Below are 1136833 nucleotides of genomic sequence, written 5' to 3' on the forward strand. Positions count from 1 at the left end.
CGAACACCCGACAAGTCGTGTAGTTTCCGAAATGCTCGTGCCCAGTCTCTGGGCCATCACAATCTGTCCTCGGCCAAACTCATATATACATCGCACGCCTTTCCCATTCTACACACGGACAACACGCTCACTGATACTTACGCACCTTACGTGTGTGTCATTCCTCGCCAGATGCCGCTGTTATTGCCTGGACGGGTTTATATCGATAGTAGATCGGTGGTCATAATGTTCTGCCTGATCAGTGTATGCACAATACTATGTATGTCAATTTCGTCTTACGTTGTTTTGGGTAGTTGTCTTTCTTCGTTTTGGCTGATCTCCATCCTGGTGTTCAAGTATTAGAATTGTTGTGCTCAAATCCCTTCATGATTGATGTCTTCCACCAAGCCGGCCAGGGTGGCCCAGCGGTTCCAGGCGCTACAGTCTGGAACCGCGCGACAGCTACGGTCGCAGGTTCGAATCTTGCTTCGGACATGGATGTGTATGATGTCCTTAGGTTAGGTAGGTTTAGGTAGTTCTAAGTTCTAGGGCACTGATGACTTCAGAAGTTAAGTCCCATAGTGCTCAGAGCCATTTGAGCCATCTTCCACCAGGACAACTGTCTGTAGTATAAGGCCAGAATCCTTCAACGATGGCACTCACGTTGGTGCCTTTGCCACCAATTTCACCGGATCTGCTCCCAGTGCGATATCAGCTTAACGCTCGCAAATTACTTGAATTTCGTAAACATTTGGTGCTACAAATCTCTGGAAGCCTCTCAAAAGCTTGTCAAACCAATGCCACGCAGAAAAGCCGCTGTATTGCGTAGTGTTCACTTTGATCTTGACTGCATGTTAATCAGCTACATCTTCACATTCCCCAACTGACTCCCAAGTCACGAGACTGTGTAATAATGTTAAGGTCTGCCTGTAAGCGTCCTGCAGATTTTTAACGTCATTACCTCGCTAGCTCGGACAGATGGAGTTCAAAAGTATTATAAATTTTGTACTCACTATTCATAGGGAAAAAACTGGTGTCCAAAATCAAAGCAACAAACTGCTATTTTCCGGTCCTGTGTCTAATTCAAGATACATTCGTACAAACTGTCAACAGATGTCGTTACGATCGTGTCCTGCATGGAAGATGGCATTTCAATCAACAGACAAGAACGCCAGCAATGACGCCAGGGCATCTATCAAGAGGGGTAATGTTTGCAGGGTAGTGACACATCCACAATCGCTGTGTACGCAGTCACAGACGGTGCAGTATAGCACAGAGAAGATGCCTACAGACTGTTGCGGAGGGCCACAGGAAGAGTGGAAGCGGGGGAGTCGCAAACTTAATGTGAATCGATCTGTTGTTTCTCGGATGAGGCGAGGGTGGGGGAGGATTTATCATACCAGATTCTCATATTTGTAAAGGTAAATTGATGGTTTTGGGTTGTTTGCAGGTCTTGGTTTTGTCTTAGTGCTGTTGCACATCGAGATAGTATGGGAATGGGAGAGTAAAAAATTTTCTAAGTGCCCAAATTCCAGCACTGCTTCAGCGTAGGGATGTGTCAACAGAAGCCAACCATAAGGTGTAAACATTACAACATGGTTAGTTGGTCACCAGGAGTGTGACATTGACTCTTTTGTGCAAGAGTGTTAGCGAGCTCATTGGAGAAGTGTAAGACGAGCGCACACTGTACTGCCTTCATTGCCCTCATCATATTATGTAAGACTCTATAGATAGGATACAGAAATGCCTGTCACAGACCTAACAGAGCAGTTACGGTACTGAAACAAACCTATTAAGCAAATGTAGCAGGACTAGAGAGTGCTGATCGGTCGTTATAAACTGGACCGATTTGATCATTACGAATGACATTGCACAACATACTCTCTCCAAAGTTCGATATAAATAAGCCGACCAGCTAGCTTAAAGGCAGTCGATCAATAGGATCGATGTCATGCATGTTGTTCATGATCAGTTCTCTGATTATTGTATTATACCGTCTTCTGTAAGGCTTTTCCAGTACTGCCACTCTGTGCCAGTCACACGAGGTGTGGCTAGAGAAAAAAACCGGACTAGTACTGGTGAAACAATAAAACGAATGCAATAAGGCTGAAAGTCGCGTGGCCTGTCACGTGACTCTCGCTCCGCCTACTGCTCGAGTTTCATCTGCCTCCTGCACTCAGTCTGTCCGTGGCGTCTGTTTTAAGTAGTTGACGTTTTGTCTGTGCGTCGGAAAATGTTGAGTGTACAGAAAGAACAGCGTGTTAACATCAAATTTTGTTTCAAACTAGGAAAATCTGCAAGTGAAACGTTTGTAATGTTACAACAAGTGTACGCCGATGATTGTTTATCGCGAACACAAGTGTTTGGGTGGTTTAAACGATTTAAAGATGGCCGCGAAGACACCAGGGATGACACTCGCACTGGCAGACTCTTGTCAGCAAAAACTGATGCAAACATTGAAAAAATCGGTAAACTTGTTCGACAAGATCGCCGTTTAACAATCAGAGCAGTGTCTGAGTTAACAGGAGTTGACAAGGAAAGTGTTAGGCAGATTCTTCATGAAAGTTTCAACATGAACAAAGTGTGTTCAAAAATGGTTCCAAAGTGTCTCACAACTGAACAGAAGGAACGCCGAAGAATGATTTGTTCTGACATCCTGGAAAACATTGAAAGTGATCCCACCTTCTTACAAAATGTTATTAATTGCGATGAATCGTGGTTTTTTACTTACGATCCCGAAACTAAACGCCAATCGATGCATTGGAAAACTCCTGGTTCTCCACGACAAAAAAAAGCACGAATGTCAAAATCGAAATTCAAGGCAATGATGATTGTTTTTTTTGACATCAAAGGGATTGTGCACATTGATTGGGTACCAGAGGGACAAACAGTGAATCAGCATTACTACATTAGCGTCCTGGCTACCCTACGTGAGCGAGTACAGAGAAAACGGAACGATTTGTGGAGAAAAAAGTCATGGATCCTTCACCAAGACAATGCCCCAGCTCACACTGCGTTGTCAGTGAAGACGTTTTTGGCAAAACACAACATTCCCATCTTAGATCATCCACCCTACTCACCTGATTTGGCCCCCTGTGACTTTTTCCTTTTCCCTAAAGTCAAGTCAGCTTTGAAAGGAACTAGATTTGAGACTGTTGAAGCAGTAAAAGAAAAAGCGACGGAAGTAATGTATGGACTTACCGAAAATGATCTGCAGCATTGCTATGAACAGTGGAAAATTCGTATGGAGCGGTGTAGAGACCGAGGAGGAGAGTACATTGAAGGAGATAACATTAAATTGTAAATAATTGTAAATAAATGTTTTTTCCAGCATCAGTCCGGTTTTTTTCTAGCCGCCCCTCGTACTCTCGTTGCCTGGCGTTATGACAGCAATTCCGTGACCATGGGTAACGGATTCTGGATTCCGCAGTGGAAACTACCATTGATGGTTAGTCCATCGGTCCACCGACACTGTTCCAGATCAGGGCTCAAGCTGCTCTGATACTCCGGCACAGTGCAGACCAGAGGATCTACCTAACCAGCATGCGAAGATCAGCATTCATCACGACATCAAATATCACGGTACCTGGCGCTGCAGTCCATCTGATGAAAAAAACATGGGCAGTAGCAGAAAGGGACAGAGCACTCTCAGGGCAGCATGTGATTCAGTCATGCATGCACCGTGGTCACGCCCCCTTCACAGAATCTGCCACATGGGAAGTACCTATGGCTTGGTGCATGCAGCTCGCGGAACACAGGCCACCTGCCTATGATATGGGCTGATGCAGCGACCTCTGTGCAGCCTTGAGCCTGCCACAATGACAGCAGATTCCTCTAAAGCCTATATAGCAACTGGCCACTGCCGAGGCCACAGCTATGAGATGTACATTGAACAATTAATTGAATAATAACTAATCTTGTTTTATTGGAGTCAATTGGCGCCACACAAGTTCTCGGGCCACCCATCCTGACAAAATAGTAGGAGCTTCCAGCCACAAAGTGGGCAACTCCCACAAATTGAATGTCAAATGTGTTATAGCCCTGAACTGGTATAAACTACATGGCAAGCAGTGTTGAACTAGCCTAAGAAACTCTTCATCCCTGTAAGTGGTTGCGACCCAACACACCAATGGAGGGTTGTCAGCAACCAACAGCTGTGACAGTCAGATACGGTAAGTCGGAAAGAAACATTGTTATTTGTTCACAAGAAATTGTGTTTTTGCCATACTGTGCAACCTAATGGTGAATGAACTCATTGAAGAGTTAAATACTAGAGACTGCATCTGCCAAGAACACACAGACTATTTAGTCATAGTAATAATCTGTAAATTAGCAATCACCGCTACAACAATGGCTCAATGCTCCCTGAACGTCATACAAAATTAATGTATCTTCGGAACTTGCACTGTGGAGAGCTTCTGTGAAGTTTGGAAGGTAGGAGACGAAGTACTGGCAGAATTAAAGATGTGAGGCAGGTCGTGAGCTGTGCTTGGTTGGCGCAGTCAGTAGAGCACTTGCCCATGAAAGGCAAAGGTCCCGAGTTTGAGTCTCAGTCCGCCACGTAGTTTCAATCTGCCAGGAAGTTTCATATCAGCACACACTCCGCTGCAGAGTGAAAATTTCATTCTGGAGAACTATGATAATTATGGGGCTCAGTATAGTGAAATTAAGTACAGTAGAAGGGGGCCACTAAGGAGCTTATAAAGGTCGAGAGACTGGCCTGCTTAGCTATAGCAAGCGAAATTTCACCTACTGCTAGCATGGAGATCATGCTGGACATGTCTCCATTACGTTTTTGGGCTACAATGGTGGTAGTAGCAGTAACAGGAAACCTTTATTATATCCGGAACCCCACACCATTATCATGAAAGTGGTAAATAATGGAATAGTTGGGGAAATGGCAGCTGACTATATGATAACTTTCAGCTGCTTCAATAAACCTTGCAAGGTAACAATTGTAATTAGAGAGCAATGGAGGAATGAACCACAATACCGTTACGGCGACATAATCTGGTTTACTGACAGGTCGGAAACAGACGAAGGTGCTGGGTTCAGGTATACAGGGTACAGTCTAGAATACAGAGATTAATCTCTCTAGAGAAGCCGGCCACGGTATTCCAGGCGGAGATATTTGCTATCAGAGAGTGTAAGGAGGAGAATCTGTGCAGGTGTTACAAGGATCGCAACATCTATATTCATTTAGACAACAAAGCAGCTCGAAAATCTGTTATCCTCCGCAACGAGATCGAAAGATCCTTACAAAATGTCATGAAGCCCTTGGGCAGCTAGGGAAAAGCAACAGGGTAACCCTGCTATGCGTTCCTGGTCGCAATTAGCAGCAATGAATAAGCTGACAGGCTTGACTGCACAGGACCGATGACTCCATCTGTTAGAGCAGAAGGTGCCTAACCATACAAGGGCGATGGTAAAATCAAAACTATATAAATGAATCAGTAAGCACAACACAGGATATTGGACTGAGATCCAAAAACAAAGACATGGCAGCCTAATGATGCTGAAGTTTTATAATTCTGGCTTTGAACAGCTGTCAGATTGAAATAGTGGTAAGGCTACTGGCAGGCCATAGGAACTTCAGGAAACACCTATAAGCGATGGGTATAGAGGAAGAAGCTCCTAATCGTAAATGTTGAGGCGAGGGGGATAAAACTGCATCACATTTAATCTTCCAATGTGAAATACTAAACGCCTCAAGAATGAATATTTGGAGTAATTAATTCCCGAAGAAATTGTGTCTAATAAATAATTAGTAAAGGGTCTCCAACCACTCTTTAAGGATACTGACTGGCTTCACTATGATGACAGAGAGAGAAAAACCACACAGTAAACTCAGTTTTGGGAAATAGCAGGCTAAGACCACTGCTCTTTTGTCTCCCTGAATAAATCAAATCGAATCAAACGCAGACAGAGGCTTTGCGATTAGACAATACAACCTTCAAAAAGTGCAAGGCCCAAATTGAAAATGATACTGTTCCGAGTTTATAAAGCAGCATGCTTCAAGAGCAATTAAAGAACACATCTACGAAGAAGACTGCTTACAAAAGAGACCTGTGTGTTCCATCTTTGTACATTCGTTGAGCATGTGGGACTGATACCACATAGGACTAACAGGGGGATATTAACCTAACCTTACAACTGGCGTGTCCAGTTTAATGAGGACTCTGTACCCTGGTGCAGCTCGTCATTTTTCTTATTAAATTGTTGCCAGAGGTGGAAGACAAGATAAATGACAAAAAATATATCATAGCATGAATGTTTGATTTAACTGAAGACCTTTAGTTAATTTTCCAGTATCTACTGACTGTACCACGAAATCCATCAGTTAAATATATAAATAGGGAATTTTGCTAATGAAGAATTTGTTCAAACCATAATCTCACGTAAGTCACAAGATTGAAGCCAGCAGGATCTCAGTTATGAAGTAAGGAAAGGCAACAACACTTTTCAGAACTGGAAGTGGCGCTAGAAACTATAAGGAGCTGCTGCTGTACTTTATCTGCTAGAATGGCTACCACCATTAGGATAATGATACCCTGATCGTAGACATATCTATTGGTTAATGCTTAAAACCAAACTGCCTTTCCTATGACTCCTGAACGTTAGCCAATTAGCAACACCTGTGCTGCAGGGCAGGTAGCAGTGAGAGCTTATTTTCACAGTATTTCTGTGTGCCATGTTGATTCTTATATCACAAAAGTTACATCTGTAGTACAGTAGGGTTTGGATCAATGAACATCCATGACCTACGCTGGGATTCTTAAGTATGAAAAAATCCCAGTAACAGAAATTATATCCACACTGAGAAAGCAGTTCGCATAAGACTGGTACAATAAATGGATAAAACATCTAAAAACAAAGGTAATCAAATGCATTAATTCATTAAATAATTCCATCAGTACAATGGTTTGATAAGATAAAAAAATCACAAAAGTTTGCAACAGCTTTGGAAAACTAAAGGTTAATCACTAGAACTACAAGATACACCTCTATATAATCAGTCCTAGGACTACATTCCATATGTATGTGAAAAGAAGAGGATCAAAATAAATATAATTTTATAATGTGTTAGGAATATGAAGAACATGAAAATACTTGATAATAATTTTAGAGAATTTGGTCTTCAATTTACAACCAGTTAGTTCCTAACAATATTGCAGTGTATGCAGACTGTAATCAATGCAAACATCTCACTAAAGGAAACTGGACTACTAAACTAATAAAAATTGCGATGCTCACTAAAATTTGTAACGTCTTTAGAAGCAGATAATATTGGATAGATTTATAATTTTGGTTTATTGTTGCCTGAGATGGAAAAAGCTCGGCAATATGAAACAAGAGTTTTATCACCTTATATTGCACTGCAGCTCAGACTACTCCATATGTGATATATCCTTCATATTGTATGCAAAATTTTTTACATGTAATTCATATTTTTATATAACTTTGAACTGTACAAATGTTAAAACGCTATATAATTTTGAACCGTTCAGAATAAAAGAACAACAAAACTAGGTGTGAGATGGCAGTTTGGGTAAATTCTGAAAGACAATAAAATGACATCCCTTTTACAAGTTTTGTAACTAAATTGTTGCAGGTGAAATCCCTTTCCTTGCTGTAGTTGTAGACTGTTTAGGTGGATGGTTGTGGAGAAATCAACAGTAAAATTATCAAATGTTGTTCAGCTGAACTCTGCAATACATGAAGTTGCTTATGTAATGAATCTTTTCACAGAGATACATTCCCAGTGAGATTTAAATTTGCTCCTTTTAAGCCACTTCTTAAAAAAGGATGTAAAAAATTAGTACAAGTTATTGACTTATCTCATCATTGTCAGTATTTTTAAAAGTTTAGAACAGGCTTTAAAGCACTTAGTAGTAGAAAACATGCTCAGTGACAAACAAGACTATTAACTGAACAGGCTATTCACTTTGATAGATGATATACTGGGATCAATAAATTTATCAGTTATTACCAATGGAAGTATTTTGTGTCTTGGATACAGTTTTTTTAATGTGTGAAGCATGATATACTCAGGCAATAGTTAAAATATTGTGGAATAGTAGACACACCAGGTTCATGGCTTTTATTTTATTTGGTTGACAGAAAGCAAAGTATATTGGTTCCATGATGATCAAATAATAACAGGTACTCAGAATTTGAAGCAATCAAATGTGATGTACCACATGATTCCTTTTTTATCCTCTGCTTCTTCCCATTGTAAATTCAAAAGTCGCAAATTTTATTCCTTTTGAAGATGATACAAGTTTAGGGAAAAAATACAGTAACAGGTCCCCTACTGAAAACGTAGCTAACAAAATATTTGAAAACACCAAAAGGTGGTCCAACGATAGCTGAATTGCTACAAGTACATTACAGTTCAGTGCTTCTCAGAGCACTTCACAAACTGCAAAAATTATCTTCTCAAACAATGAAACAGAAGAAGTAGAAAGGGTACATCATAACGTTAACTGAAAAACGCACTGCCTAGAGTTAACAAAGTACCCTATTTCATCTACATTTGCAGTAGACATTATGCCTGCTGTAAGTTATTTAAGAATAAATAAACCAATTTATTCTGCATATTTCCATTCCACAGTGCATTATAGAATGGGTTTTTGGAGCCACTCATTTTACAGAGATAGCATTTTCAGAATACAGTAGCATATTATAAGAATTATATTTTGTGTTAACGCTAGAATATACTGCACACATTTCTTCTAAATGATATCCATTAATGTATTTCATCATTATCAATATTTATCTGTCCTCAAAAATAGTGAAACACATCAATTTAACAATGGAACCATAATTACTTATAAAAAGGCTTCAAGGAGTTGATATTAGTTCAGAAAGGAGTCAGACATTTTGGGTGCACATGTATTCAACGAGAATTTGAAATGTCATGTAGGATGGAGTTTAGGACTCAAAGAACTTCTGTTGGCTAACTGCTCTCCATTGTTAACAACTAGATAGCAAATCGTAAAATTAATGTTTATACATTATTTTATATGTTCATTATAGCTATATTACAATAATGTTTTGAAATATTAAGACATTTCATTGTATTGTACTCATATTACATGTACATGTTTGACTTCTTTCCAGATTCAAGAGATCTCTTTCTTTGAGATCTGTGGAATACAAGTGTTGTAATATAACAGAAATCGTGAACTGTTCAAATGATTAAACATAAACAACATGAACGAATTTTCATATGGTTCCATGAATGTCTGTTGGTGATGGGAATGAGGAAATGATATGATTCTTCTAAGTTTCTTACTTTTCTGCCATGTCAGATTCTGATGGGCACAGCCAGCAGAATACTTCCACATGTAAGCATCTTGGCACAAGCCTTGAATTCTGCAGTGTTGTGCGAGTTACAAGTGTCTTCACGATTTATTCCGTATAGAGACAGGCGATGAATACTTTGCAATATTCCAGCGCACTCTACATGCTCTTCCCACACCACACGTTCCCTAAATTTCCTACTCTGATATCTACAATGCTGGGTATGCTACAAACGGGGATACTTATTTCTGCTTGAGAATCTATCTAAAAAAATTTAGATACTGGTAGTCAGAAAACTATAGCTACTGCTAAGGTGACCAATCGATCCACCTTTAATTTAATTTTTTTTGGTCTGGGACTTTCACGATTATTGTAGCTCTGTCCTAAGCAGATATAACAATTATGAAATAATGCGTGCAAAATTAGATATTTACTTCACTTTTATCTGTAATTGTCAGTGTAAAATTAAATTAATGTTACTTCTTGTAACAAATTAAAGACATAGTTTGCATTTATTAAAAATCAAAATTTTTAGTGTGTCCTGAACGTGGGTAAGAAAACACGCTCATCTTACTAATGCTGGTCAATTAACAGTAGTTGTTCACTTTATATTACCCATAATCAACATACAAAAGTGAAATCGACTCTCCATACATACACAAAAATGAAAATCAATGGCTAACGTTCTTTGTGCTTCTTGCAGTTCACGGCAGAGACTGAAGCAGCAGAATGATGTTAGTGGCTTGTCGCACTCTTCCCCTATGCATCGCACCATCCACCCACCTGCTTATACCACTATAGTGTACCCAACACACATGTGCAAATATTCAATGAACGTCGAAATCAAGCTACCACATCCTTCCTCAGCCCCATCTTTCATTCAGAGAAAGTATAAATTGCGTTACAGTAAATTCTTATCATTAAATTTTTAAAATAGTTTTTTGTCTACGTTAAAGTTGTCCCAAATTGAAAGAAATTCACTAATATTTTGCGACTGGTACTGAGTAGATTCGAATAACTAATTTGTTTTAAGAGTAAGCTGCTCTTATTTTCCACATAAAACAAAGGAGAGGGCGCTCTCTTACATTGTTACTACGTTTCTAAAGTTCAAAAAGATGTGTGGCTTGCGTAGCTACAAATATTCCTTCTTTATATCTCTTATTCAAAAAGGAAATTTTAAACTGCAGACATTCCCTCCTTTTAAAAAAATTACACTGTCAGACATTACTGCACGAGATTCGGGAAATTTTGATTATTGATTACTTGAATAGCTCAGACTAAAAAATACACAAAAGGGCAAGTGTTTTTTCACATGGCTCAGCTGCGAAGGACATGCAGAAACCATTGTACTGAACTGATATTGAAACTACTGCATTTTACACGTATTACGCAATATGAACAGCTGTGGACACATATATTTCATTCAGGGTGCCGGTAATCAGTTAGAGGTTTCGAAATACTGAGCGTTTTCAGACAAAACTTCTGCTGCAGACTTAGTAAACTAAATTTGTTGCTTTTTGTGTTCAAAAAGGCAAAATTTGTTTGAAATATTCGAAATATCTCGTGAGACTACTTCGTTTTGCATTTTGCGAATGTAGATTATCGATATCCTTTTTCTACGATTGACCCGAAGCTTTCTTTATGCCCATAGATATTTACCAGATGAAATGAAGATGTGGAAATTAATTTCGCTCGAAAATGTACTAGGGACGCGTAAATTTAAGACGTACGGCAAATGCCACAGACTAGCTTCATTTTTACATACGATTGCTACACGCAGTAGAGAATAGGTCACTTACTGGATTGTAGTTAGCAAATATAGACATATAGCAAATAAAATCGCTTACCTTTACCGCGGAAAAGCTGTTTCTTCCTATGCGAAACAACGTCTTGAGCGGTATCCGATTTGACTTTGCCTCGTTCGCTCTGATGTTAGAATCGATTGTTGTGAGAAAGATGAAACCAGATATAAATCAGGACTCCCTGAATAATTATATATATGAGCAAAAATATCGAAACGTAAGCAATTGCAAGTATTGCGTAAATTCGCATGGTAAACTCAGTTTGTAATAGGGCAAGTTTCCAGCCTTCATAGTCTCATAATCTCATGTAAAAAGTCATATACAAATACTTATGCGGCAATATTTAGTAATAACTATCGTAATATAATTTCATAGATACATTTCGTTTGAAAATGTTTTATTGTAGCAAATCTAAATAATTGTATTTAAGGAAGTGCAATATTGCTTTACAGTTTTTGAAATGGAATAGCAGTGATGCTTGATGGAACCTAGGTCTCTATTTATTTTAAAATCAGAAACTTTGCCAGGAATATTGGAGTAAACACCCATAAATTATAATTCCAAAGTCTACGTCCGAAATGGAATATAGTCTCTGACTTAATGAAATGTGAGTCACGTGTGTTTGTGTCGTACGTGCGTGATTTAAGTACTGTAAAAATGGTATGTTGCTGAAAGCGTGTAAACAATTCATTTTCAAACACACTCTGTTAATTAGTTATCTCACATATTTGCTTAGGAATGAAGAATTTAAGCTGAAGGTTTCTGGTAGCGCTAGCTGAATTGAAATGATTGTGATTATTGATGTCAAATTAGAAGAAAGAGACGTAAACGTTTCCATGGAATATTCATGGTTGTTCATGGTCTTTATTACTATTTTCACTTATTTCTTGCATGTAATGGGAAGTGATTGGTCGAAGCATTTATTTCGTATCATGTTCAAGGTATTGATGTATAACCCATTTTCGTAGTAATTTCTGCAGAGTGGTGGTAGTTACTGTCAGTATTATACGGAGCAGTGTAGCGATTTAACTATTTCCGGGGTTTGTGTGACATAGTTCCGCAGAAATAGTGGTAGTCTTGCCTTCGTAAGTTTTACCATAAATGGTTTTTGGCTTTGAGACTGCCAGTTTGCGCTGTCCAAGCATCTTAATGTTTTGTGCACTTTCCACAATCTTAAAGACCTTTTTCCTATTAAACACTCTGAATCACGTTATCCATTATAGAGCTTTCGAAAAATGTTCTTTGTTTCCTATTAAGTGGCATTTCATTCACACACTGTAACTGTACCATACCTTCATGTGCTCTTCAGTTTCTATCAGACCAGGTTCTAATTGATTACTTTCCTGTACACTGTAGTACTAGTGGAATAAGGTTGTTATATATCATGACACACATCATCCGACCTTTTCTCCGCCAACTTTTAGTTACTGAGTGTTGCTCCTACCACCTACATGCTCAACATTAATTTATTAGGGACTTCTTATGAGGCCGTTTCTATCTGGTTGCCCATTCCTGGAGTTCTGGGGAATTCCCCCCGCCCTTAAGTTTGCGTAGCCATCCTGGTTAAAGTTGAAGTAGAAGAGTCACATTTTGGAAAGAAAAAGTACGAAAGGGAGCATGAGGTTGTTGGGTTTTGGTTTTTTGGAGTAATAATTTCTTAGTGGGATTGTGCTGATATTGTATTTAGGGTCATTCCAAATTCTATGAACGCAGTGTTAGCCTCTTAAATTGAAGAATTTGTAGGAGAAAGTTCAATGGTAATGTTAGAAGGGTTTGTTTCCTAGGAGTTGGGGACAGGTGTTATCATTAGGTTGTAAATCACTACATTGAGTTTAAAGACCACAAGATGGGGGCAGTTGCAAATACTATTGAGGGTTATTGGGGGGGGGGGGGGGGGGGGCTGGCTGTACAATCTCTTGTCGAGTGGGAAAGAGAAAGATTTCAGTGTTGCATGGCCATTTGGATGAATACTGTTGGAGGAAGAGCATTTCTAAAGGTTATTGTGTATTTCTAGTATTTATGAAAATGGTCAGCAAAATATGCAATGCTCGTGTTGTTAGTTAGGTGTGGGTGGGTTTCATATTTTTTCATGATCTGTGGGTTTGGTACTTTCCTGATTTCTCTGAGGGGGGGGGGGGAAGGTTTTCTGTTGTGTTAATATTTTTTTGGGTACAATGGTGGGGCGAGGGTCGGCTTGTTGTACCTTGTGCCTGCAGCTTTATATGATTGACTTGTGATATCATTTGGCTTTTTTATTTTAAAATTTAGCATACGGTTAGGGGCTGATGGTGGGGATGAATTGATTTAGGTGGTGCTTCTTCTGTGGCTGGCAGTTAGTGTTTCTTATTAATTTTTTACAAGTTATTCTGGTTTTAGCATATTTTGTTATACTTTGATCTCATAATATAATTATTTCTTGTTATGTCCATTTTTTGTTGTTCTTGTCAGCCTTGAGCTTTCACTCCTTTGGAAGTTCATATGTGGTAAGTTTCTTTTCATGTAGCCAATTTTACATTTTTAATTTCGATGTTTTTGCTGTACTTCTGTCAATTTTACTTTCTTTGCTGAGGTACAAATTCTATCGTTAGTCATTTTTGAGCTATTGCAGCTGGTGTGAATTATTTTTAGCATAGTTATCGGTTCCAAGGTTCTGTTATTCTTATGTTTTATTTATTTAAGTGTGTTTTTAGAGCTTTTCATTTTTGGAAATGTTTTCTTTACTACTTTGGACAATAAGTTCTTTGAAATGGATTAGTAAATTTGTCCTACATAGGAGAATTCTTTTGTCCATGTTTCTTTCCATTGCTTCTTTCCTCTATGTACTGCCATGTCCAACAATTTATTTATTGCAGTAGTACAGAAAGTAACAGTGAAATAGAAATCCTACAATGTAATACTGCACATAATTACTGCAAAGACGTTGAAAAATAATGGTTTGTGGAATCAGTGACTGTAATTGACATATTGATATGTTACTTACCAGGGAAAGTGTGGAACTGATAACTGGAATTTAGGCATATAGGTCAGTTGTAGTTACAGATTCCAAACAGTCCATGGTTCATTATGTAAATCGTTTTTCCATATATAGGTCAATCCCAGTTACCAACTCCCACCATTTTACGGTTGAATAGTTGAAGTCTGTAACTGGAACTGATGACTTGTATAGGTCAATTCTAGTTACTGATTCCAGTTATTCGATGGTTCATTGATTAGATTGTTTCTTCAGGGCGTGTGCTAAATCTAATGCAATTTCTGCACTTGTAATTGCCATCTGAACTTCTGCGAAAAAGGTAATAATATTGGAATCGGTAACTAGAATTGACCTCATTATATATATATATATATATATATATATATATATATATGTCAGCTCTAGTTATCGATTCCAGTATTTGTTACGTTCTATGGATTTTCCTTACTTGTGTAACTGCTTCTTTTAGGATTTAGGGTGCTGGTTTCTCCATATTTCATGTTAGTAATTCTTATTTATCATTCGCTTTATTTTCCCATTTTTCTCTTGCAATTTTGTTTCTCCCTGTCCAAAGCCCCAACTTTCCTGTGTTTCTTCCATTTGAATGAATGCTTAATACGAAAATTAATGCAATTTTATGATGGTATGATTTCCCCATGCATTGTTCTGTAATGCATTTAATGGCTGTCTGCAGCCCTCTACTCACATCAGTTATGGTAATAATTCTAATCTGACATAATTTTTTTAATCTTGTTCTTATTTATTTTCTTTATCTTAAACTCGTTTGGATGTAATTGTGTGTAAATAATAATCACGTTAAATGTGAGTAATTTTATCACATGCTTCATTTGTTTATGAGTATGATCTGTTCCTGTCATAGATTGCCTCCATGCAGTGTCTTTGTCTTAGGTATGATGTCATTTGTCAAAGCCGACAAGTGGAATCGGACACTAGAATTTATCCTCCCCCCCCCCCCCCCCCTCTCTCTCTCTCTCTCTCTCTCTCTCTCTCTCTCTCTCTCTCTCTCTCTCTCTCTCTCTCTCTCTCTCTGTCTCAGTCCCTTTATGTATGAAGCGAGGTTAAGACTCTAGATCTGCAATGAAAATGAGTCGTTAAAATCTCCATCCAGTCATCCAAATTTAGATTATATGTGGTTTACCTAGATCATAAGGCAAATGCAAGAATGGATGTTTGAAAAGGAGACGGCCAATTTCCTTTATAAATCCAAGCTTCTGCTTCGTTGTAAATGGGATGCTAGTTAACCACTGTTATTCTGTATTCTCTATTCCTACTGCTGTTACTAGATGCTGACTCATTTAACTAATTTACTTCACCTTCACGCCATTTTTTTTTTATGTCTTTCATTCTGTGAATGCGTCAGTCTGAAACTGCAGCAATGTCAAAAATACAAAGTGAGTTGATTTCTTTCAGCCTAAATCAATTCAGAATGATCTAAAGAAGCTCACAAAAGTTATCCATCCAAGAAGCCGAAAAGCCCAGCAGCTTACAAAGAAGATAAGCAGGTAACCACTTTTTTATTGACAGTGTCAACACTATAATGTATTATTATTTTTGTTGTTATTGTGTTGCACAAATTATTGGACCTGCCACTTATTTAAAATCAGAATAGTTTCTTAGCGTCTCTCTTCACAGTGTGACCAAATTTATAAGTGTGAAATTAATGAACTTTCAGGTGTGAGATTCTCATACGTCTCAAGTGCAGTGTAGTCTTTCAAAAACACACACACACACACACACACACACACACACACACACACACACACACACACTTAGATTTTTTCGATAAAGCAGTAGTGTAGCCATGGAGAATCCTTATGGAATTGTTTCAGCTCCATCTGTTTCTGTAATTACCAGAGCTGTGTTCACAAGGGCCACTTTCTTTGTAACTGGAAGCACTCGAAGGAATCCTGAAGTTATGTAGGCCACTGTTGCTGACTTCTGCCAGCTTACGGTTGCAAAGCAAAAAAAGGCTGCATGTGGTACTGAAGCTATGTGCCTAAAAATTGTAGTCACGCATAGAACTGTGGCAAAACAGCAGTACTTTATAGACATTCATACAAAATGACATTACATGATTGTTTGCGATAGGTGCGCAAAGCAGCAGCCCTAAGAAGCCCACTTTAAATGTCAGGGCTCATGTTCTATCATATGGACTATAGTACCCTCAGAATGCTGTTGTGATGCAAATTTTTTCACCGAATATAAATGGAAACCAGAAAGTGTTGCCACTATCACAGTCTCTATTCGTACTTACTGAAAACATTTCTCATGACAAATTGTCCCTGCATTTTGACGACAACCAGGTAGATACTAAATGGCACTAGATAAAGGTCTTTTATCAGTGTTTGTGTATATGTCTGTCAGAAAATTAGTGAATTCTGAACTTTCCTACAAATGCGTGGACTATGTTTATGCTATCAAACTTTTAGAGTTAGTTTGTTAGTTTCATGTTCCATGTATTATTTTGCATGATAAATCACAATGATGTGAAATGAGTCATTTTACATTCACATCACAAAATTAATTTGTAAATATGGTTGAATGCTGAACATTTCTAAGATGTTTGTTTTTTTATAGCTTTCAAAAGTTCCAAATACACTAAACTTTGATCTATTTATTTGTTTGACGCTGTCAGAGTGATACAGCATTTTTCATCAAAATACAGAGGAAGTCAATAACTCAAAATACACATGCACATAGAATAAATAAGTATTTTTATGTGAGTGTAGGAGAGGTAGTCGACCTTGGCCTTGCTAAAGAAACAGTTCCAGCATTTGCATGAAATAAAGAAAACCAAAATCACGATGGTTAGACAGAGCAATTGCCATCCTCCTGAATGGGTTCAGTGTTCCAACAACTACACTGCCTCATTTGCTTGGTTCCTATTGTACAGTGTTCTTTAATTTGCACCAGATAACTTATATTATAAAACAGTCTTGTGCTGCACACACTAGTGACACCCACTGATGATTCCGGGATCACAAACATGCTGTTATGCTCCTTACAGTCCCTCCAGTCTGTTCGGAAAACTCACTTCAGACAGTAAAGGTGCAGCTATGCCCTCAGTCTGTCCTGCTCTCAGTCTGCCTGAAAAACTGAGTCAGCATCATCTCATGGTGTGTGATATGTTTAATTTGGGAGAATGATAAGTTTTTTCATCCACTATACATGGGCTAACCAAAGCTTATGATACCACCCATCAAGTTTGATCTACGATGTCGTCGAGGTGGCTGACATTGCTATTTCATGCATACACAGTATAGTGACAGTGTCACACATGACACACACAAACAGCCACAAATAATATGAAATATATTTAATTATATAGATGACAAGAAAATGATGGGATAGTTGCAGGAATATGGGAAGGGGGGGGGGGGGGTGTCTTAGGTGTGGACAAACTATATATGGCAATCCTAATAATGAAGACGTACTGAAACAGATACACAAAAATCAAGCAAATGAAATGCTCAACTGTCAACAAAACCACAATAAAAAAGCTTGGAGGGTGAGAAAATACCATAGGAAGTTTCATTTGACCTATATAGCGTTAATACAGACAGCAAACCCAAACATAGCATCAAAAACCAACGCTGAAAATTTCACTTGACCCACTGTATCTACATCTACTTGGATACTCTGCAAATCACATTTAAGTGCCTGACGGAGGGTTCATCGAACCACCTTCACAATTCTCTATTGTTCCACTCTTGTACAGTGCACAGAAACAACAAACAACTATATCTTGCCTTATGAGCTCTGATTTCCCTTATTTTATTATGGTGGTTGTTTCTCCCTTTGTAGGTCAGCGTCAAAAAGTATTTTCACATTCGAAGGAGAAAGTTGGTGATGGGAATTTCGTGAGAAGATTCCTCCGCAACGAAATCGCCTTTGTGTTAATGGTGTCTATCCCAAACCCTGTATGTTTCAGTGACACTCCTTCCCTTAATTTGCAATAATACAAAACATGCTGCGCTTGTTTGAACTTTTTCGATGTACTCCGTCAGTCCTATCTGGTAAGGATCCCACACCGTGCAGCAGTATTCTAAAAGGTGACGGACAAGTGTAGTGTAGGTAGTCTCCTTAGTAGATCTGTTACATTTTCTAGGTGTCCTGCCAATAAAACACAGTCTTTGTTTAGCCTTCCTTACAACATTTTCTGTGTGTTTCTTCCAATTTAAGTTGTTTGTAATTGTAATTCCAAGGTATTTAGTTGAAAATACGGCCTTTTAGATTTGACTGGTCTTTCTTGTAACCAGAGTTTAAGGGATTCCTTTTAGCACTTTGGTGGATGACCACACACTTTTTGTTATTTAGGGTAAATTTCCAATTTTTGCATCATACAGGTATGTTTTATAAATAATTTTGAAATTTATTTTGATCTTCTGACGACTTTTCTAGTCAATAAACGACAGCATCATATGCAAACAACTTAAGACGGCTGCTCAGATTGTCTCTCAAATCATTTATATAGATAAGAAACAGCAAAGGGGAATGTTACAAATCACTTCTGTTTCACCCGATGTCTTTCCATCAATTACTATGAACTGTGACCCCTCTGACAGGAAATCACGAATCCAGGGTCACATAAGTGAGACGATATTCCAAAAGCACGCAATTTCACTACAAGCTGCTTGTGCAGTACAGTGGCAAAAGCCTTCCAGAAATACAAAAATATGGAATCAATTTGAAATCCCGTGTCAGTAGCACTCAATACTTTGTGCGAGTAAAGAGCTAATTACTTCGTCCGGCGCGTCCATCGGGGTCCGAGGGATAATCAGGTAGCCACCGGTGCCTCCATCTTGGCCTTCGAGGGTGATGTCTTACCCGAAAAGGTTAAGGTGATTGTTTACCGTTGTGATGTGAAGCCATATATCCCTCCTCCGATGCGGTGTTTTAAGTGCTGGAAGTTCGGGCACACGTCATCTCGCTGTACTTCCAGCATCACCTGTCGAGATTGTGGCCGTCCTTCCCATCCCGATACTCCATGTGTCCCGCCTCCTATCTGTGTTAACTGCGGAGAACACCATTCCCCCTGCTCACCGGACTGTAGGATCTTCCAGAAGGAAAGGAAGATAATGGAATATAAGACTCTGGACCACCTGACCTACACCGAGGCCAGGCGGAAATATGAGCGGCTCCATCTTGTGGCAATGACGTCAACTTACGCCGCTGCTGCCACGACGGTTCTCCCATCGTCCCGAATCAGCTCTAAGGTCGGTCAGAATCCACCAGCCCCCTTGCTTGTGGGGGGGCCCTTCACAACCTGTTGCTCCTGCTCCATCTACTTCAGGAGCAACAGCTCCCCCCCCCCACCCCCAACACTCGGGGACATCAGTTCCCCCTTCCCAGCCGGGGAAATGTAAGTCTTCTTCGGCTCCTCTCGCAAGGAAGGGGTCCCTTGTGGACCTCCCTTTGCAACTCCCGACCAGTGGCACAGCAGACACCCGCAAGTGGCTCAAACAACCACCATCGCCTTTAAGAGGCTTCGTGCCTTGGCCCGTCGTCTTATTGCACGGGGTAAGCAGGAGTGCTGGGAGAGGTATGTCTCATCCTTGGGCTCACGTGTCTCCCCCTCGCTCATGTGGTCCCGGATCCGGCGGATTTGTGGATATCAGACCCCTATGGGTGTCCCTGGGATCTCCTTGGACGGTGCTGTGTGCACGGACGCTGCCGCCATTGCTGAACGCCTTGCTCTCTAAAGGAGCGAGCCGAGCAGGTGCCGTTATCATTCCACACGCATCGTTCTGAAAAATACAATGCTCCTTTCAGCGAGAGGAAATTCCTCGCTGCCCTCGGTGATTGCCCTGATACAGCACCAGGACCAGACTGCATCCACGCGCAGCTGCTGAAGCATCTCTCCAGGGACTGCCAGAGACACATCCTCACCATTTTTAACCGCATTTGGAGCGAGGGCATGCTCCCGTCGCAATGGAGAGAGGGTCTTATTGTCCCCATCTTGAAGCCCGGTGCGGACCCACTGGCGGTGGGGTCGTCGGTGTCTCCTTCTTTGTATGCCGACGACTTCTGCATCTCCTTTAGCTCCACGACTATGGGAGTCGCCGAACGCAGGCTGCAAGTAGCCGTTCGCAAGGCAGCATCATGGGCTCTGACTCATGGTTTTCAGTTCTCTGCAGCCAAGACTCGAGTTACGCACTTCTGCAGGCGTCGGACAGTCCACCGTCATCCTGAACTTTACTTTGACGGCCACCTGCTTGAAGTGGTGGACACTTGCCGCTTCTTAGGACTCGTCTTTGATGCCCGGCTCACATGGGTTCCTCATATTACTCAGCTGAAGCAAAAGTGCTGGCGGCACCTCAACGCGCTCCGCTGCCTGAGCCACCCTCCGTGTTGACATTGTTAGACCCCATACACCACTGTGGGGTTCGGCTTGCAACTGGCGCTTTTCGTACGAGCCCCGTGGATAGTCTACTGGTGGAGGCCGGGGTTCCCCCGCTGCGGATTCGCCGCCATCGACTGCCCGCCGACTATGCTGTCCACGTGCATTGCTCGCCGGGCCATCCCAATCGTCGCCTGCTTTTCCCTGCCATGGTCCTCCATCTGCCCGAACGACGACCTAGGTCTGGGCTTTCCATAGCTGTCCGCGTCCAGTCCCTGCTGTCGGAACTGGGGTCATTCCCTCTTCTGCCTCCCTTCCGAGTCCGTGCACCTACGCCTCTCTGGTGCTTGCCCCGTGCGTCCGTCCGTCTGGACTTGGCGCGAGGACCCAAGGACTCGGTTCCGCCTGTGGCCCTCCGTCGCCGTTTCCTTGCACTCCTCGCCTCATTTTCGGGCTGAGAGACTGTCTACACTGATGGTTCCCTGGTTGATGGTCGCACTGCCTACGCTTTTTCTCACGCTGCCCATGTTGAGCAGCGCTCCTTGCCGGCTGGCTGCAGTACTTTTACTGCAGAGCTGGTGGCCATCTTGTGCGCTCTTGAGCATATGCGTTTCTGCTCAGGTACGTCCATCGTCATCTGCAGTGACTCCCTGAGCAGCCTCCAGGCCATCGACCGCTGCTATCCCTCTTCTCCTCTGGTATCCTCTATTCAGGAGTCTGTTTCCGCCATTACCCGTTCTGGTCGTTCGGTGGTCTTTGTTTGGACGCCAGGTCACGTTGGCATCCCGGGGAACGAACGTGTTGACAGGCTGGCCAAAGGGGCGATCGACGCCCCAGCTTTGGAGATCGGCCTCACGGCTCGCGATCAGCAGCTGGTGTTGCGCCGTAAGGTACTTGGGATGTGGACTGCTGAGTGGCGTGGCATGACATCCCCGAATAAACTGCGGGCTGTCAAGGAGACGACCGATGTGTGGCGCTCCTCCCTGCGGGCTTCTCGCAGGGACTCTGTCATCCTGTGTCGGCTGCGCATCGGCCATACCTACCTGCCGCACGGTCATCTTTGGCGTCAGGAGGATCCCCCCCTGTGTCGGTGTGGGTCTCGGCTGACGGTCGCCCACATTTTGTTGGAGTGTCCCCGACTGCGCACCCTCCGGCAGTCTTTTAATCTCCCGGGCACTTTGCCTTTGGTTTTATGTGACGATGCCTCCATGGCTGATGACGTTTTAAATTTTATCCGTGGTAGTCCTTTTTATGGTTCCCTTTAGGGAGGTCCTGCACCTTTCCCTTTCTGTGTCTTTTGTCCTCGCGTCTCTCCATATTTCTTGCTGATTTGGTGTGTCGTCGGATGGTTGACTCTTTCCCTTTTTTTGTTCTCGTGGTCAGTCAACCAGTCTCCGGCAATCTTCTTTTCTTCTGTTTCTTTCTGTCTGGTGTTCATCTGTACTCTTCTTGTCTGTAGTGTTTGTTGCTGCATTTGTGTTCTCTTAGCGCCTGGGGTGGCGTCTCCTCCCCCCTTTGGTTTTTACCTGCTCCGCCGATTTTCGGCTCGCCAGTTTTTGGAATGGGGGACTGATGACCTTCGCTGTTTAGTCCCCCTTAAACATCCCAACAACCACCACCACCTAAAGAGCTAATTGTTTTGCAAGAACTGTATATAGCTAACACAAATTTCACAAAACTACACATAGCTCGGCACCTTGGCATTGGACATTTTACTGGATCTATATATCTAAAATGAAATTCACAGTACCACAAAACCAAAACTTGCTGATACAGCTAATATTGAAAACTTATCCTTGTCAGTGTTGGTGAAACAGACGCCACATATGCACCAGTCAGACTCGTATATAATTACCTACAATGAACGTAACAACCCAAAGACCCATAAAAAATTACATTAACACCAATTTCAAACTTCAGTATAAAAGAAAAACGCAGTCATGCACATAAACACATGTATTGCATGTGTCACATACCAACCAGTCAGATGACACACAAATCTTAGCTGGCGCCACAAACACATGGTTGTTCTCTCTCTCTCTCTCTCTCTCTCTCTCTCTCTCTCTCTCTCTCTCTGCTGAATAACAAAAAACATAAATACCACCCATTTCTCACCCCCCCCCCCCTCTCTGCAAATTCACTGCGCACCTCAAACTAATACCCATTGTAAACGAAAATACAACTAACAAAAAAATTACGTAATTCGTTCCTTCAGAATAAATTTAAAAAACACAGGAAAGTAAAAAAAGCCAAAATCTCTCTTACCCCCGCACAATTGTAATCAACAAAATTATTATCCTTATGGCCCTTTCCTACAGATAAAAAATTGTTGATATGGTTTGTATCTTTAATATCCAGATAGCTGAGAACTGAGTCACGTGGTAGTGGTAGTATGTTGTTACAGGAGATGGGCCATTACAGATAGATGATAGAACTCAGTGTGCATACCTGGTGGAGTCATTCCAGATGTGGAATGGGTCCTTCCGGATGCCATGAAAAGCGCAGGGTGTAGCCAACTGCAGGTGATGGCTTATGTTGGTACCGATGATGTGTCACTTGGGATTGGAAGAGATTCTCTGGTTTGAAGTGGCTAACAGAAGTGGTAAAACCTGCCAGTCTTGCTTGATAGATGAAAGCAGAGCTCACCATTTGCAGCATAGTTGACAAGACCGATTGCAGATCTCTGGTACAGAGCTGACGGGAGGGTCTGACTCAGAGACTCGGGTGGTTCTCCGACAGTATAGGCTGCAGATTCCTTGACTTGCACCATGGGATGATTGGGTTTCAGGTTCTGCTGAATAGGTCAAGAGTGCACTACTTGCAGGAGGTGGCTACATGGGTAGCAGGGGTTGTGGGGCATGGACTTTGTGGTATTTAAGTTAGAAGATCTTGCGAAAATACAAAAAGGGCTTCAGTCTCAAAGGATGCAGGCCGAATACATGAAGAACGTAGATACATGAACCATCAGTATAACAGTTGTAAATTGTTGTAGCTGTTTTGGGAAGCTACCAGAGCTCCAAGCACTAATAGATGTTCAAACTATTATAGGAACTGAAAGCTGGCTAAAGCCAGAGATAGTTCAGCCGAAATGTTTGCAAAGAACCTAACTGTTCTGAGAGGCTAGGCTAAACACAGTTGGGAGTGGCATGTTTGTTGCTGTTAGTAGTTTATCTTTTAGCAAAATTGAAGCTGATAATTCCTGTGAGTTACTATGGGCAGAGGTCATTATTGGCAACTGGAATAAATAATAATTGGATCCTCTTGCCAACCTACCAATTCAGATGATAAAATTGCTGAAAGGTTAAAAGGAAACTTGAGTTTAATTTCAAACAAGTACCCATCTCGTACAGTTATAGTTGGTGGTGACTTTAATTTATCCTCAATATGTTGGTGAAAATACGTGTTTAAATCTGGAGGTATGCATAAAAAATGGATACAGGGGTTAGTGAAAACAGGATTGTTGTAGCAAGACTGAATATTGTAATCCCCAAATCCTCCAAAAATAAATGAAAAATATACATATTAAATTTAAAAAAAGCAGATAAAAATTCACTTGACACCTTCCTGAGAGACAATCTCCACTCCTCCCAAATGAACAGTGTAAGTGTAGACCAGGTGTGGCGTGAATTCAAAGAAACAGTATCGGCAGCAATTGAGACTTATACCAAATAAATTAACAAACGACGGAACTGATCCTCCTTGGTACACAAAATGGATCAGAATGTTGTTGCAGAAACAACGAGACAAACATGCCAAATTTAAATGGACGCAAAATCTCCAAGATTGGCGAACTTTTACAGAAGTTCGAAATTTAGTGCGGACTTCAATGTGAGATGTTTATAATAGTTTCCACAACGAAACTTTGTCTCGAAACCTGACAGAAAATCCAAAGAGTCGTATGTGAAATAGGCTAGCAGCAAGACACAAGCAATGGGTCATATCATTAACGTCAATATGCAACAGGATTTTGGAACATATATTGTGTTCTAACATTATGAATTACTTCGTGTATTGACACACAGTCAACATGGGTTTAGAAAACATTGTCCTTGTGAAACACAACTAGCTCTTTACTCACATGAAGTATTGAGTGCTATTGATAAGGAATTTGAAATTATTTTGTATTTCTAGATTTCCAGAAGGCTTTTGACACTATACCACACAAGCAGCTTGTAGTGAAATTGCGTGCTTATGGAATATCATCTGTCATGTGACTGTATTCATGGATTCATGTCGGAAAAAGCACAGTTTGTAGTAATTGATGGAAAGTCTTAGAGTAAAACTAATGTGATTCTGGCATTCCCCCAGGTAGCGTTATAGGCCCTTTGCTGTTCCTTATCTATATGATTTAGGAGCCAGTCTGAGTAGCCGTCTTTCGTTGTTTGCAGACGATGCTGTCATTTATCGTCTAGTAAAGTCATCAGAAGATCAAAACAAGTTGCAAAATGATTTAGAAGACATATCTGTATTGTGCAAAAATTGGCAATTGACCCTAAATAATGAAAAGGGAGGTCATCCTTATGAGTGCTAAAAGGAATCTGTTAAACTTTGGTTGCGTGATATATCAGTCAGATCTAAAGGCCATAAGTTCAACTTAATACCTTGGAATTACAATTACGAACAACTTAAATTGCAAGGAACACACAGAAAATGTTGTGGGCAAGGCTCACTGAAGACTGTGTTTTATTGGAAGGGCACTTACAAAATGTAACAGATCTACTAAAGAAACTGTCTACACTATGCTTGTCTGTCCTCTTCCACAATACTGCTGTGTGGTGTGGGATCCTCCCTAAATAGGACTAACGGAGTATATCAAAATAGTTCAAAGAAGGGAAGCACATTTTGTATTATTGTGAAATAGGGGAGGGGTCACTGAAATGATACAGGGTTTGGGGTGGGCATTAAAACCAAGACATTTTCACTGTGGCAGAATCTTCTCACAAAATTTCAATCACCAGTTTTCTCCTCCGAATGCAAAAATATTTTGTTGGCATCGACCTACACAGGGAGAGATTATCATAATAATAAAATAAGCGAAATTGGAGCTTGCACAGAAAGCTGTAGGTGTTCATTTGTCCGCGTGCTGTTAGAGACTGGAGCCATAATGGCCTTGCTGCAGTGGTAAAACTGTCAGATCACCGAAGTTATGCACTGTCGGGCTGGGCTATCACTTGGATGCGTGACCATTCAGTTTGCTGAGCACTGTTGGCAAGTGGGGTGCACTCAGCCCTTGCGATGCAGACTGAGGAGCTACTTGATCGAGAAGTAGTGGCTCCAGTCTCGGAAACTGACATACGACTGGGAATGTGGTATGCTGACAACATGCCCCACCATATCTGCATCCAGTGAGACCTATGGGATGAGGATGACACGACAGCCAGTTAGTACCGTTGGGCCTTCATGGCCTGTTCGGGAGGAGTTTTTTTAGTTTGATATTGGAATAATAGAAAATTGAATCCTGCGCCAGGCACTTAAATGTAATTTGCAGAACATCCACGTAGAGGTAGATGTGGAACCCTAACATATACACTGATAAATGATTGTGTTTGCAGTGTCTTTTGCTCACTATGTATTTTTTGTTAAAATATGTGGAAAATAGGTTGTTATAAATTTTTTCAGAAAGTTTGAAAAGAGATTGTGGCTTGATCTTCATTTATGTTATTTCTGTGTCAATATCAAACTTAGTCAGTATGGAATGTTGCAAAAACAATCAGCTGTATTACTTCAAGAACAATAGACTAAAGAAAGTGGCCATTGTGAAAACAACTGTAGTGCCTACCACATGGTACAGACGAGTTGAAACTTGGCAAAAAGGCATTCAGATCCCTTAAATAGATTCCATACAAACTAAATCAAAACTGAAGTCGGACAATTTGGGAGCGTCTTCCAGTTTTTGCCACCTGACATGGAAAAAGCCTTGCTACTTTTACAGGGTAATCTCAATAGTTAATTACTGGTACACATTCAAGTAATTGAAACACATGGATGAAATATTGAAGAATATGATACTACCTGCCCATTTTAACCAGTGATGCTTTCAAGCAGTATTGTGACTGTTGTGAAGCCTCACATATTTTAACTATCAAAGTGTTGGGATTCCAGCAGGAAATGAAGTGTATAGGTGAGTGTATTCTTGTTATTAATCACATCCAAACATACTACAGACTTAAAAATATCAGGCTGCGATGGGAAAGTAGGGTTTCATATGGTACTTAAATATTACTACAGAATGTATCATGTAGAGGTAAAATTTTCATGGCATATTCATTGCCTTTCCCAACTCAGACTCCACTACAGATCAGTCTTGTCACTACAACCTCAATTTAGTGATAATGGTGATGGTCAAAGAACAGTTGTACAATGAACTTCATTATATCCTATAATGATTTGTAATCTTCATGTTGTAAACCAACAAAGTTAGGGTACGAATTGGACACACTCACTTTTTCAGAGTGATAGTATTTTGTAATTGGACAACAGTTCTATAATTAAGGGGCTTTTCGCTCTGATCTGTAAATACTACCCAGTGCAGTAATTGGAGCCTGTAAGCTGGAGGTAGGTGAATTATGCGCACCTGCACAGTTTGATTTTAGTTGAATGCTGTATTGGTATCAATGAGTACTTGTTCAGCATCTAAATTATAAAGTTGTCCATTTTGATTTAGATTTTCCATGGGTCTGTCTGGTCATTTCTGATGAATATCTTGACAGTTTATGATAATATGCCATGACTGCCACTTTCCTTCCCATTATTAGCAATTTGAAAGCAATACCTAGTGCAGTCATTGTTCTATTTATGTAGTTAATGATGGATAATTGTGATGTTCTAGTGCTCTCAGAAAACAAAGAAATAATGTGTGCTTCAGTATGTTACACTGTGTGTGAAGTGTGATACTGTCATTTGAGGAAGGGCTTGGTACTAGCCCTCTCTTGAGTTGAAAATTGTTATAGGGTATTGTCTGTATGACCGAATTTTGTTTCAATAAAAAGAGGTTGCTTTGGTGTCATGTGGGAGGCTACAAATTTTTTGTGTCAACTGAACCTGATGGTAGCACGTGTCCTCTCCTCCTCCTGATGTGACGCTGTTGTGGCATGTGACATTGTATATGTGCAAGTAGAACACTGGTTATATTTTTCTTATCTCTGTATTATTTTTTGTAATGTAGGTTTTTGTGACAGACTAATCTGTAGCATACTGAGAAGTGTAGGATAGTTTTAAAGGTGATAGTTTGGTTTAAGTTGGTGAAGCTAACAAATGTGAATTCAGAATCAGTCATACTGATTTGTAGTATTGCCTGAGGTCTTGGTTAAGTCGCAAAGTTTGGTTGAGAGTTTGCAGAGCAGTATCAAAGACTTCTGTTAATCAGATTTTCTCTTTTTTTTCTTCCTTTTTTTTAATTTGTTAACATAGTGGCTGTTTCAGTCTTTATAGCAAGACAGTACATTTTATTGTATCATAGTGCTATATGTGTTTTACTTCAGATTAAGCCATATGACTAATCAACTACTAATTCGTATAGTATGCATTTTATTTCTGTTGTGGAGGTGCCTACCAAAAGATAGGAGAATAGTAAAGACTGCAATTTATATTAACAGCTTCATTTGGAAGTATAGGAGCATGGCAGGAGAAAGCACTCAGCTTTCAGCAGAGGATGAATGAATTATTTTTACTAATATGAAGTCTATAATACAGTGAAGCTTAAGATACAGGTTGTTTTTTGGTGTTCAGAATGAATAACTGTCATCAGTTCTAAGAGGAAATATTTTTTCTTATCCTACAGGATCTCAGCACGTGAGAAGATTAAGTTAATACATCAAGTAAGACAGAATTTGCTGGGGGAGAAGTTACAATGGTTCAAAGACAACCTCGATGCAAATGCTGCACTGTGTACAGCGGAAATGCTTATGGAACTTATTGAACGGTATTGTTTAATTTGTAGTTGAAATGAAATGTGTAGTATATGGTATGACACTCATATTTTTTTGTCTTGGTGAAGGGTTTCTGTACTGTACCAGTATCGTACACTCTATACTGTTCAGTTAACTGTAATTAAAGTTTACAATAAGAAGGAACCTCTTCCAGATTCCTTGTGCAGAGGTTCCATATAGCTATGAAATAGAAACCATTTGTACATGAACTGGGTGTGGAATATGGCATGTTAACCTGCTGCATGCAGTACACATTAGATTATAAAAAGCACAGCTGTAGTATTGGCCATGGTTGCCATTGTCAATAAATGTTGTTTGGTGTAAGAGTTGTACAGAGTCTTTTCAAAAAGTTCTGACACTGATTTTATCCCTGGTGTACAAGGGACGCCAGTGCAGTAACTGCAGCTTAAACCAATAACAGTAAACAATAGATGTGAATTTAACCAGTCATAGTGTGAGAGTGCTCTTGTATCACAAATCACAGTGGAACAATGAACTGTCTGTAAATCAAATGGTAAATACATTCTTCAAAATAGTTTCAAGAAGAGAAAATTGTTGTTTGCAAGGTTTGGTCTGTAAGGTTTGACTTCCATACAAAAATGACTTGTGGGTGCCTGATGCGACTAGATTGAAATGCAAAATGTGGACCGTCGTTTCCTCAAAAACATCATTAAAGCTGATGAGATTTGGGTATCAGTAGGAACCTGCCACAAAGGCAAAATGCAGAAATTCATTTGATGTGTCAGTGCTTGGACGACATAAGGCATTCAGATCAATGTAAAGGAGACGGCTGAACTTTACTCCCAAATTATTTATGTTCTGCCAGAACTTCCCTTACTATAGTCAAGCCACTGAGAGACACAAGTTGAACATCCCAAAGAGAGGCTTTTATTGGTAAACACCATTATTTGTGTATACCAGGTGTCTTAGGAAAGTCATCAGACACATTGTCTCATGTGTTTTGGCAAATATTTGCAATTTCTTTCTTGCAACTTGTAGCAGGAGTCAGCCACACCAAATGCTACTCTTCACATTTTTCCTGCGGCATCCAGTGTTGCTGGAAAGCATCAATTTGTTTCCAGTACAAGCAAAATGATTCTTAAAGTGGAATTTTGTGTGTTTGTAAGTTTGACAGAATGGTTCCAGATTAGTCTAGAGTGATATTCCTTTGATAGGTGTGAACTAACGGGGACAAGAAAGCATAAAGAATAACCAGTACTCCAGCAGTGACAGCACCGCACTGGCCCATGCATGACTGCTACTGCCATGCAGAAGTGCTGCTGGAGTATTGCTTTTTCTTCATGTTATACTGTTCCTATTTATACATTTTGATAAAAGAAGTAATGCACTAGACTAATTTAGGACAAGCTCTATCAAATGAGCATGTAAAATTCCACCTTAAAATAATTTTGTTGGTAATGAGACACAAGCTGATACTTTCTGTTGACACTTTTGTTGTATGAAAGACCTGTTAGGCTGACTACAGCTACACGTTGCAAAAATGGAATTGCAGATATCTGCTGAAACACCAGAGAAAATGTGTCTGATAGCACATAGGAGAAATACCCACTATAGACAAGGACAAAGCTACTTGCTTCTTTTGTATTTTTGTGGGCCGGTACTGAGCTACATGCTCGTCGTCAGTGGTCCCATAGAAGATACGTATTAATTTAATACATAATATTATATGCTACAGGCTACATCTTCTGGAAGTTAGGATGTGTTCATGATTTTACATTTGAATGCCTGGTGCATAGTAGTATTTTATTCTTATGCCTATAGCATTACGTGTGGTATTAATATGTATCTTCTATAGGACAGCAGAAGATGAGTGTGTAGCTCTGTACTGGTATGGACAAATAAGAATATGAAAAATAAGTGTGTGTGTTTCTCATTTGCGAACTACATGAAAGCTGTCAGACACCCTGACAGTTTCATATGGGTGTATGAACATGCTGTGCATTGGACTCAAGTGGGGTAAGATGATAGTCTCAAAACTCTTTGGACTGCTAGGGTACATTGCAGTATTATGTTTAGAGATCTGTAGCTCTCACACTGTTATCCGTATTTGCTCAGCAGTAGTGATTTCATTATGGGGGAAGATCTAATCTTTATGTATATTTTTCTTATTTTTTATACAAATAATTGCTAATAAGGTAGATGCTTGTCCAATACATCCAATACAAGGTGAGTCAAGGAGGACATAACGACTTTGGAAAGATACAGAAATTTATTGAGATAACTTACAAAATTGGTGTCATTTTGTAGCAAACAGCCTCAAAGTTTGATTCACGTAGTGCATCAGTATCCCATTCCACCACCAGGAGCACCAGCACAGCGCACATTTAAAATTGCTATGCCCACTGGTGTGGAGCGTAAAACAAATTCTGCTGCAGCCCTTCGGCATAGATTTCACACCAAATGTGCTAAAGAGCCTCCAAACAGGCCTGCAGTTTACTCTTGGCACAAGAACTTTGTTGAGGTGGGTTGTTTACTGTGACATTATAAATCACCAGATGGCTCTTGTGTAATTGGTTACATCGAACAGGTTAGGTGGAGCTTTTCCTGCGGTTCATAAAAATCAACGCGACTTGTCTCACGACACTGACCTTCCACAAAAGACTTTGGTGAGTACTGCATAGTCATTTACACTTGAAACCATACAGATTCACAATGGCGCAGCACATTAGCGATGCAAAAGGTTGCCCATGGGGAATTCATTGCGGAAATGTTGCACTGGATAGAGAATGACAAGACATTCCTGAGCACAATAATCTTCAGCAATGAGCCAACATTTCGTATCAGTCGCATGGTGAACACCCACAACTTCAGAGTATGGGGCAGTAAAACTCCACAGACAATCCTGGAACAAGTTTGTGATAGTCCTAGAGTTAGTGCTTTGTGCCCTTAGCAAATTGATTGTATGGCCTCCTTTTTTTTCCATGGAGAAAACACTTTCTCGTGTTGTTTATCTGGACATGCTTGAAAACTTTTTATTCCGCAGCTCAATGAAGATTATAGAGATGGGACAGTTTACTACAAGCAAGGTGGTGCACTACCTCATTTCCTCATGGGAGCTCAATATTTCCTTGATAATTGCTTCCCAGGTCAGTGATTGGCCTGGGAGAATCAATCGCATGGCCAACTAAATCCCCAGACTTGACACAAGTTGATTTCTTTTTCTAGGGTACCATTAAAGACCTGAAAAATCGTATGTACACTGCCATTGCACAAGTTACACCTGAATTGCTGCAATGAGTGTGCAAACAAATTTATTATCAGTAGGATGTTTGCCGCATCACAAATGGTAGTCACATCAAACCAAAATAACACTTGACACTTGTGACAGCTACCCTGGTGTCTTAACACATCTTACCAGGTCTGTATAACATTCATGTACCGATTCACTAAGTCAATAGCCGTCCACACACATCCCACCAATTCCTCAGTTAGCTCCCACAGTGTTCGAGTGTTATTCAGTAGACCCTGTTCAGAGTTCGTCAGTTGCGTACTGTGCCCCTCAGCTATAGCTTCATTACTATCCTCTACTTCTCTTACCTGTACCAGAGTGTCTGTCAAGAGAGTATCCAAAGTTGTGAAGTTCTTTTTGACTCACCCTTTATTTATAGTGTAGTGTTTGTGTTGCTTGTAAAGGAAATTATTAAGATTTATTATGGCACTACAGAGCATGAAAATGTTCTAAGACTTAATGTCGTATTGAAGGTATTACACATGGTGGGTGCTACTACAAGTGTAGCTCATCAGCATGTTTTTGGATGCCTATTTTGTGTGTGTTTGTTGTGCAGAAATTCTCTAATGAAAGTTGTTCCTTTTTGTTGTATTGCAACTTTTTTGGTGAAACTTTTTAAAATAGAACACTACAATTGATACCACAATCTAGAATTATTTGAGACAATCTAAATTAGTTTTTTGTTAAACTACAGTTTTCCCTTGTAGTCATAGCAACTATTCTTGGTAAACTGAAGCAATGAAAGAAATGTAAAACTCCTTAATAAATTTCATCTGCTGTCATTATAGCATCTTTTTGATACCAGTGCACATTGCAGTCACTTTATGATCATGGCTTTATGATTCTGTGACTTCTAAACTTGCATTTGCATAGTAAAAACACTGTAAACATTGTAGACGGAATTTATTAAGTTTCCCATTTCGAACTGAAGGTGTTTTAACACCTTGTATCAATGGGAAGATCAGTTTGTTTCTCACTACAAACAAGAAAATTTTTAAAGTGGAATATTTGTACCTGTGCAATAGAATCATTTCAGTTTGTCATATGTGACATTTGGCTTAGTGACATAAGTTCATAAGGACACAAAAATGTGGAGAGTAACCAGTACTCTAACAAATACTTGTAGCATTGACCCGTGTTAGTATCTGCAGGCTGGTACATGAGGTATGTTTGGCAAACAAGACATAGTGAAAAAGTGTGTACTAATATTTTGCTGTGTATTTTTTGTTGACTCCATTGAGACTGAGTGGAGCAAGCCATTTTCTCGCAGTAGTAATACAGCCTGGTACTGTATAATTTTTAAAGATGTTTTGTAGATCCATCTGGTATTTATTTCCATATCCCTAACAAAATAATGTGTGCTGCATTTTACTGTGCTTTACAAAGAACAGAAAAAAAAGAAAAAAGCCACCTCCAGTGATCTCTGGAACGTCTCAGATTGGTAAATACTTTATTTCTTGTGCCTTCCTTTCACACTCCATGTTGTGCTCCACATTGTGCTGTCTGCTGCTGTGATGCAGGTGTGCTTCTCAGTTATTAATTGTTCTTCTTGTTTTGCTACACCTTTTTAATTATCCTTAAATGTCACTAAATCCTGTATCTTATTATATCAATTTAAGACCATTCTGTTGAATGTGCAGTCAGAACACTAGTTTAAATACATATTGTTTGTAATAAAACACAAACCAATATTTGTCATTGGACATTGTGTGAAATATGACACATTGTAAAAACAAAATAATAAACATCTTCTGAAACTCCACTGGTTGATTTTTAGGAAAGACTAAAAAAAATTCTACTTACAATGTAAGCAGCTTAACTTTAGTTGTAATTTGGTACTATAGTCCAATTAAAATTACTTGATAGTTGACAGCTGTCAGTTGCTGTTACTGTATTGCCACATCAGCTGCTAGCTACTGCTCAGTTATAGGTGACACACAGACACAGCGGGTCACTTCACATATACTATTAATGTGTAACACAGAGGAATGTTGGAAGCGGCTGCCGTGAGATATGACGGAATTGCAAGATACTCTGTCAAAAATTGATTTTAAGTGACCTATGCTTGAACAGTGACAGACAACATATGTTGTGTAATGTATCCAACAAAACAGTGCTTAACAATCAGCGGTAGAACTAAAATCACAATCGCTTTGTTCACAGTGATTAAAGCCAACCTGTATGAGCAAACTCAAGGCAGAAAAATTTGTTTCAGTACTAGGAAACAAAATGTAATTTTTCGCTATCATTTGCTGGTTATCTGAAACTGTTATCACACTGGCTACATGAACTACCACTTTCGCAACCAGTGAGCATCCTGGTTGACACTTGGTTGTAGATACTGGCAGATTCTGCATGAAAAAAAGAATGATAGGAAGAAAAATAAGGCCAAATAAAAAAGTCAATGCAATAATGAAAATGACGTGGCAAAGTATTAGAAATTAAATAAAAAATACATATGAATCAATTAATTGAATAAAAATAATAATGAAAATCTTTTAATTAGATTTAGAAATAAAAAAAATTCACTGGGTGGTAAGAATTTCAAATTCTACAAGACAAGTTAATCCACTAACCAGTATGCTACAATGTTGTGCATCAAATTGTTGTATTTATGATTAATATACTCCTATAGCAACGATGAATTGCAGTCTTCAAAAATTTGGTCTCGCATAATATTGTGTGAAATTTTTAAAAATCTAAACCAGTATCTGTGATCGTGTTAATGGTATATGTGACACTGAATTGTGTCTTGTATGGAAGTAGTGTTTATTTAGTGTTGTGTATGAAATGTTGTGTGTGTGTGTGTGTGTGTGTGTGTGTGTGTGTGTGTGTATGTATGTTTGGTTTTTTAGTTTTGTGGTTTTCGTAATTTGTGATGAAATACAAAATTAAAGGGCCATATCCAAGTTTTGGGATTTGAACACAATAAGAAAGAAAGTTGGACAAGGTGAATTGGCCAATTGTTGGGGCAGTTTGGCAACAGTGTACAGCTCAAGTGTGACATTGAGCACTCTGATTGGAGGAAACCAGTTCATGCCTGTGAAGTGTGGACTATCAAGTAATTTTAATTGGACTGTAGTGTGGGTTACAGAAGGAGCATGCAGGGGTTGCACCAGCTAATTGATACAGAATTTGATGTGCTCCACATCCCCGTCCTATGATGGGATTCATGAATGTGTCAGTGAATGAATGATTTACTGACTTATTTCCTCTTGCTCTTATGCAGGGCTCTTTTAGAGTGGGTGTCTGGTTCAGTTCCACTTCCTTCTCTTGATTTGGATGGTGATTTGTTCTTCTCTAGTTCTGTTCCAAAGACTTTAAGCATTTCTCTAAGACATGTACTGACAAAGACTTACAAACTCTTGGTGATTGTAGAGGTAATCTACTAAGTTTCACATCTGTCTAGAAGCAATGCTTTCACGTTTCTTCTAAATATTCACAGTTTACTTGTTATGAAAATCTCTCTTGCCCTCTGTAATGCATACAGCTGGATGAAGGCTCCATTTACCTTTCAGATTATTGTTCTGCCATCAGCACCTGCACTTTTCTCTTCAGTAACTACACCCCCAACGTTTGTGAACTCCTTCATGTTCTTAACGTCCTCGTTGTTTGCTCTCAGCTTTCTTGTACCCCTTGTATTGATTTTCATAATCTTTGTATTGGTGACATTCACTTTCAATCCAACAATCTTGGCTTCATATCCAAGGTCCTGCAGCTTTCCTTCCATGTCAGTATGGTTCTGCGAGAGGAGGCAGATGTTTCTTGAAAACACACGATCATCCAAGCACTCAGTCCATCCTTATTGTATCCTTTCTTCTTGTTCTCCTCCTCCTCTGCCACTTTTCTCATAATTTCATCCAGTACAAGTAAAAAGATAGATGGAGAGAAAGAATCAAACTCTAGACTTAACTGGCAATGGCTCCATAACTTTACCCTCATGAATGATTCAGCATTTTTAGTTATTGTAAGTCTCTGTATTAACCTTTAGTATCTTTTCTTCTATTGTATACTACTTCAAAGGTTTCCACATATGACTTGTTTTAATGAAGTCGAAGGCCTCTTCAAAGTCTAAAGAAAGACACTGAAGTCTAGTGATGCGTGTATTTGATTGTTTAATAAAGACTCCTAAGGGTGTTTCTTTGATCTGTACAAGAATGATTACTTCTAAAACTGGGTTGTTACTTTCTCATATGCAAGTTCAACTTGCACCTTGATTCTATTAAGGATAATTTGTGCAAACACTTTGCTTGGAATCGTAAGGAAGCCGATTCCCCTCCAGTTATCGTAGTTGGTGATGGCTCCTTTTTTGGGCAATTTGACGAGGAGCCCTTCTCTCAACTCCTGTGGCACACTCCTCAAATTGTAGTTCTTCATCAAAAGAGGGTAAAGATGATCAGTGGCTGTGCCTGGGTCAGTGGTCAGAAGTCATGGAGCAGTGTTTTCTGCCACTGGGGCCTTTCCATTCTTTACTTGTTTTATTGCTAACTTAATCTCTTCCTCTGAAAGTGGCTCTGAACTAATCATATTTTCTATCATTTCAGGATCACCTTCATATTCGGGTTCCCTTTTATCATGTGCATTCAGCACCTCCGTGAAGTGTTCGCACCATCTACGTCTGCAACCATACTCTGCGAATCACCTTGAGGTGCATAGCCATCTTGAAAGTTGTGTGTCATTGTTGGCAAGATGCCCTTGTTTGCTTATTACAGGTTGACTGTGGGTGACTTTCTTTTTGTCAAGGATCCTTGTGACATTGTAGAGCTCCTTCATGTCTCCAGCTGCAGTTGCTATCTGTACCTTCTCAGCCAATTCTGAGACCCACTTTGCGTGATTGGCTGTAACACTTTTTTTCACCTTCATGTAATCATCTTTATGTTCCTCCCGTAGTTTAATTCTCCAGAGCCATGTCTTGTTACTGTTTAATTTTAGTTTTACTCCTGTCCGTTGTCTGATACAATTTCAAATTGTTTCTGACATCTATTCCTTTCTTCTTGGGTTCCTCAAGCAAACAATTTTTTCAGCTTTGACCCTCTCCCAGACTTCATTAATGTCCTCTTCATCATGACCTCTTCATTTTTCAACTTTGCAATGTAAAATCTCTTCTTTTGAGTTGGAAACAATTTCTCTTAGTGGCATTCCCCCATTGTAGTGTTATAGGCCCTTTGCTGTTCCTTATCTATATAAACGATTTGCGAGACAATCTGAGCAGCCGTCTTAGGTTGTTTGCAGATGATGCTGTTGTTTATTGACTAATAAAGTCGTCAGAAGATCAAAACAAATTGCAAAACAATTTGGAAAATATATCTGAATGGTGCGAAAATTGGCGGTTGACCCTAAATAACGAAAATGTGAGGTCATCCACATAAGTGCTAAAAGGAATTTGTTAAAGTTCGATACACGACAAAATCAGTCTAATCTAAAAGCCGTAAATTCAACTAAATACCTACGTATTACAATTACAAATAACTTAAATTGGAAGGAACACACAGAAAATGTTTCCGGGGGAAGGCTGACCAAAGACTGCATTTTATTGGTAGGACACTTAGAAAAAGTAACAGATCTACTAAGGAGACTGCCTACACTAGGCTTGTCCATCCTCTTTTAGAATAATGCTGCATGGTGTGGGATCCATTCCAGATAGGACTGACGGAGTACATCGAAAAAGTTCAATGAAGGGCAGCACGTTTTATATTATTGCGAAATATGGGAGTGTGTGTCACAGAAATGATACAGGATTTGGGCTGGACATCATTAAAATAGAGGCGTTTTTTGTTGCAATGGAATATTCTCATGAAATTCCAATCACCAATTTTCTCCTCAGAATGTGAAAATATTTTACTGACACTGAACTACAGAGGGAGAAACAATTACCACGATAAAGTAAGGGGAATCAGAGCTTGTACAGAAAGATATAGGTGTTCATTCTTTCCGTGCGCTATACGAGATTGAAATAATTGTGAGGTTGGTTCGATGAACCCTCTGCCAGGTACTTAAATGTGATTTGCAGAGCATCCATGTAGATGTTGAAGTATCTTGATGCAAACATGTGCAGACACAAGACAGTGCTCACTGCCTATCTGCTCCCCTTTGGTTTCTCACGTTTGAGAGATTTTCTCCTATTTTTTTCCCCCTAAAATGGTCAATTTGATTTTGAGTTGATTTTGAGTTTAACTATTTGGAGACATGCAAGACATTTTGACATTCTTTATGAGGGAAGATGACCCACCAATAATTAGACCATTATTGGATCAGAAATCCACAAAAGTTCTCCATTATTCATGTTGTCCACACCATACCATCTCATCACTTCTTTCAGAGCAAGAGTGTCTGCACCCACCTTTACATTAAAATCATCATCGTAATTAAAATGTCTTTCCTGCATGTGTTCGGGACTGTTTTCTGGAGTTCTGCATAGACGTTGGATTTAAACTCCCTAATAGTTTCTTCCTTTCTTTTACCTAAGAGCAGTCCCAATCCGTCAAAGAGGGATCATCATTATTTGGATTTTCAGAACACAGGAATATATGCGCAGTCAAGGTCTCCAGGTCTCCAAATTCATTCTATTTACAAAGGTTGTTATTAGGTCTGCCTGGCTGCTTCTTAGTTTCTTTAATACTCTCTTTATCAGAAAAGTGTCTGTGTTGCAGTACTAAAAAGGAACAAATGTTTTTTTCATGTTACCTGAATGTGTGTGTTCTTGAAATGAACTGGGCCGTGTTTCCGTTAGAACTCACTGGGTGGCAGGGCTATGCTTCGTAAAAGACTGTTTGGATTCTTGGCACATTATTCATGGTGACACAGTTGATGCTGTTTGTGAGCAAAGCCTGAACAGTAATTTCTCTGTTAATCTCAGGAAAAGGACAAAGATTAAGCAAGCATATGCAGACAAGACACTTCAAAGAAGTCAGCTTTTCAAGTGGCACACAATGTTTTGTGAAGGTAGGGATTCAGTGCAAGTTGATCCCAGATATCAGATGATGTATTATATAAGAACAACTTTGAATCATAATGTATGTCATAAGATTTTAGCCTAAGATTTAAGGAAACGTAATGCAAAACTCATCCCTCACGCACTAACAGATAAACAGAAAGAGGAAATACAAAGAATATTTGCTGAAGTACTGGATAGAGCCAGACATGATCCCTCATTTCTGTCAAAACTTTTTGCTGGGGATGAAAGGTATGACTCTCACACGAAGTGTCAAAGTGCTGAATAGCGGAGTCCTGGCTCAACAGCCTTGAAAAAAAGTCAAATGACAACCATAGAGAACAAAAACAATGTTGATCACAATGTTTGATAGGAAAGGATTAGGTCTCCAAGAGTATTTTCCTCCAGCTCAAGCAGTGAACCAGTGAACCAAACTGTTTACATTGAAATCTTGAAACATTTATGACAAGCAATTAGGTGTCACCACCCTGATTTGTGGTGTTCTCAGGACTGTTTCGTACTGCATGACAGTGCAAGACCCCATATTGGTTATCTGTTACCAAGTATCTGGCCAGACATTGTTGTTATCATCTCACATACAAAGTAATGTATTGCGAATACATAGAAAGGATCCTTTATTGTATGATTATATGATAGCGGAACAAACACTGGTAGCACTTACTTCTGTAAAATATCTGGGAGTATGCGTGCGGAACGATTTGAAGTGGAATGATCATATAAAATTAATTGTTGGTAAGGCGGGTACCAGGTTGAGATTCATTGGGAGAGTGCTTAGAAAATGTAGTCCATCAACAAAGGAGGTGGCTTACAAAACACTCGTTCGACCTATACTTGAGTATTGCTCATCAGCGTGGGATCCGTACCAGATCGGTTTGACGGAGGAGATAGAGAAGATCCAAAGAAGAGCGGCGCGTTTCGTCACAGGGTTATTTGGTAACCGTGATAGCGTTACGGAGATGTTTAATGAACTCAAGTGGCAGACTCTGCAAGAGAGGCGCTCTGCATCCCGGTGTAGCTTGCTCGCCAGGTTTCGAGAGGGTGCGTTTATGGATGAGGTATCGAATATATTGCTTCCCCCTACTTATACCTCCCGAGGAGATCACGAATGTAAAATTAGAGAGATCAGAGCGCGCACGGAGGCTTTCAGACAGTCGTTCTTCCCTCGAACCATACGCGACTGGAACAGGAAAGGGAGGTAATGACAGTGGCACGTAAAGTGCCCTCCGCCACACACCGTTGGGTGGCTTGCGGAGTATAAATGTAGATGTAGATGTAGACATCAGCCATACTTGCTTGACCTTTTATGCCTTGATATTTTTTCTTGCTTTCACGAGTGAAAAGGCAAATGAAAAGAAAGCTTCGTCAGGATATCACAGACATCCTGTAAGCTGTGACAAATAATTTTTTCAAACATTGCATTTGAAAATTTCTCTACTTGCTTCCAATATCTCCAGAAACGTTGGCAAGTGTGTGTATAGATATCCAAGGGGACTACTTCGATAGTTGCTTGGGTCATTACCTGGTAAGTCCAATTTTTTTTTAAAAACCCAGTCCAGGAACTTTTCTGACAAAGGGGATGTATTGATTTTAAGCTGTTATGGGCTATTAAATATATAGATTTTAAGCAGTTAAGGGCTATTAGCATACAACTATCGATTGCCATGGTGAGCTGCAACCACTGAGCCTTGGCATTTGCTCCCAACCAAGGTGTTATAGGGGAAGGAATGTTATTTCCTAAAATTCCGTTTGTGTGGTTGGGTTATACTGCCATTTCTTGATCGTCATAGCCTTGTCTGTGGTAATGGAGTGTGCCACTGGAAGGTGAGTTTGACATTTGCTTAAGAGAGGCTATCTAAGTCCCATCACTGTACCGTACGACCCAAATGAATGAATGACTGAATGAATGACAGAAATGATAATTATCGGTGTATAGTGCCATTGATTCTTAGTAAGCAGAAAGGCAGAAGGTTACAAACAGACTCTTGTTATGAATTCTCTCTCTCTCTCTCTCTCTCTCTCTCTCTCTCTCTCTCTCTCTCTCCTGTCTCTCTCCAGATGCTTATGCAAATGTTGCAGTGTCTGACTGACATTTCATAAAATTTTCTCATCCTTTTTGGTGTCCGAAATAATTACCATATACTAAAGGATTTATATGGTCATGGTTTTCATTTAGTTTTCTATATATCTTTTATGCATCAAAGAGATTAAATGTAAAATGAGAAGCCATACTGGTTTCTAGTTACACTAGTTCAAACTTGCATTGACCATGAAAGTAAGATAAATTTTTGTAACTTTTTCTGTAATAATGAGTAAGTGTGATAATGCAGACACTTTAATCTGCCAGTCAACTATGAGAGTAAGCCAACGAGAGCTAGGACTGCCACAGGAAGAGGAGTGGTGCAGGAAAGAAATCCCACCTTCCTCTTGCAGGGCTGACAGCCTGCATCCTAGCCCGTGCTTCTCCGAAAGCAGAACTGACATGCACTCATAATGAATGCTGAGCATTTTTCCATTACTGGTATCAGTACTCAAACCCATGATTGATTGACCTGGAGTAGCCACTGCATTCATTTCAAAAAAACAACGATCACCACAAAAAATTCGGTCATGATTCCTGCAACTGCTTCATGAGGCTATTAATGCCATAAACAGTAGCACAGGCCAGACATTTACCAGTATCTTACAGTAGTTCAAAACACATTCTCCTAAAACTGCTACATCAAAATGTCTACCCATTATAAATTTATTTCAAGCCCTGACACCCAAAAAGGCTCTTTTACTTCATCTCACAAATACTTTTACTTTATACCTCCATAGCTAGAAATTCTGAGATGTGCTTTATAGTATTACATTAGTATTTCAGTTTGTAATAAGCCCAACATCTTCAAAAATTCTGCAAAATAGCTGTTTGTTCAAAACAAAAATGAACTTCAGTGTTTATAGAAAAAGTTGCTTATGTATGTTTTGTAAAGCTTCAAAAATGTTAATGATTCGGAAGTATAAAGAACATAACATGTCTAAAGTGTTACTTGCAGGTATCTTCACAGATTTGATGATGAGTTAGAACAAATAGAACTTAAAAGAACCATTGGTGGACATAGATCACGGCAGCATGCCAGCCGTGAGGATATAATTCGTATGACAATACTGAAAGATAGAGAGGATTATGAAACTGGAGGTATAGGTGAGTTTTACAACTAAACCTGTCCTAGCCATTCTGCTGGCTTTTCACATATATGATCCTGTTTATTATAATATGTAAAATGTTTTTCGTTGGTGATAATCTGCTTTAAGAAAGATTTGGAACATAATCTGCAAGCGCCGGCCGAAGTGGCCGAGCGGTTCTAGGCGATACAGTCTGGAACCGCGCGACCACTACGGTCGCAGGTTCGAATCCTGCCTGGGGCATGGATGTGTGTGATGTCCTTAGGTTAGTTAGGTTTAAGTAGTTCTAAGTTCTAGGGGACTGATGGCCTGAGAAGTTAAGTCCCATAGTGCTCAGAGCCATTTGAACCATAATCTGCAAGCTATTTGTTACTGTCAAGATGAATACAGTGCAGTTTTCTTTCACCCCAATTCATTTGGAATTAGATTCTATATTAAATCTTTTTGTAAAGGAAAGTAGTTCTCAAACTGAATATGATCTGTGGATCACAGAACTAACTAATGTGTAGATGTTTGTGGTAAGCATTTTAATATGTAAGTGAAAAGTGCGGCTCAGAAGTTGTGACATGGTAGTGAATAAAACAGTGACCGAAATATAGAATAAATTTCCTTCACTTCACATCTATGGTCACAATTTTGTCATCAGACTACCAGTTTGTCTAGAATGACCATCTTCAGATTTGCAGCAAAATATGAGAAAAAATACAAATACAATAGCAGATTGTCTACAGCTTAAAACAATAAAATAAACCATAATGAAAAGTACTGCTGACATACATGTGCATTTGTGCACTTCAAATATGAAGAGGCATATCTGCTTTATAAAAACACGTCCTAATGTACTGGAGCCATAGTGCCATCATCAAATGTTAAACATGAAATCAGCACCAGCATTGTCGAATATGTGTAAATAACAGCATATGCAAGAGTCATCTTGTCAGCAGCACTACTGTTCAAAACAAATGACTGTACAGTAGCCACAAAATGTTTGTGTTGCAAGTTCACCAGGTGTCTCTACTGTAGGCATACACACATTCTTCATTGATTAATTGTACAATGTAAAATAAAGGGGAATACAATCACTTAAGTCTGTGAAGGGCTTATTAGGTGTAAGAGAAATTACAGTAATAAAAAGGGATAAAATAAAACATGACAGAAGTTAGATTGTTAAAAAGGGGAAGAATTAAGAGACAGTAATTGACGTATGCTCAAGTGCCAAGATTATAGATAATGACATAAATAATTAACAGCTTTGAGTGCACAGAATAATATAAAAATTATAAAACAGATAGCTAAAGAAGCCACAATGAAATAAAACAGACTGCCACACATTATCAGCGCCCTCTATTATTGCTAATGAAAGAACACTGCATAGGCGAGAAGTAGTTAGAAGAACGTGACTGCCAGAGGTACCCCTTTACCCTGTGGCACACCGTTGCTAGAAAAGAATGATAAAACCCCATACCAGTGCAAGAGAAAGATTACCTAGTTAATGAAATATATTATATAAACACAGAAGGAACAAGAAAACACAAGAGTTGTGTGAACAATGTAAGAAAATTAAGTAAATATGTAAGGCATTCTGTGCTGGGCGAAACCATCGGCAAGCTATATAAAATGGAGGCATTCAGTGACTGAAACAGAACATTGTCAAACAAAGCAAAGTAGGCGTTGGGCACGGAATCACTCTACCTATTAAGCAGTTTTGTTAATTATTTCTTTTTCGCTTTATAAATGTCAAGCTCCTCTAAGAAATTAAGAATGTGGCCTTCTTCCACCCTGTGGAGAATCCACATACTTTTTTCAGTGTTCCCTATACAATGACCAGTTTCAGATAAATGCTGTCCCAAAGCAGTTTTGTTCCATGGTGTGAAAGCTCTTTAAACCCTAAGTTAAAAGAGAAGCCCATTTGACCATTATAATATTTGTCACAGTTACTGCAATCAATCCTGTATACTCCAGAGCCATCAAATTTGTCATGCATCCTTTTCAGTTTGTGTTTTATTCACAGCTTTAGGGTGTTGTTAACTTAGGGTAGCTAACTTACGAAGAATAGTTCTTGTTAACAGAATCTTCTGTCGGTTCTTGGTAGAACAACATTATAATAAATGAAAAGCACCAGTTTGCTTTTGTTCTACAATATTGTAGAACAAAAGCAAACTGGTGCTTTTCATTTATTGAGCATTGTTCTGTGTACCGAGGAAAATATTTTACTGAATTAAGGTTTACAACACATCACTTCACATGTTGGTAAGGCGGATGTTCAGTGAGTAATTGTTGAAAGTAAAATGGCATGTGAAGTGGCTGGGATGACAAAATTAGAAATTGTGGACACCGCTGTTCAGGTCAATAAAGCTTTATCTGTTCAAAATGGTGAATCATGAGAGCCGTATTTTAAAGGGTCTTAATATCAAGTTAGAGAAGGAGAAAGCATTGGTTATCCGAGCTGACAATGGGAGTATGGCAGTTCTTGTATATGAAGATGACTACATTAGGAAAACAGAAGAGCTTCTTGCAGAAAACGATAAGAAATTCACAGAGACCCAACTGAAAAGTTTGTCTGGTTTGCGAAGAAAGATTGACAGCTCCCAGTTTCTTCTTAACAAATATGGAAGGAAATCACTTAAAATGATGAATTGCAAACTTCCCTAGCTTCGGTCTCAAGTTAAGATTCACAAAGATGCGAAATCTGGTTCATCTGATCGTGAAAAATATGTCATCACCATCCTATAAATTAAGTAAGTTTCTTAACAACGATCTTAAATCAGTTTACTCATTAGATAATTATTTTGGGGTCAAAAACAGTTTGGGGCTAGCAAATGCGATCACGGATGTACAATGTCCCAGTAAAAGAAAGTATTGACTTCACAGACATAATCTCCTATCCCATAGTAGGATTAGTACTGCAGAGTGTACTCAAGTAGTTGAATTTATAGAATTTGTTTGAGCTTACTATTTTTTTACCTTCAATGACAAAATATATTTTCAAAAAGATGGGCTTGGGTTGGGTAATATCCTAGCTGGTACTTAAACAGATATTTTTGTGAATGATTTAGAATGTAAATTTTTGCCAAGTTTCCGCATCTAAAAGATAAAGTGATTTAATATAAATGTTATGTTGATGACATTTAGAAGGTGACACCAGTGAGGTCAATGCATTGGCCCAAGCCATTGGTAGCATGCACCCAAAAATAACTTTTCCTACTGAAGTTGAAAAAGAGATCTCTATTAAGTACAATGACCGTGCCCTTAGGAATGTTTATAAAAACTAGTTTTCGATTTTCAGGGAACCTACTTGTGCAGATAGTTTCATCATTGTCAGTTCATGCCATCCTCCCTGATACAAAAAAAGGCCTTCTTCACCTCCATGATTCACCGGCTCCTTCATTTACGTTTGGCCAAAAGCGAAATTCGTAAAGAACTCAGCATTTTGTGGTAACTAACAGCTTTTCCGTAAATGTCACGTGTCCTTCCAGTAGGTTGAAGAAATGAATAACAAACAGCAGGCACACACACACACACACACACACACACACACACACACACACATAAAATAGAACCAGTAAAGAAAGAACGAAAAACATTCCTATGAAATTTAATGGCAAAATGTCCCTGAAAATAGAAAAATGTTTTAGGAAATTTGATGTCAGATGTGGCTTTCAGGTTAACACCACCCTAAAACTGCGAGTAAAACATAAACTGAAAAGGACGCATGACAAACTTGATGCCTCTGGAGTATACAGGATTGATTGCGGTAACTGTGACAAACATTATATCGGTCAAATGTTCTGCTCTTTTAACTTAAGGTTTAAATAGCTTTCAGAGCCACGGAACAAGACTGCTTTGGAACAGCATTTATCTGAAACTGGTCATTATATAGGGAACATTGGGGTGGAAAAAGGCCACATTCTTAATTTGTTAGAAGAGCTTGAAATTTATAAAGCGAAAAAGAAATAATCAACAAAACTGCTTAATAGGCTGAGCAATTTCATGCCCACTGCCTACTTTGCTTTGTTCGACAATGTTCTGCTTTAATCACTGAATGCCTCCATTTTGTATAGTTTGCTGATAGTTTCACCCAGTACAGAGTGCCTTACATATTTACTTAATTTTCTTACATTGTGATGTGTTGGCAAATGTGCCAACACCTTGTAGATAGAGGAGGCCGAAATGCACGCTATCTAACGCAGACGGGCATGAATTCTGGAACAGGATAAGTAGTGAATGGTAGCAAGAAAAGTACGTTGCTTTGGGAATACTTAACTTTTATATAGTCCTTTGGTTTACAACATTCTTGATGAGACATTTCATACGGTAACTATCAAACTATGCAAGGCTTCGTCAGTGTAGTCGCTAGCAAAGTCGTCGTACAACTGGGGTCGAGTGCTAGTCCGTAACTCGAGACCTGCCTTGTGGTGGCGCTCGGTCTGCGATCACACAGTGGCGACACGCGGGTCCGACATGTACTAGTGGACCGCGGCCGATTTAAGCTACCACCTAGCAAGTGTGGTGTCTGGCGGTGACACCACATTCCTCCCCCGCAAATTGGCGAACGGTTGTGTTATAAGGCTTCCGCCCGCCGTGGGGAGGACCCCATGTTGACGTATGCGATGAGGTGGGGAGCCTAACAACAGGCGAGGCTGTGCCACTCGCACCCGGCCATTCGGTCCGAGGGGAGCTAGGAAACGCCTGAAAACCTACTCCAGGGTGCACGTCAACATGCGGTGTATGCGCCCGTAAAGAGACAGGAGGGGCCGAAGGGTCGACCTCTATTGCGTCGGGGTATCCGACGCGCGATGACGTCGGGTGGTCCGGAGCGGGCAAGAGTTCCATGGCGGAGGACAGGTGGGCACGGGAAGTGATCGGCGGCGCGTGACCCAGGGAGGCGCTGGGCGGCTGCAGCGAAGCGTCGAATGCGGGCGGCGCCGGCGGGAGAACAGGCAGCGGCTGCAGCGGCGTGTCGCCATGGGGCAAAATGGAAGGCATCGTCGGTAACACCTGGGGATGAGGCGAGCCAGTAGATGGGTCCCCAGGGCGCTGACCAGACGGCACCGTCGCTGAAAGCAGACGGGGAGCGGCAGAACCTGTGCGACGACAGAGGCGCAGCTGATTGAGATGCCGACGCACCTCACCAGAGGCCCCCAAAACCAAATACATCGCGTGGCCGAGACAGCGAAGAATGCGCCCTGCGAGCCGACGCCGTGAACCTCGATAGTTGCGATAAAAGACAACGTCGCCTGGAGCAAAAGCAGGAGTCTGCCGCTGCACAGGAACCTGATGCGGCGGATGCAGCAAAGACATCAAGGTTCGATGAGGACGACCGTGGAGCAACTCAGCCGGCGAGCGACCATCTCGGGGCTGAGAGCGATACGATGACAAAAAGAGCAACAACGCGTCCTCCCGAGAATGCGACTCTTTCAATTTCAACATCTGTGACTTGAAAGTCCGGACCAATCGTTCAGCGGCACCGTTTGACTGAGGCGAAAACGGCGCGGATGTCAGATGTTGAATACCATTGACCTGGCAGAATGACTGAAATTCTGCGGACATGAATTGTGGGCCATTGTCAGAAACAATAGTCTGCGGAAGACCTTCAATGCAAAAGATAGCAGACAACGCTTGGATGGTGACGGAGGACGTCGTGGAAGACATCCGGACAACAAAAGGAAAATTACTGAAGGCATCTACGAGAACCAACCATCGAGCATTCCAGAATGGACCAGCAAAATCGATGTGCAAGCGTTGCCAAGGGGAAGTGGCTTTTGGCCATGCAAAGACTTTCCGCGGCGGTGCGGATTGTTGTTCGGCACACGCCATGCAAGAAGAACACATATTCGTAATCGCAGCATCGATTCCGAACCAAGTACAGTGCTGACGAGCAAGTTGTTTCGTTCGCACTATACCCCAATGTCCTTGGTGAAGAAGCCGTAAAACAGAGGACTGTAACGAACGTGGGACCACGACTCGGGACTGATCATTATCAGAACGCAACAACAAAACACCACGTCGAACAAAAAGTCTCTCCTTATGAGCAAAAAAATCGCCGAACCAACGGATCCTCGATCCGAGACTTTGACAAAGGCCATTGCATAGCAACAAAACGCAAAACGGTAGCAAGGACAGGGTCAGCAGCTGTGGCTGTAGCTACACGACGAAACTCAATCGGAAACGATTCGACCACTTCATCGATTTCCGAATCAATGAACATGCAAGCAAGTTCGGAAGAATCGAATGCCTTATCCTCAGCAACAGGCAAACGGGACAACGCATCGGCGTTTCCGTGCTTAGCAGTGGACCGATACAAGATATCGTAGCGGTACTGTGAGAGGAAAATAGACCAGCGAATGAATTTCTGCGCTGTACGCGGAGGTACAGGCTTGTTCGGATGAAAAAGCGATGTCAAAGGTTTGTGGTCTGTGATGATGGTAAAGTGACGACCATACAAGAAATCATGGAACTTAGTAACACCAAACACGAGAGCCAAAGCTTCTTTCTCTATCTGTTAGTAATTTCTTTGCGCAGACGAGAGCAATTTTGACGCAAAGGCAATAGGGCAATCATGCGACCCATCTTTGTGCGCAAGCACAGCACCGATCCCGAAATCCGATGCATCTACCATCAACAAAAGGGGTTTCTGGGGATCGAATTGCGTAAGGCAAGTATTAGAAAGCAACGCCGATTTCAACTGGCGAACAGCGCGGCCACATTCCGTCGTCCAGAGAAACGGAACACCTGTACGGCGTAAGCGATGAAGTGGAGCTGAAATGGAAGAGGCATTGCGCACATTCACTCACACCTTGTGATGCTAAATCGTGTAATGTTCTTGCGATCTCAACACGCAATGCGTGAGGAACATTGCGCGCTCTGAAAAATTTCGGTTGCGCGTTTAGTTTCAGTTCCAAATGTGCTGCATAGTTTTTAGCGCAACCCAGGCCCGGTGCAAAAATGTCTGCAAATTCTTCACACAGACGAGAAACACTGTTGGAAGGCACAGTCTGATTCACTGATAGGACCTGATTTACTACAGACAAGTTAAACAATTGAAATAAATCTAAACCAAACAAGTTCACTGCAGTAGAAGAACGAAGAACGTAAAATGACACAAGTTTTGTTTGTCCCTTATATGTTGCAAGAAGGGTGCACTGTCCTAACACAGGGATAAGCTGTCCTGAATAACTTTTTAACTGAACATTTGTGGCATGCAACGGAGGTTTGCCCAGTTGTTTGTACATGTTGTGATTGAGCAATGAAACTGCAGCTCCGGTATCGAGCTGGAATGGTATGACCTTGCCATTAAAGTCCAAATCTACAAAAAGTTTATTGTCCTGCTGACGACAAGAGCGACTGTTTTGTGCAATTTGAACAGACACTGGTACAGAATCACTTGCTAATTGACGTGATTTGCGGCGACGTCGACACACACTTTTGTGGGACGAACACAGTCACTGTTAGAGACAGTGTCACTGGACGAAGTGGAATTAACTACATGAATGTCCATGGGGGAAGGTCCACGAGCCTGAGTGTCCTTGGTTCGATTCCGGCGCGAAACAAAGGGCCTGGAATGATTAAGAGTGTCTGATCTGAGCTTTTTCTGGCAAACACTTTGAACATGTCCTTTCTTATTACAGAAAAAGCAAATAGCTTGGCGTGACAGGCAATGTTCACGCGAATGTCTAGTAGCACACCGCGGGCATGATTTCACTGCATTTGTATGCTGTCGCGGCACACCTGGTTTAGATTTTTTGACGGCAGCTGCGCAGACGTGCATGAGGGCAGTTTACCGGGCCGCGCAGCGCGCCCGGCCGGCCGGTTAATGTTACACACGGCTGGCGAAGTCGCAAATGATTCCTGAGCAAAGTCAAGCGTGTCTTGTCTATCCAATATGTCTATCACTTGTTGAAGGGAGGGATTAACTAGTTTCAAAATCTGCTCCCGTATGCGAACATCAGAAACGTTCTGTGCAATTGCATCACGTACCATAGTATCTGAATAAGGAAGGCCAGTCACATTCAAACGTACAATCCCTAGTAAGGCCTTGCAAAGTTGCAACCCACTCCCGATTAGTTTGACCGGGCGTACATTGTGTACGAAAGAAAGTATACCTCTTTGCAACTACATTAACTGTTTCTTTGAAATAGGCGTCCAATGCCGACAAAATTTCTTCGTAGGACAGAGTTGCTACGTCGCGTCGGGGAAACAGTTTCACTATCACACGGTACGTTTGCACGCCGACACAAGACAATAAGTGAGGCTGCCGCTCGTTACCTTGAATTCTGTAGGCGGCGAGATGAAATCCAAACTGGCGTGACCACTCAGTCCAGGTCTCTTGCTGTGCATCAAAATTGCGAAACGGCGGTGCAACTGCATGTTGTGGCTGCGGGAGCGGTGAAGCGGCGGCTGCCGCATCGTGTTGCAGTGCACGTTGACCCTGGACGAGTTGTCCAAGGGCATCCAATAACACCTGCGTCTGCTGATTCTGCAAGCGATAAAATTCGGACAGTACATCGGGAGATTGTGGCGAAGCCATGACACAAGTAAATGTAAGCAATTAGAAAGAACAAGACCCTTTCCGTTGTCTCGTCGCCAATGATGTGTTGGCAAATGTGCCAACCCCTTGTAGATAGAGGAGGCCGAAATGCACGCTATCTAACGCAGACGGGCGTGAATTCTGGAACAGGATAAGTAGTGAATGGTAGCAAGAAAAGTACGTTGCTTTGGGAATACTTAACTTTCATATAGTCCTTTGGTTTACAACGTTCTTGATGAGACATTTCATACGGTAACTATCAAACTATGTAAGGCTAATGGCGCCTTGCTAGGTCGTAGCCATGGACTTAGCTGAAGGCTATTCTAACTGTCTCTCGGCAAATGAGAGCAAGGCTTCGTCAGTGTAGTCGCTAACAAAGTCGTCGTACAACTGGGGTCGAGTGCTAGTCCGTAACTTGAGACCTGCCTTGTGGTGGCGCTCGGTCTGCGATCACACAGTGGCGACACGCGGGTCCGACATGTACTAGTGGACCGCGGCCGATTTAAGCTACCACCTAGCAAGTGTGGTGTCTGGCGGTGACACCACACATTGTCCACACAACTCTTGTGTTTTCTTGTTCCTTCTGTTTTTATATAGTATACTTCATTAACTAGATAATTTTGCACTTGCACTGGTATGGGGTTTTATCATTCTTTTCTTGCAATGGTGTGCCGCAGGGTACGAGGGTCATTCTGGCGTTCACATTTCTCTAATCCATTCTCATCTATGCAGCTTTCTGACATTAGCAATAACCGAGGGCACTGATTATGAGTGGCAGTCTTTTTTATTTCATTGTGGCTTCTTTAGCTATTTGTTTTATAATTTTTGTGTTATTCTGTGCACTCTGAAAGCTGCTCATTATTTATGTCATTATCTATAATCTTGGCACTTGAGCCTATGTCAATTACTTTCTCTTAGCTTTTCCCCATTTAACATTATAACTTTTGTCTTGTTTTAGTTCATCACTTTTTATTACTGTAATATATCTTACACCTTATAAGGTCATTACAGACTTTGCTGATTGTATTCCCCTTTATTTTACGTTGTACAATTAATCATTGAAGACAGTGTGTGTGCCTACAGAAGCAACTTCTGGTGACCTTGCAACACAAACATTTTGTGGCTGCTGTACAGCTGTTTGTCTGTTTGTTTTGAACAGCAGTGTTGCTGTCAAGATGAATCTTGCATATGCTGTTATTTATACATATTTGATGACACAATGCTAATTTTGGGTTTGATATTTGACTTTGTCTCTACGGCTCCAGTATATTAGCATGTGTTTTTGTAAAACAGATATGCCTCTTCATATCTGAAGTGCACAAATGCACATGTATGTCAGTAGTACTTTTCATTATGGTTTATTTTATTGTTTTAGGCTATATACAATCTGCTAATGTATTTGTATTTTTTCCCATATTTTGCTGCAGACCTGGAGATGGTCATTATAGACCGAAACCGGTAGTCTGATGAAAAAAAAAGTGACCATAGACATGAATTAAAGGAAGAGAAGTATGTCTCAACTACAGCGTTGAGAATCTTTTCACTTAAGATCATTTCACTTCTGACCTAAGTCTTTTGTAAACAGGTGTGGTGTACTTTGGTTTTTCTGACATGTTCCACCCATCCTTAAAGATCTTACTTTCAATGTAGGGAACAAAATCTGTCCGATTTACAAGACAACTCCATTTTCATCATTTTTTCACTAAATTTTGTTCAGCAGTAATGAATTTTGAATTCCAGAGTTTCATTTCTTTGTACAGCACTGACTGGTGGATATAATTTGCTTGGAGACATTAATTAAATTTTTAGCATGTACGAGGTTTTCCATAAGTACCTCTGAGGTTTCAGATGATTGTGCGAAAACTAGAAGACATTCAGTAAGAAACACATTATTGGATAGAGCATCTCCCCAAGTTTCAATTTGTAATATGTGTGTCAGAACATGTAGGCAAATCATCCACTACATGTCGTCATATCTATTTGGTTGGCATCTACAGATAGGCAATTCAATGAACAGGTTTCCAAAGAGGGCTGCTATCGCACCTCCTGCGCGACACCAGTGGCGGTGGCGGCAGCAACAGCAGTGTCAATGAATTGCTCACACATCTTGCCTTCTGCCACATCACAAATAATGCCCATATTGAGCACCTGCAGTGTGGGTTTAAAACTTAGAGATATGCTCTATCTAGTGATATGCGTCTTTATTTTCTGTGTGTTTCTTAGTTTTCGCGCAGTCATCTTTTGAAATCCTGGAGGCACTAATGAATAACACTTTATATTTGATGTCATCATCTAGAAATAGATGCCAGTTGGTATTTAATTGGTGGGATTATTTTTTTTCTTCATTAATATTAAAGCTGTCTCAGCTTAGTCCATGTACCTTACCCCATTTTCTCCAAGAAGTGCAAAGGTCTCTGCCCCAAGTTACGGAACACCACAGGGATAAAAATACACTGATATACACACTTCTACTCATGTATTTCCATTGTAAATTAGTTTTCCAACACTGTGTATAGTTTTAAAGTCTTATTTATCCCATGGGTGAAGGTGCCTCAGTCAACACAAAGAAATAGTACAGCAGCTGTGTAGTCAATTCACTTAAGGGGGATTCTGATACAGTATTGGTATCTTACATGTGAAGAAGAGCAGTGATGTGGTTGTGTTGACGAGCAGGAGTATGTTCAAAAGATGCAGGGATTACTGTCTATTCCAGTGTATCACACTATGCCGACCCAACAAGAAGGGTGAAGAGGAAGACTGGCAATCTCCTGGGGAAAAAAATATGGAAAAAAAAGTTCCATGTTACAAGAGCTGTCAGGACTCTTAGCTCTTATTTTGCTGCCCCCCTTGGGCCTGTTGTCAGTAACATTGGCATTCCAGCATACCGTGTAGCAAAATACCTTGCTACTCATGTCAATTAGATGGATTTCTTTTGAATTACTCTGGCATCTTTGTAAGTTTTGATGTATCTCCATGTTCCTTTGTCTAATTTGTTACAGTTAATTGAGGTTATGTTTTGCATTGAATTAACTAACCTGTTTCAACATGTATTGTATTCCACTTACCTTTTATTGAATGACCAGTTCTATGAGCAGACAGCTGGAGTCCAATGTGGAACCTGTTGTCACATTAATGTGACCACCTTTCAAAACTCTTTAAGAAAACACCTTTGGCATCTTGGACTGCTGCGAGACATGCAGGAAAAAGTGACTCATTTGACATCCGTTTGATAAAAGAATTGTTCAAATGATCTATGAAATACTTAACTAAGTAACTAACTGTTCATTGTATGGATCTGTAAACCTTGAAAACGTTCGAAAAAATATTCTCTTGCAAAGTTATTGCCTGCATCTCGTGGTCGTGCGGTAGCGTTCTCGCATCCCACGCCCGGGTTCGATTCCTGGCGGGGTCAGGGATTTTCTCTGCCTCGTGATGGCTGGGTGTTGTGTGCCGTCCTTAGGTTAGTTAGGTTTAAGTAGTTCTAAGTTCTAGGGGACTGATGGCCATAGATGTTAAGTCCCATAGTGCTCAGAGCCATTTGAACCATTTTTGCAAAGTTATTAATCAGTGGTATAATTTTCTTTTCAATTGTTGAATTCTTCTTGATATTGTAATTTCAATGAACGTTATTGTAGTTGCCAACATCGGATTCATTGATAAAATAAAGATTAAAATTAATGCAGAATGTAATATTATTTGAGCCTACCGTGTGTTTTAAAAGAAGTGACAAAATAATAAACTTGTACTTGTGTCACCTGATAATTTATTGTGTTTCTAAAATATGAGCAGAAATGACAAGCTGAAATTCACCTTCCGTTTGTGACGAGGTAATACAATGAAAGTAATATATTTGATGAGTTACAGGATGTTAATAATGTGCTGTCTTTGACATTTTGTACAAATGAATTCACTGTTTCTGGTGGTGATAATTTCACAGATCCAATTGTTTTCTTTCTTTCTGATGCAGAACTACCTGATATTCTTGCAACCAGCCAGTTGGCATTGTTACGTCAGTGGCAAGGCGAGTTACGCTTCCTACAAAAGTTCAGACTTAGACTGTTTTCAAAACGTTTCTTGTCCTCCATCATAGGAAAATCAGTGGCAAAGGAGAAAGCTAACTCAGAGGTATGTCAAATAAATTTTTAACTTTACTAGATTTTTCAGTTACAGGTAGGAGGTCATTTCATTCATATTACGGTTATTACAGGTAGAAATGGTTGGTCAGAATTAATGTCCGGGTTCACACTGATAGTAAATAAGAATTTCTCTGAGTATTACTTTACCTTTTTTTTTTTTTCTCGGAATGATGTGGATGAAAAATATAATGTACCACAAGTGAGATACAGTCGGAAAAGTCTTTTATTTTCTCAACACAGCCATAATACACTAATCTATACTGATGGTTCCAAGCGAGTTGACAGCCTAGGATGCCTGTTTTATGTCCTTTAGACTCAATGAATGAATGAATGAATGAATTCATTCTCTCTGGTTGCAGAGGCATAGTTAATCCTGAGGACATGGGATCTCACTGTGAGTACACTTAAAGCCATTCAGGTTATATGCCCATTGAGAAATAAATCCAGAATAACCTCAGTTCTCTTGTCCACTAACAGAGGTTGATAAAGTTGGTGATATTCTGATACCAGACTTCGTGGAATTTGGGCCGTTGAATGGGGGGCTGGAGCACCCAAGGAGTGGTACAACTTCATATTGTTGCACACAGTGCTGTTTCCCTTGCTGCTCATTGGTGAGATTCACCTTCTCCTATCCTTCCTCTGCTTTAGGCTTTGAGATTCCTCTTTTTCTTCATGCTTCCTGTGCGCTCCTGAACGCTGGCCCATGCTTCCTACATGCAACAGGTAACTGGGTAATGCGTAATTCCCAGCAGCGTGTCAACAGGTAGGGTTCGCATGCGCACCCTGGTACAGGCCAGGCCTAGGGAGGGGTGATTACCTGAGCTGCTGCCTTCCAAAATTGTTGATTGGTCCCTCTGTCAGGTGTGACCTGAGGTTTGAACAATCACGTAAGATGGATGAGCCCCCTCGGAGGGAGACACTGGCAATCATGAGGCATTTTCTCGCAATGAGTGAATCATTGTCTTCACAGCCCATGTCTACCAAATGTAAACGAAATGAAACTCCCAATTCAAAGACCCTCCCAGCTGCAGCATGGTTCCTCGTGGTTTCATGGTTAGTACTTTTCAACCGTAAATCTGTTTCTCATTCAGAAAAGTGTTGATGCAATTGTTGGCCCTGTGAAATCTTGCTCTCATTTACACAATGACACTTTGCTTTTGGAGAATACTCCTGATTCTCAAATACAAAAACTGCTTGCCGCTTCACTTCTCCATGGCTATCCTGTTCATGTTGAGCCCCTTAGAACCCTTAATTCATGCCATGGTGTTTACACTAGGCTGCTCAATGGTCTGACCAAGGCAGAAATCCTAACATACCTCTCTAATCAGGGTGCCATTGCTGTCCATAGGATTATGAAAAAGGTAGAGGCATCCTTAGTGCGCACACACACACACACACACACACACACACACACACACACACACCACACCACACACACTTTGCTCACCTTTGATAGAGTGGTGCTTCTGTCAAAGATCAAACCAGGCTATGAAGTTATCACAGTCCGACAGTACATTCTGAACACAATGTGCTGCTACCTGCATCATTATTTGAACCATACTCAAATGTCTTGTTGACACCCCGGCCAAACAAATGTGTAACCTGTGGTAGGATGTGCATCAGAACAACTGCCCCCCTCCGCCCCCGCTGTATCAACTGCAATGGTGACCATACCGCCTCCTCTCGAGATTGGCCCATGTATCTCGATGAGTGGGCTATCAAGGATATCTGGGTAAAGGAAAAAGTGACTTATGCGGTCGCTCACTGGTTATTGGTTAGTCTCACACCCTGCACTCTACCATCTGGCACTTACAGTATTGTTCTTGTTACATCTTGCTCCATGAAGAACATGGCCATGCAGATGTGCGACCTCAAATTCAGCATTATCCAGTGTCGTGGTAGCATCGCTGTCTCCTCTTCCAGCTGTGCAGCAAGCCACCGAACATTCGCTTCCCTCGGCGAAGTCACCTGCTACATAACAAGCAGGCTGGAAAGGACAGAAGGAATACTCCCACGAAGACTTTCTACGTCCCTCCAGCCAACAAACAGATGAGTCTTCCTCTACCAACTGGAAAGGCTCAAAGAAGTCAAACAAAGGCAAAAGTTCTTCTCCTTCACCGACTCTGAGATCCTCTTTGACGGTGTCGTCACGTGATACTCTTGCCCAGGCAACTCCGTGTCGTTGGTGCGCACTACCGACCGTTTTTCTGCCCTGGACCCTGCAGATAGACTGGGGGAGAATACAGACACCTCTGTGGATATCATGGTGCTGGATCCTCGAGCCTCTGCACGTTGTGGTAGTGAGTCTTTGAAGGCCGGCACTCGGCAGCTGCTGAGGTGACACCCCTTCAACTTTTCCCCTCTCTCCTCTCCTCATTATGACTCTCCTTCAATGGATCATTTGTGGCCTTCGATCAAACAGAGGATTTACAGCTGCTATTAGAATTGCAGTGTCTGCTTGTTCTCTGCCTCCAGGAAACAAAATTGTGTCCTCAAGACTGCTTTGAGCTCTCGCATTTCTTTCTAATCCATTTTGACACCCCACTCCGGAGATAGCATTAAGTCTTGTGGGTGAGTCATGCTGCTAGTACGGGATAACATTCATAGTCGACCCATCTCCCTGACTAGCCCCCTTCAAGCTGTTGCAGTCTGCCTTTTCCTTCCTCACTTGACCTTTCCCCTTTGTATTGTTTACATTCCTCTATCATTCGATGTTATCAGGACAGACTTCCTCCAGCTTATTGGGCAGCTACCTCACCACTTTCTGCTGCTTGGTGACTTTAATGCATGAAGGATATTAGTTTGATTAATTTAAGTCTTTAGGGTTGATGTTGAAATTAATAGTCATCCTATGATGGTAAACTGTGTTCATTATAAACAATTGCTTGCACAGTGTCATTACATTCTTTGGGACAGCTAGCTGGATTTCATTCACTAGATCTTTTAACAGTTCGACTCCCTCTCCCACCGTGTGGCTCTCTGTGACCCAAGATCCATTCACCAATTTCTAGCCTGGCAGTAGCAGATGATATCACTGTGGACCCTGTTGCTATACCTTGGACCGGCATTTTTTGAAGATTTCTAGTTCCTCCCACTATCACTGTGCCTTCCTCCATTGGAAACGAGTCCGCAGATCATGGTCTCGCGGTCGTGTTCTCGCTTCCCGAGCACAGGGTCCCAGGTTCGATTCCCAGCTGGGTCAGGGATTTTCACCTGCCTCGAGGTGACTGGGTGATTGTGTTGTCCTCATCATTTCATCATCATTCATGAAAGTGGTGAGAATGGACTGAGCGAAGGTTGGGAATTTGTACCTGCACTTATAACCGTGCTGTTGAGCGCCCACAAAATCATCATCCAGACGATGTTCACATTCGGATCTGGGCAGAGGGCACATTTCCCAGATACTGGTGTGAAGCGACTATCATACCCATACCAAAGCCTGGTAAGGACAAACACCTTCCTTATAGCTACTGCACTAGTTCTCTCACCAGCTGTTTTTGCAAGGTGATGGAACATACGATTCCTGTCCAGCTGTTTTGGTGGCTCAAGTCTCGCAGTTTACTAACCACTGCACAGTGTGGATTTCGAGTACGCCGTTCTGCTGTTTGCCATCTCGTCACTTTGTTGATAAATGTCGCAAATGTTTTTATGCGGAAATCCCAGACTGTGGCCATGTTTTTCTATTTGGAGAAAGCCTACGGCCCCTGCTGGAGGGTTGGTATCCTCTGTACTTGTGGGGCTTCCGTGGCCTTGTTTCCTTCAGGCATTTTTAAACGAACAAGTTTTCAAGGTGCTTGTGGGTTCTGCCTTGTCAGACACCTTTCTCCAGGTAGACAGTGTAATTCAGGATTCTGTCCTGAGTGTTGTCCTCTTTGCTATCACCATTAACCGTATAATGGCCTGTCTCCCGCTGGGCATCTCTGGATCCCTTTCCATTGATGATTTTGCCATCTATTGCAGTTCTCCACAGACTTGTCTCATTGACCAGCATCTTCAGCAATGTCTCAATCGCCTTCACTCATGGAGCATCGGCTGTGGCTTTTGTGTTTCCACTGACAAAACCATTTGTATGAATTTCTGGTGGTGCAGTTGCTTTCTTCCACCATCATTACATCTTGAATCTGTTGCTCTTCCATTCGTTGAAACTAAGAAATTCGTAGAATTCATGTTTGGCCATTGGGGCCTTTTGTATTAGCCCAGTTGAGAGTCTGTATGCGGAAGCTGCTGAACTACCGCTGTTGTAGTGTATTTACTTTCTCCTCACCAGATATGCATGCAGTTTATCTGCCATGCGTGACCAGCTACCCTATGCCGCCTCCTTCGATGACTCCTTTGATCGCCAGTATGGGGTGCATCCTTTTTCTCTGTTACTTCCTGGAGTTCGCTTTCAGCTCTTGCTCCGGCAGCTTAACTTCACTCAACCTGCAACCTTTCACCACCTTGGCTTTGTGCGGCAGCCTGTGTTCACCTTGGCCTTCGTTCACTTCCTAAGGACACTACTCCAGCCTCGCTCTATCACCTTCAGTTTCACGACCTTTGCGTGGAACTTGGCAATAGTTCCTTTGTGTACACAGATGACTATCTGACTGTGGTATCGCGTATGCCGTCACCATTGGCACCAGTGTTTTTCAGTGTCTGCTTCTGGAACACTGCTCAGTATTTACAGCAGAGCTCTTTGCCCTGTATTAGGCCACACTATACATCTGGCGACACAGGCTTTTCAATTGCGTCATCTGTTCCGACTCTCTCAGTGCCCTTCAAAGCCTCTGTGTGCTGTACACCTTGCACACCTTAGTGCAACGGGTTCAAGAAAGCTGTCACTTGCTCAGTCTTGATGGAGCCACTGTGATGTTTCTATGGGTTCCTGGTCACATTCTTACATTCCCTTCAGTCTCTGTGTTGCCGTCTGTCAGCAGATGGTGTCGCCTTGTCATCACCATTGGTCCTCCCTTCATGGGAACAAGCTCAGAGTTACTAAGCCTCTTCCAGTGGCATGGACGACCTCCACTCGGCACTCTCGCCGTGAGGGGATCGTTTTAGCTAGGTTGCACTGTTGACCACGTTCCAATTTTTATCCATTGTAGCAATATGGCAAAGTACATTTGATTTTTATTTCAGGACCTCCGTTTGTCTATGACATATTTTATAGACCTTTTTCCATAATGTCCCTGTTTTTATCTGTCTTCTCTTCCATCTATTCGGGTTAACGTGTAGTTGTTTTTAACTCTTCTCTTTGTCTTCATGTTCTACAGTTCTGACATGAGCACATATGATTCTAGTTGTTTTCACTCACTAAAATCAACCAAACAAAAAAACCATTACTAAGTTTCTTGATAGCAAAAACAGCAAAAAATTGCTTGTTACTAAAAAATTATCACTTTAAGATTTCCTTTTTTGCCAGACATTATGTTACTCAGCTTTTCGTGTAACATATTTTTCTGCCATGTTCTTTCTTTACTATGTGCTCATGTTGCCAAAATCTTGGTCAGTCAGCAAACACTTCTCCTGTTTTTGAATGACCTTTATTTTGCTATATCCAGGTTATAATCTTTATAATTACATAAAATAGTAGATATGTAGAAAATATGACAATTCCTGGTAGAATGCTAAAATATTTTTCAGCTTTTAAGGTTCATACATGTGTATGTTTTAAACATGTTTCTGTAACTTACTGTTGCAGAATCAAAGTGACTCATCAGAAAGTACCAGTATAAATATCCTCCCTGAAGAAGACAAAGATTCAACATTACCAGCAAATGATGGAAATGAGATTGCACCAAATAAAACAGAGGCTGCAGAGGAACATATGGAAACTGACACTTGAACCTCGTGCAGGATCTGAAACATGCTGCTACATTCTGTGTTATACCAGGATAATCTTGGTATGCTCCATGAAGACAGACACAACTCATCAGTCCAGTTATTATTCACGTCATTGTGGACAGACAATGTCTTGATATTATTAAAGATATGCATGTTTGAGTTTGTGACTCTGGGCGTCCTCTGATTCCTGCTTTCAGTATATATATAGTATTTATTTGTTCAAGCTTGAAATGTTAATAGCTACTGTAAATACATGTTTATTTTTTAAATGTTATATATCTTTTATTTTATTAGTACCTTTAAACTTGTACTCATTGCTTCAAATACTATACTCACAGCTCTGTTCTTACTGTTTATTATCTATGTAATGTCAGAACTGTGTGTGTGTGTGTGGGGGGGGGGGGGGGGTCTTAATTTGAATCCCACAATCTGACTGGAGGTGAAATGGGAGAGAGACACTGATAAGGTCAAGCTGAGATTTTTTGTGGTTGGGGAAGTACAAAATGACTTGGATGTCGGGCTAAGGAGGTAGATAAGGTGTTAATAAGGAAATGATACGCTGTGTTAATTTTTCGTCTACTTTTAATGCTTCTTCATGTGTTTAGAAGATTGTGCTGAAGAGCAGAGATGCTAGGTTATCACTTGAGTCCTAAGACCCACTTAATGAAAATGTAAAATGTAGGTGAAGTGTGTAGCCTCACACTCATAGTAGCCAGTTACTAGGACAAAAAGAGACACTGGCTGAACATTCTGTTAGAAACAGCTTGCGCATAGTAACGTGTAACAGTGGTATTAGAGACCTCAAATTGTAAAAAGGAGCCAGTTTGTATGGCTCTAATTGAACTCTCAGGTTCAGTTGCATGCCACCTTGGGAGTGACAGACAGTGTAAACTCACTCACATAGTTTCTACTGTCAGTTGTTGCTCATCCAAGGCATCGGTGCGGTCGAACTTTGCTACTGGCTGTAACTGTGTCCTGCTTGACGTTTGGTGACCTCTATATACTGATTTTGCGCCTGTGTGTCACTTTTTGCATCCAGTTTATAATCAGTGAGCATCAATCAGCGGCAGTTTCTTAATGTGTATGACTCAATATTGAACTGGTGAAAGCGGTTGACACTGTATGCGTCCGCCTAATCATGAGACTTTACTCTGGCAGCCCTCCGTGGTTTGGTCATTACAGAGTTATTGTTCACTCAATCTTAAAAACTAAAAAGACATGCATCTGGCTTTTGCACAATGATTGCTTTTTACCTGTCTGTCTGTTTTGCAGACAACCTCTTAGGTAGGGCTACCATACCTATGATTAATCTTCTTGGGTATTAACTGCTTAAACTGCATTTAGTCCTTTATGTATATATAGGGATTTTAAAATTTAGCATCTATTTTTGGCAAAAATTGTCAGGTTTTTTGCCATAATTTGCCTGTAACTTGTGTTTATAAATGATTAGATGCACAAAATTAAATTTGTCACACTATACACTTGAAGACACTACCATAGTGCTTTGAAAATGACTCTTAAAAAAATTAAAAGAAAGTGTTGAAGTATTTTGACTGGAGTATTTGTTTTTGCAAAAAGTTCAACAGTTATTTTAAATGGTCTTTGATGGTTTTCTTTTTTTGGCTGCATTTAAGCTTTCAACAAATTGTTTCTGTTGAGCAGCATCAGCATTTTCCTCCCAGTGCACTGAGTGCTTCTCTGATTTAAGGTGTTTCTTGACATTATTTTTCTTTTCCAACCCAATTTGATATTTACAGAATCTGAAAAACATTAATTTGGACCTTTCTTGGGCATTCATAGGCAAGTGACACATACTTCACAATACTAAAGGTAGAATCAAAAACTCACTTAATGCAAAACTAGAATCAAAAACTATTCACACGTTACATGACGACTTTAGGTGTGATTGAAATACATGGAGAGGTTTTGTTTACCAGTAGCTACAGAGCAGTGTGTGGACAGTACAAACTGGCAGTGGGTTGCAGATGTAAACAAACTAGAATTACGAGTGATTGAGTGGATGGTCATAGGAATTGTCGATTTGTTTTGGTGTTGTGAGGGTCATAATTGAACTCTGTGATGGACCAAGATTAGTAAAAAAAAAAAATCACAAGGAGTAAAGCACAACACAAAGTATTCAGTAATGGCTACCACACACTTGCTTGCTTAGGTTGACAGTGTCGTAAATGACATATTAAGGCCCGACCTCTATCTGCATTTCATGCAACAACAATTAAAGACTTTTGAACTTTATTTAGCATACAAACATATGTCTTTCTTCTAAGATGCTAGGTTCTATGGCCGAGTCTTGCAAATCATTAACCCTTTGAGTGCTGCACAGGCGCGTGCGGCTGGCCGTGTCAAGCATGCTCTTGGGGTCCCAAATCTGTGTACCTGCGCTGGCAGCAACTTACACGGACTACTGTGTGTGCCTGAGCTCTCCAATCAGCCATCCTCGCCCTGGCCTGAGTATTTCTGGAACCACAGCGGTCGTGACAGTCTTGTAGTTAGTATGATCGCCAACATTAGAAATAAACGCAGGATATCTGGATACTTATTCCATAGCTTTGAATCTGGAGATGAATTGCTCGACAGACCTAATGTACACTGAAACTGCTTACACTGTTAACATGTAACTCATCAAAGGCTTTCTTTCATTTGCAATTAGTTCTTGAGAATTGTCATAAGGTCTCAGTATACAGCTGTCTTATTTGCCATACTGATACTTAATTATCAGATTTTTGTATGCAACTTACGATGTAAACACTGTAGAATCCGTAACGACCAAATGTCGACATTCTTCTGTACTAGTGCAATAATTCACCTGCAAACAACCTTCGAGGGAAGTGTCTGGATGCCGAGACACACTTTTGAAGCTAATCACTATATTTTGAGAGCATTAACCCAATAAATTATCCCCAAGAAAACTTCAAAATCAAAAATTCAATTCTGAATTCTTTTTATATGGGATGCTATTGCTATTGTACAGTAGAAATAAACAATGATTTATAACTTTTGTTTAAGGATTAGATAAGGAAATACTAATTTCTGAACTATGTAATTAAATGTCACCTTAAATTCCGAATGACCTTTTGTGCTTCAGAAACAGGCGAGTGTGTGCATCTGACCAACGTGTGCCGAGACGCCCTTTCTAAGTGTAGGCCTAGAATTTTTTCACAAATACAGTGTCCTGGAAAAATAGGACAGCAATCCATTACTGAATATTACTAGAAAATTGCAGCCTGGGTTGCGATAAAAGATATTTATTTAAGCGGCAACTAGTTTCAGGCAAATCCCATTTTCAGACAACCCTATCGAAAAGGAATGTGACAAACACATTATAGCTGTTAATAAAACCATAAAATATCGATAGCTGTCCATCTCCTATGGTTTTATTAATAGCTATAATGTGGTTGTCACTGTCTTTGTTTTACATGGTAGTTTGAAAATGGGATTTGCTTGAAACTAGTTACCACTTAAATAAATATATTTTACCACAACCCAGGCTACAATTTTGTTGTAATAATAATGCTAGAATTGTTTGTTTAATTAATGATATTTGGACTTAGTTTAAGGCTTAACTTCTACCAAAAAGTTATGGAAGAATCCATAAATTTGTATTAAGTTTTCATTTTTGCACCTTCTGGATGAACATATGAAGCATCCAGTCTGTGTTTGTCAGCACAGACTGGATGTTTCACATGTTCGTGCATAAGGTGTTTGTCAGCAAAGTAATTCATCTGGAGAGGCTCTTCAAGCTCAGATAATTAGCAGATTTTTGCACAGTTATATTTCCCATCCTTCTTTCTCATCCGGGCTTTGGACCGGCAATGGCGAAGTTAAATTTTTTTAAAAAATTTTTGTAATTATTTTTATATTTTTAATTTTTAAGTAATTTTTTCAGAAGTAAGGGCTTCATTTTGTCTTCCAGCTGTCGCAACTTGGCGCAAAGTTCTTTGTGTGGTATGTTTCAAAACATGGGTCAACGCATAAAGGTACATTGCATGTTTTGCATTCATATTTTGTTTCTCGACGCACATTCTGTTTCGAGCAGACTGCACGTCTACGTCATAGTCTGCATTTCTTGGACTGGTCACTTGGGATGACATGTGGAAAGTGCCTCCCAGTGAAGTGAAGAGGGTTCTTTTCATCAGAGCGCCTTCCTTTTCTATCTCTTCTACGCTCTGTAGCAAATTTTTCCACAAGTTCTTGTACCAGATGTAAATGAAAATCTGCTAATGATATTTTGCTCCCTGTCACCGATCTGTGAAGTGTGAGCATTCTAAACACAAAGGTCCACAACATGGAAAAAAAAAACTTTTTGTACCATTTAACAGATTTACGCACAGATGCAACAGAGTTTAATAGCATATTGGAGTGCTCTGCTGCTCCCTTATTTGCATTGTAATCAACTACACACTGCGGCTTCATTACTTTTTCGCCAGTCGTCCTGTTTGTCTTACCGTGTCATGCATTTCTGTAGTCTTGCAGGTAGTTAGCATGATCACTTCTCTCTTTGTGCACCACTTGATGGCAAGCATTGCATCAGTAGACATAAACTCAACTTCTCCTCATTTCAGTTTCTTTTGTAGCTTTGGAAAGTGGTGCCTGTTCCTACGTACAGTACCACATGCTGCTATTCTCTGGTTCTGAAGCCAGAGGAACAAGGCTGGACTTGTATACCAATTGTTGACACACAGAGTATATCCATGTTGACAGTGTGGCTTCGTTAGTGTTGCCACAATATCACTAGATTTCCCCAAATTATGGGCTTCAATTTGTGTTGTTGTGCCTGTGTATACAATGAAATCCATGACGTATCCAGTTTTACAGTCGCGCAACATGAATGAATGTTTTGATTCCAAATCTACTTCGTTTCAAAGGAAAGTATTGTTTAAAAGATAAGCGACCTTTGAACAATAATAGGCTTTCATCAACACAGTTTTCTGTATGGATTAAATGCACTGCGGAACTGGATCAATTATTTTCCTAATTTTAAACAAACTTGTCATCTCCATGATTGGCCGAATTGTCACTAAAATGCAACATTCTCAAAAGTAACATAAAACGGTCTCGGGACATAACTTCGCCATGAGAAGCCAAATACCAATTAAGCTATAAATTCCTCAAGACCTGTATCTTTCCAGGTGGATAGTCGAGAACGAACTGATTCCGATGTATTTGCCATCGTGAAAGTGAAAAATCTGTTCGTTTCAAATGCTATAAATTTCAACAGATCTTCTGATAGAGATAGCATCAAAAAGGACAGAATGCTTGAATCAGGCACTAGTTGGCAACTATGCCCTGAAGATGAGTCATCAAATGCATGAAGTGCTGGACTGAAATCACGTTTTTGCAAACAAATTTCTCATTCTCGCTATGGTGTGGACTTTTACAGATCGATTCATCTTCACTTCCAGCAGATAGCTAAACGGCACCACACAAGCAGAATGCATATCATCACATGAACCAGCTAGCACAAATATCAAACAGCATCTGCGAAATCCATAGCAGAGTGTTTCCCAGATAGCAGGGACAGCAGCACAGAACAATAAATAGGGTACATCCATCCCAGGGAGTGCACGGGTCAAAAGAACTTGCGACGGGCCGGCATGCAGCCCTGAGCAATTATTGTTGTCCGCAGGCCCACAGGCAGTGGAACTGGCTGCGGTATAAGCCATCATTAGGACTCAAGTACCAGCCAGGTTGCGCGGTGAATGCCGTCTGCAGGGCCCACGGAAAAGCCCACTTCAGCTGCAGACAACGTCCGCAGGCCCAGCGGCAAGGTGGAGTGCTGCGGCATATCACGTCTGCAGTACTCAAAGGGTTAAGTGGTGTGTACCCTATACCGACAGCTCTACCTCCCACAAGCATTACACCAGAGCAACTAGTGCCCTGATAAATTGTTTCATTCATGCATTTTTATGGGCATTATCTTTCCAACTTGGGCTTCAATAAATGATGTGCAGTATAAGTAACTCGAAAGTGATTAAATTTTCAATATTTACATGCAGAAAATAAAGCCATTTCAAACTACTTCTGATGAAATAGTTCATCTGGATACAATTTGCTATGAAATAGTCTGTTAGATGATTTTGTGTTAGCTGTATGTGCAGTAAATTGTAGTCTTGAAAGGTTTAAAGATATCAGAATTTCATATTTCGCTATGTCAGAATACCAAGTGCTTCATTAATATCTGTACAGCAATTTAGTGCTGTACACAGATTATGACCACACCTCCAGTTTTGTTATCTGCTGTTGGCGTGAATAATACATGACCTAATATGCTGGCTTGACTTGTTAAGATATCATATGTGTCAGTCATACACTAGTACTCTAAATCCCATACATGTATTACAGAACTGATCCTTAAAGAATGAGATTTTCACTCTGCAGCGGAGTGTGCGCTGATATGAAACTTCCTGGCAGATTAAAACTGTGTGCCCGACCGAGACTCGAACTCGGGACCTTTGCCTTTCGCGGGCAAGTGCTCTACCATCTGAGCTACTGAAGCATGACTCACGCCCGGTACTCACAGCTTTACTTCTGTCAGTATCTCGTCTCCTACCTTCCAAACCTTACAGAAGCTCTCCTGCGAACCTTGCAGAACTAGCACTCCTGGATCTATACATGAGCTCAAGTTTGTTGTCTTTCTAGTTATTGTCTCTCTAATTTTGAAAGTAGTTCATTGAAGGAAGATTTGGACATTCTAGTATAATTAAAACACGTATCTTCATATTTTCTCAACGCCTTTTACAAGATGACAAAACTCCTTTGGGATTTTTTCTGCAGGGAAGGGTGTGCCCAGTATGTGCATTTCCTGCTTTTGGGCTGTCTTTCCTTCTTCAAATGGCGCAATCTAAACAAGCAAATTCCATTCCTCTGCTGTGTTCTGATCAAAACAACAGATAGAACTGCCGTGGGACCCACAGAAGAGTTCACAAATCTAGTCCACACCCACTACTTTTGGCAGACCAGTGCATTGTAACATGCAGAAATCATAGAACCATCTGCCACAAACTGTGGTGGTTGGTGGGCCAATGCATTGTAGTCAGCAGTAGCGCTCACATACCGTGGCAAGCCAGTGCATTATTGCCTTGTAGTTGCTCGCAACAGTCACCAGCACTGTCAGCTTAGTTTGTGCAGATAGTATAGGCTTGGGAACAACCATCATAATCCTGAGTGCAGCATTTAGTTAACAAAAGTCACTTTTTCTCTATTGCACATATTATATCCTCTTTTATTCCTAATACACATTGCTCTTTTATTCCATGAAAACCCAAAAATGTGGCATTTATCTTCATGTCACAAGGCTTTCCAGTGACATCATGTAAAATAGTGACATCTAAATATCTTAGTTTGATCTCTTTTTGCAATGTCCTGTGTTATATCTATAATAATAGAAAAGAATGAGGCAGCTTTAATGTCATTAATAATTTTTTTCAACTATACAGGATAGGTCATTTAAAACTAATTTTGAATTGAAGGGCTAAGGTAATTATGCATATATTTTGGTTTATTTATTAGATCATGTAACACTGGGTCATACTTTGCACAAAGTTTGATAACCGCTACAAAGTTTCTGCTGTTTGATTTACCAATTTCCTTCCTATGTCCCTGAAAAAGCTACCTTATTGGATGCCAGAGTTAATGTCATATTCACGATACACTCAAGAACTTCAACTGTGTTTTCTTATGTCACAAATTGAAACCAATGTTTCCTTAATATAAATCTTTTGTGTATTTGCTTCAATTCTGATAGGGAATTAGCAACTTTTTAGCTTAACAGATTATCATCAGAAAATCATTACACCAGCCATAATGCAGACCCAGTGTGAATGCTGATCTCAAACATGAGATGAGATGGTTGATGTTCATAAGTAGCTGGAAACTGCCCGACTACTTTCAAACAACTGACAGCTGCTGCGAATTGGTGTGTTGGAGGAGCTGCCAAGAGACATGTACTGGTGGTTCAGTACCAGAGATACCTCAAGTACTATCCTCTCCTGTGGATCTTGTCTTCTCTGTACAAAGTACAGGATCTGTCATTAGTCATCTACTTGACTGCAAGTGGCATGTCAATGTTTGACCTAGGCATCCTGTATGAGGTGCATTCAAGTTCTAAGGCCTCCGATTTTTTTTTTCTCCGGACTGGAAAGAGATAGAAACATGCGCATTGTTTTAAAATGAGACCGCGTTCATTGTTGATACGTCCCAGAGATGGCAGCACCGTACGGCAGATGGAATTTTACCGCCGGCGGCGAGAATGAGAACTGTTTTAAATACTTAAAATGGCGACGTTTTCCTTACTTGAACAGCGTGCAATCATTCGTTTTCTAAATTTGCGTGGTGTGAAACCAATTGAAATTCATCGACTGTTGAAGGAGACATGTGGTGATGGAGTTATGGATGTGTCGAAAGTGTGTTCGTGGGTGCGACAGTTTAATGAAGGCAGAACATCATGTGACAACAAACCGAAACAACCTTGGGCTCGCACAAGCCGGTCTGATGACATGATCGAGAAAGTGGAGAGAATTGTTTTGGGGGATCGCCGAATGACTGTTGAGCACATCACCTCCAGAGTTGGCATTTCTGTGGGTTCTGTGCACACAATCCTGCATGATGACCTGAAAATGTGAAAAGTGTCATCCAGGTGGGTGCCACGAATGCTGACGGACGACCACATGGCTGCCTGTGTGGCATGTTGCCAAGCAATTTTGACGTGCAACGACAGCATGAATGGGACTTTCTTTTCATCGGTTGTGAAAATGGATGAGACGTGGATGCCATTTCTCAATCCAGAAACAAAGTGCCAGTCAGCTCAATGGAAGCACACAGATTCACTGCCACCAAAAAAATTTCGGGTAACCGCCAGTGCTGAAAAAATGCTGGTGTCCATGTTCTGGGACAGCGAGGGCGTAATCCTTACCCATTGCATTCCAAAGGGCACTATGGTAACAGGTGCATCCTACGAAAATGTTTTGAAGAACAAATTCCTTCCTGCACTGCAACAAAAACGTCCGGGTAGGGCTGCGCGTGTGCTGTTTCACCAAGACAACGCACCCACACATCGAGCTAACGTTACGCAACAGTTTCTTCGTGATAACAACTTTGAAGTGATTCCTCATGGTCCCTACTCACCTGACCTGGCTCCTAGTGACTTTTGGCTTTTTCCAACAATGAAAGATACTCTCCGTGGCCGCACATTCACCAGTTGTGCTGCTATTGCCTCAGCGATTTTCCAGTGGTCAAAACAGACTCCTAAAGAAGCCTTCGCCGCTGCCATGGAATCATGGCGTCAGCGTTGTGAAAAATGTGTACGTCTGCAGGGCGATTACATCGAGAAGTAACGCCAGTTTCATCGATTTCAGGTGAGTAGTTAATTAGAAAAAAATCGGAGGCCTTGGAACTTGAATGCACCTTGTATAGGGTGGAAGGAGACTAGGGAGGACTCTGGGTGTTGTACCGAATCATCCTAACCAGCAAGTTTGAGGTCCTGTGTTTCACTGAAACTGAAGCTGAGCCAATGGGACTCAGTTCACCTATTTTTGGGGAAACCTGATTTTTCTGGCATCAAGAGGAGGCAACAGCAAAAGGATAGAGGTCTATTAACAGTGCAGTTCAAATGTACAGTGACTGATGGTACCCTAAAAATGGCAGCAAGGACACCAGGTGCACTCAGTGTGTACGTCTGAGGGCCTCATTCAACATGTTGAAGAGGCTATTCTAGCAGCCATTAAGAGAACAAGGTGCAACCAACTGCAAATTGTAGCGGACTTTGGCACAAATGATGCCTTTCATCTGGGCTCTGAGGCCACATCCCGAGAAAGTCTATTAACAAAATATTAAGAACCAGCATTAAATGATTACTCTGGGAGTCTACAACACCTAAGTTTGCTCACATAGAGACCGTGAGGATACAATCAGAATAATTACTCCATGCACAGAGGCATTCAAACAATCATTCCTCCTGCACTCCATGCTTGACTGGAACAGGAAGAAACCCTAATAACCAGTGCAATGGGATATACCCTCTGCCATGCACTTTATGGTGGTTTGCAGAGTATAGATGTAGATGTCACATTATACTTTTAGTTAACCACTTCAAATCTTGAATCCCTTCCTTCCAAGCTGATGACAATTTTTGTCCTCTAAAGTGGCAACACAGTTTACAGTAAACAGTCATTTTTAAGCGGCATCAGTATTGTTAATAACACTGCACAATAATATTGTGCAATATTATTAAGATTCTTCCTAGACTCCCCAATAACACTATCAATAATATTGTGCAATAATTCTGTGGTTCGGAATATTGTATGACAAATTGCTCTACTTTGTTGCAAGCAGAGAAAAAGGTGGCTGAAAAATTGGTTCAAGTAGCATCTTAGATCTGTCATGAAGGCTTGTCGAAAGAATTTACTTGAACGGAAAAAAAGAAATCATAACTTTTTGTGTGCTGATCACCCTACACCCAGATAAATTTATGCAGACACCCATATTCCCATAATCAAAAACCAAAATAATGCAGTGAGAGATGCAAATTAATCAAATCAGCACCTATCTGTTATGCTACAATACTTTGCTACTGGCAACCCTTTCTAATGCTTGAAATTTGCAAGTGCAGTTTCACCTTACTATGTTTGAGACATAGTTATGGAAAAGTGTCATGCAATGATACGTGCACTGTATCTGGCTAAGTAATGTATACATAGAGATAAATATCTATATATTCTTTCATTCATAACTTTGCATTAGTTAAATTTTTAAAAAGATTTTCATTTGTGGCCATTCTCAGTGTTTTCTAAGCAATGGATGAACTATATGATTTATCATTCTTAGCACATCTGTTTTTATACTTATCTGCCATAACACCCCACAATGCCAGCAACGATTTATACATGTGATGTTCTCAAATAATAAAGCTCTTTCGTCTTGTTTTAAACTCACTTTCCACAACAACAACAACAACAACAACAACAACAACACCTAATCTAACATAATTCCTCCTCTGTGGTCTATATAGCACACGAGAGATTAGCAAGGACTCTGTCACCATTAATATTAAAAACAGTCATAGGTTGCACAGTGTTATTTATTAACTTGAGAACAAAGGGTGTTGCCTCAGCAGAACGTGGTGCAACCTACAACTGTTTTTGATAATGGCCATAATAAGAAGTGCTCAATCACCATTCCACGATAGTATGAAACAAAATTTTATTGTCAGTACTGGCCACATTCGGCACAATATTTCCGGGGATGGCAAACAATATAGTGCAATATTTCCTGATGTGCAATAATATTGAATGTGTGTGGCTGAGATTGAGAGTCTGTGCAATAATATTGAGAACATAAATAACTTTTCAAATGTGTCGCACTGCCCAGAAAAATTGAGCTGTCTGTGAGCAGTTGATGGTCTCTCACATGCTACACAAGTTACGGAAGTTGGTTGTTGTTTGGAAAATGAGTGGAAAATAAGATGAAAAAACATTATTATTAGAGTGAATCAAAATATATGAATGATTGCCAGCATTGTGGTATGTTACAGCAGCTGATGAATCATATGATTTGTTGCTCACAAAATAGAGGAAATTGTCGTGAAGGAAGAGGTTTCAAAACAATTTAATTAATGAAAAGTAATGAATAAAAGGATACATAGATATTAATAATTCCTGTGTATACAGTACATTACTGTAAGTGTAAGGTGAAACTGCACTTGGAAATTTCAAGTCTTTGGAAGAACTGCCAGTAGCAAGGTACTGCAGCATAATAAATAAGTGCCGACTTGGTGGAAATGCATCTCTCATTGTATTTTTTTGTTTTTTGATGGCAAGTGGGGAAAGGGGGGGGGCAAGTGTCTATATGTGAGGATGCCAATATGAGGAGAACCATTTTGAATAATGTATCAAATGTTGGCTCATGAACACGAAAAAGTTATGATCTTTTTTTCCAGTCAACTTCAATTCTTTCAAGTTTTCATATGTGATCTTTGACACTCATTGAACTGATTTTGCTTCCACCCTTTTTTCTGCTTGCAACAAAATAGAGTAATTATCACAGCAGCTGCCAGCATCTTAATCGTCCAATATTCCAAACCACAGTCTCATTGCACAGTGTTATTGAGCTGTCTATGGAAAATTGTACAATATTATTGACCATCTAGGCACCATGAAAGTTTCTGATTTTACTGATATTATTGCACAACCTCTCAATATCAGCCCTAGCTGATCAATATTATTGCACAGCAAGAAATATTGTACAATATTATTGAGTGTCTTAAAACAACCTTTATCTTCAAATCTTTGTCCAGTCAATGAGATTTTTCTATAACATTTAGTGGAACAGCAACTGCTTTTCCTGCTTAGCATATTTGGGGATTAGACCCAATGGCTTATAAAGATTTTGTCAAATGAATAACTTTTTAGTTGTGCTGTTTGAGAGTTTCGCGACATCAAAATGGCTTCAGTACTTCACGGGTGTTGTGTGGGATAATGTTGTGAAAGCTACACTATATTTCAATGAGACAGCTGCTCATCACCTTTGGGTGCTTACTGACATGTCAGTCAACAAATGAACATCATGCATCGTGATAAAGTAGAGTTGTAATAGAACCATATATATATATATATATATATATATATATATATATATATATATATATATAGTGGATCATTTAACTAATAAGTATTATCATTAATCAGAAACAGTAAAATTCTTTTGTCAATGGTAGGCTATCTCCATGAAGATGTTTTTGTATGGCAGTAAACATTGCTTAGAGATTGCAGTGAACATCTGCACAATCCACGTCCATCCCAGTGGTTTAAATTCATACAACAATGAGTTAGTGAGCTGGACAAGTAATACAAAGACCATGACAAAGAGAGGAGAAGTGAAGAAAAGAATTTCCGCTTTGCTCAGTATTGACAACAAATGTTCGGTTTCCACTTCATAGGCCCATCGACATCTTCTATGGTAGCAGTAAGGAAGTAAGTTTAGTGTTTATGTCTGGTCGACAGCTAAGGTCATTAGAGATGGAGATTTGGCAGTATATTTTTATTAATGGAAGGGAAGGAAGTGGGTGTGGGCTTTTCAAGGAACCATTCCAGCATTCGCCTAGAGTGAACTGGGAAACCATGGAAAACCAATACCTGTATGGTCAGCTCTGGGGTTGTATCCGGGTCTCTTGAGTGTGAGTCTAGTGCTTCAGGCACTACGCCACCCTGCTTAATACGATGGTAGAAATGACAGAAAAAAAGTGCGGAATAGGAATGTGAATGTTCAAATGTAATCCTTATCAATGGTAATGAATCTGAAATTAAATTATGTATGTTGTAATAGTGTTAGATTGCTAAGGTAGGCAGTGGGGCATTTAGAATACTTTATAGACGATTTTCAGTTAGAGTACTAAACTGTATAAATTCACATAAATCTTAATTAGTATGAATAAACTTTAATGCTTCCTATCTTGTGTGAACCTAATAGATCTCATTGGAGGTCCTGCATTTACGAAATGTAGTCCATGTTAATTCCTTCAATGAAAAAGAGAGAGAGAACAAGAACTGTGATGCAGTACAACTTTTGTTAAGACGTATTGAATGCATGCTTTTATAATAGGATGTACGTTAACACATACTGACATCAGCAGTAGCAGCAAACTGCACAATAACTGTTGTTGTAAGCAGCATATTTGGCAGAGACACCGTACTAGGGCCCCCCACCTCCCCCCCCCCCCCCCCCCCCCCCTCCTATGAAACACGGACATTGGTGTTGGTGGGGAGACTTGCGTGCCTCATTGATACAGATTGCTGTACTGTAGGTGCAACCACAACGGAGGGGTATCTGTTGGGAGGCCAGACAAACGTGTGGTTCCTGAAGAGGGGCTGCAGCCTTTTCAGTAGTTGCAGGGGCAACAGTCTGGATGATTGACTGATCTGGCCTTGTAACACTAACCAAAATAGCCTTGCTGTTCTGGTACTGTGAATGGCTGAAAGCATGGGGAAACTACAGCCGTAATTTTTCCTGAGGGCATGCAGCTTTACTGTATGGTTAAATGATGATGGCGTCCTCTTGGGTAAAATATTCCGGAGGTAAAATAGTCCCCCATTCGGATCTCCGGGCGGGGACTACACAGGAGAACGTTGTTATCAGGAGAAAGAAAACTGGCATTCTACAGATCGGAGCGTGGAATGTCAGATCCCTTAATCGGGCAGGTAGATTAGAAAATTTAAAAAAGGGAAATGGATAGGTTAGAGTTAGATATAGTGGGAATTAGTGAAGTTCGGTGGCAGGAGGAACAAGACTTTTGGTCAGGTGAATACATGGTTATAAATACAAAATCAAATAGGGGTAATGCAGGAGTAGGTTTAATAATGAATAAAAAAATAGGAGTGAGGGTAAGCTACTACAAACAGCATAGTGAACACATTATTGTGGCCAAGATAGACACGAAGTCCACGCCTACTACAGTAGTACAAGTTTATATGCCAACTAGCTCTGCAGATGATGAAGAAATTGATTAAATGTATGAGGAGATAAAAGAAATTATTCGAATAGTGAAGGGAGACGAAAATTTAATAGTCATGGGTGACTGGAATTCAAGCATAGGAAAAGGGAGAGAAGGAAACATAGTAGGTGAATATGGATTGGGGCTAAGAAATGAAAGAGGAAGCCGTCTGGTAGAATTTTGCGCAGAGCATAACTTAATCATAGCTAACACTTGGATCAAGAATCATGAAAGAAGGTTGTATACATGGAAGAACCCTGGAGATACTAATAGGTAGCAGATAGATTATATAATGGTAAGACAGAGATTTAGGAACCAGGTTTTAAATTGTAAGGCATTTCCAGGGGCAGATGTGGACTCTGACCAAAATCTGTTGGTTATGAACTGTAGATTACAACTGAAAAAATTGCAAAAAGGTGGGAATTTAAGTAGATGGGACCTGGGACCTGGATAAACCGACTAAACCAGAGGTTGTACAGAGTTTCAGGGAGAGCATAAGGGAACAATTGATAGGAATGTGGGAAAGAAATACAGTAGAAGAAGAATGAGGGATGAAATAGTGAAGGCAGCAGAGGATCAAGTAGGTAAAAAGACAAGGGCTAGTAGAAATCCATGGGTAACAGAAGAGATACTGAAATTAATTGATGAAAGGAGAAAATACAAAAATGCAGTGAATGAAGCAGGCAAAAAGGAATACAAATGTCTCAAAAATGAGATCGACAGGAAGTGCGAAATGGCTAAGCAGGGATGGCTAGAGGACAAATGTAAGGATGCAGAGGCTTATCTCACTAGGGTTAAGATAGATACTGCTTATAGGAAAATTAAAGAGACCTTTGGAGAAAATAGAACGACTTGTATGAATATCAAGAGCTCAGATGGATACCCAGTTATAAGCAAAGAAGGGAAAGCAGAAAGGTGGAACGTGTATATAGAGGGTCTATACAAGGGGGATGTACTTGAGGACAATATTATGGAAATGGAAGAGGATGTAGACGAAGATGAAATGGGAGATATGATACTGCATGAAGAGTTCGACAGAGCACTGAAAGACCTGAGTCGAAACAAGGCCCCCGGAGTAGACAACATTCCATTAGAACTACTGACAGCCTTGGGAGAGCCAGTCCTGACAAAACTCTACCATCTGGTGAGCAAGATGTATGAGACAGGCGAAATACCCTCAGACTTCAAGCAGAATATAATAATTCCAATCCCAAAGAAAGCAGGTGCTGACAGATGTGAAAATTACCGAACTATCAGTTTAATAAGTCACAGCTGCAAAATACTAATGCGAATTCTTTACAGACGAATGGAAAAACTGATAGAAGCCGACCTCGGGGAAGTTCAGTTTGGATTCCGTAGAAATGTTGGAACACGTGAGGCAATACTGACCCTACGACTTATCTTAGAAGAAAGATTAAGGAAAGGCAAACCTATGTTTCTAGCATTTGTAGACTTAGAGAAAGCTTTTGACAATGTTGATTGGAATACTCTCTTTCAAATTCAGAAGGTGGCAGGGGTAAAATACAGGGAGCGAAAGGCTATTTACAATTTGCACAGAAAGCAGATGGCAGTTGTAAGAGTCGAGGGGTATGAAAGGGAAGCATTGGTTGGGAAGGGAGTGAGACAGGGTTGTAGCCTATCCCCGATGTTATTCAATCTGTATATTGAGCAAGCAATAAAGGAAATAAAAGAAAAGTTTGGAGTAGGAATTAAAATCCATGGAGTAGAAATAAAAACTTTGAGGTTCACCAATGACATTGTAATTCTGTCAGAGACAGCAAAGGACTTGGAAGAGCAGTTGAACGGAATGGACAGTGTCTTGAAAGGAGGGTATAAGATGAACATCAACAAAAGCAAAACGAGGATAGCGGAATTAAGTTGGGTGGTGCTGAGGGAATTAGATTAGGAAATGAGACACTTAAAGTAGTAAAGGAGTTTTGCTATTTGGGAGCAAAATAACTGATGATGGTCGAAGTAGAGAGGATATAAAATGTAGACTGGCAATGGCAAGGAAAGTGTTTCTGAAGAAGAGAAAGCTGTTAACATCGAGTATTGATTTAAGTGTCAGGAAGGCCTGTTTGAAAGTATTTGTATGGAGTGTAGCCATGTATGGAAGTGAAATATGGAGGATAAGTAGCTTAGACAAGAAGAGAATAGAAGCTTTCGAAATGTGGTGCTACAGAAGAATGCTGAAGATTAGATGGGTAGATCACATAACTAATGAGGAGGTATTGAATAGAATTGGGGAGAAGAGGAGTTTGTGGCACAACTTGACTAGAAGAAGGAATCGGTTGGTAGGACATGTTCTGAGGCATCAAGGGATCACCAATTTAGTACTGGAGGGCAGTGTGGAGGGTAAAAATTGCAGAGGGAGACCAAGAGATGAATACACTAAGCAGATTCAGAAGGATGTAGGCTGCAGTAGGTACTGGAAGATGAATAAGCTTGTACAGGATAGAGTAGCATGGAGAGCTGCATCAAACCAGTCTCAGGACTGAAGACCACAACAACAACACTCATTCTCTGGATTTTGTCGCTCCGCTGTCGAAAACGTGTTCTTGCTACCGGGTCCTTTTTTAAAAAACTGCCTTGGGCACTCAATCCACACGATCAATGACTACTTCTATTCAACCGATGCCACAATGACAGAAGAATCGAAACACACACAATATGAACTCCGACATGTAGTAACACGATACGCAGTACATGGTTTTCACACAAGCCCTGCCAAAACAAGAGATTTTACCAGCCGAATGAATGCAGCGTTTGTGAACTGTGCAATGAACATTGTGAAAGATATCGAGCAGAAAACTGCATGAAAAGATGAATGTTAATAGTAAAAATAGGACTACAACAATGTGACTCAGTTTTGTATTTGCACACTGTGAGTATTTTCATGAATAATAAATCTGGCAGCGGAGGAGGCAACAGTTATCAGCTGAGCACTGTTTTCTTACTTTCGTCAGAGTGAGTCAGCACGATGTCTGAAAGGTTTATTTGTAGTGAAAGTGTTATGAACGAAGTAAATTTGACACGGCGAAGGAAAAAGACATTCAAACCTTTATTGACAGGACTAAGACGAGATCGTATGGTAAACATGTTGGTTTTGGTGAGCTGTGCCGCTGTTGTTGTTGATAAATGCAGGTAATCTTATTAAAAGGATCATTATGCAAAAACGGGTACAGACAATGGGAAATAAGTCCTACATTTATCGATCGTCAGTTTGTTTTGTGCGAAAAACGTATCACAGGGGTGCATGAAAAACGAAATGTAGATTCAGATTAAAAAGAAATCGGGACCGTGACTTTACAAAGACATTTCAAAATCGACAATGGAATTGGTGACAAAACGGAATAATGACTGGAGAACTCAAGTAAAATTTGAGGTAGGTCACATTGAGGATGATCTTGTTTTTGCGTAGAAAAAAATTTAACGTCAGAAATGAACAGTTGAACAAACAGTAATATCACTGAATATGAACAAAGAAGTTCTGAGTACAAATAACAGACGGATATCTGAGAGTGCTACATATATATCTTCAGAGGATCATTATAATAACGATTAGGGAAGTCGGGCCAACCACTGAGGAATAGAAGCAGCCTTTTTTTTCGTGTAATATCCGTGAATGGAACCGAAGGAAAAGAGGTGATGAGGTACTTTAGTATCAGTGTCTCACTTACCATGTTGACCTTGTAAAGTACAATTATACAAATGTAAATGTAGAAAGAAAAAAAAACAGATTATGATATTGCATACACTAGTCGTTTTTCTTCTACATAACTTTGCTTAAAATAAACATTAAAAACATTCTCACCATGACAGCAACAATTTCTGCAGTTTCTGGGAAGTGGGGTGCTGGTGATACTAGTAAGCTGCTGCCGTTTGAATGGATGACTTCTCACTCTGCCCAGCTTCAGAACTGTGACAACTAAAGTGGCCCTGATGTAGGGACTGCGCTACCTTGAATTTCGAGGGCTCCACACAAACCAGATTCCTTTGAGGCTCAGTCCATCCATTGAATGCAGTATTGTTACCAACGCTGGCTCTTTGCTGTCGTATTCCCCTCGCGCACAACCACTCTGGCATAACCGCAGTTTGAAAACATGGTAGCTTTGAAATGAAGATTACATTACAATCAATTTTAATACTCCTGTTTTGTTTTTTTTTTTTAGCTTGGTCAATTTTTTGGTGGGAGGGGGTAGGGTTTGAACCCTCCCCCCTCCTTGGTTACACCCATGGTGTGTACATCTTTTATGCAGTTTTTATCTCATATCTTTTTTATTCTCTTTCTGTATGTTCTCTTTTTCCTTCTTTTAGACAAGTGTAAAGGCATGTATTACTCTTAACATGGGTTTCGTAAATTTTTTTGTCATTGAGTTACTCCTGTCCTTGCAGATTTTACACTGTACTTGTATGTTTTGTGTGTGCCAGATTATGCTTTAAACACATTTACCTGCATTATTAGGCATGAATCAAGCTTGTTTCAAGAGTCAGCACAAAGCTTGAACGTGCCAGAATCACACACACTCATTTTGTTGTGATACTGGCACCTCTGAAAGATTAAATGTGACAGGGAGTTTACGATTCTGTACAGTCTCAGGAGCATTGCTGAAATTGAATTTTCCACCTTTTTGGAGTAACACTATTATACAACCTCACTGTCTGTTGTTTGCCATGGCCATGTCTTTATGGTATGGTTACCAACTATATCTACAATCTATGATGCACATGCAGCTACGTGTCTACTGGATCTCAAGAAACAGTTGTGGAACAGGTAACTGGGATTTGGATAATATGATGCAGGTAAATTTGTAAATGCTTTTGAATGTGTTGATTTCTTGAATGAAAATAAGTTCATGTTGTTATAAATTTGTACCTAAAGACAGGTATAACTGAAAGTTAAGAAGGAAATTGTTTAGGAAAGTTGTGAAGGACAGTTACTTTACACAATAATTTGTTACATCAAGATCACTTAATAATTAATGTTAACATTACCAAGCTATGCTGTTGATACGATTAATCGACAAGCTGTGTCCTCATGGTATATAACAATTGTAGTTATGCTTTCTGAACAAAATATGCCAATTAACTATACGGGGTAGGCAAAATAGAACTGGTCTGGAAAATATTTACAATAAAACAGATGTGGGATTAAACCCTGTTAATGAACATTATGGTTTTGTTCCTTATTTGAGTTCTCAGAGCATCTCTTTTACACTTTCATGTAGGTATGTTGACCTGTCACTATCCTAGTAGCAATCTCCAAATTCATTTCATAAGTGCTATTATGTCTACTTGATAGCAACACCAACGTCATGGATGTGTAGAAACATATTGGACACCACTTTTTCTTATTCCATCCCCCCCCCCCCCCCCAATCAACTTTCATTGCACAGACATTAACAAGCCTTATATCACTGCACTCCTTTTAAAATGTTGCAGGTGTAGTTATAAAGAGCAATAGCATGTCAGGACATCTTAAGGGGAACATATATTTACCAAAGCAATATCACCATAGCGCACTGAGAGATTGCGAATACTGTCACCGCCTTGCAGTGTGTGTACTGTGGAGCGATGTTAAGCAGCTGGAGCTGGCCCACATCAATGGCACCTTGAGTTTCCACAGCTGTCAGGAACAGCCCTGCAGATACAAACCACATTTGTGGGGGCAGTGCACTCAAGTGAGGGTTCCCATTGGCTCAGTCCTGACTACTGAGTTCAATTTCCCATCTGAAAGGAGGCACCTGGTTCTTGCATCTAGCACTAATTCTTTCATCTGGAAATGGCTCACACAAGAAAACTGTCAGCCACTACTCTCTTAATGTGTAGTTCTTTTACATAATCTATATTTGTAATGTTTTTGATGGCCATGAGTCGAGTTGCAAATTAGTATAAACATGTTTCGTTCTCAAATTCAGAGTGAACATGCTGGATGCACACGATTTTGCGTGTTAAAACCATTAAAGCTTTGTGGGGGTCAACTATTGATGAGACAGACTTCATTGGAAGCTGTCACCCACCCTACACATCAATTTCTTGTGGTGAATTTTTAAAACATAGTAGCTATAGTACCTGTATCTTTTTGGCAATTGAGCCACTGCAGGAGTCCCACCCAGAGGACGAGTGTGCATCTCACAATTTGTGAATTTCACCTGAAGGCATTTGAAAGAACATGAAGCTGAAGGAAGCATGTCTGGGAAATTGCACAACCTGTTTCATTTTCAGACTAGAGTAAGTTGTCTTGGCAAAGTCTGCTTGGGTTTCTTTAATTTCACCATTGTAAACTTAGCATAAATGGGCTCTTCGGTTCCTAAGATTAGAATTCGATCCTCATGGTCAGGGGGTGAAGTGCAGGGGTAGCATGGATGAAGAGGAGGTAAAGGATGAGTGTACTAGTTCCACCCTCTTGGATTGTGAAATTCCTAGACTTTTTAATTTAGTACATGTGTGCTCTGTTCTCACAGTCTATGGATATAGAGGGGCCACTGAAGTGTCTATGGCTGTGCAAGGAATGGCTTGTTAGCTTTGCAACCATGGAAGGGGCTTTTCTCCTAATTTTTTTAACAAAGACTCCATTTTCAGTGCAAAATGGGATTCCAAACTTAGCACACTTGCTCTTTCAACTGTGCACAGTGCTTCAGTACCCACAAACCTGTCATCTTGAATCGCCATCTTGGTTTCTGATGACAGTCTCAGGCTACACCATTATCCTCAGGTCCATCATCTTGGTTTTGGACTCTGTAGGGCTGCAGAAAACCTAGGAAACCTGGCAAACATACTGGCTGCACCTTTATCTTTATGTTCGCCGTCCTGGGTTTAATTGTACTGGATACTATGCAGCCTGCACTAGTATCCCTAGGTGTGCCATCTTGGATTTCCACCAGTAGGACAACTGCTCATCTTGGATTTTTTAATCTCCTGCCATTGTTGATGTCAAAGGTGTGGGGAAACCCTGTAGCACAACTGGGCTATTTTGACGTTCCCAGCATCTTGTAATTCCCTGCCATTTTATATGCAGGGCAAATGATGTAGGTCCACTGTGACATCACAGGGCTATGCTTATAAATTGGCAACCATGCAAGGCAACTGGGATTGCCAGATTTCTCAGTCGTCAAACCAGGACATAATGAGAAAAGGAGCTCATATTGTACATAAAATATGTTTAATAACAACAAAAATGAAATGTATAAATATGTCAAATAATGGAATGGCAATGATTTACCTATGGAGGACTGTGGCCTCGATGGAGGGGGCAAACCAGGGTACCTGCCCAGGACAGCAATTTCAAGGGGCGCCAAATTCATATTCTAGAAGGAAAAAACCTTGTTTCACAAAATACCTAGCACCCAGAGCACGTTGGTCTATTGATTATTTCATATGACTTTGAAATGCATCCTTCCGGATTTTTGAACATTTTTGAACACATTTCAAGTTGATTTCTGAATGAATCATAAGCTGATTTTTGAATATGCACAGAGCGTACATGATGTCTCTGCCAGGGGAGTCCCAATTTCATCTAGAAATAAAACTTACCCCTAGGCAAAATGGGATGGGGCTATAAGAGCTCAGCTGAATCAACCCCAATGGGTAAATGCCAATCATTATTTGTTTATCTGGTTGATTGGGTGTGCGAATGATCAGCGTTGTTATAATTATTAGCCAAATCCATAAATTCAGACTACCAGAGTGGAAATAAACGACTGACAGGTAAGAAAGGTCACATATTATCTTCTCGGTGCATCCAAGAAAATGAAATGTTGACAGGAATTTTTTGACAGATCGCTACACTACTAAGGGTCAGTTGTACAGTCCCCAGTTAGCAGCTGCTTAAGTTCTGTTCTCGGAATAGCGCGGAAAATGTATTGTACGAACATGTAATAACGCCTAACCAGAGAATAAATGCGGGATAACTAAACTGCTGATTCTGGCAGGGTTAGTGAAGTTAACTGGGAAATACGCTTTGACAATGTTAAGTTACAGAATTAGTGATGAGGAGATTGTTTGTTTGAATGAGGAAGGAGAAGAAATGGGGACATTACATAAATTATGTGGAAGAATACGACGATTTCCAATATATGTAAGCCGGCCGGAGTGGCCGTGTGGTTCTAGGCGCTACAGTCTGGAGCCGAGCGACCGCTACGGTCGTAGGTTCGAATCCTGCCTCGGGCATGGATGTGTGTGATGTCCTTAGGTTAGTTAGGTTTAATTAGTTCTAAGTTCTAGGCGACTGATGACCTCAGAAATTAAGTCGCATAGTGCACAGAGCCATTTGAACCAACATATGTAAAAATTTCGTACTACTACTTTTCGATGTCATGCTTGAGAAACTAGAATATATGAATGAAATGTGAACTGTTTCCTAGCAAAACTTTTTGCTTGTAGTATGCCAAATAGCCATTTGGTATTGGTACTTCGTGAATTATATTCTGTGGTGGTATCTATGTAAATGAGGTAGATAAAAAGATCGTTTGTGCCAAAACAGTCTTGCTTATTTGGTGTGTGTTACAATTATTGCATTATTAGAAAGGCCTATTTCGTTTTATCTAGCTGACATTGATAAAATAGACGAAATGAAATGGAGAAACCACACCAGGACCGGATCTATGATATTTACAAACTGGCGCAAAAACTTATTGTGCCCCCGGCCCCCTCGAGCGTTTGAAATAGAACGTCTAAAATTTTTAAAAAATTGATTTTTTTAAAATATATTCAGATTGTAGCACTCATCTTTCTAAAGGATTTGACATATAAAACGCGTGTTCGAAGAACTGTAAGACGTTATTTGTCTTAAGTATGTCAAAGTGCAGTGCCACGGTTCTTCACACAGCATTCTTCTATAGCACGTCACTGTATTTCGCTCTGTTGGTCCCAAACGTGTATATTTCGTAATAGAAGTCATCAGACCTATATTCACGACAGTGTAAAAACAATTTCCCATGGTGCCTCTCCTGCTCCCAGTCGGCTAGTCTGACATCCTCCCCCCCTTTAAAAAAAAAAAAAAAACAACCTCACAAATAATACTGGATTATTTGTGATGGAGAGAATAAGACTTCTTAAGAAAATTTGCACTCTTTGTTGCCTATTAGCTAATAACTTTTTCTTTAGGAAGACATAAAAATAAGTATGGGAAAGATAAAACCAGTAAAGACAAGAGACAAGCAAGACAATACACATTTCTTCAGTCCTTAGGTCCCAGCATTTTTATTTCTCTAATCTTGCTCGACCTTCACATGACGTGCTTTCCTTTCTATGAAAGAATCTATTACCCTATGAAAGTTTTTCAAAGGTTTTTGTACACGAAAAATTAAAATGTCGTTGTCTAATACCGAAAAAGCACTTAATACGAATAGTATCCACGACTGGTGTGGTTTCTTGATTTGATTACCCGTATTTCGTCATTGTCTGCTAGATAAAACGACTTAGGCCTGTCCAGTGCTTTTTTTCTAAAAAAAGTTTGAGGGTACTCCGACATTGGATATAATGCAGCGAAAATTACTTATAACTGAAGCATACGATACCACCCGTCTGCTTTTAGCCATGATGTCATCAACATGTCGAAATACCAAAAAATAAAAATGGTATCGGACTCTGCAGTTGACTCAAGTGAAGCAGGCGATACCAAGAAACACCCAAACATACTAGAGAATGTGGTATCGAACACTTCAGTTTACATCACCTCAAATGAAGCATGCGATAACCCATCAACCCCTGAACAATAAAAGAAAATGGTATCGTACACTCCAACTGACCTATAATACACCTCCAATGAAACAGGTGAGTTGAATCAACCCTCTGACATACGAAACAAAACAAGGAAATATTACCGAACACATATTTTAACCTACAAAACACCACTAAAAGACACAATACAACAAAAACCATCCACACCTATCATCAACAACAATATAAACTACACTACAAAAATCTTTTGTAAGCTTGTTTGGCTCCCAAAATGGCATAGATGATGGGTGGTATCCCATGCTTCAACTGACCCAATTGCTAATACAGCTGAAAATTTATTAAACTATAAAACTACAATGTAACTTACACTAATAGCATTACAACAGTTTCCAAACTGACTTCAGTTCATGGCTGCTGTAGTCTTCACGCCTTCTTACTTTACTCTTGCTGTCAGTAGCACCAAGAGCGTACATAATCCATGGGCTGGAACAACATCAGTGGAGGACCAACCAACTGTATGAACATCAGATTGCTGACTGTGGAAAGATGAAATGAAGCTCTTGTTGTTGAGACGATCAGATTCATTTGGTAAAACCCACGTTCACATTCACTCGTTGACATAGGAACACATTTCAGTGCACTCTGAAAAGGAAGGAGGGATGCTGGAATTTTCTTCTCCATCAGACACTCCCGAAATCCTCCACATATTTCCCTCTGTCGAAGAGCAAAACGACAACATGAAGTTTTGATATTTGTTTCACCATATGTTATTTCAGGATTCTCAGGCCAATTTGGTGAGTCCAAACTTTCGCACATTCAGAGATAGCAATGTCCTCTGTCTGCAGAAGACGATTCGCCATCCGCTGGTTCAGACAATCGTAAAATATGCTGGGCTCAAGATGTCTGACAGTTGCCCCCTTTTCCAGTGGAATTCCTCTGAAGTTCAGCTCTTGGACTGCTTTGAGAGCTTCATAGTAATGAGGACCACAGCTCAGTTTTCTTTCTTCAGACACCAACAGCTGATTTCTGATCTTCTGTTGGGCAGAATACAGTGTGATGTCTCTTGACTGTAGCTCAAGATTTAATTCTGATAATTCTTGAAGAGTATCAAACATTAGAGTCAAGTTGAGAATGAAGTCAACTTTGGTAATGCACTTTAATAAACCACTGTATATACCTCTGTCAGTTGATTCCCTGCTTTGATAATCTTTTGCAGCTGTGAATTGAGCAATCAAAGCTTTAAAGTTTTTCCACACTGCTGACACACTTCTGCAGCTCGATGCTACCCATCTGGTGCCTATTTTCAGAATTTCAATTTCAAGTAGCTCTGCATGTTGCTTTAACTCTCGAGCGATTTTCAGTGACTGGTGGTACAGTGAATATAACTTGTCTAAGAAAGACCTGAAGTGATTGACATGAGATGGGAAGTCTCTTTTTATTACATCCTTAACTGATAACTCGAGCCTATGGTTAGCACAATGCTGAAGCAAAATCTGTGGGAAATGCTGTTTCCTTAAGGTAATAACTTCTTTTCTTCTTCCCATCATCACAGCTGTTCCATCTGTTGCAATTGAAATAAGATTGTCATTCAGAAATTCTTTAGAAAATCCCATGGATTCCAAGCAATTTAGCAATGTGTTACAAATACCTTCAGCAGTAAGACTTTTCAGCTCAACTATATCAATGAAAATGTATGTCGTCTCTGTCATGCCAGGCACTTTGGTTCGTAAATAAATTATTAAAGATGATAACTGACTAATTGTTGTGCTCTCATCAATCATTAATGACATGTTTGATTTTGTTTCAATAATTGTTTTAATCACTGTCTTTCTCATTTCCTGTGCAATGTGATTAACAATGTTAATGTATGTATTTATAGAATGTAAAATGCGGCACTACATGCTTGTCGAACTGGCTGCCAGCGATTCAGTTGTCGAGAACGGTTGCCGCAGCTTCGAAATGCTTGAAACAGTCAATGACATCGCTTTTCCCACCAAAAACTGCACTGGTATCGTTCGTATTGCAATTACCAACACGAAAAAATGAAATAAAAAATTTACGTCCGTGAAATAAATCTTCGGCACCCTTCCAAGTTCTCAACATCGTAAAAAAATTACTTTGTCGACGAAAAAGTTTAGGGGTACTCATCCCGCAGCGTTCACCCAGAAAAACAGAGCTGGGCCGGTCTAATATTGCAGCAATTGTAACATACGCCAAATAAGCGAGACTGCTTTGGTACAAATCGTCATCTTTATCTGCTTAATTTGTATAAATAACATGACAGAAAATAATTCATGAAGTACCAATATCAAATGCCTACAACCATGGATCTATGGCGTTTCCGACCTAGGGCAAAAGTTAATAGTGGCGAACCCCTCCCCCCCCACCGCTGCACCCACTCGAGTTTTTGAAATGGAAAGTCAAAAATTTAAAAAAGAAAATCGATTTTTCAAAGATATGTTCATTTTGTAGTGCACATCTTTCTGAAGAGTTTTATATATAAAACATATATGTTAGAGAAAATATGAGATATGTTATTTGGTCTTAAGTGTGTCAAAGTGCGGTATCACACCTCTTCATACAGCATTCTTCTATGACACATCACTGTGGTTTCCTTGTGAAACTCAGATGTGTATATTTTACAATGGAAGCTACCAAACATACATTCAGGATAGTGGAAATTAAAATGTCCTGTGGTGCCTCTCTCTAACGGCTTTGGACGAAAATTTGAGTGTGAAGTAAATACACAAACTTCCACTTCTTTTACGAGATGACTTACTTGATACGCTCAGCCAATCTTCGTTGCTGGCTAGCCTGCTGCTGCAAATTCTCTTTCTCTTCTTCTCCGAAGTATGCCGCTAGGTACAGAAATTCCTTATGACTCTTTCTACTTATGAAAATAAATAGATGTACAGAGTTTCGTTTGCTTTAACTAACGACGTATATTTAAACTTCAGACATATTACAAATCTCACTCTTCATATAAATATATACTGCTTCGTCAGCCTCTCATGTCTTCAGACGTTAGAAACGAACTAATTTACATATAAGAGAAAGGTGACTTAAACACGTGAATCAGAATGAACGTCTTCCCTTCAACAAGGCTAAGACAAGAGTTTTTCTCAAGAGTACCTTCTCAACTGTTATTATAACAATGACCACCGATACAATTAGCACAGAATAACATAGAAGCTCCATGGTTCTTCCGCACACTTTCACTAAAACTTCCATGGATCGCCCGGCAAGTAATTGCCGTTGCCGTTCGACCACCGCGTCCACATTCTTCTCGCGACTGAATTTCAAACCTGCACACACAATCATGTGACGCGCAGTAGGTAGGATTCTATCATCACACACTCACCTCTAAAATATCGTGTGTTTGAGACGGTAGAAGCTTGAGTGATTCTAGAATTTACACCGAAATTCTCGAATCACTACATCTCCTGTTCCCAGTCAGCCGGTTTGACATCTTACCTAATTTTTTTTTTTTAAAAAACCTCACAATTAATACTGGGTGGGATTATTTGTGGCCTGGAGAATAACAACTCTTCAGAAAATTTGCACTCTGTATTGCCTATTAGCTAATAACTTTCTCTTTCGTCTGACATAAAATTAAATATAGGAAACTAAACCCGCAAAGACAAGAGACAAGCAAGACAGTATACATTACAACTCTTAGTACATGCATTTTTTTTTCTCTAATTTTGGTACAGCTTTATAGAACGTGCTTTCCTTTCTGCAAAAGAATCTGTTAATTCACCAAACTTCGTCAAAAATCAAAATGCCAGTGTCTAATACTGAAAAAGCTCTTAATAGGAATAGAACCCACGGCTGGTGAGATTTCTCGATTTGATTACGTTTATTTTGTCACCGTCTGCTAGGTAAAACGAAGTAGGTCTTTCTAATATTGTAACAATTGTAACACACGCCAAATAAGCGAGTTTGTTTTGGTGCAAATGGTCATTTTTATCTAACTCATTTACGTAAATAGGACGGCAGGATGCAATTCACGAAGTTCCAGTATCAAAAGCCTATTAGATCTACTACAAGCAAAAAGTTTTATGTTAGGAAATACTTTCACGTTTCACTCATATGCTCCAGTTTCTCATGCATGAGATCGAATAGCAGTAGCAGTAGTAGTAGTACGAAATATTTATATACATTTGGAATCGTCATAGTCTTCCATATAATTTGTGTGATATCCCTGTTTCTTCTCCTTCCTCTTTCTAACAAACAATCTTGTCATTACTAATTCTATAACTGTTCCTGCCATTGTCAAAACTTATTCTCTGGTTAACTTCGCTAACGCTGCTAGATCACTGGTTCAGTTATCCCCCGTTTATTCTCCGATTAGGCGTTAATACGTCTTCGTACAACGCGTTTTCCGCGCTATTCTGAGAACAGAACTTAAGTGGCTGCTAACCGGGGTCTGTACAACTGACCCTTAGTAGTGTAGCGATCTGAAAAATTTCCTGTCAAAATTTCATTTTTTTGGATACACCAAGAAGATAATACGTTATCTTTCTTACCTGTTATTCCTGTTAGTCGTTTATTTCCATTCTGGTAGTCTGATTCTACACACTTCAGTAATAATTATAACAATGCTAATCATTCATACACCGAATGAAACACATAAACAAACAGCATTTAGCGTTCACCCATTCGGGTTTATTCGGAAATTGTTTGCTGGATTTTTTTGTATATGCGATGGGGATTCCCCTGGCAGAGACAACATGTACACTATGCACACATTCAAAAATCAACTTATGATTCATTGAGAAATCAACTTAGAATGTGTCCAAAAACGTCTATAAAGCAACAGGGATGCGTTTCAAAATCATATGAATAATCGATAGACCAACGTGCCCTGGATGTTTGGCACTTTGGGAAACAAGGTTTTTCCTTCAGGAATGGGATTTTGCCGCCCCCTGAAATTGCCACCCGTGGCAGATACCCTGGTTCCTCCCTCCCCCACCCCCCGGCGCCGGCCGGTGTGGCCGAGCGGTTCTATACGCTTCAATATGGAACCGCGCGACCGCTACGGTCGCAGGTTCGAATCCTGCCTCGGGCATGGATGTGTGTGATGTCCTTAGGTTAGTTTGTTTTAAGTAGTTCTAAGTTCTAGTGGACTGATGACCTCAGATTCTAAGTGCTCAGAGCCGTTTGAACCATTTTTTTGCCCCTGCTTCCCTAGAGTCGGACCTGATTGTCTATTAGGCCTACCTTAAGCAATAACTCTTATATTAGGAAATAGTTTCACGTTTCATAAGCGTGAGATCGAAAGTATTAGTACAAAATTTTTATATACATTTGGGATCATCACATTCTTCCATATAATTTGTGTAATGTTCCAGTTTCTTCTCCTTCCTCATTCTAACAAACAACCATGTTGTCACCAATTCTGTAACTATTCTTGGCATGGTCAAAACTTATTCTCGGGTTAATTTCACTAACCCTGCCAGACTCACCAGTTTAATTATCCTGTGTTTATTCTCTGGTTAGTCATTATTACGTGTTCGTACAACACATTTTCCGCTCTATTCCAAGATCAGAACTTCTGCGGCTGCTAACTGGAGACTTTACAAGTGGCCCTCAGTAGTGTTGCGATCTAGAAAAAATTTTCAGTCATAATTTCGTTTTCCTCGAAACATCGAGAATATAAATATGTGTCTTTTTTCCCTGCTATTCCTGTTAGTCGTTTATTTCCACTGTGGTAGTCTGAATCTATGGATTTCGCAAATAATTATAACAACACTGATCATTTGAACACCCAATCAACAATATAAACAAACAGTGATTGACATTCACCCATTCAGGTTTATTCGGCTCAGGTTGTGTAGTGCCATCCCCTTTTGATGTGGAAACGTTTTTTATTTCTAGATGGAAGGGGGATTCCCCTGGCAGTGTCATCATGTACACTATGCACATATTAAAAATCAACTTATGATTCCTTCAGAAATCAACTTAGAAAGTATTCAAAAACCAACAGGGATTCATTTCAAAATCATATGGTAGACAAACATGCACTGGATTCTATGTGCTTTGTGAAACGAGATTTTATCCTTAAAGAATATACACTCCTGGAAATGGAAAAAAGAACACATTGACACCGGTGTGTCAGACCCACCATACTTGCTCCGGACACTGCGAGAGGGCTGTACAAGCAATGGTCACACGCACGGCACAGCGGACACACCAGGAACCGCGGTGTTGGCCGTCGAATGGCGCTAGCTGCGCAGCATTTGTGCACCGCCGCCGTCAGTGTCAGCCAGTTTGCCGTGGCATACGGAGCTCCATCGCAATCTTTAACACTGGTAGCATGCCGCGACAGCGTGGACGTGAACCGTATGTGCAGTTGATGGACTTTGAGCGAGGGCGTATAGTGGGCATGCGGGAGGCCGGGTGGACGTACCGCCGAATTGCTCAATACGTGGGGCATGAGGTCTCCACAGTACATCGATGTTGTCGCCAGTGGTCGGCAGAAGGTGCACGTGCCCGTCGACCTGGGACCGGACCGCAGCGACGCACGGATGCACGCCAAGACCGTAGGATCCTATGCAGTGCCGTAGGGGACCGCACCGCCACTTCCCAGCAAATTAGGGACACTGTTGCTCCTGGGGTATCGGCGAGGACCATTCGCAACCGTCTCCATGAAGCTGGGCTACGGTCCCGCACACCGTTAGGCCGTCTTCCGCTCACGCCCCAACATCGTGCAGCCCGCCTCCAGTGGTGTCGCGACAGGCGTGAATGGAGGGACGAATGGAGACGTGTCGTCTTCAGCGATGAGAGTCGCTTCTGCCTTGGTGCCAGTGATGGTCGTATGTGTGTTTGGCGCCGTGCAGGTGAGCGCCACAATCAGGACTGCATACGACCGAGGCACACAGGGCCAACACCCGGCATCATGGTGTGGGGAGCGATCTCCTACACTGGCCGTACACCACTGGTGATCGTCGAGGGGACACTGAATAGTGCACGGTACATCCAAACCGTCATCGAACCCATCGTTCTACCATTCCTAGACCGGCAAGGGAACTTGCTGTTCCAACAGGACAATGCACGTCCGCATGTATCCCGTGCCACCCAACGTGCTCTAGAAGGTGTAAGTCAACTACCCTGGCCAGCAAGATCTCCGGATCTGTCCCCCATTGAGCATGTTTGGGACTGGATGAAGCGTCGTCTCACGCGGTCTGCACGTCCAGCACGAACGCTGGTCCAACTGAGGCGCCAGGTGGAAATGGCATGGCAAGCCGTTCCACAGGACTACATCCAGCATCTCTACGATCATCTCCATGGGAGAAGAGCAGCCTGCATTGCTGCGAAAGGTGGATATACACTGTACTAGTGCCGACATTGTGCATGCTCTGTTGCCTGTGTCTATGTGCCTGTGGTTCTGTCAGTGTGATCATGTGATGTATCTGACCCCAGGAATGTGTCAATAAAGTTTCCCCTTCCTGGGACAATGAATTCACGGCGTTCTTATTTCAATTTCCAGGAGTGTATATTGGATGCCCCCTTAATTTGCCAGCTGGGACAGATACCGCTGTTTGCCCCCCCCCCCCCTTTCCACACTAGCCCCCTAGGTCTGGGCCTGAGCCACACCAGCCTTTGGTACTATACGTATTAACAGCTTTTTCCGTATTACACAATGACATTTTGATTTTTCATGTTGCAAAATGTTTGATGAACTTCTTCAGTGTGGTAACAGATTCTTTTGCAGAAAGGAAAGCATGCTCTATAAAGCTGTACCAAAATTAGAGAGAAAAAAATGCTGGGACTAAGGATTGAAGAAATGTGTAACGTCTTGCCTGTCTGTTGTCTTTGCTGGTTTTATGTTTCCTATTATTATTTTAAGTCTTACTAAAGAGAAAGTCAATGAAGAGTGCAAATTTTCTGAAGACTTCTTATTTTTCCAGTCACAAATAATACTACCCAATATAAATTGCGAGTTTGTTTTAAGTGGCAGTAGGATCTCAAACCAGCCCACTGGGTGCAGGAGAGGCATCACGGGACATTTTAATTTCCTCTGTCCTGAATACAAGTCTGATAGCTCATCAATGTCAAATTTTGCAGCATTGTGTTAACAGACACGTTTGTTGTATACCCCACATTGATTTGTGTGGTTATTTCACGCGTTGGTGCCTGTATGTCAGCACCAACAAAACGCTACTGCTCCCAGTCGTTAAGTAATGGCTGTTGGTCACTCCATTGTCGATGGTGAGAGGTAATGCCTGAAATTTGGTATTCTCGGGACACTCTTGTCCTTGTGGATCGCAGAATATTGAATTCCCTAACGATTTCCGAAATGGAATGTGCCATGCGTCTAGCTCCAACTACCATCTGCATTCAGAGTCTGTTAATTCCTTTCATGCGCCTGTAATCACGTCCGAAACATTTTCACACGAATCACCTGAGTACAAATGACAGCTCCTCCAATGTATTATGTATATTATAAGAGTATTATAAGTTCACACTTAAGTAACTTGTAGTATGTTGTTATATATTGTAATATGTAGGGTAAATAAGCATTGGTGGTTCATGCAAAATTTTACTAATGTCGTACAATGTGGTGGCCCAAAGCCGTGTGAGTTACAAGGATGGCACTAAACTGAATTGTAACTAAACTGAATATATTAATATTACTTATATAAACCGAACTGTTTAAATATATCTAAATTTTATAATTAATTGTTTAACATTGTGAGGTATGAAAAAATGATGATAGCAGCAGTCATTGAATACAGCCAGTGAAATGCCAGTTGCTGCACTTGACCACTGCACTATGGCAGCAGTATGTCAACTGTTCCTCTAGAATTCCTCATACTCAACACTTGCACAATAATTTACTTGCTGTGCTCCAACAAAAAAACTGACATTGTGCTGTGAGCAACACCACACCCTCAGTGCCAGCATGGATGATATCACATCAGAGCATGCACACTTGAATACAGACTGCTGTGTCTCCTCCTTGAGATGGTCGTAGCATGTCAGACCATCATTTGATCACTCGACAGTGGTTTCTAGTTATTGTGGAGAGAGCACTAAAAACATGTTCTGTCCAATTTATTTGTATACCAGAAAAAATTTGAAGAGAACTGGCGTATTTTTAATGCAGTTTATGGCTCACATTCGAAGAAAAATGGCGTAATTTTAGTGAAGTTTCTAGTTTGCATTAGTGGTAAGTGCACAGGTTGAGCAAACTAGGACATAATTTAATGAGCAAACCCAACCCACCCACAAAAATTAACATAAAAATGAAACTTACGTATGATTTCTCACATTGTGAAATTTTTATTAAGGTTAAAAACTATTAACTAAATAAGTATGACTAATGTGTGAGATGAGTTTAAATTTGATATTCTTGTTGAAAGGAATAATAAACCAAGATAGAAGCAAGATGTATGTAATATCTGCAAAGAATATTTTAAATTATCTTTAACTACAGAAAATTTGAGAAGTCAGGACCATAATGAGAGTATTGATGTATTAAAGAAAGTTGATAAAGAATACAAAATGAGATCTAATAGTTATGATGAAACTGATAGAAATGTGGGAGGAAATATGAAACTCGGACTTTCTTTTTTATGACTGAAAAAGTAGTGAATTATAATTTACCAATAAATAATTTACCAATAATAATACAAATTACATTATACCTTATTCATTATTTTTAATAGTTTCTCATTCAATAAATATTACAGATGTAGAAAGTGGAGAGTACAATAAAATTCAAATAAAAATGTATACATTGGTATAATAAATGAAATATGGATTTTATTCTTACATTAGAAGATATAGAAAAATTATTCAAATCATATTAAAAATTATTAAATAATAAATAATTTTTAATAGCCATTTTGTAGAACTATTCTTTTATCATACTAAAATGAGCATTCTTTCTCAACCTGTTTGTTAGTTAGATTTTTAGTATCAGCATCTCTAGTGATTTGAACTCTAATGGTATATTTTCCTTCACTCTCTGCTAATCTTACCATAGATTCACCATTCAGTTTTTGAATATTTTTAAAGTTTAAAGTGAAACCCTTTACCTTCATCCCTATGCCATTACCATTTTCCTAGTAATAACTTTTTGGCACAGGCAAAGCTGAATTAATTCTTTTGTCCATTCGCCCAACAAAACCTTTTTCTCTAAGTAGATTTTACTATCACCAATATGTACTGCTTAATCGGTATCAAAATATATAACATTTTTTCCTAGTTTATCTAACATATCTTACAATCTAAGCGTTTTATTTGATGTATAGAATGCTACCTTAAAATTTTTGTAGCTATGTTATTTTCCACATCATAAGTTGTACCTTATCTGTGACATATTCTCATTAATAACATTTATACCTATATTATCTAATCGGTCTTCCAATAGCATCTCATAAAAATGTCATAAATCTGTAACATACTCAGTTTTAGATATATTTTGTCTTTGCCCAAATTTACCCCATAAACTGTTTAAACATATTTAAGCAACTTCTCTTTTTCCAAGAGTTTCCTCTGTCTTTTATGTATCCAATAGAGTACCTAATTTATCTTTTACTGCTTTTATGTATTTATCTTTGATTTGAAAATTGTCTTTCCAAGTACTGGTTCCTAATTTTAGTTTCATGACATCTTTCAGAAATTTTTAAACAATATGTTTTATTTTTAAAATCCCATACTTCATAGACATCCAAAATTTTATATCCTTTTTCCATAGCTTTGTTTACTTAGTTATCTCTTCTTCAGCACATTTGGCACACAAGGGAAATAACAGTTTTTCATGTATGCTTACAGGTAAAACTGGATGATACAACCCTCAAGGTGCCAATACTTTAAATTTTATAAATCCATAGAATTTTTTAGCAAAATGTCATCATTTATATATTTTTATTCCATGTCATTCAGGATAATAATCATATTATTGTACAGCTGGATAAAGACTGCAAACATGATCAAATCTTATTTTTGTGCTAACGCCACCTGCATTAGCTCTTAATTTTATTGCATTTGTACAACTACCTTAAAAAGCATTTCTTGGATTCAATGATTCGACAACACTGGGTAACTATTTTAATTTTTTACGTTTTTATACTCTGTTAAGTTTAGCCAATGACATTCCCATGTCTCTACTAAATTATATCTAGCATTTCGCATTTCTCCCCTTATTGTTAAAATCGTCTTATTTTTAACACATTTTTTACAAACATTTAAAAAACAGCCATGATATTGATAAGCAGTATTTGTCTCATTATCAATGACGTCTACTTTTGCTCCAGCTATTCTTACTTCACAATCATTAAGAGTGTACGCATCTATTTAGATATGTATATAGCTATGCAAATTCCAGCAATTGTCGAATAACAGAATGGATCAATATTAGCTATTTCTAGGAACAGTTCTCTTAATTATAAATAACCTCTTCTCAAAAGATCTACATCAGAATTACAATATGAGCGATTCCTTTTTTCATATTAAACAAATCATTCTCTTAAACTCTGGGGCTATGCCATTTAGGAAATATTTCTAAATTGTTTGGCTTCATAGAGTCAATGCAATAATATTTGACATCAAGAATCAGCCCTATGTAATTTTCATTTCTTTGTGTATTGAATAAATGTAGAAAATATACTTTCTTCAATTCTTTCAAATCAAATGCTTTTTGAAAACTACTAAGAGGACCTCATACAAAAGTACTGCTATCTGTTATTATATGGTTTTTTTATATTCGTTATAGAAACGCACTGATCCCAACTATGCCCTCATACTGCTTATTACATCAAAATGGTTGTGATCTTTATCCAGATATATCTTTATTTCTTTATCATGTTCAATGTAGATAACTGAATTAAAATTTTCAGCACATACAACATGTAGTTGAAAATCCAAAGATTCTTCAATATTTTTAATGTCATCTAAATTCATTGTATTCACCTAACTGATTACATAATATGCCAGTTAATTTTTTTGTAATTTGTTTTTATCTCCTTCTGTAATTATCTTAATCTCTTTCATAATTGGTTTTCTAGCCAAAATATTATTTGTACAGTATGTTAAAGCCACTGTTATTGCTCTAGGACAGCACAGATTATCATTATTATTACTTCTTTTATTCTTTTTGTCTTCAATTATATTTACTATTTTTTTTGCCTCTATCGCCTGTGCCTCTATAGTCTTTTCAGATGTTACTGTATCTCTGATTTTATTTCACAAAACTCGAACAAAATCTCGAGTATTATTTGTGCTTTATATACTGTGAAAAACAGAACAATTTTAGATTTTTAATTGTTATATTCAGGTTATCTTTATGTCGTCTTTTGAAATATTTGTGGGTGAAGTATAACGCTTGTAACCCAATAGCATTAATTACCTCTGATTTCTTAAATTTACTATATTCTCTAATAACAAGATTTTTAACTATAGCTCTGAGTTCCATTACTTTCAAATTATTGATAGTCCTTGTAGGAGGAGGTAAATTATGCAAAATAATTAAATTAATTAAATCATCTTTTGTAAATTTGGTATATACTCGTAATTTATTCTTTCTGCAATAGTCACAAAGTTGAGCGATTGTAAACTCTCTCAACGAAGCTTCAATTTATCTAGATAAAAAAACATTAGCTTTGTGAAAAATGAGAATAGCAAAATTAAGTTTCATCTGCAGTTAATTTTTATGCTTGTTTGTTCGCAAATGTATATCAAGATCGCTTTAAATTATTTCTTTTCCACATTTACAATCCATTTTTCTTTTATTCCTATCTTTTAGCCGACAAATCTTGCATTTACTTGAGAGCTTCTCCTTAGATCTACGATTTAAGTAAAAAGAACTAAACTCTTTAATTTCTAGACAACCAATACATTTTTTGTACGCATTTTGTTCATCATTTCGTCACTTGGAATTTCTTTTAAGCGTTTTTTTAAGAACATATAGAATCGTAATTTCCATATACACACATAATCTGTTTACCTTTATACAGTTTTCTATAGTATCCACTAAGAAATTCCTTACAAGAATTCTTATATTTATGCTTTGTACATTTATGTAAGTGAAAGCTATCAACTGACTTCTTCACTGGACAAAATTTACACTTCTTGAACATCTCCATTTATTGAGACAAATCTTCATTAGTTTAAGTAGATACTGTTCTTAAAAAATGAACCCACTTTCTTGTTGTTGTGCACTGGATAGCTGTATAGATAAAATACATACATTCTTAATCTTTTTACTAACACTAGCATTTATACTGAATATTTTATATTACATTTATGAGTTTTCAATACAATATAAATTGCATGAAAAAGAAATTGTGATCTATAATTATACACTCTTAAAGAAAGTACTTATACTTAGCTACACATATTGGAAATTTTAACCGTAACAATTATCAGCTGAATTTAGGAAGTTTTTTTAAAGATATTTCAAGAAAAGAATGTGTTGATTACAAATGATATTTTAAATTTTCTGTATGCAATTCCATAGGGGGGGGGGGGAATTTCCCCTGAAAATTATTCTAGAATTAATAAAATTTAAAATGTAATAAATGGAACCAATCCAAGCACATCTGCTTCAGAATTACCTAGGACAAATATTTTTGAATTTATTAACCACAACAATTATCAGCAGATTTGGGTAGTAGGTTTAAAGATATTTGGATTCCTTTATTTAATCAATAAAATATTTTAATCACTAATCATACTTTCCATTTTATTAAGTTTGTAATTTCAAGGTGCGGGAAGCCACTCCCTGATAATACATGCCCTATGACAGTGATACTAGAACAAAATAATCAAATCAGTTCAAATTTTCTTAAATCTTTCATTAATTATAATTTCAAATGTACTGAAATAAAACACAGTGATCTTCTTGCCTTAGAATATAACTTGGTTTAAAAAAGTTGGATTTTATTATCTTTAGAAATTTCAAAAAACTGGTTATGACTTTAAGAACAAAGGTTGCCAATGAAATTAAAGAGAATTACATAACTATTGAGAAAGAAGTTGGAGTATATCAAAAGGGTTAAAATGGTTTTTATAGACATAGAAAAGGCATATGACACAGTTAATAGGGAAAGACTCTGGGAAGAAATGAAGAGGATAGATATAAAAGATGGATACATTAATGTAGTAAAGACAATGTACAGAGGACACAATTGTAGAATTAGAACATCGTTGGGGAACCTGATTACTTCGAAATAAGACAAGGACTTATGCAACCATCTCCTGCACTTTTTAATGTTGTGATGGAGGTGACGAATAGGGCAGTTAAAAATATAGTAAAAGAAAAAGACAAAAAGGTGATTTTTGCAGATGATATAGTAATATGTGGTGATAAAGAAGTAGATGTACAGTTACAACTTGACGTGTGGAAGGAAATAATGAAAAGGTATAGATTAAAAATAAATAAAGATAAGAGTGAAGTAATGGTATTTGGAAGAGAGAAAGGGATCATTGGATATATTATCTTGAATGGAGAACCCCTCAAAGTGGTAGAAAGTTTCACTTATTAAGGGAGTGAAATATCTAGTGATGGAAGAATAAGTAACGAAATTAATAGGAGGTTACAAAAGGGAGGCAATTTCTACGAAACAATAAAACACCTGATTTGGAATAAGGAAGTTTCAGAAAAAGCGAAACTCCTTATGTATAAGAATTATTACTTCCCTATTGTCACAATAGGAGAAACATGGACAATGGCAGGAAGGGACTGGAGCGGACTGCAAGCAGCGGAAATGAAATTTCTCAGATATGTTAAGGGAAAAACAAGAATAGACAGAGTAAGGAATGTAGAGATTAGAAAGGACCTGTGGCTGCAATTATAAGGAGAGTCATCTATCAGAAAAGTCGTTCACTGAATTTGATTCATTATGGAACTCCAGAGGGATCCAGTTATACCTACGGAAATTTTAAACAAATGAAAAAAGATGATATTGACAGTTAATATTTTCTGTATACTATTCCAGATGTTAAATATTTAACGTCTGAAATTGTATAGGAAACATTTAAGCATCGATAATCTGTTTTTTAAAATAGTCATACACAATACAAATTTCATTACCTTTCAGATAATATAAATAATTCACATTCTGATCAGTTAATTAATTTATAAATGTAGATGTAGCTTTAGGATAACATAACGATAACATAAGAATTAAAGTACAAGTATTCTCATTCTTAGTGTGGCCATTTGCATACTAAAATTTTTATAAGATAATTTTTTCTTTATCTATTCAGCTATTATGTGAATAATCAAATCCCATCTATTTAACGTAAACTTTTTCACTTATCTTTCACAAACCGTTTTCAACAAGGTATCCATCAGGAAATTTTGTTTTCTGTAGTTGTTCATAAATATTTCCATTAATATCTCAATTTATTTGTGGTTGGATTAGAATGAATAACATTTTGAATTTCAAAAAATTTCTGTTTACCAATTAGCTGTACATCCTTTCTTGAAGAGTTCTTTGAGTTTACAACTTTTTTTAAATTTCGGATTATCATTAGACACAATAGTAGTTGGTTTATAATTCCTTTCATTAACTTCTATTGGTTTCATTTTTATTGTTGAATGTTACATGTTGTTATATTCACTAACTAATTCTAAACCGTATCAACCCATTTGTAATTTCCTCCACATATTTCCTTTAATTGTTGTGTTAAATATTTCAACAACAGATATCTTTAATCCAGTAAAAGTTTAATAACGATTAATGTGCAATTTTTCATCAATTTTTGAAAATCTTTATTATAGAATTCTTTACCATTATCGGTTAATAAATTTTTTGGAGTTCTTACTTTGAACATTTTTTAGAAAGCATCAACTAAATTTTATCTGTGTTATCTTTAACTGCAATAGCCCAAGCAAATTAAAAAAAAATCAATAGTAGTTAATAAATCTTTATATCATTTATTTATTTTTGAAATTTCTTTTAATTTTTCAGAATTTTTCTCATAGATTTATGTAATTCATTAATAATTTCTAGACATGTATTAAACTGTAGACCTCTGTCTACAAAATTTTTTAACGAATTTACTTTTTTTACTTTTACAAATCGTATAAAGACCTTCAGTCCTCTGTTTCTATTTTTAGTGATAACTGTAATGATTGTGTGTGTTCGTAAATTTTTTATAGTTCAGACAGCAGACATGATAGTGATTATCCCTTCATATAGAATAAAAATTTAATGAATTTAAAATTTTATTCTAAAGACTTCAGTATTTCGAGATCTTTCCCAGCATTTACATCGAAATTTAAACCTATAGTTTTGAGTACACTTCCTACCGAATTAATCCTTTTTTTCATTTTATCACTCTCTTTATTATGTGTGCCATGACACCATCATAAATACTATTTATTTTTTAAAATTCTGTTGTATGATTTTTTAGTTCTTGTGTGGTCACACAGTTATTAAATTGTGTTAGAATACTGGAGTATTCAGGTTTTGTAACATATTGTTTTCCTACGTATTGTTTGGTAACTGCATCATAACCGCTTATTGGATCTTTTAAATCTACCAGTCTCAAAATCAATAAATCCTTTAGTTACATTAAAGATGTTAGGCAATTCTTTTCTTGAGACTTTTTGATTAAACTTTGTTTTTGGATCAATTTTTGCTTGTAATTCACTTATGTTTATTTTTCCATTGTTGATACTGACTGTATGTTTCATCTTTTTCCAAAAATGTTCATTTATTAAATCCAAAATAACAGTAAATTTATAATGCCCTGATAACAGTTTTAAAACAAATATACATAAATGACCACATATTACTTCATCAAAATTATGTATTCTCTCAATATCAGAGTATAGATCATTTTCTCCCCAATAGTTAACTTGGTGGTTTGGCATATTACCAGCAAATGGATCAACAACAAATTTTATATATTTATTCTTGTAATAACAATTCCAATCAGTACCAACACGATCAGAGATATCTAAATTAACTATTCCACACTCAATTTTAATGGATTATTGGGTAAGTTGTCAATGATGAGTATACCATGGGAGTGTTAAATTTTTAATTACTTAACGAATTCTTCTATGCCAAATTTATATAGAGCTTTATTATATTTTTTAATTATTTCTTCAATTTTTTTCACTTCAGTTCCTCTCTTTTCCATTCCTAGATTAAGTCTTTTTGTTCTTCTGATTCTTTATCAGCTTTTTTCAATAGCTGCATAACTATCAGTTAGTGAGCCAATAGTAATTAAATGTTGTAAAGCTGACAATACATATCTTAAAAATCCACTTTTATGTTTTGTTTCTTTCTTTCTCATAAGATGCACAGTTATTTTTTTCACTATGGCTATGGCTAATGTTATGAGTAAATTTCCACCAGTTTTCTTACCTCTCTTTCCTTTTTGAGCATCAGTTAAAATTGATCAATACTATGCAGTTGATCATTATCGGCTTTAATATTTATTCCTTTTCGTTTAATTTTGACACTAAGCAGCAAAGTATAATGATTGTACAGTTATCAATTTATGTAGGAAAACATTTTGTAACAATTAATACTTTTATACTCCCCAACCATTTTCATCCTCACCTAAGCCTATTCTTAACTTTCGTTTTCCAAACATTATTACTCTAACTGCAGCTGTAGCTAGTTTATCACAGTTGATCATCACTTCCATTCATTCCTTCTTTAGCTGCTAATTGAAGTTCTTGATTTGTTTCACATCTTTTTCAAACATTTTTAACTCTATAAGCAATATTGTGTTTTTTACAAGCTTTGTTTAATTTATCTTTGACATTGATAAATTATTTAAAGCCCAATTTTCTAAATCTTTTCCATGTTTTTCACTTTTCCAAAATGAGTGATGATGATTATTCAAAAATCTAATTAAGTATGGAATTCCTTTTGGATTGTGGACTATATAATCTTTAAATTTACTCATTAACATTTGAGTTATTCCAGATTTTTCATTTTGATGATTTTTATTTCCATCTAATTCTCCTTGGGAATTACTGCTGACCTATTCATTAATTGGCAGATGTCATCCATCCAAATGCATTCATTTGAGTATTCTCTATATTTTTTAATTAAATCTTCGCCAACTTTTTCATCTACTCTTTTTAGAAGTGTAAAGATTAACCATTTATTCTATCAAATATTTAGATTTATTATCATTATGTTGTTTTATTTGGATTATTATCAAAATATAATGCTCTTACCAGTCAATATATCTGCATAATATGATATGTCAGAAGCTGTAAATAGTGTATTCAAGTCATCCATAGAAATTTGTTCATCAGTTAAAAGATTCATTAATCCATCTGTACCTTCATATGTTCTATCACCAGTTGTTAATTTATCTCCATCAAATTTTACTGGTAGTTTATCAACAAATTTAATTTTGCCAACAGGTCTTAATCTAAGAACTTTATCTTCTCTGTGATTAATGTATTTTAACATTCTTTCACTTACATATTTTTAACTGCTTGTTCTTCTTTTGGAACTATACTTTTTCTCTCTTCTTCATATTTTGCCAATAAACGTTGTATTTCTGAGTCATGTAATGTACACTCTCTTTTATCACTATCATGTTGTTTAATTATTCGAATATCGTTAAATTCTTCTTAATAATGTTTGTTTCTCTACTTCTCTATTTTCGTCAATTGCTTTTAACACACTATTACATAATCCTCTAGTTCATTGTTTAACTTGTTCAGTTTTATCAGTAACAGGTTGATGTTTTTTATATTCATCATAGTCTGTTCTTGGCCATCTTTTCAATTTTTCAAATTCTTCTTTTAATTGTTCTTTAACTCTTCTGTTTCATCTGGCTCCTTTAACAATCCCAAGTCACATTTTGCAAACATTAATTGTAGATGAAAAAACATTAAGAATAATTATTTTAAGAATGTTTTTATTTTATCTCTGAACTTACCGACGTTTGGTTTCCTAGTCATGTCTATCATAAAAAATGCAAACTGATCTTATCAACGTTTACTACATGTTTCTTTAAAATCATCAAAGGTTGAATCATCTCTTAGACACTTATGATAAACATGTTTTAAATTTGTGTCACCTTGGCTGCAAATATTTAAAAAGTTAAGATTAGCTCTAACTAATTGTCAGGGTATTTTTAACTAAATAAAAACCATCTGATCCTTTTTCTTCCCCTACTAAAATGTTCTCTAACTATATCCCGATTTTTAAAAATGAAGTCATCAAATACAACTACAGTATTACCTTATCATTATTTTCTATAAAAGTAGAAATTTTTTCCTTATGCCTATGTTCAATTTTTATTTTTGTTGATTTACACTTTCTGAATAAATATACAAATGATTAATTTTATTCCAGTTCAAATATCCTGGAGATGTAATATAATGATCAGTCATTAATGTCGTTTTATAACAACCACTAGGACCAATTATTACAAATCAAATAGAATTTGGTAAACATTTACCACATTTACAACGGTCGTCCACAAAGTAAGTTACATTTGATTATATAAAACATATGGTTACAGATACAGAAAAAATATTTATTGTACAAAAATCTACTCCTGTTAAACTACTTTTTTTACATAGCTTCCGAAATTTTTTAGGCAGTTGTCATAGTGTGGCGCAAGTTTTTGTATGCTTCCTTCATAGAAGGAAGGTATTCAACCATGTGGTAACTTGTTCTTTCAGCTCGTCATCAGTTATTCAGTAACAATTTCATGAACTAGTGGTCATGAGATTTGTGGAACTTCCATAGCAAGGACACTAAGAATAAACTTACGGTTGTGCTTAACCACCTCTTCAATTGTGTGAACCAGCTCATTAGTAACCACAGATGAGCATCCACTTCGTTCTTCAGCATGTACTTGATCACGTCATTCATTGAACAGTCTGACCCATTGTCTAACCATTGAATCACTCATAACATTTTATCCATAGATTTGCCAATGAATTTCCTTTGGTTTAACTTCCTTTGCGTTTAGAAAATGAATCACAGATCTGATTTCATACACGCAGCATTTTCAATTACGGCTAACATTATAAAAAAGCACAATGAAGCAAATGTCAGCAGCAGAAATCTGAAAATGGCGTACATGTCTTCTCCTTGAGTCAGAGTAACTGCTGTGTATGCTTGGAACTGCTACCATAGCGCTGCCATGGATAGAAATAGAAACAGAACTTACTTTGTGGTCAACCCTCGTATTTTTTTGTTTCTTTTCTGGAATTCTTATTTTTGGTTTCCAGTCTGTCATTTACTTAATAAAATATTTTAATAGTAAATGAGTTGATTATTTCAGTTGAGTGATAAATCATCTCTTCTCAAAAAAGATTGACTGTACCTATATGAGACAGCTTTAGTAACTGTTACACTAGCTGGTTTTCATTCAACTTTTTTAACTCAAAATATTACACCGAAAAATAATAAACCATATTGCGATGGGGGAAACGACAGAAATTCCTGTAGGTCAGGATAGTTTAAGAAATGTAGAAAAAAATTGATTCAGAAAAGCCAAACATTCACATTAAATCTGATGAAATTTTAATCTGAATAACTACTGAGAGCAATGTAAAATTATATACAGATAGCATTGGAAGTGTGGTTGGATTTAGTGACAAACTATTGAGGCTAATTAAAAGACAGTTGCTAAAGATGTTACTAAAATTATTCCATTCGAATTAATTAACATAAATTTTAATCTAGCTGATGGAATCTTTGTTAAACATATTGGTCATTTTCATAAAGGAAGTAATGTTAATGCATCATTCAAGCCTAACTCTGAATTTGGTGGACCAATAATTTATGAACCACATTATCCTGTATTTATTCCGATTTTTGGTACTATGTGTTGTGGTTGGCAGGAGAGCCAACACCGTCTTACTAGAGGAGGCCGAAATGCATGTGTTTTAGCTCACGCAGGATGGCTTGAGGTCTGGAACAGGACAAGGAAATTAGAATTTAAAAAAACGGACGTAGCTGGTGTAATACTTAACTTTAATCCATTAATGATGAACGTCGCTCTTGACGGTACATGATTCACAATATCAATGGTAACTGAATATGGCGACTTGCTAGGTCGTAGCGAATGACGTAGCTGAAGGCTATGCTAAACTATCGTCTCAGCAAATGAGAGCGTATTTTGTCAGTGAACCATCGCTAGCAAAGTCGGTTGTACAACTGGGGCGAGTGGTAGGAAGTCTCTCTAGACCTACCGTGTGGCGGCGCTCGGTCTGCAATCACTGATAGCGGCGACACGCGGGTCCGACGTATACTAACGGACCGTGGCTACCACCTAGCAAGTGTGGTGTCTGGCGGTGGCACCACATTTCTCCCCCGCAAATCGGCGTACGGTTGTGGCATAAGGCTTCCGCCCGCCGTGGGGAGAACCTCATGTTGACGTATGTGACGAGGTGGGGAGCCTAACAACAGGCGAGGCTGTGTCACCCGCACCCTGCCATTCGGACTGCAGGGAGCTAGGAAACGCCTGAAAACCTGCTCCAGGGTGAACGCCAACATGCAGTGTATGCGCCCGCAGAGAGACAGGAAGGGCCGAAGGGTCGACCTCCATCGGGCCGGGGCACCCGACGGGCGAAGACGACATATGGTCCGGAGCGGGCAAGAGTTCCATGTCGGAGGACAACTGGTCACGGGAGGCGATCGGCGGCGTGTGACCCAGGGAGGCGCCCGGCGGTTGCAGCGACGCGTCCACTGCTGGCGTCGCCGGCGGGAGAGCAGGCGGCGGCGGCGGTGGTGGCGGCGGCGGCGGCGCGTCGCCATGGGGCAAAATGGAAGGCATCGTCGATAACACCTGGGGCTGAGGCGAGCCAGTAGATGGATCCCCGGGTCGCTGACCGGACGGCACCGTCGCTGAAAGCAGACGGCGAGAGGCAGATCCCGTGCGACGACAGAGGCGCAGCTGGTTGAGATGACGGCGCACCTCACCAGAGGTCCCCAAAACCAGATACATAGCGCGTCCGAGGCAGCGAAGAATGCGCCCTTCGAGCCAACGCCGTGAACCTCGGTAGTGGCGGTAGTACGAGATAACGTCGCCTGGGGAAAAAGCAGGTGTCGGCCGCTGCACAGGAACCTGATGCGGCGGATGTAGCAAAGACATCAAGGTGCGATGAGGGCGACCGTGGAGCAACTCAGCCGGCGAGCGACCATCTCGGGGCTGAGAGCAATACGAGTACAAAAAGAGCAATACTGCGTCCTTCCGAGAATGCGACTCTTTTAACTTCAACATCTCTGACTTGAAAGTCCTGACCAATCGTTCTGCGCACCGTTTGACTGTGGCGAAAACGGCGCGGACGTCAGATGTTGAATACCATTGGCCTTGCAGAATGACTGAAATTCTGAGGACATGAATTGTGGGCCATTGTCGGAAACAATAGTCTGTGGAAGACCTTCAATGCAAAAGATAGCAGATAACGCTTGGATGGTGGTAGATGACGTCGTGGAAGACATCCGAACAACAAAAGGAAAATTATTGAATGAATCTACCACAACCAACCATCGAGCATTCCAGAACGGACCAGCAAAATCGATGTGTAAGCGTTGCCAAGGGGAAGTGGCTTTTGGCCATGCAAAGAGTTTTCCGCAGTGGTGCTGATTGTTGATCGGCACACACCATGCAAGAAGAGCACATATTCATAATTGCGGCATCGATTCCGAACCAAGTACAGTGCTGACGAGCAAGTTGTTTCGTTCTCACTATACCACGATGTCCTTGGTGGAGAAGCTGTAAGACAGAGGACTGTAACGAACACGGGACCACGACCCTGGACTGATCATTATCAGAACGCAACAGCAAAACACCACGTCGAACAAAAAGTCTCTCCTTGTGAGCAAAAAATCGGCGAACCAACGATTCCCCGATTCGTGACTTTGTCAAGGGCCATTGCGTAGCAACAAAACGCAGAACGGTAGCAACAACAGGGTCGGCAGTTTGTGGCTGTAGCTACACGACGAAAATCAATCGGAAACGATTCGACCGCGTCATCGGTTTCCGCATCAATGAACATGCAAGCAAGTTCGGAGGAATCGAATGTTCTATCCTCAGCAACAGGCAAACGTGACAACGCATCGGCGTTTCCGTGTTTAGTAGTGGACCGATACAAGATATCGTAGCGGTACTGCGACAGGAAAATAGATCAGCGAATGAATTTCTGCGCTGTACGTGGAGGTACAGGCTTGGTCGAATGAAAAAGTGATGTCAAAGGTTTGTGCTCTGTGATTGTGGTAAAGTGACGACCATACAAGAAATCATGAAACTTTGTAACACCAAATACGAGAGCCAATGCTTCTTTCTCGATCTGTGAATAATTTTCGTTGCGCAGATGAGAGTTATTTGGACGCAAAGGCAATAGGGCGATCGTGCGATCCATCTTTGTGCGCAAGCACAGCACCGATCCCGAAATCCGATGCATCCACCATCAACAAAAGGGGCTTCTGAGGATCGAATGCCGTAAGGCAAGTATTGGAAAGCAACGCCTATTTCAACTGGCGAAAGGCGCGTTCGCAAGATATCTGTTATAGTGATTTATTTTTCCCAGCACACTCTGTAGCTGCTCCAAATTCTGCGGCGAAGGCAAGTCTTGTATGGCACGAAGGTGCGTGGGACTGGGATGTATGCCTTGGGCATCGAGTACATGTCCCAGGTATGGCAAATCACGAACAAAAAACACACATTTGTCCTTAGATTAGATTAGATTAGATTTACTTTCATTCCAATTGATCCGTAGTGAGGAGGTCCTCCAGGATGTGGAACATGTCAGAAAAACAACAATACATGACAAATATTTAAACTAAAACAAATAAGCTAATGTACCATTCCACAGGTCCCAAGTGGAATGATCGTCATTTTTTAATGAACACTAAGAGTCATTTTACAAATACTATTGCACTGAATTTAAAATAAAAAAGTTTTATATTTATTTATAAGGTAAGAAACATGTAATACAACTACTGTAATACTTATTTACAATGAACACATTACTGCACTGAAATGGTGCAGAAGTTAGATTATACTTACACACACACACACACACACACACACACACACACACACACACACACACACAAATTTTCAGTGAACACATTACTGCACTGAAATTGTGCAGAAGTTATGTTGTACTTATATACAAATCAGTTGGTTTTCCTCAGAAATTCATCAATGGAGTAGAAGGAGTTGGCCACCAATAAATCCTTTAGGCTTCTCTTAAACTGAATTTCATTGGTTGTTAAGCTTTTTATGGCTGCTGGCAAGTTATTGAAAATGTGTGTTCCTGAATAATGCACACCTTTTTGTACAAGACTAAGTGACTTTAAATCCTTGTGAAGATTATTCTTATTTCTAGTATTGATACCATGAATTGAGCTGTTGGTTTGAAAAAGTGATATATTTTTAATGACAAATTTCATTAAGGAATAAATATATTGGGAAGCTGTAGTTAGTATCCCTAGTTCCCTAAACAGGCTTCTGCAGGATGTTCTTGAGTTCACACCACATATAATTCTTACTGCACGTTTTTGTGCCCGGAAAACTTTAGCTTGGCTTGATGAATTGCCCCACGCAAGCGAAGACCATTTTGTCGCAAGACCTGAAATAATGTTCTGAGATTGGCTAAATGTTCTTCTTCCGGAGATCACAATATCGTCCAGATAGTTTGCTGCAGTCGGGACCGACGCACAAACAGTTTGTAGATATTTCTGAAACAATGCAGGGGCAGATGCACACCCGAATGGCAGTCGTTTGAATCGATACAAACCAAGATGCGTGTTAACCACCAAAACACGCTGGGATTCTTCGTCCACCGGTATTTGCAAGTACGCATCTGCTAGGTCCAACTTCGAAGAATATTTACCCGGGCACAGTTTGTCAAAAAGATCTTCCAGGCAGGGTAAAGGAAAAGTTGCAATCACTAGTTGTGGATTCACTGTTGACTTGAAGTCCACATAAAGTCTCAATTTTCCGGAAGGTTTTGGCAAAATTACTAAGGATGATGCCCAGAGAGAAGCCTGCACACGTTCAATGACACCTTGTGATTCCAAATCGTGTAATGTTTTTGCGACCTCATCACACAATGCGTGGGGAACATTGCGCGCCCTGAAAAATTTCGGTTGCGCGTTTACTTTCAATTCCAAATGTGCTTTATAGTTCTTAGTGCAACCAAGGCCCAGTGCAAAAATGTCTGAAAATTCTTCACATAGACGAGAAACACTGTCGGAAGGCACAGTCTGGTTCACTGATTTACTATAGACAAGTTAAACAACTGAAATAAATCGAAACCAAACAAGTTCACTGCAGAAGAAGAACGAAGGACGTAATAGGACACAAGTTTTGTTTGTCCTTTGTATGTTGCAAGAAGGCTGCACTGTCCTAACACAGGGATCTCTTGACCTGGATAGCTAGTTAACTTAACATTTGCGGCATGCAACGGAGGTGTGCCCAGCAGTTTGTAAGTGTCTTGATTGATCAGTGAAACTGCAGCCCTGGCATCGAGCTGAAATGGTATCACTTTGCCGTTAATGTCCAAGTCCACAAAATGTTTATCGTCCTGCTGACGACAAGAGCGACTGTCTCGTGCGACGTGAACTGACACTGGTACAAAATCCGGCGATGTTGATGCACACTATTTGTGGGACGAACACAGTCACTGTTAGAGATAGTGGCACTGGGCGGAGTGTAATGAACTACATGAATTTCCATGGGCGAAGTTCTGCAAGCCTGAGTATCCTTGGTTCGATTCCGGCGCGAAGCAAAGGGCCTGGAATGGTTTTGAGCTTTCGATCTGAGCTTTTTCTGGCAAACACTCTGAACATGTCCTTTTTTATTACAATAAAAGCAAATAGCTTGGCGTGACGGGCAATTCTCACGCGAATGTCTAGTAGCACACTGCGGGAGGATTTGAGCACTGCATTTGCTTGCTGGCGCGGCATACATGGCTGAGAGCCTGGCAGCAGCGGCGCGGCCGGGTGCGAGGGCTGTTTACTGCTCCGTGCAGCTTGCCCGGAGGGCCGGTTGACCTGTCACATGGCCGTGGAAGTTTTAAATGGTTCCTGAGCAAAGTTAAGTGTGTCCTGCCGATCCAATATGTCCGTCACTTGTCGAAGGGAGGGCTTGACTAGATTCAAAATATGTTCCCTTATATGAACATCAGAAACGTTCTGTGCAATTGTATCACGTACCATAGTATCTGAATATGGGAGTCCACATTGACACTCAAAAGCACAATCCCTAGTAAGGCCTTGCACGGATGCAACCCACTCCCGATTAGTCTGACCTGCCATACGTATTGTATGAAAGAAGGTATACCGTTTCGCAACTACATTGACCGATTCTTTGAAATATGCATCTAATGTGGACAAAATTTCTTCGTAAGACTTAACTTTAATCCATTAATGATGAACGTCGCTCTTGACAGTACATGATTCACAATATCAATGGTAACTGAATATGGCGCCTTGCTAGGTCGTAGCTGAAGGCTATGCTAAACTATCGTCTCGGCAAATGAGAGTGTATTTTGTCAGTGAACCATCGCTAGCAAAGTCGGTTGTACAACTGGGGCGAGTGCAAGGAAGTCTCTCTAGACCTGCCATGTGGCGGCGCTAGGTCTGCAATCACTGATAGAGGTGACACGCGGGTCCGACGTACACTAACGGACCGCGGCCGATTTAAAGGCTACCATCTAGCAAGTGTGGTGTCTGGCGGTGACACCACACTATGCAAAATTTAGAAATTACCTTTACTGATGAGAATGATAATTCGATTGACTTTAATGGTGCTTGTGTAACAGGTGCTTCAGAAATGTCATAATAAAATTTTTCCTGATTAAATCAAGAACAAAATCGAGAGTTATCAGGTTTACTCATTCCCTGTGAATGAGAAGCCTAGAAATAATCTAAATGTACCCAACAAGAACATGCAGATTAATATAAATATTGGAGTTGGTTGTGTTCATCTCAATCATGTAAGTTGTACATGAGCTTTAGTATTATTGGAGCTGATGGTCCAGATTATCGAACATATGATGGAAAATCCAATAAAAAAATTAATTGATAACTATGTGGCAAAGTTGTTTGAGATCATCACTACAAAGAAAGAAACAGTATTTTTTTCTAGAATGGAACATCTATTCATTTCTTCATCTGTCCTTACGCACCTGACCTTGACTATAGCTTGTCAGTTAACCACTGAACGACGTATCCTCACTAATGGTAAAATAAAAGGTACAAAAAAATGAAATACTTCTTCCACTAGATTTGTTTGGTGGTTTCCTCAGAGATTATAAAGAAGTGATTGGGAAGAGATTCAACAGTAATTTTTACTTGGAGTCAGGGTGCTGAAGAGCTGGAGATGTAATTCTCAGATGGCCTGATTATAATGAAGCTCAAATTAATGACAGACCTCCTAAGGAAGAAAAAATTGTAGTCAAATCGATGGAAATTCGTGTACCAGTCGTCAAATATGAACCAGAATATTCACTAGAGGTAGAAGAATAAAGACTAAAAAATCCAAAATAGCGGTTCCTTTCTTCGAATCACAAACAGTTGAAATAGCTAGATTAGATGGAGAAAGAAATTTTGAGCTAGATAATATTAATTATTACAGTTGTCCAGAAGGACAAATTAAGTTTTCCTCAAGAAATGTGGAATCTAGATCCAACATATAATTGTCTAAAAGCATATGATACTTTCCTAGATTTTAAGAGAGTCATTCAATTGAATGGTGATGTCAATGTAACTCCAGTTAGTTTTATTGAAAATTATGCTATTTTTATTATAAACCTGTTGTGGAGATTGATTGTGTTAGCCATGCAGAAAAACAATGAAATTAGTTACGTCTTTTAATTATAAAATTCCGAAAGATGCAATTGCCTTTGTAGTCATATATGGTAAGAAGAATTAAACACATTATAGAGTATAGAGTATAGACTTATGAGTGAAAATTTTTAATCCTGTTGTTTTTATTCTGTAAAAATGGATACTCCGCTGAAGAAGCGTAATAATAATACAAGCTATTCTAATTTGTTTAAAAAGATTAGTGATCTAGAAGTAAATGATAGCATTGCATTAGAGGCCAATATGGGAAGAAAATTTGTATGGTACGTGATAATAAATTTAAAATTATTTTATCAAACAGATATAAAACATTAATTACCACTTGGTATTTTCCGTTTTTTTGAAGGCAATATTAAACTAAGAAATAAAGGAATGAACAAACTTAAAAATAACAGTAATAGATTTCATGATCTGGAATTCACGCTGTAGGAAATCATATATATGTTTGATTTTTATATTAAATTTTGTGGGTGGGTTGGGTTTGCGTGGAGAATTAGGTCCTAGTGCGCTCAACCTACCCACTTACTTCTTGCATTCGAAGAAAATAGTACAACTTTAGTCATTATTTACAGAGTGCTGTTGGCTGCCACAGATGGGTATAAAAGGGGAGGCTGAAAATTTCGGTGCATGGTCTCAGAAAATAAGGAAACAAGAGTTACAAGCAAAACACCTTTACTGGCGTTCAATGCGATCACTATGAGCTGCAACAGACTTCTGAAAGTGGGTGTACAACAGTTGGAAACATTCAGCAAAGACTTGTTGTGGAGTCACTCAGAGAACTGTGGTCTTGCATTGTTGGATATCCACATCATTGCAGCAGAGGAGATGTGGTGCTACCAATATAGCCTCAAGACCAAGCAACCCTTGTGATTCAAATGGCTATGGGCGACCACACTGTAGCACAATGGTAAAATTCTGCACGAGCCGCCACTGCGTATGTATACAGTTCATAACAATAACGGAAATTTCTGGATGGAAAAACATATAAAATGGATTGGTTGATTTTTATTTGTTCCCATTTAATTACCTTATTTACAAGCATATGGTTGTAATATAGGACAGGCCAGCTTAACCTAATATCCTGAAATATTTACTGTACATATTACAATATAGAACAACATACAACAAGTTATTTACAAACAACATTCTACACTGAAATGACAAAACACATGGGATAGCGATTTCCAAGTAAACAGATGGCGGTTGTATCGAGTACACAAGGTAAAATGGCAGTACATTGGTGAAACTGTCATTTGTACTCAGGTGATTAATGTGAAGAGTTCTGGCATGATTATGACTGCATGACGGTAATTAACAGACTTTGAAAGTGGAATGGTAGTTGGAGCTAGACAGATGGGACGTTCCATTTCAGAAATAGTTAGGGAATTCAGTATTCTACGGTCCACAATGACAAGAGTGCGAGAAAATTACAAAATTTCAGGTGTTATCTCTCACAATGGACAATGTAGTGTAGCGGCGTTTGTGTAGAGTTGTCAGTGTTAGTATTCATCTCCTTCCCTGTCTTCCAAGAAAGGTCAGCTGACAAAATTCAAGATTAAGACGATGTCGATCGCCTTTTCCGATAGCAAGTGCTTCATCAGTCATGAATATCTACACGGGGGAAATGGGGAAGACAACGCCTCCCACACCATTGACCATCACTTGATCTTCAGATTGTGTTGGTTGCACCAAATCTCATCTCCTGTAATGATACAGACATCAACAATGCATGACCACTATGCTCCAAATGGTTCAACAAGAAGTGTATTATAGCAATTTCCACCAGCTTTACAGCTGGTTTAAGATGTGTTTTGTTGATTTTTTTTTGTGAGGCAGTTCACCGAATTTTTCCGATGCATCTTGTGTAATGGAGTATCATAAATAATAGCGAAATCTGACAAGGGTAAAATTACACAGTAATAGAAGTACAAACGTTCCAGTAAACATAGGTTGGCAAACGACTTCAGCATCAAATATTGTCATAGTTAATAAAAGTTAGTTAGTTACTTTCATGTTCAATGGATCATTTTGCATGCTAAATCGTCATGACAAGGGACGTGTCATTTTACATTCATATTGCTAATTAATTTGTACATCTATTTGTACTCTAAACATCACCATAGAATTATTTTTTCCCCCAAAATGAAAGCAAGATATACAGATTGAGTTAGCAACTCCTACCCACCCTCTTTTACACATTACAAACATAGAAATTCTTCTACAGAGTAGAAGGAGTTGTCAAGGAGAAATGTCTTCAATTTATTTTCAAATTTTACCTTGCTATCTGTGTGACATTTTATTTCACTGGGTAAGTGATCAAAAATTTTTGTTGCAGCTTAATGCACCCTTTGTGTGCTAAAGAGAACCTTAATGTCAAGTGATGAAAGTCTTTCTTTCTTCTAGTATTGTAATTATGTACCTCATTGTTCCTTTTGAACTGTTGTGGATTATTTACAACAAACTTCATGAGGGAATAAATATACTGTGAAGCAGTAGTCAGAATACCCAACTCCTTAAAAAGATGTCTACAAGATGAGCATGGCTGAGCACCACATATTATTCTTACAGCACGTTTTTGGCCAATGAAGAACTTCTTCCTTAAAGATGAGGTACTCCAGAGCATTATTCCATATGACATTACTGAATGAAAATAAGCAAAATATGTCAACTTACTGATTTCTCTCTCCCCAAAATTTGCTATGATTATAAGTGCAAATGTGGCTGAACTAAGTTATTTTAGAAGTTCCTAAATGTGGTTTTTTTCAATTTGAATTCTCATCAATATGGACACCTGAGAATTTTGATGTTTCCACCCTACATATTATTTCATCACCATGTGTTACACTTATCATTTGTGCAGTACCCGTAGAGGTGCATAACTGAATTTGATGTGTCTTTGTGAAATTCAGGGTGAGACCATTTCTTTATGTATATTGGGACTGATTACAGTACTGGTGTCATCTGCTAAAAGAACTAATTCTGCTTATTGCACATTAGACAGTAGGTCGTTTACACATATAAGAAACAGTAGTGGACCTAAGATTGAGCCTTGGGGAATCCCATACATTATTTCTTCCCAGTCAGAATTATGTTACTGGATTCTGTTGGTTGAATTACTACTAAGTACAACTTTCTGCATTCTTTTGGTTAGATATGACATGATCCATTGGTTGGCTATACCATCAATACCATAAAACTTCAATTTATATGGGTGATACTATGATTCAGATACCTTGGATAGGTCACAGAAAATACATACCAGTGCTATTTTGTTATTTAATGCTTGAAATATCTGGTGTGTGAACATGTGAATGGTATTCTCAGTAGGGCAACCCTTCTGAAACCCAAACTGTGATTTGCTGAGGATTTCTCAAAGGTAAATGTTTTTTGTGGCTTGTCGCAACGAAAATTTTATGGGCCATTCTTCTTGGCTGAGAACACTGTCACTGGATTTTCCTACTTGGACATGTAGCAGCAATGGTTGATGCCTCAAATGCAATTGGATTCTCTGTTCATCTTTCAGCAGGATAGGGCTCCACTCCATTTTCATCATGAAGTCTGTGGGTACTTGAACATGGAGCTACCATATCGATAGATCGGCCATGCTACATAAGGGGACAGCTGTTTGATGAAATGGCTTCCCCGATCACCAGATCTCACTCTGTGTGACTTTTTTCTGTGGGGACACATACCACCTCTACCATGTGATGTAGCACAGCTCCAGGAGAGAATACGGGAAGCAACCGCCACTGTTGATGATGCCATGCTGGGACGGGTATGGCAAGAATTCAGTTACCATATTGATGTCTGCCATGTCACTCATGGTACGCATATCGAATGTTTGTAAAAAAAACTTTCAGAGTTTCTTCAAAATGCAATATGTATGACATCTGTACAATGTTTAGTTCTTGCATAATAAATAATTGAAAGTGTTCCCGGGCTTTATGTACACCCTGTATATTTGCTACCTGTGACCTGTCATTTATAACCCTTCCATTCAGTTCAATAGTAAAGTTACCCTATTCTGTGGTTGGTTGTCCTGTCTCTTACTTCACTATATTCCATATTGCCTTAACTCTGTTGTCAGACAGACTGATTTCTGACATTATGTGCATGTTTCTTGATTTTTTAATAACCTTTCATAGTAATTCTGAGTAGATTTTGTAGTGCACAACTACTGCAGGGTCTCTACTTGTTCTTGTCAAAAGATATGTTTCCGTTTCCCTTTCACAAGATACTTTAATCCCCTTAGTGATCCATGATTTTTTACATAGCTGTTTAGTGGCCCTTTTGATTAGCTTATGCAGAAATCTATTTTCAAATACTGATATGAATTTATCCTGGAATAGATTAAACTTTCTACTGGCATTTGGTTCTTTATAAATTTCATCCCAGGCTGTTTCTTGTAAACTACTCTTAAAAACCTTTGCCTTGTAGTCAATGAAGGTTCTGACTGACTTCCACAGAGGTGTCTCTACACTGTAAGGCTCTATGTCACTTATCCTGACCAACTATGGATCATGATCAGAGAGAGCATTTGTTACGAGGTAAATGGTAATTTTCTTGCTTTGTGCCTCATCAAAAAAAAACATTATCAATTAGCGATCTACTGTCTTTATCCACCTGTGTTGTAAGTTTAACTACTGAGAGCAAATTGTAGGATCCAAATAGGGTTTCAAGATTATTTTTCCTCTGAGAATCCTTTAGAGAATCTACATTGAAGTCACCACAGACTATTATCTGCTTGCTGTGTCTGACAGAAACACAGTAAGGAATCCAGGTTCCTCACAAATAATTCAAAATATCTCAGAAGGGATCTGCATAATGTTACAATTAAAAGTGAACTGTTTTTCGGCGTTAATTCACAAGCACACACTTCTTTGTGCAGATCACTATAAAATCTATTTGTGTCAATGCTTTTGAACTTGTGTTCTGTCTTAATATATGCAACAACTCCTCCTTTTCCCATATTAGTTCTTCATGAGTAAGCTGCTAGACTGGATTCTTTTATGTGTAACTTATCCAGCCCTGTGGTTATGCAGTGCTCAGACAGGCACGGGATGTCTATCTTTTCCACTAAATTTTGCAAGCAGGCAAGATCTTCTACCTTATTACTCAATCCTCTAATATTCTGGTGGAATAAACTAACCTTACTTTTCTGAGTATTCTTGTGAGGCTCTTCTGTTATAGTGACTTCTTTCTAAGCAGGGTGCCTGAAATTTGATTCTAACCTAAAAAAAGGTGCCCCTCTGTCACCACTAACCACAGTGATCTTGCATTATGTGATGCCGGGCCTCCATACACTTCCTGCAAGGAGTTCAGCCAACCTATCTTTCCCTCTCCTGTTCAGGTGCAGGCCATGTCTGTCACAAACCCATCTCCCAATTGTCTTATGAGAATTAATTTCAGTCAACAGTAACCTGCTTAACTCAGAGTTAACACAGCTCACAGCAGTATTAACCCAGGGCTGGTCATGGCACTGCAGGACCTCCCTGAAAATCATATTTGTGGGTCTAGTTACTAGTCCTATTTTATGCAGTTCACCCCTAATGCTGTAACTACTGTTCTTAGCCAGGCTATTTCCCACTCCACCAAATATAATAACATGATCATCTTTGCCAAAACCTTTGCGCAATTTTCCTTTGCACCCGTCACCTGGCTAAGGCTGGCACTTGGCTTCACAATACTCGTGACCTGGTACCCTGCTCCTAACTTTTCCTGCACCATCTGGCCTACACCCCTCCCATGCGTACTCCCTAGCAGCAAGTCTCTTTTCCTCCCGCTCTCTTTTGGGCCGACCTACTCTGAGTTCCTCTGCTAGAAGGCTGCCGCTCCCTACTGTAACCTACAGCTGTATGAGGCTCTTCCCCTCCTACTTCAACTAACAAGCCAAATTTATTCGATATCGATAGCTCAAATGTAGAAGAAGCTGATGGGCTGTTTCCCTTTTGCCCATTGCTTGTTATTTTTACCCAGTTCCCACGACCTTTTTCCCCCTTCAATCTATCTAGTTCCAATTTCATGCGATCTAATTCAGCCTAAAGGGCACAAATCTTTGCCTCCTGTTCAGTGATTCTCTTGTCTTTTTCGCAGAACCTGCAGTTCCATGGGAGAGCCTCATTCAGTTCCCCATTCAGTTCCCCACTACAATCACCCCAGTGAAATTCCCTCCCACAGTCTACACATACCACTCCCTCTTCGACTATCCTACAGCAACATCCACACTTATCACGCATTGCAAGTCAGATTACACGCTTTAAAACGGAATTAAATCTCTTAACACGCTTCACACTACACGAATGTTCGTTATTTATGAGCACCAAAAATTGGGGCTACGGTTTAGCGCCTCAGGTGTTTTATAAAACGCAAAAAGTTATTTATCTTCGCTTGCAACACGAACTTAGCACTCCCTTATTTCAGTATCTGTTAAAGGACGTAATCACAACTGAATGGACTTCACTGTACGCACACTGTATGTATACAAAAGTTCGTAAGTTTCTAAATAAAATAACTTTGCACTGTGTACGTAACGAGACAAACGAAACCAAAGAACTGCGTCTACACTATATGAACATTTCGCTTATTTCTGAGCTGGACTAACAACACAAACTGTACTTTACTGGAACAATCCTATAACTGACAGTTTACGGTAATGTAAACAAAACTTAAGCCAAAGTCCGCGTCTTTTTCCGAAAAATACGCAAATAAAAATGAAACTTTCAATAGATGGCTTACAATAGGTACTGATTTACTTATTTATCATAGAATATTGCCTTAATTAACAGTTATTACACAAAAAACACTTACCTTCACGCGAGCTCTGAATGTACACAACTCGTCAACCAAAGGTCTTCCTGGAACGTATGACTATCGATTAAGTCTCCGTGCAAATGAGCTCAGATTTCACCCATGGCCTACCTCAAGCACAGATAAATACTGCTTCAACATGCATGTTGCAATTTAGAGTACATTTGTAACTATTAAATAAGGTGTTACATAATATTCCTCTTATGCGGTACAGCAGTTGTTTTTTCCGTGAGTAATGAATTCTTTCAAACACTCTCTGCTTATCTCGTAAATCTTGACAAAACTGTACAATTCGCTGCTGCAGTACTTCAACCGTATCCGTGGTAGTGATGTACTCTTCAGTTTTGAGATGATCGCAGAGAGAAAAATCCAGAGGGTTGAGGTCACGTGGTCTTGGAGACCAAGGCACAGGCGCTGGTCGGCAACTCGATTTTGGACCGTTTTGGAGCTTTATATGTGGTCTTAAAATCAAAATTTTGCTGTGCCTCTTTATACATGTCCCACGTTTCCCACTGATGACAATTGAGTCCAGTGAGATGGGAACTTACGCGAAAAGCTTACATTTGAAATAAATTTGTCCTAATTAGGGCAATATTTCATGGTGAAGTCAGTGGCAGCTCATATCCATATATTCGCAATTATCCTTGATCGGTTCATTTGTGGACCAATGTTTAACTGATGTGTTTGCTTCTGCTGGGTCCGTTGCAGAAACCGCATGCTTTTGAATTGAGCAGTGCGACCGAGCGATTGGCCTCGAAGATTGGACGGTCGCCTCAATCTGCGCATTAAAGTTGGAAGTTTAGTTATTGCGATGTCGTCGATCGTGAAGCATCGTTCGTTCGCTCTCCGACGATTTTCTGTAAACAGCTAGTCTGTGACGCAGACACAACTTTGCATCCATTTCGATATTACTGTCCGCTAAACCTTTCCAGACCGCAACATCATTTTGAGACAGGTTTAAAACTTCAACACATCTGGATGGGTAAGAAAGAAGAAGCTATCTGGTACTGTCAACACCGTATATACGCCTGAATACATTGAGCGAGTTACGAGTGTCTGCGATTCAGAGTCCTACAACGGTCGATTCGCTCGCACGCTGCGAGCGTTACATTACGATTCTCCAAACCTTCCCAGAACTTCAATGCCCAAGCTGGACAATGAGGACAGTGTGGTTTCATCTAGGTGACACTACTGCATACACAGTTCCTAATTCAATGGCTGTCTTACAGAATCAGTTTTCAGGCCACGCCATTTTCAGATACATCAATCTTCACTGACCTCTTCGCACCCCTGGTCTAAGCTAATTTGAATTTTTGTGGGGATATCTCAAGTCCCGAGTATACGTTAGCTAACCACACTGCCTTGACGAACTGAAGGTGACAGCCGAGGAGGAAATCGTTCGTATTCCATGCCATATGTCAACTGATGCTACTCTGAGTTTTCAGGACCAGCTAGAATCGAGCATAAACGTAAATAGCCAACATCTGAGTGTTCTTCAAAACATAACAGTAACAATAAAATTCACAACATAACTACGAGGTCTATTCGGAAAGTAAGGTCCGATCGGTCACGAAATGTAAGCCATTTTGAAAATAAAAAATGGTTTATTTGGAGCAGTACTTCGCTGCCCGCTCCGATTTAGACATTTGTCGTAGCGTTGAACCGACTTTCCAATACCCTCGTCATAGAAGGCAGCCGCCTTTGCTTTCCGCCACTTCTCTATGCTGGTGCAGTTCGTTGTTCGAGTCAATATGTTGCTTTCATAAGCAGCAGTTCGCACGAGCAGAGACGAAAATCAGAGGGAGCCGAGTCCGGGCTGTATAGTGGGTGATCAAACACTTCCCATACAAAAAGCTGAAGGGTCGCCGTCATTGCCCCTGCAGTGTGCTGCCGAGAATTGTCATGAAGATGGAAATGTACGTTAGGTACGTTATGTGGTGTTGAATGAAATCAGGCGAAACTTCGCAGTGGGCACCCATACTTGGCGAGAGACACTATTGTTCTAGGCGTCTTTACGTGCTCACAGTGTGTTCTGAGCTGAAAAGAGCGACGTGGAGCGATCAGTACGCATAATAGAGACACTGTCCAACACATCTGTGTGAAGCTTTATAAGATTTTCACTGTTGTTTCCATTTCACGACCTATCGGACCTTACTTTCCGAATAGCTCTCGTTTGTATTGTCAAAAATAAAAATATATTTAAGGAAGACTGACAATTAGGTTTCTTAAAGAGACTCTATTCACAGACGAATCAACGTTTTGCGGCACAGGTGTGCCAAATCGCTCTGCCAAACACTTTCGGGTCTCCGTCAATCCCCACAGGTTGGGTGAGGCACATCATCAACGCTAATGGACTGTCAGTTGCTGGGGTGATATTATCGGTAAACGTGTTGTTGGTCTCAAGTTTTTTAAGGTATGTTGAACAGAAGAACGTAGGAACAAACTGCCTACTCTGCTCGACGATATTGATTTAAGAATGAGTCAAGCCATGGGGATGCGCCAGGATGGTGCACCCAGCTACTAAACTGCATCTGCCTGCCAAGCAGGATAGGATCTTTTTCGCAATAAAACAATAGACAGAAATATGGGCTTTGGAAGGCAAGCTAGGTCACCCTATCTATCAACACGTTATCAAAAAAATGGTTCAAGTTGGCTCTGAGCACTATGGGACTTAACATATATGGTCATCAGTCCCCTAGAACTTAGAACTACTTAAACCTAACTAACCTAAGGACATCACACAACACCCAGTCATCACGAGGCAGAGAAAATCTCTGACCCCAACACGTTACCGATCATTTCGCACCAGACAATGGTCGAAAAACTAATTTGGATTCCACTGTAGGGCGTGGATTTTCCTGTGACATGTGTTGTTGATATCATTCCGTGTAAACGTGGCTTTATCAGCGAATAGTATCAATGGAAGCAAATCACGATTGTCATTTTATCAGTGACAAAACTGAAGTCGCGTGGTATTGCCACCAATGTGAAGTTTTGGACACGCTGTATGTGAAATGGGTGCAAGTTTCCCGCATATAATGTTCTCCACACAAGTGTTCGTGAGACATACATACGTGCAGAAAGTCGCCTTGTGCTGGTCATAGGACTACGCTGCACCACTTCAACAATGCGGTGCAGTTGCCGGCTGCAGTGGCCGAGCGGTTCTATGCGCTTCAATCTGGAACCGCGCGACCGCTACGGTCGCAGGTTCGAATCCTGCTTCGGGCATGGATGTGTGTGATGTCCTTAGGTTAGTTAGGTTTAAGTAGTTCTATGTTCTAGGGGACTGATGACCTCAGATGTTAAGTCCCATAGTGATCAGAGCCATTTGAACCATTTTTTTGCGCTGCAGTTCTTGAACAGGTTGTTGAACTAGACGTTCAGAAGAAAAACGAGAACTTGGAAGAATAGCTGCTGCACACAATCTACTGAAAACTCCGGTAAACACTGAGGAATTTGACGTGTCGGAAAAGACAGACGGTATCCTTCGTCAGCAGCAGGTGCACTGGTATTGCAGAGGCCGTAAAGATTAACCATATCTACATATTCTTCATTATTGTACATGTGTGGCATATTAGCCAGCGCATGGGGGAACGCAGTTAACCGATGTTTCTCTCTGATACACCCTCATTCCCTCGGACCACTTCACTCACAGCATACCGAAGACAGCTGCGCGTCCTACGAGCTGGTTTAGTGGGTAGTGTGGGGTAGAACAGTGGTCAGCAAAGTCGTTAGTCAACAGAGCCAAATATCAACAGTACAACAACTGACATTTCTTTTGAGGGACATTTTTAAAATTTTTAACTATATAAGTGATTACATAGTTGTTAATTTAATTAGATCTCTGCTAAGCTTGCCTTTGCTAGCAAACGTCCTCAGTATGACTACGGTACATTCGCTGCCAACTCTCTCCTCCACACTCGTAGTGTATATTTGTTCCTTTCGTTTATCCTCTAAACATATATCCAAAACACGTCAAAATATCTACCTCGGTACATGTACTTTCTCTCTGCAAAGCACCTAAATATACTTAATAAACTTTACTTAAACTTTTAAGTCTTAGTTAAACTATAGGCATCTTGAATAAAACTTGATATCATACCTAATAAAAATATTTTTATTGATAAAATTAAATTGTAAGGTATCCATCAAATTAAATCATGTCAGTGACTGAGAAGTGCTTATGTCGTTGCATCTCCTAGGAAAACTACTAAGCCAAGTTTTACGTTGTTGTCTTTAATTTTAAGCATGATTCCAGGTTCTCGCCAATAACACTACTTCTTATTTTACCTCTGATAAGATTCATACACGAAAATTATTGTTCGCGTGAATATATAGTACTGAATAAGGAAGAAACAGTAAATGCTGAATTTTTTTATCAGTCAGGAATGCTATTCCAATTGTTAAAAATCAATATATCTTCCTTCTTTGGATCTTTCAAAGCAGACGGCGTGTGCTGTGAACGAAGTTCACATTTGTTTTTCTCTAATATTTCTGTATTAGCACAACCACGCTCATATTTCGACCCTTCCTCGTGCGTTCTGTCCGACTGACAGTTGGTGGCCCCTTACAAGGGACATATCGGGTTCAAACAGGAATTTGTATTTAAATATTTTTGATTGTCCCACCCCACATTTCTAACCACGCCTGTGACTGCGCGTGATTGTGTTGCTCTTGGTTTTTGCACAAAAGCTTTTACAGTCTTGGAGGAAGGGGGTTAGCACTCCAGTCTGTCAGTTACCTCAGCAAGTAGTTCACGTGCGTAATACACGTGTGCCAGTGTTGACAGGAGTATTCAGCAAAAGTGAGCGAAGCCATTAATGTTTGGAACGCTTTAAATATAGTTGTATCCAAGTTAAGAAGCCGTTATCTAATGGAAGACGCTTTAGTACAGGATAATGACACTTTCGCAGTGTTTTTGGTGGATCTGTGTGGTGTCAACACCAGACACCACACTTGCTAGGTGGTAGCCTTTAAATCGGCCGCGGTCCGTTAGTATACGTCGGACCCGCGTGTCGCCACTATCAGTGATTGCAGACCGAGCGTCGCCACACGGCAGGTCTAGTCTAGAGAGACTCCCTAGCACTCGCCCCAGTTGTACAGCCGACTTTGCTAGCGATGGTTCACTGTCTACATACGCTCTCATTTGCAGCTACGTCATTTGCTACGACCTAGCAAAGCGCCATATTCAGTTACTATAATTCGTATCTTCAAGAATGTATTCTGAACAGATAATATTGTGAATCATGTACCGTCAAGAGCGACGTTCATCATTAACGGATTAAAGTTAAGTATCAAACTAATTATGTCCGCTTTCTGAATTCTCATTCCTTGTCATGTTCCAGACCTCACGTCAGTATAGTTCTTCCCTCTTCACGCCTGCCTGCGTGAGCTAAAACGCGTGCATTTCGGCCTCCACTCGTAACACGGTGCTGGTTTTTCTGCTAACACAAAAATCTGATTATTCACAAACAGGAACATTCATTTGACTGCCTAATTGAAGTTCCATTGGATAGGAGAGTGGACGGAGAAAACGTCTTTATAGGCGACAACGCGGTTAATAGTGTTCAAAGTTGTAGTTCTAATGGCATGGGCAGAAGCAGAACTCCTCAAAGAGAGGCTAACAATTCTGGTGACTATGAACTTACAGCAGAAAAGAAATCCATTACTGTTGGTGTTTTAACAAAATTCTCGGAAGAACTTCTTTGACTTATCTATGATGTTATGATACACCTCCACGTAAAGTTGGGACTAACAGCTCGTTACTGAAAAGACATCGATCTATAAAAACCGCATCGAACATCAGCGCAATATTTGATCACGTGAAGAAAAAAGGTAATGAAAGAACTGGAGACAAAACAACACATTATATCCCAGTCTGATATAGCAAGGAATGAAAGAGAATGTGGCCATTACTGACACCCGAAATTTTGGACAGTGCAAAAAAGCACGAGAAATTGGGCGTACAACGTTTATACGTCCTGTAGCTTTCGTAGCATGTCTCAAGAAAGACACACCACTGCTTTCATGAGAGCCAGAGGAAGACTGAGATACTCGCCAGTCTGCTGCCCGTTTTGTCGAACGATTAAACCAGAAAACTGCAAGTTTTTAATACAGCCACACTGCATTTGAAACACTGATCAGAGTGGATTTAATTATGAATTAACCGCTGGTGCAACCCTATTTAAAAAGGCGGAACATCAATAGTTGTTTTGGTCCATTTTGAACACAATACGAGTCATAGTGATTATACAATAGAATTTGTACTTTCAGCGACTGCACATCTAACAAAAATCTGTATACTTGTCTTCAGGAAAAAACTTTCGGCCGGAAAGTTCAAAAGGCTTTTGAAGACAATCTACCACCAAACATACATTAGGAGGCTAGTACAACTGGGAAACTGGGAAAAATGTCAAAAGACTATTTAAAATCATTTTTCGTGATTGTTGCTAATGGCAGTATCACATATAACCAGGAGTATATTCTAGTTTGTGATTCCTGGAGTGCTTGCAATGACATAACAATAGTAAAAGATTCATTTGATGGTTGTTGTTGTTGTGGTCTAAAGTCCTGAGACTGGTATGTTGCAGCTCTCCATGCTACTCTATCCTGTGCAAGCTTCTTCATCTCCCAGTACTTACTGCAACCTACATCCTTCTGAATCTGCTTAGTGTATTCATCTCTTGGTCTCCCTCTACGATTTTTACCCTGCACGCTGCCCTCCAACGGTAAATTTGTGATCCCTTGATGCCTCAGAAAATGTCCTACCAATCGGTCCCATCTTCTTGTCAAGTTGTGCCACAAACTCCTCTTCTCCCCAATTCTATTCAATACCTCCTCATTAGTTATGTGATCTACCCATCTAATCTCAGTATTCTTCTGTAGCATCACATTTCGAAAGCTTCTATTCTCTTCTTGTCCAAACTATTTATCGTCCATGTTTCACTTCCATACATGGCTACACTCCATACAAATACTTTCAGAAACGACTTCCTGACACTTAAATCTATACTCGATGTTAACAAATTTCTCTTCTTCAGAAACGCTTCCCTTGCCATTGCCAGTCTACATTTCATATCCTCTCTACTTCGACCGTCATCAGTTATTTTGTTCCACAAATAGCAAAACTCCATTACTACTTTAAGTGTCTCATTTCCTAATCTAATTCCCTCAGCATCACCCGACTTAATTCGACTACATTCCATTATCCTCGTTTTGCTTTTGTTGATGTTCATCTTATATCCTCCTTTCAAGACACTGTCCATTCCGTTCAACTGCTCTTCCAAGTCCTTTGCTGTCTCTGATAGAATTACAATGTCTTCGGCGAACCTCAAAGTTTTTATTTCTTCTCCGTGGATTTTAATATCTACTCCGAACTTATCTTTTGTTTCCTTTATTGCTTGCTCAGTATACAGATTGAATAGCGTGTCGGGGAGAGGTTACAACCCTGTCTCACTCCCTTTCCAACCACTGCTTCTAAGATAAGTCGTAGGGACAGTATTGCCTCACGTGTTCCAACATTTCTATGGAATCCAAACTCAACTTCCCCGAGGTCGGCTTCTACCAGTTTTTTTCATTCGTCTGTAAAGAATTCGCGTTAGTATTTTGCAGCTGTGACTTATTAAACTGATAGTTCGGTAATTTTCACATCCGTTAACACTTGCTTTCTTTGGGATTGGAATTTTTATGTTCTTCTTGAAGTCTGAGGGATTTCGCCTGTCTCATACATCTTGCTCACCAGATGGTAGTGTTTTGTCAGGACTGGCTCTCCCAAGGCTATCAGTAGTTCTCATGGAATGTTGTCTACTCCCAGGGCCTTGTTTCGACTCAGATCTTTCAGTGCTCTGTCGAACTCTTAACGTAGTATCGTATCTCCCATTTCATCTTCATCTACATCCTCTTCCATTTCCATAATATTGTCCTCAAGTACATCCCCCTTGTATAGACCCTCTATATACTCCTTCCACCTTTCTGCTTTCCCTTCTTTGCTTAGAACTGTGTTTCCATCTGAGCTCTTGATATTCATACAAGTGGCTCTCTTTTCTCCAAAGATCTCTTTAATTTTCCTGTAGGCAGTGTCTATCTTACCCCTAGTGAGATAAGCCTCTACATCCTTACATTTGTCCTCTAGCCATTCCTGCTTAGCCATTTTGCACTTCCTGTCGATCTCATTTTTGAGACGTTTGTATTTCTTTTTGCCTGCTTCATTTACTGCATTTTTATATTTTCTCCTTTCATTAATAAAATTCAATATTTCTTCTGTTACCCAAGGATTTCTACTAGCCGTCGTCTTTTTACCTACTTGATCCTCTGCTGCTTCACTGCTTCATCCCTCAGAGCTACTATATTTCTTTCCCCCATTCCTGTCAATTGTTCCCTTATGCTCTCCCTGAAACTCTAAACAACCTCTGGTTTAGTCAGTTTATCCAGGTCCCATCTCCTTAAATTCCCACCTTTTTGCAGTTTCTTCAGTTTTAATCTACAGTTCATAACCAATAGATTGTGGTCAGAGTCCACATCTGCCCCTGGAAATGTCTTACAATTTAAAACCTGGTTCCTAAATCTCTGTCTTACCATTATATAATCTATCTGATACCTTCTAGTATCTCCAGGGTTCTTCCATGTATACAACCTTCTTTCATGATTCTTAAACCAAGTGTTAGCTATGATTAAGTTATGCTCTGCGCAAAATTCTACCAGACGGCTTCCTCTTTCATTTCTTAGCCCCAATCCATATTAACCTACTATGTTTCCTTCTCTCCCTTTTCCTACACTTGAATTCCAGTCACCCATGACTATTAAATTTTCGTCTCCGTTCACTATTTGAATAATTTCTTTTATCTCCTCATACATTTCATCAATTTCTTCGTCATCTGCAGAGCTAGTTGGCATATAAACTTGTACTACTGTAGTAGGCGTGGACTTCGTATCTATCTTGGCCACTATAATGCGTTCACTATGCTGTTTGTAGTAGCTTACCCGTACTCCTATTTCTTTATTCATTATTAAACCTACTCCTGCATTACTCCTATTTGATTTTGTATTTATAACCCTGTATTCACCTGACCAAAAGTCTTGTTCCTCCTGCCACCGAACTTCACTATTTCCCACTTTATCTAACTTTAACCTATCCTTTTCCCATTTTAAATTTTCTAACCTACCTGCTCGATTAAAGAATCTGACATTCCACGCTCCGATCCGTAGAACGCTAGTTTTCTTTCTCCTGATAACGACGCCCTCCTGAGTAGTCCGCACCCGGAGATCCGAATGGGGGACTATTTTACCTCCGGAATATTTTACCCAAGAGGACGCCATCATCATTTAACCATACAGTAAAGCTGCATACCCTCGGGAAAAATTACGGCTGTAGCTTCCCCTTGCTTTCAGCCGTTCTCAGTACCAGAACAGCAAGGCCGTTTTGGTTGGTGTTACAAAGCCAGATCAGTCAATCATCCAGACTGTTGCCCCTGTACTACTGAAAAGGCTGCTGCCCCTCTTGAGGAACCACACTTTTGCCTGGCCTCTCAACAGATACCCCTTCGTTGTGGTTGCACCTACGGTACGGCCATCTGTATCGCTGAGGCACGCAAGCCTCCCCACCAACGGCAAGGTCCATGGTTCATGGGGGGCGGGGGGATTTGGTGGTAAGGAAATTGAATTCATGGTCATTCTGTCAAAAACAACAAAATACATACAGACTTTGGATGCGTATTTCTTCTGACAAAATGTTAAATATTTGTGGAAAGAATAACGGACTCTAAAGATACTCTGCAGTGACTTCGACACTGAATTAGGAAATATGATTTTGATAGTGAGAATTACATTCTGTTATAGTCTACATAATCAGGCGTCTGTTCCAGTGTATCAGTCTATGCCTCAATAAGCCTGACAAGCATATGGGAACAATACCTCCGCACATATTAGTGAATTCAATTATGCGATTCATGTGGCATTCGGTTTTGCGTCTCAAGAATGTGGTTCTGCTTTTGCTAAATGGGCGTATTCTGACGCTACACATTGTTTTATGCGTTTTGTTGAGGAACCTCACGTACATTTGTAAAGTCAGATAGTGGGCACTCTAAGAGTAACACAGTTGAATGCTTTCGCCGTCCAAATCACAGTGGTACGTAAGGCTTATAGATACAACTGGAACACCGAATTTCCGTTCGAGCCGAGAGACTTCCGTTGTCAGTGCGCAGAACGGCGGCGAGTGGAGGGTGCAGTGCTGCTGGTGGCGAACCCTAAACAGACTCAAAGCGCTTCGGACACACGCAATGGTGGAAGTAGCATATGAGGAGCAGTCAAAAAATAAGAATAAACTCTAGAAAATTTTGGGTGTACCTACTGAAGAAACTTGAACTGGAAGAAGTATATTACTCAGCTTCACAAACAATTAAGATCAGCTGATTTTGCTCTTCGTATAATTGCTAATCTTGGAAACAAACTAATCGACCTCCTGACATATTTTCAATGTTTTGACTCAATAACGTCTTAGGGAATCATTTTCTGCGGTAAGTTATCACTTAGAAAGAAAGTAAGAGTAGGAATAATAGCTGTAGGTGTAATATGTGTTCATCCATGGTCATCACGTAGATACCTCTTCAAGCAGATAGGCATTTTAACTGCACCATCACAATACATTTATCGATTATGAAATTCGCCATAAATAATTCATCACAATTTGAGAAGAACAGTGAGATCCATACCTACAATACTAGAGGCAAAAATGACCTTTATTACCCATTACTGAAGCTGTCAGTCGCTCAAAAAGGAGTATGATATGCAGCAACAAATTTCTTTGATCATTAGTCCAATAACATAAAACGTCTAACAGGTAGCAAAGCAAGTTTTAAATCTCACTTAAAATTATTTCCACCGAGCGGGGCAGCGGAGTGGTTAGCACAATGGACTCGCATTCAGGAGGACGACCGTTTGAATCCACGTCTACCATCCTGATTTAGGTCTTTCGTGATTTCCCTACATCGCTTACGGCGAATGCCAGGATGGTTCTTCGAAAGCGCACAGCCGCTTTCATTCTCCGTCCTTTTCTAATCCGAGTTTGTGCTCCATCTCTAATGACCTCGTTGTCGACGGGTGTAAAATAATTTCTCCTGTGCAGGTCCTTCTATTTCACTGACGAATTTCTGCTTAAAAATTGGTAGCCAATAAAAAAACACAAAAAACTGTTTTTATGTGTAGTTGCATGAGTAGAACTGAAATAATGATGTATTCATTAATATTACCACCGCCGCGCGGGATTACCCGCGCGGTCTTGGGCACTGCAGTCATGGACTGTGCGGCTGATCCTGGCGGAGGTTCGAGTCCTCCCTCGGGCATGGGTGTGTGTGTTTGCCCTTAGGTTAATTTAGGTTAATTAGTGTGTAAGCTTAGGGACTGATGACCGTAGCAGTTAAGTCCCATAAGATTTCACACACATTTCAACAATATTAACACTAATCATTTATTTATATATTCTGTAAATGGACTAGCACCACATCATTTCGATAAAAGAAACATTCAAATGATCTATGAAACATGCAACTAACTATTAGTAACTACAATTCTAGTCTTTCTTGCGGGGACGTGCGTTAGGAAATAATACATTGTAGAACGCGATATAAATATACGACTTGACGAAACATGTTGGCACTTTATCTTTTTGAATATATACGTGCCCGAGCACATGTGGCATTTTCTGGAAGAGCCAAACTCTAGGGAAAAAGAGCCGCATGTGACTCGAGAGCCGCGGTTTGCCGAGCACAGAGCTAGAACAAAACGTCAACGAGGCTGTGTGGGCAAGAGAAATATGTACGCGCCTATAGCCCAAAAACAAATGTACATTAAATGTGTTCTATCTCGGAAACGGTTCGGAATGGGGCATACTTATTTTTATTTCATTTATTTAACGTGATCTGATTAGTGTCATCAGGCGTTCTCTTACAACGGACCTGGGTTTCACACATGCATTCCTTTTTTACGTCTTAGTTAACTAAGAAATAAAAATTTTGATACGAAAATTGCTATTAAAATGATTGGAGTGTCTACAGTCATAACGTGAGTAAACAATACTGACTATGAACTAAGAAATTTAATACTGGCAGTACTTGTACTACTGTAGCTGCTGATACTAAGAGAGATAATAGTAATAACAATAATGATTATAATAACAATAATCATGGTGACAGATATAAAAAGAATTTATATGTGTACAGCATAGATATTTTCTGATATAGTGAGTTCTGGGGAAAGGAAACCTAAGGAGACCGCACCAGCTAAGAATACTGGGAAAAGAGGAAGATCTGGTTGGTAAGACGTATGTACAAAGGTAACGAGTGCGTACAGGAACAATGGTAGTCCTTACTGTTGTTCCAGTATTAATAGATATGTCACTAACCGTCTTCCGAAGCTGGAGATTTTATTCTGTTCTCTAACATAGTAGGGGAGAATATTCCAGAGTCGGGCGGGCTCCTGTTACTGAGAAGGACTTCGAGAAAGTGGCTGAACGATGGAGAGGGACAGAAAGGAGTTTGTTCTGATGGAAACGGACGTTTCTGCCATGTTGTTCAGACAAGAGCGTTAAGGTCAAGAAGAGATATGAGGGACAGTATTCGTCGATAAAACAGTAGAAAAGACGGTGGGTATGGAAGTCTCAGCGCTTGTCTGGACGCAACCAGGATAGCTGTGTATATGATGGTGAAATACGATAAAATAATGGAACATCACATATATAAAGAACACAGGCATTCATAACCAGTTACACGTACCTCGAGCTTTCCTGAGAAAGGCCTTGCAAGATCACATCGCCGTAACCAGTAACTGCAAGTATAATTGTATGTACAAGTTTCTTTTTCAGGTCAAAGTGAAGAGCTTTCTATTTGTAGGGAATGGAGAGTTGCTGATGCCTGCTTGCACACTGCACTTAAGTGCCCAGTCCAACTTAGATTTTCATCTATTGTTACTCTTAGATCTTTGCGGCGAAAAAGTTGTGCCATTTAGGGCTAAATATGGTAAGGCTTCTCTCACTAGGGGTAAGATAGATACCGCCTACAGGAAAATTAGAGACCGTTGGAGAAAAGAGAGCCACTTGTATGAAAATCAAGAGCTCAGATGGAAAAACAGTTCTAAGCAAAGAAGGGAAAGCAGAAAGGTGGAAGAAGTATATAGAGGGTCTATACAAGGGCGATGTACTTGAGGACAGTATTATGGAAATGGAAGAGGATGTAGATGAAGATGAAATGGGAGATACGATACTGCGTGTAGAGTTTGACAGAGCACTGAAAGACCTGAGTCGAAACAAGGCCCAGGAGTAGACAACATTCCATTGGAACTACTGACGGCCTTGGGAGAGCCAGTCCTGACAAAACTCTACCATCTGGTGAGCAAGATGTATGAGACAGGTGAAATACCCTCAGACTTCAAGAAAAATATAATAATTCCAATTCCAAAGAAAGCAGGTGTTGACAGATGTGAAAATTACCGAACTATCAGTTTAATAAGTCACAGCTGCAAAAGACTAAGGCGAATTCTTTACAGACGAATGGAAAAACTGGTAGAAGCCGACCTCGGCGAAGATCAGTTTGGATTCCGTAGAAATGTTGGAACACGTGAGGCAATAGTGACCCTACGACTTATCTTAGAAGCTAGATTAAGGAAAGGCAAACCTACGTTTGTAGCATTTGTAGAATTAGAGAAAACGTTTGACAATGTTGACTGGAATACGCTCTTTCAAATTCTGAAGGTGGCAGGGGTAAAATACAGGGAGCGAAAGGCTATTTACAATTTGTACAGAAACCAGATGGCAGTTTTAAGAGTCGAGGGGCATGAAAGGGAAGCAGTGGTTGGGGAGGGAGTGAGACAGGGTTGTAGCCTCTCCCCGATGCTTACAATCTGTATATTGAACAAGCAGTAAAGGAAACAAAAGAAATATTTGGAGTAGGTATTAAAATCCAGGGAGAAGAAATAAAAACTTTGAGGATCGCCGATGACATTGTAATTCTGTCAGAGACAGCAAAGGACTTGGAAGAGCAGTTGAACGGAATGGACAGCGTCTTGAAACGAGGATATAAGATGAACATCAACAAAAGCAAAACAAGGATCATGGATTGTACTCGAATTAAGTCGGGTGATGCTGAGGGAATTAGATTAGGAAATGAGACACTTAAAGTAGTAAAGGAGGTTTGCTATTTGGGGAGCAAAATAACTGATGATGGTCAAAGTAGAGAAGATATAAAATGTAGACTGGGAATGGCAAGGAAAGCGTTTCTGAAGAAGAGAAATTTGTTAACATCGAGTATAGATTTAAGTGTCAGGAAGCCGTTTCTGAAAGTATTTGTATGGAGTGTAGCCATGTATGGAAGTGAAACATGGACGATAAATAGTTTGGACAAGAAGAGAATAGAAGCTTTCGAAATGTGATGCTACAGAAGAATGCTGAAGATTAGATGGGTAGATCACATAACTAATGAGGAGGTACTGAATAGAATTGGGGAGAAGAGGAGTTTGTGACACAACTTGACAAGAAGAAGGGACCGGTTTGGTAGGACATGTTCTGAGGCATCAAGGGATTACAAATTTACCGTTGGAGGGCAGCGTGCAGGGTAAAAATCGTAGAGGGAGACCAAGAGATGAATACACTAAGCAGATTCAGAAGGATGTAGGTTGCAGTAAGTACTGGGAGATGAAGAAGCTTGCACAGGATAGAGTAGCATGGAGAGCTGCATCAAACCAGTCTCCGGACTGAAGACAACAACAACAACAACATGGTAAGGATTCCCAACATTTCGGGCTAATGAGCCTAGAATGACCAACCAGTACCGCTTGGGTTACCGATGGGCTGGGATTTAATCCTATATTCTACGTCCATGTTGATACTGCACGCAGGTTGGTATTGAGATTCTCGTTAGCTGCTTTCTGGTTTATTGATTTTGCCCGTAAATACAACTGAAGACCATCAGTGTATTTGCAATAGGACAAAACTGATGTCACATCATTGACATACAATGAAACGAGTATAGGACCTAATAGTGAACCCTATTGATTGTACCTGCCTCCATTACGACCTTATGGATCCGGACATGACGCATTGCTGGCGAGACGTCAGGTATGAGCGAAACCATCGCATTAAACTTTGCGAGAAATTTAGGGTGCTATGTTTGGCAAGTAAAATGAAGAAGTTGACGGTATCAAAGGCTTTGCATATGTCCATATGAAGTTGCTGGCTTCAGATGAACTTTCCTGTCATATCGTTGAATACTGATCATTCCTCCTCAGACAGCCTGTTCTTTTTAAGTTGAGACAACTAAATATATTGGGAACGACGCATCTACGAGAAAAACGTTCTAGGCAAAAGTTAATATTAGTAAAGGGTACATTTATGTGTGCTACAATTAGCCATCACGTAACCACTCCTTCTATATGAGCGGGGTCAACTTTGTATTTTCAAATATGACCCCCTTTTTTTATTGCTTGTTCGGATTCTACCCAAAAAATACTTTCAGTTTCCAGAATGAGATTTTCACTCTGCAGCGGAGTGTGCGCTGACATGAAACTTCCTGGCAGATTAAAACTGTCTGCCCGACCGAGACTCGAACTCGGGACCTTTGCCTTTCGCGGGCAAGTGCTCTACCATCTGAGCTACCGAAGCACGACTCACGCCCGGTACTCACAGCTTTACTTCTGCCAGTACCTCGTCTCCTACCTTCCAAACTTTACAGAAGCTCTCCTGCGAACCTTGCAGAACTAGCACTCCTGAAAGAAAGGATACAGCGGAGACATGGCTTAGCCACAGCCTGGGGGATGTTTCCAGAATGAGATTTTCACTCTGCAGCGGAGTGTGCGCTGACATGAAACTTCCTGGCAGATTAAAACTGTGTGCCCTACCGAGCCTCGAACTCGGGACCTTTGCCTTTCGCGGGCAAGTGCTCTACCATCTGAGCTACCGAAGCACGACTCACGCGCGGTACTCACAGCTTTCAGTTTACTCAAACCATTGTTCCCATTCGTGCTAGATGGCGCTGTGATCGACAAATATCAGGTGTGCCCAATAATTAATAACCGACCGACATATTTGATTCTACATTTAATTTACGATGTACATGTAAACCATTGTGTTCTCGCGGTTAATACTGATGTTCAAATGGTACTTGAGCGTTGTAAATGTGACTGTACTGTGCAAATAATATGGCTAGACATTAACATTTCCTGCAAATAAGTTACTCCTCTGATAATAAAATTTTCTGTTCCCTTTGGGACTGATTGTGGAGAGTCTCCAAATCATCGGAATGCTTGATTTCGGTCGTTGTTCCTGGATCATGCTAAATGTACTTTCTAACCTGACATTGAACAGCTAACCATATTGTGGTGTACAATCAAATTTGCGAGACTAAAGTAAATTTCAGTCATACACATATACCGTTAGAACAAAAAGATTTATGTTTATATTGTAAATGAGATGTAGAATCAAATGCGTCGGTTCTTAATTGCAAAACAGGCACACTTGATTTTTGTCGATTACAGCCCCGTCTACCACAAATGGGAAACAACGGTTTCAATAAATCGGCGTAAAAATGTAAATTATTGATTGTTCAAAATCCTTAATCTCCGGTAGTTGTTGACCGATTGATTTAAAATTTTGACACAACGTTGAATTGTGATATGAGCGTGTTTTTAGGTACCTAATTCCTTAATATGTATGTGAAAATCTCAAAAAGTGCCTTACCGATTTACTTCACATTTTTATACGTTATTTTGATAAACATTTAGGCACATGTAGACAACAGTGATACATTGCTACCAAACAGGAAAGTTATACTTATGGCTTATTGGTTTACGATTAGAATACTACTACAGAATCTGCATTTGCAATAACAGTTAATAAGGCTCAAGTTCAGAAACAGCGGGAAGAAGAGATGGGCAGACGGGTGGAGGAAATGGACGTAGAAAACGGGAAGGAGAAAGAGATAGACACGGAGAGGTGGCAGGAGGAGATGGGGAGGGAGGGGGCGGAGAAGCGGGACAGAGAAAGGAGGGAAGAGGTGATTGACAGACAGAGGGGAAAGTAGAGGAGATGGAGAAAGAAAGGGGAAGATGGACAGAGACAGGGGATAGAAGGAGATTAGGACGTATATCCAGTTGTTATACAGCTAGTGTCCATTAAAGGTGGGGGTCCCGTCTGAAAATAGGAAGCTGATCTCGCCCACGAAGAAGCGATGGTTAGCAGGAGGTCAGTTGTAGCACAGACAGATGTCGCCTTTGCTGATATTAACTTTCACCCAGAACGTTTTTTCGAGGTATGTAGTTGTTTCAAGTTAAAACAAGCACGGTGTATAATATTTCGTCGTCGATTTCGTGCCACAGTTTTCTTCGAGAACTGACATTTCGGTGTTACGTGCTTGTAGGATACCGTGCGCCGGAACCTAAAGGTTTCGCAGTTTGTTCGCGGGCTCGGGCGCCCGGCTGTGGCGTGTTGACGCCTCCCGGCGCATTGCGCGGAGGGTCAGGCGCCTGCAAGAGCGCAGACCTTGCGCAGTGTGCATTTCGCGGAAGCGCCTTCCGATGCCAGCGGAATGCCTCGCCGGAAGCCCATTGTCTCTGGCCGCCGCTGCGCCATCAGCGCTGCCCAGCAAGGGCACCGTCCCGGCGCTGCCGCGTCACCACTTTACAGTAAGCCGCCCTCTGGCCAGAGCGCGACAGCACGTGCCTCGTGCCGGGCCAGCGGCGGTCCAGCTCTATGTCACGGGGCTGCCTGTTCGCCAGGGAGAAGCGCGCGAGCCCTCTACTGTACTGCTGGCTAATGCTTCCGACACCATTCCTCCAGAGGGCCTCAGATGTACTGGGCGAACCAAAATTCGAGCACGCGGACCTCACAGCGCGTTTCCTTACATGCTAAAAGTGCAAAAATATCTGCTAGAAAATTTCGTTCCGTGTGTATTTTCGACATAAAATGGACGTGAAGCAGGCAATTTTGTAACGCTCTACGACAAGTATCTTCATTCAGAGCTGTATACAGGGTGGTCAGAAACAGTCTGAAAAGCTTGTAAGGGTGTTACGGTGGAGGTTGTGCTGAGAAATAATTGTTAAGAAAAAGATTCAATACGTCGCGCTGTTTCCGAGTTACAGTGGTGTAAATATTTATTGCATCACCTCTTACAATTAACAATTTTTGTTACAATCATTGAATAACTGAGCTAAGTTTGCCTGATTTCTCTTGATTTCTATCACAAATGAATACACACAATAATTTTTGTCAATTTGTTTTTATTCTTAATTTTTGTTTCTATAAAAATGTTTGTTTTCTTATAATTTAACAGTTTCTTGAAAAATGAGGGTAAGTGGATATGTCAGCTATTCTGTTTGCTATTGTGGAATATAAACACTAATGTTGAAAGAAACACTGTTGTAGGCCGGCCGAGTTGGAGGAGCGGTTCTAGGCACTACAGTCTGGAACTGCGCGACCGCTACGGTCGCTGGTTCGAATCCTGCCTCAGGCATGGATGTGTGTGATGTCCTTAGGTTAGTTAGGTTTAAGTAGTGCTAAGTTTTAGGAGACTGATGACCCCAGAAGTTAAGTCCCATAGTTCTCAGAGCCATTTTAACCATTTAATGTTGTAACATAACACTGTTGGATTTTAGCGTTTATTTTGCCTCATACAAACACACTGTTGCATTTAATACTTTGTTGCTCCTCTACGCGCCTTGATCACCGCTTGGAATCGTGAAAGCATTGAAAGAATTAATTTTTTAACGTACTCCTCACTCAGTTCATGAAAACACACAGGCACCAGCACCGCCAACAGCTCCCGTTTTTTCGTGGCTCCTTTTCGGTGATAGCATTTCCCACGACTTTCCAACAGTTCTCAATAGGATTGAGATCAGGGCTGTTTACAGGCCACTCTAATACTCGAACCCCATTTTGTCGAAGGAAAGATTTTACCTGAAATGTAGAAGTACATGATAATTAACCAAGAAAGTAATCTGCTTCTTGTTTGGTACAAATATTAGCCATACGACTCACCTTCAAAGCTTTATGGCAAGGAGCGGAGTCATCCTGAAAAATGCTGTTGGAAACATCTCCAAACTGGTCTCTAATGGTTGGCATAAGCTTCGTTTCAAGGATGCGTATGTAGGCATCTGCGTTGACAGTGCCATTGATGAAGTCCAGACGATGTATTCCGCGTCTGGAGTTGCACCCCCAGACCATCTGTCCTTGTGGGTGTTTGACTGTATGTGTCTTGCACGATGGCAAAAATTCTTCACTTTTTCTTCGACTCTTGAACACTTTTCATATGAGCCATGTAGATTAAATTTGGACTCGTCTGAAAAGATTACTTTGTCCCACAGCTCTGGTGTCCATGTCACATGTGCCTTTGCCTGTTTTAGTGGCTGTTGTCGCATTATCTTGGACAATAAAGGCTTCCTTCTAGGACCAACGGGCTGAGAGTCCAGCTTCCCGTAGCCTATTTCTTACAGTTCTACTGGTTACTGAGATGTCGCACATTTCTTCCCAGTCTCGCTTTAGTTCAATTGACGACAGGCGACGATCGTTGAGCGAAAGCCTTTTCAATACCATATCCTGTTTGGCAGCAGATGCCCTTTTCCGACCTCTTCCTTTCTCACGATCAACATTTTCTTTTTCCCTGTATTTTTTCAGTAACCTCGAAATCGTAGGCTGATTAAATCCTGTCTTAGACGCTATCTCTCCGGTGCTGAGACCAACAGACGAATAAGCAAGTACGACGTGCATTCAAGTTCTAAGGCCTCCGATTTTTTTTCTAATTAACTACTCACCCGAAATCGATGAAACTGGCGTTACTTCTCGACGTAATCGCCCTGCAGACGTACACATTTTTCAGAACGCTGACACCATCATTCCATGGCAGCGGCGAAGGCTTCTTTAGGATTCTTTTTTGACCACTGGAAAATCGCTGAGGCAATAGCAGCACGGCTGGTGAATGTGCGGCCACGGAGAGTGTCTTTGCCAGCCGGTGTGGCCGTGCGGTTCTAAGCGCGTCAGTTTGGAACCGCGTGACCGCTACGGTCGCAGGTTCGATTCCTGCCTCGAGCATGGATGTGTGTGATGACCTTAGGTTAGATAGGATTAAGTAGTTCTAAGTTCTAGGGGACTGGTGACCTCAGTAGTTAAGTCCCATAGTGCTCCGAGCCATTTGAACCATTAGAGTGTCTTTCATTGTTGGAAAAAGACAAAAGTCACTAGGAGCCAGGTCAGGTGAGTAGGGAGCATGAGGAATCACTTCAAAGTTGTTATCCCGAAGAAACTGTTGCGTTACGTTAGCTCGATGTGCGGGTGCGTTGTCTTGGTGAAACAGCACACGCGCAGCCTCTCCCGGACGTTTTTGTTGCAGGGCAGGAAGGAATTTGTTCTTCAAAACATTTTAGTAGGATGCACCTGTTACCGTAGTGCCCCTTGGAACGCAATGGGTAAGGATTACGCCCTCGCTGTCCCAGAACATGGACACCATCACTTTTTCAGCACTGGCGGTTACCCGAAATTTTTTTGGTGGCAGTGAATTTGTGTGCTTCCATTGAGCTGACTGGCGCTTTGTTTCTGGATTGAAAAATGGCATCCACGTCTCATCCATTGTCACAACCGATGAAAAGAAAGTCCCATTCATGCTGTCGTTGCGCGTCAACATTGCTTGGCAACATGCCACACGGGCAGCCGTGTGGTCGTCTGTCAGCATTCGTGGCACCCACCTGGATGACACTTTTCGCATTTTCAGGTCGTCATGCAGGATTGTGTGCACAGAACCCACAGAAATGCCATCTCTGGAGGCGATGGGTTCAACAGTCATTCGGCGATCCCACAAAACAATTCTCTCTACTTTCTCGATCGTGTCGTCAGACCGGCTTGTGTGAGCCCGAGGTTGTTTCGGTTTGTTGTCACACGATGTTCTGAAATTGGTTTCACACCACGCAAATTCAGAAAACGAATGACTGCACACTGTTCAAGTAAGGAACACGTCGCCATTTTAAGTATTTAAAACAGTTCTCATTCTCGCCGCTGGCGGTAAAATTCCATCTGTCGTACGGTGCTGCCATCTCTGGGACGTATTGACAATGAACGCGGCCTCATTCTAAAACGATGCGCATGGTTCTATCTCTTTCCAGTCCGGAGAAAAAAAATCGGAGGCCTTAGAACTTCAATGCACCTCGTATAGCAGCTTTCTTTTGTAGCGTCAATTCAACTGACCTTACCATCTTCTCGCTGCAAATTTTCAACTCAAAATGGCAGTATAAACACTGGTTTCATTGTAAAACCAAACTACAACAACAAAGAGTTGTGTACTGTTGGAAAACATGCGTGAAGAAGTCAGATTATAGAGGCAAGAATATGTCAACAAAGTTTACTAACAACGGGACTGGTATAACCTGAAGCAAACTGCTGCAGAAGACAAAAAGACGAAGTAATTCATAGTGATGCAATAAATATTTCCACCACTGTATTTACCACTGAAGCAGTCAGGTAGACGCGTGCGCAAATTCAAGCTCTCGTACGCGCTTATGCTGTAATGCACAGACAGGTGAAGATCAGTGCGTCACCTGTTGCTCAAGCGCTCATTAGCAGACAAATTGTGCCTTTGTCGGAAGTGATAAATTTAAGCTAGGTGAACAAAAGCTACGTTTCTGTGGTTGAAGGAAACCAGACAAAGAGCACGTTTGGCGACACTGTCTCTGGTAGCAAGAACGCCCATAGCGTTGTTTGTAGAAGTGGTTGGTTCAAATGGCTCTGAGCAGTATGGGACTCAACAGCTGAAGTCGTAAGTCCCCTAGAACTTAGAACTACATAAACCTAACTAACCTAAGGACATCACATACATCCATGCCCGAGGCAGGATTCGAGCCTGCGACCATATCAGTCGCGCGGTTCCGGACTGAAGCGTCTACAACCGCTCGGCCACCATGGCCGGCTGTTTGTAGAAGTGGGGGCAGGGGGCAAGATCTGGGCAATGGTGTATTTTTAATATTTTGGAAGATGTATGGCGACTTATAAGTAATAATAAAAAAGTTCCAATTGCGACCTTGTTAAAAACCTGCATAATATCGACATTGAAATCATTTCCTGAAAGAAAAAAAACCGACTACAATGTATTTTTTCCTTTCCGTAAGAGCAGGAAGCTCGGTGCGGGGTGAGGGGATCGGGAGCCCCCCCCCCCCCCAATCTGACTGGCTAATTTTAATGATAAATAATTCGGAAAAGGAGCAGTGTATCGAATTTTTTTCCTTAACAGCTATTTCTCGGCACAGTTTCCCTTGCAACATCCTTACAAGCTATTCAGGCTGTGTCTGACCACTCTGTGTAATTCTTCTGCTCCTTAGGGCCGGGGACAGAGTTTTGCGTTAAAATATTCGAGTTCTCTAGTTAGATTCCAGCTGTAGGTGTAACTTTTTCAGTTTCTTAATTTTAAACGGTGTGATATGGTATCCGAATTTCTGATTGTTATACAGCAGTAACACAAAGTCTTACACAAAACACGTACAATTATGTGTATTACTAAGCAACGGTCCCGGAACCAGACATCAGTTACAGGTTGCCTATCTAACCGCTTCCAGGGGCAACAAACACTTGGTTGTCAATATTTCCCGTAATTATTGAGCAAATTTAAAAAATTTAAATGCTGCCGTAATCTACCCATTAAGAGCTATAATCTAATGTTAAAAGTTTAACACAATAAGACAAATATTGCAGTTATAAGCTTTGTGTTTCTTTTGAGGCAGTGTAATTGACGGTGCACAAATAGCCGGACTTCATTCATCCACTGTTTGAGGATGAGTGCACTTAGGCCTACCAACTATCCTTAACATCGGTTTGCCCCATCATTCTAGAACATATTCTGAGTTTGAACATAATAAAATTCCTACAGACCTAAATCTTTACGTCCACTAATCAGCACAGTTTTAGAAGGCATCGTTCGCGTGAAAACCAGTTTGCCCTTTTGTCACTAAAATAGGCCTACTCGGAACTATGGATCAAGAGCAACAGGCAGATTCCATACTTATAGATTTCCGAAAATCGTCTGACACGGTACCCCACTGCAGACTGTTAACGAAGGTACGAGCGTACGGAATAGGTTGCCAGACATGAGTGTCTCAAGGACTTCTTGATTAATAGAACTCTGTATGTTGTGCTTTACGGCGAGTGTTCTTCAGAGACGAGGATATCGTCAGGAGTGCCACAGGGAAGTGTCATAAGACGGCTATTATTTTCTATAGACATGAATGATCTGGCGGACAATGTGGGCAGCAATCTGCGGTTGTTCGTTGATCATTCTGTAGTGTGCGGGAAGGTGTCAGAGACGAGTGACTGTAGGATATACAAGATGGCTTAGACAAAATTTCTAGTTGATGTGGTGGCTCTTGTAGAAAAATGTAAATTAACGCGGATGAGTAGGAAAACCAAATTCCTAATGTTCGGATACGGCAATAATAGTGTTCTGCTTGTCACAGTAACGTCGTTTAAATATCTGGGCGTAAGGTTGCAAACCGATGCGACGTGGAACGATCATGTGAGGATTGTTGTAGGGAAGGCAGGCGAATGGTCGACTTCGTTTTATTGGGAGAATTTTTAGGAAACTGCAGTTCTAAAAGGAGACCGCATGTAGCACGCTAGTGCGCCCCATTCTTGAGTACTGCTCGAGTGTTTGGGATCTGCACCAGATCGTATTAAAGGAAGACATCAAAGCAACTCACTAGGCTGGCTGCTAGGTTTGTTACTGGTAGGTTCGAACAACAGGCAAGTTTTATGGAGATGCTTGGGGGACTCCAATGGGAATCTCTGGACGGAGGCAACATTATTTTCGAGGTACACTATTGAGAACATTTGGAGCTGACTGCAAAGTGATTCTACTACCGCCAACATACATTTAGCGTAAGGACCACGAAGATAAGATACGAGAAATTAGGGCTCATACGGAGTCGTATAAATAGTAGTTTTTCCCTGGCTCTATTTGAGAGTGGAACAGGAAAGGAAAGACTAGCAGTAGTACAGGGCACCCTCCACCATGCACCGTACAGTGGCTTGAGAAGTATGTATGTAGATGAGGAACAAGTTTATTTCTTCATTACTGACTCTATTCGCAACGCTCTCTGTATGCTTGCTAAAGAGCCCTAATTTCTCCCATCTTACCTTTGTGGTCCCGGCGCGAGACGTTCATCGGCGGCAGAGGATCGTTCTGCAGACTGCCATAGGTACCGGTTCCCTAAACATTTTCAATAGTGTTTCACGAAAAGAACACATTCTTCCCCCAAGGGAATGCTATTTAAGTTCGAGGAGCATTTCTGTAACACTCTCGTGTTGATCGAGCCTACCGGTAACAAATCTAGCAACCCGCCTCTGAATTGCTTCTATGTTTTCCTTTAATCCGACCTGACGAGGATTCCAAACATTCGAGCAGTGCTCGAGGATGGGTCGCACAAGTGTTTTGTACGTGGTCTCTTTTATAGATGAGCTACATTTTCCTAGAAGCCTCGGCCGGCCGACGTGGCCGTGCGGTTAAAGGCGCTGCAGTCTGGAACCGCAAGACCGCTACGGTCGCAGGTTCGAATCCTGCCTCGGGCATGGATGTTTGTGATGTCCTTAGGTTAGTTAGGTTTAACTAGTTCTAAGTTCTAGGGGACTAATGACCTCAGCAGTTGAGTCCCATAGTGCTCAGAGCCATTTTTGAACCTAGAAGCCTCCCAACAAAACAATGTCACTATTCGGCTTCCCAACAACCGCTCGTTCTCACTGATGTCGCTTTGGAGCGCTACGCCCAGATAGTTACTCGATATGATAATATCAAGAACAGTGGCTGTCAAACTGCGGCCCGAATCAAGTGTTTGTGTGCCCACGGTCCTCAGCTGAATTTTATAATAATATGCTTCTACTACCAGCAGAATCCAAACATCAACTAACGTTAAGAGATTGTTAAGAATGTATTCTCCTTGTTCACTGGCAAACAAAAGTACTTACACAGACAGTGATATTTCAAGATGTGCTTAATTGTAATTACGTTGGTGATTTCGGCCGTGAGTTAAGTAAAGATTGCCGCTTACGTCAGGGGAGGAGTGGTATGTATGAGTATCTCGGCCACTGCAAGGTGAACAGAAGCGAAAGGCGGAACATTTTATTGTTTCTCTTCCAATGCTGACAATTCACGAGCATGCGCAACTAGTACCGAGCAGCTTCTATGGTATAAATGTCGAACGGAAGTAACATGGATTCGTGAATGCGCGTTATAGAGACGGTCATCTCCAAATGTGGTGCAAGTTCGAGTAATTAATGTGAAATTAAATTAAGGCTGTTGTATAAGGGGCGCTGAAAAATTTTCCGTTGGTAGCCACTCTTAACCCTTACCTACGCGCCGCTGCTTGTACAACCGCATCGGAGACTCGCTGGGTTGCGTACACGCTACAGCAACGCCCACAAACGAAAACTCTTTGATCGCCCCTTGTGATACAATGCAATGAATAGAAGAAAAATGACATTCAGGATATTAAATGAACACTTGTGTCGTGTGCCTTGTTGCAATTACTGTTGTTAATTATAACATACTAATTCACATAGGTTACCAATTAAAAGTAAGATCGGTACAGGAAGATGTGGTGAAGTGAGTAGGACGGGAAAAGTGGTCATTGCCTATTTTTTGCCGGGAAATAGTCAGGCTAGTTCTAATATACATCGCCATTGTTGTCAGTCAGACAGAGGAAGCTTCCTCCGTTACTTTTTAGTAAAAACATTTTTGTTTTTGATTCGTTTGATTTAAAATAAGTCATTTCTTATTACCTCATTGGAATGTAGAGTAATAATTTTTTACAGTATCAATTTGTATTCAAAATGTTTTGGCCTACACATCAAGAAACGTCTTTTGGCCTACACCTCAACATGAGTTAGTCACTTCCAAAGAACACACATAACACAACAGATAAAACTGACTTATAAACCCTTTTATATTCAAACCTATCATCCGCCATTCTACCCCTTTTTGAAAATTTTGAATTAATTAAGTTATGCCATTTAAAACCCTCTCCGTTCTGTTATACTCAGCTTAAGTCCAATTGAAAACGGTCTGCTGCAGCCACTCGGTATTACTTCACATGTTATGTTATGTTAACCGGGGACCTAGAAACGACGGAGGCTCCGTCCCCGCCGCAGCCGCAGTGGTGCACAACCCCACGACGACTACCGCAGTCCACTTCACCCCTCCGCCGCCCCACACCGAACCCAGGGCTATTGTGCGGTTCGGTCCCCGGTGGACCCCCCAGGGAACGTCTCACACCAGACGAGTGTAACCCCTATGTATGCGTGGTAGAGTAATGGTGGTGTACGCGTACGTGGAGAACTTGTTTGTGCAGCTATCGCCGACATTGTGTAGCTGAGGCGGAATAAGGGGAACCAGCCTGCATTTACCGAGGCAGACGGAAAACCGCCTAAAAACCGTCCACAGACTGGCTGGCTCACCGGACCTCGACACAAATCCGACGGGCGGATTCGTGCCGGGGACCAGGCGCTGCTTCCCGTCCAGAAAGCCGTGCGTTAGACCGTTTCAGAGCTCGCATTGATATTCCGTGAAAAAGAAATTGCTTCAGCGTTTCCCAGCTCTGATGGATGTGATGGCCGGCTAGATCTTAATAAACAGAGCACCGGAGCCCTAACCTAGTTTAAATTGAAACCTCTATCCCAATTTATTAGGTTTTCTGATAGAGTCTCAGCCTCTTTGTTAGACGTTCTTACTTCTATCTGCAACTCCCATTCGTTTGACGATCTGAGTGTTCATTCCTTTGGAACACTATTCGTAGAACTTGTAATATTTGACAATTCATGATACTCGACGAATGCTAGACGTCGCTTCTAAAAACCGTCTTCGTCACTATCTTTACATGTCGGCTACTCGCTGCAGATTCTTCGAAATAGGCTGGCAATACTACATGGTCACAAGGAGAATCAGTGCAGCTGAAACTGTCTGCACGCCAGAAAGCAAAATTCGATCCCTTGCACTAAAAGCGAGTACAAGATGCAGGGAGCGTATTATAATTAATCTCACTGACAAACATCCGGACGATGATACAGTGAAGATCCTTGCCACAGGACTGCCATTAACAGATTACATCAGCTCCGTGGAGCATGTTGCAGCTTCTCTCCCACAGGAGATTGTCGCCGCGAAACCTATTCAACAAGACGCTGCTGCAAAGATGCAGCACCCCCAACGAAAACGAGTAACATTGAGAAATCGGCGAGAGGGCAAGGAAACTGACGTTTTGCCAGCCGACAAGGGCAATGATTTCTCACGTCACATATGGACTACAATAAGATTTTAGATTTTTGACTGGCATTGCTTACAGACAGATAGATGTCGATCCTACGGATGAAATCGAGAAGTTGATGATTCTCTATGAGTCAGCTTGCCACGTAGTGCTATTAAGGATCTTAGAACACGAACAGTGCTGTCCCCACGACTATAAGGCTCTCCTAAACTACACCAGGAAGGAATTCCTCTAACGCCCACAATAAGAAGTACTGGCGCACGTGTATACCACATCGCAAATCAATTGAAACGCATTCTCAGCAATTACTTGGAAAAATACGAACATCATATTCGCAATTCTGCTGACTTTGTACACCGCTTCAGTCAATTGCTTCGGGATGCTGACGGTATGGTCAGTTTTGATGAAGTCTTCTTCTCTACGAAAGTCCCACCTTCTGATTCCTTGGAACGAAATGCGGAAAAAGTTCAACGATTGCCTTAGGGAACTTTTCAGGCACGTGCTGTCATCAAATTATTTCCCATTCCACGACAAATATTATGAACAAAATGATACCGTGGCAATGCATAGCTCGTTATTGCCTACCGTGTCGAACCTGCACAGGGAATATATTAAAGCAAAGGAACACAAACTACGACCAGCTTAGAGACAGAAGTGATGACACTTTCTGCATGACGTGACCATCAGTTTGCAGGACAATGCTCAAGCCGTACAGTGCAAGCTGTTACTGACTTGTTTGACTGATGAGGCTGCTAAGTGCTATACCACCTACTGCACTCCAGTGACTTAAGCCCTCATCAGTTCAACTCGATTTCTAAACTGAAAGAAACACTTCACGGTATGCGCTTCAGAACTGCTACAGATTCGTCGGGCAATAGACCGCGCCGCTCGACCTGTCAACACAAGTGGCATTGCTAAGAGTATCCTACGACTTTCACATCGTTGGCAACGGGTTATACACAATGCTGGTGACTCCTTTGAAGGTCAGTAAAACATTGAAACACGTGTATGTTCTGTACGAGCTGTAAAAAGAAATAGTTTCCACTATTAAAGTCCCAACAAAAAGTGCATGTCCATGCATGCAAAAATCAGGCACTACAGCACTGTCATTAAACTCGAGGTGCTATACGCAACAGAAATCTTGCCACTCCATAACAAGATACTGCTACAAAATCTGCAAAAAGAAGAACGAAAGATCATTAGGAAAATCCTTGGACCACGAAAAACTGTAGCTGGATATAGACTGCAAACCAACAAAAATACAGAGAAAATTTCAAATATCGGTGCTGACATTAGAAAAAGACGCCTACAATTCTATGGACGTATACAGAGACTCCCTGAGAATAGACTCACACGCCAGATACTCACAGCCACTGAAAATCTTAAAGGTATGACATGGGCCGAACAAGTACGAAGAGACCTTACTGATGCCCATCTCACCATTCAGGACACTGCAGACCGTAACATCTACAGAAGCAAAATAGACAAGTGGGAAGTCCAGCCAGAGACAAGAGCCAAAAAGATCGGTACAGGGTGGACGGAAGAAAGAAAGAAAGCCATGAGCGAGAAAATGAAAGTCTCATGGAAAAACCGCAGGAGGAACTGTAGAAGCTTCACGTGATCCACAAAGGGTCTACTACGTGTATAATAAATAAATAAAGCCCCAACCCTCGTACATATCGATAAAACAAGTATTACGCTAAAATCTGGGTCCGCTCTATCCAATGGACACGTAAAATTTTACTTAAAAATTATTTTGTTTGCAAGGGTAAATAAACAGATGCTTTTCGTCGACAGGGAGCGCTTCCTGAAAGACTTGATGAGCACTGTTTCTTTGGCCTGACTCCAGCTTCACAAAGCAAAAAATAAATTGCAAATATCTCCTGAAACACCAGAGAAAATACGCCTGACGACTCTTAGGAGAGACACCTTGTATACCCTCATCGGTTTCGCGTTACCTTGCACACACGCTACAGCAATGCCCTCAAACGGAAACTTTTTTATCCCCTCTTACACTAAAGAAACTGTCTCCACTACACTTGACCGTCCTCTGCTAGTACACTCCTGCACAGTATGGGATCTTTACCATATAGGATTGATGGAGGGCATCGAAAAAGTTCGTAGAAGGGCAGTTCATTTCATATTATCGCGGATTTGGGGGAGGGGATAACTCGGGCAGGAGTTGGTGTGGCAATCATTAAAACAAAGGCGTTTTTTCGTTGCGGCGAGATCTTTTCGCGAAATTTCTATCGTCAGGTTACTCCTCCGAATCTGAAAACATTTTGGTGACTCCCATCTACATAGGGAGAAATGACCATAGTAATAAAATAAGAGAAATCAGAATTTGCGCGGAAATGTTTGTGTTCATTCCGCCCAGGTGTTATTCGAGAGCGGAACGGTCGAGAAAAAGTGTGAAAGACGTTCTGTGAACTATCTGCCAAGCATTTGTACAGACCGGTAGTTTGGATAGACAAGGCCAAGTACGATCTCCCCTTCTGCCCTTGTCCAATTGAATTAATGCTCCATCTTCAACAATCCCGCTGCTGAAAGGACGTTCAACTCCTATGTTTTTCCATATCTTCCCATTATCTGATGCATTCTCTCTTTTCTGCCCAAATTGATTAGTGGCTCCGTCCCTAATCATCTCTTTGCTAACTCTACAAAGAAAAAGAATGTAAATTATTTTGCAGTTATCTTAATGTTGTTCACGCAACCAAAAGAGAAACAAAAGCAGCTAAGACGAAAAAAAGTAACTCGAGGTTTCTATCTAAATAACGCCGCCTTCCGATTATCCCGGCGAGGCTTCTCCGGCTTTGAAATTATCAATAGACAGTTTGTCTATTTTTCGAAAAAATAAAGAAGGAGACCTGCGATGTCTAATTACAACGAAAATCTTTTTGTTTAGAATACAAATTTTTGGGTGTGAAGATTTAGATGACTAAACTATCAGCGAGTTTTTATGTAGTTATTTACATGAAATAGAGAATGGGGAAAGAAAGGGAAGGGATGGATGAGGAATTTGTGACTTCCTCCTGCCTGGGTCATTGTGGTAATGCGATGGAGAAAGCTGAAAATTTGTTGAGGACCGGGACTCGGACCGGAATTTATCGCTTCTCATGAGCGGTTGCCGTAATTGCTTTGGTCATCCGGACACGGTCCACGACCGACTAAATTTCCGACGTATCGTAGGCCTACGTTGCATTGCGGAATCCCACATCCATTAACCCTCAGGAGTTCGGACGACATTAGTGCACCCGCACTGAAACAAACGTCAAGGGATTGTCGCGCTCTTACAGAAATGTTTACATTTGAGTGATTTCTGTTCCGTCGGGCAGGTCCCACAGAACTGACGCGACTCGAATGTGTACAGTTATACCCTATAGTTTCGCCTAACGGATTTTGAGCAGCAAAGTAACAAGGATGTGGCTAACAAAGTGTGTTTTGTAAAGGAAGAGAGCGGATACGAGACGATCCAGCAACTAGTTACCACGCACACCGAAGCGCTGAAACGTACAGGAAAATTTTCATTTGGCCCTACCGATAATTTGGCTCTCCAGGAAATGAGAACCATCGTCATGTAAGAAGTGAATGAAACACAGGAAAAAATGGACGATTATTTCCCGAACGTGGACTGTAAGCGAGTGATTGGAAATACAGCCTTTTTTAAGGGAAATTTTGTAACTAGGTGGTCAGTTTTCGGCGAGAAATGCGTAAGTGATGCAGTGCGCTCTGAAATGCGAAATGTAGAATGTTTTGTGAGAACAATAAATAGTAGTTTCCGGTAAAAACATGTATACTTTGGATCGGGAGTTTGCTCTATTTGCATTCGCCGAGATGCTTTTCACAACTGACTCTCGCTCCACTACGGCCTTTTTTTTTCTTTATTGGTATTTTAACAGCTTATACAAAAGGTGGGCCGGCAGCGGCAATATTACGCCGCTCTTCGGCCACAGTCAGTACAAAGAGAAACAACGAAGCAACAGAAAAACATAACGGTGGACAACTACGGCCTGTTAAGAGCCTAGTTTCAAGCACTGTGCAGTCGCTCGTGTGGGAGGTCGTCTCCAGAATCGGACCGCAGTTATTCCGCTGCTGGTTGATCGTTTCAGCGCTTTGGCTGCTTACGGCGCGCAATCCCGCACGCGTGTCCGTGTCGTGTTGCGCGCATGCGCCGGCCAGCTGTCCCTCCAGTCCTTCAGTGTCCTGAGGAGAGTGCGCCGGCCCGTTTGGATCCAGAGGCCTGGGTGCAGCCACGCCGCAAATGCTCGACACCACGCCTTCCTCGCAGGTCAGTCTCTCTATTTTATTTCGGTATGCGGAAGAAGTCTTGTTACATTGTTTAGCACGGAAAAACTGTTAAAAGTGCTAAAGACTGGACAGTATCTGTGCAACATTTTTCGTCTATCGGCTTCTCTGTAGCACAGTTATTAAAGAATAACTATAGTGCAAAAAAAAATTATTAAAAAACTATATTATCAGCTCTGTTTCGTGACAGAGTACTTTGATATGCCTCAAGCAAAGTAATTTGGCTCAACTTCTCCGCAGTAAAAGGTGATAGATGACTATATCGTTTCATGCCTATATTGAGTTGAAGAAAAACGCAAAGCGTTCAGATGCAAGCCCCTCGTAGTGAAGGTGATAGCCCTATGAAGTTAATTCTTTTTATGAAACTCTTGCAGTTGACACTGTTTAATCAAATTTTAGTCTAAATCTGTTAATGCTACAAACGAATGTCTCAATGCAACACGTCAGACCAACTCGTTTCTGTATAAAAGATGTTTGGTGATATCGTGCCTCCGCCTCGGAGTTTTCGTTGTGGTGACTGATCTGTAGCTTAGCCAGAGTTCTACGTTAGCTCCATGTTTGACTTTTTATGAAAACGAGAACTGTAGTGAGAATTGAGGAAAGTTCTGTTACATAATAGACAAACTTCTGAGTATTTTGGTGCGTGTTATGCACATATACCGAAATAAACTAACAAAAATGGAAGATGTTAATCACTGCATAACTCTTCTCTGAGTAAATATCAATGGCGATTGAGACTAGATTATTAAATATTTCGTATGCTGCACTGTATTAAAGTTAATTTTAGAGAGGTTGAACAAGACACACCGACAAATTGGACGTGTAGACGTTTTGACCGACCGACGAACTTCCCTTGAAAGACTGCAGAGGTTTGTGGGGCACATCCTCAGAGGAGTATGGCAACACAGATGCAAGAAATGAAGCATTTTTTCACTTTTTAACTAATCCATAATGGTTTCGTGTGGCACATAGGGTGTCTGTCGACCTTCTTTCTGTTTTTAGATTTTACGGAAATGAAATAAAAAAATCGAAATATCGACATTCAATTGATGTTAATTCAGAAAAATGTATTTGCCTCGTTGTTATAACTGTGAAAGTCTGATATTAAAGCCCTCTGTTATGAAGAGCAAAGTGTTTTACAGTTATAACGCTAAATGATTAAATTCTTGTGAAACTGTTATTCGATGTGCGCAGCCACTGTGTGTAGTTTGTCTTCGAATTCCAAACGAGTTCCGTAAACATGGTCATCTTTTATGCTACGTATATAAATTAAAAAGGTTTACATGAAAATCTTTTTGTTCCATTTGTTTTGCTTGGCCATGATATACTTCCTCAGCCAACTATAAACACGTTGCAGGTTTCAGAAATCATTGCATTTAATAATTGTGGTGATGAAATAGCACTGAATTTGAGGACCACTTCTGCCAGTGGCTAGAAATGCAATGTAGCCTCTCCACGCATCTTACAGCTTCTCTCACGACGTCTTTTTCGTTAAGAATGATTTGACGATCAGCAGCTCCGGAATGCATGTTTCTTCCATCCGTAGATAGTTAGGAAAATCATCGGATCTCAGCTATTTCAGAGAAAGCGGGTAAATTTTTATTTCATTAGACACTACTTTTCACACAGCGTCCTCTTTTTTGCCCTTGTTACAGCGAAGGCAAACCCCTGTTTTTTGTCTGTGTAAAATCAAGCGCGATCTCGAACATATACTTCCTGAATTCGAGATAAACAAATCTCAACAGAGCAGCGCTGTAATCACTGAGTGCAATCGGTCGGGACGCGTGCCGGCTGCCACGAAATTGGTCGGTCGGCCGATAAATTGGTTGTGTGTGTGTGTGTGTGTGTGTGTGTGTGTGTGTGTGTGTGTGTGTGTGTGTGTGTAGGGGCCTTCGAATAATATATCTGCCTCCCACCCACCGGCTTCCATTTCTGATAGTTGATACATATAATTCAGAATAATCGTAGAGGATTTCTCTACGTAATAGATTCTCTGAATTTGCCTTGCAGTTGTTTCATAACGAAAAGTACTTTAAATAAGCAGCGAGAGTAGACCACGGGCTACGCTGCAGGCTAGTGTGTCACTACAATCAAGATTTCACAGGCAGACGCAGTTTCTCTATAACCTAACTTCCCGTTCAGGAGCATAAGAGACTCTGCGAAGAACTTTGTTTGCATTCCGTACAAGTCTCCCATCAGATGTAAAGCAAAACCAGTGTTTGCCGCAACAAAACCTTTTCAAATCAACGACGGAAACTTTTTATTTATTTATCTTTTGTACCGAGAGGATGGGCTCGGTTGTCGATAGCACAAGGCTATAGTGATGTGGTCAGGAGCAAATGGCTTCTTGCAGTAAATTAAAGGTGCAAAAAGAAGTACTTGCATTCTTCAGTTTCTGTGAAGTAACAGTTTGTATCACATAGTGCACGTGTTAACACTACAGTGCCAGTGGTAGATCAATGTGTGTTGAGTTTAAAAATCATTCGCACCCCTGAAAATGCGACAGGGTCTTTGCTAACTGTTTTTCGGTTCTAAAATTTTCAGTAGTTCTCTACATGTAGTCGAGATAATCGACATTACTGAGAGGCATGTCGACAAAAATCTTATTCAGTTAATTGTGAGAAATTTGGTTGTTATAAATTCCAAAAGTGAAGCTAACATTAATGTATATAAGTTAAATTCTTGGAAGAAAGTGGGCTTCGGCTACAGACACTAATGGTCTACGCCAGCCTGAAAAGTCTCTGCAGCCTTCATTATGATTTCACGTGATGAAAGCTCACGAACAGAACACTTAGTCCCTGGCTTTTTAAAGCAGAGACGTGATACGAATGAATAACAGATGTGATTTTTCATATTGTATGTTGGAAGGAAATAATCTTAGGTTTTAAGGCCCGTTGTCACAAGTTGAGCACAAACCCGGATTTTTCAGGAGCTGGGGAGAGAACCGGCCGTGGTCTTTTCAAGGGTAGCACCTTGGCATTTCCCTTAAAGTTTGGGCGAAACTAAGAGAAACCTAAATCTGGAAGACCGGATAGGGAATATATAAAACTGTAATTAACTAGTGCGTTTATTTTTGTCCTAGAACACCAGCACGTCACGAATCCGCCGAGGTCGGTTGGCGAAAATTGGACACAAATGGAATCAGAGCAGCTCGATTGACTGTTTTATAGTTGTTTCTTGAACCAGTTAAGTCATATTTGCATTGCCTGCTGGCAAAAAACTGATACTGAAACTGATTACATCTGTAAGCTTCCCTGATATGCAAGGCCCTGAAGACACGAAACTACTCGTTAGAATTAATTTGGTTGTAACTGGTGTAGTAAATTGGTAAGTTCCTGTATAGTGACTTAATCGCAACACACGAAGCTACGGCTTACAGACGGACTGGAACTTTGTCACATTTTGCAGCGGGTTAGCTATATCGCTAGTTGACCCGTATGTCAACTAAGAAATGAATTTAGTATTTAAAATTCCTACACAAAAATGTTCAAATCTTGCTGGGTTATTTTGAAATGCACTTCATCGGAATTGAGTAACTAATCATACTTGCGACTGGCTGTCATATGGTACACTGCAGAAAACTGATTATTACCGTATTACTGACTGGTAGCGTCGTGTGAGCATAAATTTAATAGTAATAATGATAAGGTTAATAATACTAAGGATAAGGTGAGTAGCTTTGGCGCCATGTCCCACCTTTCTTTTTACATTTCACATCACAAGAATCAGAGCGCGTGTAAGCGATGAATATTATTTTCGCGTTACACTTTTTTTTTGGAAACGTAGAGATCATAAGAAAAACAAAAAACCTTACCTTATAAGAAAACTACCACATTCAAAAAATCATAACATAAAAGAAACCACTTATAAATGATCAGACCAACCTGGCAAATCGCACTCTTTAAACTGACTGACCACTTAATATAACATTAAATATACACATGTAACAACGGGTTCCATTTACAACTAGCATCTCGTCCCAGTTTCTTTCCTGTAATCACCTCCCCCCCCCCCCCCACACACACACCAAAAAATCTAATCACAGCTTGGAATCTCTCCGCCCTCACACACACACACACACACACACACACACACACACACACACACACACACACACACACACACACACACAAATTAATTTAATAAAAATGTAGTTTCCCTGATTGCCAACTTTCACAACCTACACGGAAACGAACAGGCATAAACCCTGTGCTGAGTGAGAACACACACAACTTTAGTTCGATTTCCAAAAGCGATGTGGAGTGTAAATAACGCAAATGCAGCGCAATAAAAAGTGCAGGAAGGCGAAAACTACAAAGTGTATATGTGAAACGAAGTCTTTAGAGATCAAACTTTGCTAACAGAGGGAAGAAGCATTGGTTTGGAGAACATGTAAACAAGAGGCAAAAATATTGTAATTTGCACACTACTTTATAAACAAAATGCTGTTTTCAATCCAAAGCAACCAAAACTGTAAAACTGCATGTATCCAATTTGCATAAAATGACAGAAGAGCCTTTATAAATAAAAGCGAAACGCGTCTGGTGTAAAATTCTATTCAATTAAATTACTGTAAGCTTAAAACGGAGAAACAAAAACTGATAAAGGCATTTCGTTTACTGTGTGCAGCGCATTTCGTCAATCGGTAAAATACAAGCTAGTGGTTAACAAATTTCCGTCAAGCAGTCCTGATCTAAGTTTACCCTGATATCCTTGATATATTTAAGATTACTGTCGGGATGGTCCATCAACATGGCCAGAACAGATTGCACCACCTATCTTAGATCAGACTCAGCGTGTTCTGAATGTCTTAATACCTCGAGAACTGTACTTTTTTTTCTTAGCTTAGCCCAGACGTCGTGACAGATGGCCAAAGACAACACGAAGTCTATTTATTAGTAGTAGTAGTAGTAGTAGTAGTAGTTGTTGTTGTTGTTGTTGTTGTTGTTGTTGTTGTTGTTTGGGGGAGGGGGGGGCAAACGAGTGAAGGTTGCATATCTCAGGTATATTCGCACGATAGAGCTTATTTCTTTAAGTAATCTTAGCCTTTGCGCCCTTACATAATCCCCACAGACAATGCAGGCGCTAGTATTGTCTCACGACTTGGGCGTGATAGTGCAAGCTGTAGTTGTGCGACACTGTTATTGGCATATACTAGGAGTCAGAATCGAAAAATTTGCTTAAATAATTACGTGGACGAAATTCCTGTTCAAAATTGTGACAGAGCTCATAGAATTAACCTGAAATTGTTGTAACAAACTGAAAGCGTAGTCTAGCTAACCTGGCTACTCTGCAAAGACAATGGGTAAAAAGAGACATTCTCTAGGAAGGTATACCTAACTATTCGCAACCTTTAAAACTGAAATCAAAATTATCGCCGCCAAAAAGGTTAGAGGAGAAAAGGTAAAATAATAAATTGGTTATAAGTCCAAATACTTCGGAACAGCTATTAAAAATATAGAAGGCCTGCTGGAACTAAATTATGGAAGGTAGTGCTTCGGAAAGCTTCCTGAAACGTGCAACGTAACACACAATGCGCAACTAGGATTTACAACGAGAAAAAGTAATAGGTTTGCGGCGTAGCTACAGTTTTGTTCATTCTGTAAACTGAGCAAGCTGTGAAGGAAACAAAGAAGGAATTTAGAAAGAGAATCTGATTTCGGGGAAAAGAAATAAATTTTGAGGGTTACCGATGACAATGTAATTCTGTTCGAGAAGGCAGTGATCTGAATCATCGGTTGAAGAAAATGGATAGTGTCTCGAAAAGATATACAGAGATTAATATTCACGAAAGTTAAACAAGCTGAATCAAATCAGGCGATGCTGAGCGAACCGAATTAGGAAATGTGACACTAAAAGTTAGATGAATTTTGCCATTTGACCAGCAAAATAACAGACGGCCTAGGCGGAGATAATATAAAATTCAGACCAGAAACAGCAAGAAAAGCATTTATGAAAGATTTAGTAACACTGAACATAAATTTCTCGAAGTATTTTCGGAAGATAATTGTCCGGGGATTGGTCGATATACGGTTCGGACAAGAGAATAACATTTGAAATGGAGTGCTGCAGAGAAATGTTGAAGATGATATGGCTAGATCGGATAAGTACGGCATCGAATTGGGAATAAAGAAATTTGCGGCACAGCTTGACTAAATAAAGGAAGTGGTTGGTAGCACACACTCAAATGCTTCACACATTGTCCGTTTGGTAATAGAGGGAAGTGGGGGGGGGGGGGGAGGAAGAGAGGGAGTGGGGGTGAGTTGTAGAGAGAAACAAAGCCCTGACTACTGTTAGTGCAAATGGTTGTAGGTTGCAGTAGTCATGCAGAGATGGTTTGCATGGGACATACTAGCGCAGATAGCTGAATCAAACCAGTCCTTGGACTGGAAGAAGAGGCGGCGAAGGCATTGCAAAATTTGTTTCCGAGGATACAGTGAAACAGGTCGACGATGAGGTTTTTCACTGAGTCAAAAAATTCGCAGTTGTGTCGTAGATGTGGTATCATTTTTATTAGAAGCAAAGTGCTTTCATTGCGCGAATATAGGAAGTCTGTTGTGCCACCAGCTGTATAAACACAGCACAATTCCAGTGAGCAAGTCGCCACTGGGCGAGCTGACAGATGTAATGGTCTCAGACGGGAGGGAGGGTGTGACGAAATCGGCCATAGGCGGCGGAGGTGCGGACGTACTGCTTCGCCTGCCGACTATTCTCGTTGGCTCCACTTGACCTCCTGGCCGCCCGAGGAAATCAACCAAGGCACGCAACGCGGGCACGCCTTGTAAAGGCGGGGCTGATCGGTGTCTACAGCAGTTAATGGAGAGAGAGAAAGCAAACCTGAGAATGAAGCAAGAACAAGACATCAAATATCACTCTGCCTTCTGATTATCGCATGATCACGAAAAATTCCAAGCAAATCGAAATTTTCGAAATAAAACTACGTTTACTAATAAAGTGACTACTAATATCACGAGAAAACAAAATGGACGTAAAATAAGTTCGATTAAAGCTCACACGGAGTCTTACCAACAATCGTCGTTCCAGCGAATCATTCGCGACCGCAACAGGAAAGAGGGAAATTGACAGTGGTACTCAAAGTATCCCCCGCCACACACCGTCGGATGTCTTGCCGAGTAGAGATGCAGATGTAGTAGAGATGCGCGATAAAAACTAAGCTTTCGTGCTCTGCTTATTTTGGCGTACGCTCTGGCGGTTCTGGTTTAATTTCAATAGCTCCAACATTCAGTTCCCACGCGCTAATTTTACGTCTATTAGCTTTCCTAACTTGGCTCAGACAATCTGTCCATAAAAGGAACACAACATAAAAATCCGCGATAGTAAGAACGGATTCTGTACATAAAGTCCTACTGTGGCCCAAAATTTGCAGACTGTGTACCCCAACCTCCTTCCTACGACGGTAAAAGTTCCTCCGCTCCGGCTATAAAATGAGAGTAATCCACGAGTAACACTCGTTACATAACACTTTCCACCGAAGCGTGATGTCATTTTGAAGCTATGGCTTATCATAAATATCACAGTTTTGTGAAATATTGGAGGAAACAGGGTTAACTCCTATCACTGCACAAACCCCTATTGCCTTTGAATAAATTTATAATACGCATTCTCATACATTATGTACCGATATAAAAACATTTACTTTGATTTTTAGGTAAAAGTAACAGACGAAAATGTTGGTCGACTGAACCCAGTATAATATTTTGATTATGAGAGGCGGTAATGATTTACCAACTGCAATTCAATCCCTGTTCGACAGGTCGCTGTGATAGTACCAACAAAAGTCACTAGATCGCACACCTATCAAAAGAGCGAACAGAAGGCGACATATCCAGAACTGTGACGTAAGCTGTTCGAACAGTTACTCGTGTTCAAACACGGCCGTAATATAAGGTTGCGTGACGTGTCAGACGTTGAGTGGTGACTGAAGGGCACGAGGTGCAACGTACTCGTGAGAACATATCAGCAACTGACAGACTGAAAGGACCCTCACTGTGGGTCTCCATGTTGGCGGCTGATCCAATCGTGCAATATCCAGATTTGTGGGGCGCTCGGATACGACAGTAGCCAAATGTTGCACTGCTTGGGAACATGAGGGCAGACACTCGTCTTAAAGGTTCCAGCCGACTACATCTGGCCACCACAAGTGAGAATCGCCGCATTGTGCACTAAGCACGGCGTAACACCTTAACATCTGTGCCTGTTGTCAAAGAACAAGTAGAGGGCTCCGTGCAAAATTGTACCATATCGTACCATTGGTCGGAGACTAGATGCAGCTGAATAATGGAATTACCGTTACATGCGCAGGCTGCCTTGAGCACAACGCAAACATTTTGAAGAGATAAACAGCCTTGGCTGCAAAACGGGATTTATTATTTTATATTTTGCCATTAACGTGTTTCGCCTTGCTTAAGCCATCCTCAGACTGCCTGTCTTTCTCTTAAAAACATTTATCACTGGTTGCTGTATCATCCCGCGATAAATCGGAAAAAATTCTACAACACGAACGGCTGCGTTTGGAGTGGTGTCATGACCTTGAAGCATGGATTGCTGATGGATGATGTTGCACTGCTTTAAACTATGAATCGCCGTTCTGCAGCATCCCGGATGACCATCGTCGACGAGTGTGGTGACGACCTGGGGAGGGGCCCAGTTCTTCCAGGGTTTTGGAGAGGCACGGTGGTGTTGCTGTTGGAGTCGCCTTGTTGGAAGCCGTAGGATATGCCTTCAGGACATGGCTGGTAGTGACTGAAGGAATTCTGACGACACAATGATACCTTATGGACATCCTGCATTGTCACGTAATGCCTCTAGTGGGACAGTATCGGGGTGCCATTTTTCAACAGGGCGATGCTAGGCCGCATATGGTAGGCGTGTCACTAAAATACATGCGTGATGAAGTACTCTGTGCCCAGCAAGAACTGACCTGTCCCCGATACAACATATGTCGGGCTATCACTGCCTCAATGCCAGTATCCAGGATATCATGGACCATTTACAACAGCTGTAAACCAGCTTGTCTCAGGAGAGGGTACACTGGCCTCGACACCCTTTGCAACTGAATCAGTGTATTAATAAAGGCTAGACAGGTGCAACATCGAACCGATAAGTGTGCTCGTACTGCCAAGTTCTTTGTAAAGCTGACTCTATATTGTAATCACTAAAATAAGCTCACGTACCCTCTCAGTCCGTGGAGTTGCATTTCGTTTCCTCCCCCTCTTTAAGTTCTTCCCTTTTGTCAGGCAATGTATTTTCGTACGTGATGTCTAAAAATCGTGGGGGATTCTATATGAATCAAATTACTTACTGTCGTTCCTGACCAGCCAGCTTTACGAACGTAACAAGTAGGCTTAGTTAAAACGCATTGGTTGATACTGGATTCTTAACACGATCTTATTCGTATGCAGACCACCATTGTTGTTTCGTCAGTTCTGGTACTAAGACTTTAATGTATTAAATCTGGTTTAAGATACAAAAACTTCACTGTGGGAGGTGGCGTATCGAGTTTAGCGAAATGAGTTCAAAGCGGCCTAGGAGAGAAGTCCGAATTGTTTGTGCGACACTTGAGACTAGCGCCAGCAGCATCTGCTCACAAAAGTCTGCGCAGTCAAAGTAACGGAACTGCATCAGTTGACCAATTCAGACCCATGTCAGTACTGCAACAGGCTATTAGGTCTATGATGATGTTGATCCCGAAATGCTCTTTTTATGATTTTAGGACGGTACGTAACCTCAAAGGAGAAATCTTACCAGTTCCATGAAGAACCTCTGAATGATTTGAAAACAAGAGCGTAGTGTGTAAAGGTACAATACGAATTACAACTGTTTCCACCAAGCCACAACTTGGTTTGGTATGTGTATAGATGGATAACCTTTCCTTCTTTCAGGAAACTGACTAGAACTACAGTTATTTAAAGCAGGAAGTGCAAAAATGCCACCGGTAGGTCTATGACAGTATTACAACTATAGTTCCTGCTATAAAAAATACAAACTAAGCCTTGATGGCGTCTTTGCATGTTACTTCAGGTTTTTCCGTTTTTTCTCTTAGCAATACTTGTAATTCTGACCTTGTCACTTTCATAAAACTCCCTACACATTAAATCCGATACCGTCTAAGTTCTCACCTAGACATCCGAATCTGGTGCTGCCATGATCGGATAATTTTTCAAATAAAGCAGCCGTAATAGTATTTCAAGAGATCACACATTGTCCATTTTCGTCTTTCATACCTTATGTTTCACTGAATCATTGCAGATTGCCGATTCTTTCACTTTTGGACTCAGTTTCCCATGCGAAGGGCAGAGAGGGAGCTATGGCCTACTGGCAGTTTTCCTGATCTGTATTTGAAGAAATAGTAATCATCCCGAAAGTTACGAATTGTGCCGGATATTCAGTTACAAAAGCTTGTATTTCTAACAAGGGAACCTCCCCATCGCACCCCCCTCAGATTTAGTTATAAGTTGGTACAGTGGATAGGCCTTGAGAAACTGAACAAACATCAATCGAGAAAACCGGAAGAAGTTGTGTGGAACTATGAAAAAATAAGCAAAATATACAAACTGAGTAGTCCATGTGTAACATAGGCAACATCAAGGAGACGATAAGCGCAGTAGCGCCGTGGTCCGGTGGTTAGCGTGAGCAGCCACGGAGCGAGAGGTCCTTGATTCAAGTCTTCCCTCGAGTGAAAAATTTTCTTTATTTTTGCAAAGTTATGATCTGTCCTTTCGTTCATTGACGTCACTGTTCACTGTAATAAGTTTAGTGTCTGTGTTTTGCGACCGCACCGCAAAACCGTGCGATTAGTAGACGAAAGGACGTGGCTCTCCAATGGGAACCGAAAACATTTGATCGCAAGGTCATAGGTCAACCGATTCCTCCACAGAAAAACACGTCTGATTTATTCTATACGACACTGGTGACGGCATGTGCGTCACATGACAGGAATTTCTTGTCGACTCACCTAACTTGTACATTGGCGAATGGGTAAAAAGAGTCTTCTACCTTGCCCGATTTAGGTTTTCTTGTGGACGTGATAATCACTCCCAAAAAACTGACGAAAACATAATAGTTTGTCACATAAACTGAAAATAAAAAATTAAACTTTTCACTCTAGTGAAGACTTTAACCAAGGACCTCTGGTTGCTCACACTAACAATGGGACCAAAACGCTCCTGTGCTTGTATTATCCTTGATGTTACGTATCTTCCGCATGGAATACTCAGTTTATATATTTTGCTCATTTTTTCATAGTTCCACACAACTTCTTCCTGTTTTCTCGATTGATGTGTGTTCAGTTTTTCAAGGCCTATCCACTGTGCCAACTTATAAGTAAATCTGAGGGGGGTGCGATGGGGAGATTCCCTTGTAAGTACATGACTTATCGTCAAAATCGTGTACTGGACAGGCTTCAGTCCAGACCTCTGCCTTCAGAGAGAAGTGGTCTTGCCTATTAAGCTACAGAGACACGGCTCGTGACAAACATCACATGCTAAACACTTCTCTCCCACTTGGAAACTGTTGCCTACCTTACTCATCCAGCACTCCAGGGAGATGCTACAAGCCGCTGCTTGGCCAAACGCTGGAGTTTTTTCAGACACTCTTTCGCTCTGTATAGAAATTTGCTATTCTGGATCTGACAGCTTGAAACGGTGGACCAGAATTCCAAACCGGAGTTTTTTTGTTAAAGCTTAGCAGTGAGTGTTCCCAAATTTGAGACCGTTGTAGACTGGTAACTACTGTCTAAGAGCCAAGCCATTGTCGTGCATGTGTTGACAGAATAAGCATAAATGGTACATACCTAGCCTGTTATGTTCAACTACAATCTTGCGAATGAAAGTCATAAATAATTTTGAATCCATGGAAAAACTGGCGTGACAGGTGAAATAGCGTCACGAACACTGTATTCACCTATTAAAACATGTTAGTTACTCTCTTATGCAGTAGATGTTACCTGAATGGCCGGTCTTCTCGCGCCCTCTGTGAGGACACTATCCTAATTTAACTCTAAATTTCTGACTACGTATTAAACTGCTGCTTCTATTGAAGTGATGTCTGCGGCTCGCATTGTCGCACTGGCGAGTCCCCGCCTAGCTCGACTGAATGTGGAAAGTTGTAGTAACACATACTGTGTAGTCGGTGTTTCACAGTAGTAAATACTTAATGAACGTCATGGTAACAAGATTAAACGCTTGCCTGAATTTCTGATCTCATGCGTTGATCACAAATTAGGTCCTATAAAATAGTTAAGCCAATATACTTTAGTAAAAAGTATTCTGCGTGATTCTTTTATAAACATATCATACAGAGAAATATATATAAAGTATAGCCATAACTGTCAATATATCTACTGGGTATGATTGTAAAGGACCGCTCAGATCATTTTTTTGACGTCATATGTCCTTGATTATATGTCATAAAATTTTGTTCAGTAAGATCTTATTCAAGCATTTCCTTATTCTGATGCCTATGTTGTTCATGTATTTACAAGCTGATACACATCTCTTACGTAACATTTAACAAGAAAAGTTACGACAATGCAGTAGCTGTTCGTAGCTGGTGTAATTTATTTCCACTAACATATCCCTTTTTGCATGGGTTGGATTCCTATAGAGAAGCCCTTATTTCAAACGCCTTTACCTTTATTTTCTCCGTAAATGGATAATTTATTCTGCTGAAATGTACCTTCGTTCGTCGAGTGAGGCTATTTTGCGAAGTAATTCACAATTACGAACTACAGTCCACCATATGAGCTACCTGTAGACACCCTGATGCAAATGGAACTCCTTCGGTCCAGTCTTCGTTTTTGTCTTGCCGGTTTTTGCCGAAATTTTGCTGTTTTAATCTTTGCGATAGTGAAAATCAGCGGAAATAACGCTTTCGTAGCCAAGGTTGTTTATGCACACCATTTGCTGCAGCGTTATCCCCGTAGTCTTTGAACTGCCTCGAGTAAAATCCACCTCGCTCTGTTCGTCCAGGAGACTCATAAGGTGATATGGTACCGGCGCCCACATTGGTGTGTTCCTGGACGTCCAAAGCAGTTAGACAAGGTTCCGCACCACCGTCTAAAGAAAAAAAAAATACGAGCATGCGAAAATCTGCCCAGTTTTGTGATCGGATGTATGAGTTACTAACAAACAACACAGCATGTCATTGTTAACGGAAATATTCAGATGGTTGCGAAAACACTCTTGACCTCTTAGCCACAAATAATCCTCATCTAATATAGAGCGCCGTGACGGATACAGGGATTAGTGAACACAAGGTCATTGCAGCGAGGCTCAAAACCATATCAACCAAAACCACTAAAAATAAACGCAAAATATATCTGGTATTTAAAACAACAGATAAAAATTCGCTTGATGCCTTCCTAAGAGTGTCTCCATTCCTTCCAAGCTAATTATGTAAGTGTACACCAGGTGTGACTCAAATTCAAAGATACAGACAGTATCGACAGCAATAGATAGATTCGTACCGCATAAATTAATAAGAGACAGCACTCATCCACCATGGTAAACAAAACACGTCAGAACACTGTTGCAGAAGCAACGAAAAAACCATGCCAAATTCAGAACAACACAAAATCCCCAAGACTAAGTTTCACGGAAGCTCGAAATTTAGTGCGGATGTCAATGCGAGATGCTTTTAATAGTTTCTACAATGAAACATCTCAAAATAGGGTAGAAAACCCAAAGAGATTCTGGTCGTATGTAAAGTACACAAGTGGCAAAAAACAGTCAATACCGTCACTGCGTGATAGCGACGGAAATGTTACCGATGATGATGGCACTTAAGTGGAGTTACTAAATACAGTTTTCCGTAATTCCTTCACGAAAGAAGACGAAGTAAATATTCCAGAATTCGAAACCAGAACAGCTGTTAGCATGAGTGACATAAAAGTAGATGTCTTAGGTGTTGCGAAACAACTCAAATCACTTAAGAAAGCCAAGTCTTCCGGTCTAGATGGTGTACCAGTCAGGTTCCTTTCAGAGTATGCAAACACAATAGCGCCTTTCTTAGCATTCATATACAACCGGTCACTTGACGAAAGGTCTGTTCCTAAAGACTGGAAAGTCGCACACAGGTCACATCAATATTCAAGAAAGGAAACAGGAGTATCCCATTGCATTACAGACCCATAATCACTGACCTCGGTTTGCAGTAGGATTTTGGAGCATATACTGTACTCTAACATCATGAATCACCTTGAAGAAAAAGACTTATTAATACATAACCAGCACGGATTCAGTAAATATCGTTCTTGTGCAACACAGCTAGTTCTTTATTCCCATGAAGTTATGAGTGCTGTCGACAAGGATCTCAGATTTCATATTCCTAGATTTCCAGAACGCTTTTGATACCGTTCTTCATTAGCGACTATTAATCAAATTGCGTGCATATGGAGTATCGTCTCAGTTGTGTGACTGGATTCGTGATTTCCTCTCAGAGAGGTCATAGTTCGTAGTGATGGACGGTAAATCATCGAGTAGAACAGAAGTGATACCTGGCGTTCCGCAAGGTAGTGTCATAGGCCCTCTGCTGTTTCTGATTTACATAAGTGATGTAGGTGATAATCTGAGCAGCCCCCTTAGATTGTTTGCAGGTGACGCTGTAATTTACCGTCTAGTAAAATCACCAGACGATCAATTCCAATTACAAAATGATCTAGAGAGAATTTCTGTATGGTGCTAACAGTGGCAATTGGCACTAAACAAAGAAAAGTGCGAGGTCATCCACATGGGTACTAAAAGAAATCCGATAAATTTTGGGTATACGATAAATCGCACAAAACTAAGGGCTGTCAATTCGACTAAATACCTAGGAATTACAATTACTAGCAACTGAAATTGGAAAGACCACATAGACAATATTGCGGGGAAGGCGAAACAAAGATTGCGCTTTGTTGCCAGAACAATTAGAGGATGCGACAAACCCATTAAAGAGACAGCCTACATTACACTTGTCCGTCCTCTGCTGGAATATTGCTGCGCGGTTTGGGATCCTTACCAGGTAGGATTGACGGAGAACATCGAAAAAGTACAAAGAAGGGCAGGTCGTTTCGTGTTATCGCGCAATAGGGGTGAGTGTGTCACTGATATGATACGCGAGTTGGGGTGGCAGTCACTGAAACAAAGGCGGTTTTCTTTGCGGCAAGATCTATTTACGAAATTTCAATCACCAACTTTATCTTCCGAATGCGAAATTATTTTGTTGACACCGACCTACGTAGGGAGAAATGATCATCATAATAAAATAAGAGAAATCAGATCTCGAACGTAAAGATTTAGGTTTTCCTTTTTCCCACGCGCCATTCGAGAGTGGAATGGTAGAGTAGTAGTACGGAAATGGTTCGATGAATCCTCTTCCAGGCACTTAAGTGTGAAATGCAGAGTAACCATGTAAATGTAGATTTGGCCGTAATACAATGTAGTGTTATAGGATCACTACTTTCACAGTAGATACAAGTAATCTAGTGGATAAGATCGGAAATTCAATGAGTCTTTTCGCGGATTATGTTGTGTATATACACTGAGGTGACAAGTCATGGGTTACCTTATAATTTCGTGTCGGATCGCCTTTTTCTCGGCGAAGTGCAGCAACTCGACATAGCATAGACTCAAGTCGTCGGAAGTCCCAAGCAGAAATATCAAGCCATGCTGCATCTGTAGCCGTTCATAACTGCTGAAGTGTTGCTGGTGCAAGATTTTGTGCAGGAAACGACATCTCGATTATGTCCCATAAATATTCGATGGGATTCATGTGGGGCGATCTGAGTGGCAAAATTATTCGCTCGAATTGTCCAGAATGTTCTTCACGCCATCTACTAACAACTGTGGCCCGTTGAAATGGTGCATTGTTGTTCATAAAAATTCCATCGTTGTTTGGAGACATGAAGTCCACGAATGGCTGCAAATCGTCTCAAAGTAGCCGAATATAGCCACGACCCAGTCTATTCCATGTAAACACCTTCCACACCATTATGGAGCCATCACCAGCTTGCACAGAGCGTTGTTGACAACCTGAGTCCATGGCTCAGTGGTGTCTGCACCACACTCGAACTCTGCCATCAGCTCTTACCAACTTGAAATCGGATCTCACCAGGTCACGGTTTTCCTGTCGTCTAGGGTCAACCGATATGGCCACGAGCTCAAGAAAGGCGCTGCAGGTGATGTGCTGTTAGCAAGGCACTCTTTGTCAGCCATCTGCTGCCATATATCATTAACACAAAAATTTGCTTACGGTACCAACGGATAGTTCGTCGTACGTCTCACATTGATTTCTGTTGTTCTTCGCGCAGTGTTGCTTGTCAGTTAGCAATGACAACATTACGCAAACGCCGCTGTTCTCAGTCGTCCGTGGTGAGAGCTAATGCCTATAATTTGGTATTCTCGGCACTCTTGACAGTGTGGATCTCGGAATATTAAATTCTCTAACGATTTCCAAAATGGAATGTCTCATGCGTCTAGCTCCAATAATAATTCCGCATTCAAAGTGTATTTATTCCCGTCCTGGGGCCATAATCACGTCGGAAACTTTTCACATGAATCACCTGAGTACAAATGGCAGCTCCGCTAATGCACCGCCCTTCTACACCTTGTACACAAGATACTACCACCATCTGTATATGCACATATCCCTATCCCGTGACTTTGTCACCTCAGTGTAGAAAAGTACGAACTCTAGAAAATTGCAAAGAAATGCAGCAAGACCTGCAGACGATCGGCGCTTGGTGCAGGGACTGACATCGTGACCCTCGACATAAACGAAACATATTGCCTGTAAATAGGCATAAAGACCCATTCTTGTATGATTACCCGATTGCAGAACAAACATTGGAAGCAGTCACATCCACTAAATATCCAAGAGAATGTTTGCATCTACATCTACATCCATACTCCGCAAGCCACCTGACGGTGTGTGGCGGAGCGGTTTAATGCCGAACGACCACATGAAAATAAGGCAAGTACGAAACTGAGATTCTTTGCATGAATTCTCAGAAAGTGCAGCACGTCAACGAAGGAAGTAGTTTTCAAAACCCTCGTTAAGACCAATACTTGAATATTGTTCCTCAGTCTGGTGTCCATATTGGATAGGCTTGATAGAGGAAATACAGAGATTCAAAGAACAGAAGCACCCTTCACAGTTTCCTTTAGTAACTACGAAACTATGACAGAAGCTACAAGAAGGGTAGTGCGTCAGGGTGTGGTTTACTGTTAAAATTTCGTTGCACACCTCCCATAAAAGCCATCCAATTTATTGCTTCGTGTTTCCAGCTTCGACGGAGGCCCCCTGTGGGGCCGGGGTTTAGAATAGGCACGAGGTATTCCTGCCTGTCGTAAGAGGCGACTAAAAGGAGTCTCACACCTTTCGGCCTTTATGTGATGGTTTCTTGTAGGATTTGACCTCCAATTTTCAAAATTTTCCTGAAGGGCGCCTTGCATGGTGCATCATGTCTATCGTGCATTGAGATCTTCAGCTCACTTTCTCGTCGTAGCATTGCAGTCCCGCTCATCATCCATCTCTTGAGCGAGTACACCTTCCTGGGTGCGTTTTCCTGTACTCACTATGCAGTGTCGTTTTCTGCGCCGACAGTGACCACGGAATTCTTTGCACCTCATATCCAGCACGGTAGCCAGTCCGTTGGTTGTTGCCCCATGACTACACAGGGATCGCTCTGCTGATGCCTGCGCTATTAACTCCCCACATATGCCAAGGAGTAGATGCCCGTCACCCTGGGGCATCAGGACTCCCGGCAATGGCCATCCTGCCAGGTGGCCTTTGTTGCAGCTGGGTGGCGCTCTTGGGGCGGGCACCTGGTCGGAGTGGACGGCATCAGGGTGGATGACGCGTGGTAAAGCGTACCACGTCGTCACTTGCTGGTGATTAAACGCCAGCAGTCTCTGAGTTCCAAGTTTCAGTACAATGCAAGGAAGTATGATCCTAAATCGTTCCCCTCCCTGGCCACACCATCGGAGGAACGCCAAGCTAAGGATCGCAGCAAACCTTATAGGCCCTGGTACCTCATATGTACGAGAGCTGATGGGGACTCCGATGTCTCGATGTAGCCTGTTTTCTGTAGAGCATTTAGATGTCAAGTTTGGGGAGCTGGAGGGCTTGTCAAAAATGCCGTCAGGGTCAGTCTAGATAAAACGTCATTCTCTGCCCAGTCACAGGCATTACTCGCTCGTGACAAGCTGGGGGATGTTTCTGTTATCACCACGCATCATAAGAGCTTAAATATGGTCCAGGGTATTGCACAGGGGCCTTCTTTTGCAGACTGACGACGAATTGTGTGCAGACTTAGAGCGTCCAGGAGTTCATTTCGTCTGGCGCATCCATTGAGGACCAAGGGATAATCAGGTTGCCACTGGTGCCTTCATCTTGGCCTTCAAGGGTGACACATTACATGAGAAGGTCAAGGTGATGGTCTACCACTGTCATGTCAAGCCATATATCCCTCCCCCAATGCAGTGCTTAAAGTGCTGGAAGTTCAGCCATATGTCTTCCCGCTGTATTGTAGACGTCCATCCCATCCCAATACTCCATTTGCCCTACCTTCCATCTGTGTCAACTGCAGAGAGCATCTTTCCCCTTGCTCACCAGACTGCATGATTTTACAGCGAGAAAGAAACATCATGGAATACAAGACCCTGGAACAACTGACCTACACTGAGGCCAAGCAGAAATTTGAGCCCCTACATCCTGTGGCTATGATCTCCTCTTATGCTGCTGCTGCTGCTGCTGCTGCTGCTGCTAGAATAGTTGTAGCCCCAACAATCCTGCGAGTTCCAGTTGGCTCTCAGAGCCGGAAGACAACACCTGCCCCCTTGATGGTGGGGGCACTTCCCTCCCTGTTGCTACCACACAACCTACCTTGGGAGCACTGTTCCCCCAACCATTGGGGACACCCATTCCCACTTTTCAGCTGGAGAAGCTGAAGTCGTCTTCAGCTCCTTTCGCTAGGAAGGAGTCCCTTGGGTCACTCCCTTCCCAGGTTTCTGCTAGTGAAAAAGATGAGACCCATAGGTGGCTGAAGTGCCCAAAAGCGGCTGGTCATAGGGTTTCACGATCATCCTCAATCCAAGTGAAGCCCTTCCAGCCAGAGAAACCCTAGAATCAGCAATAGAAATCGAGAAAGAAGACTCCCAAGACCAAAGGAATTGCGGTGGCACCTAAAACATCGCTGCCTACAAGCTCTGCGTCTGAGGATGAGGTGAAGATTTTGGCATCCACTGAGGATCTAGATCTCGCCAGACCCTCAGACCAGACACAATGGATATAGCCTGCTCAGGAAATAGGTCGGTGGCAGCAGGTGACCCTGAGTTGTGGACTGCTTCATTGAATGTTTCATGCCTTCCCAGCCTCACGATCACGTCATCCTCCAGTGGAATTGTGGCGGTTTTTTCCACCACCTGGCTGAGCTACGGGAACTGTTAAGCTTTACACCTGCTTTCTGCATTGCCCTCCAGGAAACCTGGTTCCTGGCAATATGGGCCGCTGCTCTTCACGGCCACAGGGCATATTACAAGAACCCTAGTGTATATAATATGTCAGATGGAGTTTGCATTTATGTTCTGAACACAGTATGTAGTGAACCTGTGCCCCCTCCAAACTCCTCTTGAAGCTGTGGCTGTCAGGATACGGACTACACAGAAAATAAATGTCTGCAACGTATATCTCCCTCCAGATGGTGCATTACCCCTGAATGTATTGGATGCATTGATTGATCAATTCCCTAAATCTTTCCCACTTTTGGGAGATTTTAATGCTCATAACCCCTTGTGGGGTAGCACCATCCTTACTGGCCGTGGCAGGAATGCCGAAAATTTACTGTAACAACTCGACCTCTGTCTCTTAAATACTGGGCCCATCACACATTTCAGTGTGGTTCATGGTAATTACTCGGCCATTGATTTATCAATTTGTAGCCCAGGACTTCTCCCATCCCTCCACTGGAGAGCACATGACGACCTGTGTGGTAGTGACCACTTCCCCATCTTCCTGTCACTTCTCCAGCGTCATGCCCAAGGACGCCTACCCAGATGGGCTTTAAACAAGGCAGACTGGGTAGCCTTCACCTCTGCTGTCACCGTTGAATCTTCCATGTTGTGCCATCGATGTTGTGATTGAGCAGGTCGCTACAACGATAATTTCTGAGGCGGAAAACGCGATCCTTCGTTCTCTATGGTGCCTCCGGCGGAACACAGTCCCTTGGTGGTCGCCGGAAGTCGCTGAGGCAATTAAAGAGCGTCGGCGAGCTATACAGCGACATGAGCGGCACTCTTCCCTACAGCACATAATAGCCTTTAAGCGGCTCCGTGCCCGCGTTTGTCTGCTTATAAAATGACAGAAACAGGAGTGTTGGGAGAGGTTCGTGTCGACCATTGGGAGCCATAAGTCACCTTCGCAGGTCTGGACAAAGATCATACGTCTTTTTGGGTACCAGACGCTAATAGGTGTCCCTGGCGTTAACATCAACGGCGTGCTCTCTACCGACGCAAACGCGATTGCCGAGCACTTTGCGTAGCACTATGCTCGAGCCTCTGCGTCAGAGCTACCCCCACCCCCCTGCCTTTCGCACCATCAAACAGCGGCTCGAAGGGAAAGTCCTCTCGTTCACTTCGCGCCACAGTGAACCCTATAATGCCCCATTCACAGAGTGGGAGCTCCTCAGCGCGCTTGCACATTGCCCGACTCAGCTCCTTGGCCGGATCAGATCCAGATTAAACGTCTCTCGTCTGACTACAAGCGATAACGCCTCGCGATCTTCAACCGGATCTGGTGCGATGGCGTCTTACCATCGCAACAGCGGAAGAGCACCATCATTCCAGTGCTAAAACCCAGTAAAAATCAGCTTGATGTGGATAGCTATCAGCCCATCTACCTCACCAACGTTCTCTGTAAGCTGCTGGAGTGTATGGTGCGTAGGCGGTTGTGTTGGGTCCTGGAGTCACATGCCCTATTGGCTCAATGTCAGGACGGCTTCTGCCAGGGTCGCTCTACCACGGATAATTTTGTCCCTCGAGTCTGCCATTTGAACAGCCTTTTCCAGACGCCAACACCTGGTTGCCGTATTTCCTTGACTTACTTAAAGCATAGGACTCGATCTGACATCATATCCTTCTACATTGTATGAGTGGGGTCTCTGGGGCCTCCTCCCGATTTTTATCCAAAACTTCCTGTCGCTCCGTACTTTCCTTGTCCAAGTTGGTGTCTCCCATAGTTCTTCCCTCCCCCCTCCCCCCCCCCCCTCGCCCCCCATATCCAGGAGAATGGGGTCCCGCAGGGCTATATATTGAATGTCTGTCTACTTTTAGTGGCCATTAATGGCCTAGCAGCAGCTGTAGGGCCGTCGGTCTCCCCTTCACTGTACGTGGATGACTTCTGCACTTCGTATTGCTCCTCCAGTACTGGTGTTGTGGAGCGGCGTCTACAGGGAGCCATTCACAAGGCGCAGTCATGGGCTCTAGCCCACGGCTTCCAGTTTTCAGCCGTGGAGTCGTGTGTCATGCATTTCTGTAGGCGTCGCACCGTTCATCCAGAACCAGAACTTTACCTTAATGACGATCCACTCACTGTAGTGGAGGCGTGTCGATTCTTCCGACTGGTTTTCGACGTCCGATTGACTTGGCTACCTCATCTTCGTCAGTTTAAGCAAGTGTGCTGCCAGCTAGAGATGGGCAAAACTGTTCTTTTCAGAGATCGGATCAGAACTGTTCACTCCCTGAAATGAACTAGCTCTTTTTCATGACTCACCACTCATTCACAACAGAAAATAAATGGAAGGCATATTGCCCTTTAAACTTGGTTTATTCCAGTACTATACCTGTATTTTGATCTTATTTGATCCTATTTTGAAGTAACACAGATAATGAATAAGAATTTTGTATTGTTTATTGAAATTTCCACGATATGACAAAGTATTTGATTATTGATTTATTTTGCACTATCGTGGTTTTTGGGTGATCGGAAAATGTTGTAACTTGAGATTTACATTAACAATATATTTGGCTATAATGTATTAAAATTTCATTAACCTCGTACAAATACATCGCAAGCCATATATTTTTAAAGTGAACGTTTCCTTCCGAAGACGCCTAAGATCGCAAAATCCGTACTAGAATAAGAAAAAAAAATATAAATTTGACTGTAAGACTAAAGTGCTGCATATAGCCTTATGCAGAATAAAACAAGGAAAATATTGGTGTATCACATTTTGCGATACGTTTATCGGTTCGCTCGTAATTAAAGCGTGAATTCGAGTGTCCATAATAAAAATCCTATAGTAAGAGGAGTCGTCAGGAACCTACTCTGATCAGTTTAAACAAATAAAAATAAAATAAAAACAAATGATGTATGCATAACAAAATAATGTAATATACATAGCGGTATTACTACGAAGAACAATATCCAGTAGAGACGAACTCCGATGCAGAGGCGCTGAGTCAAGCAGGTCGAGCCGCGAGCTGTATTACTGCGTGAGCTAAGATTGCAGAGACCAGAGTGACACCTGAGTTGCTTTGCTCAATGCTCCAGCTAGAGTCGAGAACGGTGGGATGAGGGTTGAGCGGGCGAGTTCCGAGGGTGGGGGGGAGCGGTGAACGGCCACCAGTCACCCGCTCCGAGACAAATCGTCCGTTCTCTTGCGAGCTGGTTGTTACAAGTAGTTCTTATGTTCTCCGCTAGGAGGCTCTCTGTCCTGTTGCTCGCATCAACTGCCCAGAGGGCAGGACGTGCGACTGAAACGATCGTCGACGGAGTGCGATGCTAAGTTAAGCTGCGCCAGACACTGCACGCGGCAGAGGAAGCAGAGAGACAGCACGGGATATGTGAAACACAAAATCCAATGGGGCACTACACAATGCAGGCAGCCAAGGTAGAAGCAGGGCAGAGGCCGGCGCTGGCTGTGTTGTGTGGTGCGTAGTGTGCTCTGACCAGCAGAGGCCCCGCTGATATGCTCTGTCTCTCTCTCTCTCTCTCTCTCTCTCTCTCTCTCTCTCTCTCTCTTTTCTCTCTGCTGTGGGGAAACGTTTGGAGCTACCGTTCTTTTTTTCTGAATCACTGATTGTTCACTCCTTTGAAAGATTCAACTCTATGAATCAGTTCAGGAGTGGATCCCCCATCTCTACTGGCAGCACCGCAATGCTCTCCGCTGCCTGAGCAACACCATGTGGGGTGCAGATCGCTCTACACTACTGCAGCCCTACAGAGCCCTTGTTCAATCACGCCTTGACTACGGGAGTCTGGTTCACGATTTGGCGGCCCCCTCAGCGTTGCGTTTACTCGAGCCAGTGGCCACTGTGGCGTTCGCTTAGCGATGGGAGCATTTAGAACGAGTCCAGTGGCCAGTGTCCTGGTGTAGGCCGGAGTCCTTCCATTGCGGATCCGACGTGCATAACTGCTCGCCAGTTATGTTGCACACATTCATAGTTCTCCTGAGCATCCTAATTACCGTCTCCTTTTCTCATACACTGCATTTCATCTTCCGCATTGGTGGCCCAGGTCAGGGCTCACGATTGCGGTTCGTGTGCGATTCCTTCTCTCTAAACTGGAGTCCTTGCCTCTACTTGAGGTTCATTCACGTACACCTCTATGGTGTACACCTCAGCCGAAGCATCGTCTGGACCCCACCGCTCTCCGTGTCACTTCTCTCGATTCCTGACGTGTTCAGGGGCTCTGAAGTTGTTTACACCGACGGCTCGAAGGCTGATGCTAATGTTGACTTCGCCTATGTCCACAGAGGCCAGAATGAACAGCATTCCTTGCCCGATGGCTGCAGTGTATTCACTGCAGAGCTTGTGCCCATACGTCGTGCACTTCAGTACATCCGTTCCTGTTCTGGTGAGTCTTTCTTCTCTGTTCTGACTCCTTGAGCAGCTTACGGGCTATCGACCAGTGCTACCCTGGCCGCCTCTCATAGCGAACATTCCGGAGTCCATCTCTGCCATGGAACTGTCCAGTCGTTCAGTGGTGTTTGTGTGGACCTCACGACACGTCGGAATCCTGGGCAACGAGCTTGCTGACGGGCTGGGTAAGAAGGCTACGCGGAAACCGCTCCTGGAGATGGGCATCTCTGAAACTGACCTGCGTTCTGTCTTACGCCGCAAGACATTTTTCGGCTTTGGGAGACAGTGGCATAACAGTATGCACAACGAACAGTGTCATTACGGAGACTGCGAATGTGTGGAAGTCTTCCCTGCAGGCTTCTCTCAGGTAATCAGTTGTCTTTTGTCGGCTCCGCATTGGCCGTACATGGCTCACACGATTACCCCCTCTGTCGCGAGGACCCACCTCAGTGTCGCTGTGGGTCCCAAATGACAGTCGTCCACCTCTTGCTGCACTGCCCACTTTTAGCCGCTCTGCGGCGGTCTTTCGACTCTCCCAGCACTCTAGCTTCGGTATTGGGCGACAGTGCCTCAGCAACAGCTTTAGTTGTACGTTTTATTCGTGAGGGTGGGTTTTATAATTTGATCTGAATTTTAGCACATGTCGTTTGTCCTCTGTGTCCTCCACCCTAGGGCTTCTGGGTGGAGGTTTTGAAATGTTGCAGAGTGCCTGGCTTCTCCTGTTATTGTGCCCCCCCCCCCTCCCTGGGTAATTGTCTACTGGTACTGGGAACAAGGGACCGATAACCTAGTAGTTTAGTCCCTTGACCCCTTTTAAAACAACCAACTTTCGACGGAGGCTTAGCAATAATCGTTCTTCCCACAGGTCATTCGCGACTACAACAGGAAGAGGGGCAAGTGACAATTGCACACAAAGTACTCTCCGTCACAACATACGGTGGCTAGTGGAGAGTAGATGTGGAGGTAGTTCTTTAATATAAAAGTTAAAAGAAATTTACATCGCCAGTCTCTGGCCAAAAAGGATCTGTACGAGCGCAATACACAAGGAGCACTGCAGTAGACTCACTAGCCACGAGTAGTCGATTGAGGCAGTCGTCCACACAGCTTTCCTCTTCCGACGGATGCCGAAACAAAACTGCTAAAATGTCATCTTGCTGCACTACCAGAAGACTGCACCAGGGTGTGCAGTCGGTTTGGTAATGTCTTCTCCCTTTCTATAAAACTAGCGTTCTTACTTCGCAAAGGATAGTTTGTTTTAAATATACCTGTTTAGTGCGTATAACGTGAATGCATGTAGTGTGTATTGCCGTTTGTGTTAATTAGAACAGATTTGAAATCTGCAGCACACTGCCTCGTCGCCAGACCGTGCACCCTCTTTCTCGGTTGAACTCCAAACCTCTTCGCTGTCTTTCGTGGAATATAGCCATGTAGCTTTGGCGGCACGTTTTAGAATAGGTGCTTTAGCTCGGCGACCCAACTGGGCTCCTGCAGTGAGGTTGGACAACTGCTTACTCTTGTTTCCAAGGGGAGGTTACCATGAGAAAAAGATTGAGTAATCCACGAAAGGATAATGCCCTAAGAGTCGGGGCATGGAATGTCAGAAGCTAGAAAATGTCAGAAGCTAGAAAATCTCAAAAGGGAAATGCATTGGCTCATCTAGATATAGAAGGGGTAATTGAAGTGAATTGGAAAGAAAAGGATCACAATGTAGTAGTGATGAACAGTAGGCTGAAGTTGATTAGTCAGGAAGAGTCAAAACACAAAGAAGTGGTATATGGAAGTACCAATGAATGACGAGATACGATTGAAGTTATCTAAGGCTATAGATACAGCAATAAGGAATAGCTCAGTTGACAGTACAGTTGAAGAGGAACAGACATCTCTAAAAAGGACAATCACAAAAGTTGGAAAGGAAAAATATGGGTACAAAGAAGGTGAATGCGAAGAAACCATGGGTAACAGAAGAAATACTTCAGTTGATCAATGAAAAAAGTACAAAAATGTTGCAGGGAATTAATGAAAACAGAAATATAAGTCGCTGAGGAATGAAATAAATAGAAACGCAGGTAAGCTATGACGAAATGGCTGCATGAAAAATGTGAAGAAATCGAAAAAGAAATGATTGTCGGAAGGACTGATTCAGCATAAAGGAAAGCGAAAACAATCTTCGGTGAAATTAAAAGCAAGAGTGGTAACATCAAGAGTGCAACGGGATTTCCACTGTAAAATGCAAAGGAGAGAGCGGGTAGTTGGGAAGAGTAAATTTATAGCCTCTATGAGGTGGAAGATTTGTCTGATGTGATAGACACAGGAGTCGATTTAGAAGAGAAAGGGACCCAGGATTACAATCAGAATTTAAGCGAGTCTTGGAGGACTTAAGATCAAATAAGGCTAAAGGAATGGATAATACTCGATCAAAATTTCTAAAATCATTGAGGGAATAGCAACAAAACGACTATTCACCTTGGTGTGTAGAATGCATGAATCTGGCGACATACCATCTGACTTTCGGAAAAAATCATCCACACAATTCCGAAGACTGCGAGAGCTGGTAAGTGTGAGAATTATCGTACAATCGGCTTAACAGCTCATGCATCAGTTATTTACAAGAGTAATATATAGAGGAATGGAAAAGAAATCGAGGATGTGTTAGATGACGATCAGTTTGGCCTTAGTTAAGGTAAAGGCACCAGAGAGGCAATTCTCACGTTGCGCGTGATAATGGAAGCAAGACTAAAGATAAAATAAAGACATGTTAATAGGATCGGTCGACCTGGAAAAAGCGTTACACTGTAAAATGGCGCAAGATATTAGAAATTCTGAGAAAAATAAGGGTAAACTAGAGGGAGAAACGGGTAATATGCAAGTAATATACAATATATACAAGAGTCAAGAGAGGATAATAAGAGGGGACGACCAAGAACGAAGTGTTCGGATAAAAAAGGGTGTAAGACAGTGATGCAATCTTCCCCCTACTGTTAAATCTGCACAGCGAAGAAGCAGTGATGGAAATACAAGAAAGGTTCAGAAGTGGAATTAAAATCCAAGCTGAAAGGGTATCAATGATACGATTCGCTGATGACACTGCTATTCTGAGTGAAAGTGAAGAGGAATTACACCATCTGGTGAATTGAATGAACAGTCTAATGAGTACAGAATATAGATTGAAAGTAAATCGAAGGAAGACGAAAGTAATGAGAGGCAGCAGAAATGAGAACAGTGGGGAACTTAACATTAGGATTGATGGTCACGAAGTAGATGCTCAGGAATTCTACTACCTAGGCAGCAAAATAACCAATGACGGACGGAGCAAGGAGGACATCAAAAGCAGACTGGTACTGGCAAAAAGGGCATTCCTGATTCTAGAGAAGTATACTAGTATCAAACATAAGCCTTAATTTCAAGAAGAAATTTTTGAGAATGTACGTTTGGAGCACAACATTTCATGCTAGTGAAACATGGACTGTAGGGAAACAGGAAGAGAATCGAAGTATTTGAGATGTGGTACTCAGGCGAATGTTGAAAATTAGGTGGACTAATAATGTAAGCAATGAGAAGGTTCTGCGCAGAATCGGAGAGGAAACTGACAAGTAGAAGGGCAGGATGATAGGACATATGTTACATCAGGAAATTACTTTCATGGTACCAGAGGGAGCTGTAGAGGGCAAAAACTGTAGAAGCAGACAGACTGGAATACAACCACCAAATAAGTGAGGACTTAGTTCGCAAGTGCTACAGTGAGATGAAGAGATTGGCACAAGAGAGGAATTCGTGGTGGATTGCATCAAACCAGTCAGAAGACTGATGACCCAAAAAAGATACAAAAAGAAATTGTGCAAGCTGTAAAGTAAACAAGAGGAAAATATGGAGTAGGGACCTGGAAGAGCAGCTGAATGGAACGGACAGTGTCTTGAAAGGGTCATATAAGATGAAAATCAACAACAGCAAAAAGATAACGGAAATTAGTCGAATTAAATCAGTTGATGCTGAGGAATTAGATTAGGAAATAAGACACTTAAAGTAGTAAATGAGTTTTGCTATTTGGGAAGCAAAATAACTTATGATGGTTGAAGTAGAGAGGATATAAAATGTAGACTGGTCATGACAAGTAAAGCGTTTCTTTAGAAGAGAAATTTGTTAACATCGAGTATCGATTTGTCAGGAAGTCATTTTTGAAAGTATTTGTATGGACTGTAGCCGTGTATGGAAGTGAAACAAGGACGATAAACAGTTTAGGCCAGAAGAGAATAGAAGCTTTTGAAATGTGGTGCTACAGAAAAATGCTGAAGATTAGATGGGTAGATCACTTAACTAATGAGGAGGTACTGAATAGAATTGGGGAGAAGAGAAATTTATTGGGGAACCTGACTAAAAGAAGGGATTTGTTGGTAGGACTCATTCTGAGGCGTCAAGGGATCACCAGTATAGTACTGTAGGGATGCGGGAGTGAGGGGTAAAAGTCGTAGAGGGAGGCCAAGAAACGAATACAGTAAGCAGATTCAGAGCGACATGGGTTGCAGTAGTTATTCAGAGATGAAGAGGCTTGCACAAGACAAAGTAGGATGGAGAGCTGCATCAAACCAGTCTTTAGAATGAAGACCACAACAAGAACATATGCAAATTGAATATGGAAAGGGGAGAAAGGAAAGGGAGAGGGTCACTGCTGCCACTTGCATTGGGACATTACACGGAATCAGCGGTGAGGCACCGGACCGCGGCTCGAACTCAGGATCTCCTGCTTACTAAACAGGTGCGTTAACCACTGCGCCATCCGGGACACAGCGTTATCGCAACTGATTGTGCTATCTAGGCACCCCTCATTCCAATCTACAGTCCATCCGCAATTCCTGTCCATTTCCCCTATGTTCCCCTGTGAGGTTCCCACAGGAGGTCGGACGTATTTTTGCATCCTCACTGAAGGTGGATCCACTGCCCAGATAAGCCAGTTATATGAATGCGTGGTGTCTGTTCTTCCGGACACACTCGTCGCCGCTGATTCCGCGTAATATCCCGATGCACCTCACAGCAGTGATCTCCTCCCTTTCCTTTTTCTCCGCCGCTCCACCTTCACTTTATGTATAATGTATAACAGCTGCGGATTCTGGGTGGTGTCTGTTTTTTCGGACATGTCCGGAAGAACGGTCACCACGCATTCATATATTTTCTCGTCGTAGTCATCTCGGGAGATTTATGGAGACGTTTTGCTTTCCGACACTTCTTGGAACATCTCTTGGAACTGGAATAGTAATTCTCTCCGTGATATAGAACGCCTGTCATTCAGCATGTGCCACTGGAGTAGTAGTAGTAGCAGAAGCATTTATGTCTCGATCCCGCCCTTACTAAACGTATTGAAGAAGAAACGCGCCGTTCTTTTTGGGATATTCTGTTTTCTCCAGTAATCGGTTCCAAACTGGTCAGTATATCATGTTTCGAACGAGTGTTTTGTAAGCGAATTGTTTCGTGGATAACTTACATTGGCTTATAATTCTTCAAACGACTGTCTGACGCCTGCTTTTAGTTTCTTTTATGAAGTGGTTCTGCTTTAAGTAGCGCCTCATATCTGAATATTCCTAAAGCTATCTCTATTTCCAGATAATTACGCCGATAGTATAATCGATCAGTAATGGATGCTTCTGCCCATCTATTAGCAGTGCGTTGCGTTTATTTACTTTCATCACCGATCAGACCTTGTACCAAGCATCCGATTCTGTGTAGGTCACCCTGGCGTTTTAAACCTCGCATGTGCAACAGCACCAAACGCCATCAGACCTACGGGCTCTCGGCGTTATATAGCACATCATATACATACATCGTGAAAAGTAACTCGCCAACACCACTCCCTCTCGGTACTTCCAGAGTTACTTTCACGGTGATTGTTTTGTCCTATCTCCAGGGACACTCGGCTGGCACTACCCACCTGCTTCCTTGATTTTTCTCGCACTTGTTTCGTTAATGACGGACCTACAGACTTCCATTACGTGTTTGGCCTTCTCACTTTTACTGTTGTGAATTACACTAGAAGCCATTCTTTACTCTTTTCGCTCTTAAGCTGGCCCGGTTGCGGGTGGTGTTTCCCCTGCAACTTAAGAATCCAGGAAAACCTCTCGTCTGCTCTGAACTACATACCGGCGCGATCTGTATACGTTTACTTCTCTGTAAATTATCTCACCTCCGGCATCAATGCTAGTTTTGCCTTGTTTTCCCACTCCTGTGTACTTCAGTCATTCGATGATGATCGACTGACTGATTAAGATGCACCAACTCTTAAGCGAGGGACTGATGACCTTGCAATTCCTTGACGCCCAAAAAACCAACATGTTTCTTCCCGTCATGAACGGTAGGTCGACTTTTATCTGTTATGAAGTCCTGAATCCACTCTCGAAGTTGGTCAGATATTCGGTAAGCTGAAACTTTCTTTACTGAGCGGTAGTACGGAACTGTATCGAATATCTTCCGGAAGTAATCAGAAACACATCAACATGATAGGAGTAAGCAATGTAGCGGCTGCGAACTTCACGTTCGTTATTAACACACACACGGCAATACGCACTACGTGCATTCATGTTATACGCACTAAACCGATATATTTGAGACACAAATCATCCTTTGCGAAGTACGAATGCTAGTTTTGCAGAAAGGGAGAGGACATCATATCGACTGCACATCCAGTTCTTTTTGGTTCCCATTCTAGTAGTGCAGCAAAATTACATTTTAGCAGTCTTTGTCGGCTTCTGTCCGAAGAGGGAAGCTGTACGGGCGACTTTGTCTCAGTCGAATATTCGTGGCTAGTGAGTCTACTGCAGTGCCCCTGGTGTATTGCACATTAGGACTCCCTTTTAGCGAGTAGTCGTTTTTGTTTGGACGTTGACGCCCAAATTCCGTATAAGAGCGTTCTATAATATGAAAGTGAAGTTATGAGGGACAGCCCTCTTTACAAAACTGTGGGATGCAGTAAGGAACTAGCAATGACAGTTCATTAAAGCCAGATTTAAAGCGAATATTCTTCGCGAAGGTGCCCAGTAAATACTCAAAGCTGCTAAAAGCAGAACAGGAAAAGTTTTGTTTAAGTATTATAAACACTTTTCCCGTGAGAAAAATACAAATACATCTAACAGCATTTAGAAAGTAGTATTTAGTGCGTTTTTGCTTTATCCGCTGTCATCTTTTTTAGATGACAAATAATGACGCGTTGATGTAGAGGAATATCAAAAACCATATTTCCTCGTTCAATAAATCTGGCATTTTGACTGTTGAAACAATTACACTGAAAACATTTTTTCTGTTTCCTTTGTTATCTGCGCGAAGTGTACAGCTTTTCTTTATATAGGAATTGTAAAACCTAAATAACCTTTGGCTCTCGGCTACTTGGTATCTGTTGTGGGAGAACACTTGTAGGAAAATTAAAAATGCAATCTTTGCGATGTGTTACGAACACAATATAAGAGAATACAAATTTGGTCAAAGAAGAAAAATCCGTTCCTGCCACATTAAGACATGAATTGGACAGAACTTGCGATTGTAGAAGAAGACGCCATCTTGCCTTACTTCTGCGCATGTACAGTGTTCAGCACAATTAGGATTTCAAAACTCTGCATTCGGCAGAAACAATTGATCACTGACGTCCCAGAGCCACTCGCGACGTGGATGGCGGTTGACTTACACGCAGGCGTGTGATGCGTACACATTAGTTTGGTTTGTGGGGCGCTCAAAGACATTAGTATTAGTCTACTTTGAACATAGTCTGTCGTGTAGAATGGGAGCACCCCCTATCTTTCACAGGGGGTGCTGACTGTAGGCGTGGATCAAAGCCATTGCCACAGCATCCAGACTCGCGGACATCACAGCCGGCGGCCGTTGCGCTGACACAGTGCACACGGGAGCAGCGGCTGCCGCAGGGAAAGCTCGCATTTCACGGAATCAGCTTCAGCTCCATCTGCGCCTCTCACCGCGTCTGCCTGTACGGGTTTCGTAACTTCTAGGCAGCCCAGAGACAATGCAATGCACCCACTTCGGAAAATATTGTTCAACTAAAGATTCCTTCGTAAGCAAATGTTTGTTCATTTTCAGAAGCCGCTGTGGCGTTTCTCTAGCTGCTGAAATTATTTAACAAGCAGTTCACTTAGGCGGTAGTTTCCTTTTACTTTTCTTATGCGCAGCTACGTTCAAACCACAGTCAGACTTTAAACTAAAACACTTGACACTGATATGACTGCTCTAAACTTGTACCGGTACTGTATAAGACTAAAGAATTGCACTCCAGGCAGTCTGCTCGCAAAACCTTTCCTGTAAAGACTTCTTCTGTAAGTTCTAGAGTTACACCGTTTCTAAGAACTTGAAGGAAATATCTCCTTGATAAACGTATTTCTGCACACTACAAACCCACGTCGAAACTTTAATGGCAAGACCGGTATTAGGGCATATATTATGTGATAAGCATCCATGCAGCCATTATTATCCAGTAATATAGCGTGTGTTCACCCTCACCCTTACGATGTGTTTAATTCAGTCGGGGACATTTTTAATGAGGTGTCCGAATATCTGTTAAATTACAGCTGATTCTTAGAGAGCGGGAACTAGTGACGGTAGTGATTTTATGATGGGTCTGGAGCGAATTCGACGTTCTAAATCATGCCAGTTGTGCTTTTCGGGTTCACTTGGGGGCTGTGGACAGGTCAGTCTATATCAGGGATGTTATTGTCCACAAACCAGTGCTCCACACATGCTGCTTGATAACAGGGTGCATTATCATGATGATATTCACCGTCCCTAAGGAGCTACTGTGCGCAGTACCCTGTGCTGTAAAATGTATTCACATCCTTCGGCATTTAGCGTTCACTTAAGCGGAAATACGGGAATTACGCCCTCACCACGAAAAATAACGCCCTACTGTACCACCACCACCACCACCACCACCACCACCACCACCTCCTACTCCGTTCTATACTGTTGGCTGGTAAAGTTCTCCAGGCTTTCGCCGAACGCAAACCATTGCACCAGATTGCCACAGGGTAGAGCGTGATTCATCACTCCAAATTAGTCATTCCCAGTGATCGACAGTCGATTTGCGTAGCTCTTCACATCACCAGATGAGTTACTTAGCAGTAACTACAGAAATATGACTAATGAGGAGTTGCTCCATCATTGCAGCTGATTCTTTTTAACTCATAGGCTCAGTCATTGTGCTAGCTGGTCTACTGGTAGCGCTTTGGAAGTAATACGGGCTCCCGTCTGCTGATTTCATGCTATTTTTTACAATCACCCTGGGCAATGCTTAAAAGGTTATGTCTGTCAGTTGCATGCAGTGATTAGCCCGCGTTCGAAGCCAGAGATCTCCTGACTGACTCATTCTGCTATTACTGTTTGTGTGTTGACAACACAGTACTCCCCGAATTTTTTTCATTGTGAATGGTGCGCGCGTCGTGACAACTATAGTTGGAGTCACGAACGATGGCGGATGAGTTTAGGCTTGTTCTGCGCACCTACGTCACACCCCCGACAGCCAATGAGCGTTCAGTAATGTTCTGAGCGCTCTGCTGTGTTTGCTGCCGCTAATGCGAGCAACAAACGCGATTGCAGCGAGTTGTTTGATAATTTCTATCCCATTTGTTGCGACGTGTCACCGCTGATGGTGGCAAGCGACAAATTCTGCATAAGGAAGCAAGAGACATAATTGTAAGGATAAAGGCTTGCTTCAAGCGCAAAGCACACGTATGCGCGTACCACAACTGTCGCTCGTAATCGACAGCAATGCAATGCCCGTCAGTGCATCGACATGCGCAGCATACAGTGGTAAATTCGGCATTAAATAGAAGTGTCCAGTACTTCTGATCAAGTAGTGTATAGCCCATCATCAGTGAAACGTAATACAGAGGACAAACAAACGAACGTATACATATTGATGTCGATGACCTGAGAACGTTTTGTATACACCAAAGTAGAATCATAGTATTACGTACATGCTACGAACGTGATTTTTTAATTATCATAAATTATATGTTGAACGCTGTTTGATATAGACTTAAGCAATACGTTCTTTTACGCTGCCTACCAATCGTGACAGTGTATGACTCCTAACTAGTTCTGCGTAAATATTAACTTGCCGAGGAGGACCAACCAGTGGTAGCCCCAGGCAGTGAGTAAACTATCACAGTGGCAAAGCAAGTTTCTGAATATTTCTCCCGTGTAATCAATCAGTACGCTCTGCTTGAGCTATACTTCACCTGCTCCTTCTTAATTTTTTTTCCTATTGCTGTAGAAAGTTGACTCTGAATGGAATAATATAAACTTCTACTGATTCAAGGTTATCAGCCACAAGTTTAGCGAATTTCTCATTCAAACCGACGTTGTATAAAGACTGAAAAAAACTACAATGCTGTGTTACAAAGGTAAGTTTCCTAACAAACGAGAATTATTCCGTAGCAGCACTAAAATTAGTTAATGCTAGCTAGCAAATAGGCTCGTCTCGCATAAGACAGGTAAGGCACCTTCTGCCGAGTAGCAACAAACAGTGCTGTTTCAGAATGCCATCGTCATCAGACATGAACTGAGTTGTTCAGCTCTAGGTCGCTATCTAGCCTTAGCATAGCATGTGTTCATTATTAAGAGGTTTACTACTCGAAATCAATTAAACAGACTCTAGTGTGAGCGTATGATTCTCACAAGACAGATTGTCACAGGAGAAAAATCATACAGCTTACAGAAATGATATACCTGATACAAAATTGAAGTGCGCATTTACCATTCAATGCTTCACGTGCAAAGGGGCCAACAAAACTGATAATCACGGATTTGTATGACTCTCAGATTGGCTGTAGAGGGACCTGCCGTGAGCAAATGGCTAGTGGCCCCTCGTGCGACGGCCGTTGTTTTCCCAGGAAATCGGCACTGAAGTTTCATGTGTACATACTACTGTATATCCGTAACGTTAAATAAGTTTCGACCGAACGAGCGTAGTGCAGGGGCTAAGGTTTTGCAGCTACCATGCAGGCGGTTCCTGTCTGAGCGAGCAAACTTATTCACAAATACTTATTTTCGCTGTAATAATACCATTAATAAATCATCACGGCACACACTCTTCAAATCTGTACTCCGTTTGTTACAGAACAGATCAGAGGATCATCTTCCTCGCTATGATTTGCACCGCTAGCCGTGGGAGATTTCCGGGTGGTATTTATTGCAGAAGCAATAGCAACAAAAAGTTTTTAGAGCGTCACGCACATCTGATGAAAGCTACTGCCTTGCAGCCACACGGATTTTTCATAAGATACCGGAAAACAAAGTTCGGTTAAATTTAAAAAGACTACTGTCTTCTACCAACTTTGACGCGAACCACGCGTATTTAATCGTTCCCGTGAAAGCAGTCCCGCTAAACTGATGCAGAATTATACACTGTATTTTTATCGGATCTTCTCTGGCAGAGATCTATATTAGCCTTTACCAAGTCGGGGAGAAATTTTAATCTTTTTGTGAAAATTCTTACGTGCCACAAAAAAATAAACATCACATGGTCGGCAAAATGGAGTACGTATGGGTGCAAGTGCATGAATCTCAGTTACAAGGATTTGATGATAAAGTGTCTGATCAGTCTACCCCCCCCCCCCCCCCCCCCCCTCACTAGTCAATAAGCTGAAGATATTTTTCTTGTCCCACGTACGGAAAAACCGTAAGACTTGGAAAAACTTTTCGTTAAGCACTTTCGTCAACTTCCCTGATTCCGTGCTAGTCGCAATAACATTTTTAAATTTAAGTCAACTCTTTTTGGACAATGCCACCCATTTGAACGAGTGGTTTTTGCATGCATAAGAAATCGTGAGAGTTTGTCTTACCTGGCGCAGTTATTGTGTACTGTGCTGTGTAGGAATGACTAATCTTGTTCAACTCTGTTTACGTTCCTCGTTCCTCACGCTACCTATTGTAGGTAGACTGGTACTGGTAGCTGGTCTGATCGGTATGAATAACACAGTCGAGGTCGAAACTAGACAAGAGTACTTTCGTCGCTATCTGGAATCCTTCAGCAGCTGCTAATACTTTGTCCAACGGTGAGAACGTTCTGGAGCTGTCGAAATATTTGGAAGTTAAGCTACAGACCCCAAACGAAACACGCATTTGAAGAAAGTGTAATATAATGATCGATTTATCAATGAAATTAGTACATATACTATCTAATGATATTCTGTACGATGAAACTGAAAGAAGAAAAAGGCTGCTGTGCTGACTTGATCCTTAGCCCCTGTACTACATTGACTCTGTCGAAACACACGGTATCTGACGTTACGGTTATGGGAGATACGCATAAAACTTCAACATACATTTTCTCGGAAATTAGGGGCAGCTACTCACGCCAAGTGCCTCTTAAAGTTAACTAAGATTCATCAAAATTTGTGATTAACAGGTATGTTAGTCCCATCTTAGCACTAAGATGATGAACACACACGGGGCTGTACTGGCGTGTAAATGGTGAGGAATGCTTCTTCCCCTCGTTTCCGCCCATAGTCAGGAAAGCTCATGTTTATTTTTTTCATTATTAGAAGACCTTTGCGTTTCTACCTTGCCTGTGGTTTGCCTGTTCTGCCTGTGGTGCCAAATACGGTGTCGAGATTGATGTTGAGAGCGGGTACTGCCAGCCTACAAACAGGCACCTCTGCCTGGCTGGAACGCTTCCTGCAGCCTGGCATTCGTGTGGGCGGGCGACTTTAATGTGTCGTGTGTTGAATATAGTTCGCAATTTTCTTGAGTTCTTTATTTCGGGAGTCCCTTCATGCCACTTTATCGTTGGAAACTGGTATACATAATATTTAAACGCGGCTATTCGGGGATTCTTGTTATTTGGCGTCCATTCCGCCATGTATCAATGTCCACTGCGTGAACCCATTATCTCCATTCTGAACGGTGTCGTGTCGTGTCGTTTTGCTCAGCGCTGTCTCACTCAATACTCGGCTCTCGCTCCATCGACTACCATTGCATTCCATTTCATTGCCATTGTATCATTTTCTCCTGGATCGGCACATTACTCAAGCGTTTCCTAGTATCAGCTATTGAAACGTGACCCATTCGACTGACACCAGTTGTCCATCAAAGCATGCTATTTTCCCTACTCAACATGGCTGACGCTTTCTCGTTCGTAGCGGTCAGAGTTACGTGTCACCGAGTACGACGAACTTTGGACTTGAGGCAGCCCTTCATTTGACGGTCGCAGGTCACTCCGCTTGTCGTTGCACACTTCATCCAGGCTACAGTAATCTGTGCAGGCGTCGTGACTGATCGTGGACCAAACATTAATGAATTTTCCCACTCGTGGTAGATATTTATCAATACGGATGGTACAAGGTTATTGTGAGAACTTACTCTCTTTTTATGTGTAGGCTATCTTATATTTGCCATAACGCGTTTCTTCTCCGCGACCAACTTGTCAGTGTAGAGAAGTGTCCTTGTAATGGGCTGTTTCCATGCAGGGACGACGTCAACAAAGGTTTTCGGTTATACATACAGCATCCATACACAGTTAACAAGATATCCTCTAACACCATGTTCCATAATGTGAGACTAGATAAAGTTGTATCGTGCCCGATCTGGGGCATTTTTAAGTCCACGAAATACGGCAGTTTCTCAATTAGTAACTGCACAATGTAGATTCCAATTCCGAGTTGATTTTATCGATTTCAGCTGTCGCTCGAATTCTTTGCCATGAACGTGCTCAAACACTTGATAGTTCCTCAGACTCCATACCCGGAAATTAATGTAACTGGGACGCTCTACGAAGCATCCTTGCCTTTTGAAGAATGTCACGATGATAATCAGCCGATTGGGAATAATATTTCTTTCAAACTTTGGCTGAATAGTTAACCACCCAGCTGCAACCAACTACTGGCGGTCCTGTTCCTCTTTTTCCGGTCTTACCTCTGTTGTTTTAAAAATTTAATGTCCATCTCCGGCACTTGAACTGAATGCATGTTTGGTCGGGGGTGATACCGTTATCTTCGGCATTTCTTTAGTTTTTCGTACTCTAGAGAAATTCATCTTGCGTACATATATACGTCGTGGATCAATTAAACACACATGCTCGCAAGGGCTGAGACGAACTGAAACGGTATATTTAAAATTCGACCGGAGAAAAAAATTTTGAAAATACTACGAAGATGACACGCATGTGAAGCAAATCATTATGACCACTGCCCACTGCGAGACTGAATGCCGACCGGTACGTTGCAGGCATGCCGCGCAATCACGCACTACCTGAGAAGACTGAAGCATCCAAAAGATATATCATTGTCGCCTTACACACGTGCACATTATCTTTAAGTGTGGGCTGAATGGTCACCAAAGTGCACTAGTGGCGTTCGTGCTTAGTGCTGTTATCACTATCGTGGTAGGAAACACGAGTGTGAACAGCGCGGGAGATAATGAGTGATCACGGTGAAAGTCACGGAGATAACCGCACTCGTGTGAAGCAACGTTATCAGCACCAGACGGTTTGAAAGGACCCCCCCCCCCCTCCCCTTTTGTAGCTCCACCGTTGGCCGGCTGGTCGAACTGTGCTATATTTGTGGAGCATTCGGATATGACAGTGGATTACACGGGCAGGAATATTCGTTGTTAAGGTTCCGGTCGACTACGTCGGATCACCGTATTTGCACCAAGCACATCGTAACTCCTTAACAATGGCGTCTTCCATCTCAGAACAACACCTGCAGCGTTCTGTGTCGTCCCGTAACATTAGTTGCAAACTAGCTGCAGCCGGACTACGGAATCCGTCCCTTCTATAGTCGGTCATTAATACAACACAGCTGCGTTTACAGTGGTACCATGGCCGGGAAGCATGGAATGCTATGAATCGCGGTACTGCGCTACCCTGGAAGACGAGTGTGGAGGCACATAAGTCGCGCCTGGTAGTGGCAGAGGGAACTCTGATAACGCAACAGTTTGCCAGGAACATCACGCGTCCTCCTGGTACCTCTCTTGCAACAGTACCGTGGTGCTATTTTTCAGCAGGACAGTGCTCGTCCAGAAATGTCTGCGCGATGTTGAGTTACTCCTGTGGCCAGCAAGTTCCCCAAATCTGTCCCCAATAGAACATGTCGGACAAGCTCGAACGTCAGCTCCATTCCAGTCTCAGTAGCCAGGATATCAAGGATCAGTTAACGTAGTTACGGGCCAGCTTGCCTCAAGAAAAGACAGGTTTTTCACACTTCCCAACCGAATCAGTGCGTGCACCGGGGCCAGAGTGGGCGCATTGTCAAAATGGTATGAGGGCTCATACTGCACAGTTCTTTGTGTGACTGGATACTGTAATCACTCAAATAACATCTCATCTACTCTGGAGGACGTTGTTATCAGGAGAAAGAAAACTGGCGTTCTACGGATCGGAGCGTGGAATGTCAGATCCCTTAATCGGGCAGGTAGGTTAGAAAATTTAAAAAGGGAAATGGATAGGTTAAAGTTAGATATAGTGGGAATTAGTGAAGTTCGGTGGCAGGAGGAACAAGACTTTTGGTCAGGTGAATACAGGGTTATAAATACAAAATCAAATAGGGGTAATGCAGGAGTAGGTTTAATAATGAATAAAAAAATAGGAGTGCGGGTAAGCTACTACAAACAGCATAGTGAACGCATTATTGTGGTTCAAATGGTTCAAATGGCTCTGAGCACTATGGGACTTAACATCTATGGTCATCAGTCCCATAGAACTTAGAACTACTCAAACCTAACTAACCTAAGGAAATCACACACATCCATGCCCAAGACAGGATTCGAACCTGGGACCGTAGCGGTCACGCGGTTCCAGACTGAAGCGCCTAGAACCGTACGGCCACACCGGTCGGCCGCGCATTATTGTGGCCAAGATACACGAAGCCCACGCCCACTACAGTAGTACAAGTTCATATGCCAACTAGCCCTGCAGATGATGAAGAAGTTGATGAAATGTATGATGAGATAAAAGAAATTATTCAGGTTGTGAAGGGAGACGAAAATTTAATAGTCATGGGTGACTGGAATTCAAGCGTAGGAAAAGGGAGAGAAGGGAACATAGTAGGTGAATATGGATTGGGGCTAAGAAATTAAAGAGGAAACCGCCTGGTAGAATTTTGTGCAGAGCATAACGTAATCACAGCTAACACTTGGTTTAAGAATCATGAAAGAAGGTTGTATACATGGAAGAACCCCGGAGATACTAAAAGGTATCAGATAGATTATATAATGGTAAGACAGAGATTTAGGAACCAGGTTTTAAATTGTAAGACATTTCCAGGGGCACATGTGGACTCTGACCAAAATCTATTGGTTATGAACTGTAGATTAAAACTGAAGAAACTGCAAAAAGGTGGGAATTTAAGGAGATGGGATCTGGATAAACTGAAAGAACCAGAGGTTGTACAGAGTTTCAGAGAGAGGATAAGGGAACAATTGACAGGAATGGGGGAAAGAAATACAGTAGAAGAAACATGGGTAACTTTGAGGGATGAAATAGTGAAGGCAGCAGAGGATGAAATAGGTAAAAAGACAAGGGCTAGTAGAAACCCCTCGGGTAACAGAAGATACATTGAATTTAATTGATGAAAGGAGAAAATATAAAGTGCAGTAAATGAAGGAGGCAAAAAAGAATACAAACGTCTCAAAAATATCGACAGGAAATGCAAAATAGCTAAGCAGGGATGGGTAGAGGACAAATGTACGAATGTAGAGGCTTATCTCACTAGGGGTAAGATAGATACTGCCTACAGGAAAATTAAAAAGACCTTTGGAGAAAGGAGAAACACTTGCATGAATATCAAGAGCTTTGATGGAAACTTAGTTCTAAGCAAAGAAGGGAAAGCAGAAAGGTGGAAGGAGTATGTAGAGGGTCTATAGAAGGGCGATGTACTTGAGGACAATATTATGGAAATAGAAGAGGATGTAGGTGAAGATGAAATGGGAGATACGATACTGCGTGAAGAGTTTGACAGAGCACTGAGAGACCTGAGTCGAAACAGGGCCCCCAGAGTAGACAACATTCAATTAGAACTACTGACAGCCATCGGAGAGCCAGTCCTGACAAAACTCTTACCATCTGGTGAGCAAGATGTATGAGACAGGCGAAATACAGACTTCAAGAAGAATATAATAATTCCAATCCCAAAGAAAGCAGGTGTTAACAGATGTGAAAATTACCGAACTATCAATTTAATAAGTCACAGCTGCAAAATATTAACGCGAATTTTTTACAGACGAATGGAAAAACTGATAGAAGCCGACCTCGGGGAAGATCAATTGGATTCCGTAGAAACGTTGGAACACGTGAGGCAATACTGCCCTACGACTTATCTTAGAAGAAAGATTAAGGAAAGGCAAACCTACGTTTCTAGCATTTGTAGACTTAGAGAAAGCTTTTGACAATGTTGATTGGAATACTCTCTTTCAAATTCAGAAGGTGGCAGGGGTAAAATACAGGGAGCGAAAGGCTATTTACAATTTGTACAGAAACCAGACGGCAGTTATAAGAGTCGAGGGGTATGAAAGGGAAGCAGTGGTTGGGAAGGGAGTGAGACAGGGTTGCAGCCTATCCATGATGTTATTCAATCTGTATATTGAGCAAGCAATAAAGGAAGCAAAAGAAAAGTTCGGAGTAGGTATTAAAATCCATGGAGAAGAAATAAAAACTTTGAGGTTCGCCGATGGCATTGTAATTCTGTCGGAGACAGCGAAGGACTTGGAAGAGCAGTTGAACGGAATGGACACTGCCTTAAAAGGAGGGTATAAGATGAACATCAACAAAAGCAAAACTAGGATAATGGAATGTAGTCGAATTAAATCGGGTTATGCTGAGGGAATTATATTAGGAAATGAGACACTTAAAGTAGTAAAGGAGTTTTGCTATTTGTGGAGCAAAATAGCTGATGATGGTCGAAGTAGAGGGGGTATAAAATGTAGACTGGCAATGGCAAGGAAAGCGTTTCTGAAGAAAAATTTGTTAACATTGAGTACTGATGCGTCAGGAAGTCGTTTCTGAAAGTATTTGTATGGAGTGTAGCCATGTATGGAAGTGAAACGTGGACGATAAATAGTTTAGACAAGAAGAGAATAGAAGCGTTCGAAATGTGGTGCTACAGAAGAATGCTGAACATTAGATGGGTAGATCACAACTAATGAGGAGGTATTGAGTAGAATTGGGGAGAAGAGGAGTTTGTGGCACAACTTGACAAGAAGAAGGGATCGGTTGGTAGGACATGTTCTGAGGCATCAAGGGATCACAAATTTAGCATTGGAGGGCAGCGTGGAGGGTAAAAATCGTAGAGGGAGACCAAGAGATGAATACCCCAAGCAGATTCAGAAGGCTGTAGATTGCAGTAGGTACTGGGAGATGAAGAAGCTTGCACAGGATAGAGTTGCATGGAGAGCTGCATCAAACCAGTCTCAGGAGTGAAGACCACAACAACAACAACAACAACAACAACGCTCCCAGCCCATGAATTTCATTTTGTTTCCTCCTACCCTTCTGGATGCTTCGCTTGTTACGTCAAGTGTTGGATATAGGATGAGCAGAGAGGAATGGAAATCGTTTTAGTGACAATATGGGCCGCTAATCGGAAAATCTACTCGATATAACATACCTTGAGAAAGTATAGATTGTTATGGCCCGGCTTCAGGGAATGAGTATTTCAGAAACGGTGAAGCTGATCGGCTGTCGGCGTGCTACTGCCGAGAGCATCTGTGGAAAGTGGTTAAGACAGCGAAAGGAGTACAGAGGGCGTTATATGTCCATGCCTCATCACAGACTAAACAGTATAGTCCGTGACCCGTGATAGATCTGAGAGTAAAACCTTGGTGCAAGGACGAGTGTTTCGGAACGTTCACACATTCAAGTGCATGTTGAATGTGGTGCACCACAGCAGACGACTTCTGTGTGTGCCCTTGTTGAACCAACGATTTCGTAAATTACGGTTACAATGGGCACAGGATCAGAGTTTGAAGCGTGAAGCACGTACCTCAGAAATTATGACGGTAAGAGGGATACATAGTGGGCGTAAGCTTGCCCATAACTTACACATGAGAGGGGTAACAATTATAAAAATCAGAGGACGTGAAAGGGAAGTAGTAGCTGAAGGGAGCTAATCAGGTTTGCAGCCTATCCCCGATATTTCTAATCTGTACATTGGACAAGTATAAAGAAAGCTAAGGAGAAATTTGAGAAGTGAATCAGTTGAAGGAGAAGAAAGAAAAACTTCGAATTTTACCACTGAAATTGTAGATCTATCGGAGACTGCAACGTTCTTCAAAGATCAATAGACAGAATCTTCAAAAGAGAAATGCTGAACATGAGCAACAGTACAACACGGGTAATATGGATGGTAGTCGAATTAAATCAGGCGACGCTGAAGAAAGAGACACACAAAAAGTAGTGAGTCAAGCTATTTGGGTAGCGAGAAAGCTAACAATGGCCGAAGTAAAGGATGTAAAAGGGCACAGTGGCAATAGCAATAAAAGATGAGTTTTTGACATCGAATATAAATTTAAATGTTCAGAAATCTTTACTGAAGATGTTTCTTAGGATTGTGGCCTTGTACGGAAGTGACAGTGGATGACAAGCAGTTCAGACAAGAGCAGAAGCTACTGAAATGTGGTGCGACGGAAAATTGCTGAATATTGTTGGTTAGATCGAATAACTAATGAGACGGCACTGAATCGGTCTGAAGAAAAAGTTGACACAACTTGATTAAAACAGAAGGATAGGATGATAAGACACACCCTGAGGCAGCAAAACTTCACAAATTTTGAAATAAGAGGACGAGTGGAAGCAAACGTGGTAGGAGGAGGGTAACACTTAAGTACAGAAAACAGGCTCAAATGGTTATAAGTTAGACTAGTTAAGCATAGATGAGTAGTGTGGAAATCCGCTTCTAATCCACTCCATCTCAAGACTGAGAGAAGAAGACAGCAGAACCTAACTTCCTGGGAGTTTAAAACTGTGTACCAGACCCGAGACTCGAACTCTGGACCTTTGCCTTTCGCGGGCAAGTGTCCTACCTACGGAGCTACCTAAACACGACTCACGGCTTTACTTCAGCCAGTTCCTCGTCTCCTGCCTTCCACACAAACTCTTCTGCAGCGGAGTGTGCGCTGATATGAAACTTCCTGGCAGATTAAAACTGTGTCCCGGACCCTGAAGAATGAAAATTCATTATGGAAAAAATCCCCCAGACTGTGGCTAAGCCATATCTCCGCATTATCCTTTCTTCCAGGAGTTCTATTCTTGTAAGGTTCGCAGGAGACCTTCAGTGAAGTGTGGAAGGTAGGAGACAAGGTACTGGCAGAAGTAAAGCTGTGAGGAAGGGTCTCGAGTCATGCTTGGGTAGCTCAGTTGGTAGAGCACTTGCCTGCGAAAAGCAAACATCCCGAATTAGTCTCGGTCCGGCACACAGTTCTAATTTGCAGGAAGTCATATCAGCGCAAACTCCGCTGCAGAGTGAAAATTCATTCTGGAAACAGATTCTACATTTACGTAATGCTCCGTAAGCCACCTCATGTTGTGTGTCGGAAGGTACTTCAGGTACTGCTGGTTGATTCTACCCCCACCATCTTCCATTCGCGAATGACGCGTGTGAAGAATGATTGTCGGTAAGTCTCTGTATTGGTTCTAATTTCTCCAATTTTTTCGTCGTTCTCATTACGCGAGACGTATGCAGGGCGGAGTAATATTTTGTCTCATTCTTTCCGGAAAGTACTCTTGTGAAACTTCAGTAGGATCCTCCCCGTGAAGCGTAAACGTCCGCCATGGAGTTTGTTGAGAATTTCGGTAACGCTCTCACGCCGGCTAAACGATCCTGTGACGTCTAGTGCCACTCTTCTCTCTCTCTCTCTCTCTCTCTCTCTCTCTCTCTCTCTGTACATATCTTCTGTCTTGTATCAGTCCTACCTGACAAGGATCCCATATTGACGAACAATATTCACGAATCGTTCAAACTGATGCCTTATAAACCACTTTCTTCGTGGATAAGTTTCATTTCCTTAAGATTCTTCCTATGAATCAGTGTGACATCTGCTTTTCCTATTTGCTTTATGTGGTCATTCTGTTTGTCAGCTAGGTTTGCAATTCCCTTGTATATTATATGATCTCGTTCTTTACGGAGCAGTTTTCTAACATGGCTATTAAATTAAATCACTGCGGGCTTTTCCCATTCATTAAGACCTTGCTTGGAACATAGTTGCCTAAACCATATTGAATGATGATTTTGGTTTTTTCCAATTTGTGCTCCACATCTTCGTCCTTATCGCTGCATATTTGGTACTGACTATTAATATAACCTGCAGTTTCTGTCCTGTCACTTTTGCTAAGCAAAAATATCTTCCTACCTTTCTTAACATTCCTTTTAAAAGCCGTAGTCACAGTTACTATCATAGCCTTACGACCACTGATACCAGCCTCTACGTTAACTAATTCGATAAGTTCAGGTCTGTCTGTTGCTGGGAGGTCTAACGTGTTATCTTCAAGAGTTTGTCCTCTATCTGATAAAAATAATTTTCGGACATGACATTGAGGATGTCACACGTATCTCTGTCTCTGGCACCAGTTTTGGTAGCATGACTCTCCCGATACATACTTGGAAAGTTGAAGTCACCTCTGATTACAACAACAGGGTCAGGAAAATTATTAGCGGTATACTGTAAGTTCTCTCTGAAGCGCCTCTGCCACTACAGCTCCTGACCCAGGCGGTCTGTAACAGCATCCGATTATCAATTTTGACCGAGCTTTGATTCTTCACTTAAGTTAAGCAACATTCGGGATCTGTGATAACCTCGATAGCTCAACTGCATTAATCTTACATTCATACAATTCTTGTGTCTTTGGGAGTGTGCAGCAAGCTTAAAATATTAGAAAACATTAACCAATATTTGCTGCTGTCGTGTCATTAGTAGTGTCCCACTGGAAGTTCCTAGCACATTCCCTAAAGCGTGTGTTTTACTGCTTACAGGTTACCTATGCTCCGCCGCATAGGTTCCTGTGGGAAGCAGTGAGGGCTTCGCCTAGGTTTCGGATAGGTACGCGTGGTGGCGGAGTGGGGGGTGGGGGGGGGGGGGTGAGGGTGAGGGTGAGGCGAGGGGGACGAGCTGTAAATGGCAGTTAATTTCGAATTCTCTATCTTTAAAGGAGAACAGACAGTTGGATTTCTGACTCAATGTAGAGACCAGTTCTTTCATGCCAAACATTTGAAGTAACTAAAATTTTAAGTCATTTACAGAATTTCCAGAAAGTTGATTTTGGGCATGCTGAGTGCACTGACAGACTTTTGTTAGATCATGTGTAATATACTACACACCAACTTGACAGTGAAACTCCACATCGCACACTCCTCATATTTTGTGATAAAATGACTCATTGGATAGCCCGTCAAAAACTAAACGCAGATCAAGCATGAAAACAGAAAGGAGGTGTACTCAACTGTGGAAAAAGAACAGAAACAATGAACGTCAAAATTTGATATTATCAATTTCAAACGATGTTAATGACCGCCCCGTGTCGTGGTTGTGTGGTCACAACGGGGGAGATCAGGGTACAAATCTCCCACGTACTACATATTTTTCTTTTTCCCAAAATTACTAACTGTCCGTCCGGACATCGACTGTCTTCGCTGTATTCAAATTTGTGTGTGCGTGGGTGTGCTTGTTAAATGTCAGTTTTCTACTGCAACGTGTAGCGAAGTACGTACCTCCTATTTGTCCTAAACAGGTACCACGTGTTATGCCTCTTGCTTTCCGTTTTGCGAGTATTGACTCATGAATTCCTTCGTTGTAACATAGTTCACACCCGTTTGTTGTTTTTTCATTTCTGTGAGGTCTATACGGCATCTCTCCTGCTCTCACTATCCATCACAGAATGAATTTTGTATTATTGTCGTTAGTATATGTTGTGAACAGGGAGGGCAGAGAAATGCCACATAATCTCTCACAGAAATGAAAACAAAAAATAAACGGGTGTGTACTATGTTACAAAGAAGGAATTTGAGTCAAACCTCCATAACGGAAGGCAAGAGCCATAAGATGGGGTACCTGTTCAGATCAAATAGGAGGTACGTATATCTGGAGGTAGCTTCGTTACAAGTCGCTGTTGCAATCGGGCATTGCAACACACACACACACACACACACACACACACACACACACACACACACACACACACACACACACACACACACACTCAGTTCGTAATTTTGTGGGGGAGAAGGGGGGGGGGAGCTTTGAACCAGGACCCCCTCACCCCACCCCGTATCATCACCGTGACTGCAACAACCACGACACGACGGTAATTAACGTTTTCCGATGTTGCACATATCGAATGTGGACCTTTCACAGTTTCACTTCTGTTTTCAACAATTCAGTACACCTTCTTCCTGTTTATATGTTTGATCTGTGTTTAGTTTTTGACAGGCTATCCAATGGACCATCTTACCACTAAATATGAGGGAAGTGCGATCGGGAGTTTCCGTTGTTAGTATCACAGTTCATAGTACGCAATGCGTGTAATATATTTTACTGCAAACAATCCTTTTTCTACAAACATAGTAATGGTTATATTAAAGCAAAGGCACAAATTTATAAATTTCTAATGATTTATCCTTTGTATTCTGTTTAGAGGATTCCGTAACATAAACTGATTTCATAAAATAAGCATATATTATTATGAAAAAGTTATTAAACAATTATTACATTTAACAGCAACTTGGACGAGTGAAACTACTTCTTCTTTTGTTAACCGTTACACATTCTTTATTGATGTTATCACAACAGACTATGCACGGGCGCGTATCTTTCATTGCGCCTTCTTTGCACACGTTACATCGTGTGAAAACAACCCTGTTGCCTCAAACGCAGACTTTGTTGGAGATGGCCATAGATTTGTTTCCCAAACGTTGGTGAAGGTTGTTCAAAGCTCTGTCTGGTTAATGTTCTTGCAACATGACTGTGCCAGAACATCGTAGTGATGTTCAGAGGAACAGAACACTGCGTTCTCAAGTTGTAGTTCGTGCGTCGTGTTCGATGCTAAGCAGTGTAAACAGACGTCACACTTCCCAGCCATTTTCAAAATATCATAACCCAAGTGGTTTTTACCTTCACAAAAAATCAGTACCCAATGATTAGGTGCTTTGATGCCCAAAACTGAGTAACCAGTAACAAAGACTTCTCTAGTTACGGATCTCCCTTCGATCATATAGCAGAACAATTCTGCTGGTAACTCATCAAAATATTCTAGTTTCGTATATTTGTTTTTAAATAATATCGTAGGAGGAATAACTACGCCTGCTGCACTTACAAAAGTCACAATTGTTACACTTTCACCATTCTTATTGCCAATGATGCGAACACGCCGTGCACTGCATTTGGCTCTTAGTGTAGATTTAATATGCATATTTTTGTCCTTATTACTCATCACGGTTTCCCAAAACTGTTATACTGAGCAAACCTGTTTAAATTGTTTAAATGGTCTCCGACGACGATTTTGTTCAACGTCTGGGCCAGATTTAGATTTTGGGAATTTCTTACAGGAATCACAGAGAAACAAATGTTCTTGACCATTTGTGACTTAGGTCAGAAAACTGATACTTAATGTTATTTCTCTTGCAAAATTTATAAACACACAACTTTAGGATATTAATTCTTAAAGGAAACTCGACTACTACCAACTTTACAGTTCAGGAACATAATTCATAATTTTGTTATTTAGTTAAACTTACGTTTCAATCTAGCTTTGTTTTTCCCACCAGGTTTAAAAATATCTGCAAAGGGTCCTTCGTGGCGTACCAAATTTTAGACTTTACAATCGGACTAAAATTTTCGATGAATCGTCCTGGCACAACTTCCCTCGTTTCTTAGCAGATTATGAAGGTTTAACTGAAAGTAAGGAAATCTGAATAAAAATCGATAATGTATACGCCCAGTAAGGCCTGCGAAGGTCATAATTGTCCCGATTTTGTAAAATTCTAGAAAACTTATGATAGCTTATAATACTGTTAACTCATTACAACACGAAGTAAATATTAAATACAGCACGAAATGTATAAAAGCATTTCAACGAATGAATAAGAGAAATGTTACAAGCATAGAATTGCATCGCAAGAACAAAAACCAACATTTCAGCATTGAAAGGCTTCTCACAAACCACCTCAGAGGAACAACGTGCAGAGGTCGTTGCCGTAGCTTACAAGACATGGGCTGCCATCTTTTGGATTTTTATCTCAGTTACCAACAAGTAGCTATTAGGCCACACTGAGTCATAGGCCGTATAGGATACAGTTACTTCATACAGTATTATAGTATCAAAGTTCGTTCACTATGTTGCATCAAACGACTGCCTCATCCGTTTTTTGTTAAACTCCCATGACAGGACTGTATGGAACAGGGGAGAGCACCAGTCGGAAGCTCCGATTTACTTATTTAAACAGATAATCTACCTACTGTACTCCAGTGGAAAATAGCATACTCCGTTGGCTCGTCGCCTCCCACTGTAGTATCGGAGACAACCGGATGACGTCACTACTTGTAAGTCGTTGCCCACGATAAAGACAGGCCGCGGCGCGTACGTCGCGAAGGCAGTCCTGAATTCGCTCCCTCAGCTCAGCAGACAAAATGCGATTCTAAACCCGTTAACACGCAGCGGGGAGTATAAGTACTAACGAGAATCGCATCTTCCACTGGAATCTGCTATTATGAAGTCTTACTGATTAACAGTAGTTCAGCAAAATTTAATTTAAGATCAATATACGATATAAATAGTATAACGGCTTGTTTATAGCATTTAGTCTCTTCTGCTTAACAGTACTGATTACATGCTGGAATTGGTGCCTTATGCATCTGATAATCATTTTAGCATGATTTTATTTTACTGTACGCTAGTACAACCGTAACAAATTATAAGTAGGCCCATGGACTTCCCATCGTTATAGGACTAATAACAGTAAGACTCCACAACAGCATATTCCAGTAGAAGATTCAGTTTTAGTTTGTACAGACATGCCTAGTTAAGAGTTAACAGGTGTAGAAACCTAGTTTGTCTGCTGATTTGAGCAAGCGAGCGAGCGCAGGACTACGTTCGTGACGTACGCACCGCGGCCTGTCTTTCTCGTAGCCCTCGTTGTAAGTCCGACTGAACACTGGACATTATGGGAACGGAAAGTGATGCCACTTTGAAATCGTGTCATGTCCACACCAGATGGAAAATTAGCATGATGACACTTCGCTTAACCCAGTACCGAAAAGGGATAGTTTGAGGTTATTAGACACCATCCGTGATACGGTAAGTCAGAATACGTTATCTTGGCGCACTGGACTCGCATTCGGGAGGACGACGGTTCAATCCCGTCTCCAGCCATCCTGATTTAGGTTTTCCGCGATTTCCCTAAATCGTTTCAGGCAAATGCCGGGATGGTTCCTTTGAAAGGGCGCTGCCGATTTCCTTCCCCATCCTTCCCTAACCCGAGCTTGCGCTCCGTCTCTAATGACCTCGTTGTCGACGGGACATTAAACAACACTAACCTAACCTAACCCAGAATACTTTATCAAAGTTCAGGAACTAGCAAAGGTAAGGTGTATTAACAGCCCAAGCAAGAACGGTAACGGCTGTTCTTGGCAGAGTTTGCATGGCAATTTGGTAAATTGCTCTGAAGTTAAACAGTAGTAAAAAGTGTCGACCAAACTTTTCAGAATATCAACATTATCTAGTCAACATAAATACGTACAATCAGATCAGTATTTCGAAGGCCTTCTTACGTTACCCACTTTTCCTTTTTAGCAGCCAAATAATTTTAAAACTGTATTTTCGTCTATCAGCAGAAGAGCTTTTTCCTAATTATAAAAGATTATTTGATGAAAATTATTTCATCTGTTAATGCATGTTGCAGGCTTTTTATTAGTCCAGATATTGTATTACCTAGATCAGTTTTCAGTATCAGGGATTTGGTAACTTTTGTGGAAGAACACACAGGAAAAATATCCATGTCCTCGTTGAACCTTTGTTTTGTTTTTGTGACAATGCGAACACTAAAAATAAAGATTAAGAATGAACCGAGGTTTTAGTGGTTGGGAGTGGGGGACCGGGATTTTAATAACTGACGAGGTTGAGCGGAGCGGAATAGCATTTATTGAAGACTTCGTCGTGGTTACAGGACCATCCAGTTAGGTGCCGACGTCAGGCACCACTCGTCCTCCAGTAACGAACCACAGACGCCTTCCTGCTGCTGAAAGCATTACAAAAGCAAAGGCCCATTTACAATGTTACCATACTTCAAATTCGACAGGCATCACAAAATTTGCAATAAATAGCAAAAGATTAGCGGCTCTATATCAAACATATTTTGAGAAGATTTTACTTTTGAAATACCGTAAATGCAATAGCAACTAAACTATATAATCTTTTAAAATAAGAATGCTCTAAAATTTACAGTCATTCCATGAAAAATGTAAAACTGACTCCAAATTCTACCAAAACTTGATTCATTTGACAATAAAAGTAAATTTATCAATATTAATAGTGAACTGGCTTTTATTTAACAGGTTTCCACCTTAAAGTACTCAAAAAACAATGAGTTCCAATTTCATTGAATTTGTTGTCGACGAAATTACTCCACCATAAAAAAAAATGGCTCTGAGCACTATGCGACTTAATTTCTGAGGTCATCAGTCGCCTAGAACTTAGAACTAATTAAACCTAACTAACTTAAGGACATCACACACATCCATGCCCGAGGCAGGATTCGAACCTGCGACCGTAGCGGTTGCTCGGTTCCAGACTGTAGCACCTAGAACCGCACGGCCACTCCGGCCGGCTACTCCACCACAATAATTCCCATCGTATGTAGCAGCTAATGAACCTCTTGGTCACCAATCACCACAGGGCAACACAAAGCACAACTACGAGTGCCCGACACACCACCTTACCGGTACAGCTCTCTACTGGTATATACGAAAGCATCAGCCCAACTATAGTTGAATTCTTTTATCTTGGCGGCTCGCGCATGCCCGGCCAGACGCGGGAGATTGCGTTGCCAGTTGCAAACGACGTACGCGCAAAGAGAAGCAGCGCCATAGTATAGTTCCTAAACTTACGTTTAGGGGGGAGCGCGCAGTTTATGAAGTAAATCCCCCACGGCTGCATTAACCCTTTCGCTGCTACAGAGACGTGCTCCCTGCATTCCGCGCTGTGCGCGATTTTGTCATCACTGCACTGCTCACCTGTGCTGACAGATGGTGTTCAGACTGCTTTGACACACTTACCATTAGATTTCACAAAAACTATTTGGCCCAAAAATTTGATTTTTTACACATCTTCTTGACTGATACCTTCCCCCCATAAATGAGTTAATTTTGTTTCGATGTTCAACGCAGTTATTGTGCAATATTACACGTAGTAAACCATTGCACGAAATTTTGAAGAGTTTGCAGTGGTAAAAGTCCATAGCGTATACTTTCCGTATGGTCGATTTTAGTTGCCACAATGTTGAGAATGAAATGTGGACAATATACCTAAATTTCATATAAAATTTACTGTATAACAATATCTCATTTAATTTAAGTACCAGATAGGTGTCGTGTGTAATATTGAGAAATATTCCGTCTTTCGCGACTGTAATAAAAGTTTTATTTATACCAGTCATTTCGCTTTTTTCTAAAAAGTTCTGATTAAAACTGGCGAAGTACACAAAACTGAATTATGGGTATAATAAAACATAGATACTAAAATATGTTAGTAAGGCGCAATGCGCAAAAAAATTTGTTTGTCGCAACGGACAGCAAATACTTGCCAAAACATAGATGAGTTGACGAAAACATTGAATATGATGATGTTGCCCAAGCAGCGAAGCAAAGAATTGCGTCAGACAATCAAGTAGCTCGGCAACGTACGAGCCGAAATTCTGCTCTAAATAATACTTTAAATACTGTCGCAAAGAATAGTTTCAATATGAATAGTAAAACAGCGACTGTGGAAGAGAAGATATACAAACAAAACAGATAACATGAATATTGTGTGTGTGCCTTTTCATTGTTTTTAATTGCTGTGTAAAGAAATATTGGAGAACAAAATTAGAAAAACCGAAAACTTATTATGATTATAATGAAGGGACAGAGATCTAGAAATTTCAAAAAATTACATTCAAACGAATAAAATTCATGATGTAAGACACTTCGATATTGTTTTTATATAAACAAAATATTAAGCATGTTTGTTGGTGTTGTTGTTGTCTTCAGTCCTGAGACTGGTTTGATGCTAAAGCTGCATGCCCTCGGGAAAAATTACGGCTGTAGTTTCCCCTTGCTTTCAGCTGTTCGCAGTACCAGCACAGCATGGCCGTTTTGGTTAGTGTTGCAAGGCCAGATCAGTCAATCATCCAGACTGTTGCCCCTGCAACTACTGAAAAGGCTGCTGCCCCTCTGCAGGAACCACGCGTTTGTCTGGCCTCTCAACAGATACCCCTCCGTTGTGGTTGCACCTACGGTACGGCCATCTGTATCGCTGAGGCACACAAGCCTTCCCACCAACGGGAAGGTCCATGTTTCATGGGGGTAGGATTAAGCATAGAATAATGAGGTTTGAACTCAGAGCCTTTCGCTTAGCAGTCACACACTTTAACAATTACGCTAACGCAGCGCATCACTTAAGTAAACTCCTGGAGGATTCTAAAACATCACGCAAAATACCGACAAACACTGTTGGTATGACTATGAATTATTCACGTTTCGTCGAAGTACAATAGGGAATAAACGATTACCGCTGTCCTTTATTGCGAAAAAGCGGTTCGTGAGAATGGTACAAACACCTTTCCTTGCTATCGCCTGAATTAGGAGGCTTATTACTTGTTTGGTTTAATTAATTCATAGAATATGAAGCAATTGGTATAAAGAATGCTTTTTCCAAACTCTATCAAGACATTGCTTTTGTTCAATTACTTTATTTATGACTGAACGTTTCTAGACTGAAGCCACTCGTCCGTGGTCTGCACTGCAGTCAAGCTCTGGGAACGTCGTTCTCTGTTCATTGGCTGACAGTGTTTTGTGACGTCAGATGTGCAGAACGAACCTAAACTCGGCCGCTGTCGTAAATGACGCGCACTTTAGCAGCAGTAGAACTTGACTAGCTTAGCACGCCATAAGATAGATATACTTCGAAGCAGACCAGCTTAACACTTTCGAGACGAGTGACGTAGCTCCTACGTCGTTGCGACAGTACCCCAAAAAGACGTCGGCCGATTATCAGCGATCTTAACGACTCCCAGCGCATGACTTTCATATTCTGTAGGTTTAAAAGTACTCTCTGGTTATCCTAGTACCAAGAAAAAATTATAGGTGGCAGCATGTCACTGTTGGGGGTGGTACAGGAATATATTTTGAGTCATTTGCTTTGCCGCGCTCACGCTCGACTTACAACAGGCGCGTGGCAGTTCGAAACTTTAGATTGTTGTCGGCTGATAGCTTTGTGCTTTATTTTCGTCATGGCCTTGCGAGATGAAGAAATAGCGTTTTTATTGAACAATAGTGGTTCAGAATTAGATGAAGAAATTGCAGATTTTGACATTAGTGATGGTAAGTTTTTTGTGCAAAATTTCCGTAATTCTCTAGTTTGATTCCTGGTCAGAAAAAAGATAATTTTTACGAATTTTCTTATAGATGAAAACGATCCCTCGGACGGTGAAGACCTGAAGATGAGGCTGTTGACATCGTTGCCACAACAAACACAACTGGTCATTGCAATTTGCCATATTCTTCTGGCCAGTGGACAGATGACGATACAATCACTCCCCAGCTTTGTTTTTTTTCTGAATCCTGTGGAATTCAGGATGGGATTGACCAATATTCTTCAGTGTTTGATTGTTTCACGTACTTTTTCGATGAAGAACTGGTTGGACTGGTCAAACGAGAGACAAACCGCTGCGCTTGAATGACAATAGAGACACTGTGCTACAGGAAAACTGAAGCCTCAGTCAGTATGGCGTAAGTGGACAACAGTGAAACTCAGTGAACTGTATAAATTTTTTGGTATTATTTTGCATATGTACTTAGTCAAGAAACCATAACTGTCTGACTACTGGTCAACAAATCCCGTGTTGCAGTCCTCATTTGCGGCAAAGTGTCTGCCAAGAGATAGATTTTTTCAATTCTACGAATGTTACATCTCTTAGAAACGCAACATATTTTCCTAAAAATCAGGTAGGTGACGATCCTATTCATAAGGTAAAACCTATATTCGACAGATGCGTGACCCAAAGTGGAAAGGCTTACAACCCAGGCGAAAATATTACTATAGATGAAGGAATTTGCCCTTTTAGTGGTAGACTGAGATTTAGGGTGTATATAAAATATAAGCCTAATAAATATGGCGTAAAATTTTTTATGCTATGTGAAAGTGAAAGTGGGTACGTCCTCAACTGTGAAATTTATTCTGGGATACAGTCTAAAGCCGATAACAGCATTTTACACATTGTAGACAGATTGTGTCATTCGTTACATAATAATGGTCACACATTATACATGGACCTATTTTACACCTGCCCTGATTTACTAGATTATTTGTGGGGGGAAAAGATCTAAGGCAGTTGGTACTGTGGAGAAAAATAGAAAAGGTCTACCAAGGGATCTTGTTGGCCAGAAATTGAAAAAAAATGAACTTTCGTTTCGCAGACGAGATCACTTACTGTTTGTAAAATGGAAGGACAACAGAGACGGTATTTCTTTTGACAACAAAGCATGGAATGACGGCAACAAATGTCAGTGTAAAAACTAAATTTGGAATGGTGGGAAAAATTAAGCCAGACTGTGTTTTGGACTACAATAGTAAAAAAGCTGGTGTGGAACATAGCGACCAGCTAATGGCATACTATCCTTTTGAACGAAAACAAATTCAGTGGTGGAAAAAAGTTTTCTTTCACATTTTCATGCTCATGACTGTAAATTCATACATTTTGCACAAAAAGTCGCGAAATACAAGCAAACATCTGGTTGAATACATTACAGAGTTAGCACAGAACTTGGTTCACAAAGGTGGCCTCTTAGACTCATGCACTTCTCAGAATAGTTCACCCATCAACAGACTAAGCGGAAGACATTTTCCAAAATTAATTCCACCCACAAAATTGTCTAAGTGGCCTCAGAGAAGGTGCAAAGCACGTGCAGAAACAAGCGTGGCCAGATATGGTAAACTTTCAAGGAAAGACATGCGATATTATTGTGAAACCTGTGATGTAGGGCTTTGTTTTCCAAAATGTTTCGAAATGTTTCATAAAAAAGCCAATGTAACTGTGTGATTATTAATAAAATATAAGTTCATATTTCAACAGTTATTCATTTAAAACCAACAACTTCAACCCTATGTCCCTTAGAGGTTCTAAACCCTAATTTTTTTTTTTTACTGTGGAAACAGCATACTCTCAAATTAATATACAACCCTTGTCACTAACGTAAATGTTTATTTCTTTGCAGTACTCTGAAGGGAATGGACGTAGTTTTTAAATGCAAAAGAGCAATCTATTTTCTGTGATATAGAATCTGCTGTAGAAAATTCAGAAAAACTGTGAAATCGCTCAGTACCAGCCGGTTGAGCGTCCACACTTGCGCTCAGTCCTCAAAGTGTTAACAGCGTTGATTCTGCATATATACCACTTATGCTGGATAGCTAACCAGTATACCAGCCTCAGAGGACATGGTGCGCCACATCTGACTTAGAATTAGGGGACAGCCATAATTGGTGTCGGAAAATTTCTTATACTACTACTTTTAAATTAATTAAATACACGCTAGCAACCAATATCAGAAGACCACTCCTACTGCACTTTATCACAAAATCATTAGTTCTTTGCTCACACTGAATGCGGCAAACTGCAAATACACTCCTTGGTATATTTCACCAGGATACATAAGGCCTGTAATACTTTCGCAGGCGCTGCCGCTAACGCTGCAATAATCTAAAACAACAGAAAACCCACTTCTACAACATGAATTAGCGTGGTAAGAAAGCTTAACTTCCGAAGTTTACAGTCGTCATGTATGCCACCCCCTCCCCTCCTCCGCCTACAACAGTAGTCAACATTTTTATCCAGAGACACCTCGGTACTGACATTCTATCGATGGCCTACGTGAATACCACTATTTGAATGTATTGTGAAATGGTCTGTTCCGTCAAATCTGAATCGACCTTTAGGCGTTTCCCACACTGACGCAGCACAAACCGTGCCGGGTCCGCAGCGGTGCTCAGAATGGCACGTGAAACGTAGCGAGTTCTGGGGCAGCCCACACTGCCGCGGCTGCCCCCCAGCGCTCCCTGCTGCGGTGCCACCCGACCGCTAGAGAGCGCCTTTTTCACCGCACAGCCGCTGTAAAATGCGTCTGTCCGTGATGCACACAGAATAATTGTTTCTCAAGCGATTCTGTGGAGACTGTTCAGTTTTTAAAAAATTTTAATTTTATAACTTAGGATTGCGATGCTACTTAACAGTGTACTTACTATATTTTCTTTACTAGCCGTAGTAATGACGCTTCAAATTTAACGAATCTGATCGCAGGGTTTGCAAAAGTAGTCACTGTCTACGTCGTGTGGTGCACATTAGGTCGCTACGTAAGAAATGTAGCTAACATACCGCACTTTTAAAAACCATAAACAGTCATCTAATTGGAGTCTAAACACATTTCAAGCAGTGGAAGTATACTGGAAGTATAGTGTTAGAGGTTGCGACACAGGTAATCTTAAGTTCTGTTCCTTGGCATATTTATCTATACATTATTACATTTGTTGTATGCAGGATGAAAGCTTCTTCACGAAGCAACATCTAGTAACTGTTGCTGGTAGAACAATTTAAGCAAGAAGTGTAGAAGACTTAAACATTGTTCAGCACGTGCACTGCCTAATATGAAATGGAAAAGTGATATCAAAATACAGGAAAACCTAAGACATTTTTTTAGTGACATCGTTTACGTAGGATCAAGTAACAAGGAGAGGGTCTGACATGTAGGTCACCGATTTCGATAGTTTTGCGAAGACTTTCTACACTGAAAATAGACATGTTTCGGGTTTTTGCTAGACTCTTGCTAGTTTCTCAAAAACAGTGAGATCAAAGTTGATGGCCGGCCGTTGTGGCAGAGCGGTTCTAGGCGCTTCAGTCTGGAAGCGCGCGACCGCTACGGTCGCAAGTTCGAATCCTGCCTCGGGCATGGATGTGTGTGATGTCCTTAGTTAAGTTAGGCTTAAGTAGTTCTAAGTTCTAGGGGACTGATGACCTCAGATGTTAAGTCCCATAGTGCTCAGAGCCATTTAACCATTTGAACCATCAAAGTTGATGACGGAAAAACGTATTTTCAATACTACACATCGAAAGATACTCAAAACAACACAGTTTTTATTAATGTAATATAAGGTCGACAGTTAATGTTATTAGCCTGTTTTGTGTTTTCGTGGCATATCTTGGGTAACCACCATTCAGTCTGTCCAGCAGCGCGAGATCGGCGGCGAAGCTGTCAAGGCATCACACTACCACGCTGCTGGTCTGTGTCGATTGTTGGTCGTGGCATTTTTCATTTGATATTTTTTGGTATATCTGATGATAACCTGAAAATTTTCTTTGCCTCTTTTGAAGTAAAACATCGGGACGTGTGATAATAATCAAATAAGCATATATTTTAATGTATTGACAGTTATTTTCATCCTGATACATAGAACAAAAATAGCCCAGCGAGAAGCCGAAGCATGTCTCTATTTTCAATATAGAATGTCCTTGCAAAATCTGATCAAAATCGATGATCCACTTTAGACTCCTTGTCCGTGACAGACTAGATATTTAACGTGACGTAGGGTAGCGGCAAATAATTTTTTGGAGGCTATAAATTCCTGATACGTATTGTTTGCAATTTCCTTAACAAGATCATAAACTGAACAAAATAATAGGTCATTCTAAAGCAGAAAAAACTAGTTCATTTATACCACCGTGCCGCGGAATCACTCGTCTTTACTACAGGTTTCTTCCAAAATTTTTCTTGTACCAACCAACTTGTTTCTGTCAAATTCGTCAGCATTAATCTAAAACCTTTTTAGTTTGCCACTATTGCTTCTATCCTAACGTCGACACACATTCCCTTAACAGTCCATATTCATTTTCTGGTACAGTTAATATTTCTCTGCAAAGTCAGTAGTAGACTATTTTTCCTTCCATTTGTGGTCTCTGTGGACAACAAGGGTTTTACAGTTTTGCGTCAGTACCCATATATCCCACGATCTTCAGTTCGTCACAGGTAATGGTAAGTATTCAAGCTGACGAATGGGAATTACAGCGGGTAGGGAATTAGGATATTGCAAAATTTTTCTTTTAAGTGGTTAATCTATTTTTGTGAGACAAAATACGTACATAATGCAGGTTTCGACAATTGCATTTGTACAATAAGTAAGCCCACTCAAACCAAAGTACGGCGTTTCCAAGCATTTCGATAGAGAGTAACATATCAAGACAGCTGAGCTACATACACACTGAATTCATTTTGAATACAGGACTTACAAATTTACTAAAAATCGTTCACATTCTTAATGACAGAAAGATTGTTGACCAGTATACTAGTCTCGTCTATTTCAGACGACGCATCATTATTAACTGCAGAAGAAATTTCTCTACGACGTACAGAAGTCTTCAAGCTGTGTGATGCCACCAAGGCGAAATTTCGTTGCAATATGGAGCACTTAAGGAAGCCGCACCCCATCACGGCAGATTTGTCCCACCAAAAAACCAAGAGTGTATCAGGGATGTCTTGGTGCCTGTAGTAGACGTTCTTTTGGCGCACAGGAAAAGTCCGTGGAATTGTGCAGACTGCCTGCAAACATATTGCATCGAAATGAATGGAAATCCACATCTGAACGTGAAAGGGTATATTATGTTACACAACGCTGCTGTCAAAAGCCGAAGAGTTTCCTCACACATCTTGTTGGAAGCAGTGAAGGCGTCTACAGATGCATACTTTAGCTTCCAAAAAGCGCCGAGAAAGTGTTGTCGAGCAGAAGATATACGGCAGTTTAATGCATAGAGTACTTAAGCGTTACTGTTCATAAGATGAAGTGAAGCTGTCTCTTTTGTCATCAGAAGTAATTATCACAACAGAAACAAAGATAAGTAATTAAATGCAGTACGTTGTACGAAGACTGTAGGGCGCAAACAACACTGCATGAGATTAAAAACAAAGTAAAAACTTTGAAGTCACTGTACTGTCAAGAAAGACATTGCATCTCAGAGAAGTGGTGTCGGGAGGGTGAGCCTTAACATACAAAAGGTATAGTTTTTTGACAGTTAGCTTCACTAGTGGTGTGGATTTTAGAGAAGCAGATAGCTTCTCGGGCCAAACGCAATTGTTTTTGTTATCAGTATCATGTTTATTTAAACTGTTGCAGAAGGTGTGGTGCGAATCTATAATCACTCATTCTCAATTTCGAAACAAGTATGTATCATCTAAGTATTTTCGAAAAATGTAAAGCTCCCCTCTTCTTCCGCGTGCTCATCCATTTTGCACTCATAACGGCCTTTTAGTTCCGTGTTTTTCCGTGTCACTGTATGTGGTGCAGTTGCCACAGAGAACGCGAAGATCGCTTATGTCCTTTCAGCAGTCCACGCCGTGACAGCTTGCTGTCGTGCATGCCATATTGACGTACGCTTTGTGGCACATCTAGCCACACGCGATTTTTGCCGTTCACTTCGGAGCGCTATACTGCGCACTTTGGGGAATAGTTAAGCGTGCACTTAAACGCCAGTTACTCAACTCTAGTGGTGACGGCGGGCTGTGTGTTGCAGGGCAGCAAGACGACCGCCGGCGCAGGCGCAGCGCTGGCCGCGGGCGCTGGAGTGACGTCTCCGGAGCTGGAGAATGTGCCGCTCTCAACGCCGCCGTACTTCACGCAGCTGCCGCCGCCCACGCCACGCCGCCGCCGACCAGGTAACTTCCTCCAGTCTGATGGTGTCGTTGGAAAGGATGGGAAGTGCGGTCACAAGTCCTACAAAAGTAAAACTACACTTCTACTATGTAACATTTGGTGTAAAGTATCTGCACGCCCCTATCTAGTGCGGGCCCGCCAGTATTAAAGGAGGCAGGGAGTATGGCGTTGTCAGTTGAGAAGCATTAACGCCAAAATGGATCCTTCAGGAGAGCTCATAGACTTCGAACGCGGACTGGTCATTGGATGCCACATGCGTAACAAATCCCTCAGGGACATTTGCATCCTTCTACAGTTGCCCAAGTCGACGATTGCTGATGTGACTGAAGTGGAAACGCGATGTAACAACCGCAGATAACAGAGATCAGCCGACGTCGTGTACCGACTGACCTAGTGGATGGTGGTTGTAAAAATCGCATGAGATCAACGTAAGGAGTCATTCATGACTTACAAAACGTTACCGGCGATCCAGCTAGCACAATGCCTTTGCGGAGGGAGTTAGTTGTATAGCAGCTGCTCACAAGCCACACATTTCTGCAGTCAGTTCACTCACACATTCGAGGTCGTGCGTAGAACGACGTCACTGGACAGTGGATGGCTACAAACAAATGATTCGGAGTCTATATCCTCCGTGATTAGCAAAGATGTAGAGCAAAAATTGAGTCTTCGAAAATACCGGGTGATCAAAAAGTCAGTATAAATTTGAAAACTTAATAAACCAGGGAATAATGTAGATACAGGGGTAAAAATTGACACACATGCTTGGAATGACATGGGGTTTTATTAGAACCAAAAAAATTGCTAGACGCATGAAAGATCTCTTGCACGCGTCGTTTGGTGATGCTCAGCCGCCACTTTCGTCATGCTTGGCCTCCCCGGTCCCTAGACTTCAGTCCGTGCGATTACTGGCTTTGGGGCTACCTGAAGTCGCAAGTGTATCGTGATCGACCGACATCTCTAGGGGTGCTGAGACAACATCCGACGCCAATGCCTCACCATAACTCCGGACATGCTTTACAGTGCTGTTAACAACATTATTCCTCAGCCATTGTTGAAGAATGATGGTGGACATATTGAGCATTTCCTGTAAAGAACATCATCTTTGCTTTGTCTTACTTTGTTATGCTAATTATTGCTATTCTGATCAGATGAAGCGCCATCTGTCGGACATTTTTTGAACTTTTGTATTTTTTTTGGTTCTAATAAAACCCCATGTCATTCCAAGCATGTGTGTCAATTTGTACCTTTCTATCTACATTATTCCGTGATTTATTCAGTTTTCAAATTTATACTGACTTTTTGATCACCCGGTATGTTGTGCTTTCTTGAGCGACCCTCTTACATTTACATCTATGCAAGCACGTATGAATTGCATGGCGGAGATTTCGTCCCATTCTATCAGTTACTAGTGCGTCTTTCCGTTCCAGTAGCGTATGGAACGTAGGAAGCATAGCTGATTAAATGCCTGGATGCGTGCTCTCATTAGTCCCTTTTTGTCGTCGGGGTCCATACAGAAACAATTCAGAGGCTTTCAGTATATTCCTACATTATTGACTCAGTTTTTGCTTAAAACTTTATAGAGAGGCTTTCGAAGACAATTGGCGTCTATCTTGAAGTGCCTGCAAGTTTAGTTTCATCAGTACCTCTACTACCGTCCGCAGATGAAAATGTGAAGCGTAAATGCACCGGAAGACCATGAATTTAGGAGGACTGTATAATGGTTCGGATCCATTCGGAGTGAAGTGAACAACAATTCAGATAATCACTTATTATACGCAGTTAGGTTTCAAAAGTCAAAATGTACATATTTCCCGTTTTACATGGTGCGCAGCTACAGTCTGAAGGCAGCCGACCGACCGAGAATCATTCACATCTGTTCTACTGTCGCCGAGGAGAGCGTACGCTCATGTCCCCTTACAGGCACGACCTACCGACCATTGCCCCTCAGGTAGAAATATCTCCAGAGAGGGCAGCACTCTCCAGTGGCTCGGTCGAATGCAGCAACAGAACCACCTCTGTTACGCCCTTCCATTAGTAAACTTGGTAACATTTGTGCTGCGCTTCCTAGTATATGTTCAATATACCCTCTTAATCCGATTTCGAATGGGTACCACAAACGTCAACAATATTCTAAAACCGGTCGTGTTAGGACTGTGCGCATAGCCCAACAAATAGTGTCGTTATTTTTGGTATGGGAGGACCCGGTTGACTTCCCGGTGGCACTCTGATTTTGTGCGGTAGGAAGGTCTGGAACGGGTTCACTCAGTCACGTAGACCAAGTGGGGGAGCTACTTGAATGTAAAAGCAGCAGCACCATCAGGATTCATTTACTCGCAATAATAGCTGGAGAGGCTGATAACATATCCAATGATCATAGCTCGCTCTTCCTCTTCTTCCTGCCTTCTAGGCAGCAGTCGGTAAGTCGGAACAACCCTAAGGCGTAATCTATGAGTGGAGGTTGAGAGTCGTGCCAGTGTTTTGAAAGCAATCTCTTTCGTATACTAACCCAATTTTCGTAGTATGAGACCATCTCTGCCACCTTTCTACCTACTACTGAGCCTGTGTAATTGCTGTTGTCATAAGAGAAAATGTTTACAAGTTTTGTGAAGTGCACACTTCTACTTTTTGTAACATTTACTCGAACTTGCCAATCCTTGCATCTCTTCAAAAGTTTGTCGAGATCGGACTGATACTTCCGCAGCTTTCTTAAGACTTCCGTTCATTGTAATTTCATAATCAATGAAAAGTGAGAGGTTACTATTAATATTGTCTGCTAGCTCGTTACTATACAACGTACACGCTAAGCATTCCAGCAGTCTTTCCAGGGACATGCCTGAAGTTACACATGTTGCTGACTCTACACCAAAGATAATGTGTTGTATCCTCCTTCCAAGAAATAATGAATTCAGTCATAAAGTTCTCTTGATATCCCCCACGATTACGCCGTCGATAATTAGCACTGTTGTGGTACCAAGCCAAATGGTTTTCAGAACTCAATAAATAATGTATTTACCTGACTGCCTTGATTTGTAGCTTTCAGGGTATTCGGAAAAATTGGGTTTGGTTTCGGATATTTTCGGAATCAATGCTCATTGACATAGAGGTCATCTACTAAGTTGTAACAATTAACAGAGGGATGTAAAGGATATTAAACAGCAGTTTTGTCTGCCAGTTCTGTGATTTCTTCCAACTACTGAGCACAGCTATTTTGTTTGACGGATGTATGGTATACACTGAAGTGACAAGTCGTGGGATAGCGATATGTACACATACAAATGGCGGTAGTTTTGCGTACACAAGGTATAAAAGGGCACTGCATTGGCAGAGCTGTCATTTGGACTCAGGCGATTAATGTGAAAAGGTTTTCGACATGATTACGACCACATGACGGGCTGAGCTTGTAACTGAAATGTCTTTCTTGTGCTCTGACATGTTTAAATCTAGTAGTCCCCCCTTTTTGCTCGAGTAACTACATCGCCTTCCTCCAACAATGTCGAGTACGGGGAAGTTTCTTTGCCATGCCTTATATACACTGATCTCCGATAGTTTGCCGTATGTGATCTTCATTATATTACGTGATTTGTTTACACAGAATGCGGAAAAAGCAACTCGATCTTAAGAGAAAATGACTAAGCTACAACGATGTCGAACTGATCTCCACTGAACTATTTACTCAGTTGGATACGACGTTCCAGCTCTTGTAATGTGCTTACCCCTAAGAACCGCAATATTTGTTTCTGCAGTTCGGAAATAGTTTGAGGGAAAATCTTCTAAATAGCATCCCTATCCCGAAAAGAAAATCAGCTGCTGATAAAACAGAAGATTGAAAGACCTTTCAAATCACTTGTCCATGAAAAGAATGCTCTAAGATCGTCACAGTGGTGTTGGCTGAGCAACTTCAGCGTTACAACGCCGAAACCGCGTGTACTGTAGCTGGTCGGAAGACGGTAGGCCAAGGAAACGGTGGGACTCGTCGTTCTTCAAAGAAAGGTTGCATATTCCTCGCCTCATGCAGCCAGACATTGTCCTAGTACAATATGGCATGTGGAACCAGTTGCAGGAGAGATACTCATCTACATCTACATCCACACTCCGCAAGCCACCTGACGGTGTGTGGCGGAGGGTACCTTGAGTACCTCTATCGGTTCTCCCTTCTATTCCAGCCTCGTATTGTTCGTGGAAAGAAAGATTGTCGGTATGCCTCTGTGTGGGCTCTAATCTGTCTGATTTTATCCTCATCGTCTCTTCGCGAGATATACGTAGGAGGGAGCAATATACTGCTTGACTCCTCGGTGAAGGTATGTTCTCGAAACTTCAACAAAGGCCCGTACCGAGCTACTGAGCGTCTCTTCAGCTGAGTCTTCCACTGGAGTTTATCTATCATCTCCGTAACGCTTTCGCGATTACTAAATGATCCTGTAACGAAGCTCCGTTGGATCTTCGCTCTCTTCTATCAATACTATCTGGTACGGAACCCACACTGGTGAGCAATCTTCAAGCAGTGGGCGAACAAGTGTACCGTAACCTACTTCCTTTGATTTCGGATTGCATTTCCTCAGGATTCTTCCACTGAAACTGTCTGGCATCCGCCTTACCGACGATCAACTTTATATGATCATTCCATTTTAAATCACTCCTAATGCCTGCTCCCAGATAATTTATGGAATTAACTGCCTCCAGTTGTAGCTAGCTGATATAGGATCTTTATATGTATTCGCAGCACATTACGCTTGCCTACATTGAGATTAAATTGACATTCCCTGCACCATGCGTCAATTCGTTGCAGATCCTCCTGCATTTCAGTAAAATTTTCCATTGTTACCTCTCGATATACCACGGCATCATCCGCAAAAAGCCTCAGTAAACTTCCGATGTTATCCAGAAGGTCATTTATGTATATTGTGAATAGCAACGGTCCTACGACACTCCCCTGCGGCACACCTGAAACCACTCTTACTTCGGAAGACTTCTCTCCATTGAGTGTGACATGCTGCATTCTGTTGTCTAGGAACTCTTCAATCCAATCACACAATTTTTGCCGACCCTGAGCCAGACGTGGCCCGGGAACGGAATCCATGGACCGCAATGTGCGTTCGAAACGTCGATGTTCATGTGTCCTGCAGTTCACATGTCGACGCGCAATTTGCTGCGTTCTTCATCGACCCACGGGCCGAGTGATCCACCGTCACTCGGACTCAAACCTCTGGGGCAGCAGTTGATATTCAGATTACCCTCAACACGGAGGAGGCGAGATCGTACGTTGTAGCCAATGGCTCCCCAAACTATCGCACTGCTATTGTTCACTCTGCCGTTCGACAATGTAGTTTGGCCGATTGCGATCATAACAGTAGCACCTAACACGTACACAGCCATCAATAAGGCAAGTTGAAGTCCGAAACACTACATTCTGCCACTTGGCACGCCTGTGACTGTGTTGACGTGTCCATTCCACTCTGAGGTGTTGGTAGTTTCCGATCGATGGAAACCGTCAAAAGGGCATCCGTGCACACTCTGCAGAATGCAGCGCACATGTCCACTCCCCATTGTAGTGTTCAACGTTGAACCAGCACAGTTGGTTACAACAGTGCGTAGAAATGCGCACCAGTGTCGTACCAGCACGAACAGCATCCCTCTGCAGTCTTAATCACTTACGTATCCATTGTTGTTCACATTTTTCGAGTTTGGAATGATACAGATCATTCCTGAAATTTTCGCAAATAGTAGTGCAAATACTCGTAACTACGATATAAGAGTAACGTCTGGTGTCACAGCGTGATAAACTGCTTACCGCTGTTGCCAAACGTGTTTTGTGTCAATTTAGTTCAGCAATGAATCTTGTTCATTTGATCCAAGTTTAGTATTATACACACAACTGTTACGCCTCACTTACCACGTACCGGTTAATCATCTCTGGTCGAATTGCTTATGAAGTGGCCTGGATGTCATGACCATCACTTCCAGCACAATTAGTAAACGTATAACTACATGTTTTTAACGTTACTGTTATCTGTTCTTTTTTAGTTAGTTCATTGTTAATTGAATCTCTAGCGTGAGACCGGTTTCATGTGAGGTACCCTGTGTAATGTAACGAGTTCGTAAACAAGTACTGTGTGAAATGAAGTTAGAATTGGCCTGTCAGTAAAGTTCAATGAATCAGCCTTTGATGCAACATTATGGTAAGGCTGTACCAAATAAGGCTACCATTAAGCACCTGTGAAAGTCCGAGATGGCAAGGAATGTGGCACATACAGCCGAAAGTGGTCGAAAATACTATCACCTGAAAAGTTCATCGACGTGCAGAGTCCCATGTAATCTGTGTGACGCCTTTAGGACCACGTAAACGATGAAACATTTTGTCAAATGTAACTATGCTTGCCAAATATTTGACCGTGTACGATGCTGTTTGACGTGTTTGTCAAGCACAGATCGTGTTTGACCTGTTGGCGACAAATTTTTATTGACGGAAAGGTTGGCAAGATGGATATTGTTTGTGTCGATGTGTCGCTACATACGTTTAGTGAAAAAGTGTTTTGTTAAAATTCCTCACTCTGTCGTGAGTTTCACGCGAAGGAACTTGCCCCCTTTCTTGCAGCGGTGTACCGTAGGTCTCTAGAAGAGCGTAGCGTTCCAAAAGATTGGAAAACGGCACAGGTCATCCCCGTGTTCAAGAAGGGACGTCGAACAGATATCTCTAACGTCGATCAGTTGTAGAATTTTGGAACACGAATTATGTTAGAGTATAATGACTTTCCTGAAGACTACAAATCTACTCTGTAGGAATCAGCATGGGTTTCGAAAAAGACTATAGTGTGAAACCCAGCTTGCACTATTCGTCCACGAGACTCTGAGGGCCATAGGCACGGGTTCCCAGGTAGATGCTGTGTTTCTTGACTTCCGCAAGGCGTTTGATACAGTTCCCCACAGTCGTTTATTGAACAAAGTAAGAGCATATGGACTATCAGACCAATTGTGTGATTGGATTGAAGGGTTCCTAGATAACATAACGCAGCATGTCATTCTCAATGGAGAGAAGTCTTCCGAAGTAAGTGATTTCGGGTGTGCCGCAGGGGAGTGTAGTGGGACCGTTGCTGTTCACAATATATATAAATGACCTTGTGGATAACATCGAAAGTTCACTGAGGCTTTTTGCGGATGATGCAGTAGTATATCGAGAGGTTGTAACAATGGAAAATTGTACTGAAATGCAGAAGGATCTGCAACGAATTGACGAATGGTACAGGGAATGGCAATTGAATCTCAATGTAGACAAGTGTAATGTGCTGAGAATACATAGAAAGATAGATCCCTTATCATTTAGCTACAGAATAGGTCAGCAACTGGAAGCAGTTAATTCCATAAATTATCTGGGAGTAGGCATTAAGAGTGATCTAAAATGGAATGACCATATAAAATTAATCGTCGGTAAAGCAGATGCCAGACTGAGATTCATTGGAAGAATCCTAAGGAAATGTAGTCCGAAAACAAAGGAAGTAGGTTACAGTACACTTGTTCGCCCACTGCTTGAATACTGCTCAGCAGTGTGGGATCCGTACCAGATAGGGTTGATAGAAGAGATAGAGAAGATCCAACGGAGAGCATCGCGCTTCGTTACAGGATCATTTAGTAATCGCGAAAGCGTTACGGAGGTGATAGATAAACTCCAGTGGAAGACTCTGCAAGAAAGACGCTCAGTAGCTAGGTACGGGCTTTTGTTCAAGTTTCGAGAACATACCTTCACCGAAGAGTCAAGCAGTATATTGCTCCCTCCTACGTATATCTCGCGAAGAGACCATGAGAATAAAATCAGAGAGATTAGAGCCCACACATAGCCATACCGACAATCTTTCTTTCCACGAACAATACGAGGCTGGAATAGAAGGGAGAACAGATAAAGGTACTCAAAGTGCCCTCCGCCACACACCGTCAATTGCCTTGCGGAGTATGAATGTAGATGTAGATGAAAACTACTATAAAGTATAAAAACAAAATAGCACTGACAATTACGAAAATGTAGAGGTGTCACTTCTTTCCCAACCATATATTACGCATGAAGAGGTTATTAACAAAATCAATATTTTACACATACAGTAACATACAAGCGGAGTGGAATGAAATAAAATAAATCGAGGAACTCCGGTTCCTCCACGGGCGATGATGGTTCTATGTTCCCTTGTTGTGGTATTTTAATGAACTGTCATTAGAGAACCAGGTAGACGAGAATAAAATTTTTCGCGTGTTCGTATTCTTTTTCAATGTGAGGGCGAAGTAACGCTGAACAAGTTATTAAACGTTTCACTGTCAACGGAAAGTTAAAAATCATCAGATTCTGAGTGTAATATTTCCGTTAGCGGGTTTTCAGTTGTATATTGCTCATTTTGATACATTCCCTGGACAAGCATCTTGTTTTCTTTTTTAAACACGGTACCAGAGGAAATAATAGAAATTCTTTATCTGCATTGGTAACCATTCCCACTATACCAAAATACAGCACATACAAAGGTAAGATTGAATTGACAATTGAATTTTGGTAGGCAGCGTTATAGATCGCATCAATTGAATAATAGTATTAACGTTGCAGTTTTTGCTAGTTAATTTTGATGATATCTAACATTGGTTTTTTCAATCGTTTTGATGTTATTTCTAATTGTATTTTTAGGTTTCAGCTTCATGTTTACTCTCGCCAATTATGGACCATGTAAAACAATTACTTAGCTATTGTTTTTTTCGAATAAGGTGGTTCTTCTTATCTTCCAGCACTTCATTCCCTCTTTTTTTCGAAAACCGTTTATTTTTTATTTTGGTTAAGAATTTTTGTTCTGAATAGCTTCAGTTAGCTTCATCTCTCCTAAGTTTTTGAGTATCTCTGATCCAGCTGTTCTTTTCGTTACTGAAATTTTCGAATTCTCTTAATGTATTATTTTTTGTCTATTTTTCCACGTTTCCAGAAAGGTGAACTGCCTTCTCCCGACTGTCTGAAAGTTCGGTAAATCTTCGATAGTTCTTTGTTGCTTCTTAATTTGTAGTTGTCATATTCATCTGCGTTGAATCCTAGAATTTTTTGGAGAACTACACTCTTTCCTTCTCCATTTTCTCTATTTCTCCTACTTTAAGTAGGAGAGCACTTGCAGTTTCATAGCTTTTTTGTAGTGCCTAATTTTCGCTTTGATGGAGATGGATTTTGTATTGCAGCAGTCCTTGAAGAACCGATATACCATCTCCAGCTTCTGAAATTTGGGATTGTTTTCTTCTTTGGTCACTCCAATGGTTTGAAGAAAAATGTTTTTGTGACTGCAAAAGAGTTTTTTTTAAGAAACTACATAGCTGCGGGAGTCAGTCAACACTCATATGGCGTCAAAGGCAGTACTGCGCCGCAGCGGTAATTCCGCTCAAAGGTCACGCGCTCGAGCGCACGGAGATGCTGAGAGCTACAACACAAATTAATGCATTAAATGTTTACTTTTTGTTTATTAAAAAAATAATCTCACGGGAGATAAGGTAAGGATAGGTACTTTATTTCAGTTTCTGTAGTAAAAGGTAAGATCACCAGTCACTTTGATTTTTGCGCAATTTCCTTGGCCTTTCTACCATACAGTGACGGACACTCTCATTTATTTTACGATGATTTCTGGTTCTCACTGCAAGTGGAATATTAGGCGTGAATCTGGTTAGACGGCGTCAGTCGTCGTGCACTTGCTCGTGCAACAGCATTGGACGGCGATGCCACGCTACACGAGATTTAGGTGTTCTCGCCTGATGGTCTATAAGACCGTTGCAGGACTGGAGGCTTTTAATAGAAGAGATATTATTGCTTATCTCACCTTTCAAGTAAACGAGGTGACTTGGGTCGGTCGTATTTCACGTCAAATATGCCATTTGTTGTTAGGACCAGGAATCATAGTAAAATAAATGTGAGTCCATCACTGTATGGTTTAAGGGTCAAGGAGTGTGTGCAACAATTAAAGTGAATGGTGATCTAACATTTTGTTTCAAGGTCAATAATTTATGCGATTACTACTGACAAACAACAGTACAAGAAATATGTGGGAGATAGGTCCCAAGAATGATGCGGGCGAACAGCGAACAAAAACTACTGCCAAATCGTTATTTCTGGAGTGCTGCAGCAAGAATGGTGAAGAGTTCTTCAGTGATGATGTGATTGATGATTAAAGATAGATTGCTCCGTATACTTCATAGACGACGATCCAGTGAGTGGCATCATTAATATTCTGCGACAAAACCAAAGAAATTCAAACAGACGCAAACACAAAAAATCATGGCCACAGCTTCTGGGTCAGAAAAGGTTTTTTGTAATTTTTTTGTACACTTCCTGCTGAGACAAGTGACATGTTGAGAGATATTGTGAAAGCTCTTTAAAGGTTGGGTTCACAATTGAAAGCCACTGGCAGGGACTACTCTCGAGGGCCATTATTCTGCTTCACGACAATGCTCTGCCTCTTTTGCAGCAACGACAATGGCGCAGCCTGACACTTTTCGGTGAGAATTACTGGACCACCCGTCCTACAGCTCTGCTCTAACACAATCACTTTCTTTTTCCAAAACTTGATGACTTTCTTGGTGGACAACGATTGGCGATTGATTTGTTAAAAGTAGCTGTAACTGTCTGGTTAAATGGACTGACGGCAGAGTTCTAGGACTGCGGTATCCAAAAACTGGTGCCACAATTGGTGTTCAGACATTAATGGTTATTACGTAGAAAAATAAAATAATTTTCATATTTCCATTTATCATAAAAGTTGTGTTCATAAATAAAATATTTCGTGTGCTGTAGCAAAACGAGTCGTGTTAAAAACTACCCTTGTATTTTCTAACTCCATTACGTGACTGAATGGATACCCTCACTCCAGGATGTATTCGGTGGTTATTATTGTACTGTAACTAGTTAAGCCATTTTAGACGAAAAAGCGATTTACCGTATCAATGTGCATTAGAGCTGCAGACAGTCAACACGGGTCTGCACAAGGTGAGCAGGACCTTAGTCGGAGAGTTGTTTTATGCAAACATCAGTAACGTGTTGATGCGCTTCGCGAGTATGGACGCCGGTAAAGTACCGGTAAAGTAATGAGACCTTCTGCACTGAGGTTGGAAGTGCAAATTAACCTGCAATTTGGGAATTGCTCCAGGGAGAGGCCGGCGGCCAGTTGCACCATAAACTGTTGAAGTTAGTGTTGCCACGGGTAAGAGTATTGGACACAATGTACGATCTTCGAACAGTGCACAGGCTGTGGTATGACAGATGAACATTTCATGGTCCCCATTTGCAAAGTGCTTCGAACAGTTGTGAAATGTTATCTCTGGGGTGGACGCAGATGGTCGTCACACTGAGGAACGTTTGTAACTTTGAATGTAAAGATGGTACGCGATTAACAGATGTTAGCCCCTCATGTGGAAGTTAAAATGTTTCTTTGAGTGGTTTATTTGTTGTTTTTCTTCTGCACGATGTTACAGATGTTTCGACAAAGTTTCATCGTCCTACAGTCACTAGTTTATTCGTGGGGGCCCTCTCAAGTAGTGCAAATTTAATAACTGCTGAGTACTTACAGGTAACAATGAACAGATGGCATCCTTATTTATATTAATAATACATAATGATATACTCGGCTTATACTAATGAAATAAGCTTAGTGTTTAGTTGTTACCTACCTTAAATCTGCTGAGCAGATAATTTGATATGAAATTCATTGTATACTTCGTCTCAAATTTAGTTGTCAGGGAATCACAGGCTCTCATACTCGCTAAACCAGTTAATGCAAAATTGTCTGTTTTCGGACCTTCTCCCTGCGCGACCTGTCTCTGAGGACGGCCTTGTGACGGCTTGCCGGCGTTTCCAGGCGCGGCGCTGGCGTCGCCGATGGTGGTGCTGTCTCGCGGCTGGTTGCGCAGACACCGGCCCGCCGTGCTGATCACCGCTTCTGTGCTGGGCGCTGCTGTCCTCGTAGTGCTGCTCGCCGCCCTGGCCTACCACGTCACGCGTGAGTCCCAGTCTGCTGCCTGCCTCCCAGTACTGCTTACTCCCTTATCAGCTTGCGTTTATTCTCCTATTTATGACTTTACAAGGTTCCATCTTCAGGCACCCCATCAATAAAAAATCTTACCAACAATCAACATAGCTTTTAGGAGACAGCGTATTGAGACAGAGATTGGACAAAAATATGGAAACACGGCGAGAAATGAATAAACTAAGAACTGAACTCCGTCCGAACAGGTCTCGGAAGGCCGGCCAGCCGTCGCGTCATCCTCAGCCGACAGTCGTCAATGGATGCAGATATGGAGGGCCATGTGGTCAGTATACCCCTCTTCCAGCCATCGTCAGTTTTCGTGACCGGAGCCGCTACTTCTCAATCGAGTAGCTCCTCTATTGGTCTCTCACTAGCTGAGTGCACCCATGTTGTCTACAATGCTCGGCAGGCCCAGACGGTTACCCATCCAAGCGCTTGTCAAGCTCGACAGCGCATAACATTGGTGATCTGGTCGGAAGAGGTTGCGCTGTTTTATTTAACCACGAATGGTACCTGCGCCATGTCCTCAGTACGTTGCAAATGTCACTCCTGCTCGAGGAAGTGTTCTGTATAGTTGTGACTGCATTCGAACAAGGGCGAATTGCTGGTGGTCGTATAGTGGGTACTCCCATAACCAAGATAGGGGGAATGTTTGGTGTTTCTGGAGGAAACGTACAGAAGATTTATAACGCACACAGATAAAGCGGAAAAAATACTATCCGCCAACAAAGAGACCGTAAGAACTTACTCACCTTTTTGATTCATACTGACAGGATACGCAGGACAAGACTATGACTTCAACTTAAGTAAATATGAAGATGCAACTCTCGACCGTTTTCGAGAAAACAGAGTTGAAAAACTTTGACGTGCATGTATACTTTGTATCGTCGCTCGGATTTAAGTAGTTGATATGCCAACGACTAAGAGCTAAGTTTCACAAGCACAAGGTCTTTGGATCGAATATCGTTGCTAATAATTTTTCTTATTCCCACGTAATTTTAGCAACGGACGTGTCGTACCTCAAGAGATTGTGTGATAGCAGAGAACTGTTTGTGAACGCAAAGTATGTTTTTCAGTATACGCTGAAAAATCAATGAACACGCAAAAATTCTGGGCTCATTAAAAGTGCTGTATATTGCAATAATTATTGTTTACAATGTTTCTGTGATTCGTGCCGTGCCCCATACTTGCCTCAAACGTAACTAAAATAAGATAAATAAAATGACTATACTGATCTGATTGAAAGTTCTTGTGTGTCCTTTTTTCCAGTCTCTCTACGAAAAATGTTTCTTCTTTCTTTCGCTATAGACATTACGTAAATAATAAATGTCTCATTAAATATCGATAATTTTCACAGTAATAAGAAATCTGCTGTAAGAATTACGTGGGAATGAAAAGTGCTTCATCGCTAAGTGGCGGATTCCTTGAACGAATGTTTGTGATCGTACAAAGTAAATAAGCACCCGTAAAATTTCGTTCTTGCGTCTTGCTGGTTAAATACATTGAAGTTCTAGTTTTGGCCTAACATCCCATCAAAATGAGTCAAATCAGTTCCCTTGTAAGTTACAAAGGCGGACGAAAGTGTGTGTTAAATGCTTGTTACAGTCCTCATTGGAGAAGATTGACGAAAAATGACGACGGAGCTGCAAAAGTCACTGCAGGACTTGAATATCACACTCGTGAACCCTGTCAGCACCAAAAAATACGAAAGAAGCTCCGTAAGTAGGGAACTGCAAGACCAGCTGGAATTCCAAGATCATTCATCAGTGATGCAAATGCCTGTAACGGGAACACACGGTGCCGAACCCAAAAAACCTGGACTGTAGAGCAATACAAGAAAATCATTTGGTGGATGGGTCTTGTTTTATCCTGCAAAGTCGCAGTACTGCCAAGGATTTATGACTGTTTGGCTGTTCGCTGTAATTTATCTCCTTCAAAATAAAGGAAAAAAATGTGACAGAACAGTAAAGAACGTACTTAATTCCTCCGAACAGATATTGTTCGGAGTCGGGCTACATCACAGTAACCACAGCAGGCACATAACGAGAAAATATGTCATAAGTAGTTCAATTTTGATTAGATTCGCTTACTGTTCGCCAAAACAAAACCCGCTTAACTGGTTTTCTAGTGTTCGTGTTCAGAGACGTTGCAGGGGAGCGGATAAGCTTTGTGACGGCGCACCGTGATAAAAAGAAGCATAATGCGATAAAATGTTTTGCATTACACAAAAAGCATTTATCGGACTTCGTGACAACAAATTTTCACGGCAAGGTTCGATTTGTATAGAATAGAAAACTGCATATACTGGCACGCTACTTTTTAAAGTTCCAAAACCAAACGCTTTCCAAAAACTGATACAGGAAAAATATCTGGCCCTATCTTGGATCTCTAATGGACTACTATAAAATATACACTTAATTTATTATTAGTATTATATTTGTGATAGTTTAAGTAAGAAGAAAATGCGTCCTTAAATGAACGAACAGAAGAAGAAATCTGATACTCAGGAAGGTATACGGACGTCATCTATTTTCAAAGTTGAAGATCGAAATCCAAAGCAACGGCGACTATGGAGCAACACAGATACTAAGTATAATTTTATCTGTGAAGCATAAAAAACAGATTAATTTATTATATCATGTCCATCGAATGGTACAATGTTTGTTCTCCAATGGTGATGCTGCGTTAAAATTCGAGAAGGCCCTTTTTCATATATCTCCCATCGTTCAGGACTGATATTATGAGCAAGAAGATGAGTTGTCGCATCTCCCCTGGCCACTAGAGTAAATAACATCATCGAGTCTATGTGGTCTACTTTCGAGTGAAGGATGTGTGATCGCTATGCACGTCGTTCATTGTTACGTGAATTTGTCAGGTTTCACAGGAAGAATGGTATAAGATCCAATTGCAAACCATACACGAGCTGTACTTATCCATTCCGAGGGACCGAGCGAAGTGGCGCAGTGGTTAGCACACTGGACTCGCATTCGGGAGGACGACGGTTCAATCCCACGTACGGCCATCCTGGTTTAGGTTTTCCGTGATTTCCCTAAATCGCTCCAGGCAAATGCCGGTATGGTTCCTTTGAAAGGGCACGGCCGACTTCCTTCCCTGTTCTTCCCTAATCCGATGAGACAGATGACCTCGCAGTTTGGTCTCTTCCCTCAAACAACCCAACCCATTCCGAGGGGACTGAAAGCTGCTTTGGATGCCATTGGGTTTCGTACACCATGTTACGCAAAGTAATATGGGTAACGTTTCATGCCATATTTTTATCCACCCCCCCCCTCTCATATTTATCACATAATTGACCCGTATGTCCAAAACTAAATATTATATCAGGCAGGCGTGCACACGAGGGGCCGTGACACCGCCCCGTCCCTTCAAGCAGTGCAAAAAAAAAAGCGTTTACACTCATCAATTTACAAATTTCTTAACTAGCTTGCGGACAATAAAGGGTCATGAAACCGAAGTGTCTTGAAAATAACACAGAAATCCAGAAAATTACAAACTATGTTTACCGCTGGTTACTTGCCAGCTGCTTGACCAAGGGTCTGCCCACGTGGATGAGCTAGCAGCCAGACTAGCACGTAGCTGCTATCAACAAAAAATCCAACATGTCTCTTGAGTTCGGATAGATATTGCAACCGCAGAGAATTAGGGTAAGACACTCTATTAAGAAAAAAATAACACAAAAACTGAATTCCTCGAACGTAGTCCGAAACGACTGAAAGAACCAGTACTCCGCTCGTTCACACGTCTGTTTTTCTTTTTTTTTCCTTTTTTTTTTTTTTTTTTTTTTTTGTAAGTTTCTGTGGGACCAAACTGCTAAGGTCATCGGTCCCTAGTCACACACACTACTTAATCTAACTTAAAGTAACTTACGCCAAGAACAAGACTCACATGCATGCCTGAGGGAGGACTCGAACCTCTGACCGAGGTAGCCGCGTGAACCGTGGCAAGGCGCCGAAGACCGCACGCTTACCCCGCTCACGCCTGTGCGGACCTTTATTCAAAATCTTGGTACTAAGTGATGATGATGAGGAGTCCAAACTTGCATTTTACACACCACAAATTTTCATGTCAAAGTTGTTTGGCGTTGCTATTCCTCTTAAAACAACTGCATGAGACATGTATTGCTCCAGTTTTTGGGTGATTGGTTTACAAGTGCTGTATTTCTAACTGCAGCTTTTTGGAAGTTTTACTGTTCTAAACATTGATGAAACCAATTATTATATTAAAATTCTATACCTCCTCGCCCCCACCCTCCCTCTGCTCTCCTCCCTCTCCCAGGAGAAGGGGGCTACAGACAGTAATAAAATGTGACCGCCGTCCAGAATAGATCCGTCCCTGTGACCATCTCACATCAGAAAGCGAACCCCCCACGGGCTGGCCACTCTTTGGCGGCTCCTTGCTTCGCTACCACGGGCCCCCTGCCTTTGCAGCATCTTTTCCCTTCCGTGCTGCATGTCTATCCTCTTGCTATCCTTTTTCCCCTCCCTGCGGGAACATGTCTAGGGTGTTATTAGGAATGTTCTGCGTTGTGTGTCGCTGATTTAAGAACAGTCTCACCACTATTTTTCGTCCCCTTTTCCTATCATTGTTTTCCTTCCCCTCTCGTTCCTCACCTTCGGTGTTTGCGGGTCTTCTTCTTCCTCCTCCTCCTCCTCCTCCTCCTCCTCCTCCTCCCTGTGAGCTCCTGCAGGCCGGCCCACGCGTCTGAAGCGTAATAGGTGATTTCGTAACGCATAATTCCCAGCCCCGGGTTGATAGGTAGGCTTAGCACGTACCCCCTGGTACAGGCCAGGCCCAGGGAGGGCTCATTGCCTGAGCTGCAACCTTCCCAAATTGCCGATTGGCCCCTCTGTCAGGTGTTGGGGAGGTGTGACCTGTCGTGTGAACAGTCACCTAAGGCGGGTGCGCCCCCTTGTGAAGGGGGCCCCCAGTTGGAAGGAGTATGCCCTCGGAGATGCTGGCAATCGTGGGGATTTTCTCGCAATGAGCCAATCACCTTCACAATCAACGTCTACAAAACGTAAACGTAATGAGATTGATTCAAAGACCCTTCCCACTGCACCATGATTTCTCGTGGTCTCATGTACTGAAGATGGTCAGTCCTCCACCATGATAAATATGTTAATTATTCAGACAGGTGTTGACGCAATTGCCGGCGCTGTGACTTCCTGCTCTCGTTATGGAATGGCACTTTGCTTTTGGAGGCTACTTCTCATTCTCAAGCGCAACAATTGCTTGCTGCTTCGCTTCTCCACGCCTACCATGATCGTGTTGAGACCCATAGAACCTTGAATTCTGCACATGGTGTTATTTACACTAGGCTGCTCTACGGTCTTACCGAGGCCGAAATCCAATCTTACCTCTCAGACTAAGGTGTGATTGTTATCCATCGGCTGACGAAAAAGGTAGAATAGTGCCCACCCGCACTCCTATTCTCACCTTTGACAGAGTGGTGTTTCTGTCCAAGATGAAAGCAGGCTATGAAATTATCACAATCCGCCTGTACATTCCGAGCCCGATGCGCTGCTACCAGTGTCGTTGTTTCAACCACACGAGAATGCCTTGTTGACACCCAGCCAAATATGTAACATGTGGTAAGGATACACATGAAGGCGATTGTCTGCCTCCTTCTCCCCGCTGTATCAACTGCAATGGCGGCCATGTTGCCTGATTTGGAAGTTGTCTCATGTATGTTGACGAGCAAGCTGCAAAGAGATCTGGGTAAAGGAAAAATTGCCTCACCCAGTCGCTCTCAAGTTATTGGCTTGTCGCAAACCCTGTGTTATCCCATCTAACACCTACAGTTCTGTTCTTGTGACCAATCACTCCATGAAGGACATGGCCACGCAGACATGCGATCTCAAATTCAGCTCTGAAGTTGCGAAATCGCCCAGTGTCAAAGTTTCATTGCCATCCCCCAGTCCAGCTGTGCAACAAGCCATTAAATTCTCGCCTCAAGGGGTGAAGCCACCAGCTACACAACCAGTAGGCCAGAAAGGACAGGAGTAGTACTCCCATGAAGACTTCCTGTGTCCCTCCAGCCAACCAACACCTGAGTCTCCCTCTACTAAACAGAAAGGTTCGAAGACGTCCACCAAAGGCAAATGGTGTTCCCCTTTGCCGACTCGAAGCTCCTCTTTGACAGTGTTGCCATGTGATACCTTAGCCCGTCCAGCCTCTGTGCCGCCGGTGCGCACCACCAATCATTTTTCAGCATTGAACTCCACAGACCGACAGCGCAAGCAAGCCGAATCTTCTGTGGACCCCATGGAGCAGGATCCTCCTGCGTCTGTGCCCTGTAGCAGTGCCTCTTCACGGGCTGTTACTCGGCAGTCGCTGACGTAACACCCCTACATCTCCTCACGACTCTCCTCCAATAGAACGTTCGCAGCCTTTGGTCCCACAAAGAGGATTTACAGCTGCTTTAGTATTGCGTCATCCCCTTGTACTCTGCCTTCAGGAAACGAAATTACGCCCTTGTAAGTACTTTGAGCTTTCACATTTCTTCCTGGTTTGTTTTGACCTTACCCCTGAGGTCGGCATTCCATTTCATAGGGGCGTCATGCTGCTCATATGGGATGACATTCATAGTCAATCCATGTCCCTAACTAACCATCTTCAAGCTGTTGCAGTTCGCCTTTTTCTTCCCCACCTGACCTTTTGCCTCTTTGCCATTTATGCCACCAGGGAAGACTTCCTTCAGCTTATTGGGCAGCCATCTCCCCCATTTCTGCTACTCAGTGACTTTAATGTGCATCACCACTTTGGGGGTTCTCCCAGAACCTGTCAGAGAGATGCCTTCTTGGCTGATCTTAATCTACTCAACCTTTTCTGCCTTAACACAAGAGCACCCACTTTCCTTTCAAACTCTTCACACATCTATTCCCATTTGGACCTATTCTTTTGCACGGTCCAGCTTGCCCATCGTCTTGAATGGTCTCTTCTTTCTGTCACCCACTCGAGCGACCATTTCCCATGTGCTATCCATCTGCTGACTCCTACCCCACCTGTGTACACACCCAAATGGCTGTTTACTAAGGCTTACTGGCGGCTTTACTCCTCCCTGGCGACTTTCGCAGAACAAGATTTCCCCAGTTGTGATGACCAGGTGGAATCTCTCAAAAATTATCCTTACTGCTGCAGAATGTTCCGTTATTCGCACTTCCTCCTTACCACGCCGTCTCCCACTGCCTTGGTGGGCTGAGGCGTGCCGCGACGCAATACGCGCAGGGAGGCGTGCTTTCTGCGTTTTAACCATCATTCTACGATGCCGAACTGCATTCATTATAAACAGATGCGTGGAAAGTGTCGTTGCGTTCTTCGGCATAGCAAAAAAGCTAGCTGGATTTCATTCACTAGTTCTTTTAACTGTTCCAGCCCCTCCTCTGTCGTGCGGGCCAACGGCCGACTGCTCACTGGGACCAAGGTCCACTTGCCAATTTCCGGCCTGACAGTAGCACACGGTGTCATTGTTGACCCTACTGCTATCTCGAACATCTTGGGCCACCAATTTACGGAAGTTTCGAGCTGCTTCTACTATCACCATGCCTTCCTCGATCGGACACAAGCTGAGGCGGCTCGAGCGATACCCTTCTCTTCTCAGTCGGAAGTGCTACAATGCCTCCTTTACAATGAGGGAGCTAGATTCTCCACTCCAGGGCCAGACGCTGACCACATTCAGATGTTGCAGCACCTTTCTCTGGCGGGCAAGCACTTTCTGCTTAACACGTACAACCGCATCTGGGCAGAGGGCACATTTCCCGTACTTTGGCGTAAAGCCACTGTCGTACCCATACCTAAGCGCAGTAAGGACAAAAAACTTCACCCGCTGCGTTTGTAAGGTGGTGGAATGTGTGATTTCATACCCGACTGGTATGTTGGTTCGAGTTTCGCAATTTTCTGATGAATATTCAGTGGGGATTTCGAGCGCGGCATTCTGCAGTTAACCATCTTGTTACTGTGTCCAACCATGTCATGAATGGTTTTCTGCGGAAACCCCGCACTGTTACCGTGTTTTTCGATTTAGAAGTGGCTTATGACATGTGCTGTAGAACTGGTATCCTCCATGTTCTTTACAGGTGGGGCTTCCATGGCCACCTGCATTGTTCCCCCTCAGGAATTAGTAAACGACGGAGTTTCCAGTTTGGGTGTGGGTTCTGCCTTGTTGGACACCATTATCCAGGAAAACGGTGTGCCTCATTGTTTCGTCCTGAGCGTCATCCTCTTCGCTATCGCCATTAACCCTATAACGGCCTGTCTTCCGCCAGGTATCTTCAGATCCCTTTTTGTTAATGATTTTGCCATCTATTTCAGTTCTCCACGGACCTGAAACACTGAGCGGCGTCTTCAGCTATATGTTGATCGTCTTTGCGCTTGGAGCATCGACAGTGGCTTTCGCTTTTCCACTGACGGTTTTTTCTGTATGAATTTCTGGCGACGCAATGGGTTTCTCCCACCATCTTCACATCTTAGGCCTGTTGCTGTTCTGTTCTTTGGAACTAAGAAGTTCCTGGGGCTCATGCTCGATAGGAATCTCTCTTGGTCCTCTCATGTGTCTTACCCGGCAGCCCAGTTCCTCAATGTCCTACGTGTCCTCAGTGGTAGTTCCTGGTGTGCCGATCGAACCACCCTTCGCCGTTTGTACTGGTCCCTTGTCTCTTCAAAACTCGACTATGGGTGCTTCGTTTATGCATCTGCACGTCCATCCCTCTTATGCTGTCTCGTGGCATCCGCTTGGCCACTGGCGCATTTTACACTAGCCCGTTTGACAGTCTGTATGCTGAAGCTGTTGAACTACCACGGTCCTACTGCTGCGACTTTCTCCTCAGCAGGAATGCGTGCCGTTTGTCTGCCATGCGTGGCCACTCATCCTATGCTTCCTCCTTAGATGATTCCTTTGATCACTAATATGGGACACATCCATCTTCTCTGTTACATCCTGGAGTCCACTTTCGGCACTTGCTTATGCTAGCTTAACTGCACACTTCCTGCACCTTTCCCAGTGGGTGTGAACTCTTCACCACCTTTGCTTCATAAAGTGGCCCATATTAACCGTGGCCTTCATTCGCTTCCTAAGGGCACTACTCCAGCCTCGTTTTATCACCTTCAGTTTCACGACCTTCGCATTGAACTTCGCGATAATACTTTTGTATACACTGATGGTTCTATGACTGACCAGGGGGTCGGGTGTGCCTTCATTCGTCATTGGCACCCATGTCTTTCCATTTCGGCCTCCAGCACACTGCTAAGTGTCCGAGCTCTTCACCTTGTATGAGGTTACGGAGTACATCTGGCGACATAGCCTTTTCAATTGTGTCCTCCGCTCAGACTCTCAGCGGCCTCCAAAGCCTCTGTGCACTTTACACTGTCCATCCCGTAATGCAGTGGGTCCAGGAAAACCGTCACTTGCTCACTCTTGGTGGACCCACTGTGATGTTTATATGGATTCCTGGTCATGGTCTGCCACGAAATGAGGCTGCTGATGCTGCTGTCAAGGCTGCAGTCCTCGTACCGCATTCTGCTAGTTCCTATATTCACTCCAATGATCTCTGTGTTGCTGTGTGTCAGGAGGTGGGGTCCCTTTGGTACCACCAATGGTCCTTGCATCATGGGAATGAGCTCCAGCATATTAAGCCTCTCCCAGCGGCTTGGAAGACCTCCTGTCGGCCCTCCCACTGGGGGAAGGTCATTTTAACTGGGCTGTGTATTGGGCACTACCTTTTTAGGCATCGTCATTTGATAAGTGGCGCTACACCACCACTTTGTACACACAGCACCCAATTTTTAACTGTCCGCCACTTCCTGGTGTAATGTCCATTTTTAACCTTTTTACTTCCCATTTGGGTTTGCAGTCTGAGTTATCGGCAATTTTAGCAAATGATGCATGGGTTGTAGACTGTGTTTTACTTTGTATCTGGCAATGCAATATGGCGAGCGCCATTTAATTTTTAGTTTTGGATCTCTGTTTCTGTATGGTCTTTCTTAGCCCTTTCTCCACGTTCGTGTTTTCAGCTACCTTCTCTTATGTTAATTGGGACTGATGTGTACTTATTTTTAACACTCTGTCTTCATGTTCTATAGTTTTGAATAGTTTTGTTTTTTGCGCCCTAAAGTAAAACAAAACCAAAACCAATCATAAAGTGAAAAATTCCCCTTCCTCCCCAAATCTCATTCTACAGATCTTCTCTACAAATTGTAATACGGATTTCAAGCACAGTTTGCACTTGAACGTTAATAAATTGCCATCAAATACGGTAAAATGGCCGTCCAGGGGCCTCACGGTTCTTTTGTGACATTGCATGCATGAGAGCCCAAGCTATTGCAGCCCCCTTCCTGACTGGAGTGGGTGGTATGAGGGCGGATGCTTGGTGCATGAAGTGTATTAAGCTGGCAAAATCTGGCCATTCTTGAATGGCCATCTCTTCAAATGGTGAACGATCATTGAATTATGCTTCATATGATCCAGTAGCCTACCCTTCCCTGGCTACACCCCGGGAGGAGGCCCGGGCTCACCATTGTGAGATGGAACACTTTCCCCACTACCTCGTCTGTACTAGGACACACACATTCACTGCCACAAAGCCATTGTTTTTATGTGGAGAATATCGAGGATAAGTTTAGCAAAGTGCGTTCGGGCCCCTTGTTGTTTATAGCTGCTTCTGATGCACAGTCTCCAGCTCTTCGTGCTTGTGATCGTCTTGGCAATGTCCCAGTGTCTATTACCCTAGACCGATCTCTGAATATGGTCCAGGGAGTGATTTATCATAGGGACCTCATCATGAAAACTGATGAGGAACTCCAGGCTAATGTGGAGCGACACATTGTTCATTTTGTTCGATGTGTGAAGAATGGTCCTAAAGACAACAGCACTGATGCTGGCTTCTTCATTCTGTCTTTCAAGGGAGATACCCTCCTAGAGAAGGCCAAGGTTATATGCTACAGACGTGAAGTGAAGCCATATGTCCCACCACCCATTAGGTGCTTTCGGTGCTTTCGAGGCTCACCAAAAATATGACTGACTCCATCCAGTGTTACTTGCTTCAACTTTTGCCTCTGTTACATCCTTTTCCCCCTTCTACCACATCCTTCCACAGCCCCATCCCCTCCTCCACCGCTGCAGTTCCCATGCCCTTCTCTCTGGGCACTGCTCCACCTCCCCAACCAAAGAAGTGACCCCGTTCTTCGATGTCTGCCAGGGATGGGGCTCCCCCTTGGACCTTTCTCCCTGGCGTCTCTCAGGCTGGAAGCCTGCTACCACGACTCGGCCAAATGATCTGTGGTCCCAAGGTCGCCTGCTCTGTTTCAGTTCTGGATCTTGCAGAAGCCTGTACTCCCCCTGTGCCCTGCCCTCTTCCACCTCCAAAGGAGAAGAAGAAGAAACATAAGTCGCAGGACATGGACATCGCCCCCCTTCACGGTGTGCCCAGAGGTGTCATCTCACCCTCGCAACCTGAGTCTGACGTCTTATTTATGGATGTCGCCCCGTCCTTGTTGGTGACGATCACTGATCGAGTGATATGATCTCTCCTTGGCTTCTTTATGTCTAACCTGGACTCTCACCACATGATATCCAGTGGACCTGCAATGGATATTATTATTACCAACCGGAAGTACATCTTGTTTCTTATTATTCTGCGTTTTGTCTTGCTCTTCAAGAAACGCAGTTCTGTGATGGCCACTCTCCAACGTTTTGTGGTTATCGGGTATTCTGTCAGAACTGTATCAGCCCTGGGATAGCATCTGGAGGGGTTTTCATTTAGGTCGACTCTGATGTCATTAGTGCCTTGAAGCACTAGCAGTTAGTGTGCAAACGACCCCCAGCAATTACCAGGCGCAGTGTCAACCTCCTACCAGGTAGGAGGGAGGCCTACCTTAATACAGCAATCCCCGCCCTTGTATCTCCTCCTCGCGGACTTCAGTACACGCCACCCCTTGTGGGGAGTGCCACTTTGATGGGTAGGGGTCTTCTAGTTGTCCAGCTTATCACACTTTGTTTCCTCAATGACTGTTTCGCTATCCACTCCAGTGTCGCTCATTGCATCTTTACTGCTATCGATCTCACGATCTCCTCCCCCGCTATCGTGGCTTCCCTTCATTGGATTCCCCGTGATGATCTTTGTGACAGTGACCGTTTTCCGGTGATTCTCGTTCCCCTGCCACAGACAGGCCGCCGTTGAGCATTCTGCAGGGCCAACTGGCCTTTATGTGTGTCTGCTGTACTAATCAACACCTCTCTCTAGAATTGCATTGATGTGATTGGACAGTGCGTCTCTTCCGCTATTCTTCATGGTGCTGGCACTTCTATCCCCCTAAACACAGGTCCCCCTCGTCGTTGACTGGTGCTGTAGTGGACCAAGGACGCATTAGTCGCTGTCCAGGACTGCCGATGGACGTTGCAGCAATTTCACAGACCAAGCCTATAGCTTTTAATCACATCCGTAATAAGACTTGCTTCCTTACTAATCAGAATAAAAAGGAATGCTGAGAGCCCTATGTTTCTTGCCTGGGGACGTATGCCCCTTCATAACAAGTTTGGTTCAGGCTCCGTAGCCTTCTGGGGCACCAGCGACAGTCAGCTGTCAAGAGTCTTATCCTCTAGCGTGCTCTGTGTTCTGATCCACTGAACACCACGTAACACTTTGCAGCAGCATCGGCGTCCTCTTCCTATCCTCCTACCTTCGTCCAGTAGACAGACCTCCCTCTGTTTCAACACCCATCAAGCTCAGTCCTACAATGAACCCTTCACTGAATGGGAACTAGTGTTACTTAAATATCGATAGTTGACACAACCTATATCATCGGTGGTATTTTTAAAAACTATCGATTGTTTTTGGCAGGTATTTCAAGTGAAAAATAGCTTTCTAAGAATTTTTATTGCTTAAAATAGAACAGTACAAAATATGCAAATTGTTTTATAAAAAGGTATTTAAATTCTTGTCCTTTAGCCTGTTGTTTAAAATACAATACTAAAAGATACATGTAAGTTATTTAAATTTTCTCCTTTAGTCTGTGGCGTTTTTAAGTAATTATTTATCCTGCTTTGGAGAAAACCCTCTCTACAAGAACGGATGTCGCTGGGCACTACAAAAATTTAATGGTCATCCGATTTCAAACTGTTTCATGTATTAGCACTGCTCTTTGAACGTAGTTTCGAATAATGTCACAAGCCTATCAACAGTCAATGTGTTAAAAGGTTTCACTCTTTCATTGACTGACTTAATCAAGGAATCCAGTACACATAGTCCTTCATTAATTGTTATGGTGCTTAACAAGTCTAAAAACCATGCAGCACTACCTCCTACAAGAGGTGTGGTTAAGTTGTGATCTATGAGTCCCCTGGGATTGTTGTTGCTACTTAAAAAGGTTCAAGATCTATTCTCTCTTGTGTAGCTAAGTAATTTTCTGCTGTGAGCGTAGGCAGTGTTTTTGAACTTTCATTGATCGCAATCTCAAGCTCACTTCGTACTTCTACAATTGTTTTGAGCGTATGCCATGACCTGTTCCGAGTCGGCACCTCTTGCATCAGTCTCAGATCTTTTTTTGTTTGCTCCTTTTTGAACATACCGCAGTTTGTCATTGGCTAGTGTAGAGTTATGAAAGAAAGTCACAATAGCCTTCGTTTTCAATAAAATTTTGGAAAATGTTTCTGCTTTGAAACAATCTTGTGCTGTTATGTTGATGCAGTGGGCAAAACAGGGTGAATGTCGAATCCTTAAGATTTAGGCATCTTTTTCGTAATTGCAGCGTTGTATGTAATCACTACTACTGTCTTAACATGGATATTGTATTCTGGTAAGATCTGATTGAAGACGTGAAAGAGGTCTCGCGGTTATAGGCGCGCAGTCCGGAACCGTGCGACTGCTGCGGTCGCAGGTTCGAATCCTGCCTCGGGCATGGATGTGTGTGCTGTCCTTAGGTTAGTTAGGTTTAAGTAGTTCTAAGTTCTAGGGGACTGATGACCACAGCAGTTGAGTCCCATAGTGCTCAGAGCCATTTTTGAAGACGTGAAAGAAATATAATGTTAATCTGCCAGTATGTCCGAAATTTTGCATAATGTCAAAAAATTTCTTTTTTCAACGTCTTTTTATCTGAAAAATTACTTTCATATACAAAAAATAATTCTCATAAAAAAGAGGACAATACATTACTCATCGGTTACTTTGAGCTTCAGCGTCTTAGAAGCACGCGGAAATCAGGTAGAGGAAGAAGAGGGAGGAGGTCACCATAAGGAATAGGGATGCGAGAGGGGAAGTGTTTAGTGGTCTGCTACGCAGTGCTGCCACCTTAGGTTTGCATGCTTGCTGATGAACTGCAGCGGTTATGGTATGAACTGCACATGGGAATAAAAGATCGAAACTGAGTTGAAGAGATAAAGAGTGTCTTCTTCACTCATTACGTTTTTTCTCGGTTGAGTTGACACTCAGTACAAAACAAAAGCGCCATCGCTACAGCTGCTACATCGCTGAGATTGGCAGCTCTTGTCATCTTACTGCAGTCGACATAAAGTGTGAGCTTGCAATAGTTAGTCGGGGGAAGCGCACGGAGCAGTATAAAGAGCACATTACCGTATTAATGAAGGGTAAGCAAAGGTGCGGCGAGAGACAGCATTGCTGGCACCTTCGCCCATCATACCAATGTATTCCTATGATATACCCGCGCCGCTCAAAGTTTGCCCATGACAGAACCTGATAGTGTTTCGTCGGCTTCACTGTAGTGGCGATACAATCGCTTTCATTAAACAACAACTGAGAGTTTTCCATAACCACTGGAAAGTTCCGATTCGGTTAGTACGGCCTCAGTTTACAACTTGGTGTGATTATATTCGCAAAAAAACCTATTCATTACTATTGATATTGTTTTAAAAACACCGAAAGTTTTAATTCTGTTCCGATTCGCTAACACAATGGAAGGACTTCCATCACCACAAAAGCAAGTTGTTTATATACTCGGAAGACAGAAACACAGTAATTGTTACGCTACTGCCAGCTGATTTTGCTATGCAGTATTAATTTTGGTTCAGACGGTGTTGGGGCTCGCACTCGTTTCTCACTTGTTAGTCTGCTATCGCACGAACTCTAAAGTGAAAACTTGGGGCACGGAAGTAACAATGTTTTGAGAAAGCGCATTATGGAGACATCTATATTCAAATGTGTTTCTTATTTATAGTAATGAATAAGAAAATACATTAAGCTTGCTGTAACGAAATTATTCAGTGATTTTTTTTTTTATGGTTGGCAGTGTCGGTAAAGAGAAAACAAATGTCATGACGGTTTCAGATTTTTATAGATAAGAGAGGATGAGGAAGATCTGCAGCGGATAGGCACTTGGTGCAGGGAGTGGCAACTGACCCTTAACATAGACAAATGTAATGTATTGCGAATACATAGAAAGAAGGATCCTTTATTGTATGATTATATGATAGCAGAACAAACACTGGTAGCAGTTACTTCTGTAAAATATCTGGGAGTATGCGTGCGGAACGATTTGAAGTGGAATGATCATATAAAATTAATTGTTGGTAAGGCGGGTACCAGGTTGAGATTCATTGGGAGAGTGCTTAGAAAATGTAGTCCATCAACAAAGGAGGTGGCTTACAAAACACTCGTTCGATCTATACTTGAGTATTGCTCATCAGTGTGGGATCCGTACCAGATCGGGTTGACGGAGGAGATAGAGAAGATCCAAAGAAGAGCGGCGCGTATCGTCACAGGGTTATTTGGTAACCGTGATAGCGTTACGGAGATGTTTAACAAACTCAAGTGGCAGACACTGCAAGAGAGGCGCTCTGCATCGCGGTGTAGCTTGCTTGCCAGGTTTCGAGATGGTGCGTTTCTGGATGAGGTATCGAATATATTGCTTCCCCCTACTTATACCTCCCGAGGAGATCACGAATGTAAAATTAGAGAGATTAGAGCGCGCACGGAGGCTTTCAGACAGTCGTTCTTCCCGCGAACCATACGCGACTGGAACAGGAAAGGGAGTTAACGACAGTGGCACGTAAAGTGCCCTCCGCCACACACCGTTGGGTGGCTTGCGGAGTATAAATGTAGATGTGGAAGGGGAATGGGGGAGGGGCGCGACGGGACGGGAGGGGGAAACAGCCAAGAATTACCTTAAAAGTTACGCCGATTTGACTTACATCGACATGTACCGACCACAAGAATGAAACGAAACTCTCCATGGCATTGACGAGATAAAGAAAGAATTTTTTTAAAAATGTTAGTCACATGTGCATAGAGCTTTAGAGGCAGAATTCTCCCTCGTGACGCTCGAAAAATTATTATTCAGGTTGCAGGACGATGTAAACTGAAAAAGATAAAACAAAAATAATTGTGAGCTTAATCACCTGCTGCACAAGTTTCAAACAAGGGGTCTCAGCATTAACGGGCAAGAGCTTAAGAATTATCTACAGGATTTGTAGTTAGGGAAAATACATTCCTGAACATTCACAGTCAACTCTTGGCAAGAAGAGATTAGTTTTGTCTCACACCCACTGAAACATTCACATTCCGCCCGAATTACTTATGAATATGCACTGCAATGCTGTGAAAGCAGATAGCATGTAAATACAGCGGTATATTTTAATGAATATGTTCAGCCACCATACAAATAAAAACACTTGACACTCGGCGGGTTGTGCTTTTACTATATTCAGTCTTGCGAGAGCTGGTGTGTCCTTGAAGGAACAAAAGTCCGCTAATCGACCACAACATGGGCAACCAACATATGAATGATATTTGTGCTTCTGCAAAAGCAGAAGTGACGCAAGGGCATTAGGATTGAGTCAGTGTTTTGCGTTTTCGAATCACTTCACACATTAACATGTACAACTGAACATACTTGTATGTACAATGAAGACTCAGAAACAGAAGAGGACAGTAGCAGGTGTGTTTAATTAATAACGACAGTAATTGCGTTTATATTTTAAAATGCGTTATACAGTACAGCCAGAAACGCTTAACAAATCTTTAAAATGTCATTTTTCCTCTGCTAACTGCGTTGTATTACAACAGCCTTATTTACATTTGTATTCCTTGCTGCAAGTAAGTAAGCTGACACGTTTGAAGATGAAAATCAGTATAATGCTCATTCATGAATCAATGTTATTTACGCGTGTAGTTTTTACCATAAGGATCAGATTGGTACGAGATGCGCACGACAGCGAGTTGTCATCACTGCCAGACAAACAAAAAAATTCCCTCTGTCACGACTCCTCCCCCACAGCGACCAATCGTATTAACAACATAGTTAATAAAAAACTTAGATGGCCTAGGCGCCACCATATTTGTTGTTCATTAAATACCTACACACAATTTACTTTCCCCCTGCACTCCCAACGTCATGGAGGTAAGGACCCGACAATTTTTCAGGCGCCAATTCAAAGAGAATTACATTATAAACGGTAGGATTATCGATAGTTAAACCAAACTTCCGATAGTGACGATAGCGGAAACACTATCGATTAACCGATAGTTTATCGATGTTTAAGCAACACTAATGGGAATTCTTGCAGGCTCTTACCTCTTCACATGACACAGCCCCAGGCCCGGTTTCCACCCACAACCAGATGATCCAACACTTAGACGTTACCCAGAGGCAACATCTACTCAAAGTCTTCAACCACATTTGGCTCACAGATGCCTTCCTCTCGCATTGGCGAGACAGTATTGTTATCCCTGTCCTTAAGCCGGGGAAGAACCCAACGTCCCTCGACAACTACTGCCCGATTAGTCTGACCAACATACTTTACCTTTCCAAGAGGATGGTTAGCTTCAGATTGTTGAGTATTTGAATCACGAGGCCTTCTGTCCCTGTATCAGTGTGGCTTCTGGGAATGGCGATCTCCAACTGACCATTTAGTCATATTGGAAACAGCAATCTCGTAGGCTATTATTCACTGCCGGTACCTTGTCGCGATCTTACTTGACCTCAAAAAGGCATATGACACGGCTTGACGTCATCACATTTTAGTTACCCTCCATGACTGGGGCTATCGCGGCCCCGCTCATGCTTTTATCCGCGAGTTTTTATCCCACCAGCTCTTCCAGATTCGAGTTGGCACTTCACACAGCACCCCTCGGATTCAGGGGAACGGTATCCCACAGGGTTTTGTGTTGTCATTCTTCCTCATAGCCATCAATGGGCTTGTAATCGCTGTTGCGTCTCTGGTTACCCCATCTTTGTACGTCGACAATTATTGCATCTGGTGCAGCTCCAACTCGATAGCATCGGCTGAGCGCCGGCTCCAAGGCGCCATCCGATGGGCCTCTATATGGGGCATCCCCCATGGCTTCCAGCATTCTTCCTCCAAAACGCGGGTTATGCATTTTTGCCGTCGACCCACAGTACACGCTGACCCAGAAATTTAGACTACCAGCGCCTAATTGTTGAAGCACATTCCCGTTTCTTGGACCTTACTTTTGATAAAAAGCTGATGTGACTGCCCCATATTCGCCGCCTGAAAACTACACGCATGCAGAATCTTAATTCTCTCTGCCTCCTGGCTTACACATCTCGGTGTGCAGCTCGTGCTACTCTTCTCCATCTTTACTGTCCTCTGGTTTTGTCCAGACTAGATTGTGGTGGATAGGTTTATGGCTCAGCGTCTCCTTCCACACTGAAAATACTTGACCCTATTCGCAATTGTGGGGTGCGACAAACTATTGATGCCTTTCACACTAGTGCGGTTGACAGTCTCCTTGCAGAAAGGATTCCCCCTCTACAAATACAATGTAGCCAACTCCTGGGTTCTTACATAATCACCATTCGCCGATAACCTGACCATCTCTTGTACCCTGTCCTCCTTGCAAACAAGAGATGTCTCCCTCCTGATACCTGCTTGCATGTGGGATTGCCGGTTGGAATGTGTCTTACTTCCCTCTGTCGGGATCTCCATCACCACTCACTGGAATGTGCCCTGTGTATTTTCTCCAACACCTCGCCCCCCACCCCCCACCCCCTCGGATGGCGCTTAGACCACGAATTAGGACCGACCCATTCAAGGGTCCTAACGTCTCTGTCGTCCCTCTGGTCTTCTGGTGTATCGGTGTCTTGTATATTCCATGCTTGCAGAGTTGCAGGGTGGTACCATCTTCTACATTGGTGGTTCTAAGAAGACAGATAATGTGTGATACGCTTTCACATCTCCTGCTGACTTAGAACACTATTTATTGCCAGGATTGTGTAGTGTGTTCACAGCAGAGCTGCTAGCCATTAACAGGACCTTCCACTTTGTTACTTAGGTCTACCTCCGCAGTATTTCAATATGTTCAGGCTCAATAAGCAGGCTATAGACCCATGCTACTCTTTTTACCATTTGTATTTGCTATCCAAGATCTTCTCCCTGCCCTTAGCCATACCTCCAGCTCAGTTGTCTTTCTCTGGGTCCCAAGTCATGTGGGCATCCCAGGGAATGAACTGGCTGATCTTTTTAGTAGAGAAGCAGATACTTACTCCCCTCTCCCTTTCATGGTTCCATCTGCAGATATGCGGATCTACATCAAATCTATCTTTGGCTAAAAGTGGAATGACATCTGGTGCGCTGCTGCTCCCAGTAATAAACTCCACACAGTCATAGACATTGCTGAAGTTTGGCGCTCTTCCTTCCACTGCTCTTGGAAGGAGTCCACTGCTTTATGACGTCTGTGCATTGCTCATACCAGACTCTCATTGTTTTCTCTTGCGTAATGAGCCACCCCCATAATGTGGCTGTGGAGCCAGACTGACGGTATCCCATATATCGGTGGAATGCCCCGTCTTTTGGATCTTTGTATTAAGTAGAGTCTTCCAGATTTCTTAAATTTAATATTAGCAGACGATTCACGGATGGTTGAACTGGCCGTCAGTTTCCACAATGAATGCGTCTTTTAATATGGTCTTCTCTTATGCTTTCTATTGTGTGTTTCAACTTCCTCGTTTAACAGTTTTGCCACTCTGATTGCATCTGTCCACATCTAGCGGGCGATCTCTCTTCCGCAAGTAACTTTGGAATCGCGGGCCTGATGACCTCGCTGTTTAGTTCCATATCCCGCCTCAACCAATTACCGTAAAATGATTTCCTGGCAGCGACTTTATGAAAGCACTGTTCTCTGTTGTGGTCGTCAGGGCCAGTTTCCGGTAGAAATTGAAAGGTTTTTTCGGCATTTAGGTAGTAATTGTCCGTTTTGTAATCCTCCTCAATGGGCTGTGGCCGGAGAAAGGATATTCCACAAGTCCTTGAAGAAGCAGCACCGGCTACGTAGTTTCTATTTTCAGGAGTAAAAATACTCAATGGAAATGCCTAGGTTCTGTTTCTGATTGTGTAAAGGGCTAATCTTAAACAATTTCGTGGAGCAGTTTGCAACTTCTGAAGCAAGATTCGCTTTGCTGCCTTGGCAAGTTGCGGGTCCTGTAGGGACGACATAGTGTTTCCAAACATTTAACAGAGATCAGTAGTTAGTAAGCCTTCACGACCGACAGTCATTTTCATATACGGAAGGTACTACAAGAATCTGAAGTGTGGTCCCTGTGCAAGGCCGTGGAATTGTTTATTCCTTTCCCTTTTTTCTATGAGTGACTGATCTTTTAGGGCGAGTGCAGGTGCTCGATTATGATTGGATTCTTTCATCACAGCGTGCAGACACTAATCAGGTGGAGGAACCGTTCACTAAACGAAGCGGACTTGACGATGTTCAATTGAGGAAAATATATCAGATTTGTGTCCATTGAAATTTGAGCGTCTTTTGGCCTAATGACGTTAAACTTCGTTCCCGTTGTTATGGAAATTATCAGCTTAAGTTGCTAGTTGTCAGTTGGTGGTATATGAGCTTTTAGTGGTGTTTACGTTCTACTCCAGTGGTTGAATCGCTCTCTCTTCCTGAGATCACTTACTTAGAGGAATTTCAACTATGGATTTAGGGGTAGTGAGTAGTGGTTTTAACCCCCTATCACGATTTATATCGTGGCAAGCATCCCTCTGATATAGTGCAGAGAATTAATCTGGGTTTGTCAATAAGTGTTTTCGATTTAAAATACAGAACCATTCCTAGCTTATTTTGTCTAGCTCCCTGCACATAGCTATTAGTGCGTGCATTCTGACCGCGATTGGGATGTCGCTTGATGTCATAGTTGTTCCATTCCCCAGACAAAAGGAACGACGTTATAAAACAGACGTATGAGACGACAGTACGGTGTATTTATGTATACAGTACGCTTATTAGTATTGTGACAATAAACCCCAGAGTCCTTAAAGAACTGAACTGCCATGCGTAAAACAGTTGCAATTCTGATTACATATGAGGCAGTGTGCTAAATATTTTGTTCCGACCTGGATGGCTGGGATCGCATTGTGAGCAGGGGGCTAGGCATGGAGTGTGGATGAGTGACTGATCTATTTTATGCCCACAGGTATCGGTGACAGTGGTAGCTGCAATAACATTTTTTTCTCGTGTTCCCCACAGGGGGCTCATGGCCCTTTGGTGAGTACGTGCGTGGCGAGCACGGGGCCCAGAGCTATTGTAGCCTCCCTTCTTTCTCGGGCTGCATTTCCTTGCCCTTCCCCTCCTTTCCCCCCTCCTTTCCCCCCTCCTTTCCCCCCTCCTTTCCCCCCTCCTTTCCCCCCCTCCTTTCCCCCCCTCCTTTCCCCCCCTCCTTTCCCCCCCTCCTTTCCCCCCCTCCTTTCCCCCCCTCCTTTCCCCCCCTCCTTTCCCCCCCTCCTTTCCCCCATCCTTCCCCCATCCTTCCCCCATCCTTTCCCCCCCTCCTTTCCCCCCCTCCTTTCCCCCCTCCTTTCCCCCCTCCTTTCCCCCCCTCCTTTCCCCCCTCCTTTCCCCCCCTCCTTTCCCCCCCTCCTTTCCCCCCCTCCTTTCCCCCCTCCTTTCCCCCCCTCCTTTCCCCCCCTCCTTTCCCCCCCTCCTTTCCCCCCCCTCCTTTCCCCCCCCCTCCTTTCCCCCCCCTCCTTTCCCCCCCTCCTTTCCCCCCCCTCCTTTCCCCCCCTCCTTTTCCCCCCCTCCTTTCCCCCCCTCCTTTCCCCCCCTCCTTTCCCCCCCTCCTTTCCCCCCCTCCTTTCCCCCCCTCCTTTCCCCCCCTCCTTTCCCCCCCCCTCCTTTCCCCCCCCCCTCCTTTCCCCCCCCCCTCCTTTCCCCCCCTCCTTTCCCCCCCTCCTTTCCCCCCCTCCTTTCCCCCCTCCTTTCCCCCCCTCCTTTCCCCCCCTCCTTTCCCCCCCTCCTTTCCCCCCCTCCTTTCCCCCCCTCCTTTCCCCCCCTCCTTTCCCCCCCTCCTTTCCCCCCCTCCTTTCCCCCCCTCCTTTCCCCCCCTCCTTTCCCCAGAATGCCGCGGATTTATGGCTTCACATCAAATCCCACTTCGCACAATCATGGGCCAACTCTTGGGAGGCTACCTCCGTGTCTAATAAACTTCGTGCAATTAAGGTGACACCTGTCCCGTGGAATTCTTCCTTCAGCTTCTCCCGAAAGGACGACCATCCTGTGTTGTCCCCGCATCGGCCATACCAGGCTGACCCACGGTTTTCTTTTGCGTAATGAGCCACCTCCACTTTGTGGTTGTGGAGCCTTCCAGTCAGCAGCCCCCTTCTCTTGGCTCTGCATACTAAGTACAGACTTCCCCGAACTTTACCTTTAATATTAGCAGACGATTCCTGGATGATCGAACTGGTTCTCAATTTCTTCCGTGGAAGTGGTTTTTATTCTTAGTTTTAAGGTTTTTAATCTCGCTCTTAAGTAGGGGCAGGGCTGTGAGGGTTGGGGTGTCTCCCACTGTTAGCTTTGCTGTGTTTGGAGATTGCTGACTTCTCTCCCTGGCCAAGATCCTCTTTTCTTTCCCTTTCACTCTGTTTTATCACTTTTTAGAATTGGTTTGTCTTCTTTTACAATACGCACTTCTACATTCTAGTGGTTGAACGCTTTTTAATAGAAGGTGGTCTTGCTTGTACTGCATCAGTGGTGGAATATGTCCTGCCTCTAGCATAGCCGAGGGGTTGCTCACTTGCAGACTTCCCTCATTTTGTTTTGCCATTGACAACACGACTTCACTTCTACGTTTTTTAGCTTTTTACTTTTTATCGTTCTGACTTTTCTGAGATGTCAATCTGTCTGAATGGACCACATTTGAAACAAGGGACTGATGACCTTGCTGTTCGGTCCCTTCAACCCCAATCAGTCAATCAATTTCTCGTATTGTGTTTACGGAGCCAGAAAGTGGTCGGCCACCAGACATAACCAGAAGTGTTGACACCTCGTCAGTGAGCAGTGGCAGTGTAGGGAGGAGGATGCTTCGCCTGCCAATCATTCTGTGATATAGTGCGATTTCCATCTCAGTGCTCTCGAAGGCAGCACGTCGCACGCTCAGATATGTGGACAGCCGATTGTGGTCCACGATGTCGATTTTCGTGAAGACTAGGCACTGGTTATCCATTATGGATCGACCAAGACCGCAGATGATGATCAGGAGTCAGTCAGGGGGCTGCGCAAACGCGTCACACCTTGGCGGTGTAGAGATCGCAGCTTGTAGACCATCCGCGATAACCCATACTGGAGGAGAGCAGGCCACTCACCAGTCTCTTCATCCGCGATGATTCAGCAGGCGGCAGTGGCAAACCGCGGCTATAGTATCCATTTGGTTGGCTGCGTCTCGGTGTTGGTCAACAAGCAAATTGCAGGCACACCATCATCAATCAGTTTGCCGTGATTTCACTGAAACTGAGTATGCTGCCATTCTCTCTCTTTTTTTAGAACACCGACAGAATGGCAGCACGACTGGATGTGTCTTAGAGCTCAGAATGCTGCGTTATTTAAATGCCCGAGACTGTGCCTACGATACCGTGGCCCTTTGTGTGTGAACGCATTTGGTTTTTCGCTCCTGCCAGTACTCCTTACCTCGCTGTGGTCATTCAGAAATTACATTCTGGTCGCCGAGCTGGGTTCTTCCTGCCTGGGTTTGAATTTGCAGTGGTCCTGAAGTTACGAAATGTTACATCGTACTGCGAGGTGTAAGTTTCTGCTTTCCCTGCTCGGAGGTTGTGTGACAATGCTCACTTGATGCCCCGACGTCCGTTACATGGGTGGTACATCTGGTTGCCATTCCGTACCGCGTATCTGCGCAGAGCTGGGCTGTGCTGGTAGAACTCCAATTTTTTTTAATATAACAAAATTATTCTGCTGTGCATCAATTTCATTCTAGGTATGTAAGCGAAAACGTTTAGAAAAGGTTTGAAATTAAGTTTAAAGTTTGCTAGAAATCGTTACGTGCTCTAATTATCAAATACTGCGTGAGTATATTCTGGGTAACTTTTGCTCTGTTTAAAACAAAAGCTAGTTCTTTCACGCATCTCGATGTTTACGGCATTCTCGCCCCTGAAACACACAACTGAAGAGATATAACTTGGCAGATACCTTCAATACTATATGGGCTGCGAAATGTCTTGCGAATACAGTTCGTAGTAAAGCAAAACAAATTAAAACGTAATAAGTCAGTTCTACAGCATGATAAATGAAAATTTAGCAAGCGATAAATATTTTTCCCTTAATGATTTTGCGAGTGCTGTCAGCGAAAAAGTTTCGTATAAGTTTGAAATTGTGTAAAGTTTGCTGCTAGTCAACAAGTTCTTTTACTCTCCAATACTGTATGAATATAGGCTGCGTATTTGCGAGTAGAGTTGTGCTACGTCAAGACACGTACACAGTTTATAACTATAATATCCGTGTGTGTTTTATCCATAATGACTGCACTTCAACTCCGTGACTGTTCCTTTATTGGGTGTAGAATAATTCCCGCTACCAGCCACAATAGTAGGTGATTTTATTTAACACACGTCCACTTTCGGTCTAATGCCGATCTTCAGGTGTTTTACTTTCAGGTACACGTTTCCATACTCAATGTTGGGCATCACTGTTTAAATCAAAAACAATATGGGTACAGCAGCGTTACGTCAGTACGATATTTTGCAACACATGTTGCTTAGCCCCTTCCAAACTTTTCATTTGTGTGTGTTTGGTCATAATATTTTTTTTTTTTGTGATTTAAACAGTGATCTCCAACACTGGGTATAGAAACATGAACCTGAATGTAAACCACCTGAAGATGGGCACAACCCGAAACCAGACGTGTGTGAAATAAAATCACCTTCTGTTGTGACTGGTAGCGATTATTATTCTATATTCCCTGTAATATGTGCTGGTTGAAATTTTCACTTAGGATTGTAGCTGTTAATGAGTATATCGTCGAAAATTTATTTTTTAATTCGGCGAGTATTCATATGAAATACTGAAGATCAAATTCTTGTTTCCCCTGGAAGCTGTTAGCCAACCTGCAACTGGGTCTGGGTTCGGGGCCCCAGGATAGTCACTTACTAGTATAGATATCCTGATAGCTATAGTGGTGATTACGTGCATAATATATTTTGTATTGATATCTAGGTGTCTGAACACGGAGTCATGCCTTTGAAATAGACTGTAATTAAACTGGAAAGCAGTCAATACAGCTTTTAGATATGAAAATAGAGAGATGAACAATACTAATCTTCTGCCGTCGACATATTAGCAGCTAACATATCTTTTAGGTCACTATCGAAGCTAAAAGATGAAATCATCTTCTAATTGTAGACTCCTTTTATTGTTCACAGCGTCAACTGTGTCCGAAGACTACGAGCTGGATATAGAAGAGGAGTCAGGGAACGTGGAGGTGTCATTGGGACACCGGGTCATTGAAGAAGAGTTCGACACGTCGCGACCGTTGGTTGTTGAGGCCAACGGCACTATTGTGGAGCCTCCGACACCGAAAGATGTAGAGAGGGGGGAGACCCAGCCTCGAGTTGCCGACGATAGCATTCTGGTTCCTCGCTTGGTGGAGGAGGGCAATCCGGAGCATACGCCAGAGGTCGGTGCCGTGCTGAGAGATGCCGTCAAGTCCTTCAGAAGTCCTTCCCGTAGCAGAAGGCACCGCACCGACGACTCCTTCGCCGCAGACCCGCCCACAGTCGAGCGCTTCGCCGACAAACCAAGTACTCCGCAGGGTCTTGCTTCTAAGCAGGGTTCACACATTAGCGGAGGCGCTGTGGATGTCACGTACGCCCACAGAACGAATGAGGGACCATCGGTAGACGCACGACCGAATGTGATCAAAGTTACAGAGTCAACAAATGGACAGGGCAAAGAACTTTGGAAGTGGGCAGCACTGCCGTTCGATCATACCTATGATATAGAGTTGGATGAGATTGGAAATTCAGTTTCTGAAACCATAAAACGAGCCGGTGGGACAGAGAAACCTGTGGAATATGCAAGAGAGTACATCCTGGGCAGCGATGCTAGACACCAGTCCGAGGTCACTGGTATCGAGTCAAATTCGGCGGAATCTAGTAGCTTTCAAAGCGGAACTCCTCAGGAGCCTGAGGAGAGTGTAGTACGGACTTTAACAAAATGGCCATTAAATCATCCTCTAGGGCGACAAGAGCAATTAGTAACAGTGATAAAGATTCCTGGTGTTATTAGGAGGCAGAAGCGTGGTGTGAGACCAGAATCTGATGTGCGTGATCAGAATCTTATCCAACGGGTGCGCAGACGTGATGCAATATTGGGCTCATTATTTCGGAAATTAAATGGAAAGAGTTCTCCTTCAAACGATAAGGGATCCATTACTGGTGATGCTAGAAGGTTTAATAGGCGCACTCCATTTAGAAGCAAGAGACAAGTCTATTGGGGGCCATTCTATGACCCTCACAACAGGTTTCACGTTGACACTGAAAGCGTGGAAGACTCTTCGAGCGAAGATGTCTCAGACAACGATGTGGACCACTTGAGAAGCCCATACAGTTGGTTTTATACTCCTCAAACTTTTCGTGCACGGTCGCCTTACGGATATCCTGCTACACAGTACTGGTCCTGGTACCACCCTCATTCACCATACTATCGGAATGGAGCCCAAATTGGACAACCAGATTTCTACCAGGCCAGATCATTTCAGGACGTCACTAACACCGAGCAGCACTCGCGACATTATGAAGGTGGTGAAGTAAGTGGGCCTGAAGAAGCGGATTCACAAAGCAGGCAAATGGAGAAAGCATTAGAGACGTCTGTTGTCGCTCCTGTGAATATCTCACCAGAACTGTTCGCGAGGGTAATAAAATCAGAAACTCCAGCGGAATTTGCGAAACATCTGCGGGAACTGTCGGAGACACACATGTCAAATCTCAGGCAGTCTCTTCCGGACGAGAACAGGAGGCGGCTGGAAGGCTTCACAAATGTCTTGTCTGCACTGGACGAGCAAACTGTGGGTCAGCCTCAGAGCGATACATTTATCGCGAGGTCGTCTGAAGCGGCTGCAGCGGTAGCAGGCTCTGAGAACGAGACTTCTGCGGCAAATAGTCCACAGCAACAACCGACCAAATCGTTTCAGCAACATACAGAGGAAATGGAGAGTACCGAGTCTTCATCTGAAGAAGAGGCAGTAGAAAGGTCCGCTGAACCGGGTCTAGAGAAGCTCTTCACGGCGGACGGAATTGTCAAGCTGATAAACGTCTTGCCCTCTGACACAATAACGAAAATTATTGAGTCATTATCCGCTGAAGCGTTCGCTGACTTGTTGAAGGGGCTATCGAAAGAAGAAATAATGAAGATAAAAAATAGTTTGCCGCCGGAGAAGCTCGAGGCTATTAAGAAAATGTTCTCGCCAGAGGAACTGGAGGAGGTGAGGGAGACACTGGGGATAAAGTCGAACGCTACTTCTGCACCAGCATATGGACAGACAGCGACGGAAGTTCCCGAAAGTCTCACCAGCGCCGCTTCTGAAGAGGCATCACTGGACTACAGTGATGGCGGTCCTGGCGCGTCCACCTACGCACCACTGACTGTGGTGCCTGAAAGCAGCACTGTTGCTGCTCTGGTTGACTCGCAAGATCCTGCAGGTACGCAAAACCACTTTCTAGTCACTCTTCTAACAGTATGTCCTCGAAATACAATTATATTTACGAACTTGCAGCAAGCTTCAGATAAAAAATAGGTCCGCAACTTGTTTTATAATCGAAATGAATGGTTGTAGCTCCGTCGTAAGTTCCATTAAGAAATATCTTTTTTATTTCTTGATGGTGACTAGTTTCGGACATTTATGTCCATTTTCAAGAAATCCTACAAAGAAAATCGCAGTTGGCATGACAGTTTTATAGAGTGAGGCATACGTGTTTGAAGTACAGTTACTCGTATATTATACTAATATATATGTAACGTTTACAAATTTGTCCTAATGATTTAGTTTTTGTGTGTTTCCTTACTAGTTACATATGTTTGGAGCACGGGCTGCCGCACTTTCTAGTTTTGATCTATAGTAAAGACACGTAACTTTCTAGGGACTGGACAGAAATTGTGTGTAGTGCATAACAACATAGCTACTTGAGCGCACTCATCAACTGTTTTGTCATACTGTAGAGTTTTTAAGTCTATGTTAAGTTAATGAAATAAAACATTGTATTGTTTAATCAGTAAACATTTTATCTTCGACGCGCTCAGGTGTCAGCGCCCTGCAGCGTTCTAGCTGGCAACCACTGGCGTCTCTGCTCTTAAGTTCTCTACTGCCTGTTCTATGCTGTCTACTTAGTGTCGTTGAGTAGGCCATAGTACCGCTTTGATCGTCACAGCAGAAGGAAATTTTGTATATAAGCTTTCGCCTGTACTGCACTCTTACGATACGGTATGTAACTAGTAAGGCAACACCCAAAAACTAAATTAAGAGGACAAATTTGTATACCTTAAATGTATATTAGTGTAATATAATTAGATTGCAAATATGTGTACCTCGCTTGTATAAAACTGTCATGCCATCTGTAATTTTCTTTGTAGAATGTCTAACATTCTGCGTGGTGCCTGTCTGTTCTATGTCGTGTCTCCCTACCACTTTCGCGCAACGACGCTCTGAGCGTGTTTCTTAGGGAATTGACTAGTTTGAATCTGGGACCTGTTGCTGGTAAGGAGACGCCAGACCACACATGACATGCAGAGTTCAGAAGAGTTCAGTGAGACTAGCGATGATATAACCAAATACCTAATGATTTCAGCGTCAGCTCCACTGCACTCCCTGTAAAAGAATCTTAATACTAATTAAATTTAGTGGAAGGGGTTCAAGGCTTTCCTATTTTTAGTTAGCTGGTAAAATAACGTCGAAAAAGTAGTTAAGTTTACCATTGGAAATTTTATTCTACTCACAAAACATTGTTTATAAATTGCACTATTGATAAAAGGAAATGTTTTAGTACAGGATGATAAAAACCAACTGCTTTGAACAAAAATGTGCACGAATATTCCCTGAATGGGTTTCCAAGTTCTACAATGGATCGAAGGATGACCTGTGCCACATCACATCTATAATCTACGTTTAAATTAAGTTTCACAAAAGACAAACCTATCAAAATGGTCTACAGTGATCCTCAATTATCTTTAATTACTTATCTAACTTGTAAATTACAGTGGCTGATGTGCTTCTCAATAATTATATAACAGTAAAATCATCGCGTTTCAGATTTTAACTTACGTAGCAAATGTGAATACCATGAGCTTCAATTGACGATCGACACTAGTATTACGTAAAAAGGGGATGTAACAGATGAGACATCTGCAGTACTGAGTGAAGCCTTATGCGCTCAAAAATGTGGCATCGCGTGCGTTCATTACCTTGTCGGTGTTTGTCCGGGGGCGGCGGCCGGCGCAGCTCCATACAGCTCGCCGTCTCGGAAGCAACTCTACTCCTAACTTCCCCTTACTAAAATTTACCGAAGTTGGTTTAAAAGAAACTATCTGGCTGTGTTTTCATCTGACCAATCAGGGTCTCAATGTTAACCTTAAGCTCCGCCTACAAGAATTGTCTATCCAATGAGAAACATTATACTTTCCGTGGTGGGGCAATGTTTTAACGTTTGCAACGTAACAGAGACGCAAAAAAGTCTCACGCTAAAACTTGCGCCTGGTGCGGCCCTTTTAGTGTTACCGTAAGATCTATACTGTTCTTCTGGAGGGCTCTAGCTTTTAACATGGGCTGGGGGGAGGGTGGTCCTGGTGGTTAGCTGGCGACGTGGGTGTCCATCCCTTATCGTAGGGCCTTCTAGCTTAACACGGTTCTGCTCTCGGCTTCTGTCCTCGTTTCTCCCCTCGGAACTGCATCTGTCTCACGGTGGGAAGGTATGACATGCATTTAGGCATTCTTGTGTTAGTCTGTGGTATTCCATTTGCTCAGTCGTTACTCGTATTACTTTGGTTAATTTAATGTCACGATTTATTCGGAGCTATGTGACATACTACTGGATTTGCTTATCATGTCAGGGTTTTCATGGATGGTGTTGGATTTGCCTGACACCTTACAAATGGTTTAAAATGGACGTATGTCTCCGAAACCAGTCACCGTCAAGATATAAAAACGATACTTCTTAACGCAACTCATGACTGAGCTACAAGCATTTATTTCAACAACTATATTTTGTTTGTGAAATATTGAATTTTCTCTCTAATCACTATTTCTTAATCACCATGATTACTTTACAGCAATTAAATATTTTGGCACAACGATATCCCGCCGTGGTCAATTTGATACCCCACTTGCCTACTTCCAATTTTTAGTTTTGCTTTGGCAATTCGGACAAAAATCTATTGTGTTATTTATAGGGAGTCCTGCTTTCGCTCCGCTTAAAATTTTGACCAATAAGTAGGAATTTCTAATCAGCGAAAAGAAAAATTGTATCATTTATGTTTTGCATCGTTGATATGATCAATATCAGAGTCAACTTCTGGGCGTAACGGTCGATATGATGGGCGTGTCTAAAATACTCTGATAAGATTTGGGACGTCTGTGCAGCCTTGAAAAATAGCGTTCATTGTATTATCCACGATATCCAGTTAAGTTTTAGGAACTTCGAAGTTTTTACGTGATGCTCGCGGGGACTGATGAGTCCAACTTTCTACGTGACATAATCACTCAGAATATATGACAACCGTGAAGTTTTTGAAATTAGTTGTCGTTTACTATCACTAATACTAATTTGCGACAGAAATACCTTTCCTTATTTGCTCTTAAGAAAGCAAGCAAAAAGTGAATCATTTAGTCTGTTTCGAGTACCTTTGAAAGGAGACGGCTAAATGCAATGTAGTGTTCTGCGATGTAATTTAAAAGGCTGCAAACAGAAAATAATTTGCTCGTAAAGTACTGCAACATCGCGCCCAAAGTGTAGGTCAATGTGTCCTGGAGTCTGACTATACTAACTGCCGAAGGCGCGATTTTCCTGCACATCAACAACAAACTGAGACTTACCGCAAGATGTGTGTCCTATTTAAAACCTCGTCATTCAACGAAAACAATCAACTGCCCAGAGAGGCACTACTACTTCGCCCTCAGGGGCTCAGCATTTCTTTGCTGGGTACGGGCTTGGCGACCCCAGGATTCCTGAGATTGGGAATGGTAAGTGCCGCCAATCTCCTATCACCGTAAGCTCTGGGCATGCTTCAGCGAACACTGCGCGGCGCGGCGGTGGAACGTTGTCTCTCTCGGGGATCTTGGCTTGACTGCCCGGATCGCGAGGACGGAATAAACCTCAAAAAAGTGTCAATCTCAAAGTGCGCTGCGCGCTGATAGGATGCATGGCTGTTGAGGTGGAACAATCGTTAGCAGGCAACCTCTGGGGAACCTGCTGCACCACAGTGGTATAAGGCTTACTCTGGCATGCGGGGCTCTAAGTGGACCCTTATTTCGATAGGGGGCTAGTCCTTCTCATACTAAAAATACTTTGGACTGCAGTAACTGAGCTCTTGAAGGCCTGAATAACAATGTGTTTCTGGTGTTAAGAGGAAGGAGGGACATTTGAAAAAGTGTTCCCCTTTTATATCCATATGAGTTTGGAAGGCCTTGCTGAAACATTAAATCTATAAAACTATTGCGCAATGGCTCATTGTTGCTCGTAACTAACAGGTCAAAGCAGGTAGCCCTTCTTCAGAAATTGCAGAAACTGGGTGAATATAGAATTGTTGAGATGCACACCTCTCTCAGCTGCAGTAAGGGCGTTGTCACATGCCAAGATATCATGGACATAGACATAACAGAACTGAAGCAGGAATGGGCATCCCAGGGAATAGTCGATGTAGAGCAACGAACGCGCAGGAATAAGGGAGAAACTGAAAAGACTGCTGCTGTCATTGTCACATTGAATCCTCCGACACTGCCTGAACATATTATGACAGGGTTCCTTCGGCTTAATTTTCGGCCTTACATTCCAAACCCTATGCGTTACTATGTACGTGGCCATACAACCATGAGTTGTGGAGGTGAAGCGATCTGCGGGAACTGCGGAAAAGCCGCTCATGACTCTGCGACTGACTGCCAGTCTCCGGCGATCCGCATCAACTGCCCTGGGAACCACCCAGTCTGGAGCCGAGACTGCCTTGTTTTTGCTGAAGAACGCAAAATAGAGTAGATAAAAGTGACCAAGCGGATCCATGCCGAAGCCAAGAAAGAATATAAGGCGACGAAACCCCCTGTCTTTGCCACTTCATATTCTTCCATGCTGTAGAAACCAATTCCCAAGGCGGACGCTTCGACACAGACAACGCCTAACGTGCCTGTATCCACCATAAGCGCCTGTATTTGCAGATGTACATGTTAAGGGAAAAAACAGTAAGGAAAGGCAATCCAGGCAGCCACACAAGGAAACACCAACAACAGTTCCACAACGAACATCTGGAAGGTACAAGATAAGAAGAGTGCCTCACAACGCCCCCTTTCCCCCTTCATTCTGGAAGGGACAGGGTGCAGGGAAAGGCTTACGACGTTCGGGTCAAAAGCTGTCCCGAGCGCCGTCAGACGTCATTCTTCCCCGTCCGACTGATAATGATATCATGGAGTTAGAGACCTTGGATCCAGGGAGCCCCTCCACTCCCCCTCGTTCTTAAAGTGCTTCGCCTCCCCAGAGCAAAGATAGCGGTAAATTAAAACCGCACCGATGACATGGCTTCTATAATACAGTGGAATATGAATGGGTTCAGGACTCACGTGGAGGAACTGAAACTCTTAGCACAGTCATGTCCCTTGTGCTTTTGTTTACAAGAAACGCATTTTAAAGGTACAGATGTCCATGTGCTACAAGGATATATACTATACCGCAAGGATGACCTATCGGGGGAAAGTGCCAAAGGAGGTGTTGCAGTGTTTGTCACTAATGCGCACCACTCCTGCCCTCCCTTTGGCTACTGATCCTCAAGCAGCTGCAGTTCAAATTCGTGTGTCGAAGAATCACTGTTTGCTTACTGTATTTACCTCCACAAGATGCAGTAGACTCTGAGGCTCTCACGGATCTTATTGCATAACTCCTGCGACCATTCCTCCTCTTAGGAGACTTCAATGCCCATCATGTCCTGTGGGGCTTGACCAATACTTGCCCTGGGGGTCGGGTTTTGGAGGGCGTCTCGACGTCTCACGAGCTGTGCATCTTCAACACGGGTAGTCTCACACATTTCTCTGGTGCTACTGGGTCATTCTCAGTCATCGACCTCTCTTCCTGTTCTCCACCCCTCGCCAACTCTGTTCAGTGGGAGGTCATTTACGACCTTCATTCCAGTGACCACTTCCCAATGCACCTCCTCGTACTAAATGGCTCACCAACTGAAGTTAAGCTCCCAAAATGAATGGTCAGCAGGGCTAACTGGACGTATTTCAGCCAGCTGGCTGCGTTTGAACACTGCGACAGTGTCCAAGAATGGGTGGACCACATCACACGAGTAAGCCATCATGCCACTGAACTCTCCATCCCACGGCCTCAGGTCATCTTAAGAGGCGACCAGCACCGTGGTGGACAAATGAGTGCTGCTCTGCAATCCAGGAAAGGCGTGCGGCTCTTCGAAATTTTAAACGCCAGCCGACAGCAGACAGCGTAAAGGGTTTTAGAGTTAAAAGGACCAAGGCTTGACATTTCAATAGTAGAGCAAGAAAAGGTCATGGCAAGCGTCCCTGGACTCCATCAATCGTTCCACTTCTATAAAAGTTTGGGAAGCCATCCAAAGGATTTCTGGTAGATTAAGCCATTTACTTATAGCAGCAGTGCTGAAACAGGTGTGCCTCCAAACAACACCCAGACATTGCTCACAAGCTGGTCGAACATTTTGCACAAACTACTGCCAATGTAAGCCAGGATCCGGCGTTTCGTAGCTATCGTGAAACTGTAGAGAACAAAAAGATGGACTTCAGCTTCCACAGCTCAGAGGCCTACAAGGCCTACAACTCCCCTTTCTCCATGTGGGAGCTCGAATTGGCACTGACTGAGATTCGTGACACAGCTACTGGTCACGACCAAATCCGGTACTGCATGCTTCGACATTTGCCAGCGGCATCAAAGGAAATCCTCCTCGAATGTTTTAATCTAATATGGCAGACAGGCAACTCCCCCAACTCAAACCAGGAAAGCGCTGCACATGCCCCATTAGTTACCAGTGTGTCACCTTAACGAGCTGTGTAAGGACCAGAGTTGGTGACATGCTGAGTGATCGATTTGAACAGGAGAATGGGGTTCCTCACGTCAGTGTTTTAAGTGTTTTAAGTGTTACTCTCTTGCCATAGCCATCAACAGTATCGCATCTACGGTAAGAGGTCCTGCACAGTGCTCCTTATTTGTAGAAAATTTTGCTGTTTTCTGTTCCTCCTTCAGTGTTGCAATGGTAAACCGTCAGTAGCAACTTACAGTGCGGAGGTTAAAGTGGGCTGCAAAGATGGGATTCCAGTTTTCTGCAGATAAGTGTGCGTGTGTTCGTTTTTATCGTTCAGTCTTTTTAATTTGCCTGCCTTGAACATAGGGGCACCATCCTAAATTTTAGGGAGACAGTGCGATTTATGGACCTCATTTCTGACTCCACACTGTCGTGGTTACCACACCTGAGAGGTCTGGAAGCCAGAACCCTGATGGCACTGAACATCATAAAGTGCCTTAGCCACAGGTCTTGGGAGCAGACATGGCACGTCTCCTTCAGTTTCATCGGGCTTTTGTGTGTTCACGGCTGGAGTATGGTTGCACGGTGTGTGGGTCAGTGAGGTCCTCTTGCTTGCAGATCAGTGACGGTGTCCATCGTGAGGTGATTTGGCTGGCCACGTGTGCTTATTGGACCATCCCATACCTAGCATCTGTACTGAGGTGGGGAACCGCCACTTACCATCTGGCACCAGCTCCTCACGGTGCGTCAGGTGTGTAAGTTCCTTGCAGCCCCAATTTCACCCACACAAAATACTGTTGCTCGTCCACCTCTGGAATGCCTCCAACGGTTCACAAGCCTCGATACCATTTGGGATCCGCTCGCAGCATGTGCTGGAGTCACTCAATGTGGAACCAGTACGACCACAAATCCAGGATTTTAACCGCCTACCGCCCTGGTTACTGGAGAGGCATGGTTACTGGAGAGGTGATTTTAGATTTGGTGCAGTACAGAAGAGAGAGCACTCCCGCTTCCATTTTTAATGCGATATTCTCTGATTTTATCTGAGTATCACGACAATGTATTGTTTTTACGGATGGGTCTAAGCAGAGGGACTCTGTTGGTTGTTCTGTCGTTTCCCCTGGTCGTGTAGTCAAGGTCAGACTGCCTCCAGAATTTACCGTCTTCGACGCAGAATTATATGCGATCTTCCGAGCAGATGGGACATTCTCCTGGTGTTAGAGTTCTCGCCCGCTCAGATTCTCTGAGCGCCCTTTACTCTCTCCAACGTTTGTATGTAGCAGGTACAGTAATCCAGAATATCCAGGATGCCCTCCTGCAACTACAACGACTGGAGAAGGAGGCGTCGTCCTGCTGGGTACCTGTGCACGTTGGAATTGCAGGGAATGAAAGAGCGAATCGAATAGCCAAGGAGGCGTGTCTTGATCCTCTGGTATTTCGGTGTGCTATCCCCCTTCATGTTACCACCTCGCTGTTGAGGTACAAAGTCATGTATCGATGGGAAGATGAGTGGCTGGTAGTGACTGATAACAAGCTCCGTGTCATCAAGCCCACAACTCGGTGGTGTACTTCCTTCCAGCAACGTCGGCGAGACGAGGTCCTTCTTAATCATCTTCGCATAGGCCACAGCCCTATGACACATGGATTCTTACTCCGGCGAGAGGACCCTCCAATGTATGGTACTTGTGATATGCAGATCACGGTGCGCCACATTTTATTACACTGCAGTTTATTTGTCGGCCAGCGGACTCCGGCGGATCTGCCGTCTATTTTATGTAATGATCAAACGAATGTGGTTAGGGTTTTAAAGTTTTGTGAATTGTCCAACGTTTTTAACAAGATTTTAGGGAGATGTTCTTATATGTCAAAGGATGGCTGGCTAACCCTAGTCTTTTGTAAGAGGTCGGCCTTCACCCAGTTTATCTTCGTTGATTCTCTGTTTTTGGGAAGGCTGCTCAGGCACATTAGGATACACCCAATGACGTCTCCTAACGGCTGAAACCACCTATCTGGTGAGGTCCCATTGTAGTTTCCGCAAGGGCTTAATTTTAACGGGCAACGCTTTTGGCGAAAATTGCTAACGTCTTAACGGCATCGAATAATCATGTGGAAAAAAGTATGGAAAAATAATTCTGTACTTACACGTCGTCATTAGCAAGTATCTCTCGTCTGCTCTCGCATCATACATGAAAATAACAAATAACGCACATATTAATAAATGCCAAATTTTTTGTGATGTCTGGCCTCTCACGCCTCTTATTACCCTACTTATTCTTTATTAAGAGTTGCGCCAATGGTAAAATGTGCATTCACATGCTAACCTGGTCCCGGCGGAGGTTAAAATCCTCCCTCGGGTATGGGTGCGTGTGTTTGTCGTTAGGATAATTGAGGTTAAGTAGTGTAAGCTTAGGGACTGGTGACCTTAGCAGTTAAGTCCCATAAGATTTCACACACATTTTTCACATGCTAACAGACATCCGGTTTCCCTGAAATGTGATATTGTGACTGCAGTCTCATGTGATTTGGACTATTCATTCATATATCTTGATATTCTGCGGTAACTGACGGCGATCTTTATTGTCCGGCCCAAGTCCCTTTCCACTCAGTACTCTTTGAAGAAGAAAAAAATGCTAGTTGTATCCTGACCACAGATTCAGCATGTTGTTGCGCTAATGTCCGTCTGAATGTTCTTAACCTGTTTCACTTCTAAGTATTCACTTTCGCAGGCCCTTAATGCGGAACATACCTTCAAAACGACAGCACAAGGAATTAATTTCATAAAGCAATGCCACTAAATTTCCGTATAGGATTTCGTCCCACCACAGAGATTGTACGCGCGTGCAAGCTCATAAAAGCTGACAACAGTATCGCTAACCTAAGGGATCGTGCTAAAGATTATCTCCGATTTTTCTTGTGAAAACATTGTCTACGTATTTATTTCTCAGAATACTCACCCTGGCGGCGAACACATTCCTCCCACCCCCCAGGGGGTCCACAACTCTTCTGTGGATACGTGCGTAGCGAGCACGGGACCACGAGCTAATGTGGCCCTCCTTCCTTACCGAGCTGCATACCTTCCCTTTCCGCATCCTCCCCATCCCCCATCTTGGCCCTCCCCCCCTCACCTCTGGCTCTTTCCTTCCCTTTCTCCCCCTCTGGGAGTATGGTTTGTGCCTACGTCCGGAGACGGACGCTCGAAACTGTTACAAATTCCTTGCTTTCTACACTTGCAAGTCTTCGTCCTTCCTCTGTCCTTCTCTTTTCCTTCCCTCTTCTCTTTGCCCTTTTCTCCGCTGCGGCGTTTGAGACCCCTCTTCTTTCCTTTCCCTTTCTCTTTTTTCCTCCCTGTGCATGTCTGAAGGCCGACCCACGCACTTTCATGCTTAGCCGGTGACGGGGTAACGCGTAATTCCCCGCCCTGGGTAGACAGGTAGGACACGTACGTACCCCCTGGTAACGGCCAGGCCCAGGGAGGGGTGATTACCCGAGCTGATATCTTCCGAAAGTGCCAATTGATCCCTCCGTCCGTTTGTCGGGAGGTGTGACCTGAGGTGTGAACAATCACCTAAGGCGGGAGTGCCCTCGGAGAGGGCCCCCACAAGGGAGGAGCGCGCCATCGGAGACGCCGGTAATCATGGGGGATTCTTCCGCAATGGTTTCCTCACCTTCCACTATGTCTGCTCACAAGCGTAAGTTCACCGAGTCTCAGCCACAGACAGTTCTTCCATCGTTGACACAGTTCCTTGTTTCTCGGTCTGATGAAGGTCACGACTTCTCCACGGTCAACCCTTTCATTATTCAGAAAGGTGTCGACGCAATTGCAGGTCCTGTAAAGTCTTGTTCCAGATTACGGAATGGCACCCTGTCGTTAGAAACAGTCAGTGCCCTCCAGGCACAAAAATTGCTGCTTACCTCACTACTACACACCTTCCCTGTCCGGGTGGAACCGCACCGTACTTTAAATTCCTCGTGTGGAGTCGTTTATACATGCTCCCTCGATGGATTGTCTGACGAAGAAATTCAGCACTACCTGTCTGACCAGGGCGTAACAGCTGTTCATAGTCATGAAAAGGGTTGACACGAACATCATTCCAACCCGCACTGTCTTCTTGACATTTGACAAAGTTCAACTCCCATCGAAAATCAAAGCAGGCTATGAGATAATTTCCGTTCGCCCTTACGTCCCAAACCCTACGCGTTGCTATCGGTGTCCGCGGTTCAATCACACCAGCCAGTTCTGTTCCAATCTGGCCAAATGTGTTACGTGTGGTAAGGATGCCCATGAGGGTGCTTGTCCACCTCCATCCCCTCGCTGCATCAACTGTATGGGTGACCACGCTGCTTCCTCTCGAGATTGCCCCGTTTTTAAGGACGAAAAGCTCATCCAGGAAATTAGGAAGAAGGAAAATGTGTCGACCGTCGCTGCTCGAAAATTATTCGCCAGTCGACAGCCCACCATGCCTCAGACAGGAAAATACAGCACTGTCCTTGCTTCTCCTCAGCCAACAAAGGAGGCGGCCACGCAGACTTGCGACCTCACCTTTAGTGCCACGGTCGTCAGATCGGCCAGCGCAAAGATCGCCTGTTCAACCTCACCACTTTCGCCTGCCCACTCTATGGCTGACCCTTCATCGGGTTCTGCTAAATCTCGAGCCCAAAAGTCAGACACCAAGACTTCGAAAAAAGAGGATACTCGTGAGGATTTTTTACGTACCCCAACTTCACACCCATCGGTTCCTCCTTCATCTAAACATCATACTTCCAAGAATGCTACAAAGAAACCCAGTTCATCTCCTTCTCCGCCAAGGCATGTCCCATCTACAGCACCACCTGGCGGAAATCGCCCTCGGCCGTCTTCTGTGTCGCCGAGGCGCACTGCTGGCGGCCGATCAACCGGCCGATCGCTGGTGGCAGGAGCTGCTCCTGAACAACCTATGGATCAGGATCTTCTGCCTTTGGCTGACTGCCATTCCATGCGTCGGTCGCAAGCTCTTAGCAGTCGTTGAGTTGACAGCGACCTTGGTCACATTCCTCCATTTTCTGTTCACCCTATGTCCATTATCCACTGAAATATCCGCGGCATTCGAGCCAATTGGGATGAATTGCCGGTCCTCACACGATCCTACTCGCCGGTCATCTTCTGTCTTCAGGAAACAAAGCTGCGTCCCCATGACCGCTTTGTTCTCCCTCATTTACAGTCTGTCCGATATGATCTCCCCTCTGTTGAAGCCACTCCAGCCCATGGAGGACTGATGAATCTTCTCCATGATACTCTCCATTGTCACCCAATCCACTTAGACACTTCCTTCCAAGCTGTCGCCGTCCGTCTTTCCCTTTCTGGATATCCCTTTTTTCCTTGAACTGTATACATTCCATCGTCCACACCAATGGCACGAGCTGATCTCCTTCATCTTCTTGGTCAGCTTCCACCCCCCTATTTGCTGGTTGGGGACTTCAATGCCCACCACCCGCTTTGGGAATCTCCACATCCTTGTCCACGTGGCTCACTCTTGCTAGACGTCTTCCACCAAGCAGATCTAGTTTGCCTCAACACTGGGGTCCCTACATTTTTGTCTGCCTCCACGACAAATTTATCTCATTTGGACCTTGCGGTCGGTACTGTTCCGCTAGCTCGGCGCTTCGAATGGTTCGCCCTTGATGATACACACTCGAGTGACCACTTTCCATGTGTCCTTAGACTGCAGCCTCAACTGCCATACATGCGCCCGCGACGCTGGAAGTTTGCCTAAGCTGATTGGACACTTTTTTCGTCTCTAGCGACATTCGATTACCGTCACTTTCCCAGCGTCGTTCTCAGGCGCGCCTAGTTTCTCCCCGGTCTCTGGGCTCACTGCCGCACATGATACATTAGTGGACCCCGTCGCAATTTCTAAGTCATTTGGTCAACACTTTGCTGAGATTTCGAGCTCTTCAAATTACCCGCCAGCGTTTCTCCCGAAGAAACGTGCAGCGGAAGTGCAACCTCTTGCTTTCCCCTCTCAAAATCGCGAAAGCTATAATACTGTTTCCTCCATGCGGGAACTACAACATGCACTCTCTTCTTCTCGCTCCTCCGCCCCAGGACCGGATGGTATCCACGTCCAAATGTTGCTGCATTTATCAACCCATAGTCTGCGTTACCTTCCTCACCTTTATAATCGGATTTGGACCGACAGTACTTTTCCCAGACGATGGCGGGAAGCTATCGTCGTTCCTGTTCCGAAACCTGGAAAGGACAAACATCTCCCCTCTATCTATCGCCCCATTCCTCTCACGAGTAGTGTCTGTAAGGTTTTGGATCGTATGGTGAATTACCGTTTAGCTTGGTGGCTGGAATCCCGCAGTCTTTTAACACCTGCCCAATGCGGATTCCGAAAGCATCGTTCTGCAGTTGACCATCTTGTTGCTCTCTCCACTTATATCATGAACAATTTTCTCCGGAAACGCCAAACAGTAGCAATATTTTTTGATCTGGAGAGAGCATACGATACCTGTTGGAGGACAGGCATCCTCTGCACACTGTTCTCTTGGGGCTTTCGAGGTCGGCTGTCCCTTCTTCTTCGCGAATTTATGGCAGAGCGCACTTTCTCCCAAGAAAACGGGGTACCCCAGGGCTCCGTGCTGAGTGTTGTACTGTTTGCCATTGCCATAAATCCAATTATGGATTGTCTCCTTCCTGATGTCTCGGGCTCCCTCGTTGTGGACGATTTTGCCATCTACTACAGCTCTCAACGGACCAGCCTTCTTGAACGACGTCTTCAAGGATGTCTCGATCGCCTCCACTCTTGGAGCTTCGAAACCGGCTTCCGTTTTTCTCCCAGTAAGACCGTTTGTGTTAATTTTTGGCGACGTAAGGCGTTTCTTCCGCCCTCCTTACATCTAGGTCCTGTCAACCTTCCGTTTTCAGACGTCGCTAAATTCTTGGGTCTTATGTTTGACAGAAAACTGTGCTGGTCCTCCCACGTTTCCTATCTTTCGGATCGCTGTGTGCGATCGTTCAACACCCTCCGTGTCCTGAATGGTACCTCCTGGGGAGCGGACCGAGTGGTCCTTCTCCACCTCTATCGCGCTTTAGTGCGCTCGAAGTTGGACTATGGAAGCATAGTCTACTCCTCTGCTCGGCCGTCTATTCTTCGGCGTCTCGACTCTATCCACCACCGTGGATTACGTTTAGTGTCTGGAGCTTTTTACACCAGCCCTGTGGAAAGCCTTTATGCTGAGACTGCTGAACCTCCGCTGTTCAGTCGGCGAGCAGTCCTTCTGGTTCGTTATGCTAGCCATCTGTCTTCCATGCCTGCTAATCCAGCCCATGACATTTTTTTCGACGCCTCCTTTGATGTAGGATTCGCAGGTTACCCCTCCTCCCTACTACCACCGGGAGTCCGCTTCCGTCAACTGCTCCATTCTCTTTCCTTCCGCTTTCCTAAAACCTTCTTTACAACTCGGGGTACAGCACCGCCTTGGCTCCGTCCCCGGATCTGCCTGCTCCGTGACCTTCGTTGATTTCCCAAGGAAGGTACCCCTTCACTTGTTTATCGTCGGGCATTTGCTGCTCTATGTGCACAAATGACAGAAGCCACATTTATTTACACCGACGGCTCGAAAACATCGTTAGGTGTAGGGAGTGCCTATATTGTTGGTGACACCCCAAATCACTTTCGGCTTCCCGACCAGTGTTCGGTTTATACTGCGGAGCTTTACGCTGTTCTCCAGGCTGTCCACTACATCCGCCGCCATCAGCAGATACAGTACGTTATCTGTTCAGATTCTCTCAGTTCTCTCCTCAGTCTCCAAGCTCTTTACCCTGTCCACCCTCGGGTCCACCGGATTCAGGACTGTCTGCGCTTGCTCCACCTGGGGGGCATCTCGGTGGCGTTCCTCTGGCTCCCAGGACACGTTGGTATCTGTGGAAATGAGGCTGCCGATATTGCAGCCAAGGCTGCAGTCTCTCTTCTTCGGCCAGCTATTCAATCGAATCCCTTCGCCGATCTACGGAGCGTTTTATGTCGTCGTGTTGTTCTTTTATGGCACGCACATTGGTCGACACTTCCCCCATAATAAATTGCGGGACGTGAAAGCTCTTCCTTGTGCTTGGACCTCTTCCTCCCGAACGCGTCGTCGGGAGGAGGTAATTTTGACTAGACTCCGGATAGGGCACTGTCTTTTTAGCCATCGACATCTTTTAAGCGGCGATCCTCCCCCACTCTGTCCCCACTGCTTTCAGCTGAGGACGGTAAGACACCTTTTAATTGAGTGCCCCTATTTTAACCCGTTACCCTCCTGTCTACAGCTATCGCCTGATATATCGTCGATTTTAGCAGAAGACACGCACTCAGCCGATCGCGTTCTCGAGTTTATTAGTGCCACTGAAATGACGTCAGTCACTTGAAGCTTTTTTTGGGGACAACCAACCCCTTTCTGCCTTTCTGTAGTGGATTTTTAAGCCTTCCTTCTGCTTTCAGTTTCTCCAATTTTATGACTTTCGTTCCCATTGCTGCTGGTGTCCATTTTCGGTTTTTTACTGTTTCCTAAGTCACGGACCGGGCGGTAATGACCATAGCAGTTTTGCGCCCTAAAACCAAAACAAAAAAACAAAAAAAAAACATTTTTCCCAATGAGAGAGAATTTCCTCGATACCGCCACTGTAGAATGTTTGACATTGCTGACGTGGCCACGACTTCACCTCTGCTTGCGCAGCTACCGCTTCATCACTATCAAAGTTAAGTCGTTGAAGGTGTCCTTTGATTTTGCAAGCAGACGAAAATCGGATGGGACCTCTGCAGTACTGTCTTTCTTTTGCTTTTGCTTGTGCCGTGTTTCCCATGGATATGCAGGGTCGGCATGGTTAATCGGATAATACAATGTTAGTTGAAGGGATGGCTGGATGCCCTTTCTGCCGCCACCCCGTACCCGCCCGGGAAGGAATTAGTGTACGCCAACTGTCTGCGACTAGTGTAATCCATGGAATAGTGCGAAAGTGTTAAGATGTCTGCGAGCCGTGTAACTGAGGCGGGACGTGGGGACCAGCCCGGTATTCACATATGGGGATGTGGAATACCGCCTAAAAACCACATGCAGGCTGGCCGGCACACTGGCCCTCGTCGATAATGCGTCAGGCAAATTCGATGCGGGGCAGTGCGCCTACCCGAGTCCAGGAAGTAGCGCGTTAGCGCTCTCGGCAAACCTTGCGGGTCGACCTCAGCAGCACTGTATGGGGGATAATCGATAACAGTGAATCCAAGGCGGCAGATCGTTGCAAATATCGCAGCGCTCGTTGTGGTCTGGCATTGTCGTGCTGAAGAAGGTGCTCCATCTGTGGACAAAATCTTCGAATTCGAAACTCGATTACAGCACGATATTTCTCAAGCACATAGTTACGTCATACACTACATCTCGTTGCACTCTAACTAGGGTTGCCAGATGCTCTGTCTTTTCCGCATTTATCCTTTTTTTCTTCTAATTTTGGTACTCTGCTTTTTCTTGCCCAGGAGTCCCTCATAAACTTTTTAAAGTTATGTTCATGCAAATACTTTCGTCAGTTTCAGAACTTCAAACGCTAGGGAACCATAATGTGGTTCTTTCACGGCTATACGTATAATAAATGTTCATGATGGTTGCAGACAGAAGTTGGTAACACAACCAGTCACTTCTTGAGAATAAATGCTCATAGCTACGGTCCGAGAGTGTTGCCGGCAGTAAATGAAATTCAATTTTCCGTAGTAGGCATGTGTCGTAAGTGAGAAGTGCTGCATGACTGAGCTTGGTTTACAGTGTTGTGATTTGTGAGGAGCGAAATCATATTGCACAGAGTGAAAAAATACCGATTTCGCGATTATACCTCATAAACGAATAAAAACCGAAAATGAAAGTGAGGTAATCTAAAAATATTCTACCTGTGATGATATATCACGAGAAAAGGGCGAGTCAGGGTCTGTATTTCCGATGCCAAACATCACGTTGCAGGAATAAAATTGACGATTCCCTAAAAACGCTTTTCTCAACCGCCGCGTCGTGACGTTTTGGTGTGACCGAAATAAACCTGAGGTGTGTCGCGAAATTTTTAATATTTTATAATCTCACGCAGATAAATTATCGAGAAGAAAGTTTTATCGTAAAACCGTTTCTTGGAGTAGCTCTATTTGCAAGAAATCGCCCTTAATATTGTACTTGATTATACGCATAGTAATAAAAAATGTATGTATTCGTGTTTGTTTTTTTGCATCTAGGAAACAATAGCATCTAGGGGTGTTGCGAAAGTTTGAAAAGTGCACTGGTGTGCTTCATAGGAAAAAAGTTGAGAAACACAACCCTAAAACAATTTTTTTGAATCCATGGTGACATGGCAAAAATTATAATTTGAAGAATGATGTAGATGACATAAGGGAACATTTCGACTGGACTGGCTGTCATTATCTCTACATCTACGTCTATACTCGACGTATCACTGTGAAGCGCACGAAAGAAATGCATCCCATTGTACGTATGGAGAATGATTTCTAAAATGCCTCTGTGCGTGCTGTAATTACACTAACCTTGTCTTCGTGATCCTTCTGCAAGCAGTAACGTAAGCGGTTGCAATATATTCCTAAATTCATCGCCTAAAGTTGGTTCTAGAAACTTTTAATGTAGGTTTTCGCGGGAACTTTGACCCTATCTTCAAGCGTTTGCCGTTTCAGTTCTTTCAGCATCTTCGTGACTCTCCCAAGAGTCAAACCTGTGACTTTCCGTGCCGACCTTTTTTTTTTTTTTTTTTTTTTTTTTTTTTTTTTTTTTTTTTTTTTTTTTTGAGTCATCAGACTGGTTTGATGTGACCCACCACGAACTGCTCTCGTTTACCAGCCTTTTCATCTCTGAGCAGAAAGCAGAAACTGCTACCTACGTCTCAATTATTAGTTGGATCTATTCCCATCTGTTTTCCTCTATGTATTTACAGCTCTCACTAAAACCATGGAAATTATTTCTTCATGTCTTAAAAGACGTCCTAGCATCCTGCTCCTCCTTGTCACGTATATTCTTTCCTTGCCGATTATGAGGAGAACTACCTCATTCCTTACCTTATCAGCCGACTTTACTTTCAACATTCTTCTGTAGCACCGCAACAACGGAATGCTGTTCTTCAAACGTGCATTCTCATAAATTTCTTCCTCAAATTAAGGCCTATGTTTGACACCAGTAGGCTTCACTAGGCCGGGAATTCCCTTTCTGCCAGTGCTAGTCTGCTTCTTATGTCCTCCTTGCCCCGTCCATCATACCTTGTTTTGCTGCCTAGGTAGCGGAATTCGTTAATTTCATACTTTGTGATGACCAATCCTGATGTTTCTCGCTGTTCTAATTTTTGCTTCTTCTTATTACATTAGTCTGTCTTCGATTTTCTCTCAATCCATCAGACTGTTCATTTCATTCAGTAGATCCCGTAATTCTACACTTTCACTGAGGATAGGAATGTCATCAAAAAATCTTAGCACTGATATCATTTCACCTTTAATATTAATCCCACCCTTGAAGCTTCCTTTCATTTCTGTCATTGCTTCTTTGATGTACAGATTCAACAGTACGGGCGAAAGACTACATCCCTTTCTTATATCCTTGCACTTCGGTCTTGGTTTTCAAATCTTATTGTTTCCTCTTGGTTCTTGTACGTATTGTATATTACCCGCCTTCCTCTATAGCTTACCTCCATTTGCCTCAGAATTTCGAACAACTTGCACTATTTTACATTGTCGAACGCTTTTATCAGATAGACAAACCCTATGAACGCGTCTTTATTTTTCTTCAGTCTTGTTTCCATTATAAACTGCAATGGCAGAGCTACCTCTCCTGTTGCTTTTAACTTTCCCAAAGCCAAACTCGTAATGTAACAGATGGTCAATTTTATGTTCCATTCTTCTATATATTGTTCCTGTTAGCAACTTAGATGCGACAATTCACACACGTCAGTTCTTGCTATCTTCCGAATTGTGAGGATGATGATTTTCTGAAAGTCTGAAGGTGTATCGCCAGTCTCATACATTCTACCCAACAACATAAATACATCTCCCAATGATTAGAAATTCCGATCGAATTTCCTTCTACCTTAATGCATCTTAAATAGTCCAAAGTTCTTTTAAATTCTGATTCTAATACTGGATCCTCTATCTCTTCTAAATCGAATGCTGTTTCTTCTATCACATCAGACAAATCTTCCCTGTCATAGAGACCTTCAGTGTATTCTTTCCACCTATCCGCTCTCTGTCCGGCATTTAACAATAGAATTCCTGTTGCAATCTTAATGTTGCCACCCTTGCTTGTAATTTTACCGAAGGTTGTTTGGACTTTCCTATATGCTGAGTCAGTCCTTCCGACAATCATTTCTTTTTCGATTGCTTCAAGTTTTTCATATATCCATTTCCCCTTGCTTCTTTGCACTTCCTATTATTTACTTCTTTCCTAAGTGATTAGCATTTCTGTATTCCTGAGTTTCGCTGAGCTTTTTTGTACTGTCTTCTTTCGTCGTTCAGCTGAAGTATTTCTTGTTACCCAACGTTTCTTCGCAGTTACCTACCTTGTACCTATTTTTTTTCTAACTTTTCTAATTGGCCCTTTTAGAGCTGTATATTCCTTTTCAACTAAACTCCCTACTGAACTGTTAATCATCGTAATATCTATATCTTCGGAGAACTTAGAGTGTATCTCTTCATTCCTTAGCACTACTGTATATCCCACTTTTATATGCACTGCTTCTTCCTGGCTAGTCTGTAGAACTTCATCCTAATAATCCTAATTACTGAATTGTGATCTTAGCCGATATCTATTACTGGGTACGCCTAACAATCTAATATGCAATTTCGGAATATCTGCTGACCATGTAATCTAACTGAAATCTTTCCATATCTCCTGGGCGTTTCCAAGTATACCACCTCCTCTTGTTATTCTTGGATAGAGTACTCGCTATTATTCGCTGAAATTTATTGCAGAGCTCAGACTTTCTCCTCTCATACCTGCTACCAAGCCCATATTCTCCTGCAACTTTTTCCTTCTCCTTTCCCTATAAATGCATTCCAAGCCTTCATGACTATTAGATTGTCTTCCTTGATGTATTGAATTACCTGTTCTGTATCCTCATATAACTTCTGTATCCCTTTATCTTAAAGTTGTGACATCGGCACATATACCTGAACTGTTGTCAGTGTTAGTTTGCTGTCAATCCTGATGAGAACAACCATACCACTGAACTGTCCCCCCCTCCCTCCCCCAGTGGGTCCCCAGCATTTGCAGCATTTTTTCCCTTCCGTGCTGCTTATCTATCTTCTTGCTATTTTTTCCCCTCCGTTGGGGAACATGTCTGGAATGTTATTGGGAATGTTCTGCATTTTCTGTCGCTGATGTAAGAGAAATCTCACCTTTGTTCTTCTCTCCCTTTTCCTTTCGTTGTTTCCCTTCTCCTCTCGTTCCCCCATTTCAGCGATTGAGGTTCCTCTTCCTCCTTGTGCACTCCTGAAGGCCAGCCCACGCGTCTGACACGTAATAGGTGACTGGGTAACGCATAATTCCTAGCCCCGGGTCGACAGGTAGAGTTCACACGTACCCCCTGGTACAGGACACGCCCAGGGAGAGGTGATTGCCTGAGCTGCAACCTTCCCAAATTGGTCCCTCCGTCAGGTGTTAGAGAGGTGTGAACAATCACCTAAGGCGGATGCACCTCCTTGTGAAGGGAGCCCCAAGTTGTTAGGAGTGCGCCATCAAAGATGCTGGCAATCATGGGGACTTCCTCCTGATGAGTCAATCAACTTCCCAATCAACATATATGAAACAAAAACGTAATGAGGCTAATGATTCGGAGACCCTTCCTGATGCACAATGGTTCCTTGTGGTCTCACGTACTGAAGACGGTCAGTCCTTCACCACGGTAAATCAGTTTATTATTCAGAAAGGTGTTGATGCAATTGCCGGCAATGTGAAATCCTGCTCTCATTTACAGAATGGCACTATGATTTTGGAGACTACTTCTGATTCTAAACCACAACAACTGCTTGCTGCCTCGCTTCTCCACAGCTACCCTTTTCATGTCGAGGCCCATAGAACTTTGAATTCGTCCCATGGTGTAATTTACACCAGGCTGCTCGACGGTGTAACTGAATCCAAAATTCAATCTTACCTTCTGATCAGTGTGTTATTGCCGCCATCGTGTAATGAAGGCAGATTCCTCCTGCCACCCACACTCTTTTTCTCACCATTGATAGAGTGGTGCTTCTGTCCAAGAACAAAGCAGGCTATGAAATTATCACTGTCTGGCAGTACATTCTGAACCCGATTCACTGCTACCAGAGTCATCGTTTTAATCACACTAGAACATCTTGTCGACGCCCAGCCAAGTGTGTCACCTGTGGTAAGGATGTGCATGAGAGCTGTTGTCCGCCTCCTCCTCCGCCCCACTGTATCAACTGCAATGGCCGCCAAGCCGCCCCCTCTCGGGATAGTCCCATGTATCTGGATGAGTGGGCTGTCAAAGAGATCCGGGTAAGGGCAAAAGTGCCTTACCCAGTCGCTCACAAGTTACTGGCTAGACGCAAACGCTGTGTTCTCACATCTGACACCTATAGTTCTGTTCTTGTTACCCCTCGCTCCATGAACGACATGACCACGCAGACTTGTGACCTCTAATTCAGCTCTCAAGTTGTGAAATCGCCCATTGCCAAGGTAGCATTGCAATCCCCTCGTCCAGTTGTGCAACAAGCCCTCACTCTCGCCTCAAGGGGCGAAGCGAACAGCTACACAACCGTGAAGACTTCCTCTGCCCCTCCAGCCAAACAACACCGAGCCTTCCTCTAACTGGAAAGGCTCGAAGAAGCCCATCAAAAGCAAACGGTCTTCTCCTTCATCAACTAGAAGATCCTCTTCGACAGTGTCGCCACTTGATACCAAAACCCAGCCGGCCTACATGTCGTTGATGTGTAACACCAACCGTTTTCCAGTGTTGGACTCAACAACCTGCCTGCACAAGCAAGCCAATGCTTTGTGGACCACATGGAGCAGCATCCTCCTGCTTCTGTGCCCTGTAGTAGCAACTCTTCACTGCCTGTCATTCGGCAGCCGTCGAGGTGACACCCCTACATCTCTTCATCACGAGTCTCTTCAAATAGAATGTTCGCGGCCTTCGGTCCCACAAAGTGGATTTACAGCTACTTTTAGCATCTTAGCGTGCCCTTGTACTCAGCCTTCAAGAAACGAAATTGCATCCTCATGTGCGCTTTGAGCTTCCACGTTTCTTAACGATTTGTTTTGACCTTACCCCTGAGGTCGGCATTCCATCTCATGGGGACGTCATGCTGCTTACATGGAATGACATTCATAGTCAACCCATCTCACAGACTACACATCTTCAAGCTGTTGCAGTTCGCCTTTTCCTTCCCCATATGACTTTTTCTCCTCTGTACCATTTATGTCCATCAGTCATTCAATGTCGGCAGGGCAGACATCCTTCAACTTGTTGGGCAGCTACCTCCACCATTTCTGCTACTTGGTGACTTTAATGCGCGTCATCCCCTTTGGGCTTCTCCCAGGATCTGACAGAGAGGTGCCCTGTTGGTCGACCTTCTTAACCAATTTAACCTCTTCTGCCGTAACACTGGCGCACTCACTTTACTTTGTGACTCCTCGCATACATATTCCCATTTGGACCTATCCTTGTGCACTGCCCAGCTTATCCATCGTCTTCAGTGGTCTGTTATTTCTGATAGCTACTCGAGCAACCATTTCCCGTGTGCTATCCATTTGCTGACTCCTACCCCATCCACATGCACACCCAAATTGCAGCTTGCTTAGTATGACTTGTAGGTTTGCTCATCCCTGGCGACCTTCGAAGAAAAAGATTTCTCCAGTTTTGATGACCAGGTGGAATATCTCACAAACGTTATCCTTACTGCTGCAAGACGTTCCATTCCTCGCACTTCCTCTTTACCATGTCATGTCCCAGACTATTGGATTTCCTTCACTAGTTCTTTTAGCAGTTCCACCCCTTCCTCTGTCGTGTGGGCCAACCTCCGATGGCTCTCTGGGACAAAGATCAATTCCTCAATTTCCGACCTAATGGTAGCAGACGATGTTATCCAGGTCACTATTGGTATCTCCAACAACTTGGGCCGCAATTTTGGGGAAGTTTAGGGCTCTTCCCACTATCACCCTCCCCTTGCCATCGGGAACGAACGGAGACGGCTCGGCTGATACCCTTCTCTTCTGAACTTGCGAGTGCTATAATGCCATCTTTACTATGAGGAAGCCAGATCATGGTATTAGTTCATTCAGATCTTCTATCCCAGGGCCAGACGTCATGCACATTCAGATGTTGCAGCACGTTTCTCTTGCAGGCAATCACTTTCTCCTTAACATGTATGACTGCATCTGGGCAGATATCACATTTCCCGGAAGCTGGCGAGAAGCAACCCTCATACCCATACCTAGGCCTGGTAAGGACCAAAACCTTCTTCTAGTTAAAGCCCCATTTCTCTTGCCAGCTTCGTTTGCAAGGTGATGGGACATATGATTCATGCCCAGCTGGTATGATGGCTCGAGTCTTGCAATTTGCAGACGAATGCACAGAGCGTGGAGTTCTGCAGTTGGCTATCTCGTTACTTTGTCCACCCATGTCAGGAATAGTTTTCTGCAGAAATTCCAGACAGCGGCGGTGTTTTTCGATTTGGAGAAGGCCTACGACACCTGCTGGAGAACCGGTATCCTCCGTACTCTTTACATGTGGGGCATCGGTGGCCGCCTGCCCTGTTTCCTTCAGGCATTTTGATAAGACCAAGTTTTCAAGGTGCGTGTGGCTTCTGCCTTATCAGATACCTCTATCCAGGAAACTGGTGTGCCTCAGGGTTCCGTCCAGAGCGTCATCCTCTTTGCTATCACCATTAACCCTGTAATGGCCTGTCTCCCATCGGGCATCTTCAGCTCCATTTTGTTGACACTTTTGCCATCTACTGCAGTTCTTAACGGACCTGTTTCACTGAGCAGCGTCTTCAGCGATGTCTTGATCTTCTTTACTCCTGTAGCATCGACCATGATTTCGCTTTTCCACTGACAAAACGGCCTGTATGAATTTCTGGCGATGAAATTGGTCTCTTCCACTATCTTTACATGTTGGTCTTGCTCCTCTTCCATTCGTTGAAACTACGACATTTCTGGGGCTCATGCTCGATAGGAATCTCTCTTGCCCCATGTGTCCTACCTGGCAGCCCACTGTACCCAGTTCCTCAATGTCCTACGTGTACTCAGTGGTACTTTCTGGGGTGCCAATCGCACTTCCCTCCTTCGTTTGTACCGGTCCCTTGTCCGTTCGAAGCTCTACTATGGGTGCTTTGTTTGTCTGCACGTCCATCCCTCTTACGCCATTTCAACATTATCCATCATCCTGGCATCCGTTTGGCCAAGGGCAACTTTTACATTAGCGTGGTTGAGTCTGTATACTGAAGCTGCTGAACTACTACTGTCGTACCATCATGACTATCTCCACAGCAGGTATGGCATACCATTTGTCCACCATGCATGGCCATCCATCCTATGCCCCCTTCTTCGATTATTCCTTAGATCGCCAGTATGGGTTGCGTCCTTCTTCTCTGTTACCACCTGGAGTCCACTTTCAGCACTTGATACGACAGCTTAACTTCACACTCCCTGCAACTTTCCTGGTGGGTGTGAACCCTTCACCACATTGGCTTTGTGAAGCGGCCCATATTAACCTTGGCCTTCATTCACTTCCTAAGGGCACTGCTCCAGCCTCGATCTATCGCCTTCAGTTTCACGACCTTTGCATGGGACTTTGCGATAGTGCCTTTGTATACGCTGATGGCTCTCAGACTGATCGTGGAGTCGGGTGTGCCTTTGTCATTGGCACCCGTGTCTTTCGATATCGGCTTCTGGCACACTGCTCAGTATGTACAGCAGAGCTCTTTGCCCTGTATCAGGCCACAGAGTACATCTGACGACACAGACTGTTCAACTGTGTTCTCTGCTCACTCACTCACTCACTCACTCACTCACTCACTCACTCACTCACTCACTCACTCACTCACTCACTCACTCACTCACTCACTCACTCACTCACTCACTCACTCACTCACTCACTCACTCACTCACTCACTCACTCACTCACTCACTCACTCACTCACTCACTCACTCACTCACTCACTCACCGTCCTTCGAAGTCTATGTGCGCTGTACATCGCCCATCCCTTAGTGCAGCAGATCCAGGAAAACTGTCATTTGCTCACTCTTGGTTGGGCCAGTGAGATGTTTCTGTGGGCTCCTAGTCATGTCGGTCTGCCAGGAAACGAGGCTCCTGACACTGCTGCCAAGGCTGCAGTCCTCATACCTCAGCCTGCGGATTCCTATATTACCTCCGATCTCTGTGTTGCTCTGTCAGTTGGTGGTGTCCCTTTGGCATCGCCAATGGTCCTGGCATCACGGGAATAATCTCCGGCTCATTAACCCTCTCGCAGTGGCTTGGACGACCTCCTTCCAACTCACGCGCCCGGGGGAGGTCATTTTAACTAGGCTGCGTATTGGGAACCGCCTTTTTAGCCATCATCATTTGGTAAGTGGTGCTATCCAAGTTTTAACTGTCCGCCACTTCCTGATGGTGTGCCCATTTTTAACTGTTTACGTTCCTGCTTAGGTTTGCCGTCTGAGTTATCTGCCGTTTTAGTAAATGACGCACAAGCTGTCGACCGCGTTTTACTTTTTATCCGCCAAAGCAGTATGGCGAAGGACATTTAATTTTTAGTTTTGGACCCTTTTCTGTATGTTGCCTTTATGAACCTTTTTTCCACTTGCCTGTTTCTAGCTGTCTTCTATTATGTTAATTGTAACTGATGTATAGTGGTTTTTTAACTCTTCAGTCTTTGTTTTCTAGTGTTTTGATGTGGGGGCGTATAACCCCAGTTGTTTCCTGCGCCCTAAAGCAAAACAATACCAAGAAACTGAACTGTTAACAGTAACTCACTGTTACTCCTATTCCCTTTATACCATATTCTGATGCTATTGCTATTACTCTGTCTGGCCCGAAATCCTTGTCTTCTTTCCGTTTCACTTCACTGACTGCCAATGTAATCTAGATTGAGGCTTAGCATTTTATTTTCCAGAGTTTTTAGTTTCCCTACTACGTTCAGACTTCCGAAATTCACACCCCGAATCATGGAATGTTACACCTTCGCTAGTTATCCAATCCTTTTCTCATGGTCATTGCCCCCCCCCCCCCCCATTGGCCAATTGGCAGTCTGTCCCCCCCCCCCCCCCCCATTTCCCGGATATCCGAAAGGGAGACCAGTCTGCAACCTTCCACCAGTCGAGAGGTTTTCATTACACTTTCAATTAAAGGCCACATGTCCTGTGGATATATATGGTGTGTCTATAATGCAGTGGTTTCAATCTTCTCCTGCATCCTCGTGTTGGTTATTGCTGATTCTTCCGCCTTTTAGGGGCAATTTGCCACCCCAAAGACAAGCGTATTCTGAACCTCTGTCCTCTCCTTCATCCTCTTTGACAAAGCCGTTAGCAGCGTGAGTGTGACTTCTTGTGCTGGAAGACTTTGTGAGCCATTGCTGAATTTTATAAAAAATTTAAGCAGCGGCGGGGTTAGAACCCAGGACCCATAACGTTTTTATCACTAGTCAAGGCGATATCGCTAACTTTCTTTGTACATAAACAATATTTTCTGTTAGAATTATATTAATACTCATATAGGGGACCTTGTAGTTGTCAACCCTGTGGAGCAGGTCCAGGAAGTCACAGCGTATCTAGTCACGTAACGTTCGCAGTCTCTGGTTCAAACCTTCCACTCTACTGAGAACAAGGGAGACACCACGATATGTTCTTGGGAAAATGCTGCAGATTGTTTCGTTGAAACTTTGCGAGCAAGACTGGTATTCTCAATCTTCTCTGTTAGTCGCTGGAATGATGAAAGTATGACCCCAGAGTCCAGATGACAGGTACTGTTTGTACCTAAGTGCGTCACAGTTTGCAGCTGGTTACATCCTGTTCCCTCTATGGCTGCCGGAATAGCCTCTTCAGCATGTTGAATGAGGCCCCAATGCATACACTCTGTGTGTGCTTCCCATCACCTTCTGCCATTTCCCTAAAGGGTGCCATTATTCTCCTATGTCCGACGATTAACAGACTCAACTGTTTAGGTTTGTCTCCCATTGACATGGCAGCACGCTTCCCAAGAGGTGAAGTCAGTCTCACCGGCTCAGTTTCGGTTTCAGTGGGAGACAGCACTTCGAACTTGCTAGTTATGGAGAAGAGTTTAACATCCCAGTTCCTCTTGGTCCCTGTCTCCCCACAACAGTATGCCTACATTTACCACACGTATGCCACTCAGTCAAGTGGACGAATAGTGATACATGCTGCATTTGCTGCAGGAGACAGTATCCACAGGAGATGACACTACTTGAGGTACGTTTGGTACCTCTAATGCATAACTCTCGGTTACAACACACCCATTCACAGCGGCTTCCAATTGTTAGACAATAGTTAGGGCGATTTCCAGTTGCTAACGAACAGTAACTACTCATTCTGTGCTTGATAACAGCATACACGATGGTGTTCCACTACGTCTGGAGCTATGTTTTACAGAACAGTAACCAAGTAACTTACGTGGTGCAGTATTTTACAGAATCGTAGCCAAATGTGTGTTAAGCTTCCTGATTGTTTTTCGATTTATGGGTGTGACACGTTACAAATATTACCAGAAGCCTTTAGGAACTGAAGTGATTGGCAGCCCAAATGAGATTCCTAATACTTCTATAAGACTTTTTTAGGTTATAGTCGACAATAGTATTGTTTTCGTAGCATGTATATATGAGAAAACTACACATCCAACATGGCGACAGATCTACATAGGCCTGGTCCTGTTTCGTATTCATTGGACTAAGCTGTATACCTCAGCAAAGATACCGTGCAATGTTTCAGAATATTTGACTAGGCAATTATTGACTGGGACGTTTTGTATGCTCGACATACACCATTTAATATCAGCCAGTATGAAGACGCCTGAATCGGGCCAAACGCGTCATTAGTAGATAAATAATTAAAACCATGAAATCAACACTTTTTTTTCTCATCGCATGTTGCTGGCTGCTGTACCATCCCTGCTACGGGTTGGAAAAATTTGTATGTACAGTTCTATGTTATGCACATCCTATATGTCAAATAAGGGTGCGAACATAATGTAGTTTCCACATAAATCGATTTGAAAATCGATCTTCAGCATACATCATAGTTCAAAAGTGGAAAACATGGGAAACGTTACTCGCGCGAAATTTTTGAGAGCAGGAAAACAATTAACTGGAAGAATAGGGTTTGCGGTGGAATCGACAGAAAATGGCATAAATGGCTGGAACGTAAAGTATATTATTAACTGTTTTATAACTTTGACTGCGAACTAAAAATTGCACTGTAGAAACGAGTAAGATAAAATGAGTAGATAAGAGTATCTTTATCGTTTATAAATAACATGAATGGGGAAAATATTTCGCCCTGGCGACATGAGAACGTGTGGGCGCACTCACCCCATCACTTAATTAACTACTCCTTGACACCTCGGAACTTGGCCTACCCAACTACTTCCGCTGTTCTTGTCCCCAGGTTTCTCGGAAAACACGAATATCAACGAGACATTAAACAATTACCTTCGTTTTACTCATTGCTCCATGTGCTATGACACTAGACATTACTCAAATAAAATGTTTAAAATTACGATCGTTTTTTAAAAAGCGTTTAGTTAGAATTAGAATTGAATGCACGGGTTTTGAGCTTACCTTTCTGAGGAAAGTGTAGCGCCACTGTTGGACGCCCTTTCTTCAGGTTTTCGTACCGCTCAGTTTCACACATCCTTCAGAATGACAGCTGCTGCAAGGAAGCAACGATGTCCTCACTCCAAAGCGTTACATCAGTACCTGCACAAGAAAGGGCTTAATCCATATTCACTGCACGCAGGACATCTATTGCCCACGGGACAACTAACGTAATATAAACCTAGAGCCGGCACTACAGCTACTTGTCTCGCATGCCACAGAAGCGCAGAACAGCACGACTACGACAGCCTGTATTCCCCCCTCTTTGTTTCTAGTAGTGATGTCATGGTTACCACGGCAACTGAGCGTTTACCCGGCGTGTACCTAGCCGCCTCGTCATTTACCGATCGAGGTGGCGCATTGGTTAACACACTGGACTCGAAATCGGGAGGACGATGGTTCAATCCCTCCTCAGGCCATCCTGATTTACGTTTTCCGTGATTTCCCGTGATCACTTCAGGCAAATGCCGGGATGGTTCCTGTGAAAGGGCAGGGCCGATTTCCTTCCCCATCCTTCCCTAATCAGAGCATGTGCTCAGTCTCTAATGACCTCGTTGTCGACGGGACGTTAAACACTAATCTCCTCTTCTTTCCCGTCATTTGCTCCGCGCCTCCGTCTACCGAGGGTACGGTCACCAGATTTCCAAAATCAAAATATGGGACCCAAATCAGAAGCTGGAATGAATCGACATTTTGTGGAAACTTTTGTTGATACTTCATCTAGACTCTTGTTAAAATACTTGGTATATGCTACAACCACATAGGTCATCGTAGCATTATCTTAAAATTCCCACTGAAAAAGTTATCAAAATACCTTGCATTACTAATCGAGTAAATAGTTTGTCACAGGCTAAAAAAAGACACATAACGATGTCTTTAACTAGGGTGGAAAATCATTATTTGCATAGGTTACATATTTTTCAGTCTCAGTTGAAGTTTCGTCGTGGGTTGCTTCCGAAAAATCTTTTCTGTTTTATTTTGCAGGAGAATGTAGGCCATTCATGAGTCTAATATTTTGAAACTGAGTTTTATAAAAATCAACACATGAAGTATCTCGAAAATTAGTCTTAGTTGTAACTATTTCCTTAATGGCTTAAACATTAAACCTCTTCTTTTCATCAATTCAAGAACCTTTTATGATCGAAAACCCACGTTCTGCAGTAGCATTAGTGACAGACCTATTTCAGTTTGGTTTAATTATTTGGGTGTGATCACATTTGCTCTTCATTTGGTTAGGTTATGGTACACGTTATTCAGATACACGCTATTTCAAAATATACTAAAAGATTGATGAAAAACGGAGCACTATACGTCCCTTAGGTATTTTGTCGGGACAACGGGACACTTAATCTAAACAAGGGACGTTCTTGTAAAATATGCGGCGTCTGGTTACCCTAGCGTAGGGTTAAGTTTAAGCTCTCGCAGTTTGTCTTGCTCTCTAGTGCTGGCGGTTTAGAAAGAATAAAATCAGCTGACGCCATTTGCGCCCACTGACAAATGTGCATAAAGGTTCATTGTAAAAATAATTATTACTACTGCTACTACTACCACCACGACCACCACCCGTGCTGCACAGAAAAGTGAAGCGGCCCGGCTTCCCTTGCTGCCACTGCGCAACGTCTACTTCGCTAAAGACTAAAAGTAGGATGGGTTTGGAGTTTATCAAATGCCTGCTTAGGTAGCTACTGGAACGAAATGTCTGAAGCGCCGACTGTGGTATTACAGAGGAGGCAGAGCCACGGGACGAGAGCGCGCGATCGTTCCTGCGCCGGAACGGCACGGGCTCCCTTGTCCTGAAGCAGCTGCGACCTGGCCTGCTGCAGCAGACCGTGGCGGCCATGAACAGCCCTGTGGCGGCAGCGGGGATGTCGCAGCTAGCGGTGCAGGACCAGCGCGTCGGCCGCGAGATTGACGTGGGGAACCCCCTGGACGCAGTCCTGGCCGCTACTTCCCAGCCCCAGCCACAGAGGCAGCACCGTGCAGACACCACCGACGCCATCCTCAGCACGCTCACCGCACTGGCCGAAGACGTCCACTGGATACGGGTGCAGCTCGCTAGGTTAGTTATCTACCACTCACGTCTCCCTCCTTTCTCCGCACAATTACATGAGCTTTTGCAACACGCGTTTACTACGTCACTATACTGGACTGTATACTAAAATTATTAATCTTACCTAGGTCTTATTTTAAACAATGACTTTTAAAGCAGTCTCCTTGGAAGCGAATACACCGATCCGCTTTTGAAATCTAAATACACTACTGGCCATCAAAATTGCTACACCAAAAAGAAATGCAGATGATAAACGAGTATTCATTGGACAAATATATTATACTAGAACTGACATGTGACTACATTTTCACGCAATTTGGGTGCATAGATCCTGGAAATCAGTACCCAGAACATACACCTCTGACCGTAATAGCGGCCTTGATAAGCCTGGGCATTGAGTCAAACAGAGCTTGCATGGCATGTACAGGTACTGCTGCCCAGGCAGCTTCAACACGATACCACAGTTCGTCAAGAGTAGTGATTGGCGTATTGTGACGAGCCAGTTGCTCGGCCACCATTGACCAGACGTTTTCAATTGGTGAGAGATTTGGAGAATGTGCTGGCCAAGGCAGCAGTCGAACATTTTCTGTATCCAGAAAGGCCCGTACAGGACCTGCAACATGCGGTCGTGCATTATCCTGCTGAAATGTAGGGTTTCGCAGGGATCGAATGAACGGTAGAGCCACAGGTCGTAACATATCTGAAATGTAACGTTCAAAGTGCCGTCAATACGAACAAGAGGTAGCCGAGACGTGTAACCAGTGGCACCCCATACCATCACGCCGGGTGATACGCCAGTGTGGCGATGACGAATACACGCTTCCCATGTGCGTTCACCACGATGTCGCCAAACACGGATGCGACCATCATGATGCTGTAAACACAACCTGGATTCATCCGAAAAAATGACGTTTTGCCTTTCGTGTACCCAGGTTCGTCGTAGAGTACACCATCACAGGCGTTCTGTCTGTGATGCAGCGTCAGGAGTAACCGCAGCCATGGTATCGTCTCCGAGCTGATAGTCCATGCTGCTGCAAACGACGTCGAACTGTTCGTGCAGATGGTTGTTTTGCAAACGTCCCCATCTGTCGACTCAGGGATGGAGACGTGGCTGGACGATCAGTTACAGCCATGCGGATAAGATGCCTGTCATCTCGACTGCTAGCGATACGAGGCCGTTGGGATCCAGCACGGCGTTCCGTATTACCCTCCTGAACCCACCGATTCCATATTCTGCTAACAGTCATTGGATCTCGACCAACGCGAGCAGCAATGTCGCGATACGATAAACCTGAATCGCGGTAGACTACAATCCGATCTTTATCAAAGTCTGAAACGTGATGGTACGCATTTCACCTCCTTACACGAGGCATCACAACAACGGGTCACCAGCAACGCCGGTCAATTGCTGTTTGTGTATGAGAAATCGGTTGGAAACTTTCCTCATGTCAGCACGTTGTAGGTGTCGCCACCGGCGCCAACCTTGTGTGAATGCTCTGAAAAGCTAATGATACGCGTATCACAGCATCTTCTTCCTCTTTCTTAAATTTCGCGTCTGTAGCACGTCATCTTCGTGGTGTAGCAATTTTAATGGCCAGTAGCGTATTTTGAGTTCTTCCATCGTCCGTCATATACCAAGACAATATGCATAAGTGTCCTCTGTCAACTTTAAGAATGCCGCGAGGGGTAGCTGCAGTTACCTGCTGCCGTAGTCCATTAACGCCAAATTTCGCCGCACTGTCCTAAACATTCGTCGTACGTCCCACATTGATTCCTGCGGTTATTTCACACAGTTTTGCTTGTCTGTTAGCACTGACAACTCTGTGCAAACTCTGCTGCCCTCAGTCATTGAGTGAAGGCTGTCGGCCACTACGTTGTGGGCGGTGAGAGGTAATGCTTGAAATTCAGTATACTCGGAACACTCTTGACACTGAGGATCTGGGAATGTTGAATTTCCTAACAATTTCCGAAATGGAATGTCCTCTGCATTTATCCCAAATTGTCATACCATGTTCAAAGTGTGTTAATTCCCATCGTGCGACCGTAATCCCACCGCAAACGTTTCCACATGAATCACCTGAGTGCAAGTGGCAGCTCTGCCATTCCACTGACCTTTCATACCTTGTGTATGTGATACTATCGCCATCTGTGTATATGCATATTGCTATTCCATAAATTCTGTCACTTCATGCAAGTATAAAAAGAAACTGGCATACTTCGCTTGTTTAAACATGGATGTCTACATAATTCACTTTCGTGAATCTTTGTACCGTAACTGCTGATAGGTGCAAGGCAACTGGATCTGTGGGTTGCCAGCACTGCAGACACTCCTCCTCCTCCTCCTCCTCCTCCTCCTCCTCCTCCTCCTCCTCCTCCTCCTCCTCCTCACGACCTCTCCAGACGGAAAGACTGTATCAGTCTTTCTACGCTCCTCCTCTTCCCTTGAGCTAAACTACGACCTTTCCATAGAGGCACGAACGTAAAAAAAGACTATCGAGAGTAATATCGATTATTATACGAAAACTTTTCCAGATTGTCAGTCAGGGAATATGAACTCTCGACATGTCTTGGCAGGGTTAATATTTATAACAGTGATCATTGTCAAAATATACGGAAAAAGGTGCCTGTTAATCACCCTAGTAAAGCCAGTGGGAAACAACTGTTATCTTGTTTTAGTCAGAACTTCTTATGTGATGTAGACCATACGTGATCGTGCACTGTCATGGAATCGTTCGTACTACGCTTCTGGACATTTCGTCATGTCCTCCCTCCAACGCCTTAGGCCATCGCTATGTATGAGGGGTGATACGAAACTAAGCTTGTAAAGCTTGCGGTGAAACGTGTGCATTTGATATCATACAACCAACACAGCCAGCTGATAGTACATACAGTACGTTATTTTTCTATATAGCTCTAAGCACTTTCCGTTTTGTGAGAGGAGTTTGAGTATACCCTCCCGATAAAAATCCTGTCCTTGCATGTTCACCCATGTTGTCATGAATTGTTTCACCACCACGTCTGAAGCGAATCGTTGGCCTTATTGGTGAGAAAGAAGGTGAAAGTGGCTTGGAATGAGGTATGGGCTGGAGGGGGGGGGGGGGGGGGGGGTTAGTGGTCCATGATGTCCCAGTGAAACTGCTTCAACAGCATGGTAGTCTTCTTGCCTACTTGAGACCGCGCATTGTCGTGAAGGAAGATAATGCCCTCGGAGAGAATCCTGGCCGTTTTCCCCTGGTTTCTTCAAACAATCAAGTTTTTGCAGTCAGTCAGCAGTCACTGTCTTCGCTTTCTCCAAAAACTCCACAAGTATGAACCCCACTCTTTCTAAAATATTGTGGCCATAACCTTTCCAGCAGACAGTGTCCCATTAAACTGCTTTGTCTTTGGAGAGGAGGGGTGTGTCACTTCATTAACAGCCACTTACTGTGCTGAGGGAGTAGTGGTGGATCAATGATTCATCACCCATAATAGTGCAGTGAAAAATACTGTTCCCTTTTGTGGAGAACTGTAGCAAAAATTGCAGCTTTGCCCCCATGCGCTTCTTCTTGTGTTGGTTTGTCAAATTTCATGAACCCATGGGGAACAGACTTCTGCGGTTTGAGGTGCCATGTCACGGATTGCGCGGCTCCTCCCGAGGGAGATTAGAGTCCTCCCTCGGGCAGGAGTGTGTGTTGTTCTTAGCATAAGTAAAAGTAGTGTGGAAGTCTAGGGACCGATGACCTCAGTAGTTTAGTCGCTTAGGAATTCACACACATTTGAACAAACTTCTCCATGTTCCAGACTATTGTGAACAATGTGAGGACTACTTCTAAAGACGTTTCGAGTTCTCCCATCATAAGGCTTTCGAAATGTGGTGCTACAGAAGAATGCTGAAGATAAGGTGGGTAGATCACGTAACTAATGAGGTGGTATTGAATAGGATTGGGGAGAAGAGAAGTTTGTGGCACAACTTGACTAGAAGAAGGGATCGGTTGGTAGGTCATGTTTTGAGGCATCAAGGGATCACAAATTTAGTATTGGAGGGCAGCGTGGAGGGTAAAAATCGTAGAGGAAGACCAAGAGATCAATACACTAAGCAGATACAGAAGGATGTAGGTTGCAGTAGGTACTCGGAGATGAAGCAGCTTGCACAGGATAGAGTAGCATGGAGAGCTGCATCAAACCAGTCTCAGGACTGAAGACCACAACAACAACAACAACAACAACAACAACAAGAAGGCATAATGTAATTCTACTGTTGCCCTGAATCAGACCCTCCACGTGAGCTGTGTTGAAATACGTTGATGCTGTGCTGGGTCGGCCACTGCATTGCTCTCGGTGGCGTTTTCTCTACTGGCTGCCAACTTTTGACAATATCCTGCAACATGCTGATGAGACTACAGTGTCTCCATAAATCTCTATCAGCTGCCAGTGAATTTATGAATAACTGAGCGAATTTTTTCACGAGACCAGTTTTCCAAATGTCGCCATTTGCGTTTATCTATAACTAGCGCTGTAGCTGTGAAGTGGCTGAATGAATGCTATAGTTACCAACCACTTGTAGCAAAATTACTAATTTCTTTGTAACGGATGAAACTCCAAGAATGTCGGCCCTGTGACCTTAGTTTCTGATCGCTGCCCGTAACACTCTGCCCTTCTGGCCATGAGGTAAACTCCTTATGAACGATCCCATCAACATAAAGAATTATTATTCTTCACTTGTCCATTTTTGGCCTAGGTGAAGGAGTCTTCCATTGTGACTATTGCTGCTTATTCATAGCCATAAAAGAAACTGACGTCACCAATTACGTCATTTGAAAGTATGGATCGTCTCGAAGCAGTTCTTAAAGTTCCCTGCAGACGTCCACGTGAAGTTGCTCCTGATGGCCGTAGAGCATTCGCCATAATCCTACTCATGTTCAATTCTTTTAATAGGATAAATTCACATGTACGATAATGTACTTTAAAGGTTTCAGTTACTGAAGCCCTGACTGTCCCTTGACCAGGAAATAGCTTACTGCTCATCCAGTTTACCAGTGTTGGTCTCTTGGTGAACTGTGACAGTTTCCTACCGACAAAAAATGTCTCGGAGATGATATGCGACATTTACGGCGAATAATGAGAATGTCTGTACTGTAAATGACTACTGTGCATAGTGGTGAAAACTGATTTCTGAGGAAATAAACGGAATTGTACTAAACGCAAATTATTATGAGACAGTGAAATATTTTTTCCGAACACCGCATAGTAGTTCAATAATCCACTTAATTTCGTCAACAATTGAAATTAGCAAGAAAATTGAACCAGTATTAAATTATTTTAACCGCATGTATTGAAATGTGTATTGACAAGTGCTGGACTGATTAACAAAATCTCGATATTACAACGAAAAACCAGCCAAAGTTGCGAATTTCACTTCTTTTTACTTACTCAATGTCTACTTTCGAGCTGGAACCTATTTTCAAATATTCGTGACAGATAGCCGAATTTCGGAATTTTTGACATGTTTTGCATTTTTGGAAATACCATTTCGACTATGTCAGTACATGGGTACTGGCCCGAAATTAGTCACTTAGTAAATAAAAAGTGAAATTTTCAACTTTGGCTGGTCGTTAGTTGTACTGATTAATAGAAGTCGCTGTCCTGCAATTATTCCAGAATTTCGATAGTTCGTAAAATCTCGATAGTTATATATCCCAATTTAATAAAAATGACTTTCACATTGTTTGAAAAAGCAGACCTTGAGGGCAGTGAGCTGGTGCCTTTGTAGTCTTCACAAAATCGGACGTATACAAAATTTCAAGACTGTTGGTCCATGTGAGGACAGAAAACAAGCGGTAGTAAAGCGCTTTTGAATTTTAGTTGCTATTCACGACTTTTGTTCCTAAATTATGTGACACCTCCATTTACATTTACAGAAAGAGTGTGTGTGTGTGTGTGTGTGTGTGTGTGTGTGTGTGTGTGTGTGTGTGTGTGTGTGTGTATGCATGTATTCACGCTTACTGTTGTTTTGCAGTTCCAACATGTCTATTGTGAGCGCGGCCAGGTCCAGCCTGCTGGAGGCAGAGCTGGAGTCTGCGCGTCGCTCCTTCATCAAGCACACGGCGGTATCTGGGAAAGGCCTCACCCCTCTGGACAGGGAGCGGCTGGCCGCGCTGCCAGACCTAGCTGACCAGCTCAAGGCCAGGCAGGCAGGTGCGTCACTGCGTCTATGGATCACCGTGCGCTGCATCGCGGTCGGTAACCAGTCCCTATACGAGACATACGCTGATCAGCCAGAACATTATGGCCACCTACCCCAGTAGCTGGTATGTCCACCTTTGGCACGGGTAAGTAGTGACGCGTCGTGGCATGGAAGCAGTGAGACCTCTGTAGGCCGCTGGATGGAGTTGGCACCACATCTGCAAACACAAGTCACCTAATTCCCATAAATTACAGGGATGAACGATGAGCTCTGGCGCCATGTTCAATCGCATCCCAAACATGCATGGATCGTCTGATGCGGAAACCCACCATTAGGAGTATTCGGTGCACTATGCACTTGTGCTCTGTGTAGCATTAAAGCCTGCTGTTAATTCGCCCACAGTTCGCCACCTGTCCTGTTTTACCAATCTGCCCAGCCTATCACATCCGACATGTGTAAAGAGGGATTGCCGCCGAACCCCACGACATTGGAACGCGGTTTCACTTCGGTTTCGCCACGTATCGAGGACGCTCCCCACAGCACTCTCCGTACACCTGACACGTCGTGCGGCTTCCGAAATGCTCGTGCCGAGCCTCTGGGCCACCAGCATCTGTCCTGAGTCAAATTCAGATAAATCGCGAGCCTTCCTTATTCTACACACGGATAGCACGCTCACTGATACTACATAACCTGTGCGTTTCATTCCTTGCCAGGTGACGTTTCTTTCGCCTGGAGGGCTTTATGACGATAGTAGATCGGTGGTCATAATGTTCTCGCTGACCAGTGTATTTCGCATGTAAAAGGAGATGTCCTGACTGAATCGTCATTGCCCAGCACAAACCGCTAAGCACAGAAACTTGAAATTTGGAGTGTCTGTTGATGTAGTAGTATAGGCATCTTTTAAGAAGGGATTTTTCGGAATTCCCCCAAAAAGATTGAAACGAGGATGAAATTTTTTTAAAAATATGAGAACTTTTAACATTGCAACGCGTCAGCAATCGTGAATAATTTAATGATTTAGTGTGTCCGCCTCGATTGCAAGTAGAAACCGGATGTTGACCTAGGTTTCTTCAGAATACACTAAAACTACAAACTGCCTAAAGAGGCACGGTCCAACATTAATACAGAACGTCCAAAAGGACAAAAGACTCGCATAAAATGTAAAACAAACGGTACGTGTGTACCATGTCAATAGTCGTTTTCCTGTGAGCCCGCGGCCCACCGAACGTTAGCTGGGGTGAGGAAGCACGCTTATGACGTTTGAGCTAAGTACGGCTATTGACATAGTACTCACGTACCGTTTTACATTTTATGCGAGTCTTTTGCCCTTTTGGGCGTTCTGTATTAATGTTGGACCATGCCTCTTTAGCCAGTTTGTAGTTTTAGTGTGTTCCGAAGGAGGTGTGGTTACCCACACTGAAACCTAGGTCAACATCCGGTTTCTATTTGCAATCGAGGCGGATTCTTTATAATCATTTTGAAAATATGTTGCTATTAGAGCAATCTTCAAGCTACAAGGGAGGATCAGAAAAAAACACAATTTTTTTTCTCATTTGGTATTGCAGCTGGAATACTGAAATACGACGATATAGTTTGAAGCTTTTGTTGCAGAGGGTATCTTGTTTTCGTGTTCATCTCTAGCGAAAGAAGCCTGAACTATGAAACGAGCATGGTGCGCATGTTCGTCATTAACACGCGAAGAGCAGTGAAGTCTAGTTCTATATTTATGGACCAAAGAAAGAGAGTGAAATTCACAGGGACATGTGTGCCATATATGGGGACGACTGTATGGACCATAGGAACGACTGGAAGTGGTGGGCATTCTTCCAAGAGGTCCGTGTGAACCTCGGTGATTCGCCCCTCTCTGGGCAGCCGTTAACAGCTAAAACCCTCAGAATGTCGGAGCCATTGAAGTAGCAATTTTGAACGACTGGCCTTTGCATCTTTGAACCTTATCGCAGCAATTCAAAATTTCCTATTGCGCAGTGTACGATATTGTTCATGGTACATTGAAATATCCTAAAGTTAGTGCTCGCTGGTTGCCTAAAAACCTGACAGACAAGCCCCAACGAATAAGCTTGGGCCACTTAATGCGTTAGGCCATAGAAGGGCATGACTTTCTGAACGGAATCGTCACTGGTGGTGAGTCATGGAGCATACCTCTACCCACACGAAACTCTATGGAGTTGAAACATGCTGGTTCCCCAGTAAAAAATGACGCAATCTTCTAGGAAAATGCTTGTGACAGTATTCTGGGATATGCATGGTGTGTTGTTGGTAAAATTTGCTGAACATGGCTCCACTGCGAATGCTGCAACCTTCATTAAAACTTTGGTTAAGTTGCTTCATGCCCTTCATCACAAACGCCACAACATTAATGCTGACAGTGTCAGAACTAATGACAACGATCGCACCCAAGTTGCTGCTCCTGTTCATGAGAAAATTCCCAAATTTGGATGGGAGGTGCTCCAGCACCCACCCTAAAGTCCGGATCTTAGACTGTCGGACCTTCGTCTGTTTGGTCCCATAACGAAATTCCTGACTGGCCAACGCTTTGCGACAGACATGGGAGTGAAATCAGCAGTCCACAGATGGCTATCCTCCATCCAAGCGAACTTCTACGAACACGACATACTGAAACTGGTACACAGTGGGAGAAACGTGCTGAAAACGTTGGTGATTATGTAGAAAAGTAGGTAAAAGATGTAAGTTCATTTGTGATTTTATTTTGTTTTGTTGTCTATTAAACGTCTTTGTAGTAAAATTATTGTGTGTTGCTTTCTGATCTTCCTTCGTTGAACTACGAAAATCGGTATTTGGCTTCTCATTCAGAAAAATACATACTTAAGCACTTTTGGAATTTTAACCACTAAGGGATAAAATAGTGGTGAACGATTTTTTAAAATAAGCTATTATTAGAGTACTAATAAAGCTACTTCTATGAAAACTGTCATTTGACTTCTAAAGAAACCTGTTAGAGGAGTATAGTTCCTATGGAAGTATTACCTCAAGAATTCAAAAGTCAGACTTAATAAAGAACTCCGGAACTCAGTCTCCAGCTTCCAGAATCGCTATTTGGTCAGAATAAATAAAATATGCGCAGACTTTTACAGTCTACGTGAGAGAACCTAGTATTATGTATCTTCTCTACTGTCGCATTCACGTAATGACCGAAGGAAAACAACTGTACATTCTGCCTTCTTAGCTGAGTGGTCACCGTGTCCAACTGCCATGTGGAGGGCCCGCGTTAAATTGCTGCAACTAAATGGAGTATTTCTTTGATGGGAGGACTGAGGTGCACTCCATCTTCGAGAGTAAAACTAAGGAGTTACTTGCACGAAAAGTATCAACAACAGTTTTCCCTTTTTTCGTCAGTCTTTTGACTAGCTGGAAGTGGTCCATCATGAATTTCTCTTTGGCCAACCTCTTTATCTCAAAGTAGTACTTGCACCATATGTCCTCAGTTATTTGTTTGGTGTATTCCCATCTCAGTCTGTCCCTATAGTTTTTACCCTCTACAGCTCCCTCTGATACCATGGAAGTTATTCCCTGAAATCTTAACATATGTTGTATCATCCTGTCCCTTATCAATCCACCTAATTTTAAGTAATCTTCTGTAATACTGCATCTCAAATTCTTTGATTCTCTTCCTTCCCTGTTTTCCCATAGTTGACTATTCACTGTGCTCGAAGCATACATTTTCAGAAAATTTTTCCCCAGATTATGGCTTCTGTCCGACACTAGGAACCTTCTCTTGGCATGAAATGCCCTGTTTCGCTGTGCTAATCTCCTTTTTGTGGTCTCCCTGCTTCGTCAGACATGAGTGAGTTCTCTTGCAAGTAGCACAATTCCGTAACTTCTACTGAGTGATCAACTCTTGTGATAAGCTTCTTTCTAATCTCATTTCTGCTACTACTCATTGCTTTCATCTGTCGCCAGTTTACTCTGAATCCATATTATGTACTAATTACACTATTCATTCCGTTCAACAGGCCTGTAATTCTTAACTTGGACTGAGAATCGCAATGTCATAAGCGAATCTTACCACTGCTGTTCTTTCACCCTGAATTTTAATGACACTTGTGCACATTTCTTTTATTTCCATCATTGCTTCTTTAATGTACAGACTGAACAGCAGGAGTGAAAGACTACGTTCCTGTTTTACTCACATCTTACTCTGAACATTTCGTTTTTGGTCTGTCTTATCGCTCCCTCTTGGCTCTTGTACACTCTGTATATTATATCTTCCCCTAGAGCTTACTAATATTTTTCGCAGAATTTCCGACGTCTTGCGCCACTTTACATTGTTGGAGACTTTGTCTCCGTCCACAAAATCCTGTGACAACCTCCTTATTTTTCTCGAGTCTTGCTTCCATTATAGAGTACAATGTCAGAACTGCTTCTCAGATATCTTTACATTTCCGACAGCCAAACTGTCACCACATTCATAGTGCAAAACACGCGTTAAGCGAAACAATTTATCCCATATAAATTAATGTAAAATACAGTAAGGCGGTCCATGCAGAAAAAGTGCTAAAAGTTTTTTCTTATTCATGCCATTTATTCAAAGAAAATTTTACGTACAACTTTCTGTACTTTATTATTCATGATACGTAACTAATTCTTTTTTACTAGGAAGCTATCTATAGTCATTTGCTTCTGCTGACGCTTCAACACTTGGCGAAAAATCGACACATCATCGTGAAATTTGTAGCGCGCATAGCCACTGCTTTAATCGGATGACGATTTTCAATGTATGATTCAACTGATTCCCATACTTCAAGCATTTCTCTTATTGCGCCAGAAGATTACTGCTTAGCTGTTACCACCACCACCTCCTCCTCCTCCGAACGCCCCTCGACAACTTCCTGCCGTGAAACACACTGCAACTCCCTAAGCTCTTCTGTGGTCATTTCTTCGCTGTGATCTTCCAAAAGCTCATAGATATTGTTATTCATTACCAGTCCCATGTCCCATGCTCTTGGCCAAATACATAATCTCGTTGATTGCAGGCTCCACAGGGACTGACTCAAATGCCTCAGAGTCACATCCAACAACACACTCCTGCCAAAGCTTCTTCCAAGCAGAAGTGAAGGTTCTCTTGGTAAAGCCTTCCTACGGCTTTTCGGTCATCTTGACGCAGGTAGCAATGTTGAAGCGATATTTCGAAAACTCTGAGATTGAGAGCTTCAGTCAACTCAAAGCAATGCTCGAAGAGTGCTTTAGTGTAGAGTTTCTTAAAATTAGAAATAATCTGCTGGTCCACAGGCCAGAGTAACGAAGTAAGGTTGGGAGACCGAAATTGGATCTTGATGAATTGAAATTCAAGGTGGTGGGCTTATCGGCCTGGATAATGGGCAGGAGCGTTGTCCATAACAAGCGAGAGATTCAAACCAAATACATTTTCACCGATGGACCAAACACTTCACTGATCCAATCACATACGTTTAATTTCCAAGGTCATTTTCTTTCTCTTATGGTCGTCTTCTTGCGGCTTTATCTTCGGGGACATTCCTACGAATGTTATTATAATGTGCACACAAAAAATACCGCGTGAACACAAATTTAGAAAAATGTGTGATCACAAGCTTCACTGAGATGGAAGCAGAAAGATCGCTAAACTCAGACCGCAGTACGTACTAAAGACATTGTTCATATGCCGCTGCCGACAATCATAGGTGTTCATATTGTTAAACATTTCACCATCCGCCCGCGAACAGCTGGTGACGTCACGCTAAATCGTCACTCCTTACGCGAAACATCGCTCGTTAAGCGATTTATTTTTTTTGCAATTTGTTTTGCTCGGTATGCGAATCTTGCGTTATGGGAGGTGCTCGTTAAGCGATGTTCCACTGTATTATTCTTGTCAGCAATTTGGATTCGTTAGCTACTAAGCTGATTGTGTGTTAGTTGGTACACTTAACTGCTCTTGTTATCTCAGGGATTATGTGGAACATATCTTTTCGAAGCTCTGCTCACCAACTTAAATACTCGATTGGTTGCCGCTTACCACAATGATTTCAGAAATAACATTAAACTGTAACAGAAGAGGTGAGAAACTGCTGATAATGGCTTTATTCTGTGTTATGGTCATATCTAAAACAATTTTTTTCAACTTTGCGTAGTATAATGAACCCTGCTGGAGGAACATCCGCAACTGAGCATTATACCAGAGGTCGAAAATACAGCTTCAGTTGTAAAATTCTTTTATCATCACACGACCGGTTTCGGGCTCTTACACGCCCATCTTCAGGTGTGTCAACTTGGTGCTGTGACCTCGGCGCTCGGGAATCACAGCACCAAGTTACGACACCTGAAGAAAGGCGTGTAAGAGCCCGAAACCGGTCGTGTGATAATAAAAGAATTTTACAACTGAAACGGTATTTTCAACCTCTGGTTTGCGTAGTATGTTGATAGCACATGTAACACACTTTCTGATCATAGAGAACGTAGCGGTGTTCGATGTACGATTCCTAAGCGTCGTTACCATGAATATTTTCTCGTGCTTCAGTCGATATTAGCAATTTTTGAGTCAACTCAAATTTTTCTTGTCAGTCATGCGTTCCATGTGATGCCGTACTCGGGGAGAAAATTTCAGTTTGCTTCTTGTTACAAACATTATAGAAAATATAAAATTTAACATTTCCATACCATAAAATAGTTCCAAATTAGTATAGTGAACTGTTCAGTTGAATGACATAAATGAACACGAGAATAATACCCACACTCCAACAGGACTAAGTGACACTAATGCATAGCGGCAGGAGACAGCGTGGAGTGGACTGACAAACCATACGAGGCAATTCGGTAAGGAAGATATGAGCAACAAACGCTCTCAGATCTGACAGAGCATAAGTCGGGTAGCCTGTTTTTTTGTTTTTTTTTTTAATACCGTCAATCGTGGTTGTCACGTTAAAGACGTTGCATCACTTGCCCCTTCATGTCTCGTGTGGCAACCCATGCCACAGTGTGTCTGTCTCCTATCTCCATGCAGCACTGCTGGAGAGCTGGTCATTCTTCTTTTGCTGTCCCTCTTACTATGTATCATTGAACAGAATAGCAAACTAGATTAATTTTGGAGATAAACAAAAATACATACAAATTTTTGTGCGTAATGTGAAACAATTCAGTATATCCCATCAGTGCAGGGCTTCTCATGAAATGTGAAGAGCAGTATTGGTTTGAGTGCACTCCATCTACACATAGCAAAAACGAAATTGCAGATATCTGCCTAACCGCCAGAGAAAGTCTGCCAGATGATACATATATTATTAAAGTTTTTGCTCAGTAGTAAAAATCTGAGCCAAATCTCTTATATTAAACTGAGTGCGTTTTTACTCATATTATCAACTTTTGCACATTTGTTCAAAAAGTAATACTTTATAGCAACAGGGCAAAGTGAATGTGAGAACAAGGGGCCTTCTGTTTTCCTTATTAGCAAAGTCAAAGGTCAAGGGCAGGGGTCAATGTCCTGAGACAGTTGTCCCCGTTGTCTTCAAGGCCACGGGTTAAACTCCTGAGGCGGTTGTCCTCTTTCAAGGTCACAGGTCAAAGTTATCCTAGAACAAGGAGTTAATTGTTCTCTAAATGTCAGCAACTTGCTCTTATGACTTCAATTGTATTGTGCAATTAGTCTGATTAATGATGTTACTTTTATCACCATTATTAATTACCTGCCATTTATCACCATTATTTAATACCCAATAACAGTATGATGATTTATCACCCCAAAAAATGACATTCCTGCACCGACCCAACCATCAGACTGACTTGTCACTTGTGTTCTGTTCACCATAGTGGGAGGTTCATGACTAACCATTAGACAGGCAGGCAGATTCCTCATTCGTTTTCTGCCAGTCTGCACACCTGACACGTAATTTCGTTTCTTTTTGCAATTTTCAGCAGAGTATGTTCCTAACGACATTTCTGTAAGTTCTCCATTGTATAACTATGTTCTTCCATCACTATCTGCAGTTTTGGGGTCTATTTCTTACAATTTTGCTGATGTCTAAAAAATACTCACACACAACTTTAAATTAAAAATTACTGCATGACAGAAAAATCTCGGCTGCATACAATAATTTTATTTTAAAAAGAATGTCCGATGTTGATCAGTGTTTGATCATCTTCAGACCATTACTCTCTAAACCGAGTAGCATGAAATTTATTAGAAGACACGCAAAAATAGACATAACAATGAAATGATGTAACTACAATATAAGTAGTGGGCATAGAGCATGAATTGTGCTACAATCACTTGAACAACAGCTGCATGACATGTGGTTGCTGTCACATAAATAATGAGAGCTCCACCCACTGTCTCCAGCATTGCTTTTTAATAGTAGCCAATAGCTGTGAAATAAGAATAAAATCAGTATAATTAAAATTTTGGAATGAAATATTTAGGTTATGACCAGTCATTCACATATAAAATAGATTCCAACAAAATTTAATACAGTGACAGGCACAAGAAGAATAATAAAGACATAACCATTAATATTAGAATTAGACTACACATGACACAATAATCCTGCTGTAGAATCTACTTCCAACAACTTTAAAATCCTCCACAATGCACCCAAAGTCCTAATGTCATCAGTATCTTGTAAAAATTAAAAATTCATGTTGACCGCAAAAAACCATTGTTTGCTTAACGAACAGTTGGATTTCAGAGATTTTTTTCGATGTCTCTGGTGATTTTCTCTGAAACTGCTTGCTCTTCCATTTTCATTATTTTGAGGGTTTTCCTTAAAAGCATTTAGTCATATTAGAATAAAACTTCTTTCCATATGATATTGCTAATTTTGCCATAACCTTGCATTCTTAGCTGCAACGGACATAAGACGTGCTTTGCTGCTGCTGTACATTTTAGCGATTTTGATTGAGGCAAACTTACGCTGCAGTGTTCTCCTTCGGCACGCAAGTGTAGAAGAGTACACGGAATCATCTAACAAAAGAATCCGTACAATGCACGTTTGTTTATATATAAAAGCCGACTTGGGTATTTTCCCTTGTAAGAGACCGTTTGTATAAGATCGTATGTCGATTTAAAGTTCTAGATTCGCATAGGCCTATTATACTATTTGCGTCACTTCTTTTGCTTAATATTTCGTTGATTGTGTCAATACCCGCTTGTAATGTGATACGTTGTGGAATTTCGAACATTCCCGAGAGCGGCGATACACTATTGCTGTTATCGTCAATTGTAGGCTTAAACAAAATTGTGCTCATTTAAAATTTTTGAGGACAGTAGGCCTATCCTCTTTCAACACAATCTTTTCCTAATTTAATTTGTACAATTGCGAAAGAAATAGGTTAGTTTAAGAATTCTCGCACGCTTGCAAAACTGTATTTTCGTAAGTTAGTGGTACGAGTGTTTTGGATACGTAAATTAATTCGTAACAAGTTAGCCTTTGTGATTCACAGTTCAGCCAAAGTATACATTACTCCTAAATTTCATTGTATATCATCGAACACACACGTGTGTTTTTCTTTAAATTTTCGAAAGCTACTACTGCCCTTTGCATAATCTACGAGCAATTTGTAACAAATTGGCATTTGTGATTTATTTACTGTAGCAGATTTTCTAACATACTTTGTTACATCTAGTTTTCTCTGAAAGAGTAGTAGTCCTATATATTACCGGCATTTATCATAAATTAACTTTTAGTTTGCTAACAACTACAGTTAACATCAAAACGTTTTAGGAAACTAGTAATTTTTACCACGGGTTTTTGTGTTGCCTTAATAGAAACCTCGTTTTGTGTATCTGCTTCAGTTCCTATAGGGAACTGGAAACTTCTTAGCTCAACAGATTTAAAGATAATCAGCAGGTTAAATTAAAAGTTACTTATTCACTGTCTTGTAATATAGTGAACCAGACAAAATGTAGCCCCACTGTGATTGCTGTTCTCAAAGACGGATGAGGTTGTTGGCGTTAGTAAGCAGTACTGTCAAACCGTTGGCAGCTGCTGTGAGTCGATGTGTTGGAAGAGCTCTCGAGAGTTATGTATCTGTGATACCTCCAGAGGTACCTTAGGGACTATCCTCTCCTGTGCATCCTGTCACCTCTGCAGAATGTGCAGAACCTGTCATTACCCATCCACTTGTCTGTGAGTGGTGTGTCAATGACAGATCTAGGCATCCTGTACAGGATGGACAGTGACCACGGAGGACTCAGGATGTTGTGCTGATCCCCCTAGCCAATAAGTTTGATGATGTGCTGTCTCGCTGAGACTGAGCCAGCGGGACTCACTTCACCTGTTTCGCGGAAACGTGTTTTGTCCGGTGTCAGTAGAAGGCAAACACACAAGAGTAGGGCTCCATTAATCGTTGGAAATTCAAACATATGGCGAATGGTGCTACCCCTTGGAGAAATGGCAGCAACAGGCAGGAAAAGTCGCCAGAGGTGCACTCAGTGTGTGTGCCTGGGAGCTTAATTCAACATGTTTAAGAGACTATTCTGACAGACATTGTGGAACAGAGTGCAACCAATTGCAGATAGCGGCGCACGTTGGAACAAATGACGCCTCTCATCTGGGCTCACAGGTCATTCTTGGATCATTCCAGCGACTGACCGAGAAGGTTGAGAAGAGCAGCCTTGCACACGGAGTTTCACCGAAGCTCACACACCGCCCAGGGGGTCCACAACTCTCTTGTGGATACATGTGTAGTGAGCACAGGACCCCGAGCTAATGTGGCCCTCCTTCCTTTCCGGGCTGCATACCTTCCTTTTCCGCATCCTTCCCTATCCCCCATCTTCGCCCCCCCCCCTCCCCTCACCTCTGGCTCTTTCCTTCCCCTTCTACCCCTCTCGGAGTATGGTTTGTGCCTACGACCGGAGATGGACGCTCGTAAATGTAACGCATTCTTCGCCTTCTCTGTTTGTATGTCTTTATCCTTCCTTTGTCCATCTCTTTTCCTTACCTCTTCTCTTTACCCTTTTCTCCGCTGCGGCGTTTGAGACCTCTCCTCTTTCCTTTCTCTTTCTTCCTCCCTGTGTGTGTCTGAAGGCCGAACCACGCATTTTCGTGCGTAGCTGGTGACGGGGTAACGCGTAATTCCCCGCCCCGGGTAGACAGGTAGGACACGTACGTAACCCCTGGTAACGGCCAGGCTGAGGGAGGGGTGGTTACCCGAGCTGATACCTTCCGATTGGTCCCTCCGTCCGTTTGTCAGAAGGTGTGACCTGAGGTGTGAACAATCACCTAAGGTGGGAGTGCCCTCAGAGAGGGTCCCAACAAGGGAGGAGTGCGCCATTGGAGACGCCGGTAATCGTGGGGGATTCTTCCGCAATGGTTTCCTCATCTTCCATTATGTCTGCTCACAAGCGTAAGTTCACCGAGTCTCAGCCACAGACAGTTCTTCCATCGTTGCCACAGTTCCTTGTTGTTTCTCGGTCTGACGAAGGTCACAACTTCTCCACGGTCAACCCTTTCATTATTCAGAAAGGTGTCGACGCATTTGCAGGTCCTGTAAAGTCTTGTTCCAGATTACGGAATGGCACCTTGTTGTTAGAAGCAGTCAGTGCCCTCCAGGCACAAAAATTGCTGCGTACTTCACTGCTCCACACCTTCCCTGTCCGGGATGAAGCGCACTGCACTTCAAATTCCTCACGTGGAGTCGTTTATACACGCTCCCTCGACGGATTGTCTGACGAGAAAATTCAACACTACCTGTCTGACCAGGGCGTAACGGCTGTTCATAGAGTTATGGCAAGGGTTGACACGAACATTGTTCCAACCCATACTGTCTTCTTGACATTTGACAAAGTTCAACTCCCATCGAAAATAAAAGCGGGCTATGAAATAATTTCCGTTCGCCCCTACGTCCCAAACCCTACGCGTTGCTATCAGTGCCAGCGGTTCAATCACACCAGCGAGTCCTGTTCCAACCCGACCAAATGTGTTACGTGTGGCAAGGATGCCCATGAGGGTGCTTCTCCACCTCCATCCCCTCGTTGCATCAACTGTATGGGTGACCACGCTCCTTTCTCTCGAGATTGCCCCATTTTTAAGGACGAAAAGCTCATCCAGGAAATCAGAGTGAAGGAAAAGGTGTCGACCTTTGCTGCTCGAAAATTATTCGCAAGTCGAAAGCCCACTGTGCCTCAGACAGGAAAATACAGCACTGTCCTTGCCTCTCCTCGGCCAACAAAGGAGGCGGTCATGCAGACTTGTGATCTCACCTTTAGTGCCACGGTCGTCAGATCGGCCAGAGCAAAGATCGCCCGTTCAACTTCCCCACTTTCGCCTGCTCAATCTATGGCTCACCCTTCATCAGGTTCTGCTAAATCTCGATCCCAAAAGTCATACATCCGGACTTCCAAAAAAGAGCATACTCGTGAAGATTTTTTACGTACCCCAACTTCACAACCATCAGTTCCTCCTTCATCTAAACACCGTTTTTCCAAGAAAGCTAATAAGAAACCCAATTCCTCTCCTTCTCCGCCACGGCATGTCTCATCTACAGCACCACCTAGCGGTAACCGCCCTCTTCTGTGTCGCCGAGGCGTACTGCTGGCGGCTGATCAAACCGACTGATCGCTGGTGGCAGGAGCTGCTCCTGAACAACCTATGGATCAGGATCTTTTGCCTTCGGCTGAGTGCCGTTCCACGCTGTCGGTCGCAAGCTCTGAGCAGTCGTTGAGTTGACGGCAACCTTGGTCACATTCTTCCATTTTCTGTCCACCCTATGTCGATTATCCATTGGAATATCCGCGGCATTCGGGCCAATCGGGATGAATTGACGATCCTCCTATGATCCTACTCGCTGGTTATCTTCTGTCTTCAGGAAACAAAGCTGCATCCCCACGACCGCTTTGTCTTCCCCCATTTTCAGTCAGTCCGATTTGATCTCCCCTCTGTTTAAGGCACTCCAGCACATGGAGGACTCATGATTCTTCTCCATAATACTCTCCATTATCACCCAATCAGTCGCTGTCCGTCTTTCCCTTTCTGGATACACCTTCTCTCTTTGTACTGTATACATTCCATCGTCCACATCAATGGCACGAGCTGATCTCCTTCATCTTCTTGGTCAGCTTCCACTCCCCTATTTGCTGGTTGGGGACTTCAATGCCCACCACCCGCTTTGGGGATCTCCACATCCTTGTCCACGTGGCTCACTCTTGCTAGACGTCTTCCACCAAGCGGATCTTGTTTGCCTCAACACTGTGGACCCTACATTTTTGTCTGCCTCCACGACAAATTTCTCTCATTTGGACATTTCGGTCGGTACTGTTCCGCTAGCTCGGCGCTTCGAATGGTTCGCCCTTGATGATACACACTCGAGTGACCACTTTCCATGTGTCCTTCGATTGCAGCCACAACTGCCATATATGCGCCCGAGACGCTGGAAGTCTGCCCTAGCCGATTGGACACTTTTTTCGTCTCTAGCGACATTCGATGACCGTCACTTTCCTAGCGTCGACGATGATGTCACTCATTTTACAGACGTTATTCTTACAGCTGCGGAACGCACCTCCGAATTGCCCCGGCGCCCCCCAGTTCCTTGGTGGAACGAGGCATGCCGTGACGCAATACGTGAGCGGCGACGTGATCTCCGCGTTTTCCGCCACCATCCTACTTTGGCCAATTGTATCCGCTATAAGCAGTTCCGAGCGCGATGCCGTCGCGTCATCCGCGATAGCAAGAAGGCGAGCTGGAAATTCTTTACTAGCTCATTTAACACCTTCACTCCCTCCTCGGATGTTTGGAGTCGGATTCGACGGTTATCTGGCGCGCCTAGGTTCTCCCCGGTCTCTGGGCTCACTGTTATGCATGATACGTTAGTGGACCCCGTCGCAATTTCTAACTCTTTGGGTCAACACTTTGCTGAGATTTCGAGCTCTTCAAATTACCCGCCAGCGTTTCTCCCGAAGAAACGTGCAGCGGAAGTGCAACCTCTTGCTTTCTCCTCTCAAAATCGCGAAAGCTACAATACTGTTTTCTCCATGCGGGAACTCCAACATGCACTCTCTTCTTTTCGCTCCTCCGCCCCAGGACCGGATGGTATCCACATCCAAATGTTGCTGTATTTATCACCCCATAGTCTGCGTTACCTCCTTCACCTTTATAATCGAATTTGGACCGACAGTACATTTCCCAGACGATGGCTGGAAGCTATCGTCGTTCCTGTTCCGAAACCTGGAAAGGACAAACATCTCACCTCTAGCTATCGCCCCATTTCTCTCACGAGTAGTGTTTGTAAGGTTTTGGAGCGTATGGTGAATTGCCGTTTAGCTTGCTGGCTGGAGTCCCGCAGTCTTTTAACACCTGCCCAATGCGGTTTCCGAAAGCATCGTTCTGCAGTTGACCATCTTGTTGCTCTCTCCACTTATATCATGAACAATTTTCTCCGGAAACGCCAAACAGTAGCAATATTTTTTGATCTGGAGAGCGCAAACGCTACCTGTTGGAGGACAGGCATCCTCCGCACACTGTTCTCTTGGGGCTTTCGAGGTCGGCTGCCACTATTTCTTCGCGAATTTATGGCAGTGCGCACATTTATAGCGCGGGTGAACACTACTCTCTCCCGTACTTTCTCCCAAGAAAACGGGGTACCCCAGGGCTCCGTGCTGAGTGTTGTACTGTTTGCCATTGTCATAAATCCAATTATGGATTGTCTCCTTCCCGATGTCTCAGGCTCCCTCTTTGTGGACGATTTTGCGATCTACTACAGCTCTCAACGGACCAGCTTTCTTGAACGACGTCTTCAAGGCTGTCTCGATCACCTCCACTCATGGAGCATCGAAACAGGCTTCCGCTTTTCTCCCAGTAAGACCGTTTGTGTTAATTTTTGGCGTCGTACGGAGTTTCTTCCACCCTCCTTACATCTAGGACCTGTCAACCTTCCGTTTTCGGACGTCGCTAAATTCTTGGGTCTAATGTTTGACAGAAAACTGTGCTGGTCCTCCCACGTTTCCTATCTTTCGGCTCGCTGTCTGCGATCCCTCAACACACTCCGCGTCCTGAATGGTACCTCCTGGGGATCGGACCGAGTGGTCGTTCTCCGCCTCTATCGCGCCTTAGTGCGCTCGAAATTGGACTATGGAAGCATAGTCTACTCCTGCTCGGCCGTCTATTCTTCGGCGTCTCGACTCTATCCACCACCGTGGATTACGTTTAGTGTCTGGAGCTTTTTACACCAGCCCTGTGGAAAGCCTTTATGCTGAGACTGCTGAACCTCCGCTGTCCAATCGGCGAGCAGTCCTTCTGAGTCGTTATGCTAGCCATCTGTCTTCCATGCCTGCTAATCCGGCCCATGACATTTTTTTCGACGCCTCCTTGGGTGTAGGGTATGCAGGCCGCCCTTCCTCCCTACTACCACCAGGAGTCTGCTTCCGTCAACTGCTCCATTCTCTTTCCTTCCGCCTTCCTAAAACCTTCTTGACAACTTGGGGTACAGCACCGCCTTGGCTCCGTCCCCGGACCTGCCTGCTCCGTGACCTTTGTCAATTTCCCAAGGATGGTACCCCTTCACTTGTTTATCGTCGGGCATTTGCTGCTCTATGTGCACAAATGACGGACGCCACATTTATTTACACTGATGGCTCGAAAACATCGTTAGGTGTAGGGAGTGCCTATATTGTTGGCGATACCCCAAATCGATTTCGGCTTCCCGACCAGTGTTCGGCTTACACTGTGGAGCTTTACGCTGTTCTCCAGGCTGTCCAATACATCCGCCGCCATCAGCGGATACAGTATGTTATCTGTTCAGATTCTCTCAGCTCTCTCTCCTCAGTCTCCAAGCTCCCTACCCTGTCCACCCTCTGGTCCACCGGATTCAGGACTGCCTGTACTTGCTGCACTTGGGGGGCGTCTCGGTGGCGTTCCTCTGGCTCCCAGGACACGTTGGTATCTGTGGAAATGAGGCGGCCGATATAGAGGCCAAGGCTGCAGTCTCTCTTCTTCGGCCAGCTATTCGATCGATTCCATTCGCCGATCTACGGAGTGTTTTATGTCGTCGTGTTGTTCTTTTATGCCACGCACATTGGTCGACACTTCCCCATAATAAATATCGGGACGTGAAAGCTCTTCCCTGTGCTTGGACCTCTTCCTCCCGAACGCGTCGTCGGGAGGAGGTAATTTTAACTGGACTCCGGATAGGGCACTGTCTTTTTAGCCATCGACATCTTTTAAGCGGCGATCCTCCTCCACTCTGTCCCCACTGCTCTCAGCTGTGGACGGTAAAACACCTTTTAATTGAGTGCTCCTATTTTACTCCGTTACGCGCCCGTCTACAGCTGTCGCCTGATATATCGTCCATTTTAGCAGATGACACGCGCTCGGCCGATCGCGTTCTCGAGTTTATTAGTGCCAGTGAGATGACGTCAGTCATTTGAAGCTCTTTTTGGGGACAACCAACCGCTTTCTGTAGTGGATTTTTAAGCTTTCCTTCTGCTTTTAGTTTCTCCAATTTTTTGAGTTTCGTGCCATTGCTGCTGGTTTCCAGTTTCGTTTTTTACCGTTTCCTAAGTTACAGACCGGGCGCTAATGACCATAGCAGTTTTGCGCCCCAAAACCAAAGCAAAAACAAAAAACAACGAAGCTCACAATTTGCAGCATTGTCCCCAGAACTGACGTTGACCTTTTGTTCAGTCCTTCCACTCAATTCCAACTAGAGACCTCCTGGACTTGCGCCATAGGGTTGAGAACTGTAGGGTCTCCCTATAAATGACTCTGGTGTGCACTAGACGTCAGAGGCTGCTACTCAGGTAGCTAACCATGTGTGGGGCGCACCCAGGGTTTTTTTTTCTCTTTTTAGATTAGGTGGCTTTCCATCCAATCCAGATGACGATAGCTGTAGGAAACAAAAGTATCAGTGTACGATCGAAATAAATGCCTCCCAAAGGTAAGACTGTTAAAATTCTAATGGTAAACTGCCAAAGCATTCACAACAAAGTGCGAGAGTTTGAAGCTCTCATAAAAGCTCACATAATAATAGTTACAGAAAGCTGGTTGAAACCTGAAAATGATAGCAGTGAGGTTTTTGGGACAATATAAGTGCGTGTCAAAAGCACAGGAAAATGAGCAATGGAGGTGGTGTATTTGCCGCATTAGACAAACTCAAACCCACTGAAATAGAAACTGAAGCTGGATGTGGGACTGTTGGTACAAGACTCAGTATCAGGGGTGGGCATAATATAAATGGATCCTTCCATTGCCCACCAGACTCGTCTCCTGATGTAACCGAAAACTATAGGGGACACTTTCAGTTCACTTGTACGTAAGTACCCCAATCATACTTTAATCATTGATGGAGTCTTCAATCATCCAACAATTAATTGGAAAAATTACAGTTGTGTTAGTGTTGGGCATAATAAGACAGCCTGTGAAACTTCACTAAATGCCTTATCTGAAAACTACCTAGAACAGATAGTCAGGAACCCCACTCAAGATGGAAGTATAGTGGATCTAATGGCAACAAATAGACCTGACCTCTTTGAGGATGTCCACATCCAAACTGGTATCAGTGACCATGATGCGGTTGTGGCAACAATGATTACAAGTACAAAGGACAACTAAAACAAGCGGAAATATATATATATGTATGTTTAGTAAATTACATAAAAATCAGTAATGTCATATCTCAGTGAGGAGCTTAAAACTTTCAGCACAGGTCAAGAGCATGTAGGGGAAATCTGGCTCAAGTTTAAAAGAATAGTTGACTATGCACTGCATAAATATGTATCCAGTAGAACAGTTCATAATGGTAGAGAACCTCCATGGTATACAGCCACTGTAAAGAAAGACTACTGCATAATAGATGTAAAACAAATCGTAGGGATATAGATAGATGCTGAATGAAATGTGTTTATCAAGAGATCAATACATGATGCCTTCAGTGACTACTGTAGCAGAATATTGTCAAATGACATTTCACAAAATCCAAAGAAATTGTGGTCATAGGTAAAGGTTTTAGTGGCACCAAATTTAGTGTACAGTCCGTAGCGAATGAGACAGGAACTGTAATTGAGGGTAGCAAAGCAAAAGGTGAAATGCTTAACTCCGTTTTTAAATGTTCCATTACAAAGGAAAACCCAGGAGAATGGCTCCAATTTAATCCTCGTACCACTGAAAAGATGAATGAAATAAGTATTAGCGGCAGCGGTACTCAGAAACAACTGAAATCTTTAAAACTGAACAAAGCTCCAGGCCCCAATGGAATCTCTATCAGATTCTATACTGAATTTTCAGCTGAGTTAGCCCCCTCAAACAAAAAAACTTTGCCCAGTTCTTGGAAAAAGATCTGGTCACACCTGCCTACAAGAAGAGTAGTAGAAGTAATCCACAAAACTACCATCCAACTTCCTTGACATAGATTTGTTGTAGAATCTTTAGACATATTATGAGTTAAAACATAAGGAAGTATTTTGAACAGAATGACGTTCTCGGTGCCAACCAGCATGGATTTCAAAAACACCGATCATGTGAAACCCAACTCGCACTTCTCTCACAGAGCTTTGGATCAAGGCAACCAGGTAGATGCTGTGTTTGTTTCTTTCCGAAAAGCAATTGACTCGGTACCGCACCTACGCTTATTGTCAAAAGTACGATCGTATGGGGGTTCCAAGTGAAATTTGTGACTGTGCTGAGAACTTTTTGGCAGGGAGGACACAGCATGTTACCCTGGATGGAGAGTCATCATCAGATGTAGACAGATGTAGAAGTGACTTCGGGCGTGCCCCAGGAAATGTATTGGGACCCTTGCCGTTCATGTTGTATATTAACGACCGTGTAGACAATTTTAATAGTAAAATCAGGCTTTTTGCAGATGAAGCGGTTATCTATAATTAAGTACTATCTGAAGTTGCATAAATATTGTTAGACTTTGACAAATTGCTCTAAATGTTCAGAAGTGTAAAGCTGCGCACTTCACAAAACGAGAAAAGCATAGTATCCCATGACTATAGTATCAGTGAGTTACTGTTGGACTCGGCCAACTCCTACAAATACCTGGGTGTAATACTAGGTCGTCCACAAATTAAGTTCCGTTTCTATTTCTATCCGCGGCAGCGCTACGATTGCAGTTCGGAGCATGCGCGGCAGTTACTCTGACTCAAGGAGAAGACATGTACGCCATCACTTTCAGATCGCTGCGGCCGACACGTGCTTTGTAGTGCTTTTTAATGTCTGCCGTAATTGAAAATGCCGCCGCGTGTGAAATCAGATCTGTGATTCGTTTTCTAAATGCAATGAAAGTTAAACCAAAGGAAATTAATCGACAAATCTGCGAGGTTTACGGACAAAATACTATGAGTGATTATGTGGTTAGAAGATGGGTCAGACTATTCAGTGAAGGACGTGATAAAGTGCATGATAAATGAAGTGAGCGGCCGTCTGTAGTTACTGATGAACTGGTTCACACAATCGAAGAGAAGATTAAGCACAACCGTAGGTTTACACTTAGTGCCCTTGCTATGGAAGTTCCGCAAATCTCACAATCACTAATTCATGTTATGGGTACTAAAAAACTGACATTTCGAAAACTATGCTCACTTAGAGTACCCAAAATTCTTACTGAGCAACACAAACACAACGGATGGGCAGTGCACTTCAGTTTTTGACACGCTACAATGAAGAAGGCGATGGTTTTCTTTCTCGGATAGCCACGGGGGATGAAACTTCAATATCGTATGACACCCCTGAAACCAAACGGCAATTAATGGAATGGAGGCACACTTCATCCTCAAAAAAGGTTAAGCCTAAGCAAATCTTGACACCTCGAAAAGTCATGTGCACCGTTTTTTGAGACAGAAAAGGCATTTTGGTGATAGATTTCTTACCACGAGGCCAAACAATCAATGCGTATGGTTATTTCAAGACCATTAAGAAATTGCGCGGTGCAATACAGAACAAGCGCCGAGGATTACTGTCAAAAGATGTTTTTTTCCACGATAATGCCCGACCTCACACGGCGAATGTGACCAAACAACTCTTACGGGAATTTCACTGGGACGCGTTTGATCAGTCTACGTACAGCACGAACCTCTGTCCTAGTGACTTTCATCTCTTCTTACACCAAAAATCTGTCCTTGTTGGTCAACACTTTAACGATGATGACGAGCTGATAGAACATGCTACCACATGGTTGAATACACAGGCGGCAACCTTCTATGAAGAAGGCATACAAAAACTTGTGCCACGCTATGACAAGTGCCTACATAATTTAGAAAGCTATGTAGAAAAGTAGTTTAACAGTTGCAGATTTATGTACAGTAAATGTGTTTTCTGTATCTGTAAAAGTTTGTTTCATATAACCAAACGGAACTTACTTTGTGGACGTACCTCGTAATATGCAGGGGTATGAATTGCAATGATCATATTGGTTCAGTTGTTGGTAAAGCAGGTAGTAGGCTTCGGTTTATGGATGGAACACTAAGGAAGTGTAATCAGTCTACAAAAGAGACTGTTTACAAATGACTCGTGCTACATGTCCTGGAATATTGCTCAAGTCTATGGGACCTGTACCACATAGGAGTAAAAGGGGATATTGAACGTGTACAAAGGACAGCATGACTGACCACAAGTTTGTTTAATCCGTGGGAGTGTGTCACAGACACAGAGATACTGAAGTAACTGAACTGGAAGACTCTTGAAAACAGACGTAACTATCCCGAGAAAATCTATTACCATACGGACATTCAAGAACCGTTTTTATATGATTACTCTGGTGATATACAATAACTCCCTACGTATCACTCACGTAGGGATTGTGATAAGATTAGAATAATTACTGCACACACAGACGCATTCAATCAATCATTCCTCTCGCGCTCTATACGTGAATAGAACAGAAAGAAACCCTAATAAATACACAAAGGGACGTACCCTCTGCCATACGCCCCACGGTGGTTTGCAGAGTTTAGATGTAGACCCATTTAGTTGTATTTTTCACATAATGAAACTAATTATGTACCGTTATGCTCTTAGTTCTTATCATTGCTTACCTAATGACTATTACGACTAATAATAATCTACTTCAAATGACACATTATTCCAGGTGAAAGTCTTAGCAACAGAACACTTATCAGGACACATGTGTACTTTTTACATCACAACTAAGATATTAATTGTATCAATGGTTGATTCAAACTATACTAATCATAGAATCTTCATTCACTGTATGTAATTGAAAGATGTAAGTAGTTGACAATATTATAATATTATATATCTGTTAAGTCAGTTTCAATGCGCTGCCAGTGCTCTCATATTCTGATGATAAGAAAACAATATATACACCATTCGCTTGGTTATTGGTGGCATCCTTTTTCGAGCATGTCTTTAGTTTGCACACGCTTTGTGCACATCCCTACAGATGACACTTTTCATCTAGGTGTCGCGACAGTACCTAATGCTTACTGCGTATGTACTTGCTCTTCCAAACAACAGTCCATACGAGTAAACCAGTAGCGTCTTTACCTGTGGTTACTCGTACTTCAGGTACTTGGTCTATGCACGGCTCCATTTAAAAAGAATAACTCGGTGTAGTCACAGGGTCGAGCCACGCAAATCATAAACCGTAGCTGTGACCCTGCAGTCGTCAAATAGCCTATTGGCTATTTGACATTGGCTAGAATTGCGAGTTAATATATACAAAATAAAAGTTAAATGAATAACAAAAAGAGTTCTATTCTAATGCCAGTAATTGATGAAGACGACAAAAAATGTTTAATAATTTTTATTCAAGAAAAGACATTTCAAATAAACAGAAAGTGGTTCTACGAGATTGAATTGAAATAGACAAAAAAAAACCACAAGTGCTATATATCATTTAGTAATCGCGAAAGCGTTACGGAGATGATAGATAAACTCCAGTGGAAGACTCTGCAGGAGAGACGCTCAGTAGCTCGGTACGGGCTTTTGTCAAAGTTTCGAGAACATACCTTCACCGAAGAGTCAAGCAGTATATTGCTCCCTCCTACGTATATCTCGCGAAGAGACCATGAGGATAAAATCAGAGAGATTAGAGCCTACACAGAGGCATACCGACAAACCTTCTTTCCACGAACAATACGAGACTGGAATAGAAGGGAGAACCGATAGAGGTACTCAAGGTACCCTCCTCCACACACCGTCAGGTGGCTTGCGGAGTATGGACGTGGATGTAGATTTCGTTATCACATTACACGATATATTCACTAGCTCAAAAGGGCTCAACATGACGATTAACAATTGACACGCGCAATGCAAAGAATAGTAACTCCTATTTTATTCATTCCCAGTTCCGTAAATCAAGCGGAAATAGTTAGTCCTACTCTGGAGCACAATCATACCTCCCGAAATATCAAGTCCAATCAGAAGTTAAAGTATGGTAGCCGATATTCACTGCCCAGAACGTCACATCTTCGCAGTCAGATTCTACTCGTTATTATAGGCATGCCTTCCTCTTTCCAACTTCACATAAACTGTCCAGAATCGTTCCCTTGAGCTCCTCACTCGTCACGTCCCACCCATCACTTGACTCCCATAGGGGTTCCGTTACTATCTGCTTTTCCATTTACTGAATGCCATCCTCACAAAAAATAAGTTGTTCTTAAGCTATGCAGACATGATTTGTGATCGCTTCCCGGACTAAACTAATATATTAACAACGACATTTAAATAAAGAAATGTTATCAACATTGTCACTCAGATAATTTACATTAATTATAAATGAGGTTTGTCCATAAGTAAATATGCCAGATTCTTCCGCAAGTGGGCTCAGGTTAAACGACAATAAATTGTCGCTGAATATTATTTAAACATTATTTGTTACACGTGCAGATAAAGTTGTGACGGCCCGGTGGCTGATGGGAGCGACCGTAAAGGCATTTCTCATTTACAGTAGCTCCCGTCAGCCACCGCGCCGAGTGTCAACTTTGCGCGAGTAATAAGACTTCTTGAAAGAAGCAGCTTTTGGTTCTGTTTTGAAGTGTGGCGTCCGCTAACAAATGAGATTGACGACGTTTCTATGAGCACACTTCTTTCATAGCACTTGGAATCAACATTTAAATAAACTTACTGGCAAAATCTTAAACTTTACATTAAGAAACACAAGATGACAAAATATGAGGTATCATACTGTATGCTGTATTCATTTCCTGTGTAAACGTGGAGAATACGATGTTCTGACACACATTTGCACAATGAAAAAGATATAAAAGACGTTGTAAATCAACAACAAAAATATGCAGATATGTAGCTTTCAGGGATAATGGCTATAGTGCAACGCTATCATATTTGATACCCTTTGTTGAAATCACATGATGCGATTAAAAGTTTTTAATTCAGAGGTACATTATATAATTGTTTATTCACTGTGAAATATTAGCTTCTGTAGTTCTGAAGATATTGAAACGTTGTTGTGCCATTGGATGCAACGTATTTTCTGGTACTGCCGATGTACTCAGATTTGCATTAATATTTGATTGTAAATTACACACATCAAAAGTTTTGCATCACCTCGGTTCCCAGAACTCCTGAAGACAGACGTTGACTGGATATTGTATCGCATACCCAGTCCCTTTGACTGTTTAGAGATGTCGCTAAACCTGCCCAAAGATGTAAACAGCCATGCATGGTCAGCACCTATTAGACAGAGGGGGTCCGGCAGCCGATTAGTTCCAGTCATTCCACCAGGAAGGACGTACACAGTTCATGTTGTCTGTAATTCGATCATGCCTAGATGGTCAATACTGTGCTTCAATCGCATCCGCATTGTTACTTTGTGCCAGTAAGGGCTCTGAACAAGGGAAGTGTCCAGGCATCTCGGAGTGAACCAAAGTGATGTTGTTGAGACAAGGAGGAGATACCGAGAAACAGGAACTGTCGATGACATGCGTCGCTCAGGCCACCCAAGGGCAACTTCTGCAGTGGATGACCGTTGCCTGCGGATTATGGCTTGGAGGAGCCCTGACAGCAACGCCACCATTTTGAATAATGCTTCTCGTGCAGCCACAGGACGTCGTGTTAAGACTCAAACAATGCGCAATAGGCTGCATGATGCGCAACTTTACTCCCGACATTCATGGTGAGATCAATCTTTGCAACCACGACATCATGCAGCGCGGTACGATGGGCCCAACAACGTGCCAAATGGGCTGCTCCGGATTGGCATCACATTCCCTTCACCGATGAGTGTCGCATGTCCCTTCAACCAGACAATCGTCGGAGATGTGTTTGCAGGCAACCCAGTCAGGTTGAACACCTTAGACACACTGTCCAGCGAGTGCAGCAAGGAGGTGGTTCCCTGATGTTTTGGGGTGGCATTATGTGGGGCCAATGTACGCCACAGGTGGTCATGGAAGGCACCGTAACGGCTGTACAATACGTGAATGCCATCCTTCTGCCAATAGTGTAACCATATCGGCAGCATATTGGCGAGGCATTCGTCTTCATGGATGAAAATTTGCGCCCATATCGTGCACATCTTGTGAGGGCGGTTCGATGAACACTCTGCCAGGCACTTGAGTGTGATTTGCAGAGTATCCATGTAGATGTAGATATAGATGTAGAATGACTTCCTTCAGGATAACGTCGCCGCTCGACTAGAGTGGCCAACATGTTCTCCATGCATGAACCCTATCAAACATGCTGGGGATAGATCGAAAAGGGCTGTTTATGGACGACATGACCCACCAACCACTCTGAGGGATTCGCCATTGAGGAGTGGGACAATCTGGACCAACGGTGCCTTGATGAACTTGTGGATAGTATGCCACAACGAATACAAGCATGTATCAGTGGAAGAGGATGAGCAACTGGGTATTAGAAGTATTGGTGTGTACAGCAATCTGGACCACCACCTCTGAAGGTCTTGCTGTACGGTGGTACAACAAGCAATGTGTGGTTTTCATGTACAATAAAAGGGTGGAAATAATGTTTATGTTGATCTCTATTCCAATTTTCTGTACGGGTTCTGGAACTCTCGAAACCGAGGTGATGCAAGACTTTTTTTGATGTGGGTATTATACATATTCAAAGAGCTATGAGAAATTATCTTTCAGTTTTTCTCAAAGCCCACTATAGCTCAGAGCACAGCCAGCCCCCTTAAGCCATCATTGCATTGTCCATATACCTCTTATGGGATCTTCCCCGCATTTGGTCCTCTGCTAATACACGTGGCTCCCTGGAGCGGCCGCAGCAGCCCACCTGGCTACGAAGTGATCTCGGCCCTGGGGCTGCACAGCTTCGCAAACAAATTGTTTATGTTGTATCAGTTCTAGGCAGCAGATTAACTTGTCTAAATACGCTTAGCATTACAGTGTATTATCATCAGTATAATAACTAATTTTTTTGTTGTACTTAATGTACCTATTTATTTTCATTGTATAATATCATGTTGCATATCTTGCAGGATCAACGTGTGATAACAGGCCAGTATTTGTGTAATTTGAGCACATCAGTCTTTATCTAGTTACCATTGTTACCAGTGGCATTCCATCAGAGACCATCGCTGCTTGATGGCCAGTAGTGTAGCATCAGTGGGGGTGTTCCTGCTGCACCCATCACTTCTGCTGTGTGTAATACTAATATGGTGCATGTAGCATTCCAAATCAAAGTTGTAATAACAAGCCAACTTTACTTCTGTGTCTTCGACCTGTAATCAGAACGTAACATTATGCTGTTACCATGGTCACCGGTGTTGTCATTTTTTAGCCATCCTTGCCCTAAATGTGTTTTAAAAGAGCCCATGGAGGGTACCTTGTCTACTTCTAATGTCAATAGTTTTTTGCTTTATTATTTTTATTTATTTATTTATTTATTTATTTAACCTGGCAAGATTAGGGCCATCAGGCCCTCTCTTACATCTAACCAGTTATCTATTACCTCTGCTGTACATAATTTTTATGGTGCATTATGTTCAGAATAGTATGTGTACACATACACTAATCCTAAGGCAAATGTAAACAATGTACTATTATTTTCTCCACAAATGAGGTATCATATTTTGCTGCACTGCTTAGTTTCCATTTGTGAAATATCTTCACATCCTGATGAGCATATAGGCCTTTAATTCAACCAAAATCTGGATAGAGCAACAAATAACTTTCAGCATTCAGTATTGTGGCAATTACAAATGGCTCAGTGCAAAGTAATTGCCTTAGCAATTCCTTTTACTTAACAAACGGCTTTCAGATAATTGCATACTAAAATGTAGTTACCTATTCGTATGGAGTTTGTCAGACACTGTACAGCTAAAGTACTGCTGACATTGCACTTCCATTGTCTGACAAAATGGATTCCAATTTACTGAATCAGGGTATAAAATCATTGAATACATTTTTCATAATCCATGCAAGTCCCGTACATCCTTACAAAGTTGGAAAATATATCCTAAAGAAGTATTACATATTTTACACCTGTTCTAATTTGAGGGAAAGGGCCATAACCATTGACACTAGCTGTAGTGGCTTGGTTGGTAGAAACAGGTGTAACTCACCTTTCATGCAGACATACTATGGCTTCATCTTCTGACACAAGACAGATGTACAACGCTTTGTACTTTCACAATGCATCTTTGGGCAGTAACAATGCTCCCAATTTTTTCCCACATTTTACCGCACTGAAGTGACCATAAGCCTGCTGCGTATATCAGATCAGACGGTCTCCAGCTTCAGTCAGGATGCGAACACACCATGTATTTGATTTTAGGTGTTGTCAGAAGAATAATACGGTATTAAATATTTGATAGTGTGCAGTCAGAGATATGGTTGGGCTGTGAAGCAATTGTTCCTTTATTACCTATTAACATTTATCGGCACCTTGCATATCGGCCATGTAGTTGAACAAGTACAGGAAATACCTCTGGCAAATTGAGTTTGCCTCGAACATGAATAATTTCATTGCTTTAACACTGATGTTGAATGTGCTAAATGTTCATGCAATGGTCTAATTAAACAGAGATGTAAAGGCTTGGTGGCACAGTATACTAATAAATGTAATAGAGGAATGGCAAGCACTTCTCAGTGCTGCAATATGGTCACTAGCAGCTGGTCAGTAAGTGACTGACAACACTACGGTACATATCACAAATTTGCCTTCAGTGTTATGAATCTGAAACAAATCTGCCCCAAGGCCAAATTCTGACACATCTGTAGCCAGACAAAAACCCTCATTCATGTCAGGATGACAAAGAATGTTTGCACTGCATAAAGCTTCCTCTTTCTGTCAGTTCTGACTATCATTCAACCAGTATCAGTGTGCATATTTCTTAAGCAAATTTGACTGAGCTGCACTGCTGAGTAGTTGATTCAGCAAAAAACTGCTAATAAATGGACACGAACTTGAGAACTGACTTGGTTTCTAAGTCTTGGGAATAGGAAAGTTCCTAACAGCACTCAATTTACATTGGTCAGGTTGTGTACCCTCCAGTAAAATAATATGTCCCAAATAGTTGATACTGTGTGCAGCAAATTTTGATTTCAGAAGGTTGGCAGGAATTCAAGAGTCCTCAAATTGTGGCAGAACCTTAAACAATGATACAAGACGTTCTCGCCATGTGTTGCAATAAGCAAATCATCTACAAAAACCATGAGACAAGAAGTCAGGGCCACAGACAGTGTACATGGTGGCTATAAAAACTTCAGAACTAACATTTAAACAAAACATTGGCACCTTCTACTGGTAACTGTGATCAGCAAATATGACAGCAGTGTATTTGAGAAAAGCCGGCCGCGATGGTCTAGCGGTTCTAGGCGCTCAGTCCGGAACCGCGTGACCGCAACGGTCGCAGGTTCGAATCCTGCCTCGGGCATGGATGTGTGTGATGTCCCTAGGTTAGTTAGGTTTAAGTAGTTCTAAGTTCTAGGGGACTGATGACCACAGATGTTCAGTCCCATAGCGCTCAGAGCCATTTGTATTTGAGAAACTCCTTCCCAGAGGAACCCACTAGCATGATCATCACAAGTCAGTGCTGGTTAAGAATTTGACACCATAGAAACACTGAATCTTTTCAAAGTTTTCTGGCTGAGTCTGTATAGGAACCAGAGTTTTATTTACATCTCGTGCGTCTTGAACAAGTCTGACACTTCAATCAAATTTAGAAACTGTTAATAATGGACTAGAATATGGCTACCTGAGGGTTGAAAAATTTATCAACATAGCATATTTCTGCTCTCCTTAGTAATAGCCAAATGCTTTGCCCAGAGGTTGCTATAGGAAGCATGACAATACTTTGTGAGGATATACATCCATTGTACATTCGTATCAGTGTACCACTTATTATATCTCTTAAAAAAATTATGTAACTATTTATTTTTAGAGGAAACACTCTCCTAGTAAATTTGTTTGTCCTTTGATTTATCGTGATGTCTTACTGATTTTTAGTGAAGTTAGTTTTTACGTTTAGCTTTAAAAAAAATACAAAAGAGATATAATAAGCAAAATAATGAATTTCGTAGGTTGCCAATTACGTATTATATCTGATTTTATCGAGTGCCAGGCTACCTACAAATTACTGTAAATGCAATAGCATTTTATCGAGCGCCAGGCTACCTACAAATTACTGTAAATGCAATAGCATAGTATTACTCGGCTCCAGTTCACTATCACAGAAAATAGACAAGTTTTAATAAAATTATTTCACTGGATTCCTTTAATTAATTTCACTGAATATTTTTACATAATTTCTTCCGCTCCGGCTATCAGACATTGTGCTGTAAAAAAAATATTTTTAAATGTACCGCGTAATGGCGGCTATATGTTAACAGTCAGAGATCACTGTTACTCGCTCCGCAGCAGCTGGAAACATACTAATTTTCATTAAATATTCTTTTCATAAGATAAATGTGGCATAGGTTCTTGAAATAACACACGGAGATCACTTTATACTAATATATTCTTACTAGGACACAGTTTACACCATTAAATATTTGCAATTACGTTACGACAGAAACAAATGCTAGTGCAGCACAATAGCTTGCGTACCTTATTCCAGCTAACACCAGAACGAACAGAACAAAACAGACTAGACAGAAGAATGGCATTGCATTGTATTTTATACTCTTACAAACATAATATTTCTTTCAATTACTTACACATTATAATCTCGTGCAATAAAAATGTCTTTTTTCCATCTATCGATCCATATTGTATATTTTTACAGTTAGTGTTGTTACCTTTTGCAGATAAATCGATGTTTGCAATTCATTTTGAGTCACATACTGTCATTTTTATTTATGCTTCACCTCGATAATGGTGAATATTGCAAAAGGGACACTACACACTCAAGATTGCTCTTAAAATACTGCTTCAAATTCTTGCAAAACATCAACTCACTTCTCAGTGTAATAGAGATAACCAGATTCATTAGCTTGGTGTACAGTGAATGGGCATGTAGCAAGTGATTGTGTGTTCAGCAGTTTATCATCAGTGATGTCACCAATGTATTGTATTTTTAATGTTTGCCAAAACTGCTCATGGTCCACATCACTCTGAATCAAATTGTTGGTGACAATGTCACAATCTACACTGATGTGGATGGCAGCTAATCCACAGGTGGACCCTAGTGTTTATGTGGTCTAATACAGTGGTTCCTACCAAATGTTTGTTCATCAAACTGTTGACTGCCAGGAACAAATGCTCCAATTTACTTTCCTGTATTTAAATGTAATACAGAGCCTGCCATCTCACGATCCCTATGTGAGCGATATGCAAGGGGTTGTAGCATATTCCTAAAGTCATCATTTACAGCTAGTTCTTGAAACTTCATCAACAGGGTTTCTCGGGATAGTTAATGTCTATCTGTCTTCCAGTTCAGCTTCTTCAGTATCTCTGACATTTTCCCACAGATCAAACAGACCTGTGACCATTCGTGCCACCCTTCTCTGTATAGGCTTAATGTGTGTGGTGGAAGCCTTCAGTGATGTGTAGTGAACCCACTCACTCAGACACCATCCGCAGAAATGTACAGAGCACTAGCTCGTGCAGACTGGTCAGTGTAATAAATACTTTGTATCCTTCCATTGTGCACCGTAGCATAAATGTGTGTCATGTAATAAAGGAGTTGGTGTACCTCTTCCTATATTCCTATCCTAATGATAGCAACAACATTTTGTGTGTGTGTGACATGGCAGTAGAAAAGTTCCTAACTGCCACCATTATTTTACACCTCCACAGTAATGTCGCCATGTCGTATTACTACTACTAGGCAATGTCATAACATTTACGTAGACCATTGTTTTAATGTACCTAAAGACTGGATTTGTACACATCTATTGATGTTCAGTATTAATTTTCAAAACTATAGTAGGCTGTCAATTGTTAAAACGTGTGAATCGTTTAAATAATGCACAATTGTGAATTTATGATCTCGAACTCGGCTTTTTAATTTTTTTAAATCCGCAGAATTGTAAGAAATAGATCCAGAACTGTAGACAGGATGGAGGAAGACAGTTGTATGATGGAGTGATTGCAGAAATGTCATTGGGAACAATACTTGGCTGCAAGTTACAAAAGGAAACAAAATTATTTAAAAGACTGAGACATATGTCTGATGTGCAGATAGGCAGAACACGAGTGAGGGAATCTTCACTGCCTATCATGACCTTCCACTATGGTGAAAAGAAACCAAGTGATGAGTCTCTCTGGTGATTGTACTGGTGGGAAAAATAATTATTTTTGCTTAATTAACAATTAAAATATAATTGGATATTACCTAAAGAAGATAAATGACAGGTAATTAATAATGGTAAGAAGTTATGACATTAGTTACACTAACTGGACAACAAATTGTGACGTATCATTAATAAAGTGATACGGGCAAATGGCTGACTTTGGGAGAATAGTAGAATCCGTGTCCTAGGATGACTTTGACCCATGACATTGTAGTCAGACAACTGCCTCAGTACTTTAACTTGTGACCTTGAAGATAAGGGGGCAAATGTCTCAGGACATCAGCCCCTGATGCTGCTCCTGCCCTTGGCATTTCTCCTAGCTGATAAGGAGAGTGATAAACCCTTCATTCTCATATTCTCTTCGCTACCCAACTCTTTACTTGGACAGTAAACTGAAGATGATTAGTATTGCTCTTTTTTTATTGCTTTTAAATCTATATTCCAGGGAGTAGTTAGAGATTTGGCTCACTAGAGTGTTTTGGTTGTTTTCAGCCAAATACCAAAATTGCCACACCAGATGGTAGTGGAGAAGAGGGATTTACAGTTGAGAAGAAATGGGATTAGTAGATCCCACATGGTGACACATCCATTTGTACTAAGTTACGTGTATTGTTGTATTTCCAGGGAATGCCATTCCCAAGATTATAGCTGCAGACTACCCTACTGGCATGGAAGGAGACTACGCTGGTGCTGTGGAGGCCACAGCATCAACTGCATACACGGTCACTAGTCCTGGTCTGGATGCTACCACTCCTAAGGTATCAACTCTCAACCAACTATTTTGTCTGTTAGGGAACTACAATGTACAAACACAATTCTGTAATAGTAAACTGCTGTAATGTAACCAGATGAGACTTCAGAATGTATTTTCTTTAGTACTTACTGGTGTATCTTCAAGTTAGCTCCACATGTTAAAGTATGAAAACTGCAGTAGCAGTTAAGTAATTCAACAGCTGATACGTCATAGTTTCAAATGTGACACAACTACTTTCATGGGCACTCAGTAGCAGCAATTTTGGCATAACGTCCACATAGCTTGCTGGGGAAAAGCAGCTGCATGCCAGTGTGTGCATGCCTCTTCAGATCTTCGTTTGCGTATTAGACAGCTTTTCAGTTGTGCTTGACATTGTACCTGCACATGTGGTCATCTAATTTAGATTTCTGGTGATTCCTCTGAATTCCTGAAGGTGAATAAAGAGTATGGTTCTTTGAATTGGAATGCAGCCTATTTCTTTCCCCATCCTTTTTTGAACTAGGGCTTAGTTTCCAATCTTGTTTTTAAATGGATGTTGGTTCACTTTCTTTTAGACATATAATTGTGATGTGAGACCAATTTCCAAGGTCATGTGGGAAATATGGTTTCTCCCAACGTAATCCTCGTAAAATTGATGATTGCACTAGGGTGTAAAACAGGAGACTTTGTATTTAATTTGGCACATAACGTACTGTTGGAGAGCTGGCAATTGTAACTAACTAATGCATAACCTACAAATTATGACTTCCTTTGAATAAAATGTGAAGCAGTAAACTTCACTTTGGTTTAGTAGCAATCTGACATTTTCCCTCCTATAGTGTTCTATGGTTAAGGACTGTAGTGTGTTCACAGTAAATCTTGTCACCATTTCTTATCTCGGTTGGTATCTACCCGCAGGAAATGTACTGATCAATTCTCAATAGGCAATACACCTCTAGGCCAACATGTTGTTATTAGCATTATTCGAAGTTGGCAGCATATTGGCAATGGGGAAGCATTTCACTATTTTGTCTTCTGCTGTCACAGTGATACCCAATAGTGAGAGTTTCTCTCAAATTATCAATATAACCAGGAATTGGAAGTTTGCATCCAAAGGTGAGGCTGCTGGCATATTGTAGAGGAATAACAATAACAAATATTCTTAAAAGCTTGAGCAACCCTAAAGACAAGTTTCTGGGAAAAAATATGAGACTAAAATGTTGGTTGGATTGCCAGATTTAAAGAGCTCATAGTAGGCATTTAGAACTTCAGTAAAGTACAAGAATACACAGAATCATTTGGCATTCCCATGCATGAAGGAACTGAGTGTTTTACTTCTTAACGAATAGGCGATTGTTGAGTATTTTGTATGTTATGTAAGCTGAGTGAAACATAGATTCCCAAGATCAACTGAGTCTTCTACTGTGACTCAAAGGGCGGTTGTTTGCTAGCTTGCCATCTCGTAAACAGAATGGGAGACTACTCACTTTTGAGCAAAAAGAAAGTAGTGCTAGTTGATGTGCTGCTCATTAAAGCATCATGGAAGAAGCATGCAAACATTGTCATCAGTGTTCAACGAAAGTGAAGGCTAGAGAATAGGATAAGTATGTAGTTGCTGCTGCAACCAATCGGCATTTGTTGCCATAAATTTGGTGGAAAATAGTTTTTTTTTTATAGTGGCAATTTGATTTAAATACCTAGTAAATTGACAAGGTATTAATGGCCTAATGTGTTATTACATTTATGAAGGTGACAAATTTCAATGTTTTTTTATGACTATAAAATCAACTCATTAACAGATTAAACAGGGAAATGCTAAGGAAATGTGTAGATCATTATGAGTATAGTTTACTTTTTTCTTTGTTAATGGAAGGCATAGTGATTAAAAGGGGGCTCCAATTCAAAATTGAAGCTATGAATCTTTTTGTTATTTCAGTACTTCCCTTTTCTATTAAAAACAAATTACTGTTATCAGTGTAACATTTTATTCCCACTTAGCTTCCTAATGTAAAGTGACCACCTGCTTCTGGTGTTTCCAGACTTGGGCACATGGACAGTACATGCTAACTGCCAAACCAGGCATCACAGTTCCAGAACCAAACACTGGCATTCACTTCCCTTCTCAACCTTCTGGGACAGCATTTCAGGTAACCGCCACTCAAAGGGAAGTTTCAGATGGTGGTGGTGGTGGTTGTGACAGTGATGACTGAATTGCATCCTTTTGTTGGGTGGGACATAGTCTCTAAATTTTTGAAGTAATTAGATGCTGATTTAAGGATGGTTGCCTCACAAAGATGGTTCACACAATTTGGCATAAAAATTTATTTCTTGTAAATATTAAGTCCTGATCCCTTCAAAGAGGAAATTGGTTCTCACCTCTGCATTAATGTGTTTTCAGGGAAAACAATGTTATCATTCTGCCAACATTCTTCCATAAAAGCCAGATTTATATGTTCAGAAAGTGCAAGTCACATTCCAGAATCTGCATCTTGCTGTGTGTCGATGTGTCGTAAAATGGTGAGACAGGGATTAGTCCCACCTCTGGTACAGATAGGTTAAATTGCTGTTACTGTACGTGTCTTTTAAATGACAGAAATCGACCACTTCATGTTTTACACATACTGCATAAAGGGTGCTGTGACTAGATTAACTGAAGTTGTATAGCAATAAAGCCTTGCTGGTAGTACAAGAAGTATGTCTTGATATCTTCATTTCCAGTAACACCAGGCTGCTTTTCTTATTGAATTCTGTTATCTAATCATAATACAAAGGTCCCACTTACTTAGTATCCTAACTGTGCCCATACATAAAAGAAAAACATTTGCAAATGCCTTTGCTGTTGCTGTTGTCTGCCTCTGGAACAAGCTGCCTGTAATCAGTGCACCACTCATTACGCACTTTATTTTAAGGGTAAACAGAAGCAATTCTTTCTTTCACTCTCATAATGTTTACCCAAATATTAAACCATTGGGTGAACTTCCCCCATGTCAAATAGCAAAGCCAATGCTCCCATCTTCTCCCAGTTATGCTTCTTTCTCTTTTTTTATCTCCGAGTCATGCCACTTTCTGTTCCCTTATATCCATTTCCTCTTTGTTATTAAGTTTGCCTTTCTCTCCCTTGTCCATTGCCCTCTCTCATACCCATTGCTACTTTCACTTGTAATTAAAACCTACCTTCCCATTACTTCTATTTATTGTCATACTTATCGAGTACAAATTTAAACTGCATGCTTTTTATTTGTAATACTGTTACTTTTAGATTTCTAACATACTATAACATGCTTATCATAATATATGTAATGTAAAATATCTAGAATGCCTGGATATATGTAAAAGTGTGCCCTATGGCACTAAACTTGCTAAGGTAAATAAACAGATATATAAAAATATTGTAATTTACAATTAAAGCTCAGGAACAAATTAGGTCATTTACAGATCATGGAGCTTTACTGGAAGACTGTGATCATTAGAAATTAACATCATAAATACTTCCATGCTCCCATTCCCAAAAAGGACAATTTTAGCAATATGTCAAATAAACTAATTTTTTCTCTAACATTACTTCTATGATCACTGAAAAACTACTTGTGCTAAATACTTAGCTGTTTCACACACAGCTCTAGGTGCATTATCGCTGTTCTGTACAAAAATTTACCATGCTGCTAGACAGCTCACAGACAAATTGCTCTATGATCTGCCTGGGTGCCCATCAGTGAGTGGTCTGGGAGAGGAGGGAAGAGTGAGGGGAGGGGGGGGGGAGGTGCAGGCAACACGTTCACCCCTCAAAATTGGATGGAAATGTTTGACAGCCTGGTACATAGTAAGCAGCTCCATGTTTATAGTGCTCATTTAATTTGTGGCTCTGTAAGTTCCCTAGAAAAAACACCATGCGTTGCCAATATCACTGTGTTTTGCTGTAAGGCTATGCCCAGTGCTACCTGACTGGTGTCGATCAAAGGCCTGATAGGTGTGCCAGGCTTCAGGTGTGTGAACGGTGCATCTACTAGTGCTGTCTTCATGTTCAAAGGTTTAGGTGATTCTACAGACCACATGATTTTTCTGTTGCTGGAAGTGTTTATACTGGAGAGACGAAGATAAAGGGGCCGCTACACAGCTGCAATGTGTGCTAAATGATGATAGTAAAAATTCACCATGCCAATGAAATGTGTAAGGCCCTTGTATGTGGTAGGCCATGATGTATTCTGAATACCTAAAATTTTATCACGTCTCTGTTCCAATCCAGTGGAGGAAACCTCATATCCCAAAAAAGAAATCCTTATTTTTTACAAATGCATACTTCTCTGCATTGATGAGGATACCAAAGTCTTCAAGACTTCGGAAGAGTTGGCACGAATGTTGTAAATGTTCTTGCAAGGTTTTAGAAAAGGAGATTTCATACCATACTATGCTTAAATCTGTTACGTCTCTGCAATGTTGTGTAAATCATACAGCATAAAATTGTAATGAAAAAGTCTGACGGCATTATAGTGGACATTTTCTTTGTTGTCCTTTACCATCAGAATCTCTGATAGCGCTTTCATGCAATCAATGACACTCGAAAAAAGATAATGTGCCCTGGTGCAGGTTCCCTATCCCTACATGCATAATCAGGTAGTTAATGACATTGTCAGTTTAGTTTGCTTTGTTTCTGACAGCAGAGATGGAGGGGGAGAATCTCGTTGGTTGGAAAGGGTTAGGTTACAGAAGAGTGGTAACTTTTGCAGAGTTGGCAGAATAGTTGCCTGAAGTAGCAAATTATTACTCTTTCTTTAATTAATTTACTGGTCTAAAACACACGTTTACTTAGTGAGGTGTCAGACTAAAATCACTTGTCAGAATATCAGATGCTTTCAACAAGTAATAGAAAAGATCTCCAGATCTTTATTGGAGGTGAGTGCTGTACTGTCGTGCAGTTTGCTAACTACTGGCCAGCTGGCTTAAGTAATGAATTAACTATACTATGAACTGCTTCACTGGTACTCAAATGCCAGATTGACTACTGTACAAGAGAAAAGTACCAAGCAGTAACTTGTTCTTGCTATTCGCTGAGATTCTCTTTGAGACACTCTGTTCAACACTATTTGAATGAATATTGTAAAACGCTACCTAACTTGAAGTTGCTGTGTGTCCACCAGATTCTTGTCATCTTGTAGTTGAAGTCTCTACTGCTCCCCCAGGTGTTGCTTCAGAGCATCACTGCCCTCTGCATACTTGGTACTGAAACTGAATACTCTCTATATTCTCTGCTATGTGATCATTTTATATTGTCTTAATTGACTATTGTTGCACACAGCTCTTCTCAATCTCTTTGGAAAACTCCCTTGGATCCTTCCATTGACATGTGGTCTCCTTAATTTTTGATTACCACTCTAAATTGAGCTTGGGATTCAATGATTGTGCACTTGGGAAAGTTTCCTGTTACTCCATTGACCTTGACCCCTGGTGCTGATACTGAGGTGTCAAATGTATTACCTGCTGGCATGTTTGACCAGCCTCAAAGAACCAAAATAGCATCCAGCAGCTTTGGGAAGCATTATCTACACCCGATATCCTGTTTGGATCCCCTGTCATGCACGCAGGCGATCTCGCATATGAAAGCTGGCTACTTCTTGCATTACTTGCTTGCTTCAGAAACAAGCAGAGCAAACTCAGACGATACCATTCTCTTCTCCAAATCGTAATTGCTACAATGCCACCTTTGCTATGAGGGAGCTAGATCATGCTCTCAGTTCATCCCGATCCTCTGCCCTAGGGCCAGACGCCAGCAACATTCAGATGTTGCAGCACCTTTCTCTTGTGGGCTAGCACTTAACATTTACAACCGCATCTGGGCAGATGGCACACATCCCAGATGCATGAAGCCATTGTCATACCCATACCTAAGCCCGGTAAAGACAATAACCTTCCTTCTAGCTACTGCCTTATCTAACAGCTGTGTTTGCAAGGTGATGGAATGTATGATTCACGCTTGGCTGGTATGATGGTAGATTATCGTAATTTACTGACGAACGCACAGTGTGGATTTCAAGCACAGTATTCTGCAGTTGACCATCTTGTTACTTGGTCCACCAATGTCCTGAATGGTTTTCTGCAGAAATACCAAACTGTGGCTGTGTTTGCGATTTAGAGAAGGCCTACGATACGTGCTGTAGCACTTGTATCCTCCATGCCCTTTACACATGGGGCTTAAATGGCCACCTGCCCTGTTTCCTTTAGGTGCTTATAAAAGAGAGAGTTTTGAAGGTACATGTTGGTTCTGCTTTGTCGGACACCTTTATCTGGGAAAATGGTGTGCCTCAGGGTTCCATCCTGAGCTTTGTCCTCTTTGCTATCACCATTAACCCTATAATGGCCTGTCTCCTACCGGGCATCTCTGGCGCTCTTTCTTTTTGTCGATGGTTTTGCCATCTATTGCAGTTCTCCACGGATCTGTCTCACCGAGCGGCGTCTTCAGCAATGTCTTGATCATCTTTACTCCAGGAGCATTGACAATGGCTTTCATTTTTCCACTGACAAAACCATCTGTATGAATTTCTGGCGACTCAATTGGTTTCTCCCACCATATTTACATCTTGGACCTGCTGCTTTTCCATTTGTTGAAACTAAGACATTCCTGAGGCTCATGCTCAATAGGAATCTCTTTTGGTCCTCCCATGTGTCCTACCTGGCAGCCCGCTGTACTCGCTTCCTCAATGTCCTCCTTGTCCTCAATGGTACTTTTTGGGGTGCCGATCGAACCACCCTCCTCCGTTTGTACCAGTCCTTTGTCCGCCTGAAACGTGACTACAGGTGGTTTGTTTATGCATCTGCACTTCCATCCCTTTTATGCCGCCTCAACACTATCCACCATCATGGCATCCGTTTGGCAACAGCTGCCTTTAACACTAGCCCAGTTGAGAGTCTGTATGCTGAAGCTGCTGAACTACCACTGTCCTACCACTTTGACTTTCTCCTTGGCAAGTATGCATGCCGTTTGTCTGCCACCCATCCTATGCCCCTTCTTTGATGATTTCTTTGATTGCCAGTATGGGGTGCGTCCCTCTTCTCTGTTACCTCCTGGAGTCCAATTTCAACACTTGCTATGATGGCTTAACTTCAAACCGCCTGCAACTCTCCCAGTGGGTGTGAACCCTTCACCACCTTAGCTTTGTGAAGCAACCCATATTAACCTTAACCTTCATTCATTTCCTAGGGACACTACTCCAGTCTCGATCTATCATCTTCAGTTTCAAGACCTTCACGTGGAACTTCGTGATAGTATCTTTGTATAGAGTGATGGCTCTCGGACTGACCATGGGATCGGGTGTGCCTTTGTCATTGGAACCCGTGTCTTTCGAAATAAGCTTCCGGCACACTGCTCTGTATTTACAGCCGAGCTCTTCGCCCTAAGACCACGAAGTACATCCAGCAACACAGCATTTTCAATTGTGACCTCTATTCAGACTCACTCAGCACCCTTCAAAGTCTATTTGAGCCATATCTCAGCCCGTGATTTCCTATATTCCCTCCGATGATATCTGTGTTGCCGTATGTCAGGAGATGGTGTCGCTTTGGCATCGTCAATGGTCCTTCCTTCACAGGAGTAAGCTCCGGTTTATTAAGCCTCTCCCAGCGGCTTGGACAACCACCTCTCAGCCCTACCACAGGGAGGAGGTCATTTTAACTGGGCTGCGTATTAGGCATTACCTTTTTAGCCATCATCATTTGATGAGTGGCACTACCGCACCACTTTGTACACACTGCACCCAAGTTGTAATTGTCCGCCACTTCTTGACAGGCTGCCCATTTTTTAACTGTTTATGTTCCCACTTGGTTTTGCCGTCTCATTTATCAGTTGTTTCAGCAAATTACGTGCGGGCTGTCTACTGCGTTTTACTTTTTATCTGCCAAAGCCATATGTCGAAGGCCATTTAATTTTTAGTTTTGGACCTCGGTTTCTGCATGGTGTCTCTCTTTTTAGCTCTATTTCCATGTGCCTGTATTAACTACCTTCTATTACATTAATTGGGACTGATGTATAGTAGCTTTTTAACTCCTCTCTGTCTTAGTGTTCTATAGTTTTGACTTGGATGCGTATGACACCAATTGTTTTTGGCACCCTAAAGCAAAACAAAACCAAAAAACCAGAAGTGAATGTAACTGATAATCGTAACGTTTTGTACAGATTAAAATCATTTTTCTCTATTAGTGGAGTAATAATTACATAACCTAATATTCCTCTGGTTGCAAATACATAAAGATCCATAACTTGTAGTAAAATGTATCCGTATTCTTCAATTAGACGTACTGGAAAATTTACGTCTCTTAATTGATTTTGAATTTGTGTTAGATATTTGACAATTTGAAGTATATTTGCAATGAGGCACAAAAATACCCCTCTGAGTGAGAATGATCACACTTACTAATTATTAATACTCAATACTTCGTTCATTAAATAAAATCTGTAACTGCACATGTTCTTCATTCATAGTAATGAGTGTTGCAGTACTTTTTAGACCATGATCTGTAGTCCTCAGAGACTAGATAATGAATTGTTCTAGTTTAGCCTTTGTTTTTTGAACAAATGCTCATTTGTGGTGATTAGATCTATTGTTCTATATAAACCCTGACTGCAGTGACTTGTTCTTCAGAAAATTTCAACAACTGTCCTATCTACAATCTACAATACCAATGTGCATCTTTTTAATAAGCAGCATCTGCCTTGTCCAAGGTTCCAAATAAAATTTTACTGATTTGTCCCCCCACCCCCTCTGTAGAAAGATGAGGATTCCCCTTTTCTGTCCGCTTACTGGTCTTGTTAATTGACGTGTTAGGGACTTGGTTTCCTGTAATCATTCTACATTTTGCACAGTCCTCTTACTTAGCACATTACATTCTGACAAATGTTTAGTTGCTCCACTCTGTCCTTACACTGCTGTTATGTCCTTACTCCTACTCTTCTCACAGTGTGAAATTTATCTGGTGTCTTCAGATTCACATAGATTACAAGTTCCCATACTGGTCATCTTGATTTTGCCTTTATTGTGGTAATATATTCTTGGGGATGTCTCTATCATGTGACTCTCCATGATCCATCTCTCTGCACACTTGACAATTGTAGGTCCACAGTCCGCTGTTGATAATGAAAATGCACATCATTGTGATTCAAGGTACCACGATGGGTCTGTAAGACAAACCTGATCTTACTCCTCGAAATTTCTAACTTCGTCATAGTAATGAGGCTTCAGTCTGTTAGCATACTCTTTAAATTCCTGTATATGATTCATTTTTATTACTACATTAAGCAATTCTATTTTTATCACTTTGTATGGGCATCTAAACTAGGAATCCAACTTTCTTGATCTCCCGTTACCTGAAACGAAATGTTCTGTTGTCATAATGTATTTGCTCACGTCTTTGGCGTCTTTTATTTTAATTTTCTCTCTCACTACTCAATGTGCTTCTTCGTCCTAGCTTTGAACGGATATAGGCCTAAATAATCATCACAATTATATCTTTTTGCAACTCTCTCTCTCTCTCTCTCTCTCTCTCTCTCTCTCTCTCTCTCTCTCTCTTTGCAGCTGTGTCTTTTTGTAACATTCCTGGTAAGCTTATCTTTCTTCCAAACATTAATTCAAAAGGGGTATTTCCTTTGCTGCTGTGTGGTGTGGTTTTGAAAACAGAAGTACTGTAGGAAATCCATGTATCCCAACTGCTATGATCTCCATTTATGAAATGCCTCAAATAGTCCGCTAATGTCCACCGTGTCCTTTCTAATGGTCTGTTCATCTGGGGGGAAACACTGTTGTCTGTATCATCTTCTTCCTTGATAATATGCGTACTCTATCAAACACTTGACTTAAAAAATTCGAACCTTGGTCTGTGAAAAATATCGAAGGAATACCATATCTTAAAATAACTTCTGCTATGAACTCTTCTGCTATTGTCTCTGCATTTTCTGTAGTGGGACTACTGTGGTAAACTTGCTCAAATCGTTCTGAAATGTTTATCTGTTTCCTTTTGCACTTACATCTAATAGACAATGTCCATATAATATTTGTCAAAAACAGGTCTTGCTGCGTCCATAATAACTAATGGTATTTTAGTTTAACCCTGAGTAAATTTATTTCATTGATATTATTCATACATTCTGATGTAGTCCTCAACATCTCTCTTCATTACCTGCCACAAACCACATCTCTTTAAACAATCAAGTGTTTGGTGATTCATTGTTCACCTAATGGGTTATCATGTACTTCTCTTTCATAATTCAGTTTCTGTTTCTCGTTTAGTTTTGCCTTGTCTTCACTTAATTTATTATTGTTTGTTGTCTGTCTTATGGGCTCTTCGTTTCCCTCTTACCTGTGCTTCATCACTTTGCTGCATTCTACTTAATGCATCTGCATAGACATTCAAACTGCCTAGCTTATACATATTCTTCTATAAATATTCTTCTAATTTTCTTCATTTTAATAAACGTGAGAAGAGGTCTTTTGCTCTAACAACTCATGTTGACTGCTTGTGATCTGTTACTACTGTGTACCTCCTTCCATACAAATGATCAAAATCGTTTTGTTGCCCATACTAATGCTAAACACTCCAGCTTCGTAGATAAAAAATTTCTCACTGCTTTATTCAGCAACTTAGATGTGTTCACTAATAGTAGTTGCTTCTGACCTTGCCTTGCATTAATAATGCACCACGTGCCATTCTGCTAGTGACTGTTGTAATAATAGAAAGATTTCTCATGTCAGAGTACTCAAGAGTGGGTAATTTTTGGTGTCCTTTAGCAACTTATGCAAATATAGTGCAATTTTGTTGATATCTTCTTGGAATTTTCTAAATTCTACTAAATCTAAGTATACTTTTAATTCTTTGCCTTTGGCACTGGGAATGTCTCTACATTCCACTCGCCTGGCTGTACTCCTGTGTTGATTATTCTGAGTCCCAAATACATTACTTCCTTAACTAGAAATTCACACTTCTCTGGCTGCAACCTCAGCTGGTGTTCCCCGAATTATTTCACAAGCGGCTTAACAGGTCATGCATCGAAGTTGCTGACAAGAATAATATACAGAAGAATGGGGAAAAAATTGAGGGTCAGTTAGATGGCAATTAGTTTGTTTTTAGGAAAAGAAAAGATACCAGAGAGGCAGTTCCGATGATGAGGTTGAGAATGGAAGAAAGAAACATCTATACGATTTGTCAACCTGGAAAAATTGTTCAGCAATGTATAATGGTGCAATATGTTAGAAAGTCTGAGAAAAATGAGGGTAAGCTACAAGGACAAGGAAAGATGGGTAATATACGATATGAACAAAAACCAAAACCAAGACTGGAATCCAGAAACAAAGTGCTCGAATTAAAAAGGGTGTAAGACAAGGTGCGGTCTTTCACTGCTACTGTTCAGTCTACACATCGAAGATGTATTCACAGAAATGAAAGAAAGGTTAAAGAGTGAGATTAAAATTCCATGTGACAGGATATCAGTGACAATATTCGCTGATGGCAATGCTATCCTCGGTGGACAATTTCAGAAACATCTACGATACCATACATCCCAACTCACCACCGCCATATATCGTATAGGTTTTTGTTCCAGCTCACAAATAATTCATCATGGCTCCCACCAGCAAAGTCGCATGATTGATTTAAGAACGCACGTTCGATAGCTATCGTTTTGGGACCGCGGCTTCGGTAGCCAAACATTCATGGAAATTACCCAGGGCGCAATCGGCTCGGACGAATTAAAGCAGCCCGCTGTAAAACACTCTTAGAAACGAACTAACTGTGTAATTTACTATCACCACATACCCTTCCTCTTTCCAGAACCTCCTCCCCAACGTTCTATGTCAGTACTGGTTTTCATAATGGAGTTCCGCTCAGGAGACCAAATTGGGCGATACTTTCCCATTCAGGCTACTAATGATAGCATTTTGAGGATTTTTTTTAAAGAAATGCAACCATTGCCGTTTGGGTGATATTTGTGTTGATCAACCCGGTTTTTGCGCGGCACAGGCAGATCCATGCGTGTTTTTCGTAGTGATTTTAATTTGACGTTATTAGTAATGATGTCTATCGCTCCCCTGCCTTGTGAAATACTGAAATATTGCAACCCCAAAGTTCTGCCAGTCTCAAAATGACTCCACTGCTAACACTTAACTCCCATAGGTAGTAATTAGGTTATTTAGTAGTGAGTACATATTTGCACCTTAGGTACGGTACCATAACACTAGTGGAGAACGAAAATCGGTATTCCCCGTCTTTGTTGCCACGAACTTTTATTTCATTTGGCATTTGGTCATCGCTATACAGTCGTCTGTCTGCCACGAATTTATCCATGATTAGAAACTATCATAACAGCACACACACACACACCACAAAAAAAAAAATAAACGGTAGCACTTAAATTCAAAAAGAAGTAAGAACTGAACTGATTAACATAACAATAACTGAGCTCAAGTAAGGCCAACAGTATATAGCAGTTGGGTTTGGATAAAAAATGAACGGGCGATAGCCGCCAGTGCAATCGAAATTTAAATGTATCGATAACCTTGGTGATTATTGGTAGTGCTTATTTTTGTGACATGGTTGCAAATTAAAGTATCTTTTACTGTAGGTTATCCGTCTTGAGCTGACTGCAATTTAATTGAAGAGAATTACACCAGACTCGTTTCGCTTTTATTCACAACGCACCTTCCGTGGTTATTGGTGCTTCCTTCTATAATCTGCTCCTTGCCTCCTTGCTAGCAGAGTTTGGAGTCAGCAGGCCTCATTTCACATCTGCACTTGGCAATTTTTGGCATTCTGCGGTATTTCGTGCGCTGCACTATTTGTAATTGACTTTCTTTCTTAAACTGTTTCTCACTGCACTGTGGCAGTACAGAATGAGGAACAGTTTAAGAAAGTTCCTGTTCCGTAGTGAAACGCGCGTGTGACCCCACGTGTGTGAAAAACGGTTAAAAAGTATCGAGAAATTGGTAGTTCTTAATGTTTGTCATAAAGTAACAGAGATAAACGGCTTCAAGTTTTCCGAGGGACTGTATAAGATACATTTTCATCATGAAGTAAGTTAATGTACAGCGGAAACGTAGCGTAATATATTATTGGCATATTACAGTGCATTGCATCAGTCAATTTTTTCTCGTTGAATCTCAGATGCCTACATCTCGTAATTGTAAAATTCATCTTCATTTTTTATGAATAACGCACGTCTTCTTGTTTTTGATTACAGATTGCACGCGAAATTCCTGTTTTCATTTCAAATAAAAGTCCTCAATTATTGCCTTTTTGTGAAAGGTTGTTAACAAAGGTCGCTTAAATTATGAAAACAATAATTTAATTTTTTAGGTAAAAATGAAAAACATGAATTGGAACTTGTGACTGTGTTCTTCGAACTACTTGATCACACTCCTGGTCTTGTGACATAGCACATTATCTTGTTGAAAAATGGCACTGCTGTCAGGGAAGGTAATCGTCATGAAGGAGAGTACATGGTCTGCAATACTCCTAGGCTGTCGTGGTGCCCTGTACGAGCTCCACTGGACCCATTGATGCCCAGGTGAATGTTCCCCAGAACATAATGGAGTCGTTGTCAGCTTGTGTCCATCCCGCAGTAGAGGTGTCAAGGGGCTGTTCTCATGAAAGACGACGGACTCGTACCCTCCCATCGGCATGATGGGGGATATCTGGATTCAACAGGCCATAATACGCTCTGCCCTTGCACCAAGATCCTCTACCGGTGGTCACATGCTCGTTTCAGTCGTAGTTGGCGATGTGGTGGCGTTAACATTGGCACATGCATGGGTCGTGCTCTGTGAAGGCCTATCGTTAGGACTATTCGGTGCACTATGTTTTCAGACATACTTGCACTCTGCCTAGCATTAAAGTCGGATATTAGTTCCGCCACAGTTTGCCGCCTGTCCTGTTCTACCAGTCCGACATTTACAATGAAGGGTTGCCACCCAACCTCAAGACGTCTGGGCGTAGTTTCACCTTGGTTTCGCCATGTGTTGAAGACGCTCACCACAAAACTCCTGGAACACCTGACAAATCGTGCAGTTTCGGGAATGGTCATGCCGAGCCTCCGGACCATCACAATCCGCCCTCAGTCAAACTCAGATCACGCGCCTTCGGCGTTCTACACACGGACAGTACGCTCACTGATATTACATGCACCGCGCGTGTATTTCACTAGCAGTCATTCCTCGCCAGTGTTTATGCTATTGCCTGATGAGTTTATGTTGGTACTAGGTCGGTGAGCATAATGTTCTGGCTGACCAGTGTATCTAAGTACATTTGTTGCTTAATTCGTAGATTTAACTTTTGGTTCAAAAAACTGAGGAACTCCAGTTCGTGAATTTAAACGTAACAACGTTCTTAGAAATCTCGATTAAAATTCGAAAACTATATGCACACAATATTCGGAAATGGGACTTGTCGTAGTTGGCGATGTGGTGATGTTAACATTGGCACATGCATGGGTCGTGCACTGCGGAGGCACATGAGAGTAAAATAGTTTGTCTTAAACGCCTAGTGAAGGTTCCTTAAGCGATTATGTGTTGCGGTAGTTCTCCACCGTGAGAAATATGGGCTTAAGAAATAAATTGTTGACAAACCTTTACAATTATCACTACAGATTCGAATTTTCCCTTATTTAACTGCCGAGTGTGTTCATTTAACACGGTTTCTAATATATTGTCTGAGCTACTGGTGCCATAACTTTGAAAAATAATAAGATTTTTAAGAATCAGCGGAACTAATGGTGTTTATGTAAGTCAGGTTGCTGTGTAATTAAGTATAATCTGAGTATTGGTAACCGTGCCTGAAATTGGTAATCTCCAAATAAAAACGAAAAGTGTGTGGTTTTTTTTTTGTGGCATTACATTGTAGCTGGTGGAGGATGAACTGTACTTACAGAGAAGATTAATATTAAAGTATTTGGGATCACATGCAGGCAAAAACATGTCGAGTTTCTAACATACTCCTGGATAAACGAATTAATTCCTACAGTGTTTGCACTTAACAAAGCAACAACTTCTAAGACTGCTGCCTCAAAGTAACACTAAAAGCGTATCTCCAAAAGTCACAGATACTGCCACAGTGCATGTGGTTATCACTGAAATGCGTTGCTTTTCAACTCATAACAAACTGTTTTACTATTTCAGTACGTCTAAGTAAAGATAGCTGTAACATACGAAACTGATATAAGCGATTCGACAATGTAGAGGGTTCATTCCTTAGGTCATTTAAGGGGAGTCGTACTGCCCTACCTCGAAAATGCTAAATTGGCTATATAAATTCCCTGTTTTCTCAGGAATTGTTGAGTATATAAATGTGGTATTTTTATCACATGTTCTCCCATGTTTTGTGACTGTATTGCTCTACAATCACTTTAAAATAACAACTGGAAAAAAGTTATGATTTTTTCCCTAAACATATAATTTTTTGGCCTACATTTTTACAATTTTAATTTCTTGATTTTCCACTATTACTGTAAATACTTATAAAGTAGAGTTACATCATCATTGTACTATCTATGTTATGTGGTAAATAATTCACTGATGTAGATTCAGAAATTTCTGAGAAAAAGGGGCTTTTATACTGAAAAATGTCACGTTGAGAAAATTGCGTTGAAAGAAAAAATTTTAATATACAGCCAACTGATTCATAAAAAATGTTATCCTCCTGGATGGTAGTCCTCATCTCCTCCTCCATCTTCCTAAACCGGTGCTGCACTCCTTCTCTTCGATCTGGCTTCTTTTGACATATTGTGCCTTCATGATTTGCAGTTGGTCTAGGTCCATCACATTTTAATGGTGTTGTAACCTTTATGAATGCCAAGATATTCCAAAACCTGTAGTCTTCCAGAATAGCCATCATTAAAAGTAAGAACAGCATCCAAAACACCAAGTTCAAAGTCTGACCTTCCAACAAACGCATTGTTTGGTATTCTTGACCATACAACATTGTTAAATGATTCGTTCCCGTTTTGTGTTTTGCCCTTGAGACATTTCTTCAACTGCTCTGGTTGGGCAAGATCCTGAAACACAGGTCTCATGGCAAGCATAACATCATTTGGTATAGTAATTTTGTGAGAGAAAGTGTCTACTTTACCCTCCTCTTTTGCCTTCAGTATTTATACCATTCAGTGGAACACACGTTGTGTTCAGCATTGGTTCAGCATCTGTAGACAGCTTGTGCAAATAAATTGCCCAAACAGCTCTCTTCATACAATCTAAATTATCTCTGTTACTTCTAATAGCCATACCATAATATTGTGTAATCTGATCAATTTGTTTATCAGTCATTCCGTCTTATACTTAGACCATCAGATAACTTGGTACTTCCCAACTACTGTTTGAGTCTACGTAGTCTTGTGCCCATCCTCTTTTGCACATGATTAATGCACTCTAGTTTTGTAATTGACAAATCACCATAGGGTTTACTCTCCACCACTGCCTTATACGATCGTGAGTCTCCATCCCCAAGAAAACTCATGTAGCGAACAGCACGGTCATGCTGGGAACGTTGGAACATTTTCACTGCAGAAGCAACCTCCATCCCTCCACTAGTTCCTTCATAGTTTCTGTGACAATTCATATCATGCTTAGTTTGCTTTTCAGTACTCTTGCCTGGTTGCCTACAACCCTGACAGTACATGGTCAACACATCAACATCCAACACTTTCCCATTGTCGATGCTGATAATGGATGCACATGAATTCTTTGACTGGGAACCTCTTTCTTGCCAGGATCCGTCGAATGATATTGCTATGTCAGAACTACCATTTTCTGCTACAGCCTGCTCTGCTACTGTAGTCATTGACTCCATAGTACACGCCTTGACACTACTTCTTACTATAGAGTTGTATTTGATAGATTTGTAGGGGGACTAAGGAGGTTCCGTAAGCCTCACAGAACCTTACCACCGTAGTGACCTTTTCCTATGCGTCTAAGTCCATAGAAGTATCTTAGATTAGTGTCAAAAAGTCCACTCTTTACACTTACCTCTGATGTCTTGAAAGTCTTTTTGCTTTTATAGTTCAAACACATTATTTGTAAAGTGCACACCAGACCATTTCATTGAGATAACTTTTCAGAAATTTCAATTTCGCCTTCACATATACAACACACTGTTTCACACAAAGCTGAAATAAGTATATGGAGATTAATAATGATATTGCAGTTTGTTTCACTGTCTAAAGCTGCGTTGTATTTTACATCATTGCCCAGCAGTTTTTTCTTGGAAGCACTCGGAGGAGTAGAAAGACTGTTACTATTTACAACCAAATTATCACGCCTTTCGGCGCTAACCACTCTTTTTACTACTGCTATATTTGTTCCGTAGTATGTTTCCTTTGTTTCGTATTTTTTTAACACTCCTTTTGATTTAGTCATGACGAAAACTATCACAGGAAACACAGAGACTAAAACGCGGCTAGTGGATAACTGTTGTTGTTGAACATAAACAAATGTACAGTTGAAAGAGTTTACTGCGAAGTACCGCCAGTGCAGGCAACTTATGAAATGGACAGTGTCTATAAATCAAAAGAAACCACAGCCTTCTACATTATATAGTTCCAGAGAAAAATGACAATATGCTAAATGATGGAAAACAAAATTTTCGGAAATGTCATTGCATAATTATTTTCAAATATTTATTTAAAATAGTAAATAATCGAATATTTCAATAGAACCAACACCAAATTAAGCATAAACATCCAAATATTTTCATTGTTGTTGTTGTTGTGGTCTTCAGTCCCGAGATTGGTTTGATGCAGCTCTCCATGCTACTCTATCCTGTACAAGCCTCTTCATCTCCCAGTGGAAGGAAGACAAGGATTTCTGGTCAGATGAGTATCGGGTAATATCAACAGCAGCAGAAAATGGTATAACGGGTGTAGGATTCGTTATGAATAGGAAGGTAGGGCAGAGGGTGTGTTACTGTGAACAGTTCAGTGACCGGGTTGTTCTAATCAGAATCGACAGCAGACCAACACCGACAACGATAGTTCAGGTATACATGCCGACGTCGCAAACTGAAGATGAACAGATAGAGAAAGTGTATGAGGATATTGAAAGGGTAATGCAGTATGTAAAGGGGGACGAAAATCTAATAGTCATGGGCGACTGGAATGCAGTTGTAGGGGAAGGAGTAGAAGAAAAGGCTACAGGAGAATATGGGCTTGGGACAAGGAATGAAAGAGCAAAAAGACTAGTTGAGTTATGTAACAAGTTTCAGCTAGTAACAGCGAATACCCTGTTCAAGAATCACAAGAGGAGGAGGTATACTTGGAAAAGGCCGGGAGATACGGGAAGATTTCAATTAGATTACATCATGGTCAGATAGAGATTCCGAAATCAGATACTGGATGTAAGGCGTACCCAGGAGCAGATATAGACTCAGATCACAATATAGTAGTGATGAAGAGTAGGCTGAAGTTCAAGACATTAGTCAGGAAGAATCAATATGCAAAGAAGTGGGATGCGGAAGTACTAAGAAATGACGAGATACGTTTGAAGTTCTCTAACGCTATAGATACAGCAATAAGGAATAGCGCAGTAGGCAGTACAGTTGAAGAGGAATGGACATCTCTAAAAAGGGCCATCACAGAAGTTGGGAAGGAAAACATAGGTACAAAGAAGGTAGCTGCGAAGAAACCATGGGTAACAGAAGAAATACTTCAGTTGATTGATGAAAGGAGGAAGTACAAACATGTTCCGGGAAAATCAGGAATACAGAAATACATGTCGCTGAGGAATGAAATAAATAGGAAGTGCAGGGAAGCGAAGACGAAATGGCTGCAGGAAAAATGTGAAGACATCGAAAAAGATATGATTGTCGGAAGGACAGACTCAGCATACAGGAAAGTCAAAACAACCTTTGGTGACATTAAAAGCAACAGTGGTAACATTAAGAGTGCAACGGGAATTTCACTGTTAAATGCAGAGGAGAGAGAAGATGGCTGGAAAGAATACATTGAAAGCTTCTATGAGGGTGAAGATTTGTCTGATGTGATAGAAGAAGAAACAGGAGTCAATTTAGAAGAGATAGGGGATCCAGTATTAGAATCGGAATTTGAAAGAGCTTTGGAGGACTTACGGTCAAATAAGGCAGAAGGGATAGATAACATTCCATCAGAATTTCTAAAATCATTGGAGGAAGTGGCAACAAAACGACTATTCACGTTGGTGTGTAGAATATATGAGTCTGGCGATATACCATCTGACTTTCGGAAAAGCAACATCCACATAATTCCGAAGACGGCAAGAGCTGACAAGTGCGAGAATTATCGCACAATCAGCTTAACAGCTCATGCATCGAAGCTGCTTACAAGAATAATATACAGAAGATTGGAAAAGAAAATTGAGAATGCGCTAGGTGATGATCAGTTTGGCTTTAGGAAAAGTAAAGGGACGAGAGAGGCAATTCTGACGTTACGGCTAATAATGGAAGCAAGGCTAAAGAAAAATCAAGACAGTTTCATAGGATTTGTCGACCTGGAAAAAGCGTTCGACAATATAAAATGGTGCAAGCTGTTCGAGATTCTGAAAAAAGTAGGGGTAAGCTATAGGGAGAGACGGGTCATGTACAATATGTACAACAACCAAGGGGGAATAATAAGAGTGGACGATCAAGAACGAAGTGCTCGTATTAAGAAGGGTGTAAGACAAGGCTGTAGCCTTTCGCCCCTACTCTTCAATCTGTACATCGAGGAAGCAGTGATGGAAATAAAAGAAAGGTTCAGGAGTGGAATTAAAATACAAGGTGAAAGTATATCAATGATACGATTCGCTGATGACATTGCTATCCTGAGTGAAAGTGAAGAAGAATTAAATGATCTGCTGAACGGAATGAACAGTCTAATGAGTACACAGTATGGTTTGAGCGTAAATAGGAGAAAGACGAAGGTAATGAGAACTAATAGATATGAGAACAGCGAGAAACTTAACATCAGGATTGATGGTCACGAAGTCAATGAAGTTAAGGAATTCTGCTACCTAGGCAGTAAAATAACCAATGACGGACGGAGCAAGGAGGATATCAAAAGCAGACTCGCTATGGCAAAAAAGGCATTTCTGGCCAAGAGAAGTCTACTAATATCAAATACCGGCCTTAATTTGAGGAAGAAATTTCTGAGGATGTACGTCTGGAGTACAGCATTGTATGGTAGTGAAACATGGTTTGTGGGAAAACCGGAACAGAAGAGAATCGAAGCATTTGAGATGTGGTGCTATAGACGAATGTTGAAAATTAGGTGGACTGATAAGGTAAGGAATGAGGAGGTTCTACGCAGAATCGGAGAGGAAAGGAATATGTGGAAGACACCGATAAGGAGAAGGGACAGGATGATAGGACATCTGCTAAGACATGAGGGATATGACTTCCATGGTACTAGAGGGAGCTGTAGAGGGCAAAAACTGTAGAGGAAGACAGAGATTGGAATACGTCAAGCAAATAATTGAGGACGTAGGTTGCAAGTGCTACTCTGAGATGAAGAGGTTAGCACAGGAAAGGAATTCGTGGTGGGCCGCATCAGACCAGTCAGTAGACTGATAGACTGATGACAAAAAAAACCTGCCGCAACCTACATCATTCTGAATCTGCTTAGTGTATTCATCTCTTGGTCTCCCTCTACGATTTTTACCCTCCACACTGCCCTCCAGTACTAAATTGGTGATCCCTTGATGTCTCAGAACATGTCCTACCAACCGATCCCTTCTTCTAGTCAAGTTGTGCCACACAAACTTCTCTTCTCTCCAATCCTATTCAATACTTCATTAGTTATGTGATATACCCATCTAATCTTCAGCATTCTTCTGTAGCACCACATTTCAAAAGTTTCTATTCTCTTCTTGTCCAAACTATTTATCGTCTTTGTTTCACTTCCATACATGGCTATACTCCATACAAATACTTTCAGAAATGACTTCCTCACACTTAAATCTACACTCGATGTTAACAAATTCCTCTTCTTCAGAAACACTTTCCTTGCCATTGCAAGGCTACGTTTTATATCCTCTCTACTTCGACCATCATCAGTTATTTTGCTCCCCAAATAGCAAAAGTCCTTTACTACTTTCAGTGTCTCGTTTCCTAATCTAATTCCCTCAACATCACCCGATTTAATTTGACTACATTCCATTAGCCTCGTTTTGCTTTTGTTGATGTTCATCTTATATCCTCCTTTCAAGACACTGTCCATTCCGTTCAACTGCTCTTCCAAGTCCTTTGCTGTCTCTGATAGAATTACAATGTCATCGGCGAACCTCAAAGTTTTTATTTCTTGTCCATGGATTTTAATACCTACTCAGAATTTTTCTTTTGTTTCCTTCACTGCTTGCTCAATATACAGATTGAATAACATCGGGGATAGGCCACAGCCCTGTCTCACTCCCTTCCCAACCACTGCTTCCCTTTCATGCTCCTCGACTCTTATAACTGCCATCTGGTTTCTGTACAAATTGTAAATAGCCTTTCGCTCCCTGTATTTTACCCCTGCCACCTTCAGAATTTGAAAGAGAGTATTCCAGTCAACATTGTCAAAAGCTTTCTCTAAGTCTACAAATGCTAGAAACGTAGGTTTGCCCTTCCTTAATCTAGCTGAGTCGTATGGTCAGTATTGCCTCACGTGTTCCAACATTTCTACGGAATCCAAACTGATCTTCCCCGAGGTCGGCTTCTATCAGTTTTTCCACTCGTATGTAAAGAATTCGCGTTAGTATTTTGCAGCTGTGACTTATTAAACTGATAGTTCGGCAATTTTCACATCTGTCAACACCTGCTTTCTTTGGAATTGGAATTATTATGTTCTTCTTGAAGTCTGAGGGTATTTCGCCTGTCTCATACATCTTGCTCACCAGATGGTAGAGTTTTGTCAGGACTGGCTCTCCCAAGGCCGTCAGTAGTTCCAATCGAATGTTGTCTACTCCGGGGGCCTTGTTTCGACTCAGGTCTTTCAGTGCTCTGTCGAACTCTTCACGCAGTATCGTATCTCCCATTTCATTTTCATCTACATCCTGTTCCATTTCCATAATATTGTCCTCAAGTACATCGCCCTTGTATAGACCCTCTATATACTCCTTCCACCTTTCTGCTTTCCCTTCTTTGCTTAGAACTGGGTTTCCATCTGAGCTCTTGATGTTTATGCAAGTGGTTCTCTTATCTCCAAAGGTCTCTCTAATTTTCCTGTATGCAGTATCTATCTTACCCCCTAGTGAGATAAGCCTCTACATCCTTACATTGGTCCTCTAGCCATCCCTGCTTAGGCATTTTGCACTTCCTGTCGATCTCATTTTTGAGACGTTTGTATTCGTTTTTGCCTGCTTAATTTACTGCATTTTTATATTTTCTCCTTTCATCAATTAAATTCAATAGATCTTCCGTTACCCAAGGATTTCTACTAGCCCTCGTCTTTTTACCTACTTGATCCTCTGCTGCCTTCACTACTTCATCCCTCAAAGCTACCCATTCTTCTTCTACTGTATTTCTTTCCCCCATTCCTGCCATTTGTTCCCTTACGCACTCCCTGAAACTCTCTACAACCTCTGGTTCTTTCAGTTTATCCAGGTCCCATCTCCTTAAATTCCCACCTTTTTGCAGTTTCTTCAGTTTTGATCTACAGGTCATAACCAATAGATTGTGGTCAGAGTCCACATCTGCCCCTGGAAATGTCTTACAATTTAAAACCTGGTTCCTAAATCTCTGTCTTACCATCAGATAATCTATCTGAAACCTTTCAGTACCTCTGGGCTTCTTCCATGTATACAGCCTTCTTTTATGATTCTTGAACCAAGTGTTAGCTATGATTAAGTTGTGCTCTGTGCAAAATTCTACCAGACGGCTTCCTCTTTCGTTTCTTATCCCCAATCCATATTCACCTACTACGTTTCCTTCTCTCCCTTTTCCTACTACCGAATTCCAGTCACCCATGACAATTAAATTTTCGTCACCCTTCACTATCTGAATAATTTCTCTTATTTCATCATACATTTCTTCAATTTCACCATCATCTGCAGAGCTAGTTGGCATATAAACTTGTACTACTGTAGTAGGCGTGGGCTTCGTATCTATCTTGGCCACAATAATGCGTTCACTATGCTGTTTGTAGTAGCTTACCCGCATTCCTATTTTCCTATTCATTACTAAACCTACTCCTGCATTTTGTGTTTATAACTCTGTAGTCACCTGAACAGAAGTCTTGTTCCTCCTGCCACCGAACTTCACTAATTCCCACTATATCTAACTTTAACCTATCCATTTCCCTTTTTAAATTTTCTAACCTACCTGCCCGATTAAGGGATCTGACATTCCACGCTCCGATCCGTAGATCGCCAGTTTTCTTTGTCCTGATAACGACATCCTCTTGAGTATACCCCGCCCGGAGATCCGAATGGGGGACTATTTTACCTCCGGAATATTTTACCCAAGAGGACGCCATCATTTAACCATACAGTAAAGCTGCATGCCCTCGGGAAAAATTACGGCCGTAGTTTCCCCTTGATTTCAGCCGTTCGCAGTACCGGCACAGCAAGGCCGTTTTGGTTAGTGTTACAAGGCCAGATCAGTCAATCATCCAGACTGTTGCCCCTGCAACTACTGAAAAGGCTGGTGCCCCTCTTCAGAAACCACACGTTTGTCTGGCCTCTCAACAGATACCCCTCCGTTGTGGTTGCACCTACGGTACAGGCATCTGTATCGCTGAGGCACGCAAGCCTCCCCACCAATGGCAAGGTCAATGGTTCATGGGGGGGGGGGGGGGGGGCATATTTTCATAATTTCCATAAAAGTAAGAATGTCAAATTTTGTCAATTTGGGCGGTATGACTCCCCTTAATAAAACATTAGACTGCTCAGGAGTTTAATTTTGTAACGTTGTTGCATTATTCTGAATTCTTGCTTTCCGTAGAAACCGTTTCAGTTCTTTTTGAACATCACAAAAGATTGTGCTTTAGCATGCGAGCCAGATATGAGGTACCACATTACGCTTGTCACGATTGTAAATGAATTTGTATTTCGCTGGATTGTGATGGACATCTGTCTACTTCCTCCTTTGTCTCGTGTGACGAAAATACTTCATATAGTTCACAGGACCATTGTATAGAGTCCGCGCAGGATAAGGTGGTCGATGTGCAGTGACAAATTTTCGTTCAAAGCGATAGGCGAGTTCATTCGTTTGTTCAGAAGGGGAGGCAGACACTGTATGCTACCTTTCGGCCAGTCGGCGATGAAAGAATGGTGGCACACGCCCTGTAATCTTTTTCAAACTACTAGGTAAAAAACTTAATTTTTGCTTTATTTGTAGTTTTATAGGTCATATTCGTGATGATGCGCCCATCATTTGGTTAATGGTCATAGTTACTGTGATATTTACGTGGAAGTAACACACTGTGCGAAATTTGAAAAAAGTGTGCAGTGACAAATAGGGTGGCTATGATTTTGCATTTGATGCATATCACATATGTTACTGCGTTTACAACTAACTTTTTTTACTTTCATGCCTCCCTGCTAACTTCCACTGTATCTGAATACTGTGTGCATCTGGTTTTCGAATGTTGAGATTTCTAAGAGCGCTGTTATGTTCAAATTCAAAAATTGGAGTTCATCAGCTTTTGGAACCAAAAATAAAATATGCGAATTACACAACAAATGTACTTAACAAATACACTGGTCAGCTAGCATATTGAATTTTTCTGTAGACTTGGGTGGAGCTCTGTCACCTGTCTCAAGAAAACCGATCTGACGTAGCACACTCATTTGCGATCTCGACTGTGCCACCAATGAAGCCAGAGAGAAATGTGCGAAATATCCCTCACATTTCATAAACGATTTCATATATCGAAATGATATTTTGGCAAATGATAGCACGCAAAGAGGAGAGTATTTTGCCCTATGATTATTATGCAAAATTTCATCTTCTATCGTGTTATTCCACTAAATAGAGACTTTTTAGATCAAAGAATGTAATTTTAAGGGTCATCGATAGCTGGTGAAATGAGAGATGCTACAGAAGACATTACACATTTGTTTTGTACCAAGTACGTACGTTTTCATTAGCTACTGATCTTACTTTTCCTCAGTTCCTCACTTGATAAACTTCATAAACCACTGTTTCAGACTTCTCTAGCAATTACGTCTGCACAAGACGTTAGTGAGGTGAGACTGTTTTAATTCTGCAGTGTTTTGGCAAAAGAAGCAAATTTAATGCAACCAGAGATATGTGTAGGTTTTACTTAGAATTCACCACTTGTGATGTTTCTATGAGAGTTACAAATGGTTAACAAGCCAGGCGAAAATAAATCGCTGTATTTTCGGCGAAATTCTTTTTAGATACTAACCAAAGTAGATCTTTCTGAATGGTCACCATGCAAGTGTGGGCATGGAGGGGCCTTGCTTAATAGCTACAAAAATATGAGGTTGGCTTCAGTTTAGAACGGCACTTCCCCTCCAGCACTCGGCATTTCCCCTACAGCGCCTGCCCGCAACCTTCACCAGTACCGTCCCCCCCCCCCCCCCCCCACCCCCGCCCCCCACGCGTGCCCTGCCGTCTGCGCATCTACCAGCCATGGAATTCCGTGCGGATTCTAGACGACTGTTCTTCACTTTTCATGAGAGTATTGATGACATGCCGTAAATCAAGGCATCAGCATATATAATCCAGCGACACATATCATCTCAGTTTGAAACCGATTCAGGTCCTCATGCAATGATACAAAATTTCGATGTCAATGACAAGGGCCTACATAGCGTGTTCATACATATTGGAAATTAGTCACGTTCGACATATAAAATGTCGTCAATGACTGTCAATTTTGTCACTTTTCCGCCTGTACAGGAGATTAGAGCATTTATTCGTTCTAAAATTGTAAACCGTTTAAACATTTATGGTTTGCAAATACAGAGGCACTGCTTTAATGCAATTTGGGGACTGGAAATGACTCTATATAATCTGACTATTTTGAAGCAGCCCATTACAAATTCCTCTCCTATAACATTATTTCTATCTCAGAGTAGCAGCTGCAACCTATGTCCTCAATTATTCGCTGTATGTATTCCAATCTCGGCCCCTCTGCAGTTTTTACGCTCCACAGCTCGCTCTATTACCACGAAAGTTATTCTCTGATGTCTTAACGTGCTTTCACGCAGTTTCATCATCATGTCAGTGTTTTCCATTTATTCCTTTCCTCTTCGATTCTGTGAAGAACATCCTCATTCCTCACCCTATAACTCCACCTAATTTTCAACATTCTTCTGTAGCAATACGTCTCAAGTGCTTCGATTCTGTTTTGCTCCGGTTTTCCCACAGTCTCTATTTCATTACCATACAATGTTGTGCTCTAAACGTAAGTTCTCAGAAATTTCTTCCTCAAATTAAAGCCTATGTTGGACAACAGTAGACTTGTCTGTACCTATAGTGCATACAAACCTGTTAGCTATACAATGATTGACGTGGATGAGTGAGTGTGAGGTTTTTCTTTAGCACTGACGTTGAATACGCTGTACAAGCATTATATGGGGTGAATGGAACGCAATTTCGGAGATTGTTCAGGCATTTTCATGAATGTTTTGATACTAGGTATCTCTGGTATCTGATGTCTCGTACCACAGAAACAATTTCAGTTTTATAAGGGTTATTACCCCAACTGCCTTTTTTTCTGTGAAAATACCTCCACATTAGCGAAAAAGCTGCAATATCTTCGATACCAACATGGAAGCATCTGATGTCTCTTAGGCTCATATATAGCAGATACAAAATCACTTTTGACAAAGCTTAGGTATCCGAGTAATGAGGGAATTAGTACATTTCATCAAAATATACAAGGTATTAGAGATAAAGTTAGTGAACTGCTTATAGATGTTGACTCTGAAATTATTGGTATATCTGAACACTTCTTAAATGAGAATTCAGAGGCTTCCTTTACCAGGATACAGGTTGGCTGGCAGCTTTTCGATGAGCTCTTTGCGGTGTGGGGGAGTAGCCATGTATGTGAAAAACGGCATCCCATTTGAGTCAGTTGATGTTTCAAAGTACTGCACTGAAAAGGTGTTTGAATGTTGTGCAGGTGTGGTTAAATTTAACGGAGCTAAACTTCTAACTGTTGTTATTTATAGATCCCCAGACTCCGATTTCACAACATTTTTGCTAAAGCTAGGGGAGGTTCTTGGTTCACTTCATAGGAAATACAAAAAATTAGTTATATGTGGTGACTTCAATATTAATTGTATAAGTGATTGTGCAAGGAAGAGGATGCTGGTAGACCTCTTTAATTCATATAATCTTATGCAAACCGTATTCTTTCCAACGAGGGTGCAAGGGAACAGTAGAACAACCATAGACAACATTTTTGTTCATTCCCCATTACTAGAAGGGCATTCTGTTAGCAAAAAGGTGAATGGCCTTTCAGATCATGATGCACAAATTTTAACTTTAAAAGATTTTTGCGCTGCAACACGTGTTAAATATAGTCATCAGCTGTTCAGGAAAGCTGATACAGTTGCTGTAGAGACCTTTGTAAACCTTATAAAGGAACAAGAGTGGCAAGATGTTTATAGCGCTGATACAGTAGACGATAAATACAATGCTTTTCTCAAGACTTTTGTCATGCTCTTTGAATGTTGCTTTCCGTTAGAACGTTTAAAACAGGGTACTAGCACAAACAGGCAGCCTGGGTGGCTGACTAGAGGTATAAGAATATCTTGTAGAACAAAGTGGCAATTATATCAAAACGTTAGAAACAGTCAAAATCTAAATGCAGCAGCCCATTACAAACAGTATTGTAAGGTGCTTAAAATGTTATTAGGAAGGCAAAAAGTATGTGGTATGCAGATAGAATAGCTAAGTCTCAGGATAAAATTAAAACCATATGGTCAGTCATAAAGGAAGTTGCTGGTCTGCAGAGACAGGTCGAGGATATAGAATCAGTGCGTAGTGTGAATGTCCGTGTTACTGATAAGTCGCATATATGTACAGTATTTAATAATCACTTTCTGAATATAGCAGGTGAACTAAATAGAAACCTAGTCCCAACAGGGAATCATATAGCGCTCTTAGAAAAAAGTGTTCCGAGACTGTTACCTGAAATGCTCCTCCATGATACTGACAAGAGGGAGATTGAGTTAATAATTAAATCACTAAAGACCAAGAACTCTTATGGATATGATGGGGTATCTAGCAGAATACTTATGTATTGTTCTATGTATGTTAGCCCAGTTCTCAGCCATATCTGTAACTTTTCCTTCAGGAGTGGTCTGTTTCCTGACCGATTAAACTACTCGGTAGTGAAGCCACTTTATAAAAAGGGAGACATTGATAATGTTGACAATTTTAGACCTATTTCTATGCCATCGGTGTTTGCTAAAGTTATCGAGAAGGTTGTATATACAAGGTTACTGGAGCATTTAAATTGACATAATTTGCTGTCAAATGTTCAGTTTGGTTTTAGAAATGGTTTAACAACTGAAAATGCTATATTCTCTTTTCTCTGTGAGGTTTTGGACGGATTAAATAAAAGGTTGCGAACGCTAGGTGTTTTCTTTGATTTAACGAAGGCTTTTGACTGTGTTTACCACAAAATATTACTGCAGAAGTTGAACCATTATGGAGTAAGGGGAGTAGCTTACAATTGGTTCGCCTCTTACTTTAAGAACAGAAATCAGAGGGTAATTCTCCGCAATATTGAGAGTGGTAGTGATGTTCAGTCCCAATGGGGCACTGTTAAGTGGGGCGTTCCCCAAGGGTCGGTGCTGGGGCCACTGCTGTTTCTTATTTATATAAATGATATGCCTTCTAGTATTACAGGTGATTCAAAAATATTTCTGTTTGCTGATGACACCAGCTTGGTAGTGAAGGATCTTGTGTGTAATATTGAAACATTATCAAATAATGTAGTTCATGAAATAAGTTCATGGCTTGTGGAAAACAATTTGATGCTAAACCACAGTAAGACTCAGTTTTTACAGTTTCTAACTCACAATTCAACAAGAACCGATATTTTGATCAGACAGAATAGGCATATTATAAGCGAGACGGAACAGTTCAAGTTCCTAGGCGTTCGGATAGATAGTAAGCTGTTGTGGAAAGCCCATGTCCAGGATCTTGTTCAGAAGCTAAATGCTGCTTTATTTACCATTAGAACAGTATCTGAAATAAGTGACACTTCAACACGAAAAGTAGTCTACCTCGCATATTTTCATACGCTTATGTCGTATGGTATTATTTTTTGGGGTAATTCTTCTGATTCAAAAAGGGTATTTTTGGCTCAAAAACGGGCTGTTCGAGCTATATGTGGTGTAAGTTCGAGAACCTCTTGTCGACCCCTATTCAAAAATCTGGGAATTCTGACATTGCCCTCGCAGTATATATTTTCTTCAATGTCGTTTGTTGTTAGCAATATTAGCCTATTCCCAAGAGTTAGCAGCTTTCACTCAGTTAATACAAGGCAGAAATCAAATCTGCATGTAGAATGCACTTCCTTGACTCTTGTGCAGAAAGGAGTGCAGTATTCTGCTGCATCCATTTTCAATAAGCTACCACAAGAACTCAAAAATCTTAGCAGTAACCCAAACACTTTTAAGTCTAAACTGAAGAGTTTCCTCATGGCTCACTCCTTCTATTCTGTCGAGGAGCTCCTGGAAGAGCTAAAAAATTAAGCAAATTCCAGTGTTACATTGTTGATTTTCTTCATTTAAACTTACGACTTGTCACCTGAATGTTTTTTTATATTTCATTTTATCTGTTTCTAATATTGTGTTATAATTTCATGTATTGACTCGTTCCATGACCATGGAGACTTCTCCTTAATTTGGTCCCACGGAACAATAAATAAATAAATAAATAAATAAAATAAATAAATCTCATTATAGTGTCATTATGCTGCATTTGATGAGCCCATATGCCAACTGCATATGGGCCATCTCTTCAGTAGTAAACATATACATGATGCTGTGTATCACTGTTAAGATTCAACTGAAAATGGTGAGAAAAGAAAAGCCAAGACGCAAGCAGACAGCACTGAAAGGAAGCTAGATGGCGATGAGTGAAATGGGCATTACTGCTGTCGGAGCAACTACCGTGAGCGTATGGAACGAGGTTGTCTCCGAGCGACACATTCAGTGCATACCACAGACCAGAGATCGTCAAATTTTTGTGTTCAAGAGCCAATATAGAAATTGTAGGGCTGCATCTAGGGTCGCATATGTACCAATCTTACCATTAACTAGCAAACGCATTAATGCTCGGCTATTGCAAAATTGGATATACGTACTAATCTTCTCTCCCCTCTATCTATCCATCTCCTTTTCCCTCACCCCTCTGTCCATATCCTCCTTCCCCTTCTTAAAATCCGTTTCCCTCCTTCTCTGTTCATCTTTGCGTCCCCCTCTCTGTGACCTTATTTATTGTTATTGATTGGGACAGAAGTGGAAGTGAATGGGTAAATCGATTGGAATCATTAGTACACGGGATATGAGAGAACATTTCCAGCTGCTGGATCTGTGTGAATGGTAGCTTTAATGACCGTAATTTACGCGGTTTCAGTCTACGATCAGGTAGGAGTATGAAGTCAACCATAAACACAACTTGTTTCCTGTTAAGAATGACAGCGAAAAGGAAAACAATACCGTACATTTTCACAGCAAAGCTTAGCAAGTTCTTTCTTGCAGTCGGTTTAACAGAAAGTGTTTATTGCATAATTCTTATTCGAATTGTCTTCAAACGTCGTCTGCGCTCTTTGTTAGTCTCGACGATCATATGTGGCATGCGTTGCGCGTACCTCAACCAAAATTTAGACGCCCACCGGAAACGTATTTCCTAAAGAAATAAAGCACAAAGTGAAATAACAATGTTGACAACACACCAAACTACCATGAACCGACGTCAGTACAGTCTTTGCAACACTCCAGAGATATGATCATCAACGATAACTATGGAGGTAAAAAAATGTAGTAAACTATATCAACGACATCTTCCCCTCACAACACAAGGCTACGTGACAGCACTTGTTGGTGCAGCATCTCATGTCCTAAACGCCTCCCTCTTGTTATTACCCATTGTTCAGATTTCCTCCCTCTTTAAAAAAAAGATTTTGACTAGAACAGCCGGAGACAGAGGTGTGCGTGCGTGCGTGTGCGCGCCAGCCTTGCTTCCTTTCTGAAGAAGTTTTTGACCCAAAATTACGTGAACACACTTTTCATTGTGTTTTTCTGCACCACGACGTGTGAGTAGCAGTCTTATCAACTTCACATTATTGTTATCCCATCATGAAGTTTGATTTAATAGTACATTGCGCTTCGACAGGAACAATGATGTACATAATTACAATACCAGAAGAAAATATACGTTCATTGCGCCACATCAGAGTTGTCCATATCACAAACAGTAGTTCACATCACTGTAACAACGTTTTGATCACTTGCCCAGTGATACACTACTGGCCATTAAAATTGCTACACTAAAAAGAAATGCAGATGATAAACGGGTATTCATTGGACAAATATATTATACTAGAACTGACATCTGATTACATTTTCACGCAATTTCGGTGCATAGATCCTGAGAAATCAGTACCCAGAACAAACACCTCTGGCCGTAATAACGGCCTTGATATGCCTGGGCATTGAGTCAAACAGAGCTTGGATGGCGTGTACAGGTACAGCTGCCCATACAGCCTCAACACAATGCCACAGTTCATCAAGAGTAGTGACTGGCGTATTGTGACGAGCCAGTTGCTCGGCCACCATTGACCAGACGTTTTCAGTTGGTGAGAGATCTGGAGAATGTTCTGGGCAGGGCAGCAGTCGTACATTTTCTGTATCCAGAAAGGCCCGTACAGGACCTGCAACATGCGGTCGTGCATTATCCTGCTGAAATGTAGGGTTTCGCAGGGATCGAATGAAGGGTAGAGCCACGGGTCGTAACTCATCTGAAATGTAACGTCCATTGTTCAAAGTGCCGTCAATGCGAACAAGAGCTGACCGAGACGTGTAACCAATGGTACCCCATACCATCACGCCGGGTGATACAATTGTATGGCGATGACGAATACACGCTTCCAATATGCGTTCACCGCAGTGTCGCCAAACACGGATGCGACCATCATGATGCTGTAAACAGAACCTGGATTCATCCGAAAATATGACGTTTTGCCATTCGTGCACCCAGGGTCGTCGTTGACTACACCATCGCAGGCGCTCCTGTCTGTGATGCAGCGTCAAGGGTAACGGCAACCATGGTCTCCGAGCTGATAGTTCATGCTGCTGCAAACGTCGTCGAACTGTTCGTGCAGATGGTTGTCGTCTTGCAAACGTCCCCATCTGTTGACTCAGGGATCGAGACGTGGCTGCACGATCCGTTACAGCCATGCGGATAAGATGCCTGTCATCTCGACTGCTAGTAATACGAGGCCGTTGGGATCCAGTATGGCGTTCCGTATTACCCTCCTGAACCCACCGATTCCATATTCTGCTAACAGTCATTGGATCTCGACCAACGCGAACAGCAATGTCGCTATACGATAAACCTCTATCGCGGTAGACTACAATCAGATCTTTATCAAAGTCGGAAACGTGATGGTACGCATTTCTCCTCTTTACACGAGGCATCACAACGACGTCTCACCAGGCAACGCAGGTCAACTGCTGTTTGTGTATGAGAAATCGGTTGGAAACTTTCCTCATGTCAGCACGTTGTAGGTGTCGCCACCAGCGCCAACCTTGTGTGAATGCTCTGAAAAGCTAATGATTTGCGTATCACAGCATCTTCTTCCTCTTTGTTAAATTTCGCGTCTGAAGCACGTCATCTTCGTGGTATAGCAATTTTAATGGCCAGTAGTGTAAGTACTGCGTTTAAACATTACAGCCTCTGTAATGAGCATTCACGAATACATGTTACTTCAGTGTCAGTACTCCTACCCTACCATACCATCGGTAGGGGACTGATGACCTAAGATGTTAAGTCCCATAGTGCTTGGAGCCGTAAGGTAAGCAGTCATATTTAACTATCTCATTGTCGAATACATTAGTCAATTAAAAGTAAGCACATCTTAAAGCGTTGTTTCGCTGTCTTTTTGTTAATGAACAGGAAAACTACACTTCTAAGGTGGTCTTACCATTATTTAACGTCTTCCGATTTGGCTGATTAAATTTACTACAAATAACGGCTGAGAACAGCGGGGTGCTTCAATACTTGTCTCGGATCGCAGTTTGACGACCACTTCCATAGATATGTGCACTGTTGTGCAGATATCTACAGAAAAAAACAGATGCAAAGATAAATGTGGGTTGTAAAGAAAAGGAAATAGAATTACTTTGTAGCGAACCACCGGAGACCACGGATCGTTCACAGTAAAACTTAGGAAATAGCCGTCGGCAATCTGCGGAAGTTCGTGAAGTTCTGGTTCACCATCTATAAAAGGCAGTTCACAACTAGTCATTTGTGTCTTACACTACCACCAATTTACGGAAGAAATCGCCAAATATGAAACTGAATTGATTATATTGCTCTTATTTTGCAATCAACGTCATCTGCCACCAAGATAATTTTTTTCCAGTATTAGGCTGCAGTTTTTCTAGTAAGTCGATTATGTTTTGGATCAACTCAGTTGAGAATCTTATTGAATGAAGATTCGAATATTTTCTATGTTTGAACTACCATTGGAAAGTCAGTTACATTCTTCTTGACAATTCTTTTGTGGTGCTTGCGTTACATGGCTCGGTTGCTTTTCTGAGTAGACAGATACAGTAATTACAGAGAATTGCTATCACAGGTGTACGCACTCAGGTTTTAACCTACCCGTGCTGGCCTGTTAGGCAGGCAAGCTGTCGCACGTTATCAACGAACGGGCAGGCTGCTTTACACCCATCCAAGCCAAGCTATGCCCAACCTAAGCAGGACAGTCTTCCCGCTGTGCTAGGCTCCGTAGCAGTTTACTCTGTAAGCTTTCACTGCAGTGTTTTGAGTAGGGTCCGGAAGTTGATGAAAATATCAGAGTATCACAATACGAGGCTCAATGAAATACACATTCATTGTGAGTCATTTTACAGGCCAGGAAATTGCGGATTTCTTTTTTTTCCCTTTTCAGCGTATTTCTGGCTTATTTAATTCTATAGGAACCTTTTTCTGTGCACCTTCACGTTCTTTAGACTAGAACTGGTTATTCTCAATCCGAATCATCATCGATAATCATGTCACCTGTAATGCATTTCTGAATGTCGAGATCCTTTGCTTCTAAGCAACTGAGGATGTCTATTACACTGCAACGCCAACTAAGGTAAGGACTTGGGAGACTAGTTTCTGTAACCATTGTGTGTTCCAGCCATAAATGACCCCCGTAAAACCAATTTTAGTTACTTTTCCAGGGTGTGTATTGCGGCTTCGCTGAATTCACTCCAAGTGGCCAAAATAGTTCATTCTAAATTCCCCAAATGCAGTTTAGCAAACATGAAGTTAGTTTTCCGTGTTACATTAATCTAAAATGTTCACATCTGGAATAAGTTTATCATTCATACGAAGCTTTCTTCACACTAGTTTGTATACCACCAGAATGTGGTCTTTAATGTCCATTGAGCCATATTTTTTCCTGTTTCAATCAATGTTTGCCCCAGATTTTCAAAGCCTATGTGCCGCTAAACGACCTCAAGTCCTTAGCACACACATTTCACACACTTATCAGCCGCTAAGTCTTTTTCCTCTTTCAAAATACTTCTGGAGTGAAAAAACTGCTGGTCAAATTTACAAACATGTCGTAACATACTCCAGGTGTTCCTGAATGTGCGTACAGAAACTTTTTACACAATTTGCATTGTGAGACACCTGTTGTTGTTGTTGTTGTTGTTGTAGTAGTAGTAGTAGTAGTAGTAGTAGTAGTAGTAGTAGTAGTAGTCTTCAGTCCTGAGACTGGTTTGATGCAGCTCTCCATTCTACCCTATCCTGTGCAAGCTTCATCTCCCAGTACTTACTGCGACCTACATCCTTCTGAATCTGCTTAGTGTTTTCATCTCTTGGTCTCCCTCTACGATTTTTACCCTCCACGCTGCCTTCCGATGCTAAATTTGTGATCCCTTGATGCCTCAGAACATGTCCTACCAACCGGTCCCTTCTTCTAGTCAACTAGTGCCACAAACTCCTCTTCTCCCCAATTCTATTGAATATCTCATCATTAGTTATGTGATATACCCATCTAATCTTCAGCATTCTTCTGTAGCACCACATTTCGAAAGCTTCTATTCTCTTCTTGTCCAAACTATTTATCGTCCATGTTTCACCTCCATACATGGCTACACTCCATACAAATACTTTCAGAAACGACTTTTTGACACTGATTATTATTATTATTTTTTTTTTAAGTTGCCTCATAAACACGCTAGGACTTTCCCCTGCTGTACTTGCGCTCTGTTTCGTGAGTGGTACATATTCCTCAATTCATAATTTCTTCTCAGTCTCCTTTAAGTTTGGTTTGTTCATTTTGCTGCTCCCGCCGTTATCATAAATACTGCAGTGAAACTATCGCCGCAAATATAAACATGGCTGGTGCTGTTGAATTGATAGCGCAACCTGTTGTAGGGTGCAGCAGACTGAAAGGTTTTCGTGATGCTCGCCAGGCTAGCGGAGACCAAATTAGACTGCTTTAACCGCTGTGCTCAAGTACATACGGCGCGCTTGGTAGCCACGTAGTCTCAGGCGCCATGCCACGGTTCGCGCGGCTCCCCCCTCCTCGCCCCCTCCCCCCCCCCCCGTCAGAGTTTAGAGTCCTCCCTCCCTCGGGCGGGTGCGCGCGCGCCTGTGTGTGTGTGTGTGTGTGTGTGTGTGTGTGTGTGTGTGTGTGTGTGTGTTAGCGTAAGTTAGTTATTTTAAATCGTGTAAGCCTAGGGAACGATGACCCCAGCAGTTTGGTCCCCTACGAGCTTACCATCAGCACTTTAGTACACAAGTACCCTTGTGTCGCCGTAGCGGCAGGTTGAGCTGTAGTAATCGCTGCGCGGAGATAGGGACAGGTAGCTGGAAGGAGAACTAGTACACACCTGATTGCTGAGGCGCGTCCTGTTTACCGTTGCAGAACGGTGGCGCGCACAAGACGCTGGACGGTGGACAGCTGGTGGCGCTGCCGATCCACTCTGGCGGGCAGCACGTGCCCCTCTGTATCTACGGTCACCAGCAGCAGCACCAGCAGCAGCAGCAGCCGCAGCCGCCATTGGTGCCCGCTTGGCCGCTATACAGGCAGGCACCTCCGCCGCCCCAGGCGGCCGCTTACGCCTCAGCGGTGGCCATCGTGCCGCAGCCGCAGCTGATCAAGGCTGACGACAAAGTCGAGGGCAAGGTATACTGAAGCACCATTTCCAGTGCTTCTGTTTTCAGCTGTGCGATCTGTCACACTAACGTCAAGAGGTTCGAAATGGTGGTGATGGGCCAAGTCGTTCATCCTTGGGAACTAATTCACTGGTGATCGCTCTTTTTTGGGAACCGTTGATTTTTACTTGCTCACCGTTCATTGTGCTTGGTATATGGTTCTTATGAAAAATTGAAAATTAGTAGCATAGGTGACTGAAGATGGAAGACGCCAAGAGGGGGACTTGCCTCCCCCCCTGGAGTACAGAGCTTTTATTCATACCAGAATTCTCATACACTTTAATTTTCATGATTCTGCGAAACATCTCGCTTAGTGAACTGTAGCGTTAAGTGGCTGATCGCAGTGAAATAATATAAGGTGGCGCACGAAAAACCGGCCCCGAGTACAGACTGCTCGCCAGTTACGGACGATTTGTTGACCGCTACGTGCAGAATAGATAAACATGTAATAATTGGGCAGTGAAGAAATAACAAATAAGCTAAAGCAAACAACTTCTAAACAATAGATGAAGATTGGTAAGAGACAGTGAGCAGTCTAGTACTCGGGGTCGATTTTTCGTGCGCCACCCTGTGCCACTGAAATAACGTTGCAGCAGCTATCATATTCTCTTTACGAAATGTGACACCAGACACTCGATCACTAAGCGCGGGCTTCATTCGGTTGTAAGTCGGTCTGCCTTCCATAACAATGAACATGCTCTTTCACCTTGGATCAGAAAAAGGCGGAAAAGGCCACTCGTGTGTACCGTGCCGACGACCTTTGCATGTGTAATAACAAATCTTGCCTTTTTACAAGTATTTCTTCTGCTGTTTATCGAAATAGTGAAGTGAGCTGATACGCAGTTTTGTTACCTGAAAAGATGTATGTATTACATACTATGTAATTTTTATGTAGTTTACGTAATTTTAAAATACATTTTAATTACGGGTCGAGGACGCTGAATGGAGTACGAAAAAGAATCAGAAGTTCAGAGTTCAAAAAAGGTTTGAAACAAATCTAGAATGAGCGTGCGAAGCGAACGAAACGAACAGCTCGATACTGAAGTAACTATTAGCAGTCGGCCGTGGAACTGCGACGAGTGGCCACGCAAAGGAGGAAGAGTCCGGCCGAGCGAGACCTAGACAGACCAGAACAGGACCGAGGCTGGAACGAGACCGGTTGACGTGAGACCGCGGGAACGAGACCGGCCGTTTCCCGTTCCCTGGAACTATAAGTAGAAAGCCGGGACCAAAGTGAACTATTGAAGACCGTTCCTTAGAATTCACTCCTCGCTCGTTCCGTTCATCTTGGTGAACCGTTCCTTTGGACCAGTTCGTTGACAAACGATCCATCTCTGGTTCGAAGAGCAAGTAGGAGAGTAACAAAATTTTACTAATATGGTACAGAATGGTAGCCATTATCAAAAATAGTTACAGAAATCTTACCAAAAGAAGTATAGTGGCCACCCACGTGCGTAGATTCCAGGACTGCCGAAGCATCCATATGCCAGTGTAGAATACTGTAGTAGTAATACACTGGGGTGACAGTCATGGCATACTTCCTAATCTCATATAGGACCTCCTTTTGCCCGGCATAGTGCAGCTACTCGGCATGGATTCAACAAGTCGTTGGAAGTCTCGTACAGAAATATTGAACCATGCTGCCTCTATAGCTGTCCATAACTGCGAAAGTGTTTCGGGTACGGGAGTTTCTCGAACTGATCTCTCGATTACGTCCGCGAAGTGTTCGATGGGATAGCTGTCGGACTATCTGGGTGGCAAAATCATTCGCTCTAACTGTCCGTAATTTTCTTTAAACCACATGCCGCATTGTTATCCATAAAAATTCCATCGTTGTTTGGGAACATGACGTCCAACAATGGCTGCACATGGTCTCAAGGTAGCCGAATATCCGGAGGATCCAGTACATTCCAGGTAAAAACAACCCACATCTTTATGGAACCACCACCAGTTTGCACAGTGCCTTGTAGGCAACTTGGGTCCGTGGATTTGTGGGGGCTGCGCCACACTCGAACCATATCATCAGCTTTTACCAACTGAAATCGGCACTCACCTGACCAGGCCACGGTTTTCCAACCGTCTAGGGTTCAACAGATATGGTCAGGAGCCTACGAGAGGCGGTGCAGGCAATGTCGTGCTGTTAGCAGAGGCACTAGTGTCTCTCATCTTCTGCCATTGGCCTAATGGATATGTTCATCGTATATCCGATATTGATTTCCGCGGTTATTTCACGCATTGTTGCTTGTCTGTTATCAATGACACCCCTACTCAAAAGCCGCTGCTCTCGGTCATTAAGTGAAAGCCATGTGGGAGGTAATGTGTGAAATTTGGTATTCCTCGCATACTCTTGGCACTGTGAATCTCAGAATACTGAATTCCCTAATGATTTCCGAAATGGAATGACCCCTGCGTCTAGCTCGAATCTTTCCGTGTTCAGTCTGAATTCCTCTTTTGTGAGACTTTTTCACATGAATCACCTGAGTGCAAACGACAGCTCTGTAACTGCGCTTCCGTTTTATAGTTTACGCGATACTACCGCGTTCTCTGTACGTACATATCGCTATCTCATGATTTTTAGTCACCTCAGTGTTGTAGCTACAGTTGTAGTTACTAGGCAACCCTTCAGCTCTTTCAAGGCAGCGGCCAGTCAGCCATGCAGTGATTTAAATTGAAAGTTTGTCACTTAGGTCTTCAGTTACATCGTTTCTCCATAATTTTATTTTAGTGTATTTCCAAAATTTGATTCTTCATTATACATTGTCCAGTCATATTATGTGACCACCTGTCAAAAGCCTGAATAGCCATCTTTTGCTGCACAACTACTGCAAGAGATACAGGAGAAGCCAGTGATATTTTGGAAGGTACCGACAGAAATGTGGAACCATGCCGCCCTTAGTACCATGGCCAGATGGACTAGGTTTCCCAGTTGAGGATCCACGACGGGGACGTTCCAATCGAGGTGGTCCCATAGATCCTCGGCTGGGCTTAAATCAGGGGAGTTTCGTGGCCAGGGAAGAGCAGTAAACTGATCCTGGTACTCTTCAAACCACGCACGTACACTGTGAGCTGTGTGACACGTTGTGTTGTCCTGCTGATGGGTGGAATCGTGCCGAGTAAAGCAAACTAGATGTTGGGTTTGATAGAGTCCCCAATAATATATGCGTATTTGTGTTGATCCAGGGTGTTTCTTTTCAGACGCATCACGCCATACATGACTACGGCCATCTATCCGATGGAGCTTAAAATGTGGTTTATCTCAAAAGGTTAGCTGTCACCACTCCGTGGACGTGTAGTTGCGGTGCTGACATGCTAAGTCCAGCCTTTGTCGCCGATGAACAGCGGTCACATGAACCAGGCACCTGCTGTGGAGGCGTAAACGCAGCAACGTTCGCTGAACGGTTGTTGAGGGGAGCTCCTTGATTCACCTGGGTGGTCAGCTGCTCAGCTGCAAGTCTATTCGCCTGTATATGTATCCGCAGTCGCCGTTCACCCCTGTCGTATATGGCCAGTGGCGCACCACAGTTGCCTCGCCGCCTGTTTTGGACAGCACCATTTTGCCATGCACATTATAGAGGGTGTCCCAAAAATAATGATCCGATTCTAACTTGTAATAATACTGACATAAATGTCACTAGGTAACTGAAACAACGCTAGATGTAATCGCCATGGTCTAGAGTTTCAGAAAAAATCCGCTGGATGTCGCTATGGGCGCTGACCTGAATGAATGCCTCAACGTTGGAAAGCGCGTACAGGACTAAGAGACCAGGCTTTACACTCTTGGCCTCCTAGGACCCCTGACTTAACACCATTTAATTTCTTCCTGTGTGGATATGTTCAACAATATGTTTACGTTCCTCCCTTACCTCGTGACATTGATAAACTAAAACGCAGAATATCAGCTGACGTAGCTTCAGTGACAGAAGACACCTTACGCTCAGTTTGGTTCAAAAATGGTTCAAATGGCTCTGAGCACTATGGGACTTCTGAGGTCATCAGTCCCCTAGAACTTAGAACTACTCAAACCTAACTAACCTAAAGACCTCACACACATCCATGCCCGGGGCAGCATTCGAACCTGCAACCGTAGCGGTCCCGCGGTTCCAGATCGTAGCGCCTAGAACCGCTCGGCCACCCCGGTCGGCGCTCAGTTTGGGATGAATTGAACATTTATGATGGATTTTTATAAACGTCTGTCTTTCTGAGTAATTTAGTATGCAATTTGTTGGTGTTAAGCCCTTCTTTCTAATAATATTTAAAATCTGGTCATTCTTTTTGGGACACCTTGTACTTCAACCACGACAGCACGCTGACGGCTTACGAACTTAGCCGACTGCAAATGCTTCCACTCTTCGCCCGACAGCCAATGATAATGCCGTTCTAGACATGAGATAAATCGCTCTCTTTCTGCATTACGACGACGACTGCACTGTTTCGCCGCGTTCCCACGACACGCTAGTGCTGCCACTGCCATCTTTGAGTGGTTATTGAACGTTGATGACGAACATAGGCGGTGAGTAAAACGTAACTCGACCGGCTGGACACCCAAAAGCACACCACTGACGAGTGTTTATGTAGCGACAAGCAGAAGCATTAGATCTAGTGAACGCCAAAATTAATACGGTTGCGAATTTATAAAAAAGTAACAGAAATTGGTTGACTTATATTCATAATTGGGTCTTTCTACCGCCACCAGATGAATACAAATCTGTCGTAGTCATTCAAAGATAACCGAACATACCTAGCACAGAAATACTCAGGCCATACTGTAGTAACGTAAGAATGCAGAGTCTCGCGGTGGTGACGTTGAATAAAAGTTCTAGGGTTTTCAACCACGTCAAGTGGTTAAAACTACACGAACTTCCAGCCAAGAGCCCCATTGTCAAGTGATAGCACTGCCAGTAGGCTGCTGGTACACCCGTTACGCACTCTAGCTGCCGGCTGTGACGTCACTGGCGTCCGCGCCATCGCCGTATACGGGCGTATTTTGACTCGGCGTTCGATGCGTCCGCTTCAACCGTGCTGAGCTGCAGGCCAGAGTCTCTGTTCAGGGTATTATTGGTGATTTTTATTTCAATAGCTTTGTTAATTACACAATCCCAGAAACCGTTTGTGGGAGCCAAGATGGATGTTTCGTCAAGTTTTATCCAGTGTCCGTTTTCTAAAGCACGATCAGCTAAGGCAAGATTTCTCACGCTCCTTCCTGCGTTTTTCACAGCACGTACTGTCTGTCCCGACGTAACGCTGATCACACTCGCAAGGTATATTTGTAACGTTACGCCTATTTAGGCGAGATAATAGGCCGCGCGGAGTTGGTACAGGGTAAGATGAAGTGGTCCCAGGACCGAGCAAGCCGCCATAGCCGCTCCAGGCGAGTCACGTGCTGTGTTAGGTTGTTGGTCGATGGTGGAATCACCATGCTGGGAGGCAGCCCAACAGCACGCACGCACACACACACGCGCGCGCACACACACACACACACACACACACACACACACACACACACACACACATATATATATATATATATATATATATATATATATATATATATATATATATATATATATATATTACACTGACATTAATCTACCTCTAATTTTTTGTGGTTGCCCATCTTACAGTTCACCCACTAAATCATGATGAATAGCATATATACAGGGTGAGTCACTAACTATTGCCACGAAGAATATCTCCGAAAGTATCATAGGATCTGAAAAGTTTGTGGGACAAAAGTTGCATGGGACAACGGAGGCCATAATATGACACTTTTTTTTTCTTTTTGCTAGGTGGGGTCGCTTCAGAGATAAGAATGTCAACTTTGCTTTTTTTTTATGGGATGCTGTAGATAAGTACTTATTTTCTGATACCATACCGGCCACCGAAACGAATCCAGTGATGTGTAACAGTAAGGTCTTTGAAGGTCAACGAAGGTCACAAAGGTGGCATAAACGTCCCTTTACGGAAGGTGTTCGAATTATGACCATTGGTATCAAAGCAGCGCTGTGATCTTATCATGGATGGAGTGGTATTGTTTATCACATCGGCACCTACCGAAGCACATGCCCTGACATTCTCTCTCGCACATCTTCAAGTGTAGTTGCAACGTCTTTATAAACAATGTCTTTTACGAATCCCTACAAGGAAAAAAATCTAGAAGCGTCAAGTCTGGCGAACGAGACGGCCACGACGCATTTAGTCCGCGTCCAATCCGACGATTTGCGAATTGTCTCTGCAACTCATTTCTAGCTATCAGAGAAAGATGTGCCGGACACCCAACGTGTTGTATCACATTCTGTTCCTTGTTCCTAAAAGTTTTTCTTTCAATAACAGTCCTAACGTTTCTTTCAGGAATGCGGTGTACTTCCTACCATTAAGATTTTCTTCGACGTAATAGGGGCCTATAAATCTGTCCTCCAGAATCCCATACCATACTCTCATCGACCACGGTTTTTGGTGTGCAACTTGCTACAGCCAACATGGATTTTCAGTTGCTCAATAATGCATGTTATGCAAATGATCATTTCCATGGTTCGTGAATGTATCCTCATTAGTAAATAAAATCAAATTAATAAATGTCATCCCTCTGAATCTGAAGTTGAGCCCATCGGCAGAATACAACGAGACGCATAAAATCCACACCAGTTAATTCTTGGTGGAGACTTACACGGTAAGGATTACATTTATGACGATGCGGAACACAAACAACACTACTCCGGCTCGTGCCACATTCCCTTGCGATTTCCCCCCTGCGGGTTCGGGGGTAAGAATAGGCCCGCGGTATTCCTGCCTGTCGTAAGAGGCGACTAAAAGGAGTCTCAAATGTTTTGGCCTTAATGTGATGGTCCCCCTTGGGGTTTGACCTCCAATTTTTCAAAATTCTACAGAAGTACGAGCCTTTTGGGGAAGGACACCTTACATGGTGTACCACTGGTCCTAAGTGCACTAAGACCTTGGCACTCAGCATTGCACCGGCGTTGACACCATACCCATTATTCCTCAAATTGGGCCTAAACGCCTGATGCGTTGTCCAAGTTACGCCCATAGTGCATCTCCATCTGCACCAGCGATCATGATGGACTTTCCATGGCACCAGAAATCCAGCACGGTAGCCAGCCCGTTGTGGTGGGGTCGTCATGTACCCTCTAGGTTGTAGCCCCCTGACAACACAGGGATCGTACTGCCGATACCTGAGCTGCACCCTCCCCACGTTGGCCAAGGAGTAGATGCCCGTCTCCTTGGGGCATCAGGACTCCCGGCAATGGTCATCCTGCCAGGTGGCCCTTGCTGCGGCTGGGTGGCGCCCGTGGGGAGAGCCCCTGGTCGGAGTGGGTGGTATCGGGGCGGACGTTTCGCACATGAAACGTCAACACGTATCAGGTCGCTCTGCGGCCGAGTCTTCCAAAAGAAAAGGTACCGTTTCTAGTTCTGGTTCTCCTGCCCTTTCCCCCTTGGCCACTCCATGGGAGGAGGGACAGGCCCGCCGGCTTGGGGCGAAGTACTTCCCCCGCTATTTGGTCTGTTCTCGAACAGATGGGGGGACGTTCGCCACCTCCAAGCCCATGTTCTTTGTTCAGCACATTGAGGACGTCTTCGGGGAAATCGAGGCTCTCAGCAAGATGCGATCAGGGTCCGTTCTTATCAAGACCACCTCTGCCACACAATCGGCGGCACTCCAGGCGTGCGACCGCCTAGGGGACATCCCAGTCTCCATTGTCCCACATCTGGCACTAAATAGGACTCAGGGGGTTATTTTTCATCGTGACCTCCTGCTACAATCTGATGAGGAGCTCAGGGCCAACCTGGAGCGCCGCGGCGTGCATTTCGTCCGGCGAGTCCAGCGCGGCCCCAAAGACCGTCGCATCGACACCGGGGCCTTTATCCTCGCCTTCGAGGGGGACGTTCTCCCGGAGAAGGTAAAGGTGATGTGCTACCGGTGCGACGTGCGACCTTACGTCCCGCCTCCTATGCGCTATTTTAGGTGTTTGCGCTTTGGGCACATGTCGTCCCGGTGTGAGGCTGAGCCCCTTTGTGGCGACTGTGGACGTCCTCTTCGTGAGGAACATACTTGCACCCCACCACCTCGGTGCCCTAATTGTCCTGGCGTCCACTCGCCTAGGTCCCCAGACTGCCCCGCCTATCAGAAGGAGAAAAAGATACAAGAAATCAAAACTTTGGATCGGCTCTCTTATTCTGAGGCCAGGAAGAAGTATGACCGCCTTCATCCCGTGTCACTGGCCACTTCGTTTGCCTCAGTTGTGTCCACTCCTTCCGCTGTATCCTCACCTCTATCCTGTCCCCCTCTGCCTCCTCTGCCCATCAGGGGGCTCTGCCTCCGCCTCCCAAATCCCTCCCTTCCAACTCCTCCTCCCCCGCGGCCCCCACCCCCCCTGCCCCAGGGGCCACCCTTCCTCCTCCTCCTCCCCCCACGCCACCTGAGAAGCGATCCTCTTCTCAGGCGTCCATCGGGGAAACGTTCCGGACCCCAGCTTCCGAGGTCCGGCGTTCCAAAACAGACCCCGCGCGTGAGGACCTTCTTCGGGTCCAGCCCACCATCCCTGTGCCTCCTCGGCCTTCCAAGAAGGCCTCCAAGAAGAAGTCTCTATCCCCCTCTCCACCCCGGCGCGTTTCATCTGACGTTTCATCCGTGAGTCGCTGCTCCCGGCCGTCCTCAGTTTCGCCGGGACGCTCTGCTGCCAGGCGTTCCGCCGGCCTTTTGTCGGCAAATGATGCGGCCCCTCCTACACAATCAGGGACAGCGGCCGCAGCTGGCGACGAGTCGATGGAACCGGATCCGCCTGCCGTCAGTTGTAGCGTTGTTGCCTCGCAACCTGGCCCTCCGCGGCCATCGAGGTGACCAGCTCTTCCCCGTCTCGTTCCCCCAACTTTTTGACTAGCAATGGCGTTGTTTCATTGGAATATAAGAGGTATTCGATCTAATCGGGAGGAATTACAACTGCTCCTCCGCCTGCACTGTCCGCTCGTCCTTGGTCTCCAGGAAACCAAGTTGCGCCCGACTGACCGTATTGCCTTTTCCCACTATACCTTGGAGCGGTATGACCTCGCCCCTGTGGACGGTATCCCAGCTCATGGTGGGGTCATGTTGCTCGTTCGGGACGATGTCTATTACCATCCCATCCCATTGACCACCCCACTCCAAGCAATAGCTATCCGCATTACTCTTTCTGCTTTTACTTTTTCCGTTTGTACCGTCTACACTCCACCGTCATCTGCTGTTAGTCGGGCTGACATGATGCACCTGATCGATCAGCTTCCCCCGCCGTTCTTATTGTTTGGCGACTTCAATGCCCATCATCCCCTTTGGGGCTCTCCTGCATCCTGTCAAAGAGGCTCACTCTTGGCGGATGTCTTCAACCATCTCAATCTTGTCTGCCTCAATACCGGCGCCCCGACTTTCCTCTCGGACTCTACTCATACCTACTCCCACTTGGACCTCTCGATCTGTTCTACCACTCTTGCCCGTCGGTTCGAGTGGTATGTCCTTTCTGACACCTATTCGAGCGACCACTTCCCCTGTGTCGTTCGTCTCCTGCACCACACCCCATCCCCACGTCCTTCGCGCTGGAACATATGACAGTCAGGTCGAATACCTCACGGCTGTTATTATCCATGCTGCCGAACGTTCCATACCTCGTACTACTTCTTCATCACGTCGCGTTTCCGTCCCCTGGTGGAACGAGGCTTGTAGGGACGCTATCCGTGCTCGACGACGTGCTTTACGCACCTTTCGCCGCCATCCTACGTTGGCGAATTGTATTGAATACAAACGACTCCGAGCGCAATGCCGTAGAGTCATCAAAGACAGCAAAAAAGCTTGCTGGGCCTCTTTCACGAGCTCCTTTACCAGTTTTACTCCCTCTTCCGTTGTTTGGGGTAGCCTGCGCCGGCTGTCGGGCATTAAGGCCCACTCCTCAGTACCTGGCCTGACCTCAGGTAATGAGGTCCTTGTTGATCCTGTGGCTGTCTCCAACGCCTTTGGCCGCTTTTTCGCGGAGGTTTCAAGCTCCGCCCATTACCATCCTGCCTTCCTTCCCAGGAAAGAGGCAGACGAGACTCGGCGACCTTCCTTCCACTCGCTGAATCTGGAAACTTACAATGCCCCCTTTACTATGCGGGAACTCGAACGTGCGCTTGCACTGTCCCGGTCCTCTGCTCCGGGGCCAGATGCCATTCACGTTCAGGTGCTGGCACACCTTTCTCCGGCGGGCAAAAGCTTCCTTCTTCGTACCTACAATCGCGTCTGGACCGAAGGTCAGGTCCCCATGCGTTGGCGTGACGCCGTTGTTGTTCCTATACCCAAACCCGGGAAGGATAGACACCTTCCTTCTAGTTACCGCCCCATTTCTCTTACAAGCTTTGTCTGTAAGGTGATGGAGCGCATGGTTAATGCTCGGTTAGTTTGGATTCTTGAATCTCGACGACTACTTACTAATGTCCAATGCGGCTTTCGTCGCCGCCGCTCCGCTGTTGACCACCTTGTGACCTTGTCGACATTCATCATGAACAACTTTTTGCGAAGGCGCCAAACGGTAGCCGTGTTCTTCGACTTGGAGAAGGCTTATGATACCTGTTGGAGAGGAGGTATCCTCCGCACTATGCACAAGTGGGGCCTACGCGGTCGTCTGCCCCTTTTTATTGATTCCTTTTTAACGGATCGAAAGTTTAGGGTACGTGTGGGTTCCGTATTGTCCGACGTCTTCCTCCAGGAGAACGGAGTGCCTCAGGGCTCCGTCTTGAGCGTAGCCCTTTTTGCCATCGCGATCAATCCAATTATGGATTGCATTCCACCTAATGTCTCAGGCTCTCTCTTTGTCGATGACTTCGCGATCTACTGCAGTGCCCAGAGAACATGCCTCCTGGAGCGCTGCCTCCAGCGTTGTCTCGACAGCCTCTACTCATGGAGCGTGGCAAATGGCTTCCGGTTCTCTGAAGAGAAGACGGTTTGTATCAACTTTTGGCGATATAAAGCGTTCCTTCCGCCATCCTTACATCTCGGTCCCGTTGTTCTCCCATTCGTGGACACAACTAAGTTTCTAGGGCTCACGTTGGACCGGAAACTGTGTTGGTCTCCACATGTCTCTTATTTGGCGGCCCGTTGTACACGTTCCCTTAATGTCCTCAGAGTTCTTAGCGGTTCATCTTGGGGAGCGGATCGCACTGTCCTGCTTCGCTTGTATCGGTCCATAGTCCGATCGAAGCTGGATTATGGGAGCTTCGTCTACTCGTCTGCTCGGCCATCCTTCTTACGCCGGCTCAACTCCATCCACCATCGGGGGATACGTCTTGCGACCGGAGCCTTCTACACTAGTCCTGTTGAGAGTCTTTACGCTGAAGCTGCCGAGTTACCATTGACCTACCGGCGCGACATACTGCTGTGTCGGTATGCCTGCCGGCTGTTGTCTATGCCCGAACACCCCTCTTACAAGTCCTTCTTCGCCGATTCTCTCGACCGTCAGTACGGGTTGTATGCGTCTGCCCTGCTGCCCCCCTGGAGTCCGCTTCCGTCGCCTGCTTCGACAATTGGATTTTGCCCTCCCTACCACCTTCAGAGAGGGTGAGAGCCCGACACCACCTTGGCTCCAGGCTCCGGTTCGTATTTATCTCGACCTCAGCTCACTCCCGAAGGAGGGTACTCCGGCTGCAGTGTATTGCTCACGGTTTGTCGAACTTCGTGCTCGACTTGCTGGTCACACCTTTATTTACACCGATGGCTCCAAAACTGACGATGGTGTCGGCTGTGCCTTTGTCGTCGGGACCGCCACCTTTAAATACCGGCTCCTTGCCCAATGTTCCAGCTTTACGGCCGAGCTTTTTGCTCTCCATCAGGCCATTCAGTATGCCCGCCGCCACCGCCATTCATCGTATGTACTCTGCACTGACTCACTCAGTGCTCTTCAGAGCCTTGGGGCTCCCTATCCGGTCCATCCCTTGATTCAACGAATACAGCAGTCCCTCCATTCTTTCGCTGATACTGGCGGCTCTGTCAGCTTTCTGTGGGTCCCCGGACATGTAGGAGTGCCTGGGAATGAGGCTGCGGATGCTGCAGCCAAGGCTGCAGTCCTCCAGCCTCGGCCAGCCTCCCATTGCGTCCCGTCATCTGACGTTTGTGGGGATGTATGTAAGAGGCTTGTGTCCTTGTGGTGGGATGCTTGGTCATCCCTCCAAGGAAACAAGCTCCAGGCAGTAAAACCGCTCCCAACTGCTTGGACAACTTCCTCCCGACCATCTCGGCGCGAGGAGGTCCTTCTGACCAGGTTGCGGATTGGGCATTGCCGGTTTAGCCACCTCTACCTGCTCTCTGGTGACCCAGCCCCGCAGTGCCCTTGTGGTCAGGCATTAACGGTGCGCCATGTTTTATTGTCGTGTCCCCGTTTTAGTCAATTTCGTGTTGTCCTGTCCCTGTCATCTACCTTACCGGATGTTTTAGCTGATGACGCTCGAGCAGCTGCTCGTCTTCTGCGTTTTATAACTTTAACTGGCTTGACCAAAGACATTTAACCTTTTTACTTATTTCATCTGCATCTTTGTCAGGTCCTTTTAATGTCCCCCCATCCCCTTGAGTTTTAGCAGGTTCCTTGTGCTCTAACACCAGTGACTGGGCGCTAATGACCTCAGCAGTTGAGCGCCCTTAAACCCTACCAAAAAAAAAAAAAAAAAAAAAAATCCCTTGCGATTTGACGCGAACTAACACAAGGTTCTCGAACCACAGTGGCAAGAGTACCAATTTCAGTTTCCTCGTTAGTAACTTTCCTTTGCCGGATATGTTTCTGATGCATTAAAGATCCAGTTGTTCTCAATTTCTGATACACATTTTTAAATGTACGACGTCAAGCGTGAGTACGTTGAGAATATCTTCAGGAGACGAGTCTCCAGCTCTCACAAAATATCCTTGGCATTCTCCGTAAATGAGAAGCATGTCGACTTGTTCTTCGAAGGAATACATCATTCGCATCCGCTTGATTCGACGATATTAATTTTATGTTGTCCTGAAAGTTGGAAGAAACTGTTTCTTCTTACGATTGCAGGCAAAAGCCATGCTTGTGAACGAATGTTGGCGTAATAAAATAAAAATATTCTTGCGTCTGTGATAACTCTTAATATACATGTTTTCTTGCATTTTTATCATACTACATTTACATCATTTACTACACGCATTGTTGACGCCCGAGTAAAATTTACACGTCCTTTTTGTGAGAGATCTAAAACATAAATATTCTCAAGCGACACTGAGCAAAAAAATTGAATATTCTCCGGATATTGCTCTTTTGTTACAAAGATAATTTTATCAGCCTATCTTTGCCACCTTCTGCGGCAATGAACAAATTTCTTATTACTAATGAGGAAAAGAAAACATTCATAGAATTTAATAACGAGAGAAAAAATAAACGGTATGATGTTGGGAACTAGTTGTTTTGGTATTACTCAGTGCGTTAGCACAGAACCGGAAACGGGTAAATCCCTGGGCAGACACTCTTAAAGATGGAAAAGTTACAGTTCTTTGACATTCGATCATAATTCACATGAAATATGAATGCAAATTTGAACACCTTTGAGACCTCATTAAAATGAGGTGCATCCAGTGATACAATATTATCTCAGTATAAAATATTATCTCAGTATAAAATATTATCTCAGTATAAAATATTATCTCAGTATAAAATATTATCTCAGTATCTTTAAAGCAACAAAAGTTAATGTTTCAAAGCAAATAAACATTTTCACAGTGACCCTCTGAACTGAAAAATGTTAATCGCTTGATGCGATTCCAAGTAATATTATCTCAGATCACAGCATTGCACTATAGCTATCATCCCTGAAAGGTACCGTACATATCTTTATCTATTTTATTTATTGATTTATGACGTCTTTTACATCTTTTTCATTATGCAAGTATTTGTCATAATATCGTATTCTCCACAAGTGCTATTAAAAAACTGCTCATTTAAAAGTGGTCGATCGCATGTGTCAACAGACACCACAATTGAAGAGAGAACCAAAGGACGCCCCTGTCAGAAAAGCATAATAGTTGTTTAATAATATTTAGCGATAATATGTAATAATTTAACGTGAGTGCTCTTGTGCAACAATATACTTATATTTGTGAATGATTTGAATGAATGCAACCGAATGTTTATAACCTTTTTGATTTTAATATTGTTGTAATATATTAGTGTGGGTAAGTGGTCAAGATGAGTCCTATGTATGTGGAACCTGAGAACTACGTATTTTTAGTGGTGACGGCCTTCAGCCAATGAGAGTTGGACGATGGCGGAACACTGCTGGAATCAGTTGGGGCCTGGGACTTCCCGAGTGAAGAGCTCAGGGGAGCGATTCTGGACACTTAATGTGGAGTACTGGAAGAAGGCAGATCTGCCTACAGTAACGTGCGTGATTCACTCGTGTGGGTGGGCGGTGAATGGCTGCTACACACTCAAACTTCTAAAGGGATTTCATATTTCGAGAGATCTGAATGTGCGTCAGAGTAGGACTAACTTCCGCCGTTTGATTTACGGAACAGAGAACAGAGAAAGTGAGAGTTACTGTTCTTTGCATCGCTTTTGTTAATTTGTGAATCATGTTGAACTCCGAACTATTTTAAGCTGGTGAATCTCTGGTGTATTGTGATCACCAGATGGACTTAGTTATCGTGCATCTTTGATGACTATTTAGTTAGGTGATTTTGCTACCATTCTCCTAACGCTCTCAACGTAACTTTACTACATTTTAGAAGGGTGGGACAACTTCCTGTTTGAGACGTCCTTTTTTGAATAAACATTATTCAACATAATCCTCTGTGGACTGCATCAGTTACAGACGGTAGAATAGAAAACTTGTTATATTCATTTAACCGTTATTTCATATTTCTGTGTATTTTATTAAATCGCAACCCTAGTCAGTGCTTTTGGCTGCAGGACCACAGCTGCAGGTTATTAGCTGCGAGGCAAAAAGGAGACGGGCATGGATCGACCGTGTGACTGCATCGAGCTACTCTTTTTAAACTGAGCCGTGCATAGGCACAGTACCTAAAGTACGAGTAACCACAAGTAAAGACGCAGTTGGTTTGCTCTTATCGGATGCTGTTTGGAAGAGCAGCTACACATGCAGTAACCGTTCGGTACCGTCGCATCTTGTAGATCCCAGCTGTTCTGAGACCTGCTGCGTCTTTAACTGGTCTCAATAATTAACGGATTTTCGTCGGAGGCCTGAAAATCGATTTGATTTTGCGTAGTTTCAACAGGCGGCTTACCTCGCCCGATTCAAAGCCACAGAACAGCAAGAAAGCAAGTTTCTCTTCCTGATCCTTGTCGGTGATCCTGTTTGAAATCACTTCATTTATTTGATGGACGTTATAGCCGTTGTTCCTGAAGACCTGGCGTAGGTGGTTCAGCTCCCATGGCAAGTTACCAGCTTCTGATATCATTCTTGAACGATGCACCAGTGCCTGTGAAACAGCGCTTCTGTGCCTGGTGGTGATGGCTGATAGCGTGCAAGTACATGTCAGTGTGGGTGGGCTTTCTACAGACGCTGTGGCCAAGGCATCCATTTCGTTTGCGGCCCACGAGAGCGTCGAGGAAGGCAATGCATCCTCGTTTTCTACTTCCATGGTTAACTGCATTTTACTGATAATGCCACTGAGGCGTTCCAAGAGTATCAGGCTCTGATAACCTGCCCCCTGAGCTGCTTCAGGACGTCCATCAAATAAATGAGCTAATTTCAAATAAGACTCTCAGCAAGATCACCGACCAGGAGCAGGGAAAGAAACTTTCTTTCTTTCCGTTCCTTGTCGGGCAAGATAAGTCGCCCGCTGAAACGACGCAAGATCTATTCGATCTTCAGGCCTCCGACGAAAATTCGTCAATTACTGAAACCAGCTACATACGCAGCAGGTCTTGGAACACCTGGGGGTCTACAAGATACCTGGTAAGTGTGGCCAGTCTTGCACCTGACAAACAATAGGCGCTGTGGAACAACGCAGGAAGGAGCATGAGAGGTTTTATCGCATACGCTACGACAAGAAATCTGCTTTAGCTGGACATGCTTTGGAAAACGGACACAGAATAAAATTTGACGAAACATCCGTCGTGGCTTGCACAAACGGCCTCATGGATTGTGTAAAAAAAGAAGGCATTGAAACAAAAATCATCGTTAACATACTAAATAGAGATGGTGGCCTGCAGCTCAGCAAGGCGTGGGATCCAGCGATGGCGCGGTTGAAGCGGGCGCCTCAAAGGCAGAGTGAAAATATGCCCATATATGGAGATGCCGCGGACACCAGTGACGTCGCAGCCTGCAGCTAGTGTGTATAAGGGGCATACCAGCAGCCCACTGGCAGAGACAGCCCTTGACAATGGTCAAGGTGTTCTTGGCCGAAAGCTCGTGTAATTTTAATTACTTGACACGCTTGGAAACCCGAGAACGTCTCATTCATACAATAGTAACAGTTGGTCTGTCCAGTATCAACTAGGAAAACTACACTTATGTTGCCTTTTTTAACAGACTTCTATTCGTCGTTTGTATGTTTACTAGAACATTCACTGTTGTTTCTACCTTTGGTCGTTTTCGAGTGGTTGCAGTATGTAAGACTGCACTCAGTGGTCTTGCCTGGATAATTAATGTGCCCTTATTAGACATGAGATTTGCACTCCGTGGTCCTGATGTCACAAGATGGCTGAGTGATTACATAGATAAAAGTAAAGTTAGTACTTCGATTTTGGAGCATCGTCTCTTCAGATTTGCCTTTTTTTTTCGTTTCCCAAGTTCATTAATTCCACCAAGTCTCTGGTGGCAATTGTTTCTGATGGTTAATTAACAAATGCAATTTAATTTGGTAGATAAGACTTTATTAGTTGATAACTACCCAACTACACACATTGCAACACTTCAGTTATTATTGCTCAATATTGTTTTACAGAACCAAGCACACATACATCTGCTTTCAAGTACATGCACCTTGGAAGTGCGCCTGCCTTCAGAAGTGCTTGAAGTCTTTGGAACATGTCCAATAGTTTACAGTAATGGTTTTGAGTGCAAGTGTTACATAAAATTTGAAACAGGCTTAAGGTTTAGTGTATATGTTGATGTGTTTTGTACACAAATAAGATGTTATGGCTTAAGTATGTAGGTATGGTTTTATAAACTCTCTTTTTAAGTAGTACATAAAACTTGACTAGCATACTGTACTTAGTGATTCCGTCAACATTAACAATTTGATGAATGTTTCTCAAATATGTGGTGTTTTTCGTGTTATCTAACTAATTTAAAAGTATAAAATTATAGGTGGTGTTTTAAATATGACAAAAGTGTGAATCAATTGCGTTTTGAATAAGTTATTTATGGGGAATATAATTCGCGTTATAGAGAATAATTTTCAACCTGGCAAGTTTGCAGGAAAGTAAAAGTTTTACCGGGTTCTCTGTCGCCAGAACTTTCTAATGATGTATAAACTTCAGAAAAGGTAATTAGTTTTGGAATTATGAATTTCCGTAGTTCTTGTCGTCACTTGAAACTGACTGTTGCTTCCGCGTTTTAGTGGCTTTAAGGATTGTTTACGAGTCTCGGTGCATCACAGGCTAGATTGAGCATCATTGCGCTTTGCTGTCGAGTGGTATTGTATGTTAGTTTTTTTTTCACGTAGATTAAATCATGGTAGGGATTATGGCTTGTCATTATATGAAAAAGATTACTTAGTATTTTACCTCAGTAAGCACATGTAGACATTTCAGATAGTATTGAAATCGTTATTATTCAATTTACGAATGCGAATCTTTATTTTGTAGTGCAAACTTGTCAACCGGACTTACTGTTACCATGTCTGACGAGATTTATTATTCGGTTACTGGGTTGAAGATAAAGTGCAGAGATCGACATCATACGAAACGCGTTACAAGCTCTTGGAAACACAGCAGTAGTCAACACGTTTAAAAAGCAGAAAAATGACACCTGTTGTACAGGCTCACATCATTTTTATGTTTTAACTAATGCTGGTTTTTCAGCACCTGTCAACTGCTTGAAAATGGCCAAATGGCCGAAACTACAATAGTGGAGATACTGTAATAACAGTAGTGTGGAATAAGAAATCTTTCCAAAAATTGTAAGAGACTGAGATTCAACAGCAATACCCTCTTTGTGAGAGAAATTCCAGTACAGATATATTTATTTCTGAGTTTGCAGTACTAAAACGAAATAAATGGTTTCTTGTTACGTGGTATGTGTGAGCGTCCTTGAAATAATGTTGGTCATGTTTCCGCGCAAACTCGCTAGGTGGCAGGGCTGTGTTTGGCAACATATTTTTCGGATTCTTCGCGTATTAGTCACGGTGACACAATGGATGCCGAATGTGAGTAAAGAGCGAACATAAAGTTTTGTGTTAAGCTCGGGAAACCCATTGGTGGATCGTGAACAGTGACTAAGCAAGCACACGCAAGGGACACACTTTCAAGAAGTCGTGCTTTCGGGTGGCACAAAAGGTTTCGTTAAGCGCAGAGATTCAGTAACATGCCGATGCGAACGTTATAATATTATGGGTCAAAAGAAACAGTTACTGTTTTTGTTATTGAAATAGTGTGTATAGTGTCTCTGTTCATATGTCTGTGACGGACAATATCAATTTCCAGAGCGACGTCTACTACTCCCACAGCGTACGTAGGTAGTTCCGAACACGTAGACAAACTACTCTCGTGGTGTAGAAGAGCTGCCGAATCCGACGGTCGCCTGTAAAATTCTTGAAATGTAAGAGAGAAAACTTACATAAGATTTTCTCGAATTGGGGTACTGCCATTTGCGTTAGGTCATTCGATGATTAGCTGCGAGTGAAAGAGTCCGTTTTAGCAGAGAAACCTTTCTGTATGCTCTTGGCCATGATACTGAAGCAGGTTCTACAGCAAACATCGACCATCAAATGTTCGAAGTCCTATACAAGCTTGTCTACATTACAGTTCATCACAGAATCCTTAGATCACAAATAAATACGCGAAATTACCTTTGAAATGCACCAGAGTGCATTATGGCTGTTACTAAACTCCACATTAACGTTACATATCGCTTGTGAATCCCAAAAAACGAGGTATACAATATGGCGGCTAATAATGACTGTTTCATTGCACACAGTTCATTCACTTCCTCTCGTTACCCTGTCTTGCACCAAAATCAGGTCGCCTACCGTTTTTCTTACATTTCTTCGCTCGTCATGGAGCAACGCTAAGTCTAGGAATAAATATTTCCCCGCGCAGGCGAAATGCGCCGCCTCGCGATATATGTTAGCTTTGAACCATTAACGATAGGAAGGTTGTTGAACCATCAGCTGATAGATTCAGGACACCTAACCGCTAGGAATATTACAGCGTGTTTCAAAGAGAATATACGAATTACAAAGTATTATTTTGTCCAAACGATCGATCGCTGCGCCTCGGCTCGGCTATTGGAGAAACGAATACATAGTCTAGTTTATATTAGTAGCCGCAAGGTGTCAGTTGTCTTGTGTTTTGCTTGATAACCGTCATATCTTTAAAATGGCTACTCCGCAGCAGAAATCATTTTGCGTTCTCGAGTTTGCGAAGTGCAATTCCGTGATTACAGTGCAAAGACGTTTCAGGTTGAGGTACCAAATTGATCCTCCGAATGGGCGGAACATTCGCAGATGGTGTCGACAGTTTCTAGATACAGGATGTGTACGTAAAGTAAAGGATCCTGGCCGCCTTCCTGTGCCTCAAGAAAATGTTGCTTGAGGTCAAACTGCTTACCAACTCGTCGTGCCAGTCGGTAGTTGCAGCTGCCTGCAAGAACAATTTGGCGTGTTTTGAGACATCGGTTGGTTATGAAGTGAAGTGCGTGAATAACTGAACGAATCTCTACCGAACCGTTGGATTGGTCGTCAAGGAGCTGGCGGCTTAGCATGTCTCAGCTGGACTCCACGGTCACCGGATTTCACACCCTCTGACTTTTTTCTGTGGGGTTTCGTTAAAGACAACGTTTATGTACCACCACTCCCACAGAACCTGGAAGAGTTGAAGAACTGGATCCGTTCTGGCATAACATCAGTGACGAAGGACATGCTTGCCCTAGTATGAGAGGAATTTGAGTATCGATGTGATATTATTCGTGTCGCTGATGGAGGACATATTGAACATCTGTAATCTGAAGTTCAGAGGTTCGTAAATATGTGTGTAAAGTTTCATATTCTACATCTACATCTATCCTCCGCAAGCCACCTGACGGTGTGTGGCGGAGGGTACCTTCAGTACCTCTGTCGGTCTTCCCTTCTATTCCAGTCTCGTATTGTTCGTGGAAAGGATGGTTGTCGGTATGCCTCTGTGTGGGCTCTAATCTCTCTGATTTTATCCTCATGGTCTCTTCGCGAGATATACGTAGGAGGGAGCAATATATTGCTTGACTCCTCCGTGAAGTTATGTTCTCGAAGCTTCAACAAAAGCCCGTACCCAACTACTGAGTGTCTCTCCTGCAGAGTGTTCCACTGGAGTTTATCTATCACCTCCGTAACGCTTTAGCGATTACTAAATGATCCTGTAACGAAGCGCGATGCTCTCCGTTGGATCTTCTCTCTCTCTTCTATCAACCCTATCTGGTACGGATCCCACACCGCGGAGCATCCTGTACAACGTGGAGCGTGTAGAGCGGTTATTGCAAGAAGACATTCATGTAAGTGTGTGCACGATATCAGAACAACTTAATTTGGATCGTGATGTGTGTCATAAGATTTTACATGAAGGTTTAGGGAAACGGAAACCTTATGTAAAACTCGTCCCTCGCGCACTAACAGACGAACAAAAAGAGGAAAGACGAAGAATTTCTACTGAACTACTGGAGAGAGCCACAGATGATCCCATATTTCTGTCAAAGATTATTGCTGGGGATTAAAGTTGGTGATACTAGTATGACCCTCAAACGAAGCATCAAATTGCTGAATGGCGGAGTCCTGGGTCACCAGCCTCTAAAAAACCTTCGAGAACAAAAACAATGTTGATCGCATTCTTTGATAGTAAAGGATTAGTTCATCATGAGTATGTTTCTCCAAGTCAAACAGTGTACCAAGCTCCTTACATCAAAATCTTGAAATGCTTGAGACAAGCTGTTACTGCCATCCCATATCCGCCACATCAGCCATATTCGCCCGAACAGTGCCTTGCGATTTTTTCTTGCTTTCCTCGAGCGAAAAGGCTGAAAGGAAAGCTTCAGACATCCAACACGCTGTGACAAAACAGCTTACACGCATCGCAGTTGAAAATCTCTCTACTCGCTTCCACGACCTCCAGAAACCTTGGCGGTTGTGTATAGATAGCCAAGGGGGACTACTTCGATAGGAGCTAGGATCATTACTGGGTAAGCACAATTATCTATTTTTAAAAAACCTGTCTGGAAAATTGTGTAGTATACGTTGTCATTGTAGGACCAAGTCTTTTAATGCTGCAAGGCTGACCACTGACTCGAGCAACTGATCTGACAACCCATAAGTGCAAGAAATATTCTAGGCATCTTAGTCCCAGGCAGACCGGATCTGCCAAAACGGACCACGCACTGTGATAAACCTAATACACATAAAATTCACCGACACGGAGAAGAGCTACCACGTCCACTCGTTCGTGAGAAGCCATAGTAATTCATGAAAATGACTATAGTTTCAAGGAGGACAGACCAAGCCTGCAATAAAATCAGCTGGGACGCAATCTTAAAGGTGACAGCCTCACCACTGTTACATTTCGCTGTGCTTGCGGCGCGGTCAGACACTCAAATAGAAAATTTCACGCTGATGGTTATACGCCAACCCATGAAAGAAATGAGATGAAGAGTAAGGACAAATCACATAGACCAGAAGCGTCTGAGGTAGGAATGTGAGATGTAAGAGGCCTGAACACACAAACAGTTGGAACTAGTTAGGCAGAGCTAATATACGTATTGCTGCCATCACTAAAACGAAAAAGAAATTACAGGGAACGATCGAATTTATAATAATTATGTGATGTACTACAGGGTATCACAAGGACGAAAATCTTCTGCTGGAATCTCCACTTGGGTGCGGAAAGCGTTAACCGAATGGCATACATACATACATACATACATACATACATACCCTTTTAAAAATGAAAGAATAATAATGCTGTGTCTTAAAGTTGAAATTGGAAATTTGTGGTAAGTTCCTATGGGACCAAATTGCTGAGGTCATCGATCCCTAGACTTACACACTACTTACTCTAACTTAAACTAATGCACGCTAAGGGCAACACGCACACGCACGTGCGCCTCAGGGAGGACGTGAACCTCCGACGGGGGGGAGCCGAGCGTACCGTACCGTGGCGTGGCAAGGCACCCAGACAACGCAGCTACCCCTCGCGGCATTCTTAAAGTTGACAGAGGATACTTATGCATATTGTCTTGGTATATGACGGATGATGGAAGAACTCAAAATACGCTACTGGCCATTAAAATTGCTACACCACGAAGATGACGTGCTACAGACGCGAAATTTAACAAAGAGGAAGAAGATGCTGTCATATGCAAATGATTAGCTTTTCACAGCATTCACAACACAAGGTTGGCCCCGGTGGCGACACCTACAACGTGCTGACATGGGGAAAGCCTCCAACCGATTTCTCATACACAAACAGCAGTTGACCGGCGTTGCCTGGTGAAACGTTGTTGTGACGCCTCGAGTAAGGAGGAGAAATGCGTACCATCACCTTTCCGACTTTGATAGAGGTCGGATTGTAGCATATCGCAATTGCGGTTTATCATATCGCGACATTGCTGCTCGCATTGGTCGAGATCCAATGACTGTTAGCAGAATATGGAATCGGTGGGTTCAGGAGGGTAATACGGAACGCCGTGCTGGATTCCAACGGCTTCGTATCACTAACAGTCGAGATGACAGGCATCTTATCCGCATGGCTGTAACGGATCGTGCAGCCATGTCTCGATCCCTGAGTAAACAGATGGGGACGTTTGCAAGACAACAACCATCTGCACGAACAGTTCGACGACGTTTGCAGCAGCATGGACTATCAGCTCGGAGACCATGGTTGCGGTTACCCTTGACGCTGCATCACAGACAGGAGCTCCTGCGATGATGTACTCAACGACGAACCTGGATGCACGAATGGCAAAACGTCATTTTTTCGGTTGAATCCTGGTTCTGTTTGCAGCATCATGATGGTCGCATCCGTGTTTGGCGACATCGCGGTGAACGCACATTGGAAGCGTGTATTCGTCATCGCCATACTGTTGTATCACCCGGCGTGATGGTATGGGGTGCTATTGGTTACACGTCTCGGTCACCTCTTGTTCGCACTGACGGCACTTTGAACAGTGGACGTTACATTTCAGATGTGTTGTGACCCGTGGCTCTTCCCCTCACACGATCCCTGCGAAATCCTATATTTCAGCAGTATAACGCACGACCGCATGTTGCAGGTCCTGTACGGGCCTTTCTGGATACGGAAAATGTTCGACTGCTGCGCTGGCCAACACAATCTCCAGATTTCACACCAACTGATAACGTCTGGTCAATGGTGGCCGAGCAACTGGCTCGTGACAATACGCCAGTCACTACTCTTGGTGAACTGTGGTATCGTGTTGAAGCTGCATGGGCAGCTGTACCTGTACACGCCATCCAAGCGCTGTTTGACTCAATGCCCAGGCATATCAAGGCCGATATTGCGGCCAGAGGTTCTTGTTCTGGGTACTGATTTCTTAGTATCTATGCACCCAAATTGCGTGAAAATGTAATCACATGTCAGTTCTAGTATAATGTATTTGTCCAATGAATACCCGTTTATCATCTGCATTTCTTTTTAGTGTAGCAATTTTAATTGCCAGTAGTGTACTAGTGAATTTTATGGCCTGTTACAGAACATTACAGGAAAAAATTTTAAAAAGGGGGAAACTTACGCACCCGAGTGGATAAGAGGCCTGTTACGTGTATAGTAGGTACAGAGGAAGATAATAAACTAAATAACAATGGAAAGAAGGTTGTACAATTTCCCACACGTAATGGAGTAAGAATAACGACATTTCTTTTAAACATCGTGACATCCACAAATTGTGAGCAGCTCAAGACACATCCCCACTCGTACCATGATTATTGAAATTTAGCAGCAATGCGTTGTGCGTTTTTCACTTGTATTACCGAAGCAAAGTCACAGTCCGATGACAGACCCACAGTCACAAGCTTAGATCTACTTATTGTCACATTATAAGTGTTGGCGAAAAGCAAGACTCTTGCGGAGTTTGCCTGCGGCTCGAGTCCCGTTGTGGAAACTTTGGACGTCTCTTAACGAGATGGCGTAAACAATGAGGCAGAACAGACCAAAAGGCCTAGACGACGACGACGCAGGAAGAAAGCCTCAATGTAAACGGATCCTGGTAGCCAGTGTTGCAGCGAACAGCTGTTGCAGGTAGCAAGCGGAGATCCAGTTGACAATGATCAGAGATGAATCCTCAGACGTTGGCGTGTCTGGTACATATAATCCCCGGTCGCGGGCTCGATTCCAATCTGCACCAGTAATAGAGGGTGAACCACTGACAGTGCCAGTCACTCGTGCTGGAGAAACGTCAGGAAAATCGTTAAATGTAGGCCGAAGATCCCGGACGTCAAGTGGCCAAGAAACTTTCAACAATTTTGTACCTTTCGAGTGTGTCTGATTAACAGTATACATCTGGGTGTTGAGCCAAGTTTGTATTTCCGTTTCCGCACAGTATTTCGACGACCGATCCTGTCGTCTTCTTCAGGAGCTGATAATTTTGCTGTAACGTGTAATCGCTCCCTGGGCTCGAGTGGGGCTAAAGACGACGACTGGGTCGGTCGCGTAATTTTGTGCGAAAATGGAAATCCAGACTCTTCCGAACATCCGGAAGTACATCATTAATCGTCGTCAACTTATTTAATAGACGAACTGAGAACATTCAGTACAGATCCGGCTAACGCAGAATAATTACGATTAAAGTAGAATCACGTTATAAACCATGAAATGGATAACTACGTTCCAAATAAAGTAATAGGACCCTTTAGACTCAATTCGGTTTAATTGCACCATTCGCAAAATGTTGCGAAAATGATCACCGAACTCTGTCTACAAAAGACAGCAAGAAGATTGACAGAGGAAAGTTAATAGTACTTCACGCATTTGATAAGAATGGCCATGTGTGAAGCCTATGAGATGGTGGTACAAGTGAGTGTTAAGTAAACAGAGATACAGTGCAAGTTTGGGAATACAATGTGAGTCTTGACAATGCGGAAACCACAAAAAATGTCGCTGTACTTAAATATCAGCTGTACTGGCGAGAAGACTTATGAACAGCCGAATGTGCTAGTGAGAAGAATGTGGGGAACCATTGATAATGGAACATCCCGGAAACTTGTGGGTGGTGGTTTGCTCAGCTAAGTCATCGTTTGGTATAAACACTTGGACATATTGGTACACTGCTGATTCAAATTATCCAACTGAAGAGCTGAAAAGACAAGCACATAAATTTTTTGTGTGCTAGTTAAAAATATAAAATATCCAGAAAAATGAACAGGACAGTGTTCGTTGCAATAGACTGCAAGATGATCAGTGCTTTACAAACAAGTCTCTTATTATTTTTCATTCCCAATCCCTAAAAGTAGAGTGGACTGATCGAGTAATGATCCATTGTAGTTACGGACATTGGAGCCAAATACCCGATGAGGTGGTAGTGGGACAAAGGGAGTCTTAATTGGTAAAATTTGGGAAGTGATTTCCAATTTCAATATTTGCCTTATAACAAAAGGAATCCGCCAAAAAACCTCGGTCAGAATCGGGGAATGGAAAATCAGCTTAATTCAGAGACGAAGTCCCTAAGTGGAATGTAGATACAGCGGTATTTGTTAGTGTATACACAGTAAAGTCGATAACTTGCGTGGCACGTAAACCTTTGTTCTTTTCAGCCACATATTCCCCAAGCTTGGAATGGAGCAGAGGAGTTTGCAATTGGAAATAGTTGCGAAGGGATTTCCAGTTCCGGTATTCGCTACATAACCAAGAGAAACCTCCCAAAAACGTTGTTCAGAACTGGAGGATTGGGACTGCTTTAACTTAATTCTGGAATAATGTTGACCATTGTCCCAGATAAAATTAAAATTTTGTTTATGAGTAAGTATGCATAGATGTTTTACATCTTCCATTCCCAATTCGTAAGAGCAGGATCGGTTGTTGTAGAACTTAGTTCCAGCAGTGGAAGTGGGTCAGAGGGAACATGACTATGTATGGGAAGTGATTTCCAACTCTGGCATCCGCGTCAAGACCAAAGGAAACCTCCCGAAAATCTTGGTTGGACTACTTCTTCACATAGTGGGCGGTTAAGAGGGGAATGGAATTAAATGATTGCACGAGACTGATGGCTGGGAGTCCTCACCTAGGGAAGTCCAGCTGCCAAGTTGCAAGTCTTTCCCATTGATGCCACATTGGGCTACTCGTGTGTGTGTGTGGTGGTGGTGGTGGGGGTGGTGGTGGTGGTGGTGGTGGTGGTGGTGACACAGAGCAGAGAAAATCTATGATCCAGCCAGAAACGAATCTGAGCCCACTGCTTGGCAGTCAAACCCACTGACCAGTCAGCTTAGGGGACGGACAGTTAAGAGGAATTTGCGATCTAGGGGAGGTGTGGACTGTCTATCGCTTTGTCTGCTAGTGGGTTCAAGTTCCTTCTGAAACATGAAGTGAGGTTGCTATATAATAGCCATTAACGTAATGCATAGTCCCAGCCTCCAGAACATAATAAACTCACTACATTAGTTACATCACTAACATTAATTATTCCTGATACAAGTAATCGACGAAGTGACGTCTCCGTAGGTCCTCCATCGCGTCACACACTCTCAGACTGAATGCTTGCATGCCATCGCTGGCAGCCTCAGGAGTTCATGACGTTCTGGCGGCACGCTGTAGGCTAGTTCATAATTTACTTCTGTATAACTTCGAAAGAGCGTAACTTCCTGCATAAAAATTATTCTTAAAAGAAAATAACCTCGGATTCTCTTTTTTGCCTTAAATTTGCTTAGCAACAGAAAAGTTTCTTATAAATCAGTAACTTTTGTGGAATAATGCAATACCTGTTTACCCACAATTGGTAACAACAAGGTCGAATTGTTCTTCTCTTTGCGAAGTAAAAGCTGTATTGATAATACATAACAAATGTAAATTATGTTGTGAGATGGGGTTCAAAACCCAATACGGACCCTTCAGGGGCATTGCACTGCCGAACCTCCTCCAATTCTTTACATAGGATAGCGAGTGATTGATTCATTAAGATAACATAAATCTTTGTCTAGCAGCTATGATGGGTAGTCGTAAAGTTTAGATTATGGCCTTCGTAAAATGAAGCTGTGAACGTGAAGCTTGGTGGTCGGGTTAACCGTGCTCTACATACTCACCCGTCAATACAACATATTTTTCCCATCGAGAACGACTTCGTGAAGAGTTGGTTGTGTATTTTGGCTATTAAGGAAACGTTCCACCTAGGAAATCACCTCGTAATTCTGTTAATGCACCCCACGCAACAGTGGCGCAGTGGTTAGACACTGGACTCGCATTCGGGAGGACGACGGTTCAATCCCGCGTCCGGCCATCCTGATTTAGGTTTTCCGTGATTTCCCTAAATCGCTCCAGGCAAATGCCGGGATGGTTCGTTTCAAAGGGCACGGCCGACTTCCTTCCCCGTCCTTCCCTAATCCGATGAGACCGATGACCTCGCTGTCTGGTCTCCTTCCCTAAAACCAACCAACCAACCCACGCAACAGTTTCATCATCTGAGGAAAGAGGAACAAGTCATTGGATAACATTTCAGGATAATACAGGGTGTGGAACAAAATGTGATCACACAAGAGGACGGCATTGGAATGTGTCGTCTGCAGAATGGCTGGCAGCGCTTTCCCCATGACTCTCCTGTAACATGTTCAGGTGGTATCAGTAGTATGCTGTTGTGATGGAGTGTCCCTTTTGAGCACAAACTATTAGTACGGCACCATTTTCATAACACAATTATGAATATGTATGTAGAAGGGGCAACACTTAGTAATGGAGAATGTGAAAACAAACGCCATGGTCCACTGTAAGCTGAATGTGTAGGTTCTAACAACCCTACCACAACAAAGGTCAAAAATTAATTATGATTGCAGTGTTGCTCACGCTGCTAAATATTGCATTTTCGGGCAACAACAAAGTTATATTATGTGGCAGGTGTCATTAGAGCACAGTTAATAAAGTCATTCCTTGAAATAATGGATAAATTAGGCACTCATCTTTTCGTGTTTCCCACGCTGGTCTCGTTGTGAACTCGTGGCTCAATCGTCGAAAATCTAGGTAGTGATGATTCTAAGCTCCGATGCAAAGAGGCCTAGGTGTTTTTCTGCGATATTCAAAAGTTTTATAGATGTGTTTCATAAACATTCTTGAAGATTAAACTTTTGCAAGTTAGGACAATGATGATATAAAAAAGTAATCAGCACTCCGAATTTAAGTTACACTTTTTTATTACTTATGTTGCAATATCACGTAAGTCGATCCAAAACATCACTTCACAATATAAAACACATAAAACATACTTGAAAATATCTTCCTCACTGTTAAAGTTCACATTTCATAAACTGACTACAATTTGCGTCTTTTTAACATGACGACCAAAAATCAGAGTTACAAGTACGTCAAAGATCATAGTGACAAAAGAAAGAAAACACACAAGAATAATATCATTGCAATATATACATATCGAAGTGCCTCTACATTAATGAAATCAAATCTGAATGTTGTCACAGAAATATGTTAACTATTTTACAGACACACAGTGGAATATTGCTGGTATCGAGAGGTTGAGGTGAGGTGCCGTAATGGTTACGTAATTCAAGTACCATTACAAGTTCCAAACCATGGTACTGAAAACAATTCTCAGAGCATCTCAAAACCACCTCTGCCTTAACTACACCCTCCAGACACTGCAGATTAAACGCCTCATTGGGCCGTTAGTGCAGTCGACGGCGTGCAGCTTTTGAGATGTGGTGAAACCGCGACTAGTCGGACCACCCTACACGTTCCTAGTCAGCTACTACGGTCCTGGGCACATGGAAGGCGTAGATTTATATACCGCTGTGAGCAGTGCACTTTCGCAAACTATTAGACTTCAAAAATCATTCTCTATTCGCGATGTCCCCACGGAAACTGATTGACATGGACGTACATTCACTGGCAGCGGCAGTTCTTCCCTGGTTAGAAACTCATCATTCACAGGGTATAACACCAGTCTTCAGTCCGTCAGGTAGGGTTATTCTACGACCACTGCTATCAGGTGGTGTTATATGACAGAGTGGTCCACAATTTGTCGTAGACACTTAGGACAGTCCGCGTTGATACACGAACAAATCACGCAACCTGATTCACGGTGTGGTCATAGGAATCTCAGAACACAATGGGTCCCTTCTCCCATTCTGTCTCGTATCCTCATCGACTCGTCTAACTGCGCTACTTCCACACAGCCGCCTGGTGTACACACACACACACACACACACACACACACACACACACACACACACACACAAAACCACTTGACTGTCATGGTTTACGTTACCGATGGAGAGTCGCGTAACCGTGTGGTACCAGTTCTGCATCAATTACAGCACCACAGAGTAACCAGCGTGCTGCTGTTTTAAGTAGGTGACTAATGTTTTGTTCAGTGAGCTGCGCACACGCTCGTATCAATGTTTATTTCAGAGAGCAGAGTAGACTGTAATCTGATCCACTGCGCACTCCTATTCTTTTAACTACAAGGCGAGCTGCTACTGGAACACAAGGGGGTAACAATTGGGAATGTTTGGAAGGGAATTTCGGGTATTTGCGTTACAACCAAGGTAAATACATAGTAAGTCTCATCGCAGCTAGACGAAAATATGATTATTTCCAGTACAATATGTTCCAGACAAAAATATGGCCTAGTGTCTGTCTGGGTATCTGATTATTTTTAAGGGAGTAAAGACACAACTTGCTCAAGATGTGTAGTGTGACTATCCACCTTCTCACCACATATGGCGTAATATAGTCAGTCACTTTTCGACCGTGGGAGTGCCATTGAGAACAGATCCTTAAAAGTGCTAGCTCCAAGTAAACATAATGGACCCAGTACGAAAACTGAAATTTGAAAGAATAAGTGACGAACCGGAACTGTGGCCGTGTCTGTTGAGGTCGATAACAGTTTGAGGGTATTGTCTTGTATGTTCTCTTTTTACTACACTGTTCAGTCACATTGTGAAAGACTGATTAGAGTCAACGAGGTTCTTGAAGGTAGCAACAGGGATGTGAAGCGACGCAGGCTTCAGTGCCGTGGGCAGCTGCGCTAGGTTTCTTGGTTGTAGATCAATGGAGTGAACAGCTCGACCGAGGGTCCCACAGACTCTCGTTTGGGTTTAAATCTGGGGAGTTTGGTACCGAGGGGGGAAGGGGGGGGGCGTACGAGAAATTTATCAAGGCGCTCATGAACCACGAACGTACTCTCCGAGACACGTTGTATAGTCTTGCTGGTAGATGAAATCGTGTCAAGGAAAAGCAAACCGCATGTAGGGACGGATTTCTTCCGCAAGGATAGATGCATACTTGAGTTGATCCAGTGTGCCTTCCAGAACGACGAGATTACCGAAGTAATGTCCTCCAGCCTGGACCCTTTAGAAGATTGTTACAGGGTGTTAACTTCCAGATGCTTCACGCTGTATATGCCATAGCTATCTGTCCGATGGAGCATAATACTTGATTCATGTGAAAAAGGCCAGCTGTCACCACTCATTCGACGTACAGTTAAACAACTGTACTGGCGTGGAAATTCAAGGCTTCGTTGCCGATGAACGGCAGTGAGTATGGATGCATGAACCAGGCGTCTGTTGCAGAGACCCACACGCAGTAATGTTCGCTGAATGTTCGTTGAAGAGACACTGTTGGTAGCACCTTGGTTCATCTGAGCAGTCAGTTGGTCAACAGTTGCACATCTATTCGTCCTTGCACATCTCTGCAACTGAGATTCACGTCTATCGTATATGGTCCCTGGTGCACAATGGTTGCTCAGCCCTGGATTTGGATAGCGCCATTTTGCCATGCACGGTATACTTTAACCACTGCTGCACGTGAACAGTTTACAAACTTGTCCGATTCGGAAATGCTTCCACCATTGGCCCGGAAGCCTTTGATCATGTCCTTATGGACGACAGATAAATTGCTCCGTTCCTGCATTACCACAACTACTGCACCGTCTCCCGCGTCCTCTGACACACTTTATATATCCTCCACTGCTGGATCTGCCACCTGCTGTCTGTGAGTGGCGGTCGTACGTTGACGTCGAACATATTTAATGTTGTTTCAAAGAATATGCCTTTTTGCATGCTGCACATCGAAATTTTTTATTTTTATTTATGCACCCAGACGAGTTTCGCCTTTTTTACAAGGCATCTTCAGTGGGTGTCCTGAAATATTACATGATTTGTTCAGTTTTACACATAGGTTATGATATGGTTTCAGATCTAAGTTATAGATTTAAAAGCAGTTCCTTAACGTTTTTTTGTGAAATGGGAAGGTACTTACTTACTTACAGGTAACTTCTAATTCATTGCATCTAAGCAAACTCCTTTTTCTAATCTGGCAACCAGGTGGACATCTTACAGTTCACTGTTTACGTTACACATCACTGTAACTGCCATCTTTTTAATACAGAGTTTTATTTGTTGTTCTAAGTGTTACCAACATTCTCAGTTTTCTGCATTCAACTGTTTCGCGTGTGTGCGTTTTATTATTTTTTTAATAAAATAACTTTTTTTAAAATATTTATTTAGAAAATAAATCTCTCTCCCTCTCTAATACACGCGCGCGCGCGCGCGCGCGCACACACACACACACACACACACACACACACACACACACACACACACACACACACACACACACACACGAAACAGTTGAATGCAGAAAACTGAGAATGTTGGTAACACTTAGAACAACAAATAAAACTCTGTATTAAAAAGATGGCAGTTACAGTGATGTGTAACGTAAACAGTGAACTGTAAGATGTCCACCTGGTTGCCAGATGAGAAAAAGGAGTTTGCTTAGATGCAATGAATTAGAAGTTACCTGTAAGTACCTTTCCGTTTCATAAAAAAAGTTAAGGAACTGTTTTTGAATCTATAACCTAGATGTGAAACCTTAACCTATGTGTAAAATTGGACAAATCATGTAATATTTCAAGACACCCACTGAAGATGCCTTGTAAAAAAAGACGAAACGCGTCTGGGTGCATAATTAAAAATTTCGATGTGCAGCATGCAAAGAGGCATTTTCTTTGAAACAACTGCAATTTATATACAGCTGCTGCGAAAATGGTCACTACAAGAAACGTGTTAAATTCAATGTGCTTGGGCAGTGTATTTCGAGAAGTTTTATGTTTACAGCAAGTGGTCTTTGTGTTTATTGAAGTCGTTAACGTGACGTTTTGGTGTGTGTGCTGCAGGACTTGCCGGTGCTGCACCACCAGCAGAACGTGTACAACTACTACAGCGGCGCAGGCCTGCCTTGGCAGCACGCCCCGCGCCCGCAGACGGCGCAACAGCAGCAGCCACTACTGCAGCCTATCATCTGCGGTTGGGCGCCGCCCTCTCCAGAACAGCAAGTCCCTCTACACTCCCACACAGCTCTGTTCCAGCCTTACCTCAACTGGAGGCTCCACGGTCAAGCTGGAGTCGACGCAGCAACTAACTTGCAGCAGAGTGCGGTGCTGCAGGTTCAAACGACAAAAAGTGAAGAGGCAGGTGTAAAGCAACGAACCACCGCAGGGGAAGCTGTGTTCACACAGAGGCCTCTTGTGGGAGCTCCGCCTTCGTCAGCTAGGGACAGCCACTTGGGCGAGGGGAAGAGCGGACTCGGGGAGGCATCCGGAGACAGCCAGCCGTTCGAGCAATCGCAGAATCAGCCTACGTCGGCGCCTGCACCACCTGCGGACTCCACTAGTGTGTGGCAGGCTCCAGCCACTGGGTCGAAACACCGCCAAAACGCGACAACTCGCGATCCCTGCTGTGGCGGAACGACGGACGCCGTTGGCCAAAGTCAAAGGGCCAACGCCGCTTCTGAGAAACACGACACCGAAGACAAGCAGCGGTTCGCGAGTGAGATCCGCCCTCTGCAAGGTACGCACGCCGCTATTCTGTCGGGCCTCGCTGTCACCCCAACCGTGCGTGTTCTCTCTAGCACCGGCGGCAATGCTTCTAGAAGCAGGTGACATATCGCAACTCCCAAACTATTTACGTGCCACAGCCTTTTCGAGGCGTTAGTTTAAATTACGTATTTTTTAAATTGTTGTTCATAATGAACAGTGCTCACAAGCGTAAGAAATTTCATGCAATCTGTGATTTTTTAGTGATTGTTTTTCGTGTTTATTCACTATTGTAAATACCTTCACAAAATGCCTATGCCTTTATTGTATTTAATTAAATTTGCGAAAAATATTAAAATAGTAAAAGGTATGCATCTTGGATGGAATATCATATTGTTTCTGTACATAAAATTTTGTTTAACAAGAAAGCTAAATTGCGTAATGTGAACAATGTACGAATTGGTATTATTCAGTCACCAAGTGGCAGAAACGTACTTTCTACCTCTAGTGGTATTCTGAACGATCTTCATTCTCGTTTGCCATAATCTGCCGAGTGCTAACGTGATACTGCTCTCATCCTTACAATGCAATATGCATTTGATTATCTTGTGTGTTTCTTCAAGTCTGAACAGTAATGTCACCATGTAACGTGCAATGTTATCTTGATGTGTAAAAATATCACCGGAAATATTTTATGGGCTGCTACATGTGGACTTTGTGTGACTAATACTGTTTGGATTGCTTGTAATGTCCTTAGTTGAAATACATTTCATGTTACTTCACACTGTTGTCAACTTACTGTTTGCACATTCCGTCAGTTGTTTACCAAGAGGGTGGATCATATTCTAGACTGAAGATAGAAACTGTTAACATAAATATATTGAAAAAAGTCAAATTACCTTACTTTTGGCTCCGCCTAATGTTATCTGATCCACTGTCTAGGTATGCATACTATACCTTTCCCTTTCATGTAGTGCGTTGGTTCAATAATGACAGCTTAATTAGTGCTGCCGTACGGATAACTTTGACAAAACACAAAGCTTTCAGCTAAAGGATGTAATGTAATTGTCATTCCAACGACTCTACCTTACACACCTACAAGAAACTCTCAAAGGACGGGGAGTAACACTACTTCATTTAACGATGAATACACCCCAGATGCGAACACTTTATTCGTAAAGCTACCAACTGTTTCGGCCCCGTCTAAGGATAAAGACTTGGTAATGGCTTCCCATGGGTTCGAAACAGGTCGTTAACTTGTCAGTATTTTAATGCTGACCGTAGTTGTCCATTTTGAAATTACAGTTGCGGCTCCACTCACATATTCTAGTGTGATGATACTATTTCATTTACCTTTATTGTCTCTTTTTTAATTGTAATCGCATACACTGAATCCATAATAGTGTTCAAAAACTGTAGACCAGGGATGGAAGTTTGGGAAACGACAATGTTTAATATTTGATAAACACGCTCAGAAACTGAAGAACCGTCACCAATCACTTGTAACTAAACTGACAACGGTCCAGCTTTCAAAGTTTTGCAGAACAAACTGCTTACGTACAAGACAGTGGAACTAAACAGAAAACTTTCTATCCTTTAAAGATCACACCAAAAAGTATGTGTCAAAAGGGCTAAGACTACGATCAGTATCTGCGAGTGCAGGTTTCCGTGACTATTCTCATCTTCAGTGAGACATCTCCGGATGTATGGCCATGTTTTATAAAGCAGTTCCGGCCGCAGTTGAGTGGCTTACATCAAGGGTAGGCACTGTATTTACATTGTCGTAAAAATACTAGATAATGGGTGTGAACGACAATCATCTGCTCAAGAAATAAATACTTGGCGATTTGTAATTGTAAATCACTACATCCATCTGGGAAAAGATCAAAACTGAAAACAGGAATTAATCTATTTTATCCATACTGGATCTTGACAGTAAAATACATATTCTTAAAAGTTTATGGCTAACCGTCTTCTTTTTCAACAGTTCAGTGAATAACTTCTCAATGCGATCAAAAGGCAAGTGATAAACGATTAAATTCCTTGTAACTAGAAAAACGCCAACTTCTTTTCAACTCATAATACAAGTTACGCTATTCTGAGCTGCTAGTAACAGAAAAAGTGGTTTAGGTTATATTCATGAAATCTACTTCAGATTCTGATACACTGACTTCAAACTCGCCTCGACGGTTAGCGAAATTATGCTTCTGAAACGTCAATATGAATGATTACACATACTATTATATAATAAAACAGCGAAAGACTCGTTCAGCATTAAACGAATCCCAAATTAACACCCATTAGTCCCCCGTTGCACCACTGACAGCTGCAATAATTTCTACAATAGTTCGCAAGAAATTGCCAAGGAGCGTTAATAACTCAAAGGAGAATGGTGAGTTAAGCAGTGGAGGGTAATACTACGAATGAATACGAGGTGTAACGTCATTCATGGCATGTATGAAATCACCCAAGTGGCTCAGGACTGAAAACAGATCGTTTATTCGTCCATACAAACACAAGCGCCCATCATACATGTTCAGCTATTTAAAGAAATATACTTTTTAAGTACATTTTACGTCTACAGGGAAAGGTATAGTGGCAACAGTTTTTGGGAATACGTCGCTAAAAAGACAGAAAGGCAGTTACAAAGCTTGAACTAGATACGTTGGAAGTAACAATAAGAAATTAAAATAACGATGTCACTGGGTTAATGTATATTTGTAAAAATTTAACGGGTTTCAACTGTTTATGTGAATGCTTAACTCTGGCTTTCGTGGGTGAATCCTTAACCAAAGAAATTAACGCCTTCTTATCTGTCTCTAATAAACTATCTTCTAACATCTTTATGGGTACTTAAGATTATATCTTGTAAATATTTTGTAAAATGATGTTGCATGATTTTTCTCTAGGAATATATTTTGGGATAGTTAAGTAGCCATTAAATAATCTATAACCCGTTGGAAGCATTTTGTAATCATTAAAGATATTGAAACAGTATAGTATGATATGTACTCGCAATGGAAACGGAAAGTATTAACCAAAGCAAACAGGTTTGTTCGTAAATCTTTGGTAAACATAATTAGCTGTCATTACAGGTTTCCAGCCGTTATTTTAACAAGAAGGTTTGATACATTGTGTGTGCCAACAGGTCGCCGAAAGCATGGCAAATGCCTGCGTTTTCTTTCTTTTTTATTTTTGGCTTCAGAAAGACATATGACAGTATTCACCAGAAAAGCTTTGACAAGTCCGAAATAGCTAAAAAAAACTTACTAAACCAGCCAGTATACCTAAATAATACAAAGGGCAGTGTTTAGCATTGTGATCTTGTACCTAAATAGAATAATTAAAGAAGCATTCTGAATAATTTCAATTTTACTCAAGTCGGAGATACGAACGTCACTTTCTAGCACATGAAGATCATCCACTTTGTCTAGATCCTAGGAAGAACATGTACGAGTAAGATCTCTGATATTACAATGTGCTGAATTGGTCTCCCCACAAATGGATAGTAAACAGAAAACTTCACTAGCAGTAACCATGCCAGGGGCCAGAGTTCCACTCCAGCCACCGATAGTAGGAAGATGGTGCTCTCAAACGATCTAAGAACTCAAGCAACTTGAAGTTTTCACCGAGGGCACATTATGCCAGGCAGATCAGAGTCAAGTCGGCAAATGATATTGTTAGTCTATCATTTAAGTCACACTGTCTGTCGGCCGGAGTGGCCGAGCGGTTCTAGGCGCTACAGTCTGGAACCGCGCGACCGCTAAAGTCGCAGGTTTGAATCCTGCGTCGGGCATGGATATGTGTGATGTCCTTAGGTTGGTTAGGTTTAAGTAGTTCTAAGTTCTAGGGGACTGATGACCTCAGCAGTTAAGTCCCATAGTGCTCAGAGCCACACTGTCTGTCAAGCAAAATTCAAACTCGAGATATGCGGGGCGTCCATCGTACCAGTGATACTGTATGGCTGTGGGATTGTAGTATGCAGAAACAGGACTTCTATAACCATCTTGTTTTTGAGCGTAAACTCCAGCATCTTCGGGCAAGTTAAGATGGAAGTACTGGATAATGGCGCTTACTGTACACTCGTGAACTGGATGAAATACGCAAGAGTCTGAACACTATTGACCTTGTTAGGAAGCCCACATCACTCAGACACCAACGATGACCTATAAAATTTCTCACTTTTGTTCCCAGAGGAAAGCGGCCGCAAATCCGACCAAGGGAAATATAGAGGAAATACCTGAGGATCTGTTGCGGACTGTGATACAAAATAAAAGACGATGGCTAACCTTATTGTAAATGTGAATGATCCTCTTCGTCTGATCGCCATGTAAAGACTTTAAATGAAGTGAAATATCACATTTAAGAATAAATGGACACTGTACTGCAACCCGAGGTAATATTGCACATAAGCTTGCAGCTTGTATAGGAAGCGACTATGCGTGGGATAGAGTACAGTCTAGAATCCAAATTAATATACAAGACAGCCCGGTGCTTTCCAACTTTCTCATATATTTGTCGTACAATCTCAGTAAGTAGAAAGTGGAGAACGCGGCAATAGTATAAATTAAGTAGAACTGAAACTTTAAATAAGAGGTATAAAACTTTTTAGAAATCTAACGACGAAAATAAAATCCCTCACACATTGCAACAATGTCTTTAAATGCAGATTCAAATGGTTTCTCAACTCCTTCAATACCACACAGTAGTTCTCTGATCAAATATACCAAACGTACTCTTAAACATTATCAAGTGGTACTCACGACATAGCGATCAGACGAAGAGCATCATTCACATTTACAATAAGGTTATTCATTGTCTTTTATTTTGTATCACAGTCCGCAGGTGTTCGCCATGCTTTCGGCGACCTGTTAGAACGCACAATATATCAATCCTTCTTTTGTTAAAATAATGGCTGGAAGACTATAATGACGGATAATTATGTTTGCTGTGTCCTTTTGTCAGTCTACTCTGTGATGGAACTCCCCAATCCCAGTCCAGTGCATATTAGCGTTACAAAACTTCCTCCTTGAGAGACAAATTGAAAATTCCAAGTATCGTAGCAGCTAATGAGGCCTCGGCACTGGAAATACGTCATCGTTGCGTTTCAGGTACCTATAGACTGACCTTCCGTGGTATATAGTCTGACACAGCTGTCCATCAGTCGGTAGTTTTAGTGAAGTGAACACCTTACATTTCTTTCTGTTTAGAGATAAGTGCTCTTCATCGTACCAGTTAGAAATGTTCTCCCGACCTGACGATATTCGCATAGCGTCTTTCGGAACCAATATATCATTGCTAAAGTAACAAAGATTAGTACGACCTTTCAGAGGTTTCCAGTTCACGCAAGATGTATGTTGCAACAGGGCATATGGAGTACATGAAATGATTACATTTACAGATAAATAGCACAAATTGTTGTGAGGTAACACGTGTCGACCTATGCTGAAACATATTAATACGTGGTATAACCTCTACGAGCGGCAATGCAGCCTCTGACTCCGGCATCCCGTCGATCGTACAGATGGTGGATACTGTCCTGGGATACGTTGTGCTACGCATTCTCGACCTGTTCACGTAGTTCTGTAAGTGTTGTTGGTTCACAAGTCGCGAGAGTCACTTCTCGTCCCATTATATCCCCACACGTGCTCGCCTGCCGCTAAGTCGGATATCGTGCTGAGCAGAAAGTTGCTGCACGTCTTACAGAGCACATTGAGTATTACCGGCAGTCTGTGAGCGAGCATTTTCCTGCTGGAACACACCTCACCTTTCTGTTACCCGAAAGGCAAAAAAAGGGTCCAACAACATTCTTCTGGTTAGCGTCCCCTCCAGAAACACCAAAGGTGAACAAGAGTTGTAGCTTTCGCACCCCCACACCATGAGGCCTGGGGTGGGGTCAGTGTGTCTTGACCGAATGCTCTCTACCAGACAGCGCTCACCAGGTCTACGCCGCAAGTGCAAACGACCATCACTTGTGAGCAAGCAGAATCTGCTTTCATCGCTGAAGGCAACGGTGTGCCGTTCCCACTGATCCTATGGCGGTACCAGTCGAGCCGTCCTCGTCGATACTACTGCAGGAGTGGAAGATGGGCTCAAGTTTTGTTTTCCCGTAGTCGCACTGCCAACAACCGGACCGCAACAGTTCGTGTTGACATGCCTGGGCCCACAAGCCCTCTTATCTGTGTTTTGGTGGCTGTACGAACCGCCACTGCTGCCCTCACAACAGGACAATCCTGACGAGCGTCTGCGCTCTATGGACGTCCAGAATCTCGTCTAGGGGGTGTGATAATGATCACGAGACCACTGATAGCAGCATTGTTTCACAACTGACGCAACACATTCAATTTGGGTGACAGTCCTCCGAAAGGACCATCCACAATTTGACCCTTTAAACTCACTCGTATGGTTGTAGGAGCACGAGCGTCTCCGTGGCATGGTTGCCTGCTTGCTTTACCGTGACTAACGTTGCGGTACACAGATATGTTACAGAACCGCATCACCCCTAGCCTATGGGATAAATACCTGCTGGAATGTACGACGTTAATGCAGGATGGCAGCAGACCGTACTATTCGTTTCGGACCTCTTGATAGGTATGGAAGTATGATTACGCATGTCAATCACATCGCGATTACGGGAACCATGGGGTTCACGCCTGAGCCTCAGGACGTGCGCTAGCAGCGCATGTCGGGTGTTTCAAGCGTCAACTTCGCGTCTTCATATCTCGGGATGTAATGGGAATATTGCGATGCAATCAACGCCATTGTGTATGTGCTTTGTCATGCTATGGATTGATGAAGAAAAAATATAGGAGGTCCATTTAAAAAAACAGAAGTTAGTGTTAAAAAACACACATGCTTTCGTTTTAGAATGTTTCCAAATATGTACATTCATGGGCCCCAGCCCTACATTGATACCGGTGAAAGTCGTTTTCCAATAGCTGTTATTGTTCCAGAGATATTTTGGGTGGACAAGATAGCTGGGACACCCTGTATATAGGGACTAGCTGTGCCAGTTGCAGGAGAGTAGGCAGAGTACGTTACAACAGTTTTCTTTCCAGAAAAACTTATAATTTAGACCACAGGTAATTAATTTCAGTCAGTATTCACAAAAGTAAATTACAAAACAATCTTCCCCTCACTGTTAAAATAAGAAACAATAAGATGCTAAGGATATTAAAGAAAATGATTGGGGTAGTATTCTCCTAGTTACTGTTACGTGACGAAAAAGGGAATAGTAGTAGATTAGATGCACCTTTTGCTCCATAAATGCATACTGAGGTAATCCTCATGAATATCAGCGTGTCATTAACAAGAAAATGTAATATTTACTTACAAATAAAACTTCTGCTAATGTACCTTCCAATATCACAAGTGAAATCGTCCATGAGGATGTGGAATGAGTCAATCAATCTTAACACCCTGAGACGGCCACATCAGAACCGCACGCGCAACGCCGTGTGAGGTCTTCATGCATGTGCGGCAGCCAACGTCTTAAATATTTATTTTTTCATTTAAAAGATAGCAAACTTATCACGGAACATGTAAACGTACAATACAGTGAGGTGGATATAACTCTTAAGCTGTTGTTGATACGCTTCCTCAATCAGAAAAACCATTTTACAACGTTACCTACATTGCTCACATAACTTCATTGAAGATATATAGAGATCACATTTTATAGACGGCATTATTTGGTTCTATTGGAAGCATGTACAAAAAAGTCGGTTCTACTAAGAAACTCATCGATGGAGTCGGAGTTGAGCGTCCACAAATTCTTGAGATTCCTTTTAAACTGAACTTGTCAAATAGTTGAAGTTATTGCTCCTGTTGGCCAGTTATTGCAAACGTATGTTCCTAAATAACGGACACCTTTCTGCATGAAAGTAACTACAAATCTTTGTGAAGGTTATTCTCATTGCTGGTATAGATTCCATGAACTGATGAGTTAGTTTGAAAAAGAGAGAGATTATTAGGTTGGTGCATTAAGTTCGTAGCGTTTTTATTTTTCATGTTGGTATTCCGGTTGCACTGGGTTTATTAATCGATTGTCATGTTTTATCCACAGTTCAGTATTGCTCTTTGAGTTTACACATTGTCATTTCTCTATAGTGAATCGAGCTGCGGGCACTAGAAAATGGAGTGCCAAGTGGAGATATCGGAATATTTCCAACATACTCTTCTGTTTGATATCAGTTGAGGGTTGAGAGCATCGGAGGCGTCCAGAAACATTTGCGCCGTTTATGGGGATAATGCTATTGGACAGAGCACGGCGAGAAAATGGTTTTCTCGTTTTTAGGACGGTCGTTTTGACATAGTGGCCCTCCATGTTCGGGAAGACCTTCAGGGTTTGATGGAGATCGTTTCAACGCATTAATCCACAATGACCTACGTTAGTGCTCTCGATAACTGGCGGATGTGATGATATGTGATTATTACACCATCGTGTGACATTTGCATGCAATGGGGAATGTTCAGAAATCGGATGTATCGGTACCGTATGCTCTAAGCCAAAATCACGCAGTCCAAGAACGACGGCCAGGAAGACTGCGTTAAGCGATGCTATTCAACGGTAACTCCCGTCCGCATTCTGCAAGACTCTCAAAAAATACAACACAGGAGTTGGGTTTGGAAGTCATTCCGCATCCACCTCATTCACGTGATCATGCGCCCGCAGATTGTAAGCTTTTCCGCTTTCTATCAAACAACATTCAAGGAACTCACTTTCCGTATGAAAATGCTCTCTCAACCAGTTCTTCGCTTCCAAACCACGTGATTCCTGCAGTCGCGGCATCGAAAAGTTACCCAGAGTTCGCAGACTGTTATCAGCTGGTCCCGGCGGAGGTTCGAGTCCTCGCTCGGGCATGGGTGTGTGTGTTTGTCCTTAGGATAATTTAGGTTAAGTAGTGTGTCAGCTTAGGGACTGATGACCTTAGCAGTTAAGTCCCATTAGATTTCACACACATTTGAACATTTTTTTTTCGCAGACTTGTAAATAATGGAAGAGAATATATTATTGGTGACTAAAGTCTGTGTTATGTGTATCCCTTAAACTTAAGGAAAAATGTTACGAAATCATACGCCAACCCAATGTTTATGACAAATTTCTTCAAGGAGTAAGTATACGGTGAAGTGGTACTTCGAAACCACAGTTCCATGCAAAGCATCTGCGGGGCGTTCTTGAGTCTACACCACAAATAACTTGTACTGCATGCTTTTGTAGTCGGAAAACTGTAGCTTGGTTTGACGAGGTCAACCCCCCACTCCCAAAGAAAAATAAACCTGTATGACATTATGTAACCTTTTTTATTTTTATATCACCTTTGCCCAACGTCGGAAATGTGTCACTGGTACATTGTAGGCAGCTACATGAAGGCAGTGGGCGATAGATATTTTGCAGTTGCAGCTGCGGCCAGAGATGAACTTGGACAGACGTCAGCTGTTTAGGATTCTCTCTGATGAACGTCATGTACACAAATAACCAGTCTCGGATGACGTACTAACAAATGTTGAAGTACTTTATATTAAACATAGCAAGAAAGTGTGTGCCGAGATGTCTAGCGTCAGTATGTCATGCTAGAACACTCTGTAAATAACTAATCTCCAGTTATGTTTATTTGTCTGATATTTGCCAGTTCTGTGTCTGGTTGTAACCCATTTTTCAAATGCCTTTGCCAAATGCGATTATTGCGCATGTATCACATTCGCTACAGCCCGACAACGAGAACTGGGTCTACGTCCAGTTCCCATATCCAGACGCTAAAATGATTTTGGGAACCTTTCTGTGTTGAATCTGATACCTTCTATGACTCAAGGTGGCTAGAAGCCCCCCTTCCATCCTCTCTCCCTGGTCGACTCATTCCAAAGGAATGATAGGACAGTAAGGGCAGTGACGCAGTGTCCTCCCATGTATACAGTGGGTATCTCGTTAATGACTATGAACGTGCTGAGGAACTAACAACTGTACATTATTGACATGCAGTGGTCTGTTGGTTTGAGTATCATACTGAGGTGGTAGACGTTGTAGACATACCAGAATTATGTATTCCACGTAAATTTACTGAAAGCTCATTGCAGGTCTGCATGAGGCTGGATGACCCTTCCAAATTGTTACCCAGTACATTGGATGTGACTTTTTTCCCTGTATGTCAGTGTTGATTCCAATCGCCCGAGAAAGAACATGGTTCTTGACGACAAAAGTATACAAATTCATTAGCAGAGTGCTGCATGTGACAAGCAGCTGTTTCTGATCACATGATTTCCATAGAACAAATTAGCACCTATGTTGAATCCTGAGTGTCAAGTACGACCATCAAACACACGTCGCTGGAAGGTGTGATACCCACACACATGTAGCGTGAGATGTAGCTGGAAGGATGATGGTGCAAAGAAACGTTTATTGAGAAGAGCATGATATGCTCATGAGCGAGTATAGAGTCAGCCAGAAGAGCGGCTAGTACCGCAGTATAACAGACAGCAATGTATTGTACGAGCTGCAATATTTGTAACGTAAGGAGCCATAGCTTAAAATGAATCTCGTATACTTCTCGTGTTCGGTGAGGCAATATTAAGCTACTCCGCGGACCTTTTAACCACCTTGTGTCACATGCGGAGTGGCTATGAAAGCCGGCACAGTTTGGATAACTAACGCTATGTTTGTATATGCGGAGGGGAACCAGACGTTGACGCAAGGTGTATAACTGGGCTGCAGCGGAAGCAATTCTTGCACAATCCCGCTTATCAGAAACATCTGACAAATGCATGGCACAACCAGATGCAGAGCTTTCAGGTATCAGAGAAGCAAAACATAATTTCAGATAATATCATCATTCGTTCAGAGTGGAACTTTCTTGGGCTAAATAAGTCTCTTTTAGTGAGAGAAAAAAAGTTGGCATTACGCAACTTACAAAAGTTGCTGTTAACTAATTTGATTGGCAAGATGGTGAATCTGAACTGGCCGCTCAGACGGATGGAAACACATTTTACAAACTGCTCTGGGAGAGATTATCTTTGTGTGGGACTTTGATGTGAGGCCTCATACACGATCTGATCAAAAGTATCCGACTAGCTATTATTGGACATTAATATGGAGTGTGTCCTCCCTTTGGCTTTATTACGACTTGAATTCCGCTAGGAACACTTTCAGTGAGGTGTCTAAACTTCTGTGGAGGAATCGCAGTCCATTCTTCGTCAAGGGCCGGCAAGAGAACACACGAAAAACACTCCTATACCTCAGCACCACTCTTCCGTGCTTCACTGTTGGCACTATACGTGTTAGCAGGCAACGTTCTGCAGACATTCGACAATCTCAAACCCTTTCATCAGATTGCCACAGGGTACAGGGTGACTTTGCGCTCCGGATCACTCACTTTCGTCATCCACTGTCCAGTGGCCTCGCAGTTTATACTGCCTCAGGGGTCGCTTAGTATTGACTACACAAATGTACTGGTAGCACCTTGTAATTCACAGGTGATTCCTTCATTGGTTTTACGCGATTTTTTTACAGCTTCCCTCCGCAAAGCTCGACCGTCACTGTCCGTTAGTACATGAGGTCTGCCTGGCCTCGATTTACCTATGGCTGTCCCTTCGCGTTTTCACTTCACAATCACATCACCAACAGTTGACTTAGTCCGCTTCAGGAGGGTCGAAATGTTCCTGATGGTTTTGTTATTCTGGTGGCATCTAATGACTAGCCCACGTTCGGAGTCACTGAACTCTCCTAACTGATCCATTCTGCTGTTAATGCTTCTTTATTGACAACGCAATACTCATTGCGTCCTTTTGTACAGCTGGGTCTGTCACTGGTGACATCTGGTGGTCAGCTGGGCATTATATACGGGTATCCGGTTTCTTTTGATGAGATAGTGCTTTTTTCTGCTAGGCATTATGTAAGGCACACATCTGGAGGTCGCTAAAGACTTTGCTTGTGTGTGTACGCGATACCACCAGCTAGAGTCACAGCTGGTAGACACATACTCATGCTCAGCTCTGGCCGCTGCTGTAATACATGCACTGCCCGCTGCCTTCGTGAAGCTGCTCAGGAACGCTTTCTGACTCCAGTACTCAGCCAGCTGCTGCCGAATGACCAATCATCAGCTGGTAATCACATACACTACACTTTACACGTAAGAGTCTACCTACCAATGTTATATTTGTCTCAGATTAACTGCAATTAAAAACTATCTTTTGAATTTTTTTAATACACTACAGGACAAAAAAGTAAAGAAAAAATAAAGGACGAAGGAATTATCCGAATGGGATGGAAGTCGGTAGATACGGTGTACGTGTATCGACAAACAAATGGTTGCAATATCAGAAAAATTGGCCGACTTATTCAAGAGAAAGAGCTTCACATATTCAGCAAGTGAATAACGCGTTGGTCCACGTCCGGCTTATTTTCGAGACACGTCTTCAGCCTGGAATATCATTGACTGGAGCAGAATTGTCTTCAGTGATGAGTACCGCTTCGACATGAGCCCCGATGTCCAGCGAAGAGGAGTCTGGAGTCGGCCCAGACAGTGGTGGGATACCAACCTGACATCAACACGTGACATAAATTTCAACTTGGTATGTCTACCCACTCCCGAGAAAATGGGTTACTGACAGTCTGCGAGACTGACAGACAGATACACAACAAAGATATCCTGTAACTGTTCCGTTTTTACGGACTGAGGCACGGAACCCTAATAATGGCACTCCGAATCAAAGGATTTAAATAATTCTTATCGATCGCGTATGCTAAAATAGATCATCATAGTATTGACACTGTCCTTTAACGTTTAACCAAAAAGTAATTACGGTGCGAATATCCGTAGATAAACACATAGATGTAGATCTCAAGATGTATTTGGTTCCTTTTCATGCTCCGCGTAAGGCCATAGCGTCAAATCGTTCATTTTGCGCTCACCGCTCGCGTTTGGCTGTCAAGAGAGGAGTGCGTGATGCCTTCAATGACTCCCGAAGAGGAATACAGTCGAATTATCTTCCACGAAACCCAAAGAAATTCTGGTAGTACATAAAGGCTGTTAGTAGCACCAAAGTTAATGTTCAGTCACTCATGAGCAAGGCGCGAACCGAAACTAGGAATAGCAAAGAAAAAGCGGAAATGCTTCACTATATTTACAACTGTTTCTTTACGGAGAAAGATCCAGGAGTATTGCCCCAGTTCAACTCTCGTACCGCTGAAAAGAAGAGTGAAATAGGTATTAGTCTCATTGGCGTTGAGAAACAGCTGAAATTGTTGAAACTAAACAAAGCACCTAGGCCCAATGCAATCCCTTTGATTCTATACCCAATTTGCAGCTGAGTTAGCCTGTCTGTTAACTATAATATATCATAGATCCCTCGACCAAAAAACCGTGCCAAGTAGTTGGTACGGTTCCCATACACTTGAGCTGTATTCTAGGATGGTTTGCATTAGTGATTTGTAAGAAGGGTAGCAGAAGTGATTCACAAAAACGCTATGCAACATCCTTGATATTCATTTGTTGTAGAATCGTAGAGCATATTCTGAGCTGAAACATAATGAGGTATTTCGAGCAGAATGGCCTCCTCCATGCCAACCAGCATGGATTTTGAAAACACTGATCACGTGAAACCTAACGTGCACTTTTCTCACATGACATACTGAAAGCCATAGATTAAGGCAGTCAGGAGGATGCAGTGTTTTTTTTTATTTATGGGAAGCATCTAACTCAGTACCACACCTACGGTTATTATCAAAAGTACGATCGTAAGGCATATCAAACAAAATTTTTGATTGGATTGAGAATTTCCTGTTAGAGAGGACGCACCAAGTTATATTAAGATTCATCGAAGAGGTAACTTCGGGTGTACGACAAGGAAGTATTTGGGTCCCTTGCCTTTAATGTTACGTGCTAATGATTTTGTGGACAATATTACCAGAGCGTGCTGAAAACTAAAACCCCAGAATGTTTTATGGAAATACTTGTAAAAATTTATAAATAAAGCGAACTTTATTAACATTATATATCTTTATTCTTCGTGTCTACGCATTTTTTTCTCATAGTCGCCCTGGCGACGAACACGTTTCTCCCAGGGAGAGACCAGTTTGTTGATACCTTCACAATGGAATGTTTCACTCTGTTGACTGAGCTGAAACCTCATCTCTGCTTGCAGCGCTTCGTCACTATCAAAGTGAAGCCCTCGAAGGTGTTCTTTAAGTTTTGGAAACAGATGAAGCTCTCTCACACACGTTAAGGGTAGCGCCACCATTTCCTTCATTACGGGCGCTAACAATCCAACGTCGCACATTAATGATGTCGATACAATCATCGCCGTACACAACTGTCATTCTTCCACATATTTCAATTGGAGGCACATTTTCTGCAGTTAGAAACTCGGTTACAGCACACTGTTCCTAACGTACCGGCATGGTTATGTTACAGACCGCCAAGTTACACGCTACAATTCGGAGCCCTCTAGTGGCAGAGGGTTGCAACTTGCTTTGTAGAAGCAGGAAAGTCGAACGATAATACGCATAAAATGTAATACCGCGACCGATATTGAGAACTTTATAAGAAATTCGCAAGTATTATTTTTCAGCGCGCTCCCGCAATAGTGACTTCAGACTTTTAGCGGATACACTTATCTGTAAATGACCTACAGTCTGAAAGAAACTGCACAGATACTGTCAGATTTTGACAAGATTTCAAAGTGATACAAAGATTGGTAACGTGCTTTAAATGCTCAGAAATGTAAAATTGTGCGCTTCACGAAATGAAAAAGCATAGTATCCTGTGTCTATAATATCAGTGAGTCACAACTGGAATCTGTCGAGTCATACAAATACCTGGGTGTCACACGTTGTAGGGACACAAAACTAAACGATTACGTAGGCTTAGTCGTCAACGAAACAGGTGGCAGACTTCGATTTATTGATAGAATACTGGGGAAATACAATCATTCTACAGAGGAGATTGCTTACAAATCACTAATGCGAACCATCCTAGAATACTGCTCAAGTGTATGGGAACCGTACCAAACAGGACTAACAGGTGATACTGAACGTTGCAGAGAAGGTCAGGGCAAATAGTGACAGGTTTGTTTGACCTACAGGACAGTGTCACAGAAATGCTGAAAGAACTGAACTGGTAGACTTTTTAAGATAGGCGTAAACTAACCCGAGAAAGCCTACTTACAAAGTTTCAGGAACGACCTTTGAATGATGGCTTTAGGAATATACAACAACCCTCTATACAGGATGTAAATTTTAAGTTGACAAACCAGAATAATTCGAAAAATAAGCTTCACACGAAAAAATGTGTAGAATCCAAAGTTGATTATTTTTGAGGGGGGAATCTGCTAGTGCTAAAATTAGCCCGCCACCGCAGCCCCCTGGGTGTGGGGCGGGAGGAAACTTTAAAATTTCAAATGGGAACCCCCATTTTTTATTGCAGAATCAAATTCTACATAAAAAACTACATACATTTTGTCTTAAACATTTGTTTTGTTTCTTGATGTGTTGTTGTTGTTGTGGTCTTCAGTCCTGAGACTGGTTTGATGCAGCTTTCCATGCTACTCTATCCTGTGTAAGCCTCTTCATCTCCAAGTACTCACTGCAATCTACATCCTTCTGAATGTGCTTAGTGTATTCATCTCTTGGTCTCCCTCTACGATTTTTACCCTCCACGCTGCCCTCCAATACTAAATTGGTGATCCCTCGATGCCTCAGAACATGTCCTACCAACCGGTCACTTCTTGTAGTCAAGTTGTGCCACAAACTCCTGTTCTCCCCAATTCTATTCAATACCTCCTCATTAGTTATGTGATCTACCCATCTAATTTTCAGCATTCTTCTGTAGCTCCACATTTCGAAAGCTTCTATTCTCTTCTTGTCCAAACTATTTATCGTCCGTGTTTCACTTCCGTACATGGCTACACTCCATACAAATACTTTCAGAAACGACTTCCTGACACTTAAATCTATACTCGGTGTTAACAAATTCCTCTTGTTCAGAAACACTTTCCTTGCCATTGCCAGTCTACATTTTATATCCTCTCTACTTCGACCATCATCAGTTATTTTGCTCCGCAAATAGCAAAACTCCTTTACTACTTTAAGTATCTCATTTCCTAATCTAATTCCCTCAGCATCACCCGACTTAATTCGACTACATTCCATTATCTGAAATGACAGTGGGTGCTGTAATTCAAGAAAATCCATGTTCCCATTTTTTGTGTGGAAAATGGTTATGGATAAATAAAAAATGACTTCACTCGTTAGTAAGTAGGATGCTTGGTTACTTAGTTGGATAGCCAGATGATTTGTTTGATAATTAAAAGTTGTGTAGCCTCATGACTAGCAAACAAACAAAACTAATCGGAATCTGCTGAAGAAAATAATATTTGGGTCAACATTTTTAAAACTCTGATTCCTCTCTCTCAAACCCCACCCTATGGGGGGAGAGGGAAAGTTTTAGTGAATCAAAATTTACGAAGTAAATATTTATGGCCGGCCGGGGTGGCCGAGCGGTTCTAGGCACTACAGTCTGGAACCACGAGACCACTACGGTCGCAGGTTCGAATCCTGCCTCGGGCATGGATAAGTGTGATGTCCTTAGGTTGGTTAGGTTTAAGTAGTTCTAAGTTCTAGGGGACTGATGACCTCGGAAGTTAAGTCCCATAGTGCTCAGAGCCATTTGAACCATTTTTTTAAAATAAGTATTTTTTATTTGTCCGTAACCATTTTCCACGCAAAAATGAGAACATGGATTTTCTTGAATTACAGCGCCAACTACCAAGAATCAAAACAAATGTTTAAGACAAAATGTGCGTAGTTTTTTAATGTAGAATCAGATTCTGCAATCAAAAATGGGGGTTCCCATGTGAAATTTTAAAGTTGCCCCTCCCCACCCCCAACCTCAGGGGGCAGGGGTGGTGGGCTAATTTGTAGCACTAGCAGATGTCGCCCTCGAAAATAATCAACTTTGGATTCTACACATTTTTTAAGTGTGAAGCTTATTTTCGAGTTATTCTGGTTTGTCAACTTAAAATTTACACCCTCTATATCGCTCCCATAGAGAGGACAAGATCAGACTGCGTATAGCACGCATAGAGACATTTATACATCGTTGTTCCCACGCTCCGTACGCGAGTGGAACAGAAAGAAGCGTAATAAGTGATACATTGGGACGTACCCTCTGCCTTGCAATTCAGTGTGGTTTGCAGAATAGGAACGTAGATCGAACAAATAAGCTTAGGACATATTGGAAGTGTTTGTGAATGAGAGATGTCATTGGCGCTGACAGATACGGGGCGACTGTGGGTGTTTTGCAGGCGAGTGCCCTGCCGGCAGCTTCTGGTGCCTGGACGGCTCCCGGTGCGTCTCGTCGGCGCGCCGGTGCGACGGCACGGTGCAGTGCGGCGACGCCAGCGACGAGGCGGGCTGCGGCTGCCCCAGCCGCCTCGAGCAGGAGCGCGTCTGCGACGGCGTCGTCGACTGCCCGCACGGCGAGGACGAGCTCGGCTGCTTCGGTGAGTAAGTGCCGTGGCTAGAGGTGTACAAATTCCCCTTGCAGCCTGCTTGCCCCTAGCTCCTCTGCAACCATTCATGCAGGTCAGCCTGCCGCAACGTAAACACAAGAGTGCGCGTGTACTGAGGCATAGTGGGTAATGCGGCCGACTTGGGCTCCCGCAAGCCCGGGCTACTTGCGTTCCCGCAGGCCTGCCAAGCTTCTCGGGACCCGTTCAGCTTGCTGCGTCTGACAACAGATTGCGCTGTCAAGCTACCGTGACTAGAGTAGCCAGGTAGTTATCCCGCAGTTCATTTATCGCAACGGTGGGTGCAGCACAATGAATAGGTCGAACTTTAGTGAGATTGAAAAAAATTGACAACTGGCGAAGACATGTTGGTAACGAAACAGAGAGCCGGCTGGAGTGGCCGTGGGGTTCTAGGCGCTACAGTCCGGAACCGAGCGTCCGCTACGGTCGCAGGTTCGAATCCTGCCTCGGGCATGGATGTGTGTGATGTCCTTAGGTTAGTTAGGTTTAATTAGTTCTAAGTTCTAGGCGACTGATGACCTCAGAAGTTAAGTCGCATAGTGCTCAGAGCCATTTGAACCATTTGAACGAAACAGAGCTCAAGTGCCGCATGGGAAACGTTTTCGTGTGTTTATGAGGCAGCAAAGGATGTCAAACTCTTTTGTAAGGTGCTCTATTCCATGCACTGTCCGAAATATTATGTAGACAGTGATGTTCCTCTTGATGGTCAAGCGTGCAAAATTTCTTCGAGATCCGAATAAAACTGTACGTTGGTGTAGAAGTGTGTAAGTAAAGTACCCTCTCCCATGCACCATTCAGAATTTTAAGCAGACAGCGCCCTTCATCCTGCTTTGAATATCAAGTGTGACAAATTTCATCAAGATAGGAATAAAAACGTACAATTTGTCGAATTCCGTTAGGTAAAGTAACCCCTGCCATGCACCCGACGAAATTTTATATAGGCTGTCACCTTCCTCTTGGTTTCAAGGTACAGTGTGCAAAATTTCGTGAAGATTGTATCCAATACAAACACACGGACACAATGAAAACGCACTTTCAGGTTTTCTCAAATTTTCCGATTTTTCGGTCGATTTTCCAAAATTTTATTTCATAAAAACCTTGTCCTGAGAATTACGAACACAGCAAAAAAAAAAAAAAAAGCCGAATTGTTCCAGCTGTTCTTGAGTTTTACGCTTATCAACACATTTGGCAATTCATTTTTATTTATATAGATAATAAGCCCGAAATATACTCGTAAAGGAAGAATTTACAGATAAAACCCAATATTTTTTGACCTGAAATGGGGTTTGTCTTTTGGTGCTCAGGTAAAATAAAAACTTTTAATTAACGTTCATAATACGACAATGACGCGCGCAGACTAAACGGCTGCGTAGCGCAGCTCACCAGTAATATGGGCAGGCAAGCAAGTTTCCCACAGCCTGCCCGGGTTGGGTTCTGCTTGGCTTGGCTGGGTTGACAACGCGCGGCGGCCTGCCCGCCTGGCCACCAGGCAAGCATGGGCGGGTTAAAAGCAGAACATGTACACCACTGGCCGTGGCCGCCGGATGCGCAGTCGGCTGGAGAAGTGTGGGGAGAGCGGCAGTGGTGGGGCGGATCGCTGTAGGAGAAATGCCGAACGCTGGAGGCGAAGTGCCGTTCTAAACTGAAGCCTACTCTCACATTTTTTGTAAATATTAAGTGGGGCCCCTCCACACCCACTCATGCAAGATGACCATTCAAAAAGACCTTCTGTCGTCTCTGTTTTCGTTAGTATCTAAGAAGAATTCCCGAAAATGTAGCGATTTATTTTCGCCTGATAGGCAACGGCCTTGCCGCAGTGGATACACCGGTTCCGGTGAGATCATGGGTGACCATCCACGCCGCCATGCGCTGTTGCCGTTTTTCGGGGTGCACTCAGCCTTGTAATGCCAATTGAGGAGCTACTCGACCGAATAGTAGCGGCTTCGGTCAAGAATACCATCATAACGACCGGGAGAGAGGTGTGCTGACCCCACGCCCCTCCTATCCGCATCCTCCACCGAGGATGACACGGCGGTCGGATGGTCCCGGTAGGCCACTCGTGGCCTGAAGACGGAGTGCTTCGCTTATTTTCGCCTGGCTTGTTAACCATTTGTGACTTTCAGAGAAGCGCCATGGGTGACGAAGATGGAGTAAAATCTACAGATTTCTCTGGTTGCCATGTCAAAATTTGCTTCTTTTTTCCAAAAGACAGAGGAGATTACCCTGTCTCACCTCACTAACATGTTGTACAGAGCCGGCCGTGTGGCCGATCGGTTCTAGGTGCTACAGTCTGGAACCGCGCTGCTGCCACGGTCGCAGGTTCGAATCCTGCGTCGGGCATGGCCGTGTGTGATGTCCTTAGGTTAGTTAGGTTTAAGTAGTTCTAAGTCTAGGGGACTGATGACCTCAGGTGTTAAGTCCCATAGTGCTTAGAGCCATTTGACCCTTTTTTTTTTGTGCAGGCATTATGCGAGAGAATTCACAAACAGTGGTTTATTAAGTTTATTAAGTGAGGAACTGAGGAAAAGTAAAGTCAGAAGCTTATGAAAAAGCAACATTGTTGGTACAAAAAATGTGTAATGTCTTCACATACGTTGTTCCAAAACCCATAACATTTCTCGTTTTACCAGCTATCGATGGCCCTTAAAAATTACATTCTTTCACCGGAAAAGTCTGTCGTTGTTTGAATAACACGGTAAATAATGAAGTTTTACGTAGTAACGATATGGTAAAATACTCTCCTCTTTGTGTGCTACCATCTGCTAAAATCTCATTGTGATATCTGAAATCATTTATGAAAACTGAGGAATGTTATAGATATTTCACTCTGGCTTTATTGCTGGCGCGGTGCGATCGCAAATGAGTGTGCTACATCAGAACAATTTTCTTTAGATTGGTGACGGACACCTCTACTGAAGTCTAAAGAAAAATTCAATCTCTTAGAAAAACTTAATGCACAACAACATATTATGTAACATGCACCAAACGCAAAATCATAGAGATCTCTATTTCTCATTGCACACGCACTATCTTACTTTCACATGAATATCACATGACCGAAATTATGGGCACATCATCATGAACCTGACATATAAAATTATAATTGAAGCAAAAATAAAGTTTTTTTAACAAATAGTTTCTGTAAAATCGTTTGAGAAAGACTGCAAGGTGCGCGCCTCGATTCTGTCATCACTGACCAGCCGAAAGGTGGAAAACACTTATCGGCCTCCCCTTCCGAACAAACGAATCAACTCGATCAGTGCTTTGGACGAAAACTGGTCACTCTGCATCAGCCACCGTATCGTGCATGAGCTGTACCGGCCTGGTTTAGCCTCAATCACTCCTGCCGTGCAGTTCTGCTGCTAACTTAGAGTCACCCAACTAACAGCGCAGTGGTAAACATTAAAAGTGAGATAAAACCCAGTTACAAAGTGAGTCAGACTATATCTCTACATGGTGCGAAGAGAAGCAATTGATCCCGAACAATAAAAAGTGTTACGTCCTCCACATGAGAAGATGAAAGTTACCTAAATTGGACTGCACCTCCACCCCCCCCCCCTCCTCCCACCCCTCATAGTGGCTGTGCAATCTCTTGAACTCTAGTGGAGCCAAATGTACTTTCATGATTTTATTCCTAGCTATTGTTTTCTCAGCAACTGTATTATGCCATATATTTCAGAACAAAAAATTTAGTCACCAATTGCTTTGCTGGTTTCGACAGATCAATTTGTCATGTTCAGAAGCCTACGAAATTTGGGGTAATATAGATTATCAGAATTGGGCATACATTTACGCGAAGTGCAAGAAGTGTATTATAAAAACTTATTAATATTGGTTTAGCAGATGTCAATATCTTCTCCACATACGCCTAACACCGTTTCGTGTCCAAAAATGTAGGTATTGTGTGTGACAGTCATAACCACAGATTGATAATTTACAGAAAGTGTGTCACTTTTATGAATGTAGTAAAACTGTGGTAGCAGCAAGGAACATATTTAAAAGTACATAAGGTATACAGTATAATGGAATCTATGTATAATATGGACTACTTTTTATCATTTTATTAGAGATGATATACATTCGAAATAGTGTCTCTTTTTCAAGCTTTTGCAAGCTGGTCATTCAACAAATCCTTGGAATTTTAGGTACAAATGTTTATATATTTCAAACTCTTCCAAAAAGTTCATTTTATAGCCATTTTCAACTCGATTTTGAGATGTTCTGCGGAAGTTGACTTACTTGAATTTTCACCGTCTTTGTTGAGCAAGTGCTCACGAAGACAGGTCTTAAATGCCCTTCCAATGCGTCCTATAAAAACTCGGATATATGTTACAATGTATTTGTTATACCCCAGAACTGGGAAATGTGTCAGTTGGAGGGTTCTTATTAAGTACAAAGAGAATCTCGTGACGTTATTGGTGGAAAAGAATCTAATGATGTCATATTTTTTTAAACAAATTAGCCGTAGGATACGAAATATCATCTAGAAATTGGATTGTAGTACATTTCTCATAGGGTGACAATTATTGAACTGCATGACAAGAAACGTAAATTACTTACAAACTACAGCGTGCACACACTTTATTCAACATTTAAACGTCACTACAGATATTCGGCTTTAGTTTACGACGTGTTCTATATGTCTGGCCTCATTTACAATGATGTGGCACAGACGAATAGCGAAATTCCGCATGACGACCGAGCGAGGTGGCGCAGTGGTTAGACACTGGACTCGCATTCGGGAGGACGACGGTTCAATCCCGCGTCCGGCCATCCTGATTTAGGTTTTCCGTGATTTCCCTAAATCGCTCCAGGCAAATGCCGGGATGATTCCTTTCAAAGGGCACGGCCGACTTCCTTCCCCGTCCTTCCCTAATCCGATGAGACCGATGACTTCGCTGTCTGGTCTCCTTCCCCCAAAAACCACCACCACCACCGCATGACGTGCACAAGTGTCTCAACGTCGGTGCTGTCGATGACCTCTTGAATGGGTGTTTTCAGCTCAGCAATGGCTTTGGGATTATTGCTATACACATTGTCTTTAATATAGCCCAAAAAAAGTAGCCGCATGTGTTCAGATCCGAAGAGTATGGCTGCCAGTCGAGGCCAATGCCAGTGGCATCTGGGTACCACAGAACCAGAATGCTGTTCCAAAGTGCTCTTCCAGCACTTCAAACAGTCTCCTGCTTCGATGGGGTCGAGCTCCGTCTTGCATGAACCACATATTGTCGAAATTAGGATCACTTTGGGTAATGGGGATGAAATCATCTTACATAACCTTCACGCGCCATTTGGTAGTCACCGTGCCACCAAGGAATATCGTACCGATTATTCCGTGACTGGACATTGCACAGCACCAATTGAGGGTGAAGAAACTTCTCGATCGCGAAATGCGGATTTTCAGTCCCCAAATGCGCCAAGTCTGCTTATTGACGAACCCGTCCAAATGAAAGTGGGCTTCGTCGCTAAACCAAACCATGTTCCCATCAAGGTCCTGTTCGTCAATTCTGTGGACAACAGTCTTGGCGAAACACAACCGCTGTTCCATGGCCCACGTGATCACGTGATCGTACTGTGCTATCCAGGTCTTTGGATGCAATGCACTGTTTGCCTCCTTGTAGACTTGAAAGTTCTGGATGGTCAAGAAACGTTTGTGGTCGAAAGTTTCGACGTATCCGCAGTACGAATTTTCGCTCTCGTCTGCAGCGCATGATTCCACGTATCCGTGCCCAAACGAGCCTCGTGCACTGTTATGGTATCCCCACGCGTTGTCAGATTCACGTAATAACGTTTCTGACTTCCGTAGACATGTAAAATTGTTTTCCGGCTCGGCCTCGGACATGCTGCGTGTTACCGACGGAGCGTGTTCTACAGTATTGCGCGTTTTGCGCGGCAGGAGCATATTCCTCGTGCATTCGCCCATGTGCAGGGGCTGTGTCCTCATATAGCGGTTCGGAGATTCGCAAAACATTTTCTTCACTTCTGTGGTGCTCTCGATGGCGCTCTACCGGACGAAATTCTGTTTGCAATTGCGCGACCTCCTCATGTGCCTGCGGAACGTCCTTAGCCAACTCGTTTTGTTGCGCGGCAACTCGGCTCTGCTGATCTCTAACTTCAGAGATTTCGGCCTGTTTGATTTCTATCTGTTCGATTCGCTTCGCAGCCTCACTCATTTTTTCCTGCGTTTCTTGGACTATTTTTTTGCCTTGCTTTTGGAGAGTTGCAAGTGCCTTTCTTGTCTTACACCCCTCTTGTTCTTTGGCCACTGATGCGTCCTTTCGTGCTACTTGCGCTACCAATCCCGCTGTTTTGGCATCGCACTTTGCCTGGCCAGGGACCTCATGCGTTTCTGCTGACGTTTTCTTGACATTTTCTGCTCTCATTAATAAACGGTCACAACGCTCATATAGTACTAGGGACAGAAAGTTGGCTGAAACCAGACGTAAATAGTAATGAAATCCTAAACTCAGATTGGAATGTATACCGCAGAGACAGGCTGGACAGTGAAGGGGGAGGCGTGTTTATAACGATAAGAAGTGCAATAGTATCGAAGGAAATTGATGGAGATCCGAAAAGTGAAATTATTTGGGTGAAGGTCACGGTTAAAGCAGGCTCAGACATGGTAATTGGATGTCTCTATAGGCCTCCTGGCTCAGCAGCTGTTGTGGCTGAGCACCTGAAGGATAATTTGGAAAATATTTCGAGTAGATTTCCCCACCATGTTATAGTTCTGGGTGGAGATTTTAATTTGCCGGATATAGACTGGGAGACTCAGACGTTTATAACGGGTGGCAGGGACAAAGAATCCAGTGAAATTTTTTTAAGTGCTTTATCTGAAAACTACCTTGAGCAGTTAAACAGAGAACCGACTCGTGGCGATAACATATTAGACCTTCTGGTGACAAACAGACCCGAACTATTTGAAACAGTTAACGCAGAACAGGGTATCAGCGATCATAAAGCGGTTACGGCATCGATGATTTCAACCGTAAATAGAAATATTAAAAAGGGTAGGAAGGTTTTTCTGTTTAGAAAAAGTGACAAAAAGCAGATTTCAGAATACCTGTTGGCTCAACACAAAAGTTTTGTCTCAAGTACAGATAGTGTTGAGGATCAGTGGACAAAGTTCAAAACCGTCGTACATAATGCGTTAGATGAGTATGTGCCAAGCAAGATCGTAAGAGATGGAAAAGAGCCACCGTGGTACAACAACCGAGTTATAAAACTGCTGCGGAAGCAAAGGGAACTTCACAGCAAACATAAACATAGCCAAAGCCTTGCAGACAAACAAAAATTACGCGAAGCGAAATGTAGTGTGAGGAGGGCTATGCGAGAGGCGTTCAATGAATTCGAAAGTAAAGTTCTATGCAATGACTTGGCAGAAAATCCTAAGAAATTTTGGTCTTATGTCAAAGCGGTAGGTGAATCAAAACAAAATGTCCAGACATTCTGTGACCAAAATGGTACTGAAACAGAGGATGACAGACTAAAGGCCGAAATACTAAATGTCTTTTTCCAAAGTTGTTTCACAGAGGAAGATTGCACTGTAGTTCCTTCTCTAGATTGTCGCACAGATGACAAAATGGTAGATATCGAAATAGACGACAGAGGGATAGAGAAACAATTAAAATCGCTCAAAAGAGGAAAGGCCTCTGGACCTGATGGGATACCAGTTCAATTTTACACAGAGTACGCAAAGGAACTTGCCCCCCTTCTTGCAGCGGTGTACCGTAGGTCTCTAGAAGAGCGTAGCGTTCCAAAGGATTGGAAAAGGGCACAGGTCATCCCCGTTTTCAAGAAGGGACGTCGAGCAGATGTGCAGAACTATAGACCTATATCTCTAACGTCGATCAGTTGTAGAATTTTGGAACACGTATTGTGGTTCGAGTATAATGACTTTTCTGGAGACTAGAACTCTACTCTGTAGGAATCAGCATGGGTTTCGAAAAGGGCCATAGACACGGGTTCACAGGTAGATGCCGTGTTTCTTGACTTCCGCAAGGCGTTCGATACAGTTCCCCACAGTCGTTTAATGAACAAAGTAAGAGCATATGGACTATCAGACCAATTGTGTGATTGGATTGAGGAGTTCCTAGATAACAGGACGCAGCATGTCATTCTCAATGGAGAGAAGTCTTCCGAAGTAAGAATGATTTCAGGTGTGCCACAGGGGAGTGTCATAGGACCGTTGCTATTCACAATATACATAAATGGCCTTGTGGATGACATCGGAAGTTCACTGAGGCTTTTTGCAGATGATGCTGTGGTGTATCGAGAGGTTGTAACAATGGAAAATTGTACTGAAATGCAGGAGGATCTGCAGCGAATTGACGCATGGTGCAGGGAATGGCAATTGAATCTCAATGTAGACAAGTGTAATGTGCTGCGAATACACAGAAAGATAGATCCTTTATCATTTAGCTACAAAATAGCAGGTCAGCAACTGGAAGCAGTTAATTCCATAAATTATCTGGGAGTAGGCATTAAGAGTGATTTAAAATGAAATGACCATATAAAATTAATTGCCGGTAAAGCAAATGCCAGACTAATATTCATTGGGGGGATCCTAAGGAAATGCAATCTGAAAACAAAGGAAGTAGGTTACAGTACACTTGTTCGCCCACTGCTTGAATACTGCTCAGCAGTGTGGGATCCGTACCAGATAGGGTTGATAGAAGATATAGAGAAGATCCAACGGAGAGCAGCGCGCTTCGTTACAGGATCATTTAGTAATCGCGAAAGCGTTACGGAGATGATAGATAAACTCCAGTGGAAGACTCTGCAGGAGAGACGCTCAGTAGCTCGGTACAGGCTTTTGTCAAAGTTTCGAGAACATACCTTCACCGAAGAGTCAAGCAGTATATTGCTCCCTCGTACGTATATCTCGCGAAGAGACCATGAGGATAAAATCAGAGAGATTAGAGCCCACACAGAGGCATACCGACAATCCTTCTTTCCACAAACAATACGAGACTGGAATAGAAGGGAGAACCGATAGAGGTACTCAAGGTACCCTCCGCCACACACCGTCAGGTGGCTTGCGGAGTATGGATGTAGATGTAGATGTAGATTCCTACAATCTCTCTCTTGACTCCATCTATAACGTCTGTGGCCGTTCTTATGACTAATTTGTGTCTTTCCTCCTCTTCCTCCCGTTTTTTTTCCTACTTCCTGTCTCTTTCTTTCTGCCTCTTGCCTCTTCCTTTCTGCCTCTTGCATGAATTGCATGAGAGCCTCAAACTGAGATCCACCGCCAACACCTCCAGGACTAGATGAACGACATTTCATCATTCTGTGACGTTTCATTCGTGATTCTGGTCTACTGATGGTGCGTCTCGTACCAACAGTCGTTCTGGCTTACAACTCCAGTGGGTTGATGCATTCTTTAGACCGTCGCCCCAGCCCAGGCTTCTGCTGGCGCCGCAGCAGGTATCGCGCCATTGTTCTGCTGGAGACCTGTCTTGATGAGGGGCTGCCCTGTCTGCCCTGTACGACTGTGGGTCTGTCCGGCAAGATTTACTAAGGGATGTGCTCGACCAATTGCTTTCAACTCCCAACAAACCATTTCTATGAGCTAAGAATCATAAAAATACCTCATGCTTTTAGTTCCCTACCAGGCTCCATCAACGTCTGCTCAGGCCATTAACTTTCTGGAGTCTCGCTCAAGGTGCGTCAGATGGTAATAAAATCTTTAATAATTTTCTGTATGCGAAAAATAGGCGAGAGAGTAATTTGTCTTCTCTCAAGTTTTTGTACAGATAAACTCCAAAAAATTGTTTATTTATTGTTATATGTACTACTATAGTTTTCATTTTCGTGAAAAAGTTCTATATAAGTAACAAACTTTAGAATGAATATAGGTGTATCTTCTTTGCTGAGGATCTTACCTTCATCTTACAGAATGAGTTTCTTAGAATACTGATGAGGAGGATAAGTGGTGGCAAGTATAATCACCGGAAGACTGTAGAAATAGAATGAGATTTTCACTCTGCAGCGGAGTGTGCGCAGATATGAAACTTCCTGGAAGATTAAAAACTGTGTGCCGGACCGAGACTCGAACTCGGGACCTTTGCCTTTCGCGGGCAAGTGCTCTACCAACTGAGCTACCCAAACACGACTCACGTCCCGTCCTCACAGCTTTACTTCTGCTAGTACTTCGTCTCCTACCTTCCAAACTTTACAGAAGCTCTCCTGCGAACCTTGCAGGACTAGTTCCGCAAGGTTCGCAGGAGAGCTTCTGTAAAGTTTGGAAGGTACGAGACGAAGTACTGGCAGAAGTAAAGCTGTGAGGACGGGACGTGAGTCGTGCTTGGGTAGCTCAGTTGGTAGAGCACTTGCCCGCGAAAGGCAAAGGTCCCGAGTTCGAGTCTCGGTCCAGTTCAAAATAGTTCAAATGGCTCTGAGCACTTTGGGAATCCCTTCTGAGGTCATCAGTCCCCTAAAACTTAGAACTACTTAAACCTAACTAACCTAGGGATATCATACACATCCATGCCCGAGGCAGGATTCGAACCTGCGACCGTAGCGGTCGCGCGGGTCCAGACTGTAGCGCCTAGAACCGCTCGGCCATCCCGGCCGGCTCTCGGTCCGGCACACAGTTGTAATCTGCCAGGAAGTTTCACTGTAGAAATAGTTCGATGTTTGCATACGGAGATATCATATCGGATCGTCTGAACGGTGGTTCACATGATCGCTGGTGGGGGAGGAATAGTGTTTTTGGCCACAGAAGGAGTAAAACGATTTGTGCGGCTTTTAAGAGGGGTAGTTGGTTCACACTAGAGGGCGCGCGGGCGACCCACATGATCTTCACTCGGATGTAGTGTACGAGAGAGAGGACAGGGGGTGAATCGATATAGGGTGAACCAAAATTCGCTCACTGATCCAAAATTAGCCCAGTCGAAATCTACAGTGCGATTCCTTGGATACTTACAATACAAAAATGTGTGTAACAAACTTTCGCTCGGATAATATTTTCGGTAGAAGAAGTACGTCAAAAGAAGGCATTTTGGCAACGTGTAATCACATCTACAATAAACATGTTGTTTCAGTACTATCCAACTGTGCTGCCCAGTTTATATATTGGATAGGTTTTTGCGTTATGATAGTCGAGTCCGAGAGCTCGATTTCAGGTCTGAGTGTATTTTCTTTTAATTTTTCCCATTTTTATCGGCCTAATAATATGTAGCACACACTGTTTCTTAAACGATATGTATCATTCAGCCCTACAACTAAAGTTTTCCTTAACGCTTAACGTAACAATTATTTGCGAAACATTTCTAACTACACATGCAGTAGGGCAAATTTCGAATAACGTTTCAGAGCACCACCTTGACGTTTCGGGTATTCTGTCATCCATGGACAATATTTGGAAAACGTGAAAGGCAAAGGTCCCGAGTTCGAGTCTCGGTTCCACACACAATTTTAATCTTCCAGGATCGTTCTGCTTGACTCTTTGTCTTCATCAGGTGCTATCTGAGACGGCAAGTAGATTGGAATGGGTAACAGATCGCCGGCAAATCCTGAAGGATTGCCGGCTGGAGTGGCCGTGCGGTTCTAGGCGCTACAGTCTGGAGCCGAGCGACCGCTACGGTCGCAGGTTCGAATCCTGCCTCGGGCATGGATGTGTGTGATGTCCTTAGGTTAGATAGGTTTAATTAGTTCTAAGTTCTAGGTGACTGATGACCTCAGAAGTTAAGTCGCATAGTGCTTAGAGCCAGCCAGCCAGCCTGAAGGATTACAAAGTCCTCAAGTTCAGAAATATACTTGAGTATATCCTGACAAAACTACAATAGAATTAATGAACCTCAAGATTCATGTAAATATAATTACACCTACCGTAGACATGTGTAAGGCCAGGGTATATTATTGATTACTAATTACTGAACACGTAAACTATTAATGTTTTGCGATCTCGTAAATAAATGCTACATGTACTGGAGGCGTGCTGTCAGTTTACTCGTACCTGCACCTAAAGCACAGATCATTTTAGTACTGGTACTCATGCTTTTCTCCAATAATAACGCCACAGATACCTCTACAACAATTCATGGTTGTGCACGCACTCACTATCCCTGTAGGAACAGCACTTTTAAATTATTACAAGTTCCAACTCTCTTCTATAAAAATACATCCACAAGATTCTTCATAGTATCCCATGGATACAGCAGCAAAACTTACGGTGTTCGCAGAAGCATCCCGACATTCACGTTCCAATCTAGCAGTTGGTAGTTGCAGAACTGACTGAGCACTCTTTGATGCTGGCAACGAAGTCCAGATCTGGCGACACTGCCTCACTACAAATTACTAGCATAGGCGAGATGGTCTGACTGGAAGCGGAACAACACGCACAAATATTGCAGCAGCGAGTAAAAAAAAGTAAAAAAAAAACACTCTTATTAAAGTCACTGTACAGTTAAGAGGAGACGGAAGGCAATTTTTATCCCTGTTCTGCCAATGCTATTTTACCCTTTGAATAGGTTCACTTTTCAAAAGAAGTATAAGTGTCAAACAATGAAATTTTTACTGCATATATATATAATAACATATATGCCTCAATTTACAAGTAAAATGAACATAATACCTCTTATGGTTTTGAAGAAAAAAATTTATTTTCTCACTAGTAAAATTTAACTTTTTTGTACATTAATTATCATAAAACATTTTCTGATTGTTTGGTGGTTCTCAATTTACTTGTAATAACTTATTACTATCTGCAATACAAATTGACCAAATTTCAAGTTTCTAACCCCATTAGTTTATCAAATAATGGTACCTGAAAGTAAAAAAATGTAGTTTTGAGAAAAATCCATTTAAAGTTTAATATTGCAACTCTAGTATAGTTGTTGATGAGAATTACTGACCACTAATATTTTCCTGCACCATACTGAGTATCATCTGAATCATACTGATCTTTTCTTCTCTTGGTCCCTCTTCTTTTCTGTGTCATCTTTTGTACATTTTAAATTAGCAATACCTGCTTTGCGGATTCTCTCTTTATCTATTTTCATCAAGGATTTTGCTGTATTTCCACTAGATTTTATGCCCAATAACTCCAAAACATCCAGTTTTCTAATTACACCATCATTGAAGCATAAAATAGCATCATAAACATCAAATTTGAGGGTTGTAAGCTGCACAAATACAGTTTTCGGTAACCGGTTACAAATGACAGAATTCACACACTTATTTAAATTTTGGGTTTTCCCATGAAGACATTTCGTTAACAAGCTATCTTTACAAGGGTATCTAAACATGGGTTTAATTTCATTCATTACAGATGCAGGTAAAGAATGTTTGTGGTCATATCTGGCACTTCTCCTGTACTTGCATAAAGTTTTTTTTTTCATTTGTGAAAAGCTTATCGAAAAAGAGAGCCGATACAGCTTTTTCTAAATTCCCTACATTTCTTCTTATGGCCAAGCCATAATAATTCTGTAATCTATCTATTTCAACATTTGTCAGGCAACCTTTACCACCCATCTTCTTACCATCTTCTAATACTATTTTTGACTTTTCTTTCAATAATCTTCTCAACCTGAACCCCATTCTTTCTGGACATTCCCAATGCACTCTAATTTAGAAATTGTGACATTAGGACCATGGGGTTGTTCTGCACATACCCGGTCATAAGCCTTGCTGTCACTGTCCCCAGATTGCACAGAGAGTCGGGAAAACCATTATATCTCACCAAAAAATTGTTGTATTTATATAAAACAAAAACTGTTTCACGCAGGAAAGACCACGCATTTCAAATATGCTAAAATCTAAAAATCGAATGTTTGAAACCCATTTGTCAACCGTCTCCTCTTAATCACAAAAAATGGTTGAAATGGCTCTGAGCACTATGGGACTCAACTGCTGAGGTCATTAGTCCCCTAGAACTTAGAACTAGTTAAACCTAACTAACCTAAGGACATCACAAACATCCATGCCCGAGGCAGGATTCGAACCTGCGACCGCAGCGGTCTTGCGGTTCCAGACTGCAGCGCCTTTAACCGCACGGCCACTCCGGCCGGCTCTTAATCACAATACAACCATTAGTCGAATGCAAAATCCACACCATTTAAAATTAATTTAATCAAGAAATTAATTTTCTTCTCACTCTGAGTTCCAAGAAGAAATATGAAGTTCACTTGAAATCACAAGTCTGGGTAATAGTTAATCAATCACTTATTTATGATTCATTAGCAGCAAAGTTTAACGAGAAAATGGTCCCGTGTGGAGCTATCGTTTCAAGCATGTGGGCTTCTTGGCTACCGAGCGAGGTGGCGCAGTGGCTAGCACACTGCAGTCGCATTCGGAAGAACGACGGTTCAAACCCGCGTCCGGCCATCCTGATTTAGATTTTCCGTAGTTTCCCTAAATGGCTTCAGGTAAATGCCACGGTGGTTCCTTTGAAAGGGCACTGCCGATTACCTTCCCCATCCTTCCCTATCCGAGCTTGTGCTCCGTCTCTAAGGACGTCGTTGTCGGCGAGACGTTAAACACTAATCTCATCCTCCTACTCCTCCACAATATTCCCACGTTCGAATGCACTGAGCTCCGACATTATGGACTCATCACTATACAGAATACTGTTCGGAGCACAACAGAAAATTGCAACGTATTGAGGACACTGCGCAAGTAACGTTCGTGGTCAAATAGAACAGTGCAACCTGCAGTCTTGACCAGCATCTGCATTTATGTGCAAGTACGCACTTCGCACGGTGATCCCTTTATTTTTGTCCATCCCCTGTACTCATAGTCCGCCCCGATAGCTGAGTGGTCAGCGCGGCGGTCTGTCACGCCAAGGGGCCCGGGTTAGATTCTCGGTTGGGTTGGAGATTTTCTCCGCTCGGTGACTGGGTGTTGTGTTGTCCTCATTATCATTTCATCATCACCAGTGAAAGGCAACGGGAAACCACCACTGGAATCACTTCCCTAGACGCTCATGAGATAGACCTCTCTGTCGAGGCTTCCACCATGACAAGATCTGCCGTAAGGCAGAACACAAATTTGTACTTATAGATCTTGTTTTTGGAGTTTTATAGCCACAAGAGAATCTGATTTTCAGAAAGTTATCCGTATAGGGGAGTTTCATGTCTAAGAGTCTTCCACTCCTGTTTGCACCTTTCACGACTTAATCCTCGGTTTCGTAGTATTTAATGCCAGTACAAATTTTGATTTATACGAATACTGCAGTCTTCTACGTCTGATGATACTGATCTACTAGGTTCAGAATGTATTACCTTATTGTGTCGTTTCAGTTTCTGTAACTGACTGATTTCAGAACGCATTGTTTGTCGCTGGCTATTACTATTTTGGGGAATTTCAGGAAGATAACAGAATTGGTTGTTTAGTTCATTACTCTCCCAATTATGTAAAAATGAATATTTGACTGCCTTTCTAAGTGTAAATGTTTTAAGATATTGCAAAATCCGCTTCAGTTGCGCAAATTTTGTCGTCTTTACCCACGTTTCGGCTAGAATAATCTAGCCTCCTTCAGAAGCCAGAGTAGGGCAGTTGCCGCTGCCAACCGACCGCGTGGTGAAGTGATGCCGGGAATGGACTTCAGTTAAGTAGTTTTAATTCGACATGGTACCACGGTACTATAGGTTTTAATTTTTAATGTTGACTGTGCCTTACTCTGGCATGTCATAGTAATTTTATGCTTCTGAAGAAGGCTAGATTATTCTAGCCGAAACCTGGGTAAAGATGACAAAATTTGCGCAACTGAGGCGGATCATGCAATATCTTAGTCTATCACAGTTGCTAACGGGGATGCCATAAGGAAATGTTTTAGCTACAAATATGGAACCTACAATTTGGCAGTTGGAACTTTTCTTGTTCCGTAGTTTGTGTACGGAAGGAAGAGTACTTGTCCGCTTCGTCTATGGCATGCAACGTATAGCGACACGTGGAGTGTGCGGTGGTTGCAGGCTGCAGTCACGACGAACTGAGCTGCGAGGAGCGCTGCGTGCCGATGGAGCGGCGCTGCGACGGACACAGGGACTGCCCCAGCGGCGCCGACGAGACGCAGTGCCTCCTCATAGCGGAGCCCGCCCGCTACAACCAGGTGAGCACCACCCACTGTGTACAGTGGCTCGTCAAAAGCGTCCCGGCACCCCTATGTACACCGAGGTGAGAAAAGTACTGGCATACCTCCTAATGTCGTGTCGGCGTAGTGCAGCAACCCGACGTGGCATAGATTGAACGAGTTGCTGGAAGCCCCTTGCAGAAATATTGAACCATGCTGTCTCTATAGCCGTCCATAACAGCGAAAATTTTGCCGGTGCACGATTCTGTGCGTGAACTGACCTCTCGATTATGTTCTACAAATGTTCGATGGATGGCCAAATGATTCTCTCGAATTTTCCAGAACATTCTTCACATTAATCGCGAACAATTGTGGCCTGGTGACATGAAGCACTGTCATCTGTAAAAAATCCATCGTTACTTGGAAACCTGAAGTCCATGAACGGCCGCAAATGGCCTGCAAGTAGCTGACATAACCATTTCCAATCAGTGATCGGTTCAGTTTGCCTAGAGGTCCCAGTCCATTCCATGTAAAGACAGCCCACACCATTAGGGAGCCGCCACCAACCTGCACGGTGCCTTGTTGACATACTGGGTCCATGGCTTCTTGGGACCTGCACCACACTCGAACCCTACCATCAGCTCTAACCAACCGAAATCCGGACTCATCTGACCACGGTTTTCCAGTCGTCTAGGGTCCAATCGAATTTATCACGGGTCCAGGAGAGACGCTGGAGACAGTGTGCTGTTAGCAAAGGGAGTCGCGTCGGCTGTCTGCAGCCGTAGCCCATTAACGACAAATTTCGCCACACTGTTAACGGATAGTTCGTCGTACGTCCCACATTGATTTCTGCTGTTATTTCACGCAGTACTGCTTGACGGTTACCATTGACAACACTACACAAATGCCGCTGCTTCCGGTCATTAAGTGAAGCCGTCGACCACTCAGTTGCCCGTGGTGAGAGCTAATGCCCGAAATTTGATATTCTGGGCTCACTCCTGACACTGTGGATCTCGGAATATTGAATTCCCCAACGATTTCCGAAATGGAATGTCCCGTGCGTCTAGCACCAACTACTACTCCGCGTTCAAAGTCTGTTAATTCCCGTAGTGCGGCCATAATCAGGTCGGAAACCTTTTCACATGAATCGCCTGAGCACAAATGACAGCTCCGCCACTGCACTGCCCTTTAAATACCTTACGCACGCGATACTACCGCTGTCTGTATAAATGGCTCAAATGGCTCTGAGCACTATGGGACTTGATGTTAAGTCCCATAGTCATCAGTCCCCTAGAACTTAGAACTACTTAAGCCTAAATAACCTAAGGACATCACACACATCCATGCCCGAGGCAGGATTCGAACCTGCGACCGTAGCGGTCGCGCGGTTCCGGACTGAAGCGCTTAGAACCGCACGACCACCGCGGCCGGCAGCTGTATGTACACTCCTGGAAATGGAAAAAAGAACATATTGACACCGGTGTGTCAGACCCACCATACTTGCTCCGGACACTGCGAGAGGGCTGTACAAGCAATGATCACACGCACGGCACAGCGGACACACCAGGAACCGCGGTGTTGGCCGTCGAATGGCGCTAGCTGCGCAGCATTTGTGCACCGCCGCCGTCAGTGTCAGCCAGTTTGCCGTGGCATACGGAGCTCCATCGCAGTCTTTAACACTGGTAGCATGCCGCGACAGCGTGGACGTGAGCCGTATGTGCAGTTGACGGACTTTGAGCGAGGGCGCATAGTGGGCATGCGGGAGGCCGGGTGGACGTACCGCCGAATTGCTCAACACGTGGGGCGTGAGGTCTCCACAGTACATCGATGTTGTCGCCAGTGGTCGGCGGAAGGTGCACGTGCCCGTCGACCTGGGACCGGACCGCAGCGACGCACTGATGCACGCCAAGACCGTAGGATCCTACGCAGTGCCGTAGGGGACCGCACCGCCACTTCCCAGCAAATTAGGGACACTGTTGCTCCTGGGGTATCGGCGAGGACCATTCGCAACCGTCTCCATGAAGCTGGGCTACGGTCCCGCACACCGTTAGGCCATCTTCCGCTCACGCCCCAACATCGTGCAGCCCGCCTCCAGTGGTGTCGCGACAGGCGTGAATGGAGGGACGAATGGAGACGTGTCGTCTTCAGCGATGAGAGTCGCTTCTGCCTTGGTGCCAATGATGGTCGTATGCGTGTTTGGCGCCGTGCAGGTGAGCGCCACAATCAGGACTGCATACGACCGAGGCACACAGGGCCAACACCCGGCATCATGGTGTGGGGAGCGATCTCCTACACTGGCCGTACACCACTGGTGATCGTCGAGGGGACACTGAATAGTGCACGGCACATCCAAACCGTCATCGAACCCATCGTTCTACCATTCCTAGACCGGCAAGGGAACTTGCTGTGCCAACAGGACAATGCACGTCCGCATGTATCCCGTGCCACCCAACGTGCTCTAGAAGGTGTAAGTCAACTACCCTGGCCAGCAAGATCTCCGGATCTGTCCCCCATTGAGCATGTTTGGGACTGGATGAAGCGTCGTCTCACGCGGTCTGCACGTCCAGCACGAACGCTGGTCCAACTGAGGCGCCAGGTGGAAATGGCATGGCAAGCCGTTCCACAGGACTACATCCAGCATCTCTACGATCGTCTCCATGGGAGAATAGCAGCCTGCATTGCTGCGAAAGGTGGATATACACTGTACTAGTGCCGACATTGTGCATGCTCTGTTGCCTGTGTCTATGTGCCTGTGGTTCTGTCAGTGTGATCATGTGATGTATCTGACCCCAGGAATGTGACAATAAAGTTTCCCCTTCCTGGTACAATGAATTCACGGTGTTCTTATTTCAATTTCCAGGAGTGTATATGTGCATATCGCTATCCTATGACTTTTATTCTCTCAGTGTAATGCGGAATTAATCACTCCATGCCGCGAAAGGCCACGCCGCCAATGTAAAAGGAGGTGTAGAGTATCGTGTTCTCAGTAGAGAAGGAGTAACACTACAAGTGGTAGGTTAATAGAGCTCGGTGACTTCGAACGTGTACTAGTCACTGAATGACACATGAATGACACATCTATCAGGAACATATAACCCTTCTCAGGCTGCCCCCGTCGACTGTTGGTGATGTGGCAGTGAAATGGAAACGCGAAAGAACGATCCCAGTTAAACCGAGACCGCGCAGACCTCATCTCATGACGGGCAGAGGCCGTCGAGCAAGAAATCACATAAAGGAATCACCCACGAGTACTACCAGCAATCCAGCTAGCATTATGGCTGCGCCTGAATAGTTAAGAAGTGGAATACAATGGTGGAGCAGCTCCTCATAAGCCACACATTGCTGCAGACAGTGCTAAGTGACGCTTGAGGTGGCGTCACTGTAGAGTTGACGGCTGAAAACGAGTAATTTGGAGTGATGAATGACGCTGTACCCCGCGGGGCAATGGTTTTTTATCTGTAACGGGGTTGAAGTGGACTGGTTGCCTAGAATTCCGAACTGAAACCAGTGGAACACCTTTGGAACAGATGTTCTGCCACCTCATTGAAAGTGTCCCGAGCAGAATTCACGCTGTCATAAATGCAAAGGATGGTCACACCCCATATTAAAGTCCACTAATAAGTGTCTGGGTATATATTGTCGCTTCCGCTGCACACACTGCGTCCATTCATTCCTAAATATATTCACTATCCATTTGACATCTCAATCCGTTCTTCCATTGCTTCGTGGTAAAATAGTGTTTAAGCCGACAAATTGCCTTTGCTCCACTGATATTTATGTATTAGTAGCTAGTTATCCGGTATCCATTCCTATGTTATCTCAGTCTGATACACGGGAACAGGACTCAGATCTGGATATAATTTAAACTAAAGCACATAGCTGGCCATTATAATTGAAAGACCGGAAGGATAGTAAATAATGAAATTTTACTTGTCGTGCTTATATAGTGTAACAGAAAGAGCAATATTACATTTGTAGGCGGTTTTGGGCTATATACAGCCTGCGAAATGTAGAACACAAAGTTAGAATCTCTGCTTCATGCTTCTCTCTAGGCGAGAACTTTCCATTCTACTTTTACAATTGTAAACATTCCTCTCAAGCCGGCCGGGGTGGCCGAGCTGTTCTAGGCGCTACAGTCTGGAACCGTGCGACCGCTACGGTCGAGGTTCGAATCCTCCCTCGGGCATGGATGTGTGTGATGTCCTGAGGTTAGTTAGGTTTAAGTAGTTCAACGTTCTAGGGGACTGATGACCTTAGAAGTTAAGTCCCATAGTGCTCAGAGCCATTTGAACCATTCCTCTCAAAATCTGGTTGTTCGAAAAAAATATAAGTAAATATATGCATTGTGGATGTGTGGTCAGTTCTAGCAGCTGGTTAAACAGAAAACCTACAAAATTTAATGGATACTCCTTTCTTCAGATAAGAATTATTCCAAAATACTATCTAGTTGAATATCGGGGAATGAGAGTATGCAACATACGGTAACTTATTGATTTCTGCGTTTCCAGAGATGGCAAGAGAACCTCAACCATAATGTTTGAGCACATCTAAATGATCTGCGTTTATGTTTCCATCATGATCATCGTCCAAGAAGTTTATCTGCAGGAACACGCACTGTTTTGACAGATTAAGCTGAAAGAGTGTGCCCATGGCTGCGGGGGATCACCAGGTGTCTGTCAACAAGCTACTGTGCAGTGCATGGCGGAGGTTACATGGTTTCTATATGACCAGTTTTCTTCTATTAGCGTATTGCACGAGATTGAAATTACTGCCAGTATTCCTCTGTGCGAGCCCTAATCTTTTACGTATTTCTCATGATCCCTAAGCGAGATAGATGTCGGTCGCTGCGTAATGGTAGCAGAGCCTTCATCGAATACATGTTCTCGAAATATACCAGTTTCGCGTGAGCTACCTCGTCTTTCCAGAATGAGATTTTCACTCTGCAGCGGAGTGTGCGCTGATATGAAACTTCCTGGCAGATTAAAACTGCGTGCCCGACCGAGACTCGAACTCGGGACCTTTGCCTTTCGCGGGCAAGTGCTCTACCATCTGAGCTACCGAAGCACGACTCACGCCCAGTCCTCACAGCTTTACTTCTCCCAGTATCTCGTCTCCTACCTTCCAAACTTTGCAGAAGCTTTCCAAAGCTCTGCAAAGTTTGGAAGGTAGGAGACGAGATACTGGCAGAAGTAAAGCTGTGAGGACTGGGCGTGAGTCGTGCTTCGGTAGCTCAGATGGTAGAGCACTTGCCCGCGAAAGGCAAAGGTCCCGAGTTCGAGTCTCGGTCGGGCGCACAGTTTTAATCTGCCAGGAAGTTTCATACCTCGTCTTTCCTCTAGGCAGTCCATTTTAAGTTACCTGAGCATTTCCGCTACAATTTCGTATGGCCCATACCGACCTGTTGCGATCCTAACAGCGCATCTTTGAATTGGTACAACGTCTGTTGTTACGCCTGCTTGAAGAGCACTTCAAACACTGGAACAATAGAATTGGTCCCACCAGCATCCTGCATAACACTTCCTTTACAGATACACCGCCCTTTTCTAGAACCCTTCCAACAAATCTAATTCTTCCATTCCCCTTCGCAAATACTGATTTTACGAGATCATTTCATTTCATATCGTTCTTAATATTACCGCTAAATACTTATACATGTGAAGTTCTCAATATGCTGACGACTAATCATGTAATCGGATACTATCAGTTCTTTTTCTTTGTTACGGGCGTTACCTTGCATTTATGCACATTTAACGAGGGCTGTGTGTGTTGCAGACGTTGATGGTGTCGTACAACAGCGGCTTCCTGCACCGCAACTGGCGCGGCACCTGGTACCTGGTCTGCACGGCGGAGCTCGAGTGGGCCAAGCGCGCCTGCGAGGAGGAGGTGGGCGTGCTCACCAGGTGCGTGTCAGCAGAGCACGTACACAAACCAAGGAGTGTGCAACACCAAGGGACAAGTGTTTCCTCCTTCTTCTGCACTCAGTGGACTAGGCAGTGTTGCCTGTTCCGGCTTCATAACACACACTCAAGAGCCAAAGAAAGTGGTACACCTGTTTAATATCGAGTAGGGTCCCCACGAGCACACAGAAGCGGCGCAACACGACGTGGCACGGACTTGACTGATGTCTGAAGTAGTGCTTGAGGGAATTGGCTTACATGAATCCCGTAGGGCTGTACATAAATCCACAAGAGTCCGAGGGGTGGAGATCTCTTCTGAACATCTCGTTCCAAGGCATCCCAGATATGCTCAATTATGTTCATGTCTGGATAGTTTGGTGGTCAGCGGAAGTGTTTAAACACAGAAGAGTGTTCCTGGGACCACTCTGTATCAAGTGTGGGGGTGTAGCATTGTCCTGCTGGAATTGCCGAAGTCCGTCGGAATTCACAATGGACATGAGTAGATGCAGGTGATCAGACAGGATGATTACGTACGTGTCACCTATCAGAGTCGTACCTAGACGCATCAGGGGTCCCATATCACTCCTATTGCACACGCCCCACACCATTACAGAGCCTCCACCAGCTTGAACAGTCCCCTGATGACATGTAGAGTCCATGGATTCAAGAGGTTGTCTCCGTATCCATGCACGTCCACTCGTTCCATACAATCTGAAACTAGACTCGTCCAACTAGGCAACATGTTTACAGTCATCAACAGTCCAATGTCGGTGTTGATGCGTCCACGTGAGGCGTAACACTTTGTGTCGTGCAGTCATCAATGGTACACGAGTGGGCCTTCGGCTCCAAAAGCCTATATCGATGATGTTTCGTTGAATGGTTCGTACACCGACACTCCCTGATAGCCCAGCATTATGTGGAAGGGTTGCACTTCTGTCACGTTGAACGATTCTCTTCAGTCATCGTTGGTCCCGTTCTTGCATAATCTTTTCCTGGCCGCAGCTATGTCGCAGATTTGAAGTTATGCCGGATTCTTGATATTCACGGTACACTCGTGAAATGATAGTATGGTAAAATCCCCACTTCATCGATACCTCGGAGCTGTTGTGTCCCATCGCTCGTGCACCGACTATAACACCACGTTCAAACTCACTTAATGCTTGATAATCTGCCATTGTACGAAGGTTGAACGAAAAGTAAAGCCTCCACCTTTGTTAATTGGGTTTTGATGGGAATATATTAATAAATCAAACGCAGAAATAATCCTTATAATGTGATCTTTAATTACCAATATTCACTTTTCCATATAATCACCAGCCAATTGGATACATTTCTGCCAACGATGAACAATTGTTCTGAAACTGTCACGGAAGAAGTCAAAACTCTGTTTCCGCGACCACAGCCTCACAGTTCTCTCAAGTCTTCATTAGAAGCCGAATGATGTCCCCGCAGATCGTCTTTCATCATCGGGAGTAAATGGAAGCCAGACGGTGCTAAAATTGGACTGTATGGAGAATACCGTACGGTGGTGAGATTCAGTCTCCGAAGTTCTGCTGTGGTGGCACGTGAAGTGTGTCGTTTGGCATTGTCGTGCTGCAGGAAAACATTTCGCTTTTCCTTTCGTACCCTTGTTAGCCGTCGCTTCAGATTTCGCAGCGTTGTGATGTAACGATCTGAATTTATTTTTGTTCCACGATCAAGGAATTCAACATGGTTGACACCATCTGTTCCCAGAAACCCGTGGCCATGATTTTTCCAGCTGAGGGCTGCGTCTTGAATTTCTTTTTCTGGGGCGAGTCTTTGCGTCGATATTCCATAGACTGACATTTCGTCTCCGGGTCGTAACGACGTACCCACGTTTCGTCTCCTGTCACAATTGAATGGAGAGAGGCGTCACCTTCATTCTCGTAACGCGAGAGGAGTTCCTGGCAAATTTCATGTCTGTGCACTTTCATTTCAGGAGTCATCACCCGGGGTATCCATCGTGCACAGATCTTCCGATAGTCAAACAAACCAATAATAAGACTCACACGTTCTTGTGGAATACCGACTGTGCTTGCAATTTCTCTCTGAACGATACGACGATCGTCCTGAATCAGTCTGTGAACATTTTGCTTGTGAAAATCGGTGGCTGCTGTCACAAGACGTCCAACTCTTTGTTTGTCTCGCAGGTCAGATGTTCCCGTCTCAACATATTTATACTCGCCCAACGACGCACAGTACTAACATCAACACAATCACCATAAACTGCTTGCATTCTCTGATGAATCTCCTTTGGGGTGACACGTTCTGGCTTAAATCACTTTGACCGACCGTCTGCGCAGGGTTCCATACTTTCACTGTAACGACACAATCGTTCAGTGCTATGGCTTCCCGCCAACTGGAGCTGTAGAGCAGAGGCTACGGAACAAGCCAGTACCTGCTGCATACAAATGCTGCCAACTGTTGAAGAGTTACGAAGGTGGAGGCATTACTTCTCAGTCAACCCTCGTAGCAGTAGTAACCAATCTAAGAATTGCTTCAGATACTTGTCTTATATAGGCATTGCCGATCGCAGCGCCGTATTCTGCCTGTTTACATATCTCTATATTTGTATACGCGTGCCTGTACCAGTTTCCTTGGCGCCTCAGTGTATCTTACCACCGTCTCCTTGGTCTTCCAAGATATCTTCTTCCCTTAGGCCTATAGCACAACACTCTTTTTACGAGCCTCTCTTTTGACGTTCTATCAACATGCTTTCTCTAGTCGTTTAGGTAGTTTACAACTTTTCTTCCAAAGAGCTTTTGTTCCTAGTTATTTCCTCATTTCTTCGTTTGAATTATTTGAAAGCGTTCATCCTTTTACGGTTCTTAAGAATCTCGTTTCGGCAGCCTGTATCTTGTCTTAATCGGCTTCTGTCAAGCATGGCAGTGCTTTACGTGTTTAGAGTGTGGTTCCTGTGTTGCACTTACGAAGACGCTAAATGACACATTTTACAGCATTGTCTATTGCGTACAATAGAGGAACAGTTCGAAAGGTGACAGATCGTGTCAATATGACGATGCAGCCTGTCACGAAGGAGCACGTATAAGGCAATGGTTTGTGGACAATAACATTATTGACATGGACTGTCCTGCCAGAGTCCCGACCTGAACCCAACGGGATACCTTTGGAGTAAGTTAGAACATCGACTTCTCTCCAGAACCTTGCGTCAACATTACTAGTTTCTCTGGTTGGCTCTAGAGGAAGAATGGGCTGCCAGTCCTCGACAGACATTCAGACACCTCGTTGAAAGTGTTCCCAGCAGAACTCGAACCATTATAAAGTAGAAACGTTGATACACCCCACATGAATGTCCGCTGATAGACGTACAGATATTTTTCATCAGATGGTCTTACACCTCGATAATGCACCTAACTGAGGTAAGTAATGTGCGTTAATTTACACACGGAAGATCCAAAGAAACCGGTACACCTGCCTAATATCGTGTAGGGCTCCCGCGAACACGCAGTAGTGCCGCAACACGACATGGCATGGCTCGACTAATGTAGTGCTGGAGGGAACTGACACCATGAATCTTGCAGGGCTGTCCATAAATCCGTGAGAATACTAGGGGATGGAGATCTCTTCTGAACAGCACGTTGCAAGGCATCCCAGATATGCTCAGTAATGTTCATGTTTGGGGAGTTGGTGGCCAGTGGAAGTGTGTTCCTGGACTCACTCTGTAGCTATTCTAGAAGTGTGGGGTGTAGCATCGTCCTGCTGGAATTGCCAAAGTCCGTCGGAATTCTCAATGGACATGAGTAGATGCAGGTGATCAAGATGCTTACGTACCTGTCACCTATCAGAGTCGTATCTAGACGTGTCAGGGGTCCCATATCGCTCCAACTGCACACGCCCCACACCATCACAGAGCCTCCACCAACTTGAACAGTCCCCTGCTGACAGACAGAATCCATGGATTCATGAGGTTGTCTCAATACTCGTACACCTCCATCCGCTCGATCAGTTTGAAACGAGACTCGTTCGACCAGGCAACATGTTTCCAGTCATCAACAGTCCAATGTCAGTGTTGATGGGCGCAGGCGAGGCGTAAAGCTATGCCTCGAGCAGTCATCAAGGTTACACGAGTGGGCCATCGGCTCCAAAAGCCCATATCGATGAAGTTTCGTTGAACGGTTCGCACGATGACACTTGTTGATGGATCAGCATTGAAATCTGCAGCAATTTGCGGAAGGGTCGCACTTCTGTCATGTTGAACGATTCTCTTCAGTCGTCGATGGTCCCCTTCTTGCAGAATCTTTTTACAGCCGCAGAAATGTCAGAGATTTGATGTTTTACCGGATTCTTGATGTTCACGGTGCATTCGTGAAATGGTGGTCGTATGGGAAAATCTCCACTGCATCGCTACCTCGGAGTGTGCGGCTAGCCCCGGCGGAGGATGGAGTCCTCCCTCGGGCATGGGTGTGTGTGTTTGTCCTTAGGATAATTTAGGTTAAGTAGTGTGTACGCTTAGGGACTGATGACCTTCGCATTTAAGTCCCATAAGATTTCACACACATTTGAGCATTTGCTACCTCGGAGATCCTGTGTCCCATCGCTTGTGCGCCGACTGTAACACCACGTTCAAACTCACTCAGCAGTAACCGATCCAACAAGTGCGCCAGACACTTGTTGCCTTATACAGGGTGTTACAAAAAGGTACGGACAAACTTTCAGGAAACATTCCTCACACACAAATAAAGAAAATATGTTATGTGGACATGCGTCCGGAAACGCTTAATTTCCATGTTAGAGCTCATTTTAGTTTCGTCAGTATGGCTTCATTCCAACGTGATCAAATTGTTAATTTTCACAATCAACATGTGTGGGCCGACGAGAATCCGCATGCAGTTGTGCAAACACGTCATCAACACAGATTTTCTGAGAACGTTTGGGCAGGCATTGTTGGTGATGTCTTGATTGGGCCCCATGTTCATCCACCTACGCTCAATGGAGCACGTTATCAGGATTTCATACGGGATACTCTACCTGTGCTGCTAGAACATGTGCCTTTACAAGTACGACACAACATGTGGTTGATGCACGATGGAGCTCCCGCACATTTCAGTCGAAGTGTTCGTACGCTTCTCAACAACAGATTCGGTGACCGATGGATTGGTAGAGGCGGACCAATTCCATGGCCTCCACACTCTCCTGACCTCAACCCTCTTGACTTTCATTTATGGGGTCATTTGAAAGCTCTTGTCTACGCAACCCCTGTACCAAATTTAGAGACTCTTCGTGCTCGCGGGAGGACGACGGTTCAATCCCGCGTCCGGCCATCCTGATTTAGGTTTTCCGTGATTTCCCTAAATCGCTCCAGGCAAATGCCGGGATGGATCCTTTCAAAGGGCACGGCCGACTTCCTTCCCCATCCTTCCCTAATCCGATGAGACCGATGACCTAGCTGTCTGGTCTCTTTCCCCAAAACAACCAATCAATTTTCGTGCTCGTATTGTGGACGGCTGTGATACAATACGCCATTCTCCAGGGTTGCATCAGGGATTCCATGCGACGGAGGGTGGATGCATGTATCCTCGCTATCGGAGGACATTTTGAACATTTCCTGTATCAAAATGAAGTCACGCTGATACGTTCTGTTGCTGTGTGTTTCCATTCCGTGATTTATGTGATTTGAAGAGAAGTAATAAAATGAGCTCTAACATGGAAAGTAAGCGTTTCCGGACACATGTCCACATAACATATTCTCTTTCTTCGTGTGTGAGGAATGTTTCCTGAAAGTTTGGCCTTACCTTTTTGTAACACCCTGTATAGGCGTCGCCGACCGCAGCGCCGTATTCTGCCTGTTTACATATCTCTGTATTTGAATACGCACGCCTGTACCACTTTCCTCGGTGCTTCAGTGTATTTAACATTAATGAAGTCTGACAGCAAAGGCAATGCTGTGCTCTGTCACGTCTCCACGATGTCGGACGTGAAACGCAGTGCTTTTCTTTGCCACGAACAGCAATCCTGACGTGCTGCTACTGAACCTGCCGGAGGGGGCGAGAGAGGGCGGCGAGCGGCGTCCGCTGTTCCTGGTACCGTCGTCGACGTCGCCGTCGGGCGCAGTGGTGCGCCATCTGTGCATGGGCGTCCACTCCGTGGCCACCTACGTCACGTGCCCGCCGCCCGCCTGCGGCTCGCGCCGGCTTGACGGCGACGGTGTGGAGAGGGATAAGGAGGGTCCGGAGGACGAGAGCGCCTACCTGGAGGGGGAGGGGGAGGAGGAGGAGGAGGCTCGCGTGGTGGGCGGCACGCCGAGTCGGCCGCGCGCCTGGCCCTGGGCGCTGGCCGTGTACCGCGACGGCAGCTTCCACTGCGGCGCCACGCTCATACACCCCGCCTGGGCGCTTTCCGCCGCACACTGCGTCGACAGGTCAGTTGCAGCTGCTCTCCTCACCATTGCAAAGCCACAGCAACTACTGTCGCCCGCTCACTATGCAGTCTTAGTGCAAAGGCTGGTTACATGCATCTCTCCACACTCGCGTATCAGAGCACAAGTATTTCGATTCCTGCATAGCTATTATAATCTACACATACAGGATGAACGTTAATAAAACCGACAGGTTGTAGGGGTCGGATTGCTGACTGGAACACGTGTCGAGAAATAGAGAGTGTGCGTGCGACGACAACAAATCGTCCCAGAACACAGTACAGAGCTGCATGACATCCACGTCACAACAGACGTTCAACGTGGCCTACGTGGGAAGCAGTGCACACGTTCGCATATTGCATCATGGACTGCAGCACTCTTTCGTACGTTCCAGCCTCTCTGCGAATAGCGTGGCAGGTGTCGTGAGCTATTGAAGGGTCTGCACATCATGATCTGGTTCAGCATACACGGTACTTTTCAAATGCCCCAAGAGGTAAGCATCAAGGGGGTTTAAGTCCAGTGATCTAGCAGACCATGCCACAGGGCAACTGCATCCTGTCTGACATCCGGGGAAGATGTTGTCTAGGTGTACTGTACTGTGAAAGCGGGCTGGTGCTCAGTCGTGCAGAAACCACTCAATCTTTCGTGTTGCCAAAGGCACATTCTCAAGCAGCCCAGGCAGAATATTCTGCAGGAAGACCAGGTACGTTCCTCTGTCGAGGAGTTGCGGAATAATAACCGGTCCAAGCGTATGGTCACCGTGAATCCCTGCCCACACGCTGATGCTAACTCATGTCAATGAGATGCGGCAACCGTTCCCCGAGGACTGTCTGTAGCCTACAGATGACGATAATGCAGATTTATAATGCCAGTTCTGTTAAAGGTTGCTTCGTCGGTAAACAGGACTGGTGACACAAATCCCTTAATTGCGATGGTCTGGTGCAAAAACTATTGACAAAATCCTTCCTGTAGGGGGAAACCCGCTGTTGATAATCCTTGCTCTTGTTGCAGGTGATAGGGATCGTAGTAGTTGTCATGCAGGATACATATAATCGTACTTTGACTTACGCCATGTTGTCGGACCACTTGCTAGAGTTCGTACTAGTGTTCCTCTCAGTTTCCTGTAGAACCAGGTCCTCCAGATCTGGTGAACGCACAGTCCACCGTCTCCCTGTATGTTCGTCTATCTGAAAGGAACCATGATCACACAAACTCCCAAAAAGGCTCCAAATGTTGTGTGATGTGGTCGATATCTGTGAGGGTACTTGTTTTTCTATAGCCATGCTGACTCTCGACCGTTTCCATCTGCTTGACCGCACACAGACACTATCTCGGCTTGTTCCCGACATGAATACTGGACTGTTCTGCTGCTTACAGTACACTGCATACTCATACATCCTGCAACACCCAAGGAACAGACGGTATCTGGTCAGAGGAACTTTCGTTCATTAGCACCATCTACCGTGGTAACGATGCACTTCTGGACAAATGTTCATAGGATCTTCTTTCCTCCATTTCCAGCCAGGAATCCATCCCTGCAGTTTGTGTTTGAACGTTCCTAGTGCACAGACGTTATTACCTCTCTCTAGAATTTTTGCACCAAACACTGCTCTCCATTATGAAATCTACTATTGTTTTAAAGCAGGCCTGACCAAATAGCGCTCCGCGAGTACAAGGGTTCCACCCGCGCTCCTGCCTAGCGCTCCGAGCGCAACTGCGGAGGAGTGGGCGGGGGGGAAGGGGGAGGAGGAAGAGTCCGATGTACGCTGCTGCAGGCAGACGCCGCAACAGCTGGACAGTCGACTTGTCAGACGCCAAGCAGTCTGCTGACAGTACTACTTGCTTTAAATTAAACTTACGTTCTGTATTAGGAGAACCATGGCGTCTACGAACTTGTTCTAAGAAGGAAAAATGGAGAAGCCAATCACTCAATGTCAAATGGTAATTGTCTTACTTTTCACATCGTTTAGAGGCTGAGAAAAGGACTTAATGCACTATCACACTATTATAAGCTGGAATAACATTTATTGGAACGTCATTGCAACACCAGCAAGAAAGCTGATATGATGCGCTTTTTTTCTGGCGAACGATGGTGAATGCTGGCTGAATTGAAGGCGACCACTGCGGAATAAAATTGAGTTCAGAGCAAGCAGAGTGGCGGCAAAATCTTTAGTTACTGGCATCTCAAATTATTTCATTGCATTAAGTGTCTTAACGCAAGGGAAGGATCATTTGGTAACATACGTGGTGGACAAGACTGATGCTATAAAACAAAAATTAATCCTGAAAAAAAAATCATTTTCACGTTCGTAATGTGAAACATTTCCCATAATTCAAGGCACTTATTTGTGGATCAGACATGAATGAATACGTTTCAGTGGTTGAGATATTTCATTACGAGTTCTCTAAGAGATTCCAAGACATAATATGACTGAAGACGAATTTCGATGTATTTGTGAGGCCCCTTTCGCTTTTCACTACTAATGTACCTCATTACTTCCGACAAGAGGTGATGAACGTACGATGGAGCACCCATCTCCACGATCTGTTTTTCCAGTTCAGGAATTTACAAGACTTTTAAAAAATTTTATTCCGCAAGCAATATGCGTTTGATTGCATCACAAGCCATAGTTCAGATACATTAAAAATTCTAATACCTAAATGTGTATAAGTTTATAAACATCAAAATATAATGTTAAATGCCTGTATGTAATGCCTTTTGTAGTCCTGCTCACTGTATTAGCATATTTAACGTATTTATTTAATCAGCAATACAAATTATCGTTTTGGCAGAAAAAGGCAAAGTTGAAAACAGACGCATGTGACAAACTCTTTCTTATAAAGTTGTGCTGTAGCATTTGCCTCTTAAAAGTAGCTGCACTGTGTTTCAAACACTGCTCGGAGTAGTGCAGTGGTGGTGAAGCTGCAGCACTCGGCAGACTACTGCGCTCGCGGAGTACCAGCACGCTCTGGGTGCGCAATTGTTGGTCAGGCCTGCATTAAAGGGGAATCTTGAAAAAAACCTACTACTAATTTCAGCTGAAGGCAATTTATTTAAAACTTGTCAGGTTTCTGGCTAATCCCCGACTTAAGGTGATTCCGTTCAGCTTCAACTTACGCACTCAGTTTCACTTTTAAATATAAAAGGCAAGTTACGTAATGTTGACTAAGGAGACAAAAGTCAAAGCACAGAAAGCGGCAAACCGATTTCTTCCTTTTCTTTTACCTATGTCTCGCATCCATAGCCACCCTGTTACCACACCACAACTCCACCCTCCCTTCACGATAGGGAATATGTGTAAACTAAGTGTCTGTGGAGTGCAGTGTTGTCCATTTGAAAAAATGCAAACGTTCTCTAAATGTTTGAAAATCCTGTACCTGATGTGGGCCACGGGTACCAATCTAGCATTCACCTTGTGAGATGTGCTGACACTGCCTGAAAGCCATATCCAGGCTGAATGGCACACTGGTCATCAACAGTAACCCGCCAAGTGGATTTGTTCCAAGCCCAGTACACCTGACCAAATCCCAGAAGCCTAGTGTTAGCCCAGAAGCCTAGTGTTAACAGTGGCGGCTGCTCAATAGGAAACATTAAAATAAATGTTGTAACGTTAGGGAGAAATGTAGTAACGAGATATCTAACGGTATCTCTGGACGAACGTCGTAACTTTCCACATCATATGGAGGTAGCAAGTAGGAAAGGTGCAAACCTGTTGAATAAAATTATAACCATTGCAAAAAGGCAATTTCGGCTTCCTTTGAACACAGAGTATACCACCAATCTATATCGGCATCAGTCGTAGGACATGGTGCGAGCGTTTGGGCTCATGGATTGCAGCTGATGAAGCCAACCTCAGTAGTGAGAAGAGTTCAACGAGGCGTTCTACTGATCTTAGCGGGTGCCTTCTGCACTACCCCGGATGATGCTTTGTTAGTAACTCTAGGAATATGCCCACTGGACTTGGAAATTAGGAAAAGGGGAGCCTTCCACTGGTTAAAGAAAGGTAATCAAATGAAAGTACGAAGGGCGCTTGGAACTGAGCCAAATTCCAAAAAGGCAATAAAAGATCGCATATTGCAACTGTGGCAAAATGAATGGGACACTTCAGTCACAAACAGGAGAACATACGAATTTCTCCTTAACATCAATGAGAGATTAAAAACGAGATTCCTTAACTCATCCAGTGGACTGACGCGTTACCCGACTGGTCATGGCCCTTATGCCACGTGTCTGTACAAAATCAGAAAACAGATGAATGACAGCTGCGCCTGCGCCACTGTGGCACACCAGTGCACACATTGTGGGATTTCACGCTCTATGAAGATGCGGCGGGTAATAGACGTCAGGCATTACGGATATCGGATCCCAAAGCAGCACTAAGGAGTGAGTGGACCTGGCGCATCTCGGACGATATTGCAGCCGCAGTATCCAGGAAGGTCAAGGAAGACTTCACGAAGCATTCGACCATAAGTCATCATGCTACCGTCCAGGCTAGACACCGAAGTCTGATATCGGCGACCACCGAGTTAAATATTGTCAAAAGAATCTACATTGCATTGGTGCAAGAGATAATGGAAACGTGGACCTTAGGAAGTAACAGTGATGGGTGAACTACTTCCAATTGTGGAAACGCTGCTGAGGTACTGCCCGACGCCCGAGGAATCCAGCAGACTATGGCTGTTGACCGGGATAGTGTGATGGCGGATCCAGTAGCAGAGACAACCACATCCAAGTGAAATGCACCAATATACATGAACAAAAAGATAACAAATTCTTTATTATTTGTAGTAGATAGTAGCTGGTAATTGGTTAAATGTTTAACGTAGTTTTGTAGTTGTTAAAGTATATATACACGGTGGTCCATTGATAGTGACCGGGCCAAACATCTCACGAAATGAGAATCAAACGAAAAAACTACAAAGAACGAAACTCGTCTAGCTTGAAGGGGGAAACCAGATGGCGCTATGGTTGGCTCACTAGATGGCGCTGCCATGGGTCAAACGGATATCAACTGCGTTTGTTAAAATAGAAATCCCAATTTTTAATTACATATTCGTGTAGTACGTACAGAAATATGAATGTTTTAGTTGGACCATTTTTTTCCCTTTGTGATAGATGCTGCTGTAATAGTCACAAACGTTTAAGTACGTGGTATCACGTAACATTCCGCCAGTGCGGACGGTATTTGCTTCGTGATACATTACCCTTGTTAAAATGGACCGTTTACTATTGCGGAAAACGTCGATATCGTGTTGATGTATGGCTATTGTGATCAAAATGCCCAACGGGCGTGTGATATTTATGCTGCTCGGTATCCTAGACGACATCATCCAAGCGCCCGGATCGTTCGCCGGATAGTTACATTATTTAAGGAAACAGGAAGTGTTCAGCCACATGTGAAACGTCAACCACGACCTGCAACAAATGATGATGCCCAAGTAGGTGTTTTAGCTGCTGTCGCGGCTAATCCGCACATCAGTAGCAGACAAATTGCGCGAGATTCAGGTATCTCATAAATGTCGGTGTTGAGAATGCTACATCAACATCGATTGCACCCGTACCATATTTCTCTGCACCAGGAATTATATGGTGCCGACTTCGAACGTCGTGTACAGTTCTGCCACTGGGCACAAGAGAAATTACGGGACGATGACAGATTTTTTGCACGCGTTCTATTTAGCGACGAAGCGTCATTCACCAACAGCGGTAACGTAAACGGACAGAATATGCACTATTGGGCAACGGAAAATCCACGATGGCTGCGACAAGTGGAACATCAGCGACCTTGGCGGGTTAATGTAAGGTGCGGCATTATGGGAGGAAGGATAATTGGCCCCCATTTTATCGATGGCAATCTAAATGGTGCAGTATATGCTGATTTCCTACGTAATGTTCTACCGATGTTACTACAAGATGTTTCACTGCATGACAGAATGGCGATGTACTTCCAACATGATGGATGTCCGGCACATAGCTCGCGTGCGGTTGAAGCGGTATTGAATAGCATATTTCATGACAGGTGGCTTCGTCGTCGAAGCACCATACCATGGCCCGCACATTCACCGGATCTGACGTCCCCGGACTTCTGTGGGGAAAGTTGAAGGATATTTGCTATCGTGAACCACCGACAACGCCTGACAACATGCGTCAGCGCATTGTCAATGCATGTGCGAACATTACGGAAGGTGAACCACTCGCTGTTGAGAGGAATGTCGTTACACGTATAGTCAAATGCATTGAGTTTGACGGACATCATTTTGAGCATTTATTGCATTAATGTGGTATTTGCAGGTAATCACGCTGTAACACCATGCGTTCTCAGAAATGATAAGTTCACACAGGTACATGTATCACATTGTAACAACCGAAATAAAATGTTCAAACGTACCTACGCTAATTAAAACCATCCTGTTACCAACTGTTCGTCTAAAATTGTGAGCCATATGTTTGTGACTATTACAGCGCCATCCGTCACAAAGCGAAAAAAGTGGTCCAACTAAAACATTCATATTTCTTTACGTACTACACGAATATGTAATAAAAATGGGGGTTCCTATTTAAAAAAACTCAGTTGATATCCGTTTGACCTATGGCAGCGCCATCTAGCGGGCCAACCATAGCGCCATCTGGTTTCCCCCTTCAAGCTAGACGAGATTCGCTTTTTGTAGTTTTTTTGTTTGTCGCTTATTTCGTGAGATATTTGGCCCGGTCACTATCAATGGACCACCCCGTATATGTACATATATATATAATTATTAGAAGCAGAAATAAATAATTAATACATAATTTATTACTATCTAAGGAAATGTGATTTGTACAGCCTATATTAGCTTTTCAGGTAATAGGCTGTAATTATGAAGAATAAATAAGTAAGTAAATATGTAAATGGGTAAAGCGACAAAGTGACAAGAGATGAATACATTGATCTTCTTACCTTTAGCGTAAATTGGCAAGCAACCCTGGCTTTGCACTTGGAGCGTTAAGTATTTACGACCAGAGGCTTTGACAGGCATAGCAATAATTTTATTTAGGGGCCACAGCGTAAAGTTAAGATTAAAATTTCGAGTACAATGTTAGGTAACTGAATGTAATCATTCTCATATAACTTAAAAGATGTAAGCAACAAATGGCAGGAGAGCGCTCAGGAAGCTCGAATATTATTTTTTCCATATTTAACTGGTGTTTGGCGTTACATTTGTTAGAAATGACAGGAGTTCCGCTAATGGGCCCTCTGGTCCACCTGACTGCATTGCCAGTTTGGCAGAAGCTATGGCCACCACCTAACAGCCCAACTCCAGCGTCATTCCGGCGCGAGCTGCATTTTAGGTCTGAACTTCTCAACCATTTCCCTTCAGCCCGCTTAAACATTTACCGTATATGAAAAAATCTGTTCTGTAAGCTCAAAACCTGATACGTCCTTTGTCATAGGTCGCTTAGGAAGTTGGTGGCGGCTCTCACTAGACTCCCAGTAGCGTTAGCTCGCACCAAACTGGCTGTGTAGCCTGCAGGCGTTACAGCTACCTACTCCGCCTAGAAACCCTCTTCATGAGTGACTGAATATATTAGAAAAAAAACATATGAAAATCCGTACAGTAAATCTTGATATTAGCTTGAACATACAGACAGAAAATGCAGCGAGTAATTTTAATTTATGTACAAATAGAAGATAGATACTGACATAACCTGCTAATAGGATCGTTTGCAAACTCACTAGCTGTAGCGTACATGTAAGGTACACTGAAGCGCCAAAGAAACTGGTATAGGCATGCGTATTCAAATACAGAGATATGTAAACAGGCAGAATACGGCGCTGAGGTCGGCAGCGCCTATATAAGTCAACAAGTGTCTCGCGCTGTTGTTAGATCAGTTACTGCTGTTACAATGCCAGTTTATCAAGATTTAAGTGAGCTTGAACGTGGTGTTATAGTCGGCGCATGAGCGATGGAACACAGGATCTTCGAGGTAGCGATGAAGTGGGGATTTTCCCGTACGACTATTTCACGGGTCTACCGTGAATATCAGGAATCCGGTAAAACATCAAATCTCCGACATCGCTGCGGCCGGAAAAATATCCTGCAAGAACGGGACCAACGACGACTGAAGAGAATCGTTCAACGTGACAGAAGTGCAACCGGTGTGCAAATTGGTGCAGATTTCAGTGCTGGGCAAGCAAAAAGTGTCAGCATGCGAACCATTCAACGAAACATCATTGATATGGGCTCACTCATGTACCCTTGATGACTGCACGACACAAAGCTTTACGCCTCGCCTGGGCCCATCAATACCGACATTGGATTGTTGATGACTGGAAACATGTTGCCTGGTTGGACGAGTCTTGTTTCAAACTGTATCGAGCGGATGAACATGTATGGGTATGGAGACAACCCCCTGAGTTCATGAGTCCTGCATTTCAGTAAGGTTCTGTTGAAGCTGGTGGAGGCTCTGTAATGGCGTAAGGCGAGTGCAGTTGGAGTGATATGGGACCCCTGGTACGTCTAGACACGACTGACAGGTAGTACGTAAGTAAGTGTCCTGCCTGATCACGTGCATCCATTCATGTCCATTGTGCATTCCAAGGGCAACTCAAGCAGGACACCCCACAGGTCCAGAATTGCTACAGAGTGGCTCCAGGAACACTTTTCTGAGTTTAAACACTTCCGCTGTCCACCAAACTCCCCAGACACGAACATTTTCGAACATATCTGGTATGGCTTGCAACTTACTGTTCAGAAAAGATCTCGTGCTCTTACGCATTTATGGACAGCCCTGTAGGATTCATGGCATCAATTCCCTCCAGCATCTAACAACCCTACCACAACAAAGGTCAAGAATTAATTATGATTGTAGTGTTGCTCACGCAGCTAAGTATTGCATTTTCGGGCAACAACAATGTTATATTATGTGGCAGGTGTCATTAGAGCACAGTTAATAAAGTCATTTCTTGAAATAATGGATAAACTAGGCACTCATCTTTTCGTGTTTCCCACGCTGGTCTCGTTGTGAACTCATGGCTCAATCGTCGAAAATCTAGGTATTGATGATTCCAAGCTCGGATGCAAAGAGGTCTACGTGTTATTCTGCGATATTCAAAAGTGTTATAGATGTGTTTCATAAATCATTCTTGAAGATGAAACTTTTGCAAGTTAGGACAATGGTGATGTAAAAAAGTAATCAGCACTCCGAATTTAAGTTACACTTCTTTTTTTTTATTGCTTTTGTTGCAATATCACGTAACTCGTTGCAAAACACCACTTCACAATATAAAACATACTTGAAAATATCTTCCTCACTGATAAAGTTCACGTTTAATAAATTGACTATAATTTGCGTCTTTTTAACATGACGACCAATGCTTGAATCTCTAATAACCGCTTACGCGCCCAAAAATCTGAGTTACAAGTACGTCAAAGATCATAGTGACAAAAGAAAGAATACACACAAGAATAATATCATTGCAATATATACATATCGAAGTACCTCTACATTAATGAAATCAAATCTGAATGTTGTCACAGAAATATGTTAACTATTTTACAGACACACAGTAGAATATTGCTGGTATCGAGAGGTTGAGGTGAGGTATCGTAATGGTTACGTAATTCAAGTACCATTACAAGCACTACTTCAGACATTAGTCGAGTCCATGCCACGTCGTGTTGCGTCACTTCTGCGTGTTCGCGGGAGCCCTACGCGATATTAGGCAGGTGTACCAATTTCTTTGGCTCTTCAGTGTATAACTTTGTGCATAGGCTTCAGCCATCTAAACGCCCCACACCAGCCTCCCAATGTTCGTTCACAATGGAACCCCGACCACTGTAGTTGCCCCTCGCCCCACGATCTCTGCCACGCCATCTGCGAAGCTGCTGGCCAGGCTATTTTGTACTCATTGTACATTCCTATAGAGAATAGGACTGGTGCTGAAGTGTTACGGATCGTTGCAGCTACGAGCGGCACTTCTACGAGGTGCAGGCGGGCATGCTGCGGCGCTTCTCGTTCTCGCCGCACGAGCAGACGGCGCGCGTGTCGGCGGTGGTGGTGCACCCGCGGTACGCGCGCCGCACCATGACCAGCGACCTGTCGCTGCTGCGGCTCGAGCCCGCGCTGCGCCTCAGCCGCTGGGTGCGGCCCGCCTGCCTGCCGCGGCCGCCCGCGCCCGCCCACGCCCTCGGCCACGCCCACGCCCACGCCGCCGGCTGGCCGCTGCCCGGCACCTCCTGCACCGTCGTCGGCTGGGGCGCCACGCGCGAGCACGGGCCCGACCGTGAGTAGCACAGCCCTCTCCCCTCTTACACCCTATGTTCATTTCTTACGCAGCTCCTGCACAGGTTTTCCCGATGCGATAGGTAACCTATACTGAGACAGAAATTTTTTGAAAATAAGTATTTTTGGCGGTCTACCGAGAAACTGCAGAAAGGTGGAAATTTAAGGAGATGGGAACTGGATAAACTGAAAGAACCAGAGGTTGTCCAGAGTTTCAGGGAGAGCACAAGGGAACAATTGACAGGAATGGGGGAAAGACATACACTAGAAGAAGAATGGGTAGCTTTGAGGGATGAAATAGTGATGGCAGCAGAGGATCAAGTAAGTAAAAAGACGAGGGCTAGTTGAAATCCATGCCTAACAGAAGAGATGCTGAATTTAACTGATGGAAGGAGAAAATACAAAAATGCAGTAAATGGAGCAGGCAAAAAGGAATACAAACATCTCAAAAATTAGATCGACAGGAAGTGCAAAATGGCTAAGCAGAGATGGCTAGAGAACAAATGTAAGGATGTAGAGGCTTATCTCACTAGGGGTAAGATAGATATTGCCCACAGGAAAATTTAAGAGACCTTTGGAGAAAAGAGAACCACTTGTATGAATATCAAGAGCTCAGATGGAAACGCAGTTCTAAGCAAAAAAGGGAAAGCAGAAAGGTGGAAGGAGTATATAGAGGGTCTATACGAGGGTGATGTACTTTAGGACAATATTATGGAAATGGAAAAGAATGTAGATGAAGATGAAATGGGATATACGATACCGCGTGAAGAGTTTGACAAAGCACTGAAAGACCTGAGTCGCAACAAGGCCCCGAGAGTAGACAATATTCCGTTAGAACTACTGACAGCCTTGGGAGAGCCAGTCCTGACAAAACTCTACCATCTGGTGAGCAAGATGTACGAGACAGGCGAAATACCCTCAGACTTCAAGAAAAATATAATAATTCCAATCCCAAAGAAAGCAGGTGTTGACAGATCTTAAAATCTCCGAACTATCAGTCACAGCTGCAAAATACTAACGCGAATTCTTTACAGACGAATGGAAAAATTGGTAGAAGGCGACCTCAGGGAAGATCAGTTTGGATTCCGTAGAAATGTTGGAACACGTGAGGCAATACTGAGCCTACGACTTATCTTCGAAGCTAGATTAAGGAAAGGCAAACCTACGTTTCTAGCATTTGTAGACTTAGAGAAAGCTTTTGACAATGTTGACTGGAATACATTCTTTCAAATTCTGAAGGTGTCAGGGGTAAAATACAGGGAGCGAAAAGTTATTTACAATTTGTACAGAAACCAGATGGCAGTTATAAGAGTCGAGGGGCATCAAAGGGAAGCAGTGGTTGGGAAGGGAGTGAGACAGGGCTGTAGTCTCTCCCCGATGCTATTCAGTCTGTATATTGAGCAAGCAGTAAAGGAAACAAAAGAAAAGTTCGGAGTAGGTATTAAAATCCATGGAGAAGAAATAAAAACTTTGAGGTTCGCATATGACATTGTAATTCTATTAGAGATAGCAAAGGACTTGGAAGAGCAGTTGAACAGAATGGACAGTGTCTTGAAAGGAGGGTATAAGATGAACATCAACAAAAGCAAAACGATGATAATGGAATGTAGTCGAATTACGTCGGGTGATGCTGAGGGAATTACATTAGGAAATGAGACACTTAAAGTAGTAAAGGAGTTTTGCTATTTGGCGAGCAAAATAACTGATGATGGTCTAAGTAGAGAGGATATAAAATGTATACTGGCAATGGCAAGGAAAGTGTTTCTGAAGAGGAGAAATTTGTTAACATCGAGTATTGATTTAAGTGCCAGGAAGTCGTTTCTGAAAGTATTTGTATGGAGTGTAGCCATGTATGGAAGTGAAACATGGACGATTAATAGTGTAGACAAGAAGAGAATAGAAGCTTTCGAAATGTGGTGCTACAGAAGAATGCTGAAGATTAGATGGGTAGTTCACATAACTAATGAGGAGGTACTGAATAGAATTGGGGAGAAGAGGAGTTTGTGGCACAACTTGACTAGAAGACGGGATCGGTTGGTAGGACATGTTCCGAGGCATCAAGGGATTACCAATTTAGTACTGTAGGGCAGGGTTTGAGAGTAAAAATCGTAGAGGGAGACCAAGAGATGAATACACTAAGCAGATTCAGAAGGATGTAGGTTGCAGTAAGTACTGGGAGATGAAGAAGCTTACACAGGATAGAGTAGCATGGAGAGCTGCATCAAACCAGTCTCAGGACTGAAAACCACAACAACAACAAAGAACAACATACCGAGTTTCAGAATTAACGAACAGAAGTGCCACTGTAAGAATGCAGACTCTCGGTAGTGATGGAGAGAGATTGAAAGGGTTGTATGGGCGCACGACGGCAAGGTCTCCAGCGCCCGCTCAGTACAGATTGAGACGGGTGTCAAGAAAATACTCAGAACAGTAAGATAAAACAGAACTAAAACACAGGTAACAAGCTTGGAAAAATATGTGCCTACCCGCACCGAAGCGTGTGACGAAGCATGCCGTCAGCAGTAAAACATGGACAACACAGGAAGAAAGTGGCAGAGGGAGGTAAAACAATTTAGCAGATGGAAGTGGCTGGCTGACCGCAAGGAAAAAAGGGAGGAGCCGGCCACTCTCCAATACACTAAACCCTCCAGCCTAAAAGTTTAGGCCAGAGTCCAGACACATCACAAAACTTTAAAACCTTTGATACACACATCTCATCATTAGCTAAAACACAGGGCAGATCCCCATCAACGTGTGCTTCTGCCCTTGCATCGCGGTATGAAATGCAGTCTGTTAAAATGTCTGTCACCGCCAGCCATTCTTCCTCCCACAACTCCATGCACTTCTTGTGGAGTGCAGAAATGACAGACTGCAAGGGAATAGGACACTGGACCACATCTTGCTCTCTGCAGGAGTCCTTGGCAACCCAATCGGCCTGTTCATTGCCCCATATTCCTACATGACCAGGTACCCAGCAGAAGGACACCTCCTTACCCCGCCGTTGGAGCAAGTACAGTTGGCCATATATCAGCTGGACCATCTCCTCAGTTGGGCACAGATTCTGCAATGATTGTAAGACACTAAGAGATTCGGAGCAGAGGAGAAATCGATTGCCCCGAACACGATTCATCTGCTCAAGTGCCTTCAGGATCGCGTGGAGCTCCGCTGCGAAAACGGTATATTCATCAGGGAGACGAATCCGGGTAACATGATCAGGGAACACTACAGAACAGCCAAGGAAATTTCCTTGTCTCTCGGTAGTAACACTGCAAAAAGCGTTCTCAGGCTTCTAGCTGCGTCAAGTGTTTAAAATGCCACCACCTTTCAACCAAGCACTCCTTGGCATTTGTCACAGAGAGGTCTCAACACTAGGGAAATGGTACCTGCCCGAGAAAAGGAACCTTGCATCTATACCTTTTTTCCAATCATGAAGAAACCAATGAGGCTAAAACATATAGATCCTGCACATAGCACTGTCCATACCCAGAACATCTCCATCAGTTTGGTTTCAGCCGAACAGCCGGGTGCTCTTGTGGAGAATTAGGAACTTTCGAAAACATTTCTTTATACTGACAGACTCACACACATACAACCCGAACTGAGTGTCACAACACAGGACAAATTCTATGGCAGCCAGACGATTGGTACCTACTGAATGGCATAACTTTACATTAAATATATAAACAAGAACAATCATATAAACAAATAAGGACAAACACACAAGCACTGGAAAGGATACTTGGAATGACACCGACACAAACACAGAAACAGACTCAGATCCTGAAACAGATACAGACAGTGTGATTAGTATATACATGTAAGTGATGTAATTGTTTATTAAGCTTAGGTAGAGTAATACCTGTAGTGCAAATGACATAAATGGTTATTAATCTTAGATAAAGTTTTGCCTTACAGTGAACACAAACACAATGCACGCAATGAGTAGAAATAAGGAAGCCGAAAAAGCGTAAATAACGTACCGATTGTGCCTTGCAAAAAGCACATACGACCTGTAACAAATGTAATATAAGAGTAATAAAATGCACATCTGTACACATAAATGTCTCAAATGAGTATTAAAGATGTATTTTGTACGCTACCTCGAATGTGACAGGCTTCAAGCTTTGCCCAGCCCTCAGATCCGAGGCAGATATGTGGTGGGATCTATAGCACAAATATAGGCACTTTCTTACTATTTTTATTCAGACTTCTTAAATGCAAGAATCTTGGTATTTTAGAAAATTTCTCCGAATTTATAATATGTAATAAAGTTACAATTTCATAACATCTTTTCTATCTTTCTAAACTCTTATTAAATTCCTATCTTTTATACATAAATCATCAATTTCAACGTTTTCTGTTTTTTTAATTTCTTTCAAGTCTGCAAGTATTTAAAGCTGCAACATTATGAAACCTTATTAAAAATAATAAATATCACATACGACACACAGAATGCACGTAAAATTTCATATCGTGAAAATACGATATGTCTTAGTAACAAGGTGGCAGGTCATTTGTAAGTGTCAGCAAATAAAATAAAAAAAATGTCAAGTGGAATGACCGCTGATGGGCTGCCCTTACATACTCTAGCTGCCGGCTATGCTCACGGAGTCGCCATGTATGCGCATACGTTGACTCTGCACTCTACTTGCCCGATTCAAACACGTCATCCGTCGATAAACACTGCACTGAGCTGCAATCCGCCGTGTCTTGTAATGGTGTTGTCAGGGATTTTTATTTCTATGCCTTCTTTAATTACACAGACCCAGAAACGCAGAAGCCGCTACTGCGAGCCACGACAGAGTTTTCGTCAAGTTTGATTCGGCGACGTATTCTAGACCACGCTCAACTACAGAGGATTTTCGGGATAGCATATACGATAAAATCTCGCACTCTCTTCCCTACATTGTTCTACAGTGCGCAGTGTTTGTCCGACGTGAGATTGGCCATAGTCATATGATATCTTGTAGACACTAGGTATTCTGAGACCTGCCGCATCTTCAAATGATCTCAGTAATTGCCAAATTTTTGATGTGGGCCTAGATATAGGGTTGATTTTGTCTCTTTTCTACAGGTGGCTTATACTGTCCGACACGAAACTACAGAACGGTAAAAAAGGAGTTCCTTTTCCTGCCCCACTTACTGCGATTCTTGATTGAGATCACTTCATTTATTCGGCAAACGTTGTAGGCGTTGTTCCTGAAGACCTTGCGTAGGTGATTCAGCTCATGGGGCAAGCTGTTGGCATCTGATATCGTTCTTGCATACCGAGCAAGGTGGCGCAGTGGTTAGCATACTGGACTCGTATTCGGGAGGACGACGGATCAAACCCGTGTCCGGCCAGCCTGACTTAGGTTTTCCGGGATTTCCCTAAATCGCTTAGGCAATTGCCGGGATGGTTCCTTTTAAAAGGCACGGCCAACTTCCTTCCTCATCCTTTCCTAATCCGTTGGGACAGATGACTTCGCTGTTTGGTTCCTTCCTCCAAACCAACCAACCAACTAACCAACCAACCGTTTTTGCATCATTACCAATATTTGTAACGTTACGCGCTTCTCTGCTGGGTCATAATGGTTGCTGGCGCGCAGGGATCGATCTGTAGGCGCTATGGCCAAGGTATCTGTTGCGTTTCTGGCGGACAAGGACGTCAAGGAAGGGCAGTGCATTGTCTTTCTCTACTTTCGCAGAGTGTTGGATGTTACTGTTAATGCTGCTGAGATGTTCTCAGAATTCGAGAAGTTTTCGGCAACCAGTCGGAAGAAACAAATTGGTTTTAAAGGGGCCGCGTGTAAGGTAATACTTCAAAACTGTCCATAAAGAGGTCTGCAACAGCTGGAACTAAAGGGCTTCGCGCTGTAACGTCGTCTATCCGTACCAGAATCAGCAGTCATTCCACTTGACAATGGCGAAGGACAGCTTGGTCGAAAGCTCGTGGTATTTTAACCACCTGACGAGGCTGAAAGCTCGAAAATATTTTATTCAGAGTGGTCACTGGTCTGTATTGCACGAAAAGGTCATTTAACAATGACCATTTCCTACGTTTCCTGCACTCTCACGTGTTTTACAGGTGTTCATAGTGGTTTTTGCTTTTGTCTTAAAGAAGATATGTTTTGGTAGTGTACAAAAGCGTCTCACCGCAGAACCGGTTTGACGTCTCACAAAGCCCTTAGAACGCATGAACTGCGGAGCCCCTATTCACTTCTTATATTTTGTTAAATGCATTATTCAACTAACATACAAGATTTTAAGGTAAAGCATAATACTTTTTTTCTATTTTAAGCACTTACAGGTGCTATATAAAGATGGAATTTCCGTTTTCCCTTCCAGTTCCCGATAACGTATTCCTGTATTTTTCACGGATGTGATACTAGGCGGACTCTGCGACGGTTGTTACACTCCTGCTACCCGCTTTTACTCAGACAAGAGAAGCAGTAGTATGACCGTGGTGCCGAAAACACTTGTTTTTCTTGTTATGAGACTATCATCCACAGTAGTGAGCTGAAGTAAATATTTATTGCGCTTACCTACTGCCACATTTTACGAATAGTTTACAAAGCTTTACTTAAAGTAGCGGCCTTCCGCCTGAGGGCAGTCTTCTGCTCGCTATCACAAGGATTTCTGAACACATTCGAATATACCTAGGATTCTGCGTACTATCAAATGCCTCAACAACTAGCGCAAGAAGAAATGCTTTATCCTCGATAGGTGATGCGTTAACAACGACAGAAAAATGTCCCCCAGGTACGGCTAAGTGGAATTTGTGACTCAAGTTTTGACAACAGTGTTGTCGCTTCTAAACGGATTAAGGACATGCGGAGAACCCTGAACAATGCCCTGCCTCAAGGATCACTCCTGGTTCCCATTCTGTTAAATTTCTGTATGGGTGACATGCCACCCACTAGCTCAAAGAAAATCTCCTATACAGGAAACCTGGCATTAATGTGACAGAACAAAGATATCAAGGACTGTGTGTGACTTCACGTTATTGAATGAGAACTTTTGGAAACGGAGACATTAGCCAAACCCTAACAAAACAGAGGTAATCTCCATAATAAAGAGACGTACAGGAAGTTGCACGTATTATTTGATGCCTTCGAAGTTTCCAGTCTGCCCGGGTGTCATAGTCAGCCATTTCCCAACAGCCGGGGATACGTAGATTTGTCCGGCCTCAGGTGGATGGTTTTTCATTTAAAAAAAAAAAAAAAAAAAAAGCACGTGATACTGTTCCAAGGAATCTAGATTGGAAAGCATTATATGTGGCAACTATAGACGGCCTCTTGATTAAAATAATATAAGAAAAATATAAAGATGACACATGCCAAGTTAAAATCGATGCATATTTTCGCAGAAATTTACAATAAGCGAGGATCTGTTACAACGCTGTCCTTTCACCAACATTATTATATATTACATATATATAAGCTTAGCGCCCACTGCTTCTCTCGCGTAGACTGAATGGTCTGCACAACCTTTTTTTTTCGTTCGTTGATTTTTTAAGCCCTTCACAAATTGCAACATCTTCTAAACTTTTCACGTTAAATAAGGTCATAGAAGTGTGGTTTTTGCCGAATGTACTTCTGACCAAAAAGCGAGTCTGACAGCTGGAGTCCAAGGTTTTTATTAATCATTCACGCCTTCTGCGTTCTTGTGGTGGTGTTCCCATAGAAACTTCACCTCTGAAACATATTTCTTTGTGTCTAATCGAGAAGTGAAATACCGGTTTCTTTAAAAGGATTTTTTTATTTCTGATTGAGAAACCAAATAGCAATTAGCGTAGTTCTAGTTTCAAAATTGCCTTAATAGCGACAAATTTTCAAAAAGCCTATCATTTCCAATTTCATCGGGCTAGAAATATAATTTTGAAAAATCCCTTATTGAAAGATGCTTACAGTATTTCGGCAGATTTAAAGTTTCTGTTCTTAGGGGTTTGGGCTGGGCGCTGGTGGGTCAGTGAATCAGTCTGGCCTCAGTCTGGCCCTATTCCACCCCGTTAGGGGCTGAATTTCCAAAAACATTGAAACACGTATTGTTTCATTTCTAACTGAGAAACGAAATATCAGTTGTCATATATAGATATAGCTTTAAAAATGCTTTCACAATGAAATATTTCCATAAAACATTTCACCACGCTCTATTTCACCACCTAAGGGGTTGAGTATCCAAAAACAATGAAAAGTGTATTTTTTTTTTTATTTCTAACAGAGAAGCCAAATAAAAATTTTCACATCTGTAGCTTCAAAAATGCTTCCATAATGAAATACTTCCATTAAAACTGTAAAACTTTCATCCTCTCTTTCACCCCCATTCCCCCATACGGGTTCAATTTCTAAAACAAGTGAAACACGTATTTTTCATTTCAACCAATACGCCAAATTCAAATTTTCATAGATTTAGCTTTAAAAATACATTCTTAATCAAATATTTCATAAAACTTGTCTGTAGGGGTTGAATTTTCAAAAGCACTATTACACTTTTTTTTTACTTCTAACAGAGAACTCAAATACCAATTTTCATAGATCCAGCTTTAGAAATACATTAGTAGTTCTTTAGTAATGAATTATTTTCAAAAAATCTTTCAACCACTATTGTCTCTCCACAGGGGTTAAATTTCAAAAAATGCTGAAACAAGCATTTCTTTATTTCTGACCGAGAAACCAGATACCGATTTTCGTAGTTTAGCTTCAAAATTGCCTTACTAGCGACATGTTTTCAAAAAACCTTTCAGTCCCTATTTCACCCTCTCCGAGATGAACTTTCGAAAAATCCCTTCTTAAACGACGCCGAAAGTATAAGATAAACACCCTCTCGAGGAAGTGGTGCCAGCAGTGCCAAACGTTGTCGAGAACGTCGTCCTGTTGCTCGCGGCACTGAAAACTCGTTTTCGAGCACGGAATGTGTGCAAATCAACGCTCCAAGTGAATGGGTTGTTTCATTGACGCTTTTTATGCCACCTTCTGAGGCCTTTCCGTGTCGATTCTCAGCGGCAGTGTGTGTGAAATATTTCCGTCGGCCACCAATAAGAAAACTGGGTGATTTTAACGTGGGCGTCGCAGTTCTGACCTCCAACACAGAGGAGTCAAAAGATGAGGTGAAATGTGGGCAACAGCGGGTGTGACGGCCCTCGCATCGTGTGACACGTCCCCTGTGGAGTTCGAAAGAGTTGTGGTGTTTGGTGTCAGTGTGACATCACTGACCCACCTTACACCCCAGATAAACTTCTCAGGTCTGGCCTTTTCTTAGCGTTTCTGTTTGAAGCGTCGCCGTGTCCGAGAGTAAGATTGCAGAACGCCACGCTTTTGTCCCATTACAGAGATAGGTTGTAGGCACCTTTGAGCCAAATTTCACTCTTTTGCGTCGCAATTGGGCACAATTATAGGGTTTCAAAAAGAGACCCATTAATTATGTGAGAATATTTTTAAGGAAGACTGTTGAATACTTGTATTAAGATGTTAAAATTTCTGAGCTTATGTTTATGTTGAAGGAAAAAGCACTATAATGAGGAAATCTCAGTTAATTTTAAATAATAAGCTGTAAAATGGCACTGCAATCTCGTTGTTTCTATAGAAATTTTAATGATAACAGCACTACTGATTTCTGTGACTCTTGTTGCAAACTGTATGAGGGAGAATTAGATTTGAGCCCCTTAAGTAGCGGTAGAATAGGTATGTACTAAACATTTATATTAAAATGTCGATTTAACATTGTGTGTATTGTGTATCTAAACTGGGGACCTAGAAGCGACGGAGAGGCCTCGTCCCGCCGTAGCCCTCAGTGGTTCCCAACCCCAAGACAGGCCACAGCAGTCCACCCACCCCACTGCCACCCCTCATTGAAACCAGGGTTATTGTGCGGTTTGGCCCCCAGTAGAACCCCCTCTCCCCTCCCCCTCCTCCCCCGGGACGTCTCATACCAGACGAGTGTAACCCCAAATGTTTGCATGGTAGAGTAATTATGGCGTACGCGTACGTGGAGACAGTGTTCGCGCAGCAATCGCCGACATAGTGTAACTGAGGCGGAATACGGGGAACCAGTCCGCATTCGCCGTGCTAGATGGAAAACCGTCTTAAAAACCATCCACAGGCTGGCCGGCACATCGGACCTCCACACTAATCCGCCGGACGGATTCGTGCCGGGGACCGGCACGCCTTCCCGCTCGGGAATCAGCGCGTTAGACCGCGCGGCTAGCCGGGCGGGCGTCGGTTTAACATTACCTCGTTCTGTTTCGGAGTTTAGAACGTTTATAATCCGTCTATTGTTTCACAAATAATTCAAAATCGTCATCTGGCGTCCAGTGTGTACTATGAACTTCAGTGACTTGCTACTTCTACTGCACAAGCTTGAATATGCTAAGAACTGGAAATTCTAACAGCATTAACATTTGTTTTCCTTCTTAAGTGGTAACTGCGCCTTAACTAAGACTGGTTCGGGCTCCCTAAATAACAATAAATTTTAACATAAGTTCGTACTCCAGGCGGGCATAACGAAACGAAACAAGACAAAATCACACTTATTAGGTAGACAAACGTGTATTAGCCATGGAGACATGTTACCACACATCGTATGCGATTGATTAGATTGCTTGGGAATTAGGAGCAATCAGCGATCGACCGTTGCAATATGCGATTCGCGGATAGAGCACGTGTCGTGGTGATGGATTGCTGCGACCAGTCTGTCCTGTGTGGAGGCTCTCAAAGGGATAAGGGGCGTGCTTATGCCTGGTTTACACCGAAGTGAATGGAAGCGAACAGAAGCGAATGAGGATTCGGAAACAACTCGCTTGTATTAACTACCATTCGCTTGTATCTGTGAAGAAAGAACGGACAACACGATCGAAGCATGGCCTATGAAGGCTTCATTAATGTTTTTTCTCGCTAATAATCGTCGCACAGGATTATATTATAGATTGAGAGACAATGCAAAACTTTGATACTGACAAAGGATTATTTTGCGTGGCGAACGCACTGATGTTGAGGGAATAAGCAAAGAGGAACAGGAAAAGAAAAAATAAAGTGTCTGACTTTGTAAGTAAGCGTGAAATGCGTGGACGGTATGCACTTAACACTGAATTGCAGCTCCTGGTTTCCTTGATTCTAAAGTCTGAGCATATGTCAATGGGCGCTTTTCGCTAGCTTCCCGTCGCAATTGAGGAGGATATTTAAAAGTAGAACGTTAATTTTTTATGATCAACATAACTTGAAGAAAGGCTAACGTTTACACTGTGGTTTTTAGCAACTGGAGTCATTTACGTTAGTGATGGTTTCACATTTCACTAGCAGCTATATCTCGTATAGTTTCTGATGTCTGCAGTGACATATGCAAAGCACTTCAAGAATTTTGTTTGAGTACCTAACAGCAAAATAATGTCAATCAAGTACGATTAATGAAATCTGAAATATAGTGCTTATGACTCCTCCCATAGTACCTATGATATCTATATTTTTCTGTCAGCAAGATTGCATTCTCTTCATAACACTGCATTGCTCACGCAACCAACGTCAACAGAATTAGCAAGGTACCAGGCAGAAGTTTTCTGTACAGTTAGCGCCGAAGCGGAGAGGACAAGAACATCTTTTGATGGTTCGCTAACAGACCGACAGCCAGTGGATCACGAGTGAATGCGAACCGAACACAATCAAATTCAGTTCGCTCGCACTCGCCTACCGTTTACACAAGAGGTAATTCCCGTTCGTTGACGCAAGTTCGCCTGTGTGTAAGCCACGTTTGTGAGGGTAGCCTTCTTTTAACCCAAGAAAAATAGGTGATTTTCGTGTGTTTTTTTCAAGTGAAATATAAAATAAACGCTAAATCTGATTATAAAGTTATATTCCGCACAGTTTTGTCTTTATGAAATCTTTTACCTTTGCAGCCTAAACATTAGTTATCGGCGAAAATTCCCGATGCACTCCTACTGGACGTGTGACAAAAATATTTGGTATAAGATATTTTCAATGTATTTTCTGTCAGCAGTCAGATGGAAATTGAAAATAATAAGTTATAAGAAGAAGGTCATTTGTCAAAAACAAAAAAAATGTCATTTTCTTCGCCCATAAAATGTAGAGAAAAGCTTGCACCTAAATGTCAACTTTTGAAAATGTCGACTTTTAAAGGTAGCACAAAACGGCTACGTACACTGATAAGAGAACTGAGTTTAGCTTCCGGCGTTAAATTCCGAATAAATTGTATGCACTGCTCTCAAGTTTCATTTCCAGCCAATTTGAAAAATACAGCTTCGGAAAAAAAGTTTTAAAATTTTGGGTTACTTTTTTTTGTAGCTAAGTTACACATGCGTCTAGTCATCGATCCCTGGAGCATGCAATAAACCTTCCAGATCCAAAAGAAGGTCCTCCATCTTCTTCGTTGCCATGGTGGTCCTGCGGGCCTGTTTGGCAGTTTCTGTCATCTGCTGCTCTGCTCGGTGGGTATACTTTTCGTCAGCTTTTGTGCAGAAATTGTAACAGGCTACCCGATCTCTAGTTCGAGAGCGTTTGTAACTTCTATAATGCCTTTTAGGCAGTCATTGAAGTTAAATGCTGCCAAATTGGCGGCAGTGTCGACTTTTTTTCCCCCCGCTGTGAATGGTCTTCGGAGAGACTTTTTCATAAATCGTCTTATAACTCGAGACCGGAGTGGTGGTCACTTTCAACAGCTGCTGTTGTCAGATTACTACTTTATTTCCTTCTCTCTGCTCTCTTCTCCGTGCCACTTTTATTTGGCCCACGCTGTAGATGACCTTTACAGGCGGAACTACACCACATTAGAAAATGACTTCATAAATGATTTTATATCTTCCTTTGTCGTAAATATATTCCACTTCCCGTTAAATCCATGGATATCAGGCTCGTTTTATCTGCTCAGATGAGAAGTGACTATTTTTTCAGATTTTTAATAAACTGTCTTCGTCGTGTAAGAATAGCCTTTCGCTGCGCTAAAACAATGACACATCCACTAGATAAAATCTGATTGACTAGGGATATTATTTAACAGTTCTCATGCTTAAAGTCAAAATATATCACTTCCGATTACTTTCTTCTTAAATACTGTTCATTAACTGACGGGAAACAGTAATAATTATTATTCGTGTAAGTTCCAATGTTCACTTATCAGTCAGATATCTCTTTAATCCAAAACGTTGGTCAGTAAGCCTCACAGATTTTAAGACGAAGGTAAACATTGCATAACGATATCGATTACTTAAATGACCACCGAGATCAGATACCGGGCTGGTCCCCCAGTTCCGCCTCAGTTACACGACTCACAGACATTTGAAAAACGTTCGCACTATTTCATGACTTACACTAGACGCAGGCAGCTGTTTTCGGTGATATAACGCTTTCTAAACTTAAGTCGGGCACTTTCCACAATGAGGAAACCCTTCACTGTTGCCTATATCCCGTCGAGCAGTTTCTTTCTTTCCTTCTTTCTCGGGCCTTTGTCCCGCTCGAACGCGAGGTCTCCTTTGTTATGACGGATTTGGCCGTGTTAGTTGCGCAGGGTGGCCGGATGCCCTTCCCGCCGCCACCCCGAATCCCCCGGGACGGAATTAGTGTACCTCAGCTGTCTGTATCTAGTGTAAGTCATGAAATAGTGCGAACGTTTTTCAAATGTCTGTGAGTCGTGTAACTGAGGCGGAACTGGGAGACCAGCCCGGTATTCACCTAGTGGCATGTGGAAAACCACCTAAAAACGACATCCAGGATGGCCGGCATACCGGCCGACGTCGTCAATCCGCCGGGCGGATTCGATCCGGGGCCCGCGCGCGTACCCTAGTCCAGGAAGCAGCGCGTTAGCGCTCTCGGCTACCGTGGAGGGTCCATATCACGTCGAGCGGTATTTTATCGAAATTACCTTATCCATCAACAACTTCAAAATTGGTTTCATCAGTCACTATCGGATTGAAATAGAAGAGATAACCTTCGAATAAACATCAGTCTGAGGCCTTCTAGAATTTTCTTGTAAGAAATCGAACTTCACTAACTTCAGTATATTTTCAGTAGACGTAGTTGACACACATTAAGTTTACATTCAGATTATTTTACGATTGCTGAAAACATACAACAGTCATGCAAGTTCAAGACCTTATGTATAACATACATTTTTGTATACTCATTTCAAAATCAATTTTTAACAAAGCGCAGAGATGATGCTGACAATGGTGCCCCAACGTTCACGCAGACCGCGGACCGTCGGCTCTCACGGGATAGTGACCCGCACTGCCGACTTGCTTGCGCCGTTGGAACACCGACGTATCACTTGTCAGGATCTCCTCCGTGCAACATGAAGCAAACCGAAAATACCAACATTTCACTACAAAAATCACAGAAATAAGTTTACATATTTAAACATACATTATACCTTACCTGGTATTTCTCAAGCGGAAAACAAGGACAGTGCTGCTATTTAATTTTAGCACTAGGAAATGCACAATATACACTACTGGCCATTAAAATTGCTACACCACGAAGATGACGTGCTACAGACGCGAAATGTAACCGACAGGAAGAAGATGCTGTGATATACAAGTGGTTAGCTTTTTAGAGCATTCACACAAGGTTGGCGCCGGTGGAGATACCTACAACGTGCTGACATGAGGAAAGTATCCAACCGATTTCTCATACGCAAACAGCAGTTGATCGGCGTTGCCTGGTGAAACGTTGTTTTGATGCCTCGTGTAAGGAGGAGAAATGCGTACCATCACGTTTCCGACTTTGATAAAGATAGGATTGTAGCCTATCGCGATTGCGATTTATCGTATCGCGACATTGCTGCTCGCGTTGGTCGAGATCCAATTACTGTTAGCAGAATATGGAATCGGTGGATTCAGGAGGGTAATACGGATCGCCGTGCTGGATCCCAACGGCCTCGTATCACTAGCATTCGAGATGGCAGGCATCTTATCCGCATCGGCCTCGTATCACTAGCATTCGAGATGGCAGGCATCTTATCCGCATGGCTGTAATGGATCGTGCAGCCACGTCTCGATCCCTGAATCAACAGATGGGGACGTTTGCAAGACAACAACCATCTGCACGAAAAGTTCGACGACGTTTGCAGCAGCACGGACTATCAGCTCGGAGACCATGGCTGCGGTTACCCTTGACGCTGCATCACAGACAGGAGCGCCTGCGATGGTGTACTCAACGACGAACCTGAGTGCACGAATGGCAAAAACGTCATTTTTTCGGATGAATCCAAGTTCTGTTTACAGCATGATGATGGTCGCTTAAGTGTTTGGCGACATCGCGGTGAACGCACATTGGAAGCGTGTATTCGTCATCGCCATACTTGCGTATCGCCCGGCGTGATGGTATGGGATGCCATTGGTTACACGTCTCGGTCACCTCTTGTTCGCATTGACGGCACTGTGAACAGTGGACGTTACATTTCAGATGTGTTACCACCCGTGGCTCTACCCTTCATTCGATCCCTGCGAAACCCTACATTTCAGCAGGATAATGCACGACCGCATGTTGCAGGTCCTGTACGGGCCTTTCTGGATACGGAAAATGTTCGACTGCTGCCCTGGCCAGCACATTCTCCAGATCTCTCACCAATTGAAAACGTATGGTCAATGGTGGCCGAGCAACTGGCTCGTCACAATACGCCAGTCACTACTCTTGATGAACTGTGGTATCGTGTTGAAGCTGCATGGGCAGCTGTACCTGTACACGCCATCCAAGCTCTGTTTGACTCAATGCCCAGGCGTATCAAGGCCGTTATTACGGCCAGAGGTGGTTGTTGTGGGTACTGATTTCTCAGGATCTATGCACCCAAATTGCGTGAAAATGTAATCACATGTCAGATCCAGTATAATATAATTGTCCGACGAATACCCGTTTATCATCTGCATTTCTTCTTGGTGTAGCAATTTTAATGGCCAGTAGTGTAAGTAGCCGAGTCCAAGCTACGTGTGGTAAGTGGGCAAACGACGTCAGTTTTGGGTGTAGCGCCGTGCCTGCGAGCTGCTACTGCTTGTGCCGTGACGATGCCAGTTGTGTAAGAGACGTGTGTGTGTGGTGTTGTGTTACAGCGGACCACCTGCGCGAGGTGATGGTGCCGGTGCTGGAGCGCTGCACACACGCGGAGGACGAGCGCGGCGGCGAGCTGTGCGCGGGGCTGCGGCAGGGCGGCCGCGACGCCTGCCAGGGCGACAGCGGGGGGCCGCTGCTCTGCAGGTACACACACACCGGCACTATCGATGTCGGGGGTGCGATTTGTAGATATTTAAAAACATATCCTTATTGACTCTGGAAAACATCGGAGAACTTGTTTGTATATCGATATATCGATGGGAAATTCGTCGATATATCGATATGTTTTTTTTAACAGGCATAGTACAGATAATTGCAAAACACTATTAGCCAACAGCAACGGCTTACAGCGCTCCACTTCCAACAAGTTTATACAAGGGAGCTTCAATAAATAATGCTACACAATTTTTTTCTGAAAGCAGGGCACTGAAAGACCTGAGTCGAAACAAGGCCCCGGGAGTGGACAACATTCCATTAGAACTACTGACGGCCTTAGGAGAGCCAGTCCTGACAAAATTCTACCATCTGGTAGCAAGATGTATGAGACAGGCGAAATACCCTCAGACTTCAAGAAGAATATAATAATTCCAATCCCAAAGAAAGCAGATATTGACAGATGTGAAAATTACCGAACTATCAGTTTAATAAGTCACAGCTGCAAAATACTAACGCGAATTCTTTACAGACGAATGGAAAAACTGGTAGAAGCCGACCTCGGGGCAGATCAGTTTTTGATTCCGTAGAAATATAGGAACACTTGAGGCAATACTGACCCTACGACTTATCTTAGAAGAAAGATTAAGGAAAGGCAAACCTACGTTTCTAGCATTTGTAGACTTAGAGAAAGCTTTTGACAATGTTCACTAGAATACTCTCTTTGAAATTCTAAAGGTGGCAGGGGTAAAATACAGGGAGCGAAAGGCTATTCACAATTTGTACAGAAACCAGATGGCAGTTATAAGAGTCGAGGGGCACGAAAGGGAAGCAGTGGTTGGGAAGGGAGTGAGACAGGGTAGTAACCTCTCCCCGATGTTATTCAATCTGTATATTGAGCAAGCAGTAAACGAAACAAAAGAAAAATTCGGAATAAGAATTAAAATCCATGGAGAAGAAATAAAAACTTTGAGATTCGCCGATGACATTGTAATTCTGTCAGAGACTGCAAAGGACTTGGATGAACAGTTCAACGGAATGGACAGTGTCTTGAAAGGAGGATATAAGATGAACATCAACAAATGCAAAACGAGGATAATGGAATTTAATCGAATTAAGTCGGATGATGCTGAGGGAATTAGATTAGGAAATGAGACACTTAAGGTATTAAATGACTATCGCTATTTGGGGAGCAAAATAACTGATGATGGTCGAAGTACAGAGCATATAAAATGTACACTGGCAATGGCAAGGAAAGCGTTTCTGAAGAAGAGAAATTCGTTAATATCGACTATAGATTTTAGTGTCAGGAATTCGTTTCTGAAAGTATTTGTATGGAGTTTAGCCATGTATGGAAGTGAAACATAGACGATAAATAGTTTAGACAAGAAGAGAATAAAAGCTTTCGAAATGTGGTGCTACAGAAGAATGTTGAAGATTAGATGAGTAGATCACACAACTAATGAGGAGGTATTGAATAGAATTGGGAAGAAGAGGAGTTTGTGGCACAAGTTGACAAGAAGAAACGACCGGTTGGTAGGACATGTTCTGAGGCATCAAGGGATCACAAATTTGGCATTGGAGGGCAGCGTGCAGGGTAAAAATCGTAGAGGGGGACCAAGAGATGAATACACTAAGCAGATTCGGAAGGATGTAGATTGCAGTAGGTACTGGGAGATGAAGAAGCTTGCACAGGATAGAGTAGCATGGAGAGCTGCATCAAACCAGTCTCAGGACTGAAGACCACAACAACAACATGATGGTTTTATTCACGATTGTACCCTAAAGTGCCAAAGAAACTGGTACGCCTGCCTAATATCGTTTAGGGGCCCCGCGAGCACGCTAAAGTGCCGCAACACGACGTGTCATGGACTCAACTAGTGTCTGAAGTAGTGATGGAGGGACCTGATGCCATAAACCCTGCAGGGCTGTCCATAAATCCGTAAGAGTACGCCGTGATGGAGATCTCTTCTGAACAGCACGTCGCAAGGCGTCCCAAATATGCTGAATAATGTTCATGTCTGGGGAGTTTGGTGGCCAGCGTAAGTTTTTAAACTTAGGGGAGTGTTCCTGGAGCCACTCTGTAGCAATTCTGGGCCTGTGGGGTGACCCATTGTCCTGCTGGAATTGCCCAGGTCCGTCGGAATGCTCAATGGACATGAATGGATGCAGGTGGTCAGACATGATGCTTATGTACGTGTCACCTGTCACAGTCGTATCTAGATGTATCAGGTTTCCCACATCACTCCAACTGCACAAGCTGCAAGCCATTACAGAGCCTCCACCAGCTTGAACAGTCCCTTGCTGACATGCAGGTTCCATAGATTCATAAGGTTGTCTGCATAGACGTACACGTCCATCCGCTCGACACAATTTGAAACGCGACTCGTCCGTCTAGGCAACATGTATCCAGACGTCAACAGTCCAATGTCGGTGTTGACGGGTCCAGGAGTGGCGTAAAACCTTGTGCCATGCAGTCATCAAGGGCACACGAGCGGACCTTCGTCTCCGAAAGTCCATATCGATGATGTTTCGTTGAATGGTTCGCACGCTGACACTTGATGATGGCCCAGCATTGAAATCTGCACCCATTTGTGGAAGAGTCGCACTTCTGTCATGTTGAACGATTCTCTTCAGTCGTCGTTGGTCCCCTTCTTGCAGCATCTTTTTCCGGCCGCAGTGATGTCGGAGTTTTGATGTTTCACCGGATTCCTCATATTCACGGTACACTCATGAAATGTTCGTAAGGGAAAATCTCCACTTCATCGCTACCTTGGAGATCCTGTGTCCCATCCCTCGTGCGCCAACTAAAACATCACGTTCGAACTCACATTAATCTTGATAACCTGTCATTGTAGCAGCATAACCGATCTAACAACTGTACAAGGCACTTGTTCTGCCTGTTTACACATCTCTGTATTTGAATACGCGTGGCTGTACCAGTTTCTTTGGCGCTTCAGTGTAATACACCATACTATTCCCAACTCTTCTGGCTACAAAACTGTAGTTGTTAACATAATCTCCATTCAGTGTGATGGGGCGGCCTTACACCATCCTACTGTGAGGCCCTGTATGCCCGCATGGTACCGCTCTACTGGTCGACGTCGGAGCCGACGACTCGTTGCATCAGTAACCTCCCCATCATCCACGTACTGCTTCCCGCTGGATGCATCCTTCATTGGACCAAACAGATGGAAGTCGGAAGATGCGACATGCGGGCTGTAGGGTGGATGCCGAAGAACAGTTCAGTGAAGTTTCGTGAGTTCCTCTCAAGTGCGCAGACTTGCGTGAGGTCTTGCTTTGGGATGGAGAAGAAGAAGTTTGTTTACACTTTTTTGGCAACGAGGAGTCACAGCCGTGTGCAGCCAGCCAGCACGAGGGAGATCGGACAGTTTTAGCGACGTTGTGACGACAGACGCGTCGCCCAACGACTCACCGTACTGTTGTTCACTGCCAGACCTCCATAGACATTCTGCAAGCACCTATGAATATCTGCGATGGTCTGGTTTTCTGCCAAAAGGAACTCAACCACAGCTCTCTGCTTGGAACGCACCTACGTTACAGACGACATTTTGAAGACTACGTATAGCGCCTCCACCTATCGGAACTTCATGAGATGATGGCGCTGATGCGGTATTATTCGACGATGTCCCTCAACAAATTCCACATTTTTTTCAACTAAAATCGGCCGAGGAAAAAAAATGTGTTGCATTATCTACTGAGTTCCCCTCGTAGCTTCCAGACAACTGTTAATTACGGTACCTGACAAAAAGAGTGAAACAGCCAGAAGGCAAGATCGAATGCCAATGAAACTTCGTACATGTACACACCATCGGCGAGTTTTATAAACGATTAGAGTTGCAACTTTCTGCCACGGGAGTTCAAAAATGGTTCAAATCGCTCTGAGCACTATGGGACTTAACTTCTGAGGTCATCAGTCCCCTAGAACTTAGAACTACATAAACCTAACTAACCTAAGGACATCACACACATCCATGCCCGAGGCAGGATTCAAACCTGCGACCGTAGCGTCGCGCGGTTCCAGACTGTAGCGCCTAGAACCGCTCGGTCACTCCGGCCGGCGACACGGATGTGCATTAGTGTTGTTCGAGATTACTTTTGTTGCCAGGCCTAATAGGCTACACAATAGGTATGAACAGCGTCGGGCGCATAGCGATCACTGTGAAGGACGCGGCTGTGCCGTGTACTCGGGAGAGGAAGCTTTACTGGCATCTGACATTGTTTGAAACTCATTCTGTATCTCCGTTTCGTCGTCTGGTGGAATCGTGGAATATCCAGATATTTAGGGCATTCAGATGTGATGGTAGACCGATGTTTGACTGCGTCGGAACGTGAGGGCAGGTACGCGAGATTCCGTTAGACCACATCTGATCACCACAATGATTGCCATATTGTGTACCAAGCACATTGTGCCCCTTCATATGTGCGCCTGCCATCCTAGAACAAGTAATGGACTCTTTGAAACACTTTCTGTCATCCCGCACCATTGGTAGGACTTCAGCAGTAGCCGGACTAGGGAATTACTGTTGCCACGCATAGGCTACTGTTAATACCACAACACATAAAGGTTGCGTTTTAAAGCGGTACTGTGTCTGGGAAGCACTAGCTGTTGATCATTGGCGTCACATGGCGTTAAGCGATGAACTGCGGTTCTGCACTACCCTGGATGACCATTGTCAGCGAGTGTGGTGGCGATATAGGAATAGGCCCCATTCTTCGACTGTTTTGGAGAGTCAAAGTGATTTCACTTCTGGTGCAATGGCTTGGGGGAACCATGGGGTATGATTGCAGGTCATCGCTGGTATTGAAGGAACTCTGACATCACACAAGCACATCACTGACATATTGCGCACTCATGTGTTACTCTCATGTGGCTTCATTATGGTGAATTTTTTCGACAGGACGTTGCTCGTGTGTCTACAAATTGTCTGCATGACGTTGGGGTACTGTCGTGGCCGGCAAGATCCCCACATCTGTCCTGACAGAACGTGTGGGACCAGCTCAATCGTCAACTTCATTCTACCGTCAATAACCAGGATATCAATCACCATTAGCAGCAGTTGTAGGCTAGCTTGTCTAAGAAGAAAATACAACGGTCTCATGACTCCCCTTCAAACTAAATCAGTGCATGCATACAAGCCAGAGGGGGTATGCAACGTCATATTGACAATTTAGAAACTTAACTCGATTTTGTAACACTGGAATAATATCACACGCCTCTCAGCCCCTGAAGTTTCATTTCGTTTCCTATTCCCCTTCTGGGTGCTTCACTGTTTTTTTTCCCCCTCATCTAGTACGTTTCACGTATGCCGTGAACGTGAATCATGTATCACGTTGACATTTACGAAACACGAAAAGTGGATGAATGCTTAAAAGGACTCTTTATTACAGTTGAAAGCATCTGCCTGATCACAGGTACAGAGACGCCTATAAATAATGTTAGTTATCACCCGATATTGCGAACTGAAGACCTAACCAGGGTGCCGGCCGGTACGGCCGAGCGGTTCTAGGCGCTTCAGTCTGGAACCGTGCGGCCGCTACGGTCGCAGGTTCGAATCCTGCCTCGGGCATGGATGTGTGTGATGTCCTTAGGTTAGTTAGGTTTAAGTAGTTCTAAGTTCTAGGGGACTGATGACCTCAGATGTTAAGTCCCATAGTGCTCAGAGCCATTTGAACTATTTTTGCAAGGCGACCCCCAAATTTGGTTACCTTGAACGATTTCCCAACACTACTTCAGTTTGATCAAGTAAACACATCAATAACAATTCTGGAAATGCAGTTGTGGCTGCTGGATTTCCTCTTCAACAATCCGTGTTCGTTCTTATGTAAGACCTATATATTTTCAAACGTGCTAGAGTTTTTAGATTCCGTCTTGTTTTCAAATTGTCGGAGCGACTTTTTGTGCAGCGAAGAAGAGAAAGAAATATTAGACTGGGCCAGAAGTTATCTACCTTCTCTATTTAGCTGAACAGAAACATCCATCGTGGTGAATAAATCGAAAATTAAAATATCTGATTTCACATATATAACAACTGACGATCGGAAAATCAATATCTGACCGGATTTGCAAAATTGATTAAGGCTTTAACTCGTTTACGACATTCGGTTTTCGCCTTTGGAAGTTGTGTTGCATCTAAAAGTAGCATCTGTGTTCCTACTAGCGTAATTTGCACACCGCTGGTTTATTCAACTTTAAAATTTTGCTTCCACGATCAGTCATCTTTTATGTCAGCACTGTCACTTCTTTCTCCGGTGTGTCTGCTCTCAAGGCCAATTCCTTCGATCGCTTTCCGTGCTTAAACTGTGAGGTAAAACATAATGATTGACCACAAACAGCGCACTGTGCAATTTTTTTATTTTCGTCTCTTGCCGAAAAATGGCCCAGAAATAACTAGATTTATGCCTTTTACTCATTGTTGACAACCACATGCACCTACACAGTGAATAGATTGTAAAATTCCGCTTGTTCATTTTACTCTAGTACACAAAAAAAATCAGAATGGAACGGAAGTTGGTAGACGTGATGTACATGTACAGGCAAACAAATGATTACAATTTTAGAAAAATAGCTTCACAAATTGAGCAACTCAGTAACGCATTTGTTAACTTCTAGCCCTTATGCAAGCAGTTATTCGGCTTGGCATTGATTGATAGAGCTGTTAGATGCCCTATTGAGCGATAGTGTGCCAAATTCTGTCCAGTTGGCTCGTTAATCAGCAAAATCCCGATCTGGTTGGAGGGCCCTGTTCACAACTTCGTGTGCTCTTACTTGGGGAGAGATCCGACGACCTCGTTGGCCAAGGTAGGGGTTGGCAAACACGAAGAGAATCAGTAGAAATTCTCGCCACGTGCTGTCGGGAATTATCATTCTGAAATGCAAGCCAAGGATGGCTTGTCATGAAGGGCAACAAAACGAGTGTAAAATATCGCCGAAGTACCGCTGTACTGTAAGGGTGCAGCGGATGACAACCAAAGGGGTCTTGCTATCAAATTAAGTGGCATCATTTCTGGTTGTCGGGCCGTATGGCGGGGGAAAGGCAGCTTAGTACCCCACTGCTGTTCGGGGCATCTCCAGACACGTCCTCGCTGGTTATCAGAGGTCAATTCGAAGCGAGACTTATCACTGGAGACAATTCTACCACAGTCAATGAGATTCCAGCCCGAATGTGCCCGAAACCACAGCAAACGGGCATGATGGCGTACAGAGGCCAATGGAGGTCGGCGCAAGAAGCGACGTGAGGTCAGTCGCCTTTGTGTGAGCCGTCTGTTTATGGTCCTTGTGGCCAGTGAAGCACCAGTTGCACGTCGGATCGATGATAATGATGAATCTGGGGCTCTGAGTGTCTCTCTGACGACTGCACGGTCCTCAGTTTCTGTCGTCTATCTCGGTCGACCACTTCCTTCTTGATGCTATGTTCGGCCATGGTTCACCCATTCCTGCCGACATAGTCGAATAGCGGCATCGCTCTTATTCAAATGGCGAGCGATTTACAATTACTCCAACCGCTTCTCTGAGCCCAACAATACGTCTTCTCTCAAATGCTGACATTTGCGTATAGAGGGTGAAGCACCTGACACTTGGACATGGAAGTGCAGCATATAAGGGAAATATCGTACATTAATAAACACGTATCGAACCTGTCACACTACAATAACAGGAACCAAAACTACTTTCCCACCGAATGGGCAAGTGAGCAATCTACAATTAGCAGATGGTTCGGCTACTAAGGGGAACGCTTGTGCACCGTTGTATTTACGCCCTTATGTGCACGTTTTAGTTTATGAAGTGGCCAATGAATCACAGTCAGTGAATTATAAGACAAACACGTTAACGCTTTTGAAACACTTGATACAATGACAGCACTTCACAATCGAGCGGTGAGTCAACAGGACATTCAACACGATATTATTCGAAGAACAAGCCGCATTGGCCACGTGTCTACCAGAGCATGAAAAGCAGTTTGCAGGCAAATTATGTACGAAAAAACCTTACGTATTGCTCAAAAGATAGCTGACTACTGGTATTTCAGAAGCACTGAAACGTATTTCAGTTCTAATGTTAAAACAGACTCCCAAAACGCCTTACTTAGGTCACATATCCGAGCGGTGCTTCGCCGCCTGAATGACCTTACTAGATCGGCATCCTCCAGCAAAAGACCCCGACGACACCTCTGCATGCTCTCAGCTCAGCGAGTCACGTGACCAACTACCTTAGTCAAAGTCCGTCTGTGACCAACAACATTTGGTCACAAATAGTAATTTATATTTAACGTTGATATCATATTCATTAAAATTATTCATCACAAATATTAAAATATTCTTTCATTAATAAGTGTTATAAAATTAACAAGTTCAGTTTTGAGGTTATTACATCAGCGGAATCCACACACTAATCAAGAGTCTTATTATATTTACACCTTCCATCTCCACACTGCGTTATTCAAGTCGTATTTTTGTTTTTAGTATTAATTTCTAACTTCTCGTCTTCTCTCATGAAATATATGGCAGGACCGTCACAATACAATCGCACAATGTAAACAAACATAATTGTTCAATCCTCTGTTCCTGCAACTGTATAGCCTGCGTTAGAGACACATCCGGAAGAGACTTCGTGAACAGTCAATATAACAGCAAACACAAACAGAAAAGTAACCCCGCTGCAAGAGAGGGTTAGTTGCACAATATGCCACAGTGAGAAAATCGTGAGCTGCATTCTCGGCGTTACTTCACTTGTTGTGGCTGACTTCTTGGACACTGAGGTGGCTAGTAATAATTCAGTCAATTAGAACACTATGAATAAGTAATACTTTATTAATTATAACAAAACTTATCTTTGCTCGTTAAGCTCGGCTGTAACTAAGGAACTGCACATGTGGACTTAGAGTTCAGAACACACTAAATGAGCCACGATCACTGAGTGGCGAATTGATAAAGATTCAGAATAGCTGTACTGTGGCTTCACTGCAGTTACGAGAAAACTTGACACAGCTCTGATAGTGTTGGCAAATACTCACAGTTCAATCGAGGGCGCCAGACGTGAACAGAGGTGTGAATGGAATCACAAGCACGCACGTGTTCAGGAAGAGGCAAGCAACCCACACGGGTGTGGGGTAAGTATAGTCGCACGGTGCACAAGTGCAAACGCACCTTCTGACGATTGTTATGGGCTCCATCACGGCGACTAGGCAGCACAACGACGTTACTCAGACAGGAACTTCCTGGAAGTGGACAGGATCCGATACTGAACAGAACTGCTCTCTGGCGTCTGGCGACGCTGCTGCACGGCAGAGGCGCGGTGGTGGCGCCTTGGAACTACAGGAGGCACGGCTTCTTCCTGGCATCTCATTGACGCTTCGTGTCATGGCTTTGCTCTGCAGTGTTCTGCGGTGGTCGGTACACCACTCTTGGCTCGATATTCGACGGCATCGTATCGTTGCCCATTACCGAGACCCAGAGGTTCAAAGTAACCATACTAACGCACGTAAAATATACGTGTAATATCCGGTATGAGGCGTAATTTCCACTACTGGCCATTAAAATTGCTACACCACGAAGATGACGTGCTACAGACGCGAAATTTAACCGACAAGGTTGGCGCCGGTGGAGACACCCACAACGTGCTGAGATGAGGAAAGTTTCCAACCGATTTCTCATAAACAAACACCAGTTGACCGGCGTTGGCTGGTGAAACGTTGTTGTGATGCCTCGTGTAAGGAGGAGAAATGCGTATCATCACGTTTCCGACTTTTGATAAAGATAGGGTTGTAGCCTATCGCGACAGCGGTTTATCGTATCGCGACATTGCTGCTCGCGTTGGTCGAGATCCAATGACTGTTAGCAGAATATGGAATCGGTGGGTTCAGGAGGGTAATACGGAACGCCGTGCTGGATCCCAACGGCCTCGTATCTTATCAGCATGGCTGTACGGACCGTGCAGCCACGTCTCGATGCCTGAGTCAACAGATAGGGACGTTTGCAAGACGACAACCATCTGCACGAACAGCTGGACGACGTTTGCAGCAGCATAAACTATCAGCTCGGAGACCATGGCTGCGGTTACCCTTGACGCTGCATCACAGACAGGAGCGCCTGCGATGGTGTACTCAACGACGAACCTGTGTGCACGAATGGCAAAAAGGTCATTTTTTCGGATGAATCCAAGTTCTGTTTACAGCATCATAATGGTCGCATCCGTGTTTGACAACATCGCGGTGAACGCACATTCAAAACGTGTATTCGTCATAGCCATACTGGCGTATCACCCGCCGTGATGGTATGGGGTGCCATTGGTTACACGTCTCTGTCACCTCTTGTTCGCATTGACGGCACTTTGAACAGTGGACGTTACATTTCAGATGTGTTACGACCTGTGGCTCTTCCCCTCACACGATCCCTGCGAAACCCTACATTTCAGCAGGATAATGCACGACCGCATGTTGCAGGTCATGTACGGGCCTGTCAGGACACGGAAAATGTTCGACTGCTGCCCTGGCCAGCACATTCTCCAGATCTCTCACCAATTGTAAACGTCTGGTCAATGGTGGCCGAGCAACTGGCTCGTCACAATACGCCAGTCACTACTCTTGATGAACTGTGGTATCGTGTTTAAACTGCATGGGCAGCTGTACCTGTACACGCCATCCAAGCTCTGTTTGACTCAATGCCCAGGCGTATCAAGGCCGTTATTACGGCCAGAGTTGGTTGTTCAGGGTACTGATTTCTCAGGATCTCTGCACCCAAACTGCGTGAAAATGTAATCACATGTCAGTTGTAGTATAATATATTTGTCCAATGAATACCCGTTTATCATCTGCATTTCTTCTTGGTGTAGCAATTTTAATGGCCGGTAGTGTAGTTTTAACTAACGTGGTGAACACATGACAATGGCTGTAGGGTCATCGCAAGGGCTCTGAGGTCACCAAACTATGTTTTCAGTCTGTATTTTTTCACTAATATAACTTTATGACGCGCTCTCTCTGTATAATGACCACCCACGCCTATAGAAATATGCCCAACGTGGTACTGCAGTGACATAGGAGGAGAGGAGCATATTCACCTTATCTTCCACTGGTTAAAATTAACTCTATCCGCCTCCCGTTCCAACGTCAACCAAAGTTTCCGAACTGTTTGTCTTGGCTGTAAGACGTTTGAACTGGAAAGCTTCTCTCAAACAATTACAACAGGGAATCTGCTTGTCCCACTCTCAGCTCTGGGACCCAGTTAATGTATGACCGTAATTGCATTCATATCTTTACGAGTGACACAAAGTTGTTTTTCTAATAGTGTTTTTTTCCGAGAGTATATTTAAAGTGTAAATTTTTGGCGCCAAGTTGTGTTTGTGCAGTGAGCACGAATCATTGGTTAGTAAGTTTGCCGTCGCCCACAGGAGCCCGGAGGACCCTCGACGCTGGTACGTGGGCGGCGTCGTGAGCCACGGCGAGGGCTGCGCCAGGCCCGGAGAGCCGGGCGCCTACACCAGGGTCGCCTCCTACCTCTCCTGGATCACCGAGAACACAGGTCAGTCACTCGCATTATGCAACATATGTACCACTACCATATACACCAGTATATACCGCTGGTCAGCCAATCATCACTGGAACCTGGCTCTCATCTACGCAGATGACACAGATGCCGCTGCTTGAGGAGCGACATTACAAGAATTAGATTCCAAGCTAACATCTACTTAGTATCTACTATGACGACAACCATTTGAAATCCAGTATGGGCGGATCTCATAAATGTCCAAATGTGTTTGAATTCCTAAGGGACCAAACTGCTTAGGTAATCGGTCCCTAGACTTACGCACTACTTAAACTAACTTAACTAACTTATGCTAAGAACAACATATACACCCACGCCCGTGGGAGGACTCGAACCTCCGGCGGGAGGGGGGCAGATCTCAAGGGTGTGCATTTCAGGTACCCAATAAGGAGGAAAAAAGAAAGCTGAACATCACCTAGAAAGGGCGCATTTTAAATCGCTGTGCCCATCACACACACCTCAGGTTCAAACGGGAGTGTACCTTAACTTAAAAATAACACTACGGACGCGTGACAGAAGGTATGCACCAGGAACGACCTCAGCTGCATATTGGCAAACACCACGTGAGGACGGGACTGATGACCTTAGCTGTTTAGTCCCCCGTAAACATCCCAACAACCACCACCACCACCACCACCACTACCACGTGAGGAGCTCCACCCAGCGCCCTCCATGTATCCTCCCTTGCTGTATGTTTGTTTGCTGCGGAATACGCCACTCCAGTCTGCACATGCTAATCATGTTGATGTGGCTCTTCATGAGATAGGCTGCATAGTCACAGGGTGCCTGAGACCAACTCCAGTCAATAAGATCTTTCCACCCATGCGAGTAGCACCTCCAGATCTAAGAAGACAGGCAGCAGCAGAGATTGAATAGAAGAATCAAGAAACAGATCCAAAGCATCCATTGTTTGGTAATAATGTTTGTCCATCACGACTGAAATCCAAAAAAAGATTCCTCCTCACAACCGCACAAATTTCGACTGCAGCAAAGGCTCGCCGAACTGAGCTGTGGGTAACGAAGTCTCCTGGAGGATTATTGACCACCAGGCTGCCATGTAAAATACGAGACTTGGGAAGACCCTCAACAAGTTGAGAACAGAAATAGCGACAAGTTGCAAGACTAATTTGAAGAAGTGGGATGTCAGTGACGATGATTCTAGAGTGTGGAGCAACGCAGGACTATGAACACTTCTTCGTTTTCAGTAGTCAGAGCGAACTCTTTGGCTTGTTTGTAGCAAAGGACCATACCGTTCTGGCTGCTGAATATTGAACTCACAAAGTGTGAAAATCTCTCAATCATTAGTATTACATTATATTTTTAGGATTTTTTTATTCTGGCCCGCTGTCTCTGCCAGGAAAATACAGTCAGTAGTACATGGCCTTGAATGGAAAATGCTCGCTCCCTGTGGCCAAACATTACCAAACCGATACTCCAGTATTTCCTTGGCCGTGGCACATGTTTTTTAAACTTTCATCCTTACTGGAACTTATTTGAAGTATGCAAAAAAGCTGTTCTTACACATGAAGAATGGGTAAAAACACGATGGCTTTTACATGCGTCTAACATAAGTGGAAGTTTTAAGGTAGAGATTATACACAACAGGCCCAGATAGTGTCCGAGAACAGCTTATCTTTCAAACTCTTGAGAAAGGTCGATTGATTCGCATCATTGACATCATGACGATCGATCGCACAGATACACTGAAACGCCAAAGAAACTGGTATAGGCATGCTTACTCAAATACAGAGATATGTAAAAAAGCAGGGCGCTGCGGTCTGCAACGCCCATATGAGACGACAAGAGTCTGGCGCAGCTGTTAGATCGGTTACTGCTGCTACAATGGCAGGTTATCAAGATTTAAGTGAGTTTGAACGTGGTGCTATAGTCGCCGCAAGAGCGATGGGACACAGCATCTTCGAGGTAGCGATAAAGTGGAGATTTTCCCGTGAGACCATTTCACGAGTGTATCGTGAATATCAGGAATCCGGTAAAACATCAAATTTTCGACATCACTGCGGCTGGAAAAAGATCTTGCAAGAACGGGACAAACGACGACTGAACAGAATCGTTCAACGTGACAGAAGCCCTTCCGCAAATTGCCGTAGATTTCATTGCAGGGCCATCAACAAGTGTCAGCATGCGAACCGTTCAACGAAACATAATCGGTATTGGCTTTCGGAGCCGAAGGTCCAGTCGTGTACCCTCGATGACTGCACGACACAAAGCTTTACGCCTCGCCTGGGCCCGTCAACACCGGCAGTCGACTGTCGATGATTGGAAACCTGTTGCCTGGGGGTCGGACGAGTCTCGTTTCAAATTGTATCGAGCGGTTGGACGTGTGCGAGTATGGAGACAACCTCATGAATCCATGGACCCTGCATGTCAGGAGGGGACTGTTCAAGCTGGTGAAGGTTCTGTAATGGTGTGGGGCGTTTGCAGTTGGGATGATATGGGACCTCTGATAAGTCTAGATACGACTCTGATAGGTGACACGTACGTAAGCATCCTGTCAGATCACCTCCATCCATTCATGTCCATTGTGCATTCCGACAGACTTGGGTAATTCCAGCAGTACGATGCGACACCCCACAGGTCTAGAATTGCTATAGAGTGGCTCCAGGAACTCTTCTGAGTCTAAACACATCCGCTGGCCACCAGAATCCCCCGACATGAACATTATTGAGCATATGCCTTGCAACGTGCTGCCGAGAAGAGATCTCCACCCCCCGTACTCTTACGGATTTATGGACAGCCCTGCAGGATTCATGGTGTCAGTACCCTCCGCAGTACTTCATACATTAGTCGAGTCCATGCCACGTCATTTTGCGGCACTTCTGCATGCTCGTGGGGACCCTACACGATATTAGGAAGGAGCACCAGTTTCTTGGCTTCTTCAGTGTAGTTGAAAGTAGTGCAACGACTACTGACGACATGGTGTCATGACAACAGATTTGAAGGAATTGTAGACACCAGCCCTTCGAAAAAGACTACGTAACTCCCCTCCCCCCATAGTATTCCTTTCCAGATTGTTACTAATATGTGTACCAAATTTGGTGAAATCGTTCCAGGTGTTTAGGATGAGCTTTTCACCCGGGGCCTTGACCACGTACGCATAATGGCAGTTATATTTCACTTATATTAATCATATATCACATGTATTTGTACACATAGTTCACCTGTATCTCTAGAGAATTTTGCCCTGCAGTTTCATTTTCACACGGCTCAATGTTTATGACGTCTTTTCTCCTGAACTACGTACTGTACGATGATACAGTACTCCAGTGGTCTACGTAACTCCTGTTTGCGAAATGTTTTGTGAACAGAGTTAGTAGTAAAGAAGTAATAAATTTAAACGTCTTGCGTGATGCGGCAGATTTTCACGCGTTGCCGTGTTTATGACGTCATATCTTTTGAACTGTGTGCCGTACAATGGTATAATTTTTCCGGTATGTTCAATAGTATATATGAATATTGTCTACAAAATCTAGCGCGAATACTGTTAGTAATACACAAGTTTTCCTGCATGAACAGTGAAAATGCAGTTATCGAAAACTTTTATCCTTTCGTCATTTTGTGGGAGCCGTCAGCGAGAAAATGTGTCGTAGAGGTATGCGATTAAGTGCAAAAGTTTTTGCAAGTTGTATGTGCTCACATTCACCAATACTAGATGACTAAAGTATGGGTATTTGGGCATCGTGGGCTCACTGATTTTTCATCCCCGCCTCTTTGATAGGTAGGTGGTTCTTATCCCCTCAGCAGTGATTTCCAGACAGTGAATGATATGTGTACCAAGTTTGAACGAAATCGGTCCAGTGGTTTAGGAGGAGATGTGCGACATACATTCATACACACATTTTTATAATATGAGATGTAATCAAAAAATAACGGGAATTTTTTAATTTCGGAGGCTTTATACACTCGATTTTCAACTTTTTTTGTCTCGTTGGCACACATTTTCCTGGTTTACATTTGCAATTTCAGCTGTTTTGAATGTTTAGTTTGTTGTTAACAGTCGAAAAGATGTCTTTTCGAGTGCTCGGCGCATTTTTACTTTCGAAAAAGATGGATCCAAAAAGTTGCATTTAATTCTGCTTGAGAAGTGGCATAAAGTGCAGCACAGCATTCGATTTGTTGACTGCGGCTTTTGGCAAACCTACTATGAGTAAGACAAGAGTTTACGAGTGGTATAAGCGTTTCAAAAAAGGTCGAGAGGACATTGAAGCTGACAACCGCCCTGGACGCCCTGGACATCAATCACTGATGACAATGTGGAAGGAGAGAAGAAAATAGTTCTGGGAAATCGCCGAATCCTATCAAAGGGGCTACTGATGATATCTACATATCCTTTGGCTCGTGCCAAGCAATGTTTTCGGCTTGAAATATTTAGCAGCGAAATTTGTCCCAAAACTGCTGAATTTCGACCAAAAACGATGTCGCGTAGACATTGGTCAGGAATTGCTGAATGAAGTCAACAACGATATAGGACTTCTAAAGAAAGTTATAATAGCTGATTGGAAACATGAGTATACGGGAATGACGTCGAAACCAAGGCCCAAGGCCCAAGCGTCCCAATGGAAACTGCCTGAAAATAGAGTCAAGATAAATAAAAGATAGACTTATAGGAAATATAATGAGTTTAAGTAGCCAAGCACGTACGTTGTTACTTCCAACGAGCTGTGAACCATAAGTAACTATCGGTACGCAAACGACAGCATCCTCTACCAATACGTTCCAAAACGCCGCGCATAAAAACGGGAATTTTCCTGGAGTCATACTTGGAATTCTGTTGGTGACAGAAAGATAGGGTCAAGTGTTTTGTGTAGCCCTTGGGCTGGGGACTGTTTTATACCCAATAGAAGGATTGTCTTACTGTAACTATACTACGGTGCAGGGTCAAAGTTTAAATATTACATACTTCTTCTAGCTTAGGGAAATGGAGCAAATCGGTTGGTTCTTTTTGCATTAGATGTGATCTACGGTGTGTCTTAAGTGGTTTATGGAGGCACTGTTTAGTCCTTGGGCAGCTCCTGAGAAAATCCGAAAAAAGCGTTATCCACCATTTTTTTCGCCGTCAGCAGCGGATATCTAAATAACTAACCGCACAAAATTGCACAAATTTTAAGGGTATATTCTCTAGGCATAGAAGCACCATCTTCCTGTTCTCAAAAATCTTTAGCACTTAGCGAGAAACATCGCAAAAACATGGTTTTTGGGTATCAAAACCGAGCAGTGGATTCCAAGATGGCTATGCACAGCAAATAGCTGAAATTTTTGCGATGTATGAGTATTCCTAAGATCCGGATGTCGGACCTTTAAAATTTTGTTTATATCTTTATCCCCCTCCCAGATATAGATGTTCAAAGTTACTCTATTTATACACGTAAAATACGCACGTGAAATCTAGCGTGAAGCGAAAACGTTCTTAATGGAGTGACGTAGCACGGAGAAATATACTGTAAAGTATCTCTGTTATCATGAAAAGAATTCTGAGAACTCCTTTTTTGCACTACTGAATCGAATGCAAAATTTTTGTGCACCTTCAGTCCAGTATGATATGTAAAATTATTTTTGCATAATATCAACTTCACGTAAGTAAACAATCAAAATTTTACTGATCCGTAAAGTTCTTCTCATATGAGTGGCATGTCCTGCTATAGCAGGGGAAAGAAGGGAGTCATCGTAGATAACTGCGCCGTCTGCATAAAGTTTGAGGTTACTATTAATGTTAGCCAAAAGTTCATTAGTATATAACATGAAAAGACAGGGTCCTAATACACTTCCCTGGGGCACACCCGAAATTCCACCTCTCTTGGTGCCACTCCATCCAAGATAACTTGGTGCATCCTCCCGAGCAAAAGATCCTCAATCAAAAATGTTCAAATGTGTGTGAAATCTTATGGGACTTAACTGCTAAGGTCATCAGTCCCTAAGCTTACACACTACTTAACCTAAATTATCCTAAGGACAAACACACACACCCATGCCCGAGGGAGGACTCGAACCTCCGCCGGGACCAGCCGCACAGTCCATCACTGCAGCGCCTTGGACCGCTCGGCTAGATCCTCAATCCAGTCACAAATTTCGCTTGTTGCCCCTTACGATCGTATTTTTGTTAATAAGCGTAGATGTGGTACTCAGTCTAACGCTTTTCGGAAAAGCCGGCCGGTGTGGCCAAGCGGCTCTAGGCGCTTAGGTCTGGAACCGCGCGACCACTCTGGTCACACGTTCGAATCCTGCCTCAGGCATGGATGTGTGTGATGTCCTTAGGTTAGTTAGGTTTAAGTAGTTCTAAGTTCTAGGGGACTGACGACCTCAGATGTTAAGTCCTATAGTACTCAGAGCCATTTCTTGAACTTTTCCGAAAATGGGGTAACATTGCATCTACCTCACTGCCATGATCCATGGCTTTCAAGATGCCATGCAAGAAAAGGTCAAGTTGCGTTTTACATGATCGATGTTTTCGGAATCCATGCTGGTTGGCACGAAGAAAGTTGTTCATTGCGTTTGAACTCAGAATAAGCTCTAAGATTCTACTACAAATGGGGTATCAAGGATACTGGACAGTAGTTCTGTGGATCTCTTCAGCCATCCTCCTTGTAGACTGGTGTGACCTTTGGTGTCTTTCAACAATTGGGCACGTTTTCTTCGGTTTTTCAAGTGATCTACGGTAGATTATTGTTAGAAGAGAGACTAACTCGGCCAAAAATTGGGTATAGAATCTGACAGCGATTCAATTGGGCCATTGAGCTTCGTTCAGTTTAACGATTCCAATTGTTTCTCAGCGTCACACTAATATTTATTTCACTCATCTTTTCAGTGGTACGAGAATTAATCTGGGACAATAGTCTCGTGTAAAGGTCTTTGTAAAGGTATATTTGGAAACTGAGTTAAGCATTTCTGCTTTTCCTTAGCTACCTCCAGTTTCAGTTTCTTCCCCGTCTGCGAGTGCCTGGACACTAACTTTGTTGCCGCTAACAGCCTTTACGTACCACCAGAATTTTCTTTGGTTTGTGAAAGACCTTTCAGCTATATTTTACTACGGTAGTAGGCATTGAAGCAGTAGGCATTGCCATTAACAGGCAAACATCTCATTCAGCGGGTCTATAGATAGGGCCCTCTGCTTTGTTTTACAACTGTTGCGCCGGCCGCGGTGGCCGAGCGGTTCTAGGCGCTACAGTCTGGAACCGCGCACCCGCTATGGTCGCAGGTTCGAATCCTGCCTCGGGCATGGATGTGTGTCATGTCCTTAGGTTAGTAAGATTTAAGTAGTTCTAAGTTCTAGGGGACTGATGACCTCAGAAGATAAGTCCCATAGTGCTCAGAGCCATTTGAACCATTTTTCAACAACTGTTGTGCAGTAGCCTGTTCCTTTGGGAGTTTCTTTAGAGTGACTTGAACTTAGAACTACCTAAACCTAACTAACCTAAGGACATCACACACACCCATGCCGCCCGAGGCAGGATTCGAACCTGCGACCGTAGCGGTCACGCGGTTCCAGATTGAAGCGCCTAGAACCGCTCGGCCACACTGGCCGGCCAAGCTGTTCTACTGGGTACATATCTATCCAGTGCATGGTAAACTATTCTTTTAAGCTTGAGCCATATAGTTCCTGTACTTGCTCCCGTCCTGAGCTGAAAGTGACAGTGTCGCTCCACTCAACAATTAAAGTCTGACAATCGTAGTTCGTAACAAACAATTCAGGGTCGGAAAAACCACCCAGATAACTGACTTTAGTTATCAATTACGCGCACCAGATAAAAGTAGGAAACAAAGCATACTACAAAAGAAATTGTAAATAGAGTTGTAGGCTCATTACTTCATTTATATTCCGATAGCTGGAGATTTTTAATCTGTTACAGAAGATGATATTGCAGCTCAGTTTTTAAAATATGATTTAAAGTTGATATATCATTTTCTACTAAGAACACGCACACGAGACAACACTTTTTACTATAATTTCAAATATCATACCTGAAAAATCACAATCGTATTCACTCAGAAGTGAGTACAAAACTGATTACAACAAGACGTGAAAGAGAAGTGGGGTCACACGTCCTGATAGGTGTTATTTCATAACACGTAAAGAACCAGCGAGTCCGCGCTATTAGCAGCATGAAACTTATCATTGTCATTATACACTCCTGGAAATGGAAAAAAGAACACATTGACACCGGTGTGTCAGACCCACCATACTTGCTCAGGACACTGCGAGAGGGCTGTACAAGCAATGATCACACGCACGGCACAGCGGACACACCAGGAACCGCGGTGTTGGCCGTCGAATGGCGCTAGCTGCGCAGCATTTGTGCACCGCCGCCGTCAGTGTCAGCCAGTTTGCCGTGGCATACGGAGCTCCATCGCAGTCTTTAACACTGGTAGCATGCCGCGACAGCGTGGACGTGAACCGTATGTGCAGTTGACGGACTTTGAGTGAGGGCGTATAGTGAGCATGCGGGAGGCCGGGTGGACGTACCGCCGAATTGCTCAACACGTGGGGCGTGAGGTCTCCACAGTACATCGATGTTGTCGCCAGTGGTCGGCGGAAGGTGCACTTGCCCGTCGACCTGGGACCGGACCGCAGCGACGCACGGATGCACGCCAAGACCGTAGGATCCTACGCAGTGCCGTAGGGGACCGCACCGCCACTTCCCAGCAAATTAGGGACACTGTTGCTCCTGGGGTATCGGCGAGGACCATTCGCAACCGTCTCCATGAAGCTGGGCTACGGTCCCGCACACCGTTAGGCCGTCTTCCGCTCACGCCCCAACATCGTGCAGCCCGCCTCCTGTGGTGTCGCGACAGGCGTGAATGGAGGGACGAATGGAGACGTGTCGTCTTCAGCGATGAGAGTCGCTTCTGCCTTGGTGCCAATGATGGTCGTATGCGTGTTTGGCGCCGTGCAGGTGAGCGCCACAATCAGGACTGCATACGACCGAGGCACACAGGGCCAACACCCGGCATCATGGTGTGGGGAGCGATCTCCTACACTGGCCGTACACCACTGGTGATCGTCGAGGGGACACTGAATAGTGCACGGTACATCCAAACCGTCATCGAACCCATCGTTCTACCATTCCTAGACCGGCAAGGGAACTTGCTGTTCCAACAGGACAATGCACGTCCGCATGTATCCCGTGCCACCCAACGTGCTCTAGAAGGTGTAAGTCAACTACCCTGGCCAGCAAGATCTCCGGATCTGTCCCCCATTGAGCATGTTTGGGACTGGATGAAGCGTCGTCTCACGCGGTCTGCACGTCCAGCACGAACGCTGGTCCAACTGAGGCGCCAGGTGGAAATGGCATGGCAAGCCGTTCCACAGGACTACATCCAGCATCTCTACGATCGTCTCCATGGGAGAATAGCAGCCTGCATTGCTGCGAAAGGTGGATATACACTGTACTAGTGCCGACATTGTGCATGCTCTGTTGCCTGTGTCTATGTGCCTGTGGTTCTGTCAGTGTGATCATGTGATGTATCTGACCCCAGGAATGTGTCAATAAAGTTTCCCCTTCCTGAGACAATGAATTCACGGTGTTCTTATTTCAATTTCCAGGAGTGTACACCGATCAGCTAGAATGCTATGACCACCTACCTAATAGCCAGTATGTCCGCCTTTGCACAGATAACAGTGGTGACCCGTGGTAGATCGCTGGAGGGAGCTAGCACCAAACCTGCACACCCAGGTCACCTAAATCCCGTAAATTCCGAGAAGGGAGGCGATGAGCTCTGACGCCACGTTCAATCACATCACAAATGTATTTGATCAGGTTCAGATCTGGCCAGTTTGGGGGCCAGCACATCAATTGGAACTTGCCACTCCATTACAATCTTGGCCTTGTACCATGGCACTTTATCTTGCTGAAATGTGCCAATGCCAGCAGAAAACATGATTGTCATGAAGGGGTATATGTGGTCTGCAACCACCATATGATACTTCTTGGCCATCATGGTGCCTTGCACGAGCTCCACTCTACCCATGGATGCCCACGTGAATGTTCCCCAGTGCATAATGGAGCCGCTGCCAGCTTGTCTCTGTCCCACAGTACAGGAGTCGAGGAACTGTTCCCTGGGAGATGGCCGCCAGGAGTGGCCGAGTGGTTCTAGGTGCTACAGTCTGGAACCGCGCGACCGCTACGGTCGCAGGTTCGAATCCTGCCTCGGGCACGGATGTGTGTGATGTCCTTAGGTTAGTTATGTTTAAGTAGTTCTAAGTCTAGGGGACTGATGACGTCAGAAGATAAGTCCCATAGTGCTCAGAGCCATTTGAACCTGGGAGACGACGGATTCGCAGCCTCCCATTGGCGTGTCCAAGTAGGTATCGAGATTCATCAGACCATGCAACCCATTGCCACTGTGTCAGTATCCAGCTCTGGTGGCCGCGTGTCCATTACAATCGTAGTTTCTGATCTTGTAGTGTTACTATTGGCTCATGCACGGATTGTTGGCTGCAGGGGCCCATCGGTAGGAGTGTTCGGTGCACTTTGTGCTCAGATACATTTTACTCTACCCAGCATTAAAGTCCAATGTTAGTTCCGGCAAAGTTCGCCGCTTGTCCTGTTTTCCCAGTCTGTCCAGCCTACGATGTCCAACATCTTTAATTAGGGGTGGCTGCCCAACCCGACAAAGTCTGGATGTGGTTTCACTTTGGTTTCGCCATGTGTTGAAGACACTCCTCAGAGCACTCGTTGAATACCCAGCAAAGCGTGCAGTTTTCTAAATGCTCGTGCCGAGCCTCCAGGCCTTCACAACCTGCTCTCGATCACACTCAGACGGATCATGTGCCTTCCCCATTCTACACACAAACAGCACGCTCACTGACACTGCATGTACCGTGTGTGTCTGACTAGCAGTCATTCCTCGCCAGGGGACGCAGCTATAACCTGGATGGATTTATATCGATAATACATCAGTGGTCATAATGTTCTGGCTGATCAGTGCATACAATTTCTTTGGCTGGCAGTCACTCACATGAAGATATTGCTACCGCAGTAGTTGTGCATTTGAAAGTAAATTAAAATATAATGCAGTACAGAAGGTATTGGATATATTAAAAAGTTTCAAGTTACTCACTATGATACTACACTACTGTTTCTTGAACTATCTCCGTGAGGATTTTGCTGGAACAGTTGTAAGATATTTTCGTATCAGAAAGTCATGATGCATATGAACTGAGTGGTCCCCTGTTCCTTTTTGCCGCAGAGGACTGGCGGCTGCCGGCCACACGGCCGCTGCAGCAGTGCCCCGGGATGACGTGCCAGCTGGGCTCGGGCACCTGCCTGCCGATGCACCAGCGCTGCGATCGCGTCGTCGACTGCCTGGCCGCCGAGGACGAACTGGGCTGCTCGGCAGTCAACCAGCAGGCCGTGGAACTGGCGCGTGCAGATCTTGACATCACAGACCTCCGCCAGCTCAAGGCGGCGCGTGCCCGAGCCAACCACACGCACTCGGCAGCTCGTGCTGCCTCCGACGGAACAACACCATCTTTGATCAGCGAATACGACTGCATTAACCACAGTGTTGCCACTACTGTTCCATCAAAAACCAACCAGTCAAGAGAAGTCTCACAAGTAGAAAAAATGGATACTGATGTTGTTTCGCAGTCTCGGATATCTTTCGTTTCCACAGTCTCTCCTTCCATCACTAGTTATTCCACAGATGTTACAGATGAATCTACATATCTGACTGGCAGTCTCACTGAGACTACATCTGTGATGGATGCCCCGAAAGTACAGGCTATGATGAAAGGACTAGGTGAAAAATTCCAGTTTGACCACACTCCAGAAAAGGTTTTCTCTTATACTGCTTCACAGAAAGAAGGGATCACAACTGTTGGGCATCATTCCACAATAAGAACATCAAGCTCTATTACAGTAAACAATATGGCTCAAAGTACAATAGAGCCAAGTCAAACACTTGGGACTGATGAGTCAGCAGCTAGTGTTTCAGCATTGGAAGTAACTACTGCAAAAGTACTACAATATTCCGAGAGTGGAGAACTGTATTCCATGTCAACAGTAAGAGACCAACAGACTAGTGAGGGTCAGCCTTCAACAACTACAGCAGATGTGTTTGCATATACAGAAGGGGATCAATCAGAGATAAACAGAACTATCGAAGCAAATGAGGAAGGAAATTTAGATTCCACGACTGATGTTACTGCTACAACAGAAACATCGCCTGACATTCTACTACTGTCAGCTTCCAATGATGTAACTTTGCACGAGTCATCTTACTCAATGAATGGAAGTGTAACTGAATCAGGAATAAGCCTGTCGTATACAGAAAACGAAAGTGGACATTCTGCAACATCTCATATACTTTCAGATAGCCAATTAGAAGAAACTGCTCTGCTTTCAACACCTGGCAGCCAATTAAAAGAAACTGCGCCACGTTCAACAACTGACAGGCAACTAGAAGCAACTGTTCTGCTTTCAATAACTGATAGCATAGAATTAATTTCCTCTGTGAACACAGGAGCAACACTGAGCTTTGACCATACTACTTTAGGCCCGACTGTGTCTGATTTCTCTACAACTGAATCAAGTACACCATTTGTAGATGTTTCTGGCTCTGTCCCATATCCAGAAAGTGCAATAACTGAGACTCCTGAAACATATGAGACTACTTCAAGCGAACTACCTGTCACTAGTGCACACACACATGACAGTTCTACAGACTACACATACCAATGGACGACAGATTCTCAAGATTTCGTTTCAAAAATGACGATTTCATCTTCTGAAAGCAATACAGAAAGCACAGCAGTAAGCACAACTGACCTCCAGTCTACAATAACAGACACTGAAAAGGCTGTATCATCTGACCACACTTCATCAGAGGATCTCTTGTCCAGTACTGAAGGTAGTGACACAGGAACTAAGTCAAGTCCAATGCCTAGCATAAAACCTATATCCTCAGAGACATTATTTGAAAATTACAATATTACAAATTTTAGCACAACAAATGAAGATTCTTATAATGTGTCAAGCACATCTGACAACCAATATTCAGAAATTAGTATTCTAGAGACATCAGAATCAATGACAGAATACGAATCTGGAGAAACAGAAGTAACAACTGAATTGTTTTTAAATATGATGGCTTACAATGTTGTTGTTAATGAATCAACAGTAACCTCTGAAATGTTTCAAGAAACATCTACATTAGATAATGAGATGTTGCATATTTCTGGCTTTGCTTCCACAGACAGTTCAAAAAATACTTGGATGACTACATCTGATGTGAGCAGTTACAGTACAACTTCAGAGTTTCCAAGCACTATCACAACAATGTCGTTTCACAGCAAACACATTGGTGAAATAATTCCAGAAACTGAACACGAACAGCAGTTTCACAACATATCTGCTGCAGGCATTCGACCAGACTCTCAGCAACTCTTGCCAGAGCACAGTGACTGGATAATGTCAAGTACTTTCAGTATCCCAACCACCTTTCCTGATTCTGCTTTATTCACATCTGCTGTTCCAATGGAAGACAGAAAAATAACTGCTGAAGCTGTATCTAATAGTGCACTGAACATCAGTGAAACTGAAATGAACTTACATCAAAGTATACCAGTCACCATATCAACACCATCAGGTCAAGAGACTGCCTCAGACATATGGTATGACTCAAGTGCTGTAGCTCCTCTTTTGTCTACCACAGATGTTTCTTATGGCACTGGTGACCCATATGTCTCTACAGTTAAAAGAGAACATGAATCATCTTCAGAGAGTGTATTGTCAAACATGACCACCAAAATGTTGGTACTATCAGAAAGTAGTACTGAAATGTTCCCAGTCAGTACCACACACATCTCTGTGGAAAGTACTCAGTCAGAGTCTGTGGAAATTATAGATCATGGTATGCCACATAAGATGTTTTCTACATCTGAAACAAATGTGGGGACTTCTCACATGACAATGCCTCCTTACCTATTAGGACAAACACATCCACATGAGGTTAGTCACCTGAAAATGTTTGTACACAATTATTACCTGTCATATTGAGATTGAGAGAAACATCTGCTCAATTAAAGTGTTAAAAGTGTGTCCTCTATAATAAGCCCAACACAAATGCAGAACAAATATTGTAATAAAATCTATAATTTTTAACAACATACATATTCCTTCCTGAAGGCCTAATGAAGAAAGAATACAGAAGAGAACCTGTAGAAAGGCAGCATAAATCACATTATATCAGCGAATATATCAAAGTGTATTACAAGTATCAAGACACTCTCTGATCAAATGATTGAGTTATCATATTTCTATACCTTCTGACTTTATGTATGATTTACTGTTTATTTGTTTCCTCTCTGTGTGTATATTACTCCAGCAACATTAACTCTCCTAATCATATGTAATTTGCACATTAGACGCAGGTGCTCTTGGTCATTATTCTACACCATGAGAGCTCATAATTTCAGGTGTATATTATTTTAACAACATTAACTCTCCAAATCATATGAGATTTGTACATTAGACACAGACACTCTCAGTCATTATTCTACATGATGAGAGCTCATAATTTCAGTATTTTCCTATAATGAACAGAACAAAAAGCCAACAACAGTCTGTAGTGACATGGTCCATGAAATTTTTCACGCAACACTGGCACGTCTTATCAGATTTAGTCCCAAAAAAATCTAAATACCTTAAATCCTTTCAATGACCTTGCATATGGATCTATTTACCTCTCCTCTAATGATTTTATTCCCTCCAAAACCAGATATAAATAAATTCATTATGGCTGTTCTGTTGTAGCTGTTTTCATGTTACTCGACCGACTGAAGTCCATCTGCACCTTGTTCTTTACATACTTGCACCAGTGCCTTAGCTGCTGTAAACCTACATCATTTCCATTAATAATGCAGTTTCTCCTTTGCAGCTGGGATTTTGTTCCTCCACTGTTCATTCCTTTCCACAATTTCCTTTGAGGTGATCAATCTGATAAGTACTTAAGTTGGGTACACTCCCATTAATTATGTGGCCAGAAACTGCACTGGTGCATCCTTAATATATTTTATGCAGTTTATCACTGACTCCTGTTATCTAGTGAACAAACTCCCCTTTTAGTTTCAGTAATATCCACCCATAGTTATGACCTTCATGATTCCTTATGATTATATCTAGCAAATGAACACAAATACATTTTTATAGTTTCTGTAGCTCTGAATTGTAATGCTCAAACACATAAACACTGAGGCACATAATGTTGCATTGTTACATTTTTTCGTGACATTTATGCTAAACAGTATCACATACCTCTCTGCCCCTCATTTTCAACCACTTCCTCTTCCTGTCTTTCATGTCTTCAAATTCTTTACTTTGGATGGTCATACTATGCGTTCCTTCCACCTTGCAACCTTTCTTTGTTTACTTACAATTAGCACTGTATTCTCATTTGCTCCCTTGATGTTCATACAGCTGCTTCTATCTTTACCAAGTGTTTCTTTAATTTTCATGCATGCAAAATCTATATTTCATGTAGACATCAAACAATGTCAACTCCAGGTAGGAATATCGACAGGAAAAAACAGATTGCTCCTTACCGTAAAGATGAAGACAGGCACGATTAAAAGACACTCATATAATATACCTTTTGGCCCCAGCCTTCATCAGTAAAGACACACACACACACACACACACACACACACACACACACACACACACACACACATCCTGATCAATGGTGACGACCCTCCTATCAACATTCCTCCAGAACCTCAACACCTTCTCCCCATTGGCTTCACCTGGTCCTCCACAATCCAATAATGTATCTCCCTCAATGTTTACCTCCACCTCAAAGATGGCTATATCAGTAACTCTATTCATATCAGATCTATCAACCACCAGCAATATCTCCACTTTAACAGCTGCCACACATTCCATACCAAGGCGTCCATTCCATAGAGCCTAGTCATCAATCACTGTCGCACCTGTGGTGAAGAGCAGTCCCTCTCAAGATATTCCAGGCGTCTCTTTGGTGCCTTCACAGACTGTAATTATCCCCCGAACTTATACAGAAACAGATCTCCTGTGCCTTATCTCTCCAGTCATTCTCCACCTCCCAAAGTCCCACTGTGTGGCCATGGAGGGGCATTGGGCATTTCCCTTGTGACTCAGTACCACCTAGCAATTGGAGCAATGGAATCACACACTCCACCAGGGTTTTAACTACCTCTCGTCATGTCCTGAAATGTGGAATGTCCTACCAGCTATCCTTCGCACTCCTCCCACAGTGGAATTTTCCATCCACCGAAGATGCACAATATTCCTGTCTGTCCCCACACAAACCCTGCTCACAACCCCTTGCCTCATGGCTCATATCCTGGTAATAGACGTAGAACCAAGACATGTCCCATACATCCTCCCACCACCACCTACTCCAGTCTGGTCACAAGCATCACCTATCCCATCAAAGGCAGGGCTACCTGTGAAACTGCTCAGATGATCTACAGGGTAAGCTGCAACCACTGTGCTGCATTCTATGTGGGCATGACAACCAGTAAGCTGTCTGTCCACATGAATGGTCACTGACAAACTGTGGCCAAGAAACAGCTGGAACACCCAGTTGAAGAGCACACTGCCCAGTACAATGTGCTTCATTTTCACGACTGTTTCACAGCCTGTACCATCCAGATCCTTTCACCAACATCAGCTTTCCTGAATTGCTTAAGTGGGAACTCTCCCTGCGATATATCCTACATTCCCATAACCCTCCTGGCCTCGGCCATTGTTAGTCATTGTCCTACACCCATATATCCCCTTCCCTGTTCCCACTCCAACACTACACAGCCTTCTATTCTGCCTAGGCACCCACAGTCTTTTTACTTCTCTCCTTTTCCATTGACCCTGCCTCCCTCCTTCAATCCTGCCCTCCCAAATTGCACCTAGCTGCTCTACCCTGTCCACTTCATCCCTTTATGCTCCCACAAGTAGCACTGTACCACCATCATCCGTACACTGCTATTCCTCCCCCTCCTTGCAGCGGTCTCCTCCCTACCTTCACCAACCAGACTGCTTCTCCCATCATGTGCTGCTGCTTGTAGTCTGGCCTCGGCACCCAGAGACTGTTGTCATATGTGTGTGAGTTGCATTTTTATGAATGTGTGTTTATGTTGTCTAATTTGGATGAAGGCCTATCTGTGACTAAACATCTCCACTATATGGTGAGTAGCAATGTATCCTTTCCATAATATTATCATTACTCCATCCTGGATTCTCCACTGGTTAAATTTTATATCTTGTATGTTATCCAAGAATTTCTGCTACATCCTGTCTTTGTGCCTAGTTGTTTCTCTGCTATTTACACTATTTCATTTCTCAAGGCTACCCGTTTATCTCCTTTTGTATTTCTTCCATGAATTTCAGTAACTGTTACTCTTTGAAATGTCTCTGAAGTGACTCATGAATTGTGTGCATATGATGCTGTTGATTGTGATCCATTCCTTGGATGGGAATGTTAATCTTGGAAGTTCCCTTGATTCTATTCAAGAGAAGCAGGCTATATGCCAGCATGAGTTATCACTTTCTCCCTTTTTCATTATCATGCAACACAAATTTTATACTTACATTTTTATATTTTCTTATCCTTGTTGATGGTACATTACCCAACATCAGCTAACTACATGGACTATTTTTTACATTACATTTTTGAAACAGTTTGTGCAAGAAACACCTACATTTTTATTATTATTTCTTAAAGATCCTGGTATATATGTGTGACCACATTGTCTGCCAGCAGATGCCATTTCTGGCAGTGTCAATGTTTCGGATTGTTTCTTATAAGAACTGCACTGACGAGGGACTGATATACCCCACATTCAAATGTGACATCACACACACACACACACACACACACACACACACACACACACACACACATTATAATCATCTACACTCAACAGATACATTTATGAAACAACTCTCACAGAGTGTGTGGAATGGGCCACTGTGTGTCGAGGAAGAAAACCCTCCCCAATTAGACAGCTGAGCAACACCTCAGGGTTTCCCAGTTGACAGTGCCATATGACTCTTTCTTTCTTTTTCTTTTACATTCTTTGCCTGAATGTTTTTATCCATTCATATTTATTCTTGCTCACAGTCACAGCCATGGCCATTCATTTACCTGGACTGAATATTTTGAAATATAAATATCAGCTGCTATTTTCTCTTTCTACTTAAACATTTTTTTACCTTATTTTTGTTGTTTGCAACCTCTTCTTAGCTTGTGTTTCCCATTGGGTTTCTTCTCACAGCTACCTCTTGGATCTTTCAGTACTTTTGCTCTTCAGATTTAGCACCCACAGAAGGAAACACTCACTAATATAGAACTCTTCAATATAGAATCACTACTTGTTTTACATTCTGATTAGCTCAGGTGCAGTTGCAGTATTTTTTGTAAGTTGTATGTGCTTTGCACCTGAGAAGAGTAAAAAAACTCGATTTTTGTCTCTTCTATGCAGAAACTGCATGCTCTAATTATTGCTTAAACAACAGATTAATGATTCATTTTTCTTAATAAATCAACAGTACTGCAGTATGCAAATTTATGTTTCAGATGTTTGGACTGGAGCTGCCTCCAGACATTACAACAATCAACACAGAACTAGAAATGGCAAAGGGACAGATCTTTCACTGTAAGCGGTAAGTCATACGCTGTAAACAACAATTGAAATTCACACTTATTAAAAAATAACAGGCTACTGGTCAGATAAATATCTCAGAGAAATCCAATGTTTCATCCCTATCTACAGAAGACATATTCTTCAAGATGAGCATGAGACATTGGATTTCTTCAACAAATTCAGGCATGGCTTATGAGTCTGGAATATTATAGTAAGTGTTATGTTTCTGGCTGTGAAAGTTTTCATTTTATGTATTTATGAATACAAAGACAATAAAAGATTCTCCAATTTTTCTGCTTCTTTGCAATTTTAACTATTTTCTCAACTGAGTTTCCTATTTTGTGTAATAAACCAGTAGTAATTCAACTTTTGGCAATTATAAGATCTTGAAAGAAATTATTAATGCTGGTAATTTCCCATCTTGTCCACATTATGTTTGCAAATATTTGAGATTCATAAAATACATTTATTGAAACATAGAAGCATTATATTGTATTTCCACAAAGATATAAAGCTGACAACAACAAAATGTTCAATACACAGTAAAAAAATTTAAAAAAGATAGCACACTTGTAATAATAAACATACTGTTTACCTTAACCATCTGTTATACAAAAATAATGTAAAAATTCTGCCCTCATATTGTGTCAGAAACGAAAATGGCTATGAAATATTTAAATGACAAAACAACCAGTGCATATGTTAACATACAAAAATAAAAACAATACATACTAATACACACAAAGATTATGATGCATATAAATATATACACATTACATTAAAAGCCATGTAAATTTTCTCCTTTCTTTTCAACACTTATCAGCCTTTCTAAATATTATGGAAGAAAACTGTGCATAACATTCCTCGGTGTTCAACTAGATGGAATTAAAATGGAGTTAACACACAGGTCAATGAAAATCTAGACTCTTTCAAAATCCATGCAAATTCTCCTTCATTATGAATTAATAGCTTTATTTTTACAGTTAAATAAATTTTACACACTACATGGTGGCTTCTGGAGTATAAATATGGATGCAGATGTTTGAAAACACTTTTTCATGAGAAAAAAAAATTTTTTTCTTGGTGTGAAGGATGCGAGCAAAGGAAGAAAGTCATTTGGTTTGATGAGCCTTGTTTCACACTGTTTCCAACTTCTGGCCAAGTTTTACATTACAAGAGTGAAACACGATGGGCGTTCAGAGATAATTTGGACAGCATATCATGGTGTTCCATAGATCTCATTGTTACTCTGCAAGATCACACTACGGGAAATGAACATGTGAGCATTTTGAATTATCAGGTCCATCCCATGGTACAGTTCTAGTTCCCCAGTGGTGATATTGTGTTACAAGATGCCAAGTTCCCTGTTCAGATAGCTCACATCATCCAGGGCTGTTTTTGTGAGCAGGATGTGATGTTTGCCTGCTTTACTTGTTCATTGGCAGTCCTCAGTATTGATGTACTGCATTATTATACTGGCTGAAAGTTCAACACTGATTACTTTAAATGATGTAGCCGACAGTAGCAAAGTAGTGTTTCACAGTTCTTTACTTTCGCTGTTCACAACCCTGCAATATTATACAGTCATATAGCTAGTTCACTACTGGTTAACTTTTGATAAGCCTCATTAATAGCTTGCAGGCAAACGCCAGCATACTGCTACAATAATTTAACGTTGATCTATGAGCAGTAAAAACCTAACCTCACAGTTCTTGCAGAATAATACAGTTCATATAACACCATTGAGCAGACACTGTCATTCTTTTAAAACATGACCTATTAGTGTTACACTAATTACACTGCATTATTGTTACTTTTAACTGGTACAGATTTTCCATCTGAAAATTGACTGTGGACTGACTGTCTTGGGACCAAAAATTGGGCCTTTATATATTCTCACAATAATAGGTACTGCAACTACACATTGTTCGATGTTTCATCTACAGAAATTACAATTAAAACATAACTCATTCAATTAACTGAATACATCAAAACATTCCTCCTTTTAAACAGTTACTTCTACCACAAAGGTTAGGCTGAATTATTTGTTTAAATAATGAAATTAACAGATATATTTATACAAACAATACTTTTGACAAATCTGGTAATTATTTTGAAATTAATGAAGGGCTGGCTAGCTTTGCTAATATGTTTACCTCACTAAAATATTGCTCTTTCTGTTAAGCTCTAATTCCCAGCTGCAGTGCCATGAATTGCACAATATACACAGTACCCAATGTTGCCTAGTTCAAAAATAGATCCTCAATATAGTTACACCACATTTGTTTGTACACAGTTATCTTTTTCATTAATCATGTGTGTCAGCTCCATTATTTTACTTACATTTCTTACCTCATTAACTAGTGGAGTGCATTTTCAGAACATATCCCTATGGCAGAGACAGGCTCCCTAACCATTAAGACCCTAAAATTATTCATTATTTTATTATTTCATTATTGCTTCATTATTTAATACATAGACACCTGATCTGCTCATCCAATGTAAAACTGATTCTACTGAAAAACACTCCACAGTAACATATCCTTATCCTATGGCTAACTTAACTCTCATTACCGATCAGACAAAGCTATTACTTAGAAAAACTATTATTTCTCTGTATTCCACCAAATTCCTTGAGGTGCTAGCCTGAAGGGTGATATAAATACAAATCTTGCTTATTATTTCCACACACTTTAGTCCAGGCAACCATGTTAAAAGTTTTTTCCCTTAATTTTAAAAGATGCTGTACCATGACATACTCCTATAGGTAGATAGTTATCTCCATACACTAATTACACTGAACACAAACTCTTCTATTATACCACAATTAATATTAAGAACCTAGTATTGAATATGGTTTTTACTGCATATTGCCTCTGTTGCTGCACCAAATTATGCTAATTTTACATATGAGCTGATTACTTCAGATGTTATAGTTTTCACATAATCTGCACCTTCTCCTCAACATATGCTGATACCTTTCATTTTCAGTTTACCTTACCTCTTTGTTTGACAGAACTTCTGTAACTGTGACACCAATTTACTTTCATCAGATTTCATAAAACCCAAATAGACACAGTATCTCTTAAATTTTTACCAAATACCTCTGTTTATCTTTTTATATTGCCTTTTCTTCCATCCTTTTAATAGCCCATTAATTATCACTAACACAACATAATATATATACAGGGTGTTTCAAAAATGACCGGTATATTTGAAATGGCAATAAAAATTAAACGAGCAGCGATAGAATTACACCATTTGTTGCAATATGCTTGGGACAACAGTACATTTTCAGGCGGACAAACTTTCGAAATTACAGTACTTACAATTTTCAACAACAGATGGTGCTGCAAGTGATGTGAAAGATATAGAAGACAACGCAGTCTATGGGTGCGCCATTCTGTACGTCGTCTTTCTGCTGTAAGCATGTGCTGTTCACAACGTGCGAGTGTGCTGTAGACAACATGGTTTATTCCTTAGAACAGAGGATTTTTCTGGTGTTGGAATTCCACCGCCTAGAACACAGTGTTGTTGCAACAAGACGAAGTTTTCAACGGAGGTTTAATGTAACCAAAGGACCGAAAAGCGATACAATAAAGGATCTGTTTGAAAAATTTCAACGGACTGGGAACGTGACGGATGAATGTGCTGGAAAGGTAGGGCGACCGCGTACGGCAACCACAGAGGGCAACGCGCAGCTAGTGCAGCAGGTGATCCAACAGCGGCCTTTTTGCCATTCCATGTTTCAGCAAATCATTAAATTCCCTAATGAAATCCAATGAATGCACTTCTCCATATGGATCAAAATTATTAAATTTCTTACAGCTAACATATGAAGGACTACATACTCTATGCTTTAGATTTTGTACCTCTTCCATCTTTTCTCCATTTCAGCCAATTTTGTCTACATCTTTATTTACTTTTACCAGTTTTTCCTTTATCACTACTGCACACTTGGTTTTTACCTCTGTTTCTAAACCATTTTTAATCTGATCAATTTGGTTCTCAAGATTAACCCTATTTTCAGCACAAAATTTCCTGGCTGCTTTGACTTCATCTTTACACTATTTCTCGGAAGCCTCTACCCTCTTATGATAGTCATCACAAAGCTTCTTTCTCTCTTCTACACATTTACTACTCATTAGTGTTAATTTCTCATTATAATTATGAGCAGTACTTTTCCTGTTTAGAGTGTGGTTCCTGTATTGCACTTACGAAGATGCTAAACGACAATTTTACAGCAATGTCTGTTGTTATTGTTGTTGTTGTGGTCTTCAGCCCAGAGACTGATTTGATGCAGCTCTCCATGCTACTCTATCCTGTGCAAGCTTCTTCATCTCCCAGTACATACTGCAACCTACATCCTTCTGAATCTGCTTAGTGTATTCATCTCTTGATCGACCTCTATGATTTTTACCCTCCATGCTGCCCTCCAATACTAAATTGGTGATCCCTTGATGCCACAGAACATGTCCTACCAACCGATCCCTTCTTCTAGCCAAGTTGTGCCACAAACACCTCTTCTCCCCAATTCTGTTCAATACCTCCTCATTAGTTATGTGATCTACCCATCTAATCTTCAGCATTCTTCTGTAGCACCACATTTCAAAAGCTTCTATTCTCTTCTTCTCCAAACTACACTCCTGGAAATGGAAAAAAGAACACATTGACACCGGTGTGTCAGACCCACCATACTTGCTCCGGACACTGCGAGAGGGCTGTACAAGCAATGATCACACGCACGGCACAGCGGACACACCAGGAACCGCGGTGTTGGCCGTCGAATGGCGCTAGCTGCGCAGCATTTGTGCACCGCCGCCGTCAGTGTCAGCCAGTTTGCCGTGGCATACGGAGCTCCATCGCAGTCTTTAACACTGGTAGCATGCCGCGACAGCGTGGACGTGAACCGTATGTGCAGCTGACGGACTTTGAGCGAGGGCATATAGTGGGCATGCGGGAGGCCGGGTGGACGTACCGCCGAATTGCTCAACACGTGGGGCGTGAGGTCTCCACAGTACATCGATGTTGTCGCCAGTGGTCGGCGGAAGGTGCACGTGCCCGTCGACCTGGGACCGGACCGCAGCGACGCACGGATGCACGCCAAGACCGTAGGATCCTACGCAGTGCCATAGGGGACCGCACCGCCACTTCCCAGCAAATTAGGGACACTGTTGCTCCTGGGGTATCGGTGAGGACCATTCGCAACCGTCTCCATGAAGCTGGGCTACGGTCCCGCACACCGTTAGGCCGTCTTCCGCTCACGCCCCAACATCGTGCAGCCCGCCTCCAGTGGTGTCGCGACAGGCGTGAATGGAGGGACGAATGGAGACGTGTCATCTTCAGCGATGAGAGTCGCTTCTGCCTTGGTGCCAATGATGGTCGTATGCGTGTTTGGCGCCGTGCAGGTGAGCGCCACAATCAGGACTGCATACTACCGAGGCACACAGGGCAAACACCCGGCATCATGGTGTGGGGAGCGATCTCCTACAGTGGCCGTACACCACTGGTGATCGTCGAGGGGACACTGAATAGTGCACGGTACATCCAAACCGTCATCGAACCCATCGTTCTACCATTCCTAGACCGGCAAGGGAACTTGCTGTTCCAACAGGACAATGCACGTCCGCATGTATCCCGTGCCACCCAATGTGCTCTAGAAGGTGTAAGCAAACTACCCTGGCCAGCAAGATCTCCGGATCTGTCCCCCATTGAGCATGTTTGGGACTGGATGAAGCGTCGTCTCACGCGGTCTGCACGTCCAGCACGAACGCTGGTCCAACTGAGGCGCCAGGTGGAAATGGCATGGCAAGCCGTTCCACAGGACTACATCCAGCATCTCTACGATCGTCTCCATGGGAGAATAGCAGCCTGCATTGCTGCGAAAGGTGGATATACACTGTACTAGTGCCGACATTGTGCATGCTCTGTTGCCTGTGTCTATGTGCCTGTGGTTCTGTCAGTGTGATCATGTGATGTATCTGACCCCAGGCATGTGTCAATAAAGTTTCCCCTTCCTGGGACAATGAATTCACGGTGTTCTTATTTCAATTTCCAGGAGTGTATTTATAGTCCATGTTTCACTTCCATATGTGGCTACACTCCATATAAATACTTTCATAAATGACTTCCTGACATTTAAATCTATACTCGATGTTAACAAATTTCTCTTCTTCGGAAATGCTTTCCTTGCCATTGCCAGTCTACATTTTATATCCTCTCTTCTTTGACCATCATCAGTTATTTTGCACCCCAAATAGCAAAACTCCTTTACTACTTTAAGTATCTCATTTCCTAATCTAATTCCCTCAGCATCCCCCACCTTAATTCGACTGCATCCCATTATCCTCGTTTTGCTTTTGTTGATTATCATCTTATATCCTCCTTCCAAGACACTGTCCATTCCATTCAACCACTCTTCCAAGTCCTTTGCTGTCTCTGACAGAATTACAGTACTACTTTCTTTATCATTTCATCACAATCTTTAACTACCGCCTCATCCTTCTTATTTAATTCTGAAAGATTGTAGCTGACTACCTTAATTTCCTTTTTAATTTCTTTCTTCAGTACATCCTTTAAGCTGTAAATGTCTTTTTTCATACTCATGCTATTGATAATTTGCCTTAACATCACTTCCAATTTTCCATCTGCCATAAACATTTGCCCTAGCTGACTTGCACTGCTAGATTCCTCCCCCTTAACCTTAACAATTTCATCCACTCCAGTACTGTTTTTGTCCATTTCGCTCACATCACCACACAATGTAGATGACACTTTTATCATTTCATCTACAATAGGACTTTTGTCCCCATCATTCAAAGTTACATTCAAGTCTGATTTATAACTACTATTGTCTACCAAATCAGTCCCCATTAAGTCTTTCTGTTCATTTAAAAACTTAACCTCTACAACTTTGTTATTAATCACACCACTCCCCTGTTGTCCATTCTCCCCCATCACACTGTCTTTTTCACTAAGGCCACTCATTATGTATCATTTAATATAAAACAGCTTTTGCTATGAATTACCTTATTTTTATTCACTCGTCTCCTGCTGCTGGTGTCATCTCGGCTCGTCATCTGCATGGCTGCTGCAAGTTGTAATTTTCTCAGTGATGTGTATTATTTATCCCGGTTGGCTGCATCCACCTGCGCACTGATTGATTGCCCCTGTACTCAATGACTGCTTCCATAGAACCCACTCACTGATTGGCTACTGTCATACTATAGCCATGAAACCCAAGCACTGATTGACTGTTGCACCTCCTTCGTTAAAATAACTATACTGTAAACTGTTCTTGAGTTCACTGTTCAAAGTTCACGAGTCCTAGTTTATTGTGCTCAAATGCAACAGTCCTCACCTGGGAGAGCACCATATGCGACGTTCACCCGCTTTACTTCTTTTCTTTGATTGTCCTCAGTGTCAATGTACTGACTACTGTAAATGATGTAGCCATCAGCTGCACAGTTGTGTTTCACAGTTCTTTACTTTTGCTGTTCACAACCCCCAGTATTACATAGTTGTATGGCCAGTTCACTACTGGTTAACTTTTGATAAGCCTCATTAATAATTTGCAGGCAAATGTCAGCATACTGCTACAATAATTTACCATTGATCATCTATGAGCAGTAAAAACCTAACCATGCTGTTCTTTCAGAATAATACGCCATTGAACAGACACTCTCATTCTTTTAACACATGGCCTACTGGTATAACACTAATTCCACTGCATTATTGTTTCTCTAACTGGTACAGATTTCCCGTCTGAAAATCAGCCGTGGACTGGGCCTTTATATATTCTCATAATAATAGGTACTGCAACTACACATTGTTCGATGTTTCATCTACAGAAATTACAATTAAAACATAACTCATTCAATTAACTGAATACATCAAAACATTCTTCCTTTTAAACAGTTACTTCTACCACAAATGTTAGGCTAAATTATTTGTTTAAATAATGAAATTATCAGATATAGCTATACAAACAATATTTTTGACAAACCTGGTAGTTATTTTGGAATTAATTAAGGGCTGGCTTTGCTAATATGTTTTCGAATCCTAATAGTTCTTCTCCCAAATGTTTATAATTAGTACACAATTTATGTTTGTTTGTCAGTCAACAATAGCATTTAAGTCATGAACCGATTACTGATTTCACCCTGTAACAAAAGATATTAAATAGCAATAGTCAAAATAAATTAGGAAATTAATTACATTCACAAAACTAAGCACAAAATTAGATCTGGTGCTATATTTTTTAAGACTGATGGCCAACCTTTCTCTTTTATGAAAATACAGATTATACCCATGTATGTTAATAGTAATTAGTCACAAATGAAAATAAAATGAATTTAAGGAGGCAGATGGCAAAACAAGAGAGGAAATAAAAAGATCCCAGCTTGCTTCGTCACAAGGAGAATGATTTGTCACATCTCCCCTGATTGTCACAGTTGCCATATTTCAATATTATTGAGCCTTTGTGGTCTCCCTTTGGAGAGAAGGATGCATGACCACTATCCACTTCCATCATCATTACCTAGTTAGCCACTCCCTTTGCTGGAAGACTGGTATAAGATTACCTTCCAAACCATATAGAATACACATTTATCCATGGTGAAATGACCAGAAGCTGTTATTAAGGACCCATATCAATTCCTACAGATGAGATTTTCAGTCTCTAGAAATTTCTTAATACCCTGACATAAAACGTGTTCCAAAATTGTGCAACGATGTATAGTTTTGTGCATCTGCTTGCAGAGCAGGTTTAGGCCCTAGCAACTCAAGTCAGTGCTTGTGGTGCCAAACTAGAAGGGTGCCAGAGGAATCACCGTTGTAATATTCCTATACAGGACATACCACCATTAGTAGAGGCCACTTAGGGTGCCAAACTAAGAGAGGTGGCCAAGTGGAAGACTGACATACAATGCATATTCAGTTAGTAGCAAGAACTGACACAGATGAAAGGGTGTGAGTGAATAGTGGGAAATGTGGGGGTGCTGAGTGATAAGTCACTTGTGTAGAAAAATGTTACTGAATCAGACCTGTCTATCTGTTTGACAACCCATCTTTAAAATGGAAATGACCTCCAGTTCCTTCCAGTCACTAAGAATGCTTCAGTCTTCCAGTGATCTACGGTATACTGCTACTACAAGAGGAGCATGTTATTTTTGATATGCTATGTAGTACCGTACTGCTATCCCCTCAGGTCCAGAAGCTTTTTCTCTGTTGTGTGATTTTAGTTGCTTTTCTATCCCATGGTCACTTATTTCAGTATCTGTAATTCTGATGTTCATACAATGGTTTAAAGGAGGATCCACAGTACAATCTATCTCAAAGAAACATTTTTGGAAAACGGCATCTCAAATTTGGTCTTCTCCATTTCATCCTCCATCTCATTTCCTGTCAAGTCGGTAGGTAGGGTATCACTTTTGAATTCATTTAATGCTTCACATGTGGCTCTCCTCATGCTAATTTCCTTTCATTCAGTTTTTATTTGTCTGTGAAGTTCTGGTTCTGTTTAAATTTGCAATGAAGTTCTCTGTGTGTTCAAATAGCAGCTGTCAAATCACAGTTGGTCTTTCCCATTCTTCTCAGATTTGCTCAGCACATATCTGTCTAAGGTGTATTGTACAATACTCTTGAGCTTTATCTGTTGATGCTAAATATTTTCAGTCCTGGAGATGAATGTCTCACATTGGGCATTCAGGCAATCTGAGATATGTTTTTTGTCTCTCTTCACAAGCAGAAATACGAGGGCGGTTCAGAAAGTAGCCTCCGATTGGTCACAGTGCGGGTTGTGGGGGGAGTAGCGACGCCATCTGTGCGTTCACGCACTCAACAGGTCAGTCGGCATCAAGCCGTGGTCGAGTGAACGTCGTACCTGCGCTAGTTTAGTTTTTGTGGCAGTTTGAAATGTGTGCTGCAATAGAAAACCCCGCCAAATGTGAAGTGCGTGCTGTCATAAGGTTTTTTGCAGCCAAAGGATATTCTGCAGCAGCTATTCATCGTGAGCTTTGTGCCGTGTACGGACCAAGAGTTATGAGTGAAGGAGTTGTCCGTGAATGGGTACGTTTATTTAAAAGTGGACGAGAAAACGTTCATGATGAAGAGAGGAGTGGTAGACCATCATTGGTGACTGACGAACTCGTTCAGACAGTTGATGCAAAAGTTCGTGAAAATCGACGTTTCTCAATGTCGGAGTTGTCTACTGGTTTTCCACAGATTTCTAAGACTCTCTTGTATGAGATAGTGGCAGCAAGATTGGGTTACCGTAAGTTCTGTGCACGATGGGTGCCCAAAATTCTTACCGACCACCACAAAACTCAAAGAATGGCCTCTGTCACGTTATGAGGACGAAGGAGGACCATTGTTAAACAGAATCATGACCGGTGACGAAACCTGGATTAAGTACGTGAACCCTGAGACAAAAGAACAATCAAAGATGTGGGCACATTCAAATTCGCCTACCAAACCAAGAAAAGCCTCGCAAGATTTTTCTGCCAGAAAACTGATGGCAACGGTGTTTTGGGATGCCAAAGTGGTGTTGTTGGTTGAATTCATGGAACGTGGTATGACCATTAATCAAGACGTGTACTGTGAAACAATAAAAAAGTTATGACGGGCTATACAGAACAAACGCCGTGGTATGCTGACTTCCGGTATCGTTTTTTTGCACGATAACGCCCGTCCTCACTCTGCTCGCAGAACAATGGCCCTTCTTGAGTCCTTCGACGTTATCAACCATCCACCTTACAGCCCAGACCTGGCGCCAAGTGATTATCACCTCTTCATGCATTTGAAGAAATGGCTCGGGTCACAGCGGTTTGATGACGACGAAGAGCTCAAAGATGCGGTCACAGGCTGGCTCCAGGCACAAGCGGGTGATTTTTATGCAGAAGGAATTTCAAAGCTTGTGAAGAGATACGATAAGTGCCTCAATCACTTTGGAGACTATGTAGAAAAATAGTGCAAAGATGTAGTTGTAAGATGTATATATTAAAAATTTTTTATTTAACTTGGTGTATTTTTTTAAATCAACCGGAGGTTACTTTCTGAACGGCCCTCGTATCTTCCTACCTTTCTTTAAATTCTTGTATAGAGCTGTATTCAGTGATGCTGTAACAGCCCCATGATCCCTGTTATGCACTAAAGAGCTGAAAAGTGCAGAACTGTTGGTGACCAGATCTAATATGTTGCCTCCAAGAGTGAGTCCTATGGTTATCTGCTCAAGCTAATTTTCAAATAGGGCATTTAGAACAGTTTCACATCATTTCTTGTCCCAAGCACTCATCTTAAACAGTTAGGTCTCCTTGTCTAAGTTGAATAAGTTGAAATCTATTCATCGACTGCACATTCTTTGACATCAGCTGTATCCTACCCATTAGTGACATTAAAATTTGTGTTGGACTGGGACTCAAACAGGGATTCCCCACTTATTGTGAACAGTCACCTTAACTGCTTTGGCTATCGAAGCATGCTCCCTGGACCAACCCTAATTTGCATATGTCACACTGTCTGCATCCTTATATCATACCTAATGCTGCTGATGTCCAGGAACTAGCAGCCAGCAAATAAATTTTGAAGTATATGGTACAGCTGTGTATCATCATCAGTACCTGTTCTTTCAGAAATGCAAGTGAGTATGTTGGAAATCTCCATCTTATACACAGCTACAAAATTTTGATGAAATGTTCTCCAAGTTTCCCATCAAATGTTCTGCCACTGCTGCCCTTGAGGCAGCATGTCTAGAAAAGCATCTGATGAACATGTTTGAATCCTCCTTTAACACTTACCTTCACTCAAATTATTTTGCACTCAGAATCTGTACTAGCCTCATTAGATATTATCAGATTCTTACAGCTATAAACACATCTCCACCATTAGCATTCAATCTATGTTTGTGATATACAATCCAGTCGGAATTTGGAATTTCACTGCTATTAATCTGTGGTTTCAGTCAGCTTTATGTCCCTAGTACTTTATCAGCCTTGTTGCTGTTCTAACATTTGCTACCTGATTGTCCAAATAGAAAGTTACTAGCTGACTTTTGTAAAAAAAATACAATGTTTTTGCACTGCAGGTGATCTAGTTGTAACATTAAATAATGTGTATCACCAAGAGCAATTATTCAATTAGAGCAAGGTAATGTGAATGTTTCAGTTCATTGTTGAATAATTAGATCCAGGGTTCTTCTTCATAAATAATAACTTGACAATCTTTCCATGCAACCCTTGATTTATTTTTCACAGATATGGCAGAAATATTCACAATTTTTTGCAATCATTGATTACTTCTCATCTTCAGGATTATTTTGTAATACATTATCTGACCACGACTTCAGCAAGCAGTGATGAATTACAAAATTAAACAACCAATAGCAAACTAAACTGAACTGAAGTGAACTATCCCAAACTGTCATGTGTGCACATAGCTGCTATTGTATATTACAAGTCTGTTACTAAACAAATTATTTTAGTTGTCTCACAATAAAAAACTACGTATTCATAAATAACCAAGTTAGGTAGCATGTGTCACAAAATGGAACAAAATATTTGACATAAACCAAATTTTACTAAAATTTGATTTTCTATCCAAAATTTTTATAAATAAAGCACTTTAACGGTTACTACACAAATATGCAAATTACAGCTAACCTGCTTAATTACTTTTATTTAGTACCATTTCCAGAGGTTTCAGTGCTGTGGTCACATTATTCGCTGCATCTAATTATTTTATGAACAACATTAAAAATCATTATTAACAGCACTGTTTACAATTTCAGTAATTAGACTCAACATTGGTTGGTTGATTTGGGGAAGGGGACAAAACAGTGAGGTCATCAGTCCCATCAGATTAGTGAAGGATGGGGAAGGAAGTTGGCCATGTCCTTTCAAAGGAACCATTCTAGCATTTGTCAAGAGCGATTTAGGGAAATCATGGAAAACTTAAATCAGGATGGCCGGATGCAGGTTTGAACTGTCTTCCTACCAGATGCAAGTCCTGTGTGCTGAGCACCACACCACCTCACTCTGTGTAAAACTTTCTATCCGTTAATTTTACACAAAAACAACTGCAACACGCATGTTCTCCAACTTTGACAATGTAGCTTCAGGCAATCAAAAACTCATAAATATACCATCACAATTTTTTTTTTTTTTCATTTTCATGCTGAAGTTTTATTTACCATCAGTGGACACACAATTCATAATCCTTCCACACAGTATAAAAAAAGAAACAAGTGTGAAATATAGTTAGATAATAATATAAACAACCAATAGAATGTATTATGTTCTTCACAAATCAGATACATTGAGTAGTAGTATAAAAGAGTCTCAGTCTGTTACATTACACCATGCACAATTCAGACCAGTTCTGAGATCTTTCCATAAACACTCCCACAGTTAACTAATACAGTATTAATATTCTCTTTCCCCGATCTCCCATGACAAATGCTACTCTCTTTAAATAATGAGAACAGTATTCTTTCCTGTCTGACATCAGAATGCATCTCATCAGGCCTGTGGAGAGATTTCTCTCCCCTAAAAGACTTTCATGTGCATTCCGCACATACTCCACTACCCTATTGCCCAATTAACGAATGACAGCAGTCCTCACAGGTTAATGCAAAGACAGGGATTGCAGGATTGCTAGTCCCAAACAATACTTGTGGTACATGCATAGAGATGCTGTGTGTTTGAAAGAAAGAGTGAATTCTGCAAATTATCTCTCTCACAAGACTATGTAGAATTTGCCAGCTAGCACCATCATCAGCACTGAGCCATCACAACAAATGGAATAAAAAATTTGGTAAATAACACACTACAGGCACATTCAATGCTCACAGTGGCTATGATGTACATAGCAGAGTGCACAGACCACCACTGAGAGCCCATTGGTCAGAGAATTGGTCAGGTGTCAGAGAATGTGTGACGGCAGGTGCATGGAACAAGCCTAAACTAGACCACCTTCGTCTGTGACTCTGACTATAGTAGCTGCTTCCTGTGTGGAGTGCACACCTGACCTATAAGGGGAGTCCTACAATGCCCCATCCAATAGTGGAGGTTGAGAAAGCTGCATCCAAGACTGTAACACAATTGTCTGAAGCTCTAGTTAAAGCCTTTCATTTGTCTCCAAACCAGAAGATATTTATCAGTTTTGGGGATGATGCAGCAAAACACTAGACCTATTTCCAACCCACACAGGGCTAGCTGCCTTCTGCCTTCACAAAAGTAGCTAGCTTTACATAGGAACTGAGGATGATCTCTGAACCCAGGCAACAGGTCTCATCCATGCCAACATGACCTATGATTTGCAGCTAGGTTCACCTAGGACATTTAATCATTGCTGATAGAGCCTCCTCCATGTCTCAGGTGTAACTCCCTGGCAAGCAAAGCAATTGAACACAGGCTTTCCTTTGTGAGACAATGCACAGCCTCTGCCCTATACATACCATGTCATTTGGTATATAATGTACCCCAAATATGCATAGTATGATGTTGTCCTCCAAACCATGAAGTAGTTGAAGGGCAGAAATCAATTTCAATTGAGGATTTTTTAGAATTATGGACAATTTTTCTGGGCAGTGGACTATTATATGCAAGCAACACAGGTTCCTATTCTGGTTTCTCCAGCTGTTCTGTCAGGGTTCAACACAGTATTCACTGAATAACTCTTTATATATACTTAAAAACAAAGATGATGTGACTTACCAAAAGAAAGCACTGGCAGGTCGATAGACACACAAACAAACACAAACATACACACAAAATTCAAGCTTTCGCAACCAACGGTTGCTTCGTCAGGAAAGAGGGAAGGAAAGGGTCTATGACCTGCCAGCACTTTCTTTTGGTAAGTCACATCATCTTTGTTTTTAGATATATTTTTCCCACGTGGAATGTTTCCCTCTATTATATTCATATCATTATATATACTGGTACTTTAGGTATTCTTGTGTAAAACAGTCTTTATGGGGGCCCATGAACTAGAGTTCCAGGTACTCCATTCCTCTGCTAAAAATGGAGATGATATGTATCTTTTCTCATGCACATTGTAGCCCAGCAAATCATGTCCTCTCCTTTCAGTTATGTGGTCAAGAAAAGGAGATCCTCCATCCTCTTTAACTTTTACAGTGAAATTCATCTTGGGATCTATTGATTTCATGGGTACAAGACATTTAATCAGCTTGTTGTTGACTGGCAATAACAACAATTATTTGAGCAATAACATGTTTCCTGCATTACAAGAAAGAAGGGATGGCATACTGAACAAAATTGTGATTGGTGGTAAAGTGTGGATTTATGAAACAGCAGCCACAATAAACCAAAAAATTTGAAACATTTATCAACAAAAAGTTTATGGTTAGTACTTTGGGACAAGAAAGACATTTCTCTTGTTGACTACATACTATCTGAAACAACAATCTGTGTGATTACATGTTGTGAGATATTGCGCATCAGTTCAAAACAAATGAAGTTCCATGTTGCTGTCAGATATCATTCTGTTGCACAGTAATGATCAGACACACACTGCTTTTTCAACTCAATGACTACTTTAACATTTCAAATGGTAGGCAATGGTTCACCATTCCTACAGCTGTAATGTGGCACCAAGTGACTTTCACTTGTTCTCAGATGAAAACCTGCAAGACACTGTCACTACATACTGTGACAGAAGGGCAGCAGACATCTAAGAAGAGGGTATGGGAAATTTGCTACCATTACAATAGTCTCCCAGTTACTATAATGTTTACATTGGAGGATAGTCATACATTGATTTAGCATATGTACATAAACCCTTTCTTGCAATTACATTTGCTTTAACTTCCTGTCTTATCAGAAGTTGAAGAAAATATCCCCATAAATTTAATTAAAAAGTCATTTGAAATAAGAAAAGCTGTTGTCCTGAAATAAGCACATTAATTTAGATGTTGAATTTACATTACTAGCTGCCAGACCATGTTGTATTATTTTTGTGTTTATATACTTCTGTTCATTTCTGGGGCACAAACAGCTTTAAGTGACAATCAATGAACATTTTTTCTTCTTTTGTTGGAGTAGTGAACATTGCCATTCTTTTCAGACTGTGATAGATTGTGGAGATGGCATCTGAATGCTTAACTTCTTGAAAATTCAACTGTGAATGGCTGTAGGTGAATACCACATATTACTCTTATTTCTCAAACAATCCAGGATGGAATGTAGCAATATAATGAAAAGGATAGTTGCTATTCACTGTATAGTGGAGATGCTAAGTCACAGAAAGGCACAATATTGTTATGCTTATTGCTCATATTTGTGCAACAAAAAAAGTCATTCTAAATGATGAGTCATCCAAGAATATTATGTCCCAACATATTACGAGGGTAATCCCAAAAGTAAGGTCTCCTATTTTTTATAAGTACGTAGACCTGTTTATTTCTACAATGGTTTACATCAGTTACAGCTTGAACATTTAGCTATTTTTCGACATAATCACCATTTCTGTCAATGCATTTTTGTGAACACTGTGGCAGTTTTTGTATGCCCATGTCATACCAGCTCGCTGCCATGCTGTTCAGAAAGTTATCAACTGGCATGATTGTTGCTTGGTGTCAGGTGTAAAGTGGTATGCCCAGGTTTCATCACCCGTGACAACTGAGTCCAGAAAGTTGTCCTGTCTGGCTGCAAGGCGGTGAAGAAATGTGTGGGAAGCATCAACTCGTTGCCGTATGTGGTCCTCAGTCAGCATGCAAGGCACCCATCTTGCGCACACTTTCTGGTAGTTCAATGTTTCCATTAAAATTCTGTGAGCAGTGCTTTGGGAAACCTCAGGAACCAACGTGCAGAGATCATCCTGGGTGATCCGCCAATCTTCACACATGCTTTGCTCAACCTTCAGCCCTGTCTCCTCTGAAATTGATGGTCTCCCGCTCCTTTCTTCATCGTGAATTTTGGTCCGACTAGCTGCAAAACCTCTACACCACTTATGAACATTTTTGACATCCATGCACAACTCACCATACACTTCTATCAACTGGCAATAGATTTCAATTGGTGCAGTGCCCTTTTCATTCAAAAACTGAGTAATTGCGCACAATTCACACTTGTTGGTAACATCCAATGGGAGCTCCATTTTCAATGGCTGCCAAGCCAAGACTGAGTGCCTCATCACTGCATGAGCATGTTCACACACGGCTCATGAAGTACTCTTCATAACAGTGTGACAAACTGCCACACAAACAGAGTTCTGTACTAATAAAAAAAATAGGAGACCTTACTTTTGGGATTACCCTCATAATAGAAAGATATAGGCTAGATATGCTGAGACATTGATTTGTTTGTTTATGAGATTATCAATGATATGGATAGCAAAAGTTGCTGATCTTACATATCATGGGGAACACAATATGTTTAATCTAGTTGATATTTTCATCAATGCACACAGGCAAAATGGGTAACATTTTGTCCCATTCACTTAATGTGCCCATCCATTTCATTTATTGTCAGGTCTTTCCATTTGTTGCATGTCAAATACACTATGCTGTTTCAAAGCTAGGGAGACTCCATTTGAAGAAAGACATTAAAAATTATTTGTAAAAATATTATATTGATAGTTTATTCCATTTGTATGTTTCAGTGAGTATTAAAAATAACACTTCCATCATCTTCAAAAAGAGCTTACACAGTGACTCATATTAAGGCATACGTCTTTCATATGTAATGGGTGTCCCAGAAGAAAAGATCAATATCGTGACAAAAAGTATACAAACAAGGGCAGAATAAATGTCCATAGCTTGTTTGACTGATGGGAGAGCATCAAATACATTTTGAAAACCTAAATTAGTACCCCTGAAAATAGACACTAATTTTTCTATGAAAGCCTACTTACAACATTTCAAGAATCCCTATCACATGAAAAAATGACAATATAAAAAGGATAGATTGTTACTCAGAAATGCACAATGAAAAAAGAAAAAAAAAAAACAGACATAACCAAATGCACACACATTCACATATGCAAAACTCACTCACACATGGCCACTGTAATCTCAGGATATAAAACCCCAATTGTGACTGTGTCTGAAGTGAGCAGTGACCTTTGCTGAAGTGGGGATAAAGAAGAGCCATGGGATGGAGAGAGGAAGGCTAGGAAGTGCAGAAGTGGGGGATATGTTAGTGTTCTCTGTGAGAGCATGCAAGACTGTGGTGGGCACAGGATAGTGGGCTGCTAGGTGCAGCATCAGAAGGTTGTGCTGGGGGAGAGGAGGGGGTGTTGTGGAAAGAAGTACAAAGGGAACAGGAAAGAAGTAGGGAAGAGGGAATACTTATGCAGGTGTGTTGGTGATACAGAATGTGTGTGTACAGCTGTAGTGGGAGTAGGACAGGGGACGGACAGGTAGATGACAGGGACTAGCGAATGTTGAGGCAAGGGAGGTTATGGAAATGAACGATACGTTACATAGAGAGTTCCTACCTCCACAGTTCATAAAATTTGATTTTGTTGGGAATAATTCAGATGTTACAGCCTATGGCACAGCTGTTGAAGTCAAGCACATCATGTTGCGGAGCATGCTCCGCAACTGGGTGGTCCAGCTGTCTTTCAACCATGGATTAGAAGCGGCCATTTATGTGCACAGAAAGCTTTTTAGTGGTCATTCCAATGGAAAATGTAACACAGTGGTTACAGCCATTTTGGTATATCACATGAATGCTTTCACCAGTGGCCCTTCCTTTGGTGTGGCAGGAGATGCCTGAGGCAGGACTGTAGTAGGTAGTAGTAGGAGGATGTACGGAACAGGTCTTGCATCTATGTCTATTGCAGAGATATGAGATATAAGGCAATAGCCTGGAAGTAGGGATGGAATAAGCATAGACAAGGATATTACATAAGTTGGGGGTTATTGGAATACCACTGAGCGAAGAATGGGGAGGATAGAGGATATTTCTCATTTAAGGGCACAGCAAGAGATAGTTAGAATTCTGGCAGAGAATGTGATTCAGGTGCTCCATCCTGGGTGGCACTGAGTCACAAAGGGATCACTCTTTTGTGGCTGGACAGTGGGAATATGGGGAATAGCAGGTCACTGGGGAGTGAAAATGTGGCTGATCTGTTTCTGGACAAAGTGGGAAACATAATTACAGTATATGAGGACCTCAGTAAAATCCTTGGCATATATGGACAGGAACTGCTTATCACTGCAGATGTAATGACCACTGGTGGCTAGGTTGTATGGAAGGGACTTGTTGCTGTGGAATTGGTGCCAGCTGTTGACATGGAGGTATTGTTGGTGGTTGGTAGGACTGAAGTGGTGGAGGCACTGATTCTTGAGTTGTAGTTCAACAAAAAGGATGGTGGCTTATTGGACTGGGGGGGCCAGGTGAAACAAATGGTGGAGAGGGTGTTTAGGATGGTACTGATTACCTCACTGTTTAGTCCCATAACCTCTCTCAATCAACCAAGGTGTTGAGATTCTGGAGGAATGGGAGTAAAGTGTCCTCACTCTCAATCCAGATCATCAAGATGTCATCATTGAATCTGAATCAGGTGAGAAGTTTGGCATTCTGGATGGTTAGAAAGAATTCCTCTAGATGGCCCATGAATAGATTGCCATAGGATGTTGCCATGAGGATGCCTGTTGCTGTACCATGGAACTGTTTGTACATGATGCCATCAAATTAGAGGTAATTATAGGTGAGGATGTAGTTGATCATGGTGCCCAGGAAGGAGGTTGTAGGCTTGGAGTCAGTTGGATGCTGGGAAAGGTAGTGTCCAATAGCAGCAAGGCCATGGGCATTGGGACGTTAGAGTAGAGGAAAGTGCCATCAACAGTGATGAGCAGGCTGCCAGATGGTAAAGGAACATGAACTGTGGAGGGTCAGTAGAGGAAATGATTATGATCTTTTATATAGAAGGGTAGGTTACCAGTAAAAGGCTGAAGGTGATGATCCACAAGGGCAGAGATTCATGTCACAGGGGCACAGTAACTAGCTGCAATGGAATATCCTGAAAGGTTGGGTTAACATACTTTACAAAGGATGTAGAACATAGGATTGTGGAGAGTGTTTTTTTTTTTTTTTTTTTTTTTTGGGGGGGGGGGGGGGGCTGAGGAGGTAGTCAAACTTGGGGAGACATTCTGGGATGGACCAAGGGATTTGAGTAGGGGCAGGAGAACCTGCTGGATTTCTGGAATTGGGTCACTGCAGCAGGGCTTCTACATGGACATATGTGACAGCTGTTGGAATCCCTCTACCAGGTAATGGTGAAGCCACTGCCAGCAGGTAGGATTATAAGGATGGGAACAGTTTTGAGGTTGTGGACTGAGGTTCTTTTTGCAGATGTGAGGTTGGTTTCCATGTTGAGTGGTTTTGGAAACGATGGTGAGGCAAAGTTCAAGATTAGGAAATTCTAGGAAGTTATCAGGGGATGGTTTGGGAAAGGGGAGAGGCAGTGGGAGTAGCTCGCTATTACTTAGAGGAGTAAATTGAGTAAAATCAAGCAATTTAGTAAGGCAGAGTTCAGCATTGGGTTTGGATTGTGTCTGATTGGTAGGGTTAATACCAAAAAAGTGTTTACACTTTAGGGACATGGAGAAGAAGAAGAGGTCTTTAACAAGTCAAGCATAACTGAATTTGAGTGTGGCAGTAGGTAAGGCCATTGGAAAGGATTGATTCTTCTATGGGACTGAGGCTTCACACTGACAGGTTCATGATTGTGTTGTGGTATCACAGTCCAGAATGTTTGAAAGTCCACTAGGAAGGCATGAGATGGCCACTAGTCAGCACTCCTATAATGAGTGAGTGCTGCTGTCACCATTGCAGTGCTGTCTATGGAGACACACCTGTCATGCCAGCCTATCAGATTTAGAGTGCAGACAGCATGCGGCAGGGTGTGTGGTCTTGGTGACAGGCCAGTGGGCTCAGAGACACAATGATGACTGAGAGAAATGCTTTATTCAACTTAACGTACTCATCACATCACTAGTAATGTGAAGCAGACATGCCTCATTCTGGTAACCCTGGCCAACATGACACAATGACTGCTTCTGCCCTGGAAAGGAGATGCTCGCATAGTTGATGACTCTAGTGCCACACGCGTCCACCACGGGTGCCAGTGAACACTGCCATTCCATTCTTGGGACAAGACCAACTGCCCTCTGACAGCATGTCAGAATTGCTGTGGCACCATGCCCCACAAGGAGACTCAGTGCATGCAGCAGCTGGTGCAACTCACCCTCAAACTCATTGCAGTGACTGAAGGCACCATGTTGTCTCACCATCTGCCATGGACCTGGGATCAATGTAGTGCTGCTAGACTCTGAATGAATCTGACTCAAAATTCATAGTAATTTATATGGCCCGGAGGCACCTTTGTTGCTTTACTGTCCTGCCCCTGGTCTCGTACCTCACAACAAGTGTCTTGTCCTGGTGTGGTAACATTGCCCTGCCCACTTTGGTTACTACTGCTGTATGGTGCAAGTTTCCACTGAGTACAGCTAGCCCATCCTGAAATTCTTTTGTGAAAGTGTTACTTTCACCCACATTTCACCAGCCTACAGTTGCTACTGCAATACTTCATGGTGGCTTTCTCACAACATCTTACTGTAAACTGTAAACTCCGTCTCAATAGGTTTCACTACTAGACTGGCAATTCTTAAATGCTACACACTTTCTACATTCAACTTTATGGTTGCTTTCCATCTTCCTCACATTCTACAAATTGTTTTCCTCTGATATTTATATGACAATATTCCTCATACACTTAAAATGGCTATCGTCACTTTAGAACCTCACCTTGTATTACTTAATCTCATAGCATCTCTCAAGAGTTCCTTACACTGCTAATTATCTCAAATACTATGAAACATATTTCACTACTAGATCTCTTGCCATCCTTATGTATACACAACTTCTAACTCTCCATTTGACACTTACAAACTAAAGTAACCCTCAGTCCTTCTTAATAAATTATCTATACCAGATCAGCTTCAAGAAAACAGGATCTGGCTCTATTAAACTCTTATGATTGTCATCTCATCTATTTATCATGTGATTTTTAACCTCTTGTTTTGGAACATCTTTCAGAACTTTATCCTTGTGACAACAGGTCTCCCTATGCTCTTCCAGTAAACATATTCCCAAAACTATCCTCATGAGAAAATCAAGTATTCCACCACCATTCACAACATTCCAACAAGTAGTCCCACATATTCCCCCCCCCCCCCCCCCCCCCCCTCCCTCTGTAACACTCATTTCAAGCTGTATTCCCCATTCGCCTCGAAAAGCTTGATTTTTTAGTACTCACACCTTCCCCACTCCCACCTCTTCCCAAAACAACAATGTCATGCCTAGTGACACTTTACCACATGAATTACGCTAGAGTGTGTTTATCCATGGTTTGCCTTGTACAACAGATACAATTCATGACAGCTCTACAGTGGCAAATAGCTTTCAACCACTGAGGTTTAACTTTGGCATGATGTTCAGTCAGAATGTTTACTTTTAGGCTTGTGTTGTACCCTTTACCTATTCCATATATGTGGCATACATCAGAATGTGGCTCTACTGTAAACAGCTCATTGTGCACATCTGTGGCTTGCCCTCCAAGGCTTTGACCCAGTATTTGCTGCATTCTGAACCTCTGGGATACACTCTTCAAATAACTCAGACCTGTCAACTTGATTAAGCACTTCTCCATGCTTCTGAGGGAATATACACGCCTACACCACTCCTGCCACAACATCTGTAACATAACTATCAACAACTTCGTGTGCATTCCCTGAAGCATCTAAAACATCAAAACTGTCAGCAGTATCATGGTGCAAAAATCATTAGTACAAGCACTTCCCTGCATGTCTGGCACAGGCACTCTGGTCTCAACACAACATACATTATCTCACAGTTGGGCTGATGCTATTGCACTTCAATGATCTGTGTTGCTATCCCTACACTTAATCACATGGGTGCAGCGCACACTTATTCCTGCTACCTCAGGAATACTTGATATTTGAGATGGCACTTCTGGTTGCTCTCCTTAACTTCAGCATCTTCATTATTCTATGCCTTCCTCAAATTCTCAAGAACTTGTATTCTGATATATCTACAATGAATTTAATCTTCCCAGGATTGACAGGTTCAACTACATTAATGGAAGTTGGACATCCTGCAGCAACAGGTAAACTATCTACGAGCCTGCTCCTCTCCCTTTCGTCTTTCTCTTTCTCTCTCCTCTCTGTTTCCTTTCTTTCCCTGCATAAGCAACATGTTCCTCACATCTTGAGGCCTGTTTTTGATCAACCAGTCACAATACTCTCTCCACATCTTCTCCCTGTACCCCGGAGATTTGTTACAATCTATTTTCTTCTCATCACCCTGAATTGCTTTCCATCTCTTAGACAGCTTTGTATTGTCTATTCTCACACTAACTCAGATATCTCCTCTGTGGTAACCCCTTGCAGTATTGAATATCCTGCTCCCTGTGCTGCTGGCTATGTCATGATTAACTCATCAATTGCACAAACATAAGTGAAAAGAAATACCTACACATGCCACTATTCCAACAGTTCTCGCTGTTTTATATGCTTAAATACTGAACCCTATCCCTTGCTCTGCATAAAGCAAAATCAAATTACAAGAAAACTTAACCATATCACTACTATATTACTTCTTACTATAAATTAACTATTGTCACATAAGTGGCTGCTCGTTGCTACTCCAACACACTAAAATAATAACTAAACTTAGCTTCACCTCCTGAATCATTACCCTTGGTTCACAGATTACACTAAACATTGAGCCACATCTCTTGCTGGTGACACCCATATTACCTGGATCAACCTGTTAGCTTTCATGACAATGAGATAGTCTCAAAAACACTAACAGAATAGTGAATGCCTGCATCCCATCTCTCACAGCAAAACGCTTGCCTTCCAGCAATTAGAGCAGCATGCATATCACCACCTCATACTCCCACCTTGGACTATTACTGCTCCCACCTTGAACTACTACTATCCACCACCACTACAACAGCCTCCATCAAACCTCTCCCACAGCCTTTGTAGATGCCAAACCCTGCCTTGCAGACATACTACATTTGCCACAGCCTCAGGAACTCACTCTTACCACTCCACAAAACCTAGGTCCTAAATAGACTCATTATAGTGTCCAGAGTCTGATAAGACCAGAAATATTTCACGAAACTCCAGATGCTGGAGAATTGCCCAGAGAATTGACAATGAGTCACCAAAAATAAACAGAAAGACAACAACAGAGAAGGACAAACAATATAATGATATGGCAAAGCAACAAGTCCAGAGAGTAAACCAAGATCAAAACCTAATATGTAGAAAATCCAGAACCCGATGTGTAGCGAGATCAATACTATTGGTCAAAGTCTAACACTTATATCCACTCTTTCTCAAAATGCTATCTGCATTCGCCTGCCACATACTGAAATTATAAGGACAGCTCAACCCCTGACAAAATATACTGACTTGCCATGATCTCACAATCAAACAAAAACAAAACAAAGTTATTGCACTCAGCTCAGATTTTCTCAATGAAACTCTACCCCTGCAGTATATATACATGTAGAAGGTATGGCTGATGAGATATTCTTTTACTTTTTGTTTCAGTACTTCAAGATTTTCAGTTTCCTTGCTGATGCCCATTAGCAACCTGTTACAGTCTTCGGTACCAAAATATAAAATTCTTTTTGGGGCCCTAGGGAGAAATTCATAGTCTATATTGAAATTATTTCTACTTTTAGTATTGTGACTGTGAATTGATAAGTTAACTCTAGATTCAGCCTTGTTAGCAAAAACAAATACCACCAGGGAGTATATGTATTGGCATGTAAATTTAAGAATCCCTAAGTCCCAGAAGAGGCTTTTGCAAGATGTTCAGTTATCAACTTTGCACAATATTCATATTGCACATTTCTGTAAAGTATACATGTTTTTCACCTCAGCTACAGTGCAACAGAATGCTATATCACAGGACAGAACTGAGTGAAAGTAAGCTACACTGATGGTCAACACAGTCAGAGAGATTTCTTAGTGCAAATGAGGTGGAACTGAGCTTTCTGGTTAACTTATCCATATGTTGGTGCCACCTCAGTTCATTATCCATCTGGAATCTCACCAACTTCACATATGGAGCCTCATCCACTGTATGCCCACTGATCTCTACTTCAGATACCTGTATGTCATTTTTATGTTATGGATTGCACAATAAACGTTTTTGCAAGATTAAGTATTAGATTAGATTAGTACTTGTTCCATAGATCATGAATACAACACTTCGTAATGATGTGGAACGTGTCAGGTTAATAAAAGGTGTCTATACAAGATATTACATTACACAAAATATTACATGACACTTAATATTTTTATTATTATTTTTTTGTGTGGTTTGAGGAAATTACCCACTTACTATATCCAAAAATTCATCTAATGAGTAGGAGTTGCCATTAAGAAATTCTTTTAATTTCCTTTTAAATGCTATATGGCTATCTGTCAGACTTTTGATGCTATTAGGTAAGTGACCAAAGACTTTTGTGGCAGCATAATTTACCCCCTTCTGGGACAAAGTTAGATTTAACCTTGAGTAGTGAAGATCATCCTTTCTCCTAGTATTGTAGCCATGTACACTGCTATTACTTTTGAAATTGTTTAGATTGTTAATAACAAATTTCATAAGTGAATATATATATTTTGGGGCTACAGTGAAGATCTCTAGCTCTTTAAATAAGTATCTGCAGGATGATCTCGGATGAACTCCAGCAATTATTCTGATTACACGCTTTTGTGCAATGAACATTCTTTTACTCAATGATGAGTTACCCCAGAATATGATAACGTACAAAAGCAGAGAATGAAAATAGGTGTGGTAAGCTAATTTACTGAGATGTATATTGCCAAAATTTGCAATTACCCTAATAGCATAAATAGTTGAACTCAAACGTTTCAGCAGATCCTCAGTGCGTTTTTTCCAGTTCAACCCCCCATCAATGCATACACCTAGAAATTTTGAATATTCTACCTTAGCTACCGATTTCTGATCAAAGTCTATATTTATTAATGGTGTCATTCCATTTACTGTGTGGAACTGTATATACTGTGTTTTGTCAAAGTTTAATGAGAGCCCATTTGCAGAGCACCACTTAATGATTTTCTGACAAGCATCATTTACAATTTCACCAGTCAATTCTTGTCTGTTAGGTGTGATAGCTATACTTGTATCATTGGCAAAAAGTACCAGCTTTGCATCTTCATGAGTATAGAATCGCGAGTCATTAATATACACTCTTGGAAATGGAAAAAAGAACACATTGACACCGGTGTGTCAGACCCACCATACTTGCTCCGGACACTGCAAGAGGGCTGTACAAGCAATGATCACACGCACGGCATAGCGGACACACCAGGAACCGCGGTGTTGGCCGTCGAATGGCGCTAGCTGTGCAGCATTTGTGCACCGCCGCCGTCAGTGTCAGCCAGTTTGCCGTGGCATACGGAGCTCCATCGCAGTCTGTAACACTGGTAGCATGCCGCGACAGCGTGGACGTGAACCGTATGTGCAGTTGACGGACTTTGAGCGAGGGCGTATAGTGGGCATGCGGGAGGCCGGGTGGACATACCGCCGAATTGCTCAACACGTGGGGCGTGAGGTCTCCACAGTACATCGATGTTGTCGCCAGTGGTCGGCGGAAGGTGCACGTGCCCGTCGACCTGGGACCGGACAGCAGCGATGCACGGATGCACGCCAAGACCGTAGGATCCTACGCAGTGCCGTAGGGAACCGCACCGCCACTTCCCAGCAAATTAGGGACACTGTTGCTCCTGGGGTATCGGCGAGGACCATTCGCAACCGTCTCCATGAAGCTGGGCTACGGTCCCGCACACCGTTAGGCCGTCTCTTGCTCACGCCCCAACATCGTGCAGCCCGCCTCCAGTGGTGTCGCGACAGGCGTGAATGGAGGGACGAATGGAGACGTGTCGTCTTCAGCGATGAGAGTCGCTTCTGCCTTGGTGCCAATGATGGTCGTATGCGTGTTTGGCGCCGTGCAGGTGAGCGCCACAATCAGGACTGCATACGACCGAGGCACACAGGGCCAACACCCGGCACATGGTGTGGGGAGCGATCTCCTACACTGGCCGTACACCACTGGTGATCATCGAGGGAGCACTGAATAGTGCACGGTACATCCAAACCGTCATCGAACCCATCGTTCTACCATTCCTAGACCGGCAAGGGAACTTGCTGTTCCAACAGGACAATGCACGTCCGCATGTATCCCGTGCCACCCAACGTGCTCTAGAAGGTGTAAGTCAACTACCCTGGCCAGCAAGATCTCCGGATCTGTCCCCCATTGAGCATGTTTGGGACTGGATGAAGCGTCGTCTCACGCGGTCTGCACGTCCAGCACGAACGCTGGTCCAACTGAGGCGCCAGGTGGAAATGGCATGGCAAGCCGTTCCACAGGACTACATCCAGCATCTCTACGATCGTCTCCATGGGAGAATAGCAGCCTGCATTGCTGCGAAAGGTGGATATACACTGTACTAGTGCCGACATTGTGCATGCTCTGTTGCCTGTGTCTATGTGCCTGTGGTTCTGTCAGTGTGATCATGTGATGTATCTGACCCCAGGAATGTGTCAATAAAGTTTCTCCTTCCTGGGACAATGAATTCACGGTGTTCTTATTTCAATTTCCAGGAGTGTATATTAAGAGCAGCAGTGGACCCAAGACCGAACCTTGTGGCACCCCATTCTTGATTGTTCCCCAGTTTGAGAAATCACCAGTTTTTTGCATATAATATGAACTGCTTATTTCAACTTTCTGCACTCTTCCAGTTAGGTATGATTTAAACCATTTGAACACTGTCCCATTCATACCACAGTACTTGAGCTTATCTAGAAGTATTCCATGATTTACACAATCAAAAGCCTTCGAGATATCACAAAAAATGCCAACGGGTGACTTCTAGTTACTCAGAGCATTTAATATTTCATTAGTGAAGGTATATAAAGCATTTTCCGCTGAAACCCCTTCTGGAAACCAAACTGACATTTTGTTAAAACTTTATTTTTACAAAGGTGTGAAGCTACTCTACAATACATTACTTTTTCAAAAATTTTGGATTAGGCAGTCAGAAGAGAGATTGGGTGGTAATTGCTGACATCAGACATATCCCCTTTTTTATGCACTGGTTTAACAATGGCACACTTCAGTCTATCTGGGAAAATACCCTGCTTCAGAGAGCTGTTACATATGTGGCTAAGAATCCCACTTATTTCTTGGGAACAAGCTTTTATTATCCTGCTGGAAATGCTATCAATTCCATGTGAGCTTTTATTCTTGAGGGAGTTTATTATCTTCCTAATTTCAGAAGGAGAGGTGGGTGGAATATCAATTGTATCAAATGGTGTGGGTAAGGCCTCTTCCATTAACTGCCTTGCTTCTTCTAATGAACATTTAGATCCTATTTTCTCTACAACATTTAAAAAATGATTATTCAAAATGTTTTCGACTTCTGGCTTGTTGTTTGTCAAGTTTCCATTCGCTTTGATGGTAATTCCGTCATCCTGTACTCTTGGTTGCCCTGTCTCCCTTGTAATAATATGAAACTGTTGGCTGTGAACCAAGTGTAAGCCTATTCTATTATTACCCTAGCTGTGTCTGGTAGATGGATGTGTTTGGGCTTTTCATCAATATACTTGTGTCATCAGCCAACTTTATAGTTTTTGAAAAGTCCTCCAGTGTTCCCAGTAAACCATTTATGTAGGCCAAGTACAGGATTGGGCCAAACATTGAAACTTGCAGTGCATCGTGTTTAATATTTCCTTGCTCTGAATTTAATCGTATTCATGTTGTATCATTTGCTAATGTGACCCTCTGTTTTCTGTTGTCCAGATATGACTCCAGTCATGCAAGAGAAAGGTTGTTGATGTCATACCATTTTGGTTTCCATAGCAGAATTGTATGTCCTATACATATTCTTAGCAAGACCACATAAAATGCCAACATGGTAATTTTTTCTGTTTAGTTCTGATTTTTTGCTTTCTTAATAGAGAAGCCTTTACAGAAGCCAAACTGGGCTGTTGTTAAAAGATCATTCTCAGAAAGATTGTTCAGTGTTCTGTTGTGAGCTATTCTCTCAAAAAAAAAAAAAAAAAAAAAAAAAAAAAAAAAAAAAAAAAAAAATGGAAACAGCCTATAATTAGAGGTCAGTTAATTATCTCTGCTTTTATATACTGGTGTATTGCATATTTCAGTCCTTCAGGAAAGACTCCTTGATTCACTGACTATTATAAAGAGAACTCCAACTGTCACCATTTTCAAGCACTACAAAAACTAGTGTATTCTCACATAAACCATTTAAAACAGCAAAGAATGGCTTCCACTAAGGCTGATTGCTACACAAATAGAGTGATTTGTGAACATTGGTGCTAGGTTTCATATGACATCAATATGTCAGTGAGAACAAAATCCTGCTTATGTAGCCTGTTGTACATGGTCATTCTGAAGCTATATTTCATGATGTGGCTGCATGCATCTCTGTATGGAAAAATCATTGTCTTAACAGAATTGTATTTAACTCTAATTATTTCAGGCTGCAACAGAAGGTGCCTGCATCAGCTCGATGTGATGGATGGCCTCAGTGTGAAGACGCCAGTGATGAAACAGATTGTTCTTGCAAAGAGAGACTTCTTCACAATCATCCAAAGGTTCTCTGTGATGGCTTTGTTGACTGTGAAGATGGTAGTGATGAGGAAGACTGTGGTATGAAAAAAAGTTAATAATTAATCATGATGTGTATTATGTTATGTAAACATTCACATACTGCTCACGTTCAAGATGTCTGAATGCTAAGTTTATTATAGTGTCCATATTACACAAGTCACTTGTGCTTCAAATCTGCTAAAATATAGATCATATCAAAGAAAGTAAAATACCTCATCTGCAACTAAAAGATTAATAGTGAAGTACATGAGCTGCCAGTTTGTAAGCTGTAGTAATGAAGTATACATAAAAACTTTTATTTTTTACTTCATAAAAACAACCACATTAGAATGCTGAAGATTAGGTGGGTTGATCGGATAACTAATGACGCGGTATTGAATAAAGGAGAAAAAAATCACAACTCAAATAAATGAATTTGTATGTTGTGTTCAATGCATCAAGCAGTAGAGGGCAACCAGGTCTCATTACAGTAAGCATGTTCAAATGACATAGTTTGCAGTACGTATGCAGAGATGAAGTTACTGGCATTAGATAGACTAGTGTGAAGGGCTGCGTGAAATCAGCCTTTGAACTGAAGACAACAACAAAAATGACAATAACAACAACAATGACAATAGTAAACAACAATGGTAATGACAACAACAGCAAATTCAAATACAAATGCCTCTACAATAACTGCTGGTGCTGACACTTCTAAAATTGCTACCGCTAATGAAAGGGCCTGCTGAAAAGTAATGCCACTGTATTTTTTATTCTGTTCTCAATATTGGTTGAGATATTACATGTCAAGCAAATTACTTGGTCAACTTTCCCACTTCATTGATGCAAGTTTCATCCATCTGCTTTTAAAATGCTCCAAATTATAGCATGTAACATGGCAGTGTATAACACAGCAATGTCAGTACTTGAGAAACAGCATGCTGAAATTGAGTTTCTAACCATAGAAAATGTGTCTCCAGTTGATATCCATAGAAGAATTAAATTTGTGTACATTAGTAATGTGTGGCATTGAGTTATTCATGCTAACCTCAACGTGTGTGACAGGGCTCGGAATGGATGACTGTGTACGGCAACTGACGAGACTGATCATAACCAGGTTAATGAACTCATCAGAGAAAAATCATCAGATAAGACAGAGCATCCTTTCCTTCAGCATAATAATGCCAGAGCAAAGAAGAGCACTGCAACGTCTGCAGCAATCCGATGCCTTGGGTTCACTTTCATTGATTATCCTCCATACAGTCTCAACTTGGCCCTATCTGATGCTCATCTGTTTCCAAAATGTAAATAATGCCTTTGAGGACTTCACTTTGATAGTGATGAAGTGGTGCAACCAGAAGTGAGATTGTGGCTACATCAACAAAGCTAACCATTCTACAGTGATGGTATCAACAAACTGGTCACTTGTTGGAAGAAATGTGTTTATCACCACTGTATGTTAACAAATTAATATGTAGATATGAAGTAGATGATGTAGAATATTAATAAAATTTGTTTGATTTATAAAGCTTTAAGCGTTTTCACATAAAAAATTTGGAGGCATCACCACACACACACACACACACACACACACACACACACACACACACACACACACACACACACACACACACATTATATATACTTAAAACTATTTTGAAAAATTTCTTAATTATTAGGAAAATCATTACCTTATGAAACTACAAAATGTCAGGCACATAAACAGTCACAGTGAATTTTAATTGAATTCTCATTTGATGATAAGGTTATGTTAAACAGACCCTATCTGAACACAATGTATTCAATCTGAAAATTAAAAATTAAAAATAAATTAACTAAACGAGTCTTCCATTGCAAAAGTCTCTTTGAACATGACATTTGTTTAATATGTAGGCAGTTCTGGACTGTGAAATGATACTCACTACCACTTACAGATTGGGCTTTGTAATGGGTAAAGTAACAGCTTTCTTTCCTGATTCACATCAAGATTGTTACTATAGTAATGTGCAAGTGTGAAAGTGGCTGCATGATCTGTTCTGCACAGAGCATGATCTGTTCTGCACCGAATAGGCTGGAGCATACTTTGTGCCATCATCAGCATGTTCTCCATCCTTATTTCTTCCCTCATACTCCTGTTGATGTCTATGTGTGTAACTGGCAATGCTAGGATGAGCACCACATCAGACCAGTGTTTCAGCTTCTGATTTTCCTAGAAAAATTTATATGCTTAAAAAACTTTCACTGACACTTCTTAACGTAATACTCATCAAGTTCGCTTTGTGGCACTTATAATGAACTTTACACTGGTTAAGTACACACACCACACCTAAACTAACATGAAAGTCACTACTAAATGTTCTAAGCACACCAAGAAGTGCATGCTACAGACAGACATGGCAGTATGATGGTAATGACTGGAACATCATGTGACATATTACTCCTTGCCACTATGTATAGCTTCACCACCTGCCTTTTTACCTGCACACTACTATAACGATTTTACTGGTTAATGCAATCCACAGGAAAATTTATAATAGCTAATTCTCTGTATTAGTGCATTCTTTGAGCCATTCAATATCCTATGGGAACTGTGTAACTGAATCAGTAAGTTTGCTTTTTGTTATTATGTGTCATCCAATATCATTTTCACCAGGAATAATCTATCTTATGCAGCACTTGATTTAGCTAAGCCTGTTTCACTTTATTAAATCTTTCTCTTTCTGTAGCTATGACCATTATCTATTGCTTCAGCTCTGTTGGATAAGAACATCATGGCTGAATTACTTGCTGTATATCTACATCCATTGATATCTTTAAATTGGAAGTCATGGAAATTCCACAGCATTGTATCCATATCTGCTAGTGTAATTCTTTTTCTGCTCTAATCTTTTATCTCAAAGCAAATTTAGTTCATTACTCTGTAAGACTCTCTTGTACTGTATGTTGATGAATTCCTTGGTGGCTATGACGCAAAGCATAAAAAATTCAGTCCTTTCATTAAAGGAATGCAGTGAAACAAAAGTGAATCTGTTAGCATTAATGTGATAAGTATCCATGACAAATATAAAATAACCTATTATTTATTATCACATCAATATAAAATCTTCAGGAGCATATAGCTGCAGGCCTGTAAGCAGAAAGTAGTACCTCTATTTCAGAACTATCACCCAGCACTTGTCTCATTGGGACACAAGATACCGGATAGCTGTCCTGTAAAATTCCTGGGGCTGTGTTGTGAACCAGCTTTGATCATACTGCTTGACAACCTTACCTAAGGTGAATTGTTTGCCTCTCAGAATTTTCTTTAGCTCACTAAATACTGCATAATTTTAGGGAGACAGGTCTAGACTGTATGGAGAGTGAGGACACCCCATTTGAATGTCTATAAGAACTATCTGACTGTGTTTGCTGTGTGGGGCCTTGAACTGTCATGGAGCAAAATGACCCCGTGTGTGCACTGCCCTAATCATTTTGATTTGATCATTTTGTGCAGGGTCATCACGGTTGGTGCACATTCAGTATTATCTAATGCTGCAGTAAGTTGATAGGAAGGGGGGCCATTTCAGTCAAAGAAGAAGGTGAGCATAACTTTTCCTGCAGTTATGTGGATGGTTTTGGATTTTTGTATGATGGTGACTATGAATGCTTCTACTTTGTTATTCTGACTTGGGTTCAAAGTGATGACATCATGTCTCATCTCCATTGACCACTGATGACATGAACTCATTCCCTTTCTTGACATAGTCCTGCAGATATTCAGGACAGACTCATAGCTGATATGCTTCCTGTGCTAATTGAAGACTATAAGGCACCCAATGGGTGCACAATTTTGTGAAAATTCTATCTGTTCTTAATTATGGCAAGAAAACTTCCAACATTCACTCCGACCTCTACCACAATGGCTGCTACACCAACTCACAAGTCTTGAATAATATGGGCATTTACCAGCTGGACACTGTCATTGGTAATGTGGTGTGGCATTCCGGATCATGTGTTGTCAGTCAAGGACACCTGTTCTTCCATGAATTTCTTGTGCCATGCATTGATGCTAGCAATGGGCATGCAGTGCTCTCCGCACACTAGTGCCATTCTTCAACAAATTTCCATTCCCCGCACTCCGTCCACAGCTGAGAAATGCACTACATACCTCTGCTCTTCTTTTAAAGCCTCCATTTCATTGTCTTCAGACTGACTGAGTGAACATGCTCATTTTTTCCATCATGTGGGTGAATGCCTTTGTCCCTCTAACAGCAAGTTTGGGACCTCAGTGTTCTTATAGGAACCACAACTTCTTCTTCAGGCAATGGCATTATGAATTTTTAAGCAGTTTTTATTTCACAGCCTCCAGCTTATTTCTGTTTTGATGCACCTCATATATAATGTATATACCATGTAATCTAAATAGTGGATGACTAGGCAGAAGAATCAAGAATTGAATCTAGGTCTCTACTGTAGCAGAGTGATTCAATAAGTACCCATGTTAGGAACAAAGACATAATTTTCTTGAAAACAAATTATATTTCAACATAATCCCACTTTACAGATATACTCTTTTTCTAATGCTGCCCACTTTTAATCCCTTCAAAACATAGGAATTATCATGCTCTCTAAAGTACACCTTGTCTTAAGGATCTCTTGATTTGAGCAGAATTTTTCCTTCAACCATTTCCCCATGTTGGGGAACAAAATGGAATCACAGAAAGCCATGTCAGGTTATACTGAGGGAGTGTGGCTGCAATTCAAGCACTGTTGTGTTGACAACACTGATGAATGTGTTGATGTGTTGTCATGGTGAAACATAACTTCCTTTTTCACCAAATGGGGTAGTGTTTTCCTTCAATTTTGTGTCACAGTGGTCCAGTACCTCACTGTAGTATTGCTGAGTGACCATTTTTCTTTTTTTCTAAGTAGCCTCTGTGCATCCCAAGCAAATGTCACAAAATTTTTTATATCTTCACCTTCTTTAGTGAAGTTTCATCAGGGTCTTTTTTATAGTGTTGCTTGGTTCCCGATGGATCCAAGTCTCACCATCTAAAAAGCTCTTTAAAATCTCACTTTGCTCTCAACTTCCTTGTTCCCCACAAACAGCAATTGTGGGACCCACTGAGTCAACATTTTTTGCTCCAGGCAAATGCCGGGATGGTTCCTCTGAAAGGGCACAGCCGACTTCCTTCCCAATCCTTCCCTAATCCGATGAGACCGATGACCACGCTGTCTGGTCTCCTTCCCCAAACCAACCAACCAACATTTTTTGCATCATCAACTATTACATAAAATATTACCTTCCTTATCAGCACATCTCCAGCTTCTGCTACTTCATGCACTTCCATTTGATGATCATATATGATGAATCATATCCTGGACTTCTTCAATGATTTCCTTGGTTACCACAATTTCCAGGTGCCCAGGGTGAACTTCATCAGAAACGTATGTTCAGTCACATTTAAATTCATTGAACAAATATCTGTTATCACTGGTGGTGTACAATCACCATAAACAGCATCTACTTTTTGGTAAAACCCACCTAGCCCAGTTCACTGAAGTGGCTGCCAAACCCAAAGTAATCGATGAATCAGTATCATTTTTACTTTAACATCATCCCACTAAAAGCAGAAAATGAGCATAACACTAACTTGTGTTCATGGTGACATCTGTCTTTGAACACAGGTACATATCAAATCATTCTCATATACAGATGTTCTGTAGTCTCCATTGCTTACATTAAAGTTATGTAAAACTTAATTTCAAGAATAGCCTGATGCTCATTTGTGAAATATGAAATTTATCTGCAATACTGAATCTTTATGTATAAATGCTACCAGAGGCAGAAATAGTTTCTGATATATCTGTACTCGAATTTGGGTTCTGTATATAATTTACAATTCAGAGATATTTTGATTTTGTCATTGTAGTTTTGAATCATGTTAGAAATACAACACAGATAGAGGACATGTAAGATAAGACAATAAGTCTGAACATTAACCATGTGTCTGTTCCAGAACTGTGCAGCACGGGTAAATCAATGTGTGTAAGAAGTGAAAAATGTATTAATGAAACTCAAATATGTGACCAGCATGTGGACTGTTACTTCAGTGAAGATGAGAAGGATTGCTGTAAGTAAATTTGTACTTATCTTCACAAACTTAATTGCATTAATGATGTCACATCTTCTTTCGTCAAATACTTGGAAGATTTGGAGCATTATCTGCACAAAATATTTGGGATTATTGATGTAAAATTTATCAGAATTGCAGTCAGACTATTGTAATTTAATGGTAGCGAAATAGTGTATATTGTGTCCACACCAATAACTGAATGGTCAGCGTGACGGACTGCTGTCCTAAGGGGCCTGGTTCGATTCCTGGCTGGGTCGAGGATTTTCTCCACTCAGGGACTGGGTGTACTGTTGTCTTCATTATCATTTCATCCCCATCTGGCACACAGGTTCCCCAATGTGGTGTCGAATGTAATAACACCTGCAGCAAGGCGGCCAGACCTGTCCCGTAAGGGGCCTCCCGGCCAATGATGCCAAACGCTCATTTCCATTCAGTGTGTATTGTAGTGACATCTGAACACTATTACATCAAATGCCATAGAAATAAAAATAGCCTGACACAATTAAAGAATATTGCCACAGTGTAGGAATGAAAAATTATATATCTTCCTAAAATGTGACAATTCCCTTCCAGTACATGCATATCACATCTTATTTTGGAGTTAGCATTTCTGTTCAACTTAATGAAGTAGTAGATTTTAAAAAGTAAGCACTGTTTCTTCAGCTCATGTAACTCTGGTGACTGTTCCACAATGATAAAATACGAGACTCCAGTTAAAACAGACCTGTTAATACAGGTTTCCATATTTAATTTCTTTCATCTCAGTCCATACCTTCATTTGACTATTTCACGGATTCCCGCACAGAAGACATAGAAATAGGCATCCCTGGCATAGAAAAGCAGCTGAAAGACATGAAAACAAATAAGTTGCCGGGTCCAGATGGAATCCCAATTCAGTTTTATGGAGAGTACTCTACGGCATTAACCCTTTCCTTAGCTTGTATTTATTATGAATCTCTCACCCAGTGTAAGGTCCCAACTCACCGGAAAAAAGTGGAGGTGACTCCTATATATAAGCAAGATGAAAAAACGAACTTGCATAATTACAGACCAATATCCTTAGCATCTGTTTGCTGCTGAATTCTTGCACACATTCTGAGTCTGAATATAATAAATTTCCTTGTGATAGAAAAACTTCTATCCACAAGTCAACACAGATTTAGAAAGCATCATTTGCCCGACACTCAGCTTGCTTTTTTCTCATGTGCTATCCTACAAACCATGGATAGAGCAACAGCAGATTCATATCCCTAGGTTTCCAGAAAGCATTTGACATGATGCCTCAGTGTACATTGTTGATGAAGGTCCAAGCATATGAATTTAGCTCTCAGATATTTGAGTGGGTTGAGGACTTTTTAAGTAATAGAAGCCATTAAATTCTCCTTGATGGTGAGTGTTCATCAGAGACAAGGATATTATCAGGATTTCCCCAGGTAAATGTGACAGAGCTGCTCTTATTTTCTCTATACGTAAATGATTTGATGGACAGGGTAGACTGCAATTTACAGCTGTTTGCTGTTGATGCTACAGTGTATGGGAAGATGTTATTGTTGAGTGACTGTAGAAGGATACAAGGTGACTTAGGTTTAATTTCTAGTTGCGATGAGTGGCTGTTTGCTCTAAGTATAGAAAAATGTAAGCTAATGCAGATGAGCAGGAAAAACAGTCTTGTAACATTTGAATATAGCATTAATAATGAGCTGCTTGAATAGTCAAATCAATCAAATATCTAGATGTAATATTACAAATCAGTACAAAATGGAATGAGCACATCAGATTGAAGTAGGGACAGTGAAGGCTTGACTTCATTTTATTGGGAAAATTTCAGTAAAGTGTAGCTCATTTATAAAGGAAACAGCATATAAAATGCCTGTGTGACCCATAATTGAATACTGCTTGAGTGTTTGGGAACACTACCAGGTTGCAAATGTTTGAGATCCCCACCAGCTCAGACACCAAAGCAATTCAGAGGCTTGCTGCTAGATTTGTTACCAGTAGGTTCGATCAAGATGCAAATACTATGGAGATGCTTTGTGAACTCAAATGAGAATTCCTAGAGGGAAGAGAATGGTCTTTTCATGAGGTATTATTGTGGAAATTTAGAGAACTGGCATTTGAGGCTGGCTGCAGATCATTCTACTGTCACCAACATACATTTTGCATAAGGACCATGAAATTTAAGGTGAAAGAAACTAGAGCCTCTACAGAGGCTTATACACAATCATTTTTCCTTTGCTCTATTTCTGAGTATAACAGGAAATGAAATGACTAGGAGTGGTACATGGTATCCTCCACCTTACACCCTATGGTGGCTTGTGGAGTATGTATGTAGATGTAGACTAACAGGAATCAAGCAGTTTCAAATAAATCAAAAACTACAGCTGAATCTCTATAACTGAGAAATTTTTGTTCACTTTACCAAGGTAAAGAATGGAACAAGAAAAAGAAAGAATATTTATAGAAGAGCTAAAGGGTACAAAGTTAGCTCTTCATTCTGGATTAGGAAATGATGGTGTAATGGCAGTGTCTTGACAATGAGAGGGACAGGTTTCCCAATGTACTGTCTTCCCTCTCCTACTCTTTCTAAAGCCTTCTCCTTTGTTTTTGTCTCCCTTTGTCCTCATAGCAGCTTTGCCCTCTCAAACTGCAGTCTAAGTGACGTGCTCCTTCTTTCCAAATTTCCCCAACCCATCCCTTAAAACATATTCTGAAATGCCAAAATCCATTTCCAGGTAATTTAGCACATCTTTCACCATCCATAGAACTTTGTTTGGACCACAATACTCCTAACTGAATCATTTTACCCCAAAGCTCTTAATCATATGAGTGCCTCTATTGTAAAATCTGACATTAGCATGTCCTCCATTCCTGCTGCAGATAAGTCACATACTACTCAAACAAAGACACCTGTTGGTGGTATTTCTTTACACTACACTCTTCATTCTTATTTTCTCATCACAGCCTTCCTTACTCCATTTCTTATTTGTATACTCTTTTTTTCCATTCTTATATTTCATTTTTTTTAAATTCTATCAACTATTGTTACTGCCATTCTTCTCCTCCACGATTTTCCCAAAATCTTTTGCATTTACTTTAGCATTTTTCACTTTACTTTGTCTTCCATTTTTACACTGTTGTTTGCTTTCTTCCAGTTTAGCTCTCATAATGTCTGGAGTCCATGAAAGACACATTTATTATTACATTTATTGCCTCAGTTACCAGAGCATTGACTTTATTACTGCTTTCACTTCTTGCAGTCATTGGTCTCAGATTGAATCCAAATGGTTTACAATTTGGGTAGCTTAGCACAGGCCATTATCAATGTTGTCCCACAGAAATATAAAATCAGCAGTGCATTTTGTAACACATGTCATTCCTGATAGGATGACATTATTTAATTACTGTGCAATGGTTGTGAATTTCTTAAGATATAACACATCTTGTGCTCCAGTGATGTGTCAAGTGCTAATCACACCTACAGCACAATCAATCATGCAGTCTCCATAGCATGTCATGCTTGTGAGATTCGTTGATACCCATTAACATCTGCTCTTGGCAGAAACTCCTTTCTGTTACAGAAAGTTTCGTTGCAAAACTTGACAGGCAAAAGCCATTTGGGCATTTGTTTTAACTCATTTGTACTTTGACTAACTCTCTCTCTCTCTCTCTCTCTCTCTCTCTCTCTCTCTCTCTCTCTCTCTCTCTCACTCACTCACTCACTCACTCATTCATTCATTCCGTTCTACAGATCCCATCAAGGAGGAGAACCTTGAGGAATATGAAGTGAATGAAAGTATACATTAACAAAACATATAAGGAAGCAGTATGAAATTAATTGACATGCTCAGTTAACAATGAATGGTGTGATTAGCACTTAACACATCATTGGAGCACAAGATGAAAGCTAGCACACTTGCAGCATCTACTGGATCTTCTGACTGATGCATAAGGCTTGACTCTAATCCAATCTTCTGGTATATCCTTATAATTATTACTGCCAACTGAAATTTGCAGAACTACTAACTCTTCTTGTGGTATTATTATTTCAGCTAAGAGTTTCAAGATAATCTGGTATTTTTTTCTACATACATCTGAGTGGAAGAATGTAAATGAAAAATATAATTCATTTATTACAACAATTAAATGTCGTTTTGATGTAGCATTCCCCAAAGTAAACTGATAGGAAAAGGTGCAAGATCAGACAAAGTGGATTACCAGTGAAATAACACAACTGCGCAGGAAGATGCTGGATCAGAGATAGAGGGATGAAGCTGAAAATACTACAAAAGAAGTATACAGAAATAATACAAGAGGCAAAATCAAGAGCAATTAATACTAACAAAGTGAACTCAAGAAACAAGACAAAGGCAGCTTGGGACGCAGTTAATGGTGAAAGACAGGAAAAACTGGATCAAGCAAAGAAACAGATATCAGGTCAATGAAAATAAACAACACAGTGGTTACAGGCGGTAGACAAATATCTAACATACTCAGTGGTAACTATATAATGTGGTAGAGAACTTAAAATTGGAAAGAAATAGTCCACAAAAGGAGGTTACTAAGTTATCATAAAAATCAAGCAATAACACATCCTTGAAACCAGTCACACAAGATGAACTGAGGAAAACTGAACAGAAACTGAAGTCCAAGAAATCAGCTGGTAATGACGAAATATCAAATCATGTAGTAAAGTAAGTAAGTGAGCAAATGACCTCACCATTGCTGGATATAGCAAGCAGCTCTCTCAGAGGCGGAATTTTTTCTAGAAAAACTGAATATAGTGGGGTGGTACCGGTATACAAGAAAGGGGATAAGGACGACCCCAACAACTACAAGGCAGTTTCACTGATATCAGGTTTCTCAAAAATCCTGGAAATGTTTATGTATAATAGATTAGTTGATTATCTGGGCAAATACAACATCTGCCAATCTGACAGAATGCATTATACAGTCCTTAGATGAAAAACAATTTGTATCTGTCATGTTTCTGGATCTCTCCAAAGCATTCGGCACTATTGACCATGAAATACTGATAAGAAAATTGGAAATCTATGGTATTCGAGGGCAAGCAGGGAAGTGTGTAGAATCATATCTAAGCAACAGGAAACAATATGTAAAATGGAAACAACATATTAATTCCGTCTGTAAGAAACTCAGCTCCATCATATTTCTAATGAGGCAACTAACACAGTATGCAGATAAACAGCTTCTGTGCACAGTGTGGAGTGGTGGCGTGGGGAAACTCGAACATTCAAATCTGAAACATGCAGAAACTGCTTCAAAAGACTAGAAATCTTAACTTTTTCATCCTTCTACATATACCCACAAATGCTAGTATACATTCCACAACACACGGAGGAAGAATGACATACAAAGCATACACCACTGACAGACACTGCTTGGAAAAAGACCCCAGTACTCAGGTACCAAATTACTAAGAAGCCTGCCTAAAAATCTTTGTGACAACATGCACAACACTAAGTTTTCAAGGAATCTAAAAGACTATCTAGTGGAAAAGGAATTTTAGAGTGTTAATGAATGCTGCTCACATTAAATTTGTAAATATTGTTAATTATAATCAATGATGTTAGAATAGTTAGGAAGTATGTGACATTCAATATTTTTGTATCTTTGACATGTCCTATATTACATGTACATTCACTGTACACCAAGTAACCCTACAGGATCTAATAAAATTCAGTTCAGTTCAATGAACTGTGGCTCAGGTTTAGGTGAATAGTTGAACAAGTACTGGGTATATCTATACAAAGTAAAGCAGTTCATGATACGAGAGGCACATTACCGTATGCAATCTCTGTAAAGAAACTTCTAAAGAAACAGAAGTTACTACATAATAGATATAAAAAAAGAGGAGCAATGATCGAGAGGGGTTAAATGAAATGTATTTGGCTGTCAAAAACACAATATGTGAAGCCCTCAATGATGATCATATTTTGAATATTATGGAAAAACCTCTCAAGAAGCCCAAAGAAACTCTGGACATACGTTAATGCTATCAGAGGCATTCTCATGGATGGCTGAAATGGAAATTGAGAGTAGCAAAGCAAATGCAGAATGTAGTATCTTAATGATGTGACTGACTCTGTTAACATTAATGTGAGACTTTTTGTTGAAGTTGCAGTTATCTATAATGAAGTACTATTAAAAAAAAAACAGTGGCACAAATATCCAATAAGATTTTGATAAGATTTCAAAGCAATGCAAAGACTGCTAGCTTATTGGGAATATCCACTAAGTTTACAAAGGAAATTGCTTACAAAGCAAGATTGCTTACAAAGCACTTGTGAAACACTTGTTAGAATATCCTTCAAGTGTGTGGGATTCACACCAAATAAAAATATAGTTAAAGTTTAGGCTTGTTCTGTGCACCTACATCATACACACTCCAGTAGCCTCTGAGTGTTCTGTAACATTTTGAGAGCTCTGTACGTCATAGCCAGTACAAGCATTAAATGAGATTGCAGTGAATCAAACAATGGAAACCCCAGGTAGAAATATCAACAATGTAGGAAAAGATAGATTGCTACTTACCATAAAGAAGACATGTCAAGAAGCACAAAGCATGTTTGTGCTCTTCCTTGTTGCTACAGTTGCTTGGGATCTGTAACAATGTAATCCCAGTTCGTTCCTTGAGCTGCACAAACTGCCATCATTTGTGCATCACACTACAACAGTGGATATTGAACAAATTGAACAAATACCAAGATGGACAGCATTGGCAGTTATAGATTTCTTTTACACTCAGAAGATCAACAATATAGGAAGAGATAGATTGCTACTCACAATAAAGATTATACCTTAGGTTGCAGACAGGCACGATGAAAAGACACTTACACTTAGCTTTTGGCCAAAGCCTTCATCAGTAAACACGCCCACACATTCAGTCACACAAGTAAGCACACATCACATGCACTCACGACTGCCATCTCCGGCAGCTTGTACCAGAATGCAAATGTCATGTAGCACGGAAGCAGCAATCTGGAGGGTCAGGGAAGGGGAAGGAATAGCAGGGTTTGGGTAGGGGTAGAGAAGAGCGCTGTCTGGCAGAGAGCACAGGGCCTAGACAGCCAATAGACACAGCATCAAGAGGCTTTGGGGCAGGGAGGTGGGGAGGGGGAGTGACGGGGAGCAAAAGAGGAGAGGAGAGGGGGAGAGGAAAGATGGGTGGGTGTATTGGCAGAGGGTGGCACACAAAGATAGTGGGAGATGAGAATAGGGAGAAGGTGATAGGACAGGAGGGTTGGAAAGTGTTGGGTGGAGGGTGAGGTAACCGTAGATAATTGAGGGTGAGGCAGGGATAATTTTGGGAGAGGTAAAAGTGTTGTAATGATAACTTCTGTCTGCACCATTCAGAAAAGCTTGTGGTGGAGAGCAGGATCCAGATGGCTTGGGTAGCAAAGCAACCATTGAAATAAAGCATGTTGTGTTCAGCTGCATCTTGTGCCACAGGCTGGTCTACTTTGTTCTTAGGCACAGTTTGGCAGAGACTGTTCACCCACGGGGACAGCTGGTTGGTGGCTTTTACCAACACAGAAAGTTGTGCAATCATTCAGCAGAGCTGGTATATGAAATGGCTGCTTTCACACACGGCCTGGCCTGTGATGGTGTAGGATAAGCCCGCTACAGGACTTGAATAGGAAGTGCTGGATGGGTAGATTGGGCAATTTGGCAGGTCTTGCACCTAAGACTTCCACAGGGATATGATCGTTGCAGTGAGGGGTTGAACTTGGGAATGGCCCACTACTTCATTTCTCATACACCTTACTAATTTCATCCTGACTCACAACTACTTCTCCTTTGAAGTGAAGGTATACAACCAAACCAGCAGCACAGCACAGACACCTGCATGACAGCATCCTATGCCAACCTGTTTATGGGCCATCTGCAGGAGACCTTTCTAGTGTCCCGAAACGACAAAGCCCTAGTCTGGTTCAGATTCTTTGATGATGTCTTTATGACATGGACTCAGTGCCAAGATGACCTATCCTCATGCCTTCACAACTTCAATACCTTCCCTCTCACCCACTTCACATGGTTCTCCTCAATCGACTGTGCCATCTTCCTGGGTGTTGATCTCTTTTTCTGTAATGTCTCCATCCATACCTCTGTCTACATTAAACTCTCCAGTCACCAACAGTACCTGCATTTTGACACCTGTCATCCCTTCCACATGAAAAAATCCTCCCATACAGCTTGGCCACCCATGGATGGTGTATCAGCAGTGACAAATGCCCAATCCTCCCATCACCCCCAAAATCCAGCTACAAAGAAGCGCCCCCTTCGTCACCAAATACCTCTTCAGACTGAAACAACTGAACCAAATCCTCCACCAGGGCTTTGACTACCTATCATCATGCTCTAAAATGAGGGACATCCTACCCAAAATCCTTCCAACCCCTCCTAAAGTGGTGTTCTGTCACCTACCCAACCTCCACAACATACTTGTCCATCCCTATGCCACCCCCAATCCCAGCCACTTGCCACAAGGATCACATCCCTATGGAAGACCCAGGTGCAAGATCTGCTCAATCCACCCACCCAGTACTTCCTGTTACACTCTTGTCACATGCTTAGCCTACCCCATCAGATGCCATACCACCTGTGAAAGCCATGTAATATTGCAGCTCTGCTGCAATGTTTGCACAGCTTTCTATATTAGTATGACAACCAACCTGCTGTCCCCCATGGTGAATGGCCACTGAAAAACTGTGCCCAAAAGCAAAGCAGACCACCATGTGGCACAACATGCAGCTGAACATAACACGCTTGATTTTAATTGTTGCTTTGCTACCCATGCCATCTGAGTCCTCCCCTACACCACCAGTTTTTCTGAACTGTGCAGATGGGAGTTACCCGTACAACACATTCTCTGCTCCCAAAATCATCCCAGCCTCGACCTACAATAACTTACTGCCCCAAACCCTACACCCAATGGTTTCCATGCTTTCTGTCCTATCAACTCCTCCTTATTCTTGTCTCCCACTCTCTTTGTGTGCCACCCTCTGCCAATGCACTCACCCATCTTTCCCCTTCTCCACTCCTCTCCTTTTTCGCTCCCCATTCCCCACCCCCTCCCCATTTCCCTGCCCCACAGCCTCGAGGCAGTGTGGCTGTGGGAGTCACGTGTGCATGTGATGCATGATTAACTGTGTGAATGAATGTGTGTGTGTGTGTGTGTGTGTGTGTGTGTGTGTGTGTGTGTGTGTGTGTGGTGTGTGTGTGTGTTTTCCTTTACTGAAGAAGACTTTGGCTGAAAGCTAAGTGTAAGTGTCTTTTCGTTGTGCCTGTCTGCAACTTAGTGTGTCATCTTTATGCTGAGCAGCAATCTATCTTCTCATTATATTGCTGATATTCCAACCTGCAGTTTCCATTGTTTGTCTTTCAGAAGAGAATCACAGAAATGTTGAAAAATGTGAACTGGCAGACCCTTGAAGAAAGGCATCAATTATCTCACAAAAGCCTACTTGCTAATTTCAAGAACAAGTATTTAGTGAGGAATCTAGCAATATACTATAGACACTTAAGTATCACTCCCATAGTGACTGCAAAGAAAACATTCAATTAAATTATTTTTTTCTTTTGTTACACAAGCTTTCATATTTCTCCTATATTTCACTGTGTGTCATCATCATATGAAATAAACATAAAACAAAAGAACACATGTCTAAATTTCAAAAGCAACTGATAAAGAGAATCACTGTTCTTTGAGATTTAAACTGGCTGAATAACTTGGCAAGATCTAAATCATATGACAGTTACTTCTAAGTTTTATTTTAGCTTGGGTGATAAATATTTTAAAGCATTCTAAAATGCAGAAATATTTATAACTATTTTTTAAAAATTCTTGGTGTACCAATTCAAGTGCCCAACATTGATCAAAATCTGAGATAATTAATTACATCACCATCTCTGCGACTTGTATTTAAAATTTCTGTTTTCCAGTGATTACTTTTGTCTGTTATAGTTGCATTGATCAATGGAACTGCAGTAGAGCCTGATTATAAACATCAAATTCCACTGAACCAAGAGGGAATACTGAGCTATCGTATTGGGTCAATGTGGAGGCCTCTTTGTTCTCATAATGTCAGTGATGCCTTTTCACGTGCCACTGACATCTGTCACTATCTTGGATTCAGGTATAATTGTGTATTTACTTACTAACAAGCACATAGTGATCTCTTAGTGTTTGTTATCCATGACTCCACATTTTCTTCTAGGTAAAATTCTGGTTGTTGATTGTTTTACCAAACAACTTATATAAACTTGTGTACTTGCAATACTTTTTATATAACTCATTCAATGATTTAGTTTTTGAATCAACATAGCATGTTACGAATATTCTACTCTTCAACAGACAAAAGCAACATCTAATTTTTTTTTCAGTTAGTAACATTCAGAGTTTCTGAACATGAATGACAATCAATAAATTTTGACAGGTGTTCCAAATTATAAGTTTTTCTTTCTGTATTCAACTACTTTTGCTTCTTTCAAACTGAAACAATTCTTGATACAAGGAAATTCATTGTATTTCATGTTTGTTTGCATATCAGTGAGTGAATACAAAAGATAAATTTAGTATGTGGAAAAGAGAATGTACACAGAAACTCCTAAATGAGCGTAACTGTTGACTGAACCAGGTTCTAGCACAGAAGAGAAAATACTGACCAAATGTCCAATCAAAATGAGTAAATGGCATGAGCAAATTAAAACTCATTTAAATATTCATGAAACAAGTACCTATTACATAGTCAATTATTACTGCTTGAGAGAATTCTACAAAACTCTGCAGTTGGTGGAGGAGGGGGTAGAGGATGGGGAGGGGAGAAAAAGACAGAGAGACAGTCATACAGACAGAATCGTGCATACTACTCAATGCATTTGGCTTCATTGCTTATTGATGGCTTCTTGACACACAGTTCTTACTCTGCCGAGAAAATGTCCTCTTGGAACCTACCTATCCTAAACTGCTCCTTAATGATGAGTAAAAGTATAGTTTTAGGAGTTGGTACGTGACTCACACTTGAAGGCCATTGTCAACGTGGAGTTATCATGTTCGAATGCCTGACGTAGTTCTGATTTGTTCATGACCCCAGAGGAAAATTTCTCTCAGATATAGATTTCAGCTATTTGACATTTCTCTTCAGACTGAAAAAAGTCCATGATTTAGACAATTTGTAGGAATGCAAAGGAAATAATAATAGAAACAAATAAAGAAAAGGAGAGAATGGAAATGAGTAACGTTGTTTGTAAGGTAGTTTATTTTTTAAATTTGTTCCCTTGTGTATCTACTTATTACATTTCTATGTTCTTTGCTGAAGGATAAGAGAGAGTATTGTCTGAATTAGGCTGTCTTCTTCAAAACAGATTTGTGCCAAGTATTTTAGTACTTTAAATAATTGTGTCAATTCTGCAGTGTACATATCTCATCTGATTTACAATCAAAGATGTCCATTATCATAGATAACATGAACTTATTTTGTAAGATATCTATTTCTCATCAATCATGCTCTGTTACACAGTGGCTATGAACACTACCAGCAGGTTCCTGTTGTGGATGCTCCTGTGGCTGTCAGTTATTCATCTTTACAGCACTTTGATGTGACACCTGCAGATTCTATGTGCCAGGGCCTCAGAGTGCGCTGTGCGCCTTACCTTAGTTCCCCTCTCAAGGCTCTTAGTCTCCCATCTCTGGATCATGAGGGCTATGCCTGGCCTTGGCTGGCAGTTATCTACCGCAGAGGAAAGGAGCCTCTTGCTGCTGGTGTTCTAATTACTGATGAATGGGTGGTCACAGCTGCAACTCCTAATCCCAGGTAGGAGACAAATGAATTACAATAATCAATTCTGAATAGTTCATATTTACAGGTGTTTTTACTGTGCTTTCTCATTACTAAACAGTTACCTGTTGAATATATTTCACAGAGTTTTTCATGGATCTGCATTTTCGGGTCATAGGCTGTCATTTCCCATGACCAGATATTTTAGAGCTGGACATCATTACTGAGTAAAAAAAAAGTGCCAATATTTGTTGTGATGAAACATTACTGATAGACCATTTTAAACATTGGCAAATGAATATACACAAAATACTGTTCAAAAATGGATATATTTAATTTTACATACTAATGCAGTATGAAAAATGACACACTCAACTTCTGCGAGTTTAAATTACTCTAAGAAACAACACAGATCTTCAAAGGAATTGACTTCTAAAATCTCCTAATAAGGGGTACTGGTCGTAGTACACAACATGCTACAACCAGTTTATAGTTAGTAGTTGTTCTGAAAAATAATAACAAATTGCAACTAGCTCATAAGGCCTGCTGAATCCCCTTCCTTCCATGTGTATAAATTATTTAGCAATGTCAGCACATGATTTATGAAGATCACAGCATTGTTTAATAGTGGATGCCTGCTGAACCAGAACTCTCTGAAATTGACATTTTACTATACATGATAAAATAATCAGTAACATCACACATTTTAAAATGGAGGTCTGAAAGTAGAGCAAATGCTTTTTTTAAGAGTATTACAAGATTTTAGGGACAAACTGAATGCTGTTGCCTTCAGTACAAGAATAATCTATACGGTCACTAAATGTGAAATGACAAATCTTATTTATAGAGGCTGGGTATGGATGGCCTCTACAGTGGCAGGGTTTAGTTGAAGCAGTGAGCTGAGTTGATGTGGTGAGTTGACATTAGAATGCTGACCAGTGGTGGCTCAAGGAAATAGTGTTACCAATCAAACATTTTATAACAAAATAGATACAGCACTTGTAGCATTGTTCTGTATAGTTATACCTCCTTGCCATGTGGCGACAGCAGCAGGGTGGGTGTTACTGATGTGATGGCCAGCCAACAGTCTACTCGATGTCAGCAGCAGGGTTGCTGAAGTGGGACACTTGCAGCAGCACATGCACTGTCCTGGTGCAACTCTGCAGTTTAGGGCAGTGTGCACCTGCAGACATGAAAACCCACCATGATTCTCATAGTGGAAGACAGTCAACAGCAGTCATGTCTGCTGTTGCAAGTGGAGGTGTACCACATCAGTTTTCCTCCACAAGTACAGGTAGATGAGTGACTGCACTGTCCTGGTCCTGCTATTTCATTTAGTGGCACCAAAAATTAGTGGTAGCACTAAATGTATTACCTCTCTGTTATGCCTGATGGTTTCATTGAGACAACTCTGTGTATTCACAAGAGGCATTCTTAGCCAAAAAAAAAAAAAAAAAAAAAAAAATTAAATGATCATCAGTGCCAACTTTGTGTATGCCATTGTTCAAGTGACTAAAAACCTCTCATTAGACTTGTCATTAATAATATGGATAAACTGAAAAAGAACAGCAGCATACACTTGGTTAATACTTCACAGAAATATTATCTGCCCTCGGATAGCATTTCTCTGAAAATTGCACCACAAAAAGGCTAACTTCCTGCATGTTCCAATTCCATTATACTTAGAGCAACACTGAAAAATGGGAGTGGTAACTCCATATTTTCAAAGAGAGACTGTGAATTGTAAAAATCACATCATATAACACCTTTTGGCATCAATAGGTCACATCGACCATGTAAAGCATGATCTTCAAACTCTAACTGCTCTGACGAGCCACCATGTTAATGTTCCAGTTAGCCTTTGTACCTTGTATAGTGTGCACATGTATCTTTCTTTGTGCTGAAAAATGCGTATGTATAGACATTTATGGGAACATTTTGTTGTGTATACAGTTATCCAGTGGTGTCCAAGATGGCGCCGATAGAGAAAGTACGTGTAGGTTCAGCTCCCAGTTATGAAGATAAAAGTAATAGTAATTGTAAATTGTGCATCAGAAAAGTTCGTAAAGGAATTCAGTGTAGAACCTGCAAGTACTGGTTTCATGAAAATTGCTGCAAGATCAACTTAAAACTCGTAACTGATGACTATTTGTGGACCTGTGAGCCGTGCATAGCAGCCGCGTGTGAATGTAAATTTTCAAACATTATCAAAAATAAGGACGAAATAATCAGAATGCTACAAACCGATATTGAAGTGCTAGAAGTGAAATACGCTGTCCTCCAAGACCGATATACAGCTCTACAAAACAGTAGTGCTTCGACAGTGTGTGTAGATCGGTGTTATGTACGTCGTGAAAACATAACCGTCGACGACGCCACATTTATATACAAGAAAGGAAATCCACAAGTGAATAAAGAAGCCTCAACAGTGGACAAAGTTCAGTGCTTGATAAACAGTGATAATTCAAATAACAAAAACAGTGCATCTAAAATTGTAGTAGACGGCAACACGTGTACACAAAACACGCGTGGTTGCGTAAGAAAAAGTTCCGATCGCGTACGTAAACAAACACAACGGAAAAATAACGTAAAAATATTTGGAGACAGTCATGCTCGCAATATTTCGACATGCGCGTCGAACTCTGCCCAAGATGGTTCGTGTATATCAGCAATTGTTAAACCAGGAGCAAAATTCGTGAATGTGGTAGAAGACATACACACATAATGTGCTAAATTCACGGAAAAAGACTGTGTTGCGATAATCGCAGGAGCAAACGATGTTTATTGCAACGAGGCCAGCACTTTCATTAAAAAGCTACTCGTATTGCTGCAGTTATTACAGCATACAAACATAATACTAACAACTGTGCCCACGAGATATGACCTGGCAGACTGGTCTTGTGTGAACAGAGAAATTCGCCTAACGAATAGTAAACTGAAACACTTTTGCACTAAGTTTACGAATGTGACACTACTGGATACAGAAAGGTATGAGAGACAAAGCATGGACTACATCTAAATCAGTTTGGCAAAAATAAACTAGCAGCAGACGTTGGAAAAGCTTTCCATGAAATAATAGGCCTAAACAATAACGATCATGAAAGCAGACCAGTCATAGCCCTAACTAACGAGGGAAACTAGTGAGCTGGGCCAACTCTAGCAGGATTTGGCCCAGTAACAAAAATCTGCAACAAGTAATTTATACACAAACGAAAGTTCACTCAAACAACAATACAATTAAAGACAAACAAAAGCTAACAGTGTTTCACCAGAACATAAGAGGCCTATACTGCAAGCTGGATCAGTTCACAGCAAATATAGAAGACACAAAAGGTATAAACAGTGCCCACATTCTGTGTCTAACAGAACACCACATCACTGCTGGTATTGAAGTGGTCCCTATTCCCAACGATGTTTCGGTAACGTCTTATTGCAGGAACTATATGGACAAAGGAGGAGTAGCTGTATATGCAAAAAACAATGTCTTGTTCACGGCAATAGATGTACAAAGATTCTGCTTTGAGCTACATTTTGAAGTATGTGCTATAGAGGTGCCAGACACTGTCTCCAGATTAACAGTTGTGGCAGTTTACAGGGCACCATCTGGAAATTTTAAAGTGTTTGTTAAACAATTAGATACTCTTTTGTTGTACTTAAGTAGAAAAAATAGGGACATGGTAGTTGTTGGGGATTTTAACATAGATTTCTTGGTTAATTCTCCCTGCAAGGTGGAGTTTGAAAATGTCATGGGCACGTACAACCTTGTTCCCGTGGTTAGCTCGCCCACCAGAACCACAACCTCTTCCCGTACTCTCAGTGATAACGTTTTTGTTGATCAGAGTAAAGTCAACCATATTAATATTGAAATGGTTATAAATGGTCTGTCTGACCATGACGGACAACGAGTTACTTTCAACAGCTTGGTAATTCCTTTGAGTGACACCTCACTTAGATGGAAAACAGTAAGGAAAATAAGTGAGGAAGCTATTCAAACGTTCAGATCATGTCTTCAGCATACTGACTGGACACCTGTTTATCTAGCAGAAACTGCTAATTCAAAATACAATTTATTCACAAATGAGATAGCAGGTACCTTTGAAAGTGTATTTCCAAAAAAGTCATACAGAGTCCAACCTGCTAGGTCTGCAAAAAAACCATGGCTCACTAAGGGCATCATAGCTTCCTGTCAGAGAAAAAGACAACTCTACATAGCATCAAAGACTTCTAACAACCCTGCTCAGCTAAAACATTATAAACTCTACTGTAAAATTCTTGCCAAAGTAATTAAAAACTCATAAAGTATGTGTATAGCATCTGAAATTACTAATTCTGAAAATAAAATTAAAACAATTTGGAATGTGATAAAGAGAGAAACAGGGACTGTAAACTACACCAAAGACAAAAACATTGTTTTAACTGTTGACAACTCAGAGATAACTAATAGTGAGGAAATTGCTGAAATCTTTAACCAACATTTTTTAACTGTCCCAACACAGATATGTTGCCATGGTTCTGTAGATAAAGCTGCCTGTATAATGAAAATTAATTTTCCAGAACCTTTCAGTCAAATAAGTGTGCTTCCCATTACTGCCAATGAAATAAAAAAAATCATACAGTCTTTGAAAAATAAACATTCTGCTGGTATCGACGATATTTCAAGCAAGCTGTTGAAGGCTTGCTGTAGTGAAGTGGCCGAAGTTTTGTCTCACATCTGCAACACATCCATGCAACAAGGAGTGTTTCCAGACAGAATGAAATACTCTGTTGTCAGGCCCCTGTACAAAGCAGGGGATGCTACAAATGTGTCAAACTATCGCCCTATCTCTCTATTAACAACATTTTCAAAAGTCCTAGAAAAAGCTCAGTGCAACAGGATTGTGGCACACCTTGGTGACCTGAACATCATTAACAGTCAGCAGTTTGGTTTTCAAATGGGAGTTTCAATAAATAACGCAATTTTCTCATTCAAAAATGATGTTCTAGAGTCTATAAACAGCAAGAGGCTGCCAATTGGTGTCTTATGCGACCTATCAAAGGCGTTCGACTGTGTAGATCACCAGATACTCTTCAAGAAGGCCTGTCATTACGGAATTACAGGACCTGTAGGGAACTGGTTAAAATCGTACCTCGAAAATAGGAAGCAGAAGATTATTCTAGATGTTTCAGATACTGTATCACAATATATAGTGGACTCTGAGTGGGGAATTGTGCAGCATGGAGTGCCACAGGGATCAGTGCTTGGGCCCTTGCTGTTCCTCATATATGTTAATGACCTGCCTTTATCCATCAATAAGCAGTGTAAATTTACAATGTTCGCTGATGATATGAGCATTGTGGTGGATAATGTGTCAACTACTGACTTAGAATCCGAGGTCAATGATATCCTTAAATAAGTTCTGGTTTGGTTTAGTATTAACTCCCTTTCAATAAACCTGAAAAAAAAAACCAATTTTATCCAGTTCCAGACAACCCACAAAAACCCAAAAGAAATAGTTACCACATAGAATGATCAGATGATAAAGCAAGCGTACTTATCAAAATTCCTAGGCGTATACGTGGACAGTAGGCTGAACTGGGAACATCACGTTCTACAAACACTAAAACGGCTGACGTCGGCAAAATTTGCTTTACGAATTTTGTCACGCTTCAATGACATTACCATCTCAAAGTCAGCTTGCTTGGCTATTTTCATTCAGTCATGTGTTATGGCATCATCTTCTGGGGCAATACACCTGCCGCAAAGAAAATCCTCACAGCACAAAAAAGAGCAATAAGAATCATTTGTGGTGTACCCCCACGAACCTCATGTCGAAATCTTTTTAAACGACTTGAAATACTGACAACAACATCTCAGTACGTATATTCACGGATGTGGTTCATAATAAATAACCCCACTCTGTATGAAACGAATTGCCTACATCATGAACATAACACCAGAAGAAAAGAGGATTTCCACTGTGAGTTAAAGAACTTGACACTTATTTAGAAAGGGGTAAAGTACGCTGGAACGAAAATTTTCAATTCCCTACCCAACAGCATCAAAAGTATAAGGAGTAGTACATCAGTATTTAAACGTAGCTAGAAAAATTATTTACTTGAGACCTCACTTTACTCACTAGAGGAATTCTTTCAGAGAAATAAGTAAAACCCAGATTGGAAAAATGTTTTTAAATTTTTTGACACTGTTTACTGTTAAACTAATGTAATAATGCCCTAATGTAAAAATTCCCGTTTTTCTCATTTCCATTTTTGGGTCACTTTTAAACCCAAAGTGGGAAGTTTCGATTACTGTTCAAGGTTAAAATAAATGCAATAATGCCCTAAATATGAAACTGCTATCTTCACATTTATGTTGACTAGTTTTTAAGCTAATAAGTATGACTTTTGTGCACTGTTATTAATACTATAACTATGTCTTTATTCTATGTATTTTATTATGTATATTGACACGTTCCACATCTGAGTGACTTGCTTACATGTACAGATCTATGGAACAAGTATATAAATAAATACTCCCGTTTCCCATATTGGTGACCCCGAAGTTTCTGCGACTTCCGCACGGGCTGTGTGGAATCAACAGGTTTTATGTTCAAAACCATGGCTGCCTCACCCAATGTTTTATTTGAGGATTTGGAGGCTCAGCTACTACTGCCAGGCCACTCCAATCCCCTGCCAACAGTTGTTTCACCACTAATGGACAGTGATTCATTATGTCCAACGAAGTGAACCTCTAACTTTCCAGCTCTACAACGGCAAGTGTTATGCCATTACCTCAAACAATGGACTCAGGTTTCGTGTCACCAGACTGTGCCCGCCAGTATCTGAAAGGTGAAGTGGATGATTTCCAGAATGGTGTAACAATCAATCGCTCGTGTAGTGCTCAAAGGGACCCAAATTCGCACATGTGCTTTGATCCTCTATGCACCGCAACGTCAGTTACAGTAGTGCCATTCATGCAAAATGCACATTCAGTCAACTGCTATCAAGCTATGCCAGTTTTGCCTTCCTCAAAATTTAATAACGGACATTTTTATACATCAAGTTCACCAGGCTCAACCACCAGATCTGTCGCCCAGTTTCTCAACCATGTGGGTTTGAGCACACCCAACAGCGCTTTGCCATCCAGGAACATTGTACCAAGACAATGTGACTGCCAGCAGGTTTCACCAGTGATTTATGGTCCTACCACATGGGGTGCATCTCCGATGTGCACAGAAAACTCTCGCTGTTGCCACACCAAGTACTAAACCACCCACCTCCTACCCCCCCCCCCCCCCCCACTCATGGGGGGCCCTGATTCTGACCATACAGCTGCTCACTCCTTCCACAGTACCATCTGCACCTGCTACACTGGCCTTCCACATCATTTCTGAGGTGCACATTTTAGGTACTGTGCTTTAACCTCCAGTTCAGTTTACAGGCCTACCTCATGCGCTGCTCATCCGTTCATTCTCACGGTACCGACCGTGCCTGCCGCATCATGCTTCCATTATTCATCAGGGACATTGCAACTGGCCGTTGTTTCGGACATGTTTGCTAGCAACACGTCGAAGCCAGTAGTGCCGGGTTACAGGACAGCCTATCCTTCCATGGGACAGCAGGTCTTCCAAGATACACCGAAGTCCCCCCTCCCCCCCCCCCCCCCCCCCCTCCCCGGCGATTTTGCCGAAGCTAACTCCTTTATAGGAGGATAGCCCCGTTTCATGGTTTGCTCTTGTGGAGCACATTTTGGAGTGACATCAGGTGACTGATGACAACTCTAACTTTCCATGGCTCGTCACACACCTCCATGACCACTCAGATTTAATTTGTGACCTCCTACTTTCGCCACTGCCGCTGCCAAAATACAAGTTCACCAAGAAGACAAAGTTGAACTGACTCGGCTGCTCGCCACAGGAATTAATAATCAAGATCCTGTATGAGGAACACCTGGGGGACTGCACTCCATCACAACTCTGGCGCCACCTTCGGCTGCTTGTGAGTGAACACATGATGCCAGACATTACCCTGTGGGCGGTATGGTCTGCCAAGTTACCCACCAACCTGCAGATACACCTGCTACCGCACTCCTTCAAGTCTATCAGCTCTCGCCTTTGCATCACAGATCAGCTGTGTGCAGTACTGCGACAAACACAACCAGCACACCTCTCACTGCTGATTGGCACTATGGCGCCTGTTTACCGGCCATCTGGTGGCTGAGGCAGGGCTCATTCCACCTCCACGCCATCTACACCACCGGGCAGTACTCGTTCGCTCTCTCCCCTCTCCGAGCACTCAAGAATCGCACAAGCATCGTACATCCTGGTTTACATTCTGGAACCGATCAATGAGGACAAACCTCCTTCGCTGTCACAATTACCGCCACCCGCCACATCTGGCTCATCTGTACTGTTGATACCACAATATTTTTGGGGATGAGGCCAAGAAGTGCAGATAACCCTGCCAGCACCCAAACGCTGACCACAGGATCTAAAAGACGCCGAGTCCTGCGGGGAACTTCACATGCGACCTCAAACATTGCACTCCATCCACTCGGCCGAGTGGTCGTTTATATGTGACCAACATTTCGTCATGGCTTGTTTTCCTAGTCGACACAAGCGCTGACATGTCCATCATACCAACATCGTTGGCTCCTCCCGTTTTTTCACCGACAAAGTTGTGCTGTCAATGAATCAACATTAAAAACTGTCGGCTCTGCTAAAGTTATGGTGCATCTATCTCCTACTCTACGTTTCCCATGTACTTTTTACATTGCTGATGTTGATGAACCAATTCTCAGTATGGATTTCTTGTCCCATTACAAACTCTCCCCAAACATAGTCCAAGGTTCAGTGCTACACCACCCTTCTGACACTCAGATATCCTGCTCAGGCACTTATGCTCGTAGTTCCGTTTCCTTCACGACATGTGATTTGGTTCACAAGTGCTCCACCCTTGAGGGCAAAATTGTGACCTGCGTCATTAATCTTCTGTCAGAGTATGATGCAGTGGCACAACTCTGTTGGCAAAACAACAAGTTGAAACAACGCATTGCTCAAACTTTTGACGAGCTCACCACGGGCATTGCTCACACTTTTGATGAGCTCACCACGGCTCGTACCTCGCTGCTGCAACTGCAGTCCACAGTTCCTTCACCTGATCGACCTTCATCAGCAGACACCAGCACGGACACTCATCAGGTTAGTTCAAAAACATTCATTGTGTGTGACAATTCGCTTTCAGTGATCTCTGCACCCACCACATGCACGCTACGTGCAGTGCTATGTGTTTCAAACAGTACTTCTAATGACAGTCATGCATGCGATGCGAACACACCCACCATGCAGGCAGCCGCCCTGCGTGTGAGTAAACATTCTCGCTCTCTTGCGTGCCGACGCCAACGCCTCTCTCGCCGGTTACTCAAGGCAAAGCTAACAACTGACAGTCACTGCACACCCCGATCCACTCCGTGCTGCGCGTGCAGCTGACCTCTCCAAACAAGCGCACGCCACACTCACGTAATAGGCATGTGACTTTCGTGCTGCCTTTACCCACTCTCGCTAATGGCTACTCCTCATCGCGCCTCACTTATCCCAAAACTTCACGTCAGGAGGTTATTCAGCCTCGTGTGCAGTTCTCAGTGTCTTCCCTCACTGACAGAACAACACACAAGATAATTACCACTGCTGGCCCTCCTATTAGGCATAAGGTTAGACGCCTCAACCCCATTAAGTTGCAGGCAGCCTGGCAGCAAATTAACGAACTTCTGGAGGCAGGCATTCTACAGCCTTGAGACAGCAATTGGTCTTCACCAGTTCACCTCGTTACCAAACACGATGGTGCTTTCCGAATGTGTGGTGATTACAGATGCTTAAACGCTCGCACCATCATGGACAATTACCCAGTGCCGAACATAAACGATTTCACACATATCTTATTGGGCACCACAATCTTCAGAATGATTGACTGTAAACGTGCCTATTGCCAGATTCCCGTAGTGCCGGAAGACATGCCAGAGACTGCTATTATCATGCCGCTCGGTTAGTTTCAAATACAACTTCACACCATTCAGCTTAAATAATGCAACAAAAATGTGGCAACGTTTCATTGATTCAATCTAATGACAGTTCGAGTTCAGCTTTGCATACCTGGATGACATCCTCATTTTCAGCAAGTCGACTGAGAACCATGAAGATCATTTATCCCAGGTCCTCCAGACCTTGAACTCCAACAGAGATCAACAAAGATAAATTCCAATTGCGCCAGTCTTCTGTGACATTTTTGGGCTACACCGTCTCTGCAGATGGAATACAGCCTCCCAAATCCTGCGTGCAGGCTATCACATCATTGGAAACCCCAGCTACGTACAAAGAACTCCGACGTTTCCTGGGTACTATAAATTACTACCACCAACATCTACTTTCTGCTGCTGCTGTGCAGGTCCCCCTGACGGACTCACTGCCCCTGACGGACTCACTGTCCGGCAAACAAGCTTTGGGCTTTAAGCCAGTCCGTTGGAATGAACCTATCCTAGAGTCCTTCAGGGCTCTAAAGACAGCGTTTGCTCACGCCATTGTACTCGCCCACCCCGATCCGACAGCCGAGTTGTTCGTCACTACGGATGCCAGCAACATTGCGTTCAGGGCAGTATTACAGCAACACAAAGGTGACATGGTTTCACCCCTTCATTTCTTCTCTACAAAACCGTCTACAACACAGAAAAAATATTACGCTTTTAATTGAGAACTTCTGGTGGTCTGTGAAGCCGTCAAACACTTTTGCCCTGACATCGAGGGCCGTTCTTTCTTCATTCTTACTGACCACAAACCACTGGCGGACGCCTTCTGCAACCCTCCCAAGGACCCACCCCTTCGGCGTTTCTGCCACTTCAACTTGGTCTTTCAATTTACTATGGACGTACACTACATCAAAGGCGTGGAAAACATCCCCACTGATTTTTTTTTTCACCAATAAATACTGTCTTACACATCGTCGATTTATACAACCTCGCCGCTTTCCAGGCCTCTGATGAAGAATCTCAAGCTCTCCTCATGGATCCTCAGACATCGCCTGTGTTTACCAAAGCCAAGTTCCCCGGCGTTTCGGACAAAGTGTGGTGCAACTCTTCTACTGGCACTCTGTGGCCGTTGCTTCGACAAGCCTTCGACGCCATGCGTAACCTCGCCCATCCTGGCGTGCACGCCACCACAATCCTTTGACACTGAGCATTTTGTTTGGAATAATGTTAAGCAGGACTGTCAAACCTGGGCACACAGCTGCATTTCCTGCCAACACAACATTATCGGATGCCCCCCCCCCTTGGCAAGATCATTTTCGTCGTGTACATATCAACTTTAAACTTTATTGGCCGTCTGCCACCGTCAGAGGGCCACAGATATGTCCTCTCCACAATATACCGCATGCCTCGTTGGGTGGAAGTTGTTCCTTTACCCAACATCACAGCAGAAACCGTGCCCAAGGGATTCATCTCATCATGGATCGTTCACCATCACCACCAGCCAGGGTCAACAGTTTGAGTCTGCACTTTTCACAACTCTATGTAACCTCTGCGATGTTAAAAAAATTCATACAACAACCTACCACCCACAAAGCAACAGTTTAGTAGAATTATGGCACCGCACCCTTAAAACAGCACTCAGGTGCCATGACTGCCTCTAGTCTGAGGCACTTCCTAGGGTGTTACTCGGTCTCCGTTCAACCTTTAAACCTGACTTACAAGGAACCATCTCCGATTTCGTTTTTGGTGAGAACCCGGTTCTACCTGGGGATTTCCCCACCTCCCCACACTTTACTAGTAGAATGCACACCCACTTCAGACATGCACGGCTACACCTGCCTGTCAGTCATTCCCCACTGGACACTTACGTGCCAACCGAACTCAACAAAAGATTGCCTGCAGACCATTTCGCTACACAGGCTCAATCCTGTTTTCATGGACTCCGACGCCCCTCTGCTGTCCTAGTCGTACCATCCGGACAAATCTTCCATTGCCAAGCCTGATGATGAGTTAGCTCATTCCATGGTAGGATCTTGTTCTTCCGATGATTCATCATCACAGTTCATGGGTTTCCCATGCATGTCGTCATCAACCTCATGTGCAAGTTTTGATAACGTTTTATCTAATGGAGAGACTTGCTACCCGACTTTCAACTTGCACTGCAATGTACCACCTAACCACATCAACGATGTGTCTATTGTCGCTTTCGATGACCATGTGCTCATGGTCCTTACAGACACTGTAGACTCGACACTCAACGAGGAACTAAATCTCAAGATAGTGCATAGCCTGTCCCTCACCTGAGAGTGCGATCCATCGAGAGTTCGTGCGTTCATCTCCTTGGACGGCTTGATCTGCATTAGGGGCAGTCACGCTCGCATGCTACACCCCTCCCACCGCCTCTACTCCCAGGCCGGCCAACGCATCGTCTGCCCCCACTGGCTGTCTGATTACAATGTGGACCTGCAGCCCATCACCGCACCTTCGCACGCCGCCCTGACTGAGATGGAGCTACCAGTCGTGTGCCTGCCACCTTGCACTACTCACTCCAGTGCCAACGCCCACACAACCTCCCCTCAGGCCTCACAGGCCATAACTCCATATTGCGGGGTGGGGGTGGGGGGGGGGGCTGTGTGGCGTCAATAGGTCACATTGCCCACGTAAAGCATGGTCTTTGAACTCTGACAAGCTGCCATGTTAATGTTCCAGTCAGCCTTTGCACCTTGTACAGTGTACACGTGTATCTTTCTTTGTGCTGAAATATTTGTATGTATAGACATTTATGGGAACAGTTTGTTGCGTATACAGTTATCTGTATTCCCGTTTCCCATAACCTTAAACTGCTCTTGAATACATTTTCTATTGAGCAACCAGTTCTAGTCAAAGACCACTATCCAGCACTTGTTCAGTGCATGACATGGACCCAGAAAATTTTCAGGTGAAAAGGATGTTTGGGCATTGTAATAAAAATATAAGCAATACTTCCAGATTTTTGTTGACAACTGGACAACAGTTTTTGATTAGAACCAGCTGCACATTGAAGAACAAATTGAGCAGCAGCTTATGGTGTTACATGATGTCACTTCTATAATTTACAAAACTGTGGAAAAAACCATCGAAAATGAAAGATTCTGTGAGTCGTGCAGGTAGTAACTTGCTCCACAACTGTCTAACTTTATCTCAGGTGGTTCCACTGAACCTGAGAAAATAAATAAATACATAAAACTACTTCCCACACTCTCAATTCTGAGTTGTGAGAGACTTAGAATTTGTTTTCCCATATTTATCAAAAGTTTCAGTTTATCATTAAGTCCCAATAAATACAAAGGCTGGAACTTAAATTGTGGCAACTATTTATTCACAACCAGTTCAAAAGAGATACATGTTTGCACCTGTTACTGTCCTTCAAAGTAGTCACCAACATTGTGTAGAACCCATTGCCAGCGATTTGGACAGCATAATATACCACCGTTAGAAGAGCCTGTTCTGTTGATGGTGCGAATGGAGAGGTCTAAAGTTATGGTGATTCTCATGTACGGCTGTGATGGTGTTATCCTAATGCATTATGTTCCTCCACGGCAGACCATCAATGCACAGTATTACTGTTCATTTTTAGAGTATCACCTGTGACCAGCTTTGTGAAAGAAGCGGCAACATTTTCTGTGCAACCCACCCATCATTTTGCATGACAATGCGCAGGTACATACAGCACTCTCTGTGTGGTCCATGGGACTGGGAAGTACTGTATCATCCACCATTCTCCCTGGACTTAAGACCTTGTGACTTTCATTTGATTCTGAAGATGATAGAGCCACTTCGTGGCCGTGGCATTTGCTTCAGAACTGTTCCAGAAATTAGACAGGCAGTAGACTGTTCCATTCGCACCATCAGCAGAACAGGCTCTGCTGACAGTATACTATGCCTTCCACATCACTGGGAATGGGTTCTAAATAATGCTGGTGACTACTTTGAAGGACAGTAACAGGTGCAAACATGTAACTCTTTTGTATCAGTTGCGAATAAATAGTTGCCACTATTTAAGTTCCAACCCTCGTATATCACTAGCTCTGGATTATTCTACAAGATGTTTTTTACTTTGCAAAACAACAAAAAACACCTGTTACTTGTTACTTATTTACATACTATGTTGAATAAACAAAGCCATATTTTGCATAGACTTGTGAAGCTCCTTGGATTAAAAGTGTGATGATATTTTGCAGCCTTCTTTCAGTGGATCAAGGCCTAGGAGTGCTAATGGGCTGTCCAAGGCCAGAACTGAATGTCCAGGGACCAAATGAACAGACAAGCATAATTGATTCTGTGATTGACTTAGGCACTCATACCATGTTTCACATGAGGCAGCCAGCCAATCTTACGAAACATGTACATCCTCTCCAACTGCCCGACTTATACGTGAACAGGTAATTTCTCTTCTTTGCTAACTGACTTTCTGTAATGCTTTTGACAGTTGCTACTAATATTGTACATAAAAACAGTTACTTAATTTTTTTAAATCCAATCCAGTTCTTGTAGAACAGAGGTTCATAAAACATGGTATGAAAATAGCAATATAAGTTAACAGAAATCATTCTGTAGGCTGTCACTAGAACAAATCAAACACTTGTGATAGTTTTTCACTCTTTGTAAACATATGATATCACTTTCTGACTTGATGTCCCAGTGAGGAAGTATTAGACTACAAATCCCGAGGTTGAGATACAAAGTCCTAGAGCACCATCAACTGATAAACAGCATTTCATGTGTTGACTGTTAAATCTGCAATAGATAGCACTCAAAACAAATGTTTTGTTGCACTGATGGCTACTGTTGTGAATTAATGTTAGTGTAAACAATCTGAGAGAGTGATTGAGTGGGAAAGAGAGAGAAAGAGAGAGAGAGAGAGAGAGAGAGAGACAGAGAGAGAGAGAGTTTATCACTAACAGCTGCAAGGTCTTCATTGAGCTGATTCAATTGGCTGTAGAGAAAATTAAATGCACTTGTAGCTGTCCTTTTGCTATCCAAACCTTTTTACATAATTTTTAATAGGAACTCATTTTGCCTTCTCCCTGTTTGCCTGTTTGTTATTCACCTCCGTGATAAGTTCTTCAAAGGACAAATATTACCTTCATTTAATACTTCCACAATGATCTTCTTCATCGTTAAAAGAAGGAATCACAGCAGAATTCCATTCCCCAATGAACAGATTTAATAGTCTACCCTTGATGTGAAATACAGCAAAATTTATTCTGTCTCAGATAATTACTGGTTCATTAGGAATATTTGGCATCCCTCTTTACAGAGTTCCACAGAAAGGCCTCTCCTTGTGTATCTGATGTTTATCTAGAGCTCAGGCACCCCACTTGCACAGGTAGCATGCATAATTAATGAAGCCTCTCTCTATTGCCCACACAGGATTCTTCTCTCAAATGCATCAGGTGACAACTGTAACCAGTATGTAAGAAATTCCTGTTGGGCAAGAGAATGCTCTTGAGACTATCGAGAAATAATCACCAGACATCTATAGGCTACACCAAGTCTGCTGAGAATACCTTGAATGTCAGCACAATAAACAAATTGCTCTTATCCTGAGAAAAAAGTCTAAACTGTGATGCTCTATTGGTGGATAAAATGGATTCTAAGTCACAGCACAACCTTTTTAGCAAAAACTGATGGTTTTAAACTGAATGAATGTTACAGCATGCAGGGAAAATTGTTTTCTCATTTTAAATTAGCATTGAAACATAAATAAAAACTGTTCAAAAATATCATGCAAAATAAAATGAGAAGAAATGTTATCCTGTGTAGATTGTTGAGACAAAATCCTTCTACACAAGTTAGAGAGCAGTGTAGAATACATAAAAGTGCAATTACTGTTCTCATGTCAAGTCATGGATATTTTAAAATACAAATTATATATTAATGGATTCGCTCTTATGTGCACATATTTGCTATAAGTATCCTGCAATCACTGCTCCTGCTTTCTAATGTATAACTTCACTTGTTCCACATACCTGAAAGCCATCCTTAACTATGGAATCTATGGACCACCTTGTGAAAATATGAACTGTTTAAATGAGATGATCTGGGGTGAAATTTATAATGAACCAAATGCTGACATAAAATTTAGTCTGTTCCACGATAAATTCATATCATTTTTTTTTTAAATAGTATTCTGCATAAGCTAATCAGAAAGGACACTAAATGTGATGTAAAAAACTATGGACTACTAGGGGGGATCAAAGTGAAAGGAAAACAGAAATTTACCTGTTGGCAAGAACAAGTAAAGATCCTTCAGTAGTTCCGCACTACAAAGCTACTCAGCATTACCGAGAAAAGTTACTATAAAGTAAAGGAACATGCACATTATGCCACAAACCAGTAATTCCAACAACAGATTTAAGGTTGTATGGAATGTAGTAAAATGAGAAAGAGAAAAAGAAGTCACAGAACAAGATAATAACACTATTAATTTATTGGTGGACTGTAAATTATCAGTCACAGGTGGCAGGTGTGCAACTTACATAAAATTCAATGATATGGCAGTCTCACCAACTTATCCTCCTGAAATTAAGAAAATTATATGTTCTCTCAAAAATGAAAGCTCATTTGTATTTGATAATGTTTCCAATGGAGTACTAAAGACTTCCTCCCACACAATAAGCACTGTCTTTTCTGAAATACCTAATGCATCAATAACTCAAGGCTCACCCAGTTAGCTGTGTGGTCTAATGCACTGCTTTCTGGGCAGGAAGGCATGCCTGTTCCCGGCACGAATCTGCCCGGCGTATTAGTGTTGAGGTCCGGTGTACCAGCCAGTCTGTGGATGGTTTTTAAGGCAGTTTTCCATCTGCGTTGGACAATGCGGGCTGGTTCCCCTTATTCCGCCTCAGCTACACTATGTCAGCGATTGGTGCACAAACACTGTCTCCACATACGCGCACACCATAATTCCTTTACCATGTTTGGGGGGGGGGGGGGGGTCCACTGGGAGCCAAACCACATAATAACCTTGGGTTCAGTGTGGCGGCGGTGGGGTGAGTGGATTGCTGTAGCCTGTTGAGGGGTTGTGAATCACCGAGGGCTACGACAGGGACAAAGCCTCTCCGTCATTTCTAGGTCCCCAGTTCCATACAATACAATACACTGACTCAAGGCATTTTTCCAGAGAGATTGAAATATACTACCACTATTGTTAAACCCCTTCTTGAAACAGTGGGTAGGAGAGATGTCAATAACTACCTATCTGTTTCACTATAAACATCATTTTCCAAAATTTTTGAAAAGGTCATTCTAGAACAGTATTCCACCTGAGCAAAAATAATATCCTCAGTAAATCACAGTATAAATTTCAGAACTGTTGCTCAATTGAGAATGCCATTTTCACATTCACTCGCTACATTTTACAAGCACTAAGTAACAAAATAGAACCAGTTGGCATTTTTTGTAATGTATCTAAGGCATTCGACTGTGTGAATCACAAAATTCTCCTGATGAACTGAGGTTTAATGGAATTGCTGGTATAGACAACCAGTGGATAATGTCATACCTAGCTATAAGAATGGAGAAAGTTCTGCTTAATAATTCAAACAATGTAATGTACACAGGGGGAAATTCTTCTGACAGGAGAAATCACCTGGGGGATTCCACAAGACTCAGTCTCAGTTCTATCGTTTCTCTTATATGTCAACAATAGACAAGAAGCAGAATTAGTTCTTTTTGTGGATGACAGTAGCACTGTAATAAATCCAAACATACTTATAGCAACAGAAGAAATGGCAAATAATGTTCTTAAAAGTATTATTGATTGGTGTTCTGTTAATGATCTCACTCTCAATTTGAGAAAGACACAACACATTCAATACTGCTAATCTATAGCTACAACATCTATGGTAAGTGTAATACATGGTGAGAAAATAATAAGTAGGGTGCAAACTTCAAAATTTTTAGGTATCCATGCTGATGAGAATTCAAATAAGAAGGACTGGAACTCCTAAAACAACTTAGTTCAACCACATTTGCACTTCAAATCATTGCAAATCTTGCAGAGAGGGAAATCATTATGTTGCCATGTTCCACATATTTTATTCAGTAACATCATATGGAATAATATTCTGGGGTAATTCGTCTTTTAGAAAAAAAGTGTTCATTGCTCAGAAATGTGCTGTAAGTATAATATGTAATGCTCACATATGATCATATTGTAGACATCTGTTTAAACAGTTAGGCATTTTTAATGCTGCTTTACAGTATACATATTCCCTTATGAAGTTTGTTGTAAATAATCCACTGCAGTTCAAAAGAAACAATGGTGGACCAGAAGAAAAAAAAGATATTCATTACTCCACATTAAGGTTGAATTAAGCACAAAAAGGGGTGCAAAATGCTGCCACCAAAATTTTTAATCAGTTGCTCAATGGCATAAAATGTCTTACGGACATCAAAGCTAAATTTAAAAACAAAAGTGAAACATTCTCTCCTTGACAATTCCTCCTATTCTGTAGAAAAATTTCTATTTTTGTAATGACTGCGTATAAGGTGATAAGTAGAAATTACTAACTCACAACTGTATTTTTTTTAATGTAAATGGTCAGAATGTAGCCATATTTACATATGGAAGTACACTGTGAATGTAAAATGACTTTTCCACATCATTATAATTAATTGTATAAATGATCCATGGAACAAGAAACTAACTAACTAACTCATGTAAACACACATTTGTTCCTGTTACATGGTTTTCCACGTACCTGTACACCACAACATTTTACAGGACATTATTATTAAAATAGTACAGATAGGCTTTGTGGGAGTGTTAAAATCTGTTGTGAAATATACTCGTGTAAAAATGAACAGCTTTTGGATGTTACTTATACATCTGTTCTTGCACAGGGAGATGAAGTACACTACTTCAGAATCATGTGTGCTGGTCACAGTTGACAAAAAAGGCAAAGTATGCTCCACATTTCTGAAGCTTCATAGCAAATGTGACAAAGCTAACATACTTTGTTTCACATGGGAGAATGCTACAACAGCTCCATGCCACGATGCTGTAGGTACAGCTGTCATTGATTTTTATTTAATTGTAAGAGCAATAATGTTGTGTATGAAGTTGAGAACTACTGAACAGTGTTATTATAGTCCATATTTTAAGCATGCACAAGGGAGCAGCATTTACAAGTCTGGAGGATATTAAAGAAAGAGCAAAATATTTAGGAGTTTTTTGAGCAAACGGTTTGAAAAAAAAGTCCAATTTTTATTAGATCAGAAGCTACAACCATCTGAATTTACCTACACTGAGTTATTGGTTGCAAAGCAACTGAATGATTTCCAAAGCTCAAATTCAAAAAACTTCCAAACTGATTTTCAGATTTCTCTGCACTAGTATGCGCAGCTCCTGTGGTGCTAATTTGTTGTCCTCATATGAGAATACGAGTAGTTATTTAAGTTTACACTGTAGGCTTCATTCTTTATCCATGAGAGTACACAAGAATATAACCAGTAACATTGTACACCTTGAGCTCCAGTCAACCATTTATGAATAAATACTGTTACATTTAATCAGTGCTGGCAGAATCAGTCAACTTAAAAGAGCACACACAATCTCAAAATCATACACATGTCTTAAAATAGCAGCCTATGAATATGATAGGGTAGAAAACAATGGGAAGACAATGCTAGAAATATGTTCACATTGTCATGTATATTACCATTAATACTTTCAACCTTTTAACTCCAATGTGAATTACAGACACTGATACCATCACAATTGAAAGCAGCTTCATCAGTAAAAATGATGACAGAATAAATCAGCAGTTAGCAATCACTCCCTTTATTATGGAAGCACACTTGCTGTATGTGAAAGTCTTACACCCTATAATGTTCATCATTTTTTTCCAAACTAACCGCTGAAAGTTGAACAGTGGATGATACTTCATACCATCTTGTTAACATGCAGGATCACTGAATATGTGCCTTGTAGATACTTGGAACTGCATCAGCGTCACATAGCTATGCTTACAAGACAGTATGTTGTATTTTAAGAACAGTAATAGTGCTCCCATAAAAATGAATTATAAAACCAAAAACCAGTAATAAACCAAATACATAGTTGTTTTTAGTTGTAGCATCTGTTACATGTACATGCATCTATAAATAAAATAAAGGAAAGACAATCACTCACCTATACCTGACAACTGCATGGAGCACAGGCACACTTAACAGCAAACAGTGTTCACATGAGCTTTCCAGCTCTTGCTCTTGCACTTTTTCCAGCAAAAGTACACATGTTCACACACACACACACACACACACACACACACACACACACACACAGAAGTATATTTCCATGGCCATTGTGAGACTGATTATCGGTATTCTCTTTGTGAAAGCAGCTCAGGCAACTGCTTTCAATGACCAAGTATCAATAATCAATCTTGCTATGAAAAGTTCAAAAGCTAATATGAATGCTGTCTGCCGTTACTTACCTCTGAACTCCATATGCCGTTACTTGTCTCTGAACTCTATACATTGATCTGCTATTGATGAGTGATTGCCTTTCCTTTATTTTATGTACTGCTCCATCCAGGATTTTCCATTTTTGTTGTATATGCATCTGTTGTATATCTATGGCATGGTATGCAACTGGCAAGAGGCTACTTGCACATCTAATTTCCAGAAGCAGTGAGCCTGACCAAAGCAATATCCAAATAATGGCACATGGAACCAGCAAAAGCTGTTCACCCATCTAATATCATGTAAATTTTTCAACCACCACCAGCTGAAAAAACCAGCAGTCCATTCCATTGTTTAGCATATTGTCTGCTCAAAGTTGTGTCAAAAAACATTGGAAGTAGTGGTATCTGCTTTTTTCCTTAAGTAACTATTTATACAAAACCTAGAGGGAGGAAATAGATCAAGATGAAATATTTTAGGATCCCATGAGGATATCATTGAAATCTATATAAAAAAAAGAATGCTAAATGTGGACTGGTCACTTTCATACATATTGATATGATTGTTGTACCTAATTCAAATTTTTTGTCCTGTTTGGCTAATATAATATTAATTACAATCTCATCGCTGTATTATATATATATATATATATATATATATATATATATATATATATATATATATATACCCTGTCAAATAAAACTGGTTTTGTCAGTACCATGTAGAGTGTTTGCCTTAAGTCAGTTTTATGTTCAGTAATCCATTTTCACATTGGTTTTATGAAAAATTTGACCAATTTTGTCTGTAATTTTTCCTGAGTATGGTAACAAAGAGACGTGTAGCTTTTTATTTCATTGGTGATATACTTTCTATTGTTATTTCTCTAAACACTTTATCATTTATCTTGTTCAACTTATTGTTGAAAGATCTCTCTATGATGTTTGGCCCAAATCAGTTATTGATAACAATGTGATGAAGAGTAGTAAGTTCTTTTTCTTTCTCTGTGCTTTGATGATGAGAATATTAACACACTTTGGACCACTGCATGGAAAACGTTCTTTTTGTGACTTAAAGGATGATAAAAGGACATAAGAATAATGTTATCCATTATGAGTGGCCTGCCGTATATGTTAAATGCATGTGTTCCATTATCATTACTAAGCCTTAAGCCAAAAAATTCATCTTGCATTTCCATTGTAAATATAAGGTTACTGTGCATGTCACTGAAGCATGTGTAGAGTTCATTAATCTCTGCATCATTGCCAATCAAAAAAATAATAATCTTGTCAAAATAAAATATGATTTTTACCAGACAGTATGATGAACATTATAATCTTCTGCCAATCTTGCACTTGGTGACCAAAAAAATTATATAATATTGTAGTTGCATGTATTGCGAGAGATGTTGCAACAAAAAACAAATAGCTATTTGACACCAAGGTACCATCCTTTAAAGTGATGTAGTGTTAATTCAAGACTTGAAGATAGCCACTTTGCCTGAAACTGGATCTTTGTGAGTAAATGTACAGCACAACAGCTCTTGATGGTTACACAATGCTGTATTGTAAATATATTAAGGCTGTGGAGTAGTGTTTGCAGAACAGCAATATCCATCCTATCTCAGTGATTTACAATGTGCTCCTGAGGCTTATTTTGATAAATTCAGCCTAAAGGCGTGAGCTGCAGAATAAATATGGTTACGATCGATGGTATTGCAGTGCCTATGTTATTCCGAATTATGATGCAATGTTCCTTCGGACATGCATGCATGTTCAAAGGTAGAGGCTCTGCGGTGGCTACAGCCACCATGAAATATGTGAAATGTATCTGCAGTTGTGAAGATGGACAACTATCAGCTGTATACTGTGCCAGAACAGAACTCAAATCTAGATTTCTTGCTTATACTGAGCTGCAGACACACAGTTGATGATATATGGAAGTTTGGGTCCAGCCATTAGTTGTGCTCAGATATGCAAGAGGTAAGGCTACTTTTGCAATAAGTGGGAAATCTGCGTGAGTCCCGGTCTGGCACAAATTTTCTTTGTTGCCTTTCCAGTATGCAGCTGATGGTTGTCCATATTCACAACTGGGAACACGTCATGTAAATATGATTACTGTTCGAACAGCTATTAGTACCACAAAATACTGCACCTTCTAGAAAACCAAGGATATGACTTTTTATGCATATCAGAACATCGCATGGAAATTAATGAAATTGAAAAGATTCAGCATTATGAATGCAAGCTAATATCACCCTGCTGTAGAACCAATAAAAAGAAAGGGAGAGTGTATATAAATGCAAAAAGTGGAGTTAAGACCCAAGTCCTTCAGGTTGACTAATATTGTGTTGAAATGTTTTTTCTGAATTCTGTGCCACAGAAATGAATCTGGAAAGACACAAACTTGTAAGTACTGAGAATTTACAGGTCACCAGTAGAAAGTATCTTAAGCTTCAGAAAGCAGCCAAAAATGGTTTTAATAAGGATAAATAGACTTAACTAGAGAATCATAGTTTGTGGAGATTTTAATATTGATTTTCTGTAAGGATGTGCACATTGAAAACACCCAGAGTTGTTAATGTCCAGCTTTTGATTAATTGCCACAGTAATATTCCCTACAATGATTGAAGGACATATAGCAATAGCCATTGACAATACGATGGCCAAATGTTGACAGTAAAATATACAGTCTGATTAGGTACAGTCCACAAACAAAAATTTTTGTGGCACAGAACCATAAATAATGACTGAATCACAGTGTTAGGGAGAAATTTACAAAGCAGATTCTGTAAGTGGAGAATTTAACTCTTTCTTGAACATATCTCTGCAGCACTATGTGTCTTGTTTCCCCTTAAAACAAATGAGGTAAAATAAAACAGAAACAAGATTAAGCAACAGGTATCTCCTGGGATTAAAAAAATCTTGTGCTCGGAGGGAAGAGCTCTACCTAATTCAGACAAGAAGCTGTAATGAGGAGTTGAAACTTCATTATCACCAGTACCATAAAATCATTTCGTCTGTTATTAAAATTGCAAAACTCATAACCAAACAATAAAACGCTCTTAGAATAAGACAAAAACAAGACCCCAGCAACAATAGTGATCCAAATGAAAATGAACTCCCACAAAATTACTCTTGCAGAAATGGTGACAATTCCAAGTCACTGCCCATCTAATAGTATGATTACTTCCTCATATCACACACATACTAGTAAACAACCAAATTGAGATGTACTGAGTTACTTGTGTAAACAATGCATGTACCACCAACTGACATTTTCCAAGACTCGTAGAGATTACAGAATTTATCAGATCACTAAAAAGTAGTATTCCTGCTGGCCACAATGATGTTTTTAGTGGAATAGTAATATATTGTGCTGACTTAAAAGGGTTGCACTTTAGTTACCTTACTAATCCATCAATGGTTCAGGAAACATTCCATGACATACTTAAACATGATGTAATAACATCTTCCTATAAAACTGGAAATAAGCAAATCACCTCTAATTAGATACCTGTTTCACTTCTTCTGCTCTTTTCAAAAGTGTTTAAGAGAGTTGCCCGTAACAGAATATTGACTCATTTAACAAAGCATATCTTGTAGACTGTTTCTCAACTTGGCTTTAATAGAGGATTTTTCACAGAGACAGAGATATAGGCCTTTACAAATAAACTGCTGGCAGAGCTAAAAAAGAAAAAACGATATTCTGTTGATGTATTTTACAACCTCACCAAAACCTTTGGTTGCATGGAGCACAAAAAACTGCTAAGCATACTGCAGGGTTATGGCATTAATGGCATCCCTTTTACTTGGATGGAGTCTTATTTGTATAACAGAATCACAAGCATGAAAGTAACCTCTTAATCAGGGTACATAATATGTAAGGTCTTACAAGAATCAGTTATTGAACTACACAAATGATATTCCAGCGAATTTAAAGAACAGTTCAAGTACTGTAGTGTGCAATGATGATAGAAGCACACTGCCCAGAGATCCAGACTCAACCTTGCAGCTCAGACGCTACCTGAAAAGGGCTAAAAGTGATTAACAACTAACAATGTGAGTCTTAATCTCACAAAGATTCATATTATCCCGTTTAAAGGATCAGGAATGGTTTGATAGAATCAGTAGTAGACATTAATGGTCACACTTTAAATGAAACACATTGTGTAAAATTTCTTAAGATTTAGTTGTACCAAAAGTTAATAATTGTGTCAACCAAAGATACATTAATGATGCTCAGGTCAGCATGTTTTGCCCTTAAAAGCAGCTCTCATTGTGACCTTTGGACAAGAGTGTCAATTCATTTTGCGTAGTTGCACTCCTGCTGTACAAAGGAATCACCTTCTCGGACAGCCCATTTTCACATAAGTGAAGTGTCTCCCTGCTATACAAAGGAATCACCTTCTGGGACAGCCCATTTGCGCATAAGCAAAGTGTTTTATTCTGCAGAAGTGAGCAGTAAGAACAACGTGTAAAGTAGATATCTGTATACCACGTAGAGACTTTCTGTAGAGACTTTCTATAGATCTTTCTACAGATCTTGGCAGACCTCACAATACATTTACTTACTAATGGTTTTTGTTGCTGACAAAATTGGCATCAGGTGAAAAGTGATGTACACAATCACAATACAAGGCAAGACAAAAAATAATTTTCATGTAGGCTTTGCCTGCTCACCTAGGGTTCAGAGTAGAGTCATGTACTCTGCCACAGAAGTATTCAAAAAGCTCCTAACTAAAATAAAGCATGAAATTGGGAATCTAACCAATTAAAAATAAAATAAAATGAAATAAAAACACACCCCATAAGCCTCTTTCAAAAATTATCCAAATAGCTACATGGTAAGTAACTGTGTTTTTTGTCAAGTACTATATAGTGTACGCAGGACTCACTATTTGCAGTTCTAGGTAACTATTTTTGTTGAAAAATACTAGTGTATTCAAGTAATACTGAAGTACCAATACAAGATCAACAGCAGCTGTTCCATATAAGTGAGGGGATAGTACGTTTTTCACGTAGCAGCTTTCTCTAATTCGCTTAGTTAAATTTAGCTGGCTTATGCTTCAATAGCATCAAGCACTAATACAATATACAGATTAAGTTTGTTATTTTCTAGTCTTTTGTTAATATATATCCTTACTTGTTACCTATCACTGAAGATAGTTGTCGTTGATGGTATCCATGGAGCATAGTGAGTAGATGGAGGAATAGAAGGAAGTTATTAGTTGCATTTCAGAGTAAATTAATTATTGCAGTCCACTGGTACAAAATGTGTTATGTTGCTGCAGTGCAATTTTATACGTTGAACAAGTCCCCAACGCTGCTCCTGCTCCTCCTCCTCCTGTTTACATAATGTTTACTCTCTAATACTACTCTTTATTTAATTCTGTTGTTGTATGCTGTACAAGACAATTCTTTCATATCTTCTCTTTAACAACATTGTGGCAAAATCATAATTTAATTATTTGAAAATGTAACAAATGGTGTTCAGTTATGTAACAAACACACCCAATTAACTGAGAATAGCATAGACAAAAGTCACCCACATAAGAATTAACTTTAGTGATTAATTACTATATTGACAGGAATGCAATGGTGTAGTAGTGTGCCGGATGAATGGTAAATGGGAACCCACAGCAATTTTCAATGGCACATGCAAATTCGATGGACTGCTGATGCTGCCGATTTTGGATTTATTTTTCTTACGTGACATTACTGGTGCGTATTCTGAAATTTATTTCATCTGGTATTACTATACAATAATATTTTCTGTAATTACTGAGAAGCTGGCAACACCATTATTTGCTAAGTAAAGACACTTTATCTCCTTCCACATCTGCTCAAAATAGTCTTTTCAATCACAGTGATAAATATATCGCTTCAGTTTAATACTGAATAGGTAACTGTCAGTTCTGGTCATTGTGTGTGTATTACTTATTATATTTCACAGTTTAACAGCAATTTACTTATTCCTACATTAACAGTCAAGTCAGATAGTAACTGAGGCAAGAAATAGGCTTCACAATAGAAAACAAAAAAAAGGGGGTATGCAGAGGAAGTATGGGGCTGTGCTTTACTGGGTGACATCACATGGAGTGAAGGGGGTTAAGAAGTGGTTATAGGCTGGAAAAAAAGGGCCGGGCATTGAGGGAGACATGCAGTCACAAAATGAGATAGGCGATGAAGGCCATAGCCCTAGTGAAGAGAAAAGTGCTGAGAAGATTTAAGTGGTGGTGGCTGAGTAAGGGAAAAGAGAGACAAGCAAGTGAAGTGGAAGAAATGAAAGGGACGAAGAAGCAAGAGTTAAAGAGCATGGAAGGAAGAGGATGAGATTGAGAGAGACTGTAGCACATCTGATGAATGTAAGAGTAACACATTGCTTTATTCAGGGTTACATTCACCTGATACATCAATTCTAGCTGTAGTTTAACCTGCACACATGCCGCTTTTTGCTCACCTCTTAAGCTTTGTCTGCAGCCAGCACCTACAAAGAGTTACTTCAGTCTATATGTAAGCTTCACTGTAACTCACTGGGTAAATCAGTTCAAGCATCAGAGGATTGCAAGGGCATTCCACCTCCAGACAGACCACACCCAGTAAATCACAATGTGGTTCATACCAACCTTTGGCTAGAGGACAGCTTTACTTATTTTAAATCCTGTGTTTATCTGAGGATTGTTCAGTTTCTTTCTCCTTTCATCTTCTTTTTCTCCAACTTGAAGGGCAAATTTTTGCTTTATTGTTGTTTATCGATGCTTTGGATTTACATCAGTTGTCTAGTGTTCTGATGTGAACCCTATTGTAAGAGTTGCTTAGAATTGCTATTTATTTAGTGTAACTACTGCAATTAGTGGAATGTGGTACATAGTTGTTTAGATATTAAAGAACCAAAACAGATGATAAAAAGAAACAAAAGATGCTGTTAAAGAAAAAAACTACTATAAGGAAAGAATGTAGTAGGTAACAGCAACTAACTGTTTTTCCTTTTACATAATTTATTGTTTCATCACTGAAGCCTGTCAGTTCATCCTCTAATGTTTTAATCATCCAGGAATACCTTCACACTGACTTTGATGTTTAACCATCTCTGCTGATTCTATGGCTGCAAAATTTTAAGTAACTTACTCTTTGTTACTTCCTTTATGCAATTTAACTGGTGATAACTGTAACTACACAAGTTTATGAACTGTATGTGCAGTATATCTGTATGTTTAATTGAGTGAACCAGAATCTTATATTTGCTTAGACGCTTCACTAACAATGCTTGTGTCTTTATATTGATTTGTTTACAATAGCTCACATGAAGCACATAACACACAACTATACTGTCCACGTCATCGGTTTCAGAAAAAAGTCAGGATTTTAATACAAAGGCATCGAACTGTGATGGAGTACTCTCTCCACTGGGTTCCTGTGTACCACTCCCTAAATTGTGTGATGGGAAGGAAGATTGTAGAGCTGCATGGGATGAAACTTCAGCAGCATGTAGCCTGAAAGAATCTATCTGTATCAAGCCACCTTGTGGTGAGTTCCTGATATTTCATTATCTCTGTTCTATATTTCAGTAATATTAAATTCTTACTATGTGTCATTGTGGGATTCTTCTATAAATGAGAAAGCGTAATTCTTAAAGACCTACTGATAAACCCTCTTAGTCATATCTCAGCCAACAGTGAACTGCAGAGGGATCACATACTCTGCAATCTTGACAAATATATAATCTTTTAATTATTAAGATATTGTTGTGTCCAATGAGATCAGCATTATCTGATGGAAACTTAGATATTAAATGTTTTACATTCTATATAGGAGCCATCTTTGCAATACAGTTAGACAAGACAGACTGAAGTATCAATTTTGTTCAGTACATTACTTCATCCCTTCAACACTAGTCCTGGAATTTTATCTGTAACTTTGGGGAAACTGGGACTTATCAGACGATCGTTTTCAGCTACCAGATATCTAGCAAATATATCTGGTGCACTGCCAGATCACTGTGTCCTGCTGTCACAGAGTTGCCATGAAGACAATACATACTGCTGGCACCCTCGTTGTGGTAAGTCATCACACAGTAGCTGTTACAGTGGTAAGAAGTTATTTACACACATTACTGGTCATCCATCAGGTTATACTAATAACTTTCAGACTTTATTCTGATTGTGACAGTATGTTAACTTAACACTTTCTTTGACCCAACCACACATGTTAAGCATGTCCTCATTTCCAAGTTAATGATAATTTAATAAATGCTGTATTGTATGGTATCTTGTTCAGTTATATTTGTGCTCTCATAAGCTCCTCACTTTAACAAATTAAATTCCTGGATGGAATAATACATAAAATAAAGGAAGGTAATCACTCACTCACCTTTAGCCAACTGAAGTGTGGTGCATAGAAGCACACAACAGAAAACACTGCTCACACTTACTTTTGAACTCTTGTTCTGTCCCTAGCAAAAACACACACACACAAATCACACTGACATTCAAATGCACACACATGGTGACAGCTTTGCACCTGGTTGTTTGTATATGCACGCACGCAGGGATGAGCGTATGCACATGCCCGCTTTAGCTACAGAAAGAGCAAGAACTTCAAAGCTAGTGCGAATACTGCTTTCTGTTGCATGTTTCTATGTGCCACATAATCAACTATAGGTGAGTGGTTGCTTTTCCTTTATTTTACATATCAATTTTACAAGAGGTTGTCATAAAATGAGTTCTGAACCCAAAATTCTATTCATACCCATACACCTTCACTTAAGTTGCTATGTAATATGTGAAACCTTTAGAAGTTTAATACCATATATTTTAAGGAAAACCTTTCCTTCCTAATGCAAATTTGTGAACTTTTTATTCATTTTCATTTTTTTTATACTAAATATATTTCGAACATAAACCAGTAGGAATTAGAAGCACGCTATGACACTGTGTGCTATATGAAAATATGATTGCACCACATCTGCTACTGCTCTTCACTTCCCAGTGCTAACATTAATACCCAAGAGGTGTCTACACTATTTTACAAAGTGTAACTATGCCATTTACTGCCGATGTAAGTATAAATGCTTCTAAGTAGAGTTTAGTGTTGTTACTTTGACAAAAAGTCAGGAATTTTACTTCAAAAATAAAAAACTGAAGTGAACAATCAGGCACAAAAAATGAAATTTGGAAATAGCATCCACTGTCAAGTGTCACTGATGACAACACCCAAGTCATTTGCATTTTTGTAGAATGTAAGATGTATCTGACAGTGGTGGAAATCTCAGAGGTGAACACAAATCCTGGGTGTAACAACAATTCTTTCAGAGCCTCTAGGAAACAGCATAAGTTTATGCAATGTGGTTCCATGCCGCTTGTTGGAAAATAAATCTTGGAACAAGGTGGTCTACCATTACTTCCCTGATCACAAGACAAATATAGAGTGAAAGATAAGGGTTTATATCAGGGTCATAAGTTGGTGTGAGCACAAAAGATCTCAGATGATTAAGATTGAAAAATCGTGTAGTTCGACTTTCTTCATGGCAGAAGGATGATGTGTGTAGTGTATTACAGCAAACTGCGTAGTAGGACAAAAGGTAGCTGCAAGTAGAGATCTTTTAAGCCTCTGATAACTCAGTACAAGTCATTGGACACATCTTTGTCCGAGACATTACTGGCCCCCTTAGAGCACATATTAGGGAGACAGAATTCAATAACTGTAATACAGTTGAACAATGTGTGCACATTTGTCTGCTGAAATTTTCTTTTTGATGGTGAAGCAAGAAGCACCCTAAGCAATAGCTTCTGATAGCAGCAAGAGTGACAAATTTATACTTAAGAACTTTCTGGTCATTCAATGACAGCATAAGAGTTTGAGTCTCAGAGGTGAAAAAATATATTAAAAAATGTCTGCAGTTGAGTAAATTCTTTTTATCTTATGGTTCAGTCCATTTATGAAAACATCTCTCAGATGCAGGTCTTAAAGTTTACAACATTATTTTCATAACTACGTTACAGAACCAAACTGTCATCTTGTAGCAGTAGCAGTAATAATGAGAGCATGGCTGGCCCCAGTCCTGGACAGTCAAATATGCATAAGCAGATCCAGAAAATACTATTGTTATAATCATAGATTCTTGTAAAGCCTTGTCCATATTTTGAAAAAGTATAATCAAAATTAACCACTGTACAGACTTTTTGAGACCAGACTCACCGATATTGGGGAGATGATGGTACTCTGAGTTTAAGCATTACCATCCAGGTAATAAAAATACAGCAACAACTAGCAAAATACATGACATGAGGAGCAAGAACATCATGATACAATACCACCACTGAACTCTTGTCATACTGAAAACAAAAACTCTGAGGAAAGTGGCCAGAAATATAGAAAACTCAAAACTTGGAAATTTGTGATAAAGAACATCAATATACATATCACATGGCAGCAATGGTACTTTAAAACAACTTTTAATGTTGGTTTGAAAACTACAGTGTTTTACTAGACTTGTTCCTATTGGTACCACATTGCCTCCCACCACCTTGTCATTTGGATTAGCAAATTAGTTTTAGATGGACCTACAGTTTACCATGGACTTCAAAACCACATTTAGAAATCATTTCACTATCTGCCTCACAAATAGCCAACTTTTTGAAACAACGTATCCCTTCTGAGATAGTGCATCACTTTAGAACTAAATAATTTTTTGAGAATTATCTTGACAATACTAAGACAGTATTTCTTACCACCATTCTGAAGGATGTTTGTGCATATTGTTTGTTGCAAATTTCATAATCAATAGAAACTGTTTTCTTCTGTATACATTTGTTCATCTATTCTTTGTCTGCCACAGGTTGCAAACCTTGGGAGTTTAGCTGCCGATCAGGAGGTGGTTGTGTGGAAAAGGCTGCTTTTTGTGATGGCAACTGGGATTGCTCAGATGGATCTGATGAACGAGGCTGTAGCTGCAGAGATTTTCTGCAGCTGTCTAGGCCATATCAAGTATGTGATGGGCATAGGAACTGCCTCGATAAAGGAGATGAACGAGACTGTGGATGTGGAAACCCCAACAGTTATCACTGTCGAAGGTATTTTTTCTTTCATTGTGCAACAGGCTTTGAAAATTTGATTTTTCAGAGATGGAATGAAGGGAGCCTCTTTATGATAAAGGCTTTGCCAATTTTATTTTCGTGACTTGCAATGAATTCAACATTTCAACTGACTGCAGGGCATACAGAAAAGTCTTAGTTGGTTTAGATCTCTTAAAATGAGGAACAATTTGCTGAGATATGGTAAAAGATGTTACATCTTAATTACTTGATTAAACTGTGAATTTAACTGCATACTATGAATAATGTTGTAATATAGATGTAGTAGCTAAAAAATATTTTACATTAAGTTTTTGAAAATAAGAATGTATACTGATCAACCAGAACATTATGACCACCTACCTAATGGCCGGTACATCCATCGTTGGCACAGATAACAGCAGCGACATGTCACGACATGAAAGCAGTGAGGCCTCAGTTGGTCGCTGGAGGGAGTTGACACCACATGTGCATACAGAAGTCACTTAATTCCCACAAATTTCGGGGAGGATGAGATGAACTCAATCACATCCCAGGTGTGTTCGATTGGGTTCAGGTATGGCAAGTTGCAGGACCAGCACATCAAATTGAACCACCATTGTGTTCCTCAAACCAATCCATCATACTCCTTGTCTTGTGATATGGTACATTATCTTGTTGAAAAAGGCCACTGCCATCGGAAAACATGACTGTCACGAAGGGGTGTACATGGTCTGCAACCAGAGTATGATACTCCTTAGCTGTCGTGGTGCCTTGCACTAGCTGCACTGGGTCCATGGATGTCCTCATTAATGTTCCTAGATCATATTGGAGCTGCCGCCAGCTTTTGTCTGTCCCGCAGTACAGGTGTCAAGGACCCATTCCCATGGAAAATGACAGATTCGCGTCCTCCCAACACCTTGATGAAGAAGGTATCAGGATTCATCAGACCATGCAACACACTGACACTGTACCAATGTCCAGTGCCGATAGTCCTGTGCCCATTTCAGTCGTAGTTGCCGATGTCATGGTGTAACATTGGCACATGCATGGGTTGTCTGCTGCTCAGGTCCATCATTAGGGATGTTCGGTGCACTGTGTGTTCAGATACACCTTTACTGTGCCCAGCATTACAGTCTGATGTTAGTTGCACCACAGTTTGCTGCCTGTCCTGTTTCACCGGTCTGCCCAGTCCACGAGGTCCAACATCTGCTGTAGTGAGGAGTAGTGATGCAACCCCACGATGTATGGACATTGTTTAACCTCTATTTTTTCACACTACTTCTCGAGTACCCGCCAAGTCAAGCAGTTTCCAAAATGCCTACACATACATGGTGTATGTGAACTAGCAGTCATTCCTCGCCAGGTGGGTCAGTGGTTGTAGTCTTCTGGCTGACCAGTGTATTCTTATCAAACTAAAATTTTAAAGAGTACATGTAAAAATATAGTAGGTAAATATACATCTACATCCATGCTTTGCAAACCACTAAATGTATAGTGGAAGGTACTACCCATTTTAGCAGTTATTAGGGCTTCTTCCTGTTCCATCTTTTACATTATGTATCTGTTCCAAGTTAGTACTGATGCAGAAGTTTTTACTTACCAAATAAATAAGCTGGGTTTTAAGTAACCTGGTTCTGGCATTAGTATCCAATTTTCAAAGCAGAGAACAACTTCCTGTGATACTTTTCACCATTGCATCACCTAGCACCCTGTTTACAAGTTTCCTTATACTGATTTTTATTCCATGAACTGCCACAGGGAATGTATGAATTTTGTATTTTTCCAAATCAACATTTAACTGATCTTAAAATTTCTTCATTTTTGGTTTATAGCAAACCAAATATGTGTATTCCAAATGACCATTTATGTGATGGTGAACCAGACTGTCCAATGATGGATGACGAAGAATCTTGTGTTGGCATTCACTCCAAGGATAAGGGTTACAAAATGTGAGTTTCTAATAGTTTTATAAAACTATGACAGTATTATTGCTATTCAACATCATACTTAACTTAATGTAATCTTTGGACGGCAAACGTTAAAATAATCTGAGGTGTGGTTTTACGTCCCACAGCTCAGGTGGCAGAGTATCTGTGCGTGTCTTTGGTGCGTGGCATACACTGTGTCTGGCAAACCATGAGCCACCCTACGAGCTGGCCAGACAACTCTGCTTACAGTTAAATGAAGTCACAGACAATGAGGATGTGGAGCTCAGCAACATAGCATCACAACCACAGCCGACATGTGCTTCTTTCTCTGAAGTGAGGCTTGGACGAGCAACACTAGTGTTAAGGCCAGGTCCAGGATCACTTATTACATGGAACATGGCAAGCAACTGCACAGCTGTTGACATTAAGTGTCTATAGTGACGTGGCCATCCTGTATACAAACGAAGATGACTATTCATAGCTGTGAGCACTGATGCAGCCCATAAAAACATTTCACCTCATTAATTAATAATCGGGCAAGTGCTACAGAACTCCTCCGTACATCTTCAAACAGAAGTACCAAAAAAGACTGAAATGTGTTTTACAGTAACATTACCTGCATCATCAAATTTTGCCAATAATGGCTGAAACCATCTTTGATACACATAGTTACATGTTCATATACTTTGCATATAAGAACTGTTCCATATTCATTTTTGACCTCATTATGATAATGGGGAAAGTTAGTCAGTTTTCTGCAGTGCTTCTTATTTATAGCCCTACTTCTAACTGGTAGAGCAACTGCTACATAGTATATATATCTTTCATATGCCATTTGTAAAATGCATCAGAGGAATTTTAAAAATTTTTATTCATGGCTATAATTCAAATATTCAAAGCTCCTGTTATCTTATATCTTACATTTACCACTACAAGATAAGTGTATAACTTCTACTATGCTAGTCATCTCGCACTATCAATGAATAACAATTCATTTTTTTACTTTTGTGAAAGTACAAGTACATAGTTACACCTTTAAATAAAAAGTACAGTATTTTGTGTTTATGGTTCTGTACAGTGTGTAATAAGATGATATCTCATGATGTAATTTTTATTGATATGACTGTCCTGTATCAGGTTAATAGATTAAAATAATTTGTACAGATCAAGTAGTCACTTTTAAAGCTTTTTATTAATAAAAATTCAATAAACTATTACAATGAATTGTACAACATGAAATATCTACTGACTTCAAAACGCATGCCAAGCATCAGTTTGTTAGGTCAGTCTTGCTAATGACAATTCAGTTATGTTACATATGTAGGAATGCTGCCTACCTAAATGCACTAATAACTAGTAGTCTGCTTGTCATATGGAAGTGTCTGAATACACTTTTTTGTCAACATACCCAAACTGTCAAGACCCCAATTATACCAGAAATACAAAAATACTACACGATATCCACATTGTTCCTCAGTAACAAATAAATAACCAGAATTCTTTACACTATGTAACATGGTAACAGGATTTAAATATATTCATGTACACTATGTACACATTACATATATCCCTTTACTGCCACTTTAGTGCAATGTATCTTTTTCTCAGACATTATCACAGCCACTTAATCTCCATTCTTTCAGTCAGAAAATAATAAAAAAACTGTTTTTCTACATGGCTGCCTGCAGATCCAATCACAAGTTTGCAGAGAACATACAAGACTTAACCATCAGTCTTTGCCCAAAAAGCCATCAGAAAAATCAGTGAAGAGTGTCAGTAAAGCAGTATTACTGCAAGTAATATTTTCCTCCCAGCATTACTGTTTGGCACCTGCAAGAGGAAAAAAAGTAGATTGAAAAGCAATTTTAAACAAACAATTGCTACTACAAACAGACGAGAGAATTCTATCCAGATATTAATACTGAACTAACAGGCTCATCGTAAAATAAACATCAAACTTGAGCCTGTTAAATGTAGGAATACATACAGTAAGTATCATCCAGGAGCCATAACTCACCATGCAGCTAGGCTCTTGATGAGACTACTACTGCCCTTTCTCCAACGCCTGACACCTCGTCATCATCAGATAGGCTCAGATCTTCTACAGCAGGTTCATAGAAAGCTGTGTGCACAGAGGGTGCTGTCCACTGAGTGAGCAGGTATACCACTGCCTCATAAGTTGCCATCATTATCGCCGTATTCGGAATCTGTCGAATCAGTTGAGTTGTAAGCCCACGGTATAGACCACGAGCACCTTCTTCACGCCAGACCGTTGCTAATGTCTGCCAGAACCGCTTGTATTTGTCACCTTCCTCTCGCAACCTCGTGCGCGCCACCTCTGTGAACAAACATAAAGATGGATTACAAGGTACATAATGACTGATACGACACGAACACACTTTAAAATCTGAAATGTTTATATACACACACACACACACACACACACACACACACACACACACACACACACACACACACACAAATATTCTGTTTTATTTATTCTTTTATATGAAGCTGAATATTAGATGGCTAGATCACATAACTAATGAAGGGCAACTGAACTGGGAAGAAAAGAAATGCATACCACAACATAACTAAAATGAGCTAATAGTTGACAGGATACATACTGAGGCGTCAAGGAATCATTAATTTGGTAATGGAGCTAAGTTTGGAGAGTAAAAAATTATAGGAGGAGATCAAACTTTCTCTAAAGCATGTGGGTTCATAAGCCTGTAGGTTTTAATAGTTATGCAGACAGAAAAAGGTTTAAATAGGAGTGGAGAGCTCCAGCAAATCAGTCTTCAGACTGAAGGCCACAACAATAAAATACATCGATGAATGTGAAAAATGAAGTGTTACTGCTCCTCAATAAATGAACTAAAATATAATTTTCCAGGCGAATTTAAACATTAGAACAATTTAAACACCCCAATATACACATCCATAAATTTATTTCAAATGTGTAAATAACAAGCAAACTGAAAACAGTCCTCAATGGCTGGGTGAGAAAAGCACAGATAACACTCTTCTGCACTGCAAGCAATAACACCATATACAGAGGATTAATCTGTTCTTAGCCCACACTCCAGACCCTCATCCTGATCATAACAAATGGAAACTGCAATTAATAAATGTTGTATGAGCACTGTTACAGAGACACTGCCAAAATTCTCTCTTGTAGCGGTTAGTGAAAAGAGTACAGAGGAGTGTTTTGAACCCTCAACTTAACATCTAAAAACTGAGCTCAAAACGGCACAGCTTTACAGGTATTTAAGTTTTCTGGTATGTGTAAACCATTTCAGATAATGCTGACACTGACAGTGTTCAACATCCTATGACTGCCATGTCTACAATAAGTAGTACACTTCCTTTATCAAGGACAGCAGGAATTTTGCAGAATTTATGTGGATACTGCCAATACAATCCAGCATTCAATGTAACGGATGATGGGGTGAACCAAGGCATAATTCAATAAAGTCCACTGCCCCTCCCCCCCCCCCCCCCCCCTCCCCAACCTGCCTTTCTTCGCAAAAAGTGCATTCTGCGAGTGGAGGGCACTGTAGCACCAACATCTAATTGAGAAGTTCCTTAGATTACGGTGGAAAACCAAAGTTTTAGTGGTGTTATCACCCATAAACTAATATTCAGCAAGGAAAAAAAAATTCCTTAAATTACCGTATGCTTCTTGATTCGCTCGAAATTTTCTGCAATAATTACAGATACCAGATGTTTCCGCTTTACAACTAGGGATAAGACCAATACGCAGAAATTGACAAAATCGTGTGCGACCCCTTACACTTAATAACCAGCCTCTTCACTTCGAACGACCAACAACGCAAGCCGTAAGGTGGAAGAACCCTTTGACCTCCTTAGCGGAGTACGTAGCAATTAAGTGACCCAGAAAAAAATGGCGTGTCTCCGGCTTCGCCGTTTATAGCGAAGCTGCTCAAGGACGTGATGCCAGAATTAGCCGTCACCCAACCAGCTGGCGCCAGCTGCGAATATGAGACGCCACGGCACATTATTGTGTGCGATCAGTGCTCTGTATGAATTATAGAGCCCGCGCAGAAGTCGGTAACAAGGCGCCGTAAAGTGTATATTGTCGAGTGACAATTCAGCTACCTTCTTAATCTTTACGAAAAGACGATTTCATGTCACGTAGACAACACAATCAGAGTCTCGAGCAGTTGTTCTGATTGGGGCGACAAACGCAGTTTAAACAAACAAGACACGCCAGCTGCCCGGTATTTGCCGTCAGCGGTCTGACAGGTATAAGTTTAGCATATTCATCTCACTTAAAAACACCTGTGATCTCTAATGTTTTAAGAAAACCACGATGACGGTGAAAAGTTTATGGATATGAAAATATTGGCTTTCGCACAAGTTCTTGCTACAGTTTCTGCGTACTTGTCACTGAGAACGGTTGCATCTAAAAATGCAATTTCGTTAAAGGAGAAGAAAAGAATGCTACATAAAAAACTTGTGGAGCATTCTCTAATTCATCAGACGCCATCATCACAGCTAACATGAAAATGACCTGAAGAAGCAGTTTCAGCTGTATTCGAACAACATATTCCCAATGGAGAGAGAAAGTCTGATAATCAGAACTCCTGAAGTTTGTTGTTTCACCTCTAGCTGCCGGCCGTGTACTTTGCCATTAATAATGCGTTGTATATTTGAGGATGAAAAAAATCTGTTTGCTTCTAATGGCACAATTATTCCACAGGCATCACAAATTAATGATTTAATTACTGTTATTAAATTGACACGGGAGAATGTTGTAGCAGTAGTTTAGCAGCGAATAGAACCTGAAACCTGCAATTTTAAACATTTTTACGCTAGCCCAACAATTTAATGAGAAAATAATAGAAACACTTCGGAATAAAAACCTTTGTCAGCCCAATATGTCAGTATTCAACACCTTTCAATAAAAAAATAAAATACGGCTATTATTAACGTTTTTGTGTATCCTGACACCTATCAACGCACCTGAAAGGTAATATCTACTGTACTGCTTCATATGATGCAGTGGGCGACTCCTTTACTTCTCACGCCGTATATATAGAAATAAAAGTTATCTAACTGCCAGTATATGTGGATGTTTGGCTTCGAGGCCAAGAGTCCGAAAACGTATTACAGTCATGTAATCAGGCGGTTATTCGAGTCATGGTGGTTCCAGTGCCAATGAATTCGTTTATCGACTTCGCCAGGTGGCAGCAATACTTGTAATTAATGATGCAACATAATATGAACGCAGCTGCTCGCTTTTGAGTTGCAGCAGTGCCTCATTATAACAGCACTTGGCAAACAGAACACCGCTGTGATTGTTGCACATTAAGCGCTATGTTAGGATTAAATTTGTTTCTGGTCTTACGACAAAAAGTAAAACCGCTTTTCCGCTGTTTTAATACAGAGCAGACCTCACAGCTGCCATGAGAAAGTCGGTGCGCTGAAAGACTGAGGACAAGCAATGCTATTACTGAACCAGCTGACGAACTGCTTAAGTTTAGTCCATAATCAAGGAACAAGCAGGTTAAAAAAATACAGATGGTGAACTAACCCTTTAAACACAAAGAAAACTATCAGCATGGCACATTTGACCTGACCTGACGAGCTTTTTTTCGGTCTTTCAGAACCTTTCCCCATTGTGAAGAATGAACCTCTGTCTTAAACACCACAACCGTAGAACAACGTTTCGTCACCAGTTACGATTCTCTTTAGGAACATGTTCTGATTTGCGCAATCCAAAAGCTCTTCACAGATTGTGAGGTCTTTCTCGTCTTGAGCCGTGGGACGAACTTTGCGACACCAGGGCGTCCTGAACGAGGAAAATCTAACTTCCGTCCAGCCATTTTTAAACCGTGTGAACAATTCGTACAACGGGTGTGGCCTAAGCACTCATCATCGCAGGCTTCCTGCATCATTTGGTGTGTTCCTGTAAAGGGTTTCTCGAGTTTCACGCAAAATTTAATGCAGACGCGTTGCTTCTCTAGCTATTCCATCTTGAAATCCGCGAACTGTGCGACACAATGTTCTACTCAACACAACATACCATTGACGCGAAATTACGAATGTTCTCGGATTTTTTGAACAGACAATGTATCTCGCACGTGAGAAGGGAATGATATTGCACGTACTGTGGTATACAGACAGCCATCTTTCCTTCATCAATACCAAAATGCAGTAGGAAGGAAGATTTGCAATGTTTTTACGATGTGCCCTCCGCAAAGAACTACTGCGTCGCTTGCGGATAATGTAAGTAGATTTATAAGATTAAAACTATGGAATAGCTTTGTGCAATATGAATGCCGTGTTCGGAAAAAGCCATCACTGCTAGGTAGAGAACTTTTAACCCCACGTTCGTATCAGCTGAAAATTGGCCAAGTGTTCGTGACGATTCTAAACTCTTCATAACAAAGCATGGCAGGAATGTTTCTGTAGTATCCTGTAGTGTACACTGCTCACATCGGCCAACAGTAGGAGGAATCCAGTAGCCAGTTCTGTCATTTTCGCAATGCCTTCTTACAATTGTGACTGTTTGATGGTACCCGAGAAAGCCGCCCCTGGTATTTGCAGCGGTCGGCGTACCGGCTGCTTGCGCCGTAGCAGTAATTTACGATACGGCCCCGGCCAGCAGCCCCTGCCATGCGGATCGTTGTTTGGCGAACTCAGTTTCTTACGTAAAATACTGCACCTCGACACGCAGTCTGTGCACAGTGTTACGTAAGCAGAAAGTTCTGAGGCTTTCGGCAAAAAGGGATCTTGATAATTGAGCAACAGATTCTGGAACATGCAGTTATTCTCCCCTCGATCTGTAAGGCCAATGCAGTTGACAGGGGACAATATCGGAGCTCCGCCGTGCGCCGTAGGCTTGCTTGCAGTAGGTAGATGTGTATATAGATGTAGTGAAAAATGAGTAAAATGTATCAGTAAACGAACCCACAGAACTTTGGCTGCGAATAGTTTGTATACCGTAATATGAGAGCAAGCGGAATAAAGTAAAATTTAAAGAGCCGAAGAAAAAAGAAAAAAAATTTCGAGGCCTTTTCCACTTTCTATCCATAATGCACACAGGCAATGCGATAGAAGTTTCGTAAATTAGAGGACTGGGGAGAGATGCGATAGTTCCACAGTCTTAAAAACACCGCCTCACAAAAAAAGTGAAACACACACAAGGGAAGAAGGAAACGAAATTAAAACTTCACGAGTTGGGTGTATTGACATTACTGAAGTGACTACAAAATAGAGTCAAATTCAGTAAGTATTTGGCAGTATGACGTACTCCCTCTAGCCTGGATGCATGTACTGATCCGGTTGAGAAGGGTGACACTGCCGTTGTATCGTGTCCTGAAGCAACCTAAACCACGACTGTTTTAAGTTGACCTCTATGTCCTGGATATTGGCACTGGGAAGGAGTTTACGTCCATGCTGCTCCCATGCGTGTTATGTCTGGGATAGTCCATGAGGTCTTGCTGTCCGTGGGAGTAGCTCAACATGGCGCACACAGTTTGTAGAGGAACGTGCCATGTGTGGACAAGCATTGTCCTGTTGAAAAATGACATCACGACACTGTCGCACGAGAAGAATATATGAGGTGTACCGTGCAGTCAGATTTTCTTCGATCACGACCAGTGATGAGCTGACGTCACACCCGCTGGCTCCCGCACATCATGACGCGGGAACACCACTGCTGTGCCTCTCCAAAACATTGGAAGAATGGGACCTCTGCCCAGGTAATCAGCTGCTAGCAGACGATGCTCATCGCAGAACTGTGGTTAGTCGCTGAACGCACTGTGTGACGCCATTCCTTCAGCAGGCCACGCTTCCCAGTGATGGGAGCACTCAAAGCGCAGCGGGTCGTGGTGTTCTGTTAACGGCAGCTCAGTAATTCCCTAGGCCATCTGCTGCTATTCCCCTGCCAGTGATGCAGAGTGACACAATGTTGTTGGATGGTGTGCATTACTTGTTCTGGGATGGCAGGCGCACACACAAGGGCTTTTTATGTGCTTGGTCCACAATATGGCGACCCTCCCTTGTGGAGGTCAAATGTTGTCGACCAGAACCTTGACGACGAGTATGCCAGACCTCATGACTTCATGTTCTCATGCAGTGCAACGTCGGGCCAATATCGCATCCGAATGCGTCACAAATTTGGATACAGCAGGATTCGACCAACTGGCCGAATGGAGATCCACAATGAGGCTCCTTCCAAACTCTGCCAGGGTTTCCAGAATGAGATTTTCACTCTGCAGCGGAGTGTGCGCTGATATGAAACTTCCTGGCAGATCAGAACTGTGTGCCGGACCGAGACTCGAACTCGGGAATTGAAGCTGTGAGGGCAGGTCGTGAGTCATGCTTGGGTAGCTCAGACAGTAGTGCACTTGCCCGCGAAAGGCAAAAGTCCCGAGTTCGAGTCTCGGTCCGGCACACAGTTTTAATCTGCCAGGGTTGTTAACGCTGCCCCTCCGTGATCACTTAACATCTTGACGCTGTTCACGCCTCATATATCTACGTTGTTCACGCTACTTATCGATGGTAGGCAACGAAAACCTCGTAACTCTTATGTTGAATTATACATGAAAACAAAAACGGTTTCTCAAAAAATATATAAACTGATACAGGCATTAGGGGAGTTAGAACGGAAAAAAAATTTCCCCATTTTCAGATTTTTCTCTCATTATAAAATTTGCATTTTTCCAAATAAAAAGATATATACATCACTTATAAACTCACATGGGAAGTATTTTATTTTATTTTTTAAATATAATCTACACCGGTTGAAAATGTTAAAATGTTCACTTGTATTGCTTCAACATCTAATAAAATCAGTAATTTTTTTATGTAAAAGGCTGTGAATTGCTGGAATGTGTTGGTCACGTCCAGAAGAGGATGTGCGCTAGGTTGAGGAAGTTGAAGTTTGAGACTAGAAACTTTCTGATGGTAAAACCCCAAGAGGCAGGCTGACAGACAACATGATTGATGAACTACAGCAGTATTATGGGGTGGCCATTAGAAACAATACTGAGGATTTGTTGAAAATGAAGCAAGCAGTATCGGCTACCTTCTTCCACAGGCTCAACTGATGTAAACCACCACCTCTGCCCTCCTGGACCTGATTCATGGTGCAATTACTCAAACAGTTCATCCCAGCAGCAGTCATAGATATCATAAAACCTATTTACAGAGCTCTGGCAAATCCTGAATTACTGTCTGCATGGTCAGACTCAAAATACCAATGAGTCATTCAGTAATCTTATCTGGACTTGCTAACCAAAAAATGTTTTTGTTGGAATGAAGACACTAAAGTGAGGGGGGTGGGGTGTCCGTGATGCTGTTATTGCTTTTAATGATTGCAACATTGGTAGGGTGAAAGTGCTACAGCATATGGGAATTAATCCTGGAGCAATCTTTAACAGATTGACAAGGTTCGCACTGAAAGCAGAGTATGCAGCACAGTTGGCCACTAAGGAATCCAGGAGGAGGAAGAAGAAGAAACTTGGAAAAAGATCAAGAGAATGATATACAGTATCGTGCAGGGTACTCCTGAGTGACTAAAAATAAAAAAAATTAAGCATATATTAAGTGAGTTACAGTATTTTGAAACTTTGGAAGAAGTTCCTGAAAATTAACATTTTTGTTGCATTTTTCCCTAAATCTTAGGAACTACTTCGAGTAGATTATTCAAATTTCCAGGGAGTAATAACATGCATATCCTGGGTCTACTGAACTAAAAGAAGAACATGACGGTATGTATAATTAAAAATTGTATGTCCGACAGCAGTGACTAAAATGCAATTATTGTAGTTCAGTAGACTCGGAACACACAGTTCAATGTCCTGTAAAAGTTTCATGTCAATGGCTACAGTGGTTCCTGAAATACAGGGAAGCCAGCTCACTAAATTTAACATTGTGGGGATATGGCGTTCAAACTCCCCTTAATGCTACATGCGGAAGTAATAGTAGTATTGTAGTAGTCTAGTTATTGACAAATTAGAAAAATCTATGCACTTTCAAATTTCTCTCTTATACAATGGAGTTATTGGTTATTGAAATTACGTGGTTTTTATGGTCTACCATCGTTATGTACACTACCAGGCCTGGTAACAACGCTACACTTGAACACCACTAACGCACTCTGGTGGCTGTTCTAGCTGTCACGTCATCATTTACACGCCGGCGACGATGTGTGCTTTAAATTGTCATACCTTCTGGGTGCTTCAGTTTTTTTTCCTCTCCAGGCAGTGTATGCGCTATTAGTGACAAAAGAAATTAGAAGTTGCAGTACTCAAAAAGAAAATCAAACATCGTCACTGTGGTCCTGATGTTTAGCTGGCAGTGTGTGGTGGTGTGTATAGTGTTACATTACGAAATCACGTGCTGCAGTGAATGTACTGACTGGTCGTGAGAAATGAACCGTGTAGCACTAGCTTTTTACGTTAGTATAAACAACTGTTTTGCGAAACTGTATTGTACACTAGGTCAGGCGCTTTTAAACAGACTGGGCTTGTATTCGGAAGGATGAATACCCCAACCCCAAGCCGACCCCACTGATTTAGGTTTTTCGTTATTTTCCTCCGTTACTTGAGACCAATTTAGAGATGGAGCTCTCTCTAAGACCACGCCTGCCTATTCTTGTATCATAATACCACATTTTCAATCTTCTTGAAAAGTGATCCACCACTAAAAATACTACTGATGCAGCGGAGAGAAACGAGCGCCAGGGGGGAGAGGGAGGAAGGGAGGGCGGGAGGGAGGGAGGGGGAGGGGGGGGAGGGGGGGAGGGAGAGAGAGAGAGAGAGAGAGAGAGAACTTTTCAGTGAACCGGCGGCCCCCTCATCCGGATGCGGCCACTACTGTGACTGCTACGGCTAGCCGCGTCCCAGCGTTGCGTCACACCGTTCGATGAATGCCTGCGACGCAGAATATGCCTCTTGTTCTCAGCCCTCCCTCCTCGTCGTCAAGGTCGACAACGTTCCCACTGACTAATGCGAATTCTCAACCCGAGCACGTGCGACCGGTTTACGCTTCCAATTACCGTATTACAATATGGCAGCCACGATCATGTACTTAATATCTCTCTCCCCCGCCCCCCCCCCCCCCCCTCCCCATATATATGGCTCCGAGTTTGACGAAAAGTACTCGAGAATAGATAAAACAAACGGCTTGTAAACCACTTCCTTCGTGGATGAGTTACATTTGTACTCCTACATATTGTACGGTACATACTGCTTCCAGTAATTTGTCGTCAATAGTGTAGTTGCACAGTAGTGGATTTCATTTCTTGCGTGTGCGCGTCGCAATATGCTAAACTTATTCAAGTCCTGTGTCAACTGTCAGAGCCTCCACCATTCACCAACCTAAAAATCTATACTGTCTTCTGGCGTTGCTGCTTTATTATAGACAAGCACAGCTGCTGCAAACAGTATCGAAAAGCTTCCGGAGCATTCTACTACATTTAAATACACTATAACTAGTAACGGTTCATCACACTTCTTTGGGATACTCCGGAAACCACCTTTACATCTATCGATGTCTCTCATGCAACCCCTCCCCCAACACACACAAAACACTCTCCAATAATGCCCATTCAATGAAACTACAATGCTCGTTAGTTTGACTGACAAATGACAACGAAGCCACGCGTGAATGACAAGTTACAGTTCACTGCGTTTCCTTTAATGCTGTCTGCGGTATGATCCGCACTCATTTTGTCTGGCACCCCGCCAACACTAGATCAAAAGCATCTGCAATAAATTTAATTTCAGTACAGATTAAGGAAGCAGGAAATTGTCAAAACCCTCAGTGTCTATGTACCTTTGAAGGTAGTGTGTCTTTGCAGGAACTGGTTAATAGAGGGGAAAGAAAAAAATCGCAGCGAAGTATTAGATCGCTCATTAACTCCAGTCCGCATGAAGCCGCAGCTATTCTGCCCTCCCAAACTGATAAACAGGACCTTAGCAATTTCTAAAGCTGCGTAGTGGGGGAAGCTATTAACTGCAACACACTTTTTCTCCAGTAGAGTGAGACGTTATTTACGGGGTATTAAGCCCTGTTTTTTGGTTTGTTTCTCGCTTGAAGATAGTCTCGTATCAGGTTTAAAGTCTTGCTGAACGTGACGCAGCGAATCTGTAACCTATCGGCAACACAGAATTCTGACGCCGCTGCTAATGAAACGTTATATAACTAGTGCATATCTGAAACCATCAACTAGATTTCATCCTTGCACTGAATTTCAGTCTTCGTGACATTACTTATAGATAAACAACTGTTTTCGTATTAATTCTGTGGCTGTGAGATCTAAACACTTTTGACTTGAGTTAACCAAATACCACTTTGATGAAGGTTATGAAGGTTATGACGAACAGGTTTTGAAGAGGCTTACGATGCAATTTTTTTATGCACCCACGTTGTGTTGTTGAAACTCAATTAAGAACATTTCCAGACTCGCGTAATCGCTATGTCCACGAGACTTTCCTGTCGCTAACAACGAAGTTGTGTGAGGATGGCGGTAACAGTGACCTACAATAGCGGCATGCTGGAGTACCTAGTAGTGCCAACTATGTAAAATTTAAGACACTCTGTTCTTTCACAAAGCAAGAGTAAAATCAGCACAATTTTGGATCAACCGCCAACTGTATGTTTTTCAACACCGTGCGATTATTTCATTAAACCATTTAAAACGCTCATCTGGTGCGCTGAGTTTAAGTAAACTTTTAATTTCGGGCGTGGCGCTGAAATGACGTAACGTCGTTGAAACAAACCTTACTGGCTGCTGAAAACTGACAAAGAGACGCTTACTACCCCGGAACTTAGCCTTCAATGTACATCAATTCAACTATGTATAAGGCCTCCGGGGAGTTGGAAGCCACCAACTCGTTCGATTATTTTGACGCGTTTGCAGAAGCCGCAGACAGTCTGCAGTGAGAAAATAATAAAAGTGAAGCATTCGCCTTTTATTATTTAATAACTGCCGTGTAAAATAGTACTGTACACTAGGGATAAACCATTCGCTTTCATAGCTGAGTGGTGAGCGCGGCAGAATGACATACGACGGGGCCGGGTTTAATTTCCAGCAAAATAGCAAATTTTCTTCGCTCGAGGAATGGGTGCTGTGTTGTCTTCATCACCATCATCCAACACGCAAGTTGCTCAAGTGGCGTCAAGTAAAAAGACTTGCACCAGGCTTCCAGTCTAACCGACGGGAGGCCCTAACCATATGCAACATTTCAATTTGGGATAAACCAAATGAGGCAGCACTTTTTTTATGCAGATTGGCCTTTTATTCGAGATGGCGGAGGCTCCAGTCTTCATCCGGCCATTCTAATTTAGGTTTTCCGTGGTTTCCTCACATTCCTTCGTGCAAATGCCGGGATGGTTCATGTCCAAAAGCCATGTTAAAGTGATCCTATGGATGAATAAAGCAGCTGCAGCTATTGTGTTTACGTTCTCTTCCCACCTTCAGAAGCGCTATTTTCAGAGCACTCGTCTCACTTCCAACCTGCTAATTTGCATATCCGTGCGTTGCGCACTGTTTACGCAACTTTCGCCTTCGCCAACGTGGGAGTTGGATATGCTGCCAAAATTCTCGCAGAGGCGTTTGCGGAGGTTGCACGGCCCCTGCCAATCTGCGTTGGCACCTGCCCTGAAGTCTCACTGGTCAAAGGTGATACACAACGTATGAAGGCAGCTTACTGCGCACAGCCACTCGAGAAGCTCGCATAATGTTCGTGTAAAAAAAGGAAGTAAAGCCGAAGTATGAACTTAAGTAGCGATGGGGGTTCGTTATTAGCGAAGTATGTGAATCACTTCTGCATTCGAGAATAACGTAATAAGAGCGAAACAATGGTTGATATTGGTTGTCTGCCAAGGACGCAGCTGTTTCTAATGTAAATAGCAAAGCGTACTTCCTCCTCCGTTACGTATCTCTAAGCAATCATACATGGTAACTTAGCCAATTGCAGAACTGGGTGACTGGAAGAATCGCATAAATTCAATAGAGAGTCGCGATAAATATTGACTTCCGCATGAAGAATGTTTACACGAGCTGCGTCACTTTTCCGTGTTGTTGAAATGCATACTAGTATGTGTCAGGCAAGTACATAGGGGTGTAGCTGATTTTTTTCTTTTTTTACTTTTAAAGAAGTCCAAAAGATAATCTGGCTTCTACGGCGTGTGTGTATCAAAATTATATCCATCAGACTAAATTATTAAAATACTCTAGATAAAATTCAATAATAACTGTAGAAATATGTGACTAACAGGCAAAATAAGTAACATCTCCACAACTACTCGGTCGTTGGAGACGGGTTAGTAGCTCATAGGAAGAAGGTGGAAATGGCGGGGAAAGAACTTTGAGATGGTTATGACTAAAGAACCATTGATTTTCCCCAAGTTATTTAAGAAGACTATAGAAAATTTAAATGATGGCAGGGCGAAATTAAGTTTCGTACGTATTGAACATTTGCAGTTTCTACAAGTGCGCCACACACATCGATTTTGTTTAATGGGACACACAAGAAGGCGAAGTCAATCTGGGACAACGCCCAGCGCCAAAGGGACATATCTTATGGTATAAATCGTGTAGAACAAAAATTGGATAAAGAGTGTTAGGCGAAGGCGACTGTTAACTTCCTTATTTACGGTGGGTATCTTTCTAACTGTGCGTTGCTCCAAGTGACTATTCCTCTATTCAGATGGCTCGGCATTTACTTAAATATTTCTAAATCTACGCTCGGTACTCTGCAGTTCACTATTAAGTCTTCGCAGAGGGTTCACAGAACCACTTACAGATTATTTCTCGAGCGTTCCATGCTAACAACACGTGGGAAAAATGGATATCTGAATCCTCCAGTGCGAGCTCTACTTACTGTTATTTTATTAAGGTTGTAATTTCTCTGTACGTAGGGGGGGATTCAACAAAATATTTTCGTTTTTTTTTTTTAGGAAAAAGATGTTACCTCCACGATGAGTACCGGAGAACACCGCATAATATTCTCACTGTTCATTTTTATGAAATCAATACTTTCTAGGTAATTAACTACGCCAGACAATTGATTCGTACGGCAATACTTAGCGAAAATACGAAAAATATTAAGTTAGGCTCAAATGGCTCTGAGCACTATGGGACTTAACATCGGAGGTCATCAGTCCCCTAGAACTTAGAACTACTTAAACCTAAGGACATCACACACATCCATCCCTGAGGCAGGATTCGAACCTGCGACCGTAGCGGTCGCGCGGTTCCAGACTGAAGCGCCTACAACCGCTCAGCCACATTGGCCAGATTAAGTTAGGAGGTTGATTCATTTGTTTTGAATACTAGCAATTATACGAAGAGCTAAAGGAGCTTATCTAAATTGACTGAGCTGCTCTGTAACATATTTTCTCCAGTTCAAGCTTTCATCAGTACGTGTACCTAAAAATATGGAACATTCTACCCTTCTTATTGACTCCTCTTCAGATGCCACATCAGTTGTTGGTAGGGCTATTTGTTGCCCTGAATATAGTTAGTGTTCTCAAAATTAAGGTGAGTCCATTTGCAGATACCCTCTAAATGATTCTTTGAAAACTCATGAACGAATTCTTGTGTTGCTTCCTCTCTAATGGGATTATATATATATATATATATATATATATATATATATATATATATATATATATATATAGAGAGAGAGAGAGAGAGAGAGAGAGAGAGAGAGAGAGGAGGAGGAGGAGGAGGAGAAGAGCCATTTCTGCTGGATGAATGTTAAGGGGAAGTTCATTCACGTATGTAAGTAATAGAAATATACCAAAAATTGAACCTATGGGACTCTTCTAATATCCTTCCAGTGACTAAAATTCTATCTGCTTCTTGCAACATTGTTTCAATCATATTCTCTCTCTCTCTCTCTCTCTCTCTCTCTCTCTCTCTCTCTCTCTCTCTCTCTCTCTCTCTCTCGCAATGAGGTACTCACCATGGGGGTAGGCGACGCAGGAAGCGACCGTCTTTGAGACGGCGCCGGCGGCCATGAACTCCAGGAAGTCCCTGGACGTCCTGCTGTCGGAGGGCGCGCCAGACCCCGTGCTGTGCCTATGGGCCACCAGACGGGCCTTCAGCGCCTCGTAGATGACGAAGTGCACCACCGTCTCCGAGATGCCCACGTACGAGGCCGAGATGCCCTTGTAGAAGCCCAGCACCCCCTGCGGACAAGCGCCACATGCACTCCTTCCGCACACTAACAGTCCGAACTTGTACCATTATCAGAGGTATCTGACAGTTCACTACACTTTCTTGACACGCGAGCTATTAGGACAGTTCATTTTAAATTATCGAGGCGCGTGGTATTGCACATTTCATGGTTTTGTCCTAACACAGATTTCGATAATTTAATTCTTGTGCGTTATTTTGTGGAGCTTTCGCCAAAAAACAAATTAAATAGTGATGCTTACGTATGTCTTTTAAAATATTCATAAACTGAACGAACATTTAAACAGAGCTTTCGCAGTTACACTGCCAGAAAAAGATGCAACATTCTCAAGGACTGTGTTCAGAGGCATCAGCGTATAGTATGTGCATACTGAGTGGTTGCTGTGTTTGTAATTCATATGTCACGGTCATCGGTGATGAGATGAGGCTCAGGAAGCCTGCCTGGGCACCCTCTGTTTCGACTCTGCAGGGTCGATCTGTGATAAATTTAGATTGGTTGATTTGGGGGAGGGGACCGAAGAGCGAGGTCATCGGTGCCATCGGATTACGGAAGGATCGGGAAGAGAGTCGGCCATTGCCTTTCACAGGACCCATCCCGGCATTTACCTGAATCGATTTTGGGAAATCACGGATGCGGGTTTGAGCCGCCGTCCTCGCAAATGCCAATTCAGTGTGCTAGCCACTGCCCCACCTCGCTCGGTATACTAAGTTTAGAGGAGAACAGTGTTTGCAACAATCATTCCAGTGAACATCCATCCCTTACCGACGAGTACGTACTCATGTTTAACAATTTCAGCCAATTGAACGGGATCACATTGTGCGCCTGCGGGAAGCTGGATGGACGTATAGATGGACTGCGGCATCTGTTGAGCACAATATATCGGTGGTGTGTCGCTGCTTTTAACAATTGTCTGTGGAACATTCCCACACCTGTACACCAGGCTCCGCACGTCGAGATCGACGCACTGTCGAGCAGCGGTTGCCGATCGAATATCATACAGGGACGAAATTTGGGAACAAGGTGCAATTGCCGTGTTACCAGGGACCACTGGGTACTGCCTGCTTGCAACAGGATTAAAATCACGTTTGTATCTAGCCATGTTACGACCGACAGCACGACACCGCAAACATGGCTACTGTGGCGTCGTCAGTTGGCTGGAGAATGGAATGGCTTTCTGCTGCCTTCAATGATGAGAATGGGCTCCGTTAGTATGCGAGTGATTAACACTGTAGGGCGCAGACCGGTTGAGCTGCCTTATTCAGAGCACATTCGCCCACGAAACAAGCGATCCATGTCGTGGGGGGCGTCATCAGTCACAAACATAGTGCTACTGACATTTCTTCGACAGGAACGTGATGTAATTTTTCAGCAGGACAACGCACGTCCACGTACAGCTGCTGCAACTCAACGTGCTCTTCGTGGGGTACAACTCATCTGGCCATCAAGATCATCGTATCTCTCACCAATTGAACACGTGAGAGCCATCATGATGCGGAAACTCACTCGTTCTCTAGAGCCTGCATGAACGATTGTCGAATTGCAACGAAAGGCTCACTTGGGACACACTACTGCAGGAGACCATCTGGACCTTTATAATCTTTTGCGTGCGAGAATACACGCTTGTGTTGCGCCAGAAGGGGGTTACACTGCGTATCGATGCGACTCCTACGATAATGAGCTACCTGCTACATCACTTGTCGATAAAATGATCCTGTCCTCCAGGGCGTTGCTTTTTTTTTTTTTTTTTTTTTTTTTTTTTTGCAGGCATTATATTATATTAAAGTGCAAAACATCTTCACAAATATGATACGCATCAAATCAAGATATATTACAACAAAAAGAAATTAAACCCCCTGCAAACAATAAGAATTAGTTAAAAGTACTTTGACAAAAGTGAATAACAAATTCAATGAAAGTACTTGTATTCTACAAATCAATTTAGTTGTAAAATTTTGAACTGTATTAATATCATCTTGTGGTGTTGCAATTCTTCTTGTTGTGTCCGTGATTGCTGCGAAATGGGAATAGGAATTCCGCATTATGCAAGACACGTTTTTTTCTGTTTTGTTTCACCCGACATGCTTCAGCACATTTTGTGCTATCTTCAGTGGGTTGTTTATGTTTTCTAATTGTTAAATCGTTGTTACATATTAACATTTAGCGAAACTTTTCGTACATAATATATACAATTGTGAATGAGTAATTGTTGTAAAATATTATACATCATTTGTTCATAGTTCACAGGTGAGAAATTTATTAACGATCTGATGCACTATGTGTTTATAACATTATGTCATTTCTATTTATAGCTAATTGGCAAAAAGAGTGGCTGTATGCATTAGTTTACATACCTTACATGTTACTATTTGACATTTTGGTAGCTATTCTGCTACACAATCTACAACTTATCTGCAAAGAGCAAAACGTAATTTTTATTTTTGTTTCTTATGCATTTACAAACGGTAATGAGTATACATCACGTTTTTCGAGTGTAACTTACGGTTTTGGTGTTGTGGTGTGATGTTGTTGGCGAAGTGAATAGGCAGATTTCGTAACCTATGGTCGCTTGACACGGCACTTTCTCATATTTATCCAAACATAGGCAGTGGCTGTGTAGCATTCCTTTGTTTCATAGCCCATTTGGTTAGGTGAGACGCGCGGGTTTTAAGTGTATTGGGCATATGTGGTGGTCGCTGTGTGTGTGTGTGTGTGTGTGTGTGTGTGTGTGTGTGTGTGTGTTTTCAGAACTGGGGCAGAGAGAGAGAGAGAGAGAGAGAGAGAGAGAGAGAGAGAGAGAGACTTTTTCGGTTTCTTTGATCACTTCTTAATTCTGTGGTGGTGTTGCTTTGCATAAATTCTAATGTCTTGGCAATGTATTCCTGTTTATGACTACTATTGAATTACCCTTGCCGGATTTTGTGATGATGGCATTTTCTTGTGTTAATTTGTTCTGTAGTTTTCTGTATGTTTTTTCTTCAGCAGCCTCTGTGTTTTCTTTTATGGTGGTTTTGTTGTCTTTGATTGTTTCTTATTTCCTCAGCAACTAGTCACACGCAAAGTGGGTAATATACTAAAGAAACAAGGACTCAACATAGCATACAGAACCAACAACACAATACAAAGCAGACCTGGAAGAAATACTACCAACACAAATACAGCCAGTCCGGTATATACCGACTTACTTGCAACTGCTGTCAATCTGTGTATGGGCCAAACACGTAGAAATTTCAGAACCAGGTACACAGAACGCCTCAGAGAATTGAAAAGCAATAGCTCACACTCAACATTTGCAGGCCACCTGATAGCACACAATCACCACCGCACGCTTGCTTACAGCGCGTCATTTAAGTAGCGATGGACCTGAATGTGTCTGTAACGGACACTTTATAAAGCGCTGAGTCTTGTTCGTACTCAGTGATATCAAGCCCTGCGAACATTAGTGGATTGACGCTGATCACGACCTGCCACAATCAGCAAAGGCGCTGCCGCCCTGTAACTTTTAAGAGTCTACGGTGCACCCACAGAAATAATTTTAAATTCCACACCGTTCAAATAGAAACTGGTGCAAGAAATACGCTACTGTCACAAAGCTAAATGCGTGACGTTAAATGATCATTTTTTTAGGTTGTTGACAGATGATACGATTGCAATAATCCATGTCGAAGCACTCTTTCACTCAAATGGTGCCGCGTGGAGTAGCTGTGCGGTCTTGTCACGGTCCGTGTGTGTGTGTGTGTGTGTGTGTGTGTGTGTGTGTGTGTGTGTTCTTAGCATAATCTAAAAGTTAGAATAAGTAGTGAGTAGGCTTAGGGACCAATGACCTCAACAGTTCGGTCCCATAAGACCTTACCACAAATTTACCACTTAAATGGTGCAATGAACAGCTCTGACAGCTGAGATTCCAATCGCTGATGGCGTAAATACTCCGACAGTTGTTTCATCTGCTCAACTAGAAGATTTGCCACTTCCGCTCAACTGGAAGATTTGCCACTTAACACGATTTGCAGCGTTTCTGACGAATTACAAGTTAGGTTTTATCTTAACAGCCCATGATGTACGAGGGGCGTTTGAAAAGTCCGCGCAAAAATAAAAAGTACTTACGTGTTTGGGGTAAACCTTTTTTATTTTTCGACATTGTCTCCTTTCAGACTTATACACTTCGTCCAACGCTGTTCTAATTTGTTTATCCCTTCCGAATAATAGGAATTGTCCAAGTTTGCAAAATAGCTATTAGTTGCTGAAATCACCTCCTCGGTTGAATAAAATCTTTGCCCCGCCAGCCATTTCTTCACATTGGGGAACAAATAGTAGACCGAGGGAGCCAAGTCTGGAGAATAGTGTGGATGTGAAACGAGTTGGAATCCTACTTCCATTAATTTTGCGACCACAACGGCTGAGGTGTGTGCTGGTGCATTGGCGTGATGGTAAAGGACTTTTTTGCGGTCCACTCGCCGGCGTTTTTCTTGGGGCTCGGTTTTCATACGGTCCAATAACGATGAATAATATTCACCTGTAAAGGTTTTACCCTTTTCCAAATAGTCGATGAGGATTATCCCTTGGGAATCCCTAAAGACAGTCGCCATAACGTTTCCGGCAGAAGGAATGGTCGTCCCCTTTTTTGGTGCAGATGCTCCCTTGTTAAACCATTGTTTAGATTGTTGTTTGGTCTCAGGAGTATAGTAATGTATCAATGTTTCATCCACAGTGACGAAACGATGCTTAAAGTCCTGCGGATTCTTACTGAACAACTGCAAACCATCCTTGCAACACTTTACACGATTCCGGTTTGCTCAAGCGTGAGCAATCGCAGAACCCATCTTGCGGATAGCTTTCTCATGTCCAAATGTCTGTGCAAAATAATATGTACCCGTTCATTCGAGATGCCCACAGCAGTAGCAATCTCACGAACCTTAATTCTTCTGTCATCCATCACCGTATCATGGATTTTGGCAATGATTTCTGGAGTCGTAACCTCCACGGGACGTCCAGAACGTTCAGCATCACTTGTGCCCATGTGGCCACTCCGAAAATTTTGAAACCAGTTATTAACTGTTCTAATCCAAGGTGCAGAGTCACCGTAATGTTTATCAAGCTTCTCTTGTCTCCTGAGGCGTTTTGCCTTTCATAAAGTTATGTTTAACCACCACACGAAATTCTTTTTCGACCATTTTTTGACAATCACTCGACTTCCTTGATTCACACGAATGCCAAACAAAGAAATAGACCAATATGGCTGAAACTTGGTGTGCGTTCTTTCCAAAGATGCTACTAACTAAACATGACCTCGATAAGCGCCGGTGATGGCATCTCTCTGACTTTGCACGGACTTTTAAGACGTCTCGTATTATGCACTTTAAACTGTGAGGTAAGGAAAACCATCAGACCAAAGACCACTACTCTTTTCGAAAGCAGAAAGATCTCCAATAATGCTCCCAGTTGTCACGCCCACGCTACGTGAAGGTTTGTGAGAATCTGACAGTAATTAAGTCTGGTGTTCTCTTCGTTTGGCCCCCAAGTTACAAGTCATTTTCTGCGTTCTGCAATATAGAACCCTGGTTACAGGCCAATCTGAGAACGTCTATGAGGAACCATCTGCTGGCCGCTACATTACCTCCATGGCATGGAGGACAGCAAACAGAATTGGCAGAACCACTTCGTTAAGAAAGCACAATTTCAAGGGCCCATTACGTTCGAACTGCGGACGTATTGGAAATTATTCCGACCAGTTAAATTCTATCTCCGTCTTTCATATTTCTCACTCTTGTTGTGTGACCTGGTGGAATGGATCTTCGGTGTAGCTAACAAGTCACTCCGACCGGAAAGTGTTTCAGCAGTTAGAACAGTACAGTCCACGACTTGAACGCTATTCCCTTGCCCCAGTACTACAAGGGAACACTTACAGGTCCGCCTGGCTCATTCTGTCCATAGTAAGGATACTTCGTCACTTAACTTACAGCACAGTGGAGCATTCTAAAAGTGGCTGCAGGGGCAGGTGTAAAAAATCCACCACAATGTTATTATTTCATTCCTAGTCCATCATGCTGCTCCCTGAATTCAGTACTTTGGCTACTGTTGATTTTAAATAATGATCACTATAATCTGAATCTGTATATTGCACCCCTACTTCTATACACGGAACGAAGTACTTGAGTTAGAAGAGATGGAACCGTGGCTGCAGTACACAAACAGTATGTCAACATTGTCAACAGACAAGTTATAAAAATCTGTTAGTCAATACCCTTTCGTGGTCTTACCTCCCTATCTTCATTAGACTGTCTTTAAGTGAAAAAATAAAACCCAATAAATTGTTACTTAAAATTCCATTCACAATTTACATTTATCTTAAAGGATTCTTTGTTATTTAGCTATAGTAAGCTCTGTGCAAGTTTGTATTATCCCTACAGACATCATTTCACTGTTTAGTCTCTGAAAGCCGGGAGTTGAACGAAAACAATTAATCCTCTTTGGCACTAACAGGAAATTTAACGAGGTTGCTACTCTCAAGTAAAAGCAAACGAAGTGACTGACTACGCTATCCCTGCGACAACAGAAACGGACGGCGACCTCGCGTTCCCGCGGTGCCACGCCTCTTATCAGCCGCCAGATTTTGATTTGCGAGATCATTCTGCAGCTGTTTTAAAAGCAACACTTCGTGTTTTGTTTTGCACGGTATGTACAGAATTTCTGAACTGATGTATACAGGTTTACACATGTACTGTAACTGTTTTATTTTGTGTACATTGATGTATTGGTTTATTGGTTTATTTGTGTAATAAAACTTGAATACATTTTCTTAGCACTATTATAAGTTAACAAAAAGCAACATAAGCCAATTGTTGACGTAATTTTTATATACAGAAGGTGGTTATAATTAAACATTCGCTACTTAAGAGGGTCCCGTGTCAAATGACTGATTAAAGCATCGTGGAAACATCTGAAAGGATATAGGAACGAGAAATAACGAATAAACTGTTGAAAGCAAGATTTTAATTTCCACTTGAGACGGTGACATTTGTCAGCTGCGGACCACTTTTACGTTCCAGGTTATAAATGTCGCTCAGCGTGACGACCGACTGCATCCACGGCAGCCTGGAACGGCAATAGACTAGACATTCCTCTACTGCTGTCCTAAACAACGGTGGACCATGGAATGTTCAGCTGTCGTGACAGCTCGTGCACTGTTTGAAGATCGCACATTGCGTCCAGCATACGCCGCCATGGCAACAGTAGCTTCACCAATTTGTGGTGCTATTAACCGTCGGCCTCTCCCAGGAGCAATTCCCACACCGTCAGTTAATTCGAACTACTTGAACTCCTGTGTCGTCCAGACACATGTTGGTTGTGTTCAACCGCAATGCACACTGAGGTTTGTGTTTCGACCCTACGTAGCCGTACCGGCGCCAAACGGAAAGTCAGGACACTAACGCTACGAACATAACAAATACTGCAGCGCACAGTCTGAACATTATTCATATAAATTTGGGTAATCAGACGGAAAATAGTTTTCCGTCTACACTGACTCAAGCAGCGAAAGTTTAATTACAGCCTTACAACCTTACACACACTGCAGAAAGACTCAAGTGTTAACTTTTCATCATTATGAGATGGGTGTTATTTCGTAATTATTTGACATACAGGGTGTCCATAAATTATCTGTACAACTTACGATTTTAATAACTTAAAAACTATACTAGATATTAACAAATGGTTTTCAACATGTGGTAACTAAGCTTTTACCTTGAAGACGACGCAAAAGCCCGTCAATTTCTAAATGAAAAGTTTTCGGATACGTGGATGGGACGAGATGGTCCATTTAGACGCCCGCCACAATCCCCTGGCCTCACGCCACTAGACTTCTGCCTGTGGGGTTTTGTAAAGGATTTGGCGTACCGAACCAAGGTTAGGGACCACAGGGCGTTAAGGCACGCATTCGCAATGGATCTGAACGTGTCTCACCGTGGAGACCTTGACTCGTACATGTAGAGACTTTGGATTCAGACTAGATATCTGTGCCACTAATGGTGCACACAATGGAGTGTATGGGTGAGAAAAAAAAAACAGTTATCACATGCTGAGAACCATTTGTTAATATCTATTATAGTGTTAAACGTATTAGTCTTAAGCTGTCAAGATAATTTATGAACACCCTGTATTACTGTCATCTTCAGTCTGAAGACTGCTTTGATGGTACTGTCCATACTAGTCTGCCCTGTTCTTTCATCTCTCTAACTACGGCAACCTATACCCGTTTGAATCTGCTTACTGTACTGAAGAATTAATCTGCCTCTGCATCTGTCTTCTATTCAGTACCTCTGCACTACTAATCTGAACTACTCGTCCAATCTCCTGCAGTCTTTTGTAGCACTACATTTCAAAAGTTTGTCTTTTTTTTGTCTGAACTGTTTATCGCCGACGTTGCACTTCAAACAGAGGTACGGTCCAAATAAATACCTTCAGAAGATACTTCCTAACAAATATACACTGAAGCACCAAAGAAACTGGTATAGGCATGCGTACTCAAATACAGATATATACGTAAACAATCTGAATACGACGCTGCGGTCAGCAACGCATGTATAAGACAAAAATTGTATGGCGTAATTGTTAGCTCGGTTATTGCTGCTACAATGGCAGGTTATCAAGATTTAAGCGAGTTTGAACGTGGTATCTTAGTCGGCGCACGAGCTATGGGACACACGATCTCCGAGGTAGCGACAAAGTGGGGATTTTCCCATACGACCATTTCATTTCACGAGTGTACCGCGACATCACGAATTCAGTAGAACATCAAATCTCCGACATCGCTGCGGCCGGGAAAATATCCTGCAAGAACGGGGCTGACGGCGACTCAAGAGAATCTTTCAAAGTGATATAACTGCAACCCTTCCGGAAATTGCTGCAGATTTCAATGCTGGACCATCAACGAGTGTCATTGTGCAAACTATTCAACAAAGCATCATCGATATGAGCTTTCGGAGCCGAAGGTACACTCGTGTGCCCTTGCTGACTGCACGACACAAAGCTTTACGCCTCGCCTGGGGCTGTTAACATCAACACTGTACTGTTGATGACTGGAAACATGTTGCCTGATCGGATGGGTCTCGTTTCAAATTGGATCGAGCGGATGGACGTTTACGGGTATGGACACAACTTCACGAATCCATGCAAGCCAGCAGGAGACTTCAGGCTGGTGGAAGCTCCGTAATGGTGTGGGGCGCTTGCAGTTGGAGTGATATGGGACCCCTGATACGTCTAGATAAGACTGACAGGTGACACCTACGTAAGCATCATGTCTGATCACCTGCATCCATTCATGTCCGTTGTGCATTTCGACAGACTTGGGCGATTCCAGCCGGATAATGCGACACCGCACACGTCCAGAACTGCTACGCAGGGGCTCCAGGAACACACTCCCGAGTTTAAACATTTCAAAAAATGGTTCAAATGGCTCTGAGCACTATGGGACTTAACATCGGTGGTCATCAGTTCCCTAGAACTTGAAACTACTTAAACCTAACTAACATAAGGACATCACACACATCCATGCCCGAGGCAGGATTCGAACCTGCGACCGTAGCAGTCGCGCGGTTCCGGACTAAGCGCCTAGAACCGCGAGACCACCGCGACCGGCTTAAACATTTCATCTGGCCACCAAACTCCCCAGACATGAACTTTATTGAGCATATCTGGAATGTCTTGCGACGCGCAGTTCAGAGATCTCCACCCCCTCGTTTTCTTGCGGATTTACGGACAGCCCTGCAAGATTCATGGTGTCACTTCTCTACAGCAATACTTCAGACAGTAGAGTCCATGGGACGGCTCGTCGCGGAACGTCTGCGTGCTCACGGGGGCCCTACACGATTTAGGCACCTGTACCAGTTTCTTTGGATCTTCAGTGTATATTCAATGTTAGCGAATTCCTTCTCTTTCAGGCTTTGCTTACTATTGCCAGTCTGTATTTTACATCGTCTCCCTGATAGTATCTGCCACTATCCTACACCACGTCCCTTTGTACTGAAGACATAAAACATGGCGCAGCGCTGTTCAATTTGGCTGATAGTCGCCGAGTGTTGTCTCCTTGTGTTATTATCCTCTGGGGGTCAATGCCAATACGAGAATTAGTCGGCTTACCTTGGTCTTGTAGATCCTGCGGATGCACTGCGCCGCCGTCATGCGGTGCCCGTCGCGCGCGTAGTCAAGCTGGAGGCGCGTCTTGACGAACCAGATGGGGTTGGTGGCCGTGGACGCGACGAAACCTGCGGCAGAGAAGCGCCCTGCGTGCTGCTTACTGCCCTAGCGCTCAGCCCAGACTACCGCTACCGCCCCCTGCCCGGCACGCAGCTGAAAAAGAGAAGCCGCCACAGTGGCAACAGCCCGCGTCTGTGGGACCCTCCTCAGCTTATTTCCGGGTAACAAAATAGCAGGAAAACTAAAGTTTCTCCAAAAAAGGTGTGAAATTGTATAAACTACAAGCTACATTTAACACAGAGTACAGGCAAGGAAAGTCTCACATCCTCGGGCTGGCCGTAAGTACTGTCAACGAATCAGCCACGGTTTGAGTGTCGGCAAGTCACAGCCAGTTGAGTAAGGCAAGACAGAAAGCGATGTTCCTCTACTTATGCGAAAAAAGAAAAACACATACTTCTCGAAAGAAGGGAAATTAGTGAAAGTACAGGGAACCTCCCATTAACAGGCTCATGTACAGGTAGTGTTCAGAATTGTATTCACTATTGCCGTCGTAACAAGGGAAGCTCCCTATCTCACCCCCGCCCCCTCTCCCCAACTCAGATCAAGCATGAAAACTGTGAAAAAAGTCAAAAGAGGAACAATGAACGATACAAGAAGTGCAATAAAGAACAGCCTGAAACAGCAATGAGGTCCTGGGTGTCATGGTGTTGGACTGCCCAGCGGGCGAGCCGTGTTCAAAACTCCCTCGTGCCATTTATTTTTTTCTCACAATTATGAACTGTCCGTCCGATCATTGACACGTTTGTTTTCTTTCAGTTCGCATACTATACACTGAACTAGACTATAAGTCATGTGTTAATATTACGTTACCGTGGTAAGTAAATGTGTTGAATAGTGAGAGCAGGCAGAATACCACGGGCGTCTCACAGAAATGTAAACAAAAAATTTAACGGGTGTGAACTATGCAGAAATGTAAACAAAAAATTTAACGGGTGTGAACTATGTTAGAACAGAGGAATTCAAGAGTCAAGACTTCCGAAACGGAACGCAACTTCAAAAAGGTTAAAAACGTACCTTTTGAAACAGCACACAGAAACTGTGAATTTGAAATTGTTGCATTCATTTGTTGCAGCTTATGTGACAAACTATTACGTTTTCATCATTTTCTTCGGAGGGATCAGGTTCACATTCATGCGAACACTTAAATCGAGCAAGGATGCATATCTCACGTACCAGGCGTACAAATTAGGTGCGTCGGTAAGAGATTCCTGTCATATGAGGGACATATTGTCACTAATTCCGTGTATCACACACCAGACGTGTTTTTCGGGAAGTCTTGTCATCATACGTTTGCTGTTCCCATTCGAAAGTCACTTCCTTTCGGCTGCTGATAAAGTACTTGTGCAGACTCAACTGTCATTATAGGTCCCCACATTACACCTCGTTGTTGCAAACTGACGTCTCTCACACACACACACACACACACACACACACACACACACACACACGACATCTAAAAAAGAAAAGGCAAAAGGGAAGTAGGGAAGTTTGAACACGGCTCGCCAGCATTGTAGTCCAACACAGTTACTGTTACTATTTCTATTTTTTTACAGTCAACTGCACCTTCTTTCTGTTCTCATGCTTGATCTGTCTTCAGTTTTTGACGGATTGACCATTGGGCCCTCTTACCACTAAATCTGAACAGGATGCGATGGGAAGCTTCCCTTTTAAGTGAAATACTCATTATGGCTGTAGTTCGTAAATCAATTTTCTGACATAGGTACTTTTCAAATTTTGGGACAGATTGTTTTCCGAATTATGTATTTCGCTTTGAACCATTTCTTGTAAGTTATACAAAAGCGATGTACTGACCTAACCACTGATGTACTAAAAATATCACACACGGTCCAGTCATATTAACGTGACCACCGACAATGCTCGACGTCAGCCTGCAATAACGCACAGGTAGGCAGGTGGCAGCACTAGCACTGGAAGGGTGATACGGCATGTCGGGGACGGGGCAACACGCGGAAAAACACTGCCGCCGTTGTAATATGCGGAAAGGGAGAGATTTATCTAACATTCAAATTCTCTCTCGCGCGAAGGATAGAAGCACTTCCGAAACGGCTAAGTTCGTGAACTGTTCACGGCGCCGCCGTTATGCAAAACCAGCGCCGAAGCAACTCTGGTGCACCACGGGTCATGGACCACAGGCGTGAGCGACAGCTGCGGAGATATGTACAGCGAGCGTAGCTGCATATAGGCCTCCTCCGTTGCAGGCGCCCGGTTTATGCGCCATGCTAACTGCTGCTCTTCGACTAGGAAGCCTGGAAATTGCACACCAGTACCGCAAATGGACGTCTACTGAGTGGCCACAAATGGCCTTTCCAGATGAAATCACGTTTTATACTCCGTGGCCGTTGGCGTGTACGGCGAGAAACGGCTGAAAGCAAATACCGTGCAACATTCTTAAGAGTCTAAGCCAGAGGAGAGGGAGTTATGGTCTGGGGAATGTTTTCATCGTATTCCCCATGTGGTCTCGTCATCCTGGAAAGTATAGTGGATCAACGCAAGTATGCATGTATCCTTGGCGACCATATCCACCCCTACTTGCTACGAAATCTGGTTGTTCAGGCTTCTGACAGATGATTACATTAATGTGACTAGACAATGTATTAAGGCATTTTACATTCTAATAAAACAACGTGCCCGAATAGCCTTGCTCGTTAGCACTCCGCTTTCGGGATTCAGGGAGGCGCACCGGCCCCGCATAGAATCCGTCCAGGGAATTAGCGACGAGGGCCGTTGTGTATACCAGCCTGGATGTGGTTCATCACCTCCGACTGGATGAATACGGGGTTGATGTCGACGGTCCGCCTCAGTTACACGATTCGCATACATTCCGAAAGCGTCTCACACTTTCACACACTTGGTATAACATTAGACGGAGACAGATGGGGGGAGGGGGTACACAGACTCCTTCCCCGCCGGGACTGGGGACAGTAGGGGAGGGGAGGAGGGGGGGAGGGGGAGGGGGAGGGAGGAGGGGGGGAGGGGGGGAAGAGGGGAGGAGGAGGAGGAGATCCAGCCACCCCGTAACAGCAGCACTACCGAATCTAGATTAACATGACGAGCCCGTGGGAACACGGGATAAGGTCAGGAAAAGATATTGTAATTAAAACAAATAATTGAAAGTCTTATGTATTTTTGTTGTAATTCTGTTCATAATCTCATTGGTTACACGATCTACCAATCAAATCTTCAGCATTCTTCTACAGAAGAATTCAAAATCATCTATTCTCTTTCTGTCTGAACCATGTTACACTTCCGTACATGGCTACACTATATATATATATATATATATATATATATATATATATATAGAGAGAGAGAGAGAGAGAGAGAGAGAGAGAGAACGCCATCCAGCCTTGTGAACAGCATGCCAAAGGGAAACGAAGCCAGTTGCAACGTACAGGATTATCGTAGTAAAATTATTTGAGATTCACAAGATCTATTGTTTCATTCCTTGCTGCTCCTGTATCTAAAGCCTACACTTTTCCGCCGAAATGTAAGTGATGAAAACCTTTTTCCAGTATTATATAATCTATTACGCCTATGTTACGCAGTTTAAGGTAGTCAGTTAACTGCAAAATGAGGAACTGTTGTTAAGACTTGACGACTGTGTGCCGTGTATGTATGATACACACCTCATGATCACTGCTGGCAGCTACTACTGCCCGTAAAGGAATATGTAGACGCACACGATCAGCGCCGCCCAGTAAATCAACTTCCTGAGGTGTCGCGCACAGAACGCTTCAGATAGCTGTTTCGAGGTACTTCGCGGAGTACGTCAATACTGCACAATACGAGGCAGCTCGTCTACCTCTGTCTAACACACAATATTTTCAGTCAGTTTCCAACCTCTGTCTTTTCTGTTGGACATATTTATGTAAAAAGGCTCACACCAGCACGCAGTTCAAACAGGTTGTAGCGCTTGCCGCTAGAAATGTGACTGTTGTCCACTCGTGCTCGCACTGCACGCTTTTAACTTCAAAACAGCACGAGATAAGACAATCGCTTCAGCTGTAACTCAACTGTGCTGTAAACCAGCTAACAACATAGTTAAACGATGTCATTGAATGTATGCCCCAATTCAGTCTGAAATATGGAGTAACGTAAAATAACACCGTGTCTGATGTTCGTCTGACGTCCAAATGACGGACATTTAGTTCTGTGTCATCACGTCGTCCGTCGACCAAAAAGTTCCGAGACTGTGTGTGATAAATACGAACCTACTACAAAACGATAAGAGTACAGTAATTCACATGAAGAGTGAAACGCTGGGACGACATAAGCCGACATTCAAGCCAACGTGAAGCGGTAGTTCAGCAACATCCAAAAGGAGGACTTTTCTGGCAGTTTCACCTGGATGTATGAGCGTTCTGTGCATTGTACTCAATTGAGAGGATACTACGTAGAAGACGTGAAGGATTAAAACCACAGTCTTAATTTATCTCTATTTTTTATTAATGCAGTCTCTATACTTTTTGCACAAACATTCACTTCTGATGATCACGTAGGCTCAATTTCATAATTCATTAATTTTCAATTACCTCGTCCGCCTCAACTTCACCCGCGAAAAATTAGTCCTACACGTAAATTAAACTTTGCTCGAAGTTTCTACACGGTTCAGTTACATTAATGTAGCCACCGCTTATGTTCGACGTCAACGTGCAATAACCAATCACAGATGCAGCACGCAGTGTACCGGGCAAGCAAGGGGCGATGGCGGAAAAAAAGAAAAAAAAATTGTTGTAATGCGGAAACTGTCAGATTTATCTAACGTCTACAAAAGGGCATGATCACCGACTTTTGGACCAAGGATGGACGCATTTCCGAAACGGCTGAATGTGTAAATTGTTCGTGTGCTGCCGTGGTTAAAGTTTATCGTGCATATGAAATAGCGCTATCCAGAACAGGCGCTGAGGCAACTTCGGTACACCGTGGGCCATAGCCGACATAGGTGAACAACGGCTGCGGAGACGTATAGGGGAGAACAGACGTGCAACTATTCAATGAAGAGTCCGGGACGGAGGAAGGAGCGTTATCGTCTGGGGAATGTTTTCGTGCATTCCCTATATCTCGACATTCTGCAAGGCACACTGGATCAACTGAAGTATGTACCTATCCTTGGGGGACCATGTCCGTTCCTACATGCGGAATGTTTTTCCTCGGCACGACGGCATGTACCAGCATGGCGTTGCAACGTGTTGCTGTGGGTGCGTGCGTGCGCGGTTGGAAGAACACCAGAATGACTTTACCGTACTCCCCTGGCCACCAAACTCCCCGGTTTAAACCCAGTCGAAGTTGGGATCACCTCGATCCGGCTGTTTGCGCCATACCGAGAAACATATCGTAACGGCACTGGATTCGACATGGCTCCACATCAGTACCTTCCTGAACCTGTCAGTGACACTTCCTGCACGTCCGCGCCCCAAAATATTTTCAGGCTTTTGACAGGTGGTCACAGCGTTGACTGGACCGTGTCTTTTCACTGCTGTAGAAGTTACGGTATTGAAAAATACAGACTTTTTTGAAGCACGACGGACTATGTGCGAACGACTGAACGACAAACTAAAAAGGTAGTTGAGTGCTGTATTGATGGACTGTATCTGTGAGCCTATTGGCACGTGCACGCGCTAGAGGTAGTGCTGAATCGCAGTTCAGTCTATGGATCATGCATCGCTTAACATATGTCTGCCTAATGCCACGGTGAACTGCTATCTAGCAGGGACACCCCGACTGACTTCCTGGTCGCGAGGCCGGCTGGCCCACGTAGAAGTACGCATGCGCTACGCGGCGCTACACTACACTCAGCTGACGTCACGCCGTCGCCCTGGAGACAGCCCCTTGGAAGCACTTGAAGCTGTGCTTTCGCTCGCTCGCCTGCTCTGCAAACTACGCCGCAGTCCTAACACGTGGCTTCCCGGGCGCTAGTGGAAAATACGTCAGCATTTCTTTCTCGATTTTTTTGCTTGCTAAGTCTTGTTTATTGGGAAAATATGTTTCTCCTTACATGTTTGAGTTGCGACATTTAATACATTTGCGCAGTATCCTTCTTACACGAGATGAACCAAATTTCCAATGACAATATTTCGGAGGCTGTTCAGGTCATTTTAGTACACGAAACCCGTGGCCTCCCGTGGTGTACTTTCATTCCTTTGGACTTCTTACACCCGTTTACGCCTATATACCTGTACTACACTGAAAATATCGACACAACAGTGGAAGTGTCTACAGTATGCGCTGTGCGTCTCGTTTGGAAACAAACTTGTTGCATTCACTCACGGCACTTGCTGTTAACACTTTGCCGTCCTTACGTCTCGAACAAATTTATTCGCTTGGCGCCCGCTGCGCTAATTCGGATTACTTGGCTTGTCGCCGGCCGTTTGTCATCTTTCCGTTGATGACTAGCTTCAAACACATTGAAGTTTGCGCGCTTTAGTTTTTCCGGAAATCCTCTATTTTGCCACTTTCCATTAAGGTGTCAATAGTTCCATCAATGTTTTTGCTAAAGGTTTTCCAGCACCGGAATATATCTTGAATGAGGAAATGTATCCTTTACTCGAATCACACAGCATCCGAATGATTCGTAATTTACGACGGACTGTAAACATTAAAATTTAACTGACCACTCCACGGTATCATTCCTTCATCAATTGAGATATTTAGACGTAGATCAAACGTTTCTTTAAACTTTTTGGAAAAATAATCAATTACGAATTGCACTTTGAAAAGCCGGTCGGTATTATCCAGTTTATTGTTGTCGTCCGAAAAAATGATAATATTTGTCTGAATCGGTTGCGGAACGTCGTTTTGCGAAATATAGGTGTGTGTATCAACGAATTCGCTGACCAATAATTATCGATCCTTGCTTTTTTTTTTTTTTTGCAATTCCCATAAGGATAGCAAGCCCAAACCATTTTCTAAGTTCAGGTCCCGTAACTTAGACAAATTGGCATTTTTTTAATCCAGTTTCCTTCTATAGCAATTTTGATTGTAATACTCGGTGGTTTCGTTGCTAATATATTCAAACAGGTCGTTCCCAATATATAACTCTACGATATCCACGACGCCCTGTGTATCTTTGGGAAATGTGTGTGGACCCGAAGATCCTTCAAATTTATTATTGGTCCTCAGTAAATCAGCGTCTGTCTCCTTCGTCTGATTCATCCGAATCAGTTGGCAACCGTAGGGTTCGCCGAATTATTCTTGGACGTATTTCACTATCTTCCGACGATTCTGCTTTACTTTCATTTTTTGATATCCAATGACTTTTTCCCAATCGGTCAAGTCGACAAGAACGTCAGACAAGACGTCCGCGCATTCATCGTAAATAATCGTGTCGTCTCTTTCGTCTGCCATGATGAAAGTGCACAAGTACTTATAAACTTGTTGACGTGTGTAACTTGTTACCTAACCAAAACAACAGAATGAAAAAGGTACTAAAGTGCTGTCGCCGGCCACTGCGCGATACCATGCACACGACACCACTGTGGTGTCGCCGGACGGCAAAGTGTTAACTGTAATTCCCACTTAGTTTGCGCCTTCAAGCTCGTATTCAGTACCGCTCTGTTCTGTGTAGACTGTTTTTCTAACTTACTTGTACGTCAACAGCGATACATGGCATTACTGGCATCTCTACTGATTTAAATGGTGGCAAACAATCACCTAGTGTTCGAGCTCACTGAATGCAATGCAACAATGGCACAACGTCGCTATGCTATGTTACGCAGCTGTACTTTCGCATCTTTACGAGCGTTGTTGCATTACCCCGTGTTTTGTGTTTTAATTTAGATGATAGAATATTACAGGTTTTTTCACTGTCATGAACGCATTTTCACAGAAAGCACGGTCATTGGGGTACTGCACAGAATCGATCTATTATACATTACAGCTAACTAGCTAAGACCAACGGTAAATGCCAAAATACTCTGAAAATCTCTCCGAATCTTACTCTTTTGTTCGTTGTTCGTACACTGTGCTCCATGGTAAATATACTCTGCGAAAGACCTCCCTCTGCATGTTGTAAAATATTTTAAACTTATATATATCCATATGCAAGTGATTGAAATGCATCCAGTTATGCATTTTTGTAACTGTTGAAGGGAATGATACTGCTCATCAACGTCATCCACCTTCAACAGTACATTACAAACTATAGACGACAGAAAGACACTGCGCATGTAACTGTACAGAGGAAGGGTCTCAGTTTTTAACACAGCTGCGGTATTGTTCGTTTGTAGCAACATGCCGACTACACCATAAGACAAATCATTTCGTATGTTGGAATTTGCGCGAAGTCAATCCATTGTTCAAGTGCAACGGGCATTCCGTTGTCGATTATGCAAGAAGCTGTCTCTGCAAATGCAAATTTATGACTGGCAGACAAAATCCTCGGAAGGCGGTTGCATTGGCAAAGGTAAGCGCACTGGTCTTCCAAGCATGTCTGATGAAGACGTGCGATACGAGATGCGTTCACACGGAAGTCCACAAGGCGGGCGGGCCTGGAACTTTTCAGCTTCCTCTAACAACGGTGTGGCGTGTTTTGAAACGACGCCTGCATATGACAAAGCCTTAAGAGTTGAAGTTATTACAGCAAATGCGATCCGGCGACCGTAACGGAACATGCGAATTTTGCAGAGGACCCTGTTACCTAACGACTCTTTTTGGACGAATGACGTTTCATATATCGGGTAAAACAAACCGCCATAACTTAAGAATTCCGGAGCACAAAACCCTGGCGTCGTCCTCGAAGATGAAAGAGACTCACCGAAACCGCGTGTGTTTTATGCCGTTTCTATTCTCAAAGTAGTATGGACCTTTATTTTTTTTCGGAGGAAACTGACAGGAATGTCATACTTGGGCTTGCTACAAAATTTGCTGTTTCCTTGAAGTCACAAAGATTCTAATGTTTTCATTTTAATGCTTGGCGGCGCCCCGCCTCACTTTCACCTTGAAATGCAACGTTATCTTAACAACATCCGACAACGTTGGATTGGAAAAGGTGGACAACAAGATCTTATTTAATGCTTTTGGCCTCCCAGGTCACCAGACTTCACACTTCGCAAATTTTTTTTCTATGGGGTATGTAAAAGACAGTCTTTGTCCCAGCTAAGGTTGCTTTTCTTCAAGAGCTGTTTCCTCTTCAAGAGCTGAGAAACAGTTGTTGAAGCCGTCGTTTCAATAAGTAGGGACCTGCTGATTCGTGCGTGGAAGGAAATGGACTACTGTTTCGATGTTTCTCAGTGTATAGTATAACATATGTGCGAACATAAAACTCTCCACCTTCCTCTATCTAGTAACGAGGGCAATGTATTCCTATCTTTCACGTTTTCTCTCTAACAAACAACTGAAACCTGTTCTTTCTTTTCGAATCTCTTGTACTGATGCCGGAAGGTGTTTCACGAAACATATTCTACGAGTAGACAAGTAACTGCCTTTGCCGTGAGCTTGCACTAGCGGCCTCCGACGAGCGTCAAAATTCCTGACGAAGTTAATAACTTTTCAAAATGGTTCAAATGGCTCTGAGCACTATTGGACTTAACTTCTGACGTCATCAGTCCCCTAGAATTTAGAACTACTTAAACCTAACTAACCTGACGACATCACACACATCCATGCCCGAGGCAGGATTCGAACCTGCGACCGTAGCGGTCACGCGGTTCCAGAGTGAAGCGCCTAGAACCACTCGGCCGGCAATAGCTTTTCAGAACGTATCTTTATCACATAGTACCTTCGTCTCCTTTCTGTGGCACCCCTACATCAATTATTCCACATGACGGCCGTGGCGCTTCTTTCAAACAAGCCGCGCCGTGTTTCTTACTGGTACTTTATAATCTTGATCAAGCGATTATTTTTCAACGACACGGCAGAATTTTGAGTCACGTTCCACAGCTACTTCAAAATACTTGTTGCTACAATGCGCGGTCTTCCAGCTTTAAAAGTGAAAGGCCCGCCTGTGGCAGAATGCGAGGCGAAAGTAATGATGCGTCACGTAACAGAGGCAGCTCCAGGGCCGCGAGCCGCGTTCACTGTAGGCGTAAGCCGAGACCGCCGAGTGGCGCACACGCGAGGCCGATGGGCGTGGCAGCCGGCCAGCCTGCGGTGCAACGTAGCGCCGGAAGGCTGCGTCTATTCGTGGCCATCCGCAGACGGCGAGCTACGAGACGGCGGCTGTCTGCATCTTCTCGACGAAGGGCTAGCAGACACGCCCGCGTCATTTCAGATTTGCGCATTGGTCACCACGAAACAACCATTTACCGCAACGGTAATTTCCTCTATGTCTACGGTGTCGACAGTTGGCATTATTCGACTAAGCAAACTTTGTCCCCGCCGGTAGTGAGTACTACTATTGCTTACCACGTGACTTCTTACAGCCCAGACCCAGTTCACAGTATTCGCAGTGCAAGCGGGAACGTAATCGTGGGAACAGTCTCGGCAGATGGGCGCGAATGTTAGCTACACTAAAGAGCCGAAGTAACTGGTAGAGGTATGCGTATTGAAACGTATGTAAACACGCCTATGTAACACACCAAGTGTCTGGCGCAGTTGTCAGATCGGTTACTCTTGCTACAATGGCATGTTATCAAGATTTATGGGGGGTAGACGTCAAACGGGCCGTATTTGAGCAGGAGAGACACCACACGATATTTCAATTTTCACTGTCTATACTTTTACGAATAAATTCATAAAACTTCGTCAGCATGACCAGGAAGGATTCAGGATTCACAATCATAGCAGTGGAAGTTAAAAATTTTTTTTACATGTGAAAGTTCATTTTTTCACTTCTATTGGCTGCGTTTGTTGCTATAGGTACACGTTCCTTCATAAATAAGACAGAGTCTTCGATGAATTTTACACAGCATACAAACCACACTTACAGGTGTATGAAACTCTAGAAATTATTTAATTTATGAAAAAATGGATGTGCTGTTAGATTTTAAACTTCATGTTTAGAAAAAACTCTAATTTTATAGTTAATTACCTCAATTTTTACCACAGTTTTTAATAGATTTGGAAAATTCTAGAGTTTCATGCACCTGTAAGTATGGTTTGTATGCTGTGCAAAATTCATCGAAGAATCTCCCTTACTTATAAAGAAAAGTGTACCTATAGTAACAAACGCAGCAATGGTAAGTGAAAAAAAGGTGAAATACAAATGTAAAAAAATAAATTATTTTCTTATATTTTTGATCTTCCACCACTGTAAGTGTAAATCCTGAATCCTTTCTGGTCGGCTGGCCGAAGTGGCCGTGCGGTTAAAGGCGCTGCAGTCTGGAACCGCAAGACCGCTACGGTCGCAGGTTCGAATCCTGCCTCGGGCATGGATGTTTGTGATGTCATTAGGTTAGTTAGGTTTAACTAGTTCTAAGTTCTAGGGGACTAATGACCTCAGCAGTTGAGTCCCATAATGCTCAGAGCCATTTGAACCATTTTGAACCTTTCTGGTCATTCTGACAAAGTTTTAAAATTATAAACAGTAGAAGCTAAAAATTCCTGTGGTGTTTCTCCTGCTCCAAGTCGTCCCGTTTGACGTCCTACCCCCCCTTAAGTGAGTTTGGCATGAGCGATGGGACATAGCATCCCCGAGATACCGATGAAGTGAGGATATTCCCGTACGACAATTTCGCGAGTGTACCGTCAATACCGGGAATCCGATAAAACACCAAATCTCCGACATCGCTGCGGCCGGGAGAAGAAGCTGCAAGAAGGGGACCAACGACGACTAGGGAGAATGGTTCAACGTGACAGAAGTGCAACCCTTCCGCAAATTACTGCAGATTTCAGTGCTGGGCCATCAGCAAGTGTCAGCTTGCGGACCATTCAACGAAACATCATCGATAAGGGCTTTCGGAGCCGAAAGTCCACTCGTGTACCTTGATGACTGCACACACGAAGCTGTACTCCTCGCCTGGACGCGTGAACACCGACATTGGGCTGTTGATGACTGGAAACATGTTGCCTGGTCGGACGAGTCTCGTTTCAAATTATATCGAATTGATGGACGCGTACGGGTATGGACACAACCTCGAATCCATGGACCATGCATGACAGAGGACTGCTCAAGCTTGGGGAGGTTCTGTAATGGTGTGGGGCGTGTGCAGTTGTTGCAGTGATATAGGACCCCTGATACGTCTAGATACGACTGAAAGGTGGCACGAACGTAAACATCCCGTCAGATCACCTGCATCCATTCATGTCTACTGTGCATTCCGACCGACTTGGGCTATTCCAGCAGGACAATGCGACACCCCATAGGTGTAGAATTGCTACAGAGTGGCTCCGGGAACACTCTTCTGAGTTTAAACACTTCCGCTGGTCACCAAACTCCCCACACATTAACATTATTGAGCATACATGGGATGCCTCGCAACGTGCTGTGCAGAAGAGATCTCCACCCTCTCATAGTCTTAAGGATTTACGGACAGCCCTGCACGACTCATTTTGTCAGTTCCCTTAAGCACTACTTCAGACATTAGTCGAGTCGATGTCACGTCGTGCTGCGGCACTTCTGCGTGCTCGCGGGGACCCTACACCATAGTAGGCAGGTGTTCCAGTGTCTTTGGCTCTTCAGTGTATTAAATCCGTTGAATATATTGCCAACGAGAAGTAGATAAAGGCAACGCCGGAGGTGACGAAGCGTGCTTGCAAACTTAAAACTGACTCAGTCGAGGGTGTGTGAATTACGTAAAGGGAAAACAGTGCCAAGGAAGAAGCATTCAACTGACGAAACGCTTTAATATGCTACTATGTAGAAATTCCTTCGATATTGTGATACATGGAGGGATTAATTCTGCGAGAACTTCGCAACTTTAGTCGCCATGGCTGGTTCTATGGAGAGTGGCAGAGGAGGTCGGTGGCGGCGCGTCATCCCGTTACCCATAGGCGGTAGGATTTCGGAAGTGTCAAAATCTTATAATTTAACTACGTTCTAAAAGTATGAGTGAAACAAGACAAATAAGTGCAAGAAGTTGCAATGCAAATCATTCATTAAATGCCATGTATTACTGGAACTAGCTACGATATTGTGAAACTTATGACAAATTAAGCACTGGAGTTTGTCACTTTGGATGCCTCTTTCATAACAACACATCTCATTTGGAAATGCCATTAATACCATTTGCATTACCCTTCTTGCCAAGTTCCTATTTTTTCTGTAACTTTTACGATTTCACTCATTCCTTTTTTTTCCAGTTGCTGAAGCCATGGTCAACAAATGGCGCTGCAAAGGCATTAGAAGATACAGCTTCATTATTTTGTCTGGTTAGAAAAATTTATGATTTCTTATCTGTGTCTACCCGACGCTGGGTAGTCTTTAATGCCGTAATTGCCCTGATGTTGAAGCCACGGAGCATAACAAAATAGAGGACTAATGCAGTCGCCCCTCTAAAGTATAGCATATGAGTGGTGTATGATGAATTGGTTGAAATAATCGAAGAAGAAAATACGGACAAAATGGTTACACATCAGGCTGGCAGTTTGGCAAACCTTATGCCTGATTTTACGTCCCTTTGTCCAATCGAAATGGTATGGTGCTTTATTCCACATTAATGTTGTCAACAAAAATACACAAATTATTATCATTACCTTAGATAATGCAGACGAACAGAAGTGACCGCCTACTTCCTGTTGTTCCGGCATTTACTGTATGACACTACTTCAAGTTTAATAGGACCTGAGTGCACATTGCAGCTGTTCTTCAGATCTTTCACAAGTTTAAACACAGTAACTTGTACAGGAATTTCTGTCCACCCTCAATACATTGTGCGTGTGCGAAACACTAACGTCTTGTACTACCAACTGATATCTGAAATTTTACCCATAACTAGAACACTCACTGCACGACAACTAACATCTCTCGCAGCTACTGCATAAGAGTACCGACGCAACTAATGCAACACGTAACTTACGGACGCACGCAGTTAATGTAACGACAATAGCTGTTTCAAAGCTTAGGAAAGAGGTACCACATTCTCATTACCTTCTACTCTCACACTCATTCCTTTTCCATTCTCTTTCAACAATCTTCGAGAGAATTCCCTTCGATGGCGAAGATGTTTTTTCAAAGTTTCCTTAACGACTTCAAAACCAAATCTAGAAACTATCATCGTGCTGGGGGATGTGGGGGAGAAGGCGTGACGGTTGTGGCACGTAATGAAAGGTATGTTACTTTTTAATTTCTGTAACAAATTTGAAAAAATGCACTTACTATTTCCGTTAACTCTGTCAGTTTCATTCCTTAAGCTAGACAGGAACCTATGTTCTAAATTATACAAGACAGATGAATAGTAACCATATTGCATTCGAAAAAACTGAACTTCATTTACAAACCTGGAGGTTCCAAATTTAAAGGTATTCAAAGTATCATGAATTTCTAGAAGTATCTACTGTAAGACTTTCATTCCTTAGAACTGTAACAATAACTTTCAGCAGAAACGTTTTTAAAACTGCGAGTCAAATATAAGCTAAACTGTTTTTAAGACCTAAATAGTTAACAAGTGCGCAGGAAAAAATATAAAAAATATGTTCGCACCCAGAGCATCAAGTCGTTTTCTACGGAGAAGTTCTGACGTAAGATTATACAATTTGCCAAAAAGCCATTTTGTGTATAAGAAAAACACTGTAAAGGGGGCGGTGTTGACTGTGTGAAAATGAATACACCAAGATGCGAAGAAATTAACTGACGCTGAATGAGCAAATGTAGTTCCACTCGTGAATCGATCGAATAAATTCAAGCAAACTGCAAAACTGAACTTTGCACCATGTGTCAAACGATCACCTACAGTAGTAATACACCAAGTCAGGGTATTATATGACTTGGGGGTTGTATTATCACCACCATTACTACGTAATGTAATCTTTCTGCGAGCGCGAGGAATAAATTACGTTTTGAAAGAGTACTATTATGTTTTGAAAGTGGACTAACGTCCGTTACAATTATTCTCGCCTCAGCATGCTTCTCTTACGAACACGACTTCAACGACGCGTCAGTTCCACGAATAACGTATCTATGGACGTGCCATTTCGTAAAAATTTTTCGATCTCCAGACGCTACTCTGTTGCACTCTCAGGTTAACAACGAGCATACGCATTTTACCATATGCAAAACGGATTCCAAAAATAGATCTTTTTCATCATCGACTATAGTTAAGAAAACTTTGAATCTGCTTCGCTAAAAAGGGAGACGACCAATAAATATGATTTATAATATACCTATTCAGATTCTAAACTACTACAAAACATTTAAGGCACGCTAAATAGCTAGTAGCTACTTAAGCTAACAATGTCTGACGGCGACGAAGAACACTCGTGATTCGCCAAACGAACATTGGAAACGCATTTTCACATACAGCTGGTACTTTATGTAATTCGAACTTTACTGAGTGTTGTGTTAGGAGTCATGGTGTCATTCGATGAAGCACGAACACAGAGTGAATATTGTTCTCAAACAAATATTAAACAACCACCTTGTTCTACAAAGCAGTACATACGTTGTACCTATTCGCTGAGTTGCGGTCACCGGATGGAATCAGTGCCAACATAAACATGTGAAAGAACAGGGATTGTGTTACACCTAACACGTTTTACAGCCAGTGCGCCGGCCGAGCCACGTCGCTGTGAGCTAAATATAGAACAGCCTTTCCAGTCGCAGCGAGAATGGCAAAAGTGGGGGGAGCAAAAAAGTCGCTAAGCTCTTCCGCCGAGCCCCTGGGTCAAGGCAGATGCTTGCCAGCCCGTATCCCGTAAACAAGAGGTTCCGCGGTGCAGTTTGTTCAGACGACCACCGACAGAGCGCGCCCTAAACGGTTATATCACGAGTACCCGACAGATGGCAGTGAACAGCATATATGCCGCAGAAAATCCCGGCGCACATCTTATCAGACAAGAGAATAGCGGCGGAGGGGCGTGTAAACACTGTACGAAAACAAACAGCAAGTGAGAAACTTCGAAAATTTCATTAATGACGCTGAAGAAACGAAATTTAGAAAGCAATGTCATTTCGTTATAGCGCTCTCTCACTGAACGCTCGCGCTGATGACCTCAGTTCGGTACCGACATGATACCATGACGTTTCTGCTCAGTTATCCCTCTTTCTGTAACTGCAGGTTCATAATGATGGAACTTCCATTAAGTTTCTACTTCATCTCTGTATGTGATAGACAACTGCCGTTTATGGAAGAGTCTCCAGCTATATCGCTTTAAGCAGAAAAATGACCGCTACTAGCCAAAGTGACTCATTACTTGCAGACATTTGCCGTTTACACAACACACGTTGGTACTCTTCAAGGTATATGGCGTCCATGCCCAACCGCTTTCGCCGAAATCTGGGCAACCTGACTTCTGCATGCTAGGAGACTTTAACGTGGCTTATTTAAGACCCCAGTACACTATCAAACAATGTCTAATTTTACTGTGTTTGCCGAATATTTGACTGTATGGTACTGTCCGCGTGTCTGTCAAACGTGGAGAGTGACAAAGTTTGACAAGATTGTGGACTTTGTAATAAAACTGTCACGAAACATCATCAGAAGCAATGTACGAGTAGATCGATGTATCGCGAGTTTCCACAACTATGGAAACTAGATCAAGGATGAAAACAAAAATAGCACTGGCAGCTGCCATAATGGTAGAGGCGAACCATGTATTAAGCAGAAAGGGGTTAAGAAGAAAACAACATTCTGCTCAGTGCATACAAGCGGGAGTGAAATAAAATAACAAAAAATCTAAATTCCCCGTTCTTCCACGGACGGTGTGGGCTAAACGTTGTTCCGACGTTGTGGTATTTTAGTGTGTGTGTGTGTGTGTGTGTGTGTGTGTGTGTGTGTGTGTGTGTGTGTGTATTTCTTAAGGGATCAAACTACTAAGGTCATCGGTCCCTAGACCTACACGCTACTTAACTTTAACTTATGCTAAGAACAACACACACACACACACACACACACACACACAAACACACACAATCCATGCCCGAGGGTGGCGGGAGGTGCCGCGCAATCCGTGACATGGCGCCTCAAACCGCACGGCGGTATTTTAATGAGTTATCATTAGAGGACGAAGAATTAGTGAATTTTTCGCATACCTGTGTCTTTTTCAACGTGACAGAAACAAATTTGAACCGATTACTAGAAGTTTCCATGTCCACTCGCAAAAAGTTTACAATAATCATGATGCGGGTGTAACATTTAAGAGGTTTCCATGTGTGTATTCTCATTTTGATCCATCTCCTGGAACAGTGTCCTCTTATGCGAACATTATGCCAGATTAATGTTGGAATCGCTTTATCTGCATTTGTAGCTACTGTCAAAATACTGGCATACGCGAAGTTTGCTCAAGAGAAGTTAAGTTGGGCATTGCTAATGCGTGTACGGGCTTTTCTAACAAATTCGTGGCGATATAGAGCGAATCTGACCTAGGAGTCTGATGGCTTACCCCAGCAAAGCAACTGCGGTAGTAACAACTTCGTGTTGTGCGTTACTGCTTTTATGAGTTTGAGATGGGTGGAGCTGCTACTACTCCAGGTCTATTACTGGGTCCTAATACTACTGCCAATCCTCAAAATTTTTGCGATCGCTACCAACTTGTGTCAGTTGTTTTTTCGCAGAAGCACTAGTCTGGGGTGTGGACTGCTAATAGTGTGAGACGGTGATCCCCTACACATCTCTACCCGGACTGTTTTAAGGTATCGTTTGTTTAAATTCGTGGCCGACTGCCGTATTAAAGAGGCGGCACTATATTTACCGTTCACTCGCCTTGCAGACTCCAAACGAAAGAATAATAGAAGTAAAGAAATTACACGTACTGATACGAAATGTTAAATGGAGCGCCTTCAATGAAGTAGATGTGATAGCACTGGAATTGTTTGGAAAAGGCTGTGTTTACATAGCAGGTTACAATCGAGCACTGGAGAAAATTCCAAAATGGCGGAAGGGCCACGGGCCGAATGCGTGCGCGCAAGGCGGCAGGCAGCGTGTTAACGTGCCGAGCACGGCCGCAGGCAGCCAGGTAGGCGTCTCGCATACGTGGCGACGAGTGGCGCCTAGCGGACACGCTCGCTCCGTTCCTCGGCTGCTGTTTGAGTGTCTCATCAGCGCCCGTATCGCTGCAAATTGAATTTCGCTCGCGGACGACCTCGTTTAGCGGATGGGAGCAGCTCGCTAACACCGCAAATGCCAGGCACGCAGAGTCGATAACCGACCCGCCACAGATCCCGCGGTCGCTCAGCCACAATTTATCTGCCGCAAACTATCATAGGGGAACGTTGCGGAGGGGGGGGGGGGTCTCTAAATAGTTGCTAGCTGTTCATACAACGAGAACTTTTTTTTTAATTGCAATGACTCCACTCGAAAGAGACTTACTTAATCATTGTCTATAGATTAGCAGATCACCAATTTGGAAAGTTCTTATCCTTCTCCTCAGTTTAATAAGTCACAGCTGCAAAATACTAACACGAATTCTTTACAGACGAATGGAAAAACTAGTAGAAGCCAACCTCGGGGAAGATCAGTTTGGATTCCGTAGAAACACTGGAACACGTGAGGCAATACTGACCTTACGACTTATCTTAGAAGAACGATTAAGGAAAGGCAAACCTACGTTTCTAGCATTTGTAGACTTAGAGAAAACTTTTGACAATGTTGACTGGAATACTCTCTTTCAAATTCTAAAGGTGGCAGGGGTAAAATACAGGGAGCGAAAGGCTATTTACAATTTGTACAGAAGCCAGATGGCAGTTATAAGAGTCGAGGGGCATCAAAGGGAAGCAGTGGTTGGGAAGGGAGTAAGACAGGGTTGTAGCCTCTCCCCGATGTTGTTCAATCTGTATATTGAGCAAGCAGTAAAGGAAACAAAAGAAAAATTCGGAGTAGGTATTAAAATTCATGGAGAAGAAGTAAAAACTTTGAGGTTCGCCGATGACATTGTAATTCTGTCAGACACAGCAAAGGACTTCGAAGAGCAGTTGAATGGAATGGACAGTGTCTTGAAAGGAGGGTATAAGATGAACATCAACAGAAGCAAAACGAGGATAATGGAATGTAGTCGAATTAAGTCGGGTGATGCTGAGGAAATTAGACTAGGAAATGAGACACTTAAAGTAGTAAAGGAGTTTTGCTATTTAGGGAGCAAAATAACTGATGATGGTCGAAGTAGAGAGGATATAAAATGTAGACTGGCAATGGCAAGGAAAACGTTTCTGAAGAAGAGAAATTTGTTGACATCGAGTATAGATTTAAGTGTCAGGAAGTCATTTCTGAAAGTATTTGTATGGAGTGTAGCCATGTATGGAAGTGAAACATGGACGATAAATAGTTTGGACAAGAAGAGAGTAGAAGCTTTCGAAATGTGGTGCTACAGAAGAATGCTGAAGATTAGATGGGTAGATCACATAACTAATGAGGAAGGATTGAATAGGATTGGGGAGAAGAGAAGTTTGTGGCACAACTTGACTAGAAGAAGGGATCGGATGGTAGAAAATGTTGTGAGGCATCAAGAGAACAATGTAGTATTGGAGGGCAGCGTGGAGGGTAAAAATCGTACAGGGAGACCAAGAGATGAATACACTAAGCAGATTCAGAAGGATGTAGATTGCAGTAGGTACTGGGAGATGAAGAAGCTTGCACAGGATAGAGTAGCATGGAGAGCTGCATCAAACCAGTCTCAGGACTGAAGACAACAACAACAACAACAACTTATTCCTCGACAGCGATCTCCGTGTTGCTATTTGCACACAAGGAGAAAAAACAATATCCCTTACAGTAACTGTCACTGACACACAACTTGTAAGATATCTCCCATATCGATTATTCAGCTTATGGGCAAAAGGAATATGCCAGGGAACGTCAAAAATGGGATTAATTTTCCTACTGTGAGCAGAAATAAGTCATTTCGTTTAAATAAATAAATACACGTCCGAAAGGCGAGGCAAAAGCAACTATGTCAACCATTTCTGTTCTACGCATCAAGTATTCCAAACAAATATATTAATTTTATAATGAATAATTACAGGTAAGCCTCAACACTAATTTGTAATTGCTTCTCGCTATACCGCCATTCTCAAGTAAATCTGTAGATTTAACATTCAGCGAGTCTACTTACGTTTATAAAAGTTGTGCATATAAGTTAGTTTACATAAATATTAATATCCGGTTGGAACAGATGCCCATATTGCATCAGTGAGTTAACTATCCGTCTGAAATGTACAGAAAACAGACTACTACAGACAGCATAATAAATGGAAGTTCTTGTCACCAAAAATCACAATAATATGCCTACTATAACACAATAATCAATAGAATAATCAATTTACAACTCTAATACCAAGCAATGCAAAATGATCTTAGAATACTTCAATTCTTAGCCCAGCGAAATAAATCCAACCCAAATACAGTTCACAAACTGCGTGAAAAAGAAAGAAAAAAAAGCGAAACCTAAAAACCAAATCATACACAATAACTTAAAATTAACAAGAGAAAACAAAACTAAACAAAAGGCAACATGTGTACCAACAACATATTTGTGACATAGCGAATAAAATAAATCTTAAAACAAACAAAACTACCTTTCAGAACAAACAATCTGAAAACGGAAAGTCTGTCTGCAGAAACCAAAATCTTTGTTTTTCCTCCACCCAGGCATAAACAAAATTTCGTCTAACAACTGCCCAAAATTCTATAGCGGCCAAAATGGACGAAATTTTCGGATTAAATTCAAATAACACTCAAATTGCGACTGCAGTTAACCTAACTTCTGCCTGCATCTAAAGGACAAAAGTCACAATGTAGAACATATTGGCAGTGCCTTACAGGTTCTGCACACAATACCAAAAGGACATGTAATGAACATCTTAGATTAATTAGAAATATATACGGACACAAAAAATTATCCAAATGATACACAGGTAACATTACTGACTAACACAATTTGCATGGTAAACACAAAACATCAACAAGAATGGTAAGGCCAACCCAGTTGTCAAAAGTATTTCACGAAACAGAACTTGTGTGACTGATGCTATATGGGCACCTATTCCAACTGGATGTCAGTACATATGTAAACTGACCTTTATGTACAAGCGTATTTATGTATAAGCGTAAGCAGACTCGCCGAATGTAACATCTACAGAGTTACTTGAGTATGGTGCTATGGCCCGAACAAGCTTATAGTAAAGAAAAAAAAAACTTACTAATTTGACTATTGGAGTTTATTTGGAATTATTCATTACAAGATATCATGGCATATTGTATGCTACGGGCTCGGCCGAAAAGAAAATTATTAATGTCGGGAGGAAGCCATACGAAGAGTTGTCAAACACCACTCCAAGATAAGGACTCTTTTAGTGTCTGTGAAGCACGATTTAAGTCTGTGTAAGGGAAATACGTGTCAGACCCCTTGCAGTTTTAGTTTAGAATCGCAAGATTAAGCTACCAGAACCGTTTAAGTCAACTGTATTAATCAAAAGCGTCACATGCGTTGACAACAGCTACGTAAATCTGCTTTCGAGGAATACTGACGGCCTCTGTGGCCGAGCGGTTCTAGGCGCTTCAATCCGAAACCGAGCTGCTGCTACGGTCGCATGTTCGAATCCTGCCTCGGACATGGATGTGTGTGATGTCCTTAGGTTAGCTAGGTTTAAGTAGTTCTAAGTCTAGAGGACTGATGACCTCAGATGTTAAGTCCCATAGTTCTTAGAGCCATTTGAACCTTTTTTTTATGAATACTACTTAGATAGGGGTGTCCAACCGTTTAGCTTACCTGGGCCACACTGGAAGAAACCTAGCATTTTTGGGCCGGACATAATATACTTAATAGTATAATCGCTGAAAACAAAAAACCACGGGATGGACCAATGAGAGAAGCTTTGTGTGACAGTTTCACATTGAAAAATTTACTTTATAAAAACGGAACTTTATGGTTTTTATTTTTTTTTTACTGATCGTGTTACAGATGGTCAGTTCTTCGCCCGGACTGAAACTTGCTTTGGGCCGTATGCGGGCCATTGGTTGGATACCCCTGGCCTACACACTGGCCATCCATCAGAAGATGCACACAAAATTTTAGATTTTTGTCGGCACTGAAGTATTGGGGAAAATTTCTCAAGTCGAATCAGATCTCGTAAAGAGGGATGCAGCAGGGGTTTAGGTGAATGCTGCGTGTGATTCACTTCTCTCCCCAAAAAACTTTTTTTAATGCTAGAGCTTACTACCGTAATATTACAACGATATTTATCGGGGTCGCTGGTGGCGCTAATGCCCGTGTGTAGTTTGTCTTCCTGTGTGCTCTCTTGCAATGTCTGCACTGGCAATGACTCTCCCCATCTCGACTGGAATGCAGAGGCAGGCACTTAAAAAACAAAAGAATATTTTATAAGAATCGACGTTTTGATCTACTGTACGGCGTGAAATCCGGATTGTTCTGGGACGAAGACAATACACCAGTATCTATTTGAAACAGCGATTACCTTTAATAATACCAAATTATTTTCCATAATGAGTATTGCACCGCCGGCGGTGGGGTCACTTCATGGCCACCAAAAAACATTAAAGAAAAAATTCCGGTAATTGTTAACTTCAATTAACAACATCTTCGTTTCTAAATAGGTATTTAACTATGAGCTGGATCCAGAGCCTGATAACTTTCAGCACCATCTTAGCAGTACCAACGCATTTACCAAAATGTCCAAACAGAGGCAAGGATACCTTATGACCACCCCAAATTTTTCCAAAATACAAATTTCGTTAATTATTGTTGAGCTTTATTCACAACACACCATTTAAAGGTATATAGATGTGTAAGAAGGGTCCGAACTTGAAAATGTGAATATATTTGTTGCTAAGGGTCAATTGCTTCTAAAACTTGCATTTTCGTGTTGTATTTTATTGAAAAATTAAAAATTACTGAATATGCTAAAAGAATTCATTAAAAATAAATATTTTTCAAAATTTTTAAGTATACTTTACACGACCAGATTACAGTATTTTCAAAACGTGGGGATAAAATACCCCCGCCATGGTATTACGAGGGTTACATTCGCGTGGTTTGCTCACGATTACAGAAGGAGTAGTCTTGAGTTTTAATTACCACCTTCAAACAATATAAAGTTACGTAACTGTTTGTGTTTGTTTGGAGCTGTACATGGTTGTAGAACCTAGTTCACTTCGAAATTTCCGCGCCACAGCTCGCAGGATCTCACTAGAGTTAACAAAATAGCCCATTGACGAAGAGCACCATTATGTTTTGTTAACTCTAGCGCTGTGCCACGGAACTTTAGCGGTGGGATTTCGAAATAAACTGGGTCTACAGGCACGTGCTCCTCTAAACAAAAAAATTACGTAACTTTATTCTTTCGAGATGGTAATTCAAACTTTTATCAATACTGCTCGAATATTCAGCTTTATTGTCGTGTGAACTGTCAAGATCTGGATAGGACAGTCACTTTTTGTCTACGATACAGCCACTGTGTCTAACAGCATTCTAAATTAACAAGACAAAGTCTGACTTCAATTACTTGCTTAATTATTACCATGTACTGTTGCCCCACAACTACCGGCTGCTTCGACGTAACTAAAAAAGGCCTGTCTCTACGTGCAGTGCTATAGAAAATCAATCTCGTCGGGTTGCTTCGTGTACAGACCAATGGCCACGTCTTGAGTGGGGTAGTTGCTACCCGAACAGGGGGAAGTTGTTTGTGGGTTCGACAGCTCTGTGTATTCTGGAACGGTGGCAACATTTTGAACCCGTGAGCCCACGAACTCCGGACTCTGTCAACAACTTATCACAGGAGCTCCACACGGCAGTCACGGCAGCGTAATGCTGACCTCATCTGAGAAGCAGGAAGTCGTTAACGTAACACGAAGGGACTAGACCGCAAGCCGTGGAAAACTACGTCCGCTTACTGTCTGAAAACTTCTGCCAGACAGATCCAGTAATCTTCTTTTTGTAATTATGGTTTCTTTAAATATGCCTTCTGCGGGACGAAATATTGTGCTCTTTTGCACATTCAATTGTGAGAGGTATTTTCTTTTGAGACGAAGCTATTTCTTGATGGGTATCATATAAATTGTAATGACTGCTCTCATTCAGTCTACCGCAAACACGTCACGTTCTTGTTTAGGAAGGCCAAGGTTGAGATTTGAGCCCAACTGGATGGAGACTTATTCGGAAGTTTTATATTTCAAACGTATTTGTAGTAACTGTAGCGTTATTTCGTACCGATGTCGGTGACGGTTCGTTACCAAGCATTTGCAGTTATCTGAAGATTATGCGAAAGAACTTTCTCCTCTTTTAGCAGCATCATGTCGTAGATAGCTAGAGCATCGAAGGGAACCCAACTTCTGGAATAATACTCTGTTAATTACCGTTTTCATGAAAGGCGTAGAATAGATGCAGATAATTACAGGCCTGTATCATTGACGTCCATCTTTTGTAGACTGAGAAAGGATGTTTTATGCTCAAGAATTTGACTTTTTTTGGTGAACGAAAACCACCTCTTTGAAGATCAATATGGATTCCACAGACAGACATCTTGCGAAATTCAGCTCACTGTTTCTCCATGAGGTCCGTAGACAACACCGCTCAGTTTGATGCAATGTTCCTTGACTTCAGGAAGGCAATTGACACTGTCCCGCACTGCCGTTCAGGAAAAAAAAAGTTTACCGAGTATCTGACCAGATTTGCGACTATTCAAGTTGATCTTGCATATAGAACTCAAGTCGCTCTTAACGGAACAAAATCGACAGCTTTGAAAATAATTTCCGGAGTACCACACGTAAGTTTGATAGGACCTTTACTGTTTACAATGTGCATCACTGACCTAATAAAAAGCGCCGGAAGCTCAAACTGTTTGCAGATGGTGCGGTTGTCTTTAAGGAAGTATCAACGTCAGAAGAAAGTATCTATTTGCAGAACGACCTGCAGAGGATTGATGGATCGTGAACCTCAACGTAAATAAATCTAGGTACAGCTCACAGATACGAAAAGAAAGAAGCCACTACCTTACAACTACATTGTTGATGATAAAAATGCTGGAAATAGTATCTACCGTAACATGTAAAGGGGTAACTATCAAGAGCGACCTGAAGTGGAATGACCACACAAAACAAACAGTGGATAAAGCAGATGGTCAGATACATTGGGGGGGGGGGGGGGGAAATCACGAAATTTAACTCATTCACGAAAGAAGTGGCTTACAAGTCGCTTGTTCGACCAGTTCTTGAGTACTGTTCATCATTACAAGCTCCTTACCAGTTAGAACGAGCGGAGCGTTTCGTCACGGGATCATTTAGTCCACGCGAGAGCATTACAGTGAAATTCAACGAACTCCAGCGACAGACATTACAAGAGAGGACAGGTTTTCTACTGAAATTTCGAAAGAGTACTTTCCGGAAAGAATCGGACAACATACTGTATTACTTCCTCCAACTTATGTCTCGCTAAATGACCACGACGATGAAATTCGAGAGATTACAGCTAACACAAAGGCTTAATGACAGTCATTTTTCCACGTGCCATTCGCGAGTGGAAAACGAAAATGGGGTTGGGGGTGGTACGGTAAGGACCCTCCGCCACACACCGTTAGGTGGCTTGAGGAGTATGATTTATCTCGCTGACGGCTCGTCTCATGACTCATGTTTACATCTGCTGTAGAATTCGGTATTAATCACGGAACAATCTATATATTTCTCTCTTTGTCGCCGTAGATTATAATTTTGATGGGAGATTTTGTACAAGCAAACGTTATTAGGAATTACTACGCTGCATTGTAACCTTCGTAAGGGGGTCGCTCGTTGAACTGGAAGAACGTGAGGCTGTGGTATTTTTCGGAGTAGAATGAAGAGGAGCATGAGGAGGCTGCAAGCAGGAGCGCGTGTATCGGCGCACGCTGGGCGGTGACGTGACGTCAAGGCCACGTGGAGCCCGGCGCGACGTCCTGGGCCGGCATCGCTCTTCCGTCCTTGAGCGGGGTCGCGGCCTCGTTGCTGCCATGGCCGACGGTCTCAGCTAAGGCGCAGCTAGTTCTGGACTCTGGATGTCTACACGCAACTTGCTTAGCTACGGTTAGCCAAATCAATGCCCAATGAAAGCGCGTGGCTTGTCGCTCAGTCCCCCTGCATCCTGGTACATAATCTGGCCAACAAGTTTGTGACTACACATTTACACATCGAATGTGTCACGTAATAGTGTAATTACTTACTTTATAGACGTGAAAATGGGGAGAGGGTAGGACTTAAGTGTCCCGTAACACGATCAAACGATTTGTCAAACTACTGTCTTTGCCAAACACAGTACGGTGTCGTTTAACGTATACGTCAAGCACAGATTGTATGTTTGTGAGAAATTTTGGCCGACGCAAAATTTGAGAAAACGCTGGACGTTGTTTGTGTCGATGTTTCGCTACATGCGTTTAGCGAAAAACTGTTTTATTGCTATTTATTTCACTGTAAAATGCGTTTTCGGAACTACAGAAACTACGATCAAAGATAAAAACAATACAGCACTGGCAATTATCTGTATGGTTGTGGTTTCGCATCTTTCCCAACCACATATTACGCAGAAAGAAAATCATTACTCTATGTATAGCGTACAGGTGCAAAGAAAAGTACAAAATCGAGTTTCTCCAGTTCTTCCACGGGCAATGTGGGCTATATGTTTCTACGTTGTGATACTTTAATGAGCTGTCAATAGAGGCCCAAATCAGCAGACGTGAGTAAATTTTCGCATACTTGCGTCTTTTGCAGTGAGAGAGCGAACAATTCCAAGCTAAAAGTTCCATCGTCTATCCGCAGAAAGCTGATGTAATCATCAAATTCTGAGTATAGCAATTCCTTTAACAGGTTTTTGTGAGTGTATTCCTCTCTCCTTTTACTTCGATCGGCGTCTTTAGACACAGTGCCAGAGTCGTTAGAAATGTAGCCAATCCCACTAGTATCGAAATACAGCATACGCGAAGGGCGTCTGCTTCAGAAATAAGGTTAAACACAAACTTTGTGGGTACATGTAAGGACTTCACACATTCGTGGCTAAATAAACGGGAATACGACGAACAAGTTTGCTCGTTTACGGGGGCCTTAAGAAGTTATTAAAGGATTCATTGTCCACTGGAAGGAATATGTCATCGGCTTTTAAGAGAAATATTTCATTTAGCACAGTTGTGACAGATTTCTCTCTCACTTTAAACTCTTTCCTGGATCAGGGTTCTGTTTCTTCTTTACACACAGTGCTAAAGTGAAAGCCATAACTGCTCTGTCTGCATTTGTGGCAATTCGCACTACTGTGGAAATATGAACACGACAAGCAAGACTGCTCGTATACGGGGGCCACTGAAGTAAATTTCGTATGCCTTTGTAGGGACAGTGCCTTCTTTGTTTTTGGTCTGAATGATAATCACTACTATTTACACAGAAGCCGTGTTTGCTAACCAGCGAAAGGTGAACCAACTGGTCTTAACGACCGATTGGCCAGCCGACATCTTACGTTCAGTCGGTTTTTGCAGCCGAATGAAAACAGTCTCTTCAGGCATGTCAGCTACATGATGTTTCCACTCCCATGAATTTGAGTGGTTTCACTCATGAGATGCAACCGACTGACAAGTCTGGCAGTTGCGGATGTTTTCACTCAGTCTCGCTGTTTGAGTGATTCCGTTTACATACTACTTCAGGCTTTTCAATTCCACATTAACCAAGACTAAGGTTGCCACCTTTTTTTTAATTTTTTTTAAGACAGAAGAAAGTATCCAACTTCAAAGAGCTGAATAAGAAGCATGCTTCTAAAAATCAAGTATTCTGAAAATTTATGTATTTACTTAGTAAATACGAAGTCTTCGTACCTATGACACTAGATTTGGATTTTATATATATTTCTCCTCTTCCTCCCTCCCAGCTGGTTTGCATCCAGCACCGAGAGTTATATTTTGGTAAATGCTGAGCTTACATGTACTGAAAGCATAAAAGACATTTTTTAATTGTTTGGTGACATCACTTTCTCTTTAAGCAAATTGTGTCATTTGTCCAAAGTATTTTTTGCAGTAAGTAATTATAAGTAATTATCATTCGGTAATTTTCTTTGAGTTTCTTTAAACAATACAGTTTCATAATTAGAACAATCCTTGCAGATAATGTGTATCACATTAAATTCATCTTGGGGATCAATTTCTTTCGTATCTTTCCCCACCATTCCCACGCCACTGAGCGTTTCCATACTCTGCTTCTGACACAAAGTCTATAATTTATTAATAAACCTATTCATAAACAGATGAAAAACCAAACTGAAAGCTATTTATTGCCACTCAATAAAAAAGTGCAAATATCGGAACGGCATAGCGCTGTCTGTGTGTTTACATGGGGTTCCCAAAACCGGATTTCGTAAACAGATTACACAATACAATACAATTCACATGGTTAGTCGTGTAAACACTCGTAAATCTAGTCTCGAAATTGTTTCTAGCTGCCGGTTTTCCACTTTCGCAGACTATTTTCGCTTCCATGTAAAAGCACAACAGTTTTCGAAAGTTGCTTGGATTGTCAGGTTACGTCTTGTTTTCAAAATATTGAACTAATATAGACGCGAGTGCCTTATTGTGCAGTAAAGAAGGAGCAGAAATATTAGACTGAGCATGAAAGAGTGTACCTTAAAGCGGAGAGAAATAGCGACTGTGCTGACTGAATCATGAAATGTAACAGCTGTTTTCCAGACGTCGCATTTAACTGAGCTAGAAAATCCGCTTCAGATGTTCACATGTAAACACGGCAGCGAAAAACTGTTCCGAAATCCGGTTTTCGTTTTTAATAACATGTGTCACATAAAAACGTAGTGACTACAGGCTACCACGGAGTGCAGTCAACAATGATTATTTTGGCAATGATAAAAAGATGCAATGATTCCGCTTGCAGCTGAATGCACAGACTGGTTTCACTCAAAATAATGAATGAGTAATCCAACCGATACGTAAAGCTACAACCGACCGAATCTACTGTTTTCATTTCATTGTTCCCATCACTATAATGAAGACTAAATCATGAGAATTCACGGCTTCTTCACTATAATGAAGACTAAATCCTGAGAATCCAGGGCTAGCTATCATGCAGACAACTGTTCCTTTCTAGCGCAAACATGTTTCAGAATGTTTGTGCTACATCAGTGGATGCTTCTATTCAGTTCCATAAAACGTTGACATGTTTGAAGTAGTAATTACTTTAACGAAACATGCATGAAAACATTAAAAGCAATCTCAACAGATATAAAATGTTTCAAACCTAATTTAGTCACAAGAATTATTACTTGACGTAGTTGCATTTTGCAGAACTGAATAAAAGCAACCACTGATGCAAGAAACTTTCTGAAACACGTAAGCGTACGTTTCCGCGGCCGTTGAAAAAGTCAATAAAATTCTATGGGTATGCGACTTTATTGTCACCGCGAAAAATTCTCCTGTGTGTATTGCCGGCCTTCCTCAGGGTGTTTTTGGTAACCGCTAACAAAAACACCCTGAGGAAGGCAATTTGCAATAGTGGCAGACATACAGTAGAATTATACTCATTGACAATGCGGTCACATACCCAGCAGAGTTTTATCGACTGTTTCTTAAACATTTCTGAACATTAAAACTAATAGTACTAGTAGGTTTTTTATTTCCTAACAGGCGGATGCTGATTCCCATAATTCGGTGAACAGTCGCCGTGGAAACTGCCGACTTCATGTGCGACGACGTCAGAGATGAACATCTACCACCTGGGAGTGTGAAGACGTGTTACAGCCCTTTGTAACCGTCCAACACATCCTGCATCATAAGGGGCTCAGGAGCCGATGTGTTAACAATGGGCGCAGATACCATACAGCGCGATAACTTCCGTTTACTCCACACTTTCCAAAGATGGAATGTTACTTGATTAGCATGGATGACTCTACTGACGGGTCATGCTGAGTTTCATAGGCCCAACGAGAGACCAGTTTGTTCAAAAATGTTCAAATGTGTGTGAAATCTTATGGGACTTAACTGCTAAGGTCATCAGTCCCTAAACTTACACACTACTTAACCTAAATTATCCTAAGGACAAACACACACACCCATGCCCGAGGACTCGAACCTCCGCCGGAACCAGTTGCGACCAGTTTGTTGATACAGTCGCTGTGGTACGTTTACTTTCGTTGACGGAGCCACCAGCGGTTATGTGCGGTCTGGCATTGTCATACTGAAGGAGAGGGTACTCTGTGTGTGGACGAATTCTTCGAATGCGTGCTTTCAGTTTCTAACGCACCGGCATAACTACGCTTTACACCGCAATTTTACACTCTACAGTTAGGAGCCCCCTAGCGACACAGAACTGCAACTTACGTCAGCGAAGCGGAACAGTCTGAGTAATATGCAGCCTATCTTGAAAACAGAAGAGAAACTTGAGGCACGTCCTCGTACTAATGCTCCCACGCCTCCAGCTGCTGATGCCTTGACCCGAGTAATGAGCCAGATGGAAAGTCGGTCTCGTCCATCTTAACAACCATGACCGCTAAAACGAAGAAAGTTTATAATGATATTTCGATGCTTGCTATTGTACGGAAAAATCCTCAAATTTGTTCAACATTTAGGTCGTGAGCGTCAATTTCAGTTTCAGGTTTGCGTCAATAGAGCCACTGCTAACGCAAAATGTAGCAGACACGGAGCGCTGTGTTACTCTGTGACATGCTACTTCCAAAGACAGTCCTCTCGAGATAGCGCTGAGTCCGCTCGCGTGGGCGTGGGAAGCTGGCAGGCGACGCTGGCCACCGACTCCAGTGTCACAACTGGTGCATGCCGCGCGCTTTCGAAACTTGTTGATGTAGCTTTAGGGATTACCAATAGCCCATCGGGCATGGTTCATCTTCGAACACTATGTACCTTTCTACACTCCGTGGCTTCTGTCAATCGTTATCTTACTCAACACTTATTTGAAGATACCCCTTTTTTGAATTCTTGATACGTATTAGCGAGGGCAGTGGGCCATATCAATCCTCTTCGTTCAAAGTGCTACAAATTAAAATTAGGTTGCAATCCGTTGCTATCAAGGTTTCCCATTGGGTAACCTCGCTCTTGAGAGGTGAGTAGCGCTTGACGTAATGACACTGGAAATTATCTGGAAATGGAAATGCGGGCCTAGTGTGTTGTCATTCAACTACATTCTGTTAAATACTCAAATTAAATTTAGGAAATGTTCTTCCTCCATTACGGCCTCTATAGCAAAGTCGAACACTGAGGATTTGTGGAGAAACTTTTAGCACAGAGAACCTTTAAACTTTATATGAATTCGCCAATGAAGTCGACCCTACGCACAGCTAGTGTTACTTTTCCACAGTCTACAATGTATCTCACATAAAGCTAATTTTATTATTACCATCATCATCGAACGACTGAGTAAGGATCTAAGAGGACTAATTCCACGATGTACTGAGGGGATACCTTTATGTCTTACAATCCGGGACGGCTTACAAATTATTTACGAACTCATTGCTGACAAGTCTATAAGAGGGGTCAGAAACAGTCTTGAAAGCTTATATCGGTATTGCAGGGTAGGTTGTACTGAGTAATAATTATTATGATAAATATTGGACACGTTGCTCCGTTTCTCAGTTACTTAGCATTTACGTTAGTCAATCAGATGGTCGCGCGTGCAAATTCAAGCAGCCAGCCAGATCGTCGCCAAACTTTTTCTTCGTTTCGTTCCATCAAATCGAACAAATTTAGGTTTTTGGTCGCATAACTTATAAATTTATCACTTGCGAAAAAGATAAATTTGAAGTGGTAATGAGCATTTGAACAAGCGGTAACTCAAGGGCGCATCGATGTCTGTGTTTGAATTTGCGCATCGAACGAAGTGATTTTAGGAAAGTCAGGTTCATCTGTGACGCTAGTGTGGCCCTTTCTTAAATACTGCTCGAATGTTTGAGATCGGCGCAAGATCGGATAAAAGCAAGACATCCAAACAGTTCAAAGGTCGGTTGTTAGATTTGTTACCAGTAGTTTCGAACAACACGTTAAGTATTACGGAGAGCTTCGGTAACTAAAATGGAAATCACTGAAGGGAAGGCGACGTTCTTTTCGAGGAACACTGAGAAAATTTAGAGAACTCGCATCTGAAGCTGACTGAAGAACGATTCTACTGGCGCCCAACACAGATTTCGCGTAAGCAAAGGAAAGGAATTCTCCGCCACGCACCGTACGGTGATTTGCGGAATATGTATGACGATGGGCTAAACTTTTTCTTAACAGTTATTGCCCAGCATAATTTGCCCTGCAATACCCTTACATGCTTTTCAGACTTTCTCACCACCCTGTATATTGTACGCGAGATGCTCGTGAGGCGCTTGAGTAACGATTGCAAGAGAGTGAGTTTAGGTATTACATCCCTTGAAGAGGTGGTGATTAGAGATGGAGAACAATCTAAGATTGGAGAAGAGTGGGGAAATAAACTGGCCCTGTACTTAACAAAGGAACCATCCCGGCTTTCGCCTTGAGTGACTTATAGAAACCACAGAACACGCAAAACTGAATTATTGGAAAGGGATCTGTCCATGCGATGAGTTTCTTCCTTAACCACCGCACTAGCTCACTCGGTGTGACAACGGCTGTGTTCAGTTTATGAAGACAGCACTGGAACGGTTTGGCTGAACAGGCAGTAAAATCGTGCTGCTCCTGAACAGCACTACGCACCGAGAGAATTGATCAGTGTTTAGAATGCACACAGTTGGAATGCCGTGGAGCCCGACTCCGTACAAACGAAGTCGCGGGAACACCAATACTGGAGCGGAAAGAAGCGTTCATCCGCCAAGGTAGCGTGCGCACGGTCAGTGTCGAGAGACTCCTGTACAACAGACGTCTCCGCCGCTAGCGGGCCCACTGCCCCAATGCGCCCCATTTCCTTCCGCCGTGCTGGAAGGGGAGTCCTGGAGAGAGCCGCCCGCCTGACCCCCCCCCCCCCCCCCCAATCTCACGGCTTCAACCGCTATACCGAGGTTCCCCACTTGGGAGCTAGCCTACATGAGGCGCACCACGTACACCAGCTGAATTCACTGTGTGGCCTCTTGGGATCGACTCCTGCCGGTTCAACTTCACACACATACACACACGCACACAGGCCCGTACATGCAGACAGGTCACTGTAGGCCTTTAGGAGTTCAGGACAAAGACGAGAAACGTTCTCACAAGTTAAGATAGAAACTTCTGGTATATTTCGTAATAATTTACCTCTACAGAAAAACTGGAGCTGTAGGTGACAGACATTAGCAATTTCCTAACAAGAGGTTCCATTCGCCCGTGCTCTGTAATTATCGTAATATACCAGCAGCTATAAGAACTAGCACTCACTGTTACCATTTCGGTACATTTTGATACTGTTGCTCGCTAACCGTTTGGTACATCACTAATTGTGCATTACATATGTAATACCATCAGACAATGGGGCTCCGACAGGATGAGGAAGAGTTTTTATTAATACAAAGAAATAGTATTTAAGACTGGGCCTAAAAGATTTCTCAAGTATGTGTCTCCTTGTTATGCATGCTACAAAAAGTGAGAGAGAGTGTCACATTACCATGTCTCATCAAACTACTTAGCCGATTTCAACCGTACTCTGTACGCATATCCGTTACTGTAAGGTAAGAACCACCTACCTATCACAGATCGGTAGATATGACGTCAAACAACAAGATGCGTGAAATACTACCGCATTGTGCATAACGTTTAAATTTATTACTTATTTGTTGCTTACTCTATTCCCATAATTTTTGCGGCCAGTATCCACACATGCTGCCGAATGTACCTACGTAAATGTATCATTTGCGACGCATCGTTCAAGAGAGATGACGTCATAAACTGAGACGCATGGGAAAATACCGCATCATACATTAAGTCTTAATACGGTTATACTTTAATACTAAGACGTGCATGAAGTTTTCATACATTTATGCTTTACTACAAAGACACTCCTACAGTTGAGTCAGCTAAGAAATCCCCGATATGTGGCAGCGCATTTGACAGCGTTCAACGGCTAAGCGCAAACGGCTGTAGGCACAAACAACAGCTCCCTATAGAACTAAGCAGGGGGGTTGCCACAGATATGTTTGCAGCTGCGCCCATTTTACAGAAGCTGTCGGCGATCATGTTAATAATTTGGATACTTTACTGGTACATCTGTACATTATACGCACTGTATTTCTTTCTACGACTGTTTCATAATTTCAAAGGTGTTTTCACCTATATATGGGAATGAAAATTTTTCAGTACTTCACTATAAACGCAGTTCATTTTTGTTTTCATTTTAAATAGAATACAAAGCCGGCCGGAGTGGCCGTGCGGTTCTAGGCGTTACAGTCTGGAACCGAGCGACCGCTACGGTCGCCGGTTCGAATCCTGCCTCGGGCATGGATGTGTGTGATTTCCTTAGGTTAGTTAGGTTTAATTAGTTCTAAGTTCTAGGCGACTGATGACCTCAGAAGTTAAGTCGCATAGTGCTCAGGGCCATTTGAACCATTTTTGAAATAGAATACAAAACTGGCAAAATGAATAGCCGGGTATTTTTTTTTTCTTGTTTTGGTTTTGGGGCGCAAAACTGCTATGATCATTAGCGCCCGGTCTGTGACTTAGGAAACGGTAAAAAACGAAAATGGACACCAGCAGCAATGGGAACGAAACACAAAAAATTGGAGACACTAAAAGCAGAAGGAAAGCTTAAAAATCCACTACAGAAAGGGGTTGGTTGTCCCCAAAAAGAGCTTCAAATGACTGACGCCATCTCACTGGCACTAATAAACTCGAGAACGCGATCGGCCGAGCGCGTGTCATCTGCTAAAATGGACGATATTTCAGGTGACAGCTGTAGACGGGCGCGTAACGGAGTAAAATATGGGCACTCAATTAAAAGGTGTCTTACCGTCCACAGCTGAGAGCAGTGGGGACAGAGTGGGGGAGGCTCGCCGCTTAAAAGATGTCGATGGCTAAAAAGACAGTGCCCTATCCGGGGTCTAGTTAAAATTACCTCCTCCCGACGACGCGTTCGGGCGGAAGAGGTCCAAGCACAAGGAAGAGCTTTCACGTCCCGCAATTTATTATGGGGAAGTGTCGACCAATGTGCGTGCCATAAAAGAACAACACGATGACATAAAACACTCCGTAGATCGGCGAAGGGAATCGATCGAATAGCTGGCCGAAGAAGAGAGACTGCAGCCTTGGCCGCTATATCGGCCGCCTCATTTCCACAGATACCAACGTGTCCTGGGAGCCAGAGGAACGCCACCGAGACGCCCCCAATGCCGGGTTTGTCAGCTAGTTTTATAATAAAGAAACCTAGATGAAGTCACCTTCCCATCAACCACGGACCTTGCCGTTGGTGGGGTGGCTTGCGTGCCTCAGCGATACAGATAGCCGTACCGCAGGTGCAACCACAACGGAGGGGTACCTGTTGAGAGGCCAGACAAACGTGTGGTTCCTGAAGAGGGGCAGCAGCCTTTTCAGTAGTTTCAGGGGCAACAGTCTGGATGATTGACTGATCTGGCCTTGTAACACTAACCAAAACGGCCTTGCTGTGCTGCTACTGCGAACGGCTGAAAGCAAGGGGAAACTACAGCCGTAATTTTTCCCGAGGGCATGCAGCTTTACTGTATGATTAAATGATGATGGCGTCCTCTTGTGTAAAATATTCCGGAGGTAAAATAGTCCCCCATTCGGATCTCCGGGCGGGGACTACTCAAGAGGATGTCGTTATCAGCAGAAAGAAAACTGGCGTTCTACGGATCGGAGCGTGGAATGTCAGATCCCTTAATCGGGCAGGTAGGTTAGAAAATTTAAAAAGGGAAATGGATAGGTTAAAGTTAGATATAGTGGGAATTAGTGAAGTTCGGTGGCAGGAGGAACAAGACTTCTGGTCAGGTGACTACAGGGTTATAAACACAAAATCAAATAGGGGTAATGCAGGAGTAGGTTTAATAATGAATAGGAAAATAGGAATGCGGGTAAGCTACTACAAACAGCATAGTGAACGCAATTTTGTGGCCAAGATAGATACGAAGCCCACACCTACTACAGTAGTACAAGTTTATATGCCAACTAGCTCTGCAGATGACGAAGAAATTGAAGAAATGTATGATGAAACAAAAGAAATTATTCAGATAGTGAAGGGTGACGAAAATTTAATAGTCATGGGTGACTGGAATTGGGTAGTAGGAAAAGCGAGAGAAGGAAACGCAGTAGGTGAATATGAATTGGGGCCTAAGAAATGAAAGAGGAAGCCGCCTTGTAGAATTTTGCACAGAGCACAACTTAATCATAGCTAACACTTGGTTTAAGAATCATGAAAGAAGGTTGTATACATGGAAGAAGCCTGGAGATACTAAAAGGTATCAGATAGATTACATAAGATTACAGAGATTTAGGAACCAGGTTTTAAATTGTAAGACATTTCCAGGGGCAGATATGGACTCTGACCACAATCTATTGGTTATGACCTGTAGATTAAAACTGAAGAAACTGCAAAGAGGTGGGAACTTAAGGAGATGGGACCTGGATCAACTGAAAGAACCAGAGGTTGTACAGAGTTTCAGGGAGAGCATAAGGGAACAAGTGACAGGAATGGGGGAAAGAAATACCGTAGAAGAAGAATGGGTAGCTTTGAAGGATGAAGTAGTGAAGCCAGCAGAGGATCAAGTAGGTAAAAAGACGAGGACTTTTAGAAATCGTTGGGTAACAGAAGAAATATTGAATTTAATTGATGAAAGGAGAAAATATAAAAATGCAGTAAATGAAGCAGGCAAAAAGGAATACAAACGTCTCAAAAATGAGATCGACAGGAAGTGCAAAATGGCTAAGCAGGGATGGATAGAGGACAAATGTAAGGATGTAGAGGCTTATCTCACTAGGGGTAAGATAGATACTGCCTACAGAAAAATTAAAGAGACGTTTGGAGAAAAGAGAGCAACTTGTATGAATATCAAGAGCTCAGATGGAAACCCAGTTCTAAGCAAAGAATGGAAAGCAGAATGGTGGAAGGAGTATATAGAGGATCTATACAAGGGCGATGTACTTGAGGACAATATTATGGAAATGGAAGAGGATGTAGATGAAGATGAAATGGGAAATACGATACTGCGTGAAGAGTTTGACAGAGCACTGAAAGACCTGAGTCGAAACAAGGCCCCGGGAGTAGACAACATTCCATTAGAACTACTGACGGCCTTGGGAGAGCCAGTCCTGACAAAACTCTACCATCTGGTGAGCAAGATGTATGAAACAGGCGAAATACCCTCAGACTTCAAGAAAAATATAATAATTCCAACCCCAAAGAAAGCAGGTGTTGACAGATGTGAAAATTACCGAACCATCAGTTAAATAAGTCACAGCTGCAAAATACTGACACGAATTCTTTACAGACGAATGGAAAAACTAGTAGAAGCCGACCTCGGGGAAGATCAGTTTGGATTCCGTAGAAATGTTGGAACACGTGAGGCCATACTGACCCTACGACTTATCTTAGAAGCTAGATTAAGGAAAGGCAAACCTATGTTTCTAGCATTTGTAGACTTAGAGAAAGCTTTTGACTATGTTGACTGGAATACTCTCTTTCAAATTGTAAAGGTGGCAGGAGTAAAACACAGGGAGCGAAAGGCTATTTACAATTTGTACAGAAAGCAGATGGCAGTTATAAGAGTCGAGGGGCACGAAAGGGAAGCAGTGTTTGGGAAGGGAGTGAGGCAGGGTTGTAGCCTCTCCCCGATGTTATTCAATCTGTATATTGAGCAAGCAGTAAAGGAAACTAAAGAAAAATTCGGTGTAGGTATTAAAATCCATGGAGAAGAAATAAAAACTTTGAGGTTCGCCGATGACATTGTAATTCTGTCAGAGACAGCAAAGGACTTGGAAGAGCAGTTGAACGGAATGGACAGTGTCTTGAAAGGAGGATATAAGATGAACATCAACAAAAGCAAAACGAGGATAATGGAATGTAGTCGAATTAAGTCGGGTGATGCTGAGGGAATTACATTAGGAAATGAGACACTTAAAGTAGTAAAGGAGTTTTGCTATTTGGGGAGCAAAATAACTGATGATGGTCGAAGTAGAGAGGATATAAAATGTAGACTGGCAATGGCAAGGAAAGCGTTTCTGAAGAAGAGAAATTTGTTAACACCAAGTATAGATTTAAGTGTCAGGAAGTCGTTTCTGAAAGTATTTGTATGGAGTGTAGCCATGTATGGAAGTGAAACATGGACGATAAATAGTTTGGACAAGAAGAGAATAGAAGCTTTCGAAATGTGGTGCTACAGAAGAATGCTGAAGATTAGATGGGTAGATCACATAACTAATGAGGAAGTATTGAATAGGATTGGGGAGAAGAGAAGTTTGTGGCACAACTTGACCAGAAGAAGGGATCGGTTGGTAGGACATGTTCTGAGGCATCAAGGGATCACCAATTTAGTATTGGTGGGCAGCGTGGAGGGTAAAAATCGTAGAGGGAGACCAAGAGATGAATACACTAAGCAGATTCAGAAGGATGTAGGTTGCAGTAGGTACTGGGAGATGAAGAAGCTTGCACAGGATAGAGTAGCATGGTGAGCTGCATTAAACCAGTCTCAGGACTGAAGACAACAACAACAACAGATGAAGTCAGTGAAGCTAGAGCTCCATCTACTCGCGACTGATTTGCGTGCGATAAAGTTTTCAACGAAATATGGCTTAAAATAGTACAAGCTGGTTGGTTTTATCACACCCGGAGCATATCAGACGCTTAATTATAGCAGCAATCGTCGGAATGTCACACGCTGCTGAAGTGAAGATCCACTTTATCTCTCATTGATGGTAGAATGTAATTTTGCCGAATAAAACAAATGTGGACAACTATCAATGCGGGGAAGACAAACCCATGGGAGCAATGAGCGCAGGCGGGCGCTGTTGACTCAAGAGCTGAGGCGGCGAGACTGGAGGGAGACGCACGAGCTTCCTGGCGCTGACAAGGCGAGTCTACCACGGCTCAGGGACGCGGAAGTACATCGCGCCTGGCTCACGCACGCCGTCTGCTTATCACCTCTTATGCGAGGCCGTTCCCTTGAACAGCGGTTTCGCCTGTACTTAATTTATGGACCCACATCCATTGGAAATTGACAGTGGAGTGGGGTATGTACATCACCTAAATCGAGGTGGGAAATGCCGAATCAACTGGAAACAGAGGCATACCGACCGCGGAAGAACTTCATCTAGCTTTGCAAGGAAAAGATGGGAACTTGGGGTTTGACGACTTTCGACGACTAGATCATTAGCGGCGAAGAACGGACTCTGTTTGGGGCAGGATGGGAAATATCTATGGAGTCTTTTGCAAAGGAACTATTTGCCTTAAGCGATTGCGAGAGAAAGAACATAGAAAACTTAAATCTGGATAGTAGGACGGCGATCTGAACCGCAATTTTCTAGAATATGAGTGTAGTGTTTTACCGCTGTGTCACCTCGCTTGGAAGTCTGTGCTCATCCGAGTAATGTACTACGTGTGAATGGAGGACTAATCCAGTGTCCCAGATAGTGTTAACTCAGAATTTACGAGAAAGTTCAGTAATAAAAGAAACCATTGAAAAGGCAAAAATTAAACTCTTAGTAATTTGTGCAAAAACGTACTTGACTCGTTACATGGTAAAACATTACGAGCAGCCTGCTGTAGGACTGTGGGCGCATGTCCCTCTAAAGTATCTTACCGTCAAGTGGGAATTCTAACTTTGTTAAGGCACTATTTTTGTCCACTGTTTAAACTCTGTAACGATAAACAACAATGTAGTGTATTAAAGGCCTCTTTTAAGTACTTGTGAAATGAGTAATTAGTGAAACCGCAAGTGTTTAACGCAACAGTCGGAGCCTCTTACAGTGGCTGTGTGAACTCAGTGCTGATTAGTATATCGCTAGAACGCATTAATTTTCGTGAGGAAAGAAACTAAACCAGTGACAAATTACTTGCCAAATAAATGTAACGATCAGTGGGCGCACAGGTTAAACAATTACGAGTGACTTCCATATATAAGATCATTATAGTTACATAGATAATGTGCATACCAGTATCCTTGCAGGCACTGGTACTAATATAGACGACCCTGGTAGTAATTCATTCAGAAATCAAAATATTTTGAATCTTCGTCAGTACACAAGAGCCGCACGATTTAAGATTCGTATGTATGGTCCTTACCCTACACCAGACTTGCTCAACACAATAACTCAAGAACGCTATCGGATTTGCTTGTATCATTGTACGGCGTCCGATAAACTTGCGAAACGCGCACGTGACTCAGACATGAAGTCACCAGAGTCTCCGTCTTCCTCCACCATATGAACAGATCTGCTCGATGTACAGTCCATTTCGTACAGATAGATTCCTTCACGCTGATAAAGAAGTAAGCTTAAATACCTCGGCAAGAAACAAAGTTATGGGAAACATGTCAGATTCGGCGAAGAAAGGACCATATGGACAACGATCATAGGAAGAAGGGACAGGATGATAGGACCTGTGATAAGACACCAGGGAGCAACTTCCACGGTGGTAGAGGCAGCTGTACAGGGTAAAACCTGTAGGGAAAGAAGGACAGGAATACATCCAACATAACTGAGCAAGTAGGGTGTAACGTGATACTCTCAAATGAAAGAGTTTAGCACAAGAAAACTCGTTGGTGGACTGCATCAAATATCATTATAAAAAAAAAAAAAAAAAAAAGAAAATCAGCCGCCCGTTCTAGGGGAACCTATAATTTAATGACCACCACGAACCACGGCGCAACTTGGCAATTTTTCACATTAACAAAATGCAGAGCCAAAAGTGAAGGAATCAAGAAGTGACGAAGAAATTTGTGATCTGATTACGCGACTTACAATTACAAAGGCACGCGTCCATTCTTTACAAGTGTTTAGCCGAACTTTGCTAAAAACTGCAGCCTTAGGGTGAGCAGTTTTTAATTATTTTATGGTCTCATGCCTCGCTAACATCAATAAGGTAGAGTGAGTTATCCATCAAAGAGATTAGATCGTTTAGTAACACTCCATTAAGCAACAGTTAGAAGGTACTAACTGTTTTCCCAGGGCGCGAAGAGAAACAATTAGTGTGGAGACAGCTGTGAAACGACGGTGAAGCGGAAAGTACTGCAGGGTCGCGCCCTTACAAGGCCGCAGAACACGTGGGCAGCGAGTGGCGCAATCCGACGCGCGCCCTACGGCAGCTAAGATAGGGCACGCCCTCCCGACACCTGATCACGTGACTGCCTCAACTTGACCCACAGTGAGCCGGGCCGCGGTCGATGCGCTCGAGGAAGTCAATGGCCGCCAGCAGGAGGAAGCGGAAGGAATAAACGAGTGCTGGACACACAGGACCGGTTCGAGGTTATTCCAGCCCCCTTTACCATCGTAAATTTTCCCCCGTGTCAACCGTCGCTTCTAATTGTGATATGCACTGTATAGAATCTCGCCCCCTTTCGCTTGGCGCCATAAGCTAGCGATACGGACAGTTGTTGCGCCAGAGGCACCCAGGAACAGACCCCTCAAGTGACTGAAGAAAAACCAGGCAGAATAGGAGGCGTGAAGGGCACGAGGAATACGAGTCATCAACCTTTTCTGTCGTCTGGATAACATTATACGCGATTCGAACAATCTTATATTCAGTCATTCTTCCCACGCTTCATACCCAACTGGGCGTACATGTAACTTCCAGTTGAAACAACGGCAATAGTTACGAGGATGATTTACGAGAGACGCTTATCTCGTGTAAATATTGATTTTTACACCTACTGTGTAACTGATTCGTTTTGGCAACAAGACAAACGGTGGCATAGCATAAATTGATTTTAAACAAACTTTTGATTTCTTACTCCTCCATATGCAGTGACGGTACATGCAACACAGAAAATACTTTTGTTACATCCGTATAGCATGACTTCCTGTATCAGTAAAACTGTGGAACTGACATTTTCAACAACTACAAACAGAAATTTTTGTAAACTTGCCGTTCTGCGCGCGCGTACACACACACACACACACACACACACACACACACAGAGAGAGAGAGAGAGAGAGAGAGAGAGAGCGCTTCAAACTCTAGGGGTTTTTTTCTTCTTAACGCTGATCTGACAATGAGGTCGGAGACGTGAGTAACGAAGCACACACAATTTTTCTGATCCTGAGACACGATAATTATCATATATAGCTCACATCCAAATTCGAGCCCCATTATCTCATGTGAGGAAAGCCGGTAGGTGAAAATAAAAATGAATTTGCATAATGCACCCCGTAGTATCATACTGAAACAGTAATATTAAACAAAAATTTCGTAAAACAGATCGGCAACGACGAAAATTTTAAACTTCAAATCCTTGGTATAATTTCTTGACCTTCTTTCGACATGACTAGTTTAAAGTTTGTTGTTACTTAACAAATGACTTTTACTTAGCTAGTAGCCAATATAAGAACACAATTTTGTTAATATCAAGGCCGTAGCAGGCAGCCCAGTTACACTCCCATCTCCCTCCTCCCGTCCTTTGCTGGTATATTTTTCCCCCTTTTCGGTCCAGGAAGAGTAATCACGCCATCAATAGCTAATACAGATTGTTGTGTTACGGAGAGAAGAATTTCGCAGACGCCGAAGAATCGACGAGCGAAAGGTCGCTTGGTCCCCAGTGTCTGGCTGGGCAAGACAAAGGGCTCGGAGGGGAAGGCGGCAGTTTTTTGTGCGGTGCGTCCCTTCCCGGCTGCGTGTACGCAGTCACGTAGGCCAGCCGTGTTGCGGAGGTCGGGAAAGCTCAGGCTCCCCAGCGGTCTCTCCTGCGCTGGTAAACAGTGCAGGCGCCGGCCGCCGCAGCCGTGACGTAATTCCCGAGCGCCACTGTTACTGCGACAAGGACGGTATTCTTCTCGGTCGACGGTTACCGCTCACCTGACCAATTTATCACTTCACGGAGACCAGTCAACTTTGCTGATCATACAGTTTACTGGCTCTTAAGGATTACTTACTGGCTCATACGGATAAGCATTGGAACACCCTCTCACGGCATTAATTTCACTTTATTTGCGACGAAAAGCCATACACTAATGGTACAGAAATCTTCAGTCGCAGGCGTATTCTCCCGAACGAGCGTCTTCACTAAAGTGCAGCTCGTCTGACTGCTACATTGAAGTCATTCTTTTTCCAAACCCTGTTAATAACTTTCCTCGCCTCTTGGAAGAATACTTTTTGATCATGATGTCCATTTCCCCTGCCGTTCAGGTTTTATGAGGATATCTAACTCGCGGGCTGTATTGTACGCGATTATTGTGGTTCTCAATGTCTGATTCGACGATGCAATAATTGGATCCGCAAAGTTCATACCATTGGTTGGATTGGGTTGTTTGGGGAAGGAGACCAGACAGCGAGGTCATCGGTCTCAGCGGACTAGGGAAGGAAGTCGGCCGTGCCCTTTCAAAGAAACTATCCCGGCATTTGCCTGGAGCGATTTAGGGAAATCAAGGAAAACCTAAATCAGGATGGCCGGACGCGGGATTGAACCGTCGTCCTCCCGAATGCGAGTCCAGTGTCTAACCACTGCGCCACCCCGCTCGGTAATACCATTGGTTGAAATGCCTTACCTGGTGCACAGCAGTTGTCTATATCGAAGGCCATTACTAAATCGATCGTCCTCACCACCAGGTACTACCAGCGGCGTGGCGGGAGCGCAGACGAAACAAAATGGAGACGTCTCGAACTGTTGAGAGATTTATGACAGAGAGACCTCATGACTATCTTTGTTGCATCGGAGAGAAATGATCCACAAAGACTTCATCCTTCCCCGACGGACTTTAAAAAAACTATTGCTCCATGTTGTCGGTTTCTAGGATGAATGAAATATCACCAAAAATGTAGTCTGGAACCCCATGGAAAAATTGTTGCTGTAGTCGTCTTCAGTCCAGAGACTGGTTTGATGCAGCTCTCCATGCTACTCTATCCTGTGCAAGCTTATTCACCTCCCAGTACCTACTGCAACCTACATCCTTCCGAATCTGCTTAGTGTATTCATCTCTCGGTCTTCTCTATGATTTTTACCCTCCACGGTACCCTCCATTACCAAATTGGTGATCCCTTCATGCCTCAGAACACGTCCTACCAACCGATCCCTTCTTCTAGTCAAGGTGTGCCACAAATACCTCTTCTCCCCAATTCTATTCAATACCTCCTCATTAGTTATGTGATCTACCCATCTAATCTTCAGCATTCTTCCGTAGCACCACATTTCGAAAGCTTCTATTCTCTTCTTGTCCAAACTATTTATCGTCCACGTTTCGCGTCCATACATGGCTACACTCCATACAAATACTTCCAGAAACGACTTCCTGACACATCTATACTCGATGTTAAGAAATCTCTCTTCTTCAGAAATGCTTTGCTTGCCTTAGAACTGTCTTATCTGGCATTGACAGAAGTCACTGGACACCTTGTAGGGGGTCCTTTTGCCCGGCGTAGTGCAGCAACTCTACGTGGCGCAGACTCAACGAGTCGTTCTAGGGTCCAACCGATATGGTCTCTAGCCCTGGAGAGGCTCTTCACGCGATGTCGTGCTTTTAGCAAGGGCAGTCGCGTCGGTTGTCTGCTGCCATAGCCCATTAACGCCAACTTTCGCTGAACTGTCCTAACGAATACGTTGGTCGTGCGTCCCACACTGATTTCTACAGTTATTTCAAGCTGTTTTTCTTGTCTGTTAACACTGACAACTCTCTGGAAACGCCGCTGTCCTCGGTCGTTACGTGTAGGCTGTCTGCCACTGCGTTGTCCGTGGTGGGAGGTAATGGCATTCTCGGGCACACTCTTGACACTATCTCTGAATATTGAGCCCCCTACGGATTTCCGAAATGGAATGTTCCATGCGTCTAGGTTCAACTACCATCCGCGTTCGTAGCCTTAATTCCCCTCGTGCGGCCATAATCACGTCAGCAATCTTCTCACATTTATTACATGAATACAAGTGACAGCTCTGCCAATGCACTACCCTTTTCTAACTCGTGTACGTGATAATACGGCCATCTGTATATGTGCATATCGTTATCCCTTGACTTTGGTCATCTCAGTGTAATTGCGCCTTGTCTAGGAAAAGACTAGAGTTTCGGAGTCTTAGTTGTTTCCGGGTTACAAGAATAGATAAGCAGTAAACGAAAAGAGTACCTGCATTTTAAACAAGTAGAACGATTGTCATTAATGGCGCTGTTGTAAAATCAGCCAGCCCCTTTGGGGTAACAGGTAGCTTAGCGTGTAGAGACGCGGCCCCTTTTGACTGGCCGTTGCAACACGTGGACAAGAATAGCGGCGGTGGCGGCCCGCGCTGCATGCGTGGCGTGCCGGAACCGCTGACACCGCTCGCTCCCCGTCCTCTGCACTCTGCCAGCTGCCGCCCGTGGAAAACTCCTGGTCCCGGCCGTGGCGTGGCGAACGGCATGCTGCTTGGCTGCATTCACAATGGCACCACACGGTCACACGAAAACATCGGCCGACAGCTTGGCCCGAGTGCGTCCGATTGCCGCCAGGTTTCGGCGGGGTCGAGTAGGGTGGACCCTCCTGTCAAGGTGGTTAAAATCTGCGTGCCTCGAAACGCACGTGGCGTGTATTGAACACACTTTCCTCAGTTATTGGAATAACCTGACAAGTTCTACAAGTATGAGATGAATAGAGAAACGTTCTATTACATACTCGAGATGATTGAAAAGCAAGACTGTAAACATTCGACCCAACTTCAAACAAATTCAGCAAAAGCAGACACACGTGAACCTTCACACGTCAAAAAGACATTCTGGAAGAAGAAAACAGCTGATGTACACCTACCACAGCCCAAAAAGATACACTACAGTAACAAAACTGACCTACGCCGCCTTTCTCACTTAAACACACTTTTTTCGGTTGTAATCGAAGCCCAAAATTTTCATTATTGATACTGCGTGCATTGTACATGACGTGCTACAGAAAGTATGTACATTAAACAAATGGGTAGACAAATACAGAGGATAAAATGTAAGGGAAAATTCAGTAAATTATTATTAAATTTTGAACTTATTCGAAGCCTGTCGTTGCCAATACAGTATCCATTTCAGACCATAGACTCCGAGACATATCCCTCATATTCCTCATACACAGGATGCCACGAGCTACTCCATTCTAGCACTCAACAAAATTTCTCACAATCCATGTTTTGTGTTTTTTCCGAAGGAAAAACTGATCTCAATTCCGGCGACGCCATCCGAAGTCTGTACTTTCGGCCGTTGAGATAGGTTACGATACTGCACGTGCTGGCATCCAGATGTGAAAAAATGGGCAATCTTTGGCTGATGTTAGTGCAACTGTGAGCGCAGCCTTACTGAACTAAACTCTGTTCACTATTTATGCAGCGCACTACCAAAGCAATTGCATCAAGAAGTTGCGAACATAAATACATCGATACGAATCGATGGTATTCGACCAGCGCTGCCAACCTAGCTTGATTGCTAGCAGTCTAGAATGATCTCTGCATGTCATCAGCTTTTCTAAACTGAAGCATGAGCGACACGTGGAATTAATGACACTTTAAACAGAATTCAGCACAGCAAAGACAACACAGAATTTGGACAACGGCAAATACAATATTGCACTGTATGCTGGGCTATTGTTAATACCGACCGGAAAAAAATGAATGAATGGTGCAACGTCGTAAGTGTCTTGTACTATTATTGCATTCTGCTACAGTCACCAGCCACCGGACCAAGTAGCTTCCACGCGGGTGTGATTGATATCAGGCCCTATGTACAGGTATGTGTACCTCGTTATCCGGTAATTCAGGGAGGTAACTGGAGCAAAGCATGTAATATGCAACTGGTGTAAGTATTAGTTCCTGGGAGCCGCCAGTCCTGTGCAATATGTCTTCCTACATCAAAACTCTCTCATATACATTGGGCCGTAAGACTTATCGGATGCCACACCTCGATCTTAGGTTAGTGCACAATCTGAATTCATGTGACGACTCACCGTAGTTTTTTTTTCCACTGTGAATGGAGGACACAAAAAGGGATAGCCTAGCTTGTTATGGCTGTCCTGTGAAGTTTGGGATCATCGTACAGTCAAGAACTGAAACACATGTTAAAGGATGACTAGGATTCAACTGCCAATCGACGAAAGGAAAGAGATTGCCTTCAAGCTCTGATCAAGGAACGATATGGAAGGAAACCGGCCTACGATTTCCTGTGAACCTAAAACGAAACCTAAACCTGGCTGTCTGGCTGGCCTAAGTAATTCACTGTATAAATGTTTCAGAGGTGTAATGATAGCTTAGCCTTAGAGCTTTCAGTTGCAAGCAAGCAGCTGTCACTTATTGTTCCGAATACGTTCCCCGAACCCTCCGGGCTCATCACAACAGGCTTCAGATCGTCCACGGACCACAGGGAGATCATTACTGTTTGCAATTAGCATTTGCAGCACCTCGACCGGTGATTTACGCGAGGTCCGTTTTCATCTCACTGTTTACGTAAACAAGCAGTGACAGTTTACTGAACCGGCAGAAAGCACCTTAAACAGATTTAATTCGGTGTTATGGGGATCAGGTTTCGTCTCATGGCGCTATAGGCTCTCCTTTCGACAGCTGGTAACTTATGATCACAGACATTTTTCTGTCTCTTCTACAACTCATCTGCACAATTTTACAAATCTTCACTGTACCTGTCGACCAAGCAACCGTGTCTGTGCGGTAGCCGTATTATCTGGCGATTTGGTGACATTCGCTGCCGACTTGACCCCGGTAATGTGCATTGCTGCAGGAAGAGAGAAAAGTAATGAGTTTATTTCTGTCATAATGTATTTTGGCCATTTTCTTTAGAGTTTTGTTGGAATTTTCGGAAACGTTTGAGTCACCCGGTGTCAAGAAACAAAAGATTTTGGCGATGCCACAGCAGTCATCCCACTGAACTATTCTGGAAGTCGCCGAGTTACGTGCATCTGCTTACAGTACACCTCTTGTCGCAGTATCTAGAGTGAGGAGAAGTATCATCGTGTTATGCTCAAGTTCCCGTAAGCCTCACCTATAAAATACCACTTTCTCGGCGACGGTATCTTACATTCCTCATTCGTAATTCCACCATGATACACGAGTACCTGTATACAACATGTGTTCTAGAGGCCTGTTTTGTAACGTTTTTAACAGCAGCTTCCTTCTTATTTCAGGAAAGACACTGTGGCCGTTAAAAGCTAGTTTCGATACACATACTTTGGCAACATGCGTCACGGAAGATCTAGCTGTAAAAGAGTACGTGACCGGTTTAGAAGCAGCTTACTTACAATGGGAGTCCCACGTGTTGCACAACAGATAACTAATGTACTCTGTTACTTCGCCGCGCCTGATTAGCCGAGAGGTCTAGGGCGCTGCAGTCATGGACTGCGCGGCTGGTCTCGGTGGAGGTTCGAGCCCTCCCTCCCTCGGGGATGTGTGTGTGTGTGTGTGTGTGTGTGTGTGTGTGTGTGTGTGTGTGTCCTTAGGATAATTTAGGTTAAGTAGTGTGTAAGCTTAGGGACTGATGACCTTAGCAGTTAAGTCCCAATACGGCCGAAGCTGGGTAACTACAAACAGTAATCTCCAGAAAAACCACCACATTGCTTCAAATGCCTGTTATGATTTAAATTTTCTTCTTTATGAAACTTCGCTTGTATCCCCAAGAACAGCCAACTTCTGTTACATTTGAATGGGTCGTTAACGAAAAATAATTCACTACTGTTTCTAGGGCAGATGTTAATTGTTCGGTTGGGTTGCAAATACGAAAGGGAGATGTCGCTAACTTCGTGACAAAAACTGAAAAAAAATTTCTGGCAAATATATACCTACGGTCTTCACCATGATCCAGGCAATAATTCTTTTTTATATGATAATTGAGAGGTCAGTCAGAACAGCCCTACCAGGTAACACATTTGTTAGTGTTAAATCGTCCAATGCAATACACTACGTCACTGTGCGTGACGAGCGATGTTATTTTACTACTTGTTCCTTTATGCCAACGTCAAGTGACAAAAGTAACGACATGGCTTCCTTCATGTTCTAATGTACTGTTTGCCCAAATGGCCATTATCAGGAAGTATTAGCATATTCTCTACCCTGTTTGTCATATCTCTGATGCTGCCTCTCAAATTTCCTTCAGCAATTTTTCGTTAGAGGCACCACGGGGCTATCAATAATAATAATTTTGTACACAATTTATGTTATGTGCTTATTTACACATTAGGTTATTTCGTACTTCCACCTTCAGATAATGATATAAAAAAGTTGTTTAAAAGAAGTTCTTTTCGTAGGTATATATTTAACATGGGGCGGATTTCGCAAATTTCGGCGTAAATTTAACTATGCATCGGATTTGGTTATCTAGGCAAATTCTCTGCAACTAGACATCTTTCGAAACACTGTCGTTGCGCGCGAGCGCGCGCTTGTGTGTGTGTGTGTGTGTGTGTGTGTGTGTGTGTGTGTGTGTGTGTGTACACGCACGTACTTCAGTGTTATTGCCAAGTTCCACTTGAAAGTATTTTCCTTTGTGATCAGTCACTGGTTAGATCGTGCCAAAATCTTTTCGGCACTGGGAAGCACAAAGCCTACCTGGGACAATGTGCAGTATTGTGTATGAAAACAGTGCGAGACGTGCTTCGAGAAACGTGATATTCTCTTAGCCACTATTTACTACACGTAGAAAAGTTTCTTTCTCACGCAAGTAATAAAAGTCAAGTGCTCTCTCACGTTTACTTCAGAACAATTGGGCCTGCGATTAGCAGCCCAAAGGCGCGTCCTTGGTTGTCCAGAGACGGTGTGGTGTCGTGTTGTATTCTTAACACAGCCATTTGGTGTTCCATTTGTCTCGATAAGCCCAGCGAACAAATGAAGTCACTGTCGTATCACGGATACATTTTGGTAGTAAATCATGATACATTTTAGCCGTAGCGTCACAATCACAAAGGGTCTCTGTTACTACCCCCTATATACAAGCTGCATTAAAACCTCGGAGCCGTTTAGCATACATCAGGCTGCGCAAAATCGTTGTTTACGTCCTTATTAAAAATTTGGTTCTGAGCACTATGGGACTTAACATATGAGGTCATCAGTCACCTAAAACTTGGAACTACTTAAAACTAACTAACCTAAGGACCTCACACACATCCATGCCCGAGGCAGGATTGGAACCTGCGACGTAGCGGTTGCACGGTTCCAGACTGAAGCACCTAGAACCGCTCGGCCACACCGGCCAGCTACGTCCTTATTAACCAGGGTAGTTTGGCTGCACTGTTTGGAAACACAAATTATTGTTCTGCTGAGGTATTCGGTTGAGTGCCCTTGTTTGAAGCAGCGGTAACATAATGTCAGATTTTACAAAAGTTCGTAAAATAATTTGATTTTTTTTAAGTAGTGCAAAGTTAGCACTGTTTTGTCCTCATAACCATTGTATGCAGCGTGGAGATAGAAACTTTTTTGCAAATACTGTTGATATCTTTGTGTAGAAGTTTATCCCACGTGAGCAGCATCTTTATTATGAAGGGCACGTTTTGAGTTGAAGTTGCATAACTGACAATTGCACTCCTTTTGATCAAACGATTTGTAATGCGGAGTGGTATATCTGTGTCACTGAAGTGACTGAAATGGAATGAATTTTTGTTAGATACTTAAGAGCATTTCTATACATAGATGAAAGTGCCCTTTTCTCGACTGTCGAGCTAAGGGTATAAACGCAAACGTGAAATAAGACGCAGTGTGTCTTATTTCATTACCCGCGGCCAGGAACCGTCTATTGCATGCTGATTTTACTTCTTTATTTGCAGCCAGCCAGCAAATTCTAAGGCGTTATGTGGCGTCTTGATTACTCAATTACTGTGTTATCAAATATTAAAGACGAAACAAAAATTTTATTAATTTTGTTAGATTTTCAGAAGGCTATATCTCAAAACCATCTCAGTTTTGTCTTTCTTTACACCACTGAAAATGGTCTTTTGCTTGCTCAGGAAAAGTTCATTCCATTTTTTTAGACAAAGCACATCAGAGATAATAAAGCAGTTTAAAAACATGCATTGTTATTACAAGCGAAGCTTGTGCGCACTTTCTGAATATGTTCATTTGAAAATGACGCAGAATCTGTTAAATTTCCATCGACTTTTCCAAATAAAAATAGAGAAGTTCATCCGCCCAACCTTCGACTTTTAGAAGTACATGTTCATTTATGTCGTTTCTATGTTATTTTCGAATTCACCACAAAGCTTTTCGCCATCTACGAACATGCAATTTTTTCCCAATGAAGATCTCCAGTATTTTTTCGTTTAACTTCATTAAAAATCAAGTGGAAGTTACAATCAATCTCTAGTTTGTTGCATATTCAAGGTAACATCTCTGTGCAGTGTAGCATTGGTTTTGAAGATAGTTCATCTCACCTGACAAAACTATCATTCTTTATGACACACCGAACTCTTACATCACTCCTTTTTTTAGCCCAACTTCCAGCTGATAACATCAAAATCTACCATTTTTGTAGCCTGTTTTTACAATTTGGACTTGTCTTTTAAATATTCAAGACATGCCTTACTTGTACTCGGTGTTTGAAAATCTTTCTGATTAAAGTGTTTAGTGGCAGCAATGTTATTTGCAACTGCCTCTTGAGATTCACTTAACTTTCCTTTTGCTTGACCTCTGGTATCCCTTACTGACACCCAATAAAATTTCAGAGGAGAGATCCAAATAGCAGTAAGGCTTGTGTTGGGGGGTCTGACATGCACTTCCTTTGCTTCAAATCTTCTGACTGATGAAGCTGAATTCAGTAGTGTTGTTTTTGTCTCGCTGCAAATTGTTTGCAACACGCTGGGCACATAATTTATTGACAAGATTTAAAATTGTTTCTTGTAATTGCTTTCACTGATAGCTGTTTCCAAAGTAACAGCCTATAACCCCTTTTTTTACAGTATGGTTCTTTAGACCAAAAGGATTACAACAGAATTTCTGTAGGAGGCCGTAGTTAAGTAATTGTTGTTGCTGTGCAGAAAATTTTATTTCTTTGAAACCTTTAATGTGCAAATGTTGTTAGCTGATATCTGCAAAACCAATGCAACACAGTACTGACGTGTTGTCTGTAACATTTCTCATGGTGAAATTAGAATTAAGCTTTCACATGACATTTCAACTGTTAAATGTAAAAATGCTGAGTCTTTTCACCTGAAAAAAAAAAATCGCATATACACAGAGTGTCAAAAGTAGTGTTGCGAATTCCACAACAACGAGAAAAAACCTAAATGAACAAATAAACATCTCAAAGTCAAAGGTTGAGCAAATAAACTATCTTTAATATTAAGACAAGTAAAGACAACTAATAACAGCTTTATCAGATTTTACATAATTTTGTTGCACAACTGTCTTATAGGGGGACGACATGTGTAACTTATTCCGGTAAGTTCATCGTATAAAGCGTGACTATGCCGGCAACAAAAGCGGGGTTAGTAGTGAATCAAGGTGACAGTATTTCCATGTGCACGTAAGCTTCGCAGAATGGAAATAAAACGGCTGTGCCGACACTTCGGAAGTACCGCTTGTATGGTTTTTCATGACGGTTGTGCAGCGCAGTGGCATTCTGATTTGAGGCATTGTAGCAAGCAGTTGAGTTTTCAGAGAATTAGATATCCCAGATTCACAGAAATCTGGGAGAAACTATCTGGAAGGCTTTATTAAGGGGATGAATAGTGTGGTTATTCCACGTCAAACATTGTACTTCATGTCACGCAACTTTCATGATGTACTTTGGTACTGAGTTACATCATTTTCATTGGGCACACAGTTTATTTTGGTAGTTAATTATACTCATTTTCAATGTTTCAAATTCTGAATTTAATTAAGTGCAGTGCTGTCTCGCGACACTTCATATGCGCAACACAGGGCCACGTAACAGTCAGTATTGTTTAGCAGTTTAACACGATATCTAAAGTACACGCTACACGAGAAGAAAATCTTGGAAAACAAAATATTCAGTATTCACAAATATGACAATTTTTTTAAGAAGCTTATACACTTACAGCGAATGCCCGTTTGTTTTCAGAAAGGTTCAACGCCAGTTGCAGCGGTATTCTATACCTAGTGATACTAGTACAGTGATATAACTTACCGTTAAATTTCACCGTCCCATTAAAAGAAAAACCACTTCTTCAATATATCAGTATATTATGGGTACTAATCCCACAGGAAAATGTTGACCCTTGTGAGTACTATAATTTCTGAAAGTCTTTCTGATACGAATCAGTAACAAAATATCTAGTGTGTGCACTTGGCGTGGGGCAAAAATATTACGTGTTTCTTTTTTTAATCAAACCAGAATTCAATAATCGCAGGACGGGAATACTTGTTCCTTTAGGACGCTAAAGGCACAATTAAGCACTGTTGAGTTGGCAACCGATCAGTGGCCATACTGCGGAGCCTCCACGAAGGAACGATAATATTCGAATAAGCTAGCAAAAGAAACATTTTAGCTTAATCTAATAATACTATACCAACAGCCGTTATTTTGATATTGATTTATTAGCCAATCAGTTTCGATATTCCAATTACATCATCTTCAGACCTGTCGCTTGAATGACATCAATACCACCCGAGCATAACACTTGACAAGGCACCAAGATTCGTATCTGGTTCCATAGACACATGCTCATGAAGTTTGGATATCTACGAAACTACATACGAATATTGGTGTCTTGTTATATATGCAAGAGTGGTTCTTTGTGTCATTCACGCGACGACCTGAAGATGACTTAACTGGTTGCCTAACATATCAAAATAACGGTTGTTGGTACACTATTAATACATTTATGGACCAGCCGCTGTCCCACGCTCCTGAGGCCAAGATGGAGTAACATTTGCATCAGAGCGTGGTTGCTGGGTTACTGGACAACTACGCCAGCGAGGCCTTTGAACGCCAGAGGAGACGGCGACGCAGTAAGCAAGCCGTGAAGGCCGCACGCAGCAGGTTTGTGCGCCAGTAGACTGGCCACGACTGTCGGGCGCATCACAAGGATGGCCCACTGTGGAGCACTGCGCGCGTCGCCTACCCTATTGTGTCGAAGGATTGACGTCACCGCTGGAGAAAAATTCTGTCAGCAGCTTGCGCGCTTCATCGACGTGTGTATGGCAGCGTGCGAAGAGAAAGACTGTACCAGTGGCGTAGTTAGTTTCAGTAGCTATGGACATCTGCAGAAAGAAGGGACAAGAGTCAAAATTTGTCGATTTTTATGGAACTGGTTCGACGAGTTTAAAAAGTGCCACCCCCAAATAACTAAATTTGAAAGAGAGTACACAAAATATATTGTACTGTATTTTCAAAAGACTGACACTTAACTTCTTAGCAATCTAAGGTAGATTACTTCGGTGCATATTTTAATAAAACACGCAAAGTACATTTTTATGTTATTTTCACAAACTGCGACATAATCGCGTGTACAAACAGTGATCCAACACTGTAAAATGCTTTTTTATTCCAGTCTCTGATCACAAATGAATTCTTTAGACGATGACCTGTTTCAGTCTGTAATGACCATCTTCAGATCTTTTTTACACCATGTCCTAAAGTGATACGGCCATAATGGCGTCGTCAAAACATATAATCAGCATAGCATCGTCACATAGATTTAAAATATGGTGTAGAATAGGCCACATCGTCCACATGGTGACTATTGCCAACTAGCAACTGAGTAGCTAGTGGCCTCTGACTGCATCAATGTAATCCTAGTCTCCTCGGATATGACGTTTCTAAGAGCAGTAAAGGAATGCACAAAAGCTGACAGATTTAGGGAAGAAATTGGAAATTTGTGGTAAGTTCCTATTGGACCAAGCTGCTGAGGTCATTGGTCGCTATGCTTACACGCTATTTAATCAAACTTAAACTGTACCACACACACACACACACACACACACACACACAGGGAGGACTCGAACCTCCGACGGGGGGAGCCGCGCAAACCATGGCTAGGCGCCCTACACCACGCGGCTACCATGCGCGGCACAAATTTAGGAATTCGAAAATTGGAGAAAAGTATGCATCCTCAACAAAATACAAGAAAATAGAAGAAATTGGGATGAACATCTCGAAAGAATGATTGGAGAAAAATAACCTCTCCGGATAAGAAAAAAAGCCAGTTAGGAGTAGTCAAGGAAGACCGAGGACGCGATCGGTACCGCAATTTTGTGATAGTTCTACGAATTGGAAACGGCTGGTTTCCTTCTCAAGTCCAAGCATGTGCCCACCTCTTTATGACCTTTTACGTCCACGGGTCATTAAACACCTGTTTCCCGTCTCTTCCGTCCTTATTTATTATACCAAGTATGTAAATCAGTTCCACACACTGTGCAAAATGTAATTACTTTATTGAAACGAAAAGTTTCTATCGCTAGAAGACTTTCAGATTTATGCTTTTAACATGGATCCACACCTCTGTATAATTGGCCTTCATCTATGAATCAATCTCGTGTAGCTAACTACCCTCTTCATTTAAATTAAGTTTTAACTTAATAATGCTAAGACAGCCGAAATCTACATTGAATACAGGACACAACTAAATGATCGAAAAAAGTCATATCGAATTATTTACACAGACTTTTTTTTAAGATAGAAAGATCAAAATAAAATTACATGATAAAAGCGGCACGACTATAGAAATATTTCCAATCAAAACTCGTAGGTGCGGAACAGTTACGGGGAAGATCATCTTTCATTTGTATAGAACTTTGCAGTTGAGGGACTGATGCAAGGGGAGGGATGTGTAACTGAAAACAATTTATTAATGCTCTCTTAATTACTTCCACACGTCCAATCCACGTATTTTAGGTGTTGCATATGGGAGACTGCATTTTCCATTGAGTTCGAACGCCGTCTTATCACTGGATATCTAACGTGTCAGAGAATCCACTCTCCTTTAACACGGTTTGCACTTCCAGTACTTGCCAATGGGTCTCCCCTACTGGGCCAGTTGCAGTGTGTGTCATTTACAGGACTGATACACACTATAGCTTTTAGCACATTTCCTTCATAGTTAGCATACGTTGTTTATTTCCTTAGGCTCTTTACATACTTGGTTCTGATTTTCTTCACCGCCCCTATCTAAATCTGCATCGGCTAAGACTTCCTGCAGAGTACAGCCATAAAATATCTTTGATCTTTTGCACCCAATTTGATACAAGTTTCTATCCACCAAGCGAATGAGGCGTGTACCTCTCCACCAATTAAAACATCAATGCCATTTTAATAACTAATCTAGCGTATAGCTTTGCGTTTTATACAACCCAGTATTCTCCACAGTACTAAATCATGCCTCGCTAAATAGGATGGGATCTTTCACCAGATAGTCTCTAAGAGAAAAGGACATACCCAGTTCCTCTATTTACTCACCCATCCTTGGCGTACATATATTTAGCTACGCAGATTAAAATTTCGTGTGCCGTCGGCGATGAAGTCATTAGAGACTACGTAGAATCTCTGATTAGACAAGGATAGGCCCAGTAACTCCGACGTTCGTCTATATCAATTTCTGAAAGCTATATCCGAAACGACGGGAAGCCTATATTAATTCTGCTTCTCTAGAAAGAGTGTTAGCAGCTGCAGCATTTCATATGGTAATTTTCTCGAGGTATTCTTGACAGCACTTCGATGACTAACTACGGAGGACGACAACGAGGACTTTTCAGCAATTTATTCGTGGAATTTGCATGACGTTGATCGCATGTGAGCGATCGTAGCAGTTCGAAGCTCCCGGCCAAAGAGCAACCTATTGCGGCATCAGAAACTTGGCAAAGAAACGGCCGGTTTGTAAAGAGGCCGCTGTGAGAGGCAGCTGCTGGCACAGCATTCGCGACGATGTCTCCGAGTGGGAACGGAACTGTTTACAAGTCACGCAGGACATGTTGGCCTCTCAAAATATATAGCTGGCCGCCGCCGGTTCCCACGGCGCGGTGCCACCGCCATAATGAGCAACGGTTTTGCGGTAAACAACTCGTATTGTTGCATCGATCCGCTAATAGAAACAGGTGTAGGACAAGCAGCTGTAGAAACAGCTGTCACCTCGCAGGCACTGTACGGTGAAATTACTTTTACACTGAGGTGACCTAAGTCATGTGATACCTCCTAATATCGTGTCGATCCTCCTTTTGCCCCGCGCAATGCACTAACTCGACGTGGCATGGACTCCAAAAGTTGCTGGAAGTTCCCTGTAGAAATATTGACCCACGCTGCCTGTATACTTGACCATAGTTGCAAAAGTGCTGCCGGTGCAGGATTTTGTGCTTTAACTGACATTGTATCCCATAAATGTTTGTTTGGATCCATGTCAGGCGATCTGCGTGCCCAAATCATTCGCTCGAATTGTCAAGAGTGTTCTTCAAACCAATCGCGAACGATTGTGGCCTAGTGACTTGGAGCATTGTCGTCAATAAAAATTCCATAGTTGTTTCGGAACGTGAAGTCCATGAATGACTTTAAATGGCCGCAAGTACCAGAACATAACCATTTCCAGGAAATGACTGGTTCAGTTGGACCAGAGGACTCAGTCGATTCCATGTAAACACAGACCACACCATTATGGAGCCACGATCAGCTTGCATAGATTAGTGCCTTGCTGACAACTTGGGCCCATGGGTGCCAGGGATCTGTGCCACTCTCTAACCCAACCATAAGCTCTTACCAACTGAAATCTGGCCTCATGTGACCTGGCGCCAGTTTTCCAGTCGTCTAGGCTCCAACCTATATGGTCACGAGCACAGCAGAGGCGCTGCATGCGATGTCGTGCTGTTAGCAAAATCACTCGCGTCGGTCGTCTGCTGCCATGACCCATTTACGCCCAACTCGCCGCACAGCCACCACGGATACGTTCTTCTTCCGCCCACATTGATTTCTTGCCTGTTAGCACTGATTACTCCACGCCAGTGACGCTGCTCCCGTTCGTTAAGTGAAGGCCGCTGGTGACTGCGTTGTCCGTGGTGAGCGGTAATGCGTGAAATGTGGTATTCTCGGCACACACTTTACACGATGGGTCTCTGAATATTTAATTACCTAAAGATTTACGAAATGGAAATCTCCATGACCTAGCTCCAACTACCATTCCACGTTCAAAGTCTGTTCATTGCCGTCGTGTCTCAGTTGCCAATTCAGCACGTGTCAGCAAATCAGTCGGTTTCAAGGTCTGCACGATTTGCACTTTGTAGGAATGCAACCTAATCCTTTCATGAAGAATCTTCACCACATTTGATTGCGGTATTTGAAGTTCACGTGATGCTTGACGAGTTGATTTAGACGGACTCCATTGAAACGGTTGCCGAACACGACCAACAGTTGCATCACTCACACGAGGCCTGCTACTACGAGGACTATCTTCAACGCTGCCTGTTTCGTCAAATTTTGCATACCATCGCTTTATTCAACGTCAAGAGGGCTGCGTCCATGAAAAGCCCGAAATTTACGCTTAACACTGATGGGCGATTTCGTTTCGTCAAACCAAAGCACAAACTGCGCTTTCTCCTGCTTCGACGCCATTTCGCCAGCAACGACAGACCGCGTCGGTGCTGTGGAGCATTGGCGCCATCTATTGGTCACAACAACTAGTAACACTAACCTATGTAACGGCATCAAATGTAACTTATTATGTCAAACGGTTATTCTGTTATAAATTTTTATAATCACGGCAAGACTGTGCTCACCCTGTATATTAAACGACTAGATTGTTTCCACTGGTCGACTGGCAGTCCTGAAGGGTTTTCGTAAAGCGACAATTTTTCTTCAGATATATATAATCGACCACTGGAAACAATCGAATCAAATATATATTAGAGCGGGCTTCAAGAGCGACCTAAAGTACAACTACCACACAAAACTTTACGTAAGAAAAAAGATACTTGGCTGATTCGTTGACCTGTGGAACATTAATCGACCTACAAAGAGGGGAGGTTAGAAAACTCTCGTGCGATATATTCTGGAATATTGCTCCTCAGTCTGGGGCCCCCGCCAATTGTGATTAATGAAGGAGATAGAGAAGATAAAAACAAGTCTAGTGTGCTTAATTAAGGTTCCTTAGAGCGATAGCGTCACGGAGGCACGTATCCAGTGGTAGGCTACAAAAGATGCCTTATTGAATACAAAGATTTTTCATTACGGGAATAGCCTAAATATTACACCTTCCTACAAATGAAATGAACTTGTCGAATCTGCGAATTAGCCACAGACAAGACTGTAGCCAAGATGCAGAAAATGAAGGGACTAGCTTTACCACCCAGCGTTGCTAGCCGAGTACATGCAGTGGAAGCGACGCAAAGAATGTGAACTACACCGCACACGGCGTCGACAACCGGAAGCAGGTCTTGAACGCCTGCAAATGATGGAAAGTGAAATTTTTCTGTTGCCAGCTACAGTTCAGTGAGAAGTCAATATTTACAACAGACACAGCAACTTCACTTTGAATGCAGAACCAGCTGTTCGGTATCAGCAACTGTAGTATGGTGTCCGTTTCCAGTAGATGTGTGCCTTGTCCCTACCGCAGCGAGAGTGGCGTCTGCTTACCAAGTGTAAAGCAGGACACGTTACAAGAACAATACAGCTTCCTGCCGCTCCCTATGCACGCCAGGCTCCACCGCGGCTGCCATACTAAAAAAAGGCCAGTAAACAGGCTATTTTCGTTACGGGGACGCACCTCTGTTGACCGGCAGGCGACACACACGGACTCGGGTCGCTAAACACCATCTGCCTTCCTCCGCTGAAATGGTGCCGCCAACTACGCGTTTATACTTCATTACTGGACAGCCACTTCTCTCACACAGCAGGAGTAATGGACTTCGCGCCTCCTAGTAAACAGTTTAGCTCTAAACCAGAAACCACCTCCACCTCCTCCTCCTCCTCCTCCAATTCTTTAAAGAATCGGACTACCATGTATAAAACAGCTAAAAACGTGTGGTTACTTCGCAAATGAGCGAATGTTTTAAATATTTCACGTTACGCATGTAAAACATTCAAGGTTGATCACAATCTGGTTTTCACCCATCTCAATTATTATGACGTATCGCCAGAAGTATGTGCTGTACATTGGTGATTTTGCAGGTATATTTAGTGAATCGAGTGGTAAAGCAGGAATAAATTCAGAAGTCAGCCTGATGTCAAAGTGTAAATGTAAGCGATAAACTTTTTCCTCTAGTTAGATAGCGGAGTGTGTCAGCGAGAGAGCGTTTCAAAAAGGTTTGAAACTGTATGTAAAGTTTGATGTAAGTCTCAAAGCGCACTCATTCTGAAATCTAACATATGAAAATGAATATTTGACTGTTCTTAGCGTCCCAATACCATTCATTCGAGCTATGAAACTGAATTGTGGACAAGCCCGCGAAGGTTGCTGTGGGGATAAGAACCACCTACCACCGACGGGAAAGTGTGTGTGTGTGTGTGTGGGGGGGGGGGGGGAGCGGGGGGGGCGGGGGGGGGTGGGACAGGAACGGCTGAATAGGTAGTGACATAGAAGCTTCATTCAGGAACGATTGGAGCAATTTCAATCAAATTTTGTACATATGACTCATTTTACAATTACTCGTATAAAACTATAGAGAGGCAATACACTCTAACCACCCCTTGGGCAAGGAGTGACTGTGGGAAGACAAAAATATTCGATAAAGACGATATTAGTCGCGGTCGCTAGTCGTACTGGCGATAGTCACTATGACGTTCCGCCCCTGGAGTTGGGGAGAGCGGGTGCGAAGACGGCATATCATCGTATCTCTAACGCCAATGAAATTTCTAGCAAACACGGCATACGTATTACCTGATATCTGGAAAAATTAGTGAGACAGTAGGACAACCCTACACCCCTATTGCAGATGGTTTGTGACGAGAAGGCGTGGCAACCCTTCGAGTAATTTCAACCAAATTTGGTTGACTCATTTTTATAAAAATACTGTGGGAGTAAGACGTCTTATCTATCGCTAGGGGTGTGGGAGGGAACAACTGACTGCCTACATTGCCTTGTATAGCACATTGGCGGCTTCTGTTTGGTGGGTAATTATGTAATGCTGTCGCAGAAGGTGTCAATTTCTGCGTCTGGTTAGAGCGACCGGAAATAGCGCACTGCACTATATGACAGCCACATCTCTGACACAGCGGGACTTCGTGCCTTCGAGTGAACAGTTTAGCTCTTAACCTCAACATCCTCCCGCGTGTGCGAAAATCCCTAGTATCCCCTGCCCCCAAGAGCCGCTACGTCGGCATTTGCGGTTGTGGAGACGATAGCGTCGGCGTCTGTGATGGCACGTGTGCGTGTTTCTTTCCTTTGTCTGAAGAGGGCTTCAGCCGAAAGCTCAGTATGGAAAAGTCTTATCGTTGTGCCTCTCTGCAACTCAATGTGTCATCTTCACGTAGAGCAAACACGAGACAAAAGTTTTGCACCAGGCTTCTACCCATACTGGGATCTATAACCAGATGCTGCAGAAATAAGAATGTGCGAAACTTTAAACGTGCCAGCGGATACAATCTTAGCTGTGCTTTGAACTGAGCTCTCGATGTAGAGAGGAAGCAGAGAATTCGTCGTAATGTTTACTCTACTACGGAACGGGTGGCGCCACCAGCGCAGACATTGACACCATACGCGACAGCATTACGTAATTACCCTTCAAATAAAAGTCGTCTATGCGGTGTATGAGGCCACAACAGCAGCAGTCTAAACAGTGGGTTGCTCCTGAACTTAACATCATCTATCTCTCGAGTTGGCAGCTACGGCTGTAACACGTACTATTCCTGTGTATGGTTGACTGACTTCGGTAGAAGGACGGCGTCGAATTTATTTCTCAACATTTTCGTGCTATTTATTGTAACAAAGTTCAGTGTCGTGTCAATTCTGTGCCGAATCTACTTCATAATTGACCCTATGAACTCTCCGCTTCCGTTGCTTTTGTCACAAAGTCACATGCCGACTTAGACATGACAAATTCGATAACGAAAAACTGAATAGCCCATAATACACTTCCCATACGAGCAAGAGATACGTGGTGAGCGAGACGCAATGAGAATGATTTTTATCTGCAATTTTTTGTTTATTTGCTTTTTTATTTTCAAACAATGTCGTCGATCGAACAGGTTCGCAGTGTCCAACGGGAACAATATTTCGTCTATCAGGCACGTCGACAACGTCAGGTGCCCCGACGAATTGAGCTCCTGAGGCCGCGTGGCCGACTAATATCCCCCCCTTCCCCCCAAGAGCCGCTCCGTCATCGGTCCGCGCCCGCCGTGTCGGCATTTGGCGGTCGCGGAGACACTAGCTTCGGCGTCTGTCATAGCTTTGATGTGAGGTCTCTATCCGCCCTAGCCGACAGATCGTTTTGTTTGCTGAGAGTCTTCTTCATTAAACTCAGTGCTGGTTTCCAAGCCTTGCCAAGATTATAGTCGCGGTCTCTGTTGACGAGATCGTCCCTGGTACGAATTTCTATGGCCTCTAACGACATCCCAGTATCTGGAAGTCTGTGCCAAGATTCTGGTACGTTCGTACTGCATCGTGTGATTTTCGAACAAACAGTGTTCTGCGACCGCTGACTTGTTGCCATACATCAGTCGAGTGTGCCTCTGGTGTTCTCGGCAATGATCTTAGCCGGTGCGCACTGTCTTCACACACAGACATGGAAACTGGTATACGCCGGCCTTCCGCAAACCGACACCTTTGATACTTTCCAATAATGTTGGTGTTTTATTGGGCGGGCAAAAGACTTTTTACTCGCTGCTTCTTCAATATGCGTCCGATTTTTCCCGATAGTGCGCCAGTATACGGCCTAAAGGTTGCCTCTTGCTCCGTGGCTGCTTCATTCTCCACAGGTTGTACCGTTCTGGTGGGGGCGGAGAGCGCGTCTAATCTGCCGTTCTGGGGACCCGTTTCTTCGGAACACGGTTCTGAGGTGTTCCACCTCCCTGGGCAGACACACTGCGTCTGACATGGTGCACGCCCTCTGTACTAGCGTTTTCAACACCCCATTGCTCTGCGAAGGGTGGTGCCAGCTCTCTGCATGCTAATACAGGTCAGGTCTTCCTATACACACCGTGGCCGAGGGTGCCATCAGCTCTTCTCTTCACCATGACGCCCAAGAATGATAACCTCCCTCCTGCTTCTGTCTCCGTAGTGAATTTGATTTTGGGATGTATGGAGTTCAAATGTTTAAGGAAGTCAAGGAGTTTGTTACTTCCATGGGGTTAAATGACCATGTCATCCACATAACGGAAAAGAACGTAGGTTTCCATTTGGATAACGCCACAGCTTCTTCCTGTAAGTACTCCATAAATAAATTCGCGACCACAGGCGAGAGCGGGCTGTCCATTACGACTCCTTCCGTTTGTTCGTAGTATTCTCCATTGAACAGAAAATACGTGGTCAAGAAATTTCTGGAGAGGTCGGTAGTGTGTCAAATTTGTGAGCAATAGGCTCTAGCGACTCTTAGAAGTAACCTGGTGAATAACGAAACATCAAAACTCATTAAGATATACGAGTCTTTCACCCTGAAGTTGTCGAGACGTTTTATAAAATCAACAGAATTTCGGATAGAGTGCATTTACCCACGTTAAGGGCTTAGTATTTCCGTCAGGTACTTTGCCAGCAAGTATGTAGGTGCCCTAATGTTGCTGACATGGGCACAACGGCAACCCATCTTTGTGAGCTTTGGGAAGTTCATGAAGTCTTGGCGGTACAGGTCCTTGACTAACAAATTTCTTGGCGACCCCCTCTGGTATATCCGTGTCCCTCAGAAAAGAGCTAGTCTTTTTGACCTTCTCTGTGGGGTCAGCGCTGATCTTCCTGTAGCAGTCGTCATCTAGCCGGCTCTGGATCTTCTCAGTGTAGGCCTGGTGGGAAGGAACAACAGTAGCTTTGTCTCTGACAGCATGTAAGACAATCTCAGGGTACTCTCTCAGATCCCGAATCGCCGCTCGCACTTCGCCCTCTGCTGGTAACGTTTGATATCGTGGGGTCAGTTCTCACCGAGCGTGGCAGGATTCACAACGTACTTCAACCGCTTCAGGCGGTGGTCGGGCAGCAACGTATTCAACTGCTCTGACGATGCCTGCAACCGGCGTGTACTTGGGGGTGGGAGCGAAGTTCAGTCTCTTCTCCAGAACTGACACAGCATAGTCACTTAGCACCATGTCAGTCAGATTGATGACAATTACACGGGGCCTCCAGTGATGGTTTGTCAGACGTGAGAATTTTGCCCGTATTTGACGTCCTGTGGCCATTGTATAGGAGGAATCAGCTGGTACCCATGTAACACCGTCGATCCAAACCCTGGTCAATGAATTAAAATGGTTGGCCAGTTGAAAACTTGGTGTAAATAATTCCTGGGAATGGAACTCAAGGCTCCAGCGGGTAAAGTGCACTCCCTCACGTACCGAAGCAAGGCTGACCCGCCCTCAGGAGCTCAGTTCATAGCGCACCTGACGATGGCGACATGTCTGATCGCCGAAATATTGTGCCCTTTGGACAAGGCAGCACACCCGTGGACTGTTCGATCAAATAATACCCTGGGAGAAACAGAAGAATCACAGCAATATTGTCCCCCTCAAAGTAGTTCCCTTCGGCATCTGTACACCACTCTTGGAGGAGTGCTGAAAGGCTTCAATTGCTAGGGCCCGTAACATGTCTGTCCCATTCTTTTGAATACTCTCCAGAGTGCCAAAATGACTTTAAGACATTTTTCAATTTCTGGTAAAAAAAAAGGTCCCGGGAACTCAAATCAGGTGAACAGCAGGCCTGCAGAGCAACAGAACTGCCATTTGAAGGGAAAATTTCCGTGACTGAAGTGGCAGTGTGACATGGGGAGATTTCATGATGCAGCATTCACTTAACTGCAGTATCCGATCTCATTTGACTCACCCTTTTCATGAGCCTTTCCAAGACATCTTTGTCCTACAGGAACAAATTCTTTGTGCACGGTACTCTACTATCAAAAAAGCGAATCAGTATTGTGTTTTGATCTTTGATTACCTCATTCGAGTCTTTCTCGGTCGAGGAGATGTCTCAGTGTGCCACTATTCACTTTGTCGCTTTGCCTCAGGATTGAACTCAAAAAAGTCCAGACTTCACCACTCGACGGAACCATTCGTGGTCACTGGCAATCCTTTTGAATAATATAAACACACGTTTCTTCGAGTGTCCTGGTCAGCTGTGAAGTTTTGCGGCACTGTTTTGGCACAAACCTTTCTCATATGCAAATCTTCGATCAAAATTTGATGCGCGGTGAAAGTGTTTAACGTCGGTCTTATCTCACGAGAGCAAGCACACGCTCGAAGTTTTCGTCGGTTTTACAAGTTGAAGGTCCACACAGGATTGTTTCAACTTTTCAAAGATCACACTTGCGGATTCCCAAATTTAACACAAAACTTTAGGGCATAACGTTCCCCTGAACTCTGCAGGTTTTTTGGAGCATTAATACCTAAATCTGGTGACGAGCATGACGCTCATTGCCTGTACCGGTTACGAATTTTTTAAAGTGAGCTACCTGTGACTGATTTAGTCTCTTGCAGGCGATCTGCGCAGGAAGCTGGAAGGACAGGAGCGTGCGTTATCTTTTGTTGCTCTGGAAACACACTTGCAGTCACGATAAAGCGCTGCTGGGGCACACGCGAATATTACGACTCTCTTTGTGCCACAAAAAATGTGGGGCAGAATTACATCCTTTCATTAGGATACATTAAAATCGCCAGAGAAATGAGAACACGTGTACAGGCAGGCGAGTGTTCGAGAGAAGCAAGCAAACGTCGCACTTAGGCTACGTGCCAGATTCCGTATTTACCCAGAACAACCGAACGATAAAAGGTCATGAATAAGCGGCGCCGAGATACGCAGTCCTCTTATCAGCCATGTTTTCTACGACTGCTGCTTATTTCCTTTCATTTCGCTAAGTTGTTATCTACACAGGCGTTCAGAATTATCAAGAGAAGAATGTTTCGCACCGCAAAACATTCAAAATGCTCTCACGATCTTGTTACAGATTCGTTGATACGGCCTCCCCGTGGCCTAACGAAAGCAACCCGCCTCAGGTTGCCATCTCACAGTCTAAACTTCGCTTGGTGAAACTAGGGTCAAAATTATGGGGCGCCTGTTGTCTAACGTGCCAGCACTCAATACTTCCCGAGAAAATGAGGCAATTTTTGACGCTATTTCAAGTACATCAGTACGCGAGCGTGGAGTTATACCTAGCAAGTCGATAGCCTCGCAGCTAAGAGCAGTTTCGAATTTTCCCGTACCGTGCTCAAAAACAATCTTACGTAATTTTTCTGTCTTTTGTTGTAGAGAACGTATGTGACATCAGTAACAAAATTTTTGACATCGAAAAATATGGGGAATTATTTACGAATGAAATAAGCATTTTCAATATTATTAAAATATATTTTATCGTCACAAATCTTACTAAATTAAGAGTAACTGCAAATAAATATAAATTCCAGTACTTCAATTTTTACTTTGAGTTCTACTTTTATACTTCAAGGATAAGAGCGTACTCCCCAGGGTGGTATCTACCACAAAAAAGTGCAAAGCACAGACATTCGAAGCACCGCTAGCAACGTGCCAAGGCGCATGAGCCACGCTCACTCATAATTAGTTGGAATATCATTAGGAAAAGCAACCACGTTAACGTTGCAAAATATCTCGCGATCTGGCAATTTCTCGGCAAATCAAACTTATCAAATCATTTTATTACGGATCCAAACATATATTTTATTAATCGAATCGCTTCTAGTTTTGATTCCAGTTTGCTGTACGATGACCAATAACATCTGTAATGGACGAATGTAATCCTTCACCTTTCAGTAGAATTGTACGTCATAGGCTTGACAGAACAGCATAAGCTCTTACGGCATTACTTTTAATGAACACGTCGATATTTCGATTTCATCGACAATCAGGCCATACTATAAGATGGGGCGGGGGGGGGGGGGAGGGGAGAGGACACAGCTTTGCCTTCTTTACTAGTCAGTGTACGGAAACGACTTCATTTTCACTGAAGATCGTAAAAGTTTTTCCAAGAACTGATAATAGATTACTTCATATCAACTGGCCGACAGCTATTTCTGTAACTTACATTAAAAACTATAAAATTTTCTTACTAGAGATGTAATACGTTTAGTTTGGACCATATTTATAACGAAATGAGAATGGAATTCAGGTATTACAGTAGAGGTTCGAAGCTGAAATACAGTTTCCAATAACTCGTCAAACGTACGCTTGTATTTGGTGACATTACACTGCTGAGTTTCCCCTAGAAAGAATCGCACTGGGTGTTTGTGGCTTTGAATTCAAAACTTCCAGACAGCAATGAGGCCGCTGCGGACATTGTCTACTGCCGTAAAGATCGTGTAGTGATCGCATGTTCGTGTTTCTTGCCACTATAAAATGACCCAACTGCCACGAATCCGTATTTATCTCGAGTCGAGCCTCCGCATTTCACCCGGGTCCTCTGTTTTGTACTCGTGAGCTTGCAACACTCCTACACAACTCAGTACGAATTAATAACTGCCGGAAATACGTTACCACGACTTTTTGTTGTCTCCAAGGAGTCAGTGAATCTGATGTTCGAGTCCTGTAAGACGTAAACCAATTAACGAAACGGCAGCATGCACAACAGCCACAAAATCTGGATATCTCACAGAAGAGATTTATCATCAGATTTTGCACAAAAAGTTCTGTGACCTTGCGTTAAGATGGACCCGTTTCTGGATATTATCATTGATTCGTGGAATACATGAACCATGGACCTTGCCGTTGGTGGGGACGCTTGCGTGCCTCAACGATACAGATAGCCGTACCGCAGGTGCAACCACAACGGACGGGTATCTGTTGAGAGGCCAGACAAACGTATGGTTCCTGAAGAGCGGCAGCAGCCTTTTCAGTAGTTGCAGGGGCAACAGTCTGGATGATTGACTGATCTGGCCTTGTAACACGAACCAAAACGGCCTTGCTGTGCTGGTACTGCGAACGGCTGAAAGCAAGGGGAAACTACGGCCGTAATTTTTCCCGAGGGCATGCAGCTTTACTGTATGGGTAAATGATGATGGCGTCCTCTTATGTAAAATATTCCGGAGGTAAAATAGTCCCCCATTCGGATCTCCGGGCGGGGACTACTCAAAAGGACATCGTTATCAGGAGAAAGAAAACTGGCGTCCTACGGATCGGAGCGTGGAATGTCCGATCCCTTAATCGGGCAGGTAGGTTAGAAACTTTAAAAAGGGAAATGGATAGGTTAAAGTTAGATATAGTGGGAATTAGTGAAGTTCGGTGGCAGGAGGAACAAGACTTCTGGTCAGGTGACTACAGGGTTATAAACACAAAGTCAAATAGGGGTAATGCAGGAGTAGGTTTAATAATGAATAAACAAATAGGAGTGCGGGTAAGCTACTACAAACAGCATAGTGAACGTATTATTGTGGGCAAGATAGACACGAAGCCCATGCCTACTACAGTAGTACAAGTTTATATGCCAACTAGCTCTGCAGGTGACGAAGAAATTGAAGAAATGTATGATGAGATGAAAGAAATTATTCAAGTAGTGAAGGGTGACGAAAATTTAATAGTCATGGGTGACTGGAATTCGAGCGTAGGCAAAGGGAGTGAAGGAAACATAGTAGGTGAATATGGATTGGGGATAAGAAATGAAAGAGGAAGCCGTCTGGTAGAATTTTGCACAGAGCATAACTTAATCATAGCTAACACTTGGTTCAAGAATCATAAAAGAAGGTTATATACACGGAAGGATCCTGGAGATACTAAAAGGTATCAGATTATATAATGGTAAGACAGAGATTTAGGAACCAGATTTCAAATTGTAAGACATTTCCAGGGGCAGATGCGGATTCTGACCAGAATCTATTGGTAATGAACTGTAGATTAAAACTGAAGAAACTGCAAAAAGGTGGCAATTTAAGGAGATGGGACCTGGACAAACTGAAAGAACCAGGTTGTACAGAGTTTCAGGGAGAGCATAAGGGAACAAGTGACAGGAATGGGGGAAAGAAATACAGTAGAAGAAGAATGGGTAGCTTTGAGGAATGAAATAGTGAAGGCAGCAGAGGATCAAGTAGGTAAAAAGATGAGGGCTAGTAGAAATCCTTGGATGACAGAAGATATATTGAATTTAATTGATGAAAGGAGAAAATATAAAAATGCAGTAAATGAAGCAGGCAAAAAGGAATACAAACGTCTCAAAAATGAGGTCGACAGGAAGTGCAAAATGGCTAAGTAGGCATGGCTAGAGGACAAATGTAAGGATGTAGAGGCTTATCTCACTAGGGGTAAGATAGATACTGCCTACAGGAAAATTAAAGAGACCTTTGGAGAAAAGAGAACCACTTGTATGAATATCAAGAGCTCAGATGGAAACCCAGTTCTAAGCAAAGAAGGGAAAGCAGAAAGGTGGAAGGAGTATATAGAGGGTCTATGCAAGGGCTATGTACTTGACGATAATATTATGGAAATGGAAGAGGATGTAGATGAAGATAAAAATGGGAGATACGATATTGCGTGAAGAGTTTGACAGAGCACCGAAAGACCTGAGTCGAAACAAGGACCCGGGAGTAGACAACATTCCATTAGAACTACTGACGGCCTTGGGAGAGCCAGTCCTGACAAAACTCTACCATCTGGTGAGCAAGATGTACGAGACAGGCAAAATACCGTCAGACTTCAAGAAGAATATAATAATTCCAATCCCAAAGAAAGCAGGTGTTGACAGATGTGAAAATTACCGAACTGTCAGTTTAATAAGTCACAGCTGCAAAATACTAACGCGAATTCTTTACAGACGAATGGAAAAACCTGTAGAAGCCAACCTCGGGGAAGATCAGTTTGGATTCCGTAGAAATACTGGAACACGTGAGGCAATACTGACATAACGACTTATCTTAGAAGAAAGATTAAGGAAAGGCAAACCTACGTTTCTAGCATTTGTGGACTTAGAGAAAGCTTTTGACAATGTTGACTGGAATACTCTCTTTCAAATTCTAAAGGTGGCAGGGGTAAAATACAGGGAGCGAAAGGCTATTTACAATTTGTACAGAAACCAGATGGCAGTTATAAGAGTCGAGGGGCATGAAAGGGAAGCAGTGGTTGGGAAGGGAGTGAGACAGGGTTGTTGCCTCTCCCCGATGTTATTCAATCTGTATATTGAGCAAAACAGTAAAGGAAACAAAAGAAAAATTCGGAGTAGGTATTAAAATCCATGGAGAAGAAATAAAAACTTTGAGGTTCGCCGATGACATTGTGATTCTGTCAGAGACAGCAAAGGGCTTGGAAGAACAGTTGAATGGAATGGATAGCGTCTTGAAAGGAGGCTATAAGATGAACATCAACAAAAGCTAAACGAGGATAATGGAATGTACTTGAATTAAGTCGGGTGAAGCTGAGGGAATTAGACTAGGAAATGAGACACTTAAAGTAGTAAAGGAGTTTTGCTATTTGGGGAGCAAAATAACTGGTGATGGTCGAAGTAGAGAGGATATAAAATGTATACTGGCAATGGCAAGGTAGGGTTTCTGAAGAAGAGAAATTTGTTAACATCGAATATAGATTTAAGTGTCAGCAAATCGTTTCTGAAAGTATTTGTATGGAGTGTAGCCATATATGGAAGTGAAACATGGCCGATAAATAGTTTACACAAGAAGAGAATAGAAACTTTCGAAATGTGGTGCTACAGAAGAATGTTGAAGATTAGGTGGGTAGATCACATAACTAATGAGGAGGTATTGAATAGGATTGGGGAGAAGAGAAGTTTGTGGCACAACTTGACAAGAAGAAGGGACCGGCTGGTAGGACATGTTCTGAGGCATCAAGGGATCACCAATTTAGTATTGGAGGGCAGCGTGGAGGGTAAAAATCGTAGAGGGAGACCAAGAGATGAATACACTAAGCAGATTCAGCAGGATGTAGATTGCAGTAGGTACTGGGAGATGAAGCTTGCACAGGATAGAGTAGCATGGAGAGCTGCATCAAACCAATCTCAGGACTGAAGACCACAACAACAACAACAAGAACATGAAAGTTTATACAATGTCCTGGTTCTCGACGAAATGTAAGCCGTTCTGTCGACCCTACGACGCGTATTATTTTACTTACTGGTGAATAATTACATTTCCCCATTACTTAATTGCTGCATTTTCATCACACAGCAAAGAGAAATCACAAATAGAAGTGTCGCAGTTAATAAAATACACGTATGTATCCGTAATCAATCGCTTGCTCAAGCACCCGAAGAAGTGCTTTGATATGTTTGGTTTGCCGAGAAATTATTGCTAGATCGCTAGGTATTTAGCAACGTTAACGAGGTTGCTGTTCCTTATGATATGCTCTCTAGACAATCTGACTGACGTGCGCGCGTTGCTGGTGGTGCTTCGAATGTTTATACTTTGAACGTTTTGTTAGATATCACCCTGAGGAATACACTGGTTCTCTTCAAGTGTGAAAGTAAAACTTAAAATATTGGAATCTATACTTTTCATCTCGAATTACTGTTAACTATGTAGGACTATAAAGGATTTATCAACGTAAAATATATTTTAATAATACTTGAAATGGTTATTTTGCGCACACTGTATGTCTCGATGTCAGTCACATACTTCCTCGACAACGATAGAAAAATGCTATGTAATACAGGGTGTCCCACTCAAACCTCCCTGATATCAAAGACCTAGGAAAATTAAAACAATACAATACAATGAAAATGCACCACATTGTAGAGTATCTCAAAGAATTTATTTATTTATCAATACACCTTTACATGTGAACCATTTGTAGCATAAAGAATATCGAGTCTATATTCAATTTCTTGCCAAGTTCTTTGTAACATCTCCTCTGTTATTGTTGCAAGTCTTGTATCTGAGGGTACACAAACTGCTCCGAAATATCCAGATACACTGACCCCTTCACTGTACGGCAAAGAAGGACGACCCGCATTCGCCCGCACCAGACGTTTAGTTCAGGGCTATCACGAACATATTCAATGACAACGTGCGGATTTTGCGAACACCACATCCGAACATTACGCCTATTAACCCTTCCTGATAGATGAAAAGTTGCCTCATCTGCGAATAAACATCTTTCTAGAAAGCTGGCATACATAATACGCTACAGCATATCCGCTGCAAATTAGTGTCCAGTGGTTTGTCTTTCGGCGTCAGATGTTGCAGAATTTGCACTTTGTAAGCACACATACGAGGACGCTGGTGAGCTACACGATGCAATGTTGATTGAGGTACGTCAAGTTGCCTAAGTGCTTGACGGATTGACTTACGTGGGCTTCTTAGAAACGTTTGTCTGATGTCCTTCACTGTCTCCTCTGAATCTACGTGATGTGCACCGCCAGAATGTTTCAGAACACTTCCTGTTTCCAAAAACTTCCTATACCATTTCTTAATTAGTTTCACATCAGGTGTATCACATTCATACACAAGACAATTTCTTTGCACATTAATCGCTGATTTTCTTTCTGCAAACCACACTACTGCTTGCGCGCGCTACTGTGGAGTCGCCATTTTCACTTCATGCGACCATGCTGCACTCTGGCGACGATACTTGGCATTTCTGACACAGGAATATAAATTCTTTGGGATGCTCTCCAATGCGGTGCATTTTTCACTGTGGTATCTACTGTGGTTTTTCTCTCCTGGGACCTTGAAATCAGGGAGGTTTTAGTGCGACACCCTGTATTAGTGTTGAACATGCAGCGAGAGAACTCTGTACTGTGGTCTTAGCCACGGGGCTACCGCTAGGTGGAAGGCCGCCGTCGTCGTCGTCGTCTTCAGTCCTGAGACTGGTTTGATGCAGCTCTCCATGCTACTCTATCCTGTGCAAGCTTTTTCATATCCCAGTACTTACTGCAACCTACATCCTTCTGAATCTGCTTAGTGTATTCATCTCTTGGTCTCCCTCTACGATTTTTACCCTCCACGCTGTCAGCGCGAATTAATGTAGTAGCGCCAGAACTTTGACTCATTTTCTCGGAAACTATTGAGTGTTGACATCTCAGATAAAAATATGTGTCCCTTTATTTCCGTTTTTTCACAAAGCGAAATTTCAACGCAACGTTTCAATCGGCTTTGCTGGAATCACAAATTCGTCGTTTCACATGACTATCACAGACGACGTCCCGTGAAAACGCGGTGCAATGCGCTCTGCACGACAGGAAATTCGGTAAGGTGTACTGCCTAGATTATTCAAATAGCGAGGTACAGCGTCACCGATGTTAATGTGAGACAACAGCCCGATGAATAAACGCTTCAGTCATGAATGAACGGTTCAGTCACCTACGACCATGAATGAGAACGGTCGTTTCACGTGTCTTCCGTGTCGCTCAACTGTATTTCAGCGTGCCCAACGAGATTTCCCAAGGACATCCATGCGCCAGCAGCAGTCTCAGCATGTCAGTAGGCGATGAGCTAGAGACTGAAATGCAAACATTCGCCCACTTAACCACACTTACTACGAGACTGCTTCCCAACTTTTCGATTTAATTTTCAGAGCAGCTGACATAAACCGCCTTAGTGCGTTAACTCTAAACCGCTGCACCAAGTTTGAGCCGCGTAATACTCATTTAACCTCTTGTTCCTCGATTATAACCCACCAAAGAGCGTATCTCGTTCACAAATCTATGCAGATTCGAACCGTTCTCTGTACTTCGATTTTCTACTGGCGCACTGGAACAGTGATCTTGTTGTGTGTTAAATGCTTCTCTTGTCTGCGAATTATTTCAACTGAAAGAATTGCATTTTTGAGGTCTCAAAAATCGGCTGATTGTACAGTTCCTATCGTACATTCTCGTCACTGAACACAGTCTCGCCATTATAGCGATATACAGCAGTCTGATACGTGCGTGTGTGTGTGTGTGTGTGTGTGTGTGTGTGTGTGTGTAGATTAACATTCAGAACAGTGCGTATATCAACTAATGAGAGAAAGGGTCGTTTCCCCATCAGATACAGGGGGTACCAACCTGGTATAAAAAATCCAAAATTCTTTTGAGAAAGTAACAATCTAACATGTGAAGTTGAACTGTCTCTTTTAGTGAGCAAACGATGAAACGTGACGTAGCGCTAATGCTTTTACATTCCCCTCACTCTGACAGTGTAATTGGATGTGTACATGCTAATAACATAATTAACTGTGCGAAAGACAATACTTCGAATGACTTGACACATTGATTTGGCGACTACAATTTTTTTTTAGAAAAATCATCTTCACATCAGATCACTCCTTCCATTAAAAGAGTTTTAGGTCTAAAGCGACCAAGACCAATGGTATCAGTATACCCAGGTCTGTATTTGAGACGTTCAGTGATCAGACCCACAACTGTATTAGTTCAACGACTGATATGATCTTAAGATGCTTTGCTAACAACCACAACTGACAATTATCAAATGTTTGTATTGTGATCCTGAAGGTTGACAGTAACTCTGTTAAAATAAGGTGTCCTCATAGGTTCTCGTAGACAATATTGTTTTTACAGAATACTCTGTACAACTGTCACTTCAATTTTACAATATTTGTAGTCGCTTTTAATCCTTAATTATTTCCTTAGTTGTGTGGGTTATTTATATCTTTCGATACCAGGTGTCAAAATTAAGTACTTAATATTTGAGAGCGTATTTTCATTGAAAAAGGAGAGAAATACTGAAAAACATTATGCATTAATTGGATAGTAGGAACCATACATAACTTGCATATGTCAATTTCCCCTCAGTCATTGTTTCTGCGTGTATCTTTTCAGTAAATTCTATCAAAACTGACTGTTTTGCGATAATCCTAGATCTGCCTAACAATTCAACATTCGCGCGCTTATTTCGCTATACTTGCTGCAATCATGGGTACGATGGTGACAGTTGGCAAATCAATGCTATTTCATCAATAGCGACTACTGTCAGTATTAACCAACTCACAGCAACATATACCGCTCCATGTTGTCTGCAGCTGTCTCATTGAAATGGTCTACTTCCTGTCTTCAGTTTTTAAGGCATTCCACTCAGTCAACCACTGTTCGCTTCCTCTTCGCCGACATTTGAACCATGTTCCTGTAAATTTGAAGAGTCGCGTACTTTTTCTTCAGAAACAGGTCAAACAACTCGCAGCTCTAAGCTATGTCGTACGTATGTTACTGACGTGAGGGGGCAGGGTAAGCGGGGAGGGGAGAAGAGCTCCACTGTTTCTACACCATTGGGTACAGAAAAGAGTGAAAGACCGATCTAATCCGAAGGTGTGAGCAGAAAACAACTACCAACATACAGGCTTTTACACGCTAGGTGTAACATACAGTAGTACGCTTTGAGCACACGTTCCCTTCTTCAGTGAACCCGAACTCCATTGACAAATTTGGACGCTGTACAGTTATTTCCTGGATGTTTCGGTATAAGGAAGGCGTGGTCTCCGGTCGCTCGCTACAGGTAATTTGCACTTCGTTTGATTTCCTACCAAACCAATCTTTGTACCCGTAGTGCACTGAAAATATCTACAGAACAGAGCACGCGTCGACAGTGTCTTGTTCCATTCATTTTATGTTCTCGCTGTTGTCGACAGCGACGTCTACTTTACTCATCGCCTTCGGGCTTACACTGAGCTGTTGCCGCAGCGACGGAAACTATATTACAGTAATATTGGATTACTCTGTTTCGTGTTGTACGTTTCAGTGATCGTATATGTAATGGAATTTCTGGGTTTGTTGCGTAGGAATTTTCATAGAAACAAAGATAATTGGGCTAAAAACTGAATAAATAATTATATTTAAACCATGAGGAGCTATCAGTGATCACGGGCACTTTACGTAAAAATTCCCAGATAAAATCTCTGAACATCGCTCGAAATGTTGTCGTGGAGTTCGGGTTCATGCTGTGTTTCGGATTTGGACAGACTGAGCAATACATTTATCACTCTTTTTGGCGACTTCAGCCGAGTACTGACCTGCGCAGAAGGCGGAGCACACGTGGACGATGGCGCTGTCGGGCGCCAGCACCTGGTTGAAGAAGCTCTTGGCGTGCTGGTAGGAGCAGAAGTAGATGGCCCGCGACGGCATCACGCCCACCAGGTTGGGGCCCAGGCCCTTGAACAGCGCCCGGGGGCCCTCGTTCTCCACGATGTGCCTGCGAACACAGAGTGCATACTACTCCTGCAGGCCGCCAAATTCTCGCGCCATGCTGATAGATGACATAGTTCATCTCTTACATTACGTGAGCTTTAAAATAATCCTCAAATTCAAATCGACTCTTAGAAGCTGCAAGGTCCCTTGATAACAGCATTTCGAGACTAATACAGAAACAACAATACGTTTCCAGTGTGCAGTCTTCCACTACCATCGTTTACAGTGCAAAGTACAGGGCGTATCAGAAAGAATTATAGGATTAGGCATGTCTATATATCCGAAACTAATAAACATATACAATGAATTTTGTTTCTTGATGAACGGAAATCGAAGAAACTTTTTTCGCATCGATGCGTGTTCAATATGCTCTCTTGTGATGCACGGCATGTGTCTATGTGGTATTCAAATTGTTCCCACACAGTAGCGAGCATGTCTTGAGTTACAGCTTCCACAGCTGCTATTATACAATCTACATTCATTGTTATTGGTAACGGAGGCACATAACAGTCTTTTATAAACCCCCACAAGGAACAATCATATACAGTCAGGTCCAGTGAGCTTTGAGGCCAGTAATGTAAGGTTGAATCATATGGACCATTGCCACCGACCCAACGTTCAGTAATCCTTTGATTTAAAAATTCCCGCAGTTCCAGATGAAAGTGTGGCGGTGCCCCGTCCTGTTGGTAAATGAAATCGTTCGAATCAGTCTCCAAATGTGGGAAAAGGAAGTTCTCAAGCATACCGAGATATGTGCTTCCTGTAACAGTGTTCTCGGCAAAAAAGAAAAATAGGCTATACATCTTTTCCCGTGAAAGAGCAGAAAACACAAATTTGAAGAGTCCCTGTCATGTTGCAGAACTTCATGTGGTTTTTTCGGACCCCATCTTCTCACATTATGAGGGTTCACCTTTCCTCGTCACTGAACAAAATGGTTCAAATGGCTCTGAGCACTATGGGACTTAACTTCTGAGGTCATCTGTCCCCTAGAACTTATAGAACTACTTAAACCTAACTAACCTAAGGACATCACACACATCCATTCCCGAGGCAGGATTCGAACCTGCGACCGTAGCGGTCGCGCGGTTCCAGACTGTAGCGCCTAGAACCGCTCGGCCACTCCGACCGGCGTCACTGAACACTAAGCGTGGAAGGAAACTGCCAGCCTTCATGTTGCTAAGAACGAAATTACAGAACTCTACACGTTGATGTTTGTCACCTTCACGAAGAGCTTGCAGTAGCTGAATTTTGTATGGTTTCATGTGCAAACGTCGACGTAACACGCGCAAGATGGGCATCGACGGCATGTTGAGCTGTCGAGACTGCTTGGCGAACAGATTTCTACGGACTCCTGAAACCACGGCGGATGCGTTCGACGTCTGTATCAGACACTCGGGGATGGCCGGCGATTTGCCTATTACACACACAACCCGTTTCTCGGAATTGTTCATACCACCGCCTAATGCTCTGTGCTGTGAGAGGAGCCACACCATAACTAGTGCGAAAGTCACGCAGAACAGTTATTACTGATCCGCATGCGCAAAACGTCGATCACATTACGCTTTCTGTTGTCCTGACACCATTTTTACTAGAACTGAAGTGGCGCACACTACTGCTACCTAGCGGGAAAAATGTAAAACTCTAGAGTTTGCTATTTCCAACAGTACGTTGTTCACGCACATATCTCAAACATAATTATATTTTTTTAACCGGATGATTCTTTTTGATGCTGTACAACAGAAAAAACAGTGTGAGTATCCCTGAGACGACAAACATGATGCCAGAATCGTAAGGAGGCAACTTCATTCATTGCGAAGAGGCAATTTCACTGATAACATGCAGTATCTGGCACAGGACATTACGATAGATGACACGGTTTGTCTTTAACACGGAACATTGGTGGAAGTACAAAGAGCAAGTCCGCGATCTCTCAGTCTATGGAACTAATCCGATCCGTTGTGGAACGTCTGCGCTCATGTGACTCTGCAGCTTAACGCGGAAATGTGTTAGCGCACCATAATGAAGCAGCCGCGTGACCCCTCCTAAGACCAAAAGCATAAATTCACTTATTTTGCCTTTACAGGCCTTATATGAAAACGTGTGTGATACAGCCGAAGTCTTCGATCGGGTAATGTGACAAAACTTTGTTAAAACACTTCTCGAGACGAATGGTTTCCCGTGGACTCAAAAGTTCTCAGTGGGTGACGAAGTAGAAAAGAGCTATGCGAAGTCGGCGTTCCCGGCGAGATACGGAAGTAATTCTCCGATATTAGCTACATACTAGAATACTTTCTCCACACTTACGGTCGTGATTGGAAAACTGGTATTTGTTGCTACGAACTTAGCAGTTCACGAATCATCTTTAGTCTAGCGTCTTGAAAAAAAGGGTAGGAAAATTAACTGAAACCTAATCACTAGAGGATTCTCTACATTTACTTCGTCATCAACATGTGTCATTTGCATTACCAACAACAGATAGTGTTAGTCCTACTTTCTATTGTTAGATATCCTATGGATACGATCGCGTGGACGAGTTGAACTGGCGTTATTGCCAGAAGTTACGGTTCCCATGTCATTGAAGTTCACTGTCTGGCATGTAACGAATTTTGGGTGGGTTGCCATTGGGTTAATCAGTGGAAATTGGTACTACGTTCATTTAGGATTTGTTAACAATTTTGTAAGCATTTCTGTAAGTAACGAGGTCACCTACGTCCAGTTTTCCTGACAAGTTGTTCAAACATACATGGGAATTTGTTTTAACGATGTATCTGACAGCAATAACGAATTATTTTCTGCAAGCACGGAAACAGAGCTTGGAATTCAACTACGATAATTTCTGATGCTATTAATGTTCGCCGTCTCGAGGTACTTCAGAAGAGGTATTTCAGTAATCATTTCTATAAAATTCTACCGCTTATTTGATCCTCATAGCAGGCGTAAAGTCTGTAGTTTGTCACATATACCATCCATCCGGAAAGTTCGGAGAGTTATTTAATTCACGGCGTATAAAGTGACATCAATGCAGTAACTACGATGGTAGCTTGTACCATTAACTGTAAACAAAGGATGTGCATTCGACCAGTGATTTGTGAGCAAGCAAAATTAAGTAGTGAACGTGCGACCGTAGGGTGTCAACATCGTTATTCCACAAATCGCAACATCTCTAAATCAAATTTTTAGATACATTCTCATTAACATGGACTGCTTTAGAAATATCTCCAATGTGTACCAACGGCGATTTCTGATTTCTTAACGTGTTAGGAGTACAGTTTTTATAGCATACCACCTTCGTATATCTTTTGTTAAATTTCGCCTTCTTTGCTCGTTTCAGTATACTGTAGATTTAAAATTTGTTTTTTGTCGGAATATGTTAAGCCTATGCGTCTTCTTATCAGGGTACGACTTAAGTTAATACTCTGAATTGTCCCTCTCCCCCCTAAAAAAAAAAAAAAAAAAAAAAAAAAAAAAAAAAAAAAAAAAAAAAAAAAAAAAAAAAAAAAAAGTTGTGTACCATTTACAGTGCTGAGGTGGCTGTATGGGCACGTTCCAAAAGCAATAAATTACAAAAACTAAAAAACACGTAATTAAAATGTTCAAGCCCTTCTCCACAATGTTTTGAAAAACAAGTGTGTGCGAGGTTCGGACCCCACACCTTGACTCCCGAACAAAAACTACGCATGGACGGCTGTCGTGAATTTAAACACCAACAATTATTTCCTGGATAAATTCACCACTGGTGGACACTTGGTATTATCAATATGCACCTATCACAAAACGACATAGTGCAGAAATTCATATCAAGGGTCAAACGCTTTGACGACATAACCAACATTGGAGCCAATTAGTCGTGCGGGTTGAACAACTTCCCGCTGAAAGACTTTCATGACAGTTTCACCTGGTTGTATTAACGTTCTGTGGTGCGAGACTATGAAGAACACCTGGAGCATTAAAAAAGCCGTTTCAACTTTGGTGTTTTTTTTATTAATCCAGTCTTCAGTGTGATGCGGGTGTGATGCGATCAGTTACCGTGAAGAATTTTATTGGAATGGACTCAGACGGTGAAACGTTGCTCTCGCAAAAATGATTCGACGAACGACGCACGTGTATAAACTGTAAGATATATTTGTACTTCGAAATTTCAAGACCTGACATATTTCGATCATATTTAGGATAAGCGACCACTTTTGCCATGTTCCAACTTGTTATCTATACGACGAAAGACTCGTCCGCGACTCAAGCACGAGGGAGCAGGAAAATTTACCTTTTCCTTGGCCTTCAGCATCTTTTAGAGTGTAGCTGCTGAAGGTCGCTGGGCGGATCAAGTTCCGCAACAGTTGCAATATGCTACGAGATGCAGAAACTCCCACATAAGCAGTTTTATTAATAAATGACGTTAAAACCTGCTGGTTGGTTGCGTACTGCCTGCAGGTCCCCGCGAAGACGACCAGTGACAAGGTCCCAAGAGGCGGATTATCTACGGTCGAGGGACTTCCGGTGGCCGACATCTGGCAACGCTACAGTCCCAGTGCTCTGACGCAAATGGGGCCGGAGCGTGCCATGTGAAACTCAACAACACACTGATACAGGAAAAAAGATTCCAAATTCCGCCTTCTGATGTTTTTCTAAAGCTTCAGGATCACCTATTAGCGTTAATACATTAACCTCATTTTTCAATCGTGAGGCACGAACGGTCAATAATACACCACACTGCAGAATACATCTCTCTCTTAACAACGTCATCTACAAACTGTGATATTAGATCGTTACTTCCAGCCTATACTATTCAGGATGTGTACACTGTAATTCTCTGTCAAACGGATTATATACTTAACGGAACTCGCAGAATCAGGTACTTCAGAGCAGATCTGTAGCTGAAGCTCATGTTTTCGTAATTTATTTGTTCATATGGGTGCGAGGAAAGGAAAACTACAGGATGAGATCCCCACCTGCTGCAAAGTGTTTTCTGTTTCCACGTTGAATGTTTGACTCCGCTGAGAAATTTCATGACAAATTAAACCTGATTTATTTTGGAAATAACGTTTAGGCTGTGGCTGAGCCATTCTTCGTGATACCCTATCTGCAATGAGGGCTATTCAAGCACGACTTGCAAGAGATTCTTTGTAGCTTGGTATGGGACAGACGAATTGGTAGAATTGAAGTTGTGAAGGCGCACTCCCTACTTTGTATTACGTACTATACGACTACGCACCACTACTAGTAACATACGTCAGGCCGGCCGGAGTGGCCGTGCGGTTCTAGGCGCTACAGTCTGGAACCGAGCGACCGCTACGGTCGCAGGTTCGAATCCTGCCTCGGGCATGGATGTGTGTGATGTCCTTAGGTTAGCCAGGTTTAATTAGTTTTAAGTTCTAGGCGACTGATGACCTCAGAAGATAAGTCGCATAGTGGTCAGAGCCATTTGAACATACGTCAATGAGTTTCTTTTCTGTTCCGAGTAGAAACATGATGGCATGAATCTAAAGCATGGTCTACGACAAAGAAACTTAAGTTCAAAAATAGTTCAAATGGCTCTAAGCAGTATGGGACTTAACATCTGAGGTTATCAGTCCCCTAGACTGGGAACTAATTGAACCTAACTAACCTAAGGACACCACACAAATCCACGCCCGAGGCAGGATTCGAACCTGCTACTGTAGCAGCAGCGCGGTTCCGGGCTGAAGCGCCTAGAGCCGCTCGGCCACAGGGCCGGTTGAAACTAAAGTGTTCCGACCTCAATTATGCGCAGGAAACACTTCCTCAAAGTCGAAGTGGATGAGTTTTTTTCTACTGGCATTCAAGATGAACAGATAATCCGCCGCTGAGAAACTACGAGCAAATCGATTGTCAAGTGGTCCTACTTTGTATACCCATACATTAACATTCTGTTAGAAACACACACACATACTGAAGACGATGCAACATCTTCGGCCGTAGCCTGCCAGTATGTTAACGACATATTTCGACATTGTCCTCTCATCCGTGAAGTTAGTACAGCCGAGAGGAGTTCAGTATTGAGCAACTGAAACTCTAGATTATCTACTATGTTTACACCGACGAAGGAAACTTTCTAGGTCATCCTAGTAAAAGCTGGTTGCAACAGTCATTACACATAACTAACAGTAAATGTTTACACACCGTGATACATACGGACATAAAAAATTAAAAACAAACACGGCACACAGTGCCAACAGTGTTAAAGGCACGTGATCGGGAGCTTTCGCCCGTTAACAGGAGCAACGGTTGTAAACAGCGTTCGTGCTAACCAGCCTGTCAACAAATAACAGTTCTCAGCAGACACGCATCCGACAGACAGCAAGGACGGCGTTTGCAGCTGACGGCCGAAACGAACAGGCTGTTCCTGTCAAGTACAGGCCCCACACACTGTGCAATCAGCTCTGTCAAATCCAGTATCTTTGCAAGCTTTGAATTTTATGCTGGATGGATGGATGGATATGGTGTTATGGGCGCTCAACAGTGTAGTCTTTAGCGCCCGGAATTTTATGCTAACTGTAACATCCGCAACCCTATATTCATGCTGGTGAGCATATTGATATAGCTAAATGTTCATCCTTTCGCAAAAGTACGTCGTAAACTGTGGATGAATAATGATAGTGTTAACGGCGTGGCGGCAAACGAAAACACGCAATTTGTCCACCGTATTATAATTTAGTAATAGTGGTGTGTGTGTGTGTATACACGTACGTACTTCAGTGTCGAGGATGAAGTTTACCCTCGACCTAAGCTACAACAATTTTTAAAAAGAGCTGGGAGCATTTGCTGTGCAGTAATCTACGCTGTTTCGTACATTAATTTCAAATTTGTCCCCATAATAAGGCGCACACATTCAGTATGGTGGAATCAGTGCTTACTGAATCTTACATAAATATTTTATTCGTGACTTTGGAAAATAGAGAATTTCATTTGCTGGATGATAAGCATAAGCTTAATGTTCCACCAATATCCAGGTCATTAGAGATGGTGGACCACCGCAGTTGGACAAGAAATTGATATTTCGGTGTAAATTTTTGTAAAAGAAGTTAAAAGACCACATACACTGACTCGTTCTGTATCAGTATCACGTCAGCTGACAAGCAGTAGTATGACTACCATTTCTTTTATTTCTTCCTTTTAGTTACTGTAGATTACTGGACTGGATTCAATTTAGATCTTTGTGAACCTATTGTGTTTCTGTATAAAAGTGCCCAGCGTACCTTAAGCAAGAAAGCAACAAATTCGCATACCGCAACATTTGAATGATTACTGCTAGACTGCTAGCTTTTCGCGTTAATTGTTCTCCAACGAAATCCTGGCTATGCGAGGTACGTAGATGCTTTAACCATGTTATTTCCCACCATTCGTGTAGCTTATTACTACACAAGCTTGAAAAATTGGTTCCTGTGGGTTCTCAAGGACAGCAAAGAGGGACGAAACGTAGAAAGGCTATGCCACCACGGGATTCACGGATATACACTTTATTGCCTAAGATAATTAGTGAAATACAATACTTTCTCCATAGCAGTGTTCCATTAGCCATTCACTCCAAAAGAATGCTGACAAAAAAGCACCAAAGCGAGGACGTATTGTGCAAATATACTGCATGCATGACGAGTAACACATGCTACAACCGTTTTGTGAGCAGAAACATATGCCAAGCAACGAATTCGATTCAAAAGCTGAAGAGGGGGGGGGGGGGGGGGGGGGGCTGCTGTCATTGTGAGAACGTGTACGTACAATGAAATCTCGCAACCGACGACACCCGTGGCTAGAGATAACGCAGGTGAGAGTCTGCTGTGTAATCAAAATTTTGCGCCTCTAACACTGATCCCACCTAAGCAGTAACACGTAAGTAGAACTAAGGGCAAAAGTATCGTAAAGTAACGCCTATGTCGGATATCATTCGCTATTCGTGACAACACCTGTCCACATTTCCATTTAATAAACGATTCCTGATCTTCACACGATTCTGATCACACAATCTACCCAAGGCCAATAGCCCAGCCAACGAGGACCAGTCGATTTGGGGAAAAATCCTGTACCCGCAAATTTTTGCACAGTACTAGGAGAGTCTGTCCTGAATGAAACTAAAAGTCCTGACCGGTGTGGTGTTAGCATTGGAGGGGCAGAGGGAGGGTGGAGGTGTAGGGACCGGCGTTTAACCGTAACTTCTCGTTTTCTCGAATAACAATCCGCGGGTCCTAGCGAAAAAGTTTCCCCCCATACTACACTGAATTTTCTATAAACAGGTCGATATTCATTTTTTTATCGAAGACTAAGTTTCCGCGTTGAACGAGTTTGAAAAATTGCAAATCACACGCATGTCCAGGGGATGTTTATTTTCCACAAAAATCGTTAATACAGGGTGTTTATAAATCAGGGTTTTAACGCTTTATACTATTTATATTACACTTACAGCTATAAATGTTATGCCAAATGAAAGAGCAACTCGAACAGTTTTACCAAGAACCCTATAAATGTTCAATGTGAGCACCATTTGTCACACGGCACACATCAAGTCTATAGCAGACTTCTTCCCAAACGTTGATAAGTGTGTCTTCAGTGATTGTAGCAACAGCTGCTTCAGTCCGGTTGCTTAATTCAGGGAGGTCTGCTGGTAGCGTAGGCACGTACACAGGATCCTTGATGAAGCCCCAAAGGAAAAAATCGCATGGTGTCAGGTCGGGTGAACGTTGAGGCCATGCAAAAGAAGCCCTGTCATTCGGCCCCTTGCGGCCTATCCAGCGCTTGGGTACAGTGAAGTTCAACCAATCGCGTACTTTGCTACGCCAGTGAGGTGGCGCACCATCTTGCTGGAAAATTAAGTTCTCTGGCTCATCTTCTTCCAGCTGAGGGAAGAGCCATTGCTCTAGTGTATCAAGGTAAGAATGGCCAGTTACACTAGGTTCACAAAAAAGAAAGGCTATAGACTGTGAGTGCCGTGTGACAAATGATGCTCACATTGAACATTTATAAGATTCTCGGTAAAACTGAGTTGCTCTTTCATTTGACATATCATTTATAACTATAAGTTTAATGTAATAAATATTATAAAGCGTTAAAACCCCGATATTCATTTATAAACACCCTGTACTATATGGAATTCAGGTATGAATTAGTAATAACACTAACGCAAGGAATGCATATGGGCGGAATTTACGTAAATGTCTGCTCACTGTTCTACACTGCTAGAGAGGAAATTTATTCTTAGTTGTCCTGTGCGGCATCTGTAGTGTTCTTCCGGTAAAGGTAACTTCCCCACGATAAGCGCTGCTCCATTTTCAGTTTACAGACAGACTATACCTCCCGCATTCCTTGCCCATTTCTCTTATGTGAATAGACAAAACTTCACTGAGCATGTGTTTGTTGTTGTTGTTGTTGTCGTCTTCAGTCCTGAGACTGGTTTGATGCAGCTCTCCATGCTACTCTATCCTGCGCAAGCTTCTTCATCTCCCAGTACCTACCGCAACCTACATCCTTCTGAATCTGCTTAGTGTATTCATCTCTTGGTCTCCCTCTACGATTTTTGCCCTCCACGCTGCTCTCCAATGCTAAATTTGTGATCCCTTGATGCCTCAAAACATGTCCTATCAACCGATCCCTTCTTCTAGTCAAGTTGTGCCACAAACTTCTCTTCTCCCCAATCCTATTCAATACCTCCTCATTAGTTACGTGATCTACCCACCTTATCTTCAGCATTCTTCTGTAGCACCACATTTCGAAAGCTTCTATTCTCTTCTTGTCCAAACTGGTTATCGTCCATGTTTCACTTCCATACATGGCTACACTCCATACAAATACTTTCAGAAACGACTTCCTGACACTTAAATCTATACTCGATGTTAACAAATTTCTCTTCTTCAGAAACGATTTCCTTGCCATTGCCAGTCTACATTTTATATCCTCTCTACTTCGACCATCAGTTATTTTACTCCCTAAATAGCAAAATAGCATGTGTTTATGCAGGGGAATTATTTTCAACTTATTAAGTGCGCATATTTGCGGTTGATGAAAGCTATTACGTAAAAAAGCTAACCAGCTGGAGCTGTCACCTGTATCACACTGTAGACCATGTCTGAAGTACAATATGCTGTCAATACGTACTCGACGATGTCGACTTCATTGGCTTCAACATCACTGTCCGGAATACTTTCCACAGGATGAGGTGTATCCAATACGTCGCCTCAACCTCAGCTCTCCAAACATCTGAAGAGACCCATAGAGTTAAAATTTAACTCTCCACAACAGGTCACTTAGTTGCTGCGGAAGTTTCTGTACTTCAAAATAAGCAATATATTACAGCAAATGGTTCAAATGGCTCTGAGCACTATGCGACTTAACTTCTGAGGCCATCAGTCGCCTAGAACTTTGAACTAATTAAACCTAACTAACCTAAGGACACACACATCCATGCCCGAGGCAGGATTCGAACCTGCGACCGTAGCGGTCGCTCGGTTCCAGACTGTAGCGCCTAGAACCGCACGGCCACTCCGGCAGGCTATATTACAGCAGATTACTGTTCTGGACATGAACATGATCAGTCTCATTCCATCTGGCACATTCATATCCACCTTGGACGATATACTGTGAATGCGTAAGTACGTGGCTCTGAGTGCAGCACACACTACAGATGGCAACAATTATTAAATGGAAAAGATTTATGCAGTGTACTAGTGCCACAATTAACGGCGAGGTATATGCAGTAGCTTTCTGGTCATTCATTAACTCACTATCAGGTGACTACAAAACAATTACACAGCTTTACAACACAATGAAAACAAAAGACAGCACTCAGGTGACATTTACCAATCCAATCCCTTTCCCAACACTACATAGGTCACTGACGACATTACACTTACAAACTGAACACTTCTCAGCAATTGTTTACCGTCCAATTGTACGTGCGGAACTGGTTAACATCTCAGCCCCGGGAATTTTATGAGACAGCCATTCACCGCCTTTTGTCACAGTGGGACAAGTGTCAACAGCCAGGGTCATTACTTCTAACATACAGGTACGGTTTCTGTAATTATGCCTCCGGCTCCTTTCTTTTTGAACGCCCCTTATACATTCCGTAAAGGCTATGCATCTATGGCCTTAGTCAGCGAAAAGTTTAGACGGCGTTGTAATTTGCGAAGTAATTCAAAGAAAGCTATTTAGCAGTCACCACGACCAATCGGCTTTGTCAGCATTGCACAGAGAAATAAACGGATCTTTAAAACAATTTTTCAGTATGACATGTTTATAAAATTAATTTTTGTTGTACTTACTATGCAAACGCTGAACAGCGTGGCTACGTAGTATACACAAGTCATTACACACCACCTTTCCTGCGCAAAACAACTAAACTGATTCACCGCTAACAACAAAAACTCGTTATCGCGGTTAATAGCTTGGTCCCTGGGTGGGCGACGAATATGGAGTTTGGTGGATGAGCTTGTAACGCGCCTGGTGCGACCTTCGGCCGTGCAGGTGTATCGCTGCTAACCGCGTTTCGCAACTGCCTGATGAATGAGCAAATTGGCTCAGCGAACCGGCGTCGTCCGGATGAACGAGGTGCGCTAACATGCTGTCCGCTGCAAAGTGAAGCTAATAACTGATAGGCGACACTATCTGCAGGAAGCATTCGCACTTTGTTCATACTTGCTTGGTGCTAATAAGAGGACGATCAGTTGCTGCATCGCCTGATGTACCAATCTGTATGACGTGCTCAACGTTTGCGACGAATCCAATAACCGTTATTACTGTACGCGGTACCACTATTTAACTAACGTGATATTACGCAACTGACGCCTTCAACAGACAAGTTTTCACAATCAAATTACTACAAATGACAGTGGAAGAAGTCTGCTTTTACCTTTTGAGGAACTGCCCGAAGTTAGTCACTTTTTTTCCAAATACGAGAAAGGTGGAGATCGCGAAAACATAATTCAATATCGATCTAGAGACCCAGTAAGTGTGTGTTACAAATTTTATAGGTTATTTTATTTAGTCCTTGAGCTCATTCGCCGCGGGAGTACCTCAACATCACGCGGACAGTTCATAGAGGCACGTGCCACGTGTGGAACGGCACCGTCTGGTTGTAAAATGTCACCAAGTTACTGTTGTGTCAGAGGTAATACATGTGGTCGCAGGACGTCTATCACTGTGCCGTCAGGGTTCCCTCAATCAGTATATAAAGTTATACCCCATGGCTCCCCGCACCGTGACACCCAGGGTTAACACAGCTTTTCTTTCGTCTTCAAAATCTTGGAAGAATGGGACGTCTCCCAGGGTCCACGCCATATTTGTCGACGATAAGCCAACTGGAGGAACGCGGAACCATACTTAACACAATGAAACGCCATTCTTCACGGTCATGGCACCGCTCCGAATGCAGCCGTTTGTGTTGAGTCAAGGGCAGCTTTTGGATGGAACGGGAATTCCCTACTCCAGCTACTGCTCGACCCTGACCCACCGTGTGGGATGAGAGAATACTGCAGGGAGTCCATTACTTATTCTAGGATGGCTGGATATGAAGGGGTTACCGTGTGCTTGGTGCACAATACGGCGAGCCCACGTCGTGGAGGTCAGACGTGGTCGACAAGTAGCTGCCCTGACGTTCCCACGCAGTCCAACATCGGGCCACTCACATAGGAAGGCCATGCAAATCTGGATATTGCACGATTCGACCAGCCGGGCAAATCCAAAACCACAATGAGGCCTCTTTCAGACTACCACGTGCCGGTAACTCTGTCTCACGTGAATACGCGGCGTCTTCGTGTCCTTCACAGTAATCACGCAATGTCTGACGCTGTTCCCGTCCCCTTATACACCTAGTATTAAGCTTACAGTATACCGTGTTAAATGGCCGCGACCGTAAACAAACTAACTTCATACTGCTCACGGGGAGACGAGCGGTGCGGGGAATAAGCCCCGCCTTCCTCTCGAAGGGTTGCCATCCTACCTACACCTGCGTTCTGTGCTTCCACGAAAACAGAGCTGACGCAATTGTCATAGTGACCGCTGACTCCTTTTGTTGTGGCGAGAGTCGCATTCGACTCCATTTATGCACCATTCTTAGTCTCTTCACTCATTTCAAAACACGAAAAAGAAAGGCAGATCACAACATAACGCTAATTGCAGTACACAAGGCAGTTTGAGGAAGTGGCTACGGCTCAATTGTTTGCTGCGTTTGGCAGTGGTTAGAGAGCCTGTATAGGGAGAGAGTGGCCAACCGGACGATACGGCGGCCATTTTTCTGCCAAACTGCGGGCGGCACTTTTGAATGGCCAGTAGTGGAGTACACACTCACCGAATCAAAAGCACAAGACAATATGGCGAAATCATTCGTTAAATGCCTTTCTTTACAGCTATAATATACTCATAGTCACCTACTACGTACAGCACAGGAAAATTTGATACAGTGTCTGTAAAAATTATTCGTTACTTGCATTTATCTCCTTTTAAGTCCGTTTACTAGACATAGTGCAATGAAGGCAACGTAAATAAAAAATAAATATGGTGTATAGCATTTGTTTTGTATCGGAAGTGCATAACGCTGATGATTTAACGTAGCTGTATTACGTCAGATGAATGAAAGTCGTAAGCAGTTGCTTACAACCAAATGCAGCCGCGCAGTCCGGAACCGCGCGACTGCTACGGTCGCAGGTTCGAATCCTGCCTCGGGCATGGATGTGCGTGATGTCCTTAGGTTAGTTAGGTTTAAGAAGTTCTAAGTTCTAGGGGACTGATGACCACAGTAGTTAAGTCCCATAGTGCTCAGAGCCATTTGAACCAAATGCAGCGCAACCTGGCATAGTTTACGAACGTCTGCAGAACGAATTACGGATGTCAAAAACAGTACTGTACAATTACTAACGTGTTTACTTCCAACATGTAAGCCTACCGACTTCATCACAAAACGCTTCATTATTTCAACTCTTATTTAAGATCGCAAACGCTAATTATGTACTAAAAACGATGTACAACTAAATCGAACATGCATGCACAACGCATAACAACTCAATAATTCAAATACCTTTTAATCGTCTCCAAAAGTCCTCTGAACTTCAACTCAAAAGCACGGCGAACATAGAAAGCGCGAGAGAAGTTTGGCAGAAAAATGGCGCCAAAGCTAATCAACCAATCACGGACAACTTCACCCATGGCCACACTCTCTGTATACAGGCTCTCTAGCAGTGGTTTTTAACGCACGACATCTACCGGTACCTTACGGCACCACAGTTCACCCCCTCCCCCCAACCTAAAACTTAAGATATAGTGTCCGCACGAAATATTTGGCCTACACCTGGTAACGACACTGAACAGAAACAATAATAAACAATTCCTAACGCACTCTCGTGGCAGTTCTGTCATAGAAAATTGCAACTAATCATTTACATACTTGCCGATGGCGTGTAAGTGTACAAAGTTACGTTGACATCAGATGGTGTCTTCTGGATGCTTCACTTTTTTCTTCCAGGCAGTGTATCATATATCCGGCACCATAAAATTCTACAGGAGTATAGATGTGTGTGTTGAGATTTGAGCCCACACGTTGGCAATTTTTCTACCCGCGAACCATTCGCGGCTGGGACAAGTGGGGGGGGGGGGGGGGGGGGGGGAGGGGGGAGGGTGATAGTGGTACACGTAGTAAGGACTAAGCTTATCTTACTTTTCAAAGGAGTAAATCCCAAGTAATGTACAGAATTTAACTTTTTTCGGTCAGTGGACACGATGGCTGGTTTACACGTCCTCTGAAACTCGAACATCTCATTCGGCCATAAAACATTAACTGTTTACAAAAATATTTACAGATTTGTAACAGCGGTGCCAGAAATACGATGGGGAGCCACACGACGCTGAGCGTTATCTGTCGAGAAAGCGCTTGACCAATCTCCAGAGTAAGTGTTTTGTGGATTATTAGTTTCCTATCTGCGTGTCTCTTCTTTATCTGATTACTGATTACATTATCTACAGTCAAGATATATGCTAACAATGAAACAAAATTTTGTCAGAAGATCTGTGGTCCAGCCGGACATTCAATGGCTGAGAACTAATACCTGTAAAATGACGGTCGCATGAAGCGGTAATAGCCAGCCAATGAGAACTGCTGCAATTCTGTGTGTACGCCAACAGCGAGAAGTCTGAGGAGACGTCGGAAGTTGCACTGGCCACTGGTAGAAAGAATTCTCGTTACGTCGGTCAGAGAATGTAAACTTTGTATTAATGAGCGTCGTGACTCAATTCTACCACGATATCACTTCCGCCACTTTACGGCTCCACTTACAGACATTGCACCAGCAGAAAGACTGTTGTTGTCTACTCAAACTCCAAATTCTCTTATTTCACCGTCTTCGTCATTGCGCGCCATGTCATTGGAAGTAATACGGAGCTTTCTTTACTCTCGGAAAGCGCGTTCTCGGAATTTTAAAACACCGTGTCACGCGTTTTTAATTTAGTCACCGTCACACCCTGCAGACGGCTGTACCAGTTTTCAGTTGAAATATCACAAGTAACAGCACCAGATGTTTGCGCTGGTAAAAGCAAGGAGGTGGTTTGTATAGTGGCATCTCCGGAAGTAAATAGCTGTTGTGGTATGGGTCAGTCCGACATTCTCATCTATGTGTTGCATAGAAGTGGACACCATAGGCAACGATGCGCGTCGTTATCAAGTATCCTGGCATCCTTAACCCCTTCTTCGCAGTAAATCATGCACTCTTTCAGATTCACCTGACTCCATTCAGATTACGTCACATCCATTGATCAAGCGCTCCTAGAATGTCGGCACAGTCATAGGTTGGGCATACATTAAATCCTAAATGTCCCCATAGCCATACAAACACGTATTCAGGTCCAGTTAATGGGATGGCCATGCAAACTGAACTAACCAATCCATCGCCCGCGAAACGATGCTGTGAGGTTCTGTAGCACGATTCGTAGAAAATTAGGCTGTTCCCGTCATGCATAAGGGCACAGTCGTCTCTGCAAGAGTAACGTTCTGCAACAGCACTGGTAACTGAGGGCGCAGAAATCTGTGATAACCTATGTAATTTGTTTGGTACATTGTATAGCCTTACGAGTTTGTCACCGACAATTCCTGCCCATACACTGATACCAAAGCGATCCTGATGCCTCCGCTACATAAATTGCCCGAGGATTTACATGTGTCCACACGTGTGTATTGCGGTATTTACTACTTTAACTACTGCCTTATCTGTAAACTACATGTAACTAATCACAAACAAAACGGCCCATGTCTCGACCGGTTTTGGTTTCCACACACGTAATTATAGAAACTATGCGTCTTTTTTTGACCAATACTACCTCCTCAGGCAAATCTGCAACTTTTTTAAAACAGCCTGTATTTCTGTCCTGGGTGGGTTCCCGAGAGACGATGGAATCATTTCCGAGAGACCTTCGCACTGATTAAATCCGTGACGAAACATGTTCTTTGACTCTTGTGCATCTCTTCTATTATTCGTACCTTGTAATGGTCCCAGAGTGTCTAGCTATACTCGAGAACGGATTAACTAGGATATCGTTAGCTACCTTGTGAATGTACAAACAATTTATTGTTTATTTAGGATGCTTCCAATGAATCTCTGACGGCCTTCTCTACACTCAAGTTCCACGCGGTCGTTCCACTTTATATTGCTCCGGAGAGAGAGTCCGGCACTTAACGTTCTGAACAATCTTTATCAGTCACGCAGTTTTGTGAGTCTAAGAAAGGATTTCACAAACTGCGTTCCGCAACAAGTGAATAGGTGCTCCGCGAAAAATTTCAGGACATGACGGGTTTTTTACTCGACATTGTCAACACTAATCATTTTTTTTATAATTTTATTCTGATTTCTGTGATATTAGTTGGGGCTTAAAATTGAAATAATTTCTAAATAAACATGTTTCTTATTTTTTAAAATTTTATAAACCTTCAAACTAAACAAAAGGAGGAAGAAATAAAAAATGAGATTTGCAGATGATACCGTAATTTTCTCAGAGGTGGCAAAAGTCTAAGAAGATCAGACGAGTGGAATGCATAGTATTTTGGAGAGAAGTTGTAAGGTGAATTTCAGCAAATGTAATTGAAGGTCAATGGAGTTTAGGCGAATAAAATCCGGCGATAGTGGAATTAGTTTACCAAGAAAATTATTTCTGAAAAAGAGAAATCTGTTAACACAGAATATCTATTTAAGCGCTGGAAGGTATTTCTTATATGGAAACGAAACATAGACAGACAGTACAGGCAGGAAGAGACTAGAAGCTTTTGTTCTCACGGAACACTGAGAATCGAGAAAAATCAACTTGTGGAATAATGTAAGTAAAAGAAGAGATCTGTTCATACGTAACTGCTGTGGCATAAGAATAGACGCGAATAGACAGTTTGGTAACTGGAGGAAGTGTGTGGGGGAGGGGGGGGGGAATATTTGAAGTAGACCAGTTTAACACATCTAGTAGGTGTACGTTCTAGTAAGGGGGTGTACTAAAAGGTAATGTCTCCGAATACTGATGTGGAAACACTCAAAGACTTTTAAATAAAACAAACTTTATTACCATTCTAGGTATTTAATTTTCATTACTTCATTTTGTTGAAATAGCCATAGTACAATGTTTGACTTTGTTGACGGTGCCACAACGTTACCTGTTTGTACCACTTCATCGTTATCGATGTGAAAGCCGCGAAAGTGTTCTTTACGTTCTGGAAACAGCTGAAAGTCGGATGGGGCCAAGTCTGAGGATACAATGAGAGCCGCACACAGCTGTCTTTCTGCAATGGATTTCCATTGGAGGCACATTTTCTGGAGTTACAAGCTCTATTGCAGCACGCTGTTTCTCATGCACCGACACGGTTACGCTCAACACCGCCATGTTAGGCGCTACATTTCGGAGCCCCGTAGCAGTAGAGGATAGCAGCTTGAATCAGCAAAGCGGGGAAGACGACCGAGTAATACCCATGGCATTTATATCTCAATCAATACTGAAAACATAATTAAAACATTATTAGATATTACTTTTCAGTAAGTAACCGTAGTTACGCAGAGGCAGTTGTGTGGCTGGATTCATGTTTTCTCAGAAAAGTCGCAGTTCGTGGTATTGACGGAAAGACATCGAGTAAAAAGGAAGGAATATCTGACGTTCCCCAAGGAAGTGTTTCCGCCTCCTTCTGTTCCCAATATAATAAACGGTTTAGAAGACAGTCTGAGCAGTGATCTTAGATTGTCTGCAGATGATGCTGTCATTTAGCTCTTTAAAAAGTCATCAGATGATGAAAAAATTGCAAAACGATTTAGATCAGACTTCTGTATGGTGCGAAAAGTGACAATTGACTCTAAATAATCAAAAGTGTGTAGTTATCCACATGATAACTAAAAGGACTCCGCTATATCTCTGTTACAGGGTAAAATACACGAATCTAAAGGCTGTAAATTCAACTAAATACTTAAGAATTGCAGCTGCGGATAACTTAAAACTGGAACGATGACATAGCTAATGCTGTGAGGGAATCAAATCAAAGGCTGCGATTTACTGGCAGAACACTTAGTAAATGCAACAGGTCTACCAAACTAAAGCGACTATTTTCATTTCGCTAGTCCGCCCTCTTCTAGAGTATTCCAGTGCGGCGTGGGATCCGCGTCAGATAGAATTGACGCACAACGTCGAAAAAGTTTAAAGAAGGGCAATCCATTTTGTATTATCACGTAGTCGGGGAGAGGGTACCACAGATATGATACGCGAATTGGGGTGGCATTCATCAAAGTAGCGGCGATTTTCGTTGGGGCAAGATCTCATGAAATTTCAATCACCAACTTTGTCCTCAGAGTGTGAAAATACTTTATTGGTACAGACTAACATAGGGAGGGATGGATCATTAAAATAAAACAGCTCGCAGGAAAGATTTAAGTGTTCGTTTTGGCCGAGCTTGAAGTCGGTTCGATGAACCCTCTGGCAGGCACTTAACTGTGAATAGAGTAATTATGTACATGTGATGAGGCTTGAATTGCAGCGAAGTGCATCAAACCAGTCTTCGAACTGACCACCTCTACAAAATGCCTCAACGTGTGAGACAATATTTTTGATTACAAAATGCTGTTACTAACTTTTAGCGCCTTTTTAAAGAATTACTGGATTATCCATGGCACCCCACCAAACTCCATCCGTCTAGGCAGACGTTAACTACGTTAGCCTGGCTATTACAATGTGATGCGCAGTTTGGCCGCGCAGCCAGCTGAGTCAGATCCGTCGCAACCGCTGTGTCAATTAGCGTGCGCCCGACAGGTAGGCGGCGAGCTGGGCGCACACCGCTATCACGACTTGCTCACGTGCACCCAGCGCGCTCGGCTTTGTCACGCGGCGAACTGCTCACACCGTCCCGTCACGGGGAAGCCTATTCGTCTTACTGTTCATTCTAGGGATGACAGTAGCGAAAATTATGCCGCCGACTCTACACACACTGTGATAAACATAAAATAGCGAAAAGTGACACGGGCAGAAGTGTACGACAATACACTGATGTAACTTAAGTCATGCGAAGCGATATGCACATATACAGATGGCAACAGCATCGTGTACACGAAGAATAACCGGGCGGTGCGTTGGCGAAGCTGTCATTTGTACTCAGGTGAAAAGGTTTCCGATGCAATTATGGTCACACAGCGGAAATCAACAGAATTTGAACGCCAAATGTCAGTTGAAGCTACAAGCATGGGACACACTATTTCGGAAATCCATAGTGTAAAGCGTGTGCCTAGAATACCTAATTTCAGGCATTACCTCTCACTATAAACACCGCAGTCGCCCACGGCCTTCACTTAACGACCGAGAGCAGCGGCGTTTGCTTAGAATTGTCAGTGCTAACAGACAAGCAACAAAGCGTGGAGGTAGGAAGAAACCGCAGAAAATCAATGTGGGACGTACGACGAAAGTATCCGTTTGGACAGTGCGGAGATATTGGTGCTAATGGGTTATGGCAGCAGACCACCGACGCGAGTGGCTTTGCTAACAGCACATCTCTTGCAGCGCCTCTCCTGTTTTCGTGACCATATCCATTGGAACCTAGATGACTGTGAAACTGGGGCCTGGCCAGGTAAGTCCCCATCAGTTGGTAAGGGCTGATGATAGGGGACACGTGTGGAGATCCCACGAAGCCATGGGCACAGGTTGTCAATAAGGCACTGAGCAAGCTAGTCGTGGTTCTATAATGGTGTGGGTCGTGTCTACATCGAATGGACTGGGGTCTCTGGTCCAACTGAACTGATCATTGACTGGAAATAGTTACGTTCCGCTACCCAGACACCATTTTCTGCCATTGGTTGATTTCGTGTTCCCAAACAACGATGCCAAGTCAACGGACCACAAATGTTCGCGATTGGTTTGAAGAACAACATTGTGGACAATTCGAGCAAATGATTTGGCCACCCAGTTTGCCCGACATGGAAAGTAATCGAGGAGTCAGTTCGTGCACAAAATCCTGTACCGGCAACACTTTCGCAATTATGGACGGATATACAGACAGCATGGCTCAATATTTCTGCAGGGGGCGTCCAGGCCACGTCGAGCTGCAGCAATACGCCGGGCAAAAGGAGGTCCGACATGATATTAGGAGGTATCCTATTGCTTTTACCACCTCAGTGTAGAAACAAAAAAATTCCAGTTAACATGGATCCACAAAGAAGCCGTTAACTAGATGATTGTGAATGTGTGGTTACTAACCGCCATCGATTTCATTAGGAAATATTGTCATAGTTAGCGCAAATGTATTCGAAATGTAAACTTTTCGATTATAAATAGGCATCTAATTATTGCGTATAGCAACATCGACGTAAATTTACTCTAGACTTCATTGACACGTGCGACTGAAGTCCATTGTTCATACAAGCCATGCTAGCAATTAATCAGGAGTTGCGAAGGCTGTATCAGTGTAATTGTATGCTGCTGTATTCACATTTCTACGAATGAACCAAAGACATCTGACTTTACTTTAATCCCTCGAAGAACTATTCTTTCCTACCAGTGTACAGCGTCTGTATTAACGTTATCTAAAGCTTTTAATTCGTAATGGAGTTTGAGGCCGAATACAGGTTTGTTAAATCGATAAGGCCAAGTTGTGGTATTGAGTATTCTGAATGCGGTAACAGTCTGCTGCGATACCCGAGAAGCCAGTGGTGGTAGCTAAGCATGAAAGGCAGCATCACTGCAGTGCAGCACGCGAAAACATCTTACACATTAAATAATTTTAACTGTAGGTATGCAAGATATTGCAATAGAACAGCGATCTTTACTGCAAGTAACATAATTACACATGTAGCATACGGTGACCAGACGTCTCCTATATCACGGAATCGTCCCTTATTTAGCGTAATTGTCCCGTTGTGCTGACAAACTACGTACGGTACGTGTATTGTCCAATTTTTCACTAGCCGCCCCGTACATTTTGAAACAGAGCGTATTTCCGTAAATTATAGGATAACCAAACGAAGAGCAAATGTGGTCATGCCCAAAGAATGAAGAAAAATATACTGATTAAACCAAACTGAAAGAGGTATTTTCAACTTCATTACATCTCAAGATAACTGCAGCAACAATTTTCAGCTTATTAGTACGTTGTACTAGCTCTACCTTGCACTAATGCCACTTCAGAAAGTGTGTTCTCGATCACAATTGATTTATCAATTGGTAAGAAGTAGGTTAGTGTCGAAGCCCTTAAGGGAACAGTTATAACTAACATTCATTTGTAGGATATTTCAGCGCTTATTTTTATAAAATTCCGTTTGGAAATATCACTCCTGAATGAATTTTTTCTGCAAAATGTGACAAAAATTTTTCCAAAAACTATTCACGGCGTACCTTGCAGATCAATTGAGATTGAAAAATAAGTAATCTATGTAAATAATTATTTTCTACCCTAGTTAAAGAGTTTGCATGTGACATCAATATAATGATAAAATATTTACTGGATTAGTAGTGCAAGGTATTTTGACAGTTTTTTTAGTGGGAATTTTAAGAAAATGATGCGGTGATTTATGTAGTTGTGGCATAAATACAATAGTTTAACAGTAACCTACTATATATAGTATTAACATAATATTCCATAAAATGTCGATTCATTTCATCTAATTTGGATCCCATATTTTGATTTTGTAGCGTAGTACAACTCTAGTAACAGATACACAAGCCACGACTGGTTTCTACAAAGATTACTGACGTCGATGCCTGTCACAGCACAATATCTAAGTTTCTAGTTTCAATTTTATCCATGCAATAAACGTCACCGAAGTACGCCAAACTATTTTTACGGTTTCAAAAGAATGTGTCCCACACAATGTGCAAGAAGTACTTTGCATGCTAACAACGACGAGTTTACAACTGCGAAGTTTTAGAGTTGCACAGCTCACTCCTTTGGCGATAAAACCAGGTCACTGGTCTGCGTCACCACTTCCCCTGGCGTTAGCCAAGTCGTTTCCTGCAGCCTTTGCACCAACTATCAGGCAGACGCTTAACCACCTCCACAAAAGGCTGCGTGTTTTGTTCAATTTCAGGACCTCTAATATCCCGTGGCGCGACCTCTACAACCTCAAAGATGGTGAGCTCGAGAAGCTAGAAGACAAATCTTGCTTGTGAGTGAAGCATCCTACAGTTTTAATTAGTGAAACGATAAAGTAGTCAACAGTTAGTCTTTCCAACTCTACAGTTTCTCCAGCCACACGTTTGTTCCCACAAAACCAAAGTGTAACTATTGCTCCGTAATCATTTCGGAAAAACCTTGTATCATTTACCGCGTGTTATCTGTTCTTGTTCGGTTGATATCATCGCTGTTCGAGGTCACTGTAAGGTGGTATCAGAAGTGCCAAATTATCTAGTAGTTATTCCGCTGATTGAGGATGATATGCGTTATCTCTTTATCCTCTATGGAATATTGAACATAATCTACGTTCTCTACGGCGGAGGTACCACGGGGACATAAGTATGTTCTCGCTCGGCTTCAGTTAAAGCTACGACCTTCAGTGACACGGAATTAATGCTCGTGTCGCTTCAAATTCCTGTCCTCGTAGACGAGCGCCACTTTAGTACCGGAATGCGCACTGTTCAAGCCTGCGTGGTGTCTCGGCCGCTTATCAGTGGTGTTACGACTACCCTGTTCTACCTCCTAATTCCTGTTTCCGCGCTCACGACAACACAACGGTATAAAGATTGTGATGCACGCTGCCGAAAATTACCTTGTGCCCGAGCGTCAGGAGAATACAAAAATGAAACACCTGAGAAATATCTCTTCTACTGAAGAAATGTCCACGGCTCTTTTTAGGTGTCCATTTTAAAGCACATGTTTACACTTTTTTCTTTCTTTCCATCCCTACTATGAGGGTCACTCCAAAATAAATGCACACTATTTTTTTTAAAAATCCATCTTTTATTCTACATGTTTGAAAGTTTTACAGTGTGTAGATACATCCTTTAGGAACAATATTTTTATTTCTCCACATAATTTCCATCCCTCCCCACTGCCTTACGCCATATTGGAACAATCACCTGTATACCCGCACGGTAAAATTCTGGACAAACCTGTTTGAGCCACTGTTTAGCAGCGTGCACAAGGGAGTCATCTTCCAACCTTGTTCCACGAAGAGAGTCTTTCAGTTTCCCAAAGAGATGATAGTCAAATGGAGCCAGGTCAGGACTGTAAGGCGGGTGTTTCAGTGTTGCCCATCCGAGTTTTGTGATCGCTTCCATGGTTTTTTGACTGACATGTGGCCGTGCATTGTCGTGCAACAGCAGAACATCCGGCTTTTACCGATGTGGTCGAACACGACTCAGTCGAACTTGAAGTTTCTTCAGTGTCTTCACTCATGCATCAGAATTTATGGTGGCTCTACTTGGAATGACGTCCACAAGCAAGAGTCCTTCGGAATCGAGAAACACCGTAGCCATAACTTTTACAGCAGAAGGTGTGGTTTTGAATTTTTTTTCTTGGGTGAATTTGCATGATGCCACTCCATTGACTGCCTCTTCGTGTCTGGTGACAAATGATGAAACCATGTTTCATCACCTGTCACAATTCTTCCAAGAAATTCATCTCCACCATTCTCGTACTCTTCCAAAAGTTCGCTGCATACCGTTTTTCTTGTTTCTTTGTGAGACACTGTCAAATTCCTGGGAACCCACCTGGCACAAACCTTTTTTTACGCCAACACTTTCATTAGCCTGCAAACACTTTCTTCCCCTATCCCAACGTAGCGTGACAATTCGTTCACTGTGATGTGTGTCAGCAGTCACCAATTCGTTCACTCCCTGCAAATTGGAGCGTGTGCAGTACGAGGCCCGTCGCTGCGAGGACAATCCTCAATACTGCCGTGCCCGCTTTCATCACGTAACCTGGTTGCCCACCGACTAACTGTACTGCGATCGACAGCATCATCTCCATACACCTTTTTCAATCTCTTGTGGATGTTTCCCACTGTCTCGTTTTCACAGCAGAAATTCTATGACAGCACGTTGCTTCTGACGAACGTCAAGTGCAGCAGCCATCGTGAAGACATGCTGTGACGGCGCCACTCACGGGAACAAGTTGAACTAATGTTTTGCAAAAACAGACAATGTCTTATGGGATAACAGCAATCAGTGATTTTATAATGTTACTTAAAATCCGTCTTGATTGCAAATTCTTTTTATTTTTTATTCATATGACCGTTTTCGGTTCATTCAGAACCATCTTCAGATCTGATATTTCAGTTACAGGAGTAACCCGTCCAAATCCTGTAACTGAAATTTCAGATCTGAAGGTGGTTCTGAATGAACCGAAAACGGTCATATGAATAAAAAATAAAAAAAATTTGCAAGCAAGACGGATTATAAGTTTAACTAAGTTTGAAAACAAGCGGGAAGGGTGTATCTACACACTGTAGAACTTTCACACATGCAGAATGAAAACTATTTTTACAAAAATAGTGTGCATTTCTTTTGGAATGACCCTCGTACATCTGAAATTTAGCTACGCTATAATCTTAGCAACAACAGTAACGGTACATGTGTTCCAGTGTCGAAGGTATCGAAACTATTTTCGCTTATGAATTTCGACTCTCGTTCGCGGAGCAGTGTACCTTACCTCAAACTGACATTTATCCTCTTCCACCATTCCTGAAAGTTTCCAAGTCCATCACGAAATTACCCTGTTTAGGCACGTATGAAGCGACATCCACCCACAACGCCCCGTCCTTACGAGTTGGGCGCTCTATACAGTTAGTCTAACATATTGTACGTAACAACGCTAGCAAGATGTTCACGATACCTCACGTGACCCATTCGTGACGCAGTTGTGCCGAAGTTTGCCCTAGTTCTTAGCCATGTTCCGTTTTACCCCTTATCGTCTGAACTTTTATATTGTGCACGTACTGCTCGTATTGGTGTGACTATTCTCACCATGCTGGACGAATAACCGTCGGGGCGCTTTTGTGTTAACTGCGCTGTATCACTCACTACCGTGTAACATCGGTTGTCCAAGTGTAACTTCTGTAACTTGGGATTTGGTACTCCCCGACAGTCTGTATGGGTTAACACGGTCCGGTGTGGCAACAGACTTGGCAGTGATGACACAGGGCCTCGGACGGTGGTTAATCTCACGCCGTGGGACAGCAGGGCGAGCACATCTGGGCTCGGGGCAGCGTCGTCACAGGAGGCGGCTCCAGCGGGGCTGCGTCGCAGCGTCCTTATTGATTACCCGCGGACACGCCTACGCCACGTCCTGCCGCCGAGAGGTTAAACACTGCGCAGTTGGACGCCCTCGCCGAACCGCCACAGCCTTTCACCGCCATCGTCGATAAACTTCAGTGACCTTCCGCTCGCAGCTTCGCTATTCCTGACAGTGGCACGACACGCTGCGGTCGGCTCTGACAAGGGCTAGGCGCCGTGAAAGCGTCCTAGATCAGGGACGATGCTCGCAGCCACGCTTTCCGCTTAGCGTCACCGATGGACGTGAAGTGATTCCACAACTTAAGTCACCTTTGTAGCTTTGTTAGGTTGATCACAGTTCGTGTAACGGCGATAACACTGACGGGATGTAAACACGCTCAACACCACGTCATCTGATACTGAATATCTCTCTCTCTCTCTCTCTCTCTCTCTCTCTCTCTCTCTCTCTCTCTCTCGGACCTAATTACTGTTACTACTATATTTAATAACCGCCGGTTTAAGTCTTTCACGCAGGTTAGTATGAGGACATCAGACGGCGAAGCAGTGTGTTCGACTCCTACCTGAGGATGAAGTTCGTATACGCGTATTTCCTCGGGATGTGCTGATCTAGGTCCTATTCAGCCATTTTACCAATTCTCTAATTCAAAAATCTTCGCCGTGTATGTAGGAGCTGGTTAATGTGTCAATGCTGGTAATCTGCCCGTCATGTGTGCGGTATTCTATATTGGTAGGTTGGATCCATTCCATTCTCATTCGGGACACTACACTACACTGCCTTATAAAGCGAAATCGCAACGCTAGACAACTGAAGCAAAATACAGGGAGATCTGTAGAGGCACACTGTGTAAAGTTTGGTTGGTTGATCCGGGGGAGGGGACCAACCAACGAGGTTATAGGTCCCATTGGATTAGGGAGGGATGAGGAAGGAAGTCGACCGTGCCCTCTCAAAGGAAAAACCCCGGGATTTGCCAGAAGCTATTTAGGGAAATCACAGAAAACTTAAATCAGGATGGTCGGACACGGGTTTGAACCGTCGTCCTCCCGAATGCAAGTCCAGTGTCCTTATCACTGCGCTACAAAGATTGGCTATTGACTCTCAACATAAATAACGTAACGTATGACGCACGCATATGGAGGATGATCCCTTATTGCATGGTTACACGATTGGGGACGAACCCGTGAACGCAGTCACGTCCATTAACGACCTAGGGAGTATGGGTATAGACAGAGTGAGACAGCTGCCAGACAGATTCATGAGGTGAATCCTCAGGAAGTAGAGTCCGTCCCACAAGGAAGGTAGCTTACAAAACTATCGTTCGTGCGCTAATTTAGTATCACTCGTCAGCCAGGAGTCGTCTACTGAGCGCGAAAGAGTCACAGATGTTTAGATAACGCTAGCGGCAGACGCTACAATAGAGACGTTCTGCATACAGTGTGGTTTTTTGTTAAAATGTTGACAAACAATATATCGCTCCCTCCTCGCGAAAATGTCACGAAGGTAACATTAGAGCAGGGTTTCCCAATCTGTGCTCCGCAGAGAAGTGAATAAGAGCTCCGCGGAAAACTTATTTACATCGTTTCTTCCCGACATTTTGACGCACTAATGTTTTAAAAAATTGTGTAATGATTTCCATGTTATTCGTTATGATTTAATATTGAAATAATCAGCCTTCTTTCTTTTTAAAAAACTTTATTAACCTTCAAAATAAACAAGGTGTTTCATCAAACTACCAAGATTATCAAAGTGTCAGAGGAAAAGTTTGGGAACCCCTGTATTAGAGAGTCGAGATGATACAGAGGGTTCCCAATGAATGTGTTGCCAGCTGACCATTGGCGACTGGAACAGGAAAGGGATAAGCGACAGTGGCAGAAGTACAATTCGCCACATACTATAAGATGGCTTGCACAGTCTACATGTAGATGTAGTACGTGGAACTGTATGGATAACAGAAAGGCACAAGCTAGTTATTCACGTGACTAGATATACCGTATGACCGAGGTAAGGAACCTACATTTAAAATTAGAATACAAATAACAGAGCACTTTTGTGCTTTCTCCACGAAGGATTACAGAGCTCGATGCACATAAGTTACTTCACAATGTGTTCACCATAAACCTTAGGATATGCACTTTGACACTTAACTAATGAGCTTCCAATTTAATCAATCTCATTTATGGGCAATAATTCTACAAATGGCTGTATAGACAAAAGTGAAATCAAAGCTATAGTTTTAAGAAATATAATTGTCTAACGGCATCTAATGTGATGTTTTGAATATGGCTGATGAGTGTACTATTCTGCTATATATTATCGCCTTCCGTATTATCTTTTTCTGAATACTGTAAGACAGGTACAATTTTCTGAACATGGAGGGTATAGAAAGTTATCTCAAGTGAACATTCACAGAAGTCCTACTGTCGCACAGGAGTACAATTGTGGCCCTCGCACCGTTGACTGTCCGACCCCGGAACCCCTGAGCCCTCATTAAAGAGAATAGTCATCTCTAAGACTACGCAGGTAAGGAATTACTTTTACTCTGTTTTCGGGAACAATTACAATCAATTTTGCCGTTATATCTTGTCTAATCAGCCACAGTTGACTGCGAACGAAACAGGTGTGGCTCTTAGCGGTTTTCGTTATTGGGAATGGGTAGCTGTAGGTATCTGCCTGTTCTGGTACTTTTCCCTCCTTGTAGTTAAGGGAAGTTTTACAATAGCAAAGCTATATGTATGTCAAAATTCGTAAGTTGTATCGTGGCTACCTAGAAATTTAGTTCTGCCCGCAAATGGCTGGTAATTGTTGCCATACAGCTAGCTGCACACAACCACAAACCCATCCCTATCCTACGAAGACTGTAGAGCTCGAACCAGCCACCAGGATGACGCCTACAACATAAGTTTTACATTGTATACTACTGTCCCATGACATTCACATGAAGAGAAATATATATAATGTAAGTTGCTTGAGAGAATGCAGTGCCAGGGAGCAACCAGGAGGAAAATGAACTGCGCGACTACACTTGCAAAGGTAGACGCACAGTGAGGACTCTAGACCCATTTTCGCTTTTGCTGCCTCGCTTTGATAATGCACATGTGCCATGGGCTAAACCAGACAGATATGCCAAGTTGCCAACGCACAGATTCAGCGAATTTTACTCCGCGACTCCTGTACCGCAGATCAGACTTCAACACTACTGTCTGAGCAAGTAATGAGTTACGAGACGATAGCATCAGCTATAGGCGGATCTCTATGGCACCTACGATACCTTTTTACTACGAAATTTACATTTTACTTCAGAATTACCATTTACCGCTGACGTCTGGACTAAGCCTGGGGCTAAGTTTGTAGTATTACTGGCAATGTACTGGATCTAGCGACTTAAAAGTACCCAACATGGTTATCTATATCCCACCTAGGGTGAGTGAAAAAGTCAAAGTGGGATGCAACCCTCCATCCTCTCCCCCCCGCCCATCTCTAGCGTTCAGCGGTCGCACCATTTATACCACATACCAACGAGTTAAATGCTCAATGACACAGGTAAATCAAACTTTTTATGACTCCATTTTATACCGAGGCCTATTCCGTATCACTACTATCACCTCGCAGAATTTACGTTATGAAGGGCCTAAATAGGTCAGATCTGGTGAAATTGACAGGCCTCACTTCCTCATGCGGCCTTCATAGAAACAATGGTGAAAATTCCCAGATCAGTTTTTGGTGCATCCCAACAAATATTTCGTCAAGACGGAGGACCTCTGTTTTCTTTGATACTGGATAACTTCTTTATAGCAACTCCAAGGATATCCCACGACAGCTTTAAGCCGCTGTTTTCCTTCAATAATTTTATAAGGCTTGACTTGGTCACATGTGTGGAGAAGCGATTTCATGAACTTTGTATACTCGCGATCTAAACAACAAACATAGGTATACACAGTTCATTGGCAAACAGTATTTCCTACGAGCTGGCGTCCAGACAGAATTACGTCTTTTGGCAATCCTGTCTAACAAGATTTTTCTGTGGCATAACACGATCTACAAGTACATCTGTCATTCATTCTGTATGGTGCCCCGAATTTCAAGAGAATCGACAAATGATATATTACTTGGGGAAAAAACTGACCCAGTGAATATAGGTATTTTAACTTTACTGGATACCGGCCACAAAAATGGCTTCATTCATACTATCTAATCGCTATGCATTAACAGCACGGGGAATCCATCTTAGAAGACTGCAAACATTTAGAAATTAGTACACGCGACAGTGTAGTGTTGTAGATTACATAACAATATTCAACACGAGAAGATCAACGCGTCTCAAAGCAGCCAACGTGGTGCAATGCACTTTAAGAACGTTAAGCGCTTAAATAAACAGTGGCAACAATTATTCTGTCAACGGGTCACAGGCGTTTGCAAAGAGTGCATAAGGCGGTTCCTAAATATTAAGACTATATGAGGTGTTTCTTGCTGTTTGGGTTAAGTAGGTTTATTACTTTAATTCTTCATATTCTAAATGTATGCCGTCTCTAAGATGGAGCACCGAGACTTCGAAATGCGTAGCGATCACGTGACTTAATAAAAATTGATCGGTAGTTGCCATGAAAATTGATATATATCCTGGTAGAGTAATGGAACAAATGTGTTATTGGTTAATTCTGTGATGCAGGTTCCGCCGTCGTATATTCTTTTCAGTAGCGACCTACTGGCAGTTAGCTCTTCTGTCGCGCCTCCACACAACGTTGCTAGCAGATAGCTGTGCCGCTTAACCGCGTCCGCGGCGTCACCTCTCAAGTACCGGGTAAGCTCTGGGAGGCTACGACGAATTCATTTTTCCTACTACTAGTCGCCTCTACTTCTCAGAACAAACTCCTTAGGAAAACAACCAAGTTCTCGGAAATCACGTGAGGCGAAACAGAGGCGGCTGTGTAAACACAGTTCGTCGCTATTTCCCCGGGGGCAGGATAACAATCTTTGGATCAATGAACATGTAATCTTCCTGCTATCTAGGTCTGTATATTGAGAGGTTTTCTTCGGATATATATGTAAATTTCCGGCAGCTCTCTTCGTACACAAACAAAGGCGCTGTGGCACGACAATAGATAGGCCTCAAATGAGATTAGGCTTTGGCATGTTCTAATCTGATCATCTGGAACAGGCCTGTTGAAACAACAGTACCTGAGCTAATCTTTATGACTACTTACTGCTGTTGCTGTAGCTGATCTAATGCGGCGGCGTAGTACTAGTAGCTGGTTGGTTGATTTGGTGGAAGGGACCGAACAGTGAGGTCATCGGTCCCATCGGATTACGGAAAGGAGGATGGGGCAGCAAGTCGGTCGTGTCCTTCCAAGGGAACGATTCCCGCATTTGCCTAAAGCAGAGACATTCACAGAAAACTTAAATCAGGATGGCCGGACGCAGTTTTGAACCGTCATCCTCCCGAATGAGAGTCCAGTGTGTAGTAGTTGTGGTGATTGTAGTGGTAGCAGTAACGGAAGTAACAATATTAATTAGAACGCTTATTCTAAATAAACATCCCATTTTTAGCAGATTATCAAAGAAAGGAGGAGGGGGCAGTAACAACTTCCTTAAGAAACGAAGTTTCCATGTAAGAGGCCCTGCCTAGTTTGGCAACAACTTTGAAGGGAGAAGTGGGTTATAACCTCGTTGGTGACTGGGGCGATAGCAAACCATTACCTAATTATTATAAAGAATCAGAAGAGTTTCAATGTAAGTATAAGTCTTTATTTCAGGGCAGATCTGTTTCGGCTTTCACTGCCGTTTTGAAGTAACCTACGAATACAATATAGGTGAACTTTACGTCCATATTACATCGTTAGTAAACTATCACGTACCTGTCAGTGCTCAGTTGTTGGTAAAACTGCGTAACTGTGATATCTGTTATACGTTCAACATGTTGTGATATTTAACAGATCTTTTACTATGACGTATGTTTACAAAGTACATGCAAGAAGGCAGCGATGATATTTCCCACTGGTTGGATTTCGAGGTATGCTATTTTTAGTTGTTTGTGTTTCGTTTTAATTTGATCCCTTTTTGTGTTCCAGTGTTTCAATAAAGTTTTTAGTAGAATTTGTATTTAAAATCTATAAGATCGTATAATATTTCTTGTGGATAGTTTCTCATGTGTGTATAAATTCCTAGTTCTTCAAGAGTCGGACCTTCGGGTAGACTATGGAGTATTTGCAAGGCATTTTTCAAGTTTATCCACTGTGTGGTGTTGATTTTTCAGACGGAGAACGAAGCTCGATTGCTTGTTTCCGCTATTCCTGGTATGCTGTTTGAATCTAACATTAAAATTTCGTCCTGTTCGGCAGATTTAGAAATTTTTGCAGTTGTTAGGGTTATCGTATTCTGAAGATTTAGTATCACTCGAACGTAGTTTTATTTTAAGGTGGTTGTTAGTACGAAAGGCTAGCTATATTTTTCTGATTTTGAACAATGCATTTATTTTGTTGGATATTAAGACCTACGTAGGTAAACTGAATGTGTACACTTTTATGAAACTTCCTGGCAGATTAAAACTGTGTGCCCGACCGAGACTCGAACTCGGGACCTTTGCCTTTCACGGGCAAGTGCTCTACCAACTGAGCTACCGAAGCACGACTCACGCCCGGTACTCACAGCTTTACTTCTGCCAGTACCTCGAGGTACTCAGTTGGTAGAGCACTTGCCCGCGAAAGGCAAAGGTCCCGAGTTCGAGTCTCGGTCGGGCACACAGTTTTAATCTGCCAGGAAGTTTCATATCAGCGCACACTCCGCTGCAGAGTGAAAATCTCATTCTGTACACTTATGTTTAGCCGATAACTCCTTTGATAAGTGTATTTCATTGTGTACTGGGCTACGCAAGAAAAACTGTCCTTTTTAATGAATGTATGGAGAAGGATTATGAGGATTTCATGTACTGAAAAGCAAAAAGTAGAAGTCCTCGGAAAAACCTGAACTTTCGAGGTTAAAATACTGCAGATGAATTTAAGTGCTTTGAGCATCACAGGATAGCAGGAGACGCATTAGAAAAAGCTGCAATGCTCGGAAGAGCAAAATGCACGGAGAATGTGGATAGAGGACATGAAAGAGATTACCCCGGAGAACAGAAAAACAATGTCCGGGAGTCCATGGAGGGTCAGCGTTCATCGTGTCACCAGGTGTCTTGAGACGACTTGATTGATCAAAACAATACAGCTGCAATATTTAGCAAACGCAACAGCATACTCCTGCTCAAAACAATGACACACGAAATCGGTCTATCTGAAATAATCTCGACAGACAGTAAGAAACTTCCTTTTAAAAACAAGACACTGGGAAGTCTCGCGGTCACTCCTCCCGCGCGCTCTTTTATCGAAAATGCCTCACTTCAAAGACAAATGATAGCAAGACCGACTAATGTTTCTGCAGGCGCCAGTGCGTGCTTTCTTTATTGACCTTATCTCTCTCTAGATAACCACGAAGCGGGAGAGAAATAGTCTGCTTCAGTAGCAATGAATCGATACTTTGTCGTCTCTCCTCCTCCTTTCTCTAAGGCAATTGCGCAACTGGGCGCAAGCACGGCTGCATATGCTCGGAATGACTTCTCACAATACCGTAATTCACTTTTCCTTGTGTTTCGATAATAACAGTAATTTCTTAACGTTTGTCAGAAGCTACTGGAAGTAAAGTCTAACAATCCTCGGCTTCACCAAACAAGCAGAACAGTACAAATATTTTTACTTTTCTGGTCAATCACCTCAAGAGGGTTTCCGAGAATTTATCTAGTTCCCACTTTACTAGACGATTGCTTCGTTATTCGTGAAACAAATTTTTAATGTTGACTATACGCCAGTACAGAGAGTGAAAACCACAGGTTAACGCTCCACATCGTCGTGCAACATCGTTAGTGTTTCCAGGATTAATTTCAATTTCAGAGTCCCTATTTTCATTGCATTACCATGAACTGAGTTAAAAGTAGAATTCTCAACAGTGGTCCGTCGTGTTAACATTAAGAGTGGGAATTACGCACGCCGATGTGTGGTCTGTGGTTTCCAATGAAAAATGTTGTCATATTAAGGAGACTTATGTAACGTCCTTCACATTGTCAATACGTCCAATAAAAGAATATCTGGTAACCCAAATTCGGAAACAGATTCAACGGTGTACACACTAAATTCATGGAAAAATTGTATGGAATGTTAAAGACACGTTTACGAAACTGGTAATTGCTTATCAATGTAAACTTTTTACAGAATATTTACAATCGGCGCTAGAAGTCATCAGTGTTAGTGTATCGGGAAATAAATGTACTGAATCAGAAACAGTCATAAGGACTAAAAACGTGACGTGAGTGTCCGTCTCTGCACTGAAATTTATTTCGCTCGGGCGCGATGATGTTCTGTTTTCCAGTAGCGTGTTAGAATTTCGCTAGTGGACGGAATTTGTGAGACCTAAAATTAATCGGCTACACGAGAAAAGATAACTGCAGTCAGTCATCAGCAGAAGGAGTTCGTATACATCAGTACTGATGGAGATTCGCCCGTATGCAGATAACCTTTGTCTTCCAGAAATCATACGTAGACAAGATAGCATATGCACATGTCAATAGAAAAGGCACTAGGGCACTGCCTCTATGACACTGCCCTTGACAACGCAAGGTTCTCGCCATCCGACAGTGCGAACTAACATCCCGCTCATTTTACTGTGAGTACTTAGAGAAATATTTGTTCATGGGATAAAAACTTGTCACTTGTTTCACTATTATTTGTTTATATACTTTTACTACCGACGTTTCGAACCATTAGTGCACTGTGTAGTATAACTGATAAAGATACTTATATTTTCGGTTCCTACTTTTTACACGGCAAATTTGCATATATATCTTTTTTCGCGTTCACAAATGTATCGACCCCTGCTTCTGGGGTACCGGCCATGCTCTCCATTTCCTCGCAGCGGCGCCATTCCCGTGGAGCTAGAACCCCTGCGCGTATGAGAATACCACGAAGTGACAATGACTTTCAGTCAGTCCACCAGGCGTGCTTGTAATGAACAATGGTTAAGTTGACACCTTATGAAAACTAGGAAACAGAGGTTCTTGCCTTGGTCTTTACACTAATTTATGTCTCACCTTAGATGTAAATTAAGCAGCAACTTCGAAAAACGGTGAGATTTATCTAATTATGTTTCTGGTTCATACATGTACGAGGTCTGTTCACAAAATTCCAGAACATTCGTAATTTCGCGCCAATTTTGTGTTTGAGCGAAATGCGGTTGGCACACAGACGTGTGCAATGTGTAACTGCCGGAAGAATCACTGTTGTTTTTCTGTTAGTTATTGTACAGTGCTGTATTGAGAAGAATATTGTGTCGCACAGTTTGCGAATTTCGAGACGGCAGAGTTAGATAAGCAACACCTCTGCATCAAATTTTGCGCAACACTAAAAAAAAAACCTTTACAGACACAGCAAATGGTACAGAAAGCCTACGGCGATGAGTGCTTAAGCCGTACTCTGTGTTACGAATGGTTCATACGGTTTCAAAATGGCCGGACGGAGGTGAGCTTAAAGATGAGCCTCGTTGACGCCCTTCGATGTCTATCGACGACGCTCATGTGAGGGACGTCAATGAAATTGTGCGTGCAAATCGAAGACCGTCCGAGAGAGCGCAGAAGACTAACATATCAGTTGGATCATGTCACGAAATCCTGACACAGCATCTTGGAATGCATCGTGTTGCCGCCAGGTTCGTTCCACGGCTGAACCAAGCCCTGAAAGCTCTTCGCCTCGCTATCTGAGCAGAGCTTTTCTGATCGCGCAAATGAGAACGAGATGTTCCTTAAGAGAATCATAGCTGGTGATGAGATCTGGGTCTATGGTAACGATATTGAGACCAAAGTTCTGTCTTCACAATGGGTCGGAAAAGGTTCTCGAAGACCAAGAAAAGCTCGTCAAGTCAGGTCAAATGCCAAAGCCGCGCTGGTAGTTTTCTTTAACTTTGAAGGATTAGTTCATCATTAATTCGTGCCATAGGGACAAAATGTTAATCGATGGTACTATCGGGACGTGTTGCGACGCCTGCGAGAAAATGTGAGAAGGAAATTGCCTGAAAAGTGGAGAGGCCTGCATCACGATAACGCATTCCTGCGGACTTTATTTCCAAAGTTGAAAACCGCGTTGAGAGGATGAAGATTTGCAACAACACATGAGATAAAAGAAAATTCGCGGGCGTCGCTTCGTGCGATTCAGCAAGAGGTGAACCAAGACTGCTTCCGGAAATGGAAACGGCGTTGGGAACACTGTATGAGTCGTGGAGGAGAGTTTCGAAGAAGGCCATACACAACAAGTAGAAGATAAGCGCAGAAAAATTGTCTGGACAAAGTTCCGGAATTTTTTGAACAGACGTCTTCCACCGATGAGAAAAACTTTATGACCGCTGCCCACAGCCTGGGGGCGTTGCGAACACGTCACGTGGTGATGAGAAATAAGCGAAGCAGAGACGAATGGGTAATCATTGTAGAGACGTACAGGGAGATCCACTAACATAAGCGACTTTGTTAAGGGCAGATTGTTAGTTTCTCCGTTATCGCTTATTTTGTTACCAGTAGGATTGTATAGCATACAACCTCTTGTGTATCCTGTGTTACATTCTCGTCTTGTTTACTAGTGCATACTTCGAATGCAAAATTTGTTGTGTGTTGGAATCTCTCCTTCGTTACGCCTATATAACTTCGTACCAGGGTACAACTTAAACTGATGTATACACTGAACTGTCGACACAAACTGTAGTATTACATTTCTAATGTTGAGCGGCAGTACAGGCACGTTCTGAAAACCAATAAGTTAAAGAAAGTGCTCCCAACTGTTTCACTAATGAAAAGGCCGCTACAGTTTATCTGCAGCACCTACAGTTGATCTGCAGCACTTTATTGGTCCCACTACCGGTTTCGGCTTTCTGTTAAGCTGACGCTGACTTATTTTAACATCAGTAGACAAGAATGATTTTATAACTACCAGATTTATGTCTTTTGGACATTACTTCTCCACTGTAATTTTTATAGCCTTGTCTGTACACAAAAATACATAATCCTCGTTCTTTTCATCTTAAATCATACAGAGGTATACATCGATTATATGTATGGCAGTTTCAGATTCACTTGAGAATGGCTTAACGATAAAGCCGAAACCGGCAGCGGAGTAAATAAAATTCTACAGAGCAATTGGAGGGGCCCTTTAATTAACTGAATGGCAGACCGTTAGGTCCCGCGGCCTGGGAACAAGAACCTAGGAAATGGCGAATTTGTTCGTCTGTTCGCTAACTACTGCAGTGATTACCAGTGGGAAGTGGCTGAAGGACAAAGATGGAGGGCTGCTCCCTCTGCAAATCAGGGTAGGCGGCGATGTGTGCCAAGTCTCTCAAGCTGGTGTAGACTTTAGTGTTTCAGTGCACGACACATTGTCGAATGTGGGTCTCCGTTGCGGACGACACCTACGTGTCCCTATGTCAACCCAGCGACATCAACGATTACGATTGCAGTGGGCGTGGGATCATTGAGATTGCACTGTGGACAACTGGAAACGAGTCACCTGATCGGATGCATCAGATTTCTTGCAACACCAGGTCGACGATGGTGCCCGGATAAGCCGTTCGAGGCGAACGGCTGTTATAAACGTGCACGCAGGCCGGTGGGGGCAGAATCATGCTATGGGGACGATATTACGTGTAGCCTGTGGTAGTAATGTAAGGCACCTTAGAGCTACGGACTACGTGATTATTGTGGACCACCTGCATCCCTTCGTGCTTTATGCCTTTTCCGAAGGTCATGGCATGTTCCAGCAGGACAACTGTGCGTATCACAAGCTCAGAATCTTGCTACAGTGGTCTGATAACGAACTAACATTTTATAACAATTTTCGTATCTGAATTCTATGTGACAAAACCACAGGCCCTTAATGCGTGACCTGTGCTTAGAAATGTAATGCCACATACTTTCGGAAATGTGGCAAGGTCTTCACTTAACTGCAAGTAGAATCGCTGCTGTACTGTGTTTAACAGGTGGTCAAATGCACTGGAAAGTAGCTGGTCATAATGTTACGGCTCATCAGTTTCTGCCAACAGGTGGGGAAAGAAGGCAATAGGCACTTTCCACTCTAGATAGGTGTTAAAAAGGACGCGAACCAGTGAATTAGTGGTGGTGAACTTTGAAGGAGGGAGGCTTAACATTCCGTCGACATCGTCGTCATTAGGGACTGGTTTCAGCAAGGTAAGGAATCACCATGTTTGTAGTCATCTCAAAGTGTGCCTAAATCGATTTAGTCAACGTCCAAATCAGGTGCCCGCTCTCCCGTATTAGAAGCCCACTGTGTTATTTTGCTCGCGTGTCGGGTAACATGACATCCCTAACCCTAAACTTCAGTTTTCGACAAGTACGCACAAAGTTGCACTTTTCAGCGAGACGGAGTCTGTGCTAACACCCAACCTCCAGGTGTCACTCGGTACCAAACGTTGTCTTTCGATGGAGTACCAACAAAAACTCCGATGTAGTTCGTACTATCTGCTGTCGTATAGCAGAACATGCGTAAACTATAACTAAAAGTAACACCAGAGCTGTGGAGTACAGGGAACGCGTATCTGTGAATGACTTGTTGAATAACTAGCGTGGGCGAGTTTGCACAAAGTGAGGTGGTCGTACCACAGGTCCAGCTTCAAACCCCACTGATTTACATTTTTTTAACTGTTTACGTGTGAAACTTACATGGGAGAACATTTTCCTGACTTAAGTCTTTTAGGAGTTTGTAGCAATGTTTTTTTGGCGGTCTGCTTTCGCTCCGTTAGTTGAAAGTAGCAAACCTAGAGAGTACATTTGAACAGATAGCTATAATACTCTGTCGCGCGTGTCAGACGGAAAACCGCACCTCTCTATACAAACGTACTCTATAGGTTGCTGCTTTCAACTAACGGGGCGAAAGCAGAGAGCCAAAAGAACATCGCTACAAATACTGAAAAGTTCTTTTAAAAGTCACGAAAATGTTCTCCCATATAAGTTTCAGGCGTAAACACTTAAAAAAATTATCAGTGTGGTTTCGGCGCGATATCTTTGGTGCGACATTACACTCCACCTCACACACGCGGGATCTTCGAAACAATCACTCTCAGATAGGCCTTTCCTATGCCCCGTAGTTCTGCTGTTACTTTTAATCACAGTTTACGCATGTTGTGCTGGATGACAGTACACAGTACGAACTAAATCGGAGCTTTTGTTGATACTGTCGACACACCGTTTGGTACCGATCTGGAGGTTTGGACGTCAGCAGAAAGTCATGGTCCGCGGAGCACCCCATTTGACTGGCCGTCTGCCCAGGCAGTGACTAAGCCCTGTTCGCAGATGGCACAATGCTGGCTCGCTACACGTCTTTTGCGATAAACAGAATTTTTCACCAGCTCTAGTCTACGTCATGAAAGAAGGGCGTCTTTCAAGAACTAGCACTGTCTTTCCTATTGCCAAATTCCTATTCACAAAAGTTCGATCCCGAGAATTTTTAACATTAAAATTTATTTCAATGAATTAGTCATTGTGTCGTTTACATTGAAACACACTGCTCGAAAATCATATCTGCAGACCTTCTCTAACGTTAATGGGAAGTGGAAACATTTAGCACGAGAGCATTGGGCAAGTTGTGTACAGATATAGAGAGATTGTGACATGAACATGACTTGCAGGTTTCACTAATTAGCTACGCGACTGGGCCTTCAAACTCCTGGCTACGATTTCTTTTTATTTCGTTCGTTGTAGTCCTTTCTAATGCAGCGGTTGCAGCGTAAATTCATAGACGTTGTCAATTACGATGTTTCCCTGAACCGTTTCGTCAGCAAAGGTTGCGTGGGTATATCATGTGGTGTCATTTACAGTAGCTTGTACCGTAAACAACACGTAGTTCCTTCGGAAAGTTTCAGTTCTGGTGGACACACAAGTACTACAGGGAATGTGCTTCGAACATAAGCATGAATCACTTATGCGAGAATTACTTCTCACTTGCATACCGTAGAAAGGAGAAACACGCGAGAAAATTTTACGTAATTTCAAACATTCCATCATTTTTTACGCGTTACTGCTGGCCTGACATTCGTTAAAACTTCTGAAGTGATAAACGATCACTAATTGTTTTGGGTAACTACCACCCATTGCTATTGCTGCTGTTTACAATTATATATCTACTTCAAAGCTCTGAGTGAATCTTCCTCACAGAGTGATGTTGCAACGACTCTAACCCTACACTTCAAAATGCGGCGTAGTACGTTATCTTCGCTCTTAGGGCTCCGATAAAAATAGAGCTTCCACTGAAAGCCACTGGCGACGATAACCTGTTCTGGCCACACACAGTTCATCATTGCTGACAAAATACAGGTCTTATCGAGAAAGTTAAACCTCTTTACACACCATCACTAAACTGTCACATTGGATCAGTGTACACGTGTGCGCAACGTCATCCAGCCCAGCTTATCTGCAGAACACCGCGTTCATTCAACAAAAGCGTTCTCACCCAGGCAGATCAATTCTGCACATGGCGTGTGAGATATGCGCTAGTCATGTCTGCTACAAACAAAATTTTGTGACGAAGCATATAAAAGTTCCAAGCGTAAACAGTTACAAGAAATTGTTACTCTCCCTAAAACACACACACACACACACACACACACACACACACACACACACACACACACACAGAGAGAGAGACACGACACGAAGTACCGTCGTATGGCCTACACGAGTCAAAGCTTTAGGGAATAAAGCAAAAGTTAATTTTTAGCTTCCGTGCCTCACTCGGTAAAAACGGAACCCCTTTTGGATGACTGCTGTCCGACTGTCTGTGCGACTGCTAAGACTTTTCCTCCAGAACGGGTACACGTATCAAGTTGAAATTAATGTCACATACTGAGGTATGTGGTTTCTTTCGAGCGTTAAATATTTACACTTCTCAAGTCAATGCAATTAAAAGATACGGCGACATTGTCATTTTTATGCTCGCAAACTCAGTATCAAAGCTTGTTGGGTACTTCCCGTTGACCTACAAACAAGAAACTTTGCGGGAAGTAAGGTTTTACAGTATAAGGAACGAAAAAATGTTGAATTGTTAATTTTTAATTATATCACACGAAAATAGAAAATTCTCTAGTCATGGAACTCCTGGGTGTTTAATTTTAGCAGTATCGATGCCGATAACGGGCAAAAATCTTCGAGATTCTCGGTTTCCGAGATGGATGAACTGTCTAGGCACGTAAGTTTGTGCGAGTCCCATCGCACTTCGCCAATTTCAAAAATTTTCACTCACAAGGCGTGGGTTTTATTGATATTGACATTGAACATCTTTTTACAAGTTCTAGGTATCGGTGAACGAAATTTTTAAATTAAATTTTGCAGTTTTTGCTGCCTAATAATGGTTCAGACAGCTCTCAATCTGACGTCCCTTAAATCGTTATTGCCGAAACAACCTTATAAATAAAAGACATATTAAGCAATCTTTACGCCTTTTTTTACAAAATATTCCCATTGGACGCAGATTCGCTAGGGAAGTTGTTTCCTTCAGTTGTTACAATTATAATATTACACATGTCTTTTGTTTAAACGATTATGTTGTTATGTATTACGTTCAGATCTGCCAGTTAAATTGTCGAAAGCAGGATTTTGCTTCGTGGTGATATACGCAAAAAAGCCTTATAAAAGTTACGTATAACAACGGAGATGTGCCTTTCCCCCGTCAGTCTGCTTTCCGCGCACTAAGTTATATAACCAGACTTGATTGAGAGGAAATTCTTTTAAGCTTACCCCAATTTGGTTAGCTTGTTGCGTGGCGTCGGAGTGTATAAATGCAGCAGATGAGACACGGCCGCTGATGCGCGGCCTCTTACGCAGATGCGGGGGAGTGACCCCCGGCCCCGCTCGAGGCACCCACACCACGCGCTGACGCAGAAATGCATGACCAGGAATAACTTTCTCCCCCCTCCCTTGCCGTTCTCCGAGTCGGCGCCGAGATCGGTGCGCCAGTCACCTCTCGGCGGGAACGACTGGCGATCCGGTTTGGCTATCATGCCTCCGAGAAGCTTTCCACGCACTGGCTACAAATAACCGTGCTCTGCGGTTTATCTGCCACGCAACTGCTTTAATCCAATGTCCTAATAACTGCTCCAAATGGCAACAACTGCACTGGCACGCAATGTTGCTCACTGGCTTCGGATCCTAACACCACGAAATCTAGATGCGAGAATCGGTCCCAGCCGAAGTCGAGAAACTGGTCAATTCCTAGGATGATATTTTTAAATGTATAAGTTGCGAAGTAAAGAACCAAATTTGATTGTCATCCTATATTCGGAAACTCACCCATCAGACAAACAATCTACTATGAGAACAGGAAAGCAGTTCATTTCTTATGGCAAGTTTATGCCCCAAGCCAAAGGTCGATTTTCTGTGTTGTTAAATCAACCTTATTCTGTATAGACGTCATCTGCGACTACCATGTGACTTTGGGCTGGTCGGTGTTTCAGGGACTTTACAAACTGAACAGCGAGATAATTAGTTCCTCGTTCATGAGCTAGTCAATCTGGAGTTAGCGGCGACAACCAGAAATCTAATTGCTATAGTCTGTACGGCTGGTAAACTCAAGATACTGAGAACAATGTTAATGCCAGAGGTGACAAAAAATGCAAACGTAACAAGTATACGGGTCCGGCCAACTCACTAATACCACGGAAACTGCAAATTGGATCGCCTCAGTAGCTGCAGGGTGAACGTGGCAGATTGCTAACCGAAGCAGTCCGGGTTCGAATTCCGGCCGTGTCAGATTTTCTTCGCTCGGGACTGGATCCTGTGTTGTCCTATCATTCGTATCTTAAGAAATGCGTGTTAAATGTTCAGTATAGAATTTTACACATTTATTCCAAAATTGAATGAATAAATTAGTAAAATCCCATACAGCAAAGTTATCATGCATTTCTGAAGATATATTCATGTTTTAGACAATCACCTACGTCACAACTGACACGAAAGTCTCGAACACACTGTCGTATAGTCCTTCCGCTACTGAGATGGCTCCATGGGCAAGAATCGAAAGCGAATAAATTGAAACAAAACTCCAGACACACATTTGCAAGCAATAAACTATCTTCCAATACTGACGATGACACTAGCCTTTGATTTCCTGCAGTAAAATCGAACGGACACAAGGCCACCCTACAATACAGAAAACAAAACATTTCATGCCAAATATATCGAAAGGATTAATTGCAAAACTACTTCCTGAGAAAATAGATTCTTATCCCCTGAATTCATTCAAACGTTTTAAGTTTTACACGACTGCTTCAGACCAAAAGATGTACAGCGTCTCAAGGAAGAAGCTGGCGCTGGGTTTATTATGTATCTTATCTCCGTATTGCGTATTTGAGGCAGAAATGGGGATGTTGCACCTGAAAGAGTCACTGTGTAGCTATGTCCCAAGTATTGGACAAATTGTAGAAGCAGATGTTTCTCTTATCTGTACCTCCAAAGTTTAAGAGTAGTGGAGAATGATTCCAACACTTACTTCTGATATGGTACACATGTCTGCCATACGTAGGCAGTACTACGCAAATTACGCTATACAAATTCTCACTTTGTATTAACTAGCCACAAATTACATTAAAGAGGAAAAATATTTTGAACGTAGCCCATTTCCACCGATAATCTGGCCACGTTGATTACGAAATCAATCATGCAAATCTCCGTGTATCTCTTGTTTCCTATATCACTGGAGTGCGCTATATATTAGCTAATGGTATTACGAGGAAGCTGGACTCCAAAACATTAGTATCGAAACAGTTTTTCAGTTAGATTTCGAACTCAACTACTATTGTTGTGGATAACAACTACATATTTTAGTGTTTTCTGGAGGATCTCTATAAAAACAGTTAAAAATTAGTACTGAAAGGTATACTACTATTAGTAAATATAAATTGGGAGCTGCCTCTTGCTACACAAGTAATTGATGCCAAAAGCAAGTGACCACACTGCTCATGCAACGGAAAAATCTCAAAAGATGGAGACCCCAGCCGCAAAACACCTCCTCCCCCTCCCATAAAGCACAGTGACCAATCACATCCTGCAGTTTAAGTTCAAAATTTCATAACCAATGGATTGACTAATTTCACCTCATGAAGTGAGGCGTAGGAAAAATTACACCAATCCGACAACGGCTATAAGCGGATTAAATCCTAATTCACGTAACGAAGGCGTCCATCAGAGACAGGCTGCTGACATAGCCTGTTCCTTGTTCAAAAGCACGACGCTGTGTGTTTTTCTCCGTACGTAGAAATGTATAACAATTTATGAGATAAGCGACGAATATGGGCGGCCTCGAGTGGCACATAAGTGCGAGAGCGCAGAAACTGCTGAACATCCACTGTCGCAATGCGTCTACTAAACCTAAGCAGTAACTTAAGGCAAATTTTCGTTAGCATATTGTAAAAACTCCTTTCTTGATGACAATTATTTCCATTCTTTAGTCTATGATGGATTACTGGATAGGATAGCACATAAAAGTGCGGTTCTGTTCAGCTTATTTGCCAGCAGTGAATCTCCAGGTCTGTGAGACGCCATTTATTGAACAACTTCAGTAATAACTCCAGAAGTGTTATGCTGTTAGCATACAGTTTATGACTGGAAGCGGTACACGGGAATGGCAGTACCAATAAAGTTGTCTATCTGATATGTTTCCACTATTCACTTCTGCACGCCCAAGAGCCAGAAGCGCAGTGCGTACTCTTGCAGTCACATTCACCACTGTTCACCAGCCCAAATCTGGTATAGTTTATCGTGTCGTCTCTTGACAAACTTTGGGGAAGTGAAATGCAATAATATTCGATAAAGATGTTAAGTATAGATGATGATTGGTTTGTGGGGGGCGATCAGCTGCGCGGTTATCAGCGCCCGTACAAATTCCCAACCTTCGCTCAGTCCAATCTCGCCACTTTCGTGAATGATGATGAAATGATGGGGGCAACACAGACACCCAGTCATTTCGAGGCAGGTGAAAACCCCTGACCCCGCCGGGAATCGAGCCCGGGACCCCGTGATGCGAGAACGCGACTGCGAGACCACGAGCTGCGGACGTTACGTATAGAGGGACCTTACTTTGTTAATAAAAGTACCTTGGAACCCAACCTGAAGCCCAAAATTACCAACTGGACATTTGATAACAAACAACCTGAAGCTCCGTCGAACGTGACCTACGCAACCACCAACAGACGACATTTTGTGAATTTATCTTGACTTTGCACAAGACACCAGATAAAAAGACAACAAGCAGTTTAGTTTGGTAGCTTTTCTCTGGCCGAATATCATTTAGCAGCGAATATCTTGAACACGAGCCGGAAGATATAATAAGAGATGCGTAAAGAAAGCAGTGTCACTCAAGATAACTGTCACAGGAACTTCAAACCGCAGCGCTGTTTACCCCTGCCGGAAGCGAACTGCGGCTCGCACTATCTACGAACACATACATTCTCACAATTACGCTTACTTTTGCCCATATTTGTATATCGTTACTAACCATCTACCCACACCAAGAACTTTCGGACCAACTCAAAAGACCATAAACACAAGCTGCCATAAAGACCTGTAAACAAATAACTATGTAACGATTTTCTATAGCGCATAACTAATAGAATATGGTTAACTGATGCAGGCTGTCATTGCGTATGCAGGATGCCTACCGATATGCAGTGACATACCACTTAAAGAGTGCCTCTGAAGTTTGTGGTCACAGATGGTCATGAAAAATGCATGAGATACACTCAACGGTTATAATGCTCTCTCGCAAACGCAATGCGAAGGAATAATGTGGGCAGTTCGAGACGGTGTGGGGGAAATGTGTTGGCGCGCTGGAGAGCTCCCAAGGGGTTGGGGAGGGGGGGGGGGGGCGTAGGGAGGCGTGCAGGTAAGGAGACAGCACGGCAGAGGTGGGCGACGCGAATGCGCTAATGTGTTGACTCTGGCGCCTGCTGCAGAAACAGGTCGAGGCCGCCCGCCAAACGCTGCTACCAGACAAGACCAGAATAGCAGGCGGGCGTTCTGCACGACCAACAAGATTATGGACCGTCTCTAACATCCCTACATAAGACTATGTAAGTCTGCAGGCTTTCCTGGCAGTTTTCTTTGAAGGTAAAATCTTTTAGCTCATTCGGTTGTACCATGTTCCTCTTCAAACAACTCATTTAGGCAAGAAGATTTCATAGTACAAAAGAAAGTAATTACAGTTACGAGTGGGGTTCACGCTGGTACATCTTGCCGCCATCTCTTAAGTAGTTGGGAATCCTCAAAGTACATTTCTTTAATTAAGAAATTTGTTGACTTTGACAGTAACAGAGATATTCACAAGTACAGAAGGAAAAATGCCCATTACTCTTTAGTGAATAACTCTGGTATAGAAAGGAAAAAAAAATCAAATGGCTCTGAGCAATATGGGACTCAACATCTCAGGTCATCAGTCCCCTAGAACTTAGAACTACTTAAACCTAACTAACCTAAAGACATCACAAACATCCATGCCCGAGGCAGAATTCGAACCTGCGACCGTAGTGGTCGCGCGGCTCCAGACTGAAGCACCTAGAACCGCTCGGCCACTGCGGCCAGCTACCAAAGTGGTAAATGAGGTGATTACAGACACTTGCGCCTCCCGAATTAGTCCAGCCTGAACCCAAGACTTAACTACGTGCAATAGGTCAATTTTTTGAAGCTCATATTTATGCCTTCGGCGTAGGGCACCAGTAGACAATCTTGATCGTGAATTTCAGTTTCCTGAGCGTCAGCAGAATACTGACACAAACTATGAATGCGTTTTGCAGCCGTACTAAGATATGTATGGGCTAGGAGTCTGAGATTTTATATTGTCTCGAGACGAGAATAACGTGTGCCACAAAAGATTGCTTGACCTCTATTGCTCGCAGGCCTAATTTCAAGAGTATTTCTCTCGCTTACTTCCAGAAATGTAGCATGTTGCAGTACTATTTTCGGCGCCAGAAACAAACTTTCCGTCCTCTTGTATAAACAGCCTTCAGTGTATGTTAAACCATGACATATGCGCGTACACTCAACAGCAGTTGAAATAGTATATGTATTCCGTAGCGCCATTTTCCTGCTATCGCGTTAGATAAACATGCTGTCCTTTCTCCATTTTCCGCGTGGTCGTTTATTTTCATTTAACGTAGTTCAAATATAAACTGCGATAAAATAAAGCCTTTAATTTCGCAACAGTACTAACACTCGTACATAACTCTTGCAGCAAGTTCTTTACCCTGATCATTACCACGCAGGGCAGGATTAGTATCTTAAAACTTTAAAATTAATAATGTGACGTGAGCTGAAGTTACTGTGGCAATATTTTCTTCTGCGGGATTTGAACAGCAGGACTGAAGTAACTGGGGGACAACTTTTCTGTGAGAGCGCGAAGAATTTGCGTTTCTTCAATGTGAGGTGGTAAGGCGACAGCTACTGCGATAATAGATAACGTTCAGACTTACATATCACAAAAATTTATACTTTCAAATTCGATGTGCATCAAACAAGCCAATCAGAGAATTCTTTAATATTTCGTTCAGCTATAGCTTTAAATTCCACGAGAAAAGCTTCAAAGAAAGAATAGATTTCGCTTGCAACAATGAAGGTGATCAAAGTATTCACACGGAACAATGAGATGGTCGCCTAGAACTAACGGTCCGTTCTATATGTTCATAACTTAATTCTTAAGAGATCACTAAACGAGTCAGCCAAAAGAAATTCACGAAAAGAATGAAAGTCCTTTGCTCTTTAATATCTGTCTCGGAAAGCACCGTGACTGCCTTTCACCGTTTTTGACAGGAAACGGTTCGCTAGAAGTTAAATTGCAGCTCATTATGATCTAAAATGTTCTACGTTCACTCGGGCCGCAAGTCTTCGTCGACAGTGATACAGTTTTACCAAGCCGCTGAACTTTCCGCTTATGTAATAGCATGCACAAACTGCGTGTCGAGGTGCAGTATTTTACATAAGAAACTGACGTCGCCAAACAACGATACGCATGGCAGGGGCTGCTAAACGCATCAACATTGTGAATTACTGCTACGGCGCACACTGTTCCAAGTCGACCGCTGCAAATAAAAGCTGCCCGCTTTCTTGGATACCATCAAACACTCAGAATTAGAAAAGGAAATTGAGAGAATGACAGTCAAGTGTACTCGATGACAATCTGTTGGGTAATAAGAACAAACAGTCTACAGGAGGCCTAATGGTTAATAAGACAGCAGGAATGTGAGTAACCTTGCCCACTTTGAACAGCGTAGTGAACACATTGCCGTGCCCAATATAGACACACAAAGTAGTCACAACTTTTACATAATGTTAAGATATTTCGAAACCGTGTTTAAACTGTATGACATTTCTAGGGGTAGATGTGAACTCTACCCAGAATTTATCAGTTATGAACTGCAGATTAAAATTTAATAAATGCAAAAAGGTGGGAAATTAAGCAGGTGGGGCCTGGATAATTGGAGAGTATCAGAGGTTGTAGAGCGTTTCAGAAAGAGCATTAGACAAACATAGGGAAGTAATACATCAGATGAATGAGTAACCTTGAGCGATGAAATAATGAAGGACCACATAGATAAAAAGACAAGGTCTGCAAGAAATCCTTGGATGACAAGCTTCTTGTTTCTTTGGCGAAACGCAAAGATATAAAAATGCAGCAAATGACGCAGGCAAAAGAGAATACATACTTATAAAATATGAAATTAAATGGAAATTGAAGACGATCACACAGGAATGGCTAGAGGGAGAATCCAGGACTGTAGAAACATGCATGACCAACGGAAAGATAGATGCTACCTATAGGAAAATTAGAGAGACCTTTGGAGAAAAAAACAGGCCCATGAACATCAAGAGCTCAAATGGCAAGCCAGTACTAAGTAAAGATGGGAGCATTATACAGTGGAAACATATAGAACAGGGTCTATATAAGAGGAAACAAATTTGAGGACAATATTATAGAAAGAAGAGGTCACGGGTCAAGATGCGATTGGAGTGATACTGTGGGAAGAATTCAACAGAGCACTGAGAGACCAAAGTCAAAACAACATTCCCTTAGAATTTTAGAGATCCTTTGTAGAGCCAGCCATGGGAAACAACTCCGCCTGGTGTGCAAGATACATGAGACAAGTGAAATACCCTTAAATTTCAGGAAAAATGTAATAAAATGGAAAAGTTATAAAGAATCAAAACTGGGTTGGCCAGATAATGTAAAGAAGGCTTATCTCCTCAAAATGAAAAGTTACATGTTACTTTTCTATTTATTTCACTGAGTCACTGTCCTAACACACTAAGTGGGCCACGGAAGATTTAGGGAAACAAAAACCTCGAAATGAGTATCTGTCGGTTATAAGAAACCACCTTCAAGTCTTAAGCAAGGCTATGTGAAATGCTCGCTGCAAACGTCTTTCTAAGAGAATTTAAGGAGTCATCCTCAGTATTGCTTTTGCTGAAGGTGCTGCTTTCGCCTTCGAGTACTGCCGCGGTGTCAGCCGCAATTTCGTAAGAGAAACCTTTCGCACTGAACATAAGTCCACATTAAGGCAGTTAATTAACTTCCTGTTTAAACGGGATAACACACGCACAATCTACGAAGGTCTGCGTGGCTATTTCATTGTTTAAAGTCATGTATGCTCTCTAGACGCGAGTTGGTGATCTTACATGGTTTGGATAATGTAACGTGGCATTTCAATCATACGATGGACCAGCAGTGGCGGTCTTTCCATTGATCATCCACGAGTGTGGGATTTGGCAACAACAAAACGTTGGGGCTATATGCAGTACCGGCTGAATCCCAAGGACTGGAAAAGTGCAAAACGTTGATGGTGATTGACGTTAAAGGTTTCAAAAATTTTGCCCGCTCTGATACCCATTTTTAAAAATTAGCCATGCTTCTCTAGTTTGCAATGCACAATAAACTTCAAAATTGTCACCTCTGTGCTAGACTGCAAACCAGAAGGTTCAGGGTTCGTTCCGCGTAGGCCCTACACTTTTTTCCACCACTTACTCCTTTCGCAAAACGCCAAATGCAGCGTGGTTCAGATGTTTCCATCACTTATCCCTTCTTTCGCAAAATGCCCAGATGCAGTGTGGTTCTGGCTTGAATGTTAAATTGAGTCACCTTATCCGGTTCAGTCAGTCAAGGCAATATTAGGAGGTAAAGCATTGTTGATCAAACAAACCTATGGGTTGAAGACAACTTTCTCTTGCGCATTAGTAGTCGGCAAACCGGAGGGGAAAACTGATTAAGAAGCCTTCGCACAAATGTGCACTTACAAGAATTTTCAGGCTTCCTATAACATAGCTGCTTTGGTATACATGGCTGTGACCTACATAGCTGTCACCTCTCGTTCTTCGATTTCCGTTCCGTTCCCCCGACACGAAAGAGTTATTTTTTCACAGACGACAATCCATTACTCACCTCTCACATTATGGGAATGTACACTGGGGTGACGAAAGTCATAGTGTAGTGATAGCCACATATACAGATAGCTGTAGAATCGCGTACGCAAGATATAAGAGGTCAGTACATTGGCAGTGCTGTTACTTGTACTCGGCTGATTCGTGTGAAAAGGTTTCCGACGTGACTGTGGTGACACGACGGGAATTAACAGCATTTGAACTCAGTGGTAGCTGGACACATGGAGCATTCCATTTCGGAAATGGTCAGGGAATTCAATATTCTGGAATCCCCAGTATCAGAGTGTGCCGAGAATACCAAATTTCGGGCCTTGCCACTCACCACGGACAACGCAGTCGCCCATGGCCTTCACTTGACGACCGAGAGCAGCGGCGCTTGCGTGTAGTGGTCAGTGCTAACAGGCAAGTAACACTGTGTGAAATAACCACAGAAATCAATTTGGGACGTACGACGAACGTATCCGTGAGGCCCGTGCGGCGAAGCTTGCGTTAATGGGTTATGGCAGCTGACAACCGACTCGGGTCCCTTTGTTAAGAGCACGACATCGCATGCAGCGCCTCTCCTGTGCTCGTGACCGTATCGGTTGGAGCCTAGACTGGACAACTGGGTTGGTCAGATGAGTCCCGATTTCAGTTCGTAAGAGCTGATGGCAGGGTTCTCATGTGACGCAGACCCCACGAAGCCATGGGCCGAAGTTGTCGACAAGGCATTGTGCGAGCTGGTGCTGGCTCCATAATGGTGTGGGCTGTGTTTACATGGAATGCACAGGTGCCTCTGGTCCACCTGAACCGATCATTAACTGGAAATCGTTATTTGGGATAGTTGGAGACTATTTGCCCCCTTTCATGGACTTCATGTTTCGAAACAACTATGCAATCTTTAGGGGTGACAAATCTAAGGGCTGTCAATTCGACTAAATACCTAGGGATTACAATTACGAGCAACTTAAATTGGAAAGACCACATAGAAAATATTGTGGGGAAGGCGAAACAAAGGCTGCCCTTTGTTGGCAGAACACTTAGAATATGCGACAAACCCACTAGAGAGACAGCCTACATTACCCTTGTCCGTCCTCTCCTGAAATATTGCTGCGCGGTATGGGATCCTTACCAGGTAGGATTGACGGAGGACATCGAAGAAGTGCAAAGACGGGCAGCTCGTTTCGTGTTATCACGCAATAGGGGTCAGAGTGTCACTGATACGATACGCGAGTTGGGGTGGCAGTCGCTGAAACAGGCGGTTTTCTTTGGCGCGTGATCTATTTACGAAATTTCAACCACCAACTTTCTCTTCCGAATGCGTAAATATTTTGCTGACATCCACCTACGTAGGGAGAAATGATCATCATAATAAAATAAGAGAAATCAGAGCTCCAACGGAAAGATTTAGGTGTTTATTTTTCCCACGCGCTATTCGAGAGTGGAATGGTAGAGAAGTAGTATGAAAATGGTTCGATGAACCCTTTGCCAGGCACTTAAGTGTGAATTGCAGAATAACCATGTAGATGTAGATGTGGAGCGTCATGGCAGCGGGACAACTGTTCGCGACTGGCTCGAAGAACATTCTGCACAATTCGAGCGAATCATTTGGCCACCCAGATCGCTTGACATGGTTGTCACCGAACTTTATGGGACATAATCGAGGTTTCAATTCGCGCACAGAATCCTGCACCGGCAATTATTGGTGGCTACACAGGCAGATGGCTCAATATTTCTGCAAGCGATTTGCAACGACTTGTTGAGTCCATGCCACGTGATGTTGCATCACTACGCCGACCAAAAGGAGATCTGACACGACATCGGGGGGTGGGGGTGGGGGGGTGGGGGGGTGTATGCCATGACTTGTCACCTCAGAGTACTCGTTTTGTAACTACATGAATCTCCGTGTTGCTGCTGACTAAAGCTTTGAAGGCTATCACAGCAGATTCAGTACAGGAGTCGACAGTTCTTTTATCACACAGCGCACTTTTGAATCAGCTTTGAATCATTTTTTGCCACGTTACTTCTGCAACAAGTATTGACAATCACTCAGTGCCACAGTAACTTCCATACTGCACTGCCGTTCATCCTGAACAAACATTGCAACACAGGGAGGACGGAAACTGTCCAAACACACAACCATCTGGTTGCGGGGCTGGCTGCGCCTGATGTGCGTTAACAGCGCTGTAGCGTAGCGGCGTAGCGCGTGGGCGGATCCCTTCCCTCCCCCCGTTACACGGGCCGGGCGTAGGTTGCGTTGCGTAACAAGTCTGCCACTGGCAGCCGAGAAGCTGTGTGCGCTGGACGGCCGGTACGGGACTGCGACACACTGAGCCCGAGTGCCCCCTTTGATGTTACAACTCCCGCCTGCACAGATCCTCCTGAATGAAGACTATTCAGAAACAACGTCATTAAAATGCAGCCCCAGCTGCATGAGATTGTATTAATCCGCAACTGCTGTTATCAGTTTGATCAAACGGAGATCCTGTGGCAACGTATTGGTTGTCACAAACTCTACTGGCCCCAATGCCATTTTCAAGTTGTCAATTAAGTTATCGCAATAGCAGTGTTGTCGTACATCCTTGAGTCTTCAGGAAACTCAACGACTTATGTATGACACACTTTATCACATCAAAACAGCTTAGGGCCGAAACAAAAATACTTTCCAACTGAAAATCTACTTGGCCAAATGGGTAAGAACAGTCCCAGGTGTCCTATGTCGATGGACAAAACTGGAGGCAGCGTACCAAACGAAAGACAAATGCACTGCCAAATGGGTCACAGAATGTTTAAGACTGAAAAGGGAGGAGCTAATTTGAAAATAAGAGCTAATTTTTTACAGTATTCACATTTTATCTATTTAATGACAGCTCTCCTTAGAAGTGGTCAAATGTCAATATCCATCAGCACAAGGAAATTGAACTAATGGATTGCGCCAGTACTGAGGAATTCTAATAAGAGTACAGAATCATCGCGATGATTCCACTAATATGCAGAGCATCCGCAAGAATGCTCTGACTTACCCTATAATTATACAGGGTATTACAAAAAGGTACGGCCAAACTTTCAGGGAACATTCCTCACACACAAATAAAGAAAACATGTTACGTGGACATGTGTCCGGAAACGCTTAACTTCCAATGTTAGAGCTCATTTTAGTTTCGTCAGTATGTACTGTACTTCCTCGATTCACCGCCAGTTGGCCCAATTGAAGGAAGGTAATGTTAACTTTACAAGTACGACACAACATGTGGTTCATGCACGATGGAGCTCCTGCACATTTCTGTCGAAGTGTTCGTACGCTTCTCAACAACAGATTCGATGACCAATGGATTGGTAGAGGCGGACCAATTCCATGGCCTCCACGCTCACCTGGCCTCAACCCTCTTGACTTTCATTTATGGGGGCATTTGAAAGCTCTTGTCTACGCAACCCCGGTACCAGATGTAGAGACTCTTCGTGCTCGTATTGTGGACGGCCGTGATACAATACGCCATTCTCCAGGGCTGCATCAGCGCATCAGGGATTCCATGCGACGGAGGGTGGATGCATGTATCCTCGCTAACGGAGGACATTTTGAACACTTCCTGTAACAAAGTGTTTGAAGTCACGCTGGCACGTTCTGTTGCTGTGTGTTTCCATTCCATGATTAATGTGATTTGAAGAGAAGTAATAAAATGAGCTCTAACATGGAAAGTAAGCGTTTCCGGACACATGTCCACATAACATAATTTCTTTCTTTGTGTGTGAGGAATGTTTCCTGAAAGTTTGGCCGTACCTTTTTGTAACACCCTGTATATAGAAGTAGTGTCAGTTCTGACGACGTCCTCATATCTGTAATCCCATGGGCGCGACAGCTTTTTGATGAAAAAATTTCTGTGCGGATGCACAAACAACGTCCAAACTCTTACGGGAATCACAAATCCGCGAGTTCGGGGTTGGGGGGGTGAGGGGGGGGGGGGTTAATAAGCGGGGGTAGTTGCGGTGCGGCGAGCGGTAAGTTGGGAATTTGGGTCTGACAGGAACCGTGTCCGGATGGCTGAGGCGGTTAAGGTTATCGATCTAGAGAAGCAGAGCATCCAGGTTCAACCCCGGTCGGGCAGAAATTTTCAACTCTCGCCGCTGCTTTGCCGTAGTACCCTACACGGATCGAATCATGAATTCCTTCTTATCTCTTTTCCATCCGTTTCCATTCCATTCATTCCAAGATATTCATGTACTACCTTATACTACAATAGCTTTTGAGGGACACACTTGATAGCGTATGTACAAATGCAGACACATACCACTAGCACCGACAAAAGTCGGTATAGCCCATAGCTTATGTATGATGCCTAGGCTTTAACGTCTTACTTACGTTATTAGATACTGATTGAGCACAAGCCTGGATTGGAGGAGGCGGGGAGGGGGGCAAGGTCTGTATCCTTTTCCAAGTAAATAGCCCAGCAATTTCGTTTGGTGATTTAAGGAAGAAAAATATCATCTGTAACATTTCAACCACCTTCCTCCCTAATGCGATTCCTAAGCTCAACCACCGTGTCACCTTCTTTCGTAAGAATAACTGAGATGCTAAAGGAAATTGAATGAGAATCTTCGGAAGAAATCCGGCATAATTATCGTAAAAACCTGTTGCTAAATCCGGAGATAATGAGTCCCAAAAAATCTGTTGTCTTCATCATATGCCTTGCGTAGGTATCGTGAGAGTACAGCATGAGATTAGGGTTCTTACAGTAGGCGCAGATTTAACAGGGCAGGGGGCCTGGGCGTCCCCCAGAATTTTATCCAGGGAGGGCGAGACTCAAATTGAATTTATGATAAATTATAAAGCAATCGCTAAAACCACGTTGACCCCCTACCTTCAGCCATGTAATGCTGCAATTTGCTAAACAAAAGCTTTAGCGGAATCACGAGAAGTAACTTCTAGAAAGGAGTAGAAGCGTATGAGGTTTCTGTTATGAATAAAAACTCTGCACTCTAGATTTTTTAGGGAAGAGGGGTGAGGGCGGGGAGGTGCGAAAGTGCCCCTTGCGAACGCCGGTTGCGTGGCTTGCGGAGTATTTGTGAATGTGTATAGCCTGTCACCCCATATTGCCAAAGACAGTACTGGCATATCAACATACACATTACGCAAACCACTTTACGATGTGCCTGAGTACTGGAGCACCATTAACACATCTCTCCCGCTCACTTTAAGTTTCAGCGCAATTATGTATCACCCAGCGTTTTACATTCATGCAGTCTATTATGCAATGTTTCCACTAACCAGTCGGACACAGTACCAATCCCTCGACATTTATATATTCCGTTTTTTTTAAAACAAATGCTGGTAGAAAAATGGCTATAAGCACTATGGGACTTAACATCTGAGGTCATCAGTCCCCTAGACTTAGGACTACTTACACCTAACTAACTTAAGGACATCACACACATCCATGCCCGAGGCAGGATTCGAACCTGCGGCCATAGCAGCAGCGCGGATCCGGATTGAAGTGCCTAGAACCGCACGGCCACAGTGGCCGGCAAATGCTGGTAGAGCTTCCACTTTAAATATTGTGTATTATGATGTTTAAGAAACTCTTAAATCTAAGAAATCATGAAAGTAATAAATTTCCAAATAGCTCCGAACGGCGCCCCGTATTCCGCAACCTCTACAAGTTCTTCACAGCCGGAAACTTTTTTTTTTCATCGGAAGGTGTAGACTGATCGATCCAATGCCAACGTTCCTTAATTTATTTCAGGCAAGGTCCCATCGTGGTTTCCTACTACTGCAAAGCTAATGTCAAACACTGTACACGATAAACTGGATAAAGCCGCGAGTAGCCTTTGCCGAGATACCACAGAGCGCCCCAATACCTTCACGATCAACATTTCGCAAACACTGGCCTGCCTTCGTAAGTTCATTTTAATCCACCAAAATTTCTCACGACCACACCAGTACTTCACGTTTCCTTACTGACCACACTGTGGCGACAGAAGTGTACCAATACCACAGTGATCCCAACAGGCTACTTTGAAACGGGTCCCCCCTGTTGTGAAGCGTGTCATCTACAGCAAACAGTCCAAAATCTGGCGCGCGACACATCTTTCCCTACCAGCGACTCATCCGAGAAAACTTGCAGAATCGCTACTGGCGGTGGCAGGACAGCCGTAGCCTGAAGGGAGGGAGCAGATAGGGAGAAGCTTCTACGCACGTGACCTGGCATGGTCTCACGCGACCCCTGAAGATAACGTGGCCGCCCAAATCCGGTTCCGTATCTTCCTCGCCAGCCAGCGTCTCCAAACCAGAGGTCAAGTTTTAACTAGAAGGACTACGGGCTCTTCTGCCTGTCTCGCACAACAGCTACTTCCCCATCTGTGAAGCTCTCTTCAGGTGTCCCAGCTGCTTCCGCGATCAGTTTCGAGTGATTCAATATAACTCCCATTCTTAAATATGGCATTCTGACAACCTCAGCCCGAGGAGCAAAGACACTGTTCGAACTCTCTCAGCAACCGGTCGCAACCTCGACTTTCGAGTCGCGTACTGCCGTAGGCTATTGTTTCGAATGGCACCGTCTCAATTCCATTGTTATGCTGTTTTTACAAAGCACACTGACAGCACAAATGTAGGCACGACTACATCACTCCTAACACAGACCATGCCGCGACGGAGAATTTACTCGTTCCTGTAACTGTTGCTCTGAGAAAGGTCATAGTACCCCTAGGTCGCAACTAACATTGGCGACCAGTAAACTGGATGTGGAAATATATCCGCTGCCTGCGGAAATCCTCATCCTTTGAATTCTGTCTATACAACGCCTGAGTAATGTGGGTGAAATTCTAATATCGCCGCACATCTTGCGATGTCGATAAACTAAGTCTCTCTCTCTCTCTCCCCCCCCCCCCTCTCAGCGTATAGTAATGTCGTCCTATGCTTCTATTTATTGCCGTGGTATCTCGACTTGGGTCTTAAATATGGGAAATTTGTTTTAGAGACCTTAAAACCCCATTTTAGCAAGAGAAAAGTTCAAAGTGTAAATGACGTTTTACTATAGTGAGGGTCCCAAAAATGAGGGGGGGGGGGGGGGGGGGGGGGGGGGGGAGATTTAACATATAGATGGAAAAAGTCAAATCACAGCTTATTTTTCGGTCACATGGCACCGCTGGCTTGCAAATGTGGATAACTTTTTTTCGCTCAACTGCAAAGGATTTTTCCATTGGCACCTTTACTTTGCTATGCGTGAGTCTTCCTTTCTAAATGCGTCAAAGTGAAAACCGAAGACAGTGTGCAGGGTGAACGACGGTACGGCGAAATCCAGTGAAGAGGTCAACACCCCTACATGACGGGCTTATTAACATGAGAGATTCCTCTGAGACAGATGCCACCTCAGCATGTCCATTAACGTACTGACTGTATTCGAAAGTGTCTACAATAACTCAAAAGTGGAGCAGACCCTAATTCTAAGCTCGTAACTCCAATGCCGATTTTGTATCCACACTGCTTAATTCCTTATTTGTGACTATGTCCACCTGACTGATGACGTACTAAAATGATAGAATCAGTGAATTTATGTCTTTACCTAAACAATTTCAACACTCCAACATGAAAAAAAAGGTACAGCTGGAAGCTTTTCGTTCTTATATGAAGTTTTAAAAGTTACAATTTTAAGACATGTTAACACAGTTCTCGTCTTGCTACGAAAACTATCACACCTACAAATTCTCATAAACAACCTGTTTTATCATTTTTCGGTATCCTATAGAGAGTCACATGTACTTTAGGCTCAAGCTGCCCATACTGCATTAACAAAACTGAGGCATTGTTCACATGCTAATTATTCTGAAAGTATGCATCATCAAAATTACATGCCAGTACCACCGCAGGCTGTGTGATTACTAAACAACAACAATAACACATACTGAAGGTCCGGTGGCGGATGTTTACATGGATACTCCAGCTTCAACAGTGGGGATACTGTCTGGTTACCATATTAATTCCTTTTGCCTCCCTTGGCCGTTATCGAAACACGCGCTGACGTTACAATAAACGAACACATCCCACTGTGATTCAAGACGGTAGTGCATATAGTATCAGGTGGTTCTGCGTGTCAATATTATGGTCGGCTAATAGACTCAATGAAAAAAATGATCGAATGGCATTTACTGGCCGGGATAACCCCTTCGGGGTTCGGCCGCCGAATTAAAAGTCCTTTTAGTTGACGCCATTTCGTCGGCTTGCATGTCAATGATGAGAGACACACAACACCCAGTCCCCTGCCGGGAATCGAACCCTGCCCACTTTGCGTGGTAAGCAGTGACGCTACCGCTGCGCTACGCAGGCGGGCATAAACCCAATTATAGGGTATAGAAAACACAGTTGCAAAGATGAAAAACTAATTCTGCGCACAATGTGTCAGACCCGGCGTTTAAGATTTTATCCCGAACTGACAAGAGTGCAGTCACAGAAAGCTTAGTAACTCAGGACACGATTAACTATCAACATAAATTTTACTGCCAATCCGCAAAAATGGTGTCACTATGTACCGGACAACCGAGATGGGCGTCCACACATAACTAAAACCAATCTGAACACTAATTTGCTGCTTCTCTCCTGCCCTGTCTCTCACACACACACACACACACACACACACACACACACACAGAGAGAGAGAGAGAGAGAGAGAGAGAGAGAGAGAGAGATGTGGGGGTTTCCAGTTAAAGTTGACGTCCATTTGCAAAGATTTGATACAAATGACGTGATACAGCTGAACCGCACAATGTGGATTTATTTGTTTGCTTATGTCTGATGTCAACACTCAGTTTTTCTGTGTTATGGCACAAAAAGTGTTATCAATGCTTACGAATAGGGTAAGCCAATCACCTTTTTATTCAATACAAAAGCTCGCACAAATAGCAATGTAGGCAAATTATCAATACAACACTACTAAGCTATCGAGTTCATTTTGCCATTCGTAATAAGCACGTCAAACAACGGAGGCTCACGAACTATCAAAGAAAAATGCAACACGAAATTGAGATAAGAAGCGTAACCACTGTACTGTTTAGCATACAACAGAAACAATCTGAATCCGCAAGGATTTATACACAGATGACTTGCCCCGAACAAATTTCATTTCATGAAACTCAGATACACTCATGAAACGTCTGTCATCTATCAGAGAAGAAAAGTCTGTCAGAACAGGTATGCCTCTATAACTGGGGTCTTCCTTATAATATACTGACGAGCAAGAAATGATTAACCCCTCCCCTGTCTCTCTAATTTAAGTCAAACATACAGCAGTGCAGAACTAAATAGAACTGTTGCTGGATATACTGAAACATACCTCAGACACTGAATTAGTCCCATGGCCTGTGCTCCAGGCACCGGTCCACATGGTGCAATTGCAAGCACCTGTGTCGTCGAAAATCTAACGAAGGGGGTGTTGAAATTTCGCCTCTGGATTGTGCGGCACGTAACATGACCATTAGAAGCTGCAATCTTCGGCAAGCATACATCCTGATGCAGATGGCTACCGAAGGAAGAAGACTGCATTCGTGTCTTCACTACCTCGAGTGGACATGTTACGATGGCGCCCACTGTCCCCGCCACCCTGCAGAAAACAACAAACCATTTTGTTTTCAACATATTTCGATCATAACAACCAACACAAACAAATATGGGTACGCAGCTTACCCGCCGGCGACGAGGTGAATTACTGTATCTCTCTGAGTCATTGAACGTAAACTACGTTATCGTAATTGAACACTACATGCACTGGGTTCTTTCAAAGTATCACACGCGTTCCCGCCTACCACTGAAACACAACTAACCACAACGCAATCGCTTCCCGGCGAAGGCATCGATTGCTACTGCCGGACCATGCCTTGTTCACGTGCTCACTCAGCTTCTATTGGTCGCCCGGCAGCGCCTCCGCCTCTCGCATCGCTATTGGTCCCGAGTGCCGCTCCCTTCCCCCCTCTAAAAGCAGAATACTTGTGTTTACAACGATCTTCTGCTGTCACTGCAGTGTAGACATCTAGTGACGGAATGTGGAACCGCGCGCTTCTCTGCAAGAAAGAGCTGTCAATATCGCCGGTGGTATTCACAATACTGTCTGATGCGGAAAGTGTATAAAGTTATTTCTCCAAATATGTGACTGTGTCGTTTAGAGATATGGTTTTACGGAAAGTCAGTAAAGCTGTGACTCTGTGGCGAAAAATGTGTCATTAAATCTCAGACCCAAGTTTTGAAAAACGTCGATATTTAGAAACCAGGGATTCTGTTCACGGTCTAGCGAAAAATTAGTCGCTTGCTCGTTATTGTTAAACCAAATGTCTGCCTTTCTAGATTATTTACTTGAGTAACAGATTTAATAATGAAGCTATCTTCGCAACATCGTGCACTGTATTGTTACTTAATTCTGAGTGTATGGATATTCTTGTTGATTGCTGGTAAGATGTATGCACCTATTTCGTTTTCCCCTAATTTTCCTATTTATTATAAGTCCATATAGAGTGATGCAATAAACATTGGCTGATGTGTATAAATATGCAAATGTTGTTGTGTACAGCACAGAAAATGCACAAATAATAGCTGTGGCACCAAGATAGTAGTATTAATTTTAGCGCACATTTTTTTTCGCTTTATTAAGTGCAAAACCGAGGTCAGATACTCCTTACTTACAGGTATGTACAAATATATTGGAAATGAAGATGGAACTGCAGCTGTGAAATCAACAGAGAATGAAATTTCTCGTGGCAGTTCTGTAAAAATTCTGAAGCCTGATATAAAGACGAGAAGAATTTTTCATCTATGCAATCCACCAGAAGAAATTTCTGTTGGATCCGAAGGTATGAATCTAGTACGTGTTGTAGAGGCTAAATTGTAGAAATCATATTGAAGCTGTTACCGTCATTGTAATGATCACTGTGGCGAAATGGTATTTGACTTGTCCTCATCTCGGTTTCGGAACAATATTTTAACTTAAAGACCCGTCTCGATATGCTGCACACTACCCACTGTAAATGAATCGCAAATACGCTAAAGGGGTTAATTTAAATATATAATGTGCCCCCTGTGCAACTTCCGAGACACGTTATAGTAGATCTTTGTCAGTGGATACGATAGTTTCCTTTCGAACGAAATCTCACGAAAATAAATTACGGTACGTAAAATCTGGCTTTACTGTGTAAGCTAATCTTTCATAAATTACTTGGAAACCAAAATAAAAGAAATAATTTAGACACAATGTTTCGGCCTATTATATTTTTGGTGGTCTAGTCATATAGTGCAGAGAACGGTCAGGAAAATTTGAAAATGAACGCAGGGCAAGGTGGTCAAGCAACATTATTCATTGCGAAGATAACTTCCGCGTCTCTGCTGTACTCATTAACAACACAAGGTTCAAATATGTTACAGCGCGTTTAGTGCTCACTAATCTTACTTTCTTTCGATATAGACGAATAGCAATATTGTTAGAGTGTGGATTCATTGAAAAACATAGGAAAAAGGAGCTCATGAAAAGGTCATATCTCTTTTCTCACATATCTACAGCATCTGGCACAATGATGATAATGTCCTCGTAGAGAGTAAATAGCTCAAACAAAAAAGAAATTGAGACATCAAAAGGGCAACATATTAGGAATGTGACAATTAAACATACGAAGAAAGAATAGTACTTTCAATTCTAATCAGCGTCAAAATTGCGTGTGAGGCCAAATTCAGTGGACAATTTCACTTGGGTAACGCTCGTCTCACAAAAAATTCCCGCAAATGTGACATCAGTTTGACGTCACACAATATCGACGACCGCATCATCGGCTATCGACTTTAGTTAGCAGTCGATACAGGGCTCTCACAAGACTTCATACGCGCGTACCTGAGATTTACAAAAACACTTCGTTCTTTGAATAATTTATTATAACTATTGGTATAATAAAACTTTACGTAATCATTTATCGGCGGTAAATATTTTCACGCAAGAGTGCTCTCTTACAAATTAAGAATGAAACTAATTTGTTTTATAATTCGCAGTATGCCGTTTCAGTGCAACGGAGCATTGAAAATTTATCACAACACATCACCATTATCATTAAATGTCACTTAATTACGCATCAACGACAAAAGCCTTCAAGATAGAATATGATAACAAAGACCGGTGTCAAACATCACTTTGTTAAGTGGTAGTGTAATGAATGATGTCACAGTTTCTGGAGTCGAAAGCTGCTAGTTCGCATGCCGTTACATGCATTTTTTTTTTCATGTTAGCGTCGTTGACACGTTTTGTAACTTACGTTCTACAATCTCGGATTTTATTTACATTCAGTCTGATCTGAGGACGAAGGATGAAATTAATATTTAGCTACCTTCCGAGTATGTGGTTAGGCAGGAACCCAAGGGGATAGCTTAAGTTACTATGACTGAGACAGGTAACAATGAAATTCATATTCTTCCTTCTCACAAATATTCGGCTCTTTATTTTCGAATGTGTAGCGACTTCCGGGTGTTTGGTTAGGTAGGAAACTAAGAGGACAGTTTAAATTTCTGCGAGGGAAACGAGGAGCATTAGCATTATAGTCTTCCTTGTCACAAATATTTCACTGTTTATTTACGAATGTGTGGCGTTTTTCGAGGGTGTGGATAGGCAGGAACCTAAGAGTATTATTTTAATTGGTGTGACTGAAACGAACAGCAATAAAATTCATATTCTCCCCTTTAATTAATATTTGGCTCTTTATTTCCGAATATGTAGTGACTTCCGAGTGTGTGGTTAGGCAGGAACCTAAGAGGACGGCTTAAGTTGCTGCGAATGAATCGAGGAGCAATAAGATTTATATTCTTCCTTGGCACAAAGTTGATAGCCGATCATGCAGTCATCGATATCTCACATTATGCCAAAATGATGTCACGTTTGTGGGAATTAGTGTGAAATGTCATTACCCATTGACTTACCCAACGATAATGAAGCCGTTACAGAGAACACACGTGAGATTGATTTACAGCTGTTCGAAAATCATGCACCCTTTAGATGTATGGTATTTGTTGTGCATTTTGTTGACATAGAACAGTTGCTAAGATTAGTGCAAGGTTATTTAAAAGGGAGGTTAGGCCCGAAGCTAAATCGGCTGTGATTGGCTGGCGCAGTGACGTCACTGTAGGAGCAAAGCGAGGCAGCGGCTAGCGCAGCAAGCTAAGGACAAGCAACTACTTATAACACCAATAAGTTCTCAAGAAATTATTTAAAAAAGTTAATTTACCTGTTTAGATGTTTGCAGTAGAAGAAGAGTGCCACTGTCTTGATTTCCGCTTCTGTGCTGCTGCTGCTGCTTACTGCATACGAATGAAAAGTCGTGTTCTGACATACAGTTTTATAACGTGTGACGAAAATTCCGGATATTTAATTTGGACAGCAGTGCAAATTGTTTTCACTATATTTTTTTCCTTGGAAATACTATCCAATCCATTAAATTCATTAAAAATTAGTTCAAACTGAGACACCTCATGTAGCCACTCATCTGTTGTAACTGTAAGCCCACCGCGAGATAGAAATTCAATGCAACCATAATTTTCATTTGTTGGAGGACTTAAAATATCAGCAGATGGAGTTCCCAGTGTATTGTCACAGTTCTTTGCACGATATGCAATGTAGCCAGCCAGGTAACGGAATCCTTCTGCAGAGCAGTCACACCCCTCTTTGACAGCAGATTCTTCTGGTGCAGGTTGAACAGGAAAATCAATATCTCGCAGCTCTTTTTCACCATCTATCATTTGCAGTGCTTCGCTCATGTCAGGCAAAATTCCTGTGAACAGATGTGACGTCAAAAATCCGTCACACTCATCTGCCTCTACTGATGTGTCACTTGACAGAGGAATGTCATGAGCACCGTAATCGATATTTTACTTCTGTTGGAGAAGGGTTCAAATGGAAATGACCAATTCCTCTGAGCTGTGAGAAAAAAATTTCCAGTGCATCCTGGTTTAATATTGCAGTTAAAATATATGTTATTTGTAGTGGCTGAAGATTTGAAAACAGTCCAAATAATGACCGAACAGTTGTCATAATGCGTTTCTGGAATGGGAGCAAGTGATTTGCACTGCCTAAGCGCATTTTTTCGGCAAACGTATACAGTTCTCTCAATATTCTTTCTTGAACATCATTATGTATCCCATAACCACATGATAACACATTCTCATTGTGCCTCCGAGCATTCAGAATGTCAAATGCGCCGTTTGCTAACTAAAAAAATTTGCTGCTTCCTCTTCTTCAGGCATTAGGTACTTTATGGCTTTAGCTGTGGTACTCGAAAAAAGTTGCATTGTCAAATAAACCCTTTGACGCTCTCTCCCCTTGACACTGAGATGAAGCTGTGACAGTTTAGGACACAACTTCATTTCACTCCTATCTAATGCGAGCAGTCTTTCTACAATAGATTTATTAACAATTTTCCCACTTGGAAGCTTTAGTCCATCATCCAGAAAGTGGTTCCTCATTAATTTAAACAAATGTGGAACATCTGAAAACACCTAGATTCGTTTATTTTCATACTGCGGATTGGAAAAGCAGGAATTTGTTGCTGTCACATTAAAATCTTTCCACACAGATCGATTTTTTGTTCCAAGGTCGCAGACTACCGCAACAACATCGTAACCAACATCTTGTATAGAGCAGATAACACTATTTAACCGATCAGCTGTTATTTGTGTGTCAAAAACATAGTAAATGGGTTGCTTCCACCCAGAAAACGTACCATAACAAATAGCACGTTACTGTGTGGACCTACAACACGATCTTCAACAGGATCATAAATAATATTGCTGTCTACATTCATTTCGTCGAATGATAGCACACACACACGTTCAGTTTTTGTCAATACAGATGAGTGGGCTTTCATTAGTTGCAAAACGTCTGTCAGCACACCAGGAAAGCATCTGCAAGAGCGTGACGTCCATCTCTTAAGTGTTGACAGACCTGGAAGTGGGGAAACCGACCTGATTTCTTAAAAACAAATAACACTTCCTAGGCACAGCGCGAAGTGTAACCGCTTTACAAATATCTTCCCTTTGCCATTTTGCTCGTTTCGTTCCACTCAACAAGCAGTTTATCTGTGTTTTTGAAAACAATTTGCCTAATATTTGAGTCACTTTCTCCTGCACTTGCTTCTTTTGACACTTTTGTTGATATTTTATTTTCTCACCACAAGCTTTCACTTTTGAGCTTCAAACGCTTCTCACTACACCTGAGATTTGCACACATAGCTGTCAGTCTGCGGTTCCTGTATTCTAATTCTTCTATACGTTTACAGAGTTCGCTGATCTGTTTACTATCAGTGTCACAGTGATCTGTCGCTGTTGACTGGTCTATTTTTCTTTTTTTCGGAGACACACTAACCAGGTGCTCAATTGAATTTTTCATTGTCTTTCTTGCCTGCAACCTGTCTGCCCTATTTGGAGAAACTGTGTTATCAGGGCCTGAATTTCCACTAACACTGGGAACACTTCCTGGTATATTCACACTCGGCACTGCGTCTGGTTTAAGTGTTTTCTTCGGCGGTAGATTGAGAAGTTCTGCTCGCAAGTCACGTAGATAATAATCGGATGTGAAATGCAATGACAAACAGTTGACGTCGCAACATTGAAGCGATCTTTTCGGTGGCACTTCATAATCCAGGCCTTCTGCACTTTAACGTCTTTTGGGAACGAATGATAAATTATATCCGTGCCTTTTGTCTTTTGGCTGTACGACAGATACCCTGTTACAGCACACCCAGGCATTTTAACGCAACACTTTTACAAATCACCGCAACAACACCACAAACTAAAGCAAAACAACAACATCGGTAAAACAGCTCTTTTGGCGCCTTGACACAACATGCTTCTATGCTGACGTCAAGCGCAGAACGACGAAATATTCGCCGATCTGCGCAGGCCATTTGGGCCCCCCCTGGATTAGTGTAATACACGTACATCTCTATGGCTATTTCTTTCTAAAACAGATATAGAATTTGTGTGAATATGATCGATTATTCATTGTTGCATTCACTGGGCTTGTATACCACAGAGCAGCATTCAAACCCCTTGAGTCATGTAAGGAAAATAGGAGGCTATCCTCTGGAAAGGCTGTTAGAGCCTAGTCATTACCATTTATTACCTGTCTTCTTCATTGTAAGAAAATAAAGCAAATAAGCAGTCTTTGGAAAAACAATGTTCCAAATAATAAATCACAAAAAGTACAACCATCAACATGCATGAAAAACCATAGATGGAGTCAGGAAACACCCAAGTAAATGCAATTTTCAACTCTCTCTTCCTTCTCAATCCTTGCTTAACATCAAAATTTTGTTTATAGTTCGCAAGGGCCACAAAATGAACCTTTCAGAAGAATTTGAAATATTTAAATAAACAAAAGATTTGTTGAATGATCAACTTGTATTTAAAAATACACACTATTCTGATTGCATAGCATCTCTCGTAAAATGTGAAAATTAGCCCATTCATTTCATACATTAGAACTATATGTTATGTTTTTTTCAAATGTTTTATATATAACTCCGTGAATACTTTCCTGTTGTTATAAAAGCTTGATATGTACATAAATGTGATCCAAATACTGTAAATTATCAATCTATCAATCTGTGTTTACAATAATCACATACAATATGTACATTTTGTGACATATCATGGCAGTATGCCACTGTGAAGAAGACATTGACATCTGCTAAACCAATCCTAAGTACATTTCTGTCATATACTTCTTATATTTTACATAAATATGTAGTCAAGGTTTAAACCTTTATAATATCCCTAATTTTTTTAGGCATCTGAAGATGACAAATTAATTTGTCGAAATCGGTAAAAGGAAATAAAAATATGTTTGCAACTGACAACTGAATTTTATTCTGAAATTGTTACATACATTTAAACTGTTGTTAAACATACTACAACAAACAAAATAAAAACAAGGTTCACTTTAACGTCTTTAACAAAGTTAAATCAAGATATGGATGGCAAAAGACGTGAGCACAATTGTTTACAAGGATTTGTCATTTATCATACAACTTCTATCACCAGTTTCCCCATTTAAAACATAGTCATTGATGACAATGTTTGCAGAAGCAAACATGACATTCAGTGATATTTAAAAAAAGAGTTGAAAGTGTCAACAATTTTAAAACTGTTTTCTCAAGTTATTAACTGTAAGACCTGGGGTACCAGTATTTGCTACAAAAAATTGCCATACATTAATATAATTAAATGAGCAATAGAGAAGCCAGAAGACATTTCCTACTAGGCTTCAAAACTCCGCAAGTTAAAGCAATATTTATGAAGAGTCAATATAATTGACTATCTCCCAATTTTCACCCTCCTGACTGTGAACAAGGTTACAGGAAGAAAGTAATTTACAACTGTGTCATAACATTTCTAGAAGTAGCCAGTTTACTGAGAAACCATTAGTCTGGATTTCTCAGAAACAAATCTGATACTAACACATACTTCACAATTATTTATCACAATATTTTAATTGATATTTATTGACAATCAGTTATTGTCCGTTAGGGTTTATAACTCTATTGTGAGAGTGTTAAAACTTTCCATATTGCCTAGCAGGTGGAGACAAGTTTCAAAAATCCGGTCTCCTAATTCTCAAAACATTTTCTGGTACAAATCTCAGGGTGAGATACTATTAAGCTGTGTTGCTTTTAACTAGTCATTTCATTTTCGTACATAAATTACAAGGACATGTACTTTCAAGACACATAGAATCAGCTATGAAACTGACAAGTTAATTCTGTTTTCAATAGAGCTGTCCCAGGTATGCGAAAATAAATGGATGTTGAACAAAGACAAATTGACAAAATGCATTTATGCTTATCCAGAAATCATCCACCATATTACCGCCAATTACAGCTGAAAACACATAAACAGTTGAAGCAAAGGAAACAAACTTTATGTAATTGTGAATACAAACAAACTCCAGTCTGAAGCTGACATGAAGAAAGTTATGTAGAGCTTGTGCATGCTATACTTATATATTTACAGTTAGTGTTCTGGCATGCACAGACATATGAACTATATTTCATTTCAGCAAACTTAGACTGGGCATATGTTCAAATTTTATTTCATCAATTAAACAAGTATTATTGTCTGTACCCATTATTCAGTGCCCATTATTAAGGTTCAACAAAGAGCTTCTGTGGTCAAGAAAAATCGAAATGTTTAAAGAAATAATTGTATATAACTATGCCATACATCTCATTGGAGGTATTTGTCTGCTAAAATAAAGCTGAACAAGATGTAATTGCAATGGGATAATATACTGGATGTTTTAATAAATGGAAAACAGTGAATGTAAAAAAATTGAATTCTGATTAAATATGCATTTTATTCCTGTGATGATTTTTCTAGGCAAAATTAGATTATCTGCATTCTATGCTTCACTATTCAATATAAGTACCTTTCTAGAAACAATACTTCATACCTACCACCTGGGAAATGTATAGTGTTATATTCACTTTGTAGTACACATGTTATGTGTTTCTGGAAACGTTATATATATATTTTATTGTGTATCTTAAAGAAGTCCATAGCACTCTCCTGTGATGAGTCATGTGCATGAAGTTTGCAATATATAAATAGTTTCCCTAGATGGTATTTTGTTTTATACTTCAAAATTCTATATGATGTATTCTCTACCTTCTACCTTGTATAGTCAAAACATTTCACATCAGAATTAGCTAATAAACAGTATAATTATTTTAAATATTTCGTGGAGATGTTTGCTATAGTTGCAGAATTTTTAAAGATGATAATAGTATTGCATTATCATAGAACAGTTTTATGCCACTTTTGGAATAATACTTTGGTTGGATTTGTTATTTCTGCTCAACAGGCATCATGATTACTAACATTTAGATATGCATAAGTTCTTCTTTGTGGTCTTGCAACAGTAATCACAGTTTAAGTATGTATAAAGTCCACTTCCATAGGTGTGTGGTAAGCATGACTGACTGTCATATAGAAGACCTGGGTTCAGTTCCCAGCACTGCCAGGAATTTTTCGTTGGTGGATAGGTTCACTCATTTATGTGATGCCACTGAAGGAGCTACTTGAAGTAGTAGTAATTCATTAACAGAAGGAAAAGAAGTGGACCAAGAACTTTTCCTTGTAGGAATCCCATCGTTTTTTCCTTTTTATATTTTTTTCAATATAGAAGGCAGAAAAAATACACTTCCCTCAAAGTTCATTCTTAGACCAGTAGTTTCTATTTCCATTTCGTTATGTATGAGGTGAACCATTAAGTGTTATACCATATATTTGAAGATTCTCTAGCAATATGCTCATTAGTTTAGATCTTTCTCTCTGAAAAGTAATAAAGCTGCTGTTAACAACCATATCACACTTGGGACACCTGGAATGTCAGGACCTTAACTTACAATTTTATTCAGATACATCATAGGAATCAAAGTAAATTATTTTATTCAACCTCTAATGTTTTCTGGTAACAACCCACCAATGAATATTCAGAAAGCAACCCATACAGACAGAAGTAGAAGTAATCTATAGTTCCTCCATTTCAAATAATTTAAGTCTTGATATTATCAAAACGAAAAAATGTGTCTTCAGTAACAAAACAGGAACTATCAGTGTTAAATTAGAAGAGAAACCATGATATTAAATGCTATTCAGTGACATAAGCTTAGTGCAAAAAGTACTTTGTGTCAGAGTGGTTAATAAACATAAATGGAGTAAACTAGATGAATTAATAAGAATGTAAGGAAAAAAAACACGGCATTTCTCTCACTCGCTGTCACTTGGATAAGCTGATGAAGAAATTTCTAGTCCTCACACCCAGTAGTCTTTGAAGATAATCAGGGACATGATCGAGAAGGAACAAAGCTCATCAGTTGTGACAAAACTCGTGAACATAAACAGAGTGAGCCACATCATCACTATGTTAAGCATATAAGAGAAAGCAAAAGAGCATGTAATTCTGTCACACTGTTAATAACAATAACGCTAATATCAAATGTGATACTGACGTAGGTGTTATTTTTTTCAATGGAACACTTAACATACTTGTGATGGCGTTCGAAAACTCATTTGAGAAGATTGATACTGCCATGTATTGATATTAGTGTTGAAATTTTCTGCAAGAACGTCTAAAAAAGTACGCCACAATTGCGAGGCAAAGCAGTAACGACCAGCTGTTACAATGTAAATCCCATCAAATGGGCCTCTTATTATAGATTGCATTGTTATATGCAATGTATGCAACTATGTTGCATCCCTCTTCACCCTGCAGTTAGATTGAATTGTGACTGTTACTTCATATCAGTTGGATCTTTTTTTCTCTTTCTACAAGTGTTGAGTGCATCTAAAGTCAAGCTATGCTCGTCAAGAGCATTAAGAACAAGGATTCGCAAAAATGTGAGCAACAGTGCACCATCCACTTTTGTGTACTGCTTAGTGAAACCGTTACTCATGACAAGTTAAACAGCGACCATGGGACACATTCGCTATGCAAGGCAAAGGTGTTCAAATTGCACAAGCCTTTTCTAGGAATGTGAGGACGAGTGAAAGGTGAAGCTTTTTGGGAGACCTTCAAGCTCAAGAAGAGATGATTCTGGTCAATATAAAAGGAAAGCGAAGTACAATTGTCGATTGCCAGTGAGAATGATCAGTGGTGCATAAAATTTGAAATTATTTAGCGTCCATCGAATTTTAACTGAAGTTCTGGACAACCAGATAGCATGCACAAAGATAATTCAAAAGAACTTCATCAATGATTAGAACAACAATCGGAATGATTCGGTCTTCTATCACTGAACAGACTCATATTCTGATGTCACCGGAAACTTTAGTGAAAACCTCAGTTTACTGGCATGTAAGTTCCCTGATCATACTGTAATCATCGTTGGAGACTTAAATAATCCAACAATTAATTGGGAAAACTATAGTTTTGGTAGTGGTGGACACAATAAGATATCCTGTGAAACATTACTAAATGCCTTCTCTGAAAACAGATATTTAGTAACCCTACTCATGATATAATTATATTGGATCTAATGGCTGCAAATGGACATGACCTCTTTGAGGATGCCCATATCGAAACAGGTATCAGTGACCATGACACAGTTGTGGCAACAATAGTTACCCAAGAACAAAGGACAACAGATACAAGCAGAAAGATATATATGTTCAGTAAACTTGACAAAAAATCAGTAGTATCATACTTCAGTGAGGAACTATGGCTCCTGTTTACAAGAATAGTTGATCATGCACCAGATAGATATGTACCCAGTAGAACAATTCGTAATGGATGGGACCCTCCATAATATACAATCACTGTAAGGAAACTTCTAAAGAAACATGACTTACTGCATAATATGTGTAAAACAAACGGTAGTGCTATAGATAGAGGGATGCTAGATGAAAAGCATTAAGCTGTCAAGACAGCAATTTGTGGTGCCTTCAACGACTACCATATCGGAATATTGTCAAATGATATTTCACAAAACCCAAAGAAATTTTAGTGTTATGTAAAGGCTTTTAGTGGCACCAAAGTTAAGTCCAGTCCATAGCGAATGAAACAGGAACTGAAATTGCGGATATCAAAGCAAAAACTGAAATGCTTAACTCCATATTGAAATATTCATTTATAAAGGAAGCCAGGGAGAATTAACCAAATTTAATCCTCATACCACTGGAAAGATGAGTGCGATAAGTATTATATTGTCAGTGGTGTTGAGAAACAGCTGCAATGGTTAAAATTGAACAAAGCTCCAGGGTCCAATAGAATCCCTATCAGATTATATACTGAATTTGCAGCTAAATTATCCACTCTTCTAACTGTAATCTGTCATAGATCTCTCGAACAAAAAGCTGTGCCCAGTTCTTCGAAAAAAGCATAGGATACACCTGTCTACAAGAACAATAGTAGAAGTGATCGACAAAACTACCATTCAATATCTGTGACATCAATCACAGAACATATTCTGAGAACATCTTAGAACATATTCAGAGTACAAACAGAATGACCTCCTCCATGCCAACCAGCATGGATTCTGAAAACACCAATCACGTGAAATCAAACTCGCACTTTTCTCATATGACATGCTGAAAGCATTGGATCAAGGCAATCAGTAAAATGCAATGCTCCTTGATTTCCAGAAAGCATTTTAGTCTGTACCTTATTTATGCTTATTATAAAAAGTACAATATTATGGGATATCAAGCGAAATTTGTGATTGGACAGGGGATTTTTTGGTAGGAAGGACACAGTAAGTTACCTTGGATAGAGAGTCATCTATTTAGGTGTAGAAGTAACTTCAGATGTACCCCAGGAAAGTGTGTCGGGACCTTTGCTGTTCATGTTGTATATTAATAACCTTGTAGGCAGCTGATGCAATAATCTATAATGACATACAGTCTGAAAAAAAAGCTGCACAGAAATTCAGTGAGATCTTGATAAGATTTCAGAGTGGTCAAAGATTGGCAGCTTGCTTTAAATGTTCAGAAATGAAAAATTTTGCGCTTCATGAAATGAAAAAAACTTAGTATCCTGTGTCTATAATACCATTGAGTCACAACTGGAATCAGTTAAATCATACAATTTGTAGTGGTATGAAATGCAATAATAACATAGACTCAGTTGTGGGTAAAGCAGGCAGTAGACTTTTTAGTATGGAGGATACAGTGGTTAAATTAGGTGGAGAGTCATCGTCAGATGTAGAAGTAACATCAAGTGTGCCCCAGAGAAGTGTTTTGGGACCCTTGCTGTTCATGTTGTGTGTTAGTGACCTTGTAGATAATATTAATAGTAACCTCAGGCTTTTTGCAGATTATGCAGTTATCTATAATGAAGTACTGTGTGAAAGAAGCTGCATAAAGACAAGATTTCAAAGTGGTGCAAATATTGACAACTTGCTTTAAATGTTCAGAAATGTAAAACAGTGCACTTCAGAAAAAAGAAAAAAAAACCATAGCATCCTATGACTGTAACATCAATGACTCACAGATGGAATCGACGGACTCATAAAAGTTCCTGGGCATAGGACTTTGTAGGGATATGAAATGGAGTGATCTCATTGGCCCAGTCCTGGATAAGGCTGGTGGTAGATTTCAGTTTATTGGTGGTATACTGAGGAAGTGCAATCAGTCTACATATGAGATTGCTTAAAAGCCACTTGTATGTCTGTTTCTAGAATATTGCTCAAGTGTGTAGGACCCGCACCAAATACGACTAACAGGGGACATTGAATGCATGCAGAGAAACGCATCGCAAATGGTCACTGTTTTTTTTGATCTGTGGGAGAATGTCACAGAGATACTGAAGGAACGGAACCAAAAGACTCTTGAAGACAGACGTCTATTAACAAAGTTTCGAGATACAGGCTTGAAATGATAATGCTAGGAATCTACTACAGCCCCATGCATCTCACTCACTTAACGATCATGAGGATAATATTAGAATAATTACTGCACACACAGAGGCATTCCAACAAACATTCTTCCCATGCCCCATACGTGAATGGAACAGGAAGAGACACTAACAAATGGTAAAGTGGGTTATACCCTCTGTCATGCAGCTCAAAGTGGTTTGCAGAGTGTAGATGTAGATGCAATGTAGATTTAGGATGTGTGTCTTGGATTGCCTTGAGAAGGAATTAGATTCTTCACAGGAATCACAGATTTTCGAATATGAACTCAAGACAAAATGTCAAAATATGAAGTTGACAGTCCACAAATAATTTGAAACATCCAGGGTAAACTCTCACTTAAAATTTGTACTTGTATGTTCTTGTAAGGCTCAGCGTAAGTGTGGTGGTTCTGTGTGCAACTAGGCATTGCACATACTTGGATGTTGCACCAACATAATGTACTGTGCCCTGCAGCAATACACATCAATGAATACTGAATTCCTGTGGTTTCTCAACTCCCTCACTTGCTTGACCTCACTCATTCTGCCTTCTCTTTATTTCCATGGCTCAGGATCCACAAATAATGGTGTCACTTTACTGCTCTTGATAATATCCAGAAGAGTGAGACAGATGAACTGATGTCTTCCATTCCTGCTATGAGCAGGTGAAACATTGTCTCTGTGTACCTGTAAAGGGGAACTAGTTTGAAGAGGGCTGACTTGATATGTAAAAGAATAAAATTCATGATTATAAAAAAAATTAATCTCATTTTTCCAACATACCTTGCATATGAAACATGAAGACAAACCTACATTTGAAGTGGTCTATGTATTCTCTTTTCCATGTGCTAAATGTTAACGAACAGTTTCCTTTACAAAAATCGCAGTAGAACTATGATGAAGACGATGCATTATCTTAGCAAACTCGCCCTACCATCTTGCTGCATATGACAATGGACCCTTCCTTGAGGCCCCAGTTGATAATGTTTACATCGCAAAAGCGAGATTCGGCTGCCTTTGCCCTCAGTTTTAGCACATTTCTCAAATGCTATTGCAAAAACTTTCCGTGCCAACGTTAGCAAGCCTTATATCACTGCAGACCAATTCGTCTTCTCAGGATTCTCCGAATCCTCTTAAGTATAGGGTACCCTTTCCAAAAAGCCATACTTACTTCAGTACCTCACTTGATACTAGAGTTAGTGGTATTACTCAATTAACAGAACTACATGCGCTTCCACATACTATCATTCGCTGAAAACCTTGTTTTAATATTTACAAACGAAATAAAAGATGTTCCATATTACATGACTTGTTCTGCAGCAAAGGTCATGAAACAAAAAGACTGCTCGCTTAACACACTGGAAATTAGTCCTGGTTGAGAAAGATGAGTTGTTTTATTGATAATAGTAAAAGTCTGTTCAAGATAAATTGTATTGTATACAACAGACAGGTTGAATACATTTATTATGGAGCAAGTCTTAACTGTGCTGCATACAAAATGAAAAATTGAGAACTTAAAGGAATGCTAGGAAATAATTTTAAAAAAATACCTCACTGGCCAGTTGTCAGCTGTGAATCTTTTCTAGTTCTGAAAGAGTTAATGAAAACTGTGAAAGCAGTAGGAATTCTTGTAAGCAACAATATTTCTTAAAACGAACCTTTAAAAGTGGTTAGGATATTTAGTACAACTATGGTTTTTGTAAATAACATGAGCAGACTGATAACTGTTGTTTGTTCGGTTTAAACACAGTAGTATACATCAGTAAAAATGGTTAGTTTGTAGTAAACGTTTCGATATATCGAAATATCGTTTTCGAAAGTGGTCATACTGTTCACAAAGAAGTGCAGTTTTGCTTGTCTTCATTTAACATTTCGCCCTACCGAAGTATTGTTGCTTATTTTGCTGAAACAAAATACTTGTTAACAGCACTTGAGGCGCAGTTAATATAGAAATATAGAGATATGACGATTTTTAAAATCTGAAATGAAATAGTTCACAAAAGAGGTGGGGAAAGTACTAAATACAAATGCCAAATAAGTCAGTGCAGTGACATTTTACCTGGTAGGTTAACAGAACAGAAATGTACTGTCCCAGCTATATTGGTTATATCTTCTGACAAATTTGCCACCTCTTCATGAATAACTTCCGAACCACTACAATCGTCATATCTGTTACTGAATACATATTTTCAAGAGCTCATGTATGCCGTTAAAAACATTCTTAGTCTCCTTCAAAAATTTCAAAAAATACATGGTCTCACAATATCTCGACAAGGAAAAACGTTACACGTGTTTACCAAAAATCTAAGGACTGGAACCTTATACTAGCACTTGCTTTCACCATATGGGAGGAGTGCCCACATTATAGCTCACGAACTTACCTCCGTCAGCTACCAATATGACAAAACTTATATATAAATCCAATGCTTGGTTCGTAACGGTACCCTGTAACTGTACCTCTGACAAAAAAAAATCAGAAGCGCAGATTTTGAAATGTGGTACATTACAACTTTTGCTTCAGTTGAAGCGATTTATGACTCCATGAAACCGCCCCCCCATGGACCTAAACCTAAGCCTTTACGCTACAAGACAACCGTGCCCTTCACCTTGTAGTACGCATATGTCACAACAATATAATGCAACTTTTTCACGAAAACATTCTTTCATGTGACAAAGGGTATTACTGTGCCACGGATACATTTGTTATGATATGCAACTAAATATTGAGTGTCCTTTACAATACATGAAAGTTGCATAGACGAACCGATATAAAAAGTGTCCGTAGGAAAATGTGGTTAGGCAGTAACAGCTCTTTGCTGGGATTGGGTGACGATGTTGCTAAGGAACACGTCTTCCTAGCGAACCCTCTAAAACGTGGGTCGCGCATTTATGGTATGTTTTAGTTTCTACTGTAAATCGTCAAACTGAGCATGCAGTTTTCTAAGTTGGCACTGGGAAAAGTTTTAACGAATAAACAATATCTATTTAATGCTCATTTTCATTTCGAATTCCCTGAGAAAATTGTAACTTTTTTGCGAAACGGCGAGCAAAATAATCGATTTGGAAATGTCCTCTTTGACCCACAGAACCTGTTTTCTTTCTTTTTTTTATTGGCTTCTAGCAAGAACCTGTTTTAACCCCAGTGACAAAATTCGGAATTCATTGGGCGAAAATATTTTGCCCAGTATTCCAACTCTTGCACTAGATACGAAAGCATTTTTATTACATTCTTGAACGTATCTCCTCTAAGTCCTGTGTAATGCAGGTACGGAATTCTGTAAACTGGCTTTGTCTGAATCAGCACAAACAACTTTATCTGTAATTGTACATTTATCAGCAGTCTTTTTGCGTGGTGAAAATATTTCTAAAGTCTTTATGGATTTTCTATGGATGCCATTGGAGCAATTCTTTGTTTCATTTGTTGCACGTGGCGCTAGTATCACAAGGCAAATTAAACGGTGGAATTTCATTGCTCTTAAGCACTCGTTCCGCGGTAAATTTAGCACTTCCGAGCGGAAATCTCTAACATAATTCGTTTCCTTGAAACGACAAGAGCATATTCTCCACAGCATTTCGACAGTCAAATCTTTTACAGACCTTCATCGCAAAAGATTACATGAAGTTCTACTTCAGTTCCTTAAGTATTTAGCACAGTCAACGAAGGAAAATTAGGAGAAAAACTCGTGACGTCGGAAGTTTTTGTATCCTGGCACGGGGGAATGCAATGAGTAACGCAATTATTAAAAGTCCTGGTCGGTGGGTTGTGGGGCTTTTCAAGGTCACTTTTTTGTTTTTCGTGAATGCTAACAAAATTTTTTCCCAGTATAAAACCATGTTACTGTAAATTTCCATTAATAAAAAGTTATATTCATTTCTTCTCTAGAACTAAAAATTTCTGCATTGCAGGCGATGGAAAAATAGTAGGTTTAATAACCTACTATTTTTCCACTTTTAATGATACAAAGTACTGTTTACTGTTAAATGGGTTAAGGACCCATATTAAAGGTGTGTACCACGTCTAAGTGCAGTAGGTAACAATTAACGGATGAATTGTGTTCTCAGGGGTCATAATGTGGTGGGAAGGTGGGGATTGAGGATAGAAGCACAAGGGAAGGTAGGTCGCCGGATTGAGGTCATGCATTTTCCCCCTTAATACGTCCGCAAAATGAAGAGCTTGCAGGCACTTGAGCTAGCAGGCACTTCCCCATTCTTTGTACTCATGAGGAAAAAAAAAAAAAAAATCCTTCTGCATCACGCTTTCTGAATCTCCGACAATGCAGTGTGCAGGCATGCCTGGGAGTGTTTATTTTCCACAAAGTGTGTTAACTTTGTATTGAATTCAGATATTAATAACTAGTAACACGAACTCAAGAATGTGTGTGGATAGAATATGTAAATATCCACACAGTGTACTACAATGCTTAAGGAGAAATTGATTCTTAATCATCCTGTATGGCATTCTTCATGGAAAGGCAGCTTCCCCCCATCATGAGTGCAGCTCGCTTTTCAGTTTACATACAGACTATCCATCCCAGCATTTCCTGCCTAGTTCTCTTATGTGAGTAGACAAAATAACTTCACATATAGTGGAGTTATTTTCAGTTTGTGAAGGAAGTATGTTTGGAGAGTTGAAAGAGATATTATTAAAAAAAAATAAAAAAAAACCTTCAAGATCTGGAGCTGGCAACTGGCCATCACACTGAAGAGCTTGCCCCAAGTGTAGCATGCTTTCAGTATGTTTCATTGTGTGCACTATCAATGGTTGGAATACTTTTCAAAGCTTGAGGTTATCAAATTTATCACTCCAGCCTTTGCTCTCCTAACATCTGAAAGGGTTGAGGGTCTTAAACTGGGTCCCTCTTAACAGAAGTAGGTACCTAGATGTTTCGGGATTTCAACACAAGTCAAGTACTGCATTACAATAGATTACTGTTATAAATTTAAACATGATCAGTCCCGTTCCATCAGAGCTATTGACACCCACCTTCCAGGCTATACTGTGGCTGTGCAGTAAGTGGCTCCACTCAGTGCAACCCCCTCTACAAGTGTCAGCAATTTGTGGGAGAGACTTATGCAGTCTACTAGTAACACAGTTAATCGCGAGAGAAATGCTGCAACTTTATGGTCATTGATTAACTCATCACCAAATCGCTATAACGTAATTACATGGCCTTACAGTATGCTGTCAACAAGAGATAGCGGCAAGATGCCAGATTTACGAATCCAACACCCCCCCCCCCCCCTCTCTTTACATATGTCACTCACAACATCATGCTTACAAATTAAGCACTTCTCAGCCACATATTTTACATAAAAGTTCGCTTAACAACTGGGAAATTTAAGCACTTAATAAACTGAAAATAACTCCACTATATAACCATGAGCTCAGGAAAGTAATTTCGTACACTTACAAAAGATAACTGGGCAGAAAATTCTGGGAAGATATAGTCTGCCTTAAACTGAAAATTGAGCAATGCTTGTGGTGGAGGGAGTCACATTTCCTGGAAGAACAGGATGAATAAGAATCAGTTTCCCCTTTAGCAGTGTAGAACAGTGTGCAGAGATTTGCATAGATTCTGTCTATAGGCATTTGTTGCACCAATATTATTAGAAATTCACATCTGTGTTCCATGCAGTGTTAACTCTCTTTCCGGAAAACAAACACCCCGGGCTTGTGTACACACTGTGTCGCCAGTGATTCATAAGAGTAGCTGCAGAAGGGTACGTATAACTCCATGAAAAACCATGTAGTTGCTTTTTATATTACAGTGTGGTAGAGAGAATGAAGACCTGTCTTTTAGCTCTTCATTTTTCAGACCTATGAAGGAGGGATGCGCATGACCACAATCCAACATACTTCCCTACCTCATGCATCTAATCTCTACATCCACCTTTCCATCCTGTTACACCCCCAGGACACAATGTATCTCTTCATATGGTTCTACTGCATTTAGATGTGGTATACACATTTAATACTTGTTCTTAACCTACATTATTTAACAATATGCATTATGTTTACACCATTCAAACGCCATTTTTAATAGTCTGCAAGTTTTCCATCCCTTGCAGAGCAGTAACTATTTGTCCTAGAGAAAAAATAAATAGGACCTTTTCTTGTAGGAAATTTTATGTGGTTTAATTTTGTACTGGGAAACATTTTCACTAGGAGTCATGGTTTTTGAAATTTTCAAGAAAAATTAAAAAAAAAAAAAAGATCTTTACATGCCTGCCTTTCCCTCTCTCCTCTTCCCCCCTCCCAACCCCCCAACCCCCCATCCCCCACCCCACAACCAATGGTCATGATTTTTAGTATATTGTTCATGAAATTTGCCCTACCATTGTACAAAAATTTGTGACTACACCAATTTTTCCCCCAGTTGACATTTTTTGTTCTTCTTTGAGTGGGCTAGTTGTGATTGTGAGACTTGGCTTTGCTTGCACTCACACACACAAAACTCTTTCACTTGCAAATCACTTACTACAGAAAAGTAACTAACTGAAAAGAACACCCACTCAATCACGAAGCCTCCAACATACAAATATAGGTGTGGAGTGTTCCTCACTGCTATCGTGCACACAATGGCAGAAACATGTTTGCTGCTGTGCAGCATTTACTGTAACACCCCCCCCCCCCCCTCTTTGCCCCAAATATACTCAATGAATAGTAAATAATAGAGATTATGTTATTTAATTTGACTGTGTCCATTGAAAAATCTATCCATCAAAGCAAAATGAGTACTGTCAAGTAAAATAAATCTGTTAGCACTAATTCTTAGCTCTAGATAAATGGTACTTTTAATGGTTATTAAAATGATTCTTTTTAAATTTTCATTTGGATCTACAGATATTTTCTGGCACCTTGATAGTTGCATTTGTAACAGAATTCAGGATGTCATTCTGATCCCCAGACGTGGCAGCAAAGCACAAATGTAAATTATTATCCTCCAATACGTTTAAGGAGTTAATCTTCTGGAAGAGAGAGAGAGAATTTCTAACCTTTTTTTTCAGCTGTCCGTGTCAGATACTAAGTTATTGACTGAACATACTTAACTTCTGGTCAGCGAATACATTCTCTGCTTTAGCTGAATTATCGCAGAACACATTTGTAAGATAAGAGGTGATAAAGATGCACAAAATTACGTAAAATGCTTGTCCAGAAGTCAACACTGTGGGAGATACTTCTGAGTGTAAAGCACATCAAACTGAGTTTCTTAACTAGTCCGGTTTTACAGCAATAGATGTGTAGGAGGCCTCAAAGTATCAGTTTAAGATTCAAAGAAATTCCACTACAGGAAAGAATATTAAAATCCTAGTGATCAACAGCTGGAGCATTCACAACAAAGTACTGTACAGTTTGAAGTTCTCCTAAAAACTAGTGAAGCTCATGTAACATTTGGTAGAAAAAGCTAGTACAAACCCAAACATTTGGAGAAATTTTAATTATATTTCAATAGGATACGCACATGAGAAATAGAAGTGGTGTATTGTCTGGCTGCTGGGAAACTCAAAGCCACCGAGACAGAAATTGAAGCTGCATGTGAGGTTGTTTGTGTAAGACTAATCATACCAAGGGTGGGCATAAACTTTTAATTGGCACTTTCTCTCAGCAACCATACTCACTCATAGATGCAATGGAAAACTTTAGAGAAAACTGGTTTTGTTAGTATGTATGTTCAGCATTCATACTGTCATCATTGGCTAATACTTTAATCATCCAAGAATCAATTGTGATAGTTATAGTTTTTTGAGTACTGAGCTTGACAAGACATCCTGCAAAACAATACTAAATGCCTTCCCTGAAAACAGTCTACTCGTACAACATGTAGTTTGGAAGTCCACTCATGATTGTAATCTGTTGGCTCTAATGGCAACAAATACACCTGACCCCTTTGGGGATGTCCATGTTGAAACTAGTATTAGAGACCCTGAGACAATTGTTGTAGCAGTGATTACCAAAATACAAAGGGAAATTAAAACAAATAAGATGAACAGGACCTGGCAAACAGATCTCCTGAATTTGGACAGGCCACTGTGTGAGTGGCGGTAGATATCGATTGATAGCAGTGTATGTGCCATTTTTCATTAGGGCAATTGCTTGGCTAGGTGAACAGTGTGTGTTTATTGTGGGGGAGTATATCCATATTGGTTGTTCTGTGATTACAACTCAGCAAGCATTTCGCACTCAGTTCGAACTTGACCAACATGATTCTGTTCCTGTGAGAAAAACTGTTTGATTGTGGGTATCAAACTTTAGAGCATCAGGTTCTGCACTAAAAAGAAAATCTACTAGCTGACCGTGGACTCTTAACAATTCCAGAAAATGTGGTGCATGTGAATGTGTCTGTCCAGCAGTCTCCAAAGTGTTGAGCCTTTAAACATGCAGCTGCCCTGGGATTGTCTGATAGGGGTGTAAGAAAAATCCTGCTCAGAGATCTTCACATGCACCCTTTCAAAACGACCGTTACAGAAGAATTTAGTAAGAGAGATTTTAAAACTCACAGAGCTGTGTGTGAGGAGGGCACTGTTTTGATTTCTTCTGATGACGCCCACCTCCTCTTGCCAGGTACTGTAAATAAACACAGTTTTGACTACTGGACAGCAGAAATCCTCAGGCACTTCACCAACGACCACTTTGCAGTCATCGTATCCCAGTTTGGTGTGCCACTGTTAAATATAGTGTGTGTGCCTGTATTTTTTTTAAGAAAATGGCATAATGGTAATAGTTAATTCAAATTGATACTGCCACATGATAGAGACCAGACCCCTACCTAAATTAAACCAGTTTGTTGGGGACTATGAAGAGGGAGAAGTCTGATTCTAACAAGATGGAACAACACCTCACATTTCTTGGCATTCTCTAGAAATTGAGACGAGTTGTTTCCTGGATGTGTTCTCTCTTCTTGAGGAGGCATCATGTGGCCCCAAGGTCATCTAGTTTATCATCCTGTGATTTTTTTTCTTTTGGGATACTTAAAGGTTCAAGGGTACTACCATCGCCTCACAACCTTGCAAGCACTTCAGGAGGCAATTACCCAGGAAGTGGCTGACATTTCACTGGAAATGACACAAAGTGCTATGGACAACATCTGGAAAAGGCTTTGTCAACATGTCAACAACAGAGGGCATAATTTTAAAAACCAACTAATTTAAAATGGCATAGTATTTGTTTTTCACAGATAAAGTATTTTCATTGTATCTTTCTTTGTTTGTAATTAACTTTAAAAATATGGTAAATCTTTTTGCCATATGTTATATGTGTTCAATAAGCTAAAAAAGCGGTATTAATGTCATATCTAAACGAAGAATTTGAAACTCTTAGCTCTAGATACGAGCATGTAGAGGAATTGTGGCTCCAGTTTTAAAGAACAGTTGACCATGCACTGGATACGTATTTGTATGTGCCAATTAGAACACTTCATGATGTGAGGGATCCTCTTTGTGTAAGTAATCATTGTAAAGAAACTTCAAAAGAGACAGTGACTATTGCATAACAGGCATAAAACAGGGTTATAGGTAGAGAAATACTGAATGAAATGTGTTTGGATGTAAAGAGGGTAATGTATGAAACCTTCAGCAACTATGGTGGTAGAATATTATCAAAAGATCTCTCACGCAAACCAAAGAAATTCTGATCATGTGTAATACCTGTTAATTGTAGCGACGTTAGTGGCAAGATTCTCATGGATGACACAGAAACTGAAACTGATGGCAGCAAAGTACAAGCAGAAATGCTTCACTCCATTTTAAAATGTTCCTTTGCAAAGGAAAATCCAGGAGCATCAACCCAGCTTAATTCTCATACACTGCAAAGAAGAATGATATAGCTATTACTGTCATTGGCATTGACAAACAGCTGAAATCATTAAACCTTGCCATGGTCTAGTGCCCTGTGAAATTTCTGTCAGATTGCATACAGAATTTGTGGCTGAGTTAGCCTCTCTATTATCTATAATATACTATAGATTTCTAGATCAAGAAACTCTGCCCATAAGTTAGCAGAAAGAATTGAGTACAACATCATCAAAAAGGGTAACAGAAGTGATCTGCAAAACTACTGTCCAATATTCTTGATATCCATCTGTTGTAGAATCTTAGAACATATACTAAGCTAAAATGTAATGAGGTATCTCAGACAGAATGATCTCCTCCGAAAACTTCTTTCAAGTGAAACTCTTCTTACACTTTTCTCACAAGACATACTGAAAGCTGTAGCTCAAGGTAGGCAGGTAAGTGCGGTATTTCTTGATTTCCACGTCAACACTTATTACCAAAACTAAAGTGAAATTTGTGACTGGATTGAGAATTTTTTGGTAGGGAGGATACTGCATGTTATCTGGGATGAAGAATCGTCAACAGATACAGAAGTAACATCAGCCATTCCCCAGGAGAGTGTATTGTGACCCTTACTGTTGATGCTGTATGTTAATGACTTGGCAGACAATGTTACTAGTAATCTGAAAATTTTTGCAGGTATCTGTAATGAAATGCTGTCTAAAATAAGCTTCACAAACATCTAGTCAGCTCTTGATAAGATTTTAAAGTGATGCAAAGATTGGCAATTTGCTTTAATGTTCACAAATGTAAAATTAACACTTCATAAAACAAAAAACAAAAATACTTTTTGACTACAATATCACTGAGACACAATTGGAAATGATAAACTTGTACAAATACCTTGGTGGAGCAATTTGTAGGGATATAAAATGAAATGAAACTTCCTGGCAGATTAAAACCCACAGTTTTAATCTGCCAGGAAGTTTCATTTCATTTTATATCCCTACAAATTGCTCCACCAAGGTATTAAAACCCACAGTTTTAATCTGCCAGGAAGTTTCATATCAGTGCACACTCCACTGTAGAATGAAAATTTCATTCTAGAAACATCCCCCAAGCTGTGGCTAAGCCATGTCTCTGCAATATCCTTTCTTCCAGGAGTGCTAGTTCTGCTAGGTTCGCAGGAGAGCTTCTGTGAAGTTTGGAAGGTAGGAGACGAGGTACTGGTGGAATTGAAGGTTTGAGGACGGGGCATGAGTTGTGCTCGGGTAGCTCAGTCGGTAGAGCACTTGCCCGCGAAAGGCAAAGATCCCAAGTTTGAGTCTCAGTCCGGCACACAGTTTTAGTCTGCCAGGAAGTTTCATATAGCGCACACTCCGCTGTAGAGTGAAAATTTCATTTTATAAAATGAAATGATCACAGGTTCAGTCATAGGAAATGCAGGTTCATTGACAGGATACTAGGAAAATAATCAGTCTACAAATGAGATATGTACAAAATACTCATGTGGCCCATCCTAGAATACTGATCAAGTACGTTTCTTATTAAATCTACAGAGTAATATGCCACATAATTTGTCCTGCACAGTGCATATTGTCAAGAATGTGTATATTCTGCTCACGTGGGTGCTCTGAGGAATAGTTCAAATCCACTGATACTTTCCTCATTAAGACAACCAAACTAAATATTCAGGCTGACAGATAGTTTGAGTACTGATCAGCTATTGCGATCAAATTTCCCTGTGAGATCTAGACTATTGATCAAAATTATCCGGACACCTATTGGTGAATATTAATAATGGATGTTATGACGGCTTGAATTCTGCTGGGGAGGGGGGGATGCCTGGATGTCTTTGGAAGAATGGTACCTCATTCTTCCTAAAGAGCCAAAACCAGTGAAGGTAATGATGCTGGATGCTGGCTCTGGAGTGAAGTTGACATTTAACTCATTGTGAAGCTGTTCCATTGGGTTCAGGTTGGGGCTTGGGCAGGCCAGTCCATTTCAAGAGCATAATTGCCCATAAACCATTGCCTCACAGATGCTTTTTTATGACACACTGTGAAGCTGATACAATCAGTCATCATCTCCACACTGTTCCTCTATTGCACGCAGGACACAATGCTGTAAAATGCATTCATATACTTCTGCATAAATTCCTACGTGCAGTCATTGTGCTAGCTGAACTACTGGTCTAAATATTCTGTGCCTTAGAAATAAATCACTAGAACTTGAGGTAGCAATGAATGGTGCAAACATTGACTGCATGTGCATCATGGAGCATTGGTGCAGAACTTTTGAACTAACTATCATTAATATTCATCCATATAAGTCGGCAAGTCAGTATTGTAGAAAAAATGCCAAAAACAGAGGTGTATGTATCTTTTCTAAATCAAGTATCAGGTACAAAAGAAGGTGTGAAGCTGAATTATGGAGGGTGGAGAACCATTTTGAACCAGCAGCTGTAGAGTTGTATGAAATACAGGGAAAAGTTATAGTTATAGCAGTATACAGTCCACCTACTGGGGACACAGACATATTCATTAATCAATTAGAAACACTGCTTAACATTCTTTTTACTGAAAGAGCCACTGTAGTTGTCTGTAGGGATTCCAACATAAATCCAATGAATGAAAGTAGGCTAAAAAATCAATTCCTAAATCTATTATTTAGTTTCAGTCTGTTTCCACACATACACGAGCCCTCAAGAATAACAGATAATATGAACAGTCTTATAGATAATATATTTTCAAATGTACAATCCACAGAAGTAGGAGTAACAAATACTGATTTGAGATTATCAGACCATAATGCTCTTATCTTCAAAATTCCTTCAATGCCACTGCAAGTATAAAAGTGTACTTCATGTATAAAAGGAAATTTTCCACTGAAAACTGTGTAGAATTTACAAATATCCTAACTAGTGAGTCCTGGGCAGAAGTGCTGTCCCTAACAAATACGAAGATGCATATAACACTTTTTCTTCAATTTTCATGGGATATTTCAAAATGAGCTTTCCAAAGAAGCTGTCCAGAATCACATCACATCACAATACAAAGCCAAGTTCTTGGATCACAGTTGGCATCAAAACTACTTGTGGAACTCTAAAAAGACTTCATTCAAAATTGAAGACATCTACAGAGCCACAGTTCATAGAATATGTTAAGAATTACAAGAGGGTATATCTAAAAGTAATTGCCAAGGCAAAATTTATGAGTAATGACAACTTAATAAGACAGTCTGATAACAAATCAAAAGCCATATGGGTTATTGCGAAGACGGAAACAGGAAAGAAATGCGAAGATCAGGATATCATTCTCAAAAACACAGAAAATGTCAATATTAAAAAACAAGATTTGCCAAATTACATCAACATTTATTTCAAAAATTCAACTTCATTAAGCTTGAAATTTAGAAACCAAGGAAAACCTGAATTTCCAAAAGCTGCTTGTAGCATGAGGATATATCCAACAGATGAACATGGAGTGTTCAAAGTAATAAAAGCTTGAAACCTAAAATGTCAGCAGGAGTAGATGAGGTGCTTGTTTATATCATAACAATGACAGCTGCACAAATTGCAAGGCCCTTGGCATACATAGCCAACTTATCATTTAGTGAAGGAGTGTTACCAGAAAGGATGAAAATGTCAAAAGTGGGGCCATTATTCAAAAACAGCGACAAGCAAAGGCAGAAAACTATTGGCCAATATCCCTCCTTCCAGCATTTTCCAAAATAATAGAAAAATTTATGAAGCACAGAATCAACAAATACCTAAAAGACCATAAGTTATTAAATAGAAATAAACATGGCTTGCAGGCTGGTAAAAATACAGTAAAAATACGGAATCAGCACTAATGTGTTACACTGAACAAATAGTCAAAAATCTAGAAAAAGACAACAGCATAGTAGGAATAAATTTAGATCTCTCCAAAGCATTTGGCACTATCAGTCACAACATTCTTTTAGAAAACTGGAAGTATTAGGTATTCATGGGACAGGGAAAAAGTGGTTTGAATCATACCTTAAAACAGAACACAGATTGTAGGACTGATGTCAGATTACTCTAACCACAAAATAAATTTAGTATCAGATGCAGAAAAAAAGTGGAAATAGGAGTGCCACAAGGCAGTATTCTAGGTCCCTTATTGTTCCTTGTCACATAAATGACTTTCACACCTTAGATGGAGCAGCAAAGGCCATACTGTTCGCAGATGACTAGTGTGATAATAGGTGCACCAAAGCAGATGCTGCAAACAACTACTGATCAAGTAATAAGTAATGTCCACACTTGGTTCAGTGCAAACCGGTTGACATTAAATGCAAATAAAACAAATTATATGCAGTTTGGGAAAATATGTCAAAATGTAAATCTTGATCTGTTTGTTGGGTGACAAGGCTATAGACAGAGAGGCATCAATAAAATTGCTCGGGACTCATGTAGATGAAAATCTTAATTTTAGTGATCGTGTAATGAAACTTGTGCAGAAACGTAACTCAGCCTATTTTGCTCTTAGAATTATTGCAAATGTTTGTACTGCAGAGGGTGCCAGGATGCCATATTTCGCTATTTTCAGTCTCTTGCAACATACGGAATAATATTTAGGGGTTCCATCTAAAACAAATCTTTCTGTTACAGAAGAGCACTACCCGAATAATAACACACAGTCATCCACAAACACAATGCAAACCCTTATTCAACAAGCTTAAAGTTCTAACAATACCTTCCTTATATATATCAAAATGTGTTTTATATGTTAGGGGCCACCTTGCAGATTTTCAGACAAATGCCGACTTGCATAACTACAATACTCAAAATAGCACAGCACTGTGTACTCAGCAAACAAAAAGACCACACTCACAAAGGAATGTGAGCCATATTGGTACAAAACCCTACAACATACTGCCAGCCGACATCAGAAAGCTAGAACATGAAAACAGATTTAAAGTAGAATTTAAAGTATTTCTACTTGAACAGTGTTTTTACTCAGTAAATGACTATTTAGGTCAATAAATAATTCTAATAATATTTATATTAATGCAAAACTGAAAACACCGCCTTCCATCCCCTAAAGTTTCTGTTAATTTTTTAAATCTGATGGACAGCTGTTGAGTGTGATAAAATCTTTACTGAATAGATGTAGTGAATATAAGGGCTTCCTGTTTAGAAAAGACAAAAGACATGCAGTTACAATACTGTTAGTATACATGTATAAAAAGTTGTATTACTGTGTCTTGTATGACCAACTATTATTCTTTGTACATTTTTTGTACAATTTTGTATGTATTGTTCTTTCTACTACTTAATGTAAAATTTTGTATGTTCCTTTTTCACAAATTATTTACCATAAATTTACATGTACTTTTGGACAACACTCATACCATATTTATTGTCTACAGATGGATAAATAAATAAATAAAAAGTACATGACAAATGCCTGCTCTTGGTTTGGCTGTGATTATTCCTCTGCTTTTCCACTTCACAATCACATCACTGAATGGACATGAAAAGTTTTAGAAAGGTTGAAGTGTCACTGATGGATTTATTAGTCAAGTGACATCCAATTAGTAGTCCATGTTTGAAATCACTGAGCTCTCCTGACTGACCCATACTGCTGTTAGTGCTTCTTTCCTGACAACACATATCCACATCTCTTATTACATTAGTGTGACTGCCTCTCATGTTATCAAGTCATCAATTCCACAGTACCTAAGGGTGTCTGGATACTTTTGATCTGATAGTGAATGTCAATTTGTCATGTGCTAAAAGTAGGGCTTTGATTTATGCCATATGATGAACTATGGACCAGTAATTCTATATTTAATATGTTGTTGAAAGTACAGCTACAGAGCTACAAATAGTTAACGTGTCTCCATATAATGAAAATGTGTAATTGTGTAGCTTTTAGTCCATAATGTCATCCAAATCAAGAACTTTAGTAATCCAGCGTTTTATTATAATCACAGTCTAAAATTAGCACTCAAATATATAAAACATGTTTCAGTTGTAACTTAGCAGTCACCTGCAGGATCTAATCAGTGCAAATTTTACTGTCCCAATCTTCTAAAACAGATTAATTGCCAGACTGTAATTGTAACATGAAATATGTTTTTCTGTATCCCTGTACAGGTCAAGTACCTAGCAACAATCTGTCACTGGAAGCCATATTGATATTCTTGAGGCATGGAGATAGAGGTCCTCTCTCACATGTTCGAAATGTCTCAACTGTCAATTGTGCAGTTGATTTATCAGGTGTTGATCACGACCGCACAGTACGACAACTGCAGCAGCTTCTACACAACGCAAGTTCGCCCCAATTAATGGGGCCATTTCATGGGTAAGAAATTACTCTTTTTAATAATAATATTCTGTCTGTCTTAAGAGGTTAGTTATTTTTTTTGGGGGGGGGAGGGGATTAACTGCCAACGGTCTTGCCACAGTGGTAACACTGGTTCCCATCAGATCACCGACGTTAAGCATTGTCGGGCTGGGCTAGCACTTGGATGGGTGACCATCCGGTCTGTCGAGCACTGTTGGCAAGTAGGGTGCACTCAGCCATTGTGAGGCAAACTGAGGAGCTACTTGATTGAGAAGTGGCGGCTCCGGTCTCGTAAACTGACATACAGTCGGGAGATTGGTGTGCTGAACACATGCCCCTCCGTATCCGCATCCAGTGACACCTGTGGGCAGAGGATGACTTGACAGCCAGTCAGTGCTATTGGGCCTTCCAAGGCCTGTTCGGACGGAGTTGAGTTTTAGTTTTTTTAGATTAACTAAAATTTCTGTGAAAATCAGAAATGCAGTCTAAGATACAACATCTAAAGTGAAGAGTCTCTTTTAAATACAACACTTTTTGTTTTGTGAAAATAACACAGATATCTGCATATAGAAATTCAATGTGTTTAGTGCAGGGAAGTAAGAGTGCCTTTTGATGTTACAGCTATATTTGAGCTACTGAAATGTAAGAACATATTGCTCACATGCATCTATACTCTTCAGAAAATCAGCAGAACAAGTTTAAGCTGCTTCCCTGATGAAGAGTTACAACCTCTGCAGGAAGTATGACCCTTGTAGTCAAATGTCCATATACAAAACTATTGTATTTGTCAGAGTCGTGTAACCTTTCTGCATCTCTTAATCAGGGAACCAGGGAGCTTTTATTTGGTCTGTGTACGCTCACAGAGAATTAATAGAATGCAATACTAGATGTCCATTAGTTATATCTGACAGTTTCCAAAAAGTGATTTGTGTACTGGTATGAAAATCTGTACTACCATTATCAACTGTGTTCCTGGGGAGTATAGCTCGACATTTAATTCCATTCCAAAAGATGATAATGCGGCACAGGTATTGGAATTCTAACCCACTGCTCCCTGCTGTCTCCCCATAGGGTAGGGTGTACTTCAGTTAAATTAACTTTATGATTGACATTTCAGCTAGTTGAATGGTGGGGGCCAACTGCCTGCCTATTGAATTTCGTTTTTGAATACCATGTACTCACTGTGAGGCCTAATTTGCATGTATATAATGCAGAGCCTTGTCAAGCATGACTGGTTCCACACCTGCAGCATACTGCAGTCTGTCACAAAGTTATTTTATTCAAGCTATAATGGGATGCAAGAGATGATGTCTCAAACATTGTTATAATAACAGAATTTGCAAAAATTCCAAGGCAATGTTAACAGGTCTTTTGATGAAACCATCATGAAAAATAATAACATGATTACCATATATTGCTCCACAGCCTGATAAAAATGTAGGAGCTTCTTGCATTTTGCATTAACACCTTGGACATGTGGACCCACACCAGTTTTGGTTTTGTCTCCATACAAACAGGTTCTTTAGGTGCAATGAACTGAGATTACAATAGAGTCTGGAAAGTAGGGAGAAATCACCGTATTACTTTGTTTTCCATACTTGTCACAGACTACACTTCATATTCAAATCTAGCAACAGCTGCGGAAAATGTTGTCCACACAAGTTGTAAAACTCAACATGTCACTTATATAACTGAAGGTGTGAGATAAATAAGGCTTCATTTAGTGCAGGGGTGTCCAACCTGCAGCCTGCAGGCTGCATGCGTCCCAAAGCAAGTATCAATGCAGCCCAGGAAATGAGCAACTATCAGAAAATTTGTAAAATAGTAATAATAATAATAATAATAATAATAATAATAATAATAATAATAATAATAATTCTTTATAGAACGAGCAGAAACTAGCAAAATACACAAAGCAATCACTCATATGAATACATCGGCTACACCACTGCAATTTCATAACCACTTCTACAACCCTTTAGATCACATAACATCAACAGATACAAAGAAAGTAAATTGGGAAAAGAAAACACTACATGGCAAGCACCTGTATCATCTAACACAGCCACACATTGATCAAGATGCATCCAACACATGGCTAAGAAAAGGAAATATATACAGTGAGATGGAAGGATTCATGATTGCAATACAGGATCAAACAATAAACACCAGATATTACAGAAAGAATATTATTAAAGATCCCAATACCACAATAGATAAATGCAGACTTTGCAAACAACAAGTAGAAACGGTAGATCACATCACAAGCGGATGTACAATACTAGCAATTACAGAATACCCCAGAAGACACGACAATGTAGCAAAAATAATACATCAACAACTAATAAAACAACAGGTTCCCACATACAAGTATGCATCACAAAATGTACTGGAGAATGATGAATACAAATTATACTGAAACAGAACCATTATAACAGATAAAACGACACCACATAACAAACCAGACATCATACTCACCAATAAAAAGAAGAAATTAACACAACTAATCGAAATATCCATACCCAATACAACAAATATACAGAAGAAAACAGGAGAAAAAATTGAAAATACATCCAACTGGCTGAGGAAGGCAAGGACATGTGGCATCAGGATAAAGTTGACATTGTACCAATTATACTATCAACTACAGGAGTCATACCACGCAATATCCACCAGTACATCAACGCAATACAGCTACATCCAAACGTATATATACAACTACAGAAATCTGTAATTATTGATACATGTTCAATTACCCGAAAGTTCCTAAATGCAATGTAACATATACCTCACAGTTAAAAGGAAGTCATGCTTGATCAAGGTCCGTGTCACTTTCCATTTTTAACCAGACATAATGTCTGAGAAAGGAAAGATAATAATAATAATAATAATAATCCATAACATTCTGTTTATGTAAAGTTATGATAAATTGAATTTGAAACTCCTACCTCATGATGCCATTCTCTCTTTGGTCCAGCCCACACTTAACATTCGACATCTTTTATGAACAGTATGGATACAGTGCCAGAACGTTTTCAGATGGAATGCATAGAGCTGCAGTCTGACATCCAATTAAAAGAAATATTTGATCATGTATCTTTGTTGGACTTTCACAAATCATACCTGCCCAGAGACAAATATTCCCTGTTGCACACTCACACGTTATATATGTCATCTTTGTTTGGAAGCTTGTACATTTGTGAACAGATTTTTTCGAGAGACAAGCACACAAAGAGTAAAAATACAACCAAAATTTCATCTAAAAGTCTTGAGAACACCCTGAGAATTGCAACAACTTTGATCAAATGAGATACTGATACATTTCCAAATTCAGAGCCAAATGTCCCATTAATCCCATGAATTGTACTTAACTTACACTGGTCAGCCAGAACATTATGACCACTGACCTACTTTTGTTATAAATCTGTCCAGGCAATAGCAGTGTTAGACACACGAACAGTGCATGTAGTATCAGTGTTCATACTGTCCCTGTGTAGAATGGGGAAGGTGCACACTCTGTCTGAGTTTGACTTATGGCAGACTGTGATGGCCAAGAGGCTTGGCACAAGCATTTTAGAAACTGCACAACTTGTTGGGTATTCAAAGAGTTCTGTGGTGAGTGTCTTCAACATGTGGTGAAACCAAGATGAAACTACATCCAAATGTCGTGGGTTGGGCAGCCACCCCTCATTACAGACGTTGGAAATCGTAGGCTGGGCAGACTGGTAAAACAGAAAAGACAGTGAAATGTGGCAGAACTAACATCAAATTTTAATGCTGAGCAGATCCCGAGTGTGTCTGAAGAGACAGTGCATCTAACACTTCTAACAATGGGCCTCCGCAGCTGACAACTCATGCATATGCTAATGTTAAATGTTAACATCGTGACATCATCAACTACAACTGAAACGGGCAAGTGACCATCAGCACTGGGCATTGGTGCAGTGGCAGAGTGTTGCATCGTCTGATGACTCCTGATAATTTCTTCATCATGCCAAGGGATAGCATGAATCTGTCATCTTCCAGGGGAACAGCTCCTTGACACCTGTACTGCTGGTGGCGGCTCCATTATGCTCTAGGAAACATTCATATGGGCATCCATGAGTCCAGTGGAGCTCGTGCAAGGCACTAGGATGGCCAAGGAATATGGTACACTAGTTGCAGAACACGTACACCAGTTCATGGCGATCATGTTTGCTGACAGCAGTGGCATTTTTCAACGTGTGGAATGGCTCAAGGACCACAGGGGCTGGTTCCAGTTGGTGTGCTCCCCCCCCCCCCCCCCCCCCCCCCAACTTGTCAGATCTGAACCCAATCGAACACATCTGGGATGATGTGATTGAATATTGCGTCAGAGCTCATTGGGAATTATTTATTTTTTTATTTATTGTATTAAAAATAGGTGACTTATGTGTGCAGATGTAGTGCCAACTCCTCCAGTGATCTACCAACACCTCATTGCTTCCATGTCACAACATGTCACCACTGTTATCCATGCCAAATGTGGTCATAATGTTCTGGCTGATCAGTATATATGTAAAATTATCAATGAAATCTCATATATAAAATCTCAGATTAACTCCATGTTCCTTTTATAGAATAAAGAATCATAAATTAATAAATTATAAATTACTTAAATGTATTAATTACATACCTTTGACTGTGTCCCTCTCTCGTCACCCCCAATTTTTTCTCCCTCAGCAGTTAGTTTTAGTGTGAAGTATATTATGTCTTCTTCCAATGTGGCCCAGATAGAGTAAAATGTTGGACACCCCTGATTTAGTGTGAGAAATTAATGTCTTCCTTTAAAGTCCTCACACAGTTTGTCTTGTGTGCATTAGTTTTATTTTATTTTTATTTAGTGACTTACAAGAACACACTTTGGATCTGGTCTTTTGTAGGAATGACGGGTAAGGGTGGATATGAATTATGCTTCACAGTGGACTACACAACATTCATCCTCTGTGCCATGTCACATTAGATGTGTTGTGATTGTGATGTGACTTCTACACTGTTGTGACATGTCTATTTATCCATTAGTATGTCACCTCTGTATGACTGTACAAGTGGAGTGTTGGAGACAACTACACAAATAAATAATCCAAGTACCATAACTATATTTACAAGGTCCAGTAGCATTAATGTGACCATTGCTTAAGTTCATCATCAATGTGCAATAACAACTCACAGAAGGCAGGTCGTCAACACTAATAGTGGAGGCTATATAAAGCATGTTGGGGGGATGTGAAAAACAGTACAGTTATTGTTATGTGGAAACAGAGTAATTAATCTGATGTCCAAAAGGGCATGATCATTGGCTTTCAGGTCCTGGTTGGAAGCATTTCCAAAATGACTAAGTTTTTAAACTCTTTACATGCCACATGGTTAAAGTATACCATGCATGGAAAAATGGTGCTATCCGAAACCAGTGTTGAGGCTACTGCAGTGCATTGCAGACCAGAGATGACAGGAGTGAACAATAGCTGTGGAGATGTGTCCCGGTAAATAGACATACAACTGTTGAGCAACTTGCCACCGAGGTGAACCACAGGGCACCAACAGTGTCTCCTGTTCAGTGAATGTTGCTGCATGTGGGTCTCCAAAGCAGGTGCCTGGTTCTCGCACCCATGCTGACTGTTGTTCGTTGGCGATAAAGGCTACAATTTGCACGTCAGTACTGAGTCTGGACGCCCACTCAGTGGCTATAGAAGGCCTTTTCAGATGACAGATGGCCAGTGGCACATACAGCATGAAACGGCTGAAAGCAAATACCCTGCAACAGTCATTGGAAGGGTCCAGGCCATTATGGTCTGGGGAACGTTTTCATGACCTATCCTTGGGGACCGTATCCACCCTGCATGTCCTCTCACCACCAAACTCCCTGGATTTAAACACAATAGAGAATCTGTGGGACCTCCTCAACTAGGTTGTTTCCACCATGGATCTGCAACTGAGAAAACTAGCATAGCTGGCCATGGCACTGGAGTTGTCATGGCTCCACAGAACCTCACTGACTTTCTTCCTGCACATCTTACAGCAGTCTGTGCTGTAAAAGGTGGTTATTCAGACTTTTCATAGGTGACCAAATTAATGTGACTGGACAGTGTGTTAGAACACTCCAAACAAAACCTAGAACTCTGGTATAACTGAACACAAATCTCTCCTTTTGGAACAAGTAACTTCAGACAACTAAGTCCATAACTAGACAATGCAATATAAGTCTGATAGATCCTCTTACAAGTCCACCTCTACCAAGTTGCATTCTGAGATGGCTTACTTGAGGTCCACTGTACTGGCAGTGGTACTGCTCGCCGATGACTGCCACAGGAGATAGCACGCTGGCTTCCTGGCATGGGCTCTGACTTTGGACCTCCATGAACTCACTGTACTCACTAAGGGCTGAGTGTAGACTGACTGTTGAAGCCTGATGGCGCTGGCTATATTATCGTGTGGATGAATACTTTCAATCCAGATAACTGATTGCTGCTGTTTGTGATGACAGCCGGCTTGCTTATTGGCTTCCAGTAATTGATTGGTATCTATGGAAGGCATGGCGCTGTAGTTCTATTGGCCGTGGTGCTCTCTTAGGGCAGCTGTCACTATCAACCTTGTTGAACAATCGGACTTGTGATTATGCAACCAGGAATGTCATCCTGTATCACAGGATGTCACCTGGCGAGTGCTGGAGGATGTAGCTTTCCTGCCACCTCATGTGAAGAGATTTGCCATTGGTGTGGTCTGAAACTGTGACTAGGGTGACGTTCATCTGGTGCCCAGTCATCGGTTGATGTAGTAGGTTACTGCCTCTGGGCAGCAAAGCAGCAAAAGAACTGATGCATGAGCGTAGGTCAGTAGCTTATGGACAGCAGGCGCACTCGGGCCAGCCCACTCGTGGCACTGACAGTTAAATGAAGGCCCAGACAGGTTGTTGCCGTAACACAGGAGGGAAGCCAGGAGTACAAGAAGCACCACAGTACTGGAATACAGAGCCAGATACAACGTGCAGCCCGTTGAGCTTGTAAGACCCACCTGGTAGTGCTGCAGCCCAGAGAAAAGAGAACCCAGAATGAGAGCAAAGCAGAATAGTGATATCCACTTGAAGAACCACAACAGAAGGGCCCTACATGGAGGCCAGTGGCAGATGGAGAGAGCTGTCATTAGGTCCACCCAAAGTGCCATAGTGGAGGTAAGGCATATGGAGTTGGTCATATAGGATGACACAGGATCTCATAGCGCAAAATGAGCAGTGGTGTCCAACATGATGGGTGAGAAAGGCCATCCACCTTGTAGATCTGCTGAAGCACCAGGGTGATTGGGGGGGAGGGGGGGGGGGCATCCTTAGGTTGCCCCAGCAAGTGATGTATGGTTACCCATTGGAAGTATCTGGAATGACCAACCAATTTGCATCCCATAGGGATCAACTGGAATGTAAGGGTAGCTGAGACCCTGGTGTCAGTGGCTCCAGTCCAGACAGGGAAGGAGGCAGTGGGTACCACTGTTGGTCACATCTGAGATCCTTGGGGGGCGCTTGAATCATGGTCGCAGAAACCCAGATGCCGGAATAGATTGCCCAAAAAGTTAGCTGATGTATGTGAATACGTGACAAGAAACTGCACTTGCACACTGACTGAACAGTACTGTACTTCTACATGACAGCTACTATGAAGTGGCTCTTGACGGTTGTTATTGTGAAATGAATTCACTTACTGTGACTATGTATTAGTGCCATTGACTAATGGTAAACGAAAATTCATCTTAACAACTTTGGCTATCCAGTCATGCCCCCAGGCTGATCCAAACTTCCATATCCCATGCAGTCATAACCCCTATGCTTGCATATTCATGAAACTAAGCACAGGAAGACAAATGTGTTTTGTATCATCATTTTAGCCCTGCCAGACTCAATTACATCATTAACAGTGACAGTGCCTGTGTTTATATAGTAAGTGCGTTTTTACTATACATTGTGTTGTAGTAAATGCAGTTACTGCATAAACACAGCCACTGTCAATATTGTGGTTATTACTGCTTTTGAGAGTACTTGAAGAAAACAATTATGCACAAGTATATGCATCAATAATAGACCGAGATAATCCAGTATTTATTTGAAATTTAAAAAAATGTCCATTAATGCCTAAATTCACAAAAATTGCTTCAACAAAATGTTCAAGAACTGAGGCCATGGAACAGATGAACAAAAGAACAATTAGGTTCATCATTATCCACATAGTGTGTAACAAAATCTACAATAGAACAAACATCTTGAGTAGTCTCACCATGAGAATATAGTAATCAAACAAAGTTTGCATTATTGTCAAAACTATTAGTATAAGAATCAGGTTCCTGAGCCTGAGTAGGCAAAGTCACTTGAAAACAAAGGATCACCTGTAACAGCAGGTGGATCTGTACGGCGCAGTATCTGTGAACATACTTCAGCTTTATGACCCTGGTTGTGGCTAAAAAGGCAGTGCAGGCATACGAAAGGATAAGATGGCCTGTTATGGTGGATGAAACACTGGGCACAAGATTTGATGGGTGACACCAGATTACTGGCAAGCAACGAGTACTGGTTCTGTGGTGTAGCCCAATGTTGTACTGACAAGTGACTAACGGAGGAAGCGGAGTCTGGGTCTTGATGACTGTCCAATGCCTAGGTGGCAGATGACCAGCTGAAGGGTAGGGGGTAAGAGGATATCCTGAGGTGTGGCCCAAGGTCTACGAGAGTGGCTCTGATGACCTGGCTGAGCACAGTGGGTAACTGCATTATACTGAAAAGTCACCTGAAACACACTGGAATTATCACACTGAAATGCCTGCGCAGAGCTGCAGTGCTTTTTCAGAAGTTTGCTCTGTGATTAAACAGCCATTTAATGAGGGATTGTACAGGCAAAGGAGGTTGCTCTGAAGCAATGAGTGCAGAGTGTGATTAGTAACATGTCCCTGACTACTGAATCTGCAAAACCAGGCATAGGTCAGATTGTAACACGTTACCTGGCAGTCATGAGCTAGGCCTTACAAAGAGGCAATACATTCATTGTATGGTTCTCTAGATGTTTATATACAAAGAAAAAAATCCTCTGGTCTGTTGCTGCCACAGAAAGGTTATCTTGGAAAAATTTGCCTAGTTATGTTTTATGTCTGAGCAATTAAATTCACTCAGATGTTTATCCAGAAAAAGTTGTATTGTAAGTTCAAACACAGGAGCACCAGTGGTAGTGAAGAAAAATACACATTCATTACATCAACTTGAAGTCCATACACAGTGAAGCTTTGATCCAAGCAGTCCACATAGCAGGTCCAATGGTCCCATGATGGGTCGAACTGAAAAATGCAGTGGCTGGACACTGAACATGTAGGTTGTGCTGCAGCTCAAGTTCCAAGTGGTTTTGCAAGCAGGCCTGAGCATCTGCCAACATGTGCAGTACAGTCTGCAGGGAGTGGAGGGGAGTAAACATGGGAACAGAAAAGTCTACAGATTCTGTCTCCTGGAATAAGACACACACAATAAGAATTCACAGCAAGGTACATGCAACCAATCCTTGAAGGGAACAAAGCACTGTCCAGAGTTTTAGTCCAAGTCACTAAGGAAATGGGGAACCCGTGTACAAAACAACCAGAGATCAGAGCAAGCACACTGCGCCACAGCAACCATGAAAAAATGAGAAGTACCTTGATGGAGACAGCCACAAGTCAGTGCAAAGTACTAGACAACAGTCAGCAAAAATGGTCACTACTTGAGCAGTACCAGAGAAGCAGAAGCTTTGCACCACAATACCAAGAAGTTGCAAAATCCGTAGACTGTGGATCAAAACTGACTGTGCCACTTTTGTGACATAGCTGCACCACTATTACGATGTATCTCTCTGTCCAGTAGCATGTCACCTCAAAAACAACTATGTCATTGTAGTGTCAGAGACAACTACACAAATAAAGTACCATAACTGTGTTTGTTAGAATACTCAAATGAAACATAGAACTTGGGTATAACTGAACTCAAATCTCTCTTCTTGGAACATGCAACTTCAAACTTCTAGTCCATAACTAGACAATGCGATACAAGTCTCATTGTTCCTCTTACAAGTCTGTCTCTACCAAGCTGTATTCTGAGATGGCTTCCTTGAGGTCCACTGTACTGGCAGCAGTACCACTCACTGATGATAACTGCATGAGGTAGCTCACTGGATTCTTGGTGTGGGCTCTGACTATGGTCCTCCATGAACGAGCTATACTCACTGCAAGCTGAATGTAGACTGATTGTAGAGGCTTGACAGCGCTGGTTATATGGTCTTACACTTGATCCCCATGACTGGCTGCTACTGGCCTTGATGACAGGTTGCTTACTCATTGGCTCTCTGCATAATGTGACATCATCCAGTGGTTGATTGGCCTCTATGGAAGGCATGGCACTGTAGCTCTGTTAGCCATGGTGTCTTCTTAGGGCAGTCATTGCTATTGACCGTCTTAATTACCACACCTGCCGATTATGAAAAACCTGTGACACGACATAATACCATGGGATTTTGTGCAGTGAGTGTTGGGTGATATGGCAGTTTGAGTCATTTCTTGTGTCATACAAGTTACTGAATTCCTATCACAGAATGTGTTATCTAAAATAAAGTGATTCAATTCTTTTTTATTTTGCTTATTTCTTCAACAATAAAAAAACTATATTTCTGTTTGGGTATGTACCACCAGAAAGTGTTCATATATTATGATACACATAATTCACAAAAGTAAAATGTGCTTTCACTTTTGTTAATTTGCAGATAAGCACATAAACTAAGAGTGTGTAATTTCAGAGACTGATCATAGACATTCAAAGGGGAGACAAGAAGATGCACTTGCTCCCTCCTGGAATCTGGTGTAGTGACTTAATTATTTACAGATTTCTTTTGTTTATCTACAACTAACTGTTAGAAATTCTAATAAGGAATCATGAAGTACATAATTACACTGACAGAAGGAAAAATGACATTCATACTCCATGTTAAGGTTGTCTTTAGCACAAAAAGGGGTGCATAAAGCTGCAGAAAAAATGTTTGATCGCTTACCCTGTGATATAAAATGTCTGACAGGCAACAAAATAAAATTTTATAACAAACTGAAGAAGTTTCTCCTTGACAACTCCTGTTCTGTAGAAGAATTTCTATTATTGCAATGTGTAAACTGTGGTGGGTAGGATTGTAGCCATATTTACAAATTCTTTTGTGATGTGAATTTAAAATGACTCATTCCCCATCATTATGAGTGATTTTGCAGAATGATCCATGTAACATGAAACTAACTAACTAACTATCTAGCTGCTGATTTAGCATTGCAGAGCATGATAAGAAAGACTGAGGCTTCAGCAATCACTATAATGCTTAGGTTTCTTGTCTCTCAAGATGTGTGACATTTGTTTGCCACTGTGGCAGTTTTATGCTCTTTTTCTGTCAAAGCTGGTGCAAACCTTTGCAGAGCAATACCAAAAGTTGCTTTCTCACACAGACCTGCAGGAAAATACCAATGGTGCACAGAGATCATCACAAAGTCTCAGACACTCCTCTCCTTCCTCCTTCACCAGTGTAAAACAAACATTACTTTAGTGTACCTGGATGACATCTGTATGCAGTTCCCACAAGGACACTAACTCAACACTACATGACTTAATCACAAAAGTAGTTTATCTTTCATCCATGCACAATAAAGACCTATGTTAGCTTGACTGCATTCAGTTTTAAACAGCATAGTGATTTTAACAGACCCTGAAGAAGATGGCTATTATAAACAAAGTTGTACTTATCTGTGCTTCATTTATGGACCCAAATGCAACAGTCAGATTGAGAAAAATTCGTTTTCTGCACTAGAAAAAATAAAAAGTATGAAAATTAAAGTTAAAAAATGCTATACTTTCCAGAAGTTGGCATCCTCGTAAATTGTGTGGAGTACAACACAACAGAACATGCAGTCATACATTTACAAATTTTGCAGCCCATTTGAGTTGCTACACAATAATGTCTCCATTTAGAGAGACACATAGCTACCACAAAAAGAAGTGTTATCGCTCTTCTGGTTGAACACAAGAGGAATTGCCACCTGGAACATATGGATAAATTGGCCATGTAGTGAAATGTCTTTTCCAGAAGGGTGATCATGAAATAAAATTTGCTAATACAAGTGTAATATTGAAAACATCACATTATCATGCCCGTATGTATAGGGAGGTTATTGAGATGTATAAACACCATAAGGTGTTAAATTAAATAAAATTTGGATGTCAACATTGTAACATAAGAGTGACAATCAATTACCTTCAATTGAGAATGTTACCACTACCAGAGATAACCACATAGCTGATGTCATACAATAAACTTTGGTGCCCTCTACACTGCCCATATATTTGGCACTCTGAAGTTCTGGTTGCAGTTCGCCACTTTACCTCTGAAGATGTCCCCTGCAGTCAGAGAGGAAATGTTAGGAAAAAGTTTTATACATCGACGATGGCCTAACACCGTATTTACTCGAATCTAAGCCGCACTTTTTTTCCGGTTTTTGTAATCCAAAAAACTGCCTGCGGCTTAGAATCGAGTGCAAAGCAAGCGGAAGTTCTGAAAAATTTTGGTAGGTGCCGCCACAGCTAACTTCTGCCGTCGAATATATGTAGCGCTACACAGGCATGCTTTGTAGGCACAAAGATAAATACTGGCGCCAAAACCTCTGCGTCAGTAAATAAATTTAAAAAAAAAGGTGGAAGACGAGCTTTTTTCTCCGCCCCGAGTTTCGACCACAGCATTTTCATACATTATTCAACGAAGTAAATACAAATTCCGTATTGTTCATCTTCGAATGTAGCAGAATTTCAATGTAATACGAAAATCCGACTGGCAAGACTGTTTGGGATGTTTGTCAATATGGCCAACTCTACGTTCTGAATTTTTTCCTACCTGTGAGAAGAGATGGTTGCTAATAGGAACCTGATGAAATGTGAATCACATGCCATATTCTCTTCACTATAAGAATAATACGAATATAAACATTTTGCCATGTATTCTTTCGTGTTTGCTGCTATCTCATTTAAATCCTATCTGCCTAATAAACTACGAAACTAGAGTGAGACAACAGCAAACGCGGAAGAATATATGTATCGTTTCATGTTTATATTCATATTATTCTTATGCCTAATAGTGATACAGTCAGAAATGAAGCACGGCAACTGACTAGATTTTTAAATCTAAGGTGACTCTAATTTCTGTGCAGAATTTGATGTACTAAAGAAGCGGCCGCAAAGATTTTAAAATGGAGAAAAATTTTCGCCTAACTCTCGTTCAGAACTATGTTCTATCATACACAGTCTATTATTTGGTTCTTGTTGATCATTATCAAAGAAAGCAGCAGTGTAAGTAACAACAAATAGCAGTCTCTTGCCGTTGTTTCGGTTATGAGACAATTCCTCTCTTTTTTATTATTGTAAGCGGCGGTAGCGCGCACAAAAGCAAGCCATGCCGCGAGCGGCGACAGGCCGTAAACACGAACTATCTATTCGACAAACAATGCATGACGCAGTACAGTAATGCATTTTCAGCTTAGAGTGACGTAAACACCTATAACAAAGAAAACGGCACTTATCAGATCAAAGCAAAATAAGCAATCGATTCAAACCAGACGAAGCGCGTGAAAAAGAAAGGGTACCCGTATAAATACGGATGGAGCACCTGACGCATAGCCATGGCTACCTGGTAAAGCTTAACTGCTAAGCTTACGATTCGAACCAAACTACTGTAGCTGCATCGTCATTCATTCGACCTAAATTGTGTCTCATATTACAATGGACCAACTTTGATTCGATTTGGAGGTGCGGCCTAAAACTTGTTTCTCCCCTTGTATTTCGAGTCTCAGATTTCAGGTGCGGCTTAGATTCGAGAATTTTTTTTTTCCTTGATTTCGAGTCTCAGATTTCAGGTGCGGCTTAGATTCGAGTGCGGCTTAGATTCAAGTAAATACGGTAGTCCAGAAGTTTTAATTGATGTCAGTACCATCTATGAAAGCTTACATTCTATAGTAGTATAAGTGTATGTGCCAAACTAGCTCTGCAGAAGATGAAGAGTTTGAAGAAATGTATGATGATATAAAAGAAATTATTCATATAGTTAAGGGAAATGAAAATTTAGTTGTGATGGGGCACTAGTATTCAACAGTAGGGAAAGGAAGGGAAGGGAAAATAGTTAGCGAAGAGGGACTGGGGGGGGGGGGGGGGGGGGGGGCGGGGGAGCACAGAAAGAGGAAACCTCATTGTAGAATTTTGCACAGAGCATAATTTAATCATTGCTAACACTTGGTTTGAGAACCATGAAAGAAGGTTGTGTATGGGGAAGAGATCTGGAGACCACAGAAGGTTTCAGATTGGTTATACAATGGCAAGACACAGATTTTAAACTGTAAGGTATTTCCTCAGACAGATGTGGACTGTGAGCACAATTTATAGGTTACAAACTGTAGATTAAAACTGAATTAATTACAAAAAAAGCAGGAAATAAAGGAGATGGGACTTGGATAATTTGAAAGAACAAGAGGCAGTTGAGAGGTTGACTAGAACAGGAGAAAGGAATACAGTAGAAGGCGAATGGTAGCTTTAAGAGATCAAATGATGCAGTAGCAGAGGATCAAAAAAGTAAAAAGACTTGGCCTAGTAGAAATCCTTGGATAACAGTGGAGATATTGAGTTTAACTGATGAAAGGAGAAAACAAAAAAAGCAGCAGATTAAATAGGTGAAAAGGAATACAAACATCTAAAAAATGAGGTACAGGAAGTGCAAAATGCCTAAGAAGGAGTGGCTAGAGGACAAATGTAAGGATCTAGAAGCATATTTCACTTGGGGAAAGATATACATCACCTACAGGAAAATTAAAGAGGCCTTTGGAGAAGAAGGGAAGCAGCCATACAAATATCATGAACTCAGGTGAAAAACCAGTCTTAAAAAAAGAATGGAAAGTTGAAAGGTGGTTCATTATTTTAGCTGGCGCAAACAATGTCTACAAGAATGAGGCAAAATTCGCTTTGCGATCTTTAAGGGAAACATTGGCAAAAGTTATGGACATGAAAGTGTTCATAATAAGCATCCCTATGAGACATGACCTCATCAAAACATCGTGTGTGAATGCAGAAATCGAAGCAACTAACCGAAAGTTCGAGAAAATATGCAAGCTCTTCAGCAATGTGGCATATATTAATGCAGACAGTCAAAAAAGAGAAGATTTCACTACCAATGGATAGCATAGAAACATGAAAGGAAAAGTAGCACTGTGTGATGCAATCATGGAACAATTAAACCAAAATCAGCCAGGCTTAGTGCAGCCTCCAATTGTAGCAGCAGCAGCAATGGAATCACCAATTTCAAATGAAGAGCATATTACTCCAATGACTTCAAGAAGTGTGGAAGCGGCAAGAAGAGGATCCCCATCTAGCCTAGTTGCAGTCCTTAAATTACAACTTCAAAAATTACAGCAGAAACGCCATCACACTACAAGCCAACTCGCCCAACACGAAACAGGAAAGAACCACAACGTTTTTTATGGCAAGTGATTCCAGAGGAATGTTGATTTCATCTTCTAAAACATCGCTCTGGAAAGAAAACTTCAATTGTAAAAGTGTTAAAAATGATATGTCATGTGCAGCTATCGAATATAAGGTAGGCCAAAACAACCTAGTAAATAAGTCATCGTCGAAATTTATGCTCCTGCACCAAAATGTACAATCCTTATCAAATAAAGTTAGTGAGATAGAAATATTGTTATCAGATGAACTAAAAGAAGTGTCAGTTATATGTGTCAGTGAGCACTGGTTATCAGAAAATATGTTACATCACACAAGGATAGAGGGCTTTACCCTTTCATCTTTTTTTTGTAGGAAAACCTCCATGCATGGAGGAACATGCATAAATGTTAGAGAGAACATCAAACACGATAATTTAAAGTTCACTAACCAGCTAGGAGAAGAGCAAAACTTCGAAATTTCTGCTAAACAGCTGACAAATTTAAATATAATTGTTATTTGCATATATAGAAGCCCAAATGGAAACATAACTACTTTCATTGAAAATCTTGAGAAGGCACTTAACAGTATAAAAATAGTTAGTAAAACAACCATCATATGTGGTGACTTTAATATAGATTTCAACAAGAACTCAAAAGACGGATTAAACCTTGAGGCCTTATTAAAAACCTACAATATACATACAACTATCAAATCCCCCACCAGAGTCACCAAATCGTCAACCAGTGCTATAGATCAGATACTAATAAATACAGATAAATATATATACAAATCTGGAAATATGAATACAGGCTTCAGTGATCATTATGCACAGTTTATTGAATTCCCATTAGAGGCTGCAGGATATACTGAACAACAAATGGCAAGAAAAGGTAGAAATTTTAGCGAGCACAACCTAGAACACTTCAGGCACTTACTAAAAAAAGAAACATGGAATGATATAGACAACTATGAGGACACATGTAAAAAGTTTGATATGTTCATGGAAATATTCTCCCATTATTTCAATATTTCTTTTCCAGTTAAAAACCAAACATTAAAAACTAGAAAAAGAAATGTTACATGGCTGATGAAAGGCATTAAAATATCATGTGCTAAAAAGAGGAGACTTTATGAAATCTCAAAAACACAAAATGTTACAGAAGAATTTCTGGTGTATTTCAAGAATTATAAGAGAGTGCTTCACAAAGTCATAAAAGAAGCTAAAAAAAACAAGAAATGATCACCATATAAAAATGGCCAGGAACAAAATGAAAGCCATGTGGAAGATAGAGAACAAGTAGGAAATGAGACCTCATAAAATGTAAATCTCCAGGTAATCCAAGATGGCAAAAAAATTACAAATCCAGAAGAAGTAGCCAATGCTTTTAATACATACTTTGCAAATATTAGCGAAAAATTACTCTCTGACATAAAATCTTCAAATAAAAATCCTGCTACAACACCATCAAATCAAAATAGAAACTGCAACTCCTTATTTCTTACTCCAACCAACCCTAAGGAAATTATACTATCAATTAGAGAGTTAAAAACAAAATTTTCAACAGGTGTGGATGAGATTCCAGATTATGTCATTAAAAGTGTGGGTGACCTCATTGCAATACCATTAGCCCACATTTTCAACAGTTCATTAACAAATGGAGTCTTTCCTGCCTGCTTAAAGACAGTGAAACTGAAACCACTGTTCAAAAAGGGTAAGAAAGAAGACATAACCAATTATAGACCTATTGCCTTGCTATCTACATTTTCGAAAATACTAGAAAAAATTTTTCATAAGAGGTTGCTAGATTTTCTAGAAAAGTGCAAAATATTATCCACAACCCAACATGGCTTCTGGAAAGGCCGATCAACAGAAACAGCAATATATGAATTTCTGGGTGAAGTACTCAAAAAAAATGATAGTGGACAAAAAGTAACTGGCATATGCCTTGATCTGTTTAAGGCTTTCAACATCATAGACCACACCCTATTTCTGCAGAAGCTTGAAAGAATTAGTATCAGAGGTATGCCTAACAACTGGCTTAGATCATATCTTACTGACCACAAGCAAGTAGTAGAAATACATTTTCACAAAGAAAATAAATCAACAAGACACTATTCTGATTATAAAGCAGTAAAATATGGAGTACCGCAGGGCTCAGTACTGGGCCCCATCCTATTTTTGATATATGTAAATGACCTAACATCAGTTAACCAGTACCATACCACTATCCAGTTTGCAGATGACACAAGCATATTAGTCAGTGGGAAGACTGCAGAGATACTACAGACAAGACTCTCTGAGGCATTAACAAATGTTGTCAACTGGTTCAGCCAAAACAAACTAATAATAAATAAAAGTAAAACAGTAGCATTAAATTTTCATAATGTCAAGAGAAACACTGAAGAGGATATAAGAATTCAGATGTCAGACACATATATTGTGAGTGTGCCTAATACAAAATTTCTGGGGGTCTGGCTACAGGATAATCTTAGATGGGAAACTCACATTGACAACATATTAAAGAAGCTAAGTACCATGTGTTATTTAATGAGAGTGCTAGAAAACTGCTGTCACAAGGACTGTCTAATGACAGTTTACTATTCTAATATACATTCTGTCCTAAAATATGGGATCAATTTCTGGGGTAACTCGCCATCCTGCCTAAAACTCTTCAGGATGCAAAAAAGAATAGTGAGAATCATGGCTGGAATAGAAAGGAACAAACCATGAAGACCATTATTTAAAAGGATGGGGATTCTTCCCCTTCCATGTATTTTCCTATTTGAAAGTGCAATGTTTATAAAGAAATATACAATAACAAATCCTAGTATCCTCCCCAAAAATGAAAATGTTCATCATCATAATACGAGACAGAAAACTGACTTTCATGTACTCCATACAAAAACCAGTTTGTGCCAAAAAGGAACATTACACCATGGAAAAATTACCTACAATAAATTGCCAAGAGAACTTAAAGTAAAGACGATGTAAAAAAATTTTAAAGCAGCATTAAAAGAATATCTATTGACACATTGCTTTTATAGCATGGAAGAGTTCCTCCAAAATCCTTGAGAGTCTAAGTGATGATTATGCAAATACTGTAACCATTAATACTGGCCTATAAATACATTCAGATGTAATTCTCAAGTTTCTAATGGGGTTCAAGTATAAGTTGTATACCGACTTGCCCAGTATATGAAGTAAAATTCTGTGAATGTAATTCTCTAGTGTACATGTCAATTCATAGTGTAGAAGAGTTCCTCAAAAATCCTTAGAGCTTAAGTGAGAATCATGCAAATACTGTAATCGTTAATATTGGCTTATACATGTATTCAGTTGTAAACTTCAAGTTTCTAATGTGGTTTAATTATAACTTACACATTGACTTGCCCAGTATATGAAGTGCTGTAAAATTTTGTGAACATAATTTTCTAGTTTCTAAAGTGTTTTAATTGTAAGATATACTTTGACCTGTCCAATATCTGATGTGCTGTACTGTACATGTAAGATTTACTGGATCAATAAATACAATACAATACAATATAAAGGAGTATATAGAGGGTCTATATGAGAGAGGTGAACTTGAAGATAATATTATAGAAATGGAAGTGGTCGTACATGAAGATGAGGTAGGAGATATTATACCGTGAAAAGAATCTGACAGAGCACGGAAAAAATGAATTTGAAACAAGGCCCCGGGAGTGGGTGACATTCTGTCAGAAATACTGATAGCCCTGGGAGAGCCAGTCATGACAAAACTCTTTCATCTGGTGTGCAAGATGCATGAGACAGGTGAAATACCTTCATACTTCAAGAAGAATGTAATAGTCCCAATTTCAAAGAAAGAAGTTGCTGACAGATTTGAAAATTACTTAACTATCAATTGAGTAAATCATCGTTGCAAAATACTAATACAAATTCCTTACAGATGAATGGAAAACTGTTAGAAGCCAGCGTCAGATAATATCAGAGAAATGTAGGAACATCCATAGCAGTACTGACTCTATAACTTATCTTAGAAGGTAGGGTAAGGAAAAGCAAACCTACATTTAAAACATTTATAGACTTAGAGAAAACTTTTGAAAATGTTAACTGGAATACATTCTTTGAATTACAATTTGTACAAAAACTAGATGGTAGTTATAAGAGTCAAGAAGCATGAAAGGGAAGCATTGGTTGACAAGCGTGTGAGACTGGGTTGTCACCCATCCCCGATGTTATTCAATCTGTGCAATGAGTAAGCAGTAAAGGTAACCAAAGAAATTTTTGTAGTAGGAATTAAAGTTCAGGGGGAAGAAATAAAAACTTTGAAGTTCACTGATGACAGTGTAACTCTGTCAGAGACAGCAAAAGGCTAAGAAGAGCAGTTGAATGGAATGGACTGTGCTCTGGAAGGAGGATATAAGGTGAACATCAACAAAAGCAAAACAAGAATTGTGGAATGTAGTTGAATTAAATCAGGTGAAGCCAAGCAAATTAGATTAGGAAAAGAAACACTTAAAGTAGTGGATGAATTTTGCTATTTGGGCAGCAAAATAGCTAATGATGGCCAGAGTAGAGAGGATATAAAATGTAGACAGGCAATGACAAGAAAGGCATTTCTAGAGAAGAGAAATTTGTTAGCACTGAATACAGACTTAAGTATTAGGAAGTCTTTTTTGAAGGTATTTGTCTGGAATATAGCCATGACGGGAAACATGGATGATAAAAAGTTTAGACAAGGGGTGAACACAAGCTTTTTAAATGGGGTGCTGCAGTAGAATGCTGCAGCTTAGATGGGTAGATTATGTAATTAATGAGGAGGTTCTGAATAAAATTGGGAAGATAAGAAATTTTTGGCACAACTTGAGTACAAGAAGGGAACAGTTGATAGGATATATTTTGAGACACCAAGGGATCACGAATTTAGTGTTGGAGGGAAGTGTGGATGTTAAAAATTATAGAAGGAGACCAAGAGATGAATACAGTAAGTAGATTCAGAAGGATGTAGGTTGCAGTAATTATATTGAGATGAAGAGGGTTGCACATGATAGAGTAGCATGCAAAGGTGCATCAAACCAGTCTTTGGACTGAAGACCACAGCAGCAAACATCTTTTAGAACAGCTTGTATACAGGAATGATGCTGAAACATCCATGTTTAGTAGTACAGGCACTACTTATGTTCAAATTGTATCATTTCATACAAGTAAAATATTAGTCCTATAGCAATTCTTCTGTTATATGTCTATGCTGAACTAATATTTTGAGAGAAGGCTGCATATCATGGTAGAATGTTAATCAATATGTCCACAATCAATTTCATTAAGGCAATTTCTGAGCACATAGACCCACTTACATCATTTCCCCTGATAACAGTGACATATCATAGTGCAAAAAGACATTGGACAAATGAATATTGCAGTCAGGAGCACACTGGTGAATCATGATCAAGTGTGAAGCTGATAATCAACACATTTATATCTGAGGGACATATAGAATGCAAACCAACCTTGCAGTTATGTCCAAAGTACTCCCAGTGTCATTATGACAGAATAATGATATAGGCAAAAATCGACATTGGTGAATATAGTAACCTCCGTGACATTCAGATATTACTTTCATGCCTTAAAGGTATGGGGCATTCCCAGCTTTTGTTCTACTAAATGCTAGTACCACTGGCAATTTGTTCCTATTTCTGGAAGTCTGCACTTGCAGATATATTACTCACTTGTTGGATCAAATGCTGTTGACATCATGCTTCTGAACTGAAAATCCATTGAAAATATCTGGTGCTCATTTGAAAATCAACACCACTGCTGACTGTTTCAGGGGTAGTGCAGATTTCTTTTCCTGATAAACAGCAAAATATTCCTGAGCAACTCATCAACAGTTTCACTTAATCAATTAACCAACAAGCTGTGTACCTTCAAATAATAATAATAATAATAATAATAAAGACATGTTATTCTTGCAGTTGATAAATATTGTAGATACATAAATCTATAATCAGTGCAAGTTATTGAAGCATTTATTTTTAGCACTAAGTAAATGAGCCTCATCAGACAAGACAAATATGGAGTCCATGCTGTGTTAGCATGCGAATATATTTGAGATATGCCATGTATATACACATGTTAATGAAACCCACAGATATAATTTGCTGAGGAGCATGCTAGTATACTGAATATCTGGAATAATTATCTGTTTTCATGATTTCATTAGCAATTTATCTCTTGCAGATCTGCCAACATAGATGTTGTGAACAGCCATCATGAGAGTTACTATGTTTATGAAGAAGCAGTAGCTTGGTAACAAACATTGTGCTGTAAATTTCTTTTCTCCCAACAATTCAAAACTGCTTGCTTACCTATCTGATCTCTCCATTTAATCTTCAGTATCATTCCACAGCACCACATTTCGAAAGCTTCAGTTCTCTTGTTGTCTGAACTGATTACCACCCATGTTTCACTTCCTTATAAGGCTACATTCCAGACACATTCAAAAACGAGTTTCTAACCTTTAAATTTATATTCAGTGTTAACAAACGTATCTTTTTCAGGAACACTTTTCTTGCTATTGCCAGTTTGCTTATTGCATATATTGGTCATAAATGTATATTTCATCTACTATGAAGTCTTTAATATGTAATGCATGTGACTGATGTACTTTAGTTGTTGTGATGTACAACTGTCCATTGCATCAACATTGCTGGTGCTATCTTGCAAAATAGTACACTTGAATTCAATGTGTCCGTGCTGAAATGTGCCGCTTGTCAGTGTTTGCAATCCATGAGTAGTTGTCAGACATGAAATTTCATTCATCACACGAGCTTGCAGATGTGAATCTGTTCTATGATCCCCTTAAAGCCCAAGTCATGTAACTCCACAATTGCTTTTCTCTTTTATAATTTTTCTTTATTTATTTTTTAAATAGGGTCAGGATCTTGTTCAGCAAGTGGCAGTCTGTTAACAGACCAAATGGTGTAATTCGTAACTCAAACAGCCACTGCAGAAGTAACAGCAGTAGTTTTTGCTGTAAGCAATTGTATCAATCTTTTGACTGCTGAAGTGGTGTAGTTGGCTGCTCAACCACTGCACTGCTATTGTTTTGAATTTTCTTGATTCGCTGTGGTTGTTAGTTTACCTGGGTGCTCTATTAATGGGATTTGACTTGTTTCATTGTTTGAATTGTGTTCAGTGTGATACACCATGAGTTATAGTTATAAAAACAGCATCTTAGGGCCATTTGTTTGGAATGATGGTTGATCCTGCCATGAAACAGCATCTTGGGACCGTTTTGTAGAAATACTAATTGATCCTGCAATGAATATTTTCCATCACATCCAGAGTCATCCAGTGCTGGTAGATGTTTCATAGTATCTCATTATATTATTACTTTACATCAAAACTAATATTTCCTTGTGTTTGTATGCTCATATCAATATAAAATACATCTGAGACATAACAACTGTAGACAAATTCAGCATTACAGTAAACTAATAGGTGGCCACTCCCATCACTCCTATGATGATTGTTTTAGCACAATAGAATGTTAAGAAGAAACAACAGATATTTTGTCCCAGTGATTGGTACAATGTTATTGGCAAGCAGAGAAAAAAATCTCTTTCGTGTCACTATAATCACAAACAGTGACTTTTTGTCTATGGAATACATGTTGAAGTCAATCACCAAAGGAAGACTGACACCTAAAAACATCCAATCTCATGGCTAAAGATGCAATGCATTCAGTACCAAAAAAGTCATCTATTCAATTAATGCTCTTTTTCAAGAAAATTCTTTCAATCAATATTGAATTTCAAAAGTTGGAGTTCGAGCTGAGATCTCAAACAGGACAGTTGTGGTGGAATGTAAATACTTTAGGAGTAAAAGAGATCACTCACTGAAAGGCAGAAGAGCTGAGTCTTCAATAGGTGAATGCGCCCTCCCCCCCTCCAAACACACACACACACACACACACACACACACACACACACACACATCTATGCCCCTATATGGTGCTTGGAATTCTGCTGCAGTTCATCAGGTGAGCTAGGTTGGGGTGGGGGTTGTGTCAGGTGGGTGGGTAGAGTAAGGAAGAGGTAGGAGGCAGCAGTAGGCAGGAAGATGTCTTTGGGGTGGGTGGCTAGCGGCTTGGGGGAAGGCACCCAGTTTGATGGTTAGGAAAGCTGGAGGGAGGGATGGCTGGTGCACGGGTTAGGCATGTGATGCACGAGTGTCAGAGCCAGTGGGAAACAGCACAGTCTGGAGATGACATTGGGACTTGACTTGGGAAAGCATGATAGGATGGAAGAAGGGGTAAGTTTTGGGTGGAGGTTGCGGAGACAGTGGTTTGCCCTCCACTATTCTGATAAATAATAAAAAAAGTAATACAAAAAGTACTGCTGACTTTTGTATAATAATCCTAGGAAACTATTAAATATCTCAAAACAAGAATAATGTGAGTTACACCATTTGCACTGCAAAGACCTCATATGGTATAGAAAGGTGTAATGTCCAAAATGTAGAACAAATCTACAGAAAAAGATTTCACAACAAGAGTTGTCTGAACTGGAAAACATTTATTATCTTCATTAGAAACTTGTGGCAGTAGGTCATTCAAGTCACAGACTGTTGGGCAGGATACTGAACAAAGAAATGTTACAAAATGAGAATTTGAGGAAATGGCAGTGAATAGGAGAAGCACCAACAATAAACATCAAGGAACTTGCATGTGAAGTTAAGATTTGAAATGACAGTGTGTGGAGATCTGTGGTGGACCAACACTTACCACCTATCACAGACAAATGCAGGAACTGGGACAAAATGATTATGAATCTATAGTTTGTAGTTGCACACAGTGTCATCCACTAAGTAAATCTTCGTATGTTGTAAATGTCCATGTGAGGCATTTGGACACAACTTACTTGTCATGTTTTCAGGCTGAAGTTTTTATGCAGTATTCTATAAATGAAAATTCTAGTTTTCCATAAAGAATCTATTTAATTACCTCCTACTAGAGCAGACTTATATTCCTTCATTACTCTGTCATACAGCCATTCTAAAACAATTCGCAGAGAAGATTATCTTTCGATCTATAGTCCCGGATACAAAACATCGTTATACCTTTGCCTTGAAATTTTTTTACATATCTGATGTTTGCTATATTTTTGTCATTGTAAATTACAAACCTCAACAAGCTTTAGTGAAAGAAAAATGTTTTATTTTAATTGGTGATTTTGTTATCACAGAAGGAGGAGATGCAGCAACATTTTACATAATTAGATATAAAAAAGGCAAGATACTCCTGTACAAATGAACATTTTTCTTCAAGTAACTAGTTAAGTATTTAGTATCATCTGGTGTAATATAAAACATACATCCTTTACCGAAGGAAGTGGTAGTGTTGTAGATTGGAAGTTCACAAAACAGAAAACAATAATACAAATTAACTTTTTGTTGAATCATATATTCTTGGTGATCATTAATTTACACATAATGCACCTCCCATGGCTACTTGCTATATTTTATTTTGCCATTTCTTATTGCTCAGTGTCACAGGCATCAGCTGATCACAACTTGAAAACTGGATTGCTTGTTTCACCTCAAGTTTGGTTCTATCAACAGATTATTGAACACTGTATTATGCTGTCAACTTATAAGCAGTTTCATTGTTCATGGATTAAAAAATGTTTGTGCTATTGATTCTTCAAGTTATGATCTAGAACTGCACAAGTTCACTTACTAGGGTCTTAACTCCTGTGGTCTTACTTGACTGGTTGCCATTATCAGCAGCACATCTGAGATGTGCTGGATATTGTACCTCGTGTTGTCTGTGTGAATGGATGCAGTTTCAACACAGCAGTGCATGAGTTTACTTTGATTGTTTGTGACTATCTGGACAATGTATGCTCTAAGTCACTGGTGTATGATGCAACAGATGAAACTGGTGAAGACCTAGTTGGTTGGATTGTGGCTGTCTATCTCATTGCACAACAGACAGCAGAAATATTTGAGTGTGGCAACAAAATTTGATGTGTTATTGTAATGCCTGTAATGAGACTAAAGGTTGCCAAACTGGGCAATTGCTCTGAAATCTAAATAATTTCTGTGAAATGAATGTTGTTTATTAAATTAAAAAAAACATGTAAAATAAGGAGAACCAGTGGTCAGAGGTGCACATGTATCGCTGGCCTGTGTGGCCGAGCGGTTCTAGGCGCTACAGTCTGGAACCGCGCGACCGCTGCGGTCGCAGGTTCGAATCCTGCCTCAGGCATGGATGTGTGTGATGTCCTTAGGTTGGTTAGGTTTAAGTAGTTCTGAGTTCTAGGGGACTGATGACCTCAGAAGTTGAGTCCCATAGTGCTCAGAGCCATTTGAACCATTTTTTTGCACATGTATCACAATATAGTCAGTTGGGGTTCTCTATTATCTGCACAACTTTGTGCCTAAAGGTTTGGACACCATGTACAAGTAAGTAATACTTCCATTTTTTATGCATTTTATCTCTGTAATTTTCTCAGACTAATGCACCATGCAGAATAATTTCATACAAACAATGAAATCATACTTACTGTGTAGGGGAGTTGAGCGGTAGACAGATACACAAAGAGGAATTGCAACATCATAACATAGCTTACTTTTTTTTGGACTACACTTCAGGTGGGCTTAGGAGTTACATCAGTTTAATATGATGAGATGAAGGATGGACAAGGTAAATGGTAATGGAAGAGAAAGGTGAAGAGAAGGGATAGACAGCAAAGGGAGAGGATAGGAATGTGGCAGCTGGAAGAACTCATCACAGTGTATGTAGGGATACAAACATGTTGCACATGATTTGTAGCATGTGACAGAATACTATTTTGGAAAAGTTGTGACATATCCTCTTTCTGTGGAGTGATCAAAGACACTTTTAAAACTCATGTGTGCCATCCCTCTTCTTCACAGTTACCCACCAACCACCCTCATTACAATATTTTTATTTATTTTTTCTTTGATCTCATTGTGTCTTCATGCCAATTTCAGTTGGTTTCCACCTTTCACTATCGGCCTACTCCCTCAGATTTCATCTTGTTTCACCCCATTCCATCCATTTCATCCTTTTTATGATTTTTCCCACATGTTTGGGTGTAATTTTTCGGGCATAATTCTACATTATTTATGTTCTTTTACATATTTTTATCCTCCATCTGCTTCAATACAGAAAAGTTTCCTTATCCCTAGCCAGGACCCAGACCAATATAGTGCTCCTGTGTTGTTGCTTGGCTCATGGAATCCCTCAAAATGGCCTTACCATCATATAACCCATCTCCCGCTGCCACCCTTTCCCCCACAATGACCTTCATCAATTCAGATTCCTCTAGTACTTAACCCTCACTAACATAGTCCGCAAAACCACACCAATCAGGCCCAAAGCTCCTTGCTATACCTCCTCTCCATCTGTAAAATTCTCCTGCTATGCAATCCCAAATTGCTCAATCCCATCTCACACTTGAAATCCTTGCTCTCCAGAAACTAGAGCAACATGCACAATGCCACCTCAAAAAACACTCCACCCTGTTCACTTCTCACTCCCATCTTGGACTACCAGCATCCACCACCTCTACAACAACCTCCAAACCTCTCTCACATCCCCTCATAGCTGACAAACCCTGCCTTGCAGACTTACTACATTTATTTCACCATCAAAAACTACCTCCCACCACCATACAGAATCCAGAACCTAAACGCACTTGAAACTCAGTCATGAATCTTCCCTCCAAAAGTCTTAGTTTTGCAAAAGTATCAGTCCTTTCCAAAGGCCTCACCTTTCGCCCCTCTCCCAAATTCAGTCATGCAGGACTTGTTAAAGACCTTCTATCCTTCTCCCAGTCCCTGCAGTGGAAACCTTTTTGCCACCAACCCTACCAACCAGACTCAACCAAAGACCAATGTTGAACCCTGCCTGATTCAGTTCACTCCTCTATCAACCTGTGATCCACCCCCACATCCCCCAGATCACCACCTGCAAACTTAACAAAATTTCTTAACTTTGAACCTTGCCTTGCCATCATTCCCCAAATCCCTCAGTGTGAAAACTAACCTTACATCTGCAGAAAGAACCACAATCTACCACATAAAAACTGATCCCAACCTTATGACCCTACCTGCTGACAAAGGCTCTACCACTGTTGTTTTGAGCTGCAAGGATTACCTGTTGGAAGAGGCAAGGCTCAGAACATGGAATATTAGATCCCTTAATTGGTAGGGAGCTCAAGGTTTTAGAAAAGGAAATGGGTGGTTGAAGTTAGGTCTAGTGGGATTTATTAAAGTGGTACGGCAGGAAGAAAAGGACTACTGGTCAGGACAGTGCAGGGTTATAAAAACAAAATCAAATACGGGCAGTGCAGGAGTAGGTCAATTAATGAATAAGAAAATAAGAATGTTGGTAAGCTATTATGAACATTTAATGAATAAGGAAATAGTTTGGCAGATATGAAGAGATTGAAATAATGTGTGATGAGATAAAAGAAATTGTTCAGATAGTTAAGGGAGAGGAATATTTAATTGTATTGGGGGACTGGAATTCTGCAGTAGGAAAAGGAAGAGAAGGAAAAACAGTACAAGAATATGGACTAGGGGAAATGAATGAAAGAGGAATCAGTGTGGTAGAATTTTGCACAGAGCAGAATTTAATCTTTCCTAACACTTGGTTTAAGAATCATGTAAGAAGGTTGTATAAGTAGAAGAGATCTAGAGACATTGGAAGGTTTCAGATTGATTACACACTGGTAATGGAAGAGATTTCAAAACCTAATTTTAAACTGTAAGACATTTCCAGGGAAGATGTGGACTATAATTTATTGGTTATGGATGGTAAATTAAAACTTAAGAAACTGTAAAAGATAGATAATGCATTCATTTGGATAAATTGAAGGAAATAGAGATTACTGAGAGATTCACAGGGACCACTAGGCAAAATTTGACTGAAACAGGGAAAAGGAATACAGTAAAAAACAAATGAACAGCTTTTAAAGACAAAATAGTGAAAGGAGCAGAGGTTCAAATAAGTAAAAAAACAAGGCCTATTAGAAAGTTTTATATTATGCAGGATACACTTAATTTAATTGGTGAAGTGAGAAAACATAAAAATGCAGCAAACAAACAAGGCAGAAGGTGTCTAAAAAAGGAGATTAGCAAAAACTGCAAAGTGGTTAAGCAAGAATAGCTGTAGGACAAATACAAGACTGCCAGGAGCATGTATAACTAGGTGAAAGATAAGATACCATATATAGGTAGATTAAAGAAACCTTTGTAGAAAAGACAAGCAACTGTATGAATATCAAGTGCTCAGATAGCAAACTGGTACTGAGCAAATAAGGGAAAGCTGAAAGACAGACAAAGAAGGGAGTGAGATAAGGTTGTAGCTTATCACTGATAAAGAATCTGTTCACTGAGCAAGCAGTAAAAGAAATTAAAGAAAAATTTTGAGAAGAAGTGAAAATTCAGAAAGAAGAAATGAAATCTTTCAGGTTTACTGATTGCATTGTAATTCTGTCAAGAGTCAGTAATTGGAGGGGCAATTGAATTGAATTGACAGTATCTTGAAGGGAGAGTATAAGATGAAAATCAACGAAAGCAAAACAAGGGTAATGAAATGTAGTTGAATTAAATCAGGTGATGCTGAGAGAATTAGATTAGGAAATGAGACACTGACAAAAGGAAGATATAAAATGTAGATGCAATGGTGAGAAAAACATTTCTGAAGAACAGAAATTTGTTAACATAAAATGTAAATCTAAATGGAAGTCTTTCATAAAAATATTTGTCTAGAGTGTAGACCTGTACAGATATGAAACACAGATGATAAACAGTTCAAACAAGAAGAGAGTAGAAGCTTTTGAAAGTGGTGGTATAGAAGAATGCTGAAGATTAGATTGGGTGATCCTGTAACGAATGAGGAAGTACTAAATTGCTGGAGAGAGAAGAAATTTATGGCACAATTTGGCCTAAAGAAGGGATGAGTTAATAGGCAGGAAGGAGTTGTCAGTTTGGTATTGGAGGGAAGTGTGGGGAGTAAAAATTGGAGAGGGATATCAAGGTGTGAATGCAGTAAGCAGGTTGAAATGGATTTAGGTTGCAGTAGTTATTCAAAGATGAAGAGGTTTGCACCATATAGACTAGTATGGGGAGCTGCACCAAACCACTCTTCAGACTGAAGAGCTTTCAACAGTTCCATATTACTACAATGTGTCATCTCATTTTAGTTCAGTTTATAAGTCTATGAGTCCGTGAATATTTATTTGCATTTTCCTTTTAGTAGCCTTCCTCTTCCTCTATTATATCTTACTCCCTTCCCCATCTCCAATCTTTCACTGAGTGAAAGTATGGCATTAGCGGCAGTGCCCTACAATGGCTTAAATCCTACTTATCCAATGGAAAGTAAAGAGTTAGCATTTCTTCAAATGGCACATATTATTTTTCTGAGTGGAAAAAAATATCTCAGGGTGTTCCACAAGGCTCCACATTAGGCCCAGTCCTATTTCTCTTTTATGTTAATGACTTACCATTAAATGGTTACTTCACATCCTTGATCTATGTAAAAGATTTAATTTGGCAACATATTCCATTATTCAGTCGCATTTACTTGTGACTTGGAAACAATCTAAGCTGCATACTTTGGATATTTCCATTCAACTATGACACATAGTATCATATTCTGGGGAATCCAGTTACAAGCAAAAACAGTCTTCTTGCCACAGAAGAGCATCATCAGAATTGAGTAGAGTCCACCCTAAATGCTCTTGCAGAAATGTATTCAGACAGCTGGGAATTCTCACCATGCCATACCAGTATATCTTTTCACGTATGTGCTTTTGGAGCAAAAATTGAACAGTTTACAAAATAAACAGTGCACATCATGATCATGATACAAGAAGTAAACGTGATCTCCTAAAAGATACAAAAAAATCTCAATATGGTACTGAAGGAAGTACATTATTCAAGCATAAAGGTATGCAATGAAGTTCGAGTTCATGTCAAATCTGTCATTGTGAACTGTATTCAGTCTTTAGCAGTACCAGTATTATATGAATTTGTTATGTAGTGCTGATACCTTAGTCTTGAACAGTTCACTTTGTATATGAACTAGAGCTACAAGCCTTATAATTTGTAGGTTGACTGTTATCACAACAACTTTGTGAGTTATTACCTGAGCACCTGCTCCTCACTTTTCAAATATCTGTTTACATATTACTTAAACTGTAGATCATATGACCATTAACTTGTGGTTATTACTGTAATAATCTGACATGTTCTATATCCTAGCAATGGATCCATGGGGAAAAAGTAAATAATAATAGTAAACAAACAAATAAAAGGTCCTTGGAGACAGGGCACTGGCACTGATGGGGAAGGATCAGACTTCTACACTCTTATTGAGGAAATCTTTTTGGCACTCTCATATAGTGACATATGTGGTTAATGAAAATGGGGTTTCAAACATACAATATTGTGACTATGAAGACAGCAAATTACTTATGTGCCAGCTTGCTAGCTGCCAGTACCTCTGTAACAGAAACTTTTAAGTACATGGCCCACAACTTAAAATGTTTTTAAATACATGGACTACAATTTTAAATGTTTATTTCCCTTGTGTGATAATCTAAAAACCTTTCATTAGTTTTGGAGAGATGTTGTTACTACTTTGTGTTCGTGTTTTCTAATTTAAAAACAAAGATATTACAGTAGTCTTTAATGGCCATTTTGTTAGGTTTCCTCTGTTGCCCCCATTTGGAGGGGAGTGCCAGTTGGGACAACTGACAGCTGTGGGGGCTGCACAGATGTTAAAAAGTGGCACAATACTAAGGCATACATATGGTGACCGCCTTGGTTTTGGAAATGGTTCTTTAGCACCAGAGGATATACTTGTCTACAGCACCAAATACAGGTGAGCAGCAAAATGATGAACTTAATTTCTTGTGTGATCCTAGAAATATTGTATAAATACAGACTGAAGGGACAAATGAAAATTTGTACCAAGGATGAGATTTGATGCCACCTTGGCACAATGGCTTTGCACAACTGCACCAACTATCCTAAGATAAATACATAAATGAAGGGTTTATTTGTCCATAATAACTTAACAGTCATGGACATAGGCAGTTTACAAACACAAGAACATTAAAAAAGTTTACAAGTAAAGATAAATTATACACAATTACATTAGAAATCCTTGATGGAGTACAAACATTTATCAATTAACAGTTGCTTTAATTGTGTCTTAAATATGATTTCTTTTAACAATTTTATACAGGGTGAAAAGTATTTAAACCGACAAACTCTGGGAGGTTGTAGGGGACTTCAAAACAAATATTTTTCCCTAATGTCATTTTTTCCTATGAGGATTATTTAAACCGGTTGAGGCCCTATTACGCTCTTCAGCTTTTAGAGGCCGTGTTACGATCTTCAGTTGTTAGAGGGCGTATTACGCTCTTCAGTTGTAGGCAACTGCTGTCCACCAGTGTGGTAGTGCATTGTCTCTGTTTAATAATGGAGCGATACACCTGGAGTGAGTACACTGATATGGTTGGTGTGTACCACGTAGCGCACTACAATGGGTGAGCTGCACAGCGGGTTTATCAACAACAATATCCCAATCACAGTATCCCGCATCATACAACCTTTGCTGCTGTGTACCAATGTCTGCGTGAGACTAGGTCATTTATCAGATTACCTGGACAGGGACGTCATTGCACAGTAAGAACACTGCAACTTGAGGAAGCTGTCTTGCAGCGTGTGGAGCAGGATCCTTCAATCAGCACTCGTGCAATTGCATGTAACATGGGGATGAACCAAACAAATGTAAGAACAGTGCTTCAAGAGCAATCGTTACGTCCATTTCACTTACAGCATGTCCACAACCTGGAACCAGTTGATTATCCACCCAGAGCACAGTTTTCGCAGTGGTACCTGGAACGGTGTGCAATGCATCCTACATTTCCATCCTCTGTGTTGTTTACCGATGAAGCGAAGTTCGGGCATGATGGAGTCTTCAACATGCCCAATTCGCATGTCTGGAGTGAGGATAACCGACATGCCACAGTTACTAGCGCTCGTCAAGTGTGGTTCTTTGTTAACGTGTGGGTCAGTGTTGTTGGGGACTGTTTAATTGGGCTGTATCTGCTACCTATTCCATTAAATGGCAAGTACTATTAAAATTTTCTCGCCAGAGCATTGCCAGAATTGCTGGAAGACGTACCACTCCCTACAAGACAACGCATGTGGTTCCAACATGACGGGGCGCCGGCACATATCAGTCATCGTGTGCGTCAATTCCTTGACCGACAGTTCCCAGAAACATGGAGTGGCTGAAGTGGTCCCGTACCATAGCCTGCTCAATCCCCAGATATGTCCCCTCTGGGCTTTTTTGTGTGGGGAGAGATGTGCAACCTTGTTTACGCAACTCCTGTTGCATTAGAAGAGGATCTGGTTGCCTGGATAGTTGCAGCAACAGGAACAATTCAGGATACTCCTGGGGTTTTTGCCCATGTCAGACAGAACATGATCCGACGGTGTAACCTTTGTTTACGTGTCAATGGAGGCATTTTTTAAAATCTATTGTAATTGAAATTCGGTTGTGTTAATGTGTTGTCTCTTGGTCATAAAAAAATGGAAACGTGTTTGTTGGTTTAATTAATTTGCTGCCAGAGAAATCATCCTCTACTGGTTTAAATACTCCTCATAGGAAAAAATGATATTAGGGAAAAATACTTGTTTTGCTGTACCCTACAACCTCCCAGAGTTTGTCGGTTTAAATACTTTTCGCGCCGTATAATTTGGTAATCCGTTGTAAAAATGTCTTCCAGCAGAAAATGGACTATGATCTATTGCCCTTTTATTACAAAATTTTATGTGGTAATCCTTTTCTTGTATTATCCTTTTTCTTGTATTATAATTATGGATTTCACTATTGATTACACTATGCTCCATCTTTTCTTTTACAAACAGTATAGTTCTGAGAACATACAATGGATACACTTTTAGTATGTTATACTAAATGAAATATTCTCTACAGGACTGACACTTACTAATATTAGCTATTATCCCAATTGCTTTTTTCTGGGCTCTAAAAGCCCTATCCATATATACCGTTGGTGCCCCACCACAAATCTCGATACCATGTTGCTGGTGAGAGTGTATACCGTATTTACTCGAATCTAAGCTGCACTCAAATCTAAGCCGCACCTGAAAAATGAGACCTGAAATCCAGGAAAAAAAAATTTCCCGAATCTAAGCCGCACCTGGAATCTGAGACTCGAAATTCAAGGGGGGAGAAAAGTTTTAGGCCACACCTCCAAATCGAAACAAAGTTGGTCTATTGTAATATGAGACACAATTTAGGTCGAATGAATGACGATACAGCTACAGTTTGGTTCGAGTCGTAAGCTTAGCAGTTGAGCTTTACCAGGTTGCCATTGCTATGCGTCAGGTGCTCCGTCCGTATTTATACGGATACCCTTCCTTTTTCAGGTGCTTCGTCTGGTTTGAATCAGTTGCTTTTTTTTCTTCGATCTGATAAGTGCCGTTCTCTTTGTTATAGGTGTTTACGTCACTCTAATCTGAAAATGCATTACTGTACTGTGTCATGCATTGTTTGATGCATTCTGATAATGAGTGTTTACGACCTGTCGCCGCTCGCGGCATGGCTTGCTTTTGTGTGCACTACCGCCGCTTACAATAAAAACAGAGAGGAATTGTCTCATTAGCGAAAGAATGGCAAGAGACTGGTATTTGTTGTTGCTTACGCTGCTGCTTTCTTTGATAATGACCAACAAGAACCAAATAATAGACTGCATATGATAGATGTGCTGAACGAGAGTTTAGCTAAAATTTTTCTCCGTTTGAAAATCTTTGCAGATGCCTCTTGTGTACGTTACATTCTGCACAGAAATTAGAGTCAACTTAGATTTAAAAATCTAATCAATTGCCGTGCTTCATTTCTGATTGTATCACTATTAGGCATAAGAATAATACGAATATAAACATGACATGATATGTATATTCTTCCGCATTTGCTGCTGTCTCACACTAGGTTCGTAGGTTATTAGGCAGATAGGATTTAAATGAGATAGCAGCAAACACGAAAGAATACATGGCAAAATGTTTATATTTGCATTATTCTTATGGTGAAGAGAATACTGCACGTGATTCACAATTCATAAAAGTTCCTATTAGCAACCATCTCTTCTCACAGGTAGGAAAAAATTCAGAACGTAAAATTGGCCATATTGACAAACATCGCAAATAGTCTTGCCAGTCGGATTTTTGTAGTACATTGAAATGCTGCTACATTCAAAGATGAACAATATGGAATTTGTATTTACTTCGTTGGATAATGTATGAAAATGCAGTGGTCGAAACTCGGGGCGGCGAAAAAAGCTTGTCTTCCACTTTTTTTTAAATTTATTTACTGACGCAGAGGTTTTGGCGCCAGTATTTATCTTTGTGCCTGCAAAGCATGCCTGTGTTGCACTACATATATTCGATGGCGGAAGTTAGTTGTGGCAGCACCTACCAACATTTTTAAGAACTTCCGCTTACTTTGCACTCGATTCTAAGCCGAAGCTGGTTTTTTGGATTACAAAAACCGGAAAAAAAGTGCGGCTTAGATTCGAGTAAATACGGTAATTCCAAAATCGATTTGTCTTAAAACAGTTTGCACTATTGTGCTAGAAAGGTGTTATAGCAGGTAGGTGTTACAGAAGATTTTTGCCAGCTGGGGTGGCCGAGCGGTTCTAGGCGCTACAGTCTGGAACTGCGCAACCGCTACGGTCGCAGGTTCAAATCCTGCCTTGGGCATGGATGTTTGTGATGTCCTTAGGTTAGTTAGGTTTAAGTAGTTCTAAGTTATAGGGGATTGATGACCTCAGAAGTTAAGTCCCATAGTGCTCAGAGCCATTTGAACCATTTTTGAACAGAAGATTTTTTTTACACATGTAGCTGATGTGCTCCTTCCATATAAGAAGTTTGTCTACTATAATACCCAGGAATTTATGTTTATCAATTGTTTCAACTGATATCTCTGGTTCTGTATCCACTTGTCTTGATTTATAATTTAGCAGAAACTCCATCAGAATTGTCTTGTCCTTATTTAGTGCCAATTTGTTTTTAGTGAGATACACCACTGAGCATTAAAATTTCTACACCACGAAGATGTGCTACAGAAGCGAAATTTAACCGAAAGGAAGAAGATGCTGTGATATGCAAATGAGTAGCTTTTCAGAGCATTCATACAAGGTTGGAGCCGATGGCGACACCTACAATGTGCTGACATGAGGAAAGTTTCCAACCGATTTCTCATACACAAACAGCAGTTGACCATGAAACGTTGTCGTGGTGCCTCATGTAAGGAGGAGAAATGCGTATCATCACGTTTCCGACTTTGATAATAGTCGGATTGTAACCTATCACAATTGCGGTTTATCATATCACGACACTGCTGATTGCATTGGTCAAAATCCAATGACTGTTATCAGAATATGAAATCGGTGGGCTCAGGAGGGTAATACAGAACACCGTGCTGGATCCCAATGGCCTCGTATCACTAGCAGTCGAGATGACAGGCATCTTATCTGCATGGCTGTAATGGATCGTGCAGCCACGTCTCGATCCCTGAGACAACAGATGGGGACATTTGCAAGACAACAACCATCTGCATGAACAGTTCAATGATGTTTGCAGCAGCATGGACTATCAGCTCGGAGACCATGGCTGCGGTCACCCTTGATGCTGCATCACAGACAGGAGCCCTGCGATGGTGTACTCAACAACGAACCTGGGTGCACGAATGGCAAAACGTCATTTTTTCGGATGAAACCAGGTTCTGTTTACAGCATCATGATGGATGCATCCATGTTTGGCGACATCATGGTGAACGCACAATGGAAGCGTGTGTTTGTCATCGCCATACTGGCGTATCACCTGGTGTGATGGTATGGGGTGCCATTGGTTACACGTCTCGGTCACCTCTTGTTCGCAATGACGGCACTTTGAACAGTGGACTTTACATTTCAGATGTGTTACAACCCGTGGCACTACCCTTCATTCGATCCCTGTGAAACCCTACATTTCAGCAGGATAATGCACGACTGCATACTGCAGGTCCTGAATGGGCCTTTCTGGATACAGAAAATGTTAGACTGCTGTGCTGGCCAGCACATTCTCCAGATTTCTCACCAATTGAAAACGTCTGGTCAATGGTGGCCGAGCAACTGGCTCGTCACAATACGCCAGTCACTACTCTTGTTGAACTGTGGTATCGTGTTGAAGCTGCACGGGCAGCTGTACCTGTACACGCCATTCAAGCTGTGTTTGACTCAATGCCCAGGCGTATCACGGCCGTTATTACAGCCGGAGGTGGTAGTTCTGGGTACTGATTTCTCACGATCTATGCACCCAAATTGCGTGGAAATGTAATCACATATCAGTTCTAGTATAATATATTTGTCCAATGAATACCCATTTATCATCTGCATTTCTTCTTGGTGTAGCAATTTTAATGGCCAGTAGCATTTTCCGTGACGAGGCTAATGTGCTATGCATTATTTTGCAGTGCTAACTGTTTTGTAGAGCCCCAACTTATGAAGGGGGTATGTTGTTGTTGTGGTCTTCAGTCCTGAGACTGGTTTGATGCAGCTCTCCATGCTACTCTATCCTGTGCAAGCCTCATCATCTCCCAGTACCTACTGCAGCCTACATCCTTCTGAATCTGCTTAGTGTATTCATCTCTTGGTCTCCCTCTACGATTTTTACCCTCCACGCTGCCCTCCAGAACTAAATTGGTGATCCCTTGATGCCTCAGAACATGTCCTACCAACCGATCCCTTCTTCTAGTCAAGTTGTGCCACAAAATCCTCTTCTCCCCAATTCTATTCAATACCTCCTCAGTAGTTATGTGATCTACCCATCTAATCTTCAGTATTCTTCTGTAGCACCACATTTTGAAAGCTTCTATTCTCTGCTTGTCTAAACTTTTTATCGTCCATGTTTCACTTCCATACATGGCTACGCTCCATACAAATACTTTCAGAAACGACTTCCTGACACTTAAATCTATACTCGATGTTAACAAATTTCTCTTCTTCAGAAACACTTTCCTTGCCATTGCCACTCTTCAGTTTATATCCTCTCTACTTCGACCATCATCAGTTATTTTGCTCCCCAAATAGCAAAACTCCTTTACTACTTTGAGTGTCTCATTTCCTAATCTAATTCCCTCAGCATCACCCAACTTAATTCGATTACATTCCATTATCCTCGTTTTGCTTTTGTTGATGTTCATCTCATACCCTCCTTTCAAGACACTGTCCATTCCGTTCAACTGCTCTTCCAAGTCCTTTGCTGTGTCTGACAGAATTACAATGTCATCGGCGAACCTCAAAGTTTTTATTTCTTCTCCATGGATTTTAATACCTACTCCGAACTTTTCTTTTGTTTCCTTTACTGCTTGCTCAATATACAGATTGAATAGCATCGCGGAGAGGCTACAACCCTGCCTCACTCCCTTCCCAATCACTGCTTCCCTTTCATGTCCCTCGACTCTTCTAACTGCCATCTGCTTTCTGTACAAATTGTAAATATCCTTTTGCTCCCTGTATTTTACCCCTGCCACCTTCAGAATTTGAAAAAGAGTATTCCAGTCAACATTGTTAAAAGTTTTCTCTAAGTCTACAAATGCTAGAAATGTAGGTTTGCCTTTCCTTAATCTTTCTTCTAGGAAAAGTCGTAGGGTCAGTATTGCCTCTCATGTTCCACACTTCTACGGAATCCAAACTGATATTTCCCGAGGTCGGCTTCTACCAGTTTTTCCATTCGTCTGTATAGAATTCGCGTTAGTATTTTGCAGCTGTGACTTATGAAACTGATAGTTCGGTAATTTTCACATCTGTCAATACCTGCTTTCTTTGGGATTGGAATTATTATATTCTTCTTGAAGTCTGAGGTAATTTTGCCTGTCTCACCAGATGGTAGAGTTTTGTCAGGACTGGCTCTCCCAAGGCTGTCAGTAGTTCTAATGGAATGTTGTCTACTCCCGTGGCCTTGTTTCGACTTAGGTCTTTCAATGCTCTGTCAAACTCTTCACGCAGTATCATATCTCTCATTTCATCTTCATCTACCTCCTCTTCCATTTCCATAATATTGTCCTCAAGAACATCACCCCTGTATAGACCCTCTATATACTCCTTCCACCTTTCTGCTTTCCCTTCTTTGCTTAGAACTGGGTTTCCATCTGAGCTCTTGATATTCCTGCAATTGGTTCTCTTTTCTCCAAAGGTGTCTTTAATTTTCCTGTAGGCAGAATCTATCTTACCCCTCATGGGATAAGCCTCTACATCCTTACATTTGTCCTCTAGCCATGCCTGCTTAGCCATTTTGCACTTCCTGTCAATCTCATTTTTGAGACATTTGCATTCCTTTTTGCCTGCTTCACTTGCTGCATTTTTGTATTTTCTCCTTTCATCAATTAAATTCAGTATCTCTTCTGTTACCCAAGGATCTCTACTAGCCCTTGTCTTTTTACCTACTTGATCCTCTGCTGCCTTCACTATTTCATTCCTCAAAGCTACCCATTCTCCTTCTACTGTATTTCTTTCCCCCATTCCTGTCAATTGTTCCCTTATGCTCTCCCTGAAACTCTGTACAACCTCTGGTTTAGTCAGTTGATCCAGGTCCCATCTCCTTAAATTCACACCTCTTTGCAGTTTCTTCAGTTTTAATCTACAGGTCATAACCAATAGATTGTGGTCAGAGTCCACATCTGCCCCTGGAAATGTCTTACAATTTAACACCTGGTCCCTAAATCTCTGTCTTACCATTATATAATCTATCTGAAACCTTTTAGTATCTCCAGGGTTCTTCCATGTATACAACCTTCTTTCATGATTCTTAAACCAAGTGTTAGCTATGATTAAGCTATGCTCTGTGCAAAATTCTACCAGGCGGCTTCCTCTTTCATTTCCTAGCCCCAATCCATATTCACCTACTATGTTTCCTTCTGTTCCTTTATCATCAGCATAATTTAATAGGTTTGAATTTTGTGGATTTATTATACAGTTAAGAATTCTATAAAATGATTTTACTGTTTCTGTATGTCTCCCAGTTGTATAATACAGCTTTGCGCATTGTCTCCTGTCAGTAAGGTAGGATCTTAATAGATCTAATGCTACTCCTTTACTCCATAAATTTCTAATTTATGTAGAAGAACAGAATGATTTCCAAAGTCAAATGCCTTGGATAGGTCTAAAAAGGTGCCAGTAACCAGAATGAGATTTTCACTCTGCAGCGGAGTGTGCGCTGATATGAAACTTCCTGGCAGATTAAAACTGTGTGCCCGACCGAGACTTGAACTCGGGACCTTTGCCTTTCGCGGGCAGGTGCTCTACTATCTGAGCTACCAAAGCACGACTCACGCCCGGTCCTCACAGCTTTACTTCTGCCAGTATCTCGTCTCCTACCTTCCAAACTTTACAGAAGCTCTCCTGCGAACCTTGCAGAACTAGCACTCCTGAAAGAAAGGATATTGCGGAGACATGGCTTAGTCACAGCCTGGGAGATGTTCCCAGAATGAGATTTTCACTCTGCAGCGGAGTGTGCGCTGATATGAAACTTCCTGGCAGATTAAAACTGTGTGCCCGACCAAGACTCGAAATCGGGACCTTTGCCTTTCGCGGGCAGGTGCTGTACCATCTGAGCTACCGAAGCACGACTCACACCCGATCCTCACAGCTTTACTTCTGCCAGTATCTCGTCTCCTACCTTCCAAACTTTACAGAAGCTCTCCTGCGAACCTTGGAGAACTAACACTCCTGAAAGGTCCTGCCCGCGAAAGGCAAAGGTCCCGAGTTTGAGTCTCGGTCGGGCACACAGTTTTAATCTGCCAGGAAGTTTCAGGTGCCAGTAACTTTGTTCCCATCATCAAGTTTATTTAATACCACTTGCAAAAATGTAGCTACAGCTGTCATTGTAGATTGGCTCTTCCTGAAACCATACTGACAGTTTTTTAATAGATTGTACTTAAGAAAAAAAGATTCAAGTTGATCAAGGAGTAGCCTTTCCAACAGCGTACTAAGTACTGATGTCAATAAAATAGGCCTATAATTTTATATATTTGTAGTTATTCCCTTTTTATGCAACGGTCTTATTTCAGTGACTTTTATCAGGTCAGGAAATGACCCCTGACTGAAAGAGTTGTAGTGGCTTTATTAATTCATTACTACATTCTTTCAGAAATTTCACTGAGATGTCATCCCAGCCACTGGATGTATTTGCTTTTAAGTTGGAAATGGTTTTCAGGATATCCAGTTCTGTAACACACCTCAGGAAGAATGAATTACTGCCATTACTGGTATTTAGTACCTGTGGTGGGTCGATCAGATCCTCCCTACTCATCTTACTAAACTGGTCTATGAATCTCTCACATACTTCCTTTGGGTCACTCAGCAATTTTTCATTGTCACTAATTATTATGTTATTGCACACTACATTGTTGCTCCCTCCTCTTTCCTTTACTATACTCCCCACTGTTTTGGTAACATTACTAGATTGCCTCATCTCTTCAGCATACATCTGTTCTTTTAATGTCGTAAGTGCTTCCCTGTAGGTTTTTCTACAGGCTTTGTATTTAGAGTGGAAGTACTGCAGTTTGGTGTCTCTACAAAGAATATATAAATCCTTCATGTCGTCCTTTAATTTTATCATGTTAGGGAGAAGTTTAAGATTCTTGGAGCTGTCAGTTTTCTTTAGTATCTTGAACACTGGACAAAGTTGATTAAGACAATGGGTTAATGTTGTATAAAATTTGTCCCACTTTTCATTGATATCTTCTATTTCATATAGGCCTACTTGATGCCAATTTATGTGTGCCAGGGTTTCTTTTAATATATGATAGTCAAGCTTTCTTTTATAGGTAAATAGTCCCCTTCAGATCCTATTTCTTTGTCTGTATGTAGCTCTAGGACTAATGCCCTATAATGTGAAATGTGATTCTCAACAGTTCCAACTACAAGGTCATTCTTTCTCAAGTTTGTAAAAACATATTTGATACATGTCTGAGAGTCGTATGTAATTCTTGTTGGCATTGAATTCACATGGATGTAATTATAGGACTGTAAAATATCAATATATCTAAGGTAATTTATACTGTTAGTTAAAGAGTCTATGTTCACATCCCCTACCATTTTTTATGAGGTGAGAGTTTGTCAACAAGCTCCTCTAAATGGCAGAAAAATTCTTCCATGTTACTGTTAGGGGATCTGTACAGACCAGCTATTATTAAACTGCTATTTCTAAGCTTTATTCTTATTACAGCTATTTCAAAAACCATCTCACATGCAAGTTTATCTCCCCAATCAATTTTTTTGCACTGTACATTATTTTTGACATAAATACCAAGACCCCCACCTTTTCGTTGTTTCCTACAATAGACACTGACCTTTTTATAATTACTTAAATTAATGCTACACACTTCTTCAGTTTTACACCCTAGTTCATTCACAAGATAATCATGAGGACTACCAACACTTAAAAAATTCATCAATTTGTTCTGTTTTGTTGATAATATATTGGACATTTTGTGATATTATTTTTAGTTTACTGTCATTTATGATCTTGTTGTCAAGTATTTCACCATCACGTATACATGCTGAAGGCTGTTTTATTTAATTTTTCACACAATTAACATTTACTTTCATAATTCAAATAAAATCCATGGTTAGTGTGCTGACCCATACCCAACTTTCCTATATCTAGAATTAAACAATTGCCATAGTTTTGAACATAGTGCCTTAATTCTAATATTTGTTTTTCTTATTTCCTTATTTATTTGTTGATCAGATTGTACCAATGCAGGACAGTAGTTTCTGCTTATTTTCTTCAAGGAAATTCTTCAGAGCATCAATGCAGACACCAGCTTCATTGCTTCCCACATCATTTCCACCACTTACACAAACTATGAAATCATAGCCTCCTTCCTCAATCTAAATTCCCATTTATGTCTCAACTCACTTGGTATTCCCCATAAACTGGAACAGCATTGCAGAGGCTCTCCTATTGTATTGGAATAGCACCTCAGCATCACGCTTAGGGAGAATACCAAGTGGGCTGAGGTGTGAATGGGAATTTGGATTGAGTAGGAATGCATGCTGAGGTAGTCCAAGTCATTGTTCAAATCTGCTGTGCCAGTTTGGTCTCTACATCTACATCATACCACGCAAGCCACCTAATGGTGTGCAGTGGAGGGTACTTTTTGTACTGCTAACTGAGTCCTCTAACCCTGTTCCACTTGTGAATAGCACGCGACAAGAATGATTGTCAGCAAGACTCTGTATTGACTTTAATTTCTTGGTCATTATGCAAGACATATGCGGGAGGAAGTAATAGGTTGTCTGATTCTTCCCTGAAAATGCTCTCTCAAAATCTCTGTAGTAAATCTCTCTGTGATGCCAAACACCTCTCTTGTAACATCTGCCAATGAAGTTTGTTGAGCATCTCTTTAATGCTCTCTACCTCTTCTGTCAGTCCTGTCTTGCAGGAATCCCAGATAGATGAACAGTACTCAAGAATCAGTCAAACAAGCACCTTATAAGCCACGTCCTTCGTGGATGAGTTACATTTTCTTAAGATTCTGCCTATGAACCTGAATCTGGCATTTGCTTTTCCAACTATTTGTTTTATATTGTCATTCCACTTAAGGTTGCTCTGGATAGTTACTCCTAGATATTTTACGGCAGATTTACATTCGGGTCAACTGCCAGAGCCTGCATGATTCATCATTTCTCTGGAGGTCATTCTGGAAATCATTACTATCTTCTGGCACTGGTGCTTTATTATAGACAAAAATGATTCAGTGGGCTCTAAGCACTATGGGACTTAACATCTGAGGTCATCAGTCCCCTAGACTTAGAACTACATAAACCTAACTAACTTAAGGACATCACACACATCCATGCCCGAGGCAGGATTCGAACCTGCGGCCATAGCAGCAGCGCGGATCCGGATTGAAGCGCCTAGAACCGCTCGGCCACAGAGGCCGGCAAATGCTGGTAGAGCTTCCACTTTAAATATTGTATATTATTATAACATTTATAAAGCCTAGTTTACATGATGACACTAGGTTGCAGGCAACTATGCTACCGGCCACTGTGCATGCGCGCCACGCGGTTGCGTAACTTTGTGAAACCTTCAGCGTGTTCCAACTTTGGTGACACTAGTTGCATGAAATTTGAGGTTATGTGTGATTGTAGAATGTAGAAACACTGAAATATGAAGTGGGGAATGGAGAATAATTTTCGCTTTTTGGATATCTATGCTTTGCATAAGTGTTAGTGGGAGTTCAGTGGTGCTGATTACAACAATAAGCAACATATTGCTGCCGCTGAGACCATCATGTGCAATCATGAAATAGATCATTTGACAATATCTGAGCTGCAGAGCAAAATTTATTGAGTTAGGAGCACATATACAACTGAGTTAAGAAAAATACTAGGAAGTGAAATTCTAGCTGTGGCAATGCTCTCGTCTAAAAGACTAAAATCCCATCATTTGAGTTGGCCAACTCTTTGTTAAGGAATATTGATGACAGGAGGGAAGGCTATACAAATTCAAGAAGCTGCATTCTTTATTCAATATTCATCTATTTAAAACGTCGCTGCAGTGCTCCCCACTCACATATGTTAGAATTTTGAAGTATTGCCACTGTAAAGATCTCTCTTCAAGAGAGTAGTTTGCAAACCATTATCTTCTTAATGCAGCCCGCTTCGAGTAATTATTTTTGCTAATGTTAATAATTATTACTGTTAATGTTAATAATTATTGGTGTTAATGAAATAGCGTCATAAGCTACTAAAACTGTATCTTATAGCACACCGAGTGTTCTCAGTTGTAATGCACGCAATACGATATATAATCTCAGTTCTTGTGACAGTGCTTCATGCATTACAGTAAGCTTATTCCCTATCACATAATTAACTCTATTCAGAAGAAATGTGAACAGTTCTGGTGACATTCTACGATAATTAAAAGAACTTCTTGGATGTTCCATTATAAATTATTTCAGCAAGGATGCTGAGCAACCGAGCTGACATCTTTTCTTCATCCAGTCATGAATCGAAACATGTTTCTTATTTTTTTTCTTATGTAGCGATTCCACGCAACAAACTCTAACTCCATCACAACTTGTGTGATGTGCAGCTGCCAAAAATTTCATTTCAGACATGACTCAGGGACCCACAAAACGACGAAACTGAAGTGTATACTGGTGTCGCCGTCTCTACAGTCATATATGAAACCACTTGCATGCATCTGATTCCACTCAACAAGTGATGCAACCCAATGTCATCATGTAAACTAGGCTTAAATTACGTATTTGTATTGGTAGCACTGTCAAAAACAGTATCGTATCATTTCATGGTATAAACACGCATTGTATGTCAAAGTGCTAACGTTTTTCTGAGGAAAAGTGACAGATAGATTTGTAAATCCCTCAAAAAGTAAAGTATGGCGCCAAAACAAATTGTTTTTAAGAAACTTGTGTTTTGTGGTAATAGATTTTCAAATAAAGAGAATCATTGGGTTCAACATGTGGCATGTGAAGTTACAGAAAATGAAATACAGGCAAACTCTTCGGTATCTAGAGAAACACTCATTAGTGCTTCAAAGATTAAAATAAAATGTTGTGATACACAGTTTTCTCAAAATGAAAGTGATGTAATTGGTAGGTTATGTTATATTCTGATAGATTTACACATCCTAACAATGGTGTTAGGTGAATGTGTGTGTTGTAAAATATGTGGAGGGCTAGTTAGTTTATATGAAGACAGTGAGGTATCAAATGGACTAGCCAGGAAACTTATCATTAATTGTGCCAGTTGTAAATATACTCATTCATTTTGGAATTCTGATGAGTGTAAAGATAAATATTTTGAAGTAAAGGTTAGGTGGTTTTATGGATTGAGAGCTATTGGTGAAGAACAGATGAATTTTTAGATATGAAGTAGTAAATGAAAAAAAAAACTGTTAATTATTTTGTGTAAAGAAAACTTATGTTAAAGTGACATGTTCCACATAATTATGAAATGTCATATTCGTGTTCTATTGAACAAGGATTAATGTATGTATGTATGTCTGTATGCATGTACAAACTGCAGCAGGAACAATGTGTGCCATGATGAATACGCCACGCCCAAAGTATGCAGAATTTATTGGAGCTGCTTTGGAATTTGTTGCATGTGAGTCAATGATGGGTGCTGCAAACAAAACTGCTGAAATAAATGATGGTATGACTGACATACCAGTAGCTTTTGATGGCACATGGCAGAAGCATGGCGACAGTTCTAAGAATTCTGTTGCTATGGTGACCAGTGTGGATACTGGAAAGGTAATAGATTTCCAGATTTTAACCAAACATTGTTACAAGTGCAAATCATGAAATGCAGAAGGGCATACCTGTGACAAAAAATGTGAAGGAACAAGTGGTGGTATGTAGGCCTCTGCAGCTATTGAAAGTTTTAGTTGATATGTGAATGAAAGGGGAGTGTGTTACACGAAGTTCTTAGGTGATGGAGACTCAAAAGCATATAACGGTGTAGTAGCTGCTCAGCCTTATGGTGAGAAGATTATCACAAAACTGGAATGTGTTCACCAGATCCAGAAAAGGATGGGAACCAGGTTGAGGAAGTTGAAACAAAGTTTGAGGGACAAGAAACTTTCTGGTGGTAAAACCATAAGAGGCAGGCTGACAGACAAAATGATTGATGAACTACAGCAGTATTATGGGATGGCCATTAGAAATAATACTGAGGATTTGTTGAAAATGAAGCAGGCAGTATGGGCTACCTTCTTCCAAAGACTGTCAACTGATGAAATACCAGTACACCACTGTAGAGACAACTTCTGCCACCGAATGTAACAGCAATACCAAATGTAGTGGGAAGAGGTAAAAGGCACTGTATTAAGACTCGTCCAAGCTTTCCAAGTGATTTATTGTTTCCAACTACAGTGTCCCGATTCCTCTTGATCTGTGTCACTGGGTTCTGCAATGCTGAGGACAACACTTCGCTGTCTGAAAAACGGCTAGGCAGGGAATGGCTGTCTCAGCGACCCGTGTAAGCACTGCTGTGTGTCGACCTTGCACGGCAGCGGAGTTGCAGCATCATCAGGATGCCAGAAGTTGCCTCAGCAGTCTGCAACCCTGCTGACTCAGCACCACTCGGTGTGAGCTGCAGGCGGCCAACTGCATGCTTCTCGCTGGCGTGGCAAATTTTGCAGCGAAAACAAGCGCAGAGATCCGGAGTCCAAATCTGCGGCCCTTGCCTTAGGATGCCTTTGGCATATGTTGGAAGCCAGAATGACTGCCCGTGGTAGTGAGCTGTTGAGTGGCTCGCAGCTGGCTGGTTACAGACCCCGTGTCAGCATCAGAGGGTCGAACCAGCGACCCGCCGTGGACTGGAACGCTGGCGCCCCATCTGCTGCCATGTGTAGCTGGTGGTGTGACACGCCCCGCTGACCATGAGAGCTGCCACACTTGAATGAATCTTGTTAGAAACCTGTACCTATTTATACGCAGCCGTGTGTCTCTGGTTTGCCATATGCATCGCTTCGTGCCACATGCTCATTACATGCTAGGTTGGCCAGAGGGCCCCTTTTGCCTGTAATTTGCAACATGAAAACTGCTACGTATACTCTTTCAGCAATTTGATGGCCCTGTGGCCTCTATTCTACTTCGCAACTGTTGGTATGTATAACTCACTGCAATCCGGCCCGCACCTGGCTGTAACTTGTGCTCAGAATATTGCACAAAACTAACTTTCCCATCCTAAATGGTGGTGCTGCTACATTACTCCCCTCTTCAGAAAGACCAGGTCCCCATGTCGACCCTTAATTAGCTCTTAACATGTTTGGGTCAGCACCTATGGCATATTTCCTTACTATTAAAAAACTTAAATGTGATCTAGTGCCCCATAAACCATGAAACAAATCATAAAAATTCCTTACTGGACGACCAGTGCTCAATCAACTCCTTACCTACTCATCTCATGCCCTTGGATCTGTTTCCCTATGGTGTTCACATAAAATGTCCTAAGACATCGATCCCCAGCATAGATAATGGACATGTCCATTCCGGCAGTCATTGTAGCTGTATCTGTTTCCAACTCAAATCTGCCCTTTGCACACATGGTATACAATTCATTTCCCTGCACAGAAGACCATCGTACATATTAAATTGCGTCTGTGTCTGATACAGTTTACTATCATTGTCCGCATCCTGTAATTCTTGCCATACTGCTAGGTCATAACCTATGACCTCTACTTTTGCCACATTCCTACTTATTGCATCCGCATTACCGTGCTTCTTCCCAGCCTTGTGCACCACCTCGTAGTCGAATTCACTAAGCCTCACAGCCCATTTAGCGAGTCTAGTAGATGGATCCTTCAACCCCAACAACCCCTTCAATGCAGCATGATCTGTCACTACCTGAAATCTTCTCCCATATAAATAACATTTAAAATACATGATCCCATAGATTATGCTAAGCATCTCCCTCTCAGTTGTTGAGTAATTCCTCTCTCCTGCATTCAACTGCATAGACACATAGGCTACAGGATGTTCTTTCCAATCAATTTCCTGATTAAGAACACACCCTAATGCTTGATTCGATGCATCACATGCTAGTATAAACTCCTTTTCAAAACCTGAAAAAACAGGAACCGGACTTGATGTTAACACATCTTTCAGTTTGTCAAACACTTTCTGATACTCTTCTGTCCACTCAAATTACATACACTTCCATAACAATCGTGTCAATGGCTGTGCTAAATCTGCAAATCCCTTCACGAAATTGCAAATTCCGATGAATGACTGCACTTCCTTAACTGTTTTTGGTTCCTAAAATCCCTTACAGCCTTTACCAACCTCAGATCCATTCGCACTCCGTCCTTACTGATAATATAACCCAAATATTTTACTTCTTCTAATGCAAAATGACACTTCTCCAGGCTCAACATCAAACGAGATGCTCTTAACCTTATAAAGACTTCCCTTAACCACTGTCTATGTTGCTCCATTCTACTTGAAAACGCTATAATGTCATCCAAATAGACCACAAACTGCCATGATTTAAACCCCTCAAGACACTGTCTAGCAACCTCTGAAAGGTTGCCGGAGCATTTTTCAAACCAAATGGCATTCTAATGTAAAGGTAATGGTCTCCAGGAGTAGAGAAAGCAGTTTTTGGATGATCCTCTGGAGCCACCTCTAACTGATGATAACCACTTGTCAAATCCATCGTAGAAAAGTACTGGCACTGTTCTAAGTGATCCAAAGTCTCCGATATGTTTGGAATGGGGTATACGTCCATTACTGTCTTATTATTGAGGTATTGGTAGTCACAACAGAACCTGTATTTCTTAGTTCCACCCATAGATTTTTTAGGCACAATGACAATGCCCGCTCCCCAGCAACTATTACTATGCTCCATAATACCGTTGCAAGCTACTGATCAATGAAATCCTCCACAGTCGGCTGCAAATACCTCGGTATTCTGTATGGTTTATGGTAAACAGGTGCTTCATTCCCCGTTGGTACCCTATGTTGAACTAATGGAGTTGCTGGTAACGGCCCTTGTGGAAAAAACAAAGCCTTAAAGTCCCACAATAATTCTTCCATATGCTCTCTTTCTCCTCCTTTCAAATGCTTAATTTTGTCATGCAATGCAGTTCTCTTGGCAGTTAGTGGTTGATCGCTTCACCTACCTCTTGAACACCAGTCTTCATCATCTAGCCCATCCAAATTTGCTATTAAAACTCCTTTCCTCAAATTCACGTCTACAGTGCTAAGATTATCCATGTTCACAGGAACTACTCGCCCGTCGTTCCCCTCCTGTATGCCTACAACACTATGTTTCACAAAACAACCCAATGGACCCAAAACTTAATTATCCTCCAATGGTTCAATAACACATACTGTACCCACATGTAGATTTGACTCCACCCCTTACCCAAAGCGACTTCCCGGTGCCAGTAGACACACACTCATGTGAATTAAGCCTTAATGCTAATGTACACGGTTCACTTGGTTTGGTCATTGCGTTGAATGCCCCTTGTAACAGCTCTGCATTGACAACAGTTCCCCTAGCTGAAATAACATTCCACCAAATTCCACAGTTTGTTATCCAAGGTCAATTTTGGCATGATGTTGATGCAAGAAACCTACTCCTACGATCGTGTCATAGCCTTCCCTTACCCATGGCACTACCTCCATGCATGCATTAAATCGGAATTTCTCTGTTTGAAAGTCAACTGTCACTGACCCCAGAGGTGTGACCTTGTCCCCCACTCCACACAACCTATAATGCGGTGAGTCTAGCTTCCTTCATCCCATTATATTCCTAGTAGCCACTGACACTTGCGCCCCTGTGTCCAACAAAATCTTAAACTTTTTAGTTTCTATGGATCCTACCACTGAATTCCACCTCTGCATACGTATTCGTAGCATTGAAATTAAATAGGAGCTACCTTAGCTGGGTCTTGGGTCCCCTCTGCCATTTAACGCTTATCCACCTCCCCTATCTCCATTTCTCCATTCTCCCCGCTGCCAATTCCCACTCCCTCCTTTATTCCTCGGTGACTGGGTACATTGCCTCTGCACATGTCCCGTACGACAACACTTAAAATATTTCACACCCACTGTAAACACTGTTTGCCTCTCGCGTACCCCTGTTGCCTTGTCTATTTCCTCACATTGAATTGCCAGCTGAATGGCCGAATACAAATCTTTCAGAGTCCCTTCACACACTTTCCGTGACATATGCACTGGTAACCCTGTCAAAAATACATCACGTGACCTTTGCTCAGCCTCCTGCAACAGAACAGTATTCACTTCATTGCTCTGACCCAACTTGTAAGTATACTCATTAAGTTCCCTTATCCTAACCAGAAATTTCTCCATCGTCTCCCCCCTGTCTCTTTGACATTGTACTTAACCTCTCTCTAAAGTACCGAGTGCTATTCTGTTTTTTGTACCTTTGTAAAAACCCTTCCTTTAACTTCTTAAACTGCTCTGCCTTCCTTAAGGCCTCAGAACACTTTACATATGTTTTTGCTTCACCCATTAATATTATCTTGGCTATATGTAACAACTGATCATCAGATCAACCATTCATCACCGCTGAAGTCTCCAAGTCCTCCACAAATGAACGCACATCCTCAGATGCCTTGCCAGAAAATGGAATAATCAAACTTGCGACAGCTGGATCAATCTCCTGCACCATAGGCAACAGCGACTGATCAAATGCGGATTCCCACTTACTTTTAGATATTAATTCATTTCTCAACTGCGTATTGTGTGCTGTCAGTCATGCTACTTTTTCCAACAAAATCCATACCACTTCTGGTTCCGACACACGTTGCTTCCTTGACTCTGCCATTGTGTTGCTTTCGTTCCCAGTTAGTCTCAAAACAAAACATTTAAGTACAAGAATAACCTGACTCCCTACACCTCAGTCGTACTTGGTAACATCATACTCAAATCAATAGAAAAGTAATTAAATGCCAAAAAAAAAAAAAAAAAAAAAAAAAAAATCTTACTGCCCCAAATACACTGACACTTACTCGGACAACAAAAAAAACATCCAACACTCAAAAGAAAACTGGTCAAAACTCACCACATCTTGTGACTCTAATGCGGACAGTGGGCTCGAACATTGTGCTGGATAGATGACATCCGCTATTCTGACACCAAATGTAGTGAAAACCGAATGTAACAGCAACACCAAATATAATGGGAAGAGGTAAAAGGCACTGTATTAAGACACGTCCGAGCTTTCCAAATGATTTATTGTTTCCAACTACAGTGCCCCTGTTCCTCTCGATCTACGTCACTGGGTCCCACAATGCTGAGGATACCACTTTGCTGTCTGTGAAACAGCTTGGTGTGGAATGGCTGCCTCAGTGACCCGTGCATGCACTGCTGTATTTTGCCCTTGCACGGCAGTGGAGTTGCAGCATCGTCAGGATGCCGGCAGTTGATTCAGCGGTCTGCAACCCTGCCAACACAGCACCGCTCAGCATGAGCCACAGGCGGCCAGCTGCATGCTTCTCGCTGGCATGGCAAAGATCACAGCGACAACAAGTGCCTGCATTTCGGAGTCTGAATCTGCGGCCCTCGCCTCAGAATGCCTCCAGCGTGTGTTGGAAGTCAGGACGACTGCCCGCGGTAGCGAGCCGTGGAGTGGCCCGCCACTGGCTGGCTATGGACCCCGCGTCAACCTCAAAGGGTCGAACCAGTGACCTGCCGTGGTCTGGAACCCTGGGGCCCCATCTGCTGCTGCGTGTAGATGGTGGTGTGACATGCCCCGCTGTCCAGGAGAGCTGTTGCATGTGAACGAATCTCGTTAGAAACCCTCACCTATTTATACGCGGCTGCGCGCCTCTGTTTTGCCATATGTGCCGCTTCACATCACATACTCATAACATGCTAGGTTGGCCAGTGGGCCCCTTCTGCCTGTGAATTGAGACATGCAAAACTGCTACGTATACTCTTTCAGCAATTTGACGGCCTTGTGGCCTCTATTCTACTTCGCAGCTGCTGGTATGCATAGCTCACTGCAATCTGGCCCACACCTGGCTCTAACTTGTGCTCAGATTACTGCACAAAACTAACTTTCCCTATCCTGCTGCTGCTACAACCACCTTTGCCCTCATGGACCTGATTCATGGTGCAGTTACCGCAATGCCCTGTACTCAAAACAGTTCATACAGCCGTAAACATTCCATCCCAGCAGCAGTCATGGATATTATAAAACCTATTTACAGAGACCTGGCAAATCCTGAATTACTGAAGAAGTGTCTGCATGGTCAGACTCATAATCCCAATGAGTCATTCAGTAATCTTATATGGACTCACCAAAAAACGTTTACGGTGGAAGGAAGACACTAAAGTGGGGGGGGGGGGGGGGGGGGGTCAGTGATGCTGTATTGCTTTTAATGATGGCAACATTGGTAGAGTGAAAGTACTGCTGCATATGGGAATTAATCCTGGAGCAAACTGTGCAGAGGACTTGAACGGATGGACAAGATTCGCATTGATAAAGCAGAGTACACAGCACAGTTGGTCACTAAGGAATCCAGGAAGAAGAAGAAGAAGAAGAAGAAGAAACTTGGAAAAAGATCAAGAGGGTGATATACAGTACAGTGCAGGGTGCTTCTGAGTGACTAAAACATAAAAAATTAAGCATATATTAAGTGAGTTACAGTCTTTTGAAACTTTAGGAGCCGTTCATGAAAATTTACATTTTCTGTTGCATTTTTCCCTAAATCTCAGAAACCACTTCGAGTAGAGTATTCAAATTTTCAGTGAGTAATAACATACATATCCTGAATCTACTGAACTAAAAGAAGAACATAATGTTATGTATAATTAAAATTATTTAGGGTAATGTAAGAAAGTACACAAAATTTTAACCATGTAATTAAAGGATTATATTTCTGAAAGCAGTGGCTGAAATGCAATTATTGTAGTTCAGTAGACGCAGAACACACTGTTTCATGTCAATGGATACAGTGGTTCCTGATTCTTGAGATACAGTAAAGCCAAGTCACTAAATTTAACATTGTCATGATAGGGCGTTCCATCTCCCCTTAAAGCCATTTAATGTTTCTCTCATTGCTCTCTTTACACTCATTTTCACTTCATTTGGCTTTTGTTTGTCAGCTAGGTTTTTACTTCTCCTGAATATGAGATAAGTTCTCTTTGTTTACATAGCAGTTTTCTAACATGGCTACTAAACCAATGCAGGTCTTTCTAATTGCTTAAGGCCTTGTTCAGAACATGCTTGTCTAGAGTATATTTCATGATTCCTTTGAATTTTTTCCATTCGTTTTCCACATCTTCGTCCTCATCATTGAGTATTTGATGCTGACTGCTCAGACACTCTGCAATTTGTACCTTGTCACTCCTGCTACGCAAAAATGTCTTCCTACCTTTCTTAACATTCTTTGTCAGATCCATTGTCATAGATGCTGTCACTGACAACTTCCTGTATGTTAAATGATTTGATAAGTTGGGATCTGTTTCTTGCCAGGAGGTCTAACATGTTACCCTCACGAGTTGGTTCTGTAACTATCTGCTCAAAGTAACTTCGTACAAGACATCCAGAACAATGTCACCTGAATCCCTGTCTCTGACACCAGTTCTGACAGCATGAAATCCCCAATCTATACCTGCCAAGTTGAAGTCACCCCCTATTACAACAGAATGATGGGGAAAATTATTAATGATATATTGTGCAAGTTCTGTTTGAAATACTTTACCATTTTTGACTAATTTTTGATACCCAGTTTAATTCACAATCATATTCCATGATAACCTCACTAGATTTTATCAAATTCCTTACTGCAATACATGCCACCACCATTGACATCTAACCTATCCTTATGACAAATATTCCAGTCTGAATTTAGGATTTCATTGTCATTAATATTTGGTTTCAACTAACTTTCTGTTTCTGACACTATCTGTTCATTATAACCTTCAGTATGTGATACAAATTCTGGAATCTTTCCTTGGATGCTCCTGCAGTTAACTAAAATCATATTCACATTTTCTGTGTCTGATCTCTAACAACAAATGTTCTTTGAGGACACTGTGGCTAATTTATCAAGAAAATCATCTTTGATTCCAAGGGAGGGTTTCTCTAACCTAAAAATGCCTCATGTGCTTGCCACACATCCTCCTCTACCTTATTAGCCACTTCCTGCATGTAGTGCTTGCGTGACTTGTTAAGGGGAACCCTACAAATCTGTACCCAATAGCGCAGATGAAGAAATTCCATCCGATGTCATTGCAGAGTCATCTGAAGCTCTGGTTTAGACCATCCACTCCACTCCAAATCACAGGACCATGATCAACCCTGGGTACTATGCTACAAATAGACAGGTTAGCCTGCACCCCCTGCGTGGTGCTAGTTGCCTTCACCAAATCAGCCATACTGCCACCCCACACCACTAAGTTTAAACCTTATGCTGGTACACAGCTTATAGTTGAGATCAGTGCACTCTGGTTTGCATACTTACCTCATGCAGTAGCTTTCAGGTAAGCAGCGTTTCTAGTAACAGGTAATTGTGGATACATCCACTTCAATAGAGAAATTTATTTCTTTTCAAGAGTTTGCCATCTCAGGGCATAGTGAGAAATCTGCAGAGCAGGTTTTAGTGTTTCTTTATTTTCTTCATTATATTTTGTGTACATTCCAAACTCAGTAGCACCATTTGAGATCTTATATCTATTTTTATACACTATGGTATGGCTAGGGACTGTGATCATTGTGAACGGACAAGAGGATAATTGACTGCTATCATGCATGAGATAAGTATGCAAACCAGAGTGCACTGATCTCAACTAAGCTGTGCACCAGCATAAGGTTTAAACTTAGTGGTGTGGGGTGGCAGTATGACAGCAGGTAGAACATCTGCCTAATGGGTTCGACCCTTCTGTCCTTGCCAGCTGATTGGCTTCTGAGGGCATCCTTGGCTCCTTTCGGTGGATGGCTGATTTGGTGAAGGCAACTAGCACCACGCAGGGGGTGCAGGCTGTCCGAGCTGTCTGAGCTTGCACTCTGTCTCTCATGATCTCAAGAACCTTCAACACCACAGCGCGTCAGCAATCGTTAGTAATATATTAAAAAGTTAGAAACCCGCCTCGATTGCGTAAAAAGCACCTAGTGTTAACCTAGGTTTCGGCGTAGATAACTACACCTTCTTCAGAACAATAAAACCCTCAAGTGCCTAAGAAGACCTTTGTCAATGATTAAAAGAACACCACAGCTATACATTTGTAAACAAATAAACGGGAAAAACACAAACAGTACATGTGTACAAAGTCTAAACCACTACCTAACTTAATGGCTCTGGGTCTCAGGTATAAAGAGCATATTCCTACTAGAAGCGGTGGCGGTACTAAGGGCTCTACTTACGCGGAACACCTTGTGCAAACGGCTCATGCGCTGAGCCCTCCAGTTAATATCGAGTTACTTCATCCTGAGGTTAAGGGCTTAAAACTGGATGTTTTGGAAGAAATGCAGATCTTTATGCATCTGCAATATGATAAAGACAATATCCTTAACGACCAACTCCTACTAAGAAACAGAAAATGTTTTGAAGGTTTCGCACCTTTAATTTGTTCTTCATACTTGAAAATCTGATGATCTGGGGATTTTCACATGCGTGCGCTGATTGGTGAGCGTGGTTGGTCAAGCTGTTCATCTGTTTTCTTTTTTCCTCATTTCCTTTTACGATGAAGGTATTTTAGCCTGTTGAACATCTCACGCTTTATCCCTATATCTTTATTACCACGACTTCTTTAGATTACATCCTCTCTGCCCCCCCGCCCCAGGCTAACTATTGGCTTTAGGAATAGATTTGAAGAGTTACTCCTGTTGTCATAGGTAGCTTCATATATGTTTCTTTCCTAGCATAAGCAACCGTGTGCGGTTATTTTTAGGCTTCATCTCCTATTCAGCTCGTCGCGTATTCTGCCCATTCTATATTTAGCCACGACCCATGTATAAACTTTCACGTATTTGTATGCGCATGCGCATTCAAGTAACTTCCCTTGTCTTGCGCATGTGCATAGGTAGCGGGTCGGGCGTGTAAGTGAGCGACAATTTGTAGCTGCAGTTTATGGCGGGTCATGGCCCATCGAACATGGGCTGGTGTGAGGTGGAGGTTACACCATTAAGTTAAGTAGTGGTTTAGACTTTGTACACATGTACTGTTTGTGTTTTTCCCTTTTATTCGTTTACAAATGTATAGCTGTGGTGTTCTTTTAATCATTGACAAAGGTCTTCTTAGGCACTTGAGGGTTTTATTGTTCTGAAGAAAGTGTAGTTATCCACGCCAAAACCTAGGTTAACACTAGGTGCTTTTTACGCAATCAAGGCGGGTTTCTAGTTTTTTAATATATCTAATGATCTCATCGTCATTGGGACTTCAGGTGCCTTCCGTACCACTGAGCTGTACCTTTTTCAGTTCATTCCAGTGATTCTACTTTCACACTTCTATATTTTTGCCTATCTCTTTGTTTTTTTCAGTACGTTATTTATAAGTTATGAAAAGGATAGATTTATAACAACAAAAACAGTCAATTATTGACAAAATTATTTAATAAGATAGATAAAAAAATCTACCGCCAAGTGGCACACATGCACATAAAAGACAGTTGCAACCGGCAAGCTATCTGAGCCACTGGCTCCAAAAGCTTCCCAGTCACAACCATCTTTTGTGTGTGTATCCTGCCGTCACTTGAAAAAGATAGATTGCTACTAACCATGAAGCGGGGACACTAACTCATAGACAACCACAACAGAAAGACTGCTATACATTTACACTTTTGGTAACTACAAGCACTGTTGAGAACTATGTACACAGTATTTTTAGATTTTTTTCTCTTGTTCCTTTTACTTAGCTAAATCTAAATACAAAACCCTTCCTGAAAGTATTTATGTGCAGAGGAGCATGAGTTGGATGATAAACAGAAAATAGAAGTGAATAGAAACTTCTGAAATGAGGTTTTCCAGAAGAATGCTGAGGATTGTATAGGTAGACTGTATAATCAATGCTTCGGTACTAACTGAAATCAGAAAAAAGGGCTTTATGACAAAACTTGATTAAAAGTAAGGATAGGTTGACAGGACAGGCTGAGGATAATTAATAATGGAGGGAAATGTAGAGGGTATAAATTGTAGAGGGAAACCCAGGTTTGAGTACAGTGATCAGGTTCAGTTGGATGTAAGTTTACGGCATTTACACAGAGAAGAAGAGAATTCCACAAGATAGACTAGCATGGAAAGCTGCATCAAACAATTCTTTGGTCTGATGATCGTAACAACAATAACAACCAACTTGTTTACATCTTTTCTTACATGCTGGTAAATATTAGTTTTTAAAATCTTTAACAATGTTTCATAGCATTACTAAAGTAAAGCACAGTAGCTTCAAGGTCTATAACTTGAGTTGTCATTGGCAAATTCTTTGGTCTGATGACAGTAACAACAATAACAACCAATCTTTTTACATCTTTTCTTACATGCTGGTAAATATTAGTTTTTAAAATCTTTAACAATGTTTCATAGCATTATTAAAGTAAAGCACAGTAGCTTTGAGGTCTATAACTTGAGCTGTCATTGGCATTTCCTTTCCAAGATATATTCACTGTTTTACTTTTTACAAACTTCAATGTAGTCTTCCATTCATGTACCATACACAAATAATGATGTGTAACTGGTATTCCAACTTATCTGCAGCTTTCCTTGGTAACTCAGTAAGGATATTGTTTGTTCCTGAAGAAGGCAGGAAGATTTATGTTTAACATTCAATTAACATCAAGGTCATTAAATATGAGTCACTAGCTTGAATAGGACATACGAGGGGGGACGCAAAAGTAACTGGAATCGCTGCACATCATGTACTTGTAGTAGCAGGTTGTGCCCCCAGAGGGTTGTAGTAGGAGCTCTGCTGAGTCATTCTGCCACACGGCGTCACACAACAATGAGAAGTGTGGTTTCTTTGGCAGTTATTTGAGTGTGCATACAGTGCAGACGTGAGACGAGGAAATGGCTAGTTCTTACAAACAACGTGCGGCAGTGAAGTTTTGTTTCTTGTTCGGCAAGAACGCAGCAGAAACTGTTGCGATGATGATTCAGACAGCCTACAAAGACCATGCTCTTAGTAAAACGCAAGTGTATGAATAGTTTTCTCGGTTTAAAAAGGGAGAAATGGTGGTTGAAGATCAGCCCCGTTCTGGTCAACCTTCAACTGCTCGAAGCGAAGACAACATCGACAAAATCCGTGATATCATCAGTGAAGATCGACGCAGGAAAATCAACCAACTCGAGAACTTGTCTGGGTTGTCCTGGAGCTCAATTCAGCACATCTTGACCATCAATTTGGGGATGTGGAGAGTGGCAACAAAATTTGTTCCAAAGCTTCTTACCAGAGATCAAAGGGATCGTCACGTTCAAACCTGTCAACAAAGATGACTGCCTTGACCCACATGCCCTGTTCACCAGATTTAGCACCCTCGGACTTCTTTCTATTCCCGAGGATGAAAAGAGACTTGAAAGGGAAGTGTTTTGTGGATGTGGAAGATGTAAAACGCAATGTCATGAAAGTGCTAGCAGGTATCAAAGAGAATGTATTTAAAAGGTGCTTCAAACACTGGGATGAATGTTTGGGCAAGTGTATTAATGCTAATGGAGAGTACTTTGAAGGAGATTAAGGTTGTATTTGAAAACAATAAAGTATATGCTTTTTAGAAAGAAATTTCGGTTATTTTTGGGTCCCCCCTCGTATATGGGGGAAATTGACCATGTTGTTGAAAGCACCATCCCAGCATTCACCTTCATCCATTTGGAGAAACTATGGAAAACCTAAATCTGGTTAACTGGACAGGGGTTTGCATCCCACTTTCTCCAACTGCAAGTCCATTGTCTCATCATCTCACATACTTTGCCTACTGATTGTTGTTTTTCAGGTTGTTTACAGGATTATTTAAGTGTGACTAGGTTAATTTTTGATCCTATTAATTGATTTCCATTACATATGTAATGTGAAAGCCATCTAACACAGGGTCTAATTACATTAATGTAACCACCTATGTTCAACATCAATGTGCAATAACCACTCACAGATGGTAGCCAGTAGCACTAACGGTGGAGGGTATATAAAGTGTGTTGGGGGACATGGAAAACAGTTCTGTTCTTATCATAATGCGAAAACAAAGAGCAATATCTGATATCCAAAAGGGCATAAGGAAGGAAGCATTTCCAAATTGCCTAAGTTTGTAGTCTGTCTGTGTGCTACTGTGGTTAAAGTATCCATGCAAGGAAAAATGGCACTGTCCAAAACTGGCACCAAGGCAGCTGGGATGCACCACAGGCCACAGGTGACAGAGGTGAATGACAGAGGTGAGTATGGCAAATAGATACGCAATTGTTGAGCAACTGACTGCCCAGGCAAATCAAGGAAAACCAACAGTGTTTCCTCAACAATGTTCCAGCAAATGTTCAAATGTTACTTTGTACGGGCCTCCACAGCAAGGCCTGGTTTGTGCACCCGTGCTGGCTGTTGTTCATTGGTGACAAATGCAAATTGACATCCATTGAATGGCAACAGATGGCCTTTTCAGATGAATCACATTTTATGTTCCGTTGGACAGATGGCCATTGGTGTGTACAGCGGGAAACATCCGAAAGCAAATATCCTACTACAATACTACAATCATTGGAAGGGTCCAGTCTGGAGGAGGGAGCATTATGGTCTGAGGAGTGTTTTTGTGGTATTTGCTGGGTGATATTGTCATTCTGGAAGGCACAATGGATCAACAATAGTGTACATCTATCCTTGGGGGCCAAATCCACCCATACATCCAGTTTGTTTTTCCTTGGCACAGTGGCATCTACAAGCAGGTTAATTCAACATGTCACATGGCTCTCAAATAAGTACATGGTTTGAAGAGCACCAAGATGATTTTACCATTCTCCCCTGGGTGCCAAACTCCATGGATTTCAACCAAATTTAGATACGTGAGACGACCTAGTTCAGGCTGTATGCACCATTGAGCCTCAGCTGAGAAACCTAACATAGCTGGTCACAGCACTGGAGTCAGCATGGCTTCTCATCCCTGTTGGTACCTTCCAGAACCTCACTGACTTTCTTCCTCATGTCTTGCAGTGGTCCACGCTGCAAAAGGTTATTAAGGTTACACAGGGGGTCACATTAATGTGACTGGACATCATATTCTTTTCAATGTTCTGCCACTTTTACAGACATTTAGACAATGCTGTTTTTCTTATCCTTGAATATGTATGCTGTATTTGAACTGCAGTGATTTAATTTCTGAGAACATTTTGTGTTTGGTTTGTTAAGTCTTGTTCTGTCTCATTAATTATTTTTCTCATCATATTATTTTTTCTTTGTGCCACTTTATTTGCACTTTGATTTATATTTACTGGTCAAATACTGTTTGTTCTAATTCTCTTTTCTTATTTTATGAGGTTGTATATTTATTTTTCATCCATAGTGTATTGGCTTAAGTTTTTTTCCTAGGTAACATTTCATATGCCTCTCCAACGATGCATTTTCTTTATTTCCTCCCAGATTAGTTGCCTTGCTTATCTTTTCTGTCACAGCTCTTTGTTCTTCTGACATGTCTCCATTTTTTTAGCCTTTGGCACAACACTTATTTTCAATTGCACTTTGTTTAAAAATACAATATTGCACTCAGCTGTAACTACTATGTGATCACTAGTGTTGAAGCTTGGGTAGGGATGATTTAATTTAATTTGACGTTTGTATCATTGCTCAGATAGACTATAATTTATTTGATATCTAGTATTACCTGTTGTACCTGAAAAGCACTATCTTCTGTTAGAAACAATGAGCTAGGTGTTCCTTAAAACAATTTGATAGTGCTAATTAAATTCCAACAATCTTTTGCCTCTTGTGTTTACTTCTATGTTTCTTAATTTAAATTTACCAATCAGTTTTAGATTTTGGTGGCTGGATACACTGGCAGTTATGGTGACATTATCATTGGTATTTGTTATTCTATTTCCATTATTTGATCATAAATATCTTTGATTTCTCATCTTTGCTGTTTGTTGTTTGAAATGAAACACTCATATGACATTATTGGCTGGGACACCATACATGTTATTGTCTGCAAGTCTCTCTGTGTGATGCCAGTTTAGTGACTCATCTTTGTAATGAAGGTAAGATGAAATAATTAGGACAACACAGACATGCAGTCCCAAGTGAAGACAACCTCTGACCTGGCCAGGAAGCAAAACCCAGAACCCCACAATCTATAAGCAGTATTGTTAGCTACTAGACCATGAACTGTGGACTTCTTACTCAAAAATAAGATAGTAATATGCTGACATGTACTGGAGACACTTTTAGTTTGATCAGTACTACTCAGTCATTAGAACGAATCTTGTTAATCATATTGTTCTTTCGTTTGCTCTGCAAACCAATTACTATGCCATCTGAACCTAATTTTTATTTCCCAGAAAATGTAATTATAAATCTCCCATGACAATTATAAATATCCCATGACATGCCATTCCACATCTAGTTTCACCTCTTCCATTTTTTTTTTTTAAATAGTATTTTCATATTCCATGTTCCAGTTTTAAATTCATCAGTGCAGTATGCAAGGTTATTGCTGACTGTCAATCTCAGAAGCTATGCTGAAATTTACCCATGCCTAAACCTTCCCATTGCTGATAATATCATTCCCTTTCTTTCTTCTCTACAATCATTCCTGACTATGTAAGTCATCATAGCCTAGAATAAGAAATAAAATATTTATTAAAACAATTCAAACTCTTGTTATTTCTAATCAGTTATTGGTTTCACTTAAAACTTGTTGTGAAACTGAGTTGAAGTTGTTAACAAACAACAATATAGGCCAGATGAGGAAAAAACACCAATTTACAGTTAGAGACATAAAGAGACATAGTACCTATATAGTTAGGTATATAGATATGTCCTCTGTTTATTGAATTGGGGGGGGGGGGATTTAATTGTAAACTGTGCAAATATTAATATCATGTTTCCCATGAACCATGGTGGCTTGCGTGCCTCAGCGATACAGATAGCCATACAGTAGATGCAACCATATTTGAGGAGTATCTGTTGAGAGGCCAGACAAACATGTGGTTTCTGAAGAGGGGCAGCAGCCTTTTCAATAGTTGCAGGAGCAAAAGTCTGGATGGTTGACTGATCTGGTCTTGTAACATTAACCAAAACGGCCTTGCTGTGCTGGTAGTGCAAACAGCTGAAAACAAGGGGAAACTACAGCCATAATTTTTCCCAAGGGCATGCAGCTTTACTGTGTGGTTAAATGATGATGGCATCCTCTTGGGTAAAATATTCCGGAGGTAAAATAGCCCCCCCCCCCCCCCCCCCCCCATTCGGATCTCTGAGCAGGGACTGCTTAGTAGGACGTTGTTATCAGGAGAAAGAAAACTGGTGTTCTAAAGATCGGAGCATGGAATGTCAGATCCCTTAATCAGGCAGGTAGGTTAGAAAATTTAAAAAGGGAAATAAATGGTTTAAAGTTAGATATAGTCAGAATTAGTGAAGTTCAGTGACAGGAGGAACAAGACTTCTGGTCAGTTGAATACAAAGTTATAAATACAGAATCAAATAGGGGTAATGCAGGAATAGGTTTAATAATGAATAAAAAAAATAGGAGCACAGGTAAGCTACTATGAACAGTGTAGTGAATGCATTATCATAGGCAAGATACACACGAAACCCATGCCTACCACAGAGTACAAGTTTATATGCCAACTAGCTCCGCAAATGATGAAGAGATCGAAGGAATGTATGATGTGATAAAATAAATTATTCAGGTTGAGAAGGGGGACTGGAATTCAACAGTAGGAAAAGGAAGGGAAGGAAAAGTAGTAGGTGATTATGGAAATGGGGTAAGGAATGAAAGAGGAAGCTGCCTGGTAGAATTTTGCTCAGAGCACAACTTCATCATAGCTAACACTTGGTTTAAGGATCATGAAAGAAGGTTGTATATCTGGGAGAAGCCTGGAGACACTGGAAGGTTTCAGATAGATTATATGATGGTAAGACAGAGATTTATGAACCAGGTTTTAAATTGTAAGACATTTCCAGGGGCAGATGTGGAGTCTGATCACAATTTATTGGTTATGAACTGTAGATTAAAACTGAAGAAAGTGCAAAAAGGTGGGAATTTAAGGAGATGGGATCTGGATAAACTGAAAGAACCAGAGGTTGTAGAGAGTTTAGAAAGAGCATTAGGGAATGATTGACAAGAACAGGGGAAAGACTTACGGTAGGAGAAGAATGGGTAGCTTTGAGAGATGAAATAATGAAGGCACCAAAGGATCAAGTAGGTAAAAAGATGAGGAGTAGTAGAAATCCTTGGGCAACAGAAGAGGTACTGAATTTAATTCATGAAAAGAGAAAATATAAAAATACAGTAAATGAAGCCGGCAATAAGAAATGCAAACGTCTCAAAAATAAGACCGACTGAAAAGGCAAAATGGCTAAGCAGGGACGGCTAGAGGACAAATGTGAGGATGTAGAGGCATATATCACTAGGGGTAAGATGGATACTACCTACAGGAAAATTAAAGAGATCTTTAGAGAAAAGAGAACCACCTGCATGAATATCAAGAGCTCCTTTGGAAAACCAGTTCTAAGCAAAGAAGGAAACGCAGAAAGGTGGAAGGAGTATATAGAGGGTCTATACAAGGGCGATATACTTGAGGGTAATATTATGGAAATGGAAGAGGACGTAGATGGAGATGAAATATGAGAGATGATACTGGGTTAAGAATTTGACAGAGCATTTAAAGACCTACGTTGAAACAAGGCTCCGGAAGTAGACAGTATTCCATTAGAACTACTGATAGCCTTGGGAGAGCCAGCCCTGACAAAACTCTACCATCTGGTGAGCAAGATGTATGAGACAGGTGAAATACCCTCAAACTTCAAGAAGAATATAATAATTACAATCCCAAAGAGAGCAGGTGTTGACAGGTGTGAAAATTACTGAACGATCAGTTTAAATACCAACACAAATTCTTTACAACCCAATGGAAAAACTGATGGAAGCTAACCTCAGGGAAGATCAGTTTGGAGTCCATAGAAATGTTGGAATCTGCAAGGCAATAGTGACCCTATGACTTGTCTTAGAAGATAGATTAAGGAAAGGCAAACCTATGTTTCTAGCATTTGTAGACTTAGAGAAATCTTTTGAAAATGCTGACTGGGATACTCTCTTTCAAATTCTGAAAGTGTCAGGTGTCAAATACAGGGAGCAAAAGGTTATTCAAAATTTGTACAGAAACCAGATGGCAGTTATAAAAGAGTTGGGGGCCATGAAAGAGAAACAGTGGTTGGGAAGGCAGTGAGATGAGGTTGTAGCCTATCCCTGATGTTATTCAATCTGTGTATTGAGCAAGCAGTAAAGGAAACAAAAGAAAAATTTGGAGTAGGAATTAAAATCCAGGGAGAAGGAATAAAAACTTTGAGATTTGCTGATGACATTGTAATTATGCCAGAGACAGCAAAGGACTTGAAACAGCAGTTGAACGGAGTGGACAATGTCTTGAAAGGATGATATAAGATAAACATCAACGAAAGCAAAACAAAGATAATGGAATGTAGCCGAATTAAATCAGGTTATGCTGAGGGAATTAGATTAGGAAGTGAGACACTTAAAGTAATAGATGAGTTTTGCTATTTGGGGAACAAAATAACTGATGATGGTCGAAGTAGAGAGGATATAAAATGTAGACTGGCTGTGGCAAGGAAAGCATTTATGAAGAAGAGAAATTTCTTATCTGTTTCTGAAAGTATCTGTATGGTGTGTAGTCATGAATAGAAGTGAAACAAGGATGATAAATAGTTTAGACAAGAAGAGAATAGAAGCTTCTGAAATGTGATGCAACAGAAAAATGTTGAAGATTAGATGGGTAGATCACATAACTAATGAGTAGGTATTGAATAGAATTGGGGTGAAGAGGAATTTGTGGCAGAACTTGAGTAGAAGAAGGGGTCGGTTGGTAGGACACGTTCTGAGGTATCAAGGGATCATCAATTTAGTATTGGAGGGAAGCTTGGAGGGTAAAAATCATAGAGGGAGACCAAGGAATGAATACACTAAGCAGATTCAGAGGGATTTAGGTTGCAGTAGTTACTTGGAGATGAAGAGGCTTGCACAGGATAGAGTAGCATGGAAAGCTGCATCAAACCAGTCTCTTCTCATCGTCAGGAATTAAGCATTCATGACCTGTTCACTTAGTAATGAAAATTTACGGAGTGATCCACAAATTGCAAAAATGGTTTTCTTAATGAGAATGTCAAACAAACAACCCATATTTTACACAAACTCCTGAACATTAGAATTTAAATTAATTAAAAAATCTTAATGTGAGGACAAGAAAATTTCTGTGTTCAGATGTTGCAGTGAAGAAAAAACTGACTCCAAATCTTGATAATAAAACATAGAAGGCACAGAAATTGAACTAAAAACCTAGATATAAATTCTGGGGTATTTTTAATAATGAGAAACATTTTCCTCATCAGGTAAGTTTCTTCCACTAGCATTTCCTACAAGTGGATTTCATATCTTTAACATTTTTCACGTTTATTTTTCTTGAATTTAAGTAATATTTTTGATGTATTGACCACCTTTTACTTGTTACTGGGGAGATCTGGAAATGATCTTTCATAATATTGAGATGTCCAGAAATCATAACTTTATCTTTCCTGTTATTATTGAACCATTTGTGAATTTTGTTCTTGATTAGTAATTGTAAGTTATGTGCATTTCCATACCAATATAACAGCTAACACTCACAAAATGTCGATACCTACCTTTACACCAGGCGAACCGTGCAGAGTACTCTGGCTTTTCTTGCGGGGCTGTTGCCACCAGAGGATCTGCAGAAAGCTGTGCTACACGAGTCACAGTCACTAGCATTTTGCTTCAATGACTGTGCGTGTGCAGCAGCCGAACAGCTCCGACGAGGTCAGACGGCAGCCGGAGTGGCACATCTGCACTCCCACCCAGCTGTTGCACGGCTTGTCAAACAGGCAGCAGCTGTAGCTCTGGAGCGGCCACCAGGCGGGGGTACAGGGCCTGAGAAGGAGCCCGACACAGACCCTCGTCTGCTCCAAGATGCACTTCTGACTTATGTGTGTCATGCAGCTCCTCTACCTTGCGCTGATGATTCTTGCTTGCGCATGGAACAAGTAAGTCCTCTCATCACTTTGCATCTGTGTCACAGTTTCTGCTGTGCATGAAAATTTTAGCAGTGGAAACATTTTCTTTTTGTCATCATCATAACATAGTTAGATATTGATAAATACCTGTGTTGTGACTCTGTCCTAAATGGAAAACACTCTAATAGATTATTTTATATTTGTTTCACTCTTATGCAGAAACTAATTTAAAGATGACATTATTTATACAGTTCTGCTGTAATTGTTGTACAGTGTGATTACAGCCTGATGGCTTGCATAAACCATGAAAATGCCTCTAGATATATTCAACAGATAAATTAGTCTGATGGTTTAAAATAGTATTTAACTGACATGTTTCTGAGTTACTAATAGATAACAACATAGGTAACAACATTTTGAATAACTTGTTATGTAACATGATTTGGTTCTCCATCTTGTTCAATTGAAGCTTACTTTGACTGTGGTATGTGGCTTAATACTGCATGAATATGATGTGGTAATTGTATGCAGATAATTACCAGTCACCTTGCAGTCTTTATTTGATCTCTCAAGGTGGCGCATACAGAAAAAATATTGAGAAGAAGAAAAATGACGTAGGTTTTAAAATTACAGTGGGAGAATAAGGAAAGTGACTAAAGCAGAGGAAGACTCAAAAGTAACGCAGCAACTGTTTTGAGACAATAATTAAGGTAACAGGCAGCCTAGTGCCAATGAGGCTTTAAAATACTGGGACATGATCTCTCCAGGGATTATAATATGGAGGGTCCAAGCCCAGGGTTATGGGTGAAGATCCCAACCAGATCTACAGCAAAGACAATGGACTTCAGGATGGTGTTGATGAATGGTAGAGGCAAATGTGTAATGTCTGTACTCCATTGGAATAACTACAAAAGCTGTCTGACTCCATGTCAGGGAAGCCTAATTTGAAACTGGCAGAAGGTTATAAAATGCCTTTGGGTACAGTGAACCTATTGTCTAAACAGCCTGTAACATTGATTGTGTGAATGAGACATCAAGAAACGCTAAGGCATCCCTTGGAAGCGATGTGCAGTTCCCACTGTCTGGAGGATCTGGGGGAATAGCATGAAAGTTGCTATCAGACATGTGAGGATTTTAAATGGTAAGACAGAAGAACTGATTGAGTACATGGAGAAGAAAGACATAGCAATGATCGGAGTGAGTTAGACAGAATGGGAGACTATAAGTAAGAAAGAATTGAGGAAAGGGTATAGAGTATATTGGAGTAAAGGAAAAATGGCAACAAATGTATTTGGTTTCATACTGGGAGAAGGTTTAGTTCAATACATAGAAAAAAGTTGACCAGGCTACTGACAGAATAAGTGAAGTTAGACTTGTACTAGAGAACGGAGCAAAAGAATTTATACAGATCTATGCTCCTCAATCAGGAGAGGTAAATGAATACCTGGAAGAGAACTGGAAATCAGTACGGAAGACAGAGGAGATGGGAGATATAAATGCACATGTGGGAACCAAGAGTCAAGGGAAGGAGGAAAGACTTGACCTCTTTAAATGCAGTAACAAGAATTCATAAGGAAATTTGTTAATAGACTTTTCCAGAAGAAATATATTAATTGATGGAAACACATGGTTTAGAAAAAAAGAACTCAAAAATATAGCAAGTTATGGATGGTGAGAGAAAAAGACCATGACAATGATCTTTTTCTGCTTGAGAAGGAGGAATGTAGACAGCTGGAAGACATGATAGCAATGCCAAGTGATGAAGAGCAAAGTAAGATGGAAAACTTACAAAGTTAGCAGAAAAAGATAAAGAAAAATAAACACATGGAAGTTAAAAGAGAAGAAAAAGTTCCAATAAGATTTTAAGAAAAGGATTTCCAAAACAAAATGAGTAGTATAGAAAAGGCATGGATGTGTTTTAGAAATGGTTTTGTAAAGTGTGCAGCAAACACCTGTGGAAGATTGCCAAGAAGAAAGAGAGGAAAGGACACCTCTTGGTGGAAAAATGGGTAAAGGAAGCAGCTAAAGAGAATCAAATGGCTTGGAGGAACTGGATAGGCAGTAAAAGTACTGAAAAAAAGCAAAAATATAAAGAAGACAAACATGTGCATAAAATATGGCACAAGAAGGGAAGAAGAAGAACTGAGAAAGTTTCACCGAAACTTTACAAAAGGCTGTTAGGGAAGTAAAAATGTTTTGTATATATTGATAAATAACAGATTAAAAAGCAGAGAAGACACAAAACTTGTTAAACCAGAGGCAGGACAGTTGTTGACGCAGATGTGCTAAAAAGATAGGAAGAATACTCCACAAAATTGCTGAATATTGAATACAGTGAGCTGGTAGACAAGGAGGAAGAAGAAGACATGCTGGAAGAAGATCAAGAAATGGGGATATCTGTGTTAGAATATAGGAAGCCATATTGAAGATGAGTGTAAAGCAGCAGGAGTGGATGAGGTGATCACAGAAATGATAACAGCTGCAGGGTCAGTATTGCTGAATACTGTGCAGACTATTTAGAGTAATCTGTAAGAAGAAAAAAGAAATACCAGAAGAATGAAAAAATGTCCTCATATTTTAGAAAGGTGATAAGAAAAAAAGTAATAACTATAGTGGGATTGCTCTATTGCATGTGCAGCTAAGATTTTTCAGGGAGTATCAGAAAGAGAACTGAAGAAGAAACTAGAAGAATAATGGAAGAAGAACAGTATGGGACCAGGAAAGAGAGTTCAGTGTTTTGCCTGATCTTTACATTAAGATATTTAATGGAGAAAAGAAGAGATTTTGGAAAAGGCCTAGTTATGACAGTTATTGATATTGAAGAAGCTTATGACAATGTGCCAAGACAGCTGGTCTGGGAAACATTAAAAGATAAATAAGTTAGTAAAGTGGAAGTGGGAATGATAAGAGCTACACAAAAATGTGTTAATACAGTAAAGACCAGTATGTGAGAAACAAAAGGGGGTAATGTTGAAGGGGGTTTATGACAAGGAAGTCTGCTCTCTCTATATTATTCATCATATTCATTGTCAAAATGAGAATGTAACAAAAGCCTCATTGTCTGCAGACAACAAAGTGATACAGGATGATGATAAAATGAAAGTACAAAGCCAAGTGGATGTATGAAACCAAGAGATAGAAAAATTTGAAGTTAGAGTAAATACAGAGAAAAGCAAAACAGTAATTATGACAAGGGGAAATAGGAAGGAAGGGGAAAGATAAAACTGTATGGAATAATTCTGGATGTGGTCAAAATTTTCAAGTAGTTAGGAAGTTTGCATTCAGTATGTACACCTGGGTGCCTCATTCATCATGTTGAAGAGGCTATTCTGGCAGTCACTGAAGGAACAGGGTGCAACCAGCTGCAGATTGTGGTGCATGTTGGAACAAATATCTGAGCTCCAAGGTCAATCTTGGGTCATTTTAGTGACTGGCAGAGAAGGTAGAGAAGGTCAGCCTTGCACATGGGATTTCAATGAAGCTCACAATCTGCAGCATTGTCCCCAGAACTGATTGTGACCCTTTGGTTCCAAGTCGAGTGGAAGGACTAAACCAGACACTGTTGCAAGCTAGGCTGCAACTTCCTGGACTTGTGCCATAGAGGTGAGAAATATAGGGTCCCTCTAAATGGTCAAGTGTGCAGTACACATCAGGGGCTGTTACACGGGTAGCTGAATGTGTGTGGAGTGCATACAAGGGGTTTTTTTTATGTTAGGTGACTCTCCATCCAATCCAGATAATTACAGCTGTAGGAAACCTAGAAGTATCAGTGTAAGATCAGAAAGAAGTATCTCCCACAGGTAAATAAAATCCTACTGGTTAACTGCTGAAGCATTCGCAACAAATCCCAGAGTTTGAAAGCAGTAAAGTTCACATACTACTAGGTACAGAAAGCAGGTTGAAACCTGAAATCAATGCCCATGATATTTTTGGGGAAAATTTAAGCTTGTATAGGAAGGGTAGGCAAATGGAAAATGGAGGTGGTGTATTTGCCGCAGTAAACAAGAAACTCAAATTCACTGAGGTAGAATTTGAAACTGCATGTGAGATTGTTTGGGCAAGACTCAGTAACTGAAGTTGGCATAAAATGATAATTGGATCCTTCTGTCACCCACCAGACTCGTCTCCTGATGTAATTGAAAACTTTAGAGAAAACCCCAGTTCACTTGTAAGTAAGTTCCCAAATCATAAAGTAAACCTCGGTGGAGACTTCAGTCATCCAACAATCAGTTAGGAAAATTACAATTTTTGTAGTGTTGGGTGGTATAAGACATCCTGTGAAGTATTACTTAACATTTTCTCTGAAAACTACTAGATCAGATGGTTAGGAACCCCACTCATGATGGAAATATATTCGATCTAATCGTAACATACACATCTGCCCTCTTTGAGAGTGTGTATATCAAAACTGGTATCAGCGACCATGATGCGGTTGCGATGACAATGATTACCAAAGTACAACTATAACAAGCAATATATCTGTATCTATCTCCAGTAAATTAGATGAAAGAATCACTAGTGTCATATCTGACCGAGGAACTTGAAACATTCAACAAAGGGCAGGAGCATGTAGAGAAACTATGGCTCAAATTTAAAAGAATAATTTAGCTTGAACTGGATAGAGATTTATCCAGTAGAACAGTTCTAATGGAAGGCAGCCTCTATGGTATACAGTCAGTGTAAAGAAACTTCTAAAGAAACAGAGATTACTGATTCATGGGTGTAAAACAAAGAATAGCGCTATAGATAGGGAGAGATACTGAATGAAATGTGTTTGTCTATCAAGAGAGTAATGCAAGAATCCTTTGATACTACTGTAGCAGAATAATGCCAAATGATCTTTCACAATGCATAAGGAAATTCTGGTCATATGTACAGGTATACGTCCAGTCCCTAGTGAATGAGACAGGAACTGAAATTGAGGATAGCAAATGAAAAGCTGAAGTGCTTAACTCCATTTTCAAAAGTCCCTTTACACAGGAAAACCCAAGACTAGCCCCAATTTATTCCTCATACCACTGAAAAGATGAGTAAGATAAGTATTAGTGTCAGTGGTGTTGAGAAACAGCTGAAATAGTTAAAACTGAACAAAGCCCCAGGACCCAATAGAATACCTATCAGGTTCTATACTGAATTTTACCTCTTCTAACTATAATCTCTCATGGATCCCTTGCACAAAAAGCCATGCCCAGTTCTTGGAAAAAAGCACACCCATCCATAAGAATAGTAGTAGAAAGTGATCTACAAAACTGTTGTCCAATATCCTTGATATTGATTTGTTGTAGAATCTTGGAACATATTCTGAGCTCAAACTTAATGAGGCATCTCAAACAGAATGACTTCCTCCATGCCAATGAGCATTTTTTCCAAAAACATTGATCATGCAAAACCCAACTTGCACTTTTCTCACTTGACATACTGAAAGCTTTGGATCAAGGCAGTCAGGTAGATGCAGTATTTCTTGATTTCCAAAATGCAATTGACTCAGTATCACACCTATGCTTATTGTCAAAAGTGTAACCGTACGGGGCATCAAGTGAAATGTGTGAACTGAAATTTGTGACTGGATTGAGGAGTTTTTGCTAGGGAGGACACAGCCCATTAATTGAGATGGAGAGTCATCGTCAGATGTAGAAGTAACTTCGGATGTGACCCAGGGACCTGTGTTGGGACCCTTGCTGTTCATGTCATATGTTAATGACCTTGCAGACAATATTAATAGTAACCTCAGGATTTTTGCAGATTATGCTGTTATCTATAATGAAGTACTTTCTGAAAGAAGCTGCATAAATATTCAGTCAGATCTTGATAAGATTTCAAAGTGATGCGAAGATTGACAACTTGCTTTAAATGTTCAGAAATGTAAAATAGTGCACTTCAAAAAATGAAAAAATGTAGAATCCTATGAGTGTAATATCAATGAGTCACTGTTGGAATTGATCAACTCATAAAAGTTCCTGGGTGTAGCACTCATAGGCTCAGTAGTGGATAAGGCAGGTGGTAGATTTCAGTTTATTGGTAGAATACTGGGGAAGTGCAATCGGTCTACAAAGGAGATTGCTTACAAAGCATTTGTGTGACCAGTTATAGAAAATTGCTCAATTGTGTGAGACCCATACCAGAAAGGACTAAGAGGTGATGTTGAAAGTATACAGAGAAGGGCAGCATGAATGGTTACAGGTTTGTTTGATCCATTGGAAAGTGTCACAGAGATACTGAAGAAACTGAACTGGCAGACTCTTGAAGATATAAGTAAACTATCCCAAGAAAATCTACTAGTGAACTTTGAACAACTGTCTTTAAATGCTAACTCTAGGAATATACTACAGCCACCTACTTATCACTCCCACAGGGATTGTGAAGATAAGATTGGAGTAATTACAGCACATGCAGAGGCATTCAATCAATTATTCTTTCTGTGCTCTAAATGTGAATGTAACAGGAAGTAACCCTAATAACTGGTGAAATGGGATGTACCCTCTGCCATTCACTTCATTGAGGTTTGCAGAGTATAGACGTAGATGTACATGTAGCTGCAGACGTGTGGTCACAAATGATAGAAGGATACATAATGTACTAGGGAAGAGAATACAACAAGATGCAGCTTCTACCAGGATGTAGGGGGTGTTCTGTTGAACAGAAACATCCCAAAGGAATGTAAAAAAAGTTCTATATTCAACTTATTATGAGCCCTTTCTTGCATTTTAGTGCTTCCATCACACTACTAAGTTTGGATTTTGCTCCCTTCAGTCAGTGGAGAGATCCTTTTTTTTATGTAGTGGACAATTATCTTGCATGCAGCAACCTTTGGTCTCTTTTACTTATGATGGAATATATGCTGGAAGACCATAATATGGAACAGTTTTTACTTTTTGTCAATAAATATGCCTACACTTCTTGTATATATATTACTTGTATTCTTCAAAACCATTACAATAATCTACACATAACAAATACTTCAACCTTCACATTAAAGTCAAGAACTCTATTAACAAATTCAGAATCAGAATCAATGTACAGTACAAACTTAATTTGTCTTCAAAACACAATATAGTCACTCTTCCAGAATGATAGGTACCACAAAATCATATTACAGCTAAGATACAGACGACAACAAAAATCGAAAGGAACAGAATACAGGCAACAGAGACGATATATGTAAGAGGTTATGGAAGCAAGAAAGAAACACTTAGAAACAGAAATGAGGTCAGAAAAAAGGACAGGAATGTTGGTACTTCAGGACAAGATAGAAGTAATGAAGTTCAAGTGATGTGAGGAGGAGAGAAGAGAGTGGCAAAGATGTATTTTCTAAAAGGGCAACTGGAAAGAGACTATGAAGAAGACCCAGAAAGAGAAAGGCAGTTACAGCCTGTGAGTCCATAGAGAAGAGGGGAGGAAAACTAAAAGATGTACTTAAAGAAAGAAAACAGTGGTGGAGAGACCAATAGTGATGCAGGTCCTAAAGTCACAACTTCAACTGGGAAGCTAGAATGGGCAATGAAGAAGAAGAATAAAAATAACAGTATTTTAAAATTTATATCTACACATCTTTTTGATATCTTCTTTATACCCAAGGGAAGGAAGGATGATTGGGTTTAACATCCTACCTACATCAAGGTCATTCGACAAAAATCACAGATACAGAATACTCTTTGCACTTTATACTATCTACAAAAAGTTTTAGATAACACACTTTGGTATTTTTTGAGCAGGATATATAAATTTTGTACAGAAAAAATTATATTAAAATTTTGCAGATTGACACTAAACTGAATTTTTGAGATTGTGATGCCTTTTCCTAGTGAATGTCACAGACTTTATTGTCCAAGACTGCAGTATTGACGTGTGGTTACTGAAATGGTTGAGAGGCAAAATACATTAAGTGTCTGCCTGCTATAACCAAGTATAAATTAATTTCTGGCTGAGTGCTAACACGAAATGTTGAATGTTATTTTGTCTTTATTTTACATATTAGCAACTACTATCTAACATAATACAGAGTGGCAGAAGGTTGTTCAGCATCAATGCCTTGACTGTGTGGCCTCTCTATTGTATTCATCTATTGGACCCAAGAATCCTCAGGCTGACACTTCATTTATGCTGCATGGTGAGGTGGTATGTTGTCATGACAGAGTAAGATGCCACACAGACCTGATTTTTCCCATTTCTTTTTGAGGCATTTAAAGTAACTGGACAAGTAATCTTTTGAGTACTTATCTGAAGTATTTCTTTTGCCTTCAAGCTAGGAGTTAGAAGGTGCAGTATCCAATGACTACAGATTTTTTTAATACAAAGATTCTCAAATCTCATGGAGGAAATTATAAACTGATAATGATATGATCCCAAGAATGCCATACAGTTAATTGAGCTCCAATGGGGATCTTGAAAGTTTAAATAATGTTGAACCTGTTGAATAAGTGGGGAGGACTGAAAATTACCAAAAATCTGTTGCAAACATTCCAAACAATGATTTTCATGTAGTCCCACCTTTAGAAAAAATCATTGTAAAATTTTTACTACAGACATTTTCTCATTTCAACTCCATCTTTGTGTCAGTTTAACTGCCTCATGTAGCAACACAAATGAAAGAGTAGCAGCTCATCCAGTTGGACAAGCAAGCTGAAACTTGTCAGACTTAGTATCAATGGACATTATTATTGTGTTTTTTTGGAAATGGAACAAACAATAGCAATTCAGAAGTCTCAAAACTTACAGTGACTCTTGTACTGAACTGAATTGCAAAGAAGAAACAGAGTATAAGTATACAATGATACTTGTGAGAAAAATTAAATAAAGCAATTTAATTACTGAATCATAAAGACACTGTACTGGAAACAACCTTTGCAACAAGTGATACAAGGTTGTTTTGAGTATGCTGCCACAAGTTTTGCTGAGAAGCCCTTATACATCCTCCATATGGGCGTGGTCTCTCCCCATGGGGTTTCCAAATTTTTGAAGTTCTAAAGAAAGACTTTCATGTCCATCAATTTGCCTCAGATAAAGAGATGCACACTTGGGTACAATCATGGTTCTGTAGGCAACTGCAAGCATTTTTCCATGAAGGTACTGACCATCTTGTCTCTGTGTTAATGGTTATGGTGATTAGTTTTGAAATAATAAACAGTTTACTTGCTTTTTTCCATCTGTCTTGTTTTTATTTGACTGCCCCTTATATTTATGGACCATAGCTTATCATAAGTTTAGGGCCATTATACTCATATATGCATAATTTCTACTACACATATTGGTCGTAGCAAAAAATTAACATTTTATAAACAGAACTGCTTCAAACAGAAATAACATGTAACTGGATGGGGCAAAATAAAAATATATTGCCACCCACAGCATTTTTGCATCCAAGAATTCAAATGATGTTGCTAAATAAAATATAAAAAACCTAAATTGTTGCATTTGCAAACCATCAGGTTACAGGACTGGCCGCATACCTAGCATGGGAGTGCCGTCAGCAGTCACATTCTCCTCCTATCCGTCGCTCATCCTTACTTCGCGCCTATGGCTTGGTGCGTGCTGTTGTAGCACAGCTTGTGCGTGTTGTGTCCGAGAGGCGGCCACGTGTGGCAGTCTTCTCAGGACATGATCGAACACTTGAATACTTAGCAGGGGCATTAGGCCTAGAATGGCCTCAACCACGCTATGGTGCTCGCTTTGTTATAGAGGTAAGTTTGAAACTCAATTTCAAAGATAATCATATTATGTTTTTAATGTAAGCAAGAATCATCCAGCTTTTCATTGCCAGTATAATTGAAAGTTACATTATATGTTGTTTTTAAATAATATTTTAATTTTAAATTGGTTCTATGTTGTAATTTCATACTCAGAGAAATCCAGTAGTTTTAGGAGGGATGGCTCCGCATCCTTTGTGGTAATTGTTAGACATGGTAATTACCACTTATAACTGTCAATATTTCTATACACTGCCTGACTGAAAGAGTGGAGCACCCAGAAAATATCTTTGGATGTCGGTGCAACATCGTGCATGTACGCACCATTGGTGGGTATGCAAATGATTAGGCTTGCAGTTCTCTGTAATAGTTTAGAATGGCCACCAAAGTGCATTAGTGTTGTTAGACTTTAATACCGTTAGCAGGCTTGGTAGGGCATATGGTGTGAACAGCATCAGATATTGAGTGATCACTGAAGGACGCAGAGACGTCATGTTCTCTTGTAAGACAAACTATCAGGACCTAAGAGAGGCTGAAAGGGGCTTCACTGTTGGTCTCCATTTGTCTGGCAGATCACATCATGCTGTATCCAGATTTGTGGGGCATTCAGATGTGACAGTGATCCAATGTCGGTCTGCATAGGAACATGAGGTCAGTTATACTTGTCGTCAAGGTTCGAGTTGATCAAATCTGACCATCACAATGGAGGGTCACCTTACTGTCCACCAAGTGCATCATAATCCTTTCACATCTGCACTTGCAATCTGAAACCAAGTAATAGACTCCATACATCACTCTGTGTCATTCTGCACCATTGATGGGAGACTATAAGCATCCAGAATTGGAAATTACTGTCCCTTGCTTGGGGTGTTGTAACAGCACAACGCAAGGCTGTGTTTGGAGTGGTGCTATGACAAATATCATGATCTACTGATGAATAGCATCACATTGCATTCAGTGATGAAACATGGGTCTGCAGTACAGTGGATGTCCATCATTGGTGAGTGGCACAGTGGTGTTACTCCTGGCATCACACTGTGGGAAGCCATCGGATATGACATCGGGTCGTGGCTGGCAGTGTTGAGGGAACTCTGATGGCACAATGATATGTCATGGACATCCTGCATCCTCATGTGTTACCTGTCGTGCATCAGTATTATTGTGCTATTTTTCAACAAGACAATACTCATCCATACATGGCACATGTCTCTAAGAACTGTCTATGTGATGCTGAGATTCTCCTGTGACTAGCTGGATCCCCATACCTGTCCTCCATAGAACTTGTGCTGCACCAGCTCAGATGTCAACTCCATGCCAGTGCCAGTACCCAGAATATCAAGGACAAATTAGAAGGAATGAGAACCAGTTTGCCTCAGGAGAGGATACAACAGCTTTATGATACCCTTCCCAACTGAATCGGTGCATACATCCAGGCCAGAAGAGGGGTGTCAGACTGATAAGTGGGCTCAAAAATGGGCTCATACAGCCAAGTTCTTTGTAAATTTTACTCAATATTGTAAGCACTGAAATAACATTTATCCTCTCAAACCATAAAATTTTCTTTCATTCACTCTTCATTTTCTAGGTCTTCACTTTTTTTGTCAGGAGAGTATATTGCATTTGCAATTCAATGCAACTGACACTTTTTGGCAAATCTCATAAATGCAATGTGCACATATCTGCGTTCATGATACTTGAAAATGACAAATCTTCAAAACTGCAGCCACAATAAATAAACATTGCAACATCCATAAGTGGTAGTTACCATTTTAATTGCGTGGAAGAATTCTTTGAGTGGGAGTTTAGAAGAAGAATAAACATACCAATAGTATGTAGTACTTTCTTTTTCTACTATTGCAGAATTTAATTTATAGGTCTTCACAATACATATAAGTGACACTGAAGACAGAATTAGTTTCCTCCCTTCCAAAAGACCAGTGTTTGGGCATACTGCTGTGGCACATGATAAAGCTTCAGTTCTCTCCTAAAATGCTCAGTGGGGATTCAGACCGTGGCACTACACAGACCTGTTCAGCAAATCCATATGATTTTCTTCGAACCATACTATGTTTCTAAATTTATGAGCAAGACAATTTTTACCAAAAAGGTCAAATTACAAATTGTTGACATAGTGTGCAATGCATACAATTGTGTAATTTGTTTTCATAAAGCCATACAGTGAATATGTATCAGTGTGTAATAGATGTATGCTGCAGTTAGATGGGCCATGGCTCCAAAATAGTTAGAGATAAATAAATTCAATGTAATTGTGGCCAACAGCAGTGTTTCTTTATTGTTAATCAACATGTGGGATATGGGGGTCATTGTGGCAAGCCTTGTTGGTGGAAGTATATGACAGCTGGCAGAGTCTCTCCACTGGCTATTTTTCAGAACCGTGACAGTGGAGCCTTTGTCAGCAAGTAGGATTACAAGGTTGAGACCTGTTTTCAGGTGGTGGATTGCTGATTTTTCTGCAAATATGAGGTTGGTTTCTTGTTGAGGGATTTGGGGGATGATGGTGAGGCAATATTGAAGGTTAGGAAAATCATAAAGTTAACCAGGGATGCTTTGGGAGCAGTGGGGATGGATCACATCTATATGGAGAAATTGATTTTGGACTGTGTTGGTTTTGTATTTAGTCTGACTGGTAGGTGTAGTGGTAAAAAAGTGTTTTCACTATAGGAACTGGGGGAGGATAGAAGGACTTACGCAAGAGCAGCATGAATGAGCTTGGGAGTGGGTCAAAAGGTAAAGCCTTTGGAAAGGACTGATATTATTGTGGAACTGAGGCTTTTAAGGACTGCAATCCACCACCTAAAAATTGATCCGATCCTTATAATTCTACCTGCAGTCAAAGGCTCCACCATTGTGGTTATGAAGCACAGAGTTTACGTGGTGGAAGGCCTCTGACAGTTGTCAGACACTTCCACGTACAAATCCTACCATAGCAACCCCATACAAGAAAGCCAACAGGATCTCCAGTCTCTCTTCAGATACTTATATCTGTCCCACAATCTCTCTCCTGAGTCTAACTATCCTACACCACTCTCCACACTAACTTTTACATGTTCCTTTAAATTCATAAATCTAACCACTCAGGACCCCCCATTGTGGCTGCTTCTGTGCCCCTACAGAGAAAATCTTTGCCTTTGTGGGCTAACACCTTCAGCCTGTCACATGTAACCTACCCTCATTTATAAAGATGACAATCCTTTCCTCCACCAACTCTCCACACTCCTGAGCCCATGGCCCTTCTGTTATTCAATTTCCCATTGCCTAACAGACTCCAAACTTGTAAATTTATTTCTGGTCACTATGAACAACTATATCCTCTCTCACAATTACTTCTTCTTTGAAGGCATCACTTGCAAGCAAATCCGTGATACAGCAATGGGCACCCACATTGCACCATTCTATGCAAACTTTTTCATGGACAATCTAGAGGAATCCTTCCTAATCAACCAGATCCCCAAAGCACTCACAAGGTTTATATTCATCAGTGACATCTTCATGATCTGGACTGAGGGTGAGGACATCCTATCCACATTCCTCCAGAACCTCTATACCTTCTCTCCCATTTTTACCTGGTCCTCCTCAGCCCAACAGGCTCCTTCCTTGATGTCATTGCCACCTCACGGATGGCTACATCATACTTCCATGTACATATACCTATCCACTCTTCGTTATCCCATTTCTAGTGATGTGTCATCTTCAAATATGCAAAGGGTCTCACTAAGGTTTTAGCAGACCAAAATTACTCTCCCAGTCTTGCAGAAACAGAACTCTCATGTGTTGTCTCCCCAGTCACCTACCATCTCCCACATACTGTATGGACACAAAGGAATAGCCTACTCCTGTCATATTACTGGCATCTCCTACCCCATCAAAGGAAGGGCCATATGTGAAAGCAACCAAGTGAACTACCAACTTAGCTGCAACCACTGTACAGGGCATAACAATTAACAAGCTGTATGTCTACATGAAAGGCTACTGCCAAACTGTGGTCAAAGGACCACTGCACCATCCAGTAGCTGATCATGCTGGCCAACATGACATGCTTTATTGTAATGACTGCTTCACAGCTTGTGGTATCTGGATTCTTTCCACCAACACCAAATTTTCTGAATTGTGCAGGCTGGAACCCTTCTTGCACCATGTTCTTCCCATAACCCCCCCCCCCCCCCCCCCCTCCTCCTCTTGGTCTCAACCTTTGCTAGCCCTGATCCTCCACCTGTCTATCACATTCCGTGTTTCAGTTCCAGTACTGCACATGCCTTGAATCCCACCAGTGTCATGTTCCTAGCAGACCTATCCTGTCTCTACCCCCTTCATCCCTGTATGCTCCTACGAGCAGCACTTTACTGTACCCCATTCCTACCATTCCCCTCCTCACCCCATCCTCCTCCTTACTCTCATCATGCAGGGTGCTTCTCCCATCACATACTGCTGCTCACAGTCTAGCCTCAGCAGCCAGAGACAGTGGTCATGTGTGCGTGAATTGTGTTTGCGTGAATGAGTGCGAGTTTGTTGTCTAATTCAGAAGAAGGCCTGAGGGCCAAAAGCTTTTACTTGCTTAGCAGTCTTTTTCTTGTGTCTGTCAGTGACTCAACATCTCTGCTATATGATGAGTAGCAATCTATCCTTTTCATGATACTGTCATTATTCCAGCTTGAATTTTCCATTGTTTAGTAATATTTTTTCTGATTTGCAGGACAGAATGGTAGAAGTACTCACTTGGTGCAATAAGGAAGCCCAGTTTATTAAATTGTTCTTGCAGTGAGCCCGACTACCACTTCTTACAGCTCTTTTTAAAAGAACAGTATGTTACCACAAGACATTAACTGTTACAAACTGCTGATGAAATTCTTTCTGCCAGAAACTTTGTTCATTTCATAATAATTGATAATTAATTTTCATCCCTAAAAACTTTATGTTGGTTACAAACTCCATAGACTTATCAACTATGCTTAATGTGACAGAGTTGTTTTCCATCTTTACGCTGAAATACACACCATTTGTTTTCCTTATGTTTCATTGTTAATTTATTACATACTGCCCTTTCATAGCCATCCTTGAGGGTTTCATTTGCTTCCTCTGATAAGAGTTCTGGCTCTTTATCAATGACTTTGATGTTATTGTCATCAAGAAAGAGAATTTTTTTTCTTTTTTTTTTAATATTGTTTGGAAAGTCATATATACGGTATATTACCTCAACACATAATGAACCAGTTGCTGGACACTTGAGGGTAATGTGGCATGGAATGAGGTCAAAAGTGATGTGGGTATCAAAGTGGGCGAAACCTTTGAGGATAACTGTCAACAGTTGAGAACTGGAGAATGTGATGCAGTTCAAGTATTTGGGAACCTTGGAGACAAAGGATGCCCACTGCACAAATGAAATCTGAGTAAGAATTGGCGTAGCCAAAGCCACATTCAACAAGAAGAGGACTGAATGGAACAGAGGCTGAACTATGAGAAAATTAGAGAAAAAATATCTGGAAAATTTTGAAATGTGGTGCAGGAGAAGACTAGAGAATATCATGTGGACAGATTGGTTGACAAATGATGATGTTCCGAGGAGAGGAGGCGAGAAGAAAGCTATTCTGAATACAGTTCTTCAGAGGAAGGCCAACTGGGTCAGACACATTACAAAGACATGAGTGGCTCATATATGATTTCACCATAGGGAAGATCAAAGAAAATACAGGAAGGTGAAGAATTCAACACCTGAATGACATGAAAGACAGAAGGATATACAGCAGACTGAAGAAAGAAGCTGAGACAGGGAATATTGGCATTATAAATTCTTTGTACGAAAACATGGACCTGCCACTAAGCAGAATACCTCATAATAGTAATAATAATAACAATAATAGTAATAATAATATATTAAGAACAGAACGACCCAGTATGCCGACCAGAGGTTGCCTATGTTCGTGTTTCTTGCGTGGTAGATATTTAACTAAAAATTTTTTGTCAACAGACGTATGACTGTCTAACTTGTTCACCCTATTTTCTAGGAAAGACTAGAACCTTTCATTTGCTATTCCTCTTACATCTAGTGCTTCTCACTTGTTTAGTAATATTTTGTGGACAACAATGTCAAATGCATTGGGCAAGTCGAGGAACGTGCCAGTAACATAGTCATCCATGTCAAAAGCTTCAAATGCCACTTTTGTGAACTCTGCAATGGCCAAAATTGTACTTCTTCCATCTGGGAAACCAAATCTGCTTCTTTAAAAAGATTATATTTATTCATGTAACTCACTGGTCCATCTTTCATGATTGATTCCATAATTTTTGAGAATGTAGATGTAGTGAAACTGTCCTGTGGTTTTTAATACTCTTGATATTACCTTCTTTAGAAAGTGCACAACTTATGCATGTTTTATGTACTCTGGAAAAATCCTGGAACTAAAGGACTCATTTATTATGTTTTTTAATGGGGCTTCTATGCTAGCTATGCATGCCTTCATTTAATTTCTGTATTGTCTTCCAGACTTCAATCTCTGTTGGGCTGGGGTTGGGGTCTTGGGGAAGAAGACCAGACATCAAGCTCATTGGTCTCATCAGATGAGGGAAGGAGGGGGAAGGAAATCGGCCGTGCCCTTTCAATGGAACCATCCCGGCATTTGCCTGGAGCGATTTAGGGAAATCACGGAAAACCTAAATCAGGATGGCCAGACATCAATCTCTGTTGTGACAAACAACATCATTGTGCTTTCTGTGCAAGTTATTGTGGGGTACTACATGTGTTTTAGAAAGATTTTGTTACAACTTCTACTCATTACCAGAGAAATAGTCATTTTCATAATTTGCCAATTCTCAAGGAGTTTCTATTCTTCTAACCCCATCTTTGATTTTTGTGTTATTATACTTATGTCTTCTTTTTCCAGTTTAATGTGTTATGACATCTCACACTATTTTGCTTTTCTTTTTTTCTGCATTATTTTTTGTCCCCCCTCCCCCAAGCAAGCAGTACCCTCCTATATATCTTTTTGCACCTATGGTAGCAATCTAGGTACTCTGGAATAGTACTTTAGTGTAGTGCTTTTGTACAGAACTGAGAAATTTGTGTGTCTTTCTAATACCTGCAGTTAACCATTATTTCCTTTGCTGCTGCTGTTGAAATGGCTGCTTTTGGAAATGTCTCCTTGAAAATTAATTTTAACAATGTGCAAAATTTAGAGAAACTAGCATCTACATTGTTTTTCGTATACCCTTCACCACATGTGTGATTTATGAATGTCCTAGACAAAATATGTATTTTACGTCCTGAGGAGATCCTTTTGTAGGTCTGCAGTTTTGTGGGTTTTACCAAACCTGCCCTTAGCTTTATTATCTGGCAGGAATGATCAGAGAGGCCAAGCCTTTTTTGTAACTATTTAAGATTTTCCCTGTCAGTGTCTGTAAGTATATTATTTAAGATGTATCTGAACTTTTCATACCATAGTAGCAGTGTTTACCATTTGTGCCATGCTAGAAGTGTTCAGAATGTTTCAGAAATTATTATTAATTTCATCCTCAGCCTCTATGTTAGTATTAATGTTTTCACATGTTATAATCAATTTGTTGAAGAAAGTAGGTGAGTGGTACATGCACAGAACGATTAACTTTTTGTGGATGTCTAGTTTTGTGTAGCCAACAGCTGCCAATTCAGAACCTTTCTCTACACTAACTGTGATCAGATCTTCTCTAGCTGTAAAATGTGATGTAAATATATGATCCCCTGCCCTTTAAGACAGTTCTACAGTAGCAACTTGCACATTCAAGTGATGTTAGCATTATGCTGTATCTCATTGCATCTACAGTAGTACTCTGAAATGCATATCACTGTACTGTTCAAATACTGTAATTCAACTTCAACTTAACACTCTTGAACTTAATAGACTGATGAAGAATGGAGAATTGAGTACAATTTTCTGTGCAGTTTGTGCACTCCATTCTATCTTTCATGTACACATGAAGAACTCTCTAAAGCAGTTGAGGCACCATTAAGGTAAGGGAATCTGTTGTCATGATTTATCCTAAAGAAAGGCCTAATCCTCCTACCCATCATAACAGGTAGTTGACCATGTGTAGCTCCACACCCATGTGCTATACTCTCTCTCATTAACTTCACCAACCTTCCTTACCCAGTCATGTTGAGGTGCAGACTATGCCTATTGTAGCCCAGTGTCCTGCTCCTGATAGTCTCCACCAGTACCAGTGCAGTATGTACATGGTGAGCAGTTATCGGTACCATCTCTAGCAATGCTTTGGCTCTACATACAGCACTACCAAGACAAGGCTGATCATACCGCTGGAGCAGCTCAGCCATGCTCACATTGACGCTACTAATAAGGGCAGCTAGCTTACTCAGGTCACCATTTATGTTGTACACCTTATCTGTATCCAGGCTGTTTCTTGACCCACCCACTATCACTATCCGATTGTCTTTTGTGAAATCCTTATACAAATGCCTTAAATCATCAGTCACCTGACTCAACCAAACACTTGGCTTGAAAATGCTGGTAATCTGATTCCCCAAACTTCTCCCGTAATTGGTGTTAGAAAGAAGAGAGTACTGTTGTTAGGCAGCAATCCTGGGAGAGGTGGAGACCACACCTCCCAGGATTGCTGCCTACCAGCAGTCCTTTATTCTTCCTAACATTTGTGTTACTCCTAGCCTCAGTACTCATGGGCAGAGTCTGCTGCACATTTGCTACTCCTACGCCATCTTGAAGCACCTCTTCCTTCAACTACGGCAGCTGGAACCTATTGCTGGCACATACAACAAAAAAAGTCAGACAGTGTCCACCATAAGCTATCCTTACTACCTGTCTACCCATCCTACATAGCGTGTTCACTATTACAGCAACTACTTGCAAGAGGGGAAGAGGCAGCATAACTGATACTTTAACATGATGTTATTCCTGTCACATGAAATTTATTGCAGTCATTGTGCCACATATATGCTTAACTTATAACTTAATATTTTTAGAATTTTATTTTAAAATACAATCATTACAGACATTGTAAGCAAGACGAGAGTATGTTGTGTGTCATGTTAGAACCCAGTGGGACAATATCACGTATTTTATTACTTACTTTGCAGGTATACCGTGGTCGTGATCGTGAGTCTCATCAGACTCTGCCTCGTGCCCGTGATTTCTTCCTGCGGCTGGTCGGTGATGGGCGAGATCTCACACCACATACAAGTTTCTGCCGCCAAAGGCAACTCTGTCCAATTGAGAGCATAATCAGATTTCTGCATGAGGATTACTTTGCACCATTTAATGCATCCAATTTTAAGGATGCATGTATGGGAAAGGGTTGATCTAGTCACACAATTTCAGTGGAGTTGCCTCATGACGTTCTCATCTCAGATTGATATCTGAGAATAATGTACATGACATTTCAACAAAAACAGATACTATGAATAGATGTTGTTGATGATGATGATGGTTGTAGAAAAATCTAAGATGCATCATTTGTTATTTTCCTCACTTAAGTAGATAAACTCAAGATATATTTGACATGTAACTTTTCTCATTTATTCAGTAATCATTATTTTGGTGTATGTAATTCAACTACAGTGAGGATCCTTAAATGATAATTGTAACTCACTTCACTGGTATGGTATACTTCAATATCATAACCTATCAGTTTTAAATGATTCAAGAGTAATAAAAATAGAGCGAATGACACATACACAGTATGTAACAAACTTCCCATTTGAAATTTAAACAAGTTATTTTAACCTTGCTATGTACTCAGTTTGAAATATGTGTCAAGAAACTTTTAAGGTACTATCACACTTTTGTGATTATAATTACCAAATATATTCTGCTGTGACTACAAACATGGGAAGTTTCGTATGCAACATGATAAAAGAATGCCCAAATTAATTTGATAAGATCAGGAAGTTTTAAGTCCATACTGTGACTTTGATAAGCAAATAGTGATATAACTGTGCTTACATGTGTTTGAAATACTTGGCATTCTATGGACTTGTGATTTAACACATATCACTTCACAAAGAGGTGTTCCACTCACTATCATTTCCTTTCCTCATTTGTCCATCCATTTGTAATGACTTATTCTTATTAGAGTTATTTGTTCAGAGCAAGGTAACAGAATTCATATAGTGACTATGCTACATTAAATTTCAATAGCACCTGACACAATTTTTGTGTTTGAGAACTATTACTATTAAAATGTTTCAGATAAAGATATTGTTGAATATAAACTACTGTATCATTTGTGTATACATTGATCTCCTATCTGAACAGTTGTTCAGTCCATTTTTTTTATTGTTGACCTACATATCAGATTTGTTTTTATTGAGACTGTTGTAGACTCTTTTTAATTGTTGTTGATATTTAATGTTCTTGGATATCAGTTGGAAGCAAATGAAATGTATTAACTGACATGTTTGTGGCTGTGCTGTCCATTCTTTTAAATATCAGTTATTCACTGTAAAAATAAATCTCTACATTATTTTGTTTTTAATGTGATACTGCCACTTATTAGTTTGTTACTTCATAGTATTATAAGAAAACTGAGTGGCAGTACTGCATGAAGTATAGTACTTCTTAGATAAAGACTATTGTTTTTTGTCTTTCATTCATTATTCATGGTTTCTAAGAAACCATTGTGATATTAGTAATTTATTGTTTGTCATTCCTCATTTTAATTATTTTTCTCACAAGACTGGAAATTCAGAATAGCATATCCATTTTGTGTACAAGAACAAACATTTAAGATTTGCTGCCAAATGTTTCTCTTTAAGAGCTGATAAGAATTTATTAAGCTAAATTGTGACAAATGCATATTGCTATTATTGTACAAAATTAATTAAAATTTTTATGAACTGTTTGATATTTATAGAAGTTTTAGTACCAAATATTGCCATAAAACTTTGCTGTTTCTTAAAAATTAATTTAGAGAAGCCAGAGAATTTCTTGTCAATCATTTAGTCAGCAGTAAAACTGCTTTCTTGTACAAATGTTATCAGTCAGTAATAGCAGGCCACTGTTTATAGCATACAATAGAAACAAACAGGAAAAGATAAAGGAAGCAGAAAATATATGACTCTTATTTGTCTATTTGGTACTAGCTCAGATGGTTACATAGGAGTAATCTGAAACATGGTTTTTCTTTCATAACAGCTTGTACAATATTTATCTTCCACTACAAAGGGAACAAATTGTCACTTGATTTACAGATAGACATGAGGTTAAAAGGGAATTCTTGAAACCTTCTGCACAAATTGATATAGTGCCAGAACAGATGCACCTGACCTATTTTTATTAATAATGTATGTTTCCCCCGCCATCCTGAGTTTACTTACTACTCTCAACTTACTTGTAGCGTGAAAGCTGATCTCTCTTCCTTGTAACTATGTGATGCCTAGTGCTCTTCACATCTGATCCTGGATTTTACGATATACAGCCTACATGTGTTTGGGATATTTTAACTATACATCTACATATATTCTCAGTGATCCATGGTATAGTGCATGGCAGGGAGTAATTCATAACAATATTAATGATTTACTGTCTGTTTCATTCACACATTGAGCAAAGGAAAAAATGACTGTATACCTCTGTATGACCCCTATCTCTTTTATCTTACCCTCATGATCCCTACACATGATATAAAGTTGGGGCAACAGAATTGTCACATAGTATTTCTTACCTACTACATTTCTCTAAATGTACCCAGCAAGATTTCTTGATGATATGTTCCTTCAAAAGACTGGACATCTCTGTTACACTTGTGAATGAGTTGTACCAACTGTTAAGTCCCAAGTTGACAAAGACTCCAAAAGCTGGAGCAGCACTTTTGAGTCAGTTGCACAACTTTATTGTATGAGATTTTTTTTAAAAAAAGGAGCACTGCACTTTATAAGAGCCTTTCCATCATATGTAAGTCTTCCAGTTATCTACTGCAGATTTTATGTGATCATTTCATTTCATATCACCTCTTTATGTGTTGTAATGTGCTCCAGATATTCATCAGTAATCTTGTGTTCGGATCCCAATATTAACATTGAATTCTCTATTTACAAAGTTTTGTTGATGTCATCAGAACTGAAGTTCAGTGAATCGTGAATTGTGTTTTATTAGTCTCATAACATAAATAATCTACATCATTTGATACGGGTACAGGAGGCATGTCAGAATTGTGCTAAAACTTCACCACAAACATAGAACAACTGACGCTAACAGTAGTAATACTTATATACGTAAAATTTTAAAAAATCAAAAACTAATTTGCCCCTTGCTGAGATGATCATTTCTTCCTCTGTGAATTCTTCTACCGAATAGTAGCATTTCTCCTACAGAATCTGCTGTAGCATTATTTTTACAATCTCTGGCATCATATTAAAAATGTTTTTTCCCAATAATTTATTATATATTTTCATCCCCATATACTGTGGATTCCATGCGTATAATTTCAATTGGCGTGTGGGTAGCACAAAATTCTTTTTATTTGTTGTGTTGTATGTGTGGTTAAAATAATTTTCCTCAAATAATTTTTGTCTGGTGTATAGAATGATTGTAATTTCTGTAATTTCTGAATGTATAAAGGGCATTCAAATGGAACCCAGTCACTAGTGTAAAGTAATGTCAACGATTTCATTAACTCAAAAGTGTAGTTATACATACTTAAAAATAATCACCAAAATTGTTGCCACATTTATTCCATTGCGACACTAGCCAGTCGATTCCATCCTTGAAGAAGCTAGTATGCCGCTGTCGGATCCAGGCCTGGCCCCAGTTACACACCTGGTCATCCATTGCGAATCAATGTCCACAAATAGTTTTAATGTAATAGAGGGAAACAATCCACGTGGGAAAAATTTATCAAAAAACAAAGATGATGTGACTTACCAAACAAAAGCGCTGGCAGGTTGAAAGATACACACAAAATTCAAGCTTTCGCAACAAACTGTTGCCTCATCAGGAAAGAGGGGAGGAGAGGGAAAGACGAAAGGATGTGGGTTTTAAGGGAGAGGGTAAGGAGTCATTCCAATCCCGGGAGCGGAAAGACTTACCTTAGAGGGAAAAAAGGATGGGTATACACTCGCGCACACACACACAAATGTACCTCATAACTTTCTTCTGCAGTTTCAGTATTTAAGAAATGTTATTTGAACTGTGTGTGTGTGTGTGTGCGCGAGTGTATACCCGTCCTTTTTTCCCCCTAAGGTAAGTCTTTCCGCTCCCGGGATTGGAATGACTCCTTACCCTCTCCCTTAAAACCCACATCCTTTCATCTTTCCCTCTCCTTCCCTCTTTCCTGATGAGGCAACAGTTTGTTGCGAAAGCTTGAATTTTGTGTGTATGTTTGTGTTTGTTTGTGTATCTTTCGACCTGCCAGCACTTTCGTTTGGTAAGTCACATCATCTTTGTTTTTTCCACAAATAGTTTGTTTTAGAGGTCCACAGTGATTCTGCGGTTGTCCAATTGTGGTTGTTCAATTCCGCAACCATTTCAGATGTGGTGACATGATGAGCCTTTCCAGGATGAGCATAGTCTTCCAGTGACCTGTACCCCTCAAGGAATCATTTGCACCATTTCACAACATTTGAACGACTCAGACTGTACTCACTGTATGCAGCCTTCATCCATCAGTACATTTCACAGCCTCCATTCCCTCCGCTGCCAAAAATCGAAACACTCCTCGTTGTTCCTGCTTACTCATCTGTATGTTCGGTAGCGGACAGTAACTTGTCTGACCACCTTTTCTTCAGCGTGAAACCACACTGGCACCATGCAACATCAAACGGTGCGCATGCGTCAGTCTCTCTACCAATAGATGGCGCCACCACACCCGCAGTTACGTGGTGCCACCTTACGTGTAAGGCAAGGGTAGACACACTGACCAGGTTTCATCTGAATGAACCTCATCTATGGAGGGAACAATTAGACTTTGTAGTTTCCTAAATAATGAGTGACAAGATTCTTTGTGCTGTGCAGTACAAATGTACCTCATAACTTTCTTCTGCAGTTTCAGTATTTAAGAAATGTTATTTGAACTTCCTTAGAAAATTATACCCTCACCAATGATAGATACAAAATAATTATGATATGCTATCATGTCAGTAGAACTTTGCAGGTACCTGATTGAAAATGCAAAACTGCTTAATTTTATAATATTGTTGTTATTCCGTCCTGGAATTTCCAATGTCTGAAAATGCTTAATTTACTTAACAGGAAATCAGTATGTGTATTCCAGCTTAAGTCTTTGTCCACATTTAGTCCACGGAATTTGATCATGTCAACTTCTTCTGTAAGTTGGTGGTTATGTTGTATTTTAAGTTCTACACATTGTGAATTTTTGGTTTTAAAATGTGTGATATGGGTTTTGTAGTCTTCAATTTCAACCCACTGAACTGGGTATCCATTATTCAAGGGTATCCAGTGTGCTCACAATAGAGCTTTGAATTTATTCTGTATTATCATCTTCAATTGAAATGGAAGTATTGTCTGCCCACAGAACTGATGGGGAATTTATATTTACAGATAAGTCATTTACATAGAATAGAAACAGAATTGGTCTGACAATGCCTTGTGATATTGTACTCCATATAGAATAATAATTCACTACTTTTAAAGTGATAGTTAACCTTTGTTTCCTGTTCTCCAAGTATTATGTAAGCCATATGAGAGCATTGTCCTTAATCCCATATTTATCTAATTTGTAGATAAGCAAGGCACGGTTTATGGAGTCGCAGGATTTTGTAAAATCACAGAAGATACCTGCAGCTTTACTCCTCTGATCCAATGCTTCGCATATCTTTTCAATAAAGTTATTCACACTGTCCAGCATGTTTTTGCCTTCTTGAAATCCAAATTCATTACTTATAATAATATCATGTTTTACAATAAAAGTTTATATCTGGTTTGATGTTACTTTCTCTATCACTTCTGACGGGACTGAAAAAATAGAAATAGGGCAACAGTTCTTCATGTCTCCCCTTGACTCATTCTTGAACACAGGTTTGATGTTGGCTTACTCCAATACCTCAAGAAAGGATCCCTGTTCAAAAGATAGGTTGATTTTCTGAGTGGAGGTGCTATTATATGATACACTGCTTTAATCAGTTTACAGTGTATACATCCCACCCAGCAGAGTTTTTATTTATTAATGATAATATAACATTTTCGACATCCTTTATTGAGACCTTTTTAAAATCTGAGAGATACTCAGCTTCTTGGTGGAGTCTAATGGGATTTACTTTACTCTGGTACTCTGATGTGTCAATATCTCACTTTGTGGCATTTAAACTCTGTGATATTTGAGCTGAGTTTATCATAGGGGCTGAGTTTATAATAATGGTATCAAACAATGGAAAATCCAGGATGGAATGTAACAATACCAGAGAAGAAAGCTGCTACTCACCATATAGTGGAGATGCTAAGTCGTGATAGGCACAATAAAAAGATTCACAAAATCAAAGCTTGCAGCCATTAAGACCTTTGTCAGCAGTAAAAACACACACACACACACACACACACACACACACATCTGCAGTCTCAGAGAGTTGAAACTACACTGCCAGAGTAGTTTCAGCTCTCTGAGACTGCAGGCGTTTGTACAAGTTGTGTGTGTGTGTGTCTACTGCTGACAAAGGCCTTAATGGCCGAAAGCTTTGACTACTAACTCTAATGCCTAACTCTGATTTGAGAATGGACCACAGAGCCTTACACTTTACAGTTGTCATTATTTTATGTTAAAAAGAAGTAAAAGGAATATCCAAATAAAAATTAGGAATATTTCCCTTTTTACAAATTTATTATGAAATAGAATTACAAAAATAGTTTATTATTTTTATATATAATTTCAATCGACAGAAGTACATGTTCTCCACCAGCTGAGCAGCTTCTTGATACCTTCCTAAAAAAAAGAGTGTTTAGGTGCTCCAATAACCAATTGTGAACCAACCATTTAAGCACTGCTTTGTTTTAATGTTTTGTTCTGACTCTTCCTTCCGAAGATAAGTTGAGACTACAAGAAGCATAATAAAGAGCTCTCCATTGAAATTCACACAATTTATTGTTGGTTACTGCAGCTGTGTGCAGTGATACATTGTCATGTATAGGCAGAACATCACAAATGGGACAATGAAATTATTTCTTGGAACCAACAATTTTCACATCATCCAACACTTAGCTGTATTTATTTAACTGTCCTCCTGCAGTCCAGAAAATGAGAAAAACAACACATCTTTTGAATTCCGAAAAACAGTGAAAGCTTTCATTGTTGACATTCGAATTTTGATATTAGGTGGAAGCTCCTTTTTTCTTATTGTCCACTCCATACCCAGCCTTATGTCCTGCAACATGTTGTTGTAGACTCACATCTTATTGTAGGTCACAAATATCCTCAACTTCTCCCTCAAAGTAATACAAAAGTTTTGACAGATCACTTTTAACGTATTTCTTGTGGTTCAGTAAGCAGATGAATAAAGTTCTTATCTGACACACTGTGATATCCAATGTATTATGAGAAAACAGTAATAACACAATCCCAGCACTTACACACAATGTAGTTTAAAAAGCACACACAGGTGAATCACCATCCACAAGCTCCCACACATTTTGACTGTAGATAACATTTGTGAGGCTCATTTTCAACAATTCTATATCCCCCTCCCAATCCACTTCTCCACATCACTGTGCACAACTCCTCCTGTCTGTGGCTACTGTAAGATCACTGGTGCCACACTTGTAACTTGTGTATCAGCTGACTGTCTCTACAAGTGGTCAGATACACTTACCACAACCTTCTGACTTGCTCCCCACATCTCCCACTCCAGCAGTGCAATTGCTCACTCGAGTCAAGCACAGTGCAAACAGTCAGAACAATGCAGCCATGTGGGTGTATGTGTATTCTATTAGCTATGAAGAATGATTCTTCTGAAAGCTGGAAGTGTTCTCAGCCTCGTTTGTGTGCCTGTCAACATGTCAATGCCTAAACTATATGCTGGATTTTTATCTTTACCCCTTTGATCATTTATATTGACATCAAGGACTTTCCATTACTGTGAAATATAGGAGATAAAGGAGTTCAAAAGAGAGGCATTCCTGGCATTTAGTTTCATTTAGTAATTAGAAGAGTGTCATGGACATGTTTATCAAACTCCAGTGATGGATGCTTTAGGAACACGAGAAATCTGTCAAAATTCTGAGAATGTATGTTCCAACTCATTGTTTCCACTCACACACATCTCACAAAGGATCAACAGGGGTGAACTGGAGAAATTCAAACTCCTAAAAAGACTTATGAGCAGTCCTCTATGTGTATCACTTATGAATGGAAGATGATAAAGAAGAAATTGTAATGTTGCCAGTAATATCCTCTGTCTCATACAATAAGCTTGCTAGTGGACTAGAGATGTAGGCATAGAATCTCATATAACAAAAGAATATTACAGAGCTGCTGAGCAATATCATCAAACCCAAAACAATTATTTAGAATTTTTAAATGCAATTTGAAATTCAGAAAACAAGCTATATTTCTTGGCATGCCTTAGTATTCATGTTTTGGTATCACCAGTTGAAGATTTTTAGGTCTTCTTCTATTCCTGGTTGTACTTTCACCACAAAGTGATAAGTGGGCACACTGATAATGTAGCCTATATTTTAAAAAATATTTTCAAATTGAGGTACATGTATTTTAGACAGAAGAGGAGCATCTGTTAAACATCTACCAAAACAGAATGAACAGGAGGCAGGCTGACAGATACACAAATTAACATTGTAATTTGATGGTGATAGTACATTCCGTTGTATCCATAGTGTATTAAATTGTATAATGGACAGACCACAACACACTTAAAGGTAAAGCAATGGACGATGAACAGCTGAAGTGGAGGGTGCTACTTAAAACAAGTGTTTGTATGCTTTGCCAGTCCCCAGGACAGCTTTACTTACTCCTTTTATGCTGGGAGTGGCATTGGGCGAACCCTCATTTTTCTGTGCTTATTTATTCATCTGTTCTTCTGTAGCTAGATGCTCATATTTACTGTGCTAGTCCTGACTTTTGTAAGGCACAAATCTCTCATACATTCACTCTTTGTCATCATTCCACTGTTATTCTTCCCATAATTGAAACACAGAATTACTGTTCACAGTTAAATTTAAATTATATTCACAGTCATTATCCTAACTAACTTCATGCTATCCTACATTGCCTGTAACAAAGTGAAACTAAAATTATAACAATAAAGAACAAATAATGTTTACATTAATTTTAATTTCTGTGTCACGCATAGAAAATAAATTGGTACCCCACATACTAACATTTAGTCTATTGTCAACTGCTGCAATTAAAAAATCATTTTATAGTAACTACAATTAGCATGCTCACAAGGAGAAAGACTGAGCAGCAGGTTATCCAGCCCTGTAACATTACATGACACACAAACCAGAACCTGGAGATATTTCTTTTACTAAATTCCTTATTTGGTAAAAAATAACATGAAATGCTAACAGTATTTCATTGTGTGCTGTTACTGTTTGTGTTTGTGTGTCTGGGGCCTGTGGTGGTGATTTGTGAAATGGAGGGAGGAGGAAGAACACTCTCCAGTCTTTCACTACTTTATTTTCTATGCATTTGTAATGGACGTATATCACAAATCCTGTCTGTTTCTAGAACAGTTTTATATTTAAATGTAGCATGAGAGGTTACTTAACTGCTTTTTATACACATATTTACTGTTGGGCTTAAAATGTTGAAATCAATTTGTGTTTGCACATATAACCTATGACATGGCACAAATTCATTGGAAGTTATGTATTTAAAAGATACTTTTCTTTGGAAAATACAGACCGTAAGCAACGTAACTGATTTTGAACAATGTTAAGATATTGGACTCCCATTCCGAAGTAGAGGGGTTCAAATTTAGATCCAGTCATTGATATTTACATCTTTCATGGTTTCCAATACCACTTACAGTAAATGCTGCAATTGTTACTTGAGAAGGGATACTCCGTTGTCTTTACTTTTCGTTGTGCAATCCAAGATTGTAACACCTCTAATGACCTTGTTTTTGTGGGGTTTTAAAACTTAATCTTTCTTCTTCCTTTTCATCTGATCAATAACTGATATTTTAAAAGACTACTAAAATTTTTGTGGTATGGAAAGTGAAATGTAGAATATATATATGCCGCTGAGCAAATGACTTTTTTTGTAATTAGTGAAAAATGTTACACTATGAAAATTATGTCTGAAGATACACAAGGAAACATCTGTAGAGTCATAACGAAATTACTATAGCAATAGAATTTTACTATTGTCCACGTTCATTAAAAAAGAAATACTTCATTGAAACAGTATGTATTCTCTTGAATAAAATATTTTAAGTCAAATTTAATTCTCAAGTTTCAGAGAAGTATGTCAAAAAAAATTGAAAACTCTTAATAATACAAATAAATAATGTACATTTTGTTTCACACATATTGCAAAGTCTAATAATGATAATAATAATCAATGCTAAACCAATTAATAAATCTGTGTTGTTACGAAAAACGACTGTATTAAAATGTAATGTAAAGCTTACCATTATTGTTTTCCTGGAGACTGCATAAATATTCCATAAATATTCTTTAACTGTGATTGTGAGGAAGCATACGAATTTCATAAAATAAAATACATATGGAGGAGAGAGATGGAACATTAAGGAAAATAAATTTAATTTTATAAATAAAAGAGACAAAAAAGAGGGCCTTCAAAAAGTTCTCAGACCCATCAAGGAAGAAAATAACAGCTAGAAGCTAAGAATCAACAAAGAACTCTATCAAAAAATCCCCAAACTCTTAGACACAATCCAAAGAAGGTGGGTCACTTTATTTGGATACATGACAGGAATGCAGGACAACAGATTAACTAAAAGAAGCTTCCAGTGTTTCAGTAAAAAAGAACAAAAATCATTTGTTCAAAGATACCCAAAAAGATTTAAGAGAGATGAATGTAACTGGGGAAGACTTTCAAAACAGAGAAAAAAATCAGAAACAAAATAAGAAACTACAAGAGTTTTCAAGAAAAAGAAAAAAGTGGGGGAATCTTGATCCACAAACAAAACCAATAACAGAGCGAGAGTGATAAGTAGCAGGATGATGGGAAGAAGAAACTTATTCAAAAGAACAGCTCCTTTAAGTAACTGTTTTATGTGGTCCAAAAATTACGGAAGAAGTAGTAAAGAGAGACAATGACTTTATGTATGACTGCAACAAGGAGGAGGTAAGGTATAAGCTAAAGTATTAAAGAATAGAAATGAAAAAAAATGGAAATGAAATAGGGACTACAATTCACATCAGGAAAAGGGGGCTAAAATAGATAATATTCTCATTTTGGTTGGTGCTCCAATTACATAGTATGGGCAAAATGAGAATACTTTCATCAGATAAGTGTACAGATATATTATATTCCACCAGGTGGCAATAGAAATGCAATATACCGCTACTGTTGTCAGACAAACATTTTATTTCATTAAACAGGAAATAAAATAGATAAGAAAGGCAAACAACTAATAAATAAGTGGGATTCACCTTCTTAGCCAGAATACATACAGTAGGTATCAAGTGAGCAAAAACAACAATAGAGCCAAACAGGCTCTCATAATCTGGAGATTATGTACAAAGGAGAACTGCGTACATTTGTATTTGTAAGTCCTCTTTTTTTGTCTTCTGATTGGTTTGATGTGACCTGCCATGAATTTCTCTCCTGTGCCAACTTTTCATCTCAGATTAGCAACTGCAACCTATGTCCTCAGTTATTTTCTGGATGTCTTCCAATCTCTGTCTTCATTTACAGCTTTTAACCCTCTACAACTTCCTCTAGTAGCATGAAAGTTATTCTCTGATGTCTTAACAGATGCCCTGTCATCTTGTCCCTTCTTCTTGTCAGTGTTTACCATACATTCCTTTCCTTGTCAATTCTGCAGAGAACCTCCACATTTCTTACATTATCAGTCCACCTAATTTTCAACATTCTTCTGTATTACCACATCTCAAATGCTTCAGTTCTCTTCTGTTCTGCTTCTTCCACAGTCCATGTTTCACAACCATACAATGCTTGCCCCAAACATACACTCCTGGAAATGGAAAAAAGAACACATTGACACCGGTGTGTCAGACCCACCATACTTGCTCCGGACACTGCGAGAGGGCTGTACAAGCAATGATCACACGCACGGCACAGCGGACACACCAGGAACCGCGGTGTTGGCCGTCGAATGGCGCTAGTTGCGCAGCATTTGTGCACCGCCGCCGTCAGTGTCAGCCAGTTTGCAGTGGCATACGGAGCTCCATCGCAGTCTTTAACACTGGTAGCATGCCGCGACAGCGTGGACGTGAACCGTATGTGCAGTTGACGGACTTTGAGCGAGGGCGTATAGTGGGCATGCGGGAGGCCGGGTGGACGTACCGCCGAATTGCTCAACACGTGGGGCGTGAGGTCTCCACAGTACATCGATGTTGTCGCCAGTGGTCGGCGGAAGGTGCACGTGCCCGTCGACCTGGGACCGTACCGCAGCGACGCACGGATGCACGCCAAGACCGTAGGATCCTACGCAGTGCCGTAGGGGACCGCACCGCCACTTCCCAGCAAATTAGGGACACTGTTGCTCCTGGGGTATCGGCGAGGACCATTCGCAACCGTCTCCATGAAGCTGGGCTACGGTCCCGCACACCGTTAGGCCGTCTTCCGCTCACGCCCCAACATCGTGCAGCCCGCCTCCAGTGGTGTCGCGACAGGCGTGAATGGAGGGACGAATGGAGACGTGTCGTCTTCAGCGATGAGAGTCGCTTCTGCCTTGGTGCCAATGATGGTCGTATGCGTGTTTGGCGCCGTGCAGGTGAGCGCCACAATCAGGACTGCATACGACCGAGGCACACAGGGCCAACACCCGGCATCATGGTGTGGGGAGCGATCTCCTACACTGGCCGTACACCACTGGTGATCGTCGAGGGGACACTGAATAGTGCACGGTACATCCAAACCGTCATCGAACCCATCGTTCTACCATTCCTAGACCGGCAAGGGAACTTGCTGTTCCAACAGGACAATGCACGTCCGCATGTATCCCGTGCCACCCAACGTGCTCTAGAAGGTGTAAGTCAACTACCCTGGCCAGCAAGATCTCCGGATCTGTCCCCCATTGAGCATGTTTGGGACTGGATGAAGCGTCGTCTCACGTGGTCTGCACGTCCAGCACGAACGCTGGTCCAACTGAGGCGCCAGGTGGAAATGGCATGGCAAGCCGTTCCACAGGACTACATCCAGCATCTCTACGATCGTCTCCATGGGAGAATAGCAGCCTGCATTGCTGCGAAAGGTGGATATACACTGTACTAGTGCCGACATTGTGCATGCTCTGTTGCCTGTGTCTATGTGCCTGTGGTTCTGTCAGTGTGATCATGTGATGTATCTGACCCCAGGAATGTGTCAATAAAGTTTCCCCTTCCTGGGACAATGAATTCACGGTGTTCTTATTTCAATTTCCAGGAGTGTACATTCTCAGAAATTTCTTCTTCAAATTAAGGCCTATGTTTGATACTAGTAGACCTCTTTTGGCCAAGAATTCCCTTTTCCCAGTGCTCATCTGTTTCCTATGTTCTCCTCCTTGCACCCATCACTGTTAATTTTGCTGCCAAGGCTGCAGAATTCCTTAACTTCGTCTACTTCATTATCCCCCATTCTGACATTAAGTTTCTCACTATTTTCATTCCTGGTACTTCTCATTATTATTGTCTTTTGTTAATTTACTCTCAAGTCCAATTCTGTAATCATAAGACTGTTCATAACCTCCAAGAGATTCTGTAATTCTTCTTCACTTTCACTCAGGATAGCAATGGCATCATTGAATCTTATGACTGATATTCTTTCACCTTAAGTTTTAATACTACTCTTGGACCTTTCTTTTATTTCTGTCATTGCTTCTTCGATGTACAGATTCAACAGTAGAGGTGAAAGACTAGATCCCTGTCTTACACCCTTTTCAATCCGAGCACTTCATTCTTGATCCCCCACTCTTATTTTTACCTCTTCACTCTTGTGCATATTGAATATCACCCACCTTTCCCCACACCTTACCCTATTTTTATTGGAATTTTGAACACCTTGTACCATTTTAAATTGTTGAACACTTTTTTCACACCAGCAAATCCTATGAACATGTCTTGATTTTTCAAACAATGGAAACTCCAGGTGGGAATATGAGGAAATTAGAAAAAGACAGATTGCTACTTGCCATAAAGAAGACACGCTTTTAAGTTGTCACATTTACCAAAGGTTTTTGGCCACAGCCTTCGTCAGTAAAAGAGAGACACACCATTCACACACACAAGCAAGCACACCTCATGCGCACGTGATTGCCCACCCTGCATCTCGGGCCAGAATGCAATTACAATGTGGGATGTAAGCAGCAATCTGGAGGGGCAGGGAATGGGAAGAGGTAGCAGTGCTCCTCTCCTTTTTTTCCCCACCTCCATGCCCCACAACTCCTGACACTCGGCCCGTCGACATTCTAGTCCCTGCACACTCCACCAGACAGCGTTCGTCTCTCTTCCTACCCATAAACTACATCCCTCCCCCTTCCCAGCTCCCTCCAGATTGCTGCTTGCACCCAAATTGATAGTTGCATTCTGGCCTGAGATGCTGGAGTTGGTGGTCATATGTGAATGAGGTGTGGTTACTTATGTGTATGAATGGTGTGTGTCTCTCTTTTAGTGATGAAGGCTGTTGCCGAAAGCATTATGTAAGGGTATTTTAATTGTGGCTGTCTGCAATTTAACATGCCTTCTTTACGGTAAGTAGCACTCTGTCTTTTCTTAAAGTGTTGTCTTGATTTTTCTTCAGTCTTGCTTCCATTATCAACCACAATTTCAGAACTGCATCTCTGGTGCCTTTACCTTTCCTAAACCCAAACTAATTGTCATCTAACAGAGCCTCAATTTTCTTTTCCTTTCTTCTATATATTATACTTGTCAGCAATATTGATGCATGAGCCGTTAAGCTGATTGTGCAACATTTCTTGTACTCATTGGCTCTTGTTATCTTTGGGATTATGTGGATGATGTTTTTCTGAAAATCTGACTGTATTTTGCCAGTCTCATATGTTCTGCCCATGAACATGAATAGTTGTTTTGTTGCCACTTCCCCTAATGATTTTAGAAATTCCAATGGAATGTTATCTATCCCTTCTACCTTATTGGATCTTACATCTCCCAAATCTCTTAAATTCTGATTCTACTACTGGACCCTTGTCTTTTCCCTGTTGATTAGTGTTTCTTCTTCTATCACATCAGACAAGTCCTTCCCTGCGTAGAGGCCTTCGATGTACTGTTTCCACATATCAGCTCTCTCCACTGCATTTAACAGTGGAATTCCCATTGCACCCTTAATGCTACCTCCCTTGCTTTTAATTTCACAGAAGGTTAATTTGACTTTTCTATATGCCGAGACAGTCCTTCCGACAATCCTTTTTCTTTCGATTTCTTCACATTTTTCATGCAGTCATTTTGCCCTAGCTTCCTGCACTTTCAGTTTATTTTATTCTTAAGTGGCTTATATTCTTAAGTGACTTATATTTAACTAAAGCATATGTGTTTTTTAACACAAACTTATGTTTTTTTTTGTTTTTTTTTTAATGGACCTCCTATATTTTTTCTTGAGCAATCCATAGCATGACAAAGCACATACACAATGGCATTGATTGCATAGCAATATTCCCATTACATCCCGAGATATTAAGACGCGAAGTTGACGCTTGAAACACCTGACATGCGCTGCTAGCGCACGCCCTGAGGCTCAGGCGTGATCCCCATGCTGCCCATAATCGCGATGTGATTGACATGCGTAATCACACTTCCACACTTATCAAGAGGTCCGAAACGAATAATACGGTCTGCTGCCATCCTGCATTAACGTCGTACATTCCACCAGGTATTTATCCCATAGGCTAGGGTGATGCGGTTCTGTAACATATCTGTGTACCGCAACGTTAGTCACAAAGTTAACTTCGCTTATCGTTAATCCGTTACTAAAAAGGTAATGCCGTTCAACGTTAAAACTTTACTTTACTGTAGATCTAGCGCAAGTGACAGTTAATCATTCACTCATAATAGTAAAATTCATGTTGATGGTTTTTGGGGAAACGAGCAAGTGGACTAAAAGTTTTACCATTGTTTAGGTAAAAATGTTTTGATTTGGGGAGTTCAGGTAGGACATAGAAGATGAATGTAAACATGTTTGACCAATTAGTTTTATTATCACATAATTATCAATGTTATGTTTATCTAATGCGTTAAATGGCAAATTGTTGCAAACAAATGTTTCTTAACATCACTGGGTAAAATGGCCCTATGTAGAAACTTCCACTGTGATACCAGCACTACATACTAAACATAGCGTTCACATCTCATGCTCAAAGTGATACCCATTGGCTTGCATACATAGGGTCACTCTGCGGATGAAGGATGCCATACTTCGTGCTACTGTTTCCTCTTTGATGGCTGTACAAGCATCAATAATGCGTTGCTTCATGTCCTCTGGTGTTGTTGGTTCATGTTGGTAAACAGCATCCTTCACTGCTCCCCAAAGAAAATAATCCAGCAGTGTAAGGTCCGGAGATCGGGCAGGCCACCGAACCGGACCACCTCGTCCAATCCACCTACCAGGGAACTTACGGTTCAGAAGTCGTCGTGCTCGTAAGGCGTTATGTGCAGGGCATCCGTCATGCTGATAACACATGACCATTCTCCGGTTCAGAAGTACGGTGTCCAAGAGAACAGGAAGATTGTGTCGTATAAATCTGGAGTATTGTCTGCCATTTTGGATGCCATTTATAAAGAAAGGTCCGATAATGGTAGCTCCTATAATCCCACACCAAACATTAACTTTCCACGGACATTGATGCTCTACCTGACGGAGCCATTTTGGATTGTCTGCGGACCAATAATGCATATTCCTCATATTGACAATTCCTTTGTTGGAGAATGATGCCTTGTTGGTAAAGAGAACATCTGCAAAAAAATTTGGATTATTCAGAAGATTTTGCTGAGCCCACCTACAAAATGTTACCCTATTGCGGAAAATCATTTCCATGAAGATCCTGGAGTAAATGAACATGGTAAGGATGAAATTTATGACGTTTAAGAATACACTGTGCACTTGATTTTGACATACCAACTTCACGTTCAATTTGACGTGTGCTGATTTGAGGATTCACAGCTATGGTAGCGAGCACAGCAACTTCAGCACGTTCATCTGTGCGTGTTCTAGGACGATGTCGAGGTCTTGGATTTAAGCTTCCCGTTTCACGTAGACGAGATGTGAGACGACCAAACATCCGGCGCGAAGGCAATGGCTTCTCAGGGAGTCGTCTTCTGTACAGTCGTTCTGCCTGAACAGCATTTCGTCCACTTACAACAGGGTACAGTACAGGTATGTAGAGTAGGGTAGAAAACAGACATATTAACTTAATAATCATAATGTTCGCTAACAGTACTATCAACAAACAAGCAATCTCATAACGTATTTCCCGTCAACGTACATTCTCCATAGATCAGCAGCATTTCTACCATATCTTCATGTGTGTACATTATACGGTACAGTATAAGTTCCACAACGCAATGTTTATTCACAATGTGTACTACCTCCGTGCCGTCGCTAGATTACTCTGATGCACGACTACACTGGCAAGCGGTGTACTGCACACCAAAGCAACAACAAATGGGATGCTCGGAGGGTGGTGGAGTACAGGAGTTTGCATGGGTCGCAAATCATAAACAAGGCGAAGTGGTAACTGTGGCAGTAGTGGGAACTACATTGGACACTTGACTAGGTAGAGCCAGGCCCTGCGCGACAGGCACAATGGGTCATATAACGCATTAGATAAACCTTATTTTGGGTGTGCAGGATAAATAAGACAACCTGACTGGTGTACACCGATCGGTACTGGTTCATATTGTGTACGTAGATACGCAAAACGTGCAAGAGGGAAACCATTATGTGCTTATGAGAGTTGATGGCAGCAGACCGTATTATTCGTTTCGGACCTCTTGATAAGTATGGAGGTGTGATTACACATGTCAATCACATCGCGATTACGGGCAGCATGGGGTTCATGCCTGAGCCTCAGGACGTGCACTAGCAGCGCATGTCCGGTGTTTCAAGCGTCAGCTTCGTGTCTCAATATCTCCGGATGTAATGGGAATATTGCGATGCAATCAACGCCATTGTGTATGTGCCTTGTCATGCTATGGATTGCTGAAGAAAAAATATAGGAGGTCCATTTAAAAAAAACAAAAAAAACATAAGTTTGTGTTAAAAAACACATATGCTTTAGTTTTAGAATGTTTCCAAATATGTACATTCATGGGCCCCAGCCCTACATTGATACCGGTGAAAGTCTTTTTCCAATAGCTGTTATTGTTCCAGAGATATTTTGGGTGGACAAGATAGCTGGGACAGCCTGTATATAAAAACCACAAGGCTCAACCAATTGCATGTACTTTTGTCTTGTAAGTCACAGTATATGCCAAGATAAATTGTAAAACATTTAAAAATACATTTCCCATTTACAATATTGACAGTTCAGATGATAAAACAAAATCAGTGTTGCATTATTGTTAAGAGAGAAAAGGAAAGGTGCTTTTGAAGATGGCAATACTGCTATAATGTAAAACATCTGTAGCAAGTATCTTTGATATATGCTTTTGAAATGAAAATTACTGAAATGTAGAAGCAATGGCATATAAGACTTAATAGCATTAAGAATAATTATTTCACCCTACCCTCTAAAGAAGTAAAACAAGCAAATCTCTTAAAAGTGAAATTTCACGGTTACTAATATTTTCAGTAAAACCCCAATAAGATGTGACTGTAATTTTTAATTTCTTAGTCAAAGTGTAGTAAATGGCTCATTCAGGAAAAATCTTCAAACTGAAATTGCCTATTTTACTACTGCAATTGGATGACTGATTTCACAGATGCTAACAAATTTCAAGCATCTCAATTTATTTCCTTTACAAAATTTTTAGAAATTAGTGTATTGTGCTGTTATCGCCAGTTGGTATTATAGTCAGTTGCCTGAAGCACTGTACACTCAATATTCAATAATTTTTTCATTTATAAATGTGCTCTGTTAGTTAAGTTTACAGTGTGACAGTTTACAATGTGTTCTAGTCTTACATTGCTGAACTACATTTATGTGAAATATATACTTATTTTGAACTTTTGAATGACAAGTAAGAATTCATGTGAGATCATGACTATGGTGTATCCAGTTCTAGTTTCCACATGTTTCATTCTGGGAGGGGAAACAAAAATTTTAAATGAAAATTTCCTAACAGGACATGCTTTATTTTCTATCTACAGATTTCCATGTCGCATCACCTAACAAATTATAAAGTTTTATGAGAAAACATTACAACATAATCATCTTAATACTGCCAACTCCATGACTTTCATTTTAGTAAATCCATTGTGCAGTTAGCATTGCTGAATTTAAAAGTTAATTTATGTACAGTAACAGATCACTAAGTCAAATGGAGGCCAATATATCCACTTGTGAAGAAATCAAAAAAGTGTAAACTTTAAAATTCAGTGCCACAAACTGTTAACTCCTCAAAAGCCAACCATAACTCTTCAGTGAGAATCTCTACTAGCTATGAAAATTGTAAATGGGGGGAGGAGTACAGAACATTTGGGATTAACTTCCAGTCTACTATGTCTTCACAGACAGAGCATAAAATCATACTGGGACAGGAAATTGGCCACCACCTTCTCAAAAGAACCATCCTGGCATTTGTCTTTTGTGATTTAAGGACACTATGAAAACCTAAACCTAGATGGTTAGATGGTGATTTTAACGTCAGTCATCCCAAATGCGAATCCAGAATCTTCCTACTATGTCACCTCACTCAGTAAGTCTCAAATGGCAATGTTTTAGAAGTCAATTACTTATTTTGTATAAACAGACTTTCTTTAGACTTTGAAGAGGGATGGGCTCATTTAGTTTTGGTCAGTAACTGGTAGGAAGGAGAAAACAAATAGGTTGTACAATAAGGTATATACATTGACGTGAAGCAGAAAAGAGAAAGCTTGTAGATCTGGTAAAGGGATGGGATTTACCTGACTTTACAATGAAAACAATTAGCAAATTGAAGGAATAGAAATAAAAAAGTTAATAATTTTGGAAGACCTCATCTACTGATATCTCGTAAAATATTTTGATGTAATTCTTCACTTAATACCCATTCACTGTACAGACAGAAGTAATTAAAATTAAATGTGGGGCTCACATACATCACTTTTTAAACATCTAAGCAGTTGGATGTACTAGCCACATTCTCAAAGTACATTTAGTTTTTAACGAATATTGTTGTCAATAGACAATTTCCATTTATGAAAAAGAAAGGAAGAGTTTAACATACTGTTGAGATTGAGGTTTGCAATGGCGTCACATTTTAAGGGGAATCTGCTTTGTTCTTTTCAAAGGAAGCATACTGGTATACACCCAAATAATTCACGGAAACCAGGAAAAATCTACATCTGAATGGTCAGTTGGGGACCTGAACTCCACTCCTCTCAAACAGAAGTGCGGTATACTAATCGCTGCAGCAATTCACTAAATCTGAGTTAGTGAATAACAGCAATACTCACCTATAATAGCAGGAGGAGGAACGGTTGGTACTGTCCTCCTATGACACTAACTTTGGATCAGAGACAAGGGACAAACACAATCATCTCCTAAGCTACCTATGTTCAACAGCCTCCAGAAAAGTGTTTAAATGCACACTAATTATACAAGGTGAACATTAATAAACACAAACCGCAGATTCCTAATTGGAAATGGAGGTGAGAAGGTCTGAGCATGTGTCTGGGAATGCAGCATTTCAACTGCAGATGGTGCTGAGGAATGAAAGTTCCTCTGACCACGTGCAATGGGTTTGTTTTGTGTTCCAGGCTGCATGATTGACACAGCAAACTGTAAGCACCAGAACCGTCCGGTATCAATGTTGGGATGAAGCTGAGATGGCGTTTGTGTATGGCCAAGCAGATGGGAAACAGTCGAGAGGCAGCGTGGCTATAACAAAACAATTGCCTTCACAGACAACAACCACATCTCACAACATTTCAAGCCCTTTTTGGGTGTGTGGGTCCTTTCAGACAGACAAACGTGCAGGGAGGTGGCATACTGAGTATATTTTTGAGTACCAGGTTCTACATGATATTGAGACAAACCCTAGTAGAAGCTCCAAACAAGTGACCCGTCAACATGGTGTTAAGCTGAAGTATGATTATGTGTATCCTGCATGATAACCACTACTATCCCTAACACCTGCAATAAGTGCAAGGATTATCTATTGGCAGTGGATTTCCCTCTTTGGGAAGGATTTTGTCAATGTTTTTTGCACCAGACCATCACAATTGCGGGATTTTTATCATCAGTCCTCTTTACTGACAAAGCAACCTTTACCAAAACTGGCATCATCAGTCTGCATAATCATTGTAGACTACAGAAGATCCTCAGGGATTCGTTGACGTGTCTCATAGCATCGGTTCAGCATCAATGTGTGGGCAGGGATTCTTGGTGACCACATACTTAGACAGGTTATTATTCCACACCACCTTGATGGAGGAACATACCTGAACTTCCCACCAAATACTCTGCCTGGGCAGCTTAAGAATGTGCCTGATGGAGCACCACCCCAGCTCCGCATCATAGTTTGCCTACACCTCAACAGCATCTTCCCCTGACATTGGATAGGACACAGAGGCCCTGCAGGATGGCCTGCTAGATCAACGGACTTAAACTTCCAGGAACAGAAAAGTGTTATGTAAGCTGAACCAGTTCCTGATGCGCAGACCCTTCAAAAGCATGTTCACAACACCTGTGACGCTATTTAGAGAGAGGCCAGAATGTGCTAAAGAGTGCAGCAATCCATAATGTGATGTGGGAATGCGCGCATTGCAGCCCAAGGAGGCCACTTTGAACATCTGCTGTGACGTGGGTGTGGTGCAGCTCTATACTATGTTCTACGACAATTTACTGTTTTTGCATGCAAACCGTCCATTTCTGGACAAATGGTCATAGGAACTTTCTCCCTCCATTTCCAGTCAGGAATCTGTTCCTGCAGGTTGTTGGCTTTATTCATGTTCACTCTGTATATGGGGATATGGAGATATTAATAACTAGGTCACTGCTATATAGAAAAGGGAGACAATTTGATAAGATTTTGGACAGGGTCTCTCAACAGTGATTTAAAAGCAAATTTTACTTGCTTCTCCTTTCCTTAACACAATGAGGTCATTAAAAACAAATCATGAGATCAAGATGTGCAAGGTGTGCAGTATAGAGAGCAACTGGTAAGAAAAAGGTGCTGGAGAAACAGCTGGTAAGTGACTGGGTCAGAACACAGGTTGTCCCCGTGTTTGAGAAAGGTTATAGGGCAGGTTGGATAAATTACAGGTATCACCAACACTTATTTGTTTTAGAATTAAGGAATTTGGAATAAACATGCCTACCATCAACTACAGTGAGAGGCAGAGAAATAAGCTGATGGGTGCAAGAAGAAAGAAATAGGGTGCGAAGAATAGTTGAAAGTGCATGTTAGGAAATACAGAGCATTGAAACTAGGAGGATTGCAGGACCAAATGATATTTTACAGAAACCGTTCCTAGCGTACCACTCAGGAGTGACAGTGTTCAAGGATGGCAGAGTTGACGATGTTATACTTAGCAGCATGTTCTGCCCCACGGCTGATTTCACAGGTGGTAATGATTAATGGGATAGGGAGTACCAGCGGTAGGATACATGGAGGCATGAGATAGTTTCTGCACCTGGATCTTTCATAAATAGATCACTCATAGCGAATGGTTGGCCACAGGTTGGTTGGGCAGTAGAACACTCCATCAAAAAACGTAGATGCACTCCCCCCCTCCCTCCACACACACACACACACACACACACACACACACACACACACACACACACACACGGAGGGGGGGGGGGGGGGGAGAGAGAGAGAGAGAGAGAGAGAGAGAGAGAGAGAGAATATTATGTACTGGAGTGGAAACTATCATTATCTGTCCTGGTCTCTGTTCTTACCAATTGAGGTATTTGGGCATCCTTCAGTCTGATAAACAGATTCTATCTACTTGTACCTCTCTCAACTTCCTAAACACCACAGAACCTCTCCTGGCATTTTGAATTTTTGAGAAAAATACCAGCAGACTGAAGCTATGAGGCAAATCACTAAATTTGTCTTAATTGGTGAGGTTACTACCCACAAAAGGGAGCCATCAAGGCTTTTTCAATGAGTTGTGTAACAGTATATACTTTTCTACAGATTCATTAAGAATATGTCCCTTTGTCCATATTGATCACTGGAGAAGAAATTTTCTTCTGAATACTGTAGTTACAATACACCATACCTAGAATCACAACAGTTATTTCACCTACTTTTTTTCCATTTCTGTTTCTTGTTCTTTTGTCACTATTTTACACAGATTTTATAACTTTTGGTTAAGTGATCAAAGATTAAAGAAAACATTATTGTATTAAATACTGTATATTTACATTACATATTCACACAAAATCTCGCATGTAGCGCTTTACAATAACATTAACAACTACATCACAAATTTTACTTACACAACACTCAACTTTCATCACTCATCAACATTACATAACAACATTTAAAAACTATAAATCCAAAATATAAATTTCATCTATAAATCTTTCACATTTGTACAATATTATAATATTTCTTTTTACTAGTAAAACAAAATTTATCTTGCATTAAATATACATAACACTCATATTGAAATATTGTAGATGCATCTATTGTAACCAATTACAGTTCTGTTACAGTCTACATTTGTACTGGTGTAAGCCAGTTTACAAGAGGAAAATAATTTGACAAGATGACAGCAATATGCTGCATTATGCAGAAAAACAATTATTGTCTTTGCTCTTTTGTATCAAATTCAATAGATATTTTTATAAATAAGAAACACGTTTCATTATTTCTACATGAACTGAGGTTATTAAAAATAGTTTTCCCCCAAGAATAATAATGACATTTTGTGCCTAAGTACAGCTGTCAAATTTGGGCAGCTAAGGATACTTGTGTTTCACAATCAATCATTATTTTTTCAATGTTTAAAACCATTTCTTTATCATAATGTTCAGCAACCTAAAGAAACTGAAATTTTCGGATCAAGGCTGCATTTTGCATGTCTTACACCAGTCACATTTTCCAAGCATTGTCCTACATTTAACCTACTCCTCCACTAGAATAATCCATACTATCCAGTTTCCAGCAGCACATCCTGAACATGGAATATCATACGGGTTTTGACAAGTACCAAAGTTACAACACAAATTGTTTCTTATTCTGTAGTTGTGAATATACTCTATACCAGTCAACTACAGAGGCAGCAAATATCTTTGTGAAGACACATCAGTATTTTTTTTGGTCAAATGCAATAAATACATTCATTTCCATGAGTGACATAAAAATTCCTGAGTATTAAAAGATTTTTGCAGACAGGAACTAAAAAGGCAGAGTATGTGTATGAGAAGCTATTCACAATCCCTCCCTACTTTATCTGTTTCATCTTTTTTTTAAATGCATTTCAAACACTTGTAATCTGTGGAATGATTCAACTGTGCCTAAATGAACAGCAAACTGACTAAAATGATAAAGGTAATTGCTCCATGTTGGCTTTAAGGGGTATAACAATGGTATTGTATTAATTAAAAAAATTAAGAAACCAGCTATTGCATTCATTTATAAAGAAATTTTTAATGCCCACTTAGCAAACCCATTAATCATTTAAGTTAATCTGACTCATACTATAAACAGCATTTTGTGTGTTGTTGAGTTGATGCTAACAAAGGGACGAACATCAAATACTGCAATGAAAACAGGAAAAGACTAGAGGCGGAGGAGAGAGGGATTTCTTTTCAATAAAAAGAGTCTCAGAGAACAATATTGTGTATAAAACATATTACCAATGACAAAGATGGTGCTGGTGCTTGCATTTATGGCAAGGTTACTATACAATGGAATGGGAAAGGTTTCATGGCATATGTTACAGACCACTTGTCTTGCTGGCATCTTGTCCAAGTACACGGACACTGTAAAATGCATTCATCTGCTCTAGGAAAATAAAAGTCAGCACAGTGTGGGGTCCAAGTCTAGCATAGTAAGGAGTGAAACCTTTCCACAGAGAGAAGAAGCCTTCGTTACGAACCACTTTCATCAGCACATCAACGGCACCTTTGAATTCTGGTTTTCCATCAACCATCTTCATATTTTGTATTCTGTAATGATAAAGAGTTCATTCACTTTTTTCTTATTAGGAGTTATGAATACATAATATTTTAAACAAGTTTTTACTGGCATATGTAATATCACACAGTTTAAATGCATTAAAATAGAAATAAAAATGTAAAACCACATAACTGAATACTGAAGTTTTTCAAGGCAACTGCTTGTCAAGAACAACCAATCTGTTAGTCATACTTTACAACAGAGTAACAAGACAAAAATCACCTCTATGTCACAATCAATTTGGAGGGTCTAAATTAATAGACAGAGGATCTATTTCACTCTCTCTAGGGTCTCCTCAGATGACCCAACTATTTCATTGGGTACCATGCATGGCTTCTTGTGCTTGCACCAGGATGAGGTCATTTATGCCACATTCCTATCCCATTCCCTTGCTGCTTTTCCCCATAGTCTTCACCCCTCCCCCTCCACCTCGTTCCTCTCACTCAGTCCATGTCTCACCACACTGAGGCCACAGCATCAATGTAACATAGCTATTTGTGTACATATGACTTTTGTTAGCTCGTAGGAGACCATTGTCAGACAGCTTAACTGTCAGTCAGTCTTGTTTATGTGACTGTTTACTGCTCAATACCTCACAGCATGGTTAGTGTACTATCGTTACCCTCGCCAGTGCCTTTATTCTACTCAGGACTTCCCAGTGTTGTCTCCATGTATGAGCTACGTACAAGGACAAGTATGTATGAACGTACAAGAATGAAGAGGGAACAATAAAAAGGGGGACCAAGAAAGTAGTGCCTGAATCAAAAATGACAGCAAATAGGGATGCATTCTTCTTCCCATGCTGTTCAATCTGAACACCAATGAAACAATGACAAATAAAAGTAAGACTCAGAAGTTGGATTAAAACTCAGGGCGTTTCTGATAACATAATTCATCAGAGAACGTGAGGATATAGATATCCTTTAACAAAGAATTACATGACTTTTTTAACTGATTCAACAGACTAATGACCAAAGATGATGGACAGAGAAAAACAAAGAAAGACTGGAGTAATGAGAAGTAACAGAAGTGACATTTGCTATAAATGTAATATCAAAATTGAGGGCCATGTAGTTGGCAAAGTGAAGGAATCCTGCTACCTTTGAAGCCAAATAATGTGATGAATGAAGCAAGAAGGCTGTAAGAACCAGACTAGCATAGGCAAAGAGGGCATTCCTCATGAAAAGAAGTCTACTAGTATCAAACATAGGCCTTAATTTTTGGAAGAAATTTCCCACAACATATGTTTTGAGCACACCACCATATGTAAGTGAATAATGACCTGGCAGGGGGGAGGGGGACAGGACAATAAGAGAATAAAACATTTGTGATGTGGTGTTACAAGAATAATTGACTTCTTGGTGTTACAGGGAGCTCATGAGGACAACAACCGAAGAGGAAGACAGATATCCAACAAATATTTGAGGATGTTGGGTGTATGTGCTACTTTGACATGAAGAGGCTAGCACAGTGAAAGAAGTTGTGGCAGAATACATCAAACTAATATTTAGTATTCTTTATTTCCCTCAGCCACTGTTGATTTTGAAAATAGTTTCCCCTCTCTCACTTTCAGAGAAATCTTTACTAAAGATTTTTCTCACAAATCATCTCTAATATACTGCAAATCACCTATATAATTCAATATAGAAATCACACAATTGAACACATGGTGGGAAACATTAGCTTTTTGTGTGCTGGAAACTACTTCCCAGTCTATGCTTCATGCTGACAGTTGTTGAATATCCGACCGAATAATATTACTTTTCCTAAAATAAAACAACATTATCTGGAAAATGTATGAAATTGTAGCAAAGAATACCTGCTAATTCATTAATTTATTCATAGCTTCCAAAAGGTGGTCCTATTACACTTTCCTATAGTATGTTAGATAATATTTCAATGTGCGTTGATGACTCTCCATCAAAAATAACATGCTGCATTCTACCAGTCAAGATGTTTGCAATCCAACAGAAAATCATATGAGAACATTTTCTGGAGTAGGAATCACTGTGGCACTAATGCAAAATCCTTTTAGAAGGCTAAACATGTTTACTCAACCTGCTTATATCTATCCACAACACTGACAGTGTTAACAGAATTCAGTTACAAGCAGAAGTGAGTAATATAGGTTTCAACTTAATGGGTCACCTGTGGTGCCCTTAGCTACATAGATCTGACCTGTATTACTTTTATAATTGCTGGGAAGAGTTATCTGATCAACACATTTGCAATAGATTATGGCCAAATTTTGTATGAAATCGGACAGGTACTCCATTGGCCCCCTGGCGCAACTTTTTGGATACTGTGCTGTACAAACACACAAGTGGTATCTTAGTGCCTATGTTACAAAAGGCTGTTACGACCAGTACAAAAATCAAATCATGATTATCATCTGGAATGCACCACTATCATTTCTATGCTATATGGTCAAAAGAATCAGGACATGTACAAATGGTGTGTCCACCTTTTGTCTTTATGATGGCTTGAACTCTCCTGGGGATACTTTCAGTGAGGTGTAAATTTCTGTGGAGGAATGTCAGCCAGTTCTTCCTCAAGAGCCAACACAACAAAAGGAAGTTATTTTGGACACTGGGATCTGGAGTGACACAAACATTCTAACTCATATCGAAACTGTCCCATTGCCTTCAGGCCAGGACTCTAGGCAGACGAGTCCATTTCAAGAATGTTATTGAAAATAAACCATTGCCTCACAGATGCTGCTTTATGACAAAGTGTATTGTCATGTTGATACAATGAATCATCAACACCAAACTGTTCCTCTACTGCACACAGTACACGATGATGGAAAACGTGTTTATATCATTCCACATTTAGCGCTTTCTTAATCGCAATAAGGAGAACACCCCCTAACCATGAAAAACACCCCACACTGTGACACCATCTCCTTCATTCGTCACTGTTGGCACTAGACATGACTGCCAAATGCCAACTCAAAATTTTCAATCAAATGCGACTCATCACTCCAGCTCAGTCATTTCCAGCCATCCATTATCCAGTGGCACCATTCTTTATGCCACTTTAAGTGTCACTTAGCATAGACTGCAGAAACGTGTGGCTTATTAGGAGCTGCCCAACCACTGTACCCCATTCTTCTTAACTCCTTACACACAGTCATTGTGGTAGTTGGATAGTTGGTAGCACTTCAGGAGTGGCTCCTTCCATGGATTTCATATGATTTTTTACAACTCACCTTCACAATGTTCAGTGGACCCTGCCCATATGTACAAGACATCTGCTGGTCTTGCTTTAGCTGAGGTTGTTCCATTGCATTTCCACTTCACATTCACATCACCAGCTTGAGAAGGGTTGAAATGTCTCTAATAGATTTGTTGCTCAAGCAACATTCAAGACTAGTCTACGTTCGAAGTCAGTGATCTCTCCTTATTGCCCCATTCTCCTATTTTACTGACAACACAATACTCTCCATCTCCTTTTACACTGGTGGGTCCACCTATCATGACATTTAGTGACCTAGTTCACATTACTTACTGGTATATGGATACTTTTGAACAGATAGTGTGTGTGTGTGTAACTAAATGTAACAGCATAGTTTCCTCTTTGTAGTGCAAGTTCAGTGACAAATACAGAAATTTTATTTAGCTATGCTCATCCAAAGATGATGATCTATCATCTTGATACATGATGCAGTTTACTATAAAAATAATAACATTTAATGGAACTCATACAAACAACAAATAAAATTAAAATTATAATGTCTTCAAGTTTTATTTTTGTGTGTGAACATTTGGTCAACTGCAGGTTGTGTCCAATATGTGCTGCAATACATAGCTTAATTTTATGATGCGCTGTGTCAGTAAGGTTCCAGATTTATTCAAGAGGAATTGCAGTTTATGTTTCCTGCCCTGTGAGAGTCAGTTCTTCCACAGTTCAGGTGACTGTTCTAGTTTTGTCTCTATTTCATCCCACAATATGTGCAACAGGGCTGAGATTCAGGAGAACCTACTTGGCCACTATAAGGCTGTAATGTATCTGAAGGCTTCTCTCAATATGAGCACAGGCATGCATTACCCTGCAGCAACATCTCACATTTAATGTTAACCAGCTGAGGGACAACTATTATATCAAGAATCTTCCCATGGTAACAAGCAGTCTCTGCATCCTCAACAGTTACTATAGATCCTCAGACAGTAAAACTGGAGATAATGTTGTGTGTTGCCCAACAATTGGTCCATGTTTTTTGTTATGCTGTTGGCCATGATTGTGACCTTCAATACAGCAAAATTACACCTGTGTTTCATTACAGGCGATATTTATGTTATTTGGCAGCCTTAGGTGACACAAAGTATTAAAGTGTTTCAAGTTCTGTGGCCATCAGAACACTGGAACTTGGGCCAGCTGTATGCATATGAAAAGCAACTGCTTGTTGCACAAAGTTTGGTATCACAGCAAGCTAAATTTAGACCACTTTTCCTCAGCTATCCTTCAGGACATCTTAATGATGCACCTTCACTGTATGTTGTAATATGTCATATAAGTCTTGTACGAGATTTCCAAGCAATTCATCATTGCAAATCACCCACTGTATACATTATATTCATATGCACATGCAAGAACGGTTCTGCATGATAAATCACAGTGGTACAAAGAATTTATCACCCCCTGTGCCCCTTAATTACAAGATTACAACAGTTGCTGATTTCATGCTCATACTCATCCTCAAAAAAGTATGTTTCAGAGGTCATGTTTCAAGTCATTTATTTCAGACTGAACACCAACTACACTGTACTTATCTCCACTAGTTGGTGTACGTTTCCCATGACAAATTGTGTGGGTAGATTGCACACATAACACAATGGGTCGGAAAAAAAAAAAATCACACTAATTACACACCAAAATGGCTTTTCACATCTCCTGACATGCTAAATTAGCAATTTCCTCTACAATGTTCGAATTCTCATAAGCGGAAATAATTTATAAAACTGCTTACCCACCTTGTCTTTGCAATGTCAACAGGCATTGAAGCAATGGTAGTTACCAAACCAGATATCATGCTGCTTACAAAATGGCAAAATATGTTTTCTTGAAAGTAACCTACACAAACAAAAAATTAACAATATTAAATATTTTGTAAAACTTGAAATGTAAATTAGAGATAGAAAAATTAATTAGAGACAATGCAGTGAAAACATTACGCAATTTCAAAAGAATGCTTCACTTATTTTTGAAGTACAGGAATAGTAACATCAAAATCTGTATTTATTGGAAAATTAAAGGGAGAGACAATCCGTGGCCAGGATTTACCTTCTGGGTGCAAAATAGGGCATAATGCTGATAAAGAAAATTAACTGTATGAAAATACAAAGAAAAAACTATGCCTACCTTTTGGAACTGTTAGTTGCTGCAACAGGAGGGAAAGAGAAAGGGAGGATTGAAAGACGGGCTTGTAACTCACATCCTACGTTGAGAGGGAGCCACCAGATTTGAAGGCATTTTGTCACCTCTCATCCTAACAATACATAAGTTCCTCTCAACCTGGGAAAAAAGGAGTTTTCTCTCTCCTCATCCTCACACCAGGTAAGTCTCTCTCAACACGAGTGACCAGTCCCTGCTTTCCAACCTTCCCCAATCTATCCCTCTTTTCTCTCTGAGGACGAAATTAATCGCTCTGAAAGCTAGGTATACATTTTTTCTCTACTTTGTCCATTTTTGAATGTGGGTATTGACAGCACTTGGAATTATGTCCATTAAAGGTAAATAATGGCCAAACATTCTGTCCCCTTGTTAATTTTAAAACTATCTCAGGCGAAAAATATATATATGTATGTATGATAGCATTTTTTATTCTAATTTAAACATTTGTTTCAATAAATAAAGTTAAAAGGCTCATTTAATGTGTGTCTATGTCTCAATGTTTTTAGTCCCTTTAGGATTTACTTTCAAGAGTTCACATTTTAAATCATTTGGATGGGAAAGAGGGGTGGACACTAAAGGTAAGAGTAAAAGGTGCAAGACAACAGACAGACAGGTGGGGATAGAGGGATGAGACAGGTGATGAGAGACAGAGATTACAGTTAAGTATTGGTGGGGGGGGGGGGGGGGGGACTACATTTTGTTGAAAGAGGGGTAGCTGGGGGTAGGGGTCGAGGGGGAGGGGAGGGGTAGATGGGGGTAGGGGTCGAGGGGGAGGGGAGGGGGAGATGGGGGTAGGGGTCGAGGGGGAGGGGAGGGGGAGATGGGAGCGAGGGAGAGAGGCGGTAGGGGGTGAGGGGAAAGGGAGGGTGATGTGGGGGCGGGGGGTGGGGCGGAGAGAGGGCGAGGGAGAGAGGGGGGGAGGGAGAGAGGGGGGGAGGGAGAGAGGGGGGGAAGGAGAGAGGGGGGAGGGAGAGAGGGGGGAGGGAGAGAGGGGGGGAGGGAGAGAGGGGGGGAGGGAGAGAGGGGGGAGGGAGAGAGGGGGGGAGGGAGAGAGGGGGGGAGGGAGATAGGGGGGGAGGGAGATAGGGGGGGAGGGAGATAGGGGGGGAGGGAGATAGGGGGGGAGGGAGATAGGGGGGGAGGGAGATAGGGGGGAGGGAGATAGGGGGGAGGGAGATAGGGGGGAGGGAGATAGGGGGGAGGGAGATAGGGGGGGAGGGAGATAGGGGGGGAGGGAGATAGGGGGGGAGGGAGATAGGGGGGGAGGGAGATAGGGGGGGAGGGAGATAGGGGGGGAGGGAGATAGGGGGGAGGGAGATAGGGGGGGAGGGAGATAGGGGGGGAGGGAGATAGGGGGGGAGGGAGATAGGGGGGGAGGGAGATAGGGGGGGAGGGAGATAGGGGGGGAGGGAGATAGGGGGGAGGGAGATAGGGGGGGAGGGAGATAGGGGGGGAGGGAGATAGGGGGGGAGGGAGATAGGGGGGGAGGGAGATAGGGGGGGAGGGAGATAGGGGGGGAGGGAGATAGGGGGGGAGGGAGATAGGGGGGGAGGGAGATAGGGGGGGAGGGAGATAGGGGGGGAGGGAGATAGGGGGGGAGGGAGATAGGGGGGGAGGGAGATAGGGGGGAGGGAGATAGGGGGGAGGGAGATAGGGGGGGGAGGGAGATAGGGGGGGAGGGAGATAGGGGGGGAGGGAGATAGGGGGGGGAGGGAGATAGGGGGGGGAGGGAGATAGGGGGGAGGGAGATAGGGGGGAGGGAGATAGGGGGGAGGGAGATAGGGGGGAGGGAGATAGGGGGGAGGGAGATAGGGGGGAGGGAGATAGGGGGGAGGGAGATAGGGGGGAGGGAGATAGGGGGGAGGGAGATAGGGGGGAGGGAGATAGGGGGGAGGGAGATAGGGGGGAGGGAGATAGGGGGGAGGGAGATAGGGGGGAGGGAGATAGGGGGGAGGGAGATAGGGGGGAGGGAGATAGGGGGGAGGGAGATAGGGGGGAGGGAGATAGGGGGGAGGGAGATAGGGGGGAGGGAGATAGGGGGGAGGGAGATAGGGGGGAGGGAGATAGGGGGGAGGGAGAGGGGGGAGGGAGAGAAGTAAGTATAATTATGAAAGTCTTCCAAAGTTATGAGTATTACTTTGGAGGACTACTGCAAAAGTTTCACTTCTTCCATGTAATAACTACATATTAACAAACAAGCAGAGAAATAAAATGGAGGTATCTCCACCTCTCCTGGTATTTTGTTAAGTTGTGCATTATCAAATTAAAAAAAATGAAGATTAGAACTGAATGTTTCATAACAAGTTCATTAGAAATGGATCATAAATTTGAACAAACAAGAATGAGGAAGGAAAATGATAATATCATTTCAAAGGAGACACACTGCATGCAACGTAATTTAGAGAAACCACAAAAAACCTGAGTCTGGATGGCAAGGCAGGGATTTGAACCCCCTTCTGAGTTAAAAGTCCACTACCTAAACAGCAGCACCATACTCTTCAATATTGGATCAGATGCAACATTTGTCTTTTCTGACAAAGACAGTGAAGCTGTAAATTCTGTATGGCGATGCATTTTATCTCTGTGTATTTTGTTCTTGTGATAATGAGTAATTGGTATCCAGTAGATCACCACCTCTGGGCCACATTTTTATCACGGATCTACTTAATTTTACAGAGAATTTAACAATCAGTAAAATAAAAATATACACCATTCTAAAAGACACCACTTAATTCACCTTTCTGTGTCTTATTTAGAGATACAATAAATCAAGAACAGATAGCATCTCTGAGCTTTCATAAAATACAGTACTTGGCAAATTTCCATGTTTTCCAACAGCACAGTAAAAGAATAATTTCTAGAAGTGTGTGTCCTTAGAAACTTTCTACAAACATGTTATTTCTTGTAAAATGCTTTTATATATTACACTTTCTGTACAAAATATATGCCATTTATAAAGATCAGTTGAAATCTCTGATGTCACTAATGAACCAAGTTGCATGTATTTTTAAATTTATTTTTATGTATTTATTTATTTATTTTATTAATTAATTTATTTATTTATTTTTATGTATTTTTAAATTAAGAAACTAATAACAAAATCAGTAAAAAATTCAGTACTACAAGAAGTAAGTTACACTTACCTGTTGATAGTAAAAACTGTTTTGCCTGAGAGTATGATGCAAGCTGTGCAGCATTTACCACCATCGCACGTCCCATTGTAGGACCAGCACCACGCCAAAGTGCAAGTACACCTTCCTCAGATGCAATCCGCCAAAGGGCATGGGCAACATTGCGGTAATTTCGCCTCTCTGCTGGTGGTAGTCTACCATCTGCCGTCATGCGTACGAGAGCCACTTCTGCAGGAGTACCCACAAAGGCCCCGGTTGCACCTGCTGTCATGCCAATAGCAGCTTTACTTGCAAAACCTGGAGGTTTCCCTTCAGACCTGCCACGTGAAATTTTCATGCATTACATTTTTTCAACTTTCAGGCCATGATTTCAGTGCAATTTTATCTAGCACAGAAAGCTATTAATGAAAAACTTTTAATTCGATGAAACTATTCATTACTATGTAATATAATATGTAGGATACACATATTTGTATGAATCAGTGCCACCCCAAAAGTTCTACACTGGTAAAATTTTATGTTGTCCTTAATACAGGATCATAAAAGAAAGAAGGAAAGTTCCAGATCTACTAATCTTTATTCTTTTCAATGTTGGCCATTTGTTAGTCATTGCATCAGAAACAAGATTGTAATTAGTGTAGCTTAGAGTAACAATGTACAGAATATATCAGAAAAGAAATCCAAATGTCATGGGTTTCAAAAACAGTATACTGTATTGTGCTTCAAGATCATGTGTGACATCTACATTACAGTTATTACGAATATGATGAAGTTCAGATGGAATTTGCAGAAACATTAATCTATCCAAGCATACATTTATTTTACACTTTTAGCTTTTGCTCAAGAAAGAAACACGCATATTCACACATGCAAGAACATCTCGTGCACACATGACTGCTATCTCTGGCCACTCGGGTCAGAATGCAATGCCACATTGAACAGAAGCAGCAATCTGGAGAGCAATGGGAAAGAGAGAAGGATAGCAGGGTGGGGTGGGGGTGGCGCATGAGGGTGAGGAGAGCACTGACTGGTGGAGAGAGCAGGGACTAGACTGTGGCAAGACAAGGATGCTAGGTGCAGTGTTGGGATGCTATAGGGGAGGGGAGGGGGAAATCAGGAGTGAAAGAAGAGGGGCAGAGGAAGGGAAAATGACCAGTGGGTGCATTAAAAAAGAATGGTGCGCAATGAAGGTGAGGGGATGTGAACTGGGAGGAGGTATGGGACAGAGAAGGCATAAACTATTGGGTGGAGGGGGCGGGAGCAGTTGCTTATCATAAATTAAGGCCAGGACAATTTCAGAAGCAGAGAATGCATTTTAAAGGATACCTCCCATCTGCTCAGTTCAGAGATGCTGGTGGGGGAGGGGAGGGGAGCATCCAGGTGGATGCAGTTGTGAAGCAACCACTGAAATCAAGCATGTTATGTTCAGCTGCATGTTATGCCACATGGTAGCCCACTTTTCCACCCCTCCAAAAATAGCATTCCTTTGCCAACATAACCTCCACTACACCACAGTCTGTCTCTGTGGCATTCCCAATCCCCCACCCTTGCCACAAGGAACAAGACATCCTAACATACACCCTGCACTTCCTATTCCAGTCCTGTCACAGGTTTATCCTACCCCATTGCAGTCCTGGCCACCTGTGAAAGCAGCCATGTCATACCAGCTCTATTGCAATCAAAGCACAGATTTTTGTATTGGTATGACTATCAAACAACTGTCCACCTGGCTGAATGGCCATCAAACTGTGGCCATGAGCAAAGTGGACCATCCTGTGGCAAAACAAACATTCAAATTTAACATGATGGGTTTCAATGTCTGTCTCCCACCACACACCATCTTCATCCATCATCAACTTTTCTGAAAAGCACAGTTGACAGTTATCCTTACAACTCGTTCTCCACACTTAAAATCATTCCAATCTTAACCTACAGTAACCTACTGTTCCCACACCTTCCATCCAATAGTTTCCGCACCTCTGTCCCACACCACCTCCTAACTCACCATCCCCTCACGTCCATCGTGCATGACAATGCACCCACCATCCTTTTCCACTGCCCATTTCTCCACACCCTCTCCCTCACCCACAGCTTCCAATGCTGTGTCTGGCAGCCTTGTGCTACAGCAGTCTAGTCCTGCATGCTCTGCCAGACAGTGCTCTTCTCTCCCCATTCACCACCCAGCCTTCATTCACCGCGATGTTGCATTGTGGCCTGAATGGCCAGATAGCAGTTTTTTGTGTGTGTGTGTGTGTGTGTGTGTGTGTGTGTGTGTGTGTGTGAGCGCGCGCTTGTGTGCGTGAGCTAGAATGTAAGCCTTTTCATTGTGGCTGTGTGCAACACAACATGCCATCTTTATGGTGAGTAGCCAACCAACCTTTTCATAATATTGCCGACAATCCAAACAGGACTTTCCAAGTATAGATTTTTATATAAAAAGTTAGAAGGGCAACTGAAAAGTAATAACTGATACTTTTTGCTTTTGAAATAGCAAAGAACAAGAAGACTCAAAACGAGACACTTTCTCTTTGAGCTTTATCAGTTTGCAGACTGCATCTTACAAAATACTTGACAATGGTGCTTGGATGAAATTATATGTTGTGATAGAATTTCGTTCTGAAGAAGGCATAACAATCATTCACATTCTGGAGTGTTTACAGAAAGTTTACACAGAGTCAACAAAATATATTAATGTTATTTAATGTGACTATGCCAAACATTGACAGAAATAGTAAGAACTCTAAGATCCATGCCAGAGGAACTGATAACACAGTGATGTTGATTCCAACATTACAAAATAACGAGAACTCGCTGCTCATGAAAATTTTCAGGTAATAAAAATATTAATTGTTATTCTTGTTGCTTATTAGTTGAGGAAATATGAAGCTAGTTTCTCAGAGCCTGGGTTATATAGAAGTATGTACACACTGTATATCTTGAAGATTTGACACAAACTAATGTCTAGTATTATTATAAAATGGAAAGGAAGTTTTTACCGAATATTGTAACATCTGATTTGACTTGGCTGGTTTTTTTCAAATTTGGGCAAGAATACTGTGTAATAAAAATAATGTGCAAAGGAGAGAAGCTCAATCATGTTCCACGGAGGAGGAAGAGAATTTTCTTGTTTTCTGGGATAAAGAGGCAGGCAGTGGTTTGTGTGAACTGTGTTGCTACAGTAAACCCAGAGCAAAATATTGTCTGTAAATAGTGATGTAGAGCTTCACTGTGTTTAAACAGCAGCACGAACTACTATATTCAGAATAGTTCAATGAATTGCCAACTTGGGCACTTAGTGACTAAAAGAAAAAATGTATAAAACATTGGACACGTATAAAAGTAAAAGATGCTCTAACTTGTAACAATTATGTATTTCACACTGAGTAACCTTCCTTTAACCTGCTGTAATTGTATTCATGACTTGAAGATGGTCACTTGACCAAAACTGTTCGCCGACAAATGCACGCAAATTAGAACAGATTTTGGTGGTTTCAAGATGGTGTTTCTTAAAACAAAAGACAACTTTGCACATACTCTATGAGGAGTCAACTGATTAAAAATTAAAACTGAGGTATTATGATATCCTTTTGTTAAACTATGCAATCTTACAGTTTACTGTAAAATTCACAGAGAAGTGTAAATGTTTGTTGGCAGTGTTTGCTATTTTCACCACCCAAGTCTCATCTAGCATCACAAAATTTTCACATCTTCTACTAACTAAAGGCTCGTTTTCAAAATCATTTTCAGCATTATGAGATACACAAATACTAACAGTGGCTGTGAAAGGTGGATAGAACTTTTCCATTTACCACACGGATATACACGACATTAAATGAAATTTTCACTCTACAGCGGAGTGTGCGCTGATATAAAACTTCCTAGCAGATTAAAACTGTGTGCCGGACCAAGATTTGAACTTGGGACCTTTGCCTTTCGCGGGCAAGTGCTCTACCAACTGAGCTACCCAAGCACGACTCACACCCCGTCCTCACAGCTGGTTAGCAGGAAAGCTTCTGTGAAGTTTAGAAGGTAGGAGACGAGGTACTGGTGGAATTAAAGCTGTGAGGACGGGGCGTGAGTCGTGCTTGGGTAGCTCAGTTGGTAGAGCACTTGCCCACGAAAGGCAAAGGTCCCGAGTTCGAGTCTGCACACAGTTTTAGTCTGCCAGGAAGTTTCATACACAACATTGTTCAACAGTGAACATAAAACTGTACACAATTACAGTAATTTGTTCAAGACAAACTGCATACAAGAACAAGGTTAACATAACATATTCTGTTAAAGAAAGAAAGGTTTCTTTTTAAAATAAACTAAATAGAAATAAGAGGTATTTTCCAGCCATGGCCGTTACATAGCTGGTTAATAAAAAATAGCTCATTCCCTCTCAAGAGTCAGTCAAGATAAAAAGAGAGACATTCATTTATACTGCTACACTGATGTATAGGTAAGAAGGTGGGTGGTAAGCTGCTTTGCAGTGGCAAGTAGCAGTGTACCACATGAGGTTAAAGCATGATTCTTGCAAGCATCTGTAGTGTGCACTTCTTACTATAGCGAGAAAACATTTCTGTAATGGTACAGTTGGTGATCCAGCAATGTATGTAAAGATATAGCAATTATATCTTACAATTATCTCACGCTAAAGCCTTTAAGGGAGATACGTATCTTGTAACAGTCTGTAATTAGAATGCTTTGTACAAGTTAGACACCATCAAACACAAAATTATCCAAACAATAATACAGTAATGGCCAAAAGCTTTAATTGTGTGAATCTTTTTATTGTGCCTATCGTGACTCAGCATCTCCACTATATGGTGAGTAGCAACTTTCCTTCTCTGATATTGTAAATGTAGAAGTAGATCAGATAAATGAAGTGGAAAACTTTTGTACTGTAGAAAATGAACTTTTGTCGGAGAGTACCAAAAGTGTAGCATTTGATGTAGACAGGTTGGCAGTTTTGGATGCTGTTTGGCAACGAAGTGTTACACATGTCATAAATGAAATTGATTGTACCGATTCATCAAAAGTGGAAATAAATATACTGAAAACAAGTTAAAGTACCATAAAATTAAAATAACAAGAAAATATCTGAAAAAAGAAACTTGGGATATTAGAAAATATGTATTTGAAACTGTAGAATGAAATGTTATTTCAAATTTAAGCATCAATGAAAATATTTATTTGTTTCAAAGAATGACAAAGGTAAAAATGTTACCTGGGAATCCAAAACTTATGGGTTTGTAGCACAGTTATACTAAGAAATATGTAGAAGTCTAAAGTATCTTTCAAGTTATTTTTGTGCTTTTTGATGTGTACGTGTAAAGTCAATTCAAAACAATTGTACTTAAACAAATTTATGTTAGAAATAGAAGCAGAAGATTTCCAAAATAGTGATGATTTATGTACACTACAACTTCAATGATTCCACGGGGGTATATGCCCATTTGTAAACTATGAGTGGCAAGCACAGAGTTCAGAGCTAATTTGGATCTTGCTTCAAAATTTTCAGTTTCCTGAGCCACTTTCATTCTCTGACTATTCTGTAAATCTTTCAAGTTATCTTCTGTTATGTTGTCTTTCTCCAATAGGTACTAGGTGTATACATTTTAGAGTTTTTCAAGTATAGTTCACAGCAGTATTACTGGCAAGTTTCTGTATTAATTGTCCAAAAGCCTCTTAGGCTTTTGAAGTGGCATTTGCATCTAATTAGTTAAATCTGAAAATATCTGAAACATCAAAACTTAAGGTACTTTACACTGTTGTGACTGAAAGATATATTAACATTTATGTTTGTATAGTGAAGAAGTTGTCTCGCATTTTGAAACGGTACAAAATTTGGCTGTTCTTGAAGAGAAATTTTTTTTCATTTGATAACATTAAAGGTATTTTGAGTTTCTGTGCTGTCTCATTTTATGGAAGTTGCATATACACAAATTCTTGATCTAGTTGAGGAATGTTTGTGCTGTAATTATAACTGAAAAGACAGGCTATCAGACTTGTTGGTTTGCTACTGTCATTTGAGTGAACTATAGCTGGTATTTGAATATAGCTATTATAATGAAAGCATTGGTAAGAATTTTTTAGACACATGCAGTTCTAGAAAACTGTAATAGGTAAGAACTTGGTCATATATGATTAACTTTATAAGTAAACTCAGCTAAAGTTTCAGTTATGCTGGAGAAAAGGTTTTGTCATTTTCGAATATACTGAACGTGTGCTGGATAATTATAAATTGAGAATTGATACACTATAGTCAGAATATTTTATAAGGTGGATATGGTGGGTTGTGCATTTATGTTTAAATACGAGAAGTTGCCTCTATATGCTGTAACAATGAAAAGTAGGGAATTTCTTCATGATTTACTGAGATGTTGAAGTATAGATTGTATTGAAATATTTTGGAGATGATGATTAAGATGAGGTTGCTATCTGCTTGGGAATTTTATTTTAGACTGTGGTATGTGGCGATCAACTATATTGTGTTATGTTTTTATCAAGGAATAAGACAAAAGAGTACACTGACCATATCTGATGAGTTAGTGATAGGACCTTTCTTGTGATGATGAAAATAGCAAAACAGGTAAGTGTGGAAAACATATGTAAGAAAGTGATGTTGTTAATATCTTTGGCCAACTGAGTGTTTCTTGTAGCAAGTCTAGACTATTTAAAGAGAATAGTACTCAAGGAGCAACTGGGGATTACCCAGACTCAAATAAGAGTATTTTTATGTTCAAAAAAAGTGTGTGTGTGTGTGTGTGTGGGGAGGGGGGAGATTTTATTGTCTGATTCTATACCAAACATTTTATTACTATGAAATAATTTTCTAGAAAGGTAATGAATTAAATGGAACAATATTACCTAGAAGCATCTTCTGTGATGAGAATTTGAAACTGCTGTCAGATTATACTTAAGAGTCTTTATTGTAAATAAGTGTCTTTATTGTAAATAAGTTATGAGAATATTTTTCAAATTTGTTTGGAAGGTAATTCAGTAAATAACAGATTGTTACTTTGTCCTGTCGTCAATTACATTTCGCCATATGGGATATATACATAGACAACTGAACTTTGACATCCTAAAACTTATATTAGTTAGCACTGAAGCTAGATATGAAGTCTGCATTCATCATATTTTAGTTCGTTTTGTATAGACAGGTATTGGTTCAAATCGCTCTGAGCACTAAGGGACTTAACATCTATGGTCCTCAGTCCCCTAGAACTTAGAACTACTTAAACCTAACTAACCTAAGGACATCACACAACACCCAGTCATCACAAGGCAGAGAAAATTCCTGATCCCGCCGGGAATCGAACCCGGGAACCTGGGCGCAGGAAGCGAGAACACTACCGCACGACCACGAGCTGCGGACTAGACAGGTATTGATGAACACTGTTACTTGGTTGAAACACCTTACACTAATTGACTATTAATACTTAAGAAATATGATTTTTCCATTAATTGCCCCTGTGTGCAAGGTTTTACCATACTGTTTATATGTATATATAGTCATATACAAATATTAGTTAAATGCTGGAAATAACACACTCAGATGATTAATGCTTATGTGATATCACTTTAATGGAACAAAATTTTATAATATGGTGGGGGATATTTATATTATTTGTCATTTATGTTATTATATGATATGCACAGTCATCCTGTTACTGGTATGATAGGCAGAACTTCGCCATTGCCTACACAAACATTATGGTTTAACACTTACGTACACTATGATACTGTTCTAGGAAGGAGTATTCTAGGACGAGACTGATCTATCACTGAAGTATGCTCACATAGGAAAACAATTATTAACTGCAGAAACAGAAGGGCACAGTAAAAGGAATGTACAGAATTTTGAAGTTATGAAACTTCTTGGCAGATTAAAACTGTGTGCTAGGCCAAGACTTTCGTGAGCAAGTGCTCTCCCGACTGAAGATATAAATAGACATATTTACTATCTGTCAATTTACTAGTCAGTGTAACTGAATAACCAAAGTAACATTAGAAGAAGGAGAAGAAAACAATTTATGCTTCATTTAATACATATACTGTTACATTGTAAGTGTTACTTTATGAATTAACAAAACAATTAAATACACTGTAATTGATAATAGATTTAATTAGCATTTTATCTTGTAAACATTGACTCCATATACACTATAGCATCCCCACTGCTAGAACACGAGATTATAGTTACTAAGAACCTGTATACATGAATAAGTTTTACCATCTGAAACTATAACTGTACTATTTAATAATACAACTACTTGAGACATTTAACTTTCAACTGTGTAATAAAAGAACAAGCAAAACCTAAATGTGGATTTCAGTTGTTTAGAAATATGTATTTTTCTATAGTTGTGTTCTATATTAATTTGAGGAGAAGTGGGACACTGAACATTGGTGCTCAAAATATAAGTTTTCAACAGTATTCAACTCATTTCAATCTATACAAAGATTTACTATAAATCAAAAATATGTTAACCCAAATGCAAAAACAGGCTGAATTCATACTTTGTAGAATAAATAAATAGAACAGTAATATTAATAATGATAAATCTCATTGTAAAGAGACCAGATTTATGTTAGGGTCAAAAGTTGTACTGTAGTTATGAAGTAATTAACTGAATAATTAAAGTACTGTTAACAATGTATACTGCGTGACATTTTATTATGAAAACTCAAATATTGCCAATACTACTTATATGAAACATGTAGTCATGATTTGTAAAGTTAAAATCCATAGCCAGTTTTATAAAAGCACAAATTTCAATTGTAATTTCTATTACGTTCAGTTTAAACAATACGTAAAGTGAACATTTACCCATTGTCTATTATAAAAGGATCAGCTGTTGTAGCCATGAGGCGTAGTCTTTAATCAGTTCTGCGAGCACTAAACCCATGAATATTATTTGTGTTATGATATAATAAACACACCTTAAGAGTATTTTCTGTGTGTCAGCAACATTATTTATTTGTGAACGCGCCACAAAATGCCTGTCAACGCATATCACTGAACCCAGATGATATTTTAAGTGGAGAAACTACATTAAAGTTGAGTTACACACCTCAACATCTTTTTGACTCAATGTACCCACTAAAGATGGTTACATTGTAAAGTGACAAGGTGTTGCACATCTACACTTCATTGCAGAACATGGTTTGTAAAGCAGGATAGGTTGTAATCTGGGCCAAATCTGACGACAGAGTCCAGTTCAGGTGCAAGCATAAGTGCTTCAGAGCACACTGTTCACCGCGCATTGTTGAACATAGGACTCTTCAGCAGACAACCCATACATGTCCCCATGTTGAACCAACAACATCAATTACAATTGCTGTGGGCGTGGAATCATAGTGACTGGACCATGGTTCAATGGAAAACTGTCACCTTGTTAGATGACACATTCCTTGTTAAATCAGATTTTTGGTTGTGTCTGGATACACTATTGCTCAGAGGATACAACATACCACGGGCCAAGGCGAGTAGGGTTGTCTCTGCTCTGGGGGCCAATCATGTGAGCTTCTACAGGGCCTGTGTAATGTCTTTCCCAACATCGGTAGCATCTTCCAGCAGGATAACTGCCCTTACCATAATACCAGAATCATGCAACAGTGGTTTCAGGAGCATAACAGGGAACTCAAGTTGATGTTTAGGCCACCAAATTTGATCCGAATCCAAGGGGACACACGGGGAATGCTTGTAACCACCAGCTCCATACCCTGAAATCACATGCGCATTACTTAGGAGCACTGCATGATGTGCATAGATTTTACTCCCTGCATTATTCATGTTGTGCCAAGTACCTCTGGAAAACTACCAAGGGTTTCTTGAATCCATGCCACACAGAATCACTGCTGTATTGCATTCAAAGGGTAGACCAACATGCTATTAAGCAGGTGGGCAAAATGTTTTGGGTCATCAGTGTATTAAAATGCAGTTCATAATTGATTTTGAGAGGCTAACACCACCATATTTTCTTGCCAACTTATCTTGACTCAATTAAAAATGAAATGTTTTCCTCTACAGTACTCTAACTGAGCAATTTTGCTATAATGGGCCACACACTCAGAAATGAATAACAGGCATTTTCTTTTTAACTATAAAACCATACTTTCAATTACTGCTTCAAGTATTTAAGTTATGATCCACTTCCAATAAAAATATCTCATTTCCTGTCTACAACACTGAAAGACTAGCTATTAACTTGTGTCTTTTCTGGAATACTTTCTTCCTGTTTAACTGTCTAGCAACGGGTGTACAAGGTTTTATGATAATAGAATCGACAATCTTGTACTACTGACATGCCTCAACTGTACATGTACACTATAGTTCTGAAGAAGGATTTATTAGAAGTCCAGCAACATTCTCCATCTTGTTTATGTGCCTATCAATGACAGTCCCTCAACCATTCAGGGAATTCTTACCTTTACTATCTGCATTATCCATTACTCATGTTGTGCCAAGAACTTTCTATTACCATATTTAATTAGAATATTTCATCAGGAGAATGTAGCTAAGTGTTTAGGAAAAAGGCAGTTCCTTAGGTGTTTGCTCAAATTTAAACAAACACATTTTTATAACTTCATTTACAGTTTTGTAAATTTGGATAAAGTAAAGCATTGCTTCTTACTGCTTAGTTTTGAGGATCACACTTAGCAACTGATAACTGAATTATTGCTGCAGATGCACCAAATAACCACACAAAGATTTGGAAAACACACAAAAACTGTTTAAATCATATTTTGGAAATGAAAGCACTTACATTGCAAGAGATTTTTAGTGTATATTCTGGTCTTCAACAGTCACATTTTAATCCCGTTATCACTCTGTTGTTGCCCCTGATAAACTGAGACTAGAGTCTGTACTCAGTGTAGAGTACAGACTGTGTTAATTGTGCACAATAAAATAGAATTTCATTCCAGATTGGAAGTGCAGCCTGTATTCTGCTTTTCAGGAGCACTACACTATCAATTGTGGCATCCATATATGCCTCACAGACTGACTCCACTTTTCAATTGCTGGTCCTGTAGTGCTCCTACTCCACCTTCAGTAAAAATGGTAGGACTGCCAGAATTAGGATGCCCCTAGCGTGCAGCAATCTGGGACAATTAAGCTATCATTTTCCCCCTTCCCCTTTTGAAAGACATGACATTTCCTCACACAACTCCTCTCATGAACAGGTACCAAACAAAAATCCCTTCGAAGGTGACTACAACCATGATGTAAAACTACAATATTTACAGATTCTCCTCCATAGTCTTTCTAGCAGTGAAATCACACTGTGAAGCAATTGCATGCTCTTCCATAACCTATACCCCCAAAATAATCTTACAAGCTACTTACGCTAAAGAAAATTTCATAGTACTCTACAACCTTCTTTCTTACTTCCAAGATCTCAATCTGTACAGGATACTGTGTTTATGGTGTGAGATCCTTTTGGTTTTTATTCTGCCTATCTTCCCTTGCTCTTTTCTTTGTTGTCGGGGCTGGTAGTTGTGCCTTGAAATGGTCACAGGTGTCCACTGTTAATTATGGTCATTTGAGGTGGCAATTGTATCTTGACATTTAGGGGTGATGTCATCTCGATCAGCTGGTATAGCCCCAGGTACCACATAATAAACGTCTCGGTCTTACCTTTCGGGTTATACGGGTTTGACAGCAGCACCCACTGCCCTATTCTATACTCAGGCAAGTTCTCTGTATGTTTTCCTACCTCTTTCTAATGCTCCAGGGCTTTGGCGTTTGTTCTCTGTATATATTTCTACACTTCTCTTAATGCCTTAGTGAGATTCTGAACTGACTCCCCATTCCTCTCAATCTTTGGTTTGACTACACCGAACTCCAATGGCATCGCCCTCCCATACATTACCTCAAACCGAGAAATCTCAGTACTGATATGTACTTTGGAATTATATGCTGTGATGACAAATGGTAAGTAAACATACTAGTCATTACGGTGGCTGTTGACACAGTAACTCAACATCCTAACAATGGTATGATGTCTGCACATAGTTCTACCACTGGTTTTCAGGTGCAACGGGATAGTCCTTAGGTCCCAAACTTATAATAAATGACAGAACTGTTTCATCAAGTCCAACATGAAGTTAGTGTCTTGGTCTGTGATTATCATTTAAGGGACACAAAACTTGGGCAACCAGTTACTCATCATGTCCTGAGCAACTATAGACATTCATTGATATGGAATGTGATTACTGCTAAGTATTGTGAGAATGATCAATAAAAAGTCAGAATATAACAGTTTCCACTGGTGTCTGGCTAAAACGTCTTTAAAAAACTGGCAACAGCTTTCTTCAGCTGGAACATCGTCCCCCAAGCTAGACCATACATTGCCAAAAGTCAATTCTGGCATGATGTTTGAACAGGAAGTCTAGACCCAGAATTGTGTAGTAGCCTTCACTTACAAGAGGCTCCGGAAATTGTTCTGCCTCAACCTTGAAACTTAATATTGCTGAACCTTATGACCTCACATCACTCTCTCTCACCCACACAAACTGCAGTGTGGTGGATTTAACCTTTTCCTTCCTATGAGGTCCAAGCTTAACACACTGATGCATGCACTCCTTTGTCCAACAAGAAATTATGTTTCTTACCTCTTATAACCCCTACCACAACACACACTGCCTGTGTGCATGTTTCTAAAGCACTGAAATTTAACACCAATGTTGCCCACAAACATAGAGTCCACATTCATATTTAATATCTGCATATTCTGCCCCACACAATACTTCTCGCAATCTGGCTGGCAGCACTGCCCTGCTCATCCACACCTGTAACACCTTATGCCAGTAGATAAAATATCTCACCTATTGCACACTCATGTCTCTATATGTACTTCCCCCTGCCCTGTATCTATCCTAATGGCAGCATTTACGTCATCTGGCATACTTGCCTGAACCCTTTTAGACATACCGAGTGGCAGGCCCTACGCTTTGCTTCCTGGAGTATAATCTTATTCGCTTCATCAATCCCTGTTAGTTCATACCTGTGACCACTGACTTTCCTTATCCCATCACTGAAACTCTGACGACTCACAGTGCTTCTGTGACATTCCACTCAGCTGCTTGCAGAAAACCTCTCTCTACTCCATTTCTTAGTGTTGCCGGAGCCCTTCTTCTAATTGCTCAAATGTTAATGTGTTCCTCAACCCCTCATTATACCTTACAAATGCTTATACCTCCCCCATCAATCGCAACTAAGCCATTTGCAATAGCTGAACATCTGACAAACACCTAATCTTTGTTGCTGCTTCCAGATCAATTAGGGAGGGCAATACATCCTCACTTGGTTTGCCAGGAAAGGTAGTAATCAACATGGCAGGTGGATACCACCCAACGGAGTAGACAGACTGAATGATGTCTTACCCCCATCCATGGCAACCACTGACCTATGCAATTCTGCCTTATCTGCTGACAATTGCACTTCCTGATTTATCAATGACTGAATCACCTCTTGTGTGGACACACCCTGCATCCTGGACTCTTGTTATTGTGGAACCTTTACCCCCAACAACAAAGTACATTAATACAACAATACCAGCACAATATATACAATCATATTCTACTACTTACACTTTACAGCTAATCATGAGCCACTTCAGGTCAGTACACTATCTAGCAGTATGGCCATAATGATGGCAAGTGAAACACTACACTAATATTGACTCAACTCATGGTGCACTGTGCCCTAATAGGTCACACCGCAAGAATCTTACTGGAATTGTGACACATCAGCTGCTTCCTCCAGCTTTGTAAATGTTACACGCAAGTTATGATTATGGTCTCATCTTGAACCCACCTCTACTGCACACAAAAGAAAGAAAAGAAAGAGAACAACGAAAGAGTTCGTCCAATCACTCAACAGTAACACTCTATGATACCTGCTGTGGCTGTGACTTGATGCTGGGTCCAGCTACCAATGTATGTTTTGGAGATACTTCTGACACCAAAATCTAGAGGCTCAGGGTAGGTAGCCTCTACAGTGGCAGAGTTGAGGCAGTGAGTTGTCAAGATGGTTACCCATGGTGGATCAAGACAGCATCCTTAAGAGTCAAACATTTTATTAGAAAACAAGCTATAGCACTCATTGCATCATTCCAAAGTGGCAATGCCCCCTTGGTATGTGCAGCAACAGCAAGTGCAGCAATGCTGATACAATAGGTGGCCAGCAGCCTTTTGGGAGCTGGGCCAGAAAGTGTGACAGCAACTGAGAGCAGGACATGGAAGCTATGATTCTTACAAAGGAAGATGGGCCTCCAGGTATAGCATCCAGCAGAGCCGTACAGTGTCAGTTTGCCTGCACAAGTGCAGGTGGTGGAACAGCTGTACCACCCCAGTCACAAATGGCTGACCTCCAGGACAAAAGGATGGCTATGGCTGAAGTGAGCCCAAAGGTGACCCACCAGCTGGAAGACACTAAGTTCATGGGAGTGGAGTTAGAACCAGCAGTAGGCTTATCAGTGGTTCAGCCCGAGTCTTGTAGTGACTGCTTGCAGAACTGTTCTGTATCACCCTGGCACCGAAGCAGTCCTTGGCTCAGACTGTGCTACCAGACTGAGATGCCTTTGTCAAAAAATGATAAGTATTTATAAAGCTTCGGTGCCTATTCTTCATGCCGAAGCTCTGCTTCAATCCACGTACACCAAACTAAGGCAATGGCTAGGTGTAGCAACTGTCCTGCCATTGCGGTGGTTGCACTGCTTTTCCGCTGTGTTGTCAGTACTGTGGATGCTGGCACCCAGCCAACAATGTGGAAACAGACTAGTGGCACTGCTGCATCTGTCGTAATTGTGTTTTGATTATATCTGCACCCGTTGGCTTCCAGGGACCTTTTGTAACAGCTGTGGCAGAGCTGCTATTTTAGTCCACCACACCAAGAAATAGTGGTGAAGCTACAGTTGTATGAGGGTCCTAACTTGGCACAAAGCTAGAGACCAGTCAACTGGAACATGTGGAACAAGACTACACCAAGAAGACTGTTTTTACTCTTCTGTAAATGGAGAAAAATTTCAATATGTTATGAACACTGCAACTCGCATTGTTTCTGTTAATGGAAAGATAATGAGATGCTTCTGTACAAAATCGAACCCAAACCATGAAATTTTGACCTGCAGGTGTTACAAATAAATTTGAGTCATTTTGGCATGGGGTAACTGACTGTATCGAAGTCTGATCTTCAGTGTTACAGGTACCTCAATACATAAATGACAACTATTTTAAACTGTGACAATCTTACCAAGTGTGTCAATTTTCTAATATCGAAGCTGCACATACCAAAGCATTATAACAACAGCTTCTCTTGAGTTCTGCAGTTGTAATAAATACCTGCTGATCCTGCCATGAATGTTATGTTCCAAGTTAGTATGCCAGACAAACGTTTGGAACCAACCACGACCCTGGATAGATAACATCAAGAGCATGATATCTGAACCTAGAAGAACTGACTGTTTTGTGTGTTAGATGCAGAGACACCACAGATTTGAATTAAGTGCCTGGTGAAAGTGGAACAATTTGATGCAGCTGTGAGTTTATTTTAAACAGAGGAAAAATACGCTTTACTAGTAAGCCTTACAGGTTGAGATCAAACTGGATGCCTTCCCTAACTCGTGCAATAACTGGTGGAAGTCATATCGTTCTTACTGATACCCTTTTCAGAGGACATTCATTTACGTTATTCAAAATTATAATAATATATTTTTACAACAATTTATGAAGATGGGGACTAGAAACATGATTTTTAGTAATGAATCTACAAATCTGTATAGTGAGGTTTGAAATGTCTGTGCAAATTGATTATTTTACTACACTGAATATTTTACTCTGCAACAGAGCACCACTGTTCTGAATCCTCTATGCACATTGAAACTGTGTGGCTGACTGTGACTTGAATGTGGAACCTTGCCTTTTTGGGTAATGCTCCCAGTTACAAAAACTTGGATTTTTAGTGTAGTACACTTACCACTGTACTGTGTCAGCACAACCATGATTTGGATAAGCTAGAAATAAAATGCTGCAACCATCAGTACATTGTTTAGGCTACGTCCAATAATTTCTGACACCATTATTCAAGTGATTTTGGATAAAACTTCAACTGTGTTACACAAATTTACAATTTTATCTTTGAAACGCACACACTTTGAATGTAACTGCCGTTACAATAGCATGAGTGATGAATTTTTCCAGATGACAATTTTCAATAGTTGGCACAGTTTGTCTATGTAAAGGATGAACCCAAACTCCACTGACAAAATTTCAGAGATTGTTCAGGGATTTTCCTGAGCATTTTCGTATTAGGATTCCATGATCTCCAGCAGCTCCCTGCAAAGTAACTGTATTTAGTTTGATCTCTTACCCACATATTTCTTCGTACCTGCATTGCACTGAAAATACCTATACAATAGGGAAACAAAACAGTAACACATACTCACAGTACTTGCTGTTGACAACTTCATTTTATGCCAATACAGAGTGGCACAGCAACATTATGCCAAGCTGTTCCCAGAGTGATGGGAGCCACATCACAATACTTTTGCATCTATACATAGACTCCTACGAGAAACTGGAAACTATTTTGGCAATTGATTGTTCCAGTTCTTTTCATCAAAGGACCTATTTGTTAGCACTAGCAAACATGGCAATGCTTCACAACTGCCAAATATGCATGGGAATTGGCTATATGTCCTAACACAGGGTATCCATGGACATTTTTTCAGGATGCAAATTTCGGTTCCTCTTTGGTTTTTATTGTTTTTAAGGTTTTTTTTAAATATTTTGTACACAATACAACTACAAAACTTCAGGTATGAACTGGTTTTTTAAAATATCAATTCTTGGAAGGACAACATGCAACTGAGCATGCAAAATTTTATGTGTGTGTGTGTGTGTGTGTGTGTGTGTGTGTGTGTGTGTGAAACACATCACTGCCACGGTAGATGGCACTGACAAATGAAAGCTCCCCTTACCACAGTCGAGAAGCAGCGTGTCTATACCAAAACAAGTACCCTCACAGACAAAAACTGTGTCACACAACATGTCAAGCCTTTTTGGGCATTTGTGTGATCATGGGTCCTTTCAGACAGATGAATGTACATGGAGGTGGTGGACTGTGCATACAGCAGATTTGGAGGAGTGTGTTCAGCCTCTTGACAATTTCCATCTGCTTGGTGGCATATAAACACCTACTTGGCTTGTTCCCAACATGAATACCAGGCCATTTTGCTGCTTACAGTATGCTGTGTCAATCGCACAGGCTGCAAAATACAAGGAACACACAGCACATGGTCAGATGAACTTTTATTTGTCAACACCACATGCTGTGGCAACAGACACACATGTTCATAGGACCTTTTTGCCTCCATTTCCAGTCAGGAATCCGTCCCTGCAGTTTTTCGGTTTTATTAATATTCACTCGATGGTTACTATGTGGCAAGAGTTAGAAAAAGAGCACATACAACTGACCAAGCTAGAGGAACTTTGATTGTAAATCAGTTCCAACATGTTTTCATGTCTGTCCTTGAGCCTTCTTTATAGTCACTGCAAATAAAATCTTGTTTCCTTAAAGTGAATGGGGAAATCTGTAAGGATCATTGATGAGCAGGGTATGAGAACAAACTCTCCAGTTGCTGAACCTATGAGGATAATAGCATAACTAACTGAAAAGAAGAAAACTCCTAACAATATTGCTTTATCCCATGACCACAGCCTAGTTACTGACCCAAAGCTGATTGCAGATCTGTTCAATTTGTACTCTGCCACAATCCCACACTTGCAAATAATTTAGTGACTGAAAAATTTGGAAAAATTGATACGAAAGATACTCGGGTACTTGCAGATCTTGACCGGCCGGAGTGGCCGTGCAATTCTAGGCGCTACAGTCTGGAACCGATCGACTGCTACAGTCACGGGTTCGAATCCTGCCTCGGGCATGGATGTGTGTGATGTCCTTAGGTTAGTTAGGTTTAATTAGTTCTAAGTTCTAGGTGACTTATGACCTTAGAAGTTAAGTCGCATAGTGCTCAGAGCCATTTGAACCATTTGAACCTTGCAAATCTTGAAGTCAACAAAAATAGCACGTTCTTCTGCCCTGTTTGTCAATATGAGCTACTAAAAAATCATACACTCATTAAAAGATAGTTGTTCAGAAGGTATTTATGAGATACCTGATTACACGGTAAAATATCAGCAAACTTTCTTCTTACACCCTTATTGGACACTTGCAATTCTTCACTTCAAAGTGCTTTTCCCCTCATCTTCTAAAAACTGCTACAGTAGTACCCCTGTACGAGACAGTAGATGCCCAGGAAACGTCGAATTATAGACCTGCACCACTACTATCTGGCTTTCCATAAATTACTGAACTACTCTTCCTAGCTCAGCTAACAAAATTTTTCAGTCAGAATAATATATCATCAGAATGCCAACATGGTTTCAGAGCACAGTATTCCACTAAGACTGCTGCTTTTAATCTTGTTAACCACATCTCAAATGCAGTTGGCAAACACTCCAAAAACACAGGTATTTCCTTGGGTTTGACAAAGGCTTTTCGTGTTATAAACCATTCAGTTATCTTAAAGTTCACTGTTATGGTGTGCGAGGTGTGCCAAATGAGTGAGCGAGCTCTTACTGATGTAATCGATCTCATATTACAGAGGTCAAACTCAAGCACGATAGCATTACACAGTACTACCTATCAGAGCCATCCTTATTATCACGCGGTACATTGCAGAGCTCTGTCCCAGGACTGCTACTTTTTATAGCGTACTTTAATTGCCTGCCCTCATATGAAGAACGCAGAAGCAATACTGCAATACTATTAACAGATGATACCATTTGCTTATTGAAGCAAAAAAGAGAAGATCTTACCACTTATGCAGTTGTCTCTGTGGATGAAGTTTCCCAGTGCTTCTATAGAAACACAGGCTCATTTTAAAACCACAAAAACCTGATACTTTCCACTTTTAGACCTGTTGTTGTTGTGGTCTTCAGTCCAGAGACTGGGTTGATGCAGCTCTCCATGCTACTCTATCCTGTGCAAGCTTCTTCATCTCCCAGCACCTACTGCAACCTACATCCTTATGAATCTGCTTAGTGTATTCATCTCTTGGTCTCCCTCTACGATTTTTACCCTCCACACTGCCCTCCAATACTAGATTGGTGATCCCTTGATGCCTCAGAATATGTCCTACCAAGCAATCCCTTCTTCTAGTCAAGTTGTGCCACAAAATCCTCTTCTCCCCAATTCTATTCAATGCCTCCTCATTAGTTATGTGATCTATCCATCTAATCTTCAGCATTCTTCTGTAGCACCACATTTCGAAAGCTTCTATTCTCTTCTTGTCTAAACTATTTATTGTCCATGTTTCACTTCCATACATGGCTACACTCCATACAAATACTTTCAGAAGAGACTTCCTGGCACTTAAATCTATATTTGATGTTAACAAATTTCTCTTCTTCAGAAACGTTTTCCTTGCCATTGCCAGCCTACATTTTATATCCTCTCTACTTCGACCATCATCAGTTATTTTGCTCCGCAAACAGCAAAACTCCTTTACTACTTTAAGTGTCTCATTTCCTAATCTAATTCCCTCAGCATCACCCGACTTAATTCGACTACATTCCATTATCCTCATTTTGCTTTTGTTGATGTTCATCATATCCTCCTTTCAAGACACTGTCCATTCCGTTCAACTGCTCTTCCAAGTCCTATGCTGTCTCTGACAGAATTACAATGTCATCGGAAAACCTCAAAGTTTTTATTTCTTCTCCATGTATTTTAATACCTACTCCAAATTTTTCTTTTGTTTCCTTTACTACTTGCTCAATGCAGAGATTGAATAACATAGGGGAGAGGCGACATCCCTGTCTTACTCCCTTCCCAACCACTGCTTCCCTTTCATGTACCTTGACTCTCGTAACTGCCATCTGGTTTCTGTACAAATTGTAAATAGCCTTTTGCTACCCGTATTTTACCCCTGCCACCTTCAGAATTTGAAAGAGAGTATTCCAGTCAACATTGTCAAAAGCCTTCTCCAAGTCTACAAATGCTAGAAATGTAGGTTTGCCTTTTAGACCTAACAAAATAAAAATGCATAAAAGCCAGTAGTTCACATTAGCAACCAGAGAATTCAAAATATTTAGGCCTTTTTCCACAAGACAATCTAAATTGGAATAGTCACATATCTTCCTTAAATTCACAACTCTGTAAGTTAACATATGTGATCAGAATGCTAGCCAGCAACGCAACTCTAAAAACTGTAAAAACCGTGTACATTTCTCAGGTACACTCACTGTTAAGATATGGTGTGTTTCTGGATAATTCTCCTCATGCTGTAACAACATTCAGAAAGCGAAAGACAATAAACAGAATAATAAGAAAAGCCAAAAATAGAAGTTCGTGTAAGCCTTTTTTACAGATTTAAATATTCTTCGCCTTCACCACATTTAAATTTTTGGAATTGTGCTGCTTGTAAGAAAAGGTATGATGAAGAAGGAGAATGTCTTAATTCCAAACATTATTGTGGGTGAGCATCACATTAGGTTGCAGAAAAATATTCATCTAAACTGTTACAGCACAACTCTGTGCCAAAAGGGTTCTTATCATTCAGGTGTAGTATCCTACAATAAGCTGCCAGAAAGTATTAAGAGCACCAATCAAGTAAACACATTCAAAAAAAGCTGTCAAATCATAAGTATCCGATATTACTGTACTTTAAAACACTGTCCAATGTCTGCCACACATTGTATGTATAAAAGATTTTACCAGATAAATAAAGAAGCAAATCTGAAGCTCACACTTATTTCCAACAATATTACGAAAAAAATAAGAGTGCTACTCATTGGTGGTGGTGGTGGTGGTTATGGTAGGATGTATGGGTTAGGTCTTGCATCTAGGTCTATTACAGGAATATGATGCAAGAGGTTGGGAACAGGGGTTGTTTATGGATGGATGAGGATATTGTATAGTGAGGGATGAGGATATTGTGTAGGGATGGAAAAGGATATTGCATGGGTTCAGTGTACGGTGGGAAGGACAGTGGATAGGACATTTCTCATTTCAGGGCACAATGAGAGGTAGTCAAAACCCTGGTGGAGAGTGTAATTCAGTTATTCCAGTCTTGGGTGGTACTGAGTTATAAGGGGAACACTCTTCTATGGCTGGACAGTGGGACTTTGGGAGGTGGTGGGTGACCGGAAAGATAAGGCATGGGAGAATTGTTTTTGAACAAAGTTGGGGTGCTAATTACAGTCTGTAAAGGCCTCTGTAAGACCCTCGGTATATTTTGAGGGGGACCGCTCATCACTGAAAATGTGAAGGCCACAGGTGGCTAGGCTGTATGGCAGGGACTTCTTGGTATGGAAGGGTGGCTGTGTCGAAGAGAGGGGGGGGGGGGGGGGGGGGTTATTACTGGTGGTTAGTAGATTTGATATTGGTAATGCATTCAAAGGAGAAGTAATTGTGGGTTAATACATTGTTGGTCATGGTGACTAGGAGGGAGGTTTCTGATCTGGAATCCATCGGGTGCTGGGAAAGGTAGTGTTCAATAGTGGTAAGGCTATGGCCATTAGGGATGATAGTGTAAAGGGAGGTGGCATCATGTGGTAAAGGAACAGGAACTGGGGAGAGTCAGTAGAGGAAATGGTTGGTATTTTTTATATAGGGGGGTTGGTTGTGGGTTATAGGCTGAAGGCATTGGTCTACAATAACAGACAAAGGCTCCATCACTGTTGTTTTGAACTGCAAGAATTACCTGGCAGAAGGACTCTGGCAGCTGTCAGATAAATTCACCTACAGGCCCTGCCACAGCGACCCCATTCCAGGAATTCAGCAGGATCTTCAGTCTCTCCTCAAATCCTTAGGCCCGTCCCAGAATCTCTCCTGGGAGTCCATCCCTCTCCTCACCCCTACTACCCCCCTGCACTCCAACCTTCTACACGATTCTTAAAGCCCATAACCCAGCTATCATGGAGGCTCCACTGTGGTCAGCTACTGTGCTCCCACTGACAGCATCTCTGCTCTCGTAAACCAACACCTTCAGCCTATTACCTGCAGCCTACCCTTCAATATAAAAGATACCAACCATTTCCTGCACCAACTCTCCACAGTTCCTGTTCCTTTACCACATGGTGCCCTGATTGTCACTACTGATGCCACCTCTCTTTACACTATCATACCTTTTGTCCATGGCCTTACCACTATTTAACACTACCTTTCCCAATGCCAGACTGATTCCAAACCAATAACGTCCTTTCTAGTCACTGTGACCAACTATATCCTCACCCACAATTACTTCTCCTTTGAAAGGATTACCTACAAACAAATTTGGGGTATGGCTATGGGCACCATCCTGTGCCAACCTATCCACGGTCCATTCTAGAGGAATCCTTCCTAAACATCCAGAATCCCAAACCTCTTACCTAGTTCTTATTCGCTGATGATATCTTCGTGATCTGGGGCGAGGGTGAGGACACCCTATCCACATTCCTCCAGAACCTCAACACCTTCTCCCTCATTTGCTTCCCCTCCTCCAACTCAACCCAACAAGCCACCTTCCTAGGTGTTGACCTACACCTCAAGGATGGCTGCATCAGTGCCTCTGTCCACATCAAACCTACCAACCACCAGCAATACCTCCAGTTCAACAGCTGCCACCCGTTCCACACCAAAAAGTCTCTTCCATACAGCCTAGTCACACACAGCTGTTGCATCTGCAATGATGAGGCATCCCCCCTCAAAATATACTAAGGGTCTCACTGAGGCCTTTATGGACTATAAGTACCCTCACAAACTTGCACAAAAACAGATCTCCCGTGCCTTATCCATCCAGTCACCCACCACTTCCCATAGTTCCACTGTTTAGCCACAGAGGAGCATTTACCCCTTAACTCAGTACCACCAAGGACTGGAGCAAATTAATTACATTCTCCACCAGGGCTTTGGCTACTCCCAGTCGTGTCCTGAAATGAGAAATGTTCTGCCCACTATCCTTCCCACCCCTCCCACAGTGGTAGTCCGTCATCCACCAAACCTACACAATACCCTTGTCCATCCCTTCTCCCAACCCCTTGCCTCATGGCTCATATCCCTGTAATAGACCTAGATGCAAAACCTGTTCCATCATCCTGCTCCTGCTCGTAGTCTGGCTTCAGTTGTCAGAGACTGGTCATGTGTGCGAGTTGCGTTTGTGAGAGTTGTGTTTGTGCGTGTGCCTGTCGTCTATTTTTAACGAAGGCCTCTTTGGCCAAAAGCTTATTTTCTGACAGTCTTTTTGTTGTTTGTATCTGCAACTCATCATCTCTGTTATATGGTGAGTAGCAACTATCCTTTTCATAAAAATGTTGGATTCCATTCTAGATTTTCCACTATAACATAAAAACATAGAACATCTGACTATGATACTCGCTTCCCTGATCATTTGTCAGGAGATTGTCAAAACAGTGAATACATTACAGTAAAATTCTAATTTTTATATAATTAATATGTTGTCAGATGTAACACAATTATGTACTTTTAATAAATTTATCATACACAAAATATCCAATCTTGCTGTCAAAACTGAAATCTAGCAGACATTTTTACTTAAGCTGGTCTAACAGCCCCTGTTAAGATGCTCATCTAAAGAGTAGAAGGAGTTGTCTTTCAAACTTGTTTTCATTGTGCTTCATCTGAAACCAAGATTTTAATGGTTGCTGGCAATTTATTGAAAATTTGTGTTCCTGAACATTGGATCCCGTTTTGGTCTTTACATTGACTGTTCTTATTCCTAGTGTTGATAGTACATATTGAGCTATTGACTGGAAACACACACATATTTGCAACAAATTTCATCTAGGAACAAATATACTGAGAAGCAGTGATTAGAACATCCAGATCTGTGAACAGGTTTTTACATGACGTTCTCGAATTTACACCGCAAATGAGTTGTTACATGCTTTTGCACTCTCAAAACTTTTGATCGGTTTGACGAGTTACCCCAGAACATAATCCCATAAAACGTAATAGAATGAAAGTAAGCAAAGTATGCCAGTTTTTTTTATATTTATATCTCCTACATCTGACCTCATTCTCACTGCAAATACAGACTTGTTGAGGCACTTCAGCAATTCTGTGATCTGCCCTTACCAACTGAATTTATTACTAAGTTGTAATCCCACAAATGTAACACTGTCAGCCTGTTTTATCTGCTTGTCTTCATGCTTTATACAGATGCTGGAAGGAAATCCCTTAAAGGTTCTGAATTGCAAATCTGGGTTGTTTCCAATGTTTAATGACAGTGAATTAGCTTTAAACTATTTGTTAATGTCAGTGATAATTTGATTACCATCCATTTCTAAATCTGTACTTGACTTGCTATTTACAACAGTGTTTGTATCACCTGCAAACAAAACAAACTTAGCATATGGCAATGTAACAGACAAGAGGTCATGAATGTACACAAGAAAAATCAACAGAGGAACCCACATGCAATTAATTCCCAATCAGGTTAGGACTGATTGCTTACTCCACAGGTATTTCTCAATAACACCATTTGATTGCTGTTAGGTAAGACTGGAACCATGTTGTAGCACTGCCAGTGATGGCATAATATTCTAATTTGCATAGGAGAATGGCGTGATTCACAGTCAGTGTCTTCTGATAGATCACAGAAAATACCAGTGGCCTCTAATTTGTTATCTAATGAATTAAGTGCATTCTCATTGTAATGTAAATAGCCTTCTCTATATCGGAACCCTTAAGGAACCCAAGCTGTCACTTGGACACTATATTATTTGTAGTCAGATGCTTAAGGAGCCGGTTGAACACAACCTTTCCAAGCAGTTTTGAAAAAGCCGGCAAAAGTGAAACTGTTCGATACTATGAAGACATGTCTTTATCCCCCTTCTTGTGAAGAGGCTTAACTTGTGTATAACTTGCTCAGTCAGGAAATACTCCATTGATGAGAGACTGATAACGCAAATAACTTAATACAGAACTCAACTCACATGAACACCCTTCGATTAGCTTTGTTAATAACATTATAACAGCTAGAATACTTTGATTTTAAAGATTTTATGATGGATGCTACTTCTTTGGGAGAAGTGAATGTCATTTCCATTTTATTGAAGTTATTTGTAGAGACTGGTCTCAGATATTCCATCGCACTGTTTACTGAACCTGAGCACCTACTTTTAGCTCATTCATCATTATTCAACATAAATCTGACAAAAAAATAAATTTCATATGAACTTTGTCCTGAAATCTGCCTCGTAACAGATTTATATAGGAGAACACTGAATTGTCAAATGACATCTTGTCTGTGTGCTTGGACACACACACACACACACACACACACACACACACACACACACACACACACGCGCGCGCGCGCGCAAGCGCACGGCACACGCGCATGCACACGCACAAAGAACTACTGACTAGATACTCACCCACTGAAAGTTTCAAGTAGCCATGTGTAGATACCAAGCCTTGTAGTAGTGTAGGTGGCCTGTCTCAGTAATCCTGCACTCAATCCAGTGTACAATCTAAATATGCCTTCATTTTTCACAATGCTTGTTAGTGCATGAAAACTTGTTTTGTACTCCTTTGTTTTGGCACCCATCCCTGATAATTGCATTCTGTTCTTCACAAGATCCAACGGTTGAACAAAACATGTTGCTGCCATTCTGTTGAATCAGAACTCTGTGTAAGAAATGAATGCTCAAACACTATTGCACATTTCGGTGAAGACAACAAAAATTGTCTAAATATTGAAGTATGTTCATAAAAAATATCAACTATCAAAAAATGCCATACAAAACAAAAACGGCATAAATATTTATGACCACAGCTAAGTATTTGTGAAACTAATGTTTACAACAATACTGAGAGCATAGACCGATACACACCACACAGGAATGTCGAGTTCCAGACAGGAGCAATGGAAAAGAAGGCTAGAAATATTTTGGCTTTCAGACAAAGTCCTTCTTCAGAAGTAGCAAACACACACACACACACACACACACACACACACACACACACACAAACACACGGCCACTGCCTCTGGTCACTAAGGCCTGACCATCTTAGTGTCCAGAGACAACAGTGGGCATGCGCGGCGTGGCTTTTTTGAGAGAGAGTGTGTGTGTGTGTGTGTGTGTGTGTGTGTGTGTGTGTGTGTGTGTGTGTGTACAGTGCATGCACGTGTTTTTAGTTCTGAAGAAGGACCTCGTGCAAAAGCTGAAATATTTCTAGCATTCTTTTTCATTGTGAAAATAAATCATCATTAAAGAGACACTAAAACATTTTTAAAGCTACACCTATAAAAATTGGTATAATTTCGTGGTTAGAATTTTAAAAAATAACTTGTTTTAATGTTTTTGGGAACTCAACCCATGTTGTTGTTGTGGTCTTCAGTCCTGAGACTGGTTTGATGCAGCTCTCCATGCTACTCTATCCTGTGCAAGCTTCTTCATCTCCCAGTACCTACTGCAACCTACATCCTTATGAATCTGCTTAGTGTCTTCATCTCTTGGTCTCCCTCTACAATTTTTACCCTCCACGCTGCCCTCCAATACTAGATTGGTGATCCCTTGATGCCTCAGAATATGTCCTACCAAGCAATCCCTTCTTCTAGTCAAGTTGTGCCACAAAATCCTCTTCTCCCCAATTCTATTCAATGCCTCCTCATTAGTTATGTGATCTATCCATCTAATCTTCAGCATTCTTCTGTAGCACCACATTTCCAAAGCTTCTATTCTCTTCTTGTCTAAACTATTTATCGTCCACATTTCACTTCCATACATGGCTACACTCCATACAAATACTTTCAGAAGAGACTTCCTGGCACTTAAATCTATATTTGATGTTAACAAATTTCTCTTCTTCAGAAACGTTTTCCTTGCCATTGCCAGCCTACATTTTATATCCTCTCTACTTCGACCATCATCAGTTATTTTGCTCCGCAAACAGCAAAACTCCTTTACTACTTTAAGTGTCTCATTTCCTAATCTAATTCCCTCAGCATCACCCGAGTTAACTCTACTACATTCCACTATCCTCGTTTTGCTTTTGTTGATGTTCATCTTATAGCCTCCTTTCAAGACACTGCCCATTCCATCCAACTGCTCTTCCAAGTCCTTTCCTGACTGAATTACAATGTCATCAGCGAACCTTAAAGTTTTTATTTCTTCTCCATGGATTTTAATAACTACTCCGAATTTTTCTTTTGTTTTCTTCACTGCTTGCTCAATATAAAGATTGAATAACATCGGGGAGAGGCTGCAACCCTGTCTCACTCCATTCCATACCACTGCTTCTCTTTCATGTCCCTCGACTCATAACTGCCATCTGGTTTCTGTACAAATTGTAAATAGCCATTTACTCCCTGTATTTTACCCCTGCCACCTTCAGAGTTTGAAAGAGAGTATTCCAGTCAACATTGTCAAAAGCTTTCTCTAAGTCTACAATTGCTAGAAATGTAGGTTTGCCTTTTCTTAACCTAGCTTCTAAGATAAGTCATAGGGTCAGTATTGCCTCATGTGTTCCAACATTTCTATGGAATCCAAACTGATCTTCCCCCAAGGTCGGCTTCTACCAGTTTTTCCATTCGTCTGTAAAGAATTCGCGTTAGTATTTTGCAGCCGTAACTTATTAAACTGATAGTTCAGTAATTTTCACATCTGTCAACACCTGTTTTCTTTGGGATTGGAATTATTACATTCTCCTTAAAGTCTGAGGGTATTTCGCCTGTCTCATACATTTTGCTCACCAGATGGTAGAGTTTTGCCAGGACTGGCTCTCCCAAGGCTGTCAGTAGTTATAATAGAATGTTGTCTACTCCCGGGGCCTTGTTTCGACTCAGGTCTTTCAGTGCTCTGTCAAACTCTTCACGCAGTATCATATCTCCCATTTCCTCTTGCTCTACATCCTCTTCCATTTGCATAATATTGCCCTCAAGTACATCGCCCTTGAATAGACCCTCTATATACTCCTTCCACCTTTCAGCTTTCCCTTCTTTGCTTAGAACTGGGTTTCCATCTGAACTCTTGATATTCATACAAGTGGTTCTCCTCTCTCCAAAGGTCTCTTTAATTTTCCTGTAGGCAGTATCTATCTTACCCTTAGAGAGATAAGCCTCTACATCCTTACATTTGTCCTCTAGCCATCCCTGCTTAGCCATTTTGCACTTCCTGTCAATCTCATTTTTGAGACATTTGTATTCCTTTTTGCCTGCTTCATTTACTGAATTTTATATTTTCTCCTTTCATCAATTAAATTCAATATTTCTTCTGTTACCCAAGGATTTCTGCTGGCCCTAGTCTTTTTACCTACTTGATCCTCTGCTGCCTTCACTACTTCATCCCTCAAAGCTATCCATTCTTCTTCTACTGTATTTCTTTCCCCCATTCTTGTCAATTTTTCCTTTATGTTCTCCCTGAAACTCTGTACAACCTCTGGTTTAGTCAATTTATCCAGGTCACATCTCCTTAAATTGCCACCTTTTTGTAGTTTCTTCAGTTTTAATCTACAGTTTATAACCAATAGATTGTGGTCAGAGCCCACATCCACCCCTGGAAATGTCTTGCAATTTAACACCTGGTTCCTAAATCTAATTATATAATCTATCTGATACCTTCTAATATCTCGAGGCTTCTTCCATGTATAATACAACTTTCTTTTATGATTCTTGAACCAAGTGTTAGCTATGATTAAGTTATGCTCTGTGCAAACTCAACCCAAAAAAGGGTGAAATGGGGGATGAAATGTTTTAATGAAAACTATTTCATCATGAAAGTATTTTTATAAATCCAAATATATGAAAATTTGTGTGTGACTTCTCAGTTAGAAATAAAAAGTTTTGTGTTTCAGTGTTTTCAGACATGGGAATAAAATAGGGGATGAAAATTTTTATGAAAATATGTTGTTATACAAAACATTTTTAGGGCTAATTAAATGAAAATTGGTAATTGGCTTCTAAAGAAATGTGTGTTTGGTGGTGAAAGTTTCCAAGAAAATATCATGACCACTGACTCCAGCTACCAAAATCGCTTTTTGGTCAGAAGCACATTCAGAAAAAGACCAAACTTGTATGGTCTTAATTGGCGTGAAATTTCAGAAGCTGTTGCAATTTGTGAAAAACATAAAAATTTGATTAAAAAAAATCTGTGCATATCATACAGTCTACATGAGTAAAGCATCAGGTACTGAGTTAGTATAGTAAAAAGTGTTTCTCTCTCAAATTTTAGTTGTCATTTCTCACAATTATTTCACAACAATCCTGAATAAATTTTATATTACTTGTGCCTCTGGGTTTGCTTACGTGTCTTTAAGATGCAAGAAGTGCTATACTAAGGTGAAACTCACCAACCACTACAGTATACAAAGTTGGTACATTCAAACCATGAGTACCAACAGATATCTTGTAAATCAATTGGATGGTAACATGCTTGTAGGCCTATATGTTGGACAGTCAGTTATCACCACACCCTTGAGAAATGCTAGGTTCAGTAGGCTTCCTTACGTGTACTAACTGAGAGACCGTAACAGAAGATTACAGTAAGTTGGAAGTAGATGAGATTTTTCTATGAGAAAGACCCAGCTTTCCACAAATATTAACACCACGGAACGAAAATGCACAGAGAGAAAGTATAGCAATTACTGAAACACTAAGTACATACATTAACTACACAATAAAAATGTAAAGACCTTTGTCACATATGTCTGCATCAAGTGTGATGGTAAGTGCCTTGGTTATCATTACATGAATTTACTGTAAAGGTTTAAATGCTGATTTCTGATTTAAGGTATCTGACTGATAACATCTTTTATAGGTGCAAGGGAGTGATATTGATATTATCCTAAGTGCACATCTCAAGATTCCCTGATTTTAGAGAAAAATTGAAAGTGGTGTATAAGATACAGATGCAAGTTATGATTATGGATGTAAAAGTAAGTACTTTCAGACAGAGGGCAACAAGAAATGTACCAAATTGTGATGATTTGGTATAGGGACATTTTTGAGGGGGACACAGAATAGGTAATAGCTAACCAAGGACACCCCCGTGCAACACGTGATTCCATCTTTGAAAGAATGCAACAGAGTTTTCGCTAAGTTTGCTGACTCTGACAGTTTATCAGTGAAATATTTCAAACTAGATTAAGTAGGCCTACATGATTTTAAAAGTCATATGATACATATGAACTTATCATTGCTAAACACTTAGCACAATTTCCTAGTGATTAAGGATTAGACTGTAGACATAGGCTACTTTCCCTTTCGGAATATATCATAAGTAATACAGTTAAATTTGGTTGCATAAAAGAGAAAGAGGGAGAGAGTGTGTGTGTGTGTGTGAGAGAGAGAGAGAGAGAGAGAGAGAGAGAGAGAGAGAGAGAGAGAGAGAGTTCTGTCTTATGCTGATTCTTCAGGCACAGCTCAACAGAATGACAACATGGAAAATCTGGAATTCCAAAGTTAGTTCACCTCACTGTAATCTTTATAATGTTGTGCTTCCACAGTCGATCAACATGATTAATATTCATAACCAATTATGCTGTCAGATTGACATTTGTTCTCAGTTATTTTCCTACATGCAAAATCTAAACACGTGCCATTCCATAAACTGTTCCTCCAATTATCTACCGCAGATATTCGTCACAATGATTTTCTAATGAAAGCTGAAATTTTGCATATGGTAATAACTCCAGGTACAAAATAATAACTCCACTGACAATAAATATATAATAATTCAGCTACATGCAATTTTTTAAATTTGGTTTGGTCCAGTATTGTCTAGATAACGAGAGATTTTTGTTCATGAAATATATTTGTAAGGGAGAAGAAATATTGAGCTGTTATTGTGAAAACCTGTCTGAAACAGATTCCTGTCAAACATCACTCAATCTCTTCTAAGCAATGATCCTTTTCTTTGCTGATTACCCACAAAGATGATCCCATAAAACAACAATGCTTGAAAATATCCAAAGCAAGCAGCTCTCACAGAATCCTTATGTGTAGATGATAAAATTGTGCATAAGGCAATAAGTTGCTCACAATTCAAAAGTGGAATATAAAGGAATGTTCAATACAGGTTGTCAGCTTTGACCAGTGACACAGGAAACGTGCAACAAACACTGTGTACAATATAGTCACAGATTTGTTGGTTTTGCCAACTCGCAAGCAAACTATCACCTTCAAACCTAGCCTACACATCAGGAAAAGTTACAGATCAGTCCTTCATCACAACCAGGTTTTTTTAGTATCACATTCGTGGCTTCCCTAACTGTAGACTTCCAACCCAACCTATACCTCGGGCTAAAGTAGAGAGCAATGTGTCAACACAACCTTTTTTTGCCAACTAACAACAAAATTGTGAACACAACCAAAAGGTGACACGACAGAGCAGCTGTTACCATTGTGTCACATTCCTCTTGACACCAAAAGTGAAGAGTTAAAGCTTATTTTGTCATCCAGAGACTATTCAGCATTAAACATGCAATCTACCACCACCACCACCACCACTGAGAAACTGCACTGAATATCAGGGTATTCAACTTGAGAAAATGTTTTAAATGCCTAAGGCAGCAGGGCTACTTCATATACTCTTAGCACCAGGATTGTCTGGCATGGTGTTTGGGGGCTGCTTTTTTTGTACAAACTACTACTTACCAGCAAAATGTTGCACGGTAGATACTTTGCATCACATAATTTCTGTGATTAATGGCCGAGTAAGAAATCATTTTGTGGCTTGACAGGATTTTTTGCTAAAACCTTATTCTTGAATTAAGTCACACAATTTATACAATAAAGAGTTAATAAGATATGCTTTCAATTTTTGTTTTGAATTAATATGTTTACCCAATTTCTTGCTTTGTGTCCGTTGGTAGCTCAAATAGGCTATTTCTGCACTATAATACCCTCTACATGGTAATTGTTTTTGTTTTGTACTGTGGCTGTGTAAAGAATTTTGAATGTGACAGAAGTTTGTTATTAGCTACATGGCACTTGGTGCACATGTATTGGAAAGCTAGTGAAATAATTTCAAGACAAAGGTTAATTTTGAATGAAAATAATTCTACATCCAAAGGCTTTGATTGCTACATGTGCAATGTCAATTTCCAGTGTTCAAACATTTTATTACAGCACTGCACGAAAGTAAATGACAGCAACTACATGTAAATCATAGGCAGATAGCTCAAAATTTAATACACAATTGTTCATGAAGATTCAGTCTGCACTATTTTAGAAACTCAACAGGCTAACTACAAATAAATACGGGTATGTAACATGAGTAATATACTACAAATAAATACGGGTATGTAACATGAGTAGTGTGTTACTTTTATTGTCACTTTACGGATTGCTGGCCCACATACGTTTTGTATACTTTTCTACCGTTCAGGGCAATCTGGTAATAAAATATATTTAATAAACGTGTGTTTCCCGATGTCAATAAGTTTGGCATTATTTATGTAGCAGAACCAAAGTTGACAACTTAATCGCCTAGACTTACCCGGACAGACCGCCAAATAAAAATTTTATGTGCTTGGGAATGGATTTTGGAGGTTCCTGAGACATTTTCGTTGTGTTTTTATGCCGGTACTACACTAAACCACACTCAACACACACTCACTCTCCACCAACTCCACGCTTACTGCCTGCCCGCTCCAACACTGTTATGTCATTCTGAGGTCACTCCGGTCAGCTGTCTTACTACTACTTTGCAATAAAATTCGCAGGCTTGGTACTAGGCGCACACTAACGAATATGATTTTAAAAAGGTAGACTATCTTCCTGTTACCAGAAACATTACAATTCAAACTCATCAATGAACACTATGCACTTTTACTGACTCGTATGGTTGGATTTCCACAGATGCAAATAAGACGAGGCGCAGCGGATTCGTCAACGTAACGCGGCAAATACGAAAAAAAATTATCTCGTACAGTCCGTCTATTGTTACCTACAAGCGTTCGGAAATAAAGACTCAATTTCACAACAGTAACTCGGTATGGACTCATATAAAAACGTTCTCTAAAGATCTTAATTAACAAATAAATTTTTAGCAGTCAACTGTTTTTTGTAAACTGATTACAATAATTTTCATCTGAAAACGTATGAATGTATGTAATACATGCTCTCTGGCGAATTCTGACGTCATTGTTCAAAGCCGACGGGTTGTATCCCCTGCTAAACTAGACCCGCGTAGGTAATATAGGCGAATAAGTAAATAATCGAAGATCTATCTCAGCCAATGGAGAGTTTCACTGCGCAAATTAACTAATATTCGTAATACGTGGTCTAGTAAAACAGTAATGTTAGTAGATTAAAATTACAAGGTTGATTAACGTAGTAATAAAATAAAACTGCAAGTCCAACTAAGTTCCTTCAAAATGGTACACTGCGTGACATTGCTGAATAGAAATATTTATCACATCTTTCTTATAGTAAAAGTAGTCAGTTTTGAAAAGGTTGTAAATATGTTCTGCCGAGTTAGCTTCCCCTCTATCCTCGTTCCTTAAATTCGAATTATCACGTTTGTGTGAATTATGAAACATGGAAAATACTCTACTTCACGGAAGCTCTTCAAATTAATGTTAACGATTATTTTTCAACCTTAATTTGCAATGTAATACAATAATACTCCAGGAATTCAAGTAATGTGATTGCATTGCACTTGAATTTAATTTACATCCTAGACTTCTTTTCACTTCTCAATGTCGGAGAGATTTCTTCGAGGGACCTATAAAATACAACAAAAGCAATATATTAATTGGGCCAGTCTTGAGAGAATTATGTATAAGATGTAGAATGCATTGTATTCTATAATACGTGCTTAATCTTATTCAGGTCGAATCCAAAGCCCAGAAACTTCCTGATAGACGAAAAGTTGGCCGGAGCTTGATTTTGTGGTATTCTGACTACACCTTCAGTAAAAGAATAAACATCTTCAAAAATGTGCTGGACAGGATTGACTGCCAGTCTGAAGCTGCGGGACTGGGACAAGGGATGCACTTAAATATATTTTCCAGCGCGTCAAAATAAATTTTGGCAACTGTTTCCTATCAGGAATCATAAAGAATTCCTTATATAAACTATAGAATGGAAGAGAAATAGGCAGAGGCAAAGCATGGTACACTCCCAAGCTGGAAAACATGAAGTGTATTGTTTTGCTGCTAAATGACCGAGTTAGAACAGCAACTGATTGATGCGAGGGCCGAAGATATGTTTCATTGCTGTTATCTGAAAGGTAAAAGAATTCACAAGAAGGGAGTAGAAACAGCCAAGAAGGCCTATAATATTAGGTTATTTCTGAAGCTCCGAACCCATGCAACTGGGACTGGCACCTGATTAACGAACACAGAAAAAGATCCACTGCCCCATTAAATGCTTGCAGTCCTGATGTTTTTAATTGATATTATTTTATTTATGCTGTTGGTCACGTGGAAAAAAGTATTTCAAGAGGACGTAGTGAAAATTGGGAAAGGTTTTAAACACTCTGTTAGCACAGGTATTTACGGCATGTCACGTGCTGTTCTGAAAAATATCGTATCTGATATTCCTGAACCTTTGGCTGCTGGCATAACCAATGTCTTGAGATCGGTACCTTCCAGACTTTTTAAAACTGGAAAATACAGTGCCAGTGTATTAAAAAAGGAGATCCTAACAGTCCATCCAGCTATACATGGTGAGTCACCTAACATTACCGCTGGATATATTTCGTAAACCACATCAAATACTGACGAATCGATTCCACAGACCGAACGTGAGGAGAGGGGCTAGTGTAATTGGTTAATACAAACCATAAAAAAATGTACGGAAGTATGTTTTTTTAACACAAACCTACGTTTTTTTTAAATGGAACCCCGTTAGTTTTGTTAGCACATCTGAACATATAAACAAATATGTAATCAGTGCCGTTTGTTGCATTGTAAAATGTTAATTACATCCGGAGATATTGTAACCTAAAGTTGACGCTTGAGTACCACTCCTCCGCTGCTCGATCGTGTGTATCGGAGAGCACCGAATTACGTAGGCATCCAAAGGGAACGGTGATGGCCCTTAGGTACAGAAGAGAATGGAACAGCACATTACGTCCACATGCTAACACCTTTTTATTGGTCTTTTTCACTGACGCACATGTACATTACCATGAGGGGTGAGGTACACGTACAAACGTGGTTTCCGTTTTCAATTACGGAGTGGAATAGAGTGTGTCCCGACATGTCAGGCCAATAGATGTTCAATGTGGTGGCCATCATTTGCTGCACACAATTGCAATCTCTGGCGTAATGAATGTCGTACACGCCGCAGTACATCTGGTGTAATGTCGCCGCAGGCTGCCACAATACGTTGTTTCATTTCCTCTGGGGTTGTAGGCACATCACGGTACACATTCTCTTTTAACGTACTCCACAGAAAGAAGTCCAGAGATGTAAGATCAGGAGAACGGGCTGGCCAATTCATGCGTCCTCCATGTCCTATGAAACACCCGTCGAACATCCTGTCAAGGGTAAGCCTAGTGTTAATTGTGGAACGTGCAGGTGCACTATCATGCTGATATCACATACGTCGATGCGTTTCCAGTGGGACATTTTCGAGCAACGTTGGCAGATCATTCTGTAGAAACGCGATGTATGTTGCAGGTGTTTGGGCCCCTACAATGAAGTGAGGACCAATGAGGTGGTCGCCAATGATTCCGCACCATACATTTACAGTCCACGGTCGCTGTCGCTCTACCTGTCTGAGCCAGCGAGGATTGTCCACGGACCAGTAATGCATGTTCCGTAGCTTCACTGCCCCGTGGTTTGTGAAACCCGCTTCATCGGTAAACAGGTAGAACTGCAACGCATTCTCTGTTAATGCCCACTGATAGAATTGCACTCGATGATTAAAGTCATCACCATGTAATTGCTGATGTAGCGACACATGAGACGGGTGAAAGCGGTGACGATGCAGTATGCGCATGACACTACTTTGACTCAGTCCACCGGCTCTCGCAATGTCCCGTGTACTCATGTGTGGGTTCATGGCAACAGCAGCTAACACACCAACTGCACCCGCTTCTCCTGTTACGGGCCTGTTACGGACCCGTTTGCGTGCTTCAACCATACCTGTTGCATACAGTTGGCGGTAGATGTTTTGCAATGTGCGGCACGTTGAATGCTCTCTGTCCGGGTACCGTTCTGCATACACCATGCAGGCTTCAGCTGCATTTCGTCGACACTCGCCATAGATGAGTATAATCTCCGCCTTTTCAGAGTTCGAATACACCATGGTCACAGTTCCTACAACACTACACTATCACAGACATCTGGTAACACGGTGTACTACAGTTGGTCTGCGTGCGGAGACGAATGCAGAATAACAATAGCAGCAAGCGCTACATGCGGACACTGCGACAGCTAGACCAAACCACAACAGTGCACTACAGCCACACTCGTAAGCACGGTCGTCATCGTAAACATGTCCCTGCAGATGCTGCTCGCCGACCGTAGCCCGTGTTTGTTACAACACGCAACTGAACGTCGGAGGTTTCAAGCGTCAACTTTAGGTTACAATATCTCCGGATGTAATTAACATTTTACAATGCAACAAACGGCACTGATTACGTATTTGTTTATATGTTCAGATGTGCTAACAAAACTAACGTGGTTCCATTTAAAAAAACGTAGGTTTGTGTTAAAAAACATACTTCCGTGCATTTTTGTATGGTTTGTATTAAACAATTACACTAGCCCCTCTCCTCACGTTCGGTCTGTGGAATCGGTTCGTCAGTATTTGATGTGGTTTACGAAATATATCCAGCGGTAACGTTAGGTGACTCGCCCTGTATACCAATTTCTATAATACATATATTAGCAGAAGTGATTGAAGCTATAATTAAGAACCAACAGTTACGTTATTTCGTAGACAACAACCTCATCCTGGATAACCAACATGGATTTAGAAGACGAAACGTGTGATGTAATAACAAAAATAACGGAAACATGCCGGCCGCGGTGGTCTCGTGGTTCTAGGCGCGCAGTCCGGAACCGTGCGACTGCTACGGTCGCAGGTTCGAATCCTGCCTCGGGCATGGATGTGTGTGATGTCCTTAGGTTAGTTAGGTTTAAGTAGTTCTAAGTTCTAGGGGACTGATAACCACAGCAGTTGGGTCCCATAGTGCTCAGAGCCATTTGAACCATTTTTGAACGGAAACATTCGAAGAAAAGAACTGCATAGCTTTAATTCTTTGTGATCTAAGTAAGGGATTCAATTGCACTTCTCATAAGATACTGTTGGCAAAACTAAAATCTTATGATATAAAGAGTGTCGTTTTTGAATCTGTCACCTTAGCTAAGAGACAGGTGGCAGAGTGTTTGTATCCAGGGAGCCATGTCTCGCGAAGTAGGAAGGGATGGGGAAGGCAGAGAAGAAAGCAGAAATATTCAGGAGAGAGAATGGAGTCAAAGAGAGGGTAAGCCGGGAAACAACAGGATGGAAGGAGGGGGAGAGGGGCCCTGGGACAGAGGAAGGGAGGGGGAGGTGAGGATCAGAATTGATAGGAGAGAGGGCATCATCTGGGGGGAGAGTTAACGGAAGCCACTTTGGGAACTGAGATGAAGGGTGTAGAGGTGGAGGGTAGGGGGGACACAACGGTGAAGGCGCAGCAGTAGGCGGGGGTTGGTGGGAGGAGAGGAGTAACCAGGGGAGGGGGGGGGGGGGGAATCAAGTCAGCGGGAGGTGTAGAGGACGCGGATATGCTCGAGGGAAAGAAAGGAGCAGATGGGGGAAAGGAATCAGATCGTAGAGGATCCTCGTGGGGGACGGGAGGCATATACGAAAGGCGAGGTGGAGTGCATGGCCCTCAAGGATCTGGAGGGACTTATAGAATTTGGGGCAAGGGCAGATATTCCGGCAGGACTGGCATAACAGAGGATGGGACGGATTAAGAATTTGTAGGTGTGGAGGATGGTAGAGGGGCTACCCCCATGTCCGGCAAGAGAGGAGTTTAAGGAGATGGAGGTGGTTGTGGGCTTTGGATTGGCTAGAGTGGAGATGAGGGATCCAGGTGAGGTGATGGTCAATGGTGAGTCCAAGGTAGGTGAGGGTAGGGGAAAGGCGGACAGGACGGGTCTTCACTGCTGCTGTAGTGGCCTTATATAGCACGTGGACGGCTTCTGATTTGTCAGCGATTACGTACTGCTGTCGCAGACGGTGTCAATGTCTGCGTTGGTGGCGCCACTACTTCCGTGGGAACGTAATCACTGCAAGGAATGTCTCTGCTGCTTCTCTGCATCGAGCGCTCGTTTTACATGCACCACTCAGATAATATCCACTATCACGGTTAAAGTTCTTCTCGCTCAGTCTTATTTCAACAGCCTCCTTAATAACAGAGTCCCAGTATGTGGAGGCATGGGACAAAATTTTTGTTCCATCAAACAGTATTTTATGATAATTAGTGAGGCTGTGCTCCGCATTTCCCGATTTCTCCAGTTCTCTATTTTTAATATACCGTGGTGTTCTATACAGCGGTCGGAAACTATACGAATGGCCTGACCTATATAACTGCTTCCACACTTACAGGGGATATTATAAATTCCAGAGACCCTGAGGCCGAGACTGTCCTTAACGCGGCGCATCATCTCGTTAATTCTCTTAGGAGGACGAAAAATCGGTCTTATACCCCGTCTACCCAGGACTCTTTCTGTTTTACTGGATAAAGCGCCACAAAAAGGAAGAACGGAATCGGTGGTTTCTCCCGTGCAGCATTTTCACGTTTCCTTTTCTTGGAGAACTCTGCGTTTATATCGCGTGCACCATAGCCATTCTTTCGGAACACGTACTTCAGATGGTTAATTTCGAACTTCAAATGGTCCTCGTCAGAAGCAGCTTTTGCTCTATGTACCAACGTGTTCAAAAGGGCTCTCTTCTGAGCAGGATGATGGAAACTCTGTGCATTAAGATATAAATCTGTATGTGACGGCTTGCAGTACACAAAGTTACCGAGACGCCCGTCCGCCCGTCGTTGTATTAAAACGTCTACAGCAGCCTTCCTTTCTTCTCTATCTCGACAGTGAACCGGATGTTCGGATGTATGCTGTTCATGTGTTCCATGAATTGTTCGAGAGCTTCTGCATCGTATGACCAGACCATAAATGTATCGTCAACATAACGATAAAATAAGGATGGACGGGGGGGGGGAACCGAATTTAAGGCACGTTCGTCAAAATTCTCTATAAAAAAGTTAGCCAAAGACAGAGATAACAGAGAGCCCATCGTCATTTCATAAAATTTTCTTACTGGTCGTCATCACATGCCGGAACAATTTCATAGTTTCAGGAGGAAAAAGATTCGGCAGCATTTTCAATGCGTCCTCCACAGGAACGTTTGCGAACAGCGATACCACATCCAGGCTGACTAAAATCTCATTTGGACCAATTCTAATCTGTTTGATATTCTCAATGAACATCTGGGAGTTTTCGATGTGATGTTCACATCGGCCGACTATAGATGTCATAAACTTTGTTAGGTATTTGGCCGGCTTGTAGGTAGGGGAACCAATTGCACTGACAATAGGTTTCAAGGGAATAGTGTCCTTGTGGATCTTTGGTAGTCCGTACAACCTCGGAGGTCTACGAGCTTGGACTCTGAGGTTTTTCGTAACAACTTCTGGTAGACGGGAATTGTTCAGTAGCTTCGTAGTTTTTCTGCTGTACGTCGAAGTTGGGTCCCGTTTAAATGCATTTGTACGTACTGTCCAATAGTGATTTTACTTTGCTATAGTACTCGCTAGTATTAAGAACGACGGTGGAATTTCCTTTGCCAGCTGGGAATACGACAAGCTATTCATCTCTCCGAAGTAAACGGAGCCCCTTTCTCTCCCCTCTACTGATATTAGATTTGGAAGGCTAAGCTGAGGCCACAAAGCGACTGGTACTAAGTCTCACTTCGTCATCCTGTGCAAGATGCCGTACCGCCTGTTCTACTCCACTGATAAGATCCACGATGGGTATAGTACGTGATGTAGACGCAAAATTCAAACCTTTATTAAGCAGCATAAACATTCCTTGCAGTGTTTACGTTCCCAAGGAAGCGGTGGCGCCACCAGCGCAGACAATGACACCGTCTGCGACAGCAGTACGTAATCGCCGACCAATCACAAGGCGACCAATCAGAAGCCGTCCACGGGCTACATAAGGCCACCACAGCAGCAGTGAAGACAGTCATTTGCTCTTGACTATAACGATGGAGGTTATGGTCGAAAGCTCGAGATTTTATCCAGAATTGAGGCAGTAAGAAAACTGAGAATGTTTTACGTATCAGTGCCGTCGCGAAAGACTACGTTTTCATACTATTCAGGGGTTTGAGATCCGCACCAGCTCGGATTAAAGGAAAACTCGAAACAATTCAGTGGAAAGTTGCTAGAGATGTTACCAGTATGTTCGAACAACACGCAAGTATTACAGAGAAGCTTCGGGAACTCACATGGGAATCCCTGGAGGGAAGGCGACATTCTTTTTGCGGAGCACCATTGAGAAAATTTAGAGAACCGGCGTTTGAGGCGACTGCAGAACGATTCTACTATCGCCAATGTACATTTCGAGTAAGGAGCATGAAGATAAGATTTGAGAATTAGGGCTCGTATGGAGGCATATAGACAGTTGTTCTTCCGTCGCGCTGTTTGCGAGTTGATCAGAAACGAAAATGACTAGTGTAAGACGTGTATATTTCTATTGTCTATTCTCAAACCACAATGTATGAAAGATGTTTATATTTTATTAATAGGATTAAGTAGGAATAATTAATATTTGTCATGTTGGAAATAATTGTGGTAGCAGAAAATGTCTGCACCAAAGTATTGTTGGCAGGAAAGACAGCACATTCATATAATTTTAAAAAGGGCAGGAGAGACCGCGTATGGATACATTTTAAGAAAAGAGCGGGAAAGACCGCGCATTGATACATTTTGTAATGGTAGCAGGGATTGCCTGCACCAGAAAGCATTGTTGGCGGGAGATACCGCACTTTAGCGTTCGTAGGAAGTCAGTAGTAAGTGAGAAGTGGAGCGAGTCGGTAGCAGGTCTGAAGCGAGAGGTTGAGAGGAGCGGTGTGCCTGCCAGCCACCAGCTATGAAACAGATGTACAGAGACATTAGCTAACTATTGGTTCAAATGGCTCTGAGCACTATGCGACTAAACTTCTGAGGTCATCAGTCGCCTAGAACTTAGAACTAATTAAACCTAACTAACCTAAGGACATCACACACATCCATGCCCGAGGCAGGATTCGAACCTGTAGCGGTCACGCGGTTCCAGACTAAAGCGCCTAGAACCGCACGGCCACACCGGCCGGCTCAGCTAACTATTATCATAAGAGGAACTAATATTATCGAGTTATTTTTTTGAGAAACTCAAGACTACTGAAGGCATGTTTGCCCAATGCTAGTTGTAAGATTATTGTAAAAAGTAAGTCCCATTTGAACGTTTGTAATATCATTTCATTCATAATATAATTAATTTTTGCCAGCAATATTGCATTACTGATTATAATCCATCCCAAAAACCATCAACGTAAAACTGCAAAATTTTATTGTTGTCAAGAAATAGTTTAACTATGAATTACGTAACGTCAGTCAAATTAATTAAAGAATAACGTCAGCTTTGCTATTAAAGAATAACGTCAGCTTTGGTAATAAATACAGCCACTTATTATGACGGCCCACCAGCAGCTAATAAAGTATAGTAAAACAGAGTAAGTATGTTCATGTCGCAGTTCGATGTAGCAGTCAAATGGCGATCCAGTAACAGTAAAAAAGGTAAGGAACAGTTTTGGGTTATTGCAGATAACGACTGAGGGCCACGACGACGACACATTCTATGTTTCGTCGAAATAATCAGAAAATCACTTTTAATAAGCAGCAATTAAATTTGTATGCGAAGATTGAGAAAGAGAATATATTTCAAAGGGAAGATTTCATTTGTTATTGTTAAGCAAGAGATAGAAATCCCAAGGGAAGGTTTCATAGGTTATTGTAGAAGGGAAGGTTGCATAACAAAAGAGATATAAAGGAGACGGACAGGTTTCACTAGTGGTGGTACAGGGTACTCTTCATCACGCACCATATGGTGGCTTGCAGATGTAGCTATATAATGGACGCGCTGAAGCTGTTACGAGGAAGCAGCCTTAAAGATTAATGTAATGTAATCTTAGGAGTGCGTCAGTTGTATCGTAATTTTTATGCTGGAAGTAACTAACGGTGGGAAACCGGTCCTGAGCAAGATCAGAAGTGTTGAATCTTTCCCATGGAGGGCAGCATGTAGTCTTAGGTGAAATAAGTAAGAAGCTGCCGTGGAGCGTTGCTTTAACTACTGCTGGCCGGAAAGCACAGTCCGACGACATGAAGGTTCAGCACCATGCACGCAAAAGGATCGTGAGACGGGCTAGCCACGCTCTGTGAAACCTGCACCATGCAGTGATAATAGGCGTAGAGGGTAGGGCGGTATCACCACGACAGGGCTAGAACTGTGCACGAGCTATCTGACCGATAGCTGGGCAATAGTGCACAAATGCGCCCCAGGGCAGTATAAATAACTGTGAATTTTGAGACAGGTTCTTTTGGAGCCCAGCACTACTACCACTACGCCAGGGCTACACTAGACGATGAGATGAATGGGTAGCACTAGCTGCAGCCAAGACCAGGTCGGGGCAGCCGCCTCTCGCACGAAGTCCACTCTGTAGTGTTTGATACCACAGCGCAATGGACCTGCCGTCTGTACCAGCCGCCACCACACTCCAGCGCGTTGTGTCCTGTGCGCGTCACTGTAGACGCTGCGGGCCAGTCGGCTGCATATGAGCGTTCGACATCAGAAGGCAGACGCAGCAAGGAGGGGGAGTGCGTCGCTGATCACGGTGCCTTGGCCTACTGATGGGCAACTGGCTCGCTACCCGGTCTGGCATCAGCATCGCAGAACACCGATGCTAGTACCGTCCCCCTGGAGCAGAGGCCAGGCACCCAATGATCATCGACAGTCTGCCGCGCCGAAGTGGAGCATGTCTGCCTTTCATTGACGGTGGAGAAACATTGTAATTAATAAGATGTTTCCTCAAGCACCAGTCTGTCGCTGGGCTCCACCAGCCCACCACTCATCCCCGCCCTCGGCCAACCGGACCACTACTGTGTGGTGAGCCGCTACAAAGTACACTATGGGCCATTAAAATTGCTACACCAAGAAGAAATGCAGATGATAAACTGGCAGTTGTTGGACAAATATATTATACTAGAACTGACATGTGATACATTTTCACGCAATTTAGGTGCATAGATCCTGAGAAATCAGTACCAAGAACAACCACCTCTGGCCGTAATAACGTCGTCGATACGCCTGGGCATTGAGCCAAACAGAGCTTGGATGGCGTGTACAGGTACAGCAGCCCATGCAGCTTCAGCACGATACCACAGTTCATCAAGTGTAGTGACTGGCGTATTGTGACGAGCCAGTTGTTCGGCCACCATTGACCAGACGTTTTCAGTTGGTGAGAGATCTGGAGAATGTGTTGGCAACGACAGCAGACGAACATTTTCTGTATCCAGAAAGGCCCGTACAGGACCTGCAACATGCGGTCGTGCATTATCCTGCTGAAATGTAGGGTTTCGAAGGGATCGAATTAAGCGTAGAGCCACGGGTCGTAACACATCTGAAATGTAACGTCCACTGTTCAAAGTGCCGTCAATGCGAACAAGAGGTGACCGAGACGTGTAACCAATGGCACCCAATACCATCACGCCGGGTAATACGCCAGTATGACGATGTCGAATACACGCTACCAATGTGCGTTCACCGCGATGTCGCCAAATAGGGATGCGACCATCATGATGCTGTAAACAGAACCTGGATTCATCTGAAAAAATGACGTTTTGCCATTCGTGCACCCAGGTTAGTCGTTGAGTACACCATCGCAGGCGCTCCTGTCTGTGATGCAGCTCAAGGGTAGCCTCATCCATGGTCTTCAAGCTGATAGTCCATGCTGCTGCAAACGTCGTCGAACTGTTCGTGCAGATGGTTGTTGTCTTGCAAACGTCCCCATCTGTTCACTCAGGGATTGAGACGTGGCTGCACGATCCGTTACAGCCATGCGGATAAGACGCCTGTCATGTCGACTGCTAGTGATACGGGGCCGTTGGGATCCAGCACGGCGTTCCGTATTACCCTCCTGAAGCCACCGATTCCATATTCCGCTAACAGTCATTGGATCTCGACCAACGCGAGCAGCAATGTCGCGATACGATAAACCGCAATCGCGATAGGCTACAATCCGACCTTTATCAAAGTCGGAAACGTGATGGTACGCATTTATCCTCCTTACACGAGGCATCACAACAACGTTTCACCAGGCAACGCCGGTCAACTGCTGTTTGTGTATGAGAAATGGGTAGGAAACTTTCCTCATATCAGCACATTGTAGATGTCACCACCGGCGCCAATCTTGTGTGAATGCTCTGAAAAGCTAATAATTCGCATATCACAGCATCTTCTTCCTGTCGGTTAAATTTCGCGTCTGTAGCACGTCATCTGCGTGGTGTAACAATTTTAATGGTCAGTAGTGTATATATAAATATACTCTGTAGTGGCTCAGCTGGCTGAGCGTGGGGCTGAGTAGTGGGCCAGTGGAGCCCAGTGACAGAGTGGTGTTTGAGCAAACACTTTGTAATGGAGGAGGTACTCAGCTTCTATAGCAAGTGTCGCAAGGAATTTAGGAAGGTAGTCACTCGGCTGAATTATAGAAGCATCATGTTGAACCTCGAAAAATGTGCGCTGTTGTTTTCTTCATAGGCCAACCATTGAAATACTCTAATATGTAAAAAAATGTTGCATGACAAATATGTATAACTTGTTGACATTCAAATAGGTGATGTAACTTTCACATGTGGCTGAGTTATATGTTCTCCTGTTTCGTTAGGTGTGTATGGAAACAATGCCAAAGTTATCACAAATGTCATGGTGAAAGACTAACAGAAGGAGGAACGACGTACGCTATCTTTCAGAGTGGACAAGAAGGGAGCGTTGAAGTTAGCCTTAATAATCCTGGTCACTTAACCAGTGAAGTCAAGAACTTAATCGAAAATAAAATGTACTTCAAACACATAACAGAAAACATATCTGCGTGGCAACTAATTCTGATCCACAGAAGAGATTTTGAATGTGTAATGCACATCCTGACAAAAAATAGAAAAAAAAGAAAGTGAAACACCCAGAAGATATGGCTGAATTTCAGCCACCAGAGTGCATTAGTGATGTTCGCGTACAGTGTTGTTAGCAGGCCTGGTAGCGTATGTAAAGAGCGTGAGCAGAGTCAGATGTTGAGTGTTGACTGTGAAGGACACATACCACGTACCCACCAGAACAACGTTAGCAGCGCCTGACAGAGTTCGAAATGGGCCTCATTACGGGTCTCTATTTAGCCGGCTGGTCGAATCGTGCAATGTCCAGTTCTGTAAGGCATTCGGATACGGCAGTGGCCAGATGCTGGACTGCTTGGGAACGTGAGGGCAGCCATACCGGTCAAGGTTCCGGCCGACCACGTCTGATCACAAGCAGGATCGCCTTACAGTGCACAAAGCATATCGTGGCCCATCTCGTCTGCGCATGCCATCCAAGAACGAGTAATGGATTCCTTGCAACGTTCTGTGTCATTCCACATCATCGGTCAGAGACTAGCGCAGTCGGGCTAAGGAATTACCATCCAATATGTAGGCCGTTGTGAACACCAAAACACAAGCGACCTGTGTTGGGAGTGTGACGTGACTTGGAAGCATGGACTGCTGTTGAACTGCGTTGCATTGCGTTCAGCGATGAATTACGGTTCTGCATTACCCTGCATGAACATCGTCGCCGCCGGCCGGAGTGGCCGAGCGGTTCTAGGCGCTACAGTCTGGAACCGCGTGACCGCTACGGTCGCAGGTTCGAATTCTGCCTCGGGCATGGATGTGTGTGATGTCCTTAGGTTAGTTAGGTTTAAGTAGTTCTAAGTTCTAGGGGACTGATGACCTGAGAAGTTAAGTCCCATAGTGCTCAGAGCCACATGAACCATTTTGAACATCGTCGCCGGGTACGGTGGCGACCTGGAGAGAGGTCCAATTTTTCCTATGTTTTGGAGAGCCACAGCGGCGTTACTCCTAGCATCAGGTGTCAGGTATGATTTCATATCATGGCTGGTAGTGTTTAAGGGAACTCTGACAGCACAAGGGTACGTCACGGACGCCCTGAGTCCTCGTGTGTTATCTCTTATGCGACAATATAGTAGTGGCATTTATCAACAGGACAATGTCATGCATATACGGTAAAATCTCTGTGAACTGTCTGCGTAATGTTGAGGCATTCACGTGGCCAGCAACAGCCCCAGATCTGTCCCCAATAGAATATTTGCGGGACCAGCTTGGACGTCAACTCTGTCTCAACGCTATTTTTCCAGATATCAAAAACCATTACATCATTTGTAGGCCAGCTTGCCTCAGGATACAACGCTCTTACGATACCCTTCCCAATCGAATCAGTGCGTGAATGCTGGTCAGAACGGGTGGTAGCGTCATACTGATATGTGGGTTCGTACTGTCAAGTTATTTGTAAATTTCACGTCACGTACCCTCTCAACCACGATACAAAAAAACAGACTAAATGTAGATTCAGATTACTGTAAACGACAGTAATATAAAACTTAAAATTTGATTTTATCCATAATGGATAAAATTGGGTGGATAAAATTGTAAATAATCAGCGTGTTGCCACAATTTTCACTGAGAAAGCATAGTATCGCTGTATACTGTCTCGTTCCACATCACTGCGAGAGATCGCAATTAAGATCCATGGAAAATGCAAACAATTAACTAATTCCACGTCGGAATCAAATGGCTCAAATGGCTCTGAGCACTATGGGACTCAACATCTTAGGTCATAAGTCCCCTAGAACTTAGAACTACTTAAACCTAACTAACCTAAGGACATCACACACATCCATGCCCGAGGCAGGATTCGAACCAGCGACCGTAGCAGTCCCGCGGTTCCGGACTGCAGCGCCAGAACCGCTAGACCACCGCGGCCGGCCGGAATCAAATACCTCAACTCAACGTGTGTGCTCTTTAGTATCACATGCTAACATAGGCTCAGCATAATAGTATATTCCAGATTTTGAGTGTTGAATATCACTTAGGCGGTTTTTTGTTCTACTGATTTTTATTTGTATGAACTAGTTATAAATACAAAATCAAATAGGGGTAATGCAGGAGTAGGTTTAATAATGAATAAAAAAATAGAGGAGTGCGGGTTAGCTACTACAAACAGCATAGTGAACGCATTATTGTGGCCAAGATAGACACAAAGCCCATGCCTACTACAGTAGTACAAGTTTATATGCCAACTAGCTCTGCAGATGATGAAGAAATTGATGAAATGTATGACGAGATAAAAGAAATTATTCAGGTAGTGAAGGGAGACGAAAATTTAATAGTCATGGGTGACTGGAATTCGTCAGTAGGAAAAGGGAGAGAAGGAAACATAGTAGGTGAATATGGATTGGGGGGAAGAAATGAAAGAGGAAGCCGCCTTGTAGAATTTTGCACAGAGCATAACTTAATCATAGCTAACACTTGGTTCAAGAATCATGAAAGAAGGTTGTATACCTGGAAGAATCCTGGAGATACTAAAAGGTATCAGATAGATTACATAATGGTAAGACAGAGATTTAGGAACCAGGTTTTAAATTGTAAGACATTTCCAGGGGCAGATGTGGATTCTGACCACAATCTATTGGTTATGAACTGCAGATTGAAATTGAAGAAACTGCAAAAAGGCGGGAATTTAAGGAGATGGGACCTGGATAAACTGAAAGAACCAGAGGTTGTACAGAGTTTCAGGGAGAGCATAAGGGAACAATTGACAGGAATGGGGGAAAGAAATAGAGTAGAAGAAGAGTGGGTAGATCTGAGGGATGAAGTAGTGAAGGCAGCAGAGGATCAAGTAGGTAAAAAGACGAGGGCCAGTAGAAACCCTTGGGTAACAGGAGAAATATTGAATTTAATTGATGAAAGGAGAAAATATAAAAATGCAGTAAATGAAGCAGGCAAAAAGGAATACAAACGTCTCAAAAATGAGATCGACAGGAAGTGCAAAATGGCTAAGCAGGGATGGCTAGAGGACAAATGTAAGGATGTAGAGGCTTGTCTCACTAGGGGTAAGATAGATACTGCCTACAGGAAAATTAAAGAGACGTTTGGAGAGAAGAGAACCACTTGTATGAATATCAAGAGCTCAGATGGCAACCCAGTTCTAAGCAAAGAAGGGAAGGCAGAAAGGTGGAAGGAGTATATAGAGGGTTTATACAAGGGCGATGTCCTTGAGGACAATATTATGGAAATGGAAGAGGATATAGATGAAGATGAAATGGGAGATATAATACTGCGTGAAGAGTTTGACAGAGCACTGAAAGACCTGAGTCGAAACAAGGCCCCGGGAGTAGACAACATTCCATCAGAACTACTGATGGCCTTGGGAGAGCCAGTCATGACAAAACTCTACCATCTGGTGAGCAAGATGTATGAGACAGGCGAAATACCCACAGACTTCAAGGAGAATATAATAATTCCAATCCCAAAGAAAGCAGGTGTTGACAGATGTGAAAATTACCGAACTATCAGTTTAATAAGTCACAGCTGCAAAATACTAACGCGAATTCTTTACAGACGAATGGAAAAACTGGTAGAAGCGGACCTCGGGGAAGATCAGTTTGGATTCCGTAGAAATGTTGGAACACGTGAGGCAATACTAACCTTACGACTTATCTTAGAAGAAAGATTAAGAAAAGGCAAACCTACGTTTCTAGCATTTGTAGACTTAGAGAAAGCTTTTGACAACGTTAACTGCAATACTCTCTTTCAAATTCTGAAGGTGGCAGGGGTAAAATACAGGGAGCGAAAGGCTATTTACAATTTGTACAGAAACCAGATGGCAGTTATAAGAGTCGAGGGGCATGAAAGGGAAGCAGTGGTTGGGAAAGGAGTGAGACAGGGTTGTAGCCTCTCCCCGATGTTATTCAATCTGTATATTGAGCAAGCAGTAAAGGAAACAAAGGAAAAATTCGGAGTAGGTATTAAAATTCATGGAGAAGAAGTAAAACCTTCGAGGTTCGCCGATGACATTGTAATTCTGTCAGAGACAGCAAAGGACTTGGGAGAGCAGTTGAACGGAATGGACAGTGTCTTGAAAGGAGGATATAAGATGAACATCAACAAAAGCAAAACGAGGATAATGGAATGTAGTCAAATTAAATCGGGTGATGCTGAGGGGATTAGATTAGGAAATGAGACACTTAAAGTAGTAAAGGAGTTTTGCTATTTAGGGAGTAAAATAACTGATGATGGTCGAAGTAGAGAGGATATAAAATGTAGACTGGCAATGGCAAGGAAATCGTTTCTGAAGAAGAGAAATTTGTTAACATCGAGTATAGATTTAAGTGTCAGGAAGTCGTTTCTGAAAGTATTTGTATGGAGTGTAGCCATGTATGGAAGTGAAACATGGACGATAACCAGTTTGGACAAGAGGAGAATAGAAGCTTTGGAAATGTGGTGCTACAGAAGAATGCTGAAGATAAGGTGGGTAGATCACGTAACTAATGAGGAGGTATTGAATAGGATTGGGGAGAAGAGAAGTTTGTGGCACAACTTGACTAGAAGAAGGGATCGGTTGGTAGGGCATGTTTTGAGGCATCAAGGGATCACAAATTTAGCATTGGAGGGCAGCGTGGAGGGTAAAAATCGTAGAGGGAGACCAAGAGATCAATACACTAAGCAGATTCAGAAGGATGTAGGTTGTAGTAGGTACTGGGAGATGAAGAACTTGCACAGGATAGAGTAGCATGGAGAGCTGCATCATTTGTTTTTGATGTGCAGAGTATTTTAGTTAAGGAGCAAGGCAATTTTAGGGAATACAATGGAAAATACAAAGTAATGTCATGACATTTAATTGGTCAACCACTGAGAGGAGGCGGGCAGAGAAAACTAAATACCAAACAAATTTTGTTGATCTACTACACTGACGTGCAAAACTTGTGGACGTGAGTAACTTTCGGGTGATATGTCACTGCCAAGTACCATAAGCCGATGAAACTTGGACCGTACATAGAAAGAACTGCTACAGCATAGTATAGAAGGTAACTGAAAGAAAGGGGTGTGGACACAGTTGCGTCTTTGCAAAGCTGGGATCACGTGTTGCAGAAGAAGGTCCTTAGAACGTGCAGATGTCATAGTAAACCTAACAGGCTTGCGAAGCGTGTTCTCCTCGAAGAAAAACGGACCGTGAATGAAGAAGCTTGTGAATCCACACCACACAGTCACGTAAGCTGAGCGCAGTGGAAGTTAGAGCACAACACGTAGCGGAGTAGAACCGCATATACGACAGTTCTGTGCATTCACAGCATCATGCAGAGTAAAATGTGCCTCGTCCGTCCAAAGAATGTTGCCCGGCCGCATGTCACCCATTTCCAAGCGCACCAAAAAACGAAGGGCAAAGACACGGCGTTGTAGCCTATCTTGGGGCTTCATTTGGTGCACATTCTGAATCTTGCAGGGATACCTGAGTGAAACGCGCCGCAAAATATTTTGAACTGTTGACCAGGGGAGTTTACAAAAATAAACTGAAATCACTTTTCCTTGACAACTACTATTTCACCGAGGAATTTATGAATAAATAATAATATCTGTGTAAGCGCTGCCGCCTTTGTGTAGATATACACGCGTATTTCAACGTATCAGTTTAAACATAGTTTGAATATTAAGTTAAAGTTAAGTGGCGATACTAGAAATGTACCCCGTGGAGCTCTGGGGCTCCACAAGACATATGCGAGGGCTCCGTCAAAATAATATCAACCTAAAGAACGAAGCACATCAAGTCTTTTTACACACTGAGAAAAATATCTCTTATAAATGTTAAATCGATGTTGGTCTTATAAAAGGTATATTTTTCTTCCAGTGCATTATAGACGACAATGAAGCGAGAAGCTGCATAATAAATTTACAATAATGCCACTTTCAAAAACTAGAAACAAAATAATTTAGATTGTGCAAGTAGGTATGAAGCGACTCGGTACAAGTCACTAGGCATACACGCAGAGGCCGTGTGGACACTTTGCCCTTTCATTCCCCCCCCCCCCCCCCCCTCTCTCTCTCTCTCTCTCTCTCTCTCTCTCTCTCTATCTCTCTCATTTTTGCTGCACACTGTCTCATCTACATACGCTGTGAACATTCCATTACGCTTTCTCCAACTCTCTCTCATCCACAAACACCTTGAACCACCCTAAACGTTTTGGCCGCTCCTCTAACTGTGCCTCTCCGCCCGAAGCTGTACAGGGTGTTCGGAAATTTCCGTTACAGACTTCTAGGACTTGTAAAGTGAGTGAGTAGACAGTATTTTGAAATGGAACCAATGTCCAGAAACGTACCGTTTCCATGCTACAATCATTAAAAACATTTTGGTAATGCTACCACTTTTACAGGTATTCGACTAGGCTTGCCCCCGTACATCATCTGTCTTAAAGTTCCACAGCCAAAGAAATTTCCCGTGTACTTGTTGAAGTGCTCTCTTAAACGTGATGCAGCACGGTCTCTTCCAATCCCGGTGTGCGGCGTCTCCTTGGCGTACCACTGCCACGTCTGTTGACGGTGAAGATACCGCTTCTCGAAGCCGTTGCGTAATTGTGGCGAAAACGGTAAGCGATGGAGTCGGACATTGTGGAGAACTACACTATGTGATCAAAAGTATCCGGACACATGGCTGAAAATGACTTACAAGTTCGTGGCGCTCTCCATCGTTGATGCTGGAATTCAACGTGCTGTTGGCCCACATTTAGCCTTGATGGCAGCTTCCACTCTCGCAGGCATACGTTCAATCAGGTGCGGGAAGGTTTCTTGGGGAATGGCAGTCCATTCTTCACGGAGTGCTGCACTGAGGAGAGGTATCGATGTCGGTCGGTGAGGCCTGGCACGAAGTCGGCGTTCCAAAAAGTCCCAAAGGTGTTCTATAGGATTCAAGTCAAGACTCTGTGCAGGCCAGTCCATTACAAGGAGGTTACTGTCATTAACCACTCCGCCACAGGCCGTGCATTTTGAACAGGTTCTCGATCGTGGAAAGATGCAATCGCCATCCCCGAATTGCCCTTGGACAGTGGAAAGCAAGAAGGTGATTAAAACATTAATGTAGGCCTGTGTTGTGATAGTGCCACGCAAAACAACAAGGAGTGCAAGCCCCCTCCATGAAAAACACGGCCACACCATTACACCACTGCCTCCGAATTTTACTGTTGACACTACACACACTGGCAGACGACGTTCACCGGGAATTCGCCATACTCACACCCTACCATCGGATCGCCACATTGTGTACCGTGATTCATCACTCCACACAACGATTTTTCACTTTTCTATGGTCTTCGCTCGACCGTGAAATCCTAGTTTTCTCACCTCCCGCCTAACCGTCATAGTACTTGTAGTGGATCCTGATGCGTTTTGGAATTCCTGTGTGATGGTCTGGATAGAAGTCTGCCTATTACACATTACGACCCTCTTCAACTGTCGGCGGTGTCTGTCATTCAACAGACGAGATGGGCCTTTACGCTTTTGTGTTGTACGTGTCTCTTCACGTTTCCACTTCACCATGGAAATTTGTGGTAAGGTCTTATGGGACCAAACTACTGAGGTCATTGGTCCCTAAGCCTAGACACCACTTAATGTAACTGAAACTAACTTTCGCTATGGACAATTCACACACACCCATGCCCGAAGGAGGACTCGAACCTCCGACGGGGGCAGCCGCAGGGACCGTGACAAGGCGCCTAAGACCGCGCGACTTCACTATGACATCGGAAACAGTGGACCTCGGGATGTTCAGGAGTGTGAAAAATCTCGCGTACAGACGTATGACACAAGTGACACCCAATCACCTGACCACGTTCGAAGTCCGGGAGTTCCGCGGAGCGCCCCATTCTGCTCTCTCACGATGTCTTATGACTACTGAGGTCGCTGATATGGAGTACCTGGCAGTAGATGGCAGCACAATGCACCTAATATGAAAAACGTATGTTTTTGGGGGTGTCCGGATAGTTTTTATCAGATGGTGTATCTTGATAAAGGCGACGAGCAGCTCTTCCAATACCGTGAGCATTGCCGTTCAGAAGGATCCTGTCGGTGTGTTCTTCCCATGTTGCTCCAACACTCACAGACACGTGAATGAGCCTTGAACAGGTTAGAGAGGTAGGATAGACGTCAAGTAACATCAGCCGATCCGACGCGACCACAACCACAACCCATGCTGCATACTTACCTACCAAACATGTTTTGAAACAGCTATGGCATGGAAACTGTACGTTTCCGCACATGGGTTCCCTCTTCAAAATATTATGCACTCACTCGCCTCTACAAGTTCTAGAAGCATGAAACGGGAATTTCAGCACACCCTGTATAAACCGGCACCGTGCAGTACAGAGTTCCTACTCCGGTTCGTTATTGCAACACAATTCGCACGGCGAATCCGTGCACAGCTTTCTACATCTTCATCTACATCTACATCATATTCCGCATGCCACCTAATGGTGTGTGGCGGAGGGTGCTTTCCGTACCACTATATGATTCTTCCAACCCTGTTCCACTCGCGAATAGTGCGTGCGAAGAATGATTGTCGCTAAGCCTCTATATTGGGTCTAATTTCTCGAATTTTCACCTCTTGTCCAATATGCGAGACGTATGTGGGGAGAAGTAATATGTTGTCCGAGCCTCCTGAAAAGTGCTGTCCCGAAATTGCAATAGTAAATCTCTCCGTGATGCGCAACGCCTCTCTTGTAACGTCTGCCAGTGGAGTTTGTTTAGCATCATCGTAACGCTCTCTCGCCAGCTAAACGATCCCGTGACGAAACGCGGCGCTCGTCGTTGGATTTTCTCTTTCTCCTCTCTGATAGGGATCCCAGATAGGTGAACAATGCTGAAGAATCGAGCGAACAAGCGCCTTACAAGCCACTTCTTTCTTGGGTGAGTTACATTTCCTTAAGATTCCACCGATTAATCTGAGTCTGGTGTCTGCTTTTCCCACTATCTGTTTTATGTGGTCATTCCACTTAAGGTCGCTCTGGATAGTTACGCCTAGATATTTTACGGCAGACGATGTCTCCAGCTGTTTGCCATCAATAGTGTAGCTGTACAGTAGTGGATTTCTTTTCCTACGTATGCGCAATATGGTACATTTATTTACGTTCAGGGTCAACTGCCAGAGTCTGCACCACTCATCAATTCTCTGCAGATCGTTCTGCAAATTCTTACTATCTTCTGGCGTTGCTACTTTCCTATAGACAACTGCATCATCTGCGAATAGCCTTAAAGAGCATCCGGCGCTTTGAACTAGATCGTTTATATATGTTGTAAACAGCTACGGTCCTATCACATTCCCTGTGGTACTCCGGATATTACATTTACATCTATCGATTTCGTTCCACTAAGAGCAACGTGTTGAGTTCTATCTTCAAGAAAGTCTCGAATTCACTCGCAAGTCTGCTCCGATACTCCGGAAGTTCGCATTTTTTTTCATTAAATGGCAATGCGGGAAGGTGTCAAATGCCTTACTTAAATCAAGGAACACGGCATCAACCTGAGCGCCGTTTCCACTGCACAATGGATCTCATTGAGGAACAGAGCGAGAGTTTCGCAGGATTTCTATTTGCGAAATTCATGTTGATTTTTACAGAGGAGATGTTCGTTTTCCAAAAGCGTTATAGTGCTTGAGCGTAAAACATGTTCCATAATTCTAAAACACATTGACGTCGACGATATAGGTCTATAATCGTGTGGATCTGTCTTACAGACTTTCTTAAAAACGGGAATGACATGTGCATTTTTCCAATCGTTAGGTACCTTTCGTTGCTCAAGCAACCTACGATCAATTATTGTTAGAAGGGGAGCAAGTTCTTACGCATAATCTTTATAGAATCTTATACGTATCTCATCTGGTCCTGACGCCTTTCCACTACTAAGCGATTGTAGCTGCCTTTCAGTTCCGCGATCGATTACCTCAGTATGTGCCATTTCGATGTTCGTAAAACGACTGAAAGGAGGGACAGTGTTACGATCTTCCGCGGTGAAACAACTTCGGAAGACCGAATTCAATATTTCGGCCTTCTCTCTGTTATCTTCCGTGTCGGTGCCGGTATGGTCGCTGTTATGTTATTCAATCTGTATATTGAGCAAGCAGTGAAGGAAACAAAAAAAAAATTCGAAGTAGGTATTAAAATCCTTGGAGAAGAAATAAAAACTTTGAGGTTCGCCGATGACATTGTAATTCTGTCAGAGACAGCAATGGACTTGGAAGAGAGTTGAACGGAATAGATAGTGTCTTGAAAGGAGGATATAAGATGAACATCAACAAAAGCAAAACGAGGATAATGGAATGTAGTCGAATTAAGTCGGGTGATGCTGAGGGTATTAGATTAGGAAATGAGACACTTAAAGTACTAAAGGAGTTTTGCTATTTGGGGAGCAAAATAACTGATGATGGTCGAAGTAGAGAGGATATAAAATGTAGACTGGCAATGGCATGGAAAGCGTTTATGAAGAAGAGAAATTTATTAACATCAAGTATTGATTTAAGTGTCAGGAAGTCGTTTCTGAAAGTATTTGTATGGAGTGTAGCCATGTATCGAAGTGAAACATGGACGATAAATAGTTTAGACAAGAAGAGAATAGAAGCTTTCGAAATGTGGTGCTACAGAAGAATGCTGAAGATTAGATGGGTAGATCACATAACTAATGAGGAGGTGTTGAATAGGATTGGGGAGAAGAGAAAATTGTGGCACAACATGACTAGAAGAAGGGATCGGTTGGTAGGACATGTTCTGAGGCATCAAGGGATCACCAATTTAGTATTGGAGGGCAGCGTGGAGGGTAAAAATCGTAGAGGGAGACCAAGAGATGAATACACCAAGCAGATTCAGAAGGATGTAGGTTGCAGTAGGTACTGGGAGATGAAGAAGCTTGCACAGGATAGGGTAGCATGGAGAGCTGCATCAACCCAGTCTCAGGACTGAAGACCACAACAACAACAACAACAACAACAATGGTCGCTGAGAGAATGAATAGATGATTTTGACCATCTTACTGATTTTACATACCACCAAAATCTGTTAGGATTTTTACGCAGGTCGGTTGACAACATTGTACTTTCAAAATCATTGAACGCTTCTCTCATTGCTCCCCTTACGCTCATTTTCGCTAAGTTCGGCTTTTGTATGTCAGCTAGGTTTTTTTTTTTTCTCTTGAATCTGAGAAGAAGTCCTCTTTGTTTACGTAGCACTTTTCTAACACAGCTATTAACCCATGCCGGATCTTTCCCATCCCTTAAAACCTTATTCCGAACATACTTGTCGAGGTCATATTGAACGATGTCTTGGACTTTTTTCCATTTGCTCTCCACATCTTCGTCCTCATCACTAAATATTTGATGCTGATTGCTGAGATATTCTGAAATTTGTATTCTGTCACCCTTGCTGAGCAAATGTATCTTCCTATCTTTCTTAACATTCCTTGTAGGTTCCGTCGTCATAGATGCTGTCACAGCCTTATGATCACTGATAAATTCCTCTACATTAACTGATTCGATAAGTTCAGGTCTGTTTGTTGCCAGGAGGTCTAAGATGTTACCTTCACAAATTGGTTCACCAACTTTCTGATCAAGGTAATTTTCGGACAAGACATCCAGAACAATGTCACACGAATCCCTGTCTCTGGCACCAGTTTTGATGGCATAACACTCCCAAGCTATACCTGGCAAGTTGAAGTCACCCCCTATTACAACGGCATGATCAGGAATATTACTAATAGTATTCTGCAAGTTCTGTATGAAGCGCTCTACAACTACAGATCCTGACCCAGATGGTCCATAAAAGCATCCGATTACCAATTTTGAACGTTCTTTGATGCTCAATTTCACCTAGATTATTCACATTCGGAAACCTTGACAACCTCGCTAGATTTTATCGATTTTTTTACTGCAATAAACACGCCGCCACCATTGGCGACCAATGTATCCTTACGTTAAACATTCCAATCTGAACTTAGGATTTCGTTGTCATTGACATCTGGTTTCAACCAGCTTTCTGTTCCCAATACTTTCTGTGCAATATAACATTCAGTAAGCGATACTAAGTCTGGGACCTTTCCTTGGGTGCTCCTGCAGTTAAGTAAATTCATATTAATCTTTTCTATTTCTGATCTGCAAGAACCAAGATTCTCTGAGTTAACTGTGACTGATTTAACAGGCAGATCGTCTTTGATCCCAAGGGAGCGGTGCTCTAACCTAAAAAAGCCCCATGTGCAAGCCACGCGTACTGCGTTACCCAGCAGCCGCTTCCTGCGTTAAGTGCACGCCTGACGTATTAAGGGCAACCCAACAATTCTGCACCCCATAGCGGAGGTTGAGAAATTCGCATCCGATATCGTCGCATAGTCGCATCAGCCTCTGGTTTAGACCTTCCACCTGCTCCATACTAGAGGACCGCGATCAACCCTGGGTACGATGCTACAAATAGACAGCTTAGTCTGCACCCCGCGTGCGATTCTAGTTGCCTTCACCAGATCAGCCAGCCGCGGAATGGAGCCGAGGATGGCCTCAGAATCCAATCGCCAGGCGTCATTATTATTATTATTATTCCTGCCGACATGTGCCACTACATGCTGCCGGTTGCACCCAGTGCGCTCGATAGCTGCCGGCAGGGCCTTCTCCACATCACGGATGAGACCTCTCGGCAAACATACCGAATGCACTCTGGAATTCTTTGTCTCGGATCACAGTATGTTCAGTTCATGTTTGTTATTGACCACAGTTGTAAAATTCAATATCTTGTGATGACATTATTCTATGTTTGTCGTATTGTAAAATTAAACTGTTGATTTTAAAAGATAAAATGGAATGGTGGTAACAAAATATTGCATCGGAAGTTCAAAGGTCGTTCGGAAGAGGCGGTTTCAACCTCAAAGAGTTCCGATCAAGACTATGACATTCAAAAAGGCGACGTAATGACGTCAAGCTCTATGGTTTCAAGCAGTAAGACATCTAACGACTCACTGAAGGTGAAAAAAAAGAAAATATGACTATCTTACGTCAATCCTGAATTTTTTTGGTTCTAACTGGTCGTCTCTCTGCATGTTATGTAGGAAGTTACTTCCGTATAGTCCCATGCTACATTCAAGATACACCGACATTTCGAAACTATACATTCGGATTGCAAAAACAAGGAAGAAAAAAATTTTAGGCGTAAGATAGAACAATTGTTAAGAACTCAAATGCCATGAAGTGTGCGACCCAAACTGTGATTGAAAAAGCCACAGAGGCATCGCATTTGGTCAGCTATTGCATTGCACAAGTGGGCGGAGCGCACACTATCGCTGAGAAGTTAATAAAACCATGTGTGACAGACGTAACACAATGCATAATCGATGAAATATCTTCAAAGCATCTTTCTACTGTGCCATTTTCGAAAGACGTTTTGCGTCGAATGAACGATATCGCATGATATGTATATTAAACAAAAACTAGTTGGTCGCCTTCAACACAACAAATTCGGCTTGCGAATGAATTGGCCATCTTGCTGAGAACTGTACGATATCCATATAAATATTCACTCGAAAAAAGCTTGTTTATGTGCGCCTCGCTGCCAACTACCATTACCGACATAGAAATTTTTAGCACAATTAACAATTTTTTTAAAAATAAACCAGTTCGATTGGAATGATTGTACCGATATTTGTACTGATGGAGCCAAGGCAAAGACTGGTAAAACAGCAGGAACGGTATCACTGTTAAAAAGCAAAGTGCCAGACTGTAATTCCAGCCATTGTATCCTACATAAACAAGCATTCGTGATAAAGAAGATGCTGCCAAATCTAAAATTGGTTCTTGATAAAGGAGTAAAAACAATAAATTACGTTAAATCACACGCTCTTCCGAGCAGATAGTTTTCAATATCGTGTAAATCATGGGAGAAGACGTAAAATACTACTGCTCCACAACGATGTTAGAAGGTTATCTCGGGGTAAGATCTTAACAAGATTATTCGAACTAAGAGCTGAATTACAAGCTTTTATGACACTGCCTTTAAATTAAAAGACCATTTGAGTGCTGTGAATTGGTTGTACAGACTATCTTTTTTAGGAGATGTACTTGGAAAAATTAATGAATTAAGTCAGTCTTTACGAGGAAAACAGACAACAGTTATCCATACTAATAACAAAATAAACGCCTTAAAAACCTTTAGGTTTTTGGATTGTTTGTGTTAGCACGAGAGAACTAGATAGGTTTTTAACACTGAATGTGTTCGTTGGTGAGGTAATGGAATTACCAAATAAAATATTTGAACAGTTGGTCCATTGTCTCCATGCTATGCGCCCATCATTTGAGACATATTTTCCTATAGAGCAGAACACAAAACTGAAAATGAATTCAGGGATCAGAATCCCTTCGCACCAAATTTGCAGAAGCCAGAAAATATGTCAAATGAAACGTATGAATCGGTTTTAGAAATGACATCAGACTTAAGCATGGAATCATTGTTGAAAACCATATCACTTGATGATTTTTGGTGTAGGATTCGTTATGAATATCCGTAACTTGCCATATAGGTTCCTCAATTCTCTTCTATCAAGCCTGACATTAAACAGCTCGTCAGAAATAAAGGAACAGATTCATACCTTCATTAAATGGAAACAGTTTTATCAGTAAACAGTGGAATCAACACAGGGTTAGTTTTGTGTGCTTTATGATAGTCTAGAAAAGTTAAACGCTCATCAACTCGAAGTTTGGTTTGAACACCACAGTGCTTATCATAACCGAAAGTCGAAATATGCGAAGAATACTGTAGTTCTGGAATGTTTTATAAAAACTTTATTTGAATACAAGCAGCACGTTTGGGCGTACGTACGGAGAAAAGCTTTCCAGTACGACACAGGTGAACGTTACTTGACACCGGAAGTGTTTGGGAACCGAGTCGACTCACGATTGTCATAGAAAGTGAAGGAGTAACGTTCACTGCATGTCCTGGGAAGAGGTAGGCTACTTACAAACGGGAAACTAGTGAGTTGCGTATCAACTAAGCAGGAATCTAAGAGGGAAGATTAAAGTGATATTTGTGTGTTTGGATTTATAGGACATTACAGCCAGGCAGTTTTCTACATGCACGGATGCGAATTCTAGTTTGATACGAAATGTTGTCTCGTGACAAGAACAACAAACGCGGAGCATCTGAACAGGAACGATAGTAAACGTGACGCAGGTCAGTAATGTAGAAATCGACTGTAACATCCGTTTACAATTCGCAACTGAATGTGGTTTGTTGCTCTCTAGCTTAAATGATTATCAAATTTGCAGAGCGATAGTAATCCTGTGGAAAAAGCAGTAGGACGAACGAATAATCTGCGAGGAATCAAGAGCAGATAACATCTAGGCTCTAAGATTGTTTAATCTTAAGCTAAATAAATATCCACTATAGGACAATAAATGTGAAAAGTGCGAATTCAGTCAAGGAAAATAAAGTGAATTTCACAAATGGCTCTGAGCACTATGGGACTCAACTGCTGAGGTCATCAGTCCCCTAGAACTTAGAACTACTGAAACCTAACTAACCTAAGGTCATCACACACATCCATGCCCGAAGCAGGATTCGAACCTGCGATCGTAGCGGTCTCGCGGCTCCAGACTGTAGCGCCTAGAACCGCTCGGCTAATCTGGCCGGCTGAATTTCACAGGTAGTTGTAAATCTTCTTATCAGTAATGCGAAGGAGATTTCAACACGTCTTAAAATAAAACAAGACGAATGAAACGATTCGTCTTGTTTTATTTTAACACAACGTCCGCTCCAAACCTTCAAAAACATTAGGATATAAGAGATCACGAAACTGATCTATTGCCGGCCGCTGTGGCCGAAAGGTTCTAGGCGCTTCAGTCTGGAACCGCGCGACCGCTACGGTCGGTGGTTCGAATCCTGCCTCGGGCATGGATGTGTGTGATGTTCTTAGGTTTGTTAGGTTTAAGTAGTTCTAAGTTCTAGGGGACTGGTGACCTCAGATCTTAAGTAAGTCCCATAGTGCTCAGAGCCATCTGAACCATTTGAATCTGATCTATAGTTGGGAACAGTCATGCCTTGTCAGACGTCCAGCATAGCTGCAGTTTTTTTGACGCTGATAACTTTTCGACAACCCATTATTCTCGATAACTTAAAAAATTATTTTGATTGAGGTTAACTTACGGGAAAAATTATTAGTAACTCCCATAGTACGTAGCCCAGTGCGAAATTTCCGAACTGACGGTATGTCGGCGGTTAGCTTGTCAATATTGCTGCATGTTCATTCAAGCAGCTTTTGAATTGGCCCACAGTGCTGAATGAAGGCTTATACAGTTAAAGCACAGAAGAAGTTAAAGTAACAGTCGAAATTGAACCTGGGAGCCCGTAATGTAGCTACGAGAGCAATGTAAAAAATCTCAGTAATGGCAATGAAAATCTGTCACTTCTAGATCTAAAAAGAACCTATTTTTTGGTATAGTCTCCTTTCAGATCAACGTATTTTCTCTATGGTAGTTTACATCGTTGAAATGCGACTCTGGAAGTTCTGAAAATAACTATCTACCGCTGCCATTGACTTTCCATTGGACTCTAAACATTGCGAGAGATATTTAGTTCCTTAAGTGTTGGAGAAAATGAAGTCAAAAGTTCGTCAAATTTGAAAGGGGTGGGTGATCCATTGATTCGTACTTCAAGCCGCAAAAAGGTTTTCGAAACGCCTTCATAGACCTGCTTGGAAATTTCTCTTCTATTGTGTATTGTAGTCCATTTGGTCTCCAGAAGACTTGCTTTGTAGTTCTTAGTCATTGTGTAGCCTTTTGCACGGCAATCAGTAAGAAGAATTCCGTTTGTATGCCGCACAGAGTGGCCGCGCGGTTTAGGGCGTAATGTACCGGATTGCGCGGCGCCTCCCACCGTTGGTTTGAGTCCTCACTCGGGCATGGGTGTGTGTGTTGTTCTTAGCATAGGTTAGCTTAAAGTAGTGTGTAAGTCTATGGACCGATGACCTCAGCAATTTGGTCCCTTAGGAATTCACACACGTCTGAACATCTGAACATCCGTTTGTATCCCAGAAAGCTATAGCCGTAACCCTTCAGGCTAATTAAATGGGCTTAGTCTCTTTTTATACGTATCCACCGTCTTTCACCTACTACTTTGAGTGCTGTTTTATTACTGATGTGGTGGATCCACCTCTCATTGACAGTAACAAATTGGAATACATAGAAGGTCCAAACATTGCTGAGAATTTCGGTTTCCCAGTTCCCTGTCGTCTGAGGTAACAGACGCGTCACCCATGTTGCTCAATGCTTGCTCATAATCAATCCTTTATGTAAAATGTACACAACACTTCCTTCTGAAATGCCTACGACGTCACCTGCTTTACACACCTTTAATCACCCAATACCATACTGTGCACTGTCTCAGTGTTTTCATCTATGGCTGCACTTTTGAGATGTCTTTATGTGGATCATTTCCAAGAGAAGTAGGTTACGACAATTTTTGAATCCAATTTCCTATTTCTTAACATTTAAAAATGAAGAATCAGACTACTTTTATCTATTTATGAACTTCGTAAGTCTTTCGTGATTAACAGTAAAAAAAGAAGAAATCTATGTCGACACTTTATAATTTCAATGAAACGCACAAAACACGACTACTTTTAAAAACCGCATAAGTAGATCTATTCTGCAGATGTGACTTTCGCCGGCCACGGTGGTCTAGCGGTTCTAGGCGCTCAGTCCGGAACCGCGCGGCTGCTACGGTCGCAGGTTCGAATCCTGCCTCGGTCAAGGATGTGTGTGATGTCCTTAGGTTAGTTAGGTTTAAGTAGCTCTAAGTTTTAGGGGACTGATGACCACAGATGTTAAGTCCCATAGTGCTCAGAGCCATTTTTTGTGACTTTCCTTGTGTCATTGCACAATATATATCCAGTAATATAATTCTACGTCTATACTCCTCAAGCTTAGTGTATGACGAACGATACCATGTACCAATATTAGCCACTGTGTGCCCTATTCCATTCCTGAATGGAGCGAGAGGAAGATGGTTTATGTATGCTTCTATAAGTATCCCACTCTCTCTTTGTTTATTATAACGGTTTCCTTGCTAGATATACTGATGAGCAAAAACATTATGAGCACATGTACAGGTCACGCAATTCCCGTAAATTATGGGCTAGTGGTTTGTAGGCAGTGAGCTGGTGGCCGACGGTGTCCCAGATGCGTTCAAAAAATGTTTGAAATGGCTCTAAGCACTATGGGACTTAACATCGGAGGTCATCAGTCCCCTATACTTAGAACTACTTAAGCCTAACTAACCTAAGGACATCACACACATCCATGCCCGAGGCAGGATTCGAACCTGCGACCGTAGCAGATTGCGGTTCCGGACTGAAGCGCCTAGAACCGCTCGTCCACAGCGGCCGGCCCAGATGCGTTCCATCGAGTTCAGCTCAGGCGTATTTGGTGATCAAGACATCAACCTGAGTTCGCTATCGTGCTTGTCGGACCACAGTAACACGATTCTGGCCTTGTGACAAGAACAGTTATCCTGCTGGAAGCTGCCATCGCCATCGTGGGAAACATAAAGCATGAAGGGATGCATTTTATCAGCAATAATGTTCACGTAGTGTGCAGCGGTCATGATAGTTTCGATCGCTGCCGCGTGTCCCGCGGAAGCCCTGGTGAATGTCCCCATTATATGATACTGTCACCAAGGGCGTGCATCCACGGCGTGGTGCACGTTTCGGGCATCTGTTCGCCTGAATGACGAAGTATCAGGACACAACCATCGACCTAGTATAACTAGTAATATGATACATCCGACCAGGAGGCAGATTTTCAGCTCTCCACAGTGCATCTCCATGTCCACTACGGTCGTAACTGATGATGTAGTTGAACCAACGTGGGAACATATAGGAGTCGTATGCTGCAGCACCCGAAATTGTGCACTGAAGGGTGCAGTTTGTAACACCTGTGCCTGCACCGTCGTCGTCATTCGCCATAGGACGTCGCCTATCCTGTTTCATAAAACAGGAAAGCCTCTGACTTCCACGTCACGTGATGAGGCGAGGACGCCTACTCGTGACTTCACCGTTCGTCAGTCACTTCCCATAGATGCTGACGACAGCAGCACGTTAGCAGCTGACCAGCTTCGCCGTTTGCGAGATGCTCGTCCCAGGCGCCGGGCAACTACCCTCCTTCAAAGTCGCTATGTCGGTGAATTTCCCTATTTGCAGCTCATATCGCTGGTAGAATTATTCCTAATTCGTCTCTTGTACCACTTCACGTGCTAGCAACGCGACCAAACAGCATTCAGTTTCGTGGCGGACAATGACCATAATGTTTCAGTTTATCACTGCCTATGTTGGGGCATTCTACCCTTGTGCAATATTCTCGTATACCCAGTAGCAGTTGCCAAAATTTTTCCACGAGATTTTCTTAAGAAAAACGTTGCCTTTACTCCAAAGATTGCTATTAGAGTTTACTAAGTTTCTTAGTTGCAGTTTCGTATACGCTACTGGGTGCAGTAGCCTTTTGTACGTTGTTTACAGATGCACCGCACATGCCCAGAATCCTTTATATGAAGCTAAATCTTGCGGTCTGCTTCTCTACTATTGATTTCATGCCTTTTTCCCGTTTCATTTTGCTTCGTAGATTACCTCTAAATACTTAAAAAAGGTGACACGCGCCTTAAGTTTCTTATGATTTTATTTTCGGCTGATTATGGTTTCTTTCTCTTTATATTGTATACTATCTAAAAACTATCCACATTTAAATAGTGCAGCTATGCCCCACCCCAAGTGGAAATATGATCTATGTCATTTTAAAGTTCTTCACTGTTACGCGACAACATTACGTTCCGGTAGAAAACAGGTGGGAAGGACTACTGATCCTACCTGATATATCTTTGAATGCATATTTAGAATATCGATGGTGCTATTACGCTTCGCTGCGACATACTGTATATTACGTTCGTCGACATTCGCCATCAGATATAACCTGTGTAAGGAAACAATAATTTTTTCGTATTAATAAAGGTATAGATAATTATTCGACCCTCATACCAAAGATTCATTTGAAAAGTATTTAACACTGACGGACAAAAGAAGATTTACGCTCTTCGTTTGTTAGTTTTAGTAACAGTTACGTTTCGTTGTTCTCATGTCCTGGTGATTAGACGTATAAACGAAGTGCTCGGTATTGTCAAGAGAAAATGTGCTAAATAATGAAAGAAACTTCTGAAACAATATGATTTTCTCATTTACGATACCATGGATCCCAGCTCCTGTAACTCTGGAAGATTACTATTGTTTAAATTTTGTATGGAGAATTTAGATGGAGGAGAGATCTTCACGACGGCTCTGCTCAACAATAGAGGTAAGTGAATGTCTTCATCTCTTTCTGTTCGTGGCCGCCAATATCAATTTCAATATTTAGGTCATATTTGCCGCGACATTCAGAACCTGCAATCTTTCTTTTCATTTAATTACGAAGTCCGATTATTTTCTTTCTCAGGTGAATAAATACATCTTAACCACAATTCTTTTTACCCAGGCCGCGGGGAATGATAGTACTTTTAATGTACGCGCCTCTATTCCGATCGTACGTTCGCACACAACCGAGTGTGTACCGACGTAACTATAGTTATGACCCATTTCCCTTACAATATTAACTCTTATTTTGAATCACTTACTCATGAATGTACGTGCCCTCTTATTTTGTGTAGTCAGTCGGGTATATTTCTTAATAACATTCCTTTTAATATTCAGTGACTTAGTTTCCACAATTGATCTTTGCCTGTGTCGCAACAACGCTTCACGCGAAATATTTATTACGCGACATTCATACTAACTCTCATTTCTAAATTACGACACCGGCTAAGTTTTTAACAATTTAACAAGGTGCTTACACCTGGAAGACTGGGCCAGCCAACAAGTTTCTGGAAATATTCCGTTTGACGTTATTTTGTTTATTAGACGACAATATGGTGCACTGTTCAGCGTCTCTCTCAAACCTAGGGAAACGGCCATTTGTGAGTGCATCGAGCGCTGAAACAAACGAGCCATGTTTGAGACGAACACCATGCCCATACCTGGAAAGAAGGTTCTTTTTTAGCCAGGGAACATACGATGTTAGGCTTTGCACTACGATACTGCAACAGGCAAGAGATGGAAGTACTGTCCTATGAATCTGTAGGCCCTACCCCTCTTTTACCCGTTTATGTACATTTTCATATACGTTTCATTCTCCAGGTAGTGCAGAGCCTTGGAGGAATGACCCATAGGGACTTTTCAGCCAAACACGAGGCGAGATGGCCGTGGGGCAGAGGCAATCCCAGTTGGGAAAGTTGGGGAGTGGATTTCGTTTCGTATTGCGGCATTTGACTTACAACCAAGAGAAACCTCCCGAAAATCTTCGTCAGCCCCACAAAAAAAAAAAAAAAAAAAAAAAAAAAAACATTGAAGCCTAGGGTGTGTGAAGGCATATTTATTTATGTGTATACAGAGTAAAGGCCATAACTTGCTCGCCATGTGCACTGTATCTGTGGTGCAGGAATATTCATAGTTTCCAAGGTTCACTTTAAACACGGGAGTGACCTGCGCTGTTCTCCATCCATGAGAGGTCCTTTATGAGTATTAGTTTCAAAGGGAGCGGTTTTGTAGTGTATTCGGTGTGAAATCTAATAGGGATTCATTCAGTAGTTCCAATTGTTTTTCAATACTGGCAATGCTTATTTCAGTATCGGCCATTTGTAAATACACGCGAAGAGCGAACGTTCGTACGATTTCGATTCAAAATGCAGAACTTAAAACTTCAGCTTTCTATCTATTGTCTTTAGTTTCAGGACCAGAGCGGTCCACAAGTGCGGGTTCGATATATTCATTCACTTTAAATGCGACCACAACTTGTTATGGTTTTCTGTAACCTCTTACGTCAAACTCTGGGTATTGTTGCACGACCCTTCTTACAGACAGTAAAGTAGCTAATAAGTTTCCTGTACCGTAATAGTAAGAGAACGTCACTGTTTCAGACCGAGGACTTTTCAACTCGTTCCCCCGTAGTGTGGGCTGCACAGCAGTGTGGGCTCGTTGAGTGACTGTGAACACACTAGTTCTGATAAAGTGCAGAGATGCCTGAGAACTCGGCAGTTCTGATGGACTACGGTGATATTCAGCAGCTCATACTGGCATATATCAGTAATTTAGCCTAATCGGGGCCTGCCAGAAAACTTTGGACTTATTTCAAGTACCAATCAGGCGTATTCGAATTGCTATCCATGGATTCAGGCTGAACCTTGTTACATTTTTCTCCTTCCGGCAACGTTCCGCAATCACATATAGCAAGATAAAATGCCATTAACTGGTTCTTCAAACCGATACAAGCACATAGATCTTCAGTTCTTTATCTTATCGATCCTACTCAAAGGCACCTACAAGGCGATAATTGTGCAAATTTTGTTTCCCAAAGCAGATAGTATCAAAAATTTTCACCAACTACCATATTTACAACAGTGCGTTGATTCCGTCAACTTTTCTCCGATCTTGTGCTTGGTCAGATTATTTCGATATGCAGATGTTAGGTGCCTCATTGCCCTTGTATCGTGAGACCTCAATCTTCGAGTGAAAGAGGGTTCCTGGCTCCCCAACGGCTACAGCGGAACGATTCTTATATACTTCTTACCGCGCTGTGCCACACGGACTACAATAATACCCAGGCTCAAGAAGAAGGAAGATTGGGTTTAACGTCCCGTCGACATCGAGGTGATTAGAGGCGCAGCATAAGCTCGAACTGTGACGACGATGGGGAAGGAAATCGGCCGTGCCCTTTGGAAGGAGCTATCCCAGCATTTGCCTGGAACGATTTAGGGAAATTACGGAAGACCTAAATCTGGATGGCCGGATGCGGATTTGAAGCGTCGTCCTCGCGAATGCGAGCCCAGTGTGTTAACCTCTGCGCCACCTCGCTCGGTCGAAGTTCAAGAGATGAGTTACCACATGTGCACTGAGGAAGAATGGGTTTTACATCCTCCCCGAACACTAGAATAAGTGGATTATAATCTGTTTTCTGCATTTGCTTGTGACTTCGGAAGGAAGTTTAGTGTTTAACGCCCTGTTAACATTGAGATCTTTAGAGACAGAGAACATGCTCTGACTGCAGAAAGATGAGAAAGAAATTCGGTCGTTGCCTTAACCATTAAACTTTTGAGCAAACAATTGACCATACCGTTTCCATGACTTTGTTGTCACGTAACTTTCCACAACGAACTCCCACTGCTCCACTGCGATTACCATCGTCCCCTTCGCACTGCTCGACTCACACTGACATAAGCTCTCACTACACTCTGAACCGGTGAGGATCACGTGGCGGGCGTACACGTGGCGTGCACATCACGGGATGAGGTTATATGCGTACATTCACGTCCAATCGTATCCACTCGTCCAGGTCACTTTTATTTGCCTCACCCTGTACTAGTATTAGTATCTAAGTAATCTATTCTTCGGTTCAAGAATCATCCCGCAAATGAGTGTCGGGTGGTGTGGCTTCAGACTGCAGTGAAGCAAGCGGTTGTGAGTGTTGCGGAAGAGGAAATCACCACAACAGTTGCTGTTGACGGTTTTAGTGTTCCTAGAACTAAACTGCAGAGGAGATTAAAATCAATTTTAGGGAACTAGCAGACATGTATGACACTTCAGACGGTGTTTCTCAAACCAGAACTGTCTGTCGAGAATTTTTTGAAGCAAACTGCGTCCAGTGTGAAAGATGTGAGGGATGGACACATAACCTTTGTGCAGACATTGACGATTCATTGTATTACAATGAAAACAGATTTTTACTTCTAACTTTGAAAATTAGACTAGTATTGTTTACGAAATTCGCATCGTGTGAGAGAAACAAATTATAGGGTGTCCATAAATTATCTTTACAGCTTAAGAGTTTGATACCTTTAAAACTATACCAGATATTAACAAATGTTTTTTTAACATGTGATAATATAACTCATAAAGTTTTTCTTACCTTGCAGGTGATGTAATTTTGACGCAAAATTGAACTTGACTGCCCGATAACATGCGGACGCCGCAGGAGAAAACTTTGGGTATGACCTGGTTCATAAAGACAACGTCCCATAACCAAATGCAACGAAACTTTCGGACATGGTATGGAAGGCAACCACCGTCTCGAAAAATTATTCGGGTCTGGCACACGCCGTTTATGGAAACAGGGAAGGGGGCGGGTCGCCTATCTGTTTCAGAAGTCAACGTGGACAAGGTACAGCAGGCATCTGCAAGGAGTCCGACAAAATAGGTACGTACAGCGGCCAGAGAGTTGGAAATGAGACGATCAATAGTGTACAATGTCTTACATAAGAGTTTACTGCTATATCCCTACGAGGTGAAGCTGTTTCAGGCATTGAAGCCTCCGGATAAATCTCAGTGTGAACAATCTGTGGTGGATATGGTAGGCAAGACTGAAGCAATAATAACTTTTTGGAAAAGATTAGTTTCTCCGATGAGGCAACGTTTCATGTATCCGGCAAACTGAATCGTCATAACGTTCGTATATAAGGTTCACAACAACCTCATTTTACACGTGAAATGGAAAGAGACAGTCCCAAGGTCAATATTTGGTGCGGGCCGATGCACAGTTGCATCATTGGTCCAGTCTTTTTCATCGAGTCTGCCGTCAACAGTGGTGTTTGCCTGGACATGTTACAGAATTTGCTGTGCCGCCAGTCCACCAGAAAATTCGTCAGGGTCCTACCAAATCAATCCGATGCCTGTCGCAAGAAACCGGCACATCACATTTATCATGCGGACGAATATTCCCCATGGATATGCACATGCATCCCCATCGGGTGTCCGTTGTTCATGCATTAAAACCAGTAGATGCTCCTCAACGCCTCCAGTTTTGTGAGTGTCTGTTCACTGAGAATGGCTTGAAAATGGATCTGTTTTTATATCTGATGAGGCCTTGTTTCACCTGAGTTGTGTCAGCTCATAGTATTACAGGTTCTGGGCAGCGGAGAATCTGCATAACTTCCACGAAACACCATTGCATGACCAGAAGGTTGGGGTTTGGTGTGCAGTGTCTGCACGCCGCATAATTGGTCCCATCTTCTTTCATCAGACGCTGAGTTTGGCACGTTATATTGCCAATATTTTGAAACCGTCTGTGGCAGCATTAACGGAGGACGAAAAGACCTACAGTTACTTCCAACAGGATGGAGAAACTGTCCATAGAGCCGGTCGAACCTTGGGGCACATTTACGCAGTCTTCACGCCTGTCGGAGTTGTTAGGAGAGGTCAGTCTGGTCGCGGCCCTAGCTGGCCACCTGGGTCACCTGATATGTCAGTGGGCGAATACTTTTTGTGGGGAGCCCTCAAGTATAAGGTGTATCGCAGCTACCCTCATAGCGTTCGAAAGCTGCAGCACAACATTTCGGATGAGACTGCAGCAATACCAGCAGTCCAGCATCGATCCGCCTTCAGTAACTTCCTGACCAGAACCCAAAAGCGCCAACAGATGAATGGTGGTCACTTTCAACATCAGCTGTAGTCAGTTTAGTGCTGGATTTCATTTCCTCTGCTGTCTCTCTTTGTACCCTGGAACACTGTTTTCCGGGCCACATTTATTTGCCCCACTTTGTACAAAAGTACAGTACAAATCGATGCTGAAAAGTACACCGTTTACCAGATTTTAACACACAAAACAAATAAAATTCATTTGTGACACGAATTCAAAAGCTACATCACTCAAGATCTAGCAAATATATCGACGCTGTTTTTCAAGCACAGCGTCTGTCTGCTGTCCAACGGCAAATACGATAAACAGCAAGCAGGTCATACTAACCGCCGCTCTCCAAAGTCATTATTTTTTAAACGTCAAAGTTATTACAAGTTACTTTGATGGAGCAAGTATAATGTTGCATCACTCCCATTCCGAATAGAGAATTTAAGTCGATTTAAGTCGATATTTGATACAAGTCTGTAGTAGCTACGTCTAACTGCTGCTTAGCTAAAAAAGGAAGTATATTAATATAAAGTAGATGATATGTTATAAAAAATCTTTTCACTGTTTTGCAGTAATTGATCTCTTCATGTTTCTTTAGAAGTTTTTGTTGACGGTAAAGTAATGGAACAGCGGCGTGGATAATAATAAAGGGATCGCATTTTATAATGACTGTGCGCTGATACGGTGCGAACGAAAGTTAAGTCGACTGAAAGGAGACGTTGAAAATTTTTCGTATATAGTAGAGACCACTGTCTCTTCACTGTACAGCTTCTACAACTCATTTAGTGATACGCTATTTTTGAAATTGTTGCGTAACTTGCTTCTGGAGAAACGTATTTGGAAAACATGTGCCCTGCAGGAGGCGCTAATGCGTCTAATGTGAAGTTCCGCAACATCACCGGAGAACGCGCAAACAGGTGTAGTGGAGCCGGCTAGCACCGACTGGCAGTCAGTTTCACCAAATGACTCTTGTCTTGCGATGGAAGATGGACTACAAGGAACTGCAGGAAAATTTAAGCTCCATTTCCTCTTGATACATTAAATAATAGTTCTTTCAACATGCGGGCAACTGCAAGGTAATGTGCAGAAACAGGAGAGACTGTTCGCAAGTATCTGATTACAGCGTTAGTGGTGAGTATCTGGAGGCAGTTACATTGTTCAGGTACCTAGGGAAGGCAGTAGAAAGCTATACGAACTGGAATAAGCGCATTGAAGCAGCAGTAGGGAGAACAAATGGAAGACTTGAGAGATTTCTGAGAAGACTGATGCATACATTAACGAAACTACGCAAAGGATTCGAGTGCAACATTTTCTAGAGTACTGTCTCAGTGATTAAAATTCTTTTCAAATCAGTGTTACCTGAGACATTGAAACAATTTAGGTATGCGCTACATCAGTTCGGTCTAGCCTGTACGAAAGTGCAGCAGACGCGGACAGTGTTCGAAGTGAAATCGTGTTGGGTAAATTACGAGAATCTATGTTTCAGGTAGACTGTGCAACAATTCTACTGCTTTCATCGCGTGTTTCGAGTACAGACCATGAGAATTAGATACGAGAGTTTATGCAGTCTGTAGGAGCATATAGAGACAATTATTTTCTTCTCGATGTATATACGTATGGAAAAGGACGGGCAGTCGTTTTTATCAGTTCGAAATATTCTCCACCAACCATGGCACAGCGGCTTTTGAAGCAAATACGTGAATGCAGAAGTTCGGAAAATGTGGCTATAAGCAAAGACTGTTCTTCAAAAATCCATTCACAATGCTGTGACGCCGAGGTACAGGGATTTGCTCAATTGTTTGAGGAGAAAGGAAAGGTATTACTATCTAGCAATCATATGGTTCGTCAAAGCGTTTCAAGATTGCGAATTTGAGAATAATGGTCGTGTACCAATTACACTGCCGAACAAGAATAAGCGTCATGTTACGACTTGTTAACTGATTGACTTTGGTCTGATTTTACTACAAGAGCAGCCTATTTCTGAGGCTTATGCCACAATCGCACTTTTGAAAATAGTAGCTAGGTTATTGTGGTACTATCAACTTCCATTATCCAACTTCATTATATTTTTGTTCATGGGTTTGGAAGTAGACAGAAGTGAGCAGAAGGAAGTTGGATACTCAGGGTAAACTGCCCCTGAACTTGAAGCTTCTAGATGCGGGTGAATATCATACATCGGATAAATTCTGCTGAAATCGAACTTTGACCTCTTGAACCTAACACTTCTCGTCATGTGTCTACACTGCGATACCAGCCAAAAAGCAAAGTTTTGTAGTTGGTAGTGGTTTCATGCATCCGGTAACTACTGTGCCATTTCATCAGGTGCTGTGCCCACCCTATATGTACGGGCGAACTGAATACAGAATTTGTGCGAGGGTGGTTTCGTAAATTTCCATGAAAGAATGCAACGATTTTGTTGCGCCTTCATGGTTAGTATGATTATTTCAAGGATCGCACAAAGAATTTCGACAATGCACAGCGTACAGTTCGTTGTTGATACCCGTCTGAATTGCTGTGTGTTGACTGTGACTGAAAACAGAAGAAAACCAAGTTTGGTGCTGTTATTAAACATTTTCATTTGAAGGGTTGAATGTGGCACAAATCAAAGCAGAACTGGATGAAGTTCACGTGAACTCTGCTCCGTCGTTCGATACCACTTGCTTTTGGATAAATGAATTTAAACGTTGTCGGACAAGCACCGAACACGAAGCGCCTTCTGGCTGTCAAGTTGAGATCACCATGAAGAAAACCAGTGACAAAATCCGTGATATGGCAATGCAGGACAGCCGAATGAAAATTCGTGAGCTTTATGAAGCATCTCAACTGAACGAGTGCATAATATCCTGGACGGAAAATTGGCTCTCAAGAGGTTGTGTGCGAGGTGAGCGCCATAACTGGTCACAGTCGACCAAACGCGTATCCCGCACAATTCAGCATAATATCTGACGACATTTAATCCCAATTTTTTCACCGATTTGTAAGTGTTGATGAAACAAGGATCCATCACTACACACCAGCGTCAAAACGGCTGTCGAAACCATGGAAAAAGGCTGGTAAAAGTGCACCGAAGAAGGCAAAGATCATTTTGTAACCTCGTACGGTGACGGCCACTGTTTTTTGGGATTCCAGAGGAATAATCCTCACAGATTACTTGAAAAACCTCAGACCCTATTATGTTTCAGTGCTGGATCGTTTTGAAACTTCCATTGGCTGAAAAAAGACCAAGGTTGGTACAAAAAAGTGCTTTTTCATCAGAATAATGCACCATCCCACACATCAGCGATAACAATGATGAACATGCATGAACTGGGCTTTGAATAGGTTCCTCACCCATCCTGTTCACCAGACTTGGCTGCAAATGACTTCTTCCTGTTCCCTAACTTTGAACATGGCTTGCTGGGAAGAATTTTCATCAAATGAGGAAGTGATAGTTACAGAGTTTGACAGATCCTATTTTTCCGATGAGATGAAAAAGCTGGAGGATCGCCGGATCAAGTGTACATCCCTCAAAGGAGACTATGTCGAGAAGTAAGTTGAGTTGTTTACGAAACAAAAATTTTTTCTTGCTTTTTTACCGGGCTTATCACACCCCCTCGTATTCGCCCCTTTGCTGCAAATGAGTTTCTGGAGAAATTCGGTTTGGGACCGCCCCTATGTCTACAATTGTTAACCACAAGATCAAAAGGGTTTCAACGGGTGTAAAGAAAAGAACGAAGAGTTGTGTGATACTTTTGAGTGGGAGACCCCGAAGGGTAGCTTCAGCACCTATTCGGAAAGAGCTTTCTTCCTCTCCGAACAATGACGTCTTTCCACAAGGTGTATAATAGTGAGAATTTTAAGAGTATCTGTTGAGCGTAGGTGACTGTAGTATGTGTGTGTGTGTGTGTGTGTGTGTGTGTGCGCGTTATATAATCTTTGTGTTGTGAGATGGTGAGAACAAAATATGAAAGCCGGTGCCGTCACATAATCTATTCCTGTCGAAGAGCACCAAGGGAACCATTCGTACTCAACGTCACCCTTGGACGGATGGATTACAAAAATTGCCATATGCCTTCACTTCAAGACTCAGGGGAGAAGTATGGAACTTAATTCACAACGTTCACCCATAGCTGGTGACCAGGAAATTTACACCACCTCTGCTTCCCTTGCAGCCAAATATTAATGGTGAAAATGTATTCCTCAACACCGAGTAACGGGTGTAATGATATCCGGCAAATGTATAGACGCCAGTGTGGTGCCACGCGAGGCGAAGCGACACGCAGTGTTGGCAGCGACACGTAACATCTTGTTCTGCATCAGCTACAGCTGTGTAGGAGCTTAGTAATACGATCTGTGAGCTCCGTACGTCATGTCTTGCTCGTTCAGCTAAGTGGGACGGGAGAAGAGGGATTGTTTCATTTCGTTTCGACGGTATTGTCAATACGTTCTCCCTTACGTTGAATAGTGATTACCTGTTATTATGGTGGGATTCAGCATGCAATTTGGAAATTACTTCCTCCAGCGTGAACACTGCACAATATTAAGAGAAAGCGATTAAAGCTATACGCTTTCAAACTTCATCTGTTGTAAGGTTCAAACGATACGGCAAACAGAAGCTAGTGAAAGACACATTCGAAGTAGGACTGCAGAAAGTGAACAATTTCTTCAGCAAAATGTTAGCGCTGAGGCAGTTTCCTTTCTGTCAAACACAATGAACAAACAGCGTCATTGAACTGAGGTTTCGATAATCCTCATATTGACGTCAAACATACAGATGCCTATCTACCGAGAGGGGAAAAACTGCTTCTCGTCGGATGAACAGACATTCCGTCTACCAAACAGTTGTCAAATTTGTGGCACCTAGTTACTATTTCACGAGTTCCAATGAATGAGCCTCCCTGCAGATTGCTTGCGAATCCTGAAAACAGTGTCAACGGCTAATGCTTCCATTACCGGCGAACCAGTGCGAATTAGGACCAAACAACCAACACGATCATTTTCAAAGCTCATTTTTATCTCGATCAATAACAGTGGGTTATATGATAGCAACGAAATTATAATATTCGACTTGTACAAGGCACACACATGTGACATCCTTTCACTGCAAGAAATCCACAGAATGTTTCGATACACCATCCTAATATCATTGAAATGTAAGCCGTTATAGGAGACCACACAGTCTACCAGGCAGTGTGATCCTTGCCTGGTTTGGTCTCAACTCTACCTCAGCCTCAGTGATTCAGAAGAACGAGGTTAGGCTGTTTACTGCACAGACTATTTTATCCCTATCGGTTACGAGCCGCCAGACAATTCGCACACTTTCTAGGAACCAACTAGTTTCAGCTACCTCTACATATACGCCTATACACCGCAAGTCACCTCACCGTGTATGTCGGAAGGTACCGATACTTCTGGTACCAATGCGCGATTCTCGTTTCCCTGTTCCATTCACGAATTGCGCTTGGGAAAATCGACTGTCGGCAAACTTCCATATCAGCTCTGATTTCTCAGATTATCTCCTAGTGGTCAATTAGCGAGGCGTATAAGGGAGGGAGTAATACACTCAAAGACAAAAGAAGTCATCGCTGGTCATCGGTGCTCACTTCGAAACGGGATGAATCGTTATAGACAGCTCGGCTCCAGTCAGAGGGATTCCAGACCGAAGATGTGTCTTGAGACGTCCCAGACAGCTGTGGGATGTCAATCCGACTGTCAGAAAGAGATTTTCACCCTGCAGCAGAGTGTGCGATGATACGAAACTTCCTGGAAGATTAAAACTGTGTGCCGGACTGAGACTCGAACTCGGGACTTTGTCTTACACTGGCAAGTGCCCTACCATCTGAGCTACACAAGCACGACTCACGACCCGTCCCCACAGCTTCAATTCTGCCAGTACCTCGTCTCCTACCTTCCAAACTTCACAGAAGCTCTTCTGTGAACCTTGCAGAACTAGCACTCCTGGAAGAAGGGATGTTGCGGAGACATGGCTTAGCCACAGCCTGGGGGATGTTTCCAGAATGAAATTTTCATTCTGCGGCGAAGTGTGCGCTGATATGAAACTTCCTAGCAGATTTAAAACTGTGTGCCGGACCGAGACTCGAACTCAGGACCTTTGCCTTTCGCGGGCAAGTGCTCTACCATCTGAGCTACCCAAGCATTACTCTCGACCCGTTCCCACAGCTTCAATTCAGCCAGTACCTCGTCTCCTACCTTTCAAGTTTTAATGTGGCAGGAAGTTTCATATCAGCGCACACTCCACAGCAGAGTGAAAATCTCATTCTGGAAACATCTCCCAGGCTGTAACTACGCCATGTCTCCGCATTGGACCGAGCGAGGTGGCGCAGTGGTTAGACACTGGACTCGCATTCGGGAGGACGACGGTTCAATCCCGCGTCCGGCCATCCTGATTTAGGTTTTCCGTGATTTCCCTAAATCGCTCCAGGCAAATGCCGGGATGGTTCCTTTCAAAGGGCACGGCCGACTTCCTTCCCCGTCCTTCCCTAATCCGATGAGACCGATGACCTCGCTGTCTGGTCTCCTTCCCCAAACCAACCAACCAACCATCTCCGCATTATCCTTTCTTCCAGGAGTGCTAGTTCTGAACGGTTAGCAGAAGAGCTTCTATGAAGTTTGGAAGGTAGGAGACGAGGTACTGGCAGAATTGAAGCTGTGGGGACGGGTCGTGAGTCGTACTTAGGTAGCTCAGATGTTAGAGCACTTGCCCACGGAAGGCAAAGGTCCCGAATTCGAGTCTCGGTCCGGCACACAGTTTTAATCTGTCAGGAAGTTTCACCCGACTGTCGTCCACCATATGGCCCAACAACCATGAGTGATGCTCTCATTTATTTTCGTAGCAGGGCCCCTTTGGTTATCATCCGCGGCACCCTTAGAGCACAGCAGTAAATCTACGATATTCTACGCTGTTTTGTTGCCCGTCATGGTGAGCCATTCTAAGCTCATATTTCAGGAAGATTATTCCCTTCCGCACATGGCGAGAGTTTCTACTCCTTGTCTTTACGCTTGCCAAACCTCACATTGGCCAGCAAGGTCGCCGGATGTCTCCCCAATTGAGAACATTTGAAGCATTATGGGCATCACCCTCCAATCAGCTCGGGATTTTGACGATCTAAGGTGCCAATTGGACAGAATTTGGCACGATATCACTCTGGAGAGTATCCAACAGCTCTGTCAATCAATGTCAAGCCGAGTAACTGGACCAACTCGTTATTGACTTCTCTTGAATAAATCGGAGTGCACAGGAATCTGGACCACCACCTCTGAAGGTTTCGCTGTATGGTGGTACAACACGCAATGTGTGGTTTTCATGAGCAATAAAAAGGGCGGAAATGATGTTTATGTTGGTCTCTGTTCCAATTTTCTGTACAGGTTCCGGAACTCTCGGAACCGTGGTGATGCAAAACTTTTTTTGATGTGTGAATTACACAGTGAGACAAGCCTCAAGGACCATAATTAATGGTGTACTTTCGGGTGTTCTGCAGAGTTGTTATTTCCATTTCATGTACGGTCGACCCAGTCGTCATCATCAGATGCTACGAGTTGTGTTACTATGTATATTTGTTGCCTGGACTCCAAATAGATTATGCTCTATTAAAACCCGCCGCTCTTTTATAACTGAGTTCGACATCGTACACCTACTACGACTGTATCACTGGACTTCTTAGACACATTCTCGCATCAATCTGGTTCCTGTTAGACGGGTACTATTACGAATAAATCGATGGTATAGCGATCAGTAGTCCGTAACCACGTGTCATAGTGAACGAACAATTTGAAATGAAGGTACTATAATCCGCAAAGTTCAAACTAACGTGTTTATATTGATATGTCGACCAAATATTTGTGATGTGGCTACATGGGACGAAAGCTCTTGGAAGAGTACCTGGAAAATTTAAATTCTATGCATCCCACTATAAAATTAACGATGGAACTTGAAGAACCGACTAACTTACCTCCCTAGGTCAAAGAGTGTCGAATATGTAGGAATCTAATGCATACTATCCTGCGTAATCACACCTATAGCTATCACCATTTGTCACAAAGAAATTCAGTGCTAAACCTTCTGATCCATACTGATCGAACACTCTGAGACAAGGAGAACCCCTTCGAAGAATTACAACTTCGATTACTGGTCCAAAGAAATGGGTTCTCTTGTCGTCAAACTGAATGGGGATTGCAGTTGTGGCGTCCTTGATATAAGAAAATTTGATAGTGAGTTGATAATTTTGACTTTGCTTGTACACATATGCAATAATATTCATTGCTGAATTCCATTAAGCCAAATCAAATAAAAAATTATCATTCAGTAAATCTAAAGTCAGTGGCAACTTTAGTGAATGCACTTAGGGTTAACTAAGAAGTTATGAGTAACTAAAGACAATATAATGATGCAAGTTCATTTAAGATTTTAATTAGGCAGTCTGTGAGTAAGAAAATGGCTTGCTGTATACGGTAACGGTTAGTTCTCGCAGACGCGCAGTGCCATAGATTGGTAGATTGCAGAACACCACAACTTAATGAAACTTTTTTGTTCAGAATCACTAATACTATCACCCCTCATAGCATGTACCTTTCCTCCTCGTTTTCATTAGTTTCCTTGGAAACTACTAGGAACAGGACACATGTTCATATGACGTTTTTTGTTCAGTCATTAATACTATCACCTCAAAGCATGTACCTCTCCTCCAATGAAACAAACTTGAAAAGAAAAGGTCTGATGAATCAGTGAGATGATAAATGCATCTACTGAATTGTTTTACCGTTTTAATTATTCCTTCCACATGTAATCATGTACATGAAATGTCACTACACCTCCTGAGCATCTTAGAAATAATATTCAGACAATATGCCAGCGTATTATGCTTATTCAATCAGAGCAGCCAAGATTACATCCTATTGGAACAGTGCCACTACCGGAAAGAGTACAGAGGTAAAACAAAAAGACTGAGCTCATTGATCAACTCAACTGCAAAGAATAATCATGGGATAAATAAAGACTGTAATAATATTCAAGAAAAGTATTAACGTTTTTATGCTATATTACCCCTGATGTTGATATTACTTTTACATACTAACAGCATCTGGCGTCGTTTAATTTTTAAGGTATGATTAAGTTCATAAGTTTATCTGTTTTTCATGTAGAGAATAAAAGCTGTCTTTGACAACAGTCATTAGTTCATAAACAGGTGGTGTGGAGAGAGTCTTTAATTGAACTGCAGTGAAACATAAGTAAATGCAAATTAACCTCACCTACACTTACGTGTAGTGTTCCCTGAGCAGCAACCAGTTTCTCAAGCCAGTTGATAAATCTACACAAAATATATCAATGTGGCAAGTGCATACAACTATAATTTACCTACCTGTATAATAAATGGAAATGTAATCACTCAAATACTAAAAGCCTGTTCTACAATTTTTGAAGAATTCCTAGAATTGTCCAATGACATGGGTGTAAACTTGATGTGCATCCACGTAAGACATTCTGTCGTGCATCCCACAGTGTTTCCTGGGGAAAGAGCCTGGCTTTCACAAAAGAGATACAAAAGATTTGAGAATGGGCGTTAATGAGAGTTCCAAGAGGCTGTATTGTAGCTCATTATTAGCTGTGTTAAAGCTCAGAGGACGTGTCTGCCTAGTACTTGATACTTGGGCTATTAAGAGGATACTGTTTCCAGTCAGAATCTGCCTCAAGAATCTTGAAGAGAAAATCAAAGTTTTTCATGGTCTCAGGCATCCTGTCAAGTGCTGATCTGAGGGCATTATACTGGCAGATTTCTCTAGCCAAAGAGCCACACAGATATACTGTATTTGTCTTTGCTGGACAGAGCTAAAAGTTTAGGGTACTACCCTTTGGCTTAAATGTCACCTCAGAAGTAGGTATTTCTGTCCTCAATACGGTTTTAAGGCCTGACCTTCTGGACAGAGTCCCACTGTTTGTCAACGATCAGCTAATAGTGACCTTCTCATCATCTGAACATGATGACATACTCTGCACATTACTGCAGAGAGGTTTGCAGATGCTGGAGTGACAGTGAGCATACAAAAGACAAAGTTCAGTTGAAATAGTACTATGTCATTGGGCCACATCATCACTCTGCAAGGAATCGAACCATACTGTACAAAGTTAGTACTTTGGAGACCAAACCTGAGCACAGCTCGAGCTACAATGTTGTGTTAAAAAGACAGCGCCAGAGTATAGATCGATGCACGATTTTTGCGATGCATGAGCCATCTATCGCTCTAAAACTGGACTCATTTCCTATGAGAACAACGTGTGGACATCTTGTTACTGTTCCTCTACTGGTGATGCCTTCTGTTGTTGAGTTCTATAATTATTTTGAAAGAAAGGCTAGTGAATATAACCACTGCTGATGCAAATGGCCGAGCCAGTATGATCGCATTGACGTCGTGTTGTGTGTATACTCATTAGGTTTTGCAGTTTGCTGTAAATCTGCTACAAATATGTCATGTTTGTTGAGTGAGCAAGAAATTTTGGATGCTCAAGTGGAGGAAGTTGCTTAATAACTCACCTTGTAATTTTATTTTTTGGAAGGATAATTATACTCTCTGTCATAATTATTTTAAAATTTGTAATCTATCAAAGAACTGAAGTAAATGTGAAAAATAAATCTTGAAGCTTGGTTTTTTTAGTAAGTATTACTCTTGAAGGTACATCAATTACGTATCTGCCAATACAACCTTAAAAACAGCATAAATGAGCAGATTTCTCGATCAAAAATTCTTCCAAGTGATTAGTATCCAAAGTATTACGTGTTATCAGGAATTTCTCTGCCCCTAGGATTAGAAGCACCTGAAGTCATTTCTACCGCCGTTTCATGCCATACCAAGCGCTAAATAATGAAGCACTTTCTCAGATACTGCAAAAGCATGCAGTATGTCAGGTGCATGTCAAAGATTCTGACAAAATTAACGAAGTGTTTTGCAATGCCAAGTTGCTACACAATCATGACATGAGCCATGTGAGTTAATGAGCATTTTGCTCTCATTTAAGTATATGGCCCAAAGAGTCAGCCTTCAGGAATTGAGAAACGAACCCTGTCATCCAGGACCGTGTGCTACAAAGAGCGCAGCTTCGCCACGAGATAGGGAAATTCACAGGCGTCTGTTGTGGCCGGCCGGTGTGGCCGTGCGGTTCTAGGCGCTTCAGTCTGGAACCGCGTGACCGCTATGGTCGCAGATTCGCATCCTGCCTTGGGCATGGATGTGTGTGATGTCCTTAGGTCAATTAGGTTTAAGTAGTTCTAAGTTCTAGGGGACTGATGACCACAGATGTTAAGTCCCATAGTGCTCAGAGCCTTTTGAACCATCGTCTGTTGTGCTGAATGAGACGTAAGTGCTGTAGTGTGCAAGTGAGACAGACGAGAGCTTAGGTCATAGGGAACCCCCGTAGAAGCTGTTTGTGGCCAGGGAGACGTAAATATGGTGGACCTAAGATCGGCCACAAAGGGAAACATTTATGGAAACTATTTAATTCTGTAGTAATTCAGGGAATGAAGCCACAGTAATTTTAATCTACCATCCTTCATAAATTTTCATGGTGATTCCAATAAAACTTGAATATTGATCATGTCTATAATAGTTTAGGATTTATGTTATAGTGAAATTAACAAGTTTTGTAACAAAGACCCGAATACTAAAATCTGAACGCTTTGATCGATCTTAACGATCGACATTTCGTATTAAAGCACATCATTAAAATGGCAAATGTTGTAAATGCCAACTCTGTAACTTTTTTTAAAGGATATAGTAAATTTAAATTATCAGTATTTTCAGTTACGCATCAGATCATTATTTCCTCTGCACAAAACACATTGAACGATGACAGCAGGACACTTTATTGAATCATTAGGTAAAAGAATATTTGTTGTAAGGTTTAGTGCATAGTAGTTACAGAATTTAACGTTTATTATATAATAGATATTATTACTTTATTGAGAACGAAAATAATGTAGAATAAGCTGTAGCCAATCAGATGGGCGGCTTCAGGAAAGGGAACTGCCCTAGTCAGACGAGCGAGGATGTTCGGCGCGCAGGAAACGCGGTCGGGGACAGGCAGAGGCAGTGTTGCCAATTTAGCGACTTTGTCGCTAGAAATGGCGACTTTTGCCTTCGTCTTAGCGGCAAAACAAACTTTTTAGCGACAAAAATTATTTAGCGACTTATCTGGCGACTTTTGGTGTACTGACGACTTTTGAAGTACAAATCAAAACTATTTTGGGCCAGTATTTTCATTAACAACAGTAAGATTTTAACTATAGAATGGGTACTACACTGACTTTGTTCTAGATTTACTAAGTTAAATTAAGTTCTTAGCAGATCATGTAGCATTGTTCAGCATTTAGTAAACCTGAATGTGGGAATTGCCTACACAGTAAGAAAACCTTGACTATAGAACAATTCATTATTCATTACCCACTAGCCTGTTATCGTCAATAGCGTATCGATCTATAATTCTTCAACTTTTGAACTCCATTTATTTTTCGAGCTGACAAAAAACATACGTAATATTAAGTATAATAAAATACATTTCTGTCCAGCAGCCTCTAATTTTTCGAAATGTTAACTCGCAGTCAAATTCAACACCTGCACAATGGTAACACAAGAACAATTCGGTGGGGGTATCTCAGACATTATTACGTTATAAACAATGAACAATAGGACTGATATCGAGTTACCAAGTGAGTAGATTTTTTCATGACCTCTAGTTCGCCTGAGTTTTAATGTATTTTCAGTGATTATAAATTGGTGAAACTTATGTTCTGGTGGCTTACATAATGGATTTACTGCAGAAGAAGAAGCAGTACGCTCAAAAATATCGGGACGCGTGGGAAGCAGAACCTGAATTCAATGGGTGGCTGAACCCAGTCGTTGGAGACTTATCCAAGGCAAGATGTCTAGCATATTAGAAAGCATTCAAAAACTATTAAGTATAAACAAAAAATTGATTTAAAGAAAACACAAACCACCTTACCTGTGAAAATTTTTCCGAAAACTACAGTTAAAATAGCAAGCAGAGAGGAAGGCTCCCTTTCTTTATTTATTGCTGAACATTGTTCTATTTTAGCTGTAGATCATCTAGGACTACTGTGCAAGCAGGTGTTTTTCGCTGATGAGGGCGCTAAAAACATGCAATTACATCGTACAAAGTGCACTAGCATTATAACTGAAGTTTTGGCTCCATATTTTACACAATAATTGGCTGAAGATATAGGTGACCAAAAATACAGTGTATTAATAGATGAAACCACAGATGTATCAATATCTAAAATGCTAGGTATCATTATACGGTATTATAGTGTAAAGAACCAAACCATTAGATCAGCATTTCTCAAACTCGCTGTAGGAGAAACTGCTGTTCTTGTGAATTCTTTGAAAGATCTCAAACTTCCAATCGCTAATATGGTAAGAATTGGCACAGATAATACTTCTGCAATAGTTGGAATAAACAATGGGCTTTTCGAACAACTCAAGAGGGAATATGGTTTGAAGCATTTGGTAGTGATCCGTTGCATTTGTCACTCTCTTCAGCTTGCAGTTTCGCACGCCTCAGTGAATACCAACTACAGTTCTGTCAGAGCATGAAACAGAAGAGTTATTCGATCTTCTGAGTGACGGCGATGATTAGCTCACATACCGGTATGTATATACACTTCTGGAAATTGAAATAAGAACATCGTGAATTCATTGTCCCAGGAAGGGGAAACTTTATTGACACATTCCTGGGGTTAGATTCATCACATGATCACACTGACAGAACCACAGGCACATAGACACAGGCAACAGAGCATGCACAATGTCGGCACCAGTACAGTGTATATCCACCTTTCGCAGCAATGCAGGCTGCTATTCTCCCATAGAGACGATCGTAGAGATGCTGGATGTAGTCCTGTGGAACGGCTTGCCATGCCATTTCCACCTGGCGCCTCAGTTGGACCAGCGTTCGTGCTGGACGTGCAGACCGCGTGAGACGACGCTTCATCCAGTCCCAAACATGCTCAATGGGGGACAGATCCGGAGATCTTGCTGGCCAGGGTAGTTGACTTACACCTTCTAGAGCACGTTGGGTGGCACGGGATACATGCGGACGTGCATTGTCCTGTTGGAACAGCAAGTTCCCTTGCCGGTCTAGGAATGGTAGAACGATGGGTTCGATGACGGTTTGGATGTACCGTGCACTATTCAGTGTCCCCTCGACGATCACCAGTGGTGTACGGCCAGTGTAGGAGATCGCTCCCCACACCATGATGCCGGGTGTTGGCCCTGTGTGCCTCGGTCGTATGCAGTCCTGATTGTGGCGCTCACCTGCACGGCGCCAAACACGCATACGACCATCATTGGCACCAAGGCAGAAGCGACTCTCATCGCTGAAGACGACACGTCTCCATTCGTCCCTCCATTCACGCCTGTCGCGACACCACTGGAGGCGGGCTGCACGATGTTGGGGCGTGAGCGGAAGACGGCCTAACGGTGTGCGGGACCGTAGCCCAGCTTCATGGAGACGGTTGCGAATCGTCCTCGCCGATACCCCAGGAGCAACAGTGTCCCTAATTTGCTGGGAAGTGGCGGTGCGGTCCCCTACGGCACTGCGTAGGATCCTACGGTCTTGGCGTGCATCCGTGCGTCGCTGCGGTCCGGTCCCAGGTCGACGGGCACGTGCACCTTCCGCCGACCACTGGCGACAACATCGATGTACTGTGGAGACCTCACGCCCCACGTGTTGAGCAATTCGGCGGTACGTCCACCCGGCCTCCCGCATGCCCACTATACGCCCTCGCTCAAAGTCCGTCAACTGCACATACGGTTCACGTCCACGCTGTCGCGGCATGCTACCAGTGTTAAAGACTGCGATGGAGCTCCGTATGCCACGGCAAACTGGCTGACACTGACGGCGGCGGTGCACAAATGCTGCGCAGCTAGCGCCATTCGACGGCTAACACCGCGGTTCCTGGTGTGTCCGCTGTGCCGTGCGTGTGATCATTGCTTGTACAGCCCTCTCGCAGTGTCCGGAGCAAGTATGGTGGGTCTGACACACCGGTGTCAATGTGTTCTTTTTTCCATTTCCAGGAGTGTATTTTGTAACCTAATTTGAGTTCTTGCTTTCTTTTGTTACAAATATAGTTGCATATTTCTAGTATATTTGACTACCGTGATTGAAACAACAATTTATGTGTTGCGTCAATTATGATAACATGTTTAATTAAACGTTAGCGTATTTTATATGTATATTGTTGCAAGCGATGCGTCATTTAACTAAGACAATATAGCAATTAGGTATGAGACAATTTTTATTAATATTTTATTAAACCCCCCCCTCACTGGCCTATTGCACCATTCACAGCAAGAAATTTTCAATACACCCCTAGTAAAATCAGTTTTAGAGACTTTCTAGCGACTTTTGATATTGAATCTAGCGACTCTGGTTTTTTAGAGTTGGCAACACTGGGCAGAGGGACAGTGCTGGTGGAGACGCGAAAGGGGACGGTCGGTCTTTAGGTAGCTAGGAAGTGGAACGCTTTAGAAAATTTCGCGTTGTGTGGTATCGCGGGACTTAAACCCGGGCCGGTGAAACATGTCACTTGACAGCTTGCGTGTGGATGGCTATACTGCGATTGCGAGCTTGCAATAGCTGCTACCGCACACGCCACAACTCCGAAGTACGTTTTGTAAATGTAAGCTACAATCAACGTTTATACGTAAGTGCAACAAAGTTAATTTTTCTAACAATGGATAGGACGACGACGGAGGCTAAGCGTTTGATAGTATATGAAACCGGGAAATAAAAACACCCGAAGTCAATGACAATATCTATGAAAAGTCGCTCCAAATAGTTACAGTAATAGCTGCATGTAAAGCGTCGTATAATAATGTAAATCTAAGCATACCAAATAACACGCTATCCACACTCATAGAAAGAAATAATGCAAAACATGCATAACCTACCCGATTGCAGAGAGAAAAAGAATTAATTCTGTATACATTTACACTCACCAATTTACGATGTCAGTGACGCAATTCCATCCAGAAGTCTTGTTGTTACTTCTAATGTACGCCTTGACTTCACTCCAAACCAATTCTGTTGGATTAAAATAGCAGTGACAAGGCGGCAGCCTATTTACCAAGTGACCCTGTTCGCTTGCAATTTCATCTACAACGTATTCAGGCGTCACAGGCTTATTTTGTTTCACGAGCGAGTGTTCACAGCAGCTTTGTCATGCTCAAGTCCGCAGCAATGTCTTTCGCCTGCAACCACTGCACCATAGTTTCTTTACGGTCTCTAGTGGTCGGAGTTTTATCTAAAATCGCGGAATGGTACGGTATATTGTACACCACAAAAACTGTCGGAACACTTGTTTGTTAGTTATACTATCAACTCTACGCCGCTTGGGGAGTGACGTTGCCGGCGGTTCTTGGCGCTTCAGTCCGGAACCATCTAACTCTTAGAAGAAAACAAGATATGAAAGTTACTAACTAGTAGTTTTTGCAGTTATCTCTGTTACTCTTTGAAGTTATTACTTTCATTCTTTTCATCGGAGTACAGGAAATCAGTACCTCATAAAACGAGTCAGCCAGACGACTGAAACGTGGCCCGAACACCTATTTTGTCGTATGATTCTAGAAACGACTATTAATGTTTACCTATTTGCAATGACGCCAGTTGCAAATCTGTTGCCTCTACATACGCTATATGATGAAAAGTACGTGCACACTACTGTGTAATGCAGAACTGTTCACCGGATGTCGCAAGAGGCGGACCCACCGGTATAAAAGGATGCGACGAGTTTTGTGTTGCCAGTAGGGAAGCAGTAAATGTAGAATGGGTCGGACAGGAGAGCTCTGTGACTTCGAACGTGGACTAGTCACTGTATGTTACCGCAGTAACAAATCTATCAGCGACATTTGAACCATTCGCAGGTTGCCCAAATCGACTGCTGATTATGTCGTTCGGAAGTGGAAGAAACACAAAGAACAGACCAAAGTTGAAGCTAGACCAGGCATATCTCATGTACTGGTGGACGGGAATCATCGAGTGTTGCCGAGGGCGGTTATAAAAATTCGCACTAAATTAGCGGGAGGAATTACTCATGCTTTCCAAAGTGTTATCAGCAGTCCAGGTAGTATAGTGACTGTGCACAAGGAGTTAAAATTTCTGTAGTCAGTGCTAATCGGTGATTAAGACGATGTAAAGTGCGAAGCCTCTGGACAGTGGCCGACCGGAAACGAGTGATTTGGGAAATGAATCAAGCTGTATCCTGCTGCGCCATACATTAAGCGAATGTCTGCAAGTTCCTGCAATAGGTAATGCCCCGTCATTGAGAACCAGTTACGAACTGCAAATAGTCACAGACGACTGCGTACTGTTTTCATGCTAGTATACCTATGTTACAGCGAGAGTTGGTTGTTTTTTATGGAGCAAAGAAATTTGCAAATACAAAGACGTGGTGAAAAGTAACACCTCCGAATTTTTATGTGAAAACTCTTGAAGCTTTTTTTACGTAAAACAAACATTATTAATATTCTACATCTTTATTCTTCCTATCTACACATTTGCAGCCCTCTGTCGCTAAATGGCTGCGAACTGTAGCGTATAACGTGACGGTGCGTAACGGAATTATTTCGGAGCGTGGAAAACAGCGTGTTGCTAATCCAAAGCACGAACTCGAAGTTTTCATCCACACACGGAGTATCCTCTCCTTCAGCATGACAATACCAAACTACACACGAGCGGTGCGACATCTGTAACAATCCGTCGGCTTGGGTTCACTGTCATCGATCATCTTCCGCCGGCCTTTGTGGCCGAGCGGTTCTAGGCGCTTCAGTCTGGAACCGCCGGACCCCTGCGGTCACAGGTTCGAATCCTGCCACGGGCATGGTTGTGTGTGATGTCCTTAGGTTAGTTAGGTTTAAGTAGTTCTAAGTTCTAGGGGACTTATGAACTCAGACCAGGGTGCGATTTGTGCTTTTACCAGTGGGGGGATGTCTTAGGGGGTTAGTAGAATTATATATGTTACTAGCTTGGACCGTGGCGTTACGCATGGTTAAACAGCTATTTATAAATAGATGTTAATGCCGAAACTCACTATTCACGCGTGTGCACTATCAGAAAAGCCATCTCTTGTTATATCTTTAAAACTACGTTATAGGTAAAGCTTATTTACAAAATCATCTACATACAGGTATACGAGGGGAATTCAAAAAGTAGAGGCACATTTGTGAAAAGCTGTACTTATTATGATGATAAAAAACTGAAACATATTAATAGTATTAATAGTAAGACTTATTAAAAACTTTCAGTGTTCGGCTCCACAAATTTAAATTATATGTAAAGTTTTACTCCAGTGCGTGGGAAATAAACATCCCAGGATGGGACGCATAAACTAAAATCAGAAGAGGGGCTGGTCTGATGCAGGGGGGGGGGGGGGGGGGGGGATCCCGCCATCCCCCTTGCAAATCGCACACTGCCTCAGACGTTAAGTCCCATAGTGCTCAGAGCCATTTGAACCATTTGATCATCTTCCATACAGTCCCGACTTGACCCCATCCAATTACCATCTGTTTCCAAGACCTCAAGAACACATTTTTCAGGACTTCACTTTGATAGCGATGAAGCGGTGCAAGCAGCGATGAGGTCGTGGCTCCGTGAACAAAGTCAGTCTACAGTGATGGTATCAACAAACTGGTCTCTCGTCGAGAGATTTTTTCGTCGCCTGGATGACTATGTTGAGAAATAAATATGTAGACGTAAAGAATGAAGATGTATGATGTTAACAACGCTTGTTTTATTTAAAAAGCGTGAAGAGTTTACACATAAAAAACTCAGAGGCACTACTTCGTACATGTCTCCAAGCGCGGGTCATCTAAGATGTCGCTCCGATAAATATTCGTTTTCGACCACTCGTTCGCTATCGAAAAGTACTCAGTTTAGGACCCTCTGCTATTCATAAAATTTTGTCCGTGAAGCTTTACAATACGAAAGATTTGGTATTCGCGATAATATCAATTTTATACAGATGCAAAGAAACGGAACGAATGTCATTTTCTCACTAGTCGTTGAAAACTTGGTTCGATAGTCATTGGCAAGAATGCTTGTTTTTGCACTCTATTGCTGCTCATTAGACGTGCAGCATCTAGGGAATATTTCTTGCTGTGTTGTCGGTTACTTCTCAGCCTGCTGCGGCTAACGAGACGACCGCAGATGTATGTCGCGTGTAGGTATCAAGTTCGCCTTAAATTAAGGTCGCTCACTGGTGTTTTGAGGACTACTCGGCTGAGTCTTTGCTCCCACACCGCAGCCGTTTTTTGACAATTAGTTGTTGATCTTTACAAAAATGTAACCCATGTTGAGCAGAGCTACTCTGAAGCTAGAATTTATTTTACGTCTTAGCAGTTAAAGCGAAATTGCAATAAAATCAATCTCATATTTTCGTTAACCTTAATGAAGTTGCAAAAATTTCTAGCAAAGAGGCTAAAATATTTACGAAATGTTAACGCAGCAAAAGTTAGATACTCTTATCACATGAATTTGTTCACAAGTACAGCCAGTCAATCACATAAAAAACGTCGCTCACTGAAGTCCTTTGACTCACTCGGACAAATACACTTACGTACAACAAATTCCTGCATTGCTGAAGTGCTGTCACTCTCCAAGTAATTCGTACTCTTATATATTTAATGATTGTTATACACTTCTTAAACTGTCCTTTTCTGAGTGACATTTTGTTCCCTCATTACCACATACGTGGTAACACAAATTACTGGCTGGTAAATCATGAGACGATCACCTTATACAGCCTAAGACATTTAACTAGTGATAACATCCAGAGTTTGAAACATACTAACGCTCTGGATGCAATAAATACAAACATGCATTTTCCTTTCCTCTTTCTCTCTGTTAGTGAAAAACATAAAAAGAACCTACGATAGTTTCTGAGATTAGCCTTCACATACAGATTGAGAAACGCGACGGGGGACTTTAATTTAGTAATACGCACAGATAATCGACGGCACACACCGTAACTATGCGATATTCCTTGGGTAAGGTCTTTTATTAACAAACGTCAACAGTTTGTCCCATATGAGCCCACCGCTTCGCGTTTTTTGCGCAATAATCGGTTGGGGTGGATTTCTCCGGGGTGCAACATCTTTCCTATCTCGCGTTTAGACCCACTCAAGTACGTGGGACCACAGCTTGTTCTGGCCATGCTACTTCAATCTCACACAAGCCCCTCCTATACGCCTACACTTTGTTTCCAGTTTTTATTGTTCTGTTGGTCTGGCTTTGGCTCTTTCCAGACTTATAGTGACTAGTCCTTTGCTGGTCGACTACATTTTTTAAGGGCTCGGAAAACACTGACACATAAACGTTTTAAAATATTCTTTCTTATTTTTTGTGCATAAATTGATTGTACTGGGTTCTTATAACTTGGCTGTTTAAAGTTACTTGAATCTGAAGCAACTTTTCTTGTCGCAGCCACTCAGAAGCGGACATATCTTTTCTTCACCACAGCAAGACTCCACAGCACGCTCGTTTCAACAGCTTCCCGGCTGCCTGACACAATCCAAACAGAGAACTGTGGAAGACAGTAAAATATATTATTACATTTTCTTGAACACAGTAACAAGTTTGTGTCACTGTGAATAATTTATGCATTCCTCAGTGCTATAAATACCATTAAATATTAGCATCTGTTTCAAGTCTTTCTTAAATATTCGTACTGTTCTGATATACATAATTTGTGCAGGCGATGCAGTGAAGAGTGCTTAGGTTTGATGTGGTATCATTTTATGGTTTAGTGTCTTGATGTGTACTTCCCTCTGAAAGCTTAGCCTACTTCTTATTTCATAATTGTGTAACTGGATGTTAGTTAGTTAGCTACTTGTTCCATACATAATCTGAACTGTTCTTTTATCGAAATAATGTGGAACGTGTCAGTTTACAGGATATGTATACATGACTCGAGTTCACATTAATGAATACATTATTTTTTAGTCTTACTCATACAACTGCACTTACAAGCAAGGTTTTGTTTGAGACTACCAGTTTTTTCAATAGGAATTCGTCCATGAAATACAAGGATTTGTCCAGGAGAAATGATTTTGGGATTGATTTAAGCTGAAAATACCCTATGTGACTTAATGCAATACACACTTTCATGCATATACAATTTTAGAAGAGTCAAATTTATTTACATTCTTAAGAATGTTGCTGTACAGTTCTCTGCTGGTAAAACTTTTCAATTTTATTTTCTTTGCAAAACTTGAAGTTTCTCAGAATGAAACGTCCCCTTTGAACAATTATACATGACTGTGCTTAAACTGACACACAATATTTTTAGCGCAACGCAATCTGACTTTCAAAAATCCCTACAAAAGAATGGCCCTGAGTAACATTAACCTATACGTCTCACAAATCACTTACCTCACAAAAATCTTCGTTACTCGAACTATTGCAATACAGCGAGCGCCACTACTGCCAGCTAAATAAAAGATTCAAACTACTGAAGGCACTAACTCCTGATAGGCACAGTTAGCAAAAGAAAGATTTTGATAGAGAACAAACAATGTATTTACCTTAATAGTGTTCAAAAGTCATAATATATATATATATATATATATATATATCGGTTCATGATACCCAGTCTTACAAATTTACTGTCTCTGTCCAGATCATCCGCTATCGAAACTCCATCTCACTCCGCACATCCACCACTGCTGGCGGCTCACCTCCAACTGCACAACGCTACGCGCTGTTAATAGCCAACTGCCCAACACTACAATGCCAAATTCCAACAATGCCACCCAGCCACAGACTGCACACAGCACAGCCAGTGATTTTCATACAGAGCGCTACGTGGCGTTATCATTAAAAAAACCTAAACGGCCTACTTACAAGAACATCACATCATCTGTAACACATATGATGCACATTTGCATAGTAAGCACAGTGCAAACCGATCGAGTAGGCTAGACACTTGATGTAATGAATAAGCGGTGAAAATTGAAATTTGAACGGTTTCACTGATATCATTCCATGTAACTGCCTCTTCATTGGTTTCATCCTCCACCTATCTACTCGCTTCCTTTCAGTGCATTCAAGTAATTTCATATTATATCACTTGTGGCACGGTAAGATAGAGTCCTTCAACGACTCTGTTTCCCAGTGCTGGTATTCCCTCATACCCAGTGAGATAACCTAAGGCAGTTTTGTTCGGAAGTCTTAGATGGAACATCTGGCGCGTTCTCAGCCTAGTAATTTAGTTGACTGATCATGACAATCAGAAAGTCACGGTTCGAGTCCAGTTTGGCATAAATTTTCAATTGTATCTACATATTCATAACCATATTGTATTTATGATTCAGTCGATTATACATTACCGATTAAGAAGCTTTCGACCTGATCAGAAATGCACTTCTCGTTAGATTTCAAATGTAATTCGAATCGGGAGAGCTTCCCTCGCTGTAAGGCGATACCTCCCTGAAATTGGAAAAAACTCATCTACATTGGCGTCGGCTTTAAAAGTTTTGGAAATCATGAAGTTTTATTAAAAATTAAACAACTAACAATAATGACTACTAATGTTTTAAGTAGAGAAACAGGTTCGCAAGCCGTATCTCCCACGAAGAAGGTGAGTGCATGAACTCCTGGAGAAACTAACAACAGGTAAACACCTCACGTGGTTAGGGGTGCGCAGCGGAGGTGATTCCGGTAAGAAACCATTCGCGTCGCTTTTGTAGCGAGGTTCGCAGCAGAAGTTCAGTTTTGCGTGGCGCCTTTATTATGCAAGAGTTTCTGGCGGAACACCAAACTTTGCACGTGTGACCTGTTCCAAACAGAGCTCAGTTATCCCGCAGTGGAGCTTCGTCTGTGAAGATGGTGAGAATAGAATTCTACCTGAGATGAATCAGAAAGATTTCTTTTGTTGAGTTGACGCTACCAGAGCAAGAGACGAATCGTACGGAGCAGTTGCAGCTTGGAGGAAAATGTATTTGGTAAATAAGATTCCTGCCGTCTATTCTAGTGGCTCCAACCTGTATATACGTTGTGACGACGCAACGTGACTTAATCGTATTCTGTGATGTATCAGACTGAAGAGGAATGGTTTAACCATGTATCCAAACTGTAATTTCGGGCAGGACGACGAGCAGTTTCAGGACAGAGAGTAGAGACAAAGGAAATGAAAAACTTTACATTACTAAATACGTGATCTAAAATCTAATAGTTTGTTTTGTTTCCAATGGAAGTAGAGATTTGACAGAATGCTACAAGCGGAAAAATGCTCCAATCGTAGCACAAAAACGGTGAGTGTATTCCTGTTTAAAAGACTCTGACAGTAAAATGGGGAACCAGCTGCCTCCATGCTCATTCCGCTTATCTAACCAAAACTTTTCGCGTGCAAATATTCACGCTTTTTTAAAACAGAAAATTCTAAATCCTTTCACCCAGTCTCTCTCTGTAGTTAAGCCTTGACACTCATCATCTCCCTCTCACAGCCAGTTCCTACATATGCCTCTCCCTCCGTCTCCCTTTTCTCCCATTGATTTACAGTATATCGCTCTTCCACCGTCTCACACCTACGGTGTCTCCGTTCTCACTTCCACTCTCTCAGGAATTCTGGGATGTCCAACTTATATTTTACCCTATACTCACGTGTTTAAAACAGCGGTCCAAACTGCGCCCTCCCCTATAATCATGTGTTTAAGTTCGCCGGCTTGGGAGGGTCCTGACACCCCAAGCCTAAGTATGGTCTCACTTATCGTTTTTTTTTTTTTTCATTTAAATATGCCCTCTCTCTTTTGCTCCCACTTCTTCTATCTCCATCCATCTTTCTTTTTCTTTTACTGCCACTGTCTCTCACTGATCATCAGTATCTCCTGTCTTCTTGGCTTCGTCTGCTATTGTCTTCATTCGTTTCTCTTTCTCTTTCACTGCCACTGTCTCTCTCCCACCATCACGCATCACGGTCTCCTCTTTCTTTCCCCCCACTAACACTGTCTCCTCTCTCTTCCTCAGCACGAAAAAGAGCAAATATGTTCGCATGCCAAAATATTTGCTAAGGAAGGTGGAATGCTTCGACGGGAGCTACAGCAGGATGTGCCGCTTATATAAAACCAATTCTATAGCTCACTAAAATTTTGACAACTTATTTCTATACTTCGACGCATTTACATACTTTGAAACATATAAACTGTTGTGGCTTGGCAAGACAGCCAAGCTACTATGAGATAGCCGAAAGGCACGCGTTTAAGCTCACGCAGGATGGCGTGAGTCTGGAACAGTTAAAGGAGTTGAGTCTAGTAAAAAAAATACGTAGCTTCTGGAATACTTAACTTTAATCCATAATTGGTGAACATCGGTCTGACGGTACATGCATCACAAGATAAATAGCAAATGATAATAGGCGCCTTGCTAGGTCGTAGCAAATGACGTAGCTGAAAGCTATGCTAACTATCGTCTCGGCAAATGAGAGCGTAATTTGTCAGTGAACCATCGCTAGCAAAGTCGGCTGTACAGCTGGGGCGAGTGCTAGGAAGTCTCTCTAGACCTGCCGTGTGGCGGCGCTCGGTCTGCAATCACTGATAGTGGCGACACGTGGGTCCGACGTATACTACCGGACCGCGGCCGATTTAAAGGCTACCACCTAGCAAGTGTGGTGTCTGACGGTGACACCACATAAACAACAAATAAATACGCGTAATACAACGTTAACACAGAATCTTGTGCTTTATATTTTGACTGGCTACTTTCCTCGTCAGACACAATTCAGCGAAAACGCCGGGCTTATAATTTCTAACTTCAAAGAGTAAAAATGTAATTAGAAAAATCTTACTGAATTTGCAGAGTTTTAAGTTTTCCATAATTTTTGGCAGTCATTTTAAGTTCTTTTCAGGCATGTTAAGATTCTTTGCACAGGGTGTGAAAAATAAGTAGTAGGACTGAGTTTCCGTAGCGCGAACTGAGAGGTGGAGGGGGGTCGGACCGCCTGGGCGCGATGGTGGGGAGCCTTCCGGGGAGTCCGATATTTTTTCCAGTCGCCTGCAGGGAAGCGGAGAGTGAGCACGTCGATTATTGTGGTCATTCGTTCAGTAGTGCAGTCGCGTTTCAAGATGGAGAAAAATCCCAAGCAGCGCTACGCCATCAAATGCTGTGTGAAACTCGAGGTAACCGCGACGGACACCCTCTGAATGATAAAGGGCGCCGACGGGGATGCTGCCCTGAGCCGCTCAACAGTGTGCGAGTGGCACAAGGCGGGAGCTCGTCGCGCTGGTCGCCCATCAACTTCGAGGACTGATGAAAATGTGGCTAAAGTGAAGGTGCTTCTGCACTCCGAGCGGCGCTTAAACATTCGTCTGATGGTAGATGAGTTGGGGATTTCGCACGGTACAATCCAAAAAATTGCAACCGAGGATTTGACAATTCGAAAGGGGTGCGCAAAGTTTATCCTAAAAATCCTGAGTGACGAACAAAAACTGAATTGTACGAAAATTTCCCAGGAAATTCTGAATTCTGTCCAAGAAATCCCAAATTTTCTTCACAATGTGATTACCGGTGACCAATCGTGGTGTTTTGAATACGACCCGGAGACCAAACGTCAGAGCGTTGAGGGGCACTACGCCAATTCACCACGTCCAAAGAAAGCCAAAGTGAGCAAGTCAAGGGTCAAAACAATGCTCATCTGCTTTTTTGACCGTCGTAGTGTGGTTTGCTGGGAGTTTGTGCCCCCGGACAAACTGTGCATACTAAATTTTACGTGAAAGTGCTTGAAAGGTTCCGCAAACGCGTCCTCCGACTGCGGCCAGATATCACCTCTTGTTGGAAGCTACACCATGACAACTCGCAGAACATCATCTAAAGAGCATATGGTAAAAATTTCGACGATCTGCCTGAACAGAAGTCAAAGAGGTGGCCATCCCGACAACTGGCACTTTTCGTACCCAGAAATCATGTTTTTTCGGTGGTTTTTTCAGGAATCTCTCATGAACAAGTGGTGCTTTTATAAGCTGCTATCATAGATCACACTTAATGAAAAAGAACCAACCGATTTTCTCAATTTGCCTCAGCAGGAAGAAGTGTCTAATGTTTAAATTTTGACCTTGTACTGTAGTATATCTACAATACGCCCGTTCTTCAGGTAGGTATACAAATGGTTATTGTAGGCCAAAAGCTATCCAAAAGATTGCCCCCTTATTTTGATCAATAGAACCCTAGGTATGACCGCCTGAAAAATCGCATTCTCGCTCTCGGCTTTTTGGAACATACTGGTACCGTACACTGTCGTGAAAGGAAGATACAAGATTGAAGTAATATGATAGACATCTTTTGGTATCCAAGATGTTAATTTTTTTCATGGGATCTACGATAACAAATTCTGAATTGTAGTCAATTGTGTTTCATATTCTCGTGCACATGGAGACTTACACTTTTAAGAGTTTCTGGAGGAGAGGAACAAATTACTTCCTTACTACACATCAGATCCTATAAGGGACAGGCGAGTGAACTAGGACAGATGGAAAAAAGTACATTTATGCCATTGTGAGTGCCTTCATGAAAAAATGTTTGCGGTTGCCCCGGAGCCATGATCGTATCCACACGTGCACCTCTTAGTCAGAGGCAAATTGAAAGCCACGAAAGTCTTTCTTCAGGGCTCCAAATATATGGAAATCGCATAGGGAGAGATCGCGGCTGTATCGAGGATGTGCAAAGGCTTTCCAGCGAAACTTCTGCAGTGTAGTCAAAACAACCGTGGCAAAAATCAACGAGCATCATTATTTTTAGATTTTTATTTCTTCTTGAGGAAAGTGGCTACTTGGCCTTCAGCTCCACTTTTCAGAGTGGTTCGTGAATCCTTAATAAATATCAGTTCTAACACGAGGGTCTTACTCCACATGGACACAGCGATATGAAACAAAACCACAGAACCAGGCTAAGCGTCTATACAAATGAGTCGCAGTCAGACAGCCATATTTCACACGACACGTGCGATTCACCAGTGTTTGGGGAGTACAAGTGATCAGCGGTCGATCGATGGGATCTACGGTATACCCACGCAGTTCGATTTGCGGAGAGATCATTGTGCCTCATAAAATTGGTTAATTTTATTCTTTCTTTTTTCAGAGCAGCTGTAATCAATACTTTGAAAATTTGTCTTTATAATTAATCAGTCCGTTTTCTGATGGTGATCACAGCATTCGCTTGAGAAAGTACAGTGAACGATATAAAACATAGTTGATCTTGAAATTTTCCGACGTACTGAATACTCGATGATGTTCCGGGAGTGCCGGCCAAATTGTTAACGTTATGTCTTCAGGCCTACGACTAGTTATTCTGCGAAAGCCTCTCTCTCTCTCTCTCTCTCTGCATAACTACTGCAACCTGCATCCATTTCCACCTGATTACTGAACTCAAGCCTTGGTCTCCCTCTGCAACTTGTTCTCCCCACACTTCCTTCCATTACCAATTTGACAATTCTTTGGTGCCTCAGGACATGTCCTGTAACCGATATCTTCTCTTAGTCAAGCTGTGACACAAATTTCTTTTCTCTCCATTTCGATTCAGTATGTTTCATTTGTTGTTCGACCTACTCATCTAATCATCAACATTCTTCTGTAGCACCAAATTTCAAAGAGCTTTTTTTATTCTTTTCTTGTCAGAACTGTTTGTAGCCCACGTTTCACTTTCGTACAAGGCTACACTTAATACAAATATATTCAGGAAAGACTCCCTAACACTTAAGTTTATAGAGATTTCCATAGTTGACTGTCTACAGCTGTTAGATAATTTGAAAAATAGGATATTTGTGCAGTCAGCTGTATAGTTGTATGTTCATACTGTGCCGGTTTCGATTATTATAATCGTCGTCATAGGAGGAAAACAGTGTACAACAATGGATCAAATATACATTTTCGTGATGTATGGAACAGCTGATGGCACAAATACGTGTTCGATGCCACAAATTCCTGTTTTTCAGAAACGTTTTTCTTCCCAGCGTCAGTCTCAATTTTATATCCCCTCTACTAAGGTCGTTGGTTATTTTGCTACCCAACTACGAAATCTCATCAACTGCTTTGAGTATCTCAGTCCCTAATTCCATCAGCATCACCTGATTTAATTCGTCTTCATTCCACTACCATTGTTTCATTTATGTTGATGTTCATCTTAGAAGCTCTTCTCAAGAATTATCGATTCCGTTCAACTTATCTTCCACCTACTTTACCGGCTCTGATAGAAGTACTACGTCATCGGCAAACTTCGATGTTTTTACATGATCTTCAAATGGTTCAAATGGCTCTGAGCACTATGCGACTTAGCTTCTGAGGTCATCAGTCGCCTAGAACTTAGAACTAATTAAACCTAACTAACCTAAGGACATCACACACATCCATGCCCGAGGCAGGATTCGAACCTGCGACCGTAGCGGTCGCTCGGTTTCAGACTGTAGCGCCTAGAACCGCACGGCCACTCCGGCCGGCTTACACAATCTCCCTGACCTTTAATCTACTATGTAAGCATCAGCCAGTCGTCTTCAAGTGAGCCGTCAAAAACGCACCTTGCTGCCACGGGGGCTGTCACGTGTGCGCAGCGACACGGCGGTTGCGCTGCAGCCGAGCCGTGTGCCAGGACAGCAGCCCACGGCCCGACAAAGCGAGCGACGCGCCACGCAACCCACGGAGCCGAAATAGCGCGTTGCGTGCTGCGCGCCTTTGTCACCATCACTACCCCGCCCGCTGTTCCGCGGTTGCACTCTGATTAATAATTTACATTTTCCATACTGACGTCGGGAGCACCAGCTTCCTTTACTAAAATATACTGAAGAACCAAAGAAACTGGGACACCTGCCTGATATCGTGTACGGCCCCCGCGAGCACGCAGAAGTGTCGCAACACGACGTGGCATGAACTCGACTAATTTCTGAAGTAGTGCTGGACGGAAGTGACACCATGAACCCTGCAGGGCTGTCAATAAACCCTTAAGAGTACGTTGCAATGCAAGTTGCAAGGCATCCCAGAGATTTTCAATAATGTTCATGTCCGGGGAGCTTGGTGGCCAGCGGAAGTGTTTAAACTCAGAAGAGTGTTCCTGGAGCCACTCTGTAGCAATTTTGGACTTGTGGGGTGTCGCATTATCCTGCTGGAATTGTCAAAGTCCGTCGAAATGCACAATGGACAAGAATCGATGCAAGTGATCAGACAGGTTGCTTACGTACGTGTCACCTGTCAGAGTCGTATCTAGACGTATCAAGGGTCCCGTATCACTCCAACTGCACATGCCCCATACCATTGCCGGCCTTGTGGCCGAGCGGCTCTAGGCGCTTCAGTCCGGAACCGCGCTGCTGCTACGGTCGCAGGTTCGAATCCTGCCTTGGGCATGGATGTGTGTGATGTCCTTCGGTTAGTTAGGTTTAAGTAGTTTCTAAGTCTAGGGGACTGATGACCCCATATGCTAAGTCTCATAGTGCCATATGAACCCTTTTGAACCCGTACCAATACAAAGCCTCCACCGGCTTGAACAGTCTCCTGCTATCATGCAGGTTCCATGGATTCGTGAGGTTGTCTCCATATTCGTACACTTCCATCCGCTCGATACAATTTGAAAAGCGACTCGTCCGACAAGGCAACATTTTTCCAGTCATCAACGGGCCAATGCCACTAGGTTCGGGCACACGCGAAGCTTCTTGTCGTGCAGTCATCACAGGTACACGAGTGGGTCTTGAGCTCCGAAAGCCCTTATCGATTATGTTTCCTTGAATGGTTCACACGTTGACACTTGTTACTGACCCAGCATTGAAATCTGTAGCAGTTTGTAGAAGGGTTTCACTTCTGTCACGTTGGACCATTCTCTTCAATTGTCGTTGGTCTCGTTCTAGCAGGACTTTTTTCCGGCCGCAGCAATATGGGATATCTGATGTTTTACTGGATTTCTGATATTCACGGTACACTCGTGAAATGGTCGTAAGGGAAAATCCCCACTTCATCTCTGCCTCGGAGATGCTACCTCCCATCGCTCGTGCGCCGATTATAACACCACGTTCCAACTCACTTAAATCTTGATAACCTACCCTTGTAGTAGCAGTAACAGATCTAATAACTGCGCCATACACTTGTGTTACAAAGGCGTTGCCGACGGCAGCGCCGTATGCTTCCTGTTTACATATCTGTGTATTTGAATACACATGCTTATACTAGTTTCTTTGGCACTACTGTGTACTTCGAACGTAAATCTGGGAAAAATGCACGAGGCTCCAAATATCAAACGATTATTATTAAATTATTGTAAGCTTTATAGTATACGCCAAAAGACATTACGCAAAAAATTACTCTCTAGTCCCTCATATAACTTATACAAGGTAGAGAACACACTGCTCTGCAAAACCAAAGAACGAGTTAGATAAAATAACATAACGTATTGACTACTATGTGGAAATGGATGGAAGTATGCGAGCATGTTGTCAGAGGTCTCCTAGTCGTGCACAGAAAGCTGGACGTCACATGCCGTGAGGTCAGACATCATCTATTACGATTGCAGGGGGCACTGAATCATCTATTTTGGGCCAGGATCAATGAAAACGATTCGCCTGGACGATAGTCGGGTATTGGTACGTCGTTATTCAGGCGAACGGTTTGCTCGAAACATGCACCGCACCACGGACGCAGGCGAATGGTGGCAATATTATACTAGGGGGGACGTTCACCTGGGCTTCCATGGGACCTTTGAAAGTAATCGTATGAATCACGACAGCAATGGTCTACACGAACGTTGTTGCTTGTCTTCTCCGATGGCGATGGCGTCTTCCAGCAGTATAACTGTCAAGGTCACAATGCCAGAATCATGCATGACAGTGAACTCATGCTGATCTCTTGACCAACAAATACACTTTATCTGAATCCGATTTAACACGTCTGTGACGGTATCACGCGCCAACTCCGCGCCCACAAACTTCCGCGCAGTAATTTACAGCAATTGCGTGACCTCTGCGCAGATATATGATGCCACATACCTCCGACCAAGAACTTTTCAAATCCATACCATTCAGAACTGCTGCTATATTGCGTTCGAAGGCGAACCAAAACTCAGTGAGCAGGTAGTCATAATGTTTTGGCTCATCACTGTATATTCTAACCATGTTTTGACTTCGAATATACTCTATGTGATTAAAAGTATCCGGACTTCTGGCTGAAAATTACTTACAAGTTCCTGGCGCCCTCCATTGGTAACGCTGGAATTCAATATGGTGTTGGCCCACTCTTAGCCTTGATGACTGTTTCCACTCTTGCGGGCATACGTTGAGTACTGCGCTGAGGAGGGGTATCGATGTCGGTCGGTGAGACCTGGCACGAAGTCGGCGTTCCAAAACATTCCGAAGGTGTTCTGTAGGATTCAGGTCAGGACTCCGTGCACCCCAGTCCATTACAGGGATGTTATTGTCGTGTAACCACTCCGCCACAGGCCGTGCATAATGAACAGGTGCTCGATCGGGTTGAAAGATGCAATCGCCATCCCCGAATTCCTCTTCAACAGTGAGGAGCAAGAAGTTGCTTAAAACATCAATGTAGGCCTGTGCTGCGATAGTGCCACGCAAAACAACTAGTTAGTTTCCAGAATGAGATTTTTCACTCTGCAGCGGAGTGTGCGCTGATATGAAACTTCCTGGCAGATTAAAACTGTGTGCCCGACCATGACTCCACTGTAGAGTGAAAAATCTCATTCTGGAAACATCCTCCAGGCTGTGGCTAAGCCATGTCTCCATAGTATCCTTTCTTTCAGGAGTGCTAGTTCTGCAGGGTTCGCAGGAGAGCTTCTGTAAAGTTTGGAAGGTAGGAGACGAGATACTGGCGGAAGTAAAGCTGTGAGGACCGGGCGTGAGTCGTGCTTCGGTAGCTCAGATGGTAGAGCACTTGCCCGCGAAAGGCAAAGGTCCCGAGTTCGAGTCTCGGTCGGGCACACAGTTTTAATCTGCCAGGAAGTTTCATATCAGCGCACACTCCGCTGCAGAGTGAAAAATCTCATTCTGGAAACATCCCCCAGGCTGTGGCTAAGCCATGTCTCCGCAATATCCTTTCTTTCAGGAGTGCTAGTTCTGCAAGGTTCGCAGGAGAGCTTCTGTAAAGTTTGGAAGGTAGGAGACGAGATACTGGCAGAAGTAAAGCTGTGAGGACCGGGCGAGAGTCGTGCTTCGGTAGTTCAGATGGGAGAGCACTTGCCCGCGAAAGGCAAAGGTCCCGAGTTCGAGTCATAGTCGGGCACACAGTTTTAATCTGCCAGGAAGTTTCAATTAGTTAGTTGGTTGCGTATTCCATGGATCAATCGGACGGTACGGTAGTCGTTATGATATGGAACGTGTCAAGTGCACAAGAAATGCACATATGAAAGACGATTATATATATATATATATATCAATACAGAATTAAGGATTAATATTTCTGTTATTTACCCCATTCCCTTAAGTGGCACAAAATGCATATACTATATTTATAGATTTATTTATTCCTATTCAAGAATTCATCCATTGTGTAGAAGGAGTTGTCAAGGAGATATGATTTCAATTTATTTTTGAAGCTCTTACTGCTGCTGTCGGATGTTTAATGTCAGACTTTTAATAAGGGGTGCAAGCCCCTCCATGAAAAACACGACCACATCATAACACCGCCGCCTCCGAATTTTACTGTTGGTACTACACACGTTGGCAGATGACGTTCACCGGGCATTCGCCATACCCTCACCCTGACATCGGATTCGTCACTCCACACAACGTTTTTCCAATGTTCAATCGTCCAATGTTTACGCTCCTTACACCAAGCGAGGCGTCTTTTGTGATTTACCAGCGTGATGTGTGGCTTATGAGCAGCCGCTTGACCATGAAATCCAAGTCTAACTGTCGTAGTACTTGCAGTGGATCCTGATGCAGTTTGGAATTCCTGTGTGATGGTCTGGACAGATGTCTGCCTATTACACATTACGACCGTCTTCAGTTGTCGGCGGTCTCTGTCAGGCAACAGACGAGGTCGGCCTGTACACTTTTGTGCTGTACCTGTCCCTTCAAGTTTCCGCTTCACAATCACATCGGAAACAGTGGACCTAGGGATGTTTAGGAGTGTGGAATTCTTGCGTACAGACGTATGGTACAATTGGCATCCAATCACCTGACCACGTTAGAAGTCCGTGAGTTCTGCAGAGCACCCCATTCTGCTCTCTCACGATGTATAATGACCACTGACGTCGCTATTATGGAGTACCTGGTAATAGGTAGCAGCACAATGCACCTAATCTGAAAAAAACGTATGTTTTGCGGGGTGTCCGGATACTTTTGATCACATAGTGTAAATTCTTGATCCAAATTGTGCTTTCATGCTTTATTTATTGAGTTCCAAGTGTCCAACACTACTTCCAAATTTCGTGACATTGACACAGAACTTCTTTAATTACGAAAATCTATGTAGATTTCTTAGATCTCATTAGTGCTTTTTTTCTTTTGACATAATTCTTTACACAAACGGAATTGGTTGCTTGAGCAAAAGAGTAAGAGGGAGGGAACAGATGGCACTGCCAGCGTGTACTTCAGTGGATGTTTTTCGACATCGATAAAAAAAAGGCAGAGGAAATTGGAAGGAAGAAACTACATAAGGACACCAATCAAGATATGGCTGTGAATCGCCCGCTCTTCCCTTCCCTTCCCTTCCTCTCTCTCTCTCTCTCTCTCTCTCTCTCTCTCTCTCACACACACACACACATACACACACACACACACGCTGAGGCTACCTAGTAACTCCTATACCTAAACGAGCCATCTAACCGAGCATGTCTAGTTCCGTAGCTGAGTGGTCAGCGCGGGTGCCTGCCACGCTGGAACCCAGATTCGATTCTCGGTACTGCCTGGGATTTTTTCTTGGTGGCAGTATTGGAACGGGGTGCACTCAACCTCGTGATGCTAGCTAAGAGATGTTGAATGAGAAGTAAAGGCACCAGGTCTGCTAATCCGACGACGGCCTGAAATGCGGTGTGCTGACCCAACGCACCCCCATAGCGCATCTCGACGACGTCATTGGCTGAGGATAACACAGCGGTCGGTCGGGTGTAACTGGCCTGTTTCTGCCCAGAACGGTGGTTCTTTTCTAAACCGAGTATGTGACTTGAGATAAGACAGCAAGATTGTACTTACCGCATACATTACATGGATCTAAACTGCAATGCGGAAATGTCACTTACTTTGTACGCTTCACTACAATTAATCGCTCTCTCGACAATCACAACCGCTTGCGAGCCGTCTTCTTTTTTTAACCCTTCGTGCCTCTTTATTATTCGAATTCTCTTTAGTGTCCCCGTCTTTCGTCGACGTTTGTTGATGTTGGCTCCGCATTATTGGCAAATTCCCCAGTGTGCTCTCTTCGTACTTTCAAAGGGCAAAGGGGTCTCTACTCTTCGACAAAAACTAACGGTGGTTGCTTCTAAAGCAATCAGAAATACGTGTCGATGCATGACCAAATCTGTCTGTAAGGCAACTACAGCTCGAAGAAAACTTCCTGACTAGCAGATTGCAGTGACGATAGCTGTCTCGCTCGAGTGCAGCCAGCCGCGCTTGGCAAGACTGCATGTGTAACTTCACAAAGTGAAACGTAAGCCGGTGGTTGCGCGAAATAACTTGGGACACGTGATCAGGTGCAGCCACACTCCAGTTACAGTAGTGCGCGTTGTTACCTGACACTGGAAGCTTGCTGTTAGTAAAATTAAATTTATTGACGACGAGAAGCACAAAACGACAAAAGATGGCGGAATATGCACGGAAAATGTTAAAGGTGAGAAAGTCCCATGTTACAGAAGGGGGGACATATGCTGAATTGGACAGGATACAAGGAAATGCAATGAAGTATGCACAATAAACACGCAGTTGACGATACGGAGGCATGTTGTACTAGTCACCAATTTCTGCGATATTATTAACAATACAAGCAAATACTGATTTTCTGAGAACTTTGCAGCGAATGTCGCCCAGAAGTAGACTTTCAGGCTGGCAAACAAACTCCGCCTTGGTGGGTGGTAAAAGAAGATCGGACTGACTAATGATGTAGTTTGAGATGCCAGCCATCTCACCCTAATATTGTCGCCATCGCTAAGCGGGCGTGATAAATTTACGAGCCATTAAAATGAAGCTAATTTTCGAAACATTGCAATAGCTGGGGTTGTTAGGTTTGTATAAAGTTCGCTGAGAGACGTGGGTTCTGACTTGCTCGAAACTGAATTATGATTTCTTCCCCCTTTTCCTTTATTACTGCTCTATTTTCACTTTACATAACAGCTGATAACGATGTTCATTAAAGTGGTTGCAAAATAGCTGACATAGAGGTAAAAAAAGATTGATTTCGTATTTAATATTCTGTAGCCGCACACAGACTTATTTATTATGTTGTGATTTACATTTTTATGGTGATAGTAGTCATAGAAATATTGGTAATATGAATTCTTCTCGTGCTGTAATATTGTGTGATGGACACCTTTTCACCGTACGAGTTTTCAATGAATTTGAGGGGAACTGATTCATTAACATTTGCAGTTTTTCTTCATAGCAATGAATTTATTAAAAGAGGTGTCATTGTCTACTTTTGCTACATTCGTTTTATTTCTTTACAATTAGTTTCAGTCTTCTGGGCCACTTTCAAGTGATTGTTGCGACTCTGTACAAAACAGAATATAGTATATTAACTCCACGAATAGAAATGTAACGGTGTGAGTGTAAACGTATTTTAAATAGGTTTACCTGCAGTAGAAAATTATGCCTTACATATTGAAATGTCAGCGTCTTTAAATTTGTGTTTCTGTTCGTTTTGTTTCACAAATGCTGACTTGTTGGTCTGACAGGTTGACTTTAAAAAATATTATGTTGATCAAAGAGTAACGCTAAGCATGGAATAAATGGAATAATAATTTCAAATACTGTGTATTTATGTGTGCAGTTCAGGAAAATGATAGCTGATACCTTAAACTACATAGCCATCCAGTCTCTTCTCCAATTCCCATCCCTGACACTGCATTTTCCCCTTGTGAGAAAAATTGTGTTTAAAACGTCTCAGGACAACGAGACTTTCTGTACAAACATAGTTCCAAAAAAATGAAAACTACATTACATTTTTGCGAAAAAATGGAGCTTGACAATTAAAGTGCCCATTTATAATAAACACCATTTCGTATGTATTACAGTGTATTGTCAAAGCAAAGTGCTAGTTTACGTTTAATTATTTTGCTACGCAGGGCATTGACGTAACAACATAGTACGTGGCAAAGCTCCAGTTGTAAGAATACTCCTCCCTGTCTCTCGAGCGTAAACAAGGCAATGGCGCCACCACGACCACAGCTCCAGTTCTCTGTGCCAGGTAATAACCGCGCATAAGCAACACCGGGAGGTCGGTCCAGTAATAACTCATAGGGAAGGCGACAATTTTTGTGCCAAATACGATCGAGCTGGTAGTGGGGCAGAGGGAGTCCTAATGGGGAATATTGCGGTAGGGATTTCCAGATCTGGCATTTGTCTTAAAAACAGGAGAAACTTCCCGGAAACCTTCGTCACGACCGGGAGATGGGAACTATTTTTGTTTTAATTCTGACACAATACCCCGTCCCACAACAAAATTAGAAAAGTGTAGTGTGTATGAAAGTATTATTTGTTTGTGTGTATACAGGGAAAAGTTGATAGCTTGGTCTACATGTCTACATGTGCGGTGTTAATTGTGGGGTTGTTGCCGTACGGTGATAGTCCTTGCCGCTCGATTTGCTATCTCCCTCACAAAATTAATTTACGTGAGGTATACATATCAAACAACAAATCTTTGATCAGACTGTACGGCTATAATTTATTCTGTGTGCATTTCAGTTCCTTTAGTAATCGCTTCACATGTCAGCTTCAGAAAATTGTTGGTGAATAACGCAACTAGCCACTAATACTTTTAAAATGCTTTATTTCAATGCCATAACCGGGTTTGGGCTATCAAGCTTAGCAGCCAATGCCTAACGTTCTCGATGAGATTGATGTTTTTGGCAGCAGCATGTCGTCCGCTCCTGCACTGCTCAAGAATATTTGAATATCTAGCGCCGCTTTACTTGGTGTCTCGATTGTAGAAACTTACTAATGTGGCTGTATTTATTTAGGTATAGGGTGAAACAGTTGTATGCACTCGCGTATGCTCAGCTGACAGAATTTTGTCTTGCTGCGGTCTTACGGTTTTCCAGGACAATGTATAATCTTGCAGTGGAAACATAACACATGTTCTAAATAAACTTTTGCGGCCCACAAACACTTCATAATAATCTTCACGTCACTTTAGCCTTCACACATTCGATATTTTTATTTATAATACAAAGAGCATCCAGTAACTAAGGATATCATTCATTTCTTAATGTGTGGGGCGTGCAACAAGAAAAATGGTTATACTCTGAGAAGGAACTTCTTATTATATGATCATAGGACAAGTCGTTTCCAGGACACGTAACTTTTCTGGAGTTTTTTTTAACAACTGGCAGCGAAAATTTCGACGAAGTTTTATAAAGGCATCAGATTGCATACGGTCAATATTAGAGCTCAGATTTCATTAACTGTGTATCGACATCATAAACAAGGCATTTCAACCGTATAAATGAATATATATGCAAATTATAATTACAGCATGTTTTACGAATTGTTAAAAATGAGGAATACCAGTATTTGTTATTGGGCTACTCAGAGTGTCTATTTATTATTTTAAGTTTGGTCTCTATTTCTTTTCTTCTACAGTAGTTTTTAGAATATTATGTAGTACAGGTCTTTTTCCAGTAAGTGTGGATGTTTTTATTCAGGTTTCTGAGTCTTTGGGGTCCATATTGCGTTTAATTATATCGAAATTGTATGCTCAGTTAATAGCTCATTTAGAATGTAGTGGGATGGATTGCGGGTATGAAGATATAGTTGTTTTTCTTGGAGGTCCATTTGATTGCCTTTGTTAGTGTTATATGTAACATCTCTAAGTTACCTAAGTTGTCTATCAACGATCATTAACGGCCGCGAAGTCACGATACCCACCACGAATAAAGTAACACTATTTGTGAGCAAGCTTCTTGTAGTTTCTGCCATGTCAGTTTCGCCACGGACATAGTTCGAAGTGAGAAAGTGCACGTTCAGCGTCTTATAGATAAGTTATCAGATGATCGTTTCGCACCGAGGTACAATGGTGCAAGAAAACGGACAAACTGTATAAAGAATTAAGATCTATGATCTCACTCAGAATAAATTTATGTTTTCAAAGCTTTCTGCTGTACTCATAAGTAAACTGAAAACAGGAAAATAGGAATGTTGCTCAGACCTGTCACCGTTGCTCTTTCTTGCTTTTCATATCTCTTGCCTGCCACTCTGTCATCTTCTACTACAAGGAAATAATCAATTATCCAACACGAATGGCTTTCATGATTTTATCTTACGTTACGGTAGTCGTAGGAATAATGTTAGCACGAATGTTGCAAAATGCTTCAACAGAGGAATCGTGCGAGGGCGTGCTGGAAAGCGATGCCACCAAATTTTTATACGAAAACTCCTGCATCTTTATTTATCATGCCTACATGTTTATTTCTCAACGTTATCACCCTGGCGACGAACACATTTTTCCCAACGAGAGACCAGTTTGTTGATACCATCATTGGATATGTTTCGATACAATCAAATACAATTAAATATTCGATACTTTTGCTTCGACTCGAGTACTTTTAGAATCGAATCAGTGTCTGATTTTTGCTTGGTATCAAAATAAAAGTACTTTTATAGAACTGATTTTGTCCCTAGTAATAGTTGCACTAGCTTTTGAAAATAAAACACTCACTGGCAATGATGTTGCAACGACAATAAGATATTGTTTTGAGCATTTTTGTACAAACATGGAAAAATGACTTTCATGTCATGCTTTTTAAAGATTTACAGGGTTTGACGACGAACAGAGATACTTCGTCACTTTGGTGTGTTTGCTTTTTCTTTTTGCAGCCGTGCGCTAGCTGTTCATGACGTTTCCTGAACTGTTTTTCTTGTGTTACAGTAGACGAAGCGGCATCTTCCTGCGCTTCACTTGGGCTACTTTGTTGCTCGTAAACCATGGTTTTGACTTGCGTATGGCTCGCCTGAATATTGCTGGATCTTAAAGATGCAGATTTTTAAACCCCGGATCCATCGGAATGGCAATGGCTTCATGGTGACTCAGTTCAGTTAAGCCATACCTTTTCTTCAACTCTCTCAGTGAAACGACCTTGCATTCTTTGTCGGCGAGACTGGCGTGACTGTTAGCTTCTGTTGACAAACAGTCAATAATTAGCATAAATTTTGGTTATTGTAACATACAGTATGAGACGACATCTTTCACTATTTTGTTATTTTCAATTTAAACCTATTTTCACTCATTTTCCCACGAATGTTTTCGTTGTCTCACTTTGGGTCCAAGTATTTCTCCGCAAGTTCTTCACAATGACATTCGAATCAATGTCCTAGTAAAGCAATTCCATGCTAAACCAATTTAAAACTTTACACTAAGCTAATTCGTAGCAATCATGCGAATGCGCCTACACACTGCTACGATGTCATCACTGGCAAAACAAATACTGCGTGACAAACACGTACGTTGTGGGCTCAACCATTGTTTACGTATTATTATCAGTCTCGTAATTATTAGCGATTCAGATCTGACGGTATTTTGTCTCACAATTAAGTACCCGCTAAAGTGAAGGGCGGAAGCCAGTGATGGAGAACCAATGCCAAGGGTTTGATGCCTGTTGCGTGGAGAGAGGCTGCAGACAACCGTGGAGAACGAAACATTTAGTGGCTCACTGCCAGCAAACAACACTGTTGCGAATATAGACAACCTGACAAAAAAAGTGAAGCACCCAGAAGGGGAAGACCAAACACAATGCAACTTCACAAGGTGAAGGTGTTTTTCCAGTGATTACAAATCGAGTCCAAGTCACAAAGTACTTGGCAATTTCAGCCCACTTATCAGTGTAATGTTGCACATCCTCTGGCATTGATCATATAAAACTAATTGTTGGTAAGGCGGGTACCAGGTTGAGATTCATTGGGAGAGTGCTTAGAAAATGTAGTCCATCAACAAAGGAGGTGGCTTACAAAACACTCGTTCGACCTATACTTGAGTATTGCTCATCAGTGTGGGATCCGTACCAGGTCGGGTTGACGGAGGAGATAGAGAAGATCCAAAGAAGAGCGGCGCGTTTCGTCACTGGGTTATTTGGTAACCGTGATAGCGTTACGGAGATGTTTAATAAACTCAAGTGGCAGACTCTGCAAGAGAGGCGCTCTGCATCGCGGTGTAGCTTGCTCGCCAGGTTTCGAGAGGGTGCGTTTCTGGATGAGGTATCGAATATATTGCTTCCCCCTACTTATACTTCCCGAGGAGATCACGAATGTAAAATTAGAGAGATTAGAGCGCGCACGGAGGCTTTCAGACAGTCGTTCTTCCCGCGAACCATACGCGACTGGAACAGGAAAGGGAGGTAATGACAGTGGCACGTAAAGTGCCCTCCGCCACACACCGTTGGGTGGCTTGCGGAGTATCAATGTAGATGTAGATGTAGATGTAGATTGATGTGTGCGCAGATTCGGTTGAGAAGGATATCATAAAGGCACTGTAACCTCTCATGAGGCAACCTGGCCCACCACTGTTTAACTGGTCCTTGGTATTGTAAATACTAGCACAAGGAGTGAGTTGACGTATCTGGCACCACAAATGCTCTTTCTGGGGCAGGTCTGAGGAGCTCGCTAGCCACAGAAGTACCTCAACATCACGTAGACAGTTCATAGATGTACATGGCATGTACAGACCAGTACAGTCCTCTTGAAAGCTGGCACCATGATACTGCCGCATGGAAAGTGCCACAGCCGGCCGCGGTGGTCTAGCGGTTCTGGCGCTGCTGTCCGGAACCGCGGGACTGCTACGGTCGCAGGTTCGAATCCTGCCTCGGGCATGGGTGTGTGTGATGTCCTTAGCTTAGTTAGGTTTAAGTAGTTTTAAGTTCTAGGGGACTTATGACCTAAGATGTTGAGTCCCATAGTGCTCAGAGCCATTTGAACCATTTGAAAAGTGCCACATGATGTCCGTGATGTACTATCGTGCTGTCAAATTTCCCTTTATCACCACCAGCCGTGACATGAATTCGTGCCCAACGGTTCCCCACTCCATGACGCCAGGATTGAAACTGCTGCTCCTGTACAAAACTCTGGAGGAGTGGTACCTCTCCCAAAGTCGCTACAATACTCGCTAACGATGGACAAACGTCTCCTCTAAACCTTTGCACAGATCTTGAGGTTTCAGTGATACACGCCCTTGATTTGCCTGCACATTTTATAAAGTGATCTAGACATCGTCTATTACATAGACATATCTCGATCGTTTATTTTCACTTGGATATATAGGGCGTTGCAAAGTCTTTGCGTCAAACGTCTGTCGGTGATAGATCACATCATGAGGAGCAACTTCTGAGAGAGACAAACTATATGCTGAGACCTACTAGCGGCTCTAGGTACCTTTTACTATTGGTTATGCCCCACAGTGGAGGCAGGACATAGACACTCTGCAGTGTGCGTTTACTATGTGTTGCCTGTTATCCAGCCATCTGCTCCACATGAAACGGCAAAAGTATAGTTCCTGATTCGCTTTCAAAATATGTCTGCTATTAGACACATTCATTCTTAAGGCTTTCTGGTTCTAGTAAGCAGATGCAGCATACCTGGTTAGTAAACTCTGCTAATTCTGTAAACTCTCATCGTCCCAGAAGCAGTAAATTCAATAAAAAGACGCTTAGCGTCATCAGGAATTGTCAGTAAACAATTTATCTGTAGTAATAATTGTTTCCCTTGACGCGGTCTATCGCTCCTAGGTGGTTGATCGAAAAGCTTTGGAACAGCCTGTATAGCAAGGCGAAGGGATGTTAGCAGGATTAAGAAAAATTGTTTGCTGGCTTCCAAGTGATAAGAAACGACCGAGATGACTACACCCCTTAAGTTGGTGGCCACTGCTCTGGCACCACCGAAGTCATAAATTAGTTCATTTTAAGGACCAGCTGTAAAAGTAGTTCTGTCGAGAAATACACTGCCTGGCATAAATAGGTGAAGCACTTAGTAGAATTGGTCGGTTGTCAGTGTACCTTTGACATACGTTCACACCACTGGCGGGCATGTAAATGGTTCAAATGGCTCTGAGCACTATGGGACTCAACTGCTGAGGTCATTAGTCCCCTAGAACTTAGAACTAGTTAAACCTAACTAACCTAAGGACATCACAAACACCCATGCCCGAGGCAGGATTCGAACCTGCGACCGTAGCGGTCTTGCGGTTCCAGACTGCAGCGCCTTTAACCGCACGGCCACTTCGGCCGGCGGCATGTAAATGATTAGAGTTGCAATTCTCTGTGGCGGCTAGAACAGCCACCAGACTGCAGCAGTGTTGACCGCTTGTAGTATTCTCACTAGACCTGGTAGGGTGTATAACGTGCATGATGTTGAGTGATCACTGCGAAAGACTTGGAGATGACATGTACACGTGAGAGACGGCTATATCAGCACCTGATAGTTTGAAAGGGGCCTCATTGGAGTCTCCATTTAGCTGGTTGATCGAATCGTGCTATATCCAGATTTGTGGGCCATTCGGATGTGACGGTGGCCCAATGTGGGCTGCGTGAGAATATGAGGGCAGGCGTACCCATCGCCAAGGATTCCGTCGACAAGGTCTGACAACCACAAGGAAGGACCTCCATATTTTGCACGAAGCACATCCCAACCCCTTCAAATTTGCGCCTGGCCTCCGAGAGCAAGCAGTGGGCTCCCTGTAGCACGATGTCTTCCCGCACTATTGATCGGAGAGTAGCAGCAGTCGGACAAGGGAATTACGGTCCCGAGTGTAGGCTGCTGTTCGCACCACAACACAAGCGGATAGTTCTGGCGTGAATACCGACCTTCCCTCTTGGTATTTCTTGTATACATTGCTAAAGCAGGGCATGTGGTAAGACCGTCTCTGATGACACATCCTCAAAATACAATATTTGTCACCCTTCTACATAGCTCACGGTCACAATGAAAATGCTCGTATAACGCTGAGAGGAAAATTTTATTCTCTGAAGAAATACTTCAGCACAAATATCCGACGTGGTACGACGGTACCTAACAATTACTGCTAATGTAGTAGTCGCTCATCCAAACAGCATCTCATACGAGCAAACCAATTGCTCCTTTACCTATGGTTATTCGTACTTTAGGTATTGGACCATTGTACGGCTCTTTATAAAAAGAATATCTCGATGTAGTCACAGGGTCGGGCCGTGCACGTCTGCTTTCGTGATCCGCAACTAATTCGCTGCAGATAATAATCTGTAGCTATGATCCTGCGGTCAGATAGTTTATGCACTGGCTAGAAGTGCGAACTAACAAATTATACAGAAATATAAAATTAAATGAATAATTTAACAACAAGGATTTTGTTCTAACGTCTGTAATTGATGCAGATCACAGGGAATTATGTTGAACAACGTTAATTCAAGAAAAAACATTTCAAATCAACGGGAAGTTGTCCTACGATATCCAGTTACAATACAGATAAAAATACCCTTATTAAATGCAGTAATGCTATGTTGAGAGCTTTACGAGAAAGGTAGCAAAATCCCCAAACTAAACCGCCACCAATGACTCGCAAAAACTAAACCCATTTCGTGATCACAATATACGAAAGTTTAATCAGCTCAAAGTAAATCAAGGTTGAACATGGCGATTTACAAATTAACACACGCGATACGAAGAATAGTATCTCATTCTCTCTCTATTCTCAGTCCTGTCAATCAAATGGCAAAAGTTAGTCCTATTCTGGAACACATTCAGAAATTAGAGAACTATAGCGGTAGTTTACCGCCCATAAAAAAAAAACCTGTACGTCTGAATTACGCACGTTACTCTGGACAGGTCTGCCTTCTTCCAGAACTCGCCATAGTGTGTCCCGAATTGCTCCACTGAGCTCTTCACTCGAAAGTGCCAGTCCCCAATGCTCCGCCATTGTCCAACTCTTATTGGCTAAAAGCCGTCACCAACGAAAATACGTCGTTCTCAGGTTCTAGATAGATTATCTGACTCATCTTCATCACTCTCGCGCACTAAACTAATACATTACAACAATATTTAACTAAAAGAAATGTTATAAACATTCGATTACATTCAGATGTTTGTGTCCTGAGAGTCAGGACGCGAGCAGGTCGACACGACAACGCGTGGATAGCCAGGGATCGCTTAGCGTGGGTAATTACTTTGGATGTGGAGTTCTGCAAAGGAAATTTTCTGCTGAAGACGCCCCTGAGGATCTTGGAGTCCATCCTTTAGCTCGAATAAGGGCGCTGCCAAACGAAAGGCTTGGAACAGCTCCGGTGCAACTGTACCACGGCCATTACTTCTGTACCAAGAACCGTTCACGTCATTGTTTATCACTGTCAAGTGGCTCTTCCCTTTAACTGAGATACGGTGATTGATGCGATACCGCACGCTATTCTGTGTATGCTGATTCTGCGTTCGGTTATTTGTCTTCCTTTTAAAGGTTATTCGAATTACAGAGTTTTCATGTAGTAGATCGTGTACCTAGCCTTGTCAGTTTTTGAGTCATTAGCGGTTAAGTTTGTTCCTTTTTATTCTGGCCGAATTTCATGTACAAAGTATGATTTGTTTCGGAGTTTTATCGTATGAGCGCTGTTTTTTAAAACTTGCTATTTCGCAGTTGCTGTAACAAAATTTCATTTAAAATTAAATCCTCACACAATGTCAGGTCAATTTCAATCAAAGTTTGAGATAAATGGCATGGGTTTTGTACTGGTACGAAGTAAAAGCCAAGGATAACCGGTGTAAGCGCCCGCAAAAGATGTATTTTGCTACGCTGGAAGGCGAGAACAAATGATAAAGACCTCATTCAGTTTTTTGTCACCTTATGTCTTGAGTTCTCGTGGAGAGAGGACGTGTTTAGATATGAGATACGTGTAGTAGCTTTCACGATATCTGAATAATAATTTCTCTCAGTGCAAAAATATGAGGCCTTTTTATTTTCTTCCGCGCACCACGAAAAGGTCATGTTACACCTTCTGCCTGTATGTGAGGAAGAAGTCCGACAAACGAAAATACATTACCTACACAGTCAAGAATGAGAAGTTTTGCGGCGTCGGAAGAAGAAGCACCTAACAGAAGTGTGTAGATCTCGACAACATGGGAGTAAGTTCAACTCAATACGGACACAAAGGAGAGAAGATATGAAGTTACAGAATTTGGCCATTAATTGTAAAACGAAATAATTGACTTCTGGTTACTAAAAAAATTAACTTCCTTATTTAGGTATTTTTATTATTACTAAAAAAATTGCACAGCTTACGACCTGGTGACATGACGTTGAAAAGGCCATGAAACCAGATGTGTAAATTATGCAACTTTATTTACGACATTGTATGAAAAATTTTCAGCGTTTAACAATAATTTTTTAAAATTTTCATGTGCAACATCACGACTGGGAGCAAAATAACCAGAACCAAAAATTCTTGTGAAGAAAACCAGTCCAAAAAGGAATCAAAAAGAACTGCAATTTACCGAAAATTTTGGAAAATATGCTGTTTGTTTCATCACAGTAAAGGTAGGACCGCTACGCAACCGTTTGTTTAGCTATGCTTGGTAGCGCCTCCTGCGTAATAATTAGATATACCTTTCCTTAATTTCTCTTCCTAAATGCATTGTAGTGAATTTTTTTCAGAAATTTTTCGTAATGAGTAACGAGAGAAAAGTTTGAAGTTTTTTGTGTAGCAACATTTCGTGCGTCATGAAAGTAGGTAAATAATGCTTGACGACACGTAAATCGTATGTTTAAATTCACAAAATAATATATTTCAGTTTTATGTTTTCCAAAAATTTTAATTTTAATATTCAATTAAATATGGCACAAAAATCAGTTTCCATAACTGTTAACAATGGCGAAAACGCAATGAGCCAAGATTGCGTACAATTGCAGAAAAGAGCATCTGGAGTATCAGCGCCATGTCTTCCACAATCAGGCATATTAAATAATTCAGAGATGAACATGACCGAAATGACAAGCGCTAGTGAGCTTTCACTGAGTTCTAATTTTGAGGACACAGTGATGACAATAGAAGAGACTACTACATCACTTTTCTCCGCGAGCAAGATTCTGTTCGCACAGGAAAACAGAAAGAACAGATAACATGATTTTTGACGACACTTTACCGTCACCCATCACACGAAGTTCAAATATTGATTTACAGAGTACAGTTGTCAACAAGCAAAATACATTAAATAGCAACCAAAATGACGCACTTGCCGTAATACTTCAAAAACTGGATGGTATGAACACCAATTACACCAATTTGCGTGCAGACACACAAAATACACACCAGTTTGCGTGCAGAAATAAAAATGTAAACACCAATTTGCGAACGGACATAAATGCAAAATTTGACAATTTGTCGCAAACACCAATTTGCGTGCAGACACACAAAATACACACCAGTTTGCGTGCTGAAATAAAAATGTAAACACCAATTTGCGAACGGACATAAATACAAAATTTGACAATTTGTCGCAAAACCTTACCTTAGTAACACAAGACACGAACAAAATAAAGCAAGAACAGAAACAAGCTTTAAAAGATTTTCAGGATACAGTCACACAGCAGATCAGTGACTTGACAAAGAATTTTCATCAGGAAATGAATGTAAAATTTAAAGACATGGAAAAACAGCTAAAACAAGATGTACTTTCCGAAGTAAACAATGACATTATGGAAATAAAATAGAAATTACACACTCTTAATGAACATAACGATACAGTAAAGCCGCAAATTAAAAGCGATGAAAGACACGACACAACACACACACACACACACACACACACACACACACACACACACACACACACACAAACTTGGAAGCTACACAAACACAGTTATCTTCCACAGTAAAGAACATTTCTACCGTAGTGAACAAACTGCATAAGGATTACTCACTTTAAAAGTAGCATCACTTGAAATCGAATCAGTCTGTGCCAAAAAGAAAAGAGACAAAATTAATGAAAAATTATCTGACGTAATTTCACAAGCTGAAGCAGGTACTTTAGACAAAACCAGTACCGCAGCGGAAAAGGTAGTGTAGGAATGTATACTATTATTCAATAAAAGGAAACTGACATTATCGACAAAGGGAACACCAATTTGCCGGCTACAGAGCACAGAATACGCAACTACTTAGGTGAAACTGATACCGAGACACAAGTTGTACACATAAACAACACATATCAAACCAAAGTAATGTATGCACACAGATCATTGCAAACCCTACAAACAATGCCAATAGTAATGACAGCAGAATCAGTTAACTACGAGAAATGTAAACAATTATCACAGCTATGTAAGCACAGCACAAAGTGTAAACAGCTTGTCTACTATATTTGCTGACGGAGGTCTATTAAGACACCATCAATTTCCAACATTTACGAGCGAAGGTAAGAAGATGAATCCCGTTGTGTTTATTAGTGCTTTCCGACATGTGTTTCCTAGAAATTGGACGGAAGTGCAAAATATCAGGTTTGTTGTTGGGTACACGCAAGGCGATGTACTTTTGTGGGCGACCGAGGTAGCTGAGCGTTGTACCACATATTTACAATTTGAACGGGCATTTCTTGACAAATATTGGTCAGAAGCTGTACAGGACCAACTTCGGCGACAGGTTTTTAACCCCGACTCTTTTAATAGCAAATACAGTAGCTTGCGAGGGTATTTTGAGAAGTATCTCACTAAAACTCGTTATTGGACGAATCCTATTTCTTATGTTGATGCTTTAAAAATTTGAAAAAGTCGTTTGCCATCTCACATTCGTAAAAATTAATTACTACACCTGAGCACGACACAGAATATTTTCTATCCATTTTAGATTCAATCGACTGAATATATGAAGAGAAAGTAGTAACAAATATGGCATCAGACAGCCAAACACCACGACAACATAACTTGAATGGTCACTACTAGACTTGGCCACTGTTTCTATGTTTCGATACAGTGTATCGATACGTGGAACTGTTTCAGTGTTTCGGAACGGCTGTGGTTCACTGTTTCGAAACTGTGGTGTTTCATTCCGCCCTTGTCTCGGATAACCGGACCAGATTCGATCTCGAGCCAGACACAGAAACTGTATCGTTGTTTCAAAATAAGGCTGTTTCAGTCCACCTGTGCTTGGAACGGACTAATTGTATCGAAACAGTGATGTTTCATTCCGCTCTGTGTCGGACGAGATTCGGGCTCGGCACAGGTACTGCAACACAACATACCACTTCGTGAAACACTTTCAAGAGTGTCGAAATCTTTTTGACAAACAATAGCATGAAGCTTAAGATATCCGAAAATAAAGGTTCGTTTCTAGCTCACTGCCCTATTCCGAAATGGCGTAACATCTACTTTATAAACACTAACCAAACAATAAAACAACGCATACCATTCACATTCAAAATAATAAATATGTGAAAATCATTCAGTTAAATTACACTTTTTTTTATAACATACGCTTCTCTGTTCATGTACAGTAACCATATTAAGAAACGCAAGTAAGCCTACAACATTTCGAATAAAAAAAGGCGTAGAGTGACAGTTATTAGACATATACATAAATTTGATGTAGGTATAATTGCAAGCAATCCGTTTGACATATCACAGATAGTGTAATGGTGAACGGGAAGGGCTGGCAGGCATTGTGAATTTATAGTAACGGTTCGAAACACCTTGAAAGACAAAAATTTTTTCTGTTATATTTCGTTATTTGTTCGAATTATTTGGCATTATTTGTGAGACTATAGTCACTGTGCCTATTATCCACACTGATTGCCGTTGCTTCTGCAGTCTGCTCCCACCTCCAGTTCCGTTCGTGGTGGTTCTTCTGTCTTAGGCTATGGCTGTCCTCAGCCAATTGAAAAGTATGAAAGTCACACGAGACGAAAGCAGCGCATTTGCTGCAGGAAATATGGAACTGCCAAGACGCCTAAGTGATAGTTTCATACTTTCTGCGATTTGTGTTTATATGGACATACTTATACAGTAGACATTCAAGATGATAAAATGTGTAGGTTTATTAGATAACAAAAAACAAACTGTTTCACTGTTTCGAAACAGCGTATCGAAACATTGCATTGTTCTGTTTCATTTGTTTCGAAACAGTTACGTGTTTCAGCTTGCCCATCTCTAGTCACTACAAAAAGCCAGACACGAACATACAGCAAAGCTAGTACGCGCAACCGCAAGGATACGTTAACCGTGGTAATGGGTACGGGGATGGAAATTGTAGGAACGAGAGATTTAAACGAAACTTTCCGTATGACAGAAATGATTACCATTCACAAGCTAATTTAAATCCCTCCTCTCAAAATTGTGCACCGCCTGTAAATAAAAACGATCAGCCATACCAGTGGCCAGCGCGGGAACAACAATAACGTACAACACCAGCGTTGCCAACCCCAGAAGACAAAATTATGGCATTTTGTATTTAAAATATCGTTTTTTATCTAAAATTATCATATATTGATAATCTTAAAAAAAAACAATAATGCTGATAATATGACGTACATAATATTTGTTTTCAATCGCGAATGGCAAAGTCTTCTCATCTTTTAAAATTTTTATCTATAAAACCTCCTAATTACGAACCAAAACGTCTCTAATCGCGATGCTAAGTACTAAAAATACGTTCAGAACCAGATAAACTCGGAAGTGTCCAAAGCATCACAGATTTTATGCAAGGAAAATTCGCTAACCCCGATCGAAAAGTAGCACTGTGTACGTAATATAATTAAAAATAATAATACAATTAAACTCACCCTAATAAGCGTCACTGTCGAACTCCACATCGGCGAAATCGGCGTCACTATCCCGATGAGATTCCTTCTTCTTAGCATAAATGTTCAACGTGTTCATTGATGCAATCATTGCACTGGTTGGTTCGAACTGTACACAGTTCTTCACACGCTGGGAAGTGAGCATTACTGCGCTGACTGTACCCGAATGTAACTTATTTCTCAATGGTGTCTTCACTAGATTCATTTTTGAAAAGACCCGCTCATAATCAGCACTATAATGTGGTAAAACTATTATATCTAGCACAAAGATTCCTATTTGGAGGAACTCTTGGTTACCATGAATGTCCCTAGAGTTCTTTATGAACACCCAAAAGTCGTCCACCTCTTTAGAACGTAGATTTTTCGGGACATTCTGCATGTGGCAATGCTCTCCACTGATCACCAATCATTTGCATAAGCCTTTTGGAGAAATCCTCTGAACCGACTTTATAAGTGGAACAAGCGTTGACGGCCTTGCAGCACTTTTTGACAATGCTATTTCTGGTGTTAATCAACTCAACATTTTTAGAACAGAATTGTTGAAATCATACCGCTTTTTTTATCTCACAACAAGATACTATAAGCAACTGCAGCACTCTGTAGTAGAAATCAGTCACTTTAGATTTTTGTGAGATGTTTTCAGATTGGCTCATGAATTCCATCACACCTCCACCTAAATACATTTGCGTATAAGGCACAAGTTGGGCTGGGTTTGCTGGATCTATGTCTGTCAAATCAGTTTTATTGATATAATCAGGAGACATACAGCAGAGAAGGAGCTCGTTGTGCGTTTTGCACATTCTATCGTGCAAAGAGCAAATTACTAATTTCTCGCTTTGAAAATATTGATTCAGAGAAAGAAATTTCGGTAGAATCCACTCGAGAAATATAAAAAATACACGTACAAAGTTGTCCCTGAATGCCTTTGCTAACTGTTTAGCTGCATACAGTCTTTCTTCTTCCCACTTGCAAGTGAAAAATAATTGCAATGCATTCCATTGATCTAGAATACGTGAAACAAAAGTTAACAAAGATAACCATATTGTTTGAGACGGATGCAGTATCTTGTGAGGTTCGACATTACAAAACTGTTGGAATTCCACAAACTGGGCTATTCTTTTTGAACTATGCTTAAAGAATGAATATGTATTCCTTGCTGTGTCTTCACATAGTCTTGGTTATTGTTTGCAAGCCTCACTTGCACATAGGTGCAATGAATGACATATACATTTCTGTATAAAAATACCCGGAAAATCTCTAATTATTCGACTAGCAACAGAATTATCTTTCCCCATCATTGTGTTGCACCCATCCGAAGCAAATCCTACTAAATTTTCAGGACGAATATTATGTACTGACAAGGCTTTACGTACGAGATCGTACAAAAGATTAGCAGTGGCACCTTCATGAGCGGCCTCCGCATTTTTCTCGTCAAACAGCTCTCTGTCAATCCTAAGGGCCCGGGTTCGATTCCCGGATGGGTCGGAGATTTTCTCTGCTTAGGGACTGGGTGTTGTGTTGTTCTAATCATCAAACAACTGCCAAAATTTGGTATGTATTTTGGAGCTATCTTCATCAAAATACCGCACACAAATACACAGATTTTTCGTAGCGGAAATGTCGGTAGATTCATCAATTATGAAACTGCGCTTTTTTCTCCGTGAAACTTCATTCAGTTCATCCAAATGACATTTACCTATGACTTTCTTTATCACCCCTGTGGCTTTTGTTCTACCCAACTGCAAGTTCTCAACTATTTTAGAATCGCGAAAGGCACTTTTAATTACATCTGTTAAGTGATTGGCTGTATTAATAGAGATGTTATGTTCTGCCAAAAATCCACATAGCAATATTTCAGCCCTCTTGTCCTGCTTATCAAATGTATCAGACGATTTTGATTGTGATGAAAAGTCAAGTTTCTTTTGCAGAGGCCTGACACATTTTACGGCACTTAAGTGTTTTTTCCGTTTAGCGTGATTTTTCACTACAGTCAACTCAGCACTGAATTCACATCTAAAAACTTTACACCGAGCTTTATATGCATCATCACTAACAGGTAGTAGCCAATCCTTGAAAGATGAATCAGTCAACCATTCTTTTCTGAACTTTTGTTTCAAACTTTTTAATTTCAACGCACCACGCAGCCTCAATTTCTTCTGTGGGGTCCGCGGAGAATCTACATCACTGTCACTTTCCATTATTTATATTTGAATACACTACTACAGTATTTATTTAAAGAACACCACAGTTTAATTTCCCTTAAGAACAAAAAATTAATATTCTTTTAAGAGCACAAAGACAACTACCCATGGATTCAAGTCCCAATTTCACTGGCAACTGATGACGATGACCTAGCCCTAATAGCCCATATTGTTGTGAAACAATATTTGTTAGGCGGTAAGGGTATTCCCCGGAAGAGAATATACAGTGTTAAGAGTCGTTGGACTGTTGCGGGGAGCGGACGAGAGAAAAAGAGGAAATTGCTTATATTGAATGGAGTATGGACTTAAATATATGAAAACAGATTATTAACGTATGAAACTACTACAAGTATCAATTTATTTTCATTTTAAATCTTTACAAAAATTATCGTAGATTCCGCAATTATCAGCAATGTACTATCGTATATCGTGTTCACATTGTAATTATCGTATATCGCGATAATTTATCGTATGGTTGGCATCGCTGTACAACACGTCGTACCGCAGCCAACCTTTGCGCAGCAAAATCGCAATACGGTAACATTTCACAACAGCCATATGAACACACGAGAAAGCATGTCGCGAACTGGAAATGATACACACTGGGGAAACAATCACACAGTACAACTGACAGAAGTTGTCCCGTGTGCCGAAGTAGATCAGACTACACCGCAGGAAAACCCGAATCGGTCGTAGTTGAGCCCCATACTATAGAACTTGTAAGCGATGGGGGAAAATCAAATTTTCAAACATGCTTCGTACGATTAGATGAACAAGGAAACACGATGGACGATCCACACCAACATGAACTAAAATAGGCGAAAAATACACTGGAAGAAAAAGTGCAAGCAGTAATCAGAGTGAAACTTTTCGGTATAGACACACAGTTAATACTTGATACAGGGTCCAGGACTAATTTAATGTCTGAAACATTTTTCACTGAATTAAAGAGACGGAATAAATTTCCTGTTCTGCCAGTACAAAACTGCAAAGTACAAACCGCTAGGCCGGCCGGTGTGGCCTTACGGTTCTAGGCGCTTCAGTCTGGAACCGCGTGACCGCTACGGTCGCAGGTTCGAATCCTGCCTCGGGCATGGATGTGTGTGATGTCCTTAGGTTAGTTAGGTTTAAGTAGTTCTAAGTTCTAGGGGACTGATGACCACAGACGTTAAGTCCCATAGTGCTCAGAGCCATTTGAACCATTTACAAACCGCTACCGGCGGCAAAACCAAGTTAGTAAAACACCAAGCTCTTATCACTGTGCACATTGAACAATTTTCTGTGAAGTGTAATTTTTTAACAGTAGACAAACTTATTGTCAACTGCTTGATAGGTATGGACACACTTAGAACCTACAAAACTCAAATAGACATAGGTAATGGTAAGTGCCATTTCTTTGTGAAGGACCAAAGATTTCCTATCAACCTGATTGCCACATTGGAGAGGTGTGACAAAGTACACCCAGAAGCCCATGTCACTGTTTGGTAACGAACACGAGACCGACACTGAAGTTAACCAGGGATTAGTAGAACAAAAATTGAACGAATCAAATATTCTACATACTACACAACGACAAGGGCTTTCTGACTTACTTTTTAAATATTCAAATGTTTTTAATAAGAATCCAGGAGTAATCATAGATTATGAACGTAAACCTAATGTCTATCCTCACGAAACATTCTGTGTTATGTCTTACCCTATACCGTGGACAAAACGTGAAGCAGTTAAGCAGGAAATCAATAGAATGTGCAAATGGGGATCATACAGCCATCATTTTCATCATATTGCAGCCCAATACTACCAGTTAGCAAACCTGATGGATCAGTACGACTAGGTTTAGATACTAGAGGCATAAACAAAATTCTAGTACAAGTTGGAACAAAACCAGATAATTTAGATGAACAACTGCTGAAATCTCATAACACCAAATATTGCAGCACCCTTGACCTTAAAAAATCTTACTGGCAAATAAAGTTACATGAGGAGTGTAGAAAATACACAGCATTTGTCTGCAATGGCAGAAGTTATGAATTTCAAGTTCTACCCTTTGGCTTAAACATTAGCGCAGGCGATTTTATATCAGCTTTGGACAGGGTATTAGAACCAGAATTGCTCAGTAAAGTAACATTTATGTTGACGATATGTTAACAGCCACCTCAACTTGGGCAGAACACATCAGTATAATGGAAAAGGTATTTCAGTGATTTACAGAGTACAAAGTAACAGCAGATCTAAAGAAATCTAACTTTGGCAAAGAGCAAGTAAAAATTTTAGGGCATATCATATCTGAACGGGGTATATTGCCAGACCCAAAGAAACTAGTTGCCATAGGTAATTGTCCACCCCCAAGGAACAGAAAACAATTAAAATCATATCTTGCACTAACTTCCTTTTTCCGAAAATTTATACCACAGCAGCTTATGAATAGCGATGCCCTACTTAACCCGTTGAGAAAGAATAAGCCTTGGTAATGGGATGAGAGATGCCAGGGGGACTTTACCAAAATTAAAAATGCATTAATATCAGCAAACATTTTGAGTCATCCTGACATGTCTAAGAACTTTTGTCTAAGCACGGACGCCTCGTCTCAGGGACTGGGGGCGCGTTTGTTCCAGATGCAAGAGGAAGAAGGAAAACCAGTACCCAAAGTCATCAGCTTTGCCAGCAGAACTTTATAAGAGGCAAAAAGATTATATTCCGTATCAGAACTGGAAAGTTTAGCAGTAATTTGGGCATTTAAGAAATTCGAGTATTTTCTTTGGGGTAAAAACACTAAAGTCTGTTGTGATCACCAATAATTATTTTTTCTCTTAACATGTAAGCTGTAACACCGAAGACTAGCGAGATGGTGTTTGTACCTGCAGGAATTTAATTTTGAAATAATATACATAAAGGGCAGTCAGAATATTATCGCAGATACACTAACCAGGTTGTCGCAGGGACTAGACGAGTTCAGTGAACTGTCTGAACAAGATTCAGAAATCCGAACATTATTGATGCAAAGTAGTACACAAAAAATCAGAGTACAAAAAATTTTGTAAGCAGATGGGAATGATACAACACCGAGATGATAGGTGGAAAAAGGTAATACAAAATATTCACCTAAATGCAAGCCACAAGGTATGTAAATGGTATCAGTTGTACAAAGGCGTTCTGTTTCACAGGAGCACGAAAGTTCTCAGCATTGGTGTGTATCCCTGCCAGACGAATATATCGACGAATTTATCAAACATACACACGAAGTCTGCCGTCTGCTTCACATCTCCTGTGCAGCAAGCTACGTAAATTTAAACATTAACTGTGTTTCTCTTACTTGTCACTTTTTCCGTGTGTTTTTGCTTTTAGGAAGCTTTAATTATCGAGTACTAGTAATAGTGTTCCATAGATTTCGTGTTTGTTTTGAATACAGTCAAGGGACAGTTAGTGATTATTTTCATTGCTTCCAACAAGAAGCGTCTAGTAACCACAGTTTAGTCAGCTATCAGTCGCCTTTAATGAATCAGCAGTCTAGTTAAAAGTTGATTACTTAACTCTCTGCCCGCATCTCGTGGTCGTGCGGTAGCGTTCTCGCTTCCCACGCCCGGGTTCCCGGGTTCGATTCCCGGCGGGGTCAGGGATTTTCTCTGCCTCGTGATGGCTGGGTGTTGTGTGCTGTCCTTAGGTTAGTTAGGTTTAAGTAGTTCTAAGTTCTAGGGGACTGATGACCATAGCTGTTAAGTCCCATAGTGCTCAGAGCCATTTTTGAACTTAACTCTCTACAGTAAATTGTTGATTTCTTAGGATGGATAGGATGTGTGACTGCTGTGTACGGACGCAGGAGGAGCTGGCCACTGTTCGCGAACAGCTCAACGTGCTGATGGCCACGGTCAGCCGTCTTCAGGCTGCTGCCTCGGAGTGTAGCGGCAGTGGCGAGTCTGGTGCGTCGCATGGGTCACCCCAGGTGTTACATGCTTCACCCACGGTCCCTGCTGTCGAGACATCTTCGCAGGTACCGGGCTCGGTTGGGCCACCCTCTCCCCAAGGTTTATTAGTGATTGGGAGCTCCAGTGTTAGGCGGGTGATGGAGCCCCTTAGGGAAACAACGGAAAGGTCGGGGAAGAAGGCCAGTGTTCACACTGTCTGCTTGCCGGGGGTCTCATCCGAGATGTGGAGGAGGCCCTGCCGGTGGCGATAGAGCAATGGGTGCACCCGACTGCAAATTGTTGCTCATGTCGGCATCAATGACTCCTGGCGTCTGGGTTCAATCCTCAGTTGATACAGGCGGTTGGCGGAGTTGGTGAAGGCGGAAAGCCTCGCTCGCGGGTTGGAATCTGTTTGTAATGTCGTTCCCAGAACCGAACGCGGTCCTCTGGTTTGGAGCCGAGTGGAAGGCTTAAGCCAGAGGCCCAGACGAGTCTGCGGAGATCTGAGGTGCAAATTTCTCGACCTCCGCTGTCGGGTGGAGAAATGTAGGGTCCTCCTGAATAGGTCAGGCGAGCACTACTCGCAGGAAGCGGCTACAAGGGTAGCGGAGTACGTGTGGAGTGCACATGTGGGTTTTTTAGGTTAGAGAATTCCCTCCCTAGGCCCGACAAGACACATCCTGAGGTAGCAGTAGGCAAAACGCAACAGGGAATGACAATATTAATGTGGTAATCGTAAACTGCAGGAGCGTCTTCAGAAAGGTCCCAGAACTGCTCTCATTAATAAACGGTCACAATGCTCACATAGTATTAGGGATGGAAAGTTGGCTGAAACCAGATGTAAGGCCGGCCGGAGTGGCCGTGCGGTTCTAGGCGCTGCAGTCTAGAACCGAGCGACCGCTAGGGTCGCAGGTTCGAATCCTGCCTCGGGCATGGATGTGTGAGATGTCCTTAGGTTAGTTAGGTTTAATTAGTTCTAAGTTCTAGGCGACTGATGACCTCATAAGTTAAGTCGCATAGTGCTCAGAGCCATTTGAACCATTTGAAACCAGATGTAAACAGTAATGAAATTCTAAACTCAGATTGGAATGTATACCGCAGACACAGGCTGGACAGTGAAGGGGGAGGCGTGTTTATAGCGATAAAAAGTGCTATCGTATCGAAGGAAATTGACAGAGATCCGAAATATGAAATAGTTTGAGTGAAGGTCACGCTTAAAGCAGGCTCAAACATGGTAATTGGATGTCTCTATAGGCCCCCTGACTCAGCAGCTGTTGTGACAGAACACCTGAAGGAAAATTTGTAAAATATTTCGAGTAGATTTCCCGACCATGTTATAGTTTTGGGTGGAGATTTTAATTTACCAGATATAGACTGGGAGACTCAAACCTTTATAATGGGTGGCAGAGAAAAAGAATCCAATGAAATTTTTTAAAGCGCGTCATGTGAAAACTACCTTGAGCAGTTAATCAGAGAACAGACTCGTGGCGATAACGTATTAGACCTTCCGGTGACAAACAGACCCGAATTATTTGAAACAGTTAACGCAGAACAGGGAATCAGCGATCATAAAGCGGTTACAGCGTCGGTGATTTCAGCCGTAAATAGAAATATTAAAAAAAATGGTTCAAATGGCTCTGAGCACTATGGGACTCAACTGCTGAGGTCATTAGTCCCCTAGAACTTAGAACTAGTTAAACCTAACTAACCTAAGGACATCACACACATCCATGCCCGAGGCAGGATTCGAACCTGCGACCGTAGCGGTCTCGCGGTTCCAGACTGCAGCGCCAGAACCGCGCGGCCACTTCGGCCGGCAATATTAAAAAAGGTGGGAAGATTTTTCTGTTTAGCAAAAGTGACAAAAAGCAGATTTCAGAGTACATGACGGCTCAACACAAAAGTTTTATCTCAAATACAGATAGTGTTGAGTATCAGTGGACAAGTTCAAAACCATCGTACGATATGCATTAGATGGGTACGTGCCAAGCAAGATCGTAGGTTATGGAAAAGAGCTACTGTGGTACAACCGATTTAGAAAACTGCTACGGAAGCAAAGGGAACTTCACAGCAAACATAAACGTAGCCAAAGCCTTGCAGACAAACAAAAATTACACGAAGCGAAATGTAGTGTTAGGAGGGCTATGCGAGAGGCGCTCAGAATTCGAAAGTAAAGTTCTATGTAATGACTTGGCAGAAAATCCTAAGAAATTTTGGTCTTGTGTCAAAGCGGTAGGTGTATCAAAACAAAATGTCCAGACACTCTGAGACCAAAATGGTACTGAAACAGAGGATCACAGACTCTAAGCCGAAATACAAAATGTCTTTTTCCAAAGCTGTTTCACAGAGGAAGATTGCACTGTAGTTCCTTCTCTAGATTGTCGCACAGATGACAAAATGGTAGATATCGAAATAGATGACAGAGGGATATAAAAACAATTAAAATCGCTCAGAAGAGGAAAGGCCGCTGGACCTGATGGGATACCAGTTCAATTTTACACAGTACACGAAGGAACTTGTCCCCCTTCTTGTAGCGGTGTACCGTAGGTCTCTAGAAGAGCGTAGCGTACCAAAAGATTGGAAAAGGGCAGAGGTCATCCCCGTTTTCAAGAAGGGACGTCGAACAGATGTGCAGAACTATAGACCTATATCTCTAACGTCCATCAGTTGAAGTATTTTGGAACACGTATTATGTTCAAGTACAATGACTTTTTGGAGACTAGAAATCTACTCTGTAGGAATCCGCATGGGTTCCGAAAAAGACGAACGTGTGAAACCCAGCTCGCGCTATTCGTCCACGAGACTCAGAGGGCCATAGACACGGGTTCCCAGGTAGATGGCGTGTTTCTTGACTTCTGCAAGGCGTTCGATACAGTTCCCCACAGTCGTTTAATGAACAAAGTAAGAGCATATGGACTATCAGACCAATTGTGTTATTGGATTGCAGAGTTCCTGGATAACAGAAAGCAGCATGTCATTCTCAATGGACAGAAGTCTTCCGAAGTAGGAATGATTTCGGGTGTGCCACAAGGGAGTGTCGTGGGACCGTTGCTATTAATAATATATATAAGTGACCTTGTGGATAACATCGGAAGTTCACTGAGGCTTTTTGCGGATGATGCTGAAGTATATCAAGAGGTTGTAACAATGGAAAATTGTACTGAAATGCAGGAGGATTATGCAACGAAATGACGCATGGTGCAGGGAATGGCAATTGAATCTCAATGTAGACAAGTGTAATGTGCTGCGAATACATAGAAAGGAAGATCCCTTATCATTTAGCTACAATATAGCTGGTCAGCAACTGGAAGCAGTTAATTCCATAAATTATCTGGGAGTACGCATTAGGAGTGATTTAAAATGGAATGATCATATAAAGTTGATCGTCGGTAAAGCAGATGCCAGACTGAGATTCATTGGAAGAATCCTAAGGAAAAGCAATCCGAAAACAAAGGAAGTAGGTTACAGTACGCTTGTTCGCCCACTGCTTGAATACTGCTCAGCAGTGTGGGATCCGTACCAGACAGGGTTGATAGGAGGGATAGAGAAGATCCAGCGGAGAGCAGCGCGCTTCGTTACAGGATCATTTAGCAATCGCGAAAGCGGTACGGAGATGATAGACAAACTCCAGTGGAAGACTCTGCAAGAGAGACGCTCAGTAGCTCGGTACGGGCTTAGTTGAAGTTTCGAGAACATACCTTCACCGAGGAGTCAAGCAGTATATTGCTCCCTCCTCCGTATATCTCGCGAAGAGACCAAGAGGATAAAATCAGAGAGATTAGAGCCCACACAGAGGCATACCGACAATCTTCCTTTCCACGAACAATACGAGACTGGAACAGAAGGGAGAACCGATAGAGGTACTCAAGGTACCCTCCGCCACACACCGTCAGGTGACTTGCGGAGTATGGATGTAGATGTAGAAGTTTGGGGACACTACGGAGTAACAAAATGTACAGACATGATTTCCAAACTTTGTTATTTTCCTAATTTAAGACGACGTGATTCATAAATTTTAAGAAAATGTGCTATTTGCCAAAGAACAAAACCATCCAATATGTCAAAGTTTACAGAACTACACCCCATACTAACCAAAGCCCCACTGGGAATGGTTTCTCTAGATATAGCAGGACCATATCCCAGAGCAAAAGGTGCTGTCAAATACATAATAGCTCTTTATGATATTTTCACGAAATACATCAAACTTTATGCTATCAAAACCACTAAAGCCAGTAGCATCATAAGGAGAATTGAAGAGTATTATTTACGAAGAGTAGGGAAACCCAAAGTCATATTAACAGACAACGCAGCCTATTTTGTGGGAAGAAAATGGAAACAATTCATGAACACACGGAGCATAAAACACATCTTGGTGAGTTTTTGCCACCCAGAAGCAAGTCCCGAGGAAAGAGTGTTTAAGTTATTCAATAGATTTATGAGGACATTGCTTATAATAAGCATTCACGATGAATTGAATACATGGCTCCATTTATGCAAATAGTATACAATCTCCCCCACTCTTCCAAAGGTTTCACTCCTAATGAACTTATGTTTAACACAAAGCAAAATGACAAATGGGAATCACCCATACCAAAATCACCTACTATAGAGTTAACTTTAGAGGTTAAAATCAAACAAGCAGTGATTGCACTAGAGAATAGAACAGAATGTAGGAAGAATATACAACAAAAACCTAAAACGAGTTACACATTTTTTGAAGGACAGTGAGTCCTCTTGGGAACACATCCCAAATTGACAAGGGTCGGTAAGTTAAAAAAAAATAGCAATTACTATACTCAGGACCCTATATTATTACAAAAATACCTTATCCTGGAACTTACAGATTAGTATACGAAAGAACGGTGAGAGACAAAGGTCTCCACCCTCACAAAGACTTGAAAAGCTTTTCACGAGTAGTGACACAATACCACAGCAGTTTTCTTGTCATAAAATATATTCATAAGTAATGACAGAGTTTTATAGGTAAAATTTTTTAATATGTATATTTTGAATTAAATGTGTATAGACTCAAGCAATTATCTTGTTTCATCAGCAAAAACAGACATTCGATAAGAGGGATGTGTAAAAACACAGCTTCATGTGAAGGGAAATGCAAACGGGAGCTTCGTACGAATCAGCTGTGCGCGCTCAACAATGCATGTTTACGTCACTACTAGGGAAGAGACATTGACCTTGCGCAAGCGCAACAGGCTATCTCGCGGCGCAACCAGCTAGGAACACGAAGCTACGTAAGTGTCAAACTCAGTTTCAAAATATATATTAACACGTAACAACCATATTTTACTATCAGGGAACGAAAGAATATAATGTTATATCAATATGCAAAGTTACGTCAACACGAAAATACATATGCAATATAAGTAACAGTAAAAGAAATCATTACGACGAAACGTACAGGACGTGTTAGCTAACAAATGGATAAGACACCGTAGGAAATGTCGAAATAACTCTCTTAACATGGCAAAAGAAAAAGAGGAATAAAAATGCAAGTGAATATATATATGAACAATAAGAATGAATTATGAAAAAAAACATCTGCGAGCGAATGTGATGACCGAGTATATGAGTAGCCTATGAGGTACGAATCACAATTAGTTTTTAAGTTAGTTATATGTTTTTTTATATTGCAGCGACCAGTGCATCGACACGGCGCAGAAGAAGAGATTTACGACGGTTGTTATAGGTACCAAATGAAAAAAACCGGCCGCACCTCAAAGAAATGATTTAGTTATTGGTATGTGTTTGTGTATATTTTGGTCATCAAGCAAATGAAGAATAGGAATATACATCGTCGCAGTACAACCACGAAACATTTTTTTCTGTACACACTGACTACAAAATGCACATAAACACGGACGCATATGACCTCAGATAAAACTAATCAACTTTTATTGCACCAAATATGGACATAAACAACGGCATTTCCTCATAATTGTGAGACATAAGTATGAAGTAATGCAAAAACTTTTACGTTACCAACTCAAAGCTACACTTAAAATATATGTTGTACCTGAGGCGTTAATGCGTTTCGTTTCAACGAAACAGGAGTTCCCTGAGTGATTTATGAAAGGGCGAACAGCATTTCCTTAGTAAGCCATAAACCAGTAGAGTAGAATTCTTTATTCCTTCTCTAATACAGAACGCGGCGCCAAAGCTTAGTTAGGCCAGCAACGCGTAATGTAGAATCATGATGTAAATGCTTTTCCATGTTTCTCCCTATAAAAATTTTAAACTCTCGTAACTGATTTATGCGTGAACGGAAAATAAAATGTGGATACATTAAATGCGTATGTAGCAACAGAATCTAATGAAATGTAAATAAGTTATTTGCATTTATGTACAAAGGATTTTTTTAAGTTAACTAACAAACTGTACTAACCAGTAACAATAACTGAAGAAGGAAAATTGTATGTTGTAGTATTTAAGAATTTTCTTTTTGATGCAAATAATGGGTGGAATGTCAAGTTATAGATGTAAGCCATTGTAATATGCATTGTTATATCAAAAGAATTAATGCGAATTTTTGTGTATATCGAGTCATATGTAAATGATGAAGAATTATCTAAAAGGAAAAAAAAACTCAAGGACTAAAAGCGATTCTCACACCAAAGTGAACGACGAAATATATAGTGGTACCAAAACGCGTGTGCAACAGTGCTGCGAATGATTTTTTTGTGATGTTATTCTACGCAACGTCTGATATACTAATCAGAAAACTGCAATTGTGCAAGCGTCACTTACCTTGACGTCGGGTGTTGATGTGCAGCTTTCACCCTACTGAAAATGTGGATACGACGGAGAAGGTTCTTCCTGGGCCGTATGAAAGGTGAATAGTCTGCCACAACATCGGTTCTTGAAGAGTAAACGCACATGCACCGAAGTCACGATGGAAGACCACGCCACAGCAAGATATTCCGCGGATTGTATGGCATTCAGTGTGAAAATGACACTAAAAGCGCGAGTGGAAGCACGGACGACTGTACACAATAATGCGTGGAACATTAACGGCTGTTGCCCAGACAAAAAACATATTTCGTGCGCATGCGCACAGACACCAGCAATGTTGGCAAAAGGACGAGTAACCGCTCTTGGAGCGCCCTCATGTAAATACTTGGTAAATTATCATTCCGTATGTAAGTTGTGAATTTCCTGTAAGATAATGAGTAAGTAAGACAAGCTGACATCTCCAACCCAAATTACAAAGAAAAATTCGCCGACAAATAAAGGCCGTTGTATCCCTTTCGGCACAAACTTAAATTCAAAGATATACAATTACATGCAAAACACTGTGCGCTTCCATTGCATGTCACTACACAGTGTCGTGGCAATTGTATTGGTACGTAGGAAAAGCCAAGGATAACCGCTGTAAGTGCCCGCAAAAGGTGTTTTGCCACCCCGGAAGGCGAGAACAAATGATAAAGACTTCATTCAGTCTTTTGTCACCTTATGCCTTGAATTCTCGTGGGGAGAGGACATGTTTAGATATGAGATGCGTATAGAAGCTTTCACGATATCTGAATATTAATTTCTCTCAGTGCAAAAATATGAGTCCTTTTTATTTTCTTCCGCGCACCACAAAAAGGTCATGTCACATCTGCTGCCTATATATGAGAAAGAAGTCCGATACATGAAAATTACATTACCTACACAGTCAAGAATAAGAAGTTTTGCGGTGTCGGAAGAAGAAGCACCTAACAGAAGTGTGTAGATCTTGACAACATGGAAGTAAGTTCAACTTAATACGGACTCAAAGGAGAGAAGATATAAAGTTAGGGAATTTGGTCATTAATTGTAAAACGAAATAATTGACTTCTGGTTACTAAAAAAATTAACTTCCTTATTTAGGTATTTTATTATTACTACTAATAAAAAATTGCACACTTTGACCCATGTTTTCTCTTTAAAGGTTATTTTACTAGCAGTGTATCTCATTTAAAAGAAAAAGGAAAAGTTTATTATCTTGTTTTATATATAGTGTTTCACATTTCATGTTAAACACTTCTAGAGGTTGTAGAGGGGACTTAGTAGATCAAGTTTTACATAGGAACCCATGTCTTGAAACGTCATCCAACGACGCTTCAGAGCGTCGAAGTTATAGGCGCCGGTGCCTGTAAATGTATGTATGTACAGGGTGGTGACGCTGCAAACTTTCTGTGGTGATGGGGAAGAATAAATGTATCACTTTGAGGTAAGATTTGAGATAAGGATCCATGTACCAGAAACGTACGAGTCGAAAGTTATAAGTGAAAACCGTTTGATATCTCTGGCTGTAGAATACATGTACTGGTAAGTTGTTGCTAAGATTTGCAGGGTAGGCAACTTTCAGAGGTGATAGTATAGACTAAAACAAGAAAAAATTGTCAAATAAACATGGGCTCTAAATTGCATACCTCAGGAGCTATGAGCACTTGTTCATCTTCGCTACTGTGAGACACATCTCTTCTATTCAACAAGTACTCATAGCTCTTTAAGGCGCAGATTTAGAACCGATGTTTACGATACATTTTTTTCTCGTTTTGGTCCATACTACCGCCTCCGAAAGTTGACTACTCCACAATCTTAGCAATAACAGTAGTACTTCATATATCCCACTGTCACAGGTGTCAAACTGTTTTCGCTTTTAACTTTCGACTCGTTATATATATATATATATATATATATATATATATATAAACTTTTATGGGTTTCAATTTTAGCAGTGTTAATGTGACAAATTTCCTTGTAATACGTCTCTGCGTTAAGATAAATGTTTTTCAGATATTAAAGATTTTATCCTAGGTAACCAAACCTTACCGCTTCGAAGCAACCTTTGCCTTTGCTTTATTTGTCCTAAATAATCCATTAAAAGAGATTTGTACTGACCTCCAAATCTCTCAAAGGGGAACATTCACTGGGCACCGTCACCAACGGGACAGAGCTAAATATATAATCCAGGAAGTTAGTAGGCCTAAAAGGGGACTATGTGGAAAAGTGGCTTCTTTTATCTGAAAGCAATGTTTCTCCTGGTCAATCCCAGAGCTTAACGCTTTGCACTCATATTAAAACGACTGTAATTTCTTGCTGACAGTAACTCCGTTAGGGAAAAACCCGGGAGGAGGAATGTTCGCTTTGTCACAGCTGGGTGGAAGCATACTCAGGCTGGCGCAATACAAGTAGAGAGAGCGTAACCAAGCGGTGAATGGTCGCGGCAAGAGCCAGCAGCCAACGCTGTCGAAACGTACGAGAAGACTACACAAACAAAACGGGCGTCATGAAGGGCACGTGATTGGAGCTGTAAGAGTAACGACTGACCTTTCTACCGCATGTACTAGGTACTGTCGAGAGAAATGCCCGTTACAGAGTATACATTAATCATTTCGACTTGCTGCTCTTCTATTTGTCTTATTCGCATTTAAAAGTCTTGAATATGACATCCCACTGTTATGCAAAGCCGGCCGGAGTGGCCAAGCGGTTCTAGGCGCTTCAGTCTGGAACCACGTGACAGCCACAGTCGCAGGTTCGAATCCTGCCTCGGGCATGGATGTGTGTGATGTCCTTAGGTTAGTTAGATTTAAGTAGTTCTAAGTTCTAGGGGACTGATGACATTAGCTGTTAAGTTCCATAGTGCTCAGAGCCATTTGAACCATTTTTTTTTTTTTTTTTGTTATGCAAAACACTGTTTTTTCGTGTGACGATAATGTGTTTCAGCACCTCTGTGCCATCATCAGTGGGTCTTATTTAATAAAATCTGTGAAATGTAAACAGATTTTGAGTAATAATTAATCTAAGAAAATTAGGCTAAAGAAGATTTTTTTGTTTTGTCATTACCTTAATTCTACATTATACGCCTCTATAGGTGATGTGTTACCTCACCAACCAAATTCACATTAACATCGTTCGGTTGCAGATGACATGGTGCTAGCGCGTGGTAATGCACAAATGGTCCTGCAGAAGCGTATAATGTAAAATTAAGGTAATGACAAAACAAACAAAACATGTTCTTTAGGCTCAATTTTCGTAGATAATTTATCACTCAAAAAAGTTCGCATTTCAAGGATTTTAATAAATAAAAGAAGACACTGATGATGGCGTAGACGTGCTAAACATGTTTGGGTCACATGAAAAAAATATTGTTTGGCATAAAGAGCGGACCTCATATCCAATAATTATACATTAATAATTTGCTTTCTTTACTAAATGTGACTACGATGAAATGTTTGTTTTTATTTTTTGAGATATGTATGATTACTGACATAATTCAAACTTCCATTTATTCTTTACTCTTCTCTGAAAGAAACACCGTTTGCTTCTATTTCACTGCATGATCACTGTACTACATAATGATATTATGTACTACTTCTTCTTCCTTGTGCCTCTTCCCGCATAGGCGCTGAGTCGGCATGGTTATTTACAGATTTGACATAAAACTTCCTGGCAGATTAAAACTGTGTGCCGGACCGAGACTCGAACTCGGGACCTTTGCCTTTCGCGGGCAAGTGCTCTAACCAACTGAGCTACCCAAGCACGACTCACGCCCCGTCCTCACAGCTTTATTCTGCCAGTACCTCGTCTCCTACCTTCCAAACTTTACAGAAGCTCTCCTGCGAACCTTGCAGAGCTAGCACTCCTGAAAGAAAGGATATTGCGGAGACATGGCTTAGCCACAGCCTAGGGGATGTTTGCAGAATGAGATTTTCACTCTGCAGCGGAGTGTGCGCTGATATGAAACTTCCTGGCAGATTAAAACTGTTAGAGCACTTGCCCGCGAAAGGCAAAGGTCCCGAGTTCAAGTCTCGGTCCGGCACACAGTTTTAATCTGCCAGGAAGTTTCATATCAGCGCACACTCCGCTGCAGAGTGAAAATCTCATTCTAGATTTGACATAGTTAATGTAAGGGGTGCCAGGATGCTATTGCTGTCGCGACTCCGTTATACACCCACCTCTCCCCCAATCCGGAATACGTGTACCCCAAGTGTATTTCGTGTACACAATTGCTTGTCACTTCATGCAGTGGACAGTTTTTTAAAATAGAGGTGTTAAAAACTATTAAGATGTAACTGAATGAAATTTCCAATGGTCCGCTGTTGCTGTATTTGTTCAGGTCACGGCTACAGCGGACTGTTGGATATTTTATTTAGTTTCATTTTAAGAGTTTTAACACCTGTATTTTAAAAAACTGTTCATTGTATGGAGTGTCAAGCAATCACTAATAATTATTTTAGCTGTGGTTACCCCAATTTTAAAATAACCTGTACCGTGTGACTTGTTATTCATGAGGAAGTGAGCGAAAGTTTTCGAAATGCTTACGTATCGTGTAACTGAGGCGAGGCTTCGGTACCAGCCCAGTATTCACCTAGTCAGATGTGGGAAACAGCCTAAAAATAACATCCAGGATGGATGGCATACCAATCCTCAACGTTAATCTGCCTGGCACATATGATCCGGCGGCCGCTGCATCTCACCGTCCTGGGAGCGGCGCTTTAACACACACAGCTATCCAGGCTGGTTAATGAGAAAATGTACAACATCATCGTTAATGTCAACTGTTATGGAAAGTACAACGAGTCCTTGTAAAATAGAACCGTTCTCCTTAGTCGTCTCATATCACAGTTTAATTTTACAATGAAAATAACACTTTCTAAAGAACACAGCCAGATCCAACTAAGTGATGTTGATATCATACAATCCCGGCACAAGCCAGTCGCGTCATCTAGGAGGCCATTTCATACACTGTGTTTTCTGCCTTGTTCCGTGTCTACTGATGACGCTTCTTAAATGGCTCTGAGCACTATGGGACTCAACTTCTGAGGTCATTAGTCCCCTAGAACTTAGAACTACTTAAACCTAACTAACCTAAGGAAATCACACACATCCATGCCCGAGGCAGGATTCGAACCTGCGACCGTAGTGGTCTCGCGGTTCCAGACTGCAGCGCCTAGAACCGCACGGCCACACCGGCCGGCGACGCTTCTTACATTCGCGTAAGCATCGGATCCAGCAGAAACCTATTGGGTTCTCTGGAACTGCAGTTACACCTAATAACTATTCTGCAGTTCACACTTAAGTGCTTCACAGAGTACTCGTAGAATCACTTTCATACAATTTCTCGACCGTTCCACTCTCGAAGAACACGTGGGGAAAACTGAAATCTAAATTTTTCAGTGCAAGATCTGATTTCTCCAACTTTATTGCGATTATAATTTCTCACTACGTAGGTGGAAATCAACAAAATATTTTCGCATTCGGAGGTGAAAGTTCCTGATCGACATTTCGTGAAAAGATTTCGCCCTAACGAAAAATGGCTTTGTTTTAGTGATTGCCCAAACCAACCCGAGTATTATATCCATGACATTCTATACCTTGTTTCTTGATAATAAAACGAGCGGCCCTTCTTTAAACGTTTTGGATGTCCTCTTTCGACGGACAAGTGCAGTGTAGGCAGACTGCTGACGAGGAGAACACAGCAAGTGCCATCACTCGATTTCTCAGGAATTTCGATACGTGGAAGAGGAGTCAAAATAAGGGAACACATCTCTGGGCTTATCAGCAGATACTCTACCGTTTTTGAAAAGACGACGGTCAAAGTTTTCGAGATACTTTATGTGCCTTATGCTGTGCGCTCTCCTCAGACGAAATGGTAACTTAGTGGTTAATGTGGCAGCTTCTTAATTATGTGCCCCATATTCGAAACCAGATTGTTGCTTTTATTTTATTTTTATTGTTTTCATTTATCTACCCATGTCTGTAGAACGTTACTACACGGGTGTTTTTTTTTTTTTTTTTTTTTTTTTTTATTAAATTAGGGGAGACAATGGCTTTATATTGAGTGTAAAATTACAACTGGATTTCACAACAAGTGTCACATATTTATTACATAATACAGTATATGTGTGTATGGTATGCTGAGGGGTTAAAATATTTTTAAATTCCCGTTTTCTAATATTTCATTCTCATATCAGTTCTTATATTAATGTCATGTTTCCACTTTAAGTTGTTTGTAATTGTAATTACTAGGTATTCAGTTGAATCGACAACTTTCAAATTTATGTGATTTATCGTGTAACTAAACTGTAAAGGATTCTTGTTGGTAATCATGTGTAGGACCTCATATTTTTATTGCTTAAGGTCAACTGCCAGTTTTCACATCCTACAGATATGTTTCATTACTGTAAAAATATTTTTATGTAAATGAAACTAATGTACCAGATCGGATATTGGCGATAGTTTTGTAGTAAATGCAAATGTTTCCATTTGAAAAAAAAATAAAACTTTTACTTTTTGTTTCATACAAACTTTTGCATCCCAAGGCTTCTCACTCGATTTTGAAAGCAGTATTTCCTAAAAAGTCTCAATTTTCCACTTGTGACAGGATAAAAACTTAGCTCAGTAACAAACGCCCTACCCCATAACCGTTGTGACCTCTCACCACAAATCGGGCACTTGCACTTCATTCACGAACGTTGTACTAAGTAAAGCAAAGTCATATGACATGATTGGCTAAGCAACCCAGTAGGGCAGGATTAGCCACCTGAAGTGGAAAGGTATTTTCTGTCCTTTGACCTGTAGGCACCTCTCCCTCGTGAAGCGTGAGCGTTGTGTGTCATTTAAGTGTAACTGTTCAGTGTAGATGACTGTAATGGTTGTGTGTCATCTATGTGTTGGTCGATGGTAAGAGAAGGGAAGGGGTGAAACCTGATGCCGCACATAGCCTACTTCTCTCGAGTAGCACCAAGGGATCCGCCAAACTTTACGTCCCCATCTGACGGACGGATCACAGTCGACAGTGCTGCATGCTCGAGAGGCTGCGGAGAGGTTTGGTGCGAAATCTGATGATCAAGGACTTTACGCCACTATCCCTGCTGTCTTCTCTGCCGTATAGACTGAAGAAAATTTCCAAAAGCACGCGACATATGCAGACGATCAGCCATTCAAGTAATGAGCACACCTGACAATTCATAACTTCGGTGATATGGCGGGAACCGGTGTATCGTCCCCAGCATGGCTGCTGAAAAACGTTGTATTGAAAATGTACGCTTATGTGTAACTTAACCGTTTGCTACGTTATAGACAATGCATTAATATGTGCAAAATTTACCAGAAGACATGAGAAATTTTTAATATTCGGATACGCTAATACATATCTATATTCGAGAGTAAGGGAATGTGATGTAACTGTATCAGTATCGCACGCTATAGCAAAGCGATGATGGACACAGTCACATGAAGAAGAACAATTAGCTTCTGCTCTCCACAATCATTTATTTAGTAATGGCTACAGCCAAAGGTAAGAGGGCTCGTTGCGATAAGCCAACCGCTTGTCATAATACGCTGTCGCAGCATTGCGCCACGACACCATCTACACTACTGGCCATTAAAATTGCTACACCACGAAGATGAAGTGCTACAGACGCGAAATTTAACTGACAGGAAGAAGATGCTGTGATATGCAAATGATTAGCTTTTCAGAGCATTCACACAAGGTTGGCGCCGGTCGCGACACCTACAGCGCGCTGACATGAGGAAAGTTTCCAACCGATTTCTCATACACAAACAGCAGTTGATCGGCGTTGCCTGGTGAAACGTTGTTGTGATGCCTCGTGTAAGGAGGAGAAATGCGTACCGTCACGTTTTCGACATTGATAAAGATCGGATTGTAGCCTATCGCGATTGTGGTTTATCGTATCGCGACATTGCTGCTCGGGTTGGTCGAGATCCAATGACTGTTAGCAGAATATGGAATCGGTGGGTTCCGGAGAGTAATACGGAACGCCGTGCTGGATCCCAACGGCCTCGTATCACTAGCAGTCGAGATGACAGGCATCTTATCCGCATGCTGTAACGGATCGTGCAGCCACGTCTCGATCCCTGAGTCAACAGATGGGGACGTTTGCAAGACAACAACCATCTGCACAAACAGTTCGACGACATTTGCAGCAGCGTGGACTATCAGCTCGGAGACCGTGGCTGCGGTTACCCTTGACGCTGCATCACAGACAGGAGCGCCTACGATGGTGTACTCAACGACGAACCTTGATGCACGAATGGCAAAAAGTCATTTTTTCGGATGAATCCAGGTTCCGTTTACAGCATCATGATGGTCGCATCCGTGTTTGGCGACATCGCGGTGAACGCACCTTGGAAGCGTGTATTCGTCATCGCCATACTGGCGTATCACCCGGCGTGATGGTATGGGGTGCTATTGGTTACACGTCTCGGTCACCTCTTGTTCGCATTGACGGCACTTTGAACAGTGGACGTTACATTTCAGATGTGTTAAGAACCATGGCTCTACCATTCATTCGATCCCTGCGAAACCCTACATTTCAGCAGGATAATGCACGACCGCATGTTGCAGGTCCTGTACGGGCCTTTCTGGATACAGAAAATGTTCGACTGCTGCCCTGGCCAACACATTCTCCAGATCTCTCACCAACTGAAAATGTCTGGTCAATCGTGGCCGATCAACTGGGGCGTCACAATACGCCAGTCACTACTTTTGATGAACTGTGGTATGGTGTTGAAACTGCATGGGCAGCTGTACCTTACACGCCATCCAAGCTCTGTTTGATTCAATACCCAGGCATATCAAGGCCGTTATTACGGCCAGAGGTGGTTGTTCTGGGTACTGATTTCTCAGGATCTATGCACCCAAATTGCGTGAAAATGTAATCACTTGCCAGTTCTAGTATAATACATTTGTCCAATAAATACCCGTTTATCATCTGCATTTCTGTAATCACTTGCCAGTTCTAGTATAATACATTTTGAAACACGTATGTAACATAGCAGCGATGGCGAGGCATTGTAGCATCTGTGACCAGAGAGTATGCGCTTGACCGCGCGAGTGTTGCGAGCGGTTCTCAGTCTGTCAGTCAGTCGTTGCGAGTCTGTAGCTCTGTCTAGTTGAGAGCAGTACTCTGTCGGTAGTCGTTGCCAGTCGGTAGCTCGGTTTAGTTGCGTGGAGTATGTCGGCAATAGCAGTCGAACGGAGTTGTGTGATGTAGGCGGTCGGCAACACTGGTCAAGATGGTGGATAAGGTATACTGTTAATTAATATAATCATTAGATAATGAAAAATTTTATTTATTGTAATTATTGTCCAACAAGTCCCCCAATAATAATTTTTTATTTCAAAAGCATTTTTTCAAAAATTTAATTTTTTATTGAACTAAAGATTTCGTTGCACTTCCCATTTCATTCCACTTCTTTTGAAGAAAAATTTCACTAAAATCACAAAAAAAAAGAGAATATTATTATTTGCAATGCAGTTCCTCCAAGCGGTGCGCAACAACAAGAGCAGAAATGTGACATCCATTTATTCTGAGGTAAGATTTTAATTCTGATTGTTTTGCACAGGGCCAAAGACCGATATTTCGGTTTAATTGAATTTTCTTGTCACTGAATGGACTTTAATTTTTTGTGAAGAATTTACATTTGAGTCAGATTGCGAATTTCACATTTTGTTGCCATTGTCAGTACATTTCATTGTGGGCAGGTTACGTTTAGAGCAGTGTCCATTAGCATTCATAATTAAATATTGTCATATTTCTTTCTTTCAAATTTTTATGGGGAGGTTACACTTGGCTCCCATTTCTGTTAAGTATTGTCTTTTCTTTCAAATTTTTGTGGGGAGGTTACACTTGGCGACCCTGCCAGGATCGTATTTCGTTGAGAGTCTTTTGAGCGACAGTCAGATATCTGCTCTTATTTGCTTAGATATAATTAGGATTTAGCGCAACGCTTTTATTAATCTTGTGACTTTCTTTCTACAGGTCAACGGCAATTCGTTGCTCTGTTGTATTTGTGTGTTGTTTTTGCATTTGTGCTTATTGTTTTGTGAAAAATTGTGACTATTGTAAAAATGCCGCGAAAGACTGTGAATAGTGTATCGCGAGGTATTTTGAATGAAATTACCGACTTAAACAGCGTGACCGACAGTAATTGTGACACGCAGTGTAATGATGACAATCCTGCGTTCACTAACAATCAGTGTATTCCAACCACTAATGATGACTTTTGTCTTAATGATGAACAAACGAACTCGGTTATGTCCTCTGTTGATTTGACGACAATCGATGACGCGGGACGCTCTATTGTAATGAGCGCTGCCCAGCTTAATACACGCGATTTGGAAAATTCAAGTAACGTACAGACAAATTTGTCTAGTGAAAATGAACAATGTACTGAAAGTAGGACGGATTTATTTAATTCCGAAATAATGTCTGACAGTGTACATTCGACTGACAAACTTTTTTCTAAATCTCAGAATAACCAAATGGTTACAGTAAGCGAGAAAGTTCCAGATCCAATATTGAACAGCACAGAGAATAGAAATGCTAATTTTGAATCGGATCCAATTATGGCATTTTTGCGGCAAAATTTCAAACAGTTTAATGAAAAATTTGATAAAAATGACGAAAATTTCAGACAACTTAGGGAAGATAACAAACAACAGAATGAAAACCTCAAGCAACTTAGTGAACAGGTCAGACAACAAAATGAAAAATTTGACGACAATTCGAGGCAGCTTAGTGAACAAATTAGAGCGGTTGCCGCGCAGTGCCATGACACTAAGGAACAGTTGCGCGCGGAAATTGAGGCGTGTTCACAAAAAAATAGCGAAGAAATTAAATCTGTTGCGCAAGAATTAAGAGAAATGCAAACGGTCGCGACAGAAACACTCAGAGACGAAATTAGCGGAGTCGCTAAACAGTGCTCTGAAAAAGCTGCACAGTTACGGGACGAGTTTAGAGCAATGACGGTAGAACTTTCGCGCACTATGGACGCAAAGATAGACGCGAAATTCGAACAGCAGAACACTCAGATTAACGAGCGCTTTAATCAGCACATACAGAACAGTGATACGCGTTTCCGCAGATTTATTCAGGATCAAAACAAAGTAAAACGACAAGTCATGGAAACAATCACTGCACAAAGACAAGAGGACAAACGTAAAATATTCGCGAAAGCGAAGACGTATGTAGACAATAATATTACTACAGTGTCCGACAAAATTAATACCATAGAACAATTGAACGCGGAATTACGGGATGAAATTTCTGACCTTAAATCAAAAACAGATACACACACAGTAAATATTCAAACAGTGACAGATAGATTCGAACAATTAGATCTAACACAGGATTGCGATGTCATCAAAGCTGATGTTAAAAAAATGAGCGAAACTACGCGCAAGTTGCAAAAACAGATTAATGCGTCCGATTCTAAAACCGATGATCAGGTTAAAATACTGACTGAAAAATGTGATGAATTGGCCAGTCGTATTGATGTTATCGAAAATGCTAATGACAATAAATCAGACGATACTGCACCGGTTTCATTTATCCAAACACCTGAATTTCAAAATTTACAGCAGACAATTAATGAGATCGATTCATCTAACAACACGTTACGTAGGAAGTTATCAAATTTACAACAAGAAGTAACTGAGATGAAAAACATTTCAGTTAATAACATACCACAACAGACGCCACTTTATGAACATGTGTCAGACTCACGCAGCGCGTATAATTTGGGTGATCTACAGAGAGTACGGGACTTAGATTCCGATCAACCACAGTTCAATAGATTCTCGTACGATCCTGAACCTGTTCCATCACACAGAGATGATAATTTCGACTACAAACATTTTCTGTCAGTGAGAAAGTTTAAAGTTTTTAAAAACGATAGAACGCAGATTCACCCATTGGATTGGATTCAACAATTTAGCTTTGCTCTTCCACCGACTTGGCCGGTAACACACAAACTTGAATTTATTTGCAGTTTTTTGGAAGGCGAACCGGCAACTCGTATGAGACCGATCGCGAGACAGTGTTACTCGGTAGAGGAATTTCAGAATGCTTTTCTGTCAGCGTACTGGTCGAAGACGACACAGCGCGGAATTAAAGATCAGTTAATTAGTTTGCCGAATTACGAGAACTCAAATTTTCCCAGTGTAACGCAATTTTTTGAGCACATGGTACAACAAAACCAGTACCTAAGTGAACCGTACAGTGAATCCGCACTTATACAACTATGCATCTCTAAATTACCACGGTCATTACGAGTGTCACTTCTAACGGGCCAGCAAAAAGAAAACATTTCAGCATTCAGAGATCTTTTACAGCTCTTGGAAGTACAGCAATCCGATTATTCTTTTGTAAACAAAAACTTTTCGAGTAACAACCAAGGTCAACAACAGTACTGCAATTATGATCAGGGACGTAATTTCAATCGGAAAGATAACAGACGCTTTAGGAACGACAACTACCAAAACTTTAATAACAAGCAAAATTCTAATTATCAATACCGTCAAAATTTTCAGCAACAGGAACAACACTTTAGTAACAATAGAGGTGTTTCACAACAACAACATCAAAACCAGCCGGTTAGCATACCTAACCAACAATGGAATACACAAGGTCAACCAGGCTTTAATGTTTCGCCGCGTGGACGCATAGTCCCTGGTCCAACAAATAGTAACGCACGGGAGCAGAGAAACAACTATGTACAAAGAAGACAGTATCTCAATACCCATCGCAATACACCGTATAGGAATGACTATTACGACAGACGTAAAAACGACGAGCACAATTATCAGCGTACATATAATAACAGTCGGTCTCACCAACAGCAAAATTATTCACAAGAACATATTCTCATGAATGAACCCGACAGTAGGTACCATCCAGAGCGTAACACGTCTGGAAGAAGTAATAGAACAGTTCAAATAGTCGAAATGCCACAGAATCCTCCTAATAATAATAACACGTCAGATAGAATCTGACTAGATAATGTACAGGACGCATCTTGCAATAATACAAGCACTACCTTAGACACGCAAAATGTTGTTCACGAAAATGTAATTACTTTTGACGACATCAGAGACACTCTTTTACAGGAAAGACCAGTTATTCAGAAAACCATTTCACATCCTGTTATCGAAATTAAAATTGGTTCATCGAAATTTTCAGCAGTAATCGATTCCGGATCACCTATATCAGTAATAAATGAGGAGACTTTTAATGAGTGCAACAAAGAGAAGACTTATCCGACGTTACCTTTAGGCAAAACAAAAGTGAAAGGAGCAGTATCGAGTAAAGGTGTAGACGTTAAATTACAGACGCATTTATCATTTTGTATTGGAGGTCATACTTTTCACTCTAATTTTTGGATTGTGCCTTTATTGACAACAGACGTTATTTTAGGTACGAATTTTCTGGTACAACACGACGCAGTCATTGATTTTCAGAATTCTTATTTAATGTTAAAGGATGAAAATGTACAACTTGCTTTAGAATTTCAGCACTCATTATCTGCGGAAGAACAAACAATTAACCGCACAGAGGTCATTTCCGCAACACGTAACATAGATTGTAATCCCACATTGTTCACGGATACGTACGTACACAACTATAATACTCCAGACGAAGCTGACTACGACGTAATGCAATTGATTTCTGATAAGGTTAAAGAGAGCAGTGCAACTACAGACGACGAACGAACGCAATTACACAAAATTCTTTTACAGCAAGCACCAGTTTTTGACAACATTCCTGGTACTATGTCCGGCTTTATGTATGAATTTCAAGTGAAACAGCACGATACATTTAAAGCAAAGCATTATCCCATTCCATATATTCACAGAGAACAAGTTAAAAAAGAATTGCAGGATATGCTTGATCAAGGAATTATTGAACCAGCAGTTAGTCCGTACATAAACCCGCTACATATTGTTAAGAAAAAAGATGGCTCACTTCGCCTTGTACTTGATTCACGTCACATTAATGACATTATTATTAATGAAACTGATCGACCACAGACACTAGAGGAACTTTTACAGAAATTTCACGGTACAGCTATTTATTCTACACTAGATTTGAAATCGGGATTTTGGCAAATTCAACTTCATCCGAACTGCAGAAAATATACAGCTTTTCTCTGTTTCGGCGACTGTTATCAATTTTGCAAACTACCGTTCGGCTTAACTATTTCTTCTGCAGCTTTTATTCGCGGTTTGAACACTATACTTCCGACAGAACTTAAAGACAGAATTACGACGTATGTAGACGACATTCTTATCGCAGAAGCTAACTGGTCCGAACACAATCTGATTCTTGAACAACTGTTACAAACTTTTCATGCACAAGGACTTACAGTTAATCTTAGTAAATCGCACTTTGGCAAAACTTCCATAAAATTTCTTGGACACGTAATTTCAGCAGAAGGCATTGCACCTGATCCGGAAAAACTTCAAGCTCTACGTGACATTACCGTTCCTACGACGAAGAAGCAATTACGCAGTTTTTTGGGCTTAATTAACTTTTTTCGTAAATTTATTCACCATTCCGCTTTAGACACGCCTAGACTATGCCAATTAACAGGTAAAAACACTATTTGGTCTTGGGATAAGCAAGCACATTCTGAATTCATGAACCTGAAGCATGCTTTGTTGAATGCTCCACTTTTATCGCACCCCGATCTTACTAGAAATTTTTCCATTGCCACCGACAGTTCTAACACCGCTTTAGGCGTACATATTTTCCAGGAAATTGAAGAAGATGGTTTAACAGTTATTAAAAACATCGCATTTGCAAGCCGCATTCTGTCACCTGCTGAACGAAATTATTCCGTTACAGAACTTGAAACATTATGCGTTGTATGGGCTTTTACGAGATTTTGGCACTTTCTTTATGGCAGACATACCACCGTCTACACAGACCACAGAGCGATACAATTTTTACTTTCGGCTAAATTCACACACGATAGATTAAGTAGATGGAAACTTTATTTACAGGAATTTAATTTTACAATAGTTCACATTCCCGGCACACAAAATGTTATAGCAGACGCGCTATCGCGTTCTCTGAGCAACAATCAGCAAGACGTAGCAACCAACTTCTGCAAAACAAATTTCAGTGTCATGTACATTCAGCAAGTTGCATTTGAAAACTTTATTTCATCGTCATTACAGGACATAGCACGAGAACAAAATAAAGACAATGTGTGGAAAGAAATTAAACACCTTTGGGAAGATAAGAATAATGTTACGATTAGAAACCACTACACTGTGCGCAATGACATTCTGTTTCGCCGCTCTCATCCTGACAGCAACAATTGGTTATTATGCATTCCTGACGAACTGGTTAACAAATTAATTTGGTACACTCATTTAAGCTACGCACATTACGGAGCACGAAAATGTTTTCTTATACTGAGACAGAACTGTTATTTTACTAACATGGAAAAACGTATACGACGAGTTTTAGCGTCTTGTAAAATTTGCCAGAAAGCTAAATCAGACACCACTTCACATATTCCTCCTTTATATCCCATTATACCTGTTAAATTAAGACGTATGGCCGCAGTAGATATTTTTGGTCCGATTCCGAGAACTAACAGAGGTTTTTGCCACATTTTTGTCGCTGTTGAGCTCACTTCAAAATTTGTTACTTTCACTCCGTTACGCAAAGCTACTGCTAAAACTGTTTCGAAAGCATTTGTAAAACATTTTCTATCTCATGTAGGGCATGTGATGAGAGTAATTTCTGACAATGGATCTCAATTTCGTAGTAGCGTATGGACACGCATGTTACGAGCCAGAAACATTTCTCCGATCTATATATCCAAGTACCACGCTTCTTCGAACCCCTGTGAACGAGTAATGAAAGAAATTGGTAAACTGTGCCGAATATACTGCCACAAAAGACATATTGATTGGGACACACACATATTCTCATTCCAAGATGTAATTAATTCCATTCCAAATGAATCCACTATGCTATCTCCGTCTGTTATACTGAAAAATGCTGAACCACCTAACAAAATTAAGGAATTAATAACATTTCCTACATCTCGTCGATTACGACACCACGAAATAATTGACATTGCGCTGAACAACATCAAACGTGCCGCAGAGCGCCGGAGAAGACAGCAAAAACAGGTTTGTACACGCCGCGACTTTCACGTTGGACAGAAGATATTGATACGTACACACTATTTATCCAGTAAATTAAAAGGTAAGTGCAGTAAATTTGAACTTCTATACGCAGGTCCATATCGGATTCGCAGCATCCCTCACCCCAATGTTGTACACGTCGAAACTTTGAGAACCAGAAAATCGAAAGGCAATCACCATATCTCAAACATTAAACCGTTTATTGAGTGAAACCACTGTATGATTCAACACACTATGATGTCATTTACTAATGCAATTAATTCACCTGACTGATTACTGATGATTATCGTATTTTTTCTTGGCAAGTGCCCGGCAAGGTGAGGTTAGCAGGTCGCTTTTCTTGTCGTTACACATCAGACCGTGCACATTTTCCACTTTTTTGTGTATATGATTGTACTCCAGTTTTGTTTGTATGTATTGTGAAATAGTTAAGATATAACACACACCAGTCGACTTTGACATTTTTTGCCCTATGATATCTCAACATCGTGACTGTTTTACATTTTTCCTTTTGCTGCTGCATTGTAATATTATCTGTACAGTTTTGCCTCTGAACACTGTCAATGCCTTTGACATATTACGTTTTCTGTCATGTTATGCTGTATGCTTAAGTATGTTACTATAAACCAGTCATTATTTAGTGGGTATATGATTTAAATGCAGGACATTAATCTTTGTTCATCAATTTCAGTAAGAAATGGTGCGTGTAAGAAATAAATTCAACAGAAATGGGAATTTCACCTACGGGATAAACGAAAGGAGATGCAATAACTTTATGAGGAAGAGTAAATGGATCAGGATTAACAAGCATTAACAAGACTATACTATACTCATCACAGAATAGCAGTCTTAACTAATTTTTTCTTTCAGAATACAAGGTGATTGATGCAGGCTGTCAGACTGAACTACACATCTTAGTTTTAGTGATGAAATATGCTAGTGATAAGGAATAGTTGTGTAATGAGTAATGAAGTGATTTTTTGCAGATGATAATGAATACTGATGAATAATGATGAAGGATATGATGTTATGAATAATGAAGTTTTTCTTTACAGGTGACAGATGAGGATAATGTTGAAGTTATGTATTTATGTTATGTAGTTATTTAAGTATTTGTTGCAGTTTGCTTTGACAGCAGGTGTTATATTGCATAGTAGGATGACGGAAAGTTTTGGAAAGGACAGCTATGGAACACATTTTATACACATTTCACTACCTGTTAATTCGAAGTTCACTACTTTTCAGCATAGTGTGCGTTTCTTCTTTCAGGTCAATAATCCGTTTTTGTATTTTTTCCAGGAGAAGCTTTTCGTGATACTTACTAAACCTGTTACTTATTATACCTGTTCTAGTACTTGCATTTTTATATTTTTTACCCATTTGTGTCTATCGTTTATAAATGTGATCACATGTACTGCCTTGTTACATAATCTTGCTACAGCTGACTCATGACGAATGACGTTACCTATCCTCATTTGCTGCAATAGGTCAAAAGCAAATAGTGTTATGCCTCACCAATTAATTATCGATCCCAACGCAATGCATTGCTAAAAGAGGTATTACCAGTCCCACATAATGTCACTAGTTTATGATAATTCTGAATAATACTGATTAGCTCTGAATAGTATGTCACTTGAGTAATGACTTCCTAATGAGACAAAATATATATATATATATATATATATATATATATATATATAAAATAATGCTTTGTCACTAGCTAATAACTGCCACTGTTTATTGTAATGAGACTACTTAAAATGCCCATGATTATTAATGATTTGACTGTAATTAACTGATTTTAATAATGACTTTGTAATGATCTGAATACTACTGAAGGAGGAACACTGTTTATTGTAATGATACTACTTATAATGCCTGTGATTATTAATGATTTGACTATAATTAACTGATTTTAATAATGACTTTGTAATGATCTGAATACTACTGAAGGAGGAACACTGTTTATTGTAATGAGACTACTTATAATGCCTATGATTACTAATGCTATGACTAATTAACTGATTTTAATAATGACTTTGTAATGATCTGAATACTACTGAAGGAGAAACACTGTTTATTGTAATGAGACTACTTATAATGCCTGTGATTATTAATGCTATGACTGTAATTAACTGATTTTTAATAATGACTTCGTAATGATCTGAATAATACTGAATGATGAACTATGTTTTATTCTATTCAATACTTGCTGGCCACTGAGTGCCAATAATTAATGTCACTTGAAGAATTGTTATTAATTATGCCATTGATTAGCTCTTGTTTCCAATGTTGATACTTTGTAACCAGAAAAGAATGAGACTGTTTAATAATGCTTTGTAATTAGAAGAAGGCTAATGATTCTTAATAGATTGGAATGACAAATGATTAATTAACTGTAATTAGGATGTTTTGTAATTAGAAGGCTAATGAATCTTAATTACTGTTTAATAATGCTTTGTAATTAGAAGAAGGCTAATGATTGTTAATAAATTGGAATGACAAATGATTAATTAACTGTAATTAGGATGTTTTGTAATTAGAAGGCTAATGAATCTTAATTACTGTTTAATAATGCTTTGTAATTAGGAGAAGGGTAATAATTCTTACTACATTGGAATGACAAATAACTAATTAATGATGCCATACTTTGTAATTGGAAATGATTGTGACTGTTTAATAATGCTTTGTAATTAGGAGAAGGCTAATAATTCTTACTAGATTGGAATGACACATAATTAATTAACTATGCTATTGTTTCATAATGCTTTGTGGTTAGGAAAAAGATAATGATTATTACTATTGGAAGACAAATGATTAATTAATTATACTATATTTTGTAACTGGAAAAGAATGCATTTATTTCATAATGCTTTGTAACTAGGAAAAGAAGGCTACTGATCCTATGTAAAACAATTAATGAACATTTTTCTGTAATACTACATACTTGGTACAGAAATGTTCAATAACTGGGCTATGAATGCCACAAACTGCTAATTAAGTCTGTAATTGTCAATATTATGTGACTTGATGTCCTTCACCTCATAAGCTGACTACCCTAAATTACTGCAATGTCCATTTGTCCTGTTTATCCTAGTGATCATGGAGCACTATCTTTGGTTTTGCACTAATTCTACGTTGGTATGCCTTGTAAGAGCGTGGTGTTGACACGACATGCTGTCCACCACCGTGAGCAATGAAGACATTATTATGGTCCCACTGTTTGGTGTACCTAATGTACTGCCAAAATGAAAACATGGAACATTACTACGAGAGTTCAGTGTCTTGGCTATACTGATAAATTCTGATGGGAAAAGAACTTCAAGTTGTGTCACTTGGTGTTGTACTGCTGTGGAAAGATATGGACTTTCAGAACAGCTGTGTGCAATCTAAAGTGCTACAACCATGATGCAATCCTTCCCTTTCCTATCCTAATTCTTGTCACATAATGAAAATCATTTTTTTTTGGTAACATCATTTCTGTTCGTAGGGTATACATTTTTTTCGATTTACTGAACTTCAGTGCCTGTGCACTTTTCTCATTTTTCAATATGATTTGTATAACTTTTATGATTTCCTGATATGTTCATTAAGTACACTCATGTCACTTGTCAACATAATATTTTGCCAGTCTGTTTATTTGTTCTGAATATGCTAAAGAATTTTTTCAGTGCCTGTGCACTTTGTTATCTGTCAAAAATTTGTATATATATTTTTCTGATTTGCTACTATGTTTTGTATTCACATTTTGTCTTTGTCTGATATATTTTGTACTTAGTGCGTGTGCACAACATTTACTTTATGTACTACATCTAATTATTCTGTAAATTGTAGAAGTTTATTAGTTAATTAAAAATTTTGCCGCGATTGGCAAGTCCAAATGACTCACCATCGCTGCCAAATTTTTGCCCCCCCAGTGGAGGGTTATGAAACACGTATGTAACATAGCAGCGATGGCGAGGCATTGTAGCATCTGTGACCAGAGAGTATGCGCTTGACCGCGCGAGTGTTGCGAGCGGTTCTCAGTCTGTCAGTCAGTCGTTGCGAGTCTGTAGCTCTGTCTAGTTGAGAGCAGTACTCTGTCGGTAGTCGTTGCCAGTCGGTAGCTCGGTTTAGTTGCGTGGAGTATGTCGGCAATAGCAGTCGAACGGAGTTGTGTGATGTAGGCGGTCGGCAACACTGGTCAAGATGGTGGATAAGGTATACTGTTAATTAATATAATCATTAGATAATGAAAAATTTTATTTATTGTAATTATTGTCCAACAAGTCCCCCAATAATAATTTTTTATTTCAAAAGCATTTTTTCAAAAATTTAATTTTTTATTGAACTAAAGATTTCGTTGCACTTCCCATTTCATTCCACTTCTTTTGAAGAAAAATTTCACTAAAATCACAAAAAAAAAGAGAATATTATTATTTGCAATGCAGTTCCTCCAAGCGGTGCGCAACAACAAGAGCAGAAATGTGACATCCATTTATTCTGAGGTAAGATTTTAATTCTGATTGTTTTGCATAGGGCCAAAGACCGATATTTCGGTTTAATTGAATTTTCTTGTCACTGAATGGACTTTAATTTTTTGTGAAGAATTTACATTTGAGTCAGATTGCGAATTTCACATTTTGTTGCCATTGTCAGTACATTTCATTGTGGGCAGGTTACGTTTAGAGCAGTGTCCATTAGCATTCATAATTAAATATTGTCATATTTCTTTCTTTCAAATTTTTATGGGGAGGTTACACTTGGCTCCCATTTCTGTTAAGTATTGTCTTTTCTTTCAAATTTTTGTGGGGAGGTTACAATTTGTCCAATAAATACCCGTTTATCATCTGCATTTCTTCTTGGTGTAGAAATTTTAATGGCCAGTAGTGTAAGAAGCTGCAGCCCACTAGTCAACCAGTGACAGTGTGTCATGAAACCAGGCAAGGTTTGACAAGTGGCGTATGTGACATTTGTCGCAGCCGCACCTGTGCTGTCGAGTGAAAATATTGCCCGGTCATTGGATCAGTGAGTCATCGAGTCGGTATCCATTGTTGTGCAGGTTTCCTCCATGAGGCCACCGAAGTTCAACCATCATCCTAGCTGGTAAGTGGTCCAGCCATAATATTAATGGGCCGAGGGTCCAACTGAGGCCATCCAAGCCACAGCCACCGAGCCACTGGGTGTTCTCCAGCATCAGATGCCACTAATCAGATTCAGCACGTGTGGGGCTCGTATCTGGAAGCCTCCATCATACCACACCATGACTGTTTGCCAGCCAGCCAGCCATCCAGCCAGCCTCGCCTAAAGCCAAGCCTCGACGAGCCATCTCGCCCAGCCGCGCGGTCTGAGGCGCCTTGTCATGGTCTGTGCAGCTACCGCCCCCCCGCCACCCCCCTCCCCCCGTCGGAGGTTCGAGTCCTCCCTCGGGCACAGGTCACAGGTGTGTATGTTGTCCATAGTGTAAGGTAGTTTAAGTTAGATTAAGTAGTGTGCGGGCTTAGGGACCTCAGCAGTTCGGTCCCATAAGACCTTGCCTCCAATTTCAATTTTATCTCACCCTTCAGCTGAGCTAGCGCCTCTGGCCGCCTGATTATGCATATGGCACAGCTTCCCCATTGCCACGCTGAGCTGGACTAGCAACAGCTGACTGCGTCACCCCTATGCATTGTGCCAACTGCTTTACCCCTACGCATCGCGCACAGCGAGGTGTTGGTATGACACCCAACACCCAGTGCCCACCAGATATCGGTAAGAGTTACCAGTATACATTGTCTGGAGGTAAATTAAGGTTCCTAAGTTTTCTACTATCAATGAGCTGCTTTTGACTGACCCTGACCTGGAGAACACCCACACTTGTTTCTGGCGAAGCCAAAAGTACCGGTGGAGGCTACAGTGGTGGTTTAATGTCCACAGCAACAAAGGACGAAAACGGCAGCAGCAGTTCAGCGGTCGAGTTCAACTGAAAAATGTAAGTAAGTGCCACCTTCAGATTTTGTGTGGGCCTATACGGTTATTTATTTTCTTCTCCTTTCTATAACTTGGTAATATTTGTACTTTCCGTTTTTGACTGTGATAAACCGTAATCTAAATAAAAATGTTAAGCTCAGAAAACAATCCAGCACTTGCCAAATCATGTGCCTCAAATAAGAGCTGATAATGTATAATTGCATAGGGAAATAGAAGGTTTGGAGGCGAAGAGGAGGGGACAGTATTTACTAACTTGTTCCAGCCTGTCCCAGATGTCAGTACCACTTCGTCAGTAACTCCTTTTTAATCCAATCAGTGGAAGATGTTTTGATATTTATTGACAATTTACTTACAGATGGGAAACTGTGGAATAATCACTAGCTATGACTCGGTTAAAATTGGCAGGAGTGCTTTGGCACACGTCATATGTCGCGAGAAATTACGAAATACTCAGTGTTTTCAGTACCTACAGGAAGGACAGTGGCACAGCGTTGGTTGTTTGGTTGGTTGGTTTGGGGGTGGGAAGCAAACAGCGAGCTCATCGGTCCCAGTGGTTTAGGGAAGGATAGGGAAGGAAGTCGGCCGTGCCCTTTCAAAAGAACCACACCGGCATTTGCCTGAAGCGATTTAGGGAAATCACAGAAAACCTAAATCAGGATGGCTGGACGCGTGTGGGAACCATCGTCCTCCAAAATGAGAGTCCAATGTGGTAACTGGAACAGTATAGGAGGTAAAATACCTCTAGGATTTATCGTGAAAATCTTAATAGTACCGGTGTAGCACAAAGGCAGGGAGAGTGTTCGGAAAGTTTTGCTGACCAGAATAGGAAGTTGAACGTTAATAATTATTAAATTACACTGAGGTGACAAAAGACATGGGATACTTCTTAATATGCTATCAGACCTCCTATTGCTCAATGTAGTGTGGACTCAACAAGTCGCTGGAATCCCCTGCAGAAATATTGAGCCGTGCTGCCTCTATAACTGTCCATAATTGAGAAAGGAGGATTTTATCCTCAAACTGAGGGAAGTTGGATAGTTCGTCAGGTATGATGTAATCAAGCCAAATGCACACTGTGAACCCTCTGGTACCGTTGCGTATGGATAATTTCATTTGTAAAGCAATAACTTCAGACGAAATTGTTTATACCTAAAGCCATAATCTGTGCATTGGTGCTTAAATTTGATGTGTATAAAAACATAGCTGTAAATTTTATGAAGTTATTTACAATATTTCCATTAAATTACGTTAATTTTATGTAAAGAATGGGTAGCACTCAATTTAAATACTGTTTTGTCAGCAATTTAAATAACCAGATACTTTGGCTACAAACATAATCTCTTTAACCCTTCACACATGGCGGGAAGAGTAATTGCAAGCAAGAGACTTGTGGAGTCAGCTGAAAAGGTCAGACGTGTTTTGTGCTGATGTAGCTAACAGTTGGAATTTTGTAGCTCATGTGAGCAGGTGAAAATCGTTTAATGTGAGAGGTGTGTATTCATTGCGATTCAGAGATGAGTATTTTAAACTACAGATACAAAACGACTGTACTGTTAATATTTCTTTGTTATGGTGAAGTACGCCTGCAGGTATTAAATCAAAATAAAAAGTTAAATCTTGAACTGGACAATTTAATAAAGCACTAAGAAGTTAATTTAAAAAAATAGTACATTTCAGCTTTTTTCGAGGCGTCTAATAAAATAATATAAACAGATTTGCTGAATTAAATGTTAGTATGACTATACTTGACAAACAACTGGAAAAATAATATTGCACAATCAAGAGCAGAAATGGCACAGTTAGACTCAGATATTAATACCCACAGTTGAAGTTAGACATTAACATAATTAATGAGCAGTTGAACAACATGAAACTAACACTAAAAGAAAATATGGCTAAAAATTATTTGGAGAGATTTACAGTTATAAAAAAGTTCTCACCAGTATCGTATTTTGTATAGTTTCATTTACATAAAAATGTTTTTACGCTAATGAGAGGTATCTGTATTGTTATAAAGTGGCAATTTATCTGAAACAGAAATGTCAGGTCCTTCAAACGAGTACTAACAAGAAGTTATTAAATTTTGGCTACATGTTATAAGTTCAGGTTGACTCTTGCAGATAAGAAAACAGCAAGTAGCCGTTTTTAATAATGCTGTTTATTCACATAAACAGCGCCGTTACTGTTTCAAACTGACAGGTTCAACATCACATAGCTGTTCACATTAAGATGCACATTTGTTATTGTTTACATTACTTTAAAGTTTTTGTTCCTCCTGGTGGTGAAAATTCCTTGGGGTGGTGGTGCTGTCGTTAATCACCACAAGGGGGGAGGGGAAATAAAAATATGTTAAACTGATGTAAATAACAGCAAGTGTTCATCTTAACGTGAACATCCACCTGATGATGAACCTGTTAGTTTGAAACCTGTAATGGCGCTATTTATATTATTAATTTTTTATTTTATTAAAAGTGACTGATTGCTGTTTTCTTCTCTGCAAGAATCAACCTGTATTTTGTACCCAACCATGATCTCAAAATGTCGGTTTTCGACAAAATAACAATTTAGAAGTTATTGATTATCTAAATATATAGCGTTTACAGTTACAAACAACTTAAAGTGGAACCATCACATTGAAAATGTTGTGAGGAAGACGGTATTTTATTGGCAGAAAACTTAGAAGATGCAAAAAATCTACTAACTGGCAACATTATGATTGTCCATCCTCTTCTGCCGTATAGGTGCATGATATGGAATCCTTACCAGGACGTCAAAGAAGGGAAGCTCGTTTTGTATTATCAAGAAAGAGGGGAGAGAATGTGATGAATATGATTCGCAGTGTAAGGTGACATTAATGAAATAAAGACTTTTTCGTTACAGTGAGATCTTTTCACGAAATTTCAATCACTAACTTTCTCCTCCAAACGCGGAAATATTTTGTTGACTCCTACCTACAAAGCGAGACATGACCTTCTTAATAAAATAAGGAAAATTGGAGTAGGTGTACATTTGTAGGTGTACATTTTTCCTAAGTGCTGTTGTAGAGTGGACGGTCGATAAATAATCTGAAAGTGATTCTACGATCCTCTACCAACCTCTTAAGTTTGAATTACAGAATAGTCATGTAGATGTAATTCAATTATGTTTTCATGTTTCTGCTTTTCCTCCAACGTGGAACGATAAAAAGAGAGTCGACTTTGTAACAGGATATCTAAGGGCTGGAGCTGGAAAATGAGACTCCTTAAAGTGAGGGAATTCCAGAAATGTGAAGATCTAGAGAAGCTATTTAAAGAGAAGTGTTGGTTTGAGATCGCTCAATTGAAATAAATCATCCCTAAGTGGGATGGGTTTCTAAAGCATTTTGAATGGAGCCCTATAAAGGGAAAAGTTATTAGTTGAAACAGGAAATGAGACACATCTAATGCAAATATAAATCAGACGTTGTCCACCTATGGCAGGAGTAAATGATTGAGAAGGAGTGGCCAATAGTCAATGCAGTTCTAAGCTGCTCGGAAAAACTGAATATATTCAATGAAGCTTGACAAGAAGAGCAATGGAGAAAGAAAACTTCACCAGGGAGCGACATTAAGCGTAAGTAGTTGCTACAGTGTAGTGCAGAAAGTTCAGAGGGTTTTAATATAAAGCGAAAAGAATTACTGGGAACAAGTCTAACGAAGGAGAGATGTACAAAAAGAAGCTGAGGATACGGAAAACTCTTTGAGCACCATCAAATGGGTTACTCCAAGGGATTGCAAACTTCAGCAGAACGAGCTGGAGGAACGCAAAAAGCATAAAGTGTAACTGAAGAGCTGCCAGTTGTAGATAACAATGATTAAAAATACTTTTATATTTTTGTAAGCGATGAACTGGTTCTAGTTTTAAATTGTAAAGAAGAGTTTTTTTATATCACTTGGTAGTCTCTTACTGAGAGTGATTAAGAAAGTGTGGTAGTTAATTGCCAGTGAGTTCTTGTAACACTGTTTGTGTTTCTCCACCATTTACCGAACTAGATCATTCTACCTACTCCAGGAAAAGAGTAGAGTAAGATGCTTGTTACTACAAATAATAATGAAATCAGGAAAGCAGCTCCTCTGTCATCACCACTGAATGCTAATTTTTAACCTGATTGTCCATTAAGTTACATTTTTGTAACTTGTACTTGGGCATTTTCTAGGGACTGGTTTTGTAATGGGTTGAAATTACATTTCTTGTGTATAGATTAAATCGGTTAAGCTAAAGTCTAACGAACTTTGAGATTAAATTGGTTTAGCTATATTCTAACGAGCTTTGTGGGTAGACTTAAGTTTTAAGGATCCCTGGATCAATGAGGAGTATCATCTTGTTTGAACAAGGCGCGTTAAGGTTTTCCAATACTTTTTTATTGGCGGTGAATTATCAGGAAGACTCTTGCACCCACAGATGGTGTACACAATTATATTTTTCGCTAGGTTCTGTCCTCAAAGGGCACAAGTATTTTATTGGGTATGAAAGTACTTGGAACTGTTAAAGAAAGAGTTCCCAGTCGAATGTGAAATGTAATTTCATTTGGACATTTAATCCTGGGAGCAGCCAAATCGTTTTTACACAGAAGAACAAGATGTGATACGATCTATAGAGTTTCTGAGCTGATAACTAATGTATTTTCCAAAATAATTAACAAAAAATATCCCTATATATAAACGGCAATGTACTGACTGACTAATTCATCATCGCCCAGCCCAAACCGCTGAGGACAGAAACCTGAAACTTGGAGAGGGTGATGATCTTAAAATGTAGGTACCATTTAAGAAGGGATTTTTTTTGGAGAGGGTGATGATCTTAAAATGTAGCCACCATTTAAGAAGGAATTTTTCTAAATTCTACCCCTAAGTGGGTGAAATAGGGAAAGAAAGGTTTTTTTGAAAATATGTCGCTATTAAGGCAGTTTTGAAGCTAGAAGTACTAAAACTGCTATTTGGTTTCTTGGTGAGAAATAAAAAAAAAAGATTCAAGCTTCAGTATTTTTGGGAAATTCAACCAATTAGGATAAAATAGTGGATGAACGTTTTTTTTTTTTTTTAAATGAATCATTATTGAATTACTAATGAAGCATTTTTAAAGTTACCTGTACGAAATTGGGTACTTGACTTCTCGATTAGATGTAAAAAATAGGTGTTTCAGTGTTTTTGGAAGTTCAGTCCTAAAGAGCGTAACATGAAGGAAGAAAATTTTTATGAAGCTAAATCTAAGAATATCTGTATTTGGTTTCTCAGTTAAGAAATTAAGTGTATCAGTGTTTTAGAAAATTCAACTCCATAAGGGAGTGAAAAGAGGATGAAATTTTTTATGAAAATATTTTGTTGCATTAAAACATTTTTAGAGCTAAACCTAGGAAATTCTGTATTTGACTTCCGATATGTGTTAGGGGATGAAAGTTTCTATGGAAATATCGCCACAACAACTCAAAAGGGAGGAATGACACATACCTCCGACTCTTAAGAGGCAGAATCGCTGTTTGGTCAAAATAGATTCGGAAAAGACAATGCTTCTATGGCTCTAATTAGTGTGCAAAGATTAGAAGATGACGTAATTTGTGAACAACATTAAAATTCGATTAAAGGAAAACAAAAATGATCTGTGCCGACTATACAATCAACGTGAGTGAAGCAGTGGGAACTAAGTTAGTATTTAACAATACTTAAAGCATAGAGCATTATGACTTCCCATTACTGTCCCACACTAGAATGTTTAAATCTACAACTTACAAGGGAACCTCCCCATCGCACCCCCCTCACATTTAGTAATAAGTTGGCACAGTGGATAGGCCTTGAAAAACTGAACACAGATCAATCGAGAAAACAGGAAGAAATTGTGTGGAACTACGAAAAAAATAAGCAAAATATACAAACTGAGTAGTCCATGTGCAGGATAGGCAACATTAAGGACGGTGTAAACTCAGGAGCGCCGTGGTTTCGTGGTTAGCGTGAGCAGTTGTAGAGCGAGAGGTCCTTGGTTCAGTTCTCCCCTCGAGAGAAAAATTTAATTTTTTATTTTCAGATAGTTATTATCTGTCCGTCCGTCCGTCCGATGCGAGGTAACTGCGTCGTAGTATGGGGACGCTACACCTAAACGGAAAAAATTTAAAAACGTTAAAAAAAATGTTTTGACAGAGCACAGGGGAAACTGTGCGACTGTGAAACTGTTGCATTCATTTGTTGCAGTTCATGTGACAAACTCTTATGTCTTCATCACTTTTTTGGGAGTGATAATCACATCCACAACAAAATCTAAATCGGGCAAGGTAGAAGAATCTTTTTACCCATTCGCCAAGCGTACAAGTTAGGTCGGTCGACAAGATATTCCTGTCACGTGACGCACATGCCGTCACCAGTGTCGTATAGAATATATCAGACGTGGTTTCCTGTGGAGGAATCGGTTGACCTATGACCTTACGATCAAATGTTTTCGGTTCCCATTGGAGAGGCACGTCATTTCGTCTACTAATCGCACGGTTTTGCGGTACGGTCGCAAAACACAGACACTAAACTTAATACAGTGAACAGAGACGTCAATGAACAGATCATAACTTTGCCAAAATAAAGAAAGTAAACTTTTCACTCGAGGGAAGACTTGAACAAAGGACCTCTCGTTCCGCAGCTGCTCACGCTAACCACGGGACCACAGCGCTCCTAAGTTCACGCTCTCCTTGATGTTGCCTATCATGCGCATGGACTACTCAGTTTGTATATTTTGCTTATTTTTTTCATGGTTCCACACAACTTCTTCCTGTTTTCTCGATTGATATGTGTTCAGTTTTTCAAGGCCTATCCACTGTGCCAACTTATAACTAAATCTGTGGGGGGTGCGATGGGGAGGTTCCCTTGTTAGCATTGCAACGGGGCAACAACAAATTTTATGTTGTTGAAAAATGAATGGATGCTTCTAACATTCTGCGTGGTGTCTGTTTGTTCTGAGGCGTGTCTCCCTACCACTTTCACGCAACAACGCTCTGAGCGTCTTTTTTAGGGAATTGACTAGTTTGAACCTGGGACCTGTTGCTGGTAAGGAGACGCCAGACCACACATGACATGTAGAGTTCAGAAGAGTTCAGTGAGACTAGCGATGATATAATCAAATGCTTAATGATTTTAGCGTCAGCTCCACTGCACTCCCTGTAAAAGAATCTTAATACTAACTAAATTTAGTGGAAGGGGTTCAAGGCTTTCCTATTTTTAGTTAGCTGGTAAAATAACGTCGATAAAGCAGTTAAGTTTACCATTGGAATTTTTATTCTACTCACAAAACATTGTTTATAAATTGCACTGTTAAGAAAAGGAAATATTTTAATACAGGATGATAAAAACTGACTGCGTTCAACAAAAATGTGAACGAATATTCCCGGAATGGGTTTCCAAGTTCTATAATGAATCGAAGGATGACCTATGCCATATCACATCTATAATCTAGGTTTAAATTAAGTTTCATAAAGCAGAAAACTATAAAAAATGGTCTACAGTAACCCTCAATTATCTTTAATTACTTATTTAAGTTGTCGTAAATTACAGTGGCTGATGTGGCTTCTCAATAATTACGTAACAGAAAAATCATCTCGTTTCAGATTTGAACTTCAAGTAGCAAATGTGCACACCATGAAGTTTAACTGACGATCGACACTAGTATTACGTAAAAAGGGGATGTAACAAATGAGACTTCTGCAGTTCTGAGTGAAGTCTTATGCGCTGTTATGCGGCATCGCGTGCGTTCATTACCTTGTCGGTGGTTAGGCAGCGTCAGGGTTGGCGGCGGAGCAGCTCCACACACCTCGCCGTCTCGGTAGCAACTCTCTCTAACCTCTCCTTAATACAATTTCCCAAAGTTGGTTTAAGAAAAAGGTATCTGGCTGTGTTTTCAACTGACCAATCAGGGTCTCATTGTTAACCTTAAGCTCCGCCTACAAAAATTCTGTCTATCCAATGAGAAACGTTATATTTTTCATGGTGGGGTAATGCTTTTAATGTTTGCTACGTAACAGACGCATATAGTCTCACGCTAAAACTTGCAGCTGGTGTGGCCCTTCTAGTGTTATCGTAAGGTCTATACTGTTCTTCTGGAGGGCTCTATCTTTTAACATGGGCTTGGGGCTGCTCTTGGCGATCGGCCGGCAATGTGGGTGTCCGTCCCTTATCGCGGGGCCTCCTAGCCTACATGGCTCTGCTCTTGGCTTCTGTTCTCGTTTCTCCCCTCGGAACTGCGTCTGTTTCACGGTGGGAAGGCATGACATGCACTTAGGCGTTCTTGTGTTAGCCTGTGGTATTCCATTTGCTCACTCATTGATCGTATTACTTTGGTTAATTTAATGTCAGTATTTATTCGGAGGTATGTGACATACTGCCGGATTTGCTATCATGTCAGAGTTTTCATGGAAGGTGTTGGATTTGCCTGACACCATACATGCTGTATTTGTTCCTACGGAATGAACAATGACATAAAATACTAATGGAAATACATATCTTAGCCCATATCCATGAAGGATGCAATTTATCCCATCAAAATGTTATTAAGTTGGGAAGATTCACTTCCAATTCAGGCTAGCATGTTAGTTTGAATATAGCTTTGTAAATACTTCCTATAGGGAGACGACATAGTACTCGTTTCAGTGTTTCAGATGTTTATTGACCGAATCTACAAATTTTACTCTATCGAGATGGGTCTTAGTCAAAGTGGCTCGAACAGCTGGTCGGCTCCTTTTTATACCTTTTCCAGCAATTTTAGCATTGTAACAATAATTGCAATAAATTCGTGTGATGTTATTTGAAATCATAAGATCTGCTTTAAGTATTCCTAAAAGGTATATGGATATGACAAAGTAAAATTGATAGATACACAAACAGTTATAATGAACCACGTTTTTATTCCGTACAAAGTTTGTACTTGCCGTCCTCGCACCTAATTTGTCTGACTGTGACACTACCAGGACGTTTCTCTTATGCACGTTTTTCCCTTACGCACTACACGAACAGGACTCAGCCATCGTCCCCCTAACTACCGCTGCACGCGTCTTACTCGGGTACCGTTGCAAAAGTGTTAAAAACCTGTCGTAACGTACTCATTAAGAGGTACAATCTTACGTTAAAGGTTTAACGCAATAGTTAGGGTTTTGGGCCATCAGACAGAAATGTTTTGCACGCTTAATGTGAAATATTTATCACATTAACTCATTTGTGAAACAGACGCTCGCCAAATAATTTCAAAAATGTCATTTCCGGAAAATCAAGTTCAAACATTTTATTTGATATTAACTTACACATGGAGGCATGCCAGCTTCTAGAAACAGCCAGGCCCATAATCAGCATTATCTGGATCCTGTTCTTGACTATCCTGCAAACCTAGAAGATTCCTTCTTTTCCTGCCTCTTGCTTCTTTAGTCATTTCCTCTGCTGCACGCTGGGTTTTCATGATCCTAAGTCGATCCATTCGCTGAAAGGCTTGCAGTGTGTTGGCACCTGGAGTGATACCAAGTTCCTCTAGTACCCCAATTCTTCCATTTATACCATCATTAAACGTTATCACAGCGTCACAAACACCCAAGCATAGAGTTTTCCTTCCTACAAAGACATTTTTTGGTATGCGGGTCCAAATTACATTATTGAAAGACCCATTCGGGTTTTGTGTTCGACCATGGAGACATTTGGAAAGAAGGTCAGGATGAGCTAATTCTCTATTTATTGGTTGAACAGCTTCCGTCACTGCAGATGGTACGCTATTTTTGTGCCTAAATTGTTCCTCGCTACCCGCTGCCTGAGCTCTGCGGTACTTGCACCATGAATCAGCACCAGGTGGACAAACACCATGTATAGGCGTATCATCAGTGGAAGATTTGTGGAAGAATTTAGCACACACTGCTCGTTTCATCCCTTGTAAAAAAAATGGTTCAAATGGCTCTGAGCACTATGGGACTCAACTGCTGAGGTCATAAGTCCCCTAGAACTTAGAACTACTTAAACCTAACTAACCTAAGGACAACACACACATCCATGCCCGAGGCAGGATTCGAACCTGCGACCGTAGCGGTCGCGCGGTTCCAGACTGTAGCGCCAGAACCGCTCGGCCACCAGCGGCTGGCCTCATCCCTTGTAGGTCATGTGTATTTTTTCTTATTGCCATTACATAATACTGCTGGAGTTCATCAATGTTTTTGTCTGTAAGTCTTCCTTTACCATTTAGAGTCTTTCCATCTGATAACTTCTCTTTTCCTTTTGTCTGCTTCAATTTCGGAGACGTGTTCCCATCCGTTTTTGAACGTGGCCCACACATTCAGTCTTAACAATCTACTTATTACCATAAGGTTGGCTTTCCACTACTGATCTATAAGCTTTTGAATCACCACCCCCCAAGTACTCAGTGTAACACACACCTCTCTCCTGTTGTGAACGTCTGAACATAGAAACAATTGCAGTAGCTCCATATCCCCACTAGTTCCCTCATAATTCTTAGCACAATTTGTTTTATGGCTTTCACTTGTGTCATCAACTGATTTACACTTATGACAGTATTTAGGTAGCACTTCAATGTCTAAAACTTTACCTGTGTCAACACTAGTGACAGTTGCAACTGCAATTTTTAATGTGTGACCCCTCTTCTGCCATGTGCCATCAACTGGCACAGATAAGTCTGTTGTGTTATTTAATTCTACTGCTTCTTTAGCAGCAGCTTTCATAGAAGCAACAGCAACAGATCTGACACATTCACCAATTACTTCTATGTACTTACTTGATCTGGTCGGTGGGTTTGGCAAGTTCAGCGTTGCACATAATACTTCAGCTGCAGTCAATCCTTTCCCAATGCACCTCATTCCTTACAGGAATCTAACATTGCTCTCAAACAAGTCATTCTTGCACTTTTCAGAAATCCGAAATGATGTCGAGAGCTCGCAAACTTCGCACTGAATATCAAGTTTGTTAGCCAGTCCAGTCCTTGCAGATGAGTCCTCAGAGATGCTAATTTGCCCACCACAAACCTTACATGACACAGCATCTTGCAAAACTTGTCCTAACACACTCAAATCTAAAAGAACATAACCTAAACTATTTTGGTCTTTGCCAATAAATAAATCCTCATGGTCTCCAAGTTTCCTCTTCGAAGCACTAGTAGCCATGTCCTTATCACGGGTCTGTGGAAAATCTATTTCAGGATCAACACTGGATTCAGATTTTGTGATATGCTGATTTCCATGGAACCGTCGCTTCTTAAAACAACCCTTTCTTTTCGTCATGTTGAAAAGAGGTATAAGAGCGTATAGTAACACACCAAATCACTATGTTTTCAGTTCAAAACTTATGAAACACGACAAGCACAAAGTAAATAAACAAAATGCATGTGCTATACCGCCACTTCTGTTTACACAGTGCATCCAATCTCTTAACACGAACATTAACATGATTTCAAGAAATAAATAGCTGAAAACCACAGCCTTCTAGATTGAATAGTTCAAGAGATAGAGATACTTAGGCAAGTCAGTGCAGAACGACCGGATAATTTTACACACGCACTGTTGACTTTGAAATGATAAAAACTACACTTCCAATTGGAATTTTTCGACAAATAATGCATCAAATTATTGAGGAGAGATCAAATATTAATAAGAGATAATAATCCGAAAATGTCACTTTTTGACCAATTCCGCTATACGTACTCCCCTTAAATATTCGGGAGAGGGGATGGGGTGGGGGTATTACTGGTACGGTTAGAAGGACTTCAGTGCTAACGATCTGGAAAGACAGCAGCTGAGCAACATATTTTAAATTATACGTCTGCCCGATTTTGCAAAAGCACGAGTGTCGGCTACCGCCTGTTGTTCCGACGTGGAATGCGTGTAACGTTTCCTCCCTCACGGGTCTCCGAAATAAGTGTACACTGAGTACGAAGCTTTCCATGCTTGTAAAAACATTCGATCTTAGTCCGATAAAGCGCCGTTCTTAGCGACTGCCGGGTCACCAAAGGCCATGAGGTGAGAGGTTATCGTTAGAGACCGCGCCTGCTGAGACTCGGAGTCGGACTGTACTCTAACTACATTGTTTCTCCACGGGAGCTACATCTGTTTCTACACAAATGTACCCTTACCTTCAATGAACTCATTTCCGTTCATCCCTGAGACAGTTATATGTGTGTGTGAAATCCTATTGGACTTAACTGCTAAGGTCAGCAGTCCCTAAGCTTACACATTAAATTATCCTAAGGACAAACACACACACTCATGCCCGAGGGAGGACTCGAACCTCCGCCGGGACCAGCCGCACAGTCCCTGAATGCAGCGCCCCAGACCGCTCGGCTAATCCCGCGCGTCAGAGAGTTTTGTACCGGGTGGTTATAATTCAACTTTCCCTATTTAACATGTTATAATACGGAAACTAATTACCTACTAGTGCCTTACGAGTACCAAACTTGGTAGCATTAATGTCAAGGAGATGGGGAAGAGAAATAATGCAGAATTAGTTCAACTGAAACACTTTTAATGTGCTGCTACGGTACATCATACCGGTGCCATTATAGCTACAAAAGGCGTTCAATATGGCGCCATCAGTGCCCAGAAGAGTCTGAAAGAGCACGATTGCATTCTGCACAGCAGGCTACCTCTCTTGATATACTGCGCTTCAGATCAGCACAGGTGTGAATGTTCCCCTGGTAAATCGACAACCAGGAACAGGGGGCGAGATCGGGCGAGCTTGCCGGCCAGGCATTTGGAAAATATTGGCTGATAATTCGATCGTTTCCAAATGTGTTTCGGAGAAGCAGGTGAACTTCACGAGCTATGTGCAGTAGGTCCCCATCTTACATGAAAACTGTTGGTTTCAATACGTCTGTTTCTCGTAGGGCGGGTATGACATGCTGGCAAAGCATATCGCGGTAATGTTGGCCAGTCACACAGAACGTCTTTGGTTCTTGAGCGCCAAAAAGAATGGGTCAATGATGAACGTAGCCGTGAAGCCACACCATACGGTAACACGTTCATCATACGGAGGAGCTACACGCACAGTGACTGGATGTGAAGTCCCCACTCTCGAAATTTCTGTGTGCTCGCCTCACCTGTCAGAGAAAAATCAGCTTCGTCTGTCCATAGGATGGTCCAGGGCGGGCCCTCGTCAACTTCAATCCTTGCGAGAAAGTGGACAGCGAAATCAACGCGTCGCTGTGCGTCCTGTGGTGCAACCTGCTGTACGATATGCATGTTGTACGGGTACCATTTGAGAATGGTTCGAAGCACCTTCCATACAGTGGACCATGTGATGTTCAACTGTCGCGACACAGCACACGCACTGCCTGACGATAGGAATTGCGCGCAGCGTTGTCTGCCATAGCAACAACGATTTCATCAACCACCTGTAGTGTAACCGGTGTCGGCCTCTTCCCGGAACGACGCCCTGTTCTCCAGCTGATTCGAACTTTTTCTTCATTCTCAGCGCAGCAGATGGAGAAAGAGGACCCTTCCGTAATCCTTTCAGCCGGCGATGTTCTTGAAGTGCAGCTGCAGCATTACTGTTATTTTGATTATTGAGCTTCGCCAGTAATGCCCTGCTCCTTTTTTCCAAGCTCATGTTGACACGTCAACAAGTGCACCGCGACTTTTCAGGTGTGTGAGACAATGAATCACGATGACTGACCACGAAATCTGGTGGCCATAGTTGGAACTGGACGGTGGCGCTGTGACGCATGGAAATCATGCACCCCGTGCTCTGCACATTAATGCTACCAAGTTGGTAATTAACGGTAATTAAGTTCCGTATTATAACGTGTTACATATGAAAAGTCTAATTATAATATATAATGGAAGAGGATGTAGATGAAGTTGAAATGGGATATACGATACTGCGTGATGAGTTTGACAGCGCACTGAAAGTCCTGAGTCGAAACAACGCCCCGGGAGTAGACAACATCCCATTAGAACTACTGACGGCCTTGGGAGAGCCAGTCCTGACAAAACTCTACCATCTGGTGAGCAAGTTGGATGAGACAGGCGAAATACCCTCAGACTTCAAGAAGAATATAATAATTCCAATCCCAAAGAAAGCAGGTGTTGACAGATGTGAAAATTGCCGAACTATCAGTTTAATAAGTCACAGCTGCAAAATACTAACACGAATTCTTTACAGACGAATGGAAAAACTGATAGAAGCTGACCTCGGGGAAGATCAGTTTAGATTTCTTAGAAATGTTGGAACACTTGAGCCAATACTGATCCTACGACTTACCTTATAAAATCGATTAAGGAAAGGCAGACCTACGTTTCTAGCATTTGTAGGCTTAGAGAAATCTTTTGACAATGTTGATTGGATTACTCTCTTTCAAATTCTGAAGGTGGCAGGGGTAAAACACAGGGAGCGAAAGGCTATTTACAATTTGTACAGAAAGCAGATGGAAGTTATAAGAGTCGAGGGGTATGAAAGGGAAGCAGTGGTTGGGAAGGGAGTGAGACAGGGTTGTAGCCTATCCCCGATGTTATTCAATCTGTATATTGAGCAAGCAATAAAGGAAACAAAAGAAAAGTTCGGAGTAGGTATTAAAATCCACGGAGAAGAAATAAAAACATTGAGGTTCGCCGATGACATTGTAATTCTGTCAGAGACAGCAAAGGACTTGGAAGAGCAGTTGAACGGAATGGACAGTGTCTTGAAAAGAGGGTATAAGATGAACATCAACAAAAGCAAAACGAGGATAATGGAATGTAGTCGAATTAAGTCAGGTGATGCTGTGGTAATTAGATTAGGAAATGAGAGCTTAAAGTAGTAAAGGAGTTTTGCTATTTGGGGAGCAAAATAACTGATGATGGTCGAAGTAGAGAGGATATAAAATGTAGACTGGCAATGGCAAGGAAAGCGTTTCTGAAGAAGAAAAATTTGTTAACATCGAGTATAGATTTTAATGTCAGGAAGTAGTTTCTGAAAGTATTTGTATGGAGTGTAGCCATGTATGGAAGTGAAACGCGGACGATAAATAGTTTAGACAAGAAGAGAGTAGAAGCTTTCGAAATGTGGTGCTACAGAAGAATGCTAAAGATTAAATGGGTAGACCACATAACTAATGAGGAGGTTTTGAATAGAATTGGGGGGAAGAGGAGCTTGTGGCACAACTTGACAGGAAGAAGGGATCGGTTGGTAGGACATGTTCTGAGACATCGAGGGATCACCAATTTAGTATTGGAGGGCAGCGTGGAGGGTAAAAATCGTAGAAGGAGACCAAGAGATGAATACAGCAAGCAGATTCAAAAGGATGTAGGTTGCAGTAGGTACTGGGAGATGAAGAAGCTTGCACAGGATAGAGTAGCATGGAGAGCTGCATCAAACCAGTCTCAGGACTGAAGACCACAACAAGAACAACAATTATAACCACCCGGTATTTTGACTAGGTAACAAACTGCACGAATACTGATCACGACGGGAAATTTCTACTTACAGTCTGGAAGGAAGCCGCTAGTCGCTGTAACTGTCGGCATGTATGCAGGTTAAACATTAAAATTTTATTCCGGCTGAACCTCTAGGTGTTGTGTTATGTTTTACCTGATTCGCTGCAATGGCCTCGGGTAAGTAGAGACGATAGTCCTCATGCTGCTGCAGAGAAAATTATTCCGGCAGCAAGCTTTTCCTCTGGCGACGTGGAGATGAGTTTGCCTCAGACTGCAGAGGAGAAATTTATTCTCGCAGCAGATTGGCAGGAAAGCATTAAGACAATGACATTAGATTTAGTTTCACTATACAGCAAAATTTCCTGTAACGTGCAAATGGTTTGATTACGCCTATCGGGATTTACTGGAAGTATCTATCAACGGATTAAGACTGTTACAGGAGTAGGTAGTAACAGTGGAAAACGACCAAATCGAGTGCGAACGCACTCACAATATACTCGCATTCGGGAGGACCAGAGTTCAAATTTACTTCAGGTTACTCATATTTAAGTTTAAAATGATTTCCTTAATCACTCAGTTCTTTGGCCGCAATAGTATTCTTTTCCCATCCTTGTCCAGTTGAGGTAGAGTAATTAATGAAATGTTTCCCTCAGTATGTGGTTGGAATTATAAAATATTCCTCTGATGGAAGATCATGTAGCGATGGCTAAATATCATCAAAAAGAAATCTTTCTGAGGTAGGGATGATAGCTGACTTAAGGTCACTGAAGTGGCTTTATCACTGGCTTCAACAGGTAGTTTGAAAAAAACTCACTTAACTAGGCTAAGTTACAGGCTTAAAAACTTCATAGAAATGTGTACCCGTTTTGATCTATTTGGTCGGTAGCGATAAGTTTCTTAATAAACTGAACTCTTTAAATGTCCTCCTGCGACTGGTAACACATTTTCTCAATGAGTAACATATTTGTACAAGAAATAAACTATTTTTATGACACCGTGTTGCATGGTTCTTCTCCAAGTAACAAGAAACAATGGATAAAAAACTGTACGAAAGAATGTTGAAATTATCTCAATATTGTGTCTAAGTAAACCAAAACCAAATCTATTTTATAACTCGCTGTTGTTACATATGGCTTTATTGGAAAGTAATTCATAATACATGTAACATTCCACCACACATCAATATAAAGTTATTAATAATTTCATACGTAATTACTTTGATAATAACAACAATGAACAGGAAACAAAAGTAACAGAAAACCAATAAGGCAAAGTTTATGTTGGTCTAGTAAAATTTATAGGTGTATATAATAACTTAGAAAAGTAAATTTAATAATGACGTTAAGGTTGCAAAAAGTTAGAATATATAATTTCTGGTTTCCCAGTGTTAATTTCAGGTATTGGACTCCATCCGTACTTCTACATTCAAGCCTGAGCATAACCGTAGATAATCCGAATCCGTAACACCAATTTCGCAAATGGGGCCTTCATTTGTTCGAAATACTCCTATTCTGTTTAGACGTTGGGCTCGGCAGTCATGCGCTGTTGTTAATCGAAAGTAGCCCGTTGCTTGCTTCCTTGGTTTATTCCTGAACATCTCGCAGCAGTATTGTATGTCTTCCCAAAAATTCCCTTTTGGTTTCCTTGTCTTGTGAATTAGATTCTTAAGTGTCTCAGATGGAATGACTTTTGTGATAGCTTGCATTGTGTACCTTTTTGGCCCGCCCGGATAGCCGAGCGCGTTAACGCACCGCTACCGAGATTGGGGAGACGAGCACATGTTACACAAACATTTTACATTCTCAGGCTTGAACATGAGATTTACCCAAGACACAGACACAGTAGATGGGGCATACAATTTCCATTCAGGGAGGAGGGGGGAGGGGGCGGGGGAGAGTGGGTGTCAGGGAGGACATCCTCTGGCCACCGTATGCCACAAACATTGCCAAAACACATACTGAAAACGGAAAAAGGCAAGGAAGCAGAAAAGCGCAGAAGAAGAAGAAGAAGTTCATTCTTTGCTCAATAGATAAGCAATCTTATTTCAGTCGAGTCCTACATGTGAACGTATCCACTGAAACACTGTTTCTTGAATTCTGTCCACTATATAGTTGAAGACGTTTCTTATTTCAGTTACAGTTGTTGGTTCTATGGGTGGTTTCTTGCGATAGGTTGAATGGCTTCTCTAGAATCAACCAACACTAAAGCACTCCGTCTTCAGGCCACAAGTGGCCCAACGGGACCACTCGACCGCCGTGTCATACTGAGCTGAGGATGTGGATAGGAGGGCCGTGTGGTCAGCACACCACTCTCCCAGTCGTTATGATGGTGTTCTTTGACCGGAGCCGCTACTATTCGGTCGAGTAGCTCCTCAATTGACATCACGAGGCTGAGTGCACCCCGAAAAATGGCAGCAGCGCATGACGGCCTGGATGGTCACCCATCCAAGTGCTGGCGACACCCGACAGCGCTTAACTTCGGTGATCTGACGGGAACCGGTGTATCCACTGCGGCAAGGCCGTTGCCCAACCAATACTAAAGTTTTTGTAAATAAGTTGATTCTATATATAAGGCGGTAAACTGCTAGTTGGATTCATGTATTTCAGCGTGAAAATTCGTCATATGTTCCCGACAGGGTAATATTGAGAAAACAATTTTCAGCGCATCCTGGGTCCAGCTGTATTACTAACCTGTGAAACGTCTGTATACATTTTAAGACATCTGGTTCCAGACGTTTCTCGTGCAGCATCTTTAAAAACATATCTGGAGTTTCCTTCTTAGTAATGTTCTCCATTGTCAGTAGGCTTTTTATGTCCATGTAATGTAAAGGATTGACAAGTCTTTTGGGATTCTCTGTAGCTGTATTTATATCTAGGCTGCTGAATATCTTTTTACATGCTTCTTTTGATGTTGTTTGTCTTTTTACAGAGCTCGGAGAGCACATTTCGATCCAATTTGCTTTCAGTGAAATTTTCATTTTGATGAATGTACTTGCGGCTTGCTTCTTGATTTATGTTGCGATGGAAGGGTTTTTTTGTTCATAGCTGTATAGCAACAGAAAGTGTAGTTTCGACTGTCCCAGTTATGAAGCAAAGTGCGTGATTCTGAATACTCTAAAATGTCTACCTGTTGCGGTGCTGTGGAAATAAAAATTTCACTTCCATATACAAATATATTTTAACTGAAGACATTAAAATAACTCGACAAGCACACACCGGAACAAAAAAAATTATAATTCCAATTTGTTTGTCTCGGCGAAGGACATCCAACGATACCACACTCCACACTCGACGCCCCACCTCCTGCGTAGGTGATGGTAGTGGGGAGGGAGGGGGGGAGGGCAACTTTGAAATCTTCAGTAGGAACCCTCGTTGTTTATGGCATATTACGATTCCATGGAAAAATCTATAGACGTTTTGTCTGAAGAATTTTTTTCGTTTCGCCACAGATGGCGCCGTAATCAGAAAACTGGAAATGGGTGTACAATACTAAAGCAAGGAACCTTTTTTACAACTTAACATGATTGTCTGGAGTATGGAGTTTGTACTACCAGCTACAGTGAGCCGTCTCCCAGAGACCAGCAAGCAAAACATGTATCTCGCGCGTTCTTTAATCTGGAAGAGCGTCACAATAAAACATTTTTCCCATAGCGGCCTCTTTCGGTTTGTCGTTCTTCGTATGAACATTGAGATTTGAAAGTAGGCACTAACCTCCGGAGTGGCATAGTTAGGCGCCAAAATTCGTTCTGTTTCGTAAGCCTACAAGTGATAAGACAGGGTGTCGCAGGAGGAATACTCAATATTCGGGGATAAGACAGGAACTATTATTCGAAGCAAAAAGTCTAGTAAACATCTACTCTAAAAAACGTATCTTAAGAGCTACGACCACTTCATCATCTTCGACACTGTGAAGAAAGTCTCTTCTACTGCTAGCTCTTTGCTTTCCATATTTTGTGAGGAGGTAATACGGACCAAAACAAAAAAATGACCAGTAAAAATGATCTCTAAAATGATGGCCCTGAGAGTTGTTCAGTAGAAGAGATGTATTTCACAGTAGCGAAGACGTACAGTCTCAGGGAATGCGTGATGAAGACGTTGAGATATCGTGTTGGGAAGACGCGGATTTCCGGCAGAAAGCCCAATCTCTACGAAATGCCAGCGAATTGCCGGGAAAGTGTAAGACATTGCAAGTGCATTTAATTCTAATACAGGAACTTTAGAGACCATGTTTACTGGATATATTTTTTGTTTTGGTCCATACTATCACCTCTTAAAATACGAAAGTAAAGAGAATGCAGTAGAAGAGATTTGTTACAGGGCATCGAAGATGAAAAAGTAAATATAGTTCTTCAGGTATGCGTTTTAAAGCCTATGTTTACTAGACTTTTTTGATTCGAATGAGCGAATGATAATTCCTGTCATTTCCCTGAATATAGACCATTGCTCCAGAAACACCCTTTATATGAGTACGATATAAAACTAATGCTCCTCTAAAACGTAGGTGTACAAAAGAGTTGATGAAATAGTGTGTGCTCATTGATCATTTCGATATCAGCCTGCCTTCTTAATAGGAAGTAGAGGATTGAACTAACAGATTGTATCCCGTCATAACACAAAACAGAAGTTATTATTCTCAGAATTTGTCACAGGTTTGAAACTAACCTCGGAATGGGGGACGTAATATGTGGTGTCCCACAAAGAAAGATACTGGGCCAACTCTTGTTCTTAACTTACATAAATGATATACTAATGACTTTAAATGATGCTTCAAAGACTGTAATATTTGCTGATGACACCAGAGTATTAATGAAGGTTCCAAAACTAAACTAACCAAATACGGATCATATGATAGCTGGACAGTCCTCCAGCTGCTTCGCAGGGAATAAATCCTACATTCTATGATTCACAGAGAAAAATTTAAGTCTTAACCTCACAAAGAAGTAATCATGCGATTTCAGACAAGCAAAATAGTCTTGGTAGCGGCAGAAGTATATATTAATGGTCATATAATAAGTGAAACTATATATTAAATTGCTTGGGGTGGGGCAGGGGGGCTCAGCTGGATAAGAAATTGAAATGGAGTCAGCCTTAAATAAACTGACCAAGAGACTAAGTTCAACATGTTTTGGTTTTAGAACTGTCTCTTATTTTATTGACCTAAAGACAAGAGTGCTGATTTATTCTGCGTATGTTCACTCCCTGTTGTCGTATGGAATTATCTCCTGGGGTAGTGCACCTAAAGTCAACACAGTGTTTATTGAAGAGAAGTGACCAGTGTTGTGTAAAGTTGTTACTTCAGTATCCAACAGTGATTCAGATTTCCCGCCCAGCCCAAGTATCAGTACATAGGAAACCGCAGAGATACCTGCGTTTCGTGACGCAACTGCTGCTAGTTCCTCAGACATGCGACATGGGCCCGTCCACTCACACGAGAGTAAATACCGCAGTCCTATACTTATCCCCGAGACTCGCTATTTTATTGATACCTCCAATACATGCCATTGATTAGTAGGCTGACTGACCTTATCTCTGTTCACATTTCCGATTCGGACTGCACCACGGACTGTTTGCGCTTACGACAACTTCTGCTACGCTATGGACTTCACTTCTGGCTCACTGTTCATTTTGTGTACTTCATCATCATCATCATCCACAGGAACCGCCTGTTTGTTCTAGTGGTCTGTGCATCACTACCAGTGTGAGTGATGATAATATGTGTTCTACCAATGCTGAGAAGCGTATAAAGGATACCGTAACTGTACACCTTGGACCAGCATTTTTAATTATCTTGGAATACTTGCATTCACTTCCAAATACATCAAATTCTTGTTGTTGGTAATAAAGAGCAGTTTCAGGTGAACTGTGATCTACACAGTCACAATACAAGTCACAATTATAATTTTCATGGAGACTTAGTTTCAGCTTGGTACGACTTATCTTAGAAAAGAGATTAAGGAAAGGCAAACCTACGTTTCTAGCATTTGTAGATTTAGAGAAAGCTTTTGACAATGTTGAGTGGAATACTCTCTTTCAAATTCTGAAGGTGGCAGGGGTAAAATACAGGGAGCGAAAGGCTATTTACAATTTGTACAGAAACCAGATAGCAGTTATGAGAGTCGAGGGCATGAAAGGGGAGCAGCGGTTGGGAAGGGAGTGAGACAAGGTTGTAGCCTGTCCCCGATGTTATTCAATCTGTATGTTGAGCAAGCAGTAAAGGAAACAAAAGAAAAATTCGGAGTAGGTATTAAAATCCATGAAGGTATGCAGATGACATTGTAATTCTGTCAGAGACATCAAAGCACTTGGAAGAGCAGTTGAACGGAATGGACAGTGTCTTGACAGGAGGATATAAGATGAACATCAACAAAAGCAAAACAAGGGTAATGGAATGTAGTCGAATTAAGTCGGGTGATGCTGAGGGAATTAGATTAGGAAATGAGACACTTAAAGTAGTAAAGGAGTTTTGCTATTTGGGGAGCAAAATAACTGATGATGGTCGAAGTAGAGAGGATATAAAACGTAGACTGGCAATGGCAAGGAAAGCGTTTCTGAAGAAGAGAAATTTGTTGACATCGAGTATAGATTTAAGTGTCAGGAAATCGTTTTTAAAAGTATTTGTATGGAGTGTAGCCATGAATGGAAGTGAAACATGGACGATAAATAGTTTGGACATGAAGAGAGTAGAAGCTTTCGAAATGTGGTGCTACAGAAGAATGCTGAAGATTAGATGGGTAGAGCTATTGAACAGAATTGCGGAGAAGTGGAGTTTGTGGCACAACTTGACAAGAAGAAGGGACCGGTTGGTAGGACATGTTCTGAGGAATCAAGGGATCACAAATTTAGCATTGGAGAGCTGCGTGGAGGGTAAAAATCGTAGAGGGAGATCAAGAGATGAATATGCTAAGCAGATTCAGAAGGATGTAGGTTGGAGTAAGTGCTGGGAGATGAAGAAGCTTGCATAGGATAGAGTTGCATGGAGAGCTGCATCAAACCAGTCTCAGGACTGAAGACCACAACAACAACAACAACAACAATATTACAAACATGTTCAGCAAGAGATACAGACTCCTAACCAGTACAAAAGAAAACTACAAGTATACTTCTTTAGACACTCTTTATACAAATTATCTGAATATTTAGATTCAAAGATTGAAAGTTCTGTTGGCTACATGGCTAGTAGCAGTGTTTGTTGTGAAGCTGGAAGACAAGTAATAATGTCTCACAAACAGGACTCAGTATTTAGTGTTTAGGTTTTCTTTGGAAAATATTTAGTTAGTTAATTACATGTACTGTAATAGTGACATATCGCTACGATATGGAACGAGTCAGTTTTATAGTTACAATACATATTCTCATTGGAAATTACATCAAATTGCTGACCAGTTATATGATTTACTTAGGTGTTTTCCATCATGGATATAGTGATTTGTATTAAACTATGTTCAATGTCTCACTCTTTAAAAAATTCTTTCTGTATTTCTCCTTCCAGATACGTCGCAGGCCATATCATGTGTCTTCTCATCTCTCAATAGTAGAAAGTGGCACATCACTAATGTGCGCTCCACCCAAAGTCAACGGCAACAAACTCAGTTGCTTTTTAACTCGCCTGACCGCTTTGTTCATTCAGAGTTAATTGTGCCACTGTAGAACCGTGTGTGTGATGCCGCTGCACCTAGCCTCTCCAGGCCGCTCATTGTATTACATCGTCTAATCTGGGCCAGGCTGTTAGCTGTTCCTGCCTAGTGAGTATCTAAACTATTTTCTATTACCTTGCCAAGGTTAGCACTAGGTTTTACAATACTTGCGGTGTCGTTTCCTGATACTAGTTTTTCCTGTAGACGTTGCCTTCATGCCTCTCACGTCAGCTACCTAACGCCAAGACCTTTCTTTTTCTGCTCACCCACTTCATAATGATTGATCCCTAACTTACAGGTTCGTATTCTAGCTACATCGCAGGACAAACATCGATGTATTGTAACTTGCCAGAATTGTGCGAATACCTAACTTTCATTTGACATATGAATATTTCATTTTAGTTCAAAATAATATTTATGAGCAAGTGTGCTTTTCCGAGCATTTTTTGGCAAATGCAGCTTTGAAGAGTCACGGAAGCCAGATCATAGTTACGCGAACAATTTACTATGCTCAGTTTGAAGATAGAGTCATTTTCTACGTACAAACGGATTTTCGTTTTTTTCCGATAAGTCGTTTTGTCGTAACAATGGCGGATACAGATTGTCGCAGGTCACCTAATAGTGATAACTATAGGTTGACAATTATTGAATTATATGAAAATAACGTAAATTAGTTTTAAAAAACTAACATTTAAACGTCACTGCAGATATTCGCATTTTGGTTATGACATCTTCGATATGCTTGCCATCATTGACGATGATGTGGCGCAAACGAATAGCGAAATTTTGCATGACCCACTGAAGTGTCGGAATATCCATGCTGTCGATGACCCCCTGAATGGCTGTTTTCAGCTCAGAAATGGTTTTGGCTTTATTCTTGTACACCTTGTCTTTAATATAGCCACACAAAAAGGAGTGGCACGTGTTCAGATCCAGAGAATATGGCGGCCAATCAAGGCCCATGCCAGTGGCCTCTGGGTACCCCAGAGCCAGAATGCGGTCTCCAAAGTGCTCATCCAGGACATTAAACACTGTCCTGCTTCGATGCGGTCGAGCTCTATCTTGCATGAGCCACATCTTGTCGGAATCAGGGTCACTTTGGATAATGGAGATGAAGTCATTTTCCAAAACATTCACGTCCCGTTCGGTAGTCACCGTGCCATCAAGGAATATAAATAAAAAACTGCTCTGAGCACTATGGGACTTAACTTCTGAGGTCATCAGTCCCCTAGAACTTAGAGCTACTTAAACCTAACTAACCTAAGGACATCACACACATCCATACCCGAGGCAGGATTCGAACCTGCGACCGTAGCGGTCGCGCGGTTCCAGACTGTAGCGCCTAGAACCGCTCGGCCACTCCTGCCGGCCGAGGAATATCGAACCGATTATTCCATGACTGGCCATTGCACACCACACAGTCACCCGATAAGCGTGAAGAGACTTTTCGATCGCGAAATGCGGATTCTCAATTCCCAAAGCACGCCAATTTTGGTTATTGACGAACCCATCCAAATGAGAGTGGGCTTCATCGCTAAACCAAACAATACAGTGCATATCAATTCCCATCATGCTCCGCGCCTAATCGTGTAGTTTGAGTATCCTAACGCAAACTGTTCTGAAGTTATGATGATTTTGTTTCATATAGTTCAATCACACTGTATGAACAAGATGAAAAATTGAATGTCACTCATGTTGAAGCCTTTAACGACTGTTATGTTTTCATGCTCTTAAATCTATAAAAGGCGCTAATATCACGTGGCTAATTTTTTTGCGTTTGCGTCTCTATGCACCATGTGCTCGAGGATGCTGTGTTGCCGGACCTCTAAACAGTTTTTCCATGTCATTGTTCATTGTTGCAGAGTTGATATCGTTCTCGTGAAGTAATTAGTTGCCTTTAGAGTTACCAAATCACCCTGTTTATCCGATTCCATCCGGTTTTTAATGCTCTATCTCAGCCAACAGTACCAAATCTGAAAAAAACAGTAAAAAAAAGAGTTTTTGGCTTTCATATCAAGTTGTTCTGTAGTGTCAAGTGTCATATGGCGGACTGGAATTGAAATTAAGCACAAATTTGTAGAGATAAAAGCAGATTTCCAACACTTCAGGCGATCGTCGACTTTCATGGCCCGGCGACTTGATCTTCAGCATCGCCCCTCTAGAGTAGCGCAACGAGCCGGCTGTGATCGTGGTGTCGTCATTGATAGTAACTGTTGCGATTGTAGAGAATGTTTCGAATATGCGTAGAGATAACTGTAAATGTAAATTTATGGAAAATTACCTGAATGAATTACTACTTCAACAAGAAGGAAGAACTGTATACGAGCAGAATCCTTGATGTGCAGGTAAGTCTCGAATATAAATAAATATCATTATCTGCAAGAAAACAACGCTTGCATGGTCTGCAGCTCTGCGTCCATTCGTGACCGGTATCTTATATATTGATTTATTACTAGTCTCATTTTAAGTTAATTCACATCCAGGTGTTTCTTCCCTATATCACGTGGTGAGAGATCAAACATTATGGATCATGTTAATACCAAAAAACACAAAAAAGTAAAGAAGCACAAGGCACATTGCGAAGAATCGTTTGGTTCTTCTCACACCCACAGCGAAAGTGATCTGAAGATAGCAGCAACTGAGGCAGCATATGCATTTCTTTCTTACCGTAAATCAGTATCAGAGTTTTATTTCGACGGATTATGCGAACAAATTGGTTCGAAACGCTTTCGATAATTCCAAAATTGCTGGAAACTTTTCTTACGCTATAGTGAAATATGAAGCAATAGTCATCAATGTCTTAGTCACTGAGTGCCTAGATCAATTAACACTTCAACTGGAAGGAGTTAATTTTTCAAGCAACCATGAAGATATTAAATTTTTCCTGTTGTTAGTCAGTTCTTTCCTCTAACCATGGGGAACATGCAGATTATACTTATTGAAATGTAAATTCTTCCAAATGAAATATCAGACACTGTAGGCAATTATGTAATGAAAGTGCTTCATAAAAACAATCTGTAACTAAAGTGTGCCGCATGTGGAGCTGATAATGCCAATGTGAACTACGGCGGACCAGAACGAACTGGTTGCAACAATGTATTCAGTAAATTAAAGAAACAATTAGCGGACAACATTTTAGGAAGTGGCTTTTCATACCCTATTATACATAATGCTGGTAGAACTGCTTCAGACATGCTGAAAATGGATGTGGAAGTTTTTGTCCAAAAAGTGCTCTCTCATTTTTCAATTGATCCTATGAGAGAAGAAAACTTGGTTGAATTTTGTAGGAACTGAGAGGATGACAATACTTTCTCATAGTAAGACAAGGTGGCTATCACTTATGGTTGTAATTGAAGGAATTTTGCAAATGTATGAGGCTCTTAAATGTTACTTCATGTATGAAAATAATTTCCCTCGTTAAAAATAGGCTTTTTATGGAAAATCCCCTAGCTGAAGAATACCTACATTTCTTAAATAGTGTCTCCAACTACCCGCACAAACAAATATTACGCACTGAATATGAAGAAAAGTACAGGGATTCTGACTCTAACCTCCCTGATTTCAAAGACCCAGGAAGAAATACCACAGTAGATACGACAATGAAAAATGCACCACAATGTAGAGCATCTCAAAGAATTTATTTATGTATCATCAATACACCTCTACATGTGAACCATTTGTAGCACGAAGAATATGGATTCTATATTCAATTTCTTGCCAAGTTATTTGTAACCATTTCCTCTGTTATTGTTGCAATTGAATTAGAGATATGATGTCGCAATGTAGGAATATTGTCCACTTTGGTCGCATACACGCGGTCCTTCACGAATCAGCACATGGAGAAATCAAGCGGCGCAATGTCGGATGAACGTGGGATGGCCAGGCAATGGGTCCTCCACGTGCGATCCAACTATTGGGAAATTGCCTGTCCAGGAACTTGACCAATGCAGTGGAGCTCTATCTTGTTGAAAAATGGTGTTGGGTGGAAAGTCTTGTGTCTGATGGTACACAAACTGCTCCAACATATCCAGATACACTGACCCATTCACTGTTTGCTCTGCAAAGAACAACAGTCCAATAAACCTGTTGTGCATTAGCCCACACCAGATATTTAGTTTAGGGATACCACGAACATGTTCAATGACAACCTGCGGATTTTGCGAACCCCAAATCCGAACATTATGCCTATTAACCCTTCCTGATAGATGAAAGGTTACCTCTTCTGAGAATAAATATCTTTCCAGGAAGCTAGCGTCCATATCAAGGAAGCTGGCATCCATATCAATACACTGCAGCATATCCGCAGCAAATTGTGGTCAGCGTGGTTTGTCGTTCGGCGTCAGATGTTGCAGAATTTTCACATTGTAAGCATACATATAAGGTCGCTGATGAACTACACGATGCAATGTTGACCGAAGCACATCAATTTGCCTAGATGCTAGACGAATTGACTTACGTGGTCTTCTGAGAAACGTTCGTCTGATGTCCTCCCCTGTCTCTTCTGAAACTCAGTAATGTGCACCACCAGAATGTTTCAGAACACTTCCTATTGCCAGAAACATCCTATACCATTCCTTAATTGTTTTCACATAAGATGGATCACATTCATACACACGACGATAATTGTTTTGCACAGTAATCAGCGATTTTGTTTCTGCAAACTACACTACTGCTTACACGCACTGCTATGGAGTCGCCATTTTCACTTTACGCGAACATGCTGCACTGTGGCGACGATACTTGGCACTTCTGTCACGAGAATATACATTCTTTGAGATGCTCTACAATGTGGTGCACTTTTCATTGTCGTATCTACTGTGGTTTTTCTCTCCTGGGTCCTTGAAATCAGGGAGGTTTGAGTGGGACACCCTTTATATTCTATCGTGGGTGATACTAAGTCAAGTCTGCAAGAAAGGCCAAGAAATAACTTCGTTTCCCTAAAAGTAAGAGACGTTATCACTAAATGTGAGAATGACGAGCTTGTTACTGTGTTTGGAAATGATCTGAATACGTTTTAGTCTGTTTGTAGAGATTATATTAGCAAATGGATGAGGCAGTATGATGAATTAACTGTCACTAGTTGGATAACTAGTAGCAAAGAAATGGAAATGATCGTATGGCATTGTTGGTCGGGATGCCCCATTCAGGGAGTTCGGCTACCGTATTGCAAAGTCCTTTTTAGGTGACGCCACATCGACGACCTGCGCGTCAATGATGATGAAAGACACACAACACCCAGTCCTCTGCCAGGAATCGAACCCATGGCTGCTGTGTGGTAAGCAGTCACGCTACCGCTACGCTACGGAGGTGGAACTTTTTGGGATAAATCGCGTTAGAACGTTCCTAATTGAAAAGGTCAAATCGGAAACCCGATCAACATTTTTACAGAAAACGGTATTTGATAGGTGGTGTGATTTCATGAACAGTCATTGTGGATATGAATATTCAGAACTTTTGAACATCGTGCAATATATTTTTGGAATCGCTGCCTACAGTGCAACTGAGGAAAAGATATCTTTCTTATTAAATATACGAGGGTGTGGTGAAAAGTAGTGCCTCTGAATTTTTTGTGAAAAAACTGAAAGCTGTTTAAATAAACCAACGTTATTAGCATTCTGCATCTTTATTCTTCATGTCTACATACACTGGTGTACAAATTTTCACTTTTTATTTTTTGCATAAATAAAAGTAGCTGTGCTTTATAGATTTAGAAGCTCTGAATAAAAACATCAAGGTTAAAATTGTCTGCTAGCCTAAGGTTACAAGTAAATAAGATGTTGACATTTCACAGCCACATTCGTGGGAAATTATAAGAGCTACATGGAAAGGCATTGTGACAAGGATTCCTCAGCCATAAGAAGGTCAAGAACACACTTGCAGTACAATTTGGCAACGCTGCTTCACACCTTGGCTCATGTGCGTACCAACCAGTCACGTAAGCATTGTTGAATGTAGAAACTAGACGCGATTTAAATTGTCATTTGTCACGGCTATGTGCTCTAATGCTGCGATAGTTTACATGTTACTGGAACGAATATCATGGTGGTTGAGAGCTGAAGTGCTGAAACTGAAGAACTGTGTTATTTAGCATGTGTACTCTTTCACAAACGTGCCTCACCCCCGCAGTAACAAACCCAATAACATTTGTTACATTTGTGCAGTTGTTATTTGTCGTTCAAGAAGACGACCATTAACTAAAAATGTGAAACAATCGTACACCTTATATTTTGCGTGTCGAGTTGGAGACCATGATAAATTGTGGGATCCTCTGTGTGTTGCACCTTGCGTCCATCTACACTGAATGCTTGGACGCATGATAAAAACGTCTCCCTGAAGTCTGGTATTTGATCATGCATCAGATGCTATTTTTGTTTGGTACCTCCCTTCAGGAAAGAAGTCAATACCAAGAGAAGAAGAATATTCAATACCCTGATATCTCAGCTGAGATTTTCCCTGTGGTTCATGGAGAAGGATTGCCAGTTTCCGTTTCCGCATGTGTACCACCATCAAGCAGTGATAGCGATGATACTGAGCCAACAAGTACAGCTGAAAAACTGCAATCACGTGAGAGCGACACTGACCTACATTTACACCAACATCATCATCTGGAGAACCACACTAAATCACACAGTGTGAATTCAGTGATCTTGTTAGGGATTTAAAAGCAGAACTCTTGGCGCCACAACTTCAGTCATAGAATCTCCTTACTGACAACAGTAGGTGTATGTGTGTTTAGGAGGGTCAGAAAAAAGTTGCATCATTTAACTGCTGAAGGCGACGTCACATTTCGCAGTAAGACTAACAGTTTTTTGGAAGACCTGAACGTTACATATAGACCAGACGAGTGAAGAATTTTATAGATGTCTCAAAAACAAGCCTGAAGACAGTATTTTTACACAGAAGTAATGAAAGGCCACCCATCCCTGTTGCACATGCTTCCTTAGCTACTGAGAATTATACCATGTTGAAATCGTTTATAAATTATGTTAATTGCAATAAGGATGAGTGGCCGGTATGTACAGATTTCAAAGTCTTTGTGATACTGTTGGGTTTGCAAGTGGTTTACGTTAAGTACTGCTGATACCGGTGTGGGTGGGACAGTCACACAAGAGAAAAACACTACAGGCAGAGCGAATCGACTCCACGAACAGCTCTCTTGATCGGTCAAAAAAATACTGCCACAGAACCTCTAGTGAACCAGAAAAAAATTGTTCCCCCTTCATTGCACATTAAGTTGGGAGTCATGCCTATATACATTAAGGCTGTGACCAGGATTGAAGCAGCCCTTTAGAATCTGTGTATGACTCAGCACGGAGAAGATCACAAAGTGGATATTCATTGGTCTATAGACATGCCAGCTGTTGAGGTACACACACTTTGATTCCACTCGACTCCCGATCAGCTGCATGTGTGCGTTGTTTTCTTAAAGTGACAACGTTGTTCTTGGGGAACAGGAGAGCTGAAAATTTACAGGGACCTTATAGACGAATTCATTCATGCTTATAGGATCATTAGCTGCAACATGACACTGAAGATGCACTTCCTTTACTCTCACCTCGATGGGCTCCCATAGAACATGAAGCAGGTCTATTGGGAGATTGTTATTTGCATTTCTGGAACTTGGATGTCTCACAAGCTAATCAACAATTTTGAATTACTTATTAGTCGCGCGCAGTCTTTGGTCAGAGTCATAGAGTAAATATCTCTGGAGTGAGCATTCACATGCGCAGAACAGATTTTGTGTTGTCAGCATACATTGCCGGCCTGATCACGTGTTCTTGGGACGTCATGTGTTTGTCCGTATAGCGCCCTGCATATTTACAATGTCACTACATCCCTAGTACAGACGGATTCTTTTCGAACGTGTCGTGGATTATTTATATATGTTGCGAAGACATTTTAACAGTATCCATTTGATACCGGGAATAAATCAGCTACGTAACTTTTTAGGGCAAGTGATATTACATCCTACTTCTTTGCGATAGGTGTCACAGTTCAGGTGCACTCGATTTTTGGTAGTTTTCGGTATGATATGCCACTTTATAGTATTACAGAGCCTGACGTACATTTTTGCAGTGATAGTCTTGCAAAATGACTTAACAATACGCTAGTACTTTTGGAAGTGTCCGAAAAACACCGAATCTGCCACGCATTAGCGATTATATCCCTGCTAATTCGTCCTTTTTTCTTCTCTTTCTGCTTATTTATTTTCTCGTTTTTGCGACCTAATGCACAATTTTTCTTACTGGTGTCACTTTGAAGTAATTATTTAACGCATTTTACGTACTTGCTCCCAGTTTATTAAATAAATAGTAGACTGCGTAATCTATATACATAATCGACAAGTCACTGACAAATGCATGAAGGGTAGTATTTGCTGAAACAACTAACCACTACCTTTCCTGTTCCACTAGCAAATTTACGTGAGGAAGCGATTGTTTGTAAGGTTTTGTACGAGCCTTAATATCTATTATACATGTATTATATGTATATCATAAAAGCGTAGAAAAATAGGTCTACAGAATCAAGCCTTAAATATAATGCGTCTTGAAATTTTTAAACATATACAGTGTCTCTTAATAATTTGATAACTATAATTAGAGCTATATGGTATGTATCCATGAAAAGTTACTATCCCTCCATTCACATATTTCTCTTTGCATCCGTAGCAACAACAGTAATTCACCATCGCTATTACACTATCAACAAACGATGAAACACAACAAAAACTCTTGATATTATAAACTTCAAACGCTGCAGAAAGCACACACGCACAGCGAAGTCCCGAAAACACGTGACAATTTTGGTTTAATGTTGACAACATGAGCAGAACGTAATGTTCACTCCAGAGATATTTACTCTATGGTCAGAGTGGCTGTGTCGCTGGAAGATGTGCTTGTTTTGGCAGCGAGGAGCGCGGGAGTTCTGTCGTTAGAGGAACAGCGAGACAGACGCCGAGCGGAGGACTGCTGGCAATGTAGACGGTAAGTTAAGTGCATCTGTGTTTAGTTAAAAGATTTGTGTTTGAATACTGTGAAACAGAGGAGAAAGATTCGATTAGTATTTTAGAATGAAATGAGATAAGAAAAACAGATGAAGAGGACGGAAAGTAATGTTTTTTATTTTGTTGCAATGCAGTTGCACGTTGTTTGAAACCATTACTGAATGAGATATCCATATCAGGAACTTTCCATTTTTCATTACAGATTGAGTAATTTTCACTGTGAGGTATTTTTCACGTTTATGGATTTTTTGTCTAACATCTGCGAGAGTAATATTTTCATATCAGTGTTTCCCTTAGTCAATGTTAATGAGTGTTGTAATATGAATGTACTGTAATTACATACCATATAATTTAAAAACAGTTCTTTAACGAAATATTTCACTTAAGAGCATTATTCACATCCTCGATACAAGTCATTTTTATTTAAAGAGTGTCGTATCATAGATGTGTGTAAAGTAGTTTACTTGTTGTCTAGAGCACTGCACTAAGCTCTCAGCTGTAGTTAGAAATTTGCAGCTGGCGCACAGAGAGCAGCAAGCACCATATTTCCAAGCAATTACATTACGAAATAAGATATTTTCATTTCAGAATCAGTTTGCTACGAAAATTATCAATACTCAGGGACCACTTAATGAACAGCGTTATTGGGCAGATCATTAACGCACAAGGACCACTTAGTTTAATTAAAGAGATTAATACACCGAAGCGCCAAAGAATCTGGTGTAGGCATGCGTATTAAAATACAGAGATATGTAAACAAGCAGAATACGGCGCTGCGGTCAGCAACGCCTATACTGTAAAAGACGACAAGAGTCTGGTGCAGTTGTCAGATCGGTTGCTGCTGCTACAATGGCAGGTTATCAAGATTTAAGTTTTAACGTAGTGCCATAGTCGGCGCACGAGCGGTGGGTCACAGCATCTCCGAGGTAGCGATGAAGTGGGTTCAAAAATGGTTCAAATGGCTCTGAGCACTATGCGACTTAACTTCTGAGATCATCAGTCGCCTAGAACTTAAAACTAATTAAACCTAACTAGCCTAAGGACATCACACACATCCATGCCCGAGGCAGGATTCTAATATGCGACCGTACCGGTCGCTCGGATCCAGACTATAGCGCCTAGAACCACACGGCCACTCCGGCCGGCGATGAAGTGGGGATTTTCCCGTACGACCATTTCACGAGTGTACCGTGAATATCAGGAGACCGGTATAACATCAAATCTCCGGCATAGCTGTGACCGAAAAAAGATCCTTCAAGAACGGGACCAACGGCGACTGAAGAGAAGCGTTCAACGTGACGGAAGTGCAACCCTTCCGCAGATTGCTGCAGATTTCAATGCTGGGCCATCAACAAGTGTCAGCGTGCGAATCATTCAACGACAAATCATTGATACGGGCTACCGGAGCCGAAGGCCCACTCGTGTACCCTTGATGACTACACGAGACAAAGCTTTACGCCTCGCCTGCGCCCGTCAATACCAGCATTGAACTGTTGATGACTGGAAACATGTCACCTGGTCGAACGACTCTCGTTTAAAATTGTATCGAGCGGATTGGACGTGTACGGGTATGGAGACAGCCTCATAAATCCATGGACCCTGCATATCAGCAGGGGACTGGTCAAGCTGGTGGAGGTTCTGTAATGGTGTGGGGCGTGTTCAGTTGCAGTGCACGATTCATGGTGTCGATTCCCTCCAGCACTGCCACAGACATAATCGAGTCCATGCCACGTCGTGTCGCGGCACTTCTGCGTGCTCGCAGGGGCCATACACGTTATTAGGCTGGTATGCCATTTTCTTTGGCTCTTCAGTGTAATAAAGGTCAAGATTTAATCAGTTTGCACATTTTTAGAAAGTTTATAAAACAGGGTCAAACTCTTGTATTCTCGCAAGCAGATATTTTTGGTTTCTCTCGCAGTTATAAATCCACAAGTTACCCAAAGCTAAATAACAGCAAAGTTACAACCAAACCAACCAAGCCAGTACGAGTTCAAAATCAAACGAAAATGAATTTTTAAGGAAACTTTCAAATTTCGGTGCGATCAGTGACAAGCACAGCGAGTGATTCCACAAGGTATTTCTCTAATGGAACAATGGTACACAGGACAGTGGACTATAGCCATGTTGGTTGATTTCTGCTGGATGCTCCGGTCACCAACTACAACAGGATAGAAAAGGAACGACGCGAATAAACTTGGCAAATTCAGTGAATGTATACAGGGTGTTCCAAAAGGTACGGCCAAACTTTCAGGAAACATTCCTCACACACAACGAAAGAAAATATGTGATGTGGATATGTGTCCGGAAACGCTTACTTTCCATGTTAGAGCTCATTTTATTACTTCTCTTCAAATCACATTAATCATGGAATGGAAACACACAGCAATAGAACTTACCAGCGTGACTTCAAACACTTTGTTACAGGAAATGTTCAAAATGTCCTCCGTTAGCGAGGATACATGCATCCACCCTCCGTCGCATGGAATCCCTGATGCGCTGATGCAGCCATGGAGAATGGCGTATTGTATCACAGCCGTCCACAATACGAGCACGAATAGTCTCTACATTTCGTACCGGGGTTGCGTAGACAAATGCCCCCATAAATGAAAGTCAAGAGGGTTGAGGTCAGGAGAGCGTGGAGGCCACGGAATTGGTCCGCCTCTACCAATCCATCGGTCACCGAATCTGTTGTTGAGAAGCGTACGAACACTTCGACTGTAATGTGCAGGAGCTCCTTCGTGCATGAACCACATATTGTGTCGTACTTGTAAAGGCACATGTTCTAGTAGCACAGGTAGAGTATCCCGTACGAAATCATGATAACGTGCTCCATTGAGCGTAGGTGGAAGAACATCGGGCCCAATCAAGACATCACCAACAATGCCTGCCCAAACGTTCACAGAAAATCTGTGTTGATGATGTGATTGCACAATTGCGTGCGGATTCTCGTCAGCCCACACATGTTTATTGTGAAAATTTACAATTTGATCACGTTGGAATGAAGCCTCATCCGTAAAGAGAACATTTGCACTGAAATGAGGATTGACACATTGTTGGATGAACCATTCGCAGAAGTGTACCCGTGGAGGCCAATCAGCTGCTGATAGTGCTTGCACACGCTGTACATGGTACGGAAACAACTGGTTCTCCCGTAGCACTCTCCATACAGTGACGTGGTCAACGTTACCTTGTACAGCAGCAACTTCTCTGACGCTAACATTAGGGTTATCGTCAACTGCACAAAGAATTGCCTCGTCCATTGCAGGTGTCCTCGTCGTTCTAGGCCTTCCCCAGTCGCGAGTCATAGGCTGGACTGTTCCGTGCTCCCTAAGACGCCGATCAATTGCTTCGAACGTCTTCCTGTCGGGACACCTTCGTTCTGGAAATCTGTCTCGATACAAACGTACCGCGCCTCGGCTATTGCCCCGTGCTAATCCATACATCAAATGGGCATCTGCCAACTCCGCATTTGTAAACATTGCACTGACTGCAAAACCAAGTTCGTGATGCTACGTACTGATGTGCTTGATGCTAGTACTGTAGAGCAATGAGTCGCATGTCAACACAAGCACCGAAGCAACATTACCTTCCTTCAATTGGTCCAACTGGCGGTGAATCGAGGAAGTACAGTACATACTGACGAAACTAAAATGAGCTCTAACATGGAAATTAAGCGTTTCCGGACACATGTCCACATAACAACTTTTCTTTATTTGTGTGTGAGGAATGTTTCCTGAAAGTTTGACCGTACCTTTTTGTAACAACCTGTATATCCTCTTGATTAAGGCAGCAGTATAAGTGAAGCATAAAGCCCCGCTTTACTTGTAACCCTGAGCTAGGAGACAATTTTAATTGTAATATTCGGGTTCAGCGCATCGAAATCTGTAAGACCGTCTACTTTGTTTCTGTAAAGAATCCGCTGTGGACCGGTGAAATTTGCAGCACTCTGCCGCTAGATAGCTCCGAATTGTAGCATGTAACATGGCGCTGTGTAACGTAATAATGTCTGTCCGTGGGAAAAAGCATGCTGTAATCGAGTTCCTAATTCGAAGAGTCCATCCACACGCGGAGCACTCTCTCCTTCAGCGTGACAATGTCAGAATACACACGAGCGCTGCGACGCTTGCAAAAGTCCAACACCTTGGGTTCACTGTCATCGATTATTCTCCCTACATACCGATTTGGCCCTATCCGATTTTCATCCGTTTCCAAAACTTAAAGAACATCTTTGAGGACTTCACTTTGTTAATGATGTTGCAGTGCAAGCACACATAGGGTTGTTGATCCGGCAACAAAGTCAAAAATTCTGCAATGACGGTGTAAACAAACTTGTCTCTCGTTGAGAGAAATGCATTCATCGCCAGGCTGACTATGTTGAGAAATTAACTTGTACACACGAAGAATAAAGATGAAGAATATTAATAATCTTTGTTTTATTTAAAATTCTTGAGTTTCCACATTATAAAATTCGGAGACATTGCTTTTCATTGGACTGGTGAAAGAAATAGGCTTTCTATACAATGTCTAAAGAATTTGTCGATCATCAGTTATAACTATAAAAGCCCAGTTATTCTCAATACTGTGATAGCATCGAATCCAAGAAAGAGTTTTAAGAAGATTCGAGGAAGGGAAAAATATGTTTCTGTAAGAAAGCAGCCGTTCTGGTTCACATAAAGGAGGTTTGTATTGCCCCCTCGGTTTTTTTCATGTGAAAATAGCGTAACCCTAGTTGCCTCGTACTGTATGAAACCAAGAAGTCGATGTATGTGCTTATTTTGAGGTATTAGGGCGTGATTAGTTCCGTACCTCAGCCAGTAAAAAGAAATTCTGAATGTCTGGGGCCCGCATCTCGTGGTCGTGCGGTAGCGTTCTCGCTTCCCACGCCCGGCTTCCCGGGTTCGATTCCCGGCGGGGTCAGGGATTTTCTCTGCCTCGTGATGGCTGGGTGTTGTGTGATGTCCTTAGGTTAGTTAGGTTTAAGTAGTTCTAAGTTCTGGGGGACTGATGACCATAGATGTTAAGTCCCATAGTGCTCAGAGCCATTTGACCCATTTTTTGAATGTCTGGGTATTAGTGAAAGTACATTGAAATGAATTTGAGAGAATATAGAGAAACTTCGTGCCTAACACCACCAAAAAAGAGTTCTGACAGGCGACAGAAGTTTGTATTGGATGAGTTTACACAGGGAGTCATAAGAAGGAAAATCCACGATTTCTATACGCAAAACCAGTTTCCAGTAATAGCAGACCAATTGGAAAAGTTGAAGACTGAAGTTGGATACTTCCCTGATGTGACTCAAACAACTTTTTGACGTGATATTCCCAAACTGGGCTTCAAATACGAGAAGTTCAACAAAAAGCATTTGCTGATGGAAAATAACCGAGCATGAGGAAAAAGAGACGGCTCCTTGTGGAAATTGAGACACTTGCGAAATACTGAATGGACTATTTATTACACTGATGAGAGTTGGCGTGATGCAAAGCATTCCAGAAAGTTTGTATGGCACGAAAAAAAGTCGTATGCCTCATAAAATGTATACGATTATCACTGGGGGAGGATTCAAGAGCGGAAAGGCTGGAAAAGAGGAATTTAAACACTGTCCTCTTGTGGTAAACGTGCTATAACGTACCACACCGGGCACGAAGGTGGGTTCGTGCAAAATGCTGGTTTATGTTTTATTGGGCAAAAGAAGACTTGCTGATTATCATTCTGAGGTGAATGCCAGACGCTATGAAGAGTGGTTTAGGAGCGTTCTCAAAAAATTACCACGCAGATCTTCTCCATATCACACGACGAGAAATCCAGTATCACGAAACTCATATAGGAAATGGAGGAAAGGTTCTGTTACTGAATGGAAAGAAAGCAGTCACGTAGAGCTTGAATATAATGCCACTTCATATGAAGAATTTTTTAAAGCACGCTTGCTGGAACACGCACGATCGCACTACATGTTACAAGAAAACCATTAGGAACGTGTATTGCACTCGGTGGAGAAGGGAATTAAACTTCTGTGGATGCCTGTGGTGCAATGCGAATTCAACGTCATTGAACTTATTTGGGCCTTTGTCGAAGACAAGGTAGTAAATGAGCACAAGGGTTTTAAGATAAATGATACTTTACTTTACTCAGGAAAGTGTCCCTCAAAGTGTCTGGAGGAATTCAGTGAACCATGTGCACAAATTTGAAAACAGATATGCAAAAATAGTCCTTTATCTTGAAATGGCAATTTTTATTTTTTTGCGCCAGACAGTAAAGCATTCAATATGAAGCCTCACATTACACACAGAGCACTGTTTCCTTGCGTTTTTGTAGAAAATTCAACATTTTCTTTGTTTCCCCAATGTCATGCTTTCAGTCAGGTGTCCAGTTCTAGAAGTCCTGAGTGCAACTGAAACACGTAATGTAGATGCCTTCGGGTATGATGGACGTCTTGTCCTTTTGAATCAGAAACAGTCAATGATTGAGCAAGATATGCTCTCGCTACCATCCTTCTGAATTGGAGTAGTGGAGTATTTACTGAAACACTGCAACCGCATCCGTAGTTTTGCCATTAGCTCCTTTATATCTGTCACAACAGAATCATCAGCATCGGTTTTTGAATTTTTGAGCTATCGTTTTAACATTCTGTTCCACGCTTTGTTCAGAGTCTTCCTTTCAATCAAGTGCCACGCATCTACAGTCATGTAACAATCCTCCTTTGAATTCATTTGTTAGAAAAATCACAAAACTACTTCTACGTTATCTTCATAAACAGATAACGATTTACGTAAATGTAAATAAATTCGTTGAATGTTTCAGTAACACTTTGATCCTCTGGTTGTAGCAAGGGTGTCACATTAGGAGGCAAAAAATTTACGGTAAACATTCTGTTTTCTCTCTATACCGTTTCAGCCGAAGGATGAGCTGGTGCATTATCCAGTAGAAGTAGGACTTTCCTTTCTTTACCAATTTAGTTTTGAATTTTTTCACTTCAGGGAAGAAGTGTTAGTCATACCAGGCAATGAATATTTCGGTGTTCTCCCATGTGCTTTTTTGGCTTTTGTGAATCATGATATTTTTGAAGAATCTGGAGTTTCTGGATTCACCAGTGAGGAGCTAAGGTGGTAGCGTTTAGGCAAACTAATATTGTTATTCGCTCTTTACTAGTTTAATATTCCGGAGCTGAGCTTTCTCGCCGATATGCTAAAGATTTTGGCGGTAATGATTTCCAATTTGATCCGGTTTCATCAGCATTGTAAACAAAGTCCAAGTCATTGTCATTTTCATTCATTTCTTTTTTAAAACCATCTTCAAAAGAATTTGCTGCAGCTAGATCAGCTGATATTTTTTCACCTTGTACTTCCAATTCATGAAATGCCCGACGAGATTTAAAAGTGTACAGTCATTACTTACGTAACACAAACGATTCATCGCCAGCTATTTCTTTATTGAATTGTAATGCCTTTTCACACAGCGAAGGACCAGACATCGTTTGCCCGGTTGATCGTTTTTGTAAAAACCAAAAATACAAAGCTTTTTCCAAAATTTCATTTTTCCGTTTCATCGCTTTTCGATGTTTGCTGCCATATTCACTATCAAGTTTGCAGGTGAACATCAGAATTGAATCGGTCTTCTTCTTAATATCGCTTATCTAGGTGTACCTACATCGCACTTATCTGGTAACTTACAACCAGTTTCTCCTTTTTTAATAAATCAATAATGTTTATTTTAGCTTTAACGGGAGGTACGGGTAAAATTTCAACCCGGTCGTAAAAAAAATCGCAGAGTGCTGAAAATTTGTTTCGTAATATATCTTGGCATGCTGAATTCAGTAGATAAACCCAATTTGCTAAACCATGGATAAACCCAATTTTGCTAAACCACAGAAATATTAAAAAAAATTTGAGTCAAAAAGTTTTAAAATTGATGGAGAAGTAGCATTTTTTTGTTGTAGCCATTTTGATTTTTTCAAAAAATTTGAAGTACAGTCAGTTTCCTATCAGTAGACAGATATGTACGGTGCAGAAATTTAATTGAAATATTAATTTTATGTGAAAATCGCTGGAATTTTTTTCTTTCTTCTTTTTCAGACATGCGGATTTATGTTCGCGGTGGACTCAGTTGTGAACCGAGCAGTGAATTTTTGTAAAGGTTTCTGATCCAGAATGGGTGGCAGTGGGTTATGTGGTTCTTAGGTCGGGCAGGTGATCAACATTCGAATACTGTTCAGTTACTTTACGTAACTTTACTCAAATCACGAGACATACATACACTCTAGCGATCAACGCTCTGCCGTCTACCATCTCTAACGTGTCGCGAAAGCCCGGCGATTAATGACAGCATGACGCCTGATGCCAGGAAAGATCGAGTTTTATACTGCGTGCCCAGATATGGGGGTTGGAACACTTGTACACGACCGACACTTGAAAGGAGCCTGGAGCTCTTGCCGGGATAGCCGGCTTCCCACAGGTACAGCCAAACTAAGAAGTGTAGCAGTTCAGCACAGCTGGCCGTGCGAGTTGGCCCGCGCTCACACCATAGCAGTGAGCAATCAAGTGTCGCTTCAGGGTGGCTGATTAACGCGTTTAGTGGCAGATTTATGTTTAAGACTATATATGATGAGCATTGATAATGTAATTCAACACAATGACAACTGACAATGAAATTTGACATCTCTTTTAGTATTTTGATGATGTGGTGAATGGAGGGCAGTTAAGTAAGAATCCTGGTATTTCTTACGACTGTCGCAGCCTTTTGATGACCGCCGTTTGAGGACAAAATTAACAGATTTGTATTTCGTTACCTTTTTATTTAAACGTTAACCATAAAATGTTAATGAATATCATTTATTTTGCTTTTCACTAAAGGATCAATGTCTGGTACCACTTTTCGAGGAATGCTAAGGAAAGCTCTTAAACTGAAGTCTGCCAGTGAGCATCTGTGGATGGATTTCGCTCTCCTCATTCCATAAAAAAGAAGCATGTAAATGTAAGACTTAACATTGGCATAATTGTAGCTGCCGACTAGTAAAGTCGTGAAAACTTAGATTGAGAAAACGGAAGTCTACGAGACTAATTTTGCTATGAAACTAATCACGCAAACGTCATACTGTAGGTGTTCAAGTTCTAGCTGTAGCCGAGTTTCCAGACTACGTCGCAGGTAGCAGCGGACAGCACGGTGTACGCCACATCTGGAACACCCTGTCCACTACCTTCACTGTCCTGGGCTCCGGACAAATATCACCACATTCTCTCCGTACAAGTGTCACTTCGTGCAAGTGTCACTAACTCGCCAGCTGTAACCGCAGCCGACGAGCCGCCCGTGCGGAAGGAGCGGAGACGGGGACGTGTGATGTAATATATAAACTGAAAATAAAAGAATACAGTTTTCAAACTATCAAGTCGTCTTTTATTTATTTGTCCTTTATACTGGCGAGCCATTGTATAATGTCGTAGTAATTCTATTTTACGCTAAATTCTTATCACGTACCGTAAATACAGAATTTTTATAACTGATTTAAACTTTTCGTATGTATGTAGTGTTAAAAAGGTAACTACACTTCAATTTCTTTGAAAAAATTAAAATGGCGGAAAGGAAAAAAGGCTACTCCTCTGCCAAATTTAAAAATTTTGGCTCAATACGTTTTTGTCCATACATTCCGTGCTAACCAACAACTTCACTTATGGGTTTGAGAAACACAGATTTTTTTTTCAGCACTCTAAAATTCAAAAGTATGAAAATTCAGCACGCTGAGATATGTTATGAACTAAATTTTCAGCCCCATATAGTATTTTTGCGACCGAGACGAAGTTTCACCGATACCTCCCCTTAAGCGATGACACCACTTACACTTTAATAGACGGACACGGCGCAGGGGCGTAGCGGCTGGCTACTGTACCTAAAACAATACTGCAATGCGCATTAACTCAAACAATAATGAACGCAATATCCTTGCACGAACGGTGAAGAGTGTAGACTGCAAAGACATTTGCTTGCATTTGACAGTCCGGATAATCGCGAATCCATATAACTGAGGACCGAATTATCGAGTCTCCACTACATAGTTCCTGCGGTAGAAGATGGTGTCCAGTGAAGGGAAGTATACTTAAGAACTTTATGTTTTCAGTGGATAACTCAAACCTGTGATTATTGTTCAGTATAGCATATCGAATACTTCCACTGGCAGTCAAGTTCAGTACTTGTTCATCAATAAATTCTTCAAAACAATTAACTGCAGACTCTCCTTTTAGTGCCAGTGCCAAATTACATTTGCGCTACTCAGTTTTTGCTAGATCGGGGTAGGTTTTACTTCAGGTTGCAGCTTCTGTTGGCCAATTAGAAGTGATATTAGCTTTCATTTTCTTCTTGAAATGACCTGCGCTTTTCTTGTCCACCCGTTCTTCATTAGTATGAACTTTCGAGCTACTTGGCGAGTATCTTGGAAGAGTATCTTGCATTGTATTTTCGTTGATATCATCACAGTCAGGCATCTGATCTAAGCGATATAGAGGAAGCTCGACAATGTCACTGATCTCATCCAATTCATCCTCATCATCAGAAAAAGCCATGAAATTGGTGCCATTTTTTAAAAAAAATCTTTATTTGATACGACACAAGATGATGATACAAATGTAAACAATGATAATGATACAACAATTCAAAAACAACGAACACTAATAGTCATACACAATAACCCACCACTTTATCTGATTAGTGGGTCCTTTTATGATACAATAGCAAAAGCAGCTTATACTTAAATTAGTTTATTGGCACAAGCTATGGACAAGGTTAATCTATATTGTTAACTACACTAAGACTAATCTACTCTGCAGCGTTACAGTTGTGCCAGATGATCGACAAACCTACTTTTTTGTGGACTGCTCACCGAGCTAATCCCAGTGAGCGTGCCCCTGGCACTGGGATGGTCAATTTACTTAAAGATCGCTGCAGTCACTACCTGTGTTAGTGGTGCCATTTACAATTGTTTTCAATTTTCATTATAAAACATGGTGTGTTGCTACTCATTGTGTCTGAGAAGAAAAGAAAACAAAATTTTGTTTTAGGTGGAACCTACCAAGAGCCACAAATAGCGATCGAAATTCAAGGAACCCTCGTATGAGGCTTGGAAATAAACGATCGACAGCCATCTTCTAAAACCGTTACAGACCACGCCAGTATACAAGTGCTGGAATTTATACATAAGAACATAACTTACGCTATTTTGAAAAGGTTCAACTCTTGTAACTCTAAAAAACTTTACTGTTTCACGCAAAAAATCCTGCACAGCTCGCTCGTTTAACAATTACTGTCTAACAACCAACGCACAAGCTTGACAAAGGTCTAGACAACAGTAAAAAATAATAATAACTGCTGTCAACATAATTACAAATACAAACTTTCCGCTACAAAAAAATCCCCAAATGTGGATCATGGCATTTAATCGGTTAAGGTAGATTTTATTTCATTCGTCATTCTATCCTACAAAATTTATTTCAACTAATCGATTTTTCATTTACTGCTAAAATGAACCGTATGTTTCATTATTCATTTATCGAGAGCTTCTTGTACATCGAGAGTTAACTTGTAATTTCCCATTTTATTCCCCTTCCACTCGCAAAAACAACTGAACGCGGTAAAGCTGTACTGGAATGCGAATACGAAGTTGCCATTCTTCGTTGATGAAACGGTAGCGCTTATCGCGCGTTACAACAGTGGCAGTGTGCTGGTAACACAGCTACAGATCCACCACAGCCTCGCATAGACTGCAGCTACCAACGTAATTGCTTTTCAAACTCGTAACTGGCAAACATGGGAGTATTCATTGGTAATGACACACAATGTAACCAACGAAAGTTAAAGCTTCACATTCGTGTTTTCTCTGCCGCAATAGCTCCAATGGTAAGCTTAATCTCAATGTCTTGCCTTTGACATTATAGCATGAAACGACTAATCAGAAAATAACGAAAATCCGCCTGAAAATTACCGTGTATATCGCCTCTGTTCCACCAACACGTGATATTTACAAATGAAATAGAAGTAGATATTTCCACCATTCCGGAAAGCTTGAACATGTAGACGTTCTCCACGCGATGTAACCACAATATGGGCTCAAAACCAGGGGTCAGTCATTGTGAAATGGATAAATAGTTTCCGCCCTTTCTCTTCAATTCTTATTGCTGATCGTTCGCTCAGCTTGATTCTGCAGCTGAATGAGGCTTCTCGCCTTCAGCAAGTAACAGGCCATATCCGTTCCTTAGCTCAACAGGAAGAGTATTATAAATAATTACATAGATATATTTGGTTTTCCGTATTAGCGGTGTTACAGTTGTATTTATACACCCGAAAACCGTAAAAGAACTACGCCTACTGGTTGCGAATTCTAACACTGAATAACCTTAAGAAAATTAACCAAGATCAAACTTGCTTTCATTTCCGTTCATAAACATTAAGTAGTTCGATACTTAGCCTTCTACATAAAACAGAAACGCAAGCTAATAAATCGAGACGACGTTTATCCCGTCTTTATCGTAAACTAATTTGAACCAGAGCGCGCGATTTCCTTCCTTACGAAGGTTCCTCTTTTTTAATAAGTAATACGACTGTAAACGGGAAACTTTTGTATTAGGGACTGAAACAGGAGCCAAAACACTTACCTATTAGTAAGGAATAAATATTAAGCAACCATTGGAGATGAACAACATCTGTTTGATATAACTAAGGAAGCAATAGCTTTATTTTTTTTTTCAAATTGCATCTTTCCTTCTAAATTACTTGATTACATTTAACTGACATAAGCATTAATGAATTGTACTAAGTATTACAATGATAATTTATTGTTAATACTATGTCCAAATTAAGTTGATACGATTTGCTCGTCGTATTTTACTATGTGCTGATACGTCCCCTTTGGAAAATTTTAAATGACTGTGCTGATAAACCTCTTACATTATTTGATTTTCAAACAGCTGAGCAGAACTGAACGTACTCAGACATTTCTCTCTTTACTTATTCTGATCAACATTAAACTGACACACAATATTTTTAGCGCAACGCAGTCTAACATTCAATAGTCCCTACAAAAGAATGCCCCTGACTAACAATAACCTATACCTTTCATGAATCACTTACCTCACAAAAATCTTCGTTACTCGAACTGCTCCAATACATCGAGCGCCAATACTGCCAGCTAAATAAAAGATTCAAACTACTGAAGGCACTAACTACTGATCGGCATAGTTAGCAAATGAAAGATTTTGATATAGAACAAACAATGTATTTACCTTAATAATGTTCAAAAGTCATCATATATATATCAGTTCATGATATCCAGTAGTACAAATTTACTCTTCCTGATGGACACACGTCCAGATCGTCCGCTCTCAAAATTCTGCCGTCTCTCCCCCCACATCCACCACTGCAGGTGGCTTACCTCCAACTGCGCAACTCTACGCGCTGTTCCCATCCAACTGCCCACACTACGATAGCAAATATTCCAACAATGCAAACCAGCCACAGACTGCACACAGCACAGTCAGTGATTTTCATACAGAGCGCGACAGTGCATGACATCTCTATGTCCTTCACAGTTAATATGTGACGCTTGTCACGCCCCTTATATATCCTACCAAGCCTGATAACAACACTAAACACAGATAACACTAACGGACTCTGACAGCCATTCTACTTATCACAGAGAATTGCTACTATAACCATTTACATAGCTTTGATGGAGTGTACACCAACGAAGTTTCATTGACATCAGACCAAGTGGTCTGCGTACTTCACTTCTTTTGTCACGCACCCCTTGTATTTGCGTACTTAACGACCAATCCGCATGTTACATGATCTACAACATAAAATCGTCAGTGAAGAAAATAAAAGCAGGAAAAATAAAAGGGCGTGCTGAAAAGTAATGCCTCCGAATTTTTTATGTGAAAACTCTTAAAGCTTCTTGAATAAACAAACTTCCCCTGGTCGTGAACACATTTCTCCCAAGGAGAGACCGGTTTGTTCATACCATCATTGAGAACGTTTGACTTTGTTGACGGAGTCACAACCTTACCTCAGCATCGCTTCATCACTATCAAAGAGAACTCCCTGAAGCTGTGTTTCAGGTTTTGGAAACACTCCCAGCTCTGTCACACACGCTGAGGTTAGCATTCCTTCATTACGATCACGAAAAACCCAACGTCGCACTTTACTGATGTCAATATAATCATCACCGTACACAGGTTTCATTCTTCTATGGATTCCAATTGGAGGCACGTTTCCTGTAGTTAGAAACTCTATTGCAACACGTTGTTTCTCACGCACCGATACAGTTACGTTACACACCGCCTGTTACGCGCTACAATTCGGAACCCTCTAGCGACAGGGAGTTGCGACTTGTGGCAGCGAAGCGAGAAAGTCAACCGAGTAATATGCATGATATGCAACACTTCAACCGATTCTGACAACAGAATTAAAAACTGCTTTTGAAAAGTACATAATTTTATATTGATAATGCGAATGTGGATGAAGGAAACCTTCGAAAACAACCATGATTGATAGAACCAGTTCTCACAAAGCCTAGAAGTGAACCAAATTGTGCCTTATGCCTCTCGTGTGGGATGTGTAGTCTCGGTAGGGTACAGAATTCATAACCTCTGGCTAGACGTCGCTGTGTATTGCATCCAGTACACCTTAAGAATGTTTAGTTTAAGAAAGTCCAAAACAGCCTTTTCAAACCTTGAAATTTCACCGTTTGTTACTCTCTTCCAACGGAGGCATTCGTATTTCTTCTGCATTTGAGTCCACATCTACAGTGTACGTACTACACAGCAAAATAGTGTTCCTCATACGCTACTGCAGTCGGTCTACTATGCAAAACTGAATATGGTGGTAACAAGCCGTAACTGGTCAAATGTAAACCTACTGTTGACATTAAGATGTGCGGCATGCGAAAGGGCTGTTCCTGTGGGAGCTGGGGACGGGTGTTGGGCAGGTACAGGGTGACAATTATTGAACTACATGAAAAAAAAAGTACATTTGTGCCAACTACGGAGTGCATACACTTTATTCAACATGTAAACATCCTACAGATATTCGGATTTAGGTTATGTCATGTTCGATATGCCTGCCATCATTGGCGATGATGTGGCGCAGACGAATAGCGAAATTCTGCATTACCCGCTGAAGGTTGGCAATATCGATGCTGTCGACGACCTCCCGAATGACTAGCTTCAGTTCAGCAATGGTTTTGGGTCTATTGCTGTACTCCTTGTCTTTGATATAACAACACAAAAAGGAGTCGCATGTGTTCAGATCCGAAGAACGTGGCGGCTAATCGAGGTCCATTCCGTTGGCCTCTGGGTACCCCAGAGCCAGAATGCGGTCACCAAAACGCTCCTCCAGGACATTAAACACTCTCCTGCTTCGATATGGTCGAGCTAGGTCTTGCATGAACTACATCTTGTCGAAATCACCGTCACTTTGGATAATGGGAATGGAATCACCTTCCAAAACCTTCACGTAACGTTCGGTAGTCACCGTGCCATCAAGGAATATCGCACCGATTATACCGTGACTGGACATTGCACACCACATGGTCACCCTGTGAGGTTGAAGAGACTTCTCGATCGTGAAATGCCGATTCTCAGTCCCCCAAATGCGCCAGTTTCGCTTATTGACGAACCCGTCCAAATGACAGTGGGCTTCGTCGCTAAAACAAACCAAACCATGCGAATACTAATTCTCATCATGCCCCGCGGCAAACAGTGCAGTTTTCACCTCCTAACCCAAACCCTTCAGAAGTTGCGACGATTTCATTTCATATAGTTCAGTAACTGTCACTCTATATATTGCAGCCTTGTTTGCACTGTGCGCGATGTTGGAACGGTTACTTCCTATAGCTCTTTAACAGGTGTAGAGGGAAGCGACAGAATAAAGACCGGGTATTCTATTTCGGCTTTGTTTTGTAAAGGTTCACATCCACCAAGATTGCAAAACAACGGTGAAACCACTTCCACAGTAAGAAAACAGAATAATTTCTTGTGAAGAACCTGACAAACTAAATTGCGCTGTTTACTAAAACCACAGTGCTTCACTTTTGCTTTCAGCATTGCTAAATCTGCGGTTGAGTAGAATCAGTCAACCATGACAAGAAATACGTGGCAATTCTGAAACTAATAAAAGGCTCCCCCTTGTTCCTCTTGTACCCAACGCCGTCCTGCCTTCCATTCCCCCCCCCCCCTCCCCCCCCCCCCCCCCGCACCCCCACCCCCTCTTTGCAGACGCCTTTGTACTCTGCTTGACAATTGCTAAGAAACGGAGACATTGCTGGACAGGAGTAACCACAGGCAATGATGGGATACATCAAATAAAGTACATACGTAATAGAGGTGGAGTGGTATATTTATAATGAAAAATGGTACACATTGCGCCACATGGGAAAGCATGATAACAGACATAAATAATGTTCATGTTTGACATAGGTTATACGTCAAACATAAAGGTCGACGTCGGATTCTCAGTAAGGAATATGCCCTCCTGGGGCACTAGAGCAAGTTTTGCACTTGTTATTCATGCTAGCTACCAAAGTGTTTCGTAGTCGTTGGGGAATTTGTCCCACTCCTCTGTAAAGGTGGTCTTCAGTTCAGGGAGGAGGTGTTCGTTGAGAAAAACGTCTGCCAAGAGCATTCCAGCCACGGTCTACAGGTTCTATGTCCAGGGAGTACGCAAGCCATTCCATACGTTCAATACCTTCGTTTTCTGGTATTCCCGACACCTCAGCAAACCTGTGTGGGTGCGCGTTGTATATAATGCCTGATAACGTGTAGCCCATACCGATGACATTCATGAACATCCTGTGGTGTGCAGCGTGTTCCCTCTCTTTCCCTTTAACCGGTGGCCAAGATCACTTGCAACAGGGAAGCTGGACTCCTCGGAGAACTTCGCTCTGGACCACTGTTGCTGACCCTATCAAACACGCTCCCTACACCAACGAACTCTTTCTCGAAGATGGCGTGCCTTAAGTGGGTTGCATTTAACATGCTTCCTAGCATACAAACCAGCCTAATTTAATCGCCGAGACATGTTTCTGGCAGACACACGTGAACGGGTAGCGGTTGAAATGTCTGCAGCGACTTATCTAGGAATGAGATGTCTATTTCTTTTCGTATCTAGGGCTTCGTATCTATTCACTTGCGGTGTTGTGGTCCGTCTACGACCACAGGCATGCTTTCGCATAGCATTTACACCTTCAGCGCCCTTTTTCAATCGCGAAATGAGACTTTTGGCCATACCGGCCATACCGGCTTCGACCGGCTTGGAGCCGTCCAATTGCTCCACCACGGTAGCAAGCACTCAAATGGTGCCTTACATCACACGGAATATCGCATTAATCCGTCCCACAACAACGTCACCACACACTGTACTGCATGAACTGTCGAATGCAAACAAAATGTCCGAGCACAAGCTTCGCTGCAGTTAACACGTCCCTTCCTCTACATTTACGTTTGCTGTAACTGTTCGGGTGTTCCGTGGCAATTGCCAATTGCCAGTTGCTCCGTAGCTTTTAGTTGCTCCTTAGCAGTTTTCAAACACTGTATTGGAGTGATGTCTCCTGGAGGTAGTATTTCGCCTGGTGTCCTTACCTGGCATTTGTTGCTAAGGCCGAGGCCATCTCTGACACCACAGCGTCACTGATAAAAGGACGAAATGTTACGTTTTCGAATCGTGTAACACGTATCCTGTGCGCTTTTCATGTTTGTGGCTCCTGAGTCTCTGGCCGTGGCGGGGGATTAGCCGAAGATTCGCACAGAGAGGCGCTGGAAACTCCACCAAATAATAATTACTGCGGTCGTTCAGCAAACCACCACTCGTTAATCGGCACGTGTACGGGACTGGCTCACCTGCTAGTCGCCAAGGCGTTACCCCCACACGACGTCCTAATAAAATCTATGTGCACGGTTGAGGTGACCGTTTGTACTTCGCATTTTCTTTCATAGAATTTCTCTACATCATCAGTATGGGGCAAACATCGTTAACAAGCAACACAGCCCAATGCGTGGTGAAAGTAGAACAATTCTGGGAGCTGCCTCTTATCGCTGGCTGTCCTCTTTATTTCGACTCTTTACGTAACATGAAGTGGAACAATGCTGCAGACGTTTACCCAGTACTGGGTACTACAGACGTGACTGGCCGCTACGCTGAGAGAAACCGGAATGGCATGTAATGTGCGTTATTATTCGGCTCTCTCGTTATGCCCTAAGGAATACGTCAACGAATAATACGAAACATCAAAACTTTGCTGACTTGAAATTTCTCTTTCACTGGCGGCATTATGTATGTTGGATTTTCGCAAACCGAATCAGGTGTCATGTGGCATTCTAGGAAGGTTCATTTCATATATTCAGCTCGAAAGACAAATATCTGCGTCGAGTATCAGTTACCTTCTTTTTCCATGATCGTTCATTTCGGCGCACAACGTTCTGCTAAGAACATGTTTATGCTCGAACGAAACTAACGTTTCTTCTGAGTCTTTACTCCGATTGCTTTACCAAGTATTATCGTTCGCACAAACTTCAACTAACATTCAAGTTGAAATATCCTATACTTTGCCTGTTCTAAGGTGGTCGATCGTCTACCGCATTTACAGAAATTTATTGCGTTAATTTCATCACACAACGTGCTGCTCAGTGTAGGTTTCATTTTGGAACGAAAGTCTTGTTTATTCTAACGATTTACTCTGATTTCCTTGCAAAGATACGTCGTTCGCACAGTACTGATTAGTTAACAACCCTACAAAGTATCTCTTTTTTTTGCATGGGCTACCGATTTATACGCTTATAGAAGCATAATAGTAAATTGGGTATTAATCAGTCGGAGGACAATGAGAGAACCTAGCAGTCTATAAATATATCTTCTAGAAACTCTTGCTTATAAAGATTGTACAAATTAAGAAATTACACCTTTTCATGGCTATTATCTACATCTACATGGATACTCTGCAAATCACATTTAAGTGCCTGGCAGAGTGTTTATCGAACCACCTTCACAATTCTCTATTATTCCAATCTCGTATTGCGCGCGGAAAGAATGAACACCTATATCTTTCCGTACGAGCTCTGATTTCCCTTATTTTATCGTGGTGATCGTTCCTCCCTATGTAGGTCGGTGTGAACAAAATATTTTCGCATTCGGAGGAGAAAATTGGTGATTGGAATTTCGTGAGAAGATTCCGTCACAACGAAAAACGCCTTTCTCTTAATGATTTCCAGCCCAAATCCTGTATCATTTCTGTGACACTCTCTCACATATTTCACGACAATACAAGACGTTTTCCCTTTCTTATCAGCAGCAACAATGGTTGACCAGAGTAAATGGGACCAATAAAATACTACGTTCTTCGGAAACAGTATGACAGAATGACAGTCTACTTATACAGCTATGAGTCACCACACCCTTCTTTTGTACCTCTAATTATTTTTAACATCCCAACCCAAAATCCATCTTTCTTGACGAAACACACTTGCGAAGATTCAATTTTGTTTTGCACTCAGCCCGCCAACTACCTGCTATTTAAACTTTCCAGAACTGCCACCTTTCTGATGTAGATACTCCTCCCCCCTCTCTCTCCCATGCAGCCTTCGTCTCTTCTCTGTGGACCAACATTACCTTGACGCAAAATAAGGCTCCATTAGATTCAGAGTGTGGGTTATAATACTCTTAAATGTCAATGTGCTGTTAAAGTCGAATCACTATTCAATTCTTACTTTTCATATGCACAAAATATTAAAAGCTGGTATGGGAAAAACATTTCAAGACAGAGCGAGGATCGAACCCTATACATTGATTTTTGTAGCCTGACCCCGCCTAGCCACTAACCTTTCTGAAAAATATGTAATATACAAAAAGGATCTATCTTGATGGTGACCATCCTGATCATGGATAGGTTAGAGTTTAAAGCCCTGCACTCATCGAAATTATTCTTGCATTACAGCCTCTATAGGACAACGGTCCTTCTTCTCCTCCCAGAACTTCATCCTTTCTCTTCTTCTCTCCCATTCTTTTTCCAAGATCTTCATTAGCCTCTTCTCTTGTCTGCTCCACTGGTGACACTCTATCCTTTTCCTTTATCCTGACTGTCGTCGATCTCTGGTGTATTGGTGGGTGTTTACTTGCTTCTCCAATTTTCCTTTCCCTAGGTCTTGATCCTCAGTTCAGTCCATTCCTTCTGGACGTCAAAAACCCATTTGGTTCCTTCTCTCCTCTTCTCTACCCTGTTCGTACATGTCCAAAAGAACAGACAGTATTTTGATCTTGCAGCTGCTATGAATCAAGACACAAACAAATTAAAGACATTAGCTGCCAGGGGGCATTGATTTATATCAATAGTCCATGTTGAAAATTTGTGCCGGACAAGATTAAAAAATGGTTCAAATGGCTCTGAGCACTATGGGACTTAACATCTGAGGTCATCAGTCCCCTAGAACTTAGAACTACTTAAACCTAACTAACCTAAGGACATCACATACATCCATGCCGGAGGCAGGATTCGAACCTGCGACCGTAGCGGTCGCGCGGTTCCAGACTGCAGCGCCTAGAACCGCTCGGCCACTTGGGCCGGCTCAAGATTCAAACCCAGGTCTCCTACTTAATAGGCAAATGCGCTATCCACTATGCCATTCAGACAAAGTGGTCACCACAAGCGCCTCGACTACACCATCATTCCTCCCGTCGGACCCAAATTCTGAATTTATGCCACACATTACTGATGTAGTGCACCTGCTCATTAGCCTGATTACTCGCGGTATCTCGGTGATTCGAATAAGATTTTGAGTTGGTGCGTATCTGTACTGAAGGGATCACTGACCATCATTGCCGTAATTATATACACTACAGGCTATTAAAATTGCTGCAACACGAGGATAACGTGCTACAGACGCGAAATTTAACCGACAGGAAGAAGATGCTGTGATATGGAAATGATTAGCTTTTCAGAGCATTCACACAAGGTTGGCGCCGGTCGCGACACCTACAACGTGCTGACATGAGGAAAGTTTCCAAGCGATTTCTCATACACAAACAGCAGTTGACCGGCGTTGCCTGGTGAAACGTTGTTGTGATGCCTCGTGTAAGGAGGAGAAATGCGTACCATCACTTTTCCGACTTTGATAAAGGTCGGATTTTAGCCTATCGCGTTTGCGGTTTGTCGTATCACGACATTGCTGCTCGTTCGTCGAGATCCAATGACTGTTAGCAGAATATGGAATCGGTGGGCTCAGGAGGGTAATACGGAACGCCATGCTGGATTCCAACGGCCTCGTATCACTAGCAGTCGAGATGACAGGCATCTTATCCGCATGGCTGTAACGGATAGTGCAGCCACGTCGCGATCCCTGAGTCAACACACGGGGACGTTTGCAAGACAACAACCATCTGCACGAACAGTTCGACGACATTGGCAGCAGCATGGCTGCGGTTAGCCTTGACGCTGCATCACAGACACGAGCGCCTGCGGTGGTGTACTCAACGACTAACCTGGGTGCACCAATGGCAAAACGTCATTTTTTTGGATGAATCCAGGTTCTGTTTACAGCATCATGATGGTCGCATCCGTATTTGGCGACATCGCGGTGAACGCAAATTGGAAGCGTGTATTCGTCATCGCCATACATGCGTACCAGCCAGCGTGATGGTATGGGGTGCCATTGGTTACACGTCTCGGTCACCTCTTGTTCGCATTGACGGCACTTTGAACAGTGGACGTTACATTTCAGATGTGTTACGACCCGTGACTCTACCCTTCATTCGATCCCTGCGAAACCCTACATTTCAGCAGGATAATGCACGACCGCATGTTGCAGGTCCTGTACGGGCCTTTCTGGATACAGAAAATGTTCGACTGCTGCCCTGGCCAGCACATTATCCAGATCTCTCACCAACTGAAAACGTCTGGTCAATGGTGGCCGAGCAACTGGCTCGTCACAATACGCCAGTTACTGCTCATGTTGAAGTTTGGTGTCGTGTTGAAGCTCCATGGGCAGCTGTACCTATACACGTCACCCAAGCTCTGTTTGACTCAATGCCGAGGCGTATCAAGGCCGTTATTACGGCCAGATGTGGTTGTTCTGGGTACTGATTTCTCAAGATCTATGCACCCAAATTGCGTGAAAATGTAATCACATGTCAGTTCTAGTATAATATATTTGTCTAATGAATACTCTTTTATCATATGTATTTCTTCTTGGTGTAGCAATTTTAATGGCCAGTAGTGTATGTAGTGTCTGTACTTCCGGACATGTCCGAAAGAATAGAGGCCATTTTGATGTTGCAGCCACCATGAATCAAGACATAAAACATTAGTGGCCATTGGGCATTAATTTATACAGTGGGGTAGCTTGCAAATTTGTGCTGAACAGGGATTTGAAGCCGGGTCTCCTTCTTACTAGGGAGATGGGCTCCACTATAACATCCAGACACAATAATCACCAAACATGCATCCCGTCAGTCCCAAATTATCAACTTATATATAGGCCGCGCAGTCGTGATGGCCACTGTGCCTGGATGGTGTAGTGGTCAGCGCATTTGCCTTGTAAGCAGCAGGCCCAGGTTCCAGCAACGGTCTGGCACAAATTTCAACTTCCTCACTGATATAAGTCGACATCTACTGGCAGCTAAAGTCTTTAATTACTTTGTGTCTTCCCTAAACATTTGTATCCATCTCTCACCATCTCTTTTTGGGTCTAGTATTATTCTCTCTTGTTTTTCTAGTTGTTCAGCACCATTTCTTCCTAGATTTACCGTCTCATACACATTTAGTACAGCATTTCACAACAACTCGTTGCTGTGTCTCGCATTTGTGTGTATATATATATTCTTTATACTGCGTATGAAGACCTCAGCTTTAAATATTAGTATGGGACACTCAATGAGAAACAGAGTTATAGCATGTAAAGCATGGTACGTGGTGTGCTTTATTCATATTATTCGATAGTTCATTGATAAACCGAAAAATGGCTGCTCTATCTCTAATTTCAGATCCCCACTAATAGGAACTTTGTCAGGATGTATGCATGTGAACAGTGGTAAGTACGAAAAACATGGTGGTAGTAATGTGTGTGGTGTTCGTGCCAGAGAAATTTCTTTCAGGAACAATTTATATGAGGAGAATGTGGCTTTACATAAATAAAGATCCTGAATATGTCCCTGAGCGCAAACTCCAAACATTGTTGCTACTCAGGTAAATGTAAATAATTCTTTAAGCAAGCAAATACTTTTAAGCTACGTCCCTTACCACTGTTAACGTGAATTTGCAAGACTAGGTCATGGTAGAGATGTTAACATTCTGCTGAATCATAGATTAATTCTTAAGTTTAGTGTCTTCATTATTTAAAAAATTGGCAATACAAGTCTTGGTAAACTGAAACAATGCGGACCTTACAAATTTGAATTTTGGGGAAGTAATGTTTCGTTAACTCGAACAGCAAGTAAATAGTGGTAAGTCAATGGTATATCATGTTAAATACATTCCGTTTACAAGTAAAGAATGTTAAATAACCACTGAAATATTTTTGAGAATAAAATTTGGATAGACTTTACGACTTTAAATATGTGTGTTATTCTAAATATATTTGAAAGCAATGACTTATCTGAAAAAAAATCACAATCAATATACTTGAATTATTTTATTCCTGAGAATTCATTGACACCTTACGTGCAGTTTCTCAAAACGACCAACCTGTACCTTTCTGTTGTTTACATATGAGATCTTCATGTACAGGGATCTGACAAATATACGGAAACACCATGAGAAATGCATTTTTGAACATAGATGCAAAAGACAGACACGCCTATTGGTAGCACTGTTGTATTTGACCATGAATGGCACCTCTGATTTTCAGTGTTTAGAATTTGTCCAGCTTATGTAAACAAATGTGCTATTGTGTACTGTGTTTTTGTGGTGTAACAATCATCACATGTGAGCGATATATGTCGTACCAGAAAGATGGACACTGGAGAGGAGCTACAAATGAAACAGTCTACAAGGAAATAGAACTGGTAATGAATGAGTACAATCAGGAAGAAACGCATTTCAGTTTTCTAACATCTTAATCAGAACACCAGAGAACAGGATCATCAGGAGAATAATAGAAAAATTGCGGAATAGTATGTGAAACATTAAGTGGATTACAGAAATCAAGGAAGATATGGATGACCTACAGATTACACTTGAATAACTACGAGAAAAAATTGACAAAATCAGGAAACTCACACACAAACAAACCAGACTGCAAATGAGAATCAACAAACAGACAATAGGAATGGTGATTTCCGATGAAGAAAGAAGGATGAGATCCGAGAGAATGAAGAAGTACTGGGCTGACAGGAAACTGAAACATTCTTTGTACAAAGTTGGCTAGAGTGGTCTGAAGCAGGCCATAAATTGTAAATATGGAAATGGCCATTTGTAGCACAAAGTACTTTATGGTTTTAATATTTACAACAAATCTTTTACCATATGCTGATTTTTATCCACATGACAACTCGGCATTAGGTCCAACATAAAATGAACATGTTTCACAACAAAGAGATTTTTAAGACCTGAAGATGACAGCAAAGTCTGTCAATAATTGTTGTCTTAAATAAATAAATATTTATGCCATCTAGGCTGTTGAATGTTTTTAGTGATATTTACAAAATCAAAGAACTCTGTGATCTTTCCACCATTGCAGTACAAATATAAAAATATTTGTAAATTTTACAAATGATGTTCTCTGTATCAGTTGGTTACATCTCGAAGGCTGTTTGCATATCGTTATGGATAATACGTGCCATGCAACTCACACCTCTGGAATAATTCCTACCAAGATTTGCTTGTAATTTAGCAAAAATATTTTCTCTGTCCCTTCTGTTTACTCCAGCAAACATACTGTTCACATTGTCAGCAGGTAAGCACACAAACTTAGATTCAGTGATCATGCAGAAATGAATCACATCTGTAGATAGTAGATTAGGAGTTTCATATTCAGTAGAGATGAATTCCAATATTTTTGATGCACCCCACTTTATGAATTGAAATATTAGTTAACTATGGAAGAAACTTTGTTGATTTGTGATTACTGGTAGCAAGGGATAAACTTACTATGTTTACATGGTTATGATTTTTAAAAAGTTGTTTGCACAAAGGAGTTAATTCAATATTAACAATGGCTTCAGCTTTGCTTAGTTTACATCTAAACTTGAGATCATAGAGTTTTTTAATGATATTTGTTGTGCAATCCACGAAACAGTAGCTATGATTATGACTCACCTGATGTGGAAAGTTTCCTCAGCTGCAGCCAATGTCATTTCCTTTAATTTCACGAATTATGCCTTTACTATTGACCCCTTGTGCCTGGATACAAATTAAACTCCGAAAACTGTGGTTCTCAATCTACAATATGATTTTTTCCACTGTGTACAAACTCTGGGTATAGTTCGATAGGAGGATACGGAACAAAAAAGCTCTAATGAACTTAAGTCCGGAAATGCATAGTTTCCACGTTAGAGACCATTTATTCAATCATACTCTGTTATAGAAGCTGCAGTCCAATATGCACTGTACGCTGCAGCCACAGTTACAGTATGCATGGTTTCCTCCTAGAGGGTGAAAGGTCTCTATTGGATTCCTTTCATGTTTAATTTCTTAAATCTGTTTTCATTTACGGCATAAATTCCTCTTCTAAATTTACTGTTTTATTTCTGACTATCTGGGAGGAGACTGAGCAGTGAAACATGTTACTTTTACACATAAACAAGAACGATCTGTCACACTACTACACTTTAAAACACAGTTTATATGTAATTCATGTCACACAGTCTCATACGGAACCTACATCCGCTTTCTTTTATATACTGTGTATGATAAGATACTGTCATCCCCCTTCCCTTCTGTGTGAGAGGATGAATGAGCAAATGTATTTGTAGTTGCATGCTTGAGGGTAGCAGACAAGCCTGTCTGCTAGAGAACAGTAGGACCAACGTCGGAACAGGTAGCTACGCTTTCTAAAAGCAGAGAGGTTTCTATTCTTAGTATGATCCTGGCCGTCCCTTGTCATGTTGGTATAGGAAGCTGCCCCTCTGGCCACTTCCGTTTGTATTTGGGAGCCACCCTCAGGAAGCACGCTCGGTAGGAGCGCAGGTCAGTCTGTCCGTGGCGGGCGTCTGAAGTGGTAAGATCTCCGGCTAAGCGCGTGTCTGCTAAGTCCGTAGGACAATGGATTTCTTAAGTTCAGCCTAACTAAAAATTTAATCACCTTTATTTCAGGTTTAACTCTAAAATATCTAATGTTATCTTAAATTGCAGCGCAGTGTAATTCTCGTGTGAAGTTCAGATTATTTTCCGGTAGTTGCTTTGTCACTACTTTGTGAGTCAAGTGGAACCACGTGTTGATCAGTAGCTCTAACTAAGATCAATCTTAAATGCGAATGCTTGTGTGATTATAACGTCTCGTCTTGACAATATTTTTCAATATAGCAACTTTTCTTTATGTTCAACCCACGTGGGGTGTACTTTGCGAGACCAGTACCACGTGCTTATATAACTGTTTGACGCATCAGGTTAATAGTAAGACGTTAGTAACCAGTTCGAGGTTTTTCTTTTGTAAATTGCTTTTCGATCTAATTTATTTTAATTATCAAAATTATTGTGGAGTTATACGCTTTGTGTAAACCAAGTTGACCACGTGAAGCATGTGGTGTAATCATCAAAGTAGCCCTCAGCTATTCTTTTTGGGAAGATTTCACAGAGAGTTAGTATGAATTTAGTATACCAGTGTGTGGTAATTACATGACGGACAGGATTGTGCTATGAACGTAATTTCTTTGGGTGAAAATTGAATCGGTTGGGTGTGGTTAATTACCTCTTGCATATGTTTCAACGTTCTTCATGTGTTATTTTATGAATGCAGTGTTGTATGCAGTCTCCCAATCTTGGCTCCATATTTGATGTGTTCCGTAAGATTACAATCTCACATTTTCACAATCCTAAATAAAGCACCAGCTTAGTTATGAATCGAGTTTAATATGCTGAAATTTCAATGATCAATCTTAAAATAAATTTCCAAATATAAACTGATTTCTTTCTTTTTATTTAAATTCTCTTTTTATATATATATTACCGGTTGTTGTATGACTATTAAAAGATTATAATTAATGTTAGTCTGTTTGGGAATTTGGTAAACCTAGACTAGATACCTGGTGAAACAGTTGCGCAATAATGCACGGTTAACTTCCCCAGACAGCTCACAGCTTTTAATCCGCTTTTATTGTCTATCAGTACCGCTTTCATAGCAAAATAAAGCAACAACCTTACAAGGGTGGTAGTGTTTCTTGTACGTCATTCTCTAACGCTCACCTCTCCTGCCCTAGCAATTGGTAATGTTATGTCCGATTCATTTCTCTTGCTGCCTCACCTTGTAGTGGATGTGATACAACGTTGTATACAATGGTTCTGTATTCGAATCCAGAGCTTGTCGACATGGTTTTTACTTACGGAAAGGCAAATGGCAATTTGGGGGGGGGGGGGGGGACGGGCAGCAAGTTTGTATCAGGAGACTCATCCCCGTCGACAACAACCACAGTATTCAATATTCGCAACAATGTTCCGCCTTTTGTATGAGGCAGGGTCGTTTCGGGTAGCAGGAAATCATGTAGGACATACCCGAAATGTTCGGACACCAGACCTGGAGGAGAATGTGATTCACACTGAGGAAGGCGAAGGCCGTGTCAGTACCAGACTGCTGGCTGGCCAGTACAGGGTGAGACAGACGACCATATGGAACATTCTCCATGACAATTGTTACTACCCTTATCAGTTACAGCGTGTGTAGGGCTTACTAGCGACAGACGGTCCACATAGGGAGCAATTTTGTCACTGTTTTTTTCACCAGGCAACCATGGCTCTGGGATTTGTGTGATCCATCCTGTTCACAGATGAGGCCCCCTTTAGGCGGAGTGGTATCTTCAACTTTCATAACAGTTATCTTTGGTATAGTGTGCAGAACTACCATGGTATTGTGACAGCGAATCATCAACATCGGTGCAGCCGGAATGTGTCGGCCGGGATAATTACCGACCATATTGTGGGACTTGTACTTCCTTCCAAGTCGGCTAACGGGCCAGAACTATCGGCGTTTCTTGCAGGTGATTTTGTCTCCCCTACTGTAAGAAGTGCATCGATGATTGATTCAAAGGGGATATGTAGCTGCTACATGATGGTGCTCCAGTTCACTTCGCCGTTAACGTCTGGAGGCATCTCAATCGTGTCATCCCCGGTCGATAGATCGGACGAGAGAGTCTAGTTGCATGGTTTGCTCGTTCATCGGATCTCAACTCGTGCGATTTCCCGTTATGGGGTCATCTCAAAAGTATCATGTATGCAGAGCCCATTCCAGATGTGGAGAACTGGAGCAGCGTATTCATGCTGCCTTTGACACTGTTCGATTGGAGCCTGACCGATGTGAACGTGTGAGACAGAACATGCTTCGGCGCGTACAAGCATGCGTTGAGGCACACGGAAACCGTTTCCAACACATACTGTAACTGTGGAAGCATGGTACAGCGCGTATTAGACGGCAGTCTCTGTAACTATGTGAGATTCAATAAATGGTCTCTAGCATGGAAACCATGCAGTTCTGGACATAAGTTCATTAGACCTTTTTTGTTCCGTATCCTCTCATCAATCAATCCCTATAGTTTGTACAGGGCGGAAAAAATCACCCTCAATAGAGCCAACTATGAAGTCCAGGTCAACACTTCAGCGATAATATTACATCTTTCGTAATTATAATTGAGGTAAAAACTTTGTGATCTTGAGTATCAAGGATTCGCTTTCATGATAGCTCTTTAACAAAGCATTTTTACGCTAGCAGTGTTTCACATTTTTAAATACGTATTTCATTGAAACAGCGTTAAGCAGAACATCTTAAGGATGCGTGAAAAAGACTTTACCATAATTTTTTTCGGCGAAGAAGTCATTGATTTTAGAAGCTGTTGCTACAGCAGCAGAAAAAGCCAGCTTATATTTGGTTGATTTATCATGCTGAACAACATCTGAGTTCCCACTATGTGCAGTCGAAAATGTGGGATTGCAAATTTTACAGTAAACTTCATTATTAAGCACTGTCCGTTCGAGGAAAGAATATTTTTCCTTTAAGTTAGAAGAAAACATGCATTTGCATAACACTTTAGTTCAACGACACTCCACATTAACTGCCAACACTGGACTAAACTAACTTCGTCTGTCTGCATTGTTCACATAAGGCGCAAAATAATGACAACAATAAGTAAGAGAAATGTCGATCCAGCATTTCTCACAACAAGAAATTTCAAAAATAGTTTGATTTTTAATTTAGGAAGACCGTGTTAAGAAAATAGAGGACCTATAATAATTGGGACGCGAATAGGTCTTCTGTTTTCTGCTGGGAACGCGGAACACACAGGGGAAAAATTCTGTGGACGCGGGACACACAGGCAAAAACAGGGGATGTTCCGTTTTTTACGGGATGAAGGGCAGGCTTAACCAGGATCTTTAACCCTTAACGCCCCAGATGCTGTCTCACTAACCGCTGGCGTTTATTGTTTGTTGCTAACGCGTAGTGGTGCTGCAGGGGATTACGGCGTTCGACTAGTTGCTCTTTCCCGGAACTGCTTTGGTTTCCTTTGTCAGTTGCCACTTGAATGTTAAGTGGACCTACAGTATTACCGCTTATTTCGTGCTCGCGATCTCTGAGACCGCAGCTGGGCGTTGCGATCGTCTACTGTTCATGTTTAACTGACCCTGACTTTGAGGATATTGTTTTGAAATGGTTTGAGGACAGTTTACGAGGCGAGGTTGAATCAGATAGTGGCAACGAAACTGAAAGTGAACATAACATAGAACAGGACCAGTGCGAAAGTGAAGACGAATTTATTTTGACGCCTATGAATTCCATGAATGAAACAACTGAGCAAACTGATGAAGACTGAAGTGTGCAAACTGAATCTTTAGCTTGAGGTTCTGGTAGAAATACATTAGGTCGAAACAAATATCTCTCTTCGTCGAGGCCTCTTCCAGCGATGGCCACCGACATTTTTCCGCATGTTTCACATAAGTGGAGTGAATGCGTTTGTCCTTCACAATTCTTCCAAAGTCAATACGCAAGTGAAACGCTTTAAGTTTTTAAGAAGCTTGGTGACACCACATATAAAAAGCAAGTCGATTCGAAAAACGCAAAACATGCTCCAGCTACGACCCACAAAAATAAACGAAAGACACCTTATTTTTGCTATTGTTGTAACAAGCCGACCTGACATGAAATCTCCACAAAAATTTCCAGTGGATACAAAGAAAACCTCTGAGAAGGAAACTAAACACATAAAAAGCGCTTGTGTTCATTTTTTGAATATTTTGTGGGAGTTTTTTCTGCTTTTATTATTACATGCGTAATAAACAGTAAAATTATAGCAAAAAGTAAAATTCGGAGTGCAGGGTGTTTGGATTTTTATAGCAATAACATTATCATGTAATACTGGGTTCATTTTGTGCAGTTTTCTATTTAAATGCGTTTTTTCGTAAAAATAAACTTTAAAATTTATTTGGGATATATTTTTGTATAGTATTGGGTAACCTTTGACATACAATCTGAGTTGTTCCACTGGAATTGCTAAATGCAACTTTTATGGTTATTTAAAAATAGGGATCACTCAGACCGCACCTACGACTGTGTGATCAAAAATACTACCTATCTGGAAAGCTAAGAATTAACGTGAAAAACTTTGAGGAGATGACAGTTATATATTTAATGATGTTGAATAAAAGCGCACAACGTCGGTACTGGGAGTTTCAATTTTAATTATTCTTGATTTTCGTACACGGTCATTCAATAGTTTTCAAGTCGAAAGTCAGGGTACACTCTTCACTAACAAGCTCAACGTTCCTTCCAAGATAAATAATGGTCATGTCAAATCGACGTTTACTTAGTTTTATCTTCCAGTGCACTACCTCTAATATATACTTCTTTTTCCGTAAAGCACAAGGCGAATAGAGCTTCATGAATATTCTTTAAATTGTTTAAATCGAAATCCTTGTTTATAACCGTACAAGACAAGAAGCGCCTGACATTGAAAATTGTAGGAGTTCTTGGTCGATGGGCACGGCTTACAAATGTTTAAAGTCCACGATCGTTTCGCTTGTGACAAACATATTTTGTCGTCCACGATTATTGAAACACCACACGATTATGAGTTGATGTACAACGACGTGCGTTAGCACTGTGCGGTGCAAGGAGAAACTAGGCACCAGCTGTTGACTGGTGGCGCCAGGAACGAGGTTCTACGTGTCTACGCCGCCGCCAGATGGTGCGCGCGTGCCTGACAGCCAGCGGTACACGTCCGCCAGGTGGTCGTAGAAAACCGCAGCCAGCGCCGACTGTAGCAGGATCTTTTCAGCGTACGGCGGCAGACCTTTATATATAGCGCGGATGGCCTGCGACTTTGTCATTGTACGGAGCAATTTCACAGCCGACTCCGTGTGGCACCTCGTGTGGTCTGAGCATTGAATCCTGTAGAAAAAGGAAATAACATTCAATACACTGGAAATGTGTTTACTGTAGTTCATGTGTGTTCAAGAACTACTTTTACGAACCTTGGAGATGACAAAATGCATCAAATCAAACTATTTTAAATAAGAAAGTATGGATCAGACGCTGAAAGCTATTTCTCATTTTTGCGGCCCATACTTCAAAGCTACTCAAGAGTGGAGAACGCTGAGTGTATTCAAATAAGGGCAGTGCGAATGACCGAGCAAGATGTAGCAGCAGTATGATATTGGGCTCACATTCCGTAGACGGTAATTTAAATACCCGTCCATAAATACATTGTTTCATGGTTTCCGCAAACAGCTTAAGCGAATGCCTGCATGATTCCTTCAATCGGGCACTGCCAATTTCTTTCTTGATACATCCCCAATCCGTCTCTACTGACCTTGTCACTGAGAGGACGTTGAGTGACGAGAGTGTAGCAAAAATGTTGCAAAACATTAACTGGCAAACAGCCAAAGTTAGATTCCGTACACCTCGAGAAAATCTGCTTATAAAATTCAAAAGAGCCGACTTTTAGAGCACGAATTTCGGGTATTCTTCAGGCATCTACGTATCAGTTCCGCAGAGACCACGAAGTTGCGCTGAGACGTACAGTCATCCTTTCTAAGCTACAGTTGTGAGTGGAACGGGGAAGAAACTTGAATATACGATACAATAAAAAATACTCTCTGCCACACACTTCATAGTGCTTTGCATAGTATAACGTAGATGTAAAATACGTAGTACCTAACGGAAGGGATATCGAGACGAATAGAGGAAGGCGATATACATTAACTGAACAGCTACAAAGACCTGACCGAATGCTGAAGAACATCAGTGGGAGCTACAATGTAGGGGAAAACAGCTGGGCAGATGCACATTAGCAAATCAAGGAACAAGAAGAGCCAACAGCACCAACAAGCTGGACAGACTCGCAGCAGACAGAAAACTGTACAAAAGGGTTATTGCAAGCCACAGAATAACAATAATAATAATAATATCAGTAGTAGTAGCATGACAATGGTAAAGAACAATATCTATCTTTAAGAATCCTGTCAGATTAAAAGTGTGTGCCGCCTGGGATTCTAATGTGGAACCTGATACCTTTCTTCCAGGAGTGCTAGACCCACAAAGAATGTGGGAGAATTTCTGTGGAGTCTGATTAGTAGGAGGGCGGGTCGTGGATAATGCCTGGATGACTCAGACGGTAGAGCACTTGCACCGGAAAGGGAAAGGTTGTCGGTTCAAGTTCCGGACTAGCTCACAGTTTTAATCTCCCAACAGAAAGTTTAAAATCAGTGCACACTCTGGTAGGAGAGTGAAAGTCAATCCTGCATACATATCATCTTTCAACAAAAAGAGTTAATTTCTGATCATCCGAAGTGTTGTCAGTAGAACTTCTGTGAAGTTAGATTTGTTGTTACGCATTTCCTATCTCGAAGTCTTATTATCTGAGAAATCATTTGCAGTCGACGTCTTAGCGAGCCCGGCTGCTAGGAAGTCTGCAAACGCTCTGCAAATGATGTGTCCTAGATGGATATGGCACTGATCCAGCTAAACTGCACTGTAATCATTCATATTTTTTTAGTGCGTAGCATCGCAATAACACTATGTCCATTCAACAGTTCCCCCTTGATAAGCAAATTAGTCCTGCAATGGCTGTGGCTAGCGCGTTGGTTAGTTCTTGCCCAAATAGATATTTCAAAGGTAACTAGTTAATTGGACTAAAATATTGCAATAGCAGCTTTAAATGCAGCCTTGACCAGTAACAGGAACAGTAATGTGACCACTTGTCAAAAGCCTGAATAATCGTTTGCAGCGCGGGTTGCTGCGAGACGTACAGGAAGACAGGCACTGAGGCTCTGGAAGCTACCGACAGGGATGTGGACCGACAGTGGCGTGACAATCTGCGCTAGGTTCTCGGCTCAGAATTCAGGACGCGAACAGTCCGGTCGAGATGGGCCCACAGATTCTCGACTGGATTCTAATCCGGAGAGTTTGAAAGCCAGGGAAGTACGGTAAACTCATTCTGGTGCTTTTCGAACAACTCACGTACGTTGACATGTTCTACTGTCCTGCTGGTAGATGCCAGCGCGCCCTACTGCATGTAGGGATGGACATGGTCCCCAAGGATAAATGCATACTTGTATTGATCCATTTTCCCTTCCAGAAAGACGAGATCACCCAGGGAAAGCCGCGAAAATACTCCCCAGACCACAGCGCTCCCTCCTCCGGCCGGGATCCTCCGACGATTGTTGCAGGTATTTTCGTTCTGACGTTTTACGCCGTAAACCCCAATGGCCATCTGTCCGATGGAGCATTAAACGTGATTCATCCGAAAAAGCCACTTTTCGCCAGTCAGTGGAAGTCCAGTTGCGTAGTGGCGTGCAAATTCCAGTCTTAGTCAACGATGAGCAGCAGTCAGTACTGGTGTATGGGCCAGGCACCTGTTGTGGGGGAACGTACATAGCAACATCCGCTGAACGATAATTGAAGAGAGACTGTTGGTAGCCCCGTTGGTTCAAATGGTTCAAATGGCTCTGAGAACTATGAGACTTAACATCTGTGGTCATCAGTCCCCTAGAACTACTTAAACCTAACTAACCTAAGGACATCACACACATCCATGCCCGAGGCAGGATTCGAACCTGCGACCGTAGCGGTCACGCGATTCCAGACTGAAGCGCCTAGAACCGCACTGTCCCGTTGGTTCATTTGGGTGATCAGTTGCTCAACAGTTGCACGTGTAGTCGCTCGTACACATTTCCGCAACAGTTTACCCCTGTCATCTATGGCCCGTGGTGCACCACGGTTGCCTTCGCGCCGGTCTTGGATAGCGTCATTTTTCCACGCACATTATACTTAAACCACGGCGGCAGGTGAATAGCTTACAAAGTTAGCCGTTTCGAAAATGCTTCTACCCTTGGCCCGAAAGCAAATGATCATTCCCTTTTGGACGTCAGATAAATCGCTGCGTTTCTCTATTACAACAACTGCACTGTTTTCTTCGTCCCCCTCCCCCCCCCCCCCTCCCCGAAAAGCTTTATATACCCTCGACTGCTAGTGCTGCCGTCTGTGGGTGGTTATTGTACGTTTCAAGTTGAACATAGGTGGTGGTCACATTAATGTGATTGGACTGGAGATCAGGTAAATAGATCAATTTTCGTAACTGTTACCTATCATGTGGATTAGAATAAATGTATTTACACTACAGCTATACATTAGTTATCTTTACAGCTTTAGAATTTTATAGGTTTAAAGCTGTACTAGATATTAACAACTGGTTTTCAACATACGACATAAGAAATCAAAGGTTTCCTTTCTTACTTTTTTTTAATCCAAGCGGCGCAGATCTGACGAAAGGTGCAAGCATGAGTTTTTCAAAAGATTTATTGGTCTGATGATTCATCTTTTCATGTTACCTGCAAACCAACTGTCATAATGTTTCGTTTAGGGATAAGAGTGTCCTCGTGTTAAATGTAGAATGGAAAGTGACAGTTCTAAGCTCAATGAGTAATGCGGAATTATGCATAATTGCGTCTTTGGTCCAATCTTTCTCAGTGAGTCTAAATCAACAGTGATGTTTACTCGGACATGTTACAAGAATTTACAGTGCTACACTTGGGGCACCTGAAATTATTGTAGTAGGATGGTGAAGACCTCTTTGGTTCCTAAATGTCAGTTAATTTCTGGGTGAAAAGTTTCCAGAAAGGTGAATAGGACGAGATGTCCGATTTGCTGGCCTCCACGATCACCTGACTTTACTCTGGTCGTTCTCTTCCTACGCGGATTTATAAAGGATCAGGTGCATCGACCCGAGGTGACGGACGTACAAGGCTTGAGGACATGCATTAGCAACACATTTGAAGACGCCATGTAGAGTTCCTGGAGCCTTGTCTCTTGCCGAAAACCGGTAGTTATTATTTAGTATAATTTTGAAGTTATTAGAATCTAGCGTTGTAAAGGTAATTTATGGACACACTGACTTTCCACGCGGCACTGCAAGCATTTGTTAATGTGATTAACAGCCTCCGATACCTATAATCAATTATTCAAAATAACAGCCACAATCGCATTATTTATTTTGCCGCCAACCGGTTTCAACCAGCGATGGGGTCATCTTCAGGGCAATTTACACCATTTGGTCGCTCGCTGGAGTCGTCACCCTGCCTGTGCACGGATAATTACCAACCGTGCACAGGCAGGGTGAGTGGCCGAGCGGTTCTAGGCGCTACAGTCTGAACCCGCGCGACCGCTACGGTCGCAGGTTCGAATCCTGCCTCGGGCATGGATGTGTGTCATGTCCTTAGGTTAGTTAGGTTTAAGTAGTTCTAAGTTCTAGGGGACTGATGACTTCAGAAGTTAAGTCCCATAGTGCTTAGAGCCATTTTTTAGGCAGGGTGACGACTCCAGCGAGCGACCAAATGGTGTAAATTGCCCTGAAGATGATCCCATTGTGGGTTGAAACCAGTTGGCGGCAAAATAAATAATGCGAATGTGACTGTCATTTTGAATAATTGATTATAAGTAAATTAATCACTGTTATCTCCACACAACTATACAGTCTAAAAATTTCCGATTACCTACAGAGTCGCGAATGCCGGCAGAGATAAGAAACCAGCGTGAAGGAAGGGGTGTGTCCAGCGCTAGATGTCGTGTACATCTGCATTTACATGACTAGTCTACAATTCACACTTAAGTGCTTGGCAGAGGGTCCATGGAACCAACTTCAGCCTATTCCTCTACCGTTCCAATATCGACTAACACGCGGAGAAAACGAAGGCTTAAGTCTTCCTGCGTGAACTCTGATTTCTCTTGTTACGATGATGATTCCTTCCTATGTAGGTGGCCGCCAAACATTCGGAGGAAAAAGTTGGTGATCGAAATTTCGGTAACAGATCTCGCCGAAGTGAAAAACGCCTTTCTTTTAATGACTGCCACATACATCCGCGACTCTCTCTCCCCTATTTCACGTTAATACAAAACGAGCTATCCTTCTTTGAACTTTTTGGATGTCCTCCGTCAACCCTATCTTGCAAGAACCCCATACCGCGGAGCAGTACTTCAGAAGAGGATGAATAAGCACAGTGTAGGCAGCTTGTACCTTCTACGTCTTCTGCCAGTTAAACGCACTCTCTGGTTCCCCTTACCCACAACGTTATATATGTGATCGTTCCAATTTAAGTTGCACTTGATTGTGCTCCCTAGGTATTTACTTGAATTGACAACCTTTAGATTTCCGTGATTTCCCGTGTAACAGAAATTTAATAGATTCCTTTTCGTACTCGTGTGGTTGACCTCACACTTTATTGTTTAGACACAACTGGTACTTTTCGCACAATGCACATATATTGTCGAAATCGACTATAAATAGCAGCTAGTGGCCGGTAAAACGTCACCTCTTTTCATTAGCTATCTAAACTAGGGTTTACCAAACAGCGTCCCGCAGAACACTGCTGTTCCGTTGGAAGCGAACAGTTACTCCGCAAAAAGCTAGATTAATCATTAACACCGTCAGTAAGCCCCTCCTTCATGATTTTGTGCATTACACATATTTACAGCTGCAGTCCGCACTTATTACTGCAGAGGTGCTGAATCGGACAGGAGAAAAATTAGCTTGTGGCACAATTTTACTAAAATGAGTGATGGGTTTTTGTGTGTGTAGGTGGGTGGGTGGGTGTGAATGTGGGGAGGAGGGGGTAAAAATTGAAGAAGGAAACCAAGGCCTGAATACAGTAAGTATGTTCACATGGATGCAGAGTGCAGCAGTTACGCAAATACGAAAATTTTTGCTTAACGTAATGCGGACACCTGCAGCAAAGAGTCTTCCGGCTGATGATAACACAACACATAACCCAACACCATTTTTTTTCTTTGTGCAGTAGGAGACAGGAAGGAAGATTAGAGTTTAACGTCCCGAAGACAGCGCAGTCGTTATAGATGGAGCACAAGCTTGATTAACGAAAGGATGGGGTTGGGAATCCGCCGTGCCCTTGCAAGAGAATTTTTCTGGAGCCATTTAGGGAAATCACAGGGAACCTAAATCCTGTGCCACCTCGCTCTGTCTAGGAGGCATGAGCGAGTTAGGGACGAAGACTGAGTCACCTTCGTCGAGCCTGGCTCTCGTGGCATTCTTATTAATCCGAGAATACGCGTGTCGGCTGAGCCAAGAAAGAACCGAGATAAGGCGGGCTGGCACGGAACCAGCTCCCGCATTGTTCGGCTGTGCGCCAGCGGACCGCCGAGACGGTGCGCTACGTGCAAGCTACTACAGTTAACCAAGTCGACGTCGACGAGCCCCCTCAGATAATCAGTTTCATTTGTGGCTATCAAATATAATGATGAAAATTGGAGGCACAGTTAGTTACATATTTGCCGTTTAATCGGTTTACGGTTCTCGTCGAAGCGAATATTCTACTCGTTCCCACATTACGCTTTACTCAGAAGTTAAACGGGCAATACATTAATCACCCTCTTGAAAGAATACACTGATTACTTTGGAACGCTGTAGATTCCTTTGCAAGTTATGACTGAGAAAGCAGCTGCTTAGTCTCTCTTTATAAATAAAATGTAGGTGGCCTTACCGCTACTTGCTTTGTGTGGATGCGCTGAAACAATAATTAACTGCATATTGAAGTATACCACTTTGCCTTTTATTTGATGTTGCAATTTTAATAGCCAGCAGTGTATATTTCATGATTAATTGTTTTTGTGTGGCACTTAAAACGTACCGAAACACACAGTCGGAAACCCGTTCGACGTTTTTCGCCATTTAAACACGACCATTTTTACTTTTATATAGTGATAACTGTCTGGGGCGCGGATTAGTCGGTCTCTCTGCATCTGCTCGCTGCCTTTGCCTCCGCCACATAACCGCCGGCTGCTTTTCAAATGGCTCTGAGCACCATGCGACTTAACTTCTGAGGTCATCAGTCGCCTAGAACTTAGAATTAATTAAACCCAACTAACCTAAGGACATCACACACATCCATGCCCGAGGCAGGATTCGAACCTGTGACCGTAGCGGTCGTGCGGTTCCAGACTGTAGCGCCTAGAACCGCACGGCCACTCCGGCCGGCCCGGCTGCTTTTGCTCCGAACAACATCCATACCGAGCGAGGTGGCGCAGTGGTTAGTTTCTTTTTTTTTTCTTTATTGTTATTTTAAACACCTTGTACAAAAGTGGGCTGTCAGCAGCATAGTACGCTGCTCTTCAGCCGCGAGTGGTACAATAAATGACATAAAGTAGTGACAGAAAATACAATAAAAATGGCGGGTAAAAACTGTAGACACAAAAACAAGATACATGAAGCCGTTCACGCTGGACAAGAAAAAACACTAAAACCTGTTGACACGGCGCACATAACATGGATGACGGCGACGGCACACGTGAACAGTGGTGGCGAGATGGCGAAAGAACACTAAACACAAACGAAGGCACACACACGGGACACTGATGGCGATGATCTCCGGCGCGCGAATGTTCACTGAACGTGTGGGAGGCCGGGGACCTACCAAGAGAGGAGGAGGAGGAAGGGGAGTGGGAGAGGGAGAGGGGAGAGCAGAGATGCCATGGGCAGGGGAGAGAGGGGGAGGGAGGAAGGGGGAGGGGAAGCCCGGGGCAAGAGGGGCGGAGGAAGGGGGACGGGGGAAAGGAAAGAGAAGGGAGGGAGGGTGCCGAAAGGAAAGGACACAGGAAGTGGGGGGAGGATCAAAGTTGATAGGAGGGGTAGATGTAGGGGAGGACGACATCATCAGGGAGGGGGAGCTGGCGGAAGCCACCTTGGGAGAGGGTAAGGAGGGTGAGGAGATGGAGACCGGGTGGGACGTGGGAATACAGGCGTGGCAGTGGGCAGGGGTGGGAGAGGATGGGTAAGACAAGCGGGTGAGAAGGATCGAGTTTGTGGGAGGTGTACAGAATCTGTATCCTTTCAAGGAAAAGGAGGAGGTGGGGGAAGGGGATGAGATTGTACAGGATCCGCATGGGGGAGGGGAGACGGATGCGATAGGCGAGGCGGAGACCATGGCGTTCAAGGATTTGGAGGGAGCTATAAAAGGTAGGGGGGGCGGAGATCCAAGCCGGATGGGCATAACAAAGGATAGGGTGGATGAGGGATTTATAGGTGTGGAGGATGGTGGAGGGGTCCAGACCCCACGTACGGCCGGAAAGGAGCTTGAGGAGATGGAGTCGGGAGCGTGCCTTGGTTTGGATTGTCCGGAGATGGGGAGTCCAGGAGAGGCAACGGTCGAGGGTGACGCCAAGGTACTTCAGGGTGGGAGTGAGGGCGATAGGACGGCCATAGATGGTTAGATAGAAATCAAGGAGGCGGTAGGAAGGGGTGGTTTTGCCTACAATGATCGCCTGGGTTTTGGAGGGATTGACCTTGAGCAACGACCGGTTGCACCAAGCGGTGAACCAGTCAAGGTGGGATTGGAGAAGGTGTTGGGAGCGCTGCAGGGCGGGGGCAAGGGCAAGGAAGGTGGTGTCATCGGCAAACTGGAGAAGGTGGACCGGGGGGTGACGGCGGCGGCATGTCCACCAGATACAAAAGGTACAGAAGGGGGGAGAGGACGGAGCCTTGGGGCACACCGGCGGAGGGGAAAAAGGTGTAGGAATCTGTGTTATGGATGGTGACGTAGGAAGGACGGTGGGAGAGAAAGGAGCCGATCAGACGGACGTAGTTAATGAGAAGGGCGAAGGTTTGGAGCTTGAAGAGGAGACCGGAATGCCATACGTAGTCATAAGCACGTTAGAGGTCCAGGGAGAGGAAGATTGCGGAGCGATGGGAATTAAGCTGGTCGGAAAGGAGATGAGTGAGGTGAAGGAGAAGGTCGTCGGAAGAGAAGGACGGCCAAAAGCCACACTGGGTAACAGGAAGGAGGCGGTGCTGGCGGAGATGCTGGTGGATGCGGTGGGTAAGGATAGATTCCAGGAGCTTGCTGAAGACCAAGGTAAGGCTGATGGGACGGTAGGAGGAGACGGCGGACAGCGGTTTGCCAGGTTTAAGGAACATCAGGATATGGGAGGTTTCCCACAGGTCAGGGTAGTAACCGGTGGATAGGACTACATTGTAGAGCCTGGCCAGGGTGGAGAGGAAAGAGACAGGAGCTTCACGAAGGTGACGGTAGTTGTCACGATCGTGACCAGGAGCGGTGTTGCGTTTTGCGTGGTGTGTAGCAATGAGATCCTGTGTAGTGATAGGGGCATTGAGTTCCGTGTGTGCAATGTTGTCCAAGTACTGGAAACCAGGTGCGAGGGGAGGGACAGAGGTGTCAGTTCGATCGCGGACATCTGGGAAGAGGGAGTAATCGAACTGGGGATCATTGGGGATGGAAAACACATCAGAGAGGTAGGAGGCAAAGTGATTGGCCTTACTAAGGATGTCAGGGAAGGGGTGATCATCATGGAGAAGAGGATAGTAGGGGGAGGGTTTAGTTCCGGAAGGCGACGGAAGGCTGACCAGAACTTGGAAGAGTTGACAGGTAGGGTAGCATTTAAACGGGTGCATGTCTGTCGCCAGTCCCGGCGTTTCTTAGCAGCTAGCAAATTACGAATGTGTCGCTGGAGTTGCTGATGGCGTCGTAGTGTGTCCGGGTCACGCGTGTGGAGGAAGGCACGGTAGAGACGGCGGGTTTCACGGAGGAGGAGGACAGCTTCTGGGGGTAAGGTAGGACGGTGGGGGTGTATGGCGACAGTAGGGACGTGGGCCTCCACGGCCTCAGACAAGGTCTGCTGGAGAAAGGAGGTCGCCTTGAAGAGATGAGAGGAACCGATGCCACGCGCAGTGGTTAGCACACTGGACTTATATAAATATAAGTGTACAACAGTAACCACATCTTTTTATTAAGTATTTTAGCCGTTATTCGCTACCAAAAGATTTACAGTTTTATAGCAGTACCGCATTTTTATTAAAATTACATATTTATATTTGCAATTGACGATACCATGAATACACAAACGACCTATAGCGCCACTAAATGCAAACATGTTCTCTAATGACTTTCACTGCGTGTCAGTTCAGCGGCGCCTTTGCTTACTCTGTGAATTGTAATGTGGAACGGATGCTATTTGGGAAACATGTTGTAAACACTGGTGTTAACTTTGACATGCCAATGCTTCTTATGCCAAGTATCCGGCAAATTAAGATGTAGAGTACATGTATAGCTCTGATTGGGCACTCGCATTAACGTCTACGAGGTACGTGTAACAATAATTCGCTCTATGTATTATATTTATGACTTCGTACGCTATTTTCATAATTTAATATGCTTGACATTTTATGTTCACTATCCATAGATTAGATGATGGTAACTCTGTTTTACCGAAACCGGTCATCGTAAATAAATGTTTTATAAATGCGATTTGGCTGGGTAGTTGTCTCCTTTCAGGTTGAATGTTAACTAAGTCATTGAAGTGTTCGAAATAAAAGATCACTCTTTCAACATCATAAATTCAGTTTTTACAGACTCGGCGTTTTTATGTTCAATCCGTGACACCGACTCTGTTTATAGGAAAGGGCTCATTTACCTTACTACCCCTTACAAAGATGGCGTTTCTACACTAAATGTGTGGAATACTGTTGATTGTTTACAAACCGTATTTTGCTTTGAATCTCATAGAATATATATATTATTCGTAGAATTCTCCATGATGTTCCATTCACATACGTAACAGCGCACATTTTCTGTTTCCGCAGTTCACGAGTGACACCTCTTCTTTTCACTATTATCCTTGCAGTTTTGTTAACACCATTTCCTTGAGCTTTTCACTTTCGTTTCTGTAGGGGTTAGTAAACCCCCGATTCTTTGATGAATAGAACCCCCATGTATAAAAACAGCTTCAAAAGTCTGATTACAAATGAGTTCACGTGTGAATTATTTGACATCACGAAGGTAGACGAAAAGTGTAGAAAAGGTTTGAAATTATGCTTAAAGTTTGTTGGCAGTCGCTAAGTGCTCTAATTATGAAACACTAAATGAATATAGTCTAGTTAATTTGCGATCCACTTTAAGCAAAAGCCAGTTCTCCACGCCTTTCAACGTTTATGACGTCTGATAGGTGTCGTACAATAATATAATTTTGCATGTAAATTCAGCGGTGTATATGACTACCGTCTGTAAAATGTGTTGTGAGTAGCTAATAGTGAAGAAGTAATAAATTAAAACGTCATGCCTGACGTTTAAATTTTACTGCATGGTCGGTGATAATGGAGTAAGCGAGAAACTTTTTTCCCGTTCATCATTTTGAGTAGGGTGTTAAGCGAGAAAAAGTTTTGTAAAGGCTTGAGATTGTGTGAAGTTTGTTGGTAGTCGCTAAGTGGTCTCATTCGCAAACAATGGATGAAAAAAGTCTGAGTAATTTGCGCGCAGCGACTTACGCTGCCTCAAGGCACATACAGTTCCTAACTGTAATATTAGTCTTACTGTTTCATACCTTTCAGGTAAGATTGTAATTTGTAATGATTAGATTATGACACAATTTTATATTTTTAAATTCTTCCAATAATAATGTGAAAAATTGAAAATGTAGTTTGTGTTGCCCCTGGAAGCCGTTAGATAGGCAACTGCAACAGAGGATCTTGCACGATGAGCAAGCCGTTTACTCGCGGAGATATTTTTTGTTGTCCTAATGCTCTTCGTTGTCAGCCCTTGTCTGCACAGTCGAAGGTTACTACTGTCTACGGCACCAACTATGGGAATTTTGTCAGCTTCTTGCTCATTGTTTCCTTCCTGATTTTATGATTGCCGATCTTCGGTTCTTAGATCTGCTGAGTTCAATTTCTGACCGAATACATAAGAATTTGGGCAAAGTAAGCGTTCAGCACTGCTAATTTCCCATTTCCTGATATTTGATGTCAGGCAGCCTTTTTTGTTCAGTTCGTGAAATAAATGTTAAGACTTCTGCACTCCGCTTTGCCTTGTAGAATTACATCTCCAACAACACTTCCTAAATATTTAAAGAAGGCTGGTTCACTTCTGTGTGAATCCGTTATTGATTGCTATTGTTTTATTTTTACGTTTTTCAGCAAAATATGTTGATGCACAAAAACATCTAGCTTTCTCCTTACAAATTTTTCCTCTGTACTATTAAAAATTTGCAAAACGAAGGTATCTGGCTTCATAATTTTTACTGTTTGATCAATTACAATGATAGATTTAAGCTGCAACAGTATATTTTCTTGCAAAATGCTTTTCCTTAGACTAACTCGTTTTGATCTTCCATTGCCTATATGCACGCAAACGCAACGTTTTTGGTGAAACATTTCACTTTGTCAGCAATAAATTCAATAGCACTCATGTTCTCTGACTATTGTAAGACGTGTATATTTCTATTGTCTATTGTTAAACCACAATTCATGAAAGATGTTTATATTTTATTAATAGGATTAAGTAGGAATAATTAATATTTGTCATTTTGGAAATAATTGTGGTAGCAGGGAATGTCTGCACCAAAGTATTGTTAGCGGGAGAGACCGCACATTGATATAATTTTAAAAAGAGCGGCAGAGACCGCGTATGGATACATTTTAAGAAAAGAGCAGGAAAGACCGCGCATTGATAGATTTTGTAATGGTAGCACGGATTTTCTGCACCAAAAAGCATTGCTGGCGGGAGAGACCGCACTATAGCGTTCGTAGGAAGTTCAGTAGTAAGCGAAATGTGAAGCGTGTCGGTAGCAGGTCTGAAGCCAGAGGTTGAGGGGAGCGGTGTGCCCGCCAGCCACCAGCTATGATTTACAAGAGACATCAGCTATCTATTATTATAAGAGGAACTAATATTATTGAATTATTATTGTTTTTTTTTTTTTTTAAGAAACTTAAGACTACTGAAGGTATGTTTGCGCAATGCTAGTTGTAAGATTATTGTAAAAAGTAAGTCACATTTGAACGTTTGTAAAATCATTTCATTACCAACAGTAAATATTTGAAGAAGCGTTTTCAGAATATAATTAATTTTTACCAGCAATATTGCATTACTGATTATAATCCATCCCAAAAACCATCAACGTAAAACTTGGCAAAATTTTATTGTTGTCATGAAAAAGTTTAATTATGAATTACGTCTATATAAAAACCACTGTCCCATAACTTCAAATGTTAGGCACTGTTCCCTGTTAAGCAATACCGAGCTACAGTTAAAATGTTCAATTTTATTACGAATTTCAGCCCTTATCTTTACTAATTGGCTGGTAAATTAAAAGACACATTATTATTTTGGATGATTTGAATATTTTGTAAGTTTTCAATGCGATCAGAATAATCTTTCACGGGCTGTCGCAGTCACAGCTTGTTGGTTGTCGTGAGCCGTAGTTTGAAGTCCCACTTGTAATTAATTACAAGGCCCGCCGTGCCACCGCTCCGACCGGGCTGTTTCACCGTTCACAAAGAGCGACAATGCTCGGCGGCTGCAAATGTTACTGTAGTGCACGCTAAAATTTAGGTAGGCACTTATGAGATCATCATTACCTAGTTTAATAATATTGACGTTTTAGCTGTTGAATGTTCTTGTTGCGAAGAGTAAAAACTTAAAATTGAGCTGTTTAATATGAAAATTACAACAAAACAAATTGCTTGTTAAATATTTCCTTCTTTTACCTAATGCTAATTAAATGTTCTTGTTGGGAATAGTAATAATACTAACAATATGTCGAGGAAATTCTTTACTATATGTCCCATTTGCTGATTAAAATAGATTTGGCTGTACTCTTTAAATCTATCAGAAATGGGCTGTCGCCATCATTTTTTTCAAGGAAGGAGAGAAGTTTCTATTTCCACAACACTCATAAATAAAGCGTAGGGCTTTTGGAGGCTTCGAGATCACCAGAAGCTATTTTAAATGGTGTCAGAAAGGTTACTGTATCTTCAAACGTCCTCTTGTCTATAGAATCAATCAAATTATCTTGATTTTTCTCTGACAAAATTGACAGAACTTCAAACCATTGTGAATTAATAGACTCAAACATATCCTATTTACTGTTCCGTCGTGTGTCTATATCTCCTTTCAATGACTTCTGAAGGCGATTCTGAGGACCAGATCTTTTAAAGAAAGTTGTGATAGCTCGACATGAATTTTTTAGTCGCTGCACGGCACTCTTCTCATCATTCGCGTCTCCTCGAGTCGTGTGCTCCAGCACAGTATTAAGAATGTGTGTTGAGCACGAGAGCCTCTTGTATTGGCGAAGTGCTGCCACAATATTTGGACCTCTATCCGTAACGAACACGATGTTATTCACAGCACTGAATAAATCGAACGACCGTAGTATCTTAATAAATTCAAGTTTAATGTTTTCTCCTGTTTTTTTAGTCTCACTCTCAAAATTTCTGATGCACAACACTGGATCCTCAAGTTTCACTTCTTCATAATTAGCATAATGTGCAGTCACTCCCATATAGTTTATTTTACCGTACGGATCAGTCCATAAGTTGGCAGTTAGTGCTCCACCTATATCTCTGAATATATTCTTCACTCCTGCGGAGACAGTTTCACGCAGACTATCGGCCGTTTCCTTCAAATTTCTGGATATGATGGTTGGATGAGGTAGCAGTTCCTTAGCACTCACTGCACCGTACTTGGCCCCCACATAAATAAGAAACTGTGCCGTCTCGAGAAACCCTGATCCACACGCAACTTCGAATGGTAAAATGTCTTTGCTGACAAGATTGATAAGTTTTTCTGTCGCGGCTGTCTTCAAATTTGGCGGAACTTCAGGAACTTTAAAGTCTCTCTTGGTATTTAAATAAGTAATTATGCTACTTTGTCCAGCCTCACACGAATGTTTTAGCAAATTTGAAGTTCCACTTTTGTGTCCAGTGTAGGAATATACTTTTTTACATGCAAAACAAGCCACTATATCTTTTATCTTTTCGTTGCCATCAAATACGTATCCGAATTTTTTTTCCAAATTGGCGATTTCAATTTGTTTTCCTTCACTAATGTAAAATGTATCCATCGATATGGTGTTCATTTAAAGAAAGAACTCTCACTGATATTTGCTACGATGCACGTTGTCACTCGGTCACTACAGAGCGCTAACTGAAGGCAGCGGAAAATTGCAACGGGCACCTGTCTGGTAGACAGTGGGCAGGTTGGCCACCCAGAGAGCACTTCACAGGCCACACAGAAAACACGGTCGCGGAAACGGATTAGGTGCAGGTCTCCTGGGTACAGCTTCGTCGGTCGTAGCCAGGGGCTGAGGACAACAGACAGCCGCTCTACCCGGGCCCTGCAAGTTTCCAAGAATGTCAACAGACATGAAGTTTTCAACTAACATTGCAACATACGTATTGGGCAGATGCCTCGCTCATTATCCGCAGATGACCCGCGGATATCCGCGCCGGTCGCGATTTTATCCGCCAAGTAACAAATACCGCGGATATCCGCGGATATATCAGCGGACATCCGCATCCGCGCAGACCTCTAGTGTGAGGAATGAAGCGAACATTTCGAGCGGAAAGTTTGACACAATGTCACTAATATAGGGCTTGCCTCGTCACCCTTTCATTAATGTTACACAGTAGACGAAAAAAGAGGAACTGTATCGAGTCTTCTACATATTAGGAAAGTGGTCTGATAAAATGATAGATACGTAGAGTGTGGCATTGAAGTTGCGTGTTATACTGCATAAAATGTACCAGATAAAAGGGATGAAGAGGCACGTTCCTAGGGAAGCGGTTTGAAGTAATTCAGATTTAAGAAGAGAGTGAAAGGAACATTCTTGTAAGGCAACTAATAATAGCTACAGCATGTAGGCACGAAGGAAAACACTGCACCATGATAAGAATAACAGAAGCTACCAAGAAAATGATCGAACATAAAAAACACAAACAGTGGGAAAGATCAAGAATGAATTGTCACTCTGCAGAGTGTGCGCTGATATGAAACTTCCTGGAAAATTAAAACTATTTGCCTCTGGGACTGTAATCTGGGACCTTTGACTTTCGCCAGCAATTACTCCACTGACTAAACTACATTGTTTAAACTAAAGTATTTTGTTGTTGTTGTATTCTTCAGTCCTGAGGCTGGTTTGATGCAGCTCTCCATGCTACTCCATCCTGTGCTAGGTTCTTCATCTCCCAGTACCTACTGCAACCTACATCCTTCTGAATCTGTTTAGCGTATTCATCTCTTGGTCTCCCTCTACGTTTTTTACCCTCCACACTGCCCTCTAATACTAAATTGGTGATCCCTTGATGCCTCAGAATATGCCCTACCAACCGATCCCTTCTTCTAGTCAAGTTGTGCCACAAATTTCTCTTCTCTCCAATTCTATTCAATACCTCCTCATTAGTTATGTGATCTACCCATCTAATCTTCAGCATTCTTCTGTAGCACCACGTTTCGAAAGCTTCTATTCTCTTCTTGTCCAAACTGTTTATCGTCCATGTTTCACTTCCGTACATGGCTACACTCCACGCAAATACTTTCAGAAACGACTTCCTGACACTTAAATCTATACTCGATGTTAACAAATTTCTCTTCTTCATAAACGCTTTCCTTGCCATTGCCAGTCTACATTTTATATCCTCTCTACTTCGACCATCATCAGTTATTTTGCTCCCCAAATAGCAGAACTCATTTATTACTTTAAGCGTCTCATTTCCTAATCTAATTCCCGCAGCATCACCCGATTTAATTCGACTAGATTCCATTATTGTCGTTTTGCTTTTGTTGATGTTCATCTTATATCCTCCTTTCAAGACACGGTCCATTCCGTTCAGCTGCTCTTCCAAGTCCTTTTCTGTCTCTGACATAATTACAATGTCATCGGCGAACCTCAAAGTTTTTATTTCTTCTCCATGGATTTTAATTCCAACTCCGAATTTTTCTTTTGTTTCCTTTACTACTTGCTCAATATACAGATTGAATAACATCGGTGATAGGGTACAACCCTGTCTCACTCCCTTCCCAACCACAGCTTCCCTTTCGTGGCCCTCGACTCTTATAACTGCCATCTGGTTTCTGTACAAATTGTAAATAGCCTTTCGCTCCCTATATTTTACCCTTGTCACCTTCAGAATTTGAAAGAGAGTATTCCAGTTAACATTGTCAAAAGCTTTCTCTAAGTCTACAAATGCTAGAAACGTAGGTTTGCCTTTCCTTAATCGATTTTATAAGGTAGGTCGTAGGACCAGTATTGGCTCACGTGTTCCAACATTTCTACGGAATCCAAACTGATCTTCCCCGAGGTCGGCTTCTACCAGTTTTTCCATTCGTTTGTAAAGATTTTGTGTTAGTATTTTGCAGCCATGGCTTATTAAAATGATAGATCGGTAGTTTTCACATCTGTCAACACCTTATTGTGCTGAAATACAATAAATAACAACGCTGTATAAACGTTGGTGCAAAAAGCAAATAAGACATCGTCAACTTATCATTTTAAGCGAGAATTAATTTAAAAAATCAAATAAACAAGGGAAAAAGGAGGCAATGCCGGAGTACATTTGCATCCACAAGAATATATGCGTTTTTCAAACAATATAAATTGTTTTTTTAAGGGACTATCGAAAAGTTTCCGTTCGAAGGCCGTACAGTTCAGAATCGATATGCATATCAGGCAAATCGCCGTGAGCATTGAGACAATCATTCCCACCGATGCGCTACCCGTTTGGTAAAACACCGTATCCTGCTAACGTGAATAAGTCCGTAACTGACTGCTGCACATCCCCGACTGATAGGAATCGTCGATCCTTCAAAGCCTTTTTTACGAGACCGAAGGCATAATAGTCACATGGGGAGAGATTAGGACTAGAGGGTGGTTGCTCGAGTGTTCCCCTCTCGAATTGGCGTAACGTCTGCTTCACGACATTTGCAATATGGGGACGTGCGTTATCATGAACATGGCGCACCATTGCACAGCGGTGGTTTTCGACGGACATGCTACGTCGAACACATTCTTCACTCTCCGATGGATGTCTGCCGCTGCTTGACCGCCAGCAGCCAAGAAAAGAATAACAGCACGTTGGTTCTATTTAGACGCGTTTGATGCCACACTAATCCCTTGCTTACACGTCGGTACTATATACCAGCATCGTTGCATGTAAGCTGCAGCAACGCCCTCAAATGAAAACTTAGATTTCATCCTTATAAATTCTTCTTGTAGAACATTTTCTCGGTGCTATTTTGATGTATTATTTCCATTGCTTTCAGTTGTAATTTACAGAAACTAAGTAGCAAAACTGTAACAAATGCCACAGAATATTTATTAAAAAACTTATCCAAATTATTTATTCAAATTTGTGATAAATGAGTTATTTGTACAAATTTTTTTAATTGAACTACACACCTAATAGCTTCACGAAAGGCATCCAGCCACCAAACACCACTAACATTGCCAAAAATCAGTGTGACGTGCCGACCCCATGGAGACAAGGGGGCAAGGCAAAGAAGATGATAGTACAATTAGACGTGAAATTTTCTTAGATTTCACTGGAAAAAAAACATCTCAAGTTACACAGAAGGTTGTCTATACATAAACTATCTGACAAAATTATCAGGACACCTATTAATGGACACTAATATGGTGTGTATGCACCCATCGCCTTTGTAAAGGATTGAATTCTGCTGTGGACATTTTCATTAAGGTGTTCGAATGTCTGTAGAGGAATGGTAGCCCATTCTTTCTCAAGAGCCGAAACCACAGAAGGCAGTAACACTGGACGTGGGCCTTGAGCGAAGTGGACGTTCTAACTCATCCCAAAGGTGTAAACGTAGGCTTCCGCAGACGTTGTCAAGGTCAGTAAAATTCTTCTGGGTTTGAGACCGCATTATCTGTAAAATTCCGACGGTTCGGCGACTGTTGCCAGGCGCCTTCCTCAGAGTGTGTTGCTAACTGCTGAATGAGCACTAGTGTGGATACTTATATACTATGGAGGAGTGCTGTCATTGGATGTGAGGGTGAGGAGGAAGGGTATTAGGAGTTCATTTTATTGGTCTTTGCATTGCATTGGCGGAAATAGGCGGAAATAGGCGTTTTCCATTGGAGTTTCCATTAGTGCTTACCATTGGTGGAAATCGGCGAATAGGAGACTTTGCGGCGACTACAGCGTAGAGTAGTTTACTAACCGTCTAGTTTCGACCAGGGCAAAATTCTCCGTCGGGCAAGTATTAAGCCGATTTTTCGTAGCAACAACAAAATAAAAGACGTAATGGGCTCGACGAACGATACAATTCACAAGTTTCATGCCGCCGGAGTTTATGAAATAGGGTGCGAATGTGGTGGACTGGTGTATGTAGGTGAGAATGGGCGTCCAATAAGGACAAGGATAACTGAACACGTGAGATATATCCGCCTCAAACAATACAACAAATCAGCGGTGGCAGAACATCATGAACAGTGCAGGATGAAGATCGAATTTCGAGAGGCCCACGTACTGGCGAAACAGCCGTTTAGTTTGAGGAGGAAGATTAGAAAGGCTATAGAAATAGCCAAGCGATCCGACGATATGAATAGAGAAGACGGGTACCGACTTCCAGTTTCTTGGCTGCCAGTTGTGACAGCTTTGCAGAAGGACAGCGCGCGCAAAGCAACAGGCACGCGGTAGGCCACAGCGGTGGAGGGTACACAGAGCGCTAGTCGATACTACGCGGTTAGTAAACAACGCTACGTTGTAGTTGCCGCTAAGTCTCCTATTCGCCGATTTCCAACAATGGTAAGCAGTAAAGGAAGCTCCAATGGAAAACGCCTATTTCCCCCAATAACAACACGCAATGCAAAGACCAATAAACTGAACTCCTAATACCCTTTCTCCTCACCCTCATATCCAATGACAGCACTCCTCCATAGTATATAAGTATCCACACTCGTGCTCATTCACAGGCGATCACAGTAGGCAAAACCACTCCTTCCTTCCGCCTCCTCGATTTCTACATCACCATCTATGGCCGTCCTATCGCCCTCACCACCACCCTTAAGTACCTTGGTGTCACCCTTGACCGTCGCCTCTCCTGGACCCCCCACCTCCGGACAATCCAAGCCGAGGCACGCTCCCACCTCTGTCTCCTCAGATTCCTCTCCGGCCGAACTTGGGGTCTGGACCCCTCTACCATCCTCGATATCTATAAATCCCTCATTCGCCCTATCCTTTGCTACGCCCACACTGCCTGGATCTCTGCTCCCCCTACCTTTTACAAATCCCTTCAGATCCTGGAACGCCATGCTCTTCGCCTCGCCTATCACATCCGTCTCCCCTCCCCCATGTGGATCCTGTACAACCTAATTCCCTTCCCCCACCTCCTCCTTTTCCTCGAACGGATACGGATCCTCTACACCTCCCGTAAACTCGATCCTCCTCACCCGCTGGTCTCTCCCATCCTCTCCCGCCCCCGTCTGCTGCCGCGCCTGTACTTCCATGTCCCACCTGCTCTCCATCTCTCCACTCTCCACACCCTGTCCCAAGGTGGCTTCCACCAGCTCCCCCTCCCTGATGATGCCCTCCTCTCTTCCATCTACCCCTCCTACCAACTTTGATCCTCCCTCCCTCTTCTTGTGTTTGTTTCCTTTCGGCACCCTCTCTCCCTTCTCTCCCCCTTCCCCCCCTCCTCCCTTTCTCCCCACTCCTCCCCCGGGCTTCCCCTACCCCCGTCCCTCTACTCCTCCTCCCCTCTCCTCTGCCATTGGCATCTTTGCTCTCCCCTCTCTCTCCCCCTCACCCTTCTTCCCCTCTTGGCAGGTCCCCGGACTTGCACACGCTACGTGGACATTCGCGCGCCGGAGATCATCGACATCAGTGTCTCGTGTGTGTGCCGTCGTGTTTTGTGTTCAGTGATTACCGTCACGCTCCATCGTTTCAATGTGTCATCGCAATCATCGATATTTGTGCATCGTGTCAACAGCTTGTGGTGTGATTTCTCGTCGAGTGTGAACGGCTCCATGTTTTGTCTTTTATGTCTACTGTTTTTTACCCACCATTCTGTCATTTCTGAGTATTCTTTCTGGCTTTTATCATTGTCTCCTCTAAGGCTGAAGAGCGGCGTAGAATGCTGCTGCCAGCCTACCTGTTTGTATGTGCAGGTGTAAAATAACAACAAAGGAAAAAAAAAGCTCATTCAGCAGTTAGCAACACACCCTCAGGAAGGCGCCTTGCAACAGTCGCCGAAACGTCGGACTTTTACAGATGACAATGCGGCCTCAAACCCAGAAGAATTTTATTGACTCATCCCAAAGGTGTTCCATTGAGTTCAGGCTGGAACTCTGGGCAGCCCAGAACACTTCATGAATGTTATTGTCCACAAGGTTATTGCCTCACAGATGCTGCTTTATGACAGGGTGCATTGATATGTTGATAACAATCTCTCCTGTGCAGTACACAATGCCGTAAAATGTGAGCATAACCTTCCGCATTTAGCATTTTCTTAAGAGCAATAAAGAAACCCACAACCTCACTAAGAAAACACTCCCGTAGCACATCACCACCTCCTCTGTACTTCTACTGTCGACACTACACACGATGGCAGGTAACATTCACCAAACTGAAACCTTCCCATTGGATTGCCACAGCATATAGCGTGATTCATCACTTCAAATCATCCTCTTTCCAGTCGCGCCTCCCTCTACATTACCTCAACTGTCGCTTAGCACTGACCTCAGAAGAGTGTGGCTTAGGAGCTGTTCGATGACTGTAGTATAAGGGCCATTCAAATGAAAGCCGGTCACTAGTGTAAAGTAACGGTAACGATAAAAATGTAGTTATACACAGCACACATACTCAAAAATAGCCGCCAAACTGTTGGCACATTTATCCCATTGCGACACTAGCTCGGCTGGTCCCGGCGGAGGTTCGAGTCCTCCCTCGGGCATGGGTGTGTGTGTTTGTCCTTAGGGTAATTTAGGTTAAGTAGTGTGTAAGTTTAGGGACTGATGACCTTAGCAGTTAAGTCTCATAAGATTTCACACACATTTGAACATTTTTGAACATTTGCCGGTCGATTCCAACCTTGAAGCTGGTAGGCTGCTGTCGGATCCACGCCTGGAACCAGTCACACACTTCGTCGGCCATTGCGAATCGATGTCCGCGAATAGCTTGTTTTAGAGGTCCAAACACATGAAAGACACACGGTGAAAGGTCGGGACTGTACGGTGGATGTTCCAGCGTTTCCCACCGAAACTGCTGCAATGCCGTCTTCATCGCATTGGCCGTGTGTGGGCGGGCATTATCATGCAGGACTATAACACCATTTGACAACATGCCTCGGCATTTCGAATTAATGGCTCGTCTAAGGTTCTGTAAAGTGGCTTGATAACGCTGGGCATTTGTGGTGGTTCCCCGTTCCAGGAACTCGACAATCAGCGGGCCCTTGCGGTCAAAAAAGGACATCATGACCCTACCAGAACTGGTGTGCAAGGCCTTTGATTTCTTCGGAGGTGGTGAAGTCGCATGTTTCCACTGCTTCCTCTGACGCTTGCTTTCCGGTTCAAAATGGTGACACCATGTGTCGTCACCTGTGACAATACGCGACAAAAAGCCGTATCCTTCCTCATGATAACGTTGCAGATGAGTCAGAGACAGCACCATTCTAGTATTGCGCTGTTCGGCGATCAGTTAGTGGGGAACCCAATGCGCACAGATTTTTCGAAGGTTCATGTGTTGATGGATTATGGTGTAGGCATTGCCCACGCTAATACCCAGTATCCGGTGGATGTCGTCCACTGTGATTCGGCGGTTGTCCGAGACTAAAGCATTCACTTCCGCAACCATTTCCAGTGTCATGACACGATGAACCTATCCAGGACGAGCATCGTCTTCCAGTGACTCGCGCCCCTCAAGGAATCGTTTGCGCCATTCCACAAAATTTGAACGACTCAGACTGTACACACCGTACAAAGCCTTCATCCATCAACACATTTAACGGCCTCCAACTCCCTCCGTCGCCAAAAATCGAATCATCTCGTTGTTGCTGCTTACTAACTTGTGTGACCACCGTCTCTTCGGTGTGAAACCACACTGGCGCTATGCAACATCAAACGGTGCGCCCGCGTCAGTCTCTCTACCAACAGATGGCACCAGCATATCCGCAGTTACGAGGTGCCACCTTAGGCTAGGCGCGCACAGGCGATTTTTCAGTCGGCGCGACGCAACAATCGCTGTCGCGGAAGTACATTGTGGTGCGCACACAGCGGCAGGAAAATCGCAACTACTCTCAGTACCAGCATGGATTTCATCGAAACAAGCTTGTTTGGTGGCGCTTTTACTACGAAGAAGAGCGAGAAAACAGCGCGAATGTCGTTACTGGGCGCATCCGATTGTAAGTCAAAGACTAGTGAAAGGGCAGTTTTACAAATTACACGAAGAGTTAAAAAATCACCCAAATAAATTCTTTCAATACTACCGAATGAGTAAGAATAGTTTTGATACACTGCTTCAGACAGTAGGACCGAATATAACAAAACAAGATACGACATGGAGGAAGTGTATACCACCTGAGGAGCGCTTATCAGTGATTTTGAGGTAAGCACACATTATTTCATTCAACAGTTTTTATTGCCCTTTTACATTATTGATTAGATACATCAAGAGAATCATTTCATTCAACAATTGTTGTTGCCATTTTACATTACTGATCAGATACATCAAGAAAATCACTACTGCAAGTCGAAACTGACGAACTTGTTTCATGAGAAAACTGCAAAACCATGTTGCACATAGAGGTTTCTGTGGTCTCGTTGCGTTTGTCAGCAGAGGTGCACACGAACAAATTTTGTGGAGGTTCCGTTTCATTTAGGACATTTGAAGAATACAGTTGAACGAATGAAGATGGTGGAGAATAAGTTGCTTGAGTGGTGTTGTAACACATGTTCGGATGCTGTGGAAAAATCGGTGAAAGGTGATAATATCTGGCATTCCTCATCACATTCAGTATTTCTATTTTCGCGTAATGTTTCTGTTCTTCGTTTAACCTTGCCAGCATGGGGACAAGCATTAATGTAAAATACTTATCCTCGTTAACTTCTTCTTTTTGTCTGTCTTTTAATATATTTAATAGAGATTCCTCGTAACCTTCTTGGCTCCTCTTTTCGTAGGATGTCGTACTTTTGTGCTCTGTGCAGTATCGTTGTTGTTTTGTGAATACAAACTGGGGGGAGAACCTACTTCCTCGTTTCCTGTGCTACTGGGCATAATTTCGATGTTGCTGGTGGTCGGTCTGTCTTCCATTTGAGGGAGCAGAAATAACATTGCATCGAAGTATAGATATTTCCTCCGTTTTCTTGCAGCCTCGCCAGACGAAGATTTTTTCTGTGATGCCAGTTCTCTCGCGAAGCAGTCCTTCAGATTTTTCCACTTCCTTTGAATTTCTTTACGTGTCATAAATGAAATTATCACTGAATATAATTTATTGTAAGTATTTACCTTAATACTTCTATGAATAAATATTAATGCTGTTACTGAATATTATTTCTTCCAGATACCTTGCAACTGGAAATAGCTTTCGCTCATTACACTACGAATATCTACTGGGAGTCACTACAATCAGAGAAATTGTTAAGGATACATGCGAGCAGTTGTGGCAATGTCTACAGCCTACTCATATGGCAGAAAAAACTGAAGATGATTGGAAGATTATTGCCAAACATTTTTAGACAGAACTGACTTTCCAAATTGCATTGGTGCTGTGGACGGGAAACATGTGAGACTGAAGAAGCCTGCTGACAGTGGCTCAAAGTTTTATAATTACAAGAATCATTTTTCGACAATACTTTTGGCCGCAGTGGACGGTGACTGTTGTTTCAGTGTGATAGGCGTGGGCTCGTACGGAGCCAATGGGGATTCTAATGTGTTCAAGAAATCCAACTTCTATCAAAAACTGAAATCTAATCAGTTACACATTCCAAACCCTCAAAAATTACCACATGATGAGGAAGGAGGGCCTCAAACTTTTAATTTTGTAGGAGATGAAGCATTTGCACTGTCTAGACAGATTCTGCAGCCGTACTCGAAGAAAAACTTGACAATGAAACAGCGTGTTTTTAATTATAGACATTGTCGTGCTCGTAGAATGGTGGAATGTACTTTGGAAATTTTGGCTAACAAATGGAGAATATTTCATCGACCTATGGATGTGGATGTTGGTTTTTCAGACATAATCATAAAAGCATGTTGTATTCTGCATAATTTCGTAAGACGAAATGATGGTGTACGAACTGAGGACGAATCGTATGAATGCCTTCTGCAAGGCTGTGAGCCTGTAGGAATAAGAGCTGATGCGTGTGGTATGCAGATAAGGGATTATTTTCCAAACTACTTTGTGACTCCACAAGGATAAGTATCTTGGCAATATGAAAAAATTTAAATTGTTGTAACTGTGATGTCTACATGAATGAATAAAATAAGTGAACCATGAAATACCTTTGTTAGTCTTCTGGTCCAGACAGTTCAGTCCAGTTCCGAATTAGGCTGCAGCATACTTCTCCCCATAGTTTCCCTTTCAAATTGCGATCACTGTATTCTTTTAATTTCCTGTTGTAGAGAGCTGGTCGCTTTTCTACTTCTGCAATAAGTCTCTTTGAATCGACAACACAACTTCCAATGTCATCCGTAGCGCAACTCCCGTTATCAGACATACCGTTGGCGCACTGAAATTGTGTGTATGCAACACAGAGCGAGAGCGACTGACTGAGAAATCGCGTCACTAGTGCGCGCGGGCCCATGCCAGTGCCTGTGAATCATTCCACACCTGCGACAATCGCGTCGCGCGTGAGATAGGGCCGGTTGCGTCTTTTAAATCGCCGCTACTTTTTTGTCGCACGTGCGCGCGCTCCTATTCGAGCCACTGTGTTTCATTCTTGCGACAAATAAATCGCACGACGGAAAATCGCCTTACGTGTAAGGCAAAGGTAGACGCACTGACCAGCTTTCATTTGAATGAACCTCATACATTTTTTAAAATCCCTACGTATAGTCATTATGCTAGTTGAACTGCTAGTAGCATACTGTAACCCACAAGTGATTCCTTTCTCTTATTTCTTACAACCACCTTCTGCAGTGATCGACAGTCCCTGTCCCACAGTGCACGAGGGCCGTCTCGTCTTGGTTAGCGGTTTCTACTTCACAATCACATCTGCAATAGTCTACTTGGATAGCTTTAAAAGGGATTTGTTACCCAGGTGATATTCAATGAGTAGTCCACGTTCGATGTCACTGAGCTCTCTGACCGACCCATTCCGCCTTTACTTGTCTACTGACGAAACAGTACACCCCGCTTCGTTCTCTATTGGCTGTTCCGCCTCTCGTGACACCTACTGGTCACAACTCCCCATTACATATAGGTGTCCGCATACTTCTGATCAGACTCTGTATGTTGTCTCAAAGCATTCTGCATCTCAATCTGTTTCTTTTTAATTTTTCATGGTTGTTCCCAATTGCTCACATCAGGTGTTCGTGTTGCTAGCTTGAATGCGAACTCTTCAACGTTATTTTAACTTCTTAACCAGGTCTCCAGGGCCACACGCTGATAATTGTGGACTGTTGGTCCACATCTGACCCCCAGATGATATAAAATCGAATGCTGCAATGACAAAAAATCGACAAATTTCTGCATATCAGTGTCCTTGAGCGTGACGAGAAATAACGTCCAATGACCGATAAGCCAGGCAAATGCGTTGTGTTTCTCTTCAGGGAAAGAATTCCACTCTGGCCGCAAAACGTGGTCCACGTGCGTCATCTTTATTGCTGTTCTTGTAACGGTGGAGACTTTGTTCTCATCCTAGTCCAAATAGTAAACGTTTTCTTGCAAAAATATGTGTGTTCCACATTCGCTTCAACACTACGCTCTGCCCATAAAGCAGAGGGGCTCAGCAAGCGCGACTAGCGAATCGCCGGTACCTCTTTTCATGCCTTCCAAACAATTTCAAATCAGCGCAAATGCCGCTGCAGAATGAAAATTCAATCTGGAAACAATCCACTAGGCTGTTGCTAAGCCATTTCTCTGCAATATCCTTCCTTACAGCGGTACTACAAGGTGTACAACTTCGCTTCCGCCGTTTCTTCCCCAACATTTGAGGCTTTAATGAAACAAATTGGTTACACATGTATCATTCAAAGTATTTTCCATCGCTGGCCACTACTTTCTCCCATCTTTTGGGCAGTGTACGAATCCCGCGTCGAAAAAATTGTTCATCTTTTGAAGCCATCCACGAATCGATGCAATTTGTGACTTCATGAGATCGGAAGTGTTGGTCAGCTAGACCATGCGCCATTGATCTAAACAGGTGATAGTCAGGGGGAGCAATGTCTGGAGAATACGGCGGTAGGACTTCACATTTTAACGTTTCCAAGTACGTTTGGACCTCTTTTGCAACGTGGGGTCGAGCGTTGTCGTGCTGCAAAACCACTTTTCGTGCCTCTCGCTGTATTTGTCTTTTAATGCTCTGCTCAAACGCGTTAATTGCGTTCGATAACGAGTACCTGTGATTGTTTCACTTGGTTTTAACACCTCATAGTACACGACGCCTAGCTGGTCCCACCAAATGTAGAGCATGATCTTGGAGCCGTGGATATTCGGTTTGGCCGTCGACGTGGAAGCATGGCCGAAATATCCCCATGATTTTTTGGGGTTATCGTAAAGAACCCATTTTTCGTCCCCGGTCACAATGCGATGCAGAAATCCCTCCCGTTTTTGCCTCTTAAGCAAATGTTCACAAACACACAAACGGCGTTCAACTTCTCTTGGTTTCAGCTCACACGGGACGCAAGTTCCTTCTTTCTGAATCATGCCCATAGCCTTGAGACGTTTTGAAATGGCTTGCTGAGTCACTGCCTCTAATCGTGCCAATTCTTCTTGAGTTTGACGCGAGTCTTCACTCAGCAATGTCTCCAATTTTGCATCTTCGAAAACATTCTCTCTTTCACCACTATGCCGGTCTAAGACGTTAAAATCACCGTTCTTGAAGCGTTGAAAGCATTCACGACACGTTCTTTCACTAACAGTGTCCTTACCATACGTATCTGAGAGCATTCGATGAGCCTCAGACGCTGTTTTCTTCATACTGAAACGAAACAGTAACACCTCCCGCAAATGACGAGAATTAGGCTCGTAAACTGACATTTTCAAGAACAACTTTATGATGCAGACACAAATCGACTAATGTTCGAACGAGGTTATGTTGACCGAGGTCCAAGCTAACTGCCTGACGTCTGCGATCTGTTTCTTTCGACCGCTACTTACCGTTGTCGCCACATATCGGCAAACGGCGGAAGCAAAGTTGAACACCTTGTCTTTTGGTCTCACAACGTATGCAGGAGAACTCTGAACTTTTGAATGCAGAAGAGAGGAGGTCATAGGTGACGCTGTGATGGTGGGTCGTTGAGTCTTACTTTGACAGCTCAGTCGGTGTGGCGCTTGAGTGCGAAAAGGCAAAGGTCCCAGGATCGGGTTCCCGTCCTGTACATAGTCTCAATTTTTCAGGAAGTTTCAGCGACAAAGGTAACCGGAACAAGTTAGCACTACAATTAAGGCGATCTACTAAATATAGTCGCGAGTGACGTAAGTGTGTGACGCTGTCGAAAACTGGGGTGAGTAACTGTGTACAGAAAGCGTCTGCAATTCTATTGTTGTGTTGTACTGCTGGCGACCCGCCGAGGGCAAGCCAATTAGAGACCTGCAACGCTCAAGAGAGAGTTAACCATGACATTGAACTCGTAACATGTCCACCACATCGCCCCTTCTCGTTCGCGGCAACCAACGTCAAGGCATCCGGCAATGAAGGGCGTCTAAGGTCACGGGTCGGCGGCACTAACGAATTCAAGATTGCTCTATCCTGTGCTGCATCTATCCACGTTATGTAGAACAGTCCATCGTTGCAGATGGTTCCATTATTCACGCTGCCGTCTCCTTGGCCACACAACTGGTTTTTAAGCCGTGTGAACCATTCGTAACACAGAGTAAGGTTTAAGAAATCATCACCGTAGGCTTTCTGCATAATTTTGTGTGTCTCTGTAAAGGTTTTCTTGAGTTTCACGCAATATTTAATGCAGAAGCATTGCTCTCTTAACTCTGCCATCTCGAAACTCGCAAACTGTGCGACACGTTCAACTCAATACACCACCGAACAATAACTAAGAGACAGACAACAATTAAACTTCCAGCAGTTACACATCATACACAGGCGTGTGCAGCGATGCCAAGCACATATTGCTCCAACACACCACTGGCTCGAAATTGCGGATGTTCCGGAAATTTTCGAGCAGACCTCGTATGAGCACATTGAACGGGTATTTCAGTTCGTAAAGGGGATGAAAACCTAATAGTCGTTGGGAACTGAAATGCGGTTGTAGAGGAAGGAGTTATGGGAGAATATAGGCTTGGTACTAGGAACGAGAGAGGAGAAAGATCGAGTTCTGCAATACATTTCAGCTTGTAATAGCGAATACTCTGTTCAAGAATCACAGGAGGATGAGTTGGCGTTTGTAAAGCACGGGAATCAGATATTAGATTGTAAGGCGTACCAAGAAACAGATATAGACTCAGATTAGAATTTAGTAATGACCAAGGGTAGGTTGAGGTTTAAGAGACCAGTCAGGAGGAAACAATGGGCAAAGCAGTGGGATACGGAAATTCTAAGGAACGCAGACATATACTTGGAGTTCTCTGAAGCGTTAAGTACTGTGATAATGAATAGCTCAGTAGGCAGTTCAGTTGAAGGGGACTGGGCATCTATAAAAACGGAAATCACAGAAGATGGAAAGGAAAATTTGGGTTCACGGGGAAAGTAACTGCGAAGAAACCATGGGCAACAGGAGAAGTACTTCATCTGATCGACGAAAGAAGGAATTACAAAAATGTTCAGGGACATTGAGGAATACAGAGATACCACTCACTTGGAATGAAATAAATAGGAGATGCAGGGAAGCTAAGGGGAAATGGCTATATGAAAAATATGAAGAAATCGAAAAAGAAATGATTGTCAGAAGGACTGATACAGCATAGAATCAAGGATGCAAACATTAATAGTGCCATGGGAATTCCATTGTTAAATGCAGAGGAGAGAGAAAACAGGTGGAAAGAGTACAGTAAAGACCCCTATGGTGGGGAGGATTGGTCTGATGACGTGATAGAAGAAGAAACAGGAGTCGACAGGGAAGACATCTACATCTACGTGATTACTCTGCAATTCACAATAAAGTGCCTGGCACAGGGTTCAAGCTGTCTCTCTACCGTTCCACAGTCTAACGGCACGCGGGAAAAACTAGCACTTAAATTTTTCTGTGCGGGACCTGCTTTCTCTTTATTTCATCGTGATCATTTCTCCCTATGTAGGTGGGGGCCAACAGAATGTTTTCACAATCGGAGGAGAAAACTGGTGATTGAAATTTCACGAGAAGATCCCGTCGCAACAAAAAATGTCTTTGTTCTAATGACTGCCACTAAAATTGACGTATCATGTCTGTGGCACTATCTCCCCTATTTCGCGATAATACAAAACGAGCTGCCCTTCTTTGAACTTTTTCGATGTCATCCGTCAGTCCCACGTGATGCCGATTCCACACCGCACGGCAATACTCCAGAATAGGGCGAACAAGCGTGGTGTAAGCAGTTTCTATAGTAGACCTTTTGCACCGTCTAAGTGTTCTGGCGATGAATCGCAGTCTTTGGTTTGCTCTATCCACAACATTAGCTATGCGATCGTTCCAATTTAGGTTATTTGTAATTGTAATCCCAGAGTATTTTGTTGACTTTACAGCCTTCAGATTTGTGTGACTTATCGCGTAATCGAAATTTAGTGAATTTCTTTTAGTACTCATGTGAATAGCTCCACACTTTTCGTTATTCAGGGCCAATTGCGACTTTTCACTCCATACATTATTCAGGGTCTATTGCTACTTTCTCACCATACAGATATCTTATCTAAATCATTTTGCAATTCGTTTTGGTCATCTGATAACTTTACAAGACGGTAAATGACAGCATCATCGGCAAACAATCTAAGACGGCTACTCAGATTGTCTCCTATGTCGTTAATATAGATCAGGAACAATAGAGGGCCTATAACACTTCCTTGGGGATCGCCGGATATCACTTCACTTTTATTCGACGACTTTCCGTCTGTTACTACGAACTGTGACCTTTCTGACAAGAAATCACGAGTCAAGTCGCACAACTGAGGCGATATTCCATAGGCACGCAGTTTGGCTAGAAGACGTTTGTGAGGAACGGTGTCGGAAGCCTTCTGGAAATCTAAAAATATGGCATCAATTTGACATCCCCTGTCGATAGCACTCATTACTTCATGAGTATAAAGAGCTAGTTGTGTTTCACAAGAACGATATTTTCTGAATCCGTGCTGACTATATGTCAATAAATGGTTGTCTTCGAGGTACTTCATAATGTTCGAATACAATGTATGTTCCAAAACACTACTGTAAATCGGCGTTAGTGATATGGGCCTATAATTCAGCGGATTACCCCTACTTCCATTTTTGGGTATTGGTGTGACTTGAGCAATTTTCCAGTCTTTAGGTACGGATCTTTCTGTGAGCGAGCGGTTGTATATAATTGCTAAATATGGTTGGTTCAAATGGTTCTGAGCACTATGGGACTTAACATCTGTGGTCATCAGTCCCCTAGAACTTAGAACTACTTAAACCTAACTAACCTAAGGACATCACACACATCCATGCCCGAGGCAGGATTCGAACCTGCGACCGTAGTGCTAAATATGGAGCTATTGTATCAGCATATTCTGAAAGGAACATGACTAGTATACTACATGGCTAGGAGGCCTCGCCTTTATTAAGTGATATAAGCTGCTTTGTTACACCGAGGATATCTACTTCTGTGTTTCTTATCTTGGCGTTGTGCTTGATTGGAATTCAGGAATATTTACTTCATCTTCTTTGGTAACGCAGTTTCGGAAAACAGTGTTTAATAACTCTGCTTTAGTGGCACTGTCATCAGTGGCTGCACCGTTGTTATCGCGCAGTGAAAATATTGATTGCGTCTTGACACTAGTGATCTTTATGTGTGACCAAAATCTCTTTGGGTACTCTGCCAGATTTCGAGACAGAATTTCGTTGTGGAAATTATTGAAAGCATCTCGCATTGAAGTACGCGCTTCTTTATAATTTTGCCAGTCTTGGAGATTTTGCGCTCTTTTAAATTTGGCATGCTTTTTTCGCTGCTTCTTCAACAGCGATCTGACCCGTTTTGTGTACCATGGGGGATCAGTACCATTTATTAATTTACGTGGTATATATTTCTCAATTGCTGTCGATACTATCTCTTTGAAATCATTCCACAACTTTTCTACGCTTACATGATCAGATCGGAAGGAGTGAAGACTGTCTCTTAAAAGATAAAGATAGGGGATCCAGTGTTAGTCAACATTTAATAGAAATTTGAGAGACTTAAGATTCAATATAAGACAGAAGGGATTGATAACATTCCACTGGAATTCCTAAAATCATTGGGGGAAGTGACAACAGTACGACTCTTCATGCTGGTATGTAGAATGTATGAAATGAGAAATATACCATCAGACTTTTGTAAAAACATCATCCACACAATTCCGAAGATTGCAAGAGCCAACAAGTGCGAGAATTATCAGCTTAACAGCTCATGCATCCCAGTTGCTGACCAAAATAACGTATAGAAGAATGGAAACGAAAATCGATATGTTAGATGATCAATTTGGCTTTAGGAACGATAAGAGGAGTTCTTACGTTGCGGTTGATAATGGAAGCCAGACTGAGGAAAAATCAAGACATGTTCATAGGATTTGTCGACTTGGAAAAAGCGTTCGACAATGTAAAATGGAACAAGGTATTTGAAATACTGACAAAAGTGGAGATAAACTATAGGGAAAGACGGGTAATATACAATATGTACAACAACCAAGAGGGAACAATAAGACTGGAACGAAGAACGACGTAATTGGATTAAAATGGTGTGAGACAGGAATGTATTCTCTCGCCCCTATTATTCGGTCTATACATCGAAGAAACAATGACGGAAATAAGAGAAAGGTTCAAGAATAGGTTCAAAATACAGGATGAAAGGATATCAATGATAAGATTCACTGATGACATTATTGTCCTCAGTCAAAGTGAAAAAGAGTTATGACAAGATGTGTTTGATAAAACAGTCTAATGAGTACAGAATATGGATTGAAAATAAATCGAAGAAAGACGGAAGTAATGAGAAGTAGCAGAAATGAGAATAGCGAGAAACTTACCATCAGAATTGGGGATAACGAAGAAAGCGAAGTTAAGGAACACTGTTCACAGGCAGCAAAGTACGCTACGTTGGACAGCGGAAGGAGGGAGACTAGCACTGGCAAAAGGGTCATTTCTGGCCAAGAGAAGCCTACTAGTAACAAACATACGCCTTAATATGAGGAAGAAATTTCTGAGAATTTGCGTCTGAAACTCTTTTGTATGGTAGCAAAACCGGAATAGAAGAGAATCAAAGCATTTGAGATGTGATGTTACAGAAGAATGGTGAAAATTAGGAGGACTGATAAAGTAAGGAATGAAGAGGTTCTGTGCAGAATCGGCGAGGGACGATGGAAAACATTAACAAGAAGAGGCGGCAAGATGATAGAAGACCTGTTGAAGACGTCAGGGAATAACTTCCATGGTACTAAAGGGAGCTGTAGAGGGTGAAAACTGTAGGAGAAGACAGAGATGGAATTCATCCAGCATATAACTGAGGACGTACGTTACAGGTGCTACTCTGATATGAAAAGGTTGGTACACGAGAGAAATTTATGGAGGACCGTGATAAAACCGGTCAGAACGCTGATAACTAAAAATATATATTACTATTAATGACATCTCTACACATTTAGTTTAGTTCGCAATTTTGCCACTTCTTTTTCCGTTTAAGTTCCTCAATCTGTTTAACCAGATCGAAATAGCCTGGAAATCTGTAGATCTCTCTTGGACATGGCGCACTGACTCCCACGAGCAGTTCTAAATCTTTCGAATAGTTTTTCTTTCACACTTTTGCGGGTTTCATTTAGGCGCATTTTTCATACTTCGTATAAATCTTTGTTCCATTTATACAGTTCACTTCCAAATTTTACGAAACCAAGCCGGCTTTGCACACTGCTTAACTCTGAGTTTTCTTCCTCCTTCGTTTAACCAAAAAATTTACAATCCTTTCTTTTTCACTGAAAGCTGCTACTGTACATGTTTTCTTTGTTCTGGGAGGGTACTGTATGTTTGTTTTGCACAAGAATCATCGTTAGAACCGCAGTTCACAGAATCGTCAGTTATTTCTTGTTCCTTCTAAAGTTTGCACAATTTGTAGAGAAATATCGACACCATCCAAATAAATGTCCGAGAAATTAACTAATAAAAATAACACGTACGTGGGTATTTAGCAGAAGTAGGTGATTTCGACTTTGTGCCACGTTCTTCGTATTTCATCTTTGCAAGATTGAAAACATTATTGGATTATACATTAGTGTGAGACTTTGGAACCTGCACAACGACAGATGCTATTAGCAGGCATATACGAAGAAAACACAAAGAAAATCTAGTCAGGTTCATCTCCATGGCCAACACTTAGCGATACCGCAAAGGGAACTGCTAATTATTATGGATGTTAAACGAGTTGCATATTCTACAGAATAGTAACTGTGAACAATTGTGACAGAGAAACTATCAACGAAA

At 41.8% G+C, this 1136833-nt stretch overlaps 6 protein-coding genes, 2 non-coding genes and 2 pseudogenes across 8 annotated transcripts; 5 read left to right on the forward strand and 5 right to left on the reverse strand.

The window, feature by feature from the left end:
• Positions 1-11672: 11672 nt before the first annotated feature.
• On the forward strand, positions 11673-60474 carry LOC124596003 (translation machinery-associated protein 16 homolog). The gene is made up of 6 exons (XM_047134953.1): positions 11673-11747; positions 15490-15581; positions 28200-28340; positions 41585-41733; positions 54209-54366; positions 60058-60474. The coding sequence occupies exons 1-6, from the start codon at positions 11688-11690 to the stop codon at positions 60199-60201; spliced, it is 744 nt and encodes a 247-aa protein (XP_046990909.1). The 5' UTR covers positions 11673-11687; the 3' UTR covers positions 60202-60474.
• A 144360-nt stretch (positions 60475-204834) lies between these two features.
• LOC124594366 lies at positions 204835-389321 on the forward strand. The gene is made up of 10 exons (XM_047132734.1): positions 204835-204925; positions 211130-211297; positions 223145-223285; positions 248943-251219; positions 281313-281646; positions 287633-287811; positions 319026-319159; positions 321174-321281; positions 355166-355426; positions 387970-389321. Exons 1-10 carry the CDS (start codon positions 204835-204837, stop codon positions 388732-388734), a joined length of 4458 nt encoding a protein of 1485 aa, XP_046988690.1. The 3' UTR covers positions 388735-389321.
• LOC124596677 lies at positions 216335-216489 on the reverse strand. Its single transcript, XR_006978340.1, has one exon. It is a non-coding gene; the product is annotated as a 5.8S ribosomal RNA (ribosomal RNA).
• LOC124594367 (serine protease nudel) lies at positions 388821-572946 on the forward strand. Its single transcript, XM_047132735.1, has 22 exons — positions 388821-388839; positions 405904-406101; positions 422046-422182; positions 427916-428043; positions 434030-434440; positions 444380-444699; positions 460726-460870; positions 472287-472417; positions 483644-486405; positions 491009-491094; positions 520669-520838; positions 526778-526891; positions 536880-537051; positions 538435-538728; positions 552910-553110; positions 557579-557738; positions 564729-564861; positions 566491-566667; positions 567095-567199; positions 569978-570212; positions 572027-572143; positions 572269-572946. The coding sequence occupies exons 1-22, from the start codon at positions 388821-388823 to the stop codon at positions 572558-572560; spliced, it is 6507 nt and encodes a 2168-aa protein (XP_046988691.1). The 3' UTR covers positions 572561-572946.
• Positions 572947-573295: 349 nt separating this feature from the next.
• On the reverse strand, positions 573296-734692 carry LOC124595757 (mitochondrial carrier protein Rim2). The gene is made up of 7 exons (XM_047134635.1): positions 734446-734692; positions 734096-734362; positions 674481-674659; positions 598441-598565; positions 588076-588301; positions 574140-574460; positions 573296-573952 (listed from the first exon to the last, which is right to left on the reverse strand). Exons 1-6 carry the CDS (start codon positions 734484-734486, stop codon positions 574147-574149), a joined length of 1152 nt encoding a protein of 383 aa, XP_046990591.1. The 5' UTR covers positions 734487-734692; the 3' UTR covers positions 573296-573952; positions 574140-574146.
• Positions 706856-706930, reverse strand: Trnas-uga. Its single transcript has one exon. It is a non-coding gene; the product is annotated as a tRNA-Ser (tRNA).
• Positions 734693-734806: 114 nt separating the features above from the next.
• On the forward strand, positions 734807-851028 carry LOC124595232 (2-phosphoxylose phosphatase 1). Its single transcript, XM_047133890.1, has 7 exons — positions 734807-735203; positions 735465-735602; positions 764067-764274; positions 795496-795672; positions 830213-830579; positions 839975-840226; positions 849330-851028. Exons 1-7 carry the CDS (start codon positions 735128-735130, stop codon positions 849549-849551), a joined length of 1440 nt encoding a protein of 479 aa, XP_046989846.1. The 5' UTR covers positions 734807-735127; the 3' UTR covers positions 849552-851028.
• LOC124597598 lies at positions 764359-764476 on the forward strand (annotated as a pseudogene).
• Positions 851029-873947: 22919 nt separating the features above from the next.
• On the reverse strand, positions 873948-915895 carry LOC124595122 (mitochondrial 2-oxoglutarate/malate carrier protein-like). Its single transcript, XM_047133720.1, has 5 exons — positions 915609-915895; positions 908544-908780; positions 883116-883420; positions 879552-879651; positions 873948-874568 (listed from the first exon to the last, which is right to left on the reverse strand). Exons 1-5 carry the CDS (start codon positions 915671-915673, stop codon positions 874337-874339), a joined length of 939 nt encoding a protein of 312 aa, XP_046989676.1. The 5' UTR covers positions 915674-915895; the 3' UTR covers positions 873948-874336.
• Positions 915896-1056436: 140541 nt separating this feature from the next.
• On the reverse strand, positions 1056437-1056554 carry LOC124596939 (annotated as a pseudogene).
• Positions 1056555-1136833: the final 80279 nt, after the last annotated feature.

Source organism: Schistocerca americana, chromosome 2, assembly GCF_021461395.2.
Source record: "Schistocerca americana isolate TAMUIC-IGC-003095 chromosome 2, iqSchAmer2.1, whole genome shotgun sequence".
NCBI lineage: Eukaryota > Metazoa > Arthropoda > Insecta > Orthoptera > Acrididae > Schistocerca > Schistocerca americana.

What these genes read in the sequence shown, in the direction of transcription:
- LOC124594367 (XM_047132735.1), top strand. An exon ending in TTTCTTACGTGACATTACTG is followed by an intron (nt 564,862 to 566,490) that starts GTGCGTATTCTG and finishes CATCGGTTTCAG; the next exon opens with AAAAAAGTCAGGATTTTAAT. An exon ending in CTGCTGGCACCCTCGTTGTG is followed by an intron (nt 567,200 to 569,977) that starts GTAAGTCATCAC and finishes TGTCTGCCACAG; the next exon opens with GTTGCAAACCTTGGGAGTTT.
- LOC124594366 (XM_047132734.1), top strand. Translation starts at nt 204,835, where the DNA reads ATGGCCTTGCGAGATGAAGAAATAGCGTTTTTATTGAACAATAGTGGT. An exon ending in CCTGGCCTACCACGTCACGC is followed by an intron (nt 223,286 to 248,942) that starts GTGAGTCCCAGT and finishes TATTGTTCACAG; the next exon opens with CGTCAACTGTGTCCGAAGAC. An exon ending in TGACTCGCAAGATCCTGCAG is followed by an intron (nt 251,220 to 281,312) that starts GTACGCAAAACC and finishes GTGGTATTACAG; the next exon opens with AGGAGGCAGAGCCACGGGAC.
- LOC124595232 (XM_047133890.1), top strand. Translation starts at nt 735,128, where the DNA reads ATGAAGCTATCTTCGCAACATCGTGCACTGTATTGTTACTTAATTCTG. An exon ending in GATATTCTTGTTGATTGCTG is followed by an intron (nt 735,204 to 735,464) that starts GTAAGATGTATG and finishes TTGGAAATGAAG; the next exon opens with ATGGAACTGCAGCTGTGAAA. An exon ending in CTTGCTTGCGCATGGAACAA is followed by an intron (nt 830,580 to 839,974) that starts GTAAGTCCTCTC and finishes GCAAACCATCAG; the next exon opens with GTTACAGGACTGGCCGCATA.
- LOC124596003 (XM_047134953.1), top strand. Translation starts at nt 11,688, where the DNA reads ATGAAATGTGAGTCACGTGTGTTTGTGTCGTACGTGCGTGATTTAAGT. An exon ending in CTTACAAAGAAGATAAGCAG is followed by an intron (nt 15,582 to 28,199) that starts GTAACCACTTTT and finishes CTTATCCTACAG; the next exon opens with GATCTCAGCACGTGAGAAGA. An exon ending in AGGAGAAAGCTAACTCAGAG is followed by an intron (nt 54,367 to 60,057) that starts GTATGTCAAATA and finishes TTACTGTTGCAG; the next exon opens with AATCAAAGTGACTCATCAGA.
- LOC124595122 (XM_047133720.1), bottom strand. Translation starts at nt 915,673, where the DNA reads ATGTCTCAGGAACCTCCAAAATCCATTCCCAAGCACATAAAATTTTTA. An exon ending in CTACTTGAAACTTTCAGTGG is followed by an intron (nt 883,421 to 908,543) that starts GTGAGTATCTAG and finishes TTCACGTGGCAG; the next exon opens with GTCTGAAGGGAAACCTCCAG. An exon ending in ACAGTTTTTACTATCAACAG is followed by an intron (nt 879,652 to 883,115) that starts GTAAGTGTAACT and finishes TTGTTTGTGTAG; the next exon opens with GTTACTTTCAAGAAAACATA.
- LOC124595757 (XM_047134635.1), bottom strand. Translation starts at nt 734,486, where the DNA reads ATGACTCAGAGAGATACAGTAATTCACCTCGTCGCCGGCGG. An exon ending in ATTCACCTCGTCGCCGGCGG is followed by an intron (nt 734,363 to 734,445) that starts GTAAGCTGCGTA and finishes TGTTTTCTGCAG; the next exon opens with GGTGGCGGGGACAGTGGGCG. An exon ending in GGACTAATTCAGTGTCTGAG is followed by an intron (nt 674,660 to 734,095) that starts GTATGTTTCAGT and finishes CTGTGTTCGCAG; the next exon opens with GCACATCGTGGAGAACGAGG.